We start from the raw sequence: 1153433 nt of genomic DNA, 5'->3' as shown, positions 1-1153433 counted from the left end.
AGAGGTGAGAAAGAATCAGCGCATGCAGGGGAGAAAGTGAGCAGATCCTGACCAGGGCCGGCATCTTTATCTTCGCACATCTTGCGAGACAATGATCCTAGTCAGTCACATCTTACTTACTTTCCCAAAGCTTCCTTTCCCCAGAACCTTCAGAAAGTTGAAATCTGAAGCTTTTACTCGGTCTCGGTTTCCATTGCTGTCAATTTTGGCCACTGGATTTAACACTTTCTCTTCTGCCGCTTTGTTGCTGGGACCAATTTTGGCTCTCTGAAAGAACAAGCGCGTGACTTGTAAATTATTAATACGCAACTTACCAATTTTTCTTTTTTGCTATTTTTCAAATTCTCTTGAAAAGTCTAAACCTGCAATCTGATTGGTCAGGATTTAAAGCGGCGGCCAGAAAACTTCAGAATTCCCCTCTGCGAGTGACGGCAGTATTCGACATAACAGTGCATGGCCGCCTCCACAAACCATTTATTACTATTGCTCTTATGCATCAAAAAGACAAAGAGGGAGCCATATACTCGTACATACACCTGTCAGAGTACACGGCTCCTATGCAGATCTGTGTGTCTCCATGGTAACAGACTACGTGTAGTCTGATCCTGCAGTCACACCCTCACTTTTGCTTTTTTTTCGTGGTCACACAATCTGAAGGAGACAGACAGGAGTGAGTACGACTGCAGGATCACACTGCAGTCAGATACAATGGAGCTGTGGATACAAAAAAAATGGTAGAAGTTCAGATCCTTGCAAATATGGCCATATCTTTTAAGATTAGTAAAAGCAAGTTACACAAATATCTAACAGATTCCCTTTAAACCATAAAGGTTATCAGCTAAAGCTTATCAGCATAATGTAGGGGCAGAGACCCCGATTCCTGCGATGTGTCACTCGCTTGGCTGCTTGCTGTCATTTTGATACAAGCACAGTTTTCTCTGCAGAGCTCGAAATGTTGAGCTGTGTATAACCCCGCCCACATCCCTGACTGATTAGCAGTTTGCTGCCAATCAGTGGTGGGGGCGTGGTTGGACTAGAAAGCACGAGACACCTAGTCCTGTAGTGATAATCTCCTGCTGATAAAACACTAATTTTATTAAAAGAGCAACACGGTTCAGTAAGTGATACATTGCTGGAATCAGTGTCTCAGCCCCTAAATCATGCTGTTCTCAGAACACATAGATGACAGATTCCCTTTAAATTCCTGTTGAATTAAGGTAATGTTGCTATTCAGTAACAGCAAGAAGTGGCTGCACCAAGCAGTCAGGGCATGCTGGAAGTTGTAGTTTTGCAACAGCTGGCTAGCTACATGCTCAGAGCCGGGATATGACATTTCTCGAGCTCTGTGTGCAGATCACTGTCCCGTTGCAAAGTTCGGGAGCCCCTGCTGTGCCTCTCTAATTGCCTCGGTGGCGCTGTAATTGGCAAGGGCTGGCTTTTGGACATGGCGCGCTTCTGCTGATTTCTCTTTTAATTTCTGGAGATGCTGCCATATTGAGACGGAAGCAGAGAGTTCAGTCTGCCATGAAATTCCATTAGCCCCGAATCTGAGCTCTTCAATTTGTGCGTCGCTCACAGCTCCCGCAGATAACAGGCTCCTGAGCAATCTCGCAGTCGCAGCCCCGGCTAATCTGTTATGGCAAGGCTGTTTGCACCCATTTCAAGGTCACCTGCAGCCTTAAAGCCCCAGCGCTGCCGGAAAACATGCAAACAATATTCAGCTCCAAACAATAAAAATTCGACAAAATTCAAACAAACGCCATTTATAGGTTCAGATTATTTCTTCATATGTCTATATGATACTTCCCCGATGCAGCGCTCCAAATGCCCTTTATAGAATAAAAAAAGCTACCTAAAGCCTCCACTAGAGGGAGCTCACTGCACACAGTGATATTGACCAGCTCAGTGTATGCACAGCATGCAGTGAGCTCCCTCTAGTGGTGGCTGCAGGTAGCTAGATTTTTTTCATTTAAAGAGCAACAGGGTAAAAAAACCCACAAAAACGAACAGCTCCAATTGCTATTAAGATAAAGATAGATGTTAATCGGCAGAGAATTACAGACTTATTCCAAGAGCAACTCCGAATAACAGTTTCCTTCTTTTGATACAGAAACTTTTACATATCAGGAAATTCTCTAAGATCCCAATTCCCCTTTTCATGTAAGTTTGGGGTGGAAACGATCCCTGGTCCTCTTTGATTTTTTTTCTTATCAAAAGAAATATTCAGCTTTAAAACCCGAGCAGAGCGATAAGTAATAAGCCGCTGCAAAGCTGTATGAAGACAAATTGCTTTGGATGCCCAGAATGTGCCGGCGAGAAGCTGCAACACCGGCCGCCTCTGGAGCTGCTTAACAAGGGTTCTGGTGGTTTTTTTTAATATATATATCATTTATCAAGACCAGAGCAGGAACTTCAAACGCCCATCCACCATCGCGCTGCCGGGAGCGGCTGCTGAAATAATGTTCCTGGGGATTAGAGACAGAAGAAAAACCGAGCGCTGAGCCTGATCTGACAAGCTGCAGAGCGGAGGCCCCGGCCGCACTTTCCCAACAATGAAATATTCATCTGTGATCGCTCCTGACAGCAACTTAAGAAATCCGCAGCAAATGTCCCCGCTGCCATGGCAGGACAGGGATCCCAGGGTTTCCACGCTGCCACCAGGAAGAGATGGTGGTCAGAGTCATAACCTCCAGCCATCAATGCACACGAGGCCTTGGAATGGGTCACCAAGATGTAGCAGAGCTGAATTTCTGTTATTGTACATTGGGAATATAAAGGGGCGCTCTGACTCCGAATCTGGAAGAACCGGCAGACAAACGGATAGGATTTAAGAGCAAGGGGCGTGCCCTCGCCTCTCCACAGCAAGGGGCGGGCGTGCCCTCGCCTCTCCACAGCAAGGGGCGGGCGTGCCCTCGCCTCTCCACAGCAAGGGGCGGGCGTGCCCTCGCCTCTCCACAGCAAGGGGCGGGCGTGCCCTCGCCTCTCCACAGCAAGGGGCGGGCGGGCCCTCGCCTCTCCACAGCAAGGGGCGGGCGGGCCCTCGCCTCTCCACAGCAAGGGGCGGGCGGGCCCTCGCCTCTCCACAGCAAGGGGCGGGCGGACCCTCTCCTCTGCACAGCAAGGGGCAGGCAGATCCTCGCCTCTGCACAGCAAGGGGCGGGCAGATCCTCGCCTCTGCACAGCAAGGGGCGGGCAGATCCTCGCCTCTGCACAGCAAGGGGCGGGCAGATCCTCGCCTCTGCACAGCAAGGGGCGGGCAGATCCTCGCCTCTGCACAGCAAGGGGCGGGCAGATCCTCGCCTCTGCACAGCAAGGGGCGGGCAGATCCTCGCCTCTGCACAGCAAGGGGCGGGCAGATCCTCGCCTCTGCACAGCAAGGGGCGGGCAGATCCTCGCCTCTGCACAGCAAGGGGCGGGCAGATCCTCGCCTCTGCACAGCAAGGGGCGGGCAGATCCTCGCCTCTCCACAGCAAGGGGCGGGCAGATCCTCGCCTCTCCACAGCAAGGGGCGGGCGGACCCTCTCCTCTGCACAGCAAGGGGCGGGCAGATCCTCGCCTCTGCACAGCAAGGGGCAGGCAGATCCTCGCCTCTGCACAGCAAGGGGCGGGCAGATCCTCGCCTCTGCACAGCAAGGGGCGGGCAGATCCTCGCCTCTGCACAGCAAGGGGCGGGCAGATCCTCGCCTCTGCACAGCAAGGGGCGGGCAGATCCTCGCCTCTGCACAGCAAGGGGCGGGCAGATCCTCGCCTCTGCACAGCAAGGGGTGGGCAGATCCTCGCCTCTGCACAGCAAGGGGCGGGCAGATCCTCGCCTCTGCACAGCAAGGGGCGGGCAGGCCCTCAGCCCTCTTCTCCTTTCTGTCAAACTGCAGAGAGGCAGGCAGAGTTCAGGGCAGGCACTTCAATGGACAATGGCAGGTGCAATGCATGCAGGGAATTGAAGCAAAGCAAGTTCCAACTCCTATAGTGCTGGCAGAATGATAATGCTGAAAAAGTTAAAGCACACAAAAAAAAAAAAAAAAAAGAAGAACTGGAACATATTGAACTTAAGCAGAACTGCTGGCTTCAACAACAAGGACAAGCCTGTGATCGGATCGTCATTAATCAGGGGCCAAAAAAGAAAGAAAAAAATCTCTCGCCGTGAAGGACAGGATATGTATATACCAGGAACCTATTACTGAGTAGTATTTTGCTTTCCCTGTGGTAGCGCCGCAGGACAACGTGTGATCGGGTCTTTCTTGGGGGAAGGTAGGAGGGGGGGATCACTTCCATATTTGAGGTACAAATTTTGTGACGGTGAAAAAAATAAAACATAAAACACATTGATACGTCCATCTTATTTCCTGAATGGCAAAGGAATGTGAGGAATTTACGAAATTGGCCTTTTGATCACTAAATACGAGCTGTTGGACCCGCGACGCGCGCTTCTCACAATGGGCACCGAAAAATACTTTGTGCAAGAAATTTCTAAAGCATCTGGTTACCACGGAAACTCGTGAAATATTCCTAAAACACCGTCCGATGTTTCAGAGTATAAAAACTTCAGTGATTGTTGCCGAAGCTTTTAAAAACCTCGTCTTACCCTCAAACGCCTCCTGTCTTGAGAATACGCAGCCGCAATATTTTAGCAGTGCAAAAAAAGAAAAAAAATTCCATCAAGGTCGAGAACTGTAGTTTTCCCAAGAGATCGAGAAACACATGATAGTCAAACAACTGGAAATCTCCTCCACTCACAAGTAAAAAAACGAAATTTGGAGCAGAGTGGCCGATCTCCCGTAGATCCCAAGGATCATTAGATAACTCCCTGAAAATAAATCTAGTCTCACGCCATAACTGTAACTTGCTCAAGATTACAAAGTGACCGGGAGAGAGGATAAAATCAAACCTGAAGAAGGATGATGACATTTATCACATTATCACTATTCATGAAGTCTCTTTGGCCATTCAGCAGCAGGAAAAAAAAAAAGTAAGTTCCTCAGGGGCGGGGAAAAGAACAAGACAAGAAGCCCAGCCCCTGCGGAGCTGTAAAAAGGAAAATTGAGTTTGTAGGAAGACGGATACCCAAAGCCAAAAGTTTTTTTCCTTGTTTTGTGAATGGGTCACTAAATAAAAGGTACAGAAGTTATTTTTATAAGTTTTTTGGGTTTTTTTTTTTATCACAGGCTTGAAGAAAATGCTTAGTCTCGACCCTCCTCCCTCACTAAATAACTTTTCACATTCATTCAAACAGAAAAATACCTTTTAAGCATTATCTTATCGGTTTGTTTCCTAACGCGGTTCATTTTGTACGCTATTGATTCTACTGGGAGTCTGTAAGTTGTGGATCTTTCTGCAGATCTTTAATATTCCATTGTAGTCAGTGGGCAAAAAAAAATATGTGACAATAACATAAGACATTTGCAACATTCTCATCTCCTCTCTGCAACAGCGACCCACCCTGCGGATTTTACTTGCACAAGCGTGATGGTAAAATCCACAACATTCTCAGCCGGTGTGAACCGTGAAGTTTGGATCATGGACACAGAGAGGAGATTCTGACGCCCCTGGCTAGGATGGATGAGTGACTGACAGTGCGTTATGGACACAGCTGGGAGACTCTGCGTGACTGATGAGCCGGCCCCGGCAGCAAAACGGATAAATCAATGGAAAATGAACTCATCAAGGAGACGAGATTGACAGGCCACCTCCAGCTGCACTATGGCTACTGGCCGGTGACCTCCAGGAGATGAAGCTGCCGAGGCCTTTTTTTTTTTTTTTTTTTTTTTTTTTTTTAGGAGACGAGGAGTAATCAAATATTAATGTCTATCAGGCTCCGTCCTGCCGGCTGCGAGCGGGGACAACCGATAAGGCGACACATGGTTATATATATGTAAATCCACCGGGTTATCATCACTCATCTCTTCATACACCGAACTTCCCAGCCACAGAACGAGATGCTCTTATGGTAATAGAGGCGGTAATCTCGCCAACGTACCGGGAAACCGCTCTATTCACATCCAGAGCTGCAATCACAATTCTGCAGGCTCCCACTGATCATGAGGGATATCTGCGCTCTGCAGTCAGACATGGAGCCAGATCAACTCTGGGTAACGGCGACAGGAGACAAAACGACGCACGGTATTCGGAAGAGAAAACAGAAAAATGCAGAACGAGTTATCAGAGAATCCATCAGTGAACTCTACATCTAAACAGCTAAAAGTTTGTCACTTTTTAGCTCCTCTCAGCTCATTGATGACCACACGAAAGTCTAAATGTTTTAAAGGATATATAATATGAAATAGAAGAGGAATTTATTATTCTTTTTAAAAGGAGGACAACCCCTTTTATTCCCCTCTTAAAAAATAAATAAATAAAAATCACTTCCCCCAACATGTTTCACCTTGTCAGGCTTCGTCAGGGGAGTCTATAACTTTCGTTTAGACATTCCTCTTCTCGCTCTCTCCTGATACCAAAGCTTTTGCGACTTCTCAATGTCATACAGCATTTTGGGGTTTGCACGACGTTGCTATGCAGCGTGAGCGCTGCAGCCAATCAGCGGTAGCTTTAGGGCTGCTGGGCTCATGTGGTGGCACCGACATAGCTGGAATGACACTGGCGCTAGAGCGGAGTCTTGTTTATATTTTTTATTTTACAAGAAAGGCAACAGATAAGGGGCCATCCATACAGTGAACAACCCCTTTAAGTACTTGGTACTATAGCTGCAGTAACCAGTTTACAATAGTACTCTGCTGCCACCTAGTGATGAAATCTGAGACTGCACCCACATATTTCAGCAAGTCTCTCCTTTCCGCATCCAGCACATTTTCTAGAATCACTGAGTAAATAGCCGGCTACCGACCTCTTCACGGACCTCACCCCACCGCCCTCTAAGGCGATCACTGGGCAGAGAAAGACAGCAATGGAGGCTATCCTCTTGCGCAAAATGTCCCCCAAAGAATTATAGCGAAGTATCATTCATAAGATTGGGGGCAGCTTTAATTTCCTGCACAGTCAGGAGTCCGTCAGTGCCGCCATTCAGGAAATAAGCAGAAGACGACACAGGGCTGCATTACCGTCTGCATAGTCACGATCAGTGGGGCTCCCGGAGGCCGGACCCCCACTGATCATAAATAAATGAAGCAGATACAAGAGACATGCCATCATTTCATGAGATAGGAATACCCCTTTAAATAAAAAGTGGTTGAAACTGATCTACTACAGGGTTATCTCGCTAATAGAGTTTCTAGCATTTAGGAGGGTTCTTATTTCACGTACCTCAAACTTTTGCCGGAGCTCTTCATTTCCTTCCTCTCCTTCAGGTGGCACAGGCACATTAAAATACTCGCCCTCTTCTTGGCTGAGCAACTTGAACCTAGAGGGACATGAAAAATTATTTTTCACTTTTATAAAAAAAAAATCATAATGCCTAGCGCTGTACCTGGAGCCGCCACTAGAGGAAGCATTTAACATACGTATTATTCAGATTGTGAGCTCCCTCTAGTGGTGGCTCCAGGTGGTCAGAATTCTATCCTAAGTCTTTGCGGAGCTTAGCAGCAGATATGGTGCTCGGTATGGAGCCATCTGTGCGTCAGCTCTCACCGCCAGTCCGTTATACGTGTGCAGGGAACACAGTCGCCCTGCCGCCATTAGACCATAGTAATGAGAATGCTCGGTGCAGTCAGGTGCTGCCGCCATTGCCTCCCCGCAGTTATACCGGCAGAGAACAGGCTGAATTCGTCCTACCGCGTAAGTCAGAAGGGACAGTCGAGTAAAAATGATTTCCTGGAGATGAGAGATTAGTGGCGTCACGCATCGCAGCACCGGAGGGGAAATGAGAATATGGAGGACGGAGTCAGGGAAGGTTAATGGAGGACAGAAGAAAGCGCATAACCCGCAGGATCTGATCTCAACCTCTTTCCATTCTTACAGGATTAAAGTTTTGTTAAACTTGTTGGAAATCCCATGTTGTCTCACATGATCCCCATTCTCAGCATCTCCGCTTGCAGTTAGTGAATGGAAACACCAGAGAATAAAGAGATCAGCCATGATATTAAATGGAATTTGTCAGCAGGTTTCGCTACATTATTTGAGAGCCCTCATGGTATAGGCCATGGTTCATGTCCTGCTCTCTCAGGGTTAATGTTGCTGGCCTCTCTTTGGACCTGGGAGGGGTATTTATCCACACTCCAGACTAGGATTCCCTGTCAGCAATACTTTCGTTTAGTCCGTGTGTCTGACCCCTTGAGTGTGTGCTCGGTTTGCATTTGCTTGTTTTGCTCTCCGTGCGTTACTCTGCTTGTTTTTCTGTTGGCTTTCTGACCTTTGGCTCCCTTTCTAACTATCCCTCCGCCTCACCCCTCGGTCACCTCGTTATCTCCTGGTTTTGACCTTGGCACGTTTAACTACTCTCCAGTGTATATCGTCTCCTCTGCACCCTGGCGTCAACGCCGCCCTCGACCACCTCCTCCCCTGTCACGTGGTTCAGGTCTTGTTTGCTACCCGGTGAGTTCGCCACCACTCTGCTCTCAGCTTCCTTGCTGCGACTCGCAGCTCTCCCCGCAGCAGTAATACCCGGGAGTTGTGACATTTACTGTCATGGTATAGGACATGGTTCATGTCCTGCTCTCTCAGGGTTAATATTGCTGGCCTCTCTTTGGATCTGGGAGGGGTACTTATACACACTCCAGACTAGGATTCCCAGTCAGCTGTAATGTCACGACTCCCGGGTACTACTGCTGCGGGGAGAGCTGCAAGCCACAGCAAGGGAGCTGAGAGCAGAGCGGCGGAGAACTCACCGGGTAGCCAACAGGACCTGAACCACGTGACAGGGAAGGAGGTGGTCGAGGGTGGCACCAGACGCCAGGGTGCAGAGGAGACTATATGCACTAGAGAGTAGTTAAACGTGCCAAGGTCAAAACCAGGAGATAACGGGGTGACCGAGGGGTGAGATGGAGGGATAGTCAGAAAGGGGGCCAAAGATCAGAAAGCCAACAGAAAAACAAGCAGAGTAAAGCACGTAGAGCAAAACAAGCAAATGCAAACCAAGCACACACAAGGGGTCAGACACACAGACTAAACGAAAGTATGGCTGACAGGGAATCCTAGTCTGGAGTGTGTATAAATACCCCTCCCAGATTCAAAGAGAGGCCAGCAGTATTAACCCTGAAAGAGCAGGACATGAACCATGTCCTACACGGTGACAAGAGCAGCACAATATAGAGGCAGAGACCTGAATTTGTTGCGTTTTCAATAAAATCAGTGTTATATCAGCAGGAGATTATCACTACAGGACTAGGTGTCTGGTGCCTCCTGGTCCAACCACACCCCCCAGCACTGATTGGCTGCTATCCATGCATTGACAGAAAGCAAGCAGTGGTGTGGGTGGGGTTATACACAGCTCAGCATTCAGAGCACTGCTAGATCTGCAGCAGAGAAAACTGAAACTATCAACAGGACAGCAAGTAGCCCAGCAAGTGACACATCGCTGGAATCAGGGTCTCAGCCCCTATATCGTGCTGCGCTCAGATTACATAGCAAAACCTGCTGACAGAGTCCCTTTAAAACAGGTGAAGTGAATTATATTATCTGGGGACAACGGCGCCTGACAGCTGAGATATTACCAGCAAAAATCAGTCAGTTCTTTAAGTTAAAGTGTTGAAAGTCAGAAAAATTGGAAAGTTTAATAGAATCTTGTGGGCTGTCCCTGGTATACAGCTGGTGCAGGACGTGCAGAGCATCATGTATGATAGAAAGGTGTCAGGACACGCAGAGCATCACAGCTATGATAGAAAGGTGTCAGGGTACGCAGAGCATCACAGCTATGATAGAAAGGTGTCAGGGTACGCAGAGCATCACAGCTATGATAGAAAGGTGTCAGGGTACGCAGAGCATCACAGCTATGATAGAAAGGTGTCAGGGTACGCAGAGCATCACAGCTATGATAGAAAGGTGTCAGGGTACGCAGAGCATCACAGCTATGATAGAAAGGTGTCAGGGTACGCAGAGCATCGCAGCTATGATAGAAAGGTGTCAGGGTACGCAGAGCATCCCAGCTATGATAGAAAGGTGCTAGGGTACGCAGAGCATCGCAGCTACAGTGCCTACAAGTAGTATTCAACCCCCTGCAGATTTAGCAGGTTTACACATTTGGAATTAACTTGGCATTGTGACATTTGGACTGTAGATCAGCCTGGAAGTGTGAAATGCACTGCAGCAAAAAAGAATGTTATTTCTTTGTTTTGTTTTTTTTTTAATTGTGAAAAGTTTTTTCAGAGGGTCATTTATTATTCAACCCCTCAACCCACCAGAATTCTGTTTGGTTCCCCTAAAGTATTAAGAAGTAGTTCAGGCACAAAGAACAATGAGCTTCACATGTTTGGATTAATTATCTCTTTTTCCAGCCTTTTCTGACTATTTAAGACCCTCCCCAAACTTGTGAACAGCACTCATACATGGTCAACATGGGAAAGACAAAGGAGCATTCCAAGGCCATCAGAGACAAGATCGTGGAGGGTCACAAGGCTGGCAAGGGGTACAAAACCCTTTCCAAGGAGTTGGGCCTACCTGTCTCTACTGTTGGGAGCATCATCCGGAAGTGGAAGGCTTATGGAACTACTGTTAGCCTTCCACGGCCTGGACAGCCTTTGAAAGTTTCCTCCTGTGCCGAGGCCAGGCTTGTCCGAAGAGTCAAGGCTAACCCAAGAACAACAAGGAAGGAGCTCCGGGAAGATCTCATGGCAGTGGGGACATTGGTTTCAGTCAATACCATAAGTAACGTACTCCACCGCAATGGTCTCCGTTCCAGACGAGCCCGTAAGGTACCTTTACTTTCAAAGCGTCATGTCAAGGCTCGTCTACAGTCTGCTCATGATCACTTGGAGGACTCTGAGACTGACTGGTTCAAGGTTCTCTGGTCTGATGAGACCAAGATCGAGATCTTTGGTGCCAACCACACACGTGACGTTTGGAGACTGGATGGCACTGCATACGACCCCAAGAATACCATCCCTACAGTCAAGCATGGTGGTGGCAGCATCATGCTGTGGGGCTGTTTCTCAGCCAAGGGGCCTGGCCATCTGGTCCGCATCCATGGGAAGATGGATAGCACGGCCTACCTGGAGATTTTGGCCAAGAACCTCCGCTCCTCCATCAAGGATCTTAAGATGGGTTGTCATTTCATCTTCCAACAAGACAACGACCCAAAGCACACAGCCAAGATAACCAAGGCCTGGTTCAAGAGGCAAAAAATCAAGGTGTTGCAGTGGCCTAGTCAGTCTCCTGACCTTAACCCAATTGAAAACTTGTGGAAGGAGCTCAAGATTAAAGTCCACATGAGACACCCAAAGAACCTAGATAACTTGGAGAAGATCTGCATGGAGGAGTGGGCCAAGATAACTCCAGAGACCTGTGCCGGCCTGATCAGGTCTTATAAAAGACGATTATTAGCTGTAATTGCAAACAAAGGTTATTCCACAAAATATTAAACCTAGGGGTTGAATAATAATTGACCCACACTTTTATGTTTAAAATTTATAAAAATTTAACTGAGCAACAAAACTTTTTGGTTTGTAAGATTTATGCATCTGTTAATAAATCCTGCTCTTGTTTGAAGTTTGAAGGCTCTAACTTATTTGCATCTTATTAAACCTGCTAAATCTGCAGGGGGTGGAATACTACTTGTAGGCATTGTATGATCGAAAGGTGTCAGGGTACGCAGAGCATCGCAGCTATGATAGAAAGGTGTCAGGACACGCAGAGCATCGCAGGAGTGACAGAAAGGTCTCAGGACACAGAGCATCACAGCTGTGATAGAAAGTTGTCAGGGTACGCAGAGCATCACAGCTATGATAGAAAGGTGTCAGGACACGCAGAGCATCACAGCTAGAAAGGAGTCAGGACACGCAGAGCATCACAGCTATGATAGAAAGGAGTCAGGGTACGCAGAGCATCACAGCTATGATAGAAAGATGTCAGGACACAGCATCACAGCTATGATAGAAAGGTGTCAGGACACGCAGAGCATCGCAGCTATGATAGAAAGTTGTCAGGGTACGCAGAGCATCACAGCTATGATAGAAAGATGTCAGGACACGCAGAGCATCACAGCTAGAAAGGAGTCAGGACACGCAGAGCATCACAGCTATGATAGAAAGGTGTCAGGACACGCAGAGCATCGCAGCTATGGTAGAGAGGTGTCAGGACACAGAGCATCGCAGCTATGATAGAAAGGTGTTAGCTGCGATGCTCTGCGTACCCTAACACCTTTCTATCAGCTGCGATGCTCTGCGTACCCTATGATCGAAAGGTGTCAGGGTACGCAGAGCATCGCAGCCATGATAGAAAGGTGACAGGACACGCAGAGCAACGCAGCTATGATAGAAAGGTGTCAGGACACAGAGCATCACAGCTATGATAGAAAGTTGTCAGGACAGAGCATCGCAGCTATGGTAGACAGTTGTCAGGGTACGTAGAGCATCACAGCTATGATAGAAAGGTGTCAGGACACAGCATTACAGCTATGATAGAAAGGTGTCAGGACACGCAGAGCATCAGAGCTGCGAAGATAGAAAGGTGTCAGGAGACGCAGAGCATAGCAGCTATGATAGAAAGGTGTCAGGACACGCAGAGCATCGCAGCTATTATAGAAAGGTGTCAGGACACGCAGAGCATCGCAGGTGTGACAGAAAGGTGTCAGGACACAGAGCATCACAGCTATGATAGAATGGTGTCAGGACACAGTATCACAGCTATGATAGAAAGGTGTCAGGACATGCAGAGCATCGCAGCTATGGTAGAAAGGTGTCAGGACACAGAGCATCGCAGCTATGATAGAAAGGTGTCAGGACACGCAGAGCATCGCAGCTATGATAGAAAGGTGTCAGGACATGCAGAGGATCGCAGCTATGATAGAAAGGTGTCAGGACACGCAGAGCATCGCAGCTATGATAGAAAGGTGTCAGGTGTTGTGAATTCCGTTCTCGGGCTCCCTCCTGTGGTCATGAATGGTACTTTGGTGAGTTCTGTCCTTGGACTCCCTCTGGTGGCTATGAGTGGAACTGTTGGTCCTTGAGGTTGGCTTTCCCAGCTGCCCTCGTTTATTGCTCTCCTGGCTTCCCTATTTAACTCCACTCAGATCGTTACTTCATGCCAGCTGTCAATGTCTCAGTACTGGTTCAGATCTCTCTTGGATTTCTCTGGTGACCTGTCTGCTCCAGCAGAAGCTAAGTCCATGCTAGTTCATTTGTTGATTATTGCTTTTTGAAAATATTTCTCTGTACATGTTATGTTCTAGTCCAGCTTGCTATCATGATATTTCCTTGCTAGCTGGAAGCTCTGGGGGTGCAGAGTTGCATCTCCACACCGTGAGTCGGTGTGGAGGTCTTTTTGCACACTCTGCGTGGTTTTTGTAGTTTTTTGTACTGACCGCATAGCTCCCTTTCCTATCCTCTGACTATTTAGTGTATATTGGGCCTCCTTTGCTAAAACCTGTTTCATTCCTGTGTTTGTGATTTTCCTCTTAACTCACCGTCAATATTTGTGGGGGGCTGCCTTTTCCTTTGGGGAATTTCTCTGAGGCAAGGTAAGGCTTTTATTTCTATTTTTAGGGGTAGTTAGCTCTTAGGCTGTGAAGAGGCATCTAGGGAGAGTTAGGAACGCTCCACGGCTATTTCTAGTGTGTGTTTGATAGGATTAGGGTTTGCGGTCAGTAGAGTTCCCACTTTCCCAGAGCTTGTCCCCGATTTCTAGTTTAGCCATCAGGTCATTCCGGGTGCTCCTAACCACCAGGTCCATAACAGTCAAGACACAGCATCGCAGCTATGATAGAAAGGTGTCAGGACATGCAGAGCATCGCAGGTGTGACAGAAAGGTCTCAGGACACAGAACATCACAGCTATGATAGAAAGGTGTCAGGACACAGAGCATCGCAGCTATGATAGAAAGGTGTCGGGACACGCAGAGCATCGCAGGTGTGACAGAAAGGAGTCAGGACACACAGAGCATCACAGGTATGATAGAAAGTTGTCAGGACAAACAGAGCATCGCAGCTATGGTAGAAAGGTGTCAGGACACACAGAGCATCACAGCTATGATAGAAAGGTGTCCGGACACACAGAGCATCACAGCTATGATAGAAAGGTGTCAGGACACGCAGAGCATCGCAGCTATGGTAGAAAGGTGTCAGGACACGCAGAGCATCGCAGCCTGCTGTGAGTGTGGCTGAGAAGACCGGTCAGAGCGCCCATGATGACGCCTGTCCATCACCTACACGAAACACATGAGCATTATTTTACCTCCACGGCCCCCCATCATACCCATACATGAATGGATCCACTTTATGACATCTAACCACTCATCAATGTGATCTTACCAGCCGTCCACACTGGCCTTCTGGAGCTCCGAGATGCCAAATGACAGCGAACCCATGAAGTCGTTTCTGCTGGTGAGGTCCCAGTCCCAGATCTCCACCGATAACCTGCGATCCTTGTCCGACTCCTTCAGATTACTGTCAGAGAGAAGAGAAGACACTGGATCAGTGAGACGGAGGACGAGCCCGTAGTCCGGGCCGGCAGCAATCATTAGGGAAACACTCACAATTTAAAGACCTCGTTGAACGTAGGGTTGAGGGAACATTTGATGGTTTTGGTCTTCTGCTTGCTTTCTCCCTTGGGGTCAGGGACAAGCTTCAATTTCACGTACGGATCAGAGAGTCCATTAGGGTCCATAGGAACCAGATTTTTACCTTCTCCCACTAAAAAAAAAAAAAGGGGGGATAGAAGAAAAATGAGAATGTAGGGAAGAAGTGTTGTCACAATGGTGGAAGCAGATAAATGAAGGTGTCTTATACTGGGGGCTTTAGTGGGGGTCCTCTGCTCCGACTACCTGTCTATTGGCCAAGATCTGCTACAAAAACGGGCACAAAATCTGAGTGCAAAAAAGAAATTCCAGCATGCCAGGTCAATGGTCTAGCAAGAATTTGCTGAGCCTTGTAGTTCCATTATTGTTACTAGTAGATATTTGCATTGCACAAATTAAAAGTAAAAAAAAAAAAAAAAGAATATAAATGTGCACAGAGCCTGCCGACGTCACCCAGGTCTATGCATCGGACTGTGTTCTTCTGCTGTAAGTGATTGGATGCAGGATATATTGCAAAACGAGATCTCCCTGTTTTGTCTGACAGATGCAGGGCATGCTGGGAGTTGTAGTTTTGCAATATTCTTGAAGCTAATGGTTAGATATCATTACTTGGTAAGAAAAGCACAAGGAGGTACCTATTACATAGGTTTACATAGGGCTGCAGGTAAAGTCAGGCAAGGTTCTAGATCACTATAGTATCCAGTCTGAAATGTTACCATAATGCATTTTTTCACCAATAGCGAGATGATTGCAGAAGTGCAGCACGCAGCAAACACTAACACCCAGACCGCCGTCTGCATTGGCACGAAGGTGTGCGCAGCTATGATGACAGCGAAATCCCGCAGCATACGCACACTGCCAGCAAAGAGCGAGCTATGGACAGTAATATGGCACCATCTAGTGGTGAAATGCAGGTAGTGCTGCCAACATCGAATGCAGCTTGTATCCGATCATTAATCATTACACTAAGGGAATAAAGCGCGAGCGACAAACGCCAACGTAAAAGCAACTGACCGCGGAGATGACTGATGGCATCATTTGCTGCCGCGAAGTGGGGAAGAAGTTTGTTTTGCCAAGTTTGGGGGTGAAATGTTAAAAAGTTATGCTCCCTCCATAAAGGGATAATCCTGTTAATAATTACCAATCCACAAGATAGGTGATACATGTAGGATTGGACTGTACGTGTGTGAACTTCAATGGGAGCTGGAGCGCATGAGTGACCACTAGGCATTGCAAAGTTTGGGGGTCTTGCCTGCACAATAACACCACATTTGCACAGGTAATAGCAATTGAAGTGGCTGATAAAAGAGAGTACAAGAGAACGAGTGCAGATAATCCACGTATAATGCCAAGACCAGAGATGGGTTTCATATATCCAACGTTCCGAGATATCAGGACCGGACAATAGATGGGACTATTGAATTTGGGTCAGAAACCCTCGGCAGGTCCCAACATCAGTCTGTACTGGGACCATCAGTATCGGACAGGACGTCAGCCTGTAGGCTAGGCTGGAGCTGGAGAAACTGGTGCCAGAAGTTGGGCCCTGGGGAACAGTGACCGGCATGGAGACCGCCAAGATGCTGCATGGGGGGCGACAAGGTGAGTTTCCTGGACCCATATCCATAATGTGCCATCAAAATGGGTCATTGGAGAGAACTATGAGGAGAGCCGTAGTAGTGACCTAGTAGGGTTGGGTAGTGGGATGGGACCGCTTGCACGTTGTGGGCTGAGCATGCTCCCAGCGATGAGGGGTCTACGGGGGGCTGTCATTCTGCAAGGGAGCCGATATTGAATGGGATGTGAAGGCTGCAGCCATGGAGAGGCTACAGATAGCCCTAGTGGGCTCCGACAGGAGACGCTGGAGACCAGTGTGATGGACAATAGCCTGCGTAATGCACAGGTCAGGTGTACAAGGGACGCCCTCCATGCAGTTCCCATAAGCTTCCATTACCCACTCACCCATGACAGTCAGCACCTCCTGGATGATCTCGGCTTTGATGTGTATTCTCCCGCGGCGCTCCGTGTGGTCGGTTCCACAAAGGCTGGGAACGTTCATGACACAGCGCTTGTGAACATTCATCATACAGGCTGCAAACAGAAATACACGGATTATAGTCTGTATAGAAAAACAAACAAAAAAAGGACATTTAGGACCACCCTATCATTTTAAAGGGTCCACCATGAACAGCTGCTCCCGCTTCCATCAGTCCAGAGCAGAACTGGACCTCCATATTAAAATCCGCTGACTTTACGAGACGTCTGTTTTAGTATATACACTGCTCAAAAAAACAAAGGGAACACCTAAACATCACGATGTAACAAGTCAATCACACTTCTGTGAAATGAACCTGTGCAGTTATGAAGCAACGCCGATTGTGGATCAATGTCTCCTGCTGTTGTGCAAATGGAACAGACAACAGGTAGAAATAAACACAATGAGCAAGACAACCCCTATAAAGGAGTAGTTCTGTAAGGGGCTGACCACAGACCATTTCTCTGTTCTCATTCTTTTTGGCTGTTTTGGTCACTTTTGCATTTTCTAATTGCTCTCACCCCTAGAGATACAGTGGCATGAGTCAGTGTCTACAACTCACAGGAGTTGCTCAGGTAGTGCAGCTCATCCAGGATGGCACATCAATGCAAGTTGTGGCAAGGTTAGCTGTGTCAGTCAGCACAGTGTGCAGAGCATAGAGCAGATACCAGGAGACGTGGAGGGGGCCGTAGGAGGGCAATAACCCAGTAGCAGGACCACTATGTCCTCCTTTGTGCGAGGAGCAGTGCCAGAGCCCTGCAAAATGTCCTCCAGCAGGCCAGTAACATCCATGTGTCTGCTCAAACTGTCAGAAACCAACTCCATGAGGATGGTCTGAGTGCCCGATGTCCACAAGTGCTCACATGCCAATACCATGCAGGACACTTGGCATTTGCCACAGAACACCAGATTGGCAAATTCACCACTGGCGCCCTGTGCTCTTCACAGATGAAAGCAGGTTCATACTGAGCACATGTGACAGACGTGACAGAGTCTGGAGACGCCATGGAGAGCGATCTGCTGCCTGCAACATCCTTCAGCATGACCGGTTTGGCAGTGGGTCAGTAATGGTGTGGGGTGGCCTTTCTTTGGAGGGCCGCACAGCCCTCCATGTGCTCACCAGAGGTAGCCTGACTGCCATTAGGTACCGAGATGAGATCCTCAGACCCCTTGTGAGACCATATGCTGGTGCGGTTGGCCCTGGATTCCTCCTAATGCAGGACAATGCCAGACCTCATGTGGCTGGAGTGTGTCAGCAGTTCCTGCAAGATGAAGGCATTGAAGCTATGGACTGGCCCGCCCGTTCCCCAGACCTGAATCCGATTGAGCACATCTGGGACAACATGTCTCTCTCCATCCACCAACGTCACGTTGCACCACAGACTGCACAGGAGTTGGCGGATGCTTTAGTCCAGGTCTGGGAGGAGATCCCGCAGGAGACCATCCGCCGCCTCATCAGGAGCATGCCCAGGCGTTATAGGGAGGTCATACAGGCACGTGGAGGCCACACACACTACTGAGCATCATTTCCTTGTAATTTCCACTGAAGTTGGACCAGCCTATAATTTGATTTTCCACTTTGGTTTTGAGCATCATTCCACATCCAGACCTCCGTGGGATATTAGTTGTGATTTACATTAATAATTTTTATGTTTTATTGTTCTGAACGCATTCCATTATGTAGTGAATAAAGATTTGCAACTAGAATATTTCATTCAGTGATATCTAGGTTGCGGTATTTCTATCTAGGTTGTGGTATTTCAGTGTTCCATTTTATTTTTTTGAGCAGTGTGCCTGTATTTCCTAGAATATAACCTCTGGAGAAACTCTTCTTACGACTTTGCATGCCGTTCCTCATGGAATTGTAGGAATTCTTTTGACAACTGGGGATCAATCTCTGCACATCTTTAACAAGAGAATAGTATTATCCCAGCTATGCAGTGAAGCAACATTTCCTCCACCTCACAAAAAATATACCCTCCTGGTGCTCCTAGGGGAACCTATTACATATGCCTTACTAAAAAAAAAAAAAAAAAAAAAAAAATCCTTAGAAATTAACAATTGGATAACTTTTTATAATCAAGTCATAAATTTCCAGCAGGCTTGATAACAAAAAAGAAAAAAGCTCCAGAATTATTTCATGTAAAATATAGAGATTTAATACAATTATAATTGTAAAGCGCTGCGGAATATGTTGGCGCTATATAAATAAAATGATTATTATTATTATTATTAATAGAAATGCAGGAGAGCGGATTAGTCAGAGCCATAAAATCCAGTTCATTTCATTCCAGCGCTGACCAGCAGAGGGCTCTGTGCACCAACATATACAGCCGCATTTCGCCATTGGGCTTTTTTTTTTTTTTTTATTATGAAGTCACAAAATAGGTGAATTTATACCACAAAACGCCTTTTTTCTTCCTAAAATGGTAGTGTGGAGGGTCACAGTCTTTAAACGAGTGCAGATTTTTTTATCCCGTCACACAAACAGACAGATAATCACAGAGAGGACAGACTGACGGGAATGGAGGACAGAGGAGGAAGCTCCGGGGTCAGAGCTGTACATGGAGACAGACGTCACACTGACAGCCACACGTCGTCTTACTTTCACACTTCATCCCTTGGTGGATGAGGCCGTACAGCAACGAGCCACAGTGGTCACAGAACGTCGGGCTGGAATACGTGTGGATTTTAAACTTGTGCTTACTTCTGGGGTCCTGGATGTGAAAGAGAGGACATAGTCATTATATGTGTGATAATGGCCACTTCTACGACTTCATGATGGAGCATTTACCTCTTAAAGGGGAGCTCTCACTTGCCATAAATATGTGTTTTTTTTTACCTGGTGTAAATGCTGCCGTTCTCCTGAATCCGGAGATATTTTTCTTTTTCTCCTGCGCCTTTCCGTTCCCGAGATACGGCCCCTTCTTCGCTGTATGTAAAGTGATTTTTTTTTTTTAAGCAAAAGGGTGTGATCCTCAGCTCTTCATGGGTGGGTCTTCATAAGTACCACACCCAGTTGGATAACAATAGTAGAAGAAAGGGCCATATCTCAGGAACGGAGAGGCGCAGGGACAAAAGAAAAACAACGCCGGATTCAGGAGAACAGCGGCATTTACAGCTGGTGGAGAAAAAAAAGAAAAAAAGAAAAGAAAATAGATGACGAATGACCGGTCCTCTTAAAGTCATAGAATCTTCTGCCATGTTCTATTTCTATAGAAAAAAAAGCTGGTACGCGAGAGACCAGAACCCCCAACACATCTGTCTTTAGGTGGGTGCCTTCTTTTAAAGACTACTCTTATTTGGCTTCTATACCTTTAGTCACATTGCAGGGTTCATTAAAGGGGTTGTCCATCTTTATTATATTGAGGACGTATTTGAATTATAGGTTATAAGTATCATAATCCTGGACAACCCCTTTAAAAAAAAAAAAAAGTATGAACAAATACCAGGTCAATTAATATTAATAAAAATAAAATATAATATAATATAATATAATATAAATATATATATATATATATATATATATATATATATATATATAATTTTATTTTTTACTTAAATGCATGTATTTTGGTCTAAAAATATTGTTTTTAATAAAGTTTCATAAAAAAAATTAGTGCTCTTCAGCTTTTACATGGTTTTAGTTTCCCTGCACATTGCCGGCTGCAGAATGAGCTAAAAGAGACTAGTCAGTGAGTTCGTTCTGACCGGAGAGTTTTTAAGTCTTATCGGTCTATCATTGAGCTCCAATTAGTAGATTGATGACCAGAGATCGCATCAAAATGTGAGCAGATCATAAATCAGCTTAGAGAAGCCCAATAAAATGGACCAATGAAAAGAGATACCAGCGTTATCTGAAGAGCTCACTGACGGATTCTCAGGTAACTCATTCTGCAGCCAGATTTGAGCAAAGAAACACAGCAGACTTATTACTCATCTTTCCCAGGCACCTGAGAAGTAAATATGATTAGGGATAGGAGATCTAAATTTGCCATAAAGCTGGTGACGACGACAACACGAGTTCTCACCCAGCTTTCCAAGGATCAGATATAACAGATGGATAGAAGAGAGACCTGTGAATGATGCCCCCAATAAAGGCTCCTCCAACTGTAGCGCCAGGCGATCAGTGACAGCCACTCCGCAGCTGGCAGGAAGAGACGCCACCAGCTGCCAGGAGCCGGGCACCACTACGTGGGCACTTAATGTATCGGATTCAGTCTCAATTACGCAGGCGGCTTCACAAAAAAAAAAAAAACCCTTAGTTCCTGGCAATTTCCCAGCCCTTGCACATCCTTCCATGACAGCGAGCACTTCATTAAAAACACTTTGAAGACTTTAATTGGAAGACATTTCAATTTCATCTTCGTCTGGCAGAGAAGCTGAAGGAAGGGCGGTCCTCAGAGCCGCCCGGGAGAGATGGCGGCCGGGTGGGTGACCCCAGGCAGTCCGGATGCCATGTCTGACTCTTATGTTCCACAGATGGCTGCCACAAAGACAGACTTCTAATGACTGGACTTTCTCATATTGAGGCGGATTGCAGCTCAATAGATGCTGGTGCCTAGAAGTTTGTGAGAAGGGAGGTGGACTGGCCCAGGGATACTTCCTCCAATACATCCTGCACTTACCACTAGGGGGCACACATCATATAGATCCATAAGTACTGAGCTCCTCCTAGTGGTGGCTGTATAAATCCATATGCAGTGAGCTCCCCCTAGTGGTGGCTGTATAAATCCATATGCAGTGAAAACCGCTAGTGGTGGCGATATAAACCTGTATTCAGTGAGCTCCCTCTAGTGGTGGATGTATAAATATATATGTAGTAAACTTATGTATGTAGGGAGTTCCCCCTAGTGGTGGCTGTATAAATCCATATACAGTGAGCTCTCCCTAGTGGTGGATGTATAAATCTGTACGTAGTGAGCTCCTCCTTGTGGTGGCTGTATAAATCTGTATGTAGGGAGCTCCCCCCTAGTGGTGACTATATAAATATGTATGTAGGGAGCTCCCCCTAGTGGTGGATGTATAAATCCATATGCAGTGAAAACCACTAGTGGTGGCTGTATAAACCCATATTCAATGAGCTCCCTCTAGTGGTGGATGTATAAATCTGTACGTAGTGAGCTCCTCCTTGTGGTGGCTGTATAAATCTGTATGTAGGGAGCTCCCCCTAGTGGTGACTATATAAATATGTATGTAGGGAGCTCCCCCTAGTGGTGGATGGATGTGGTAGCTGTATAAACCCATATTCAATGAGCTCCCTCTAGTGGTGGCTGTATAAATCCATATACAGTGAGCTCCCAATAGTGACGACTGCATATAACCAGAATTATATGATATACCAAGCGGGCCCATATTAAATTTGGCTTTTAGGGTCCCATTGCACACATCCTGGATTGATGGAGGTTAAATAGGTACAAATTAACCCCTCCATGTGCCAAATTCTGGCCCCAGACATGCGTCTCACTATTAGTGAGTGATGAGCAGGGGCAGGACACGTCTGAAGCTGCTTAATTACCATTTAGGAAACATGAAGTCACCTTGTATTATCCTATACTTCTGTAACAAGCCGTATGGCTGCCAGCACAGCTCCCAAAGCAGTTGTCACCCAGCTTTCCTGGAGCCCTGAATGGTAAATATATGACATCATGTGTATTTGTAAATAAAGAGGGGTGACAACCCATCGGGGGCGGCCATGCTAGTTTTCTTCCCGCTTTCCCTGAATCAGATCCAATAAGGACCCATTAAGTGACTAGGACTGAAGGGCTCTTACCCCGGACTGGCGCCCCCTGTCTACACTCTGCACTACGAGCGGCTGCTGCCAGTCATTTCTGTAGTAAAGTCCTGATCCGCCAATAGTCGTCAGTCTCAGATCACCATTTATAAGACCATAAAGTGCCCGCTGCTGTCGTTTCCCGATCCATCACCAGGATAAAAGCCCCGCAGTGCCTGTAAGACGCGACTACAGACAGGGACACGAGCCGGAGGATCCGGGGGGAGCAGGAAATTTACTTTACAACCTCACAGTCATAGAAAAAAGGAAAGTCAGGACTCTAAACCACAACCTCCATAATAAGCCCTGCCACCAGAGGATGAAAGACACGGGGGTCCCAGAATCTCATCTATACAAAAAACTGCTCCGCACCCGCTGTACAAGTTCATGAAACTATTGTCCCCTGTTATTAGCCAGCAGGGGAGGCACGGTCAGAACTGGGAATATGGGACATGAAGTATTAATCTCCAGGAACATTTATATGTGGCCATCAGCCAGAACATAAAAAGCTACCGACCGGTGACAATGGCGCCTGTGAGGAGGGGGAGACATTATCAGCAAGAGATCAATCCGTTCTGGAAGAAGGAAGCAGGAAAGTGTAAGGGTCATATCCAAAATGGCAGGCCTTGGGGGGAGTCCCTACTATATGGGCAGGCCTCGGGGCTTTCCCGGTATACGGCAGGTCTTGTGGGGTGTTCCCAGTATACGGCGGCTCTAGTGGGGTGTTCCCGGTATATGGCAGGTCTTGTGGGGCGTTCCCGCTATACGGGCAGGCCTTGTGGGGCGTTCCCGGTATACGGCAGGCCTTGTGGGGCGTTCCCGGTATACGGCAGGCCTAGTGGGGTGTTCCCAGTATACGGCGGCTCTAGTGGGGTGTTCCCGGTATACGGCAGGTCTTGTGGGGTGTTCCCAGTATACGGCGGCTCTAGTGGGGTGTTCCCGGTATACGGCAGGCCTTGTGGGGTGTTCCCGGTATACGGCAGGTCTTGTGGGGTGTTCCCGGTATACGGCAGGTCTTGTGGGGTGTTCCCGGTATACGGCAGGTCTTGTGGGGTGTTCCCGGTATACGGCAGGCCTTGTGGGGTGTTCCCAGTATACGGCGGCTCTAGTGGGGTGTTCCCGGTATACGGCAGGCCTTGTGGGGTGTTCCCGGTATACGGCAGGTCTTGTGGGGCGTTCCTGCTATATGGGCAGGCCTTTTGGGGCGTTCCCGCTATACGGGCAGGTCTCGTGGGTCTGACGAATCTGTCTTCCATCATGTGGACAGCCGGGAAGAGATGGGACCAGAGTGCACTATGGGTAGAAGACAAGATGGTGGAGGCCGTGTGCTGGGCAGTGTCCACCTTGTGCCCTGACATCACGCGGATGTGACACCAGCTTAACACTGTACAGACCAGGGACACCATGACAGAACTTAGAGTCCAGGCCTCGATGGCTCTGGCGGGCCGTGCACAATATTCGTCCTGTGGGGTCACATTATGGTTGAACCGTGTGGATCGGGTCTGTGTCAGCCGCCATCTAACATCTGCCTGCGCTCTCCTTCTAATCTGAGGTGACGGCCATTTTTTTTTCCCAGTGTGAAAATCTACCTAAACCTAATTAAAAAGGTGCAACCGCGAGATAATCGTCCCTGCAGCTGCCATCACAACTGCGAATTTCAAGCTTCATCTTTAGTCATCGTCATAAATTAAACCAAAGCAACGGAACCAGAGGAGAAAAGCTGGGATTAATTTGTGGAGGGATAGTTAATGGTGGGGTATCTGCGGCGTGAAGATCAGGCCGTCGGTATTGAAAGTCGGGATCACACTGGGAGAAAATTAAATTATTTCACCCGGAATAGAAAACAAAAGCGTTGATGGGGAACTGAACGAAGAATCAATACGGGTTGTAATGAGATACTGGAGCGCAGAGGCGAAGGCGCCGGGAGCCGACTGATTGCCTTTCAGCGCAGGCTGACTGGAAAGCATGGTGAAAGGGCGGGCTCTATAAACAGCGAGGCTGGGACCGGTCACGTCTTTCCTCAAGTCCCCCTAGTCATGTATCCTGAAAAAAAAGACCCCTGAGTAAAGACTTGAAATGTGAAAACCATTTGTTAATATCTTTCTCCTAAACCGAGATATACTTGATTGAATTTGCAGGCCCGAAGCCTAAGGCTGCACCACCGAGAGGCAACTTCAGGTGCAGTATTGGGTCTTGTTTAGATCCCGAGACTTTAATAGTGGCTGCTACGTGTCAACATAGACCCACACAAGGGCTGTACGACAACACATCACCTAACAGAAATCAGGGCAGGAAATGTTGACAGAGTCTCTCAGTAGCGCAGCCTCAGGCTTCGGGCCTACAATTTCAAAACGTTATATCTCAGCAGAGGAATTAGATATTCAGAAGCGGTTTTCACATTATTAATGTACAGTTGAAGGACTTTACTAATAATTATCCACCACCTACGACAATCTGCACAAAGATCCAGTGAATGGGAACACCCCCGTGACCATATTAATGGTCATAATTAAAGTAAAATTGAGACTCTTAAACAGGACTTTTTGGATACTTAGGAACATAACAGCCTTGGTTCTCACAGACGGAGAGGTTATCCCTGACGTGGATCGGGGCAGGGTCTCTGGCGGTGAGACCCTGCCTTTTCTCCATTAAGCACAGACATCCCAGATGTAAGTGTGAACGGACACCATGTCGCACGGAGCCGCGCTGACGGTTCATCACCGCCGTGCGCTCAGTGCAGCTGTCACCCCCATGGCGGTCAGCATTACGGGAGGCCCGGCTTGGACTGCTGTCCATGGTGCTGCCTGCTGGGCACCGTCCATCCTGTAAGCAGCAATGAATTGAGACAAGCTGGGAAGAATTCATGCGTCTTCTCGCCCTTGTTTAACGCTACCGGGCTGTGTACAAAACCCAGCACCCATGGGCCTCGTCCATGACAACTCATCATGTTTTAACCTTCATAGCGATCACTAAAAAGAGTTCTTAATGCCATTTTTTTCTTCCATGCCCGGAAAGAGCGCCACTTTTTTCTACAAGGTCAAACCTGGTATTGCATTAACAGACATAACCCAAGGACAAAAAGGTGGTGCTAGGAGTACCACTATGATTGACCACCATTGATGTTTTGCGAGTCCGCATTTTACAAGATGGAAGGTATATGATCCTACTCTAAAGAGGAGGCAGACGCTGCGTCATTCTCACTAAGCAGGTCATATAAATGTCATTCATTGCCACATGTATACCCAGATGAGATCGAAATTGCACTGGTAAAGTAAGCCCGGCAGTCCCACCCCACTATACGGGGACACAGCCACTGATTTAGGTTATTACTTTAGGGGATTGTTCCACTTCTGGCCACCAGGTGTCAGTGTCCTACAAGTGTCTACCAGCGATGCTCTAGTATACAGAGCGCTACCTGCCCAGTGGAGACCGCCATTTTTTGGAGGAAATTTTATGTCCCCGCATCTGGGTAGGGTTGGGCACCTTATATTTTCCCCCTCATTTCTCTTTTCTTCCATAAAAAGATATTCTTTTCTGCTTCCACTTATATTTGTCAATGGTGTCACGAAACGGCATGTGGGCTCCGCTCCATGCAAACAGGCAACATGGGTCCCTCATTTTCATGATCACTGGTGAAAGCATATTATTGGGGTTTTTTTAACATTAAAATGCAGGTATTTGGAGCTAAAAAAATATTCTTCCAATTTGGATTCATTAAAAATGTGGCACCGTTTGTTGGCTGCAGAAGGAGTTAACTGAGAATTTATCAGTGAGCTCCTTCTGGGAGATTGTTAAAGTGCAGGGAAGCAAAGCAAGGATAAGTCAAAACGGTGCAAAATTTGTAATGAAAAGGAATTAAAAAAAAATAAAAAATCACAAATTATTTTTACCCCAAAATGCATGCAAATATATTACCTATCCACAGGATACGAGATAACCTCTAGATAAGGGAGGAATATTCTTACCAGAGTATCCCTTTAATATCAAAATATAGAATGACAGTAAACGACACCTTTAAAGAGAGGACTATATTATGTGACACTAGCTGGTTTCCAGATACAAGGACTATATAAGCGGCCGTCATGTTTTACCTCTATAATCCCTTTAAACTCATCCCGGCAGAGATCAGCGATGTCCTGGCAGAGATACAGTAAGCAGCATTTATCCTTCCCCCACTAATCACACGGGTCAACACACAAGGTGTCATTATAACAAAACTTTAATTACTGGCTCTCCTAAAGTCTTTAACGAGCTGGCACTGAGCTGGGCAGTACCAGGGTGGGCAGCGACCTGCCTTATGTCAATGGGCAGAGTTAAGATTATATAATGGAGGGGAAGCGAACTGAGGACAGGAGGACAGGTGCAGAAGTGGGGTTTGCAGAAATTAGGCGAAGAACGAATAGGAAAGAGATAAGATTTTATGGAAGTCTGTCAATTAAAAAAAAAAAAATAGTACGGTATATAAGGATGGGGATCAAATCATGAAATTGTCCAAAGAATCTGGGAAGCAAAATATAAGAAAGAGCAATCCAGAAAATATGTGCAGCGTAAGAGAAGTCCTATAAGCGTAAAATCCCATCTTCTTGATCACAAACTGCAGCAAGTCATGTCTCAAGGTTTAGGAGTAATATTTCTGAGTAAGAAAGTAAACAAAGACTTCCTATCTGATAGTTCTTCCTGCCACAACACCACTGCCAGCATGGAAACCATACTCTAAAGGCTGTATTTAAACAGCCATCAGGCAAGCCCTATTAAGGACCTCTGAAAATGGCGTAAAAATGGCAATAAAACTTAAAAGTTAAAGGAAAATTCTAGATCAGAATACATGAGCAGCTCAGGAGAAGTCACGTAGTCCAATAGAGAGGTCGAGAATACATGGGCAGCTCAGGAGAAGTCACGTAGTCCAATAGAGAGGTCGAAAATACATGAGCAGCTCAGGAGAAGTCAAGTAGTCCAATAGAGAGGTAGAGATTACATGAGCAGCTCAGGAGAAGTCACGTAGTCCAATAGAGAGGTCGAGAATACATGAGCAGCCCAGGAGAAGTCACGTAGTCCAATAGAGAGGTCGAGAATACATGGGCAGCTCAGGAGACGTCACATAGTCCAATAGAGAGGTCGAGAATACATGAGCAGCTCAGGAGAAGTCACGAAGTCCAATAGAGAGGTCGAGAATACATGGGCAGCTCAGGAGAAGTCACGTAGTCCAATAGAGAGGTCGAGAATAGATGGGCAGCTCAGAAGTCACGTAGTCCAATAGAGAGGTCGAGAATACATGAGCAGCCCAGGAGAAGTCACGTAGTCCAATAGAGAGGTCGAGAATACATGGGCAGCTCAGGAGAAGTCACGTAGTCCAATAGAGAGGTCGAGAATACATGGGCAGCTCAGGAGAAGTCACGTCGCTTAATAGAGAGGTCGAGAATACATGAGCAGCTCAGGAGAAGTCACGTAGTCCAATAGAGAGGTCGAGAATACATGAGCAGCTCAGGAGAAGTCACCTAGTCCAATAGAGAGGTCGAGAATAGATGGGCAGCTCAGGAGAAGCCGCGTAGTCCAATAGAGAGGTCGAGAATACATGAGCAGCTCAGGAGAAGTCACCTAGTCCAATAGAGAGGTCGAGAATAGATGGGCAGCTCAGGAGAAGTCACGTAGTCCAATAGAGAGGTCGTGAATACATGGGCAGCTCAGGAGAAGTCACATCGCCCAATAGAGAGGTCGAGAATAGATGGGCAGCTCAGGAGAAAAGTCACATCGCCCAATAGAGAGGTCGAGAATACATGAGCAGCTCAGGAGAAGTCACATAGTCCAATAGAGAGGTCGAGAATAGATGGGCAGCTCAGGAGAAGTCACATAGTCCAATAGAGAGGTCGAGAATACATGAGCAGCTCAGGAGAAGTCACGTAAGTCCAATAGAGAGGTCGAGAATACATGAGCAGCTCAGGAGAAGTGACGTAGTCCAATAGAGAGGTCGAGAATACATGGGCAGCTCAGGAGAAGTCACGTAGTCCAATAGAGAGGTCGAGAATAGATGGGCAGCTCAGGAGAAGTCACGTAGTCCAATAGAGAGGTCGAGAATAGATGGGCAGCTCAGGAGAAGTCACGTATTCCAACAGAGGTCGAGAATACATGAGCAGCTCAGGAGAAGTCACGAAGTCCAATAGAGAGGTCGAGAATACATGGGTAGCTCAGGAGAAGTCACGTCGCTTAATAGAGAGGTCGAGAATACTTGAGCAGCTCAGGAGAAGTCACGTGGTCCAATAGAGAGGTCGAGAATAGATGGGCAGCTCAGGAGAAGTCACGTATTCCAACAGAGGTCGAGAATACATGAGCAGCTCAGGAGAAGTCACGAAGTCCAATAGAGAGGTCGAGAATACATGGGCAGCTCAGGAGAAGTCACGTCGCTTAATAGAGAGGTCGAGAATACTTGAGCAGCTCAGGAGAAGTCACGTGGTCCAATAGAGAGGTCGAGAATACATGAGCAGCTCAGGAGAAGTCACGTCGCCCAATAGAGAGGTCGAGAATAGATGGGCAGCTCAGGAGAAGCCGCGTAGTCCAATAGAGAGGTCGGGAATACATGAGCAGCTCAGGAGAAAAGTCACATCGCCCAATAGAGAGGTCGAGAATAGATGGGCAGCTCAGGAGAAGTCACGTAGTCCAATAGAGAGGTCGTGAATACATGGGCAGCTCAGGAGAAAAGTCACATTGCCCAATAGAGAGGTCGAGAATATATGGGCAGCTCAGGAGGTCACGTAGTCCAATAGAGAGGTCGAGAATACATGAGCAGCTCAGGAGAAGTCACGTAGTCCAATAGAGAGGTCGAGAATAGATGGGCCGCTCAGGAGAAGTCATGCAGTCCAATAGAGAGGTCGTGAATACATGGGCAGCTCAGGAGAAAAGTCACGTAGTCCAATAGAGAGGTCGTGAATACATGGGCAGCTCAGGAGAAGTCACGTAGTCCAATAGAGAGGTCGAGAATACATGGGCAGCTCAGGAGAAGTCACGTAGTCCAATAGAGAGGTCGAGAATAGATGGGCAGCTCAGGAGAAGTCACGTAGTCCAATAGAGAGGTCGAGAATAGATGGGCAGCTCAGGAGAAGTCACGTATTCCAACAGAGGTCGAGAATACATGAGCAGCTCAGGAGAAGTCACGAAGTCCAATAGAGAGGTCGAGAATACATGGGCAGCTCAGGAGAAGTCACGTCGCTTAATAGAGAGGTCGAGAATACATGAGCAGCTCAGGAGAAGTCATGTAGTCCAATAGAGAGGTCGTGAATACATGGGCAGCTCAGGAGAAAAGTCACATCGCCCAATAGAGAGGTCGAGAATATATGGGCAGCTCAGGAGGTCACGTAGTCCAATAGAGAGGTCGAGAATACATGAGCAGCTCAGGAGAAGTCACGTAGTCCAATAGAGAGGTCGAGAATACATGAGCAGCTCAGGAGAAGTCATGTAGTCCAATAGAGAGGTCGTGAATACATGGGCAGCTCAGGAGAAGTCACGTAGTCCAATAGAGAGGTCGAGAATAGATGGGCCGCTCAGGAGAAAAGTCACGTCGCCCAATAGAGAGGTCGAGAATAGATGGGCCGCTCAGGAGAAAAGTCACGTCGCCCAATAGAGAGGTCGAGAATAGATGGGCAGCTCAGGAGAAGTCACGTAGTCCAATAGAGAGGTCGTGAATAGATGGGCCGCTCAGGAGCAGTCACATAGTCCAATAGAGAGGTGGAGAATACATGGGAAGCTCAGGAGAAGTCACAGTAGGGTAGAGCATTCCAGAATCTATGGGTAGCTCCGGAGAAGTCATGTCGCCCAGTAGACAGGTCAATAATACATGGGCAGCTTAAGAAAAGTAAAAAGAGGTTATAAGAGGGTAAAAGGTGGTCAAAAAAACCTCTTGGATTTTAGAGTAGCAGAATGTACACGGGTATCACATTAGCTTTTAGGGAAATGATCCCCAGTCTGTTGCTCTCCAACCAATAACCCTGCATGACCCGGCAGCTGGGAGGTCAGGCACAGAGAATCAGAACATGTACAAAGCGCGGTCGTAGCTGCTGTCACTCTTCACTGCCAACCTAAATAGTGTACTTATGCACCTGACTGGTATAGCCGCTCCTGAAATACTCTGTGCTTCCCGCTTCAGAACCATTGGAGCAGACAGCAGGGAATTGCATTAAATTATAAAAACATGTTTAACAACTTAGTTGATTTTTTATTCAAAAATTTGAAGCCCCCACTACAAAAGCTTCTTGGAAAGGAGAACTGTTTTTTTTTTCCTCACTTCTTCAAAATGTGTTTCCCATGCTGAGAAAGGAAAATTACGAGCGATTGTATCTAGGCAGCTTTTACTTGTTTTCCTTAAAGGTATTTCATATTTTGCATACATTTTACAGAAATCTAAAAATATACCAGGTACAATAAAATATTTGAAGCGTTGAGTTCCCAAGAAAGCGGCATCTGCTGGTGAGACGTCCCCGTGAGAGAACGTAAAACAGCAGAGAAAAAACGAAGATGCCAGAAATGGAGAGATGACGGTGCAGGAGTAGAGCTCCGGGGTTCCGAGACACCGTGCCAAATCTGTGATACCACCGAGGTCCCCCGCCGAGCCCAGAGGCCACAGCCATCACCAGACATGCCACCCGAGGCCCAGAAGCGCCGCCCCGCCACAGAGGCCCAGCCGCGCCGCCCCGCCACAGAGGCCCAGCCGCGCCACCCCGCCAAGGGCCAGAGATGCCGCCCTGTCGAGCCCGGAGGCCAGAGCCATCACTAGTTTCAGCTCAGGGACAAAAGGCAGGATTTTGGAGTTGGTTGTTCTAATACAGAGACGTGAGCAGGAAGCAGATGGGTTAAACAGACTTGTAAGTATTCCTCGCTAGTAATAAATAGATAAATATATCCACCCCCGGATACGACACAATTTGCATTTAAAACAAGAGGCGCTGCATTCGCAGTCGGCCGCTGCGCAGGATGTTTTATCAACGACCGCATTCAGAAATTAATCTGAAGAAATGTAGTCACAAGCGCAATGAAATTTGCACAAGTAGCAGCGAGAACCATGAATATTTCACCAAGGAATGACGAAGAAGAGGAGGAGGGGGATCCTACAACACATCCCAGTTATAGTAACCCCTCTATCACCTCAATAAAATGTGTAACCAAGAAAAGGTCCAGCAGAAAAGTGGTTAAAGGGATCTAAGACCGAAGGATAAAAGTTAAAAAAAAAAAAAAAAAAAGGAGGTGATGCGACTCCGTTTACATACCAGGACTGCCTCTTTGACGTAAATGTTATCAAGCTATTATGAAGGTTATGCCAAACAAAGGTTTGTCCAACTTTGGGGACTAGTGTTTTTTTTTACCTTAAATGCACTTAGTTGGGATTAAAACCCATTTTTACAACTGGGTTATGTAACGACACCGCATTTTATCTTAATTTACCAGACGTCTATTTTCAGTAAGCCAGGAGTCATTGACTGTTATATATATGTTGATTATACATTATATCAGGCCATACAGTTTGTTGACTTGCAAACACTGAAGAATAAACTATAAACAAACAATGTGAGTTGATCTGGTCTCCGTTCTACCCCTATACCTCTGGATGCCAGCTGGCTTGAAGGACAGTTGTCAACTATAAAAATGGGATATATGCATCTCTGTAGCAGATACCTCCATATGCACACCTCCAAACATCCAAGAGAGCCAAAGAACCAGAGACTCTTTACAAAACCACAGCCGGGAACACTCTACAAGACAGGAGCCAAGACATCATGGCTCCATCCCGAGGGACACAGATCTGACATTCTACATCATGCTTAGGGGGCCACTGCCCAAGCAGGAAGAGTACAGATCTGCTCCCCTGACCATCACTGAAACTTGGATACGTTTGGGGTAGTCAGGATTTGGACCCACCGGTCACCTGGCTCCATGGAGATGTTCGGAGAAGCTAGGTTGTAACCCTCCGGTCACCTGGCCTTGTACCTCAATGGACTGTCAGCTTCTTAAGCTTGTCGTTACCTCCTCTCTGTGTGCGTGCCACAGGTGGGGTAGTCGGCCCTGGAAGCTCCTAAGTCACAACTGCTCTTACCCCGGCAAGTCAGCGGAAGGGTGAGACTCTAATTTTGCACCATTTTGGGTACTTTTCTGGTACTGTTCTATGTGTTCATGACTAATTTTCTGAGGAGCACCCGAAGTTGAGAAAAACACCGAGTTGACATAGCCATTTGCGAAGCACCCAAATCGGGTTGCGCCTTCTGGAGACAGCTATAAGCACAGAGGCAGTGCCGCACGATTAACTTATTTTGCATATGGTGTGTTCTATGTGTTACTTGCCTGTTTTGTGATTCAATAAAGTATCTCCACACTGTTTTACCCTCACCCTGTGTTGTCTGAGTAGTATTACGCCCACGGGGAAAGGAAAGCCCCGTGTCTGCACAGGCTATATTAAACATTTTGCTCCATTTGGCTTTTACAGGCTCTTTGTTTCCCTACACATTCAAACTGATGATCTACGGTCATAAATCAGCTGAGAGGAGCTCAGAAAAAAAAACAGATAAAGAGTTATAAACTGTGCATTCATTCAATGTGAAAGAGCTCACTGATGGACTCTCAGATACCTCATCCTGCAGCCAGCAATAGACCGTGCAACACAGAGGCTGTAGAAGGCCAAGATCGCAGAATTTTTAATGAAACCCAATTGCAAAAATGATTTTTAGCCCCAAATATATGCATTTAAGTAAAAGAGAAAAATAATTGTCCTCAAAAGGCGAACAACTTCATGATCAGTGACTGAATGACTTCCGAGACCTTGGCTGATCCGGAAAAAGAAGGGGCCCATAGCAATGATATCAGGTCAATTTCTGCGGGCGTATCGATGCAAGTGTGACAACGCGCCTGTGATTTGTCATTGTAGAGTCCAATCCCTAGAAATTTTTAAAGTGACTTCTACAATTTTCCTCCTATTTGACCCACAGGAACATTTAAATTATTTTATAGACACCCCTCAGTATATCCAGTATTTTGCAGATTGCAAGGGTCCTTGCACTATGATTGGCTGCCAGTAGGAACGGATGATAAAAAGGGGTGCACTCACTAGATTTCCATGTGACAGAGAAAACAGCCCTATTAAGAGTTACGTGGCTGACGGGAAGTGGTGTAGATCAGAAAGCTACTTCCTGTGCTAAAATTTGCAGGACAAATGGCCATGATTGTACTGTCATTCTTCCCGACACCCCATATGCTCGATGTACAAGCGTGCAGGGGTTCTTAATGGGGGGTGGGTAAGCCACGGCCAGACACCTCTGCCGGCCACAATCTGCCTACAGAAGAAATGAGTGGTCATGACGTAACCCACCATTCCGATCCCATCCACATTAGATAAGGCCGTCATTTCCAACTTGTCCTTACTCGTGTATGCTCGGCTCAGCAGAGGGTGCATGTACTCAATTTTGGAAGTGGAGAGTAAATCTCCATTTGATACAGCTGCCGACGGCTTACCCCCAAGGAGAATAAAAGGATGGAGTGAAAACTGAAAATTAAGCTACATCTTCCAGACATCATCTGACGTGTGAGGTTTAGGAGGCACCCAGGTACACTTTTGACAGCCATCTTCTCTTATGGGTAATTAACGGCGAGTAAAACACTTCAGATAGCGGCGGGTCAAAAAAAGTGTTCGGCCTGTGGCTATTACTGGTGTCCCAAATGAGAGGGGAGTAATTTCCTTTCCCCTCTGAGAAAATTTGCCGTCAGGAGGCCCCTCATAAACGTGGTCGATCCGTCCAAATCATTGGGTTCAGTTGACACTCATCCAATGTGTGTGGCCGCCTTACGTCCCGAAATTCACAACTCATGCACAATCTTCTCGCCGCCCTCAGAAATCCGGCAGCATTGTATCGCCCCGCGTTCTCTCCGCCGCCTAATCCAAATTCTTCTACTTTTTCCGGAAATTCATTCTATGCTTTGGAGGGATGATCCCCAGCTGTTCCCGCTCCCTTCTCATCTGCAGACTTCGCCGCGCTTTGTACAATTAATTACTCGCTTTGGTTGGGGAGCAAATTACAAGCGACAGCGCTGCCGCCCGCGGCTTGTGCCTCCCTCGATAAGAGCCCGTCTCCATATCCCCATCCTACCCCCCTAAAACAAATAGACAAGCGCCACGGTTATCACCGAAACGCAGGAGACGACCCGGCACAATTCTCATTAGATTTCACTCTATTGAAAGCCCACAGTCCCGTCAGCTGCCGAATCTTCATAATCCCACACTCCAAAGCTGCTATTTTTATTCTCGAATCGCTTGCTGGTAATTACACTCTTTACAGCGTAGGAACTCCCCTCCGAGAGCCGGCGACCTCACCGTCCCCCCAGCAAAAAGAAAAAATTGCTAATCATTTCATTTATAATACAAGAATGGCTCCTTCCACCACAGAGACCTCAAAATATTCCACAATTTCCAGAGCCATGATCCAAAATCACGTAAATATGCTACGCCCGGCACCCACGACTTGTGACCCCCATTGCGGTCTTACACGTTTGCACTATATGGTGTGAGAAATATATTTACTTTGCAGTGTATAAGGGGTGTCAGTACTGTACGACCGTTATTTGGGCACTACTTCATATGATACCACCACCTAGGCTTTATAGGCCTCATTTTGTAAACACATCTATTGCCCCTAGCAACCAATCAGAACTCGAGTTATTTTTTAAAAGGCTCTGCTAAAATGAAAGCTGCGCTGTGATTGGTTGCTATGGGCCACAAAGACAATATTTCTGGGAGACAATTTTGATAAAAATACAGGAATGAATGACCCAGGGACCATTCACACCTGTATATTCAGACACCTCAGTCTATGAATCTATATGCATGCTTGCATTTTGGTGCTTATCTACAATACAGAGTTTTGTGGGGTCAATGTTTTTGATATTTTAGGTTATGTTTGGGGAAAAAAGGTCTAATTACAGCAGTGGCATAGTGCGAGTTGCCAGGGAAAGGCAATTATTGTGCCCCCAACTGTAAGAATTCCACAGAAAGCAATAGAAACCCATAAAGAGCAATGAGTAAGTGCAAAAACTCAGCAAAAAACCCCCCCACAGGTTATCAGGTTTTGTTGCAGAAAACTCAGGAAGTTGCATAATGTTTTGTTTTTTGTTTGTTTGTTTTTTTTTTAGGGGGGGGGGGGGGCACTAAGCTTTATCAGCATGCATGAGCGGGAAAGGTACCTGAACAGAAAATAACGAAGCAAAAATTTCAAAAAAAAGCAGCAAAACCTGCTTTTAGTAAGCAGCTTCTTTACTGCCAAGATGGCAAGTTTTGCCTACAAAAAGTTAAAAAACCTCAGCAAAAAAACGCAGCATGTGAACCTAGCCTAAAGGATTCGAAAAACATTTCCACTTTCATAAAAAAAATAAAAAAAAAAATAGCGCCACCGTAGCCCACAGGTTGTGGCCAGTATTGCAGCTGAGCTTCATTAAAGTGACCAAGTGTAAGATGCAATACTGGACATAACCTGGGGAGTAAAAAAAAAAAAAAGGGGGGGGGGGAGAATCAATCAAATTAACGTGCGTTCATGTAAATTGATGAGGGGGGTTCATGACTTTTGCAATGGTCTTGCTAGAGGATTGATGGCACTTAATGGGCACAGCTGGCAGGGAGAGATGTCACAGAAGGGTTAATGCAGCTGGAATAGTAGGAATCTGGCGACTGATTCGCAGAGCGAGCTGCATATTCCGCTGCGCCGCAGCCTTCAAAGCTCCTTAGCGCTTAAAACTCTTCTAAGAGGCTTCCCAGCTCACAGAGCACATTAAGTATGAATGGCACCAGATTGCACAAGAGCGAGCGAGGCGGCGGCAGCCATAACTACGCTGCACCTCATCACACTCCTCTGCAGGGATGCTTCTACAGAGGGACGCATTGCAGGTCATATCAACAATGTGCGAATGAACATAGAATACGCTCCTCTGCCTTCAAAAATGGTGGCACCTGACATATACTTATGTAGTGTGCCATTTTATTTTACAGAGCTTTAGAAATCCATTTTATATTAGTTTGATGGGACCTCATGGCCTATGGTCGCCTGTTCTAAGTGACTGTCTGCGATTCTAGGGTTCTATTCATGCATAAGGAGGAACAGGATGAATGGCACCATGTCTGTTTTGATTAAAAAAAGACACAAGTTGATTTGGGGGCTGGCCAAGGTACTAAAGGATGGGACCCAGTCAAGCTAGCCACTTAAAAATGTATCCTATGTTTTGCCTATTGTCTTGCAAAAATGGGACCGTAATGGGGGCTGCACATATACCAATGGGCTCCAAAGTGGTCGTTTCTGGGAAGGTTGAGATGGCGTCACATAACTTAAGGAATGCAAACATGGGGCTTTTCATTCCCATCGCCCAGGATCACCCCAAAACAACCAGAAATGGAGTAAATCACCCAATATGGGGTGTGGTTTCACCCATCTGTTCCAGACATTACAGGTTTCTGTCCCACTTTATTCATCTATATAATTTATACACCACATATACATATAGAAATGAGGGACCACGAGTGATTTGTGGCCCCCAAAAATGCAATTATAACCCACTTTACTTTAGCAAAACCCTCCCGGTCTTTCGCTTTCTTCCTCTGTAATGTGAAGTGTTGAGATTGCTCCTCCGGTTACGCACAGTTTGCCCTCTCGCTGTAACCCAAGTTGTACTTCATGGCCGGGCTGTGATCATGTTACGTCTTCATCGCTCCCCTGTGTCAGGAAGCTCGCCACAGGTCTCCATTTAGTAAATGACCTTGCAGCAGAGATTAAGATGACAATGCTCATGAATAAAGACTCGTCTGCATGCCGCCATCAGAAACCTTTCACCGCAAGCCATAACCAGAGTATAAACAGAAAGTTTGTATATGTAGCAGAGTTTTTAACGCAACCAAAGTTGAATGAATGAAGGACAAAGTCTCTCAACCTGTATTATATCCACTAACAGCTGCACTCACTATTTTGCTGGTGTAGTCACTGTGTACATACATTACATTACTGATCCTGTGTTACCTCCTGTATTATATTCCAGAGCTGCACTCACTATTCTGCTGGTGCAGTCACTGTGTAAATACATTACATTACTGATCCTGTGTTACCTCCTGTATTATACCCCAGAGCTGCACTCACTATTCTGCTGGTGCAATCACTGTGTATATACATTACATTACTGATCCTGAGATACATCCTGTATTATACTCCTGAGCTGCGGTTCATTCTTGCTTATAGACCTTGGCCCCCGAGTCTTCTGCAATTAGAGGTTATAGGACTTGAGATCCAATCTGCAGACCATTATATATCTGCTAATCGTGCTACGACTCCCTCTTGTAATCCTGCAGCTCCCATCACACCCCGACAGCCTGAAGATGTAATGGCATGCTGGAGATTATAGTTTTGCAACAGGTGGAAAAGCCGTAAAATATCAAACCTCAGCCAGTAGAGGGAGCAATTAAGAAATCAGCAGAAAATACCATGATATTAAAAGTGGATCTGTCGCCAGATGTCACAATACAATCTATATACATCATTAAATAGATCTCACTTCCCTCTGTGATCCTTTCTGATAGTTTATCTGCGTAATTATCATTATAGGAGCCGAAACACAAATATACCAACTGTAGTTCCTGCATCCTACCAAAAGAGGGCAGCAGATGCGGCCTCACATATCTATAGAGAAGATGGGGAGGATTCTGCGCAATGCTGAGATGTTCAGCTGTGTCTCAGTATTGTAGGGCCCCGAGGTCATCACCGTCTACAAGACTCAATTTAAGACACTTCATCAGTTTACAAGTCAGTCGATAGAGACGTAGAACATATGTAGAATGGCTGCAAGCGGCTGAGCCAAAAATAATGGGAAAACATAAGCCAAATAATGCTTAGGACTGCTAACATCACAATTTGCCAAACTCCCCACCAATAATCACTACTTCCCAGACTCCAGACAATAATCACAGCTAACCAGACCCCCCCAACAATTACAGCTTACTAGACCCCCCAATAATCACAGCTTACTAGACCCCCCAATAATCACAGCTTACCAGACCACCCCCCCAATAATCACAACTTCCCAGACTCCCGCCAATAATCACAGCTTACCAGACCTCCCCCCAATAATCACAGCTTACCAGACCTCCCCCCAATTACAGCTTACCAGACCCCTCCAATAATCACAGCTTACCAGACCTCCCCCCAATTACAGCTTACCAGACCACCCCCCCAATAATCACAACTTCCCAGACTCCCGCCAATTATCACAGCTTACCAGACCTCCCCACAATAATCACAGCTTACCAGACCTCCCCGCAATAATCACAGCTTACCAGACCCCCCCAGTAATCACAGCTTACCAGATCCCTCCAATAATCACAGCTTACCAGACCCCCCCCCCCCCCAATAATCACAGCTTACCAGATCCCCCAATAATCACAGCTTACCAGACCTCCCCCAATAATCACAGCTTACCAGACCCCTCCAATAATCACAGCTTACCAGACCCCCCCCAATAATCACAGCTTACCAGATCCCCCAATAATCACAGCTTACCAGACCTCCCCCAATAATCACAGCTTACCAGACCCCCCCCAATAATCACAGTTTACCAGACCCCCCCAATAATCACAGCTTACCAGACTCACATCTCACCCCAATGATCAGTTTCGCAGACCCCCGTCCCCCATCCACACGATTATCATCCAGAACTGTGTGTTCATATTAACAAAGGCTGAATCTACACTGAGCCGCCTCAATACCTGGGGTGCACAAACTTTTGAAAATAAATATGGCCAAATACGAGAATGAACTTAGCTGGTGGGATTGGGCATTCCTGATGACCTTGGATCCGCCGCATGCAGCCCATGCACGGTCAATGTGCTGCAATGTGTTTTTCATGCGTTGCTCATTCTATCTCGAATAATGATCATGTTAATGTTTATAATATACTTAAAGGGGTTGCACATGATCAAAAAAAATATAGCTGCTTGCATTCAAACATAGCACCACATCCTTTGATCAGGTTTTGTGTGGTTTTGCATCTTAGCCATATGTAATTCAATGCCAGGCACAATGACCCATGGTCGGGTGATTATGGAAGCAGATAGCCATTATTTCATCATCGAGGACAATTCCCTTTAAAGTTAGAAAGTATGAATCTATTTAATTAGACAGATCACTTTATATTAGACCGTATATAAGATGCCCCAATAATAGATGAGTAGCTCCTCACCCTGAAATAGACATTACAATGAGTCCTATACACACCCAGATCATCAGGAACCCTAAGACAAGCTGTTCCCCGATCAACAATTTCCTGCCAAAAACAATATTCTCACATTTGAAACGTGTTCTGTGAATTTAGATAAGGCCTTCCTGTTGGAAAGGCCCAGCAATGAAAACGGGATCGTAGGATATCCTACTCCTAGGACCTCCAGCAATCAGCTATTGGCTCCTAGTGAACTAGTGATCAGTTTCCCTGCAGCACCTCCGCAGGTGAAGTGAGGCATTACACAACTGAAATCAATAGACTATTTATTTAATGGGTAAATATCCAAAAAAGTGCCAAATATCAGTGTGAAATTTTGTGACTGAAACTGCAAACGTTTCATTAGTCAGTGGCCCTACCACAATGATGGGCCCAGTTATGGAAACATTCTCTGCCTAGGCCATAAATGTATAATATGGGGGGATATCAGTCGGTTCTCTTTTACTTACTACCCTGTACTTTGGTTAACACTTCATGCTCCGATTAAAATTCCTGTTAGGGCACCATATATATGGTGTAATAAAAAAGGAGACCATCAGATGACAGATTTGCTCATATTACCATAAAGGATTCCCTTTGAAAAAAGTCCCATGACCACAATGAATAAAAAAAACATTAGAATCCACACTTCTTTGTTCCTTGTTGTCTGCCCATAATCAAGTCATAAACTCCTGCAAACTGGTCATGTGACCCTTCAGATGACAAAGGAAGTCTTCTAGGTAATTAAACTCAAGATAAAACAGATAGCCTTCTGCAGGATCTGCGGGGGCGGAGCAAAGTGTAGACACTGGTTGTGCCAGGCCCAGCCCCTGAGGTTCTGCTCTATTTTGTTTAGATAATTCCTTTAGGTTATACTTGTGAGAAACTGCTCGTTTATGTAAAGTAGATAGAAACTGGTGAAAATATTGCATGACTAGATGACAACAGTGTCTGAGGCGTACTGCAAGGCTTCCAGTGACAATGCAGATATGTACCATGCACCTGAAAGAACCATCATTAGACAGTCATGCAGCAGCAGAGAAATCTCACGTGTCCGTCGCTCCACTGACCTTGCAAGCCTAATAAGAATGAGCGACACCGGTGGGTAAGTATATATCACAATGGTAAAACATGCAAAGTACAAGGTGATCAGTTTCCATCCACTATCGGGCTGACTCCGCTCTAATCCCATTACCACCATAGGCATACAGGGATTTTCTTCAGTATTTCTTACCTCGGCTGCTAGCATCTGGTGCACTGCTGATGAGCATAATGCAGTCATTTCCATATTTGTTTTATATACATGGCGCACGATTACGCTGCCCAAGCGTTTCCTGCATGTGATTTATCCCCCAGCTTACCGCCAGGCTGGATTTTATACAAAAGGCCTGTCGACAATGTCATACGTAATACACAAGAACAGGTATAATAACGACTTTCATGTATCTCAATCATAGACGCCTCCTTCCAATAAGTCCCATGAGGGCATAATTGAGATGTTCTACACTTTTGACCTTACTCTTCGAGTCAGATCGTAAAGCGACTCATAAGAAGCAGCACTTGCTTTTAGGAACCCAAAGACGTTCATGCATTTCTCTGCTGGTTATTCATTTAAAAGAACCTGTTAATTTAAAAAAAATGAGCTATGTACCTCGTTAAAATCATCAAGCTGTTCCGATTCTGTCGCTCTTTTCCGTTTTTCACAACGTCGCTCCATTGCGGAGATATTCACATTTGTTGCTTTTAGAGAGCAGTATGTGAAGTCTCTGCTCATAATACACTGGGCATTTCAGCAGAGTCTTCTCGGGGGGCGTGTTCTTTGAACCCTCTCCCCTCCAAGACAAGGTTACCAATCACAGCTTGGCAGCTGATCCACTACTCAGACGCTGCCCTGCTGTGATTGGTGGAGTCTGGGAAGAAAGGGTGAAAGTGTACGCCCCCAGAGACGACTCTGAAGAAACACCTCTGTTGGCCTGCCTACAGAAATTTCACATACAGAGTTCCAAAAGCAACACATGTGAATATCTCTGCAATGGATCGACGCAGCGTAAAACGGAAAAAAGCGGTAGAATCAGGGGAATTCAGGGATTCTTTATTTTCTTTTACAAGGTATTTAAATTTCATTTTATCTGAGCAAGTGACAGGTCTTTTTCACATGTATCTCTTGTCATACTTCATTCTGCCAGCAGTGGCCACTATAGGCAATAACAGTTGATTGGTGGAGAATAGAGAAGCTGGTCTCACAGCGATCAGTTGACTAATATTGTAAAAGAGGTTACCTTCGTGAGACAATCCCTTTAAATATAAATCACTAATTTAGACAAAAAAAAACAAAAAAAAGTAAATCAATATATTTGGGGTAATCACCATACTCTATAAATTACACTACACGTATTTTACAATTATACAAACATTCCAGGGACTTTAATATAAATGATCAATAGATCGGCACTCACACTGATCAACCGATTTATGGTAATGTACGAGGAGGGGACAGCGCCATACCCTGTGTAGTGGTAGTAAAGGGTACTGCACGCACTTTAAATCAGCTGATCAGTTGCGGTGCCCCAAAGATAAGGAATTATGCCATAGGAGGGCAAATTTTCGGGGATGGAGATAATCTGTTGACATAAAAAATAGAAAACGGACTGTGTGGCCTTTTAGCAAAAAGAACCGCCAAACCGCTAGCAAGTTTCATGCAAAGTGGAGATTATTTTACGATCTCAAAAAGCCCCCCCGACTGTTCAGAGACCGTCCATCAATCATCTCGTGGCTGCAGTTGTGCAATGTGCAATTTTCAGGCTTAATATAGAAATGTAATCATTACTGTGTAAGCATATGCTGGAGCGTCTGTCTATCAGGATGTTTTCCATCGCGCACTTTGGAATCGGTTCAACTTGGACTATTTTCATGCAACACTCTCGAGCAGTACAATGATCCCATTGAGGAGCGCTCCCTGGCACCATCATGCAGTATAAAAAAAAAAAAAAGTCAACATCCCATAATCCAGAACATCTGATAATCTGGCACTGGGTTGCTATTGTTGGCAAAAATTTGGACTGATTTTACTCACATCAGATGCGGGTCCCTTGTCGGCACCGGGACAGGAGAACGTGACGAATTCATGGCAGCGTTTGTGCACCACAAAGCAGCAAACTGGAAAAGAAGAGAGAAAAGTCTGTAAGTTCATCCTGCAGGTTTTCAGTCGCAGCGCAGCAGCGTCGCCCAATTATTGGGGATTCCCTAGCGGGTTCCAATCAATGAACCTCATCTTTTAGCTTAGAGAAGTTATAAAGAGCACCTTTCGCCCTGGAGGACCCCACTTGGTTGATTTCAATGAGAACGGTGTAATACTTATTTTGTCCTGCGGTGGTGCTGCAGGGAAACTGAAAGATTTCCTGCTGAGCGACCGATCGCAGGGGGAGGGATCCAAGAAGCAGGATTCCATCCGATCCATCAGGCGATATAGCTAATTCACTGCCCCTTTAAATAGGTTTTTTTTTTTCTCATCCAGAGAAAATAAGCCAAAAACAAAGTTCCTTAAAGCCACAAAGAGATGAAAACAAAGTTTATACTGTCTTATTAATGCACACAAACCTTTTCAGGAATAGCGGCTTTGAAGAGAAGGTTAGTCGGAGACAGACAATAGAGGTATGCCCGCGGCGGGGAGTGCCACCATTTATTAGCCCTCTGCCCGAATTCATTACCATTTTGTTGATTTTTTCAGCCTGACTGGCACAGAATGGGCCCCTTAGAAGTCGCCGGCCCCCCGCTCGGTCTTACGTTACACCTTTTCCTTGCAACCCTTTGAGGTTCCATTTCAGACTTAATAATTGAAGACAACATTAAATATAGATCGGCCCGTCACCTCCCGGCCTCTTGTGGGCACCTGGCACAGTCCTCAGCTGCGCCGCCGCATCCCGAGCTGCATGGGGAGATTAATAATTGCATCCTGACAGGAGGCTACAGCTTTATCACACGCCGCTGGCACTGGAGCGCTTCGGGGATTTTATTTAGGGGGGGGGGGTTAAGCGGCATTAATCGTCCGTCTGGCAATGCCAAATATTAGCACAGCGAGAAACATTAACTGACACGCAAACAAATATAGAACAATTATAAGCCTCAAGGTTCTCTGTTGACCGCCAGGACAGCTTTTCTGGAGCCCTGAAATTCAAAATTGACCTAATGGTGCCATCGTATTGACTACATAGTAAGTATCACAATTAGGCCCACTCCTCTCAAATTAATCCAAACACCTTATTAAACGCCAACCCATACCCCAGGGCAGAGACGAGGGGCGCCTGCTTAGTAGCTTGCTACCTCCTGCCTACACAAGGAGGGACGAACTTTGGAAAAAAAAAATTGCTGAATGTCTGCGGCCACTCGGGACCTTCCTGTGGCCGCAGACATACAGCAAAGTAACGGCCGGGGAGCAGGCACGGAGGGGAGCGTTGTCAGTCACTCCTCTCTGCCTGCACCCCGGCCATCACTCCATCCCTAATCTGCCATATCTCAGGTCCTCTTTAGCTCCGGAATCCGGAAGCGTTATATTATGGCAACTCTTAAATTATATACGGTTTTTTTTTTTTCCATATCAGTATCTTAATTAAAAATAAAAAAATAAAACAAAATTGAAATTTTTCACACAGGCCACTGAGGCTTTTTCAAGAATCCTTTTTTTCCAGGAAATGCACAGATAAATTAGCCACAATGGACAGCTCCCGACACTATCTGTAGTATTAAAGCAACTAATGAGCGTGTGCAAAAGGTCATTGTGAAGGTCAGCTGTTGTGACTGCTGGCTCCTGTGTCATCTATTGTGTATAGATGTGTTATCATCAGTTATTGTTGTAACCCTGCCTCTGATGATATAATGAGAGTGCTGAAAACTGTTCCTGAAATAGGAGACTAAAAAAAGCCCCAGTCGCCAGTGTGAAAATCGCAAGATTAAGGATTGTGTTTTTTGTTTTTAACAAAGATTATGATAGGTCATTCCCAAAGCGTTTTGAAGTTAAATCAACTTCATCAGAAGAACTAAAAGTTTTTAATCTGCGTCTGGCGAAACGGGTTTAGAATAAACGGTATGGTACAATCTACCATTACATCCTCCGGATTTGTTATTTTTTTATTTAACACACAAGCGCAGACTACTACTCCTATCATCCAACCAGGAGGAGGGGAAGAAAAAAAAAAAAAAAAAAAATATTTCTCTGTTAAGGTATATTAGAAAGTTGCTTATTTTCATGTGTATGTACAATTCATTTTTATTTTATAAATCAAAAGGACGGTTACTCTAAGAAAAATCTAATAAAATAAAATAAAATATAATAAAAAATAGTAATAATAAAAATTATTATTATATTATTATTAATAATAAAAAAAATATTATTATTATATTATTATTTACATAATCCAGTCCGTATTAGACTACAGATGATCATGCATGATCATAGACAATTGTTAGTCCCCCACCATGATCATCCAAGATCATCAACAATGGTGTGATTGTACCCATTTGATTAAAGTATAAAAATGAACATAACCCAAGAGAATAAATTTAGCGCCCCTTTAAAATATTCTGCATTATAACCTCTATTTGAAAAGCATGGGCTCCTCGGGGGCCTCATATGCATTCAACGACAATCATAGATGAAATAATGAGAAGAAAAGGGAAAATGTCAGACACAAGGGCAGTGGTGCTGACATGGAGACATCCTCGGGGTATTCTACGAGCACAGATGAGCGCCAGCACCGGGCCGGCCGTGAGGGGCCCGGCCTTCTCGCAGCCTTGCAGGGTATTTGTATTCCTCCTGCACAGATGTTCACCAGTGTTACATTTGTCTGACTTTTACCATTCCAGTCACAGCGTTGTCCCAATTCCCAGAATTTTTCTTGTTTTTTTTTAAAGCACTGAATGTGACCTGGCTAAACAAAAACAACAAAAAGGAACTAAACCAACAATAAAACACACAAATTACCGTAAGTATTGAGTCGATAGATTATTAACTCGATTTGCGCTGCCTGGGTCCAAAATCCAGTCTCGTCTATCCCACCCTGGCAGTCGCTTTCACTCCTGTGCCCAGCATCCTCAGTCCTTTGGCGCCCCGTGATGTAATGGCACCGCAGAGCTTAGTCCTTGAGCACCAAATATGCTGGCGACGCGGAGGATGGCGAGTGCAGAAGTGAAGACCTGTTGTCACGCAGGACCGGACTGGATGCTGGACCAGGGTAGCGTAGATCGATCTGCTCATTTCTAACTTATTTACATTGGCTGCTGGCACCTACATGTATGAAATAAAGGGGAAGTGCAAGGATACAACAGGGGGTCCACTGTGACTACCGCAGCCAACCATGGGCATTGCCCAAACATGCGTTTTATTCAGTGCTCAAAATATATAGACACCCAAGTGACCCTCGTCACACAGATCTCACAACACCGATTACACAGACAGCTGGGTAGCAGAACTGGTTAAGACCTATGCCGATCACATGGCTGGACTCAATTATTTACATTGTCAGATCAAAAGTGAAAAGTTTTCACTTTTTTATATTCCCACTATCAACCCGGTTATTCTACTTTTCGTTTTTTTTTTGTTTTGTTTTTTAATATCCGCCATACGGTTCCAGAGATACAAGCCTTTTTTATTTAGCACCAATTTGGCAGGATCCTCTAGGGCGTGTCTTTACCTGCTCTGCATAATTACCCATTAAGCCACACCCCCTTTTAAAAACCATAAAAGTTAGCACTAAGTAAAAAGGTCTATATCTCTGCAACCGTATGGCAGATTAAAAAAAAATAAAAAACTAAGAACTCAGGGGAACGATGGGAATGAAATAAGTGAGTAGATTGGAAAGTTTTGACCGAGTGATAGTTCCCCTTAAAACAAATTTATCTACTACATATAAATGCATGTCCTATGCCATCAAGTGGCATCAAAGGTTGTCCACCAATGGCTTATCCCCTCGCGCTATCGAAAACCACTTCCAAGCACCCATGGTATATTTTTTGGCAAGAGAAAGCAGTCAGGTCAGAGATGGCACAAAAACGTCCATAGTTTTTCGGTAACTTTTTGCATGCTGGTCACGGGAAGGTATGGCGGGTGCGGGGGAAGTGGTGGCACAAATATTTGTGCGTTTTATGTGTTTACTGTGATCCTACTGGAAATGACAGAGCAGAAGTCAATCTGCAATCCTCCCTGGATAATTGGAACCAGATCGCCAGCCCCGGCACATGGATAATTCTCCGCTCCCTTCATTTACTGCAGACCTGGAATAAACCTGATCGAAATTCAAGAGGCAGCCTTGAACTCGGCGTAATGCGGATACACGGGGGACGTGTACAAAGAGCCGCTACCGATTACGGAGAAGCCGGGCCACGCTGCTGCATATCTGGTTGCCCAATTAGACAGTTAATTTGTAATTTCCATTATTATTATTTGGATAATAAACCTATCAGACACACACCGGGGAGGATGCAAACCGCTAGGCACCCACAGGAGACGACGACGCGATGGCACAAGAGACCAGTATTTTGCAAAAAAAATAAGAAATGGCCACCTGGAACGTCAACCAAATAGGCTAATTGGTTTAACCGCCTAGACGATGATAAAGAGATGTCTAAGAGTCAAAGCTCTGATAGTCATAGAATAAAGAATCCCAGAGTTGTCCTCCTCCATCAAATACCTAAGAATCACCCCTAGTTATCCGCAGCGGATTTGCAACACAAAGATTAGCGCCATTGTAACTGATAAGAGCCAATAAGTGTCTGTCCGTGGAAATGATGAGCATGTTTCCTTGTAATGATGTACATGTACGTCACATGTTCAAGGTCAGGAGCTAAGCCACTTAGATACTTGGTTGGTGCCAACGAGGAAATACAACTTACACCTGCCTGCAACCGCCGGGATTGGTGATGACTCAGATCGCAACAGTTAAACCCTTAGGTGCTGTGGTCTTCAATAACTATGGCATCTAAGCGGTTAGACCTCCTCTCTGTTCCATCATCGGTCCTTCACGCAATTTCAAGGTGCTGATGGGCTGTCCAGAAAGCCAAGGACTTGATGAAGTTCTTAGTATGCCATAATGGGCTAAGTAGTACACCGACAGATCAATACACGGTGCTCTCTTCTCTGGTTAATGGAGAGTTCCTCTAATAAAACAGAACTAATTCCACAAGGGCAAGAGGATTTTACGTTTTAGCAAAGGGAAGAAATTCACGATGACTGGACTTCAACTCTCGAGACCCCACCATTCCAGGAAATAAAAAGGAGATACGCCGTTGGTGTATAGCTGGGGTCCATTTATCGATTTTTCTAATATGTAGGGAACTCAACTTAGTTGGTTGTAAGATCGATGTTGGTTCTAGAGGTTAGGTCACCCACCTCAAAGATAAATCGAGCCACATTTGCCATGGTGTTAGCCATAAAAGTATCATGAATGATAAAGAGCATGGTCTTGGTTGCATTGCACACCAAATTGGCACCAGAACTGGAATTTAGGCCTTCGGGAATCAGTTTTTCAGACAAGAAGCGGCCATAGAGCAGTAGGGTACACCACTATTGGCCTCTAGAGAGTTGGTTTTGTTTTCACTGAAGGCTTCATCACCCTGTGGGTTTACAAGATGCCAACAGAATCCTACATGTCTGAAACCATGGTGCTAAGCTTGAGAAGGTAGAAATAATGGTTTGGGTGGTACGGTTATTAATTAAACAGGGGCTAGGACCCTTCATTCCAGAAAGGTCAACTTTCAGAAGGTTCTTTAATACTCCGTTGAGTGGTGGACCACCAGTAGGGCTGCGAAGTACAAGGGTTATCACCCAACTAAAGGGGAGAATTGAAAATAGATGGGTCCAATGTAAGTGCGGTAAATTTCCCGGTCACCACATTTCCCTTCTCGTTTAAAGACTTAATGGCGAACGACGGTAGGTGAGAAGGAGCAGGTGACGGGGGGTAATGGACAGCTCGGATCTGACGCAGGAACGCTTGAGAGGTTTTCTCTTGTGCCATGTCATCTCTAAGTGCTTCTGTCAGAAAATAATCTGCTTGTCTTCAGCTTTATTTCAGTAAAATAACCAAACCATTATTACAACGCTCCGCGTTTACTGGTGGGTGGTGAATAAAGAACATGTCTTTACGCACCATCTCATTCAACGCTGTGTAGGACGCATTTCAGAAGAAAGAAAGTGTCACTTTCTGTTTCTTAAAATATCCAAGGAGAAGACATTCTGCTTATTCTCTGCGGGTTATACTTGTCTTCATATACGTTCATCTTCCATCACAAAATTACAGGAATAAGACTTAAAAAGTATATGGACACCATAGTGCCACATTACATTTATTTTTATTTTATTTTTTTATTTCTTTTTTTAAACTGTGCAAACTTTACAATGAAAAAAATGTCAAAATTATTTTTTATGTCACAGTACAGGGATAATACACACAGTGATGTCACAGTACAGGGATAATACACAGTGATGTCACAGTACAGGGATAATACACACAGTGATGTCACAGTACAGGGATAATACACACAGTGATGTCACAGTACAGGGATAATACACACAGTGATGTCACAGTACAGGGATAATACACACAGTGATGTCACAGTACAGGGATAATACACACAGTGATGTCACAGTACAGGGATAATACACACAGTGATGTCACAGTACAGGGATAATACACACAGTGATGTCACAGTACAGGGATAATACACACAGTGATGTCACAGTACAGGGATAATACACACAGTGATGTCACAGTACAGAGATAATACAGTGATGTCACAGTACAGGGATAATACACACGGTGATGTCACAGTACAGGGATAATACACACAGTGATGTCACAGTACAGGGATAATACACAGTGATGTCACAGTACAGGGATAATACACACAGTGATGTCACAGTACAGGGATAATACACACAGTGATGTCACAGTACAGGGATAATACACACAGTGATGTCACAGTACAGGGATAATACACACAGTGATGTCACAGTACAGGGATAATACACACAGTGATGTCACAGTACAGAGATAATAAACACGGTGATGTCACAGTACAGGGATAATACACACGGTGATGTCACAGTACAGGGATAATACACACGGTGATGTCACAGTACAGGGATAATACACACAGTGATGTCACAGTACAGAGATAATACACAGTGATGTCACAGTACAGGGATAATACACACAGTGATGTCACAGTACAGGGATAATACACACAGAGATGTCACAGTACAGGGATAATACACACAGTGATGTCACAGTACAGGGATAATACACACGGTGATGTCACAGTACAGGGATAATACACACAGTGATGTCACAGTACAGGGATAATACACACAGTGATGTCACAGTACAGGGATAATAAACACAGTGATGTCACAGTACAGAGATAATAAACACAGTGATGTCACAGTACAGGGATAATACACACGGTGATGTCACAGTACAGGGATAATACACACGGTGATGTCACAGTACAGGGATAATACACACAGTGATGTCACAGTACAGAGATAATACACAGTGATGTCACAGTACAGGGATAATACACACAGTGATGTCACAGTACAGGGATAATACACACAGATGTCACAGTACAGGGATAATACACACAGTGATGTCACAGTACAGGGATAATACACAGAGATGTCACAGTACAGGGATAATACACACAGTGATGTCACAGTACAGGGATAATACACACGGTGATGTCACAGTACAGGGATAATAAACACAGTGATGTCACAGTACAGGGATAATACACACGGTGATGTCACAGAACAGAGATAATACACAGTGATGTCACAGTACAGGGATAATACACACAGTGATGTCACAGTACAGGGATAATACACACAGTGGTGTCACAGTACAGGGATAATACACACGGTGATGTCACAGTACAGGGATAATACACACAGTGATGTCACAGTACAGGGATAATAAACACAGTGATGTCACAGTACAGGGATAATACACACGGTGATGTCACAGAACAGAGATAATACACAGTGATGTCACAGTACAGGGATAATACACACAGTGATGTCACAGTACAGGGATAATACACAGTGATCTCAGTACAGGGATAATAAACACAGTGATGTCACAGTACAGGGATAATACACACGGTGATGTCACAGAACAGGGATAATACACACAGTGATGTCACAGTACAGGGATAATACACACAGTGATGTCACAGTACAGGGATAATACACACAGTGATCTCAGTACAGGGATAATAAACACAGTGATGTCACAGTACAGGGATAATACACACGGTGATGTCACAGAACAGGGATAATACACACAGTGATGTCACAGTACAGGGATAATACACACAGTGATGTCACAGTACAGGGATAATAAACACAGTGATGTCACAGTACAGAGATAATACACACGGTGATGTCACAGTACAGGGATAATACACACAGTGATGTCACAGTACAGGGAGAATACACACAGTAATGTCACAGTACAGGGATAATGCAGTGATGAACAAGGACAATACCAAAAGAAGAGATGGAATAATCACAGGGGGGGGTTAACCTGGATTTACATAGTAATTTTAGAAAGGTTCCACTTTCAGTTTTGCCCCCCTAACATTGCCCATTGTGAACACTAATCTTACATAAGAGGATGTGGCCCCTTCCTTGCGGAGCCGTACAGCTGCCATGCTGGTAGTTACACCCAGGATGGACATGTCGGTTTTCTTAGACTGCTGTGTGTGATTTACAGCGTCTCTATAGGTTAAGTCTGGTACTGCACCTCAGTCACACAGGTAAAAACTGCACCCCCAGACATGGTAATCATACTACCCTAGCCCTAAACCACACAGGGGAATGGGCAGCACTCCATCAAACTGGTATATATCATAACAATCCTTTTTACAGGATCAAGAAGTGCCATAAACAGCAAATTATATACAGTATAACAATTTCTTTATTTAAATATACAACATAAAAACATATATAATAGATATAATAAAATTGGTGCCTCAAACCAAAACACCGGAGGCTGATGGGCAACGTGGATTATAAATTTAACATCTTTACACAAAATTGTAATTATGGGGAAGAAGCGACAGCGAAACGTGCGTAGGGGTCCGGAGGCTTGGCTAATTACTGGCAGTGGATTCGTGTGTGGGACTGCATAGTAGGTAATATGAGGATGATCTGACCTTATGTTCTTTACCTTTTTTCATGGTTGAATAAGGGGTGTCGGGTGGATTTGAGTTAATTATAATCTCAGCAGCACCTATTTCAAACTTGTGGCTAATTTTCCCTGTTTGTGGGTTTCCTTTCCCATAGGATTGCAATACATTAAAGTCAGATTCTCAATGTTATTTTGTCCCCATAATTACAATTTTGTGTAAAGATGTTAAATTTATAATCCACGTTGCCCACCAGCCTCCGGTGTTTTGGTTTGAGGCACCAATTTTATTATATCTATTATATATGTTTTTATGTTGTATATTTAAATAAAGAAATTGTTATACTGTATATAATTTGCTGTTTATGGCACTTCTTGATCCTGTAAAAAGGATTGTTATGATACCCCCAGACATGGCCTACGGATAAAGTGCCGCCTCTCCTGAGAGGATATCGGCGCCTTCATTTTACCCCCTAAGTGCTGCAGCTGTTCGCTGCTGCGTCTGGACATATCGTGTTCCCATCAGCGGCCTCCAGCCTGGCAGGGTCTCCGCTTCGTGCAGGTGGGCTCTGATCATGCAGCAGGTAGATAAACGGCATCACAGCAAGGACCAGAATCAAAACCCAGCGGGGACTACAAGTCTCAGCTATCTCTTTCACTCTTTTAACGATCAATCCATAGCATAGAAACGCAGCTCGGGGGAAGAAAGAAAAAAGAAAGTGACTAAATTGCAGGAGATTTTCATGACTCACGAGCAGATTAGAGGTAATTACGGAGGGATCTGCTGTTGTTCCCAAAATGTATCTACACTTAAAAACACTTATGTGTGACTGAGCGGCGAATGTGTCGACAAGACCCCCACTTATCCTCAATTCCCATGTGTGACGTGCGGGAAAGTGAGTGATTGAGAAAACATTAAAAAAATTATAATATACACATTAGCTTTAAATAAATATGTGTATATATATATATATATATATATATATATATATATATATATATATATATATAAATAATTTTATATATGGGGAGGCAAAAGATATGGCTGCTAGTTACCGAATGCGGGGACGTTTCTTGGTGAAACTAAGTTAAAAAAAAAAAAAAAGAAAAAAATGGACCCTACCCCGAACCTCTACGATGGGTTATAACTACCTGACATAGATCATACAGGGATACAAACGATCACAAGCATAGAACGCAGGGTAAGTTTCCAAACAGGACCCCCAACTATCACAGTTCTTTCATAGTATTGGTCTCATATGGACCAAAGTGACCTTTTGATCCCCTCTAGACTACAAGGTCCGGGTGCGTCTTCTGCACCAATTATGGTTTCCCCAACACTTTGAAAACCTGAACGAGGCCATATACACAAAATACCTTTTTCCCGCACCCCTCAACGCCGTACAAGGTCACCAAGCTTGACAAGTTTTGTCCAAATGTTATCCAAGATGTATGGACACCTTATAGCATTGCTCGATGGCAGACTGGTGCAAGGCCAAAATGTGCCCACACACCTTAGATGACAGACTCCTCTTTCTCGACTCCTCCAGACACATGAACGCTCAGTTTGGCAGAACATGTATGTGAGTGGAGCCAGCAGCTAATAATCAACAAAAAAAAAGGATCAAGCATTAAGATGTGACCCTTCTCCCCCCTCCCGGACGAGTGTCTGGAAGCCCCCCATACACATTAGACGTAGAGCGGCTTTATCTGTTCATATGTGAACATCAGAGAATTGATTTTCCTTGCCAGAGAAAATTAAAAGGGATTTATGACAATTGACAGGATATGTCACTAACGCTACATGGCCTATGGGCGAGAGTGGCGCTGTAAATGAAAGAATGCCGCCATATTGTCCTAATGGTGATATAGCGGTGCAAATACTAAAAATGGCCAAGAATGTGCTGCAGAGCAAGAGTCAGTCAAGTTGGGAAACGAGGTTTTAACCCTTTGGGCAGATCGTTGTGACACCTTAATAGAACTAATTAAAATCTGCAAAAATAGGAGGCGAATCTCTGCGGCTCTGCCGGCGCACGTGTCGCTGTATGGAGAGCGCCACTTCATGGGAACGGCTCAAGAATTAATTAGTTCTGGATTAAGTTGGCAGGCCATGCGTGAAATTAGAAGAAGAAGAAAAAAAAAAGCAGCGTTCGAGTCACCTGAGACGCGGCTGGTGTACAATGGCAGACAAAATGCAGCGAGCTGCACGGCGGTCGCAGGGAGCCGCACCCCGGTGTCACCGCGGCTTCTATTACACGTGGCCTCAATTACAGAGCAGGAGCTTAAGAGGGATTAATGCAACTGCCGGGCAAGTGATACAGCCAACACGGCTAATGGTAGCCGTCAGCGCCAGCCACACAGCCCGGGGTGTTCACACTTGACTTTTTGGAACAGAAACTCTTCAAATCCTCCTTAAAAAAAAAAAAAAAGTGCCAAACTCCAAAATTTAAAGTTTTGAGTTTTTGAAGAGGATTTGTGGATTTCCTGCTCAGTTTTCTGCAGAGGTTTTGCTCCTAAAACATTTAGTGTGAGCATACAATGAGGCTATGTTCACATGTAGCAGGGTTTTTTTTTTTTTCAGCAGGCAAAACCTTCTCTCTTGGCAGCAAAGAAGCGGCTTACAAAAAAAATAAAAATAAAAAAGCAGGATTTTCTGCAGGTTTTCTTTGCACTTAGTCATTGCTTTCTACAAGTGACATGATGCAGTTTTCAAAAACGCAGCGGTTTTTCAATTCAGGAGAATAAAAAAAAAAAAAAAAAAAATGCGTGTGCATGAGATTTCTACCGATTGCTGGTACGGTAAAATGCAGCTTTTAATTTGTATTACAAAAAGCAGGAAAAAAAAAAATGTAGCAAAAAGGCAACATGTGAACATAGCCTAAGGTTATGTGCACACAGAGCTTCCAAAGAGTTTTTGGAGCAGAAACGGAGTGGGAACTTTCCGAATCTCGAGACTCTTATAAAGAAAAAAAATTTAACAAAAAATAAAAGGGTTTTTTTTTTTACTTTTTGGAGCAGAAACAAAGTCAGTCTACCCTAAAGAGTGTTATTTCAGGAGTTTTTAAATTATAAACTGAGCGGAAGCGGAGAGGAAACTTTCCAAATCCTCCTTGTGTGCACAGTTTTTTGGGAAGGATTTGAGAGAATTTGCTCAGTTTTTACATCAAAAAGCTCCTAAACAAAAAATAATAGTCTAAAGATACAAAAACGCCTCAAAAATTGTAGTTTCTATTCAGTTTTCTCTTAAAAAAAAAAAAAAAAAGCAGAATAAATACTCCATTTGCACGTAAAATAAGGGCATGTTCACACTGCTTTAAAAAAAAAAAAAAAAAAGTTGCTTGGAAGGAGGCTGGCTGATTCTTAGTGGCGCTTTTTTTTTTTTTTTTTTTTTTTAAAGGGGTTGTACAGGGTTACAACAATATGGCTGACTTTTGCCAGAAACAGCGCTATATATGTCCATGGGGTGCTGAGCTGCAATACCACACACAACCCATGGTCGGAGGAGGCGCTGCTATTTCTAACAAAGCAGCCTTGTTTCACCAATACTGGAAAACCTAATTAAAGGCCTAATTTGATGAGGATGTTGACTGCTGCCCAAAATTGTTATACCAGGTTTCTACTTTCAAGTGGCAAAACGAAATTATAGTCTATGCCAGATTTAGAAAGTGCTAGTGGCATCCATATATTTACTGGAGATCTGGCGTACTGTTTAGTAACCAGGAAGATTGGGATGAACATTTCTATTGAAAAGGATAAAATAATTCTTCTTCTATACACCTACACAGAGTTTATCTTGATTTATGTTCGGTGCATAGCCATTGCTCATCAGTAAACCACCTTATTTTACTTCCATCAGGTTCGTTCTCTAGACTTTAAATCTGCCAGAAAAAAAAGGATTATAAATGACTGCAAGAAATATGATCAGAGAACGAAGTCTCGGAAGAAAATCACTCACAGAACAAGATTGATGATATTTCTCTTGAGAATTGCAAACACATCCCAAAGTCACTGATCAGCCACATTGACAAAGCTTCCCATAGTCAAGGACTGTCCCGCCCATGAGGTACAGAGAGGAGGGACTTGAGCATATTTGCATAAAAAGAGGCGTGTCTAGGATGCTCAGGGGCGTTTCCTAGTAGAAAAGGGGATAGGACTAAAAATTTATAGGGATATAAAATGTTGGACAAAAGAAAAGTTGCACAAAAATATCTACGGCACATTTTTGGGGAAGGGAAAGTTCCTGATGTTGAAACTGTTGCCGCAAAGATACAATTTTAAAGCATTTTGTTTTGATAGTGTAAGATTTCAAGATTTTGTATGAATGAGACGAGTACAACATTATCAGATGGTATCTCTGCCCCACACTCATCGGGCACGGCTCAATTTACCTAGCAGGCATCTATCATTACGTCTCGGAAACTAATTGCTTCCATTTTCCAAGCTGTTAGGATCAGTAGGTCAGCCAGATGCAGATCAATGAAGACCCCCCATACACACTCACTTCCCTCCATATACAGCGCCGTATTAATAATGCCGCTGCGCCTTAATGGCATCTACTAATTTATTACCACCTGCTATAGCAACAACCTTGGAGGACACTGGTGTCCTTGAGTTTTACGGCCATCTGCCCGAGATGCGACATGACACGGAGACAGAACCGACTTCTCTGCCTTTAACAACAGCCATTAAAATGTGGCAAAATCACAAAGTTAGTAAAAAAAAAAAATGCTGATTTTGCCACAATTTAATAAAAAAAAAAAATCAGCAAAAAAAAAAATTTAGAATTAATGTCAATAATGAACATTTCTATTCACTGACAATCTATAAATCATCCCTTAGTGCATGTAAAGGTGTTTTTTTTAAGCTGCACCAATTTCAGGGAATGTTGGGCAACAACCCAACACAGACTCCTGCATTGCAAATCAGCCTGGTTATGCATAAATATTATTACTTATATGGGCAAATATGCGTCTTTCAGAACAATAAGACATAAAAATAAAAAGGGTCACGTAATTATATATATATATATATATATATATATATATATATATATATATATATATATATATACATATACACACACACAATGGTGTTCAAAAGTCCTGCATAGGCGTGAAGAAAACTGTATGTTTCATACTTCTGCATCTCTACAGTGAAACTGGTGGAACATGTATGTTTTTGTAATCCCTCATTGTTTGCCATACTCATTTTTGAATGTCCCAAGTGTATAAATTGTTATGATATGCGCATTTTTGATAATTTTTTTTTACAGCATAACCATACCTACACCAGTAGAGTGTGTAGAATGGTGAACAGGTTTCGAAGTTCATTAACTTCCAATGCAAGTTCACACAGACATAAATTTTACTTTTTAAGATTTGTTATTTTTTATTTAATTCAGAGTCCTGAAAAGGGCCTTTTGAGTGCATCTGTAGCTTCTAATACTTTATTGGCCAGCCTTTGCTCTTGAGCACCAGCTTGCATCTCTGTGGCATTGAGTGAACGAGCTTCTGCAGATGTTCACGAGTGATGATGTGGTTCCAGGCCTGTATCAGAGCCTCAATCAACTCACTCTTGGTCCTTGGCTGTTTTCTAGATATCCCTAATGATACCTTGTGCCACAAATTTTCAATTGGATTGAGGTCCGGGGACTGAGCTGGCCAGTCAATAGTTGCCACCTTGTTCTTCCAACACCATTGGCTGCCATACAGCCCCAGACCATTACTTTCATTACATGTTTCACAGAGAAGCTCAAACACTCTGGCTTGTACTCTTCATGTGGGAACCTTCTCACATAAGACTTGCCATCATTTCCTAAAATGCAAAAAGTGCTTTCATCACTAAATAGCACTTTTTCCCACTCCTCCTTCCTCCATTTTAAACATTTCAATGCCCACAGTTTTCGCCTTTGTCTTTGTATGGCTGTCGTCAATGGCTTCTTTCGGGCCTTGCACCCTCTCAATCCTGCTTCCAAACATCTCTTCCTAACAGTTGATGTTGCTACCTCAATATTGCACTTTTCTTGCCATTCTCACAGAAGCTGAGGAGAGGTGAGCTTTCGATTGGCAAGGGATGTTCTTATGAGTACTCTATCCTCCCTTTTAGTTGACTTTCTGGGCCGACCAGATCTGGGCCTGTCCTGGGTAATTCCAAGCTGCTTATATTTCTGCAAAATTCTTACGACTGTACTCTGATTACAGCCGACCTTCCTTGCGATCTGGGGGCCAGTATAACCCTCTTCATGTAGCACCACAACTCGCACACGATCCTCCGCTGACAAAAATCTGAAGGCTCCCATCATAAAACTCTACAGTATGATTCACTAGATAGAGCAACAGATAAAAGCAACAAACAAAGCAGCAGATGTGATGCAATGTAATGCAATGTGATTGGCTGCCATATCCAGGTTATGATTGGTCACAAGAACCTCATCTGTGATTGGCTAATTTTGGATCTGAAGCTGTACATTATTTAGTTGTGCTTTCAATTCCCATATTGTAGCAATAATTTCAGGCAAAACTGCTTCAAAAGCTAAAAATATTACAGGGAGAGAATGCAAAATTGTATTCTGAACAAAACCATATATAATATGTCATATTAGCATCGCAGATATTCAACAGAAAACGTTTAAAACTTGAAAAATCAAGTTTTTTTTCGGTCAAATCGAGCTTGTAAAAACCAAGCATCTTTCCAATTTACTGCTTATTAAAATTTGCAACTGTTCGCAAGATTTTAACACTTTTCTATAGTTTACAACTTGTTGCCTAGGAGACCGACCACCGCCGCTGTCTAGCTTGTACACATGGTGCGGAAGCTGGCTAGGACTGGGAGGAAACCTTAAGCTGTATGGATCCTGACCGGCTTCAAAACTGTGTGTAAAAGATCAATAGAAAAAAAAAAAAAAGGCAGTGTGTGCATGTTTGCCGTCTATCAGCAGTGGTCTGTTTCCAAGGCAGCGAGCCGTAAACAAAAGTGTTAATATAAATGAATTGTAAACCAAATAAAAAAAGCGTTAACATCTTAAAAACGGTTTAAAATTGTAAGAAGCGTTAAATTGCAAAATTGCTTGTATTAACAAGCAATATCTGACTATAACCATTTATGAAGATGGGAAATAACCCTTTTACTGGATGGAGCTAGTGCACATGGGACCCCAGAATAAAAGCTTCATTCATCATATAGGTACATAGGATGGTGGAAGTGCCAGGACTTGCTCTACCAGTATGTACGGCTGGCTTTTTTTTTTTATTTGTAGATTTTATTTATTTATTGTTTATCCCTGTAGTATTCATTCTTCTTTACATACAAGAGGAAGTGGTGATGGTGCAATGAGGAAAAGGGGGGTGAAGAGATCGGCAGCCTGATGGTGTCAGAGATAAAGCTCGAGAAGGATGCTCAGAGTTATACTTGGCCAGGCCTGATCTACAGATGCAAAGCTCCATGCCTGATCCATAACAGAGATAGAATGAATGAAATGAAGAACCCAACTATCAATGTCCGGGAAGTGGCAGGAAGGTGGTCTGAAATTTATGTTCACAGCAAATTAACGTTTCCTTTACCCAAAAATTAGCCTCTTCACATTCAACAATATAAGGTTCCCAAGACCAAGTGGTGTCATTGATGCTACACAGTTGACAGGGAATGAATGGAGAGGTCAGAGATAGCACGGCTATAAATCCGGGCTCCCCCCTTTGGTCTAAAACCACAGACTCCAGTGAAGAGGATGGGAAATTTAGGAAGGAGTGTAAAAATAAGTGTACACATGAAAAATAAGCAGCGGGCAAAAAAAATAAATAAAAAAAAATGCATTTTTCACCAGTTTTTCCCTCTTTACAGACTTTCGCTCTCATTTTCAGTTGTCTCTAAGCTAGTGGGTGGATGTTAGCTGCTTTGAAGTCTCCCATACAAAGCACACACAGACATGAAGAATTCCTGCTCTCCTGTCTACATGTATTACATGTTTATATGCAGAACAATGAAGGAAATTTTGCAGAAGTACTGAGCAGTGAAACTGTGAATCCAGCTTTCTGAGGCAAGATAAGAGACTTACAAGAAAACAGTAGCACAGGTCTGTAAGGGTTTGTGCCTTTTCCTTTCATTCTGCAAAACCTGTTTTCTCCATAGACTTCAACAGGAAGCTGTAGTCAGATTCCTCAGCATCATCCCAGCTAGTCTTGTTTTGACCAAGATGGATTTTAGCAGTTGTTCAGAGTGAATGAGGAGTTCACTCATATATATGCACATATACACATGATACCGTTCAATTGAAGATCAGCATTGCTGTTCATAAGAATATATAGTGCTCAAGGAAGCTGGAAATGAGCAGAATTCTCTTTTAAGGCTATGCTGTACCCCATAAAATGCAAGCTTTATAGTTTCCTTCTCGAAAACAGGAAGCAAGAGCAGGTGCCGTCATGAGATAAATTTGGTAATTTTCTGTTCTCTGATAACGAGGCCCCTGAAAACTGAAAGTAGAATTACAACAAAGACAAAATAGGTTTTGTGATATTTCTGATTTGTTCAGCCTATGACATGCTGCCCACTCCAGCTATATGTCTAAAGAAAGTAAACATTATAAGCATACACAGCATTTCACCCAAAAGCTGGATTCACGGCATTTCACCCAAAAGCTGGGTTCAAGGCATTTCACCCAAAAGCTAGCTGGATTCAAGGCATTTCACCCAAAAGCTAGCTGGATTCAAGGCATTTCACCCAAAAGCTGGGTTCAAGGCATTTCACCCAAAAGCTAGCTGGATTCAAGGCATTTCACCCAAAAGCTAGCTGGATTCAAGGCATTTCACCCAAAAGCTGGATTCACGGCATTTCACCCAAAAGCTGGATTCACGGCATTTCACCCAAAAGCTAGCTGGATTCAAGGCATTTCACCCAAAAGCTAGCTGGATTCAAGGCATTTCACCCAAAAGCTGGATTCACGGCATTTCACCCAAAAGCTGGATTCAAGGCATTTCACCCAAAAGCTGGATTCAAGGCATGTCACCCAAAAGCTGGATTCACGGCATTTCACCCAAAAGCTGGATTCACGGCATGTCACCCAAAAGCTGGATTCACGGCATTTCACCCAAAAGCTGACTTCACGGCATTTCACCCAAAAGCTGACTTCACGGCATATCACCCAAAAAGCTGACTTCACGGCATATCACCCAAAGGCTGGCTTCACAGAATTTCAACCAAAAGCTGGATTCACAGAATTTCAACCAAAAGCTGGATTCACAGCATTTCACCCAAAAGCTGGATTCACGCCATTACACCCAAAAAGCTGACTTCACAGCATTTCACCTAAAAGCTGGATTCACAGAATTTCACCAAAAGCTGGATTTACAGCTACCCCAATCACTACTAATATACAATGCTCTCGATGGAGATGTGGCCCCCTACGGAGCCTACTAAGAATAAATCCGCATGAATGGAAATTATCCTCTGCAGACTTTAGGGAAAATTAAGATGATGAATTTGGATTTTGCAAATTTCATCACAATGACATAGAAAGTGACAAAATCTGCAATGGAAATCAGCAAAAAATTATGAACTATGTGGCTGTGATGTGTATTGTGACCCATTGGAGATTTTATCTGCAGAAAACTGGACCCACGTACGAATATATGGAAGCTACGAACATCCTCTACTTGAAAAAAGGCCACTCGGCTCTACTGTCTGCTTTGCTTTATTGAATAATTGTATTAATCCTTGAGCATTTTATCTTAAAACTGTCCTGGTCTTCTGATATTTCTCCTGGAAATTTAAAAAATAAATTGATACTGTCTCATTGACAAGGAAAATGGTAACACCCATTTGTCAGACTTTGTAGGGTCACATCACACCCACTTCAATTTGCACATGCACATGTCGGACCAAAGCACGCTCATCTCTGGGACACAGAACCCGTCTCCTTCCTGAGCGGTATGATGGCTGGCTAGTCCCATCTTGTTTGTACATGCGCATAATTGTTTGTACAGATGAACGAGGCATCTTCAGGCATCTTGAAATTATACCCAAGGATGAGCCAGACTCGTGCAAGTCCACAATTCTCTTCCTGATATCTTGGCTGATTTCTTTAGACTTTCCCATGATGCTACACAAAGAAGCAGTGTGTTTCAGGTGTGCATTAAAATACATCCACAGGTGTGTCTCTAACTCAGATGTTGCCAAAAAAAAAAACTATCAGAAGCTTCCAAACACCTGACATCATCATAGGTGCAGTCCAGAATTGTTTAAAGGCAAAGTAATCTTAGTGTATGGAAATGTTTGACGTTGAAGTAATAAAAATGCCTTAAAACATTCTCTGTCTCTCATTCTGGCATTTGGCAAATATTAATACATTATGGTAATCCTAATTGAGCTAAAACGGGAAAGGTTTATGTCGATTTCATGTCACATTGAGAAAAACGTGCAGATGTGTCTTTATATAATGTGTGTAAACTTCTGCTTTCAACTGTATATTTGATATTTTTTGAGTTTTTCCATCCCCTATATATCTTCTATCAAATTCTCAAGGAAAATCAAAACTGCAATGGCCATGGTGGGATGCATGGTCGCCAAGTAACACCATCTATCCCATAACACCATCTAGCTATAGCCGTGTGCTCAGACATCTGGTATGGTAAATGGACAGGTCTGCCTGTCACACACTAGGCCTCGTCTCCCATAGCAACCAATCAGAACTCAGCTTTTATCTCCAAAAGTTCTCTAGACAAATAAAAGATGTGCTGTGATTGGATGCTATTGGCAAAGGCAATTTTTTTTTTTTATAAATAAAACCCCAAAAACCACAAGATTATTTTTACGGCTGATTCTGTGGCCGCCCCAGCTTAACAGGAGGGAGCTGTGCACCCGTGCTTTAGAATTTCATAAATAAAAGTGCTTGTACCCTCAAAACAATATGGCTGCCGACGAAGCAGCTTGTACATGAAGCGCATGAGGCAGAATTTCCGAGGCCCACGTTCAATTCTTAAGCATATTGTAGGATATGACAACCCAATTCTCTGCGAGCCGCTTCCCAAACAAAGTGCCACTTTCTGACAGCTTGGCTGCTTCCAGACATGCCCATTATTCACAATGTCAGACTTCCTGGTAAACACTCCATGATAATTAACCCATCTCGCCACGGGGAGTCCGCAAGAAAGCCTCACGAGGTTATAATTTCCAGATCAGATACCCGCTCATCACTGGGATGGGAGGGCGCGCTGCTATTTCAATGCATTATTTATCCCACACCCTTCCTGCTTTCTCATTTTAATGGACTTTCCTTTCGACCATATATTGGTTAGAAAAAGAAAAAGAAATAAATAAATAATGAGGAATATTTTACCCTCAAATTCACTTAACACCCCCATTATCAAGAGATACTCCATTTACAAGACGTGCTAATTCATTCTGGAGCCAGTGTGCGAGCAATGACGTCAAAAGTTAAGCAATTTACTCAAGTAAAAGGGCGATTTGCACTTAATTGCGGAAGGAGGGAGGGGGCCGCGACCATGTTTCAGGATTAGTGATACAAGATGTAGATCATCAGGTCATCCACTGTACCTGCATTTTTAGGGAGCATATTAGGATCTGTGAAAGTTGGGTCACATCCAATATGGCTGCCAACGCAAGGTCACCAAAGATGATAAAAATAATGTCCCTGAAACATTCAGACTCAAAATGGAAATAAAATTTTTTTTAAAAAAAAGCACTAGAGCGAGCGACAATGGAAAAGAGCGAGCGACAATGGGAAAGAGCGATCGACAATGGGAAAGAGCGAGCGACAATGGGAAAGAGCGAGCGACAATGGGAAAGAGCGAGCGACAGAAGGAGAAAAGAAAGGGAGAAGAAATTGTGAGAAAGCGAGTGAGAAACAGAAAAACAATAAATGTAATGGTCACCATACCGCAAAACCCTGTACAAAAGGACATATTTAAGGAGAAAGTGATTATAGGGCACAGCTGACATTAACCCAATGGCCATACTGGCCTTCTCGTCATAAGAAATGGTGGGGATAAAGAGACAGTGTTCTTGGATTTGGGTTGGAATAATAACCACCACAGGTGGGTTCCCAACATTATAAATAAGAGGCCCCTCACTTCCATGTATGTCCATGGATAGTTGAACAATTTGAAACACCCCTAAAACATAACATACATGCTGGAAACATTAGAATGTGTCCATGGTGATGAAGTTGGTGCCCACTCCTGTGATGGGTTCACACCATTACAAGTCATCATCAGGACACAGTGCCCTCTCAATCACACCCCCGGCCCACCCCCATTGATACTGCAGACCATTCTGACCATTGTACCCTTTTTTTTTTGGAGGGGGGCTGTCATCAAGTTATCCGTATATGATTACTTCTTGTGGTGTCTCTGAAGCCGGTCCCTTTCTCTAGGTCCGTAGTAGTGGTACTGGCGGACTATATGGGATGTACGTCCTTACCTGTGTCTGCAGTTGACCTTGCAGACTAATAGAGCTCAGTCTTTGGAAGAAACACTACAGCGAGAGCAGAAATAATGCAGCAGATAAAAAATTAATCATCCTAGAGAATCCCAGCACGGGGGTGGGTGCAGGGAGTGGGGTTCCCATGACACCTCATCCCCCCACCCCTAGTTTTACAAGATTCGCATAACTCCACAGAATGTCTGCAATCGGGTGACCTCCTTAACATAAAAAAGGCACAGCCTGGTGTGCCCACCGAGCCGTGATTAAAAGGACCTGCTAAAGGTTTGGCATGACAGGCAATGCAATGCTCGGGCTGTCAGAAGACATTAAGCACAGCTCGCGGACTGGTGAATTAACAAATAAGGGAGAGAATCATACACAGAAGCCGGGCACTGGAAATATGGATCTGGTGTTTATTCCCATTACGTCAAAGGCAGAATGAATATAGTTATGGCAATGTTGTTATAGCAGGAGAAAAGGCGACTAGCGATAGATAGTCCCTGCAGAACATAAGCCTGTAGCTGTTGTACCTAGCCACATGGATCATAAATATAAGATCATGGGGGGTCTGACCAGTAAGTTCCAAGAACAGAGGCATTAAAGTCCCTGGCATGAAAGCAGCAATGGTGCACATGCTGACCACATATTATTTTACAGCTCTAAGATCCAAGTAACAATCCCCGGCATATGGAAGTCATTGGGAAAAAGGGGTTATTCACAATCCCCCTCTGGTATCATGGATTTAAACATTTATTCACCTAGATGCTCACAGTGTAATACCCCATTTTGCCAGTAGTGGCCACTATAGGGAAAATACTCGGCTGCTGCCAGACGTGTCGATCATGTCGATCAGCCGATTATCACAGCGCCTGCATTTTTCAAATTGCTTGTTTCTCATTCAAAGATAGTTCATCCTGATCTTTCTGGTTCATTAACGAGAGATATCCTTTAAAATCTAAAAGAAATTAAAGGCTTTACTTGCTGTGTGGCTACAACGGGCATCTGGAACACGACAAAGTGAAATAAGCCAGGCATAATAAAAATGCCAAAAAAGAAACCTCTGGAAATATAATGTGTGGGCAGAACTCCAGAATCCTCTGCCTTTCTAAACAGCCAGCAGGCACTGAGATACATTACTACGATTGTCTTTATGATTCGTGCCCGCGTGCCATAATCCTCTGTGGGCATAACTACTGGCCTGCTGCACAAACACGGCAACTCCGAGGCAAATGTATCAGCGCGTTCCAAGTCTAGTCGGTGCAGAATGTGTCGTCACCATGGAGAAAAGAATACACGGCTAATACACAGGAGAACAATAGGGGTTGTAAAGCGGAACAATTGTGGGCGTGCTTCTTAAAGGGAAACTCCATTATTATTTTAGCCTCTGCCTATGGAAAACTGGTAATAAAGATTACATAGCAATTTTTCCCTTGGACGTGGCACATTCAGTTGAAATGTATTCAATAGTTAACAGCCGGCAGCCAATCAGAGGCCGGCGCACACAAGAGGGTGCGCTAGACTGTGGCCAAGTAAACTTGTTTTTTTTCAATTTTTTTGTATTGGAAGAAGATATATGGGTTCAGGATGGGAGAACGAATAGAGGCCAGGATGGGAGACATTATTACTGTAAGGGCTGATTAAGGGATATTATTACTTCTGTAATGCATTTTATTTTTGAGGATACCATTTTCAGTGGGGAGGGAGGTCTTGTTATTGTGCAGGGTGGCATTATGTCACCTTTTTTTCCTTTATCTGGAGTAGTGTAGAAGTTTGGGAATGTGCTCTGAAAGCAGTGCTCTAGAGGACGGTGTTATTTTCTGAGGAGACGAGAAGTGATGGCGTTCTGTGCTGGATGGAGAAAAAAAATATATTTTTAAATAAAGACGCCACCGGTGATCACTGTATTACCTGTACACTGACACTATACACTGCATACTATGTACAGAGCTCCTGTCTATAATGTCACCGGTGATCCCTGTATTAACTGTAGACTATACACTATATACAGGGCTCCTGGGTATAATGTCATTGGTGATCACTGTATTACCTGTACACTATATACAGAGCTCCTTTGTATAATGTCACTGGTGATCACTGTATTACCTGTACACTGACACTATATACAGAGCTCCTTTGTATAAAGTCACTGGTGATCCCTGCATTACCAGTTCACTGACACTATATACAGAGATCCTGTCTATAAAGTCACTGGTCAGTGTGGTGCCTGTACACTTACCATTATAAACAAGAGCTGGTACATAGTATGCAGTCTATATTGTAATATTATTGTGTTTTTTTTTATTAATGATCCGTATTGTAGTATTAGGTCACTATGTGGTGGTAATATGTGGTTTGGCCTTGGTGTGACGGTATTTGTCCCTTGCATGTGGTATTATTGGTCATTTAAAAAATAAATAAATGTATGTGACATTCCCTTAAAAGAAAAATATACATAAAAAGGAGTATTGAATTTTTTAAGATTTTGTTTGTTTTTTTTTTTTTTTTTTTTAAAGGAGTAGAGTAGGGCCTGGCCAAAAGAGTCTACCTTGTCGTGCTGACAGGCTTAAAAAAGTATTTTGGCCAAAATAAAAGCATCACATGTATGTGATATGGTGTTAGATGGGAACTGATCATGTGCGATTGGTGAGGACGTAGTGCAGAAGTGGAGTTTTTCCAAGAGCGGGTGGTGGGACTGTGGAAGGTACGATGGGTGGATCCTGGGCAGAATCTCAAGGGGTACAGAAAATTTTGCCAGTATGGGGCCCGGGAACTCCTGGTAGCACTTGCTGCCCAAGGTCATAAATGCAAGAGAAAGAAAAAAATAGAAAAAAATAAATTAAAAAAAAAAATGTTGCCATTACTTGCAAATCCTTCAGCGCTCAGCATTAATTCACTACATTCTTAGACTCTAATGTAATCAAGGAGGATCGTCCATTAGAGGAGCAGACCATATTTTATGTTCTGCTGACAGTTTCCCCAGCAGGATAAATCCTGGGCGATGAGTGTAAGAGACAATAGGCTTCTTCTTCATTAAAATGGCCCATTTATTTAATTTCAAAGCTCAGCGTTCTTATTCCGGATGTGGCCGCACTCTAGGACGCGCTTCATTAGTGAAATGCTTTCTTCGCTCTTGTCCTGCCCAGTGTAAATCAGGTTATGCTACAAAAATACATCTGACCTCCCTTGAAAATAGAAGCGAAAAAGGTAGAAACAAACCTCCAGACATTCACTGTCCCATTTTATTTCATCAGAACGCAAAACATCCAGATAATAAACCAATTACACATGATCTCATTCCATTACCTAAAATCTGCATTGCCCCCCCCCCTCCAAAATATACATAATAAAAAAATAAAAAATAGAAGTCCTTGACATAGATGAGGACAGTGACAAAATGACAGCATTGTTCCCGCTCCACCGCGAACGCCAACCCCATTACCAAACTGCAGCAATTAAATAATTAATGTGTCAAGGGAGCATCTGCACTAAATTAAATGGAAAAGTATCTGCCTTTTAATAGAGCGAAGTAAAAAAAAAAAATGAAATAAAAAAAAAAAAATAGTATGATAAGGGACTGCACTTACAAATAAGTTTGTTTTTTAAAAAAAAGGTCAAAAAATAAAAATATACGGTATACAGCGAGCGAAGTAAGTATTGAACACGTTACCAATTTTCAAAGTAAATATATTTCTAAAGGTGCTATTAACATGCAATTCACACCAGATGTTGGTAACAATCCATCTTATCCAAAAAGGCAAAAAAAAAACCCCCAAAAAACATAAGTGTACAAACATTATACATTATTATCATTATATTATGTGTAATAATGATAACGTACAGGGAAAAAAAAAAAAAGTATTGAACATGCTTCATTCAATACTTCAATCAAAAGTATTTGTTGGTGATGACAGGTTCCAGATGCCTCTTGTATGGAGAAACTAGTCGCAGGCATTGCTCAGGTGTGATCTTGGCCCATTCTTCCACACAAACACTCTTCATATCCTGAAGGTCCCGTGGTCTCCTTCTATGATCTCTGAGCTTTAGTTCCGCCCACACATTTTCTCTTGGATTCAGGTCCGGTGATCGGCTCGGCCATTCTAGCAGCTTTATCTTCTCTCTCTTAATCCAATTGAGACTTTCCTTGGCTGTGTGTTTGGGATCATTGTCTTGCTGAAATGTCCATCATCGTTTCATCTTCATCATCCTGGTAGATAACAGCAGATTTTTATCATGAATGTCTCAGTACATTTGTCCATTCATCCTTCCTTTAATTATATTAAATTTGCCAGTGCCGTATGCTGAAAAACAGCCCCACACCATAATGTTCGAACCTCCAAACGTCAGTGTTGGAATGATGTTTTTGGGGTGATCTGCAGTGCCTTTTGACCTCCAAATATGGTGTGTATTATGGCATCCAAAGAGTTCTCGTTTGGTCTCATCTGACCAGACTATATTTTCCCATTATTTCACAGGGTTGTCCAAATCTTCTCAAGGAAACTGTAAATGCACTTCAACATTCTTTTTCTTCAGTAATGGAGTCTTGTATGATGAGCGTGCATACAAGTCATGGAGGTAGGTTGGTTGTATGGTGAGCGTGCATACAAGTCATTAGTGCATTACTTATAGTTTTCTTAGAAACAAGTGTACCTGATGATTTCAGGTCTTTCTGTAGCTCTCCACAGGTGGTCATTGGATATTGGACTACTCTTCTGATAATTCTTATCACTCCTGTGTCTGAAATCTTGCGAGGACCACTGGTCGTGGCAGATTTATGGTGAAATGATGTTCTTTCCCCTTCCAGTTTATGGCTCCAACAGTTCTCACTGGAACCTTCAGTAGTTTCAAAATTATTCTGTAACTAATAACATCAGTCTGTTTTGCAACAATAAGGTTGCGAAGGTCTTGAGACAGCTCACTGGTTTTACCCATCATGAGGTGTTTCCTATGTGGCACCTTGGCAGTGAGACACATTTTTAGAGGCCATCAGTTCAAACAGTTGATATTTTTCACTTAGTAGAAGGATCGCTTTCTAATTACTGAAGAGCCATCCTCACGAATTCCCCAAAACGGTTTAGGAAACCCAAAAAAAACAGACACTAAGTGGTTTATCGAAACCCCTCCCCATCTTGTGCAATTACCCCCGGCAGAATCAGGATTGTTTTCAAGTATGCTTAAAGAATATTTTCATTTGCACCCATTTTCTCCGATTAATCTAAAATATAGCCAGCTTTTAGTCTACAGCCCCAGTGCAGAGAACAGACAAACCCAGCATAGTTTTATCTCTAAAGGAGAACTAAGGATGCCATGTTCACCGTGGGCCACCTGCATTATGAATTATGGACAGACTGACACTGGAGAAATGGAGCAGTGTAGGACATTTGAAGGATTTTTTTTCTATTTTTCTTTATAAAAAAAAAAAAAAAAAAATAGGTGGACTGTTGATCGTATTACTCTATCTGTAGGAAGTTGGTTTGCTGCAATTAGCTCTGGAATGCTATTTCCAAACTTGTGAATTTTTCCTTTTCAGCAGAAAACCTTAAAGTAGTTTGTTGTTTTTTCTACAAGAACGTGGAATGTTCCACCCCCGGGGTCTGACTTTACTCCTGCTGCTAAAAACTACAAGAAAGAATCTTCTCATGTGGAGATTTCCGGATTCTACACTTAGTCCGCACTAGTTTTGTACGATCCATCTGGAAATGATCATCCAGCAGGTGAAGATCCCCCTTGTGCTTTATTCCAGCTTGCAAAAAGGAGCAACGTATACATTCTGGAATTGCTATGTAAGGAAGAAGGTAATATTTTACAGCAGGTTTAACCAAGGTAACAATTAACGAGGACCTGTCACTTGCCATAATTATTATTTTTTTTTACCTGCCGCTGTTCTCCTGAATCCAGCGATGTTTTTCTTTTGTTCCTGGGCCTTTCCGTTCCTGAGATACGCCCTCGTTCTTCCCTGGATATAAATCCAGTCTTGTCAGCCAACTGGGCGTGGTGCTGAATTCTTCTCCACGCCCATATGGGTCTAAAAAGGGCTATTTAATAACAGGTTAGAAGAGGCCATATCTCAGGAACGGAGAGGCACAGGAAGAAAAGAAAAACAGCGCCGGATTCAGGAGAACGGTGGGATTTACACCTGGTCAAAAAATTACATATTTCTGACAAGTGACAAATCCCCTTGAAATGGATTTTACAGTGTTACACAGCAAAAAAATTGAATTGATTTACGTCTCGATTAATACCTGAATATCTGTCAATATTGTGCTCGCTCTGGGGTTGTCACGGTAGCATCACCCGATTAACTCTTCCACACATGTGAGGGACTGAGCAGGCGTGACTACCACTGAGAAGCAATGTTCTGTTATATTGATTTATGAAACATTTAGGAGTAAATTTACTAAAAGTTTTCCCCAATATAAATATTTTTCCTGCCTTTTAGAAACTGACAATTTTTGAGCCTTCCCTCTCCCCATACAGGTGTCAGTTTTCAGTCATGTGACAGTTAAGCTCCACCCCTGACCGGAAAGATGAAAACACATGAGGGAATGAAGCATGATGGAAGCAAAAATAAGAATTTATTTTCAGGCTTATAACTTCTATTTTACCAATTGAAATCCCTTATGTTTGAATACGAGTCTAGTGGGCGGTCCTACTCTGCATGCAGATATAGCTGACGCCGATTAGGACCGCCCACTGGACTCATCTGCAAAAAAATATGAATATATTGCAAGTTATACTGAAACATTTCCCACCAATATATATATCAAAATGCTCAGCTGCTCCTGCACTATCACATCCCACCTACCATTTCCAACCAGACAGGATCCCTTTAAAACCTCCTTTTAATATTCAAATCCATTGATGTTTTACAGGCAGCTACAGATCAAAATGATTATTTGTCCAATCTTGGGGCCCCGGCCGGGAATAATTAAATTGAGCTGATCCTTCAAAATCAGCTAACATGATTAACGAAGACAAGTAAAAAGAGAGGCAGAGGGTAACGCTGAGATTGCCCATTCATCTTCCAATTATAAGAGTGACAGGATGCAAAATCATCAAGCTGCCTTGCAGCTGTGCACGGGAACACAGAGAAGACGGCACAGAATGCTTAACCCTAGGGGGACCGCGCCTGACGACACGGGGGAAAATTCCTTTAAAGGTACGGTAGATGCTATGGAGCCAATAGGTACACTGTGTGCCGCCATATGGTGCAGAAGACCGGCGTAACACGATGGTTAATAGAATCATCATGCCAAGATTCTAAACGATTCCATAAGGAAACTGTCTTTTGGTATTGACTTTTTTTTTTTTTCATGCAAGATGATAAATGCTTTTCAGTTTTGTCTAACCTGTTTAGCGACTTTTAAAAAAGGTCACAATATTTGTGCATACGAACATGAAATTACATCAAGGAGGATAGAAGTACATTTGTGCCGAACTTTCAAGACTTAGAAAGTGGTCTGAAAAGAATTTAAAAAACACCAAACCTACTCCACAATGAAAAAAAAAAAAAAAAAAGGTGAGGATATAGAAAATAAAGACTCCCAGCATAAAATGGTAGTTTCAAGAGAAGAGAGAATTTTTATACAAATCAAAATCTTAGAATTTGTTGAATTCGAATAACTTGCGACTCGATATGTGCAAATTGCTCAAAAATCTAAAAATTGATGATGTCGTTTTACGCATCAGCCAGAGAAGGCTCAAAAGGCCACAGGCAAAATCAGGCAGGTGTCTCTATCAAATCACATGGTAGAGCATAGCCAATCAGGAGGGACTATCTTAGCCTGTATAAAAGCCGAGTCAGGGAGTACAGAAGCAATTTTATGGTGAATCTGGATTGTGAAAATATTTCACAGCTCAGGCAAATATAGGGATAGAAAGTCATAAAACAATGAAAAAAACCTGTTTATATAGTGTGTGACAGCACCGCAGTGAAAAATAGTGTAGCAGAATAGTGTAGCAGAGCCAGGTAGGACATGGTGAAGTTCTAACTCTTCAGGATTTGATTAGATGAACCTGCCTAGCTATTTCTACTAAGAACCAGAACCTGTGTTCACTAGGTGTGCAAGTCTGCTGGATGGAGAAGAGTCAAGTGTGCTGCTGGTGAGTGACCTGCCAAAATGTGAGCTGTAGCAGACAGACGTGCTGGATTCTCCTGCATGGATCAGCTAGGAAAGCTGCGCAGCCTGTGTGTTGGAGCTGCAGAATAATGTGCGAACTGTGCACAGAGCTGAAGACTTCTGTTTGGCGGTGGAAGCTCGTGAAGACGAGGATACAGAGACTGGTGGGATTGTGCCTCTGTGTCTTAAGCTTTCACTGTAATAAAGGACGGAAATCTGTCCAGGTGAGGCCGCACTGACTTATGAGTCTGCTGAATTAACAGTTTATTTGCTGTGTGATACCTTTGTGCCCAGATTAGGTTGTTTTTCAATCCCTTGGAGTTTTATGAAAGCACGTTTGGACGAAACCACATTGCCTGTGTGAACGCTACCTAATGTCAATACCCGAGAGGGCGAATCCTTACAATGGGAATCAACTTGTATGCCCACCTTCTAGATGAATGGAGCGCTCCCAGTCTACACAGAAGACCGAGACGAGGTTGGATCCTTATCTTTGATACAAAGCATCCTGATCTCGATTCTCAAAACTATGGAAAAAAGGGGTCTGTAGAAGCAAAATACGCAAAGAATACTAAAAAGGTGAATACGGCGAGGCTGCCGATTCCATCCATGCCAACAAAACTAGAAGGTAGAAGATCCCTTTAAATGTCGGTGTAAGGCTGACAACAGGCAGACCGTCCTGATCAGCAGTTTTCACGCAGCATGGGCGGCGAAACAATGAACCTCACAGGAATAAATACGTGGCTGCCTTATAACGCCGGCCTATTATTCGCGGCAGACAATATTCATCTAATCTGTATGCTGCCTCTCCGTAAGATCTACAGGAAACTAATTTATAAAGAAAGTTGTCTATGATTTATTATGTGTTAGAAATACATAACCCGGGAGCAGGACATGTCATCCCGGCTCAGGAATTCGGGGGAGAATTACTCAATAAATTAATACAAAAGCTGCTCTATCAAGGGAATTAACAGAATTAGGAGAACATGAATTCCAACTTCTCAATTAAAAAAAAAATAATAATAATCATACATACATTGTCATGGCTAAAAGTTTTGGCACCCTTGAAATTGTTCTAGAAAATGATTGCAATTACATGTTTTGTTCTACACGTCTATTTCCTTTGTGTGTATTGGAAACAACACAAAAAAAAGCAAATTGGACATAATTTCAATCAAAACCCCAAAAATGGGTCAGACAAAATTGTTGGTAAAACAACTTTGTTTTAAGCTTGTGATGCCTGCTCAAACTCACCTGTGGCAAGTAACAGGTGTGGGAAATTAGAAAATCACACCTGAAACCAAAGCAAAAAGGGGAGAAGTTGATTCAATCTTTGCATTAGTGTGCTGGACAACAGAAATAGGAGAAGAGAACTGTCTCAGGACATGAGAACCAAAATTGTTTAACAATATCAAAAATCTCAAGGTTACAAATCATCTCCAGAAATCTTGAGGTTCCTTTGTCCACAGTGCGCAACATATGGTAAATCAACAAGTTTACAACCCATGGCAATGTAGTTAATCTCCCTGGACATGGACAGCAGAGAAAAACTGATGAAAGGTAGGATATGTAAAAGAAAGGTAGGTAGGATTTGAATGTAGGATAGTCCGGATGGTGGATAAGCAGCCTCAATCAAGTTCCAAAGAAATTCAAGCTGTCCTGTAGGCTCAGGGTGCAGTGTCAGCACAAACTATTTGTTGACATTTGATTGAAATTAAACTCTTTGGCAGGAGATCCAGGAGGACCCCACTGCTCACACAAACAAAAAGGTTGACTGCAGTTTGTCAAAAAGTATGTGAGCAAGCCAAAATCCTTCTGAGAAAGCGTCTTGTGGATAGAGGAGACCAAGACAGAGCATTTTGGTAAAGCACATCATTCTACAGTTTACCAAAAATGGTATGAGGCCTACAAAGAAAAGAACACAGTACCTACAGTCAAATATGGTGGTGGTTAAAAGATGTTTTGGGGTCGTTTTGCTGCTGCTGGCACTGGGTGCAAGGCATCATGAAATCTTAAGATTACCAAAGGATTTGGGGTGGCAATGCAGTGCCCAGTGTCAGAAGGCTGCATTTGCGTCCTAGGTCATAGGACAATGACCCCAAACATACTTCAAGAAGCCCCCAGAAATGGATGAAAACAAAGCGCTGGAAAGTTCTGAAGTGGCAGCAATGAGTCGGGATCTAAATCCCATTGAACACCTGAGGATGGATCTTAAATGTTGGGAGAAGGCGCCTTCACATATGAGAGACCTGTAATAGAAATAAATGTTCTGGGAGAAATATTTCATTTTGTGGAGAAAAAATAGAAAAAAAAAAACAAAACACGGCAGCCATTGTTATCATATAGTAATTTCCTCCCTAAACAAAAGCATTGTGATCGCTAATTATAAGGATTTAGGTAATTAGTTCTAAAAAGATCTTTATTGTTTATTTTCTTTTGCCCGAAAGTCCTTTTAAAGTGAAAGCTTTGGCTCGTGAATATAGCCCCCTTTTTACCATGATGCAGGGCCTATAAGACTGGCTTCTAAAACCCCCGGCCTACTGCCATCAAGCTACCCGACATAAATTAATACCGTATTATGACATTCGTGCCATTCACATGAATGGAGGCCGTGTAATAGGTCGGGCCTAGTCCACCACTGCGAGACCAGTGGTCAAGTTTCTGCTGTACATAGCAAAATACGACAAAGACGTAGGCGAGAACCATTGAAATTACCGTCATCATACATCATATTTATATGGAGACCCCTCACAGTTTGCAGCTTGGGGGGGCCCCTCTAGGAATAAAATGGATTTGGAAACCCTGGAAAAGAGCTGACGAAAGACTCATACAAGACAAGACTAATTACAGATTGTTGCCCCATAAATACTGTATGACCGCACTGTGGTGCTCAGTGTACACGGTTACTGCAGAGGAGGAGACGAATCATATTCCACGTACACAGCTCAGCTGTAAATGTGGACATCAAGCCTATAGCACCGCCACCTCATGCTGAGGAGCGAGGGACCCAGCAAATGTAGGGAAAATGAAAAACCACAGGTGAGTACATGGATTAGACTGAATGGTGGGAATAACTGCAGCCATTAAAGAAACATCACATGGGGAACGTTCAGGTTATTCAGTCACATTTTTTAAATAAAAGTGCAAGCGCCACGTAATAGTGCCATACTACACTATATAGCTTCTGTATGATTCTGCTAAATATAGTGCCGCCAAAATTTTACCTATAAAACAGTGCCATACAGTGTCTATATACCACCATACAGTGCTCAAATATAAAGGTGCAATGCTAAGATTAAATAATACTGCCATAAAAATTACACATAGAATCCATATACCTCCTTACTGGGCCCCAAATCGTACTGCCATATAAGATGGCCGAATAACACATATACCATCATACTGTGCCCAAATACATTGCTTAACAAAACGTAACAGTACTGCCATAAATGTTGCACATTTCAGTGCCATACAGTATATACTGCCATACGGTGCTTAAATAAAAGTGCAATTTTCACTTATAATTGCAATAAAAATCCATAAATACACGACATATGAACTTACCCATAAAGTTCACCAAAAAAAAAAGCATTGCCATACAGTATCCATGTGCCAGACAAATAAAAATAAATCTATACAAAGCCTAAATAATACTGCCATAAACATACGTGTCATTTATTATTTAGGTACAACCATACAGTGACCAAATAAAAGATGTACAGGTGGCAAATATCACTGTAAATGAAGGTATACACTTCTGTTATAACACCAGTCGGAGCTTAAGTGCTAAAATATCCAGGCAGAGCTAAAACAATACCGCCATAGTTTTCATATACTCCAATACTACACCCAATAAAAGTGCTATACAAAGGCTAAACAATGCTGCCATAAAAGGTGCCATGTGTGTTTAGATAGAACTATACAGCATCCAAATAAAAGTGCTAAATAGGTGGCAAATATGTACAGCACCATGGAAGCAATGGTGCTACATAAATAAATAATAATAAATATCACAGCCATACAGTGCCATCACCAGCGCTTAAATGCTAGAGAATAAATAATACTGCTACAAACGTGCCAAAATAACACAGACCTATGGCTTTCATTTAGCAACACTGTCTAAAAGAAAGTGTAAATAATATGGCCATAAAAGGTGTCAAATATCACTGCCATACAGCGTCCATACACCTCCATACAGAGCTCTAGTGCTATATACAGACTAAATAATACTGCCACAAATGTTACAAATCAATACCATATATAGTAGTTTTCACACCTGTCATATACAAAGTCAAAATAATACCGCCATAAAGGTGCCTATATAACACCGCCATACAGTGCAATACATAATCTGTCTTTTTTCTCTGCAGAATCATAAAAAACACATATACATGCACATACACTATATGCAGCAGCGATAGGAGCGGATCTTTGAAGCAGCTGCCCTTTAACACGTCACTTTTCATCTAAAGTATTCAAAGTAAAGCCCAAGTTCCGCTTCCTGCCGAGACAGATGATGGGTTTGGCTTTAGCTGCAGCCAAATTAGCAGGAGAAAAAAAAAGATCCAGGACAGTCCGCACATTGTATGGGAAAGAGGAAGAGGCATGGAAATGAGAGCATGCAGAAACACTAAAAAAAAAAAAAAAAAAAAAAAAAAGGATACTCCTTCCTTTGCAGTATAAATCTTATACTAGCTCACACAGCTGCGGGGTTGTAACAGTGCACCAGCGCTCGCTCTTAAAGAACCTTGCAGCTGTGATCAGGACTTTTTGTACAAGAACAGCGCCACACCTGTCTACTGGTCATGTGTAGTATTGCAGCTATACCCCATTTACTTAAAGGAAGCCGAGCTGCTGTACCAGACCATGGACAGTGGGGGGCGCTGTTTTTTCTGCATGTGACCATTACGCTCCAGGAATATTGACAATCTGGAAGTGCGATTATCAGATCCAGCTTTTACCGGTGGCTGTGCGCCCAACGCCAGGAGGAGGAGGGAAAGCTGCAGCGTTATTGACCGCCGCCATGATGGATGCTCAGGACTGACTCTGCTTACGGCCGCGCTCGGCTTTGATTTTGTGTCACTTGGAGCGCGGGCTGCAATGTGATTCTTCGATCGCTCTCCATGCTTCGGGATCTCAGCTTGCGGAGCACGAGCGTCGGGTGCCACGACTTATGTTACGGGTTTAGATGATGGAAGATCATCGCTTCCCTGGTTATCTGCCCAGAAAGCATCCGGTCTGGAATTCTGCAGCAGCAGGACGAGGGCAGGCTTCATTTCTATGGCTGGCATCTTGGGCGGCTGCGGCGCTTACTCTGACCGTGACGACATGGCTCGCCTCGCAGGACCAAGTGCAGACTGCAAAGATAAAGACCGGCCTCAGAGGACAAGGACTGACAACGAGCAAACCAAAGTGCCAGGAAGAGTTGACAGAGGGTCGAGAAAAATCCTTTGGATGGTAAAAATTCCTCCACAGAGAAGACAAAAGTAAATTGGCAAACAACAACCCTAATGGGCCGATGAAGCCCAGACAGGAACAAAACTGCAATATTCCTATTTTAGTGACTCAGTTGCAAAAATCTAATCAAATTTAAAAAAAAATAAAATAAAGTGGTAAAAAAAATTCAGAAATGTCACAAAGGTAAATCTTTTTCAACAACTGAATATTTCAAATGGCCAAATCTCTGTGGTGGGAAAGAGTCTCCTGTGAATCCAAATCTACAAGCTCCACCATATAGACTCACACCTAATCCCCATGCAAAAGTATAAACTCCCTCCTCTTAGGGACCCGAGCCATGGGGAAGCGGTTATCTCTGTAACCTCTGTGGCTGTGACTCTTATATGTAGGCCCGGCCAGGGAGCCGCACCCGTAGCCAGGGCGGCCAAAGGCCCGGCCAGGGAGCCGCACCCGTAGCCAGGGCGGACAAAGACCCAGACAGGCAGCCGCACCCATAGCCAGGGCGGACAAAGGCCCGGCCAGGGAGCCGCACCAGTAGCCAGGGCGGACAAAGGCCCGGCCAGGGAGCCGCTCCCGTAGCCAGGGCGGACAAAGACCCAGCCAGGGAGCCGCACCCGTAGCCAGGGCGGACAAAGGCCCAGCCAGGGAGCCGCACCCGTAGCCAGGGCGGACAAAGGCCCAGCCAGGGAGCCACACCCATTAGTCAGGGCGGACGAAGACCCAGCCAGGGAGCCGCACCCGTAGCCAGGGTGGACAAAGGCCCAGCCAGGGAGCCGCACCCGTAGCCAGGGTGGACAAAGGCCCAGCCAGGGAGCCTCACCCGTAGCCAGGGTGAACAAAGGCCCAGCCAGGGAGCCGCACCCGTAGCCAGGGTGGACAAAGGTGCAGCCAGGGATCCCCACCCATATCCAGGGCGGACAAAGGCCTGCCCAGGGAGCCCCACCCGTAGCCAGGGCGGACAAAGGCCCAACCAGGGAAGTTGAAGGCCTAGCCAGGGACCTGCACCTGTAGCTAGGGACAACAAAGGCCTGGTCATGGAGCGTGGTGAAAAACAAAAATTGTGATCTTGGTGGTGCAACACCAAGAAACAGTGATGTACCCCAGAGATGAGAAGAGCAGTCACCGACTAACACAAAGACAAGACAGTGGAGGAGTAATCTTGAGAAGACTCTCCGGGAGACCACCTTACTACACAAGGAGCGGAACGGTGTAGCTACATGGTGGCCGTGGGCCGAGATGATGGATTTCTATTCCATAAGAAACCAAACTGCAGAGGTGTCCTGCAGACATTCCTCCCGGCAGCCATTCATCCATTCCTCTGGCAGACATTTCTTCATTCATTCCTCCCGGCAGCCATTTATTCATTCATTCCTCCCGGCAGCCATTTATTCATTCCTCTGGCAGCCATTCATTAATTCCCCCTGCAGCCATTTATTCATTCCTACCGGCAGCCATTTATATTCATTCACTCCTCTCGGCAGCCATTTATTCATTCATCTCGGCAGCCATTTATTCATTCATTCCTCCCTGCAGCCATTTATTCATTCCTCTGGCAGCCATTTATTCATTCATTCCTCCCAGCAGCCATTTATTCATTCCTCTCAGCAGCCATTCATTCCTCCCGGCAGCCATTTATTCATTCATTCCTCCCGGCAGCCATTCATTCATTCCCCCCTGCAGCCATTTATTCATTCATTCCTCCCGGCAGCCATTCATTCCTACCGGCAGCCATTTATTCATTCATTCCTCCCAGCAGCCATTTATTCATTCCTCTGGCAGCCATTCATACATTCCTCTCAGCAGCCATTCATTCATTCCTCTCAGCAGCCATTCATTCATTCCTCTCAGCAGCCATTCATTCCTCCCGGCAGCTATTTATTCATTCATTCCTCTCGGCAGCCATTTATTCATTCATTCCTCCCTGCAGCTATTAATTCCTCTGGCAGCCATTTATTCATTCTTCCTCTCGGCAGCCATTCATTAATTCCTCCCGGCAGCCATTCATTCATTCCTCTGGCAGCCATTTATTCATTCATTCCCCTCGGCAGCCATTTATTCATTCATTCATTCCTCCCTCCCGGCAGCTATTTATTCATTCATTCCTCCCTGCAGCTATTAATTCCTCTGGCAGCCATTTATTCATTCTTCCTCTCGGCAGCCATTCATTCCTCCCGGCAGCCATTCATTCATTCCTCTCGGCAGCCATTTATTCATACATTCCCCTCGGCAGCCATTTATTCATTCATTCCCCTCGGCAGCCATTTATTCATTCATTCCCCTCTGGCAGCCATTCATTCCCCTTGGCAGCCATTTATTCATTCATTCCCCTCGGCAGCCATTCATTCATTCCTTCCTCTGGCAGCGATTCCAGCATCTTAAGCAAAGAATAATCTCCGATGGGAAACTTGCAGCAGGAGTGTAACCGGCCCGAGAGCTATTGATTCTCTTCCCAGCATCACAAGTAGTTATATAATTACACCACAAGTTAATCCCTCTTTCAATAAACAGACCAATATCACTGCGATTAGCAGCAGCGCCTGCTTCTGAGCAATGGAGGCCAAATTAAAGGAGTGTCCGGGTTGGATGTAAACAAAGCTTAAAAAGGGGCTGACTGCTTTAGAAAACCCAGTGGGAATAGGTAATTACACAGGGTGTCCCCCCATAAAGGACCCTCAACTATCAGCCGGTAGAAATCAAGCAGGTGGGAAGGTGCACTGAACTGATCGGCCACGCCCAGGATGCACTGAGCACCCCATTAGCATATATGAATAAAGGAGCCATATGCAATTCCTTTTGGGTCCCTTCCAGTAAAAGCAGACCCCATAACTGACATCCCAGCTACAACATAAAATCTGTTCCCAGGATGCTGCAATTTTTATGTGAATTTCAGAAAATATATCCATCTTGTTTTTCTTTTTGTTATTTCGTCCAATTTATCCGCAAGCAGAAACCTGCGCAGACGGCAGAACGCGCGCCGTGCCGCTCAGTCATGTGTGCAGCCAATTACCACCTAGGGCAAATTACTTTCCTTGTCTACCTGACTTAGCCCGCTGAACGCAGAGCTCGGCACATTCTATTATAGAACATACAGAAACATTCGTCACCGGGCTGGACACGGAAGCTAGACGTGACATTATTGTCTTCATACATTTTGTGTGCTTGCTGTGCACTAATAAGGTGAGTAAAGTGAACCTGTCACAAGGGCGGATCCCTTTAAAAGAGGAGCCGTCTGCTCTGCTGGTTTAGTAAATACTAATCATCTGGGGGGGAAAAAATATATCATAGAGTCCTTGAATGTTAGAGTTGGAAGAGACCTCCAGGGTCATCATGTCCAACCCCCTGCTCAATGCAGGATTCACTAACCCATCTCAGACAGATGTCTGTCCAACCTCTGTGTGAAGACTTCCATTGATGGAGAACTCACCACCTCTCGTGACAGCCTGTTCCACTCATTGATCACCCTCACTGTCAAAGTTTTTTTTCTAATATCTAATCAGTATCTTCCTTTTCAGTTTCATCCCATTGCTTCTCATGTTTCCATGTGCAAATGAGAATAAGGATGATCCTTCTACACTGCGACAGCCCTTCAGACATTTGTAGACAGCTACTAAGTCTCCTCTTAGCTTTTTTTTTTTTTGCAACATAAACATTCCCAGGTCCTTTAACCGTTCCTTGTAGGACACGCTTTGCAGTCCGCTCACCATCCTGGCAGCTCTTCTCCGAACTTGCTCCAGTTTTTTAATGTGGTGCCCAGAACTGGACAAAGTATTCCAGATAAGGTCTGACCAAGGAGGAGTAAAGGGGGATAATTACTTCACGTGACCTAGACTCTGTGCTTCTCTTAGGCTACGTTCACATTTGCGGTCAGCGCCGCAGCGTCGGGCGCCGCAGCGGCGCCGCATGCGTCATGCGCCCCTATGCTTAACATGGGGGCGCATGGACATGCGTTGTGCTGCGTTTTGCGCCGCATGGCCGCAAGCGTTGGACGCAAGAAACGCTTCAAGTTGCATTTTTTTTGCGTCCAACTTTCGGCCAAAAAGGACGCATGCGGCGCAAAACGCAGCGTTTTAGCGTGCGTTTTGCCGCGTTTTCGTTTGCGTTGTGCGCTGCGGCGCTGACGCTGCGGCGCACAACGCAAATGTGAACGTAGCCTAAGTACATCCTAGAACTGTGTTTGCCTTTTTTGCTGCTGCATCACAATGTTGACTCCTGCGCAGTCTGTGATCTATTAGTATACCCAAGTCTTTTTCACACGTGCTGTTGCTTAGTTCTATTCCTCCCATAATTTTCGTTTTTCTTGCCTAGATGTAGAATTTTGCATTTCTCCCTGTTAAATGCCATTCTATTAGTCACTGCCCTTTGTTCAAGCTTATCTAGATCCTTCTGAATCCTTTGTCTTCTCTAGCATTAGCTATTTCTCCCAGCTTTGCATAGTCTGAAATTTTGATTAGTTTACCTTCAGTTTCCTTATCTAGATAATTTATTAAAATGTTGAACAACACTGGGGCCAGAACAGAGAATGTGGTACTCCCCTTGAAACACTCTTCCAATTGGATGTGCAACCATTTATCACCACTCTTTTAGTACGATCACTGAGCCAGTTGTCAATCCACCTAACAGCCTTACTTGGTTATTGTTTCAATAGTATGAGATACTATAATGTTTATAAAGGTGCTCTTGTCATGAAATTCTCACAAGATGTCGGTAATGACCCATCCAATCCACAAAGGCAAAAGAATCAAACCATAGATGAACAGAAAATTACGTTATGTTTAATAACAGGAAATGAAATGACAGGGAAAGAGTATTGAACACACTTAATGACGTGTAATTAATACTTCGTACAAAAGCCTTTGTTGGTGATGAAGCTTCAAGACGTCTCTTGTATGGAGAAACTAGTCGCAGGCATTGCTCAGGTGTGATTTTGGCCCATTCTTCCACACAAACACTCTTCACATCCTGAAGGTCCCATGGTCTCCTTCTATGATCTCTGATCTTTAGTTCCGTCCTCACATTTTCTTTTGGATTCAGGTCCAGTGATCGGGTCGGCCAATCAAGCAGCTGTATTTATTTTCTTTCTCTGAAACCAGTTGAGAGCTTCCTTTGCTTTGTGTTTGGGATTATTGTCATGCTGAAATGTCTAGCTTTGCTTTTCATCTTCATGATCATGGTAGATGGCAGTAGATTTTTAATCAAGAATGTCTCAGTACATTTGTCCATTTATCCTTCCTCCAATCATATGTAGCTTGCCAGTGCCATATGCTGAAGTACAGTCTCACACCATGATGTTCTGACCTCCAAACGTCACTGTTGGTATGATGTTTTGGAGTGATATGCAGTGCCTTTTGGCCTCCAAACATGGTGTTTATTTTGGCATCTAAAGAGTTCAATTTTGGTCTCATCTGACCAGACTATTTTCTCCCAGTATTTCACAGGCTTGTCTAAATGTTGTTGAGAAAACTGTAAAAGCGCTTGAACATGTTTTTTGTTCAGCAATGGAGTCTTGCGTGATGAGCGTGCACACAAGTCATGGAGGTAGGTTGTGTGGTGAGCATGTATACAGGTCATGGAGGTTGCGTGCATTACTTATGTTTTTCTTTGAAGCCATTGTACCAACTGATTCCAGGTCTTTCTGCAGCTCTCCACAGGTGGTTATTGGCTCTTTGAAATCTCTGATAATTGTTTTCACTCCTTCGTCTGAAATCTTGCTTGGAGAACCTGGTAGGGGCCGGTTTATGGTGAGGCAATATTCTTTCCACTACCGGTTTGTGGCTCTAAGGGTATGTGCAGAAATTTCCTGACAAAAACCGGACATTTCTGCCAGAAATCCACATGTGTTTTTTTTGCGGGTTTTTTGTGTTTTTTTGTGCGGGTTTTTTTTTGCGTTTTTTCCCCAATGCATAGAATAGCAGGAAAAACGCGAAAAATCCACAAAATTAAAATGTTCATTTTGTTACTGCAATGCGTTTTTTTCGCAGAAAAAAAACACATGTGCACAAAAATTGCGGAATGCATTCTAAATGATAGGATGCATATGTATGCGGTTTTTATGCGTTTTTATCATGAAAAAAATTGCGAAAATTCCTGAACGTGTGTACATACCCTTACAGTGCTCACTGTAACCTTCAATAGTTTAGAAATTTTTACACCAACCGCTACACCGATGCCTCTACCTTGTGCCAGTCATTACACTGGCTACCCATCCACTCCAGAATCCAGTACAAAACTACTACCCTCATCCACAAAGCACTCCATGGCTCAGCACCACCCTACATCTCCTCTCTGGTCTCAGTCTACCACCCTACCCGTGCCCTCCGCTCCGCTTATGACCTCAGGTTAGCATCCTCAATAATCAGAACCTCCCACTCCCGTCTCCAAGACTTTACACATGCTGCGCCAATTCTTTGGAATGCACTACGTAGGTTAATACGATTAATCCCCAATACCCACAGTTTTAAGCGCGCCCTAAAAACTCATTTGTTCAGATTGGCCTACCGCCTCAACGCATTAACCTATCTATCCCTGTGTGGCCTATTAAAAAAAAAACAAAAAAACAATCAGGTTCCTCGTATCATGTTCTCATACACTTTATGCAGCTAATAGCCTCTGTGTCTGTACTGCTACATACTTAGGCAGTTAACTGGTTCATGCAGCTTTACATGAACACCCGAGCCTTACACTATGACTGGTCCAAATAACTAAAGCAATTGTTACCATCCACCTCTCGTGTCCCCCCTTTTCCTCATAGTTTGTAAGCTTGCGAGCAGGGCCCTCATTCCTCCTGGTATCTATTTTGAACTGTGATTTCTGTTATGCTGTAATGTCTATTGTCTGTACAAGTCCCCTCTATAATTTGCAAAGCGCTACGGAATATGTTGGCGCTATATAAATAAAATTATTATTATTATTACATCAGTATGTTTTGCAACAATAAGGCTGCAAAGGTCTTTAGACAGTTCACTGGTTTTACCCATCATGAGATGTTTCTTGTGTGGCATCTGATATTTTTCACTAAGTGGCAGGATTGCCTCCTAATTACTGATTGATTTTAGCTGGTGTCATAACTTTCCATGAACATCCACGTTTGATTCCTTTGCCTGTGTGGATTGGATGGGTTGTCACCAACATGTGATGAGAATTTCATGTAAATAGCACTTTAACCCCTTTCTGTCATTAGACGTACTATTCCGTCCATGTGGGGTGGGCCCTAATTCCCAAGGACGGAATAGTACGTCATACGCGATCGGCCGCGCTCACGGGGGGAGCGCGGCCGATCGCGGCCGGGTGTCAGCTGACTATCGCAGCTGACATCCGGCACTATGTGCCAGGAGCGGTCACGGACTGCCCCCGGCACATTAACCCCCGGCACACCGCGATCAAACATGATCGCGGTGTGCCGGCGGTATAGGGAAGCATCGCGCAGGGAGGGGGCTCCCTGCGGGCTTCCCTGAGACCCCCGGAGCAACGCGATGTGATCGCGTTGCTCCGAGGGTCTCCTACCTCCCTCCTCGCCGCAGGTCCCGGATCCAAGATGGCCGCGGCATCCGGTTCCTGCAGGGAGGGAGGTGGCTTACCGAGTGTCTGCTCAGAGCAGGCGCTGGTAAGCCTGCACCGATGTAAGTGAGATCGGTGATCTGACAGAGTGCTGTGCACACTATCAGATAATCGATCTGTGATGTCCCCCCTGGGACAAAGTAAAAAAGTAATAAAAAAAAGATGTCCACGTGTAAAAAAAAAATAAAAAAAAAATTCCTAAATAAATAAATTAAAAAAAAAAAAAAATTAAACCCATAAATACATTTCTTTATCTAAATAAAAAAAAAAAAATCACACAATAAAAGTACACATATTTAGTATATAAAAAAAGTTATAGTCCTCAGAATAAAGCGATGCCAAAATAATTATTTTTTCTATAAAATAGCTTTTATCGTATAAAAGCGCCAAAACAAAAAAAAAATTATATAAATGAGATATCGCTGTAATCGTCCTGACCCGAAGAATAAAACTGCTTTATCAATTTTACCAAACGCGGAACGGTATAAACGCCTCCCCCAAAAGAAATTCATGAATAGCTGGTTTTTGGTCATTCTGCCTCACAAAAATCGGAATAAAAAGCGATCAAAAAAATATCCCGTGCCCGAACATGTTACCAATAAAAACGTCAACTCGTCCCACAAAAAACAAGACCTCACATGACTCTGTGGTCTCAAATATGGAAAAATTATAGCTCTCAAAATGTGGTAACGCAAAAAATATTTTTTGCAATAAAAAGCGTCTTTCAGTGTGTGATGGCTGCCAATCATAAAAATCCGCTAAATAACCCGCTATAAAAGTAAATCAAACCCCCCTTCATCACCCGCTTAGTTAGGGAAAAATTAAAAAAAATGTAAAAAATGTATTTATTTCCATTTTCCCATTAGGGTTAGGGCTAGGGTTAGGGTTAGGGCTAGGGTTGGGGCTAAAGTTAGGGTTAGGGTTTGGATTACATTTACGGTTGGGAATAGGGTTGGGATTAGGGTTAGGGGTGTGTCTGGGTTAGAGGTGTGGTTAGGATTACCGTTGGGATTAGGGTTAGGGGTGTGTTTGGATTAGGGTTTCAGTTATAATTGGGGGGTTTCCACTGTTTAGGCACATCAGGGGCTCTCCAAACGTGACATGGCGTCCGATTTCAATTCCAGCCAATTCTGCGTTGAGAAAGTAAAACAGTGCTTCTTCCCTTCCAAGCTCTCCCGTGCGCCCAAACAGGGGTTTACCCCAACATATGGGGTATCAGCGTACTCGGAACACATTGGAGAACAACTTTTGGGGTCCAATTTCTCCTGTTACCCTTGGGAAAATACAAAACTAGGGGCAAAAAATAATTTTTGTGGAAAACATTTTTTTTTTAATTTGCATGGCTTTGCGTTATAAACTGTAGTGAAACACTTGGGGGTTCAAAGCTCTCACAACACATCTAGATGAGTTCCTTAGGGGTTCTACTTTCCAAAATGGTGTCACTTGTGGGGGGTTTCTACTGTTTAGGTACATTAGGGGCTCTGCAAACGCAATGTGACGCCTGCAGACCATTCCATCTAAGTCTGCATTCCAAATGGCGCTCCTTCCCTTCCGAGCCCTCCCATGCGCCCAAACGGTGGTTCCCCCCCACATATGGGGTATCAGCGTACTCAGGACAAATTGTACAACAACTTTTGGGGTCCAATTTCTTCTCTTACCCTTGGGAAAATAAAAAATTCTGGGCGAAAAGATCATTTTTGTGAAAAAATATGATTTTTTATTTTTACGATTCTGCATTATAAACTTCTGTGAAGCACTTGGTTGGTCAAAGTGCTCACAACACATCTAGATAACTTCCTTAGGGGGTCTACTTTCCAAAATCGTGTCACTTGTGGGGGGTTTCAATGTTTAGGCACATCAGGGGCTCTCCAAATGCAACATGGCGTTCCATCTCAATTACAGTCAATTTTGCATTGAAAAGTCAAATGGCGCTCCTTCGCTTCCGAGCTGTGTCATGCGCCCAAATAGTGGTTTATTTCTACATATGGAGTATCGGCGTACTCAGGACAAATTGTATAACATCTTTTGGGGTCCATTTTTTCCTGTTACCCTTGGTAAAATAAAACAAATTGGAGCTGAAGTAAATTGTGTGTGAAAAAAAGTTAAATGTTCATTTTTATTTAAACATTCCAAAAATTCCTGTGAAACACCTGAAGGGTTAATAAACTTTTTGAATGTGGTTTTGAGCACCTTGAGGGGTGCAGTTTTTAGAATGGTGTCACACTTGGGAATTTTCTATCATATAGACCCCTCAAAATGACTTCAAATGAGATGTGGTCCCTAAAAAAAAATGGTGTTGTAAAAATGAGAAATTGCTGGTCAACTTTTAACCCTTATAACTCCCTAACAAAAAAAAAATTTGGTTCCAAAATGGTGCTGATGTAAAGTAGATATGTGGGAAATGTTACTTATGAAGTATTTTGTGTGACATATCACTGTGATTTAATTGCATAAAAATTCAAATTTGGAAAATTGCGAAATTTTCAAAATTTTCGCCAAATTTCCATTTTTTTCACAAATAAACGCAGGTAATATCAAAGAAATTTTACTACTATCATGAAGTACAATATGTCACGAGAAAACAATGTCAGAATCACCAGGATCCGTTGAAGCGTTTTTTTAGAGTTATAACCTCATAAAGGGACAGTGGTCAGAATTGTAAAAATTGGCCCAGTCCATAACGTGCAAACCACCCTTGGGGGTGAAGGGGTTAAGGGTAAGTTCACACTAGGCGTTTTTTTTTTTAGCGCTTTTTTCTGCAGCAAAATCAGCAGCAGGAAAACAAAAAAAAAAAAAAAGTTACCTTCTAAGGGCTAATGAAGGGCTTCTCAAGAAAATGTTCATTATGGACAACCCCCACCAGGCCGAGAAACCACATCCCTGCATTACTTTACACATTGAGGGCCATATATTCAGCCATGTAGTCCTCAATGGCCAATTTACACAAAGTATGAGATTTCCTGGGCCATCCTTAAAGGGGTGGGGAAAATTTGGCAAAGTTTACGCTAAATATAATTTTTTTGATTATTATATTTTTATAATTGGACAGTTGATGGGAACCAGTGTTTTTGTTTGCTTGTTTTTTTTTTGGGGGGGGGGGTAGGCCACCAAGATGGCCGCCTCCATTGTGAAACTTCCCTTTTCTATGAATAAGGGGAAGGATCGTGATTGCTAAAAAATTTACACCATGTAAATGAAGTGTAAAAAAAGGGCTGTTAAAAGACAAATGAATCAGCCACTGATGAACAAGGCAGATAGCGGGTAAGCAGGATCTCTCGCAAGCCCGGCATATACGTTACAGGAGCTTTATAAATTTTTTACAGTCTCTGTCGCTTATCTCCTTAACTTCCGAGATGAGGACACCCTGGGGGAAGGAAATGGGCGACTTCACATACTGATACCTCGCAGTGTGCGTCTCGTTATCATGGACAGGGAGGTCGTGTTTTCCACCGACGGATGAGAAAAGACTCACAAAATAAAAGGGACGCTAATAGTATCACACTTTGTGATGTAATGTACGCTTTCTACTTTAGAGTAACCTCAAAAGTATCCTTAAATCCCTTTTAGAATCCATCAGTGATTTTTTTTTTTTTTAGTAATTAGCCAGAGTTCAAAGAGCGTTTCTTACTGGAAGACCTAACATGGCCATGCATCACATTGATTTCTATGGACAGGCTGCAATGCTTCACTTAGCCAGTGGCGGTGCTGCAGGGAAACTGTACACGTGTCAGGTAATCCCATCGATTAGGCCTGAGACCTTCCAAAATTAATAACGTCGAAATATAAATTTCCTATATTTCTATAAAAAAAATAAAAAGATCTTATTAATCTTGCAGTGATCCTAAGCTATAGATCACATAGTGATCTATACCACACAGTGATCCCAGACGCCAATCACTTCCAAATCTGCATTCAAGGCATGTTCACACGTCAGGATTTCTAGCAGCAGCAATGTTCCTGACAAAAAACGGACATTTCTGCCAGAAATCCGCATGCTTTTTTTTTTTGCGTTTTTTTTCATGCGTTTTTGACGCGTTTTTCCAAATGCATAGAATTGCGGGAAAAACGTGGAACATGCTGCTTTTTTAACCGCGATGCGTTTTTTTCGCGGAAAAAAAAAAACCGCACCATGTGCACAAAACATGCAGAATGCATTCTAAATGATAGGATACATTATGTATGCGTTTTTAATGAGTCTTTATAGCGTTTTTACCGCGAAAAAACGCGAAAAAAAACCACGAAAAAACCTGAACGTGTGCACATACCCTCAGTCTCAGGCGGTACGACCACTTCTATCTCTACACACCCTTGGCGGCTCGGTGTCTATATGGCCGCCATTCTCTGCCTTCCTGCATGGTCAGATTTTTGGCTTCTACTTTCCTCCCGCAGTCAGATATGGATCTTCTTGAAGTTGTTTTTAGGCCTTTATCTCCCCTTGTCTTGGTAACTGTTCTCCTCTTGCATCACTCGCTTTTTCCACTCCGCTGCCTTCCCACCATGTTGTGCTGCTATCAGTCACACCGACATTTAGGTCCCCAGTCTCCATCCTCCCCAGGATCAGTCATTCCGACGCCACCCGATAATCTGGGAGGTGGAAACGATTGCGTAATATGACGACAGTGGGGGGACACAGCAGGGTATGGGGGTCTGGCATTTATTAGCTACAAGGAGGACCAGTTTTATAGAAAAGGACTCACAAAATAAGGAATTCTCCACTCCCTATTTTTTTTTTGAAGTTTTCCTCATAATTTCAGCCCACATAATACTACCATAATAATGCCACCATATAATGTCAAGGTAATAATTCTGTTGCACACCATCAAAAAAAAATCCTCTTCCATATACACTGTGTTCCAAATTATTATGCAAATAATATTTCCTCCTATTTTCTCTAAATTACCTATGTGAATTGCAGCCATTGTTATTTTCCAGTCATCTACTACTCTAGTATAATTGCAATGTTTTGGAACAAACTGCCTATGAAAACAGTATCTTTAAAAAAAAATAAACACTCAAAATGCATGTTCCAAATTATTATGCGCAGCAGAGTTTTCAACCTTTTTTTTTTTTTTTTTGAACAAAAAAATGGTCAATTGTGAAGTTATAAGCATTATCAGCTTATTACAAAATGAAATCAAACAGTTTTCAAGTGAAAACTTTATTCCAGGTGATGTTACATTTGCACATAGGACCCCTTGTTCGAAAGAAGCTTCTGAAGTCTCTCGTCCATTGAATTTGTCAGTTTTTGGATGGTTTCTGCTTCAATTGTTTTGCATGTGGACAGAATCCCCTCCCAGAGCTGTTGCTTAGATGTGACCTGCCTCCCGCCATCATAGACACTCCTTTTGATGATGCTCCAGAGGTTCTCAATGGGGTTGAGGTCAGGGGAAGATGGTGGCCACACCATAAGTTTGTCCTCTTTTATGCCCATAGCAGCCAGAGATGCAGATGTGTTTTTTGCAGCAGGAGACGGTGCATTATCATGCACGAAAGTGATCTTGCTGCGGAAAGCACAGTTCTTCCTCTTGAACCATGGCAGGAAGTGTTGTTTTAGAAACTCCACATAGATTATGGAGTTCATCTTTACCCCTTCAGGGATCATAAAGGGGCCGACAATCTCTCTCCCCATGATTCCAGCCCAAAACATTACTCCACCTCCTCCTTGTTGGCGCCTTAGCCGTGTTTTCATGGGGTGTCCATCAACAAGCCATCCTCTACTCCATCCATCTAGACCATCGAGCATTGCACGGCACTCATCGGTGAACAAAACAGTTTGGAAGTGAGTCTTCATGTATCGTTTGGCCCACTGGAGCCGTTTCTGCTTGTGTGCAGTGGATAGAGGTGGTCGACAGGATGGCTTACGCACAGCTGCAAACCTCTGAAGGACCCTGCATCTTGTTGTTCTGGGGACGTTGGAGGCACCAGCAGCGTCAAAAACTTGTCTGCAGCTATGACAAGGCATTTTTGCAGCTGCTCTTTTAACCTTACACAATTGCCTGTTGGAAAGAGTCCTCAATTTTTCCTTATCAGCACGCACACGTGTGTGCTGGGAATCAGCTACATACTTCTTGATTGTGCGATGATCACGATGAAGTGTCTTGGCAATGTTGATTGTAGTCATGCCTTGACCTAAATACTCCACAATTTGTTGCTTCTCAGCAGCCGACACATCCTTTTTCTTTCCCATTTTGGCCAAAAATGTAGGCTGCTTAATAATGTGGAACAGCCTTCTTAAGTAGTCTTGCCTTTATTTGGACACACCGGCCAAACTAATGTGCACAGGTATCTGCAATTGCTTTCAGTGATATAAAGAGCCCTGACACACATCACCATCAATGAGTTTAAATGACAAACAAAAAAATTCTAACCTTATCACTCCTAAACTCTTTGTGCAGAATAATTTGGAACACAGTGTATATTGCCAAAATAATACGGTCGGAAAAACCTCAAAATACTGCCATACAGTGTCAAGGTAATTCTGTGCATACAACCCAAATAACACAACTAGTGATGAGCGAACGTGCTGGGATAAGGTGTTATCTGAGCATGCTCGGGTGCTAACTGAGTGTCTTCGGCATGCTCGAATAATATGTTCGTGTCCCCGCGGCTGCATGTCTAGTGGCTTTTCGATAGCCTCAACACACGGAGTCGCGGGGTCTCTAACATATTATTCGAACACGACTAAGACGCTCGTTTAGCACCCAAGCATGCTCAGATAACACCTTATCCCAGCACGGTCGCTCATCACTATACACAACCAAACAAGTGCCAAGATAATACTGCCGAATACAAGCAACATATGCTGCAAATATACTGTAGTATAAAACTCCGCATGATACCACCATATACTGCCAAGACAATTCAGCAGACATAATACCATCATATAGTGACAAGACAATACGACCACATACCACAATCACATAGTGCCAAGATAATACTGCCGAATACAAGCAACATATGAAAATAAATATATATATATATATACATACATACATACACATATATATATATATATATATACACACATACATACATATACATACACACACATATATATATATATATACACACACACACACACATATATATTAGACTGTGGCCCGATTCTAATGCACCGGGTATTCTAGAATATGCATGTCCCCGTAGTATATGGACAATGATGATTCCAGAATTCGCGGCAGACTGTGCCCGCCGCTGATTGGTCGATGCAACCTTTATGACATCATCGTCGATACTGTGCCCGTCGCTGATTGGTCTAGGCGAATTCACGGCAGACTGTGCCCGTCGCTGATTGGTCGAGGCAACCTTTATGACATCATCGTCGCCATGCTGTGCCCGTCGCTGATTGGTCGAGGCCGCCAGGCCTCGACCAATCAGAGACGCGGGATTTCCAAGACAGACAGACAGACAGACAAACCCTTAGACAATTATATATATATATATATATATATATATATATATATATATATATATATATATATATATAGATAGATAGATAGATAGATAGATAGATAGATAGATAGATAGATAGATAGATAGATAGATATCAACAGCCGATTGGCTGCAGCCTTCACATTTCTGTCTGTAGGCGCCAATACTCATGCAACATGGTTACATTCCACCTGATGGAAGCGTGAAGGCTGCAGCCAATCAGCAACGACTGATCAGGTGCAGCGGTTACAAGACATAATATCATATGACCGCCGCGGTCCGAGAGTTTTGGTTTTTTTTATTTAGCGTATTTAAGAAGGGGTTGTCCAGAAGTGGACAACCCCTTTAAGTCTGAACATTTCCTTTAAAAACAGGAGATCTGAGCCACACTGACTGATCATTAGCCTCTGTGCCGCGGAGTTATTCCTCTGCGTCTCATGACGAGAATGGTCACTTCCTTTTGAACGAATATTTGTGGCATGTTGAAACCATCTGACAATCTGTAAAAAGCTGTGCCGTTATCAGCCGCACATGTTATCGCGATGGCCGCCTGGGCGTTCACAGTACATAATGATGAAGTGACCACACCCCACACCCTCCCTGATTACTGATAAAGATGGGTCAACACCAGAAGGTGTCTGCCCAGAACCAGGGCCGGGGGTCGACCCCGAGGGCCGGGGGCCGACCCCGAGGGCTGGGGGCCGACCCCGAGGGCTGGGGGCCGACCCCGAGAGGGTTTTCGGCTTTAGCGGTAGTTTATATGATCACAATATTATTTCCCTATTGTCCAATTTTGCAAATAGCTTAAAAGTCTGACCAATGGATGGTAATAAAAGCTGCCGATCATCACTGATCATTGGCAGCTTACATCTCCCATAGTCTAAATATAATTGTCAGCAGCACATCTCCTGCTGCAAAGAAGGAACGTGCTGCCGACAATTATATTTAGGCCACAGGAGATGTAAGCTGCCAATGCTCAGGGATGATCGGCAGCCTTTATTCCCATCCATTGGTCGGACTTTTGAGTTATTTGCAAAATTAGCGAATTTCCCTATTCTGCGCCATACAATTCTTTATAGATACATTTTTCGATGGCGACACAATAATCCAGAATATATGATAATCCGGCACCACTAGACACCGGATTCAATGCATTTTACTGTATATGTGCTACTATAATCCTGATGTATTACCGAACATAATCTCCACATCACAAGTTGTACGCACAACCAGGAGGACCAAAATAAATCGAACGCTGAGACCATATGTTCCCCCACGACAGGCAGGGGTTAAAACCACATTCCTAAGAGAGACTGCGACATGAAAGCGCTCATCACCCCCCCAGCGCAGGAATGCAGCAGGGCTCAGGTCAAAAACATTGCTCCATTTCCTCATCCCCGCCACCCATATTATAAAGGGGCAAGTCCCATGTAAATGGGAGATAAAACCCTCAGGTGAAGAAGGCCAGAAGATATAAGAAAGGAGTAGGATTTAGCATTTTCCATCCTTATAAATGAGTATTGTCGGACAGAGCTCTTAAAAGCAAGCACCTTTGCAATTTACTCCTTCTTGAAATTTACAGCCGTTCTTGAGATAGTAACACCTTTCTATTGTTTACAGCTCGTTGCCTAGGAGACCGACCACCGCTGCCGTCTTGCTTCCAAGCACTGGGCGGGATTAGGATGTAACAGCGCGCTCCAAAGATCCCATCCAGCTCTAAGACATCGCTTATAGTTATGAGATTGTAAGCACGGTGCATGTTCGGCCGTCTTGCTTCGGTGGTCGGACCCCAAGGCAACGAGCTGTAAACAAAAGTGTTAATATCTCAAGAACGGGTGAAAATTTTACTAAGCAGTAAATTGCAAAATTGAATTGCTTTCATTTACCTGCCCTTTCTGATAATACCCATCTATGAAGATGGGAAAAATGACCCTTTAAAGGGGTTTTCTGAAGTTACTTAATTTCTTGAAACTCCTAATTTTGTGGTCACATGACACCATCTGTTTCAGTGGCTGCATCCATATAATCCATTGCTCAATGTTTAACCACGATGTGAGATGTCAGAGGGATGTTTCCCAGTTACCAGAGAACCAGGATCTCTGTCCCACTCACCAGCAGGGAAACTGGAACACAATGGGCACAGCGATCTACTGTATCCAGCCAGATTATAATCCAGCAAGTGGCGGCCACGTTCCTACTCCGTAAATCACTTCAATTGCAAACTGAATGTGTGCGACATCCCTGGGGGCTGCGGTACACTACGCGCCATATTCCCACGCTGCACTACACGCCACATGCCGACGCTCCACTACGCCCCACATTCTTACACCGCACTACGCGCCACATTCTGACGCCGCACTACATTCCGACGCCGCACTACATGGCGCCGCCGCACACAAGCCACATTCCGACGCTCCACTATGCACCACAATCCGGCCCTACACTATGCCACATTCCGATGCTCTACTAGACGCCACATTCTGACACCGCACTACGTGCCACATTCCGACGCCACACTACGAGCCACATTCCGACGCCACACTACGCACCACATTCCGACGCAGCAATACATGCCACATTCCGACGCCGTACTATGCACAACAATCCGGCCCTACACTATGCCACATTCCAACACTACTACGCGCCACATTCCGATGCTCCACTACGCGCCACAATCCAGCCCTACACTATGCCACATTCCGACACTACTACGCGCCACATTCCTTTGCTCTACTAGACGCCACATTCTGACACCGCACTACGCGCCACATTCCGACGCCACACTACGAGCCACATTCCGACGCCACACTACGAGCCACATTCCGACGCCACACTACGAGCCACATTCCGACGCCACACTACACACCACATTCCGACGCAGCAATACGCGCCACATTCCGACGCAGCAATACGCGCCACAATCCGGCCCTACACTATGTCACATTCCGACACTACTACCCGCCACATTCCGATGCTCTACTAGACGCCACATTCTGACAGCACACTACGAGCCACATTCCGGCGCCACATTCCGACACCGCACTACACACCACATTCCGACGCAGCAATACGCGCCAGATTCCGACGCAGCAATACGCGCCACATTCCGACGCAGCAATACGCGCCACATTCCGACGCAGCAATACGCGCCACATTCCGACGCAGCAATACGCGCCACATTCCGACGCAGCAATACGCGCCACATTCCGACGCAGCAATACGCGCCACATTCCGACGCAGCAATACGCGCCACATTCCGACGCAGCAATACGCGCCACAATCCGGCCCTACACTATGTCACATTCCGACACTACTATGCGCCACATTCCGATGCTCTACTAGACGCCACATTCTGACACCGCACTACGCACCACATTCCGACGGCACACTACGAGCCACATTCCGACGCCACACTACGAGCCACATTCCGACACCGCACTACACACCACATTCCGACGCAGCAATACGCGCCACATTCCGACGCAGCAATACATGCCACATTCCGACGCCGTACTATGCACAACAATCCGGCCCTACACTATGCCACATTCCAACACTACTACGCGCCACATTCCGATGCTCCACTACGCGCCACAATCCAGCCCTACACTATGCCACATTCCGACACTACTACGCGCCACATTCCTATGCTCTACTAGACGCCACATTCTGACACCGCACTACGCGCCACATTCCGACGTCACACTACGAGCCACATTCCGACGCCACACTACGAGCCACATTCCGACACCGCACTACACACCACATTCTGACGCAGCAATACGCGCCACAATCCGGCCCTACACTATGTCACATTCCGACACTACTACCCGCCACATTCCGATGCTCTACTAGACGCCACATTCTGACAGCACACTACGAGCCACATTCCGGCACCACATTCCGACGGCACACTACGAGCCACATTCCGACACCGCACTACACACCACATTCCGACGCAGCAATACGCGCCACATTCCGACGCAGCAATACGCGCCACATTCCGACGCAGCAATACGCGCCACAATCCGGCCCTACACTATGTCACATTCCGACACTACTATGCGCCACATTCCGATGCTCTACTAGACGCCACATTCTGACACCGCACTACGCGCCACATTCCGACGCCACACTACGAGCCACATTCCGACGCCACACTACGAGCCACATTCCGACACCGCACTACACACCACATTCCGACGCAGCAATACGCGCCACATTCCGACGCAGCAATACGCGCCACAATCCGGCCCTACACTATGTCACATTCCGACACTACTATGCGCCACATTCCGATGCTCTACTAGACGCCACATTCTGACGGCACACTACGAGCCACATTCCGGCGGCACACTACGAGCCACATTCCGACACCGCACTACACACCACATTCCGACGCAGCAATACGCGCCACATTCCGACGCAGCAATACGCGCCACAATCCGGCCCTACACTATGTCACATTCCGACACTACTATGCGCCACATTCCGATGCTCTACTAGACGCCACATTCTGACACCGCACTACGCGCCACATTCCGACGGCACACTACGAGCCACATTCCGACGCCGCACTATGCGCTACATTCCGATGCCGCAATACGCGCCACATTCCGACACTGTACATGGTTCGGCACACAAATATACACCGGTTTTGAGAGGCTTTGAACCATCATTATCTGTTACATAATTACAAGCAGCGGGAGATTCCTCCACAGCAGATACGCTGCTGTACTCTACAGGAAGATGTCAATAAATCATAGCACAGCAGCTCTGCAGAAGGGAATATTCTCCTCCACTCCTAGCAAGGATGATGGAGGACAGGACTAACCTTGACACTGGAATCCCTGCTTCCCGAAACCCCTGCAAGACAAGAACAGACAGAGATCGGATTACACCACCGTGCGGCATTAACAGTCAGGTACAGTAACATGTCTGCAGCTCATGTTATCACGTAGCATAAATGTACACACATAGCGACATGCAACAGCCTAGCAGCGCAATCCCATAACAGGAACAGCGCCCCCTACAGGAGAGTCACATACTCCCAGGAGAGTTTCCTGTGTAATGCAACATGTGTCCATCTCCATTGGCTTCTTTTACACTTACCGTGGTTTTGCATCCCGTTTAGATTTTCTATGGGGCCGCAAAAACGGGCCGCAATAAATCCACGGAGCGCCGTACGCCATATGGCCATGAGGGCCTTTTTTTCCCGCGTGAAAAAAGATCGAGCCTGCTGAAAATCAATGGGGCTGCAAGAACAACGGAAGCTTGTTTTTGCGGTGCACCATGACTTCCGTTTTTGTGGAACGCCGTCTTTTTTTCCCAATACCATTTCCATGGTATTGGAAACCCGAAAAACGGCAATCGGCAAGTTTTTTTTAGGTCCATTATTGCGGCAGACCATGAAAATTGCGGTGATACGGCCCTCAATAACGGGCCGCAAAAAACCTGGTAAGTGTAAAAGAAAGGGGTATTCTGGCTATGAAAGTCATAATTAGAGGGGGTACAAATGCTGCAAACCCCTTTAATGAACAGAATAGAAGGACGTCTCCCCTGGCCGCAAGTCTGCACCCCGGATGAGTCGTGTCACTGACTAATAGCAGATCACATCACAGACCACCGCTACAAGAAGCGCAGCAGCAGCTCCATCGAAATCCTCCAGTCTTGTGTCTCCTGCTCTCCACTGGACACAAGACCCCTATTCTGGTCCAGACTCAATTTTATTTTCGCTGCATTTTCGTTTTTGATCAAATTGGCTCACATTCATAGATGATTTTTTAATTTTATTTATTTTTATTTTTTTTTTGGGGGGGGGAACTTTCTTATTACGCGGTGATAAATGTATGTAATGGGACGGCCCCTATTAATCATCAGGTTTGCTGGGATTCATGAGAATGGAGTGGTGCTGCTCATGCGTGCCCACTGAAGAGGAGCAAAAAGAATGGCGGTCGTCTGTGGCTTCTGGACCTGCGCCCTGTGACCCGCTAACACCCACGATGCGGCGCCATACGTGTTCATGCTGCTACAAGGACGTCGGACCTACTAAACCGAAGAGGCGCCAGTAGATAAGAGGAGGTTCACAGGGTGCCGATGTGACCGCTGGACATGGGTCCTGCCAATCTTTTTGCTATGGCTCCATGAGAACCCAACGAAGAGGAGGTCTCACATTCGCTCACACAGGGGACTCTGCACTCAATGCAACAACAATAGCAAAATATGCAATCAAATATTAGATTTTAGGCATAGGACGCCGGCTGTACAATACCGAACAGCCTCATGGCATTGGTAGCCTTTAGTAAATGCACAGATCAGGACAACCGCAGCATCGAGTGCACGCTGCCACCTTCCCATCTTAAGACCTTTACTTTCCTTAATGCCAATTCTTCGTAGTCCTGGCCGGAGCTGCAGAATATTATCTCTGTGCCCAGCTGGAATACAGATCCCCGCACTGCAGACAGGCAGCATTGTCACAGCGAGCACGGCGTACGATGCAGCAAGAAACGCTGGGCAGGAAGCGAGCAGACAGGTGCAGCAGCCGCCTCCTGTACGGACTATGGCTTCCCCCGAATCTGCTAAAGAGGGTGCAGAACACACAGAGCAAAAAAAAAAAAAAAAAAAGAACTCCCAATGCCCCCCCCCCCCACCCCGGGAGGAAGCCGCTATCTGAAGATCAGGCTGTGGTCTGACTAACGACTGCCTCATGTGATCTATTCAGAGAAGCAACAAGACTCCGCGTATAGGGAAACTGCATATGTAGCAACTCCATAATATACTCCAATATCCGACGCGCCCCGAGACTACTGGATTAGGCCAGGCTGAGGGTGCAATTAAACAGATTTAGCTTAAAAAGGGGTTTCCTACACATGCAATGAAGGGGTATCCAAGCGCGGGGTCCCCAGCTACGGCCGAAGTGCTAATACATGAAGCCTGGGGTGATCAGAGATATCCCGGGGTCCCGACACCCCCAACAATCAGCATTACAGGTGATGTAGGGGGAAGTGCTAATCAAATAGAAAGATGGCTCCAGCCCCCCAGAATGAGAGCAGGGACCCCATTTATGGTGTGCTAGGATGAAGGTTGGCGATACCAAAGCTTTTTTTTTTTTTTTTTTTACACACTTCCCCATGAACTGACAATTTTGGGGCATCTTTTTGTAAGACTTGAAGTCCCTCATTTATTCCGCCTGGAAATATACAGACCCCTGGATGTAACCCCTCGTCTATAAGGTGGAATTTTCTGTAAGGGTCAGCGTGTAAGGCGACAGGGAAAAATCTTAAAAGTCAAGGTGTGTTTCATGCATTCAGGTATTTCCAGGAGGAATAACAGAGGGATCATCAATGCGGATCTGTAAGAAAAGATGCCGCAGAATTGCCATCTCGGAGCGGTCGTATATGCACCTCACAGTCAGTGGATGCGCCGGCGGACAATCGCTGGCAGCGGCGGTGACATCTGCAATCAGCTGCTGGCACTGGATGAACGGCTTTGGCAACAAGATGCAATGGGGAAACCCCGGGTTCAGGCGGGAACTGGAACTAATGGGATTTAAAGCGCCCCCCACCCCGGGCACTGACCCCGCGCATATAGAAACCGCACAAGCCGCCACCACGTCCTGAGCAATGTAGGGCAATAAGATGGAAAGCCGCACAGACACGCGACATTACGGCCCCATCACTTCCCGCAGGATCCCATAATCCTAAATCTATGGCAGAGAGGAGCATCCAGCCACCCACCGACTTGTCGTGCACCTAGTCCAGCCACTCGCCCCTCCACTAAGATGGGGATTAAAAAATTAAACCATTTTCGAAAGTTGTGAACCCACTGGATTTTCGGCGGGCAGGTTTCATTCATTATTAGCCGCGAGTCCCAATATAACCCCCCCCCATGCCCCCAACAAGGGATGCAGGCGAGTCCCTATATAACCCCCCCAATACCCCCAACCAGGGAACAGGCGAGTCCCTATATAACCCCACCCCCACCCCATGACCCCAACAAGGGATGCAGGCGAGTCCCTATATAACCCCCCCCAATACCCCCAACCAGGGAACAGGCGAGTCCCTATATAACCCCCCATACCCCCCAACCAGGGAACAGGCGAGTTCCTATATAACCCCCCATACCCCCCAACCAGGGAACAGGCGAGTTCCTATATAACCCCCCCCCCACCCCATGACCCCAACAAGGGATGCAGGCAAGTCCCTATATAACCCCCCCCATACCCCCAACCAGGGAACAGGCGAGTCCCTATATAACCCCCCCCCCCCATACCCCCAACAAGGGAACAGGCGAGTCCCTATATAACCCCCCGAAACCCCTAACCAGGGATGCAGCGAGTCCCTATATAACCCCCCCATACCCCCAACCAGGGAACAGGCGAGTCCCTATATAACCCCCCCCCCATACCCCCAACCAGGGAACAGGCGAGTCCCTATATAACCCCCCATACCCCCCAACCAGGGAACAGGCGAGTCCCTATATAACCCCCCATACCCCCCAACCAGGGAACAGGCGAGTTCCTATATAACCCCCACCCCCACCCCATGACCCCAACAAGGGATGCAGGCAAGTCCCTATATAACCCCCCCCATACCCCCAACCAGGGAACAGGCGAGTCCCTATATAACCCCCCCCCCCCATGACCCCAACAAGGGATGCAGGCGAGTCCCTATATAACCCCCCCCCATACCCCCAACAAGGGAACAGGCGAGTCCCTATATAACCCCCCGAAACCCCCAACCAGGGATGCAGGTGAGTCCCTATATAACCCCCCCCATACCCCCAACCAGGGATGCAGGTGAGTCCCTATATAACCCCCCCCATACCCCCAACCAGGGATGCAGCGAGTCCCTATATAACCCCCCCATACCCCCAACCAGGGATGCAGGCGAGTCCCTATATAACTCCCCCATACCCCCAACCAGGGATGCAGGCGAGTCCCTATATAAGCCCCCCATGCCCCCAACCAGGGATGCAGGCGAGTCCCTATATAACCCCCCCATGCCCCCAACCAGGGATGCAGCGAGTCCCTATATAACCCCCCCATGCCCCCAACCAGGGATGCAGCGAGTCCCTATATAACCCCCCCATGCCCCCAACCAGGGATGCAGCGAGTCCCTATATAAACCCCCCCCCATGCCCCCAACCAGGGATGCAGCCAGTCCCTATATAACCCCCCCCATGCCCCCAACCAGGGATGCAGCGAGTCCCTATATAACCCCCCCCATGCCCCCAACCAGGGATGCAGCGAGTCCCTATATAACCCTCCCCCATGCCCCCAACCAGGGATGCAGCGAGTCCCTATATAACCCCCCCCCATGCCCCCAACCAGGGATGCAGCGAGTCCCTATATAACCCCCCCCCCCCATGCCCCCAACCAGGGATGCAGCGAGTCCCTATATAACTCCCCCATACCCCCAACCAGGGATGCAGGCGAGTCCCTATATAACCCCCCCATGCCCCCAACCAGGGATGCAGCGAGTCCCTATATAACTCCCCCATACCCCCAACCAGGGATGCAGGCGAGTCCCTATATAACCCCCCCATGCCCCCAACCAGGGATGCAGCGAGTCCCTATATAACTCCCCCATACCCCCAACCAGGGATGCAGCGAGTCCCTATATAACTCCCCCATACCCCCAACCAGGGATGCAGGCGAGTCCCTATATAACTCCCCCATACCCCCAACCAGGGATGCAGGCGAGTCCCTATATAACCCCCCCATACCCCCAACCAGGGATGCAGGCGAGTCCCTATATAACCCCCCCATACCCCCAACCAGGGATGCAGGCGAGTCCCTATATAACTCCCCCATACCCCCAACCAGGGATGCAGGCGAGTCCCTATATAAGCCCCCCATGCCCCCAACCAGGGATGCAGCGAGTCCCTATATAACCCCCCCCCCCATACCCCCAACCAGGGATGCAGGCGAGTCCTTATATAACCCCCCCATGCCCCCAACCAGGGATGCCGCTCCATTCACCTCCATCTACAGAGCTGTCACCTGCACTGCAGCTTCTCCGACCCTACAGGAGGGGGGACGAGGGGCTCCTGGGATCCTTTCCCCCCCCCCCCCAACATACAGTCTATAGGAATACAATATCCCAGGAAAGCGCAATTGTCACTAATGCGGCCGTAGGCAGGACCCCCCTGGTGCGCGCCCGTGTAGCCCCCCAGCACACTGACTGCAGCGCACTAACACCGGTGACTGCACTTAATCACACGCCGATAAATAACCGCTTGGCCTCTTCTATCACCACAATGGGCGTCCGGGAAGAGGGAAGTGCGTGCAGATGTAGCAGAGCCGAATCGGTCATTGTGACAATGCAGGCAGGTTAATGCTGCAGATTATAACAAAACCAGCTCTGCTACATCCACGTCACAATATTATCACGGAAACTGATACAAAACTGAACATTATCGGTGTCTGCAGTCCGCTTATCCCCCCCCAATGCCAACGTACACTTACTGATCACATCTGGATTGGCGCAATATCACGTAGCGATCAATAATAGGAAGATCCATGGCGGCTGCAAACTAGATTCAGAACCAATTTTTTTTTTGCATCGCCTCTACGCTGGCCCTTTAAATCCGGTCTCAGGTGCCCCTGATCAGCCCAGCGATGCTTCCCCCTCTCTAATTATCGAAACGTTACACCGGAAACCCCATATAGGTGACGATCTCGTACAAATTGGACCAACTTCATCATTTTTTTTTTCTTAAATTGACACATCTGATTAAAAAAATATTGATCTACCAGCCATATACATCACCCCGGTATAGGATGCACGATATCTACCCCCTATATGTCCCACAACCTAAGCTTGCTGATCTCCTGTGGATTGGTGCAATATTATGGGATGCACTGGGAGCGATCAATAACCAATAATCAGGGCAACCTGTCAATCATTGATATTGGGGGGGGAGGGGGTGATACAAATAAGATCTGACAAGGAAGGGGTTAATAATGGCGCAAGAAGCAGCAATAGACATATAGGCAGGTGGTGATCGGTGGTGATCGGTGGTGGTCGGCTCCCCCTCCCCCCTCACCAGATGAAGTCGGTGCAGTGGCTGCAGAATGTCGGCTGCTTGAAAAAGCGCGCAGTGAACTTGTGGTCCTTGACCTCATGGACGTTCTTCTGGCGGAGGGCGCCCTTCCTGGCGAAGCGTACGGTGATGTCTTCGCCCTCGTCGCCACCCGCAGGGTCAGCCATGCCGCTCCGGTGCTCGGTGCCGTCTGTGGCCGCTGCTGCTGGAGGCTGCGCGGTGTCTCCGCTCTCCCCGGGCGCACTGCGCTCCTCTCACTGCCGCTCTGCACACAGCTGCTCAGCCGAGCGTCACCTGGGCACGCCCCCCTCATCTGCATGGCCGCGCCACTCCCCCTCCAGACCGCTGGGACACGCCCACAAACAAAAGCTGCCGCGCGGCCAGTCAGAAATGCCCCCCCCCCCCATCACAGCGGTGTAGAGGGGGAACCCGGGGTCAGACAGCGGCGGCAAGTGACAGGGACGGAACATGCACTGAAATGATGCAAAGGAGACAGAAAGGCACTTTATGGAAAGTCCAATTCAAAATGGTGCAAGGTGCAATGTCTTAAAGGGGTTAAAACATGTTTTCTCCAACAGCTAAAAATGCGTAAAATTAATAGCAATGGCCTCAGCAGCTGTGTATGAACACGGGACCTGGATACTATTTAACCCATTTTCAGCCCTTCTACCAAAACAACATCTGGAGCCGGTGTTCAGCTTGGACCTTCGTGCGGTCACAGTCCCAGGTCAGTGGTCCTTTACTCAAAGATGGGACCCCTAAACTCACTGAGACCCCAAATCAGTCTCCTAAATTAATTCAGAACTTGCATCAAACCCCTAAACTAATTTACACCCCATATCAGACCACTACATTCATTCAGACGTCAGATCAGACCCCTAGTAGACTCCTTCTGACACTACATAAGACCCCTAAAGTCATTCAGACCCCTACATTCATAGATTGGACCTCTAAACTGATTCACACCCCAAATCAGACTCCTACATTTATACATACTCTAAATTAGACCCCTAAACTCATTCAGGCCATAATATAGACCCCCTACGCCCAGTCATACCCTAGATCAAACCCTAAACTGATGTAGACCCCATATCAGACCACTGCATTCATTCAGACTTCAGATCAGACCCTGAAACTTATTCTGACCCCAAACAGACCCCTAAATTCATTCCGACCCTAGATGAGACCGCTAAACCCATTCAGACCCTAGATGAGACCGCTAAACCCATTCAGACCCCTACATTAATTCCGACCCTAGATAAGACCCCTAATCCCATTCTGACCCTACATGAGACCCCTAAACTTATTCAGACCCATAAGACCCCTAAACTTATTCAGATGCTAGATAAGACCCCTGAACCCATTCAGGCCCTTGATAAGACCCCTAAACCCATTCTGACCCTAGATAAGACTCTTAAACCCATTCTGACCCTAGATAAGACCCCTAAACCCATTCAGACCCTAGATAAGACCCCTAAACCAATTCAGGCCCTTGATAAGACCCCTAAACCCATACTGACCCTAGATAAGACCCCTAAACCCATTCTGACCCTAGATAAGACCCCTAAACCCATTCAGGCCCTTGATAAGACCCCTAAACCCATTCTGAGCCTAGATAAGACCCCTTAACTTATTTAGACCCTTGATAAGACCCCTAAACCCATTCTGACCATAGATAAGACCCTTAAACCCATTCTGACCCTAGATAAGACCCCTAAACCCATCCAGACCTTAGATAAGACCCCTAAACCCATACTGACCCTAGATAAGACCCCTAAACCCATACTGACCCTAGATAAGACCCCTAAACCCATACTGACCCTAGATAAGACCAATGAACCCATTCAGGCCCTTGATAAGACCCCTAAACCCATACTGACCCTAGATAAGACCCGTAAACCCATACTGACCCTAGATAAGACCCCTAAACCCATACTGACCATAGATAAGACCCCTAAACCCATCCAGACCCTAGATAAGACCCCTGAACCCATTCAGGCCCTTGATAAGACTCCTAAACCTCAGATCAGACCCCTAAACTCATTTTGAGCAGAACCCTGCAATCATTTCAGCGCCCCTAAAATTAACCAGCCCCCAGATACGATCCTTAAATTATTCTAACCTCGGGTAATCGGGCCCCCGTGTAGTAGATATAATGGGGGGGTTGTTACATTTATTTTTATTTTTTTAAATCTCCCTCTTCCTGTTTTCGTACTTATTTTGAGTCATTTTGTGGCTTTTTCTTTCTTCGCATCTACAGCTGCTATTTTTTTGGTGGTTGCCCTTGGAAACAGACAACATTTTATCTCGTAGTCAGACATGTGACCTAAAAGCGGTCGTGGTGTCACTGTTCCCTGCATTCCCCATAATGCACTGCTCCCTGATTGCAGCTTTTAAACAGCGGAAATGTGAATTTTGCTTTACACGCGAGCAGAGAAGGATTGTGTCTGCTCCAACGGTGACCCCAAGAAGCGGGGAGCCCCTCGTGCCGGCCTCGATCACTGCTCTATTGCTGGGTCTGTACAGGCGATGTGCCCGCATGTTGTGCCCGCATGTTGTGCCCGCAGGATGTGCCCGTGTGTTATCAGCCTCCGCTGTTGCTTCTCTATGGTAACCTCTGTGCACTTTGATCCCCATTTTCATAGTGGAGGCAGCGCTGTGTGACGTACTGTCTGCCCGTAGTATATAAATCCGGGGAATATTACTACCATGTACTCACTGAGGCCTGGCAATCATTTTTGGACTTCAGAAATTTGGATTTTGAGTGAATTTCTGAGATTACATTACTTTCCTCTGTTGGCAAATACATGTGGTCAAGATTGTTGATTCCCCTTGTTTAATGACAGAAAAACCCACAATGATCACAGAAATAACTGGAATCTGACAAACGTAATAATGAATAAAAAATCTATGAAAATGAACAAATGAAAGTCAGACATTGGTTTTCAGCCATGGTTCCATAGAATTAAAATAAAACTCATGAAATCGGCCTGGACAGAAATGATGGGACCTTAACTTAATATTTTGTTGCACAACCTTTTGAGGCAATCACTGCAATCAAACGATTCCTGTAACTGTCAATGAGACGTCCGCACTTCTCCACGGGTATTTTGGCCTCAAGAGCAAACTGCTCCAGTGGTCTCGTGTTATGTATATACATATGGCTATGGATCCCTCCTTCCTTCCCCTTTATCTTCCTCCATTCTCCCTTCCTTCCTTACCTTCCTCCATCCATCCTTCATTCTTTCTTCCTTCTCTCCATCCATCCATCCATCCTTCCTTTTCTCCTTCATTCCTTCCTTCTTCCTTCCTTCCTTTCTTCCCTCCTTCCTTCCTTATCTTCCTCCATCCATCCATCCTTCCTCCATTCTTCCTACCTTCTCTAACTCATTCCTTCCTTCTCTCCTTCCTTCCCTCCCTTCCTTCCTCACCTCCTTCCTTCCTTATCTTCCTCCATCCATCTTTCCTCCATTCTTCCTTCCTTCTCTTCATCCATCCATTCTTCCTTCCCTCCTTCCTTCTCTCCATCATTCCTTCCTTCCCTCCCTCCCTTCCCTCCTTCCTTATCTCCCTCCATCCATCCATCTATCCATCTGTCAGTCCTTCCTTCCTTCCTTCCTTCCTTCCTCCCTTCCTTCCTTCCCTCCTTCCTTCAACCTTATCTTCCTCCTTTCTTCCTTGCTTCCCTCCTTATCTTCCTCAATCCATCCATCCTTCCTCCATCCGTTCGTCCTCCCTTCTTGTCCTCATCTACAGACAGATGCCATGTAGCAGGGTAATGTGCAGTAACCATATGACTACCAGTTCCGCCGTGCTGGCGCTTGTAGCCGGTGCCATGAGTCTCTGGTTGTACGGTGCTTAGGATTGTGATCCCTGGGGAAGGAGCCGCAGCAGAGAGGGGTCCTGGGCTGAGGAGGTTCTGCGGTATGGAGGGCTGGATGGGTTCCTGCGGGGAGGACGGGGCATTAGTGGGATGTGTGGTGGTGCTCAGCAGAGGAATATTACAGGTTTTACGGAAGTTGGCGCGAGACCAGCGCAGTCCTATTATTTCCGTCTTTATTGCACGTGATGTAATAATGTTCCTCTATGTTCCTGCAGGTTCGATTGTATGGCGACCACATGTCCTCCTTATGTAAGAACATTCCACAAGCCAAAATGTGCAGAAGTCTGGTGTCCGGGACCAGGAGGTCCGCGCCATTTATTAAGTACTAGTACTGCGGAGCACAGATAGGCCGGAATTAACTCTTCATTTGCTGCCACAATCACACTTTGGGGTACAATGAGGCAAACCTGAGAGCCTCACAAACAACAGATCCTGCTCTGAGACCGAGCACCACTTACACTTAGTGCTATTAAAGATGATCAATGGATAGATAGATATAGATAGATAATAGATAATTGATAGATATAGATAGATGATACTGTAGATAGATAGATAATAGGTAGATAATAATAATAGATATATAATGGATAAATAACAGATAGATAGATAGATAGATAGATAGATAGATAGATAGATAGATAGATAGATAGATAGATAGATACGGTAGATAATAGATAGATGATAGATAAATAATGGATAGAGAGATAGATAATAGATAGATGATAGATAGATAAATAATAGATAATCGATGGATAGATAAATAATAGATAGATAGATAATAGATAGATATAGATAGATACTGTAGATAGATAATAGGTAGATAATAATAGATATATAATGGATAAATAACAGATAGATAGATAATAGATAGATAAATAATAGATAATCGATGGATAGATAAATAATAGATAGATAATAGATAGATGATAGATACATAAATAATAGATAGATAATATATAGATAGATAGATAATAGATAGATAGATAGATAGATAGATAGATAGATAGATAGATAGATAGATAGATAGGAAAAAAACAACCACCAAAACTATAGAGTAAATCATAAAAGTCCGGACAAGATTATATAATTTAAAATATATATTTTTATTAAATATTAGCAACAGTTATACTGAATATAAAACAGATTGTGTGCACATATCAGGACAATTAATACAAAAATTTAAAAATATTAAAATGCCAATATAGTCAATATTGTAAATGGTGGACCCAAAAATAAAACCTACAGTATATTAGGCCATGATTAAAGTAAATAGGCTCCTAATAAGGATATTATAGATCGCCATAAATCAAGTTAAAAAAGTGAATAGATAAAAAAAACGTAAGTGGTCCCATTAATAAATTAATACAGGGGAGAATTTTTTTTTCATACCCTTTATAGAAACAAGGTGCAGCAGTGTCATAAATTAATTAAGCAACCAAACCTCCGTATAATATTCAAAGTGCATAGTGCAGTGTGCAAAAAATAATAATGGAGATCCGTACCTTAAGGTGCCACCTGGTCCTAATAATGCGCACACCCTATGATAGATCATAAAAGATAATAGATAATGGATAGATAGATAGATAGATAATAGATAAATAGATAGATAATAGATAGATAGATAGATAATAGATAAATAATAGATAGATAATAGATAGATAGATAATATATAGATAGATAATAGATAAATGATAGATAATAGATAGATAATAGATAGTTAGATAATAGATAAATGATAGATAATAGATAAATGATAGATAGATAGATAATAGATAAATAATAGATAGAAGATAGATAGATAGATAGATAGATAGATAGATAGATAGATAGATAGATAGATAGATGAAAAAATGCAGGCAGCACTCCATAGTTTAAAGGTGAAAAAATGTGATTTTATTTCAAACCCACATGCTAGATAGATAGATAATCCTCCTATATAATAATCGCCAGTTGGGACTTCTGGCCGATGTCCCCGAATCCCATAAAGCACCGCGGCAGTGTCACTTGCACAGGCGCAGTTTGTGGCCCCAAGGCTCGGCTCCCCCTGTCCCGCATGGCTCGGCTCCCCCCTTTCCCTGGTAGTATGCGTGGCTCACATTGCCCCCCCCCCCCCCCCTGTGATACCCTCCGTCGCTGAGTCTCCGTTGTCCCAGCACCAGCGGCTCTCCTCACCTGTATTGAGCAGTCACGTGGTACCGCTCATTAAGGTCATGAATATGGATGCATCTCCACTCCCATAGGCGTGGAGCGCATATTCATTACCTTAATGAGCGGTACCACGTGACTGCCCAGGAGAGGAGAGTCGCAGCGACAACGGAGTTGCAGGCGTGAGGAGGGTGAGTATGACGGGGAGGGGGGCAATGTGAGCTGAGCAATGCGGGACCGGGGGAGTTGAGCAATGCGGGACCGGGAGAGCTGAGCCAAGCGGACCAGGGGAGCTGAGCAATTCGTGACTGGGGGAGCTGAGCAATGCAGGACCGAGGGAGCCATGCATACAACAGGGGGAGCCACATACCAGGACGGGGAGACACAGGACAGGACAGGGGGAGCCACATACCAGGACAGAACGGGGAGCCACATACCAGGACAGGGAAGCCACACATAGCAGGACAGGACAGGGGAGCCACATATTAGGAAAGGACGGGGAGCCACATACCAGGACAGGGAGCCACATACCAGGACGGTGGAGCCACGCATAGCAGGACAGGACGGGGAGCCACATACCAGGACAGGACGGGGAGCCACATACCAGGACAGGACGGAGAGCCACATACCAGGACAGAACGGGGGAGCCACACATAGCAGGACAGGACGGGGGAGCCACGCATAGCAGGACAGGACAGGGGAGCCACATACCAGGACAGGACAGGGGAGTCACATACAAGGACGGGGAAGCCACATACAAGGACAGGACGGGGAGCCACACATAGCAGGACAGGACGGGGGAGCCACGCATAGCAGGACAGGATGGGGGAGCCACATACCAGGAAAGGACGGGGAGCCACATACCAGGACAGTACGGGGGAGCCACGAATACCAAGACAGGACAGGAGAGCCACATACCAGGACATGACAGGGGAGCCACGCATAGCAGGACGGGATGGGGGAGCCACATACCAGGACAGGATGGGGGAGCCACATAGCAGGACAGGACGGGGGAGCCACATACCAGGATAGGACAGGGGAGCCACATACTAGGACAGGACGGGGGAGCCACGCACAGCAGGACAGGACGGGGGAGCTACGCATAGCAGGACAGGACTGGGGAGCCACATACCAGGATAGGACGGGGGAGCCACATACCAGGACAGGACTTGGGAGCCACGCATAGCAGGACAGGACGGGGGAGCCACGCATAGCAGGACAGGACGGGGGAGCCACATACCAGGACAGGACAGGGGAGTCACATACCAGGACGGGGAAGCCACATACAAGGACAGGACGGGGAGCCACACATAGCAGGACAGGACAAGGGAGCCACGCATAGCAGGACAGGATGGGGGAGCCACATACCAGGACAGTATGGGGGAGCCACGCATACCAGGACAGGACGGGAGAGCCACATACCAGGACATGACGGGAGCCACGCATAGCAGGACAGGATGGGGGAGCCACATACCAGGACAGGACGGGGAAGCCACATAGCAGGACAGGACGGGGGAGCCACATACCAGGATAGGACAGGGGAGCCACATACCAGGACAGGACGGGGGAGCCACGCACAGCAGGACAGGATGGGGGAGCCACATACCAGGATAGGACGGGGGAGCCACATACTAGGATAGGACGGGGGAGCCACATACCAGTACAGGACGGGGGAGCCACGCATAGCAGGACAGGACGGGGGGAGCCACGCATAGCAGGACAGGGATGAGGGGACAATACATACCCGGCTTCTACTCGAGTCAATATGTTAACCCAGTTTTCCGTGGCAAAAGTAGGTGCCTCAGTTTATACACGGGTCAGCTTATACTCAAGTATATACGGTAATTCATCTAATATAATATTTGCCAGTTGGGTCTTCTGGCCGCTGTCCCTGAATTCCATAAGGCACTGCGGCAGTGTCACCTGCGTGGGAATAGAGGAGACGTGTATGTCACTTGCGCCTGCGCAAGTGACATTCACGTCACCGCTATTCCTGCGCATGCACAGTAACAGCCACAACTGGCTGTTCACCGCACTCCCGATGCAATAGCATCTGGCCTATTTCTAGTAGATAGATAATAGACAGATGATAGATAGACAGATAGATAGATAAATAATAGATAGATAATAGATAGATAGATACACTCACCGGCCACTTTATTAGGTACACCATGCTAGTAACGGGTTGGACCCCCTTTTGCCTTCAGAACTGCCTCAATTCTTCGTGGCATAGATTCAACAAGGTGCTGGAAGCATTCCTCAGAGATTTTGGTCCATATTGACATGATGGCATCACACAGTTGCCGCAGATTTGTCGGCTGCACATCCCAAAGATGCTCCATACAAGGCAGGATGGATCCATGCTTTCATGTTGTTTACGCCAAATTCTGACCCTACCATCCGAATGTCGCAGCAGAAATCGAGACTCATCAGACCAAGCAACGTTTTTCCAATCTTCTACTGTCCAATTTCGATGAGCTTGTACAAATTGTAGCCTCAGTTTCCTGTTCTTAGCTGAAAGGAGTGGTACCCGGTGTGGTCTTCTGCTGCTGTAGCCCATCTGCCTCAAAGTTCGACGCACTGTGTGTTCAGAGATGCTCTTAGGCCTACCTTGGTTGTAACGGGTGGCGATTTGAGTCACTGTTGCCTTTCTATCAGCTCGAACCAGTCTGCCCATTCTCCTCTGACCTCTGGCATCAACAAGGCATTTCCGCCCACAGAACTGCCGCTCACTGGATTTTTTTTCTTTTTCGGACCATTCTCTGTAAACCCTAGAGATGGTTGTGCGTGAAAATCCCAGTAGATCAGCAGTTTCTGAAATACTCAGACCAGCCCTTCTGGCACCAACAACCATGCCACGTTCAAAGGCACTCAAATCACCTTTCTTCCCCATACTGATGCTCGGTTTGAACTGCAGGAGATTGTCTTGACCATGTCTACATGCCTAAATGCACTGAGTTGCCGCCATGTGATTGGCTGATTAGAAATTAAGTGTTAACAAGAAGTTGGACAGGTGTACCTAATAAAGTGGCCAGTGAGTGTAGATAGATAATAATAAATAGACAGATAATAGATAGATAAGTAATAGATAGATGATAGCTAATAGATAGATAATAGATAGATAGATAATAGATAGATAATAGACAGACAGATAGATAATACATAGATAGATAATCAGGAAATATCACAACCTCATTAGCCATACTTAGAAATTCTTTTAGAACCCGGATGGACAGTGAAAGTGACCATAACCATGAGTGTCTGCAGAGCTCTGTTATGACTCTGATGTAGCAGAGCTGATGCAGCGGTCGTTTAGTGTCTACCCTTTCACTTCCTCTTTGTGAGCAGGAAGCGCAGGACATGTGTATGAGGATCTGACAGCACAGCTACAGGATGTGGTCGTGTCAGCCACAAACAGCTGTATGTAGTCACAAGCACTGTACATGTACAGTATATCCTCTGCTCGGCCTACCTGCTGTGCGCTAACATGGGCACAGTGGGCAATGGCCCCACAGACTTCAACAATACGAAGGCTTTAAATTGTCGCCGCTGTCTAAAATGTACATCCTGTAACAAGCCGGGCTGTTATCTGAGTACTATAATGGCATTATTGGCAGCTCACTGTATGGAACTATAGGTAGGCGCTCTATGCTAGTATTATATATACAGGGCATTGTTGTATGCATCTAACAGTTGGACAGTTTTTTTGCATAGGGTGTAGTTTTTTAGGATGCAGAGGTAACAGTCTCTCTCTCGCTCACTCTCTGGGGATCCTCAATTTCACACAGAGAAATCATACAGTAATTACTGCATTGGTGCCTCTTAGGCACCGCGATGGGAACCTTAAACGCCCCTCCGAAGGGAAAACTGTTCAGGGGATATGGAAATTAAACCTCTAGAGTAATGCTCCGGAGACCATCAATTTTAGGCTATGTTCACAAGTTGCATTTTTGCGGCATTTTTTTTTAGGCATTTTTTGGCAAAGTTTAAGTGCATTTTATAGTACCTGCAAAATCTATAAGATTTCAAAAATCTCATGCACACACATTGGTTTTATTTTCCTGACTAATTTGGAAAACTGCAGCCTGTCACATCTTTCAGCGTTTCTTTTTTTCCGTGTATTTGCAGCATTTTTTCATCCTTAGGAAACAATGGGAAAGTGCAAAAACGCAGCAAAAAACGCAGGTATTGTTTTTTGCTGTGTTTTTGGTGCAAATACCTAAGGAAGGCAAATCAGGATTTGGGGAGCACTAAACTTTATCAAGATGCACACAAAAAACAGCAAAAACGAGCAATAAAAACACAGCAAAACCTGATTTTTGTAAGCAGCTTCTTTACCGCCAAGAGAGCAGGTTTTGCCTACGGAAAAAAAAATGCAGCAAAAATGCAACATGTGAACATAGCCTTAGAGGGGTGTTCTCCAAATTTCGACTTCTTTCCTATTGACAAATAGTTGACAGAAGTATATCTACCAAGACCACCACCAGTCAAGAGAATAAGCCTCCATGGTGGACTGAGTGAAATGCAGCTTGTACATGCGCTGTGCTATTCCACTGAAAGTCTTTAAGACTGGTGGAAATAGAGACACACAGTACTAGACCATCTGCATGTTTGACCGTTTGCATCAAATGGGGTGAGATAGGACCCCGAATTCTCATGATCAGAAGGGTCCCCACTTAATGGAAATGTGGTGGAAGATGCAGAGTACAGTCCTCCGCTATATTTGGAGCAGCACTGAACATGTGCACCCAGCGTTTAATTCACCCCACTTCTTGTGATCAGTGAGGGTCCTAGTGGTAGGACCCCTAATGCGCAGATACTTATCATCTATCCACTGGAACACTCCTGAAATGTAGTCGTCATGTGTGTTAGGCTCACTTGGTGAGGTGGATCCTCTGAGCAAAAGGTCCAGGAGGGTACGCGGGCCACATGCAGCAGGCAGGTAGCAGAGGTACTGCAGACTGCAGGCGGACAGGAGTCTGAGAACAGGTAGCTGAGTTACTGGAGGTCGCAGGCAGGCAGGAGACATCCTGGAGACACAGACGTGTAGCAGAGATACTGCAGAGAGGTAGCTGAGGTCCTGGAAGCCGCAAGCATACAGGAGACATCCTGTAGGCCGCAAACAGGTAACAGAGGAACTGCAGACAGGTAGCTGAGGTCCTGGAAGCTGCAAGCAGATAGGAGACATTCTGGAGGCCGCAAACAGGTAACAGAGGAACTGCAGACAGGTAGCTGAGGTCCTGGAAGCCGCAAGCACAAAGGAGACATCCTGGAGGCCGCAAACAGGTAACAGAGGAACTGCAGACAGGTAGCTGACGTGTTGGAGGCCGCAGGCAGATAGGAGATTCCTGGAGGCCGCAAACAGGTAACAGAGGAACTGCAGACAGGTACCTGTGGTCCTGGAAGCTGCAAACGGACAGGAAACATCCTTGAGGCTGCATACATGTAACAGCAAATGCAGACAGGTAGCGTAGGTAGTGGAAGCTGCAGGCAGATAGGAGATGTCCCGGAAGCCGCAACAGGTAACAGAGGAACTGAAGACAAGTAGCTGAGGTCCTGGAAGCCGAAAGCATATAGGAGACATCCTGGAGGCCACAAACAGGTAACAGAGGAACTGCAGACAGGTAGCTGAGGTCCTGGAAGCCGCAAGCAGACAGGAGACATCTTGGCGGTCGCAAACAGGTAACAGAGCAACTGCAGACAGGTAGCTGAGGTAGTGGAAGCTGCAGGCGAATAGGAGACGTCCTGGAAGCCACATGCGGACATGTGGCATCGGTCCTGGAGGACATGGAAAAGGTAGCAGACATACCAGGTTGAGGGAAGCAAAGCCCAGATCCTGGACAGGAGCATAACAATGTGGTTGATAACGAGGTAATCAGACCCTATTTTACCCCTACTTCACATCAGTGTACTTTTACAAATGGTATGCAAATCAGGCTGGATGTGCACTGTAGGCGTGTCAATGCACTTGCATTGACACTCTCCCCCAGTGCACTTCCAGCCTGATTTGCATATGGCTTCTACACTAGATTTCTCATCACTGACACATCAGATCTCAACAAAAAAAGTGACTTATATGACAACCAGCATGTATACAGGCTTATATAAAAATGTGCTGACAGGTTCTGTTTCAGCTAGAGGTTTGTTATAGTTGAGACCCAACTATATTATTATACTTATATATCTGATTATCTTTTAAAGGGACAGCGCATGTTAATATTGAAATATATGATTGTCATTTATAAGGAGGTAGGAATGCGCCAATTGGTATATCTAGGGCAGCGCTCACACACCTGCTGCTCGGAGACTCCACCGTTTAGCAGGTATCAAAAACGTGATGTCTCTGGGAAAGAAGCATTTTGCTTTAGAGGGGGAAGAATCCATCTCTATAGAGGACTGACATCCTGACGGCTGTAGAAGGATCATCTTTATTCTCATTTGCACAAGGAAAGACTAGAAGCAATGGGATGACACTGAATGGGAGGAGACACAGATTAGATATTAGAAAAAAGTTTTTGACAGTGAGGGTGATCAATGAGTGGAACAGGCGGCCACGAGAGGTGGTGAGTTCTCCTTCAATGGAAGTCGTCAAACAGAGGCTGGACAGACATCTGGCTGGGTGTAGTCTTATAATAGACCAGTTCAGTGGTTGGTTCCATGAGAAGACGTCTTCGTTAATTCTCCCGGAAATAATAAGGAACGTGGAATATTATTTGTATCATTTTTAGCTTCAGACACGTTGAGGATGAAACCAAGCGCGACACCCACTAATAATTTAGGATCTTGGCGCTGAGGATGACGGTTGTTTTAAATCTTCTGAGATTTGCGCTGATGTGAGGCTTCCTAGGATGCGGCAGGATCTGCAGCGAGCGGCGATGATAACAGAACACTGGGAATTAAGAGCTCAAAGCTTGAGCAGCGCTGTGGAAACAATGCAAGACACCATGCCAAACCCAGGCAATTACCAGAGGAACGCGGCTGGCACCGCGCCAAACAGCATCAGAAGAAGGCAACTCTGCCGCCCTCAGCCAAAGGAGAGCACAATGCCAGCAGCCTGCGCACAAGCCCCAAACATTTCTATGCTTGCGTGTAGTGTGATGGAATATCTTCTATTATCATTAGCCTCATTTCTTATTTATATAAATCATTATATTAGTTATATTCTTGTACATAGGGGCAGTATTATAGTAGTTATATTCTTGTACATAGGAGCAGTATTATAGTAGTTATATTCTTGTACATAGGGGCAGTATTATAGTAGTTATATTCTTGTACATAGGGGCAGTATTATAATAGTTATATTCTTGTACATAGGAGCAGTATTATAGTAGTTATATTCTTGTACATAGGAGCAGTATTATAGTAGTTATATTCTTGTACATGGGGCAGTATTATAGTAGTTATATTCTTGTACATAGGGGCAGTATTATAGTAGTTATATTCTTGTACATAGGGGCAGTATTATAGTAGTTATATTCTTGTACATAGGGGGCAGTATTCTAGTAGTTATATTCTTGTACATACGGGCAGTATTATAGTAGTTATATTCTTGTACATAGGGGGCAGTATTATAGTAGTTATATTCTTGTACATAGGGGCAGTATTATAGTAGTTATATTCTTGTATATAGGAGCAGTATTATAGTAGTTATATTCTTGTACATAGGGGGCAGTATTATAGTAGTTATATTCTTGTACATGGGGCAGTATTATAGTAGTTATATTCTTGTATATAGGAGCAGTATTATAGTAGTTATATTCTTGTACACAGGAGCAGTATTATTGTAGTTATATTCTTGTACATAGGGAGCAGTATTATAGTAGCTATATTCTTGTACATAGGGGGCAGTATTATAGTAGTTATACTCTTGTATATAGAGGCAGTATTATAGTAGTTATATACTTGTACGTAGGAGCAGTATTATAGTAGTTATATTCTTGTACATAGGAGCAGTATTACAGTAGTTATATTCTTGTACATGGGGCAGTATTATAGTAGTTATATTCTTGTATATAGGAGTAGTATTATAGTAGTTATATTCTTGTACATAAGGGGCAGTATTATAGTAGTTATATTCTTGTACATGGGGCAGTATTATAGTAGTTATATTCTTGTATATAGGAGCAGTATTATAGTAGTTATATTCTTGTACACAGGAGCAGTATTATTGTAGTTATATTCTTGTACATAGGGAGCAGTATTATAGTAGCTATATTCTTGTACATAGGGGGCAGTATTATAGTAGTTATATTCTTGTATATAGAGGCAGTATTATAGTAGTTATATTCTTGTACGTAGGAGCAGTATTATAGTAGTTATATTCTTGTATATAGGGGCAGTATTATAGTAGTTATATTCTTGTACATAGGGGGTAGTATTATAGTAGTTATATTCTTGTACATAGGGGCAGTATTATAGTAGTTATATTCTTGTACATAGGGGGCAGTATTATAGTAGTTATATTCTTGTACATACGGGCAGTATTATAGTAGTTATATTCTTGTACATAGGGGGCAGTATTATAGTAGTTATATTCTTGTATATAGGGGGCAGTATTATAGTAGTTATATTCTTGTACATAGGGGCAGTATTATAGTAGTTATATTCGTGTACATAGGGGGCAGTATTATAGTAGTTATATTCTTGTACATAGGGGCAGTATTATAGTAATTATATTCTTGTACATATGGAGCAGTATTATAGTAGTTATATTCTTGTACATAGGAGCAGTATTATAGTAGTTATATTCTTGTACATAGAGGCATTCTTGTACATAGGGACAGTATTATAGTAGTTATATTCTTGTACATAGGAGCAGTATTATAGTAGTTATATTCTTGTACATAGGGGTAGTATTATAGTAGTTATATTCTTGTATATAGGGGGCAGTATTATAGTAGTTATATTCTTGTACATAGGAGCAGTATTATAGTAGTTATATTCTGGTACATAGGGAGCAGTATTATAGTAGTTATATTCTTGTACATAGGAGCAGTATTATAGTAGTTATATTCTTGTACATAGAGGCATTCTTGTACATAGGGACAGTATTATAGTAGTTATATTCTTGTACATAGGGGGCAGTATTATAGTAGTTATATTCTTGTACATAGGGGGCAGTATTATAGTAGTTATATTCTTGTACATAGGGGCAGTATTATAGTAGTTATATTCTTGTACATAGAGGCATTCTTCTACATAGGGACAGTATTATAGTAGTTATATTCTTGTACATAGGGGCAGAATTATCTCTATATATAATTGTCTAAGGGTTTTTCCGTCTGTCTGTCTGTCTGTCTGTCTGTCTGTCTGTCTTTCTGTCTGTCTGTCTGTCTGTCTGTCTGTCTGTCCTGGAAATCCTGCGTCTTTGATTGGTCGAGGCCGCCAGGCCTCGACCAATCAGCGACGGGCACAGTATCGACGTAGATGTCATAATGGTTGCCATGGCGACGATGATGTCATAAAGGTTGCCTCGACCAATCAGCGACGGGCACAGTCTGCCGCGAATTCTGGAATCATCATTGTCCATATACTACGGGGACATGCATATTCTAGAATACCCGATGCGTTAGAATCGGGCCACAGTCTAGTAGTAGTTATATTCTTGTACATAGGAGCAGTATTATAGTAGTTATATTCTTGTACATAGAGGCATTGTTGTACATAGGGGCAGTATTATAGTAGTTATATTCTTGTACATAGGGGCAGTATTATAGACTAGTTATATTCTTGTACATAGGAGCAATATTATAGTAGTTATATTCTTGTACATAGAGGCATTCTTGTACATAGGGGCAGTATTATAGTAGTTATATTCTTGCACATAGGGGCAGTATTATAGTAGTTATATTCTTGTATATAGGAGCAGTATTATAGTAGTTATATTCTTGTACATAGGGGCAGTATTATAGTAGTTATATTCTTGTACATAGGGGACAGTATTATAGTAGTTATATTCTTGTATATAGGAGCAGTATTATAGTAGTTATATTCTTGTACATAGGAGCAGTATTATAGTAGTTATATTCTTGTATATAGGAGCAGTATTATAGTAGTTATATTCTTGTACATGGGGCAGTATTATAGTAGTTATATTCTTGTATATAGGAGCAGTATTATAGTAGTTATATTCTTGTACATAGGGGGCAGTATTATAGTAGTTATATTCTTGTACATGGGGCAGTATTATAGTAGTTATATTCTTGTATATAGGAGCAGTATTATAGTAGTTATATTCTTGTACACAGGAGCAGTATTATTGTAGTTATATTCTTGTACATAGGGAGCAGTATTATAGTAGCTATATTCTTGTACATAGGGGGCAGTATTATAGTAGTTATATTCTTGTATATAGAGGCAGTATTATAGTAGTTATATTCTTGTACGTAGGAGCAGTATTATAGTAGTTATATTCTTGTATATAGGGGCAGTATTATAGTAGTTATATTCTTGTACATAGGGGTCAGTATTATAGTAGTTATATTCTTGTACATAGGGGCAGTATTATAGTAGTTATATTCTTGTACATAGGGGGCAGTATTATAGTAGTTATATTCTTGTACATACGGGCAGTATTATAGTAGTTATATTCTTGTACATAGGGGGCAGTATTATAGTAGTTATATTCTTGTACATAGGGGCAGTATTATAGTAGTTATATTCTTGTATATAGGAGCAGTATTATAGTAGTTATATTCTTGTACATAGGGGGCAGTATTATAGTAGTTATATTCTTGTACATGGGGCAGTATTATAGTAGTTATATTCTTGTATATAGGAGCAGTATTATAGTAGTTATATTCTTGTACACAGGAGCAGTATTATTGTAGTTATATTCTTGTACATAGGGAGCAGTATTATAGTAGCTATATTCTTGTACATAGGGGGCAGTATTATAGTAGTTATACTCTTGTATATAGAGGCAGTATTATAGTAGTTATATTCTTGTACGTAGGAGCAGTATTATAGTAGTTATATTCTTGTACATGGGGCAGTATTATAGTAGTTATGTTCTTGTATATAGGAGCAGTATTATAGTAGTTATATTCTTGTACATAAGGGGCAGTATTATAGTAGTTATATTCTTGTACATGGGGCAGTATTATAGTAGTTATATTCTTGTATATAGGAGCAGTATTATAGTAGTTATATTCTTGTACACAGGAGCAGTATTATTGTAGTTATATTCTTGTACATAGGGAGCAGTATTATAGTAGCTATATTCTTGTACATAGGGGGCAGTATTATAGTAGTTATATTCTTGTATATAGAGGCAGTATTATAGTAGTTATATTCTTGTACGTAGGAGCAGTATTATAGTAGTTATATTCTTGTATATAGGGGCAGTATTATAGTAGTTATATTCTTGTACATAGGGGGCAGTATTATAGTAGTTATATTCTTGTACATAGGGGCAGTATTATAGTAGTTATATTCTTGTACATAGGGGGCAGTATTATAGTAGTTATATTCTTGTACATACGGGCAGTATTATAGTAGTTATATTCTTGTACATAGGGGGCAGTATTATAGTAGTTATATTCTTGTACATAGGGGCAGTATTATAGTAGTTATATTCTTGTATATAGGGGGCAGTATTATAGTAGTTATATTCTTGTACATAGGGGCAGTATTATAGTAGTTATATTCGTGTACATAGGGGGCAGTATTATAGTAGTTACATTCTTGTACATAGGGGCAGTATTATAGTAATTATATTCTTGTACATATGGAGCAGTATTATAGTAGTTATATTCTTGTACATAGGAGCAGTATTATAGTAGTTATATTCTTGTACATAGAGGCATTCTTGTACATAGGGACAGTATTATAGTAGTTATATTCTTGTACATAGGAGCAGTATTATAGCAGTTATATTCTTGTACATAGGGGTAGTATTATAGTAGTTATATTCTTGTATATAGGGGGCAGTATTATAGTAGTTATATTCTTGTACATAGGAGCAGTATTATAGTAGTTATATTCTTGTACATAGGGAGCAGTATTATAGTAGTTATATTCTTGTACATAGGAGCAGTATTATAGTAGTTATATTCTTGTACATAGAGGCATTCTTGTACATAGGGACAGTATTATAGTAGTTATATTCTTGTACATAGGGGGCAGTATTATAGTAGTTATATTCTTGTACATAGGGGGCAGTATTATAGTAGTTATATTCTTGTACATAGGGGCAGTATTATAGTAGTTATATTCTTGTACATAGAGGCATTCTTCTACATAGGGACAGTATTATAGTAGTTATATTCTTGTACATAGGGGCAGTATTATAGTAGTTATATTCTTGTACATAGGGGCAGAATTATCTATATATATAATTGTCTAAGGGTTTTTCCGTCTGTCTGTCTGTCCTGGAAATCCCGCGTCTCTGATTGGTCGAGGCCGCCAGGCCTCGACCAATCATCAACGGGCACAGCATGGCGACGATGATGTCATAAAGGTTGCCTCGACCAATCAGCGACGGGCACAGTCTGCCGCAAATTCGCCTCGACCAATCAGCGACGGGCACAGTATCGATGTAGATGTCATAATGGTTGCCATGGCGACGATGATGTCATAAAGGTTGCCTCAACCAATCAGCGACGGGCACAGTCTGCCGCGAATTCTGGAATCATCATTGTCCATATACTACGAGGACATGCATATTCTAGAATACCCGATGCATTAGAATCGGGCCACAGTCTAGTAGTAGTTATATTCTTGTACATAGGAGCAGTATTATAGTAGTTATATTCTTGTACATAGAGGCATTGTTGTACATAGGGGCAGTATTATAGTAGTTATATTCTTGTACATAGGGGCAGTATTATAGTAGTTATATTCTTGTACATAGGGGCAGTATTATAGACTAGTTATATTCTTGTACATAGGAGCAATATTATAGTAGTTATATTCTTGTACATAGAGGCATTCTTGTACATAGGGGCAGTATTATAGTAGTTATATTCTTGCACATAGGGGCAGTATTATAGTAGTTATATTCTTGTACATAGGAGCAGTATTAAGTAGTTATATTCTTGTACATAGGGACAGTATTATAGTAGTTATATTCTTGTACATAGGGGCAGCATTATAGTAGTTATATTCTTGTACATAGGAGCAGTATTATAGTAGTTATATTCTTGTACATAGGGGCAGTATTATAGTAGTTATATTCTTGTACATAGGGGCAGTATTATAGTAGTTATATTCTTGTACATAGGAGCAGTATTATAGTAGTTATATTCTTGTACATAGGAGCAGTATTATAGTAGTTATATTCTTGTACATAGGGGCAGCATTATAGTAGTTATATTCTTGTACATAGGGGCAGTATTATAGTAGTTAAATTCTTGCACATAGGAGCACTATTATAGTAGTTATATTCTTGTACATAGGAGCAGTATTATAGTAGTTATATTCTTGTACATAGAGGCAGTATTATAGTAGTTATATTCTTGTACATAGAGGCATTCTTCTACATAGGGACAGTATTATAGTAGTTATATTCTTGTACATAGGGGCAGTATTATAGTAGTTATATTCTTGTACATAGGGGCAGAATTATCTATATATATAATTGTCTAAGGGTTTTTCCGTCTGTCTGTCTGTCCTGGAAATCCCGCGTCTCTGATTGGTCGAGGCCGCCAGGCCTCGACCAATCATCAACGGGCACAGCATGGCGACGATGATGTCATAAAGGTTGCCTCGACCAATCAGCGACGGGCACAGTCTGCCGCAAATTCGCCTCGACCAATCAGCGACGGGCACAGTATCGATGTAGATGTCATAATGGTTGCCATGGCGACGATGATGTCATAAAGGTTGCCTCAACCAATCAGCGACGGGCACAGTCTGCCGCGAATTCTGGAATCATCATTGTCCATATACTACGAGGACATGCATATTCTAGAATACCCGATGCATTAGAATCGGGCCACAGTCTAGTAGTAGTTATATTCTTGTACATAGGAGCAGTATTATAGTAGTTATATTCTTGTACATAGAGGCATTGTTGTACATAGGGGCAGTATTATAGTAGTTATATTCTTGTACATAGGGGCAGTATTATAGTAGTTATATTCTTGTACATGGGGGCAGTATTATAGACTAGTTATATTCTTGTACATAGGAGCAATATTATAGTAGTTATATTCTTGTACATAGGAGCAGTATTATAGTAGTTATATTCTTGCACATAGGGGCAGTATTATAGTAGTTATATTCTTGCACATAGGGGCAGTATTATAGTAGTTATATTCTTGTACATAGGAGCAGTATTAAGTAGTTATATTCTTGTACATAGGGACAGTATTATAGTAGTTATATTCTTGTACATAGGGGCAGCATTATAGTAGTTATATTCTTGTACATAGGAGCAGTATTATAGTAGTTATATTCTTGTACATAGGGGCAGTATTATAGTAGTTATATTCTTGTACATAGGGGCAGTATTATAGTAGTTATATTCTTGTACATAGGAGCAGTATTATAGTAGTTATATTCTTGTACATAGAGGCAGTATTATAGTAGTTATATTCTTGTACATAGGGGCAGTATTATAGTAGTTATATTCTTGTGCATAGAGGCAGTATTAAGTAGTTATATTCTTGTACATAGGGACAGTATTATAGTAGTTATATTCTTGTACATAGGGGCAGCATTATAGTAGTTATATTCTTGTACATAGGGGTAGTATTATAGTAGTTATATTCTTGTATATAGGAGCAGTATTATAGTAGTTATATTCTTGTACATAGGAGCAGTATTATAGTAGTTATATTCTTGTACATAGGAGCAGTATTATAGTAGTAATATTCTTGCACATAGGAGCAGTATTATAGTAGTTATATTCTTGCACATAGGGGCAGTATTATAGTAGTTATATTCTTGTACATAGAGGCAGTATTATAGTAGTTATATTCTTGTATATAGGAGCAGTATTATAGTAGTTATATTCTTGTACATAGGAGCAGTATTATAGTAGTTATATTCTTGCACATAGGGGCAGTATTATAGTAGTTATATTCTTGTACATAGGGGCAGTATTATAGTAGTTATATTCTTGTACATAGGGGCAGTATTATAGTAGTTATATTCTTGTACATGGGGCAATATTATAGTAGTTATATTCTTGTACATAGGAGCAGTATTATAGTAGTTATATTCTTGTACATAGGAGCAGTATTATAGTAGTAATATTCTTGCACATAGGAGCAGTATTATAGTAGTTATATTCTTGCACATAGGGGCAGTATTATAGTAGTTATATTCTTGTACATAGAGGCAGTATTATAGTAGTTATATTCTTGTATATAGGAGCAGTATTATAGTAGTTATATTCTTGTACATAGGAGCAGTATTATAGTAGTTATATTCTTGCGCATAGGGGCAGTATTATAGTAGTTATATTCTTGTACATAGGGGCAGTATTATAGTAGTTATATTCTTGTACATAGGGGCAGTATTATAGTAGTTATATTCTTGTACATGGGGCAATATTATAGTAGTTATATTCTTGTACATAGAGGCAGTATTATAGTAGTTATATTCTTGTATATAGGAGCAGTATTATAGTAGTTATATTCTTGTACATAGGAGCAGTATTATAGTAGTTATATTCTTGCACATAGGGGCAGTATTATAGTAGTTATATTCTTGTACATAGGGGCAGTATTATAGCAGTTATATTCTTGTACATAGGAGCAGTATTATAGTAGTTATATTCTTGTACATAGGGGCAGTATTATAGTAGTTATATTCTTGTATATAGGGGCAGTATTATAGTAGTTATATTCTTGTATATAGGAGCAGTATTATAGTAGTTATATTCTTGTATATAGGGGCAGTATTATAGAGTTTATATTCTTGTACATAGAGGCAGTATTATAGTAGTTATATTCTTGTACATAGGGGCAGTATTATCTACTATATAATTGTCTAAGGGTCACTTCCGTCTGTCTGTCCTTCTGTCTTTCTGTCACGGATATTCATTGGTCGCGGCCTCTGTCTGTCATGGAATCCAAGTCGCTGATTGGTCTCGGCAGCTGCCTGTCATGGCTGCCGCGACCAATCAGCGACGGCCACAGTCCGATTAGTCCCTCCCTACTCCCCTGCAGTCAATGCCCAGCGCCCGCTCCATACTCCCCGCAGTCACGGCTCACACAGGGTTAATGCCGGCGGTAACGGACATCGTTATGCCGCGGGTAACTCACTCCGTTACCGCCGCTATTAACCCTGTGTGACTAAGTTTTTACTATTGATGCTGCCTATGCAGCGTCAATAGTAAAAACTTCTAATGGTAAAAATAATTAAAAAAAATAAAAAATCATTATATACTCACCTTCTGCCGCCTTTCCCGCTCCTTGCGACGCTCCAGGCAGGTTCCGGTGGCAAGGATGGTCTGCGAAAAGGACCTGCCATGACGTCACGGTCATGTGACCGCGACGTCATCACAGGTCTTGCGCGGCTGCGCGAAAAGGAGGCAACAGAACTACAAGGGTATCCTCGGAAGGTGAGTATATGTTTATTATTTTTTAACCTGTGACATACGTGGCTGGGCAATATACTACGTCGCTGTGCAATATACTACGTGGGCTGTGCAATATACTGCGTGGACATGCATATTCTAGAATACCCGATACGTTAGAATCGGGCCACCATCTAGTAGTAGTTATATTCTTGTACATAGGAGCAGTATTATAGTAGTTATATTCTTGTACATAGGAGCAGTATTATAGTAGTTATATTCTTGTACATAGGAGCAGTATTATAGTAGTTATATTCTTGTACATAGGGGCAGTATTATAGTAGTTATATTCTTGTGCATAGGGGCAGTATTATAGTAGTTATATTCTTGTACATGGGGCAGTATTATAGTAGTTATATTCCTGTACATATGAGCAGTATTATAGTAGTTATATTCTTGTATATAGGAGCAGTATTATAGTAGTTATATTCTTGTACATAGGAGCAGTATTATAGTAGTTATATTCTTGTATATAGGAGCAGTATTATAGTAGTTATATTCTTGTACATGGGGCAGTATTATAGTAGTTATATTCTTGTATATAGGAGCAGTATTATAGTAGTTATATTCTTGTGCATAGGGGCAGTATTATAGTAGTTATATCCCTGTACATAGGAGTAGTATTATAGTAGTTATATTCTTGTACATAGGGACAGTATTATAGTAGTTATATTCTTGTGCATAGGGACAGTATTATAGCAGTTATATTCTTGTACATAGGGAGCAGTATTATAGTAGTTATATTCTTGTACATAGGGAGCAGTATTATAGTAGTTATATTCTTGTACATAGGAGCAGTATTATAGTAGTTATATTCTTGTACATAGGAGCAGTATTATAGTAGTTATATTCTTGTACATTGGGGCAGTATTATAGTAGGTATATTCTTGTACATAGGGGCAGTATTATAGCAGTTATATTCTTGTACATAGGGAGCAGTATTATAGCAGTTATATTCTTGTACATAGGGAGCTGTATTATAGTAGTTATATTCTTGTACATAGGGGCAGTATTATAGTAGTAATATTCTTGTACATAGGAGCAGTATTATAGTAGTTATATTTTTGTACATAGGAGGCAGTATTATAGTAGTTATATTCTTGTACATAGGGACAGTATTATAGTAGTTATATTCTTGTACATAGGGGGCAGTATTATAGTAGTTATATTCTTGTACATAGGGGCAGTATTATAGTAGTTATATTCTTGTACATAGGAGCAGTATTATAGTAGTTATATTCTTGTACATAGGAGCAGTATTATAGTAGTTATATTCTTGTACATAGGGGCAGTATTATAGTAGTTATATTCTTGTACATAGGAGCAGTATTATAGTAGTTATATTCTTGTACATAGGGGCAGTATTATTGTAGTTATATTCTTGTACATAGGAGCATTATTATTGTAGTTATATTCTTGTACATAGGGGCAGTATTATTGTAGTAATATAGTAATATTCTTGTACATAGGGGCAGTATTATAGTAGTTACATTCTTGTATATAGGAGCAGTATTATAGTAGTTACATTCTTGTATATAGGAGCAGTATTATAGTAGTTATATTCCTGTACATAGGGGCAGTATTATAGTAGTTATATTCTTGTACATAGGGAGCAGTATTATAGTAGTTATATTCTTGTACATAGGGAGCAGTATTATAGTAGTTATATTCTTGTACATAGGGACAGTATTATAGTAGTTATATTCTTGTACATAGGGAGCAGTATTATAGTAGTTATATTCTTGTACATAGGGAGCAGTATTATAGTAGTTATATTCTTGTACATAGGGGCAGTATTATAGTAGTTATATTCTTGTACATAGGGACAGTATTATAGTAGTTATATTCTTGTACATAGGGAGCAGTATTATAGTAGTTATATTCTTGTACATAGGGGCAGTATTATAGTAGTTATATTCTTGTACATAGGGGCAGTATTATAGTAGTTATATTCTTGTACATAGGAGCAGTATTATAGTAGTTATATTCTTGTACATAGGAGCAGTATTATAGTAGTTATATTCTTGTACATAGAGGCAGTATTATAGTAGTTATATTCTTGTACATAGGAGCAGTATTATAATAGTTATATTCTTGTACACAGGGGCAGTATTATAGTAGTTATATTCTTGTACATAGGGGCAGTATTATAGCAGTTATATTCTTGTACATAGGGGCAGTATTATAGTAGTTATATTCTTGTACATAGGGCAGTATTATAGTAGTTATATTCTTGTACACAGGGGCAGTATTATAGTAGTTATATTCTTGTACACAGGGGCAGTATTATAGTAGTTATATTCTTGTACATAGGGGCAGTATTATAGTAGTTATATTCTTGTACATAGGAGCAGTATTATAGTAGTTATATTCTTGTACATAGGGGCAGTATTATTGTAGTTATATTCTTGTACATAGGAGCATTATTATTGTAGTTATATTCTTGTACATAGGGGCAGTATTATTGTAGTAATATAGTAATATTCTTGTACATAGGGGCAGTATTATAGTAGTTACATTCTTGTATATAGGAGCAGTATTATAGTAGTTACATTCTTGTATATAGGAGCAGTATTATAGTAGTTATATTCCTGTACATAGGGGCAGTATTATAGTAGTTATATTCTTGTACATAGGGAGCAGTATTATAGTAGTTATATTCTTGTACATAGGGAGCAGTATTATAGTAGTTATATTCTTGTACATAGGGACAGTATTATAGTAGTTATATTCTTGTACATAGGGAGCAGTATTATAGTAGTTATACTCTTGTACATAGGGAGCAGTATTATAGTAGTTATATTCTTGTACATAGGGGCAGTATTATAGTAGTTATATTCTTGTACATAGGGACAGTATTATAGTAGTTATATTCTTGTACATAGGGAGCAGTATTATAGTAGTTATATTCTTGTACATAGGGGCAGTATTATAGTAGTTATATTCTTGTACATAGGGGCAGTATTATAGTAGTTATATTCTTGTACATAGGAGCAGTATTATAGTAGTTATATTCTTGTACATAGGAGCAGTATTATAGTAGTTATATTCTTGTACATAGAGGCAGTATTATAGTAGTTATATTCTTGTACATAGGAGCAGTATTATAATAGTTATATTCTTGTACACAGGGGCAGTATTATAGTAGTTATATTCTTGTACATAGGGGCAGTATTATAGCAGTTATATTCTTGTACATAGGGGCAGTATTATAGTAGTTATATTCTTGTACATAGGGCAGTATTATAGTAGTTATATTCTTGTACACAGGGGCAGTATTATAGTAGTTATATTCTTGTACACAGGGGCAGTATTATAGTAGTTATATTCTTGTACATAGGGGCAGTATTATATTAGTTATATTCTTGTACATAGGGGCAGTATTATAGTAGTTATATTCTTGTACATAGGGCAGTATTATAGTAGTTATATTCTTGTACATAGGAGCAGTATTATAGTAGTTATATTCTTGCACATAGGAGCAGTATTATAGTAGTTATATTCTTGTACATAGGAGCAGTATTATAGTAGTTATATTCTTGTACATAGGAGCAGTATTATAGTAGTTATATTCTTGTACACAGGGGCAGTATTATAGTAGTTATATTATTGTACATAGGAGCAGTATTATAGTAGTTATATTCTTGTACATAGGAGCAGTATTATAGTAGTTATATTCTTGTACACAGGGGCAGTATTATAGTAGTTATATTCTTGTACATAGGAGCAGTATTATAGTAGTTATATTCTTGTACATAGGAGCAGTATTATAGTAGTTATATTCTTGTACACAGGGGCAATATTATAGTAGTTATATTCTTGTACATAGGAGCAGTATTATAGTAGTTATATTCTTGTACACAGGGGCAGTATTATAGTAGTTATATTCTTGTACATAGGAGCAGTATTATAGTAGTTATATTCTTGTACATAGGAGCAATATTATAGTAGTTATATTCTTCTACATAGGGGGCAGTATTATAGTAGTTATATTCTTGTACATAGGAGCAGTATTATAGTAGTTATATTCTTGTACATAGGGGGCAGTATTATAGTAGTTATATTCTTGTACATAGGGGGCAGTATTATAGTAGTTATAGTCTTGTACATAGGGGCAGTATTATAGTAGTTATATTCTTGTACATAGGAGCAGTATTATAGTAGTTATAGTCTTGTACATAGGGGCAGTATTATAGTAGTTATATTCTTGTACATAGGAGCAGTATTATAGTAGTTATATTCTTGTACATAGGGGGCAGTATTATAGTAGTTATATTCTTGTACATAGGGAGCAGTATTGTGGTAGTTATATTCTTTTACATAGGGGCAGTATTATAGTAGTTATATTCTTTTACATAGGGGCAGTATTATAGTAGTTATATTCTTGTACATAGGAGCAGTATTATAGTAGTTATATTCTTGTACATAGGAGCAGTATTATAGTAGTTATATTCTTGTACACAGGAGCAGTATTACAGTAGTTATATTCTTGTACATAGGAGCAGTATTATAGTAGTTATATTCTTGTACATAGGAGCAGTATTATAGTAGTTATATTCTTGTACACAGGGGCAGTATTATAGTAGTTATATTCTTGTACATAGGAGCAGTATTATAGTAGTTATATTCTTGTACATAGGAGCAATATTATAGTAGTTATATTCTTCTACATAGGGGGCAGTATTATAGTAGTTATATTCTTGTACATAGGAGCAGTATTATAGTAGTTATATTCTTGTACATAGGAGCAGTATTATTGTAGTTATATTCTTGTACATAGGAGCAGTATTATAGTAGTTATATTCTTGTACATAGGGGCAGTATTATAGTAGTTATATTCTTGTACATGGGGCAGTATTATAGTAGTTATATTCCTGTACATAGGGGCAGTATTATAGTAGTTATATTCTTGTACATAGGGGCAGTATTATAGTAGTTATATTCTTGTACATAGGAGCAATATTATAGTAGTTATCTTCTTCCATATATGGGGCAGTATTATAGTAGTTATATTCTTGTACATAGGAGCAGTATTATAGTAGTTATATTCTTGTACATTGGGGCAGTATAATAGTAGTTATATTCTTGTACATAGGGGGCAGTATTATAGTGGTTATATTCTTGTACATAGGGGCAGTATTATAGTAGTTATATTCTTGTACATAGGAGCAGTATTATAGTAGTTATATTCTTGTACATAGGAGCAGTATTATAGTAGTTATATTCCTGTACATAGGGGGCAGTATTATAGTAGTTATATTCTTGTACATAGGGAGCAGTATTGTGGTAGTTATATTCTTTTACATAGGGGCAGTATTATAGTGGTTATATTCTTTTACATAGGGGCAGTATTATAGTAGTTATATTGTACATAGGAGCAGTATTATAGTAGTTATATTCTTGTACATAGGGAGCAGTATTATGGTAGTTATATTCTTGTACATAGGGGCAGTATTATAGTAGTTATATTCTTGTACATAGGGGCAGTATTATAGTAGTTATATTCTTGTACATAGGGGCAGTATTATAGTAGTTATATTCTTGTACATAGGGGCAGTATTATAGTAGTTATATTCTTGTACATAGGGGCAGTATTATAGTAGTTATATTCTTGTACATAGGGGCAGTATTATAGTAGTTATATTCTTGTACATAGGAGCAGTATTATAGTAGTTATATTCTTGTACATAGGGAGCAGTATTATAGTAGTTATATTCTTGTACATAGGAGCAGTATTATAGTAGTTATATTCTTGTACATAGGGGCAGTATTATAGTAGTTATATTCTTGTATATAGGAGCAGTATTATAGTAGTTATATTCTTGTACATAGGAGCAGTATTATAGTAGTTATATTCTTGTACATAGGGACAGTATTATAGTAGTTATATTCTTGTATATAGGAGCAGTATTATAGTAGTTATATTCTTGTACATAGGAGCAGTATTATAGTAGTTATATTCTTGTACATAGGGAGCAGTATTATAGTAGTTATATTCTTGTACATAGGAGCAGTATTATAGTAGTTATATTCTTGTACATAGGGGCAGTATTATAGTAGTTGTATTCTTAACTAGTAAATTTCAAAACTTAACAGTCAGTAGCTGAAAAAATGTTGCTAAACTTTTCGTTTATTTGCCAAAACCGCTACTTAAAAAAAAAAGTAAATATGGATTAGTGGTGGGAGCAGATTCAATATATGTGATATTTTAGACATTACCTCAGTGATTGCAGTTTTCTTGTTTCAATGATATAAATATTAATAGTGAATTGTCTCTGCTCGTTATCCAGCGCTCGTCTTTCGGGAACAATGGCGGTATTTCAGACAGCTTCGAGGAAGTGGGAACATCCGTTTTATCAATTAAGCGTGTGACCGGACTCGCAGATGTTTCAGATTTGTTCTGATCCGCAGCTGTTCAGCGCACATTATCTGGGTTGTGGAGATGTAGCGCTGGTGAGGACACAGACCACAGTGACAGACGCCAGATGATGAGGAGAGGCAACGGGGGAGATTTATAGCAGTTGCCCATAGCAACCGCTCCTTCATTTTTACAAAGGCCTCTGGTAAATGACAACAGATCTCTGGTCGGTTGCTATGGGCAACCACTCTAATTTTCCATAGCACCGATTTTGATATATTTCCCCCAATGTGTTCACCTTGCGTCTTCCTTTCCCTGTGAGGCTTTTAGGCCTACAATCAATATGGAATTTTCATCCATAGTCTGGTAGGGGCTGATGTGGCCCTAAATGGTGGAACTGGGAGTCACATTCTAGGTTTTTGTGGTCGAGTTAGCGCACGGTCCCACAAAGAGGATCAAGTTGGTCTTGAGTCAATGACTCGATGGGTCGGCACCAGGAAAGACCCTTCACAATAGGAGACCAGGTCCTATCCATTACCAGCTGGTGGCGGCTGTGTTATACAGCCTACGCCTACTTCTAACAGCAGGGATCAGAGTTAGCTCTGATCACTGCTGTTTATCCACCGAAATGTCGCTGCCAGAGGGTTGCCAAAGCAGGCAGAAGCTTTACGAAGACTCCCAGTACTGCTGTCTTTAGGACTGGGATCGTAGGAGGCCATACATTTCACTATAAACTACAATATTGATGAATATAGTACGTGCGATCAAACGATTACAGGTTCAAGTTTCCTAAAGGGACTCAAAAATACGTAAAAAAAGCAAAAAAAAATTATGAGAAAAATAGTTATAATGATAATATAAAAAAAATAACAAAAACCCATTCAAAAAATATATTTCCATTACTAGATTTTTAAAAGTCCAAATCTAAAATTATTTATTCCTTAAAGTAAAAGCCATAAAGCAAAAAAAAAAATGGCAGGTGACATATTGGAATTTTTTCTTATACTCTAGGAGTTTTTGGTGACTTTTTGACACTGCGTATTTAAAAAAAAAAGAAAATCTGCAACATCAAAAACTCCTCAAAAAGTTCATCGTAGCCTTAAAATACATTAAAAAAATTGCACAACTTTAGTATTCACAGTCTTGTTACTTGGTCACTTTTACTGCACGAGGAACATTGTAAAAATAAAACCCCAAAATAATGACGGACTAGTTTTTTTTTTTCATCACTTATTATTATTGTTATTATTATTATTCATTTTTATAGCGCCATTTATTCCATGGCGCTTTACATGTGAGCTCATCCTATTTGCAATTTGTTTCTCCTGTCTTTCAATATATTATATTATAACATTTATGGCGCCATTCAAATTGCCAACCCGTCCTCCTGTGATGTTGACAGAAAGACTAAAAAAAATTGTTTTTTTTTGTTTTTTTTTTGTGGGGAAGGGTGGAAAAAAATGCAAAAAATAAAATATTAAAAAAAGCCTGCTGGGGAAATAATTGTACAGGTTAAAAAGAAACATGGCTTCTTTATTGCAAAAACAGCGCCACAAGTGTCCACAGGTTGTAAGTGTTATTGCAGCGCACCCCTTTTTTTTTTTTACATCTTTAGAGCTGCAATACCACACACAACCTTTGTACAAGGGTGGCGCCGTTTTCGCAATAATGCAGGTATGTTATTCCATTCTAGCAAGACAATCTGAATATGATTATGTCCAAGTGTCATTTTTTCATTGGGTTCAATAGGAGATGGTCAGACAAGGGTTAAGCCGGGCATCTTTCACCAAACCGCTAAATCCGGCGACGGCATCTTCTGCGGGAGTCATTGTCTCACTTTCTGCTGCGGGTGCCGCCCCGATTTCTAAGTAATGAAGTAGCGGGGCGCACAACGTGCTAATTATTCTTTAAAAATAGATCCTGCTCTTTCTTCACACATTTTGCAAGGGGAGAAAGAAAACTGGAGAAGATCCACGTTCTTACAGCCACGGCGAAGAAAAAAAAAAGATGGAGAGAATTAACCCCTGTGCGGCCTGCCGAGATGTACCTTGTGCTGGATTTCTCAGGATCGGGGGCCCATCCTGTAATAAGGTCACCGCACCCCCAAATCCTGGACGGATGAGCGCTCGTTCACCACTTACGATGTTATCAGCTTCATTTGTGCCCGTAAAGCTGATTTCGCGAGTGAGTGCGCCCATGTCCGCTAAGCAGCGACCCGCACGGTGCCCGTCTCGGCCCATTACGGTGTATTAATATCCAGAGGTTTTCATCCAATAAAAAAGTATAATCGCTACATATAAAAGTTCTACAGCTTCAGACATTAGGACATTGTGTCGTCCCTTCACGCAACCTAATCGGAAGAGGCAAAAAGGATCCAAAGCTCACTATAAATGCGGCGGAAATGTTCCTGTTCACATTCAAAAGCCTGAAACCCAGAAGTAACGGTGATCACAAGTGAGAGTTTGCTGCAAATGTGGCCGGTGCTGATACAAAACGGTCCAGTGACTGAGATCTGCTCCTGTCCCCCCTATGGGAAAGTATCACATCCTTACTAACAGTCAGGACCTTCAGGTGGTCATGGTGGTGGGGCTTCAATGGTAGTAACTATGATCTCAGTGTCTCCTATGTGATGTATACAGCAGTCCCAGTGTACACTATGTGATATATATACAGCAGTCTCTGCGTCTCCTATGTTATGTATATATAGTAGTGTCAGTGTGTATTATCCCTGTACTGTGACATTACTGTGTGTATTATCCCTATACTGTGACATCACTGTGTGTATTATCCCTGTACTGTGACATCACTGTGTGTATTATCCCTGTACTGTGACATTACTGTGTGTATTATCCCTATACTGTGACATCACTGTGTGTATTATCCCTGTACTGTGACATCACTGTGTGTATTATCCCTGTACTGTGACATCACTGTGTGTATTATCCCTGAACTGTGACATCACTGTGTGTATTATCCCTGTACTGTGACATCACTGTGTGTATTATCCCTGTACTGTGACATCACTATGTGCATTATCCCTGTACTGTGACATCACTGTGTGTATTATCCCTGTACTGTGACATCACTGTGTATTATTCCTGTAATGTGACACCACTGTGTGCATTTTCCCTGTACTTTGACATCACTGTGTGTATTATCCCTGTACTGTGACATCACTGTGTGTATTATGCCTGTACTGTGACATCACTGTGTATATTATCCCTGTACTGTGACATCACTGTGTGTATTATCCCTGTACTGTGACATCACTGTGTGTATTATCCCTGTACTGTGACATCACTGTGTGTATTATGCCTGTACTGTGACATCACTGTGTATATTATCCCTGTACTGTGACATCACTGTGTGTATTATGCCTGTACTGTGACATCACTGTGTATATTATCCCTGTACTGTGACATCACTGTGTGTATTATCCCTGTACTGTGACATCACTGTATTATCTCTGTACTGTGACACCACTGTGTGTATTATCCCTGTACTGTGACATCACTGTGTGTATTATCTCTGTACTGTGACATCACTGTGTGTATTATCCCTGTACTGTGACATCACAGTGTGTATTATCCCTGTACTGTGACATCACTGTGTGTATTATCCCTGTACTGTGACATCACTGTGTGTATTATCCCTGTACTGTGACATCACCGTGTGTATTATCCCTGTACTGTGACATCACAGTGTGTATTATCCCTGTACTGTGACACCACTGTGTGTATTATCCCTGTACCGTGACATCACTGTGTGTATTATCTCTATACCGTCACATCACTGTGTGTATTATCCCTGTACCGTGACATCACTGTGTGTATTATCCCTGTACTGTGACATCACTGTGTGTATTATCCCTGTACTGTGACATCACAGTGTGTATTATCCCTGTACTGTGACATCACAGTGTGTATTTTCCCTGTACTGTGACATCTCTGTGTGTATTATCCCTGTACTGTGACATCGCTGTGTGTATTATCCCTGTACTGTGACATCGCTGTGTCTATTATCCCTGTACTGTGACATCACTGTGTGTATTATCCCTGTACTGTGACATCACTGTGTGTATTATCCCTGTACTGTGACATCACAGTGTGTATTATCCCTGTACTGTGACATCACAGTGTGTATTATCCCTGTACTGTGACATCACTATGTGCATTATCCCTGTACTGTGACATCACTGTGTGTATTATCCCTGTACTGTGACATCACTGTGTATTATTCCTGTAATGTGACACCACTGTGTGCATTTTCCCTGTACTTTGACATCACTGTGTGTATTATCCCTGTACTGTGACATCACTGTGTGTATTATGCCTGTACTGTGACATCACTGTGTATATTATCCCTGTACTGTGACATCACTGTGTGTATTATCCCTGTACTGTGACATCACTGTGTATATTATCCCTGTACTGTGACATCACTGTGTGTATTATGCCTGTACTGTGACATCACTGTGTATATTATCCCTGTACTGTGACATCACTGTGTGTATTATCCCTGTACTGTGACATCACTGTATTATCCCTGTACTGTGACACCACTGTGTGTATTATCCCTGTACTGACATCACTGTGTGTATTATCTCTGTACTGTGACATCACTGTGTGTATTATCCCTGTACTGTGACATCACAGTGTGTATTATCCCTGTACTGTGACATCACTGTGTGTATTATCCCTGTACTGTGACATCACTGTGTGTATTATCCCTGTACTGTGACATCACCGTGTGTATTATCCCTGTACTGTGACATCACAGTGTGTATTATCCCTGTACTGTGACACCACTGTGTGTATTATCCCTGTACTGTGACATCACAGTGTGTATTATCCCTGTACTGTGACATCACTGTATATTATCCCTGTACTGTGATATCACTGTGTGTATTATCCCTGTACTGTGACATCACTGTGTGTATTATCCCTGTACTGTGACATCACTGTGTGTATTATCCCTGTACTGTGACATCACAGTGTGTATTATCCCTGTACTGTGATATCACTGTGTGCATTACACCTAGCTAGGGAGACCAACAAATTATAAGCTTTGGGGGGTGCAGAGAGAGAGTGGTCTTTACTGTGTTCCTACCTCCATCTATTTTATGAGTGGGATGTAAATGATCAGTTACCAGGAATCGCTGCTCCCTGTGTGGTGTGAAGCGCGAGTCGTTGATAGAATTTCTTCATAAGAAATTCAGTGAAATAGAGATTGGCCAATATACTCAGCTGTCACAACGGTGGGGGTAGTAGTCCTGACTTCTTCTGCAGAAGAAAAGTCACAGGTTGGAGATCACGGCTTTAACCCCTTTGTGCCCGCTGATGTACATAAACATGTCAGTAGCTGAGCCCACCCTATACATAGCGATGTCCGATCACTACTGTTAACTGTTTAGATACCACTGTCAATCTCTGACAGCGGCATTTAAATGGTCGCCTGTCGCCATTGCCCCCTCACAGCCATCTTGGTGCACCTGCGGCTTGGCTTTATAGGAGGGAGTCAATTTCTCCTCATGTGGTCGTATTGCAGTATATTGTACATGCGATCAAACCCAAGTCCCCCAAGGGAACTAAAATCTAAAATGAAAATATTTTTTTTTTCTAAGCATAAAAAATATATCATATGTTCAATTACAGACCTTTTCAATTCAAAAAATAAAAAAGATGAAAAAAATATAAGTCCAATTTACGAAAAAAAAAAAAAAATATATATATATATATATATATATATATATATAATTGGGAAATTGTCTAAAGGGAAAAAAAAAGCAAAAATCTTCAGAATTGCCATTTTTTAGGTGATGCGCCTCCCCCTTCAAAAAATGTGATCTAAACATGTGAAGCATCCCAAATTAGTAACAATCAAGACTCCAGCTCGCCATGCAAAAAAAAAAAAAAAAAAAAAAAAGCTCTCACATAGCTCAACGGACAAAAAAAGCGAAACATTACGGGTCTCAGAATAAAGGCAACATAAACTATTTTTGGTTTTTTTTTTTTTTGCAAAATTCAGCTTTATTTAGGCTACAAAAAAAGTTAAAAAAAATTGTAAAAAATACAAATTTGGTGTCGTCGTAATCGTACTGATCTGGAGAATCGCGTCATCACCCGGTCATTTTTATGGCAAGGTAAACTTAAAAAAAAAATAAAAAAAAAATTGTTTTTTTCCCACTTTTTCACCACATTTTGCAATACATTATATGGAAATTTCGATTAACCCTTTCAGATTTTTTTTTTTTTTTTTTTTACAAAATACAAGATGGGGAGATCTATAATAAAAGGCGGCGTTCTTCTTTAATTCCTTTTCTTCTGCACGTTTGGAGCCTTTTTTCGCTTTCTGCAGCAGCCGTCTCCGGCGGAGCATCTCGTCAGCATTTTACCCATCGCTCAGAAAACACATTAGCGGGATTGCTTTTCTTTATTCACGTTTGACAGAATTGAATTTTTTTTATTTATTTTTTTTTATTGTTGAGCGTCTGTATTCAGAAAATGTATCTCGCCGGCGCGGCACTTAGAGTAATGTGCAGTCTGCTTTATGGGGCGCTGGAGGGACCCAGCGGCAAGGAGAGGAGCAGGCGGAGGACGCGCTAAATGCAGCCGCTGTGCTGTCCCTGGCTTCTGCTTGCCCGCAGTCTGGTGCACTCGTGTGACCTTGCCCCATTTGGAGGGCGACGCTGCCCCCTCGCGCTTCTGCCAACGCTGCCCCCCCGATCAGGGCATTAGCTGCCCCCACTGCCAAGAGGCAGGAGAGATTTTCTTTTTAACCCTTTGCGTCCCTTCTTTCTCGGTTGTCACCATTGCTATATTGGGTGAAGAGGTAAAAGTCGCACCAGAGCCCCGGTGTCCTAGGGGGGACCCTCTGCCAAAAAAAAAAAAAAAGACATCAATGACAAATGTCAAATTCAATTTTTGCATTTGGGGCCCAAGAACAGCATATAATACATGATGAGACGTAGAAGTACAGTTTTTCAGTGAAGAGGGGCGATAGGAGACCAAAATAGCATTTTTTTATTTTTGGAGCGGGTCAAAACCTCCTCCAATCAAAACGTCGTATGCGTTCCAAAAAATGACCATCAAAAAGTACAGTTCTCCAAGCAAAAAATAAGCCCCCGATCAGCTCCGTCAATGAAAAATTAAAAAAAAAAAAAAAAAGTGATGGGTCTTGGAAAATGGCGACATAAACCAAAATAATCAAAACAGGAAAAATGAAAATTGGCTGAGTCATTAAGGGGTTAACTAAGATATAAATATGATCAGCGACCCGCAGCTCCATCATCAGGAAAATACCAAAGTGATGAGCAGGGACGTAACGAGTGCGGAAGAGGGAGCCGCCGACGTCAGCGCCTAGTGTAACTGGATGTGCGTCTGAGGATGAGTATTCAACTGAAGTGGCTGACGTCGGCATGGGGGGACATTGTAGAAGGAAGGGGCCCAGGGTGGGGGACATTATACCAGGAAGGAGCCCAGGGTGGGGGACATTATACCAGGAAGGGGCCCAGGGTGGGAGATATTATACCAGGAAGGGGCCCAGGGTGGGGGACATTATACCAGGAAGGGGCCCAGGGTGGGGGACATTATACCAGGAAGGGGCCCAGGGTGGGGGACATTATACCAGGAAGGAGCCCAGGGTGGGGGACATTGTAACAGGAAGGAGCACAGGGTGGGGGACATTATACCAGGACGGGGCCCAGGGTGGGGGACATTGTAACAGGAAGGAGCCCAGGGTGGGGGACATTATACCAGGAAGGGGGACATTGTTACGGGAAGGAGCCCGTGATGGGCGGACAGTATACCAGGAAAGGGCCCATGATGGGGACATTGTTATAGGATGGGGGACATTATACCAGGAAGGGGGACATTGTTACAGAAAGGGGCCCATGATGGGGGACATTGTTATAGGATGGGGACATTATACCAGGAAGGGACCCATGATGGAAGTCAGTATACCAGGATGAGGGACATTATTTCAGGAAGAGGCCAGGATGAGGAACATTATTACAGTAAGGGGCCCAAGACAGGGGACATTATACCAGGAGGGGCCCATGATGGGGGAAATTATTACTGGAAGGGAACAGGATGATGTACATAATGCAAAGAAGGGGCCAATGATGAGGGAGATTATTACTAGAAGGGGCCCATGATGGGGGACATAATACCAGGAGGGGCCCATGATGGGGGAGATTATTACTGGAAAGGGACAGGATGAGCGACATTATACCAGGAAGGGTCCCATGATGGGGGACATAATACCAGGAAGGGGCCCATGATGGGGGACATAATACCAGGAAGGGGCCCATGATGGGGAACATTATCCAGGAAGAGGCCAAGGATGGCAAACATTATAACAAGAAGAGGCCCACAACAGGGGACATTATAACAGGAAGGGGCACAGGATGAAGGACATTATTACAGGCTGGACGCCGGGAGGGGGGACATTATTACAAAAAGGGACCAGGATGGGAGACATTGTTACAGGGGCCAACACTAGGGCATTATTACATAAAGGTGCCAGGATGAGGACATCATCCCACGGAGGGTGAACACGTGTGTCTTTATAGGATCTGGAATGCCCCCCATACATCGGACCAACATGGAGGTGGCGGCCCAGGTCCACATTTTGCAGCGGAGCCCATCAGACTCTAGTTACATCTGAGATGGTCTCTCTCTTTAGTTTTATCCTACTGCTCTGCACCCCATGCTTTACACTTCAGCACTGCTTCACGTGGATGTTTATGGGCAACACGGAAGTACTTGAGCCTAAATTATGACAATATCATTCCCTTAAAATGTGATTGTTTTCTGACACAACAGAGAAAAAGCAGAACGGCACATGTTCTTAAAAATGAATATATTTAATTATGAAATTAGTAATATATACATAGAGCACGATGCCATAGAGTTTATGGTGTCACCAGAGTTCTCAATCTTTGTAGTTTTTATAGAGCTCCCCCTGCTGGCAGTTTTGTATATGACCAATTACCAAGGATGACCAGTAGTTCCAAACTGTTCGGGGTGAAAATACATTGAAGGGGTCTGGTCTGAGGTCTGAAATTAATTTAGGGGTCTGATATTAATGGAAAGATTTCAATATAATTATAAGGGGCCTAATCTGGGGTCTGAAATTATTATAGGAGTCTGGTCTTGGGCTTGATATTATTATAAGGGGTCTTGGCTGGGATCCTACATTAATATAAGGGACTGGTCCTGGTGTCCAAAATTTAATATAAGGATCTAGTATCTGATATTAATATAGGGGTCTGAATATATTTAAGAGCTCTGGTCTGAGGCCTAAATTTTTTTGGGGTCACTGATATTAATATAGGAGATTGATAGTATTGTAAGGGGGCTGGTTTGGGATAATATGATGATAATATAGGGGTCTGGTCTAGGGGCTGACGTTAATATTGTGGTCTGAAATTAATATAGCGGTCTGATCTGTGTTCTGATATTAATATAGAGTTTTGATAAGGGGTTTGACATTTTTACAAGGGGTCTGACATTAATTTAGGGGGTCTGGTCTGGGGTCTAAAATTAATTTAGCGCTCAGATGTTAATATAAGGGTCTGGTCTGGGATCCAATGATAATCTTAGGGTCTGGTCTAGGGTTTGACATTAATATTGAAGTCTCAAATTAATTTAGGGGGTCTAATATTAAAGCAAGGCTTTGGTCTAGGGTTTAATATTCTTACAAGGGGCCTGTTTTGGGGTCTGAAATTACTATAGGAGTCTGGTTTTGTGTTTGATAATATTATAAGGGGTCTGGGCTGGGATCTTAGATTAATATAGGGGTTTGGTCTGGGGTCCGAAATTAATTTTAGGATCAAGTTTCTGATACTAATAGGGGGCTGAATATAATTAAGGGATCTGGTCCGAGGCCTGAATTTTTTAGGGGTCTAATTTTAATATAGGGGTTTTGATAGTATTATAAGGGGGCTGGTTTGGGATCCAATGATAATACAGTCCAATGATAATACAGCTGTCTGGTTTGGAGTATAAAATTAATTTATAGTTCTGATCTGGGTTCTGATATTAATATAGAGTTTCGCTAAGGGGTATGATATTTTTTAAAGGGGCCTGGTTTGGGGTCTGGCATTAATATAGGTGTCTGATATTAATATAGAGGTCTAATGTTATTGCAATGGTCTGGGATCCAGTGATTTTATAGGGGTCTGGTCTGGGATTCAGTGATTTTATAGAGGTCTGGTTTGGGATCCAGTGATTTTATAGGGGTCTGGTCTGGGATCCAGTGATTTTATAGGGGTCTGGTCTGGGATTCAGTGATTTTATAGGGGTCTGGTCTGGGATCCAGTGATTTTATAGGGGTCTGGTCTGGGATGCAGTGATTTTATAGGGGTCTGGTCTGGGATTCAGTGATTTTATAGGGTTCTGGTCTGGGATTCAGTGATTTTATAGGGTTCTGGTCTAGGATTCAGTGATTTTATAGAGGTCTGGTTTGGGATCCAGTGATTTATAGGGGTCTGGTCTGGGATGCAGTGATTTTATAGAGGTCTGGTTTGGGATCCAGTGATTTTATAGGGTTCTGGTCTAGGATTCAGTGATTTTATAGGGGTCTGGTCTGGGATCCAGTGATTTTATAGGGGTCTGGTCTGGGATTCAGTGATTTTATAGGGGTCTGGTCTGGGATTCAGTGATTTTATAGGGGTCTGGTCTGGGATGCAGTGATTTTATAGAGGTCTGGTTTGGGATCCAGTGATTTTATAGGGGTCTGGTCTGGGATGCAGTGATTTTATAGGGGTCTGGTCTGGGATTCAGTGATTTTATAGAGGTCTGGTTTGGGATCCAGTGATTTTATAGGGTTCTGGTCTAGGATTCAGTGATTTTATAGGGTTCTGGTCTGGGATTCAGTGATTTTATAGGGGTCTTGTCTGCGATTCAGTGATTTTATAGGGGTCTGGTCTGGGATCCAGTGATTTTATAGGGTTCTGGTCTAGGATTCAGTGATTTTATAGAGGTCTGGTTTGGGATCCAGTGATTTTATAGAGGTCTGGTCTGGAATCCAGTGATTTTATAGGGGTCTGCTCTGGGATTCAGTGATTTTATAGAGGTCTGGTCTAAGATTGGAAATTAATTTGAGGGTCTGATATTATTATAGGATTTTGATAATCTTATAAGGGGTCTGGTCTGGGGTCTGAAATAATTAGTTGGGGGTCTAAATATACGTAGCCCCGCCCATTTGTATCTTTCGTATACACTCAAAAAGACCCTTCTTCTTTTTTCCACATCCTGCGGCTTCGGTATCACCCTGTAAAGCTGTCAGGGCATGCTGGCAGTTGTAGTGTCCCAAGAGCTGACGAGCCCCAGGATGGAGACCTCTGTCAGTATATTTACACTGCTCCGGGTTATTGCATCATAATTCATTCAGTTCCGCAGCAGCCGAGACATTTACAGATGTCCGACCAGACTGGGATAAGGGGATGCCACCATTCTTCCTGTAACTTATCCCAGTCTCAATACCTGGAAATTCCCAGTCTGAATGGGACTTATACTGGTGATCTAACTTAACCCCTCGGATGCCGTGACCCTGCAGACAAGAAGTAATAAAGAAGCTTAAAATGAAAAAAAAAAAAAAAAACAAGCGGAGAGAAAGAGAGAACCACACGGTGGTTAAAATGCCGCTACTGTGCGCGTATACCGCTATCTAGTGCTGCGCCTCCGGGGTATTACAGCTATAGACATCCCAGAGTCATCTAAGCCCCAAAACAGGCGTTTTGCATAAAATGAGGTTATTCGGAGCAATGTACGTAAGAGCCTCCCCTAGTGGTGGTCCTGGTGGGTCGGTGGTATCATCAGTGGTCCTGGTGGGCCGGTGGTGTCAGCAGTGATCCTGGTGGGCTGGTGGTGTCAGCAGTGACTGCGCCTCCTCGGTGTCACCGTTAGCCTCCTGGTTCGGTGCAGTTTGGCGGAGAGCGGGGTGTGTAGGATCCTCCCTCCAGGTACTTATAGCCATCTGGGAAAGTTCATGACTTGGGACCCAGATCTCCAGTTCTGTAGATGTGAGAGTGGAAATGGCGCCATCTGCTGGTGGCACCTGACGAGCGGGGAGACTCTTCATATGACGTCATTTCAGAAAGAGGCGAGTTTTGGGGTCTCCGAGGAGTAACCTTAGGAAAAGAGAAAAACAGCAGTTACCGCATTTATTACCGCAGTATATGGCGGTATTATTAGTTCCTTGTATTGTGTTATTATTTGGTAATTATATGGCGGTAGTATTTGAGCACTGTGTGGCGGTATTATTTGGTTATTGTATGGCGATCTTATATAGTCATTGTTTGGTGATATTATTAGGTCATTGTATGGCGGTATTATTTGGTCACTATATTGGGTATTTGGTAACTATAGGGGTATAATTTGGCAATTGCATGGTGATACTATTTGGTCACTGTATGGCAGTATTATTTGGTCACTATATGACAGTATTATTTGGTTACTGTATGATGTTAGCTGTTGTGAATTCTGCTCTTGGGCTCCCTCCGGTGGTTGCTAGTGGTAGTGCAGTGGTCTCTGGATTGTAATCAGGGCAGGTGTTTCTGCTTATTGCAGTTCTATTAGGTATTTAGGTGTGTAGGATCCATCAATCCCTGCCAGTTGTCCATTGTATCTTGGAGGGATTTCATCTCTGTCTGGCTCCACTTGCCCTGCTGTCATTTCAGCTAAGATAAGTGTCTTGTTTTTGTTCTCTGTAGCACACATGCAGTGTGCTTTTATGTGCAGTGCAATCTATTGTGTTTTTGTCCAGCTTAGACTTTAGTTTGGATTTTTCTGTCATGCTGGATTCTTTGGAGATGCAGATATACATCCTATGTCTTTAGTAAGATGTAGTATGTAGTACATTCTGCTGTGGATTTTTCTAGAGTTTTAATACTGACCGCTTAGTACTCTGTAATCTTTTTCTATTGTAGCTAGTAGTGCCTCTTTTGCTAAACTCTGTCTTTTCTGCCTGTGTACGTATTTCCTCTTAGACTCACAGTCAATATTTGAGGGGGGCTGCCTATCCTTTGGGGCTCTGCTCTGAGGCAAGATAGGATTTCCCATTTCCATCTTTAGGGGTATTTAGTCCTCCGGCTGTGTCGAGGTGTCTAGGCCATGTCAGGTACATCCCACGGCTACTTCTAGTTGCGGTGTCAGTATTAGGATTGCGGTCAGTACAGGTATCACTAACTCCAGAGATAGTCACATGCGGCTCCTGGGTCACCGGATCATAACAGTACAACTGGCCAACAATGAGTTAAATGCATCTCAGAAGAAGGGAGGAAAAGTGCTGAGCCATTTTTTTTTCTGTAGCCTGTTTTGTCTTTCCTTCCCTCTTTACCTCTGGGTGACTGAGGAGCGGTGTGTTGGCATGGATGTTCAGGCATTGGCTTCTCGTGTGGATCAGCTGGCTGCTAGGGTGCAGGGTATTTCCGATTATATTGTTCAGACTCCGGTTTTAGAGCCTAGGATTCCTACTCCTGATTTATTTTTTGGGGACAGGTCTAAATTTTTGAGTTTGAAAATTAACTGTAAACTGTTTTTTGCTCTAAAACCTCGTTATTCTGGTGATCCCATACAGCAGGTAAAAATTGTAATCTCCCTACTGCGTGGCGATCCTCAGGATTGGGCATTTTCCCTGGAATCTGGGAATCCTGCCTTGCTTAATGTAGAAGCCTTCTTTCAGGCTCTAAGGTTATTATATGATGAACCAAATTCTGTGAATCATGCTGAGAAGACCTTTTTGGCCCTGTTTCAGGGTCAAGAAGCGGCAGAATCGTATTGTCAGAAATTTAGAAAGTGGTCTGTACTGACTAAGTGGAATGATGATGCTTTGGTGGCAATTTTCAGAAAGGGTCTTTCTGAATCGGTTAAAGATGTTATGGTGGGGTTCCCCACGCCTATTGGTCTGAGCGATTCTATGTCTCTGGCCATTCAGATTGATCGGCGCCTGCGTGAGCGCAGAGCTGTGCGCGCTGTGGCGTTGTCCTCAGAGCAGATGCCTGAGCCTATGCAGTGTGATAGGACTCTGTATGGAGCGGAACAACGGGGATTCAGACGTCAGAATAGGTTGTGTTTTTACTGTGGCGATGCTTCTCATGTCATTTCGGTCTGCCCTAAGCGTACTAAGAGGATCGCTAGTTCAGTTACCATTGGTACCGTACAACCTAAATTTCTGTTATCTGTGACATTGATTTGCTCATTATCGTTATTTTCTGTCATGGCGTTTGTGGATTCAGGCGCCGCTTTGAACTTAATGGACTTTGAATTTGCCAGGCGTTGTGGTTTCCCCTTGCAGTCTTTGGAGAACCCTATTCCTTTAAGGGGCATTGATGCTACACCTTTGGCTAACAATAAACCCCAGTTTTGGACACAGGTGACCATGTGCATGGCGCCAGCCCATCGGGAGGATTGTCGCTTTCTGGTGTTGCATAATTTGCATGATGCTATTCTGCTGGGGTTTCCATGGTTACAGGTACATAATCCGGCGTTGGATTGGAAATCTATGTCTGTGACTAGTTGGGGTTGTCAGGGGGTTCATGGTGACGTTCCTTTAATGTCAATCTCCTCTTCCTCCTCTTCTGAAGTTCCAGAGTTCTTGTCTGATTTTCAGGATGTGTTCAATGAGCCCAAGTCCAGTTCCCTTCCACCGCACAGGGACTGTGATTGTGCTATTGACTTTATTCCAGGTTGTAAGTTTCCTAAGGGCCGACTTTTCAACCTGTCTGTGCCTGAACATACCGCCATGCGGAGTTATGTTAAGGAGTCTTTGGAGAAAGGGCATATTCGGCCATCTTCTTCACCATTGGGAGCGGGATTTTTTTTTTTGTTGCTAAGAAGGATGGCTCCTTGAGACCTTGTATTGATTATCGCCTCTTGAATAAGATTATGGTCAAATTTCAATACCCTTTGCCTTTGCTTTCCGATTTGTTTGCTAGGATTAAGGGGGCTAGTTGGTTTACTAAGATTGACCTTCGAGGGGCATATAATCTTGTTCGTATTAAGCAGGGTGATGAATAGAAAACTGCGTTTAATACGCCCGAAGGCCATTTTGAATACCTTGTGATGCCATTCGGACTCACTAATGCTCCATCTGTGTTTCAGTCTTTCATGCATGATATCTTCCGGAATTATCTTGATAAATTCATGATTGTATATTTGGATGATATTTTGATTTTTTCCGATGATTGGGAGTCTCATGTGAAACAGGTCAGGATGGTATTTCAGATCCTTCGTGATAATGCTTTATTTGTGAAGGGGTCTAAGTGTCTCTTTGGGGTGCAGAAGGTTTCTTTTTTGGGCTTTATTTTTTCTCCCTCGTCTATAGAGATGGATCCGGTTAAGGTTCAGGCCATTCATGATTGGATTCAGCCCACATCTGTGAAGAGTCTTCAGAAATTTTGGGGCTTTGCTAATTTTTATCGCCGTTTCATTGCTAACTTCTCCAGTGTGGTTAAACCCCTGACCGATTTGACGAAAAAGGGTGCTGATGTTACGAATTGGTCCTCTGCGGCTGTCTCTGCCTTTCAGGAGCTTAAACACCGATTTACTTTGGCCCCGGTGTTGCGTCAGCCACATGTTTCTCTTCCATTTCAGGTTGAGATTGACGCTTCTAAGATTGGGACAGGGGCCGTTTTGTCTCAGAGGAATTCTGATGGTTCCTTGATGAGGCCATGTGCCTTCTTTTCCCGAAAATTTTCGCCTGCTGAATGTAATTATGATGTCGGCAATCAGGAATTGTTGGCTATGAAGTGGGCGTTCGAGGAATGGCGACATTGGCTTGAGGGAGCTAAGCACCGTATTGTGGTCTTGACCGATCATAAAAATCTGATTTACCTCGAGTCTGCCAAGCGGCTGAATCCTAGACAGGCTCGATGGTCTTTGTTTTTCTCTCGTTTTGATTTCGTGGTCTCGTATCTTCCGGGCTCTAAGAATATTAAGGCTGATGCCCTCTCTAGGAGCTTTTTGCCTGATTCTCCGGAGGTCCTTGAACCGGTCGGCATTCTAAAGGAAGGGGTGATCCTTTCTGCCATCTCCCCTGATTTGCGACGGGTTCTTCAGGAATTTCAGGCTGACAAACCTGACTGCTGTCCTGTGGGGAAACTGTTCGTTCCTGATAAATGGACTAGTAGAGTGATTTCGGAAGTTCACTGTTCTGTGTTGGCTGGCCATCCTGGTATTTTTGGTACCAGAGATTTGGTTAGTAGGTCTTTTTGGTGGCCTTCTTTGTCGCGGGATGTGCGTTCTTTCGTGCAGTCCTGTGGGACTTGTGCGTGGGCCAAGCCTTGTTGTTCCCGTGCTAGTGGGTTGCTTTTGCCTTTGCCGGTCCCTGAGAGGCCTTGGACGCATATTTCTATGGATTTCATTTCAGACTTTCCGGTTTCCCAGAGGATGTCGGTTATCTGGGTGGTTTGTGACCGGTTTTCTAAGATGGTTCATTTGGTCCCTTTGCCTAAAGGTACCTTCACACTAAACGATATCGCTAGCGATCCGTGACGTTGCAGCGTCCTGGCTAGCGATATCGTTGAGTTTGACAGGCAGCAGCGATCAGGATCCTGCTGTGATATCGCTGGTCGTTGGTTAAAGTTCAGAACTTTATTTGGTCGTCAGATCGCCGTGTATCGTTGTGTTTGACACCAAAAGCAACGATACCAGCGATGTTTTACAATGGTAACCAGGGTAAACATCGGGTTGCTAAGCGCAGGGCCGCGCTTAGTAACCCGATGTTTACCCTGGTTACCAGTGTAAAATGTAAAAAAACAAACAGTACATACACACCTTCGTGTCCCCCGGCGTCTGCTTCCTGCACTGACTGAGCGCCGGCCGTAAAGTGAAAGCACAGCACAGCGGTGACGTCACCGCTCTGCTGTTAGGGCCGGCACTCAGTCAGTGCAGGAAGCGGACGCCGGGGGACGCGAAGGTGAGTATGTACTGTTTGTTTTTTTACATTTTACACTGGTAACCAGGGTAAACATCGGGTTACTAAGCGCGGCCCTGCGCTTAGCAACCCGATGTTTACCCTGGTTACCCGGGGACCTCGGCATCGTTGGTCGCTGGAGAGCGGTCTGTGTGACAGCTCTCCAGCGACCAAACAGCGACGCTGCAGCGATCGGCATCGTTGTCTGTATCGCTGCAGCGTCGCTTAGTGTGAAGGTACCTTAAGTTGCCTTCCTCTTCTGATTTGGTTCCTCTGTTTTTTCAGCATGTGGTTCGTTTGCATGGTATTCCGGAGAATATTGTGTCCGACAGAGGTTCCCAGTTTGTTTCTAGGTTTTGGCGGGCCTTTTGTACTAGGCTGGGCATTGATTTGTCTTTTTCTTCTGCATTTCATCCTCAGACAAATGGCCAAACGGAGCGAACTAATCAGACTTTGGAAACGTATCTGAGATGCTTCGTGTCTGCTGATCAGGATGATTGGGTGGCTTTCTTGCCATTGGCCGAGTTTGCCCTTAATAATCGGGCTAGTTCGGCTACCTTGGTTTCGCCCTTCTTTTGTAATTTTGGTTTTCATCCTCGTTTTTCTTCAGGACAGGTTGAGCCTTCTGATGTCCTGGTGTGGATTCTGTGGTTGACAGGTTGCAGCAAATTTGGGCTCATGTGGTGGACAATTTGGTGTTGTCTCAGGAGGAGGCGCAACGTTTTGCTAATCGTCGTCGGTGTGTTGGTTCCCGGCTTGTTCCTATGAAGGTTTCTTCCCCTAAGTTTAAGCCTCGGTTTATTGGTCCTTATAGGATTTCTGAGATTATCAATCCGGTTTCTTTTCGTTTGGCCCTTCCAGCATCTTTTGCCATCCATAATGTTTTCCATAGATCTTTATTGCGGAAATATGTGGTGCCCGTTGTTCCCTCTGTTGATCCTCCGGCCCCTGTGTTGATTGATGGGGAGTTGGAGTATGTGGTTGAGAAGATTTTGGATTCTCGTTTTTCGAGACGGAAACTTCAGTACCTTGTCAAATGGAAGGGTTACGGCCAGGAGGATAATTCTTGGGTCTTTGCCTCTGATGTCCATGCTACTAATTTGGTTCGGGCCTTTCACCGGGCTCGTCCTGATCGGCCTGGGGGCTCTGGTGAGGGTTCGGTGACCCCTCTTCAAGGGGGGGGTACTGTTGTGAATTCTGCTCTTGGGCTCCCTCCGGTGGTTGCTAGTGGTAGTGCAGTGGTCTCTGGATCGTAATCAGGGCAGGTGTTTCTGCTTATTGCAGTTCTATTAGGTATTTAGGTTGGTAGGATCCATCAATCCCTGCCAGTTGTCCATTGTATCTTGGAGGGATTTCATCTCTGTCTGGCTCCACTTGCCCTGCTGTCATTTCAGCTAAGATAAGTGTCTTGTTTTTGTTCTCTGTAGCACGCATGCAGTGTGCTTTTATGTGCAGTGCAATCTATTGTGTTTTTGTCCAGCTTAGACTTTAGTTTGGATTTTTCTGTCATGCTGGATTCTTTGGAGATGCAGATATACATCCTATGTCTTTAGTAAGATGTAGTAGGTAGTATATTCTGCTGTGGATTTTTCTAGAGTTTTAATTCTGACCGCTTAGTACTCTGACCTATCTTTTTCTATTGTAGCTAGTAGTGCCTCTTTTGCTAAACTCTGTCTTTTCTGCCTGTGTACGTATTTCCTCTTAGACTCACAGTCAATATTTGTGGGGGGCTGCCTATCCTTTGGGGCTCTGCTCTGAGGCAAGATAGGATTTCCCATTTCCATCTTTAGGGGTATTTAGTCCTCCGGCTGTGTCAAGGTGTCTAGGCCATGTCAGGTACATCCCACGGCTACTTCTAGTTGCGGTGTCAGTATTAGGATTGCGGTCAGTACAAGTACCACTAACTCCAGAGATAGTCACATGCGGCTCCAGGGTCACCGGATCATAACAGTTAGTCAAATGAGATAGTATCACTCAAAAGATAGGTCATCAATTGAGTCTACTGTGCCCATTATTTATACATTATTGTTTGGCCTCCGTATGGTGATGATAATACATATTTATTGTATGGCGGTATTTTTAAGTCACTATACGGTCATACTCAACTACTGCAGTTTTTCTTGAAGCTGAGCAATTCCATGCAGCCGACAATATCCAGTGGTCAGCAATGCTATTTGCAGCGCCTATTATTTAGGCATTAGTGTTTAGCAATATCATTTGGTCATTGTGTGGCGGTACTATTTGGTCACTATATGGGGGTGTTCTACTTTCTGTAAGTAGTCACCCATGCAGCCCACCATGCCCAGTTGTCATTTATCATGTCCATTAGTTAAACATTATCGTTGTTTGGCCACTGTATGGTAATATTGTTTGGCCATTGTATGGCAGTACTATTTGGTCACTATATTGCAGTTGTACTAATGAAGTATTTTCTAGAAGCTGAGTAGTCCCAAGCAGCCTACAGTGCCAATTGTAAAGACATTATTGTTTGGCTACTGTATGATAATATTATTTGACCAGTGTATAACTCTACTCTTTGGTCGCTAAATGGCGGTATTATGGAACCAGAGCTTTCATCCATGCAGTCCATACTGACCATGCTTTTGACATAAGTGTGCGGACACTGAATGTTGATATTATTTGGACGTTACATGGAGGCATCACTTGGATACTGCACTATATGGCTGTATTATTTAGACATTACACAGGGGTATCACTTGGGTACTGCACTATATGTCTGTATTATTTGGACATTACATGGAGGTATCACTTGTGTACTGCAATATATGGCTTTATTACTTGGATATTACATGGAGGCATCACTTGGGTACTGCACTATATGGCTGTATTATTTGGACATTTCATGGAGGTATCACTTGGATACTGCACTATATGGCTGTATTACTTGGACATTACATGGAGGTATCACTTGGGTACTGCACTATATGGCTGTATTACTTGGATATTACATGGAGGTATCACTTGGGTACTGCACTATATGGCTGTATTATTTGGACATTACATGGAGGTATCACTTGGGTACTGCACTATATGGCTGTATTACTTGGATATTACATGGAGGTATCACTTGGGTACTGCACTATATGGCTGTATTACTTGGATATTACATGGAGGTATCACTTGGGTACTGCACTATATGGCTGTATTATTTAGATATTACATGGAGGTATCACTTGGGTACTGCACTATATGGCTGTATTATTTAGATATTACACGGGGGTATTACTTGGGTACTGCACTATATGTCTATATTATTTGGATATTACATGGAGGTATCACTTGGGTACTGCACTATATGGCTGTATTATTTGGACATTACAGGTTATGTGGTGGTCACATAGAGACCCATGAAGACCAATTAATCTGGCATTAACATGGTTGATTTGTGAGTTGTACGTGGTTTGTTTTGGCACGGTATGGCAGTATGATTCAGGCACCATATTCGTTTTCAGCACTGTATGGCGGTATTTTTTTTGCTCAGTACATACTGCTATCATTTGCGTCCTGTATCCCTGGTTTAGTTTCTGTCCTACAACTATTTGATCTCACGACACTATAGAGCGGTGGATTTTACAGGATTGCGGCACTATAAGAATTACTACAGAGGAAAGTATGGGATCGATAAAGGAGAAAAAATATTGATCAAAAAGTAGATTTACCTTATAATTCCCCCTACTAGCAGACCACCAATCATGGGTCCAACCCAGTATATCCAGTGATATGCCCAGTAGTCGGCCACCACAGCCGGACCGAAGGCTCTGGCAGGGTTCATGCAGGCTCCGGAAATGTTCCCTCTGTAAGACACAAATGTCACAATGTGAACGACGGTCAGCCAGGAACTAACACAGTGTAACGACAGACAGCGAGGCGAAGAAAACAGCCGCTATACTATATCCCTATGGGGAGATGTCACTTGTGGTTTGAGGTAGCAAATTCCAGAAACGGGGGGCAGCACGAGAGAAGTCCCGGAGCTGAGAAGGAGGAATGATGACGACGGATAGGAGAGCAGAGTGTTTTTCTTTGTCTTCTAGGCGATTTTAGGCATTTGTTTTCCTTACCCAGCCAAGATGTCTGCCGTCACAGTGAATCCTATGCAAAAAGGGGCCAGAGGAGTGCTGGTCTTCTTATTGATGGCTCCCATGCAGACAGCGAGCACCAAGAAGAGCGTCATTATAATTTCTGCTCCGAGGGCACGTGGAACATGGCTGTCATCCTTCACAAGATTGAATGAAGCTCCGCCAGCATCCTGGAATCTGGACTCCAACGTCAAGGCCTGGGAAGAAGCAAGACGGGTGAGAAAACTGGAGGGATATCGCGCCATACTTGGAGTCTCTACCTCTTTTTTGGGAATATGCTCCAGTCACAGCCAAAGCTTCCTTCAAAAATTGAATTTTTCTTTGCACTCTACGTCTACTACCTCTCCTACAACGCACCACAGCACTACAACTCCCCGCCACAGGCAAAAAGGAGACACCAGCTCCTGCATGCTTTTTTTTTAAAAATGCAGCTTTGGCAAGGACTAGAGTAGAAGACCAGATATACGAGTACGAGGCGCGCCTTCCCTTTATATAGTTATACCTTGGCCAGCGCCGCTCCAATCATCCCTCCGCAGAGTTGGCAAATCCAGTATGGCACTACCAGGAAAATATTGAGTCCTCCGATTATAAAGGCGCCCAGGGACACCGCGGGGTTAAAGTGTCCGCCACTGAAAGGACAAGAAATAAATGGTCAGTTTTCAGAAAATAAAGCGTTAAATAATGGCGTCATGGGGCAGTTGCCCAAGGGCCTCCACCTCTAGGGGCCTCCATTTAACAAGCTGCAGGGGGGAATTCACAAACACACCCAAAAAGGTGCCCGTGTGGGGTAAATCCCGCAGTGGGCGATGTTATCAGCGACAATTGTCGGACTCTGACCACAAAGGCTAAATAATAAGCCCAGTCTGCTGGATAGGGATATTATTACTGTGTACAACATCGCCACCATGTGGACAAACACAGGAAACAGGATTCTTAAAGAGACAGTCACTTTATTTTCTTTATGATTTTTCAGAATTAAGAGTAAATGCTGTCAGATAATTCAGAAACTGAGTTTCTTATTTATTGCAAAAATTAATATATATGTCCTCTATGACATGTTGCTGACGTGCGGACATACTGCGGTGCGGACACCAAATAACCTCTGTACCTGTATGAGCTAAAGGTATAAAGTGATCAGCGTCTATAGAGGAGGTGACATTATTGTAACTTCTTATCTCGCAGGGAAGGATCAGCCATAACAGTTTATTCTACTGTTCCTAAATACCAGTTAATGGTTATAGAAGATAAAGACGGTGATTACCATCCGCGGGCGCCACACCCAACGACACCTACCGCCGTCTGTACAGTGTGGCGGAGCAGTCTGATACCCCCAGTGTCAGTCATTATCCTGTACCCCGAGTGTCAGTGTCATTATCCTGTAACCCCGAGTGTCAGTGTCATTATCCTGTACCCCAAGTGTCAGTGTCATTATCCTGTACCCCAAGTGTCAGTGTCATTATCCTGTACCCCGAGTGTCAGTGTCATTATCCTGTACCCCGAGTGTCAGTGTCATTATCCTGCACCCCAAGTGTCAGTGTCATTATCCTGTACCCCAAGTGTCAGTGTCATTATCCTGTACCCCGAGTGTCAGTGTCATTATCCTGTACCCCGAGTGTCAGTGTCATTATCCTGTACCCCGAGTGTCAGTGTCATTATCCTGTACCCCAAGTGTCAGTGTCATTATCCTGTACCCCAAGTGTCAGTGTCATTATCCTGTACCCCAGTGTCAGTGTCATTATCCTGTACCCCAGTGTCAGTGTCATTATCCTGTACCCCGAGTGTCAGTGTCATTATCCTGTACCCCAAGTGTCAGTGTCATTATCCTGTACCCCAAGTGTCAGTGTCATTATCCTGTACCCCAGTGTCAGTGTCATTATCCTGTACCCCAGTGTCAGTGTCATTATCCTGTACCCCGAGTGTCAGTGTCATTATCCTGTACCCCGAGTGTCAGTGTCATTATCCTGTACCCCAAGTGTCAGTGTCATTATCCTGTACCCCAGTGTCAGTGTCATTATCCTGTACCCCGTGTGTCAGCGTCATTATCCTGTACCCCGAGTGTCAGTGTCATTATCCTGTAACCCCGAGTGTCAGTGTCATTATCCTGCACCCCGAGTGTCAGTGTCATTATCCTGTAACCCCCAGTGTCAGTGTCATTATCCTGTACCCCAAGTGTCAGTGTCATTATCCTGTACCCCAAGTGTCAGTGTCATTATCCTGTACCCCAAGTGTCAGTGTCATTATCCTGTACCCCGAGTGTCAGTGTCATTATCCTGTACCCCGAGTGTCAGTGTCATTATCCTGTACCCCAGTGTCAGTGTCATTATCCTGTACCCCAGTGTCAGTGTCATTATCCTGTACCCCAAGTGTCAGTGTCATTATCCTGTACCCCGAGTGTCAGTGTCATTATCCTGTACCCCGAGTGTCAGTGTCATTATCCTGTACCCCAGTGTCAGTGTCATTATCCTGTACCCCAGTGTCAGTGTCATTATCCTGTACCCCGAGTGTCAGTGTCATTATCCTGTACCCCAAGTGTCAGTGTCATTATCCTGTACCCCAAGTGTCAGTGTCATTATCCTGTACTCCGAGTGTCAGTGTCATTATCCTGTACCCCCAGTGTCATTATCCTGTACCCCGGGTGTCAGCGTCATTATCCTGTACCCCGAGTGTCAGTGTCATTATCCTGTACCCCCAGTGTCAGTGTCATTATCCTGTACCCCGAGTGTCAGTGTCATTATCCTGTACCCCCAGTGTCAGTGTCATTATCCTGTACCCCCAGTGTCATTATCCTGTACCCTGAGTGTCAGTGTCATTATCCTGTACCCCGAGTGTCAGTGTCTTTATCCTGTACCCCAGTGTCATTATCCTGTACCCCGAGTGTCAGTGTCATTATCCTGTACCCCAGTGTCAGTGTCATTATCCTGTACCCCAGTGTCAGTGTCATTATCCTGTACCCCAAGTGTCAGTGTCATTATCCTGTACCCCGAGTGTCAGTGTCATTATCCTGTACCCCGAGTGTCAGTGTCATTATCCTGTACCCCAGTGTCAGTGTCATTATCCTGTACCCCAGTGTCAGTGTCATTATCCTGTACCCCGAGTGTCAGTGTCATTATCCTGTACCCCAAGTGTCAGTGTCAGTATCCTGTACCCCAGTGTCAGTGTCATTATCCTGTACCCCAGTGTCAGTGTCATTATCCTGTACCCCCAGTGTCAGTGTCATTATCCTGTACCCCCAGTGTCATTATCCTGTACCCCCAGTGTCAGTGTCATTATCCTGTACCCCGAGTGTCAGTGTCATTATCCTGTACCCCAAGTGTCAGTGTCAGTATCCTGTACCCCAGTGTCAGTGTCATTATCCTGTACCCCCAGTGTCAGTGTCATTATCCTGTACCCCCAGTGTCATTATCCTGTACCCCCAGTGTCAGTGTCATTATCCTGTACCCCAGTGTCAGTGTCATTATCCTGTACCCCCAGTGTCAGTGTCATTATCCTGTACCCCCAGTGTCATTATCCTGTACCCCCAGTGTCAGTGTCATTATCCTGTACCCCGAGTGTCAGCGTCATTATCCTGTACCCCGAGTGTCAGTGTCATTATCCTGTACCCCCAGTGTCAGTGTCATTATCCTGTACCCCCAGTGTCATTATCCTGTACCCTGAGTGTCAGTGTCATTATCCTGTACCCTGAGTGTCAGCGTCATTATCCTGTACCCTGAGTGTCAGTGTCATCATCCTGTACCCCGAGTGTCAGTGTCTTTATCCTGTACCCTGAGTGTCAGCGTCATTATCCTGTACCCTGAGTGTCAGTGTCATCATCCTGTACCCCGAGTGTCAGCGTCATTATCCTGTACCCTGAGTGTCAGTGTCATCATCCTGTACCCCGAGTGTCAGTGTCATTATCCTGTACCCCGAGTGTCAGTGTCATTATCCTGTACCCCGAGTGTCAGCGTCATTATCCTGTACCCTGAGTGTCAGCGTCATTATCCTGTACCCTGAGTGTCAGTGTCATTATCCTGTACCCCCAGTGTCAGTGTCATTATCCTGTACCCCGAGTGTCAGTGTCATCATCCTGTACCCCGAGTGTCAGCGTCATTATCCTGTACCCCGAGTGTCAGTGTCATTATCCTGTACCCCGAGTGTCAGCGTCATTATCCTGTACCCTGAGTGTCAGCGTCATTATCCTGTACCCTGAGTGTCAGTGTCATTATCCTGTACCCTGAGTGTCAGTGTCATTATCCTGTACCCCGAGTGTCAGTGTCATCATCCTGTACCCCGAGTGTCAGCGTCATTATCCTGTACCCCGAGTGTCAGTGTCATTATCCTGTACCCCGAGTGTCAGCGTCATTATCCTGTACCCTGAGTGTCAGCGTCATTATCCTGTACCCTGAGTGTCAGTGTCATTATCCTATTCCCCGAGTGTCAGTGTCATTATCCTATTCCCCGAGTGTCAGTGTCATTATCCTGTACCCCGAGTGTCAGTGTCATTATCCTATTCCCCGAGTGTCAGTGTCATCATCCTGTACCCCGAGTGTCAGTGTCATTATCCTGTACCCCGAGTGTCAGTGTCATTATCCTGTACCCCGAGTGTCAGCGTCATTATCCTGTACCCTGAGTGTCAGCGTCATTATCCTGTACCCTGAGTGTCAGTGTCATCATCCTGTACCCCGAGTGTCAGTGTCATTATCCTGTACCCCGAGTGTCAGTGTCATTATCCTGTACCCCGAGTATCAGCGTCATTATCCTGTACCCCGAGTGTCAGTGTCATTATCCTGTACCCCCAGTGTCAGTGTCATTATCCTGTACCCCCAGTGTCATTATCCTGTACCCTGAGTGTCAGTGTCATTATCCTGTACCCCCAGTGTCATTATCCTGTACCCCGAGTGTCAGTGTCATTATCCTGTACCCCGAGTGTCAGTGTCATTATCCTGTACCCCGAGTGTCAGCGTCATTATCCTGTACCCTGAGTGTCAGCGTCATTATCCTGTACCCCGAGTGTCAGTGTCATTATCCTGTACCCCGAGTATCAGCGTCATTATCCTGTACCCCGAGTGTCAGTGTCATTATCCTGTACCCCCAGTGTCAGTGTCATTATCCTGTACCCCCAGTGTCATTATCCTGTACCCTGAGTGTCAGTGTCATTATCCTGTACCCCCAGTGTCATTATCCTGTACCCCGAGTGTCAGTGTCATTATCCTGTACCCCGAGTGTCAGTGTCATTATCCTGTACCCCGAGTGTCAGCGTCATTATCCTGTACCCTGAGTGTCAGTGTCATTATCCTGTACCCCCAGTGTCAGTGTCATTATCCTGTACCCCGAGTGTCAGTGTCATCATCCTGTACCCCGAGTGTCAGCGTCATTATCCTGTACCCCGAGTGTCAGCGTCATTATCCTGTACCCCGAGTGTCAGTGTCATTATCCTGTACCCCGAGTGTCAGTGTCATTATCCTGTACCCCCAGTGTCAGTGTCATTATCCTGTACCCCGAGTGTCAGTGTCATCATCCTGTACCCCGAGTGTCAGCGTCATTATCCTGTACCCCGAGTGTCAGCGTCATTATCCTGTACCCCGAGTGTCAGTGTCATTATCCTGTACCCCGAGTGTCAGCGTCATTATCCTGTACCCTGAGTGTCAGCGTCATTATCCTGTACCCCGAGTATCAGCGTCATTATCCTGTACCCCGAGTGTCAGTGTCATTATCCTGTACCCCGAGTGTCAGTGTCATTATCCTGTACCCCGAGTATCAGCGTCATTATCCTGTACCCCGAGTGTCAGTGTCATTATCCTGTACCCCCAGTGTCAGTGTCATTATCCTGTACCCCCAGTGTCATTATCCTGTACCCTGAGTGTCAGTGTCATTATCCTGTACCCCGAGTGTCATTATCCTGTACCCTGAGTGTCAGTGTCATTATCCTGTACCCCGAGTGTCAGTGTCATTATCCTGTACCCCCAGTGTCAGTGTCATTATCCTGTACCCCCAGTGTCATTATCCTGTACCCTGAGTGTCAGTGTCATTATCCTGTACCCCGAGTGTCATTATCCTGTACCCTGAGTGTCAGTGTCATCATCCTGTACCCCGAGTGTCAGTGTCATTATCCTGTACCCCGAGTGTCAGTGTCATTATCCTGTACCCCGAGTATCAGCGTCATTATCCTGTACCCCGAGTGTCAGTGTCATTATCCTGTACCCCCAGTGTCAGTGTCATTATCCTGTACCCCCAGTGTCATTATCCTGTACCCTGAGTGTCAGTGTCATTATCCTGTACCCCGAGTGTCAGTGTCTTTATCCTGTACCCCGAGTGTCAGTGTCATTATCCTGTACCCCCAGTGTCAGTGTCATTATCCTGTACCCCAGTGTCAGTGTCATTATCCTGTACCCCGAGTGTCAGTGTCATTATCCTGTACCCCAAGTGTCAGTGTCATTATCCTGTACCCCGGGTGTCAGTGTCATTATCCTGTACCCCAAGTGTCAGTGTCATTATCCTGTACCCCGAGTGTCAGCGTCATTATCCTGTACCCTGAGTGTCAGCGTCATTATCCTGTACCCCGAGTGTCAGTGTCATTATCCTGTACCCCGAGTATCAGCGTCATTATCCTGTACCCCGAGTGTCAGTGTCATTATCCTGTACCCCCAGTGTCAGTGTCATTATCCTGTACCCCCAGTGTCATTATCCTGTACCCTGAGTGTCAGTGTCATTATCCTGTACCCCCAGTGTCATTATCCTGTACCCTGAGTGTCAGTGTCATTATCCTGTACCCCGAGTGTCATTATCCTGTACCCTGAGTGTCAGTGTCATCATCCTGTACCCCGAGTGTCAGTGTCATTATCCTGTACCCCGAGTGTCAGTGTCATTATCCTGTACCCTGAGTGTCAGTGTCATTATCCTGTACCCCGAGTGTCAGTGTCATTATCCTGTACCCCCAGTGTCAGTGTCATTATCCTGTACCCCCAGTGTCATTATCCTGTACCCTGAGTGTCAGTGTCATTATCCTGTACCCCGAGTGTCATTATCCTGTACCCCGAGTATCAGCGTCATTATCCTGTACCCCGAGTGTCAGTGTCATTATCCTGTACCCCCAGTGTCAGTGTCATTATCCTGTACCCCCAGTGTCATTATCCTGTACCCTGAGTGTCAGTGTCATTATCCTGTACCCCGAGTGTCAGTGTCTTTATCCTGTACCCCGAGTGTCAGTGTCATTATCCTGTACCCCCAGTGTCAGTGTCATTATCCTGTACCCCAGTGTCAGTGTCATTATCCTGTACCCCGAGTGTCAGTGTCATTATCCTGTACCCCAAGTGTCAGTGTCATTATCCTGTACCCCGGGTGTCAGTGTCATTATCCTGTACCCCCAGTGTCAGTGTCATTATCCTGTACCCCCAGTGTCATTATCCTGTACCCTGAGTGTCAGTGTCATTATCCTGTACCCCGAGTGTCATTATCCTGTACCCTGAGTGTCAGTGTCATCATCCTGTACCCCGAGTGTCAGTGTCATTATCCTGTACCCCGAGTGTCAGTGTCATTATCCTGTACCCCGAGTATCAGCGTCATTATCCTGTACCCCGAGTGTCAGTGTCATTATCCTGTACCCTGAGTGTCAGTGTCATTATCCTGTACCCCGGGTGTCAGTGTCATTATCCTGTACCCCGAGTGTCAGCGTCATTATCCTGTACCCCGAGTGTCAGTGTCATTATCCTGTACCCCGAGTATCAGTGTCATTATCCTGTACCCTGAGTGTCAGTGTCATTATCCTGTACCCTGAGTGTCAGCGTCATTATCCTGTACCCTGAGTGTCAGTGTCATCATCCTGTACCCCGAGTGTCAGTGTCTTTATCCTGTACCCTGAGTGTCAGTGTCATTATCCTGTACCCCGAGTGTCAGCGTCATTATCCTGTACCCTGAGTGTCAGCGTCATTATCCTGTACCCTGAGTGTCAGTGTCATTATCCTGTACCCCCAGTGTCAGTGTCATTATCCTGTACCCCGAGTGTCAGTGTCATCATCCTGTACCCCGAGTGTCAGCGTCATTATCCTGTACCCCGAGTGTCAGCGTCATTATCCTGTTCCCCGAGTGTCAGTGTCATTATCCTGTACCCCGAGTATCAGCGTCATTATCCTGTACCCTGAGTGTCAGTGTCATCATCCTGTACCCCGAGTGTCAGTGTCATTATCCTGTACCCCGAGTGTCAGTGTCATTATCCTGTACCCCGAGTGTCAGTGTCATTATCCTGTACCCTGAGTGTCAGTGTCATTATCCTGTACCCCGAGTGTCATTATCCTGTACCCTGAGTGTCAGTGTCATTATCCTGTACCCCGAGTGTCAGTGTCATTATCCTGTACCCCCAGTGTCAGTGTCATTATCCTGTACCCCCAGTGTCATTATCCTGTACCCTGAGTGTCAGTGTCATTATCCTGTACCCCGAGTGTCATTATCCTGTACCCTGAGTGTCAGTGTCATCATCCTGTACCCCGAGTGTCAGTGTCATTATCCTGTACCCCGAGTGTCAGTGTCATTATCCTGTACCCCGAGTATCAGCGTCATTATCCTGTACCCCGAGTGTCAGTGTCATTATCCTGTACCCCCAGTGTCAGTGTCATTATCCTGTACCCCCAGTGTCATTATCCTGTACCCTGAGTGTCAGTGTCATTATCCTGTACCCTGAGTGTCAGTGTCATTATCCTGTACCCCGAGTGTCAGTGTCATTATCCTGTACCCCGAGTATCAGCGTCATTATCCTGTACCCCGAGTGTCAGTGTCTTTATCCTGTACCCCGAGTGTCAGTGTCATTATCCTGTACCCCCAGTGTCAGTGTCATTATCCTGTACCCCCAGTGTCATTATCCTGCACCCCGAGTGTCAGTGTCTTTATCCTGTACCCCGAGTGTCAGTGTCATTATCCTGTACCCCGAGTGTCAGTGTCATTATCCTGTACCCCAAGTGTCAGTGTCATTATCCTGTACCCCAAGTGTCAGTGTCATTATCCTGTACCCCCAGTGTCAGTGTCATTATCCTGTACCCTGAGTGTCAGTGTCATTATCCTGTACCCCGAGTGTCATTATCCTGTACCCTGAGTGTCAGTGTCATCATCCTGTACCCCGAGTGTCAGTGTCATTATCCTGTACCCCGAGTATCAGCGTCATTATCCTGTACCCCGAGTGTCAGTGTCATTATCCTGTACCCCCAGTGTCAGTGTCATTATCCTGTACCCCCAGTGTCATTATCCTGTACCCTGAGTGTCAGTGTCATTATCCTGTACCCCGAGTGTCAGTGTCTTTATCCTGTACCCCGAGTGTCAGTGTCATTATCCTGTACCCCGAGTGTCAGTGTCATTATCCTGTGCCCCAGTGTCAGTGTCATTATCCTGTACCCCCAGTGTCATTATCCTGTACCCTGAGTGTCAGTGTCATTATCCTGTACCCCGAGTGTCAGTGTCTTTATCCTGTACCCTGAGTGTCAGTGTCATCATCCTGTACCCCGAGTGTCAGTGTCATTATCCTGTACCCCGAGTGTCAGTGTCATTATCCTGTACCCCGAGTGTCAGCGTCATTATCCTGTACCCCGAGTGTCAGTGTCATTATCCTGTACCCCCAGTGTCAGTGTCATTATCCTGTACCCCGAGTGTCAGCGTCATTATCCTGTACCCCGAGTGTCAGCGTCATTATCCTGTACCCCGAGTGTCAGTGTCATTATCCTGTACCCCGAGTGTCAGCGTCATTATCCTGTACCCCGAGTGTCAGCGTCATCATCCTGTACCCCGAGTGTCAGCGTCATTATCCTGTACCCTGAGTGTCAGTGTCATTATCCTGTACCCTGAGTGTCAGCGTCATTATCCTGTACCCCCAGTGTCAGTGTCATTATCCTGTACCCCCAGTGTCAGTGTCATTATCCTGTACCCCCAGTGTCAGTGTCATTATCCTGTACCCCGAGTGTCAGTGTCATTATCCTGTACCCCGAGTGTCAGTGTCATTATCCTGTACCCCGAGTGTCAGCGTCATTATCCTGTACCCTGAGTGTCAGTGTCATTATCCTGTACCCTCAGTGTCAGTGTCATTATCCTGTACCCCGAGTGTCAGCGTCATTATCCTGTACCCCGAGTGTCAGCGTCATTATCCTGTACCCCGAGTGTCAGTGTCATTATCCTGCACCCCGAGTGTCAGTGTTGTAGTTCTGACAATGGCTGAACCTCGTGCTGATTCGATGTTGTCTCTGAGGTTCGGCACCGCTGATCGTGGGCACATTACCCCTGAGTCCCGTTTCTCCCTATAGTTGGGGTACGGGAGCGTCGGGCGCTGACATCTCACCCACCCACATCATCCCATCACTCCAGAGTAAATATCCCTCATTATTCCCTGAAAATATGTTCTTAGCTCCAGGAAATAAGCCATGATAGGGTGCAGCCACGTCGGCCCCGGCTCCTCACGTCGTACGCTCACCTGATGCCACCAAGGATAGCGATGGTCAGTCCTAGGGCGAGTCCATGTGCCAGCGCAGGCTGGAGGCTTCCCGTGCTTGGTGAATTCTCAATGACGGAAAGGCACCCGATAAACACAAAGAGCGAGGTGCCCAGCAGCTCCGCCAGACACGGCTGCACGTACTCCTCAAACCAGTGGGGTTTCGGCTCCTTTTCGACTACGATTTCTTGCATTTCTTTGAAGTTCATGTTGCCCAGTTCTGTGTCTGTCATTGCTGAATCTAGAGCCAACGAGAGAACACTGTGGGTTATGAGCTGCTCAGTGCTGACACTACACAATGGAGAAGTGATGCCGTACTGAGCATGTGCGACCACGACCACCACTCCTGCACACAGTGAATGGAGCAGTGGTCGCACATGCTCAGTATTGCTCCATTCTCACAGGTGACTTTGGGACCCTTGTTCTTGTGATCAGAGTTGGTCCCAGGGGTTAAACCCTTAGCAATCATATAGGTAACGTATATAATGTAAACAAAGGGATATACACTGTGTGCAGAATTATTCGGCAAGTTGTATTTTGATCACATGATACTTTTTATACATGTTGTCCTACTCCAAGCTGTTCAGGCTTGAGAGCCAACTACCAATTAAGTAAATCAGGTGATTTGCATATCTGTAATAACGAGGGGTGTTGTCTAATGACATCAAAACCCTATATAAGGTGTGCTTAATTATTAGGCAACTTCCTTTCCTTTGGCAAAATGGGTCAGAAGAGAGATTTGACGGGCTCTGAAAAGTCCACAATTGTGAGAAGTCTTGCAGATGGATGCAGCAGTGTTGAAATTGCCAAACTTTTGAAGCGTGATCACCGAACAATCAAGTGTTTCATGGCAAATAGCCAACAGGGTCGCACGAAGCGTGTTGGGCAAAAAAGGCGCAAAATAACTGCCCAAGAATTGAGGAAAATCAAGCGTGAAGATGCCATTTGCCACCAGTGTTGCCATATTTCAAAGGTGTAACGTCACTGGAGTAACAAAAAGCACAAGGTGTGCGATACTCAGGGACATGGCCAAGGTAAGGAAGGCTGAAAAACGACCACCTCTGAACAAGAAACATAAGATAAAACGTCAAGACTGGGCCAAGAAATATCTTCAGACTGACTTTTCAAAGGTTTTATGGACTGATGAAATGAGAGTGACTCTTGATGGGCCAGAGGCTGGATCAGTAAAGGGCAGAGAGTTCCACTCCGACTCAGACGCCAGCAAGGTGGAGGTGGGGTATTGGTATGGGCTGGTATCATCAAAGATGAACTTGTGGGACCTTTTTGGGTTGAGGATGGAGTGAAGCTCAACTCCCAGACCTACTGCCAGTTTCTGGAAGACAACTTCTCCAAGCAGTGGTACAGGAAGAAGTCGGTATCGTTCAATAAAAACATGATTTTCATGCAGGACAATGCTCCATCACATGCCTCCAACTACTCCACAGCGTGGCTGGCCAGTAAAGGTCTCAAAGAAGAAAAAATAATGACATGGCACCCTTGTTCCCCTGATCTGAACCCCATAGAGAACCTGTGGTCCCTCATAAAATGTGAGATCTACAGGGAGGGAGAACAGTCCACCTCTCGGAACAGTGTCTAGGAGGCTGTGGTGGCTGCTGCACGCAATGTTGATCGTAAACAGATCAAGCAGCTGACAGAATCTATGGATGGAGGCTGCCGAGTGTCATCATAAAGAAAGGTGGCTATATTGGGCACTTGTTTTTGGGGGTTTTGTTTTTGCATGTCAGAAATGTTCATTTCTAAGTTTTGTGCAGTTACATTGGTTTACCTGGTGAAAATAAACAAGTGAGATGGGAATATATTTGGTTTTTATTAAGTTGCCTAATAATTCTGCACAGTAATAGTTACCTGCACAACCAGATATCCCCAAGATAGCCAAATCTAAAAAAAAAAAAAACACTCCAACTTCCAAAAATATTAAGCTTTGATATTTGTGAGTCTTTTGGGTTGATTTAGAACATAGTTGTTGATGAATAATAAAAATAATCCTCTAAAATACAACTTGCCTAATAATTCTGCACACAGTGTATGTTGTTGATAGATCAACCCCTTTAAGGCCAACCCCTTTAAGGCTTTCATGTTCCCTCAATCTCCAAATCTAAGAACCAATATGTAGCTATGCCCAAGTTCCATCCTCCTCCCAGTAGTCATACCGTTTTGTGTATACAGCTCCAATGCTGAACAATGCGTTTCTTACAAGCAAACCCTGATGCGGAGTTAACACATTACCACACTCCCTCACTAACTCACAGTCAGACGTTAACACGCGGCTGCAGTGTCAGACTACAAAGGTGTTTGTAGTCTGTCACCATGGAGACACATAGTTCTGCATGAGTGCTGCATACACGGAATGGCGTTTTATTTATATTCCATGTGGCTTTGTGCTTAAATGTAAAGTAACAGATTGTATATAACATTGCAGACGGACTGTCATGTGAAAGCAGCTCAATGTCGTAGCTGGACTGCAACATCAAAATGTCACAGGAAAGAATACAGAGCCAAAAAACGATAAGATATCAGAAACTTTCCGCATTCAAACACTTTTCTTTCTGGTCTTGTTTGAATAGAGTGTGGACGAAGTTTGCCAAGGTGACCCCCTTCCTACACACCGCCTTATCTACAGAATTAGCCACCCTAGTCCCAGTTCCACAGTCCATCAGATAATTTTTTGTTAGAGCCTTAAAGGGTTATCATCTTCACAGATGAATACTTTATCGGACAGAGCTTGTAAAAACAAGCACTTTTGCAATTTACTGCTTATTAAAATTTTCAGCCGTTCCTGAGATATTAACGCTTTTTCTAGAAAGCAGCGGTGGTCGGTCTCCGCGGCAACAAAATGTAAACAAAATAAAAGTGTCGATATCTTAAGAACGGATGAAAATTTTAATGCGCAGTAAATTGCAAAAGTGCTTGTTTTTACAAGCTCTATCCAATAAAATATTCATCTGTGAAGATTGGAATTACCCTTTAAGGTGACTGTCCAGCAATGCTTTTATTTACTGGGTTTCACGATTAAAGGGTACAATCTAGGTTTCAAGGACGCTGCGTGATTTCTGACCTTTGGATTTCCCGTTATCTCCCAGTTTACAGTTTCGAGACGTGATATTCTACAAGTTCGACCACAGAGCAAAATAATATCCAATGGATGGGTCTGAAACAAGAGTCTAGTCTTCTCAACATCGCCCCCTATCTTTGAAAAAAAAAAATATTTTTTTTTTCTTTATGTGTCCTATCTATAACCCCAGCGAGCGTTACCCCCCTCCCTAAATATAGGCAGAGGGCAATTATCTATATTACAGTAATACCGGTCTCTATTCTTTCCTAATCGCCTCAATCTTTTCCATAAACATAATGACGGGCGACCGCTTCTGAGATAATCTCGGCGGTATAATCTCCGGGGCGGTCATATATGATCATAGACATAAGTGTCATTAGAACGTTATTATAATATATATATCACCACGAGCCAGAACTTCTTAAAGGGGTTAACCATTATATTCAAGTTGACCCCCCAAAAATGAAATTGATCATACAGTATAGACAGGGACCCCCCAAAGATATATCATTTATTTGCAATGTGTGCAGCTTGTAAAATGTTAGTTTTTTTCTGGAAACCGTCAGCAAGTAGGTCGTTAGTAGGTGTTATTATGGCTTGATCGATTATCCCGCACGTGTGTGAGCATGCAAATAATCTTAAAAGCTTTTTAATATGATGATCAGGACTGGGGGGAGGCATGGATATATTAAAGGGGATGTCAAGGACATGGGGGCATTTAAAGGTACGACCCAAGATTATGCGTAAAGTGGTTCCAAAAGGCAATGTAAGGACATATAGAAATAGAAATTTGTCACGTATATCAACAGCAGCTTGCTGACGGTTTCCAGTGAGAACCAGAATGGGAGAAAGGCTCACTTTAAAGTATATTTTTATTGTATAGGTGCAATAGATAAAATACTGGAAATGTCACATGATGCTACATGTATGGGCTAAAATCTGAGCATTGCTAAGGTCCCATATGGGTGGAAGAAAGCGAAAAATGATCTAAACTGCGAAAAAAGTGGCAAAAAAATTAGTTTACGACATTTTCAAACTTAAAGGGGTCAGATCTGCAAAAAAAAATATATATATTTTTTATGTAATTTGTATGATTTAAACCTCAGGATTCTGTCAAACAGGCCCTCGAATCTCAGCTTCCTATGGTTTATTATAAAAATATGGGATTTTGAAGAAAGCAAAGACTTTTTTAATGTTTAGGCAAGGAATGGGGTTTATAATTTTGGCAAAATTGGAGCTACACGGCGACTTTTGGTAAAATTGCGGAATTACATCCCAACATATGTGCTACTGGTTAGATGTAGTCTTAAAGGGGTTGTCTGGAGGGGGTCCAAACACTGGGGCTCGCACTGATTGGCAGAACAGAGCCCTTTTTTCCTCTTAGATTGGAACGACAGTGCACAAGTGCGGTCACCGCTCCACCCATGCCTTATGGGGTCTCTGGGAAAAAAATCAGAGCATGACGCTCAGCAGTCCCATAGAGAATGAAAGGCACAGCGGTCAAGCATTCTGAAAAGGATAAAGTTCACAATTCTGCTGATTGGTGAGGGTCCCAGTGGTCAGACCCCCACAGATCTACAAGGTATCACCCCCTTCTTTTGATTGGACAGCTCCTTTAAGTAGGTATTCAAGATGGGTACTAAGGGGCAAAATGCACGGGTGCACTCATGCCCACTTTTCTCAGTGTTCGGTTGCGGTGTGAAGTGCAAAAATGATTTAAAAGAAAGTATAAAAAACATATGAAAAAGTATAAAAAGTGTATAAAAAGTGTATAAAAAGTACAAAAGTATAAAAAGCATAAAAAGTGTATAAAAAGTACAAAAGTATGAAAAGTGTACAAAAATATGAGTAGTGATAAAAAAATGCAAAAGTATTAAAAAAAAGTATAAAAAGTGTGAAAAAAGCATAAAAAGTGCAAAAGTGTAAAAAATACAAAAGTATAAAAAGTGGAAAAACTTAGAAAAAAATCTACAAAAGTGAAAATAATACATATAAGATTCCATAAGAGTTTCTACGGAGTTTTCTTAGATCACTTACTGCGATGGCCGAGCTGTCGTCACCTGGTGGCACCGGCTTTGTCTTCTTCTCCGGAGAGGCCTCTTAGACTGACTCCTGATGAAGACGTTCTCTCAAGTACCGTACTCTCCTGTACAAAAAGCAATAAAAGTGCAGCTGTTGGGTCGTCAGCGACCAATCACACTGCTCTCTTATCGCAATCATTCCCGAAGTCAATAATCTTCCACTGCCAAGAAGGTGGATATAGTGCCCTCCCTCGCAGTACAATGCGGCCGGACGGTGGTTTGTGTGTGAGTTCAATATAATCAAGGCTGCTCAGACTTTGCCTTATAGTTCGGGGCAGAAGATCAGAAAGTCTTTTTATTTAGTAATATGCAAGTGAAAGGCGGACAAGAGATAAGGGAGGAAAATAATGTTCTAACCTGAGGAGATGCTGAGATCAGCCATAACATCAACACCACTGGGAGGTGTAGGGCAGGACAGTGTTAGCTGGTGAGAATGGCGCCGGGGGGGAAAACTGCAAGAATCTGAGTGACTAGGACAACGACCACATTGTGATGGATAGACAGCCAGGTTATCTCCAAAATAACAGGTCTTGTGGGGTGTTCCCAGTATACAATGGGTCCTGTGGGGTGTTCCCTGTATACGGCAGGTCTTGTGGGGTGTTCCCTGTATATGGCAGGTCTTGTGGGGTGTTCCTGGTATACAGTAGGTCTTGTGGGGTGTTCCTGGTATACAGCAGGTCTTGTGGGGTGTTCCCGGTATACGGCAGGTCTTGTGGAGTGTTCCCGGTATACAGCAAGTCTTGTGGGGTGTTCCCGGTATGCGGCAGGTCTTGTGGGGTGTTCCCGGTATATGGCAGGTCTTGTGGGGTGTTCCTGGTATAAAGCAGGTCTTGTGGGGTGTTCCCGGTATACAGCAAGTCTTGTGGGGTGTTCCCGGTATGCGGCAGGTCTTGTGGGGTGTTCCCAGTATACAGCAGGTCCTGTGGGGTGTTCCTGGTATACAGCAGGTCTTGTGGGGTGTTCCCGGTATACGGCAGGTCTTGTGGGGTGTTCCCGGTATGCGGCAGGTCTTGTGGGGTGTTCCCGGTATATGGCAGGCCTTGTGGGGTGTTCCTGGTATACAGCAGGTCTTGTGGGGTGTTCCCGGTATATGGCAGGTCTTGTGGGGTGTTCCCGGTATACGTCAGGTCTTGTGGGGTGTTTCCGGTGTATGACAGGTCTTGTGGGGTGTTCCTGGTATACGGCAGGTCTTGTGGGGTGTTCCCGGTATACGGCAGGTCTTGTGGGGTGTTCCCGGTATGCGGCAGGTCTTGTGGGGTGTTTCCGGTGTATGACAGGTCTTGTGGGGTGTTCCTGGTATACGGCAGGTCTTGTGGGGTGTTCCCGGTATACGGCAGGTCTTGTGGGGTGTTCCCGGTATGCGGCAGGTCTTGTGGGGTGTTTCCGGTGTATGACAGGTCTTGTGGGGTGTTCCTGGTATACGGCAGGTCTTGTGGGGTGTTCCCGGTATATGGCAGGTCTTGTGGGGTGTTCCCGGTATACGGCAGGTCTTGTGGGGTGTTCCCAGTATCCGGCAGGTCTTGTGGGGTGTTCCCTGTATACGGCAGGTCTTGTGGGGTGTTCCCGGTATATGGCAGGTCTTGTGGGGTGTTCCCGGTATACAGCAGGTCTTGTGGGGTGTTCCCGGTATACGGCAGGTCTTGTGGGGTGTTCCCGGTATGCGGCAGGTCTTGTGGGGTGTTCCCGATATATGGCAGGTCTTGTGGGGTGTTCCTGGTATACTTCAGAAAAATTATATATAGTACCAGGGAAGAAAAATCAAAATGTGAATCATGTAATCCCTTATTAAAAGCTAACTTTAATGAAAAAATATTATTAAAACACACCCTCTCAGTGCAAATATCACAATATATATATATGGTCTAACATAACCTACAAAAACCCTATATTTGTCTGCTAACCCTTCCTCACAGCGGGGGTTGGCGCCCTAGAAGAAACGATTTTTTGGCGCCCCCAATCCACGGCGACTTTCCCAAGCTAACCCTGATAATTCCCTGATGTCCTATAGGTGGGAAAACAACAAGTAAATTAAGGAGATGAAGGGATAGTACTTATTATATAGCAGAGGAGGTTATGTGCCAATTGTCACCCTTGTATACAGATGTTGCATACCAGGCGGCTTTTATAGGACCCATATAACATAAATAGACCTTATGGACCCAATTTTGGTTAATCAAAGCCTGAATGCTAAACAAAACAAAATCCAAGGGGCCATACTGTATAACGAGCCTTACAAACGCAGTATATGCATAATGAACAGACCTGTCCTCTCCTCAAGGCTTCTCACATCCATTGACTGGCTCTGCACCTGTGGCCTCCTGATGAACCGTATGGACGGGGAAACGCGTCGAGGCTGGAAGCTAAGTTTGGGTTAAACCCCAATTGTGTCTATTTATATTTTCATCTGCTTTTTACATAGCCACAAATTGTATAGTCATTTGCTTGTTTGCACTTAATGTGGCGGGTTCGTTATGCATATACTGCGTTTGTAAGGCTCGTTATACAGTATAACCCCTTGGTTCTTGTTTTGTTTGGCATTCAGGCTTTGATTAACCAAAATTGGGTCCATAAGGTCTATTTATGTTATATGGGTCCTATAAAAGCCGCCTGGTATGCAACATCTGTATACAAGGGTGACAATTGGCACATAGCCTACTCTGCTATATAATAAGTACTATCCCTTCATCTCTTTAATTTACTTGTTGTTTTCCCACCTATAGGACATCAGGGAATTATCAGGGTTAGCTTGGGATAGCCACCGTGGAGTGGGGGCGCCAAAAAATCGTTTCTTCTAGGGCGCCAACCCCCGCTGTCAGGAAGGGTTAGCAGGCAAATATAGGTTATGTTAGACCATAAATATATATTGTGATATTTGCACTGGGAGGGTGTGTTTTAATAATATTTTTTCATTAAACTTAGCTTTTAATAAGGGATTACATGATTCACACGTGTTCCCGGTATACGGGAGGTCTTGTGGGGTGTTCCCTGTATACGGCAGGTCTTGTGGGGTGTTCCCAGTATAAGGCAGGTGTTGTGGGGTGTTCCCAGTATACCGCAGGTCTTGTGGGGTGTTCCCAGTAGACGGCAGGTCTTGTGGTTTGTTCCCTGTATACGGCAGGTCTTGTGGGGTGTCCCCAGTATACAGTGGGTCTTGTGGGGTGTTCCCGGTATACGGCAGGCCTTGTGGGGTGTTCCCGGTATACGGCAGGTCTTGTGGGGTGTTCCCGGTATACGGCAGGTCTTGTGGGGTGTTCCCGGTATACGGCAGGTCTTGTGGGGTGTTCCTGGTATACGGCAGGTCTTGTGGGGTGTTCCCGGTATACGGCAGGTCTTGTGGGGTGTTCCCGGTATACGGCAGGTCTTGTGGGGTGTTCCTGGTATACGGCAGGTCTTGTGGGGTGTTCCCGGTATACGGCAGGTCTTGTGGGGTGTTCCCGGTATACGGCAGGTCTTGTGGGGTGTTCCCGGTATACGGCAGGTCTTGTGGGGTGTTCCCGGTATACGGCAGGTCTTGTGGGGTGTTCCCGGTATACGGCAGGTCTTGTGGGGTGTTCCCGGTATACGGCAGGTCTTGTGGGGTGCTCATGGTATGCGGCAGGTCTTGTGGGGTTTTCCTGGTATACGGCAAGTCTTGTGGGGTGTTCCCGCTATACGGCAGGTCTTGTGGGGTGTTCCCGGTATAGGGCAGGTCTTGTGGGGTGTTCCCGGTATAGGGCAGATCTTGTGGAATGTTCCCGGTATACGGCAGGTCTTGTGGGGTGTTCCCTGTATACGGCAGGTCTTGTGGGGTGTTCCCGGTATACAGTGGGTCTTGTGGGGTGTTCCCGGTATACAGCAGGTCTTGTGGGGTGTTCCCGGTATACGGCAGGTCTTGTGGGGTGTTCCCTGTATACAGCAGGTCTTGTGGGGTGTTCCCGGTATACGGGTGGTCTTGTGGGGTGTTCTCAGTATATGGTGGGTCTTGCAGGGTGATCCCGGTATATGGGGGATCTTGTGGGTTATACCCAATATATGTAGGTCTTGTGGGATGTTCTACATTTCATTACCTGCAAAAAAAGTTCCAAGAATGGACGATAAATGAACTATTGAATGGGTCACAGTTGCCCATGGTTCCCTAATACATGTTTGGAGTGAAGGATGATCCAATCCCACAGAAAAGTGGGAAGATTGCTGAGGAGATTACATCCACCAGATCATTGTATATGGTGCTATATATCCGCAGATCGGTCAGATCACCGGGATCCTGGAGTTAATTTTTCTAATACAGAAATTCAAATCTCCTGCAAAGAAATGATAACATCCCATGTGCCTGCAGCCACCACTAGAGGGAGCCGATGAGCGCACTGCATACTATGTAGACACTGGTCTTCTTAACCAATCACAGTACAGCTTTCAATTAGTATTCTGCTCTTGAAAAATGTGAGCTGTGCTGTGATTGGTCGCTACAGACAGTTTCTTTAAATCTGCCCCATTCTTATATCTGTCCTTTAATGTTTCTGTCACCGCTGACGCCGTGTGCCGACCTATTTATTTCCATACTTTGTGCAGCTCGTCCTTTCATCTCTGTCTACAATCTTCATATTAATAGCCATCTGATTATATTTCTCCCTCCCCCCACCATCATATTACAATAAATGTCCTCACGCTGACCGACGTGATTAATGCGACCACCGTCATGAAAAAGTCAGTGTCGGCAGATTTCCCACTATGGGTTATAAAATATGATTCACATAAAGCTGATGAATGCAGAATCCCTGCGTCGCCAGATTTACATCGACATCAGTAGTAATATGTTCATGGGTGGGCAGATCTGGAAGTGCATGCTGGGAGATGGTATCATATTTAAGACCCAATTTGATCTTTGCTATGGGCCCTGTCGCTCTCCCCACTCTTCTAGAAAAACTTAAAGTGTTAGAAACCATCTTCACAAATTAGGTATTGTCGGATAGAGCTTGTAAAAACAAACAATTTTGCAATTTACTGCTTGCTAAAATTTTCAGCCGTTCTTGAGATATTGGCACTTTTCTTTTGTTTACAGCTCGTTACCTTGGAGACCGACCACCGCTGCTGGACAGCAGAACATGTACAGTGCTTACAAGTGCTTTTCTATTGAGATTAAAAGCTATGTTTTAAAGCTTGCTAGAATCACTGGAGCACGCAGCTACCTCCTAATCCCTTCCAGCTTCAGCAAAGTGCTTAGAGACAAAACAGCAGCGGTGGTTGGTCTCCTAAGCAACGGGCTGGAAGCAAAGGAAAAGTGTTAATATCTCAAGAACGCTTGCAAATTTTAACAAGCAGTAAATTGCAAAAGTGCTTGTTTTTACAAGCACTATCTGAAAATATCCATCAATGAAGACGGAAATAACCCCTTTAAATTCACTGTCTCATCAACAACATTTAATATTGATCGACGGAATAGATGATAAATGTATAATTCCTTCTTGAGATAAACAACCACCTAGATCTAAGCTTCCTGGGCAGTAAGGTTAACAGTGAAGGGAACTCAGAAAATAAAAAACAAACAAAGTGGGATCCCTTCTCTAATGTTGAAGTCATCAAATGTCTCAAGGAGAGTCTGGAGGACCCAACATGTCTAATACATAGGTACTGGGTAATTCTAATATTCCTCTGCGGGAAAATGAAACACTTGTTGATCATTGAGGGTCCTGATTGGTTTTATCAGATCTTCAGCTGCCCTGCAGCACCTCCGCAGGTGAAATGAGGTATTACACCGTCTTTATCGAAATCATTGTGTCCTCCAGAGTGAGAGACGCCCTTTCTAGGGATGAGACAGTTTCCATTGACCTCTCCCGGAGAGATCTTGATTAATCTAGAACCGATCACAATCTTGGATGAATCTGATAATTTCATCTCTTCTGTAAATTCTTCACATTCTTCCGTTTTCGCAATTCTCATCTCACATTCCTTCCTTTCTCAATTTCGCCCTTATAAGATCCTGACCGCCGATGACAATAAAAGGCGATGACACCTTGGCTGATCTTCACAAGGGAGGCACGAGGTGGAAAATTACACCAGACTCCTGTCCTTGCCAAGGAACACGGGAACGAGTGCGGGTTTTACGAGGCGGCGGGGAAGCAAAGTTGAAGGGTGACGACTTGGTAAAACGAGCGCAGTCATATATTTGTAAACAGTCGCTTCCTTCATACTTAAGAAATGTTCCGCGTCTCCTTCAGGGAATCATTTTCTGCACCGTAGAACATTTGGATAATGCAACATTCTATGAAATGACGCGAAAAGTGCAAATTGTGAAAAATTTACAAAAATGGCGCAAAGGGTAAGAGTTCTATGATGCTCCTTTATAACAAAAATTTTGCAAAAAAAACCATAAAAAGTTTTAACCTCCAGCGCTGCCATAAGTTTTATCGTTAGTAAACTGGACCCCTTGAAAGATAAAGCAACTTTATTCATCTCTTTCCAAATTTACCAGACTTTTTTTTTTCCAATTTTTTTTTTTAATTTTCCAAAGATTTTTCAATTCTTTTTTTTCCAAATTTTTCCAAAGATTTTTCAGCATTTTTCTTTTTTTTGCAAGTTTTCTAAAGAATTTTCAACTTTTTTTTCCACATTTTTCCAAAGACTTTTCAACCTTTTTTTTTCACATTTTTTTTTAATTTCCAAAGATTTTTCAACTCTCGTTTTCAAATTTTTTCCAAAGACTTTCCAACTTTTTTCAATATTTTTTTTTTTTAAATTTTCCAAAAAAATTTTAACTCTTTTTTTCAACATTTTCCAAAGATTTTTCAACTTTTTTTTTGCAAGTTTTTTTTAAAGCCTTTTCAACTCTTTTTTTCAAATTATTTTTTTTTAATTTTAAAAAAAAAATTCAACTCTTTTTTCAAAATTTTCCAAAGACTTTTCAACTTTCTCTTTCATTTTTTTTTTTTTTTAATTTTCCAAAGATTCTTCAACTTTTTTTTCCAAATTATTCCAAAGATTTTTCCATTTTTATTTTTGCAAGTTTTCTAAAGACTTTACAACGTTTTTTTGTCAGGTTTTAAAAAGATTTTTCAACTTTATTTTTCAATTCTTTCCATTTTTTTTTTTTTTTTAAGTTAGAAAAGAAGACAAGTGTAAATTTGTCACCAGTTCTGATGATACGTTTTAAAATTCTTCCCTGACAATCTTTATTCTAGGAATGGAAAGACTAAGAAGCAGCAATAATGGCCGTTATTGCATTAAGGAGAGCAGAGGAGTTGTTACAATGTCTTAGTGAGAAACTCTTCAGCCCCTAATGCAACAACAGCGAGCTGGGGGGTCCTACCGTTTCATGTATACAGCTCCCGTGAGGAACTTATGCATTGCTTATACCTGTAGACTAAATCTATGCAATTCAATGTTGAATAAAGAGAGAAACGGCTTCGTAAATGTCCTTGATTAAAGATGTTCTACCGTTTTGTGTATACAGCTCCCACGCGGATCTATGGCTACAGACTCCAGAACTAACCCTGTGTGGTCTCATCCATCACTTCCTTTCCATCTTTCTCCCTCCTCTTCGCAACCTGTTGTGTTTCTGCAATATCAGACTACGGATGGTCTGTTCGTAGTCTGTTGCCATGGAGTCTCATAGATCCGCATAGGAGCTGTGTACATAAAACAGAAGGACACTTAGAACGAGCCCTAGTTGCCGACCCGCTTTTCTGTTCTCCTGGCGTTTTATTTCCTCTCTTATATTGCACCCATTAAGCCCTAAGGGGGTGGGGAAAAAACGGCAACGAGCCACAAATGGATTTCTGGTGGCGTCAGAAAAAAGGCAAAGTTAGTCCTCTCGAAAAATTAGAAGAAACCGTACGTCTCAAGAGCGCACTCTCCAGTAAGAGCGCACACTATACAACCTTAAGGACGTCTCGCCTCCTATTTCACATTCCTCCGGCTGGTGACTGCAGCACTGAACTGGTTAACCATGGCCGCTCTTTTTTTCTTTATAGGAACAATGGCGGCTGTGTAGTGCAGGGTGACGGCGCCTCTGCCCCGGCGTAATGAGCAGTGCTGCACGTTATATGTAATAATGTCCTGGGAGTCGGAGGAAAGTAATCATCGGGATCCCGGTAATCTGGTCTGATAGCAATGATTAACTCATTCTCTTCCCCCACGGATATGATATATTTGCAATCTACTGGTCTTTGCAGTGCGCCATGCTGAGACTTGTTGTCTCAAAACAGCCCGGCACAGAGGCATTACTTGAAGCTTCATGACCACATTGCAAAATGCAACCAGTGCAAATTACGGTGGGCCCCCTAAGGCAGCGGGGTCTGGACGCAGCTGGTTCCTCCACCATGTTTATGTTCAGATCAGGGGACTGTGAGGGCCTTTGTAAAACCTTCAGCTTGCTCCTTTTGAGGTCATCTATTGTGGATTGTGACGTGTGTTTAGGATCATTATCCATTCGTAGAAGCCATCCTCTTCCTCTTTTCACCTTCAGCTTTTTTACAGATGGCGTTCTGTTTGCATCAAGAATTTGTTGAAATTTAATTGACTCCCTGTGCCATTGGCTGCAACACAACCCCAAAGCATGATTGATCCACCACCATGCTTAATGGTGGGCGAGATGTGTCATGAATCCCCAATGGCTAGGGATAGCACAGGATAAGCAAAGTATAATAAATATCGGACGAGCTCTAGGGTGATGGAACCTGGGCTGACCGCTGCCCTACGCCTGACAAACGCAACTAGAGATAGCCAGGGAGCGTGCCTACGTTGGTTCTAGACGCCACGCACCAGCCTAAGAGCTAACTAGTACTGCAGAGAAAACAAAGACCTCACTTGCCTCCAGAGAAATTAACCCCAAAGATATAGTTGCCCCCCACATGTATTGACAGTGAAATGAGAGGAAGGCACACACATAGAGATGATGTATATAGCTTTAGCAAATAGAGGCCCGCTGAAAACTAGAAAGCAGAATGACACAAAAGGGGACTGAGCGGTCAGCAAAAAACCCTAATAAAAAAAACCATCCTGAGATTACAAGAACCCATGTGCCAACTCATGGCACATGGGGAGAACCTCAGTCCACTAGAGCAACCAGCTAACAAAGAGACATTCTAAGCAAGCTGGACAAAAAACCAAACAACTGAAAATCAGCACTTAGCTTATCCTGAAAGATCTGGGAGCAGGTAGGCAGGAACCAAGCAGAGTACATCTGAACACATTGATAGCCGGCAAGGGAAATGACAGAAAGGCCAGGTAAAATAGGAAACACCCAGCCTCTGATGGACAGATGGAAACCAAAGGCCGCAACCCACCAAAGTCACCCAGTACCAGCAGTAACCACCAGAGGGAGCCCGCAAACAGAATCCACAACAGTACCCCCCCTTGAGGAGGGGTCACCGAACCCTCACGAGAACCCCCAGGGCGATCAGGGTGAGCTCTATGGAAGGCGCGGACCAAATCAGTCGCATGAACATCGGAGGCGACCACCCAGGAATTGTCCTCCTGACCATTACCCTTCCACTTAACCAAATACTGGAGTTTGCGTCTGGAAACACGAGAATCCAAGATCTTTTCAACAACATACTCCAATTCTCCCTCCACCAGCACCGGAGCAGGAGGCTCGACCGAAGGAACAACAGGCACCTCATACCTCCGCAACAACGACCGATGGAACACATTATGAATAGCGAACGATGCTGGGAGATCCAAACGGAAAGATACAGGGTTAAGAATCTCCGAGATCCTATAAGGACCGATGAACCGAGGCTTGAACTTAGGAGAAGAGACCTTCATAGGGACAAAACGAGAAGACAACCACACCAAGTCCCCAACAAGAAGTCGGGGACCCACGCGGCGACGGCGATTAGCAAACTGCTGAGTCTTCTCCTGAGATAACTTCAAATTGTCCACCACCTGATTCCAAATGTGATGTAGCCTGTCCACCACCACGTCCACTCCAGGACAATCCGAAGACTCCACCTGACCAGAGGAAAAACGAGGATGAAACCCCGAATTACAAAAAAAAGGAGAGACCAACGTGGCCGAACTAGCCCGATTATTAAGAGCAAATTCGGCCAGTGGCAAAAAAGCAACCCAGTCATCCTGATCAGCAGAAACAAAACACCTCAAATAAGTTTCCAAGGTCTGATTAGTTCGCTCCGTCTGGCCATTCGTCTGAGGATGGAATGCAGACGAGAAAGACAAATCAATGCCCATCTTGGCACAAAACGTCCGCCAAAATCTAGACACAAACTGGGATCCCCTGTCAGAAACGATATTCTCCGGAATCCCATGCAAACGAACCACGTTCCGAAAAAACAAAGGAACCAACTCAGAGGAGGAGGGCAACTTAGGCAAGGGCACCAAATGAACCATCTTAGAAAAGCGGTCACACACAACCCAGATAACGGACATTTTCTGTGAAACCGGGAGATCAGAAATAAAATCCATGGAAATGTGCGTCCAAGGCCGCAACCCACCAAAGTCACCCAGTACCAGCAGTAACCACCAGAGGGAGCCCGCAAACAGAATCCACAACAGTACCCCCCCCCCCTTTTTAGTCAAATCAGTCAAAGGTTTAACAATACTGGAAAAATTAGCAATGAACCGACGATAAAAATTAGCAAACCCCAAGAACTTCTGAAGGCTCTTAACAGATGTAGGTTGTGTCCAGTCACAAATAGCCTGAACCTTAACGGGATCCATCTCAATAGTAGAAGGAGAAAAAATGTACCCCAAAAAAGAAATCTTCTGGACTCCGAAGAGACACTTTGAGCCCTTCACAAACAGAGAATTGGCCCGCAGAACCTGAAACACCTTCCTGACCTGTAGAACATGAGACTCCCAGTCATCAGAAAACACCAAAATATCATCCAAATACACAATCATAAACTTATCCAGATATTCACGGAAAATATTGTGCATAAAGGACTGAAAGACTGACGGAGCATTGGAGAGTCCAAAAGGCATTACCAAATACTCAAAATGGCCCTCAGGCGTATTAAATGCGGTTTTCCACTCATCACCCTGTTTTATCCGCACCAGATTATACGCACCGCGAAGATCTATCTTAGTGAACCACCTAGCCCCCTTAATGCGAGCAAACAAATCAGTAAATAATGGCAATGGATACTGGTATTTGACTGTAATCTTATTCAGAAGGCGATAATCTATACAAGGCCTCAGGGAACCATCTTTTTTTGCCACGAAAAAAAAACCTGCTCCCAGAGGGGACGAAGATGGACGAATATGTCCCTTTTCCAAGGACTCCTTAATATAATTCCGCATAGCAGTATGCTCTGGCAGTGACAGATTAAATAAACGACCCTTAGGGAACTTACTGCCAGGAATCAATTCTATAGCACAGTCACAATCTCTATGAGGAGGGAGCGAATTGAGCTTAGGCTCCTCAAAAACATCCCTATAATCCGACAAAAACGCAGGGATCTCCGAAGGAGTAGATGAAGCGATAGAAATCGGAGGTGCATCATCATGAACCCCCTGACATCCCCAGCTTAGCACAGACATTGTTTTCCAGTCCAGGACAGGATTATGAGTTTGTAACCATGGCAGACCAAGCACTAGTACATCATGTAAATTATACAGTACAAGGAAGCGAATCACCTCCTGATGAACGGGAGTCATGCGCATGGTCACTTGTGTCCAATACTGCGGTTTATTCATAGCCAATGGTGTAGAATCAATTCCTTTCAGAGGAATAGGAACTTCCAGAGGCTCTAGACTAAAACCGCAGCGTTTAGCAAATGACCAATCCATAAGACTCAGGGCAGCGCCTGAATCCACATAGGCATCGACGGAAATGGAAGACAGTGAAAAAATCAGAGTCACAGACAAAATGAACTTAGACTGCAGAGTATCAATGGCAAAAGATTTATCAACCCTTTTTGTGCGTTTAGAGCATGCTGATATAACATGAGCTGAATCACCACAATAAAAACACAAACCATTTTTCCGCCTATAATTTTGCCGTTCACTTCTGGACTGAATTCTATCACATTGCATAGTCTCAGGTGCCTGTTCAGAAGACACCGCCAACTGGTGCACGGGTTTGCGCTCCCGTAAACGCCGATCAATCTGAATGGCCATAGCCATAGACTCATTCAGACCTGTAGGCGCAGGGAACCCCACCATAATATCCTTAATGGCCTCAGAAAGACCATTTCTGAAGTTTGCAGCCAGGGCGCACTCATTCCACTGAGTAAGCACCGACCATTTCCGAAATTTCTGACAATATATTTCCGCTTCATCATGCCCCTGAGAGAGGGCTAATAAAGCCTTTTCAGCCTGAATCTCTAGGTTAGGTTCCTCATAGAGCAATCCCAATGCCAGAAAAAACGCATCCACACTGAGCAATGCAGGATCCCCTGGTGCCAATGCAAATGCCCAATTCTGAGGGTCGCCCCGTAGGAACGATATAACAATCTTGACTTGTTGAGCAGGGTCTCCAGAGGAGCAAGATTTCAAAGAGAGAAACAATTTACAATTGTTCCTGAAACTCAGGAAGGTAGATCTATCTCCAGAAAAAAACTCTGGAATAGGAATTCTAGGTTCAGACATGGGAGTGTGAACAACGAAATCCTGTATGTTTTGAACCTTTGCCGCGAGATTACTCAGGCTGGAAGCCAAACTCTGGACATCCATGTTAAACAGCTAAGATCAGAGCCATTCAAGGGTTAAGAGGAGGTAAGAAGCAGCTAGACAGCAATTAAGGGCTAGGCAGCAAAACTCTGAAGGAAAAACAAAAAACAAATCCACCTCTTGTGTCTCCCCTTTTCCTCATAGATTGTAAGCTTGCGAGCAGCAGGGCCCTCATTCCTCCTGGTATCTGTTTTGAACTGTGATTTCTGTTATGCTGTAATGTCTGTTGTCTGTATAAGTCCCCTCTATAAGTTGTAAAGCGCTGCGGAATATGTTGGCGCTATATAAATAAAATTATTATTATTATTATTATATTATTGAACACTTCTTTTTCTCCTGCTTCAGCCCAAACAATTAACACTTTGTGGGCCGGCTATACTGTCATGAATCCCCAATGGCTAGGGATAGCACAGGATAAGCAAAGTATAATAAATATCGGACGAGCTCTAGGGTGATGGAACCTGGGCTGACCGCTGCCCTACGCCTGACAAACGCAACTAGAGATAGCCAGGGAGCGTGCCTACGTTGGTTCTAGACGCCACGCACCAGCCTAAGAGCTAACTAGTACTGCAGAGAAAACAAAGACCTCACTTGCCTCCAGAGAAATTAACCCCAAAGATATAGTTGCCCCCCACATGTATTGACGGTGAAATGAGAGGAAGGCACACACATAGAGATGATGTATATAGCTTTAGCAAATAGAGGCCCGCTGTAAACTAGAAAGCAGAACGATACAAAAGGGGACTGAGCGGTCAGCAAAAAACCCTAATCAAAAAAACCATCCTGAGATTACAAGAACCCATGTGCCAACTCATGGCACATGGGGAGAACCTCAGTCCACTAGAGCTACCAGCTAGCATAGAGACATAATAAGCAAGCTGGACAAAAAAACAAACAACTGAAAATCAGCACTTAGCTTATCCTGAAAGATCTGGGAGCAGGTAGGCAGGAACCAAGCAGAGCACATCTGAACACATTGATAGCCGGCAAGGGAAATGACAGAAAGGCCAGGTAAAATAGGAAACACCCAGCCTCTGATGGACAGATGGAAACCAAAGGCCGCAACCCACCAAAGTCACCCAGTACCAGCAGTAACCACCAGAGGGAGCCCGCAAACAGAATCCACAACAGAGATGTTCTTTTCCTGAAATTGTGCCCTTTTTTCTCCACACATACCTTTGATCATTGCGGCCGCAGAGGTCTATTTCATCCTCATTGGTCCACAGGACTTGTTTCCCAAAATGCATCAGGCTTCTTTAGATGTTCTTTTGCATATTTCTCTGGCTGAATTTTATGGTGAGGATGCAGGAGAAGTTTTCTTCTGATGACTCTTCCTTGAAGGCCATATTTGTGCAGGTGTCTCTGAACAGTAGAACAATGTACCACAACTTCAGTCTGCTAAATATGTCTGAAGGTCTTTTGCAGTCATACGGGGGGTTCTGATTTGCCTCTCTAGGAATCCAACGAGCTGCTCTCACTGAAATTTTACTTGGTCTTTCAAACCTTATCTTGACCTCCACTGTTCCTGGTAACTGACATTTCTTAATTACAGGGAAACATGAGAATGCTTTGCTATCTTCTTATAGCCTTCTCCTGGTTTGTGGGCCTCCACCATTTTCAGTGCTAGGCAGCTGCTTAGAAGAACACATGGCTGCTGTTTTTTTGGCACAAGGTTAGAGGAGGCTGGGTTTTTATAAAGTGGTCTTTCCTACTGATGATAGTGAACAAGCCATAACTGTAACAGGCTAATTAAGGGCTGAAACCTTGGTTAAAGTAATCTGAGCACACAAATCTGTAAGGGTGTCAAAACTTTTGCATCATCTCATTTTCCTTTTCGTAATTTTTTAAATGTAAAGAATGACATTATACGGTATAAATATTTTTGCCTAAAATACAAAACAAATGTGTCATCTGTAACCTTAGGCCATTTAGAGATCATTTCATCATCAACTTGTTTAACTGTTCACAATAACAGTCATTTTGACCAGGGGTGCACAGACTTTTACATGAATCTGTATACTTCAGTTATTGCACTTGTTATATTACTTTTCTTGTCTTTTTTTGTTCGATTTTTGCCGACCCTGAGATTTGCTGATGTTTTCACGGGTCACTGGCCGTACTACTACCCAGATAAGCGACTGATCACCACCCTGATTTACGATCTCAGTTACGGCAGTCAATACTATTAACCTCCTCCTTGTAGAACATTTCTCCTTGATGTTAATCCATCACAGCTCAAGTCTTAAAAGTTATAAATGTCAAAGAATTTTGCCGGTGGGCGTGGGGTTGGGGGGGACATAATCTGGGAAATGGGAGAAGAATTGGTAAAAGTCTAAAGCTTGGGATGCGGAACGACGAGACAAGAGACGCAAGATCAGACCTGACGTCTGTGGATGCAGAAAGGTCCATGTGGGGATCACTGCTGATATATCAGGGGGCAGAATGTGTTTGACCCCATAGACTTCTACGGACATTGCCCCCTTTTCTCCCAATTACATGATGGTTCCACAATCTTCAGTGAAGGTGATTGGTCACTGTTGGTTCAATAAACTTTGCATAAATCAATAGTACAGTAATAGTCGGAGGTGCATCGTCTTATGCAAACAGGACTCTAGAGTACATCGTTCAGTGCACATCGTTGGCTTTGATCTGCCTGTGTAAACAGGTACCGATCGGCAGTCGTATCACGCAGCCGATTGGTCCGACTGAATGTACTCTTAGTCCAAACAAGTTAGACTTACAGCTCCGTGAGGCTTCCGGTTACACGTGTACATGAGGAATAATGCAATGTCTGGTATTTTCACCAGTTTTCTTCTCTGCAGGCTCTATCTCTAATTTTCAGTTGCCTCTGAGCTGGAGGGTGGAGAGTAGCTGCTTTGATGTCTCTCACACACCGCAAACACAGACATGAGGGATTTCTGCTCTCCTCTATGTGCTACACAAAGTCAGGTAAGCAAGAACTCTTCAGGTCTATGTATGCTGTGCATGGGAGACATCATAGTAACTAGTCTCTACTCACTTGCTCAGAGACAACTGAAAATTTTAGCCTGTGGAGCGGAAAACTGGTGAAAATGCCAGAAATAGCGTTATTCCTCTTGTACACAGAACACTTTATTCTTCTTAATAGAGAAAGGAGAGCAGTAATCCATGCAGCAGAATAAGCTGTTGTGCGTAGGTTTGGCATTTCACCAGTTTCCCCTCTTCAGGCTCCAATTGTCAGTTTTCTCTGAGCTAGTGGATGGATGCTAGCTGCAACGATGTCTCCCAGACACAGCACATATATCCTTGAACGATTCCTGCTCATGTGTCTCTGTGTAGCACACAGAAACAGAGCAGGAATCCCTCTTGTCTGTGTGCTGCGTATGGAAGGCATCAAAGCAGCTAGTGTCCACCCACTAGCTCAGAAGCAACAGAAAATTAGAGCCTGCAGAGGGGAAGATGGTTGAAAATGCCAGAAATTGTGCCTAATAATGCTCATTTACACGCAACAGAGACAGGAAAACAGGAATTAAATTAGCAAAATAAGCTGTAGGTGAAGTATTTTCACCAGTTTCTTCTCTGAATGCTTTTATTTTCAGTTGCCTCTGAGCTACTGGGTGGAGAGTAGCTGCTTTGATGTCTCCCATACACAGCACAAATAGATGTGAGAGATTCCTGTGTAGCACATAGAAACAGGATAGCAGGAATCCCTCATGTTTGTGTTTGCTGCTTACGGGAAATGTTAAAGCAGCTACTCTCCACTCACAAGCTCAGAGACAACTGAGAATTAGAGATCGAGCCTACAGAGAAAAAAAATGATAAAAGTACCAGAAATTGTGTTATTGCTCATACACACACAACAGCTTATTCTGATAGGTACACTGAAGTCCTGATTTTTTTCCACCAGATATCGAAGGGAAGGGGGTTAAAACACAGAGCAATAAACTGCCTATAAATTATTCTGGATTTTATAGATGTAGGAGGTGTGAAAGGGGGCAGACGCCAAGGAAATGGACTGAAAGTAAATATACTGGCGTCGAGATAGCAAAACACAAAGCGGCAGTGTGCCAGGGGGAGATAATTCCACCACGGGCACCGTGAGCCGAGAAGTAATGCATTAATGGGAAATATAAGATCTTACATAAGATGTCGGAGGGCATGATGTATGCTGGTTTTGTACGAAAATTCTGTATTATTTGTAGCATGCTTGACTTAATTTCTCCCTTTTCTGGGTACGACGGGGTCGTTTGGAGCTCCATCTCTGCCATGGGATTGCCGCCCCGTGTGTTTGTCGTCCCCATAGGGTCAGGGGAAAGCACTAAATTTAATGTACCCTGGAAGGAGCCCTGCTATAGGGGCCTCGGAGAGGAATGGCACAGCTATGGTAAGGAGGGCCGTGAAAATAGTGTAAATGGGGAAAATTTCACAAGCCCTGCTGTCCCGGGTGGGGAAATGCGGCACAGTAATGGGAGCCAAGTTTGACCTTTGCTATGGCACCTTATTGCTCTCATGTGGCCATAGATAACCGCTCAGTCCACCAGGGCACCTGCTCATTTCTTAACTTTCTCAATCCTGTAGTTTTTTTACTGTCTTACTGTTAAATTGATAGCAGCACTTTATGTGGAGGTAATAAAACAACTATTTATTGTGGCTGTAATCGCCGCTGTGTAAAAGTGCATGGAGGTACTACCCTCTGCACCGTAACTCCTGCCCCGTCTGCTCCGTACTGCAAGCTCCAGCCATGTCTGATCCTTCAGGTGTCCAAAATATGGCCACCATGACTGGTCCCAGGAGACCTTCTCATCCAGCTTCCCGACACTGTTACTGATTGATTGTGAAGATCAGTTATTGGTGGACTGTGACTGGCACTGTTATGGGGCGTTGTGAAGATCAGTTATTCGTGGGCTCAGTCTGGCACTGTTATGGAGGACTGTGAAGCATATTTATTGGTTGACCCTGGCCGGCACTGTTATTGGGCACTGTGAAGCATAGGTATTGGTGGACTGTGACTGGCACTGTTATGGGGCGTTGTGAAGAACAGTTATTGGTGGGCTCAGTCTGGCACTGTTATGGAGGACTGTGAAGCATATTTATTGGTTGACCCTGGCCGGCACTGTTATTGGGCACTGTGAAGCATAGGTATTGGTGGACTGTGACTGGCACTGTTATGGGGCGTTGTGAAGAACAGTTATTGGTGGGCTCAGTCTGGCACTGTTATGGAGGACTGTGAAGCATATTTATTGGTTGACCCTGTCTGGCACGGTTATCGGGCACTGTGAAGCATAGTTATTGGTGGACCGTGACTGACACTGGGGCATTGTGATGTATAGCTTCTGGTGGGCACTGGATGGTACTCTTATGGCACATTGTGAAGCACAGTTATTAGTGGGCTCATTCTGGCACTGTTATGTGACGTTATGAAGCATAGTTATTGGTTGACCATGGCCGACACCATGATGGAGCATTGGGAAACATTATTTGAGGACCCTGGCTGGGGCACTGTGGGGCACTGTGAAGCTTATTTATTGGTAACTGGCACTGTTATGGGGCACTGTGAAGCACAGTGACTAGTGAGCTCAGTCTGGCACTGTTATGTGACATTATGAAGCATAGTTATAATAATATAATATAATACTATAATTTCCCTCGGGATCAATAAAGTGTATTGTATCGTATCGTTATTGGTTGACTATGGCCGACACCATTATGGAGCATTGGGAAACTTCATTATTTGAGGACCCTGGCTGGCACTGTTATGGGGCACTGTGAAGCATATTTATTGGTGACTGGCACTGTTATGGCACATTGTGAAGCACAGTTATTAGTGTGCTCAGTCTGGCACTGTTATGGGGCACTGTGAAGCATAGTTATTGGTTGACTATGGCTGACACCATTATGGAGCATTGGGAAACATCATTATTTGCGGACCCTGACTGGCACTGTTACAGGACAAAAGCACAGTGACTAGTGGGCTCGGTCTGGCACTGTTATGGAGCATTTCATAGCATAGTTTTTAGGTGACCATAGCCGGCACTATACTTAGTGGTGGACCTTGGCAGACATCATTATGGAGCACTGGGAAACATTGTATTGGAGGTCTGTGGTTGGATTTATTCTGGTGCGAGATGCTGAAAAAGTAATAAGTCATTGTGCCGGACACTGTTATATGCAAATCAGACCTCCACTGACAAGGACCAGTTCTATCAGACTTTTGATTGTCCCTTTTCTCTATGGCCAGTGGGATCCAGCACAAGTCAGAGCCACTTGGTGCTATTTACAGCCGGCACATCCTGAGGCCCGAGAATGCAGGCGATGTGGGTGATGCAAGAACCTCACAGGTTGAAGTTGTGGATTGTGTAATTTCTACTTTTGGCCGCGTGTAATAAAACAAATATAGAACAGCAATCCTGAGAAAAATGAGGTCAACTACTTTTCTATAAAGTTTATTCTGCTATATACAACTATACAACAAATGGATAAAGACAGGACAAAATAATCAACTTTGGACATGGACCAAAAACATTTGTCCCCAATGAAAAATATGTGTTGGGCTTGAGTTTAAACTAACAGATAAAGTATAAAGAAAGAAAGAGAGAGGACAGAGCAGCTTCTAAAAGACAGAAGATGTGATTCAGACAGCTAAAGTATGAAGAAAGAAAGAGAGAGGACAGAGCAGCTTCTAAAATATGGACAATGTAATTCAGACAGCTAAAGTATAAAGAAAGAAAGAGAGAGGACAGAGCAGCTTCTAAAAGACGGAATATGTAATTCAGGCAGCTAAAGTATAAAGAAAGAAAGAGAGAGGACAGATCAGCTTCTAAAAGACGGAAGATGTAATTCAGACAGCTAAAGTATAAAGAAAAAAAGACAGAGGACAGAGCAGCTTCTAAAAAACAGAAGATGTAATTCAGACAACCAGAGACTCCCATAGGCTACGTATATACAGTAAGCTGGAGTCATTGATCGTAGCCAAGTCGGGAGCAGGCGCATCGTTTTCTTCCCTATCTGGTCTTCCAAAACACATTGAAGGGAGGACAACACCTATCAATATGCTCTCTTAGGACGTCATAGAGAGGGTTCGTCTGCTTACAAATACCCCCTTTGTCTGTCAGAACCGTGAGCAGCTCTGGAAATATGGAAGATCCATGAATCATACAGTTGGCGCTGGTGCCAAAGACCCAAAGAGCAGGTGACCTGGTAGAGAAGAGGACCCACAGCTCCGTCTATGGTACTGGTGCCAGTTATATAAACTGACGGGTCAGTTCTAGAATGGAATTTGGGATTAGATGGGGCTATTGGTCGGATGAATGAACACTTATGTAAGAAGTCACAAATGCCACTTATCAATCTAAGGCAGAGGTAATGATGATTATTATTACGTGGAAGCCGCCATTTCCCTCACACCCAGGTCTCGTTGGCACCTCTGCATGGAGCTCGTTGTGATAATATGTTCTGGTAGTTGGCGCACCGTCTATGGGAAGTGATTCCTTCGAGTTATGACTGAGCGGAAAATTATGTTTCGGAGATAACCTTGAAACGTAAACCCAATGTCTACAATCGGAGAAAGTGTGCCAAGAGGAGACGGCAAACACAGCACGCGGCAGCGCCCGGCCAGAACAGAAACGATGTGGGTGAAATCAACCGATTATCTCCCTGATATTATGGTGCCAACTTTCCAGAGACGTCATCATGGTAGTGTTTGCCCAAAGTGGTTTCTGTTTTCCAAACAAAATTCTCCAGACGGATTATCAATATTTGGAGGCTGGGACAAGTCAACATATCGAAGCGACCATCCTCTGTATTAGGAGGAAGTCTGAAAATTGGGGTGAAGAATTGAAGAAGGGTTGTCGAAAGAGTCATCAGGGCAACGGGTACACTAATAAAAAGGTCAGATTCCCCCAAAAAGTCAAAGTACACATTATATCGATCATATGATGGAGACAAATGGCACCGTACGGACCCCATTGACTTCATTGTGTTTCCATGATTGGATGTCATGATGGATTCCGCACTAAAAATTCCTAACGAAGACTCCAGTGCAAATGTGAACACAGCCCTAATTCACCACACGGCCAAGACTTCTGGACTACAATGTGCCATTGTTAAGGGCCGTGTTATGAAGTGCTTGGCTCCAGGTCCTGGAAATAATTCTCTAATTACCATGTCCCAGGAATACGAGGCTGAGGAAATCGTTACCGCCGCTGACACTTCTACATCTCCTACGTTTCATAAATTAGTGGCATAGAGATTTTGTTCTGTATGTCAGAAATAAATCCTTACAGGGAATAAGTCATCAGGAAATAATCTATTGCTTAAGACAAGTTTGTTGTGATGTTTTGTTGATTTCTTACATTTTTCTTGTTAAGTCTTAAGAAAAATACCCTGATATCTTGCAGTTTTTACACCGAGCCTTATAGTAGTCTTACACTTCCCGTTCTGCAGAGATCACAACTTCTCAGCGGTCATTCCATTATCATCACAGGCAAAATTACAATGACAATTATATTGGGTCCAGCCTGCACAATATGTGATATCACGGCTCACCTCCTCCTCCTCCTGTACAATGGCTGATAACACAGGATCCACCATTCACAATAGGTGATGTCACAGCTCACCTCCTCCTCCTCCTGTACAATGACTGATGACAACTCTATATACAGTAGATAACACAGGATCCACCATTCACAATAGGTGATGTCACAGCTCACCTCCTCCTCCTGTACAATGGCTGATAACGCCTCTATATACAGTAGATAACACAGGATCCACCATTCACAATAGGTGATATCACAGCTCACCTCCTCCTCCTGTACAATGGCTGATAACGCCTCTATATACAGTAGATAACACAGGATCCACCATTCACAATAGGTGATGTCACAGCTCACCTCCTCCTCCTGTACAATGACTGATAACACCTCTATATACAGTAGATAACACAGGATCCACCATTCACAATAGGTGATGTCACAGCTAACCTCCTCCTCCTGTACAATGACTGATAACGCCTCTATATACAGTAGATAACCCAGGATCCACCATTCACAATAGGTGATGTCACAGCTCACCTCCTCCCCACTCTTTGCACAAGGACCTCTGCACAGATCACAGATCATGCCCACAACACTCCACCATAAAAGTCCGTAGAGTCCCAAGACAAGTGAGCACCACAAACTGCAACATACAATGGCAAAGGACGTATCGACATGATGTTATGGAGAAAGTGGGTCCTTCAACGAAGCTCTCGGCTTGTAAACACGCGTCAGATGCAATATTTTCACATCCCACTTCTCCGGCGACACACACTTCTTTTTTTAAGATCTGAAAGACTGGAGAAATCATGGAACCTGAAGGTTCCATCAGCGCAGGATAATTGCCGTTCATGGCAGCCTGTACTCTGTGGATGGAGCAATTACTGTAACTCATGGGAAATTGCTCATAATGCAACTCCCTAATATTTCCAAGAGGCTCATTCCATTGTCCTCACCACTCGCTCTTTCATTGCCTGCACCTTCTTCAGCAGTGACATATCTGGGGTGAATGCAGGACATGTGCCCTGGGCTCTGGATACCAGGGGTGACCTGACAACAAATTTTGACCTATGCATTAGATGCAAGGCTTTGGCAGAACACGTTTTTTTTTTTTGCCTGTGTGAACGAGAGCCTAGCTACAATGTCATCAGAGCTTGTAAGAAGAAGCTTTGCAAAGAAAACCCCCAAAAAGTAAAATTGTCTGAACATCCCTACCTGTTTCTGCTCCTTGATTAGAAAGGCTCCAGGACCCCCGGGGTGATCAGTGATGGTAGAACATGGTGGATTCCAGGTTCTGTACTAGATCTTTATGCCTCAGCTGCAGGGATGGAATAAGCGAGGTGACATGACAAGCTCATTTGCAGATAATCCCGCGCGCTGTACTTAACCATACAGTTCATCTCGGTGTCATCTTAAGACGTATAGGTCACTCTGACGCGCGCCACACGTGTCCCCGCACACGTCCATCACAGACCACTGATGCACTGCAGAGATACGGTAGTAAGACAACCTCCCCTCCGTTTTTGGGGTGGATCCACATTTGGGACCTCCGTCTATAAACAATTGTTGGAATCCACTTAAAGCTCATTGACATATCAGTATTTTTTCTCGTACACAAAAAAAAAAAAACAGTCCAAGTTTCATCAGGGCTTTTCCATCAGATTGTCCTCAGAGTACCAGTCACTACTATCAAAGTTTGTTCAGTTCCATCAGTTTTTTTCACATTATTTATTTCTTAATGAAAGCTTCTCTACCTTCTCACATCAAACAGTCCATGAAACGGACACCAAAAGGAGGGCATATGAGTGTGGTCCAATTTTAGTCAAGGTCCCAAAGACTTAAAGTGGCGATTTTGATCCGAAAAAATCGGATCGAGAGCAGCCACGTCTCCAGGACTTAGTGCTGGGAGAAAGCTATCGTAGGAGAACCGAAGATCCAGAAAGCTATCATAGAGGAACTGAAGGCCTAGAAATCTATAGAAGAAGAACGGGAGACCTAGAAAGCCATCGAAGAAGAGCGGGAGACCTAGAAAGCTATCGAAGAGAAGAGAGAGACTTAGAAAGCTGTCGAAGAAGAACGGGAAAACCTAGAAAGCCATCGAAGAAGAGCGGGAGACCTAGAAAGCTATCGAAGAGAAGAGAGAGACTTAGAAAGCTGTCAAAGAAGAACAGGAAAACCTAGAAAGCCATCAAAGAAGAGAAGGAGACCTAGAAAGCTATCGAAGAGAAGAGAGAGACTTAGAAAGCTGTCAAAGAAGAACAGGAAAACCTAGAAAGCCATCAAAGAAGAGAAGGAGACCTAGAAAGCTGTCGAAGAGAAGCGAGAGAACTACAAAGCTATTGTAGAAGAACAAAAGTCCTAGAAAGCTATCAAAGAAGAACGGGAAACCTAGAAAGCTATTGTAGAAGAATAGAAGATCTAGAAAGCTATTGAAGAAGAATGGAAGACCTAGAAAGCTAGCTATCGAAGAAGAGTGGAAGACCTAGAAAGCTATCGAAGAAGAATGGAAGACCTAGAAAGCTAGCTATCGAAGAAGAGCGGAAGACCTAGAAAGCTATAGAAGAACGGAAGACCTAAAAAGCTTTTGTAGAAACACTGAAGACCTAGAAAGCTATTGAAGAACAGAAGACCTCGAAAGCTCTTGTAGAACTGAAGACCATAAAAAAGTACATTTGTGGATTAGTATAGAAAACTATACTATTGAACACCATTCCACCACTATGAGCAGGGCCTTATCTTATAATTTCAGTACAAGTTCTCACTATAGGCTCTTGTGAATATCTGACCACAAATTCTTCGAGCCAATTTCTAATGGAAAGTCAACCCAAAAGTGATGTCACCTTGACGTCTTTACCGACATGAAACACCATTCTGACAAATTGTAACACCAACTTCGGGCTAGCAATTACTACCCAGCAGCAGTGTCCCATCCTCAATAAAGCTCATGTAAATTTCTCAAGCCATGTTCCAGAATCCGATAGAAAGCAAAGTCCCAAAATGTATACTACCGAGAGGTCCTTAAAAGGGTGATGTAGAAGAACTGGAATGTAAGCTATGAGCCTATCACTGAAGAGCAGCACCCGACCACTGTGGCTCTTGTCTTGTGACATATGGGGACAAATGTCATCTGCCATGTATCAAAGTTTAAGGAGAACCTCCCATGAGGATCAAAAGAAGTTTGAATAGAAGAACTTAAGACCTGGCTGTTAACTATAAGCTAGCTCGATGTGCATCAACTCTAGGACTCGGGTGGTTTAATGGACTTCCATCTTCTAGACATCTTACTAGAGTGGCAACTAAGACATTTAACATGCTCATATAGCCATGATATTTGGGTATATCAGTATCTCTGCCCATATGTTACACACCATACATATACCAATGATCCACTTATGGTCTCCAGCCTGACTCTTCGCGTTGCATCAGTAAGCCACAGGAGATACAACAAAAATGGTCTTCAATGTTCCTCACCGGCTAAGTGCCTTCTTCGGAAAGGAAAGATGCCAGTTTACAAACTAAGCCGTTCAAGTGGTTTAAATACCGGCTGTTCAGTTTTACTAAGTGCTGCCAAAATGTAGCAAAGCAATTACCCGCTACCAGATTCTGTGTCATTACTGTGTTGCATTTCAGAATAGGGACACTTAGATGTTTTTAGGCTGTGAGGTGCCAGCTCCTTCCACCCAAGGTCAGTGTTAAAATGGAGAGATCCCGCTGTGAGATCAACAGCAAACTCAAGTCAAGTGGCACCAGATGAGGGGATGAATATTACAACATTCAGTGTTGACGTAGGGTTATTGTAAACTCTTGAGTGAAAGGTGCAGCCGCATTACTGCCCCGAATGTGGAATTCCTGATATCAACAAACACTAGAAAAGGAAAAACAAGATCATTAAAGAGGATACAGGAGCGTCCAAGATAAAATGTCTCCCAACTGCAACACACGGACAAACCCAAGTAGCATTATAGTAGTTATATTCTTGTACATAGGGGCAGTATTATAGTAGTTATATTCTTGTACATAGGGGCAGTATTATAGTACTTATATTCTTGTACATAGGGGGCAGTATTATAGTAGTTATATTCTTGTACATAGGGGCAGTATTATAGTAGTTATATTCTTGTACATAGGAGCAGTATTATAGTAGTTATATTCTTGTACATAGGGGCAGTATTATAGTAGTTATATTCTTGTACATAGGAGCAGTAATATAGTAGTTATATTCTTGTACATAGGAGCAGTATTATAGTAGGTATATTCTTGTACATAGGGGCAGTATTATAGTAGTTATATTCTTGTACATAGGGGCAGTATTATAATAGTTATATTCTTGTACATAGGGGCAGTATTATAGTAGTTATATTCTTGTACATAGGGGCAGTATTATAATAGTTATATTCTTGTACATAGGGGCAGTATTATAGTAGTTATATTCTTGTACATAGGAGCAGTAATATAGTAGTTATATTCTTGTACATAGGAGCAGTATTATAGTAGGTATATTCTTGTACATAGGGGCAGTATTATAGTAGTTATATTCTTGTACATAGGGGCAGTATTATAATAGTTATATTCTTGTACATAGGAGCAGTATTATAGTAGTTATATTCTTGTACATAGGGGCAGTATTATAGTAGTTATATTCTTGTACATAGGGGCAGTATTATAGTAGTTATATTCTTGTACATAGGGGAAGTATTATAATAGTTATATTCTTGTACATAGGAGCAGTATTATAGTAGTTATATTCTTGTACATAGGAGCAGTATTATAGTAGTTATATTCTTGTACATAGGAGCAGTATTATAGTAGTTATATTATTGTACATGGGGCAGTATTATAGTAGTTATATTCTTGTACATAGGGGAAGTATTATAGTAGTTATATTCTTGTACATAGGAGCAGTATTATAGTAGTTATATTCTTGTACATAGCAGTATTATAGTAGTTATATTCTTGTACATAGGAGCAGTATTATAGTAGTTATATTCTTGTACATAGGAGCAGTATTACAGTAGTTATATTCTTGTACATAGGAGCAGTATTATAGTAGTTATATTCTTGTACATAGCAGTATTATAGTAGTTATATTCTTGTACATAGGGGCAGTATTATAGTAGTTATATTCTTGTACATAGGAGCAGTATTATAGTAGTTATATTCTTGTACATAGGGGCAGTATTATAGTAGTTATATTCTTGTACATAGGGGAAGTATTATAGTAGTTATATTCTTGTACATAGGAGCAGTATTATAGTAGTTATATTCTTGTACATAGCAGTATTATAGTAGTTATATTCTTGTACATAGGAGCAGTATTATAGTAGTTATATTCTTGTACATAGGGGCAGTATTATAGTAGTTATATTCTTGTACATAGGGGGCAGTATTATAGTAGTTATATTCTTGTACATAGGGGGAGTATTATAGTAGTTATATTCTTGTACATAGGGGCAGTATTATAGTAGTTATATTCTTGTACATAGGGGGCAGCATTATAGTAGTTATATTCTTGTACATAGTGGCAGTAATATAGTAGTTATATTCTTGTACATAGGGGCAGTATTATAGTAGTTATATTCTTGTACATAGGAGCAGTATTATAGTAGTTATATTCTTGTACATAGCAGTATTATAGTAGTTATATTCTTGTACATAGGGGCAGTATTATAGTAGTTATATTCTTGTACATAGGAGCAGTATTATAGTAGTTATATTCTTGTACATAGGGGAAGTATTATAGTAGTTATATTCTTGTACATAGGAGCAGTATTATAGTAGTTATATTCTTGTACATAGCAGTATTATAGTAGTTATATTCTTGTACATAGGGGCAGTATTATAGTAGTTATATTCTTGTACATAGGAGCAGTATTATAGTAGTTATATTCTTGTACATAGGGGCAGTATTATAGTAGTTATATTCTTGTACATAGGGGAAGTATTATAGTAGTTATATTCTTGTACATAGGAGCAGTATTATAGTAGTTATATTCTTGTACATAGCAGTATTATAGTAGTTATATTCTTGTACATAGGAGCAGTATTATAGTAGTTATATTCTTGTACATAGGGGCAGTATTATAGTAGTTATATTCTTGTACATAGGGGGCAGTATTATAGTAGTTATATTCTTGTACATAGGGGGAGTATTATAGTAGTTATATTCTTGTACATAGGGGCAGTATTATAGTAGTTATATTCTTGTACATAGGGGGCAGCATTATAGTAGTTATATTCTTGTACATAGGGGCAGTAATATAGTAGTTATATTCTTGTACATAGGGGCAGTATTATAGTAGTTATATTCTTGTACATAGGGGCAGTATTATAGTAGTTATATTCTTGTACATAGGGGCAGTATTATAGTAGTTATATTCTTGTACATAGGAGCAGTATTATAGTAGTTATATTCTTGTACATAGGGGGCAGTATTATAGTAGTTATATTCTTGTACATAGGGGGCAGCATTATAGTAGTTATATTCTTGTACATAGGGGCAGTATTATAGTAGTTATATTCTTGTACATAGGGGGCAGTATTATAGTAGTTATATTCCTGTACATAGCAGTATTATAGTAGTTATATTATTGTACATAGGGACAGTATTATAGTAGTTATATTCTTGTACATAGGGGCAGTATTATAGTAGTTATATTCTTGTACATAGGGGCAGTATTATAGTAGTTATATTCTTGTACATAGGAGCAGTATTATAGTAGTTATATTCTTGTGTATAGGGGCAGTATTATTTAGTGGAGCCACTTTGTCAATACCTAACATGAGATATCTTATATTGATCCCGAGTTACAGACATTTCTTCTCATCACACCACATTATTGAAGTTCGCCTCGGGTTATCAAGCAGAACTTCAGTCTTCTACAGATATGTGTACGTCCCTTACTGAATACCGAACCAAATAATGTATGTAGAGGATTTATCTTCACTCGTTTGTGTTCCTGACTGCGGCATGGACAGCCCGGCCAGGGATAAAGTGTAATACGTTTATCAGCTTAATATGAGGAAACCTGTGCGTACTCTCCTGGCTAATGAGGATTGTAGTTCCTTGAAAGCTTTCCATAGTGTAACCACAGATGTCTGGATCATAACGCACCGGGATTTTCTGCCGTCCTTCAGCATCTCCTCAGCAGCACTGGGGTGGGGGAGTGGGTGACCATTTACACAAGAAAGCTCCGGGATTAGGCAGACTGTCATCAATCTGTCCAACACTTTGTTTTAGTTTCTTGTCTTTCTCACAAAATAACCAGTTCTTGAATCTTTTCTCAGAACTCTGCCTTGTTCTCTTCCTCCATTATTCCTCATGGAAACTGATGGCCAAATCCACAACCTTGGGCATGTGGCACGTCCTCACACTAGGACACAGGCCGTTCAATGCCAACTATACCACAAGGCGGAAGGACACTAACCTGACAATGGAAATGATACCACCTCGTTAATAATTTCATGCATTTCCAGGATGAATAACAGAGGAACACCACAATGGAGGGTCATAAAAACAAACAAAACAAAAAAAACCCAATTACAATTAGAAAGTTTCTGCCTCTTTTCCTTAAGAAACAGCTCCACTCTTGCCAATGGGCCATGTACAGTGACATGTAAAAGTTTGTGCACCCCTAGTCCAAACTATTGTTATTGTGAACAGTTAAGGAAGTTGGACATGAAATGATCTCTAAAGGCCTAAAGTTACAGATAACACATTATCTTAGTGTTTTAGACAAAAAAAAACATATATATTTTTTTTGCTTAAAATACAATTTTCTTCATCTTTTACATTTTAAAAATTACAAAAAGGAAAATGGGCCGATGCAAAGGTTTTGGCACCCTCGGTTTTGACGCCCCTGATTGCAAGTATCACAGCTTTAAACACTTTGTAGCCAGATAAGAGTTTTTCTATTCTTGTTTGAGGGATTTTCATTTATTCTTCCTTGGACAATTCCTCCAGTTCTGTGAGATTTCTGGGTCGTCTTCCATCCTCTGCTATTTTGAAGTTTAGCCACAGATTTTCAATGATGTTCAGATCAGGGGACTGTGAGGGCCATTGTAAAACCTTCAGTTTCCACCTTTTGAGGTTGTCTATTGTGGATTGTGACGTGTGAAGGATCATTATTAGTGATGAGCGAATATACTCGTTACTCAAGATGTCTCGAGCATGCTCGGGGGTCCTCCGAGTACTTTTTAGTGCTCGGAGATTTAGTTTTCTTCGCCGCAGCTGAATTATTTACATCTGTTAGCCAGCATAAGTACATGTGGGGGTTGCCTGGTAATCTGTTATGATCTGGTGGCCTAGGAGCAGCATGAGACGTACTCTGGAGAAGGTGGTACCTGTACTGACCGCAGACCCTGAACTTATCACCGCAACTAGAAGTAGCCGTGGAATGTACCTAACACTCCCTAGACATCTAGACACAGCCGGAGGACTAAATACCCCTAGAGATAGAAAAGAGAAAACTATCTTGCCTCAGAGAAAATTCCCAAAGGTTAGACAGCTCCCCACAAATATTGACTGTGAGAGGAGAGGGAAATAACATACGCAGACTGAAATCAGGATTTAGCAAAGGAGGCCACTCTAGCTAAATAGAAAGGATAGGACAGAGTACTATGCGGTCAGTATTAAAACACTAAAAAATATCCACCACAGAAAATACAAAATCTCCACATCTAACTAAAGACATGGAGGGTATATCTGCATCTCCAGAGATACCAGCTTGGCTGAACAAATCCTTATGCAGACCAAGCTGGACAAGACAAAACATGGAAAAGAACTGAACAATAAGGCCCACAGCATGTGGACTGCAAAAAACAAAGCCAGAAATTATCTTTGTTGAAATGAACTGCAAAGCAGAAGAGACCAGGCAGGGATGTGAATCCTCCAGGAACAATGGACAACTGGCACTGACTAAAGGGTCAAGCAAGACTAAATAGCCCAGTCAGAACTGCAATAAGTGGACACACCTGATGAATGCAGCGATCCAAAGACAGCAGCGCTACCACTTATAACCACCGGAGGGAGCCCAAGAGCAGAATTCACAACAGTAATCCCCACATGTACTTATGCTGGCTAACAGATGTAAATCATTCAGCTGCAGCAAGAAAGCTAAATCTCCCCGAGCACTAAAAAATACAAGGAGGACCCCCGAGCGTGCTCGAGAAATCTCAAGTAACAAGTATATTCGCTCATCACTAATCATTATCCATTTGTAGAAGCCATCATCTTTTCAACTTCAGCTTTCTTACAGATGTTACGTTTGCTCCAAAAATTTGTTAAATTTGTATTGAACCATTCTTCCCTCTACCTGTGAAATGTTCCCCGTGCAGTTGGCTGAAACACAACCCCAAAGCATGATTGATCTTGCCGACCATGAAGCATGGTGGTGGATGTTTTTTTCTGAAATACTGTGCCCTTTTTTACCCTCACACATCCCTTTGATCATTGTGACCAAAAAGTTATATTTTAACCTTTTCAGTCCATAGGACTTGTTTCCAAAATACATCAGGCTTCTTTAGATGTTCTTTTGCATACTTCTCTGGCTGAATTGTATGGTGAGGATGCAGGAGAGGTTTTCTTCTGATGACTCTTCCATGAAGGCCATATTTGTGCAGGTGCCTCTGAACAGTAGAACAATGTACCACAACTCCAGAGTCTTCTTAATCTTTCTGAAGGTCTTTTTCAGTCATGCGGCGGTTCTGATTTGCCTCTCTGGCACTCCTACGAGCAGCTCTCACTGAAAATTGGCTTGGTTTTAAAGGCCTTACCTTGACCTCCACTATTCCTGGTAACTGACATTGCTTACGGCAATTACATTTCGAAAGTGAGGAAAGGACAACTTGAAAACGCTTTGTGGGCCTCCACTATTTTCAGAGTGTTAGGCAGCTGCTTAGAAGAACTCATGGCTGCTGTTTTTTGGGCACAAGGTTAGAGGAGGCTGGGTTTTTATAAAGCTGGGATATTTGCATCACCTGGCCTTTCCTAACCAGGAACGAGCCATAACCTTAACAGGCTAATTAAGGTCCGAACCCTGGTCAAAGTTATCTGAGCACACAAATCTACAAGGGTGCCCTAACTTTTCCAGAGGCCCATTTGCCTACTTTTTCCCAACCTCCCGTATTATTGTCTTCTGCAGACGCATAAACATTAAGTGTAAAAGGAAAAACAACACTTCAGCAATTACAGGAGACCAAACCTTGTACTAAGTGCCATATCCTCGTCATAAAAAAAAAAAAAAAAAAAAAAAAAATCACCGATCAACATAAACAAGGGAGCGGCGTCTGCGCAGTGCACACATCGTGAGTAATAATTTAACCCTTTAATGTATAAACCACAGAGAGTCGTCATTTATTTAAAACATGAGAGCGCCGGCGTCAGTTCATGTGATCAGACCATCAAGTCTCTTCCTCTGCTAAAAAACGAAGAATGTTTCCTCAGCACCGGAGGATTTTTGGTAGAAGAGTTCAGGTGATGTGAGCGGTCAAGATCCATCGCGGCGGCGGCTTCTGTGGGGTCAGTGCGTCATCAAAACATAATTTCTCCAAGACCTGAAATGGATAAAGTGGGATCATCATCATCGAAATAATCATCATCAAAATCATCAGAAAACATCCTCCTCCTGCACAGACAGCAGCTCTACATGTGTATGATAGTTCCTGCAGCTCCCTCTCCCCTCTCACAGCACGAAGGTTCACACACACAGAGAGATAACTGCAGCTGCATCTCCCTCCTCCCCGACTTCTATTACCTTGTTTTTTTTTTACATTTCCAGACACATTTTTACAGGATTTATGAAAGATAGGAATATTTTACAGAGGGTTTCCAAGGATCACATCACATTTGGTTTTACTACATTATCAATAATTTTTCTTATATTCTATACACCAACTTTATAACTTTTTTTTTTCTTACATCTGTCCACTTAGTTGTCTTCCCTACATGCCTCCATCCATCTTCCTGTGCACTGTGTGAAACCACAGTATGGATCAGGGATCCCTTTAAGTCTATCCCTTTTACATTTCCAAGTTGCCAGATGTACCCAATAAATGTCTCATCTGCTGAGCGGCAAATACATAAAATTAGTTGTAGCTACCATGGAGGCCCAGGGATGGGAGTACCTAGGTTTAGAGAATCTTTAGTGGCCCAGCTGATACAGTAATGGAGGAGCAGTTGTTCCAATAATTCCTTTTCGTCCAAAAATTCCAGTTTCTCAATTCTGTGGATAAAGAAGAGAATGTGACCGGTGGCCGAGTAGTCAGAGGACGCAGTATTTTTTTCCCCCATATCACAATTTGTATTAAAATCCTGCATTTTTCACCCCGGCCACTGATTTTTTTTTTTTTTTTTAGACTCGAATATCGCATTTCACACTTACATTAGCCACATTTTGTATTGATGCATCTAATGAGCGTGTGCAAAAGTCATTGTGAAGGGAAAAGGAGCTGTATGATCCTAGAAAAGTGGCCACTGTGAAGGTTTTTTTCTTTATTAAAGATTGTGATAGGAGGAAAAATAAATAATGTAAAATGAGCGCAACACAGAAACATTGGGTCATTTTCTAAGGGTTTTACCACTTCTCCAAATCCGAGGCAACGTAACAAATGCCGAGGAACTTGCATTTTGCATCTTTTGAGTTACTCACCGCATCAGATCGGCTTGGGGCAGATTAGCGTACACTTTAATCATGTCCCAGGCATCGGCCACCTCCCAGCCATTAGAGAGCAACCGCTCCATCTGCAAAAGAAAAGATCCAAAAAGATAAACTTGGCATTAAAGGAATCGTGCTCAGTCTTAAAGGGTATTTCCCATCTGGCACAATTAATGCTTATATGTATGATATGCCAGAGGTGAGTCAGGTGTTGGGGCGTCTACCTGCTGGAGAAGTCTCAGGAGACATGGCCCCCCATTATAAGAGGTGACGCACAACACGCAGATATCTGCAGATCAGCACCTACGAGCTGGATTCCCTAGTGCACCGATATCTTATCGCACATAAGTACAAGTCACTTATTAGAAGGTTCCATCAGCTGATCGATTCACACTTTGTACGCAGCGAGTCAATAATATCAATAGTGATAAATGATTAATGAGACAACTACACCCTGTCCTAACGAAGCGGCACAAAAAGCCTTCATATCAGCAACTAATTGCCCCCATCACGGTTTCCTCAGGATAACATTCTTGTACATAGGAGCAGTATAAGGCCATGTTCACACTTTGCGGTTTTTACCGCGGAACCGCCGCAATTTTGCCGCAGCGGGTCCGCTGCAGTTTCCATTGCGTTTACATTTACATGTAAACCTATGGAAACCGCAAACCGCAGTGCACATGCTGCGGGAAAAAACGCACAGAAACGCAGCGGTTTAAAACCCGCAGCATGTCACTTCTTTGTGCAGAATCGCTGCGATTCTGCACCCATAGGAATGCATTGAACCGCTTACTTCCCGCATGGGGCTGTGTCCACGTTGCGGGAAGTAAGCGGATAATGTGCGGGTGGTACCCGGGGTGGAGGAGAGGAGACTCTGCTCCAGGCCCTGGGAACCATATTTGTGTGTAAAAAAAAGAATTAAAATAAAAAATCATGTTATACTCAGCTCTCAGCGCTGCACGCGGCCGTCCGGTTAGAGTTGCTGTGCGAGCAGGACCTGTGGTGACGTCGCGGTCACATGACCGTGACGTCACGAAGGGTCCTTCTCGCACATCATCTTTGGAACCGGACCGCCGGGTGCAGCGCCGAGGAAATCGGGACGTCAGCGGGTGAGTATATAAACTTTTTTTAATTTTAACATTACTATTGATGCTGCATATGCAGCATCAATAGTATAGGCGGAAACCCGCAACGGAAACCGCGGAACAAACCGCGATAAATCTGCAGGGATAACCGCAGCGGTTTTGCCCTGCAGATTTATCAAATCCACTGCGGGAGAACCTGCAGAGGACCCCGCAAAGTGTGCACATAGCCTTATAGTACTTATATTCTTGTACATAGGGGGCAGTATTATAGTAGTTATATTCTTGTACATAGGGGCAGTATTATAGTAGTTATATTCTTGTACATAGGAGCAGTATTATAGTAGTTATATTCTTGTACATAGGAGCAGTATTATAGTAGCTATATTCTTGTACATAGGGGCAGTATTATAGTAGTTATATTCTTGTACATAGGGGCAGTATTATAGTAGTTATATTCTTGTACATAGGAGCAGTATTATAGTAGTTATATTCTTGTACATAGGGGCAGTATTATAGTAGTTATATTCTTGTACATAGGAGCAGTATTATAGTAGTTATATTCTTGTACATAGGAGCAGTATTATAGTAGCTATATTCTTGTACATAGGGGCAGTATTATAGTAGTTATATTCTTGTACATAGGGGCAGTATTATAGTAGTTATATTCTTGTACATAGGAGCAGTATTATAGTAGCTATATTCTTGTACATAGGGGCAGTATTATAGTAGTTATATTCTTGTACATAGGAGCAGTATTATAGTAGCTATATTCTTGTACATAGGGGCAGTATTATAGTAGTTATATTCTTGTACATAGGGACAGTATTATAGTAGTTATATTCTTGTACATTGTATTTATAGGAAAGACAGATGTAGAAATATCATCCCAACTTTACAAACTACTACAAGTAAGAGACACTAAAAACCAGTATGAACCAGTAGGTTTGCCTGATAAGGTACCGGTGGAATGTGAACATCTCATTATGTAGGAATGATGTACAGTACGGAGTAACTAAATACAGAGGAGTCAATACTGATCGATGCCTCCAAGGCCCATTTAGTGGCGCAGAGCAGATAATTAACACATTAGTGATGTAGTATGGATGATAACAGGACCTCGCATTGTATAACGAGCGGCTTCTGACCTGTGACTGGAGGGAGCGACAGGCCTCTACCCCGGCCAGGTTACACTGTCTCCTCTGCAGGTTCTCCACCATAATCTGTCCAAAACGGTCGGCCATGTTCACCTGTGAATATTGGAGCAGAGGGTGAGGGACGCGTCCTCATCACCTTCTTCTTACCGCTAACACATAATCATGGAGGGTTCGCAGCTTGTGAAGAGAGCTCACATCGATCCGGGTTATTAGACCAGGCCATCAATGAGACAGTTATGGCCATTTTCTCCCGGCAGCAGGACCTTTGTGAAGAAAAGCTCGACCTCCGTAGTTAGGCAGCGGGGAGCCGGCTGTCAATCAGTATGATGTCGACAGATCAGAGCGGACAAGAAGCCGCTGCCTTATCGGCGTTATGTCAGTGGAAGAAGATGAATCGCAGCAGAGATCGGAGTCAGCAACTACCTGCCTGTTTGGGGAAAACCGTGCTGACTGCTGAGGGTCTGACAGTTGGGACCCCCATCGTTCTTGAGACTAGGATTCCCAAAAATTCTGCAGCCCCATCCAGAATGGAGCAAAGGTGCAAATGCTCAGCGTCCACTCCATTCATTGTCTACGGTAGCGCTAAACACAGAACTTGGACGCTTCCCTCAATCCCATAGACAATGAATGGGGCAACGGTCGAGCATGTGCACCACTGCTTCAGTACCTGTGACCAGGTTACCTGTTCATAATTAATAAACATGGCGGTGGGGAACGTGCCTGCAGCCCACTTCAACAAACTTCCAGACTGCTCCGGAGTCATATAAACCAACACGCACTCGGCCACGAGAAGAGTCGGCAATCTGGAAATCAAAGAGAACGTGAGAATGGACTGAACCCGACATCACCCAGTGCAAGTACTGAGACCCTAAAAGCAAAAAGTAACTGGAGTAAAAAGTAATTTACATACAGAAAGTCATGGCTCCAAGTCAAAAGAGTGTATAACACTACAGAGCCTGTCAAGAGAGCATAAACTAAGGTTGTCCCCATTCTGCTACACCACGATTGCTGAATCTTCCTCCTCTCCACAAGAACCAGCACCAGAAGTTAACCCATAAGAGTTATTCATCTTTTAATAACCCAAATAATAAAAAACAAACAACTTTTGTAATTCGGTTTGATTAAAAATTTTGCACCGTTCACCTTCTGCAGCTTCTATGCATCATAGTGCATCACAAGCTGCTGAATGCTGTTCACACAGCTCACGGTTCGGTCTCACGAGTGATCATCGAACCTCAATTTTGAACAAATCTAAGTCAAGCAACTTTGTTGTGATCAGAATTGATCTTGAGTGATCACTCCAAGAAAGTGAAATCGTTCTCTGACAGATCTGGCTTTGAACTGTATTCCGCAGCTGGCTATGTACCATAATACATAGAAGCTGCAGAAACCGAGCGCGCAAGAATGTCAAGTTAAGCCAATTACGAAAGTTACTTTTAGGCTCAAAAGCATGCATTTCATAAAAACAGGGGTGCACACAGCCTTTATCTTTCCAACGGTTCACTTCTCTTCTATACGAGGAGCTAAAAACCCAAGTATTTGTTATGTAAAAAAATTCAACGTAATCAGGATAAACCGACACCTTACTGTGGGTCCATGCCAAATTTCTTTAGCTTGTCCTCCATGTCCTTTAGGTGTCTCAGGTCCGCGCCGATGATGGAATAGTGCGAAGAGTCCAGGCTGTGGGAATCTATGGGAGAGTCAAACAATCGGGTCTCAGGAAGGGGAACAGCCTGGACATGGGTATTACTACATGGTGTTCGGTAAGGGGAGATGCTATGATGGCTCTGTGACTGCGCCCCAATATCATAGATCCCTCCGTAAGACCCTGCACCCCGGATCTCTGATGATCAACCTAATCAAGGGACTGCTGAACACACCGTTCATTTCTAAACCTGCTGCAGCTTCACATCCCCCTTCTTTGTGCCAATCGGCAGCGTTCCGGGAGGTGCGGACCCCTCTAATCTAACAGCAAACCCCATTAATAAGACGATTTCCTCTGCTTTCTCTCTACAGCAGAGACATCTCCCATTCCCTTCGGGCCAGATAAGAGTCTGGCATCAGTGCACAGACCACGATCCAAGCTTTCTGGACTTCTACCTAAGGGTTAAAATGCAGGGGTACGCGGAGGGGACAAAGTGCACACTCACCAACAATCTGCACCCTTCCCTCGATAGTACTGCTTTATGACGGGTCAATATAGGAAGATAAATGATAAACGCTGACAATGGATATGAATCAATGAGATCTCGTATTGGGGGGGGGGGGGATGAGACTTATAGGGGCCGTCTGGTGAAAACATCCTCTACTGAATAAGTGACCACGTCTTCATCGGTAGGTGTCCTCGCACCTATTGGGGTACTTTTAACATAGGGGCAGCGGTGCACATGCGCGACCGCCGCTCCAGTGCAGCGCTCTCGAATGAATGGAGCCGCGGATGTGCATGGACCGCTGCTTCCTTCTAACGAGGATTAAATATGCCCGGTTCTCAATACCGGTGGGGGTCCCAGCGGCAGGACCCCCATAATCAATGAATTATGAAACGTTCGACTAATGTGTATGGGAGAGGGGGTGAAGATAAATCCCAGATCCCTGCGCAGACCCCAGACCCACCTATAAGGAGAGACTCTCCAGAATGGGATTCCATTATCGGCTTGGACAATGGAGGCTTTGATCTATTAAAAAAAAAATTATCAAAGTTAATCTATAAACTTAAGGAAAGAAATCATTCTCTGGTTTTACAACTCGGATAAAGACTTCAACTATGTCCAGAAGATTTTATTGGCAAAATGAAAGCGATAAAAAAAAACAAAAAAAAACATCTTTTTACCATATTGTCTAGCACTGAACCACAGCAGCCAGTACATCACTGCGGGTCTAAAAGGGTCCTTGGACCACCATAATGAAACATCTATAAATAGTCAACAGTTATTCGCTAACTAATACAAACATTTAATGTCTGGGGTCGTACGGTTCATAAGGCGTCGGTGATACAGGACACAAATCGCAAGGACGACCCCTGTATGTATCCTGTATTAGGGTAAAGGGACAGCAAAAACTTGGTCCTAAGTGAGGGGTCTCACTACGAGAAGGATTCCAAAAAAAAAGTTGGGGCTATGTGTAAAATGTAAAGAAAATGGGAATTAAATAATCTGGAAGTCTGTTAAACAGCGAATTTTATTCGCAGAAGATCATCGATGGACAGTTTTCCATTTCACTTGAAGAAATTAACTCATTTAGAAATTCATGGCAACGACATCTGAGAAAAGTTGCCAGGGGGTTGAGGAAAGCAAGTGGTACTAATGAAAAACAGCCGGAGTGTCAAACTTCAACCAAGTCAAATGACTGTGTATAGAAAGAGCATGTTAGAGAGGCAGAGTCTCTCAGAAGAAAAGATGCTCAGAGGTCACCAATCTGAACAAGGTGTAAATATAAAGGAACAATTTCACAATAATGCTCAAACTAAAACTGCAAAGATGTAGAAAGGAGAGGGAGCGCCAAAGCCCCGGCGCCCAGAGGAGAGTGAGAGCCCAAGCCCCAGCGCCCAGAGCAGAGGGAGCGCCCAAAGGAGAGGGAGCGCCAAAGCCCCGGCGCCCAGAGGAGAGTGAGAGCCCAAGCCCCAGCGCCCAGAGCAGAGGGAGCGCCCAAAGGAGAGGGAGCGCCCAAGCCCCGGCGCCCAGAGGAGAGGGAGCGCCCAAGCCCCGGCACCCAGAGGAGAGGGAGCGCCCAAAGGAGAGGGAGCGCCCAAGCCCCGGCGCCCAGAGGAGAGGGAGCGCCCAAGCCCCGGCACCCAGAGGAGAGGGAGCGCCCAAGCCCCGGCACCCAGAGGAGAGGGAGCGCCCAAGCCCCGGCACCCAGAGGAGAGGGAGCGCCCAAGCCCCGGCACCCAGAAGAGAGGGAGCGCCCAAGCCCCGGCACCCAGAGGAGACAGAGAGCACCCAAGCCTTGGCACCCAGAGGAGAGGGAGCGCCCAAGCCCCGGCACCCAGAGGAGAGGGAGCGCCCAAGCCCCGGCACCCAGAGGAGAGGGAGCGCCCAAGCCCCGGCACCCAGAGGAGAGGGAGCGCCCAAGCCCCGGCACCCAGAGGAGAGGGAGCGCCCAAGCCTTGGCACCCAGAGGAGACAGAGAGCACCCAAGCCTTGGCACCCAGAGGAGACAGAGAGCGCCCAAGCCTTGGCACCCAGAGGAGAGGGAGCGCCCAAGCCCCGGCACCCAGAGGAGAGGGAGCGCCCAAGCCCCGGCACCCAGAGGAGAGGGAGCGCCCAAGCCCCGGCACCCAGAGGAGAGGGAGCGCCCAAGCCCCGGCACCCAGAGGAGAGGGAGCGCCCAAGCCCCGGCACCCAGAGGAGAGGGAGCGCCCAAGCCCCGGCACCCAGAGGAGACAGAGAGCACCCAAGCCTTGGCACCCAGAGGAGAGGGAGCGCCCAAGCCTCAACATTTTAAAAATTATGAAACTAAAGAAATTGGGCACAAACCATAAACTGTGGAGCAGTGAGAATCTGACATCAAACAAGAATGGAACACAATCCTCTCCCAAATCTCCAGGAATTGTCTCCTTAATACCCAGACTGTTGTAAGAAGAGGGGACGCAACACAATGGTGGACACGGCCCGAGCACAACTTTTTTGAAATGCGTTGCTGCCACCAAATAATAATTTTATTTTTTTTTAAATAAAATGAAGGTACAACATTCACCATCTGATTGGTGATTGAAATATGACATATAATATATATATATATATATATATATATATATATATATATATATATATATATTTTATTATTTTTCTTCTATATATTTTACACAACTTTATGAAATTGGGTACTTGCATTTATGAGACGCAGTACCAGACACAGCCTGGTTATAGTTGTGGTGCTGTCCCTGGATGGCAGCAGCAGTCTACATTGGACGTTACGTTCCTGCTGAATTACTGGATTTCAGCCTCACTGTTTCTCACCCCCAACTGGACACACCTGCGCTGACTTACTTTATGTTATATAGTTTTCTGGCCACTATCGAGGGGAAGTCGACCTCAAAGTACTTCGTCGGGAGAATATTTTCATCCTGTGAAAACAAATTAACAAAATGGTTAAAATCTGCTGGAAATGTCGTCATCCATCTTGGAAAAAGACGGAGACTTGTCGGAGATTCTAATGTACATGGAGCTGTCCCAGGTCTTTGGACCAACACAGTGGGAAGAAGAAGATCTCCCCAGAAGAGCTCAGCACAGTGCTGCCCTTTCCTAAAAATGAAGATGGGCTCGTAGACTTTATTAGCACAGGGGTATCAGTGACAATAAACGAGTGCACCAGGGACTCTGCAGGCGCCATGTACCGAGCAGCCGATCCCTGCAGGGACAACGCTCTGCAGATCATCTGCACAAGCCGCTGTCTCACAGTAGTGACTTTCAGCATCTACAGATAAGAAAGAATAAAACATTTACAGTTTTCGCCTCCAATAAACCCCATAACAGGTCCCTTGAACTTTGGAGCTTTTACGCTGTGCTGTTTTTTTTTTTTTTCCGATTACCGTTATCTCAGAGACAGTGCAGTGTCCTGCGGATCTGCCATTAATGTCAGAGATGAGATAACCCAGGAAAAAACAAACTAAAAAACCTGATTTTATCAATATTTAATTTTAAGAAAAGTGAAATGAATGAGTGGAATTGAATTCTACAAAAGTCTGCATTAGCCAAAATGCAGATTTTTGCATACCTGTTTTGCGCAAATTTAGTAAAACAGCGGCAGCTGGCGGCCATTTTTCTGAAGCATGAAAGGCCAAAGTGGTATAGAACAATTTTTAGGGAAAGACCCCATAGCGTAATAAACGACATTAAAAATTCTCAGCCAATAGAAAAAACGAGCGAATTGGAAAATTGTCCGCTCCGCTCATGTTCTGTCTCAGCAGAGTTTGGCGCCATCCAGTGGTGAAAAGTATTATAGGTTGATAAATCTCAGATATCTTGCCATTGTGTTCCCCATTTTACTTCGCATTGGTTCAATAACATCTAAAGGCCACAGACAGTAGGTTTGTGCTTAGACAAGGGGGAGTGGAATGGTCCCGAATTCTCCAGCAGCCAGAGGTCACTGCTTTAGTCCCAGCGCACTCATCCTTAAAGTTAATAATTCTCGCGGACAAACTCGGGAGCCTTTATCACATCGCAATCTCCAATATCGGCAGCAGCGATAAGGGCCAGATACGTAATGTGCAAGGTTATCAGGAGTCTGATAACAGTTTCTCGCTTCTTCATCATTCGAATGACCACATAAAGCAATCATCTTCAGCCTGCGGCTCTCCAGCTGTCAGCACATGCTGGGAGTTGTAGTTTCACGGCGGCCGGAGTGCCACAGGTTGGAGACCACCGGGGCAAAGCGTGGTACAAATGCCTGGAGTATGGGCATTTGTACCTGGTGTGCACGCTATGCAAGGTGATGTGCACAGGATCTACGCTCTGCAAAGACGCTGAACTAGCAGGAGACGCCCCAGGCTCTCACAGTCTGCAGGATCTCATGTCCTGGTTCCTACCTTTAATCTCCAGAACGTGGTGTCCAGCCCGGCCCCGAGACTGATTATCTGACACTTGCACTCCGTCTTCTTGAGGAAGGCGTTCAGCAGCTGATTGACCCCTTGCACCCGGGCATAGTAACCTAAGAAATGACAAGATGGAGCGTTAGAGGTTCAAAGCGCGGTTTTTTTCATATTTTAAAAGCCAAAACTTTTTAACTTTATGTCTCTATTAGGATTTTGCAGCAGAAGTTCTGTTTCTTTTAACAACTTTGCAACGACCGCCGTGAGTGATCACTACATGGAGCGGGATCAAAAGCGGAGACTTAACATGCGGGTGCCGGCGGAATTTCATTTCAGGACCCCACCGTACTGATGAAATGGGGGCCAGCTGCCATTTAACCCTTTAAATACCGCCATCGAGAACGCCAGCGGGGTTAAAGAAAAGTGTCGCTACACTGCAGAAAAAATGAAGTCAGTGTCGCACATAGAAAGTTAATTCTCTGCCCTCTTCTCTCTGAAGGCGCTCGCTACACTGCCAGGTGTCTCAGTATAGCAATGAGCAGGGGCTGCAGAGAGGAACCTGGGAGGAGAATGATCATGCCGCGACAGCTCGTGCCAGACCGGACCACTGCACCGCATGCACAGCCCCCCCCCCCCCCCCCCGCAAGGATCATCACGCCCGATCGGTCCCTTGCACACATCGTCGCGCCCGACCGGATCCCCGCACACATCATCGCGCCCGATCGGATCCCCGCACACATCATCGCGCCCGACCGATCCCCGCACACATCATCGCGCCCGACCGATCCCCGCACACATCATCGCGCCCGACCGATCCCCGCACACATCGAGCCCAATCAGTCCCCCGCACACTTGCCTCTATTGATCTCCGGGGCTTTACGCTCCTTTGCTTGTCTCACAAAATACTGAATGTACGGATCCTTCCAGTAACCGACACTGACCGCAAACCTGGAAATGAGAAGAAATCTGATGAGAAGCCGGAATCCTCGTCCCCAAGACGTCTCCCGGCGCTGACAGTCACTTCCTCTGGCCGTTTCCATCACACAGATCACAACTAATTTTTACACCTGAAGATTTTCCCCATTTACATGAACAGACGTTGTAGATCTGCTGGGAGCTGGCGGTGCACAGCAGCTGAGGAGCCGCAGCCCCTCGCACCAGGTACGTGTGCAGACAGGTGGGGGGCAGAGGTTTTGGAGCCGAGAGGGCGCCATCCGTAATGGGAGTCAGCAGGAGCCCAACTATGACCCCAGCAGTCCTAGTAGCGACCGGCCGGGAGGACGAGGGGCAGAAATGGCAGCCGGAGGCCTAAGGAAAGGGATCGGGAGTCGGATTATCGGATATTGCACCAAACCAGAGGCGACACCGAACCCCGGAGGGTCCTGACTGCCTCCATCTACATAGCTGAAGAAATGCTCCCGATCTGCAAAGGACGGGGGTCTCTAAGGCCGGAGGAGGGGCGGGCGGCCTCTAATAATCATAAAATAAATATACCTGTCCACCTACTGACCCCCCCGCCTCCAAAACATCACTGCGACCAATCAGTGGCCAATGATTGGCTGCAGTGGTCATGTGACGAGATTAAAAAGGAAGCAAGCTGATGGGTGGGAGACACAATCAGAAGTGTGCAAGAGCCGCCGGGGGTCAGAAGGTGAACATATAAATATTGGAGACACCTAGGTCTGCACGGGAGCTGTGTACACAAAACGGCATTAACTGGAGACACATAGGTCTGCACGGGAGCTGTGTACACAAAACGGCATAACTGGAGACACATAGGTCTGCACGGGAGCTGTGTACACAAAACGGCATAACTGGACACATAGGTCTGCACGGGAGCCGTGTACACAAAACGGCAGGAGATTTTGTTCACACTCTTTACATGCTTTCTTCTGTTTCCTTGCCGCAGTCAGTGTCCGGTGTGGACGCCCCCTGTAATGCGAGGCTCAGTCATCCTATGGAGGCTCCTCGGTGACCACTGCCAGTTACATGTAATGACGGCTCCGCTCCTCCCTCACCTCTTACAGATAGAGGCGTCATCGCACGTCCCCCTCACAGCCTCGTCCGCGGTGTCAGAGTCCTGCCCGGTGGCTGCGGACATATTTCTCTGCTGTAGGTGTTACACTGTATGGGCTCCGGGTTGATGTGACGTCACTTCCGTTACTTGTCTCGGCGGTCACGTGGTCGCTTCTTGTGTCTCACAGAGCACAGTCCGCAATTCACCAATGAGAAGCCGCAGGGAAGAAAGGGGCGGAGTCCTCGGAGTGTATGGCGAATGATTTGGGGGGTGCACAATGCTGGGGGATGTCTGTGGGGGGATTTGGGGGAGCACAATGCTGGGGGATGTCTGTGGGGGGATTTGGGGGAGCACAATGCTGGGGGATGTCTGTGGGGGGATTTGGGGGTGCACAATGCTGGGAGATGTCTGTGGGGGGATTTGGGGGAGCACAATGCTGGGGGATGTCTGTGGGGGGATTTGGGGGAGCACAATGCTAGGGGATGTCTGTGGGGGGATTTGGGGGAGCACAATGCTGGGAGATGTCTGTGGGGGGATTTGGGGGTGCACAATGCTGGGGGATGTCTGTGGGGGGATTTGGGGGTGCACAATGCTGGGGGATGTCTGTGGGGGAATTTGGGGGTGCACAATGCTGGGGGATGTCTGTGGGGGGATTTGGGGGTGCACAATGCTGGGGGATGTCTGTGGGGGGATTTGGGGGTGCACAATGCTGGGGGATGTCTGGGGGAATTTGGGGGAGCACAATGCTGGGAGATGTCTGTGGGGGGATTTGGGGGAGCACAATGCTGGGGAATGTCTGGGGGGATTTGGGAGGTGTATAATGCTGGGGGATGTCTGTGGGGGGATTTGGGGGAGCACAATGCTGGGAGATGTCTGTGGGGGGATTTGGGGGAGCACAATGCTGGGGGATGTCTGTGGGGGGATTTGGGGGTGCACAATGCTGGGGGATGTCTGTGGGGGGATTTGGGGGTGCACAATGCTGGGGGATGTCTGTGGGGGAATTTGGGGGAGCACAATGCTGGGGGATGTCTGTGTGGGTATTTGGGGGAGCACAATGCTGGGGGATGTCTGTGGGGGGATTTGGGGGTGCACAATGCTGGGGGATGTCTGTGGGGGGATTTGGGGGTGCACAATGCTGGGGGATGTCTGTGGGGGAATTTGGGGGAGCACAATGCTGGGGGATGTCTGTGGGGGGATTTGGGGAGCACAATGCTGGGGGATGTCTGTGGGGGGATTTGGGGGTGCACAATGCTGGGAGATGCCTGTGGGGGGATTTGGGGGAGCACAATGCTGGGGGATGTCTGTGGGGGGATTTGGGGGTGCACAATGCTGGGAGATGCCTGTGGGGGGATTTGGGGGTGCACAATGCTGGGGGATGTCTGTGGGGGGATTTGGGGGAGCACAATGCTGGGGGATGTCTGTGGGGGGATTTGGGGGAGCACAATGCTGGGGGATGCCTTTGGGGGGGTGCACAATGCTGGGGATGTCTGGTGGGATTTGGGGGGTGCACAATGCAGGGAGATGCCTGTGGGGGGATTTGGGGGAGCACAATGCTGGGGGATGTCTGTGGGGGGATTTGGGGGTGCACAATGCTGGGAGATGCCTGTGGGGGGATTTGGGGGAGCACAATGCTGGGGGATGTCTGTGGGGGGATTTGGGGGTGCACAATGCTGGGAGATGCCTGTGGGGGGATTTGGGGGTGCACAATGCTGGGGGATGTCTGTGGGGGGATTTGGGGGAGCACAATGCTGGGGGATGTCTGTGGGGGGATTTGGGGGTGCACAATGCTGGGGGATGCCTTTGGGGGGGTGCACAATGCTGGGGATGTCTGGTGGGATTTGGGGGTGCACAATGCTGGGAGATGCCTGTGGGGGGATTTGGGGGTGCACAATGCTGGGGGATGTCTGTGGGGGGATTTGGGGGAGCACAATGCTGGGGGATGTCTGTGGGGGGATTTGGGGGAGCACAATGCTGGGAGATGCCTGTGGGGGGATTTGGGGGTGCACAATGCTGGGGGATGTCTGTGGGGGAATTTGGGGGAGCACAATGCTGGGGGATGTCTGTGGGGGGATTTGGGGGTGCACAATGCTGGGAGATGCCTGTGGGGGGATTTGGGGGTGCACAATGCTGGGGGATGTCTGTGGGGGGATTTGGGGGAGCACAATGCTGGGGGATGTCTGTGGGGGGATTTGGGGGTGCACAATGCTGGGAGATGCCTGTGGGGGGATTTGGGGGTGCACAATGCTGGGGGATGTCTGTGGGGGGATTTGGGGGAGCACAATGCTGGGGGATGCCTTTGGGGGGGTGCACAATGCTGGGGATGTCTGGTGGGATTTGGGGGTGCACAATGCAGGGAGATGCCTGTGGGGGGATTTGGGGTGTGCACAATGCTGGGGGATGCCTGTGGGGGGATTTGGGGGGTTCATAATGTGGGGAGATGCCTGTGGGGGGATTTTGGGGGTGCACAATGCAGGGAGATGCCTGTGGGGGGATTTGGGAGGTGTATAATGCTGGGGAATGCCTGTGGGGGGATTTGGGGGGTTCACAATGCGGGGAGATGCCTGTGGGGGGATTTGGGGGTGCACAATGCTGGGAGATGCCTGTGGGGGGATTTGGGGGTGCACAATGCTGGGAGATGCCTGTGGGGGGATTTGGGGGAGCACAATGCTGGGGGATGTCTGTGGGGGGATTTGGGGGTGCACAATGCTGGGAGATGCCTGTGGGGGGATTTGGGGGTGCACAATGCTGGGGGATGTCTGTGGGGGGATTTGGGGGAGCACAATGCTGGGGGATGCCTGTGGGGGGATTTGGGGGTGCACAATGCTGGGGATGTCTGGTGGGATTTGGGGGTGCACAATGCAGGGAGATGCCTGTGGGGGGATTTGGGGTGTGCACAATGCTGGGGGATGCCTGTGGGGGGATTTGGGGGGTTCATAATGTGGGGAGATGCCTGTGGGGGGATTTTGGGGGTGCACAATGCAGGGAGATGCCTGTGGGGGGATTTGGGAGGTGTATAATGCTGGGGGATGCCTGTGGGGGGATTTGGGGGGTTCACAATGCGGGGAGATGCCTGTGGGGGGATTTGGGGGTGCACAATGCTGGGAGATGCCTGTGGGGGGATTTGGGGGTGCACAATGCTGGGAGATGCCTGTGGGGGGATTTGGGAGGAGTATAATGCTGGGGGATGCCTGTGGGGGGATTTGGGGGTGCACAATGCTGGGGGATGTCTGTGGGGGGATTTGGGGGAGCACAATGCTGGGGGATGCCTTTGGGGGGGTGCACAATGCTGGGGATGTCTGGTGGGATTTGGGGGGTGCACAATGCAGGGAGATGCCTGTGAGGGGATTTGGGGAGTACAATGCTGGGGGATGCCTGTGGGGGGATTTGGGGGTGCACAATGCTGGGAGATGCCTGTGGGGGGATTTGGGGGTGCACAATGCTGGGGGATGTCTGTGGGGGGGGATTTGGGGGAGCACAATGCTGGGGGATGCCTTTGGGGGGGTGCACAATGCTGGGGATGTCTGGTGGGATTTGGGGGTGCACAATGCAGGGAGATGCCTGTGGGGGGATTTGGGGGGTGCACAATGCTGGGGGATGCCTGTGGGGGGATTTTGGGGGTTCATAATGCGGGGAGATGCCTGTGGGGGGATTTGGGAGGTGTATAATGCAGGGAGATGCCTGTGGGGGGATTTGGGAGGTGTATAATGCTGGGGGATGCCTGTGGGGGGATTTGGGGGGTTCACAATGCGGGGAGATGCCTGTAGGGGGATTTGGGGGTGCACAATGCTGGGAGATGCCTGTGGGGGGATTTGGGGGTGCACAATGCTGGGAGATGCCTGTGGGGGGATTTGGGGGATTCACAATGCTGGGAGATGCCTGTGGGGGGATTTGGGGGGTTCACAATGCGGGGAGATGCCTGTGGGGGGTGCACAATGCTGGGAGAAGCCTGTGGGAGGATTTGGGGGGTTCACAATGCGGGGAGATGCCTGTAGGGGGATTTGGGGGTGCAAAATGCTGGGAGATGCCTGTGGGGGGATTTGGGGGTGCACAATGCTGGGAGATGCCTGTGGGGGGATTTGGGGGGTTCACAATGCTGGGAGATGCCTGTGGGGGGATTTGGGGGGTTCACAATGCGGGGAGATGCCTGTGGGGGGTGCACAATGCTGGGAGATGCCTGTGGGGGGATTTGGGGGGTTCACAATGCTGGGGATGCCTGTGGGGGGATTTGGGGGGTTCACAATGCGGGGAGATGCCTGTGGGGGGGATTTGGGGGTGCACAATGCTGGGAGGTGGCTATGGTGGGATTTGGGGGTGCATAATGCTGGGGGATGCCTGTGGGGGGATTTGGGGGTGCGCAATGCAGGGAGATGCCTTTGGGGGGTGCACAATGCGGGGAGATGTCTGTGGGGGGATTTGGGGGTGTATAAAGTGGGGTTCTCTGTAATGTTTGTGGCTTTGGAGGATGTATTAAGAGGTGTTTCCTGTGAAGGTTTTCTGCAGTGAGAGGGGTCTGCACCCTCTGTTTTGGGGTCCTGAATGATGCCCGTCTAGAGCTCTATATTGTGTGAGGTTTGGGTGGTCTACATTAGGGGTCCTGGCACTGTAGTGTATTGATGTGAGATCCTTACTCTCTGACCTGGTGAGTCTTTTAGACGCCGGCTCTCTCCGCACTCTCGTGCTACTACTCCTAACCTCTCCAGTATTCCTGAATCCTTCCATGGGTAAGAGAAGTGACACAAGACGGGACGTGTGCACAATGTCCTGTTTGCATTGCTGTGCGCTATGTTCAGATTATGCAGCACTTTTTCAGGTGGGCTCCGGGCGGGCGGTCCCGGCCTGACGAAGACATTGTGTATACTCGGCCTTCCAGTGGTTTATAGTCAGTAGTTCTGTTCTCCGGTCTCTGTCGCGTCCATCAGTCCCGGACAACCACCATTAATGATCAGGGGATGACATCGCAGCCTTCAGACTGATTTGTTTTCCTTATGCAGGGGCTGATACAGCATTCAGATCTGGCAAAACAATAAAACCGGCCAGTTTATATCTTTCCCTGGGAATGTGATAGAAAGCCAAATGGCCGTCATCACATATTTCAAACTGCAACCCATCCTAGTCATATGTGCGGGTGGGCTGTAGCCTGAAAAAAACAGCGCTACATCTGTCTCAACTGTCAGAGGAGCAGCATATAAACACCTCACTCAGCCACCGAGCAGGGCAATGACATGGGAACAAATACATTTAGATGCTGACTGTGCACAACAGGTAATTTATTTTTCCTGCATCATCCTCAGTCAGTCTGACAGGGTTACATCAGGGGACAGACGGACTGAGCATGCAGCAGGACCGAGCCTGGAGAAAAGATGAAACCCGCTGTGCTCAGTCAGCAGGGAGATTGTTCATGATGCTTCTCTTCACATTTCTCAAGCTGTTTCCTCAGTCTGCACCCTGTCCTAACACATGGCTGGGATGGGTTGCTGTTTGAAATACAGTACAGACCAAAAGTTTGGACACACCTTCTCATTTAAAGATTTTTCTGTATTTTCATGAGTATGAAAATTGTACATTCACACTGAAGGCATCAAAACTATGAATTAACACATGTGGAATTATATACTTAACAAAAAAGTGTGAAACAACTGAAATTATGTCTTATATTCTAGGTTCTTCAAAGTAGCCACCTTTTGCTTTGATGACTGCTTTGCACACTCTTGGCATTCTCTTGATGAGCTTCAAGAGGTAGTCACCGGGAATGGTCTTCCAACAATCTTGAAGGAGTTCCCAGAGATGCTTAGCACTTGTTGGCCCTTTTGCCTTCACTCTGCGGTCCAGCTCACCCCAAATCATCTCGATTGGGTTCAGGTCTGGTGACTGTGGAGGCCAGGTCATCTGGCGTAGCACCCCATCACTCTCCTTCTTGGTCAAATAGCCCTTACACAGCCTGGAGGTGTGTTTGGGGCCATTGTCCTGTTGAAAAATAAATGATGGTCCAACTAACAAACCGGATGGAATAGCATGCCGCTGCAAGATGCTGTGGTAGCCATGCTGGTTCAGTATGCCTTCAATTTTGAATAAATCCCCAACAGTGTCACCAGCCAAGCCCCCCCACACCATCACACCTCCTCCTCCATGCTTCACGGTGGGAACCAGGCATGTAGAGTCCATCCGTTCACCTTTTCTGCGTCGCACAAAGACACGGTGGTTGGAACCAAAGATCTCAAATTTGGACTCATCAGACCAAAGCACAGATTTCCACTGGTCTAATGTCCATTCCTTGTGTTCTTTAGCCCAAACAAGTCTCTTCTGCTTGTTGCCTGTCCTTAGCAGTGGTTTCCTAGCAGCTATTTTACCATGAAGGCCTGCTGCACAAAGTCTCCTCTTAACAGTTGTTGTAGAGATGTGTCTGCTGCTAGAACTCTGTGTGGCATTGACCTGGTCTCTAATCTGAGCTGCTGTTAACCTGCGATTTCTGAGGCTGGTGACTCGGATAATCTTATCCTCAGAAGCAGAGGTGACTCTTGGTCTTCCTTTCCTGGGGCGGTCCTCATGTGAGCCAGTTTCTTTGTAGCACTTGATGGTTTTTGCTACTGCACTTGGGGACACTTTCACAGTTTTCCCAATTTTTCAGACTGACTGACCTTCATTTCTTAAAGTAATGATGGCCACTCGTTTTTCTTTACTTCGCTGCTTTTTTGCTGCCATAATACAAATTCTAACAGTCTATTCAGTAGGACTATCAGCTGTGTATCCACCAGACTTCTGCACAACACAACCGATGGTCCCAACCCCATTTATAAGGCAAGAAATCCCACTTATTAAACCTGACAGGGCACACCTGTGAAGTGAAAACCATTCCCGGTGACTACCTCTTGAAGCTCATCAAGAGAATACCAAGAGTGTGCAAAGCAATCATCAAAGCAAAAGGTGGCTACTTTGAAGAACCTAGAATATAAGACATAATTTCAGTTGTTTCACACTTTTTCGTTAAGTATATAATTCCACATGTGTTAATTCATAGTTTTGATGCCTTCAGTGTGAATGTACAATTTTCATAGTCATGAAAATACAGAAAAATCTTTAAATGAGAAGGTGTGTCCAAACTTTTGGTCTGTACTGTATGTGACAAGGGCCTTATTTTTTATTATTTTTATCAATGACCAATACAATCTATTGTCAACCGTTAGCGACCAGACCGTGTCCCAAAGTGCAATCCTATTGGCTGAGCTGGCTGCTTTAACCTTGGAGGTCAAGAAGGGCGGAGGCCATTTTTGATTTGGGAAAGTGGTCAATGACTTCTCCTTCCTGAAAAATTCTGTTCATTTTGCCCCAAAAATATAATAAATATCAATTATAAATATAGATCTGAGTTTTCCGGCTCCACTTTTGTTTTTATCTTTATAATTAATGTCTGATTATTGCTTATATTAATACATCTGTACTTTGGGACAATGTTTCTATGGATTTTTTGCTATGTGTTACTCCACGTGTGCTCGGTCTCGTCAGGTCCCTGCAGTCACACGGCCATTGTGTACCGCCGGCTCCGTTCTCAGCAGTTTAACCTCTTAGAGGCCAGTGTCAATTGTGACCGCGGCATTTAAGAATTTGGAAATGAGAGATATCATGCACGATGACACCCATCGCCCCTGAGTCCAGCAATGTAAGTGAAGGGAGCCAATAGCATGGTTACGGCAGCAAGGGGGCTACTCAAGGTCCCCTGTCTGCCATGTTTGTGGCTGCGGTGCACAGAGTATTGGTAATATTACAGTATTGTACAAGTGATCGGAGATTCAAATCCCTGTAAGGGACCCACAGACTCCATGTTGCGATACCCATAGACTTCCATCGGCCACACTGCAGCTACATAGAATATGTCATTCATCTTTACGATTAGAAAAACAGCTCAGCTCTATGGAAATGAATAGGGCTGACTTGTAATACCAGATTGAGCCTGCGCACAGGTGTGGCGTTATTCCTTTTTTTTTTTTTGTAAACAGCTATTTTCTAACTCTGGACAACCCCACATCTGACATTTTACAGATGTTGGATGGTGAACCTTCCCACTTGTCTCTTATTTCTTATGGTGCTTTCTGAGAAGTTACCAGCAGGTGGCAGCACAGTCTTAGTTCTTTTATAGGTTCTGTTCACATTGTTGAGGCTCAGATACAGATTCCATCATATTCAGTGTTCTCCACATAAAATGATATTTCCGTGCCCTATTACCAGTCAGTAGGGTCTGTCGGCCGTCCCTTGTGTCTTCCATATCACAGGCCCCTCCTTGGGTTGGGGTTAATATGATGCAGATGTGAGGATAGCCTTATAGTTATAAAGCAGTTGAAGAACTACAACTCCCAGCAAGCGCTTATGCCTGTGGTCTATAGCTGTTGCAAAACTACAACTCCCAGCAAGCCCGGACACATGTAGCTCTATGGCTGTTGCAAAGCTACAACTCCCAGCAAGCCCTGACACCTGTGGTTCTATAGTTGTTGCAAAACTACAACTCCCAGCAAGCCCTAACACCTGTGTCTTTGTTTCTGTTAAAATAAACTACAACTCCCAGCAAGCCCTAACAGCCTCCAGCTCTACAGCTGTAGCAATACTACAACTCCCAGCAAGCCCTGGTCAACCCCCACATTTCTAGCATTCCCACAATGTCCTGCGCTGCACTTTCCAGGTAACATGGCATCAATGACCTACACAATGAGGCTAAATGGGAGGCAGTTAAAGGTATATGAGTAATCCTGGAGATGACAGGTGTCTATTACCGCTCTGCACGGTGGAAATAAAACGTGCTTCATTCATTAGTTATTCACCATCGTCATAGATGGGTATTGTTGGATAGAGCTCGTAAAAGCAAGCATTATTGCAATTTACTGCTTGTTAAAATTTGCAGACGTTCTTGAGATATTAACATTTTTTTCTTTTGTTTACAGCTTGTTGCCTTGGTGACCGACCACCTCTGCTGCCTAACTTGAAAGCACTGTCCAGAATTAGGAGGTCACAGCATGATCCAGGGATCCCCACCAGCTTCAAAACATTTCTTATAAGCTCAGTAGAAAAGAATTTAAGCACTGAGCATGTTTTGCTGTCTAGTAGCAGTGGTCGGTCTCCAAGGCAACGAGGTGTAAACAAAATAAAAGTGTAAATAACTCAAGAACGGCTGGAAATTTTAATAAGCAGTAAATTGCAAAATTGGTTGTATTTACGAGGTCTATCCGACCATCTCTATTCATGAAGAAGGGAAGTAACCCTTTAACTAATGTAGTCATGGTGGGGAGCACACAGTGCCGCACTGAGCTGTAACTACATGCCCTGGACTGGAAGGATGATTAAAGATACCCTAGTCTCGGACAGGTAGAGCAGGACTCCTCCTATATGTGCTTTATTTCCATCAAAGCTGGAACAGCGCTCCGCCCCTCAATGTCCTTTTCAGCTGAAAGACAGTCTTTTCTTACAACGCTCCACCTCTTAATATCCTTTTTAGTCTTTTCTTGCAATGCTCCACCCTACAATGTCCTTTCAGTTGGATGAAATGTCTCTTTTCACCTTGCTCCACCCCTTAATGTGCTTTTCAATTGAATGGCAAGTTTCTTCTCACAATGGTCCACCCCTTGATGTCCTTTTCAGCTGGATGACCGGTCACTTCTACCAATACTCCACCTCTTGATGTCCTTTTCAGCTGGATGACTGGTCACTTCTACCAATACTCCACCCTTTGATGTCCTTTTCAGCTGGATGACAGGTCACTTCTACCAATACTCCACCTCTTGATGTCCTTTTCAGTTGGATGCCAAACACATGGCAAAGATATAACATTGGCTCTGATAACCCATATCTGCATCTATATATTCCTTATGTGAAGTGACACTACTTAAGTCATGTTAAGGGAACCTTAGCACATACAGTATATGTATATTGCTGTTTGGGAATTTTACATTGATGGCCTATCCTTTACATTGATGGCCTATCCTTAGGATCTGACGTGTAGGGGTACGACAGCTGATCCCGCTACCAGAAGTGCTCAGCTGTGGATCTCCGCAGCTTTGTCACCTGTATGGTGGCCACGGCTGGGTTCTGCACATTTGCTCCTATGTTAAGCAATAGGGTATTAATCAGCCTCCATACAGGTAGCAGAGCCGTGCAGCTACATACAGTAACTGAGCACTCCTGGTCGTCGTCTGGTGTCGCACCCCCATCGATAAATATTGATGACCTATCCTAAGTATAGGCCTTCAATGCAATATTCCCAGACCACCCCTTTAAGTCGCGCCACTAGGGTCCGGTGCAATCCCAAATCTGCCCCTGTGCATCACCCAAGGGCTCTGTGTAATAACACATGGACTTTTGAGGACAGATACGGGTTTGTCCCGACGTTCTGGGTTTCCATCAAGAATTACGCAGCGCGATGACGTAAGTTGATAGAAACCCCGTACAATTCTGCGGTGTCTATAGCACCCCGATTTTCCTACCTAGGGCCTCCTTATGTTGCGGAGCTGCAGGTTTGACCACTCATCACCTCCTAATTTCCAGGCTAGGACTATATGGCGGCACAAAGATGGCAATGGCGCAGGTCTATATGGAATCAGTCACAGCCATTTTGGATATGAGGCCGCAGGTCGCCCCCATTCGGCATGTCGCAGTCATGTGCAGCCCCCAATGGGGCGACCAAAGACCATCCGCAGTCACCGCTGTCTCGTAGCCTCATTGGCGATGAGTATTTGCAGCCGTTTTGCGCCGCCGAGTCACCCCAGCCTCAAGTCTCCTCCATCGCGGTACCTAAAGACGTCTTATTTGGAAATCTCTCCATGCATTGACTTCCTGTGGAGCTAAAAGCAAAGCTGCAGTGTAAAGCATGGCGTACCAGAGCCTCAGATGAGCCAGGAGGCATGAGACCGGGTAATGGCGGCGGGCAGAGCCGGCTCATAATCCCGTGACTGATAATTGAGTATTAACCCACGTAATGCCACGCGACGATACAAAAACAGTCCGATGTCTCACCGTGATAACACATCAGTCATATCAGATATGGCTACACCCTGTTATTAGGCTGATTCCCAGGATACGTAACGCACCGCCTGGACAAAAAAGAGAAAAATAATATCTCCTCCTTACATAAAGACCGACCATTGCCTCCTAATGGCCATTTACGAGCCTTAAAGGGGTTGTCCAGTGCAAAAAAAAAGTTGTCATCTATGCACGGGATTGGTGATAAGTTACTGATTATGAGGGTCCGACAGCCGAGACCCATGCAGTTTGGCAGAGCACGCAAAAACTGCTGATCAGTCATGTGGGCGGGGTTACATAGGGCTCAGCATTCAGAGCTCTGCTAGATCAGCAGCAGAGAAAACAGTATGTGCTCAATAAGTGATACATCGCTGGAATCAGGGTCTCTGCACCTCACATGGGGTACAAAACCTGGTGATAGATTACCTTTAGGCTATGTTCACACGATGCGGTTTTTACTGCGGATCCGCAGCGGATTTGCAGCTGCGGATCCGCATCCTTTTTCCATGCAGGGTACAGTACAATGTTACCCAATGGAAAAAAAAACCCGCTGTTCCCACGATCCTTTTTTCCGCCAGAAAATCCGCGCTGATTTTCTGCGGAAAAAAAGAAGTACCATGTCAATTCTTTCTGCGGATTCCGCTGCTGTTTTCCACCTGCACCAATAGGAAAAAGCAGCTGGAAACCCGCAGTGGAATCCGCAGAAGAAAAAGGACTGAAAACCGCAGTGAAAACCACCGCAGGTTTTGCACTGCGGTTTTCACAAATCAGGACCTGAAAAATCCGCAGGAAATGATCGTGTGAACAAGGCCTTATGAAAAAAAAATTGGTAGTCCATGGCCGCCAGATCGGAACAGAGCCTGCACGTCTTCTGATTGGCAGGTCCGGTGCAACGTCATCATTGCAGGGGGCTACAGGGGCTGTGGGTGGCGGCAGGTTGGTAGTCACTGACTACTAGTGTGGCTGCTGAACTAGGGTCCCGCCAATCTGTTTTTTTGCTCGGATCTATAATATATTATTGCAGGATATAATATAAATCGCTTAAAAAAATATAATTATTTTTTAAATAAAAAAGAAATAAAAAAAACTATTAAATCACCCGCCTTTTTATTTTAAAAAAATATATATATATTTGGTGTCGCTGCATCCGCAAGCGTTCAATCTACGGAGTATAAAATTACTCGGTGAGCGTCAATGATCGAAACACCGGAATGGCCGATTCCTCCCATAAAAAATGCAATAAAAAGCAATGAAAACATCAGACGTAACCCAAGAGGATACGAATAAAACCGCCATCTCAGCGCGGATAAAACCGCCATCTCACCATGGATAAAACCGCCATCTCAGAGCGGATAAAACCGTCATCTCAGCGCGGATAAAACCGCCATCTCATCATGGATAAAACCGCCATCTCAGAGCGGATAAAACCGCCATCTCAGAGCAGATAAAACCGCCATCTCAGCACAGATAAAACCGCCACCTCTGCGGATAAAACCGCCATCTCAGAGCAGATAAAACCGCCACCTCAGTGCAGATAAAACCGCCATCTCAGCACAGATAAAACCGCCACCTCAGTGCGGATAAAACCGCCATCTCAGAGCGGATAAAACCGCCATCTCAGAGCGGATAAAACCGCCACCTCAGTGCGGATAAAACCGCCATCTCAGAGCAGATAAAACCGCCACCTCAGTGCGGATAAAACCGCCATCTCAGAGCAGATAAAACCGCCATCTCAGAGCAGATAAAACCGCCATCTCAGCACAGATAAAACCGCCACCTCTGCGGATAAAACCGCCATCTCAGAGCAGATAAAACCGCCACCTCAGTGCAGATAAAACCGCCATCTCAGCACAGATAAAACCGCCACCTCAGTTCGGATAAAACCGCCATCTCAGAGCGGATAAAACCGCCATCTCAGAGCGGATAAAACCGCCACCTCAGTGTGGATAAAACCGCCATCTCAGAGCAGATAAAACTGCCACCTCAGTGCGGATAAAACCGCCATCTCAGAGCGGATAAAACCGCCATCTCAGAGCAGATAAAACCGCCATCTCAGCACAGATAAAACCGCCATCTCAGAGCAGATAAAACCGCCATCTCAGCACAGATAAAACCGCCACCTCAGTGCGGATAAAACTGCCACCTCAGTGTGGATAAAACCGCCATCTCAGAGCAGATAAAACCGCCATCTCAGAGCAGATAAAACCGCCATCTCAGAGCGGATAAAACTGCCATCTCAGCACAGATAAAACCGCCAACTCAGTGTGGATAAAACCGCCATCTCAGAGCAGATAAAACCGCCATCTCAGAGTGGATAAAACCGCCATCTCAGAGCGGATAAAACCGCCATCTCAGAGCGGATAAAACTGCCATCTCAGCACAGATAAAACCGCCATCTCAGAGCGGATAAAACCGCCATCTCAGAGTGGATAAAACCGCCATCTCAGAGCAGATAAAACCGCCATCTCAGAGTGGATAAAACCGCCATCTCAGAGTGGATAAAACCGCCATCTCAGAGCAGATAAAACCGCCATCTCAGAGTGGATAAAACCGCCATCTCAGAGTGGATAAAACCGCCATCTCAGAGCGGATAAAACCGCCATCTCAGAGTGGATAAAACCGCCATCTCAGAGCAGATAAAACCGACATCTCAGAGCAGATAAAACCGCCATCTCAGAGTGGATAAAACCGCCATCTCAGAGCAGATAAAACCGCCATCTCAGAGTGGATAAAACCGCCATCTCAGAGTGGATAAAACCGCCATCTCAGAGCGGATAAAACCGCCATCTCAGAGTGGATAAAACCGACATCTCAGAGCAGATAAAACCGCCATCTCAGAGTGGATAAAACCGCCATCTCAGAGCGGATAAAACCGCCATCTCAGAGCGGATAAAACCGCCATCTCAGAGCGGATAAAACCGCCATCTCAGAGTGGATAAAACCGCCATCTCAGAGCGGATAAAACAGCCATTTCAGCGCAGATAAAACCGCCATCTCAGTGCGGATAAAACCGCCATCTCAGTGCGGATAAAACCGCCATCTCAGTGTGGATAAAACTGCCATCTCAGCACAGATAAAACCGCCAACTCAGAGCGGATAAAACCACCATCTCAGAGCGGATAAAACCGCCATTTCAGCGCAGATAAAACCGCCATCTCAGTGCGGATAAAACCGCCATCTCAGAGCAGATAAAACTGCCACCTCAGTGCGGATAAAACCGCCATCTCAGAGCGGATAAAACCGCCATCTCAGAGCAGATAAAACCGCCATCTCAGCACAGATAAAACCGCCATCTCAGAGCAGATAAAACCGCCATCTCAGCACAGATAAAACCGCCACCTCAGTGCGGATAAAACTGCCACCTCAGTGTGGATAAAACCGCCATCTCAGAGTGGATAAAACCGCCATCTCAGAGCGGATAAAACAGCCATTTCAGCGCAGATAAAACCGCCATCTCAGTGCGGATAAAACCGCCATCTCAGTGCGGATAAAACCGCCATCTCAGTGTGGATAAAACTGCCATCTCAGCACAGATAAAACCGCCAACTCAGAGCGGATAAAACCACCATCTCAGAGCGGATAAAACCGCCATTTCAGCGCAGATAAAACCGCCATCTCAGTGCGGATAAAACCGCCATCTCAGAGCAGATAAAACTGCCACCTCAGTGCGGATAAAACCGCCATCTCAGAGCGGATAAAACCGCCATCTCAGAGCAGATAAAACCGCCATCTCAGCACAGATAAAACCGCCATCTCAGAGCAGATAAAACCGCCATCTCAGCACAGATAAAACCGCCACCTCAGTGCGGATAAAACTGCCACCTCAGTGTGGATAAAACCGCCATCTCAGAGCAGATAAAACCGCCATCTCAGAGCAGATAAAACCGCCATCTCAGAGCGGATAAAACTGCCATCTCAGCACAGATAAAACCGCCAACTCAGTGTGGATAAAACCGCCATCTCAGAGCAGATAAAACCGCCATCTCAGAGTGGATAAAACCGCCATCTCAGAGCGGATAAAACCGCCATCTCAGAGCGGATAAAACTGCCATCTCAGCACAGATAAAACCGCCATCTCAGAGCGGATAAAACCGCCATCTCAGAGTGGATAAAACCGACATCTCAGAGCAGATAAAACCGCCATCTCAGAGTGGATAAAACCGCCATCTCAGAGCAGATAAAACCGCCATCTCAGAGTGGATAAAACCGCCATCTCAGAGTGGATAAAACCGCCATCTCAGAGCGGATAAAACCGCCATCTCAGAGTGGATAAAACCGACATCTCAGAGCAGATAAAACCGCCATCTCAGAGTGGATAAAACCGCCATCTCAGAGCGGATAAAACCGCCATCTCAGAGCGGATAAAACCGCCATCTCAGTGCGGATAAAACCGCCATCTCACCATGGATAAAAGCCGCCATCTCCGTGCCCTCACCAGGTCTGTCCACCTCAATATAATAATGTTACGATGATAAAAGACAAAATGAACGGCGTAAGAATAAAACCCAGAAAACAATGGCGGAGGGAATTTTTTTTTACTTTTTCGTCCCATTTGGATTTTTTTTTGTACATTATGGTGAAATGAAAGGTGAGAGTCACAACTGGGGAAAAACAACAACAACAACAAGAAGAAGGAGCCCAGATGTGGGGGAGAATGGAAGGAGAGTCAGGGCTGAGGCTGAGGGTCAGCTCTGGGGGCGAGAAGCAGCTACAACCCCCAGCGGAGTGTGACAGATGGGAGTAGTAGTACTACTAGTCTCAGCGGAGGAGGAGCGGGGTGCTGGGGAGGAGGAGCAGGGTGCTGGGGAGGAGGCGGCACTGGGCGGAGGCGGCACCGGGCGGGGGCGCCGTGTGTGCGGGGCGGCGCCTCTCTGCAGTCGGAGCCCGGGCTGTGCGCGCTGTGTCGGGGCCTCCCGGGCTCTTCCCGCATTACCGGCCCCTATGGATTAGTCCGAGCTCCGGGAAGTCGCTTGTTTTCTGTGGGACGAGGACGACAGCGGAGGACGCCATGAAGAAACAGTTCAACCGCATGAGGCTGCTGGCCAACCAGACCGTGGGAAGGTGAGCGAGGCTGAGGGCCCCGGGGGCCACAGGGGCTCTGCCCGGTATACATAGTGCTGTGTCTGTGCCCCCTGTAACCATAGGAACCGTAGTCACTGTCGGTTGTCACAGACTTTTGCGCCATTTCATAACTTTTTTGTACCCGACTCAAGTTATATATTTCTGTGGAGCGGCAGCACTGGGAGGACTGGTGAGTGGCAGCGGTCAGGACAGCAGCACTGGGAGGACTGGTGTGTGGCAGCGGTCGTGGCAGCAGCACTGGGAGGACTGGTGTGTGGCAGCGGTCAGGATAGCAGCACTGGGAGGACTGGTGTGTGGCAGCGGTCAGGATGGCAGCACTGGGAGGAGTGGTGTGTGGCAGCGGTCAGGACGGCAGCACTGGGAGGAGTGGTGTGTGGCAGCGGTCAGGACGGCAGCACTGGGAGGACTGGTGTGTGGCAGCGGTCAGGACGGCAGCACTGGGAGGAGTGGTGTGTGGCAGCGGTCGTGGCGGCAGCACTGGGAGGACTGGTGTGTGGCAGCGGTCGTGGCAGCAGCACTGGGAGGACTGGTGTGTGGCAGTGGTCAGAACAGCAGCACTGGGAGGACTGGTGTGTGGCAGCGGTCAGGATGGCAGCACTGGGAGGACTGGTGTGTGGCAGCGGTCGTGGTGGCAGCACTGGGAGGAGGACTGGTGTGTGGCAGCGGTCAGGATGGCAGCACTTGGAGGACTGGTGTGTCGCAGCGGTCGTGGCAGCAGCACTGGGAGGACTGGTGCGTGGCAGTGGTGTGTGTCAGCAGCATTGGGAAGACTGGTGTGTGTCGGCAGCACTGGGAGGACTGGTGTGTGGCAGCGGTCGTGGCAGCAGCACTGGGAGGACTGGTGTGTAGCAGCGGTCGTGGCAGCAGCACTGGGAGGACTGGTGTGTGGCAGCGGTCAGGATGGCAGCACTGGGAGGACTGGTGTGTAGCAGCGGTCAGGACGGCAGCACTGGGAGGACTGGTGTGTGGCAGCACTGGGAGGACTGGTGTGTGGCAGTGGTCGTAGCAGCAGCATTGGGAAGACTGGTGTGTGTCGGCAGCACTGGGAGGACTGGTGTGTGGCAGCGGTCGTGGCAGCAGCACTGGGAGGACTGGTGTGTGGCAGCGGTCGTGGCGGCAGCACTGGGAGGACTGGTGTGTGGCAGCGGTCAGGATGGCAGCACTGGGAGGACTGGTGTGTAGCAGCGGTCAGGACGGCAGCACTGGGAGGACTGGTGTGTGGCAGTGGTCGTAGCGGCAGCACTGGGAGGACTGGTGTGTGGCAGCACTGGGAGGGCTGGTGTGTGGTAGCGGTCATGGCGGCAGCACTGGGAGGACTGGTGTGTGGCAGCGGTCGTGGCGGCAGCACTGGGAGGACTGGTGTGTGGCAGCGGTCGTGGCGGCAGCACTGGGAGGACTGGTGTGTGGCAGCGGTCAGGACGGCAGCACTGGGAGGACTGGTGTGTGGCAGCGGTCAGGACGGCAGCACTGGGAGGACTGGTGTGTGGCAGCGGTCAGGACGGCAGCACTGGGAGGACTGGTGTGTGGCAGCGGTCAGGACGGCAGCACTGGGAGGAGGACTGGTGTGTGGTAGCGGTCGTGGCGGCAGCACTGGGAGGAGGACTGGTGTGTAGCAGCGGTCGTGGCGGCAGCACTGGGAGGAGGACTGGTGTGTGGCAGCGGTCGTGGCGGCAGCACTGGGAGGAGGACTGGTGTGTGGCAGCGGTTGTGTCGGGAGGACTGGTGTGTGGCCGCGATCAGGACGGCAGCACTTGGGAGGACTGGTGAGTGACAGCGTGTAAAAAAGCAACAACCGACAGCACTCAGATGACTGGGATGCACGCTCCAAAGTCCATGGATCCCACTGGACCAATACCTGGGAAGACTGGTGAGTGGTAGCAGTTGTGGAGGCAGCACTGGAAGGACTGGTGTGTGGCAGCGGTCAGGACGGCAGGACTGGTGTGTGGCAGCGGGCAGGACTGGTGTGTGGCAGCGGTCGTGGCGGCAGCACTGGGAGGACTGGTGTGTGGCAGCGGTCAGGACGGCAGCACTGGGAGGACTGGTGTGTGGCAGCGGTCAGGACGGCAGCACTGGGAGGACTGGTGTGTGGCAGCGGTCAGGACGGCAGCACTGGGAGGACTGGTGTGTGGCAGCGGTCAGGACGGCAGCACTGGGAGGAGGACTGGTGTGTGGTAGCGGTCGTGGCGGCAGCACTGGGAGGAGGACTGGTGTGTGGCAGCGGTCGTGGCGGCAGCACTGGGAGGAGGACTGGTGTGTGGCAGCGGTTGTGTTGGGAGGACTGGTGTGTGGCCGCGATCAGGACGGCAGCACTTGGGAGGACTGGTGAGTGACAGCGTGTAAAAAAGCAACAACCGACAGCACTCAGATGACTGGGATGCACGCTCCAAAGTCCATGGATCCCACTGGACCAATACCTGGGAAGACTGGTGAGTGGTAGCAGTTGTGGAGGCAGCACTGGAAGGACTGGTGTGTGGCAGCGGTCAGGACGGCAGGACTGGTGTGTGGCAGCGGGCAGGACTGGTGTGTGGCAGCGGACAGGACGGCAGCTCTGGGAGGAGGACTGGTGTGTGGCAGCGGTTGTGGTGGTAGCACTGGGAGGACTGATGAGTGGCAGCGGTCAGGACTGCAGCACTGGAAGGACTGATGAGTGGCAGCGGTTGTGTCGGTAGCACTGGGAGGACTGATGAGTGGCAGCAATTGTGTCGGCAGCACTGGGAGGACTGGTGTGTGGCAGCGGTCAGGACGGCAGCTCTGGGAGGACTGGTGCGTGGCAGCGGTTGTGTTGGGAGGACTGGTATGCGGCGGCTGCACTGGGAGGACTGGTGTATGGTGGTGGACATGGCGGTGGCACTGGGTCAGCTGTGGTGTTGCAGTGGTCAGCCTGGTGCATTGGATTTGCTGTCACCATCGCGGTGGCTGAATTTGGAGGATTGTTGAGTGGCAGTGGTCATGGCGGCAGGTTGGGGTGGCTGTGGTGGGGCAGCAGTTATGGGGGCTGCACAGGGCAGATCGGGGGTCTCCATTACATTGTTCTTCTCAGTCACTTCTTGACAATATTGTGGGGTTCGCTGCTGATTGCGTCTCACAGCTGAGGGTTTGCTGCAGTTGCTTTTTCAGTACAGTTCTCCCATTGAGGCTCATATACAGCAGAACGTGCGGTCGGCATTATTTTATAATGGGGCCGTATTGGGGATGTGCCCCCTGCCTGCCTGTATGGGGGGATACGTCGCGGCCTTTTCGGAGTATTTCAGTCGGTTTCTCTCCAGGTGTAGCGGCAGGTGACCCCGCGGTGTGAGCGGCCCAGCGCTGCCCTGGTCGCCGGCTACAATGTATCGGCTCTGAGTGCGGAGTCTCCGGACACAATGTATCAGTCACTTTCACCACTGCTCTCGTATTTCCCTTTATGTTACAATTTAGGGGCATTTTTTCCTGTAAGTTCCCGGCTGTTTGGTTCTGCTATAAATGTGACAATCGGTTGTTCTCGGTCACGGTAACGGAGGGACTTGTTCTTTCACAATCGGATGCTGCCAGCACTGACCGGACCGTGTAAAACAGGAAGAAAATCCCACTGACAGCGAAATGGTTTCTTCACCCGTTTCCTGGAGGAGCAGTACAGCAGAGTTCTGAGAAGCCATTTTGCAGAATTGCAGGAATTTCCTGAAAACGGACAAGACTGGAAAGCTGAGCCATCGCCTTTAAAGGGGATTCCGCTTATCGCTGCCTTGCATCATGTGATTTTCAGGGGTTAGAGTTGACTTAAATGATTTGCGGGTCCCTGGTCCTGCGTCCTTGTCGGACCCCTGTGAACCTCCTCCTGCCTATGAAATCCCCTTCAAATCAGGGGTTTGTGAATGCCATGGAGCCGACGTATTTAGCTCGGCCCGGGTGGAATTTGTGTGGGTCGGTTTATATCTGGCCCATGGACTGTCAGCTTTCTTTAGGAAGGGCCTGCATGTACTGCACCCTGTATCTATATAATTGCCTAAGGGGTACTTCCGTCTGTCTGTCTGCCCCTCCCTACTTCCGTCCAGTCAGTGCCCACTCCATACTCCTCTCCAGCCAGCGCTCACTGGGTTAATGGCAGCGTTAACGGACCGCGGTGTAACGCACTCTGTTAACGCTGCTATTAGCCCTGTGACCATCTTTTTACTATTGATGCTGCCTATGCAGCATCAATAGTAAAAACATATAATGTTAAAAATAATAAAAAGAAATAAAAAAATCGTGCTATTCTCACCTTCGGACGTCCACCGATGCGCGCGATGTTGCCGCCAGCTTCCGTTCCCAGAGATGCATTGCGAAACTTCACAGATGACTTAGCGGTCTCGTGAGACCTCTAAGTCATCTGGGTAATTTCGCAATGCATCACTGGGAACGGAAGCTGGCGGCAGCATTGCGCGCATCGGCACAGCTTCGCTGGACGCCGGAGGGTGAGTATATAACTATTTTTTTATTTTAATTTTTTTTTTTTAACAGGGATATGGTGCCCACACTACTATATACTGCGTGGGCTGTGTTATATACTGCATGGGCTGTGTTATGTACTGCGAGGGCTGTGTTATGTACTGCGCGGGCTGTGTTATGTACTGCGCGGGCTGTGTTATGTACTGCGCGGGCTGTGTTATGTACTGCGCGGGCTGTGTTATGTACTGCGCGGGCTGTGTTATGTACTGCGCGGGCTGTGTTATGTACTGCGCGGGCTGTGTTATGTACTGCGCGGGCTGTGTTATGTACTGCGCGGGCTGTGTTATGTACTGCGCGGGCTGTGTTATGTACTGCGCGGGCTGTGTTATGTACTGCGCGGGCTGTGTTATGTACTGCGCGGGCTGTGTTATGTACTGCGCGGGCTGTGTTATGTACTGCGCGGGCTGTGTTATGTACTGCGCGGGCTGTGTTATGTACTGCGCGGGCTGTGTTATGTACTGCGCGGGCTGTGTTATGTACTGCGCGGGCTGTGTTATGTACTGCGCGGGCTGTGTTATGTACTGCGCGGGCTGTGTTATGTACTGCGCGGGCTGTGTTATGTACTGCGCGGGCTGTGTTATGTACTGCGCGGGCTGTGTTATGTACTGCGCGGGCTGTGTTATGTACTGCGCGGGCTGTGTTATGTACTGCGCGGGCTGTGTTATGTACTGCGCGGGCTGTGTTATGTACTGCGCGGGCTGTGTTATGTACTGCGCGGGCTGTGTTATGTACTGCGCGGGCTGTGTTATGTACTGCGCGGGCTGTGTTATGTACTGCGCGGGCTGTGTTATGTACTGCGCGGGCTGTGTCATGTACTGCGCGGGCTGTGTCATGTACTGCGCGGGCTGTGTCATGTACTGCGCGGGCTGTGTCATGTACTGCGCGGGCTGTGTCATGTACTGCGCGGGCTGTGTCATGTACTGCGCGGGCTGTGTCATGTACTGCGCGGGCTGTGTCATGTACTGCGCGGGCTGTGTCATGTACTGCGCGGGCTGTGTCATGTACTGCGCGGGCTGTGTCATGTACTGCGCGGGCTGTGTCATGTACTGCGCGGGCTGTGTCATGTACTGCGCGGGCTGTGTCATGTACTGCGCGGGCTGTGTCATGTACTGCGCGGGCTGTGTCATGTACTGCGCGGGCTGTGTCATGTACTGCGCGGGCTGTGTCATGTACTGCGCGGGCTGTGTCATGTACTGCGCGGGCTGTGTCATGTACTGCGCGGGCTGTGTCATGTACTGCGCGGGCTGTGTCATGTACTGCGCGGGCTGTGTCATGTACTGCGCGGGCTGTGTCATGTACTGCGCGGGCTGTGTGACGTACTGCGCGGGCTGTGTTATATACATACATACATATTCTAGAATACCCGATGCGTTAGATTCGGGCCACCATCTAGTATAGTATATATAGCTAAGGGCGGCTGCTCGGATTAACCCTGTCTGCACCCAGATGACGCTGCCATCACCAGGATGCTTAAAATTCCTTCCCCATTAATAATTTGCTGGGCGTCTCTCATACGTCTTTTCTGGTGATTTATATGGGACCATCGTCATCAAGTCCTGATGTTTTGGGGAGAGTTGTTCTTTTATTGAAAGCAGATTTGGAACCCTCTGATTGGTGTAATTCTTGTAATTTTTGGGTGATAAATGGTGAATATAAGGGATCCGAGTTCTAGGAGTTAACTCTTTATTCAAAGTCTATGGCTGGAGAGAGAGTGTTGGACTTAGTTGACTGCTGCTTTATGTCTGGTGATTGCTGGGACCCCACTAATCTGGCACTTGGTGTATTGGTGACAATGCATTTGACTGGTGGTGATACATGTTTGATTGTAACCTCTATATTCTCTCCTTCCCCCTTAGTGTGGGGGGTGAAATCAGGGTCTCGGGTCGGATTAGGGCTTGGGGATCTGTGCATGGTCGGCAGGTTGTGGGCGTCCTATTGAGGAAGCCTGCAGTGCCAGACAACCCCTTTAATTTCAGAGACGTTTGTGGATCAGTCCTCAATCATGGCTGTCCCAAGAAATTGGAGAAGGGCTGTGTCTGCTAAGTATAACCGCACCGTCAGCAGACTTGTCACACAATGTGAGAACACATGCATGTCCCCGAATGCCAAACAGCACGGTCTGGAGGAAGTGTTCCTACTAATGTAAGATCTGTGCTTGCTGTCAGTGATTGGAAACCTTCTTGTTGTCACCCAGAGGACGTCAGCCCCCCATGGTGATGCCCCCCATCAGATTAGGAATGGTTGTTCTTATTCTGACAGTGATCGGAGATCATGAAATGGTTGTCGAAACTAAAAGTTTGCAAAAGTTTTGATTCCAAAGTGAGCAAACTATGGGGGAGACTTATAGGGTGCAATCCCCCGTGTCCGGTGCCGGATTCTTCCTTCCCCTCTCGCGTCACTCAATGTGGCCGGCACATGGGAACGCCCCTGGAGGGCAGATGAGCCGATGGCTGCGCTGTTTGATATAACACATGTGGCTGGTGGCTTGTTACGTGTCCTCGGGAGTTGGAAGTGATAACGAATGTGGGGGAAGAAAAGATCCGAAGACGGAAATGATCATGGGCTGCCACCCTGCTTCCCTAAAGTCCTGTGTTACATAGATATTCCTATTAATCTCAATGCAATGCTTAATGTCTCCTGTGGGGGCGCTGCAGGGAAACTAGACACTTACTGCCAGGGTTAAAAGCAAGAGGACATGTTGGGATCACCATTGGGTCATGGATCTCCACTTGGTCCAACACGTCTGTGATCACTTTGATTTCATCAGGAAGAACATCCCTGCATGCCTCCGGCACAAATCAGTGTTCTCCATGTGCTGGACGGAAGCCATGATGACGATATGAACAGGAAGAATGGGTCTGCTTTCATGGCCAAAACAGCGCCCCTCTTGTCTGTGTCCGGTATTACACCTTGTGTCACACTGTCCTCGTGAATAGAACCATGGACTGACCACAGATGGAGATCATGGGCTGGTGCATCTAATTCTGAAGGCTCGCTGAGGTACACGGGGGCACATTGGCATTGAGGGCACCCCAAAATGGGTCCTCAATCAGGACTTTGAAGTGTGATTGCGCCCCCTGTAGAGCTGAGCGAGACCCTGCGTGAGTGTTGGTGGCCGCCAGTTACTTGCCTGGTGCCATCTCTGGCGCCTCTTCTCATAAATAGGTCCTGCCAAATCGGAAGAGGCGCTGTGATTCCAGTAGGCCGGGGGCAGTTTATAGGGCTCTGGTCAGGGGGCCACAGACCACCACAGTGGGCAGTGATCCAGGGTCCAAGAATCGATTCACTCATCTCTACAGCCTAGGGGTTATGTTCATTAGGGCGTGACCTGGGGGCAAACAGGATTTCTGTGTCCCAAATCTGAGGTCCATTTTTTTCCTGAAAAACAGGGATAATTGGAAAGTCTTGTGATGCTGTTTTGTTTCTTTTTTATAACAAAATGGTGCAAAAATGAGACTATTTTGTGCAAATTAGGGCAAAAAATGCAGTTGGACTCTGTGTGATATATATGAGGAGGTTCTGGGGTTATTGGGGGTTAGTGATGGCCAATGTTGGGGTCTGTAACAGATATCGCAGCTTCTCTGGGGCCCATGAGAAGCAGTGGGACGTGACTAATGCTGCAGCCATGTGAGAACTCGTCACATAGAAACTCGCTCAACAGGGAAACGCGTCAAACCCAGAACATCTCGTCTGTCATCTAATAACACGAAATCCTGCTCTGTCGTTGGAGAAGATTAGGGGATCTGTAACGGCACTGAGCACACAGCTGGAGGTTCGTCACAGTGTGATAGCATAGAATGACGTCATCAGGTGACACCAGGGTGATCTGTACGGATATTAATCCATTATATAGTGAGTGCAGCTCTGGAGTATAATCCAGGATGTAGCTCAGGATCAGTAATGTAATGTATGTACACAGTGACTGCACCAGCAGAATAGTGAGTGCAGCTCTGGAGTATAATACAGGATGTAACTCAGGATCAGTAATGTAATGTATGTACACAGTGACTGCACCAGCAGAATAGTGAGTGCAGCTCTGGAGTATAATACAGGATGTAACTCAGGATCAGTAATGTAATGTATGTACACAGTGACTGCACCAGCAGAATAGTGAGTGCATCTCCGGAGTATAATCCAGGATGTAGCTCAGGATCAGTAATGTAATGTATGTCCACAGTGACTGCACCAGCAGAATAGTGAGTGCAGCTCTGGAGTATAATCCAGGATGTAGCTCAGGATCAGTAATGTAATGTATGTACACAGTGACTGCACCAGCAGAATAGTGAGTGCAGCTCTGGGGTATAATACAGGATGTAACGCAGGATCAGTCATGTAATGTGTGTACACAGTGACTGCACCAGCAGAATAGTGAGTGGAGCTCTGGAGTATAATACAGGATGTAACGCAGGATCAGTAATGTAATGTATGTACACAGTGACTGCACCAGCAGAATAGTGAGTGCAGCTCTGGAGTATAATACAGGAGGTAACTCAGGATCAGTAATGTAATGTATGTACACAGTGACTGCACCAGCAGAATAGTGAGTGCAGCTCTGGGGTATAATACAGGATGTAACGCAGGATCAGTAATGTAATGTATGTACACAGTGACTGCACCAGCAGAATAGTGAGTGCAGCTCTGGGGTATAATACAGGATGTAACTCAGGATCAGTAATGTGTGTACACAGTGACTGCACCAGCAGAATAGTGAGTGCAGCTCTGGGGTATTATACAGGATGTAACTCAGGATCAGTAATGTAATGTATGTACACAGTGACTGCACCAGCAGAATAGTGAGTGCAGCTCTGGGGTATAATACAGGATGTAACTCAGGATCAGCAATGTAATGTATGTACACAGTGACTGCGCCAGCAGAATAGTGAGTGCAGCTCTGGGGTATAATACAGGATGTAATTCAGGATCAGTATTGTAATGTATGTACACAGTGACTGCACCAGCAGAATAGTGAGTGCAGCTCTGGAGTATAATACAGGAGGTAACTCAGGATCAGTAATGTATGTACACAGTGACTGCACCAGCAGAATAGTGAGTGCAGCTCTGGGGTATAATACAGGATGTAACTCAGGATCAGTAATGTGTGTACACAGTGACTGCACCAGCAGAATAGTGAGTGCAGCTCTGGGGTATTATACAGGATGTAACTCAGGATCAGTAATGTAATGTGTGTACACAGTGACTGCACCAGCAGAATAGTGAGTGCAGCTCTGGGGTATTATACAGGATGTAACTCAGGATCAGTAATGTAATGTATGTACACAGTGACTGCACCAGCAGAATAGTGAGTGCAGCTCTGGAGTATAATCCAGGATGTAGCTCAGGATCAGTAATGTAATGTATGTACACAGTGACTGCACCAGCAGAATAGTGAGTGCAGCTCTGGAGTATAATCCAGGATGTAGCTCAGGATCAGTAATGTAATGTATGTACACAGTGACTGCACCAGCAGAATAGTGAGTGGAGCTCTGGAGTATAATACAGGATGTAACGCAGGATCAGTAATGTAATGTATGTACACAGTGACTGCACCAGCAGAATAGTGAGTGCAGCTCTGGAGTATAATACAGGAGGTAACTCAGGATCAGTAATGTAATGTATGTACACAGTGACTGCACCAGCAGAATAGTGAGTGCAGCTCTGGGGTATAATACAGGATGTAACGCAGGATCAGTAATGTAATGTATGTACACAGTGACTGCACCAGCAGAATAGTGAGTGCAGCTCTGGAGTATAATACAGGATGTAACTCAGGATCAGTAATGTATGTACACAGTGACTGCGCCAGCAGAATAGTGAGTGCAGCTCTGGGGTATAATACAGGATGTAACTCAGGATCAGTAATGTGTGTACACAGTGACTGCACCAGCAGAATAGTGAGTGCAGCTCTGGGGTATTATACAGGATGTAACTCAGGATCAGTAATGTAATGTATGTACACAGTGACTGCACCAGCAGAATAGTGAGTGCAGCTCTGGAGTATAATACAGGATGTAATTCAGGATCAGTATTGTAATGTATGTACACAGTGACTGCACCAGCAGAATAGTGAGTGCAGCTCTGGAGTATAATACAGGAGGTAACTCAGGATCAGTAATGTATGTACACAGTGACTGCACCAGCAGAATAGTGAGTGCAGCTCTGGGTATAATACAGGATGTAACTCAGGATCAGTAATGTATGTACACAGTGACTGCACCAGCAGAATAGTGAGTGCAGCTCTGGGGTATAATACAGGATGTAACTCAGGATCAGTAATGTGTGTACACAGTGACTGCACCAGCAGAATAGTGAGTGCAGCTCTGGGGTATTATACAGGATGTAACTCAGGATCAGTAATGTAATGTATGTACACAGTGACTGCACCAGCAGAATAGTGAGTGCAGCTCTGGGGTATAATACAGGATGTAACTCAGGATCAGTAATGTGTGTACACAGTGACTGCACCAGCAGAATAGTGAGTGCAGCTCTGGGGTATTATACAGGATGTAACTCAGGATCAGTAATGTAATGTATGTACACAGTGACTGCACCAGCAGAATAGTGAGTGCAGCTCTGGGGTATAATACAGGATATAACTCAGGATCAGTAATGTATGTACACAGTGACTGCACCAGCAGAATAGTGAGTGCAGCTCTGGGGTATAATACAGGAGGTAACTCAGGATCAGTAATGTAATGTATGTACACAGTGACTGCACCAGCAGAATAGTGAGTGCAGCTCTGGGGTATAATACAGGAGGTAACTCAGGATCAGTAATGTAATGTATGTACACAGTGACTGCACCAGCAGAATAGTGAGTGCAGCTCTGGAGTATAATACAGGATGTAACTCAGGGTCAGTAATGTAATGTATGTACACAGTGACTGCACCAGCAGAATAGTGAGTGCAGCTCTGGAATATAATACAGGAGGTAACTCAGGATCAGTAATGTAATGTATGTACACAGTGACTGCACCAGCAGAATAGTGAGTGCAGCTCTGGAGTATAATACAGGATATAACTCTGGATCAGTAATTTATTTATTTACTGAACTTTTCCTGTAGATTGTCCCTCTATATTCTGACTCGTACGGTCATATAGCGGCAATGATTAACACGTGTTGTAAATTAGTCCCCATCGTTGCTTCCCTATGGCAGGCACATTGCACATGAATTCTGTTTTCCTCGTTTGTGGCTTTAAAAAAGCGCTTTGTCACAGAATCCTCCTGAGGTCCGTCCTGCATTTTTCTGCCCTGACACAATAGGGCTCTTTAATGCACAAACAAGCTCGGCCTGTTTGTTGCCGTTTTGGGAAATCGCTGACTCAAGGAGAATTTCTGCTTAAACAGTAACGAGTCAATGTAAGCGTCAGCGACCGACAGCAGCCGAGGAGTGTGATGGCCGGACCAGGGCGCTGACTGCTACCCGGCATCTGGTATACGCAGGAAAAATGTAAACAAGTAAAAAAAAAAAAAAGTCTCAAATAGAAAATGTTAATAGTTTATTTTAAACAATTAAAATGCAAATTGAATGAACAGAAGAGAAATCTAAATTCCATCAGTATCTGGTGACCGCCCGTCGCCTCCATCATCAGTATGTGGTGACCACCCATCGCCTCCATCATCAGTACCTATCTAATGACCCTCCATCGTCCGTATCTGGTGACCGCCCATCGCCTCCATCGTCCGTATCTGGTGACCACCCGTCGCCTCCATCAGTACCTATCTCATGACCACCTGTCACCTACATTGTCCGTATCTGGTGACCACCCATCTCCTCCATCGTCCGTATCTGGTGACCGCCCATCGCCTCCATCGTCTGTATCTGGTGACCGCCCATCGCCTCCATCGTCTGTATCTGGTTACCACCCATCTCCTCCATCGTCCGTATCTGGTTACTGCCCGTTGCCTCCATCGTCCATATCTGTTGACCGCCCGTCGCCTCCATCGTCCAGATCTTCTGTGTATGAGGCTTGTGCGGATCCTTCTGTCTCATGTGACCCCATAGAGGGACTTGATGATGAGATCAGGGCACTGCGGGGGCCATGTCATCACTTCCATGACTCCTCGTTCTTAATCACCCTTTTTTTTTTTTTTTCACCCCTGTTCCTATATTTTCGTACATAGTTGAGTCACTTGTCCTTGTTTCCATGTACGTCTGCCTTATGGCCACAGTTCTTCTATGAGGACCACTTCTGGCCAGACTTCTCTGGACAGTAGATTGGTGCACCTCGGTCCGACTTGTTGCTGCCAGTTCTGAGCTGATGCCACTGCTGGAAATCGTCCAATTTCTAAGAGAAATAATCATGATATGTTTTTCGTTTTTGTTCCTTGTCAAACCGCTGCGTCTACGGTCCTCACCTTTGATTACTTCTTGGTGCTTCTTCAAAAAAGCTTGATCAGCAAATCTTGAAACCCCAATCTGCTGTGAAATCTTTGCCTGGGAGACGCCTGGCTGATGCAGTATAACTACCCTGTGTCTAGTTGCTCTGCTCAGTCTTGCCTTGGTGCACAATCTGTGACCTGAAACTGTCTTCCACAACCTCACCTTTGTAGTAGAGCTTGGCTGTTCCTCACCCAGTTTTAAGTTTCCCAAATATGTTTGTCTCAGTAAGTGACTGTTTATAACCTACTTACTCCTCAGTATATGACAGGTAATTCTAGCAGAGTAATTGCACTTCTAGTAGTTGTCTTGTGTGAGGGGGGTTATATGAAGCCCCCTTTTTTTTTTCTTTTTTTTTTTCCAGCTGGTTTGTATCAGCCAAGTAACATGACTGAAATATTTGCTGTAGCCGAGGGGGCCGCACGTCACGTTTAATGACCGAGCGGAGGGGATGAGCAGCGAGACTTGCAGTATTCCAGGCACAAAACCGCAGTTTTTCAGCTGTGGGTCGGGTATGAAGCCAGACTCCGGCATTTTTGGAGATCTTACAGGGGATCTGCAGAGCAGGAATGTTCAGTAGTATTCTGGGGAAGTCATAACCATTGATTTACTGTGGAACCAGATGTACAATTCTTGTTTAAAGGGGGGCTTCACCCACCTAGACAAGGGGCGCTCGTTTAGGGTTGGAAAATAAAGGACTTTTTTTTTTTTTTTCATTCATGCCAATTTGCCTGGTGTTGCAGGTCCGCATCATTTACTGAAATTATGACTCAATATTTCACATTTTAAGCCCCATCTTTCTACTTTAGCCACTCCTTGTCAAGTGGGCGGTAAAAAGTGTCTAAAATCCAATTCTTGCTCAATTTGAATAGTAAGTCTGCTGTAATGGGTCCAGGTAGCCGCCTGGTACAGAAGCGGCCATGACTGCGGCGTTCCCCTTTCCTTAGGGCTTATCTTCATCACTGCGCATCCTTGTCCTTATCCCTGCTGCAGGTCCTGGCCCCTGTGGGTCTCACCGTGAATGTTCTCCTCCAGTTCAGTATAGACCAAGGTCTGACCTGAGTCTGCAGCCATAAGACGTGTGAGGGAGCCCCATGGATGAGGAAGTATGGCCGTGTGCGGAACTCTGCTTCACGTCTCGCTCCTTTCCTCCATGTTTTCTTTCTTCACAGTTAATTTTACAAGAATTTTTCGGTTTGAGCAAACTCCTGTCCCAAGAATAAAAGCAAGATGTCCTTTACTCTCTGTCCCTGGGTCCGGTGCTGGGTCCCCGCTGCCAGTGTCATTGTCTGCAGTGCTGACGGCATATCAACAACGCTGCAGCCAATCGGCTCCATCAACTTAGGTAAAGTTGTTGAGTTCACTGACTGCAGCGGTCCGCCCTTTTGCCGCCGCGGGCCGCCCTTTGCCCCCACCATAGGGAGAAGGCAATCCCTGCAGGAACTGCAAAATGTGTGCAAGTCAGGAAAATAAAGCTGTACTCAAGGAAAGGCAGGCAGTTCCCTAACCTTGTTTAGTGTGATTTATGGCCCGGACTTGTGAAAATAGGAGAAAAAAAAACAAAACAAGAAACTGCATTTTTCACATTTTTTCTCTTAATTAGGGATTGAGCAACAAAGAAAGGAACCAACGGCGCGATGAGTAACGAGCATCATTATTAGGGAGAGTGTCAGAGCTGGAAAATGTGACCTGACGGCTCCTATACACTAAAGATAAAAGTTGACAGATACACCCCAATTGGCAGATATGTCTCCTGCGCTCTGCCCGCCTCCTGCGCTCTGCCCGCCTCCTGCGCTCTGCCCGCCTCCTGCGCTCTGCCCGCCTCCTGCGTTCTGCCCGCCTCCTGCGCACTGGCCGCCTGGTCTCTGCCGCCTCCTGCGCACTGGCCGCCTGGTCTCTGCCCACCTCCTGCGCTCTGCCCACCTCCTGCGCTCTGCCCACCTCCTGCGCTCTGCCCACCTCCTGCGCTCTGCCCACCTCCTGCGCTCTGCCCACCTCCTGCGCTCTGCCTCCTCCTGCGCTCTGCCCACCTCCTGCACCCTGCCCGTCTCCTGCGCTCTGCCGCCTGGTCTCTGCCGCCTCCTGCTCACTGGCCGCCTGGTCTCTGCTGCCTCCTGGTCTCTGCCTCCTCCTGGTCTCTGCCTCCTCCTGGTCTCTGCCTCCTCCTGGTCTCTGCCTCCTCCTGGTCTCTGCCTCCTCCTGGTCTCTGCCTCCTCCTGGTCTCTGCCTCCTCCTGGTCTCTGCCTCCTCCTGGTCTCTGCCTCCTCCTGGTCTCTGCCTCCTCCTGGTCTCTGCCTCCTCCTGGTCTCTGCCTCCTGCGCTCTGCCTGCCTCCTGCGCACTGGCCGCCTGGTCTCTGCCTCCTCCTGGTCTCTGCCTCCTCTTGGTCTCTGCCTCCTCTTGGTCTCTGCCTCCTCCTGGTCTCTGCCTCCTCCTGGTCTCTGCCTCCTCCTGGTCTCTGCCTCCTCCTGGTCTCTGCCTCCTCCTGCGCTCTGCCCGCCTCCTGCGCTCTGCCGCCGCCTGGTCTCTGCCTCCTCCTGCGCTCTGCCTCCTCCTGCGCTCTGCCTCCTCCTGCGCTCTGCCTCCTCCTGCGCTCTGCTTCCTCCTGCGCTCTGCCTCCTCCTGCGCTCTGCCTCCTCCTGCGCACTGCCTCCTCCTGCGCACTGGACGCCTGGTCTCTGCCGCCTCCTGCGCTCTGCCGCCTGGTCTCTGCCTCCTCCTGCACTCTGCCCGCCGCCTGGTCTCTGCCCGCCTCCTGCGCTCTGCCCGCCGCCTGGTCTCTGCCCGCCTCCTGCGCTCTGCCCGCCTCCTGCGCTCTGCCGCCTGGTCTCTGCCCGCCTCCTGGTCTCTGCCAGCCTCCTGGTCTCTGCCAGCCTCCTGCGCTCTGCCCGCCTCCTGCGCTCTGCCCGCCTCCTGCGCTCTGCCCGCCTCCTGCGCTCTGCCCGCTTCCTGCGCTCTGCCCGCCTCCTGCGCTCTGCCCGCCTCCTGCGCTCTGCTGCCTCCAGAGTGTTCAGTGGCCCAGCAAGCCGAGATTTCAGGGCAAAACAGAAGTTCCATCCCCAATAACGTAAATTGTTCCCTCGCATCACATCTGTGTAGCTTCCATCGCTTGCTGCCCTGATCGCCATTCATAGCAGGTATGCTGAGGCTTGTAGTGCCCCACGCTGCTTATCCTTTCTGCCCACATCAGACATATCACACATAGTCCCGGCTGCAGACATTGATTGCAGATGGAGCATGTGAACCCGTCATGTGTTCATGGGTCATAAAAGTAACTGTTATGGTAAAAGGGGGTCATAAATCCTGTGAAAGTCTTCTACTGGCCGACCTTGTGCCGGTGTCCTGCCGCTCCTTTCCAGTCCAGCCGTCTCTACTGAAATAAAGTTTATACCTTTTCTGACACATTCTTTTTTTTATTTGCGAGAAACCTCTTCCCCCCCCCCCCCCACAGAAGACAGGAAATGGGAAATGGTGCAGAGCGGTTCTGTGTCTTGCAGGGAGCGGCTGAGGCGGTATTATAGTGTTTCTCCTTGGCTGCAGCGGGGCTCTGAAAGCAGGTGTGAAATGCGTCAGCTGGTACTGACATGTGGCCGCACCACCGGCAACCTATGTCTCTACCCTCCCGGTGCTGGGAACGGTGACGCCCAAATCCAGCTCTAGAACTCTATTTTACTAGAATGGTCATTAAATGGATCTTACCTTGTAGACAATGCCTTTAACAGGATGACCTCTCTTACTGTTTTTTTCCCTCTGCCTGTCGCCTTCACATCAAGCGACGCCGTTACGTCCCCAGCCGGTATCATCCTTCTATATTATTCATTAGGAGGCGCTGATGACGTTGCTCCGCTGACGCGTTTCATGTACGCCGCTATCCTCAACAAGCACCGAGTGGCGCAGCTTCGTCTGAGCCCGTAATGAATGTGTAGGTTCACGATACCTGCTGGCAGCGACACAACAACCTCCACACCCCCCGATGCAGAAATAAAAGGCGGCGGAGGACCCCCTTAAGGCTGCATTAACCGCGTCGGAGGTTTACGCCTGGAACTAGCGGCACACGTTGCAGTTGTCGGGAAACTGGTCACCGTTGGATGCGTTTGGCTGGAGAGCTGCCGGCGTTTATTCACTGCAGATGTGGAATGTCTGCACCGTCGTGCTGCACGCGGTTCTCATCCCAGAGCTTTTCCTTTCCCCTGCACTTGTATATACAGTATATACATTACACTTTTCTCTTTTGCTCTATTAATACTACACGGCCGCGTTTCCTTTTTTTGTGAAATCCACGGTCCCTGCCTATAACGTGAACCATATGGCGGTATCCTGCTCACGTGTCCTTGGAAACCCCAGTTCTCCCTATGGAAATCCACAGCAGAAGAGCGAGGCCTTATTAGGCTTTATGGCCTTACTGCGCCTAATGTATTTTCCATGTTCCCATCCTGGCTTCTTTTTTTTTTTTTTTTTCTTTCCTTCTTTTTCTTTCTTTCCTTTTTCTTCCATTTTTTTTCCTCTTTCCTTACCTATTTTCTTTCCTTACCTTTTTTTCCTTCTTTTTTCTTTCCTTTTTTTTCCTTTTTTTCTTTCCTTTTTTCTTTCCTTTTTCTTTTTCCTTTTTTTCTTCCCTTTTTTTCTTTCCCTTTTTTTCTTTCCCTTTTTTTCTTTCCCTTTTTTTCTTTCCCTTTTTTTCTTTCCCTTTTTTTCTTTCCCTTTTTTTCTTTCCCTTTTATTCTTTCCCTTTTATTCTTTCCCTTTTATTCTTTCCCTTTTTTTCTTTCCCTTTTTTTCTTTCCCTTTTTTTCTTTCCCTTTTTTTCTTTCCCTTTTTTCTTTCCCTTTTTTTCTTTCCCTTTTTTTCTTTCCCTTTTTTTCTTTCCCTTTTTTTCTTTCCCTTTTTTTCTTTCCCTTTTTTTCTTTCCCTTTTTTTCTTTCCCTTTTTTTCTTTCCCTTTTTTTCTTTCCCTTTTTTTCTTTCCCTTTTTTTCTTTCCCTTTTTTTCTTTCCCTTTTTTTCTTTCCCTTTTTTCTTTCCCTTTTTTTCTTTCCCTTTTTTTCTTTCCCTTTTTTTCTTTCCCTTTTTTTCTTTCCCTTTTTTTCTTTCCCTTTTTTTCTTTCCCTTTTTTTCTTTCCCTTTTTTTCTTTCCCTTTTTTTCTTTCCCTTTTTTTCTTTCCCTTTTTTTCTTTCCCTTTTTTTCTTTCCCTTTTTTTCTTTCCCTTTTTTTCTTTCCCTTTTTTTCTTTCCCTTTTTTTCTTTCCCTTTTTTTCTTTCCCTTTTTTTCTTTCCCTTTTTTTCTTTCCCTTTTTTTCTTTCCCTTTTTTTCTTTCCCTTTTTTTCTTTCCCTTTTTTTCTTTCCCTTTTTTTCTTTCCCTTTTTTTCTTTCCCTTTTTTTCTTTCCCTTTTTTTCTTTCCCTTTTTTTCTTTCCCTTTTTTTCTTTCCCTTTTTTTCTTTCCCTTTTTTTCTTTCCCTTTTTTTCTTTCCCTTTTTTTCTTTCCCTTTTTTTCTTTCCCTTTTTTTCTTTCCCTTTTTTTCTTTCCCTTTTTTTCTTTCCCTTTTTTTCTTTCCCTTTTTTTCTTTCCCTTTTTTTCTTTCCCTTTTTTTCTTTCCCTTTTTTTCTTTCCCTTTTTTTCTTTCCCTTTTTTTCTTTCCCTTTTTTTCTTTCCCTTTTTTTCTTTCCCTTTTTTTCTTTCCCTTTTTTTCTTTCCCTTTTTTTCTTTCCCTTTTTTTCTTTCCCTTTTTTTCTTTCCCTTTTTTTCTTTCCCTTTTTTTCTTTCCCTTTTTTTCTTTCCCTTTTTTTCTTTCCCTTTTTTTCTTTCCCTTTTTTTCTTTCCCTTTTTTTCTTTCCCTTTTTTTCTTTCCCTTTTTTTCTTTCCCTTTTTTTCTTTCCCTTTTTTTCTTTCCCTTTTTTTCTTTCCCTTTTTTTCTTTCCCTTTTTTTCTTTCCCTTTTTTTCTTTCCCTTTTTTTCTTTCCCTTTTTTTCTTTCCCTTTTTTTCTTTCCCTTTTTTTCTTTCCCTTTTTTTTTTTTCTTCATCTCTCTAGTAAACCTTGGTGTCGACTATTCAGTGCGGCAGCAATGTCAGCACCTCGGGGATTACAAGTCCAGGGGCTCGGGCCGGGCTCGGTCGTCTTATGTCAGCCGAATGCCGGATATTAATGTGACGTAGTCGTGCGCTGCCGTAGAAATATTCGGAACACACCTTCATATGAAGGCAGGGAACTGGCGGCACCACCCTGGACCCCCAGGGAAGTGTATATTATACATCCATAAGGGGCAGTTTTTCTATATTTTTTTTTTTCCTTCCACCTCCCGTTTTTTTAAGAAAAATCCTGCCCCGATATTGTAAGAAAAGAGGATGAACGAAAAGCCCTCTGCTCTGCCCCTTTGCACCACAAATATTGTAAAAGGGGTATTCTGGGTTGAAGGGCGATGGGCCTCGGAGTCATCGGACCTGAACCCGGCTCCCTCTCCATCAGCGCCATGGAGGGTCGATCCCTTACTATCTGGAATGGATTGGTGATAACGTCTTTCCAAAATATCGAAAAGCAGTCGACCGTGTCCCCAAGCCCAGGACGCAGAGGCCGGACTTACCCCATAGGACTATTTATTGCCCCGCCATCTCTTGATCTATTATTGTATGTAATGATCCGTCAGTAATAAGTCGTCACTTAATTACTGGAGTCTTACATCACGCCTCCTCCCCGGGGCAGAATTACTGAGGACTATCTTGGAACTGTCTGCTGCGTCTGAGCTGTCATAAAAGGGGCTGAGGAAACCCGAAAGGGAAGTTTACACAATCTGATCTTTTTTTCATTTCCTCGTTCTTCATTTTCAGCTGTTATATTTACAAAAAAAATGTATAATGCCGCCAGATAATACCCAGCTGGTTACAGCTTGATACATCAGAGTTTCTTTGTGCCACCGGGAAACTACTGTGTTTCCTATAATGTTTGTGGGACCCTCGAGGTCCATGATGCTGAACCTCCGGCACATGTTGTATGTGGCCCTTTATTTAGCATTGTCTTAAAATTTTGGATAATCTGGGAGATGCAGAGCTGGACCCAACCCAGGAGCAGGATACATCTCAGAGTTTCTTTATGCCCCCTAGATACTATAGTGTTTCCTATTAATCCTCGAGCCACCCAATGACTTTTGGGACCCTCGAGGTCCATGATGCCAAAGCTTCGACACAGGTTGTATGTGGCCCATAATTTTGCATTCAATGGTTCCGGCCCTTATAATTTGGGGAAACGGAAAGAACAGGAGAGGGTTGGACTTAACCCATGAGGCCGGTGTACTTATGAATGTGTTGCTGGGAACAAACTTTTTGGTTAGTTTTTCTGTAAGTGTCTCAAGTCCGGTCGGTTCCTGGAGTTGTGTATTTGATGGCTAATTGATTTTATAGTGATGAGTTCAGAGCAGCTCATCAGACGATGACAGCAATTAAAACCTGACGATTCCTGTAATTATCATCAGATTTCCAGTTAAGCCGCACAATGACTGTGATTAGTCCGACGTGACTTTACGTCTCTGAAGTGCCGCTCTCCGGAGGGGATGAGACCCGGGGACTCGGAATATTAAGGATCATGTACTGCAGTGATGCATTCTGAGAAAACGCAGCTTAACACCAGGCATTGTACAAAGTAACTCCATCAGCAGAATTGTGAGTGCAGCTCCGGAGTACAAGTAATTTAATAGATGTTCAAATACTCTCAACTTATAGGGATTATTTTGCTCCATATAATGTGAAATGAGGTGAAGGAAGGCCTGACCATGGTTTGGTCTGGTAGTATATAAGTATATTCATTGCCCTCCATCACTGCGGCCCGTACATGATTGTGCCGCAGTCTATTAGGTATTTAATCTACAGTCGTGAATTATTAATGTGGTAGATGATGTCTCTGGCGTTCAGGAATAATAGCTCCAGTCCTGTCGGGGCGTCTCGTGTTTATCTGCTCTGGTTCTGTTTGGACAGTCAGTGCGGGAATATCCTGCTTCCCTTTTTAATAATTCCTTCTGTCTAGATCAGGAAATGGCTGCAGCCGAAAAGGGCAAAGTTATAAGCTGGAAAATGGAACTTAAATTCTAGTTTTATCCCAGCACAAAGGGTCAAAGCCGAGGGCCACGGTGTGCACAATGGTGCAGGGTCCGATTAGACATGGAGTACAGAAACGTGTGGGTCACATAGCAAATACTTTACTGATCCTGAGTTACATCCTGTATTATACTCCAGAACTGCACTCACTATTCTGCTGGTGCAGTCACTGTGTACATACATTACATTACTGATCCGGAGTTACATCCTGTATTATACCCCAGAGCTGCACTCACTATTCTGCTGGTGCAGTCACTGTGTACATACATTACATTACTGATCCTGAGTTACATCCTGTATTATACCCCAGAGCTGCACTCACTATTCTGCTGGTGCAGTCACTGTGTACATACATTACATTACTGATCCTGAGTTACATCCTGTATTATACTCCAGAACTGCACTCACTATTCTGCTGGTGCAGTCACTGTGTACATACATTACATTACTGATCCTGAGTTACATCCTGTATTATACTCCAGAGCTGCACTCACTATTCTGCTGGTGCAGTCACTGTGTACATACATTACATTACTGATCCTGAGTTACATCCTGTATTATACCCCAGAGCTGCACTCACTATTCTGCTGGTGCAGTCACTGTGTACATACATTACATTACTGATCCTGAGTTACATCCTGTATTATACCCCAGAGCTGCACTCACTATTCTGCTGGTGTAGTCACTGTGTACATACATTACATTACTGATCCTGAGTTACATCCTGTATTATACCCCAGAGCTGCACTCACTATTCTGCTGGTGCAGTCACTGTGTACATACATTACATTACTGATCCTGAGTTACATCCTGTATTATACCCCAGAGCTGCACTCACTATTCTGCTGGTGTAGTCACTGTGTACATACATTACATTACTGATCCTGAGTTACATCCTGTATTATACTCCAGAGCTACGCTCACTATTCTGCTGGTGCAGTCACTGTGTACATACATTACATTACTGATCCTGAGTTACATCCTGTATTATACTCCAGAGCTGCGCTCACTATTCTGCTGTACATACATTATTAATCCTGTATGCTCCGGAGCCGCACTCGCTATTCTGCTGCTGCTATCTATGCAATCTTTGTATCCTCTCACTTGATGCTATTTTGCATACCTGTAAATGCCTGCAATAACCCGTGTGCCTCGAGCATGCCAGGACTGGCACAGGGTTATATTTGCTCGGCTTTACCAGAAGTTTTCTCGTCTCTTACACGTGAGTCATTTTCAAGTTTGTTTTTCATTTTTAAGAAATTGGCTTTAGAAACAAAATGTGAGCATGAGAAACGTCTCTGCACGAACATAATCTGGAAGGAAACCGGCTCCGGGGATGAAAATCCTGGAACTCGTCTCCCCCTCTAGTAATGTTACAAATGGTAGATGCTTTGTATGCTAATGAGGCATCCTGGACTCCTTCTGGGCTTAGGGGTTCCGGGGCTTGAGGGGTCCTGGTGCTCGGGGGTCCAGCAGGGAGTTCAGAGAGAAGAGTTGCATCCTAGGAATCGCACATTTTTGTAGTTTGGGGAGAGAGGTTTTGGAGTCACTGGGACAAAATCCCTTTAAATGCAATGACTGGCATTAAAGGGCTAGTGCTGTCTGTCCTAGCTTCCTCCCATCATGCACTCCTGTTGGAGGGGTCCTTACAGTACCTAAACTTGGCTCACTATATGGTGAGAATTCAGTTCACTAACTATATAAGGAAGTATTACCGTTCACTTCTCTTAAAGGGATAGTCCAGCTCAGCTCACTTCCACATGGGAGGAGAGTGATGCCGCTGACGTCTCGTCTTCTACACTTGCACGGTCGGCGGCTTTTGTGCTCTAATGGCAGGGACGGGTGCAAGATAACTGGTCGCCACAGGTATCGGTAGACATGGCGTCGCCTGTCCCAGATTACCTCCCGGCACATTAGTGAGTGAGGCCAGAATATCCCTTTTATAAGGGGTTCTCTCATTGTGTTCTCTGGAGCGCACCGCTCCTCTGCCTCCTGACTTCCTGCTTACTGGTGTGGGTGGGGGCGGCATGCTGCAGATGATTGACAGTGCGCTCCTTGCATATGAAATCGGCCACCTCTGACAGACTGCAGTGATGGCCGGTAACCTAGGAACTGAGTTTTGCGATGTGAGCACGGACATATGGCAGCGACCCGGAGGAGAACCCTAATATTGTGTAGCATTGGACAGCGGTGTCAGTTCCCTTCCCGTAACCCCTGTATCCCAGACATGACGGGTGTAATGAGCGTTCCCTGCGGCCACCGCAGCGATCAATGACCGCTCCATATCTGTCCGTCTCGCCATCGCCGTTTGTAGGATAAATCGATTTAGGAGCCATTAAGCCAATTTCCTGCTCGGTGCGCGGATCTACAGGGGCCGCACAGACGAGGTGCCGACAGGAGGAAAGGGCTCATGAAATACGAGAGATGCCGATGTGGAAGATGAAATGATGATGGGGGGTTGTGTTTGGCAGCAGATTGTCATAATGATGGAAACGTTATCACCCACAACCTCAGATGGACGTTACTGTGATGCCTCGTCCTCTGGGGGCCACTAGGGAAAGTGCAGGGTCCTCTGCTGTCCGGCTGCACTACAGGCAGGATGGAGGCAAATGTATGATGGCCGGCGGGTACAAGAGAAAGGCCCAACCCCTCGTACCCGACCTCATCCGTACATGTGTCCTGTCACTATGGCTCATCTGTGGTGCCTTCCAGGAATATGGGGAGCGGAGTGGTTGTCACCCTCTTCTGTGATGTCTCCTGCTTGTTTTCATTCTGCACATACAGTACAGCAGTGTGTAAATGAATAAAACCTACTACTCCAGAGCTGCACTCACTATTCTGCTGGTGCAGTCACATACATTACATTACTGATCCTGAGTTACAGCCTGTATTATACTCCAGAGCTGCACTCACTATTCTGCTGGTGCAGTCACTGTGTACATAAATTACATTACTGATCCTGAGTTACCTCCTGTATTATACCCCAGAGCTGCACTCACTATTCTGCTGGTGCAGTCACTGTGTACATACATTACATTACTGATCCTGAGTTACCTCCTGTATTATACCCCAGAGCTGCACTCACTATTCTGCTGCTGGTCACTATGTACATACATTACATTATTGATCCTGAGTTACATCCTGTATTATACCCCAGAGCTGCACTCACTATTCTGCTGGTGCAGTCACTGTGTACATACATTACATTACTGATCCTGAGTTACATCCTGTATTATACCCCAGAGCTGCACTCACTATTCTGCTGGTGCAGTCACTGTGTACATACATTACATTACTGATCCTGAGTTACCTCCTGTATTATACCCCAGAGCTGCACTCACTATTCTGCTGGTGCAGTCACTATGTACATACATTACATTACTGATCCTGAGTTACATCCTGTATTATACCCCAGAGCTGCACTCACTATTCTGCTGGTGCAGTCACTGTGTACATTATACTGATCCTGAGTTACATCCTGTATTATACCCCAGAGCTGCGCTCACTATTCTGCTGCTAGTCACTGTGTACATACATTACTGATCCTGAGTTACATCCTGTATTATACCCCAGAGCTGCACTCACTATTCTGCTGGTGCAGTCACTGTGTACAAACATTACATTACTGATCCCGAGTTACATCCTGTATTATACCCCAGAGCTGCACTCACTATTCTGCTGGTGCAGTCACTGTGTACATACATTACTGATCCTGAGTTACATCCTGTATTATACCCCAGAGCTGCACTCACTATTCTGCTGGTGCAGTCACTGTGTACAAACATTACATTACTGATCCCGAGTTACATCCTGTATTATACCCCAGAGCTGCGCTCACTATTCTGCTGCTAGTCACTATGTACTCTTGCTCTTAGCTTGTGTCGCCGCCTCCTATTCTGGGTCACTTGAAGGAGAGTTAATGATTAATCGGAGCCTTTCCTTGTGTTGTGTGACCCTTGGTTACTGCACTGGCCGTTCCTTTCGCACCTCGCTGGTCATAGTAGCCAGCACTGGACATGTTCGGATGGCTGCTTTCTTCCACACACCTGTTTATAGGCTCCATTGTAGTTAATAGGATTGGGTTGCAGTACCGCACGTTTCCTGTGAACAGGTGTGGCGCTGTTTTTGGAATAAATCCTATATATTTTCCTCTATTCATTGCTGAGTCTCGGCGATTCCTGTAAGGAGAGGCCGCGGTCCTGGGATACTTGCCGGCTGATGTAATGGGGATTCTGTGTTTCCTGGTGACGGTTTATTTAGTTACTGTCAGGTCTTTTCTCTGTGACCTGGAAGAATTGACTGGCGGTGTTTGGGTTCCCACCTCTCTTGGCACAGGGCCGCCGATGCTTTTCCTTTCTGTCTGATGTATGTAAGTATTGACAGAGCGGCCGGGATCTTGCTGCAGAGTGCGGCCTGTGAATAATGACTCCTCATTGCCGGCCTGGGTAGAAACCACCCGCTATATTTAGCCGGTCCCTCCAGGCCCGATCATAGGAATAATGGCTCAGAGCCCGAATGGCAGCACATTACGTACGCGGACTCGGGTGTGCCTCCTAACACCGGTTCCTCCAAACAAAAACATTACAACTCCTGTCCTGTTAACCTCTACCAGGCTGGGAGCGTTTACTCACCGCCTACAGGACATTTCCATGTGCCCAGAGGAAATAACAAGTGAGATCATGAGTTTCCTTGTCAACGACCTGACTACGGTTTATATAAGGGAGCCATTTTTTTAAATAAACTTTTATGAATTGTAATGATTGACTTAAAGGGATTATTTTCCTATTTCCTAAATGGGTATTGTTGGATAGCGCCGGTAAAATCGAACATTTTTGTAATTTATTCCGCATTAAAATTTTCAGTCGTTTTTGAGATATGAGCGCTTTTCTTTTTTGTTTACAGCTCGTTGTCTTGGAGACCGACCACCGCTGCTAGGCAACGAGCGGTAGACGAAAGAAAAAGTGTTAATATCTCAAGAATGACTGCAAATTTTAATAAGCTGTAAATTGCAAACTTGCTTGTTTTTACCAGCTCTATCAGAGAATACCAGTATAGGAAGAATGGCTTAAACTCTTTAATAATTGGGTGGGTTTCTAAATGGAAATTAAATGGTCGTTGACATAAGCGTGAATGTAAGAAACTTAGTAAAATATCTGATTATTTCTCCGCTTATGAGACACTTCTCCTGTAAGCAGACGCTCACCATTAACTCTGAAATAGATGTATTTTGGGAGAAACAAGAGGAACTGAGAGGTCACTGATGGATCAGCTTACAGCTGCTTATTGAAGTCTATGGTGATGGTAGGAGCAAAGTGAGAAAGAAAGGCAACTTGAATAACGATATGGGCTCAAACTTTTGTAAAAAGATTTGCAAAACCATCCACCATGTGGCCCAAGATCGGATCTGAATTTGTATACTGAAAATGGAGTTCTGCCTATGTCATCACTCATGTTTCACCAAAGTTTCCCAGTCCGATCACAGGAACTCTTAAAAAAAAAAAAAAAAAGCTTTTCTCACATCCCTTTTATAAGCGAAGAAAACCCAAGTGTGAAAAAGAAGCCACGACACAAAATAAGTTTCAAGCAGGAAACAAAAGAAAAAAAACCAAAACCCACAGTATAAACTGGTGCACGAAGCAGCTGCAGGTGCTGATTGTCTGCGTGTAGCAGGAGTCGCTTCTTGGTTGTTACACCATGTTCACGCTGCGCATTTATCATTTTTTTTTTCTTTTTGGGGCACTGGAAAAATCGCTAATAAAAAAAAAAAAAAAATTGTGCAAGCCAAAAATTACAAAAAACAAAAAAAATTAAGCGAAAAAAGGAAATGACTAGCAAAAAAAGAAAAATGGTCAAGCTTGGAAAATGCCAGGAAAAAAATAAATGAATAAATATTCCTGAGTCCCCGGTGTCAGAAAAAGACACCCATACTGTTGCAGAATACCCACTATTAAATAATGCTCGGTGCTTAACTTGGCGCCAACAGTCTGACCCCAAAATATTTGATGGGTCTGAGAATGCTGCACCCATCAGCTGTTGTGGTACTACAGGTCCCTGCATGCCCGGGCTGGGGTGATATCACCTGTCTGAGCCGTGCACACACAGAGGTAGCAGAGCCGAGTGTGTCATTGTGCGTGATCAGTGATGGGGCTGCAGGCAAACATGACGTATGGTGCTCAGAAGACATGGCGCCGCCGGCTCTGCTACATACGTGTGCGACTTTCTCCTGGCATCGCTGAGAATTGTCCACCTCGCGCCAACATTCCTCATCGCGGGGCTGAGATCCTGATCGAAGGTCGTAGTTCATTCATTACTCGCACTGGCGAGATAAATCTACAGTGGGTGACGGGGTAAAGGGGAGATCCTGTTGATCACTGTATGGCGGTATTATTCGCACTGCAGGTCGGCATTATCTTTTTCTTTCCGCACCTCTCTGATAATCAGAATTGGCATTTGACAGCCCCTGATCTTGGTCCGGACCCCTATTTCCATGTGACCCCCCCAATCTATGGTGCACACCCATCTGTTCGCTGACGGAGGACAGCCGCTATTGCCACGCTGGTGTCTGCCACGATGTGAACATGCCGCCGCTCTGTCGCCTCTTCCCCTTTAATGTTCGGGAAAGGAGAAGTGATATCACTTACTTGTGCAGATTTTTATTTTTAACGTTCCTTTAGTCTCTCCGTTCTTGTGTTGGTTCTGTCTTCCCTTATTTGCATAGTTGGGGTATTTTCCGCTCTGCCACGTGCAGTTTGCATTAGCGGGGTATGCTGCATTCCTCCGCATGTTATGGCTGTCACCATGTTCTGCTGCGACCGGTAGGACGCAGTGTCCTACCGAGCACATTCCTGTCATTCTGTGTCCTGTGCAGTATGGCAGCAGAATATATATAGTAGGGTAGAGGATAACATATTCATCCGTGGACACCTGACCCCTGGGATCCCCAGCGAGCCCAAAATCGGGACCCCATAGAAGTTGAGCATTTACCCCCTCCGCACCATTCAGTCACTGTAAATTCTGATGGGTTCTCTGTAAGTACAAGCCTTTTTGGACCCTCATTACACACTGGTGTTTTTTTGCTTTTGTCTCAAGTATTTTGGCAGCCCCCCATCAATGTGCCACAGTCAAGTCTTGACCCGGCCTTTGCTTCCATTAAACAGATGGGCAGCACAGGATTCCTATGCAGTGCTGTGCAATAAGGTCTTTTAATAACCTTCATAAAAAGATGAATTGGTAAAGATTTTTTTTAACCTGGTGTAAATGCCGCTGTTCTCCTGAATCCGGCGATGTTTTCCTTTTGTTCCTGCGCCTCTCCGTCCCTGAGATACGGCACTTTAATTTTACCGGTGTATAATTCTAGCCTTGTTAGTCAGATGGGCGTGGTCTTAAAGACTTCCCCCGAAGAGTTGAGCACCACACCCAGTTGTAAAAAAAGACTAATTTTACATACAGGTAAGATAGGGCCATATCTCAGGAACGGAGAGGAGCAGGAACAAAATAAAAACATCGCCGGATTCAGGAGAACAGCGGCATTTACATGGGGTAATAAAATGTACATATTTATGGCAAGTGACAAGTCCCCTTTAAGGAGTTAATTTTCAGGTCTGTCTGCATGAAGCGGTCACCATTAAACAATTGCTGAGTAGCGAGAACATAGTCATATAGAATAAAAGCGTAATCGCCGTATAACCAACACCACAAGTCTCCGTCATATCCTGGGTTTCTGCTTGCTGTCAGGCAATAGAAACCTTGTTATATTCCAGGTGATCATGTGTCAGTGTAAAATGCTTAGTGCCTCAGCCCATGTCTGATGCATTGTAACAAAAAACAGCTGTGAAAGTAAGCCAGGTCTGTAGATCAGCACCGGATCTGTGTTGGTCGCTTAGGCCCCAACACACTGTTGTAATCCTTTCCCCCGGCGCTGACCATCCGGGCTGTTTCCGCCACTCGTTAATATGTGATATCAATTGAATTCTATTCAATTAGACCCAGTCGGACGCCTCCTTTGTCCTTTTTTAAGAACGCTAAAAACTGAAAAACTCAATTTGGATATATCAATTGTGCAGCAATTCTCTGTCCTTGGAAAAAGGAACCTGATTTTACGGGATTTCCATAAAGTTGGAGAAAATGTTTCCTTCCATTTTGTAGGGATCTTATATGTTATATACTGAAGGATTAAGAACTTTTTTTTTTACTTGTGCATAACATGAGAAATACCCAAAATACCCCCTCTGTAATGAGGGTTCACAATTGGCAACCACTAGAATAGGAAAACAAAACCTCTGTGCAATTTTCCACCGTAGTCGTAGTCAGGTATGGCAATTTTTTTTTTATTTTTTATTTTTATTTTTTGCAGCTTTTTGAGTTAGCTTTTTACAGGCGCCGCCTCATTATTGGGGAGTTTTATTATTTTTGTTGAGCCCTTTTTTCTCTGCTACTTTTTCAGTTTCTTTTCCCTTCATGGTTTGGGTATATTTACAGCGATTAATGAGCAGAGATTACAGCTCCGCCGCTGCTCAAATGATTCCTTGTCAAATTAAGAAGTGGTAAGTGGATTATGTGATTTATATCATGGGAAGGAATCTCGGGACATCCGAGACACAATCGAAAACAGTCATCTGCCGAATTTTCCCTTTTCTGTAAGGTTGCGGCACATCCCCCCCCCCCCCCCCTTTTTTTTTTTTTTTTTTTGCTGCTTTGTCTTTTCAGGCCATAAATACATACATTTTTAGTTTTTTGTTTTATAAAGTTTTCCAAAAGTCTTTGAGTAAAGGCACTTTCTGATCCACCTCATCCACATTCAAGGAGTAAGCTTCTGGCACGCACCTCTGGCGGCAACTTATCTCTGGCGGGGGGAACAAAACAATCAGGTATGACTTTGTATGAAGTGATCAGACATTCAGAAGCCCTAATGAAAAGGGGAGGGAGTATTTTTTTTTTTAATAATTGGTACATGATAAAAATGTTACCTAGTCACATGACCTCTGCCCAAGTCTTTCGGAGAGCTGTGAAGTGGGTTGACTTCCAGACAAGGGAAGGGAAAGCGGTCCACTTCCTCTAATTTTTTTTTTCTTGTCTCGCACTGTTATTTCCAGTAAGTGTCCGGGACGCGGCCTCCATCGTGGAGGTTTTGACATGTCCTTTGCACGGGAACAGAACTTTTGTTTGACTCTAAACAGGAAGTGAAAAGTACAACAACGTGACTGCGGCTGTTCTGGAATTTTTTTGCTGGAGAGACTGGGAGACATATGATGTTGATTTTTACCTTTTCCCACCACTTCTTTCTTGTTTAATAGATTTTTTTTTGTTTTTTTTTTGCTTTTTTAATGTTTCTTCCACTTTGAGCGACCCTGTGGTGACAGCCTTAAATGGTAAGAAAGATCCCGGGAGATTTGGTCTTTGCGTCTTTGATGAGCTCAGATCAGTTCCCAGCGCCCTTCTGTCCTCGGGAAACAGCCAAGGTCACCGCCATGTCGGCGTCCGTTTCCTATCTAAAGTTCGGGTTCTGTGTGCAGAAAATGGAGAGGAGGTCGGGACACGGCATGTGAGGAATGGCAGAAATGCAGAGAAGTAGTATAGAACTTTGAGCGAGACAGTCCTGTATTCCGGCCTTGGTCCCACTACAATACAGCTGGAATGGCGCCACCGTGCACATGAGATCATCGTCCGAACTCACCGATATCAGTGGGTTCAGCTGACATTAGTCTATGCACTGGGTGTCAGTTTTCGACGTCATGTTATTAATTGTAAGGATCTGGACTTTGTTAAAGGGGCTTCTCTTATTACATATTTCCTTCCCTTTCTCCACTGTTGGCAGTGCCCTTTGTTTTGTCGTTGGTGCTCTTCACCCTCTATCCCTGGTCCGATTTTCTTTGGAGAGTAATTGCCCCTTTTATATGATTGCTGCTGTTTGTCCTCACACCCCTACCTGCTGTTCTTAGTCACTTTCCCTGGCTGTGCCCCATTGGTGCTCATCGCCCCTAGGCCTTGGTCTCCCCATAGTTACTCTCTTGGGCAGTGCCCTTCTTTTACCATTGCTGTTCTTCGCCCCTAGTGCCTGTTTTTGGCACGAGATTACTTTCCCTGGTTGTTTCTTTTTACCATTGCCGTTCTTCTCCCCTAGTGCCCGTTTTCTGCATGTAGTTACTTTCTTTGGCTTTCTTTTTACCATTGACGTTCTTCACCCCATGTGCCCGTTTTCTGCTTGTAGTTGCTTTCTTTGGCTGTGCCTTTTTGCCATTGCCGTTCTTCGCCCCTAGTGCCCATTTTCTGCTTGTAGTTACTTTCTCTGGCTGTTTCTTTTTACCATTGCCGTTCTTCGCCCCTAGTGCCCGTTTTCTGCTTGTAGTTGCTTTCTTTGGCTGTTTCTTTTTACTATTGCCGTTCTTCGCCCCTAGTGCCCGTTTTCTGCTTGTATTTACTTTCTCTGGCTGTTTCTTATTACCATTGCCGTTCTTCGCCCCTAGTGCCCATTTTCCTCTTGTAGTTACTTTCTCTGGCTGTTTCTTTTTACCATTGCCGTTCTTCGCCCCTAGTGCCCGTTTTCTGCTTGTAGTTACTTTCTTTGGCTGTTTCTTTTTACCATTGCCGTTCTTTGCCCCTAGTGCCCGTTTTCTGCATGTCGCTACTTTCTCTGGCTGTTTCTTTTTACCATTGCCGTTCTTCGCCCCTAGTGCCCGTTTTCTGCATGTAGTTACTTTCTTTGGCTGTTTCTTTTTACCATTGCTGTTCTTCGCCCCTAGTGCCCGTTTTCTGCATGTAGTTACTTTCTCTGGCTGTTTCTTTTTACCATTGCCGTTCTTCGCCCCTAGTGCCCGTTTTCTGCATGTCGCTACTTTCTCTGGCTGTTTCTTTTTACCATTGCCGTTCTTCGCCCCTAGTGCCCGTTTTCTGCATGTCGCTACTTTCTCTGGCTGTTTCTTTTTACCATTGCCGTTCTTCGCCCCTAGTGCCCGTTTTCTGCATGTAGTTACTTTCTTTGGCTGTTTCTTTTTACCATTGCCGTTCTTCGCCCCTAGTGCCCGTTTTCTGCATGTCGCTACTTTCTCTGGCTGTTTCTTTTTACCATTGCCGTTCTTCGCCCCTAGTGCCCGTTTTCTGCTTGTAGTTACTTTCTCTGGCTGTTTCTTTTTACCATTGCTGTTCTTCGCCCCTAGTGCCCGTTTTCTGCATGTAGTTACTTTCTCTGGCTGTTTCTTTTTACCATTGCCGGTCTTCGCCCCTAGTGCCCGTTTTCTGCATGTAGTTACTTTCTCTGGCTGTTTCTTTTTACCATTGCCGTTCTTCGCCCCTAGTGCCCGTTTTCTGCATGTAGTTACTTTCTTTGGCTGTTTCTTTTTACCATTGCTGTTCTTCGCCCCTAGTGCCCGTTTTCCTCTTGTAGTTACTTTCTTTGGCTGTTTCTTTTTACCATTGCCGTTCTTCGCCCCTAGTGCCCGTTTTCTGCATGTAGTTACTTTCTTTGGCTGTTTCTTTTTACCATTGCCGTTCTTCGCCCCTAGTGCCCGTTTTCTGCATGTCGCTACTTTCTCTGGCTGTTTCTTTTTACCATTGCCGTTCTTCGCCCCTAGTGCCCATTTTCTGCTTGTAGTTAATTTCTCTGGCTGTTTCTTTTTACCATTGCCGTTCTTCGCCCCTAGTGCCCGTTTTCTGCTTGTAGTTGCTTTCTTTGGCTGTTTCTTTTTACCATTGCCGTTCTTCGCCCCTAGTGCCCGTTTTCTGCTTGTATTTACTTTCTCTGGCTGTTTCTTATTACCATTGCCGTTCTTCGCCCCTAGTGCCCATTTTCCTCTTGTAGTTACTTTCTCTGGCTGTTTCTTTTTACCATTGCCGTTCTTCGCCCCTAGTGCCCGTTTTCTGCTTGTAGTTACTTTCTTTGGCTGTTTCTTTTTACCATTGCCGTTCTTTGCCCCTAGTGCCCGTTTTCTGCATGTCGCTACTTTCTCTGGCTGTTTCTTTTTACCATTGCCGTTCTTCGCCCCTAGTGCCCGTTTTCTGCATGTAGTTACTTTCTTTGGCTGTTTCTTTTTACCATTGCTGTTCTTCGCCCCTAGTGCCCGTTTTCTGCATGTAGTTACTTTCTCTGGCTGTTTCTTTTTACCATTGCCGTTCTTCGCCCCTAGTGCCCGTTTTCTGCATGTCGCTACTTTCTCTGGCTGTTTCTTTTTACCATTGCCGTTCTTCGCCCCTAGTGCCCGTTTTCTGCATGTCGCTACTTTCTCTGGCTGTTTCTTTTTACCATTGCCGTTCTTCGCCCCTAGTGCCCGTTTTCTGCATGTAGTTACTTTCTTTGGCTGTTTCTTTTTACCATTGCCGTTCTTCGCCCCTAGTGCCCGTTTTCTGCATGTCGCTACTTTCTCTGGCTGTTTCTTTTTACCATTGCCGTTCTTCGCCCCTAGTGCCCGTTTTCTGCTTGTAGTTACTTTCTCTGGCTGTTTCTTTTTACCATTGCTGTTCTTCGCCCCTAGTGCCCGTTTTCTGCATGTAGTTACTTTCTCTGGCTGTTTCTTTTTACCATTGCCGTTCTTCGCCCCTAGTGCCCGTTTTCTGCATGTAGTTACTTTCTCTGGCTGTTTCTTTTTACCATTGCCGTTCTTCGCCCCTAGTGCCCGTTTTCTGCATGTAGTTACTTTCTTTGGCTGTTTCTTTTTACCATTGCTGTTCTTCGCCCCTAGTGCCCGTTTTCCTCTTGTAGTTACTTTCTTTGGCTGTTTCTTTTTACCATTGCCGTTCTTCGCCCCTAGTGCCCGTTTTCTGCATGTAGTTACTTTCTTTGGCTGTTTCTTTTTACCATTGCCGTTCTTCGCCCCTAGTGCCCGTTTTCTGCATGTCGCTACTTTCTCTGGCTGTTTCTTTTTACCATTGCCGTTCTTCGCCCCTAGTGCCCGTTTTCTGCATGTAGTTACTTTCTTTGGCTGTTTCTTTTTACCATTGCCGTTCTTCGCCCCTAGTGCCCGTTTTCTGCATGTCGCTACTTTCTCTGGCTGTTTCTTTTTACCATTGCCGTTCTTCGCCCCTAGTGCCCGTTTTCTGCTTGTAGTTACTTTCTCTGGCTGTTTCTTTTTACCATTGCTGTTCTTCGCCCCTAGTGCCCGTTTTCTGCATGTAGTTACTTTCTCTGGCTGTTTCTTTTTACCATTGCCGTTCTTCGCCCCTAGTGCCCGTTTTCTGCATGTAGTTACTTTCTCTGGCTGTTTCTTTTTACCATTGCCGTTCTTCGCCCCTAGTGCCCGTTTTCTGCATGTAGTTACTTTCTTTGGCTGTTTCTTTTTACCATTGCCGTTCTTCGCCCCTAGTGCCCGTTTTCTGCATGTAGTTACTTTCTTTGGCTGTTTCTTTTTACCATTGCTGTTCTTCGCCCCTAGTGCCCGTTTTCCTCTTGTAGTTACTTTCTTTGGCTTTCTTTTTCCCATTGCCGTTCTTCGCCCCTAGTGCCTGTTTTCTGCATGTCGCTACTTTCTCTGGCTTTTTTTCTTTTTCCCATTGCCGTTCTTCTCCCCTAGTGCCCGTTTTCTGCATGTAGTCACTTTCTCTGGCTGTTTCTTTTTCCCATTGCCGTTCTTCGCCCCTAGTGCCCGTTTTCTGCATGTCGCTACTTTCTCTGGCTGTGCCCTTTCTATACCATTGCTGCTTTTTGCCTCCAGTTCTTGCTTTCGGTTCTTGGTTATTTTGAGCTCTTTATAGTAAAACTTTTATAGTAAAATGTTTCTTTATCTCATCCTGTAAACTATAAGGAATTTATCTCTTGGTGAAAGTTTCCGAGGTCACGGTGACGGTCAGGTGTCATCTGCTTGGCAGTAAATAATACTTTGTGTGTAGACTGTAATTTGTCGGCGTGATCGCTGTGCGGAGGCCTCCGCTTCACGCCCCATTCTGGAAAGCCACAGTCAAAGCCCCCGAAATCCGCAAACTATCACCTATCCTATGGGTAGTTGGTGATTTGTTAGGGATTAATCCTTGAAGGGGTCTTATTCTCCAGCGCCACATACTTATGGGGGTGTCAGCGGCTCGTCGATCTCTTGCTCTGTGTTGGATTGAATATTTCACAGATGGGTTAATCTTTGATCGCCGTAATCAAGAGTGACCGCGACGTGATAAAAAGGAGATTCGCCTCTTTCAAATGGCCCACTGTGATGGAGTCGAGACAAATGTCTGACACACGTGGCACCCTAGTCTTTCTTTGCTGCCAGGGATGGAGAAGGATCTGCTCAGGTTCTCCTCTCTCCCCCCAAGAACCAGTACTTTTTTTTCTGTCCTGATATACAAGGACATTCTACGCGGGAGTTAACTAGGGGCGAGTTCACCAGTTATAAAACTTTATAGCTGAGCCTCCTTGGTGAGAGATTGAAGCCTTGTTTGGTGCAAAGTTCAGTAGGACACAGAGATTTTCATTACTGTTAAGTCTTTTTGTAGAGGCGGACCTTTTTTTTTTTTTTTTTTAAGGATTTTTCCCAGAGCCGGACTCTGATTATTATAGATCTCTTCAATGTGACCAATCCGCTCTGGGTATTTCTACCATGATATAGTAACAGGCATAAAGCTTTAAGTGCGTAGGGTGCTTTTTTTTGTTGTTGTTGTCACTGTCCCTTTAAATCTGTCATTTACGATCCATGGGCCGCACGTGCCAGCTGGCAGGTTCCCTTTAAACAGATTTGCCCATCAGTATCAATTCAGAGTGGGCTTAAGTAGAACACACAAAATTAATTACTGGGTGTGCGGTGTGCACGTCCATATTTGATATTTGGGGTCGTAGTTTTCCCCCACTTCTGTGGCAGTAATTATGGTGACTGCTGCGCTCCCTTTGTCCATTTTACTCCCATTTATAAAAAAAATAAGCTAAAAGTTGGAAATTTACGAGTTAAGCAATTTTGCAAGTTTTCAAGCATATTCATGCAAGAAAATTGCTTGAGGAACGAAGGCCCAAAATCTATCAAAAAAAAAAGTTTCAAAAGTTTCCGTTCTAGATGCAAAGTTTGGATCTCTGCGCGTTCTACTCTGATCCGTGGTGATCCGGTCACAGGACGCCGATGGTTTCCACAGCAGATCCCAGACCTGGAACATGTTGCAGGTTTTCCAGAATGAGTCGGGTGGAGGACGGAGAAATGTTTTACTACTGAGTCATGTCGTGTGGGGGGAGGGGGGAGCCGCTGCTTCACTTGTAGTAAGGAAAGAGGCGAAGCTTCATACAGCAGAGACATACATAATCCACATCGGCCAATAAACACAACCCAAAAATGAGCGCAAATGTGCAGCGGGCCCGTTATACATAAGGTTTAAACTTTGGGGACTTTAAAGGGGTTTGGCGGTTTTAGAACCCCCCCCTTTTTACCCGTAACTTGTAAAAACATGTGCTTTTCTCGCCCTCCCCAGGTCCGGCATGGAGTCTACACCACTGCTACCAATGTCTGTTACTGTCTGCAGTGCTGACGTTACATCGGCAGCGCTGCAGCCAATCATTGAGCTCTCATGCTCAAATGGGGTAAATATAAGATAGTTTGTAAGAGACCCCATGTGTCTGTCCTTCATTCTGTGTGTTTACTATGAAGGATGAGGCCTGGACTCGTCCCAGACTCCGGTACATGCCGCAGAGTCCTCCATTGTGTCCTCCGCTCTTGGGTCGCCCCTGGGCCCTGTCGCCCCTGGGCCCTGTCGCCCCTGGGCCCTGTCGCCCCTGGGCCCTGTCGCCCCTGGGCCCTGTCGCCCCTGGGCCCTGTCGCCCCTGGGCCCGGTCGCCCCTGAGGCGGTCGCCCCTGAGGCGGTCGCCCCTGAGGCGGTCGCCCCTGAGGCGGTCGCCCCTGAGGCGGTCGCCCCTGAGGCGGTCGCCCCTGAGGCGGTCGCCCCTGAGGCGGTCGCCCCTGAGGCGGTCGCCCCTGAGGCGGTCACCAGAAGCCCTTCCTTGTGTTCATACATTATAAATACACTGCTGAAACCCTATACCTGTGCAAAATGTACGCACCAGGGAAGGGTCGGGCCGAGCACCCCTGCTGCTGCGAGACCACTGAACTGGAAATGCCGGTTATTACATGCCCAACGGGCAAACATTTCACATATTTTCATTTTTTGTGATCTATGAGGATTTTGAAGGTAAAGAATGAAGGTGCGTTAAAAGAGGAAATTGCATAAATAGCAGTTGCATTATGTGGTCTTATTACTGGAATTGCCCCCCGTGGTTTCTATAGGTGAAGGATTGGCAAAAAAACCAGATCACAAGTGAGTCTGTGCGCTCTACTCAGCCGGTATATCAGTGATGATGGCATGTTTGGTAATTAGCATTTAACCAATACATACCCCATACTAATTAATTGGGGGGGTGACGGGGAGCACCAGTGAGGGTGGGGTTATACATTGCCAAAAGGAGCTGTGAAATAAGTTTAGAGTGAGAGTAAATTAATTACTTATTAATGGCTTACGTTTGTGCCCGACTATTCGTCCCTCTACCAATCTGCAGCCAGTTTACCTCCCATGTTTCTCAAACACCTCTTTTTTCTTAAAAGAAAGCCATCTTTCAGAAAATGACCTGTTAATTAAATCTGCTTTTCGTGTTGTGTGCTTAATAAAATTTTTTTTGCAGTGGCGGCTCCCACTCCCTTCACAATACACACGCTCATTAGATGCTTCAGTGTAAAAGTTGGAGGCGGAGTCTGTTCATTGCTGCTAATGTTCATGTGCATTTCCTGAAATAGGAAGTTAAGCCGCTGATAAGGCGTTTTCTTCAGTTTTTAAAATATTACAACTTTTGCGCAATTGAAGATGCTCCAAAAGTGTGCTACTTTTGGAGTTCTTATGCCAGGTCCGGCCACTTGAACGCTATTCACGTGACCCGTTAGTAGTTTTCGGCTTTGTATAAACGTCGAGGTCCGGGCTGTACACGCGATCGCTGTGGGTGTTTACACCAATTGCGACCCAGAGGCGCTTTGTTAGTCTCGTAGTGTAAACATTTATACTGTATGTGGCGTCATACGGCCCCCGACCTCCGCTCTGTTTGGAAGTCACTTTCTTTATTTTCTGCTTACACTAACATGTTTTTTTTTTTTTTTTCAGAGCGGAAAAAACAGAAGTTTTAAGCGATGACCTCCTCACTGTAAGTAACCTGACGTAGAATGACATTCGCACACTGTCCGCACCTCAGCCTTTACCTGTGTGTTTACCAAGGTGCAAGAAAAACCTCCCAATTCCTCCCTTTCCAGAAGAACAGCTGCGCTCCCCTTACCTGCAGTGTATAATGCCGTCAGCTGGTTACACCCTGCATTACCGCACCCGTACGGACAGGGAGAGGCGCCAATGTCACCTGCTGGAGATTTTCATAACAGCATTTTTTATTTTTTTTTGTGGACATAATTAATATTTGATCAAACTGGGTCCCAAAAATTCTGTTTTGTCAAGAAAGGTCACGTCTTAGCTGCTACCTGTAGTCTTATAGCCGTTTTTTTTTTTTTTGCAACTTATGTCCAATTTTTATTTTGGCCCCCGGCTTTGTTTTTGTGTTGTTTTTGGGCAGCTTTTTTACTGAACTCTTTCCAGACTGGTGACAAACAGGAGCAGGGAGAGAAGAACAATCGTCTGGCTTCCCTACAATTCACGCAGCGGGCAGGGTGTGGGGCTGTCCCGGCTGAATCATCGGCACGGTTTGGCGGCGGTCACTATTGTTTACAACCTGCTTTTCTCAGATTTTTGGGTAGATCTTTATGCTAGCCTTAACAATCTGATTTCAATAGAAGTCGCCCAGATGTTTTTTTTCCCCCCAATGTTTTTTTTTTTTTTTTCAAAGACTGGAGTGCACATCAACAGAGGAACCTTGAAAAAGAAGTATTGTAAAATTCCATCGTGCGTTTTATTTTCGTCCCTTTTTAAATGTCGCCTCTGTCATTCTCAAGGATACAACACAAATTCAATATTCACTTTATCTTAGGGGTTTTTTTATCACCCTCTTGTAAATAATTTACTCTGTATAAAGGAGTCGGTAATAAGTATATTCACAACAGTTCGCTTGGCAAACTAAAATAATACTGCCCCAATGTATAATAATATAACTACTATAATACTGCTCCTATGTACAAGAATATAACTACTATAATACTGCCCCTATGTACAGGAATATAACTGCTATAATACTGCCCCTATGTACAGGAATATAACTACTATAATACTGCTCCCTATGTACAAGAATATAACTACTATAATACTGCTCCTATGTACAAGAATATAACTACTATAATACTGCCCCCTATGTACAAGAATATAACTACTATAATACTGCTCCCTATGTACAAGAATATAACTACTATAATACTGCTCCTATGTACAAGAATATAACTACTATAATACTGCCCCCTATGTACAAGAATATAACTACTATAATACTGCTCCTATGTACAAGAATATGACTACTATAATACTGCTCCTATGTACAAGAATATAACTACTATAATACTGCCCCTATGTACAGGAATATAACTGCTATAATACTGCTCCTATGTACAAGAATATAACTACTATAATACTGCTCCTATGTACAAGAATATAACTACTATAATACTGCCCCTATTTAACATGAATATAACTACTATAATACTGCTCCTATGTACAAGAATATAACTACTATAATACTGCTCCCTATGTACAAGAATATAACTACTATAATACTGCTCCTATGTACAAGAATATAACTACTATAATACTGCTCCTATGTACAAGAATATAACTACTATAATACTGCCCCTATGTACAGGAATATAACTGCTATAATGAGTATCTGCACATGTATTTTTCCGTCTGAGCTTTGTTGCTTTGTAGAATGTGACTTTTTTAGAATTGTTCACATTCTGGATGGAGATTGCGGCGGCTCCCACATTAGGACACATTCCTTCCCTGAGAACCTGGTACAGCTTGTTACCTTGCTGAATCCTATATGACATTTCAGGGTCTAGCCGCTGGTCTACAAGAAGGAGGCAGATTAGTTATGTAATACCAGACTGTACTCGAAATTCCAGATAGTTGGTAAAAGCTTTACTATGATTGTATACTTGAAAAAAAAAAGTATACTCCTAGTCAGTGTAATGCATTGAGTCCTCCAGCAGAATAGTGAGTTCAGCTCTGGAGTATAATACAGGATGTAACTCCGGATCAGTAATGTAATGTATGTGCACAGTGACTGCACCAGCAGAATAGTGAGTGCAGCTCTTGAGTATAATACAGGCTGTAACTCAGGATCAGTAATGTAATGTATGTGCACAGTGACTGCACCAGCAGAATAGTGAGTGCAGCTCTGGAGTATAATACAGGATGTAACTCAGGATCAGTAATGTAATGTATGTGCACAGTGACTGCACCAGCAGAATAGTGAGTGCAGCTCTGGAGTATAATACAGGATGTAACTCAGGATCAGTAATGTAATGTATGTGCACAGTGACTGCACCAGCAGAATAGTGAGTGCAGCTCTGGAGTATAATACAGGAGGTAACTCAGGATCAGTAATGTAATGTATGAACACAGTGACTGCACCAGCAGAACAGTGAGTGCAGCTCTGGGGTATAATACAGGAGGTAACTCAGGATCAGTATAGGATTTTTTCTCATGTTATTTGATTACTTTGAGCAATCTTTAATCAGTGTTATAAACTATAACTCCCAGCATGTTTGAGTCTGTTGGGTTCTGCTGGATGTTGTAGTGTCACAGCTGTCTGTCTTCCTACTCTCCTTGCTGACTGTCTCCCGTGGTTGCTCGCTCCCGCTGCTTTCCCCGGGTTGCGGCCTCCGCTGGTTATAGCTCCTGTCCCTGTATATCAGGCATTTGGCTGGATCTGTGTCTCACGGTTCTCCGTGCCAAGTCTGAGTCACTTTCCTCCGCTCCGCTCCGGGCAGGTGGAGAAGTCACTTTATAGAAGAAACGGGAAAGAATTAACTCTTTCACTGACCAAATGACTTTCATGGCTTCAGGTCATTTTAAAGACCGGCCATCGAACACGAGGGGGAATTTGGAGTTGGGTGACCCCCTAATCGCACCCCACTGCCATTCTCTGCATTGGTGACCATTGGATTGTCACCTGCTGATTGGCGGCAGCGCACAGGGAGCTTTGCTCTCCGCCCCGCAGCTTTCCTAATATCTCTCCCTTTAGGGTCTGTGCGGGATCGGCAGCTCGGCCCCATACAGTTGTAGCCCCCGACACCCCTATATCAACTGGTATCCAGCCTAAAGGGTGGTCCACACTGCTAGCACTTCCCGGCGGAGGCCGCCTTTCCGTGAACACCGATATTTCGCGCTCCACCGCCCTATGCTTTGTTCTGTTTGACATTTCCAGGGGATTATGGGGGATTTCTGCAGTAGATCTCTCCTACCATCCGCAGCTGTGAAACATAGCACCAGTCTTTTTTTTTTCTTTCTCCTTTTGTTAATCGCCTTCCGAGACAGGACGTTTTTCCTCCTTCTGTTTTATAAGGGTTCATTGATACGTTTCCTTACTGCAATCCCAGGGTCAATGGAAGACAATAATGCAGATGATTGCACGCTTTACCGATCCTGTTCAGGGTCCGACCAGTGCAAGCGAGGTGACTGGTGCAGCCCTGCTTGGACTTGTCTATACCGCCACCTCCATTATTGCTTGGGTGCGACATGTTCCTGCTGCATCAGCTTTCCATTACTTACAGTGCAGGGCATCCAGGGGGTGCATATAGGGAAAACACCCCCCCGAGTATATCACCCAGCTTTACTTTGCTAATCACGGTTCTGGTTCTTGTCGTTTTTTTAGATCGAGAGGCGAATGGACGCAGTCAGGTTCGTCTGCCATAATTCTCACAAGAAGATTTTGGGCTGTTTGCAGGTGCCGCCTGGCACTGACCCGGAGAAGAGATATGTGAGTACCGTCCCTGGGCAATGACTCCAATGATCTACAGTCATCCATCTACATATTCCAGTTATTAATGCCTGAGAAATTCCCTAGAAAATAACATTGTCGGGAGTTGGGTTGGACTGGCTGACGAGAGAACCATAGAATCCTCTGGTGGGCCATGGATTCTCCTTCGGGAGAGTTTATAGTGTAAACCTTGCAGCTGCTATAGGATTCTTGAGTGATGGAGAACCTGGTGCCACCGTCTGAATTTCACATTGTCGGGACTAGGGTTGGACTGACCAACAAGAGAACCGTGGAATCCTCTGGTAGGTCCTGGCTTCTCATTCAGGAGAGTTTATAGTGCAAACCTTGCATCTGCTATGGGTTTTTTGAGTGATGGAGAACCTGGTGCCACCATCTGAATTTCACATTGTCGGGACTAGGGTTGGACTGACCAACAAGAGAACCGTGGAATCCTCTGGTAGGTCCTGGCTTCTCATTCAGGAAAGTTTATAGTGCAATCGTTGCAGCTGCTATGAGTTTTTGGAATGGGGAGAACCTGTCGCCACCATCTGTATTTCACGTTGTCGGGACTAGGACTGGACTGGCCGATGGGAGAACAGTAAAATTCTCTGATAGGCCCTGGCTTCTCCTTCAGGAGAGTTTATAGTGCAACACTTGCATCTGCTATAGGTTTTTTGAGTGATGGAGAACCTCTCGTATCCTTATGAATTTCACATTGTCGAGACAATGGTTGGACTGGCCAACGAGAGAACCGCAGAATGCTCCGGTGGGCCCCGACTTCTCCTTCAGGAGAGTTTATAGTGCAAACATTGCAGCTGCTATGGGTTTTTGGAATGGGGAGAACCTGTCGCCACCATCTGAATTTTACGTTGTCGGGACTAGGACTGGACAGGCCAACGAGAGAACCGTAGAATCTGGATTTTAACTGTATTCGAACAATCACGTGATAACGGATCATATCAGCAAGCAGAGCTGAATCCTAACATTGTGTATATTATGGCTTTACTACTTTACACAGGGCCTGATAAAAATTAGTCTGGGTGCGAAAAACCACTTTACTGATGATAATGTATTGGTTTTGCAGAGATAAAAGGTGGGCCCTAAGAATCAAGTCCTGTGGTGGGTCCGATGTTCTTCAGTCTGACACTGGGACTTGGGACCCATTTATAATGGGTAAAATGGTCAGTCTTCAGATTAACCCTTTTGTTTCCTTTGCAGAAAAAGTTGCCTCTTATGGGGGTGTCTCAGTCCTTGAATGACGGTTGTGCACAACTCAGCGATGAAACCCTTTTAGGGTAAGTGACAAAGGGACATGGGTGGTGAGAAGACGCATCCATCAAAATCAATCTTTACAGTCGCCCCAGTGCTCATCCCTTGTGCATAAAGCTGTCCAGAAAATTTTAAATGGTTATTCTCAACATTAAATATTGCAAAGAGTTTAAAAAAAAACAACTTTTTTTTAAATTGCGGCCATTAAAAGTCCTCCTATGTTCTCAAGAATGGTCTCCAAATATGCGGAGTGTCGGTTTCGCCCCATGTCAGTAGATTGATTGTGTTATTTCTGTCTTTCAGGAAGACCTTGAACTCGTGTGGAGACGCAGAGCTGCGGCTGGCCCAGGAGCTCTCTCAGCACGAGTTTCAGATTGAAAAAGACGTCTTAGAACCCCTGAACCAGCTGACGGAGGTAAATCCACTGCCGGACCCCACATGTCTGACACTACGGATCAACACGTAACTTGCATTCTCTCGCCTGTACCTCTGGGGGTCACAGAATATTGTGCTCTGAGTCCCCAAAGGAACGGGCCAGAGTGTGACAGCTGCATAGAAATACATGAAACTTTCACTCTCTAGTCGGAAGAGCCGCCGGCCAGTTTGTGTACTCGGTCCGACTTATAAGGGTGTCTGACTGTGCCCTTATGCGTGCAAACTGTGTCTAGGTCCACATATACTCAGGCTTTGCTTACAAGTCAACTGTGGCCAAACCACTGGTAGTGCTGCCAATGATTGCAGTTTTTTATGAAAGTGAATGGGGTCACATTGCACCCCGTAAGGTACCCTGACATCTGCAAAAAAAAAAAAATCCAAATGGATCTGACTTTTTGCCATTTACTCCAGGTTGATATCCCCAACATCCAGAAGCAGAGGAAACAGCTGGCTAAGCTCGTACTAGACATGGATTCTGCACGAGGAAGGTGAGAAAATAATGCATTTATGAATGTGGGGGATGTCCTCATAACCGAACTTAAAGGTCAGAAAATGTTGGACTTGTGCCCAACACCTTGTACTGTAGTGTCTGGGATTTAGAGATGACAGCTGAGCGTGCACTCTCTTCCTACGTGTTTTCCCCGCCTAACACTTTTAGCAAGGTTCCGGGAACTTGCTTTCATCCCGAGTCTCAGTCCTAAGACCCCTCACATTCTAGACACCTACAGCTTGTCCTGTAAATCTGCCATAAATGTCTGTTCACACTACCCACCTCGTAATATATAGATTGGTGAATCGTCGTCTACCTCTCACTGCTCCGTGCCATTTCTTCTGCTCCCGTGAAGCCCCCACATCCCACCCATTGTTGCCATAGGCTGACATGTCAATGCTTTTTTTTTTTGTGTTGTGGTTTTATCTGCAGGTATAACCAAGCGCAGAAATCCTCAAGTACTAATTTCCAAATGCAGCCAGGGAAGCTGGACTCCTTAAGAGAAGAGATGGAGGAAGCGGAGAATAAAGTGGAACAATGCAAGGTGACCAGAAAGACACTGTTGGGTATTTAGGGGGCTTTTACAATATCGCTGCCCTGTTATACAGTTTCTCATGGTCTGGTTATATTCACTGGTCGCTATACAGATATTTTGAATATCATTATTTGCACGTCACATAGACGCCCCATTTTTGTGCAGACGAATATTCCTAACTTCCATTCCTCGATCTCCTTACAGGATCAGCTAGCAGCCGACATGTACAATTTTCTCTCCAAAGAAGGGGAGTACGGTCTATTTTTCGTCACGGTAAGACAGAATACTGATCATAAGTGTTGACCTACCTGACGGGTGCAGAACCGGAGGGACCGTGGGCGACTTAAGCTTTTGCACACAACATCTTGAATGATCAACTTGGCAGATTTACATTGGGCAAATGTAGGAAAATTGATGCAAACCAGATGGGGAGAAATGATGATGATTATTGCCGTTCAGTCCCATTACAGTTTGCAGATCGTCGGCAGCACATCGCCTGTTTACACTAGTGTGCTACCGAGAATGGCCGCCTAGAAGATGGGAGCAGCTGTCCAGCCAGCTCTTACGAACGCTCATTTGCAATATTATTGGACCTGCAGTAATTTTTAAGGAAACTGTAATTAATGGGGCTGCAGCTCTTTCTTCCTGCATGCAGTGCCCCCCGATTATCAGGGGTCTTTCACCTGCCCCCCATGGACTTCGGTCCTGCCGTAGTTCCCTGCACAGGCGAAGAAGTTGCACCATAGTGCACTTCGAGATTCTCCGGTTCCTAGCGATCTACGATCACTTTTTAAAATTGAGGTCCCCCATTAATATTTAATTTGTTCCCATGTGCCCCCCATGTCGTGCATTTCATTTCAGAGTTGTTGTTTTTTCTTACTTTATATTCTTGTATTTCCTTCTTTCTTGGTAGCTTTGTGTCATTTGTGTCACTGACTCCATGTTAGCTGTGAGCAAAGGGCACAAAGGCTGCTCGCCGCCTGTATGAGGACCCCGCACCTTTACCTCCGCACCTTTATTTGCAGGAGTTATGGGATGTAAAGCCATCGCCTCGCGTCTCCTCTATTTTAAGTGTTTCTTTACCAACGTGCAACACAGAAATATGTTTTGTCTGGTCCAAAACTCAGAGCAGTAGTGAGCATGTGCAACCACTGTGAATGGTACTTTTCGCACATGCTCAGTACTACACCAGTTACATTTTTGGTCCCAGCTTCCAGGGGTAGGACCCTCCACAGCTAGATTTACGAGCAGCCGTAGGTCGCCTTTTCTTGTTTTCTAGGTCTGTACGTCACACATGTCTCACTTGCCTCATTGTGTTTTGTTTCTTTGTCTGTGGGTCATGTCTTCAGTTATTAGAGGCACAAGCAGAATACCATAGAAGAGCACTATCTGTATTAGAAAAAGCACTGCCTGAAATCCAGGCCCAGCAAGGTAACCCTTCACAGCCGCCTGGCTTCTTGCACTCCTCTCAGCTTTGGCTTGATCTTACCCTCCGGCACAATGTGGCCTGCTTGTGCGTCCTACTCTCTGGGACCTAGAAGGCGCAGTACCAGGAGCCGGCCATACTTGCCCTTCGGTGCCACTTGCCGGCAGAGTTGGAGGTTGCTCTGTTTCCTGCTAGTCTCTCTAATTTTCTCTTTTTGCTGTGACTTTTGTTTCTGCCTCTTTCCTCCATAACTCGGTGCTTTGTGGTTGTAACATTGAAAGAGCAATCTCCGCCATTATAAGAAATATGTCAGAAATAAAAGACTGTCTGCAGCGGTTTCTGCCCGGCTGTGGACCCCCGGACAACCATGGATATCTTTCCTCAGTTGTCAGAATGTAATTGTCCAGAGACAACTATATATATGTGTGAACGGACTCGTAATTGGCGCTATACTACCTGAACACCACGTGCTGTACTATAATACCGCCATCATGAGCACGGCGGCACTACGGCTCCGTTTGGTATGGGCTGGTGCCATAGAGTAGCATAAACCTTCTGAACCCCAACATGACTATGATTTTACACGCCAGAGGACCCCTGATGTTTCAGAGGTCCATACAGCACCTGAAGAAGCCTGTAGCGGAACAATTTTTTATATTTGGCCGGAGTTGCTCTTTAATATGTTGGCCCCAAATCATTAACCATTTGTGTGGACATAATGGGGTTGGATTCTGCCAGTGAATAATTACTATGGCGTTTGGTACCAGGCTCGTTTGCCACGTGGATATCTAACATACAGTTACGGATCTGCGCCGGTGTTTCGCCGTCTCTTGCTGCTTCCTTTGCATTTTCTGATTTTTCTCTAAAGCTTCATCCTCCAGTTTCGCTAGAATGACTTTTTGGCTTTTCCCTCCATTGCATTCTTCCTTTCGCCCCAGACAAGTGGACGGAGAAGCCGGCGTTCGGCACGGCGCTGGAGGAGCACCTGAAGCGCAGCTCGCGGGACATTGCGGTTCCCATTGAAGCCTGTGTGATGATGCTGCTGGAAACCGGCATGAAGGAAGAGGTGGGTAGCCATATCTCGTAGCCCTCCATATCTCGTAGCCCTCCATATCTCGTAGCCCTCCATATCTCGTATCCCTCCATATCTCGTAGCCCTCCATATCTCGTAGCCCTCCATATCTCGTAGCCCTCCATATCTCGTAGCCCTCCATATCTCGTAGCCCTCCATGTCACCGGCTGGTCATACGTGTCGATCCCACTTATCCGGTCCGGGACTATTCCTTTCTCCTGCAGGACAGATAACTCCATTTTTTAGCTCATTAGTAGAGTGGAGGTAACAGATTCTTTTCTGCAGGGATTGTTCAGGATAGCCGCCGGCGCCTCCAAGCTCAAGAAGCTAAAAGCTGCTCTGGACTGCTCCACGTCCCACCTGGAGGAGTTTTACTCGGACCCCCACGCCGTGGCTGGTAAGAGTCCGACATGCATTCTTCTAGAGACTGCGGCACACCCGTCCATGGCCTGCATTAGGTATTAAAGCTCATCTTCAATCTCATAAACTTAGATGAGGTGCGGACACGTCCTGTGGACAACACGGGGGGCTATATGTGAACCAAAGCCGCCAAGATAACGTTAAAAGATTAAAAAAAATAAAAAATTCTTTCTGGATTGTCTCCCCCTAGAATCCATAGAAAACATCCTGTGTACCCCATTTGGTGTAAACTCATTTTTGGGATGATCGCTGGCATTTTGAGTAGTAGGTAGTTATAAGACAGAACGCCATTGTTACGACGCCCCCTAGTGACCAAATTATTATGAAATTGATAGCGGTGTAATATCTTATTTTTGTTTAAAGGGGCATTAAAGTCTTACCTCCGCGAGCTGCCCGAGCCTCTGATGACCTTCGCCTTGTACGAGGAGTGGATCGCTGCCGGGAAGTAAGCGGAATCTCATTTATTTATGAAGCTTTTGTGCGGGGTAGAAAATCTTGATGGTATCGTTAAAAGCATTTGGAAATGGAAGCGGAGTGATCCGGGCCATTACCGCTGCTCAGAGCCTGTCAGTATCCGGGGGGAGGCTGCACGGGGACCCACATCTCCATCACAAAACATGGCGTCTTAAAGGGGCCCTCCAGGATAAGCGGATACTGTGACTCTCCATCATGTTCCAAGATCCCCCACTAGCGTAGGTTTATTTTGTGACTCACTTTTTATATACTTTATCATCAGTGTCCAAGACCAGAACACGAAGCTGCAGAATTTGTGGGTTGTGTGCCAGAAACTACCCAAGACCAACTTTGAAAACTTCAGGTAACTTCTCCAAAGTTAGAAGAAACTTCTACACCGTGTGCGCCTGTTCTCTGACCCCCTGCCTCTCCCGACCCCCTGCCTCTCCCGACCCCCTGCCTCTCCCGACCCCCTGCCTCTCCCGACCCCCTGCCTCTCCCGACCCCTGCCTCTCCCGACCCCTGCCTCTCCCGACCCCCTGCCTCTCCCGACCCCCTGCCTCTCCCGACGCCCCTGCCTCTCCCGACGCCCCTGCCTCTCCCGACGCCCCTGCCTCTCCTGACGCCCCTGCCTCTCCCGACCCCCTGCCTCTCCCGACCCCCTGCCTCTCCCGACGCCCCTGCCTCTCCCGACCCCCTGCCTCTCCCGACCCCCTGCCTCTCCCGACCCCCTGCCTCTCCCGACGCCCCTGCCTCTCCCGACGCCCCTGCCTCTCCCGACGCCCCTGCCTCTCCCGACGCCCCTGCCTCTCCCGACGCCCCTGCCTCTCCCGACGCCCCTGCCTCTCCCGACGCCCCTGCCTCTCCCGACCCCCCTGCCTCTCCCGACCCCCCTGCCTCTCCCGACGCCCCTGCCTCTCCCGACCCCCCCCCCCCCCCCATACACAGGAAAGCCTCCTGCTGCAGGACACTTCTATCGGTGACTTACCCTTCAGAGAGCATGAAGACCCCCATGTACATTAGATACCCATCTGCTCCTGCAGAAATTCGCTCTGTGTATGAGAGTCTTAAGGGTTTTATTTATTTATTTTTTTCCTTTAATTTTGGGTTTAAAAGTCATTTTTGCAATTGGGATTCATTAAAAATTCTGCACCGTTTGCCTTTTCCAGCCTCTTTATTTTCCTGCACATGATGTGGCCATAAATCAGCAGCTCAGACAAAGACAGAAGAGTTACAAACCCCCCGTCAGACCTTCAGACCGCGCTCACTGATGGATTTTTAGTTCCCTCATTCTGCAGCCAGCAATAGGCAGTGCAGCATAAAGGCTGTAGAAGGCAAACGGTGCAACATTTCTATTGGGACCCGGTTGCAAACTTGATTTTTGGCCCCTGATACATGCATTGAAGTAAAAAAAACAAAAACAAATTTGTCCTCAAAGATGGACGACCAGTAATTAATAACTGTCAAACTATTTGGCTGTATAATCAGGATTTCCTTTCTGTTCACGACCCCGGAGTATGAGGATTTCTGGCTCCCTGTGTATGCATACGATGCTTTGTGGCCTCCCCTGGTTGTTGGGCTTCCACCCATCCCCCCATCCGTGGCCATTTATGATCACAGCGCGTTATATCACATCGCTCTCTTCTTTCTCCAGGTATCTGGTAAAGTTCTTGGCCAAGCTGAGTCAGAGCAGCGACGTGAACAAGATGACGCCCAGCAACATTGCAATTGTTCTTGGCCCAAATCTTCTGTGGTCGAGGCACGAAGGGTGAGTAGTAAGAGGGCGAGGATAAGATATCGCGCGTCCGTAGAATAAGCCATCGCTTCATGATCAACCCCTGGGACCCACGCCGATCCGGAGAGTGAGGGGGGGGTGTAGTAGCCTCGTGCCCCCTGCATTTATTTTCCAGTGGCTGTAAACTGACCAGAGATGCAGGAAGCATTGTTTGCAAGGTCGGAGGAGGAATTGTTTGCAAGGTCGGAGGAGGAATTGTTTGCAAGGTCGGAGGAGGAATTGTTTGCAAGGTCGGAGGAGGTATTGTTTGCAAGGTCGGTGGAGGTGTTGTTTGCAAGGTCGGAAGAGGTATTGTTTGCAAGGTCGGAAGAGGTATTGTTTGCAAGGTCGGAGGAGGTGTTTGCAAGGTCGGAGGAGGTGTTTGCAAGGTCGGTGGAGGTGTTGTTTGCGAGGTCGGTGGAGGTGTTGTTTGCAAGATCGGAGGAGCTATTGTTTGCAAGGTCGGTGGAGGTGTTGTTTGCAAGGTCGGTGGAGGTGTTGTTTGCGAGGTCGGTGGAGGTGTTTGCAAGATCGGAGGAGCTATTGTTTGCAAAGTCGGAGGAGGTATTGTTTGCAAGGTCGGAGGAGCTATTGTTTGCAAGGTCGGAGGAGGTATTGTTTGCAAGGTCGGAGGAGGTATTGTTTGCAAGGTCAGAAGCCTCCAAACTCTCCCCTGATTGATGTAAAGTGACCACTTCCCTTTAATAGACCTTTATGGGCCTATTTAAGGTGTGGCTATGAATTCTGCACGTCTCCTCTGCGGCTCGTCGCACTCCCGCGCCCCGTTCAGTAGGGATCGCTCCTCCGCAGCGGCGACCGTCTATCTCCATGTCTTCCCACCAGGGTATCTGGCTATAATGTAGAGCTCCACGGCCGGAGAGGAATGTGCGGCGCTGCGGTTCGGGTGTCACTTTGCTGTTCCCAGGCCTGTGGTTTCCATCTTGGACAGACTTCATGCACTCTCTGTAATTTTCGGCATGCCGCCCTCTTTCTCTGGGTATCGCCTTACCCACATCTGTTCACATACGTATAATTTAGCTGTCGCCGCTCATCGTCTGTGTCCCTGATTTCATAGTTTCAAAAGGAAAGCAAGAAAAAAATTCTTAAAGGATTGTTCCACTACTTTTATTTATATCAGATTGGTCCGACACCCGGCCCCTCCACTGATCGTCCGTTTCCTGCGCCGTCGCCGCCCGCTGGATATGAGCTGTTGCATTGCTGAACTACTACACCACTCCATCAACTGTGTAATAGCCGCTGCTGGTTACTGCAGATCCGCCCCAGTATAAAGGTGGTGGAACGACCCCCTAAAATACATTGATTTCTTCAGCACAATTCTGCCACCGGGGGGCGCAAGCTGAGGACAGATGTATACAGCTAGCATTGGTTTTTATCAAAGGTCCATCTTCAGTTTTCTCCCCCTGAGTGATGATGTTTTGCTCCAGATATTTATGTATTCTCAGCTCCCAGAGGGGGAAGGAGACTGATTCTGCACAGTAACCAAGTAATATAAAAAGACCTAAAACAGCTTTTGGTATGAAACATGATTTAACCATTTAACAAATATACATATAGAAGCAGTTCAATAAATCAGACGCCACGTTGCATTCTAATTTTTTTTTTCTCCGTTTATTGAGCTCCAAAATATTCCCAGCGCTGTACAAAGGTATACTTTTTTTTCTTAATAAATTCTGCAGGACTCTGGCGGAGATGGCGGCTGCGACCTCTGTCCACGTGGTGACGATCATTGAGCCCATCATACAGCACGCCGACTGGTTCTTCCCTGAAGGTACCGCTCTCGTATGTCATGTTACAGTGATCATCGACGAGGGCAGAAAACACGGGGAAAGTCCTTTAATCTGGCACCGATGGGATGGGAAGGGTGCCTACTAAATAGAATTGGAGCGTCGGTGATAAGTGTGATCTCTGGGGGTCCCAAAGTCCCTTTTTGGCGTGTGTTCATGATGGGACTGATGCTCTTAATGTCTACTTGGTGGTCCCGACTCGGTTTCCTTATACTCTGAGAAAGCTGAGCGAATCGTCTCTACTCCGAACAAAAGGATCCCTCATCTGTAATCCAGTGTGGCGATACTTCTGTGTCCCAACGTCATCTTCCAGGGGATAGTCGGGAGGCTCCATACATACCGCTGTCTGCCAATCCAGCCTATATAGGACCGACTTTAGTCTCATGTGTACGGGGGTCTCCGCTAAGCGTTAATTTTCTCATATCTCCCCCATTTCTTCTTCAGAGCTGGACTTTAATGTCTCCGGAGCCTTTGCCGCCGCCGCTCCCGCAGCCCATCAGAATAACGACACCGCCGCGCACTACGAATTTGGCCTCATGGAACGCAAGAGGCCGGTCAGCATGGCGGTGATGGACGGCGACCTCCTGAAGAAGGATAAGTGAGTAGCAGGGAATAAAGCGCCCGTGCAGTAAGAAGATGGCGGCGGTCCGGATTTTGCTGAGAATCTGTCGCCCCGTCTTCTTGCAGCGTCGGCATTAAAGTGCTAGACTTTCAGTTCAACCCAAGGAGAAGCGGGACCTTAACGAGGAAACACGCATCCCCTGCTTTTCAACCTCCGCTCCCTCCCAGTGAAGGCGGACCCCCGGCCGAGTCAATAGGCAACGCCACCGATGCTGCCACAGCAAATTCTGCGCCGGTTCAACCGGTGGCTTCTACAGATCCTGCACCAACCCACGGGCAGGAGGAGCCCAGGTCAGCCCGGATTATTGTATTTATTTATCTTTTATTATTTTCTAAGCTCTGACGTCTTATCGTGCTCTTGTCCGCAGCTCGACCAAGACCAAAGAGACCCCTACAGCAACCACACCGCCGTCTCTGCGGAACGGGACGCACCCACCCTCCGGTGGGAACACCAACCAGTTTGCAGCCGTTCCTGCACAACAAGGCACTGCCAACCCCAGTCCTCATTCCAGTAGACGAGGTAAAGGACAATTTCTGGGGGTATCGGGGGGGCACCAATCTTCAGGGAAAACTGCTGCAGATTAGCGCTATGGCTCATTCATTCTCCGTATAGACCAAAAGTCACGATACCGGCGCTTTTATCAAGACTAAAAGCAAACTTTTCTGATCATTTCATACCGCCCCTTTAAGGGGGTGAAGCATAATGCATCGGTTTTATGTTTTCTCCTTATTTTGCCTAATGATTATTTGTTTTATTTTATTTTTTTTAGCTACCAAGAAACCTGCCCCAGCACCCCCGAAACCAGCAATGCCCCCTCCATTTCAGCCCGTGACACAGAGTCTGCCCGTGGCAGCGAGCGCACCTCCTTCTGTCTTACCCAAACCATCCAACCACAACGCCGTTCCTCCAAGCATTACAAGTAACCAAGGAGGATCGGCGGCACCTTCTGCGTTTTCATACGGCACCTTACCACGCAGGCATTCGGGCAGCCAGCCCATAATCCAGGCTCCTAATCACCCACCGCCTCAACCACCCACCACCCAGCCTACACCTCAGCCCAAGCCCACCAGCCTCACAGGTGCAGCCCCCACAGCGCCCAGCACCGACCAGTCCTCCAGTCCGTCACAGTCTCCAACACCTCCAGATACTCCTCCACCCCTCACTGACCACCCGAGTCTCCCCGATGCCACACTGACGTCTGCCCCAAACAACACCGGCACCCTCACCCGGCAGCGCCCGGTCCCTAAGCCCCGTGTGCGACCCACGGTCCCTCCTCCGCCCCAGCCCCCCACATCTCAGCCGTCTGTGGACGCTCCGGCAGGATCTACATCCAAAGTCGTCACTGGTGAGTACAGGGGGACACATAACAAACTGAGGGGTGAAGCATGCTGTAGATTAGTCTTTATTTTTGGGGTGTGCTAATCCCTGTCACTAATAACACCCCCGCGTGATACATCCTCAGGTCAGGGGCCACGTGTATTATACAGGGGGACACATTGTATTGTAAATGCCGAATATTTCAGATATTGTTTCATTCCTTGCAATTAACTGAGATATTTATATATTTATAAAAACAATTAAATATATAAAAAATATCTGCAGCAGGAACCTCTCCCTCCTCCCTGTCTGCAACATGAATAATTAATCCAGAAAGTGTTGAAGACATTGAGTAGGGAAAATGGGGCATTACACGGCACCCACTTTAGGAGTGGTCCTACCTGTGGAAGCCCCTCTATGACCCCTCGGGGCCCATGCGGATAGGGTTAGGCCCCACTTTGCGCACCGTTTGCCCCGTGCCCGTGATATATTAGCCGTTTCTTCGGTTTGCACTGGCTGATGCTGGCAATCACTGGCTGCAGCTTTCAGCTTGGCACTAAAAGAGGGTAACATAGGAGGGGATAGGGGGACGGTGTGGGGCTGTGATGTGCTTCCTAATAGTTCTGTCTATGGTGCCTTCAACAGGTTGGGAAAATTACCGGTACTAAGGTTTGTACCCCGCTGGCACCGTGCACCGCTCCTGTGTCGTGCTGACCGCTTCTTGCATCGTGCTCTCCCCCATATCCATTTCACCCCATTTCATCCCCAATATTATTCAGTGCACCCCCCCCCCCCCCCCCCGCACTCCTCCGACACCTAAATCTGCACCTCGTCACCACCGTGCACCACATCTGTCTGTTCTGAATCTGGATTCACACCAGGAATCACTCCGCATTGATTGCGGCTCCTTATCATAGTCACATAATGGTGGCGATGAAGAAATCTCCAAATATCGCTGCTAACGAATATCACAGGTCTAGAAAAAAAACACTTTCTCAAACTTTTATCAGACTTTTTTTTTTATTCATTCAAGATCTCTGCTTGCTGTCACTAAATGGGTATAAACTTGTGTAGAGCCAGAGACTGAAAAAAAATGTATCTGGACTTTGCATCTGGCTGTAAAAAGTAGTATGTGTGTGTGCATATATATATAATATACCAGCGTGTGACCACTGCAGCCCATCGGTGATTGCTGCAATCAGGCGCTGAATATTGCACCGGCTGCCTGTCCCGAGCAGTGTATTTCCATTCACTGATGGCAAGATAGATCCTGAAGAATGGTGAGGAAGTTTTCACAGATGGATATTGTCGGATAGCTCTTGTAAATACAAGCAATTCTTCAATTTACTGCTCATTAAAATTTTCATCCGTTCTTGAGATATTAACACTTTTCTTTTGTTTCCAGCTCGTTGTCTTGGAGACCGACCACCGCTGCTAGACCGCAAGAACATTCTTAGCGCTTAGAAGCGCTTTTCCTTTTGAGCCTGTTTTGAAGCAGGGTCGCGCCGCTACCTCCTAATCCCGGCCAGCTTCAGCAGAAGGCTTACAAGCTAGACAGCAGCGGTGGTCGGTCTCCTAGGCAACAAGCTGTGAGCAAAAGAAAAGTGTCAATATCTCAAGAACGGCTGAACATTTTAATATACAGTAAATTGCAAAAGTGCTTGTATTTACCAGCTCTATCCCGTAATATCAATTTATAAAGGTGGGAATAACCCCTTTTAAATGAATGGGGTTAAATAATCATTTGGTGGCCATACAGTTTGCATGCTGTCTGCAGCACGTCCACACTTCAATATTACAACCCTAGAACGGCACGTAACCCATCCCCCAACACATCTGGCATGTCCGCTTCATACAACTGTGCAGGATTAGGTTTGGGGGGACCCCAAAAGTAGATCGTACTGATGTGTGACCCCTCAGTCCTTCCCCCGCTGGGTCGCAGTGCTAGCCATGGCTTGCTGATTTACGTATTCCCCTGCACCTGTAGATGTGTATGTAGCAGAGCCGGGTGGGTGTTGTCGGCCCATGGGCCGTTGTCGGAAGATATGTTTAACCCTATGTATACCCTGGAAGTGAAACATATTGGTTGCCAACCTGTGCCTCTCCAGCTGTTGAAAAAAAACTACAACTCCCAGCATGCCGTTTTGCAAGAGCTGAAGAGCCACAGGTTGGAGACCTCCGCAGTACAGAGGGTGGTCCGAAGCCGTCATGTTACAGGGCAGTCTCCAGGATTAGGATGTGTGAAATAGGAAGACTTGCTGTCAGCGGGAACGTCCTCCTCATCCTTCATTTCCTTGGGAAGAGTTTTAAAGGAGTTTACTCACAATCAAAACTTTATTTGCAGTTGTCTGATTAGTGGGCGGCCACCCCTGATTATGAGAATGGGGGTCCTGCATCCCCCCTGCTTATTCAGAGTGGCAGTCGGGCATATACGCAGACTCTCGGGGTCCGCGGCAGATACCGGGGCGATGTACTCCTTTGTCTGTACACATGATCGACCGCCGCTCCATTCAAACGGGAGGAATCGGTGGGGGGTCTCGGACCCTCATTATTGAGATCAGACTTAGACGTCCCTCTGTCGTTCCTCCCGGAAACAAATGAATAACATCTGTATTGCCAATGGGGCGTGTTTCATTGATCTTGTGTGCAATGATTGGACAGCGTCACACGCCCCCTTCTGGGGTAACGCCCACTTGTCAGCTTACATTACCAGGAGGAATAACAGAGGGACAATACAGAATGCGGCCCCCTACTCTCAGGCGGCCCCCCGGGGCAGGCATAGGACGCAGTGGGGTGTTAGGGGGTTGTCTGCGCTCTGCTTATTCCGGATTCTAACTTTAATCCATTTTATCGAATAATTCAGATGTTTGATGTGAGATTGGGAAGTTCTGCTGGTAAGGAACCCGGCCGTGATTGGCCGAAACCTGCGTTACTGACCCCCGTCCCCCCGCAATCATGCTTGTGTGTGTGCTGGGTACTAACCGTGTGTTGTAATGCACCGACTAACACAGCATGTGGCCCCCGGGGGTCTGCCTCGCCTAACCCCGGACCCCCGCACACTGGCATGACGGGCAAGGTTTGCAGCAGCACAAGATCCCCCCGATGAGAAGCCGGTCGTACCCCCCTTTATGGTAATACACCGCCGCTAGGGGTCACCCACCAAAAACGTGATCGACTTCACTCCATTAACCCAATCCGGGACATTATGGGATGTCACCGCCGCTGTAGCACCTTCTGTTTAAAGGGGAACTCCAAACACTGAGACTATATGTATATATATATATGTGCTCTCCATCTTGTGACTTTAGCAAAACCCCAACTTCCAGGGCATGCTGGGAGTTGTCTTTTTTTTCAGATGGAGACCACCGGAGTCTCCAGTGGATTTCCCCTTCACACACAACCCACTGACACCAATGTGACCCGATCGGTCTTTAAGGGTTAAATTACGCCCTGTTTCCACCATCGCACTCATTGGCGGTCTTTTCTTTTGCTAAATGTAAAGGAGTTTTCACTGCTTTCTTAAAGGGGCGTTCCAGGCTGTGGCGTGTATCACGTATCTATTGGGTAGGTAATAAAGGTCAGATTATGCGGACCCCTGTCCTACGTTCCCCTCGGCTGCACGACCGCCCCCAGTAGAGTGAATAGAGCCGCGCTTGAGCATGCACCGAGGCGGCACTCCAGCTCTATTCATACTTCTCCTTCTGCCGTATTGTGGCCTGTGGGACCGGGATCCAAGTTTTGGAAAATTGGTGACATTCTCGGGAGTGAAACCCAAGTGATCTGGCACTTATCACCTACCCTGGGGATACCTAATACGTGTTTAATGCTGGCATACCCCTTTAAAAGTCTATTCTTGATGCCACCTGAAGGGGTCACTGTTGTCACTGCCCATGTACATAATATATGCAAACTTTGAGAAGTAATTTTACATCAGTTGGTCGCTTTATGACTCCTCACATTGGTTTCTGGAGGACACAGCTCGCTCCTCCCGCCATAAAGAACTTGCAAACTTTTGCAAGTCTTTCCAAACTTTTTATAATAAGAAAACAGTGACCTCTTCAGGCCATGGGGTGTTACTGCAGTTTACTTGTTTTTTTTTTTTTTTGCACTATAGACCCATCATCTCTGTAATCAGTGTGACTCCACAGTCAGTATATATGTGTATATATGTAGCATCTAACGATATGGAGGGTCCACGTATCAGGATTTATTGCTTCCACATCACACAGTTCAGCAGAGGAGATTTTTCATATTCACTAATGAGACACGCTGCTGCCTGCAGAGTTTGGGCGTTTTGCATTTACTTTTGCTTTACTGGTTTTGTGCAGATTTCGAGTTAGTTTGTCATTTTCTCTGTTCACATCCAAAGCTGCATTCATCATCCTGCTGGTTGCCATTGAAACCTGAAGCAGTTTCAGCCTCCCTATAGCCGGTCATGTGACCACAACGTTAGTATAGTATAAGCGACATCTGAGCCCCCACAATGCCCTTTTTTTCAATAACTAAAGGTGGTCCTCAATTTCCTAAAATGTAGCACTTCGGTTGGTGGAAACCCTCATTATCTTCACTTACACAGAGAGCCTTTCGGGAGGACCCGACGTGTCCGTGCATTACAGCAGTTGTGTAATACCTTTTCTCTCCTGCGGTTGTGCTGTGGGGAAAGTGAACACTTACCTCCAGATTCTATCACATAGATTACAGGTGATCGCAGGAAGTTGCACCACTGACACCCACACTGATCATCGGCCGACCCTTCTAACAAAAAGGGATTGTCCTAATTAAACATCCCCTTTAAGACACACAAGGAAACCCCAGCTAACTCCAAACCAGTACAAAACAGGTGGGAAAAAAAAAAAGTAATTACAAAGTTGCCCAACATCCTACGTAGGTTGTAAAATGCTGAGAATTGGAAGCCCCAAACTGGACACAATCTCGATATTTCCGTTTTCTTTCTTTTTTTTTTTTTTCTTGACTTCCATCTTTCTTCCAGATCCAGTGTCAGGCCATCTTCTTGCTGAATCTGTAGGCACGGTTCCCATTGTAGATCCTCATCCGCTGCCGGTCGTCCTCCTCGACACAGACGTGGAGAGCACTGCTCTGTAAGACGCGCGTCGGGGTCTGCACTCCATCGATCCGGACGCTCCAGCCCCCCAGACCGGCGAAGGTCGTCTCCACAAGACCCCACAGCGAGAAGCTCCTTCCTGGCTTCCGTCTCCCCCCGGGTTGGTTCCTGAAGGACTTTCAATGACCTGGTGCGTCTTGCCTCTCGAAGATCTGGATGCGGCCCGGGCCTTGTGCTGCCGCCTGTGAGGACCCCATGGACCAGTCTATATAAATATATATGTCTAGTTTATGCCACTATTAAAATGACCTATTTAGCCGGAGGGGGCCGAAGCCCCTGCAGACATTCCACCTATACACTTCCATGATTTTTGGTTTATTCCCCCCCCCGTCTCCTTCGTCTCTTAATCTTTGTGCTCCAAGCAATTGGATGTCTCAAGAAAAAAAAAAAAAAAGAATGGAGACCGTTGTGCACATTTCAGATGGAAGAAAGTGTGAGTGAAGCTGCAACAACCCACGATGTCGCGGGCACATAGTCATTATGGGATCTGCCGGCGTCCAGTCACCATCTATGGAGCCCCCTCTCCTTGTCTACTGGGGGCACCGGGACGGTCGGTAGGAACCCGTTCACTGTTCATGTAACCGCTAAGGATCTATTAGGGTTACTTTTTTTTTCCCCTACTTTTTAGGATTTTCTGCGCTGCCGCCATTTATTTTTTTTTGCATATTTGCTCGTCTGATTGGGGACGGTGTGTGGATCCGGAGAGGATACCCAGGGTCTTGCTTCACCTAAATCCTCCACTAGACATAATGCAGGACAACTTATTGATTGATATCCCTTCCCCCGATCACTAGAGAAATCCCCCCCATTATGGGATCCATCTGCAAACCCAGTGATGGCAGCGTAGCCCTTTAAGTGGTGGAGGTTTTGGCTCACGGACCCTCACGCCCCCAAAACCAGAATGTGTATACTGTATATCCCCATAAGTGCAAACTAGGGGTATTCCCATCTTATAAAGGAAAGCTATAGCGGCCATCACTTGATATGGGACCCCCACCAATCTTGGGGTTACACCCATGTTGCTTCCCCTTTACGCTCGCGCCTGCGTGGGGTCTCTGGACTAGGGCTGTGCTGTCCAGCAGGGGATCAGGGCTCTGCTGTGCAGGGTAGGATCCATAGAAGAGGGCGTCCTTCTAAACCAGGGCCGTGTCCCATTTCTTAGTCATTTTCTGATATTTGGGGTTTTTGATACTTGAAGAGATTGGGATCTGCCCCCTGTGACTGCACGAATCTTTACTATATGACCCGGCCTGTCACCACCTTTCTTTGCAATAGTTATTCCCCTTCCTAGCTCTTCACTCGGCCCAATAGAAGATGTTTCCCTTCCGTGTGTCACATAGCCGCAGAGATGCTCCATCAGATTTAGACTGCCTATTGCCACCACTAGGGGGAGCCGACGACTGACTCATAGTTGGGCTACAGACAGCTCCCCCTAGTGGTGACCACAGCTGCACCGAGAACTAGGAGTTTTCTTTGCCCCTAATGGATTTATAGGGGTCCTCCAGGATTAGGAGAAGCTGCGCCACCTCTGCTGATGGGCTCCTCGTCCGCACGATTAATGAGCTGCAATACCAGACATCACCCATAGACAGGCCATGATTATCTTCCACAACCCTCATAGTTCAGTATAACGGGGGGCACCTTACCCATAGACACTGAGCAGAAAGGAAACTCAGGAATAATTTCATTTCACAACCAGACACTTAGATGAAGAAGAAAAGGAATTAAAATTGCTGAAAAAAATAAAATAAAATTGTGCAGTGCCTTCCACAACCTGCAGGTGGCGATAGAAGCCTCTTCCTATGTACATGGCTTGTAGATCGCTATGTTCTGGTCCCATCTTCCTTTTTGGATTTACATTGACCTATTAATGGCCGCTATACGTATCACAGGTTCAGAGCGAGATATAAATATATATATATTTTTTTTTTCTTCTAAATATGTTTGATTAAAAATGTTGCATCGGTTTCTCCATCTCGGCTATCTGCTCATTGTATACAGTGCTGCCCCCTTTTTTTTTATTTTTTGTTTTCCCACAGCGCGCGGCGGCGGCATTTATTATGTACTTTGGATACGGTCGGACAGATACAAATGTGATATAAATTATATATTTTTGGCACACTTTAAGAAGGTTTCTGTTGAAATAAATTTCCTGTTTCTAAGGAAATAAAAAAATGATGGTTGTGAGGTTAATTCTTATGTCTGGAGTTTAATTTACAATTGTCATGTCAAAAACGAAGCAGAGGGGCGGTGAGACCCCAGCATTGGCTGCCTGACATGCCATCCTGGGGTCTTTCTGTAGTCACCACTAGGGGGCGCTCACAGTAAAGAGTATTACATCTACCAATGAGATCATCTTAATCCTTCTAACTATTTGTGACAGACCACCGTCCTGCTGATAAGGCCACTGCCAGTAGGGAATCCCGCCGCCATGGAGGGGGTACTTGCTCTTTACAACGTTAGGTAGGTATCACATCTACATGATGCTAGGACACAAGACTTCCAGCAGAAAGTTGCCCCACACTGACAAGTCTAGACATACTGGTGCCACCTCTTCCCCAAGTCAGTGACTCCATGGTTCAGTTCAGTTTTTGGCGGTGGACAGGGGTCGGTATGGGACCCTTTAACCAGTCTCATTCACAGCAAGCTGCAATACTCTTCATGGTATGACACCTTTCATAGCTGTGATGCCAATGCCGACACTTTTGGTGGTCTACAAGGGTCGGTATGGGGCCCGTTAACCAGTCTCATTCACAGCGAACTGCATGGTCTGGCACCTTTCATAGTTGTGATGCCAATGCTGACACTTTTGGTGGTCTACAAGGGTCGGTATGGGGCCCTTTAACCAGTCTCATTCACAGCCAGCTGCAATACTCTTCATGGTATGACACCTTTCATAGTTATGATGCCAATGCCGACACTTTTGGTGGTGAGTCGGTATGGGACCCTTTAACCAGTCTCATTCACAACGAGCTGCAATACTCTTCATGGTCTGGCACCTTTTATAGCTGTGATGCCAATGCTGACACTTTTGGTGGTCTACAAGGGTCGGTATGGGGCCCTTTAGCCAGTCTCATTCACAACGAGCTGCAATACTCTGCATGGTCTGACACCTTCCATATCTGATGCTTTACGTGTTCATCTAGCAAATCAACTTGCACTAATAAAGAAAAGGAGGTAAAAAGTCATGCCCCCTAGTTCCTAAATAGAAGAACCATTTTTGGAGCGCATATTCTGATACTTTGGTTTTATTAGGAAAGTCCAATAACAGAGTAACAGTATTTTCATAAATAAGAGGAACATCCATCATATAAGGATGTTGGAACAGTCTTTTTGGGCATTTTTTTCCATTTTGGTAGACCATTCCTGCTTTTTATCATACGACTTGACCTTCACGCCTCGCATCCTTCTCTCTGGTCATCATGCTGAAGAGCCGGCTCAACAGTCCCTACCGGGAGACCGCTGCCTGAGGATACAGTGACCTTCACATCGAGCCCAAGAGAGTAATGTGCTCTGTCCAACAAAAAGGTGCAATGGGGAGGAAGAATTGTGTGCTCCCTCCTACCCAAAATATCCCCACAGGAAGATGGCAGCACTGCAGCAGATGATGAGGTTCACATTCAGGAACATTGACGCCACTGGACTCTCATAAAGTAAAACTTCAGGGGATTCTTCTGGGACCGCCTCGGTCTCATCTTGCTTTTTCGTGTCCTTTTCCATCCCGCATAACCAGAGGATAGCTTTCTTCAGGCGGATTGTGAAGGACACAATTTCTGTAGAAAAGAATGAGGTCAAACACAATTTCGGGGAGGTAGATAGAACAAAGTAATTTTATACACTATCAGGTCCCTCACCATTTCCTTGTAAACAATCAGACTACACGGGGTTTTATTTGTAGTCTGTAACCATGGAGACACATAGCTCTACATCGAGGCTGTATACAATAAACATCTTGAATAAATAAACATCTTACCTGTGGATTTGTTACTATTGACATCTGGGGGATTCACTTCCGCGGGGGTCTCTACAACACTGTTTCTCGTGACGTCTTCTCTTATTTCTGGGCTTCCTTCTCTTTTACTAAAACGTGTAAACCAGGTAAGACGACTGACCTAAAGGATAAAGGATGCATTTCACGGCAGTGAGGATCGGTGCAAAGTTTTACGATTCTTAGCTATGCAAGTAAAGAAGAATTATAATAAAGCGGCTGGATCCAGATGGTCTCTTACCATTTCCTTGGTTGGGGGCTTAGTCATCAGACTGACAAATACCACGACTATCAGTGTCAGCAGTGCCAGGATCATAGAGAAGTACAGGTAGTGTATGTATTTCACCACCGCCGGCCGCATATCCGGCTGGTCGCACTGGGGTGCTGCGTAAACGAAGTCCAACACCATGCGGATGATTCCAACCACCAACCCAATGGTCAGGCCCCAGAATGCCCCCTGGAAGACATGGCATGCATGGCATTTACAGGACGTGAGGGAGGTTGCAAGATGCTTTATGTTCTGGGACGCGATGGCCATGGAGTGACCCCCGATATTGATCATTGGGAGGAATCCCACCAGTGGGAATTTGTGGAGATGCTTGATGATCAGTGCTGGCAATCAAATGGGATCTCCAAGGAGTAGAGCAACCTCTACCTTCCCCAGGTCAAAAACGGGGGCTACCAAAACACAGCATTGAAATGAATGGACCATGTAGATAAAGACCCACATACTTTTTCATTGGTTCGCTTCCAAAAACAGCCAAGGATGAAGACCACGGCCACGGGAGGCTGTAAGTAGGAGCTAATGGACTGGATGTAGATGAAGAGCTGACCACCCTGGCTGGCCTGGACCAGGGGGATCCACAGAATGGACACGACAACCAGCACTAGCACGAAGACCCTGAAACAAGGACGACGTAAGGACATAGACATGGTGGTCCTAGTGACGAGAACTGTAAGGCTGAGCCCATTACCTCCCCACTATCATCAGCTCCCACTCGGTAGAGCGTGGTCGGAGGTGACGCCACAGATCCATGGTGAAAATGGTGCTGGCGCTATTAAATATGGAGGTCAGTGAGGACATTAGGGCAGCGATCATAACTGACATCATCAGACCTCGCAGTCCTAGGGGGAAAGGCAGAGAGAGGAGTTACCGGCAAGAGCCCCAATACCTAAGGTGGTGTGGTTATGGTCCTAATGTACAACCCTCTGCGGGAACTATTACCCCATATGTCACCGTCTGTACCGTCCACCATTACTGTAGGTGCCATATTACCTGTTGGCAGTAACTCGATCACCATCTTGGGGTAGGCGATGTCGGAGCATCCCGATGGGTTTCCACAGATTGACTTGCAGAGGTCGGGATCCGCACACGCCACCTGATCTGATGGATAAGAAGTATATCTGTGATCCCAAGATCTCCAAGACCCAACCCAAGCTAAGGATGGTCCTTCAGGCTGTGAATTTACCTGTGAAGAGGACCCTGCTGATCATTCCTGGAAGCACCATCATGAACAGGGGAAGGAACTTGATATAAGCAGCTAATAGGGAGCCGCCCTTGGCGTGAGTGAGGTTCTTAGCAGACAGAGATCTCTGGACAATCACCTGGGGACACAATGAAGATGACCATAAACCGACTGCTGCTGATCTGAGCCAGGATCTCCGGGTCCAGTGCTTTATATGTATGTATTTAACAGCCATACAGAGGACAGTATGGACGAGCCCTGTATGAAGTACGCAGGTAAGTGCATGTCCCCATTCATCAGGTGATTCGTTTTTGTATTATTTAAATAAAGGAGCTATGTTCTGGCTTGAAAAATGAGAGCTTGCTGCATACAAATTTATAGAGCCATCACTAAGAAGAGCTCACTGCATAAAGATTATACAGCCACCACTAGGGGGAGCTCACTTCATGCAAATTTATACAGCCACCACTAGGAGGCACTCACTACATATAGATTTATACCGTCACCACTAGTGGGAGCTCACTACATATAGATTTATACCGTCACCACTAGGGGGAGATCATTGCATACAGATGTATACATCCACCACAAGTGGGAGCACATTACATACAGATTTATACAGCCACCACTAGGGGGAGCTCACTACATACAGATTTATAAAGTCACCACTAGGGGGAGCTCACTACATACAGATTTATACAGCCACCACTAGGAGTAGCTCACTACATACAGATTTATACAGTCCCCACTAGCGGGAGCTCACTACATACAGATTTATACAGTCACCACTAGGGGGAGCTCACTATATACAGATTTACACAGCCACCACTAGGGGGAGCTCACTACATACAGATTTATACAGCCACCACTAGGAGGAGCTCACTACATACAGATTTATACAGCCACCACTAGGGGGAGCTCACTACATACAGATTTATACAGCCACCACTAGGGGGAGCTCACTACATACAGATTTATACAGCCACCACTAGGAGGAGCTCACTATATACAGATTTATACAGCCACCACTAGGGGGAGCTCACTACATACAGATTTATACAGCCACCACTAGGGGGAGCTCACTACATACAGATTTATACAGCCACCACTAGGAGGAGCTCACTATATACAGATTTATACAGCCACCACTAGGGGGAGCTCACTACATACAGTTGTATACAGCCACCACTAGGGGGAGCTCACTACATACAGATTTATACAGCCACCACTAGGAGGAGCTCACTATATACAGATTTATACAGCCACCACTAGGGGGAGCTCACTACATACAGTTGTATACAGTCACCACTAGCGGGAGCTCACTATATACAGATTTACGCAACTTGTATTTAAAGGGTTTTACTTACAATTACTGATTGGCTGCAGTGGTCACATTCCATCTGAGCCAGAAGAAATAATCACAGAAAGCAGAGGAAACGCCGGGACCTTATTTGTATACGGTCTCCTGTCCTTACTTATCCCATCAGGTTATTCCGTCCTTTATAAGGTGTCATTGCTGTAAAGAGCTGCAGCGCTCTCACCTGATCGGTGCACCAGTACCAGATGGATGGGATGGTCATCCCCACCAGGACGCCCGGCCACGGCAGATCAGAGTAGACCGGGTCTCTGAAGATGTGAAACGCGTCTTCTCTAGGGATGCCACAGCTGCTGTTCTCTATGTGACTGGATGGGATCGCAGTAGGATATTTCTCCTCCAGAGCTGTATATCCACCCACCTCTATGAAGCCTGCATGAAAACCAGTAGATGGAAGATCAGTGCACAAGGGTCCACCATAAAGCGTCACTCGGCTCCTTTCTGCCTATGAATCCAATAATGGCGCCAGGTAGTGGACTGCACCAGCTGTAGAAACATACCATCACAGCCGGGAGAGAGGCCGGATCTGAACAGCCACAAGCGCTCAGGCTCTTCTCCTTGTCTATGGCGCAGGACACCACTGATGGTGGCGGGGCCTGGGGCCGGATTAATGGAGCAGAGCCTGAGCTGTAGCTAGGACTTCACCTGGGGTAAAAGGCTCAATGTTTTACCCCCACCCTGCATCTAAATAACCCAAATGTCAGCAAAGTGGCTTGTTGGCGCCCAGCAATTGTCCGAACTGCTCTCCCCTATTGTGCCCATGGCCTGATCGCTTGCCAGGCTCGGGACCACCCAGCGGCCACATGTATCATTGTTGGCATATTTGCTAAAAGTTTACATTCCCAGCAATTTGGACAGAAAGGATGCAATGAATTCATACAACCTAATACTTCTCACAGCTGAGGGTTTGCTACAACGGTATCTGTCCTGAGACGAAAGTCTGGAAACCAAACTGAGGATTGTCTAGACTGGATGCAACTGTAACAAACACTCAGCTGTCACAGTTGGGTAAGGACAGGTTTGATGCACATTGTTACAGACGTACCGAAGACCATGAGAATAAGAGCCCCGATGATCATGATGACGGTCTGCAGGGTGTCCGTATAGATGACGGCAGCCAGGCCCCCTGCAATGGAAGCGGATCAGAACCAATATTAATCTATCATCGTAATCGTCCTTCAAGACTTAATGGGCGAATACAACTCACCCGCCACGGTATAGATCGCAGTGATGACAAGTAGTCCGATCACCGCCACATACAGGTCCCAGTGAAGAGCCTGCTGGATGAATAATGCGCCAGCGTAAATGTCCACCTGGGAAAGAAAGCAGCACATGAGAGGCCTAAAGGGAAACCCAAATCTACCAAGTGATAACATTGTGTGCGCCTGCAGCCACCACTAGGGGGAGCTCACTGTGCGCTGGTCTATTACTGAGCAATGAATAAACAGATTGCAGTGAGCTCCCTCTAGTGGTGACCGCAGGTATTCTATGTAACAATATGGTGATGCAGGGGATTGGAGCTCTGTTTCCGGGCGCGTACAAAGACTAAATCTGATTTTTACAACTAATATTGGGGTTGTGATTATTTTAGGATCTCAACTAGAATGAGACTGAATTTATATATGGGTGTGGTTTATAAAGAGGGGTGTGGCTTACTGACATGTAGGTGTGGTGTATGAGGAGGGTGGGGCTTATGTAGATATGTTAGGGAAGATTGGGCTTAGTGTAATGGATGTGACGTATATGTGGGTGTGGTTTATAAGGAGGGGTGTGGTTTACTGGAATAGGGTGAGGTTTATTAAGACCTGGGACTGGTTTATAAGATGGTAGCATGGTTTATTGGACTAGGGTGTGGCTTATTCATATGTGGGTGTGGTTTGTTACAATGGGTGTAGCTTATTCATATGTGGGCGTGGTTTATAAGAAGGACACGGTTTATTGTAAAGGGTGTGGTTAATTCAGATGTGGGTGTGGTATATGGATAGGAGTATTATTCACATGTGGGTGCAGGTTATAAAGAAGGGCATGGTTTATTAGAATTGGTGTCAATTATTCATATATGGGTGTCTTGTAATCACATGTGGGTGTGACTTATGAGAAGAGGTGTGGTTTGTTATAATTGGGTGTGGTTTATTCATATGTGGATGTCATTTATTAGAAGGGTGTGTGGTTTATTCATATATAGGTGTGGTTTATACAGTTATATGAAAAAGTTTGGGCACCCCTATTAATCTTAAGCTTAATGTTTTATAAAAATTGTTTTTTTTGTAACAGCTATTTCAGTTCCATATATGTAATAACTGTTGGACACAGTAATGTTTCTGCCTTGAAATGAGGTTTATTGTAGTAACAGAAAATGTGCAATCTGCTTTCAAACTAAATTTGACAGGTACATAAGTATGGGCACCCTTATCATTTTCTTGTTTTAAATACTGCTACCTACTTTTTACTGACTCACTAAAGCACTTTTTTTTTGGTTTTGTAACCTCATTGGGCTTTGAACTTCATAGCCAGGTGTATGCAATCATGAGAAAAGCTACTTAAAGTGGCCACTTGCAAGTTGTTCTCCTGTTTGAATCTCCTCTGAAGAGTGGCATCATGGGCTCCTCAAAACAACTGTCAAATGATCTGAAACAAAGATTATTCAACATAGTTGTTCAGGGGAAGGATACAAAAAGCTGTCTCAGATTTAACCTGTCAATTTCCACTGTGAGGAACATAGTAAGGAAATGGAAGAACACAGGTACAGTTCTTGTTAAGGCCAGAAGTGGCAGGCCAAGAAAAACATCAGAAAGGCAGAGAAGAAGAATGGTGAGATCAGTCAAGCACAATCCTCAGACCACCTCCAGAGAGCTGCAGCATCAACTTGCTGCAGATGGTGTCACTGTGCATCGGTCAACTATACAACGCACTTTGCACAAGGAGAAGCTGTATGGGAGAGTGATGCGAAAGAAGCCGTTTCTGCAAGCACACCACAAACAGAGTCGGCTGAGGTATGCAAAAGCACATTTGGAGAAGCCAATTTCTTTTTGGAAGAAGGTCCTGTGGACTGATGAAACCAAGATTGAGTTGTTTGGTCGTACAAAAAGGCGTTATGCATGGCGGCAAAAAAACACAGAATTCCAAGAATAACACTTGCTACCCACAGTAAAATTTGGTGGAGGTTCCATCATGCTTTGTGGCTGTGTGGCCAATGCCGGCACCAGGAATCTTGTTAAAGTTGAGGGAAGCATGGATTCCTCTCAGTATCAGCAGATTCTTGACAATAATGTTCATGAATCAGTGACAAAGTTGAAGTTACGCAGGGGATGGATCTTTCAGCAAGACAATGATCCAAAACACCGCTCCAAATCTACTCAGGCATTCATGCAGAGGAACAATTACACTGTTCTGGAATGGCCATCCCAGTCCCCAGACCTGAATATCATTGAACATCTGTGGGATCATTTGAAGAGGGCTGTCCATGCTCGGCGACCATCAAACTTAACTGAACTGGAATGTTTTGTAAAGAGGAATGGTCAAAAATACCCTCATCCAGGATCCAGGAACTCATTAAAAGCTACAGGAAGCGACTAGAGGATGTTATTTTTGCAAAAGGAGGATCTACTAAATATTAATGTCACTTTTCTGGTGAGGTGCCCATACTTATGCACCTGTCAAATTTTGTTTGAATGCAGATTGCACATTTTTTGTGCAATAAACCTCATTTCAAGGCAGAAACATTACTGTGTCCAACAGTTATTAGATATATGAAACTGAAATAGCTGTTGCAAAAAAAACAATTTTTATAAAACATTAAGCTTAAGATTAATAGGGGTGCCCAAACTTTTTCATATAACTGTAAAAAGGGGAATAGTTTATTGACATGGGTGTGGATTATTCAGATATGGGTGTGATTTACATGAATGGGGGATAGTATACTGAACTGGGGTGTGGCTTTAGATGTGGGTGTGGTTTGTAAGGAGGGTGTGGCTTACTGGAATAGGGTGTGGTTTATTCAGACTTAGGTCTGGTTTATGAGGGTATGTTTCCACGTTCAGTTTTGCTTCAGGCTTTGGTCAGGATTTTATGCAGGTAAAATCCTGACCAAAACTGCACCTGAGGTCACTGGCAGGTCACCTGCGGTGTACCTGCGTGTTTTGCTCATAGTAGCAACATGCTGCGTTTAGAAAAAACGCACCACGCATGCGTTTTCGCTGCAAAAACGCATGCGTTTTTTAACGCATAGTGGAGTCTGGATTTCATGAAATCCCCTCCACTATGCTGTAACATCTGGACGCTGCTTTTTGACGCTGCGGAAAAACGCAGCGTCAAAAACGCAGGGTTTCCTGAACGAGGAAACATACCCTAAGGAGGGAGCACGGTTTATTTGGCAGGGGTGTGGCTTTAGATGTGGGTGTGGCTTTAGATGTGGGTGTGGCTTATAAGGAGAGGGCAGGACTTGTCGGATCGGGGCGTGGTTGAATTTTCCCGCCGTTGTCCCTCCGATCAGCACCTACTTGACCACTTGCTCTGGAATCTTACCGATATCTTGGTGAAGATATAGATAAACAGGTAGAGGATGGAGAGATAAATCTGGATCCGTTTTCCTCCAAAGCGCCTCTGTAGATACTCGGGCATCGTGGTGACCTGGAGATAAGACACATACGACAGGTGACATCGCCGCTGACCTCATAGATGGTCTGAGGACGGAGGAATCGGACTTCTTACCCCAGCTGATAAATAAATAGGGAGAAACAACCAGGCCAACACCAAGACACAGAAGAGGCCCTGCGGGGAGGTGAGAGGTTAATAATCCGTTATATTGATGACCCGACATTCCCACATGTAACATATCGACCGCAATGAGAGCTGTGACCAGTAGGTGGCGCCTGCTCTCAGGAGCGATCAGCAGGAGCACTTTACAGCACGCTGCGCGTTATTAGACAATCAGGAACTTGTCAGCATTATCATGAATTTTTGCCAACAAGTGAATCCTGCCCAGAATAACGAATGGGGTAATAATTCAGGACCAGCGATGACACAATCGATCCCGATCAAAGGTCCCAATGCTGTAACAGGGATCCAACCTGGCAGTGGAGCAACCCCGGCCCCCCGTATAGCAACACCCCTGACCTCACCCTACTATCTAATAACAAACCTCACAAAAGGTGACTGAACAAAAAGAGAAATCAAAATTTGATGAGCGCCCTTTACCTTCAAAACAGCATCAATTCTTCTAGGTATTTGCACACAGAAACTGCTGTGTAGGAGGCTCAAAACTGGGTGAGGAACAGCCAAACTCTGCTACAAAGGTGAGGTTGTGGAAGAGAGTTTCATGTCACAGATCATACATCATGGTAAGGCTGAGCACTGCAGCAAGACACGAGGTAGTTATACTGCATCATCCAGGTGTCTCCCAGGGAAAGACTGTAAAGGTACCTTCACACGAAGCGACGCTGCAGCGATAGCGACAACGATGCCGATCGCTGCAGCGTCGCTGTTTGATCGCTGGAGAGCTGTCACACAGACCGCTCTCCAGCGACCAACGATGCCGAGGTCCCCGGGTAACCAGGGTAAACATCGGGTTACTAAGCGCAGGGCCGCACTTAGTAACCCGATGTTTACCCTGGTTACCAGCGTAAAAGTAAAAAAAACAAACAGCACATACTCACCAGCGCGTCCCCCAGCGTCTGCTTCCTGACACTGACTGAGCTCCGGCCCTAACAGCACAGCGGTGACGTCACTTTCACTTTAGGGCCGGCGCTCAGTCAGTGTCAGGAAGCAGACGCTGGGGGACGCGCAGGTGAGCATGTACTGTTTGTTTTTTTTACTTTTACGCTGGTAACCAGGGTAAACATCGGGTTACTAAGCGCGGCCCTGCGCTTAGTAACCCGATGTTTACCCTGGTTACCAGTGTAAAACATCGCTGGTATCGTTGCTTTTGCTTTCAAACACAACGATACACGGTGATCGGACGACCAAATAAAGTTCTGGACTTTATTCAGCGACCAGCGACATCACAGCAGGATCCTGATCGCTGCTGCGTGTCAAACTAAACGATATCGCTAGCGAGGACGCTGCAACGTCACGGATCGCTAGCGATATCGTTACAAAGTCGTTTCGTGTGAAGGTACCTTAAAGCAGCTGGAGCTTCAAGATGTGCAGTTCAGACTCTTTTGAAAAAGCACCAAGAAATGTGCAACTATGAGGACCGTAGATGCTGTGGCCAGACAAGAAAAAATAGTGCAGCAGATGACAGATGCATTACGCTGCTTTCCCTTCAAATTCAGAACCTATCCAGCAGTGCCATCAGCTCAGAACAGACAGCGACCAGTGGGACCAGCTACACACATCTACTGATCGGAGAAGTCTGGCCAGAAGTGGTCTTCAGAGAAGAAGTGTGGCCTTAAGCCAGATCTGTAACATGGCAAAAAGACAGGGCGGAATAATGGCGTCAGGTGCTCTGGACTGAGGAGTCAAAATGTGCAGAGCGGCATAACAATGAGGGTCTGCGGGAACAGCGAGGTAGGTGGAGGGTCCTGCAAGTTCCTGGCTGCATTTCAGAAGGAGGAGTCGTGGATTTGGTCAGGATTAATGTTGTCCTCAATGTCGGGAAATCCCGGCAGACACTTCTGCATCATGTAATACCATCGGGGAGGCGACTGATCAGCTCCAAATGTATTCTACAGCAGAACGAAGACCCCCAACATCCAGCCAATGTCATTAATACCGAGGAGTCCTGGAGGTGATGATCCGGCCCCCGCAGAGCCCTGATCTCACATCATCCCGTCTGTCTGGGATCAGATAAAGAGACAGAAGGATCCGCACCAGCCTCATACACAGAAGATCTGGGGTCAGGTCTCCAAGATGTTTGGAACAATCTCCTGCTCAGATCCTCCATAACCTGAGTACAAGTGATGAGAAGAAATAATGGAGGCGACGGGCAGTCACCAGATACTGATGATTGAGGCGACGGGCAGTCACCATAGACTGATGATGAAGGCAAAGGGCAGTCATCAGATACTGATGATGGAGGCGATGGGCGGTCAACATAGACTGATGATGGAGGCGATGGGCGGCCACCAGATACTGATGATGAAAGGCGATGGGCAGTCACCAGATACTGAGGGAATTAGATTTCTCTTTTGTTCATTCACTTTATATTTTGCTGATTGATAAAAATAAACAATTATCAAGTCTAATTTTGGAGGAATTCTTACTTTGGAAAAATGCTACACACCTGCCTAACTCCTGAATATATTTATATATATAATAGAAAAATGCTTGAGAAAGGTTCACATTAAAAACCGAACCATAACAGTAATGTGCCAAAAAAACTAAACTTTCATTCCTGATCCTGAGTTACCTCCTGTATTATACTCCAGAGCTGCACTCACTATTCTGCTGATGCAGTCACTGTGTACATACATTACATTACTGATCCTGTGCTGATCCTGAGTTACATCCTGTATTATACCCCAGAGCTGCACTCACTGTTCTGCTGGTGCAGTCACTGTGTACATACATTACATTACTGATCCTGAGTTACCTCCTGTATTATACCCCAGAGCTGCACTCACTATTCTGCTGGTGCAGTCACTGTGTTCATACATTACATTACTGATCCCGAGTTACATCCTGTATTATACCCCAGAGCTCCACTCACTAGTCTGCTGGTGCAGTCACTATGTACATACATTACATTGCTGATCCTGGGTTACATCCTGTATTATACTCCAGAGGTGCACTCACTATTCTGCTGGTGCAGTCACTGTGTACATACATTACATTACTGATCCTGAGTTACATCCTGTATTATACCCCAGAGCTCCACTCACTAGTCTGCTGGTGCAGTCACTATGTACATACATTACATTGCTGATCCTGGGTTACATCCTGTATTATACTCCAGAGCTGCACTCACTATTCTGCTGGTGCAGTCACTGTGTACATACATTACATTACTGATCCTGAGATACCTCCTGTATTATACCCCAGAGCTGCGCTCACTATTCTGCTGGTGCAGTCACTGTGTACATACATTACTGATCCTGAGTTACATCCTGTATTATACCCCAGAGCTGCACTCACTATTCTGCTTGTGCAGTCACTGTGTACATACATTACATTACTGATCCTGAGTTACCTCCTGTATTATACCCCAGAGCTGCACTCACTATTCTGCTGGTGCAGTCACTGTGTTCATACATTACATTACTGATCCTGAGTTACCTCCTGTATTATACTCCAGAGCTGCACTCACTATTCTGCTGGTGCAGTCACTATGTACATACATTACATTACTGATCCTCGGTTACATCCTGTATTATACTCCAGAGGTGCACTCACTATTCTGCTGGTGCAGTCACTGTGTACATACATTACATTACTGATACTGAGTTACCTCCTGTATTATACCCCAGAGCTGCGCTCACTATTCTGCTGGTGCAGTCACTGTGTACATACATTACATTACTGATCCTGAGTTACATCCTGTATTATACCCCAGAGCTCCACTCACTAGTCTGCTGGTGCAGTCACTATGTACATACATTACATTACTGATCCTGAGTTACATCCTGTATTATACTCCAGAGGTGCACTCACTATTCTGCTGGTGCAGTCACTGTGTACATACATTACATTACTGATCCTGAGTTACCTCCTGTATTATACCCCAGAGCTGCGCTCACTATTCTGCTGGTGCAGTCACTGTGTACATACATTACTGATCCTGAGTTACCTCCTGTATTATACCCCAGAGCTGCACTCACTATTCTGCTGGTGCAGTCACTGTGTTCATACATTACATTACTGATCCTGAGTTACATCCTGTATTATACCCCAGAGCTCCACTCACTAGTCTGCTGGTGCAGTCACTGTGTACATACATTACATTACTGATCCTGGGTTACATCCTGTATTATACTCCAGAGGTGCACTCACTATTCTGCTGGTGCAGTCACTGTGTACATACATTACATTACTGATCCTGAGTTACATCCTGTATTATACCCCAGAGCTCCACTCACTAGTCTGCTGGTGCAGTCACTGTGTACATACAATACATTACTGATCCTGGGTTACATCCTGTATTATACTCCAGAGGTGCACTCACTATTCTGCTGGTGCAGTCACTGTGTACATACATTACATTACTGATCCTGAGTTACCTCCTGTATTATACCCCAGAGCTGCGCTCACTATTCTGCTGGTGCAGTCACTGTGTACATACATTACATTACTGATCCTGGGTTACATCCTGTATTATACTCCAGAGGTGCACTCACTATTCTGCTGGTGCAGTCACTGTGTACATACATTACATTACTGATCCTGAGTTACATCCTGTATTATACTCCAGAGGTGCACTCACTATTCTACTGGTGCAGTCACTGTGTACATACATTACATTACTGATCCTGAGTTACCTCCTGTATTATACCCCAGAGCTGCGCTCACTATTCTGCTGGTGCAGTCACTGTGTACATACATTACTGATCCTGAGTTACCTCCTGTATTATACCCCAGAGCTGCACTCACTATTCTGCTGGTGCAGTCACTGTGTACATACATTACTTTACTGATCCTGAGTTACCTCCTGTATTATACCCCAGAGCTGCGCTCACTAGTCTGCTGGTGCAGTCACTATGTACATACATTACATTACTGATCCTGGGTTACATCCTGTATTATACTCCAGAGGTGCACTCACTATTCTGCTGGTGCAGTCACTGTGTACATACATTACATTACTGATCCTGAGTTACCTCCTGTATTATACCCCAGAGCTGCGCTCACTATTCTGCTGGTGCAGTCACTGTGTACATACATTACTGATCCTGAGTTACATCCTGTATTATACCCCAGAGCTGCACTCACTATTCTGCTGGTGCAGTCACTGTGTACATACATTACATTACTGATCCTGAGTTACATCTTGTATTATCCTCCAGAGCCGCACTCACTATTCTGCTGGTGCAGTCACTGTGTACATACATTACATTACTGATCCTGAGTTACATCCTGTATTATACCCCAGAGCTGCACTCACTATTCTGCTGGTGCAGTCACTGTGTACATACATTACATTACTGATCCTGAGTTACATCCTGTATTATCCTCCAGAGCTGCGCTCACTAGTCTGCTGGTGCAGTCACTATGTACATACATTACATTACTGATCCTGGGTTACATCCTGTATTATACTCCAGAGGTGCACTCACTATTCTGCTGGTGCAGTCACTGTGTACATACATTACATTACTGATCCTGAGTTACCTCCTGTATTATACCCCAGAGCTGCGCTCACTATTCTGCTGGTGCAGTCACTGTGTACATACATTACTGATCCTGAGTTACATCCTGTATTATACCCCAGAGCTGCACTCACTATTCTGCTGGTGCAGTCACTGTGTACATACATTACATTACTGATCCTGAGTTACATCTTGTATTATCCTCCAGAGCCGCACTCACTATTCTGCTGGTGCAGTCACTGTGTACATACATTACATTACTGATCCTGAGTTACATCCTGTATTATACCCCAGAGCTGCACTCACTATTCTGCTGGTGCAGTCACTGTGTACATACATTACATTACTGATCCTGAGTTACATCCTGTATTATCCTCCAGAGCTGCACTCACTATTCTGCTGGTGCAGTCACTGTGTACATACATTACATTACTGATCCTGAGTTACATCCTGTATTATACTCCAGAGCTGCACTCACTATTCTGCTGGTGCAGTCACTGTGTACATACATTACATTACTGATCCTGAGTTACCTCCTGTATTATACCCCAGAGCTGCACTCACTATTCTGCTGGTGCAGTCACTGTGTACATACATTACATTACTGATCCTGAGTTACCTCCTGTATTATACCCCAGAGCTGCACTCACTATTCTGCTGGTGCAGTCACTGTGTACATACATTACATTACTGATCCTGAGTTACCTCCTGTATTATACCCCAGAGCTGCGCTCACTATTCTGCTGGTGCAGTCACTGTGTACATACATTACTGATCCTGAGTTACCTCCTGTATTATACCCCAGAGCTGCACTCACTATTCTGCTGGTGCAGTCACTGTGTTCATACATTACATTACTGATCCTGAGTTACATCCTGTATTATACCCCAGAGCTGCACTCACTATTCTGCTGGTGCAGTCACTGTGTACACACATTACATTACAATGCTTATACTGAGGATGACGTGGTGTCGTGTCGTGTTCCCGCCACAGGTAGGCGCTGTACTTACATTCCATTCGTAGGCGGTGACTGCGATTCCTGAAGCTGCTCCTGATCCTGCCAGGCCAATGAAATGCCCACTGCCCACGTTACTGGCAAACAGGGAGGCCCCCACCTGCAGACAGACATGGTGGGTTCAGACATTGCAGGTCCGGTACTACAAGGCTGATATAGTAAATGTAATAGTAAGTTATTGTAACTTACATAGTTCATCAGCTATAATGAGACAGCGCCACCCTTGTTTACAGGTTATGTCTGGTATTGCAGCTCAGCCCCATACAAATAATTGCTGTAATACCAGATACAACCTGTGGATAAGAGTGGCGCTGTTTCATGCACCGCATATACAAGGGTTGGTAGAGTGATACTTACAGGCCACCACACCATGTCCTTCCCGGCCAGGAAATAACCCTTCACTGTGCTCCTCTTTGTGCGCCACATGGACTAAAGGAAAGAAGAGAAGTTCTATTAGTGTTCGGAATGTCCCGACCTCTTTATGATACAGATCCGCGTATTGTTCATTGCTAAAAACTACAGAAACTTTCCCAATAGCCTTAACTAAACTCTTCCGTTTTGTGTACGCAGCTCCTGCGCACCTTTATGTGTCTCCATGGTAACAGACTACAAATAACCAATGTGTAGTCTGATCCCGTAGACCCCGTTATCTCCACTTGTTACTTCTCTACGTACCCATGACAACGCACTGCGTAGGGATCGTTTATAGTCCATCACCATAGAGACACATACAATTACATGGGAGCTGCATACACAAAACGGACAAAGATGATTTGAGATGCAATGCAACATTGAAAACGGTTGCAAAAGTCTACACACCCTTTGAAGGTACCGATGTTTCGAAATATGAACGGGAAAGTGTTTTCTTACCCACAAACCAACTCCCAGCACAAATATAAAGTACAAGACGAGGACCACAATGTCCACAACTTCCAGCGACTTCTTGGGGAAAGGGTCCCCCGTTCCGTTATTCTGGGGGGCGGCGGTCTCCATTCTCCGGGATACACAGCTGATAGTTCGGAGTAATCTGCATCAAAGCTGCAAATCGGAGGAAGAATAAAAATGACATCAGGAAATCAAGGGTTAATCTCAGCTCGTTGTGTCGTAATCTGATGAAAGTAGGTCATTAGGTGTGAACGGGGATCCACGGGAGATGAGACACAGACAATTAAAGGGATACTTAAAGGTGCCGGCTGTCTCCCAGGTATAGCGCCACCTTTCTCCATAGGATGTGACCGGTATTGCAGCCCAGCCATCAGGCTAACAAGTCCATTCTGGACTATTTTTTTCTCCTAAATTTTCCGCCATCACCAGCAGCAGCAACTCGGCCACAAAGTGGAGACCCCGTAACATTAGAGTGGGGGGCCGAGTGCTGAGAAGCTAAGGACAGAAAAGTCAGCAGCACTCTGCTGACCCCATAACTGCAGAATCCAGATCTCCTCTGATATAACATCAGCATAAACACTGCGCTTCATTGCTGAGCAGCTTCATGCAGCCGTACATCACCAAGCACAAGGCCGAGTGTCAGATGGAGAGGTGTAAAGTCGCCACCACTGGACTCTGAAGGAGATGTGTCTATGGATTTAGGATGAGAGATTAGAAAAGCTTCTGCAGGCGTAATGCGAAGGGGGCACATACTTTTTTCCATATAGGGCATCTGTTTTATTTTTCAGACTTGATAAATTATATGTCACCACTAGGGGGAGCACACAGTATATACATTATACATATACAATATGTATGCAGTGAGCTCCCTCTAGTGGCTACTGCAGGTAATCGCTTTTAAAGTTTCATAAGAAGCAGGGGGAGCAATGAAATGCCGGACCATTCATCGCATCCTGTTTATGCCACGGAAAAGACACAGATCTTAAGCTGTCTATATGCTGCAAGCTCAAATCTATGAGCTGGCGTAGATATTTGCACCAATTTCCAATGCAGATATAGTAAGTTGTTGTTGTCCTTGCCCCTTCCTGATCAGTAGCTTTCACTTCTAAGTAAAGTGCAAAAGTAGAGTAAAATGACCAAAAAAAGTTGCTAAATTTTTCCCCTTTTAACATATATCTGTCTGCAGTGAGCTCCCTCTAGTGGTGACTGCAGATAAATATAACGTTATCATTTACATCTATGTGTACTCAGGGAATTTAGATAACCACTATATAATCAAATGAACGATTATCACTCCCACATAGGATCAAGATCTTTGCTTACTGACAATAAATGGAACTTTTTTTTTCTTTTTACAATTAGAAACTGAAGAAGCCTCTTGTGGACCTAGACTTGCCCCCATAGCGGTTCCTACAACAATGATACCAACCACATTTGAGCAGAACGTTTTTGGGGACAAGCTTTTGTAAAGAATGGTTCTATTCACCACCAACAAGCAGATATGTTAAAAACAAAAATAGAAATTGATATAAAAAGTATAATAGAAAAGTGCTCGGTATATAGTATATATATAATGATGGTGCCAGGAGTGATCGAGGACTCTAGTCGGCGACTATGTACAGATTGTTTGCAGACTCTGCCCCATCACACCCGATAATACGTCCCTGTGACAAAGGAGGGCATTGTCCCACAGTGTTTGCCGTCCCACCTGGAACCTGTGGTTGGTTCTTACCAAGTGCCAGCTTGATGCGTCTCCGCAGACCCAGGGCAGAAGGAGAAAGGAGCAAACAGCAGGACTCCCGGAGAACTCTGCATCTGGGGTCAAACTCCAAAGTGTGAGACTGTGGTTAAACTGTAAGAATGGAGGAGTGGGGAGATCGCTGTACAACGCTGCTCAGGTGCAGGCATCTCAGCAGGTTGTGCCAGGCTGGCAAGAGCTCCAGGGTGCCAGAGAGGTGTCGGAGCAGCGAGGGAGGTGGCGCTCCCAATCACATGGGCAGGAAATATGGGACGAAGCTGCGCCTGGTAACGCTAATGTCACTCAGATCTCTCTTCTCCTTTTCTAATCAGTTTTTTTTATTTTCTGATTCTGTATTATTTATGTCATTGTCTGTAAATGATTATGGGGGGGGGGGGGCGCCTGAACCCTAGGAAATAGCAGACAGGAGAGGAATCATTCACTTCTATGGGAGAATGTGATAGGCATGGTATATGCAGAGAGGGGGAGGAGGTGAGCTATGACTTTAACTATTGTGAATGGTGGATCCTGTGTTATCTACTGTATATAGAGGTGTTATCAGTCACTGTACAGGAGGAGGAGGTGAGCTGTGACATCACCTATTGTGAATGGTGGATCCTGTGTTATCTACTGTATATAGAGATGTTATCAGTCATTGTACAGGAGGAGGAGGGGGTGAGCTGTGACATCATCTATTGTGAATGGTGGATCCTGTGTTATCAGTCATTGTACAGGAGGAGGAGGTGAGCTATGACTTTAACTATTGTGAATGGTGGATCCTGTGTTATTTACTGTATATAGAGGTGTTATCAGTCATTGTACAGGAGGAGGAGGGGGTGAGCTGTGACATCACCTATTGTGAATGGTGGATCCTGTGTTATCTGCTGTATATAGAGGTGTTATCAGTCATTGTACAGGAGGAGGAGGAGGTGAGCTGTGACATCATCTATTGTGAATGGTGGATCCTGTGTTATCTGCTGTATATAGAGGTGTTATCAGTCATTGTACAGGAGGAGGAGGTGAGCTGTGACATCATCTATTGTGAATGGTGGATCCTGTGTTATCTACTGTATATAGAGGTGTTATCAGTCATTGTACAGGAGGAGGTGAGCTGTGATATCACCTATTGTGAATGGTGGATCCTGTGTTATCTACTGTATATAGAGGTGTTATCAGTCATTGTACAGGAGGAGGAGGTGAGCTGTGACATCACCTATTGTGAATGATGGGTCCTGTGTTATCTACTGTATATAGAAGTGTTATCAGTCATTGTACAGGAGGGAGAGGAGGTGAGCTGTGATATCACCTATTGTGAATGGTGGATCCTGTGTTATCTACCGTATATAGAGATGTTATCAGTCATTGTACAGGAGAAGGAGGTGAGCTGTGATATCACCTATTGTGAATGGTGGATCCTGTGTTATCTACTGTATATAGAGGTGTTATCAGTCATTGTACAGGAGGAGGAGGTGAGCTGTGACATCACCTATTGTGAATGGTGGATCCTGTCTGAGCCGTCAGACACCCATGATCATAGATTTATCAATCCTGTGGATAAGGGGGGGTGACTATTGTTTCTGGGACAACTCCTGGACCCCCTATGATGAGGAAGAGCAGTGTATGCTATGAATATGCAAATCTCTAGAAATAAGTCCCATTTGGGCGTGTCTCAATAATGGAAGCTAATATTCAGCAGGAATATAATCATGTAATCATCTTGCGATGACATCACAGGTGGAGGCACCAGTTTCACCAGTTACTGAGATTTTAGGAACCTGCATTGGGTCTAATATGCAGCGAAGGATCTTCCCGGCCCGGCTCAGATCCCCGCTGGATACACATTACTCAGTGGCTGCAATGAATAACCATAAGTGAGCAATTACATGGAAACTTACCATCGCCGAAGGCTTCACCGCTGCCAAAGCAAACATCTACAGTGGTGCTGGAAAGTTTGTGAACCCATCAGAATTTTCCATATTTCTTCAAAAAGTTGGCCTAAAGGTTTTCACCACATGTCCGAAATCAAGCAAATGAGTCCAAAATACCAGACTTTGTGATAAATGATCCAATATTACATGTCTGTGAATGGTGAAGGTATGTGAACCTTTAATTTATCTGCGTAGTCTGGTGTTTTCAATCAATGGGAGGACAATCAGTTGTGAGTGGGCGACCTGTTTTCTAGTAAGAATAGGGATCGATCAACTTCTGATCTTCATGTTAGTAGAAGCGTATGATGGAACGAAGAAAGGACATTTCTGACGGCCTTCAGAAGAAGTGTTGTTGATGTTCGTTAGGCTGGAAAAGTTTAAAAATACATCTCTAAAGAGTTTGGACTCCATCGATCCACAATCAGATATATTGTACACAAATGGTGGAAATCCGAGACCATTGTTACCATCCCCAAGAGTGATCAACCAATAAAGATCACTCCAAGACTAAGGTATATAATATTCTGTGAGGCCACAAAGGAACCCAAGGTCACCTCTAAGCGACTAAAGGCCTCTCTCACATTAGCTAATGTTAAATCTGATGTAGTTTAAGGTCAAATTTATACTGAAGGGTTCACAAACTTTTAAGCATCATTGTATCATAATTCCACCATTTCTGGTGATTAATCTCCTTCTGCGACATTCACTATAACAATATGCCAGTCCCTGTACAAAAATAGTCAAAAATAAAAAAAAGTAAAAAAGGCAATATAAAACTTGCTCTTCTTATCACACGTGTAGGTTTTATCTTTACCTGCTTTTTCAAAAATCAGCGCCTCTCTTGTGCACAGGTTGTATCTGGTATTGCAGTATACCCTTAAAGGGGCAGTACCAAAACTATACATTTTTTTGCTAGAGATGAGCAAATTAACTCTGGTCCAGCAGCCAGGTAGGTAGTCCATGGTTGCCAGATGGAAGCCCTGTGAATCCTGGCGCTTATTCTGATTTTTAGGGCCACGTCGTGCCGGATCTACTCAAAATGCTCAGAGTATTATCTTGTAGTACACCCAATGTCCTGCAGGCGGTGTCATACCTGCTAGAAATAAGCCTCTGTTTCCTCCGAAAAAAATGACACAACAGTATAGGAAATGTAATAAATACGTATTTCTTTATTCCTGCAGCTTACAAGAAGAAGTCCAGTGTAAAATTACACGGTAGATTTAGAACATATATATATTCCTATATTTAGGGGTCTTTATAAGGGTGCTGGGGGGGAGGCACAGGGGATATATTGATCTAGAATCTGCTGTATGCGCGTAAATGAGGAGAAACGATTGGATGGGAGGTGGAGGCGGGTGCCAGTGCAGCCTATGGGGAGACAGTGCGTAAATGTCCCAAATAGGAGGCCTTGCGGTAACATAAATTGGGGAGGAGGGGGGTGATCGAGTGGATTGCATTGCTTCCTTCTGTACAGGTCCTTCAGATACCTCGCGTAGGACTTTGCAGAGCTTTGTGTGCTGCTCGCGGTTCTGTCCTTGAGCCAAACCGGACCGTACTGCCAGGACGGGTGTTTTGTGCTCACATCCGGGGCTTCTATGCTTCCTCTTCTGCAAACAGGATATCCAAGCCGAGGGCTCCTGCCCGGCCGCCGGGGACCCAGAGCATAAATTGTCACCTTCTTGTCTGGCACCGAAGTCAATTCTTACCAGACGGGCATGTTCCCTGGAGGGAGCTGGGCGTCTCCTGACTGAAGGTCCCCGAAGGCTTTCTGGATAAAATGTAAAAGAGCGGAATTGAAGGGGTTAAATGGCAATGTATGAACTGTTAATGATTAGGATATTTTACAGGGTTTTTGACAAAATCACAAGTTGCCCCCATTCATTGCCTATGGGACTGCCGAAAATAGCCGTGAGCTGTTCTCTAGATCGTTGGGGGCCCTCAAGGTCAAGTTTCCCAGCGACCAGCAAGTTATCCCCTGTCTCATAGATAGGGAGACAATTTGTGATTTGGGGAAAAACTTTTACTATCTTGTCCAAACATATTCAACAAAAGAAATGAGCTGAAGTTTCTTATATGTGGTAATCGGTATCTTGGCCAAATTTCAACCACATTTTGTAAGGTTCTCATCAATATTCCTTTTTTCACCCTGTCCTGGAAGGGCCTTGACTGTATTGTGAGTATTTCAACTTGTTCCTTTGGACCTGTTGATGCTGGAATGCAAAGGTCTTTGGAAAAAGTACTGTACACTGTTAGACTGCTTGTGCTTGGTGATAACAGTATTTCTGGCTTGCTCAGACAGAAAAAGTCTTCATTTGGCCCTGTTGATGCTGGGATGCCACGATCTTTGAAAAACAGTATTGTAGCCTTCACAGTGCTTGTGCTTGGTGACTATAGTACTTTTCTTCTGCTAAGGCAGCAAACATCTGGATAACATTTTGAACTGATGAACCTGGGATGCCAAGCTCTTTGGAAAAAGTATAATACCTTTTAGATTTGCTATGCTTGGTGATAATATTATTACTGGCCTGTCAAACATGAATTTTTTAATAATTTGAAACGGCTGAAGTTGAAATGCCAATGTCTTTAGAAAAAGTTCTGTACCTTTTAGACTGCTTGTGCTTAGTGATAATAGTATTTCTGTCTGCTCAGGCAGCAAACCTCTTATCATTGAGCACAAGCATTCGAAAGGGTACAATAGTTTTTTCCTAAGACGTTAGAATGACAGCTTCAACAAGTTCCAAAAGGTTTTAAAAAGATTGCTGTCTCAGTAGACTAGTAATAAAATTATCACCAAGCACAAGCAGTCTAAATATGTATCATACTTTTTGCTGTCTGTTTTCTATCTGAGCAGACAGAAATACTATTATCATTAAACACAACAGTCTAAAACGTACAATAGTTTTTCCAAAGACTTTGACATCCCGGCTTCAACAGTTCCAAATGATATAAAAAAATGTGTTGTCTGAGCAGACCAGTAATAATATTATCATAAGCAGCTCAAGCAGTCTAAAGAGTGTGCTACTTTTTCCAAAGCCCATAACATCCCAGCTTCATCAGTTCAAAATATTATCAAGATGTTTGCTCATCAAGCACAAGCAGTCTAAATGCTGCAATAATTTTTCCAAAGACCTTGGCATCAACAGGTACAAATGAAGATGTTTGCTGTCTGAGAAGACAGAACTACTATTGATACCATTTGTTTTTGTTAATACCGAGATGCCAAAGTGTTTGGAAAAAGTATTGTACCCTTTAGACTGCTTGTGCTTGGTGATGATAGTTTTTAGTTTACTCAGACAGACAGCTTTTTGATACCATTTGGAACTGTTGAAGCTGTGATGCCAAGATCTTTGGAAAAAGCATTCTCCCCAGTAGACTGCTTGTGCTTGGTGATAATATTTCTGTTCTGCATAGACAGCTCTTTTAGCTTTGCCATTGCGAACTAAGAACATTGAATAAAAATGGCCTTTTTAAGTATCATGTTTGCTAATAAGTAATACAATGTTGTCTTACCTCAAACTTGCTGATAAAATCAGCAAATATTCCAAAAAAAGTATCGGTGGTAGAGCCCTTGGGGTCCTCCCCGAAGTAGGAGCAGACTTTAAAGAACTCCTCCATGGCCCGATGCTGCATTGTGTCCAGACTCTGCATTAAAGGGAATGTGTTCTCAAGGAATGTCTGAGGAGTGATGTTAAGGATCCTTCAAAGTATCGGTCAATGAGATATGAGACTTTAAGATGACACCAAAATGATGGAACATAGAGTATGTCACCCTCAAATATAGGAAGAGAGAGGAAATAAAAAAAAAACAGAGTAGACTTATAGAACCTTTAATGTACATTAAAAATTTGAAAACCGTTCTTCAAAATCTTATTTCTGTGCTGAGATATAACACTTTGGATTTACAGGCCCAAGACCTGAGGCTGCACTACTGAGAGAGTCTTATAATAAGTCCCCTTTCAATGTCTGCTAGTTGCATTTGGTGATTTGAATCCACTGTTGTCTCCATGACGACATGACACCTGAACCAAATGACAGAAGTTAGGAGGGGGAATGGTATTAGAGTCTCTCAGTAGTGCAGCCTCAGGTTCTGGGCCTGCAACTTCAAGTCATTATATCTCAGCATAGAAATAAGATATTTACAAGCGGTTTTCACATTTTTAATGTATGCCGAAAGTTCTATAATATAGAAATCAATACGAATATATTGCAGTTGTGCTTCCTACTGTGTGATCCTGACACAGCCTCATACTTAGTGATTGTACATAGAGTGGATACACTCATAGTGAGGGGGAACTTGTCCTCGTGGGAGCTGGTCATCCGGCCGCAAGCGTTTTTAATCTCCTGAATAGTCACATGTAGGTCACTCAGGTCAGCAGTAAGTGACCTCTGGTTTACTGAAGAAAAAATAAATGATTAGTTATCTGCACCCACCACTAGGGGGAGCTCACTGCTAAACTCAATGCGAGCTGTAAAAAGAGCTCCCTCTAGTGGTGGCCTCAGGAAAAAAAAAAAAACAGACGCTACAGCTCAGAGTACAGACTACCTTTGGCAGCGAGAGGCACAGTGGGGAGATCCTTGGCAAAGCTTAGCAGCTCGGGGAAATGCTGGCTGAGGGATTTGGCGAGTATGTGCAAAAAGGTGAATTTCCCGTCTACTGTCTTTGTGGTGTTGAGCTGTGGAAATACATAAAAAAAATGAGTTAAAAAAATTTATGTATGAACCGCCTTTATGTATATACAAGGGTATAAATAAACGAACACTCCAGAATGCCTTCGGACAAGTCTGTGTATTTCTTCTGTTCTCGCTGTTTGTCAATTGGATCCCAAAAACGTCTAATTTTTATGTTAATGTTAATTAAAGGCAGAACTTAAAGGGGTTTTCCCACAAACAAAGTTAATTTTATTCAACATTTTAATCAATACATCTGGGAATAACAATAATTTCCACAATTGGATGTGTTCTAAAAAAATGTTCCTGTGCTGAGATAATCTCATAAATGTGCCCCTGCTGTGTACTGTGTAATGGCTGTGTCTGACCATATAGGAACATGGTCTGATCATACCACATCTCATGGGCAGGGGGTGGAGAAAAAAAGAGTATACAGACAGAACAGCAGGGGATCACAAATAATTCATTCACGTAAAAAATTGTTTAAAAACAGGCAGTGAAGTGTTTTGCCTCACAAAAAGAATCAGCGGTGATCCCTTTCTGTCCTGTCTGTATCCTCTCTTTTGCTTCCTCCCCTGCCCAGGAGATATGGTATGATCAGTCCATGTTCCTGTACGGCCAGACACGACCATTACACAGTACATACAGGGGCACATTTGTAAGATTATCTCAGCACAGGAACGTTTTTTTTAAACGCATCCAATTGTGGAACTTATTATTATTCCAAAATCTATTAATTACAATGTACTTTATTTGTGGGAAAACCCCTTTAAATATATCCCTTTAAATGAGTATGTGGCATGTTACACACAGTACCTCCGTCAGAAAGTTGATCTTGAACCCAGTCGTCCTGTTGGTTTTGGGTTGTCCGTCGTTCAGATAGTTTCCCATCGCCAGAACGAACTGTAGCGGCAAAGTATAAATCATATAGCACGTCAGATATACATATATACTAATCACCCCCTTATTTCTCAGGATCGATGGGGGTCCGAGAGGTGCCACCTCCCCCCATGACCACTTATTAAGTGACAGTCTATACGAGAGAGAGATAGATGGGAATATTTCTTTACATCTGATAAGAGCCATGTTCTATCAGACTACAGAAAGCATTCATATGTAGTCTGTAACCATGGAGACGCATTAATCTGCCTGGGAGCTGCGAACACAAAACGGTAAAGAATTATTTTTATTTCGGTTTGATTTTTTTTTAATCTACATATGCCAGAACAATAAAACCGGTGCCAAAAGTTTACATATCCTATGGATTGTCAAACTACACCATGACACACAGTGCAGGAGCTGCAGCAAAAAAAAAAAAAAAGGTGATAGGAGGAGGCGTCCATTGACACGGATAATGTGCTGACTTCAGAGACAAGAGTCATTAAGTAAGAAGTTTTTTTTTTTTAGAAAACACTCGCCCAGTTAATTGTTACCCGCCCGTCCTCTTCTTCCATCTGCTCAGCAAGATTCCTCCATGTTATTCACACCGTGGCGGTTAATGCCAGAGTGCGCGGGTAGTAATAACCGACCAGAGACTGGCATACAGCTGGCACGGAGCGGGCCACAGACCCAGCAGTGCCCTCGGTAATTATAGAGGATGGCACTGCTGCATCATAACGAGGTCACATCTCATATATATATATATATATATATATATATATATATATATATATATGTGCATTGTTACACCTGATACATTTCCCTGCAGCACCTCCGCAGGACAAGTGGAGAATTACACAATCCTATTCAAATAGATAGGTGATCGGTTTAATGCATAGAGGTGCCGAGTCCTCCAGAAAAAAAAGAAGTCTTACTGCTCCAGCTAAAAGAAGAGGAGACTGGACCTTATACTATCTGATCTCAGGAAGGAAACTCCACGTCTAGGATCATTCCTGTGGAAGAAACGTTCCCTTTAAGATAATACTGCAGACTACATTAGTGCTGTAGAACAGGGTGAATCTGCTCCGGGTGCACAGACCAGTCTAATATGTCACAATTCTCATAGTGTGATACTTGCCACCTACTTTTTATTGGCAGGTTCATTTTCATTAGCATTCTGTCAGAACTATAGGTGCAGGAACTATCTTTCCCCTCACTTCCCTTGCTCCTGCCACTGTCCAATGACAAGACTGCCTGAAACTAAAAGCCCGCCTCCATGAGATGATCAGTACCAGTATTGTGACATCTGTTACATATAGAGCGGTGTTATTTGGTAACTGTATGGTGGTATTATTTAGGATGTGTAGAAAATATATATAAGCGTCGTCATCGCTTCTGGTCATAATCCCTTCCCCCGCCTCCGTCTTAGCGGACAGCGCCGAATCAGCAACTTTTACTTTCCAGATCAATATGGCTTAAGAGAAGTTGGCAGGAAATGCCAATTAATGATTTCTTCATGAACATCGGGCAATAAAAGCGGAACATTATCAACCCGGGAATAAATGTCGTCTCCGGGGAGGATAATCTGCCCCGACGCGGTGATAACGGATCATACAGAACCATGTGGACTATTATGGGCATCATCCCTTTGTCATACTAATGCAACAGAAGAGACGGAGCGCGAGGAACTACAACTCCCAGCATGCCCTGATAAGGCTCCAGCAGGCCCACTCAGTCACAGTCCGTCAGGGCATGCTGGGATTTGTAGTCTCACCCATATATAATAATGGGAAGGCTGCAGGACGGGGGCACGGCTGCAGGACGGGGGGCCGCCCGCTCACCTCCAGGATCTTCGCCAGCTTCTTGCTGGTCCTCAGCTCGGTGGAAGCCTTCAGGACGCATTCGCAGCTGGCCCGGATCTCCTCCGTCTTCTCCTGCAAGGTGCTCTTAAAGAGGAGACTTCTCAGCCGCATCTTATAGTCCGGAACTTGCATCATCTAAAGGAGACCCCAAAATACGGAGATCTGTTATTATACAACCATTGGTGGGTGGTAGGTAGACACATGAAGTCTGAAAGAAGACCCTCTTAATGGATCTGTGACGAGTCCAGCGGACCCTTCCAAATGCCAGCCTTGACGAATTTGGGGTCTTTAAGTCTCGGTGTCAGAAGAATTCAAAGAATCATGAAGATTTACAAGAATCCCGACTGCTGCCGACTTACGTGAAGGGCAAACTGGTCGGGTTCGCTCAGCTTACTGGGACTCCCAGTATAAGACTGAAAATGCTTCCTCTCCTCCTCCCCCGGAGCATAAAGCAACAGCTGCTTAATATGTGAGGACTCCAGGCGCTCGTTCTCCATCGTCATCAGAATGTGGCGCAGCTCCTGGTGCGAGAGCTTTAAGTGTGCAATCAGGATAGCTGGAAGACAGGGTACAAGATCACTCCACCATGTACATGACTGATCCGGTATTATACCCCAGAGCTGCACTCACTATTCTGCTGGTGCAGTCACTGTGTACATACATTACATTACTGATCCTGAGTTACATCCTGTATTATACCCCAGAGCTGCACTCACTATTCTGCTGGTGCAGTCACTGTGTACATACATTACATTACTGATCCTGAGTTACATCCTGTATTATACTCCAGAGCTGCACTCACTATTCTGCTGGTGCAGTCACTGTGTATATACATTACATTACTGATCCTGAGTTACATCCTGTATTATACCCCAGAGCTGCACTCACTATTCTGCTGGTGCAATCACTGTGTACATACATTACTGATCCTGAGTTACCTCCTGTATTATACCCCAGAGCTGCACTCACTATTCTGCTGGTGCAGTCACTGTGTACATACATTACATTACTGAAACTGAGTTACATCCTGTATTATACCCCAGAGCTGCACTCACTATTCTGCTGGTGCAGTCACTGTGTACATTACATTACATTACTGAACCTGAGTTACATCCTGTATTATACCCCAGAGCTGCACTCACTATTCTGCTGGTGCAATCACTGTGTACATACATTACTGATCCTGAGTTACCTCCTGTATTATACCCCAGAGCTGCACTCACTATTCTGCTGGTGCAATCACTGTGTACATACATTACATTACTGATCCTGAGTTACATCCTGTATTATACTCCAGAGCTGCACTCACTATTCTGCTGGTGCAGTCACTCTGTACATACATTACATTACTGATCCTGAGTTACATCCTGTATTATACTCCAGAGCTGCACTCACTATTCTGCTGGTGCAGTCACTGTGTACATACATTACATTACTGATCCTGAGTTACATCCTGTATTATACCCCAGAGCTGCACTCACTAATCTGCTGGTGCAGTCACTTTGTACATACATTACATTACTGATCCTGAGTTACATCCTGTATTATACCCCAGAGCTGCACTCACTATTCTGCTGGTGCAGTCACTGTGTACATACATTACATTACTGATCCTGAGTTACCTCCTGTATTATACTCCAGAGCTGCACTCACTATTCTGCTGGTGCAGTCACTTTGTACATACATTACATTACTGATCCTGAGTTACATCCTGTATTATACCCCAGAGCTGCACGCACTATTCTGCTAGTGTGTATACATTACTTAATTTACTTACTGACTATGACAATTACCAGAGGAATATCTATCCAAACACTGGCAGGAGATTTTAGCTTTGCAGTCTGGAGAATTATAAATGCAGCTCTGGAGTATAATGCAGGCTGTATTGTCGGCGTTCAGTGTGAATTATGGCATTTCATACATGCCTCCCTTACACTGACGGTTTCCAGTACTTTCCTACCTGTGTTGTAGGCCTTTTTGTGAGACAAAATTTCAACAGCACCTTTGTTTTTCATGGATTCTGGCATTACCGGGAGGACTGTAAAAAAAAAAAATATGAAAGTCCATATCAGCGACATATATATTTTCTTTATTACTGTTCAACTGCTATTAAAATGTGAAAAGAGGCAGTACTGTAATCAGCCCTTATTACAAGTCTGCTATCGTACGCAGCTCGAGTGCGGAGCGATGCGTCTCCATGATCACAGACTGCAGTCTAATGCCCCATTCTGACGTCCGTGTTTCACAGTGTAAATGCCGGACTGACCGCGGCTCTCCTGCCCCGAACCAACAGCCTCGTAGGTATCGATGAGGTTATTAGTTTGGGTCAGGATCCGCGTGGTCCGCGTGCACACTGTGCAATATAGAAGTCTGAACCGGGCCTTGTCACTTCCGTTTGTCCCCTTCCTACCAAATATATATAGGGAACAGAAGAAAGGGAGGATCTGACTACACAGAGTTTGTTTGTAGTCTGTTACCATGGAGACACATAGGTAGGGATAGGAAGCTGTATGCACAAAATTAAAAGTTTGAATTTTAATATTTTTTTTTATTTTAGATGCATCTGAGCAATGAAAAAACATTTATACAAGATTTCAAAAGTTTCCACGTTCTTGAAATAATTAATTCAGACTTTTGCGCGGCATCACAGCAAAACCAGGGATGACGGCAGCATTTACATGTCAGCACTGGTGACACCGCGGGGTGCATAATGCTCTGTTCTCTGCTTACGTGCTGTTTTCTGGGTACCGAAGTGCAGCTCCAGGTCCAGATACTTCACCATGTCACTCAGTTTTTCGTAGTCTGAATCTTCCCCCAACTGAAGAAAGATAAAGTTATTGGAGGAAAAAGAACTGAACACACCACAAATCCCAGCAGCTCCATTATATATAAATGGTGTAAAGTAAAGGGGCATTCAGTTTTTTGCAATGTCAAAGTGTGTACTGCTGCTAGGACCCCCAGTGATCAGACGTCATCTTTGAAGGAACCTGGTATTTTACATATTAAGTTTTTCTACAGCTCCCCTGCAGGAAACCTAAGGTATTGCATGTCCAGTCCTCCAGAGAGATAAATTAATATGTATATGTATATTCATATGTCACAAGTACTTTTTCAGCCCCTCTTAGCCTCTAGAACTAGGATGTCATGTCATCTGCCCCCAACCCACCGGAACAGAAGAACGTACCTGCCCCCATATTGTCCCTTCCGAATTTTCCACCTGCTCCCAGCGCAGTCTCTTCACGCTCATGTGGCTGGATTCACTTCGCCGATGCATGCCACGATGTGTCAGGGGCTCCAGGGGTGGAGCAGGGGGAACAGGTGGTATTGGAAGAGGTGGAGGGGCTGGAGGTAAAGGTGGCTGTTTACAACTTCCCATGTTTCGAGAGAAGGAAGAGGGCACAGTTTTGGATATTTCCTTTTTGCGGGCCGGATCTCCTCTCAGATTCGGAGGAGGGGGCGGGGGAGGCGGGCTGTGTGGTGGTGGTGGGATGTGGTCAGATACTGATGAATAGGTGAGTGAGCTGCCGTCTTCGCTGCTGCCCGTCGACTCGCTGGTCGTGCTCACTTCGTGTGGGGCGCAGCTCAGATGGTCATCTTGGAAGCTCATCTGCAGAGAAGCCCAGAGAAGAAGTGGTCAAGTGCTGATCTATCCAGAGAAGAAGAGGTCAAGTGCTGACCCATCCAGAAAAGAAGAGGTCAAGTGCTGACCCATCCAGAGAAGAAGAGGTCAAGTGCTGACCCATCCAGAAAAGAAGAGGTCAAGTGCGGACCCATCCAGAGAAGAAGAGGTCAAAGTGCTGACACATCCAGAAAAGAAGAGGTCAAGTGCTGACCCGTCCAGAGAAGAAGAGGTCAAGTGCTGACCCACCCAGAAAAGAAGAGGTCAAGCGCTGACCCGTCCAGAAAAGAACAGGTCAAGTGCTGACCCATCCAGAGAAGAAGAGGTCAAGTGCTGATCCATCCAGAGGAGAAGAGGTCAAGTGCTCACTCGTCCAGAGAAGAAGAGGTCAAGTGCTCTTCTTTAGAGAAGAAGAGGTCACGCGCTGACCCCTACAAGTCTACCAAGTTTCTTAAAGGAGCACTCAAGACAAAACTGATGCAATATCTATAGGGGTCAGAGCATGACACAGGGATGTTTTTAGTGTAGTCTGAATCCCTGTGTCATGCGCCATCCCTTTAAACCTATCATTTTTGCCCAGGGTTTCCTCTTAAAGGCTCCCAAGAGAAAAGTAATCGAAACCCAGCTATCTTTGCAGGCCCAATGATGGAGGCCTCCTAAGACTTCTCCTATGATGTCAGGGAAGAGAAGGATCAGACATATTGCATTGCCATGTCCAATCCTTTCATTGGCAGGAAAATAAGTCGCTGCCAGAGTTGTCTGGTAACAACTTTCTCTCCTCATTGAAAACACATGCACGCTTAGCTGAGAAGAGTGTGCATGTGTTTTGGGGTGTAGAGATAGCTATGGAAGGAATGTGGGAACCTTAAGAGTCTAAATGGCTACAGGTTGTGTCTATTATTGTAGGTCTGCTCAATTAACATGAATGATTGGGGTCTGAGCTGCAATACCACATACAACCTGTAGACAGGGGGGGGCACTGTTTTGGGGAAAAAAGCAGCCAATGTCATGTGGAAACATTTTCCCCAACCTCAGCTTAACGCGACTCATTCAGGTCCATCACCTCTTCGTAGTCGTTCTCCGGGGTGAGAAACTGATCGGTGATTGTTAGATTCCGTCCCAGTTGGCGGCTGAGCGCGTCCAGGAATCGGTCGGTGTCCCGGGAGCGGCTCGGTCGTGAGAAGGTGAACATCTTCCTGTGAGTTGGCGACGGTGGTAAACTTCCATCCAGGCTGACATAAGGATTAGATTCGGAGCTGCTGGGCGACGGGGCACTGGGTGGTCGTGGCGGGCACGGGTCAGAGGGTGGCACGGAATTTTGCCAATGATTAGCCTGTGCCAACTTACGCTCTCCTAAATGCAAAAAGGGCATATGTTCCATTACACGAAATCAAGGCAGGACCCACGTATGACGTCCCGTGCGGGTGCGGTGCTGGTACCTGTGGTGTGGTAGACGTTACATGACCCGCGGGATCTCAAGCTGCTCAGCTTACCCGGCATGTTATTAATGAAGCGATTCTCTAATTCTGCGTAAACAGCCGACATCTAACAATGAAAGGAATGCAAAAATATTAAAGAGGGGTAATTCTTCATCTTCATAGATGGACATTATCAGATATTTCTTGTAAAATTGAGCAGTTTTCCAATTTACTGTTTGTTAGAATTTTCAGTTGCTCTTGAGATATTAACAGTTTTCTTTTGTTTACAGTTTGTTGCCTAGGAGACCGACCACTGCTGCTGTCTAGCAGTTGGTGGCTGAACATGCAGAGTGCTTATAAGCTCCTTTGTATGTGTTTAAAAGCTGGCCGCGATCACTGGAGCGCGCTGATACCTCCTATTCCTAGGCAGCTTACACATTAGACAGCAGCGGTGGTCGGTTTCCTAGGCAACGAGCTATATACAAAAGAGAAGTGTTAGTATCTCGGGAACGGAGGCAGATTTTAATACACAGTCAAATGCAAAAGTGATTTTTGTTCCAAGCTCTATTCAAAAATATTAATTTAAAAAAACATGGGAATAAACCCCTAACGGGTCCAAAGCCTGAGGCTGCACTACTGAGAGATTCTGATGACAACATGTTAATGTTATACAAGGTAAGTAAGTAAATTTCATATATTACTGACCACTAACAACCAAAATGAACAATTTAACACCATACACAGTCATATAAAAATAGTGCAGACCATTTTGGGGTTCGGTGTTTCGGGTAACGACGTCCCATCTCCCGCTTGTCTCTCTCCTGAGGTCAGGCGAGGGGTAACTTCCATTGGGTCACACTGATAGACTGTATAAGACAAACATACTACTTTATTATACAAACGTGGATCTTTAAAGGGTATCTGTCGCTTACCATAAATATATATTTTTTATCCTGGACTTAATGCCGCTAATCTCCTGAATCCGGCGATGTTTTTCTTTTGTTCCTGCGCCTCTGCGTTCCTGAGATATGGCCCTTTCTTCCCTGTATGTAAATCTAGTCTTGATAGCTGATTGGGCGTGAACCTTTAGAAGAGAAGAGTTGAAGGCCACACCCACTTAGCAAACAAGACTAGATTTACATACAGAGAAGAGAAGGTCATATCTCAGGAACGGAGAGGCGTAGGATGATAAGAAAAACATCGCCGGATTCAGGAGAACAGTGGCTTTCACATCATGTTACAAACGTCCATATTTATTTCAAGGGACAGATCCCCTTTAAGGAAAATGTGTATGATGTATCTATCATATCGTGCATATGTTCACTCTTTATAACTTTCTCTTAAAGGCGCAATAAACTCTATAATTCCAATTCTCTTCATTTTCGGACATAGGAAGGTGTGTGGCTTAGTTACAGAGCCAGGACTTAGCCTGAGCCATAAGTTCCTTTTTCTTAATCTATGGTTTTCTTGTTTTATTTTTGTTACTGTGGGTAGTATTCGATATAGGTTACAAAGCGCACAAATAATAGTTTGGCCCAAGACTGGAAATCTACCATCTTGGAAGGAAATCGAGCACAATATGCGGCCAAATTTTGCAAGCAAGTGACCTCATCCTAAAGAACAGTGTAATGTATATAGGGGGAGAAGTAGACACTGCAATTTTCAAACTAGGGGGCGCCAAATCCTATATAAAGTGTTAATCCATGAATTATAGTCACCTGTCTTCCCTTCCTCCACAGCTTGGGCTCGTATAGTCCCCTGGTACATTGCCTGCCCATGGACAGACCCTCGGTGTGGGACCCCAATATCCGCGTCCACGGCAGCTAGATGGGGGATCAGCAAAAGAGAATATTTTAGCGTAAATAATAATATAAAAATGTCGTCCGTCATCACATCCCCGGGATTATAACAAGGCGCGACAGGCCCGTGACATTGGGCGGCGGACGCAGAGATTTGGCCTATTTGGCGCCTCTGATTAAATGGTGAATGTTGAGAGTTATAATACCGAACCCGACAGGGTTTTTGCCAGAGGAGATAAGGGAATTAAAAGCTTAATTTCTACGGCTCAGCTCCATCCCTATAAAACATATTAGTAATCACCAGAGGAGTCCTGTCATCCGCATTACAGGGAGCGCGGAAGCGGACGGCGCGGTCATGTGACCTCGCCGTATAACGGGATTTACGGGAAGAAATCTCCGCACACGATGTCTGGTGGCTATGGCAACGGCAGGAGCGGACGATGGAGACGATGAGAGTAAGGGGAACAGATGTGGTAATAATACAGGGGGCGGCCCGAGCGTGCCGAGCTACTAATCTGATAAATCTGTGTCTGACATGTTCTAGTACATTCCTGGCAGCCGAATAGGACGACATGAAAAAAAGAATATCAACCGCAAAATTCACCTTTATAATGAGGCAAAGCTCAGGAGAGGGTCAGACACTGACGTACTGGAAAGCTGCTTCCAGAAGGTGGCGCTAGAGAGTCCGCTATCGGACCCCCTAGACCAGCTGGGGGTCTCCACAAGGCGAGGCAGTACCCCTGACACCAACATAGAGTGGGTAACACAGGGCAGTGCGGGCCTACGTATATAAATGTCTATAGTGGCCCCTCAGCTATAGAAAGGGCCACCCCCTGTTCTCTTGCTATTTATGCAGCTTATAGCTAAACACAAGCATAACAAATTGTAAAAAATGAAGATGTAAGGTTCCTTTCCTCCCTCCTCCATCTCTTCCCTTCCTTCCTCTTTTATCACTTTCCTCTCTTCCTTACCTCCTTCCATCCCTTACTTTCCCTTCCCAGCTTCACTCCCCCTTCCTTCACACCCTTCCTTGATTTTACCTTCCCTTCCTTCCTTCTTTCCCTCACTTCTTTCCATCATTCTCTTCCCTTTAATCCTTCCTTGTTTTCTATTCTTCCTTTTATTCTCTTCCCTTCCATCATTCCTTCTCTACACTTTCTTTTCTTTCCATTCCATTCCATCCTTCCCTCCTTTCTTTCCTTCCATCCTTCCCTGATTCCTTCCTCCCTCCTTTCCTTTCTTCCTTCTCTTCCTTCCAATCCTTTCTCTTCCCACCCATTCTTCCTTCTCTTCCATCCTTTCTTCTCTAGCCTTCCTTTTCTTTCCTTTCCTTACTTCATTCCTTCCTGCCTTCTTTCCTTTCCTCCTCTTCCTTCCATCTCTGCCCTAACTTTTCTTTCCCTTCCCTTCCTTTCCTTCCTTTTTATTCCATTCCTCCCTTCATTATCTTTCCTCCTTTCCCTTCCTTTCTTTTCTATTTTTATTTCCCTTTTCTTTCTTGTCTTCCTTCCTTTCCCTTCCACTTACTTCCTTCTCCTTTCTCCCTTATCCTTCCTTCACTTTCCCTCCCTTCATTCTTTCCCACCTTCCCTTCCTTACTTTCCCTTCTTTTCCCCTATTCCCTTCTTTCCATTCATTTCTTCCCTTTCATCCCTCCCTTACCTTCCTTCCTTCCCCTTTCTTCCTTCTCTTCCATAAATTTTCTTTCCCTTTCCTGCCATTTCATTCCATTCTTCCCTACACTTTCTTCCCTTCCTTTCTTTTATCTCTTCCTTTTATTTCCCTTCTCTTTCTTGCCTTACTCCCTTTCCCTTCCTTCCTTCTCTTTTCTCCCTTATCCTTCTTTTGCTTTCCCTCCCTTCATTCTTTCCCACCGTCCCGTCCTGTCTTTTCCCCAGTCCCTTCTTTCCATTCCTTTCTTCCTGTCCATCCCTCCCTTACCTTCCTTCCATTCCTTCCCTTCTCGCCTTCAGCGCTGTGACGGGGCCCTTCAGGTAAGGGGCCCAGCTAAGGGCAGTTCATTTCCACATGCTCTGCAAATATGGAAGTAGGGAACCAAACCAGGGGAGGGTCCCGCCAACATCTCTCCAACCATGCAGAGAAAGTCGCCCTTGACCGCTGAGAGGGGCCCATTGTATATTTTGCTATAAGGGCCCCTCTTGGTATGAACACCCCTCCATAATCCAAAAGCTTGGACCCTTTTTCCAACATGATTACTATGTGCCTCGATGGACTAGGATCTTTTATGGGTTAAGGCTCGGGTGACAATTGTTACCGCAAAGCCACCCCTGTGTACCCTGCTCTACTCCTATCCATCCTGCTGCTCTACACACCCTGGAAGCTGCTTGTGGGGGCTCACGGGAGGGTCGCGCCTAGGGGTCCTGTGTACAACCCAGAATTTGCAATTCATTGAAGATGGCACCATGGTGATGGGAGATTTCAGGTGATGGGCATGAGAAGATGAGGGCTCGGGTACGGAGCTCTCTGACCTGCCTTGTACCCCAGGAAGCGAGCGATCTTGTGCTGGCAGTGCTCCTGCTCCTCATATGTCATCAGCTGGAAGATGAATTGCCAGATGATCTGTTTGGCCGGAGTGTCCAGGACCGGATAGATATCCACAATGAGAGTGTCAATGTTCCTGAGGACACAAGAGGATCAGAAAGGAGGTCACCGATGGAGCAGCTGTCAGACCGCGTCCTCCGATGACTGCACCAACTTCTCATGTTACAGACCACATAGTCTACGTGTGAGCAGAGTATTACAGTAGTTATATTCTTGTACATAGGAGCAGTATTATAGCAGTTATATTCTTGTACATAGGGGCAGTATTATAGTAGTTATATTCTTGTACATAGGGGGCAGTATTATAGTAGTTATATTCTTGTACATAGGGGCAGTATTATAGTAGTTATATTCTTGTACATAGGGGGCAGTATTATAGTAGTTATATTCTTGTACATAGGGGCAGTATTATAGTAGTTATATTCTTGTACATAGGAGCAGTATTATAGTAGTTATATTCCTGTACATAGGGGCAGTATTATCGTAGTTATATTCTTGTACATAGGAGCAGTATTATAGTAGTTATATTCTTGTACATATGGGCAGTATTATAGTAGTTATATTCTTGTACATAGGAGCAGTATTATAGTAGTTATATTCTTGTACATAGGAGCAGTATTATAGTAGTTATATTCTTGTACATAGAAGCAGTATTCTAGTAGTTATATTCTTGTACATAGGAGCAGTATTATAGTAGTTATATTCCTGTACATAGGGGGCAGTATTATAGTAGTTATATTCTTGTACATAGGGGCAGTATTATAGTATTTATATTCTTGTACATAGGGGCAGTATTATAGTAGTTATATTCTTGTACATAGGGACAGTATTATAGTAGTTATATTCCTGTACATAGGGGCAGTATTATAGTAGTTATATTCTTGTACATAGGGACAGTATTATAGTAGTTATATTCTTCTACATAGGGGCAGTATTATAGTAGTTATATTCTTGTACATAGGGGCAGTATTATAGTAGTTATATTCTTGTACATAGGAGCAGTATTATAGCAGTTATATTCTTGTATATAGGAGCAGTATTATAGTAGTTATATTCTTGCACATAGGGGGCAGTATTATAGTAGTTATATTCTTCTACATAGGAGCAGTATTATAGTAGTTATATTCTTGTACATAGCAGCAGTATTAAAGTAGTTATATTCTTGTACATAGGAGCAGTATTATAGTAGTTATATTCTTGTACATAGGGGCAGTATTATAGCAGTTATATTCTTGCACATGGGGCAGTATTATAGTAGTTATTTTCTTGTACATAGGGGCAGTATTATAGTAGTTATATTCTTGTACATAGGAGCAGTATTATAGCAGTTATATTCTTGTACATAGGAGCAGTATTATAGTAGTTATATTCTTGTACATAGATGCAGTATTATAGCAGTTATATTCTTGTACATAGGAGCAGTAGTATAGTAGTTATATTCTTGTACATAGATACAGTATTATAGCAGTTATATTCTTGTATATAGGGGCAGTATTATAGTAGTTATATTCTTGTACATAGGGGGCAGTAGTATAGTAGTTATATTCTTGTACATAGGAGCAGTATTATAGTAGTTATATTCTTGTACATAGGAGCAGTATTATAGTAGTTATATTCTTGTACATAGGAGCAGTATTATAGTAGTTATATTCTTGTACATAGGAGCAGTATTATAGTAGCTATGTTCTTGTACATCGGGGGCAGTATTATATTAGTTATATTCTTGTACATAGGAGCAGTATTATAGTAATTATATTCTTGTACATAGGAGCAGTATTATAGTAGTTATATTCTTGTACATAGGAGCAGTATTATAGCAGTTATATTCTTGCACATAGGGGCAGTATTATAGTAGTTATATTCTTGTACATAGAAGCAGTATTATAGTAGTTATATTCTTGTACATAGGAGCAGTATTATAGTTATATTCTTATACATAGGAGCAGTATTATAGTAGTTATATTCTTGTACATAGGAGCAGTATTATAGCAGTTATATTCTTGTACATAGGAGCAGTATTATAGCAGTTATATTCTTGTACATAGGAGCAGTATTATAGTAGTTATATTCTTGTACATAGGGGCAGTATTATAGTAGTTATATTCTTGTACATAGGAGCAGTATTATAGTAGTTATATTCTTGCACATAGGAGCAGTATTATAGTGGTTATATTCTTGTACATAGGGGCAGTATTATAGTACTTATATTCTTGTACATAGGAGCAGTATTATAGTAGTTATATTCTTGTACATAGGAGCAGTATTATAGCAGTTATATTCTTGCACATAGGGGCAGTATTATATTAGTTATATTCTTGTACATAGGAGCAGTATTATAGTAATTATATTCTTGTACATAGGAGCAGTATTATAGTAGTTATATTCTTGTACATAGGAGCAGTATTATAGCAGTTATATTCTTGCACATAGGGGCAGTATTATAGTAGTTATATTCTTGTACATAGAAGCAGTATTATAGTAGTTATATTCTTGTACATAGGAGCAGTATTATAGTTATATTCTTATACATAGGAGCAGTATTATAGTAGTTATATTCTTGTACATAGGAGCAGTATTATAGCAGTTATATTCTTGTACATAGGAGCAGTATTATAGCAGTTATATTCTTGTACATAGGAGCAGTATTATAGTAGTTATATTCTTGTACATAGGGGCAGTATTATAGTAGTTATATTCTTGTACATAGGAGCAGTATTATAGTAGTTATATTCTTGTACATAGGAGCAGTATTATAGTAGTTATATTCTTGTACATAGGGGCAGTATTATAGTAGGTATATTCTTGTACATAGGGGGCAGTATTATAGTAGTTATATTCTTGTACATAGGAGCAGTATTATAGTAGTTATATTCTTGCACATAGGGGCAGTATTATAGTAGTTATATTCTTGTACATAGGGGCAGTATTATAGTACTTATATTCTTGTACATAGGAGCAGTATTATAGTAGTTATATTCTTGTATATAGGAGCAGTATTATAGTAGTTATATTCTTGTATATAGGAGCAGTATTATAGCAGTTATATTCTTGTATATAGGGGCAGTATTATAGTACTTATATTCTTACGTTACCTGTGCTGGAAGAAGCTCTCTAGCGCTTTACACACGGTGTACCGCTCTGTGGGTGTAAGCAGATGTTCCAGCTGTTGGCTAAAACTCCGCCCTTGGATCCGAATGTTGGATGGAAGGATTTCTGCTACCCACTGGAGGGAAGTGAGAGCAGATGTTGGGACAGTGGTATCGGAGTCTGAATCTGTAATACAAGAGGTAATGAACGAAATGAAGAATTCAAACATTAATAAGAAAGTCAGTCTTTAACTAGAGAAAGTGAATAAGGTTTTAGAAGCAGTGACTTTGCAGTTATATTTATTGGCACCAGATGGCAGCACACATTATCATGTAGATAATCTCTTACAGTAACCGCAGAGCTGCATTGAGCTATAAAATAATTCCGCCATTCAGTAACACATATCTTCCCGTCCCTCACCTGCACAGTACGACACACTGCCCTCTTCCACTACTAATGTCGGCATTGCGCCGCTGCCTTGTAGCATGCAGACCACCTTCTCATGACAACAGTTCCTAAAAGAAAAAACAGGAGGAATATGTTGGGTGCGGCAACTTCTTATGAAAGGAAAAACAGCTCTGGAGAATGAACAGCTGCTCGAAGAAAGCAAAGTTCTAAGCAGACAAAGAAAACAGGAGCCCAATGGCCACTACTTGGGTGTACACAGCTGTGGTGGGACCCCCGTTATTATGGCTGGAATATCCCTTTAATTTCTGTTCCCCCATCCAGCAGGTTCGGGGTCACTAGTAATTCCTCCCTTGTCACTGCGCCCATTATATTACATTTCATTAGACCAACATCTGACATCACTGTGTCTACACAGACGAGCCAAGCGCCTCACCTCATGTCCAAGCCGTTCAAGAATAATATCCTGTCTCCGGGCTGGAGCCCGGCCACCTCTGCGGGGCTGCCTGCAAGACACAAGTCACCACAGCCTGACACCACTGTGTGCATGGGACACCGCTGCAGGAATCACCCACAGGGGCGGGGGGAAGGGGCAACGCCATCAACTAACACAGAACTGCAGATAAATGTCCACAGGAGAGGAAGGGAGGAAGGGAAGGGAGAGGAAGGAAGAGAGGGAAGAGAGGAAGGAAGGGAGGAAGGAAGGGAGGAGAGAGGAAGGAAGGGAGGAAAGAGAGAAAGGAAGGAAGAGAGGAAGGAAGAGAGGAAGGACGGGAGGAAGGAAGGAAGAGAGGAAGGAAGGGATGAGAGAAAGGAAGGGATGAGAGAAAGGGAAGAGGAAGGAAGGGAGGAAGGAAGAGAGGAAGGAAGGGATGAGAGAAAGGAAGGGATGAGAGAAAGGGAAGAGGAAGGAAGGGAGGAAGGGAAGAGAGAGGAAGGAAGGGAGGAAGGAAGAGAGGAAGGAAGGGAGGGAAGAGAGGAAGGAAGGGAGGAAGGAAGAGAGGAAGGACGGGAGGAAGGAAGGAAGAGAGGAAGGAAGGGAAGAGAGAGGAAGGAAGGGATGAGAGAAAGGAAGGAAGAGAGGAAGGGAAGAGAGAGAGAGGAAGGGAGGAAGGGAAGAGAGAGGAAGGAAGGGAGGAAGGGAAGAGAGGAAAGAAGGGAGGAAGAGAGGAAGGAAGGGAGGAAGGAAAGAGAGAGGAACGAAGGGAGGAAGGGAAGAGAGGAAGGAAGGGAGGAAGGGAAGAGAGGAAGGAAGGGAGGAAGGAAAGAGAGAGGAAGGAAGGGAGGAAGGGAAGAGAGAGGAAGGGAGGAAGGGAAGAGAGAGGAAGGGAGGAAGGAAAGAGAGAAAAGAAGGGAAGAAGGAAAGAGAGAAAGGAAGGGAGGAAGGAAGGAAGGAAAGAGAGAGGAAGGGAGAAAGGGAAGAGAGGAAGGAAGGGAAGAGAGAGGAAGGAAGGGAGGAAGGGAAGAGAGAGGAAGCAAGGAAGGGAAGAGAGGAAGGAAGGAAGGGAAGAGAGAGGAAGGAAGGGATGAGAGAAAGGAAGGAAGAGAGGAAGGGAAGAGAGAGAGAGAGGAAGGGAGGAAGGGCAGAGAGGAAGGAAGGGAGGAAGGGAAGAGAGGAAGGAAGGGAGGAAGGAAAGAGAGAAAGGAAGGGAGGAAGGAAAGAGAGGGATTAAGGGAAGAGAGAGGAAGGGAGGAAGGGAAGAGAGGAAGGAAGGAAGGGAGGAAGAGAAGAGAGAGGAAGGAAGGGAAGAGAGAGGAAGGGAGGAAGGAAAGAGAGAGCAAGGGAGGTAGGAAAAAGAAAGGGAGGAAGGGAAGAGAGATAGGAAGGGAGGTAGGAAAGAGAGGAAGGAAAGAAGGAAGAGAGAAAGAGGGAAGAAGGAAAGAGAGGGGAAGGAAGGGAAGAGAGAGGAAGGAAGGGAGGAAGAATGAAGAGAAAGGAAGGAAGGGAGGGATGGAGGATGGAAGGAAAGAGAGAAAGGAAGGAAAGAAGAAAGGAAAGAGAGAAAAGAAGGTCAGAAAGAAGGAAGGAAAGAGAAAGGAAGGAAGAAAGAAAAAAGGTAATAAGGAAGGAAGGGAGGAAGGAAGAAAAAAGGAAGGAGAGAAAGAAAGGAATGGAAGGAATGAACAAAAGAGAGATCGGATAGAAAGAGAGAAAGGAAGGGAGGGAGGAGGGAAGGAAAGAGAAAGGAATGGAGGAAGAAAGGAAAGCAAGATCTAAAGGAACAAGAGAAAGGAAACGAGGAAGAAAAGGGAGAAATGAAGGAAGTTAATAGAGAAAGGAATGGAGGGAGGAAAGAAGGAAAGGGAAAGAGAGTAAGGTAGGGAGGAAGGAAAGAGAGAAAGGAAGTAATGAATGAAGTGTGAACAGGTACCAGTCGTAGTGACTGCATTATATACAGCAGCCTCTTTGTGCAAACATTGAACCTGTGAATTACTATAATTGCATTACTGCCATACAGACTGTACTTATAATACTGAGGTACATACTGCACAAATTGGTACCAGGTCAGGGGTCCAGCAGAGGACGTCACCTTGTTGTGGCTGGTGGGCACACACGAGTTTGTGCGCTACGTCCCTCAGTATTATAAGTGTAGTCTATTTGACATTAATGAAGTCATGTATTCGATGGCTGCACGTATCCTAGTGCACACGGCGGCGGACGCTGTATTCTTTGGTTTGTGGCCGCTGACTTTCAGTTATTTTGTCGGTTCGGTGCATTTCTCATTTCTCTTGGTCGGATTGTTTTACATTAATATTTACATTGCACGTATGACATAACGATGGTGAAGTGCTGTACCTGGGAGAATGGACTCTATCCATACTGGAGCATTGCCCCGTAACGTGAAGCCAAAGCTGCTACTTCCCTTACACACCCGTATCGTCCTGCAGAGACAGAAATGGCAAGTGGTCTTGATTAAAAACATCTCACCGTTACGTGTACACAGCTCCGATGCAGACTGGCATGATTACAATCGGACCTGTCTGTAACCATGGAGCTCTAAAGCCCTGCATAGGTGCTGTATACACAAAACGGGTCTGTTTATAACGTTAGACTATTTGCAGTATTTGTAAAATTGTAAAAGTGTGCACCCCATCTAAAACATTACATTTACCTGTGTGGTTTCCCGGTGCCCACACTGCCAGCAACAAGGGAACTGCTCTTCTTCATTCCCCTGCCCCCCTCATCCTGGCAGTGCGGCATAGGAGCTGCCCTCGTGGAGACCAGCAACCTTTCATGGTGGTCTTCACTACGACTCCTCCTCAGACGATTGCTCCGCTCACTCCTGGATCGGCAGATCTTGCTGATGAGACTCTGAGACACAACATGGTCAAAACGTTGCCGATGTTTCTTGGGGATGAATATTCTGGGGAAGATAATATATGAGATACGTTAGTGAAGGAGTGAATTCATGGACTCATCTACCACTTCCGTTACCCCTGTCCAATCTGTTACTACCTTCACTACTTCCCTTCCAGTCTACTGTAACCTTCTTCTCCAACCACTTTAGTCAACCTTGTATCTAACCAGGAGACCACTTCCAACACTGTGACCGACCAATCTCCCATGTGCTTCCTCCATAACCTCAAACAATTTCCCTCTTCCCCGGACAATAAGTCTACTTTGTCCCTCACGTGACTAGCTCTACCAAGTCCATAAGCCAGTCCACCTCCATCCCATCAGTTGGCCATATCTCTTACCCATTTCTACCATATCCAATCTACTACTTTCTCCATCTCCCATCCAACCAAACCCTTTACCAGTAAGTCACATCTCTAACCCCCTTCTTCTCCAACCATTGCCACTTCTTCACCATCCTATCATCACTTTAATCACAAGCATCCAACCATCTTCTCAATCATCAAATCTGATTTTCACTCTTCCACTACTCAACTACTTCCCTCATGCCTGAACCCAACCACGTGATCCCTTCCACTCCAACATCTAGCCAACCTGTCTCCTCTCTCCTACCAACCAACATATTGACAATTTATGGCCTTCTCAACAACCAAAACATTCCAAACTTTCACCAAGTCCTGTAGCCAACATTCTACCACCGTCCCTCCAGTTAGTCACATTTCTAACCCTCTTCTTCTCCAACCAGTACTACTTTCTTCACCATCCTATTATCAACCAAGCTACCACTCTTCTCAACCAACAAATCCAACTTCCAAGAGATCACTTCTACTCTTGCATCGAGCCAACCTATTGTTCTCATTTTCCCATCCAACCAATCTGAAGTTTCCCACCTCCCATAAGACCAACTTGCTACTTCCATCATACCTGAGCCTAATTAAGAGATTGCTTCCAACTCAGTTCCTTCATACGTTCCTAAAATTCTACTATTTTCTTCGATCCTTGAAACCAGTCTACTTCTTCCCTCATGCCATTTCCCAAAAAAAGGTTTCAACAAGTTCACAAGTCAAACAGCTTAATCTACCACCAACCCACCATTTGGACATCGTTTCTTTCCCTTCTGCATCCAATCTACTCTATCTCCTATGTATCTCGTCTATCACTTGTATCTATCAAACCAACATTTTCCTTTCCCACAGAAGAACCATTTCCCTCAAGCCTGAATCCAACCAGGAGATTCCTTCTACCTTTGTGTCCAGCCATCATGTCCTTCTTCCGATCTAACCACCGGACCATTACCCAAGAAATCACTCTAATACCTCCACCGTGCTCCTTCTAAGTGACCACATCCATGAAAATCACTAGCCAAACAGTCTACCATGAGTTGGTCACATCGCTTACCCCCTTCTGCCACTTCCAAAGCCACCACCACTTCTTTCTAAGATCTTCATAGAACTGATGGGTTACTGAGTCTATTTGTGAACATGCATCACTTTATTTCTCCTCCGCAATCCACTTGTGTTTTTCACCTCCGTCCCAGCAGGACGCGATGACAACTCCTTCTCTCCATTACACCCTTTAATTCCCAAACATTTAATTTCTATTTTTTTTTCTTTTCCGTCTTATATTCTTTTCTCCCTCCTCCCGGCAGCGCTGACATTTCAACGGGGGAGCAGAAGGAAGTCTCAGAAGATTTGGCAGAACGAGTCTCAGCGTATAATTATCCCAGCAGCGAGATAAAAGGCGGCGCGCGCACGCCATCGCTCAGCCCGGGCAGCATCTCCAGCGTCTGCCACCTTGGTATTTTCAGATGAAAGGATAAAGATTCTTTCCTCTCCCTTCCGGTTTCTCACACACTGCAAGGTTCATGCAAAGTACAAAGCGGGCGCCGTGTCTTCTGATTTGTTTTTGACATGTTGTCATTTAACGCAACCCGAAATCTGCTTTTACGGGACAAATCATTCGCTCCTTTACCGCGGCGTTAATCTCATCGGGGGCACAAATATGATCACGTGACGGTCGCGGTGCACACTGGCATCCAACATACTTGGCATGTATATTCCATACGGTTCTACAATACGCGCACCGCCATATAATGCTGCAATTTTATACCGTATTCTTGCCAGATGCAATAAAACTAGAGGACAATACTTCTGTAATATGGTAGAGGATGAAGTATTTTAATAAAGGGGAGCATAATTTTGTCACGCTGCTTACCGCCACATCGGGCCATCCAGATCACCTACAGACGTCTATACCGTATCTCCATGTGTGTCTGGTTTTACACAGAATCCATCAGAGAGAAAATGACGTCATATTCCATAGTATGGAGAATATTTCTATAATATGGCGCCATAAGGAAGCACTATATGGCGGCACAGCACACACGATCCCTGTCGAGCTTGAGGAACTCTATGTGCCCACCGTACCCAAAGAAGCACCTTCATACTGATTGTTTTCCCCTATACCAACAGCACCAGGAATACGGCTAAGTGAGTGCCCCCCAGTGCCGTAATGGTGAAAGTATTATCCCCCTGCCTTCATCTTTTCATGTGAGCCGAACAGATGCTAGATAAAGGAATTAAAGTGCCGCCGAGTTAATGGCTTCTTACCTCTTGAAGTGGATGCGGAGCTGCCATTGTGTCTATTACCTTGCACGCTAAAAGCCTCGCTCATTCAGGAGCGTGATTATACCGCAATAACTCATCAGTGTAAACGCCAAGAACGTCAGGATTGGGAGGATCGGGCACTAATTGGGAATCATGAAGGGAAATGAAGTCCATGTGTGACACCACCGGGAAGAACGCTCGCCTATCTGAGCATCCTGATCTACCCGGAGCACGAACCTAATGCGAGAACGGCAGTGTGAACTGACACACAGGCAAAGCACTAGAAGAAACAAAGAGAGGACTGGAAAATCGTCATAATGCAGCTATAAGTGCCTACAGGAAACTGGGCGGCAAGGAACAGGCAGTGAGTGGGTGTGAGCGTGAATGTGAGAGGGTGAATTGATATGCAAATGAGGCTGAAGAGCTATCGTAGATCTGAAGCCTCTGTCACTCCAGCTCTATTCTCCGACCAGCTCCGCATTCTCCAGCTTGACAATGTTATGTGAGTTCAGTCAAGGAGGAGGCGACGCTGTGTGGGGAGTAGAGCTGGAGTGACAGAGGCTTCAGATCTACCATAGCTCTTCAGCTTCTTCTGCATATCAATTCACAAGCTGATTTATCAGTAATGGAAGAACGGGCTGGCCAAGTATAGGTATTGCTGGACATGTCTTTGGAAGAGCTACATGTGCGTATGTGCACACACTGTATGTATGCGCACACACTGTATGTATGTGCACACACTGTATGTATGTGCACATACTGTATGTATGGGCACACACTGTATGAATGGGCACACACTGTATGTATGCGCACACACTGTATGTATGTGCACACACTGTATGTATGTGCACACACTATGTATGTATGTGCACACACTGTATGTATGTGCACACACTGTATGTATGTGCACACACTGTATGTATGGGCACACACTGTATGTATGGGAACACACTGTATGTATGGGCACACACTGTATGTATGTGCACACACTGTATGTATGGGAACACACTGTATGTATGTGCACACACTGTATGTATGTGCACACTCTGTATGTATGTGCACACACTGTATGTATGTGCACACACTGTATGTATGGGAACACACTGTATGTATGGGCACACACTGTATGTATGGGAACACACTGTATGTATGGGCACACACTGTATATATGGGCACACACTGTATGTATGGGCACACACTGTATGTATGGGAACACACTGTATGTATGGGCACACACTGTATGTATGCGCACACACTGTATGTATGTGCACACTATGTATGTGCACACACTGTATGTATGTGCACACACGGTATGTATGTGCACACACTGTATGTATGTGCACACACTGTATGTATGGGCACACACTGTATGTATGTGCACACACTGTATGTATGCGCACACACGGTATGTATGGGAACACACTGTATGTATGGGCACACACTGTATGTATGGGAACACACTGTATGTATGTGCACACACTGTATGTATGCGCACACACAGTATGTATGTGCACACACTGTATGTATGTGACCTCGGGGTCGGTATCACAGCCATACAGGGATGATGGGACTGTTACGGACATCTCAGCCAGTTCTATATCGCACAAGACCCCCGTAAGACCGCTATTCATTACGTTAGATTTTTGGAAACTTTTTGGAGTGTTGTCAGAATTTACTTCTAGAAATATTCCATACATTATTATTTCTAAATCTTCTATCCCAAATTCTGATAACAATCCCCTATGTGATGTGTCACTTGGGTGGTGGGAGACCAATGACCAGGACAGTCTCTAGGACGCATGGGTCCCATTGGCTGGGATATGACGGAGCATACGCGGCTACCACCCCCATGGCAATCTAGGGGCTCCGAGACCCTAAAAGGGATGACCAATCACCTTCAGTCGATCAACTTACCGGAAATGCCTGGAAAAGCCGTGATGTTTCCCCATGTTGTTTCAGAATGGCGCCTCCAGGTGATTGACAGGTGGTCAGAGTCAGGGTCACCTACCCGGGCTCCCCGTGCCGCTCCTGCGGTGTCTGTGCCGCTGTCCCTGGTACTGACGCTACACAGCCTCCTCGGATCTGATGTCTTATCTGTCCCTGGTGTCCTGCCCCTCCTTCACTGGTGCTGGAAACCCGTGGGGATGCAGCTGTTAATGAGCTGGCTGCGAAACCTCAATCACGGAGAATACCCACAGGAACGCGGCGGAGTCATTGCAATAAACGGTGGGAAGTAGGAAAAGACAGAAGGGGCTTACACTGTCAGAGACGGCGGCTCATATTAACCCTGCTCATGATTCCTGTATATGCACAACCCTAAGGGCGTCCTACTAATATACTATATATATACAGGTATATACTCCGTTTTTAGGAAAAAAGGTTAGCGGGAAGCTGTGCTTGCTACATGGAAACCATCAACAAGCAGGATAATAGCTCCTACAACCAAATCTGGTAGACTCCAGCTATCAGTATTGACTGCCTATGCACTGGATCGTGGGGGCCTGACTGCTGCTTTCCTACATGTTGGACTGACACTCCGTGCAGAGTCCTCGTCAACAGCTTAGGGGTTAATAATGTATGTCAGGTGGTCTAGAATAAAGGAGGCTGATAGTCATGTCTGTGGTGCTCCTGTAAACCCATATGTCACTCTAGACCACCAGGACTGTTAGCCAGTACAGTCCTGGTGGTCTAGAGTGAGATATAGGTTTAAACCTAATATTATTGGTGGTCTAGGTGGTCTTTATAATATATTTTATGGCGCTGCAAACCGCACTATTTCAGTTTCTTCAAAGAATACGAGTAATTAATAAAACTTTGGCTTTTTACAGTCACCACTAGAGGGAGCTCCCTCGCACCAAAAGTAAAACTAGCTACCTTATTTATCTGAAAGTAATGAGCTCCCTCTAGTGGTAACTATCGGCAGTAAAAAAAAAAGCATCATTAAACTCTCTGGTTGTCTGCAGCCTCTTCTGTTCTCTGACAACTAATATAGCTGCCATTCTAATTTGTAGGAGGTGTTGTCACCCAATTTTGACTCAGATTGGGTGACAGATCGTCCTAAATATGCAGTGATTAGGCAGGGGCAATGAAGCTCGATCGATCTAGCAGTGCCGCTAGTTTCAGAGTGTCACTTGCCTAGGAAACCGGCCACTGCTGATAGACTGCAGAGGTGGCCGAGGTGACTGGTAATCCAGGCAACAAGCTGTAAACTATAGAATTAAAAAAAGTAATTGCAACGTTCCTTAGTTTCATCATTAAAATGAGACCACCTTAAGGAGTTCACATCCGCTGAGTGTAGGTGTCCACAGACCTGCACAAATAATCCCCAGAGAGTGGAGATGTGTGACCACAAGTTGAGGGTTTTTTTCTCATGGTGAATATGATCCAAAAACTGGAAAAAAAAAAAAAAACTTGTTACCTAAAAATAACAAGCTCTCCTGCCTGACCTCGATTCTGCTTCTAACATAGCTCCTCTGGGGAGATGATACCAGCGTAAAAGGAAACCTGGACACCATCCCAGATCTGAGATCCAGCAGACACAATCAGGCTGACGGTAAATGTGTCATCCCAATGTTTCGGCCAACATCTAACATCCCATCAAAGCCCGAAAATTCAGGTAGGATTGCTGTTAACCCCAATGTACCATTCCACAACCCAAAGGTCCAGGAAGCTTGGACATAAGATGTTTGGTGAGATCCGTGCACTGTAAAACTGTCCTTGTGCCTCTGTATGACCAGGGTAGTCACCGGAGTTTGCCTTTCACAGCAAACAAACAAAAAAATCTAATTTTAAAGGGTAACTTCACCAAAAATGTATTCGAAACTTCTCCTACAATACCTCACTTGTAAGTCTCCTGTGTCATTCTGTACTTAGAAAAATGCAAATGCATAAAAAGTGGACATCACCTTTAAGTGTCCATGCAAGCCTCTTATACCAGATCTCCTTAAAGCAGAGTAGCCAGTGGACTTTAGACATACCCTTTAAATGACCATGGAAGTCCCTAGTCCACCATGTTTTCAAAGACTGGTATTTCATGGTGACTTATTGAATAAAAGTCTCGCTTTATGGGAGTCTCCACGGAACTCGCATCATTTAATATTTAAAGGGGATTTGTCAAAAGTGGACAATCTTTGCTCTTATTTTATTCCGGCTGCTTCCCTTAGTATTCCATTTATATATATTTAAATCCACCATACAGTTCTAGAGATATTGACTTTATCGATTTTTATAGTTTTTACTGGGGAAAAAGACTCACTTGATCCTCGGGGGCGTGTCTTTAGGCTGCTCTGCATAATTACCCCCTTAGCCACACCCCTTAGTAAAGATCATAAAAATGAGAACCAAACAAAAATGTCCTTATCTCTGGAACCGTATGACCGATTTAAAAAAAGCAAAAACCGGAATACTCAAGGGAGCAACGGGAATAAAGTAAGAGCAAAAACTGGTCACTTTTGACCTGGTGATGGATCCACTTTAAAACATGTTTTACCCCTTTCTTCCCAAAGTAGTGTGGTCACGGATCCCAATGGCAACGGACAAACCCTTTAAATCACCAAGCTAAATAAAAATGGGCCAAAACATATGGAGTCACTAAAGCCCTGGCATCTCCTGATGGTCCTCCATCTATCTCCAGAGAAGATTGGCCCATTGTGTTCTGTGGTCACCGACACAATGACATTGGAGTTGTGGAATCAGGTTCCATATGATCACGATATCCTCATTTATTTTTGTTTTCTCATTCATGTACCTTTGTAAAAATGGCGCCCCCCCCCCCCAATTTATGAATAAGCGCTGATATTTTTAGGAGCCGGACACCATCATGTAGCGGTCATATTACTCTGAAGATCAGTATCTGATGAGTCTGGGACACATACACCGTCTTCTGCCAGTGGGGTGGGGGGGACGTCTCTGCGTACACCGCTCTCCTGTAATTGTAGAATTCCCGGGAGTCCGGCACAGATCGGCAGAAGGTCACATTAGTGAGGCTGTATACCGGCAGACGGCACTGGAAAGGTATGGATTGATTAGAAGAACATCCACTCACATTCATTGGATCAAGGAAAGTTTTTAGTGAGAGAATGGAAAGTCCAAGCTGAAAGGGAAAGTGCACATTTTCCTAATGGCATTTTTCCTTTTCATTACGGAGGTTCCCAGAAGTGAAGATCAATATATTTCCAACTGGAAGGTCTTAAAGGAATCTATCACCAGGTGACATGCCCCTTAGTAAAGACCATAACATGTAGCCTCAACTGGACAGCCACATACACTGACGAGCAGAAGGGTAACAATGTTGTGAACCTTTGCCTTCCAGGCTCCATATCTCACCATCCACTTCTGCTTCTAACATGAGACCACCATCGTTTATTGGTGATCATCTTGGCTTGGATTAGTTATGCAGATTCTTGTCATCTCGCTGCATTGTTAATGTTTTACTCCCAAAAATCAAAATTTTTATTATTTTGTACATTCATCTTTGGTTTTCACCACAGCCTGAATCCTTCTGGGCAGATCTTGATCAGATTCAATCATCTGATCCCAGGTATCTTCTCCACGTTCCCCATGTTGGTGCACACTGGTCGCCTCACTGGGGTCGGTATTCAGCTTACTCTTCACCTCTCCCCACAAGTGTTGGATTGGGTTAAGGTCAGGGACTGTGGGGACAATCCAGCACCTCTACTTCATTGTCATTGAACCATTTCTCCTCCAATCTCGCTGTATGTTTCTGGTCATTGTCCTTCTGGAACACAATCTCGTCCTTCTCATATCCAAAGTACTCGATGTATGAAGTAACTCATCTTGTAGGACACTCACATATAGCCCAGCACTGAGACCACCATCGATCCTGGTCCGGTATCCAACGCCTCTGGATGTGAAACATCCCCATATCATCAAGCTTCCTCCACCGAACTTCACAGTTCCTTTAGTTTCTCGATCCATTGGCCCATTTTTCCCTTGTTTCTTCCTGACCCATTTGCCCCCATCAGAGCTGTCTATTGACTTTTGTCTCATCGCTCCATAACACCCGTTTCCAATCTTCTACTTTTCACTTCTCGTGCTTTTTTACAAACTCGACCCAACGTTTCTTATGATGATAATGAAGTTGAGGCTTCTTCACCATTTTTCGAGCCACCATTCCAGACTTGTGTTCCGTGTGCCGCCATGGACGTCTGTGACCTCAGTATTATGAAGCACACGAGCCTCCTCCACTGCCGTGTTTGTCTCCAGAACTGACAGACCTTGTGAGGAGCCGACTTGGTGACTCCGATATTTCTCCTGGACGTCCACCATGGATGGACGAACTTCATGTCGTATTCTTCCAGCTGTCATGGTGCTCACATGAGGCAGTTTGGCAATTTTCTTGATGGAGAGACCACTATCGATGAGCTGATGATACTGCTTCTCTTTTCTTGGGAAACCTTCTTCATGGCGGCTCCTCGATTCCGACCACTGACCTTTCACTTGGGAATCAGCCTAATAACACACTGAGCTATTAGAGAATGTGAGGACAGGTTGTAATTTGTCGTATACGGGGAGAAGATGTTTCCACCACTCAGGAGTAAAATAAGAGTAAAAACTGGACACTTTTCACTTGGTGACAGGTTCTCTTTAAAACCTTAGGATGAAGGTCGTAAGATATTAAAAACACAGGGCGGCTTTCTTTGCGAAACAGCGCCACTCTTGACCGTAGTTTGTGTCTGGTATTGCAGCTTAGCCTTATTAATGTAAAGAGGACTTAGATGCAATACCAGATACGGTCTTTGGATAACAGTGGCGCTGTTGCAAACTTTCTCCCTTTTAACGCCTGAACATTTACAACACTGGCAACTGGTCCTTGACACCCCAAAATACCAACAAGGGGTACATAAGGCCTGTCGAAACCTACATAAGGCCTGTCGAAACCTGACGCAAAGTAAGCAGCGCCTATCACCTCCAGATACGGAAGTGTCAAATCATTTTCTGTTGACAAGCCTCTACCGCTACATCACCCACCAACTGCTGCAAAAATACAACCCCAAGGCATGCTGAGAGTTGTAGTTTTCCGACAGCTTGAAAATTGCAGGTTGATATCACTGTTCTACATAACAACGGCTGATTGGTCTCTCCTGTGACATCACATGCGCTGCTGAGCAACAGAAACTGTGATTGGCCAGTGCTATGTTTGAAATAATCTACAAGCTCCACCTCCTGGACTCTTCCCCATATTGATGGCGGCACACAAAGGCTCTATGGCTTCACCATGTGATGCTCTATGGTGCGGGTCTGAGCCGCCATATCTGCAGTCCCGTCTTAAGTAACGGACACTCTTTAATTTCGGCCTCATTACTATTTGACTGCTCTCGCATCCTAAACACTCTGAAATCTGTGATTTACTGCCATTTCCCACTGACCCAGTTTCTTCATTTCATCCTAGTTTCCTATTACACACTGGAGGTGTCCCAGGATAGAAGTGGTGGGGGACGGGAGGATCGGCCATTTATAAAAACTGGCACAGTCCATTCCGACAAGCGGCAAAGACAATGGTCCGAATTTACTAAAACTAAGACTAAAATCGGCCTTGTTGTCCACAGCAACCAATCATAGCTCAGCTTTCATTTCAATAACTGCTGTTGAAAAATGAAAGTTGCGCTGTGATTGGTTGCTCTAAGCAACAAGGCCGGTTTTACTCTCAGTTTTAATATATGAATCCCAATGTTTTATTGGACTAGGAAAAATTACCTACACTACGAAAATGTCCAATTTATGCCTAAGTACTGTTAAAAAGAAAACCTGGCCTTGGTATCCTTAGCAACCAATCAAAGCTCAGCTAACATTTCTTAAACTGCTCTGGAAAAGTGAAAGCTGTGCTATGATTGGTTTCTATGGGCAACAAGCACTTTCCTTTGTTTTTGTTTACCGTTTTGACAAATAAGGGCCAACTTGATTAATTGGGCCCCCTAATATTGTGCCTATCGGCCATGTGCCAAATTCCAACTTACCAAAAATGGCTCCCATGAAGGTGTAATGTATTTGGAGCAAGTTGGTGGGGACATACGATAGATTGAGAGGCGAAACAAAAGGGGGTTCAGTCGCCCTCAGGCCCTGGAGCCAAGGGGGGCCGAAAACGTCCCTTTAAAGCCAATACTAGTATTAACCCCTTCCAGATGTGACCAATTTTCATTTTGGGGCTTCCTCTTTTTTCTTCCCCTTTACCCAAGAGCCATTTTTTTTCTCCATTGACCTACTGGTTCCTGTTTTGCTTTGTTTTTGCAGGACACATATAGTTTTGAATGACACCATAAAACTGACTGAAAAATGGGAAAAATATTTCAAATGAAAAATAAAAACTTCTCCCATTGTTTTTTTGGTTAAATAAAAAATCTAATTTTTGTAAGAAAAAAAATCAAACATTTTATTACCATTTTCTGAGGTAAATTTTATTTTTTACAATTTTCTGAGGTAAATTATATTTTTCCATTGATGGACCTGGAGGGCTTCTTTTTATACGTGTGGAGCGGGAGGTTTTATTTTGTACCAGTTTTGGGGAATGTACAACGTTTTATTTGCTTATTATTCCATTTTTTTGAGGGGGACGAATGGAACATGATAAAAAAAAATACCAATTCAAGCCCTTCACTTCCTATATGGTGTTTACTGGTCAATTAATTTTAATTGGGGCGACACCAAATATAGAATTTTTTTAACCACTTTATTTTTAAATATTAATTTTTATTTATTTTTTTACATTAATTTCTATTATTTTTGTTGTCTCCATTTTTTTTTTTGCCCTTGAACCTGTATATTGCAGACATATAAAAAAAAATGATGCTTTCCTATTAAGCCCATCCACGGACAGGGCCTTATGGGAGTCCAAAAATGGTGATGACGGGGTCCCTGGCTGACATAGTAAGATTTTTAGCACCCCTGGGTGCCCAGGCCGATCTCCCAAAGAGTGGCATCTATATGGTTAAACATCATCCGACATAGGACGGACTATTACATCCGATACCCTGCGATGGTTGGAGATCTTGGCATTAGGGCCATGCGTTTTCACATTCACCACATTCAGTGCTAGCAAGAGCTGTGGCCCCTACAGTCAAATGATCAGTGAGGTTGATTGGTACTTGTAGTTCTCCATCACCAGAGACCCAGAAGTGTCTGGCCTAGATCGCAGCAGAACCCGACATAGCGAGATATACAGTATATGCAAAATATGGCGGTATAATCCCCGCAGATTATAGGTTACCAGATGATGTATAACCCACCGTGGATCAGGAACAAGCTCAGACAGGGGGTGATAATGAACATCACACTGATATCCGCTGCGACAACCGCCTTAAAGGGACAGGCACAAGCTACACAGGAGTTTACATGCTCAATATAGATTTTTTTCCCCCATCTACATAGCCTTATACGTCTTTATTCATTTTACTGTACAATGTACCGAGAAACAGGGAAAAAAAAAATCCCAAGTCAGGTGTAATTGTGAAAAAAAAAAAACGCCATGGTTTTTCAGGTTTCGTCTTTACAGCGTTCATTATGGGATATGAATGACCCGGAGACGTGATTCTCCACCTCAGCACGATTACACTGATAACAAACTTGTATACTGTAGTTACTTTTTCATTATTTCAGCAACTTAAAAAATATTGAACTTTGCAACAAAAAAAAAACAAAAAAAAAAAAAAATATATATATATATATATATATAGGCATCAAAACTATGAATTAATACAAGTGGAATTATATACTTAACAAAAAAGTGTGAAACAACTGAAAATATGTCTTATATTCTAGGTTTTTCAAAGTAGCCACCTTTTGCTTTGATGACTGCTTTGCACACTCTTGGCATTCTCTTGATGAGCTTCAAGAGGTAGTCACCGGAAATGGTCTTCCAACAATCTTGACGGAGTTCCCAGAGATGCTTAGCACTTGTTGGCCCTTTTGCCTTCACTCTGCGGTCCAGCTCACCCCAAACCATCTCGATTGGGTTCAGGTCTGGTGACTGTGGAGGCCAGGTCATCTGGCGTAGCACCCCATCACTCTCCTTCTTGGTCAAATAGCCCTTACACAGCCTGGAGGTGTGTTTGGGGTCATTGTCCTGTTGAAAAATAAATGATGGTCCAACTAAACACAAACCGGATGGAATAGCATGCCGCTGCAAGATGCTGTGGTAGCCATGCTGGTTCAGTATGCCTTCAATTTTGAATAAATCCCCAACAGTGTCACCAGAAATGCACCCCCACACCATCACACCTCCTCCTCCATGCTTCACAGTGGGAATCAGGCATGTAGAGTCCATCCGTTCACCTTTTCTGCATCGCACAAAGACACGGTGGTTGGAACCAAAGATCTCAAATTTGGACTCATCAGACCAAAGCACAGATTTCCACTGGTTTAATGTCCATTCCTTGTGTTCTTTAGCCCAAACAAGTCTCTTCTACTTGTTGCTTGTCCTTAGCAGTGGTTTCCTAGCAGCTATTTTACCATGAAGGCCTGCTGCACAAAGTCTCCTCTTAACAGTTGTTGTAGAGATGTGTCTGCTGCTAGAACTCTGTGTGGCATTGACCTGGTCTCTAATCTGAGCTGCTGTTAACCTGCGATTTCTGAGGCTGGTGACTCGGATAAACTTATCCTCAGAAGCAGAGGTGACTCTTGGTCTTCCTTTCCTGGGGCGGTCCTCATGTGAGCCAGTTTCTTTGTAGCGCTTGATGGTTTTCGCCACTGCACTTGTGGACACTTTCAAAGTTTTCCCAATTTTTCAGACTGACCTTCATTTCTTAAAGTAATGAAGGCCACTCGTTTTTCTTTACTTAGCTGCTTTTTTCTTGCCATAATACAAATTCTAACAGTCTATTCAGTAGGACCATCAGCTGTGTATCCACCAGACTTCTGGTCAACACAACCGATGGTCCCAACCCCATTTATAAGGCAAGAAATCCCACTTATTAAACCTGACAGGGCACACCTGTGAAGTGAAAACCATTTCCGGTGACTACCTCTTGAAGCTGATCAAGAGAATGCCAAGAGTGTGCAAAGCAGTCATCAAAGCACAAGGTGGCTACTTTAAAGAACCTAGAATATAAGACATCATTTCATTTGTGTCACACTTTTTTGTTAAGTATATAATTCCACATGTGTTAATTCATAGTTTTGATTCCTTCAGTGTGAATGTACAATTTTCATAGTCATGAAAATACAGAAAAATCTTTAAATGAGAAGGTGTGTCCAAACTTTTGGTCTGTACTGTATATATATATATATATATATATATATATATATATATATATATATACACTCACTGGCCACTTTATTAGGTACACCTGTCCAACTTCTTGTTAACACTTAATTTCTAATCAGCCAATCACATGGCGGCAACTCAGTGCATTTAGGCATGTAGACATGGTCAAGACAATCTCCTGCAGTTCAAACCGAGCCTCAGTATGGGGAAGAAAGGTGATTTGAGTGCCTTTGAACGTGGCATGGTTGTTGGTGCCAGAAGGGCTGGTCTGAGTATTTCAGAAACTGCTGATCTACTGGGATTTTCGCGCACAACCATCTCTAGGGTTTACAGAGAATGGTCCGAAAAAGAAAAAAAATCCAGTGAGCGGCAGTTCTGTGGGCGGAAATGCCTTGTTGATGCCAGAGGTCAGAGGAGAATGGGCAGACTGGTTCGAGCTGATAGAAAGGCAACAGTGACTCAAATCGCCACCCGCTACAACCAAGGTAGGCCTAAGAGCATCTCTGAACGCACAGTGCGTCGAACTTTGAGGCAGATGGGCTACAGCAGCAGAAGACCACACCGGGTACCACTCCTTTCAGCTAAGAACAGGAAACGGAGGCTACAATTTGTACAAGCTCATCGAAATTGGACAGTAGAAGATTGGAAAAACGTTGCTTGGTCTGATGAGTCTCGATTTCTGCTGCGACATTCGGATGGTAGGGTCAGAATTTGGCGTAAACAACATGAAAGCATGGATCCATCCTGCCTTGTATGGAGCATCTTTGGGATGTGCAGCCGACAAATCTGCGGCAACTGTGTGATGCCATCATGTCAATATGGACCAAAATCTCTGAGGAATGCTTCCAGCACCTTGTTGAATCTATGCCACGAAGAATTGAGGCAGTTCTGAAGGCAAAAGGGGGTCCAACCCGTTACTAGCATGGTGTACCTAATAAAGTGGCCGGTGAGTGTATATATTTGCAACCCTTTATTTATTTTTCTATGGATATAGCTTTGTGATGTCTTGTTTTCTTTGAGTGCCGAGATGTAGTTTTTATTGGGGTATATACCAAACCTTTTAAAATTATTTTTCATATTTCACTAAATTATAAACAAATGATAATATTTTTTAAGAAAATGTAAACATTAACTCTTTACATTTTTTCAATTGCTGACATTTTTTTTTAAATGGCACCTTCCCTTTAAGGGTGGAGGTACGGTGACCATTTTAATATATATATATATATATATATATATATATATATATATATATATATATATATATATATATATATACACTCACCGGCCACTTTATTAGGTACACCATGCTAGTAACGGGTTGGACCCCCTTTTGCCTTCAGAACTGCCTCAATTCTTCGTGGCATAGATTCAACAAGGTGCTGGAAGCATTCCTCAGAGATTTTGGTCCATATTGACATGATGGCATCACACAGTTGCCGCAGATTTGTCGGCTGCACATCCCAAAGATGCTCCATACAAGGCAGGATGGATCCATGCTTTCATGTTGTTTACGCCAAATTCTGACCCTACCATCCGAATGTCGCAGCAGAAATCGAGACTCATCAGACCAAGCAACGTTTTTCCAATCTTCTACTGTCCAATTTCGATGAGCTTGTACAAATTGTAGCCTCAGTTTCCTGTTCTTAGCTGAAAGGAGTGGTACCCGGTGTGGTCTTCTGCTGCTGTAGCCCATCTGCCTCAAAGTTCGACGCACTGTGCGTTCAGAGATGCTCTTAGGCCTACCTTGGTTGTAACGGGTGGCGATTTGAGTCACTGTTGCCTTTCTATCAGCTCGAACCAGTCTGCCCATTCTCCTCTGACCTCTGGCATCAACAAGGCATTTCCGCCCACAGAACTGCCGCTCACTGGATTTTTTTTCTTTTTCGGACCATTCTCTGTAAACCCTAGAGATGGTTGTGCGTGAAAATCCCAGTAGATCAGCAGTTTCTGAAATACTCAGACCAGCCCTTCTGGCACCAACAACCATGCCACGTTCAAAGGCACTCAAATCACCTTTCTTCCCCATACTGATGCTCGGTTTGAACTGCAGGAGATTGTCTTGACCATGTCTACATGCCTAAATGCACTGAGTTGCCGCCATGTGATTGGCTGATTAGAAATTAAGTGTTAACAAGAAGTTGGACAGGTGTACCTAATAAAGTGGCCGGTGAGTGTATATATATATATTGATTTTTACTATTGAAAGAATGGGGTGATTTGAATTTTTATGTTTTCTTTTCTAAATATTTATCAAAACTTTAAGACATGGGAACAGATAGAATGAGACAGGAAAAATGACAATTCACCAGTAGCAGAATCAAGTGACCAGCTGCACAATAAACAATGGCAATCAGGCAAAAAAAAAGATGAAAAAATCTATTGCAAAACTAAAGCAAAGTAATAAAATTCTGACTGCCTATGGTCACCACTAGGGGGAGCTCATTGCATGCTGCATTATTATTGAGAACAGTTGATAAACAGAATGCAGTGAGCTCCATCTAGTGGTGACAGCAGGTGTTTCATCACTTTTAATGCTGCATGTCTGTCTGTGCAGGGGATTTGGAGCTCTGACTGCTATAAATTTATATTGGAAAATTAATCAGCACAGAATTTTAGATGGATTTAGATTAAAAAAAAATGTAGGAACGCAAAGTCGCTTAACTTGAGTACAGAAGCCATAAACCTCTTAAGTGTCCATAGATATGATATCAAAGCAGAAAAAAATGGCAGATTTTGCAACATAAACTGGTAGATGTTCTAATGTATAAACCCGTCCGGATCAGCAGGGGTTAATTTTACCCAAGTGCCATATAGATTATCTTCTCTACTCTGCTGGGGCCGGGGGGGATTATACTTTGGCTTTTGCTGAATCTGTGACTTCCAGGCGAGTCACTTGGCAGTGTGGTACTGAAAAGGTTAAGTGAAAGCGCTGTGATGAGTCCCCAGTACCAGCACCCACAGACACGGCACAGAACACCAGCACATTACTGGGAGGAAACACAGAAACTATCAGCGAGCGGCGATGGTGGAGACACAACATGGCAAATGTCTGCAGGCGGAGAACGAGCGAGAAGACGAAAGAGAAAATCTCACACACCGCAACTCTATTTAATCTATCTATTATATATTATCTATCTATTATCTATCTATTATCTATCTATCATCTATCTATATACCGATCTATTTGTAAAAGTGCTGAGTGACAGAATATCTGAGATGAGTGTGTGTGGCGGAGCTGCCACATACACTCAGCAATTTTTTTTCTCTATCTTTCATAACGATCTATAAATATAATGAAAGAATGAAAGAGAGATGATAGATAGATAATAGATAGATAGATGATAGATAATAGATAGATAGATAGATAGACAGATAGATAATAGATAGATAGATACATGATAGATAATAGATAGATAGATGATAGATAGATAGATAGATGATAGATAATAGATAGATAGATAATAGATAGATAATAGATAGATAAATAATAGATGATAGATAGATAATAGACAGATAATAGATAGATAGATGATAGATAGTTAGATAGATAGATAGATAGATAGATAGATAGATAGATGACAATTAGGTAGAAAATAAGGGATAACATAATAAAGGATGGAAAAACACAAGATAAATACAAAAAATAGCAGTGTAGTCTGGCGCCCCCTGGTGTCCACGAGAAGAAAATAAAAAGCTCAGTAATATATCAGCATTATAATAATGTATGTGGCCTATAACGATATAGAAAAAAATCTATAGCAGGATTGGTGTGTGGATTTAGGAAAATAAATTGCCCTTCCCCCAACCTATGTTTAAAAACATTGGATCTATGATGCTTTGCAGCTAACACATTGGCTAGTTCGTAAGCACTGGCCTTGTTCCCAAGCATTTGCCCCTTTCCCCAGTTAGGGCACTGAGCTAAAACAAATCCTAATATATTTTCACAGTGGTTGAAGCTGTTTTTTTCGGATACATAAAATCCCCTGTAATTCTGGCTGCCGGCAGCCACCACTAGAGGGAGCTCACTGCAGTCTGTGAGTTCACTAAAAACACAATATGCAATGAGCTCCATCTAGTGGTGACTGCAGGTAGTGAGAATTTTCTCATTTAGCTGTTTGTCTATGCAGAGGAACTGGAGCTGTGTGTCAGGAAGATAAAGCTATTGGCGTTCACTGTAAGGCTGTATCGTCACTGTTTCCAGGAAGAGATCATGGAATAGAATACATTAGGAGAGTAGGTTAATGTGATACAAAAAGAGAAATAAATAAATGTGAAAAGCTCTTGCCACGGGCGCGTTTATCCAGATGCATCTTCATTAAAATGTCCGCGTTCCCCTATTATACGCAGCGAGGACTTGCTTTTTCCAGTTTTTCATTATTTGTGCTCTACACTTGGGCAGAAACGGGGTCATTATTGATGAACCTGCCCGAAAGTGGCAGCAAAGACGGGAAACACAAAATTTCTGTAAACTTGCCCGTGTACTAGAGTTTGCATCAATGGCTGGAAGGAGATGGGCAGGACCAGAAAAAAAATGTCTGCTTCACTTTATAAACAGCGCCCGCCACACCTCTCCACAGTTCTATTGACGTCTATGGAGCTGCAATACCAGACAAAACCAGTAATCAGGAGGTGGAGCTGTTGCCATGTTTGTCAAGCCCTTTAAAGGGAAATGTCATCATATCAGAGGCCCTGAGGGTAAAGTCAGGTGTGATGAGTAATTTTAAGGAAAAAATAGCAAAAAAAATAAAAATATCCAAATGTTTGGAAATATCCAGAAAAACTCAGCAGGTGCTACTATAAATGCACTGACCTTGCCAAAAAGGACCACATGGCCCCGAAAGACGCTGAAGATTTGCCCCCCTGTGGTCCCATCTGGCCAATCAGAGCCTCCTAATATATAACCAAAGCACAAAGCATCCTGATCAGAAGGATAAATAATAGATAATAGTTAGATAGATAGATAGATATAAATAGATAATAGATAGATGATAGATAGATAATAGATAGATTAACAGATAGATAATAGATAGATGATAAATAATAGATAGATAATAGATAGATGATAGATAAATAATAGATTGATAAATAATAGATAACAGATAGAGATAATTGATAGAAAGATAATAGGTAGATAGATAGATAGATAATAGATAGATAATAGATAGACAGAGAGATGGTAGATGTTGATAGACAGACAGAACATGTCTTTATAAGTTAGAACTGGTGCTAGCACATTGCCCGCATTCTCCACCTTTTGTGTGTTGTGTAATAGATAGTCCGCAGACTTATCACAGATGATTGCTATTGATCACAGTCACATTAGTGATAGATGAGGCAGATACAGGCTGGAGACTGACAGATCACACAGATCCCACGTTCGGCTGATGACAGATAGTAGACGTCCTCCAGCAGATCACATTACACCACTATATATATATATATATATATATATATATATATATATATATATATATATATATATTTATACACATTTTCAGTTCTCATGACTACAGATCTCAGGTCCCTCCCGCTGCAGCTTCTCCTGTGATTACTGCCCCACTCCCCGGCTTACAGCTGGATCATCACTTACATGCCCCTATATGATGCCCCTCTTGTCCCGGGAGCTGACACTCTAGCCCTGCGGATAGTGATGAGCCTGTAGGGGGACATTGGTGGACTCACCCCCAGCAGCTCATCCTGACCCCGGGGTAAGCATCCTCCTGTTGGTGGTCGGTGCGGCTGCTGCCCCTCAGCCTCCTGCAGAGATGACTGAGCCTCCTCCAGTGAGGGCTGCGCTGCTCCTCTCTGCTGCTCTCTGAGGAGGGGGGGAGGCGGTGCTGCTTCTCACTACTCCAACCAGTCTCCAGGCGTCTTAATGGGGGGCATGAAATTCCACCAGAATCCCCAAATCCTGGAAGACGGAGGCTGTAAAGTACCACAGCGGTGAGATCAGTCCTGTGTGCAAGTGTAGGCAAAGTCTGAAGGCCCCTGAGCTCCCCCTGCGCTCCCTGTCGCCCCCTGCAGGGGAATGCACCTGGTGCAATCAGTCAAGGGGAGTGGGGGAGGGGAGGTGACACCTGTGCGGTGCAGATTGCTTAACTAGAATTTTGGTTGTCATTTTAGGTTAATTTGATTATAAGTGAGAAGATAAATGGGAGACGGAGAGGAGGAGAGAAGAGGAGAGGAGGGCCGGGGGTCTGGGGGATATCTATCCCTTCACAAACAGCTAAAAAGGGTCAGAGCAAAATGATGCGGAGAAAGACGGACGTCTGCACAGAAATCCCCGGACACTCCGGAGAAATAGGGAATGTATTGTCCTGTCCGTTAGAAAAAGTAAGAGATTATTCTGCCTGTAATTATCATCGGTCTGCCTGATTTTCTGATAAGGTGTCAAGAAAAAAATAAAATGTCAAGTTGGCAAATCTGCCAAAAGCTCCAATTTCTAGTATATATATATACACAGCACAGAAGCCCCCCGACACCGAGGCCTAAGAGAGGGGGTTATGTTTTATTTCAGCCATTTGGTAAATTAAAAAAAGTTCATTTTCCTCATTAATGTACACTCTGCACCCCATCTTGACTGAAAAAAAAAAGAAATGTAGAAATGTTTGCAAATTTATTAAAAAAGAAAAATTTAAATATCCCATGGCCATAAGTCTTCAGCCCCTTTGCTCGGTATTGAGTAGAAGCCCCTTTTGAGCTAGTACAACCATGAGTCTTCTTGGGAATGATGCAACAAGTTTTTCACCCCTGGATTTGGGGATCCTCGGCCATTCTTACTTGCAGATCCTCTCCAGTTCCGTCAGGTTGGATGGTGAACGTTGGTAGATGCCATTTTCAGGTCTCTCCAGAGATGCTCAGTTGGGTTTAGGACAGGGCTCTAGCTGGGACAGTGAGGAATGGTCACAGAGTTGTTCTGAAGCCACTCCTTTGTTATTTTAGCTGTGCGCTTAGGATCATTGTCTTGTTGGAAGGTGAACCTTTGGCCAAGTCTGAGGTCCAGAGCGCTCTGGAAGAGGTTTTCATCCAGGATCTCTCTGTACTTGGCCGCACTCATGTTTCCTTCAATGACAACCAGTCGTCCTGTCCCTGCAGCTGAAAAACACCCCCATAGCATGATGCTGCCACCACCATGCTTCACTGTAGGGATTGTATTGGGCAGGTGATGAGCAGTGACTGGTTTTCTCCACACATACCGCATAGAATTATCACCAAAAAGGTCTATCTTCATCTCATCAGACCAGAGAATCTTATTTCTCATAGTCTGGGAGTCCTTCAGGTGTTTTTAGCAAACTCTATGCAGCTTTCATATGTCTTGCACTGAGGAGAGGCTTCCGTCCTGCCACTCTGCCATAAAGGCCCGACTGGAGGAGGGCTGCAGTGATAGTTGACTTTGTGGAACTTTCTCCCATCTCCCTACTGCATCTCTGGAGCTCAGCCACAGTGATTTTGGGGTTCTTCTTTACCTATCTCACCAAGGTTCTTCTCCCACAATTGCTCAGTTTGGTTGGATGGCCAGGTCTAGGAAGACTTCTGGTGGTCCCAAACTTCTTCCATGTAAGGATTATGGAGGCCACTGTGCTCTTAGGAACCTTGAGTCCTGCAGAAATTCTGTTGTAACCTTGGCCAGATCTGAGCCTTGCCACAATTCTGTCTCTGAGCTCCTTGGCCAGTTCCTTTGGCCTCATGATTCTCATTTGGTCTGACATGCACTGTGAGCTGTGAGGTCTTATATAGACGGGTGTGCGCCTTTCCAAATCAAGTCCTATCAGTTTAATTAAACACAGCTGGACTCCAATGAAGGAGTAGAACCATCTCAAGGAGGATCACAAGGAAATGGACAGCATGGGACTTACATATGAGCAAAGGGTCTGCATCTATAATCGCATCTATAATCTCCATTTAATTATTTATTTGGCAATATAAATTTATTCAGAAAAAAATTATCTCTCAAAATGGCGCCATGGTTGAGCTAGATGCTACTGTGCAGGGTCGGCAACATTTTGATTGAGATTTTTTTTCTGAACAAACTTATATCACCAAATAAAATAATACAATGCATATTATGGATGTGATCATGCTACAGCACTGCCGCCTTCCTGCAGGATGTTATTTTTTTTAATCAAAACATATTATATCCAGAATGTAAACTAGGGGGCAGGTCAGTGACAGATAGGTGACCGTCAGAAGCCATACACATGAATTCCTAATCAGAGCACCACACGGAGACCCTCACAGGCTGCCCCGGGGCACGAGCATAACATTAACTAAAAACTGAAAATAAAGATTAAACAAGAACCACAAGACAGATTTCATCACCAGGTATCATTGCAATCAGTATAACGGCACCGACCTGACACTGTGTGTAGTTTACTGTGCACAATCCTGCTGACAGGTTCCCTTAAATGTATCAGATCACAAAACAAGTGTAGATATCAGACAACGATAACACAAGTAACACAAAATGCAGTCTATAAATGAAGGTCTTTATTATTAAAGGAAAAAGAAATCCAAACCTACAGGACCCTGTGTGAAAAAGTGATTGTCCTCTAAGCCTAATTACTGCTTCAGCTTGAGGTCACGAACAGATGACCGGACATTCTCCTTCAGGATTTTTTTGGTAGACAGCAGAATTCAATGTTCCTTTTACCACAGTAAGTCCTCCAGGTCCTGAAGCAGCAATACAGCCACTACCACCACCATATTTTACTGTTGGTATGATGTGCCTTTGCTGAAATGCTGTTACTTATACGCCAGGTGTAATGGGACATACACCTTCCAAAAAGTTCAACTTTTGTCTCATCAGTCCACAGAGTATTCTACCAAAAGTCTTGGGGATCATCAAGAGGTTTTCTGGCAAAACTGAGACCAGCATTTTCGTTTTTATTGCTTTCATTTAGGAACTCTTTCATTTATTGCTTTTTTAGTGTTTCTTTCTTATGGTGGAGTCATGAACACTGACCTTAACTGAGGCAAGTGAGGCGTGCATTTCTTTGGATGTTGTTGTGGGGTCTTTTGTGACCTCTTGGATGAGTCGTCGCTGTGCTCTTGGGGTAATTTTGGTAGGCTGGACACTCTGGGAAGGTTCACCACTGTTCCATGTTTTCTCCATTTGTGGATAATGGCTCTCACTGTGGTTTGCTAGAGTCCCAAAGCTTTAGAAATGGCTTTAAAACCTTTTCCAGACTGATAGATCTCAATTACTTTGTCTCTCATTTGTTCCAGAATTTCTTTGGATCACGGCATGATGTCTAGCTTTTTAAGAACTTATGGTCTATGACACTTTGTCAGGCAGGTCCTATTTAAGTGATTTCTTGATTGAGAATAGGTGTGGCAGTAATCAGGCCTGGGTGTGGCTAGGGAATGTGAACTCAGCTTCCCAAAAGACCTTCACTAAAAAACTGCATTTTGTGTTACTTGTGTTATCTTTGTCTAATCTTTACATTTGTTTGGTGATCTGAAATATTTAAGTGTGACAAACATGCAAAAGAATAGGAAATCGGGAAGGGGGCAAGCATCTACCCTTCCATCCCCTTTGGCTATTTGCCACGGTCTCTGTTCCCCATCCTTCCCTCCCTTCTTCACCATGTTTCCTGCTATTATTAGTCCCAAAAAAATGGGAAGACAAACTGATGTTTTCCCAATGCCCGGCCGGACTTGGAACCGGACTAGTGGGCATTTGTCAGAACTTGCCACACAGTTTTCCAATGATTTAACCCTTCCAGAGTCACCTATGTAACATTACTGATCATGTTATGGCTGACTATGTAGCTTCTTGCCACGGGGCACCGCTGGGCCGGGCACCACCCATGGGCTGCTAATACTATGGGGCCTTCAAAAGCAATTCATTTGTAGAGATTAGCTGTAAATCTGGGGGCTTAGCCTTTCATTTGCATTAACCCTTCACAGTGCGAACAGTAGTAAACTACGGGAGACAAGAGATTAGGAGGAGACCAGCTGCTGCCCTCCTCCTGCGGCTGCGGCTCTCCTAAGCATTAATGCACGGCCCTGTTCACATTCTCTATTTTTATCGCTGGGCCACAGGGGAGCCCGGGGTTCATCACTACGACGCTATATTTATCTGTACAAACCTCCGTCTTCTGAAATATTTACTAGTGTAGCCATAGAGAAAGTGAAAGATTTCAGCAGCTCATCTCAGATTTGCGTCTATAACCAGAAGATGAATTAACGCAGAGGGTCGCTGCTTCCAAAAAGAACCGTCAACCTTAAAGGGAATACATCACTTGCCATAAATACATTTTTCTTTTACCTGGTGTAAATGCCGCCGTTCTCCTGAATCCGGCGATGTTTTTCTTGTGTTCCTACGCCCCTCCGTTCCTGAGATATGGCCCCTTCTTTCCGATATTTAAATCTAGTCTTGTTAGCCAAGTGGGAGTGTTCTTCAATTCTTCTCTGAGGGCATTTTAGGTGATATCTCAGGAACTGAGAGACGTAGGAACAAAAGAAGAACATCGCCGGATTCAGGAGAACAGTGACATTTAGACAAAAAAATAATAATTACATATTTATGCCCCATGACAGGACCCTTTAAAGGTTATTTCCTTATTTAAAACTAAGGTCTTGAGTTGTTGCATTTGGTTAAGTTTTAAGAAACTCTACCACATAGTTGGGAACGTTTGGTGACAAACAAAATGGCCAACAATAGGACTCTCAAGAAGGGTTGTCACCCAGCTTTTTCAAATTCCTGAAAGGGATATATGATATTCAGCAATCTGTCAAAACTGAGTGACTTACCAACATGTACAATTAAAAGATTTGAAATAGTCAAGCCACGTTCCTAACTAGCCCTCAAAATAACTAGGAACACACAAAAAACACCCACTTTTGGGTGTGATTTCGACAAGACCCGCCCTTTTTTTTTTTTAAACGCAGCTCACTGACTGTTAAAAAAACACGACGTCTTCCTCACTCTCTATTTGGTGATACACTTTGGGTGATCCATTTGTATGAGAAAGATTTCTAGAAAATAAGTTGATTGCAAGGTAAAGCGAGGTGTTGGGAACTGTGATCTGCGGGAGACCTGAGAGCAAGTGTTGAAATTCCCTACAGCACTCCCGCAGGTGAAAGGAAGTATTACATGCTTGCCATTAAAATCAAAGGTTACACAGAGAGGCTAGGTCCTCCAGAGACAGAGAAAGAGACACTCTGTGTAGCCGTCTGCCACTTTACCTAACTGTAGGCCTTAAATTAGTGACAACCCTCCGAGAATGTTAACCAAACAATCCCTTTAAAAGTGCAATTTGGATAAAGTTCACACTGCATCATCTAGAATTTGAGTTATGGCATTTACGTACATGGCGCCTCCTGGTGTACAAAGTGTACAATGAGCATGTCCACGTAATGAGCAGAGCGATAGTGGTCGCACATGCTCAGTTACTCTCCTCACAGCCAGGTCGCTGCTTAATGATTGTCTTTTCACTGAAGGTGAGCCAATAGATATAGATTTCTGTCCGGCTTTTCAGAACAGGAACAGAGCCTCTGTGGTACATTGAAAAATAGAATAGAAGAGACAACGCAATGGAAGTAAGGATGGATTATATTTGTCAGGTGCCAGAGGGGGAAGGAGATTGATTCTGATTGTCAGCAGCCAGATGGGGACTGATTCTGATTGTTGGCTACCAGAGGAGGAAGTGGACCAATTCTGGCTGCCAGATGTCAGAGGGGAAGGAAACTGATTCTAATTGTCAGCTGCCAGAGAGGGGAGGAGACCGATTCTGATTGCCAGATGTCAGAGGAGGAAGGAAACTAATTTTGATTGTAAACTGCCAAAGGGGGGAGGAGACTGATTCTGAGTGTCAGCTACCAGAGGAGGAAGGAGACTGATTCTGTGCAGCAGCACCAAGGGGGACACATGGAAGCAAATAAATGGTGACAATTGTAATTTCTATGCTAAAACACTGTAAATGAATAGCTTTTATAGAATTTTAGTACAATGTTGTAACAAGTATGTGTGTGGGCGACCTATAACTCCAGCATTAATTTCTTAAATTGCTCTATGCTACGGGCAGCAAGGCCAATTTTTCCATTAGACAGTTTTGATAAACGAGGCTCGTCGTGCCCATAGGGACTGGCTCACTTAGTAATCTTGAGAAATGAAGCTATATATACCCGGTCTGCATATATGCACGGAAAACAGGTCACATCTCACATCGGAGCTACAGATTCCGCGGGATCCATTGATCTAGACGGTAAGTGCAAGAACTGGAAGGGGTTAAACAGCTCCGCCTGACAGCGGTAGGATGCTGCCTGTACTGACCGCATCCGCGAGAACCTTCTTTTCTGCACTTTCCACCTAAAGCATCTGTCTCAGCTTTGCTATTTGAGGATTTGTGAATTACAATCCCGTGATCAACAAGAGACGAAAATAGAACAAGGAAAAAGCGAAAAAAAAGAAAAAAGTATCTGCCGCGTTACCTGGCGGTGAAGGGAAGGATGTAGAATAACTCGAGTCTTCCAAGTCTATCCTTATAGGATTAGATTAAAAAATGGCCGCTTTCTTTCAAAAACGCTGCCACACCTGTCCACAGGTTGTCGTTGGTATTACAGCTAAGCCCTATCCATTACAATAGAGCTGACTTTCAATACCAAACACGACCTATGGACAAGGGTGGCGCTGTTTCTTAGGAAAAAAAAAATCCAGCAGGGGGTTTAAACAGATTTATGTAAATAAACCGAATACTAAAACAAAAAACTGCAACTTTGTAACAGACTCTGGGCCCGATCCATTATTGTATTTACGCCAAATTTTCTCTAATTTTTGGTGTTTTTCTTTCGCGCTTTATTCTTCGTTTAATTTGAGCCCTTTTTATGTGTATTGCCGCATCATCAATTGCGACTTTTTAAAATGTTGTAAAGTTTTTGGGCAGATTTACATATCCCCCCCATCCTGCAGTGATTTCATGCACGTATGAATTTTTTTTTTTTTGTGCAAATTTTGCTTCATTTTTGACAAACATATGACTTTTTAGAGCAAAAAGTTGCAAAAAAAAGGTTAAAAACAAAAATAAAGAGCGTTTTTTAAACATACATGAACCGCGGGCGCCATTTTGAAGACATTTAATGCACCGAGGGAGGTTATTACCTGATGTTGTCGATCAGCCGGTGCTGAGACTCCTCCGTCAGGATCATGGGCAGCATATAAGCCAGACGATCCACTTTCCTCTCCTGGGCGTACTGCTTCAGCAGAGCAAAGACCTTCTCCTTCAAGGCCGGCTGCTCTCCCAAGACCTCATCAAGCTGTAAGGGAAATGCCAGAGGACAAAATGGCAAAAAAACAAAACAAGGAAATATCAGAAAAACTCCCTCTGTGGGTAGTATATACTCTGCAGGGTGCAATGATCTGACATGGCCGGCAGCAAAGTAATATAAAGGCGTCCTCCGACATGTCAGTCATTCACTGCAACAAACTTGGGCTCATCTGATGACCAATGCAATCATTAACAAAACTGAAAATCACTTTATTTACCCAAAATGGTGCTTTCAAACCCCCCAAAATTCACTCCACAAGATCGTCCACTAGGTGTCTCCTTTCTGTGTAATTTCCTGTCCACTGCCTGTTGTCAAGTGTAATCCACCATCTCCAGCAGCAAAGATGCTGATACAGACTATAGGACATAGGCAGAAGCGCAGCTGCTGGGGGGGAAGATGGTGTGGTTGCCTCAGGCCCCTTGCTCAGAGGGGTCCACATGGAGCTACTGCCACTACTGGGGGGGTCATAAACTGACCCCAAATGTCTGAATCATCTATTTCAGAGATTTACACGGAAACCCCGGAGTAAGCGTTCAGCGCAGAGCGCAGGATGAATGTGCGCCGAGCCTGACTGAGATCTTTGGGAGGCAGAATGAAAAAAGCAACAGCATGTGAAGAATTGGTTTTATTTACTTTTTATGCCGTTCCTCGTGTGGTATAAGTGATTAGGCGACTTTATTCTTCGGGTCGGTGCAATTCCTTGTCTTTTTATAGTAAGTGGGGAAGTGTGGGCAGGTCTTTGTCTTTATATAGGAACTGGGAGTGGGTCTTTGACTCTCTATATTAAGTGGGGGTGTTTTTTTTTGCTTTATACTAAGTCGCAGAGGATCTTTGTCTCTCTATAGTAAGTGGAGGAGGGTCTTTGTCTCTCTATAGTAAGTGGGGGACGGACTTTGTCTCTCTACAGTAAGTGGGGGACGGTCTTTGTCTCTCTATAGTAAGTGGGGGACGGACTTTGTCTCTTAATAGTAAGTGGGGGACAGACTTTGTCTCTTGATAGTAAGTGGGGGACGGACTTTGTCTCTCTATAGTAAGTGGGGGAGGGTCTTTGTCTCTCTATAGTAAGTGGGGGACGGACTTTGTCTCTCTATAGTAAGTGGGGGAGGGTCTTTGTCTCTCTATAGTAAGTGGGGGACGGACTTTGTCTCTCTATAGTAAGTGGGGGCAGGTCTTTGGTTTTTATAGTAAGTGGGCATGGACTTTGTCGCTCGATAGTACGTGGGGAAGGGTCTTTATGTTTTTATAGTAAGTGGGGATGGGTCTTTATCTTTTTATAGTAAGTGGGGGAGGGTCTTTGTCTCTCTATAGTAAGTGGGAGACGGACTTTGTCTCTTTATAGTAAGTGGGGGATGGACTTTGTCTCTTTATAGTAAGTGGGGATGGGTCTTTGTCTCTTTATAGTAAGTGGGGGATGGACTTTGTCTCTTTATAGTAAGTGGAGGTGGGTCTTTGTCTCTTTATAGTAAGTGGGGGACGGACTTTGTCTATTTATAGTAAGTGGGGGACGGACTTTGTCTCTTTATAGTAAGTGGGGGTGGGTCTTTGTCTCTTTATAGTAAGTGGGGGACGGACTTTGTCTCTTTATAGTAAGTGGGGGACGGACTTTGTCTCTTTATAGTAAGTGGGGGTGGGTCTTTGTCTCTTTATAGTAAGTGGGGGACGGACTTTGTCTCTTTATAGTAAGTGGGGGTGGGTCTTTGTCTCTTTAAAGTAAGTGGGGGACGGACTTTGTCTCTTTATAGTAAGTGAGGGACGGACTTTGTCTCTATAGTAAGTGGGGGTGGGTCTTTGTCTCTTTATAGTACGTGGGGGCGGGTCTTTGTCTCTTTATAGTAAGTGGGGGATGGACTTTGTCGCTCGATAGTAAGTGGGGGCAGGTCTTTGGTTTTTATAGTAAGTGGGGATGGACTTTGTCGCTCGATAGTAAGTGGGGGACGGGTCTTTATCTTTTTATAGTAAGTGGGGACGGGTCTTTATCTTTTTATAGTAACTGGGGGAGGGTCTATGAGTCTTTATAGCAACTGGGGACAGTCTTTGCCCTTTTACAGATAGTGGGAGTGGGTTTTTGTCTTTATAGGAAGTGGGGTCAGGTCATTTTTTCTCTTTAGTACATGGGGGCCGATCTTTCTCTCACAGAGAGGAGGACTTTCAGTTCAGGCCAGGAAAACTATTGTACAATGGCAGAAGCTACACAAGCTGACAAAGGAAGTATGAAAGTCCCAGCTCCAATAGTATTGGCAGAAAGCAGAAGAAAGGAGACCTCCCACTGAAAAAGAGTGGATGGTAAGTTAGAAAGTATGGACGGTTCCAACCTTCTGTAAACTGATAGATAAATTTTACAAGTAAAAACATTTAAAAGAAATAGCGCTGATAATATCTATAATATATTTTTAAAGCAAGAGCATCTAATTCTCATTTTCATTCCCACAGCCATAGATGAAAATGATAAAACTTGGTTTTCCTGCAACCACCACTAGGGGGGGCTCACTGAAGACACCTTTATCATTCATTTCAATGGTCACTCTGACCTCTATACAGAAATACAATGAGGTCATGAACTTTTTAGGATAAATCTGGGAATACAGGTAAATGAGGAGCTGAAATGAGTGGGTAGTAACCCCAGGACTAAAGGGTCTACCCTCTGTCTTTGCAGCAAGAAGACCTTGAAGACCACCGGGGTCTATACAGTACATGCACATCGATGTACCCGCCGTTCCTGATGAAACATGGCCGTGACCATTCTCCTCTGCCTCAAATGAAATTCTTCGCTCTCCGATTTTGTATTCAGCGAGAATTCCGTTGAAAATCGCAGCATGAAAAATGTTCTTGAAACCTAAAAAGGAACAATCACCTTGCAGGAGATAAAGAGCGGACCCCCATAACAAGCGACAACCCCCGGGGGATCGTACAGATTAATCCTGCTACATACACAAGCAGCTGTAAATCCAGAACCACGGTGACTGAGGCTGCAGATGCTGCAGAAGCCCTTGGGAATTAGAGCCGTCAATCACTTAAAGGGAACCTGACAAATGAGCAGAACACTTTACATGGGGGCAAGTTACAGATGGAGCTAGAGGGCGCCCTTGCACCCATTAAAAAGCTAGGAGCTGCAGCTAGGAAAAAAAACAGATCCGAATTGCAAATTAAACTAGAAAACAAATTATTTAATCTTGAACAAGCAAATCAGCAATCCTCTTCACGGTATCTAATCAAACAGATACAAGATGTTAAACTTCAGTTAAATACTGTCCTCACTCATAGAACGGAACGGGCCTTAGCTTGGACGAGAGCCTCTTTTTATAGAATGGCAAACAAACCAAGCAAATTATTAGCGCGACAATTACGACAAAAAGAAACTTTAAACACTATCCACTCGATTAAAAAGAGCGACGGAAATGTCTCTGCTCATCCTGAAGATATTTATACTGAGTTCCATAATTTTTATCAAAATTTATACTCTTCACCTAAGCCCCCTCCCCCGTATTCTCTGCAAACTTTCCTGCAGCGTCTGACACTCCCCAAGCTTAACGATTCCTCCTCCCAATCGTTACAAGCCGAGATAACAGACGAGGATGTGGAGTTAACAATCCAAAAACTAAAGACTGATAAAGCCCCTGGACCTGACGGCCTTACAGCACCATACTATAAAAAATTCAAAGAAACCCTCGCACCACACATTACAAAGTTCTGTAATGCACTATTAAACGGTGTTCAAATGCCCCCAGAATTCTATATAGCGCATGTAGCAGTTATTCCCAAGCCCAAAAAAGATCACCTATTAACTAAAAATTACAGACCAATCTCGTTACTTAATGTAGATTTAAAAATATTCACATCTATTATTACAGATAGAATAAACAAAGTACTCCCTTCACTGGTACATAGAGACCAAGTAGGCTTTATACCACGGAGACAGGGGCCTGATAATATAAGACGTAATCTAAATATTATACACTCAGCAACCAATTGTCAGCGGCCTACTATGCTTTTAGCCTTGGACATCGAAAAGGCTTTTGACTCTGTGTCATGGCCATACCTCTTTGAGGTATTATCTCTGTTCGGTCTTCCCCGCAAGCTAGTCAATTGCCTAACTCTACTTTATGATCAGCCAACTGCGTATCTTAAGCTCCCGTCGCTGAAGCCCACCCCGATAAATATAATGAGAGGAACTAGACAGGGCTGTCCTCTTTCGCCAGCTCTGTTTGCCTTAGTTATGGAACCTCTCGCCGAGGCCATAAGGAAAAACCCTAACATCTTAGGGCCTGCAGATCTGGGTGATCAGTACAAAGTCAGTTTATTTGCTGACGATCTGCTCCTAACCCTTTCTAACCCTCACACCACCCTTCCAAATTTATTCTCATTGCTTCGTGATTTTGAGTCGGTATCGGGGCTTAAAATAAACATAGACAAATCAGAGGCCCTCTTCCTGAACATATCTGAAAAAGACAAAGCATATTTAGTGTCGCAGTTTGGGTTTGAAAAAAAAGAACACTTTTTAACCTATTTGGGGATTAACTTGACGTCTGACAGGTCCACCCTGTATAAATGGAACTACACCCCTCTTATAAGGAATTTTCAACGAGACCTGGCTAAATGGTCGTCACTGACACTTTCATGGCTAGGCAGAATAAATGCCATAAAAATGGTCTCTCTCCCGAGGTTTATATACCTGTTCCGCTCCCTCCCCATTCAAGTTCCCTCGAGAATATTACGAGATATACACTCTATGGTGTCCAAATTTATCTGGCAGGGGAAAAAACCTAGGATCAAGCAACAGATCATGTTTATTCATCGGAAGAGGGGCGGATTCTCCTTACCTAACTTTATAAATTATTTTAAAGCTGCCCAAATTGCCCATCTAACTAGAATATGTTCAACAGTTGATAAACCTAGATGGGTACAACTGGAATCTTTTCAATTGAAACCCTACTCTCTGATGGGCCTGCTGTGGTCAGAAGCTAAGCTCCCTAAACATATCACTAATATTTCACCTTTTGCAGCTCAGTCTTTACTCCTTTGGAGGAAGGAGAGGTTCAAGAATGAACTGCAAACCAAGAATACGCCACTAAACTCACTATTTTGCAATCCAGCCTTCCCTCCGGGTCTTGACCCACAACCATTTTCCTGGTGGATACTCAGAGGAATAACTACAATAAAACATCTCTGTTCCCCGTTTAACATAGTCCTGTCTAAACAAGAGTTTATTCAAAAGTATGATCCGCCAACACGAGAAATATTCCGTATTAACCAAATCTTTGATTTTGTCAGAAAGAATATACCGGGTGGGAGACCTATTAAGATCTCAGGATTTGAACAGAAATGTATAGATGATCCACTGGGTGGGGGGATTATTTCTTTTTTGTACTCTTCCTTTACTAGTGTACAAGAGGAGGAAAAGCTTAAATTTATGCGACAATGGGAGGAGGACCTAGGATTTGATGCCTCGCTGAAGGAGTGGCAGAGCTGTTGCGATGCCTTGTCAAGAGGCTCCCATCAGGTGTCTTTGGTTGAGTCTTCCCTTAGAGTCTTACATAGAACATACCTGGTCCCTACGAGGTTGCATACCATATATTCACAGGTCTCTGACAAATGCTTTAGAGGTTGTGACGCACCAGGAGACATGAGTCACATATGGTGGTCCTGCCCGGTGGTTACTGATCTGTGGCGGGAGGTAAAGCTTCTACTGGATAGGATGATTGGAAAAGAGACATTAATGAACCCACTGACCCTCCTTCTGGGATTTAAGCCGCAGGGGTTATCTAAAAAATTACACAGACTGGTGGTGTTATTGGGAATGGCAACCAAAATACACATAGCGTCAAAATGGAGGTCTCCTACACTTTCAATATCTCTTGTCAAAGATAGAATGAACACTATCATGATATATGAGCGCATTCAAGCGACGAGAACAGATAGCTGGAATTCCTTTTTTCAAACCTGGTCGCCATGGCTCGAACTATATCCAGATGGTCAAATGAAGTTGGCTCTCACCCTGTCTCCCTGAGATGTTGCTTTTTATTTTTCTCTTCGAAGGAGTGGGGATTCTGAACAGGATAATATTGATAACCGATCGATACTTGTTGATATGTGAGAATATCATTGTAAAATTGTAGAGTGGTTTTATACTGTATTCGGTCTTGAACTTATCCCCTTTTGTTTCTGTCTTGTTTTTGTCTTGTCTTTCATTAATCAACATTAATACTTCTCCCATACATTACAATGTTAGTGTTGATACTTATGTAAATTTTGTATTTTCAATACTCCCACGTTGGGAGATTATTGTGAAATTTTTATTTTCCAAATAAAAAAATTGAAACAAAAAAAAAAAGCCCCCCAGGGTGTTTGAGCACCATACACGGACCACCGATGTGCCCCGGATACAGAAGGACAGGTTCAGATTTTGGGCGCCTCTAACATTTCAACACCTGGGAGCACAAAAAATTTAGGGTCCATGAACCGGATCGAAGATGGCAATTTTTATTCTGAATTGGGCACAGCTGGAATCATTATTTTGAGGGGGGACCTGATACATGATTATTACAGAGGGTTAACTTACCGTAGGGAACATTATTACTTTCCAAGTGGCATTATTACTGCTTAAGGGCAAAAAAAGGGGGCACATACTTTTTCGGAAGCACATAAGGGGCTATATTACTTTCTATGAGGAAATTTTACACTTTGGGGGGGGCACAAAGTGGGAAATGTTAGTTTGTAAGGGGCATATGAGGGGCATGATTGCTATGTTAGCTGACAAAAGGGGCATTACTACTCTGTGGGAGCACAAATTGGGCACTAAGAGGGGCACTATTACTATTTTATAGATGGGAGAAGTCGTCATGGAGGTCTGGGCCGGAAGGAGAACAAAAGGGAAAGTGGACGACTCTAGTCAGTGAAGATGTAGCGGCGCTGTATGGTCCGCTGAGCGCCTGGTATTCACTATCATATGGTCACTGTTTGGCGGTAATTTTAATGTTTTTATTCAGCAATAATATGGTGGTGTAGAATTTGCCCTTATGTTAGAAGAGATCTAGTCTGATTTCTTGGGGCTTCTTAGCCAAAAAACATCACCTGCAGTTCTGTACACATAGATGAGCCGCGTACATACGGCGCCGGAGCTGTAATTTTCCTTTGAATGTGTTATTCAATAATTCGTGCCCGGCTCGCGCCCCTGGGGGACGGCCTCGCATCTCTTGGCAGATTTCAGATCCGTTAGAAAAGCAAATTCCTGTTTTATTTACAAGTCATTAATAAGTGGATGCGGTAATTACATCGCAGCAATTCATTCGGCTCCTTCTCCCCCGCTTACCGTAAATCATCGGCACTAATAGACTGTAAAGGCTCCGTCTGCGTAGGGAGCAATGATCCCTACAGGGGGGGGTGTGAGAGAGGATTAAAGGGGTTAAGCTATTGCAATCATTTATTGGCCCTATCTAAGGGGCCCTAAAAGATCTGATAGCAGGAGACCAGCTTTATATATGGCAGCAGGCGCTATATGGCAGAATATAATACCGCTACTCACAGGTGATGTATCCTCTTACTAGTGTCGTTCACTTTCCCTTTTCTCCTCCATCCGGCCCAGACATCCATGATGACTTCCTCCAGCTTTATATATGGCAGCAGGCGCTATATGGCTGAATATAATACCGCTACTCACAGGTGATGTTTCCTCTTACTAGTGTCGTTCACTTTCCTTTTCCTTCTCCATCCGCCCCAGACCACCATGACGACTTCCTTCAGCTACGATGTGTCGGCACAATCTTCAACTCTTACACTTCCTCACCCTCCCCACATACACCCAATCTAGACAAACCCCCCACCCTGCTGTACCGCCGATCGTGCGCCTCGTGACCCCATTTGCCCTTCTTCCTGCACCTGTGTCATTGCGCCCCCACTTCTATGCTTTGATAGGAACTTACTCCGGCCCTCTCTCTATAATCCAAAGTGCCGGACTAGATGACCCCCACAATGTATAACATAGCCATTCCCTGACCGAGAGGGGGAGCTGCCACCAAAATGAGCCCTGGACAACCCCTTTTTAGAGATTTTTTCCCATTTTAAAAAGTAGGATGTGTTATCAAATCTCAACTACCTCCCCTACAACGATGAAAATCAAGCACTTTTTGGAGGGGGGGATTAACTATATAAATGACACCATAATTTCTAAAGCATGATATATAAGTTGGCAGCACGGTGACACATCAGGGGCAGATGGGGCCATTATAGGGACACAATTGGGAGTTTGGGATATATTCGGAGGATGTTGGACATGTTAGGAGCCAAACTCTGCTGGAAAAAGTCGTGGTGGTGGTGGTCTGCCCAGGATGAAGAAGAAAAGAGAAAGTGACAGCACTGTATGTGCAGGGAACAGCAACCGGATCCATTGCAGCCCCTTCATTCTCTAGATTAGCGACAACATGGGCGTATATATATAATTATTGGGTGTGCAGTTACATTATAAACCGATGCTTCTGACCGCATCACTCCGCTGTGAGCTGGATCATGACCTTCCATTGATTGTACGCAGCACTTCTGCTCATTTCTGCGCCTAGATCTACATTACCTCTCTGCGGTCGCTCGCTAGGTCTCGTGGTCAAGTGCATTTCACTAAAACCTTTCTTCATCGATGGAAGTGAAGCTGACGAGGAGTGTTACATGATGTGCTAACCTCTGAGTCACGCCTTGGATGGATTCCATAATAATCTCTAAAGGAAACTCTTATTAAAGGGGTTGGATCAATTTTTTTTACTCCAAAACAGCGCCACCCTTCCCCATAGGTTGTGCCTGGTATTGCAGCTCAGGAACATTTATTTAAATTAGATCTGTAGTGCCGAGCTGTAATACCACATACAACCTGCAGATAGGTGTGGCGCTGTTTCTGGCAGAAATCAGCCATATTTTTCCAATTCTGAACAACCCCTTTAAATTTTTAAAGGTTGCTTAACCACTTACCGTCCTGTTAAATTCCTGGGCTTTGAGCCTCTGTGCTTGGCTTGTGGTCTCTGATCTGCTTCCACTGGCGCTGTACGCCCGGCTGTGTCTCTGCCTCCGACCGACGCAGAGGAGGCCGAGCCGCAACACGCCCTCCTCCCAGGAAGAAACCAACCGGGACGCGTCCGTCAGATCCGTCACAGGGACCCCGTTAACTTCAAGGAGTAGATCTCCAGTTCGGACCCCAGCGTAGGAGGCAGGAGACCCAGGAGTAACGCTGGCCACCAGCAGAGGTCTGCCATTGCTGAGCCTCAGGCCAGCCTCCTCCTCCTTTGCTTTCCTGGACACTTCCACATATTGGACTCGTGATATTACTCCGATACTTGGCGGCACGGTCAGACACTCCCGCCCCAGTGTGGTCAGGGCTTCGCAGGTCAGAGACGACACCGGCCTTCCTTCTACTTCCAAAATCTGGTCTCCGGGTTTCAGTCCGGCGGCATGGGCGCTGCTGCCGTCCTCCACCCATAAAATGTAACAGGGGCCGGAACCGCCTAGCCCAAAGCCAAACGCCTCTGGCCAACCTTCATTAGTGACCGGCATTGATATAACTGTGGGGACAGAAAAGGGTTGATGTTACTATACAATGGATCACACGGGCAGTCCTGCTGATGAGCCGCAAACAATCAGTAAGTGACTGGCTTCCCTACAGCGCCTCCAGAGGCGAAATAAAGCATTACACTCTACCCACCAAATCAATGTCTGTGTAATGCAGGACAAGGTGGGAGACAACTTATACATTAATCAGACCATGGCTCTGCTAGGGGAAAGAGAAACCTCTTACGTAAGTCTAATAATAGCTCCAGTCTGACCACAGACGTCAGTACTGAACCGTCTACGTGCCAACTCCTCTATCACCAGCCTCAGGCAAGAGTTACCTAAACCGAGAACACCAATGAAAAGCCAAAAGTAGCATCAGGCAGCTTTCCATATAAGCTGATAAAGGCTTTACTACTCTAACTGTAAAGAACCCTTTCCTATATTGTGCACACAGCCTTTACACTGCACCATGCAGCTTTACATATATACATTGATAAAGGATTTACTACTCTAACTGTTAATAACCCTTCCCTATATTGTGCACACAGCCTATATACTGCACCATGCAGCTTTACATATATACATTGATAAAGGATTTACTACTCTAACTGTAAAGAACCCTTCCCTATATTGATCACATCACCTTTACACTGCACCATTCAGCTTTACATATATTAATTGATAAAGGCTTTACTACATTAACCGTAAAGAACCCTTTCCTATATTGATCACATCACCTTTACACTGCACCATTCAGCTTTACATATATACATTGATAAAGGCTTTACTACATTAACCGTAAAGAACCCTTTCCTATATTGATCACATCACCTTTACACTGCATCATGCAGCTTTACATATATACATTGATAAAGGCTTTACTACATTAACCGTAAAGAACCCTTTCCTACATTGATCACATCACCTTTACACTGCACCATTCAGCTTTACATATATACATTGATAAAGGCTTTACTACATTAACCGTAAAGAACCCTTTCCTACATTGATCACATCACCTTTACACTGCACCATTCAGCTTTACATATATACATTGATAAAGGCTTTACTACATTAACCGTAAAGAACCCTTTCCTATATTGATAATTACACCGCCATTTTCCCCAGGTTGCCCTGTGCTATTTTTATGGCACTTTCCTATAAATGGGCGACTATAGTAAATATTTACTTACGGAGAAGTTTTGCTTGGTCTCTGGGGTTCACATGACACCTCCCCGGGGTAAGGGCACATTTCAGTATCATTACAGGTGCAGGGAACGGCCTGGGCTCCTGGCACCTCGTCACCCAGCAGATGGGCACAGACACTATGGCGCACAGGTTGGCAGGATACATATATACCGGTACAGTGCCGGGATGGAGCAGCAGATGATGACAGGTTGCATCTCACTACGGATGACTCCGGCTGAGACAAACAGCTCAGGGCGGCATAATCAGATTGGCCACTTAATCAGGTAGTAATCAGGCTTCATTAGTCAAGGTGAGACTAACAGATCCTGACATGGAAGAGAAGGCTAAAAACCCCGGACAGATAAGATTTTATTTTTTTGCACAAGCCATACATGGCGGCATACTAGTCCACATCACAGTGCCGCCATGCGGTGCTACAGGCCTCCCATACATTGGTGGATTGCACATCCTTGTTTGGATTTATATTGCTGCACCCATAAGCTTCTAGGAGCCCATATCGTGCCTGTAATTAGTGCCGCCACGCGGTGCTTCTGTGAGGCTCCTATAGGCTTCCTGCACACTGGTGGATTACTGATCACTGTTGTATGTGCTGCAGTTCCCATAAAGTACCAGCCACAGTGACAAAAAGTAACTATAACAGTGCCCGGAAAAGATAATCTGCTGCAGCACCCACAAAATACCTGCAACTGTGCCCCAACGATGTATCTGCAGCAGTACCCACAAACTACTTACAACAATACCCATAAAGTACATGTAACAGTGCCCCAAAGATAGTATTTGATGGGCAGTACCCACAAACTACTTACAACAGTACCCCCAAAGTACATGTAACAGTGCCCCCAAGATAGTATATGATGGGCAGTACCCACAAACTACTTACAACAGTACCCCCAAAGTACATGTAACAGTGCCCCCAAGATAGTATATGATGGGCAGTACCCACAAACTACTTACAACAGTACCCCCCAAAGTAAATGCAACAGTGCCCCCAAGATAGTATATGATGGGCAGTACCCACAAACTACTTACAACAATACCCACAAAGTACATGTAACAGTGCCCCCAAGATAGTATCTGATGGGCAGTACCCGCAAAGTACATGTAACAGTGCCCCCATGATAGTATCTGCTGCAGTACCCACACAGTACCTATAACTGTGCCCTAATATAGTATCTGCGGCAGTACCCACAAACTACTTACAACAGTACCCCCAAAGTCCACATAACAATGCCCCCAAGATAGTATCTGCGACAGCACCCCCAAAGTACATGAAACAGTGCCCCCAAGATAGTATCTGATGGGCAGTAATAATAATCTTTATTTTTGTATAGCGCTAACATATTCCGCAGCGCTTTACAGTTTGCACACATTATCGTCGCTGTCCCCGTTGGGGCTCACAATCTAAATTCCCTATCAGTATGTCTTTGGAATGTGGGAGGAAACCGGAGAACCCGGAGGAAACCCACGCAAACAAGGAGAGAACATACAAACTCTTTGCAGATGTTGTCCAAGGTGGGATTAGAACCCAGGACTCCAGCGCTGCAAGGCTGCTGTGCTAACTGCGCCACCGTGCTGCACCCAGAAACTACTTACAACAGTACCCCCCAAAGTAAATATAACAGTGCCCCCAAGTTAGTATCTGCTGCAGTACCCCCAAAGTACATGTAACAGTGCCCCCAAGATAGTATCTGACGGGCAGCACCCACAAAGTACATGTAACAGTGCCCCCAAGATAGTATTTGAGGGGTAATACCCACAAAGTACCTATAACTGTGCCCTAATATAGCATCCGCAGCAGTACCCACAAAGTACTTGCAATTGTACCCCAACAATGTATCTGCAGCAGTACCCACAAACAACTTACAACAGTACCCCCAAAGTAAATGTAACAGTGCCCCCAAGATAGTATCTGACGGACAGTACCCACAAACTACTTACAACACGACCCCCAAAGTACATGTAACAGTGCCCCCAAGATAGTATCTGACGGGCAGCACCCTCAAAGTACATATAACAGTGCCCCCAAGATAGTATCTGCAGCAGTACCCCCAAAGTACATGTAACAGTGCCCCCAAGATAGTATTTGAGGGGCAATACCCACAAAGTAAATGTAACAGTGCCCCCAAGATGGTATCTGCGGCAGTACCCACAAAGTACCTATAACTGTGTCCTAATATAGAATCCGCAGCAGTACCCACAAAGTACTTGCAATTGTACCCCAACAATGTATCTGCAGTAGTACCCACAAACAACTTACAACAGTACCCCCAAAGTAAATGTAACAGTGCCCCCAAGATAGTATCTCCTGGACCACCCACAAAGTACTTGAAAGTGTACCCTCAACAGAGTTTCTGCTGCAGTACCCAATATGTACCTGTAACAGAGCTCCCAAGAAAGTATTTGCTGCAGTACCTAAAACAGTACCCACAAAGTACCTGTAACAGTACCCTAATATAGTATCTGCGGCAGTACCCACAAAGTACCTGACAAAGTGCCCCAAAATAATACCTGATGCAGAGCCCACAAACTACCTACAACAGAGCCCCCAAGATAGTATTTGTCGCAGTACCAACAAAGTATCTGACACAGCACACACAGTACCGGCATCAGTGCTCCCAATATATCTGCCGCAGTACCAACAAAATACGCTACCTGTCACACTGACAAAACATAGGATGCTGCGGTGCCCACCAGTAACTGCCAAAGTTCTCCTAAGTACTCCCTGTCGATGCATCACATAGTACTGCCTTGGTGCCCCTAAAAAAGTGTCTGTAGCAAAACACACATAGTACCTGCCACAGTGCTGAGCTGCAGAGAGCCGGCCACACAGAGGGGAGCACTGCGGCCAGATCATGTCTCCAGGACGTCACCTCCAAGTCTTACCTTCAGGACTCCAGGACCAAGGAGAACAGAGACGCCGAGTGCAGAAGTAGTAGAAAAACAGCGCAGTTTTTGTATCAATTACACCCAGCGGCCGAGAGAAGGAAGGTTCTATAACAAGCGCTCTAGTGGCCTTGAAACCCAATCAACCATTCATTAGGAAGGAAGCTTGAGTGATGCCCCGCTGACAGGGAAGACAGCACCGCCAGGAGGGCAGACACTGAGACTGGCATCACGTCCATAGGGGGCAGTATTATAGCAGTTATATTCATGTACACAGGAGCAGTATTATAGTAGTTATATTCTTGTACATAGGGGGCAGTATTATAGTAGTTATATTCCTGTACATAGGGAGCAGTATTATAGCAGTTATATTCATGTACACAGGAGCAGTATTATAGTAGTTATATTCTTGTACATAGGGGGCAGTATTATTGTAGTTATATTCTTGTATATAGGAGCAGTATTATAGTAGTTATATTCTTGTACATAGGGGCAGTATTATAGTAGTTATATTCTTGTACATAGGGGGCAGTATTATAGTAGTTATATTCTTGTACATAGGAGGAGTATTATGGTAGTTATATTCTTGTACATAGGAGCAGTATTATAGTAGTTATATTCTTGTACATAGGGGCAGTATTATAGTAGTTATATTCCTGTACATAGGGAGCAGTATTATAGTAGTTATATTCTTGTACATAGGGGCCTGTATTATAGTAGTTATATTCTTGTACACAGGAGCAGTATTATAGTAGTTATATTCTTGTACATAGGAGCAGTATTATAGTAGTTATATTCTTGTACATAGGGGCAGTATTATAGTAGTTATATTCTTGTACATAGGGGGCAGTATTATAGTAGTTATATTCCTGTACATAGGGAGCAGTATTATAGTAGTTATATTCTTGTACATAGGGGGCAGTATTATAGTAGTTATATTCTTGTACATAGGGGCAGTATTATAGTAGTTATATTCCTGTACATAGGGACAGTATTATAGTAGTTATATTCTTGTACATAGGAGCAGTATTATAGTAGTTATATTCTTGTACATAGGGGCAGTATTATAGTAGTTATATTCTTGTACATAGGAGCAGTATTATAGTAGTTATATCCTTGTACATAGGGGCAGTATTATAGTAGTTATATCCTTGTACATAGGAGCAGTATTATAGTAGTTATATCCTTGTACATAGGGGCAGTATTATAGTAGTTATATCCTTGTACATAGGAGCAGTATTATAGTAGTTATATTCTTGTACATAGGGGCAGTATTATAGTAGTTATATTCATGTACATAGTGGCAGTATTATAGTAGTTATAGTCTTATACATAGAGGGCAGTATTATAGTAGTTATATTCTTGTACATAGGGGGCAGTATTATAGTAGTTATATTCTTGTACACAGGGGCAGTATTATAGTAGTTATATTCTTGTACATAGGGGACAGTATTATAGTAGTTATATATATTCTTGTACATAGGGGCAGTATTATAGTAGTTATATTCTTGTACATAGGGGCAGTATTATAGTAGTTATATTGTACATAGGAGCAGTATTATAGTATTTACATTCTTGTACATAGGAGCAGTATTATAGTAGTTATATTCTTGTATATAGGGGCAGTATTATAGTAGTTATATTCTTGTACATAGGGGACAGTATTATAGTAGTTATATTCTTGTACATGGGGGCAGTATTATAGTAGTTATATTCTTGTACATAGGGGCAGTATTATAGTAGTTATATTCTTGTACATGGAGCAGTATTATAGTAGTTATATTCTTGTACATAGGGGACAGTATTATAGTAGCTATATTCTTGTACATAGGGGCAGTATTATAGTAGTTATATTGTACATAGGAGCAGTATTATAGTAGTTATATTCTTGTACATAGGGGCAGTATTATAGTAGTTATATTCTTGTACATAGGGGTAGTATTATAGTAGTTATATTCTTGTACATAGGAGCAGTATTATAGTAGTTATATTCCTGTACATAGGGGCAGTATTATAGTAGTTATATTCTTGTACATGGGGGCAGTATTATAGTAGTTATATTCTTGTACATAGGGGCAGTATTATAGTAGTTATATTCTTGTACATGGAGCAGTATTATAGTAGTTATATTCTTGTACGTAGGAGCAGTATTATAGTAGTTATATTCTTGTACATAGGAGCAGTATTATAGTAGTTATATTCTTGTACATAGGAGCAGTATTATAGTAGTTATATCCTTGTACATAGGGGCAGTATTATAGTAGTTATATTCTTGTACATAGGGGCAGTATTATAGCAGTTATATTCTTGTACATAGGGGCAGTATTATAATAGTTATATTCTTGTACATAGGGGCAGTATTATAGTAGTTATATCCTTGTACATAGGGGCAGTATTATAGTAGTTATATTCTTGTACATGGAGCAGTATTATAGTAGTTATATTCTTGTACGTAGGACGTCTTGGGCCGTCAGTCGTACACGGCCATTAGTGACAGTAGACCTGTGTATTGTGCTGCCGCGTCTTGTGTCATGGCTGTTTTTGTCCGCAGCGCAGGTAATGTGAGAGGATGAAGATGTCACTCGCAGATAAGTGACTCAGGTGTCCGGGGAGTCGCCTCAGCACCAAGTGCTACTATTCAGTAGGAGGGAATTTAATAGTGTCGCACACTACAGCCCAGAGTGAGGGCAGCATTGAATTTTGCCACCTCACGACCTTCATGCACCCCAATCTGCTTGTTGACGGTTTCCATCTATGAAAAATAAAGGGATTTTAACAAAACAGGTCCTAGCACTTGATAACCAGACTTTTCATAACATAAATCAAATTTGACAGCTGAAAACCTGAAGATTTTATCTACCTGCATCATTATTCCTGTCGCTCTGCGCTCGATCATCGACTCTCGATTTAGCAGCCTGCAGCCATTATCTGCGCCTCGTGTCGATGATTCGGCGTTTGACTGAGAAGTCTGAACACATCCGCGCTCTATTGTAGGACCTGAAGCCGTCTCCATTGCTCTTCTTCCGGGTTTACCAAGATGGCTGCCCCCAGACTTCACGCTTGTGTGTCCTGCAGGAGGGGACGTGTGTGACTGTGGTGGGCTGACAGCTGTGACCCTGGTAAGTGTTGGTATACCGGGCTGTTATTATGGGATGCAATCTGTCCACACTTCTAGGGCGGGTCTCTTCTTCTGTCACCGTTTCCATGGAAACTGATACAAGTCCATAACCGCCATAATGGAGCTGTCATTGCAGGAAGCTGAGATATGAGGGGCTGTTTGCCAGGACTTCACCCTGGGGAGCCATTTTTCCTCTTTGCTTAACCCCTTCAAGGCTGTAGATCTTTTTTGTTTTTCTGCCTTTTTTTTAAGACCGGCAGCTTTATTTATTTTTATTTTTTTCCACCTATGTATCTATATGGGGACTTGATTTTATTTATTTTTTTAGGGGGGTGATATAAGTTGTATTTTTTTTTATTGATCCTATTTTGAGACATATTTAACCTTTTTATCACATTTTATTGCATTTTTGTGGCCGAAAAACAAACACTCTGTCATCGTGATTTATTTATTTTTAAAGGGGTTGTCTGCTACATTTCTGCAGGCGCTTTTCTGTGACTTCAGACGACTCCCCGTTATTGCTGGTGACAGCGGGCGGTCATGTTACAATCTGCATTTATCTGGCCACATTCCCACTAGACTTGTCCGGCCTTCGCTCAATGCAAGGGAATGGAACAAGGCCGCTCACGTCTAGTCAGCATGTGACCGCGTGTATGCTAATCTTATAGTTTCCATCACATGACCGCGTGCTGGCACACAGACTCACTGCAGGCTTTTTTCATGAGACCGGACAACCCCTTTAAATAATGTAATATTTTTATTGATCTGAACTTTTATGGAGTTATCGATACTGACAGTCCCGTTAAACATTGCTGGTAGCGGCGAGAGTTGGGTCCATTTGCTCTCAGGCTTCGTTCACACGATCAGTATTTGGTCAGTTTTTTACATCAGTATTTATAAGCCAAAATCAGGAGAGGAACAATCGGAGGAACAGTATAATGAAAGCACATCAGCACTTCTGTATTTATCACCCGCATCGGGTTTTGGCTTCCAAATCCTGATCGTGTCTCAGTAGGGCAGTGACGAGACAGGGTGGTCCGGAGTTCTGATGTGGGGTCTTCACTAACCTGCATTGTGGCTTATTCCAGCCCCAGCATGGACTTTCTGTGGCTTTTCATCTTCTACGTCATTTTCCTCATTCTGGGAGTTTCTACTTTCTGTTTCTTCTCCGGACGATCCACCAGCGGCCTGGACGGCGCCCTCCATAGAGCAGAGCAGGTAAGTCGCCCCCTTCTTCCAGGACGGAGTTCCGGTACATGGAATTTTTGTTTTCATGCATTTTTTTTAGCCAAATGTGTAAAAAGCACATTAAAGGGGTTTCCAATATCAGGGTTGTGCCATAATATAAATGACCGGTTACACATCTTATAAATCCTCCGTCATTCCAGCTCTGCTGCTCCCTACTGGAATACCAAGCATGGTCAGTGATTGGCTGCAGCGGTCACATGTTTGTACAGCCAGAGCCGACTGTGTTCATCCTGTTCTTGTCATACAGAGATGTGACCGCTGCGACCAATCACTGAGAGACCACCACGCTCGGAAGTCTGACCCCACTTGAAGGAGCACAGCAGTCGAGCTCTTCTTTGTTTTTGTGATTACTGGGACCCCGTGATCAAACTTCTGACTTATCATTACGGCGCATCGCTAGGTTTTATGAAACGGGAGCAGTTTAACCCTTTGTATTCTCCGGGTGATTTTCCCTCTGCATTGAGCCAGTGTGTTTTATATTCCAGGTCATTTCCCGAGTGTCGCCCGTCTGGCTTCAGAGATGTTTCCACACCAGGTGAGGAACACATTACCACATTTAGACCCAGGTATTACAATATTATTAATAGTTAAAGGGATCATCCTTTATGGCAAAATGCCCTTTAAAGGGTTGTTCTGCCATCTTCATTGATGAATATTGTCGGATAGTTTTTGTAAAAACAAGAATGTTTGCAATTTGCTTCTTACTGAAATTTTCAGCCGTTCTTAAGATATTAACACTTTTAGTTTTACCTTGTTGTCTTGAAGACCGACCACCGCTGCCAGGTGACAGAACACGCTCAGTGCTTTTAAGTCTCTTCTTATGAGGTTGTCGGTGCCATCTTGAAGCCTCTCAGGATCACTGGAGCATGCTGTTACCTCCTAATCCTGGATAACTTCAGTGCAGTACTTCCAAGTTAGACAGCAGCAGCAGCGGTGGTCGGTCTCCTAGGCAACGAGCTGTAAACAAAAGGGTTTATATCTCAGGAACGGCTGCAATTTTTTTTTTTTTTTTTTTTAAAGCAGTAACTTGCAATAGTGCTCGTATTTACATTGTCTGTCTGACAATATCCATCTTTGAAGATGGGAATAACCCTTTAAAGGGGTTGTCCAGGTTTGGGGTTTGCTTTATGTGACTGCAGACTTGTGAATCCCCAAAGTGCGTGCTGTCAGGATTCTCAAGCACATGATTACAAGTATGCGATTTATATACGTGTGGTCACATACCGACTAGACGTGCGCAGCCTTGCTCAATGCAAGTGTAATGAGCGAGGCGGGAAATGTCTAGTTGAAATGTGGCTGCAAGTATGGAGATTGTGTGACCGCCGGCACCGGAGAATCCTGACAACGCGCACACACACACTATATGTGCAGACTTGAACCCCAAGCCTGGACAACCCCTTTAAGGACTCATGCACAAGGTGACAGCACTGAAATATTCTCCCCTACAAGCAATGCTAATGGGTTTATAGAGGAATAAAAAAAATAGCTGCTTTCTTGTGCATTAGGCTGCCCTGGACATGCTGGGAGTTGCAGTTTCACAACATTGATAAGTTGCAGATCGGTAGTTTATAGTGGTGCAATAATGGGGGGTACAGAGGGGACAAGTGGCCATTGCCTTTTCCTGCATTTTGTCATTTTTATTGCTCCCCTCTGGGATCTAGGAGCGGTGCTTTTGTGCTCCTGCACCTGATCCTGGACGTTCTGGTGTTCGCAGAGTACACGTGGGAGGTCGTGGACTATAGTCTGGAGATGGAGATCAACTGGATCTTGGTATTCCTGCCGTACGTCCTGATCACCGGGAATCTTTATTTCTACTACAAATGCTGCTCATCAGACCCAGGTAATGGGACAGAGCAGATGTGGCGGCCGAACGCACCCACTGCAGCCGAACGTTCTCCAGTGGGACCTGACAGACTATGAAATGTTCTGGAGTATCAGAACAGCCATAAAAACACTCGTAGGAAGCTTTCTTCCACACTGCAGGTCTCGCATCCTCTCCCTCATCAATATCTCTGCTTACAGCAAGTAACTGGAAACACTTGCCATGAGCAGACTCCGTCCTACAGAAATGCCATGAAGGCCTGACATGGGAACACTCCTTTATGATCGTGGTCTTTTTGTTTCTAGGAAGAGTCACCAAGCAGAACGAAGCCTTTTATATCCGGGTGTACGAATACGACGAGATCATGTTTCATCACAGCAATAAGTGTCCAACATGTCACCTGATGAAACCGGCACGGTCAAAACATTGCGGTGAGTGAGGGTTTTCTTTAAAGGGGCTCCTCAGAATTAGAAATCAAAAACAGAAGCTCCTTCCCAGAAGCCCTGCCACAATGTCATGGGGTCGGGTCTGGCTTTGTCGCTGCAATACCACACTCGACCTATAGAGATTTTTGAAAGCAGCAATTTTTTTTTTTTTTTCTTTTGGAGACCATGCACATTTTTTTTGCAATTGGGTTTCATTAAAAAAAAGTTTGCAACTTTTGGCTTCTACAAGCTCTTTGTTTCAGTGCAAATTCAACTTTGATGTGGTCTGTGGTCATAACTCAATCAGAAAAAGACAGATGAGTTACAAACTCCCCATCAAGCGGTCATTGAGCTCACTGATGGATCCTCAGTTAACTCATAATAGCAGTGCAGAATGTTTAATGAAGCTGAACTGTGAAAATGTTTTTTAACCCCAAAATTACACTGTAAAAAAATTCATTTGGCTTCATTCATACAAATGTATTTTTTGGGGCAGAGTCTCGTCCTTTGGGGGGTGTAAAAAAAAAAAAAAAAGTAGCACCCAATGTGTTATTCAATGGAACTGTTAAGATGAACCGAATGTCGGCGGGAAATAAAAAAAACAAAACTGCAGCCAGCACTAGTCTCTTGTGTGTTTCGTATGCAGAGTTTTGCTATAATCTGGGCACTTTTCTAATAAATCTGCATTCTTTTTTTTTTTTATCCTCGGCAGGCGTCTGCGGGAGCTGCATCCAGCGGTTCGACCATCACTGTGTTTGGGTGAATAACTGCATCGGAGCCCTGAATATCAGACACTTCTTACTGTACCTGCTGAGCCTGAGCCTCACGGCCGCCTGTTTGGCGGCTGTAATTACAGCGTTCCTCCTGCAGGTGGTGCTGCTCTCACACATGATGACTGCAGCCTATGTGGACAGTCGGGGGCACGAAGAGATCGCCAGCTTGGCCTATGTTATACAGGTGGGTACAGGACCTGCTGAAAATGGGGGGTGAAGGGTGGTAGCCCACCCCAAAATAGGAATGTTCCAATAAAAATGGAAAAAGACCGATAGCTGCAGTTTAACCATTTAAATGCCACTTCCAGTCCTGGACAGCGACATTTAAAACACGATCACAGGGTGCCGATGGGTCGTCCTAGTAGCCGAGGACCGGACTTAATTAATAAGAGAACACCATCCTAATGATATACTCCATCCATCCAGACAGTGTATATATATATATATATATATATATATATATATATATATATATATATATATATATATATATATATAATAGAGATCCACCACATCCCAAAAAAAAACAAAAACTGATCTATGAAAATAACAGTAGAGATTCTAAAAGAAAAAAACCACACACCATGCTTTCTTTAAGAAAAAAAATGCAATTAAAACTTTGTATGTAAGCCAGAATGGTATTGATAAAACCAAGAAAGAAATCGGGCCATCACTCCGGTCCATCAACATAGAAACAACACATTACTGGTCAGAAAATGGCATTTTTTTTAACTATACAAATGACAAAAAAATTCTACTTTTGTTTTCCCCGTAATTGCACTGACCGTTTTTACAGCATAACGAACATCATAAGAACAAAACCCCAAAAGTAATGGCGGAATTGCTTTTTTTTTTTGCCATTTTTCGGCACATTATCCGGTAAATTGAATCGTGTCTTTCAAAACTACACCTCCTCCTGTAGCCACATCGCTGTACGAGGGCGCGGTTTTCACAGGACGTGTTGTACTTTTGAATTACCCCATTTATTTTCCCACATAGTGTACTGGAACAGGGAGAAAAAAAAATTTCAAGTGTGGTGAAATTGCAAAAAAAAAGTGCAATTCCACAATTTTTTTTTTTTTTTTACCATGTTCACTAAATGGTAAAACTGACTGGTACTATGATTCCCCAGGTCAGTACGAGTACACAGATACCAAACATGGATAGGTTTTGTTTTAAGTGGTAAAAAAAAAAAAATTCAGAAATTTGCCCCCCAAAAATATTTGCTTTTGTCGCCATTTTTTGTCTCATTTTTTCAGGATCTGGGGCTGGGTGAGCGATACCAGATGTGTATATTTTATTTTTAAACTGAGCAAAAGGGGGGGCGATTCAACTTGAATTTTTTTTTTTTACTTTTCACCATATTTAATAGTAGCTGCGATCCTCCAGTCACCTGTGCTACACATAGCAGGGCTTCTATGTATAACAAAAAAATCGTGATCTATGAACGCCGGCCACAAGCCGTCATTCACAGGAGGATCGATGACAAACATGGGGGTCTTTAACAGATGGCTGGCTGTCAGGACAACCCTTCGGCGCCCTGCGGTCACATGACAGGCGGGATCAGTGGCGTGCTTCCTTTCTGCATTAAATGCTGCTGTCAATGATTGACATCGGGATTTAACTGGTTAAATCGCAAAATCTCCGCTCTCTGCACAGACCCCCTGCTGGATCGGACTCTTCTCGACACTCGCATCTTACTTTTTTCCCAGCACCTGTTCCTGACGTTTCCAAGGATCGTCTTCACTCTGGGATTCCTGCTTCTCCTGATCCTCTTCTTGGGGGGCTACACCTGCTTCGTCTGGTACCTGTCCATCACTAACCGGACCACCAATGAGTGGTACAAGGCGCGGAGTATCGCTGCATCTCGTAAAGGCTACTCAAGGGGAATTCTGGGCAACCTGAAAGAAATATTCCAACCTTACACCCAGTATAAGAAGGAGAGATGAGCGAGATCGTCTGCACCAGAGACAGCAAGCTTTCTATTGGCTGCCCGTGGAGAGTAACTGAGCATGTGCGACCACCAGCACTCTGCTCATTGGGTGGACATCTTTTTATGCACTAAACGGCGCCATAATAACTTTTTTCCCCAAGAATTATACAGTAAGTGTATTTAATGTTGGGACAATCCCTTTAAGTGATAAATGCATATGGAGAAATACAGGACGGTTGTAACGTCTCATTTATTAGATGATCCAACGCCAAGATTATGGTGTCTTTTCTACATGGGGTGGGATGGTATTTGTAGACCGTATCTACGTTCCAGCGCTGTGAGTTTTCCCACATATCAGCAGGGCATAAGCGAGTCGGCCCCAAACTCAACAGCCTGGAATACACCATGGAGCACGGACGTGTGAATACGGCTCTAGGCGGATCAGGCCGCATGTCTGTGATGTGACCCGAGCCACCATAATATGGATGTCTGAATGAAGGCTTAAAAAAGGGTAAAATAAGTAGAAGTCAGGCACAGACGTCTTATAAAACAATGTTTATTAATACCACTACTAATACTAAGCGTAGTGACGTGTGCTCTTCACATTTCCTCCACGAGGTGGAAGTCGGCCATAATGGGCTGGGTCCCAAAGTTCATGTGGAGGGGAGGGAGGTATAAAAACATGTAATGAGGCGTTTGCATAGGTATGTAAGGGACCCCCAATAATAAACGTGGTGGAAACATCTCTGGCCAGGACCAAGACCAGGTGGATCAATCCAGTGGAGATCTATAAAGAGCTGCGCCGATCGTACAGCTCCGCCCCGGATCTCACATTTAGGGCTTGTTTCCATTTGCGAGAAACACGTCCGTGTCTCGCATGTGGAAACCAAGCTCTGGCGCCGGCACTCCAGTGCGGAGCGTGCGGCTCCATGTGTTCCTATGCGGCCGCACGCTCCGCTCCCAAGTGCCGGCACCAGAGCTTGGTTTCCACATGCGAGACACGGACGTGTTTCTCGCAAGTGGAAACAACCCCTTAGGGTGCAGTCAGACGGCTATATAAATTGGAGCACGGTGCCGTCTGTTCGGGGGCTCTCCAGACCTGAGCACGACAGCGCCATATATTTCTAAGCAGCTGCCACACTTGGTCGACCTGTCCGTGCATTGTGGTCCGTTCTCTGCCTGATTTATACAGCTGTCTAACTGCGTCCTAAGCATTGGTCATCAGTATCAAAGTCGTGTACCGTTCCTTTAATACCCGACCAGACAGTCACTGCCTGCATTGACCGCTGCCTACAATCATCAGGTCCTGTGTACAGAAACGGCCGATCCAGTAAAGCGATCCCAGTTTAGGTTCTCCAACACAAACTTTTTTTTTCTTTTAATCTTAAAGGAAACAACATTGGGCCCCCGTTAGTAATTCTTATAATCTAGGATAACTAAGGATTTTGTCCAGATTTTTCCTAGGAAGAGGATGAGAGGCGGCAGGAGAGCAGGTCAGGAACCGGTTACTGGATTCGTGCCGCCTAAGTGCCATGAAGCAGAGTTCGGCTTTGTTATTGCGGCCGTATAACTTTTACTTTGAATGCTGCGTTGTTTTAGAGAAACCACACTCCGAGATAGACCTGTGAGCCTATGGGGCATGGGATGTATGCTATCAGAGCCAGATAGGTTCCCTTTAAATTTTCTGAAAGGGGTTGATAACTAGAGTGGTGTGGGTCCAGCGGCTGGGACCCTCACTGATCAGCAGATGTAGTTGCAGTGACATGCCCAACCGCCACTCCATTCATTCCCTATGGGGTCTGTTCTTGGATTTTTCTGGCAAATCCCATCGATAGTGAATGGAGTAGTGGTCAGTTATGCACAGAAAACCAAAAAGGTGGTGGCATAAAGATTACAAGAAACTTACAGCTGTGTTCTCATATACAATAAAGTCCTGCAGACCTGATGGCTGATTCATTGATTAAAAGGTCTGTCCAATTTTTAACAATCCCTTGAAGAAGCCTTTGCAAGTAATGTTTAGCTAATCTGGAGGAAAGTCTTTTGCCGCAGCCTCGGAGTGAATTACTAAATCAACCTGTGGACATTTTACCAAGTTTTAGGCAACAGTTGGACTTCAAGAACTAACGTCCATTTCTTACAAGGCTCATCAGGTCACCTAATTCTGTAACATATGCACTCGTATACATGATGCTGGAGATTTGGGGGATGACACCCATGTCTTGTTATTAGTGTGACCCTACTCCCTGGAGCGATGAGGGACTTACTAAGAACATTCCTCTGACTGAGTCGCATGTACAACCCTCCCCTGTATGACGTAGCCATGAAGTTCCCACTTGTGATCGAAGAGCTGCAGGTTTCTAGGTTTCTCAATGTGAGAAGGATTTGGGGGTTGGGGCTACAGCTATTCACCCCAATACAGACATTAGAAGATGACCGACACAGGATCGTGACTGAGAATGCAAAGCTCAAAAGGCACCAGTGTTATTCTGAGCTTACCACGTCCTCACACCTCAGAAAAATCGGGTCGGTGTCACTTTAATGCACCAGCAGCTCAAAAAAAAAAAATCTCCATCACGTGGCACCATAGTCTGGGGCCTTCATCAGTGTGCAGCATGAAGGCCTTTGCCGATAGCACCATCTAGAGGAGGCTGAAGGGTGAAATTCACAGCAGACCAGTGTACAAAATTTGGCTTCTTGTTTCGTCCCAAATGGTGTAGACGGCTACAAGATAACAGTCTGGACCTCCACCTCCCCTGGCTGTGCAGCGATGACAAACTCCTCGACCTGCTCCACATCCTCTGCGGCTATTACTTCCTCCACGGGAGAAACTTCATTGGCGATTACTGCCCCGTCTCCTATGGCCGAGGCCAGAGTCATGGCGACTTGCTCAGTCAGAGACTCGGGGGTAGCGATGGTTATGGTGTCTGTAGTGGGGACTTCCTCGATGCAGGGCTCAGTAGTGTCGTCATCGTCCAGTGTCACATTTTGGACAATGATCCGTTGTCCCGGGTTGGCACTGCGCACCAGCTGCTGGACTACATTCAGAATATGGCCGCCCACCTGGCGAGGCAAAAAGGCTCGGTGAGCAGACAGAGGAAATAAAAGACAGCCCACATAATATCTTATTCCCTACTTGGCCTAGAAATAAAACAAATCTGGCGAGGAGTAAATCACGTAGGGTCTGACCTCTGAGACCCCCACCAGTTTTAAGGATGAAGGGTCTTGGTAATTAGTGAGCAGAGCCATTGACCTTAACATCATCCAACGCGGCCCTCATACACTTCAGATAATTGGTCGATCCCTCCAACATTGGCGCGTTAAGACGACTTATCTAACATGTCTGGTGTCCTTTACTATTAGCATCAAGTGTGGCTGAAATGCCGCCATCTATAATAGTACCGCCACTCACCTCCTGCTTTCCTGTGCTCTGCAGCAGCTCAGCCGCCTCAGTAGTTTCTATTTCTTCAGAAGTCTGTGGATGAGGAGAAAAGAAAAATGCTGGCTGCCGCTTGTACTCCATTACCGAGTGTCCCCACCGGGCCGCTGATGCCGGAGATCCTGGACACAGAATGTAGTATTTTTTTCAGTTTACTAGTAAATACCTCAATAATATATTCCTGAGTATCGGCGACTACTGAAGAAAACTCCACCAGCATCGTGTGCGGCTCCTCGGAGGCCGTTGGGCTGCTCATGGCTTCCGAACTATTGCTGTTTTCGGTCGCAGTCTGTTCAGTCGGATCTGTATCCTGCAGAAAAATCACGCAGCCCCCTGGAGAGGACAGAAGAAACAGAACAGTGAGCCCCCTAAAAAAGACAAGATATTGTTGCAATACAGTGGATCTTTGGGGTAAGTGTGAAACCACTCACTTCCACATCAGGAGGCGAGCAGTGTCAATGACATCGTGCCGATTGCGAGCGCGTCCTGGTAGGTATGTAACCCCCCTCCCCCTATAAGGAAATGAGGCACCATTTTTTGTGTTTTTCCCTCCCCTTATTGCAAGAGCAATAACTTTATTTCTCTATCCCTACAGACATATTGTTTATTGCAGGACGAGTTGTACTTTTAAATGACGCCATTGCTTTTACCATATAGTGTACTGGAAAACAAGAGAAAAAAAATTCAAGTGCAGTGAAAACGCAATTTCGCAGTTTTTTTTTTTTTTTTATTTAAATGTTCCCTAGTAATAGGAATCATCAGGTCAGTACGAGTGCACAGATAAAAATGTATACTTTATTTAGGTGGTGAAGAAAAAAGTATATGAAAAACCTTTCTGCGTTTGTCCCCATTTTCCGAGACCTGTAATGTTTTCAGCCGATTAAATCAGCTTTTATGTGCGGGGAGAGATGCGGGCTCACCGCCGGAGCCCGCATCAAGGTAGGGGACACGACATGACGTAAATGCGGACACTTGCCTTTGGTCTTCATGTGGCGGTTTAACGTTCCGTGCTCTGCAAATCCTCGGCCGCATCTGGGACACTTGAACGGTTTCTCGCCCGTGTGGTGCCTGATGTGCCGCACCAAGGAGCCCTTCTCCCTAAAGCTATGGGGGCAGTACTGGCACACGAACGGCTTGTCTTCCATGTGGGTGCGTAAATGAACTTGCTGAGCGTTCTGTGACAAGAAGCAAATACAAGATTGGAGCTTATATAATAGAAAAAAAAGGATTAAAGGGGATGTCTGTGCAAACAAAAAAAAAGAAAACTTTGCCATGGGGACAGAATCTGTAAAACGTACACAGATGCCACCGCCGCCCCTGCTCACCTTCGTTTTGTATTGTTTCCCACACTTCGGACAAGAGTACGGCCGGTCATCAGAGTGCACCCTCATGTGGCCCTTGACGTGCGCTATCGTTTTGTACATCTTCCCACATTCTCCGCATCTGTATTTCCGGATATTGCCGTGGGATTCCTGATGCTTTTTCAGCATGTGAGCCTTCAAAAATTCACGGCCGCACTCATCGCAGCGAAACAGCTTGCACCCTGCGGAGACGAGCAGAGATTAGTTACCTGGTTTCACCACGGTGTGCAACTCTCGCAGGAAAACGCAGACTGAAAAAATGTTATTCCAGCTGAAGTGCGGGTGATGGGACGTTGTTAGTTCAGGACACAATACCTGCGATCAAGACAGGAATTGTGGCCGTGATGGACGAGAAAATACAGTCACGGTACGATGTGGCAGAGAAAGTGTTTTTGGTTTTTTTTCGGAACGTCAGGGGGCTTTTCTGTGATTTTATCATACCGAATTCTGTGTTTTCGCCCATCTATCCTGGCCCCCCACGCTCTCAGTACCCAGGGTAGGCGCAGCAGATGATGCTTTACCTTCATGTCCTTTCAGATGGACCTTTAAGGAGTTGACACTCTTGCAAATTTCCCCGCACTCCGGACACTGGAGATCCTCTGCGTCCTTGTTCAGTATACCATCTATCTATAGGAAAAAAAAGAACCAGATATCATCGGATATCATCACAGCTGAATACCCTACAGCTCTTTACTAGTGAGGTCACGTAGCCCCCTGCACAAAATGACAATATCGGACCACTGTCTTTCTGTCTCCATCTTCCCTGCATGTCAAAACAAACCGACTACTGACAAGGCTGCAACTGGAGCGACGGCGGTGTCTCGAGGTCAGGAGACTTGATTTGACACCTTACAGGAAAAATCACTACTCACCCCCGTTTTGAAAGCCACAGCTCGCACCTGGACATGAATCTCATGCAGTAGGTTGCCCTTCTCGTCCGTCACTAGTTGGATCACCGGGCTGCCGTCTAGTTCATCGGTTCCTAAGTGCGACGTGACGTCTGTAGATACTAAAACTACAACAGGGAAAGACAGAAAAACTCAATTCACGCTGGAAGAGTAAATAAATGCAGTGGACAAACAGGTTACAAAATCTGGCACCATCAACCCTAATCATCATACAAGCCAAGAAAATAAGGACATAGGAAAGCGCTCACCGGTTGCAGACCCCTCTAGTACATAAGAAATGACACTTTGCTGTGCACAGACCTGATGAGTTTTCATCACGTTTCAGCACGATGCTGTTTCCCATGACGTGGCTGATCTTCTCTGTGCAGGGCGTCAGAGACCTCATATGCCTCGATAACGCCCCCGACTCTCGGAAACTCTTCCCGCACTTTGAGCAGCCGTATGGTCGTTCGTCTGATAAGGAAAAAACAAGGGACCAAAAAATGAAAGCGACGTTTCTTACTGCTCATTTTGTGTATCCATAGAAAGAAAATAAGGGGCTTTCTAGACGAGACCACCCAAAGCTGACCAAAGTGGATAACGGCAAAAATACAGTCTGCAGCCCTTGTGTCTGCTGTTGACACAACCCCCATACAGGCACGTTATATTTCAGAGCAAAAAGCGAACGCGTATTTTCTTAAGCCGTTACCGGACAGTGATCATTTGGCAACACCTTAAGAAAACATGCGGCAGCGGTGACGTAGTGGTAAGAGCTGCGATCGGTCGTGGATCCTGCTCTCGGAATACCATTACCCAGGAGTCTGGGCCCGATGTTACTTGTTCCCTCTCACCGGACATTAGGGCTGCTCCTGAAAAGTCACCAAAAAGGAACGTTTGTCCAAAAATCAGATATGCCGGACCCATCTTTTCCCTGACACCATCTGTCAGTGCGAAGGGCAGGGAGGCCCCCCACACATTAGCCTGTCGGCCGAGCCCACCCATGTCGGCAGACTCATCTGACGGTCTAATGTGTTTTGTGATTATCCCCACCGTCAATCAAGCCGGTGAGACAAACCTTTTTAACCCCTTCACGACCTGCGCCGTACTATTACTGCGGAGGTCGGATCCCCTGCTTTGATGTGGGCTCCGGCGCTCAGCCCACCTCAAAGCCGGGACATGTCAGCTATTTTGAACAGCTGGCATGTGCCCGCAATAGTGGCGGGTGAAATCGCGATTCACCCGCCGCTATTAACTAGTTAAATGCCACTGTGAAATGCTGACAGCGGCATTTAACTGGCGCTTCCGGCCATCGGGCCGGAATGAGCGCATCGCCGACCCCTGTCACATGATCGGGGGTCAGCGATGCGTCGGCATAGTAACCAGAGGTCTCCTTGAGACCTCTGTGGTTGCTGATGCCGGCTTGCTGTGAGCGCCACCCTGTGGTCGGCGCTCATAGCAAGCCTGTAATTCAGCTACATTAAGAGTGATCTGATGATCGCTGCTATGTAGCAGAGCCGATCGAGTGGTGCCAGCTTCTAGCCATGGAGGCTATTGAAGCATGGCAAAAGTAAAAAAAAGTTTAAAAAAATATGAAAAAAAAATAAAATTAAAAGTTTAAATCACCCCCCTTTCGCCCCATTCAAAATAAAAAAAAAAAATAAAAAAAATAAAACCTACACATTTGGTATCGCCACGTTCAGAATCGCCCGATCTATCAATAAAAAAAAGGATTAACCTGATCGCTAAACAGCGTAGCGAGAAAAAAAAAAAAAAGCTAAACGCTAGACTTACTTTTTTTGGACGCCGCGACATTGCATTAAAATGCAATAACGGGCGATCAAAAGAACGTATCAGCACCAACATGGCATCATTAAAAACGTCAGCTCGGCACGCAAAAAATATGCCCTCACCTGACCCCAGATCATGAAAAATGCAGAGGCTACGGGTATTGGAAAATAGCGCAATTTTTTTTTTAGCAAAGTTTGGATTTTTTTTTTACCACTTAGATAAAACGTAACCTAGACATGTTTGGTGTCTATGAACTCGTAATGACCTGGAGAATCATAATGGCAGGTCAGTATTAGCATTTAGTGAACCTAGAAAAAAGCCAAACAAAAAACAAGTGTGGGATTGCACTTTTTTTCCCGTTTCCTTGTACACGACATGCTAAAACCAATGATGTCGTTCAAAACTACAACTCGTCCCGAAAAAAATAAGCCCTCATATGACCATATTGACGGAAAAATAAAAAAGTTATGGCTCTGGGAAGGAGGGGAGTGAAAAACGAGAATGCAAAAAACGGAAAAGGGCAAGGTCCTGAAGGGGTTAAAGGTGGCCGAACACAATGGACTTGTATCAGCTGAACAAGTCGATTTCATTAGGACCGACCTTGGCCGAGTTGGGGAGGAGAAACGATGAGCTACGCTGAATTTCAACATGTCCAATCCTTACATCTGAAGGAAAATAAGCCCCTGACAGCAGATTACTCCGTCCTGCTCCTGTGTATGGGGAGTTTGTTACACATGTCAGCTATTGGCAGTGGCCGATCATCGTTCTGCCTACACCACAGATCACACAGGCCAGTGACGGAGAGGTGGTCCCTGGGGCAGCCCTCTTCCTTCCCCCCTTACCGGTGTGCCTCCTGATGTGGCGGATGAGGGAACCCTTGGTCCTGAATGAATCCGCGCACAGCTTGCACTGAAAGTCCTTATTGGAGCTGTGCGTCAGCATGTGAGCCTTCAGGATGGTGCACTAGAAAGGAAGCGGAGGACATCAAACATACGGGGGTCTTCAAGGATCAAAGCGCCACTGTACGGACAGCCCAAAAACACCTACACTTTTAAAGGTCTTCTCACACGTCTGACAAATAAAGCGGCCTCTCTCATCCACAATCATCTTCACCAGGTGAGAATCGTCGGTCTGTATGGGCACCTCGGGGCCTTCCTGCCAGTCCACCTCCATTCCCTGAAGGTCGCCCCTTTGGATGCCCACCATACTGTCCTCGCTGGAGACAATCTTCACCTCTTCAGATATCGCTGAGATAGGAAATAAATGTAAGAGGCCGACGGCCGGATCCTGGCGGGACATTAGGTGCTGGTGCGGAGCCGTACCGATATCCGGAGAGCAGCTCATCTCCTGTAAGGAGCTCGCCTCCACAACCACGTGAGAGATGTCCACGTCATCTTCTTCTATGCACGGCACCACCTGCTGTGACAAACACTCGTGACGTTTATTACCTCATAGGTCCCATGTGAATACAAGAATATCCCTTATATTAGAAGAAAAAAAAAAAAAAAAAAAAGGATCGGCTGCACAAAGTCACCATGCCGGATCCTTCCCTCCCCCCGACAGGACCCCATCACATTACACTGAGGTGAGCTGTGACATCACCTATTGTGAATGGTGTATCGTGTGTTATCTACTGTATATAGAGGTGTTATCAGTCATTGTACAGGAGGAGGAGGTGAGCTGTGACATCACCTATTGTGAATGGTGGATCCTGTGTTATCTACTGTATATAGAGGTGTTATCAGTCATTGTACAGGAGGAGGAGGAGGTGAGCTGTGACATCTCCTATTGTGAATTATGGATCCTGTTTTATCTACTGTATATAGAGGTGTTATCAGTCATTGTACAGGAGGAGGAGGTGAGCTGTGACATCACCTATTGTGAATTATGGATCCTGTTTTATCTACGGTATATAGAGGTGTTATCAGGCATTGTAAAGGAGGAGGAGGTGAGCTGTGACATCACCTATTATCAATGGTGGATCCTGTGCCATCTACTGTATATAGAGGTGTTATCAGTCATTGTACAGGAGGAGGAGGTGAGCTGTGACATCACCTATTGTGAATGGTGGATCCTGTGTTATCTACTGTACATAGAGGTGTTATCAGTCATTGTACAGGAGGAGGAGGTGAGCTGTGACATCACCTATTGTGAGTGGTGGATCCTGTGTTATCTACTGTATATAGAGGTGTTATCAGTCATTGTACAGGAGGAGGAGGTGAGCTGTGATATCACCTATTGTGAATGGTGGATCCTGTGTTATCTACTGTACATAGAGGTGTTATCAGTCATTGTACAGGAGGAGGAGGTGAGCTGTGACATCACCTATTGTGAATGGTGGATCCTGTGTTATCTACTGTGTATAGAGGTGTTATCAGTCATTGTACAGGAGGAGGAGGAGGAGGAGGTGAGCTGTGACATCACCTATTGTGAATGGTGGATAATGCGTTATCTACTATATTTAGAGTTGTTATCAGTCATTGTATTCCTGTCTGTTGTGATAATGAGATGACTGTGGAGGTAATCTTTACAGACCAGGTAACTGCACTCCCATCTACATTAGGGTACCATCTCACAGTGGCACTTTGGTCGCTACGACGGCACGATCCGTGACGTTCCAGCGATATCCATACGATATCGCTGTGTCTGACATGCAGCAGCGATCAGGGACCCCGCTGAGAATCGTACGTCGTAGCAGATTGTTTGGAACTTTATTTCGTCGCTGGATCTCCCGCTGTCATCGCTGGATCGTCGTGTGTGACACCGATCCAGCGATGTGTTCGCTTGTAACCAGGGTAAACATCGGGTTACTAAGCGCAGGGCCACGCTTAGTAACCCGATGTTTACCCTGGTTACCATCGTAAATGTAAAAAAAAAAACCAGTACATACTCACATTCCGGTGTCACGTTCCCTCGCCGTCTGCTTCCCGCACTGACTGTGAGTGCCGGCCGTAAAGCACAGCACAGCGGTGACGTCACCGCTGCGCTCTGCTTTTACTTTACGGCCGGCACTCACAGTCAGTGCGGGAAGCAGACGGCGAGGGAACGTGACACCGGAATGTGAGTATGTACTGTTTGGTTTTTTTTTACATTTACGATGGTAACCAGGGTAAACATCGGGTTACTAAGCGTGGCCCTGCGCTTAGTAACCCGATGTTTACCCTGGTTACCCGGGGACTTCGGCATCGTTGGTCGCTGGAGAGCTGTCTGTGTGACAGCTTTCCAGCGACCACACAACGACTTACCAACGATCACGGCCAGGTCGTATCGCTGGTCGTGATCGTTGGTAAATCGTTTAGTGTAACGGTACCCTTAGACTATTATATGTTCAATGAGCTCTTGATAAGATAAGCCAGTCTATTCATCTATCCCCCTGAAGTCAGTAGAGAATAATGGCTGAAGTCCAGTCTGGACGTACATTGGGGTGTGATGGCACTTCTAGTTCCTCAGCCTCCGCTCGCCCGTATTCCTAAACTAGTCGCACTCTCTTCTGCCTGATTGCCCGCTAGTCAGTGTATCAGAGCAAACGACCTGTCAGTCATCCAGGGGAGGCCGAGGAGATGCAGGCGCATCATCTCCCCTTAATGAACTTACAGATCCGACTGAAAGACACAGATTTCTTGCCGATGGTGCATAAAAGGGGTCGATTAAAGGGCCACACCGTCATATAAATAGCTCTTGGGATAACATACACTTTAGATGGCTGAACGATGGTTTGGCTGACAGCTCTCTCCCCGACCTCCATTCACTCGGCAGATTGCTGTCGGTGCCCCCTCTTAGAGAGCAGGGGCAATCTGTGGTGGTGGCTTATCTCTTAGAGAACACGAGGATCAGCAGCCTAAAGCATTTAGGGGCCCTCAGCAGAAATCATCTGTCGGGGGGCTCCCATAAGCATTAGACTGTCGGCTGGACTCGCTGATATTGATGGGTTCAGCAGTGTATGGGGGGGTAGGGGTTAACTATAGTAAAACTAATTTCAGATGACCACCCAAAAACTGCATTAATAGAAAATGGTTGTCTGAACTGAAGAATCGGACATAAAAATCTGTCCTGGATAGGGGGGTTACGTTGTGAAGAGCCTTCCCTGGATGCGATGCGTCGCCTTTACCTCTTGGCTGCTGAGGACGGATATGGAGGACTCGAAGCTTTCATCCAGGTCCCGCTGACAGGCCTTTTGTATCTCGTGCTGGACAAACTCTTCCAAGCTCGTGAATTCAGCCTGACAGCGACCACATCTATGCACATCTTCATCTGCTACCAGCAAGAAAAAGAAAAAAAAGAAGAAATCATAAATATAAAGACTTTATAATCGTCGCCTAAAATTCATTCAAAGCTGCATTAAAAACGTTGTTTTTTTTTTTTCCTTCTGACCATCTTTGTTCACACCGGCCGCAGCTGCCACAGGCTGAGCCTTATAGGAGACGGCGATTTTCACTATATATTATTACAGTAGAACGTAAGCCCGCAAGGGCAGGGTCCTCGCCCCTCTGTACCAGTCTGCCATTGTTAGTTTTGTTTACTGTAAGTGATACTTGTATTTTGATGTAACCCCTTTCTCATGTACAGCACCATGGAATTAATGGTGCTATATAAATAAATAAATAATAATAATAATTACAGTACGTGGTAAAAGATCTGACGATCGCAGGGTCAAAACACCCAAGGGGAATAAAAAAAGAAAGAAAAAAAAAAAAATCTGAATCCAAGGTCTCACATTAAAAATAAAAAATTAAATACACAAAAAAGAGAAGACGGTAAAAAAGGAAACGGAAATGTGAAACAAACCACAATACGGACCTTACGTCCACTGCAGAGAGCTCTGCAAACCCAGGAAATGCTGGGAGTTGTAGTGTGCCATCATCTAAAAAGAAAAATACTGCACTATCGGGAGCAGACGTGTATGACGGGAATACCAAAGCTTCAAAGTGAAGGACAGCATCCAATCCAAATGAAGACAGGAAACACTTAATTGTGCCAGTAGTGCGACGTTTCAACCTCACAGGGTCTTTATCACGTGTATGACGGGAATGTCACAGGTCATTAATGGGATATATATATATACATATACATATATATATATATTCTACATCTATACCCGCACATACTCCATTTAACCCATTAATGACCATTTTAGTCACAGGACGCACCTGCCTCCTTTCGGCAGCGATCAGATCTGTTTAACCCTTTAAATGCCGCTGTCAGTCACTGGAGGCATCATTTAAATGGCTGTCACAAGAGTGCTGATGGGTTACCAATGTAGTCCCAGGGTGGGGTCTTCTGCTGGACCCCTGGTCGCCGCCATCTTGGTACTCTTGCAAAGTCAAGCTACAGACAGGGCTCGATAGGAGACGGCGATTTGTCTGGTATATTGATCGCTGGTTCATTTCAAAATTACAGCGAAATTATATACAGTATATACATATATATATATATATAATTTCCACACATACAAGCAAATTATAAAATGATTCCACTAGTATCCAATAAAAAATGAAAAAAGAAAAAAAGTGGAAAAAAAAAAAGTTATGGCTCCTGGAAGAAGGGAAGGGGAAAATATAAAAGGAAAAATGTCCGGTTGCTGATGAAGGGGTTAACGCCTGTTGCGGGGTCAGGGACCATGGCTGCCCTCTCCTCACATGTGCACTTGTTGTGGCCCTGCAGGGGAGGACCCGCACAATATGGGGCCCCGGCTCTTCCCCCTCTCACCTTCCTCCTTAAAGTGGTCGATGAGGGGCCCCGCGGGGAGGCCGGGGAGGACCAGACCGCCGGGCACAGTCTCCGCGTCTCCCTCCTCCGGCCCCAGCTCCGAGCTCATCCCTTGCCAGGACTTCTCCTCCTTCTGTCGCAACGAACCGAGCGCACAGCGGCAACAACACAACGCAAAATGGCGACTTTACGACCGTGTCGTCATAACAACGGAGGAGGGCTGGCACGTAAAGGAGAAGGCAAGAGTGAGAGCGTGACGGCGCGACGCAAAAGAGGCGGAGCGGCCATATTGGTAAAGGGCAAATTGCCAGAAGTTGTAGTAGGCTAATTGTGTTGCCATATATGCCTGAATTCAAGAGAATAATGTAGGACCCTTGCCTAAAAAAACGCCCTGTCTATATATATATATATATATATATATATATATATATATATATATATATATATATATATATATATATATATATTAGTGGCTGAAAAAAATCAGAACTTTATGAACATTATTTTTTTATTTTTCTGTGAGGCGAGCTGTAGTTTTTCATAGTGCCATATTAAGGTGCATTACATCATTTCTATCGCTTTTTTTGAGAGAAGCGACCAATAGCAATTCTGGATTTTTAATCATTTATTTTTATTGTTTTATGATGATTATTTCTTTATCTTGTTGATAGATCGGACTTTTATGCACATGACGATACCAGAGATATTTTTATTATTATTTTTCTATTGCTGGAAAAAAAAAAAAGATTCAAACTTTTATGTTTTATTATTATTTTATTATTATTTTATTTTATTTATTTATTTTTTGTAATTATTTTTCACTTTAATTTTTTATTTCCCCTAGAGAACGTGGACCTGTGATCGCTTGTGTTATATGCTGGAATAATGTTGTATTTTATGATGAAATTCATCCTCTCCTATGCTGGGCTTCACGGGAGTACAAAGATGGCGGCGTACGGAGAGACCCCCCTGGAACGGTGGCGGCACTGCAGGTGAGTATACAGTAGGTTGTATTATTTTACAAAGGGGAGACATAGGGACTGAGAAGGGGTGGTCTTAGTAATGGACACCCCCTTTAATTGCTCCGTGCACACTCACCTGACATCCCCTGTATATATATGGCGACGTGAGACCCCCGAGGCGGGCCTGGAGCCGCCCTGTATGGGGTAATATTGTGTAATTGTTACCTATGCGATTCCCTTATGTCACCATTATGGGGGCTCCATGATGTCGGCAGCGGTCGCCTTCCTCGCCACCCGTGATGTCGGCTTCTCCTGCTGACGGAGTTAATGAATAATGAAGGCTGCTGGTTAATTTATCCCCTCCGCTGTCTCCCTGGTGGTCAGCCATGTGATACCCGGGGTCCTCCCTGTTGTGTACATTCGTCACCTGGTTGCCATGATCAGTCCCCGTCTCCTGGGGTTGCTATGGAAACCTAGGAGCTGCTCGCAGTGCCGGCAGGTTGTTATGGCAGCATCTGTGGCCTACAGAGCATCAGTCATGGCCTCCCGTGTGAGACCCTCGTCCACGCCCGGTGTCCCCCGCATCTCGGCCCTGACCGTGCTCCTTGAAGCCCAGCGCATGGTTCGTGGTATCCGCTTTCCTAATATTGTGTAGTCACAGAGTTAGAAAAACATGGCTGCTTTATGTAAAAAAAAACAGCGCCACAGCTGTCCATGGTTGTGTCTAGTACTGCAAGTCAGACTCATTCACTTCATCAGAGCGGTAATACCAGACTCAGCCCGGAGACAGGGGTGGCGCTGTTTTGTTCTTTTACTTGCAAGAAATCAGCCGTTTTTATTGTAATCATGTATGTTATGGGATCGCCTGGTGAGGTTGGTTTGCTAATCCACTTCACCAGGTGAGGCATGGACCAGAGCGAGGTACAGCGGATCGGGATGAACCAGACGGCATTGGAACAACAGAGCTGGATGTGCAGGTCGCCACTGGAGCAGTGTGGAATAGCAGAGCTGGATGTGCAGGTCACTACTGGAGCAGTGTGGAATAGCAGAGCTGGATGTGCAGGTCACTACTGGAGCAGTGTGGAATAGCAGAGCTGGATGTGCAGGTCGCCACTGGAGCAGTGTGGAATAGCAGAGCTGGATGTGCAGGTCGCCACTGGAGCAGTGTGGAATAGCAGAGCTGGATGTGCAGGTCACTACTGGAGCAGTGTGGAATAGCAGAGCTGGATGTGCAGGTCACTACTGGAGCAGTGTGGAACAGCAGAGCTGGATGTGCAGGTCACTACTGGAGCAGTGTGGAATAGCAGAGCTGGATGTGCAGGTCACTACTGGAGCAGTGTGGAATAGCAGAGCTGGATGTGCAGGTCGCCACTGGAGCAGTGTGGAATAGCAGAGCTGGATGTGCAGGTCACTACTGGAGCAGTGTGGAATAGCAGAGCTGGATGTGCAGGTCGCCACTGGAGCAGTGTGAAATAGCAGAGCTGGATGTGCAGGTCGCCACTGGAGCAGTGTTGAATAGCAGAGCTGGATGTGCAGGTCACTACTGGAGCAGTGTGGAATAGCAGAGCTGGATGTGCAGGTCACTACTGGAGCAGTGTGGAATAGCAGAGCTGGATGTGCAGGTCGCCACTGGAGCAGTGTGGAATAGCAGAGCTGGATGTGCAGGTCACTACTGGAGCAGTGTGGAATAGCAGAGCTGGATGTGCAGGTCGCCACTGGAGCAGTGTGGAATAGCAGAGCTGGATGTGCAGGTCGCCACTGGAGCAGTGTGGAATAGCAGAGCTGGATGTGCAGGTCACTACTGGAGCAGTGTGGAATAGCAGAGCTGGATGTGCAGGTCACTACTGGAGTAGTGTGGAATAGCAGAGCTGGATGTGCAGGTCACTACTGGAGCAGTGTGGAATAGCAGAGCTGGATGTGCAGGTCACTACTGGAGCAGTGTGGAATAGCAGAGCTGGATGTGCAGGTTGCCACTGGAGCAGTGTGGAATAGCAGAGCTGGATGTGCAGGTCACTACTGGAGCAGTGTGGAATAGCAGAGCTGGATGTGCAGGTCACTACTGGAGCAGTGTGGAACAGCAGAGCTGGATGTGCAGGTCACTACTGGAGCAGTGTGGAATAGCAGAGCTGGATGTGCAGGTCACTACTGGAGCAGTGTGGAATAGCAGAGCTGGATGTGCAGGTCGCCACTAGAGCAGTGTGGAATAGCAGAGCTGGATGTGCAGGTCACTACTGGAGCAGTGTGGAATAGCAGAGCTGGATGTGCAGGTCGCCACTGGAGCAGTGTGGAATAGCAGAGCTGGATGTGCAGGTCACTACTGGAGCAGTGTGGAATAGCAGAGCTGGATGTGCAGGTCGCCACTGGAGCAGTGTGGAATAGCAGAGCTGGATGTGCAGGTCGCCACTGGAGCAGTGTGGAATAGCAGAGCTGGATGTGCAGGTCGCCACTGGAGCAGTGTGGAATAGCAGAGCTGGATGTGCAGGTCACTACTGGAGCAGTGTGGAATAGCAGAGCTGGATGTGCAGGTCACTACTGGAGCAGTGTGGAATAGCAGAGCTGGATGTGCAGGTCACTACTGGAGCAGTGTGGAATAGCAGAGCTGGATGTGCAGGTCGCCACTGGAGCAGTGTGGAATAGCAGAGCTGGATGTGCAGGTCACTACTGGAGCAGTGTGGAATAGCAGAGCTGGATGTGCAGGTCGCCACTGGAGCAGTGTGGAATAGCAGAGCTGGATGTGCGGGTCGCCACTGGAGCAGTGTGGAATAGCAGAGCTGGATGTGCAGGTCACTACTGGAGCAGTGTGGAATAGCAGAGCTGGATGTGCAGGTCACTACTGGAGCAGTGTGGAATAGCAGAGCTGGATGTGCAGGTCACTACTGGAGCAGTGTGGAATAGCAGAGCTGGATGTGCAGGTCACTACTGGAGCAGTGTGGAATAGCAGAGCTGGATGTGCAGGTCACTACTGGAGCAGTGTGGAATAGCAGAGCTGGATGTGCAGGTCGCCACTGGAGCAGTGTGGAATAGCAGAGCTGGATGTGCAGGTCACTACTGGAGCAGTGTGGAATAGCAGAGCTGGATGTGCAGGTCACTACTGGAGCAGTGTGGAACAGCAGAGCTGGATGTGCAGGTCACTACTGGAGCAGTGTGGAATAGCAGAGCTGGATGTGCAGGTCGCCACTAGAGCAGTGTGGAATAGCAGAGCTGGATGTGCAGGTCACTACTGGAGCAGTGTGGAATAGCAGAGCTGGATGTGCAGGTCGCCACTGGAGCAGTGTGGAATAGCAGAGCTGGATGTGCAGGTCACTACTGGAGCAGTGTGGAATAGCAGAGCTGGATGTGCAGGTCGCCACTGGAGCAGTGTGGAATAGCAGAGCTGGATGTGCAGGTCGCCACTAGAGCAGTGTGGAATAGCAGAGCTGGATGTGCAGGTCACTACTGGAGCAGTGTGGAATAGCAGAGCTGGATGTGCAGGTCGCCACTGGAGCAGTGTGGAATAGCAGAGCTGGATGTGCAGGTCACTACTGGAGCAGTGTGGAATAGCAGAGCTGGATGTGCAGGTCGCCACTGGAGCAGTGTGGAATAGCAGAGCTGGATGTGCAGGTCGCCACTGGAGCAGTGTGGAATAGCAGAGCTGGATGTGCAGGTCAGCACTGGAGCAGTGTGGAATAGCAGAGCTGGATGTGCAGGTCAGCACTGGAGCAGCGCGGAAAAGCACAGCTGGATATGCTAGTTAGCACCTGGAATAGTGGAGCTGGATATGCAGACCAGCACTGGAGCAGTGTAGAACAATAGAGCTGTTTAGTAGGTCAGCACTGGAGCAGTGTGGAACAGCAGATTTGGATATGTTGGTCAGCACTTGAATGGCATGGAACACGCACCTGGATATGTAGGTCAGTGCATGGACCAGCAGATTTGGATATGTTGGATATACAGGTAATCACTTGAATGGCATGGAACAGCAGAGCTGGATACGCTAGTTAGCACCTGGAATAGCGGAGCTGGATATGCAGGTCGGCACGTGGTGCAGCGTGATACAGCAGAGCTGGATATGCAGGTGGAGTCTTGGAGCGGTGTTGAAAAGTGCAGTTGGATACGCAGGCCAAAACGATGGAGTAGCAGAGCAGAGTGTGCAGAGAGGCATCTTGGAACAGCAGCATTGAGTAGGAGGACAATGAGCTAAACAGAATGTGCAGCGGTGGATTGATTCCTGAGGATTACATCTGTCCGATGTTGGAACACATAATCCTTTTTCATTCCATAAATTCTTATGGCGACATTACCGCCCGTCATTCCCAGCAGCGTTTATGTTACCCCCTTTTTATTAGAATTTTTAATCTATTTATCTGGGTAAGAGCACAGGCGCCTTGGAGCAGCAGAGTCGAGTGTGCAGTATAGCTGAGATGAGCGTGTCAGGAGACATGTCCCAGAGCCAGTCCTGGGTACACAGAGCTCAGTCGTTTAGTGGCCATAATGGAAACTGAACCATCCGAATACTCATACAGCAAACCTCTGCCTGAGCCTAAAAAGGCCTGGGGGAGCGAAATCAGAGGCGCACACCGCGTTGTCGCAGTATCCATTTCTAATCTCTTTGTGGTGTACTTTCTGCAGAAGTCAATAACTCATCGAATGATCTACGTAGCGAGGATAACTCCGGGGCAAGCGCATCGCGGGGATATACCAGGTAACTGCTGCGCAAAAACCACAAACTTTGAAAACATTTTTTTTCTTACGTAATTGCAGACCCGATTGCAAAACTTTTTTTTTTTTTATCCCCCGATCCATTAAAATAAAATAAAAATATGTAGGGGGTCTATATTTAAAGGGGTTTTCCAGGGCATTTTTTTAATTATTATTTTTTAAAGCAGATTTCACAATGCCAACTGCACATTATTAAATAGATCTTAGACCTAAGGAGGCTGGTGTACTTACTTTTAAATGCCATGTCTTACTATCACAAGATTTCTCATGTAAAAAAAATCTAACATATGGATTGATGACGATGATGATTTCTTCTTCTCTGCACACAGATCATTACGAAAGATTATTTCATCGACTGATAAAATCCAACCTGGGAGAATCCATCTCCGGATTACTGCTGCTCTACCCCGGCTGTGTCATTCATATGATTGAGGTGAGTGCTATGAAATGGGAATGTGGACTGGGAATTAAAGGGGCGTTCCAGGACCTTCAGATATATTTTAATAAGTCATTAATATCAGGAGGGTGGGATCCTCCCCAAGTGAATAGGGGGGGGGACATTGCAGTACCATTCCTGACCACTACACATTGAACTTTTTTGACAATTTTTGGTCCTAAAAAGTTGCAAACTGATAATTATTTTTATAGCGTTCCTACCAAGGGCAGAAAAAATAGGTGTAAAGTCCAAGAGGGGTATGACCAAATACTTTATAGACAGATTTATTAAGCTTTAAACCAGAAAATGTCACAAATTTTGCACCTGCATCTATGCCTTTTAAAACCTGTGTGACGTGTTTTTTCTTTTTTGCACTTTTGTTTTTTTCCTCCCTCCCTTCCAAGAGCCGCAACTTTTTTTTTTTTTTCTTGGGGTACCTATGTACAATACCAAATATGATTACTTTTTATATTATTATTTTTGAACTAAGAAAAGCAGGATTGACTCAAACCTCTAGTTTTTTTTGTTATAATATTTTTAAAAACATTTTTACTTTATTTTTTTCATTTATAAATGGATGTTGTCAGATAGCGCTTGTAAAAACAACCAATTTTGCAATTTACTGCTTGTTAAAATTTCCAGTCGTTCTTGACATATTAATATTTTTTTCTTTTCATCTTGTTGCCTTGGAGACCAAGTGGTCGGTCTCCTAGGCAACGAGATGTAATCAAAAGAAAAGTGTTAATATCTCAAGAACGGCAGCAAATTTTAATAAGCTGTAAATTGGAAAAGTGCTTGTTTTTACAAGCTCTATCTGACAATACCAATTTGTGACAATGGGAAATAACCCCTTCAATTCTACAGTATGATCTCTTATGAAGCCCTCAGTAACTGTCCTGTGTGTTGTTAATGTCTCCCTATTCATTGCTTCCGTAGGCTTCTTCCGAAATCCTCTCTGGGATAAATCAAGATCTCATTCAGATCCAGGGTGCAAAGTACGAGTTTATAATTTTTTTTGTGAGAACCAATATCGAATTACGTGTTTTCTAGAACATCTGGAATAGTTATGTAACGCTACGTGCAGGTGTGATCCTCACAATTTACTGCGTCCGCACATAACCCATCCATATTTTCCAGATCACTTCTGCAGGACATCAGAATCCTTGTGATCTCGCACAACATCCGGAGCAGGCTGCTTCCGCAGTGGTATTTCCACATCGTGACGCTGCCCACGCAGTACTTGGGTGACGTTGGGTCTGGACTTTCGGAGGAGACCGTGGTGGAAGAATGTTTCACTCTTATGTTGAAGTTAGGAGTGTTCTTGTCTCAGATACTAAGTGTAAGTTCACCCGTAGCGAAAAAAAATACGCTGATTTTATCCACTCGCAGAATATTAGCTCATTTTGGTCGTTGTTTCGGAGAAATCAGTTTGAAAAAATGTGGACCACACGGGATAAGATCTGACTATTCCGATGTGAACCCCCTGCCGGCTTATCCCCGCCCATCACCATTGAGGTCTCTTCTGAGAAGGCCATTTATTCAGTTGGTGAGGGCTGGGAAATTTACCCGGGGGCTAGTCAGGTCTTTCCAAACTGCTCATATATCAGCACTTATTTACTTTTCTACCTCTCTACTCTCCATAAGACTTTAGCTACTTTCTCCCCTGTCCACTGCATATCTGTATACGCCTATCTTTCCACTGCAACCTCTAACACTGGGTGAAGGGAGGGGAGAGCAGACAGTTGGGCGCTTGAGCTCTGATCCATTCATATCAGTTTTGCAAAAGCACGCGGTGAGGTAAAGGACTTCACAATCTGCAGAAGCAAATCGGTAGAAAATCTAAGTTTCGTAACTTTGTACTTAGAAAACGATCTACTTAAGTGAAGGCGTATAGGACAGCGATTATAGGCCGTAATATATTGGATGCTGACGTTCTAGACTTGTATGGTAAAGCTTTTCTTATAGCTGAATGCATATATTTGTGCAGCCTGGCAGCAAAGGTCTGGGAGGAAATCTGCATGACTTGGCGCCAGAACTGCTGGTCAGAGAAGAAAACATCGACTTCCTTATTCGCTCCGAGACGTTTCTCACACCAGAAAAGTTCCTCAAAATGTATAACAAGCCGATCAACAGTTCTGTTGCTTCAGGTAAACCCGTACAGAGCGCGTCATGGTGTGTAGGACAGGACACATGCTTACCGCATATCTAACCTGGCAGGTATCAGTAGATGTGACGTCACAAACCCCTAGTTATTTTTTATGTGGAACTGATCAGAGCCAGAATACCACTTAAAGGGGCGTTGCCATCTTCATAAATTTGATTGCCCATTATGTCCTGAATAGGTAGTAATTGGTAAATCAGTGCGTACGCACCGCCAACAATCATCAGAACAAGGGACTTGCGCGACTTTGGCCAAGAATTGACACAGGAGACAAATCTCCCTGCTGAGAACACAAATCCTGGGCATTAAAAAAGGTAGACTACCAAACAACAGGTTTTATTAAGAAAGATATATACACAGAGAACATAATAAAAATGAGTCGTACAGTAAATGGGGAGACACATATGGCAGAAGGAACAAAATGACACCACACGGCGTTATTATATGGTACCAGTGTGACACGCTGCGGCATCCAAAGGTCTATCCCCCCCGAACACGTCTCAGAACAACGAGCAATAGATAGGATATAAAGGGGTGGTCTTTGGTTCAGTAATGGTTAAAATTGCAAGCTGCTTGTTAAAACATGAAACTGAAATTGACCTTTCATTAAAATCCTCAGACGGCTGTAGAGATTGTACAGCAATGTACGGACTGGTCACGGGTCTCCCAACCTGAGCACAACAGCTGTATAGAAATATATGAAGGTGTCGCACTCGGGTCGTCAGAGCCGCCGGCCGGTCTCTGCATTGTGGTCCGATTTATACGGACCTCTGACTGCGACCTAAGGAAGAGTCTGGAGAGATTGCTGGAGGTCGCACGAGCACTCGGCCTACAGCTGCCTCATGTCATGTCCAGCCTTAAGGACGATGGATTGGGATATTTTAGTCTGGACTCTTCCAGGGGACCAGAATCCTGCTTTGTGGTGTTGTAAGAAATGTATTCTAAAAAAGCAAAACCAGACGATCTGAACTCGTTCCTCTGTATCCTCCTTTCCTTACAGCTTTTCTCTGGCCGGCTCCTCAGCACCTGTATGTATAGAAGACGTCCTGAGTCCTCCTCCGCTCCTACAGCCCTTCATTCACTGCTCGCGGTTTTCTTCTAGATTTCACAAAATAAACAAAATACAAGAAATGAACTATTGCGGTGACTATTTATTTTTCAGTTAACATGAAGACATTACTCCTAATCTCAGGTACTGCAAGGTTCACCCTCAGCATTGCAGAGTGCTGTCCATGGTGGATCCCCGCAGCATAAGCTGACATTGGCGCTGATCAGTTTATGTGGTGGAGCAGGCGCAGCTCACCAAAAATGCCAGTCTGTATCCTTCAGAAGGAAAATCGGCAGCGAATTCATGCGGTACGAATACAGACGGAGTCTAGTCTCATACAGCAGACTGCACGGGCAAATGTATCCAGCTGGATGTGCAGGATGCAAATCACAAAAAATTTGGTTGCTCAGCACCACCGACATCCGCTTCTCCCTACCAACGTCCTCACATCCACTCATCACCGACATGCTCTCGTCCCTATCAACGTTCCCTCATCTCCACGGATGTCTGTTCGCTACTACCTATGTCCCCTCATCACCACCGAAATCCCTTCATCCCTACCGACGTCCCCAACATCTGCTCATCACTACTGGTGTGCCCTTGCCCTTACCAACATCCCCTCATTCACCCCAATCGACGTCCGCTTGTCCCTACCGACATCCACTCATCTTAACCGACGTCCCCACGAACATGTGTCGTGTCCCCACCGGCGCCCTCTCATCCCCAATATCTGCTCATCGTCACCAATGCGCCCTTGCCCCTTCCAATGTCCCCTTTATAGACTTCCTCTCATCCCCATGGATGTTCGCTTGTCCCCTCATCCTTACCGACATCCGCTCATCCCCACAGACATCCCCTCATTCGTCCCCTCCAACATCTGCTCATCCCCACCGACATCCTCTTGTCCCCACGGACGATCCCTTGTCCCCAACATCCACTCATCGCTGACGTACTTTCGCCAATACCAACGTCTCCTTGTTCGCCCCCACCGATGCCCACTCATCCCCACGGATGTCCGCTCATTCCCATCGACATCCCCTCCAACATCTGCTCATCCCCGCCGACGTCCACTCACCCCTTATTCCCCACTGACGTCCCCTTGGTCGTCACAACCGACGTCCGCTCATCGCCGACATACCCTCGCCCCTACCAATGTCTCCTCGTTCACCCCCACCGACGTGCCCTCATCCCCACCAATGTGACCTCGTCCCCACCAATGTCAGCTCGTCCCCTTATCCCCACTAACGTCCCCTCCAACATCTGCTCATCCCCACCGACGTTTCCTGGGCCTTAACACCCGCTCATTGCCGACGTGCCCTCTCCCCTACCAACATCTTGTTCGCCCCCACATCCCCACGGATATCCGCTCATCCCCACCGACGTGCCCTTCTTCCCACCGTTGTCCCGATTCGTCCCCACCCGCGCTGCCTCCGACATATTCTCATCCCCATGGACGTCCCCTAATCCCCAAAATCCACTCATGGCCACCAATGCCCCTACCAATGTCCCCTCAATTGCCCCCACACACTTTCTCTCATCCCCACAGATGTCCGCTCGTCACCTCATCCCCCTACCGACATCTTCTCATCTCCACTTCCCCATCGACGTCCTCTCGTCCCCTCTTCCCCACCGAGGTCTTCTTGTTCGTCCCCACTGACGTCCCCTTGTTCGCCCCTACCGATGTCATCTCGTCACCTCTTCCCCACCGCGGTCCTATTATTCGTCCCCACTGACGTCCTCTTGTTCGTCCCCACTGACGTCCCCTTGTTCTTCCCTACCAACGTCCTCTCTTCCCCACCGCGGTCCTCTTATTCGTCCTCAATGATGTCCCCTTGTTTGTCTCTACCGATGTCCTCTTGTTCGTCCCTACCGATGTCCTCTCGCCCCCTCTTCCCCACCGCGGTCCTCTTATTCATCCCCACTGACGTCCCCTTGTTCGTCCCCACAGACGTCCTCTCATCCCCACTGCAGTCCTTATTCGTCCCCACTGACGTCCCCTTGTTCGTCCCCACTGACATCCTCTTGTTCGTCCCCACTGACATCCTCTTGTTCGTCCCCACTAGTGTCCCTACCAATGTCCTCTCTTCCCCACCGCGGTCCTCTTATTCGTCCCCACAGATGTCCCCTCTTCCCCACTGCGGTCCTCTTATTTGTCCCCACTGACGTCCCCTTGTTCGTCCCTACTGACGTCCTCTCTTCCCCACCACGGTCCTCTTATTCGTCCCCAGTGATGTCCCCTTGTTCGTCCCTACCGACGTCCTCTCTTCCCCACTGCGGTCCTCTTATTTGTCCCCACTGACGTCCCCTCTTCTCCACCACGGTCCTCTTGTTCGTCCCCACTGACATCCCCTTGTTCATCCCTACCGACATCCCCTCTCCTCCACCGCGGTCCTCTTGTTCGTCCCCACCCACATCCTCTCATCCCCTCTTCCCCACTGACGTCCCCTTGTTCGCCCCTACCGATGTCCTCTCATCCCCACTGACGTCCCCTTGTTCGTCCCCACTGACATCCTCTTGTTCGTCCCCACTAGTGTCCCTACCAACGTCCTCTCTTCCCCACCGCGGTCCTCTTATTCGTCCCCACAGATGTCCCCTCTTCCCCAATGCGGTCCTCTTATTTGTCCCCAGTGATGTCCCCTTGTTCATCCCTACCGACGTCCCCTCTTCTCCACCACGGTCCTCTTGTTCGTCCCCACTGACGTCCCCTTGTTCATCCCTACCGACATCCCCTCTTCTCCACCGCGGTCCTCTTGTTCGTCCCCACCCACATCCTCTCTACTTTACAGACGTCCTCTCGTCCCCTCTTCCCCACTGACGTCCCCTTGTTCGCCCCTACCGATGTCCTCTTGTCCCCACTGACGTCCCCTCTTCCCCACTGACGTCCCCTTGTTCGCCCCTACCGATGTCCTCTCGTCCCCACTGACGTCCCCTCTTCCCCACTGACGTCCCCTTGTTCGCCCCTACCGATGTCCTCTCTTCCTTACAGACGCCTCCTCTCGTCCCCTCTTCCGTCCCTACCGATGTCTTCTTGTCCCCGCTTCCCCACAGACGTCCTCTTGTCCCCTTTTCCCCACCCCACAGACGTCTCCTCTTCCCCACAGACGTCCCCTCTTCCCCACTGACGTCCCCTTGTTCGTCCCTACCGATGTCCTCTCGTCCCCTCTTCCTTACAGACGTCCTCTTGTCCCCTTTTCCCCACCCCACAGACGTCTCCTCTTCCCCACAGACGTCCCCTCTTCCCCATTGACGTCCCCTTGTTCGCCCCTACTGATGTCCTCTCGTCCCCTCTTCCTTACAGACGCCTCCTCTCATCCCCTCTTCCGTCCCTACCGATGTCTTCTTGTCCCCGCTTCCCCACAGACGTCCTCTTGTCCCCTTTTCCCCACCCCACAGACGTCCCCTCTTCCCCACTGACGTCCCCTTGTTCATCCCTACCGATGTCCTCTCGTCCCCTCTTCCTTAGACGTTCTCTTGTCCCCTTTTCCCCACCCCACAGACGTCCCCTCTTCCCCACTGACGTCCCCTTGTTCGCCCCTACCGATGTCCTCTCGTCCCCTCTTCCTTACAGACGCCTCCTCTCGTCCCCTCTTCCCCACAGACGTCGCCTTGTTCGTCCCTACCGATGTCCTCTCATCCCCTCTTCCTTAGATGTTCTCTTGTCCCCTTTTCCCCACCCCACAGACGTCCCCTCTTCCCCACAGACGTCACCTTGTTCGTCCCTACCGATGTCCTCTCGTCCCCTCTTCCTTAGACGTTCTCTTGTCCCCTTTTCCCCACCCCACAGACGTCCCCTCTTCCCCACAGACGTCGCCTTGTTCGTCCCTACCGATGTCCTCTCGTCCCCTCTTCCTTAGACGTTCTCTTGTCCCCTTTTCCCCACCCCACAGACGTCCCCTCTTCCCCACAGACGTCACCTTGTTCGTCCCTACCGATGTCCTCTCGTCCCCTCTTCCTTACAGACGCCTCCTCTCGTCCCCTCTTCCGTCCCTACCGATGTCCTCTCGTCCCCTCTTCCTTAGACGTTCTCTTGTCCCCTTTTCCCCACCCCACAGACGTCCCCTCTTCCCCACAGACGTCCCGTTGTTCGCCCCTACCGATGTCCTCTCGTCCCCTCTTCCTTACAGACGCCTCCTCTCGTCCCCACCGATGTCCTCTTGTCCCCTTTTCCCCACCCCACAGACTTCTCCTCTTCCCCACCCACGTCCTCTCAGACAGACAGGTGCGATGTCGCCATTCTGATCGCCCGATACGCCACCACTTGTCCTGGCAGCCACATTGCCGCACATATCGGGCAGACATTGATCCGGGCGCCGTCCCCAGTCGGTGACTGATCTCTTCAGAGCCGCCTCTTCCGGTCGCTCCCGGTGTCCAGGGAGAAGACATGGCGGCCTCCAAGTGCTCGCGGCTGAGCGGGGAGCTGTCCCGCCGGGTCCTGGCCTCGGTGGACACGGTGCTCTTTGACTGTGACGGGGTGCTGTGGCGGGGGGACGAGGCGGTGCCGGGGGCCCCGGAGCTGGTCACCGCCCTGCGGAGCAGCGGGAAGCGGGTCTTCTACCTGACGAACAACAGCACCAAGACCCGGGCCATGTACGCCGACAAGCTGGGCCGGCTGGGCTTCGGCGCGGAGCCGGGGGAGGTGTTCGGCACCGCGTACTGCACGGCCCGGTACCTGCGGGACGAGGCGCGGCTGCAGGGCAAGGTCTATCTGATCGGCGGCACGGCGCTGAGCCGGGAGCTGGAGGCGGCGGGGATCCCGCATGTGGGGAGCGGCCCGGAGCCGGTGACCGGCGGCATGAAGGACTGGGCGGCGCTGGAGAAGGACCCGGAGGTGCGGGCCGTGGTGGTCGGCTTCGACGAGCATTTCAGCTACATGAAACTGACGCGGGCGCTCCACTATCTGCAGGACCCGGACTGCCTGTTCATCGCCACCAACACCGACACCCGCCTGCCGCTGGAGGGAGGACGCGTCATCCCCGGTACTGACCCGACGGGACTGAAGGAGACGCCGCTCTGCCTCCTATATAAAGACTGACCTTGTTTCCCATAGCAACCTATCAGAGCGCAGCTTACAGTTTTACTGAAATGGAAGCTGCGCTCTGATTGGCTGCACTGGGTAACTAGGACAGTTGTCTCTTGAAACTGATTTTTGATTGGTAGCTATGGGTTACTGGGGCAGGGTTCTGTTAAATCTGAGCTGGGATTGGTTGCTATGGTAATTAGGGCAGGTTTCTGTTAAAACTGAGCTGAAATTGGTTGCTATGGTAACTAGGGCAGGTTTTCCCGTTAACATAGGTCTTATAAATGAGGCGCTATAGAAATGCCACAATGTCCGACTGACACTGGCCGCAATTGAATGGAAAAACGCCGTCAATTACGTCAGACGTCGTCAGTTTCCCACTGAAAAGATATTGGGCCGTGTTGAATTGGGTAAAGTTTAGTCAAGCTTTAGAATTTTCTCACCACAAAAAAAAAATTAAATAAATGATTGTGACAGAGGAGGAAGTGGCGCTGTTGTCACCGTCGCTCGGCTCGTTACTTCACATCTTGTCTATGACTGGTGGCCGGTGACGCGTCTGCATGTGTCCGGTTATATTACCTGTTCACACACTACAATCACAGACGACCCCCGCGGGGCCGGAGCCGGCAGCGCCCCAGATCGCTCTGTGTGTTCAGTGCTGGACTTATTGCTTCCTCTTTTGGTTCTGGTGGAACATGACCGCTGCAGCCTATCAGAGACTGACTGCAGCGGTCATGAGGAAGCCGACGGGAGTCACAGGCAGCACTGGAGGAATGGCAGTAGTCAAGTTGGTGAGAATGTTATTTCTTCCCAGCGCCCTGGGCCAGATCTTCATGTAAAAATTAGTCTAGGGCGATCCCTGGGAGCCGCCACGAACTAGAGATTTAGGCCGATTTAGACAAAGTCCATCAGCGTTTTTTCTTGGCTCAAGATGGAGCTGACGGCAGATATGATAGATCTTTTCCCGCTTGGTGATCTAATTGATTTATAGAGATTGGTGTTGAACAACAGATCTACATGCCATCAGCTGGAGACCGGGCTGTAATAGAGACTGAGCCGTCGGTTTCTCTAGATTGACCACTAGGTTGTGGTATTGTCATCCAACATGGCGACCTTCACTGGACGAGATTTTCAGAAATCTGCTGTCTGAGGTCCCTAATGTGCATCCAGTATTATCTTGGCTTAATGTCCGTGTCAGCATAACTGTATGATCCTTTATACAAGGTAAACTCAATCTCTGCCCACTAGCCAGATTGACAGCTCAGTACCCCTCCCCCCAGCTGCTGAATCTCTTATCAGCATTGCCTGATTGACAGCTCTTCAGTGCCCCTCCTCCCTGCTGCGGAATCTCCACCCACCTGATTGACAGCTCCTCAGTGCCCCTCCTCCCTGCTGCGGACTCTCCACCCACCTTAGCCTGATTGACAGCTCCTCAGTGCCCCTCCTCCCTGCTGCAGAATCTCCGCCCAAACCTACCCTAATTGACAGCTCCTCAGTACCCCTCCTCCCTGCTGCAGAATCTCCACCCACCTGATTGACAGCTCCTCAGTGCCCCTCCCTGCTGCGGAATCTCCAGCCACCCACCTGATTGACAGCTCCTCAGTGCCCCTCCCTGCTGCGGAATCTCCAGCCACCCACCTGATTGACTTCTCCTCAGTGCCCCTCCTCTCTGCTGCGGACCCTCCACCCACCTTAGCTTGATTGACAGCTCCTCAGTGCCCCTCCTCCCTGCTGTGGACCCTCCACCCACCTTAGCCCGATTGACAGCTCCTCAGTGCCCCTCCTCCCTGCTGCGGACCCTCCACCCACCTTAGCCCGATTGACAGCTCCTCAGTGCCCCTCCTCCCTGCTGCGGACCCTCCACCCACCTTAGCCTGATTGACAGCTCCTCAGTGCCCCCCCTCCCTGCTGCGGACCCTCCACCCACCTTAGCCTGATTGACAGCTCCTCAGTGCCCCTCCTCCCTGCTGCGGACCCTCCACCCACCTTAGCCTGATTGACAGCTCCTCAGTGCCCCTCCTCCCTGCTGAGCTCTCACTGCAGATTTCAGACTTCTCTGGGGGGAGTCAGGATACATTGGACTCATTCTCTCACTTTTTCGCTGGACTCCTAAATTGATCCGTCCAATTTTTCTTTTCTTTAGAAGCGCTCAGACTTTTTATCAGTTGTCCTTTTTTTTTTTAATAGGAACCGGCTGCATGGTGCGAGCAGTGGAAACTGCAGCTCATCGCAAAGCCCAGGTCATCGGGAAGCCCAACTCCTTCCTCTACGACTGCGTAGTCAAAGAATGTGGCTTGGATCCATCAAGGACTGTGATGGTGGGAGATCGCCTGGACACAGACATTCAGATGGGCTCCACCTGCGGGATTCGAACACTCCTGACCCTGACCGGATTCTCCAGCCTGGAGGAAGCAAAGTCCCACCAAGAAAACGGCTCCCTCTCCTTGGTCCCGGATTTCTACGTGGACTCTGTGGCCGACCTCCTTCCGGCACTGTCTCCTGCTGATCAGTGACCGCTTTTACCAGAAGGAACGGTTCAATCAACTGCAGCAGAATTTACATAGAATAAAAAATTATATCTGTATTATTTATTTTATAAAATATTGAAATATTTTACAGAAACTGCGTTCAATTTCAGCTCATTGTTTTGGCAGGGAAGGGGGGTGGGAACGAGACCCTTACAGAAGGATAGATTACACACATACTATAGTTTTTGGTCCCATCACTTCCATAGGGATGGACTTCCGCTACGATGAAAGACAACCCCATACTTCCTGCTCACTGCAGACAGACGTGACCGCTGCAGCCAATCACTTTGGTCACTTATAGCCAGTGACTGGATGCAGCAGTCAAACAGGAAAATTGGTGACTGGTGGAGGACCTAGCCAGCCTTGAAGGCGGAATATCAAGGGGCATCCTTAGTGCTATAAGGGCTATTTATGATAGGTTGGGGTCCCCCACCTGTAGGGGAATTGGGGACTCCTGCAATGGTTGCAGCTGTATTTAGAAGGGGGGTGACAAAATGCAGAGCTGCGGTGTTCATCACCCTCCATAATAAGGAGCTATGGAAAAAGCAGAGAGGTGAGAACTATCACATTACGAATACTTTGGTAACCCTTTCAATACTTTGGGCTAGCTTTGCACATGTTGCCAGCAGAAAGAGTTCTGTCCTCTAAAGTTTGGGGTATACAGAAATTTAAGTTTGTAGGATCACGTGTTCGCAAACACCATTTAAGGAAATCATATTCCTTTTAAATAGAATACAAATAACGTACAGTTTACATTGTTCTGTACATCGAGCATGCATAGAGTGTGCATAAGGTGAGTGCATAGTGAGCATGCATTGTGTGAGTGCATAGAGTGAGCATGCATAGAGTGAGCATGCATTGTCTGAGTGCATAGAGTGAGCGTGCATTGTGTGAGTGCATAGAGTGAGCATGCATTGTGTGAGTGTGCATAGAGTGAGCATGCATTGTGTGAGTGCATAGAGTGAGCATGTGCTGTTCCGCTGGATGTCATAGGAAATGTGGTTCTCTGCTGAGGCTGTAGGAGCGGCCATTCTGCTGCCTCTGTCTTCACCTGCAAGTGTGACTGTGGGACAGAGGAGATGGGTGAAGGGTTAGTGATCACTTTCAATAATTAGTCTTTGTATTTCCAGACCTTTGATAATGTGATAAATAAACAAAAATCTGTAAATCAATTAATTTATAAATATTATCCTATCACCCCCCAAAAAAAATTCTGTACAGAGCATCATCTACTACTAGATGTGTCCCAACCTGCTGTCCACTGCCTGTTGTCAAGTGTAATCCTTCTTTAGCAGCAGAGAAGAGAAATATATATCTACAGGAAGTGGGGGCTGCTCTATATCTACAAGATGTATGGGCAGGTCTATGGCTGTACAGGAAGTGGGGGCGGGTCTATATATCTGCAGGAAGTGTGTGGGGGGGAGGCTATATCTGTACAGGAAGTGGGGTGTGCCTATATCTGTACAGGAAGTGGGGGCGGGTCTATATAAGATGTAGGGGCGGGTCTATAGCTGTACAGAAACTAGGGTTTGCTCTATGGCTGTATAGGAACTAGGGGCGGGTCTATACAGGAAATGGGGGTGGGCCTTCATCTACAGGAAGTGGGGGCATGTCTATATCGCTACAAGAAATGGGGGCGGGTTTATATATCTACATGAAGAGAGGGCGGCTCTATATCTACAGGAAATGGGGGTGGGTTTATATCAACAGGAAGTGGGGGCGGGACTATATCTTTACAGGAAGTGCGGGCACGTCTTGGTCTCTAGAGGAAGTGGTGGGTCTATCTACAGGAAGTTAAGGTGAGTCTATATCTACAGGAAGTGGGGGCGGGTCCATATCTACAGAAAGTAGGGGCGGGTCTATATCTCTACAGGAAGTAAGGGTGGGTCTATTTGTACAGGAAGTGGGGGTGGGTCTATATCTCTACAGGAAGTAAGCGTGGGTCTATATTTGTACAGGAAGCGGGGATGGGTCTATATCTCTACAGTTAGTGGTGGCAGGTCTATCTACAGGAAGTGCAGGCAGGTCTTGGTCTCTGCAGGAAGTGGTGGGTCTATATCTCTACAGGAAGTGAAGTCGGGTCTATCTCTACAGGAAGTATGGACAGGTCTTGGTCTCTACAGGAAGTGTAGACGGGTCTATATTTCTACAGGAAGTAGGGGTGTGTCTATATCTCTACAGGAAGTAGGGCGGGTCTATATCTTTACAGAAAGGGGCGGGTCTATAGAGGAAGTGAGGTGGGTCTCTATCTTTACAGAAAGGGGCGGGTCTATAGAGGAAGTGGGGGTGGGTCTATCTGCAAGAAGTAGGGGCGGATCTAAATCTACAGGAAGTGGAGGCAGGTCTATATATACAGGAAGTGGAGGCAAATCTATATTTACAGGAAGTGGGGGTGGGCCTTTATCTACAGGAAGGGCAGGTGGGTCTATATCTCTACAAGAAGTAGGGGCGGATCTATACAGGAAATTGAGGAGGGTCTATATCTTAAGGAAGTGGAGGCAAGTCTATATTTACAGGAAGAGGAGGCAGGTCTATATCTACAGGAAGTGAGGCGGGACTATATCTCTACAGGAAGTGCGGGCAGGTCTTGGTCTCTATAGGAAGTGGTGGGTCTATACAGGAAGTGGGGCTGGACTATATCTCTACAGGAAGTGCGGGCAGGTCTTGGTCTCTATAGGAAGTGGTGGGTCTATACAGGAAGTGGGGCTGGACTATATCTCTACAGGAAGTGCGGGCAGGTCTTGGTCTCTATAGGAAGTGGTGGGTCTATACAGGAAGTGGGGCTGGACTATATCTCTACAGGAAGTGCGGGCAGGTCTTGGTCTCTATAGGAAGTGGTGGGTCTATACAGGAAGTGGGGCTGGACTATATCTCTACAGGAAGTGCGGGCGGATCTTGGTTTCGATAGGAAGTGGTGGGTCTATATCTACAGGAAGTGAAGGCAGGTCTATATCTACAGGAAGTGGGAGCAGGTCTATAGCTTTACAGATTGGGTACAGACTGACTAGGAAAACCTGAAGTAGCATCATGTTAGGTGTGATGGATAGCCACAAGGATTTGCTTTATCTTATGTCTCAAGACAGTGTCAGACTGAGGTGCCAAGGGCCCACCAGTAACCAAGGCCAGGGGCCACTTATCAACTACATGTGAATGTGACATTATCCTCAATGACAAATGTATATAACAACGATCTGGGGAGATTGTAACATAATAAGATGCCGCCATTGTCTGTACAGAGTGATACAAGTATATAGTGCCAAGTACTGCTCATATACCACTCCTGCACAGCGGCCCACCGGAGGATTCTCCCACTCTCCTGTGGGCCAGTCCAAGCCTGTACTCAAGATATAGTAACGGGCCTGACGTTCACCTCTCGGAGAGGTCAGGCGCAGATCTCCGCAGCTGTCCGTCCAGGTAGGATCTGGCTGTCCTTCATATACCACTCCTGCACAGCGGCCCACCGGAGGATTCTCCCACTCTCCTGTGGGCCAGTCCAAACCTGTACTCAAGCTATAGTAACGGGCCTGACGTTCACCTCTCGGAGAGGTCGGGCGCAGATCTCCGCAGCTGTCCGTCCAGGTTGGATCTGGCCGTCCTTCATATATCACTCCTGCACAGCGTCCCACCGGAGGATTCTCCCACTCTCCTGTGGGCCAGTCCAAGCCTGTACTCAAGATATAGTAACGGGCCTGACGTTCACCTCTCGGAGAGGTCAGGCGCAGATCTCCGCAGCTGTCCGTCCAGGTAGGATCTGGCTGTCCTTCATATACCACTCCTGCACAGCGGCCCACCGGAGGATTCTCCCACTCTCCTGTGGGCCAGTCCAAGCCTGTACTCAAGCTATAGTAACGGGCCGGACGTTCACCTCTCGGAGAGGTCGGGCGCAGATCTCCGCAGCTGTCCGTCCAGGTTGGATCTGGCCGTCCTTCATATACCACTCCTGCACAGCGGCCCACCGGAGGATTCTCCTGCTCTCCTGTGGGCCAGTCCAAGCCTGTACTCAAGATATAGTAACGGGCCTCATGTTCATCTCTTGGAGAGGTCGGGCGCAGATCTCCGCAGCTGTCAGTCCAGGTCGGATTCGGCCGCCCTTCACGGTAGGTGACCCTTGTGTTACCACCTGGCAGGTGGCCTAGTAGGGTCTGTCCTAGTCCTTGAAGTCGTCTTTCTTCCCGTCTGTCGCCGCTTTCCTGCACACTGTGTCTTTTGTGACTTGCTGAGAGGCAGGAATGTGTGCACTTGGCGTCCTCTCCATCCTGCCACCGATAAGGCCTTTTTTTTTGCCTTTTCCCCCTTTAGTACAAAGCCCGGGTTTGTGTTTCCATCTCACTGCCTCCAGTTCCAGGGGGGCTCTTTCTATTCTCGTCTTCCAGTTTCTCATCACAGCCCGGCCATTGTTACATTCCTGCCTCTCGAGTTTCTCAGGTGGAGCCTGGCGGAGAAGGTGGCTCTGGAGGTGCTAGCTGCCCGGGTGCTGATGGACGCGCCCTTCACCCCTCGCCGTCCCTGTACCACGCACAATCCGCACATTGCAAGGACTGGCAGAGATTGGGACCGCAGCAGAGCATGGAGGGGAGCGCAGACTCAACGGTAAGAGGCGCCGGCGCTTTATTGGCCAAATTTCGGGGACAGTCATGTGACCTTATAATAAAAGGGGGGACCAATTAGCAAATTCCTGGGTGGCTTTTTGGTATTTCTTCTGTTTACAATTTTTTTTTAATGTTTTTTTTTTTGCCACCAATTTATTACATTATATTTTTTTTTAATATCTAGTCATTTAGATTTTTTAAATATTTCTTAACCATTTATAACATATTTCCATATACTGTCGCCCCCCCGTACCTTCTTTTTGGTCATTTTTTTGGGTGGGCAGCCCAATTTAATAATTAGCAAAGAATAGGGTTCAGTGATTTGGAGGATGGGAAGGAGATTTTCTAGGGTTCCAATGATAATAAAAAAATTGCTAAAGTTTTCTGACATGATGGACGAGTACAGAGACATTTCCCTACGACTACTTTCACACATAAGTGTCCATTATTTTTCTACATTTAACCATTTTTCTCTAGTTTCTGCTATTTTTCTCATCTGTATATAAAAACTGAAGCAGGTAGACCTCATATCGATTTTTCTACATTTTTTTTATTATTATGCATTGACTCATAGCAATGGATCAGAAAAAAGAAAAGGATGAAAAACTAAAGTAAGGCCGCGTTCAGACGAACTTATGGATGGAAAATCATCCGTTTTTCAGCCATTTTTAATTACCGGTACTTTTCACTTTATTTTTTTAGTCCCCCTTAGGGGACTTGAACCTATGCTGGTTTGTACTCCATATTGACAGCAACTGTTAAAGGGGTTAAACAGCCGTGATCAGAGATAACTCCAAATTCTAAGTATATTCACAGAGGTAAATGTTCCTCCACCGCTGAGACTCTCAGCAATCCCGGGATCGCGGTAAAGAAGTGACTTGTTTAAATGGGGTAATGACTGGAAAAAAGGCAACCATGATCCATTTATTTTCTATGGGACTCTACTCTGCTTTTAGGGACCGGAAGTGGAACCAATAACCAGCTGATAATCTGCTAAGATGGCTACCACTAGGGGGAGCTCACTACACACATGTAGACATTATGCAGAATGTTGCTTTGCTCTCTCTTGTGGTCGGATCCAGTATTAGCCCCTTTAGCGGTGGCACTCAGGAGACGAGCCCGCTCCACTCGTCGTGGGTGCCGGCTGTGTTACATGGCTGGCACCGGACAATAAGTGACCAACACTGAATACATCTATGCTCCTCCAGCCTCCCACTGAAAGAGGACCTCGAGGAAGATCGAAAGCTGCCACTAGGATATTCTGGGGCTTCCTGGTGGTTGCTCTGCTCTTCTCCATCGTGGGCATAAGTGTGGTCGGAGTTTTAGGATGGAAAGATAATAAAGCCAAGGTATGAACTCATTCTGTTACTTCTCTGTCTATAGGCCCTATACACACACACATACCGTATATATATATATATATGCACACACGGTGTAGCTGAGCATGCATGTGTTCTCAATTAGGAGAGTGGAGTAAGCTTCTGCCAAATATTGTGTCCTCATAAAGACAATAGTCAGTTTTCGACTTTTATCTACCTATTTTGTCACAAAAAGCCTGTAGAAAACATTTTTGCCTTCATCCCCCCCCCCCCCCAGCAAGCTAAAACAGTTTTCACTGCACATACCTGTCCAATATGTCCTGAAACTGTCCTTATTTTCTTTCACTCTTTTTGAGGTGATAGTTCCTATTCATCAGCATTCTGCCAGCACTATAGGAGCTGTTTGCCCTCACTTCCCAGCATGCATTGTTCATGCACTGTCCAATAGCTAGGGTTTCGCAACTCAAAAGTCCACCTTTCTGTGAATGTTTGCAGTTTATTAGGAGACTAGAAGTACGATGACAAAGTCCCAGCCTCATCATTTTGTAGAGTGACAAAGACCGGCCCCACTTCCTATAAAAAGACAAAGCCCCGCCCCCACTTCCAATAAAAATAAAGCCCCACCCCACTTCCCATAGGAAGACAAAGCCCCGCCCTTACTTCCTGTAGAAAAACAAAGCCCCGCCCCACTTCCTATAGGAAGACAAAGCCCCGCCCTTACTTCCTGTAAAGAGACAAAACCCCGCCTCCACTTCCTATAGAAAATCAAAGTCCCACTCTCACTTCCTGTAGACAAAGACACACCCCAACTTCCTGTAGTAATAGACCCGCCCCTTCCTGTAAAAAAACAAATCCCCGCCCCACTTCCTATAGAAAGACAAAGCCCCACCCCCACTTCCTGTAAAGACAAAGCCCCACCCCCACTTCCTATAGAAAGACAAAGCCCCACCCCCACTTCCTATAGGAAAATAAAGCCACACCCCCACTTCCTGTATAAAATCAAAGCCCCGCCCCCACAATGGAGCGATTTTTCGAGGGGATGATTATTTTCATATAAAGTGATTTTCCGATTGTCTATTTTTCCCATTATTTCTGACATCTTTAGTTAACTCTTACGCTGCCAAACAGCTTAGATGTTCGTCAGCCCGACCTGCCAATTGTAGCAGCACTAGATAATTCATTTAATGTATGAAGGGATGTCCTGACTTTCCCCCACAGCAGGGAGAGAAGAGTCGGACATGTCGGCAATTCAGCATGCTCGATCCTTTGTTTGCACAGGTGATAATAAGCCATCGGGGGGGGGGGGGGGGGTCTCTGTCAGTGGCTACTCAGGGCCAAGCCTGTCTGGGAACGGGAGGACCATCGGAGGAATAAGCATTAGGTAGTCAGTAAATTGGAAAGGTCACTAGTCCGGCAGCAGAAGAGGAGGGTGTTGATCTTGTGGGGGAAAGTGACCTGTCCTTACAGGAGTGCGGTCAGGGCTGCCAATGACAAAGGCATAAGAAGTGAGTAAACACTTGGATCGTAGAGATAAGTGGCTGCCATTATGCCATTTATTTGGGGTGGGGGCAAAAAAAATAAGGCTAAATAAGGAGCAAGAGTAAAGCGGTCTCTACATCAGACACTTAAAGCCGTTACTTTCAGCCTCTCTTACAGGTGGTCCGGCTGACCTACAAGAACCTGCAGGGCTCCTCCGTGAACCAGTCTGCCATCACCGACAAGCGGAGGAACACGGTCACCTATCGGGTGACCTCCAGGAACCAGACGTCGGTGGTCTTATTCGACAGCAAACATGTGAGCGATGACGGGTGTAGCACATAAGGGGACACATGTAATGTGATCTGGATTATATAGGAGGATTGCTCCGCTTTTGTTTTTTGCCATTCCTCTGTTATTCCTCCTGGCACTCTTTGTCAGAGGGGTGTATCCCTACATAACTTGGTCCTGCGAGCACCGATTGGACAGTGCCAGGCACCCCAACCCTAAATATCAATGTATCATACAATGCCAGGAGGAACAACAGGGGTACACCACAATACAAAACTTGAAGATTCTCCGAAAAGGATTTATTATAGAAAAACCCAACTGATCTGATATTGATGAGCCATCAATATTAGATGCATGGACCACCCCTTTAAGTGTGTGGGGGTTGTAAGCTGCCAGGGCATTGGAAGGCCGCAGGTTACCGACCCCGCACTCGTACGAGTCACGTCCCTTTAATATGTTAATATACATTTATTCTATTTTTTTTTTTTTTTTTTTTTACTAACGCCCCCACTCGTCCTATATATTTCCTAGGGACTGGTTTGCTATAAGGCCGCTGGAGAGAAATCCTGTTTCCTTCGACGGATGGAGATGAGAGATATGGAAAATATCCAGTCCTTCCTCAATATGTCTGTAGCCAAGGTCAGATATTACATCACATCTTTGTATTTATTCACATCTCAATTTATTAGCACAAGATCAGTCAGTGTCCGGACAATCATCGTGACGTTTTTACAAAAAAATAATCTTATAGCTGCAGTCACCACTAGGGGGAGCTCACATTCAAACTGTATTCAGAAAGCTCACTAGCTCCCCCTGGTGGTGGTTGCAGGAGGACAAAATTTTACCATTTGAAAATAGTTTTTTTTAACTACTGTAATCATCCCAAAGGTGCATCATAAAATTTGTAAAAAATGCTATATCAGCTCCCGGACCAGGGTCACGATATAATATATATATATATATATTTTTTTAAAGGATGGGGTCCTTTTCCTGCAAAACAACAGGACACGTTACTATCGCGAGTTCCTGGGTGTAATAGGAGGTCGGAAAGTCAATCATGAACTTGTAGGGGAACCTGTACAGATGTTGTGTGACCAGCTTCCTATTTATTGGGTAAAAAAGAGTGAAGGTGAGTAGGCCTTAAAGGGGGATCTTGTACCGCTCCTGAAAGCACTGTTTCAATAAATATTTGTATTCGTCGTAAAGTGACGATTGGGGAGAATCTTTTCCCAGAGCTTTGGGTTGTGCCGTTCCTCCGTTATTCCTCCTGGATATTTGTACATTATTTGACAACGGAGGCTGCCATTTCTCTTCCTTATTGTTAAGAGGGGGTGTGTTCCTACAATGTGAGCACTGATTGGACAGTGTCAGACTGTGCAGGGACACGCCCCCAGCTGATAACAATCTTATGTTCTCCGGTCGCTGCAGGCCCGACGAGACGCCTCATTTACCTCTGCATCGACATCTGCTTCCCTAACAACATCTGCGTGTCCGTCTGCTTCTACTACCTGCCCGACTAGGCCGAAGATACGCGCCCCCCCAAAAAATATGGACTCCTCGCAGCGCGGCCGATCCCTCCCTGGCAGATTTTGCACAAATTGTGGGAGGAGTTAGTTTCGGATTGATCGGTGTGGTTTCCTGTTAACTCTTTAGTGACAGCTGGACTGTGCAATGTATTACGTCTCCGACAACAGGGACGACTGATCCACAAGTCGAATGTTCCCCCCCCCGGTGACAGAAGTGGGGGATGATTATACACCGAGATGCCAGATTCCCGTTTGTATACTCCACCTTGTATGTGTGATTACATATTAAAAATACATCACTTTTCAGTGCAGGACTCCGGTCATTTACTGCTTTATTAGGAATCTCCTGCAGACAAATCCTCGAAATAAAGAGTCTCCTGAGGCCACAGAGTCACATCCTCCTCTGTCCGGCGTCATCTCAGGCCGAATAGCAAAGTCTTATATTAAGTAGCACCAGATCATGATTGGATTACCCCAGGACGCTGTCATTAAAAGCCAGGCTGACCACCGCCTTCTGGTGACCGCTGTACTCCCTCTTGATCTCTCCGGTCTCCACACACCAAAGCCGGGCCAGGTTGTCAGACGAGGCTGGAGGAGAGAGCAGAAGGCTAAATATACATCTACATCTGCAGAATAGTGAGCGCAGCTCTGGGGTATAACACAGGAGGTAACTCAGGATCAGTAATGTAATGTATGTACACAGTGACTGCACCAGCAGAATAGTGAGTGCAGCTCTGGAGTATAATACAGGATATAACTCAGGATCAGTAATGTAATGTATGTACACAGTGACTGCACCAGCAGAATAGTGAGTGCAGCTCTGGGGTATAATACAGGATGTAACTCAGGATCAGTAATGTAATGTATGTACACAGTGACTGCACCAGCAGAATAGTGAGTGCAGCTCTGGGGTATAATACAGGATGTAACTCAGGATCAGTAATGTAATGTATGTACACAGTGACTGCACCAGCAGAATAGTGAGTGCAGCTCTGGGGTATAATACAGGATGTAACTCAGGATCAGTAATGTAATGTATGTACACAGTGACTGCACCAGCAGAATAGTGAGTGCAGCTCTGGGGTATAATACAGGATGTAACTCAGGATCAGTAATGTAATGTATGTACACAGTGACTGCACCAGCAGAATAGTGAGTGCAGCTCTGGAGTATAATACAGGAGGTAACTCAGGATCAGTAATGTAATGTATGTAAACAGTGACTGCACCAGCAGAATAGTGAGTGCAGCTCTGGGGTATAATACAGGATGTAACTCAGGATCAGTAATGTAATGTATGTGCACAGTGACTGCACCAGCAGAATAGTGAGTGCAGCTCTGGGGTATAATACAGGATATAACTCAGGATCAGTAATGTAATGTATGTACACAGTGACTGCACCAGCAGAATAGTGAGTGCAGCTCTGGGGTATAGTGTAGGATGTAACTCAGGATCAGTAATGTAATGTATGTACACAGTGACTGCACCAGCAGAATAGTGAGTGCAGCTCTGGGGTATAATACAGGATGTAACTCAGGATCAGTAATGTAATGTATGTGCACAGTGACTGCACCAGCAGAATAGTGAGTGCAGCTCTGGGGTATAATACAGCATGTAACTCAGGATCAGTAATGTAATGCATGTACACAGTGACTGCACCAGCAGAATAGTGAGTGCAGCTCTGGCGTATAATACAGGATGTAACTCAGGATCAGTAATGTAATGTATGTACACAGTGACTGCACCAGCAGAATAGTGAGTGCAGCTCTGGGGTATAGTGTAGGATGTAACCTTCTATGGTGGGGTAGATATATAAGAACACTCTTCATACCTGTTACAATGTACTGCGAGTCCCCTGAGAAGGCGCAGTCCCACATCCAGCCTCGTGACGTCTCTCCTGGGTTATTACTCTTGATGCTCAGCTCTGTCATCAGAGAGAAGTTTGATGTCCTCCATATTTTGCAGGTCTGGTCAGCAGAACACGTGGCCAGGAGTCTGGAAGGGAAAAGGGGGTCACATCACACATTTGTATTATGACCGCAGATGACATATGACCACGTTCACACTGGGAGTTGGGACGTCGTTCTGGGCGCACTCACGTGGAATCCGGGCTGAATTTACAGCTGAGCGCGCAGCGACTGTGAGAAGGGATTTTTGTTTTAGGGATTAGTTGTGTGAGATCTTCCCCGAGGCCTCCGGTCAGGTTCCAGACAAAGCAATTTCCCTAAGAAGAAGTATAGAGGTTAGGAGACAATCCGCACACGTCAGCCATAATAGAAGTCTTCCTTCCTGATCCCACATACATGCATGTCTCCTCAGTGGGACGTGGAATAAGCAGCTGACAGACCCCTTACCCAAATAATGGTAGGACAGGTTAAAAACAATCTGCCCGGTCACTTCTCTTCCCAGTCATCTGCTGTCGGGGTCAGGGGGGAGAGCTGAGAGATCCCTCCATACACTTTACATGGTGGGCTGCACATTGTGGTCCATGATAGCAAAATCAAGTGTGGCCAAAAAAAACCCAGCTGGTTTGCACTGCTGGAGACCACCCCTTTAAGATTGTGGAACTATCACAATTTGGCACAACCTTAGCAACAGTGCAGCTAAGAAATGATTTACCAGGGAGGGATAATAACAATAGAATATGCGGTGTACCAAGTGCAAAACCAAGGTGAGGACCTAAGAATTTTAAAGGATTTTTCCATTCAATGGCAGTAAATATCAGTGCGTCCAATTCTCGGCCACCCATTGAGCAGGGAACTGCTTGGTGAGGGTCCCATAATCAACACGCCGGCACTCACAAAGCTGTTGACGGCGGCCATGTAACTGGCGTCTGGGTCTATGTGGACGGCGTTGACGGCTGCATCGGCCTCAGGAATAAGCTGCTCGTTCTGATCGGTTTTGAGGTCCCATATGTGAATTGCTCCGCTCTGGTCACCTACGATGAGCTCGGCCTAAAGAGAGAATTAAAAAAAAAAAAAAAAGTATCAGAACAAATAATACTAAAAAAGAAACAGGGCCAACTACGTAACATGGCCGTCATCTGCTGGATACGGTGCAGACTCTGCTCCTGAGCCTGCATCATACATAGGGATCCGACGTTAGGCCAAATGTCAAGAAAGGGGTTAACATGCAAGAAAATCACTTGGTAGAACTGGGACCTACAAATGATAACTTGCTGGGACCCTCGATCACAAGAACGGAGCCCCTCGGCTGTCTCCACTCATCCCATACACAATGAATGGAGCAGGGGCGCACACACGGCCACCGAACCAATTTATATGTTTTCTTGCTGAATTAAAGGAATGTTACCGTGGAATTATAGGCTTTTTTTACCACTACCTTGTAACCTTGACACTGTCCCTTTAAATAGTTTGGTAGCAGAACGTCCTACATCTGTAAGATATGTTCCCAGGACCGGGGGGCTTGGAGCAAGTATTACATTTTTCCTCCGTTCAGACACAAAAGAGCTTTGTATAAGGGGAAGTCTCCCAAATAACAAGGTGGCATTGTGTCTCCGGCTTATCTCCCGTGTAAAGCACAGCTGCCCGCACACACCTGGCCGACTCACCTTACTAAATGACAACTTTCACAGCGCCGGGAAAACATTATGTGCGCGTGTCGAAAGAAAGGGGAACTCGGGTCTGTGCTGAGCGACTGCGATCGCACCCAGATATATAGGATAAGGTAACGCACCACGTCCGCAGCTTCTAAGACGTGGTAGCAAAGTCAGACTTCGGGTCCCAGGAGCCTTCAAAAAACTTCACAAACTTTCTAATAAACTTTCTTTCAACTCCTCGGCTTGCTGCCAGTAAATAGAGACCTGCTTGTCTAAGAGAACAAAGCGAGCGGCAGTACAAACCTAGACATGGCCGATTAACATCTCTCCCCTACGATCAGTTGACCAGCGCCCTCATACATATTAGAGGGGCGGCTGAACCTGTCGATATCAGTGATGTGTGGGGCTTTAGATCTGTCCATCCAGAGATATAAACCAGAAATCGAAACACAAAAGGACTCAATTCAGCATTTACAAAAGTCCCTTTTCCTTTTTTTCTTGTGCTATTCATGGACAATTTTCTTTTTCATAAAATTCCTCCCAATTGTCGCATGCGGTTCATGAATTTTGTGCAACATCAAATATTCTATTCATTTTTATCATTTACATTCTTAAAGCAATAAAGTGGCACGTTCTGCTAAAAAGCAGAAAAACTTCCCAGGCGTGCATAAAAAAAAAAAAATCACTACAGGAGGAATGGACTGGATCACAATTTGAACAAAAGTTTTGCAACTTTTTAAATAGGTGAAATTGATGAAACGGCAGCAGAGATCTGGAAACACCCAAAACCTCACCCACAATGGCGAACATAAAAAAAGAAAAAAGAAAGAAAAAGAAAAAAAAAAAAAAAAAAAAGAACACACGAAAGACACCAAAAAACGAGACAGATCCTGGAGCTCACCAGTCAGGGTGGGCATGGGGGCTTTCCCCGTCTGGGAGGTGATATTTGGTCACTTTATATTTTGGGCTTTAGTGTAGTCTATATATGAAGATGGTATTGCCCAGTGACTCCTAGGGGAGCACAGTCCACACCGCTGAACCCCAGGACCTGGCTATGCTCTAGACAGCCATGTCAAACCGAGATGATAGTTTCCTTGTTGATTTTCTTCTTTGTGAACACTGATTATTCACTGCGATTGCTGAAGGTCCGACCACCCAGACCCATCCCAAGTATGAGACCCATTGGTCTTAAACCCCTAGCGATCAGTAAGTTCCCTTCTATCCTATGCGTAGGGTATAACTTTCTAGCTCTGGAGAAACCCCCTTTAAGGTGTCAATATATCTCAAGACTTGCTGCAGGGCACTTACCTGGTTGGGATGAAGAACGACACAATTGATTGGTGCATTTACTTGGAAGATTCGCTGACACTGAAGGTTTCGTGACCTGAGAATTCAAAAAAAAAAATAATAATAATCAGGTCAATGTGGTAGATGCGAGTGATTAAAAGGGGTTTTCAAATCAAGACAACCCCATAAAAAGATCTTCTGCACAGGAAACTCTTTCACAAGAAATATTTAGGTAGCTGCCAATGTGCCAAAGTAATACAAAGCCACGACTGCCCGGATCAGAGAAAAATCCAAACCGGGCAGTATACAACCGCCTTGTAGCCATGATTGCCAACACTATGGAGACAGCCCGAGACAAGATAACGATCCCCAGGGCAGTCGTCTTTTTGGAAAGACTATTAAAGGGATACCAGCGGCATGCCCTGATAGCTGTCTATGTACTGGCACAGTATAAAGGCAAACATAGGAACGCCAGTATGTTGTTTCTATAACAAAATGGATTAAAAAAATAGTCTGGTCCTAAAGGTATTAACAACAGTTTACGCCGTGTGAACCTGATGAATGTACGCATTTCTATGGCTGGCATGTAAGGCCACATTTCCTTGGTAGTCGCTGTGACAAGGCTCAGCCAGATCTTGCTTTCCATTTATATAATCTCCGATCGCTGGGGTTTACAGAGACCAGGTCCATGGCGCTCAGCTGATCGCAGGCTCTTTTATTTCATACATTGCTCTTCATATAATAAAATATTTATATGGAGCATAAATCCACCAAAAGCAAAAAATTCTCAAACCCGAATGAAGCGGAAGCCAGGAGACGTCGTACCTCAGGTCCCATATCCGGGCCATACAGTCTTCTCCACCTGTATACATCCAGCGTCCATCCTCATGGAACCCAACAGAAGTGATGTTCTTGCTGACGCCGTCATAGTTTATAACGGGATTGGGGTTGTTGGAGTTCAGATCGTACATCCGGATGTGCTGATATCCTAGGAACAAGAGCACAGGGCCGAGGAGGATTAGGAAACCAGGTGAATGCAACATGTATAGTACAGGAGATAAGGAAGAGTCATAAGATATATAACATAGTTATGGGGGTTATCCAGGACCCCCAACGATTAGCAGAATGAAGGGGTGTAGTGCTCACTGGGGCACAGCAATGTCAGTTATACGTACGCCTGGCTCCACTGCAATACCAGACACAGCCGCAGATATAGGTCCTGTCAGGTACTATGTGGGACCATTAGGAATCAAAGTTATCAAACATTGAAGCTTATCCTTAAAGGGGTTAGCACCGCTTACTTCTGCATAGGGAGGTCGGAGGGTCTGCTAAGGGGGCTCTGACGACCAATTGATAGGTCTCGACCGCCGCCCAAAAGTATCATGTACAAGTCCAACTCTAATCGGACAGGGGTATAACACCTTATGCTTGTGCATGAGGCCGTCACTGAAACACCAGCTGCACCCCTTATCTCCCAATATGAAAGTGAAAACCACCAGTTAACCCCTTAAAGATCCCTATACACAAAATATTGATCTTGATCAAGCCAGCCAATCATCTAACATGTATGAGGTAGAAAAGGTGCACATCGATTCACAGGACCCCGGTCCATGTCTATAATCTGTGGTCACTGGACAGAAGCCCTAAGAATCGCTTCCTATCGGACGGCATCCCCGACTTCTGTTTTGATTTGCCAGCCTGGCACGACATCAGCATTGTGGTGTGAAGCACATGCGACAGATGCTGGCAGGTAGGAAGCGGGTCCCAGGGCTCGTGTCTGACGACCACAGATTATTGATATGGATACTTGACCAGATCAATAAAATGATTCGCACCATCTCTTGTGTGAGGGGCTTCATGACCCTCCCTCTAAGTCTGGATTTAAAACATCAGAAATTCACAGTTCTGAGTATGGACTGCAGTGTCCAGACTAGTTGTCCCCAAATTCAAAAGACTCCTATATTCCTTTGTATTCTACTTTCCCCATTTGGCCGCACTGAGCGAGGTTATGTATTGGGGGTGGGGGGAAGAATTCGCCTGACCGCTATCTAAGGAGTATGGCCGCCCCTAATCAGATAGAAATCACTGTCACTCACCTGCTGCTGCAATCATGCTGCGATCTGGAGTCACTTCCAGAGAGTTCACTTGCTAAAACTTTCAGTCAAGGAACACAGAAAGAAAACCTGCAGGAGGTCAGACACACAGCTGAACAATAGGACTAGAAACAAAGGAATGGACAAAAAAACAAAAACAAAACACAACTGTATTCGACAATCGTTTCTCCCGGACGACTAGTCCTGCCCTATAATGAAGAAAATGTGTGAAGGATACAGAGTCCTGGTGCTGCACGGTCCGCGTACAGATGCCGCTATGGGCTTGCCAAAACCTCACCGTGTGGTCATATCCGGCTGTGGCGAGAATGACGGGATCACTGCCCACCGTGCCCTGTGATGAGTTCAACATGTTTCCTAAATATAGAAAAAAAGAATGAATTATTGCAGCGGCAAGCATGGGGTCGCTGTACAAGCACGGGGTCCCTGTACAAGCACGGGGTCCCTGTACAAGCACGGGGTCCCTGTACAAGCACGGGGTCCCTGTACAAGCACGGGGTCCCTGTACAAGCACGGGGTCCCTGTACAAGCACGGGGTCCCTGTACAAGCACGGGGTCCCTGTACAAGCACGGGGTCCCTGTACAAGCACGGGGTCCCTGTACAAGCACGGGGTCCCTGTACAAGCACGGGGTCCCTGTACAAGCACGGGGTCCCTGTACAAGCACGGGGTCCCTGTACAAGCACGGGGTCCCTGTACAAGCACGGGGTCCCTGTACAAGCACGGGGTCCCTGTACAAGCACGGGGTCCCTGTACAAGCACGGGGTCCCTGTACAAGCACGGGGTCCCTGTACAAGCACGGGGTCCCTGTACAAGCACGGGGTCCCTGTACAAGCACGGGGTCCCTGTACAAGCACGGGGTCCCTGTACAAGCACGGGGTCCCTGTACAAGCACGGGGTCCCTGTACAAGCACGGGGTCCCTGTACAAGCACGGGGTCCCTGTACAAGCACGGGGTCCCTGTACAAGCACGGGGTCCCTGTACAAGCACGGGGTCGCTGTACAACCACATCCCCTCTTTTGGGCTCTCCAATATCACCACCGCTCCTCTTGGCATTGATTGCCAGCTATACTGCCCCGATATGTCCTGTCTTCATTGTTCCTTCCTGCATCGGATCATGGGCAGTACGTCCGCCGCGAGGCCGTGCCACACAGCACAAAGAGAATTGTGCCGTACTTTGGGGGCAAAACGCTCAGCGATACTCACCTCACCACCCCTCTGCCGCTATATTTTCAATACAAACTGGGTCCTCCGCCGGCCTCATTACACAGGAGAAGCTAGGAGATGACCGATCAGCTAACCCCATAAAGGAACGAGAGGCCGGGAACAGCAGGGGGGGATGGGTGAGGGTCGCTTTATCTTTCCTGCAGACTATTTCTACAGTTTTGTGCCAGAAATCCGCAAAAGGTAAAATCCACAGTAATGCGGATATTGCAGCAGGTCTATGCAGAAATCAATATGGAATTCCAGCTGCGGACTACATCTGTAGTCAAGATTTAAAGGGATTTTCTGTGTGTGTGTGTGTGTGTGTGTGTGTGTGTGTGTGTGTGTGTGTGTGTGTGTGTGTGTGTGTGTGGGTTGGGGGGGGGGGGGTTCTACCCCCTCCTACCATTAAGAGGCTAACTCATCCTCCCCTGGTCCGGCGCTGAGTCTCCACTGCTGCTCCTGCTGTCTGTTATTATCGACAGCACTGCAGCCAATTATTCAGCTTGTGATCGGCTGCAGTGCTATCAACGTGACGTCAGCGCTGCAGACAATAACAGACCTCGGGAGCAGAGTCGAAGACTCAGAGCTGGACCGGGGAGGAGTGAATAAACAAGAGATTTTATTAAGAAAAAACAACCTGCAGACAGGGATTAAAAAAAAAAAAAAAACAACAACAAGAAAAAAACACCAATAAATTTCTATAAAAGTCCACACAATAAATTAACCCATAATATACACAGATTATCCGCTAAGGCCCAGAAACTGTAGAACTGCTCACATCTGAGGTTTTGTTACAATGGCAGCAGCCAGGACGGGAAGACTGTAAGCAACTCCCTGCCAAAGCCAGCAGCTGCAGAACTACAAGTCCCAGCAGAGTGCTCCCCCACCACCTCCCCCTGCGCATCTCCCAGGCTCCCCATCCTTCCTCCTCACCTCCAGTCCTGCACTGACTGCACTGCGGCGCACGGTGATGACGTCAGAGGCTCTGCTCACGTGTCCAGAGTAACAAGTCTGCAGCCACAACCCTGTTCTTTTGCAAACAGACGAGATTGGAAAGTAGATTTTTTTATCCGAATATTGTCGTCTTCATATATGGAGCCATTTTTCTGACGTCTAAAGTAAAATGATAGGAAATGACTCAGGAAAAATGGCCGCCGCCAAGGGAAAGACCGAGAAGGGACAGTTTGTCCTCTAGTGGCTGAAGCGGTTGTTGCCTGGCAACTGGAAAAGACGGAAAACAATGTAACATAGAAGGTTTGGGTGTTATAATGGAATATAGAGCGTAATAAGGAGAATTAACCCCTTCCCTCCTCAAAATCCATAATGTTTATATTCTGCCGGGTGAGGGGATTGGGGTTAGTTTTTTTTTGTGGTGTTTTTATTTGTGTCATTTTGGATTAGATCTGACTTTTTGATAATTTTTTCGCATTCTTTGTGCAACCGAAAAACAGCAATCTCTTGGTATCTCTCTTTTTTTATTTATTTAATTTTTTTTGTGTTTGTTTTTTTTTTTAATTCATTTTATATTTCGATAGGTCGGACTTTCCCAGACCCTCCGGTATGGAGTATGTTTAGTTTTATTTAACATCTTTATTTTTTTTTTAATTCATATTTTTTTATAACGATTTTGTTAATAATTTTTACATTTTTTTTTTTAATTTACATTCTTCTTTGCAGAATCCATTTCTCAGAATTGTTCGGACCCACTGGTGGACACAGACCGAAAAGGGCCCCGGGGCAAGGACAATATATGGGCCCCTTGCAGTCTCATAGCCCCTCATAATGCACAATTCCACTTATTTTGGAGGTGGTAGTGGCCCCCTTATCTCTTGGGCCCCTGTTGCACCAATGCTATGTCCGCCCCTGGTCGATCATGCTGACATGACTACAGGCTGTGCGGTTGGACAGACGGACCCGACCGGTTGCGGTGCCATCCATTATGGGCCAGGGTACTCCACATGTCGGCCTTCCCAGGTGGCCGTGGCTCCTGTCCTCCTCCACTAGCCTCTTCTAACAAGCGCTGGTCCACTTTGACCAACTTTCATGGTTGTCCAAGTCAATCTAAGCTGGGGACCAGCTGCACCGCCGATGTTAGGCCACAAAATTTGTTCGGGTGGATCAAAGGGTGCACAGGAACCTCTGCCACGAGGGCCGGCAGCGGCGTTTCCTGGCCGATTGCATACGGCCAGGTTCCCCCACCCGTGCCATTGTTTAAAAAAAAAAGTGGGTCATGCCACAATTTTTTTTTGCCAGATTCTGTGGTTATTTATGATGGGTATTAAAAATATGCGCATAAACACGGTGCCTGTCGCCGCCAGTATTCCTTGGGAAGAAAGTTCATTTCTGGCACTTAAGTCGAATTCTTATGACCCTCGTCCAAAAATCACTTCTCTGGGCGGAGACCTGGCAGCGATCAGCTTCTCAATAACCGTGAGCATCTGCTCTTTTCGTGTTTTTTTTTTTTTTTAAAGAGGCTGGGAATGAAGGAAGAAGAAGGCGGCTTGTGTGTTGGAGCGACGACATCATCATCCATGGGAGAAGGGGTTAATAAGCAGGGATCAGGGATGGCCTCCGACAGTCCGTGGTAAGTGATGGTGAATGAATCAGAGGTGTCAAAATCAATCTGAAGGCCGGGATCAGGCGAACAGGTGAAACAATCCAACAATCCGGCGCCGGACAATAGCCGGTGACTTCTGCACATGGAGCCGGTGACTTCTGCAATCTATGTCTGCTTTTTACATCCACAATTAAATAAAAATAATATAAGGCCCAATATAGATTCTTATGTGATCGTTGCAGCGGATCCATTAAAAGCAGATGGAGTCTTTACAGCGTCCGTTTTTCCTGTAAGGCAACCATTGAGTTCTATGGATGAGTCTGATGGCCGAAACTCGCCTGAACGAGGCCTAAAACGACTGTCATCCTCATATTCCATGGGGATATTCACGTCAGTCGTTTTGTCTGCTGACCACTGATCCTTGTTTAAAAAAAAAACAGAGTCATCTCATGCTTTGGTCCATTTTTGCAGAGCGAAGTCACAGTAAATGGGTCCGAAAATAAAAATACGGACGACATAGTCTTTTTTTTTTTTTACCTACTGGTTGCTAGAAAAGGCCTGTGAAAACTCCATCTGGTTTTCTTTTTTGCATACACAATAGTAAAACAAGATCCAAAATGGATCCAACACTGATGGAAATCGGTCCCTTTTTTTTTTTTTGCAGATGCGATGTGTGAATAACACCAGTTTATCGCTATATAGAGTAATGTTTTATGAAGAATACAAGTCCTGCCGGGTCCTCTATAAAACTTCTACAGCTTTCTCATACACTCAGCACTTTCAAGTTTTTTTCTTTTTTTCTCTTTTTTTCTCTTTTTTTTCTCTTTTTTTCCTCTTTTTTTTCTCTTTTTTTCTCTTTTTCTGTTTTTGATCTTCTGGATTGCTTCTATTTCTTATGCGAGCACCTCCTGGATTTCATTCAGCTTGTCACCACTTACCGCTGTTGACCTTCGGTCTGCATACACAGGCTGTGCAGCTTACTTTTTTCTTTTGTCTTGGACTTTCAAGTTCTCTGTTTGCTGTCAGTGAATAGCGGGAAATTCAATATTTTACATTATTCTGTAATACAAGTGAATGAAGTGAGACAGACACAGGCAGACTCCTATTCATTCCCCGTGGTGCAATTAAGATAGATGTGAATGTGCCATAAATGTCCAAGTTGAGAATACCCCTTTAAATTAACCCTAAGGGCTGATTTACACACAGACAGATTTCCCCCCTGATTGACGTTATAACAAATCATCCTTTCTAGACCAACGCAATAATTATGGAATGCCCATTGAAGCAAGACGTCTGTTGAAATACTTGATGCCACCACTAGATGGCAGATTGATGCCATGGTCCATTTCTCTGCAGCACAGTGAGCAGCATAACCCCCAGCATCTCCTGTATCTATAGGGGTCTAGGTAGTGTCAGCCTGAGATCTGCAGACAAAAATCCTTTCGGTATGCAATTTCTTTCTCCATTCCACAGCAGAAGGTTTAATACTGTTTCTTATTATATCCAAAGGTGGAGATTCAGAGACAGATTCCTCCCATCTGTAAGCGCTAATGCACATAATTGGACGTAGGGGAAGGTTTCTGATTCAGCAAGCTGCCTCCCAGACCGAGAAAACAGCAGCGGTGCCTGAACCTCCTCACCTTACTTCCAAATTTCTATGTTCTATCCACCCATACCAAACACCCCGCAGGGTAATCGCCAGGTTGTGCACAGTCACCGACCTGATCTTTGGCACTTTAGTGTCTCTACGCCTATTGCAAAGCTTCACGTCCTGGTCGGGCACATTGAGAGTTGTAGTTTTACAGAAGTTGGAGGTCCACAGTTTGGAGACCACCGCTGTAAACTGTGTGAATGATACATTGACTTATTTATGGGGATCTGCCAACGGTCTACCCACAAAGGTGATGTCAGAGTCTATCTTTTCTGTAATCTGTACAGACGGATCATGGGCGAATCCACAACCGGGTTTTCTAAATGGAAACTTGTTAAAAATTGCTTCAAGGGTTAATGAGCTCGTGAATCCTATGTTATTACCATCTGTATGTATATGTATACATATATACTCTGCACACAGGCCGGTGACAGATAACGCAGGGCGTGTGCTTTTCAATGACTGCCAGTGATCGTCTCTCCAGTCCCCTGATCAGAGCTGGTAGTAATAGCGGTAATAAAAGCTAAGTATAGAAGCGCCAGCAAAGAAAAATCTTTGAAAACTTCATTTTCGTTGTTTAACGCTCCTAAAAAAAACAGCTTTAAAAGACGTCTATATAATCTAGGAATGTGTCCGTGTGTCGCTGGGTTATATGGACGGTTCTTATATATGTTTGTCCAAGAAAAATTGTGTTAAAAGACATTTTTCTTCTGCAAACGCGGGAGCTTCTGTACTTGGCTGTTATCTGGTGATGTCTCGCCCATCCTCTGATGACGCGTCTGCTCCAGGTAACCAGTGACCTTGTCTTTAGTATTGTTAGACAATGAAAATGTGGGAAGGTGGAACCCATGACAGGGGCACAATAGGCTATAAAAAATGGAGTAAGGTAGGGACTGACTGAGCGGGTACAGAGGAGAACATGGAGCAGAGACGATTGTTCTTGGGGTCGGGGGATCGGGAGAGAGAGCTGGCGGCCGAGTAATAGTTCGGGAAACAGCTATATAATTTGTCTGGGGGGATTGGAAAGGACTTATATATTGATACCCTATCCTCAGGATATCAGGTCGAAGGGGTCTGACACCTGGCACCCCAACCGATCAGCTACTCGGCTTCTGCTGTAAACAGTGTACAGCAGAAGCTGCTCGGCTTCTGCTGTAAACAGTGTACAGACGTGGAACCGCACAGTTCTGTACGCCACATAGTGGCAGCTCCCAGGTACTGCAGCTCAGGTCACTTTAAGGCTACGTTCACACGTTCCTTTTTTTCATCCTTTTTTTTTCAGGTCCTGTTTTGAAAAACCGCAGCTAAATTCAGCGCTGATTTTAGCTGCGGTTTTTGATCCTTTTTCTTCTGCGGATTCCACTGCGGGTTTCCAAATGCAGTTTCCTATTGGTGCTGCTGGAAACCCGCAGCGGAATCTGCAGAAAGAATTGACATGGTACTTCTTTTTTCTGCAGGCAAAACCGCTGCGGATTTGCCTGTGGAAAAAAGGATCGTCGGCACAGCGGGTCCTTTTTTCCATTGGGTTACATTGTACTGTAACCTACATGGAAAACTGCTGTGGATCCGCAGTGCAATTCCGCTGCGGATCCGCAGCAAAATCCGCACCGTGTGAACATAGCCTTATAGGAGCTGAGCTGCAATACCGAGAACGGCCACTACACAGTGTACGGAGCTGTGCTTTTCCTCCTCAGGACGCAGCCGCCAAGGGAGCTACAAACAGCTGATCGGTGGAGGTGGTGGGTGTCGGACCCTCACACATCTGACATTGATCACCTGTCCTAAGGATAAGTCATCAAGGTATATAAATCCTGAACCACATGTGGTTTGTGAGTTATTTTTAATTGACAATGGAGGGATTAGTATATTTACCCACTACGTAACGGGTATATTCCAGCGATTGCTCTGGACAACTAGATTTTGTATGATCAGTGGTTTCAGATTCTTAAAAATTCTTCCTTGCCAAAAAAAAATTGCATAAAAAAATGAGATTATGTAATATAAATTAGGTTGTGTTACACAGCTTGCACCTGCCTCTAACAGCAGTGACCTGAGCTGGCCCTGATCGTTGCTGCTAATCACCCACGGTGGCATTTAAAAGGTTCTGTTGTCCGTGCGTATGTGTTGGGGTATTTTTTATCCATTTTACTGCACTTGATTTTTTTTTTCTGTTTCATCTTTCAGTACATTATATGATCAAGTGAACAAGGTTATTCAAAACTACAACTTGTCCCTGCAAAAAAAAAAAACAAAAAAAAAAACAATAAAAAAATTTATGCCTATTGGAAGAAGAGGAAAAAAACGAAAGCTCAGAAATGAAAAATGGTCTGTAATTTAAAAAAAAAATCCTGTTATTCATCCTAGGTGCGGACCAAACCCTTGAATATATATTTTCTTTTAGTACAGAAAGGTTGTCAGAGAGGTGAGTGATGCCCGTAGGTGTTGCATACCGAAAAAACCCTGCAGTGTCACTGTTCCAGCATCCGACACCTAGCACTGTGCCCGAGTGCGCACTTACCGTGATCCGCAGTAAAGGTACCTTCACACTGACCAACTTTCCAACGATAACGATAGCGATCCGTGACGTTGCAGCGTCCTGGCTAGCGATATCGTTGTGTTTGACACGCAGCAGCGATCAGGATCCTGCTGTGATATCGTTGGTCGGAGCTAGAAGTCCAGAACTTTATTTAGTCGTCAGACCGGCGTGTATCGTTGTGTTTCACAGCAAAAGCAACGATGCCAGCAATGTTTTACAATGGTAACCAGGGTAAATATCAGGTTACTAAGCGCAGGGCCGCACTTAGTAACCCGATATTTACCCTGGTTACCATTGTAAAAGTAAAAAAAAAACACTACATGCTCACCTTCTGATGTCTGTCACGTCCCCCGGCGTCCGCGCTGCTGCTCAGAGCTTCCTGCACTGAATGTGTCAGTGCTGGCCGTAAAGCAAAGCACAGCGGTGACGTCACCGCTCTGCTTTAGGGCCGGCGCTTACACAGTGCAGGGAAGCGGATGCCGGGGGACGCGACAGGCACCAGACTGTAAGTATGTAGTGTTTGTGTTTTTTTACATTTACACTGGTAACCAGGGTAAACATCGGGTTACTAAGCGCGGCCCTGCGCTTAGTAACCCGATGTTTACCCTGGTTACCCGGGGACTTCGGCATCGTTGGTCGCTGGAGAGCTGTCTGTGTGACAGCTCTCCAGCGACCACACAACGACGAAACAGCGACGGCATCGTTGTCTATATCGCTGCAGCGTCGCTTAATGTGACGGTACCTTTAATCTAGTGACACATGTCTGTTTTTATCATGCACGCTGCACCGCAAGCTGTGACATTTCTCCAGAGCAGGAAATACGAGTTCTGCTCTGAACTTCCTGGTGTGTCCCTGTGATCTCCAGTGAGCTGACAGCGACAGGTCTGCAGCAGGACTTCCACGTTGTCATACCAGCACAGGAGTTCATGGGGGGGATCAGGTAAAGAGAACTACAGTACATCCTCAATTTCTGTGAAACTTTCTTGCACCGTTATCTGAAATGATAATGGGCTTCAGCCTGTGGATCTGCCTTGTTTTCATGCGACACTGTCACTCTTTTCCTTATAGAGTATTATCATATTTAAGGTCTTAATATTTTAACCCCATTTGGTCCAAATTCTATCCATTTCCCACCATTGATGTCCCAGGTTGTACCCCCTTAGGTATTTAGGTCCGGCAGTGGGCACCACAAACACCCCAAGTGATGTGTGTTTGCTTGTGCCCACAGCCGGACCTAAAATAGTGTCCAGTTGTGGGCACCGGAAACACCCCAAGTCACAGATGTTAGCTGGTGCCTTCAACTGGACCTAAATTAGGGTCTGGCTATGGGCACCATAAACACCCCAAGTTTCGGTGTATGCTGATGCCCACAGCCAGACCTAAAATAGGAATAGAATTTGGCAGATTTTTATTGAAGTATTGATTCCCTTATGGTAGGCTGTACCGAGAGCTGTCAAACTGATCTGATCTAGACATGCATGCTCAAACTTCTGATATGTTGTCAGTGGCCATTAAGGTAAGGGTTACCTTAGGCCGGCGTCACACTAGCGAGTTTTACGGACGTATGAGAGGTGCAGAAAATACGGATTGCATACGGTACAATGATTCTCTACGTCCCAGCTCCTATCTGCCGTACTTTACTGATCCGTATTATACGGTCTTGTACGGCCATAGAAAATCGCAGCATGCTGCGTTTGTCACCGTATTGCGCAAAAAAAAATCGCCAATGAAAGTCTATGGGGGTGAGAAACATACGGATTACACACGGACCAGCAGTGTGACTTGCGAGAAATACGCAGCGGTGTTCTATAGAAAAGCCGGTAATTCAATTGCCGGCTTTTTCTTTCTACTTCTCAAACCCGACATGATATGAGACATGATTACATACAGTAAACCATCTCATATCCCTTTTTTTTTTGCATATTCCACACTACTAATGTTAGTAGTGTGTATGTGCAAAATTTGGGCGCTGTAGCTTGTAAAATAAAGGGTTAAATCGCGGAAAAAATTGGCGTGGGCTCCTGCGCAATTTTCTCCGCCAGAGTGGTAAAGCCAGTGACTGAGGGCAGATATTAATAGCCTAGAGAGGGTCCATGGTTATTGGCCCCCCTGGCTACAAACATCTGCCCCCAGCCACCCCAGAAAAGGCACATCTGGAAGATGCGCCTATTCTGGCACTTGGCCACACTCTTCCCACTCCTGGGTAGCGGTGGGATATGGGGTAATGAAGGGTTAATTTCACCTTGCTATTGTAAGGTGACATTAAGCCAGATTAATAATGGAGAGGTGTCAATTATGACACCTATCCATTATTAATCCAATAGTACGAAATAGTTAATAAAACACACACACATTATTTAAAAATATTTTAATGAAATAAAGACACAGGGTGTTTTAATATTTTATTATATTGGTAATCCACCTGAAGACCCTCGTCCTGTAAAAAAGGTAAAATAAAAAATCAACAATATCCCATACCTTCCATCGTTCTGTCAGTCCCACGATGTAAATCCATCTGAAGGGGTTAAATCATTTTACAGCCAGGAGCTCTGCTAATGCAGTCGCTCCTGTCTGTAAAATGTTGTGAATGAATGTAATGCAGGGGAATGTCCTGTAGTTACCTTGAGTCGCGGTGATGCGCCCCCTGCTGGATGTCCTCATATGAACTCGAGCGTGGGAATTTTTCCCAGGCTCGAGTTCATATGAGGACATCCAGCAGAGGGCGCATCACCGCGACTCAAGGTAACTACAGGACATTCCCCTGCATTACATTCATTCACAACATTGTAGAGACAGGAGCCACTGCATTAGCACAGCTCCTGGCTGTAAAATTATTTAACCCCTTCAGATGGATTTACATCGTGGCAAAAAATAACAGATAGTTGACAGCACATCAGACACATAGATGCAAGTCCTAGTTCCACTGGACCCCCATGGACAGCGTACATACCAAAAAAGCAATGAAGGACAGCATCCAGTCCAGGTGAAATATCAAAATCAAATTCTTTTATTTGCCACGTGCAATGTTTCAACCACAAGGGTCTTTTTCAAGCCCCTTGAAAAAGACCCTTGTGGTTGAAATGTTGCACGTGGCAAATAAAAGAATTTGATTTTGATATTTCACCTGGACTGGATGCTGTCCTTCATTGCTTTTTGGGGATTTACATCGTGGGACTGACAGAATGACGGAAGGTATGGGATATTGTTGATTTTTTTATTTGACCTTTTTTACAGGACGAGGGTCTTCAGGTGGATTACCAGTATAATAAAATATTAAAACACCCTGTGTCTTTATTTCATTAAAATACTTTTAAATAATGTGTGTGTGTTTTATTAACCATTTCGTACAATTGGATTAATAATGGATAGGTGCCATAATTGACGCCTCTCCATTATTAATCTGGCTTACTGTCACCTTACAATAGCAAGGTGACATTAACCCTTCATTACACCATATCCCACCGCTACCCAGGAGTGGGAAGAGAGTGGCCAAGTGCCAGAATAGGCGCATCTTCCAGATGTGCCTTTTCTGGGGTGGCTGGGGGCAGATGTTTGTAGCCGGGGGGCCAATAACCATGGACCCTCTCCTGGCTATTAATATCTGCCCTCAGTCACTGGCTTTACCACTCTGGCGGAGAAAATTGCGTGGGAGCCCACGCCAATTTTTTCCGCAATTTAACCATTTATTTTACAAGCTACAGCGCACAAATTTTGCACATACACACTACTAATAGTAGTGTTAAATATGCAAAAAAAAAAGGATATGAGATGGTTTACTGTATGTAATCATGTCTCATATCATGTCGGGTTTGGGAAGGAGATGGCAAAAGCCGGCAATTGAATTACCGGCTTTTCACATATCTCGCGCTGAATTAAATATAAATACGGTATATATATACAGTATATACTTATTTAACGAACATTTGAGCACATAAATCCATTAGATGTCGGTTTTGCAAGCCTGCGAGAAAATCTCGCAGTACGGATGCCATACGGATTACATACGGAGAATGACATGTGCAAAATACGCTGACACACCCTGCCTACGGATGACATACGGACCACTATTTTGGGAACATTTCTGCGTATTACAGCCGTAAAAAAAGGACTGTATTTTCATACGCTGAGTGTGACGCCGGCCTTACTCTGTAGCCTTGGTGACACTTGCAGGATCTACTGGTAATCTAGATGAACACATACACACTTGATAAAAGCCAACTTCAGCAGGAATGGCCAGTCCTTTGATGTGTGATCAGACACTTGGGATTTCAATGGCCGGTCCTTATGTTTTCAGGGAAGATAATCCGATAGCAGAGCTTCCTCACAGAAGTTTTATCCCCTCTCCCCATTGACACAATCGCTTGCTCGGCCAACAGCTTTCTCACGCGCATGACCAGCTTAAAAGGTTTGTTCACCTTTAAGAACATTTTTTTTTATTTCAGTGCATATATTTGGGCCTAGAAATAGTTTTTGCAATTGGGTTTCATAAAAAACGTTTCTCTGTTTGACGTTAAGCTCTTTGTTTCCTGCACATTCAACCTTGATGTGGTCTGTTGTGATGAATCGGGGCTCATTAAAAGACAGAGAAAATAACATATCCGAATAGTCATGTTTATGGCAGAGTCCTGGAGGTGGTCTGACCTCCTTATAGTACCAATGGCAGGTAGCACCAAGTGACAGCAAACGGAGATCTTGTAAAGGGAACTGATAAGAAATGTACACAGGAAAACTGCAAAGCTTTATTATTCAACGAATAGCACTTAATTGCTGGAACCAGAATATCCCTTTAAGGGGTTATTGCAATCTTCGTGAATAGATATTGTCGGATAGTGCTCGTAGGTTCAAGCACTTTTGCAATTTACAGCTTGTTAAAATTTTAAGCCATTCTGGAGATATTAACACTTTCGTTTACAACTCGTTGTCGTGGAGACCGACCACCACTGATTGACAGCAGAAGGCGCACAGTGCTTAGATGCTCTTTTCAGATTGTAAGCTCTGTTCTGAAGCTGCTCAGGGTCTCTGGAACGCGCTGTTACCACCGAATCCCAGCTAGTGCTCACAAGCTAGACAGCAGTGGTGGTCAGTCTCCCAGGCAACGAGCTGTAAACAAAACAAAAGTGTTAATATCTCAAGAACGGCTGCAAATTTTAATAAGCAGTAAATTGCAAAAGTGCTTGTTTTTACTAGCACTATGCCAAAAATATCCATTTATGAAGATGGGGATAACCTTTTGAGGAGTTTTGCTAGCCAGCACATCCTATAGCCTCGTCTCCCCATATCAGTTTGCAGGTGCCGGCTTTGGTTTCACCTTTGTATTTGTTTCCATTGTTTCTTATTTCCGTAGAGATGCCTTCCATGAGGAGAATTCAGTATCTGCGCCTTGGCGTCCTGGCCATTCTGGTGCTGGCTTTGATAAAGTTTATGTATCAAGGCAGGTGAGTGATCTTCACACGCTATCATATGAGTTTCTCAGCCTTCGGCCTTTTCACACCTGATTTCAGAAACCAACCACCTTGGAGGCAAGGAAATACGCCAGCCGTTTGTAAAGTCTCCTGCTACCCTATGTAAAATGTATATTATGTGCCCATTATAGAGCTGGTGTGTCCTTACTGGGCCCCATCAAGTTCCCAAATTACAAGGTGTCCCACTAGCACTCCCAGCAGTCAGCTGTGGGACAGATGTTTAGTTTCCCTACAGCTCCCCCGCAGGAGAAGTTGAGTATTACTACACAGTGTGTAGTCTGTGGACCATCTTCTTCAACCGGCCCTCGAATCCCGGCATCCTGGGGGCCACTTCTGATTACTAGACCTTGCGAGACGTCATAACATGAGCTTAGTAATCAGAAGAGGCCAGCCGTGGTTGCCATACTAGGCTCCTGCAAATCTTTTTACCGAACACTAGATAACATTAGAGAGCAACTAAACTTTCTTATACATTTTTTACATTTAGCAGGCACTTGATTCATCTGCAGATTGGTGGGGTCCGGGTTCTGACCCTCCCCCCCCCCCCCCCCCCCCTGATCAAGCAATGGACCCCCAATAAGTAGGCAGCTCAGCAGACCGGAGCGCACAGGCGGACCAGAATAGAAAGCAGGGGCTCACTTCTCGGGGGTCTATTGCGTGATCGGAGGGGATTTTAGGACCTGGATGCCCACCAATCTGCAGGTGGTTCAAGTCCCTGGTAAATGTGAAAAATCAAGAAGAAAATGTAGTTATTTACTAATTCCCGTTTATGACGAAGGACCTTTATGAATAAGGCGGCCAGCATTGAGGTGTAGATAGGTATTTCATGACCTACTGCTATAGGTCTGGATCTGTATGTTCTGGCCCTGGGAGAACGACTTGTTGGTGCCCACTGGGAACACATCATGCAATGCCAACTCTTTCTGTAAAATGGGGAGACCTCCTGGAGGGGTTGGCAGGAGTCGGGAAAGAAGGCTGCCGGAGGAGTCGGGAAAGAAGGCTGCCGGAGGAGTCGGAAAAGAAGGCTGCCGGAGGAGTCGGGAAAGAAGGCTGCCGGAGGAGTCGGGAAAGAAGGCTGCCGGAGGAGTCGGGAAAGAAGGCTGCCGGAGGAGTCGGGAGAGAAGGCTGCCGGAGGAGTCGGGAGAGAAGGCTGCCGGAGGAGTCGGGAAAGAAGGCTGCCGGAGGAGTCGGGAAAGAAGGCTGCCGGAGGAGTCGGGAAAGAAGGCTGCCGGAGGAGTCGGGAAAGAAGGCTGCCGGAGGAGTCGGGAAAGAAGGCTGCCGGAGGAGTCGGGAAAGAAGGCTGCCGGAGGAGTCGGGAAAGAAGGCTGCCGGAGGAGTCGGGAAAGAAGGCTGCCGGAGGAGTCGGGAAAGAAGGCTGCCGGAGGAGTCGGGAGAGAAGGCTGCCGGAGGAGTCGGGAGAGAAGGCTGCCGGAGGAGTCGGGAGAGAAGGCTGCCGGAGGAGTCGGGAGAGAAGGCTGCCGGAGGAGTCGGGAGAGAAGGCTGCCGGAGGAGTCGGGAGAGAAGGCTGCCGGAGGAGTCGGGAGAGAAGGCTGCCGGAGGGGTCGGAAAAGAAGGCTGCCGGAGGGGTCGGAAAAGAAGGCTGCCGGAGGAGTCGGGAAAGAAGGCTGCCGGAGGGGTCGGGAGAGAAGGCTGCCGGAGGGGTCGGGAGAGAAGGCTGCCGGAGGGGTCGGGAGAGAAGGCTGCCGGAGGGGTCGGGAGAGAAGGCTGCCGGAGGAGCCGGGAGAGAAGGCTGTTAGCCAATTTATCATCTGAACCATTGCTCGCCCTACAGCTGTCTATTGTTTGTGGGGCTCCTGAATCACAAGTTTCGGGACAAGTGTTCGTTCTAGGTCATCCTAATGCCTTTTTATCGTTATTATTATTTTTTTTTATTATTATGTTTTTCTTCTATAGCGCTATCATATTCTGCAGCGCTTTACATACATTACCACTGTCCCCATTGGGGCTCACAATCTAGATTCCCTATCACTATGTCTTTGGAATGTGGGAGGAAACTGGAGAACCCGGAGGAAACCCACCCAAAAACGGGGAGAACATATGTCTGTATGGACAGCATTGTTTATAGCAGCCCTCCATTAGACCGGGCAGAGGAAACAGTAGACTTTATGTACCCCCCTTGTGGTGACGTTTGGGTTCACACTCTGTCCGTCCAGCTCTCTAGCTTATCAGTTTGTACTTGTGTTTGAGCAGATATTGTTCTCATTTTCTTGCCTTCAGTCCTCCCCAGGTGACACAGGACATAAAGGTAACAAGCAGGGTTGACTCGTTTTGGGGTGCGAAAGTGGAAAGTCCGATAGACCCAATTATCAAGGACCTTGCACCGGAGCCGCCACGTGAGGAGGATACAGTCCTTCAGTCAAAGACGAAGAAAGTGGCCGGAAAGATGGTGAAAGATTTCAGTCATATTGAGATGAAGCTAGTCCACCTGGATCTGAAGGGAGCGCCCCCAAAAGTGTCCTACTACGAGCAGGTGAGAGGACCGGCTTATATAGTGTCCTGGTATTTGGGCTGCACCCATCGGAAGCTTCACACCACGTGGTGACCAGTGATTGTGATGCCAAATGGTGCGGCCGTTGGGCGTCGGGTCTTGTCTCTCTGTTGTGGGATTTGGGGTAAGTTTTTCTTCCTAAATTTAATTATAGGAAATTTGATTAATAAAGCAAAATTGGGAACAGCCCAGGGTGACTGCGAACCAGCTGGAGGCCAGAGATGCCACAGGGGATGGCACCATGGCGTACGTCTCAATGCGGAAGGACAAGACCGAGGCACACCTGTCGTAGCGAGCACAACAAGGCTTACAGATCCAGCCGTTCCAAAGCCCAAACCTGCACCCAGCTTAAAATAATACCCCTAATAAATCCCCTTAGTGTTCCTACATAGTTTAATATCCCTTATATGGCCTCCATGCAGTATGACGCCCCTCTTAGATATTGCTGCACCCACACTGCCCCCTACACATTGATGCCCTCACATTATTTATCCCAAAACTGTGTGATGCTTCCAATGTGCCCCCAAAAAAGTATGATGCACCTACATAGTATAATGCCCCCTTACACAGTATCCTGCCCCCACGAATCTCACCAGTGCACAGTATTATGACCCCCACAGTCCTCCCACACACAGTATGATGCACCCACACAATATGATATGCCCTAGAGTACCCCCACAAAATATGATGTCCCTCAGCCTCCTTCTCACAGTATGATATCTCTACAGTTCTCCTCCACACAATATGTTGCCCCCACATTCCTCCCCACAGTGTGATACCCCCTTAATCCTCCCCACCACACAGTATGTTATGTTGCCCTCCTAGCTCCCTCCGCACATCATGATGTCTACACAATCCTCCCCACCACATAGTACCATGCCCCCACAGTCCCCTCCACACAGTATGATTTTACCATAACCCCTTCCCCACACAGTATGGTGCCCTCACAATCCTCCCTACCATATAGTACGATCCCCCCACAGCCCCCTCCAGAGAGTATGTTGCCCCCACAGGACCCTTCAAACAGTATGATACTCACCCAGCGACCATTACTGTCTAATGCCCCCACAACCCCCTCCACACAGAATGATGCCCCACAGTGCTGATTTCCCTCATAATTCGGTGCCCTCCACTCCACCAGGAGCTGTAATAGATAAATACCTCTCCCCTTTTCCACAAGGAGCAGAGCAGATCCCTGGGTCTGTCCCTGGCGCAGTAAGTGACATCATTGCACTTCTTGTGCCGAGCCTCAGACTGCAGAGGTGAATGGTGGAGAGGAGAGCTGACGGCTCCCTGCTCCACCATTTCATTCAACTGTACCAGCATCCTAACAGTACTTGCCTCCGACCTCCCGGGACAGTGGGACAGCCCCCTAAATCTGGGAGTCTCCCCCGGTATCACAGACAGTTGGGGGGCACGGTCCGGTTTGGGGCTTATCAAGCTGCAGATCCTCAGGAAGCCATTGGTCTTCTTTTCCACAGCTCCTCAGCCTTAGTAATCAGATTTCTGTTTCTTCTCCTCCCGGCCAAAGTCTTTTCCTCCAGTCCAGCTGGAGCTGTGTGTTATCACCCTAGACCACCAGGGATGTTATCATTAACCCCATTACTACCCTAGACCACCAGGGATGTTATCATTAACCTCTCCACTACCCTAGACCACCAGGGATGTTATCATTAACCCCTTCACTACCCTAGACCACCAGGGATGTTATCATTAACCCCATTACTACCCTAGACCACCAGGGATGTTATCATTAACCCCTCCACTACCCTAGACCACCAGGGATGTTATCATTAACCCCTTCACTACCCTAGACCACCAGGGGTGTTATCATTAACCCCTTCACTACCCTAGACCACCAGGGATGTTATCATTAACCCCTTCACTACCCTAGACCACCAGGGATGTTATCATTAACTCCATTACTACCCTAGATCACCAGGGATGTTATCATTAACCCCTCCACTACCCTAGACCACCAGGGATGTTATCATTAACCCCTTCACTACCCTAGACCACCAGGGATGTTATCATTAACTCCATTACTACCCTAGACCACCAGGGATGTTATCATTAACCCCTCCACTACCCTAGACCACCAGGGATGTTATCATTAACTCCATTACTACCCTAGACCACCAGGGATGTTATCATTAACCTCTCCACTACCCTAGATCACCAGGGATGTTATCATTAACCCCTCCACTACCCTAGACCACCAGGGATGTTATCATTAACCCCTCCACTACCCTAGACCACCAGGGATGTTATCATTAGCCCCTTCACTACCCTAGACCACCAGGGATGTTATCATTAACCCCATTACTACCCTAGACCACCAGGGATGTTATCATTAACCCCTCCACTACCCTAGACCACCAGGGATGTTATCATTAACCTCTCCACTACCCTAGATCACCAGGGATGTTATCATTAACCCCTCCACTACCCTAGACCACCAGGGATGTTATCATTAACCCCTCCACTACCCTAGACCACCAGGGATGTTATCATTAGCCCCTTCACTACCCTAGACCACCAGGGATGTTATCATTAACCCCTCCACTACCCTAGACCACCAGGGATGTTATCATTAACCCCATTACTACCCTAGACCACCAGGGATGTTATCATTAACCCCTCCACTACCCTAGACCACCAGGGATGTTATCATTAACCCCTCCACTACCCTAGACCACCAGGGATGTTATCATTAACCCCTTCACTACCCTAGACCACCAGGGATGTTATCATTAACCCCTCCACTACCCTAGACCACCAGGGATGTTATCATTAACCCCTTCACTACCCTAGACCACCAGGGATGTTATCATTAACCCCTCCACTACCCTAGACCACCAGGGATGTTATCATTAACCCCTTCACTACCTTAGACCACCAGGGATGTTATCATTAACCCCTTTAATACCCTAGACCACCAGGGATGTTGTAATTAACGCTTTCACGAGCTTACATTTTCTTTACACTATGCCACCAGGGATATTATAATTAACTCCACTACTCTATACCACTGGGAATGTTATCATTAACCCCTTCACGACCTTAGGCTTCAAAGGATGTAATCATTAACCTTTTCACTACCCCAGGCATGTTATTATTAACCCTTTCAGAGCCTCTCCAGGGCTCAGCACCCTCATCTACACATCCTTCCCAGACAAGCTGTGTTTCGGGTTTCCATTCAGATGAGGTTTGGCACATGGAGAGGTAGGGGACATTAGTGATAGGGAGCCTCCATGTCTGGGTCACCTTGATGGGGTTGGAGGCTTTTACGCTTTTTGATCAAAAAATGCCAAGTACGCACCTCACGTTTTTAGCGTTGACAGCAATAGTGCGTCCCTGCGCTGACGCATCGTGCATGTACAGATCTATGTCTGACCCACAACGGCCGGAGATTGTGTCGTGCTCCAGGGGCGGCCGGCGCTGACAGTCCTGACCGACGTTCTGCAGGAGGCAGCGGCTTCTAGTTCACAGCTGACAGATACATAGAAAACAGTAAACCTGGAGCAGAGGACAGAAGTGCTGACTCCGGTCCATCCACACAAAAAACTGGTGTGTCCATCTCTGCAGCCGCGGCTGTGTCAATTGTGATGTTCTGCAGCAGCTGTGACGACTATTAGTCACATCTTCAGAAGCTGGGTAATCTGTTTTGAGGTTCTGCAGCAGCTGAGGTGTATATTGAAAGCTTGTACACCAGCTGGTGTTTCTATTATGAGGTTCTGCAGCAGTTGGGGTTGTGAAGTGGCTGCAGAACCTCTTTGTAAATAGAACGCTGACGATCATGTCCGTGGCTGATGTACAGAGGGCCCGTAGCCCGGTGACCTGCTGCCTTTTGTCTCCTGTTAGATGTTCCCGCTTCTCTCCAAGCTCGGGGCTAACGGCCTGCTGATTGAATACGAGGACATGTTTCCGTTCAGTGGAGAATTGTCCGTCCTGAAGTCTCCGTATGCTTACAGGTGAGGGGCCGTAGTCACAACCCGCGACCACCTGGCCATCATTGTAAAGGGGGGCAGCCAAAACTATTGTAATGAAGGACTAGAGTCTACAGAATGTGCGTGCATGCTGGGAGATGTAGTGTCTGAAGGCCAATGGCACAATTGTACTAGACACGTAAAGGTCTTATACAGTAATGACTGGGGGACAGCGAAGATCTCCAGTGCCACAGTATAAGCAGGATACAGCAGAGCAGACTCCAGTGCCACATTATAAGCAGGCTACAGCAGAGCAGACTCCAGTGCCACAGTATAAGCAGGCTACAGCAGAGCAGACTCCAGTGCCGCACTATAAGCAGGCTACAGCAGAGCAGACTCCAGTGCCACAGTATAAGAAGGCTACAGCAGAGCAGACTCCAGTGCCGCACTATAAGCAGGATACAGCAGAGCAGACTCCAGTGCGGCAGTATAAGAAGGCTACAGCAGAGCAGACTCCAGTGCCACATTATAAGCAGGCTACAGCACAGCAGACTCCAGTGCCACATTATAAGCAGGCTACAGCAGAGCAGACTCCAGTGTCACATTATAAGCAGGCTACAGCAGAGCAGACTCCAGTGTCACATTATAGCAGGCTACAGCACAGCAGACTCCAGTGCCACATTATAAGCAGGCTACAGCAGAGCAGACTCCAGTGCCACATTATAAGCAGGCTACAGCACAGCAGACTCCAGTGCCACATTATAAGCAGGCTACAGCAGAGCAGACTCCAGTGTCACATTATAAGCAGGCTACAGCAGAGCAGACTCCAGTGCCACATTATAAGCAGGCTACAGCACAGCAGACTCCAGTGCCACATTATAAGCAGGCTACAGCAGAGCAGACTCCAGTGTCACATTATAGCAGGCTACAGCAGAGCAGACTCCAGTGTCACATTATAGCAGGCTACAGCACAGCAGACTCCAGTGCCACATTATAAGCAGGCTACAGCACAGCAGAGAGCAAAAAGAGGAAAAAAATCCAAAGAGATAACTTTATGTCTTTATATAAAATTGCTTTATTAAAGTGCAAATGTCAGGAGGCAATGGTGACAACATAGTCACCCAAATAATAGTATTAAAAACAAGTAACGGATAAAGACACCCGGAAACAACAGCTGCTGACCCGAAATAAATAGATGTTTAGTGTCACCATATACATTTAAGGGTCAATTATTACCAACAGGGTTAAATGACCAATGGCTCAAAGGCCCATCTACAAACTAACCCACAGCCATAGAATAGTATCACAATATAACCTATCAGTTAGTGTAACATTAATATGAACATAGAGCAAGGCTTTAATAGGGCAGAAAAAGCAATAAATAAGTACATCACCCTGGAGATCTTGTAACAGGCAGCTGCAGCATCCTGGTGTCCGCCCCGACGCGCGTTTCGGAACCCTTCGTCAGGGGGCAGTATAAGCAGGCTACAGCAGAGCAGACTCCAGTGCCACATTATAAGCAGGCTACAGCAGAGCAGACTCCAGTGTCACATTATAGCAGGCTACAGCAGAGCAGACTCCAGTGTCACATTATAGCAGGCTACAGCAGAGCAGACTCCAGTGCCACATTATAGCAGGCTACAGCAGTGCAGACTCCAGTGCCGCACTATAAGCAGGATACAGCAGAGCAGACTCCAGTGCGGCAGTATAAGAAGGCTACAGCAGAGCAGACTCCAGTGCCACATTATAAGCAGGCTACAGCAGAGCAGACTCCAGTGTCACATTATAGCAGGCTACAGCAGAGCAGACTCCAGTGCCACATTATAGCAGGCTACAGCAGTGCAGACTCCAGTGCCGCACTATAAGCAGGATACAGCAGAGCAGACTCCAGTGTGGCAGTATAAGAAGGCTACAGCAGAGCAGACTCCAGTGCCACATTATAGCAGGCTACAGCAGAGCAGACTCCAGTGCCGCACTATAAGCAGGCTACAGCAGAGCAGACTCCAGTACCACAGTAATCCAATGTGTATGGGGGTCCTACGGGCCCCTAGCTGTCACATGCTCTGACTCCCTCCTGGCTGTGATGCTTTTGGCCCTGTCATTAGACATGGCCGCCTCTGTATCTGACCCGACTCTCCTCTTGCAGTGAGGACGACCTTAAGAACATTTTGCACCTTGCAGAGATTAATAACCTGGAAGTGGTGCCGCTGGTGCAGACGTTCGGGCACATGGAGGTAAGACACGGGTGTTGTGGGGTGTTGTGGGCTGTGCCCCCCGCCGATATCATTATAACGAGGGCAGGGCTGCTTTATGATCTGCATTTTAGCACTACAGGGCGTCGGTGTGATACTGCACGATAATGGTGATGGCTGGGATCCACTATTGTGCTGCATAGTAGGGATATTTAAAGGGATAGTCCAGGATTACAGGTATACTGCTACTCCTGCACTATCCCTTTAAATATCCCTAACATGTAGAGTCTGCGTTTCCGCAGCCGGGCTCTGATTCATGCTGTCCGTAATTTGTGCAGCGTGAATCAAGTGACGGGTCCCCTTTAAAGAAATGTGAGAAAACATGGAATGCTGGGAAGTGTAGTTCAGTGAAGAGATCAGCGCGGGGGGATTAGCCATGTTCTGCTCCTTCTTGGGTTTATGGAAGCTCGTCGCTACATAGGGCAGTAAAACGCTCAACTTTCATCCACATATACAAGGAACATTGCAGGGAAGTGAACTTTGATTCGGTGTACAAGTTCTCCGTGGGCAGCCACAGCCGCTGCAGGATCAATTACATATGGAAATCAAACTTTTTATTCCCCTGCGATGTTATTTTTCAACTTGCATTTTACTGCCCTACTCACTGCTGCACTTACCGTACTTACTGGCCAAAAGTCTCCTAACATGCTGACTGCCTGTAGCCACCACTAGAGGGCGCTCACTGCACACCCAGGTATTACTGGGCTGTATGCAGGCGGGTGACTGGAGAGTGATGGGCCCAATGCAGAATGCTGGTCAGGTGTATGGGCCCCTGTACTGTCCTGAATCCTATAAGGACATGCAAGTTGCCCCCTCTCCCATTATGTAGTAATGTCCCCCTTCCTGGGGTCCTTCCTGGTATATATGCCCCCCATGCTGGGCACATACTAGTATATATATTTCCCTTAGTATATATGTCCCCCATCCTGGTATATATGTCCCCCATCCTGGTATATATATCCCCCATCCTGGTATATATGTTCCCCATCCTGGTATATATGTTCCCCCATCCTGGTATATATGTTCCCCCATCCTGGTATATATGTTCCCCCATCCTGGTATATATGTTCCCCCATCCTGGTATATACACTCACCGGCCACTTTATTAGGTACACCATGCTAGTAACGGGTTGGACCCCCTTTTGCCTTCAGAACTGCCTCAATTCTTCGTGGCATAGATTCAACAAGGTGCTGGAAGCATTCCTCAGAGATTTTGGTCCATATTGACATGATGGCATCACACAGTTGCCGCAGATTTGTCGGCTGCACATCCCAAAGATGCTCCATACAAGGCAGGATGGATCCATGCTTTCATGTTGTTTACGCCAAATTCTGACCCTACCATCCGAATGTCGCAGCAGAAATCGAGACTCATCAGACCAAGCAACGTTTTTCCAATCTTCTACTGTCCAATTTCGATGAGCTTGTACAAATTGTAGCCTCCGTTTCCTGTTCTTAGCTGAAAGGAGTGGTACCCGGTGTGGTCTTCTGCTGCTGTAGCCCATCTGCCTCAAAGTTCGACGCACTGTGCGTTCAGAGATGCTCTTAGGCCTACCTTGGTTGTAACGGGTGGCGATTTGAGTCACTGTTGCCTTTCTATCAGCTCGAACCAGTCTGCCCATTCTCCTCTGACCTCTGGCATCAACAAGGCATTTCCGCCCACAGAACTGCCGCTCACTGGATTTTTTTTCTTTTTCGGACCATTCTCTGTAAACCCTAGAGATGGTTGTGCGTGAAAATCCCAGTAGATCAGCAGTTTCTGAAATACTCAGACCAGCCCTTCTGGCACCAACAACCATGCCACGTTCAAAGGCACTCAAATCACCTTTCTTCCCCATACTGATGCTCGGTTTGAACTGCAGGAGATTGTCTTGACCATGTCTACATGCCTAAATGCACTGAGTTGCCGCCATGTGATTGGCTGATTAGAAATTAAGTGTTATCAAGAAGTTGGACAGGTGTACCTAATAAAGTGGCCAGTGAGTGTATGTTCCCCCATCCTGGTATATATGTTCCCCCATCCTGGGCCCATACTAGTATATATATTTCCCTCATTAGTATATATATCCCCCATCCTGGTATATATATCCCTCATCCTGGTATATATGACCTTATTCTGCCGCTGTATTAAAATGCATAGAAAAAAAAAGATTCTCCTCCCCTTCCCTCCGCCCCCCGCCGTGCAGCATCTTCCTCTGAATCTGGCAGCTGACTTCAGCATACAAGCGATGGGGAGCACATGATGTCACTGCCATGCGCCCCCAGTTACGTGCGTGCTGACGTCAGCTGCTGTCCTCTCTGCTCTGCAGTACACTTCATCTGCATGTCCATGCATACCCATCCAGTTGAGGTTTGCATTGGCGGCCCCTCGCCCACACGGGCCCCTCGCCCACACGGGCCCCTCGCCCCCACGGGCCCCTCGCCCCCACGGGCCTGGTTGTGACCTCTACGAGCCGCGATCATTACACCCCTGGTTCTATGTATAATATGTATGCAGTTAGCTCCTGATCTCCCTCTTGTGGTGGCTTCTGGTAGTGCAATGCCGCCTTTACTGCTAATTTTGCAGGCTTGAACAGTGGGCATGTCAGTCCCATGTTGGGTAACAAACCATCGTATTTACCTAAAATCTCCATTCTTTACAGTATGTCCTGAAGCATGAGAAGTACAGAAATCTCCGAGAGGTGGAGCGTTACCCCAACAGCCTGAACCCTCACAATGCAGAGACCCTGCTGCTGATTAAAGCCATCCTCACCCAAATTCTCGAAAAGCATCCAAAAAGCAGTTGGGTCCATATTGGATCGGATGAGGTGAGAGCTTCCACCTAAGCAAGGTGCTGTGCGATTACATTTGCAACACTGCCGTAAAGCGTACTCAATACGGTACAAATTTTTAAATGAGGCCCAAATCCAAAATAGTTTTTAGCATTTGAGTAAAAAAATAAAAAGTGGCTCTGAAGGTGTCCATCCTTTAAGCAGTAATAAACATCGTAGCTGGATATGTCTGCTGTAAATCTGTAAAAAAAAAAAAAAAAAATCTTCTAAAATTTTTTTCCTCTAAATAGAGGGAAGAGGAGGGAGATGCAGCTGCAGCCGCTATAGCTGAGCGTTTTGGGTAGAGGAGGGTGAGACTGCAGGTTGAAGACATCTTATTGGTCAGTGCACACGCACTATGATAATTAAAGGGGCAGTCCAGGATTAGAAAACCATGGCCATTTTCTTGCCATGTCCTCAGGCTAAGTGTAGTATGGCAGATAAACTCCATTGACTGCAATGCAGCCAAGCTGTAATACCGGACTCAACCAGTATACAGATGTGGCGCTGTTTATGAACAAAAGCAGCCGTGTCGTTACAAACTGGACAACCCTTTTCAAGGGAGACATTATAATGACATTCACAACTTTAGGTTTACCACCTCGGGGAAGGACAGGATTCCAAGTCCTGGCTGAACAGTAATAAAGGAGACCTGAGCAAAATGTTCCTCAGTCACTTGAAGAATGTGGTGGACTTCGTGTACGCTCAGTTCCCCGATAAGAACCAGCTGATGTGGGACGACATGCTGAGATGGCTGAGCATCGAGAACATTCAGGGTGAGTGGTCCCTTACCTAGTTTTACGTGACAGCCAATCAGAGGGTGGTGTGGGTGGGGCTATAACACACTGTTGCCAATCAGAAGGTGTTGTGGGAGTGGCTAGGACACACTGCTGCCAATTAGAGGGTGGGGTGGGAGGGGCTAGAACACACTTCCAATCAGAAGGTGGTGAGGGTGGGTCTAGAACACAGCAGCCGCTCAGTTCTGGGTGGGATGGGAGGAATACCCGCACATGACGTTGTTCCATCTCTTGCAGCCTCTGGGATCACTCAGCGCGTGTCTCCAGTCCTTTGGATTTATCACAGCAATTTTAATATGGTGCAGATAGGTAAGTCACAACGTGATCACATCCCCGCAGACGTGGCGGGTCGATATAGACGGACGATGTACAGTAACGGGTCAGAGCCGCCATCAAACGTCTGCAGAGCGGAGATCAGGTCACAGCAGCCGATGGGCAGCACAGGTGCCAGAATGCTGCCGCCCGCAGGTAGCAAAGGTGCCAGAATGCTGCCCCCCGCAGGTAGCACAGGTGCCAGAATGCTGCCCCCCGCAGGTAGCACAGGTGCCAGAATGCTGCCCCCCGCAGGTAGCACAGGTGCCAGAATGCTGCCCCCCGCAGGTAGCACAGGTGCCAGAATGCTGCCCCCCGCAGGTAGCACAGGTGCCAAAATGCTGCCCCCCCGCAGGTAGCACAGGTGCCAGAATGCTGCCCCCCGCAGGTAGCACAGGTGCCAGAATGCTGCCCCCCGCAGGTAGCACAGGTGCCAGAATGCTGCCCCCGCAGGTAGCACAGGCGCCAAAACACTGCCCCCCGCAGGTAGCACAGGTGCCAGAACACTGCCCCATGCAGGTAGCACAGGTGCCAGAACGCCGCCCCCTGCAAGCAGCACAGGTGCCAGAACGCTGCTTTGTCTCTGGTTCCTGTTTGGAGCCGGCGCCCATGAAATGCCCAAAATTGCTCCAATCTCACATTCAGACATTTTTCTGACTTGTTTTGTATTTCTGGTATTAATTATTAATTCCTTCACCTAATGAGCTCGGTGGAGATTTTCTTGCTTTGTGCCATCGTATATTAAGCCGCTTATCGCTCTGATTTGCGTGTAAGGAGAAAGACTTGGCGCCATCACTAGCGGTCGCTGATTGTACCCCTCAGTGGCAGCGTTGAGGGTGTCCGGCCTTACACACGGGGTCGTCCCTGCCGGCCTCCAGGAACATAAAATGTTATATCTCATGTCTTGTATCTCTATTCCCAGAGTCCTTTATTTCTAAATATGAGAAGAGCGGATTTACAAATATTTGGTTTGCGAGCGCCTTTAAGGGGGCGTCCTCCACAAATCAGATGTGGACCCCGATAAACCTGCACGCCAAGAACCACCAGGAGTGGGCGAAGGTCGTGAAAAACATGAGCAAGTTCCCCAAGATCCACTACAGCGGCATCGCCCTAACTGGGTGGCAGAGGTCAGAAACCACGTGTGTGCATGGGAAGATAGGTGGCGGGCGTGCTTAAAGGGAATGTCCACCACTGACATGGTAATAATGTGTGCTCCCTTTACCAATGCCCCGCTCTCCTCTACCAATACTGCACAGGTACTCGGGTCTCTGTGACTGCTACAACCAGTCACCGACAAGACACCCCCGGGGCCACTGATTGGCTGCAGTGGTCTTTGACTGTCTGAGCTCGTCTCTGCACATTCTGCTCCTATGGGCACTCTCTCCTAGGCTATGTTCATACTGCGCTTATGGCCTGGACGGACGGACACTCTTTATCCTCCGTCTGACATGTAGACCCCTACAGACACATTTGCATAGGACTGCATGTACGTCTGCAATCTGCACGGGTGTAGGGCAGCAGACGCCCGCTGTTATCCGACCTTTGATTTCTAGTGGGAGGGTGAATAATAAGGGGCAGGAAAGTGGTCCCGAAGTTTCGGAGCAGCTGCGGAGCCTCTGGTCCATGTCTGGGTGCAGCGGCGGTCACGGTCCTAGCAGTGCTGTAGTGCTCAGCGCTCTGCTTTACGTCCGGCACTGACGAGTGTAACCTGTGATTTGCTATGTCGTGTTCCCGGCAGCCATTATGGAGGCGCTCCTGTCACCGGGTGATTGCTCATTGTCTGTCTCTGCAGGTACGACCATTACTCGGTGCTGTGCGAGCTGCTGCCGGTGGGCATCCCTTCCCTGGCCGTGTGTCTGAAGACCCTGAAGTACGGTACGTGCCTGCGCTCATCTCATGGAGACGCGGCGCCGTATTGGCAGCTCCGTCACTTCTCTTCTCCCACACAGGACAAATCACCGAGGAGGCCAAGAAGGACATCGCTCACATCCTGGGATTCAGCAACATCAACGTGGAGAAGAACATCTGGTAATGAAATCTTTACCCTGTCCCCGACTTATAGAAAGTCTCCGACGCCCCTCACTGCCGAATCGGGGGGATGGGGCTGGTGACGTCAAGTCTGCAGATACTGACCGGGCACGTGCCTGTTCACACGTATCTGGAGATGTGATGATGTTGGCGCTGCCCGTCCCCGATGTGAGCGGCACAGGAGAGCCCCTTTAAGGCGTTAGATGAGTGACAGGTCACACATTTCCCCTCTTCTGTCGAGTTTATGACATTGTCGATATCTTCATCCGCATCACAGACTTGGACTGAGCAACATGGCGCATGCGCAGACCCGGCGTGCCGCTCATTGCCGCCTGCAGCTAGGAATAAATAGTGGATAGTTGATAACCTGTTACGGCTGGAAAGCCCCTTTAAGCAAGGCTGTGATGCCAGACACTACCCAGGAACAAAGGCTTATTACTGGACGACCCCATTATTGCACTAAATCTAATTTGGTTCCTCTCAGTGAAGGGACCGGTGCGTTTCCTGGAGCTGAAATTTATAACATGGTGAAGAAAGTCCACAGTGAACTGAGGAGGAAGGTTCGCGAAATCACAGAGGAGGACAGGTGAGAGGTGAGGCCGGTACGGTGCCCGGGGGAGGACAGGTGAGAGGTGAGGCCGGTACGGTGCCCAGGGGTGCCCGTCACAGGTACATAGGGTAGTGCCGATGCTTTCCTTCTCCTAGGGCATCAGCACTACCCGGGCACCGCCTTGGCACATGTTTTGCATGCCCGTACCTTAGTAAAGAATAGGGGCCACCGTAAGAGATGGACGGAGACAGGACTGGCCGACCCCCCCCCCCCCCCCCCTACCTTTAACAAGCCGTGCAACATAGCCGAGGATATTACATTGATTTATTGTGGCACAGCGGGGCCCCATCCCAGAGTTTTCTCATAGGGCCCCATGATTACGCCTATTCTTTCTAGCCATTATTACGTCACGTTAACCCTTTGTGCCTCCTTCTTCCATCGCAGTGAAATCAGCAGCTGGTTCTCGCGTTACCACCGGAAACACCGATTTGCCAACCCGCACAAAATGGAGACGTTCAGCACAAAAATCATAAAGTGAGTCCAGAATCAGACGCTGACAACGGACCAAAATAATAGACAAACCGACGGCTTATACCGAGTACGAGCTGTAATCCCCCCGACGGTGGGCCGTCCCTCCAAGGGTCTCGTCTCCTTGAAGAGGATGTCCCCACTAAATACATTAATCACATATCTGCAGGATAAGCAATAAATATATTATCACCAGAGGTCCGACCATTGGGACTCCCACTGATCCCGAGAACGGGGGTCCGAATGTCCCTTATGTGAAAAGAAGAGGTAGGGAACAGATGCGACCACCCCTCCATTCACCTGAATAGGGCGGATAGCAATTTCCGCTCCTATAAAAGTGAATGGAGCGGTGGTTGCGCCTGTGATCACTGCTTCTTCCCTCACCCAGGGGAATTTATGACCCCCGTTCTCGGGATCAGTGGGAGTCCCAATGGTCGGACCACCAGTGATAACACATTTTCTTCCACCTAATAGAATTTTCTTCACCATCTTCTTCTTCCAGAGCCAACGAAGAATGGGAATCCCACGTCCAGGCCCTGCGATCCGAGCTGGACGCCATCTACTTCCCAGACACGGTAGAGGAATGGATGGAGGAGAACGTGAACCCGTACATGGACGCCCTGCGAGAACTGACCAAGGACTTCCAGGAGATCCTACCGCTCTATGCCCGTCCTAAGGTCCTATTGAAAAAGTGAAGGTGACTAGAAAATTGGATTTTTTTTTACAATCGGAAAAGGGTTAATCTTCCGCAGAATACCGGACCGATCCGAAGCGCTGCCTTACATAGGACTGATTGGCGGGGGCTGGGAATGGCCTGTTTTCATATACAGTGGGTCTCAGTATTCACTATCTATATGGGAAGAGCCCCCCGGGGGTCCTGACTTGTGAAATGTGATATTCTGCCTTATAGAGGATCGGGTTATTTCATGGTAGCGTTGTCTGCACACAGGGAAGTCGGCAGGGTGCCTTGGATCAATGTGATGTCCAACATTGTTCTCCCCCCCCCAAAAAAAGAGCAAATAGGTATGATTAAAAATCTCCTGTCGTTTTGTGTCAACAGCTCCTATGCATTTCTATGTGTCTCCGTGGTAACAGACTACAAACAAATCTTGTGTAGTCTGACAACGCCTTAGAACTGGGAACTGCTCCTTGATAACGTAAATGTGCAGGATTGGGCTTGGATTTGGACACTTGGATTTGGAGCTGTATACCCAAAACGGCAAGAGATTTTTAAAAATAAAAGACTATTTTTATGATTATTATGGTGGTCCGACACCCGCCACTCCCACCGATCAGCTGACATGAACGGTATACAATGCGGAACACCACAGATCTGTGCACAGCGGCCACCAATATAAAAAAAAAAGTGGACAACCCCTTTAATCCCAACACTACAGGTACACAGGTTATCTAATTTCATAGGGCATTAATCAGCCTATGCGGTTTTTCTTTACCTGGCCCAAAAATTGCTCAGAAACTGCAGTTCTTATCTTCTCTGCTTCTTTTATTTTTATTATTTTTTTCATTAATTGAAGTAAATTATGTACATTTTCATTCTGTTAATGTTATTTTGTGCTCTTTTAAAATAAAACATATTTTCTTAATTATCATGTGGTTTATTCATACATATGTAACGCATCCGTTTTTCTATGAACAGGTCTGTAAGTGCTGTAAGGACCATAGAGGGCGCTAGAGAGGCGTTCACAATGCAAGGACCATAGAGGGCGCTAGAGAGGCGTTCACAATGCAAGGACCATAGAGGGCGCTAGAGAGGCGTTCACAATGCAAGGACCATAGAGGGCGCTAGAGAGGCGTTCACAATCCAAGGACCATAGAGGGCGCTAGAGAGGCGTTCACAATGCAAGGACCATAGAGGGCGCTAGAGAGGCATTCATAATGCAAGGACCATAGAGAGCTAGAGAGGCGTTCACAATGCAAGGACCATAGAGGGCGCTAGAGAGGCGTTCACAATGCAAGGACCATAGAGGGCGCTAGAGAGGCGTTCACAATGCAAGGACCATAGAGGGCGCTAGAGAGGCGTTCACAATGCAAGGACCATAGAGGGCGCTAGAGAGGCATTCACAATGCAAGGACCATAGAGGGCGCTAGAGAGGCGTTCACAATGCAAGGACCATAGAGGGCGCTAGAGAGGCATTCACAATGCAAGGACCATAGAGGGCACTAGAGAGGCGTTCACAATCCAAGGACCATAGAGGGCGCTAGAGAGGCGTTCACAATCCAAGGACCATAGAGGGCACTAGAGAGGCGTTCACAATCCAAGGACCATAGAGGGCGCTAGAGGCGTTCACAATGCTGAACTATTGGGAGCAGAGCACAAAATCCCACTTTACATCTGCATTTGATCAATGTATGATCTATATATTTTCTCTAAGGATAGGAATTAACCATTTCACCTTGGCTACGAAATCCAACGCAGGGGTCTGTTCACATATACTTGTTTTATTGCTGTTTTTCCGCTGCTATTATCCTTCTAAAACCCGTGCCACACAATGAGGGATGATACTTCTGTTACAATGAAGGATGCTGCTGCTGTATTTCTTCTAAAATGAGGGAGGATACTGCTGTATTCCTGCTACAATCTGGGACGATATTACTGTTTTTCCACTAGAATGAGGGATGATATTACTGTTTTTCCATAATAATAATAATCTTTATATAGCGCTAACATATTGCGCAGCGCTTTACAGGTTGCACACATTATCATCGCTGTCCCTGTTGGGGCTCACAATCTAAATTCCCTATCAGTTTGTCTTTGGAATGTGGGAGGAAACCGGAGTACCCGGAGGAAACCCACACAAACACGGAGAGAACATACAAACTCTTTGCAGATGTTGTCCTTGGTGGGGTTTGAACCCAGGACCCCAGCGCTGCAAGGCTGCAGTGCTAACCACTGAGCCACCGTGCTGCCCATTCCATTCCTTTCCATTACAAAAGGCAATCAGGCACGATACTTCTGCTTTTCCTCTACAATAAGGGACGATATTGCTGTTTTTCCGCTACAATGAGGGAGGATACTGCAGTTTTCCCCTACAATGAGGGAGGACACTGCTCTTTTTCCGCTACAATGAGGGAGGACACTGCTGTTTTTCCCCAACAATGAGGGAGGACACTGCTGTTTTTCCCCAACAATGAGGGAGGACACTGCTGTTTTTCCCCAACAATGAGGGAGGACACTGCTGTTTTTCCGCTACAATGAGGGATGACACTGCTGTTTTTCCCCTACAATGAGGGAGGATACTGCTGTTTTTCCCCCTACAATGAGGGAGGACACTGCTGTTTTTCCCCTACAATGAGGAATGATACTGCTGTTTTTCCCCTACAATGAGGGAGGACACTGCTGTTTCTCCCCTACAATGAGGGATGATATTGCTGTTTTTCCCCTACAATGAGAGAAGACACTACTGTTTTTCCACCAACAATGAGGGAGGACACTGCTGTTTTTCTGCTACAATGAGGAATGATACTGCTGTTTTTCCCCTACAATGAGGGAGGACACTGCTGTTTTTCCCCTACAATGAGGGAGAACACTGCTGTTTTTCCCCTACAATGAGGGATGATATTGCTCTTTTTCCGCTACAATGAGGGAGGACACTGCTGTTTTTCCTCTACAATGAGGGATGATATTGCTGTTTTTCCGCTACAATGAGTAAGGATACTGCGGTTTTCCCCTACAATGAGGGAGGACACTGCTGTTTTTCCCCTACAATGAGGGAGGACACTGCTGTTTTTCCTCTACAATAAGGGACGATACTGCTGTTTTTCCGCTACAATGAGTGAGGATACTGCGGTTTTCCCCTACAATGAGGGAGGACACTGCTGTTTTTCTGCTACAATGAGGGAGGATACTGCTGTTTTTCTGCTACAATGAGGGAGGATACTGCTGTTTTTCCGCTACAATGAGGGAGGACACTGCTGTTTTTCACCTACAATGAGGGAGGACACTGCTGTTTTTCTGCTACAATGAGGAATGATACTGCTGTTTTTCCCCTACAATGAGAGATAATATTGCTGTTTTTTGTCTACAATGAGGGAAGACACGGCTGTTTTTCCACCAACAATGAGGGAGGACACTGCTGTTTTTCCCCTACAATGAGGGAGGACACTTCTGTTTTTCCCCTACAATGAGGGAGGACACTGCTGTTTTTCCCCTACAATGAGGGAGGACACTGCTGTTTTTCCCCTACAATGAGGGAGGACACTGCTGTTTTTCCCCTACAATGAGGGAGGACACTGCTGTTTTTCCGCTACAATGAGGGAGGACACTGCTGTTTTTCCCCTACAATGAGGGAGGACACTGCTGTTTTTCCCCTACAATGAGGGAGGACGCTGCTGTTTTTCTGCTACAATGGGGGATGATACTGAGTTTTTCTTAGGGCGTGCTGCAACTCTTTACCTACAATTTTTATAATGCCGCTCTTTTTAGATGATGGGATATCAATTCTCCTGCAGTACCACCAGTGGCCACTGCGGGGCAGGATTACTCCTTCATCTTCTCATTAAATCTGATAAAAATCCAAAGCGATGGCGAATCCATCCTGACAGGCAGCTGAGAGGAGTCGGTGACATGCGGCATGGAGAGTGACGCGGCTCCCTGCTCCCGCTTCTCTACAGACGTGCGCCCATTCCTGCGACACAATGGAAAGTATCGTCACATCCCTGCCTAATGACAATTATTATCAACTCACCAAGGCCGCCAAGACCTCTCTTTACTTTAACCCTCCATTTATTATTCATTGCTTCTATTATTATGTGGAAAAAAAACAATCAGGCAGAAGAAGAAATAAAAAAAAAACAACAACCTCAGAATGGGCCCCACTAAGAAGTTGGATAACTTATGTCCAAAGTTATTATTTTAGCTGCCTTTAGCCACCACCAGGGGGAGCTCTGTGCATACAGATGTACAGGACTAGGCCTGGACTGTAGAAATCTCCAGCTAGAAGCGGAAGAGAAGGTGCTCATCAACTTCCAGGAGGAAGAACAGAGGGACGGCACAATGCGAAGGTTTCAGACCCGTCTTCCCAGAATGTTGTTAGTTAATTAACAATACTAGTGTTTGCTAAAACAGATAATTCAGAAGAGCTGATGGGTCCCTTTACGTGTTAACCCATGAATGCAAAGTTATGTCCTTTATTATATAAGACCCCGGACAGGAGAGCGCCTCCTATAATCAATGCAGATTTATTCCAGCCGGCCCCCTAGGAGCGGAGCGGCATCGCCCCTGCTGTGTCCTGTCTGCGCGTAAATCATTAATGCCGTCTGTCCGCGCTGACTGTACACCCGCTCGTCTGGGCTACATCCATTTATGCAGAGCTGTGAATGTATAAGGCTGCTTTCACACGTCAGTTTTTTGCCGTCAGGTACAATCCGGCGAATTTTGAAAAAAACTGATCCGGCGAATAATTTTTTTTCTCATAGACTTGTATTAGCGCCGGATTGCGCCTGATGGCCTCATGTTCCGTCCGTTTTTCGCCTGCAAAAATTGTCAGTCCGGCGGCCGGACACAATGGACAGATGAACGTTTTTTTGTGTCCGGCGAAAAAACGGACATCGACGTATCTGACGCCATCCGGCGTTTGCTAGAATGGAAGCCTATGGCGCCAGATCCGTCAAATAGTGGAATCCGGCGACGGATTCCATTTTTTTACACTGAGCATGCTCTTTTTTTTTTTTAGTATGTGCAGTAACGTTTTCCATTCTGGGGTCTCTCTCTCTCTCTGTCAGATCCAGCGAAAAAACGGATCCGTCTCATCAGTTTTTCACAATTTGCAACGGGTCAGTTTTGTTTTTTTTTATTTCGCCAGATTCAGCCTGACGGCAAAAACGTGATGTGTGAAAGCAGCCTAAAAGAAAAGACCCCATAACAGAGACCACCGAACCATGTCTGAGACATCCCTGGATGGGAGAAAAAATGGAGTCTAAGCGTCCCCCAAAGGAATCATTTATTTATGAAAATATGTCATTCCTATCTCATATTATCACTTCTATCTATCTATTATCTATCTATCTATCTATCTATCTATCTATCTATCTATCTATCTATCTATCTATCTATCATCTATCTATTATCTATCTATCATCTATTATCTATCTATTATCTACAGTATCTATTATCTATCTATCTATCTATCTATCTATCTATTATCTATTATCTATCTATTATCTATCTATCTATTATCTATCTATCTATCTATCTATTATCTATTATCTATTATCTATCTATTATCTATCATCTATTATCTATCTATCTATCTATCTATCATCTATCTATCTATCTATCTATCTATCATCTATCTATTATCTATCTATCATCTATTATCTATCTATTATCTGTTATGTATTATCTATTATTTATCTATCATCTATTATCTATTAATCTATTATCTATCTATTGATTATCTATCTATTATCTATCCATCCTTCTATCCATCTGTCTATATCTCCATATCATTGCTCGCATAATTTAGTATTAGAGATGTTTTCTATCCGATATGTAACCCCACTAAGTAAAGCGGCCATTATTTCATCATGTTTCTTCTTTGCGTCCATTGTGTCCTATTTTTATCCATTTTGAGGGTCATCAATGAAAAACCTTCCTCTTGCAACAAGTCGGGGGTAGGGGGGTTGACAACGAGTGCTGCTTAAAGGGGCTGTTACATATGGCATGCATCCAATATATACCGGTAGATAATAGACGATGACTAATATTTGTCATTTATCTGCTGTGAAGTATAATGACTTACTTACACTCTGGCGCCACCTTGTGTTCACAGTGTATAGCAATGTGTCCGTCCACCCAATGAGCGGAGTGCTGGTGGTCGCACATGCTCAGTCACTCTCCTCACAGCCGAGACCCTGCATAGTGAACCTATAAAAAGCACGGAGGGGGTCAAGGATGGTGACGCCGGGTGCAGGAGGCCTGATAAAAATAGCAGCCACACAGTGACCCTACAGTACATCCAAACGTGCATCCAGTGGTGGGGAATGAGGCACGGAACGGACCTTGTAAGGGGGAAAGTTCTCAAACTGTTGCAAAGTTTCCAAAGTTGCTTTAAAGACTTTCCAAAACTTTCAAAAGTTGCGTTAAAACCTCTCAGGTGGTGCTTTAGCTTGAACCTTTGTGGTCCATGTAACCCAAGTTGCAAAACTGTTTTGGGGAGTTTGCGCCTCCTCGGGGGTCACAGATTTCACTTCTTTATGATTTACGTGTTGTTAAAGCCACAGTTCACATTCTCGGTGATACAACTGGTGGGACAGGTGGCGCCATGGACGGCTCCACGTGACGGGCGACCCATGAACGTGACGAGCCGCTAGGAGCCTTCGCTCTGCTGTTCCTCCATCGTAAAGTCCGGATTATCGGATCTTGGCCCACAGAATTTATCCTAAAAAAATGACAGTGAAATTCCTTTAATCTGGAATCTGATAATCCAGAGTGTGGTAACCAGTCACAGAATATGGAGTAATTGAGGAGACAAATAATTTGGATTCTGCACAGAGATACATTCCAATTATCCAGAATATCCTGATAGTCCGGCATCCCTTACACCCCACTAATACTGGATTATAGGAGAGCGGTTAGAGGGGACCTGTCAGGATGATTGAACTAGTTCATTAATCTAGTGCTATGATTGCACAGGAATAAAATGACACCATTCTTGTAGTAATCCGATATGACAGCGCTGAGAAATCGAGCTTTAAAGCCACATGCAAATAAGCCTGGAAGTGCACTGAGGGCGGGGCGAAGCAGTCAGAATACACGGACACACCCCATGACAGCCCACGTCTGTGCCCGGGTCATGGTGACGTAGAGACCTGTGACCCCCCAACCTTCCAGCACTGGCGGATACGTGGAACGTTCTGTGGAATCTGTGGATCTTGTCACAAGCTGCAGAGGGGCGGAGGTGGGGTGCGGGCACACTGCTGGGGGGGAGCCAGGGAAAGTGGAAATCCATGTAATCTATGACCGCCAGTGGTATGGCGGCACTATGACTGCCAGTGGTATGGCGGCACTATGACTGCAGTGGTATGGCGGCACTATGACTCCCAGTGGTATGGCGGCACTATCACTGCCAGTGGTATGGCGGCACTGTCTATGACTGGAAATTATATTGAGGTGCTAATAATTCCGATATTGATAAAGCAGCAGTGACACTGATATCAGCCAATGAGCCTGGCACTGTTATAGCAACTGTGGCTGCCATTCATTTGTGGCACTTTATGAGGCTGTCAGTGATATTGGGGCAGACATTGTGGCTTTCAATGAATTGTAGGTTCAGGATTTCAATGACAATGATTAAGGGCACAGTGTATGTGACTGGTAATGATAATGGGCACACTGTATGTGACTGGTAATGATGATGGGCACACTATATGTGACTGGTAATGATAATGGGCACACTGTATGTGACTGATAATGGGTACAATGTTTGGGCCGATAATGATGATGGGCACACTGTATGTGACTGGTAATGATGGGCACACTATATGTGACTGGTAATGATAATGGGCACACTATATGTGACTGATAATGGGCACACTGTTTGGGCCGATAATGATAATGGGCACACTGTATGTGACTGATAATAATAATGGGTACAATGTTTGGGCCGATAATGATGATGGGCACACTGTATGTGACTGGTAATGATGATGGGCACACTGTATGTGACTGGTAAACTGGTATTGATGATGGGCACACTATATGTGACTGGTAATGATGATGGGCACACTGTATGTGACTGGTAATCATGACGGGCACACTGTATGTGACTGGTAATGATGATGGGCACACTGTATGTGACTGGTAATGATAATGGGCACACTGTTTGGGCCGATAATGATAATGGGCACACTGTATGTGACTGGTAATGATGATGGGCACACTATATGAGACTGGTAATGGTGATGGGCACAATATATGAGACTGGTAATGATAATGGACACACTGTTTGGGCCGATAATGATAATGGGCACACTGTATGTGACTGGTAATGGTGATGATTATAAATGCTGGTGCATAGCCAAAAAAGATACATACATAATAGATTATGGCCGCACACATCTGTGCTAAAATAAGGAACTATGAAATATAAGGAATAGGAATAGCATAACGGCTTATGAACTTTATGAACAAACATGAGATTTTAGCACAAGATTTGGCCAAATATTGTGAGCCCATTCACCAACGACAAGGTAATCTCAGATCGAATGGGTAACTACACTGACTGCCTGGTGTGAACACTTACCTATGGTCTCTGAGCTACTGCCCAATGTGAACACATGCTTATGGCTAATGACATGATAAAGCCTACTTATATAGGAGGCTCAGAACCAACTGTGTTGAGATGTAATTAAAATCACAGGTATGGTGAAGGGCGGGACGTTCAAGTCAGAAAATAGTATATAGTAAAAATAAGTAAACTGACTGAACAATATATATAATAATTATAAATGCTGGTGCATAGCCAAAAAAGATACATACATAATAGATTATGGCCGCACACATCTGTGCTAAAATAAGGAACTATGAAATATATGGAATAGGAATAGCATAATGGCTTATGAACTTTATGAACAAACATGAGCAAGTGTTCACATTGGGCAGTAGCTCAGATACCATAGGTAAGTGTTCACACCAGGCAGTCAGTGTAGTTACCCATTCGATCTGAGATTACCTTGTCGTTGGTGAATGGGCTCACAATATTTGGCCAAATCTTGTGCTAAAATCTCATGTTTGTTCATAAAGTTCATAAGCCATTATGCTATTCCTATTCCATATATTTCATAGTTCCTTATTTTAGCACAGATGTGTGCGGCCATAATCTATTATGTATGGTAATGGTGATGGGCACACTGTATGTGACTGGTATTAATGGGCACACTGTATGTGACTGGTAGTAATGGGCACACTGTATGTGACTGGTAATGATGATGGGCACACTGTATGTAACAATAATAATAATCTTTATTTTTATGGGAACCTTACAGATGCTCCTGTTTACAGCTGTGACGTCGGTGTGACCGGTTTGGTTCTGAATCCAAATCTCTTCCTTTTTCACCTCAGACGTGACCCGGCCTCACTGTATAAATGGCCGAGAGACGCGATAACACACGACACTCCGCTGTTCCACAGTCGGGACATCAGGTGATGTTTGACCTGACACATTACAGACTGTCGGCCCGTGGGGTGGTCACAGGGGCGTGCGAAATTCACAAGTCTAGATTCCACAGTCCTACAGCAAACATCGCCCCGACCACCACAGACCCGGGAAATGTACGAGGCACGTGTACAACAGGGGGCAACGTGGAGATCCAGGGCCCCAGCGCAAAATCTGTCATAGCCCCCAATAAACCTTGTGCCATTTATGACACTGCAGTCCAAAAATGTGGGAGAGGGGCCACCAGGGCCGGGGCAACACTGCTGCCTCTGACCCCCTATAGTAAATCACCTGTGATATGTGATCTGTGGAACAAGGGGAATTGGCTAGATTATAGTTTTGCAAGAGGCATCATGGCCGACATGGGCAGCACGCATAGTACAGTCTTCCCTATATGACATTTTTAGGCGATTTTTCAAAATTATTTCAGCCCACATAATACCGTCATGTAGTGCTAACATAACAATGACACAAAGTCCACATAATACCACCATCTAGTGCTAACAATACCCTGCCACATAGTGCTAAAATACTGCCAGCAAGTAAAACATCAACATATATTGCCAACATATTACTGCTATATACAACCCACGCAATACTGCTGTATAGCACCAACCTAATACTGTACTATACAGTCAATATAATTCTACCACATACAGTAGCTCAAACATTATTCTGCCATATATAGCCAAAATAATACTACCATATACAGCTTACATAATGCCACTGTATAGTGCCAACACAATACTGTCATATACAGCCAAAGTAATACTACCAAATGGTGCCAACACAATACTGCCATATACAGCTCACATAATGCCACTCTATAGTGCCAACACAATACTGCTATATACAGTCAGAATAATACAACCAAATGGTGCCAACACAATACTGCCATATACAGCTCACATAATGCCACTCTATAGTGCCAACACAATACTGATATATACAGTCAGAATAATACAACCAAATGGTGCCAACACAATACTGCCATATACATCTCAAATGTCCATATTGTACCAAGATAATTCTGCTATATACATCCAAATTAATGCTACTAAATGGGGGCCACAAAATAGTGCCATATGCAGCCCACATAAAGCCATTGTATAGTGGCAACAGAGTACTGCCATATACAGCCTGCATGTTACTGCCATATTGTTCCAACATAGTACTGCTATACTCATACTCAGCCAAATAATACTACCAAATGTTGCCTACATAATACTGCCATATGCAGCCCACATACCACCATATAATGCCAACACAATACTGCCATATGCAGCCAGCATAATATCACCAAGTGCTAATATAATACTTATGATGCTATCAGATGGTTCCAACATAATACTGCCATACACAGAACACATAATACTGCAACATAGTGCCAAAATAATAGTGACATATGCAGCCAACATATTAACATAATACCACCCTATAATGCCAACACATTACTGCCATATAGGCCACATAATACCTGTTTATATTGCCAACGCAAACCTGCAATATGCAGCTTAAAATGTTACCCCCCATATAGTTCCAGGAAAGACCTTCGTTAGAGCTTGTTGTAAATGAAAGGAGGAGTTACCAGTGTGAGACATCATGAAGGGGGCGCTAACATCTCCGATTTATCTATATATATAATTGTCTAAGGTCCACTTCCGTCTGTTTGTCGTGGAAATCCCGCGTCGCTGATTGGTCGCGCCCAGCCAGCCGCGACCAATCAGTGACAGGCACAGTCCGGCCGCGAATTGGCCCCTCCATACTCCCCTCCAATCAGCGCCCACATAGCGTTTTAGCTGTCTGTTATATACTACCTGGCTGTGCTATATGCTACGTGGGCTGTGTTATATACTACGTGGGCTGTGTTATATGCTACGTGGGCTGTGTTATATACTACGTGGCAGTGTTATATACTACGTGGGCTGTGCTATATGCTACATGGGCTGTGCAATATACTACGTGGCTGTGTTATATGCTACGTGGGCTGTGTTATATGCTACATGGCTGTGCTATATATTGTACTACGTGGGCTGTGTTATATGCTACGTGGGCTGTGCAATATACTACGTGGCTGTGTTATATGCTACGTGGCTGTGCTATATGCTATGTGGGCTGTGTTATATACGTGGGCTGTGTTATATTCTACGTGGCTGTGCTATATTTCTCTGCTGTATCTGTGCATCATGAATCGTGGTATGTGTTAAAGGGGGGCTCACTGAGACTCTTTCGCCTGGGGCCCTCAAAAACCCGGGCGCGACCAATCAATCAGCGACAGGCACACTCCGGCCGCGAATTGGCGGGGGATTTGAACCACGCTTCGCTGATTGGTCGCGCCCGGCCAGCCGAATCCTGTGTATTCATTGCATTATTCTTAAATCTTCATAAATAAACTACATACAGATTCTAGAATATCCGATGCGTTAGAATCGGGCCACCATCTAGTTTAAAATAAGCTCTGGAGGTGGAGTTTCGGAGAGATCTATGTCCCGCCCATAGATCTTAACAATTCATTTACAAATTTAAAAAAAATGTGGATTTCTTTGGAATAAAACATCGGATCTCAGATATCAAGGTGTAAATTTATTCAGCTTCCTATGACCTACGTGCCCATATAGACGGCTTAGGATCCTACTGACAGATTCCCTTTGTGAGACCCCTAAAACGAGTCTGAGCACCTCCACACAGAGCCGGGGGTCACAGAAGGGTCTGTACACATCCCAGCCCCTGTGTGGAGCCCTGTGTTCACCCCACAGACCAGCACTTTCCTCTGCACGTCTCTCTGTGGTTTTAGGCTCTCGCAGCTGGAAGGAATCAATAGTGGAGAGTGGAGAGTTGGAGCAGATCCCTCTCCGTTTGCTGCGTAATGATTACCTGTCCTCTCCCCCCATAAGACAAGTCGCCATCTCTGCCGCCCGCAGAAAAAATCTGACAAACACACACGAGACATGCAGAGAAAAAGGGAGATGCCCTGCGCTGTACCGCCATCTCATCACACGTCATTCCAAAAATCGCTCCAGGAACCTTCTACTATAACCGGTGACGAAAGCCAATCCTATGTGCTGCCATATAGGTCCCATCAGTAGATCTCAGCCTATACAGTGTTCACGTGCCCCGGGCCTCCACCAGCCACCACACAGGGCACATACTGCCCAAAACTAAGGTGACAACTGCGGTATTATAAGGGCACTGTGTGGCACAGGTATGGGATCACTGTATGGCACTATTGTATAGGTACTGTGTGGCGGTGTATTATACACTGGATGGCACTAATATGTGCTCACTGTATGGCACTTATTATAGGTACTGTGTGGCGGTGTATTATACACTGCATGGCATTAATATGTACTCACTATATAATATACCGTAATAATCTTTATTTTTATATAGCGCTAACATATTCCGCAGCGCTTTACAGTTTGCACACATTATCACTATATGGCACTATAGATACTGAATGGCGATATAATATAGACTGGATGGTAATGTTATGTACTAATTGTATGGCACTATTACGGTATATAGGTACTGAGTGGCGGTGTATTATACACTGGATGGCTCTAATATGTGCTCACTATATGGCACTATTACTGTATATAGATACTGAATGGCAATATAATATAGACTGGATGGTAATGTTACGTACTCATTGTTTGGCACTATTATATAGGTACTGAGTGGCGGCGTATTATACACTGGATGGCACTGTTATGTGTTCACTATATGGAACCATTATTTAGATAATGAATGACGGTATCATATAGACTGGGTGGCAATGTTATGTACTCACTATATGGCACTATTATATTATACTGAATGGTAGTAATATATAGCTACTAAGTGGCGGTATAATACAGACTGTATGGTACTGTTGTTTGCTCAATATATGGCACTATTATATAGCTAGTGAATGGAGGTATAATACACACTGGATGGCACTGGATTTTCTCACTATAGGGCATTATTATATAGACACTGAATGGCGGTATAATACACACTGGCTGATACTGTTATGTACTCACTATAGGGCATTATTATAGATTCTGAATGGCGGTATAATACACACTGGCTGGTACTGTTATGTACTCACTATAGGGCATTATTATATAGATACTGAATGGCGATATAATACACACTGGCTGTTACTGTTATGTACTCACTATAGGGCATTATTATAGATTCTGAATGGCGGTATAATACACACTAGCTGTTACTGTTATGTACTCACTATAGGGCATTATTATATACATTCTGAATGGCGGTATAATACACACTGGCTGGTACTGTTATTTGCTCACTATATGGCATTATTATATAGATTCTGAATGGCGGTATAATACACACTGGCTAGTACTGTTATGTACTCACTATAAGGCATTATTATATAGATTCTGAATGGTGGTATAATACACACTGGCTGGTACTGTTATGTACTCACTATAGGGCATTATTATATACATTCTGAATGGTGGTATAATACACACTGCTAGGGCCTTTTCAGACTGCATATACCTCCATTTCCTGTATGGGACCTCCCATCACACACTGTACATTTAAGCATTCATATAGCCCCATTCACTGGGCAGTGGCCAGTTATCCCTCCATCCAGTTTTACATGTTTTTGGCTGTCTGGATTGGGCCATATGATTCATTGCTGACAGCACTATGATGTAGACACTATATATAACTATTATTTTCCTACACAATACCGCCATTGGTCATGGTGATATTATTCAGAGACTGTAATAAGGAGACATTAGATGGCAGTACTATAACGTCACTGAATTTCAGTATTATGTGGGCACTGTATGGCAGTATTATGTAGTGTTTATGGCATTGTTATGTAGGTGGTACAGACTAGACTTAAATTACCGCAAGATATTGAGTGGATTTTAGACAACCTGAGATGCCAATAAACGCTGCAGCCAATCTGTGGTCACTGACATAAAGCCAAGCTGAAGGCAGTCAGGTTGACATGTGCTCAGTACAGGGCTGTAGTCTGCTGCTCTCGGGCTGTTGGTGCAGCCTACTGACACAGTGCAGAATGGTAAATTGATGAATGGATGGAGCGATTCTCATCCCCCGCAGCCGTAGGATTATTGCAGGCGCTGCCTGATGAGGTCAGAAGGGGTCACCCCATAACCCAATAATGAGGCTGGTTTGCTGGTGATATTGCAGTGTGAGTGGCTGTTATTAAAATTCGCAAATTTGCAATAGAAACGGCGAACTTTGCAGCAAATTTTCAACATTTGGTTAAACATCTGTAACAAGGCATAATTTGGCTGAGTTTTCCCACTGTGACTGTACCCTAAGGTCTCACCAGTATATTCCCCATTTTAAAGGGACAATTGGCATTTTACAGTGTAATTACTTATTTAAAGGAGACTTGTCATTTGCCATAAATGTGTATTTTTGTAACCTGGTGTAAATGCCGCTGTTCTCCTGAATCTAGCGATGTTTTTCTTTTGTTCTTGTGACTCTCTGTTCATGAGATATGGCCTCATTTTCCCTGTATATAAATCTGATCTTATAAGACAAGTGGGTGTGGCCATCAGCTCTCCTCGGTGGGCGTGAGCTTGAGGACCACACCCACTTTGATAACACTAGATTTATAAAAAGGGAAGAGGAGGTCGTATATTGGGAACGGAGAGGAGCAGGAACAAAAGAAGAACAGCGCCGGATTTAGGAGAACAGCGGCATTTACTAGTTACTTTGTACATCGAGTACTTTGGGTATGAGAGGGACGACATCGTGTTCCAGCAGGACAACGACCCGCAGCATACGGCGAGATTGGCAAAGAAATGGATCAATGACAATGAAGTAGAGGAGGTGGATTGTCCCCACAGTCCCCGACCTCAACCCAATCCAACACCTGTGGGGAGAGGTGAAGAGTAAGCTGAAGACCGACCCCAGTGAGGCGACCAGCATAGCTCCCAACCGTCCCTCATTGTGCGGGACTGTCCCGGTTTTGTTGCTTCGCCCCGCTGTCCAGCACGGGACGCTCTGATCCCGCCCTCCCTCCTCGAAGACGATACTCACCTCACCTTGCTCCAGCGATGCCTGGTCTCGGCGTACACAGCTCGTCCTGAATGAGCGGTCACGTGGTACCGCTCATTAAGGTCATGAATATGCGCATATTCATGACCTTAATGAGCGGTATCACGTGACCGCTCACACAGGAAGAAGGTGCTGCGCCGGGAGTCGGGACAGAGTGAGGGGGAAGTCGGCACGGCTGCGCGATGTGAGACAGGTGAGTATGAGGGACAGGTGAGTATGAGGGACGGGGGATGGGGGGATGAAGGAGGACATAAGCCGGCGCGCCATGCAAGATGGGAGCAGGAGCGGGAGCGGGGGGGGGGGGGGGTGGAGAGATAAGCCATGCATTCAGGGGGGAATATGAGCCATGCATACAGGGGGGAATATGAGCCATGCATACAGGGGGGGGAATATGAGCCTTGCATTCAGGGGGGGGGGGAATATGAGCCATGCATACAGGGGGGGGAATATGAGCCATGCATACAGGGGGGGGGAATATGAGCCATGCATACAGGGGGGGGAATATGAGCCATGCATACAGGGGGGGAATACGAGCCATGAGCCATGCATACAGGAGGGGGAATATGAGCCATGCATTCATGGGGGGGGGGATATGAGCCATGCATTCAGGGGGGGGGGAATATGAGCCATGCATTCGCGGGGGAATATGAGCCATGCATACAGGAGGGGGAATATGAGCCATGTATATGGGATGGGAGGGAGATGAGCCATACATACAGGGGGGGGAATATGAGCCATGCATACAGGAGAGAGGGGGATCATGTGGGATCATTATACAGTATGGAGAACTGTGTGGCCATTATACAGTATTGAGCATCATGTGTGGCCGTTATACAGCATGGAGCATCATGTGTGGCCAATGGCCATTATACAGTATGGAGCATCATGTGGGATCATTATACAGTATGGAGAACTGTGTGTGGCCGTTACACAGTATGGAGCACTGTGTGACCATTATACAGTATGGAGCACTGTGTGACCATTATACATTATAGAGCATCATGTGTGGCCATTATACAGTACTGAGCATCATGTGTGGCCATTATACAGTATGGAGCATCATGTGTGACCATTATACACTATGGAGCATCATGTGTGGCCATTATACAGTATTGAGCATCATGTGCAGCCATTATGCACTATGGAGCATCATGTGTGGCCATTATACAGTATGGAGCATCATGTGTGGCCATTATACAGCATTGAGCATCTTGTGTGGCCATTATACAGTATGGAGCACTGTGTGGCCATTATACAGTATGGAGCACTGTGTGTGGCCATTATACAGTATGGAGCACTGTGTGGCCATTTTACAGTATGGAGCATCATGTGGGGTCATTATACAGTATGGAGCACTGTGTGGCCATATTTTTTTTTGTTTATAATTATTGTATATAAAACAGTGTGATCAGCAGTGCTAAATGGGTGTGGTTGGGATGTGGATATGGGTGTGACTAATTATGAATGGGTGTGGTCAGAGGCGTGGCCTAAAATTTGCCGCAACGCGCGTTGCGCACCGCAAACTTTGGCCTTCTTTCCCATCTTCAAAAGTTGGGAGGTATGCGACCAGTGTGCACCAACATGGGGGACGTGGAGAAGATACTCTGATGGAGAGCATGACCAGAAGGATTCAGGCCGTGCTGAAAGCCAAAGGCGGATTTACAAAATTGTAAAAATTACAATTTAGAATTTTAGGAGCAAAACATAACAATGCAGCGACACAAGAATCTCCATAACTAATCACATGCTAAATATTTGCGTTCCCCACCTGTAAGGTCGCCGCGCTCCACTGACCAGAATGGCCGATCCCTCCCAGGCCGCCGCGCTCCGCTGACCAGAATGGCTGATCCCTCCCAGGCCGCCATGCTCCGCTGACCAGAATGGCCGATCCCTCCCAGGCCGCAGGGCTCCGCTGACCAGAATGGCCGATTACTCCCAGGCCGCCGTGCTGCCACTGACCAGAATGGCCGATTACTCCCAGGCCGCCGTGCTGCCACTGACCAGAATGGCCGATCCCTCCCAGGCCGCTGTGCTCCGCTGACCAGAATGGCTGATCCCTCCCAGGCCAAAGGGCTCCGCTGACCAGAATGGCTGATCCCTCCCAGACCACCGTGCTCCGCTGACCAGAATGGCTGATCCCTCCCAGGCCGCAGGGCTCTGCTGACCAGAAATGCAGCACCCCAGGTAACCGGTTGCTGCAGTGATGTTGCCTTCCTTTTGGGAAGGGGGATTCTTTCTATCAGGTAAGGCACTCACATTCAACACATCTGAATCTAGGCCAGGAGGGGGAGCTCAGGACCTGGATTCAGGGGAGCTTCCTTAGACGTTAAGTGTCCTGGTCTAGAGGAGGAGTCAGCCAGTTGTAGAGGAGTGAGGAGAGGAGAAGGAAGTCGGGAACTGAGGGCAGACATAGAGGCCGAGCAGCCACGAGGGAGCTGCAGCCTCTGGAAAGAGAGATAACGTGAGGAGTTGAATTGTGGAGGAGCTTAGAGGGAAGAAGCACAGTGGAGGAAAGGGCTCAGGTAGGAAAAGCAGAAGGACACCCTAGGAGTGAGAGCGCAGAAACCTGGTACCGGGAGCCCGAGGTCGTGTTGTTCTCCAGGACGTGCAACAGAACCGGAGGGCATAGAACTATATGTTAATTGCCCGCAACAAGTCTGAGGTGAAGCAGTAAACTGAGAGCCAGGTCATCTAAGAGATCTTATAAACAGGCTCGAACTGCCTATCGTACAGACATCTGTCCTAGGACAGGAGAGAGGGGACTTTGCAATCAAGCTTTAAGCAGCAGGGACTCCGCCAGCTAAAGTAGCGCAAGTAGGAAAGGCTTACAGACCTCACCTGGAAGTGGGATCCCCTGTTGCCTCCAAGCCGGCCGGACCACAACTACCCTGCACCTGGTACCCTGGACTGAGGACTGCTACCATCAGTAAACCAGGTAAAAGACTGCAAACTCTGTGTCCACCACTTATTCGTCGGCATACACCACCTTTGCCACACACCGTGGGAGCCCTGGGGACATATTTCACCTGTGGGAAGTTATACCATCTAGCTGCCATACCATCACCCCAGAGGACCCCTTTAAGCGGTCCCACTGACCGAATACCACAGGCGGTGTCACGAACAATAGACTTTATTCACAACTACCCTTTAAAAGACATTTCCCCTTTTATCGGGCAATCAGGGCCACGGACCGGGTCGCAGCCACGTGACATCCCCTTTAAGACTGGACCGAGTACCCCACGGCCCTGGCGGGCGACTCAGAATGGCCAATTCCTCCCAGGCCGCCCTGCTCTGCTGACCAGCATGGCCGATCCCTCCCAGGCCGCCATGCTCTGCTGGCCAGAATGGCCGATCCCTCCCAGGCCGCCGTGCTCCGCTGGCCAGAATGGCCGATCCCTCCCGGTCCGTTGCCCGTATTCGGGGAATATGTTATGATATTCAGACACAATGCTGGAAGCTCGATCTGATACATGTAATAAATGTCCGACAAGGAACCAGACGTCCAATGCCCCATTATCGTCATTATATATCCATCTCAGATTATATGGCTGCTCATAAAAAATTGTGTCCAGATATTGGTGTATGATGCACATAGTAGTGTAGTGCAGTGTATGGGGGTGTGTTATGTGCACATAGTAGTGTAGCACAGTGTTTGGGGGTGTGATATGATGCACATAGTAGTGTAGCGCAGTGTATGGCGGTGTGTTATGATGGATAGTAGTATAGCGCAGAGTATGGTGGTGTGTTATGATGCACACAGTAGTGTAGTGCAGTGTATGGCGGTGTGTTATGTGCACATAGTAGTGTAGTGCGGTGTGATATGATGCACATAGTAGTGTAGTGCAGTGTATGGCGGTGTTATGTGCACATAGTAGTGTAGTACAGTGTATGGCGGTGTGATATGATGCACATAGTGTAGCAGTGTATGGCGGTGTGATATGTGCACACAGTAGTGTAGCACAGTGTATGGCGGTGTGATATGTGCACACAGTAGTGTAGCACAGTGTATGGCGGTGTGATATGTGCACATAGTAGTGTAGCAGTGTATGGCGGTGTGATATGTGCACACAGTAGTGCAGCAGTGTATGGCGGTGTGATATGATGCACACAGTAGTGTAGTGCAGTGTATGGCGGTGTGATATGATGCACATAGTAGTGTAGCGCAGTGTATGGCGGTGTGATATGATGCACAGTAGTGTAGCAGTGTATGGCGGTGTGATATGTGCACACAGTACTGTAGCACAGTGTATGGCGGTGTGATATGTGCACACAGTAGTGCAGCAGTGTATGGCGGTGTGATATGTGCACATAGTAGTGTAGCAGTGTATGGCGGTGTGATATGTGCACATAATAGTGTAGTGCAGTGTATGGTGGTGTGTTATAATGCACACAGTAGTGTAGTGCAGTGTATGGCGGTGTGATATGATGCACATAGTAGTGTAGCGCAGTGTATGGCGGTGTGATATGATGCACAGTACTCTAGCACAGTGTATGGCGGTGTGATATGTGCACATAGTAGTGCAGCAGTGTATGGCGGTGTGATATGATGCACATAGTAGTGTAGTGCAGTGTATGGCGGTGTGATATGTGCACATAGTAGTGTAGCAGTGTATGGCGGTGATTCTGGGGGGTTGCTGGGCTCTCTGGTTCCGCCTCTGGATGCAGCTCAGAGACTGTGCAGCCAATACAGGAATAGACGGATGGGAGGAGGGATCAGGAGACAGAGAGGAGAGGGACAGGGGAGAGACAGCTCACACATCAGAGACAGCCGCCCTCCCTCCTGGAGACTCTGTCATCCCTGGTCACTCTGCATCCCTGGCTCCCCCTCCCCATCCTCACCCATCTGGGGACCTGCAGGACCCTGATCCCGAGTGTCAGGACCCCAATCCTCCTGCCCTCCCAGGATGATCATCCCTGCATCCCTGACATTATCCGCCTGTCCCTGGCTCCTCCTGGCTGGAGGTGTCTGTGCTCCCCCCCAGCACATCTGACACTCTCCCCATCTCCCCCTACACTGCTGCTGGGTGTCTGATCTGTGCTCCCCTCCTCCTCCTCCTCCTCTTCTTCTTCTTCATCATCATCATCATCAGCGCCTCTTCCAAAAAGGATGCTCTGGCTATAAGGACCTACCGAGCCCCTCGCAGGATCACCCCCTTTTCCTTGCTGCAGCCCCCCTAGCTGATCCCCTCCAGAAGGAAGCAGGATGGGGAAGGACCAGGAGCTGCTCCAGGCTGTGAAGGCGGAGGACCTGAGCATGGTCCAGAAGCTGCTGCAGAGACCCAAAGCGGGCAAAGCCAGTGAGTAGGACCCCGATGCTTTTAATTGGCTCAATGCGTTAAAGGGATTAAATCAGGAAAGAATGAATGAGCTCTTGATACAATGCATCCTCCCGGGATGTGTCATGGAAGGGGCTGCAGCGTGGAGCTGGGTGGGGGGCGACCGGGGGCAGCGAATCTCCACGGCGCTAATAAAAGTGCAATGCAAAATAGGATCGGTGCCATATCATATATGTGTCCTGGAGGGTCATACAAACCTCCGCTGGGGGGGACGCGGCTAATAATACTGCGGGGTCCTCCGCTGGAGGAAGGGGTGAGCGGACCCTGATCTGCACGAGTGGTACCGAGATGGATGGGTGATGGGCGTCCTACAGATGCCATATGATTGCTGCAAGATGCAGGGGTGGGAGGGGACCGGCTCCAATACACTCACATAGGGGGGCTACAGAAAAAAATCACCCTTTTATAGGGGGTCACAGTTTGGGGGTCATTTTTCCATAGGGTGGAGATGGCGGAGGTGCCCAGGTGGGCACCGCTGTGCCGATGGGTCACTTTGTGAGCGAGGAGCGCAGTGGACTGAGCAGAGCGTGCAGTAATAAGGACGCGGACCGGACGACTCTTCCGATAATGTCATTTGTATTTAAAGGCGCCGCCGACTCACGTGGGCGCCCAGGAGCTTGCAATCTAATGCAGCGGCGACGCTGCGCTCCGGAAGGTCCTGGGCTCGCTCATGGATGTATTACGGGACTGAGTCCATCGCGTTAGGCTGCAAATCTGATAACGAGGAAATTCACTTATTAATGACATTAAGCTCCACCTTAATTGCAGCGTCATTATAATCGGCGCTTAAAGGGACAGCGACGGAGCGAAATTCAGCAGCAGCGCACGGTTATCTTGTTATCTGTCATTCTTGGATTATTAGACCATCTTTCTGACGATCCATCATTGAAATCTATAATTGACCTTGGTATGGCTGATAACAGGGAGCAATAGATAAGGTAGACTTAAAGGGAGGTTAACCCAACAATAACATTTATCACCTATGCGCAGGTGTGATCAGCGGGGGTCTGACCCATGGGATCCCGTGATCAGAACTTAGAACAGGGGTCCTGCGTTCCTCCTGTCCGAATGGAGCGATAGTGCGCATTTGTGACAGTGACTGGAGCAGTGGTTACGCATGCGCCCTACCGCTCTATTCACACTGATCCCCCTTTTCATGAGGACCCCTCATTTTTATCACCTAGATGTCAAATGTTCTTGGTGGGATGACCCCTTTAAATATGTTGATGCAATATAGAAATAATTAAAGGGGTTGTCTAACGTCTGAATTGGTGCCGATGACATCACGACATGACATACCTGCCGGGACATGCCGGACAACCCCTTTAATAGTATATTGCTGGGCTATGTCATCAGTGTCTGATCGGCGGTGATCACAGTGGTCTCATCGCCTCCTGTCAGCCCCTTGGAGGTTGCACTAGAGTCATGGTCTGACCAGCGATCGGCAGAGGTCAGAGCGATCGGACCTTCGCAAATTAGACCATAAGGGTATGCCCTCTAGCAGTGTCCCCTTTAAGGTTCCCCATCCCTTTAAATGCGGCCTGACCGAGCAGGGTACCATGTACATCCGTGTGTCAATAACTACAGAATATGGTGACCACATGGCAAGTGATAGCGGATCCGGTACCACCACAAAATGCTTCCTGGATATTTCCTGGGATTGCAGCAGCAGACTGGCATTGAGGTGTGAATGTGCAAAAGTCTACATACCCTAGAGCTAAGTCATTACAGGGAGCACGGAAAACAGGGGCCCTGTCATTTACGGAGTTAAATCCGAGGTCACTGATCTGGTCAAAGCCGAGGATCTTATCTACCGAGTCATGAGACCTTTGGTGGAAGCATCTAGGGCGTTTGGACAAGTATGTTTTTGTGTAAGGAGGAGGTTATCGGAAATTTTGTGAAAAATCTGCTCTTTACAAAATGTTGAAAAATGTGTGCAAAAGTGTTAGGCGCACATAAAATCACTCCGGGGGATGGAGAACTTCTGCAAAAAAAGGTGACTTTTTAAAAATTGTAATTGATGAATCGGCTGGAAACATCTAAACACTCCAAACCCCTTCCACAATGGTGAATCAATGAAAAAAAACAGCCGAACAGATAAAACAGACTTAAAAAAGGGGGAAAAAAGAAGGAAAATAAGGCTCAAATCAAGAACAGGCGAAAAACTAGACAAAAAAAAGCTGAAAAAGCAATAATGAACCAGGTATGTGTCCTTATGTCACCCCAGGATAATTTGATAAGTCAGTCATTGGGGGACTTTTTGTTTTTTTCGGAAACCAATCAAATCTTAGCTTTCTTATCCCCCCAAAATGGTAAATGATATGTGATTGGTTGCATTAGCTGTAATGTCGCATTCTAACCCAAAGATCTGCGATCATGAGAGTAGGTCCTGATAATAACTCTGAAATTTTAACAATGGGAGAATTAAAGGACCATAATGGCCACATGTGATTCATTGAGAGGAGCAAGGTAACAATTATCTGGCATCGGCAATCATCGAGGAGAAAGAGCTGATCACAATCACTACGATTGATGTTGATCAGTCACCACCATGCAATTGAGAATTGAACGTGTAGAAGGGTAGTGAGGTCAGGAGGCCGACACTTTTATAAATGGATCTGTTACTAGGTGTCTAACGTGGTTGCTCTTATTTTATTCCCACTATTCCACTGAGTATGCCATTTTTTATTTTTTTTCAATCTGCCATACGGTTCCTGAGATATAGGCCTTTTTATTTAGTGCTAATTTTTATAGAACCTCATGGGCGTGTCTTTAGGCTGCTCCGCATAATTAATCTGTGAGTAACACCCCTTTGGTAAAAGTCTATAAAAATTAGCTCTAAATAAAAATCGCCATAACTCTGGAACCGTACGGCGGATTTTCAAAAAACAAAAAACTGAATACTCAGTTCTACAAGGGGAATAAAATAAAGATCAGCAACTTGCTACATTTTCATGTGGAAAAATCCAGCGCTGATTTTTCAGGACAATCCGCAACAGAAATCTATGGTTGATCCCATGTTTCTGCTCTAGGTTTGTACCATTCAATGTGTCTTGTCCTTACGTGGCTGCCTGCTGCGACTTCTGAGTGGAATCTGCTTCAATAAGTCACTTATTTTTACTCATGCTGATTTAGAAAAAATCTGCCCTGTTTATAGAGGCGCTGATTTATTTGAATACGCGCTGAAATATGTGAATGATTGTATTTATCCTGAACAGCTGCGCCGTTCGGTTTACATGTCTGACAGCAGGGTGAAGCTAACTCGTTGTCTGTTGTCGGGGGTTTGAAATAAGTCTTTCCCTGTATAAAATGGAGAAAACAATATATAAAAATACATAAAACAGCACCCATTTATTTGTTTCCACAGAGTAATGCTTCATTTCACCTGTGGTGGTGCTGTAGGGAAATTGAACTCTTATCACGACTTGCCGACTGCTAGGATTGTGATCTGCTCATTGTCAGGGGACCTTTCTAACAAGTAGGGATTGTCCAAAGTGAACAGCCCCTTTTACTGCTGAGTCTCTTTAATAGGATAGGGTCACTTCAGAAACTCAAATAAAGCCAAAATCACCATATATGATGGAATACCTCTTTAAAGGGGACCTGGTACCCGATCAAAAGTATCCAATTTTTGCTCTTTTCTTATTCCTTCCTCTTCCCTGAGTATTCTATTTTTTGTAGTTTTGAAATCTAGCATACGGTTCCAGAGATATGGGCCTTTTTATTTAGTGCTACTTTTTATGGTCTTTAGTAAGAGGGCGTGGCTCACAGGATTCTCAGGGGGCGTGTCTTTAGGCTGCTTTGCATAATTCCCCTGTGAGCCACGCCCTTTCGTAAAGTCCATAAAAAAATGTGCACTAAATAAAAAGGGCCATATCTCTGGAACCGTATGGCGGATTTACAAAAAACAAAAACTGGAAAACTCAGGGGAACAGCCGGAATAAAATAAGATTTAAAAAATGGCTATTTTTGACTAGGTGACAGGTCTCCTTTAAGTACAGATCTCTAAAGCGGATTAGTCATCAAACATCTGCTCCAATCATGATCCCCTCCAATTAGATGAATGCAGTGATATATTATTCGTAGTACGGGCGATTTGACCGGCGGCTACTGAACGGCCACTATGATGCAACCTATACTGTGTAATTTACCACGGGCGGTGCGACAGTGTCCTACCTCAGCAGTGACGCCGGGCAATCTGCACAGCTGGTCGTGAAAATGCGATTTAAGTAGTAGAGATAAATTCACCTTATCCTCTTACATAAAAGTATTTAGACTCCTGATCCCTGACACTTGGCGTCGTGTGCCGTCTATCGTGCCCCGGCCTCTCGCTGCTCAGAAACAGCTGCATTCTCTCCAAATATGGAAACACTTAGCGAAGGAGACGTATTCCTGAAACTGTTCAGAAAGTGCTGCACACCATGAAATAACCGTGACGCGCAACAATCGAGAGGCGGCCATCGACAGAGGAGCCTGATTTTGGGGTGGCGGCTTCGATGATGCAAAGCGTTCCCCATGTGCTCAGTAAGGGCCGCCTATGCCAAGGCGTTTCCTCATTTATTTCATGCCAGGTAAACAAAAAGTGGTGGCGGGGACCATTGGAGCTCTAGCGCGTTGAATATTGATTTAGTTTTCCTTTTTTATCACATTCCTAATTGGAACAGGGTTGGTTCTTGGATATGGCTGTCCCTGATGGGCATCATGGGCGTAGAGTGTTTCGCCATGTGATGTAAGGAGCCGATTTCACGCCACTATAGAGCGTGGTATGATGACACTACTCAGAGATCACGGTATTTATCATGGGTTCAGAATTAGCTGGTGACCTGTGGGAGCCAAAAAACAAGTAAGTAGAGGTTGGGGTCATCTAGGGAAGTTGGTTCAGCAGGATGAGAGCTGTCTCATAATTTGTCTGTATGCTGAAAAGATTTTGTTGACTGAATAGTCATCCTAGAAGACCTTATTGTAACCGCCATGTTTCACCTTTCTCTTGCCATGAATACGTCAAGTTTTTTACCTGATGTAAATCCCGCTGTTCTCCTGAATCCGGCGTTGTTTTTCTTTTTTTCCTGCGCCTCTCTGTTCCTGAGATACAGCCTTCTCTTTCCTGCATATAAATTTAGTCTTGTTATCAAAGTGGGTGTGGTCATCAACTGTTCCGCATGGGCGTTGTTTTGATGACCACACCCTGTTGACTAAAAATACTAATCTATCCATATCTCTGGAACGAAGAGGCGCAGGAAAAAAAGAAAAACAATGTCGGATTCAGGAGAACAGTGGCATTTGCACTAGGTAAAAAATTACAAATTTATGGCAAGTGACAGATTTTGTTTAAGTACCCCCTGTTGGAGAGATTCAAGTGAAGATTGATGTCATGTTAATCTGCATCATGTGCCTTATTACTAACTACTGAGGGAAACCTACAGAGACATATTACTGGTAAGGGCCTTTATAGAACAATCCAATAGACGTCTTTCTGTAAACCCCTGGAATCATTTTTAGTCCCAAACTTCACCATATTTATGGGTTTTCGTCTAAAAGATCGAAACCGTTATAAGGTGTTAACATCAATATACAAAGGCAGACTCTTGTGTTTCCTCATGAGGAAAAATGTATTATTTTTTTTTGAGTTGTACATTTTTTTCCTATCTTTAGACAATCGTTGGATGATCTCCAGCTGCGCCAATTAAAGTTCAGTTCACACATATTTTATTGATCCTCTACATTGTGGACAAGGCTGATCACAGATAAACGAGTGTATACCGCTGCCCGTGAGCCGTCACCGCGGGCGTAGATAATGAGGCCGAAGAGAACCACTACATTAGGGGGTCGTAGGAATTCTAGAAATGTTCCGTGGTTCGTGCTATCTACTGTCTATATATCATTATGTCACATCCAAGATAGTAGAGCTGGATATATCATACATGGGGGAGAGAGGCCTCCAGAGCAGAAATCATAATAGATTCTTTACGCTGGTGCTTGTTCATCTCACTCTGCCCAACATACAGGGTCCACACCCATTTGGGTGGCATGGACCATGGGTCAGATCTCTTCTCCATGGTTCCTATCTTGTTACAAATGCGCCCATCACTGTGTCCTAGGGAAGCCGCCAAATAGATGGCAGGGGTATGCCTAGCTGTCAGTATTGTGTGTGGGATAGCCCAGCCGCCCAGCCAGGGACTGGATTGTGCCGACTATCCCCATGCTAATTTAGGCCAGGTTTGCTGGGCTTTCTCCAGATGTCACCTTTCTGTGTGGTTGCCCGGCTATTTAGCTGTCTGGCAATGGTCAGATCATTGCCAGTCGTAGCTTTCCTCGGTGGTGTTCGTACCTTGTGCTTATATGTTCTGCTGTTCCCTTCATTTGCCTTACCCCTTTGTCTCGATCCGTTACCGTTTTGGGCTTCTGACCTCGGACTGTGACCTGTTTTCCCTTTTGTCTTGCCCCTGTGCCGTTCACGTACACTCTTGGTATTTGACCCCGGACTTCTCACATCTTCATCCTAAACTGCGTCCCCTCTCATGTATTCCGCACAGAAACCAGAGTGGTGGAATCCAAACAGTGGCTAAACCACAATTCCCAGCAAGCCCTGATAGCTTAGTGGGAGACCTAATTTTGCAACGGCTAGAGAATGACTGTTTGGGACTGGTCTTTTTAGGACATCTTCATAGTAATCTTTTCTGTGACGTTATGTGGCGCTGCCCGGATCCAGCGTCCAGTCCGATCCTCCTTGGTAATTAGTCTTCTTCTGTGGACCGCTGGCATCCTTGGCCTGGCATCTTGGGTTCTTCTTGTACTTGCTAGACCATGGCATGCAACACGCCATGACTTCATGACCTTGTAAAGCCTACTAAGTGCAAGAGGTGCCCAGGAAGCCGGGCACAGAGGTGAAAACTGGCTGCCATGGAGGCCAAAACTGGACGCCATGGGTGTGAGGCAACCTTTCCTGATGATGTAGCACCCTGGCATCAAAAAAGAATTCCTCAGGATGAGCGGTGCCCATAACATTTGCCAGTTCCTCTTGAAATCCAAGAGTTCTCCAAGAGTATCAGAAGTGGTAAGGGTCGTTAGATGAGATCCAGTGTTGCCACTTGGGCACTAAGGATCAGGTAGGACTGCTACCTCTGCACCTCTATGTCTACACCCCTCGCTAACACTTGAGTTTACTGCATACCTGCCAACTCTCAGGAGCGTATATGGGAAAAGGAAAGACGTCTTGGACTTTCGGAACAGTTGTCAAATCCCTCTGGTGATATTGAGTTCCAGAGGCATACTTAGGGGGTGAAACGTGACATGGATGGGTGTCGCCTGTTGTAAATGGGGTGTCCCTGGGTTTCTCCAGTTACTTGGGTCTCAGGCCAGTTTGTCACGTCCGACATTTATGGTCCCAGTATGGACTGCGATATCCGGACCGGCTCCAGGTCTTCTGGCCGATCAGCCAGTTCGGCCGGTCCACACCTGGTCCGTGCTTGGACTGTCAATGTCTGGACATGGGAAATTGGCTTTAGAATGTATTTTACATAACAGAAAGTTTTCTGGACTTTTCTTCCACTTTTCATTGAGATTAGGAATCTGCTAGAAACGTATTTAGCAAGTCATTAAAAAAGCAGAAGCGTCAGCAACGCTGGCAAAAGTCATTTTTCATTGCCTGTCCTGGAGAGGCTCTGGTGAAAGGAATCGCTGCGCTTACAGATGTGGAGGCAGATTTAGTAAATAAGGATACATGAAGTGTCTGCGGGTGTACGCAGCCCCTGCTGCTGCAAGTATGACACAATTACTGCATAAAATCACATTTATAAATGGAGGGGGCCGTATTGGCAGAATGTAAATAGGGCCCCATGCAAGTATCCTATCCTAGAACATAAATGGGCCACATATAGTCACTCCTACCGATTTCATTACTTAAAGGGGATCTGTCACCAGGTCAAAACTGGTCAGTTTTTGCTTTTGTTTTATTGCTGCTTCCCCACTTCAATATCACGCTTTTAATTTTTTTTAAATCTGACATACGGTTCCAATGATATGGACCTTTCAATTTGGTGCTATTTTTTAGTATCTATTCTAAGGAGGCGTGGCTCACAGGATCATCTGGGGGCGTGTCTTTAGGCTGCCTTGCTTTGTTGCAGTGTAGTAAAGAACGTAACAATTGGCACAAAATTAAAAGGCCCGTATCTCTGGAACCGTATGGTGGATTTTAAAGAAACAAAAACCTGAATACTCAGAAAAGCAGCGGGAATAAAATAATAGCAAAAAAAGGACACTTTTCTACCGGTGACAAGTCCTCCTTAAAGGAGCACTTTATGATGTTTGTGGCTGTTTTGTAAAGGAGAAGAAGGCAACCCTTTCTGTATTAAGATCGGTAACGGACTAAGCCTAATTTACTTTCCAAAATGGAATGCTGCAATTGAAAATCTCTTTGCAATCCCTGCTGGTTCAGTGTCTGTGTGGAGCTTTTTCTATTGAAGCATTTATTAGAATGCCCCAATTTTTTTTTAGCTCATGTGGTCTTTTTCCTTGAGAGATTGACGCCAAAAATATATCACAATTAATGTCCCATCTGCTAAATGAAGCAGATAAAGATTGACAGGAGCTAACTGGGCACAAAGCAAAGTGACGCCAACGTTTCATAGAACGGGGGGCACGGCCGGCCTTGTGCGTTCTGTTGGCGGAGAATGGTTGCACTGGCGCCCTGTATTACAGCTCTGCACAGCGCAGCTTACACAAGGTATTTACATGTAAACTTCTTAAAGGGAATGTATCACCTGTTATTATTTTTCCTCATTAAAATCAGTTACTGATAAATATACTTTTTCTAATCTGTTTTTATTTGCTAATCATAGATATTTTTATTTTAGTATTTTAGTTTATGTACATGATTATGGGGCAGCTTTCTTGTCTGAGATGCCGTTACCAACATTTAGGGACAGCAGCCACATGGATCATAGACAGCAATGGGCAGGAGATGTTTATTAATTTCTATGTGTTGTAGGTATGACCTGTGCAGGGAGGGGGAGGAGGTGAGCTGTGACGTCACCTATTCTGAATTGAGAATCACGTGTTACCTACTATAGTGAATGGTGGATCCTGTGTTATCTACTGTATATAGAGGTGTTATCAGTCATTGTACAGGAGGAGGAGGAGGTGAGCTATGACATCACCTATTGTGAATGGTGGATCCTGTGTTATCTACTGTATATAGAGGTGTTATCAGTCATTGTACAGGAGGAGGTGAGCTGTGACATCACCTATTGTGAATGGTGGATCCTGTGTTATCTACTGTATATAGAGGTGTTATCTGTCATTGTACAGGAGGAGGAGGTGAGCTGTGACATCACCTATTGTGAATGGTGGATCCTGTGTTATCTACTGTATATAGAGGTGTTATCTGTCATTGTACAGGAGGAGGAGGTGAGCTGTGACATCACCTATTGTGAATGGTGGATCCTGTTATCTACTGTATATAGAGGTGTTATAAGTCATTGTACAGGAGGAGGAGGTGAGCTGTGACATCACCTATTGTGAATGGTGGATCCTGTGTTATCTACTGTATATAGAGGTGTTATCAGTCATTGTACAGGAGGAGGAGGAGGTGAGCTGTGACATCACCTATTGTGAATGGTGGATCATGTGTTATCTACTGTATATAGAGGTGTTATCTGTCATTGTACAGGAGGAGGTGAGCTGTGATATCACCTATTGTGAATGGTGGATCCTGTGTTATCTACTGTATATAGAGGTGTTATCAGTCATTGTACAGGAAGAGGAGGTGAGCTGTGACATCACCTATTGTGAATGGTGGATCCTGTGTTATCTACTGTATATAGAGGTGTTATCAGTCATTGTACAGGAGGAGGAGGTGAGCTGTGACATCAACTATTGTGAATGGTGGATCCTGTGTTATCTACTGTATATAGAGGTGTTATCTGTCATTGTACAGGAGGAGGAGGTGAGCTGTGACATCACCTATTGTGAATGGTGGATCCTGTTATCTACTGTATATAGAGGTGTTATAAGTCATTGTACAGGAGGAGGAGGTGAGCTGTGACATCACCTATTGTGAATGGTGGATCCTGTGTTATCTACTGTATATAGAGGTGTTATCAGTCATTGTACAGGAGGAGGAGGAGGTGAGCTGTGACATCACCTATTGTGAATGGTGGATCATGTGTTATCTACTGTATATAGAGGTGTTATCTGTCATTGTACAGGAGGAGGTGAGCTGTGATATCACCTATTGTGAATGGTGGATCCTGTGTTATCTACTGTATATAGAGATGTTATCAGTCATTGTACAGGAGGAGGAGGTGAGCTGTGACATCACCTATTGTGAATGGTCTAGCCTTTGTTATCTATATCTCGGTGTTATCTGTCAGTGTATTCCTGCCTGTGAGGATTATGAGACTGTTGAAAGAGTTTGTCCAGGCTTAGGGTACCGTCACACAGTGCCATTTTCATCGCTACGACGGCACGATCCGTGACGTCGCAGCGTCGTATGATTATCGCTCCAGCGTCGTAGACTGCGGTCACACTTTGCAATCACGGCGCTGGAGCGATGCCGAAGTCCCCGGGTAACCAGGGTAAACATCGGGTTACTAAGCGCAGGGCCGCGCTTTGTAACCCGATGTTTACCCTGGTTACCAGCGTAAACGTAAAAAAAACAAACAGTACATACTTACATTCCGGTGTCTGTCCCCCGGCGTTCTGCTTCTCTGCACTGTGTAAGCGCCATAGCCGGAAAGCAGAACGGTGACGTCACCGCTGTGCTCGCTTTCCGGCCGGCAGGCGCTCACAGTGCAGAGAAGCTGAGACGCCGGAGGACAGACACCGGAATGTGAGTATGTACTGTTTGTTTTTTTTACGTTTACGCTGGTAACCAGGGTAAACATCGGGTTACTAAGCGCGGCCCTGCGCTTAGTTACCCGATGTTTACCCTGGTTACAAGCGAACACATCGCTGGATCGCTGTCACACACAACGATCCAGCGATGTCAGCGGGTGATCAAGCGACGAAAGAAAGTTCCAAACGATCTGCTACGTTGTACGATTCTCAGCGTGATGTCTGATCGCAGTAGCGTGTCAGACACAACGATATCGTAACGATATTGCTAGAACGTCACGAATCGTGCCGTCGTAGCGATGAAAATTTCACTGTGTGACGGTACCCTTAGGGCTCAAGTCGGCAGTCACTCTATGCTTGCACGCTGTCAGGATTCTCTGCGGGCGGACATGTGACCCCAAGTATGCAATTTGCATACATGCCGTCACATGCCGACTAGACGTGCCTGGCCTCTCTAAATACAAGTGAATTGATCGAGGCCTGACATGTCTAGTCGGTATGTGGCCGGGAGTATTCAAATCACATACTTGCGGTAAAATGACCGCCCGTTAGAACCAGCTCTTAGGACAAGTCTGCAGTGACATAGAGTGACTGCAGACTTGAGCCCCACCCCTGGACAACCCCTTTAAGGCACAGTCTGTAGAGACCAGGAAGTGTCAGTTTATTTTTGGTCTTAGTGTGAAAATTGCATGATTTCAAGATTTTTTTTCATATATATGATAGTGATGTGCAAAATTACAGTAAAATATACTTTTATTATTAAAGTTTGATTTAAACAATGCATCATTTTCTGATGTCACATTCCCTTTAAGAGCCACATTAGTGAAGCTCCAGGAGACTCATCTGGTCTTTCCTAGGCCGTACAGTAAATAAATGCCCCCCACCCCTGTGCTGTCTGCTGCAGTTTATGGCTAAACACAGCTTGTTTATTCAGTGTTTGCAGCGAGGTGGCGAGGGGATCGCGACTTTCGGGGGTCACTCATGTAGGTGTATTTATTTACTTCTCCTGTTGGAGTGCTGTAGGGAAACAGAATACCTACTGTAGTTCCAGTAGAATGCTGGGATTTTCTGCAGCAGAACTGGTGATCAGCTTATTTTTCAGGCCTTTCTAACGGTATGTTCATATTACTTTTCTGCCGCGTTTGTGGCTCCATCAGGGAGTTCTTACCAAGGGCTTCGTATGTGTGATGCCAGGATGCACATATAGGGGGTCGGAAATGGGGTTCAGAAGGGGTTTCCCTTTCACAGATTTAGGATTCTCTAAGATCTGGGCATCACATCTCCACTCTTTATGCAGCAGAACATTGCGCCTCCCAGTTCACCTCTTCCTAATGTATCCTGATAAATAATATAAGGAATGTTTTCTGCCCGGAGTGTCATGGCCATGGACCGGGTGTACAGTAGGGCATTGAGCAGCTGGTGCTCGGAGATAAAGGCGCTGTCATCTCCTCGCTCAAGAACAGGCGGACAACCGTGCAACCTGATCTACATAGAATTCCAGTAATGGCGACTTCACTCATTCACAATCAGAGCCATTCACAGGAGGCATCTCTACTACCGGGGCTCAGCGCCGTGCAGAGGGGAGGCATATCGGGTAAAGGACACACATGCTGACTAAAAAGCCAAAAAAGTCCACAAATGTGGACACATCCGCCACCCACAACATACATCACAACCCTATATAGGCCATTGTATGCACGAGACCCCACGGTACGTTATCCTGGTGCTACTGACACTTCAGCCTAGGCCGCCGCAGCACCTCTTATCCAGACCCCACTGCCATATCTAGACCCCACTGCCATATCTAGACCCCACTACCATATCCAGACCCCACTACCATATCCAGACCCCACTGCCATATCCAGACCCCACTGCCATATCTAGACCCCACTACCATATCCAGACCCCACTACCATATCCAGACCCCACTGCCATATCCAGACCCCACTGCCATATCTAGACCCCACTACCATATCCAGACCCCACTGCCATATCTAGACCCCACTGCCATATCCAGACCCCACTGCCATATCTAGACCCCACTACCATATCCAGACCCCACTGCCATATCTAGACCCCACTGCCATATCCAGACCCCACTGCCATATCTAGACCCCACTGCCATATCCAGACCCCACTGCCATATCTAGACCCCACTACCATATCCAGACCCCACTGCCATATCCAGACCCCACTGCCATATCCAGACCCCACTGCCATATCCAGACCCCACTGCCATATCCAGACCCCACTGCCATATCCAGACCCCACTGCCATATCTAGACCCCACTGCCACTTTGGTTTAGGCCCCCACAGTACCCTATATACAGACACCACTGCCGTATCCGGACCCCACTGTCACTTTGGTTTAGGCCCCCACAGTACCCTATATACAGACACCACAGCCGTATCCGGAACCCACTGTCACTTTGGTTTAGGCCCCCACAGTACCCTATATACAGACACTGCCGTATCCGGACCCCACTGTTACTGTGATTTAGGCCCCCACAGTACCCTATATACAGACACCACTGCCGTGTCCGGACCTCACTGTCACTTTGGTTTAGGCCCCCACAGTACCCTATATACAGACACCACAGCCGTATCCGGACCCCACTGTCACTTTGGTTTAGGCCCCCACAGTACCCTATATACAGACACCACTGCCGTGTCCGGACCTCACTGTCACTTTGGTTTAGGCCCCCACAGTACCCTATATACAGACACTGCCGTATCCGGACCCCACTGTTACTGTGATTTAGGCCCCCACAGTACCCTATATACAGACACCACTGCCGTGTCCGGACCTCACTGTCACTTTGGTTTAGGCCCCCACAGTACCCTATATACAGACACCACTGCCATATCCGGACCCCACTGTTACTGTGATTTAGGCCCCCACAGTACCCTATATACAGACACCACTGCCGTATCCGGACCCCACTGTTACTTTGGTTTAGGCCCCCACAGTACCCTATATACAGACACCACAGCCGTATCCGGACCCCACTGTCACTTTGGTTTAGGCCCCCACAGTACCCTATATACAGACACTGCCGTATCCGGACCCCACTGTTACTGTGATTTAGGCCCCCACAGTACCCTATATACAGATACCACTGCCGTGTCCGGACCTCACTGTCACTTTGGTTTAGGCCCCCACAGTACCCTATATACAGACACCACAGCCGTATCCGGACCCCACTGTCACTTTGGTTTAGGCCCCCACAGTACCCTATATACAGACACCACTGCCGTGTCCGGACCCCACTGTCACTTTGGTTTAGGCCCCCACAGTACCCTATATACAGACACTGCCGTATCCGGACCCCACTGTTACTGTGATTTAGGCCCCCACAGTACCCTATATACAGACACCACTGCCGTGTCCGGACCTCACTGTCACTTTGGTTTAGGCCCCCACAGTACCCTATATACAGACACCACTGCCGTATCCGGACCCCACTGTTACTGTGATTTAGGCCCCCACAGTACCCTATATACAGACACCACTGCCGTATCCGGACCCCACTGTTACTTTGGTTTAGGCCCCCACAGTACCCTATATACAGACACCACTGCCGTAGCCGGACCTCACTGTCACTTTGGTTTAGGCCCCCACAGTACCCTATATACAGACACTGCCGTATCCGGACCCCACTGTTACTGTGATTTAGGCCCCCACAGTACCCTATATACAGACACCACTGCCGTATCCGGACCCCACTGTTACTTTGGTTTAGGCCCCCACAGTACCCTATATACAGACACCACTGCCGTGTCCGGACCCCACTGTTACTGTGATTTAGGCCCCCACAGTACCCTATATACAGACACCACTGCCGTATCCGGACCCCACTGTTACTGTGATTTAGGCCCCCACAGTACCCTATATACAGACACTGCCGTATCCGGACCCCACTGTTACTGTGATTTAGGCCCCCACAGTACCCTATATACAGACACCACTGCCGTATCCGGACCCCACTGTTACTTTGGTTTAGACCCCCACAGTACCCTATATACAGACACCACTGCCGTGTCCGGACCCCACTGTCACTTTGGTTTAGACCCCCACAGTACCCTATATACAGACACCACTGCCATATCCGGACCCCACTGCCACTTTGGTTTAGACCCCCACAGTACCCTATATACAGACACCGCTGCCGTGTCCGGACCCCACTGTTACTTTGATTTAGGCCCCCACAGTACCCTATATACAGACATCACTGCCGTATCCGGACCCCACTGTTACTTTGGTTTAGGCCCCCACAGTACCCTATATACAGACACCACTGCCGTAGCCGGACCTCACTGTCACTTTGGTTTAGGCCCCCACAGTACCCTATATACAGACATCACTGCCGTTTCTGGACCCCACTGTTACTGTGATTTAGGCCCCCACAGTACCCTATATACAGACACCACTGCCGTATCTGGACCCCACTGTTACTGTGATTTAGGCCCCCACAGTACCCTATATACAGACACCACTGCCGTTTCTGGACCCCACTGCTACTGTGATTTAGGCCCCCACAGTACCCTATATACAGACACCACTGCCGTGTCCGGACCCCACTGTTACTTTGGTTTAGGCCCCCACAGTACCCTATATACAGACACTGCCGTATCCGGACCCCACTGTCACTTTGGTTTAGACCCCCACAGTACCCTATATACAGACACCACTGCCGTGTCCGGACCCCACTGTTACTGTGATTTAGACCCCCACAGTACCCTATATACAGACACCACTGCCGTATCCGGACCCCACTGTTACTGTGATTTAGACCCCCACAGTACCCTATATACAGACACCACTGCCGTATCTGGACCCCACTGTTACTGTGATTTAGGCCCCCACAGTACCCTATATACAGACACCACTGCCGTTTCTGGACCCCACTGTTACTGTGATTTAGGCCCCCACAGTACCCTATATACAGACACCGCTGCCGTGTCCGGACCCCACTGTTACTTTGATTTAGGCTTCTGATTTATCCAGATTCCACTGCCACATCTGCCCCAGGCCCTGTCTTCATGTTCTTGGGACATGCTTTTCGGTGGTGGACACTGACGTGGCAGAGGTGCTAGTGATTCTCTGCCTGGAGGAGACCGTGTTCGGCATCACCTTGGTCGAGCAGTTGAGGATCGTTTATTAGGACCTGTCCTGTCATTTGTCTGCCATTTGTTACGTTTCTCCAGTAGTGGGCGCTGCAGGCAAATAGTGAGTCATGGATCCTGATCAGCGGCGATCAGTAGGGATCACCTGAGAAAGGGATTTTCCAGTTCTTTAGCTTGATGGCCTGTGCTTAGTCCTGGCCATCGATATTAGATTAGTGGGGCTCTGACGGTGCCCCCATCTGTTGTCTGAGAGGTCTTTCCATACTCGCAGTATCTGGGTCCCTACATGAACGCTCCCTCCGGCCTCGCTGTTAGTTTTCCCGTCCCCGGTGTCTCTATCGTGGCGATGGCTCCATCTTTCTTATCCCAGATAGATTCTTTTCCGCCTGGATCTCAATATATCACATGTTAAAACTTCCCTCCTTGTCTCCGTTTCCATGGAAACTTGGGCCATATAATTAGTCTGCGGTACAAAACTATGTTAATTTTCTAAAAACCAGGGCCGAGGAACGAGCAGGAAAGAAAAAAAATAATTCAGCAACCTGAGCAATTAATTAAATTTTCTGAAAAAAAAAAAAGTGCTTTGTGAACGCGGCCAGGAAAAGATCAGTCCTGATTGTGTGCGAGCGTCGTAATGGGATTAATTCAATAAACTTCTTACTGCATGAAATCGCTATCAGAATATCCCAGAAATCCTTTCTAAGCATGGCCGCCCCCAATATCACAGGGAGACGTCTAGATCACAGTCAGGGGCACGTGGAGAGGCGGGGGGCACATGGAGAGGCCAGGGACACAGAGAGGTCGGGGCCACACGGAGAGGCAGGGGGCACACAGAGAGGCCGGGGGCACGTGGAGAGGCCGGGGGCACACGGAGAGTCCAGGGGCACGTGGAGAGGCAGGGGGCACGTGGAGAGGCAGGGGGCACGTGGAGAGGCAGGGGGCACGTGGAGAGGCCGGGGATACATGGAGAAGCAGGGGATACACGGAGAGGCCGGGGGCATATGGAGAGGCTGGAGGCACATGGAAAAGCCGGGGATACATGGTGAGGCCTGGGGCACATGCCGAGGCAGGGGGCACGTAGAGAGGCTGGGGGAACACTGAGAGGCCAGGGGCACATGGAGAGGCCGGGGGCACGTGGAGAGATGGGGGGCATATCGAGAAGCCAGGGATACACGGAAAGGCCGGGGGCACTTGGTGAGGCGGGGGGCACATGGAGAGGCGGGGGGCCCATGGAGAGGCTGGGGATACATGGAGAGACCTGGGGCACATGGAGAGGCCTGGGCACATAGAGAGACGGGGGGCACATGGAGAGACGGGGGGCACATGGAGAAGCTGGGAATACACAGAGGCCGGGGGCACACGGAGAGGCCGGGGGCACTTGGGGAGGCGGGGGACACATGGAGAGGCGGGGGTTACATGGAGAGGCCTGGGGCACATGGAGAAGCGGGGGGGTATATGGAGAAGCTGGTTATACATGGAGAGGCCTGGGGCACATGGAGAGGTGGGGGGGTACATGGAGAAGCTGGGTATACATGGAGAGGCCTGGGGCACATGGAGAGGCCGGGAGCATGTGGAGAGGCTGGGGGAACACTAAAAGGCTGGGAGCACATGGAGAAGCCAAGGGTACACGGAGAGGTGGGGGGCACATGGAGAGGCCTGGGGGCACGTGGAGAGGCCTGGGGGCACATGGAGAGGCCTGGGACACATGGAGAGGCCTGGGGGCACATGGAGAGGCCTGGGGGCACATGGAGAGGCCTGGGGGCACATGGAGAGGCCGGGGGCACGTGGAGAGGCCGGGGGCACGTGGAGAGGCCGGGGGCACATGGAGAAGCCAAGGGTACACGGAGAGGTGGGGGGCACATGGAGAGGCCTGGGGGCACGTGGAGAGGCCTGGGGGCACATGGAGAGGCCTGGGACACATGGAGAGGCCGGGGGCACGTGGAGAGGCCGGGGGCACACTGAAAGGCTAGGGGCACATGGAGAAGCCAAGGGTACACGGAGAGGGCAGGGGGCACATAAAGAGGTGGGGGCACATGGAGAGGCCGGGGGCACGTGGAGAGGCCGGGGGCACACTGAAAAGCTAGGGGCACATGGAGAAGCCAAGGGTACACAGAGAGGGCAGGGGGCACATAGAAAGGTGGGGGCACATGGAGAGGCCGGGGGCACGTGGAGAGGCCGAGGGTACACGGAGAGGCCGGAGGCACACGTAGAGGCCAGGGGCACATGGAGAGGATAGAGGGCACACAAAAGAGGAGGGCACAACCCACATGTAGGAGCTGTGCCACAGCCATAAATGCCATACACGGACCAGCAGTACTGAGGATGGTTTACACCCGGCAGGACCAGCGATGGATCCATCTGTCTGTCTTTCAGCGCCGTTACCAAAATCTGAGACTGATAGATGGGGTCCCTGCCGATCTCTGTAGCCTCATCTCTATCAATGGTGTTTTGACCATGTTGAAATTTTCCAGGGGCTCAGCACACCCTAAAAGTGGCCATAAGTTTGTACCCCCCATCCATGGAGATAGAAGAAGTATCCGCAGACGCTGGATCTCACCTGTCGGCATGATGTTTCCCCTATAATAGAGGTGTCAGCGGTGGACGACAGCCGCTTATCTCCATCCGTCCATAGAAATAACATACAAGCTCAGCCAAGCTAAAGTAACATGCTAATATGGGAGTAGGGGAACATAGCTGTCAGAAGAACCATCGGTCAGATATCAGCCATTTTATGTACGTGCCGGATTTAGAAAGTTGGAGATATGAAATAGATACAGGAATAGGAAACAGAGAAAGTGCGAAGGACAAATACATACAAAGAGATACAGTGGGCACGGAAAGTATTCAGACCCCTTTAAATCTTTCACTCTTTGTTTCATTGCAGCCATTTGGTAAATTCAAAAAAGTTCATTTTCCTCATTAATGTACACTCTGCACCCCATCTGGACTGAAAAAAAAACAGAAATGTTGAAATTTGTGCAAATTTATTAAAAAGAAACACTGAAATATCCCATAGTCATAAGTCTTCAGCCCCTTTGCTCAGTAGTGAGTAGAAGCACCTTTGGAGCTAGTGCAGCCATGAGTCTTCTTGGGAATGATACAATTTTTTCACCCCTGGATTTGGGGATCCTCGGCCATTCTTCCTTGCAGATCCTCTCCAGTTCCGTCAGGTTGGATGGTGAACGTTGGTGGACGCCATTTTCAGGTCTCTCCAGAGATGGTCAATTGGGTTTAGGTCAGGGCTCTGGCTGGGCCGGTCAAGAATGGTCACAGAGTTGTTCTGAGGCCGCTCCTTTGTTATGTTAGCTGTGTGCTTAGGATCATTGTCTTGTTGGAAGGTGAACCTTCGGCCAAGTCTGAGGTCCAGAGCACTCTGGAAGAGGTTTTCATCCAGGATCTCTCTGTACTTGGCCGCATTCATGTTTCCTTCAATGACAACCAGTCATCCTGTCCCTGCAGCTGAAAAACACCCCCATAGCATGATGATGCCTCCACCATGCTTCACTGTTGGGATTGTATTGGGCAGGTGATGAGCAGTGCCTGATTTTCTCCACACATACTGCTTAGAATTATCACCAAAAAGGTCTATCTTCATTTCATCAGAGCAGAGAATCTTATTTCTCATAGTCTGGGAGTCCTTCATGTGTTTTTTAGCAAACTCTATGCAGGCTTTCATATGTCTTGCACTGAGGAGAGGCTTCCGTCGGGCCACTCTGCCATAAAGGCCTGACTGGTAGAGGGCTGCAGTGATAGTTGACTTTGTGGAACTTTCTCCCACCTCCCTACTGCATCTCTGGAGCTCAGCCACAGTGATCTTGGGGTTCTTCTTTACCTCTCTCACCAAGGCTCTTCTCCCACGATTGCTCAGTTTGGCTGGACGGCTAGGTCTAGGAAGACTTCTGGTGGTCGCAAACTTCTTCCATGTAAGGATTATGGAGGCCACTGTGCTCTTAGGAACCTTGAGTGCTGCAGAAATTCTGTTGTAACCTTGGCCAGATCTGAGCCTTGCCACAATTCTGTCTCTGAGCTCCTTGGCCAGTTCCTTTGACCTCATGATTCTCATTTGGTCTGACATGCACTGTGAGCTGTGAGGTCTTATATAGACAGGTGTGCGCCTTTCCAAATCAAGTCCTATCAGTTTAATTACACACAGCTGGACTCCAATGAAGGAGTAGAACCATCTCAAGGAGGATCACAAGGAAATGGACAGCATGTGACTGAAATATGAGTGTCTGAGCAAAGGGGCTGAAGACTTATGGCCATGGGATATTTCAGTTTTTCTTTTCTATTAAATTTGCAAATGAATTTTACATTTCTTTGTTTGTTTGTTTTTTTCAGTCAAGATGGGGTGCAGAGTGGACATTAATGAGAAAAAAATGAACTTTTTTGAATTGACCAAATGGCTGCAACTGAAACAAAGAGTGAAAAATTTAAAGGGGTCTGAATACCTGAAGAAAGATACATTGATCTATAGATATCAGATAATTTCATAGATATAAAGAAAATTTTTAGATATATATATTTGAGAGACAGATCTGCCAAATGGATATGTGATAGAGTAAGAGATATTAAAAAATAGAGATCAAATAGATATGAGCTAGCAATAGATAATAGATAAATAGATAGATAATAGATGGATAATAGATAGATAATGGATGGATAATAGATAGATAGATAATGGATAGATAGATGGAGAGATAGATAATAGATAGATGATAGATAATAGATAGATAATAGATATTATACATAGATAGTTGGATGGTAGGGGTGTAACATAGTGGGTGCAGAGGATGCAGTCGCTCACGGACCCCGGAGCTTGGGGGGGGGGGGGGGGACCATGATGTCTCTTTGGCCCATGTGAGAAGACCAATAATATTACACCCTGATAGAGATATGTGCGTTATATTACACCTCTGATTAGTATTTTTCGTGGTGCAGAATATTCTGGGCTCACACTGACTGACAGCCCCCATATTTCTCAGCAGTCAGACCTTGGTGCACATAACTATTATCTGGGATAATGGAACCTTCTGCATTGAGTGCGTCCGCCCTGTTGTGTCCTCGCACCTCCTGCCTCGGAGATGCCATTAGTTCTCGGAGAAGTAACGCGCTGTGACGCTACAAGGGCGCACAGGAATTATTCGGGATTATTGTTCCCAATAGCCTGCGGATCTTTTGCCATAATTGGGCCCCATTACAAATGTTGCCTCGGGGCCTAGATTCTTCCTTGCTCCTCTGATAGGCCTGTGTTGGCTCTGTGATGTGCACTGACGTCCTGGGTATTATCTGACGATGTCCTCCTCGCCCTCTGCTCCCGATGTGTCGTCAGCCCCAGTGACAGCCGCCCGTTACTCCGCCGCGTCCCAGTTAGCGGCAGCTGGCAGCCTGTTTGCTCTACATTTACACCTCTCGCCCGGCCTCTGTCGTCAGCTCCACCATCAGCTCTGTGTGGAGGTCATTTATCAGCTCCGGCTTTATATGGCAGAGAATGAAGAAAAGACATAAGCAAACTGGGCAGCAGGACAATACGGTGGACTGAATGGCTCCTCGCATAGCAGTAAAGTATCTCACAGGCTGCATGACTGATAATAAAAATATTACAGCTCTTCTGTCAACATTTTATATTATAACTGGGTGACAGCTCCAGCGCCATCACTACAGCTACAGGCGGGTGTGGAAAGCCCATGAAAAGAGCAGGAAACGGAATATCTTTCACCATTTGCCTGCACTTACCACTAGGGGGAGCTGACTGCATATGGATTTATACAGCCACCACTAGGGGGAGCTCACTGCAAATAAATTTATAGAGACACCACTAGGGGGAGCTCATTGGATATGGATTTATACAGCCACCACTAGGGGGAGCTCACTGCAAATAAATTTATAGAGACACCACTAGGGGGAGCTGACTGCATATGGATTTATACAGCCACCACCAGGGGGAGCTCACTGCAAATAAATTTATAGAGACACCACTAGGGGGAGCTCATTGGATATGGATTTATACAGCCACCACTAGGGGGAGCTCACTGCAAATAAATTTATAGAGACACCACTAGGGGGAGCTCATTGGATATGGATTTATACAGCCACCACTAGGGGGAGCTGACTGCATATGAATTTATAGAGACACCACTAGGGGGAGCTCACTGCATATGGATTTTTACAGCCACCACTAGGGAGATCTCACTGCATATGAATTTATACAGCCAACACTAGGGGGAGCTGACTTCATATGGATATATACAGCCACCACTTGGGGGAGCTCACTGCAGTTGGATTTATACAGCCATCACTAGGGGGAGGTCACTCCATATGGACTTATTCAACCACCACAAAGAGGAGCTCACTGAATGTGGCTTTATAGAGCCACCACGAGAGGAAACTCACTACACACAGATTTATACAGCCACCACTAGGAGGAGGCCACTACATACAGATTTATATAACTACCACGAGGGGGAGCTCATTGCATACAGATTTAGACAGTCACCAATAAGGGGAGGCCACGACATATAGATTTATAAAGCCACCACTAGGGGGAGCTACCTACATACGGCTTTACACAGCTCCAATGGGTTTAATATAAATGTAAATACAGTGAGCTCCACCTAGTGGTAGTGACAGGAATCCAAAATATTACCCTGCTGACGGTGAAGCAGTTAATTTTATATTCTGTATTAATATTATAGAAGGAAGGATAAGTAAGGTAAATGGTCCACTTGTGATCACTTCTCTAGTGGATCCCCCCTTTTTGGTTCTGAGTTACACCCTGATTTCGGTGTTACCCACAGACTTTAAATGTCAAATCTGCCTAATGTATTCATTGATGACTGCCCTGTATACATGCCCTCTGCATTAATAAGCTCATTTCCTGGCCCCAAACCTGTTTTTTTATCCAGACCCCCTGGCTCCAAAAACCAGCACCATTGATCTGTGCGGTTGGAGCATTGGCTGCTAATGTAAAATGATGTCTTTGTTTCACTGCACACAGTTCAGGAGAGCAGAAAATCCTGTTAATCTGTAACATCTCCCTCTCATAGGTTCCCCAGCCGCCCTGGTTTTCTTTAATAATCTGTTTATTTGCCTGCATTGTGGTCCGACAAGTCCTCCTGTGCCTGATCTGGCACCTGCCATCATCATAATCAGTGATTTACACAAAAAAATATAGAAAATTTAGTGTATATTTATATATACAAAATATTCCAGAATATAGAAATAAATACAAATGATCTCAATATTCACAGGTCTGATTATCATACAATCTATGGCGTGCATTAAAACAACTGAAAAATAAAAAAAACGTTGATGACGCCGTCCTCTGCACTGATTTTTACAGCACAAAATTCAATGTTCTCACATTTTTCTGGCGCAGATTGCAATTGTTTAATATTTGTAACACATGTTTTTTCTCAAATTCTGCGACATGGAATGTTGTTTTCTCAGTTTGTATTATGTGTCAAAAATCGGAGAAAATTGCAATCTGTGTCACAAAAACCTAAGACAAATTAAATCTGCTACTAAAAAATCTAGAAAACCACATTCCGTTAAAAAAAATAAATCTAAGAAAATCTAATTCTGGGCAACAAAAATCTAAGATAAATGCAATCTGGGGCAAAAAAAAAATAAAAGCGGCATTCGGTTAAAAAAAAAATCTAAGAAAATCTAATTTTTTGCAACAAAAATCGGAGGAAACTGCATTCTGTGTCCAAAAAATGTTAGAAAAGTGCATTTTTGTGCCGTAAAATTGTATAAAAATGGCATTCTGTGTTCAGAATAGGTAAAAAATTGACATTCCGCAACAAAAATGATAAGAAAACCTAATACTGTGTCAAAAAAATCAGACTAAAGTGGGAAATGTTTCTGGAATAATGATTACTCCCCATAGGCTATAATGGGTCAGGTCTTGGTTATGCTCCAGGGAATAGCCCCTTAGGCCCTGGGATCATCTATCCCAGGGCCTAAGGATTTAACTATAGGGGGTCACCTGGGTCCGGTTTATGACCATCAGGCTCAGAACTTGTGATATTTTTATATGTGATGATCCGTGTAATATCTCGGCAGAGTGTTCTGTGCTCTCTCCACATCTTGATAGCAGAAGGTTCACGTGTCCTTGAGGTTTATGAGGCTTATTGGAAGGGAGCATGATCTTAACAATGCCCTTTTATTCTCAACCCTGGACCGGCGCAATACTCTATTGTTCTGGGTTTTCAAGTAGCATTCACTTCGCTGTATCCTTCACTATGACATTAATGAACTCCCTTTTCTGAAATAGACACATTGGTTCGAGCTGGACACAACCAGATATTAGATACTTCTATGGTCATATTATGGGCTGAACCTGTCACTTTCTCAAAAAATTGAGCTAAATATCTTGTAAACATCCCTGAGCTCCCCTGATTCTGACGCTTTTTTTCCGTTTTGCGCTACGTCGCTCCATTGCAGAGATATTCACATTTGTTTCTTTTGGAACGCAGTATGTGAAATCTCTGCTTGTTTAGCAACTGTGTGTTTGTTCAGAGTCTTCTCTGGGGGTGTGCGCTTTCACCCCTCCCTCAAAGACACTGCCAATCACAGCTCAGTAGTGCCTGAGACTGCAAGATCAGCTAGAGTTTTGATTGGCAGTGTCTGAGAGGGAGTGGCCAAAGCACAGAAGACTCTGAAAAAATGCCCAGTTGATCTGCAAGCAGAGATTTCACTTACTGTGCTCCAAAAGTAACATATGTGAATATCTCTGCAACGGTGCGACGTAGCACAAAACGGAAAAAAGCATTAGAATCGGGAACGCAGAGATATTTTACCAGATATTTAATACAATTTTTTTTGCAAAAGTGACTTGTCCTCTTTAAGCAGAGCAGGAAACCTTTCCTGTATGTTCATATTTTATGGGAGTACATTCTATGCATATGATTTGCAAACAGCACCACCAACAGGCTGATAGGTATTTAAGTGCAGGAATAAAAGGATAGGTGGGAGTAGGAGCTATTGCAGCAACCTGCAATTCTCCTGAATCTGGCGATATTTTTCTTTTCTTCCTGCGCCTCTCCGTTCCTGAGATACGGCCTCATCTTCCCTGTATATACTCTAATCTTTTTAGCCAAATGGGGGTGGTCATCGATAACGGAACCAACAGAGAAGAGTTCATGGCCACACCCACTTGGTAAAATAATAGATTTATGTGCAGGGCCATATCTCAGGAATGGAAAGTCGCAGGAAAACGAGAGTAACAACGCTGGATTCAGGAGAGCGGCGGCATTTACACCAGGTAAAAAATACATATTTATGGCAAGTTACCGGAAAAGGGCGATACGGGACAGCGGGGCAGGTATTGCTTTAAAAATTAATTCAGACATTTCTTCCCAACTCGTTATACTCATTCATACTGAGGATTTTTTTGCAGACTCCGGCACACAACATGTTAAGTGACATGCATCTGGATAATTGAGATAAATGCAGCGTACACTATGATCTTTCCACTTGTCTAGTGATGGAGACTGATAAATGGTCATCGCATGATTTACACAACTGCGCAGCAGCAGATGCCGACCATCCCTGGCACAAAACCTTCAGATCTGCTCATCTTCACACATGTAGTTATGATGCACTGTCCTCAGTTTATGATACTGAACATTCCCTACTATAATGGCCTAATCTAAGTAGTTCATTACGAGCTTTAATTTCTTGTCCTGTACCTGTAGGTAGAAGACCAAGGAGTATTTCCTTCATTTCTGTTTGTTCTAACACACAGGAGATTTGCCACTCAGAAGTGTCATCTAAAAACAAAGAGCTTTCACTCTGGAGGACCCAAACATGTAATACTTCACTTCCCCTGCGGGGTTGCTGTAGGAAAATTGAAAACTTGCTGCTGACTTCCTACACGGTTTACAACTGCACCCTTAGGGCCTAAGCAGAAAGATCATGTGATCAGCTTCAATAATTTTCTAAAAAACAGTTGATAATCAGCGTAAGGAACCCTTTAAGTATAAAAATCAATGTTTGGGTTGAAATTTTCTGACACATTTCCTAGTTATACCTGTTTCTGGATGACAATAATTATGGCCAGTGCATTCAGCTTTCCCAGTGTGTTGCCTTTCAGGGGTCTGGATAAGTTGGGTCATTGTATGGGAAATAAATCTTTAGCAATCCCTTTAAGATCAGTACCCTTTAACAGCAGGTCCATATGGTCTTTTTGCTACATGACATGAATTGATCAGCATTCTGGGCCACGTTTTCCCATTTTTAAATACCACTCATGGGGCACCGTCAACATTTGGCATATTGGCCCCTGATGTGTTTAACTCCCCGTACTTTACCCCAGGGGCCCATTTACCCGGCTGCTAAAACGCAGTTGTTCAGATTAACTATGGAGCAGATAGACGAACGTAATGGCTTTCGGGTAGTCTAAAGTCACTTGTGGGCTCCATATCCTTCCTGTTGTCACAGCAGCACAGTCCTGGGTGATATAATGGGCAGTACACTGTGCGGCCCGTGCCCCCCGGAAGGGCATTAACATTGGGCAATGTGTTAATAAGTGGCCCATGGCCGAGCCCAAGCGCAGCCTGCGAATCAAAACGTACACCAAAGTCATTTTTGGGCTTTACTAGGCTGTGTGCTGTTGTTTCAATACAATCAATGTTTTATCAGCAGGAGATTATCACTGCAGGACTAGGTGTCTGGTGCCTTCTGGTCCAACCACGCCCCCTCTACAGTGTACACAGAAAACAGCCAATCATGGATGTGGGCGGGGTTACACATTGCTCAGCATTCCGGGCTCTGCTAGATCTGCAGCAGAGAAAACTGATTGTGTCACAACTGCTGCACCCAGCATAGTAAGTGATACATTAATGGAATCAGGGTCTCTGTCCCTATGTCAGATTACATAGCACAAACCTGCTGACATATTCCCTGTAAGCCTATGACTATAAGCCCAGGGTCCTTTGTTGTGTCATAATCAAGGTCCAAACGTGTCTGAAGTTGATCCTTGAGACGTAGAGAGAAGCGACCATAATGCGTTTTTTTGTGGTAGTCACGAGGTCGCTTGTGATGTAAACAGTCATGATCATCTACTCTTCGCCATTGTACCACTGGCTCTCCCCTTAATAATTGGGCAGATCGCTCCTGATTCGCTCTGCCTGATCATACAGAGAACTGGGCAATTACTATTACATCCACACAGTCCTCTCCTTCCCCTCTATTATCAGTGCACAGAGGAAACAGGAGTTATATCCAGGGCTACACTGGCGCCTGAAGGGGTTACTAACCTCCGGACCCCAGGTATGCAGCATTACTCTTCCACTGACCTCCATTATGGATTGTAAAATTCATCATTTGCCTTTCTGAGACCACCAATGAATCACACATTAACCCACTCACTACTCTATACCACCAGGGATATTGAAACTAACATCATCATTGTCTGATAACACCAGTTGTACTGAATTCTATCTTCTTCCTTGCCCTAATCCACCAGGTGTCCTGAGATTAATGTTTTCACTGCCCTAGACCACCAGGGATGCTGACATTACAACATTCACTGCCCTAGACCTCCAGGGATACTGACATCAACACATTCACTGCCCTAGACCACCAGGGATACTGACATTACAACATTCACTGCCCTAGACCACCAGGGATACTGACATCAACACATTCACTGCCCTAGACCACCAGGGATACTGACATTACAACATTCACTGCCCTAGACCACCAGGGATACTGACATTACCACATTCACTGCCCTAGACCACCAGGGATAATGATATTACCACATTCACTGCACTAGACCAACAAGGATATTAACATTACCACCTTTACTCCCTAGACCACCAGGGATACTAACATTACCACCTTTACTCCCTAGACCACCAGGGATACTAACATTACCACCTTTACTCCCTAGACCACCAGGGATACTGACATTACAACATTCACTGCCCTAGACTACCAGGGATACTACTGATATTACCACATTCACTGCACTAGACCACCAGGGATACTGACATCAACACATTCACTGCCCTAGACCACCAGGGATACTGACATTACAACATTCACTGCCCTAGACCACCAGGGATACTGATATTACCACATTCACTGCCCTAGACTACCAGGGATACTGACATCAACACATTCACTGCCCTAGACCACCAGGGATACTGACATTACAACATTCACTGCCCTAGACCACCAGGGATACTGACATCAACACATTCACTGCCCTAGACCACCAGGGATACTGACATCAACACATTCACTGCCCTAGACCACCAGGGATACTGACATCAACACATTCACTGCCCTAGACCACCAGGGATACTGACATTACAACATTCACTGCCCTAGACCACCAGGGATACTGATATTACCACATTCACTGCCCTAGACTACCAGGGATACTGACATCAACACATTCACTGCCCTAGACCACCAGGGATACTGACATTACAACATTCACTGCCCTAGACCACCAGGGATACTGACATCAACACATTCACTGCCCTAGACCACCAGGGATACTGACATCAACACATTCACTGCCCTAGACCACCAGGGATACTGACATTACAACATTCACTGCCCTAGACCACCAGGGATACTGACATCAACACATTCACTGCCCTAGACCACCAGGGATAATGATATTACCACATTCACTGCACTAGACCACCAGGGATACTGACATCAACACATTCACTGCCCTAGACCACCAGGGATACTGACATTACAACATTCACTGCCCTAGACCACCAGGGATACTGACATTACAACATTCACTGCCCTAGACTACCAGGGATACTGATATTACCACATTCACTGCACTAGACCACCAGGGATACTGACATCAACACATTCACTGCCCTAGACCACCAGGGATACTGACATTACAACATTCACTGCCCTAGACCACCAGGGATACTGATATTACCACATTCACTGCCCTAGACCACCAGGGATACTGACATTACAACATTCACTGCCCTAGACCACCAGGGATACTGACATTACAACATTCACTGCCCTAGACCACCAGGGATAATGATATTACCACATTCACTGCACTAGACCACCAGGGATACTGACATCAACACATTCACTGCCCTAGACCACCAGGGATACTGACATTACAACATTCACTGCCCTAGACCACCAGGGATACTGATATTACCACATTCACTGCCCTAGACCACCAGGGATAATGATATTACCACATTCACTGCCCTAGACCACCAGGGATAATGATATTACCACATTCACTGCCCTAGACCATCAAGGATATTAACATTACCACCTTTACTCCCTAGACCACCAGGGATACTAACATTACCGACATTACCGCCTTTACTGCCCTAGACCACCAGGGAGAGTGACATTACCACCTTTACTGCCCTAGACCACCAGGGATACTGACATTACAACATTCACTGCCCTAGACCACCAGGGATAATGATATTACCACATTCACTGCCCTAGACCACCAGGGATAATGATATTACCACATTCACTGCCCTAGACCACCAGGGATAATGATATTACCACATTCACTGCACTAGACCAACAAGGATATTAACATTACCACCTTTACTCCCTAGACCACCAGGGATACTAACATTACCGACATTACCACCTTTACTGCCCTAGACCACCAGGGATGCGCTTATTAGCTATGTAGGCCTATAAGGAACATTGCCAGAGATGCAGCTGAAAGTTGGGGGTAGAGGCGATGGGGTGAAGCTGACTTTTTGCTCAAGGGTTCATGAACCTTTAGCTATGCCTCTGTCATGAATACACAGTCTGCAGGCATTAATTAGGACATGCTGGGAGTTATAGTTCCTCAATACATACGTTTACTACTCTACTCAGTTTCTGTGAAGTATTAGCTCCATTATTTTGACCTTTTTAGCAATCGGATTCATCGGTGGAGCCTGAGATTTCAGATCCTGGGGCTGTCGGCTTGGATTTCACATGGTACTTAAGGGGACGGGCGTATTTTTAGCTCGGTGGAATAAAAATAAACTGAAATTGGTGACAGTAATGGGAGCGTTATCCAGCTGCAGCATATAAAACACATCACAAGCACAGTGACTGATGGCCACTGGGGCTTTCATGGCCTATTCTTGTGTGATTGGGAAGGGGGGTTCCACCTTGTATGATTGGGGGGGTTCCGAACTGTAATCCCACCCGATCACAAGGAGTAAAACAAATTGGGCTTCATTCCAAAAACAACTGCATATACGGGCAAGGGGGGCACAGTGCCTATAGATGCCTGCGGCCCCTTCTTTCCCCAAAAGTTGGTAAATAACTTTTGATAAGTTGTAGATGTTTATAAATAACTTTTGATAAGTTGTAAATGTTTGTAAATAACTTTTGATAAGTTGTAAATGTTTATAAATAACTTTTGATAAGTTGTAAATGTTTGTAAATAACTTTTGATAAGTTGTAAATATTTGTAAATAACTTTTGATAAGTTGTAAATGTGTGTAGATAACTTGATAAGTTGTAAACATTTGTAAATAACTTTTGATAAGTTGTAAATGTTTATAAATAACTTGATAAGTTGTAAACATTTGTAAATAACTTTTGATAAGTTGTAAATGTTTATAAATAACTTGATAAGTTGTAAACATTTGTAAATAACTTTTGATAAGTTGTTAATGTTTATAAATAACTTTTGATAAGTTGTTAATGTTTGTAGATAACTTTTGATAAGTTGTTAATGTTTATAAATAACTTTTCATAAGTTGTTAATGTTTGTAGATAACTTTTGATAAGTTGTAAATGTGTGTAGATAACTTTTGATAAGTTGTTAATGTTTATAAATAACTTCTGATAAGTTTGTAAAAGTTGGCAAATAAGTGATCAATCAGAACCTCATAGAGAACCTGGGGACGAGATCTGCTGAGACATATCTGAGCAGCCATAGATACTATTGTGGGTGTCCAGGAGGGTCCCGGTGTATATACTGTGCACACTTGGATATACGGGTTATATTATGGAGCCAGGGGGGATATGATGGACGGCTGCCTATAGTTCTTGGCTCCGGTGTGCAGCGCGGTGCGTAATCTGTTTATTACAGCCAGAAGTAGTCATCATCCTCTCACCTGGTGCCATTATTAGAGTAATTGGAGGGTAAAGTCACGGCCATTGTGCAGGACAGCGGGGAGGTCTCCGCAGGTCTCTCCTACTAACAGCTACTTACACTGATGAAATCCATTACACCGCAGACCTCACATATGTCACCGTCAGCGGGAGACGCGACCGCGCCGCCTACTCTCCGACTTTCAGGTCCATAATTACTTGTTAATGTCATTTGGATTCATTTTTCTACCATCCTGTGTTTCTGATCAAATCTAAGAAGGAGAAAACAAGTCCTGACGGAGTAAAATATATCGAAACGCGTTAAAAATCAGCCGAGGGGGAAGTTGCGCCTTCTTGTAACTAATGGAGAACTTGCAAACTAATACCTAAAGTGACACAACCCAATGTAAATGATACTGCGGCCCCGGACCATGCACCCGTCTACTATGATTAGCCCTCTCCTGTAGCCAGGCCAGGTTCATCATCCTCCAAGGCTTTATAAGGCCGACTCAGACAGCCATGTGACGTCTGAGTATTCAGTAAGCCTTAAGGCCCCGTCTCACACAGCGACGCTGCAGCGATACAGACAACGATGCTGATCGCTGCAGCGTCGCTGTGTGGTCGCTGGGGAGCTGTCACACAGACAGCTCTCTCCAGCGACCAACGATCAGGGGAACGACTTCGGCATCGTTGAAACTGTCTTCAACGATGCCGAAGTCCCCCTGCAGCACCCGGGTAACCAGGGTAAACATCGGGTTACTAAGCGCAGGGCCGCGCTTAGTAACCCGATGTTTACCCTGGTTACCAGCGTAAATGTAAAAAAACAAAAAACAGTACATACTCACCATCTGTTGCCCGTCAGGTCCCTTGGCGTCTGCTTCCTGCTCTGACTGAGCCGCCGTACAGTGAGAGCTGAGAGCAGAGCGCAGCGGTGACGTCACTGCTGTGCTCTCACTTTACGGCGGCTCAGTCAGAGCAGGAAGCAGACGCCAAGGGACCTGACGGGCATCAGATGGTGAGTATGTACTGTTTGGTTTTTTTTACATTTACGCTGGTAACCAGGGTAAACATCGGGTTACTAAGCGCGGCCCTGCGCTTAGTAACCCGATGTTTACCCTGGTTACCAGTGAAGACATCGCTGGATCGGTGTCACACACACCGATTCAGCGATGTCAGCGGGACCTCAACGACCGAAAAAAGGTCCAGGCCATTCCGACACGACCAGCGATCTCGCAGCAGGGGCCTGATCGCTGGTACGTGTCACACATAGCGAGATCGCTACTGAGGTCGCTGTTGCGTCACAAAACTTGTGACTCAGCAGCGATCTCGCTAGCGATCTCGCTATGTGAGACGGGGCCTTTATAAATAGTGATGAGCGAATATACTCGTTACTCGAGATTTCCCGAGCACGGGGTCCTCCAAGTATTTTTTAGTGCTCGTAAATTTAGTTTTTATTGCCGCAGCTGAATGATTTACATCTGTTAGCCAGCATAAGTACATGTGGGGGTTGCCTGGTTGCTAGGGAATCCCCACATGTACTTATGCTGGCTAACAGATGTAAATCATTCAGCTGCGAGCACTAAAAAATACTCGGAGGACACCCGAGCGTGCTCGGAAAATCTCGAGTAACGAGTATATTCGCTCATCACTACTAATAAACTCTTCTCTGTTAATACTGGTGCTGTTCACAATACAACGTTGCTGCAACAATATGTAATCTTTTCTGCAAGCAAGTATCCAGTTTGTCTGCTTATCACTGCAGACAGTTGTTTGCTGATTGCATACATCTCTGCCGTTGACCATCTGTCTGCTGTTAGCATACCAGTCTGCCATTACCCATTTATGTGCTGCAAGTTCTGGAGAGACTACTAATCTACTGTTCATGTGTATATCCACACTCCTGACTCTACCATTGACCAACAGTCTGCTGATAGTATACAACTCTGCCATTAACCATTTGTCTGCTGCAAGTCCTAGACAGACTACTAATCTACTGTTCATGTGTATATCCACACTCCTGACTCTACCATTGACCAACAGTCTGCTGATAGTATACAACTCTGCCATTAACCATTTGTCTGCTGCAAGTCCTAGACAGACTACTAATCTACTGTTCATGTGTATATCCACACTCCTGACTCTACCATTGACCAACAGTCTGCTGGTAGTATACAACTCTGCTATTAACCATTTGTCTGCTGCAAGTCCTAGACAGACTATGCACAGTCTTGGCTGTATGTCTTCTGGTGTTCCTGCTCTGCTTGTTTGCCTGCTGTCTAGCATAGCCTACTGTCATGGTCATCACTGATCTATGTGCTGTCCGACAAGTCCTGCCTGCTGTGCCATCACCTACAGTTTGCTATGCTCACCTTGACCTCCGCCTTAGAAAATCCTTCAGATGAGCCCCTAGCAGTAAAGCATTGGACACCACAGAGGGGGTATTTCTCTAAATTTTAGACATGGTAAGCGCTGCCACGGCTTCAGCATCCTCGTTGTGATGCAGGATCACATACAATGGGCGATCTAATTGATTTGTCACTGCGCAGATGAGCTGCGGTACCCAGGCGTCCTCCTCTGCACTATCTATCACAGGGCGCTCCTCTACTGTCAGTGTCCTCTATCAGGAAAGCAATTAAAGCCGTCAGTACAGCGAAGGATAGAGAATCAGGAGGACACCGAGAATTGTGGGTAGCAATAGACACCAGCTCAATATTTTCCATAGGATTTATGGTGTATTGACGCCAAGCACGTGAGCACGCCCTGGACGGCTTCATCTGCTGGTTATGACACTGTCACAATGACTATCAGCAACCAGCACTAGGGGGCGCTCACTGCATTCAGATTTATTAGGCATGTGTAGTGAGCTCCCCCTAGAGGTGACTGCAGGCCGACAGAATTCCATCACTGATCACAAAGCCACAAAAAATAAATCATTTTTTAAGCATTAGAACAAATCTCTGTCATTTTGAGCTTTGTGAAGAGACCCCCTTTAGTGCTTACTTACAAGGCAAGGTGTCTGAAAAAAAAAATCCTTCCAGAAAAGCTGCTTTCCGGGAAGTTTGTCAACTACTGCAGGAGTCTAGGAGGCGGAGCCCAGTAGTCCAGAAGGCGGAGCCTAGGGGATCCTATCCTTTTCTAGGAGCCTCCCAGAAGTTTAGATAGATGATGGGGTCCCATCCAGAGAATCCCCTCTATTTGCCTCATATTATTGTAGTTTTTTGTCATCATTTTTTTTTCTATTGTGTCTCCGCTCATAACGCCTCCCGCCCAGAAGCTTCCAGTAATCCCCCAAATCCCCATGTAATCCCCTTTGTAATGCGTCTGCTGTGTCAGAGATTGGCGCAGGTGTCGCTCGCTCGGCACCATGTGCTGCGACTGCGGGGCCGAGAGCAGGGATATTTGCAGACGACGATAGTCTAGTACTGGTAGTGCAGGCAGGTTGTGTGAATATACCTGATACCTGGCTGCTTTCTACCAAAAATAGCGCCACTCCTGTGCACAGGATACATGTGGTATTGCATCTCTCCTCCATCTCTTCAATGGCGCTGAGCTGTAGTACCGGACACAACCTGTAGACGAGTGTGGCGCTTTCTCTTCCAGCAAGTAGTCATGTCTTTCAAATTCTAAAACTTGCCGTACCTTCCCAATTTCTTGTCCATAGGGGGCAGTAGTTTACGTGGAGAGTCCTAGTAGGTATTCTATTCAGAATCCCTAGCCGACAACCATGTGTTTTTTATGACCCAGATATGTGGTCAGAGCAGTTGTCAGGTTCCCCTCCCCCACTTCTCAGTTCACTGTGTACTACACTATAGGGGGCGACGATGAGCTCAGAAGAAAGATCCTGCCTGACTGTGAATTCTGAGTATGACGGGAGGGAAAGTCAGAATTTAGTTGCACATTTTGCGCGTAGGAAAGAGCGATCTGATGCATTCGGGAAGCCGGAGACCATAATGCAATGTTTGTAGCTGAGAATTTGGGGCCATTGTCTGCGCTCTTCAGCAATCCCATGATGCCCTCCGCGTGCGGCGCCTCTCACATCCAAAGCTAAATTAATTTCACTGAGTGCCATGTGTCGTCCTGAGCGCCGGCCGAATCCCCCGCGGAGGGAGAACTGTTAATACGACTGATTCCGTCTCTTCATCGCAGCACATGACGGTACAGCGGGAAGCGGCTGCACTAACGAGATTGTGACGGTGTCGGGCTATCGGATCATGTGAGCGTAAGCTCTGCTGCCAAGCTCCGCATGATCCACTAGCAGAATACTGCAGGGGGTCACGGCGGGGCAATACTCTCCACTGCTCAAACTGTACTTGTCCTCGAACACAAAACCTGTGTCAAATCCCCCACAACAAGTGAAAACTGCTTCTGGTGCACATACCAGACTAATAGGTACTGGAACCGCCTCTTAATATAAGTGGCCGGTTCCTCTTTATCAGCATCAGACAGTACTGTAAATAGGTACTAACAGTACCCCCTCCCTGTAAATAGGTACTAACAGTACCCCCTCCCTGTAAATAGGTACTAACAGTACCCCCTCCCTGTAAATAGGTACTAACAGTACCCCCTCCCTGTAAATAGGTACTAACAGTACCCCCTCCCTGTAAATAGGTACAGATAGTACTGTTTCCATGTTTCTTCCTGTAAATCATTTACATACAGATAATTCCATCTTCCTGTCTCTGTAAACTATATAGGTACAGGTAGTGCTGCCTCCCTGTCTTTTACAGTAAATCATATAGGTACAGGTAGTACTCTGTGTCTCCTTGTAAATTATAATGGTACAGATAGTACTGCCTCCCTGTCTCTCCCTATAAATGATACTTCCCTGTATCGCATAGTAATTGATGTGGGCACAGATAGTACTACCTCCCTGTTTCTCCTTGTAAATGATACTTCCCTGTATTAGCTCATGGTAATTAATGTGGACACAGATCAAACTGCCCCATGGTCTCTCCCTGTCGATGACACTTCCCTGTATCTCCTAGTAATTAATGTGGGCACAGTAAGTACTGCCACCCTGTCTCTCCCTGTAGATGCTACATCTCTCTATCTCATAATAATAAATGTGGGCACAGATAGTACTTCACCATGGTCTTTTCTTGTAGACAGTGCTTCCCTGTATCTCCTAGTAATTCATGTGGGCACAGATAGTACTGCTGCCCTGTCTGTCGCTGTTTATGATACTTCCCTTTATCTCCTAGTAATTCATGTGGGCACAGATAGTACTGCTGCCCTGTCTCTACCTTTAAATTATTTAGATACAACTACTTTTATGTTCCTCCTTGTAAATTATATAGGCACAGATGGAACTGCCCCCCCATCTCTCTATGTAAGTGTTGCAGGTACAGGTAGTACTGCTTTCTGCTTTCTTCATTCTTTATGTAAAGGATGTAGGTATAGCTAATTACTGCTGCCTCCTTGTAACAGCCTCTATATAGATATTGATAGTACTACCTTCCCGCATTGCTCTTTAAATTATGTCGGTACAGATAGTACTGCCTTCCTATATCGCTCTGTAAATGATGGAGGGACAGACAGTACTGCCTTCCTATATCCCTCTGTAAATGATGGAGGGACAGATAGTACTGCCTTCCTATATCTCTCTGTAAATGATGGAGGTACAGATAGTAGTGCTTTCTGTCTTTCCATGTAAATGATGTAAGTACAGATAGTACTGGCTTTCTATATATTTCTGTAAATGATGTGGGTACAGATAGTACTGCCTTCCTACATCTCTCTGTAAATAATGTGGGTACAGATAGTACTGCATTCCTATCTTTCCCTGTAAATGGGAAGCAGGTAGCACTTTCTCATTGTCTCTTCCTGTAAATGATGTAGATACAGATAGTGCAGCCTCACTGTCTCTTCCTGTAAATGATGTAAGCACAGATTGTACTGCCTTCCTATATCTCTGTACTTGTTGTGGGTACAGATAATACTGGCTTTCTTTATCTCTCTGTATATGATGTAGGCACAGATAGTGCTGCCTCACTGTCTCTTCCAGTAAATGATGTAGGCACAGATAGTACTGCCTCACTGCCTCTTCCTGTATATGATATAGGCACAGATAGTACTGTCTCACTGTCTCTTCCTGTATGCAGACCTTCCAACCGTCCCGGATCCCGCGGGACTGTCCTGATTTTGACAGCCCCGCGATCCCGGGCGGGACATTAGTTGTCCCGCACTACGTGCCTAGGGCGGGGACAGTGCAGGGGGCGGCACCTGAGCAAGGTTTGTGGCTGTTATCTTTTTTTTTTATAAAAGTTGGGTCACCTCCCGCCCGCCCCCGCCCGCCATACATACAGGAGGGGGGTCAGTATACAGTATTAAGCATCATGTGCGGCCATTATACACTATGGAGCATCATGTGCGGCCATTATACAGTATGGAGCATCATGTGCAGTCATTATACAGTATGGAGCATCATGTGCAGCCAGTATACAGTATGGAGCATCATGTGGGGTCATTATACAGTATGGAGCGTCATGTGCAGCCAGTATACAGTATGGAGCATCATGTGCAGCCAGTATACAGTATGGAGCGTCATGTGCGGTCATTATACAGTATGGGGCATCATGTGCGGTCATTATACAGTATTGAGCACTGTGTGGCCATTATACAGTATGGAGCATCATGTGCGGTCATTCTACAGTATGGAGCATCAGGTGTGGCCATTATACAGTATGGGGCATCATGTGTGGTCATTATACAGTATGGAGCACTGTGTGGCCATATTTTTTTGTTTATAATTATTGTATATGAAACAGTGTGATCAGCAGTGCTAAATGGGTGTGGTTGGGACGTGGATATGGGTGTGACTAATTATGAATGGGTGTGGTCAGAGGCGCGGCCTAAAATTTACCGTGGCGCGCTTCTCGCACCGCAAACTTTGTCCCTCTTTCCCATCTTCAAAAGTTGGGAGGTATGTATATGATATAGGCACAAATAGTACTGACTCACTGTCTCTCCCTGTAAATGATGTAGGCACAGATAGTACTGTCTCGCTGTCTCTTCCGGTAAATGATGCAGGCACAGATAGTACTGTCTCACTGTCTCTTCCTGTAAATGATGTAGGCACAGATAGTACTGTCTCGCTGTCTCTTCCTGTATATGATGTAGGCACAGATAGTACTGTCTCACTGTCTCTTCCTGTATATGATGTAGGCACAGATAGTACTGTCTCGCTGTCTCTTCCGGTATATGATATAGGCACAAATAGTACTGACTCACTGTCTCTCCCTGTAAATGATGTAGGCACAGATAGTACTGTCTCGCTGTCTCTTCCGGTAAATGATGCAGGCACAGATAGTACTGTCTCGCTGTCTCTTCCTGTAAATGATGTAGGCACAGATAGTACTGTCTCGCTGTCTCTTCCTGTAAATGATGTAGGCACAGATAGTACTGTCTCGCTGTCTCTTCCTGTATATGATGTAGGCACAGATAGTACTGTCTCACTGTCTCTTCCTGTATATGATGTAGGCACAGATAGTACTGTCTCGCTGTCTCTTCCTGTATATGATGTAGGCACAGATAGTGCTGTCTCGCTGTCTCTTCCGGTATATGATATAGGCACAAATAGTACTGACTCACTGTCTCTTCCTGTATATGATGTAGGCACAGATAGTACTGTCTCGCTGTCTCTTCCGGTATATGATATAGGCACAAATAGTACTGACTCACTGTCTCTCCCTGTAAATGATGTAGGCACAGATAGTACTGTCTCGCTGTCTCTTCCGGTAAATGATGCAGGCACAGATAGTACTGTCTCGCTGTCTCTTCCTGTAAATGATGTAGGCACAGATAGTACTGTCTCGCTGTCTCTTCCTGTATATGATGTAGGCACAGATAGTACTGTCTCGCTGTCTCTTCCTGTATATGATGTAGGCACAGATAGTGCTGCTTCCTTGTTCCTGTGTGCTTCTGCTGCCTTTCAGTAAAGTTGTTTTGACCAACTCCTATTCGGTACATTTCTATTATTCCGTTTGCTCGCCTTCTAATCATATAAAGACTGGAACAATGTAGACTTTACACAGTTCGGGATTATCCTCCTCTGAGCCGTGTATGTCTAGGAAAACAGGAAAAGCCCCGACTGGAGGAACTTATAATCTATTCATGAAGATGAAAGCACATTTCCTCCGGCCCGTTCGCCGCAGACGTGTCAGTCATAGTGGAGGCGCGCTTTTTTTCATTTTATTTACTCATCCTCCTCTCGTCCTCATTTATGCCGTCATACTTTTCTCATGTTTGGTTAAACATTTCATTTTTTTTGTCGGTTTCAGGAATTTGTGATAAATGTAAAAGATTCTATCGCTCGGAATATTAAGTTGTTACATTTTTTATTCTGCTTTTTTCTTAGTATGTTTCTAGGGAAAATTGGTGCAAACATAAATGACCGCTCACAGTTTTTTTTTCCTAACTTTTTTTCTGTAATGAGACTATCCTGGCGTTATTCCACAAAAATCATCTAATTACAAAGTGTCACACTCCAGGGACCTCCAGCGATCAGCTGTGATCTGGCGAGAAACCGAGCAGCAAGTAATCAATTTTCCTGCAGCACTCCCACAGGCGAAATGAAGTATTACACTTCTTCCTTTTGAAATCAATGGACCATCTGTGTAATGTATATACTTTCTGAGACTTCCCTAAACCAGATGCATTTTAATTTAAGGTCAATATAGAAATCTCTCGACCTTCTAAGCATTTCAGCTCTTTTAGTAAAAAAAAAGTTATGCCTTGTCTAACCTTAAACCTAACTTTAGACCTAACTTAACCCTAACCCTATCCTTAGCCCTAAAGCTAACCTTATCCCTAAGCCTAACTCTAGCCCTAAACATAACCCTACCCTTATCTCCTACCCAATCCTTAAGATTTACCCTAACTCTAATCCTAAACCTAACCCAAATCCTAACCCTAAACCTAACCCTAAACCTAATCTTAACCCGAACCCTAAACCTAACCCTAAATCTATCCCTAATCCTAAACCTAACCCTAATCCTAAACCTATCCCTAAACCTAATCCTAGACATAACCCTAATTGTTGTGAATTTACTTTTTGGCTCCCTCTAGTGGCACTAGTGATTTGACTCTGGGTTTGTCAGTCATTCCTTTTATGCTCACCTGGGTCGTTAGGTCAGGGGTGTTGCTATATAAGCTCCCTGGACCTTCAGTTCAATGCCTGGCAACGTTGATATCAGAGCTAATCTGTAGTGCTCTTGCCTACTGATCCTGGTTCCTGCTTGATTAAGCTAAGTCTGCTTTTTTGCTTTTTGCAATTCGTTATTGTTTGCATTTTTTGTCCAGCTTGTATATTATCTGTATCCTGACCTTGCTGGAAGCTCTAGGGCGGCTGGTGTTCTCCCCCCGGGCCGTTAGACGGTTCGGGGGTTCTTGAATCTCCAGCGTGGATTTTTTATAGGGTTTTTGTTGACCATATAAGTTATCTTACTATATTCTGCTATTAGTAAGTGGGCCTCTCTGTGCTAAACCTAGTTCATCTCTGTGTTTGTCATTTCCTCTTACCTCACCGTTATTATTTGTGGGGGGCTTGTATCCTACTTTTGGGGTCCTTTCTCTGGAGGCAAGAGAGGTCTTTGTTTTCCTCTTCTAGGGGTAGTTAGCTCTCCGGCTGGCGCGAGACATCTAGCGACCAACGTAGGCATGTTCCCCGGCTACTTCTAGGGTTGGCGTTAGGAGTAGATATATGGTCAACCCAGTTACCACTGCCCTATGAGCTGGATTTTTGTACTTTGCAGACTTGCTGATATCTCTGAGACCCTCGCCATTGGGGTCATAACAGTTTGCCAGGCCAGTACTAAATGTTACATGCATTGCAGAAGTGGGATTATAAGAAAGAAAGTTCTGAGTTTTTTTTCTCTCTCTCATTTTTTTTTTTCTTTTCCCCTTTACCTTTGAGTGGCTTGTGATTGCTGCAGACATGAATGTCCAGACCTTGATTACAAGTGTGGACCAGCTTGCTGCTCGTGTGCAGGGCATACAAGATTATGTTACCAGAAATCCTATGTCAGAACCTAAGATACCGATTCCTGAACTGTTTTCCGGAGACCGATTTAAGTTTAGAAATTTCAGGAATAATTGTAAATTGTTTTTGTCCCCGAGACCCTGTTCCTCTGGAGACTCCGCTCAGCAAGTGAAAATTGTTATTTCTTTTTTACGGGGCGACCCTCAGGATTGGGCTTTCTCGCTGGCGCCAGGAGATCCGGCATTGGCTGATATTGATGCGTTTTTTCTGGCGCTCGGTTTGCTTTATGAGGAACCCAATCTTGAGATTCAGGCAGAAAAAGCCTTGCTGGCTATGTCTCAGGGCCAGGACGAGGCTGAGGTGTATTGCCAAAAATTTCGGAAATGGTCCCTGCTGACCCAGTGGAACGAGTGTGCATTGGCTGCAAATTTTAGAAATGGCCTTTCTGAAGCCATTAAGAATGTGATGGTGGGTTTTCCCATTCCCACAGGTCTGAATGATTCCATGGCCCTGGCGATTCAAATTGACCGGCGGTTGCGGGAGCGCAAAACCGCAAATTCCCTCATGGTGTTATCTGAACAGACACCTGATTTAATGCAATGTGATAGAATCCTGACTAGAAATGAGCGGAAAATTCATAGACGCCAGAATGGCTTGTGCTACTACTGTGGTGATTCTGCACATGTTATCTCAGCATGCTCTAAGCGTCTTACTAAGGTTGTTAGTCCTGTCGCCATTGGCAATTTGCAACCTAAGTTCATTCTATCTGTAACTTTGATTTGCTCACTGTCATCGTATCCTGTTGTGGCGTTTGTAGATTCAGGTGCTGCCCTGAGTCTTATGGATCTGTCATTTGCCAAGCGTTGCGGTTTTGTTCTTGAGCCATTAGAAAATCCTATCCCTCTTAGGGGTATTGACGCTACGCCATTGGCAGAAAATAAGCCGCAGTTTTGGACACAGGTTACCATGTGCATGACTCCTGAACATCGGGAGGTGATACGTTTTCTTGTTCTGCATAAGATGCATGATTTGGTTGTTTTGGGGTTGTCAGTGTCAAGTTGGGGCTGTCATGGAATTCATGGAGATTCCCTGCCCGTGTCTATTGCTTCTTCTACGCCTTCGGAAGTTCCGGAGTATTTGTCTGATTATCAGGATGTCTTTAGCGAGTCCAGGTCCAGTGCATTGCCTCCTCATAGGGAATGTGACTGTGCAATAGATTTGATTCCAGGCAGTAAGTTTCCTAAGGGAAGACTGTTTAATCTGTCGGTACCTGAACATACCGCGATGCGTTCGTATATCAAGGAGTCTCTGGAGAAGGGGCATATCCGTCCTTCTTCTTCCCCTCTTGGTGCGGGATTCTTTTTTGTGGCTAAAAAGGACGGATCTTTGAGGCCTTGTATTGACTATCGGCTTTTGAATAAGATCACTGTCAAATTTCAGTATCCTTTGCCGTTGTTGTCAGACTTGTTTGCCCGGATTAAAGGTGCCAAGTGGTTTACCAAGATATACCTTCGTGGTGCGTACAACCTTGTGCGCATTAAGCAAGGAGATGAATGGAAAACCGCATTCAATACGCCCGAAGGTCATTTTGAGTACTTGGTGATGCCTTTTGGGCTCTCTAATGCGCCTTCAGTTTTTCAGTCCTTTATGCATGACATTTTCCGGAAGTATCTGGATAAATTTTTGATCGTTTATCTGGATGATATTCTGGTTTTTTCTGATGATTGGGACTCGCATGTGGAACAGGTCAGGATGGTTTTCAAGATTTTGCGTGAAAATTCTTTGTTTGTTAAAGGCTCAAAGTGTCTCTTTGGTGTACAGAAGGTTCCCTTTTTGGGGTTCATTTTTTCCCCTTCTGCTGTGGAGATGGACCCAGTCAAGGTTCGAGCTATTCATGATTGGACTCAACCCTCGTCAGTTAAGAGTCTTCAGAAGTTCTTGGGTTTTGCTAACTTCTACCGTCGTTTTATCGCTAATTTTTCTAGCGTTGTTAAACCGTTGACGGATATGACCAAGAAAGGCTCTGATGTGGCTAACTGGGCTACTGCTGCCGTGGAGGCTTTCCAGGAGTTGAAGCGCCGGTTTACTTCAGCGCCTGTTTTGTGCCAGCCTGATGTCTCACTTCCCTTTCAGGTTGAAGTGGATGCTTCGGAGATTGGGGCAGGGGCCGTTTTGTCGCAGAGAGGCCCTGGTTGCTCTACTATGAGACCTTGTGCCTTTTTCTCTAGGAAGTTTTCGCCGGCAGAGCGAAATTATGATGTGGGCAATCGGGAGTTGTTGGCCATGAAGTGGGCATTTGAGGAGTGGCGTCATTGGCTCGAGGGTGCTAAGCATCGTGTGGTGGTCTTGACTGATCACAAAAATCTGATGTACCTCGAGTCTGCTAAACGCCTGAATCCTAGACAGGCCCGCTGGTCATTGTTTTTCTCCCGTTTTGACTTTGTGGTTTCGTATTTACCAGGTTCTAAGAATGTGAAGGCCGATGCTCTGACTAGGAGCTTTGTGCCTGATGCTCCTGGAGTCGCTGAACCTGTGGGTATTCTTAAGGAAGGAGTTATCCTGTCAGCTATTTCTCCAGATCTGCGACGTGTGTTGCAGAGATTTCAGGCTGGTAGGCCTGACTCTTGTCCACCTGACAGATTGTTTGTGCCTGCTAAATGGACCAGCAGAGTCATTTCCGAAGTTCATTCCTCAGTGTTGGCAGGGCACCCGGGAATTTTTGGCACCAGAGATCTGGTGGCCAGGTCCTTTTGGTGGCCTTCCTTGTCAAGAGATGTGCGGTCATTTGTGCAGTCCTGTGGGACTTGTGCTCGAGCTAAGCCTTGCTGTTCTCGTGCCAGCGGGTTGCTCTTGCCCTTGCCTGTCCCGAAGAGACCTTGGACACACATCTCTATGGATTTCATTTCGGATCTTCCGGTGTCTCAGGGCATGTCTGTCATCTGGGTGATATGTGATCGTTTCTCCAAGATGGTCCATCTGGTTCCTTTGCCCAAACTGCCTTCCTCTTCTGATCTGGTTCCTGTGTTCTTCCAGAACGTGGTTCGTTTGCACGGCATTCCTGAGAATATTGTGTCGGACAGAGGATCCCAGTTTGTTTCCAGGTTCTGGCGATCCTTTTGTGGTAGGATGGGCATAGATTTGTCGTTTTCGTCCGCTTTTCATCCACAGACTAACGGACAAACGGAACGAACTAATCAGACTCTGGAGGCGTATTTGAGGTGTTTTGTCTCTTCTGATCAGGATGATTGGGTGACCTTCTTGCCGTTGGCTGAATTTGCCCTTAATAATCGGGCTAGTTCTGCCACCTTGGTTTCGCCATTTTTCTGCAACTCTGGTTTCCACCCTCGTTTTTCCTCGGGACATGTGGAGCCTTCTGACTGTCCTGGGGTGGATTCTGTGGTGGATAGGTTGCAGCGGATCTGGAATCATGTGGTGGACAACTTGAAGTTGTCACAGGAGAAGGCTCAGCGTTTTGCCAACCGCCGCCGCGGTGTGGGTCCCCAACTTCGTGTTGGGGATTTGGTATGGCTGTCTTCTCGATTTGTTCCTATGAAGGTCTCCTCTCCCAAATTTAAGCCTCGATTCATTGGTCCTTACAAGATATTGGAGATCCTTAATCCTGTATCCTTTCGCCTGGATCTTCCGGTGTCGTTTGCCATTCACAACGTATTTCATAGGTCCTTGTTGCGGCGGTACGTTGTGCCTGTGGTTCCTTCTGCTGAGCCTCCTGCTCCGGTGTTGGTTGAGGGCGAGTTGGAGTACGTGGTGGAGAAGATCTTAGATTCTCGTCTCTCCAGGCGGAGGCTTCAGTACCTGGTCAAGTGGAAGGGCTATGGTCAGGAGGATAATTCCTGGGTGGTCGCCTCTGATGTTCATGCGGCCGATTTAGTTCGTGCCTTTCACGCCGCTCATCCTGATCGCCCTGGTGGTCTTGGTGAGGGTTCGGTGACCCCTCACTAAGGGGGGGGTACTGTTGTGAATTTACTTTTTGGCTCCCTCTAGTGGCTACTAGTGATTTGACTCTGGGTTTGTCAGTCATTCCTTTTATGCTCACCTGGGTCGTTAGGTCAGGGGTGTTGCTATATAAGCTCCCTGGACCTTCAGTTCAATGCCTGGCAACGTTGATATCAGAGCTAATCTGTAGTGCTCTTGCCTACTGATCCTGGTTCCTGCTTGATTAAGCTAAGTCTGCTTTTTTGCTTTTTGCAATTCGTTATTGTTTGCATTTTTTGTCCAGCTTGTATATTATCTGTATCCTGACCTTGCTGGAAGCTCTAGGGCGGCTGGTGTTCTCCCCCCGGGCCGTTAGACGGTTCGGGGGTTCTTGAATCTCCAGCGTGGATTTTTTATAGGGTTTTTGTTGACCATATAAGTTATCTTACTATATTCTGCTATTAGTAATTGGGCCTCTCTGTGCTAAACCTAGTTCATCTCTGTGTTTGTCATTTCCTCTTACCTCACCGTTATTATTTGTGGGGGGCTTGTATCCTACTTTTGGGGTCCTTTCTCTGGAGGCAAGAGAGGTCTTTGTTTTCCTCTTCTAGGGGTAGTTAGCTCTCCGGCTGGCGCGAGACATCTAGCGACCAACGTAGGCATGTTCCCCGGCTACTTCTAGGGTTGGCGTTAGGAGTAGATATATGGTCAACCCAGTTACCACTGCCCTATGAGCTGGATTTTTGTACTTTGCAGACTTGCTGATATCTCTGAGACCCTCGCCATTGGGGTCATAACACCTAATCCTAAACCTAACCCTAATCCTAAACCTAACCCTAATCTTAAACCTATCCCTAAACCTAATCCTAAACCTAACCCTAAACCTAACCCTAATCCTAAACCTAACCCTAATCCTAAACCTAACCCTAAACCTAACCCTGATCCTAAACCTAACCCTAACCCTGATCCTAAACCTAATCCTAAACCTAATCCTAAACCTAATCCTTGCTCTAAGTCTAACCATAGGCCAATCCCTAACCCTCGTTTGGGTTAAAAAGCTGTAAAACATAACAGCATCTGTAATTAATGACTGAAGAAGGTATTGAGCCCTGTGCCGTGCCTTTAATTCAAAACTGTCGTTATTCATTTAATCCATACTCATCTTCTGATATCTCTGTTGCTGCCTATGCAGGACGCAGCAGTGGAGATGAGTTTGCCATCGGTTGCTGCGCTCTGCACAGGCAGCGACTGAGATTTCAAAGCTGACTGCATTATGCTGAGCTTTGTCAGCCAGGCGCTGCCTATGCAGAGCGCTGCAGCTGATGACAAGCTCACATCCTACTGCTGCGCTCTGCATAAGAAGTTCGAGGCAGGCACTCACGGCGCATTGGCAGGTGCTGATCATTTGATAGTGAGGGACGGAATGGGACCTCCCAATGCTACACCACTGGCTGTAATGTTCAGTTACCCGGTAGCGCCACCACTGGTGAAGTAAGGTATTACACAGCGTCCATTCATGACTATTGATGGCTTGTGACATGCGGGATGTTCATAGAACCTCTTTAATAGATAGTAAAAATGATTGACATCGTGTGTGACCCCAAAATCTAGTGGTAATAACACAAAGGCCTTTTCAATGGCGACAGCCATAAATCCCGTCATCCATCATCCTATGAAATCTCCGGACAATCCCTGCTCGGTATCTTCTCATCATAGATAAAATAACACAATCCTCGCCCGGACAGCATGATGGAGGGTGCGGATCTCTGCCGCTAAGTCCTCGCTACCATCTTCTGCCATCTTTTATTTATGCGCTGCTCATCCATTGCCTCCTGTCCGTGCTCGTCACGAAGAAAAATCAGATTAAAACGAGGGGATGTTAATATCTCGGCTTATTATTAAATTAAGACGTCATTTGTAGCGGCCGAGAGCAATTCATCAACGCGGTTCTATTACTGCAGAAGTGGAAACGGATGAACGTGGCGAGAGATAATGTCCTGAAGAGCGCGGGTCATCGGGGCCGAGCAGCAACATGTCCGCCCCAATACACGGGGACAGCACCCGTACACATGTGTGTTTGTGGATCATCTAGACCCGCATGTAAAAGTTTGTGCACCCCTGTTATTGTGAACAGTATGATCCCTAAAAGGCCTAAAGTTACAGATGACACGTCTCCTTTCTATTTTAGGCAAAATATATATATTTTTTACATTATAAATGGGCCGATGCAAAAGTTTGTGCACCCTTGGAGATTTGTGTGCCAAGGGGGATTTGTGCCCCCTTCTACCCCAGGACATATATGACCCTATTAACATCCCTTATATTGGAGCACGGCAGCTACAAAATGCACAATCTTCATTATCAGGTGCACGCCGGTGGACTGATGAGGAATAGGGGTCTAGGTGGATATTAGCGCAGACCTTCATGTAATAATTAGTGATCTGCAGCAGATTTAATGCGCGATCCGATCAATAAAATGTAATGACTCCTCCGCTCACATGAACACATTCCAATATACATGGGATTCCCGAGAAAATTTACAGCCCGCACTCCGCACTGTGCGCAGAATGCAGATCCATTAACACTGAGGAATAATCTTCCATTGGTGCAGGTGATAGATGGCGGCAGCTGCGTATATCCTGTACACACTAAAACGGATTTATAAATGTAAGAAAAATGCATAAAAGACGCCTCCGGCTCACTGCAGCTCTCACGTGAAAAGTTTTACTGTCCTATAAAAAGTTTAGCACCTTAGTATTACAGTAGTTATATTCTTGTACATAGGAGCAGTATAATAGTAGTTATATTCTTGTACATAGGGGCAGTATTATAGTAGTTATATTCTTGTACTTAGGGGCAGTATTATAGTAGTTATATTCTTGTACTTAGGGGCAGTATTATAGTAGTTATATTCTTGTACATAGGGGCAGTATTATAGTAGTTATATTCTGGTACATAGGGGCAGTATTATAGTAGTTATATTCTTGTACATAGGGGCAGTATTATAGTAGTTATATTCTTGTACATAGGGGGCAGTATTATAGTAGTTATATTCTTGTACATAGGGGCAGTATTATAGTAGTTATATTCTTGTACATAGGGGCAGTAATATAGTAGTTATATTCTTGTACATAGGGGGCAGTATTATAGTAGTTATATTCTTGTACATAGGGGCAGTATTATAGTATTTATATTCTTGTACATAGGAGCAGTATTATAGTAGTTATATTCTTGTACATAGGAGCAGTATTATAGTAGTTATATTCTTGTACATAGGTGCAGTATTATAGTAGTTATATTCTTGTACATAGGGACAGTATTATAGCAGTTATATTCTTGTACATAGGAGCAGTATTATAGTAGTTATATTCTTGTACATAGGGGGCAGTATTATAGTAGTTATATTCTTGTACATAGGAGCAGTATTATAGTAGTTATATTCTTGTACATAGGGGCAGTATTATAGTAGTTATATTCTTGTACATAGGGGCAGTATTATAGTAGTTATATTCTTGTACATAGGGGCAGTATTATAGTAGTTATATTCTTGTACATAGGAGCAGTATTATAGTAGTTATATTCTTGTACATAGGGACAGTATTATAGTAGTTATATTCTTGTACATAGGAGCAGTATTATAGTAGTTATATTCTTGTACATAGGGGCAGTATTATAGTAGTTATATTCTTGTACATAGGGGCAGTATTATAGTAGTTGTATTCTTGTACATAGGAGCAGTATTATAGTAGTTATATTCTTGTACATAGGAGCAGTATTATAGTAGTTATATTCTTGTACATAGGGGGCAGTATTATAGTAGTTATATTCTTGTACATAGGAGCAGTATTATAGTAGTTATATTCTTGTACATAGGAGCAGAGCAGTATTATAGTAGTTATATTCTTGTACATAGGGGCAGTATTATAGTAGTTATATTCTTGTACATAGGAGCAGTATTATAGTAGTTATATTCTTGTACATAGGGGCAGTATTATAGTAGTTATATTCCTGTACATAGGGGCAGTATTATAGTAGTTATATTCTTATACATAGGGGGCAGTATTATAGTAGTTATATTCTTGTACATAGGAGCAGTATTATAGCAGTTATAGTCTTGTACATACAGTCATGGCCAAAAGTATTGACACCCCTGCAATTCTGTCAGATAATACTCAGTTTCTTCCTGAAAATGATTGCAAACACAAATTCTTTGGTATTATTATCTTCATTTAATTTGCCTTAAATTAAAAAACACAAAAAGAATTGTCCTAAAGCCAAATTGGATATAATTCCACACCAAACATAAAAAAGGGGGTGGACAAAAGTATTGGCACTGTTCGAAATATGTGATGCTTCTCTAATTTGAGTAATTAACAGCACCTGTAACTTACCTGTGGCACCTAACAGGTGTTGGCAATAACTAAATCACACTTGCAGCCAGTTGACATGGATTAAAGTTGACTCCACCTCTGTCCTGTGTCCTTGTACCACATGGAGCATGGAGAAAAGAAAGAAGACCAAAGAACTGTCTGAGGACTTGAGAAACCAAATTGTGAGGAAGCATGAGCAATCTCAAGGCTACAAGTCCATCTCCAAAGACCTGAATGTTCCTGTGTCTACCGTGCGCAGTGTCATCAAGAAGTGTAAAGCCCATGGCACTGTGGCTAACCTCCCTAGATGTGGACGGAAAAGAAAAATTGACAAGAGATTTCAACGCAAGATTGTGCGGATGTTGGATAAAGAACCTTGACTAACATCCAAACAAGTTCAAGCTGCCCTGCAGTCCGAGGGTACAACAGTGTCAACCCGTACTATCCGTCAGCGCCTGAATGAAAAGGGACTGTATGGTAGGAGACCCAGGAAGACCCCACTTCTTACCCCGAGACATAAAAAAGCCAGGCTGGAGTTTGCCAAAACTTACCTGAAAAAGCCTAAAACGTTTTGGAAGAATGTTCTCTGGTCAGATGAGACAAAAGTAGAGCTTTTTGGGCAAAGGCATCAACATAGAGTTTACAGGAGAAAAAAAGAGGCATTCAAAGAAAAGAACACGGTCCCTACAGTCAAACATGGCGGAGGTTCCCTGATGTTTTGGGGTTGCTTCACTGCCTCTGGCACTGGACTGCTTGACCGTGTGCATGGCATTATGAAGTCTGAAGACTACCAACAAATTTTGCAGCATAATGTAGGGCCCAGTGTGAGAAAGCTGGGTCTCCCTCAGAGGTCATGGGTCTTCCAGCAGGACAATGACCCAAAACACTTCAAAAAACACTAGAAAATGGTTTGAGAGAAAGCACTGGAGACTTCTAAGGTGGCCAGCAATGAGTCCAGACCTGAATCCCATAGAACACCTGTGGAGAGATCTAAAAATGGCAGTTTGGAGAAGGCACCCTTCAAATATCAGGGACCTGGAGCAGTTTGCCTAGGAAGAATGGTCTAAAATTCCAGCAGAGCATTGTAAGAAACTCATTGATGGTTACCGGAAGCGGTTGGTCGCAGTTATTTTGGCTAAAGGTTGTGCAACCAAGTATTAGACTGAGGGTGCCAATACTTTTGTCTGGCCCATTTTTGGAGTTTTGTGTGAAATGATCAATGTTTTGCTTTTTGCTTCATTCTCTTTTGTGTTTTTTCATTTAAGACAAATTAAATGAAGATAATAATACCAAATAATTTGTGTTTGCAATCATTTTCAGGAAGAAACTGAGTATTATCTGACAGAATTGCAGGGGTGTCAATACTTTTGGCCATGACTGTAGGGGCAGTATTATAGTAGTTATATTCCTGTACATAGGAGCAGTATTATAGTAGATGAAGCAGAAGTCCAGCGTGGGTGATATCCATAAAAAATAACTTTTATTCCATTTTCATTAAAAGCACATAAGTCCAAAATCCATCTTTATATCCAGAGATACAAAAACGGGTGATTCCTACCAGTGACAGTCACAGGCTTAAAGTGCATTTAAAATCATACGCGTTTCAACGGTCGTGCCGCCCTGGTCATTGTGATCACAAGTACATAATACATTAATTGTCCATTAAGTTGGATGTATTATTTTGGGTCCATTACCGAGTTAGAATAATCAGTATCTGTCTGTCATTTTTTCTCCAAAAGATCTATCTAATTTTAGAAATATTGTGCTTCATAGTTAACAATGACCTTGTCCAAGGTGACACAGAAATGGCAGCGGCTTCTTTGAATGCTCTGCTACTACAGAACCGGAATCGTATTATGAGCAGATGGAAGAAGCCAAGTCACTGAGCTGTCAGCTGTCGTCAATGGAAGTTTTATCTGTGATTGGGAAAGCTGTGCTAATCAACATCTCAGTAATGATTGGGATTGTCACTCAGAGATTTGCCAGATCTATCTATCTATCTATCTATCTATCTATCTATCTATCTATTATCTCTCTATTATCTATCTATCTATCTATCTATCCATTATCTATCATCTATCTGTCTATCTATCTATCTATCATCTATCTGTCTATCTATCTATCTGTCTATCTATCTATCTATTATCTATCTATCTATCTATCTATTTTTAGCTGATAGTGGAGCAGGGGTGTTGGGATTTGCCCTCCCCGTGTCCTACAAGGGGCGCAACTAATGAACCAAATACTTGTCAATATAAATAATTTACCAGTACAAGACGTGGGGAAATGAGGTGGGGGAGGGGATCTGACACTGAATATATGTCTGGCTTCTTTTTCCTTTCTGTACCTTTAGAAGAAGCTAAGAGCGATGATCATGTGCAGCGGTCAGTCACATGCTCAGCGATCATGTGCAGCGGTCAGTCACATGCTCAGCGATCATGTGCAGCGGTCAATCACATGCTCAGCGATCATGTGCAGCGGTCAGTCACATGCTCAGCGATCATGTGCAGCGGTCAGTCACATGCTCAGCGATCATGTGCAGCGGTCAGTCACATGCTCAGCGATCATGTGCAGCGGTCAGTCACGTGCTCAGTGCCATCACCCGTCCCTGCCAAAGGGCGCACGACCTATAGCCCTGTATCTGAGGCGTACATGAATGGTATAGCGGCATTATTTCTAGATTACGTTACATATAGAGCTGGTATTTGGCCAGTCGCCCGCAGCATTATTTGAACACTGTATGGCGTTATTTATTTTGCAATTATGCGGCATTACTACTTCTATTTTAATAGCATTTTTGTGCTGGCAACAAAAGCATCTGCCATACTGTACAAGGTAAGAGCAGAGCCCGCAGGGCGCATTTATCTGTACACTGTATGATGGTATGTAACGTGGACAGGGGCGGTACACAACATGGGGAGCGGTGCGGGCGCGACGCCGAGCGCAGGGCTGTATACCTTAGGCCCTGCCAATACTGAATGTAAAGAATTCATCCCTTCGGATGTGGAGTAATGTGACCAAACAACCGACTGTCTGCAGTGCTGAACACATGGAGCGACGCTGCTGTGTGGGAGACGTGTTTACTCTGATGTGGGCACTGTGACCTCCGCCCCGCGGCACACCCATATTACCAGCCTTTATGTAACAGCTTGGGCTGCTCTTGGGTGTGCCAACACCTGACTGACGCCAACCAGACCCTTCATGTGCCGGATACACTACACCACAGGAATGGTGTCCTCCAGCTGTCTGCAATATCCATCCATCTCCGATGGGCCCCCCTAGGCTCCAGGGCCTAGGACCTAGGACAGCTCTTCTCAAATATTTAGAATGTATTTCTCTTAATTTGTCGCCACATTTTTCTTTAAAGTATAAATAAGCTGAACAAGTGAATATAAGAAACTGTTGTATAATGTCCTCCATTCTACTGCTTTCTAGTAAGTGTTTTTTCCTATTATAGAGATGTATTCACAGCTACACTGCTCAGTACTACTGTATAATTTCACCCATGCTACAGCTTTCTAGTGAGTGTTTTACCACACAGCTACACTGCTCAGTACTGCTGTATAAAAGCCTCCGTGCAGCTGCTGTTTCTGAACATGTTGTACATAGTGACAGGGCAGCAAGTATACCTCATGTTTTGTATGCTGTGAGGGAGACATCGAGACATCATAGAAGCCAATCTACCACTGGCTCAGAGAGAACTAAAAAATAGAAATAAAGTCTGCAAGGGTGAAGAATGATGAAAAATGTAGGCTACAAGTCATATAATGGCCAAAAATAATGTTGTTCCTCATGCACACACACATGACATCTCATGCAGAATACTAGTGTGCTTTCACTTGTTAAAGCAGCAGTTTGTGCTCTAGAGCTTGTCCTCTTAAGGCAGGGATGTCAAACTCAAATGCACAAATGAGGGTCAAAATTAAAAACTTTGACAAAGTCCCAGGGCAACCTTGATATTTATTAAAAGAAAAGTCTACAATTGAGAAAGTGTTTTCCTATCAGCAAATATAATGATGAACCTTTCATATGGAAACAAACTTATGGTCGTCCTACAAAGTATATTTTAATTGAAAGATCTTGTGAGTCCAATCACGACTGGAGCATTTGGTATTTCCTCACAGGCAGGGGCGTATATAGAAATCATGGGACCCCATTGCAGAAGTTCTAATTGGGCACATAATCCTCAACACAGTATAAGTGGTCTCACGTAGTCCTCCACACAGTATAAGGAGGCCTACATAGTCCTCCAACAAAATAAGGAGCCTCACATAGTCCTCCACACAGTATAATGGGCCCCACATAATCCTCCACACAGTATGAGTCCCACATAGTCCTCCACACAGTATAATGGGCCTCACATAATCATCCACACAGTATAAGGGGCCTCACATAGTCCTCCACACAGTATGAGCCCCTCATAATCATCCACACAGTGTAATGAGCTCCATATAGTCCTCTACACAGTATAAGGGGCCTCACATAGTCCTCCACACAGTATAATGAGCCCCACATAGTCCTCCACACAGTATAAGGGGCCTCACATAGTCCTTCACACAGTATAATGAGCCCCACGTAGTCCTCCACAGAGTATAAGGGGCCTCACATAGTCCTCCACACAGTATATTGAGCCCCACATAGTCCTCCACACAGTATAATGAGCCCCACATAGTCCTCCACACAGTATAATGAGCCCCACATAGTCCTCCACACAGTATAAGGGGCCTCACATAGTCCTCCACACAGTATAATGAGCCCCACATAGTCTTCCACACAGAATAATGAGCCACACATAGTCCTCCACACAGTATAATGAGCCCCACATAGTCCTCCACACAGTATAATGAGCCCCACATAGTCCTCTGTCATGATCTCTGCAGGCAGAGATCATAGCAAGCCTATAGAGGGACAAGCTCTCGGAAGATGGAACTATACTGACCATGAACTAAGCCTGCCGCGCAACTAGAAATAGCCAGGTAGCATTTCCTATTTATCGCTAGATGCCCAGCTCTGGCCTAAGACCTAAATAGCTAGCAGAGGGAAATATAAGACCTGGCTCACCTCTAGAGAAATATTCCAAAGAAGACAGTAGCCCCCCACATATAATGACGGTGAGTACAGATGAAACAACAAACGCAGCAGGAAAATAGTCTTAGCAAATTTGAGGTCCGCTTACTAGATAGCAGAAGACAGATAGTATACTTTCATGGTCAGCAGAAAAACACTAACAAAACACCATCCAGAGATTACCTTAAACTCTGGCATTAACTCATAACGCCAGAGTAGCAATCCCTGATCAACGAGAGCTTTCCAGACACAGTAACAAAACTTCAGCTGTGAACTGGAACAAATAGGCAAAACAAAACATGGACAAAAGTCCAACTTATCTAGTAGTAGTCTAGAAGCAGGAACAAGCACTGAGAGGCATCAGATAACATTGTTGACCGGCAAGAAACCACCAGAGAAATGAGCTTAAATAGCGACACCCACTACTGATGGAACCAGGTGAAACAGGAAAGAGGATGACAAGTCCAATTCCACAAGCGGCCACCGGGGGAGCCCAGAATCCAAATTCACAACAGTACCCCCCCCTCAAGGAGGGGGCACCGAACCCTCACCAGATCCACCAGGGCGACCAGGATGAGCCCTATGGAAGGCACGAACAAGATCAGAAGCATGAACATCAGATGCATTGACCCACGAATTATCCTCCTGGCCGTAACCCTTCCAGTTGACCAGATACTGGAGTCTCCGTCTGGAAACACGAGAGTCCAAAATTTTCTCCACAACGTACTCCAACTCACCCTCAACCAACACCGGAGCAGGAGGCTCAACTGAAGGTACCACAGGTACCTCATACCTGCGCAATAACGACCGATGAAAAACGTTATGAATGGAAAAGGACGCAGGGAGGTCCAAACGGAAAGAAACAGGATTAAGAATCTCCAATATTCTATAAGGGCCGATGAACCGAGGTTTAAACTTAGGAGAAGAGACCCTCATAGGGACAAAACGAGAAGACAACCACACCAAATCTCCAACACAAAGCCGAGAACCAACACGACGATGACGGTTGGCAAAACGCTGAGTCTTCTCCTGGGACAACTTCAAATTGTCCATAACCTGCCCCCAGATGTGATGCAATCTCTCCACCACCGCATCCACTCCAGGACAATCCGAGGATTCCACCTGACCGGAGGAAAATCGAGGGTGAAACCCCGAATTACAGAAAAACGGGGACACCAAGGTGGAAGAGCTGGCCCGATTATTGAGGGCGAACTCTGCCAATGGCAAAAAAGCAACCCAATCATCCTGGTCAGCAGAGACAAAACACCTCAGATATGTCTCCAGGGTCTGATTAGTCCGCTCGGTCTGGCCATTAGTCTGAGGGTGAAAAGCAGATGAAAAAGACAAATCTATGCCCATCCTAGCACAGAATGCCCGCCAAAATCTAGACACAAATTGGGTACCTCTGTCAGAAACAATATTCTCAGGAATACCGTGCAATCGGACAACATTCTGAAAAAACAGAGGAACCAACTCAGAAGAAGAAGGCAACTTGGGCAGAGGAACCAAATGGACCATTTTAGAGAAACGGTCACAGACCACCCAGATGACAGACATCTTCTGGGAAACAGGCAGATCTGAAATAAAATCCATCGAGATGTGTGTCCAAGGCCTCTTAGGAATAGGCAAGGGCAACAGCAGTCCGCTAGCCCGAGAACTACAAGACTTGGCCCGAGCACAAACGTCACATGACTGCACAAAGACTCGCACATCTCGTGACAGGGAAGGCCACCAGAAGGATCTTGCCACCAAATCCCTGGTACCAAAAATTCCGGGATGACCTGCCAATGCAGAAGAATGTACCTCAGAGATGACTCTGCTGGTCCAATCATCCGGAACAAACAGTCTATCAGGCGGACAACGATCCGGTCTATCCGCCTGAAACTCTTGCAAGGACCGCCGCAGATCAGGAGAAACGGCCGACAAAATTACTCCCTCCCTAAGGATACCTGTGGGTTCAGAATTACCAGGAGAGTCCGGGTCAAAACTCCTAGAAAGGGCATCTGCCTTAACATTCCTAGAACCCGGTAGGTATGACACCACAAAATTAAAGCGAGAAAAAAATAAAGACCAGCGCGCCTGTCTAGGATTCAGGCGTCTGGCAGTCTCAAGATAAATCAAATTTTTGTGGTCAGTCAATACCACCACCTGATGCCTAGCCCCCTCGAGCCAATGGCGCCACTCCTCAAACGCCCACTTCATGGCCAAAAGCTCCCGATTCCCAACATCATAATTCCGCTCTGCGGGCGAAAATTTGCGAGAAAAGAAGGCACAAGGCCTAATGACGGAGCAGTCGGAACCTTTCTGCGACAACACTGCCCCAGCTCCGATCTCCGAAGCGTCAACCTCAACCTGAAAAGGCAGATTCACATCAGGCTGACGCAACACAGGGGCAGAGGCAAAACGGCGCTTAAGCTCCTGAAAGGCCTCTACAGCATGAGGGGACCAATTAGCAACATCAGCGCCTTGTCTGGTCAAATCAGTCAGTGGTTTAACGACATCCGAAAAACCAGCAATAAATCGGCGGTAAAAGTTGGCAAAGCCCAAAAATCTCTGAAGACCCTTAAGAGAGGAGGGCTGAGTCCAGTCACAAATAGCTTGCACCTTGACGGGATCCATCTCAATGGAAGAGGGAGAAAAAATATACCCCAAAAAGGAAATTTTCTGGACCCCAAAAACGCACTTAGACCCCTTCACACATAAAGAATTAGACCGCAGAACCTGAAAAACTCTCCTGACCTGCTGGACATGAGAGTCCCAGTCATCAGAAAAAATCAGAATATCATCCAGATATATTATCATAAATTTATCCAGAAAATCGCGGAAAATATCATGCATAAAAGACTGGAAAACTGAAGGGGCATTAGAAAGACCAAAAGGCATGACCAAATACTCAAAGTGGCCCTCGGGCGTATTAAATGCGGTCTTCCACTCATCCCCCTGCCTGATCCGCACCAAATTATACGCCCCACGAAGATCAATTTTAGAGAACCACTTAGCACCCTCTATACGAGCAAACAAATCAGTAAGCAATGGCAATGGGTATTGATACTTAACAGTGATCTTATTCAGAAGCCGATAATCAATACATGGTCTCAAAGAGCCGTCTTTTTTTGAGACAAAGAAAAACCCAGCTCCCAAGGGAGAAGAAGATGGACGAATATGTCCCTTTTCCAAAGACTCCTTTATATATTCCCGCATAGCAGCATGTTCCGGCACAGACAGATTAAACAAACGACCCTTGGGATATTTACAACCCGGTATCAAATCTATGGCACAATCGCACTCACGGTGCGGAGGTAACGACCCAAGCTTGGGTTCGTCAAAGACGTCTTGATAATCAGAGAGGAACTCAGGGACTTCAGAGGGAATGGACGACGAAATAGAAACCAAAGGTAAGTCCCCATGAATACCCTTACATCCCCAGCTCAACACAGACATTGCTCTCCAGTCCAAGACTGGGTTGTGAGACTGCAACCATGGCAATCCCAGTACCAAATCGTCATGTAAATTATACAGCACCAGGAAACGAATAATCTCCTGGTGATCCGGATTGATACGCATGGTTACTTGTGTCCAGTATTGTGGTTTATTATTAGCCAATGGGGTGGAGTCAATCCCCTTCAGAGGAATAAGAGTCTCCAAAGGCTCTAAATCAAAACCACAACGATTGGCAAAGGACCAATCCATAAGACTCAGAGCGGCGCCAGAGTCAACATAGGCGTCCGTGGCAATGGATGACAAAGAGCAAATCAGGGTTACAGACAAAATAAACTTAGACTGAATGGTGCCAATGGAAACAGACTTATCAAGCTTCTTTGTACGCCTAGAGCATGCTGATATAACATGAGTAGAATCCCCACAATAGAAACACAATCCATTCTTCCGTCTAAAATTCTGTCGCTCGCTCCTGGACAGAATTCTATCACACTGCATACTTTCTGGCGTCTTTTCCATAGACACCGCCAGATGGTGCACCGGTTTGCGCTCCCGCAGACGCCTATCAATCTGAATAGCCATTGTCATGGACTCATTCAGACCTGCAGGCACAGGGAACCCCACCATAACATCCTTAACGGCATCAGAGAGACCTTCTCTGAAAGTTGCCGCCAAGGCGCACTCATTCCACTGAGTAAGCACAGACCATTTACGGAATTTTTGGCAGAAAACTTCAGCTTCGTCTTGCCCCTGAGATAGTGCCATCAAAGTTTTTTCTGCCTGAAGTTCCAAATGAGGTTCCTCATAAAGCAAGCCCAAGGCCAGAAAAAACGCATCCACATCGCGTAACGCAGGATCCCCTGCTGGCAATGAGAAGGCCCAATCTTGAGGGTCACCCCTGAGCAAGGAAATCACAATCCTAACCTGCTGAGCAGGGTCTCCAGCTGAACGACACTTCAGGGACAAATAAAGCTTACAATTATTTCGGAAATTCTGGAAGCTAGCTCTATTCCCTGTGAAGAACTCCGGCAAAGGAATTCTCGGCTCAGATACCGGAGCATGTACCACAAAATCTTGTAAATTTTGTACTTTCGTGATGAGATTATTCAAACCCGCAGTTACACTCTGGAGATCCATTATTGTCAGGTGCACACAGAGCCATACAGAGATTAGGAGGAGAGAGAGAAAAAAGACTGCAGCAAGGCAGACTGGAGGAAAAAAAAAAAAAAAAAAAAAAATTCCAGCAGACTTCTTATAACTCTCCTTTCTCAACCTGGGTTTTTAACACTTTATTGGCCGGTCAAACTGTCATGATCTCTGCAGGCAGAGATCATAGCAAGCCTATAGAGGGACAAGCTCTCGGAAGATGGAACTATACTGACCATGAACTAAGCCTGCCGCGCAACTAGAAATAGCCAGGTAGCATTTCCTATTTATCGCTAGATGCCCAGCTCTGGCCTAAGACCTAAATAGCTAGCAGAGGGAAATATAAGACCTGGCTCACCTCTAGAGAAATATTCCAAAGAAGACAGTAGCCCCCCACATATAATGACGGTGAGTACAGATGAAACAACAAACGCAGCAGGAAAATAGTCTTAGCAAATTTGAGGTCCGCTTACTAGATAGCAGAAGACAGATAGTATACTTTCATGGTCAGCAGAAAAACACTAACAAAACACCATCCAGAGATTACCTTAAACTCTGGCATTAACTCATAACGCCAGAGTAGCAATCCCTGATCAACGAGAGCTTTCCAGACACAGTAACAAAACTTCAGCTGTGAACTGGAACAAATAGGCAAAACAAAACATGGACAAAAGTCCAACTTATCTAGTAGTAGTCTAGAAGCAGGAACAAGCACTGAGAGGCATCAGATAACATTGTTGACCGGCAAGAAACCACCAGAGAAATGAGCTTAAATAGCGACACCCACTACTGATGGAACCAGGTGAAACAGGAAAGAGGATGACAAGTCCAATTCCACAAGCGGCCACCGGGGGAGCCCAGAATCCAAATTCACAACAGTCCTCCACACAGTATAATGAGCCCCACATAGTCCTCCACACAGTATTAGGGGCCTCACATAGTCCTCCACACAGTATAATGAGCCCCACATAGTCCTCCACACAGTATAAGGGGCCTCACATAGTCCTCCACACAGTATAATGAGCCCCACATAGTCCTCCACACAGTATAATGAGCCACACGTAGTCCTCCACACAGTACAATGAGCCCCACGTGGTCCTCCACACAGTATAATGAGCCCCACATAGTCCTCCACACAGTATAATGAGTCCCACATAGTCCTCCACACAGTATAATGGGCCACACATAAGAAAAAAAAAATGCTGACCTGTCCTCATTCTTCCACCGTTCTGGTTTCGGCAGGGAGCGCTCTGAAAAGTCTTCACTGCTCTGCACAACTGGTGCAAAATTGTGACGTCATCACGCCCGCTACGCCGAGAAGTGAGACACCAAAGGAAAATGCTGGGGGAGTGAGCGAATGTCTTCCCTCTTCCATCATGGCTTTCAACTGTATCGACATCTAGTTTGGGGGGCGGTGACAGCGTTGCGGGACAAATATAATCACCCTGCGGGCCAGATTTGGCCTACGGGTCAGAGTTTGACACAAATGTTCCAAAGGAAACAAGAAGTTTACTCTAAAGTTAATCATAATGGAGGTTATGGGCAAATCACCAACTTCCGGGGAAGTTTGGGATAGTTTTGATTGCGGTGATTTTGTGATCGGGTCCCCTTTCCATCCCACATCGCTTATGATATTTTGATCACCTTCCTTGAGTATTTATGAAGAAAACCTTTCCGGAGTGCTCTTTCCTTGCGTCTTCGGCTGCGTCCATCATATTTGCCTCCTTTTGTGAGAGTCCAGTAGGTCTCCCCTTTTTTTCGAGAGAGGGTTGATGAGTATGGGGCACCTGTCGGTAACGAAAGGGAAAGCACAAACCAGCACTAATGCCCGGTGGTACGTAGTATGGCGGCTGAACGTTTTGGCAGGACCCCAGACTTCCTTCGATCCTCACCTTTCCTCCATATATTACTGTTTCGCTCGGCAGCCTATTACATGAGGTTATGGAAAGCGTCCAGCCGCGTTCCAGTAAGAGCAATTACTTCCCTCCCGATGCAGCCAGATATTAGTTTAACATGTTTCTTTGGGCAGCGATGTCTGTCATATTGACAATGAATTGGGCCTGTGCTCTCTGGGGGGGGGGGGGGGGGGGCTGCCGTCACAGGGGCCGGAAAAAAAACAATAGGAGCAATAAAATAAAAAAAAGATGATGGCACAAAAAAAAAAAATCACCTATTTTTGATGAGTAACTAAATTTTTTACCATTTTAATCATTTTGGTAAAGGGGTTGTCACATCGGGACCACCTCCGTCCATATGTCCTATTAGGGCACACAGATGTCATAAGGGTCTAGGCTTCCCAGAGGTTCCAGGTGTCAAGTATACATAAAGGGGTTGTCCATTTTTGGGAATCATTTTTTTTCTTATATGCATTTATTTTGTACTAAAAATGAAAAACTGTTGCACCTGTCCCCCTCTGTAACCTCTGTGTTGCACCGTCGTCTATTGCAGGCTGCAGAATGAGTTAACTGAGAATATGTCGGTGAGCTCATTCTGATGGTCTGACATGAGAGTTTGTAACTCTTTTATCTGTCAATCATTCATATTTCCCCATGACAACACTTCCTGTGCTCCGGTAATTCAGTATATTCTTGGATACACTGTTTACTCAGTGCAACCAATCAGATCTCTGGTACCCCTGTAGGATGTAATAAAAGTGTGCAGAGACGATAAGGGTTGTCATGGGGTCACAGATAGAAAAGTATTGTCTGGATAATAACAGGAATGTGACATAAGATGAGAACACGTGAGAACGCCGGTTACTACAATGTTATTATTCCCGAGCTGCAGATCTGGAGAAGTAAACAGAAATCGCACATCCAGACGTTCATCGTGACGAGAAGATCACAGTCTGGATGTGTTTTTTTTATAGAAAAAAATGAGTAATGTGGAATGAGAGAGGATTTTTTTTTGCTTTTTTTTACCGAAGAAGTTTTGGAACGTTGCATAGAACTCTGCGAAATATTATTCCAGTGCACATCACCATGGCAACGGAATCCTGGTGTTTGTTTTCTAGTGGATATCCTGTAAGTGGAAGTGACCGGTTAATGCGGCGTTCATGGACCGCAGGGACTGTGTCAGTGTCTCCCGGTCCAGGCGCGGTCCCCAGATTGACTTTACAAACACGGAGTAATGAGAAAGAGAAGAACTTTTACTCTATGAAAACATCTTGGTGTTTGTGTAAGCTGGCAGTAGCTTACGGGCAGATTGGGCGGCTGCCGACCGCTCCGTCACAATTATATAACAAGGATATTTAAAGAAGGAGACCAAACCTTCTGCATTTAAAGGAGACTTGTCGCATCACCAAGTCAAAAGTGGTCAATTTTTGCTCTTATTATCTTCAGGCTCCTCCCCTAATTTATTTATTTTTTAAAACCGTCATAAAAGTACAAAAATATGGGCCAGTTTACTTGAAAAGGTGCTCACAGGCTGCTCAGGGGCGTGTCTTTAGCTCCTCTGCATGATTACCCTGTGAGCCACGCCCCCTTGTTAAAATACATAAACAGTAACGCTAAATAAAAAGCCCCTTATCTCTGGAACCATATGGCAGATTAAAAAATAACACCAAAAACTGTTCCATAGAGACTAAAGTAAAAGGAGCCCTATTGCACCTACTTCCCCCTCCAATGTGTCAGATAGTAACAAAGGTGACTTACCTTTTTCACCAAATAATGCCATCAAAAGTAAAAGAAAAGTGATGTACTTTAGGGGTAATATTCATCCCTGAAATCCTATATTTTATGTCAGACACAAGGATAGTTATGGAAACTAATATAACTTAACTATAATGGGGGCAATTGCAACAAAACTGATGGTGCTTTTCGTGTCATATTCCTGTTCTGATGGTGGTTCAGGTGATGTATTTATGTAGTCATGGTTGTTCTGGTGCAATATTGATATAAAACAAAAATGGGTCCAGCTCATCATAAAAGACATCCTTAGGTGTTCGGAGCACAGGAAACACTGCGTCAAGGCGTGGAGCAATCATGTAACTTACTTAGCTGATTCTGTTTTATCCTCTATTGAGCACTTTCAGTGAATAAAGAAAGAAGTTTGTTCACAAGTTCGTTGAGCTGGGCTTTATTCTGTTGTGTTTTTTTTTTGTGGCTGTATTCTACTGATGGCTCTGGTGATGTATTCATGTAGTGATGATGGTTCTGGTGCTGTATTCATCACCAGAACCATCATCACTACATGAATGCGAAACCAAAATCATCATCAGTACATAAATGGAAAACCAGAGCAATCAATAGTACATAAAACAGCACCAGAACGATAATCAGTAAATAACTAGGTCACAAAGAACTACCATTAGTACACAAATACAGCACCAAAACCACCATCAGTACCTGAATACATCACCACAACCACCCACAGTATATTAATGAATCACCAGAACCTCAATCAGTACATGAATACTTCACAAGAACCACCTTCAGTAAATAAATACGACACCAGTACAATCATCAGTACATGTATATGTCACCAGAACCACCATCACTACATGAATACATAACCAAGCTTAGCACAGAAATCTATTGTAATATTAGTAAGTTGAATGCATCGCTGAGTTATCTCCATCAGTCCCATAGACAAAAGCAAAGAAGTGTAAAATATATGAATACTAAATATCTCAACCCTAAGTAAAAATATGACTTACAGTGAAGATATAAATAATATGGCCTCCAGTGTTCTGCCAGATGCGTATTTCCTTCTCATGTTTGTAAGGGATATCGAGGTGATGGAAGTGTTTGGCTCAGTGGGTCTTACATTTCCATATGAAGCATATGCTGATCCATTCATATTTCACTCACGCGGCCATGATATCAGATACTCGAGCTTTCAAGGAAAAAAAATTGCACCAGTTTTCATAAGCGATCTTAAAAAATGTCACGGCAAATATTTAGATGCCTTTATTATCATGCCCTGTATATAGAGACTGTTTCCATTAGGGTATGGTGAAGATACAAGTATGGGGCGCTTCAGACCTTAGAGTGAGTTACATGGAAATTACCAGTATTGCCTAATAATCACACCATACAGCGCCCATATAAAAGTGCCATGAACTTTACACTTAATGGTGCCATACAGTAACTGAATAATAGAACCAAATAGTGATTAAACAATACTATCGCACAATGACTAATCAGTCAACCGTCATATAGTGACCATATATTACCACTATACAGTGATTGTGTTATACCAGCATATAGTGAATAAATAATACGACCATACAGTAACCAAACAATATCACCACAGACTGACCAAAGTATACTATCAAACAGTAAGAAAATAATACTGCCATATAATCACTGAACAGGATCACCACAGAGTGACCAAACAATACTGTCGCACAATGACTAATCAGTCAACCGTCATATAGTGACCATATATTACCACTATACAGTGATTGTATTATACCAACATATAGTGAATAAATAATATGACCATACAGTAACCAAACAATATCACCACAGACTGACCAAAGTATACTATCAAACAGTAAGAAAATAATACCGCCATATAATCACCGAACAGGATCACCACAGAGTGACTGAACAATACTGTCGCACAATGACTAATCAGTCAACCGTCAAATAGTGACCATATATTACCACTATACAGTGATTGTATTATACCAGCACACAGTGAATAAATAATACGGCCATACAGTAACCAAACAATATCACCACAGAGTGACCAAAGAGTAAGAAAATAATACTGCCATATAATCACCGAACAGGATCACTACCAGGGCCGCCATCAGGGCATGACAGCCATGACTGGCGTATGGGGCCCGGTGAGCAGAGGGGGCCCGCATCGGGCCCCGATTCACTACAGTGTGTCCAAATTATACTATCAAACAGTAAGAAAATAATACCGCCATATAATCACAGAACAAGAACACTACAGAGTGTCCAAATTATACTATCAGACGGTAAGAAAATAATACCGCCATATAATCACCGAACAGGATCACTACAGTGTGTCCAAATTATACTATCAAACTGTAAGAAAGTAATACCGCCATATAATAACTAAATTTAAAAGGGGCCAAGACGTTCTTACCCACCCCCCAACCAGGATATGGTGGGTACTTTGTTATAGGTCAGTGATCTTAGTGTAGGTGACGTGCCCTGGGTGCCCATGATGGATGGCGGAGGGCAGAATCTCTTGTAAATATGAGTATTCGCTCAAAGCCACTTTTAGCTCGTAGCAAACACCACACATGCGATTTCCAAAAATACATGCACTGTGCCCTGGGGACAAAGCTCTGCGAAAACTATTTACCAAGTATAGTAACACTGATCCCCAAATGTAAACTGTGCCGCAATGAAGGTCTGTCCACAGCGACAAAGACAGAATACATTTTATGCCAGCTTCACACTGGTGTTTAAAGATGCATGGAGGATCCAAGAGAATATGCCAAATTCCAACATTAATGCCAGAGTCATCCACAGGGGGCAATAACTCCTCATACACAAAAATAGTCAGATATGTCCTGCTGATGCTTGATAGTAAGTGTTTTATCTCATCATGGGACTGGATTCACAGCTAAACTGCTCAGTACTGTTGTATAATATCGTAAATGCTACTGCTTTCTAGTAAGTATTTTATCATATTCCAGAGCTGGATTGACATAATACTGTTATATAATGTCCATGCTTCTGCTTTCTGGTAAGTTTTTTTTTAATTTCACCACAGAGCTGGATCCACAGCTACACAGCTCAGTACTGCTTCAAAATCTCTGTGCTACTGTTTTTTTGTAAGTGTTTTATCTAACCCCAGAGCTATGTATTCACAGCTACACTGCACACTACTCCTGTATAATATCCTCCATGCTACAGCTTTCTAGTAAATGTTTTATCTCACTCCAGAGCTGGATTTACATAATACTGTTATATAATGTCCTCCATGCTTCTGCTTTCTAGTAATTTTTTTAGCTCAACCCAGAGCTGGATCCACAGCTACACTGCTCAGTATTGCTGCATAATGCCCTCCATGCTTCTGCTTTTTAGTAAGTGTTTTAGCTCACTCTTAGACCTGGATTCACAGCTACACTACTTAGTACTGTTGTATGAAGTCCTCCATGCTATGGCGAAAAGTTTTGCCTTCCAGTACAGACGAGCCTGGTGCTTATTTCCCTTTATCATGATCCTTGCACAAATTATCCAGTCCTAGTTTGTGGGAAGTCCTTGCTCCAGTCCCTGAACACAACCCTAAAAACGATACTCAACACATTTTCTAGAGTGTCCGGGAGGCTCCCAGAAAAGTTAGATCTTCGCCTACTGGACTCCCAAAATAGATGGCAAACCTAAGTGATGCCAAAACCACTTTTCATGACTTCAAAATATTTCATCATCAGAAGGGGTGGGTGGTAGGTTGTTTAGGGGTGGTCACATAAAAAAGCCTGAAAGTTGGCAAGTAGGGTGATAACAAAGAGGATGGGACCCAACCTTTGATTTAACTTTGATGTGGTCCATGGTCATAAATCAGCTGAGAGTAGATAAAAAAAGACAATTAAGATTTAGAAACTCTCTCATTGGACTGTCTCAGTGAGCTCACTGATAGATTCTCAGTTAACCCATTCTGCAGCCTGCAATATACAGTAGCTATAGAAGGCAAATGGTGCAAAATGTTTAATGAAACCTTTAGCAAAAATGCTTTTTTGTGAAAAAGTGCATGCATTTAAGTAAGAAAAAGAAAGGGCCCCCAACGGAGTGTTCTATTAAAAGAAGAAATGGCAGAAATTCTGCTCGCTGTATATCTGTGGCTGTAGCTGTTGATGTCTGGGTGAGATAGGCGCCGTTGGTGGGTAATGCAATTGTCTTCTCTATCTTCTCTCCACAAATAACTTTAGTCGTAATGTGACCGCTGTCACTAATCATCTCACATACACAATATCCCCATGCACTCCTAATAATGTACAATAACCAGGGTCACTGTCCCTGTTATAGATTTTGCCACCCCTTAGAAAGAGTTAAATTTTGCAGGTAAATTAATTCACTTCTGCAAATGAAAGTGGGTTGCCCAATTTGGAAAATCTGATCATTGCCGATCTGGCAGAGGAAATCCCAGTGATCGCCTCTGATCATCAGGAAAAGATGCAGGTGGTTGCTACAGTGGCCACTGCTGGAGAAAAAAGGTATTACACCTTGTTCTTCTAACTATATGGTCGACCAGGTAGTGTATGGTCTTGTTGAGTTTGAGATCATAGGGATCCCTCTTTTTAGAAGACCTGGCATGATGATTATACAGTATATGGGAATTCCAATCCTTCACCTTTCCCTTGTTATCGCTGCAAGGGCACTGTATATTTGCTGGCTCACCATTCTAAAACGAGAGGATTGCAAAAAATAACGTACAGCCGCTAACACCTGGGACTACCCTAGAGATCCGAGACACACGGATTGAGCTCCTATTTGTCACAAATTACACAGGGACTTATATGATGGATGCTGTTAATCAGGTCAAGCCGCTATTCAAGGAGGGGGGAGTGCGGGGTCATTTCTCTCTTGCTCGGCAGCACTCAGCCCCCTGGTATAGGACGGGGTTATGCTGGGTTGTGGAGAGATGAGGGCCATTTGGCTGACTAATCACATTTGCTAGCAGCAGTGCGGAGAAGAGGAGGTGTTATTAAGATCCGTAGTGGATGAGTCGATCACTGAGCGTCAGTCTCTAGAATTTACTATTCACAGCTCGGCCCGCGCTAGCAGGAATTGGATTTATACCGTTTATACGGTATATAGAATGATCCGTGTTCTATCTAGTGATCCATTATGATCGCTGCAGATATCTTTTCATGGTGGAGTTAATGGATCACTGACTTTTTGGTGCAAACAAGAGGAATATTTATTTTCTCACTGAGAGGCGCAGAGCTTAGTGGTTACAGTTCCTTAATGGTTGCAGGCTGTGAATCCAATACTTGGAGGTTACTCTCACACTTGAAAGACACAAACTTTTGATTCAATCAATCCAGAGCTTCAATATTGGTGGGACAAAGGGGTCAGAGACTTTTTGGTGCAAACAAGAGGAATATATACGTTTTCATTGAGAGGCGCAGAACTTAGTGGTTACAGTGGCTTACTGGTTACAGCCTCTCAATACGTTACTTGTTGGTTACTCCCACACTTGGTGGGCATAGAAAAATCAGGACTGTTGGCAAGTATGTGGCCCTCTCTTACAACTGGCTCACAGACCCACCAACCCTGTGGCTCTTTTGTCAGAGTGACCTCTCTTAGGTCTTCAGTATCCAGGATTCATCTTAACTCTTGCTGCCTCTTTCCTAGGCCGGGTTCAGGCGGCCATATTTCAAAGTCTGAATATGGACCTCAGTGCCCAGACTGATTGCAGGTCTCCTGACCCGAATTAACAACATCGTAGACATATATGAGGCTGTAAGTTGGGGTCAGGATCCCTGCGGACAGTCTGTGTATTGTGGTCCGCACATGTGAAATATGGACGACTAGCTGAATCTGGCCTTCCTCTGCATCTAGATGGACGCTATTGTTCTTCAGGTTTCTGGCCTTCTGGCAGGTGTCTAGGCCTAACTTGTGCACAGTATCAAATAAAGACACCAAAATCACTAGCCACCCCAAACTCTACATATACAGGGGAGCGTCCTTGCGTTACAGTACCCCAAACCTTACACGCGCAGGTTAGTAGTGTACTGCTTTTTGCTCCAACATGTCCACCCCAAATCAGACACAGAATACCAAAAATAATGGCCTCTGTAACTGACACGACTCACCCTGCAATGAGTATAGGCACTTGTGCCAGAACTGAGAACAGGGGAACGTCCTTGCGTTGCAGTACCCCAAACCTTACACGCACAGGTTAGTAGTGTACTGCTTTTTGCTCCAACATGTCCATCCCAAGTCAGACACAGAATAAAAAAAAATATTGGCCTCTGTAACTGATGCGACTCACCCTGCAATGAGTATAGGCAGTTGGACCGGAACTGAGAACAGGGGAACGTCCTTGCTGGTCGCCTGCGTTGCAGTACCCCAAACCTTATATTCACAGGTTGGTAGCGCGGTGCTTTTTGCTAGAACATGTCCACCCCAAATCAGACACAGGCGCTTGTGCTAGAGTGGAGGGCATGGGCGCGTCCTCGCCGGCCGCCTTCATCACCGCACATTATGGGCGCGTCCTCGCTGGCCATCATCATCACCGTACATTATGGTCGCGTCCTCGCCGGCCATCTTCATCACCCTACATTATGGGCGCGTCCTCGCCGGCCATCTTCATCACCGTACATTATGGCGCGCGTCCTCGCCGGCCATCTTCATCACCGTACATTATGGGCGCGTCCTCGTCGGCCGCCTTCATCACCGTACATTATGGGCGCGTCCTCGCCAGCCGCCTTCATCACCGCACATTATGGGCGCGTCCTCGCCAGCCGCCTTCATCACCGCACATTATGGGCGCGTCCTCGCCGGCCGCCTTCATCACCGTACATTATGGGCGCGTCCTCGCCAGCCGCCTTCATCACCGTACATTATGGGCGCGTCCTCACCGGCCATCTTCATCACCGTACATTATGGGCGCGCCCTCGTCGGCCGCCTTCATCACCGCACATTATGGGCGCGTCCTCGCCGGCCGCCTTCATCACCGTACATTATGGGCGCGTCCTCGCCGGCCATCTTCATCACAATACATTATGGGCGCGTCCTCGCCGGCCACCTTCATCACCGCACATTTTGGGCGCGTCCTCGCCAGCCGCCTTCATCACCGTACATTATGGGCGCGTCCTCGCCGGCCATCTTCATCACCGTACATTATGGGCGCGCCCTCGTCGGCCGCCTTCATCACCGCACATTATGGGCGCGTCCTCGCCGGCCGCCTTCATCACCATACATTATGGGCGCGTCCTCGCCGGCCATCTTCATCACCGTACATTATGGGCGCGTCCTCGCCGGCCGCCTTCATCACCGTACATTATGGGCGCGTCCTCGCCGGCCGCCTTCATCACCGCACATTATGGGCACGTCCTCGCCAGCCGCCTTCATCACCACACATTATGGGCGCGTCCTCGCCGGCCGCCTTCATCACCGTACATTATGGGCGCGTCCTCGCCAGCCGCCTTCATCACCGTACATTATGGGCGCGTCCTCGCCGGCCATCTTTATCACCGTACATTATGGGCGCGTCCTCGTCGGCCGCCTTCATCACCGTACATTATGGGCGCGTCCTCGCCGGCCATCTTCATCACCGTACATTATGGGCGCGTCCTCGCCAGCCGCCTTCATCACCCTACTATATGGGCGCGTCCTCGCCGGCCATCTTCATCACCGTACATTATGGCGCGCGTCCTCGCCGGCCATCTTCATCACCGTACATTATGGGCGCGTCCTCGTCGGCCGCCTTCATCACCGTACATTATGGGCGCGTCCTCGCCAGCCGCCTTCATCACCGCACATTATGGGCGCGTCCTCGCCAGCCGCCTTCATCACCGCACATTATGGGCGCGTCCTCGCCGGCCGCCTTTATCACCGTACATTATGGGCGCGTCCTCGCCAGCCGCCTTCATCACCGTACATTATGGGCGCATCCTCGCCGGCCATCTTCATCACCGTACATTATGGGCGCGCCCTCGTCGGCCGCCTTCATCACCGCACATTATGGGCGCGTCCTCGCCGGCCGCCTTCATCACCGCACATTTTGGGCGCGTCCTCGCCAGCCGCCTTCATCACCGTACATTATGGGCGCGTCCTCGCCGGCCATCTTCATCACCGTACATTATGGGCGCGCCCTCGTCGGCCGCCTTCATCACCGCACATTATGGGCGCGTCCTCGCCGGCCGCCTTCATCACCATACATTATGGGCGCGTCCTCGCCGGCCATCTTCATCACCGTACATTATGGGCGCGTCCTCGCCGGCCGCCTTCATCACCGTACATTATGGGCGCGTCCTCGCCGGCCGCCTTCATCACCGCACATTTTGGGCGCGTCCTCGCCAGCCGCCTTCATCACCGTACATTATGGGCGCGTCCTCGCCGGCCATCTTCATCACCGTACATTATGGGCGCGCCCTCGTCGGCCGCCTTCATCACCGCACATTATGGGCGCGTCCTCGCTGGCCGCCTTCATCACCATACATTATGGGCGCGTCCTCGCCGGCCATCTTCATCACCGTACATTATGGGCGCGTCCTCGCCGGCCGCCTTCATCACCGTACATTATGGGCGCGTCCTCGCTGGCCATCTTCATCACCGTACATTATGGGCGCATCCTCGCTGTCCGCCTTCATCACCGTACATTATGGGCGCGTCCTCGCCGGCCATCTTCATCACCGTACATTATGGGCGCGTCCTCGCCGTCCGCCTTCATCACCGTACATTATGGGCGCGTCCTCGCCGGCCATCTTCATCACCGTACATTATGGGCGCGTCCTCGCCGGCCGCCTTCATCACCGTACATTATGGGCGCGTCCTCGCCGGCCGCCTTCATCACCGTACATTATGGGCGCGTCCTCGCCGGCCGCCTTCATCACCGTACATTATGGGGGCGTCCTCGCCGGCCGCCTTCATCACCGTACATTATGGGGGCGTCCTCGCCGGCCATCTTCATCACCGTACATTATGGGGGCGTCCTCGCCAGCCGCCTTCATCACCGTACATTATGGGCGCGTCCTCGCCGGCCGCCTTCATCACCGTACATTATGGGCGCGTCTTCGCCGGCCATCTTCATCACCGTACATTATGGGGGCGTCCTCGCCGGCCGCCTTCATCACCGTACATTATGGGGGCGTCCTCGCCGGCCATCTTCATCACCGTACATTATGGGGGCGTCCTCGCCAGCCGCCTTCATCACCGTACATTATGGGCGCGTCCTCGCCGGCCGCCTTCATCACCGTACATTATGGGCGCGTCCTCGCCGGCCGCCTTCATCACCGCACATTTTGGGCGCGTCCTCGCCAGCCGCCTTCATCACCGTACATTATGGGCTCGTCTGGCCATCTTCATCACCGTACATTATGGGCGCGCCCTCGTCGGCCGCCTTCATCACCGCACATTATGGGCGCGTCCTCGCTGGCCGCCTTCATCACCATACATTATGGGCGCGTCCTCGCCGGCCGCCTTCATCACCGTACATTATGGGCGCGTCCTCGCCGGCCATCTTCATCACCGTACATTATGGGCGCGTCCTCGCCGTCCGCCTTCATCACCGTACATTATGGGCGCGTCCTCGCCGGCCATCTTCGTCACCGTACATTATGGGCGCGTCCTCGCCGTCCGCCTTCATCACCGTACATTATGGGCGCGTCCTCGCCGGCCATCTTCATCACCGTACATTATGGGCGCGTCCTCGCCGGCCATCTTCATCACCGTACATTATGGGCGCGTCCTCGCCGGCCATCTTCATCACCGTACATTATGGGCGCGTCCTCGCCGGCCATCTTCATCACCGTACATTATGGGGGCGTCCTCGCCGGCCGCCTTCATCACCGTACATTATGGGGGCGTCCTCGCCGGCCATCTTCATCACCGTACATTATGGGCGCGTCCTCGCCGGCCATCTTCATCACCGTACATTATGGGCGCGTCCTCGCCGGCCATCTTCATCACCGTACATTATGGGCGCGTCTTCGCCGGCCATCTTCATCACCGTACATTATGGGCGCGTCCTCGCCGGCCATCTTCATCACCGTACATTATGGGGGCGTCCTCGCCGGCCGCCTTCATCACCGTACATTATGGGGGCGTCCTCGCCGGCCATCTTCATCACCGTACATTATGGGGGCGTCCTCGCCAGCCGCCTTCATCACCGTACATTATGGGCGCGTCCTCGCCGTCCGCCTTCATCACCGTACATTATGGGGGCGTCCTCGCCGGCCATCTTCATCACCGTACATTATGGGCGCGTCCTCGCCGGCCATCTTCATCACCGCACATTATGGGCGCGTCCTCGCCGTCCGCCTTCATCACCGTACATTATGGGCGCGTCCTCGCCGGCCATCTTCATCACCGTACATTATGGGCGCGTCCTCGCCAGCCGCCTTCATCACCGTACATTATGAGCGCGTCCTCGCCAGCCGCCTTCATCACCGTACATTATGGGGGCGTCCTCGCCGGCCATCTTCATCACCGTACATTATGGGCGCGTCCTCGCCGGCCGCCTTCATCACCGTACATTATGGGCGCGTCCTCGCCGGCCATCTTCATCACCGTACATTATGGGGGCGTCCTCGCCGGCCGCCTTCATCACCGTACATTATGGGCGCGTCCTCGCCGGCCGCCTTCATCACCGTACATTATGGGCGCGTCCTCGCCGGCCGCCTTCATCACCGTACATTATGGGCGCGTCCTCGCCGGCCATCTTCATCACCGTACATTATGGGCGCGTCCTCGCCGGCCATCTTCATCACCGTACATTATGGGCGCGTCCTCGCCAGCCGCCTTCATCACCGTACATTATAAAAGTAAGATGTGAGAGATGCAGGGAGCCCTGGCGCCTTCACATCTCTGTGCCTTTCCTTTATGTCGGATTGCGGAGGGAAAGAGATGCCGGTATCCTAGCAACTGCCGTCTCTTCTCAAGGTAAACGCCATAGCGACATCAGATAACACCGCAGCCGCAGGATCTGGAGTTAAGCCGCTCTCATGTCACAGAGATGAAAGGAGCTCGAACGCAACTCAACTTTCCTCTCCATTATTATTTACTTCACTTTTTGTGGTTCCCAGTGTCCCTACATCATTGTCAAGACAAGAGCCATCCATCCTACAACTCTGTGCCCATAGCAACCGCCGCCATAACCATAAATCTTCTGTATTTTCCTTCAAATGGAGATGTAGCCCCTAACAGCCAATCAGATTCCACCTTTCATATTTTTATTGCAGGATATGAAATGAATGAAGCGATTTGATTGGCTACTCTGGGTATTCGCAGGCGTAAACCCTGATCGCTGGTTTTAACTACTTATATGTTTTCTTTTTTATGTATTCCAGTGAAATTGCTTTAATCTGGGTATAATGGGGCCTGAGAGGTGTCGGATTATGAAATATTCTGGATTATTGGATGAGTATAGCACGTATTAACTTGTACCTGATTATTATAGAAAAATCTGAAAAGAAAGTCATTAAATGTTTACATCTAGGTGATAATAAAAGCAATAGTTAATGGGGAGGTAGAAAATTATGTACAATTTATGTTCTCGGGTTTTTTATAGCATAAATGTCAAACTTTGTGTCGCCATCTGGTGGTCACATATGATATTGCTTTTTTTCCCCCCCCGTGGGTGACTTCTGTATTTTCTGAAGGTGCCTAAGCACAGTATGTTTGTTATGATATTGTCACTAACCATGACCCTGATAGCTGCAACTGAGCCTGCCGATTCATGTAAGACTAGAGATCCTGAGCCTGCAGTCCCTAGTGGTTCTTGCTTGAGCCGGGATAGCCCTAACACAGACTAACTGATGGTAACTTGGACCTATGCTACCTGAAAGGCCGTCGAGCGTTTCACGTTCCTCGTAAAGAATGGGAGGGAAGAGCAGAGTGTAAATTACCTACAGAAGCGAAAGTGTGCTGAAAAAAGAAAGAGATGCCAGAGTGAGTCAAACAAACCACTAAATACTAAGTAAAGGATTACATTTGTACTGTTAGAAAATATGCCGCCTACTTCCCAACAGAGCAGGGTAAAGAAAATAAACAGCAAATAGATAGACCCTAGCTGGTCTTTCACTGACCGGCTTAAACTACAGCAGTATGGCTGGACATCCAACTGAGACTATCACCAGCAGGAAATACCAGCAGGGGAAAAAATATAAAGCCGCACCCAAAAGGTGATGGGGCAGACAAGCAAGTAAATTAAAGCACCTGTTACCCTAAAAAGACTGCCGAAAGGATAAGAGAAACAAAACAAATGGAGAAAAGGTGTATCTCCTGTGGCTCGGCGGACACAGAAGCTGACAACAAAGCACGGGCTCAAGGGTTCGAACCCAGGCGCACTACAATGTTCATAGAAGGACTCCATCATATGCGCAAAGTACAGGATAGGTGATAAATGTATGACTGATGGAGGTCTGACCTAAGAATCTGGGTCCTAAAGTCCAAATGGAGTGGTAGTGCATATGTATGAGCACCTCTCCCATAGACAGTGAATAAAGCGATGCTCATGCATGTGCACTACTGGGAAACATGGATCGATGGGGGTCCCAGCAGTCAGTGACACAATTATCCTTTGTAAAGGTGATGAATGTTGTCCATGGGATAACCCCTTTAATTTTGAATGAATAGGGCGGGGAACCTTTGTTAGGATTCTAGTCGGAGACTAGTTGGTACAAAGAGCGTCTTCCTCTCTGGAGGACCTGACCTGTCCCGCATTCCCCAGACGACCCATTTACCTTAGTGTGCACTATGTAATACTTCATTTCACCAGTGGTGGCACTGTAAGGAAATTGTACAAGTTTCCTTGCTGATCGTTAGGGATCTGAGCAGTGGGAAATGTTGTGATCGGCCTATTCTTATTGGACCCTTCTTATAAGTAGTGGAGAACCTTTAATATACAGAACAGGCATTAAGAACGTCAACTATTGGTGGAATTGCTCCAGCTAGTCCCCACAAATGTGATCACGGGGACTGTGACTTTTTCGGCAGGATGGGACTGCGTTTGCTATAATACCACCATCTTTAAGACATGGGTGCGCATGCGCCGCTCCAGCTCTCTCCATTAACGTCTATGGGAGTTCTGGAAAAATTTCCGAACCCTTTTGCTGATGCAATTTTGCAATTGGATGAGAATTGTGTTGGATGTCTAGTATGGAAATATGGGATGTCCAAAACTCGGGGTGCGCGGCGCATGTCACACGCGGCTGGATTCCGTGCCGATGCATTTCGAGATATTTGCATTAGTCGCGGCTAATCCCCCCGAGCTAATTTAATTCTCCAGATATAATCCTTATCCCGCTGAGCATACGCAAGCCTCTAAGAATATACAAATTATCCCCCTGTCTCATCGCACGTGGAGCGAGAGGCGCGATGCCGAACATCTCACTTATCCTCCCACTGAGCCGCAGCCGAGGCTCAGACATGAATTCTCCAGGAATAATCGGAATGTTTCCATCTGAATAAAGGAGGACGGAGGAGTCGGACTCTATTATAGGTTATCGCGCCATCGGCCTCCATTGTGCCAGCCTGCCCCCTCCATGAGCTATCGGCAATGAAAACAATTTTTACGGGAATATGTTCGGATCACCGCCAAAAGTAATGTCAGGGCTTAATGTATTCCTGCAACGGGGTCATAACCGGAGCGTAATCCAAGAACATAGGAGCTCGTTCCGGATGTCGAGAAAATTCTTGTATCAATGTAGAAGTATTTGCTCGGTTTCCATATAACAAATTGGCAAATTGGCAGATACTCAACCTTCACTACGGCGCAAGGATAGAAGTCAGGCACATTTACATCGACTACCACCCACAGAGATGGAAGTAACTCCGCTGCGAAGTGCGAAAAAGAGTGTACTGCAGGGAGAAAGCATTACAGGGAGTCACGGCGGGACGTATGTGTGCGGCAGATCGGGGGCAAATCAGTGGGGTACGTCCCAGAGATTACGGGGGGCAGCCGCCCACTAATCAGCCAAATTATCAGTAATCGGATCTATAAGTATTCCCAATGTGCGTACAGTGACTGCACCAGCAGAATAGTGAGTGCAGCTCTGGGGTATAATGCAGGATGTAACTCAGGATCAGTAATGTAATGTATGTACACAGTGACTGCACCAGCAGAATAGTGAGCGCAGCTCTGGGGTATAATATAGGATGTAACTCAGGATCAGTAATGTAATGTATGAACACAGTGACTGCACCAGCAGAATAGTGAGTGCAGCTCTGGGGTATAATATAGGATGTAACTCAGGATCAGTAATGTAATGTATGTACACAGTGACTGCACCAGCAGAATAGTGAGTGCAGCTCTGGGGTATAATGCAGGATGTAACTCAGGATCAGTAATGTAATGTATGTACACAGTGACTGCACCAGCAGAATAGTGAGTGCAGCTCTGGAGTATAATACAGGATGTAACTCAGGATCAGTAATGTAATGTATGTACACATTGACTGCACCAGCAGAATAGTGAGTGCAGCTCTGGAGTATAATACAGGGTGTAACTCAGGATCAGTAATGTAATGTATGCACACAGTGACTGCACCAGCAGAATAGTGAGTGCAGCTCTGGAGTATAATACAGGGTGTAACTCAGGATCAGTAATGTAATGTATGTACACATTGACTGCACCAGCAGAATAGTGAGTGCAGCTCTGGAGTATAATACAGGGTGTAACTCAGGATCAGTAATGTAATGTATGTACACAGTGACTGCACCAGCAGAATAGTGAGTGCAGCTCTGGAGTATAATACAGGACGTAACTCAGGATCAGTAATGTAATGTATGTACACAGTGACTGCACCAGCAGAATACTGAGTGCAGCTCTGGGGTATAATACAGGATATAACTCAGAATCAGTAATGTAATGTATGTACACAGTGATTGCACCAGCAGAATAGTGAGTGCAGCTCTGGGGTATAATACAGGATGTAACTCAGGATTAGTAATGCAATGTATGTACAGTGCCTTGCGAAAGTATTCGGCCCCCTGGGACTTTAAAACCTTTTCCCACATATCATGCTTCAAACATAAAGATACCAAATGTACAGTAAATTTTTGGTGAAGCATCAACAACAAGTGGAACACAATTGTGAAGTTGAACGAAATTTATTGGTTATTTAACATTTTTGTGGAAAATCAAAAACTGAAAAGTGGGGCGTGCAATATTATTCGGCCCCTTTATCTTAATACTTTGTTGCGCCACCTTTTGCTGCGATTACAAGTCGCTTGGGGTTTGTCTCTATCAGTTTTGTACATGGAGAGACTGAAATTCTTGCCCATTCTTCCTTGGCAAACAGCTCGAGCTCAGTGAGGTTTGATGGAGATCGTTTGTGAACAGCAGTTTTCAGCTCTTTCCACAGATTCTCAATTGTATTGAGGTCTGGACTGTGACTTGGCCATTCTAACACCTGGATACGTTTATTTGTGAACCATTCCATTGTAGATTTTGCTTTATGTTTGGGATCATTATCTTGTTGGAAGACAAATCTCCGTCCCAGTCTCAGGTCTTTTGCAGACTCCAACAATTTTTCTTCAAGAATGGTCCTGTATTTGGCTCCATCCATCTTCTCATCAATTTTAACCATTTTCCCTGTCCCTGCTGAAGAAAAGCAGGCCCAAACCATGATGCTGCCACCACCATGTTTGACAGTGGGGATGGTGTGTTCAGGGTGATGAGCTGTGTTGCCTTTACGCCAAACATATCGTTTGGCATTGTTGTCAAAAAGTTTGATTTTGGTTTCATCTGACCAGAGCACCTTCTTCCACATGTTTGGTGTCTCCCAGGTGGCTTGTTGCAAACTTTAAACGACACTTTTTATGGATATCTTTGAGAGATGTCTTTCTTCTTGCCACTCTTCCATAAAGGCCAGATTTGTGCAGTGTATGACTGATTGTTGTCCTATGGACAGACTGTCCCACCTCAGCTGTAGATCTCTGCAGTTCATCCAGAGTGATCATGGGCCTCTTGGCTGCATCTCTGATCAGTCTTCTCCGTCTTTGAGATGAAAGTTTAGAGGGACGGCCGGGTCTTGGTAGATTTGCAGTGGTATGATACTCCTTCCATGTCAATATGATCGCTTGCACAGTGCTCCTAGGGATGTTTACAGTTTTGGAAATCATTTTGTATCCAAATCCGGCTTTAAACTTCTCCACAACAGTATCACGGACCTGCCTGTTGTGTTCCTTGGTCTTCATGATGCTCTCTGTGCTTCAAACAGAACCGTGAGACTATCACAGAGCAGGTGCATTTATACGGAGACTTGATTACACACAGGTGGATTATATTTATCCTCATTAGGCATTTAGGACAACATTGGATCATTCAGAGATCCACAATGAACTTCTGGGGGGAGTTTGCTGCACTGAAAGTAAAGGGGCCGAATAATATTGCACCCCCCACTTTTCAGTTTTTCAATTTCCACAAAAAATGTAAAATAACCAATAAATTTCGCTCAACTTCACAATTGTGTTCCACTTGTTGATTCTTCACCAAAAATTTACATTTGGATGATCCAGTCTATGTATTGAGATTTATATCAGTGGAAACTATTATGATAAATGTATCTGTACTGACCTGGATATTTGTGAACCATGTATGTATTAGTTTTTTTGTGGTTTAATAAACGAATTAAAAATTAAATAAATTACATTTGGTATCTTTATGTTTGAAGCATGATATGTGGGAAAAGGTTGAAAAGTTCCAGGGGGCCGAATACTTTCGCAAGGCACTGTATATAGTGACTGCACCAGCAGAATAGTGAGTGCAGCTCTGGGGTATAATACAGGATGTAACTCAGGATCAGTAATGTATGTACACAGTGACTGCACCAGCAGAATAGTGAGTGCAGCTCTGGAGTATTATGCAGTATGCACAATGTAACTCAGGATCAGAAGAGGATTAGCAATCCCACATTTAAAGGGCTCATCCAGTATTCAAAAAACATGTTTGACTTCTAGAAACAGCAGACACCTGTGTACAGGTTGTGCGTGGTATTTCAACTCATTCCCATTCACTTAGAATTCAAGTGAATGTGTCAAAAGGATTTCATACCCCAAACTATTTATATAAACATGCAACTTTTTCAAAGACAAGTCCAGCAATACCTTTATATGGCCAGTCCGTCCCTCTGTTCCTGAGAAATTAGCATTTGAACTGGTATGAAAATGCAGATCTGCAGCCTCTGTCACTCCAGCTCTAGTCCCCGCCCAGCACTGCCTCCTCCTGCTTGACTGATGGCTCCTTTCCCTGAAGTCACACAACATAGAGGCTGCCAGTCACGCAGTAGGAGGCGACGCAGGGTGGTGAAAAGAGCTGGAGTGACAGAGGCTTCAGATCTACTCTAGCTCTTCAGCTTCATTTGCATATCAGTTCACTGATTTCTCAGAAATGGAGGAAGGGACTGGACATGTAAAGGTATTGCTGGACTTGTGTTTGAAAGAACTACATTGCTTATAAATAGGGGGATGAAATCCTGCTGATACATTCCCTTTAACACAAAGCACAAGTCATAGACATGTGTGGCCATAAATGTCAACTCTCCTGGGACGTCTAGGAGGCTCCTGGGCTCCAAGAAATGACAAAACTATCAACATTTCTTGAAGGTTTCTTGGACTGCTTTGTCATTAAATGGATCCCCAGGGTCTAATTTCACATTTAGGTGATGGGGATCTAGGATTGTAGGGGCCGGAAACGTTGTGGAGACGTAGTAGCCCAACAGCCCCCTGAGGAAGCCCACGCGAAACGCGCGTTGGGGCTGCGTTGTCCGACCATCTGCAAGGATACATTTGGGTGAGACACTGTATATTTTTGGTTGTGATGCATAGTGTTCTAAAATCTGGGCATTTATATGGGGCCAAGGTTATGGTCTTAATGCGGTCTTAAGTAACCCTAAATATGCCTAGCTTGTTGTGACAGTGTTGAAATATATATGATGATTGAAATCCCAGTCCTGTTTTTATATACGTGCATTTGTGTCGGACTTTTGTGTTTGTGTCCTTCACTATTTAATTGATTGACCATATAATTATTTTTTATACTCTTGTCTTTGGTATTTACTATTTTATTGACATTTAATAAATATTTGGTACAAATTTATGGGTAGTTTGGTACTCCTTCCTCTTTGTTTGTAAATGTTTTTCTAGAAGTTTACTTTTTCCTTTTTCATTTTCCGATATTCCTTTAATTGGGCTTTTAAAGGAAACGATCGATTTATTCTGTTGTCTCGGTGAAATAAGCGCAGGTCCTGCACACTAGTGAAATGGCGGCGAGGTTAAAGCGAGGTCCGTAGCCGTGTTGTAAAGCGCGGTGACTGCGCCCGGTGGGAGTGATGTTCCTGCTCGGCAGGGATTCTCTCATTCTGTCGCTCAGACGCACAATCTCTTTGTAGTGATGGGAGATGGCTCGTGCTCCGCATACTGACGCACCTCTGTACCGCTTGTCACCTGCAGGGGGCCTTCTTCTGTCTGGCACACTCCGGGGTAAGCGCCGGCTCTTGCAGAAACTATTTGAGCCTTCTTTTTTTTCCTAGGGATAGTGTGACTATGGAATTGAATGAGAATTTATTTTGCTCATATTTACAATGTATAATGTCAAATTGTGGCCCCTGGGCTTCTGGTGTTTCTACAGCAGTGGTCACAATTCACATAGCGCATATAGACAGATACGGCCCCCTGCAGCCTCTGCATTATTGTAAGGGAAGATGATTTGTTCTACAGTTTTATGCAGGAGTGGGAAGACTTTTTTGTGCAAAGGGCTATTTTGATATTTATACCATCATTCACGGACTGGAGCATATACATCATATAGGAGACATTGTGACTGCTGTATATATATCACATAGGAAACACTGAGACTGCTGCATATGCATCACGTAGGAGACACTGGGACTGCTCGTCTATACGTCACATAGGAGACACTGATACTGCTGTATATACATCACATAGGAGACACTGGAATTGCTGTACATACATCACATAGGAGACACTGGGACTGCTGTATATACATCATATAGGAGACACTGGAATTGCTGTACATACATCACATAGGAGACACTGGGACTGCTGTATATACATTACGTAGGACACACTGAGACAGCTGTATATACATCACATAGGAAACACTGAGACTGTTGTTTATACATCACATAGGAGACACAGATTGCTGTATATATATCACATAAGAGACACTGGGACTGCTGTATATACATCACATAGGAGACACTGGGACTGCTGTATATACATCACATAGGAGACACTGATAATGCTGTATATACATCACATAGGAGACACTGGAATTGCTGTACATACATCACATGGGACACTGTTATGACCCCAATGGCGAGGGTCTCAGAGGTACGTGGAAGTCTGCAGAATACAAAAATCCAGCTCATAGGGCAGTGGTAACTGGGTTGACCATATATCTACTCCTAACGCCAACACTAGAAGTAGCCGGGGATCATTCCTACGTTGATTCTAGATGACACGCTCCAGCCGGAGAATCTAGCTACCCCTAGTAGAGGAAAACAAAAGACCTTTCTTGCCTCCAGAGAAGGGGACCCCAAAGCTGGATAGAAGCCCCCCACAAATAATAACGGTGAGGTAAGAGGAAATGACAAACACAGAAATGAACCAGGTTTAGCACAGAGAGGCCCGCTTACTGATAGCAGAATAAAGAAAGGTAACTTATATGGTCAACAAAAACCCTATCAAAATCCACACTGGAAATTCAAGAACCCCCGAACCGTCTAACGGTCCGGGGGGAGAACACCAGCCCCCTAGAGCTTCCAGCAAAGGTCAGGATATAGATTTGGAACAAGCTGGACAAAAATACAAAACCAAAACAAATAGCAAAAAGCAAAAGGCAGACTTAGCTGATATAACTGGAACCAGGATCAGTAGACAAGAGCACAGCAGACTAGCTCTGATAACTACGTTGCCAGGCATTGAACTGAAGGTCTAGGGAGCTTATATAGCAACACCCCTAACTAACGACCCAGGTGCGGATAAAAGGAATGACAGAAAAACCAGAGTCAAAAAACTAGTAACCACTAGAGGGAGCAAAAAGCAAATTCACAACAGTACCCCCCCCTTAGTGAGGGGTCACCGAACCCTCACCACGACCACCAGGGCGATCAGGATGAGCGGCATGAAAGGCACGAACTAAATCGGCCGCATGAACATCAGAGGCGACCACCCAGGAATTATCCTCCTGACCATAGCCCTTCCACTTGACCAGGTACTGAAGCCTCCGCCTGGAGAGGCGAGAATCCAAGATCTTCTCCACCACGTACTCCAACTCGCCCTCAACCAACACCGGAGCAGGAGGCTCAGCAGAAGGAACTACAGGCACAATGTACCGCCGCAACAAGGACCTATGAAATACATTGTGAATAGCAAACGACACAGGAAGATCCAGACGAAAAGATACAGGATTAAGGATTTCCAATATCTTGTAAGGCCCAATAAAACGAGGTTTAAATTTGGGAGAGGAGACCTTCATAGGAACAAAGCGGGAAGAAAGCCATACCAAATCCCCAACGCGTAGTCGGGGACCCACACCGCGGCGGCGGTTGGCAAAGCGCTGAGCCCTCTCCTGTGACAACTTCAAGTTGTCCACCACATGATTCCAGATCCGCTGCAACCTATCTACCACAGAATCCACCCCAGGACAGTCAGAAGGCTCCACATGACCCGAAGAAAAGCGAGGATGGAAACCAGAGTTGCAGAAAAAAGGCGAAACCAAGGTGGCGGAACTAGCCCGATTATTAAGGGCAAACTCAGCCAACGGCAAGAATGTCACCCAATCGTCCTGATCAGCAGAGACAAAACACCTCAAATAAGCCTCCAAAGTCTGATTGGTTCGCTCCGTCTGTCCATTAGTCTGAGGATGGAAAGCAGACGAAAACGACAAATCAATGCCCATCCTACTACAAAAGGATCGCCAGAACCTAGAAACGAACTGGGATCCTCTGTCTGACACAATATTCTCAGGGATGCCGTGCAAACGAACCACGTTCTGGAAAAACACAGGAACCAGATCGGAAGAGGAAGGCAGCTTAGGCAAAGGAACCAAATGGACCATCTTGGAGAAGCGATCACATATCACCCAGATAACGGACATGCCCTGAGATAGCGGAAGATCAGAAATGAAATCCATGGAGATATGTGTCCAAGGTCTCTTCGGGACAGGCAAGGGCAAGAGCAAACCGCTGGCACGAGAACAGCAAGGCTTAGCTCGAGCACAAGTCCCACAGGACTGCACAAATGACCGCACATCCCTTGACAAGGAAGGCCACCAAAAGGACCTGGCCACCAGATCTCTGGTGCCAAAAATTCCCGGGTGACCTGCCAACACCGAGGAATGAACCTCGGAAATGACTCTGCTGGTCCATTTATCCGGGACAAACAGTCTGTCAGGTGGACAAGACTCAGGCCTATCAGCCTGAAATCTCTGCAACACACGTCGCAGATCCGGAGAAATAGCTGACAAGATAACTCCATCTTTAAGAATACCAACAGGATCAGCGACTCCAGGAGCATCAGGCACAAAGCTCCTAGAAAGAGCATCGGCCTTCACATTCTTTGAACCTGGTAAATACGAGACAACAAAATCAAAGCGGGAGAAAAACAATGACCAGCGGGCCTGTCTCGGATTAAGGCGTTTAGCAGACTCGAGATACATCAGATTTTTGTGATCAGTCAAGACCACCACACGATGCTTAGCACCCTCGAGCCAATGACGCCACTCCTCAAATGCCCATTTCATGGCCAACAACTCCCGATTGCCCACATCATAATTTCGCTCGGCAGGCGAAAACTTCCTGGAGAAAAAGGCACAAGGTTTCATAACAGAGCAACCAGGGCCTCTCTGCGACAAAACGGCCCCTGCTCCAATCTCTGAAGCATCCACCTCAACCTGAAAGGGAAGTGAGACATCGGGCTGGCACAAAACAGGCGCCGAAGTAAACCGGCGCTTCAACTCCTGGAAAGCCTCCACGGCAGCAGGAGCCCAGTTAGCTACATCGGAGCCCTTCTTGGTCATATCCGTCAACGGTTTCACAATGCTAGAAAAATTAGCGATAAAACGACGGTAGAAGTTAGCGAAACCCAAGAACTTCTGAAGACTCTTAACCGACGAGGGCTGAGTCCAATCAAGAATAGCTCGGACCTTGACTGGGTCCATCTCCACAGCAGAAGGGGAAAAAATGAACCCCAAAAAGGGAACCTTCTGTACACCAAAGAGACACTTTGAGCCCTTGACAAACAAAGAATTTTCACGCAAAATTTTAAAGACCAACCTGACCTGCTCCACATGCGAATCCCAATCATCAGAAAAAACCAAAATATCATCCAGATAAACAATCAAAAATTTATCCAGATACTTCCGGAAAATGTCATGCATAAAGGACTGAAAAACTGAAGGCGCATTGGAGAGCCCAAAAGGCATCACCAAGTACTCAAAATGACCTTCGGGCGTATTGAATGCGGTTTTCCATTCATCACCTTGCTTAATGCGCACAAGGTTGTACGCACCACGAAGGTCTATCTTGGTGAACCACTTGGCACCCTTAATCCGGGCAAACAAGTCAGACAACAGCGGTAAAGGATACTGAAATTTGACAGTGATCTTATTTAAAAGCCGATAATCAATACAAGGTCTCAAAGATCCGTCCTTTTTTGCCACAAAAAAGAATCCCGCACCAAGGGGGGAAGAAGACGGACGAATATGTCCTTTCTCCAGAGACTCCTTGATATATGAACGCATAGCGGTATGTTCAGGTACCGACAGATTAAACAGTCTTCCCTTAGGAAACTTACTGCCTGGGATCAAATCTATAGCACAGTCACAGTCCCTATGAGGAGGCAGTGCACTGGACTCAGACTCACTGAAGACATCCTGATAATCAGACAAATACTCCGGAACTTCCGAAGGCGTAGAAGAAGCAATAGACACAGGCAGGGAATCCCCATGAATACCACGACAGCCCCAACTAGAGACTGACATAGCCTTCCAGTCCAGGACTGGATTATGGGTCTGTAACCATGGCAGCCCTAAAACAACCAAATCATGCATTTTATGTAAAACCAGGAAACGTATCACCTCGCGGTGTTCAGGAGTCATGCACATGGTAACCTGTGTCCAATACTGCGGTTTATTTGCTGCCAATGGCGTAGCATCAATACCCCTAAGAGGAATAGGATTTTCTAATGGTTCAAGAGTAAAACCACAGTGCTTAGCAAATGACAGATCCATAAGACTCAGGGCAGCACCTGAATCTACAAACGCCATGACAGGATAAGACGACAGTGAGCAAATCAAAGTTACAGACAGAATAAATTTAGGTTGCAAATTACCAACGGTGACAGGACTAACAACCTTAGCTATACGTTTAGAGCATGCTGAGATAACATGTGTAGAATCACCACAGTAGTAGCACAAGCCATTCCGGCGTCTATGAATTTTCCGCTCATTTCTAGTCAGGATTCTATCACATTGCATTAAATCAGGTGTCTGTTCAGACAACACCATGAGGGAATTTGCGGTTTTTCTATCACATTGCACCGAATTAGGTGTCTGTTCAGACAACACCATGAGGGAATTTGCGGTTTTGCGCTCCCGCAACCGCCGGTCAATTTGAATAGCCAGTGCCATAGTATCATTGAGACCTGTGGGAATGGGAAAACCCACCATAACATTCTTAATGGCTTCAGATAGGCCATTTCTAAAATTAGCGGCCAGTGCACACTCGTTCCAATGTGTCAGCACGGACCATTTCCGAAATTTTTGGCAATACACTTCAGCCTCGTCCTGCCCCTGAGACATAGCCAGCAAGGCCTTTTCTGCCTGAATCTCAAGATTGGGTTCCTCATAAAGTAAACCGAGCGCCAGAAAAAACGCATCAATATCAGCCAATGCCGGATCTCCTGGCGCCAGCGAAAAAGCCCAATCCTGAGGGTCGCCCCGTAAGAACGAAATAACTATTTTTACTTGCTGAGCAGAGTCTCCAGATGAACCGGGTCTCAGGGACAAAAACAATTTACAATTATTCACAAAATTCCTAAACTTAAACCTGTCTCCGGAAAACAGTTCAGGAATCGGTATTTTAGGTTCTGACCTAGGATTTCTGATAACATAGTCTTGTATGCCCTGCACACGAGTAGCCAGCTGGTCCACACTTGTAATCAAGGTCTGGACATTCATGTCTGCAGCAAGCATAGCCACTCTGAGGTATAGGGGAAAAAGAAAAAAAAAACTCAGAATCTTCTTTCTTATAATCCCTCTTCTGCAACGCATTAAACATTTAATACTGGCCTGGCAAACTGTTATGACCCCAATGGCGAGGGTCTCAGAGGTACGTGGAAGTCTGCAGATTACAAAAATCCAGCTCATAGGGCAGTGGTAACTGGGTTGACCATATATCTACTCCTAACGCCAACACTAGAAGTAGCCGGGGATCATTCCTACGTTGATTCTGGATGACACGCTCCAGCCGGAGAATCTAGCTACCCCTAGTAGAGGAAAACAAAAGACCTTTCTTGCCTCCAGAGAAGGGGACCCCAAAGCTGGATAGAAGCCCCCCACAAATAATAACGGTGAGGTAAGAGGAAATGACAAACACAGAAATGAACCAGGTTTAGCACAGAGAGGCCCGCTTACTGATAGCAGAATAAAGAAAGGTAACTTATATGGTCAACAAAAACCCTATCAAAATCCACACTGGAAATTCAAGAACCCCCGAACCGTCTAACGGTCCGGGGGTAGAACACCAGCCCCCTAGAGCTTCCAGCAAAGGTCAGGATATAGATTTGGAACAAGCTGGACAAAAATACAAAACCAAAACAAATAGCAAAAAGCAAAAGGCAGACTTAGCTGATATAACTGGAACCAGGATCAGTAGACAAGAGCACAGCAGACTAGCTCTGATAACTACGTTGCCAGGCATTGAACTGAAGGTCTAGGGAGCTTATATAGCAACACCCCTAACTAACGACCCAGGTGCGGATAAAAGGAATGACAGAAAAACCAGAGTCAAAAAACTAGTAACCACTAGAGGGAGCAAAAAGCAAATTCACAACAGGACACACTGAGACTGCTGTATATACATCACATAGGAGACACAGACTGTTATTTATACATCACATAGGAGACACAGATTGCTGTATATATATCACATAGGAGACACTGAGACTGCTGAATATACTTCACATATGAGAAACTGGGACTTGAGAATCTAAATCACATAGGAGCCCCTTTGACTGCAGTTTTATAAATTAAATAGGAGACACTGGGACTGCTTGTCTATATGTCACATAGGAGACACTGATACTGCTGTATATACCGTATTTTCCGGCGTATAAGACGACTGGGCGTATAAGACGACCCCCCAACTTTACCAGTTAAAAAATAAAATCTTCTTAAAAGTCGGGGGTCTTCTTATACACCCTATGTCGTCTTATAGGGCCGGTGAATATGTGCCTTTTGGGGGGGGGGGAGTGATCCTGATGAGGACGAGGGGGCGTCTCACAGGAAAGTGAGTATCCCCCATTACCTTATCATAGCGCTGCAGCGTGGGGTCTCTGTGCTGGGAGCGGCGGCTGCTGTGCTGTGCTGTGCTGTGCTGTGCTGTGCTGTGGCGGCTCCTCTTCTGCAGTGTGGGGCCTCTGGTGCTGTGGGGCGGTGGCGGCGGCGTATCTTCATACAGTCGGGGCTCCTCCGGCATCTCAAAGCCTGGAAGCCCCGCCGGCAACTCCATGGGTACAATACGGTCAGGTGGCCTCCGGGAAAATGGCCGCTGCTCAGATTCAGATCTCGTCCCGAGATCTCGGGAGACGAGATCTGAATCTGAGCAGTGGCCATTTTCCCGGAGGCAGCTCAATAGGTGCGATGCGGTGGCCCGGCCGCTGGGGGCTGCGCATGCTCAGATTCAGATCTCAACGAGATCTGAATCTAAGCAGCGGCCATTTTCCCGGAGGCCAGCGCATTGTACCGATGGAGTTGCCGGCGGGGCTTCCAGGCTGAGATGCCGGAGGAGCCCCGACTGCATGAAGATACGCCGCCGCCGCCCCACAGCACCAGAGGCCCCACACTGCAGAAGAGGAGCCGCCACAGCACAGCACAGCAGCCGCCGCCGCTCCCAGCACAGAGACCCCACGCTGCAGCGCTATGATAAGGTAATGGGGGATACTCACTTTTCTGTGAGACGCCCCCTCGTCGTCATCAGGATCACTCCCCCCCCCACCCACCATATACACCCGGCGTACAAGGCGATTCCCGGCGTACAAGACGACCCCCGACTTTTAAGAAGATTTTCAGGGGTTAAAAAGTCGTCTTGTACGCCGGAAAATACGGTACATCACATAGGAGACACTGGAATTGCTGTACATACATCACATAGGACACACTGAGACTGCTGTATATACATCACATAGGAGACACAGACTGTTGTTGCTACATCACATAGGAGACACAGACTGCTGTATATATATTACATAGGAGACACTGAGACTGCTGTATATACTTTGCATAGGAGACACTGGGACTGCTGTATATATATCAGATAGGAGAAATTTGGACTGCTGTATGTTCATCACATAGGAGAAACTGGGACTGGAGAATCTAAATCACATAAGAGCCCCTTTGACTGCTGTTTTATACATCAAATATGAGACACTGGTGTTATGATCCCAGTGGCTGGGGATCACTAGAAATACTAGCTAAGTTACTGACCAAAGAACAAGCTCTAGGGAGGTGGTAACTGGACTGACCGCAATCCTGATCCTATCCAAACACACTAAAGGTAGCCGGTGAACGTGCCTAAAATCCTGGACGTCTCGACGCAGCCTGAGAAACTGACTACCCCTAAAGAGAAAGCAAGAACTCACTTGCCTCAAGAGAAATAACCCCAAAGATATAGGAAGCCCCCAACAAATAATAACGGTGAGGTAAGGGGAAAAGACACACGTAGGAATGAAAACAGATTCAGCAAATGAGGCCCGCTAATACTAGATAGCAGAAGACACATAGCGAGCTGTGCGGTCAGCAGAAAACCCTACAAAATATCCACGCTGAGAATTCAAGAACCCCCACACCAACTAACGGTGTGGGGGGAGAAACTCAGCCCCCTAGAGCTAACAGCAAGGAGGGAAATCACATATTAGCAAGCTGGACAAGAAATATATTGAACACTGATGATCAAAAAATGAACAAACGGAAACTTAGCTTCTCTTGAAGAGACTGGTAGCAAGGTAGTCAGAAGGAATCAGAGTAGCACTGAATACATTGACAGCAGGCATAGACTGAGAGTCCAAGTGAGCTTAAATAGGAAACCAGCCCACATATAACGAGACAGCTGATGCCAGTCACAAACCTGCAGAAAGATAGCACTCACACAGTACCACTTGTGACCACAAGAGGGAGCCCAGAAATAGAGTTCACAACAGTACCCCCCACCTTGAGGAGGGGTCACCGAACCCTCATCAAGACCCCCAGGGCAATCAGGATGAGCCACATGGAAGGCACGAACCAAATCGGCCGCATGAACATCAGAGGCGACAACCCAGGAATTATCCTCCTGACCATAGCCCTTCCACTTAACTAAATACTGAAGCCTCCGTCTGGAAATACGAGAATCCAAGATCTTCTCCACCACGTACTCCAATTCGCCCTCAACCAGCACCAGAGCAGGAGGCTCAACAGAAGGAACCACAGGCACCACATACCTCCGCAACAAAGACCTATGGAACACATTATGAATGGCAAACGATGCTGGGAGGTCCAAACGAAAAGACACCGGGTTAAGAATTTCCAAAATCTTATAAGGACCGATGAAGCGAGGCTTGAATTTAGGAGAGGAAACCTTCATAGGAACATACCGAGAAGACAGCCATACCAAATCCCCAACACAAAGTCGGGGACCAACACCACGACGGCGGTTGGCAAAGCGCTGAGCCTTCTCCTGTGACAACTTCAAATTGTCCACCACATGGTTCCAAATCTGCTGCAACCTATCCACCACAGAATCCACCCCCGGACAGTCAGAAGGCTCAACCTGACCCGAGGAAAAACGTGGATGAAAACCAGAATTGCAGAAAAAAGGCGAAACCAAAGTGGCAGAACTAGCCCGATTATTAAGGGCAAACTCGGCCAATGGCAAAAAAGTCACTCAATCATCCTGATCAGCAGAAACAAAACATCTTAAATAAGTTTCCAACGTCTGATTAGTTCGCTCGGTTTGGCCATTCGTCTGAGGATGGAAGGCCGACTAAAAAGACAAATCAATGCCCATCTTAGCACAAAAAATCCGCCAAAATCTGGACACAAACTGGGATCCTCTGTCAGACACAATATTTTCAGGGATGCCGTGCAAGCGAACCACATTCTGAAAAAATAAAGGAACCAAATCGGAGGAGGAAGGCAACTTAGGCAAGGGCACCAAATGGACCATTTTGGAAAACGATCACACACCACCCAGATGACAGACATTCTCTGAGATACTGGAAGATCTGAAATAAAATCCATGGAAATGTGCGTCCAAGGCCTCTTTGGGACCAGCAAAGGCAAAAGCAAACCGCTGGCACGAGAACAGCAAGGCTTAGCCCGAGCACAAATCCCACAGGACTGCACAAAGGAACGCACATCCCGCGACAAGGAAGGCCACCAGAAGGACCTAGCCACAAAATCTCTGGTACCAAAAATCCCAGGATGACCTGCCAAGACCGAAGAATGAACCTCGGAAATAACTCTGCTGGTCCATCTATCTGGGACAAACAGTCTCTCTGGTGGGCAACAGTCAGGTCTATCAGCCTGAAATTTCTGCAGCACTCGTCGCAAATCTGGGGAAATGGCAGACAAAATCACTCTCTCTTTGAGGATACCAGCCGGCTCTGAAACTCCCGGAGAGTCAGGCACAAAACTCCTAGAAAGGGCATCAGCCTTCACGTTCTTCGAACCAGGCAGGTACGAGACCACGAAATCGAAACGGGAGAAAAACAACGACCAACGAGTCTGTCTAGGATTCAGGCGCTTGGCAGACTCGAGATAAATCAGATTTTTGTGATCAGTCAAGACCACCACACGATGTTTAGCTCCCTCGAACCAATGTCGCCACTCCTCAAATGCACACTTCATAGCCAACAACTCCCGATTACCAACATCATAATTCCGCTCGGCAGGCGAAAACTTTCTTGAAAAGAAGGCACAAGGCTTCATCACAGAGCCATCAGAGCTTCTCTGCAACAAAACAGCCCCTGCTCCAATCTCAGAAGCATCCACCTCGACCTGGAAAGGAAGAGAGATATCAGGCTGACATAAGACTGGAGCTGAAGAAAACCGGCGCTTCAGCTCCCGAAAGGCTTCCACTGCCGCAGGAGACCAATTAGTCACATCAGAACCTTTCTTGGTCAAATCCGTCAAGGGCTTAACCACGCCAGAAAAATTAGCGTTGAAGCGACGGTAAAAATTAGCAAAACCCAAGAACTTCTGAAGACTCTTAACAGATGTAGGCTGAGTCCAGTCATGAATAGCCTGGACCTTGACTGGGTCCATCTCAATAGTAGAAGGAGAAAAAATAAAACCCAAAAAGGAAACCTTCTGTACTCCGAAGAGACATTTTGAGCCCTTCACAAATAAAGCATTAGCACGCAGGACCTGAAACACCATCCTGACCTGCTTCACATGGGACTCCCAATCATTAGAAAAAAACAAAATGTCATCCAGATACACAATCATAAATTTATCCAGATATTCTCGGAAGATGTCATGCATGAAGGACTGAAACACAGAAGGAGCATTAGAGAGTCCAAAAGGCATCACCAAGTACTCAAAATGGCCTTCGGGCGTATTAAATGCTGTTTTCCATTCGTCCCCCTGCTTGATACGCACAAGGTTATACGCACCACGAAGATCTATCTTGGTGAACCAACTGGATCCCTTAATCCGAGCAAACAGATCAGACAATAATGGCAAAGGATACTGAAATTTGACCGTGATTTTATTTAGAAGACGATAATCTATACAAGGTCTCAGAGAACCATCCTTCTTGGCCACAAAAAAAAATCCTGCACCAAGAGGGGAGGAGGATGGGCGAATATGTCCCTTCGCAAAAGACTCCTTTATATAACTCCGCATCGCAGCATGTTCTGGTATAGACAAATTAAAAAGTCGTCCCTTAGGGAACTTACTGCCAGGAATCAAATTTATAGCACAATCACAATCCCTATGAGGAGGTAGGGCACTGGATTTGGGCTCATCAAATACATCCTGGTAGTCCGACAAAAACTCAGGGACCTCAGAAGGAGTGGAAGAAGCAATTGACACCAAAGGGACATCGCCATGACAGACATAGCTTTCCAATCCAAAACTGGATTATAGGCCTGCAGCCATGGCAGACCCAAAACTACAACATCATGCAAATTATGCAGCACAAGAAAGCGAATCACCTCCTGATGTACAGGAGTCATGCACATGGTCACTTGAGTCCAATACTGAGGCTTATTCTCAGCCAATGGCGTAGCATCTATTCCCCTCAGTGGAATAGGAAATTCCAAAGGCTCCAGAACAAAACCACAGCGCTTGGCAAACGACAAATCCATAAGATTCAGAGCAGCACCTGAATCCACAAAAGCCATAACCGAATAGGATGACAAAGAACAGATTAAAGTAACAGACAATATGAACTTAGGCTGTAAAGTACCAATGGTGACAGGTTTAGCGATTTTTTTTAAGCGCTTAGAGCATGCTGAGATAACATGAGTAGAATCACCACAGTAAAAGCACAACCCATTTTGACGTCTATGACTTTGCCGCTCAATTCTAGTCAGAATTCTGTCACATTGCATAGACTCAGGTCTCTGTTCAGAGAACACCGCCAGAGGATGCGCAGATTTGCGCTCCCGCAAACGCCGATCAATCTGAATGGCCAAAGCCATTGAATCACTCAGACTTGCAGGCGTGGGGAACCCCACCATAACATTCTTAATGGCTTCAGAAAGACCTTCTCTGAAATTTGCAGCCAGGGCACACTCATTCCATTGAGTAAGCACTGACCATTTCCGAAATTTTTGACAATACACCTCAGCTTCATCCTGACCCTGAGAGAGGGCCAGCAAAGCCTTTTCTGCCTGGTTCTCAAGATTAGGTTCCTCATAAAGCAGTCCAAGCGCCAGAAAAAACGCATCCACATTCAGCAATGCAGGATCTCCTGGCGCCAGAGAGAAAGCCCAATCCTGAGGGTCGCCACGTAACAGGGAGATAACAATTCTAACTTGCTGAGCGGAATCACCAGAGGAACGAGGTCTCAAAGATAGAAATAATTTACAATTATTCTTAAAATTCAGAAACCTAGATCTATCTCCAGAAAACAACTCAGGAATAGGTATCTTTGGCTCAGACATAGGGCTATGAACAACAAAATCCTGAATATTGTGCACCCTTGCAGCCAGATGATCCACACTAGAAGTCAGACTCTGAATATCCATGTCTGCAGCTGAGCTCAAAACCACCCAGAGATCAAGGGGATGAGAGAAGCTGGTCTGACTGCAGCAAAGGAGAAAAAAAAAAAAAATTGTACTCAGGACTTCTTTTATCCCACTTCTGCGATGCATTAAACACTTTTTTGGCCTGCTGTACTGTTATGATCCCAGTGGCTGAGGATCACAGGAAATACTAGCTAAGTTACTAAACATAGGACAAGCTCTAGGGAGGTGGTAACTGGTCTGACCGCAAACCTGATCCTATCCAAACACACTAAAGGTAGCCGGTGAACGTGCCTAAAATCCTGGACGTCTCGACGCAGCCTGAGAAACTGACTACCCCTAAAGAGAAAGCAAGAACTCACTTGCCTCAAGAGAAATAACCCCAAAGATATAGGAAGCCCCCAACAAATAATAATGGTGAGGTAAGGGGAAAAGACACACGTAGGAATGAAAACAGATTCAGCAAATATGGCCCGCTAATACTAGATAGCAGAAGACAGATAGCGAACTGTGCGGTCAGCAGAAAACCCTACAAAATATCCACGCTGAGAATTCAAGAACCCCCACACCAACTAACGGTGTGGGGGGAGAAACTCAGCCCCCTAGAGCTAACAGCAAGCAGGGAAATCACATATTAGCAAGCTGGACAAGAAATATATTGAACACTGATGATCAAAAAATGAACAAACGGAAACTTAGCTTCTCTTGAAGAGACTGGTAGCAAGGTAGTCAGAAGGAATCAGAGTAGCACTGAATACATTGACAGCAGGCATAGACTGAGAGTCCAAGTGAGCTTAAATAGGAAACCAGCCCACATATAACGAGACAGCTGATGCCAGTCACAAACCTGCAGAAAGATAGCACTCACACAGTACCACTTGTGACCACAAGAGGGAGCCCAGAAATAGAGTTCACAACACACTGGGACTGGAGAATATACATCATATAAGAGACACTGGGACTCTTGTATATACATCACATAGGAGACACTGGGACTGTTTTATATATATCACATAGGAGGTATTGTGACTGCTGTCGGGAATGAAGACCGTGCTAACTTTGCCCACATAGCTAATGCCAGTGTGAGTACATAATCCTTCATTACTTTTGCTGCAGCTTTCAGTAGTCAATGCTGTATGTGCATACTTGCAGTGTAAGAAAGTGTTAAAAAGTCGCTGACAGTCAAAACGGGACCACTGTCACAAGCACTACGGTCCCTGGGAATCTGCCCGGGGGCCAGAGGAAAGAACTTTCCCACCTCTGCTTTAAGGCATATTCCAGTTGTAAGAAATTTTCATCTATCGATTAGATAGGCGATATTTGCTACCTGGGTGGGGGATCCCTATGGATGGCCAGAACATGTACACAGTGACTCCACCAGCAGAATAGTGAGTGCAGCTCTGGAGAATAATACAGAATGTAACTCAGGATCAGTAATGTAATGTACAGTTATATGAAAAAGTTTGGGCACCCCTATTAATCTTAAGCTTAATGTTTTATAAAAATTGTTTTTTTTTGCAACAGCTATTTCAGTTTCATATATCTAATAACTGTTGGACACAGTAATGTTTCTGCCTTGAAATGAGGTTTATTGTACTAACAGAAAATGTGCAATCTGCATTCAAACAAAATTTGAGAGGTGCATAAGTATGGGCACCTCACCAGAAAAGTGACATTAATATTTAGTAGATCCTCCTTTTGCAAAAATAACAGCCTCTAGTCGCTTCCTGTAGCATTTAATAAGTTCCTGGATCCTGGATGAAGGTATTTTTGACCATTCCTCTTTACAAAACAATTCCAGTTCAGTTAAGTTTGATGGTCGCCGAGCATGGACAGCCCTCTTCAAATGATCCCACAGATGTTCAATGATATTCAGGTCTGGGGACTGGGATGGCCATTCCAGAACAGTGTAATTGTTCCTCTGCATGAATGCCTGAGTAGATTTGGAGCGGTGTTTTGGATCATCGTCTTTCTGAAAGATCCATCCCCTGCGTAACTTCAACTTTGTCACAGATTCATGAACATTATTGCCAAGAATCTGCTGATACTGAGAGGAATCCATGCGTCCCTCAACTTTAACAAGACTCCCGGTGTCGGCATTGGCCACACAGCCCCAAAGCATGATGGAACCTCCACCAAATTTTACTGTGGGTAGCAAGTGTTTTTCTTGGAATGCTGTGTTTTTTTTGCCGCCATGCATAACGCCTTTTTGTATGACCAAACAACTCAATCTTGGTTTCATCAGTCCACAGGACCTTCTTCCAAAAAGAAATTGGCTTCTCCAAATGTGCTTTTGCATACCTCAGCCGACTCTGTTTGTGGCGTGCTTGCAGAAACGGCTTCTTTCGCATCACTCTCCCATACAGCTTCTCCTTGTGCAAAGTGCGTTGTATAGTTGACCGATGCACAGTGACACCATCTGCAGCAAGTTGATGCTGCAGCTCTCTGGAGGTGGTCTGAGGATTGTCCTTGACTGATCTCACCATTCTTCTTCTCTGCCTTTCTGATGTTTTTCTTGGCCTGCCACTTCTGGCCTTAACAAGAACTGTACCTGTGTTCTTCCATTTCCTTACTATGTTCCTCACAGTGGAAATTGACAGGTTAAACCTCTGAGACAGCTTTTTGTATCCTTCCCCTGAACAACTATGTTGAATAATCTTTGTTTTCAGATCATTTGACAGTTGTTTTGAGGAGTCCATGATGCCACTCTTCAGAGGAGATTCAATCAGGAGAACAACTTGCAAGTGGCCACTTTAAGTAGCTTTTCTCATGATTGCATACACCTGGCTATGAAGTTCAAAGCTCAATGAGGTTACAAAACCAAAAAAAGTGCTTTAGTAAGTCAGTAAAAAGTAGGTAGGAGTATTTAAAACAAGAAGATGATAAGGGTGCCCATACTTATGCACCTGTCAAATTTTGTTTGAATGCAGATTGCACATTTTCTGTTAGTACAATAAACCTCATTTCAAGGCAGAAACATTACTGTGTCCAACAGTTATTAGATATATGAAACTGAAATAGCTGTTGCAAAAAAAAACAATTTTTATAAAACATTAAGCTTAAGATTAATAGGGGTGCCCAAACTTTTTCATATAACTGTATGTACACAGTGACTGCACCAGCAGAATAGTGAGTGCAGCTCTGGGGTATAATACAGGATGTAACTCAGGATCAGTAATGTAATGTATGTACACAGTGACTCCACCAGCAGAATAGTGAGTGCAGCTCTGGAGAATAATACAGAATGTAACTCAGGATCAGTAATGTAATGTATGTACACAGTGACTGCACCAGCAGAATAGTGAGTGCAGCTCTGGAGAATAATACGGTATGTAACTCAGGATCAGTACAGGATCAGTAATGTAATGTATGTACACAGTGACTGCACCAGCAGAATAGGGAGTGCAGCTCTGGGGTATAGTACAGGATGTAACTCCGGATCAGTAATGTAATGTATGCACACAGTGACTGCACCAGCAGAATAGTGAGTGCAGCTCTGGGGTATAATACAGGATGTAACTCAGGATCAGTAATGTAATGTATGTACACAGTGACTGCACCAGCAGAATAGTGAATGCAGCTCTGGGGTATATTACAGGATGTAACTCAGGATCAGTACAGGATCAGTAATGTAATGTATGTACACAGTGACTGCACCAGCAGAATAGTGAGTGCAGCTCTGGAGTATAATACAGGATGTAACTCAGGATCAGTAATGTAATGTATGTACACAGTGACTGCACCAGCAGAATAGTGAGTGCAGCTCTGGAGTATAATACAGGATGTAACTCAGTATCAGTAATGTACGGTATGTACACAGTGACTGCACCAGCAGAATAGTGAGTGCAGCTCTGGGGTATAATACAGGATGCAACTCCGGATCAGTACAGGATCAGTAATGTACGTTATGTACACATTGACTCATCTTTTGTACGTAAGTAAATCCATTAGGTAAACTGAAATTATATATACAGTAACTGTGAACCTTTGCTTTAACTCAGGACCTTGATCCTTTGTTGCTGAATTCCTCCATTCCTATCTATAAGGGAGGAATTGTCACGATCTATGACGTGTCTTGTAGTCTTGATCATGTTTTTTTTATTACTGCATTGTGCTGTTCCTCTGTTATTCCTCCTATAAATAAATAATAATTGGGTGTTACCTTTCCCATTGTCTACGATGTTAGCACTGATTGGTCAGTATCAGGGACAGGCTGCATATTGGCAACACCCAGTTGTCAATTTATTCTTAAATTTGTACGAGGAATAACAGAGGAACAGCGCAATGTACAGAATTGTTATTTCATGGGAAACAGAAGTTTTGTCCATCATTACCGACTCCGCACCCTGTGTCCATGTCAGCAGAGGTGACAGATCCTCCTTACCTGCGGCACAGGTGAAGGGCAGCAGCCTCCGCTCCGGAAGCTTCACTTCTTAGCAATGATGTTATTGCCAGGCAGAAGTAGAGCGGGGGCGGCCATGGCTCCAACCTCTGTACCAATGAGATTATTGGGAGATCGTTCTTCTTTAACCAGAATTGTGCGTTATTAGTTGGGAATCTGGGTAGTCACTAAAGCCCGGCCTTCCGCTAAGTAATAATGACTCCCCGGCCTCGGCTCGCTTCCATTATCACCACTGACACCCTGACCTCTCCAGCACTTGACATCGTCTTCCATTTACTACCCATCTAACGCTTCCGTGCGGTTACCATGGCAACAGCCCTCACAATGTCTTCATCAAGCCTCGGTGCTCGAACCCCCCCACCCCTCCATCCACTTACATATGGCATGTGGTAACGACACAAGCAATTCATTAAATCATTAGCCCGAAACTTCATTGTCAAATATGGAATTTATGCACAAATTATCACTCAGTTTATAATAGTCCACAAAGATCCAGCAAATAATCGTGACACAACACCAGGGCGCGAAAAACAGTCCCTGAGATGTCCGCTCCAGTCCTACTACTCACATATCCGCTTACATTTTTGGGTATGGAATCTCATTTCTTCTAAAGATATCATTTTATAGACCAGTGGACCCCCAGAGCCGGGGGCTGTTACCATATTACTAGGTAGATGTTTTCTATAGGACTGAGGACCCCTCACCAGACTCCTCACCGGACCCATGATCAGACGCTTCACTATACCCCTCAACAGATTCTTCACCAGACTCTTCATTATACCCCTCACCAGACTCCTCACCGGACTCATTATCGGACGCTTCACTATACCCTTCATTGGACTCCTCACCAGTCCCCTCACAGTGCTCTTCATCAGAGTCCTCACTATACCCCCCACCGGGCCCCTCACTGAACCCTTCATCGGACTCTTCACTATTCCCCTCATCAGACTCTTCACAGGTCTCTTCACCAGACTCCTCACCAGACCCCTCACGGGACTCTTCACTATACCCCTTACCAGGACCGGACTGGCCATCTGGCAATTCTGGCAAATGCCAGATGGGCTGGTCCAGTCATGGGCCGCATTGTCTGCTATGCTGTTAACCGTATCAGTGTCCTCAGGGTGCAGTTGAGAAGGAGCATCGAGGGGAGGAACAACATGAGCCTATGTTCTTTCAAATGCCAGGGCTGATTTTCACTCCCAGTCTGTCCCTGCCCCTCACCTGACCCCTCACTAGACTCTTCACAATACCCCTCACCGGACTCCTCACTAGACTCTTCACCGGACTCCTCACTGAATTCTTCACTATTCCCCTTACCGAACTCACCTATTTGCCGCTGCAGGGGAACAATGACTGGATTTGGTGCTGTCCTGGAGTCCAGGAATAGGATATATCTGTCGTTTGGGGTAGAAGACCTCTATAGTAGCTCCTCAGTAATATTAGGAACTGAGACACTTCTCGAACATAGTTTGGTCTTTTCTGTAATAACAAATGGACGAAAAACCTGGACGATAAAGAAACAAGACAGAAAAAGAATCAACGCCTTTCAAATGTGGGGCCAGAGAAGGATGTTATTAATACCATGGATTGGAAGAAGAACAAACAAATTGTTAAGCCCAACGGTGGCGCATGTGGATTTGTGGACCCAATGTGCCACAGGGTTGGGCCAGGAACAGGCATAGCTAAGCGGCTATCTGGTGTTTACTGGAGCTGTTAATGGTGGAGACAGACTGGGCTGCAGGTAGCCACCAGGTACCACTCCTGGGTAGCGGCCGGTACTGCAGCTGCTGACCCTGATTAGGGTTAGGTCTCCGCTCAGATTAGTAAGTTCTGGCACCTCTACAGAACGGTTACTGACACGGATTTGGGCTCGGTTCAGACACGCCGGTCTAGGATACTGGATCAGGGTTTGGCCTCACACAGACTGGGGGAAAATGTTCAGGTACTGGCCGCTCCAGGACCAGGGGACGAGGTTCAGACACTGGCTGCTCTGGGACCAGAGGACTAAGGATACAGGGCTGGCCACATCGAGATACAGGGCTGGCCACATCGGGATCAGGGGACAATGGATAAAGGACTGGCCACACCGGGACCAGGTGACTATTTATACAGGACTGGCCACACCGGGACCAGGGGACTATGGATAAAGGACTGGCCACCCCGGGACCAGGGGACTATGGATACAGGACTGGCCACACCAGGACCAGGGGACTATGAATACAGGACTGGCCACCCCGGGACCAGGGGACTATGGATAAAGGACTGGCCTCACCGGGACCAGGGGACTATGGGTACAGGACTTGCCACACTGGGACCAGAGATACAGGTTCATGACACTGGCCATCCCAGGACCAGGGGACCTCACAACTGATTAGTAGGACACCTTACTCACTAATGACTCTACACATTGCTTGCTGACTCCTAGGGTAGAGGGAGTCTTTTATACAAGATGCCTCCCAGCTGGGGGCCATTTTGCAGGTGCACTTAATTATACTAAGGCATTTACTATATGCGCGCGCCACCGGGAACTGTGGCGCACACATGGACCAGAAAGTGGAAGGAAGCAGGAGCACGCGGAGGGCCCGGACGGTGAGTAAGTCGGCGTCCCTGCATGGAGGGAGAAGGAGACACCATGCAGAGGTGCCGGACATAGCGCTACACAAATCAACCCAGACATGTCACTGGAAGCAAAGATCACCAAACCATGGCTATACTACTATGGACAAATTATACAAAGAGAGCAATCACTGGAGAAGGACATCATGGTCGGAGGAATAGAAGGAATAAGGTGAAGAAGAAGACCAGCAACTGATGGCTTTATACTATCAAGATAATGGCGGAGAAGACCCTGGTGGACCTATCTAGGCTTCTACAAGATGGATCTTTCTACAGAGCGTTCATCCATCAAGTCGCCGTGGCTTGAGACTGAGCCGAAGGCCATTAAATTAAATAATATATAGCATTTGGTAACAATAATAGCGTCAGTCAGTGAGTGGAGGGAAGTGACTGGTGTTATATCCAGGATCGGGCTGGCACTTTGTATGGCGACTGTGTATCAGGGATTGTTACTGACACTGCATATGGGGTGTGTAGACTGGAAGTGTATAGGGAGCTCTGTGGCTGCCAACTCATGGGGCTCTGGCTGACCCTATAGATAGTATATGGCTCTGTGGTTGTGCTGTATATAGGGTTGCGTTGCTGACACTATATACAGTAATAGACTCTGTGGTTGTGCTGTATATGGGGCTTTGTGGCTGCCAATGCATGGGGTTTTTTGTTGCTGGCCGGGCACGAGATTCTGTGTATGACATTGTATATAGGGCTGTATGATGGCACTGTATATGAGACTTTCTGGTGACATTGAATACAATATTTTGCTGACAATGAGTAGCATAGCACTGTATATGGGGCTGTATGGCTGAATCTATATCCAGGAATAGGCTCTGTGGTTACACTGTATACAGGGCTCACTGACTGGTACTTTATAGGGGGCTCTTTAGCTTTCACTGGATAAGAGGCTCTCTGGCTGGCATTCTATAGGGGGCTCTCTGGCTGGTATTGTCTAGGGGGCTTTCTGACTGGCTCGGTATAGAGTGCTCTTTGGCTGGCACTGTTTACGGGGCACTCTTCTGGCACTGTATAGAGTCTCTCTGGCTAGCACTGTATAGGGACACTCTGGCTGGCATTGTGTTGGGGCTCTCTGGCTGGTACCGTGTAGGGGGCTTTCTGGCTGGTGCTGTGTAGGGGGCTCTCTGGCTGGTGCTGTGTAGGGGACTCTCTGGCTGGTACCATGTAGGGGTCTCTCTGTCTGGAACCGTGTAGGGGGTCACTCTGGCTGGTACCGTGTAGGGGGCTCTCTATATGGTACTGTGTAGGGGGCTCTTTGTATGATACTGTGTAGGGGTCTCTCTGGCTGGTACCATGTAGGGGTCTCTCTGGCTGGTACGGTACTGTGTAGGGGGCTCTTTGTATGATACTGTGTAGGGGTCTCTCTGGCTGGTATGTAACACCCCAGGTAACCAGTTGTTACAGTGATGTTGCCTTACTTTAGGGAAGGGTGATATCATGCTTGGAGGCAAGGGGGATTTTCTTTATCAGGTAAAGCACCCACATTCAACACATTCTGAATCCAGGTCAGAAGGGGGAGCTCTGAACCCGGATTCAGGGTAGCTTCCCTCAGATAGATATATCCTGGTCTGGAGGAGGAGTTAGGCAGTTAGTGAGAGACACTAAAGAGTGAGGAGTGGACTGTGGAGCCGTGCAGCCAGGACTGAGCTGCAGCTCCAGGAAAGAAGGAGAACCCGAGGGGTTGAAAGTGGTGGAGCAACTGAAGAAAGGAGCACAGAGGAAGGAAAGGGGCTCAGAGGGGAACTGTGGCTGGGCACCCTCAGAGCCGAACTGCAGAAACCGGGCACTGGGAGCCCGAGGTGGTGTCGTACTCCAGGACACACCGCAGAACCGGAGGGCATAGAACTGTATGTGATTTGCCCATACCACACCTGCAGGTGAAGCAGCACCTGAAGAGCCTGGGTCGTGATAGAGACCCTGTAAAACAGCTCAAGCCACCCACCATATGGGTAACTGTCTCAGCACAGGAGAGAGAGGACTTTGCCAGCAAGCTACAGGCCGCAGGGACCTCGCATACTAGCGCGAGTAGGAAGGCTTACGGACCTCACGTGGGAGAGGGGGTCACCTTTGCCTCCAGGCTGCCGGACCGCATCGTACCTGTTGCCGATACCCTGGACTGTGGCTTGCTACCAACAGTAAACCAGGTAAAGACGTGACAACCTGTGTCCTCTATTTATTTGCCTGCATCCACCATCCCTTCATCTGCACACCGGGAGCCCTGGGGACCCGGCTTCACCTGTGGGAAGCGTTACCATCTAGCTGCCATTCCATCACCCCAGAGGACTCCTTTTAGCAGTGTCGGTCCCTACTGACTGAGAACCACAGGTGGCGTCACGAACACTGACTTTATTAAACTCCCTTTAAAGACTATTTCCGCCCCATTTTTACTTGAGGACCCAGGGCCACGGACCGGATCGCAGCCATCGTGACATCCCCTTTAAGTGCGACCGGACCCGGTACCGAGTAACCCACGGCCCTGGCGAGCGACTCAGGTACTGTGTAGGGGTATCTCTGGCTGATACTGTGTAGGGGTCTCTCTGTATGATACTGTGTAGGGGGCTCTCTGGCTGGCATTGTGTAGGGGTCTCTCTGGCTGGTACTGTGTAGGGGGCTCTCAGGCTGGTACTGTGTTGGGGGCTCTCTGGCTGGTACTGTGTAGGGGTCTCTCTGGCTGGTACTGTGTAGGGGTCTCTCTGGCTGGTACTGTGTTGGGGGATCTCTGGCTGGTACTGTGTAGGGGTCTCTCTGGCTGGTACTGTGTAGGGAGCTCTCTGGCTGGTACTGTGTTGGGGGCTCTCTGGCTGGTACTGTGTAGGGGTCTCTCTGGCTGGTACTGTGTAGGGGTCTCTCTGGCTGGTACTGTGTTGGGGGATCTCTGGCTGGTACTGTGTAGGGGTCTCTCTGGCTGGTACTGTGTAGGGAGCTCTCTGGCTGGTACTGTGTTGGGGGCTCTCTGGCTGGTACTGTGTAGGGGTCTCTCTGGCTGGTACTGTGTAGGGGTCTCTCTGGCTGGTACTGTGTTGGGGGCTCTCTGGCTGGTACTGTGTAGGGGGCTCTCTGGCTGGTACTGTGTAGGGGTCTCTGGCTGGTACTGTGTTGGGGCTCTCTGGCTGGTACTGTCTAAGGGTCTCCCTGGCTGGTACTGTGTAGTGGTCTCCCTGGCTGGTACTGTGTTGGGGGCTTTCTGGCTGGTACTGTGTAGGGGGCTCTCTGGCTGGTACTGTGTAGGGGTCTCTCTGGCTGGTACTGTGTAGGGGTTTCCCTGGCTGGTACTGTGTTGGGGGCTCTCTGGTTGGTACTGTGTTGGGGCTCTCTGGCTGGTACTGTGTAGGGTTCTCCCTGGCTGGTACTGTGTTGGGGGCTCTCTGGCTGGTACTGTGTAGGGTTCTCCCTGGCTGGTACTGTGTTGGGGCTCTCTGGCTGGTACTGTGTAGGGTTCTCCCTGGCTGGTACTGTGTTGGGGGCTCTCTGGCTGGTACTGTGTAGGGGTCTCTCTGGCTGGTACTGTGTAGGGGGCTATCTGGCTGGTACTGTGTTTGGGGCTCTCTGGCTGGTACTGTGTTTGGGGCTCTCTGGCTGGTACTGTGTAGGGGGCTCTCTGGCTGGTACTGTGTTGGGGGCTCTCTGGCTGGTACTGTGTAGGGGTCTCTCTGGCTGGTACTGTGTTTGGGGCTCTCTGGCTGGTACTGTGCAGGGGGCTCTCTGGCTGGTACTGTGTAGGGGTCTCTCTGGCTGGTACTGTGTAGGGGTCTCTCTGGCTGGTACTGTGTAAGGGGATCTCTGGCTGGTACTGTGTTGGGGGCTCTCTGGCTGGTACTGTGTTTGGGGCTGTCTGGCTGGTACTGTGTAGGGGTTTCCCTGGCTGGTACTGTGTTGGGGGCTCTCTGGTTGGTACTATGTTGGGGGCTCTCTGGCTGGTACTGTGTAGGGGTCTCCCTGGCTGGTACTGTGTTGGGGGCTCTCTGGCTGGTACTGTGTAGGGGTCTCTCTGGCTGGTACTGTGTAGGGGTCTCTCTGGCTGGTACTGTGTAGGGGGCTCTCTGGCTGGTACTGTGTAGGGGTCTCTCTGGCTGGTACTGTGTAGGGGTCTCTCTGGCTGGTACTGTGTAGGGGCTCTCTGGCTGGTACTGTGTAGGGGTCTCTCTGGCTGGTACTGTGTAGGGGGCTCTCTGGCTGGTACTGTGTAGGGGTCTCTCTGGCTGGTACTGTGTAGAGGACTCTCTGGCTGGTACTGTGTTGGGGCTCTCTGGCTGGTACTGTGTAGGGGTCTCTCTGGCTGGTACTGTGTAGGGGTCTCTCTGGCTGGTACTGTGTAGGGGGCTCTCTGGCTGGTACTGTGTAGGGGGCTCTCTGGCTGGTACTGTATGGGTGCCTCTACAGCTTGGTGTTTTAGCTGTATATTTGCAATAGAATCCAGCAGATTTGCACATTGCAGATCTGTAGACCCTCATGCAGATTAGCCCCCATTTAGTGTAATTTTAGGGGCAGAATATGTGCAGAACATATTTAAGAAGTGATGTTTCTTAAGAAGTATGAGTTTCCCAGTCTCATTTTGCTCTTCTGGAGAATTCGGCTCAGAATATGCACCAAAATCCTTGTGAAAAAAATCAATGTGTGCATGTCCTTGTGGGGCACTACAGCTGGTACGTATTGAGGGGTCTGTTGTGAGGACTCCACCATGACTGACATGAGGGCACTGAATCACTCTGATTTTTCCACTCATTTTTTACAAGGTTTTCTTCACGCTATCACTCAGCATGGCGGAAACTGTTTCCTGCGCCATCATGGCTGTCCCCGTTTTGTGCGGTTTTTCTATGTGGATCTTGGCGTCACGTGTCCGGAGCTGACAGATACAGTAATGCACTAATTTGCCTTGTTAATTGCAAGTAAAATAGAAGGAATCCGACTCATGTGGAAGCTGGTGGGAGGACGGATAATTACCCACCGCCGCCGCCGCCATCCGGATAGATTGTTTTTCTTATCATGGCAAAGCACAATGATCTGTCAAATGTACGAGAAGAAGACGACCCGAGCAAGTGCGATAATCCGAAGCGAAACGTTTATCTAAAAAGTGCTCAGATAGATAATTAATATCTATAAACCAAAGAACACAGCAGCCATCGTGTGCATATACCCACTGAGCCAAAACTGAGTGGAAACTCTCCAAATCCTCCTCAAAAACTCAAAACTGCTCAAAAACTTGTAGGTTCTGCCTAAAAAACTCAGCAAAAAAGACTCAGTGTGAACATACCCTAATTGTTAGGATTGGTCAGAGCTCCACAGATCATACATAATGTCATTATCAAAACTACAGAGGCCCTCAAAATTGTGTGCCCACTGCCTACCATTCCCCAGCCACAAGTGCCCCTTTAATATTGAGCCTATAATATTAGGCCTGCCACCAATGCCCTCTGCAATGGGCTCTCAACTTTAAACTATGGACATGCAGTGATCAACAGTGGGGAAACCTGGCTGTAAGTGTTCAGTTTCCCTGCAGTGACACCTGTGGTGAAATTAAGTATTACACAGCGCTGTACAAATCAATGGCTTCTCTATGTAATGCAGGGCAGGACAGGTCCTCCAGTGAGGGAGACGCTCTTTACAATCACCAAACCCTAAACAGAGGTCCCCTCCTTTATTAACCCCAAATTCCCTGTCAAAATCATCACTTTTTACCTCAGAGTTCCCGGACGAGGCATGCTGGGAGCTGTAGTTTGGAAAAAAATGGAGAGCCACATTTTGCGGACCAAACAGTGAAACTAACCAAAGGGTTTCTGAATCTGTGAGGACGATAAAAGGAAGATATTTAGGCAGCACGCCGCTAATCAGGCGATCAGAGCATCGTGAGGAAAAAATGGAAGGTTTCTACAGGTGTGATCCATTAGTAACCGGGCCCTTAAACTGTGGGCCCAGCACGTGCTGAAAGTGCCGCGTGCGTCACACTCTCTCTATATGGCGGTGAGGTGAACATGAGATGAAAAGAGGAATTACCTGTCACGTTCCTGTGTAGGCATGACTAATAGGGAGACATTTTATGAAATGGAAGGAGTTAGCGGTATTATTTCTACCATCTATGCGTTACTTTGTCGGCTGCGTACAGACTGTGTCAGACATTTTGCTTTCTGATTCAGTAGAGTGGAGCTTAGTTGTAAGAGACGTGTATCTCACTTTGCCGTTCCGATCTGTATAATTGGTTGATGATTTACTATTTCTATGGCGGTATTATTGTGTGGGCTGTATATTTCACTGTTACATAGGCTGTATATGGCAGCATCACATCAGAGTGTATGTCGATATTCAGTTCGCTGTGTATGTATGTATTATGTGGACTGTGTATTGCAGTATTACGATGGACTATGTGCTGGTATTACGTAAGCTGTATGTGCGTATTATGTGGATTGTATCAGTACTACATGGGCTGTGTATGGCAGTATTATGTAACATGATTTGTTGGTATTACGTGGACAGTGTATTCTGATACCACATGGACTGTGAATAGCAGCATGACGTTGGATGATTTGTCGGTATTATGGAAGCTTCGTATGTATTTATTATGTGGATTGTATCAGTATTACATAGGCTGTGTATGGCAGTTGTATGTCAGACAATTTGTCAGTAATATATAAGGCTGTGTACAAAGGTATTATATGGACTGTGCATTGCAGCATTACATTGGATTATTTGTCGGTATTACATAGGCTGTGTATGCCAGTATTATGTTGGTATTATGTCAGATGTGTATATGGGTATAATGTGGACTGTGTATGCTGATACTGCATGGATTGTGTATGGCAGGGATACATTGGCTATGTCGATATTACAGCAGCTGTCTATGTGGATTGTATCAGTATTACATAAACTATGTATGGCAGTATAATGCCACACTATATATAGGTATTACATAAGCAATGTACCTGGGTATTATATGGGCTGTGTATGACAATGCGAAATGGTCTGTTTATTGCAGTATGTCATTGGATTACGTCAGTATTGCAGAAGCTGTTTGTATGTCGATTAAATGGACTATGTATGCCGCTTCTACTTACCGTACTATGGCAATATTACGTTGGACTATATGTCAGAAATGAGTATTATATAGACTGTCTATTACAGTTTTATGTCAGTCTATTTGTCAGTTTACAGATGCTGTGTATGTGGGTATAATGTGGACTGTGTACATATTACATAGGCTGTGTATGACAGTATTATATCAGAGTATATGTCAGCATTACGTAAGCTGTGTATATATCAATTATGTGGACATTGTATGCTAATATTACATGGAGAGTATATGGCAGTATTGCATTTGTCTATGTGGGAATTTCAGGAGCTGTGTATGTGGGTGTTTGGAGGACTTTGTCAGTATTACATAGGCTATTCAGTCACAGTATATGTGAATATTATGTTAGCTATATATGTAGATATTGTATGGACTGTGTGTGCAATAGTACATGAATGGTGTATGGCAGTTTTATGCAGGCAGTGTATGGTGGTATTACTTTAGCTGTGTGTAGTGGTATTTGGCTGTGTATGGCGGCATTATTTTGGCTGTGTATGGCGGTATTATTTTGGCTGTCTATGGCAGTATTATTTTGGCTGTGTATGGCGGTATTACTTTGGTTGTGTATGGTATTACTTTGGCAGTTTATGGCTGTAGCATTTTGACTGTATGGCGGTATTATTTTGTCTGTGTTTGGCAGTATTACCGTTCTTTTGCTGTGTATAGCGGTAATACTTTGGCTGTGTATGGTCGTATTACTTTGGCTGTGTATGAAGATATTACTTTGGCAGTATATAACTATATTATTTTGACTGTGTATGGCGGTATTATTTTGGCTGTATTTGGCGGTATTACTTTGGCAGTGTACAGCGGTAATACTTTGGCTGTGTATGACAGTATTACTTTGGCTGTGTAGTAGCATTATTTTGTCTGTGTATGGCGGTATTACATTGGCTGTGTATGGTGGTACTACTCTGGCTGTGTCATGGTATTACTTTGTGTATGGAGATATTACTTTGGCTGTGTATGGCGGTATTGCTTTGGCTGTGTATGGCGGTATTACTCTGGCTGTGTATGGCGTATTACTCTGGGTGTGTCGTGGTATTAATTTGTGTATAGCGGTATTACTTTGGCTGTGTATGGCAGTATTACTTTGTGTATGGCGGTATTACTTTGGCTGTGTATGGCGTATTACTCTGGGTGTGTCGTGGTATTAATTTGTGTATAGCGGTATTACTTTGGCTGTGTATGGCGGTATTACTTTGTGTATGGCGGTATTACTTTGGCTGTGTATGGCGGTATTACTTTGGCTGTGCATGGTATTAATAATAATAATAATTATAATCTTTATTTTTATATAGCGCTAACATATTCCGCAGCGCTTTACAGGTTGCACACATTATCGTCGCTGTCCCCATTCGGGCTCACAATCTAAATTCCCTATCAGTATGTCTTTGGAATGTGGGAGGAAACCGGAGAACACGGAGGAAACCCACGCAAACACGGAGAGAACATACAAACTCTTGAACCCAGGACTCCAGCGCTGCAAGGCTGCTGTGCTAACCACTGCGCCACCGTGCTGTCCCAGTATTACTTTGTGTATGGCGGTATTACTTTGTGTATGGTGGTATTACTTTGGTTGTGCATGGCGGTATTACTTTGGCTGTGTATAATTTTGTTACTTTGACTGTGTATGGCGGTATTACTTTGGCTGTGTATGATGGTTTTACTTTGGCTGCGTGTGGTGGTATTACTTTGGCTGTGTATGATGCTATTACTTTGACTGTGTATGGCGGTATTAGTTTGGCTGTGTATGATGGTTTTACTTTGGCTGTCTATGGCGGTATTGCTTTGGCTGTGTGTGGCGGTATTACTTTGGCTGTGTATGACGGTATTACTTTGACTGTGTATGACGGTATTACTTTGGCTGTGTATGGCTGTGTATGTCGGTATTACTTTGGCTCTGTATGGCGGTATTACTTTGGCTCTGTATGGCGGTATTACTTTGGCTGTGTATGACGGTATTACTTTGGCTGTGTATGGCTGTGTATGTCGGTATTACTTTGGCTCTGTATGGCGGTATTACTTTGGCTGTGTATGGCGGTATTTCGTGGGCTATGTACAGAAGTCATCACACTTCCTTTGCCTACTGCTGAAGGAGCTCTCCAGCACAACTGCTGGCCATACCTGGAACTGCAACTTAAAAAAAAAACTGTTGTGCTTCCTTGCACGGGACATGATTTATTACATGCCTTGTCTGGTAACAAATTCAATACAATACATGTGTTTTGTACCTGTCATGTTCAGCATGAGCTCTTGTTTCATGTCCTCAATTATTTCCTTTCTCCTTCCTTGTCACAGAGCTCCTTGGATCCGCCAAAAGAGTGAATGTAAATTTTCAAGACACGGATGGGTGAGTAAAGTGCCAGACATTTTTTTTATTTCATTTACTGAATGCAAACAGAGATCTTGAAGATGCAGCAGGCTTTTTGACTGTTTTCCATGTGTGACCCGTCCATATCTCGGCTTTTCCTAGAGCTGCTGTTATTAATATCGACATCTCCGGGATATACGGACCAGGAGAGCTTTTCACTTATTTAACAAGTGCACGATCTCGTAACATCTTGAGGGCAAATCCATTCTCTTCTTCCATGAGAAGCGCGAGTCCATGGGGAGAGCAAGTGCAGAAAATCACACGTTACCTTCGCAAAACGTGTTTTCACACGAATAACAGCGCAGAGAACAAAACGTTAAAAAAAAAATCATAGTCCCAGTAATACAATACGTGAGAAAAGCCTGTGGGCAGCGATAACTATTCAAGTACTTGCATCTAAAGAGACAGTATTGATGTTATTTTCAAGATTAATATTATTCTGGATATTTTGTTCTTTAGATGTTTTTATTGTAAGTATTTGGAAAGAAAATATAATTTGGATACAGCGCAGTTTTCATATTGGCCACTAGATGTCGCTGGTACACATCTTAGAAAAAGCATCTCATTTTACGACCTACAGCAAAGCTCTATGTACATGAGCATATTATGGCTGAAAACAAGTTCCATTTTGTCTGGAGCCCTATTACTTCATTCATAACATTATATAAGGCCAAACTACACCTTTGTATTGCACTCCGAGGCATTAATTATTCTATATCGTCCTATTGTTAATCACCTGTAGTAGCATTGCCTTATCCCTACCTCACATACCTTTGCAGTACAGTAATATATGAATGCATTATAAATGACTATTTGGCTTTTGATAACCCAAATTACTAAATTTGCAGTTTTCATATTGGCCACTAGATGTCATCATTACATGTATGCAAATGATAATAAAAGCATCTTTTTTTACAACCTACAGTAAAACTGTTATTATTAGGGCCAGACCAACTTTTATTCTATTTTTTCATGGCAGTGTATCCATAAAAGAAACAGAATAAAATGGGGAAAAAAATCTACAATATTAATGTTTAATTCTTCTCTATAACCCAAAGAAAATGTAATTTTCATGTTGGCCACTAGATGTCTCTGTTACATTATACTCACTGCAGAAAAGCATCTCATTTTACGACCTACAGCAAAGATCTATGTACATGGAGATATTATGTCTGAGTCTCTCTACAACTTCACTTTTTTTTTTCTGAAGCCATAATACATCACCCCTAGTGGCTCCTGAGGGATTTTAACTTCTGTTTCTTCCAACTCTTCATCAGATATCACATTGTTCCCTAGAATCATTGCTTTACCCCTAACTCTCATATCTTTACAGTACAGTGTCATGTCTATATATCATAGTGGGACGTGGGGGGTCTGCGGAGCCTTGGGACAGCATCCATTCATGAGGCTTTCTTTTGATGCTAACCTAGTTGCAGTTTTCATACTGGCCACTAGATGTCATCGTTACATGTCTACACACTGTAGAAAAGCATCTCACTTTACAGCCTGCGGTAAAACTAAACTAACTGGACTATATTTTATTCTGTGTACATAAAGGAAATGTCATATCATAGGAAAAAAATCCACAATAATAACATTTCACTCTATATAACTCTGATAGTGCCGCTTTAAGAATAACCAAGAATAGAAGAAGACATCAGAATTTTTTTCTTACTTTTAGTCAAGTTGGATTGTCAACACTTGCAAAGTAATGCATGAGAGCGCAGCTCCAGAAGAAGAGGTGTTAATGAGGCCGGGGATAACGGACCGCGCTGCACAGAAATAATTAGTTCCTGAAAGCTTTATGAGGGAATGAGATTCTTCATCTCACGAGGCCTGAAGGGTTTTTCAGAGCAAAGTCGAGGCCCTGATGAATGTAAATAATCACAGCGCGCCTCCTATTCCTGCAGATACTCGCACCGCTCCCATCACTAGGAACATTCGCTGTTTGCTGAGCCTCTGCGCCCGACAGCGCTGCAGCCTCCGCATTAAGGATTTGTCACTGTTCATTAATATTAACATCTGTTTTAATCAACAATTTTGATTGCTACAAAATAACCGCAAATTCTCATGGCAGACGCCGATCACCAGCCCGACATATACATATATTTCACTCATTTACTCATTTCTATTAGTATAAATGTATCACCGCTCAAGGTGAACGGTGTAAGGAGGCCGCTGTTCATCCTGTGCCTCCTGCTTCATGATTAGAAAACCAAGATTTCAGTAAAAACCTATTACCATATACAGCAGGAAAGTGGCCACATTACATTACTGATCCTGAGTTACCTCCTGTATTATACTCCAGAGCTGCACTCACTATTCTGCTGGTGCAGTCACTGTGTACATACATTACTGATCCTGAGTTACCTCCTGTATTATACTCCAGAGCTGCACTCACTATTCTGCTGGTGCAGTCACTGTGTACATACATTACATTACTGATCCTGAGTTACATCCTGTATTATACCCCAGAGCTGCACTCACTATTCTGCTGGTGCAGTCACTGTGTACATACATTACATTACTGATCCTGAATTACATCCTGTATTATACTCCAGAGCTGCACTCACTATTCTGCTGGTGCAGTCACTGTGTACATACATTACATTACTGATCCTGAGTTACATCCTGTATTATACCCCAGAGCTGCACTCACTATTCTGCTGGTGCAGTCACAGTGTACATACATTACATTACTGATCCTGAATTACATCCTGTATTATACTCCAGAGCTGCACTCACTATTCTGCTGGTGCAGTCACTGTGTACATACATTACATTACTGATCCTGAGTTACATCCTGTATTATACCCCAGAGCTGCACTCACTATTCTGCTGGTGCAGTCACTGTGTACATACATTACATTACTGATCCTGAGTTACCTCCTGTATTATACTCCAGAGCTGCACTCACTATTCTGCTGGTGCAGTCACTGTGTACATACATTACATTACTGATCCTGAGTTACATTCTGTATTATACTCCAGAGCTGCACTCACTATTCTGCTGGTGCAATTACTGTGTACATACATTACAATACTGATCCTGAGTTACATCCTGTATTATACTCCAGAGCTGCACTCACTATTCTGCTGGTGCAGTCACTGTGTACATACATTACATTACTGATCCTGAGTTACCTCCTGTATTATACTCCAGAGCTGCACTCACTATTCTGCTGGTGCAGTCACTATGTACATACATTACATTACTGATCCTGAGTTACATCCTGTATTATACCCCAGAGCTGCACTCACTATTCTGCTGGTGCAGTCACTGTGTACATACATTACATTACTGATCCTGAGTTACATCCTGTATTATACTCCAGAGCTGCACTCACTATTCTGCTGGTGCAGTCACTGTGTACATACATTACATTACTGATCCTGAGTTACATTCTGTATTATACCCCAGAGCTGCACTCACTATTCTGCTGGTGCAGTAACTGTGTACATACATTACATTACTGATCCTGAGTTACCTCCTGTATTATACTCCAGAGCTGCACTCATTATTCTGTTGGTGCAGTAACTGTGTACATACATTACATTACTGATCCCGAGTTACATCCTGTACTATACTCCAGAGCTGCACTCACTATTCTGCTGGTGCAGTAACTGTGTACATACATTACATTACTGATCCTGAGTTACATCCTGTAGATCTTTTATTATAAAAATGAAAAACATAACAATAACAATAGAAACAAAACAGAAATATCAGCCAGAAAATAATCAGTATACTGAACACTGGTCCAGCCGCTCATTCTCTCCTCTCACACATATTATATAGTATATACAGAATAACTACTTTGACCTTCTGGTCCGGTCACCAAACAAAATAATAATAAGAAATAAAATAAACAATTGCAAACAAAAAGTATATACATAAACTTTTTTCTCTTTTTTTTATTTTTTATTTTTTTTATTATTTATTTATTTATTTATTTTTTTTTAGTTTTAAATAAAATAGCCACAAATTTAAACAAATATATACAATACTAAGCTGTCCTCCATTCCCAACCCCCCGCACTGACCTGAGAGCTGGTCCTGCCTCTCATGCCTCAGTCCATGTCCAACGTCCATAGGCCAGATCAGGCAGTGCCAGTTTTCCCCCAAAGAACCCAGTGTCCCATAGTCCCACAAGATAATCCCACCTCCCCCCTTTTCCCACCACCCAACCTAACACCTACATCCAAATCTAATCCCCATATACAATATATACAATATATACAGCAGCATACACCACAATAATCACAACTCACGAAGCCCAAGTTCGGCGCCTGCAGCCCTACATCACTGTATAATGATCAAACAAATCAAAAATCTACAGTGTCAGCAGCAGCCCACCACCAGGAAAGAAGATGACCAGACTAGGGCACACTAAAAGAAAGGCCCCTCCAGAGGAGCGCGGCCCTCCGTGCGCCCAGTCTCCCATACTCCAGAGAGCGCACCTTCACCAGGTCACCGAGTATGGTCCTAAACACATCGTCCACTGGGAGGATTTTTCGTTGCGTCGATACTAAGCACCGTGCGTTCCACGTGTGATACCTAACCACTGCGCTAACTAGAAATAAGGTGCAACGGTCCCGACCACCCAGGTCTCCGAATGCTCCATAGGCCCATTCCGCATAGGAGAGACCGGCCAGCCGAGACCAACCAATAAAGGCGCCCACCCTGTTGTACACCTCTGTGTTGAAGGGACAATGAAGCAGGAAGTGGTCCATGCTTTCCAGCAAGGTACCACAATGCTCCCGAGGACAATTCCTGTCCTCAGAGCTCCTACACTTCAGATTGTCCCTCACACACAGTTTCCCATGGAAGCAGCGCCAAGCCAAGTCCCAAAACTTCGAGGGGATCCTGATAGAATTCAAAAGATGCAAACCCACCCCAAGATCCTGACTTGGGCAGTCCCTGAGCGCCAGAGGCCTCTGGAAATGGGTCAACAGAGCCCTATTGTCAAGGAGTTTCCTTGGCAGAGTCCTGATCTCCCACATTCCCAGACCCCACCGGCGAATTACCTTCAGAACCAAGGTAGCGTAAGCTGGAAGATGTCCATGCGGTGTGCGAAGATCCTTCACTTGCCCTCCTGCCTCCCATTCCTGGAAGAAAGGCTGAAACCATCCCCTACAGGAGAATACCCACGGAGGAGCCCTCTCTTTCTAGAGGTTTGCAATATTGATCTTAATGAAGGTATCCACAAGGAATACCACAGGGTTGACCATACCCAACCCTCCTAGTCTCCTCGTACGGTAAGTAACCTCCCTCTTGACCAGGTTCAGTCTATTCCCCCATAACAGTTGGAAGAGCAAACTGTAGACCCGAGTCCAGAGAGATTCCGGCAAGATGCACACACTGCCCAGATAAATCAGTAAAGGGAGCAGGTAAGTTTTGATCAGGTTTACCCTATCCCTTAGGGTCAAAGACCAACCCTTCCATTGGTTCACCTTCTGAGTGGCGATCTCTAGCCTGCTGTCCCAATTTTGTTTGGGGTAATCCCCCTGGCCAAATTCAATGCCAAGGATTTTTGCAGAGATTTTGGGTCCTGGAAGGGTGTCCGGGAGATCAAAACCAGGATCTACTCCTCCCAGCCAGAGACTCTCACACTTATCCCGGTTGATCTTGGACCCGGATGCCTCCGAGTAGCGATCTACCTCTGACATCAGCCACCCTGCCTCCTCGTGAGAGGAAACAAACACGGTGACATCATCGGCATACGCCACCACCCTCAGAGTGGCCTCCGGTGCTGCCTGGTCCATCCCGATCCCGGCCAACGGTCCACGCTCCACCCTCCTAACAAGAGGGTCAATCGCAAACACGTACAGCAGCGGGCTCAAGGGACAACCCTGGCGAACACCGGACCCAACCTCAAAAGAGCTGCCAATCCAACCGTTCACAAGCGGGAAACTCTCTGCCCCACTGTACAAGGTCTTAAGCCAATCAACAAACCCCCCCCAGCAGGCCATATCTCAGAAGGACGGACCAGAGGTACTCGTGATTAACCCGATCAAATGCTTTTGCCTGGTCCAGTGACAGCATGTACCTCTTCCAGTGACCAGCCCTACCCTGCTCCACTGCCTCTCGGACACTGAGCACAGCACTAAATGTGCTGCGGCCTGGAACAGAGCAATGCTGGACCTCCGAAAGGAGTCGGGGTGCAAATTTCACCAGCCGATTAAACAGCACCTTTGCCAGAACCTTCCTGTCTGCATTGAGAAGCGCTATGGGACGCCAATTCTCAATGCAAGATGGGTCCTTACCCTTTGACAAGATGATCAGAGCAGACCTCCTCATTGACTTCGGCAGAGTGCCCGAGGAAAGACACTCATTGAATACCTCAGTCAAGAGGGGAACCAAAACGTCCTTAAAGGTCTTATAGAATTCAGATGTTAAGCCATCTGGACCAGGCGATTTTTTTTGGGCAAGCCCTTCAATCGCCAACTGAACTTCCTCTTCCCTGATCATTTCTCTCAAAACGTCAAGAGAGGGGTTTACCCCTGGTTCGGGGACAGCTTCTGCCAGGAAAGCCGACATCTCATCCCAATCAAGATCCCTCTTCCCCAAGAGGTGCGAGTAGAAGGATCTGACAACCTCCAGGATCCCTGATCTGGATCGCCTCAGGGACCCCGCAGTGTCGACCAGTCCTGTAACCACTTTACTATTCACTGACATCTTGCAGTTTCTGTAAGGGTCGGGCGAGCGGTACTTCCCGTAATCCCTCTCAAAAACCAAAGATGCGTGTCTATCGTACTGACACCTCATAAGCAAAGATTTCACTCTGGAGATCTCCTCGCGGCTACCTCCAGTTGAGACAAGATGTTCGAGTTTCCTCCTCAGACCCTGATACAGGCGGTACCTGCTCAGACTCCTGAGGCCCGAGAGCTGGCGGAAGAATCTCGCCACCCTTTCCTTGAACATCTCCCACCACTCTGACCTACTACTACAAAGATCCAGTAAGGGTACCTGGCTCTGAAGAAAATCCTCAAAGGACTGTCTTATCTCCGCTTCTTCCAAGAGAGACGAATTGAGCCTCCAAAAGCCTCTTCCCACCCGGAGGGTCTCTGTAACATTCAGAGAAAACAAAATTAAACAGTGGTCGGAGAACTCCACCTCAACAACAGACACTGCTGAAGAGACAGCTTCCTCCTTTAAGTAAAACCTATCTATTCTGGACCTACAGTTACCTCTATGATAGGTGAACCCCTCGTGGCCTGGGGTGTGACGAATGTGGACATCCACCAGGCGAGCCTCACTAGCTATACTATTAAGGGCGACGCTATCATAAGTCAGCTTGTCTCTGGAACCTCCTCTATCTCGGGGCCTCGTGACAGCATTGAAGTCCCCTCCAAAGACAACCTGCCGACTTGTAAAAAGGTAGGGCTTGATCCTCATAAAGAGACACTTCCGGTCCCACTTAGATTGGGGACCATAGATGTTAATGAGCCGGAGCTCTTGTCCCTTCATGAGGACATCTAAGATCAGGCACCTCCCCATTTCTAACTTAATAACCCGTCGCCATTCCACCGGTGCGGTAAAAAGGACCGCCACTCCGCTATACGGCTCGGCCGCAAGAGACCAATAGGAGGGCCCGAGTCTCCACTCCCTCTTAGCTTTAAACACATCTGCCATGTTTGGCAGCCTGGTCTCTTGCAAAAAGAAAATGTCAGCTTCAACCCGGCTGAGAAAATCAAAGGCCGCAAATCTAGCTGTATTTGACTTTATGCTGGCGACATTAATGGACGCCAGCGTCAACGGAGTGGGTTCCGCCATCATTGGTGATTGAGTTAGATGGCTTTCTTTTTCCCACTACCCTTATCCTCTGCCTCAGAGGAGGAATCCTTCCCCCTCTTTAATGACATGGAGGTATCCATTTCCACGCGTTTTTTATTTTTTTCGTCCTCGTCTCCGGACTCTGGGCCAGTCCCTCCCTCCAAAGATCTTACGTTCCCAGAAGGAGGAGACTCGGCGCCCCCTGTGAGCCCCGCCGAAGCCAGAACCTCAGCTTCCTCCTCAGAGGAAGAGATGTTTTCAAGGGCTTGGAACCGGTTAGAAAGACCAACCAGAGGGGAGTCGGTTTTTCCTTCCTTAGGTACCTTGGTCAGAGTGAGAGAAGATTTTTTTTCTCCCTTCTTTCTCTTCTTTTTGGTGCCGAGCTTACGCTTGTCCTCTAGCCACTGCCTATTATCCTCATCCATACTTTCATAATGGGAGGACTCTGAGGCAGTGGCACTCTCCTCCCTGTGGATCCTCCTGACCTCCTCATCCAACTCATCATCCCTTGGGGCCTCAGCAGCAAGACTGGCATCCAGGACAGGGGCCGCCCCAGTAGCCCAAGGCTCGCCCAGCTCCCTATCCTGTCTGCGCTTGTCTAGACGCCTTAGCTGGGCAGGCGTCTTTTTATTGCTTTTCTTCCTTGGCCCCTCAGCTCCCTCACCCTTGCTAGTCCCTTCCCCAGCAGAATCAGCCTCACGGCTTTCTCCCACCGGGGTCACGACTGCGTTAGCGAAGGAGCGAGGACAACGGCTGAATGGGTGACCTAACTCACCACACAGGTGGCACCTAATCTCCACACAAGATGCAGCAAGATGCCCGACATCCCCACACAATGCACACTTCTGCACAGTGCAGTTTGCGCTGAAGTGTGTGGGGTCGCCGCACTTGTGACAGAGCTTCGGTTGCCCCTGGTAGAAGACCAGGATACGATCCCTACCCAGGAATGCAGATGATGGTATGTGGGCAACCGTACCACCTGAACGCTTAAGTTTTACCATAAACGTCCAGGCCCCTGACCAGATACCAAACTCGTCACGGTTTTTCTTTGGCATCTCCACTACCTCTCCATACCGGCCAAGCCACGTCATGATGTCATAACAAGAAAGCGACTCGTTACATGTCATCACGGTCACTTTCTTGACTTGATTTTGGCGAGACACCGCCTGAACGGCAAAGTCTCGCCAGCCGGGCTCATTTTTTGCCAACTCATAGTTCGACCAGAAAAGTTCAAGCCCCTCCGGCCGAACAAAGCTGACATCAAACTCAGGTGTGGAATAGGGATGTATCAAGGCGTAGATGTCAATCGCCTTGAAGCCCATCCTCAGCAGGAGCTCCACAACCTTCGACCTTGGAGGACATGCATCACTGCCCCTCCACCGAAGACGGACCACATTCCTACGCACACTACCCGGCCCGGCTGTTGGGAGGGACCACACTGTATCCCCCCCTCTTTGCTCTCGGAAGGCCCCGAGGCCATGCCTCTCTATCCAGAAGGATAGATCAACCTCTCGACCCTCTACCATTAGTGATCTCTCTCCCTTCTTTAGAGCCTCCAGGAGACGCCGTTGCAACATGCCGTCCCCAGAGCCCAGAGACGAGGAGGACGCCCTATTTCCCCCGGAGGTGACAGCGGCATAACTCCTGACAGGTGCTGCCACCACTGGGGGGGGCAACCGGACCAGTGACCACATCCACACCAACAGCATCACCATTACCCACCTCCATAACCTCCTCACCCTCCACCAAACCAGCAACCACACCACTAGACAAAGAGTTTTCCTCATCCATACCCACCACCACATTCACTCCTGCTGGACCAGTGACAACAGGGGGTGACATTTTGGCCTCCGCATCATCAGGCACAAGGGGCTGAGTCTCCTCCACAGAACTGGAGGTGACCTCACCCCTGGTTTTATGTGTGCCCTCCGCATCATCAGTTGATATTTTCCGCTGCTTCATGGTTGCTACCAGGCGCCGTTGATCTTTAGCTGCTGTGAGGCACCGCTGATCCTTAGCATCAGGATCTTGTTGACCAGCGGCGCCAACACAGAACAGGACTTTGGTGGGAGAACCGGAACGCCCAGCCCCGGTAACCCCCTCACACTGCCGCCGCTTCTCAACTAAGTGATCAGCGGCAACAGCATTCAGGGGCACCGAGGCTACCGGAGCTGCCCCTGACACCAGGCTGCTCCCCCCTCCCACTGGGGAGCGCACCACAGTATCGTGGCCTGATTTTTCGCCCGCCGCCGGGCCGCCCTCACTGTCCAGCCTCTCGGCTGATGCACCTGCTGCTACGTCCCCGCTACTACAAGCTGAGACGGAGCTCTGCGCCTCACTACATTGCTTTGTAGTCTCCCCGCGCCTTTGCACCGGATCCACAGCAGAACCCGGGCTGGGCTGGGCAACGGGGCTTATACAGCGAGCTGACCCTGCAGCCGACTCAGGGGGTACAGGGAGGGGGGCATACACATAGCTTACCGCTTCCTGCAGCTTAGGTTTGATCTTCTTCACCTTTTTTTTCTGGCCCCCAGGTGCCTCCTCTGGCAAATCATCACCAAGATGGAAGTTCTGAAGGCACACTGGGGACTCCAGGAGCTTGATCTCTGCCATTAGTGCCCCTCCCTGGCCGATGTCACTGTCCTCCCCAGAGCCAGCAGAACTGCGACGAGATGTCATTGTCGCCTGTCCAGCAGGGAGCTCGCTGCACGTGGCCTGTGAGTGACTAAGCAGGCTGCCAGGTGGGGCTTTCTGCTGGTCATCCTCCTTCTTCTCATCATCATCATCATCATCATCATCATCATCATCTACCTGGCTCCCAGGCTGCAGCCCTATCTGCCTTTGCTCTCTGTTATCAGCCATTTCTGTGAATCGGTCTTCATTTTGCAATTTTTCTTTAAATGGTCCACTTTTTTCTTGGATAAAGGCTTTTCTTACCTCCAGGTCATTAATTTCAAGCTTCAGCCTCTTTACCTCCGCCTGGAATTGCGTCTTCCTGGGTCTGGAGGCGCCTGCAGCTTTTGCGCTTGTGCAGCGCAGCTCCTCCCGGAGCCTTCTCAATCTCTTGCTTGCTTCTTCATACTCACGGAGGTGGCTCATGACCCGGGAGGCATAGGTGGACACAGACTCCCGGGGTCTCTGCAGCGCCCAACCCTCCTCAGTGAGGTCAGCCTCACCTCCGTGAGCACTCAGCTTTCCTCCGGAAGGGCCGTCATCCTGCACGCTAGCAGGCTTCTCCTCCATAGAAGCCTTGCGGCTTCTCTGGGTCTCTGCAGACCTGGGGGGAGTAGGAGCCACATTGCTGCGACTCCTGGTGGAGCGTCTCACCTCCGAATCCTCTGATGTGCAGGCTGGTTGCTGGTTCCTTCTGCCCCCCGCCAGCCTGGTCCGGGAAGCAGAAGCCTGGGACTTGGCCCCTTCATTCATCCCAGGAAAACCCACTCACTCCCTGGGCAAGAGAGAGAGCAGGTCCCCGGGCGGAGAGGTGGTGGTTCCCAGGAGCTCAGGAGCACACAGCAGGCTCAGCAGCGACCGCACCCACAATCAGCACAGTGAGTAGCAGCTGAGCAGAGCTGCACCCACTATTCTGCTGGTGCAGTCACTGTGTAAATACATTACTGATCCTGAGTTACCTCCTGTATTATACCCCAGAGCTGCGCTCACTATTCTGCTGGTGCAGTCCCTGTGTACATACATTACATTACTGATCCTGAGTTACATCCTGTATTATACCCCAGAGCTGCACTCACTATTCTGCTGGTGCAGTCACTGTGTACATACATTACATTACTGATCCTGAGTTACATCCTGTATTATACCCCAGAGCTGCACTCACTATTCTGCTGGTGCAGTCACTGTGTACATACATTACATTACTGATCCTGAGTTACATCCTGTATTATACCCCAGAGCTGCACTCACTATTCTGCTGGTGCAGACACTGTGTACACACATTACATTACTGATCCTGAGTTACATCCTGTATTATACTCCAGAGCTGCACTCACTATTCTGCTGGTGCAGACACTGTGTACACACATTACATTACTGATCCTGAGTTACATCCTGTATTATACTCCAGAGCTGCGCTCACTATTCTGCTGGTGCAGTCACTGTGTACACACATTACATTACTGATCCTGAGTTACATCCTGTATTATACCCCAGAGCTGCACTCACTATTCTGCTGGTGCAGTCACTGTGTACATACATTACATTACTGATCCTGAGTTACATCCTGTATTATACCCCAGAGCTGCACTCACTATTCTGCTGGTGCAGACACTGTGTACACACATTACATTACTGATCTTGGGTTATATCCAGCATTATCCTGCACTCTCCTGTCGTTGCTCTTTAGTATCACAGACTGTCACATTTGCTCGCGGTGTGACTGCAGTGCAGGATTATCACAGCATATGGATTTCTGGCGTTTCATGAGATCGCCACCTAGTGGCTTCTGTCTTCATGAGCTGCTTTTGATTAAGGCATGCACATCTGGCCAGCTAATTGCAGAACGTCTCTGAATGTGGCACATAAGTCACTGTCTTTGCGTCTGCCAGAATGCTAATTACCTGATTAGCATATGCAAGTGCTGACAGGCAGCAATTCCACTTGCTTTTATGCTTATTGCAAACACTTTTATATTATCAATTTTTGTTCTTTTTATATAACTTACAATATACCATCCGCAGGTAGATTTTTAGCGATCAGCGATGCCTTGTTTAATGCTTTACAGATTTCCTTCTGAGATGGTTGTAACAGGAACTCTTCAGATCTCAAATGTGACGGTGAGCATGATCTGATCAGGGTGGTCACGAATAGGGGGGCCGCGGTGATATGTGACATTCTGTACCCCACCACCACATTCATAGCAAAGTTGTACCTACCTTAGAGGCAAACTAGGCAGCTGCTATAGGGCTCTCTAGAGAATGGGCTTTCACATGTATCAAAGCGACACACCTTACAGCCTTTAGGTTCTTCGAAGGGGCTTTCTCAAATTTGCGATCACTGGGGGTCCAACTGTTACTGACCACTGGGGGTCCAATCATTGCTGATCACTCGGGGGTCCCAACTACTCCCAAGAATGGGACTCTGGAGTCCTCTTATTGAATGGAATTAAGGTCCTATTTGCTGGACCACCGCCAATCCCAAAAGTTGGACCCCCACTGTAGGATTAATTATGGGGGGTCCAACCCCTTTAAAACTGAGTTATGAATACAGATTTGGTAGTGAGTGGGGTATAATATATGATTTAATGGGGGGTATCTTTATGAGTAATAAATATATTGATGTGAAGATCAGAATGGTATAACTGCTCCCTTAAACTATTCTTAAAGGGGTAGTGTCAGGTGGAGATACCCTATTGTTAGATTCTGAATGGGGGGGGTGCTAGATCGGAATATCCCATCAGGTAGCTGTACCTGAGAGCAGATGCAATCAGTGTCTGGAGGACTCAACTACTGTAATGCTTCATTTCACCTGCAGAGGCGCTGCAGCAAAATAAAACACATGGTGCTGAATAGACAAGATAAGCAGGAGTTTCCATTTCAACAGGCCTGCAGGCATAGTCAGACGTGACAGTTTTCTGCAATGCCATGGATGTAGGCACATTGTGCTGAGCTGTACGCCGCGTGCACAGTACATCGGTATGACACGGCTGTTGGCAGCGGCTCCTGGCTGCGTTACATAAAACACTGTACCCTTTGGCAGCGGAGCGTAATTCCCCGACAATGCTCTGCATCGCCTGCCACTGACTCTGCAGTATCAGGCAGGAGGCGCAGAGGGGAAATCTCCATACTGATTTTCTGCTTCACTGCCCTGTACAACTTTACTCCACCGCGGCTCAGAATTTACTAACATTCACCGTGATGTTCTAATCAGCATCACAGCAGTAGCGGCGGTAACCACCGGCACGCTCGCCGGCTAATTATCTCTCTGTCTTGGGCATTTTGGGCATTTCTTGCCTCTCGGCCCCCCCCCCCCCCCAGGCGTAGGGGTAAATTATGATCTGCATAGGATTCTGATTTAGAATAATTAAAGGGATTCTGTCGTTTTTACAGTGCGTTTGCAGCAGCAAGTGTTCAACTTCCCAGCAGCTCCCCCACAGGCGAAATAAAGAATTACATAATGCCTATTAAAATCAATGTGGCCATACCCCTATCAGCTCCCTGAATGTACTCTTTGCAGGCCATGCCTTTGTCTCCTCTGCTGCAAGTGTTCAAATTCCCTGCAGCTCCCCCACAGGCAAAATTAAGTATTACACTAGTGCCTGACATGCCATTCCTTCAAGGCATTACATAGGTATGACATACTTAAAAAAAAAAAGAGAAATTAAACTCTGGGAAAATATTTGTATAACCCCTGACCATTTTCACGCCCACTCACAGATCCCCTAAATGTGTTATTTGCAGGAACGTTGGATTCTAAGAGGCTTCAGCAGAGCCCAGAAGATTGGTCAAGCTGTCTGGGTTTTCAGGGGGTCTCACCTTTTTTTTCTGGAGCGTCCCAGATGTCACAGGAGAGTTGGCGAGCATGAGCTATGGGAGATGCAGCAGTCACATTTGATTCTTGCCCCCATACACAAAGGTCCCCTATGCAAAGGACCCCTACGCAAAAGTCCCCTACACAAAGGACCCCTACGCAAAGGACCCCTACGCAAAGGTCCCTTACGCAAAGGACCCCTACGCAAAGGACCCCTACGCAAAGGACCCCTACGCAAAGGACCCCTACGCAAAGTGCCCCTACGCAAAGGACCCCTACGCAAAGGACCCCTACGCAAAGGACCCCTACGCAAAGGACCCCTACGCAAAGGTCCCTTACGCAAAGGACCTCTGCGCAAAGGTCCCCTACGCAAAGGACCCCTACACAAAGGTCCCCTACGCAAAGGACCCCAACGCAAAGGTCCCCTACACAAAGTGCCCCTACGCAAAGGACCCCTACGCAAAGGTCCCCTACGCAAAGGACCCCTACGCAAAGGACCCCTACACAAAGGTCCCCTACGCAAAGGACCCCAACGCAAAGGTCCCCTACACAAAGTGCCCCTACGCAAAGGACCTCTGCGCAAAGGTCCCCTACGCAAAGGACCCCTACACAAAGGTCCCCTACGCAAAGGACCCCAACGCAAAGGTCCCCTACACAAAGTGCCCCTACGCAAAGGACCCCTACGCAAAGGTCCCCTACGCAAAGGACCTCTGCGCAAAGGTCCCCTACGCAAAGGACCCCTACACAAAGGTCCCCTACGCAAAGGACCCCAACGCAAAGGTCCCCTACACAAAGTGCCCCTACGCAAAGGACCCCTACGCAAAGGTCCCCTACACAAAGTGCCCCTACGCAAAGGACCCCTACGCAAAGGTCCCCTACGCAAAGGACCCCTACACAAAGGTCCCCTACGCAAAGGACCCCAACGCAAAGGTCCCCTACACAAAGTGCCCCTACGCAAAGGACCCCTACACAAAGGTCCCCTACGCAAAGGACCCCTACGCAAAGGACCCCTACAACCCCTACAAGTGATGGTGATGGTCTGCATTTGTGTGTAACATATCATGAGCTGCAATTTCTTCCTGGTATGTCCGCTGGCTGCTATGACTGTTTTTTCTGTTTTTTTTGTTTTTTTCCCCTTCCCCTGCATGTTTTCTCATTTTAATTCCTTGATGCCAATACACAGTTTGGCTTTATCTTTCCATTTGGATCTATTTCCCCTTGCATTTTCCCCTCTGACTTCTAATTAATCCCCTCCTGTGTCTGTGACCAGTCTTCCTGCTGCCCCTGCCTCCTGATCACACCTGGCCTATTTCATGTTCCCTTAGCCTGTTCTAAATTCAGAGTCACAGGCCTGTCTGGACCTTGGTCTGTCTCTATAAGGATGTCGCTAAAAGGATAATAACAAATATTATAGCAGAAATATGCCAGAAGTGAACAGAAGGTAAGACTAACCACTGTTAATAACTGTACTAAATTTCATTCCCTTTCCGCCATACTTATTCTCATCATGCTGACATACGCTCTAACAGTTTTGGCTCCATTAGGCCATGTGCACACGTTCAGGATTTCTTGCAGAAATTTCCTGAAGAAAACCGGAAATTTTCTGCAAGAAATCCGCATTTTTTTTTTGCTTTTTTTTTCCGTTTTTTTCGCGTTTTTTTAGCATTCTGCAAGCGTAATTAGCTTGCAGAATGCTAAAGTTTTCCAAGCGATCTGTAGCATCGCTTGGAAAACTGACTGACAGGTTGGTCACACTTGTCAAACATAGTGTTTGACAAGTGTGACCAACTTTTTACTATAGATGCTGCTTTTGCAGCATCTATAGTAAAAGATAGAATGTTTAAAAATAATAAAAAAAATAAAAAAATGCTTATACTCACCCAGACATCTCCTCAGCGGCGTCCGTTCCTCTTCCTATAGCTGGTGTGTGCGCACAGGACCTTCCGTGACGTCACGGTCACGTGAGCGGTCACATGACCGCTCACGACCAATCACAGGACAGTGACATCATCGGCAGGTCTTTCACCGCACACCAGCTACAGGAACCGAAGCGACAGCATGCAGTGGAGGCGGGAAGACATCGAGGGTGAGTATAGGACTATTTTTTATTTTAATTCTTATTTTTTGACCACTTATATGGTGCCCAGTCCGTGGAGGAGAGTCTCCTCTCCTCCACCCTGGGTACCAACCGCACATAATCTGCTTACTTCCCGCATGGTGTGCACAGCCTCGTGCGGGAAGTAAGCAGATCAATGGACCCCTAGGTGTGCGGAATCCCCTGCAATTCCGCATTTTAATGAACATGTTGCTTTTCGATGCGATTTTTTCGCGGAAAAAAAGGCTACATTTGCACAAAAAATGCGGAATACACTTAAAATAATAGGAGGCATATGTAAGCGTTTTTTTCGCGTTTTTATCACGTTTTTATAGCGAAAAAAACGCGAAAAATACTTAACGTGTGCACATGGCCTTACTCCTCACTCTCCTTCGCTATCCTCAAACTCCATCACCCCCTAACCAAGTAATAATCTCTCCTTCCCTCCTGCCTCCCCACCTGACCTCCTGTGCTGACCTGCTCCTCAACCTCAGATCTCTCCTAATAACACACAAAGCAAGCCGCCCACTCTCCTTCTCCCACCTGCTCTGTCTCTCTCTGCTTCTCCTCACTGCTGGAGACATATCTCCTAATCCTGGACCCCCACAGCTCATACCTCCCATTACTACCCCCTCCTATCGCTCCCAACCCAATATAAACACCCGAAATCTTGCTCACCTCAAATCCGTGCCCATGACGCCCACCCCCCTGCACCCTCTCTCTGGATCACTATGGAATGCCCGCTCCATCTGCAATAAACTCCACGTGATTCACGACCTCTTTACCTCTCGAAATCTTTTCTTTCTGGGCATCACCGAAACATGGCTGACACCCTCTGACACAGCCTCCCCTGCTGCACTATGTTACGGTGGCCTCCACTTCACCCACACTCCTCGCCCTGGCAACAAACATGGTGGAGGAGTGGGTCTCCTCCTTTCTTCCAACTGTACCTTTAACCCAATCCCACCTCTACCCTCCCTTATCCTCCCCTCTTTTGAAGTCCACTCTGTCCGCATCTACTCCCCCTACAACCTCCAAATGGCCATCATATACAGACCTCCAGGCCCGACCACTGCCTTTATTGACCAATTCTCCACCTGGCTCCTTCACTTTCTCCCTGACATTCCCACCATCATCATGGGTGACTTTAATATCCCATTGACACCCACCAGTCAGCAGCCTCCAAACTCCTGTCCCTTACTTCATCCTTTGGACTTACTCAGTGGTCCTCCTCAGCCACCCACACAGACGGACAAACATTAGACCTGGTCTTCACCCGTTTATGCTCCCTATCTAACTTCACTACCTCCCCTCTCCCTCTATCTGACCATCATCTACTCACTTTCTCATCCCTGTCCTCTTCACCTGTCACCCACGTCCAGCACCATGCACACCCACGCAGGAACCTCGCACACCTAGACACCCACACACTCTCTGACTCTATCCTACCACTGTCCTCTATATCCTCACTCCACGACACAGACACTGCCACTGCTTTCCATAATGCCACTCTTGCATCAGCTATTGACACGGTTGCCCCTGTCATGCATAGCAGAGCGCGACGAACCAATAGACAACCCTGGCACAATAGCATCACTAAAAAGCTTCGGCAAGTATCGAGATTTGCAGAACGACGTTGGAAGAAAACGCATTCACAAGATGATTTCACTGCACTCAAACAAGCAACACTCGCATTCAAATCAGCTCTCACCTCTGCTAAACAGGCCTACTTCACAGCCCTTGTATCTTCCTTATCCCACAACCCCAAACAGTTGTTCAACACTTTTAACTCCCTCCTCCGCCCACCACTGCCCCCTCCGAGTTCCCTAATCGTTGCCGAGGACTTTGCCACGCACTTCAAAAATAAGATAGACCAAACTAGGCAAATCTTTGTTGTCCAACCACCACAACCCCTTTCTGTGAGAGACCAATGCCCAAACCCCATAACTTCACTCTCCAAAATCTCTGAAGAGGAGCTTGCTCATCTTCTCTCCAAATCACACCTCACCACTTGTGCACTTGACCCCATCCCATCCCACCTCCTCCCCAACCTCACCACCACACTAATCCCATCCCTAACCCATCTCTTCAACCTTTCACTAACTTCTGGTACCTTCCCCTCTGCCTTCAAACATGCCACAATCACACCTATCCTCAAAAAGCCATCCCTTGACCCAAGCGCTATGTCCAGCTATCGCCCCATATCATTGCTCCCATTTGCATCCAAACTCCTTGAGCAGCACGTCCATGCTGAACTTTCCTCTCACTTTGCATCTAACTCTCTCTTCGACAACCTACAATCTGGCTTCCGTCCCCACCATTCCACTGAGACTGCCCTAACCAAAATTACTAACGACTTATTTACAGCCAAAGCTAACAGACAATTCTCTATACTCCTCCTCCTAGACCTGTCCTCTGCCTTCGACACAGTTGACCACTGCCTCCTACTACAGATCCTCTCTTCCTTTGGGGTCAAAGACATTGCCCTATCTTGGATCTCCTCATACCTTGCCAACCGCACATTTAGCGTTTCCTACTCCCATACTACCTCTTCATCTCGCCCCCTCTCTGTTGGTGTCCCTCAAGGCTCTGTCCTAGGACCCTTACTCTTCTCAATCTATACACTCGGCCTGGGACAACTCATAAGGTCCTATGGCTTCCAGTACCATCTATATGCCGATGACACTCAGATCTACCTCTCTGGCCCAGATGTCACCTCTCTGATCTCCAGAATCCCAGGGTGTCTATCACCCATATCCTCCTTCTTCTCCTCTCGCTTCCTCAAGCTCAATGTGGACAAATCTGAACTAATTATCTTTCCTCCATCTCGCATATCTTCCCTACCTGATCTATCTATCAAAATAAATGAAATCACACTTTCCCCTGTCCCCAAAATCCGCTGCCTCGGAGTAACCCTTGATTCTGCCCTGTCCTTCAAACCGCACATCCAAGCTCTCGCCACCTCCTGTCGCCTCCAGCTCAAAAATATTTCCAGAATCCGTCCTTTCCTCAACCCACACTCTACCAAAATGCTCGTGCATGCCCTAATCATCTCCCGCCTCGACTACTGCAACATACTCCTCTGTGGCCTACCTTCTAACACTCTCGCACCCCACCAGTCCGTCCTTAACTCTGCTGCCCGACTAATTAATCTCTCTCCTCGCTACACTCCTGCTTCCCCTCTTTGCAAATCCCTTCACTGGCTCCCAATTTCTCAGCATATCCAGTTTAAACTACTAACACTGACCTACAAAGCCATCCATAATCTTTCTCCTCCGTATATTTCCACACTAATCTCTCAATATCTTCCCTCATGTAATCTCCGGTCCTCCCAAGACCTCCCTCTCTCCTCCACACTTATTCGTTCCTCATCCAATTGCCTCCAAGACTTCTCCCGAATATCCCCCATCCTCTGGAATTCAGTGCCCCAACACATCCGGTTATCTACCACATTTGGATCCTTCAAACGGAACCTGAAAACCCACCTCTTCAAAGAAGCTTACAGCCTGTAAAGACCACACGGCCACCTCAACACCATTGGAGCTACTGCAACCCTCGACCTACTGTCTCCTTCCCCATAATCCTGTAGAATGTAAGCCCGCAAGGGCAGGGTCCTCGCCCCTCTGTATCAGTCTGTCATTGTTAGTTTTGTTTACTGTAAGTGATATTTGTATTTTGATGTTACCCCTTCTCATGTACAGCACCATGGAATTAATGGTGCTATATAAATAAATAATAATAATAATAATAATAATAATAATGAGCGGCACTAGAGAGCCCCTGCAGCTATCGATAACCGCGTGCAGATAGCAGCAATGTTAGGTTGTTGTTTTTTTAAAGAACTTTCATATGTGTAAAAAAAAACATAAAAATGCACATGTACATTAAAAACACAAAAAGCATACGTGTATAAAAAAAGTCTGTAAAATTTGTATAAAAACCACTAAAAAATAGGTGTGTATAAGAAAAACGAAAATGCATATGTATATTAAAAACACAAAGAGCATCCATGTATAAAAAAAAATACAAAACAAAAAACGGGTGCATTAAAAATTACGTAGATGTCTATATGAAACCCCACAAAAAAATAGGTACCGTATGTATGAAAAAAAAAAACTAAAAAACATAGGTGTGTGTAAAAAAAATAAAATAAAATAAAATAAAAAATAGGTGTGTGTATAAAAATGCACCAAAAATATAGGTGTGCATAGAAAACCCATGAAGATGCATGTGTATATTAAAATCTCAAAAAGCTTATAATAGAAGGTGTCAATAAAAGACATAGAAAATAGACGTGTATGAAAAAAAACAAAAACAGATATGTATAAAATAGCACGATGGGTATGCATTACCCCTCCTCCCCATAAAAATAGGCGTGTATAAAAAAATCACTTTGTTTAAAAAAAAAAAAAAGAACACACCAAAAAATAGGTTTGTGTAAGAAAAACAAAAATGCATGTGTGTATTAAAAACATAGATGCCTAAAAAATATAAACAGATGTGTATAAAAAAATAGGTATTTAAAAAAAAAACACAAAAAATAGGTGGGTATAGAAAAACAAACATAAAAAATAAATGTGTATAAAAAAAGCAAATAGGGGTCTATAAAAAAGAAAAAAAATAGATGTGCATACAAAAAACACACAAACACGTGTGTATAAAAAAGCACTAAAAAAGTGTGCATAAAAAACATGAAGATGCTTCTAAAAAGCATATCAAAATGGGTGTCTACAAAAAAAACACAAAAAGTAGTAGTGTATGAAAAAAAACATAAAAAACAGGTGTGTATAAATAGCATGATAATAGGCGTAGCATAGCATAAAAACACAAAAAAAGTGTGTATAATAGATACACAAAAAAACACATTTAGAATCCCCCGAAGAATAATAAGATCGCAAAAAAATACATAAAAATGTCTGTGTATTAAAAACAGAAAAAGATGCGTGTAGAGAAAAGGCATAAATAGGTTTGTATAAAAAGAAACAAAAAAAAATCGCATGTGTGTATAAAAAAAAAGTATAAAAACACAAGTGATTTAAATAAGAGGCCAAAAACAAACAACGTGAAAATGTTTACAAATCACAAGCTGCTTGTAATAGATTTTATTACAGGTCAGTAGCTGAGCAGGTCGCTCTTATGATATGCGCCAAGAAAGAATTCCCGTTAATAACCCGTACAATGAGGGAGTCCAACAAGTCATCGAAAATCCATAGATGGGAAAAGATGCGTCCAGGGGTTTGTTATTGGGATGAGCACAGCCGGGGAGGCTTTGGGTTGGGGCACTGGGTATAATTGTGCGCACGTTGTGTCTTGTAGGTTCTCCGCTCTGCACCATGCCGCCCTCATAGGGAACACGGAGCTAATCTCTCTGCTCCTGGAAGCACAGGCCGCGGTGGACATCAAAGATAACAAAGGTGAGAGTCACCGGCGAGGACACCGTGAGTGTTATGTACTGAGGGAATATGGCGCTGATCAAGATTGGTTTTTCATACAGGGATGCGACCGCTCCATTACGCAGCATGGCAGGGAAAAAAAGAACCTATGAAGCTGCTTCTCAAGTCCGGATCTGCGGTGAATATCCAGTCAGATGAAGGCCAGATCCCACTGCACCAGGCGGCTCAACATGGGCACTATGATGTGGTAAGTGTATTATAGTGCGGTATTACGTGTTGGTAGAAGGGTGGCCGCGTCATCAGTCTCTAGAGCTGCTTTGCCTGTAACATATAAGTGAAATTCCACCTAAAAATTATGGGACATTTCAGCAACACCTCTTTTCCATTGTACTATGCCCTACCTAAAGGATCCTCTTATACAAGTGTAAAATTGTAATTTTCTTCCTCCAACGGAAATTTTGGGGCCCTGTCCTGTCAAATTGCCAGAGGCCTGTGGGACCTTCCACCATTGTAATTTAATAAAATCTATAATTGTATTTCTGAAGCTCAATTTGGACATTTCTGTGGGTTATATGTGTGCATACACACCAGCAGTGAATAAACCAGACACATAAATGTCATGATTCTCAATGGCGAGAGAACATAGCCCAGCATATATGAGAACTAGCTCTTGGAAGATGGAAACTATACTGACCATGAACTAAACCTGCCGCACAACTAGAAGTGGCCGGGTAGCATGCCTACGTTTTTTTATCCCTAGATGCCCAGCGCCAGCCGGAGAACTACCTAATCCTAGCAGAGGAAAAGACAGTCCTGGCTCACCTCTAGAGAAATTTTCCCAAAAGGCAGACAGAGGCCCCCACATATATTGGCGGTGATTTTAGATGAAATGACAAACGTAGTATGAAAATAGGTTTAGCAAAAATCGAGGTCCGCTTACTAGATAGCAAGAAGACAGAAAGGGCACTTTCATGGTCAGCAGAAAACCCTATCAAAACACCATCCAGAAATTACTTTAAGACTCTAGCATTAACTCATAACACCAGAGTGGCAATTTCCGCTCACAAGAGCTTTCCAGACACAGTAACGAAACAGCAGCTGTGAACAGGAACAAAATGCAAAAACACAAGGACAAAAGTCCAACTTAGCTGGGAGTTGACTAGTAGCAGGAACATGCACAGAAAGGCTTCTGATTACATTGTTGACCGGCATGAAACTGACAGAGGAGCAAGGTTATATAGCGACTCCCACATCCTGATAGGAGCAGGTGAACAGAGGGGATGATGCACACAAGTACAATTCCACAAGTGGCCACCGGGGGAGCCCAGAATCCAATTTCACAACAGTACCCCCCCCTCAAGGAGGGGGCACCGAACCCTCACCAGAACCACCAGGGCGATCAGGATGAGCCCTATGAAAGGCACGGACAAGATCGGAGGCATGAACATCAGAGGCAGTGACCCAAGAATTATCCTCCTGACCGTATCCCTTCCATTTGACCAGATACTGGAGTTTCCGTCTGGAAACACGAGAGTCCAAGATCTTTTCCACAACGTACTCCAACTCACCCTCAACCAACACCGGAGCAGGAGGCTCAACGGAAGGCACAGCCGGTACCTCATACCTGCGCAACAATGACCGATGAAAAACATTATGAATCGAAAAGGATGCAGGGAGGTCCAAACGGAAGAACACAGGGTTAAGAATCTCCAATATCTTGTACGGGCCGATGAACCGAGGCTTAAACTTAGGAGAAGAAACCCTCATAGGGACAAAACGAGAAGACAACCACACCAAGTCCCCAACACAAAGCCGAGGACCAACACGACGACGGCGGTTGGCAAAAAGCTGAGTCTTCTCCTGGGACAACTTCAAATTGTCCACCACCTGCCCCCAAATCTGATGCAACCTCTCCACCACAGCATCCACTCCAGGACAATCCGAAGATTCCACTTGACCGGAGGAAAATCGAGGATGAAACCCCGAATTACAGAAAAACGGGGACACCAAGGTGGCAGAGCTGGCCCGATTATTGAGGGCGAACTCCGCCAAAGGCAAAAAAGCAACCCAATCATCCTGATCCGCAGACACAAAACACCTCAAATATGTCTCCAAGGTCTGATTAGTCCGCTCGGTCTGGCCATTAGTCTGAGGATGGAAAGCAGACGAAAAAGACAAATCTATGCCCATCCTAGCACAGAATGCCCGCCAAAATCTAGACACGAATTGGGTCCCTCTGTCAGAAACGATATTCTCCGGAATACCATGCAAACGAACAACATTTTGAAAAAACAGAGGAACCAACTCGGAAGAAGAAGGCAACTTAGGCAAGGGAACCAGATGGACCATCTTAGAGAAACGGTCACACACCACCCAGATGACAGACATCTTATGAGAAACAGGCAGATCCGAAATAAAATCCATCGAGATGTGCGTCCAAGGCCTCTTCGGGATAGGCAAGGGTAACAACAATCCACTAGCCCGAGAACAACAAGGCTTGGCCCGAGCACAAACGTCACAAGACTGCACAAAGCCTCGCACATCTCGTGACAGGGAAGGCCACCAGAAGGACCTTGCCACCAAATCCCTGGTACCAAAGATTCCAGGATGACCTGCCAACGCAGAAGAATGAACCTCAGAGATGACTCTACTGATCCAATCATCAGGAACAAACAGTCTACCAGGTGGGCAACGATCAGGTCTATCCGCCTGAAACTCCTGCAAGGCCCGCCGCAGGTCTGGAGAAACGGCAGACAATATCACTCCATCTTTAAGGATACCTGTGGGCTCAGAATTACCAGGGGAGTCAGGCTCAAAACTCCTAGAAAGGGCATCCGCCTTAACATTCTTAGAACCCGGTAGGTAAGACACCACAAAATTAAACCGAGAGAAAAACAACGACCAGCGCGCCTGTCTAGGATTCAGGCGCCTGGCAGACTCAAGGTAAATTAAATTTTTGTGGTCAGTCAATACCACCACCTGATGTCTGGCCCCCTCAAGCCAGTGACGCCACTCCTCAAAAGCCCACTTCATGGCCAAAAGCTCCCGATTCCCAATATCATAATTCCGCTCGGCGGGCGAAAATTTACGGGAAAAAAAAGCACAAGGTCTCATCACGGAGCAGTCGGAACTTCTCTGCGACAACACCACCCCAGCTCCGATTTCAGAAGCGTCGACCTCAACCTGAAAAGGAAGAGCAACATCAGGCTGACGCAACACTGGGGCGGAAGAAAAGCGGCGCTTGAGCTCCCGAAAGGCCTCCACAGCATCAGGGGACCAATCAGCAACATCAGCACCCTTCTTAGTCAAATCAGTCAATGGTTTTACAACATCAGAAAAACCAGCAATAAATCGACGATAAAAGTTAGCAAAGCCCAAAAATTTCTGAAGACTCTTAAGAGAAGAGGGTTGCGTCCAATCACCAATAGCCTGAACCTTGACAGGATCCATCTCGATGGAAGAGGGGGAAAAAATGTATCCCAAGAAGGAAATCTTTTGAACCCCAAAAACACACTTAGAACCCTTCACACACAAGGAATTAGACCGCAAAACCTGAAAAACCCTCCTGACCTGCTGGACATGAGAGTCCCAGTCATCCGAAAAAATCAGAATATCATCCAGATACACAATCATAAATTTATCCAAATAATCGCGGAAAATGTCATGCATAAAGGACTGGAAGACTGAAGGGGCATTTGAAAGACCAAAAGGCATCACCAAATACTCAAAATGGCCCTCGGGCGTATTAAATGCGGTTTTCCACTCATCCCCCTGCTTGATTCGCACCAAATTATATGCCCCACGGAGATCAATCTTAGAGAACCACTTGGCCCCCTTTATACGAGCAAACAAATCAGTAAGCAGTGGTAACGGATATTGATATTTAACCGTGATTTTATTCAAAAGTCGATAATCAATACACGGCCTCAAAGAGCCGTCTTTCTTAGACACAAAGAAAAAACCGGCTCCTAAGGGAGATGACGAAGGACGAATATGTCCCTTTTCCAAGGACTCCTTTATATATTCTCGCATAGCCGCGTGTTCAGGCACAGACAGATTAAATAAACGACCCTTAGGGTATTTACTACCCGGGATCAAGTCTATGGCACAATCGCACTCCCGGTGCGGAGGTAGTGAACCAACCTTGGGTTCTTCAAAAACGTCACGAAAGTCAGACAAGAATTCAGGAATCTCAGAGGGAATAGATGATGAAATGGAAACCAAAGGTACGTCCCCATGAGTTCCTTTACATCCCCAGCTTAACACAGACATAGCTCTCCAGTCGAGGACTGGGTTATGAGATTGCAGCCATGGCAATCCCAGCACCAAAACATCATGTAGATTATACAGCACCAGAAAGCGAATAACCTCCTGGTGATCCGGATTAATTCGCATAGTCACTTGTGTCCAGTATTGTGGTTTATTACTAGCCAATGGGGTGGAGTCAATCCCTTTCAGAGGTATCGGAGCCTCCAATGGCTCCAAATCATACCCACAGCGTTTGGCAAAGGACCAATCCATAAGACTCAAAGCAGCGCCAGAGTCGACATAGGCGTCCGCGGTAATAGATGACAAAGAACAAATCAGGGTCACAGATAGAATAAACTTAGACTGTAAAGTGCTAATTGAAACAGACTTGTCAGGCTTCTTAGTACGCTTAAAGCATGCTGATATAACATGAGTTGAATCACCACAATAGAAGCACAACCCATTTTTTCGTCTAAAATTCTGCCGCTCGCTTCTGGACAGAATTCTATCACATTGCATATTTTCTGGCGTTTTCTCAGTAGACACCGCCAAATGGTGCACAGGTTTGCGCTCCCGCAGACGCCTATCGATCTGAATAGCCATCGTCATGGACTCATTCAGACTCGCAGGCACAGGGAACCCCACCATAACATCCTTAATGGCATCAGAGAGACCTTCTCTGAAAATCGCCGCCAGGGCGCACTCATTCCACTGAGTAAGCACAGACCATTTGCGGAATTTTTGGCAGTATATTTCAGCTTCATCTTGCCCCTGAGACAAGGACATCAAGGCCTTTTCCGCCTGAAGCTCTAAATGAGGTTCCTCATAAAGCAACCCCAAGGCCAGAAAAAACGCATCCACATTGAGCAACGCAGGATCCCCTGGTGCCAATGCAAAAGCCCAGTCTTGAGGGTCGCCCCGGAGCAAGGAAATTACAATCCTGACCTGCTGTGCAGGGTCTCCGGCAGAGCGAGACTTCAGGGACAAAAACAATTTGCAATTATTTTTAAAATTTTGAAAGTGAGATCTATTCCCCGAGAAGAATTCAGGCAAAGGAATTCTAGGCTCAGACATAGGTGCATGAACAACAAAATCTTGCAAATTTTGTACCTTTGTGGCGAGATTATTCAAACCTGTAGCTACACTCTGAAGATCCATTTGAAACAGGTGAACACAGAGCCATTCAAGGATAAGAAGGAGAGAAAGAGAGGAAGGCTGAAGTATAGGCAGACTAGCAAGTGATTCAATTAAGAGCACACTCAGAACTAGAGGAAAAAAAAAAAAAAAAAAAAATTGTAGCAGACTTCTTTTTTCTCTCCTTTCTCAGCCAGTAATTTAACCCTTTTTTTTGGGCCGGTCAAACTGTCATGATTCTCAATGGCGAGAGAACATAGCCCAGCATATATGAGAACTAGCTCTTGGAAGATGGAAACTATACTGACCATGAACTAAACCTGCCGCACAACTAGAAGTGGCCGGGTAGCATGCCTACGTTTTTTTATCCCTAGATGCCCAGCGCCAGCCGGAGAACTACCTAATCCTAGCAGAGGAAAAGACAGTCCTGGCTCACCTCTAGAGAAATTTTCCCAAAAGGCAGACAGAGGCCCCCACATATATTGGCGGTGATTTTAGATGAAATGACAAACGTAGTATGAAAATAGGTTTAGCAAAAATCGAGGTCCGCTTACTAGATAGCAAGAAGACAGAAAGGGCACTTTCATGGTCAGCAGAAAACCCTATCAAAACACCATCCAGAAATTACTTTAAGACTCTAGCATTAACTCATAACACCAGAGTGGCAATTTCCGCTCACAAGAGCTTTCCAGACACAGTAACGAAACAGCAGCTGTGAACAGGAACAAAATGCAAAAACACAAGGACAAAAGTCCAACTTAGCTGGGAGTTGACTAGTAGCAGGAACATGCACAGAAAGGCTTCTGATTACATTGTTGACCGGCATGAAACTGACAGAGGAGCAAGGTTATATAGCGACTCCCACATCCTGATAGGAGCAGGTGAACAGAGGGGATGATGCACACAAGTACAATTCCACAAGTGGCCACCGGGGGAGCCCAGAATCCAATTTCACAACACATAAATATACACCAGTAGTGACTAAGCCGGACACAAAAATATACACCAGCAGTGAATAAGCCGGACACATAAATATACACCAGCAGTGAATAAGCCGGACACATAAATATACACCAGCAGTGAATAAGCCGGACACATAAATATACACCAGCAGTGAATAAGCAGGACACATAAATATACACCAGCAGTGAATAAGCCGGACACAAAAATATACACCAGCAGTGAATAAGCCGGGCACATAAATAATACACCAGCAGTGACTAAGCCGGACACATAAATATACACCAGCAGTGACTAAGCCGGGCACATAAATATACACCAGCAGTGGCTAAGCCGGACACATAAATATACACCAGCAGTGACTAAGCCGGACACATAAATATACACCAGGAGTGAATAAGCCGGACACATAAATATACACCAGCAGTGAATAAGCCGGACACATAAATATACACCAGCAGTGAATAAGCCGGACACATAAATATACACCAGCAGTGACTAAGCCGGACACATAAATATACACCAGCAGTGAATAAGCCGGACACATAAATATACACCAGCAGTGAATAAGCCGGACACATAAATATACACCAGCAGTGACTAAGCCGGACACATAAATATACACCAGTAGTGACTAAGCCGGACACAAAAATATACACCAGCAGTGAATAAGCCGGACACATAAATATACACCAGCAGTGAATAAGCCGGGCACATAAATAATACACCAGCAGTGACTAAGCCGGACACATAAATATACACCAGCAGTGACTAAGCCGGGCACATAAATATACACCAGCAGTGGCTAAGCCGGACACATAAATATACACCAGCAGTGACTAAGCCGGACACATAAATATACACCAGGAGTGAATAAGCCGGACACATAAATATACACCAGCAGTGAATAAGCCGGACACATAAATATACACCAGCAGTGAATAAGCCGGACACATAAATATACACCAGCAGTGACTAAGCCGGACACATAAATATACACCAGCAGTGAATAAGCCGGACACATAAATATACACCAGCAGTGAATAAGCCGGACACATAAATATACACCAGCAGTTGAATAATCCGGACACATAAATATTCACCAGCAGTGAATAAGCCGGACACATAAATATATGTAGCGCCCCCACTGCCGCAGGGCCGAGGGGTACCCGGTACCGGGCCTCTGAGTCTCTGCTTTGGGGTTGTCACGGTGGCTAGGCCCAGTCCGTGACCCTGCCGAGGGGCGTACAGTGATAGGTAAGATGTAGAAGGTGGTAGTGATGAGGCTGTGGTGATGCGGTGCAGTAAATAACGAGGACACCAGGTTGCAGTCTCTTTACCTCTTTACTGAAGGTCTCTGGGTCCTCAGTCCGGAATCCGGATCACCAGGCTGCGCAAGTCCGGCCGGTCCAATGGCACCTCCAGAGTTCTCTTAGCAGGTGGAAATCTGTGCCTTCCTTCTAGCGCTAAGTGTTGTGGTCCTTCCCTGCTGTGCTTACAGAAAGTCCCCACAACTGTTGTGTCTGTTTCTTAAGTTCCCTCACAACTCAATTAGATGATGTTCTGCTAATCCTCCGTCCCTCCCTGGTGTTCTGGTTGGGACGGCACCCGTTTGACGGGTAGGCTCGGAGCTCTTCCGGGACCCTAGAGTCGCCCCTCTCCACAATTTGCCCCCCAAGACTGCATAGGTGATTAAAGTTAGACAGCCCGCCTTAGACTGACTGTCCTGCCGCTGTTTGGAGTATTGCTTGAAGCTGAATGTTATAATACTCCCTCGGCGTTCCGGCCACCGGTAGTGCGCCTCAATAGGATGTTGCTTCGGTCTTACAGCACGACTCCTACTGGTATTTCTCCTTTTGCGTGATCTCGTTTCTCACTCAGCACAATCTATCTCGCCTCTAATCCTTCCTTGGGCACCGCCGCTACCCGGAGCAGGCACGGTCCCGTTACGTTCGTTCAAGTTGCCAAGCCTCTGTCAGGATCCCACCCCTGACAGAGACCCTACTGTATCTTCCCCCACAACACCCTCTGCCACAAGGTGTTGCCTGGTTCCAACCCAGTCAGCTTTCTGATCTAACTTCCTGCCTGACCCCCAGTTTACCCACTATGGTGGGGAGTGGCCTAGTGAATAGAACCCTTAGCTCCCCCCGGGGGCCCGACTGTGAAATGTATTGGTGTCTGTGATACCTGATCCGATGAACTCCTTCAGTGCCATCAGACGCACCATAGCTCCCCATAGTGGCGGAGCCACGGTACTGCAACGACCAGGACTCTGGGGCGCTGCACTCCCCCCTGGTTAAACACAGTACTCCGGGACTGAGAAGAAAACAACAATACCAGTTAGCAAAAAGACATACAGTTTTGTTGAGTGCAATAACAATAAGCATATTTGAACAAATCTTCCCTTTATGGGAGGTGAGGACACTTGAACGTTACAAACATGGCTAAATATCATAGCAACATGCTATAAATAACTTTTCTTACCCAACCGGGTATTCTACTAAGTGCAAAATTGTTGAACAATAATTTAACATTGCCTTTAAGGACATACACTCTGTATCAACTAAAGACCTTCTTATAATCACATTATAAGGTAATTTAACTTTTCCATTCTCCTTCTTACAATCTGCAGGACCGCCTGTCCTAACGGCACCAGACCTACTGCCTCTCCCTTCTATGCAGGACCGCCCCGTTCAGCCCGGGCCTACTGCCTTTTCAACTACTATACACAGTATAGAACATAACATTACTTTCAGTTTAAGAGCGCTGAGCCATTTCTATATGGCTCCTAGGAGGAGTCAGGGTTCACCTTCTATCCCACTATCTATCAACATTATCTAAAACAGTTTCTTTTATTGAACATTAAGCCTTCTCATTATCTTTCTCACTAACATGCATGCTGGACACCACGTCTACCCCCACGGGCCCACTGCATCCTTCTGCTATCTTTCACTTTTTCTTTTCAGAGAGCATCATCAGCATTTCTTCACAATTAACTAGTTAAATACATATAACTTACTCATGTAAACATCATCATCACTTTCTTTCGTCAAAACATTATTGCTACCTGTCTTAAAGCAATATCACCATTTACGTGCACCAAATGAACATCCCCTTTAAGAGGGGAACAAGTCTCTATGAGGTAGCATATCTTCTCAAGCTACCAGTCCATACTCAGCAAAGGTTCCAGTGTGGTATCTTCACAAAGAGTCCTTCTTTAAGTAAAACCAGTAGGGAGCACCTTTAATAAGGTGCAAACTATGTACAAAAAGTTCGTATCATGCACTGTTCATGATTTCAGCAGTTCTTTTCAACTAAAATCTTGTGCAAAAACTTTGGAAAAACAACCAAAAACAAAACAATAGGGATCCCGGGTCAACAGAAGGATCCCCTTAAGAGTTAACCCTGGACGGGTTCAGCAGAAAAATCAGGAAACGAACGACAGTTAAGAAACTATGTACATATTAATAAAGCAGTTATGCTTACTTGTTCTTCGGTTGAGGAGGTGGTTTCCTTCCGGGCCTCACCAGACCAACGGGTCGTGCTGCCGATCCAGGGAGCGGTTCTGGTCCCAGCAACGACAGGATCCCTCGCCGCGATGCTCTTTTCCCTGAGGATCCGGCACGCCCCCAAGGTACATGGTGGGTCCGGGTTTCCCGCTGCTCCGCAAGGTCAGGCTCCGTTGTTTTTTCGGCGGGAGGCTCATCTTCAGACGTTGTAGCGGCGGCCTGAAGTGCGACGCACCGCTGGACACCCCGCGCCATCCAGCCAGCGTCGCCTGTTGCCCTCCTCCATCTGGTGTAAGTTACGGCATCACCGGGCTCCAGGTCGCGAGCAAACCTTCCTCCGCAGGGCTCGACCTCCTCTCGATCCACGTGGACTTGTAGCGGCTCCCCGATCTCCTGTATAACCCCTCTTCCATGTCGGGGGTTGAAGGAGACCACTACACCCCAGTGGGACGATGGGACCTCCGCGACGGTGGTCAGATCAACCTGGGTTGCCGATTGTGGTCGGTTTCGCCATGCAGCCACCAAGCGCCGCAGGTGTTCGGCTTCTGGCACAATCTTCAGGCCTGGTGTCTGCAGCGCACTTTCAGCCGCAGCCGGGTTGGAAGGAGCAGGGGACACCGGAGTCAAACGGACCTTCGTGGGCTGGCCCAGCCGAGCGAGCACGCGGGCATCAGCCTCCAAGCGGCGTGCTATCTGGCGGGCCTCGGCTGCAGCGACACACTCCTCAGACATTGGCAAGGGGGATCGGCCCATCGGCAGCTCCGTGAGGGTCAGTCCCCGCAACGTTGGCGCATCTGGGGCTGTGTCGGGCGGTGCAGCCTCAGGCTGGATCGGGTCAGTCCCACGCGGTGTTCCTGGTGTCGCCATCTTTTCTCCTTCTCCAGTGTCCTCTTCCCGCGGTCTCTTTCGTGGGCGGCCCTGTCTCCATGGTCTCCACCCTCCAAACAGGATCAGGAGGCGGACCTCGGCTGTTGACGGACACGTCCTCAGGACACAGAAATATTTAGACTGGGCGGCCATTGTTATTCGCGCTCTTCGGCTGGTCTACGCCTACTCCACGCCCCTCTTCTCTCCTGCACTCTCCTCAGCGCTATAATGGCGGCGGATTTTGGCGGTAAATGGCGCAGCACAGTCCTTGCAATAAAGTTCAGTCCAAGCCCAACAAATCACAGTTCCAAGGCACACATGACCTGATTCTTCAGGCTTAAGTAGATCCTGTTCGTGACGCCAAGTTGTAGCGCCCCCACTGCCGCAGGGCCGAGGGGTACCCGGTACCGGGCCTCTGAGTCTCTGCTCTGGGGTTGTCACGGTGGCTAGGCCCAGTCCGTGACCCTGCCGAGGGGCGTACAGTGATAGGTAAGATGTAGAAGGTGGTAGTGATGAGGCTGTGGTGATGCGGTGCAGTAAATAACGAGGACACCAGGTTGCAGTCTCTTTACCTCTTTACTGAAGGTCTCTGGGTCCTCAGTCCGGAATCCGGATAACCAGGCTGCGCAAGTCCGGCCGGTCCAATGGCACCTCCAGAGTTCTCTTAGCAGGTGGAAATCTGTGCCTTCCTTCTAGCGCTAAGTGTTGTGGTCCTTCCCTGCTGTGCTTACGGAAAGTACCCCACAACTGTTGTGTCTGTTTCTTAAGTTCCCTCACAACTCGATTAGATGATGTTCTGCTAATCCTCCGTCCCTCCCTGGTGTTCTGGTTGGGACGGCAGCCGTTTGACGGGTAGGCTCGGAGCTCTTCCGGGACCCTAGAGTCGCCCCTCTCCACAAGTTGCCCCCCAAGACTGCATAGGTGATTAAAGTTAGACAGCCCGCCTTAGACTGACTGTCCTGCCGCTGTTTGGAGTATTGCTTGAAGCTGAATGTTATAATACTCCCTCGGCGTTCCGGCCACCGGTAGTGCGCCTCAATAGGATGTTGCTTCGGTCTTACAGCACGACTCCTACTGGTATTTCTCCTTTTGCGTGATCTCGTTTCTCACTCAGCACAATCTATCTCGCCTCTAATCCTTCCTTGGGCACCGCCGCTACCCGGAGCAGGCGCGGTCCCGTTACGTTCGTTCAAGTTGCCAAGCCTCTGTCAGGATCCCACCCCTGACAGAGACCCTACTGTATCTTCCCCCACAACACCCTCTGCCACAAGGTGTTGCCTGGTTCCAACCCAGTCAGCTTTCTGATCTAACTTCCTGCCTAACCCCCAGTTTACCCACTATGGTGGGGAGTGGCCTAGTGAATAGAACCCTTACCTCCCCCCGGGGGCCCGACTGTGAAATGTATTGGTGTCTGTGATACCTGATCCGATGAACTCCTTCAGTGCCATCAGACGCACCATAGCTCCCCATAGTGGCGGAGCCACGGTACTGCAACGACCAGGACTCTGGGGCGCTGCATATACACCAGGAGTGAATAAGCTGGACACATAAATATACACCAGCAGTGACTAAGCCGGACACATAAATATACACCAGCAGTGAATAAGCCGGACACATAAATATACACCAGCAGTGAATAAGCAGGACACATAAATATACACCAGGAGTGAATAAGCCGGACATATAAATATACACCAGCAGTGAATAAGCTGGACACATAAATATACACCAGCAGTGACTAAGCCGGACACATAAATATACACCAGCAGTGAATAAGCCGGACACATAAATATACACCAGCAGTGAATAAGCCGGACACATAAATATACACCAGCAGTGAATAAGCCGGACACATAAATATACACTAGGAGTGAATAAGCCGGACACATAAATATACACCAGCAGTGAATAAGCCGGACACATAAATATACTCCAGGAGTGAATAAGCCGGGCACATAAATAATACACCAGCAGTGACTAAGCCGGACACATAAATATATACCAGCAGTGAATAAGCCGGACACATAAATATACACCAGCAGTGAATAAGCCGGACACATAAATATACACCAGCAGTGAATAAGCCGGACACATAAATATACACCAGCAGTGAATAAGCCGGACACATAAATATACACCAGCAGTGAATAAGCCGGACACATAAATATACACCAGGAGTGAATAAGCTGGACACATAAATATACACCAGCAGTGAATAAGCCGGACACATAAATATACACCAGCAGTGAATAAGCCGGACACATAAATATACACCAGCAGTGAATAAGCCGGACACATAAATATACACCAGCAGTGAATAAGCCGGACACATAGATATACACCAGCAGTGGATAAACCGGACACATAGATATACACCAGCAGTGAATAAGCCGGACACATAGATATACACCAGGAGTGAATAAGCCGGACACATAGATATACACCAGCAGTGAATAAGCCAGACCCATAAATATACACCAGGAGTAAATAAGCCGGACACATAGATATAAGACCCCTTCGTTTTGTAAAATAGCTGGGCCCATACTGCATTAGCCGCTGTATCGCCCTGACGGCACCCCTGTGTCCATGTATAACGGACCTCAACGAATAGCTCCCAGTATCTCACCGTCCTACACTCCTGTGAGTTTAGTGTAAGGTGCACAGAGATATGGAGGTTAACTCTGCAGTCACTTCTGAATTTTTAGGATTTGCATGGAGTTGCCCTTTAAATCAGCAGTTTTCTTGTATTCTTCTGTTCCTTCAATTATCATTTCTGTTTCCAGATTGATCTCCCAGGGTATGAATGAATCAGAATCATATCTGTGCGGCACGAAGCGCATAAAAGGGAATATTTTATGTAACATAATATTAATGATGTGTATAAATCTGCAAATTCATAGACGAGGGGAAGCCGTCTCTTTCGTCGCAGAGTTCAGTCGAGGTAGCCGCCTCTTTTGTGAAATTTTATATCGCCTTTTTTCCTTTGTGAAACGTGCTATAAATGCCGGTGTATTTATCTAGGTCGGGTGTTAGGCTGTGAACATCACAAAAGATATTTATTTATCCTGGAAATGCTTGGATTAAAAAAAACCAATGTTGGCAGGTTATCGACTTCAATAGAAAAAAAAGTGCAATACTTAATTTCTCCTGCGGAGGTGCTGTAGAAAAAAAAATAACACTTGGTGATTGGTTTGTTCCAAATTACAGATGGTCGCTGGGGATCTCAGCACGTGATGATGTGGACAATTTAGTCTCACTCCATTTTTTTTTTTCCAGTCTGAGATGTTACTTCAGCACCAGTCGAACCCCTGTATTATGGATATCTCTGGTAAAACTCCTCTGGATTTAGCGTGTGAATTTGGAAGAGTTGGGGTAAGTTTATCACATCAGTATTTAGTATTGCAGTACCATTTGTGGCCACTAGATGGTGCTCTCATACGTTCTGCAAGTTGTAGGCTCCTCTGGGGCGGGATTAAATCATTCTCCTGCCCTAGAAGACCCTGCTGGACCTATCTAGGCTGCACAAGATCGATCTTCTGACCGACAGATCGTTCATCCACCAAGTCGACATGGCTCGAAATCAAGCGGAAAGCGCTAAATAAAATAAATAAATAGAATATTAGAATATTTTTTTGTAGGTTCCTTGCCACCAATAACTTCTTATGAGCATTATCAGAACTAACGGATGGGTGGGATGATGCCGTGAATGAGCCCAGTGCAGAGAATGAATGAGACGGCGAGTCCATCGTGAGATCTGACATCGGTGCCAGAGCTCTTAGTTCTGCCATTGAATTATTCATTATCTGACAGCGGGGTCCGCCTCTATCATTTGCAGGTTGTTCAGCTGTTATTAAACAGTAACATGTGTGCGGCGCTGCTAGAACCGAAGCCTGGAGATAGTACGGACCCCAACGGGACCAGCCCCCTGCACCTGGCAGCCAAGAATGGTCACATTGATATCATAAGGTAAGGGGTCTTTAATAAAAATATGTCATATGTTATAACATGACACTGACACTTGGTACAGGATAATGACACTGACACCCGGGGTGCAGGATAATGACGCTGACACTGGGGTACAGGATAGTGACGCTGATACTGGGGGTACAGGATAATGACGCTGACACTCGGGGTACTGGATAATGACGCTGACACTCGGGGTGCAGGATAATGACATTGACACACGGGGTACAGGATAATGACACTGACACCCGGGGTACAGGATAATGACATTGACACTCGGGGTACAGGATAATGACACTGACACCCGGGGTACAGGATAATGACACTGACACTCGGGGTACAGGATAATGACGCTGACACTCGGGGTGCAGGATAATGACACTAACACTCGGGGTACAGGATAATGACACTGACACTCGGGGTACAGGATAATGACACTGACACCCGGGGTACAGGATAATGACACTGACACTCGGGGTACAGGATAATGACACTGACACTCGGGGTGCAGGATAATGACACTGACACCCGGGGTACAGGATAATGACACTGACACCCGGGGTACAGGATAATGACACTGACACTGGGGTACAGGATAATGACACTGACACTTGGGGTACAGGATAATGACACTGACACTCGGGGTGCAGGATAATGACACTGACACTCAGGGTACAGGATAATGACACTGACACTCAGGGTACAGGATAATGACACTGACACTGGGGTACAGGATAATGACACTGACACTGGGGTACAGGATAATGACACTGACACTCAGGGTACAGGATAATGACACTGACACTTGGGGTACAGGATAATGACACTGACACTCGGGGTACAGGATAATGACACTGACACTGGGGGTACAGGATAATGACACTGACACTCGGGGTGCAGGATAATGACACTGATACTTGGGGTACAGGATAATGACACTGACACTTGGGGTACAGGATAGTGACACTGACACTGGGGGTACAGGATAATGACACTGACACTTGGGGTACAGGATAATGACGGTGACACTCGGGGTACAGGATAGTGACACTGACACTTGGGGTACAGGATAATGACACTGACACTCGGGGTACAGGATAGTGACACTGACACTTGGGGTACAGGATAATGACACTGACACTCGGGGTACAGGATAATGACACTGACACTCGGGGTACAGGATAATGACACTGACACTCGGGGTACAGGATAATGACGCTGACACTTCGGTTCTCTCCTTTGGTATTTTATCTCCGTGTTGTACATGGCAGTACAGATTAGTTACGGTCAGATGCGTCTCACTGTTTCTTGCTGCACTAATAAAATATTTGGTAATAAATGCCCAGGCCCAAGTTTCTTATTTTCCGTTGCCTCGGTCCGTCAGCAGACATGAGCGTTGGGAATAATGCTGATGTTACTGCTGTTAGCAGCCAATAACCGTGATATACTGACAGCTGTTATAACCTGCACCGTTCTATTCATCCTTATAACAGAACTGAGGAAACAGCCAAGAAACTGCCACACTCAGAAAACATGGCGGTCGTATATACACTGGACAGCAGCTTTAGAGATCTGTTTGTGGAGTAGAAAAGTAAAATGCGTTTGGAGGGAAGGATATTACTGCTGCTCGAGCACAGTGCCCCCTAGTAATAACTCAGAGAGGACGCTGGAAGTTGTACATCAAGGACTATTCATGTGCCTTGCACTGAGGAATGTAGCGTGCAGAGTTGAGGAAGCTTCATATTTACACTTCAGAGTTGAGGCACACAGCATGACAGCATAAACTTCTTTGGATACGCTTTAGATTTGAGGCACTTAGCTTGATGGTTACACTTCAAATTTGAGGTGGTTACACTTTATCATTAAAGCACAGAGCTTGCAAGATGCACATCACAGAATTATGCAGCTGCACTTCAGAATTAAGGTACAGAGCTTGACAATTCAGAGCTGCGGTGCAGAACTAGGTGGTTGCACTTCAGATTTGAAGCACAGTTTGAAAGTTACACTTCAGAGTAGAGGCAATGAACTTAGCAACTACATGTCACAGTTGAGGCACAGAAATTGGTGCTTCTACATCAGAGCTAAGGCACATAAGTTGGTGGTTATCAATCAGATTTAAGGCACAGAACTTAGTGGATAACAATCAGATTTAAGGCACAGAACTTGGTGGTTATCAATCAGATTTAAGGCACAGAACTTGGTGGTTATCAATCAGATTTAAGGCACAGAACTTGTTGGTTATACATCAGAGTTAAGGCACAGAACTTGGTGGTTATATATTGTATTTTAGACCCAGAACTTGGCAGTTACACATCACATTTAAGAAACAGAACTCGGTGGTTATACATCACATTTAAGGCACAGAACTTGGTGGTTACACGTCACATTTAAGGCACAGAACTTGCTGGTTAGACATCACATTTAAGGCACAGAACTTGGCGGTTACATATCACATTTAAGGCACAGAACTTGGTGGTTATACATCACATTTAATTAAGGCACAGAACTTGGCGGTTATACATCACATTTAAGGCACAGAACTTAGCAGTTACACATCACATTTAAGGCACAGGACTTGGTGGTTATACATCACATTTAAGGCACAGAACTTGGTGGTTATACATCACATTTAAGGCACAGAACTTGGTGGTTACACATCACACTTAAGGCACAGAACTTGCTGGTTACACATCACATTTAAGGCACAGAACTTGGCGTTTACACATCACATTTAACGCACAGAACTTGGCGGTTACACATCACATTTAAGGCACAGAACTTGGTGGTTATACATCACATTTAATTAAGGCACAGAACTTGGTGGTTACACATCACATTTAAGGCACAGAAGTTGGTTACACATCACATTTAAGGCACAGAACTTGGCGGTTACACATCACATTTATGGCACAGAACTTGGTGGTTACACATCACATTTAAGGCACAGAACTTGGTGATTACACGTCACATTTAATGCACAGAACTTGCTGGTTACACATCACATTTAATTAAGGCACAGAACTTGGTGGTTATACATCACATTTAAGGCACAGAACTTGGTGGTTACACATCACATTTAATTAAGGCACAGAACTTGGTGGTTATACATCACATTTAAGGCACAGAACTTGGTGATTACACATCACATTTAATTAAACCACAGAACGTGGTGGTTATACATCACATTTAAGGCACAGAACTTGGTGATTACACATCACATTTAATTAAGGCACAGAACTTGGTGGTTATACATCACATTTAAGGCACAGAACTGGGTGGTTACACATCACATTTAAGGCACAGAACTTGGCGGTTACACATCACATTTAAGGCATAGAACTTGCTGGTTACACGTCACATTTAATGCACAGAACTTGCTGGTTACACATCACATTTAATTAAGGCACAGAACTTGGTGGTTATACATCACATTTAAGGCACAGAACTTGGTGGTTACACATCACATTTAATTAAAGCACACAACTTGGTGGTTATACATCACATTTAAGGCACAGAACTTGGCGTTTACACATCACATTTAAGGCACAGAACTTGGTGGTTACACGTCACATTTAAGGCACAGAACTTGGTGGTTACATATCCTATTTTAGACACAGCTTTTTGCCGTTACTAGCTGCAACAGGAACAATCTTTTTGCACAATGTATCTCATAACAGGTGGTTAGCCGGATGGTTTTGTCATTGTGTCATATCTCTCTCTAAAACCAGGGCATCTTACCGTATTTTTCGGACTATAAGACGTAACGGACTATAAGACGCATTTTATTTTCAGAAGGAAAATAAAAAAAAATTAATGTGTCAAATGGGGGTCCGTCTTACAGTACGAATTCAGCTTACTGGGGGTATTCAGCAGCGCTGGTGGAGCGTGGTCACAGGGGGTGTTCGGTGGTCCAGCGATATGACTCCTGTCCCAGACTGGTGCAACAGGTTCTGCGGTGCTCATGGTGCAGGGGCTCCGCTGACATTTTCTTAAAACCCGGAGCCCCCGCACATCCATTGCTGTGATGCAGTGGCCTCTGGGAACTCCCATCCCAGGCTGGTGCGGCAGGTTCGTGTGCTGAGATCTCGTCTACTAAGATCTCGGAACGAGATCTCTTTGCTGAGATCTCAATCTGAGCATGCGCCGCCCCGGCGGCCATTTTCCTGGAGGTTACCGCATTGCACTAATGGATGTGGGGGCTTCAAGCTTTCACTAAATGCCGGCGGAGCCCAATGCACCACAGAGCACTGTTGAACCTGCTGCACCAACCTGGGAAGGGAGTGTGATCATTGCCCTGCAGCATCGGACCGCCGCAGAATCGCCCGACTCCTGCTGCTGCCATACTACTTGTAAGTATTTTCTGACTATAAGACGCACCCCCATTTCCCAACAAAATTTTAGGGGAAAAAAGTGAGTCTTATAGTACGAAAAATACGGTAGTTTGTGGCTGTACTCTACTCATAGAGCTAATAGGTCCACTATTCACAGCAGATCCACTGTGCAGTTGGCAGTCAAAAAATCTCCTTATTGGACTTTGGGGTCACTACTCTCCAGTTGCGGTGGGCCAGAGAGCTGTGAGCTGCTGTAGTGAACTCATTTATTAACTGTCTATTCATTGTAATGGCCCCATATAATACTACTCCACTGTAGAAAATCTAGCAAAATCTAGCAAAAAAGGAGACTCTTATATTAAAGGGGTTGTCTGTGATGTGACCTCACCTTTAACTTCTCTGGAGAAGAAGACGGCTTTTCTCACTACAATTTTATATGATTTTTGTTATTTGACTCTTCCATGATTTATTTCTGTCAATGACCGTGTAAGGAAGGTCAATCGGTCTCGGTGAGACATGGCTCCAGGGGACGGGGGAGAGACAACACCTTCCAGTTTTATTCTGCTTTACAGGCTGTCATCTTCAGCCACCCGGGATTCAACGCTCGGCCATAGCGGAAAGTGTGATTGCAAACTGCTTGATGACAGTAGTTCATTGCTCTCTGTTATTCATCCTCTAGACAATATGAAATCGCTTATTATTCAGAGATTTATCCTGCTGGGATTTGTAGTCGAACATGGATGGAAGGGGTCAAGGTTCTGACTCGCAAGGGAGACTCATAGTCGGCCATTTATGCGCCGCATTTCTGGTGAAAACTATTTTATGTCTTTTTAGGCTTCTCCTCCAAGCGGGAATTGATATCAATCGTCAAACCAAATCTGGGACAGCTCTACACGAGGCGGCGCTGTGCGGGAAAACGGAGGTGGTGCGACTCCTTCTGGACGTAGGTATCTGGGAAGCCGGGCGCACATTATTACAACCATCCACTACTGCCAGCCTGGATTCGAAAAGTGCCGATAATCTGGAATTTGTACGATGATTATTCCGGACAATCAGATACTACCACTCCAGGGCACACATCTGACATCTGACATTTTTGGGGGAGAATTCATTGTTCCTTGGGCTATAATCTTGCAGATATATAGTCCGTTCTTATTGCAGTCCTATGGACCTCTATCTAATGTGGCAACGGAAAAAGATCCCGTCTATAAACGCCCCGGAGGGTTAGATTCTGTAGAGAGACATTTATTTTTATTTTATTTTTTTACATCTGCTGGTCCCTAGAGTCCAGGAGTCCTCAGGGGCCTGACTGAAGCTGAGCACATCAAAGATAAACCCGGAGGGACCACACGAAATAAAACTAGGCAGCTATAGGGTACAGGGTCCCAGCGGTTTACTTCTCTTTTGTTTAACCCTAAGTCTCCATATCTTCCTGAACTCGCTGCACTGACTCGTTTTCTTCCATGTATTTATGTAGGGAACAGTTTAATAAAAATACAGTCTTTGATTTAAGAAGAAAAAAAAAACGGCGCCACTTCTGTTTAATATTGCAGCGTTACTGCAGTACCAGATACAGCCTGTAGCAAGGGGGGGCGCTGTGTAAAAAAAAAAAATCCAATTTTTGCTGCATGTGCTTTATTTGCAGAGCGGGATCAATGCTCATGTGCGGAACACCTATAATCAGTCAGCGCTGGATATCGTCAATCAGTTTACAGGCACCCAGGCCAGCAAAGAGATTAAACAGATGTTACGAGGTAAGGAACCTCGCAGATAAACTCATATTGGCAGTAGAACTCCTCAAGGGTTCACTAGCCCACCCTTCCATAACCTGAGGTCCAAATCTCCAACCCATTGTTTACCCCATATTCAGTTCCTCTAGAGGCGTGAACCCTTAAAGGGTTATTCCCAATATAGTTTATCTCTATCCAAAATGTACTAATCGCTGGGGTCTGACTGCAGGGACCCCAATATTCTCAAGAAACGGGCACTGAAACTCGAGAACCAGGCCCTGCAGCGCTCAGTCTAGAATAGAGCAGACGTGCGCATGCTCAGCTCATGGCAGTCCCCTAGAGAATGAATGGAGCGTGGGTCGGGCATGCGCACCTCCGCTCCATTCAAGACTGAGCCCGGTTCCTGGGTTACAGTGGTGGTCCCAGAGGTCGGACCCCCAGCGATCAATAAGTTATGGTGTTATAGATAATAATTTTCTTTCTTGGGAATATCCATTTAACAACAGTAATGTTGTGGAAGGGCCCCGGACCTGCGGGTCCCTCTGTGTACTGCTGCTCACAGTAGTAAGGGCAGTAATGCCCTAATGGCGGCCCTGGTGGAACCAACCAAGGGCCCCATTGAATACATATGGTCTTGTCTGTCTATATTGTGATTTCTTAAAGGGGCCTGTCCGGTATGACCTTCCATTACCGCTGTTCGTAAATCTATATGATACATGACTACATTGTAAATATACATTTGGTGACTCTTTTTTTTCTCGCCCCCTTCGTTCCCAGATGCCTCCGCCGCTCTGCAGGTCAGGGCACTAAAGGATTACTGCAATAATTACGATCTGACCAGCCTCAATATTAAAATGGGAGACGTGATCACGGTGAGTCCTAAACATATACGACCTATGGCTGCAATAACTGCTGGCGTCGACTGAAACGGCGGCATCATGGGTCCCCTTGGTGCGGATTTCTTACTGTATGGGCCGATACTGTATCTCTCCAGTTTCATCCAGAGGCACCAAGTGGTTTTCTTCCTTATTCCAGATTTTCGTTTTTAGGGTAGATACTTTTTTCTCACTGAGGCATTTTAATAGGGAATGATCTAGGTTTATGCAAACCCTTGGGACTCCCTTCCTTGTGGATTTTTTTCTTCTTGACTTACAAATGCTTTTTTGTCTTTTAGTCGATAATGTTGTATCAGAACTTGGGTTCTATACGACTTTCTGATTGCATTGGGGCTAGGTGGGAATATCATACATGATCTGCAATGTTTTTCTAGTCCTGTATACCCCCCTTTTAAGCAAAATTTGTCAACAAAATTAGCAAAGTCTTCCTCTCCTCATCCCGGGGGCGACAGAGGGTCCAGGTTTTGCAACTACGGGCTAAAGCATCCTTATTATGCCTTTATCTGCACCATGTTCTGACTGTGGCTCTCTCTCTCCCCCTACGGGCAGGTTTTGGAGCAGCATCCTGACGGTCGCTGGAAAGGTTGCATCCATGACAACAGGACGGGCAATGATAGAGTGGGCTACTTCCCCGCCAATCTGGTGGAGGCCATCAGCAAGCGAACAGGCAAAGCCTCTAATATAACGATCTGTTCCTATACGACGTTTCTCCTCTTTACTCTCATCGAAATTTATTAATTACAGGGATGCAACTACATTTTCTCAATATTAACACCAACAATAAGAGTTCTGTAACAGTCTTCCATTTTAATTGGGATTCGCTAATTATTTTTAGATCCACATTCACTGATATTGAACATTAGGCCGGATTGAATGTGACAGGAAAAAAAAAAGCCTAACAATGGCAGCCTATTTAATTACATGGCTAATTAGTCAATGTGCGGCTTTATTCAGACAAGTAGTGTTCGGTACTGAGGCCCCCCGAGGGTTGTAAGTAGTGGGGGACATGTACCAAAGCCGGCGCTAAGGAAAAATGGAGCAGTGGTTCATAGCAACCAATCAGATTCCAACTCTCATTTTTCAAAGGCTCTCTGGAAAATGAAAGCTGCAACCTGATTGGTTGCTATGGGTAACTGCTCCAAGAATTTGAGGCCTAGTCTACAAGCTGCTGTTATTAACCTACAACTCCCAGTTTTTCCTGACAGCCTTCAACCTCAGAGTATGATGGGAGTTGTAGTTTCAAAATATTATGAACCACATCCCTTTCTTGTCGCATTCAGGGGCCATTTTTTTTTTATCAGTAAATTAGTGTCAGCAATTCAGGACCATTTTAGTTCCAACCCTGATCCCTCCTCAATGTGTAAACCCCGCACACTTTCCTCACAAATTTCCGAAAAATAGTACTCGGCAAATTTGGGACAGTTGGCATGTATGCGTGCATAGCATAGATGTCATATGATGACCATGAAAAAGCGGCCATTGTGGTTGCTGGTACTAGCCAATGCTTTCTAGCAGGACATCAGTTTAGCTCCGCCTCTTTGTCACACATATGACTTAAAGGCGTTGTCCAGAATTTTTTTTAAAATGGTCCAAAAGCAGAATATATATCCAAATGATAAAATAACCATTTTCTCAACACTCCAGTCCCTGACGTGACTGTGGTCATAAATCAGCTGAGAAGAGGTCAGAAAAAGACAGAACAAAGAGCAAGTCTCCCATGAGACCATCAGAACGAGCTCACTGATAGACTCTCAGATACCTCATCCTGCAGTCATCAAGAGACCGTGCAACACAGAAGGAAAACGGTGCAACATTTTTCATGAAACCCAACTTAGCCCCAGATACATGAATTTTAAGTAAAAAAAAGCATCTCTAAACCCCTTTAAGACATGTCCAGTGCTGAAAAAGAAAGGATGTCATCACGGCAGGATTGATGAGGACCACCAAAGTAAAATAGATCAATAGTGGTCATTTATTTTTACACGTTTCTTTCCCTTAAGTTCATTTTTCAAAAATCCCAAACCATCCCTTTAAGAGTTTACCGCTAATTGTATAACTTATCTGGGTTCCCTCAATGCGCTGCTCTTAGGAAGCGGAAGGACATGATGTATGCCAGTCCCATGTCTCCCTCAGCGACCTCCTGGCCGTATCATGCAATTATTCCCCTCCATTCATCATCGATTTAGTTGTTTCTACATCGTGCGGTGATTTTTTTTTCATTTCTTGTTTATGTTGATGTTTTGTTTCATATTATTTTCGGCATTATTTGTTACCGCCATGTCTTTGTTTTTGCTTTTGTATTTCCATTTTGTTGCCATTTTTACCTTTAGGTTCTTGGGGCTCATCTCCCATAGACAACCCCAGGCCACAGCCCACCTTCCGAAGGGCGCCAGTATGTAATGGTGACCCCCACCACTCCTTCCATTGCTTGATGCCACCACCACCCTCTCATCCAATGCTTTTCAGTACGTTTGGTTACCAAAAGTCCGGCAAACCTGCAGGGGATCTGCATTATTGCCCAGGTAGTCCATGCCACCATATCTGTGTTTGTATTTCTACACCATACTCCTATTTGCTTATCATTTTTTTACTTTATTATTTTTTAGTATTATTTATTGTTTAATTTTCATTATTATTTTAGGTTTATTTTTTACATTTTTTTTTTTCAAACCATTTTGGTCATGACGTGTATGTATGAGTGATCACTGGTTATAATGCCCGTGTTAAAGGTCTGCCGTGGATGCAGACTAGGGTAGCGAACCTAAGCCATGTGGTCTTTGCAAGCCATTGAAGATATCAGGGTCCATATAATTTGCCCCCATACACTTTATTAGCTATTGACTGAACTCTCTTCTTCCTGACTCTCCCATACATATGCGTGCTCAATTTGACTGAGCATGCATGTGTTCTCAAAGGGTAGTCTGCTGACAGACAGCCCTTATCTCCCGTGAGAAAGAAGGATGGGGCATGTTGAAATCCACCATGCCCGATCCTTATATCCCCTCAACATCTGCCATTGGTAACGAGTCAACACAGTTGAACAGTTCCGCTGATAACTGGAGGGTTTGGCCAACTTATTTATGTAGGCATCTATATTGTTTATGCTATCTGATACCAAGGACTATGAAAACTCAACTGGTTAAGGACAGGTACAATGAAGGCTCCTGCTCAGCCATAATGTAAATGACAAAATACTGTCCGCCTGCAGTCACCACTAGAGGGAGCTAGCGGCATTCATGCATACAGCTAATACGAATTACTCAATCATTTATCAGTATTCCGTAAGCTCCTCTGCTCCCTCTGGTGGCAGTTTGAAGAAATCAGATTTTTTTTTCTATTAAATACGGTACATTAAAAAATATAAAGTCCTGTAAGGAAAAAAAATGCAGACTTGCTCATGAATAGCATATTTCTATCTTTTTTACTTATAGTTATAATTTTTCCTCCATTTATAAAGGTTCTCGGGGATCAGAATCCAGTCCGTCTCATATGTCTCCCGGCCCAACCTCTGTGGCCCCTACAGAGGAAATTTGGGTATTGAGAAAACCATTTGCAGGTATCTTAGAAACACTTTCTCTAAATGCTGTTTTAATTTTTTTTTTTACACAGATATTACTTTATTATTACTTAGTCCTATGAATTTATGTTTTTAAGTTGGAATCAGGGAGTTATGAAGGGGTATTTCCATCTTGTAAAGTGAAGCAACTTGGCCCCGACCAATTATACAATACAGTAATGGCATATTTCACAAACGCTCTTTTGATTTTTGATTCAGTTGATGTATATAGGATGTTAATGCCAGAATCCACCAAGTAAATATTCTTCGCCTATCTGCACAGTCACTTGTAATATGAATGCAAATCAGTAACAGCTCTCTAGGCCATAGTCAGAAATACTACATTTACTGTAATATTGCTCCCATGTACAAGAATATAACTACTATAATACTTCCCCTATGTACAAGAATATAACTACTATAATACTGCTCCTATGTACAAGAATAAAACTACTATAATACTGCTCCTATGCACAAGAATATAACTACTATAATACTTCCCCTATGTACAAGAATATAACTACTATAATACTGCTCCTATGTACAAGAATATAACTACTATAATACTGCTTCTATGTACAAGAATATAACTACTATAACACTGCTCCTATGTACAAGAATATAACTACTATAATACTGCCCCGTTGTACAAGAATATAACTACTATAATGCTGCCCCTATGTACAAGAATATAACTACTATAATACTGCCCCTATGTGCAAGAATATAACTACTATAATACTGCCCCTATGTGCAAGAATATATCTACTATAATACTGCCCCTATGTACAAGAATATAACTACTATAATACTGCTCCTATGTACAAGAATATAACTACTATAATACTGCCCCTATGTACAAGAATATAACTACTATAATACTGCCCCTATGTACAAGAATATAACTACTATAATACTGCTCCTATGTATAAGAATATAACTACTATAATACTGGCCCTATGTACAAGAATATAACTACTATAATACTGCCCCCTATGTACAAGAATATAACTACTATAATACTGCCCCTATGTGCAAGAATATAACTACTATAATACTGCCCCTATGTGCAAGAATATAACTACTATAATGCTGCCCCTATGTACAAGAATATAACTAGTATAATACTGCTCCTATGTACAAGAATATAACTGCTACTAAATGGTGTCCCGATTCTAACGCATCGGGTATTCTAGATTATGTATTTATGTATGTATATAGCAGCCACATAGTATATAGCACAGGCCACGTAGTATATAGGAGTCATGTAGTATATAGCAGACAAATACTATATGGCCTGTGCTATATACTATGTGGCTGCTATATACATAGATATTGTAGAATACCCGATGCATTAAATAAAAAATAGTTATATACTCACCCCTGGGATCCAGCGAAGCTCCAACGATACGCGCACGGCTGCCGCCATCTTTCGTTCCCAGGATGCATTGTGAAATTACCCAGATGACTTAGCGGTCTTGCGAGACCGCTAAGTCTTCTGGGTAATTTCACAATGCATCGCCGGGAACGGAAGATGGCGGCCGGCGCGAGCAGCTCGGCGGACTACGGAGGGTGAGTATAGCAGGTTTTTTGTTTTTTAATTATTTTTAACATTACATTTTTTACTATTGATGCCGCATAGGCAGCGTCAATAGTAAAAAGTTGGGGACACACAGAGTTAATAGCAGCGGTAACAGAGTGCGTTACCCGCGGCATAACGCGGTCTGTTACCGCCGGCATTAACCCTGTGTTAGCGATGACTGGAGGGGAGTATGCGGGTCGCCAGGCACTGACTGTGGGGAGTAAGGAGCGGCCATTTTCTTCCGGACTGTGCCCGTCACTGATTGGTCGTGACTGTTTTGCCACGACCAATCAGCGACTTGGATTTCCGTGGCAGACAGAGGCCGCGACCAATGAATATCCGGGACAGACAGACAGAAAGACAGACAGACGGAAGTGACCCTTAGACAATTACCGATATATATATAGATAATACTGCCCCTATGTACAAGAATATAACTACTATAATACTGCTCCTATGTACAAGAATATAACGGCTATAATACTGCTCCTATGTACAATATAACTACTATAATACTGACTCTATGTACAAGAATATAACTACTATAATACTGCCCCCTATGTACAAGAATATAACTACTATAATACTGTTCCTATGTACAAGAATATAACTACTATAATACTGCTCCTATGTACAAGAATATAACTACTATAATACTGCTCATATGTACAAGAATATAACTACTATAATACTGCCCCTATGTACAAGAATATAACTACTATAATACTGCCCCTATGTACAAGAATATAACTACTATAATACTGCTCCTATGTACAAGAATATAACTACTATAATACTGCTCCTATGTACAAGAATATAACGGCTATAATACTGCTCCTATGTACAATATAACTACTATAATACTGACTCTATGTACAAGAATATAACTACTATAATACTGCTCCTATGTACAAGAATATAACTACTATAATACTGCTCCTATGTACAAGAATATAACAACTATAATACTGCTCCTATATACAAGAATATAACTACTATAATACTGCTCCTATGTACAAGAATATAACAACTATAATACTGCTCCTATGTACAAGACTATAACGGCTATAATACTGCCCCTATGTACAAGAATATAACTACTATAATACTGCTCCTATGTACAAGAATATAACTACTATAATACTGCCCCCTATGTACAAGAATATAACGGCTATAATACTGCCTCCTTTTCTGCGTGTTTACGGTTACAGCCGTGTACAGTGCAGTGTGACTGTCTCTACCTTTCCCCGGGGGCAGGAAGATCTCAATCACTTGTGTTTATCTTGTGATTGGGAACATTTTAGCTTTCTCCGTCCGCTCCGTGCACATTGCCCTATGGAGAAAAGCACATTCACCCAGTTTGTTCTGCAGAGACGACCTCTTTGTGTTTGTTAATAGACCATGGGTCAGTTCTCATTTGGCCAAAGCTGTGACATGATAGAACAGATGACGCTGCGTGGAGTCACACTAATGTCAGGGTTACGGGTAAAAGACAGATGTAGCGGTGCTGACTTGTGCATTTACATTTTTTACGTTATATTTGTGCAGCAAGGGTATGCAAATTGGCTCTCCTACAAATAGAAAGAAAGCTGTGTTTCTGGTGCCAGTAGGTGGCACTAGAGAGCTAACATACATGAATGTGGTTGAGTCTGAGCTGCAATGCCACACACGGCCTTGATACAATGATGGCGCTGTTCTTAAATGAAAGCAGCCATCTTTATAACTGGTTAACTCTGATATAACATTTTAGCTTTTAAGACTCATCACCCACTGGATTCCTCAGTCTCCTCTGCCGAGTTATGCCTTCCTTTCAAGTGTTCACTCTGTTAACCACTTCACTGCCGGTCCGCTGTGAGGCGCCACAACCTTCTTTTGAAGTGGATTAAAGGGGCGGTTTGCTATTGTCAATCGTCATGGGTCCTTTTCACAGATAGCAAACGCCGACCCCCACCCCATCCCCTGCCCGTGTGTCTCATAAATGATTCATTCTCACGTTTCCCGCTGTGTCTTCCATCGGATCACAGTTTATTTTTGCTTCAGTACCCGCCAGTTTTACTCGCCGCGCCAATTACATTACCTCTCTGGGTTAGCCAGAAGAAATGCCAGCCGTGTCGGAATATGTATACACTGAGGGTACCGAGATGCCTGGCTTGTCGGTATCTGGGATCGGTATAAAACACGAGTTGAGTGAGTCGTGCCCGCTGCCAGCTCAGCGACGGACGTGGGCATCAAGTATAGAACATAATGTCATGGGCTTTATACTCTGAACCCCCCATTCTGTTTAATACAAATATGTTCTTGCTCCCCATGCCAGGTGGTGATCGCAGCAGCATGGGCAGCACAGGAAGCGCCACCAGTGGTCGGAGCTCTGGGAGTGGCCAGAGTGCTGGCAGCGCCCATGCTATACCTGCTAACGCAGAGGGGGTCAAGGTATAATAAGTGGGATTATTGGAGGTATTAGTGAGGGACTGTGGGTGGCATCAGGTTTGGGTTGGAGTTAGGCTTTCCCTACTGTCAAAATATAGTTGGTGTAAAATGTACCCCTCTCTTTCCTTTTATACATGGGTGCTATAACATTTGCATCCTTTTTTTTAAGTCACACGTTCTATCTGTGTTTTTCACCATTATGGTCTATGGTGTGGTTCACATGCCCATTTTTTTGCGGGGGCGAGTGTCTGAAAAAAAAAAGGAGTCTTGTCCAGTTTTGATTATTACTTGCTGTCAGTGATGACACCGGAAGGGGGGGTGTCACACATATCCCACTGCTGTCACCAGTTTGTCAAGGGAACCCAATTCCGCTGCCTCCAATCGTCAGGACAATTACTGAATTGACTGATGAATGATGGCCATGGCTACTGCCACAGGGAACTCACAGTGAGGATATGATACATGCACCTCCGATTCCAGCTCATGGAATATATATATATATATATATATATATATATATATATATATATATATATAGTCACTGCCAACTCCACAATAACTACTAGCTGCCACCACCAATAGTTTATACAGGCCGATTTGACACCCGTTGCAGGTAGTGTATGGCTTCAGGGGAGCGGTTTACAGAGCAAAAGGAACAGAGCTATTAAAATGTGATATTTAATCTAGAAAGTTAGGCAGTATTTATAAAAGTTGTACAAAGATTATACAAATTGGGAACAAAACAGTACGGTATACATAATGACATAAAATAAAAGGAATAACAAAAGAAAATTACTAAACCTGATGTCACCAAAATGGCTCAGAGCTTAGCAGTGTGAGGTACTCCTTAGGAAATCGGACAGAACCCACAGCAAGCAGTACCTTCCAGGACGGAGAAATTGCCAAACACAAATTCTGATTTTTATTAGATCATACCTCATTTTGGGGCTGATTATGGGATATCCTAGGTCCTTTCGAATTTGATGAGATCCCCAGCTTACAGAATATTTTCACCCCTGAAGGTCCCAGGTGGTAGATATTGTGGTCATGTTTCTTATCGCAATTTTACCTGTCTATAAAGATGAAACATGGCATGGGTAGCTCAATCCATTGGACCAATATTAAGATGGAGGGGTTCTGCCGGCCTTAGGGTGATGTGAGTGAATGCGTTATGTTTGTCCCTTCGCTACGACGCCAAAAATATATCTCCCATAAAAACTGGATAGATGCAGACCCCAATATTCATTACTGAACACTGGCACCAAAAAGGCCGGGAGCTGTGCTTTGATCAGAGAAAGCTTATGCCTGGGAAGTCTACTCCAAGCCTCTGTGTGTAAACGAATGTCAGTCTTGGTGTGTTTTTCCCATAGCAAATCTCCTGTGTTAATTACCTGGTCACTGCAGGAGGTCCCTACTTCAATGGAGATTGAAACATCAGCTCTCTCTCACTTCCCCAGTTATAATTAGTTTATCTCTTCCCCAGCTATAATTAATCCCATATGAACAATATGGAGTCCTACTTCAATGGAGGTTGAAGTGTCAGTTCTTTCTCTCTTCCACAGCTATAATTAGTCCCATATGTTCCATGTGAGGGGGATATATCCCATCTCCGGAGATGTCTTGTAGATTTTAATTTTTCTCTGACACTTGCCCATTGAAAAAAATGGGTGCCCAAAAAAAGACAACGGGCACATATGCGTACCTTTTTCTATTACTGTTCCTGGGTAAGAGACACTTGAAAATAATATATATATATTTATTTATTTTTTATTTTTTTTTTGCATACCACAAAAACAAATGCCACACTGATGGTAAAAGTGGACAAACGGACCAAGAATTGATGAAAATTGGTTTGTTTTTTTTGATGTACGGGAAAAAAAAATGTCTGAATATGGCCTAACTCCACTCCAAATGTGAGTTCAGCTGTGAGGTTTAAAGTGTAACCCTGGTTTTAATTTTCATCTCAGAAATCACGTGAAAATAAGAAACTTTGTAATATATTATATGAGCGATATCCGCTTCTTTCTCCACCAGTTTTGCACTTTCATTCTCAAAAATTCTAAATTTTTGGTTAAAATCTGTATTCAGTGAAGACGGATTTTTACACTCGTGAGATAGGAGATGACAGGTGCTACTGATGGGATTGGAGGAGGAGGATGGAGCTAGAGGCAAAGCTCTTTCCTCCTCTCCATAGAATCCAAAAATCTGTCTTCACTGAATACTCATTTTAACCAGAAATTGAGAATTTTGAGAATGAAAGTGTAAACCTGGTGGAGAAAGAAGCGGATTTCTCTGATATAATATATTACAAAGTTTCTTATGTTCACGTGTACTATTGATTTATCATATAAAATTGAGTACGGGGGGTTACACTTTAACTTTCCATTTTATATGCAGGGGTCCAGGAAGCTGAGATCTGGGCTGCTGTTTGCGGGGTCTGTTTGCGGGGTCCTCATACTCCCTCTCGGAGCACCAGCCAGGGACGTGCAAATAGCAGCTCAGATCTCAGTTTCCGGAGGTAAAACTTAGTTTGGGATCAAGATTTTGCTTTAATTGAACTCGGTCCTTTTTGGGTGTTCAGGTTCTGGGTGGGCATATTGGGCATATTGGGCACATTTCTGCCACCTGTTTGGTTATAAAAAAAAATTGATTAAAATTTGCAAAACTTTAAGGCGATAGGAGAGGACATCACGTTCCATATTTCTCCATCTCACTTTTTTTCCCTCTTTACATCCTTTTTTCTTTTTGGTTTTGTCCTCACGTCCGTTCCATTTCAGCTGCTCGCCACTGTTCTTTCCCAGAAGGCATTGGGGCAGGAGCCCGGAGACGCCTGTGAGGGCCACACAGGTGCGTGGATCTACCAAAAAAAAAAAAGTGTGAGAAGCAGGACTTTCTAGAAAATAAACCTGATGCACAATACAGCAATACCGAGCCGACACACTTTATTTTTGCCCTAGTTGGAGAAAGATGGGCTCGATCATTATAGCTGAAAGGGCCAATTGGGAAAATGAGGGGTTCCCCATGACTTATGTAACTGTATATAAAAGATCAAGACTGGATTAAAGGGAGGGCAAAAAGGGCACTTGTCTATGGGCCTGCACCACCCGGGGGCCTCCACCACCTCTGTAACTCCTCGAGACCCAACATGGGGCTTTCTAATTTACAACTTTTAGAAATTCTCCTGACATGGTAGAAGAGTCCTGTCATACTCAGTATTTCTCTATAGATGCATCAGTTCATTTTTAGTTCAAGCTATTTCTAAGTGACAACCAATATGGCTTCCGTTACAGCCTCCATCCAACTTTCCCAGACTCCTGAACTGCATTTCTGCCTAGTTGTGTAGTGGGACATAACGTGCTCCCATTGTGTGACGTACCTATGTAGGACTCCAGGAAAGCTGAATGACATCTCAATTCCTTAAAAAGATAACAAAAAAATGGCTGAAAAGAAGTTATACCAACTCAAAGGCCATATTTATTAGGAAATACCGTAATTAAAATTTAAAGTTAATTTCCTCTCTTAATAAATATAAATATATAAGCTGGAACTATATTTTTCTGATATTTCGGGCTACATTTCCCTATATAAACATGGAGTATAATGATAGCATTATGGGCTCACCTGGTGGGGTGGATTCTCTAAACCGTAGGTCTGTGTGAGCAGCACAGACTGGAGATTGGTGCAAAGTCATGACGGATGACTTTGGGATCAGCGAAGACCCGTATAAAACAATATGCAGAAGGACAGACAAACAAACAGAGCAGGTAACACAGATGAAGCAGAGACAAGCATGTGGATACACACAGAAACAGTAGCAGTAAAGGAAACTGGTATCTTCCAGCAAAGAAGCAGTTAATCGAAGGAATCTACATCCCTTCCAGCAGGGCAATGGTTAATAGCAGCAATGTAACAGAAAAGTAAATGCAGTCTGGTTTCTTCCAGCAGGGCAATAGTTAGTATCAGTATGGTAACAGAGATGTAAATACATTCTGGTATCTTCCAGCAGTGCAATGGTTAATAGCAGTGATATGATAAAGTATAGAAATCCTGAAAGCTTGAAGAGATGCGTTACCTTGATTGCAGAGGCAAAGTGTGAACACTTGCGAGAATTTGGTAACTTGCTGAGAGGTTAGTGTGGAAAACAACTAAGCAAACTGGACTGAATTTGGAAATAGATTTGATTGTAGCATAAAAGTCAGGAGACGCCAAGGAGAGGACAGTAATGGACGTGAAGCCCAAGCACATGGTATCTGCCAATGCCAGCCTTAAAAGGCTTAGGGTGAGTAAAAAGTGGCATGGACTACTGCAAAACGAAGGCGGCCATGGGAGAAAGCTCAGAGAACAGAATTGTATCTGTCTGCAGTCAGCACTAGAGGGAGCTCATGAGCTTACTGAATACTTTTCAAATTGAACTCTATAATAAAACAGTATTCAGTGTGCTCCCTCTAGTGGTGACTGCGGGTAAACATAATTTTATCATTGCGATCAATGTTTATGCAGGGAATTTGGAGCTGTGTATCAGAAAAATGTATTAAAATATAAAACAAAATGATAAAGGGTGGAGATTCACATCAAGAATAAATACTCTAACTGCATTCATACAACTAATAGCTGCATCGGAATAGGAGATTGTATTGCTTTAACCCTTTATTAACCCCGCTTTGGGTCTCATCTGATGGACGCCAGCAGATTCCTAATTCTTACTAATGCTATCTCAGTCTATATATGATTCTGTCTTGCCCCGTCCTCCCATGTGAGCTGTACCTAGTCAATCCTCCTTGTAGATGCATGTCTCCGTTCTGATCTATTACCCTGCATTGCTTTGTGATATTATAGCGATTGTGACCCCCGTGAATGGCGGCCCCTCGGTGCTGACTGTACTGTGTGTACACCCTCCTCTTTGCATTATAATTATCTTTCTCCTTAGATAATCTTCTGTCTCCTAAAAAAAAAAGGCTTCCGTTAATTATCTGACAATTCTTCGCTGCCCTCAGCTGGGATTAGAGGCGGCGGATTTTTCGTGATTGTCTTACGTGTCTGAAAATCTTAAACCAATTCTAATTTATTTGAAGGATCCGCAAGACCCCAGAGTGTCGCGAGTTGTCCTTACATCGACCAGTCCTTTGGAGACCACCCAAAGAAAATGGAAGCAATGACGGAAGGAAAGGTAGACGGAAGATAAAGGATTCAAAAAACTATTTAAAGTATATATCATCATAATGTGTCTATGCCCCTTTTATCCCTTTAAGGGGAAAAATACATTTGGGAGTGGGCTCGGAATGGCTTAAAAAAAAATAAAAGAAGTGATACTCGCCTTATCAATGCCCACGTTTTAACACTTTACAGCTCCCGTAAGTTTTTCCTTCCTGGCGGAGGAAATGCCCACTCAACCAATCACTGGCTGCACAGAGGACACGCCTCCGTCCCAGATTGGATGCGCTGCATTTACTGTGTGTGAAGATCAGACCCAGGAGTTAAAAACTTTTTCCGCTGAAGAACCCTTTTAACTTATATAACAATAATTTAGACAACCCCTTTAATGGGAACCGTTTCAGAGAAAAACATATTACATGCAGGGAGAGACCTGTCAGTCATTGGCAGTGGGCGGGGAGAAGCCATTGACTGACAGGTCTCTCCCTGCATGTGTGTAATAATTAACGCGCTCTTCAAGCAGCCATTGTAGTGTATATAATAATGATAGATTAATTGCGTCTTTTATGTACAGGTTTATTGATTAGTTAAAAAAATCTATTGGGCCCAATCAATTCTTTCATTTGTGCCTGTTTATCTAGTTTTTGGTGTTTTTTTTTAATAATCATTTTAATTTGCCCTATTTTTAAAGTCTATTTTATATGTGTTAGCCTCTTTGATTTTTTTTTCTATGTTCATCATTGTGACTGAGATTTGGGTTTCCCAGACGTTTTTTGGCTGCTTCATCAATTATGACGTTCAAATGTACTAAAATTCCAATTTTGGTGTCAATTTTGCGACAATTTAGTGGAACGTCTCCCTATTTTTTTTTTCTTCACTAAAAAGTCACCAAACAGGTTAAATACAAAAGTGTGGAGCATTTTTTTATTTTTTTTATTTTGCACAATATTCATGAACCATGGGCACCGTTATGAGGAATTTGGTCCAAATAACTTCAATGAATATTGCAGGATAAAAAAAAAATTAACTGGGCCAATAGTGTCTCGCTTCACATGATCGCCCCCTATATGTGTAGCACTGTACTACAGTTCTACTATAGATCTCCGTTTCGCCCCGGGAGTCTCCTTGTAAGAGGTTTCACCTTGAACGAGGTTATTCTTATCCGTAATCAATATATGCATTGATCTCCCAGCCGTGAGTAATGGCCGTATGTAAGAGAAGCTGTCTGCCTTCTCCCTAGACACGTCTGTACTTAGGCTACGTTCACATTAGCGGCGCCCGCCGCAGCGGCGGGCGCCGCAGCGGCGCCGCATGCATCATGCGCCCCTATATTTAACATGGGGGCGCATGGACATGCGGTGCACTTGCTTTTTGCGCCGCATGCGTCCCTGCGGCGCCCGCGTCGGGTCGCGGAGGACGCAGCAAGTTGCATTTTTGCTGCGTCCAAAATCAATGAAAAAAAGGACGCATGCGGCGCAAAAAGCTGCGTTGTGCATGTGTTCACATTTGCGCTGTGCGTTGCGGCGGCGACGCTGCGGCGCACACCGCAAATGTGAACGTAGCCTTATTCAGACTTATATTATAGCAGACGACAGATCCCGAGTACAGGTTTTAATTTTTACATTTGTAAAAAAAAAAAAAAAAAAAAAAGGAACATGTCTGCAAGGCCGTATCCAGCCCCGATGGGAGGTAAATGGCCTGTATTATACTCCAGAGCTGCAGTCATTATACTGTAGTCATCATTGGAAACAATCAACAGGTGTGACACGTATACCCCAAAAAGCTTGTCTGATCTTCTTTTGGGGGGAAAGTTTAGTTTCTCCTAAATTGGATGACTGCACAGATCAGGATTGGGCATATCGATCATGGCACCTATACATACAGATACATGAGTAAAGTTGTCCATATGAGGGTGCATATAAGGGGCCATATGAGGGTGCCTATGAGGGGGCCATATGAGGGTGCCTATGAGGGTGCCTATGAGGGGGCCATATGAGGGTGCCTATGAGGGGGCCATATGAGGGTGCATATGAGGGTGCCTATGAGGGGGCCATATGAGGGTGCCTATGAGGGGGCCATATGAGGGTGCCTATGAGGGGGCCATATGAGGGTGCATATGAGGGGGCCATATGAGGGTGCATATTAGGAGGAATATGAAGGTGCATATGAAGGGGCCCATATGAGGGTGCATATGTAGGGGCCATATGAGGGTGCATATGTGGGGGCCATATGAGGGTGCATACGAAGAGGCCCATATGAGGGGGCTATATGAGGGTGCATATGTATGGGCCATATGAGGGTGCACATGATAGTGCCTATGAGGAGGCCATATGAGGGTGCATATGTAGGGGCCATATGAGGGTGCATATGTGGGGGCCATATGTAGGGGCCCTATGAGGAGGCCATATGAGGGTGCATATGTAGGGGCCATATGAGGGTGCATATGTAGGGGCCATATGAGGGTGCATATGAGGGGGCCATATGTAGGGGCCATATGAGGGGCCATATGAGGGTGCATATGTAGGGGCCATATGAGGGTGCATATGTAGGGGCCATATGAAGGGGGCCATATGAGGGTGCATATGAGGGGGCCATATGAGGGTCTATGTGAATGGAGACGTTTCAACTTTTCCCCAACAGCAGATATTGAAGCAAGGGATCAGGCTACTTAATTTCAACATGCCCCATCCTTCTGTTTTGATGGAAGACAGTATCTGCCAGTGGCTTACTTCCCTCTCCCCATTTAGAACACATGCACGCTCAGCGAAGTACAAGCATTCATGTGTATGAGGAGCGTTGGGCTTTCTATAGTGGCGGCCATTTTTAGAAATGCGGCACATGTAAGTGTTAGCCTTTTTTTTGTTTTGTCCTTGCTGTTGATGTCAGACCCTACTCTATTTTTTGGGGGATGTAACTGCAAAAGAGAAAGCCTTCTTCATAAGCAACATGTTTCAATTATCAAAACAGTCCAAAGGAAGAAGCCATCTTTGTTGTCCCTAGCAACCAATCAGAGCTCAGCTTTCCTTTAATAAACTGCTCTCGTAAAATGACAGCTGCGCTGTGATTGGTTGCTATGAGAAACAAAGACCGTTTTGAGAAATATACCCATTGCCCCAATCTACCGCAGTAGGTATAGATCCCGCGACATGAAACAGATTAATCAAAACTGTCTAAAAGAAAATCGGTCTTTGTCTTCCATAGCGACCAGTCGCAGCACAGCTTTCATTTTAACGGTGCAGTTTATGAAATGAAAGCTGAACTCTGATTGGTTGCAATGGACAACAAAGATGGCTGTTTCTTTAAGACAGATGTAATAAGTGAGGCCTGTTACTGATGCTTCCGCAGTCCAGTTCTTTACTCTCTTGACGCTCACAACATCCGAAATAATAATCACTCGATCATACGCCCCAATTCAGGTGCATAGAGCCATGAACAGCAGTAAGCGGCCCTGCAGGAGGTCGCCCGATTCCTCCCTGCTAAGCATCGACATAAAGGAGCGCTCACGAGTCAGCGCGGAGACGGCGCCACACTTCACTGAGCAAGATCAATGCAACAGATCCGCCGTAGCGGCCATGTTGGCGGGAGATTGATCTATAGAGCGAGATTGTCCCTAATCCCACCGCATTTATGGGCTGAAGCTAACATGGTGGAATATAATATATCACTGCCGAGGTCCAGAGCGCCTGACCATCATCCGACATTAGCAGCCTTCTGTAAAGGACATGTGTATCCCCCGTAATCAGTACCGACACGCACCTGAGGTAGAGGCCTCCGAACCAGAGGCGTACACAGAAAACGAAGGACCCTATAGAAACCCCAAGAATGGCCCCGCTCCATACTAAGATCCACAGTAACATATTAACTTTTCGTTTTTGCAGCTTTCATTGTGTGCGAAAAATGATCTGTCATTATGATTTTTCGGATCAGTACGATTGCGGTGATCCCGAACTTGTATACGTTTTTATATGTCAATGGTTAAAAAAAGACACACGTAGCTTTTTTATATTTACATCATTAAGCTTCTTTTCTGCTTTGCGAACTGACATTTTTCTTGGTATCATTTGGGAGTACATATATATATATATATATATATATATATATATATTTATTTATTTATTTATTTATTTATTTAATATATATATATATTTATTTTATTTTTTTAATAATTTTTGGTTGAAGGTGCAGTGAGCAAAAATTACAATTTTGGTATTTCTATTTATTTTTTTCTTTATAGTCACCATACAAGTTAAGTAGTTTAATATTTTGATGCAGAGATATTTAATATTTTATTTTTTTATTTTCTTTAATTTTACATTGGGAAAAGGAGATGATTCAAACTTTTTTTTATATTTTTATTTATTTATTTTTAAATATTTTTAACCACATTTTGTAATTTATATTTATTTTCTATTTTTTAGTCTCCTAAGGGGACTTAAACCTTCTGCCATTTGATTGCTTGTGCTATGTATACAGCAATACTTCCAAAAATCAAAGCCCCTATGAAGCCCGGCCTGTGGGAGTACAAAGATGGCAGTGACGGGGGGCCGTCAGTAGATTCCAAGCTGCTTTGGCAATCTATTATTTGGAGGTTGGAACGGTCGGTCGTACTATGTGATCGGCTTCAGTCAAATTACGCCATCAAAAATAGACACTGGCATTTAAGTGGTTAAATAGCAGCAATTGGAAGCAGCTCAGTCGCTGCTGTTGGAGAAAGGTATAAAACAGCCGGCACCGACCTGAGATTCCTATAGACCCTCTGTATCCATATCATGTATATTTATATGGTCACAAAGACTTTACTAGATGAGGAACATTTTAGGAACCAGAGGCATACACAGAAATTATAGCAGCTTTAAGAATGGGCCCCGTTCCTTACTAACACATATGCTCTACTTCTGTATTAAAGTTGATGTTGGCCATTCCTTTGTCATCTGTAATATATCTGTACAGGGGAGATGTGTCTCTCCTGATTTGGCAAAAATGTAAAATCTAACTATCTGTAACCACCACTAGGGGGAGCTCACTACACATGGAGGTGTACAGATAGTGCTGAACCCATTGTATGCAGTGAGCTCCTCCTAGTGGTGGCTGCAGGTAGCCATTATAACAGCAAGCAGCACAATCCATCCTCCTAAGATCATTCTCTCCTTACACAATTCTTCTTACGCCTACAGAGCGCAGAAGCCGTCTTCCAGTGGTTGTGCAAGTTTCAGCTTCAGTTGTATGCTCCTAACTTTATCAATTCTGGATATGACATCCCGACCATCAGCCGGATGACCCCTGAAGTGAGAAGAGGGGATACAGCGGTCGCTAAGTTCAGGGCAAAGTATAAGTCAGAATTTTTATTAAGATCTGCTTTTTTTCACAGGATCTCACAGCCATCGGAGTCACGAAACCCGGACACCGGAAAAAGATCTTCTCCGAAATCAACAGCCTTAATATTGGAGAATGGCTTCCTGATTACAAACCAGTGAGTCCGTCCTCCATGCTTATTCTGCTCCATTCTGGCCCAAGCCTGGACCTCCTTAAGTGACGGGAATATAGACAGGAGATGTCTTCTCAGACCAATTCCTTTCATTCTTCTTTTCTTTCCTATTCAGGCAAATCTGTCCCTTTGGCTATCGATGATTGGGCTTGGCCAGTATTACAAGGTCCTGGTGGAAAATGGTTATGAAAACATTGATTTCATCACCGATATCACCTGGGAAGATTTACAAGAAATTGGAATCACCAAACTGGGTAATGCGATTGATTCCCCAGTCCGAACATTTAAGGGTCCAATGGCTCCAGTCTTCTCAAGTACCCATGAGAATATCTTAAGATTTATTTTTTCTGTGCGCTGTTAAATCTTCCATTGTAAATTCTGTAGTCTACGACTTCGACTTACTCGTTAGTCTTGTGTTGAATATTTTTAATTTTAGAACATCAAACCTTCTTCTACTCTCTACTTTTTTTCTTCTGATTTAAGGTCACCAAAAAAAGTTAATGTTGGCAGTAAAGAAACTCGCCGAGATCCAAAGGTCTGAGTATGGTAAGTTTGATTCGGGCAGCATGAGAAGAAGACCACCGCAGAAGAACCTGGATTCAATGTCTATCGAGTCGCCTCCACCTGAGAGTGCAGAGTGCCAATCTCCAAAAATGAAGACTTTCCAGGACAGCGAGCTAAGTGATGAGTTGCAAGCAGCCATGACTAGTGACACGCCAGATGGCTCCGAAAAGCAAATTAATCATGCGCCGCACCACAGGGAAGGTTCTTACAGAGGCCCCTCCGGAGCAAGGCTTCACCATGAAGGCAGCCTGAGCGGCAGAGCGAGGCACATCAGCAGTTCCCAAGAACTCTTAGGGGATGGAAGCAAAGGGCCGAGCACGGCTATGTCTAAGAGCCAGGAATACTTGACAGAAGAAGTGAAGAGAGAGGATTTGCCCCGAGAATCCAGACCTCTCAAGCAAGGACACTCAATAAAAAGGGCCAGTGTCCCACCAGTGCCAGGGAAACCTCGACAGTCTTTCCCTCCTCCAGGAGGACAGAGCTATACCCCACCCCAAACTCCAACTAAGGGAACTCCATCATCACCACAAACAGTTAATACCCCACAAGCTACTGCCAAAGTGAAGCCAACACCTCAGCTTCTTCCACATTCTGACCGACCCATGTCTCCTCGTTCCATGCCTCAGTCTCCAACCCATAGAGGCTTTGCTTATGTTCTTCCACAGCCTATCGAAAGTGAAGGAGTTCCTACGCACTTGCCACAGGCTGTGCCTGTGTTGCCAGTGTCAGTTCCAGTCTTATGCCTTCCACCGGCCAACAGCGAGGGAGAAGAGGATGATGAAGATGCTCTGGAGGGAGAGAGAGGGGACCATGGACGTCCTAAGAAGCGGGCACACAGTCTGAATCGATATGCAGGTTCTGATGGAGAGAAAGAAGAGCTGCTGGTTATTGATGGTGGTCCGTATGGTACGGGACAGAGGAGAGTGGGTAGGAGCCACTCTGTAAGGTCACAATCTGGGGTTGACAAGAACGTTAATCGTAGTCAGTCCTTTGCAGTACGTCCCAGGAAAAAAGGACCGCCTCCACCACCACCTAAGCGCTCTAGCTCCGCCATCTCTGGGACTAACCTTGGGGATGGTTTATCTGCTGAGGATGCCAGTGGAGAGGGTTATAGGGAACAGCGGAGAGCTAGTGATTTTGGTGGCATAGTGGACACTGGAAGTGCCGGCAGTGTAAAGAGCATTGCTGCCATGCTAGAACTTTCATCCATTGGTGGGGGACCAAGGGCACTGTCGGGGCAGAGACCAAGGGGATCTGATGGGTATTGCTCTCACCTCCTGCCACATCCAGGCAGTCCTGAACTTCACCGACTTCCAGGGACTGTGGCTGGTGTCAAGCATCGTGAAGCCATTGGGCTAGACGGGGAGGTAGTTAACCGTCGGAGGACCATAAGTGGACCCGTAACCGGGTTGGTGGCTGCAGCTAGAAGGGAACGCCAAGAGGCCTCAAGGTCTCCTGATTCTCCCCGCAGTCCTTCTGAAGCAATCCCTTTTGCAGAAGAGCGCAAGCAGACTATTAAACACCGTCCCCGGCCATCAAGGACAGAGCAGATGGGCTCTCCAACAGCAGAACCGGCCAAACATGCCGACTTGGCCTCTGTTGAGTCCAGTGTGACACTTAAGCGCAGGGTGAAGGCCAGGCAGGGCCATCATCCTGGAGATGTGAAGTTCCTACTGACAGAATCGGACACAGTCAAGCGCAGGCCAAAGCCCAGAGACAAGGACAGCGGAGGGGCAGAGCCATTGGTTGTGTATCAGAATGGAATGGGCACAGTAAAACGCCGTCCTGTGTCGGAGATGAGTGTGGGTGTGGCGGGACGACGGGACAGCTCAGAACTGATAGCGCAGACTCTAGAGCGCAGCGTTAAACCGCCTGTATCACCAAAGCCCACCATTATTCAGCCTTCTGGGAAGACTCCTTCCACTCCCACAAAGAAGACTCAAGTTACGGGCCCCGGAGGAGGTAAAAACACAACAGTCATACAAATTGTTTTCTTAAAAGTTTAGTGGGGGTCCCAGAGGTTGGGATGGTATGTCTCGTGAGGTTCCTTCAATTACTGAGATCAGACTACCCCTTTAAATTCCACTATTGAACACCAAATTGCCTTTATCTAATCTGCAGAGGTCGACAATTCTGTGCTGAATTATTTCTTAATTTATCTTAAAATAAGTCAGAGCTTGTTTTTCTTTTTTTTTTTTGTATATAGAGCCGCAATGCCCCTGCATGGACTGTGATACAATTCTGTCTGCTTGTGACCACCACTAGAGGGAGCCAAAGAGTACAGATTGTCTATATATTGACCTCCACAATATCCCTGTATGCAGAAAGCTCCTGAGCTCCCTCTAGTGGTGGCTACAAGAACTGTAAAATTCTGTATCAGAAAAAAAGAGATGTCCTGACCTCTATAAAGATATATTAATCTGTGCAGAATTTGGGATATGTTGGAAGCTTTGAAATAGGGTCGCACACTTTAAAAATTCCTTTACCAGTCATTGAGCCATGGAAATATCCACTTTCTTGTTCTTACCGCCACCTTGTTTTTTTTTTCTGTAGCTTTAAATCCGCACTATTTGTCCTTGTCTCTGTTGGAGTACATTACCTTAAGTGTATTACAATCTTACAATTAAAGATAAAGGCATTTATCACTTGGACAATATTAATCCTCTCATGAGAGAATAATAACCGGATTATTTCACAGTTGTAGAAATAATGGGATATCTGAGACCTCCAGGTATGGAGAAACGCGAGCCGGAGGGGACTGACCTAAGTTCACAATATTCTTTTTTTCTCCATTCACATCCGAAGCAGATTCCACATTCCCAGAATGCACTGGAAATGCAGCTTTGAATGTGACCGGAGAGCTCAATTTTGGAAAATCCTTTAACATGTTTTTTTTTTCTGCATTTCAGAAGTAAAGAAGGTAATGGGAACTCCTCCACCTGTCTCCCCCAAACCTGCTCCTCCCCCAACAGCTCCTAAACCTGCCAAACCCCATGCGATCATTCAGTCCTCTAGTGCAAGCTCAACTCCGGCCCCGTCACCTGTCAAGCAACCAAACCACATCAAACCTTCCAGCACTCCCCCGTCCCTGTGTTCCAGCCCCGCTAAGCCCCTGACTCCGGGTCACCCCCTACAGGTTCCCGTCAAACCCCCCAGATTGTCCATCACCAGCTCTTCCATAGAAGGAGGGGGCAGTGAAGCCGCACAGCAGAAGCTGGAGGAGACCAGCGCTTCACTGGCGGCGGCTCTGCAAGCCGTGGAGGAGAAGATCAAGCAGGAGGACACACAGAAAGAGTGAGTGGGGTCTACTGCCCAGATTGCCCCGTTACCAACCAAAGACCCTCGTGCTCATAGCTCTCACTACAAGTCCTTCCCCAGAAGAGCCAAACTTCCAGCAGCCCTCCTCTGTGCCCCTATTTATATCCCCACATGTTGCCCCCTTAGTGCCACCACACGGTAAAAGTCCCCCTCAAAGTTATAAACCCACTCAACCTGATTTATTATAACATTTTGCTCATTTTTTTTTTTAGACTTTTTCTCCCGTTTTTCATTTGCGCCTTATTTTGTCAATTTTTGCCTTTTTTTAAAGTCTATTTTATACGTATGCGCCCGTTTATTTTTTTTTAGCTCATCAAGTTTCCAGATATCTTCGGCCCAATTCATCAATTGTCACTTTTTACGAAACGTTGCATCATTTTTTAACATTTCCTCCCGTAAATTTTTTATCACTTAAATTTTGCAACTTTTTTTTTAAGGCTTTTTAGGCGGGATAAAATAAAAAGCATTTTGCGCAAAATTTATGAACCGCCTGCGCCATTTCAAAGAATTTGGCACAAAAAATGGCAACGAATTCCACAAGTCGAAAAAAGAAAGAAAAGGTCTTTGTCCAGGGTTAGGAAAACATGGCTGCTAGGAGTTTACAGCGTTTAGCGCCATTTTTAGCTTATCTGATGTTCCGTTTTTCTTTTTTTCCGGCAGTTCATCCCGGGAGGAGAAGAGTACGGTCAGTATCCTGGATGATATAGGCAGCATGTTCGACGACCTTGCAGACCAGCTGGACGCCATGTTGGAATGAAGCGACAGGACTGGCAAGGTCTTACTGACTGCTCCCTGCCTCCGCTCCCCTTGCTGGGTCCTTGCAGACCACCTGCCTCCTCCTAGGGCCCTTCCGATCTCTGTCTCCTGATCTCAGAACAGGTCTAACCCTAGCACAAGCAAGAAAAAGCCGCCGAATACCTCAGGATTGTGCTCAAGTCTTAAAGGGGCAGTTTGGAGGAGGAGGAGGCCGAGGTCAACCGGGAGGTGGCATCGAGAAAAGTTCCAGAATGCATTGCAGCACAGCGCCCTGGACTGCGAGGACTGCCGCTGTCAGCACCGAGGGCTCATATTGCGCAGCGGAGCAGCGCGCATCCGACCCGGACGTCAGACCCATAATCTTTCCCCGTTTTTTTGTATTTCTTGTTTTCGTCTCGTTAAGATTGCGGTTACCATTCTGTGTGAGAAATGGATATACCTGTAGACGTCTTCTCCCTCCACCAACGACGATGGCCGTCGGGAGGAAAGATCGCACCCTCTGCTGACGATGCTAAAGGAGGCCCCTCATAAAAAATGTCCAATGTAGAAAACCCATCAACAAGGTCGTTACTTGGACTCTCATCATCTAAACAGTATTCCAATAGGCAAATATAGGACCCTCCATGTCTCGATCCAGTGATGAATGCATTGCCGATACCCAGACGTCAGCTCCCCGAATAACCACTCATTGCCCCCCACCATCCGTGCAAACCACCCACCAAGCTTAATAGCGGTGCATGCAGACCACCCTCCCTCGCCACAAGAATTAACCTTTCTCAGTTGTCTTCTGCCTCCTGGTGGCCAGGAGAGGTATAACCACCCACGGCGTATTACCCCCTTTATTACTTATATCAAGAAAGTTTAACCCAAATATCTCAGATGGATAGACTTCGAGGGGGAATAACTTGGGGTCACAAGATATATTTTTACACCCATATATATCTATATCGTATTTTACCAAATGCTAATTAGCCCCCCCCCCCCCCCCGATATTTAAAAAATAAATATCTTCCGTTATATAGAAAATATTTTACAAAATCTATTAAAAAAAAATATTTTAGGGGGGGGATCCAGGGGGCCGGGAATATGATGGATCCTGCAGAACAACCACAATGACTACTTCCACTTTATACCGTTACGATGGAAAAACCCAATTTATCGACGTCCAGTCCCTGAACCTGCCGGCAACTCACAAGAAAGCACAGAATTTATATTTCAGGAGCGAAGGTTCATGGGAAGGGGAAGGCGGTAAAATTGTGGCGTCTATATATTTTTGGTGAAAAAAATAAATTAATTTTCCAAATCCGGTGCCTGGAAATATACAGAATCCACAGGACCCCCCCCCCCCTAATCCTAATATCCGAAATCACAGTACGGAATAGAAAAAAAAAAATAGCACAAACTTCGGACATCTGCTTAGTTTTGTTTTTATATATTTTTGCATATATTTTTTCCTTTATTTATGTGTATATAGAGATTTTTTTAATTATTGTTATTTGTCGGCTTGTGCCTTGTTTCTATATTATTTATGCTGAAGCGCGGCATTGGCAGATATTATACTTTGGGTACTTAAGATTTGTCAGAAATGCCCCACTTTGGGTATAGAAGAAATCCACTTCAAATTTTAGGCTTAAAGTGGTATTCCGATCTCCAACATCCTATCCCAATATGTAGTAGGTGGAATAATATTAGCTAATACCTTCAATTAGAAATGTAGTAGTTTTTCTGATTTTTTATGTCTCTTTCCTCATGTTATGGCATTGCAGGACTTTAGGTATCCATGGTTACGACCACTGATGTAGTGACAGCTAGATGCTAGTGGTCGTAACCATGGATACCTAAGGTCCTGCAATGCCTGCACGTGAGGGAAGAGACAAAGAATCTGGCGAACTAGACTACATTTCTAATTGGAGGTATTTGCTAATATTATTATTACACCTACTACATATTGGGATAGGATCTTGGAGATGGGAATACCACTTTAAGTGAGGATATGTGGTCTTGTTGCCTATGGCAACCAGTCAGAAATCAGCTTTCTAAATGGCGTCGGTAACGAGTCTGACAGAAACGCACCCCTGAGTACAGAGAACCTGGTCTGGGAGTACGAGAGTGAAAAAATCACCTCAAAATATAGGCCGAAATGTGATATGGTAGAGAAAACATGGTCCTGTTGCCCATGACAACCAATCAGAATTCAGCTTTCATTTTCTAAACTGCGTCGGTATATATTATATATTGGGTAACCGGGTCTGGCAGAAACGTATTACTAAAAGGATGAAAGGTTGGGAGGTGAAAAAACTAACATAAATCACCTCAAAATTTAGGCCTTAATTTGGTCCAATAAATCACCTCAAAATTTAGGCCTTAATTTGGTCCCGTTGCCTATGGCAACTAATTGGCTTTCATGTTCTAAGTGGAGAAATGCGTCTCTGATTGGTTACTATGGGCAACGAGGGCGCCCAAATAACGAGCGCTGGTACAGATATAGCCCTCCCAGCATGCCGCGCTGCCAACCACTGCCCTCCACCACTCAGCCCGTGCCATACTGTGTCCGTAATGCGGGGAGGGAAGCGTTCATGTGGTGATATGTCACCGACATATTGTTCATTTTTAATTTATTTCATTTTTTTTTTTTTTTTGGCCACGGACGTAACAAAATAACCCCTTCACTGCTGGAAAAGCAGATAACAGAAGAATATAAAAATAATATAAAATGTAAAGGAAATATTCAAATCCATAAAGTGTTAAAAAGAAAGGTATTTATTAAGAAGGCAGCAAGAGAATCCTATTCACGAAAGGTCTACAGGACGGATACATATATGACACATATATATATATAGTATATATATATATATTTTTACGACTAAGTTATGGAAGAGATCTGTACTGTATCCCCGTCCTGTGACAGCTATGCATCTTGGTGCTTTCCCTACAGTGCTGTGCTTTTACGGTTAATGACTATTGCATTTTATTTGTGATCTGTGACGCCGTATCGATACGTCTGAGAAAATAAAAATTGTTTTTTGGTATTTTTTTTTTTATTCATTATTTTATTTTTGGTATGCGTGTGAATTTATATTTGTATTATCTGCACCTGTACACAAATCATAGGCAAAACCCAGAGGTGCTATGCCTTAGTCCAGTGTTTATTATTGCGGCCCATTATTGGGTCATTTATTTTAGACTACATAAAGGGTTTTCTGACTTGATAAATAGAATTTTGCCTACCGGCGCTCGCCACTAGGGGGAGCTCACTACACAGATTTATACAGACAGTATTGAGCTCAATGGGAGACTGTAAACCTGTATGCAGTGAGCTCCCCCTAGTGGCTGCTGCTGGAAGCCATTTGTGGCAGCAAACAGAGGTAATTTATGAGCCTCATTCCTTTAGGTACCCGAATATTCCCACTATAAATCCAGATTTCACCTTCTCGCTGGCACAGGTAGCATGGCTATGCCTTAAAGTCATAGATTAAGGGCTGTTCTTATTGTAAAGCATCAAATATGGCAACATTTCATGACTTTAAAGGGTTAATACTATATTCATAAATTACATCTCGCCAGATAGCGCAAGCGATTTTGCAATTTACTGCTCGTTAAAATTTGCAGCCATTTTTGAGATATTAATACTTGTTGACAGCTCGTTACCTCGGAGACAGACCACCACTGATAGACATAGAGCATGTGCAGAGCTTACAAGCTTTTTTTTTTAAGCTTGTAAGCACGGTTGTTTCTTGGGTTTTGTTTTTACGATGTTCATTGTGCAGTAAAAATTACCCGGCAACATGATTTTGTGGGTCAGTACGATTACGGCGATACCAAACTTGTATAATTTTATTTTTAGCAAAAAATTTAAAACGTTTGAAATTTTTGCTTTTCTCAGACGGCACTTTTTTTTTTTTTTTTTAAACATTTTTCTCTCCATGTATAAGAGCTCGTTTATTTCTTGGTGAGCTGATGCTTTATTAATACTTGTTTTTGGACTATGACATTTTGATTGATTTTATTCCATTTTTCTGGGGTTTAGTTTATTTATATTTCTCTTTTACAGCGTTAAGCATGCAGATTAATTTTTATATTTTCATAGATCTCACTTGGTGATGCCAAATATGTTTTATTTATTTTTAGGTTTGGGTGATAATATTGTTAATTATATATACAGTACAGAGCAAAAGTTTGGACACACCTTCTCATTGAAAGATTTTTCTGTATTTTCATGACTATGAAAATTGTACATTCACACTGGAGGCATCAAAACTATGAATTAACACATGTGGAATTATATACTTAACAAAAATGTGTGAAACAACTGAAATTATATCTTATATTCTAGGTTCTTCAAAGTAGCCACCTTTTGCTTTGATGACTGCTTTGCACACTCTTGGCATTCTCTTGATGGGCTTCAAGAGGTAGTCACCGGGAATGGTTTTCACTTCACAGGTGTGCCCTGTCAGGTTTAATAAGTGGGATTTCTTGCCTTATAAATGGGGTTGGGACCATCGGTTGTGTTGACCAGAAGTCTGGTGGATACACAGCTGATAGTCCTACTGAATAGACGGTTAGAATTTGTATTATGGCAAGAAAAAAGCAGCTAAGTAAAGAAAAACGAGTGGCCATCATTACTTTAAGAAATGAAGGTCAGTCAGTCCGAAAAATTGGGAAAACTTTGAAAGTGTCCCCAAGTGCAGTGGCAAAAACCATCAAGCGCTACAAAGAAACTGGCTCACATGAGGACCGCCCCAGGAAAGGAAGACCAAGAGTCACCTCTGCTTCTGAGGATAAGTTTATCCGAGTCACCAGCCTCAGAAATCGCAGGTTAACAGCAGCTCAGATTAGAGACCAAGTCAATGCCACACAGAGTTCTAGCAGCAGACACATCTCTACAACAACTGTTAAGAGGAGACTTTGTGCAGCAGGCCGTCATGGTAAAATAGCTGCTAGGAAACCACTGCTAAGGACAGGCAACAAGCAGAAGAGACTTGTTTGGGCTAAAGAACACAAGGAATGGACATTAGACCAGTGGAAATCTGTGCTTTGGTCTGATGAGTCCAAATTTGAGATCTTTGGTTCCAACCACCGTGTCTTTGTGCGACGCAGAAAAGGTGAACGGTTGGACTTTATTTCATGCCTGGTTCCCACCGTGAAGCATGGAGGAGGTGTGATGGTGTGGGGGTGCTTTGCTGGTGACACTGTTTGGGGATTTATTCATAATTGAAGGCATACTGAACCAGCATGGCTACCACAGCATCTTGCAGCGGCATGCTATTCCATCCGGTTTGCGTTTAGTTGGACCATCATTTATTTTTCAACAGGACAATGACCCCAAACACACCTCCAGGCTGTGTAAGGGCTATTTGACCAAGAAGGAGAGCGATGGGGTGCTGCGTCAGATGACCTGGCCTCCACAGTCACCGGACCTGAACCCAATCGAGATGGTTTGGGGTGAGCTGGACCGCAGAGTGAAGGCAAAAGGGCCAAGAAGTGCTAAGCATCTCTGGGAACTCCTTCAAGATTGTTGGAAGACCATTCCCGGTGACTACCTCTTGAAGCTCATCAAGAGAATGCCAAGAGTGTGCAAAGCAGTCATCAAAGCAAAAGGTGGCTACTTTGAAGAACCTAGAATATAAGACATAATTTCAGTTGTTTCACACTTTTTTGTTAAGTCTATAATTCCACATGTGTTAATTCATAGTTTTGATGACTTCAGTGTGAATGCACAATTTTCATAGTCATGAAAATACAGAAAAAGCTTTTTATAAATATCTCTTTATAAATTATATTATTCTGGCAAGATACCAGAACCAAGAGAGGAGGATGGGATTATTATTGAGTTCATTGGCTGTTGTATACACAATGCTAAAAAAAGGGGAACACTTAACACAACGTAACTCCAAGTCAAGTCACTTCTGTGAAATGGACCTGTCCAGTTATGAAGTAACACTGATTGTGGATCGATTTCTCCTGTTGCTGTGCAAATGGAACAGACAACAGGTAGAACTTATTGGCAATTAGCAAGACAACCCCCTATAAGGCCGGTTTCACACGTCAGTGGCTCCGGTACGTGAGGTGACAGTTTCCTCACGTACCGGAGACACTGACACACGTAGACCCATAAAAATCAATGCATCTGTTCAGATGTCATTGATTTTTTGCGGACCGTGTCTCCGTGTGCCAAACACGGAGACATGTCAGTGTTCGTGGGAGCGCACGTTTTACACGGACCCAATAGAGTCAATGGGTCCGCGTAAAACACGGACCTCACACGGACATTCTCCGTCTGGGGTCCGTGTGCGTGCAGGAGACAGCGCTACAGTAAGCGCTGTCCCCCCCACATGGTGCTGAAGCCGGTATTCATATCTTCCCTGTAGCAGCGTTTGCTATAGAGAAAATATGAAGAATAGTGTTAAAAATAAAGATCCATGTGTCCGCCGCCCCCCCACCCCCTGTGCGCCCCCCCCGCTGGTCAGAAAATACTTACCCGGGTCCCCCGTCGGCTGTCGCTCCTTCCTGGTCTGGCCGCGCCTCCTACTGTATGCGGTCACGTGGGGCCGATCATTTACAATCATGAATAGTCGGCTCCGCCCCTATGGGAGGTGGAGCCACATATTCATGACTGTAAATGATCGGGCCCACGTGACCGCATGCAGGAGAAGCCGCGGCCAGACCAGGAAGGAGCGACAGCCGACGGGGGACCCGGGTAAGTATTTTCTGACCAGCGGGGGGGCGCACAGGGGGTGGGAGGGCGGCGGACACATAGATCTTTATTTTAAACACTATTCTTCATATTTTCTCTGCAGCAAACGCTACTGCAGAGAGGATATGAATCGCAGCTTCAGCACCATGCAGAGTGGGTACCACACGCTCCGTGTGGTACCCACTCGCCATACGGGCGGCACACGTGTGCCGCACGTATGGCCTCCGTGAGTTCCCAGGCACACGGACACGGATAACTCCGGTACCGATTTATTCCGGTACCGGAATTATCTGGACGTGTGGGACAGCCCTAAAGGAGTGATTCTGCAGGGGGTGACCACAGACCATTTCTCTGTTCTCATACTTTTTGGCTGTTGTTTTGATCACTTTTGCATTTTGTCATTGCTTTCACCCCTAGAGGTACAGTAGCATGAGGCAGGGCTCAGGCATTGTAGGGAGGTCATACAGGAACATGAAGGCCACACACTACTGAGAATCATTTCCTCTGAAGTTGGATCAGCCTGTAATTTGATTTTCCATTTTGATTTTGGTGTATCATTCCAAGTCCAGACCTCAATGGAATATTAATTTTGATTTATATTATTTATTGTTATGATATCTAGGATGTGGGATTTTAGTCTTCCCTTTATTTTTTTGAGCAGTGTAAATCTGTCTTCAGTGAGCTCCCCCTAGTGGTGACTGCAGGCAGCAAGAAGTTTTTCCGAACTGGAAATCTCTGCACAATCCAAAGCCATGTTTGTTCAGGTAGACTGGCCTACACCAAGAAGGCGTGAAAATAGAGAACGTACTCCATCACGGGGATTTGTGAACAGTTTGGCGACGGTAATAAAACAAGACACAGACATCACCGTCATTTCGATTTTATTGGAAATGAATCGCTGCTCCTATAATACAATATTTAAAAAGTGTAGAAAAAAAAACGGCTCGACATGTGATGGGGGGGGTGAAGCCGCGATGTCACGGGGTGAGGCGTACCTGGAGGGTCACCGCTGGGAAGTAGAGGTGGGGATCGGCACCAGATCCTCCGTGCTGGCTGCTTCACTATACATGACCCGTCTACAGGAGTGTGAGAATTAGTGTTCAAGAGCCCCTAAAATAAGAGTTTCAGTCCTTAGGGTGCAATGTCCTGGTGTGACTTTTATTTACTAGTAATTCATTTTTCCAAACGGGGGATATTTATTTGCCCCCTTAGGATCTCTATAGAGTGAGCCAGTTTTTGTGAAGGTGAAGACGACGTCTTAAGCACCGGCCTCGTCTACCGTCAATTCTAAAAGAATTGTAAAAATCTACATTATGTACAGTGACGAGCGCGGGATATAATAACCGATGGGGCGACCTGTGTGCACTCATACAAAACCGTAAAAACAGCTGTAACTAATAAAAAAGAGAGTTTGTATAAGATCCTCCCTCCCCACCGACCCTTACAATGGTACAAACAGGAGGTACTACAAGGCTCAGCATGCCGCCAGCTAATTTTACAAGAGCTGGTTGGTCAAACCTTTTACATTTCCCATACTCCGGGATCCATCATGGATTGGATCCGATTGCAAGGCACAATCTCTGATCACCCCGCTACATCCGGAGGGGCAGACCTGACAACTGCCCTGGGGGTCACAGCGGTTGTCACTGCTTTTCCTCCCCACATCGAAAGTATTGCTCTCCCAGTTCGGGCACAGGACCCAAGAAGGTGCTAAATATATGGATAGATGGCACTTAAAAAGTACAAATCATTTACAAAAATGTATATATATATATTTGGGGCTGTTACCTATAGGGGTCCGGGTCCTGAGACCCCTACCGATCGGTCAAAACACTCCTCCTGCCTGAGCGGTGCACAGAGCAGCGTATGTACCCAAGTCTATGGGTCTGTACATCACTCTGTGCGCGGCTCATGCAGGGGTTGCACACTTCACAGCAATCGATGGGGGTCTCAAACCTGGACCGCCATTGGATCAGTAGCACATAACAGCCCCTTTAATATATAAAACATTTTTTGTAAATGATAGTTACCCTTTAAAAGGAGCAGAAGGCAGGTTTATTATGTGAGATCGCAGCGACTCCACACATTCAATTAATGGGGTCTATAAAGGGGGTCTTTATCAGTTTGTTTTTTTTTTAAATTGGGTTAAGGGCAGGAATTGGCCTCTAATAATAAAAAAAAAAAATAATAAACGATTAAAATCCCACCTTGCCAGCTCACCCTTTCGCTAATGATTTTACATGTATCATTCTTTTGACCGCTGCTGCCAATCCTTAGCTGCAGAAGTCACGCTGGCATGTACAGGACCTGACCACTAATTGGCTTTAGGGGGGTCACGTAAGTGATGGTTGTGCTGTCCTCACTAGTAAACTGGAGAAGACCACCGCAGCGGAGGCACAGGATGTGGCTAGATATTTAATGCTGACTTTATACCATTTCCTACCTTTGACCCCTTTTTGAAGACAGATCGTGGACTGTATACAACAATGATAATCCTAATTTCAGAGGATCGCGCCCCGTCCTCGTGTGTCACATGATATTGTCACGAGGGGCACGGTGCCCAGGGAAAACCTGTATGGGTGTCGTATTGCAACCGAGGCCGCTATATATTCTGGACATTGGAACGACCCATGAAGATAATTAATTTCAATGACAATACCCTCTTCTCATGATCCTGTAAGTCTATTGTCCTCATCACAAAAACACTCCTGCCCCGCTTAGATGGGGCTGCGGGCACAGCTGGGGGTGATTGGCTTTACCAGCGCACAGTCGCCTTTAGTTCCTGTATTATTATGGTGCCCGAGCTCTGAACTGGTAGTGAGAACAATCCAGTAGCAAGAACGGAATAGGGGGTCCAGGTGCCTTAAAGTGTCTACTAAACAAATTGTTATCAAAAAGTCAGATGTCCGTGGCAATAAAGGGAAGGCTGGCAGAGGAGACTTGGCCGCGGTCCAGGCTATAACTGGAGGTGGTTTGGTCTCCATTAGCAGGTCCAGACCTAAGGAGACAGAAAGAATGAGTCAATCAATAGGGAACCTACGGAAAGTGGGAGCAGTTGTCAGGAGCAGTATGATTTATGACTAAAGGGGTATTACGGGGCTGGAAATACCCCAACCTCCGCCTAACCCAAGTGAATGTTTTATTAGCGAATTCAGAAGTAAAGTGACCGTAGTGGGCACGGACAAACCCCCACCACTTCTACCAAAATCGCCATGGTAGCCAAGCCAGTGTTTCTGTGCATGCAATGATGCCACCCAGTGGCTCTTAGACAGCAGTGCACAAAGTAATTGTCAGAACTTACCTTTACTGTACTGTCTACGGCACCCGAAAACAGACGTCCTCGCGAGACGGCCAATGCAGTCACACTGCCCTGATGTCTCAGCAATGTCTGTGTGCAAATCATGTTATCCATACTCCAGACCTGAAGGAAGAAGAGGATCTACAGTCACAGGCATGACACTGGATCAGATAAGTCTTCTTCTGCCTGACTGTGACCGGACCAGGGTGTTCCCAACAGAGACATCTAAGTTAAGCATCAAAATAGTGGGGGTGGCACTGATGTCCAAGCCACCTCCATTATCAGGGGTGTATGATACTTCTCCGAAAGTAAGGAGCATATGGTGGCCACCAAACCTGAAGACCTAAGTAAGCAGGTTTAGGGAAGCAGATGTCTTAACCGTGGGAGCCAAGACATTTTTGGATAATGCTTTAAAAAAACAAAAGTCACGTACCCGTAAGGACCTGTCATAGGAGGCACTGAAAACCTTAGTTTGGTCAGGAGTGGAGATGACGGCCAAAGCGTACACCGTGCCAACGTGTCCGGTTAATGTACGAACTTGCTCCTTGGTTTCAATGTCCCAGACCTGGAGAAGACAAGGAGACATGGTAATAATGCGATTCTGTTCAAGATGGCGGATGAGGAGCGCGATCTCAGACCTGTGGCTTTTCCAGCCGCTATGACTTTTCCGATGGCTGGAGAATCATAGGTCGGAGCCTTCGCTTATATTTACTTCTCTAGAGTAATACATTAAGTTTTCTACTCACGTGGATGAGATTTTCATACGTCCCGCACACTATGTGGTGGTTAGTGACGGCGATGGAGTAAACGCTTCCTCCGGACGTCTGCAGGACGTGGACGCACTCCAAGGTCCTGATGTCCCAGATCTGCCGATGGCGACACAAATGCTCTTAGGTTACATTTATGTCTTTCTCCTATTCTGAAAAAACAGGTGCAGGGTGCGGCGGCGGCCATTGCAAGGGCTGAAGCATGATTGCGATTCCCAGTGTCATAGTTCTCGCATCCCACAACCCAGAATTTCAGACTCGACTTTTGCTAGAAAGAAGGAGATTAGGGACCTGTTTTGTCACCAATCTGATGCTTCCCTATATGTCAGCCCCAGACTGGTGATCGCTGCTCTTTAAGTCTTGCACTAGGCAGAAAATAGCACTAACTTTCCTCAGCGTGTCCCTTTAACCTTAAGACCCCCGAGAAGAAGATTGACTGTAAACTGCTTCTATTCTGTCTTCTGTTTTGCTCGGAAAGTGCTGGGAGGAGACCAGAAGAGGCAGCAATGCCACCAGCTTTGCTAGATCTTGTGATTGCCATGGCTGAGGTGTATGAGAGGGTGGTTATGGGGTCAATATACCCCTGTATTTCTGACTATACCCTCATCATCACACATCCTACACTCGCTCACCTTTATGGTCTGGTAGGACCCGCTGTACAAGTAGTTCTGTGAGGCCACGAGCGCACGGACCCAGTGGTTAAGGCCGGTCAGCTCCTTCTTCAGCTTTAAATCCGTAACCACAATGTCCCAAACCTGCACAGACGGGAAGAAACATGGAGTAACATCTCGTCCTCTGGTCAAGGAAATAAATGGTTGGAATAAGACCCCCCCAATTGTGTGAGATAATAAAGAAATATATCAGACTCGAGCCCGGACCCTCCATAGCGGTGTAGTCAGCCTCCATGGGGGTACATTACTGATTCTACCATCCGGGGGATTAGCAGGAAACCCGCAGTGAGGGGCACGGACCTTGATGGCTTTCAGGGAGCCGCTGAAGAGCATGTTGTGCGAGGACACGAGGGTGCACACCGGGTTGTCATGTGCTCGGATGGTGTTCACTTTCATGAGTGTTGGGATGTCCCACACCTGGAGGAAGAGACACTCAGGGTTATAACAGACCGTCCCGTCCTCCATCACTCCTCCGTCGGTCATACTCACTATTATAGTGCAGTCTGCGGAGCCGCTGTACAACTTGCTTCTGTGGAACAGAAAGGCGATAATGTCAGAGGATGCTGGGAGTTGTAGTTTGGCAATGACACAGATCTGGGCTCGGGTAATAATGTGTCACAATTAGATGTTTGTTTTTTTTTCTTACCCTTGAATACACAGGGCCAGTACGATGCCGTCGTGCCCCTCCAGGGTTTTTTGGCACTTGTAGGTTGTGCAGGTGTCCCACACCTAGAAGGAGAGGGGAGAGTAAAGAAGGGGACGGAGAGCAGGACGCAGGCAGAAAATATGGGAGATTCGCCGATTACCTTTATGGTTTTGTCGGAGGAGCCACTGAACAGCAGATCTCCTATGGAGTAGACGCACAAACACCACACGGGGCCTTGGTGCCCCACGAAGGTGCCCTTACACTTAAATATCTGCTGGGGGTCGTACGCTGCAGATGAGAAGAAGGAGGACATCAGTCACGGCAGCAGGTTAGCGACAGTCTGGTGTCTGGACGTCTGCTACTTACAGCCAAGTATTCCCATGTTCAGCCGAGCATTGATGTGTGAGAGTTCATCCTGTAACAGAGGGACGCGGTGAGCGATGCCGTGCTGCTTGGCAGGGGGGCACTTACTTTCTAATGTATGCTCTGCTCACGTTCAGCATTGAGGCGTCTCTGCGGAACTCCATCAAGTCTTCGCTCAGCTTGCTTTGGTTCTCGTCCAAGACGTCTGTGAAGGAAAAAAAAAATGCCATCCAGGAGCAAGAAAAACAGCAGCAAATGGCTGACAACAGAGAACACTAGACGACAGAGACAGTGCTGCATCTATTGTATGCATCTGGATTGTATCAAACCAGTAAAAGCAGCAAATAAACTACAACTCCCAGCATGATCAAACAGTCAGCAGCTATGCAATGGTTAGCAACCTGCAACAATCCCCAGCTATTGTGACACTACAACTCCCAGCATCGCCTGACAGCGTAGTATCCAGCTGCTAGATCAGGAGTCTGCAACATTCCAGCTGTTGTGACACTACAACTCCCAGCATCGCCTGACAGCGTAATCCAGCTGCTAGAGCAGGAGTCTGCAACATTCCATCTATTGTGAAACTACAACTCCCAGCAAGCTCCAACAGTCAGGTCTGCTGCAGCTAAAGCAAGGGGATCAGCAACCTGCAACACTCCAGCTGTTCTGAGACTGCAACTCCCATCATGGCCTGACAAGTAGAGATGGGCGAACTGAACAGTAAAGTTCGGGGTCCATATCGAATACCTACTATTTGGGCACAGACCCTGAACACTGACTTCACCAGGAAGGCTGTGTTACTGTTCGGGTTCAGCCCCCCGCACACCGGGTGTTTGTCACACTGTTGTATGTATGACAGGGCGGCAAACACAGCTACTGATTGGCGCTGAAATCATTACTATCGGTCAGACAGATAGCCGCGGTTCTCACGCTGTCAGATGACAGCGTTAACCTTAAGCTATGATTGGAGGTAAGAAGTTTACCTCTGGTCACTGGCGTTGGCTGATGGGTCTACCACTCCCACTACCACTCTACTGTCGCGGCTGAGTATTCGCCACCGCTCTAAATAATAAAAAAAACGGCGTGGGTTCCCCTGTATTTCTGATAACCAGCCAGGCAAAACTCACAGCTGAAAGCTGCAACCCTCAGCTGTCAGCAAGGCTGGTTATCCAGAATAGAGGGGTCCCCACGCTGTTTTATTTAAATAAATAATTAAGAAACAGCTTGGGGTCCCCTCTAGTTTTGATAACCAGCCAACCTAAAGCAGACAGATGGTATTCTCAGGTTGGTAAGGGGCCATGGATATTGACCCCACCAGCCTAAAAATAGCAGCCCACAGCTGTTCAGAAAAGGTACATCTATTAGATGCACCAATTCTGGCGCTTTGCCCGGCATTTCACCCTTGCGCTGAAGCGGTGGCAAGTGGAGTTCATATTTGTGGGGTTGATGTCACCTTTGTATTGTCAGGTGAAATCAAGCCCACGGATTACTAATAGCGAGGCATCTATAAGACACCTATCCATTACTAATCCTATAACTATATGGTAAATAAACACACAGCAAGAATAAAGTATTTTATTTGAAATAAAAAAAAACACACTTTTACTTTTTTATTTAAAATAACAAACACAATTATACTCATCTAACGCCTAATTCCACTGAAGCCCTCATCTCCTATAATAAACAAAAATACTCCCCTGTCCGTAGTTCTGTCTCACACCGTAATCCATGTCTGGGGATAGTTTTCAACCTGGACAGTGCCAAGATGCGACCATCCAGGCTGAGAACCACTGAGGAATGAGTTGCTGCGAGCGCAGTCTCAGTGTCTAGCGGTGAAGTCATCAAGGTTATGGATGTATGAGGGATGGATGGTTGAGGGCTGTATGGTTAAAGGCTGGATGGATGAGGGATGGATAATTTGATGAAGGATGGATGGACGGATGGATGAGAGATGGCTGGACGAGGGATAGATGGTTTAATGAGGGATGGATGAGGGATGGATAGATGAGGGATGGATGGATGAGGAATGGATGGATGAGGAATGGATGGATGGATGGATGGATGGATGGATGAGGGATGGTTGGAATCCATAGTGTCCCACGCCGTAAACCATCTGTGCGACTTGTGCTTTTCAGCATGAATGATGGCATTGAGCGAGCAGGCCCTTGTTGTTTTTTTGCAGGAGACGTTGGCTTCACTGGAATTAGGCATTAGGTGAGTATAACTGTGTTTGTTATTTTTAAATAAAAGAGTAAAAGTGTGTTTTTTTTATTTCAAATAAAAGACTTTATACTTGCTGTGTGTTTATTTACCATACAACTATAGGATTAGTCATGGATAGTTGTCTTATAGAGGCTTCTCCATTACTAAGCCATGGGCTTGATGTCACCTGTCAATACAAAGGTGACATCAATCCCACTTGCCACTGCTACAGGGCAAGTAGGAAGAGCCAGACAAATAGATGCTTCTTTTTGAGCGGCTGTGGGCTATTTTTAGGCTGGGGGAAGCAATAACCATGGCCCCTTACCAGCCTGACAATACCAGCATCCAGCTATTTATTTAAATAATTAAAAAAAACGGCATGGGGACTCCTCTATTCTTGATAACCAGCCTTGCTGAAGATGACAGTTTTGTCTGGCTGGTTATCAAAAATACAGGGGAACCCACACCATTTTTTTTAATTTCAATTATTTACTTAGCCGCAGGCACCAGCTGATGAATACTCCTATCAGCCGCCGCCTGCACTTGCCGTTATTAGGGGCAGCAGGCATAGGCTGATGGGAATACTAGTCCCATCAGACGACGCCAGTGACTGGATGTAAACTTTTTAACTCCGATCATAGCTGCGGACTCACACTGTCATTTGATAGCATGGGAACAGCAGCTGTTTGACCACAGTAATAATTTTACCGCCGATCAGAGGGTGTGTTTGCCGCGCTGTCATGCACATGACAGTGTGGCAAACACTGGATGTTCAGGACATCCATTCAAGTGAATGGGGTCCGGGTACTGTTCTGGCACCCAAACTTTTTTTCTGTTTGGCTGAACCCGCCGGGCCTGAACATCCACTGACAAGCAGCTGTGATACCGCAGGTTGCAGAAATCTGTGCTAAAGGGATGGACTTGGACCATCTCTTACCAAACTTGAGCTCCAGGTTCTTCTCCAGCTGGTCAATCTTCTCTGACAGCTTTCCCAGCATGGAGCGGAGGAAGGCGATCTCCTGGTCCTTCTGGGTCATGACCACTTGCATTTCATGGAACCGGTCATCAGTCTGCTGGAGAAATTCCTTGAGACCCTCGAACTTACACGTCTCCAGATGTGTTTCGTACGTGTCCTGGTTCCCGATGAACGTGCACCTGGGTATGACAAGGAGGCCGCCGTTATCTCCATCATACAGGTCTGATCTGCAGAGCATTCGCCATCACGTCGCCGGCTGCCCCTATACAATCCCTCTACCTTGTACATATCCTGAACATACCCATACTTTGAATGAGGGCACTTTATGTGTTCACACTCCTTGAGGTGGGCTTCCAGGTTCATTTTCAGCAAAGGCGGGCAACTCGGGTTATTGGGACAACGCACCGGCCGATAGTCACAACTGCCTTCATGGTCCCTGCAAAAACAGAAGAGAAGCATAAGACATAAATCTTAAATCCAGACAGGTACCGTAAACTGTCAACTACAACTCCAATGATTGCGAACAGAGCTGAAAACTGTTGACCTTATGTAAACTAATCCGTACATCAAGCCTTCCAATAATTAAAGGGGTCCTTACTTTTTATTGAGGAGGAGTGCTGCGGCTTCTTTAGAGGAGGTCCTGATATTTAGGACAGGCCTTTAAAGAGGTTGTGCCGCCATACCAACCGATCTCCCATCCAGAAGATCAGTGATGAGTTGCGGATTGTTGGAAGTCTGACCTGCAATATTCTCAAAATCTGAGCTCTGGTGTCCCCTGTTCACATGGAGCAATGGTCGAGTATGGGGGATGGCACACACGCTCAACCATTGCTCCATGCAAACAATAGACCCGTCTTTTGAGACAGGTGCAAGTCCCAGACATTAGAACTTATAGTCGGACCCCCACTAATCTCTTTCCTCTGCACACAGTGGAATTGGTGGGGTTTCAGCAGACGGAACCCAGAACAGAACACTTACTTTCTGGCACTTAGTTTGATGGTGAAGGGGCAGCCATGGGGGTCCACTTCATACGTCGTCGGCTTCCCGTTGGCGAAGGGGCGGCAGCCGTATTTACAATGGATGAAGAGCTCTCCTATCTGCTCGGCGACGGCGATGTTATTCACCACCACCGTTAATTTGGCATTATCCACAGGGCACTTATCTGGTGAGAGGAAACAGAGGCATTAAGGCAAGAAATCCGCACAAAATCAAAAACATTTTAACTACATTTTTCTTTTAATTCCTTTATGGGATTCTTATTTTATACTACACTTTACATATGGTTATGTGCTGCCGACATATTTGATTTACAGGTCCCCATAGCATTTTCTTGATTGTCGCCATTGATCGCTCGTCCAATCACATAGTGACCCAAGTAAAAGGGACGGAGAGGTTACAGAGCCCCCCAGCGATCAGTATAAATTGTGGCAATATTCCCCCTTTAATATTATATAGTAAAAGAAGACTCTACCTACCAGATGTTAAGGCGCACCTCCTGCAAAACGTATGCTGTGGAGCAAAGGAGAGAAGAGTCAGCGGCCGTCATTCAGCGGGCTCCCCTAGCACATATACGGACATTATAACTTACAGCCGGCCGCTGCGGCTTTATCAATCCGCTAATCCTGTGCGGTCACATAATCCATATAGGACGGGAGAGGATTAACCTATATATTTACCATCCAGCCAATGACTGTGATATTAAAAGCGCCACCTAGTGGCCTAATGAAGAGGCGAGCAGGGAAGGAGACAGTAATATAGCGATAGTGCTGTATACCGAGATCAGGCAGAGTATTACACCACATGTGCAGGTCGTCTCCAGCCACCAGAGCAGATCTGACCCATCGAGGCTTGGGGTCCGATTGTGTCCAGGGGGATCTGGTGAGATCAGAGCGGGGATGGGGCTGTGCAATGTTACGTGTAACATCCACATGATGAAGGTTCCCAGCAGGACATTGCCCATCGCACGGCATCCGCCATCTTGTCGTTTTCCCAGGTAAGTGACGCACAAGCACCGTCCGTCCACATGATGGAGGACAGGATTCATCAGTCCCGACGCCTTCTACCATTCCTGCTGGTCCAGGTCTGAAGCTCATGTGCACGGTGTAGGTGGTGGACAGGGGTCATCATGGGCGCTATGACCGGTCTGCAGATATAAAGCTGCGATGCTCTGCGTGTCCTGACACTTCTCTATCAGAGACAGAAGGCACTTTTTTTTTTTAAATTAAGGCTGCAGTATCTCTTCTAAAGGATCAGAAAGGACAGGTCAGGCTTCACTCCACACTTCCATCCATTAACTCTGAGTTCCCATGATTTACTCCTGGTTCAGGCTAACTGGCAAACTTTTAATAGATACTAATCAGTATATACCGATAACACCCCACAGGACCTGCCGTATAGCGGGAACACCCCACAGGACCTGCCGTATACAGGGAACACCCCACAGGACCTGCCGTATACAGGGAACACCCCAAAAGACCTGCCGTATACCGGGAACACCCCACAAAACCTGCCGTATACCGGGAACACCCCACAAGACCTGCTGTATTCCGGGAACACCTCACAAGACCCGCCGTATACCGGGAACACCCCACAAGACCTGCCGTATTCTGGGAACACCCCACAGGACCTGCCATATACCAGGAACACCCCACAAGACCTGCCGTATACTGGGAACACCCCACAGGACCTGCCGTATACTGGGAACACCCCAAAAGACCTGCCGTATACCGGGAACACCCCACAAAACCTGCCGTATACCGGGAGCACCCCACAAGACCCATTGTATACTGGGAACACCCCACAAGACCTGCCGTATACCGGGAACACCCCACAAGACATGCCGTATACCGGGAACACCCCCACAAGACATGCCGTATACCGGGAACACCCCCACAAGACATGCCGTATACCGGGACCACCCCACAAGACCTGCTGTATTCCGGAAACACCTCACAAGACCCGCCGTATACCGGGAACACCCCACAAGACCTGCCGTATTCTGGGAACACCCCACAGGACCTGCCATATACCAGGAACACCCCAAAAGACCTGCCGTATACCGGGAACACCCCACAAAACCTGCCGTATACCGGGAGCACCCCACAAGACCTGCCGTATACCGGGAACACCCCACAAGACATGCCGTATACCGGGAACACCCCCACAAGACATGCCGTATACCGGGAACACCCCCACAAGACATGCCGTATACCGGGACCACCCCACAAGACCTGCTGTATTCCGGAAACACCTCACAAGACCCGCCGTATACCGGGAACACCCCACAAGACCTGCCGTATTCTGGGAACACCCCACAGGACCTGCCATATACCAGGAACACCCCACAAGACCTGCCGTATACTGGGAACACCCCACAGGACCTGCCGTATACTGGGAACACCCCAAAAGACCTGCCGTATACCGGGAACACCCCACAAAACCTGCCGTATACCGGGAGCACCCCACAAGACCTGCCGTATACCGGGAACACCCCACAAGACATGCCGTATACCGGGAACACCCCCACAAGACATGCCGTATACCGGGAACACCCCCACAAGACATGCCGTATACCGGGACCACCCCACAAGACCTGCTGTATTCCGGAAACACCTCACAAGACCCGCCGTATACCGGGAACACCCCACAAGACCTGCCGTATTCCGGGAACACCCCACAGGACCTGCCGTATTCCGGGAACACCCCACAGGACCTGCCATATACTGGGAACACCCCACAAGACCTGCCGTATACAGGGAACACCCCACAGGACCTGCCGTATACAGGGAACACCCAACAAGACCTGCCGTATACCGGGAACACCCCACAAGTCAAGACCTGCTGTATTCCGGGAACACCCCACAGGACCTGCCGTATTCCGGGAACACCCCACAAGACCTGCTGTATTCCGGGAACACCCCACAGGACCTGCTGTATTCCGGGAACACCCCACAAGACCTATATCACGTCCGATCACTATATACGCTGTATTCGTGCACGTGTGACATCTCGCTCCCATTTCTTGGCACTTCCTCATCTTCTGATTTCCTCTTTTCGCTTCCCTCTTCCATCACTTCTACATTTGGAGGGTCTCGTCTTGGCGCTGGCTGTGCAGGATGCGTGACTCTGGTACTTTCCCTGTGTTTTCTGGCCTCTGACGGTCCCCGGAGCCGCGGCCTGAGATAACGCAGTCTCCCTGCCCCCTTCCTGTGCCGGCTGTTAAGCAATACTGGGCAAGCAACGCGCAGGCTTCCTGCAGCAAGACTTTCCACGGCTTGGCCAGAGATGCTGCTGCTCGGAGGTTTCCGGGGGGAGGGCGGCTGAGAGCTGACCTTTACCAGAGGAATTGCAAATGTTGATCCATTAAAGGGACACTAACCTTCCCTGTGTCTCATTTTATATTGCCATTTATTGTCCTCTGTTATCAGCCATGACTGTAGCGTCCTTCCCTGGCGTCTGGACACATGTGACTTCCTCCAGATATGACGGGTGATGTGAGAAGTCCTTTTACTCCATGTTCCTGGCAGGCGCTGAGAACAGATGTAGCTACAGGTGCGCAGAGTCGCCTCCGGCCAAGAAGCGCCGCCGCCTGCCAAGTGAAGCGCTGCCGCCCGCTACGTCGCTGCTGCCAAAACCCAAGTCCATCAACAAGTGTCTTATCCCGCAGATATTCACAGTGCAACCTCAAGGATTGCAATGAAGGATGCAACTACTACCCCCAACAGATACTTGCTGTCACCATACAGGGACGGATCAGCCAGTCATGCCATAGATATCATTTGCACTCTCTCTGCTTGCTGTCAGGCATCAGTCTTACGCTGAGATGCTCACGGCCGATAGGCTTCGTTCAATGTATCAGAAGCTGCACAATTCCCTGATACACTGTACCAGACCTACAGCTGCGTGAGCAGGGCAAAGATCAGACTGACAGCAAGCAGAGATAGGGAAATATAGTGGAACGTGTAGGAGAAAAAACTGCAGAACTTTCCGACAGGCAAAATGTACGCTTGATCCCTTTAAGGGGGATTCTGTTCTTCTGGGTGGTCACTTACCCCACACGTGGTAATAACTGGGTCTTTAAAGACGCTGCAGCACAACTGACAGCAAAGCTTCACGGAGGGCTGCTCCGCAAACACCAGAGGGTCCTGTATGGACACAGAAGAAAACCGTCATGCTTTACCCTGCTGCTTCCCTCCAAAGTCATCCACACTGGCAAAGGTATCTGTGATAAGAATACTGCAGCCTTGTATTTCCCTCCTGGAAATGTATTAATAAACTGGTAATTAATCACAGTGTCGGAACGCGACATAGCGGACGGTAACAGTCAGTCGCCGATTCATCCAGACACTTCCAGGAGGAAGAACAGAGAAAAAGCACAAAGCAAAATAAAGTGAGGACTCGGCATGGAGAAGCGCCGGCTCCTGTAAGATTTTCCCACTTACCGGTTCTTCCTCTTCTTCATGGAGTGAGAATGTGGAGCGCAAGGGCATGTTGGACTCGGAGTGCAGGGAGCGGACAGATATGGCCGAGTCCGACCGCCGGGAGGTGCTGATCGGAGGCTGCAGAGAGGAGAAACGATGCAACCATGAGTGCTGGGACGGGTCTGTGCCCGCAGAGCTCCACTATGCGCCCGTCATCCTCAGCCGCGCGCTCACATTTTCGGATTAGGTGGACGCTCCCTCTGGCGGGATCTGAGCTGATCTCGGGGTGTCGGCGGTATTTGCCCGCATTGCCGGGACGAGCGAGGCTCCGCACACCCTATAGATCAGTGGCCGCTCCGCACTCGCTCCTGGCAGCGCTGCTCACACTGTATATGCAGACACTTCCTCCAATTCAATTCAGCCAGCTCGGCCGCTTCCTGCTGGAGAGGTGAGGAGGCCGAGGAAGGAGGGGGGAGGCCAGAGGGGAACATATATTGGGAATGATATTCCCTTCACGAGGGTTTAACTCCTTTGTGCTTGTTTATATGTGCACGGTGCCGATGGCATCTTATCGGATGACCATGCCGGGAGGATTTCCATTATGTATGAAGATGGATGACATGTCCACCATATTGGTGGTCCGGACGTGTGCACTGCATTCTAGAAGTAAATTCAGAGATTGTATAAGTAGAGAAAGATTGGACATGTTGGATTTCAGCATGTCCAATCTTTTCATTATACACGTCATGAGAGCACATTTATGGAAGTGGAGCGTGCATGTGTACAAGGAGGGGTCAGTAGGAGTAGCTGGGAAAACCTGTAGGCAGATGACCCTCTAATGTGTGCAGGGGGCCCATGTGATGATATTGGGAAGAGAAGGATCGGGCATGTTGGATTTCAACATGTCCAAACTTTTCATTATACATATGTCTTGAGAACACATGTATGCTTGGCAAAGCAGAGCGTGCATGTGTACAAGGAGGGGTCAGTAGGAGTAGTTGGGGAATGCAGGAGCAGCGGACCATCTAATGAGTATGGGGAATCGGGCATGTTGGATTTCAGCATGTCCAATCTATTCATTATACAGGTGTCTGACAGTGGCTTACTGCCAGTGAGAACACATGTATGCTCAGATGAGTCGAGTGTGCATATGTCAGTAGGAATAGTTGTGGCCCCATGTGAGGACATAGGGAGAAGGATTAGACATGTTGGATTTCAGCATGTCCAATCCTTGAGAACACATGTATGCTCAGCTAAGCAGAGTGTGCACATGTACGAGGGTGGTCAGTAAGAGCAGTTGGAGCAGCTGACCATCTACTGTTTGGGGCCCCATGTGATGATATTTGGGAGAGAAGGATCAGACATGTTGGATTTCAGCATGTCCGATTCTTTCAATTTACAAGACAAGTGTCTGGCTTACAAGTCTCTCTCTGTTGAGCGTGCATATATGTGGGGGGATCGGTAAGAACAGCTAGGGGAAGCAGGACTGCTATTTAAGAGGAACACCTTCAGATAGGCCTTCGGGCCCCAGACACAAATCGTGAGGGTGGGCTTACCACTTACCATGACATCGTCATCATCTCGAGGTGAGAAGGTTAAGGTGCTGGATGAGGAGGGCGTCCTGCGGTGCTGCTTGAAGGTGTTGGTACCGTCGGCTGGGGACAACACACAGGAGATGAAGATTAACTCTATTTTTGCATTATTCTAAAAAAAAAAAAAAAAGCCAAAAATACAAGAGGACGGCCGGAGGGTCTCAGCATTACCTTTAGTGATGGTGGTCACCGCTGTGAAAGCCGGGCCGAATGTGGTCTCCATTCTGGTCTAGGAGAAATGACAAAATGATAAGATTGTGTCTAAGGAAAGGGGAAAGAAGAGGAGAAACAGACAGAGAGGAAAGAGGAGGGAGAACGGAGGAGGAAAGAAGAAACAGAGCAGGAAATAGTGGGCAGAAAAGGCCGGTACCCCGCTGGTATCGTCTGGTTGTACGTTTGTGGCACCAGGTGAAAAATGATTGAATCTTGGATTCTTACTCGAGGTCATAATCTACAGCGACATCTCTGCACGAAACCAGAGCCGTCTGCGGAGGAAAGAGAGGACACGTCACCAGAAGAGAAAGAAACGAGCGCAGGCCTAAGTGGTCAACAGGGGGCAGTATTATAGTAGTTATATTCCTGTACATAGGGGCAGTATTATAGTAGTTATATTCTTGTACATAGGGGGCAGTATTATAGTAGTTATATTCTTGTACATAGGAGCAGTATTACAGTAGTTATATTCTTGTACATAGGGGCAGTATTATAGTAGTTATATTCTTGTACATAGGGGCAGTATTATAGTAGTTATATTCTTGTACATAGGGGCAGTATTATAGTGGTTATATTCTTGTACATAGGAGCAGTATTACAGTAGTTATATTCCTGTACATAGGGGCAGTATTATAGTAGTTATATTCTTGTAGATAGGGGCAGTATTATAGTAGTTATATTCTTGTAGATAGGGGCAGTATTATAGTAGTTATATTCTTGTACATAGGGGCAGTATTATAATAGTTATATTCTTGTACATAGGGGCAGTATTATAGTAATTATATTCTTGTAGATAGGGGCAGTATTATAGTAGTTATATCCTTGTACATAGGGGCAGTATTATAGTAGTTATATTCTTGTACATAGGGGCAGTATTATAGTAATTATATTCTTGTACATAGGGGCAGTATTATAGTAGTTATATTCTTGTAGATAGGGGCAGTATTATAGTAGTTATATTCTTGTAGATAGGGGCAGTATTATAGTAGTTATATTCTTGTACATAGGGGCAGTATTATAATAGTTATATTCTTGTACATAGGGGCAGTATTATAGTAATTATATTCTTGTAGATAGGGGCAGTATTATAGTAGTTATATCCTTGTACATAGGGGCAGTATTATAGTAGTTATATTCTTGTACATAGGGGCAGTATTATAGTAATTATATTCTTGTACATAGGGGCAGTATTATAGTAGTTATATTCTTGTACATAGGGGCAGTATTATAGTAGTTATATTCTTGTAGATAGGGGCAGTATTATAGTAGTTATATTCTTGTAGATAGGGGCAGTATTATAGTAGTTATATTCTTGTACATAGGGGCAGTATTATAGTAGTTATATTCTTGTACATAGGGGCAGTATTATAGTAATTATATTCTTGTACATAGGGGCAGTATTATAATAGTTATATTCTTGTACATAGGGGCAGTATTATAGTAATTATATTCTTGTAGATAGGGGCAGTATTATAGTAGTTATATTCTTGTACATAGGGGCAGTATTATAGTAGTTATATTCTTGTACATAGGGGCAGTATTATAGTAATTATATTCTTGTACATAGGGGCAGTATTATAATAGTTATATTCTTGTACATAGGGGCAGTATTATAGTAATTATATTCTTGTAGATAGGGGCAGTATTATAGTAGTTATATCCTTGTACATAGGGGCAGTATTATAGTAGTTATATTCTTGTACATAGGGGCAGTATTATAGTAATTATATTCTTGTACATAGGGGCAGTATTATAGTAGTTATATTCTTGTACATAGGGGCAGTATTATAGTAGTTATATTCTTGTAGATAGGGGCAGTATTATAGTAGTTATATTCTTGTAGATAGGGGCAGTATTATAGTAGTTATATTCTTGTACATAGGGGCAGTATTATAGTAGTTATATTCTTGTACATAGGGGCAGTATTATAGTAATTATATTCTTGTACATAGGGGCAGTATTATAGTAGTTATATTCTTGTACATAGGGGCAGTATTATAGTAGTTATATTCCTGTACATAGGGGCAGTATTATAGTAGTTATATTCTTGTACATAGGGGCAGTATTATAGTAATTATATTCTTGTACATAGGGGCAGTATTATAGTAGTTATATTCTTGTACATAGGGGCAGTATTATAGTAGTTATATTCTTGTACATAGGGGCAGTATTATAGTAGTTATATTCTTGTAGATAGGGGCAGTATTATAGTAGTTATATTCTTGTACATAGGGGCAGTATTATAGTAGTTATATTCTTGTACATAGGGGCAGTATTATAATTATATTCTTGTACATAGGGGCAGTATTATAGTAGTTATATTCTTGTACATAGGGGCAGTATTATAGTAGTTATATTCCTGTACATAGGGGCAGTATTATAGTAGTTATATTCTTGTACATAGGGGCAGTATTATAGTAGTTATATTCTTGTACATAGGAGCAGTATTATAGTAGTTATATTCTTGTACATAGGGGCAGTATTATAGTAGTTATATTCTTGTAGATAGGGGCAGTATTATAGTAGTTATATTCTTGTACATAGGGGCAGTATTATAGTAGTTATATTCTTGTACATAGGGGCAGTATTATAGTAATTATATTCTTGTACATAGGGGCAGTATTATAGTAGTTATATTCTTGTACATAGGGGCAGTATTATAGTAGTTATATTCCTGTACATAGGGGCAGTATTATAGTAGTTATATTCTTGTACATAGGGGCAGTATTATAGTAGTTATATTCTTGTACATAGGAGCAGTATTATAGTAGTTATATTCTTGTACATAGGAGCAGTATTATAGTAGTTATATTCTTGTACATAGGAGCAGTATTATAGTAGTTATATTCTTGTAGATAGGGGCAGTATTATAGTAGTTATATTCTTGTACATAGGGGCAGTATTATTGTAATTATATTCTTGCACATAGGGGCAGTATTATAGTAGTTATATTCTTGTACATAGAGGCAGTATTATAGTAGTTATATTCTTGTACATAGAGGCAGTATTATAGTAGTTATATTCTTGTACATAGGAGCAGTATTATAGTAGTTATATTCTTGTACATAGGGGCAGTATTATAGTAGTTATATTCTTGTACATAGGAGCAGTATTATAGTACTTATATTCTTGTACATAGGGGCAGTATTATTGTAATTATATTCTTGCACATAGGGGCAGTATTATAGTAGTTATATTCTTGTACATAGGGGCAGTATTATAGTAGTTATATTCTTGTACATAGGAGCAGTATTATAGTAGTTATATTCTTGTACATAGGAGCAGTATTATAGTAGTTATATTCTTGTACATAGGAGCAGTATTATAGTAGTTATATTCTTGTACATAGGGGCAGTATTATTGTAATTATATTCTTGCACATAGGGGCAGTATTATAGTAGTTATATTCTTGTACATAGGGGGCAGCTTGCTTCTATTAAAGGCTCTTGGAAATATTTCACGTGGAGACGGTAGTAACAAACAATGGTTGTTTCCATGACACGACTGGAGACCATATCCGTGGATTTCCCAACCCTTAGTATACAGGGGTTTCTCACATACCATACGATTCACTGACGGGCTGACCGGTAACGCCTGCTGAGGTTTCCTAAAGTAATACTACACCCAGATTGTAATGAATGTGCCGTGTTCGGGCGCATAAATATAACAAAGCCCCCAAGACTCAGTGTGCCGCCATATGGTGCACGATATCTGCCAGGTGTGATGGACGTCACCTCGCACAGCCTTGTGGAGGTGCTGGACACTCCCTTTAATCTTCTACGGCACAGTATGGCGGTGTCCACTCTGCCACAGGTTTATCAATGCCGTGAGGTGCTGACAGCGTTTGTTACGGGCGGTCAGTGCTGTGAATGTGAGCAATGTGACGACGAGCGCAAGAGCGGGATCCCACTAATGATTAGGAAATAAGTAATCAGTACGAAAATAACAAGAGGAGCGTGAGTGTGACCCGCAGAATCGACCGCCGCTACCGTACCCGTAACTCACCGACACGAGCCCACCACGAATAATGCACAACCTGCGCAGGACAGGACAACAACCCGACCGTATACGCCTCCATATATGTACACTGTGTGCAGAATTATTAGGCAATTTGTATGTTGATCACATGATACTTCTTATACATGTCGTCCTACTCCAAGCTGTTCAGGCTTGAGAGCCAATTACCAATTAAGTAAATCAGGTGATTTGCATATCTGTAACGAGGAGGGGAGTTGTCTAATGACATCAAAACCCTATATAAGGTGTGCTTAATTATTAGGCAACTTCCTTTCGTTTGGCAAAATGGGTCAGAAGAGATTTGATGGGCTCTGAAAAGTCCAAAACTATGAGAAGTCTTGCAGATGGATGCAGGAGTCTTGAAATTGCCAAACTTTTGAAGCGTGATCACCGAACAATCAAGCGTTTCATGGCAAATAGCCAACAGGGTCGCACGAAGCGTGTTGGGCAAAAAAGGCGCAAAATAACTGCCCAAGAATTGAGGAAAGTCAAGCGTGAAGCTGCCAAGATGCCATTTGCCACCAGTGTTGCCATATTTCAGAGCTGCAACGTTACTGGAGTAACAAAAAGCACAAGGTGTGCGATACTCAGGGACATGGCCAAGGTAAGGAAGGCTGAAAAACGACCACCTGTGTACAAGAAACATAAGAGAAAACGTCAAGACTGGGCCAAGAAATATCTTAAGACTGACTTTTCAAAGGTTTTATGGACTGATGAAATGAGAGTGACTCTTGATGGGCCGGATGGATGGGCCAGAGGCTGGATCAGTAAAGGGCAGAGAGCTCCACTCCGACTCAGACGCCAGCAAGGTGAAGGTGGGGTACTGGTATGGGCTGGTATCATCAAAGATGAACTTGTGGGACCTTTTTGGGTTGAGGATGGAGTGAAGCTCAACTCCCAGACCTACTGCCAGTTTCTGGAAGACAACTTCTCCAAGCAGTGGTACAGGAAGGAGTCGGTATCGTTCAAGAAAAACATGATTTCCATGCAGGACAATGCTCCATCACATGCCTCCAACTACTCCACAGCGTGGCTGGCCAGTAAAGGTCTCAAAGAAGAACAAATAATGACATGGCCCCCTTGTTCACCTGATCTGAACCCCATAGAGAACTGTGGTCATAAGATGTGAGATCTACAGGGAGGGAAAACAGTCCACCTCTCGGAGCAGTGTCTGGAGGCTGTGGTGGCTGCTGCACGCAATGTTCATCGTAAACAGATCAAGCAGCTGACAGAATCTATGGATGGAGGCTGCCGAGTGTCATCATAAAGAAAGGGGGCTATATTGGTCACTAATTTTTGGGGGGTTTTGTTTTGGCATGTCAGAAATGTTTATTTCTAAATCTTGTGCAGTTATATTGGTTTACCTGGTGAAAATAAACAAGTGAGATGGGAATATATTTGGTTTTTATTAAGTTGCCTAATAATTCTGCACAGTAATAGTTACCTGCACAAACAGATATCCTCCTAACGCTACTTTCACACTAGCGTCGTGCACTGCAACATGCCGACGCAACGACGCTAGCGTTGAAAGCGCCGCACAACGGGGGCAGCGGATACAGTTTTTCAACGCATCCACTGCCCCATTGTGAGGTGCGTGGAGGCGGGGGTGGAGTTCCGGCCGCACATGCGCGGTCGGAAATGGCGGACACGATGCACAAAAAAAGTTACATGTAGCGTTTTTTTGTGCCGACGGTCCGCCAAAACACGACGCATCCGTCGCAATGCGTCGCTAATACAAGTCAATGGAGAAAAAACGCATCCTGCAAGCACTTTTGCAGGATGAGTTTTTTCTCCAAAACGACGCATAGCGACGGAGGCCAAACGACGCTAGACGCTAGTGTGAAAGTAGCCTAAGATAGCCAAATCTAAAAAAAAAACCCGCCAACTTCCAAAAATAATAAGCTTTGATATTTATGAGTCTTTTGGGTTGATTGAGAACATAGTTGTTGATCAATAATAAAAATAATCCTATAAAATACAACTTGCCTAACAATTCTGCACAGTGTATATGCACCACATACAGCCCCCGTATGTATATGCACCGTATACAGCCCCCGTATGTATATACACCGCATACAGCCCCCCGTATGTATATACACCGCATACAGCCCCCCGTATGTATATGCACCGCATACAGCCCACGTATGTATATGCACCGTATACAGCCCCCGTATGTATATACACCGCATACAGCCCCCGTATGTATATACACCGCATACAGCCCCCCGTATGTATATGCACCGCATACAGCCCCCCGTATGTATATGCACCGTATACAGCCCCCCATATGTATATGCACCGCATACAGCCCCCGTATGTATATACACCGCATACAGCCCCCCGTATGTATATACACCGCATACAGCCCCCCGTATGTATATACACCGCATACAGCCCCCCGTATGTATATGCACCGCATACAGCCCCCCGTATGTATATGCACCGTATACAGCCCCCCGTATGTATATGCACCGTATACAGCCCCCGTATGTATATACACCGCATACAGCCCCCCGTATGTATATACACCGCATACAGCCCCCCGTATGTATATGCACCGCATACAGCCCCCGTATGTATATGCACCGTATACAGCCCCCGTATGTATATACACCGCATACAGCCCCCGTATGTATATACACCGCATACAGCCCCCCGTATGTATATGCACCGCATACAGCCCCCCGTATGTATATGCACCGTATACAGCCCCCCGTATGTATATGCACCGCATACAGCCCCCGTATGTATATACACCGCATACAGCCCCCGTATGTATATACACCGCATACAGCCCCCCGTATGTATATGCACCGCATACAGCCCCCCGTATGTATATGCACCGTATACAGCCCCCCGTATGTATATGCACCGCATACAGCCCCCGTATGTATATGCACCGCATACAGCCCCCGTATGTATATACACCGCATACAGCCCCCGTATTTATATGCACCGTATACAGCCCCCCGCATGTATATGCACCGCATACAACCCCCCCGTATGTATATGCACTGCATACAGCCCCCGTATGTATATACACCGCATACAGCCCCCGTATGTATATACACCGCATACAGCCCCCCGTATGTATATGCACCGCATACAGCCCCCCGTATGTATATGCACCGTATACAGCCCCCCGTATGTATATGCACCGCATACAGCCCCCGTATGTATATGCACCACATACAGCCCCCGTATGTATATACACCGTATACAGCCCCCCGTATGTATATGCACCGAATACAGCCCCCGTATGTATATGCACCGCATACAGCCCCGTATGTATATACACCAGATACAGCCCTGTATGTATACGCCAGATACAGAGAGAGATATATATATATATATATATATATATATATATATATATATATACACACACACACCACATACAGCCCCGTATGTATATGCACCGTATACAGCCCCCCCGTATGTATATGCACCGTATACAGCCCCCCATATGTATATGCACCGCATACAGCCCCCGTATGTATATACACCAGATACAGCCCCCATATATATATATATATATATATATATATATATATATATATATATATATATATATATATATAAATAAAACACATACAGCCCCGTATGTATATGCACCGTGTACAGCCCCCCCGTATGTATATGCACCGTATACAGCCCCCGTATGTATATGCACCGTATACAGCCCCCCGTATGTATATGCACCGTATACAGCCCCCCGTATGTATATGCACCATATACAGCCCCCCATATGTATATGCACCGTATACAGCCCCCCATATGTATATGCACCGTATACAGCCCCCCCGTATGTATATGCACCGTATACAGCCCCCCGTATGTATATGCACCGCATACAGCCCCCATATGTATATGCACTGCATACAGCCCCCGTATGTATATACACTGCATACAGCCCCCGTATGTATATACACCGCATACAGCCCCCGTATTTATATGCACCGTATACAGCCCCCCGCATGTATATGCACCGCATACAACCCCCCGTATGTATATACACCAGATACAGCCCTGTATGTATACGCCAGATACAGATATATATATATATATATATATATATATATATATACACACACACACACCACATACAGCCCCGTATGTATATGCACCGTATACAGCCCCCTGTATGTATATGCACTGTATACAGTCCCCATATGTATATACATCACATAAAACCCCCTATATGTATATACACCGCATACAGCCCCCCGTATGTACATGCACAGCGTTCACCCCCCGTATGTATACGGTATACACTGTGTATATAGACAGATACTTGCTGGAGGTTTTCCTCATTTCTTAGAGGCACCGGACATGAGCGACACATTCCAGTTATAGGGCAGAACCTCACAACACAGTACAGCCGGCTGGCAGTTTTGGTGCCATAATGTGCAGCACGGACACAATCACATCTGCTTTTTCTGGCGTAAGAACAATTAGGAATAATTCTGCTGACTGTGAGGCTGCCGTCACACTAGCAGTATTTGGTCAGGATTTTACATCAGTATCTGTAAGCCAAAACCAGGAGTGAAACAAATAGAGGAAAAGTATAATAGACACATCTGCACCACTTCTGCATTTATCACCCACTCCTGGTTTTGGCTTAAAAATACTGATGTAAAATACTGACCAAATCCTGCTAGTGTGACGGCAGCCTGAGAGGCCCGCGATTCCCGGCCGTGCCCTCCACGGCTCTGCTACATGTGCACCTCACCCCACAGCGCCGTCTCCCCTGCTCCGTACCTCGTCCTGTGCAGGAAGCTCCCTCTCTGCAGCGTCTGTGAGCGCAGAGCGCGGTGATGTTCACACACAGGCATGTGCAGAGGTGGGCGGCACATTATAAGAGTGGAAAGCCCCTGGCAGGAGCCGCCGCGCTCCATACACCGCCCCGAGCACCGGAGAGCGGGACGGGAGGCCGCGGGGCACAGGGAGCGGGGACTGCCCCATAACCAGTCACACATAACACCTTATAGCAGCTCATACAGCTTCTGCTATTTCTTACTGTATTATGAGGTTCTGCAGCAGCCGAGGTGTGTATTAAGAAGTTCTCCAGCAGCTGAGGTGTGTATTATGAGGTTCTGCAGCAGCCGAGGTGTGTATTAGGAGGTTCTCCAGCAGCTGAGGTGTGTATTATGAGGTTCTGCAGCAGCTGAGGTGTGTATTAGGAGGTTCTCCAGCAGCTGAGGTGTGTATTATGAGGTTCTGCAGCAGCTGAGGTGTGTATTAGGAGGTTCTCCAGCAGCTGAGGTGTGTATTATGAGGTTCTGCAGCAGCTGAGGTGTGTATTAGGAGGTTCTGCAGCAGCTGAGGTGTGTATTATGAGGTTCTGCAGCAGCTGAGGTGTGTATTAGGAGGTTTTGCAGCAGCTGAGGTGTGTATTATGATGGTCTCCAGCAGCTGAGCTGTGTATTATGAGGTTCTGCAGCAGCTGAGGTGCGTATTAAGATGTTCTCCAGCAGCTGAGGTGTGTATTATGAGGTTCTGCAGCAGCTGAGGTGTGTATTATGAGGTTCTGCAGCAGCTGAGGTGCGTATTAAGATGTTCTCCAGCAGCTGAGGTGTGTATTATGAGGTTCTGCAGCAGCTGGGGTTTGTATTACGAGGTTCTGCAGCAGCTGAGGTCTGTCTCTCTGCCACCTCTGATGCCGCCGTGTACCCAGCCTTATACCTGCACCGCACGGCACAAAGTATCAGGACAAAGTCATATGTCCGAGCTCCAATCATCTGTCCCGAAAAGACAAAGCGGGCAGTAGAGGAGCAGTTACCATAGCAACCAGACTCCACAGAGAACACAGCAGCGACCTGATTGGTTACCAGGAGTAACTTCCTCATCTTATGCTCCAGTATTGGTGCCTTTACCCCTCAGGTCCGGTCTCACCTCCGGCTGTGCAGCAACTTCTCACAGATGCCGCAAGTCCCCATTATAGTCTATGGTGCTGCAATGTCAGGTATTTACGGCAGCAGATATGACAGCGGCCAATACAAGTCTACGGGTCCATGTGAACACGTACAGCACAAGGATGGCAGCAGTCAGTAGTCCGTGTGCAGCCCGGGTCTGACATTGCAAAGTACAGGAGAAGATTTGGAATTTATTTTTCTTACACCATATCAGAAAAAAAACGGATGACACAAATGCAGCGGTATTATATGGATGTGTGAACAGGGTCCTAAGCCTGTACAGCCAATAGCATGACACCTCCTGTCACCCCCCTCCCCAACTGTAACCTCCAGTCCTCCTCCTGTCAGTGACTGTGTCTTTCCTCTCTCCCTCCTACTGTCAGTGACTGTGGCCTTCCTCTCTCCCTCCTCCTGTCAGTGACTGTGGCCTTCCTCTCCCTCCTCCTGTCAGTGACTGTGGCCTTCCTCTCCCTCCTCCTGTCAGTGACTGTGGCCTTCCTCTCCCTCCTCCTGTCAGTGACTGTGGCCTTCCTCTCCCTCCTCCTGTCAGTGACTGTGGCCTTCCTCCTCCTCCTGTCAGTGACTGTGGCCTTCCTCTCCCTCCTCCTGTCAGTGACTGTGGCCTTCCTCTCCCTCCCCCTGTCAGTGACTGTGGCCTTCCTCTCTTCCTCCTCCTGTCAGTGACTGTGGCCTTCCTCTCTCCCTCCTCCTGTCAGTGACTGTGGCCTTCCTCTCCCTCCTCCTGTCAGTGACTGTGGCCTTCCTCTCCCTCCTCCTGTCAGTGACTGTGGCCTTCCTCTCCCTCCTCCTGTCAGTGACTGTGGCCTTCCTCCTCCTGTCAGTGACTGTGGCCTTCCTCTCCCTCCTCCTGTCAGTGACTGTGGCCTTCCTCTCCCTCCTCCTGTCAGTGACTGTGGCCTTCCTCTCCCTCCTCCTGTCAGTGACTGTGGCCTTCCTCTCTTCCTCCTCCTGTCAGTGACTGTGGCCTTCCTCTCCCTCCTCCTGTCAGTGACTGTGGCCTTCCTCTCCCTCCTGTCAGTGACTGTGGCCTTCCTCTCCCTCCTCCTGTCAGTGACTGTGGCCTTCCTCTCCCTCCTCCTGTCAGTGACTGTGGCCTTCCTCTCTTCCTCTTCCTGTCAGTGACTGTGGCCTTCCTCTCTTCCTCTTCCTGTCAGTGACTGTGGCCTTCCTCTCCCTCCTCCTGTCAGTGACTGTGGCCTTCCTCTCCCTCCTGGCAGTGACTGTGGCCTTCCTCTCCCTCCTCCTGTCAGTGGCTGTGGCCTTCCTCTCCCTCCTCCTGTCAGTGGCTGTGGCCTTCCTCTCCCTCCTCCTGTCAGTGACTGTGGCCTTCCTCTCCCTCCTCCTGTCAGTGACTGTGGCCTTCCTCTCCCTCTTCCTGTCAGTGACTGTGGCCTTCCTCTCCCTCCTCCTGTCAGTGACTGTGGCCTTCCTCTCCCTCCTGTCAGTGACTGTGGCCTTCCTCTCCCTCCTCCTGTCAGTGACTGTGGCCTCCCTCTCTCCCTCCTCCTGTCAGTGACTGTGGCCTTCCTCTCCCTCCTCCTGTCAGTGACTGTGGCCTTCCTCTCCCTCCTCCTGTCAGTGGCTGTGGCCTTCCTCTCCCTCCTCCTGTCAGTGACTGTGGCCTTCCTCTCCCTCCTCCTGTCAGTGACTGTGGCCTCCCTCTCTCCCTCCTCCTGTCAGTGACTGTGGCCTTCCTCTCCCTCCTCCTGTCAGTGGCCTCCCTCTTCCCCTCCTCGTGTCACACAGTGCACCTCCTGCACTCTCCTCTACACATCATTACAATAATCGCGACATTCAGAGCGCAGTGATGGTGTCAGTGCACACAGCACCCCTGCCATACTCAGTCACGACATCGCTGTATACCAGGACCCCCTCTGTGCCCCAGGGACAAACCTTGGCCTCGCAGCTCCTCACATCGCCCCTCACCGTCTCCTCCATTACACTCACCAATCCGCAGACATGTTTTCCGGATTTCACTAACAGCACGACAGCCCCTCCCCGGCTCACACAGACACATTCCGGGAATTCCCATTCCACCATCAGCATTCTGGGAGCCGTAGTCCGCTAGGAATCACTAATGACCAGCGTCTCCACAAACTAAACTACAAATCCCGACAAAGCTCGCGACTCCAAAGCAATAGCCAATCAGGCGCTCGTTTTTTGTCAGCTGTTCTAAATAAGGCGGGGCTAATGTAATGCTAAACTGTACTAAAACGTCGTGAGGTATAGATACGCATGTGATTGGCTCATTGCCTACCACGTGATTATTCGGACCAATTGACGTGCAGAACAAAGTCTATATAATGGGGGTCCAGAGTGGTCTGCGGCCTTTTCGTGACGGTGTTGCATGGGGTGGAGAGCTGGTAAGAGGATGAGCATGGCTCATGGTACTTTAGCACGTGATTGTCGTAACTGCATTTTCTGCTCTTAACTCTGTCAGGCCTGGTTGTTTTTTTTCACCCCCCTCTAACTGTATCTTTGTATTTTTCTGCCCCCATATCCGTGTGAATGTTTTTTTTTGTTTTTTTTTGCAAGACACAATTACACCTTCCAGTCTACCATGTAATGCACTGGAAAATGGGGGGGAAATCCCATGTACTGTGAAATGGTTAAAAAAAAGTGTAATTCCACCGACACTTTTTTTTCTGTGCAGACTCCGATTTTGATGCAAAACTCCTTATTTTCCTGCTCCTGTTTTTTTGGGGAGGGGGGGGGGGAGTGTTCCCTGTTTATTGCATTTTTCATGAATCGGACACTGAAAAGTAACAATATTGGATTTTTTTATATTATGAATGTTTTATTCACATTCATATAACGTTTGTGAACATAAAACCAGCTTTTTCTTGTACAGGAGTCCTCTTTCTATAGTGTCGTCGTCCTTGCGCCTATAATAGTTTGCTCTGCATTGTTCCTGCATTACTGCTGGGCTGGGAATGACTTGCACTCACCCCGACCTCGTCCGTCGCTCTGCTCGTTGGGGGCTTTGTCTCCTTTGTGGCTCCCTCCGTGTGCGGCCTCTTCCCGCAGGATAACTGTTCTCGTCTTTCTTTGCAGGTGGGGTTTGCTCTCATCATTATGGCCTCTGTGGATGCGTCACGCGATGACCCGGACCCTCCCTGAGTGGGTGAGTCTGTTGTGTCCCCTTTTTTGTCTTGTGGCTGCCTATGATGGACCCTAAATTCTGACACCTCATATGAAACCGTAAAATCGGCTTCCTGATTCTGTTATTTGGGCTGAGGCGGCCGTGTAGTAATGTGCGGACGTGGGGTCTGGGGAGCCCGGTGTAACCCTTCCCTGTCCTCCATAGGTGAGCTGACATGACCAATGTGTTGGACGGTGTGGAAGACCCCCGTACCACCCATGTAGACAGGGGTAAGTACTATATGGATGTTGATGACCCAGATTAATAGCTTGTCTTTTCATGGGGTTCAGTGCTTGCTCCTGTGTGTTGAGGGGCAGGCTTGGGACCCCCATGTTTCTCAGTGGTAGATGGTGAGAGCATTAAATCTGACTATTCCCACAGACCCCCACATGCACGCTCGGCTGTGTGCTCAACAGGGAGAAGGGAGTAAGTTTCTGACTGTTGCTGGAGGGTAGATCTTCTGTGTCTGACCCTTGATCAAAATCTGCTGTTGGGTTTAGTCGGGGCCCCCACTATACACAGTAGATGGTTGATTGACAGTCATCTGGCCAATTTAAAGGGGTTGTCAACTACTCTGATCGCCCCTTAAGTATCGTATTCCACAGTAAAAGGCGGGTAACAGATTCTCTCCTGCCTGTCGGTGCCACGTCTCCTCGCATAACATGCCACGTCCACGATCAGTCAATTAGTGGCTGCTCCGTTCTTACGTCCCTCTGATGAAACTGACATGTGAAGAATTTGCGTTGCGTCCATCAATATCGCAGCTTTTGGCAGAATGCCATCGCCCATCATTTGGCATTGATTTTAGTAGTCGTAAAAAGGACTGTAAAGTCTTGGCGGCCTGATATCATCTGCATTTATGGCCGATAGGGTATCTCTGAAGATAAGATGAGTGCGATTGGTGATGGCTGCCAGAGAATGAATACACGGGTAGATGTCAGACCTCGCTTGTGTTTTTATACTATCGGCATTATACAATGTGCTAATCTACTGCTCAACTGTCAATATCCCTTTTACACTGACGGCATTTTATGTGCACATAAGTATCAGTAGATCGGTACACATACGCTTCCAATGCTCTCGGCAGCACATCTGTGTGTATGTGTGTGTGTGTATATATATATGTATATATATATATATATATATATCTCAAGAAATGATAAGCAAGCCAAAAGATGATTCCGTGCTACAAATGACTGTCTTGCGATGACATTTTATGGGTCTGTGAATGTGGCCTATGGGGAACCTTTCTTTTTGGCCTTGTCTGGTCGATGTCTGTATACAGCAGAGTTCAGTGGCACATGTATACTGTGTGCTAGCGTGGGAGCCTATGGGTGACTCCATCCTGCCCCATCTGTGAAGTGCCAGTGATGCATCTGGCAGGAGTTTGTGTTGCCTCTTGCATCGGCCTTGGGTTTTGCATGCACTGGATGGGGGTCCTGGTGAGGAGACGACTGACAGATGGTCTTCTCTTGTGTTACAGGTGGAAGTGATGAACATGGAAGACTGGAGCAAACCTAGTGCAGGTAATGGAGGAGCGGCCTGGGGTGTCCAGTGCTGGGTGTCTTGCACTTGGAGCCGGTGATGATAAACTTTAAACTTTCTGACACCTCATCTGAGCACCTCTGTGCTGATTTCTCATATCTGAGGCTCTTACTCGTCCGATTAAGATTATGGTGGGATTCTGTAAGAAAGCGATTGTGTTGTCATTAATGTTCCTTGTGGATGATTCTTGCATACAAACTAGAGTTGATTGACTATTATACAAAGGCCTCCATACACATTATATAGCAGTCAGCCCAACGATCGCTCTGCTGACCGTTCTCTCCCGTCTCCCCTGTATGTATGAACGATCTTATTTCAATAGGCAGTAGGTACAATATTATCTAATACCTCCAGAAATGTTATGTCTTCTGATGAGCTACAAGTGCTTCTCACAAAACTAGAATCTCACCAAAAAGTTCATTTATTTCAGTTCTTCAATACAGAAAGTGAAACTTGTATATTCTACAGTCACTACACAGAGTGATCTATTTAACGTATTTATTTCTGTTAATGTTGATGATTATGGCTTACAGCCAATGAAAACCCAAGTCATTATCTCAGTAAATTAGAATAATTAACAAAAAAACACCCACAAAGGCTTCAAAAGTGTTTAGAAAGGTCTTATAGTCTGTTTCAGTAGCTCCACAATCATTGGGAAGACTGCTGATGTGACAGATGTTCATTACATCTACTACATATTGGCATAGGACTGTGGAGGTGGGAATATCTGCATCCCCAGATTGCAGTGGAGGCACCGCAGTGATGGTCGCAGTGGGAAATAACAATGGCTATCTGTGCTAACCTGACAGATGCGGCCTTACAGGGAAGGTTAATATCTGCGGTCTCCTGTAGGATGACCAGGTAGTTTAATACTTGTGTGGACTGATCCCTTTAAGCAGAGCAGGACGGTGCTTAATGTTAGATTTATAACCAGTGTTCTCTTCTCGTACAGGCGTTCGGATCCTGGCAGATGAGAGCTGCGATGTTACGGCAGGTAATGAGCCATCGATCCTTGTGCCGCTGTAGTTGGAGCCACTGATGATAAAACCTAAACTTTCTGACACCTCATCTGAGCTCTGCGATGTGGACCATTCCTATCTGAGGCTTCCTTCCCCAATATACTGAGCGCTGTACACCCTCGGGATCTCGCTTCAGACCTCAAATATTGATAATCTTTACTTTTTCTCAGGGAGAAGCTGGGCTAGAAGATTAATCCTAACGTGAGCCTGGTGCAGCGTCCTGGCCAGAGGTGACCGCTGTTTAATGGCTGGAATAAAACGTTGCAACTTGGAAGCTTGACTTTCATTTATTTATTTTTTTCAAGTATTACAAAAATCATACAGTAAACATTGAATATAGTCCAAAAAATCATGAGCACTACAGGGGTATAGAGTGATGCCAAAAATTGTAGGACCCTGGTCTAATGGCCGTGTTACTCTGTGGCCACTAGACCTGAACTCTTCCAGCCACCTTCCTCGCCCATTCTGACTAGTACACCTGGCATGACATACAATGGCATCACACCAGGCATACTAATCCGAGGAAGTGGTGAGGATGCGCGTAGGTTTGCAGGGTTCTGGCCCAGTGACCAGACTACTGACCCAGAGTCCTGCAAATTTGTTTCTGACTGTTGACCATTGCCCCAGCTTTTTAAGAGTCCTATGGCACCAGATGTTGTGAATGCACAGATTACAGCTGGGATATGAGGCTTTATGCAGAGTCATTGGGAGAGGAGAGCTGCTGCAGATTTGGCCGCTGTTGTCCCCCACGTCTGCAGCAGCGCTTACCTTGCAATGTGTAAGTGAATCCCCTTTAAGAATAGTTGATAATTAGTGATGTAACTGCTGTGTATCGCCCCGATCATTACACCTGATGGATGGGCCGCTCTTTGTGACTTGGTGCTGTACCCCATACAGCTCGATCTACGCTGCAGCCCTTTTAGCAGATGCAAATGATTGATCTCAATAATAACATTCATGCAGACTAAACATGGCTGCCGGTACACGTCACCAAAGCATGGCAGACTCGCACAGGACCCCTAATAAATAACTATATATAAAATGCTCAAAGCTCTGCTTTTCTCCAGACATTAAAAGCTGCAAATGTACAGATCAAAAGGACAACTAAACCGTCTGTGGACGAGGGCGACATGTGCTTGGAGCAGACTGAGCCGCTGATCCCTGATTATAGTGTCAGCGCAAAGCGAGACGGACCCCCATACTGTACATTACATTCTTCTGAGACCTCCGCACGTCGTGCATGGATGGATGGATGCATGCTGAAAGGTGACAGAATTTATAGGATCCCCTGCTGTTGGGGTACACATGGTGGTCATCACTGGCTGCAGGGTCAGGTCTCTGGATTTAGGCGTCCTTTTGTATAACACATCAGTTTTGCTACCCTCACAGATAAACACAGACATGCACAGACAGAATACTCGTCCACATTGATGGAGGGGGGCTGCGCTGCGGGAACTCTCAGGGACCCCCTTTTGGAGCCGGTTTACGGTCTCAGTCTTTGTACAGGTAACCAATAGGAGAGTCAGACCCCAGACTGGTGAAGAAATCAGGATTTACAACATCCTGAACCCTTTACTTCCTTCTTGACGTAGTCGTGGAGTTTAAACTTCGGCTCATTGGGAAGTTTCATGGACCGGTGCTTAAGTTCCCTGAAAAAGAAAAAAAATTTGAGGCTCAGTTTGTGTACTAATTGCTCCCCCACCACGCTTTTCTTGTAGATGCAGCCATTAGGCACAATCCTGGAGTTAGTCTGTTCCTCTACTGGGGGTGTACATGGCTGGAATCATGTAGAAAGATATGGGGGGGACAATCTGCACATCTATGCTTCCCAAGAAAATTTTTTTTACATAAATTATCTTGCATAGAAGTCCACTTCCCTTCAAAGGAAGCCCCTTAGTGATGAGCTTTATTGCATGTACCCACTGAAATTAAAGGGTGAGTGCAAAATACCAGGTTGTGGATTCCCTGCTAGGGACCTGGAGATGAGACCACTGTATGGCCTCATTCACATTGATGTAATGCGACCACAAAGGCCTGACCTAACAAACCGCATCAGATTCACTCTTAAGGCTCATGTACACAGCCGATTCTTGTACCTATGATATAATCTATGGGGTTGTGCACGTCAGATTTTGATTCAAGGGTTGGATCAAAATCTGCAATACAAGTCTAAGTCCGTGAAAAAAAATCAGACCTAACTCTGATGACATCCAAGTGCAGTCGGCTTTTCCATGGACTGATGGGAGAAGGTGGAGAAACTATTTTTTTTCTTCTTTCCACGTACAAGAGAAAAAAAAAACTATGCCCCTCTGATCAGAATAATCTGTTCTTCACGTATGGACGTGGGGTCATAAGACTGATGGTAAAATGTGCCTGCTACTTACTTAGCAATTGCTGTAAACGCCAACTCCACATTCAGTCCGCTCTTGGCACTGGTCTCCATAAATGGCACCCCGTATTCCTGCAAGGAACCAAGCAAAAACATTCACAGGATATACTACAAATGGGGGTCAGGAGCCCATCGACCAGTCCATACCCGGACCGTGGAGCACAGACTGATAAATCGGCCCTAGAGAAGTACAATTATTGGCCGTTATAAATGCTGCCACTAGGGGACAGTGTTGATAGGAAAAATAAGGGCGCCCTTGTCAATCGCGTCACCTAAAATGAAATATTGCCTGCGAACGTACATCCGAAAGTCATCAGTATCAATTTCTTGCTTTAATCTGTCTCTGGGAAAGTTGGGTGACAACAATTAAGGCTGCTATGATTGTCTTGGGGTCACCCAGCTCCCCCTGAGCAGCAAGGTATTATGGACACAGCAGAAATAACATTGCTTGTCCATAGCTCACCTTTGCCAGCCGCTCGCCATCTTCGATCTTGACCACACGTTCATGAGTTGAGTCCACCTGTAAGAAGAGGATCAGAGGTCACTACAGGATGGGTGGTCTTATACTGGACCTGGCTGTCAGTGAGGCGTGTGAAAACATGATTTATGCATTGCCAGCCTTCAAGTAAATACCCTTTTTTTTGCGATGTTGATGTCAAAATATGTAAAGAATATCCCGTTTTGTGTCTACAGCTAGTATTCAGACCTATGTGTCTCCATGGTAACCGACAACAAATTGTGTAGTCTGATCCAGCAGTCATGTGTTACAGTTTACCTGCCCTGCACAAGGTCTTGTTCGTATTCTGTTTCCATGGAGCCACATAACTCTGCATTAGAGCTGCTCACAATTCTGTTTGCATTATTTTTTGGCCAGAGATAAAAAAAATCAATGTCAATGTATAATTCAGATTCATTTCTTGATCTATCTTTACAGAGCGATTGCAGCTCTGGTTTTCTTATACAGAGCAACAAATCCCCTGCAGAGATATAAACAGAAAATTCTTTGTACCTGAAGCTGCCACTAGAGGGAGCTCTCTGCATACTGATTATACACAGAGTTCCATGGTAAAACCAGCACAGAGCTCCCCCTAGTGGTGTCACTTTATCAGGCTACTACATCTTACATCAATTTGACCATTATAATCGTTAAGAAATTAGAAAGTTGGACCTGAAAAAAGTTAATTGAAAAATTCAAATATATATATATATATATATATATATATATATATATATATACACTCACCGGCCACTTTATTAGGTACACCATGCTAGTAACGGGTTGGACCCCCTTTTGCCTTCAGAACTGCCTCAATTCTTCGTGGCATAGATTCAACAAGGTGCTGGAAGCATTCCTCAGAGATTTTGGTCCATATTGACATGATGGCATCACACAGTTGCCGCAGATTTGTCGGCTGCACATCCCAAAGATGCTCCATACAAGGCAGGATGGATCCATGCTTTCATGTTGTTTACGCCAAATTCTGACCCTACCATCCGAATGTCGCAGCAGAAATCGAGACTCATCAGACCAAGCAACGTTTTTCCAATCTTCTACTGTCCAATTTCGATGAGCTTGTACAAATTGTAGCCTCAGTTTCCTGTTCTTAGCTGAAAGGAGTGGTACCCGGTGTGGTCTTCTGCTGCTGTAGCCCATCTGCCTCAAAGTTCGACGCACTGTGCGTTCAGAGATGCTCTTAGGCCTACCTTGGTTGTAACGGGTGGCGATTTGAGTCACTGTTGCCTTTCTATCAGCTCGAACCAGTCTGCCCATTCTCCTCTGACCTCTGGCATCAACAAGGCATTTCCGCCCACAGAACTGCCGCTCACTGGATTTTTTTTCTTTTTCGGACCATTCTCTGTAAACCCTAGAGATGGTTGTGCGTGAAAATCCCAGTAGATCAGCAGTTTCTGAAATAGTCAGACCAGCCCTTCTGGCACCAACAACCATGCCACGTTCAAAGGCACTCAAATCACCTTTCTTCCCCATACTGATGCTCGGTTTGAACTGCAGGAGATTGTCTTGACCATGTCTACATGCCTAAATGCACTGAGTTGCCGCCATGTGATTGGCTGATTAGAAATTAAGTGTTAACAAGAAGTTGGACAGGTGTACCTAATAAAGTGGCCAGTGAGTGTATATATATATATAGCCTCACCTTATTTCCAAGCAGCATTATGACCACGTCTTTTTGTGCATATTCATGAATCTCTGTCAGCCAGGCCTAGAAATAAAATAAATGAGTCATTAATAACTGCTTATCTTAGACCATTAACCTATAAAGGGGTCACCACCTTGCCCCTTAATTGCTGTCAGTTACTGACGACTTGAGTAATTTTTTGACAAGCTGGTTGCTAGGGATGGGCCGCCTGACAACCACATGGAAAAGCTTGTGGTTGTTAGGCAGTGTCTCCTTAGCAACCAGGCTAACTCAAATGACGATCTACTGGATCCATCACACGTGGTGAAGGGCACAATAGGGCTGTGGTGCCATCACTCCCGGCCCAAAGCCCGTGGAGGAGCCTCCGGCCTAATCATGGCGGCTGTAATGACTCGCCCAGCTTTCTCCCAAACAGATGAATAACACGGCAGAAGATGACTCGGGATCTGTAACACATTAAGTTAGCGGGTGACATTACTTCAAAGAGGCGTCCTCCTGCAGCGAGGATCACACATACGTTATCTGAGGCGCTGATATATTCCATCACACCCGAAAAGTGAAATGGTGGCCATGTATGAGAGGACAAGACGGCAGCAAACGATCGTCACTGGTTTTGTGATTATATTTTGGGGGCAGAAGTGTTAAATTCTGAGGTAAAGATGGAGAAAATTATCAGGACATACATTGTAATCACTGAATTACAGGCTATATCATCCGGCCCCTCGCCTCCTCAGGTGTATAACCTCCGGCCCCTCGCCTCCTCAGGTGTATAACCTCCGGCCCCTCGCCTCCTCAGGTGTATAACCTCCGGCCCCTCGCCTCCTCAGGTGTATAACCTCCGGCCCCTCGCCTCCTCAGGTGTATAACCTCCGGCCCCTCGCCTCCTCAGGTGTATAACCTCCGGCTCCTCTCAGGTGTATAACCTCCGGCCCCTCGCCCCCTCAGGTCTATAACCTCCGGCCCCTCGCCCCCTCAGGTGTATAACCTCCGACCCCTCAGGTGTATGTCCTCCGGCCCCTCGCTCCCTCAGGTGTATAACCTCCAGCCCCTCTCCTCAGGTGTATAACCTCCAGCCCCTCACCCCCTCAGGTGTATAACCTCCGGCCCCACGCTCCCTCAGGTGTATAACCTCCGGCCCCACGCTCCCTCAGGTGTATAACCTCCAGCCCCTCTCCCTCAGGTGTATAACCTCCGGCCCCACGCTCCCTCAGGTGTATAACCTCCGGCCCCTCTCCTCAGGTGTATAACCTCCAGCCCCTCGCCCCCTCAGGTGTATAACCTCCGGCCCCAAGTTCCCTCAGGTGTTTAACCTCCGGCCCCACGCTCCCTCAGGTGTATAACCTCCGTCCCCTCAGGTGTATAACCTCCGGCCCCTCACATCCTCAGGTGTATAACCTCCGGCTCCTTGCCTCCTCAGGTGCATAACCTCCAGCCCCTCTCAGGTGTATAACCTCCGGCCCCTCTCAGGTGTATAACCTCCGGCCCCTCTCAGGTGTATAACCTCCGGCCCCTCGCCCCCCTCAGGTCTATAACCTCCGGCCCCTCGCCCCCTCAGGTCTATAACCTCCGGCCCCTCGCCCCCTCAGGTGTATAACCTCCGACCCCTCAGGTGTATGTCCTCCGGCCCCTCGCTCCCTCAGGTGTATAACCTCCAGCCCCTCTCCTCAGGTGTATAACCTCCAGCCCCTCGCCCCCTCAGGTGTATAACCTCCAGCCCCTCTCCTCAGGTGTATAACCTCCGGCCCCTCGCCCCCTCAGGTGTTTAACCTCCGGCCCCACGCTCCCTCAGGTGTATAACCTCCAGCCCCTCGCCCCCTCAGGTGTATAACCTCCGGCCCCACGTTCCCTCAGGTGTATAACCTCCGGCCCCACGCTCCCTCAGGTGTATAACCTCCAGCCCCTCGCCCCCTCAGGTGTATAACCTCCGGCCCCACGCTCCCTCAGGTGTATAACCTCCAGCCCCTCACCTCCTCAGGTGTATAACCTCCGGCCCCTCGCCTCCTCAGGTATATAATCTCCAGCCCCTCAGGTGTATAACCTCCGGTCCCGAGCCTCCTCAGGTATATAATCTCCAGCCCCTCATCTCAGGTGTATGACCTCCGGTCCCTCGCTCCCTCAGGTGTATAACCTCCGGCCCCTTGCCCCTCAGGTGTATAACCTCCGGCCCCTCGCCCCCTCAGGTGTATAACCTCCGGCCCCACGTTCCCTCAGGTGTTTAACCTCCGGCCCCAAGCTCCCTCAGGTGTTTAACCTCCGGCCCCTCACCTCCTCAGGTGTATAACCTCCGGCCCCTCGCCTCCTCAGGTATATAATCTCCAGCCAATCAGGTGTATAACCTCCGGTCCCGAGCCTCCTCAGGTATATAATCTCCAGCCCCTCATCTCAGGTGTATGACCTCCGGTCCCTCGCTCCCTCCGGTGTATAACCTCCGGCCCCTTGCCCCTCAGGTGTATAACCTCCGGCCCCTCGCCCCCTCAGGTGTATAACCTCCGGCCCCTCGCCCCCTCAGGTGTATAACCTCCGACCTCTCACCACTTCAGGTGTATAACCTCCGACCTCTCGCCCCCTCAGGTGTATAACCTCTGACCCCTCAGGTGTATAACCTCCGACCCCGCACCCCCCCAGGTGTATAACCTTCGGTCTCTTGTCCCCTCGATGTATAACCTTTGGCCTTTTGCCCCCCTGGTGTATAACCTCTAGCCCTTCGCCCCCCCCAGTATACAACATCCGGCCCCCCACCATGATGCCTGCCTTTACCACCATGTGACAAAACGGCCAATGGTGCAGAGCTCACTGATACCAGCGCGGTCCTGTAATAGGAGCCACCGGGGTAACTAGTCCGATCATGACATTTCTTCCTCCTAAATCTTCCCCCATCACCTGTGAGTGATATTATTGAGAAGTGGAAGGAGCCGCAGCAACTCAGCCACTAAGTGGAGACCCCGTAATGTTACAGAGTGGGGGACCTAGTGCTGAGGAGCAAAGAGCAGAAAAGTCACCAACGATCTGCTAACCCCATAACTGCAGAGTCCAGACCTCCACAGCCGTACATCACCAAGCACAATGAGGAGCGTCGGATGGAGTGGTGTAAAGCCGCCACCACTGGACTCTGGAGGAGACGTGTTCTGTGCAGTGACGGATCACACTTCTCTATCTGCGTCTAATGGAGTCTGGGTTTGGTGATTCCAGGAGAACGTTTCCCCCTGACTGCATTGTGCCCGCTGTACAGATGGTGGAGGATAATGCTATGGGCTGTTATCAGGGGGCGGCCTCGGACCCTCAGTTCCAGTGATGGGAAATCTTAATTCTTCAGCACCAGACATTGTGGACAATTGTAGCTTCAGCTTTGTGGGAACAGTTTGGTGAAGACTCTTCTGTTCCCCATGACTGTGCCCAGTGCACCAGCTCCATACAGACATGGAGGGGAGATTAGTGACCGGACGCAGAGAGCCCAGATACCTACCCCACCCAAGGACTGAGATTATGGGCCCGGCCTCAGGGTCTATATCTACCCTTCCTATCTATAGGAAACAATGGATCCTAGGCTTTCCTGTCCGACGCGCACATTTCGATTTCTGCCATAGGGCCTCCTGTCTTCTGCAGGGAGGTTGCAGTCTAGTTTTTGGATGTTATGTGCAGGAGATTCCACTAGGTGGCAGTAACAGCTCAGTTAAGAACCTGCAGACTTTTGTTCTTGCAGGTTGTTGTGACAGGTTCTACTTCCAATTACTGCACTTTAGGATGATTGATTGTCGCTCGCCTCAGTTTAGTGCGCTGCGCTGTCACTGAATAATGCGCTTTTCAAGCAGCGAATACATCTCTACAGAAAAAATATTAATTCTAACAAACAATAACGAAGCAACTAAGAGCACAAGGCTCAGAATCTGCAAACGTGGCCATAGTAGCATGAGCGGGCAATGTGTACTGGTTGTCCTACTATGGCATACTGCATTGTATACCGGTCACCAGATGGGGGCGCTACACTGTAGTATTATATACCGGTCACCAGATGGGGGCGCTGCACTGTAGTATTATATACCGGTCACCAGATGGGGGCGCTGCACTGTAGTATTATATACCGGTCACCAGATGGGAGCTCTGCACTGTAGTATTATATACCGGTCACCAGATGGGGGCGCTGCACTGTAGTATTATATACCGGTCACCAGATGGGGGCGCTGCACTGTAGTATTATATACCGGTCACCAGATGGGGGCGCTGCACTGTAGTATTATATACCGGTCACCAGATGGGAGCTCTGCACTGTAGTATTATATACCGGTCACCAGATGGGGGCGCTGCACTGTAGTATTATATACCGGTCACCAGATGGGAGCTCTGCACTGTAGTATTATATACCGGTCACCAGATGGGAGCTCTGCACTGTATTATATACCGGTCACCAGATGGGAGCTCTGCACTGTAGTATTATATACCGGTCACCAGATGGGGGCGCTGCACTGTAGTATTATATACCGGTCACCAGATGGGGGCGCTGCACTGTAGTATTATATACCGGTCACCAGATGGGGGCGCTGCACTGTAGTATTATATACCGGTCACCAGATGGGAGCGCTGCACTGTAGTATTATATACCGGTCACCAGATGGGGGCGCTGCACTGTAGTATTATATACCGGTCACCAGATGGGGGCGCTACACTGTAGTATTATATACCGGTCACCAGATGGGAGCGCTGCACTGTAGTATTATATACCGGTCACCGGATGGGGGCGCTGCACTGTAGTATTATATACCGGTCACCAGATGGGAGCGCTGCACTGTAGTATTATATACCGGTCACCAGATGGGAGCGCTGCACTGTAGTATTATATACCGGTCACCAGATGGGGGCGCTGCACTGTAGTATTATATACCGGTCACCAGATGGGGGCGCTGCACTGTAGTATTATATACCGGTCACCAGATGGGAGCTCTGCACTGTAGTATTATATACCGGTCACCAGATGGGAGCTCTGCACTGTATTATATACCGGTCACCAGATGGGAGCTCTGCACTGTAGTATTATATACCGGTCACCAGATGGGGGCGCTGCACTGTAGTATTATATACCGGTCACCAGATGGGGGCGCTGCACTGTAGTATTATATACCGGTCACCAGATGGGGGCGCTGCACTGTAGTATTATATACCGGTCACCAGATGGGAGCGCTGCACTGTAGTATTATATACCGGTCACCAGATGGGGGCGCTGCACTGTAGTATTATATACCGGTCACCAGATGGGGGCGCTACACTGTAGTATTATATACCGGTCACCAGATGGGAGCGCTGCACTGTAGTATTATATACCGGTCACCAGATGGGAGCGCTGCACTGTAGTATTATATACCGGTCACCAGATGGGGGCGCTGCACTGTAGTATTATATACCGGTCACCAGATGGGAGCTCTGCACTGTAGTATTATATACCGGTCACCAGATGGGGGCGCTACACTGTAGTATTATATACCGGTCACCAGATGGGGGCGCTGCACTGTAGTATTATATACCGGTCACCAGATGGGGGCTCTGCACTGTAGTATTATATACCGGTCACCAGATGGGAGCTCTGTACTGTAGTATTATATACCGGTCACCAGATGGGAGCTCTGCACTGTAGTATTATATACCGGTCACCAGATGGGAGCGCTGCACTGTAGTATTATATACCGGTCACCAGATGGGGGCGCTGCACTGTAGTATTATATACCGGTCACCAGATGGGAGCTCTGCACTGTAGTATTATATACCGGTCACCAGATGGGAGCTCTGCACTGTAGTATTATATACCGGTCACCAGATGGGGGCGCTGCACTGTAGTATTATATACCGGTCACCAGATGGGGGCGCTGCACTGTAGTATTATATACCGGTCACCAGATGGGAGCGCTGCACTGTAGTATTATATACCGGTCACCAGATGGGAGCTCTGTACTGTAGTATTATATACCGGTCACCAGATGGGAGCGCTGCACTGTAGTATTATATACCGGTCACCAGATGGGAGCTCTGCACTGTAGTATTATATACCGGTCACCAGATGGGAGCGCTGCACTGTAGTATTATATACCGGTCACCAGATGGGAGCGCTGCACTGTAGTATTATATACCGGTCACCAGATGGGAGCGCTGCACTGTAGTATTATATACCGGTCACCAGATGGGGGCGCTGCACTGTAGTATTATATACCGGTCACCAGATGGGGGCGCTGCACTGTAGTATTATATACCGGTCACCAGATGGGAGCGCTGCACTGTAGTATTATATACCGGTCACCAGATGGGGGCGCTGCACTGTAGTATTATATACCGGTCACCAGATGGGGGCGCTGCACTGTAGTATTATATACCGGTCACCAGATGGGAGCGCTGCACTGTATTATATACCGGTCACCAGATGGGGGCGCTGCACTGTAGTATTATATACCGGTCACCAGATGGGGGCGCTGCACTGTAGTATTATATACCGGTCACCAGATGGGGGCTCTGCACTGTAGTAGTATATACCGGTCACCAGATGGGGGCGCTGCACTGTAGTATTATATACCGGTCACCAGATGGGAGCGCTGCACTGTAGTATTATACACCGGTCACCAGATGGGGGCGCTGCACTGTAGTATTATATACCGGTCACCAGATGGGAGCGCTGCACTGTAGTATTATATACCGGTCACCAGATGGGGGCGCTGCACTGTAGTATTATATACCGGTCACCAGATGGGGGCGCTGCACTGTAGTATTATATACCGGTCACCAGATGGGAGCGCTGCACTGTATTATATACCGGTCACCAGATGGGGGCGCTGCACTGTAGTATTATATACCGGTCACCAGATGGGGGCGCTGCACTGTAGTATTATATACCGGTCACCAGATGGGAGCGCTGCACTGTATTATATACCGGTCACCAGATGGGGGCGCTGCACTGTAGTATTATATACCGGTCACCAGATGGGGGCGCTGCACTGTAGTAGTATATACCGGTCACCAGATGGGGGCGCTCCACTGTAGTATTATATACCGGTCACCAGATGGGAGCGCTGCACTGTAGTATTATATACCGGTCACCAGATGGGGGCGCTGCACTGTAGTAGTATATACCGGTCACCAGATGGGGGCGCTGCACTGTAGTATTATATACCGGTCACCAGATGGGAGCTCTGCACTGTAGTATTATATACCGGTCACCAGATGGGAGGGCTGCACTGTAGTATTATATACCGGTCACCAGATGGGGGCGCTGCACTGTAGTAGTATATACCGTCACCAGATGGGAGCGCTGCACTGTAGTATTATATACCGGTCACCAGATGGGAGCGCTGCACTGTAGTATTATATACCGGTCACCAGATGGGGGCTCTGCACTGTAGTATTATATACCGGTCACCAGATGGGGGTGCTGCACTGTAGTATTATATACCGGTCACCAGATGGGGGCTCTGCACTGTAGTATTATATACCGGTCACCAGATGGGGGCGCTGCACTGTAGTATTATATACCGGTCACCAGATGGAGGCGCTGCACTGTAGTATTATATACCGGTCACCAGATGGGGGCGCTGCACTGTAGTATTATATACCGGTCACCAGATGGGGGCGCTGCACTGTAGTATTATATACCGGTCACCAGATGGGAGCGCTGCACTGTAGTATTATATACCGGTCACCAGATGGGGGCGCTGCACTGTAGTATTATATACCGGTCACCAGATGGGGGCGCTGCACTGTAGTATTATATACCGGTCACCAGATGGGGTCGCTGCACTGTAGTAGTATATACCGGTCACCAGATGGGGTCGCTGCACTGTAGTAGTATATACCGGTCACCAGATGGGGGCGCTGCACTGTAGTATTATATACCGGTCACCAGATGGGAGCGCTGCACTGTAGTATTATACACCGGTCACCAGATGGGAGCGCTGCACTGTAGTATTATATACCGGTCACCAGATGGGAGGGCTGCACTATAGTATTATATACCGGTCACCAGATGGGAGCTCTGCACTGTAGTATTATATACCGGACACCAGATGGGAGCTCTGCACTGTAGTATTATATACCGGTCACCAGATGGGAGCTCTGCACTGTAATATTATATACCGGTCAGCAGATGGGAGCTCTGCACTGTAGTATTATATACCGGTCACCAGATGGGGGCTCTGCACTGTAGTATTATATACCGGTCACCAGATGGGAGCTCTGCACTGTAGTAATAATAATAATAATAATAATCTTTATTTTTATATAGCGCTAACATATTCCGCAGCGCTTTACAATTTTGCACACATTATCATCGCTGTCCCTGATGGGGCTCACAATCTAAATTCCCTATCAGTATGTCTTTGGAATGTGGGAGGAAACCGGAGTGCCCGGAGGAAACCCACGCAAACACGGAGAGAACATACAAACTCTTTGCAGATGTTGTCCTGAGTGGGATTAGAACCCAGGACTCCAGCGCTGCAAGGCTGCTGTGCTAACCACTGCGCCACCATGCTGCCCACTGTAGTATTATATACCGGTCACCAGATGGGAGCTCTGCACTGTATTATATACCGGTCACCAGATGGGGGCTCTGCACTGTAGTATTATATACCGGTCACCAGATGGGGGCTCTGCACTGTAGTATTATATACCGGTCACCAGATGGGGGCTCTGCACTGTAGTATTATATACCGGTCACCAGATGGAAGCTCTGGGCTGTAGTATTATATACCGGTCACCAGATGGGGGCTCTGCACTGTAGTATTATATACCGGTCACCAGATGGGGGCTCTGCACTGTAGTATTATATACCGGTCACCAGATAGAAGCTCTGGGCTGTAGTATTATATACCGGTCACCAGATGGGAGCTCTGCACTGTATTATATACCGGTCACCAGATGGGGGCTCTGCACTGTAGTATTATATACCGGTCAGCAGATGGGGGCTCTGTACTGTAGTATTATATACCGGTCACCAGATGGGGGCCCTGTACTGTAGTATTATATACCGGTCACCATATGGGAGCTCTGCACTGTATTATATACCGGTCACCAGATGGAGGCTCTGCACTGTAGTATTATATACCGGTCACCAGATGGGGGCCCTGTACTGTAGTATTATATACCGGTCACCAGATGGGAGCTCTGCACTGTATTATATACCGGTCACCAGATAGGGGCTCTGCACTGTAGTATTATATACCGGTCACCAGATGGGGGCCCTGTACTGTAGTATTATATACCGATCACCAGATGGGGGCTCTGCACTGTAGTATTATATACCGGTCATCAGATGGGAGCTCTGCACTGTAGTATTATATACCGGTCACCAGATGGGGGCTGTGCACTGTAGAATTATATACCGGTCACCAGATGGGAGCTCTGGGCTGTAGTATTATATACCGGTCACCAGATGGGAGCTCTGCACTGTATTATATACCGGTCACCAGATGGGGGCTCTGCACTGTAGTATTATATACCGGTCACCAGATGGGGGCTCTGCACTGTAGTATTATATACCGGTCACCAGATGGGGGCTCTGCACTGTAGTATTATATACCGGTCACCAGATGGGGGCTCTGCACTGTAGTATTATATACCGGTCACCAGATGGGAGCTCTGCACTGTACTATTATATACCGGTCACCAGATGGGAGCTCTGCACTGTAGTATTATATACCGGTCACCAGATGGGAGCTCTGCACTGTAGTATTATATACCGGTCACCAGATGGGGGCTCTGCACTGTAGTATTATATACCGGTCACCAGCTGGGGGCTCTGCACTGTAGTATTATATACCGTCACCAGATGGGAGCGCTGCACTGTAGTATTATATACCGGTCACCAGATGGGGGCTCTGGGCTGTAGTATTATATACCGGTCACCAGATGGGGGCTCTGCACTGTAGTATTAGATATCGGTCACCAGATGGAAGCTCTGGGCTGTAGTATTATATACCGGTCACCAGATGGGGGCTCTGCACTGTAGTATTATATACCGGTCACCAGATGGGAGCTCTGCACTGTAGTATTATATACCGGTCACCAGATGGGAGCTCTGCACTGTATTATATACCGGTCACCAGATGGGAGCTCTGCACTGTAGTATTATATACCGGTCACTAGATGGGGGCGCTGCACTGTAGTATTATATACCGGTCACCAGATGGGGGCGCTGCACTGTAGTATTATATACCGGTCACCAGATGGGGGCGCTGCACTGTAGTATTATATACCGGTCACCAGATGGGGGCGCTGCACTGTAGTATTATATACCGGTCACCAGATGGGAGCGCTGCACTGTAGTATTATATACCGGTCACCAGATGGGGGCGCTGCACTGTAGTATTATATACCGGTCACCAGATGGGGGCGCTGCACTGTAGTATTATATACCGGTCACCAGATGGGAGCGCTGCACTGTAGTATTATATACCGGTCACCAGATGGGAGCGCTGCACTGTAGTATTATATACCGGTCACCAGATGGGGGCGCTGCACTGTAGTATTATATACCGGTCACCAGATGGGAGCTCTGCACTGTAGTATTATATACCGGTCACCAGATGGGGGCGCTACACTGTAGTATTATATACCGGTCACCAGATGGGGGCGCTGCACTGTAGTATTATATACCGGTCACCAGATGGGGGCTCTGCACTGTAGTATTATATACCGGTCACCAGATGGGAGCTCTGTACTGTAGTATTATATACCGGTCACCAGATGGGAGCTCTGCACTGTAGTATTATATACCGGTCACCAGATGGGAGCGCTGCACTGTAGTATTATATACCGGTCACCAGATGGGGGCGCTGCACTGTAGTATTATATACCGGTCACCAGATGGGAGCTCTGCACTGTAGTATTATATACCGGTCACCAGATGGGAGCTCTGCACTGTAGTATTATATACCGGTCACCAGATGGGGGCGCTGCACTGTAGTATTATATACCGGTCACCAGATGGGGGCGCTGCACTGTAGTATTATATACCGGTCACCAGATGGGAGCGCTGCACTGTAGTATTATATACCGGTCACCAGATGGGAGCTCTGTACTGTAGTATTATATACCGGTCACCAGATGGGAGCTCTGCACTGTAGTATTATATACCGGTCACCAGATGGGGGCTCTGGGCTGTAGTATTATATACCGGTCACCAGATGGAAGCTCTGGGCTGTAGTATTATATACCGGTCACCAGATGGGAGCTCTGTACTGTAGTATTATATACCGGTCACCAGATGGGAGCTCTGCACTGTAGTATTATATACCGGTCACCAGATGGGAGCGCTGCACTGTAGTATTATATACCGGTCACCAGATGGGGGCGCTGCACTGTAGTATTATATACCGGTCACCAGATGGGAGCTCTGCACTGTAGTATTATATACCGGTCACCAGATGGGGGCGCTACACTGTAGTATTATATACCGGTCACCAGATGGGGGCGCTGCACTGTAGTATTATATACCGGTCACCAGATGGGGGCTCTGCACTGTAGTATTATATACCGGTCACCAGATGGGAGCTCTGTACTGTAGTATTATATACCGGTCACCAGATGGGAGCTCTGCACTGTAGTATTATATACCGGTCACCAGATGGGAGCGCTGCACTGTAGTATTATATACCGGTCACCAGATGGGGGCGCTGCACTGTAGTATTATATACCGGTCACCAGATGGGAGCTCTGCACTGTAGTATTATATACCGGTCACCAGATGGGAGCTCTGCACTGTAGTATTATATACCGGTCACCAGATGGGGGCGCTGCACTGTAGTATTATATACCGGTCACCAGATGGGGGCGCTGCACTGTAGTATTATATACCGGTCACCAGATGGGAGCGCTGCACTGTAGTATTATATACCGGTCACCAGATGGAAGCTCTGGGCTGTAGTATTATATACCGGTCACCAGATGGGAGCTCTGCACTGTAGTATTATATACCGGTCACCAGATGGGGGCTCTGGGCTGTAGTATTATATACCGGTCACCAGATGGAAGCTCTGGGCTGTAGTATTATATACCGGTCACCAGATGGGGGCTCTGGGCTGTAGTATTATATACCGGTCACCAGATGGAAGCTCTGGGCTGTAGTATTATATACCGGTCACCAGATGGGAGCTCTGCACTGTAGTATTATATACCGGTCACCAGATGGGAGCTCTGCACTGTAGTATTATATACCGGTCACCAGATGGGAGCTCTGCACTGTAGTATTATATACCAGTCACCAGATGGGGGCTCTGCACTGTGGCAATTGAATCCTCGGCAGATGAGCTTGCACTCGTACTGGGGTACACTAAATATCTGTACTGACAGCAGAGCAGTGAATCAAAAAGCGTCAGACAAGGTAACATGAATAGAAAAGGATGGGAGCAGTAGTGAGGCATGATGACGAGCCGGGGGTACGCTGCCGGTTACAGCCGTGGCCGCAGATCACCATAATCCGGTAGTTACTTGTCACATTTATTTCCTTTGAGGAGAGACAGGGAGATTGTCACCTTTACCGCTAGTACCTTCTCTAGGGGGCAGGAGAGAGGGCGAGCTGCCATCACCAATTCCTAATATCTCCGTATGAGCTGTCAGAGAGAACCGGGATCACATACAGCTATATATAGAAATGCAGGAAAATACGGTATTATTTTAGGGCGCTGACCCTGGGACAGACGCAGGCATTTAGGATTATGCATTTTCCATATAAATAGCGCTATTCATTTCTTAATATATCTCTACGGTGACAGAAGCAGCACTATAGCGTTCTGGTTGTGAGCAGCCACCAGGAGATGACAGTTGGTGCTCATAAGATTCTATGGAGGTGGGAGGAGCAGAACGTCTGTGTTCCGCTGGCTCCTCCCCTCACCATAGAATTTTAAGGGCAGCATCTGTCATCTTAATTCTCTGTAATGGGGAAATGTGTCTTCACTGAATACAGATCTTACTCATAAACTGAGAAGGAAAGATCAGTCCAGGAGGAGAAAAAAGTGGATTTCTGAGATAATATCTGTTGAAGAGTTGCTTATTTTTATTGATTTATTAAATAATTACTCTTTAAGGCCGCCATACACATTAGATAAAAGTCAGCTGAGCCCGTAGATTTTTTTTTTCATTGCGGACCACCTAATGTGTATGGGGACCTCCCGACTCTCCCCCCAGCGGATGATGCCCGTACAGTCAGATTGGACCTTTCACATTATTGCGGTGCAGTATTGTGCACTACCTCTTCTGTGCGGGTTTACAGTACTATTACCAGGAGACCTCCTGTCAGGATAGCGCACACTTTTGAAGCTGTCGGGAGGAATAGATCAGCACTATGGCGGCTTTTCATATCCCTGATTTACCGAAACATAAGTGTTTGTATATTGGAGCCGTAACATGCCATATAACGCCGATATATCATGATGTGGAGCCGAGCAGCCATAACCGTAATCACTCCATAAAATAGATGGGAGCGCTTAGTGCATCAAACATTAATCCTTCAATGGGAGGCAGTAAAGGAGACGAGACGCAGGATCCCGCAGCCCCTCACAAGTATATAGATGTATACTGCCCCCCGAAGCTGCCATATTCCAAGAAGAACAGAATACGTGTCTGCGTTCCTCCACAAATGGCGCCACCCCTGACTTCAGGTTGTGCGCAGTATTACAGCACAGCCCTATTCACGTCATTAGAGCTCAGCCGCAATACCAGACACAACCTGAGGGTGGGGGTTTCTAGAAGGAAACTCATGTTTTTCTAAAATGGGAAAATCCCTTTAAATTAAAGGCATAGCCCTGTGATGATTTGGTCGTGCAGCGAGAAACACAACAGCAAAAGGAGATCATAGCTGAAAACACCTCGAAAACCGCAAATCCACAGTGAATCATAAATTAAATGATGTGTTAATAACAATGCGAGATGCGACCATGAAATCCTGCACCAAGTGCGGAGACGTAAGGAGGAGGAGAGGCAAGAGTCACGTGCTCCCCCCGGTATCAGTACAGGATTTACACACGAGCAGGTGTAAATGAAGCACGTCCCGAGCACTCGCCAGACTGCGAAAATCACAGAAAATCAACACTTCCCATTATTAAATAGCAGCAGTAATGAGAAGAAGGACAATTAGTGAGTGCAGCTCTGGGGTATAATACAGGATGTAACTCAGGATCAGTAATGTACTGTATGTACACAGTGACTGCACCAGCAGAATAGTGAGTGCAGCTCTGGGGTATAATACAGGATGTAACTCAGGATCAGTAATGTATGTACACAGTGACTGCACCAGCAGAATAGTGCGTGCAGCTCTGGGGTATAATACAGGATGTAACTCAGGATCAGTAATGTACTGTATGTACACAGTGACTGCACCAGCAGAATAGTGAGTGCAGCTCTGGGGTATAATACAGGATGTAACTCAGGATCAGTAATGTAATGTATATACACAGTGACTGCACCAGCAGAATAGTGAGTGCAGCTCTGGGGTATAATACAGGATGTAACTCAGGATCAGTAATGTAATGTATGTACACAGTGACTGCACCAGCAGAATAGTGATTGCAGCTCTGGGGTATAATACAGGATGTAACTCAGGATCAGTAATGTAATGTATGTACACAGTGACTGCACCAGCAGAATAGTGAGTGCAGCTCTGGGGTATAATACAGGATGTAACTCAGGATCAGTAATGTAATGTATATACACAGTGACTGCACCAGCAGAATAGTGAGTGCAGCTCTGGAGTATAATACAGGAGGTAACTCAGGATCAGTAATGTAATGTATGTACACAGTGACTGCACCAGCAGAATAGTGAGTGCAGCTCTGGGGTATAATACAGGATGTAACTCAGGATCAGTAATGTAATGTATGTACACAGTGACTGCACCAGCAGAATAGTGATTGCAGCTCTGGGGTATAATACAGGATGTAACTCAGGATCAGTAATATAATGTATGTACACAGTGACTGCAGCAGCAGAATAGTGAGTGCAGCTCTGGAGTATAATACAGGATGTAACTCAGGAAATGTAATGTAATGTGTGTACACAGTGACTGCACCAGCAGAATAGTGAGCGCAGCTCTGGGGTATAATGCAGAAGAAAGATCAGGATTAATACAAGACATATGATTTGATGATGTAGATATTATTCCCCCAGAAGATTGCAGTAGGTAATTTACTCTTGTATGTTTGTTTCCATTGGTGTCTGACAATCACTCCCGGATGAACATGTATGACTATTGTGGGGGGTTGGGGAGACACTGGATGGATGTGTGTGCGCCTCACGCTGCTGTGTCATTTCTCTATCCATAATTCTTCCACCTTCATACAGGATCCTTCATCACTGACACTAGGAGCAGATCGCGGCGTCTATGAATGATTAATTACACCCCGCCGCCACGCTCTATTGATCTTTACCAAATGTAAATGTCACTTTTTCTGCACGGATCATGGTGCAAAAAGTGGATTAACCCCTAACTGCCTGCAATACCCAGTCGGTGGCCCATCACCTGTGCTGAGATATCCTGCACACAGGGAGTGTTACCCAATATCATACAATATACTCCTTATCATCAATAATTCCACATTAAAACTAAATCAGTCCCCTGTTGCGGGGCCCACACTCCGGCCAAGGCCCTTTAAATGCAAACCGTCCTTGGTAATTAAGGGAAATTGCCGGTAATCATTAGAAATCCCACGGAAACTAAAAACCCATGTAACAAGGCAAACAATGGAGTGTTCCTGAATTCTAAGTTTCCTCCCAGGGGTTGAAGGAAACACGCGGCAGCAATAGATAAGATGGATCTTTGTGTGCCCGGCCTTGCCCTTGCATTGTTATTTTCTCTGTATACATTCATGCTCGGCTCACCAACTCACTCAATGTTCACCCCATCACCGAATACAATGGCTGCAATGAGATTTCTATCCCCAGGGTGACTCTAACCTGTAATCAGAAGAACTTGCCCGCATCCTCCACCAAATGTTGCCTCCAAGGATCAGTTATAATGTGGCACATTCATATGCAGGGACACACACAGCCTCACGCTGCCAGAGATGGGCGGGTATATAAACTACCGGCATGGACAGGCATACATATAGATGCAGCTGGTGTATCTGAGCTTTTCTGCTGAGCCGGTGTATCTAAGACCACACTGTATGCTTAGTTGGTGTATCTAAAGCCACCATGATATGATACTGTCTGCGGGGTTGGGGTATCTAAGGCATTTGTGTGCTTCTGTCCCATTAGTTGATGTACCTAAAACCAATGGTTTTTTATACTGTTTGCTGGGTTGGTGCACCTACGTTCATCATGGGTGATACTAATTGCTGAGGATTCTAGGGATTCATATGTGATACTTTCTGCAGAGTTGGGATATCTTAGGATTCCTTTTTCTTGATACAGAGCTACAAATTTACTGCATAGAAAGAAAACCAAAAGTTCTGCCAGTACACACCACTAGAGGGCGCTTGCTGCACCTGTATTATCCCTGCCAGTCTACGGGAAGCTCCTCGGCTCCCTCTAGTGGTGACTGCAGGAAATCATATCTTATGTCTTTACCCAATGTCAGTGCAGGGGATTTGGAGCTCAGTATCACAAATATCTAAGCTCAGAGTGGTATCAAGATATATTATAAAATTAGCTTTTTACTACGGAATATGATGTCAGTGATGTATTTATACAGCGGCGCAGCGTCAGGACAAGATGCTTTATAAAAAAAAACTATAAGGAAATGTGAGAATGAGTGGTGGGACGACACCTGTCTCATTATCGGAGGCTGGAGACCCTGCGCCGTGCCACGTGGAGGCCGCTGCGGAGGACGGGCTCAGCAGCAGGTGAATCAAGCTTATATTTAGATCAGCGCCTTAAGGGGGAGATGTTATCAAGGCAGAAGAGGAAGCAGCAGCCGGCTCTGCCTGAGGGGCATCTCGGGAGGAATCAGCATCATCAGCAAGGTGCGCCGCCCGTCACCAATTATGAAGGTAATATAATAACTGCACTCTATAATACAAGCCGAAAGAGCCGGCAGGTGATCTTAAAGAGACATACACCCTCGGCTGAAAAACATGATTGCTCTCTTTAAAAAAAAACAGCGCCACGCCCGTCCACAGGTTGTGTGAGGTATTGCAACACAATCCTATTCGCTGCAATTTAGCTGAGCTGCAATACTAGACACAACCATGGATAGGTCTGGCACTGTCATGGGAAGGAAGTAGTTGTATTGGTAACACAACACCCTCAGGACCCCACTCTCCACCCTTTTATGAGCCTCAGGACTCCCCTTTATGAGTCTGAATGGAGATTCACTCCGAAGAGCCTCTTTTGCCCTGTGGAAACACTACTGTCGGCAGCGGGACCCGTAGCCATCTATGTAACAAGGAAGAGTATCTCCAGATCCAGATGGATTTATACCTTTTCATAACTATCTGATAATTCAGAATATTTAATAATCCAGAATCTATTTCGTGAGTGCGTTTCATTTTACGCTGATTAATTATGGGGGGTAGTTCTTCAATAATTAGGATAGGTCATCAAAATAAGATAGGTTGGGGGTCCGACACACGGTACCTGCACCAATCAGATGTTTGCAGCAGCTCCCTACACTGTGTAGTGGCCGTTTTTGGTACTGCGCATTCACTTGAATAGGATCTGAGCTGCAGTACCAGAGAGCGGCCACTGCACAGTGTGGGGCGCTGTGCTGATCTGGCTCCATACACTTTCTGCCACGGTGGCTCCTGCTCACGGCTGATCAGTCGGGGTCCCAGGTGACGGACGTCCATGGATCTGATATTATGGCCATGTTTAAAATGTTTTTTGATACGTTCCCGACGTATAAGTGAATAGGGACACTAACACATACCCTTAGGCTTGGAAAACCAAAAGTAGGTACAATTGCACCCCTTTCATAAGCCACTTATGAGTCAGAAGACCACCGGTGAGCCCCATCAAGATACGTGCCAACCTCAGAACATGAAACTGACCGATGCCCTCAGTGCCACACAGAATTTGAAACCCCGAAGAAGAAATAATAAAAATAAGATAAATCATTTTATTCCAGTTCTGTGCAAGCAAAACCAAGGTGGTCTTTACAGCAGCCCTCGTCCTTACAGCAGCCCTCGTCCTTACAGCAGCCCTCGTCCTTACAGCAGCCCTCGTCTTTACAGCAGCCCTCGTCTTTACAGCAGCCCTCGTGGACCCCGCAGACCTGGAGGTGACATCATTTCTGCTGCCTGCTTCCCACTGTTTGCAGAAGAACAATACAGACAATAATGGAATAAAGTGACGTTTTCTCCCTATCGGAGCCGACGCTGGCAGGTTTTCTCTACCTGGTCGGGTGCCGGTGTTATTATCGCCCAGTATGGGACCTGACAGCCACTTTCCCGGCCGTTCTGCACAGCTGGATAAGCACATTATCAATCACGGACAATGGCCTTCTCCTAGATCAGTATCGATCCTCCCGGGATGCGAGGATGTCCTCCCCTTCTTCGGCATTGTCACAATCCATAGAACTTGTGATTACACAGTGTAATTAATCCTTCTTGCGCAGAAGAGCCAGGCAGAGGTTTTATATTTAAGGTACCTTCACACGAAACGACATTATAACGATATCGCTAGCAATCCGTGACGTTGCAGCGTCCTCGCTAGCGATATCGTTTCGTTTGACACGCAGCAGCGATCAGGATCCTGCTGTGATGTCGCTGGTCGCTGAATAAAGTCCAGAACTTTATTTGGTCGTCCGATCGCTGTGTATCGTTGTGTTTGAAAGCAAAAGCAACGATACCAGCGATATTTTACACTGGTAACCAGGGTAAACATCGGGTTACTAAGCGCAGGGCCGCGCTTAGTTACCCGATGTTTACCCTGGTTACTAGCGTAAAATGTAAAAAAAACAAACAGCACATACTCACATTGCGTCCCCTGCAGTCTGCTTCCTCCTCTGACTCAGCGCCGCAAAGTGAAAGTGAAAGCAGCACAGCGGTGACGTCACCGCTCTGCTCTCACTGTACGGCGCTCAGTCAGTCAGGAAGTGGACGCAGGGGGACGTGAATGTAAGTATGTGCTGTTTGTTTTTTTTAGATTTTACGCTGGTAACCAGGGTAAACATCGGGTTACTAAGCGCGGCCCTGCGCTTAGTTACCCGATGTTTACCCTGGTTACCAGGGGACCTCGGCATAGTTGATCGCTGGAGAGCGGTCTGTGTGACAGCTCTCCAGCGACCAAACAGCGACGCTGCAGCGATCGACATCGTTGTCGCTATCGCTGCAGCGTCGCTTCGTGTGAAGGTACCTTTAGTTCCACCATGGAACATGTGAAAATATAATTTATTGTTACATACAGAAAAAAAAATCATTAATAATACCTGCAGTACAACAGGTATATAAAATGTTCCTTTAAATGCTCGGTAAACACCCCCTAAAGTGCAGCCTTCATTTCACGTAAAACCTCTCTAATATGTCCTGGAACTCTTTTTCAGTGGACAGTTTCCCTTCATCAGTATTCTAGCAGCACCATAGGTGTTGGAACTTTCTTTCCCCTCACTTCCCAGTATGCATTGCTCCCGCTATTATCCAATACATTGCAAAGAAGATGGCAAAGCGTTTTCAAGTTGTCCTTTCTTAGAATTGTAATTAAGAAATGGCAGTTAACAGGAACAGTGGAGGTCAAAATAAGGAAGACCAAGCAAAATTTCAGTGAGCGCTGCTCGTAGGATTGTTAGAAAGTCAAATCAGAACTCCTGCTTGACTGAAAAGGACCTTCAGAAAGATTTAGCAGACTCTGGAGTTGTGGTACATTGTTCCACTGTTCAGAGACCCTTGCACAAATATGGCCTTCATGGAAGAGTCATCAGAAGAAAACCTCTCTTGCGTTCTCACCATAAAATTTAGCGTCAAAAGCGTGCAAAAGAAAATCTAAACAAGCCTGATGCAAACAAGTCCTATGGACCGATGAGGTTAGAACAGAACTCTTTGGCCACAATGATCAAAGGTATGTGTGGAGAAAAAAGGGCACAGTTTTTCAGAAAAAGAACATCTCGCCCACCATTAAGCATGGTGGAGGATCAATCATGCTTTGGCGTTGTGTTGCAGCCAATGGCATGGGGAACATTTCACAGGAAAGGAAAAAACGGATTCAATTAAATTTCAACAAATTCTTGGTGAAAAAACATAACATCATCTGTAAGAAAGCTGAAGTTGAAAACAGGATGGCTTCTAGAAATGGATAATGACCCTAAACACACGTCAAGATCCACAATAGACGACCTCAAAACACGCAAACTGAAGGTTTTACAATGGCCCTCACAGTCCCCTAATCTGAACATCATTGAAAATCTGTTGCTAAACATTAAAATAGCAGAGGAAGCAAGACGACTCAGGAATCTCACAGAACGGGAAGAATTCTCCAAGGAAGAATGGATGAAAATCCCTCAAACAATAATTGAAAGACTCTTATCTGGCTACAAAAAGTGTTTACAAGCTGTGATACTTGCAAAATGAGGTGCTACTAGGTTTTTACCGTGCAGGGTGCCGAATCTTTCGCATCGGCTCATTTTCCTTTTTGTAATTTTTAAAATGTAAAAGATGAAAAAATATTTATCTGGCCTAAAATACAATGGAAATGTGTCATCTGTAACTTAACCCTCTAAGAGATCATTTCATCTTCAACTTGCTTAACTGTTCATAATAGCAGTAACTTTGACCAGAAGTGCCCTGGCTCCCTGACTTTTACATGCTACTGTGTGTGTGTGTATATATATATATATATATATATATATATATATATATATATATATATATATATATATATATATATATATATATATATATACACATACACACAGTACAGACCAAAAGTTTGGACACACCTTCATTTAAAGATTTTTCTGTATTTTCATGACTATGAAAATTGTACATTCACACTGAAGGCATCAAAACTATGAATTAACACATGTGGAATTATATACTTAACAAAAAAGTGTAAAACAACTGAAATTATGTCTTATATTCTAGGTTCTTCAAAGTAGCCACCTTTTGCTTTGATGACTGCTTTGCACACTCTTGGCATTCTCTTGATGAGCTTCAAGAGGTAGTCACCAGGAATGGTTTTCACTTCACAGGTGTGCCCTGTCAGGTTTAATAAGTGGGATTTCTTGCCTTATAAATGGGGTTGGGACCATTAGTTGTATTGTGCAGAAGTCTGGTGGATACACAGCTGATAGTCCTACTGAATAGACTGTTAGAATTTGTATCAGGGCAAGAAAAAAGCAGCTAAGTAAAGAAAAACGAGTGGCCATCATTACTTTAAGAAATGAAGGTCAGTCAGTCCGAAAAATTGGGAAAACTTTGAAAGTGTCCCCAAGTGCAGTGGCAAAAACCATCAAGCGCTACAAAGAAACTGGCTCACATGAGGACCGCCCCAGGAAAGGAAGACCAAGAGTCACCTCTGCTTCTGAGGATAAATGTATCCGAGTCACCAGCCTCAGAAATCGCAGGTTAACAGCAGTTCAGATTAGAGACCAGGTCAATGCCACACAGAGTTCTAGCAGCAGACACATCTCTACAACAACTGTTAAGAGGAGACTTTGTGCAGCAGGCCTTCATGGTATAAAATAGCTGCTAGGAAACCACTGCTAAGGACAGGCAACAAGCAGAAGAGACTTGTTTGGGCTAAAGAACACAAGGAATGGACATCAGACCAGTGGAAATCTGTGCTTTGGTCTGATGAGTCCAAATTTGAGATCTTTGGTTCCAACCACCGTGTCTTTGTCCGACGCAGAAAAGGTGAACGGATGGACTCTACATGCCTGGTTCCCACCGTGAAGCATGGAGGAGGAGGTGTGATGGTGTGGGGGTGCTTTACTGGTGACACTGTTGGGGATTTATTCAAAACTGAAGGCATACTGAACCAGCATGGCTACCACAGCATCTTGCAGCGGCATGCTATTCCATCCGGTTTGCGTTTAGTTGGACCATCATTTATTTTTCAACAGGACAATGACCCCAAACACACCTCCAGGCTGTGTAAGGGATATCTGACCAAGAAGGAGAGTGATGGGGTGCTACGCCAGATGACCTGGCCTCCACAGTCACCAGACCTGAACCCAATCGAGATGGTTTGAGGTGAGCTGGACCGCAGAGTGAAGGCAAAAGGGCCAACAAGTGCTAAGCATCTCTGGGAACTCCTTCAAGATTGTTGGAAGACCATTCCCGGTGACTACCTCTTGAAGCAGCAGTTTATTGCTTAAATACTCACATATTCTTCATAGTCGTCATATCGCCGCCCGCTAAAAACAAAAATATTGCAAAAAGTTCCATTCGAAACATATCAGCAAATTATAAAAGTCCTGGCCTTATGTAGGTCACGGTGAATGCTCCAGACAAAACAATTGGCTTTCCCATCAGAAAAAAAGCTGATTACGGTGCGTCCTGCATCTCATTATGTCGACGTCTATAGCGCCCGTACTGACACTTTATTCATTATAATCAGCATTTTTCTCTCTGTTCAGATTCGGCATTTAACACAAAATCCTACACGTCCTGCTCTTAAAAAGATGTGATATTGATGGAAAAGTGGATTGATCATATGTAAAGGAGACTGTCAGCATGTGGGTTATGGGTCATTAAAGAGAACTTACAAATTGCCATAAAGTAATATAAATGCCGCTGTTCTTCTGAATCAAACAATGTTTTTCTTTTTTTCCTGTGACTCTCCGTTCCTGAGTTACGGCCTCCTATTCCATGTATATAGTCTTTTTAGCCACGTGAGCGTGGTCCTCAACTCTTCCTTGTGGGCGTGTTCTTGTGTACCACACCCACTTGGCTAAAAATACTAGATTTATATTTAGAAAAGAAGGGGCCATATCTCCGGAACAGAGAGGCACAGAAAAAAAAAGAAAAACCAAGTCGGATTCAGAACAGCGGAATTTACATCAGGTTAAAAATAAAATATATATATATATATATATATATATATATATATATATATATATATATATATATATATATATATATATATAATTTATGGAAAGTGACATGTAGGAGTTTATGTAGCTTCTAAAGGCTTCTGGTCCGCAACACTAAACAGCAGCAAGAAATAAAGTGTCTTTAGCTCTGGAGGACTCAACATCTAAACAGCTCATTGGTTTCAATGTAACAGTGTAATTCCCCATTCCCCCTGCGGAGGCACTGCTGGAGAATTAAACACTTGCCACTGGATTCCTCAGCAAATTACAGCCAATCACTGGGAGTCTCAGCCAAGAAAAAGAGCAAAAAAAAAATAAAAATCACAAAGTGGAGGACCCTTTTAAGATTTAAGTGCTCATTAGCTTTGCTAGAGAGGGGAACAAAAATCACAACATAAAGGGTTAATATAACCCACCCCATTAGATCCTGCAGTTGCACCAGGCGAGTGGCACTGTCACGCTTACCATTCCTGGTGAGCATTAATAGGCGCCCGCCCTGGACGCGATGCGCACACTGTCTGCACAGCGGCCGCATGAACTGGATGCAATTAGGATATTAATATTTGAAAGCCTCCCAGATGTAGAGAGATGAATTATGGAAGGATGGAGAATAGAGTCTACTCTTGCTTACAGCGCCCCCTATGACCTAAATGATAAAAAGCCAGAAGTGTCTGCTGCAATTATCAACCTGCTCCTGCTCTGAGTAGATCCCTCAGTCCGCTTCACTTTGTCTGCTGCAGTCAGATTTCCCTATGACAACCCTTCCGTCTCTCTAATATGTACTGGACTTACCATTATTGCCTTGGATGTCCTAACAGGCTAACCTCACCTGTCAATGGTCGGCTTCCTCACTTTGCTGCAGTCAGATTTCCCTATGACAACCTTCCATCTCTACATCATATACTAGAATGATTGCTGCCACATATTTCCGTACTGTTCAGCCCACCTGTCAATGTTATGGTCCCACTCTAGAATATGTGCTAGAATGATCATTACTCCGGATTCCCTGACCGGTCACACCACCTGTCACTTTTCTGGTGTTTCACTTTGTTTTCTGCAGTCTCATTTCCCTATGACAACCCTTCTGTCTTCCAGTTAGTTAGGATTCACTGATACTGCCGAGAGGTCTTGACTGTTCCTGCCACCGACAATCTGGATTGTTGAAGTCCCCATATTGACGGCAGCACGTTCACGATTTACACGGTGAGATGTGCTGCAAAAACCATATTCAGGCCACATAAAAGATGCAATCAGCTGATCACTACCATAGTTCCACTGGCCAATGATCATGGATTATCACTCTTACAAAAGCCTTTTAGCCTTAATGTATCATCAGACAATTATTTATATCTATATATATTTTTTAAATTTTTTTTAGTTTTCTTAAAAAATGTTGGTATTCTTTTATTCATAGCACAATCCATATTTAAAAAAAAAAAAAAAAAAAAAAAGGAATCTTGCAATCTTCACACTGACCACTAGGGGTAATTGTAGACTCATACTTCCTGTTCTTTACAGTAGACTTTTCGCTTAGGCTACTTTCACACTAGCGTTAACTGCATTACGTCTCAAAACGTCTTTTTTCAGAAAAAACGCATCCAGCAAAAGTTTTTGCTGGATGCGTTTTTTCCCCATAGACTTGTATTGGCGACGTATTGCGACGGATTGGCATACGTCGTGTCCGTTTTACGACGGATGCGTCGAAATTTGGCCACACGTCGTCGGCAAAAAACGTTGCTTGTAACGTTTTTTGTCTCCGCCTAAAAAACGTGTCGCGACGCATCCTGTGGCATACGTCGTTGGCTACAATGGAAGCCTATGAGCGACGGATGCGTCGGGACACGTCGTACGACGCAATGCAGCGCTGCAATACGTTTTTTTGCACTGAGCATGCTCAGAAGCTGGATTTTGTTGCCAATTGGCCAGACACCCCCAAATCTATATAAACCTGGCCTGGGCCTTCAACCCCACATATGCCAGCAAGACCCAGAGAGAAGACTGCCAGCCACAAGACCCCAGCCAGCCACGTATTTAAGTGCCACGTATATAAGTGCCATGTATATAAGTGCCACGTATTTCAGTGCCACGTACTATAAATACTATAACTACGTGGTTATACGTGGCACTTATATACATGGCACTTATATACGTGGCACTTATATACGTGGCACTTATATACGTGGCACTTATATACGTGGCACTGAAATACGTGGCACTGAAATACGTGGCACTCATATACGTGGCACTTATATACGTGGCACTTATATACGTGGCACTTAAATACGTGACACTTAAATACGTGGCACTGAAATACGTGGCACTGAAATACGTGGCACTGAAATACGTGGCACTATGACTGTCAGAAAATGTTCATTAAACGGTTAGGGGTGAGGTTAGGGGTAGGGTTAGGGTTTGGATCCCTTTATCATCATCCGTAGTTCATTAATCGGATGTATCCAGAGTCGTCTCCGTCTCCGTTGCTGCAGAAGCATCCTACGTTTTTCCGCTGCCGCCTCCTTCTCCCGCACTATGATATCCAGGCGATTCGTCTCAAAGATAATGTCGGTAACCAAACTAGTAATGCTCACAAGAACACCTTCCATCGCTGCCGCAAAACTAAAACCCTCAAAGATGGGCTGTAAAAACAGTAACTATATAGTTTTCCATATTTTCCAGTAGCCAATCAAATTTGGGAGCCTCCCTTTTAAAAACGGATCAGTCGTAAAAACGGATGCAACGGATGGTAAAAACGGATGCAACGTATGCAACGCATCCAGTATTTTCGACGGAAACGTTTAACGGATTTGCGACGGATCCGTCGAAATGCTGTATGCGTTGCATACGTTTTTCACTTTTTTGACGCATCCGTTTTTTCGGCAAAAAAACGGATTTGCGACGTAATGCAGTTAACGCTAGTGTGAAAGTAGCCTTACCAGGGGCAAAAATGTAAATATTTCCTATATAATCTTCACCACTACAGTGACTCTGCCCCGTGTAGTAGATGGACAGACATTATGGGCAACACTCATTCGGATAAGAAAAAGTTAAAGCTTCCGTTCGGAAATACAGAAATAATAAAATTCGGAACCCAAAAATAGAAGCTCCTCCAATTAGCGGCTGGATTCATGGTTTCCTAGGCGCCTCGCTCCTGCACCCAGTGCCTCGCCGGCCTCTGAAAGCCTCTTATTTTTATCCCATCATTAGATTTCGGGCAACAGTTGTGCGTTTTCCTGAATCTCCCTGAGGCGAAGCAGCTCCTGTCAGCAATTACACGGTCTATATAAAGACTGCCATCACTACCGTAACCGTACACAGAACCAGCGCTGTACAATCAGCCGGCTCCATTCATTTCACCAGCAAATTGTGACTTAAAGGGATTGTCCGGAAAATCGAAATTGATGTTCTAAACTTTTTAGAATAAAATACTGTTTTCATCTTTTTAATCCTCATACATCTGTCAGTTTTCTTTGGGAAGCTACACAACCTCAAACTCTGGTTTCTTGTAGTATATCCACTTGGAAGCTCCGCCCCCTCCTCCTGCCAGATACATAGGACTGCCCACTACACACTGTAGAATAGGCGGGGCTTATTTTAAATAGTCACTGCTCTTTAACAAACCTTTGCAATCTGCTTCTTTCTCCACTTATGAACCACTTTTATCCCCCCATACCAGAAGAACATGGCAGAGGTCATGTTAGAGGTGATTTAGGATTATTATTAGTATTTTTTAAATCACTTTTTCGGTTGTTAGGACTTTTTTTTTATTCCAGCGCCTCTAAAGTACTGTAGTTTTCCAGGCTTAGTACATCACTGGTCTTAGATTGCCAAGGGCCCCAAGATGGATACTTACAATGATCGAAGCCGAAACAGCACTATCTAGTGGTTGTTACCAGGTACTGCAACTAAGGTTCTATTCATTTCCATAGGAACTGAGCCGCAGTACCTGAGATCGGCCACTACACAGTGCACGACGCTGTGCCCTTTTGGCATTACTGTGTGCATAGAGGTGAGTTCTACAACAGACCTTCCCTTAAAGGGGTTGTCCACCTATGTCGACAATATTTATTATTATACAAAGAATTTTGCAATTCAGTTCAATTAAAAATGTTAACAGACTTTTTGATTCACTGCCCATTCAACTTTGATGTGGTCTGTGTTCATAAATCAGCAGAGAGGAAAAAACAGAAAAAAGTCAGAGAGAGCTCACTGACAGATTCTCTGTTAACTCGTTGCGCAGCCATCAACACGGAGGCTGTAGAAGGCAAAAGTGCAAAATTTTCAATGAAATCAAATTACAGAAATGTATTTTAGCCCAAAATCTTAGTAAAAAATAAACTTTTAATAGAAAAATTACACAAAAGAAAGAAAGACTATGAAAAAAAAATAGAGTAAGGGTCCAAGTATAAAAATGCATAAAAAAGCAAAAGTAATCTAAGCAAGTCATCCATCCTACCTGGATATTGTCGAACGAGGTCTTATTGGTGATATCATACAGCAGGAGCAGAGCTGTGGAGACAAAGGGGGAGATAAGCGTTTCATGGACGTGTGGACGCCGGGCCGCTAATCTCATTTAGCCCTGAGCTGTTTTGCCTCAATGAATTAGCAAAAGTTTCCAGTTTGATATGAAACACAAGACGGCTCTAAATATAGAACTGAAAAAAGGAAAAAGAAAAACAAAGAAAACACAAAATCGCACAGGGCGGACTCGGCCGACAAGAAACACTTGGTAAAAATCAGAAAAAAATGCATGTAATTCACATTTGGTTAATTCTTCCTCTCTCCAACTTGGTTTTACCTTGACACCAGGGTAGCCGGTAGTCCCCTTCTCGTTACTCAACTCACTTATCAAAAAACTTTACCAGGAACCTAATTAGAACGCTCTCATTTTCTTCTTAAATTGACTGTGAAACTGCAGCTCCATCTCCCTCCTTCCCCTCTTTCCTTTTCTTCTATTGATTGTTTCACCCTAGTTTTTTTTTGAGCCGCTGTAGTGGATATAAAAAGTTCTACTAATCCCTATAAAAAAATAGAACACTCATTTTCTTTTCTAAAGGACTTATTGAAAAACTGCAGCTACATCTCCCTCCTCCCCCTCTTTCCATTTTTTCCTATTGATCGTTTCACACTAGTTATTTTTTAGCTTACTACAGTGGATATAAAAAGTTCTACACACCCGTCTTTAAAAAAAATAGAACACTTTCATTTTCTTTTCTAATGGACTTATTGAGAAACTGCAGCTGCATCTCCCTCCTCACCCTCTTATTTTTTTTTATTGATGGTTTCACACTAGATACATTTTTTGAGCTGCAGTGGATATAAAAAGTCTACACACCCATGTTAAAAATGCTAAATTTTTGTCATTATAGAAAAAACATTCTACCAAGAAGAATCATTTCAGGACGTTTTGCACTTCTAATCTCGCTCATAATCTGTACAAATCCATTGAAAAATAAGATTAAATCGTTTTAGGAAAAAAAAAGGAAAACAAAGAACTAAAATAATGTGGTTGCATAAATCTGCACACCCTTAAACTAATACTTTGTTGAAGTCCCTGTTGAATTTATGACAACATTCAGTTTTTTTGGGTAGGAGTCTATCAGCATGGCACATCTAGAATTGGCAATCCTTGACCATTCTTCCTGGGAGTAGCATCATCTCCTGTATACAGCTTCCACCATACTTCACTGTGGGTATGGTGGCCTTTTGGTGATGGGTAGTGTTGGCTTTACACCAAATGTACCTTTTAGAGCTATGGTAAAAAAGTTCAATCTTGTTCTCATCAGACCATAACACATTTTCCCACATGCTTTTGGTATTTTGGTTTTGGTTTGGCAGAACCCTTCTGGGCTTGGATGTTTTTTTTTGTAAGAAAAGACTTCCATCTTCTGCCAACCTACCCCACAAGCCACACATACGAGACTGGAGATTGTTGTCACATGCAGGACACAACTAGTACTTGCCAGAAATTCCTGCTAATGTCACTGTTATGTCAAATTGATGCTACTTCTTGATGACGTCTTCACGGTGCTCCATTGCTTATCTACATCCTTGAAAACACTTTTGTGCCCTACTCCTGACTGATAACGTTTAACAATGAGATCCCTTTGCTGTGTTGTCAGCTGTTTAAGGACCACTAATTTTGCTGTAAAGTGCCACTAAGAAAATGTCACAATACTGGGAACCTTATCGATCAAGGGGTAGGTTTAGTTTGCCATAAGGTAGGCAGGGCTCATTTTGTCCTGTTTGTTTGTTGTTGTTTTTTTACAGGACTGTGGCAAGTTTCTAAGCTTGTCCAATGTCATGTACTCACCGTGGGCATCTCTGTAATAGGCATGAGTGACACTTCTGAATCTCTCCTGTCCGGCAGTGTCCCAGATCTTTAACAAAAACCAAAAAAACGATAATATATTCACGTGGAGTGAAAAATGAAAAAAGAAAAAAATCATACTGATTGCATTAAAGAACATAAAAGGTTTGAGTACATTAAAGAAACGCCACGTCCTTACCTGCAGCTTGACTTTCACACCATCCACATTCAGCACTTTGTTCTGAAAGACAAGATAAAAGCATCATTATCAGGATTTTCATACAAACTGCGGAAGAAAATCTCTTGCTGTGGAAATGATAAGCTGTTTTTCTGCAAAGATTTTCAACAAATTGCATAGTATTTCCTATAGCGTGTGAATACGGCACAACATGGCGCATGTATGTGATTTCTATGTATATGGCCATATGAAAATGTGGGGATTTATGTGGGGTCCTGAGCAAAACGCAAAATACCTCTACCTCATAAAACAATAATTTACCTATTTACCCATTTCTTATATCTGAATACTGCCACACAATAGTAAATACTTCCATACAAAGCCCATATGATACTGCTATACAGTACAATGCCCTAGTAATACCGCCAAACAATGCCTATGCAATACCTTCACACAGTATCCAAATAATACTACTTAATAGTGCCCAGATAATACTGCCATATAAAACTAAATTATACTTCCATAACATTTCCAAACAATACTGCTGAGTACCCATGTAATACCGTCAGCAATGCCTATAAAACACCTTCATTCAGTAGCCAAATGATACTACCTAATAGTGCTTGCTTAGATAATACTGCCATAGAAATACCTCTATTCAGTACCTAAGTAATACCTCCACACAATGCCTATGCAATACCTTCATACAGTATTCAAATAATACTATCATATAGTGCTTACGGTAAATAATATTGCCACAAGATGCTAAATGAGATTGCAATGCAATGCCCCCACAAAACTACTATTCAGTACCCAATACCTATGCAATACATTCACACATTATCCAAATAATACTGCCATATAGTGCCCAAATAATACTATGGTATATTTTCCACACAATGGTGCCATTCAGCGTCTAAATAAATCCTGCTACAAAAATGTCTGAACAGTATTTCCAAAAAATGCCCACATAATACTTCCATCATTGCCCTTATAAATACTGCTGTACAATACCTAAACAATACCTTCATATTGTATCCAAATAATACTACCATATAATATCCACATACGGTAATACTGTCAAATATTTTCTATACAATAGTGCCATTTACTGTCGCAAAAATACTGCTACAGAATGCCTAAATAGCATTTCTAGAAAATGCGCACATAGCACTGCCACTCATTGCCAAAATAATACCATCATACAATGTCTTAGCAATATCTCAATATCCACATACTACTATCCTACACTGCTCTCAGGACATAATACTGCGGCATATTTGTCCTATAATAGTGCTATTCACTGCAACTACATAATACTGCTATAGAATGCTTGAATAATATTTCTAAAAAATGACCACATAATACCGCCATTCACTGCACAAGCAATACCTCCGCACAGTTCATGTCCAATGATCCCTATAAGGGTTAAGCTATTCTCATGCATCGCTCGCAGGCTCGGTGTTTGCGCATTCTCCTGGCGGCGCAGCATTTCTACGGTTTATTCGCGGTAATTGCAGGGGCGGAACATCACACTCAACCTCGCAGAATAAACACAATATACCAGCCTGAGAGGTGATTACGCTAATTCCCAAGTAAGTCTGGGGCGTCTGTAAGTTGGATTGCTAATTTTCCAATTAGCCTTAATACGCACCTCGTTAGCTGTGACCTTAGCTCGGAAGTCTCTCATTCCCAGACAGTAACGAACCGCAGACGAGGAAGGAGCCAACAATCTGCAAGGGACAACAGTGCGGACCGAAGGCGGAAATACCGGCAGGAACCCGGGCCCAGACAGTGCATCCATGTGTCTCCTACAATGCCGTCACGTGTCCTTTATAAACAGTGCCAGATCCCAACCCCATTATAAGAGCAGACACACACCCCATTATAAGAGCAGCCACACACCCCATTATAAGAGCAGACATATACCCCATTATAAGAGCAGCCACACACCCCATTATAAGAGCAGCCACATACCCCATTATAAGAGCAGACACACACCCCATTATAAGAGCAGCCACACATCCCATTATAAGAGCAGCCACATACCCCATTATAAGAGCAGCCACATACCCCATTATAAGAGCAGCTGCATACCCCATTATAAGAGCAGCCACATACCCCATTATAAGAGCAGACACACACCCCATTATAAGAGCAGCCACATACCCCATTATAAGAGCAGCCACATACCCCATTATAAGAGCAGCCACACACCCCATTATAAGAGCAGCCACATACCCCATTATAAGAGCAGCCACACACCCCATTATAAGAGCAGCCACACACCCCATTATAAGAGCAGCCACATACCCCATTATAAGAGCAGCCACACACCCCATTATAAGAGCAGCCACACACCACATTATAAGAGCAGCCACACACCCCATTATAAGAGCAGCCACACACCCCATTATAAGAGCAGCCACACACCACATTATAAGAGCAGCCACATACCCCATTATAAGAGCAGCCACATAGTTCATTATCAGTGGAGCCATGTACCCTATTATCAGTGCAGCCATGCACCCTATTATCAGTGGAGCCATGTACCCTATTATCAGTGCAGCCATGTACCTTATCAGTGCAGCCATGTACCCTATTATCAGTGCAGCCATGTACCCTATTATCAGTGCAGCCATGTACCCTATTATCAGTGCAGCCATGTACCCTATTATCAGTGCAGCCATGTACCCTATTATCAGGGCCATACACACCCTGTTATCAGTGCAGCCATGTACCCTATTATGAGTGCAGCCATGTACCCTATTATCAGTGCAGCCATGTACCCTATTATCAGTGCAGCCATGTACCCTATTATCAGTGCAGCCATGTACCCTATTATCAGTGCAGCCATGTACCCTATTATCAGGGCCATACACACTCTATTATCAGTGCAGCCATGTACCCTATTATCAGTGGAGCCATGTACCCTATTATCAGTGCAGCCATGTACCCTATTATCAGTGCAGCCATGTACCCTATTATCAGTGCAGCCATGTACCCTATTATCAGTGCAGCCATGTACCCTATTATCAGTGCAGCCATGTACCCTATTATCAGTGCAGCCATGTACCCTATTATCAGTGCAGCCATGTACCCTATTATCAGTGCAGCCATGTACCCTATTATCAGTGCAGCCATGTACCCTATTATGAGTGCAGCCATGTACCCTATTATGAGTGCAGCCATGTACCCTATTATCAGTGCAGCCATGTACCCTATTATCAGGGCCATACACACCCTGTTATCAGTGCAGCCATGTACCCTATTATGAGTGCAGCCATGCACCCTATTATGAGTGCAGCCATGTACCCTATTATGAGTGCAGCCATGTACCCTATTATGAGTGCAGCCATGTACCCTATTATCAGTGCAGCCATGTACCCTATTATCAGGGCCATACACACCCTGTTATCAGTGCAGCCATGTACCCTATTATGAGTGCAGCCATGCACCCTATTATGAGTGCAGCCATGTACCCTATTATGAGTGCAGCCATGTACCCTATTATGAGTGCAGCCATGTACCCTATTATCAGTGCAGCCATGTACCCTATTATCAGTGCAGCAATATACTCTATTATCAGTGGAGCCATGCACCCTATTATCAGTGCAGCCATGTACCCTATTATCAGTGCAGCCATGTACCCTATTATCAGGGCCATACACACCCTGTTATCAGTGCAGCCATGTACCCTATTATGAGTGCAGCCATGTACCCTATTATGAGTGCAGCCATGTACCCTATTATGAGTGCAGCCATGTACCCTATTATGAGTGCAGCCATGTACCCTATTATGAGTGCAGCCATGTACCCTATTATCAGTGCAGCCATGTACCCTATTATCAGTGCAGCCATGTACCCTATTATGAGTGCAGCCATGTATCCTATTATCAGTCCAGCCATGTACCCTATTATCAGTGCAGCCATGTACCCTATTATCAGTGCAGCAATATACTCTATTATCAGTGGAGCCATGCACCCTATTATCAGTGCAGCCATGTACCCTATTATCAGTGCAGCCATGTACCCTATTATCAGTGCAGCCATGTACCCTATTATCAGTGCAGCCATGTACCCTATTATCAGTGCAGCCATGTACCCTATTATCAGTGCAGCCATGTACCCTATTATCAGTGCAGCTATGTACCCTATTATCAGTGCCATACACACCCTATTATCAGTGCAGCCATGTACCCTATTATCAGGGCCATACACACCCTGTTATCAGAGCAGCCATGTACCCTATTATGAGTGCAGCCATGTACCCTATTATGAGTGCAGCCATGTACCCTATTATGAGTGCAGCCATGTACCCTATTATGAGTGCAGCCATGTACCCTATTATCAGTGCAGCCATGTACCCTATTATCAGTGCAGCCATGTACCCTATTATCAGTGCAGCCATGTACCCTATTATCAGTGCAGCCATGTACCCTATTATCAGTGCAGCCATGTACCCTATTATCAGTGCAGCTATGTACCCTATTATCAGTGCCATACACACCCTATTATCAGTGCAGCCATGTACCCTATTATCAGGGCCATACACACCCTGTTATCAGAGCAGCCATGTACCCTATTATGAGTGCAGCCATGTACCCTATTATGAGTGCAGCCATGTACCCTATTATGAGTGCAGCCATGTACCCTATTATCAGTGCAGCCATGTACCCTATTATGAGTGCAGCCATGTACCCTATTATCAGTGCAGCCATGTACCCTATTATCAGTGCAGCCATGTACCCTATTATCAGTGCAGTAATACACCCTATTATCAGTGCAGCCATGTACCCTATTATCAGTGCAGCCACGTACCCTATTATGAGTGCAGCCACGTACCCTATTATCAGTGCAGCCACGTACCCTATTATCAGTGCAGCCACGTACCCTATTATCAGTGCAGCCATGTACCCTATTATCAGTGCAGCCATGTACCCTATTATCAGTGCAGCCATGTACCCTATTATCAGTGCAGCCATGTACCCTATTATCAGTGCAGTAATACACCCTATTATCAGTGCAGCCATGTACCCTATTATCAGTGCAGCCATGTACCCTATTATGAGTGCAGCCATGTACCCTATTATGAGTGCAGCCATGTACCCTATTATGAGTGCAGCCACGTACCCTATTATGAGTGCAGCCACGTACCCTATTATCAGTGCAGCCATGTACCCTATTATGAGTGCAGCCATGTACCCTATTATCAGTGCAGCCATGTACCCTATTATCAGTGCAGCCATGTACCCTATTATCAGTGCAGCCATGTACCCTATTATCAGTGCAGCCATGTACCCTATTATCAGTGCAGCCATGTACCCTATTATCAGTGCAGCCATGTACCCTATTATCAGTGCAGCCATGTACCCTATTATCAGTGCAGCCATGTACCCTATTATCAGTGGAGCCATGTACCCTATTATGAGTGCAGCCATGTACCCTATTATCAGTGCAGCCATGTACCCTATTATCAGTGCAGCTATGTACCCTATTATCAGTGCCATACACACCCTATTATCAGTGCAGCCATGTACCCTATTATCAGGGCCATACACACCCTGTTATCAGAGCAGCCATGTACCCTATTATGAGTGCAGCCATGTACCCTATTATGAGTGCAGCCATGTACCCTATTATGAGTGCAGCCATGTACCCTATTATCAGTGCAGCCATGTACCCTATTATGAGTGCAGCCATGTACCCTATTATCAGTGCAGCCATGTACCCTATTATCAGTGCAGCCATGTACCCTATTATCAGTGCAGTAATACACCCTATTATCAGTGCAGCCATGTACCCTATTATCAGTGCAGCCATGTACCCTATTATCAGTGCAGCCATGTACCCTATTATCAGTGCAGCTATGTACCCTATTATCAGTGCCATACACACCCTATTATCAGTGCAGCCATGTACCCTATTATCAGGGCCATACACACCCTGTTATCAGAGCAGCCATGTACCCTATTATGAGTGCAGCCATGTACCCTATTATGAGTGCAGCCATGTACCCTATTATGAGTGCAGCCATGTACCCTATTATCAGTGCAGCCATGTACCCTATTATGAGTGCAGCCATGTACCCTATTATCAGTGCAGCCATGTACCCTATTATCAGTGCAGCCATGTACCCTATTATCAGTGCAGTAATACACCCTATTATCAGTGCAGCCATGTACCCTATTATCAGTGCAGCCACGTACCCTATTATGAGTGCAGCCACGTACCCTATTATCAGTGCAGCCACGTACCCTATTATCAGTGCAGCCACGTACCCTATTATCAGTGCAGCCATGTACCCTATTATCAGTGCAGCCATGTACCCTATTATCAGTGCAGCCATGTACCCTATTATCAGTGCAGCCATGTACCCTATTATCAGTGCAGTAATACACCCTATTATCAGTGCAGCCATGTACCCTATTATCAGTGCAGCCATGTACCCTATTATGAGTGCAGCCATGTACCCTATTATGAGTGCAGCCATGTACCCTATTATGAGTGCAGCCACGTACCCTATTATGAGTGCAGCCACGTACCCTATTATCAGTGCAGCCATGTACCCTATTATGAGTGCAGCCATGTACCCTATTATCAGTGCAGCCATGTACCCTATTATCAGTGCAGCCATGTACCCTATTATCAGTGCAGCCATGTACTCTATTATCAGTGCAGCCATGTACCCTATTATCAGTGCAGCCATGTACCCTATTATCAGTGCAGCCATGTACCCTATTATCAGTGCAGCCATGTACTCTATTATCAGTGCAGCCATGTACCCTATTATCAGTGCAGCCATGTACCCTATTATCAGTGCAGCCATGTACCCTATTATCAGTGCAGCCATGTACCCTATTATCAGTGCAGCCATGTACCCTATTATCAGTGCAGTAACACACCCTATTATCAGTGCAGCCATGTAGCCTATTATGAGTGCAGCCATGTACCCTATTATCAGTGCAGCCATGTACCCTATTATCAGTGCAGCCATGTACCCTATTATGAGTGCAGCCATGTACCCTATTATGAGTGCAGCCATGTACCCTATTATGAGTGCAGCCATGTACCCTATTATCAGTGCAGCCATGTACCCTATTATCAGTGCAGCCATGTACCCTATTATCAGTGCAGCCATGTACCCTGTTATCAGTGCAGCCATGTACCCTGTTATCAGTGCAGCCATGTACCCTATTATCAGTGCAGCCATGTACCCTATTATCAGTGCAGCCATGTACCCTATTATCAGGGCCATACACACCCTGTTATCAGTGCAGCCATGTACCCTATTATCAGTGCAGCCATGCACCCTATTATCAGTGCAGCCATGTACCCTATTATCAGTGCAGCCATGTACCCTATTATCAGTGCAGCCATGTACCCTATTATCAGTGCAGCCATGTACCCTATTATCAGTGCAGCCATGTACCCTATTATCAGGGCCATACACACCCTGTTATCAGTGCAGCCATGTACCCTATTATCAGTGCAGCCATGCACCCTATTATCAGTGCAGCCATGTACCCTATTATCAGTGCAGCCATGTACCCTATTATCAGTGCAGCCATGTACCCTATTATCAGTGCAGCCATGTACCTTGTTATCAGTGCAGCCATGTACCCTATTATCAGTGCAGCCATGTACCCTATTATCAGTGCAGCCATGTACCCTATTATCAGTGCAGCCATGTACCCTATTATCAGGGCCATACACACCCTGTTATCAGTGCAGCCATGTACCCTATTATCAGTGCAGCCATGCACCCTATTATCAGTGCAGCCATGTACCCTATTATCAGTGCAGCCATGTACCCTATTATCAGTGCAGCCATGCACCCTATTATCAGTGCAGCCATGTACCCTATTATCAGTGCAGCCATGTACCCTATTATCAGTGCAGCCATGTACCCTATTATCAGTGCAGCCATGTACCCTATTATCAGTGCAGCCATGTACCCTATTATCAGTGCAGCCATGTACTCTATTATCAGTGCAGCCATGTACCCTATTATCAGTGCAGCCATGTACCCTATTATCAGTGCAGCCATGTACCCTATTATCAGTGCAGCCATGTACTCTATTATCAGTGCAGCCATGTACCCTATTATCAGTGCAGCCATGTACCCTATTATCAGTGCAGCCATGTACCCTATTATCAGTGCAGCCATGTACCCTATTATCAGTGCAGCCATGTACCCTATTATCAGTGCAGCCATGTACCCTATTATCAGTGCAGCCATGTACCCTATTATCAGTGCAGCCATGTACCCTATTATGAGTGCAGCCATGTACCCTATTATCAGTGCAGCCATGTACCCTATTATCAGTGCAGCCATGTACCCTATTATCAGTGCAGCCATGTACCCTATTATGAGTGCAGCCATGTACCCTATTATCAGTGCAGCCATGTACCCTATTATCAGTGCAGCCATGTACCCTATTATCAGTGCAGCCATGCACCCTATTATCAGTGCAGCCATGTACCCTATTATCAGTGCAGCCATGTACCCTATTATCAGTGCAGTAACACACCCTATTATCAGTGCAGCCATGCACCCTATTATCAGTGCAGCCATGTACCCTATTATCAGTGCAGCCATGTACCCTATTATGAGTGCAGCCATGTACCCTATTATCAGTGCAGCCATGTACCCTATTATCAGTGCAGCCATGTACCCTATTATCAGTGCAGCCATGTACCCTATTATCAGTGCAGCCATGTACCCTATTATCAGGGCCATACACACCCTGTTATCAGTGCAGCCATGTACCCTATTATCAGTGCAGTAACACACCCTATTATCAGTGCAGCCATGTACCCTATTATCAGTGCAGCCATGCACCCTATTATCAGTGCAGCCATGTACCCTATTATCAGTGCAGCCATGTACCCTATTATCAGTGCAGTAACACACCCTATTATCAGTGCAGCCATGCACCCTATTATCAGTGCAGCCATGTACCCTATTATCAGTGCAGCCATGTACCCTATTATGAGTGCAGCCATGTACCCTATTATCAGTGCAGCCATGTACCCTATTATCAGTGCAGCCATGTACCCTATTATCAGTGCAGCCATGTACCCTATTATCAGTGCAGCCATGTACCCTATTATCAGGGCCATACACACCCTGTTATCAGTGCAGCCATGTACCCTATTATCAGGGCCATACACACCCTGTTATCAGTGCAGCCATGTACCCTATTATCAGTGCAGCCATGCACCCTATTATCAGTGCAGCCATGTACCCTATTATCAGTGCAGCCATGTACCCTATTATCAGTGCAGCCATGTACCCTATTATCAGGGCCATACACACCCTATTATCAGTGCAGCCATGTACCCTGTTATCAGTGCAGCCATGTATTCTATTATCAGTGCAGCCATGTACCCTATTATCAGTGCAGTAACACACCCTATTATCAGTGCAGCCATGTACCCTATTATCAGTGCAGCCATGTACCCTATTATCAGTGCAGCCATGTACCCTATTATCAGTGCAGCCATGTACCCTATTATCAGTGCAGCCATGTACCCTATTATCAGTGCAGCCATGTACCCTATTATCAGTGCAGCCATGTACTCTATTATCAGTGCAGCCATGTACCCTATTATCAGTGCAGTAACACACCCTATTATCAGTGCAGCCATGCACCCTATTATCAGTGCAGCAATATACCCTATTATCAGTGGAGCCATGTACCCTATTATGAGTGCAGCCATGTACCCTATTATCAGTGCAGCCATGTACCCTATTATCAGTGCAGCCATGTACCCTATTATCAGTGCAGCCATGTACCCTATTATCAGTGCAGCCATGTACCCTATTATCAGTGCAGCCATGTACCCTATTATCAGTGCAGCCATGTACCCTATTATCAGTGCAGCCATGTACCCTATTATCAGTGCAGCCATGTACCCTATTATCAGTGCAGCCATGTACCCTATTATGAGTGCAGCCATGTACCCTATTATCAGTGCAGCCATGTACCCTATTATCAGTGCAGCCATGTACCCTATTATCAGTGCAGCCATGTACCCTATTATCAGTGCAGCCATGCACCCTATTATCAGTGCAGCCATGTACCCTATTATCAGTGGAGCCATGTATCCTATTATCAGTGCAGCCATGTACCCTATTATCAGTGCAGCCATGTACCCTATTATCAGTGCAGCCATGCACCCTATTATCAGTGCAGCCATGTACCCTATTATCAGTGCAGCCATGTACCCTATTATCAGTGCAGCCATGTACCCTATTATCAGTGCAGCCATGTACCCTATTATCAGTGCAGCCATGCACCCTATTATCAGTGCAGCCATGTACCCTATTATCAGTGCAGCCATGTACCCTATTATCAGTGCAGCCATGCACCCTATTATCAGTGCAGCCATGTACCCTATTATCAGTGCAGCCATGTACCCTATTATCAGTGCAGCCATGTACCCTATTATCAGTGCAGCCATGTACCCTATTATCAGTGCAGCCATGTACCCTATTATCAGTGGAGCCATGTATCCTATTATCAGTGCAGCCATGTACCCTATTATCAGTGCAGCCATGTACCCTATTATCAGTGCAGCCATGCACCCTATTATCAGTGCAGCCATGTACCCTATTATCAGTGCAGCCATGTACCCTATTATCAGTGCAGCCATGTACCCTATTATCAGTGCAGCCATGTACCCTATTATCAGTGGAGCCATGTATCCTATTATCAGTGCAGCCATGTACCCTATTATCAGTGCAGCCATGTACCCTATTATCAGTGCAGCCATGCACCCTATTATCAGTGCAGCCATGTACCCTATTATCAGTGCAGCCATGTACCCTATTATCAGTGCAGCCATGTACCCTATTATCAGTGCAGCCATGTACCCTATTATCAGTGCAGCCATGTACCCTATTATCAGTGCAGCCATGCACCCTATTATCAGTGCAGCCATGTACCCTATTATCAGTGCAGCCATGTACCCTATTATCAGTGCAGCCATGTACCCTATTATCAGTGCAGCCATGTACCCTATTATCAGTGCAGCCATGTACCCTATTATCAGGGCCATACACACCCTGTTATCAGTGCAGCCATGTACCCTATTATCAGTGCAGCCATGTACCCTATTATCAGTGCAGCCATGTACCCTATTATCAGTGCAGCCATGTACCCTATTATCAGTGCAGCCATGTACCCTATTATCAGTGCAGCCATGTACCCTATTATCAGTGCAGCCATGTACCCTATTATCAGTGCAGCCATGTACCCTATTATCAGTGCAGCCATGTATCCTATTATCAGTGCAGCCATGTACCCTATTATCAGTGCAGCCATGCACCCTATTATCAGTGCAGCCATGTACCCTATTATCAGTGCAGCCATGTACCCTATTATCAGTGCAGCCATGTACCCTATTATCAGTGCAGCCATGTACCCTATTATCAGTGCAGCCATGTACCCTGTTATCAGTGCAGCCATGTACCCTATTATCAGTGCAGCCTTGTACCCTATTATCAGTGCAGCCTTGTACCCTATTATCAGTGCAGCCATGTACCCTATTATCAGTGCAGCCATGTACCCTATTATCAGTGGAGCGACAGACCTCATTATCAGCGCAGTCACAGAGAAATAACATTTCCTAATATTTAACAGAAATCTGTCTTTTTATCCAAGGTTCAATCTTATGATCTAATGCTATAGAATAAGCGGCTATTTCTCTTAGGGGGCTCCAATACCCCAGAATTGTGCTTTCGGTCCACACTTTCCTTGATCACAGCTGTTCCAGGCATAAAAAGGAAGTACATACTGCAATCTGCAGCATTTTGCCTCATTTGTCATGTCCTGGGAAAGGCTGCACTCAGCAAAAGTTAAGAGGCCCAGATCCTATTATCTAAGCCCGGCCAATTGTCAGCCACTGAGCTGCCATAGGACTGAAACCATGACTCTTAAAGGGAAACATAACAGAAAGTGAAGAGCACTAGAGTCCAAACATAACTTGCTTGTTAAACTTTATGGCTGTCTGGGGACAAGATTGTAAAGACTCGCTGTAAAGACTTCAATATCACAATTTCTGAGTCTTCTGCCCTTGTAAGTTCCATCTGTTCCATCTGTTCAAGCGCTGTGCCTCCACGCTTATGTGCAACCATCAGGGATGAGTATCTCTGCGAAGTCAAAGTAATCATGGAATAATCTACAAATAATCCGACTGAATGTGGGGGTCAATGGTATCTTTCAGGCAATGTGATTCCTTCCTAGAGAGGAAGGTCCCAGAGGTGAGATGTCCTGTGGATAGGTCATTATTATTTTAGGTGGGAATACCCATTTGAACTCCTGTTTTAAAGCAAACCTGCAGGATGACTTTTTCCAAAAACTAGCGGAATGGCTGTGTGGGTCATTGTACAAGAAGAAAAACGACACCTTTCTTGTAGGAATCCGATTTGTCAGTGCTGAGAAATCGAGCTTTGAAACCACATGCAGATGATCCTGGAAGTGTAATGGGGGCGTCATCCTTCTTCGTTTGACACGCCCCCATTGCACTTCCTGGCTAATTTGGATATGGCTTCACAGCTCGATTTCTCAGCACTGACACATCAGATCACTACAAGAAAGGTGTCATTTTTCTTGTTGCGCTAGGATCTACACAACCATATAGCTAGTTTTAGGAATAAAATCATCCCGATTGCACAAGAGCGCCACACCTCTCCACTGGTTGAGTCTGGTATCGCAGTTCTGGGTGATAGAAGTCAATGAGATTTGGTATAAGTGTTTTTTTATGGAGTCAGAGTTTCACGTATCAAGGCATCGCATTGATATTGGCGTTGAGTAGTCAATCTTCTTCTCCACATGGTTCTCAGGAGTGTAATTTTCTTAGAATAGTTCAGTAAAGCTCAGAGCCCCCTGGAAATCTGCACTGTAGCTGGGGGGTAAAGTGGCAAGCAATCATGGCTTCCGAGCCGGTAGGATGCCGTGCATTAAGTTGGATAAATGAAGGGAGGCCGAGTAGCAAGAATCAGCACGAGACACAAAATGAGAGCGAAAAAGCAGTGAGACGACTAAATCCGGTTGATCTGTTTATCAGCTAAACCATTATTATGGATTAAGCTGCCGGGAAAACACAAGAGCTGCACTCCGAAATGGCAGTCGTATAGCTATCAATCAGCCGGTAAAAGGCTACGTTCGAGCAGTCGTCTGTCAATTACGGATCAGGGTAATCACAGGCTGGAAACCTCTCCATCTATTAATGGACGGCTACTCCTCGGGGAGCGAGGACAGGACCGAGCTTTCATGGGAACTTATTACTGAAGCACAAGCCGCTGCTATATGGAGGGACTGTTCCAAAGGTCCAGCGATGGAATCTACGCCCGGGACGTCCTGGTGCTCGCCTTCTGCTTCTCCAGCCGTGACCCTTCTGTTTCCGCATGGTGGCATCTAGCCACATGGACCACCAGATCCAGAAGATAATGCTAAGTCCTGGGAACCCAACATCAGCACCTGGTGATAAAAAGGTTTCCTCTCCAGATTTGGGGACCAGTTTATTGCTGTTTCAACTTACCAGTATATCTGAAAGGACTTTACCCTTTTGCCTTCTCAATTTACTACTGTATAGGTCTTGGTACGACGAGAAAAATGATACCTGTTTTGTAGTAATCCGATGATCCAGGGCTGAGATATCAAGCTTTGAAGCCACATGCAAATTAGCCTGAAAGTGCACTGTGGGCGTATGAATTGAAGAGTCATTTGGCACGCCCCTATACCCTTTCAGCCTAATTTGCATGTGGCTTCAAAGCTCAATATCTCAGTCCTGGCACGTCGGATTACTACAAAAGAGGTGTCATTTTTCTCGTTATACCACGACCTATATAGCTGTAACACTAGTTATTAATTTCAGTAGTAAAATTATCCTGACACTGGATCGGCATGTATTTTTTTTCTCCTTGTAAAAAAAGAAATGTCAGGAATTTCTATGTTTTTCATTTGGTTTGTGGAAATCTTTTTGAGTCCTAAGGAGAAAGAAAAATAGTAAAAAAAAAATCATAAAAAAAAAAAAAAAAAGAGTTGGTGCCAGAAAAAGTAAAAAACAAAAAACCAAAAACCATAATGAAAACCTTGCAAAAATAAAAGAAAGGCGACCTTGGCTGTTTACAAGTTCCAAATTTCCTCCAACCTGGTGGGTGTTTCGCCGATTCCTGGGTGTTTTGCCGATTCCTGGGTGTTTTGCCGATTCCTGTGTTTCGCCGATTACTGGGCGTTTCGCTGATTCCTGTGTGTTTTGCTGATTCCTGCGTGTTTCGCCGATTACTGGGCGTTTCACCGATTCCTGTGTGTTTTGCAGATTCCTGTGTGTTTCGCCGATTCCTGGGCGTTTTGTCGATTCCTGGGTGTTTCGTTGATTACTGGGTGTTTTGCCGATTCCTGGGTGTTTTGCCGATTCCTGGGTGTTTCATTGATTACTGGGTGTTTTGCCGATTCCTGTGTGTTTCGCCGATTACTCGGCGTTTCACCGATTCCTGTGTGTTTTGCCGATTCCTGGGCGTTTTGCCGATTCCTGGGCGTTTCGCCGATTACTGGGCGTTTCACCGATTCCTGTGTGTTTTGCCGATTCCTGGGTGTTTTGCCGATTCCTGGGCGTTTTGCCGATTCCTGGGTGTTTCATTGATTACTGGGTGTTTCGCCGATTCCTGGGCGTTTTGCCGATTCCTGGGCGTTTTGCCGATTCCTGGGTGTTTTGCCGATTCCTGGGTGTTTTGCCGATTCCTGGGCGTTTCACCGATTCCTGTGTGTTTTGCCGATTCCTGGGTGTTTTGCCGATTCCTGGGTGTTTTGACGATTCCTGGGTGTTTTGACGATTCCTGGGTGTTTTGACGATTCCTGGGTGTTTTGCCGATTCCTGGGTGTTTTGACGATTCCTGGGTGTTTTGCCGATTTCCGTTCATATTCATCAGACGTGCTGGTTCTCCACATGATGAGCAGTGCTGCAGTAAAAGTTCAGCGCCATTGTCAAATACTTGTCGCGTTGTTGTGCCCGGTGACAGACGGCATTTGTTTTCGTGATAGGCTTACATGAAAAGCCGTGGAGAGACACGACTGGGCCTGAGGCCAGGGAGCGATCCCGGCCAATATCACTGTACAAATCACTCAGCCTAAACGATGGTATTCATTACGGACGCCTCGTCCTCCATCATGCCACGTGCCCGGAGCCCAGACCCCTCCAAACGGGGTCAGCAACAAGACCGCCGGCTCATCCTCATCCAAGACTTATAGTCGTTGCTGCTCCACCACTCCGGAGAAAGAGTGTCAATATAATTGCATATTATTAAAGGAACAGCGCCACCCTTCCTCATGGATCTGGCATATTCTCAAAAGGGTTACCCCTTTCTTCTTTTTTTTAGTCTTCCAACTTTACAGGACTATTCCGCTATTAATCAATAAGCTGATCACAAAGTGTCCTCCTTGCTGGCAGTGAGTGTTCTATTTCCCTGCAGCTCCTCCGCAGGTGAAATGAAGTATTACACCCACCCAATATTCAGATGAATGGCATGCCTGTGTTGGTTCATTATAACCATTCTGGCCAAATTATGAATAAGGGACCCCCCCATTATGAAAAAATGTTTTTCTAAACTGGACTATAGTAGGAAGCCTGTAACTGGCCCACATATGGCAGCAATATTTCAAGGAAATGTTTCCCTATAATGGAGTGTTTGCTATTTGAGCAGTTTTCTATGATATTCTACAATTTCTAGGTAATATCTACAGGCCCCACTCCTGCTATCTTCTCTACCTCCGTCCAGCAGCGCAGTGGTTAATGTAAGCTACGAGCCAGAAGGCGCTGGCAGAGAGCCGTATCTGCGGAGGAACATAAGAAAGTGTCTCGTTAACTGGATTTATCCATTGAGTCCTCCATGGCGGCATTAATCGTCTGGGATGCCATATTTATACCCCTAGTAGCTAACGACTTAATGAAGCCGGATTTGCATATGTTCATAATTTAGTGTCCAACTCTGAGCACCCAAGGTATTGGAGTCAGCGGAGGCTTCTGACATATCGGTAATTGTTTAAAATGTGCCATTTAAAGGCAATGTCCAGCTCTGTATACACTTTGCAAATAGTTTCAATAAAAAAAAAAAATACAATTTTGTGTTCTTTTAATTAGGCAGGTACTGAGCATGTGCGACCACTGCTCCATCACTGTATACAGGAGTGGTGGTCGCACATGCTCAGTACCACTCCATTCCCACAGGGGACTTTGGATTCCCCCCATACCCAGAATCAGTTGGAATCTCAGCAGCTGAACCTCAAAAAATTATAGATTTATCATCTATCCTGAAGAGGGGCGAAGATTGTTGGTTATAGGACAATCCCTTTAAAAGGGTTTGTCCAACTTTTTTTGGGGGGGGCTAAAATGGGGACTGAAAATAATTTTTGCTTTTTGGGTTTCATTAAAATTGGATTTTTTTATAGCTTCTGATTGTACTACCAATTTCTGGTTGCAGAATGAGCAAACTGAGAATCTATCAGTGAACTCGCTATGGCAGTGTAAATTGTTAACTCGTCTATTTTTCTGAGCTCCTCTCAGACCACATCAAAATTGATCCGGCAGGGAAATAAAAATCTTGTAAGAAGTCAAAAGATGTAGAATTTTTTAATAAAATTCTATTGTAAAAATTTATACAAGATACCTTTATGTTGTGTTACTTGCAGAATCCGAATACAGAAAATCGCGCCAAAAAAAAGGTAAAGATAAAAACCCCACTCCTGTAAATAGACGGAATCTGATGAGCTGCTCTGACAGCAAATGCCCCCATGATAACACTGACACGTCAGGACACAGGAAGTGTGATCATGGGGACAGAAAGGTGACCTGTTATTTCGTGGATGAAAGAATATATTGAAAATGATAAAATGCCGTCCGGGAGTTTTCCACTAATGAGCTTGGCCATAAATATCCATATAATAAAGGTACGGCAGCAGCTCCTTCCCTTATTACTTCATCTATGCCCCAGAGGCCCCTCTGATAACTCTGCTGGTAAATTGTTTATCCGCATGCAGGTGATTTGTTCTCGCAGCGACGTCTTCTCCCCCAGGGAAAATAAATAATTCACAGGCAAACAATATTATACAAGTCACATTCCCCATCATCAGGCGCTGATATAACTAGTATCATACAGATACCGCACCGCCATCGGGAGCTGAGCGGCTGCCGCCGACTATCCTCACCCTGCACTCATTTGTCTCTCGTAATCTTCCAGAACCGGGCGCAATATTGCGGAAAATTTCATCAAGTGTCTATTAAACTTTCACATCCTCAATACTTTCAAGAGCTCTGTTTACTGTCAATGAATGGAAACATTCACGAGGCTGAAAACCTGCCCCAGAGGGTCCAAAGCCTCTACAGTGGGTCACCAAGACCCCAGAACTAGGTCCAGACCAGACATTATCCATTGTAGATTTGGCTGTGAATTTTCTTCCACTCCACAGCAAAATTCACATGTGTTTTATGCAAATTTTGGCGTGGATTTCACCCTGACTGAAAGTGGCAAAAACTGCGCCTTTTCCATTTTTCCTTTTTTTTTCCAGGAAAAAGATAGAAAGAGATCTCCTACGGTTAGGACTAGAGTTAGGGCTAGGACGTAGGATAGGGTTAGGGGGCTAGGAATTGGGTTAGGATTAATGGTAGGAATAGGACAAGGGTTATTACTCAGTTTATGGTTAGAAGTAGGGGTAAGGATAGGGTCAGGACTAGGGTTAGGGCTATGATTAATGTTAGGACTAAAGCTAGTGATAGGGCTAGGGTTAAGGCTAGGACTAGGGATAGGAATGGGGTAACATTAAGATTAGGACTATGGTATTAGTTTATGGTTAGAAGTGTAGGGGTAACGATAGGACAAATATAGGGTTTTTGCTGTGATTAAGGGTAGGATTAGGGTTAGTGCTAGGACTAAGAATATGGTTAGGACTAAGGTTAGGGCTAGAAATAGGGATAAGATCAAGGTTAGGAATAGGACTTGGACTATTACTCAATTTACAGTTAGAAGTTGGGGTAGGTATAAGAAAGGTTAGGGATAGAATAAGGGTTAGGGCTATGATTTAAGGTAGGACTAGGGTAAATGCTAGGACTATGAATAGGGCTAGGGCTAGGACTAGGGTTAAGATTAAAGTTAGGAATAGGAATAGGATTATTACTCAGTCTATGGCTAGAAGTGGGGGTAGGGATAAGATAAAGGTTAGGGTTAGGACAAGGGTTAGGGCTATGATTAAGGGTAGGACTAAAATTAGTGTTAGGATTAAGAATAGGGTTAGGAATAGGGTTAAGATTAAAGTTAGGAATAGGACTAGGATTATTACTCAGTTTACGGCTAGAAGTGGGGGTAGGGATAAGATAAAGGTTAGGGTTAGGACAAGGGTTAGGGCTATGATTAAGGGTAGGACTAAAGTTAGTGTTAGGATTAAGAATAGGGTTAGGAATAGGGTTAAGATTAAAGTTAGGAATAGGACTAGGATTATTACTCAGTTTACGGCTAGAAGTGGGGGTAGGGATAAGATAAAGGTTAGGGTTAGGACAAGGGTTAGGGCTATGATTAAGGGTAGGACTAAAGTTAGTGTTAGGATTAAGAATAGGGTTAGGAATAGGGTTAAGATTAAAGTTAGGAATAGGACTAGGATTATTACTCAGTTTACGGCTAGAAGTGGGGGTAGGGATAAGATAAAGGTTAGGACAAGGGTTAGGGCTATGATTAAGCATAAGAATATGTTTAGGGCTAGGTTTCGGATAGGACAGGGTTTGGACTCTGGTCAATTTTAGAAGTAGGGTTAAGGTTAGGACAAAGTTTAGGGTTAAGATTAGGTTTACAGTAAAAAAAAAGTGACAAGAAAACACGAAAATGTAATAAAACAAAGTCCAACAAAATACAACCATGCATAACTTCTTTTTTATTTTAAGTTGGATTTTGGGGTCAAAGCTCAAACAATAATCACAGGAGTATCTTCTTAACCTACAATACAGGAGCTAGGGAAGATTACAGGGATCAAAACTGGACTGATGGAAGAGACTCAGAAAATGTGAACTCTCCATGGACCAGGGGGCGTAAAACTCGCCTTGCCTCAGGCGCGGACATCCCATGCTACGCCACAGTTCCATTAGACAATAAATAAACTTCTTTGTTTATAAAATAGGACATCCCCTTTAGAAAGGGTTTGCTTTCTTCCCCTCCTCGAACGAAGCTAAAGTCGTGTTTTTTTTTTTGTTGTTTTTTTTTTTACAAAAGTACAATTTGGCCAAAGTGTGCGAATGCAGCCTCCATTTTGCTAGATTTGGGAACATCTGTGCAGCTCAGAGGAGCAGTCCCTTCATCAGCAGAAACAACTTTCACTGACCACTGATACAATCTGCAGTTCTATGTACTAAACCCGTAGTCACCAGAGAGTAATTCGAGGGGCGTATGTGTCACACTATAACATGCACCCCAGATTTCAACAACAGAAAATGGGAAAACATATTCCTTGTCAGTGTAAAGAAGGGCAAGGGTCAATATCTCTAAATTTAATGCATCAAGGTAGAATACGGAGGTAATAGATCTATTGTTAGTGTTTCTCTGCAGCACATATATTATACACATATAGTGTTAGCGCACACATTAGGTACACTCTCTGCAGCAAACACATAGACAACATGGCTGCACGCACAGTACATGCATAGTCAGCTTTGCTGTACATACTTACACACAGCTCTGCTACATACACACAGAGCTTTGCTACATACACACAGAGCTTTGCTACATACACACACAGCTTTGCTACATACACACAGAGCTTTGCTACATACACACACACAGCTTTCTTACATACAGACAGCATTCTTACATACACACAGCATTCTTATATACATATACAGTTCTGTTGCATACACACAGTTATCCTAAATACAAGCACAGCTCTGCTACATGCATACACAACATTGTGTATATATATATATATCAGAGCTGTGTGTATGTAGCAAACAAAAAACTCTGTTGCATACACACACCGCTCTGTAACATACATAGCACTGCTACATACACAAAAAGCTGTCTTACATACACACAGTTCTGCTACATACAGTTTACCTACATACACAGCTCTGCTACAAGCATGCAGCTTTCTTAAATACCCACACAGCTCTGCTACATAAACACACAACTCTGCTACATACTCAGCTCTGCTATATACACACACAACTCTGCTACATACTCAGCTCTGCTACGTACAAACACAGATTTCCTACATACACACACATCTCTGCTACATACACATGCAGTTGCATTATATACACTGAAACACAGAGCTCTGCTACATACACACAATTTTTCTTCATACACCGACAACTCAAGATTTTTTTCTTGGTAAAAAGTATGTCTCATAGTCCAAAACAATGCTGTAATAAGCAAATTCTACAAGTGACCATACAATACCACTGTGACATCACCGGGGTGGAGCAAATTTTCAACAAATTGTATCTTGTCCCATCACCTTCGTGACAAAGTAATAATTGTGCTGCCTTCTGTGTTATAATGTATCGCTCTAATAATTCCGTTATTACTCATCCCTGACACGGGGTCGAGATGAAGAATTAGATGGAAATAAGATCACACGCCTCTTCATTTATATGTAAATGATGAAATGTTCCAGAGAACAATTTCTAAGCATCTCCCTTAATGGCGCTTAAAAAAAACAACAACAAAAATGGAAATTGCAGTTGCAATTTGGATTTCCTACCATAATTTAGGTGTGCAGACGGCTGTGAAACACGACAAGAGAAAATTATTAAAATATAATTAAAGGGAATTTATCACCAGAAAATGACCTACTGCTTAAATCAGTTTTTTATTGCTGTTTTTTTTTTGTCAGTGTATTTTTTTTTTATAAGTCACAATAGGTGATGTCACAGCTCACCTCCTCCTCCTGTACAATGACTGATAACCCCTCTATATACAGTAGATAACACAGGATCCACAATTCACAATAGGTGATGTCACAGCTCACCTCCTCCTCCTGTACAATGACTGATAACACCTCTATATACGAGTAGATAACACAGGATCCACAATTCACAATAGGTGATGTCACAGCTCACCTCCTCCTCCTCCTGTACAATGACTGATAACACCTCTATATACAGTAGATAACACAGGATCCACCATTCACAATAGGTGATGTCACAGCTCACCTCCTCCTCCTGTACAATGACTGATAACACCTCTATATACGAGTAGATAACACAGGATCCACAATTCACAATAGGTGATGTCACAGCTCACCTCCTCCTCCTCCTGTACAATGACTGATAACACCTCTATATACAGTAGATAACACAGGATCCACAATTCACAATAGTTGATGTCACAGCTCACCTCCTCCTCCTGTACAATGACTGATAACACCTCTATATACAGTAGATAACACAGGATCCACCATACACAATAGGTGATGTCACAGCTCACCTCCTCCTCCTGTACAATGACTGATGACACCTCTATATACAGTAGACAACACAGGATCCACCATTCACAATAGGTGATGTCACAGCTCACCTCCTCCTCCTGTACAACGACTGATAACACCTCTATATACAGTAGATAACACAGGATCCACCATTCACAATAGGTGATGTCACAGCTCACCTCCTCCTCCTGTACAATGACTGATAACACCTCTATATACAGTAGATAACACAGGATCCTCCATTCACAATAGGGGATGTCACAGCTCACCTCCTCCTCCTGTACAATGACTGATAACATCTCTATATACAGTAGATAACACAGGATCCACCATTCACAATAGGTGATGTCACAGCTCACCTCCTCCTCCTGTACAATGACTGATAACACCTCTATATACAGTAGATAACACAGGATCCACCATTCACAATAGGTGATATCACAGCTCACCTCCTCCTGTACAATGACTGATAACACCTCTATATACAGTAGATAACACAGGATCCACCATTCACAATAGGGGATGTCACAGCTCACCTCCTCCTCCTGTACAATGACTGATAACACCTCTATATACAGTAGATAACACAGGATCCACCATTCACAATAGGTGATATCACAGCTCACCTCCTCCTGTACAGTGACTGATAACACCTCTATATACAGTAGATAACACAGGATCCACCATTCACAATAGGTGATATCACAGCTCACCTCTTCCTGCACATGCTTATTTTAGTAGAACTAATAAGGTCTGAGTCAGTGTACTAGTACTCATCTACATATGGATTTCCTGAATTTAAAAAAAAAAACAAAAAACAAATTATACAAAACAACAACCCTGTACTCCCTTTTTTAGTCCCCAAAGCTCCAATGACACATTTCTGGTGGTCCCCCACAATTCTTGCTGACTACCTGCAGTGATCACTTAACATATATGATGTCATCACCGCTAATGCCAGTGATTAGCTGCAGCGGTCAATTGATTGATGAATGGCACATGATCACTGTTGTAATTTAAAATGTGACATTGGTTATTGGTGGTAGAATAAGATCACAGGTCAGATTTTGTCCTACGTGTTCTTTTCTTCGCATATCACACACAAAACGAGAGAAAAACAAAGAAAAAGCACAGTAAATTCCCTAATTTTCTATTACAAACGTGCTTCTATTAGTCAGATGACTCCAGATAATAGAAGTACAGGAGATAAGAGAAGAATGCTCAGAATTACTTCCCTTTGTGAATGTCTTCCCCTCTCTCACTGCCCTTTTGAAGATCTTTCAATGATTCCACAATGTCACCGAGTATTCTGGTACTGAACTATCGGCTGCATGTATACAGCGTATAGAAATTCTACTGAAGTGGAGTCACTGTGTACATACATGACATTACTGATCCTAAATACATCCCGTATTATACCCCAGAGCTGCACTCACTATTCTGCTGGTGCAGTCACTATGTACATACATTACATTACTGATCCTGAGTTACATCCTGTATTATACCCCAGAGCTGCACTCACTATTCTGCTGGTGCAGTCACTGTGTACATACATTACATTACTGATCCTGAGTTACATCCTGTATTATACCCCAGAGCTGCACTCACTATTCTGCTGGTGCAGTCACTGTGTACATACATTACATTACTGATCCTGAGTTACATCCTGTATTATACTCCAGAGCCGCACTCACTATTCTGCTGGTGCAGTCACTGTGTACATACATTACATTACTGATCCTGAGCTACATCCTGTATTATACCCCAGAGCCGCACTCACTATTCTGCTGGTGCAATCACTGTGTACATACATTACATTACTGATCCTGATCTACATCCTGTATTATACTCCAGAGCCGCACTCACTATTCTGCTGGTGCAGTCACTATGTACATACATTACATTACTGATCCTGAGTTACATCCTGTATTATACTGCAGAGCTGCACTCACTATTCTGCTGGTGCAGTCACTGTGTACATACATTACGTATCCTGTATTATACCCTGGAGCTGCACTTACTGTTTTGCTAGTTCAGTCACTGTGTACATACATTACATTACTGATCCTGTGCTGATCCTGAGTTACATCCTGTATTATACTCCAGAGCTGCGCTCACTATTCTGCTGGTGCAGTCACTGTGTACATACATTACTGATCCTGAGTTACATCCTGTATTATACCCCAGAGCTGCACTCAGTATTCTGCTGGTGCAGTCACTGTGTACATACATTACATTACTGATCCTGAGTTACATCCTGTATTATACCCCAGAGCTGCACTCACTATTCTGCTGGTGCAGTCACTGTACATACATTACATTACTGATCCTGAGTTACATCCTGTATTATACCCCAGAGCTGCACTCACTATTCTGCTGGTGCAGTCACTGTGTACATACATTACATTACTGATCCTGAGTTACATCCTGTATTATATCCCTGAGCTGCACTCACTATTCTGCTGGTGCAGTCACTGTACATACATTACATTACTGATCCTGAGTTACATCCTGTATTATACCCCAGAGCTGCACTCAGTATTCTGCTGGTGAGGTCACTGTGTACATACATTACATTACTGATCCTGAGTTACATCCTGTATTATACTCCAGAGCTGCACTCACTATTCTGCTGGTGCAGTCACTGTGTAAATACATTACATTACTGATCCTGAGTTACATCCTGTATTATACCCCGGAGCTGCACTCACTATTCTGCTGGTACGGTCACTGTGAACATACATTACGTATCCTGTATTATACTCCAGAGCTGCACTCACTGTTTTGCTAGTTCAGTCACTGTATCCCTAGTTATAACCTAGATGTCAATATTATTTTTTTCTGACAGCAAGAAGAGATCTTGACACACAAATATTGCAGACAAATTAATTGTGCAGCGATTTTAATATCAGTCTGTGAAACTATTCCAGAGTACAGGTGCAGCACAAGAGAAATTCTTAAGACAGAAGCAATTGTTTATGATGAGGGAGCGTGGTACTGCCTAAATGATGACTGCAGGCAGGTGGCAGACAGGTCCATTATAATATGTTTTGGCTCAGCACTTAGTGATACAGTTGGGTGAAACAGTGTTTGCCCCTTCCTGATTTCTTATTCTTTTGCATGTTTGTCACACTTAAATATTTCAGATCACCAAACAAATGTAAATATTAGACAAAGATAACACAAGTAACACAAAATGCAGTTTTTAAATGAAGGTCTTTATTATTAAGGAAAAAAGAAATCCAAACCTACAGGGCACTGTGTGAAAAAGTAATTGCCCCCCTTAAAACATAAATTAACTGTGGGTTATCACATCTTTGGGCAGCTGAGTTCACATTCCCTAGCCACACCCAGGCCTGATTACTGCCACACCTGTTCTCAATCAAGAAATCACTTAAATAGAACCTGCCTGACAAAAGTGACGTAGACCAAAAGATCCTCAAACGCTAGACATCATGCAGTGATTCAAAGAAATTTTGGAACAAATGAGAAACAAATTGAGATACATCAGTCTGGAAAAGGTTATAAAGCCATTTCTAAAGTTTTGGGACTCCAGTTGACAACAGTGAGAGCTAATATCCACAAATGGCGAAAGCATGGAGCAGTGGTTACCCTTCCCAGGAGTGTCCGGCCGACCAAAAGTACCCCAAGAACACAGGAATGACTCATCCAAGAGGTCACAAAAGACCCCACAACAACATCCAAAGAACTGAAGGCCTCACTTGCCTCAGTTAAGGTCAGTGTTCATGACTCCACCATAAGAAAGAGACTGGGCAATAAGAGCAATAAGAACATAAAAGATCATCTCAATTTTGAGAAAAGATTTTGAAGATCCCCAAGACTTTTGGTAGAATACTCTGTGGACTGATGAGACAAAAGTTGAACTTTTTGGAAGGTGTATGTCCCATTACATTTGGCATAGATGTAACACAGCATTTCAGAAAAGGAACATCATACCAACAGTAAAATATGGTGGTGGTAGAGTGATCGTCTGGGGCTGTTTGCTCTTTCAGTACCTGGATGACTTGCTATGGTAAATGGAACCATGAATTCTGCTGTCTACCAAAAAATCCTGAAGGAGAACGTCCGGCCATCTGTTCTGAACCCTCAAGCTGAAGCACACTTGGGTTATGCTGCAGGACAATGATCCAAAACACACCAGCAAGTCCAACTCTGAATGGCTTAAGAGAAACAAAATTAAGACTTTGGAGTGGCCTAGTCAAACATTAAAGTGTGAGAAACATGCAAAAGAATAGGAGATCAGGAAGGGGGCAAACACTTTTTCACACCACTGTATATCAGTGCGGGGGCTATAATCCCCGAGTGGGCACATTAGAAGTGAGCTTCATTGTGCATCTCTTCCGTAGGTGGAATTCATCACTATCTCTGCTGTCTGTGCAGTCACACAATGGCTGGCCGGGATTTGCTGCAGAGGGTTATTCATTACGCTGTGAGGTCGATACTGGAGAATACATTCTTCATTGACTACTTTGGGCCTGCGGCTACAATTAACAGGTAAATTGTCAGAAGAAAAATGGCTGCACAATTTTGCAAGCACAACGATTTCTTTATGGGTGTAAGGAGGCTATGACAACGGCTTTATGTAGCTTTACATGTAATTGATGAAAATATCTTTAGAGTGAATTCTACCTTCACCTTATTCCGTCAGAGAAATGCATGACTGCAGACAACCTGTCAATGACAGCACATACAGTGCTAGCAGGTGCCAAAACATCCAATATCATTGTAAAGCTGAATTCATAGTTACAATGCTTTGTACTGCTGAATAATGTAGTGCTGCTTTCTAGTTAATGGTTATCTAACCACAAAGCTGGATTCACAGCTGCAATGCTCAGTGCTGCTATATAATTTCCTTCATGTTGCTGCTTTCTACTAAGTGTTTATCTGGCCCCAGAGCTGAATTCAGAGCTACACTGCTATATAATGTTCTCACTGCTGCTACTACTTTCTAGTAGGTGTTATATTTCTATACACTAGAGCTGCAAGCACACTTACACTGCTTAGTATTGCCATATAATGTCCTCTATTGTAGTGCTACTTTCTAGTAAGCGTCCACCTCACCACAGATCTGAGTTCACAGCTACAATACTATATAATGTCCTTCATGCTGTTGCTGCTTTCTAGTGGGTGTTATATCTCTTTACCCTAGAGCTGCAAGCATAGTTACAAAGCTCAGTATTTCCGTATAATGTCCTCCATGCAGCTGAGCTTCTGAACATATGCTACATAATGGACAGGAGAACAAGAATTCTTCAGGTTTGTGTGTTGTGCATCAGCGAAGCAAGAGTCTATACCCAGTAGCTAAGAGACAACTGAAAACTAGAGATAAACTAGCAGCATTGGTCGGTCTCCTAGGCAACAAGCTGTAAACAACAAAAAAAAGTTAATATCTCAAGAACGGCTGCAAAGTTTAATAAGGAGTAAATTGCAAAAGTGCTTGTTTTTACATGCACTATCCAACAAAATACCCATCCATGAAGATGGGAATAGCCCTTTAAGATGGTTTCACGTTCTATGCCAGGAAAATGGAGCTTTCACCCCTTTAAAGATATGTACTGAATCAGTGCAACATTGTGACCAGTGTTCACTGAAGTGGGCGATTTACCAGTTTAGAAGAATTATGGCATTGTACGGGTTTCTTAGGAAATGAATGACATCTAAATAGTCCTTGAGACATCTAGAAAAATGAAAGCCGCCGCAGCGTCGTGTTTATGTCCTGAATACGTCCCTTTGTGTCTGAGTACTCGAGCACCGGTACAATGCCTGACACATCTGAATAATGCCGCCTCTGCTGACACAAGTGTTCGGAGTACGCCCTTAGCTGATTGCTCTACAATCACGCTCCGTGGACGTCCCTGAACCTCATTCACAGAGATGGGACTGCTTGGAAATGAGACAATAGAGCTGTAGGTGAAAACGCGTGGACGCCGCAGCACCAGCTACACAATGGACGCTCGCTAAAAGCTCGGCTGCTGCTTTACCTTTGGCTCAAGGTCCCTCGCTCAAAAAACAAGACTCCTCTGAAATGAGGAGTGCAGACTATTAGGGTATGTACACACGTTGCAGATTTCCTGCAGATCTGCAGCTTTTTATTCCGTGCAGAAACGCTGCAGATCTGCAAGTGATTTATAGCACAATGTAAATCAATGGCAAAAAAAAAATGCTGTGCTAATGGTGCGGAAAAATCTGCACGGAAAACGCAGCAGATTCAAAAAAAGGACCATGTCAATTCTTTGTGCAGATCTGCTGCGTTTCTGCACCCATTCCATAATAGAAATCTAAAAAGGAAGAAATCCGCACAAAAATCTGCAACGTGTGCACATACCAAAAAAGGCGCAGATTTCTGACCTGCGTTTTCTGCCAAGGAATGCAGAATCTGCACAGAAAATTCCACAGTCAAATCTGCAACGTGTGCATATATTACACCTGCTTATGGCAGGGAGGGAAGAAACAAGAAAAACACGTATTTATCTCCTCACTGCTGCAGTCCACGGTCTATAGAAGATAGAGCCCTGGGGAAGAAAATAAATTGCGCCCGTGTAATTTTATGGTGCTTTTCTTAACATTTCAGTCCACACATAATATCAAAATATCAATATATAGTGTAAACATAATATTGGCATATACAGCCCAAAACATACTGAACAGATAATACTGCCATGTACAGCCAAATATCACCATACCACTATATAGTGCACAGATAATACTGCCATGTGCCAAGATAAAGCTGCTACACATAACATCACCATACCACTATATAGTGTTATGAGAATACTGCCATATACATGCCATATAATATTGTCATATACAGCCCACTTAATCCTACCATATACAGATAAAATAGTATCATCCTACTATTTAGTGTCCAAATAATACTGCCACACGAAGCCCACATATCATCTTTCCACTATAGTGTCTAGATAATACTGCCATTCATCACACATAAAATCACCATACCACTGTATACTGTCATGTTAATACTGTCAAAAACAGTCTAAATATAGCCAACATAATACTGCCATACCACTATAAAGTCCTAAGATAATACAGCAATATACAGCACACGTAATATCACCAAACCGCCATATAATGGAAAGATAATACTGAAATACACAGCTCACATAATCCTGCTTTATGCAGCCCACATAATATCACCATTCTGCTATCCAGTACCAAAATAATACTCCCATATGCATTCCCCATACAGACATATACAGTGTATGTATCACCATAGCACTATATAGTGTCAAGATAATACTGCCAAAATAATGCTGCCATGCGCAGCACATCTAGTATCACTAAACTAATATATAGTGCCAAGATAGTACAGCCATATATTGCCCACATAATACCACCATATGCAGCTCGCATAATACTGCCATATACAGACTACATAATATCACTAAACTAATATATAGTGCCAAGATAATACAGCCATATATTGCCCACATAATACCACCATATGCAGCTCGCATAATACTGCCATATACAGACTACATAATATCACTAAACCAATATATAGTGCCAAGATAATACTAATAGATAAATAATAGAGTGCACAGATTAACATACCACCATGGTAATGCTGCTATATAAATGCCAAATATCTCCATACCACTACATAGTACCAAGATAATGCTAACATATACAGCCCACATAATACTGCCATATACAACACACAGAATATCACCGTACTATAATTTACTGCCAGAAGAATACTACTATATACGGCCCACATAATACTGCCATAATAAATAGTGCCAAGATAATACTGTCACATACATCTCACATAATCTATCTATATATATAATTGTCTAAGGGTTTTTCCATCTGTCTGTCTGTCTGTCTGTCTTTCTGTCTGTCTTTCTGTCTGTCTGTCCTGGAAATCCCGCGTCTCTGATTGGTCGAGGCCGCCAGGCTTCGACCAATCAGCGACGGGCACAGTATCGACATAGATGTCATAATGGTTGCCATGGCGATGATGATGTCATAAAGGTTGCCTCGACCAATCAGCGACGGGCACAGTCTGCCGCGAATCACATACTACGGGGACATGCATATTCTATATGTCTGTCTGTCTGTCTGTCTGTCCTGGAAATCCCGCGTCTCTGATTGGTCGAGGCCGCCAGGCCTCGACCAATCAGCGACGGGCACAGCATGGCGACGATGATGTCATAAAGGTTGCCTCGACCAATCAGCGACGGGCACAGTCTGCCGCGAATTCGCCTCGACCAATCAGCGACGGGCACAGTATCGACGTAGATGTCATAATGGTTGCCATGGCGATGATGTCATAAAGGTTGCCTCGTCCAATCAGCGACGGGCACAGTCTGCCGCGAATTCTGGAATCATCATTGTCCATATACTACGTGGACATGCATATTCTAGAATACCCGATGCGTTAGAATCGGGCCACAATCTAGTACTGTTATATAAAGCCAAAATAATACTACCATATACAAAACACAGAATATCACCATACTACTGAGAGCCAAGATAATACTGTCATATACAGCCCACCTGATACCACCATATACAACTCATATAATACTGCCTACATAATATCACTAAACCAATATACAGTGCCAAGATAATACTGCCACATAGATGTGACATAATAGTGCCATATAGAGTGCACATATCAACATAAAACTATATAGTGCCACGTTAATGCTACTATACAAAGGGCAAACATCCCCATACCAATACATAGTGCTAAGGTAATGCTGCCATACACAGCTGACATAACCAGATTCAGACCGCAGTGTAGGTGGTCCTAGGGCTTATTCCCATTATTCAATGGGAACCGGAACGGCACACTCCGGTTCCCATTGATCGGACCCCCATACATTTATTACTCACCCACTCCCCCCCACCTTTAAATCCGGGTATCGGCTGCTAATCTGGATTTTCTCTTTTTCTAATCCGTGTTTTATCCCTCTGCAGTAAACGCGTCGTTACGTCACAGCGACGATCTGCAAAACCAGGTACCAAGGGTTAAAAAAACAGGAGGCAGAATAATGGGAAAAAGCCCTAGGACCACCCATTGCTTCATTCATCACTATGGGACTTCCTACAATGGTGGTCTCGCAGATGGTAGCATTACAATACTTCCAGGCAGAGTAAGGCTGTGTGCACACGTTGCTGATTTTTTGTGTTTTTTTCGCTATAAAAACACTATAAAACCGCAAACAAACAGCATACATTATGCATCCCATCATTTAGAATGAATTCCGCATTTTTTGTGCACATGATGCGTTTTTTTTTCCGCGAAAAAAACGCATCGCGGTAAAAAACACAGCATGTTCATTAATTTTGCGGGTTTTTTTTGCGGATTTCCCACTATATAACGCATTGGGAAATGTCTGGAAAAATCCTAAAAAAAAAAACCGCACCAAAAACGCGGTAAAAACACGAAAAAACCGCATGCAGATTTTTTGCAGAAAATTTCAGGTTTTTCTCAGGAATTTTCTGCAATAAATCCTGAACGTGTGCACATAGCTTAAACTTCCTCCTCCGTCACCTTGAAACAAACGGAATGAACTTTTCGTGCCATAACAGAAGTGTGGAGAGGAGCGAGGGAACGGCGGCAGAACCGTGCGTCGTTATATTACAGACCGCAGTGTGCCGCCATCTATCATCCTGACAAGTCCTCCATTACAGTAAACAAGCGCGTATTAATGCCGAGCTGCCCTGCATCTCCCAATAATGGGCATTACAATATGAGGAGGATTTAAGTCCCACGCGGGGTTAATGATATCTCCAGTCGTCTGAGCGCCGCAGCTCTGCATTACAGGGTGGATGGATTCTGGATAATAATCAAAGTGATGCAGAATATTAAGCTTTTTTTTTCTATTAATATTATTTTAATCCGAGGCGTACCATGCGACCGATATGGGGTCGGGGAGTTGTGGGGTGCCTCGTGCCGGACAGCACCGCGTCATCCATCCTTCTCCTAACATCTCGATTTCTTCTGTACCTGCGTCCTCTGGATGGATATACTGTAATGGTGGAGCAGGGAGCCGTCAGGTCTCTGCTCCACCAATCAGCCTGTACAGCCCACACTCGGCACAGCAGGTGCGATGAGATCACAGATCACGCCTGCTGCGTGGAGCCTCAGTCCGCCCAGTGCACAGAGCGGAGCAGCGCATCGGGGGAACGGGGCGAGGAGAGTAGGGTTTTTTACATTATTATTTTGTCAGTATTGGGAAGGACAATGTGGGGCAACGCTTTGTGTGGAGAAAAACGGTGAGGGCATCACGCTGTGGGGGGCGGGGATCGGTCACATCACTCTGTGGGGTCCTAATAAATTGTGTGGGGCACGTAGGGTACTGTGAGGGCACCATACTATGTTTGTGGCACTGTGGAAGTATCATACTATGTTAGGGCACTGTGAGGGCATCATACCATGGGGGGTTATTGGTGGCATCATACTGTGGGGTCATTATAATATGTGTGGGGGATGTGGTGCACCATGCATACTGTGTGGGGGCAGTGTTAGGGCATTATACTATGTTAAGGGCACTATGGGGGCAACATACTATGTTAGGGGCACTGTGGGGGTATCCTACTATACTATGTTAGGGGCACTAAGGGAGTATGATACTATGTCAGAGGCACTGAGGGTATCATACTATGTTAGGGGCACAATGAGGACATGCTACTATGTTAAGGGCACTGTGAGGGTATCATACTATACTATGTTAGGGGCATTGTGGGGGTATCATACTATGTTAGGGGCATTATGAGGACATGCTTCTATGTTAAGGGCACTGTGAGAGTATCATACTATACTATGTTAGGGGCATTATGGGGGTATCATACTATGTTAGGGTAATAAGGGGGTATCATACTATGTCAGGGGCACTGTGGGGGTATCATACTATACTATATTAGGGGCACTGTGGGGGTATCATACTATGTTAGGGGCACTATGAGGACATGCTACTATGTTAAGGGCACTGTGAGGGTATCATACTCTGCTATGTTAGGGGCACTGTGTGGGTATCATACTATGTTAGGGGCACTATGGGGGTATCATATTATGTTAGGGACACGGTGAGGGTATCATACTATACTATGTTAAGGGCATTGTGGGGTATCATACTATACTATATTAGGGGCACTGTGGGGGTATACTATGTTAGGGGCACTATGAGGACATGCTACTATGTTAAGGGCACTGTGAGGGTATCATACTATGCTATGTTAGGGGCACTATGGGGGTATCATACTATGTTAGGGGCACTATGGGGCTATTATACTATGTTAGGGGCACTGTGTGGGTATCATACTATGTTAGGGGCACTGTGGGGGTATCATACTATGTTAGGGGCACTAAGGGGGTATCATATGTCAGGGGCATTGTGGAGGTATCATACTATGTCAGGGGCACTGTGGGGATATCATACTATGTTAGGGGCACTGTGGAGGTATCATACTATGTCAGGGGCACTGTGGGGGTATCATACAATGTCAGGGGCACTGTGGGGGTATCATACTATGTTAGGGGCACTGTGGAGGTATCATACTATGTCAGGGGCACTGTGGGGGTATCATACAATGTCAGGGGCACTGTGGGGGTATCATACTATGTTAGGGGCACTGTGTGGGCATCATACAATGTCAGGGGCACTGTGGGGGTATTATACTATGTTAGGGGCACTGTGGAGGTATCATACTATGTTAGGGGCACTGTGGAGGTATCATACAATGTCAGGGGCACTGTGGGGGTATCATACAATGTCAGGGGCACTGTGGGGGTATCATACTATGTTAGGGGCACTGTGGAGGTATCATACTATGTCAGGGGCACTGTGGGGATATCATACTATGTTAGGGGCACTGTGGAGGTATCATACTATGTTAGGGGCACTGTGTGGGCATCATACAATGTCAGGGGCACTGTGGGGGTATTATACTATGTTAGGGGCACTGTGGAGGTATCATACTATGTTAGGGGCACTGTGGAGGTATCATACAATGTCAGGGGCACTGTGGGGGTATTATACTATGTTAGGGGCACTGTGGAGGTATCATACTATGTTAGGGGCACTGTGGGGGTATCATACTATGTTAGGGGCACTGTGGAGGTATCATACAATGTCAGGGGCGCTGTGGGGGTATTATACTATGTTAGGGGCACTGTGGGGGTATTATACTATGTTAGGGGCACTGTGGAGGTATCATACAATGTCAGGGGCACTGTGGGGGTATTATACTATGTTAGGGGCACTGTGGAGGTATCATACTATGTTAGGGGCACTGTGGGGGTATCATACTATGTTAGGGGCACTGTGGAGGTATCATACAATGTCAGGGGCACTGTGGGGGTATTATACTATGTTAGGGGCACTGTGGGGGTATTATACTTTGCTGAGGTCAGTGCAGGGTCCTAATATAGTGTGTGTGGGGTTCTGTAGGACCAAATTGTGTGGGAATATTTTGCTGTGTAAAGAGGTGATTTCAGGGACATTATACTGTATGGGGGCTGTGAAAGGGGCACTGTACTGGGTGAGAACACTAAAGGGGCTTCAGTAGGGGCACTATCACTGTGTATTTGTCACAATGCATGTCCCTCACCCGTCTTTAAAAGTTGGGATGTATGCCCTTTGGGCCTGCGCCTACGTGCTGGTACCCCGCAGAATATTTTTACATTTCTTTATTTCTATGTGCAGCCCTGGTTCTAATTTTTTATTCTCAATGTCCCGATTAATCCTTGTGGTGAACCACAGTAAAAAAGGTTCAAATAAATGGGGTCGGCTGCAGTTACCTGAGTGCTGATGTGCAGGACGCGTCACGTAACGATGCTGTATCCTCTTTATTCTCGGGATCGAGGGGGTCCTAGAGGTTGGACCACCTTTGATCGTAAGGTGATGGATGACAGGCACATTAGCGTACTGACATTATTTGAAGCGTTCGGACTACTCCTTTTACTTACTGTTATGGGCCCTTTTAAAGAAACAGGAATTGGCCATGTTGGACAATCTCTATAAATGGTCACTGTCTAGAGATAAACCAAATGATCTGACTACTGACATGGCCGCTGGACCAGGATCCTGCGAATATTTTTGATCATCTCTATCACTGTGATTTCATCAAACTCTGTAAAAATTAATAGGACAAGTGAATGTAAGAAACTTTGTAGTATATCTTATCAGGGAAGTATTCTTCTTTCTCCACTTATGAGCCACTTCTTCGACTCCCCCACTATGTAAACTTACCACCCACACTAAAAAGCTGCTAAAATCCATTTTCACCAAGACGAGACAGACTGACGGATCACTGAGAGATCAGATTACGGCTGCCTATTAAAATCTATGAAATGGAGAGGAAGAGCCGAATGAGAAAGAAAAGCAGAGACACACACATGCCTGGTGCTGCTGACTTCTAGTAAGTGTATATCACTCCACAGCTGGATTCACAGCTACACAGCTCAGCTGCATGATGTCCCCCATGCTTCTGCTGCTTCTGGACATGGAGATAGAAGAGCAAGAGTCCTTCATGTCGGTGTGTGCTGTGTTTGGGAGACATCATAGCAGCTAGCATCCACCCACCAGCTCAGAGAAAACTGAAAAATGCAGGATACAAGTAATATAATGGCCAGAAGTAGTGTTATTCGTCATATGCACACACGGCAGCTTATCCCGAACAGTCACCTGAATCGACAGGTGGGGTTGCAAAATGTTTATTTCGAAAATGATTATGGTGGACGTCTCGCTTACATAGAAATCTAATAACAGCAGAAATGTCACGGTCCATCAAGGAGATAAGCGTCATGTTGCATTACGCGCCGCGTCCGGGGTTTTAATAAATAAGATTGATAATAGCAACATTAGGATCCATAAATACATCGGGATCAGTCATCAGACATAGCTCCGGGCGCGCTGCCATCAGCAAGGAGTCGGGACTCTTTATGGATCCAGACATTAGACAAAAAGTCAATTATTCCGAACACAATTGTGAATTAGACAGGAGCGACCAATCCATGGCCTGCATTAACCCTTTCTGCACTGCTGTGGATTAGATGCTCAGACTGTAGGATTTTTGGAATATTGGTTGGGACAACCCACTTTTGGGTGGTGCGTACATAAACCCTTCCCTTTTCAGAATGGGACATTCCAAACTGGCATTAACTGGTTCCGCCTCCTGCCCTCCCCCAGTTCCTCCTGGGAAGGACCCTAACCGGGCTCGCCCACTTTTGGGGAAGAGGTTGCATTAACCCTGCACCTTTATAGTATGGGCAGCGTGTCACAGGCTGTGTATATACTTTAGCCAACAGATGGGCAGCAAGTCAACCGGCAAGACCGGACCCCCATCTAATGTGTATGGGTGGGCTCCAGATTCTCTCCTGACAGACGATGTTGAATCGAAAAGTTGCATTGAAACGCTCGATCCTTTTCTTCTCCCTGGAGATAAGCAAACCCCAGAAGTGTCAGACACCAGATCATCCCCCTTTATGCATTGAACATTCAATGTTTACCCATGTAAACCATAATTAATGGGGTGTTAAGGTTTCATGTACTTTACTCACCCTCTCTGGGTCCAGAGCGTTATGCCAATCAGTGAGCTTAGCGGCTCTGACGAGTTCATGGCACCAGACGCTCAAAACCACTGATTGACTGCAGCGCCATCGACATGACATAAGTAAAGTAGACCATAACAGAGACCAGGACTCTGTGTTGGACCTGGGGAGGGTGAGTAAAGGAGGTTTTTTTGTTTTTTTTAAACAAACTGCACCTGGAGACTGTGATTTTGTGAACATGGAAACCCCTTGAGGTGTGATCTCATTGCATCCTCACATATTCCCGTCTGTACTGAACGTCCGCTCGCTGTGACACATGCTAATCCTACAGAAAAGAAGTCAAGAGGCAGAAACCCGACTTCAGGCGCCCGCTGCTAATCCCCACCTCATGGCACCGAGGCCTTTAATGAGCAGAGGCAGCGCTGTAACAGCGGGAGGAAAATTACCAACCGCACAGATTTACTACTAAAAAGACGAGAGAAATAAAAATGCAAATATCGGACACCGGAGGAGTTTATTTAGGGTTGATAATTATATAATACTAGATGGCAGCCCGATTCTAAAGAATCGGGAGTCTAGAATCCATATATACTTTATTTATTCAAATGTAAGAATAATACAATTAATAAATAATAGTAAGAAAGAACAAAAAATGGCTGCACTCACCAGCTCTTGACAATTCTTGTTATTTAAGGTACAGTTACACAGGATCCATGAACATGCTTATGAGGAGAGGGATGAAAGACATCAGACAACAACTTTGCGTGTTGTGGCAAATGCAACAACAACGGTTCTTTGCTTAAGAACAATAATGTAAATAATAAATAATATGTATCAATAACTATGTATATTGGTATGTTCTATGACATTTTAAAATATTTCATTATTATGTGGAAAAGCTCTTAGTACACATACTGGCGCATACTGTATTTCCTACATAAGTACTTAAAATCTATATGTCTATGGCTACACTAATTTTTTTTTGTTTTTGTTTTTTTTCCTTCTCTCTATACATAGAATTTACCTATTGCTGTCTATGTTATTAGAAAAACTGAATAATGAAAAAAAAGAAAAGTAACTTTAAACTAAAATATTTTTCTACACAATATTACGTGTGAAGACTTTAGTACTATCAGCCAATAATTGTCCTTGAAGTGGTGTATTAACCACTTTAACCCTCACATTGCTACATTGCTTCACCCTGGAAAAAGCAACATACAATTGACCATGGGCAAAAGCAGGTTCTGGTAGATAAATGCCAACTCGATGGAGGGTCTGGCCTTGAGATTTATTTATGGTCATTGCAAATGCGGGCTTGATGGGAAATTGTCTCCGTCTTAATTTAAAAGGTAATCCAGTCTCTGATGGACACAAATCAATTCGTGGAATGAATACCACATTTCCTGCTGCTGACCCACTAATTACTTTAGCCAGTATGATATTGGCATGTAAGGCAGTGACAATGAGCCGCGTACCATTGCAGAGACCTTTGTTCGTGTTCAGATTACGTAATAACATGACAATGGTGCCAATTTTAAGTTTCAGCCGATGTGAAGGCATTCCAGTTGGTGTTAGTGAATTCAAAAACTCAAGTGGGTATTGATCGAGGTCATCAGCTTCATCAGGATCGATGGAATCATCACTGATATATTCAGTATAGTCACCTATCAATAAATCCATGACTTGGGAATTGACTTTCTCAACGTCCTCATTTTTTGGACATAAAATTGCATGAGATGCAGCTGTATTTATGCTTTCGGTGTCATTCACATCAATACAAAGATTATCTCCAAAAATTTCAATTATTAAACAGCCAGTGCATACCATGTCTGGAGGAATTTCAATTACATCATCTCCAAGATTATGTTCATTAGATAGTTCACCATTTCCCAGTTGAAGCAACCAACTGCTGTAGTGAGGATCAATGGAGCGCATGTTGTTAATAAGTGGCAGGCGAGTAAAATGTTGCCAGTGTTGTGAATATTTTATACAGCTCTCTACAACATCAGTTCTTGTCCCATGAGGGATGACAGGAAGACATTGTCTAAAGTCGCCTCCAAAAACAATCACTTTACCTCCAAACGGTGTTTTTTCTTTGTGAGCTACATTTGTTGTCATGACATCAGGTAAAACTCTATCAATGACATGCAATGCATATTTGGATAGCATTGTGCACTCATCAATAATAAAAAGTTTAGTGCTGTGCAAATCTTTTGCTGCATCGGTATCATTCTTAATCCTGGAAACAGATGTTTCATTCACAGGAATTGGAATCCCATAAAGAGAATGAATGGTTCGTCCACCTTGTAGCAAGTTGGCGGCAATTCCAGTAGTGGCAGCAGGTGACACAATGTCTCCTTGTCCTCTTAGCTGATGTAGGAGTAGATGATATAGGTACGTTTTTCCGCTGCCACCAGGACCATCAAGGAAAAAACACTTTGCTGTAGAATTAGTGTCTTCTAAAGCTTGAGTGATAGCATCAAAAGCAAAAAGTTGGTCCTCATTTAGAGTAGCTTTCATTTCAGCAGCTGCTGATAACTCATCATCTTTATCATACTGTGGGAGGAGGTGTTGTTTCTTGACTGGACGTGGCAAATTAAAATCAGTATAAGTTTTGCCATGAGCTTTAAGAACATGTTGGACATCTGTCATAGCATAGCCTTCACAATTGACACACTCCAGAGTGTCGGAGTGGTATGCATGGCAGTAGTCTTCTACAAAGTGTTCCTTAAATTCATCCCATAAGTCCCGAGGTTTAGCTGGAGGACCAAAAATACAAATGTAGGCAAACATGTCACGTAGCTGTGCTGGCATGTTGAGAATACTGGCATCAAGTAATGTATTTCTCCACAGCCTATCATCAAATAGTAAGCCAAGAGCTAATGCCGCATCTTTAAAGGTTTCATGTGTGACTCCGTGTACAGTTTTTATGCTGTCAAAACTGGTTGCACCTTTCACATGTAACAATAACAATCTTAAATAGTAGCGTTCTTGGTCTTTCACACTGACAGTATACATTCGTCCAATCACAGAACCACCTGCTCGCTTTCTAACTTCCCAAGAACCTTCTTTCCAAACATAGTTTTCGGGAATTTCACGGTATAAATAAATATGAGCATGATGGTCGTTCTGATTAAGCTTGAAGTAGGCCATAAGTGTAGAATTTTGATGGAGCTTTTGTTTGATGTTTCCAATAGAGTCATCCTCATGAAAATAGAGTGGCTGAGAATGCGGTAGATGTACAGCAAGGCGAATGATGCTATGAGATTGTTTATGCATTGGATATGAGAATATTCGCCAAGCTGCCTCTGGTGCACTGACATATCTTGAATCCATGAATTGGTGTGTTTCATCATGTTGGATGTTAGTCTGGCAGATTTCAAGATTGGCTTTATCATGTCCTTTGTAGACGTATTTAAATAAATATTTCACAGCCTGAATGGAACCACAAACTTCGACATTTATATGGCACTTGTATTTTAATAGCAGGAACGGATTATATGGAACCACCCACGAACTGTCAATCATGTTAGAATGGTGTTGAAAAGATGGGCCAAAGTGTCTGCGATAAGTAGGATAGGCGTCCTTAGCTATGATGGTTCTTTGTTGCAAATCTTTAGGGAAACCTTTTGTACACTTCCCCAGATCCATACAGGGAGAATTTGGGTTGTGTTCTCCACACGGACCATGAATCATATGTTGGAGAACAATTTTATGGAGGTGAGGGTAGTGGGTAGGATTGGGAATTTCAGCCCACACTGTATTGTCTATGTCCTCCTCAGTCCTTAATTTGGAGTTGCTGTCCATAATAATCAAAATGTGAGCGTGTGGAAGGCCACGTTTTTGAAATTCAATTACATGAACCATAGCGCAAACTTTCCCAAATAATCCGTTGTTAATGTCTTTTAAGAGTGCTTCCAGTTTTATTTTGAAAACACGTGCCACCAAATCAGGTCTATGTTCCACACGCTGCCAAGGTTCCAAATTCTCAGTAATCTCATTCCATTTCGGATTACAGGTCATGGTGATGAATAGATCAGGACGACCATATTTAGTCACAATAGCCATGGCATCCTGGTACCGCTGCTGCATATTCCTGGGACTGCCTTCAAACGAAGATGGTAAAATGACCGTTTTTCCAATGGGGATGCCCTTCTCAATGGATTTTTTCTGGAGATGTTCCTGGAGTACACAATAATCCTCTACTTTCAAATCCTTTTGGTGTTGACGGATATAATTTAGGCGATTTGCCTCGATTTTCACATAAGCATCCACTAAGTACTGCTGAGTGAGTTTGCCACCATTCAGGAGTGGATTAAACTGATTACGGACAGACAGCACATAGCAGTAATATTGCAGTTGTGTAACTCTGCGTGGACTTTGCCCTTGTTGCTTGAGGCCATCATGCCAGCCCTGGTCTCCGTAAGGGAAAAATAAAGGATAGAGTAAAGCATCTAAATTACTGTGTAGAATGCTGACCTGTTGTGTTCTTGGCGCCAAAGGATTTTTCGGGTCCGGTTGTAAATGTATTAAAATATCACGATTAAATGGTGGCTCTCCATTGTCATTTTCAAATACGACAGCAACTTCATTGACAGTTGGATTATTATATCGGCGAGGGTCTTGATTCCGATCTTGTTTAAGGGCCATGATGATATTTGGCATGAGAGTGCCATTAGCTTCAGCTTTAAGATGTTCTTCATGTTCCACATCTCGTAACATTTTGTAGGCAGCAACAAAGGGATTCACATTGTCTAACTGAAGAGCAATTATACTCATCAAAGTGGGATGACATTTTTGATTTTGTTCACAGTTTAAACGTTGTTCATTCGCGGTAGCGGTATCCAAAATATACAGTTGGGCATAAGCTGGAACTTGATCATCACTGGGATGTAGGGTTCCAGTACGATGATATATTTGTCCATGTATACGGAAACAGTAAGGGCCATGTCCAGGTGGAGGGGATATATTGGCACCCATGGAGGCGAAAGCAAATGAGCTGTTAATACTACGAATATTTTCCATGAGATTCTTACTGAACTCACTCTCCCCTGTCAACAATCGTTTAAAGACCTCGGGATATTGGGGTATAGGTATATGCACTTTACTCTTGTGACAACACAGACTAAAATTTTTATCTGCTGGTATCTCAGCATTAAAATGTAATGCTTGACAATGTTCACATAAATAGTTCATAGGACCACAGGAGTGTTCTACTATGGTACTGTCATCATTAGTAAAACCTGTAGGATGTTGAGGTACAGGTTGTGGTAACGGAGCATTGGAATGTTTCTGTAAGCCAACATATATAAAACGTGGACCTGGTAGAGGATCTTCACTGTCCACAGATTCAATCACTGAGGAGTTGGAAGGTGTATCGTGGTCAGGGTTTATTAATATGGAGGTGCAAGCGGTTTTTTTGCGCCGTTCACGGCGTGCACCAGCTGCATTTGGTAATGGTTTGTTTGTTGCCTTAGAAGAGTCAGGTGTGAAGCATGTCTTATAAGCAGACTTAACGGTGTACAGGCGACGGCGTTTATCATTTGGAGTGTAAGTAGGACAGTGTTTGCGCTTACGTGCAGATTTACCAACGGTTAAAGGAGCTTCAGGCTGCACACATTCTATGAATGGAGACAAAGAAGCTGTATTGTGGGCAGAATCTATAACTGAGGACGTGGAAATATTATGTTTGCAACGTTGAGAGCGTGCAGCAGCAGCTTTATTACTTAATCGATTAGTTTTGTCCTCAAAAGACTCATTAGTAATGCGTTTATTGCAAGCAGCATTAACAGTGTCCAGGCGCTTGTGTCTGTCCTCTGTAGTCTCGTTAGCACGCTGTTTGCGCTTACGTGCGGCATCGGCGGCTTTTCGCTCTGCGTCATTGGTATACTTATTATCAGACCTGATGTTACATGCGCCATCAGCAGCTTTGGGCTCTGTGTCATTAGTATACTTAACAGTGTCCAGGCGCTTGCATCTATCCTCTGTACTCTTGTTAGCACGCTGTTTGCGCTTACGTGCGGCATCGGTGTCTTTTCGCTGTGCGTCATTGGTATACTTATTATCAGACCTGATGTTACGTGCGCCATCAGCAGCTTTGGGCTCTGTGTCATTAGTATACTTAACAGTGTCCAGGCGCTTGCATCTATCCTCTGTACTCTTGTTAGCACGCTGTTTGCGCTTACGTGCGGCATCGGTGTCTTTTCGCTGTGCGTCATTGGTATACTTATTATCAGACCTGATGTTACGTGCGCCATCAGCAGCTTTGGGCTCTGTGTCATTAGTATACTTAACAGTGTCCAGGCGCTTGCATCTATCCTCTGTACTCTTGTTAGCACGCTGTTTGCGCTTACGTGCGGCATCGGCGGCTTTTCGCTTTGCATCATTACCATACTTTATATCAGACCTGATCTTACGTGCGCCATCAGCAGCTTTGGACTCTGTGTCATTAGTATACTTAACAGTATCCACGCGCTTGCATCTATCCTCTGTACTCTTGTTAACACGCTGTTTGCGCTTACGTGCGGCATCGGCGGCTTTTCGCTCTGCATCATTACCATACTTTATATCAGACCTGATCTTACGTGCGCCATCAGCAGCTTTGGACTCTGTGTCATTAGTATACTTAACAGTATCCAGGCACTTGCATCTATCCTCTGTACTCTTGTTAACACGCAGTTTGCGCTTACGTGCGGCATCGGCGGCTTTTCGCTCTGCATCATTACCATACTTTATATCAGACCTGATCTTACGTGCGCCATCAGCAGCTTTGGGCTCTGTGTCATTAGTATACTTAACAGTGTCCAGGCGCTTGCATCTATCCTCTGTACTCTTGTTAGCACGCTGTTTGCGCTTACGTGCGGCATCGGCGTCTTTTTGCTCTGCATTATTAGTATACTTTATATCAGACCTAATCTTACGTGCGCCATCAGCAGCTTTGGGCTGTGTGTCATTAGTATCCTTACTATTAGAGCTCATGTTGGCTAAGCTAAACAGCTTTAAACGTGGTGGTGGCAAACAACAGGTTAATAAGAGGCAGTGTCAGGTAGTAGGAAAATAGCCAGTTAATGATAGGCAATAGTTCTTTGCAGGAATGCAGATATTAATAAATAGGCAGTTTATATTGCAGAGAAATTGCTGGGCAATAATGGACAATGTCCTTATGTGGCAAATAATAGAACAATATACCCAGTGTGGCAAAGAAGAGGTTAATAAACGGCAGTCTCTCAGTATAACAGTCAGTGAATAATAGGCAGTATATGGAGAAAACACCAAACAAAAGTTCAAAATTGGTGTGAAAATGTCACTGAACCACTTCACAACTAAATATATATAGTTTTGGTAAATGGTATTATCATTTTTTTGACGAAATTCGGCAGGAGCTTGAAGAGCGACGTCACTGGGACCGCCTCCACGCAGTACAAACTTGCTGTGAGGTAAAAATTCAAAAATCACACCAAAATGGCGGGCGGAGTGTGTCACAGTACGGCACGTTTCTGATTGGTCGCTCGCGGCAGGCGGCAACCAATCAGAAAAGTGCCGCGCACCACGAAGGCATATATCTTTGTCCACCCTGAGCGGGTGTAGGACGCTGGTGACGTCACTTATCCCCGGACATTATCTCCGGACAAAGCCACGGAAGTTGGCACAAATTGCCGGAAGTAGTATTCTAGGCAATTATATATTAGATTTTAATGTTATCAGTGTTTACCTTTGAACGTTTATATTGTATTGTCCTGTCACCAGCCATGTGTACAATTATCGGCCGAAAGCCTCTCTGGAACCAATAATCACCCCATGTAAAGGTATCTTTATAAGTTAAAGATTCAGAATACTATGACTTTTATCATATCCTGAACAGTCAAGTTTTTTATGAACCGTTAAGGTTTTCTGGTTGAAGTAAAAAAAACTCTGAGTGTTTACAGTTTGAAACCATAAAATGTTGAAAAATTATGTCATTCTTGAGCATATCACTCAATGGTGCTCATAAACGTGTCAAATTTGATCTATAATATACTTTAATATACGTTACTTTAATCTTTAATATACTTAAGAACGGGGCCCCAGACATCACACAGGGGGTCTGAAACACCGCACAGTGGTCCAAAATATCGCTGTGCTCTGCCTGGGGCCCCATATGCTGCCTGGGGCCCCTGTGCTCTGCCTGGGGCCCCATATGCTGCCTGGGGCCCCTGTGCTCTGCCTGGGGCCCCATATGCTGCCTGGGGCCCCTGTGCTCTGCCTGGGGCCACTGTGCTCTGCCTGGGGCCCCATATGCTGCCTGGGGCCCCTGTGCTCTGCCTGGGGCCCCTGTGCTCTGCCTGGGGCCCCATGTTCTGCCTGGGGCACACGGAGCCCCTGTGCTCTGCCTGGGGCCCCATGTTCTGCCTGGGGCCACTGTGCTCTGCCTGGGGCCCCATATGCTGCCTGGGGCCCCTGTGCTCTGCCTGGGACCACTGTGCTCTGCCTGGGGCCCCATATGCTGCCTGGGGCCCCTGTGCTCTGCTTGGGGCCACTGTGCTCTGCCTGGGGCCACTGTGCTCTGCCTGGGGCCCCATATGCTGCCTTGGGCCCCATATGCTGCCTGGGGCCACTGTGCTCTGCCTGGGTGTAGGACACTGGTGACGTCACTTATCTCCGGACATTAGCTCCGGACAAAGCCACGGAAGTTGGCACAAATTGCAGGAAGTAGTATTCTAGGCAATTAATCTCCGGACATTAGCTCCGGACATTAGCTCTGGACATTAGCTCCGGACATTAGCTCCGGACATTAGCTCCGGACATTATCTCTGGACATTAGCGCCGGACAAAGCCACGGAAGTTGGCACAAATTGCAGGAAGTAGTATTCTAGGCAATTATATATTAGAAGGGTAATATACAGGCATACACGACCTCATTGTACGGGAAATATCCCGGCCGCAGGGTAGAACCTGCATAACGGTAATTAATGGATGGTGCTGTGATAGGATCATGGGCAGCCTCCAGTATTTCTGTACTTCTGTATTTCAGCATGCCTGGGTCCTGCTTTCTCGCTTGTCTTTTTTTAGCTACATTGTCTATTGGAGCCTGTGGTAGTCTGAGCTCCGCTTCCTGTACAGTGTGGGGGGCGCAAAATAGCAAATACTGTATAGTGCAGAGAGTGCATACAACTGTATACAATACACACAATACAGAGAGCGTACAGTACAGAGAGCGCACAGTACAGTACACAGTACAGAGAGCGCATAGTATAGTACACAGTACAGAGAGCGCATAGTATAGTACACAGTACAGAGAGAAAACAGAACAGTACACAGTACATAGAGCACACAGTACAATACACAGTACAGAGAGCGCATAGTATAGTACACAGTACAGAGAGAAAACAGAACAGTACACAGTACAGAGAGCACACAGTACAGTACACAGTACAGAGAGCGCATAGTATAGTACACAGTACAGAGAGAAAACAGAACAGTACACAGTACAGAGAGCACACAGTACAGTACACAGTACAGAGAGCGCATAGTATAGTACACAGTACAGAGAGAAAACAGAACAGTACACAGTACAGAGAGCACACAGTACAGTACACAGTACAGAGAGCGCATAGTATAGTACACAGTACAGAGAGAAAACAGAACAGTACACAGTACATAGAGCACACAGTCCAATACACAGTACAGTGAGCGCATAGTATAGTACACAGTACAGAGAGCGCATAGTATAGTACACAGTACAGAGAGAAAACAGAACAGTACACAGTACAGAGAGCACACAGTACAGTACACAGTACAGAGAGCGCACAGTATAGTACACAGTACAGAGAGAAAACAGAACAGTACACAGTACAGAGAGCGCATAGTATAGTACACAGTACAGAGAGAAAACAGAACAGTACACAGTACATAGAGCACACAGTCCAATACACAGTACAGTGAGCGCATAGTATAGTACACAGTACAGAGAGAAAACAGAACAGTACACAGTACAGAGAGCACACAGTACAGAACACAGTACAGAGAGTGCACAGTATAGTACACAGTACAGAGAGAAAACAGAACAGTACACAGTATAGAGAGCACACAGTACAGAACACAGTACAGTAAGCGCATAGTATAGTACACAGTACAGAGAGAAAACAGAACAGTACACAGTACAGAGAGCACACAGTACAGTACACAGTACAGAGAGCGCACAGTATAGTACACAGTACAGAGAGAAAACAGAACAGTACACAGTACAGAGAGCACACAGTACAGTACACAGTACAGAGAGCGCATAGTATAGTACACAGTACAGAGAGAAAACAGAACAGTACACAGTACATAGAGCACACAGTACAATACACAGTACAGAGAGCGCATAGTATAGTACACAGTACCGAGAGAAAACAGAACAGTACACAGTACAGAGAGCACACAGTACAGTACACAGTACAGAGAGCGCATAGTATAGTACACAGTACAGAGAGAAAACAGAACAGTACACAGTACATAGAGCACACAGTACAATACACAGTACAGAGAGCGCATAGTATAGTACACAGTACAGAGAGAAAACAGAACAGTACACAGTACAGAGCGCATAGTATAGTACACAGTACAGAGAGAAAACAGAACAGTACACAGTACAGAGAGCACACAGTACAGTACACAGTACAGAGAGTGCATAGTATAGTACACAGTACAGAGAGAAAACAGAACAGTACACAGTACAGAGAGCACACAGTACAGTACACAGTACAGAGAGCGCACAGTATAGTACACAGTACAGAGATAGAACAGAACAGTACACAGTACAGAGAGCACACAGTACAGTACACAGTACAGAGAGCGCATAGTATAGTACACAGTACAGAGAGAAAACAGAACAGTACACAGTACATAGAGCACACAGTACAATACACAGTACAGAGAGCGCATAGTATAGTACACAGTACAGAGAGAAAACAGAACAGTACACAGTACAGAGAGCACACAGTACAATACACAGTACAGAGAGCGCATAGTATAGTACACAGTACAGAGAGAAAACAGAACAGTACACAATACAGAGAGCACACAGTACAGTACACAGTACAGAGAGCGCACAGTATAGTACACAGTACAGAGAGAAAACAGAACAGTACAGAACAGAGAGCGCAAAGTACAGTACAGAGAGTGCACACAACTGTATACAATACACACAATACAGTACACAGTACAGAGAGAGCACAGTACAGTACAGAGTGCATAGTATGTACACAGTACAGAGTGCATAGCACAGTACAGAGAGTGCACAGTTCACAGTACAGAGAGTGCATAGTACAGTACAGAGAGTGCACAGTACAGTAGAGAGCGCATAGTATAGTACACAGTACAGAGAGTGCATAGTACAGTACAGAGAGCGCACAGTACACAGTATAGAGTGTGCACAGTACAGAGAGCGCACAGTACAGTACAGAGCGCATAGTATAGTACACAGTACAGAGAGTGCATAGTACAGTACAGAGAGCGCACAGTACACAGTATAGAGTGTGCACAGTACAGAGAGCGCACAGTACAGTACACAGCAAAAAGAGCGAACACTACAGTACGCAGTGTAGAGCACACAATACTGTACACAATATTGAGAATGTATAATATGGAACACAGCGTAGAGTGCACAATACAGTACAGTCATAGAGAGCAAATTACAGTACACAATATAGAGAGCACATAGTGCACAACAGAGAGCAATGGACAGCACAAGGTGTGATGGTGCGATATGCTATGTGGGTATCATTTTTGTGTAAATTTCTATTTTACTTATTTTCATGGTGTTCTCTTGTAGAAGGAGTTATTTGCTAATTGATGAATGGCTGTTGCTGCCATCTGATATCAGCCCCCACAGTTCTGTATTGTTTGCTAATATGCTAATGACATGTTGACCTAGCTTATTGAAACAATGAGCCCCTGAGACCTTCCCCCTCCTGACCTGTGAATGAGGAGGTAGACTTAAAATATCAGGGAGGTGAGACACAGATCAGTCCTGTGTGGAATGATGATGTGTTCACAGTACCTCAGAGAGAAAGAAGAGTATATGGACTATGCTATCCTCTGTCTGCTGGATTGTTGGACTTTTATCCTGTTACTGAACTGCATTCGTGTTCTGGACTATCTTATCCTTTGTGTAGTGGATCGTATATGGACCTTTCGTATTTTTGCCTAAATAAAGGTCTTGGAGTTGCTCACTATTCTCTTGCTCTGTTGATTGTGTGATTCCGGAGAACGACCCCGTGACAACTGGTGGCAGCGGTGGGATCAACAGAGTGTAACCTAATGGAGAACCACACACAGAGTGAGTACAGAAATTGGACTGTATCCAGTTTACAGGACAGAGCCAGAGACCTGGGCCTGAACTACCAGGGACTGACTAAAGAGGCCATAATTTACCTACTGGTGGGTGCTAGCCAGACCACCTCCTCCCATATGTCTGAAGGACGAGCACTGGAGACGAGGACCACCACCCCAAAAAGCCAGTGGGTGAAGTGGTACGAAGAAGAGATGGCGGTTCTGGGTCCAGGCGTCTCTCAGGAGTACAAGGAGGAGGCTGCCCGCCGGGCACTGCGGAGACAAGAAGCAATGGAGCTTGAAAGAGGGAGTAACCCAACAATCTTGGAGCCTGTATGGATCACCCGGACAGAGTTTAAGCCATTTGATGAGGCTTCCGGAGATATGGAGGGGTTCTTCAAGGACTTTGAGCAGCAGTGTGTTGTGATGGAGGTGCCCCACTCTGGCTGGATGCGTTTGCTAGTGGGACTCCTGAACGGTAGCCTGGCGGAGGCTTACCGAAACATTGACTCACAGCGGAACCAGGATTATAACATTGTAAAGCAGACTATCCTGGATTACCATGCTATCACCCCAGACTCATATAGGGCCAAGTTCTGAGACCTCCCATGCACTACGGGGGGATCGTTTAGGATGTATGCACATAAGATGTCCCAGGCATGACGGAGATGGCTGGAAGCAGAAAACGCCTTTACTGTGGAAGATGTTATACAGGCGTTCCTTATAGAACAATTTCTTGCCAAGTGCCCCGCAGAGGTACGGGAATGGGTCCGGGAGCGCACGCCGTGCACCATGGATAGAGCTGCAGCCCTGGCCGATGAAGCCCTTACTATCTGACCGTAATGGAGGACGCTGCTGGACAATGAACCACGGCCTTCTCCCGCACCCCGTCCCCCTCCGATTATATCTGCTCTTCCACCTAGTCGCAAGCCGATGACAATCACACCTCACAATCCTGGGCCCCAACAGTTCCGACCACGACCTTGGGGTTTCACAGAGAGGAGATGTTATGGGTGTAGGCAACCTGGACATTTGCAGTCTGGCTGTCCCTCAAGGATTCGGAGGGAGCCCCACCTCGTCCAGTACATCTTGTGCACTCCATCCCACCTGAGGAAGAGCTACCACCACCCCCACCAGAGTGGACCACCGACCACGGCACCATAGATACCCCTCCTGGAGTGTATGGAATCTAGCCTTTGTCCATCAGAAATACAGAGCAACGGCATTGCCACCTGCAGGATGTCTTAATTGATGGATACAAAGTGTCTGGATTTAGAGACACGGGGGCATTCCTGACTATCGCTGACCCCCGTGTGGTTCAACCCGAGGCAATTCACCAGGGCCCGGGAATTCCCATTGTCCTGGCGGGGGGTGTCCGCAAATACATACAGCGAGCTTTGGTGCATTTGGATTATGGTTTTGGAGAAAAACTGTGTTGGATTGGAGTTATGGGAGGACTTCCTGCAGATATCCTCCTCAGAAATGACATTGGGGAGTAACAAAGTCATTTTGTGGGAGCTGAAGGTCCGTGAGCCTCTCACTCTTCTGAAAGAACAATTGGAGGGAGATATCGCAGATACCGGAACGCCCATCATTCCCTACGTTCTAGAGTTCAGAGACTGTCTCGCCCAGCTAGCTACCTAGGTAATGAACATCAGCGAACGGCCCAGTCCAGTCAAAAAGCCTGGTATGACCATAAAGCCAGGACCTGGAAATATATGGACAAGTGCTCATGATTATTGCAGCCACTGTACAAGGAACTCTAAACTATTGAGCAATGTGGACTAAAGTGAGCAGGCCAGAGGTCTGTGTAGACCTCATAGCGTGCTCATTTATTATGAGGGGGGAGAGGTTGTGATGGTGTGATATGCTATGTGGGTATCACTTTTGTGTATATTTCTATTTTACTTATTTTCATGGTGTTCTCTTGTAGAAGGAGTTATTTGCTAATCAATGAATGGCTGTTGCTGCCATCTGATATCAGCCCCCACAGCACTGTATGGTTTGATAATATGCTAATGACATGTTGACCTAGCTTGTTGAAACAATGAGCCCCTGAGACCTTCCCCCTCCTGACCTGTGAATGAGGAGGGAGACTTAAAATATCAGGGAGGTGAGACATAGATCAGTCCTGTGTGGAATGTTGATGTGTTCACAGCAACTCAGAGAGAAGGAAGAGTATATGGACTATGCTATCCTCTGCTGGATTGTTGAACTTTTATCCTCTCACTGAACTACATTCGGATTCCGGACTATTTTATCCTTCGTGTGGTGGATTGTATATGGACCTTTTGTATTTTTGCCTAAATAAAGGTCTTGGAGTTGCTCACTATTCTCTTGCTCTGTTGATTGTATGATACTGGAGAAGGACCCTGTGACACAAGGTATAGCGAGAACTAATGGATTAATAAAGCCAATTAGTTCTGTAATCACTGGGCATCACTGCCTAACCTGAGCAGAAAGTCATTAAACAGGACATTAACTTGGCGTATAGTACAGAATATTTAATAGTTGCGCCATCTTTCTGCCTCAGGCAACACATTTCATGCCGCACCGTTAGGGAAGGGGTTAAGCTCTCCCCAGAGTCAGCCTTTGCTGAAAAATTGCTCTCCGACACACAAGTGCAAATGGAGTTATGTGCCAATGCCTCGTTTAAGTCAGACTCTTTGTTCGGCGCTGGAGGTGCTGAGTGAGAGGGAAGAGCTGCAAGAAGCTTTTCAAGGTTTTATTTCGAGCGGCATGAGAAAAAAAAGTAGAAAATAAAGACTTCCAAAAATGTGCGCTTCACACACGGGCACCAATTCACAACTAGTATTGGCGTGAAATAGGATGTCGAGACCCAGTGAAGACCCCAATGTGACATCCATCAGACCATAAAAATGACTTTCACATCCTCTTCTAGTTCAAATATATCTTTAGTGGCCACCTGATAGCTCCCGGTAGAACCATTGGAGCACCCAAAGGTGCCTTCGTATGAAACAACTGAAGAACAATTGAGCTTTTATGAAAATCTCATATTGGACAGTGAATGACCTCTTTCGTGGATACACCAGACCACCATTACAAATTTTGGGGACTTGAGATTTACTCCACTGTGATTTTTAGAGATTTGCCCCCAGGTACTGATGGATCCTAGCCAATAAGCCACTTCCCAAAAAACTCATGACCATGATGGTGTTTGTTGGTGGTAGCATCCACTCCTCTTCTGCCATGGAGGGGTCTTCTGCTACGATGTGACCTCTGTTCCACCTCTTATGACAGGGTGACAACCATGAAGAGCTTATTTCATGCTTAGGGGTCAACAGTTGTCACTAGAGTTCTACAAAAAGATTGGCATGTGTGATGTTGTGCCATGGCTAGTAATCAGAAGAGGCGATTCTGATAGGTAGAAGGAGGTCCACATGGCTCTGCTCTGGTGGCTACAGAAAATGGACAACGTTGTTGGACCATAGTTCTACAAATCATTTTGATCAACTCTAGTTTTTACCTTTTGTCCCATCTTTCAGCCAAATTAGTAGGATGAAGGTCATCAATGGTGCCGCCAAGGACAGAGGCTCATCTATGGGACAAACAATGGATTTGAACATGTTTGATCTTTCTTTCTAATGACTTCTTGAAGAGACACCACCATAAACATTATTCTGCTGGTCTCACACAAACTAGTGAGTTGGAATATCTTACATCTAACGTTTGGGCGCCCTAAAGGTCTTCAAGCTCGTCACAACTGATGACTGCATCCTTAGGAAAAGTCAACTATATCGGATCGGTGATGATCCAACTTTTGGCACCTCTTCTGATCAGGTGACTGAAGGGTTTGTGGGATTCTGCATCTCCTTCTTTGTTTACAAGGCATAGTGCCATTATTTTAATAGTGAACTTGTCCAATTTAGGTCAATGGGGCTGAAGGTCAATACCGGGCACAGTTACTATTCAACGTCATGAACGAAAAAGGAGCAAAGCGCTTGGAGGAGAATTGTTCCCTGATCTGTGGGAAACCACAAGTCAGACCAACACCAATCCGATATTGATGGATAGGCCAATAATTCTGCAGCACCTGAGAATTCCTTAAAGTTTTCTCTTTTCTCCCTTCTTCGCTGGAATCTTCTGCTCTCGCGCTCTTGAGATGATGTATGGAACATTTGCCTCTTGGCTTTTTAGAACAAAAAAGTAAAATTGGCTTGACTATGGTCTCCTCCTGCGCCCGAGCACTTGACAGATAAGCTGAGAGCTGTTAATTACTCCCTGGGTGTAGTCATGGAGGTGAGCTGTATTTAACTTACATTGTGTCGTTGTGCTGTAGGTGTTGAACAATGGAGCTGTCAAAAAATAAAGAAAAAAAAACTTGCTGGATTCTGACAGAGCTGCTACATGATAATCTTTTCTCAACCGGGAATATAGTGACAGATGTTAACCCGCTGCCTACTGAAAATCATGATGGAAGAGAAAAACCTTCTTCATGTAGAGCGGCAGGAAAAACACAAGTGAATTCAGTCATGTTACTAAAGAGCTGACGCGTCCTGCCCATTTATACATGATGTCCTTGGCCCCTATCCAAACTTTCCTACCACTTTATCAGCTGAATTAACAGCATGATTTTCAGCGAAGGTGCGGTATCTACACTTTCTACTCAACCCCAGCCAAATCAGTAGCCACCAGTGGTGCAGTATCTACACCTCCTTTCTCAGGTGGGGTAGAAACTTTTCTATCCGTACATCAACCAAATCTTCAGCATGGATGTCATCAGTGGTGTTGTATCTAAACTTTTCTTCCCCTCCTCCAGTCGATGGTGCAACATGTAAACTTTCTGCCCCTCCTCCAGCCAAATCGGCAGCATGGCCGTCATCAACGCTTCAGTTTCTACCCCTCCTCCAGCTGAATTGGCAGCATTAAAGTCATCGATGGTGCTGTATCAAAACTTTTCTGCTTCTCCTCTGATCGATTGTGCGGTATCTAAACTTTCCATTCCTTGCTCCAGTCGAATAGGCAGCATGAATGTCATAGACGGTGCGGTATCTAAACTCCCTACTTCTCCAGCAAAATCGCCAGCGTGAATGTCTTTGATTCCCAGGAGCTAAACTTTTCTACCGTTCTTTCAACCAAACCGGTAGAATGAATGTCATCAAGGGTGCAGTATCTAAACTTTTCTACCGCTCCATCAACTGTATCTGCAGCATCGATGTTATCAGTGGTGCAGTATCTAAAGTTTTGTACCACTTCAACAGCTGACTTGGAGATGAAGATTATCGATGGTGTGGTGACTAAACGTTTCTGCTACTCCTTCAGTCAATGGCGCTGTATCTAAACTTTGTACCTCTCCACCAGCTGAACCGCTGGCATCAAAGTCATCAATTCCCAGGCGCTAAACTTTTCTACCCTTTCTTCAACCAAATCGGCACTATGGAAGTCATCAGTGGGGTTGTATCTAGACTTTTCTTCCCCTCCTTCAGCCGAATTGGCAGCATGAAGGTCATTGATGGTGCGGTATCAAAATTTTCTACCCATCTCCAGCAAAATCAGCAGCGTGGATGTCATCGATTCCTGATATTATACTCATTGAACAGCTGAACTGGCAGAATGAACATCATCAACAGTCCAGTGACTAAACTTCTCCACTCGATGGTTGGAATCTAAACTTTTCTTTCTCTGGTCTAGCCGAATTGGTAACGTGAATGTCCTGGATGGTGCGGTATAAAAATTACCTACTTCTCCAGCCGGACTGGCAGCATGAATTGCATTGATGGCGCGGTATCTAAACCTTTCTACCCTTCCTACAGATGAATTGTCAGTACGAAGGTCATCGATGGTGCGGTATCTAAACCTTTCTACCCTTCCTCCAGCTGAATTGTCAGCACTGAGGTCATCGATGGTGTGGAATCTAATCCTTTGTACCCTTCCTCCAGCTTAATTGTCAGCATGGAGGTCATCGATGATGCGGTATCTAATTCTTTCTACCCTTCCTCTAGCTGAATTGTCACCATGGAGGTCATCGATGGTGCGGTATCTAAACCTTTCTACCCTTCCTCCAGCTGAATTGTCAGCATTGAGGTCATCGATGGTGTGGAATCTAATCCTTTGTACCCTTCCTCCAGCTTAATTGTCAGCATGGAGGTCATCGATGTGCGGTATCTAATTCTTTCTACCCTTCCTCTAGCTGAATTGTCACCATGGAGGTCATCGATGGTGCGGTATCTAAACCTTTCCACCCTTCCTCCAGCTGAATTGTCAGCATGGAGGTCATCGATGGTGCAGTATCTAAACCTTTCTACGCTTCCTCTAGCTGAATTGTCACCATGGAGGTAATCGATGGTGCAGTAACTAAACCTTTCTACCCTTCCTCCAGCTGAATTGTCAGCATGGAGGTCATCGATGGTGCAGTAACTAAACCTTTCTACCCTTCCTCCAGCTGAATTGTCAGCATTGAGGTCATCGATGGTGTGGAATCTAATCCTTTGTACCCTTCCTCCAGCTTAATTGTCAGCATGGAGGTCATCGATGATGCGGTATCTAATTCTTTCTACCCTTCCTCTAGCTGAATTGTCACCATGGAGGTCATCGATGGTGCGGTATCTAAACCTTTCTACCCTTCCTCCAGCTGAATTGTCAGCATTGAGGTCATCGATGGTGTGGAATCTAATCCTTTGTACCCTTCCTCCAGCTTAATTGTCAGCATGGAGGTCATCGATGGTGCAGTATCTAAACCTTTCTACGCTTCCTCTAGCTGAATTGTCACCATGGAGGTCATCGATGGTGCAGTAACTAAACCTTTCTACCCTTCCTCCAGCTGAATTGTCAGCATGGAGGTCATCGATGGTGCAGTAACTAAACCTTTCTACCCTTCCTCCAGCTGAATTGTCAGCATGGAGGTCATCGATGGTGCAGTATCTAAACCTTTCTACGCTTCCTCTAGCTGAATTGTCACCATGGAGGTCATCGAGGGTGCAGTATCTAAACCTTTCTACCCTTCCTCTAGCTGAATTGTCACCATGGAGGTCATCGATGGTGCAGTATCTAAACCTTTCTACACTTCCTCCAGCTGAATTGTCAGCATGGAGGTCATCGATGGTGCAGTATCTAAACCTTTTTACCCTTCCTCCAGCTGAATTGTCACCATGGAGGTCATCGATGGTGCGGTATTTAACACCTCCATCAACCAAATCAGCAGCATGAACGTCATCAGTGGTGCTGTATCTAAACTTTTCTACCTCTCCTCCAGCTGAATCGCCAGCATAAACGTCCTCAGCTGCTAATATTATTCTCAGGTAGGTAACGTGCACCTGAAGGGTCTCACAGCTGGAGATACGTGAGAAAATGTACAAATCTGAGGAAACGGATTTTCCTAAACTTCAGTAATCCCTTTGAAGCAGAACCCCAGCCTGAAATGGCTGATAAAATAGAATAGATTTCAGCACCTTACTGTCACTTGTGACGCTTCCCTACAACCATTAGAGCGGCGGTGTCGGTCATTACTAGTGGCTTGGGCTGAGAAGACACAACACGTCCATTTGTCAGGAGCATCGACAGCTCGCCGCTATCTCCATCTCTTCAAATATTCACGCATCGTGACGATTAACCCCTTCTTCTGATAAAACACCTGCTATTCATTAGTTACCATGACGACCAAACCATCAAAACAGCGTCTAATCTTTGACTTCCCTTCGCAGGCTCGTGTGCATTAAAGATACGGCCGCCCGAGCACAGGTGTAGTCATGGATGATTCAGTTATTGATTGACATGTGCACACGATAGATCGTCAATATATCCTGGCTAAATGTAATGTTTTCTTTGTCATGTGCTCACGTGAAATAACCCCAGTCAAGATCCCTTAATCAGATGCAGAAACAGGACCCATCACACATCCAACCTTTGCTCCCCCAACTGCATCATTAATAATTTTGGAATGTGATCATTGATTCCTCTCAATGATGTTGATCGCATACTCGTAACTTCTTATCTTCATTAGGTCGGTGCCAAGGGTATTTTTGAAGGTGCCGTAATGAAAAGCCAAAGAGTATTTCGGAACCCATCCAATAAGGAAGAGGATGTGGCCAGTTTTTGATGTTATTTTATTCCCGCTGTTCTCCTGAGTTTTCCAGTTTTTATTCCATGTAAATCCGTAATACGGTTCCAGAGATATGACCCTTTTAATTTGGGCTAATTTTTATGGCCTTTGTCTTGGGGGGCGTGGTTTACATGGTAATAATGCAGAATGGCCTGAAGACACGCCCCTGAGGATCCAGTGAGACACGCCCCCTCAGTAAAGACCAGAACAGTTATCACTCAATAAAAAGGCCCATATTTCTGGAACCGTATGGCAGATTTACAAAAAACAAAAACTGGAAAACTTAGGGGAACACTGTGAAATTAATAATAGTAGCAAAAACGCTTCTTTTTTGACCTGGTGACAGGCCCTCTAGGGAAAAAAAGGAAATGCCGGATCGGGTGGAGAATGATGGTGGCCTTGCAAAGCGTGCTCCTGTAATTCCCATAGAAGTTAATAGGGGTGTTGTTGTTTTTTGGCTGCTTTGCATAATTAACCTGTTAGTACTGCACTTTGGTAATGACCATAAAATGTAGCATTAACTAAAGAGGAAAATATCTCAGGAACTATAAGGCGGATTTTAAAAAGACAAAAAACTGAGTAATTAGGGGCAGCAGGAATAAAATAAGACCATAAACTGGACACTTAAGGCCCTTATACATCTATACATCATTATTCAGAGTCTCTTCTGCATCAGGAGATGAGAGGCACAGCGTCCGTCGGCTGCTTGCCAAGTCCCGTGCATGGTCACCGGGTATTGCGCCCCTGTCCTATCAATTATAAGAGGACACATACATGATACCTGTCGGTACCTGGCAAATGGCCACCCTCAATGTGGAAGTGATAGGTGTTGGATAACCCCTTTAATTCTGCCATATAACAAGGATTACAAAAGCAATGATTGTTTTTTTCTGATTTTTGCAGCACTTTAGGGCTCCTAGCAACAAAACTATTCTGTCCTTGTTAAATCCCAGTGATTTTAGGCTCATGTCAAAATGTCCTTCTTTCACCGACTTTTGAAGTATGACCGCGGCGCCCAGCACAATATCCTGAGCCACGAGATTAAATCACTTACCATTCATCACACAAGAAATTACAGCATAACTGAACTTCATTTCATGTGAATAATGTTATAAGATTAATCCCTCCAAAAAAATACTAAAACGTTCAGTCTCCAAAAAATGTTCCAGTCTTTGCATTACTCTTTTCAGGGGTTGTCCAATATTCTTACATGGATACAATTGCAAAGTGCTTGTGAAAACAAACAACTTTTACAATTGACCTCTTATAAGAAATCCTATAGGTTCTTAAGAAATTACAAGATTGTTTCATTCTGCAGTTTAGCGTTTGTTGCCTTGGTTATCAGCCACCTCTGTATTCTATCAGAGGCGGCCGGTCTTCTAGGCAAGGAGCACAGTGCTTACTTGGTTATCAGCCACCTCTGTATTCTATCAGAGGCGGCCGGTCTTCTAGGCAAGGAGCACAGTGCTTACAAGCTCTTTGCTACACCGATCAGCACTCAGGTATATTATAAAGAATATTATTAAGTGATGGCCTATTGAGAAACTTCACATCTATGCCGGAATCTCCACAGATCCGAAAAACAGTGCTGGTGAGGGGGATGGAGTTTTCCTTGTGCAGGGACTCTTCTGGCCGACTCACAGAAATGCAACCGTATAGGGCAGCGCTAAAGTGAACGGGTTACAACTGCACTCGCGCTGCAGCCCCGTCATCCTCCGGACCTATTGGGATCTCAATCATAAAGTGATGGCGTAACCTGGCGAGATAGCAAAACTCCTTTAATGGTGTTATCTCATTAACAGGCTTGTTGCAACTTCCTAAATGGGCAAAATTATTGTTAAAACAAGCAACTTTTCAATTAATTTCATCTTAAAAATCTCAGAGATGGAAGAATTTTTAATGTCACAGTTTACTTCCTATTGCCTATCTTACCGGCCACCTCGGCAGATTATCAGAAGTGGTCAGTCACCTAGGGAAGGAGCGCAGTGCTGCTCTAAAGCTCTGGATCCGGCCAGCCTCAGTATCCCTGTCCTTCCCCGATACTGCAGAGGAAAAGCTGCCTCTAAAGCTCTGGATCCGGCCAGCCTCAGTATCCCTGTGCTACTCCGATACTGCAGAGGAAAAGCTGCCTCTAAAGCTCTGTATCCGGTCAGCCTCAGTATCCCTGTCATTCCCTGATACTGCAGAGGTATCGCTGCCTCTAAAGCTCTGTATCCGGTCAGCCTCAGTATCCCTGTCCTACTACAATACTGCAGAGGTAACGCTGCCTCTAAAGCTCTGGATCCGGTCAGCCTCAGTATCCCTGTCCTACTCCGACACTGTAGAGGAAACGCTGCCTCTAAAGCTCTGGATCTGATCAGCCTCAGTATTCTTGTCCTTCCTCGATACTGCAGAGGTAACGCTGCCTCTAAAACTCTGGATCCAGCGAGCCTCAATATCCCTGTCCTACTCCAATACTACAGAGGAAACGCTGCCTCTAAAGCTCGGGATCCGGTCAGCCTCAGTATCCCTGTCCTACTCCGATACTGCAGAGATAAAGCTGCCTCTAAAGCTCTGGATCCGGCCAGCCTCAGTATCCCTGTCCTACTCCGTTACTACAGAGGTAACGCTGCCTCTAAAGCTCAGGATCCGGTCAGCCTCAGTATCTCTGTCCTTCCCCGATACTGCAGAGGTAACGCTGCCTCTAAAGCTCTGGATCCGGTCAGCCTCAGTATCCCTGTCATTCCCTGATACTGCAGAGGAAACGCTGCCTCTAAAGCTCTGGATCCAGTCAGCCTCAGTATCCCTGTCATTCCCTGATACTGCAGAGGAAACGCTGCCTCTAAAGCTCTGGATCTGGCCAGCCTCAGTATCCCTGTCATTCCCTGATACTGCAGAGGAAACGCTGCCTCTAAAGCTCTGGATCTGGTCAGCCACAGTATCACAGTGCTACTCCGATACTGCAGAGGTAAAGCTGACTCTAAAGCTCAGGATCCGGTCAGCCTCAGTATCCCTGTCCTACTCCAATACTGCAGAGGTAACGCTGCCTCTAAAGCTCTGGATCCGGTCAGCCTCAGTATCCCTGTCATTCCCTGATACTGCAGAGTAAACGCTGCCTCTAAAGCTCTGGATCCGGCCAGCCTCAGTATCCCTGTCCTTCCCCGATGCTGCAGAGGTAACGCTGCCTCTAAAGCTCTGGATCCAGCGAGCCTCAATATCCCTGTCCTACTCCAATACTACAGAGGAAACGCTGCCTCTAAAGCTCAGGATCCGGTCAGCCTCAGTATCCCTGTCCTACTCCGACACTGTAGAGGTAAAGCTGACTCTAAAGCTCAGGATCCGGTCAGCCTCAGTATCCCTGTCCTACTCCGATACTGCAGAGGTAAAGCTGCCTCTAAAGCTCTGGATCCGGTCAGCCTCAGTATCCCTGTCCTACTTTGATACTGGAGGAGTAAAGCTGCCTCTAAAGCTCTGGATCCGGTCAGCCTCAGTATCCCTGTCCTACTCCGATACTGGAGGGGTAAAGCTGCCTCTAATGCTCTGGATCCGGTCAGCCTCAGTATCCCTGTCCTACTCCGTTACTGCAGAGGTAACGTGTCTCTAAAGCTCAGGATCCGGCCAGCCTCAGTATCCCTGTCCTTCCCGATACTGCAGGGGTAACGCTGCCTCTAAAGCTCTGGATCCGGCCAGCCTCAGTATCCCTGTCCTTCCCCGATACTGCAGAGGTAAAGCTGCCTCTAAAGCTCTGGATCTGGTCAGCCACAGTATCACAGTGCTACTCCGATACTGCAGAGGTAACGCTGCCTCTAAAGCTGTGGCTCTGTCCAGCCTCAGTATCCCTGTGCTACTCCTATACTGCAGAGGTAACGCTGCCTCTGCTTGTTGCATCGCAGACTGCACAGTTCAGGCCAGCAGTGCATCCATGCTGCTAGGGGAGCGCAGTGCCTGTTCTACAGTAAAAGCTGGTCGAATCTGGACAATTTCTGTGCACTCATCCAGTTCCACAAAGGTAAAGCTGCCTCTTCTTGTTGCATCGGAGAGTGCACAGTTTAGGAGAGTACAACCATGATATATCTCCGAACTGTCAATCATCAGGAGTGCACCGCCTCCCAACAAGCAGGAGGCAGAAGAACATGAAAACAACCATTTAAAAATAACCCCTTGCAAAAAAATCAGCTCAATGGGACACAGCTAGTTTCCCTAAGTCCTACTTCTGGTTACTTGCCAATTCTCTTGGAACATCCAAGACACTCTCCAAAAATAATTAAGGACCCCCTTACTAAACAGAAGTGTGAGTGCAAAGCCTTCCTGAAAGCAGAAGTCCACAAATTTTCTTGTGCATAATGAACTGATTAATCCTCCTGGAAATGTGGACATTGCACTATAAGTTTGCAATCCAAAGACGACGTGAGTCCTCCAGGACAGGAGTCGCTTTTACAAAGTAGCGGACCTCCTTATGATATCGATTCCCCTCTTAGAAAGCACATATACCTGGGAGGTCTTCACTGGACAACCCCTTAAATTACGATCCTATTTTTTTCAATACTAGTCTATTACCTGCAGTCCATTATTTTATATTTCCTTCACTTAAATGGTTAATGCCCAAAGCGGCAGTAGACTTCCATCACTAGGAAAGGCGATAATTAAAGCCAGTGGGGGTGCAGGTATTCACGCCAGTGTGCCCCGCTATTACATATGGTGGCAGCCTGAGCTGGGAGTTATGTATTGCTTTAATTTATAGCAATGTCCTCATCTAATAGAGTCATATTTTTCTCATTGCTCAGCTCGCCGGCCGACAGCCGAGCGCTCGTGTGCAGAGGATTTAATTATTCGATTCTTAATTGAACAACTAATCAATTCCTAATTTTTCCTTCTGCGCAGCCTCTGCATTAAAAGCTCCAAGCTGAGCGAGTCCCCAGGCAGTCAAGGGTTACTTTATGTCACAATAGGCGCAGGTAACCCAATTATTGCTCTGTACCGCGCCACTATCTGATTCCCACGTACACAAATCAGCGCCAATAAGTGGGTTTGCAAAGACAGAGCGAAGGATAATGCAATTTGGAAGTGTGTCGGAGTAAGTTTACTGCGAAGTTATGGTAAACCGGGGCTGAGACATCAATTTTAGATCAGGCTGATACAACAAGCTATGCATATTTCTAAAGGATGTCTGCTGGAGAAGCCTGCAGACATTTGCAGAACAAAAGGTTTATTTATTTATTTTTTTTAAAGGGACATTCCACCAAAAATTAAAGTAACAAGAAATGACCCCAGAACTTACTGCCCACGTTACATGTCTGTATAATCCACTTATATCTGTGAATAGCTTTTCCTCTAAAATCCGACACAAAAAACTTAAAATGGTCTTGTGAAAAAAAAGGTCTAAACTTTGCTATAAAACTTAAAAATAGTTGAGATTTCTGGACTATTAACACCAAAACCAAAAATATTGCAACTTTGTGATCAGTGATCGAGTCACGACCTTGTGATCTGCGATCAAGTCTCAACTTTGTGACAAGTGATCGAGTTTTTTTATTATCAGTGATCGAGTCGGGACCTTGTGACAAGTGATCGAATTTGTCACTTTGTGATCAGAGATCGTCGTCACTTTCATAATCAGTAATCGAATCTAGACCTTGTGCCAAGTGATCAAGTCACCACTCTGATCAGTGATCGAGTTGTCCCTTTTTGATCTGTGATAAGAGTCGTCACTATCATAATCAGTTATGGAGCTGAGGCCCTGAGAAAGTTGATTGATTCACCACTTTGTGATCAGTGATTGAATTGAGTCCTTGTGACAAGTGTTCGATTCTACACTTTGAACAAGTGATTGAGTAACCGCTCTGTGATCAGTTGACACTTTGTGATTAGTGATCAAGTTGAAACTTTGTGATTAGTGATCAGTTGCCTCTTTGCGACATGGAATCATGTCTCCCCTCTCTGCTTAGTGATTGAGACCCCACTTTGCATTCAGAACAAGGACAAGAGATGCGATTGCGAACATTAGATAAATAATGGAAAAGGCCAAAGAACACAACAAGGAGATCTGTTTTTACTTAATCGACTACAGCTTTCAATTGTGTTGATCACAAGAAACAGTGGAATACCATGAAGGATATGGATGTGCCGAACCATCTGATCAGCCTCATTAGGAACCTTTACATCGACCAAGAAGCAACAGCCCGTAAGGAACATGGTGACACGGAATAGTTCAAAGTAGACTGAGGAGTCAGACAAGGCTGCATCCAGTCACCATTACTCTTCAATTTATATGCAGAAGCTATTTTCAGGAAGACTTGCCGAAAAAGAAGAAGGAATCAAAATTGCTGGACGAATCATCAACAATATTAAATACGCAGATGACACATTACTGAAAGCAACAAGTGTAGATGGAATGAAGAGCTTATTCTGGAGGGTCAAGATGGAATGAAGAACTTATTATGGAGGGTCAAGATGGAATGCTCAAACATGGGACTGGTAATCAACACAAAGAAGACAAAGATATTGACTAATGCCAGGTACGACCAGGACACAATTGAGATGGACAGCAACGAACTGAAAGTTGGAAAGGACATGGACCTACTCGGATCGATGATCATTCAAGTTGCAGCAAGGACACCGTAAGTCAATATGATAATAGCTATGGGCAAATTAATAATGAAGTCACCGGACAAGGTCTTCAAACCGAGGAACATTTCACTGGTGATGAAGACATGGCTCGCACATAGTCTGGTCTTTTCTGAAGTAACATTCGATGCAAAACTTGGACGATAAAGAAACAAGACAGAAGAAGAATGGACACCTTCGAAATGTGGTGCTGGAGAAGGATGTTATCAATACTATGGGAATTTGGAAATTAGTCCAGCCAGACATGTCATTGGAAGCAAGGATCACCACACTATGACTTGCTTACTATGGACACATCATATGAAGAGAGCAATCACTAGAGAAAGGACATAATGGTTGGAAGAATAGAAGGAACAAGGCGAAGAGGAAGACCGGCAACCCGATGACAGTGAAGAAAACCCTGATGGACCCATCTAGGCTTCCACAAGATCAATATTTCTACAGATCGTTCATTCATGAAGTCGGCATGGCTTAAAGAAGAAGATTCTAGTCACCAATTTTTGATTCTCAAAAAAAGGTGTTGCCACATTTTATACTTAATGCCATATCCACGCGATATATGATAAATGTATAAATAGATGCGGCCCCCACGGAAGTTCAGAACATGAAGCGGAAAGGATGGTCATTTCCATTCAGAAATTATATGTGCGGTCAGCGAACTTAATCTTTGACTTTTATGTCCAAATGCACAAATTGGGAAGGATCACAGAGCAGTGAAAAATCAATAAGTACCCCGAGCAATGAGAAATCACAAGTGATTAGGGCAAAAAGAATCAGAGTAGAGACAAATGAGGAGCGACAAGAGAAGAGCGCTAATTCCTCATCAATCTTGTACTGGGAGGAAATAATCTAAATTTATTCCTGGCAGGAGAGAAGCTGCTCAGACCGCTGGGGTCACGCTCCCGATAGACCCAGTAATTGAGGGGTTCATCCCGTTTATTGCTTCCAGACAGGGAAAAACGTATATATTCTACAATGGACATTATTGAAGCTCGATATAACACTGAAGACGATGTTCCCTTTTTATCTGACACCTCATTAACAGAGCGCCTGCTCTTGAAGTAGAAGCCCGTACTCCTTGCTTCACTCCGCTTATGCTGAATGCCTCCGGCGCTGCCATATAACACCAGGACTACTTGACTCTGGAGGAGACAGTGACCGCCCCCTTGACTCTTTACAGAACCACACTACTTTATTTTTTTTTCCCTTTTTCTTCTAAGACCTATTTCAATGTGGAAAATCTTTAGAAAGCCATTACTGGTATGGTGATGTAAAGGGAGTCCAAACTGGCAATATGAACTAACCCCGTAGCCTTGTAAGGGATACAGACCCTAGGAATATTGCATGTTAAGTTCTCTAATGGCTGACTTTGTTCTGCAAAAAAAAATAGGTTTAATAAAATATGCTAATTAGGGTGCTCGGTGTACCCCGAGTGTGGCCAAGAGGCTCAGTGCAAAGCTCCACCCACTAGTATTACATGATCCCGTCTCCCTCACTGGTGATTGACAGGTCTTACTTGTCTGAGCTTTCTCTGCAGACAGTGCTGTCAAACACCAGTGAGGGGGCGGGGTTATGCAAAACTAGTGGGTGGAGCTGTGCACTGAACCTCTTGGCCACATTCAGGGTGCATCACGTACTCTAATTTGAATATTTGATTGAACCTTAGTTTTTGCAAAACGGAGGCAGCGATTAGAATCCTAAAGGTGCAATATTTATAGGGGCTGTGTTCCCTACAAGGCTACACACTTAATATATATTGTCAGTTTGAGCAGAGAGACTCCCTTTAAGGATAGTATAGTACTACTAAAAAAGGTACAGAGCTAATTAATTACCTGCATCTTTCCCAGGCTTCATGACGGATAGGCATTGGTCAGGAGACATGGGAGCCCATGACTGAAGAAGGAGTGACGCCAAGCACGGCTAATAGATCCCCCAACGGATCGCCGCCGATCTCACATATTGCTATGCTATAAACGTACAGAGGGGTAAACCTCTTTAACTTCCGCACCTTCTCAGAATTAAGCCACTCAGGTAAAGAAAGCGGTGCCTGACTGCTCCATTCTTATGTACCCATAGAACCACTTTTTGCAGCAGTTTCATAGAGTAGAGACCCCAAGATGGTTTCGCCTCGATCAATATTACAGTCGGACAATGAGACCCTTGGATGAAACCAGGTGCCCGGGTACCACTCATCACTCACCAGCGAGAGGTGCAAGGAACCTGCCCAACCTCAATTCCTGCAGGATCTCGGCGGACTCTGAATAATTCACATCATACTTGAGGTTGATTATTTATTATAATGCAAGGCTGTAACTTCTTACATTATTGATATAACTAAAACACTTGTATGTATGATTTATCGCACTGCACTCCTGATTATACACATATGCAGTATTTATAGCACATGTATTATTCTGGTGGAGTCGTCCATTCCTGGCAGATGACTATGTAGGATTTGCCATGTGTGCACAATACTCTCCTGCCATCTCTACCACCGTGAGCGGCCGCTGTATTCTTGGCTAATTCTCTCCCCTGCAAATAGGATCCAGGATGGCGGATCAACAAGTTTCCTATGGGGAGCTCATCACAGTCGCCAGCTTCCATCCGGCTTCTGAAAAGATTAAAAGCTCGACCTCACCAGCAGAAAACCCACATCCAAGCATCTCTACAAGATGAGATCCTCCATGAAGCTGGACGTCAGACTGAGGACTGCAATGTACAAAGAAAAAGCAGATACAACCTGTAATATACCTCAGAGCTGCACTCACTGTTCTACTGATGGCATCAATGTGTACATACATCACTTATCTTGAATATAGCTACTATAATACTGCCCCTATGTGCAAGAATATAACTACAATACTGCCCCCTATATACAAGAATACACCTACTATAATACTGCCCCTATGTACAAGAATATAACTACTATAATACTGTTCCTATGTACAAGAATATAACTACTATAATACTGTTCCTATGTACAAGAATATAACTACTATAATACTGCCCCTATGTACAAGAATATAACTACTATAATACTGTTCCTATGTACAAGAATATAACTACTATAATACTGTTCCTATGTACAGGGCATCCTGAAGAAGAGAGCAAGAAAGCTCTTGAAACGCGTAGGCTTCAATAAACATCCTAGAATCTACCTCGTGTGCGCGGTCTTCAGTTTGCCTAAAACTACTACCCTCAACATCCTTTTGGATTTTCGTGGAGACCTGCTGCTACGGTTATGCCTGCATGGGAGTTGTGACCTAGGTTCACAACTTCAATAGGTGAGCACATTCCCTACTAAGGACTGTATTCTTTCATATACAGTGTGACACATTGGGGGCGCCTTGTTGTTTTTTTTTTTGTTTTTTTTTCCTTTATGTTCAAGAATATAACTACTATAATACTGTTCCTATGTACAAGAATATAAATACTATAATACTGCCCCCTATGTACAAGAATATAACTACTCTAATACTGCCCCCTATGTACAAGATTATAACTACTATAATACTGCCCCTATATACAAGAATATAACTACTATAATACTGATCCCTATATACAAGAATACACCTACTATAATACTGCCCCCTATGTACAAGAATATAACTACTATAATACTGTTCCTATGTACAAGAATATAACTACTATAATACTGCTCCTATGTACATGAATATAACTACTATAATACTCCTCCTATGTACATGAATATAACTACTACAATACTGCCCCCTATATACAAGAATACACCTACTATAATACTGCCCCTATGTACAAGAATATAACTACTATAATACTGTTCCCATGTACAAGAATATAACTACTATAATACTGCTCCTATGTACATGAATATAACTACTACAATACTGCCCCCTATATACAAGAATACACCTACTATAATACTGCCCCTATGTACAAGAATATAACTACTATAATACTGCCCCTATGTACAAGAATATAACTACTATAATACTGTTCCTATGTACAAGAATATAACTACTATACTACTGCCCCTATGTACAAGAATATAACTACTATAATACTGTTCCTATGTACAAGAATATAACTACTATACTACTGCCCCTATGTACAAGAATATAACTACTATAATACTGCACCTATGTACAAGAATATAACTACTATAATACTGTTCCTATGTACAAGAATATAACTACAATACTGCCCCCTATGTACAAGAATATAACTACAATACTGCACCCTATGTACAAGAATATAACTACTATAATACTGCTCCTATATACAAGAATATAACTACCACAATACTGCCCCATATATACAAGAATATAACTACTATAATACTGCCCCATATATACAAGAATATAACTACTATAATACTGCCCTATGTACAAGAATATAACTACTATAATACTGCCCCATACATACAAGAATATAACTACTATAATACTGCCCTATGTACAAGAATATAACTACTATAATACTGCTCCTATGTACAAGAATATAACTACTATAATACTGCCCCCTATGTACAAGAATATAACTACTATAATACTGCTCCTATGTACAAGAATATAACTATAATACTGCCCCTATGTACAAGAATATAACTGCTATAATACTGCCCCTATGTACAAGAATATAACTACTATAATACTGCTCCTATGTACAAGAATATAACTACTATAATACTGCCCCCTATATACAAGAATATAACTGCTATAATACTGCCCCTATGTACAAGAATATTACTACTATAATACTGCCCCTATGTACAAGAATATAACTACTATAATACTGCCCCTATGTACAAGAATATAACTACTATAATACTGCCCCCTATGTACAAGAATATAACTACTATAATGCTGTCCCCAATGTACAAGAATATAACTACTATAATACTGCCCCCTATGTACACGAATATAACTACTATAATACTGCTCCTATGTACAAGAATATAACTACTATAATACTGCCCCTATGTACAAGAATATAACTACTATAATACTGCTCATATGTACAAGAATATAACTACTATAATACTGCTCCTATGTACAATGTACAAGAATATAACTACTATAATACTGCCCCTATGTACAAGAATATAACTACCGGTGCTATAATACTGTCCCCTATGTACAAGAATATAACTACTATACTACTGCCCCTATGTACAAGAATATAACTACTATAATACTGCCCTTATGAACAAGAATATACCCTACTATAATACTGCTCCTATGTACAAGAATATAACTGCTATAATACTGCTCCTATGTACAAGAATATAACTACTATAATACTGCCCCTATGTACAAGAATATAACTACTATAATACTGCTCCTATGTACAAGAATATAACTACTATAATACTGCTCCTATGTACAAGAATATAACTACTGTAATACTGCTCCTATGTACAAGAATATAACTACTATAATACTGCTCATATGTACAGGAATATAACTACTATAATACTGCCCCTATGTACAAGAATATAACTACTATAATACTGCTCCTATGTACAAGAATATAACTACTAGAATACTGCTCCAATGTACAAGAATATAACTACTAGAATACTGCCCCTATGTACAAGAATATAACTACTATAATACTGCCCCTATGTACAAGAATATAACTACTATAATACTGCTCCTATGTACAAGACTATGGAAATGACACACATAAGACAGATTTAATTAGTGAATAGTAAATGTCTATGAGCTATATATAAAAAGTACAGACCAAAAGTTTGGACACACTTTCTCATTTAAAGATTTTTCTGTATTTTCATGACTATGAAAATTGTACATTCACACTGAAGGCATCGAAACTATGAATTAACACATGTGGAATTATATACTTAACAAAAAAGTGTGAAACAACTGAAATTATGTCTTATATTCTAGGTTCTTCAAAGTAGCCACCTTTTGCTTTGATGACTGCTTTGCACACTCTTGGCATTCTCTTGATGAGCTTCAAGAGGTAGTCACCGGGAATGGTGTTCCAACAATCTTGAAGGAGTTCCCAGAGATGCTTAGCACTTGTTGGCCCTTTTGCCTTCACTCTGCGGTCCAGCTCACCCCAAACCATCTCGATTTGGTTCAGATCTGGTGACTGTGGAGGCCAGGTCAACTGGCGTAGCACCCCATCACTCTCCCTCTTGGCCAAATAGCCCTTATACAGCCTGGAGGTGTGTTTCGGGTCATTGTCCTGTTGAAAAATAAATGATGGTCCAACTAAATGCAAACCGGACGGAACAGCATGCCGCTGCAAGATGCTGTGGTAGCCATGCTGGTTCTGTATGCCTTCAATTTTGAATAAATCCCCAACAGTGTCACCAGCAAAGCACCCGCACACCATCACACCTCCTCCTCCATGCTTCACGGTGGGAACCAGGCATGTAGAGTCCATCCGTTCACCTTTTCTGCATCGCACAGACACGGTGGTTGGAACCAAAGATCTCAAATTGGGACTCATCAGACCAAAGCACAGATTTCCACTGGTCTAATGTCCATTCCTTGTGTTCTTTAGCCCAAACAAGCCTCCTCTGCATATTGCCTGTCCTTAGCAGTGGTTTTCTAGCAGCTATTTTACCATGAAGGCCTGCTGCACAAAGTCTCCTCTTAACAGTTGTTGTAGAGATGTGTCTGCTGCTAGAATTCTGTGTGGCGTTGACCTGGTCTCTAATCTGAGCTGCTGTTAACCTGCGATTTCTGAATCTGGTGACTCGGATAAACTTATCCTCAGAAGCAGAGGTGACTCTTGGTCTTCCTTTCCTGGGGCTGTCTGTTGTGAATTCCGTTCTCGGGCTCCCTCCTGTGGTCATGAATGGTACTTTGGTGACTTCTGTCCTTGGACACCCTCTGGTGGCTTTGAGTGGAACTGCTGGTCCTTGAGGTTGGCTTCTCAGCTGGCCTCGTTTATTGCTCTGCTGAATTGCCTATTTAACTCCACTCAGATCGTTACTTCATGCCAGCTGTCAATGTCTCAGTACTGGTTCAGATCTCTCTTGGATTTCTCTGATGACCTGTCTACTTCAGCAGAAGCTAAGTTCCTGCTAGTTCATTTGTTGTTCATTGCTTTCTGAATATATTTCTTAGTACATGCTAAGTTCTAGTCCAGCTTGCTATCATGATATTTCCTTGCTAGCTGGAAGCTCTGGGGGTGCAGAGTTGCACCTCCACACCGTGAGTCGGTGTGGAGGTCTTTTTGCACACTCTGCGTGGTTTTTGTAGTTTTTTGTACTGACCGCAAAGTTCCCTTTCCTATCCTCTGACTATTTAGTAAGATTTGGCCTCCTTTGCTAAAACCTGTTTCATTCCTATGTTTGTGACTTTCCTCTTAACTCACCGTCAATATTTGTGGGGGGCTGCCTTTTCCTTTGGGAAATTTCTCTGAGGCAAGGTAGGCTTTTATTTCTATCTTTAGGGGTAGTTAGCTCTTAGGCTGTGAAGAGGCGTCTAGTGTGTGTGATAGCAGTAGGGTTTGCGGTCAGTAGAGTTCCCACTTCCCCAGAGCTTGTCCCGATTTCTAGTTTAACCATCAGGTCATTCCGGGTGCTCCTAACCACCAGGTCCATAACAGTACAGCTGGCCCACAAAGTGTTAATGCATCTCAGAAGAGGGATAAGAGAAGTTCTGAGCCATTTTTTTTTCTTTGCAGTGTGTTTTGTCTTTCTTTTCCCCTTAACCTCTGGGTGGTTCAGGACTCAGGTGTAGATATGGATATTCAAGGTCTGTCCTCTTGTGTGGATCAACTCACTGCAAGGGTACAAAGTATTCAAAATTATGTAGTTCAGAATCCGATGTTAGAGCCTAGAATTCCAATTCCTGATTTGTTTTCTGGGGATAGATCTAAGTTTCTGAATTTCAAAAATAATTGTAGACTGTTTCTTGCTCTGAAACCCCGCACCTCTGGTGACCCCATTCAGCAAGTAAAGATTATTATTTCTTTGTTGCGTGGCAACCCTCAAGACTGGGCATTCTCACTTGCGCCAGGAGATCCTGCATTGCTTAATGTAGATGCGTTTTTTCTGGCGCTTGGATTGCTATATGATGAACCAAATTCAGTGGATCAGGCAGACAAAATCTTGCTGGCTCTGTGCCAGGGTCAGGATGAAGTGGAGGTATATTGCCAGGAGTTTAGAAAGTGGTCTGTGCTTACTCAATGGAATGAGTGTGCCCTGGCAGCAATTTTCAGAAAGGGTCTTTCTGAAGCCCTTAAGGATGTTATGGTGGGGTTCCCCAAGCCTGCTGGTCTGAATGAGTCAATGTCCTTGGCCATTCAGATTGATCGGCGTTTACGCGAGCGTAAAGTTGTGCACCATTTGGCAGTGTCCTCTGAGCAGAGGCCTGAACTTATGCAATGTGATAGGACTTTGACCAGAACTGAACAGCAAGAATACAGACGTCAGAATGGGCTGTGTTTTTACTGTGGTGACTCCACTCATGCTATCTTTGATTGTCCTAAGCGCACTAAGCGGTTCGCTAGGTCTGTCACCATTAGTACTGTACAGCCTAAATTTCTCTTATCTGTTACTCTGATTTGCTCTTTGTCGTCCTACTCTGTTATGGCATTTGTGGATTCGGGCTCTGCCCTGAACTTGATGGACTTGGACTTGGAGTTTGCCAGGCGCTGTGGTTTTTCCTTGGAGCCTTTGCAGTATCCTATTCCATTAAGGGGAATTGATGCTACGCAATTGGCCAAGAATAAACCTCAGTACTGGACTCAGTTGACCATGTGCATGGCTCCTGCACATCAGGAAGATATTCGCTTTTTGGTGTTGTATAATTTGCATGATGTTGTCGTGTTGGGTTTGCCATGGCTACAGGTTCATAATCCAGTATTGGATTGGAAATCAATGTCTGTGTCTAGTTGGGGTTGTCAAGGGGTACATGGTGATGTTCCTTTGATGTCAATTTCTTCTTCCACTCCTTCTGAAGTCCCTGAGTTTTTGTCGGATTACCGGGATGTATTTGATGAGCCCAAATCCAGTGCCCTACCTCCTCATAGGGATTGTGATTGTGCTATTAATTTGATTCCTGGTAGTAAGTTCCCTAAGGGCCGACTTTTCAATTTATCTGTGCCAGAACATGCCGCTATGCGGAGTTATATAAAGGAGTCCTTGGAGAAAGGGCATGTTCGCCCGTCTTCGTCACCGTTGGGAGCAGGGTTCTTTTTTGTGGCCAAGAAGGATGGTTCTCTGAGACCCTGTATAGATTTCCGCCTTCTCAATAAAATCACGGTCAAATTTCAGTACCCTTTGCCTCTACTGTCTGATTTGTTTGCTCGGATTAAGGGGGCTAGTTGGTTCACCAAGATTGACCTTCGAGGGGCGTATAATCTTGTGCGTATTAAACAGGGCGATGAATGGAAAACAGCATTTAATACGCCCGAGGGCCATTTTGAGTACCTGGTGATGCCATTCGGGCTTTCTAATGCTCCATCTGTGTTTCAGTCCTTTATGCACGACATCTTCCGAAAGTATCTGGATAGATTCATGATTGTATATTTGGATGATATTTTAGTCTTTTCGGATGATTGGGAGTCTCATGTGAAGGTCAGGATGGTATTCCTTGTCCTTCGTGCTAATTCCTTGTTTGTGAAGGGGTCTAAATGTCTCTTCGGAGTTCAGAAGGTTTCCTTTTTGGGCTTCATTTTTTCCCCTTCTACTATCGAGATGGACCCTGTTAAAGTTCAGGCCATTTATCATTGGACTCAACCTACATCTGTGAAGAGTCTTCAGAAATTCCTGGGCTTTGCTAATTTTTATCGTCGCTTCATCGCTAATTTTTCTAGTGTGGTTAAGCCTTTGACTGATTTGACCAAGAAAGGTGCTGATGTGGTGAATTGGTCTTCTGCGGCCGTTGAGGCGTTTCAGGAGCTGAAACGTCATTTTTCTTCGGCCCCTGTGTTGCGTCAGCCAGATGTTTTGCTCCCTTTTCAGGTCGAGGTTGATGCTTCTGAGATTGGAGCAATGGCTGTTTTGTCTCAAAGAAGTTCTGATGGCTCTGTGATGAAGCCTTGTGCTTTCTTTTCTAGAAAGTTTTCGCCTGCTGAGCGTAATTATGATCTTGGCAATCGGGAGTTGTTGGCTATGAAGTGGGCATTCGAGGAGTGGCGACATTGGCTTGAGGGAGCCAAACATCGCGAGGTGGTCTTGACGGATCACAAGAATCTGACTTATCTCGAGTCTGCCAAGCGGTTGAATCCTAGACAGGCTCGATGGTCGCGGTTTTTCTCCCGTTTCGATTTTGTGGTCTCATACCTTCCGGGTTCTAAGAATGTGAAGGCTGATGCCCTTTCTAGGAGTTTTGTGCCTGATTCTCCGGGAGTCCCTGAGCCGGCTGGTATTATCAAAGAGGGGGTGATTCTGTCTGCCATCTCCCCTGATTTGCGGCGGGCGCTGCAGGAGTTTCAGGCTGATAGACCTGACCGTTGTCCAGCGGAGAAACTGTTTGTCCCTGATAGATGGACTAGTAGAGTTATTTCTGAGGTTCATTGTTCGGTGTTGGCTGGTCATCCTGGGATTTTTGGTACCAGAGATTTGGTGGCTAGGTCCTTTTGGTGGCCTTCCTTGTCACGGGATGTGCGTTCTTTTGTGCAGTCCTGTGGGACTTGTGCTCGGGCCAAACATTGCTATTCTCGTGCCAGTGGGTTACTTTTGCCTTTGCCGGTCCCGAAGAGGCCCTGGACGCATATTTCCATGGATTTTATTTCTGATCTTCCTGTCTCTCAAAGGATGTCTGTCATCTGGGTGGTTTGTGATCGCTTTTCTAAGATGGTCCATTTGGTACCCTTGCCTAAATTACCTTCTTCCTCTGATTTGGTTCCATTATTTTTTCAGCATGTGGTTCGTTTGCATGGCATTCCGGAGAACATTGTGTCGGACAGAGGTTCCCAGTTTGTTTCTAGGTTTTGGCGGTCCTTTTGTGCTAAGATGGGCATTGATTTGTCTTTTTCTTCGGCTTTCCACCCTCAGACAAATGGCCAAACCGAACGAACCAATCAGACCTTGGAAACCTATCTGAGATGCTTTGTTTCTGCTGATCAGGATGATTGGGTGACCTTCTTGCCATTGGCTGAGTTCGCCCTTAATAATCGGGCTAGTTCGGCTACTTTGGTTTCGGCTTTTTTTTGTAATTCTGGTTTTCATCCTCGTTCTTCGTCAGGGCAGGTTGAGCCTTCAGACTGTCCTGGTGTGGATTCTGTGGTGGACAGGTTGCAGCAAATTTGGACTCACGTAGTGGACAATTTGACGTTGTCCCAGGAGAAGGCTCAACGTTTCGCTAACCGCCGTCGCTGTGTTGGTCCCCGACTTCGTGTTGGGGATGATTTGGTTTGGTTGTCTTCTCGTCATGTTCCTATGAAGGTTTCTTCTCCTAAGTTTAAGCCTCGTTTCATTGGTCCTTATAAGATTTCTGAAATTCTCAATCCTGTGTCATTTCGTTTGGTCCTTCCAGCTTCTTTTGCCATCCATAATCCAATAGGTCGTTGTTGCGGAGATATGTGGCGCCTATGGTTCCTTCCGTTGATCCTCCTGCTCCGGTGTTGGTCGAGGGGGAGTTGGAGTATGTGGTGGAGAAGATTTTGGATTCTCGTATTTCGAGACTGAAGCTTCAGTACCTGGTTAAATGGAAGGGTTATGGTCAGGAGGATAATTCCTGGGTTGTTGCCTCTGATGTCCATGCTGCCGATTTATTTCGTGCCTTTCATTTGGCTCGTCCTGATCGGCCTGGGGGCTCTGGTGAGGGTTCGGTGACCCCTCCTCAAGGGGGGGTACTGTTGTGAATTCCGTTCTCGGGCTCCCTCCTGTGGTCATGAATGGTACTTTGGTAAGTTCTGTCCTTGGACACCCTCTGGTGGCTTTGAGTGGAACTGCTGGTCCTTGAGGTTGGCTTCTCAGCTGGCCTCCTTTATTGCTCTGCTGAATTCCCTATTTAACTCCACTCAGATCATTACTTCATGCCAGCTGTCATTGTCTCAGTACTGGTTCAGATCTCTCTTGGATTTCTCTGATGACCTGTCTACTTCAGCAGAAGCTAAGTTCCTGCTAGTTCATTTGTTGTTCATTGCTTTCTGAATATATTTCTTAGTACATGCTAAGTTCTAGTCCAGCTTGCTATCATGATATTTCCTTGCTAGCTGGAAGCTCTGGGGGTGCAGAGTTGCACCTCCACACCGTGAGTCGGTGTGGAGGTCTTTTTGCACACTCTGCGTGGTTTTTGTAGTTTTTTGTACTGACCGCAAAGTTCCCTTTCCTATCCTCTGACTATTTAGTAAGATTTGGCCTCCTTTGCTAAAACCTGTTTCATTCCTATGTTTGTGACTTTCCTCTTAACTCACCGTCAATATTTGTGGGGGGCTGCCTTTTCCTTTGGGGAATTTCTCTGAGGCAAGGTAGGCTTTTATTTCTATCTTTAGGGGTAGTTAGCTCTTAGGCTGTGAAGAGGAGTCTAGGGAGAGTTAGGAACGCTCCACGGCTATTTCTAGTGTGTGTGATAGGAGTAGGGTTTGCGGTCAGTAGAGTTTCCACTTCCCCAGAGCTTGTCCCGATTTCTAGTTTAACCATCAGGTCATTCCGGGTGCTCCTAACCACCAGGTCCATAACAGCGGTCCTCATGTGAGCCAGTCTCTTTGTAGCTCATCATGGTTTTTTCAACTGCACTTGGGGACACTTTCAAAGTTTTCCCAATTTTTCGGACTGACTGATCTTCATTTCTTAAAGTAATGATGGCCACTTGTTTTTTCTTGCCATAATACAAATTCTAACAGTCTATTCAGTAGGACTATCAGCCGTGTATCCACCAGACTTCTGCTCAACACAACTGATGGTCCCAACCCCATTTATAAGGCAAGAAATCCCACTTATTAAACCTGACAGGGTACACCTGTGAAGTGAAAACCATTCCCGGTGACTTATTCTTGAAGCTCATCAAGAGAATGCCAAGCAGTCATCAAACCAAAGGGTGGCTACGTTGAAGAACCTAGAATATAAGATATAATTTCAGTTGTTTCACACTTTTTTGTTATGGATAGAATTCCACATGTGTTAATTCATAGTTTTGATGCCTTCAGTGTGAATGTACAATTTTCATAGTCATGAAAATACAGAAAAATCTTTAAATGAGAAGGTGTGTCCAAACTTTTGCTTTGTACTGTATATATATATATATATATATATATATATATATATATATATATATATATATATATATATATCTTTTCACTGGTTAAGCAAAGAAAAGGAAGTTCACAGTATTTTTTCATCCTGTTAATTAACTTTTCATATAAAAAAACCCCAAAAAGCTGGCATTGGGTTCTGTCGTCTTTTGTTGGACTCCTCTCCGGCTTGTTATTTCGTGCCACAGATGCCAATAAATAATTAGGCCATTGTTACCGCCGCAATCTGAGATACTCGAATCGCTGATCCTTCACTGTAGACTTTCCCTTGGTTCATTCTTGCTATAAATAGGAGGCTATTTTCTGATATTCTGATTTATTTTATATACAGCAAATGATTCATCAAAGTTTTTTGCTGGCACAAGGTATATAACTAGCAGAGTGTGATGGCTTTGATGGAGACGGGGGGTGCTTGATGGCGATTTAATGCTTTGATGTCAAGCACCTATGATGTCTTTTGCAGCGATCACAAGCTAAATCTTCAGGCTACAATTTAAATCATCACAAAAAAAGTAGAGAAATAGAAAAGTCTCCGGTGGTTACTGATCATTACGGAGCAGCTTCTTCTCTTGTACATGACCAAAGAGGGTCTGAACGACTAATGATCTATGAACGCTTAGCAATTCATAGATTGCTCTTGTGCTTTCAATGGGGAGAGGGGAGAAAAATTGCCGACAGATATTTATCTGGCAGAGGCTTATCTCGACAGAGATCAAAAGGATCTGAGTTTAATTCAAACTACCTTGTATCATTTGTTGGGGGAGAATCAGGTGGACATATTGGCAGTAACCAACTTGCCAAACTCAAAGGGGTCTTCTCAAGTTTGGAAGATACTCCCTATGCATGTGATAGATGAAAACGTCTTGATCACTAGATCTGCCACCAACCCCAGAAATTGGGGTTCTGAAGAACCCTGTGTGAAAAAGGCAGCGTTGGATCATGGGCGAATTGCTGTTTGCTCATTAATGGGAGTGACGAAGACCAGCCGGCAGAGAGTTTGGCAATTTCCGGTGGTCCTATTAAGAATGAAGTACGCATGATCAACCTCGACTTCATTCTTTGTTCTGGATATTTGTGGGAGCCTCAATAGTTGGACACCCAGCAGTCAACTGTAACTGAGAAGGCAAAATCAAAGATGGAAGTTAAGAAGATGATCGGAGTTTGAAGATGATATCAGGATCGGGAATCACAATCAAAGCTGGATACAAACTTCAGTCAGATGGATAATAATCAAAATCCAATCAGAACTGGTCACAGCCAAATCTTCTGAAATAAGGTTGATTAGTACGGTCTGTGAGTCGCGACGAAATGATCCATAGTAACATTCGTCAAGACCAACGTTTCTAACTCAAGCACTTAAAGTACCTCGAAAGCTACTGGAAGAACCCCCAAGAGATATGTCATGCACCCCTTGGGTTTGTACGTGACATATATTGGGACTTGACCACTTGAATCCAGTAGTTCCTAACAGAGACACCAATGGTTTCGATTTCACAACCTTTCCAATGATCAGTGATCGAGCCCCCAAATAAAAATAGTCCGACACATAATTACTGGATAGATGAACCATTGTTCATCGATGGCCCAAAATACATCTGGGATAATTTTGGTTATCATCACCTCATCCCAAAAAAAATCCAACATGACCGGTATGTTGAAAGACTTTGAATATTTCGAAAAGTACAATTGATTCACCAAAATGGCCGACAATTATTCACGATTGTCGAAATTGTCCATTTCTGATGACTTTTATTGAATGTGCATGTGCAAATTTTAGATAATTCGCCCTAAGTTCTAGGTGCCAAATCGGGTGTACAACAAGTCACCCTACATTGGCCAGACATAGGGATAGAGTAGCAAACTAGATCCAAGCTACAAGTCGAAGTGAAGGGAAAGTGACCGAAAAAGGTACCAGAGAAATTGCCCAACGATCTGTTCAGGCATGGCATGGCCCTTTGGATCTTTCAATGCTCCCTCTACTTGTAACCATTTCCTAATCTTTCTAAACGTAGTTCATACATCCACCCAGGAATAGTCTACCCCGGCCAAATAATATTTTCTGAAAAATAGAACTTGATGTCACCATAAATGTTTCTCAGGTTCTGAATTAGAATGTCATAGAGGATTCTTTTAGCTGATAACTTTTTGCCCTAAATCCACAATCTTTGACTATTTATGAGCAGTTGTTTTGTGCGGTCAGTACTATAAATGGCGGCGCGCTCTGTTTATAGCCGCTCTCCAGAATACATTTAGCAGCTTTTGTCGGCCTGAAGACTCCGGATAACAGGCTGTCATCCCTGGCTCCAGTGACTAGTTGGATAGTGCATGTTTACAAGCTTTCAGCAGCAGTATTAAAGCTCTTTACTGGGATGTATTAAAGGGAAAGATGGGAAGGGAGGAGGGGGAAGGGGGGGGTGGAGAAGAAAGCAAAGTGGTTGTCATGGAAACACGTACGCAAGCAACTCTGCAAATACAGAGATGAGGGGTTAGTGAGACAATGACTGGCACATAAGTAAGGATCTGCAAAGAATCAAGGGAACTTTAACCTGTTCAGTGTCAAGGCCACGCAGGTGGATCGCGGTAGATGGCACAGTACCATGGTAAGATGTAACTGAGGATCAGTACAGGACCAGTAATGTATGTACACAGTGACTGCACCAGCAGAATAGTGAGTGCAGCTCTGGGGTATAATACAGGGTGTAACTCAGGATCAGTAATGTAATGTAATGTATGTACACAGTGACTGCACCAGCAGAATAGTGAGTGCAGCTCTGGAGTATAATACAGGCTGTAACTCAGGATCAGTAATGTAATGTATGTACACAGTGACTGCACCAGCAGAATAGTGAGTGCAGCTCTGGAGTATAATACACAATGTAACTCAGGATCAGTAATGTAATGTATGTACACAGTGACTGCACCAGCAGAATAGTGAGTGCAGCTCTGGGGTATAATACAGGATGTAACTCGGGATCAGTAATGTAATGTATGTACACAGTGACTGCACCAGCAGAATAGTGAGTGCAGCTCTGAGGTATAATACAGGATGTAACTCAGGATCAGTAATGTAATGTATGTACACAGTGACTGCACCAGCAGAATAGTGAGTGCAGCTCTGGGGTATAATACAGGATGTAACTCAGGATCAGTAATGTAATGTTTGTACACAGTGAGTGCACCAGCAGAATAGTGAGTGCAGCTCTGGGGTATAATACAGGATGTAACTCAGGATCAGTAATGTAATGTATGTACACAGTGACTGTACCAGCAGTATAGTGAGTGCAGCTCTGGGGTATAATACAGGGTGTAACTCAGGATCAGTAATGTATGTACACAGTGACTGCACCAGCAGAATAGTGAGTGCAGCTCTGGGGTATAATACAGGGTGTAACTCAGGATCAGTAATGTAATGTATGTACATGTAGTTAATTTTTCAGGAAATGCAGCAGATGAAAAAAGAAAAGGTTTCCTAATCTACAGTAGAAGAGGTAAAGATATAAAAAATTATACCATACAGTGCCAGCATAATACTGCCTTACAGAGACCACATAACAAGAGCCCAACAATATGGAGGTAATACCTTTACTAGCAGAACGTCCATTCTAGGAGTCAGCCACGTTTATCTCGGCCAGATTAGCTGACAACTAACTTTACCCAAAACTTGAAATTATAAAATGAAGGCAGAACAATTACCGTACGAACCAGTCAGGACACTGCTGCCAACCTGCGCTTTGAGAACCTGACAGGTTGCCATTGATGGCGGTTGATTTAATAAATAAGCCACTGGCATTACACTAAGTCAGGCCCTATCATTTCACCCTATTTAAGGGTTAACGCAGATATTGAGAATTTAGAACAATAGAAAATACAAAAAAGTGTCAGGTCAATGACTATAAAGAGAAGGCGGATGCGAGATATTCAGGAGTGCAGAGAAGCCGGGAGGAGATTTGTTCTGTCCTTGGCAGCCATATACTGAGCGCTTTCAGCCTTCTTTCAAGGCCGCACTATGAGCGTTTTCATAGGCTGATTCAATGGCGGGTGCTGCGCAGCATTGTGCGGTGCCGGCTGCGTGGGAAGGGTTATTATACTACTTTACCATTATTTATGTAACACTAACATATTCCCAGTCAACATACAGCAATTCTTCATTATGCAACAAGGTTGAAAGATTGCAAAATAAAAAATACCAAAACTGACACCAAAATCAATGGAAGAAGCCTGATGACAAAATGTAGATTGTTTCAAACTTATGTCTACCTGCAGGCAATAATTTACTAACAGGAAAGAAAAGGTATCTGCAATCATTCCTGTGTACATACATTACATTACTGATCCTGAGTTACATCCTTTATTATACCCCAGAGCTGCACTCACTATTCTGCTGGTGCAGTCACTGTGTACATACATTACATTACTGATCCTGACTTACATCCTGTATTATACCCCAGAGCTGCACTCACTATTCTGCTGGTGCAGTCACTGTGTACATACATTACATTACTGATCCTGAGTTACATCCTGTATTATACCCTAGAGCTGCACTCACTATTCTGCTGGTGCAGTCACTGTGTACATACATTACATTACTGATCCTGAGTTACATCCTGTATTATACCCCAGAGCTGCACTCACTAGTCTGCTGGTGCAGTCACTGTGTACATACATTACATTACTGATCCTGAGTTATATCCTGTATTATACCCCAGAGCTGCACTCACTATTCTGCTGGTGCAGTCACTGTGTACATACATTACATTACTGATCCTGAGTTACATCCTGTATTATACCCTAGAGCTGCACTCACTATTCTGCTGGTGCAGTCACTGTGTACATACATTACATTACTGATCCTGAGTTACATCCTGTATTATACCCCAGAGCTGCACTCACTATTCTGCTGGTGCAGTCACTGTGTACATACATTACATTACTGATCCTGAGTTACATCCTGTATTATACCCCAGAGCTGCACTCACTATTCTGCTGGTGCAGTCACTGTGTACATACATTACATTACTGATCCTGAGTTACACCCTGTATTATACCCCAGAGCTGCACTCACTATTCTGCTGGTGCAGTCACTGTGTACATACATTACATTACTGATCCTGAGTTACATCCTGTATTATACCCTAGAGCTGCACTCACTATTCTGCTGGTGCAGTCACTGTGTACACACATTACATTACTGATCCTGAGTTACATCCTGTATTATACTCCAGAGCTGCACTCACTATTCTGCTGGTGCAGTCACTGTGTACACACATTACATTACTGATCCTGAGTTACATCCTGTATTATACCCTAGAGCTGCACTCACTATTCTGCTGGTGCAGTCACTGTGTACATACATTACATAACTGATCCTGAGTTACATCCTGTATTATATGTCATGGTTCCCAATGGCAGGGACTCAGGCAAAAACGGACTAGCTCTAGGAAGATGGAATCTCAGATGACCGCGACGCTGAACCTAACATGCAACTAATAGTAGCCAGGGGGTGTGCCTACGATTATCCCTAGACACCTTGCACCAGCCGGAGATCTAACTACCCCTAGTAGAGGAATACACAGACCTGGCTTGCCTCCAGGGAAACCCCAAAAGTGATAGTAGCCCCCCACATATAATAACGGTTAGGTAAGAGGAAAACACGTACGCAGTATGAATATAGATTCAGCAAAGAGAGGCCCTCTGACTAGATAGCAGAAAATACAAAAGAGGACTTCGCGGTCACTTCAAAACCCTAAACAGCCATCCTGAAATTACTTTAACTCCGTTATCAACTCATGACACCGGAGTAGTAATTTCAGATCACTAGAGCTTCCAGCAGCAAGAGAAATATAAATGCATGCTGGACAAACAAACACAAAAAATGCCAAAGATCCAACTTAGCTGAATTGCAGACTTGGAGCAGGTAGCAAGCAACAGAGGTGCTCTGGTAACATTGATTGCCGGCACTAGAATGACTGAGAAGCCAGACTAAATAGGAAACTCCCAGTTTCCTGATGGGAACAGGTGCACTGGAAACACAAGACAAAAGTCAGCCAGTACCACCAGTAACCACCAGAGGGAGCCCAAAAACAGAATTCACAACAGTACCCCCCCCCTTAAGGAGGGGGCACCGAACCCTCATGAGAACCACCAGGGCGATCTGGATGCGCCCTATGAAAGGCGCGAACCAAATCAGAGGCATGAACATCGGAGGCAGTCACCCAAGAATTATCCTCCTGACCGTATCCCTTCCATTTAACCAAATATTGAAGTCTCCGTCTGGAAACGCAAGAGTCCAAAATCTTCTCCACAACATACTCCAATTCACCCTCCACCAACACAGGAGCAGGAGGCTCAACAGAAGGAACAACCGGTACCTCGTACCTCCGCAACAACGACCGATGGAAGACATTATGAATGGTGAAAGATGCTGGTAGGTCCAAACGAAAAGATACAGGATTAAGAATCTCCAAAATCTTATAAGGACCTATGAACCGAGGTTTAAACTTAGAAGAGACCTTCATAGGGACAAAACGAGAAGATAACCACACCAAGTCCCCAACACGGAGATGATGACCCACACGACGATGACGATTAGCAAACTGCTGAGTCTTCTCCTGAGACAACTTCAAATTGTCCACCACATGACTCCAAATCCGGTGCAGTCTATCCACCACCGTGTCCACTCCAGGGCAATCCGAAGATTCCACCTGGCCAGATGAAAAACGAGGGTGAAACCCTGAATTGCAAAAGAAAGGAGAAACCAGAGTGGCAGAACTGGCCCGATTATTGAGGGCAAACTCTGCCAACGGCAAAAAGGCGACCCAATCATCCTGATCAGCAGACACAAAACACCTCAAATAAGTCTCCAAGGTCTGATTAGTTCGCTCCGTCTGGCCATTAGTCTGAGGATGGAATGCAGACGAAAAAGACAAATCAATGCCCATCCTGGCACAGAACGCTTGCCAGAACCTAGACACAAATTGAGACCCCCTGTCAGAAACGATGTTTTCCGGGATACCATGTAAACGAACCACATTCTGAAAAAATAAAGGAACCAACTCAGAAGAAGAAGGCAATTTGGGCAAGGGTACCAAATGAACCATCTTAGAAAAACGGTCACACACCACCCAAATGACGGACATTTTCTGAGAAACCGGGAGGTCCGAGATAAAGTCCATAGAGATGTGCGTCCACGGCCTCTTCGGAATAGGCAAGGACAACAACAATCCACTAGCCCGAGAACAGCAAGGCTTGGCCCGAGCACAAACATCACAAGACTGTACAAAGGTACGCACATCCCGAGACAGGGAAGGCCACCAGAAGGACCTGGCCACCAAATCTCTGGTACCAAAAATTCCAGGGTGACCTGCCAACACAGAAGAATGAACCTCCGAGATGACTCTACTGGTCCACTCATCTGGAACAAACAGTCTCCCAGGCGGACAACGATCAGGCCTATCAGTCTGAAACTCCTGCAAAGCACGTCGCAAGTCTGGGGAGACAGCAGACAAAATCACCCCATCCTTAAGGATACCCATAGGCTCAGAATCACCAGAGGAGTCAGGCTCAAAACTCCTAGAAAGGGCATCTGCCTTCACATTTTTTGAACCCGGCAAGTATGAAACCACAAAATTAAACCGGGAGAAAAACAACGACCAGCGCGCCTGTCTAGGATTCAGACGCCTGGCAGACTCAAGGTAAATCAGATTCTTGTGATCAGTCAAGACCACCACCTGATGTCTAGCACCCTCAAGCCAATGACGCCACTCCTCAAATGCCCACTTCATAGCCAAGAGCTCCCGATTACCGACATCATAATTTCGCTCGGCGGGCGAAAACTTTCGAGAGAAGAATGCACATGGTCTCATCACTGAGCAATCGGGACTTCTCTGCGACAAAACCGCCCCCGCTCCAATCTCGGAGGCATCAACCTCGACCTGAAAAGGGAGCGAAACATCAGGCTAGCGCAACACAGGGGCGGAAGAAAAGCGGCGCTTAAGCTCCCGAAAGGCCTCCACAGCCGCAGAGGACCAATTGGCAACATCAGCACCCTTCTTAGTCAAATCAGTCAGAGGTTTAGCAACACTTGAAAACCCAGTTATAAATCGACGATAGAAATTAGCAAAGCCCAAGAACTTCTGAAGACTCTTCAGGGAAGTAGGCTGCGTCCAATCACAAATAGCCCGAACCTTGACAGGATCCATCTCAACAGAAGAAGGGGAAAAAATATACCCCAAAAAGGAGATCTTCTGAACCCCAAAAATACACTTTGAACCCTTTACAAACAAAGAATTGGCCCGCAAAACCTGAAAAACCTTCCTAACCTGTTGAACATGCGACTCCCAGTCATCCGAAAAAATCAAAATATCATCCAAATACACAATCATAAATTTATCCAGGTATTTACGGAAAATATCGTGCATAAAGGACTGAAAGACTGAAGGAGCATTAGAAAGACCAAAAGGCATTACCAAATACTCAAAATGGCCCTCGGGCGTATTAAATGCAGTTTTCCACTCATCTCCCTGCTTAATCCGCACCAAATTATACGCACCCCGAAGATCAATCTTAGAGAACCACTTTGCCCCTTTAATACGAGCAAATAAATCAGTCAATAGTGGCAAAGGTGTTGTGAAATTGGATTTTGGGCTCCCCCGGTGGCCACTGGTGGAATTGAACTGGTGTGCATCATCCTCTCTGTTCACCTGTTTCCATCAGGATGTGGGAGTCGCTATTTAGCCTTGCTCCTCTGTCACTTCCATGCCGGTCAACATTGTAATCAGAAGCCTTTCTGTGCATGTTCCTGCTGCTAGACAACTCCCAGCTAAGTTGGACTTTAGTCCTTGTTTGTTTTTGCATTTTGTTCCAGTTCACAGCTGTAGTTTCGTTTCTGTGTCTGGAAAGCTCTTGTGATCTGAAATTGCCACTCTGATGTTATGAGTTAATACTAGAGTCTTAAAGTAATTTCAGGATGATGTTTTGATAGGGTTTTCAGCTGACCATGAAAGTGCCCTTTCTGTCTTCCTGCTATCTAGTAAGCGGACCTCAATTTTGCTAAACCTATTTTCATACTACGTTTGTCATTTCATCTAAAATCACCGCCAATATTTGTGGGGGCCTCTGTCTGCCTTTCGGGGAAATTTCTCTAGAGGTGAGCCAGGACTATATTTTCCTCTGCCAGGATTAGTTAGTCCTCCGGCCGGCGCTGGGCGTCTAGGGATAAAACGCAGGCTACGCTACCCGGCTACTGTTAGTTGTGCGGCAGGTTTAGTTCATGGTCAGTTTAGTTTCCATCCTTCCAAGAGCTAGTTCTTATGTTTGCTGGGCTATGTTCTCTTGCCATTGAGAACCATAACACAAAGGATACTGGTATTTGACTGTAATCTTATTCAACAGGCGATAATCAATACAGGGCCTCAGGGAGCCATCTTTTTTACCCACGAAAAAAAAACCTGCTCCTAAAGGGGATGAGGATGGACGGATATGTCCCTTTTCCAAGGACTCCTTAATATACTCTCGTATAGCAGCATACTCAGGCACAGACAGATTGAACAAACGACCCTTGGGAAACTTGCTGCCCGGAATCAAGTCTATAGCACAATCACAATCACAATCCCTGTGAGGGGGGAGAGAACTAAGTTTAGGCTCCTCAAAAACATCACAATAGTCAGACAAAAATGCCGGAATTTCAGAGGGAGTAGATGAAGCAATGGAAACCAAAGGTACTTCCCCATGAGCCCCCTGACATCCCCAGCTTAACACAGACATTGTTTTCCAGTCAAGGACTGGATTATGAGTTTGCAACCATGGCAATCCAAGCACTAAGACATCATGCAAGTTATGCAACACAAGGAAGCGAATCACCTCCCGATGGTCAGGAGTCATACACATAGTCACTTGTGTCCAGTATTGTGGTTTATTCCTAGCCAATGGTGTGGAGTCGATACCCTTCAGAGGGATAGGAACTTCCAAAGGCTCTAGGCTAAACCCACAGCGTCTGGCAAAGGACCAATCCATAAGACTCAAGGAAGCGCCAGAATCCACATAGGCATCCACAGTAATAGATGATAATGAACAGATCAAAGTTACAGACAAAATAAACTTAGACTGTAAAGTGCCAATTGCCAAAGACTTATCAACCTTTTTTGTGCGTTTAGAGCATGCTGATATAACATGAGCAGAATCACCACAGTAGAAGCACAACCCATTTTTACGCCTATAATTCTGCCGTTCACTTCTGGACAGAATTCTATCACACTGCATATTCTCCGGTGCCTGCTCAGAAGACACCGCCAAATGGTGCACAGGTTTGCGCTCCCGTAAACGCCGATCAATCTGAATAGCCATAGTCATGGATTCATTCAGACCTGTGGGCGTAGGAAACCCCACCATGACATCTTTAACGGCGTCAGAGAGACCTTCTCTGAAATTCGCCGCCAGGGCGCACTCATTCCACTGAGTAAGCACAGACCATTTTCGAAATTTTTGACAATATATTTCAGCTTCATCATGCCCTTGAGAGAGGGCTATCAAGGCCTTTTCAGCCTGAATCTCCAAATTAGGTTCCTCATAGAGCAACCCCAGTGCCAGAAAAAACGCATCCACATTGAGCAGCGCAGGATCCCCTGGTGCCAATGCAAATGCCCAATTCTGGGGGTCACCCCGCAACAAGGAAATAACAATTTTAACCTGCTGAGCGGGGTCTCCAGCGGAGCGAGATCTCAGAGAAAGATACAATTTACAATTGTGCTTAAAATTCAAAAAACGAGATCTATCTCCAGAAAAGAACTCAGGTATAGGAATCTTGGGTTCAGACATAGGAGCATGTATAACATAGTCTTGGATATTTTGTACCTTAGAAGCAAGAGTATTCAGGTTTGTAGCTAAACTCTGGATATCCATTTCTTAACAGCTGAGATCTGAGCCATTCAGGGGTTAAAAGGAGAGAAAAAAGCAGCAGATTGCAATTATGGCTAGACAGAACTTCTGAGTAAAAAAAAAAAAAAAGTGTCAGAAACTTCTTTTTTCTCTCTTTCTTCAGCCAATACCTTTAATACATTCGGGCCGGCAATACTGTCATGGTTCCCAATGGCAGGGACTCAGGCAAAAACGGACTAGCTCTAGGAAGATGGAATCTCAGATGACCGCGACGCTGAACCTAACACGCAACTAATAGTAGCCAGGGGGTGTGCCTACGATTATCCCTAGACACCTCGCACCAGCCGGAGATCTAGCTACCCCTAGTAGAGGAATACACAGACCTGGCTTGCCTCCAGGGAAACCCCAAAAGTGATAGTAGCCCCCCACATATAATAACGGTTAGGTAAGAGGAAAACACGTACGCAGTATGAATATAGATTCAGCAAAGAGAGGCCCTCTGACTAGATAGCAGAAAATACAAAAGAGGACTTCGCGGTCACCTCAAAACCCTAAACAGCCATCCTAAAATTACTTTAACTCCGTTATCAACTCATGACACCGGAGTAGTAATTTCAGATCACTAGAGCTTCCAGCAGCAAGAGAAATATAAATGCATGCTGGACAAACAAACACAAAAAATGCCAAAGATCCAACTTAGCTGAATTGCAGACTTGGAGCAGGTAGCAAGCAACAGAGGTGCTCTGGTAACATTGATTGCCGGCACTAGAATGACTGAGAAGCCAGACTAAATAGGAAACTCCCAGTTTCCTGATGGGAACAGGTGCACTGGAAACACAAGACAAAAGTCAGCCAGTACCACCAGTAACCACCAGAGGGAGCCCAAAAACAGAATTCACAACAATTATACCCCAGAGCTGCACTCACTATTCTGCTGGTGCAGTCACTGTGTACATACATTACATTACTGATCCTGAGTTACATCCTGTATTATACTCAGAGCTGCACTCACTATTCTGCTGGTGCAGTCACTGTGTACATACATTACATTACTGATCCTGAGTTACATCCTGTATTATACCCCAGAGCTGCACTCACTATTCTGCTGGTGCAGTCACTGTGTACATACATCATGCCTTTATCTGTCAGCTTTTGCTATTACAGATAGTTTAAGTGAACATTTTAGTTTTCCTACTTATATTTGGGGGCTAAAAGTTAATTTTACAATTCGGTTTCACTAAATATTTTGCACCAGTTAGGTTTTTACAGACTTTGTATTTTCTGTACATTAACTTTGATGTGCTCTATGGTAATACATCAGCTGAATAAAGCTCAGGAAAATACAGATGCTGCTGTCAGGCTGCCAGAAGGAGTTCACTGACGGATTCTCAGTTAATTCATTCTACAGTAACAGACAGTGGAACATTTAGGCTTCAGGAGACTAAAGGTACAACATTTATTATGAAAACCAATTGTAAAAATTATATTGAACCCCAAATACACACAGTCATGCTAAAAAAAGGTGGACAACCCTTCTAAGCCAATTTTCTATTTCAGTCGTCACAAGAACCTGCAAACTATAATCCGCGAGGTGGATACAACTTTTTTCGCCTGGTTTTCATTGTTTGAGAAGACTTTTGTTATGATTTTCCTGCCATAATGGAAAAGAAGCAAAATGATGTAAAGACGGCAAAACGGATGGCGAGGAAGAGTCTAAATATCCAGACGGAGAGATGACCGGAGTTGTAAGTGCAGAGTTTAATGGACGAGGGGCTTCTTTTAGAGACTCTGTCCAAGGTCGGAGCACTTTACAGTCATTTGCAAGGTTGTTTTTCCTTCCTAAGTGCTGACCTTGTGCTGGATGATGTTTAGGGTTAGGTGAGCACTTCCTTCTTGACCTTTCTTCAATATTTCCCCCTCTCCTACATTTCCACTTGAATATTAATATTTTAATGTCCATTTACTTTACTTGATTGAGCAGCACTTTGTGCTCCAGAGCAGCTCTTCTCACTGTGGCTTAAATCATAGTCAGCCATACTGGAGGTTATGAAGAGATGTCTTTGGTCACCAATTTTTATTGGAAATTCTGAATTCTTATGATCTTCTCAGCCATTTCAGAGCCATCTTAGCCATCCACAAAGGTCATATGTGCTGCTGGCAACCAAGTTCTTCCTGTAACTCTTTAGCCTGCACATAATCTTTGCCATTTACTGCCGTAGGAATGAGTTTGCACAGTCTAGCATTTCGTGTGCTCCAGATCTATATTGACAAACAATTTGTAATTTTCATCATTTTTCATACCTGATAGATGTTATCTGGCCATACCTGTGTATGCGATACCCGGGCAAGGAATTATGGACTAGAATTTACCAGTAGTACTGCCTTTAGCCATTGGAGTGCAACAGGTGGACTGTCCTTATCCAATCTCAAAAACAGTGAAAGCCTATCGCTAGAATTAGTGAAAATCTGTGGGAAGAACAAAGTGCAGTGTTCTGATGGGATGTCACCCTTGGAATTATAGGGGGGCTTGTATTTCCGATTAGGTCTCCCATCACCCTGCTCCTTTTTTTTTTTCTTAGGAGGGAATCATACTTGGTTTGAATCCTTGAAGGACGCTGGGGTGTCCTAGTGAATTAGAAGGTCCCTCCCAAAACTTAGTTTTAAGTAGACCATCAATCATCACCCTTCTTATTACTTTTGAGTTTGGAGAAGATTTGGGGGGGGATCCTCCTCCTCAATGAGAGGTCTTTCCATAGACTGCATCCTTCTGCACCTTATTGAACTTTTTAGTTTTTTCCCTGCCACTTACCATGCAGCGTACCCCATAAAATTAAACAGTGGCATGGGCACTGCTATGCAGGAAAAGAATAAAGGGGCAACAATGGTGAATCACTGCTGCAGCCCTTTACATTTTAGGATCAGTGTGGATCGCGGCAGTTGGATCCTAATCCAATGATACCCCTCTACTATACCGGCAGGTTACGTCTCCCAACTTTGGATTCAGTCTCCTAGTTTGCATTCTCCCAGAAAATTAAGTGTAAAAAACCCCGCAACAATAGACATGAAATCCCATTCTGTTCTGGAACACATGTCGTGGCACAGGTGCACAAGTACGCCTCCTGCATATGTATGCCACCAGTTCGCCTCCGTTTTTTTTTTCTTCTTTTTTGGTGGTCATTTGTATGCATTACACTGTTTGGCTTTGGAATTGCTTTTACGTTTGTTGCCTTTAGATATTTGTGTACCAGTCGGGATTCAGAAGCCGCTGACTTGAACGAACAAAAACCCGGCTGTGACCAACGATGTCCTTTGTCCAACACTGGAATAATTCTAGCTTGAGGCTTTGGCGGTTCAGCGCTCTAAAGAAAAAACAATGAGACGCGTTACATTGCTTCTCCGCACGGGATTCAACGGCCGGGGGGACATTAGCGCCGCTTCATTTGTTAAAAAAACGAGTTGATTTTCTAGTTTCCACTAAGTGGTTGCCAAACACCATAACAAATTATTACTTAGCTTTCCGAAAATTGCTCCATGCGACCGGCTGGCAGCTTCCCCAAATAATGTCACATTATAGCTGTGAGATGGAGTCTTCCATAGCAGTGGTGTAACTTGGAAAAGTGGATGAAATTACCGAAAGCGGTGTAACAGGTGTAAACTTTGCACCGGATTTTACAAAACTCATGCTTTAGGTTGAAACTGATAATTGTCTAGAGGTATTTTCTGTCTTTTTTTCTTTTTAAAACACTTAAAAATAATTTTCTCTGAAAAAAAACCTCATCGTCGTCAATCTTCGGTAAAATGTAAAAAAAAAATATATTCCGCCTCTTTAACGACTTTATGAGAAACTGAGTTCTGTGGATGTGATCTTCAGCAATCAGCTGGAACCTGCAGAGCTGCGAGCGTTGTTTCTGCCATTTATAACACAATTCTGGGGCCATGCAACTTAAAAATGATCCTGCAACATTTGTCAAACATTTAATAAACTTGGCCCTAAAGTTCTGGCTGGAGCAGTTTCTCTTTGGTGCGATGATGTTAGGTGGTGTGGATGATGTTGCTACTTGCAACTGCTTTTACAGGTTTGGGATTGTTTGCAGCTCAGGCAACTCTTTGCGATAAGTTTTGTAAAGAACTCACAGCAGTAAGTTGTTCTGAACACAGATGTAAATTACACCATAGGTTTCCACACAGTGCGAAATTCATCACTGCTCACATAACAATTATAGAGCTCAAGCAGTGAGAGGTCTGCTGTATATACATCACATATGAGACACAGACTGCTGTATATACATCACATAGGAGACACTGAGACTGCTCTTTATAAATCACATAGGAGACACTGAGACTGCTCTATATACATCACATAAGAGACAGAGATTGCTATATATACACATCACAAAGGACACAGAGACAGGTCTAAATACATCACATATGAGACATAGACTGTTGTATATACATCACATAGGAGACACTGAGACTGCTGTGTATACATCACATAATATACATCGAGACTGCTGTATATACATCACACAGGAGACAGACTGCTCTATATACATCACATGGGATACAAAAAAAATGCTGTATATAAATCACATTGGATATACCAATAGTGCTGTTTATACATCATATAGAATACCCTAAGACTGCTGAATATATCACACAGGAGACACTAAGACTGTTGTATACAACACGTAGGAAATACTGAGATTAGTCTACATACATTATATGGGAGACACTGAGACTCTCCTATTTCCATCACATAGGAGACACCAAGACTGCTGTGTACATCACATAGGAGACTCTGAGACTACTGTATAAATCACATAGGAGACAGAGACTTCTGTATATACATCACATGTGATACAGAGATGCTGTATTTAGGATACACTGAGACTGCTGTATATATAACATAGGAGAAAACCAGACTTCTGTAGACATCACATAGAATACACCAAGTGATTTAGATACATCATATATGATATACTTAGATTGCTGTATACATCACATAGGAAACATTGAGATTACTCTATATACATCTCATAGAAGACACTGAGTCTCTCCTGTATACATCACATAGGAGACACCAATACTGCTATATATATATCACATAGGAGACTGCTTTATACACCACATAGGATGCAGAGACTGCTGTAAACATCACATAAAACACACTGAGACTGCTGTATATACATCATATACGCGACACTGAAACTGCTGCTTATACAGCACACAGGAGACACAGACGACTGTATATATGTCATATAAGAGACACTGAGACTGATGTATATACATCATATTCAATACATTGAGACTGCGGTATATACATCACATAGGAGACACTCAGACATTGCTTTATATATAACATAGGAGACATTGCGATTACTACAAACATATGATAGGTCAGAACGCAGATAATAACTCACATGTAGTCTCCAGACCATTACCTGTCCCCACTAATCTTCCCATATCTCTCCACATGTAATCGCGAGATTATTACCTGTCCCCGCTAATCTTCCCATATCTCCCCACATGTAAACTCCAGATCATTACCTGAGACCACTATTCTTTCAATATCTCCCCACATGTAATCTCCAGACCATTACCTAACCCCTCTAATCTTCCCATATCTCCCCACAACAAGTTGTAAACTGGAGAATACCTGTGAGTAATATCAGGACATTAGATCAGTGATGTATGGAGGGGACAGGGTATGGACCTAAGATTGTGTGTGAAGAGGTATAGGGGAAATAGACAAAACATGTTTCGGGGTCCATTGTGATCTGGGGATTTCATGTGGGAAGCTATCAGGAGATTAGATTGGAGATTGATAGAGGGGATAGGTTATGCATTACCTTTAAAATCATTATTAATATTTTGGACTAGATATTAAATAGCTGATGAAGAATCTGAGAGAGAAGAAAGGCAAACAAGTAACGAGGTAATGAGGGTAGCCATGGATTAACCCGGCAGCAGAGTTGAGGATAGACTGGAGGGCCACTATACTGTTACATGGGAGGCCACAGACAAGGATGTTGCAGTAATCTAAGTGGGAAAGGATAGGGGCTTCTACCAGCACTTTTGTTGATATCAAGTTAAGTGAAGCACAGATTTGAAAAATGTTGTGGAATTGAGGAGGGGGTAGGAGGGTAAGGGTTTGGATTTGAGGTTTGGAAGACAAGACAGAATCAAACATTATAATGAGGCTGAGAGAACTTGTGACACTGGGGACAGAGTGGAGCTTCTAACTGTGATTGATAGGTCTGATGGACAGGAAGTGGAGAGGTTAGAGAGACGCTCTTTGTGGCCACTTTGTAATATGGTTTATCGATGGACGCCCCAAGTGAAGAACTCAGAATTTCCTAATAGGATATGTACATGTTTTTTTAGAGTCCACACGTGCCTTGAGAGGAGTGTCAGAAAGTCCAGGAAACCCCCGATGCTCCTAAGGCTGCAGCACTATACGAGCTGATAATTGGATCAATACACGACACAATATTATGATACAACTGTATATGGCAATGAGTTAATTTTATTGATCCCCAAATCCCCTATTATAATTAGGCTTGGAATTAGAACACATGGAGCTAGTCTGGGACCATCTGTGGATTCTCAATTTGTTGACTAATTAATGGAGCTTGTGTGGTCCAAAAATCTGATCCTGGCAATTGGACCTGGAAATAATGATTCTTTCTTTCCGCTCAGCCAGAGACTGTAATTCAGAATCTCCCGAGGAACTACTGGTGTATGAGGGGAGGGGGCGCTGTAAGCCATGAATAATGAGTTCAGCTCTGGATTATAATACAGAATGCAATTCATGATCAGTACTGTAATGTATGTACACAGTGACTGCCCCAGCAGAATAATGAGTTCAGCTCTGGATTATAATACAGAATGCAATTCATGATCAGTACTGTAATGTATGTACACAGTGACTGCCCCAGCAGAATAATGAGTTCAGCTCTGGATTATAATACAGAATGCAATTCATGATCAGTACTGTAATGTATGTACACAGTGACTGCACCAGCAGAATAATGAGTTCAGCTCTGGATTATAATACAGAATGCAATTCATGATCAGTACTGTAATGTATGTACACAGTGACTGTACCAGCAGAATAGTGAGTGCAGCTCTGGAGTAAAATACAGGATGTAACTCCGGATCAGTAATGTAATGTATGTACACAGTGACTGCACCAGCAGAATAGTGAGTGCAGCTCTGGGGTATAATACAGGATGTAACTCCGGATCAGTAATGTAATGTATGTACTGTGATGCAGTGACCCCTGTAACAGGTAGGGGGCGCTGCATGGTCTCCCCAGTATGCACACGGAGGCGTATTGAGGCCTTGAGAGTGCGTGGCAGTTGTGTGCATGGATGTGATAGTGAGACAGTGTCCGGCATTGTGGTTAATGGGAGGTATGTGTCACAGGGATGGATGCTCCCTGCGATGCAACCCGGAGTATCTTGTCTTTAGAGCACGTAAGCACTGAAGATGTCACTTAGTGCACCTGGGTCCGGGTAGCTATGAGAGATGGGAGGGTCTGGCTACCTACATACCTCACCTCTGAGTGGGGGCGCTCACTGTACCTTTTTCCCTGCAGGAGTTTGAGGACCTGCAGTGATGTCATGATCATATGACCAGTGCATGTGATGTTACCTCACCTGTGGGTGTGGTTACAGGCTACCTAAAGGAGGTGTTTAGCATATGGGAGTGAGTGTCTGTGAGTCTGTCAGGATGGATAGACTTCCATGTGTCCAGGCGGGACACTACAGAGCGTCCCTGTATGATCTCAGAGTGTGGACCTGAGTGGCCTGTGTGCTGCAGGTCCGGGACGGTCAGTGTTGGAGTCTCCTGGGAGTGAGACGTCTTGGAAGCACCTAGAGACCGTGGACCTGGACGGTCTGTGTTGAGGACCTGGGACTGACGAGGAGTCAGCGTGAGAAGTGGAACTCCTGAAAGGTAACCCCAGATAAGGGGATGATAATATACGGCAGAGAAGCCTATCTGCTGCATGAACAGACTGGGGGTCGTGATAAGTTCATGAAATGTAACGCAATGGACTGTACGTCATGTGGTTTATGATGTATAATAAACCAAATAAGACTGTGTGAGATATCATGCCTGAAGTGTTTATCCTGCTGCCAAGCGAGTGCCCCCCAAGACCCATGGTAAGCACAATCTTACAGTACACAGTGACTGCACCAGCAGAATAGTGAGTGCAGCTCTGGGGTATAATACAGGCTGTAACTCGGGATCGATCAGTAATGTAATGTATGTACACAGTGACTGCACCAGCAGAATAGTGAGTGCAGCTCTGGGGTATAATACAGGATGTAACTCAGGATCAGTAATGTAATGTATGTACACAGTGACTGCACCAGCAGAATAGTGAGTGCAGCTTTGGGGTATAATACAGGATGTAACTCAGGATCAGTAATGTATGTACACAGTGGCTGCACCAGCAGAATAGTGAATGCAGCTCTGGAGTGTAATACAGGATGTAACTCGGGATCAGTAATGTAATATATATATACACAGTGACTGTACCAGCAGAATAGTGAGTGCAGCTCTGGGGTAAAATACAGGATGTAACTCAGGATCAGTACAGGATCAGTAATGTAATGTATGTACACAGTGACTGCACCAGCAGAATAGTGAGTGCAGCTCTGGAGTATAATACAGGATGTAACTCAGGATCAGTAATGTATGTACACAGTGACTGCACCAGCAGAATAGTGAATGCAGCTCTGGAGTGTAATACAGGATGTAACTCGGGATCAGTAATGTAATATATATACACAGTGACTGTACCAGCAGAATAGTGAGTGCAGCTCTGGGGTAAAATACAGGATGTAGCTCAGGATCAGTAATGTAATGTATGTACACAGTGACTGCACCAGCAGAATAGTGAGTGCAGCTCTGGAGTATAATACGGGATGTAACTCAGGATCAGTACAGGATCAGTAATGTAATGTAATGTATGTACACAGTGACTGTACCAGCAGAATAGTGAGTGCAGCTCTGGAGTGTAATACAGGATGTAACCCAGGATCCATACAATCTATCTAGATTTTTTTCTCTTAAAATAAAATGTAGGGGTAGAAAATTAAACATAGGACACATAGCAATAACTGATTGATACACACAAAATTGCTATGATGCGAGTCTTAGAACAACTTGCCTATAAAATACTTACACAGGTAACGACAGAGATCTTCCTTGGTTTGATTATTTGTTGGTATGTGGTAGCATTAAGGACTGAATGAAGACGATATATACAGTATAGTGTAGAGGTTTCCACTGTTCAGTACTTTCATTAAATGCATCATACACCCTTAATATGTCCCATGTGATGTCACGGATCCCAGTGATGTCTCCTTATGAGGGTGTCAATATGTCTGAACACCCGTGCCTGAACGTTTTCATCAACTTTAATAAAATCCAATCTCATTGAGGTCGAAAATTTGGCTCAGAGTCTGAATATTTAAAATCTGCCATTCATTATTTGGACTACAGCCGCTGGAATCATTTCCATTTAACTAGACTTTTATAAGCACTCAGTGACTAATAATTGACATTATCCATCACAGGAGTCTTGTTCTGACCAGCATTTATCTGGAAGGCAGAAGAAGCACTCGGGAGCCGTTAGCAGAAATGACTGATGCAGAAAACACCCATGAATGTGTTATCAATACATCTCACCAACATCGTTTCGAGCCCCGCTGCTCAGGATCGAAGCCGCGCCGAGATGTGATGGTAAGAAATTATTCAGTCACCCCGCTTCATCTATATTTAGTCGTTATTGATTCCATAGCTGTCGACAGGTTTTGTTGTGTAGAGCAGGGAGCGAGAAGTAATAACTAATACTCCTAGTATTCTGACAGTCAGATAAGAAAAAGACCACTGACCCCAGTTTCTACCCAGACTGAGTAATTTTGTAATGATGGTGTACAGTAATCCAGTCCGAAAATGCTACTAATTGTGCATACAGAAAATTTAAAGGGGGTTTTTCGCCCAAATTATTAAATTGCCCATGAATTAGTAAATTATACATTAGTTATAAGTTAGAACAGCAGTCAAAGTTTGGTCATTATATTTGTTTTTATAAAAGAGTTATGGGCATTTTTCTATAGGAGCCGTGGCAGACATTTTGAAAAGAAAAAAAGCAGGAAGTGTAGCCATCATGGTTTTTCCCTTTGACTTAGCTACGCAGCAACTGATAATTAACTCTCATTCCCTTCACAGGCACAATTTGCAATAGGCAAAGAGAAAGGTGACAAGTGACAATCAATATGGCCGCACTTCCTGTTATGAGCTTGCTAAAATGGCTGCCATAAGAAAACATCATAATGTCATTATTACAGTATATAAGTAAAGCTTGATGATGAGACTTTTGGTTACAACTCTAATGGTTGATGTAATAATTTATGGACAGTTGATGGGGTTTGTCCAATCAGGAGAATACATAACTGTCATAAGGGAGGATTCCCCTCACAAGACCCCCTCTAAAAATGGCTTCTTCTCCTGTAGACCTGAACTAATAAAATATTATATTTATCCAGCACAGAAAGCGCCAAAAGAAGAAAATGGGAATCGAAATGGAATAGCAATTGTTTGTAAAAAAAAAATAAAAAATGAATATACCCCAAAAAGGAAAAAATTAAAACTATAGCTCGTAATGCCAAAAATAAAACAACAAGAACTTGAAACTTGACAAGGACCTAAAAATAAAAAAAATGAGAGCTATTGGACGACGAGAAGGAAAAATTGAAAGCCATGAGACCTTGCTAGGAGTTTTAGTTCTGCTACTGTTGAAGAACCACAAGTTGAAGGATAATTCCAAATTTTGGGAAATTTGTAAGTGCCACCCTTTCCAATCTGGAAATGCAAAACGAACAGAGATTTCAATATTAGGGTGGGGGCACTAGATTATAGTTCAGGTCATAGAAAAATTGACGCGGTAATTCCTGCATCTCCTCTCCCTAATGTTCCTCTCCCCTCCATGTTTGATTTTCTATATATATGTAAAATTTGACCTTTTCCTCACTTTTTATGAGCTGTGAACACATCTGCCTTGGCTTTTCACATCAGAAAGGAATCGAGGGTTTTTGTGCCGCAGGGTCTCGATAGTATCCTGATTACAGACATTAGTTTGTGTTATCTCCGGAGTCATTCCACGCTTCTCGCCAGCCGTGTTGCTTATAAGTCACAGCTCACCCTCTCAGAAAACTTTCGACGTCTCCGGCACGATAAATTATTTAGAATCAGCGTCGCACCTATTTATACAGAGAAGTGGTGTCACGAGGCGCAGGCTTATTAATTTTAGAAGCCTGGTGACAGCAGGCATCAAGAAGTACAAAAAAAAAAAATATAGCTCTTGATAATGGAAAAAAGGAGTCATCATAATTCTGAGGGAAGGGATAAAAGCGCCAGACTGATATCAGACGCTAATTTCCCAAATCACAAGAAAAACATCAAAGCTCTTATCAGATGACAGAAAAATGAAGGAAAATGTACAGAAGTCAGCCGCAACGTGCGATAGAGACAAAAAGAAAATGTGGATAAAGATAGAAAATATAGGTATGCAAAGTAACTACTTAAAGAGGAACTTTCTCCGGGACAAAAGTGGTAAATTTTTGGTATTATTTTATTACTGCCACTCCTCTGAGTATTATGTTTTTTGTTTTTCTGAAATCCGTCATATGGTTCCAAAGATGTGAACCTTTTTATTATTATTACCCTGTGAGCCACGCCCATTGTAAAGCCCATAAAAAAATATCACAAAATAAAAAGGACCATATCTCTGGAACCATATGGCGGATTTAAAAAAGACAAACAGCAGAATACTCAGGGGAGAAGCGCAGATAAAATAAGATCAAAAACTGGCTTCTTTTGACCTGGTCATGGCTCCCCTTTAAATGGGTATACATAGACAAAAAATAACTGGTGAGAGACCGACCTCTAGGATCCCCAGTGACACTGATGAGACTCTGATGGTTAAGAAAAGAGCGAGCCCGTTCACAATTGTCTACCATCCAAGTAAAAACAAAAATGCGACAAGTGAATGAAATCTCTTTCTATCCACATTAAGGGTACCGTCACACATTGAAATTTTCATCGCTGCGACGGCACGATTCGTGACGTCGAAGCGTCGTATAAGCATCGCTCCAGCGTCGTAGACTGCGGTCACACGTTGCAATCACGGCGCTGGAGCGATGCCGAAGTCCCCGGGTAACCAGGGTAAACATCGGGTAACTAAGCGCAGGGCCGCGCTTAGTAACCCGATGTTTACCCTGGTTACCAGCGCAAACGTAAAAAAACAAACAGTACATACTCACCCGTCGGTGTCCTTCAGGTCCCTTGCCGTCTGCTTCCTGCTCTGAGTGCAGCCGTACAGTGAGAGCAGATCGCAGCACCGCTGCGCTCTGCTCTCACTTTCCGGCCGGCACTCAGAGCAGGAAGCAGACGGCAAGGGACCTGAAGGACACCGACGGGTGAGTATGTACGGTTTGTTTTTTTACGTTTACGCTTGTAACCAGGGTAAACATCGGGTTACTAAGCGCGGCCCTCGCTTAGTTACCCGATGTTTACCCTGGTTACAAGCGAAGACATCGCTGGATCGCTGTCACACACAACGATCCAGCGATGTCAGCGGGTGATCAAGCGACGAAAGAAAGTTCCAAACGATCTGCTACGACGTACGATTCTCAGCAGGGTGTCTGATCGCAGTAGCGTGTCAGACACTGCGATATCGTAACGATATCGCTAGAACGTCACGAATCGTAACGTCGAAGCGATGGAAATTTCAATGTGTGACGGTACCCTAACGGGTATTATGGAAACCTGCGAGGGACAATATGTCTGCATATGTGCCCAAAACAACCAATCAAATCTGTTCTTTTATTTTGCACCCTGGAATGGACAAATAACAGCTGCAATCTGATTGGTTACTATGAGGAACCCCGAATATAATGGGCACCAACGGTTAAAATAACATAGGATAATTGAAAAACTGAGGCCATTTTCTGTCGGATTTCTACAAATTGTAGGTCCGCAGGCTAGAAAATGTCAACTTCACACATGGTTACCATATATTATTCTCTATAGGTGATCTCTGAGGTCGGCATAGCCTTCAGAAATAACAAAACGCAGGTTCAGGGACAACGCGGTGGTACGATGAGGCTTTATGGGAAGGAAACATGATTTGATCAATGTAGATGGAAGAAACAATTTTTCTTCTTTACGTGGCGCCATGGGGATTGTGGAAATAGGTTATTGTTCCTTCAAACAAGCGTTCTGTCAGGGCAATCTAAGAAGCAATCTGTCAAAAGGGTGCTAGAGCGACCCGGACAATTTACTGTTACCATGGGAACATGAGGGGTGCTGAGGACAAAATGGCTGCCCTCATTTTAACCATCTAAAAATCAAGAAAAAATTAACATACGGTAGTTTCTCAGAATCATCCTTACGCCTCAAGGTGAGATCTTGCATGGAGCCCCAGACCGAGGAAGACTGACAGTCATCTTGTGTTTCTTCCATTTTCTAACAATTGTGACAACAGTTGTTGCCCTCTCCCCAAGCTGCTTGCCTATTGTCCTGTAGCCCATCCAAGCCTTGTGCAGGTCTACAATTTTGTCCCCGGTGTCCTTTGACAGCTCTTTACTTAGGCTGAGAGAACTTGTGACAGTGAGGACAGAGTGGAGCTTCTAACTGTTATTGATAGGTCTGATGGACAGGAAGTGGAGAGGTCAGATCCTCCAGAGAGTGACGCTGTTTATGGCCACTTTGTAATATGGTTTATCGATGGACGCCCAGAGTGAAGAACTCAAAATTTCCTAATAGGATATGTAAATGTTTCTTATATAAATTCTTTATATATATACCTTAATTGCATTGTTACATTTCTAATTGCCTGCAGCCATCACTAGAGGGAGCACACGGCTTACGCAGCATTATTATTGCGTTCTATGGGTGAACAGTATGTAGTGAGCTCCCACTAGTGGTATCCACAGGTAGCCAAGATTTTATTACTAAACTCCCATCAATACTGGAGATTTGCAACTCTATTAGAAAAATAAAAATGGAATCACCATAATTTATTCTATGAAAAAAAAAAGATTACATATTCCAGGGAAGTGATTGGTGTTCTTTAAAAAACTTCATTATAGGTATTTATCTCCCAGGCGCTGGTGTTTACATGGAGTTATTACATATATCAGTGCTGCCTATTGTCTCCTTCCACATGGGGAAGAAATGTGGCACAGTAATTCTCTTTATTGTCTTGCCCTTCATTTTATAGTCTGCAGATTTACAGAACTGCCTGGTGTGCACAGCGCCAGGGATCACGAGCAAGTTCCTTCTGCCCAAAAAACAATCTGCTCTTGTAGAGCCTCGCTTTACAAATCACGGCAAAGTGAGGGATAGAAATCGCTTGGCTGACACTCAGGTCGTAAGTCTAATAATCGCCGGGGTAGTGACTACTGTAAATCTGTGCCCAAGAGACGCCAACGCAGCGAAGGGAGGTCGTGGGTCATCAATGTACCATATAGAAGAAAATATGAAGAAAAATAAGGAAATGCACTTCTTACCTAGTAAAAGGGAAGAAGTCGATCCTCCAGTAATGAAGAAGGATTTCTGGAGATGCCCTTTAATTTCAGAGCATATGGCGCCCCCTAAAGTAAAGGCACCCATCAAATAATCCCCAATATTCTCACTGATTTCATTCTCATGTTGTATCAACAGTCCAGATTTTTGCTGGACTATTGCACAAACAAAGGGGCAGGGTTTATGTTCATTTCCATAAATACAAGAGTCCTTGGAGGTGGTCCCAGGAAAAAAAAGGGGTGGGATTTAAAATATCCTAAGAGTGGGATTGGCTAATATTAGTAACCCTAACTTTTTAGGCCAATCCGAAGAGACCAAAAGAGCTTACGCAACTCTAGAGAGGAGCATTCACTGGATGTTTTTAATTTAATCAGAGTCCTTCCTCCAATAGTCGATGTTCCACTTTTTCTGGAACAGTTTTCTTTTTTTTTTCTGTGCCCTTCTGTTCTAAAGTTATGCCCCATATGCAAATTATTTCTTCAACTGACGTCCACTAAAGAAAACTTCTCTGTGGGCGTTTTCATCTTCTTCTCCTTTGACTTTGGCCAATCATAACATGGCCACACCCATATAGAAGCTGGGTGGTATACGCCCAGTTGGGTGAAGGGAGAATTTGAACCGTTATTACCAGGGAGCATAACTTTGGAACAGAGAAGCACAAGAAAAAAAAAAAAAAAACTGTTCCAGAATCAGTGGAGTAGCGACAATTGAAAGAGGGACTCAGCTGAAATTCAAGAATCCAGTGAAATATTGTCTTTAAGAGGGGCATCTCATTAAAGGTAACCCCTCTCAAAAAGTGACAGCTGGAATGATCAGCAGATTGCCCCATATTCTGCTTCCATAGTTTTGCTAGAGTAACCCATGGCCAGCTAAGGAAACGGCTATCCTTTTCATATGAGGATGGATGAACATCGCCAGAGTGGTCTCTGTGCTGGATAAAAGAGGGCGGCCTGAGCAGAGGGAACATCTTCCATGCTGGGGGCATATAGGCTTGTCTTCATGAGTTGAGCCCTTAAAGGTGCCAACACTTGTATTTTTATGGGTTCAGTGGACACTGGTAAACTTTTAACCCATATAATCGGATAATGGATTGAGAAGACAGTGTGATTTATGGTCATACAGATACACTGCCCAATACAGTGTCAGAATTATCTTTGGAACACTTAGAAAACAAACAATAGAGATGCATATTTACACCATTTTATGACTTGATCAACCTGGCACTTCCATGTATTACACAGAACTGTGTAATGCTTCCTTTCACCTGTGGAGGCACTGCAGGGAAACTTAATGCTTCTCATGGAGGTCCTGCACAGATCACAGCTGATCTTTTAAGGTCCCAACAGGAAGGTGCCCTGTTAACAGCATTTTTGGGGAGCTCATACAAAAAACGGTTATCTATTGTAGTCAACCCCCTAAAATCTTAGCAACAAAGACTATCCCTCCATAACCAGATGCCAGTTTGCAGTTTCCTTACGTTTCTCATAGTCACTGCAGGTGATGAATAAATACCACGAGTTGTGTTAATACCAGGATGGTTCAAGGGCTGCGGATTGTTTTCCTGCTCGCTATCAATAATTTATGATTCATTGTTTGTAACAATAAGATAATGGATTATCGGGAACATTTTGTTTACATCAATGCTAAATAACGCTCTGATTCTTCATTCTTCAAGGTGCTGACACCTCTGGAATAAAAGAAAAAGTATGAAAATACTGGCTAATTCTAAGTTGGAAACTGGAAGAGCGGGGAATGATAGAATAAACTTTTTTTTGGAGTTTCTATAGAAGGATCTCAGGAAAATATTCAGGGCTTTGCACCCATAATTCTTTGGTTCTAGTGTTGCTTGTTTTTTTTTTTGTTTTTTTTTTAAAGATAGCCAAATAGATAGGTTAACAGATATGAGGTATAGAAAATGAGAGATATATAGACAGATTTTATTCATATGTCCCGCCTCAGGTACTGGGCCTTGCTTCTTTCCCCTATGACTTGCTCCCTCCCAGTTAGCATGCCTCTCTGCTATAAACATTTGTCTGCTGCAAGTTCCTAATTGCAAATGTCCCTGCTATTAACCATCTGTCTGATGCAAGCTCCTGATTGCATACTTGTACATCTCTGATACTGATAATAACCATTTGTCTTTTGCAACTTCCTGATTGCATACTGTACTTCACTATTTACCATCTGTTTGCTGCAAGTTCCTGATTGCAAACTGTAAGTCCCTCTAATTAACCATCTGCTGCAAGCTCCTGACTGCATACTGTATCTCCCTGCTATTAACCATCTGTCTGCTGCAAGCTCCTGATTGCATACTGTACGTCACTGCTATTAACCATCTGTTTGCTGCAAGTTCCTGATTGCATACTGTAAGTCCCTCTAATTAACCACCTGCTGCAAGCTCCTGACTGCATACTGTATCTCCCTGCTATTAACCATCTGTCTGCTGCAAGCTCCTGATTGCATACTGCACATCCCTGCTATTAACCATCTGTCTGCTGCAACATCCTGACTGCATACTGTAGTCTCGGTTATCATCCAATTGTGTGCGGAAAATTTCGGGTTGTCTACACATCTACTGTTTCTGCACGTATCTGCACAACTGCCTCTGCTTCATCTGATGCATCCAGCTTAATTGCTCTGCCCTTCTGCTCTCTTGGAACATACAGATCCACAAGCCGACCATCAATACTAATTCTGATGCAGCATTGCCTCCAGTCCGTGTTGCTCACCCTGACCTATGGCTTAAAGAACCCACCTCATCTCAATAGATATGAAATAAATAGCATACAAATTCTCCACATGTAAAATGGAATAAATGGCACTATAGTAATTATTATTATTATTATTATTATTATTATTATTAATAATAATAATAATAATAATATATAGAAGTTAGACAGAGCTTTGACTGATTGAGAGACATATATGGAGTGGATAAATGAGAAACATAGAAAGATATTTAATAAGTGTGGTTTCTACTATATATTACTAGAATTAACTATAAACTTTGTTTCTATGGTACTTCCATGTTCAGGTAGCAGCTGGCACCACAGATCTTTCCTTCGGCTGGTATACCCTGACACATAATATAACAGGAATACATGAAGTCTCATTTACATCAGTAAATCCCGCACTGAGTAATACGCCGGGGAACTAAAAACAGAATTACTCTTCAAAGTTCTCACAATCGAAGGCAAGTATTATACGGGATTATTAATAGGTGACCCTGGACGGAAGTGCTCCGCATCGCCATAGATAATCATGATGAGTCAAGCTTGGCATGGATCAGACTTTACTTTTCTCCTCACATATGGGTGTGTGACGTAAATATAAATCGATGAAAGTCCTGCAAGAAACAGAATAACGTCTGGTGTCTTCTGAGACTCTTTATAGATGGGGGGCTTAAAAAAAATATATATTATGGACAGTACGGAGAACAAAAGGATTCTTTTCAAGCCAAACCTTCTCCGTCAAGTACAAGGGACCCATCTGCAGATTGATCTTCTTTTGGATGCTGTGAGTAGACCCCACTCACATGACCCTTCCATCCCACTTGCTAATGATGCAGTTTCTCTGAAAAGAGGAGTCCAACCCTTGAGGAAATGCTAATTTGCATGTTAATTTCCCAGGGAGCATTGACTCTATATCTGGATCTCCATAACGAGAACGAGTGTCTTAAAAGAGAAGGTCAGGGATGAACTTGTTATTATTCCTCGCTATTCGTGGTCTTCTCAGAAGGCATCATTATTTTTATCATCCTCCTATTTTACTACCCAGCCTTCACATTGATGAAGAACCGCAGGGAGTAACATAGTAACACTAATGAAGGATGTTAACAAAAATGTTGGGTCAACCCTTCTCAATATATTTGGGATATGAGGATTTTATAGTCAGAGCATCACTGCATACACACAGTCAAGGTGGCCGGCTCTTGTAAGGTCCCAGCCAAGCTGCTCCAGATCAGGCTCTACAATGGACTCACTGGCCCTGAAGGGTTCCTAATTTGCTAATTTACCAGTGATGTAACGTCTCATCATTCAAGTGCTTCAAGAACAGCTAAAACATCTGTTCATTGCAAGAATTGTGCAAAGAGCAACACAAATCTCAGCTTGTTGGACACTATAGAGTAGAACCCGGGGCTGGAAGTGGAGATTGTGCTCGGTTTTCAAGTTTAAATGGCCCCTGTTCTTTCACACAACTCGATCTCATTTGGTAGATGATAAGAGTAATGATTTTACGCAAAAAGTTGTCTAACTCCAGGAAAAAATCACTTTAAAGCAACAGTCAGCAGGTCTCACTTTACAGGAAGTGGAGGCGGGTCTTTGTCTCTCTACAGGAAGTGGAGGCGGGTCTTTGTCTCTCTACAGGAAGTGGAGGCGGGTCTTTATCTCTTTACAGGAAGTGGAGGCGGGTCTTTGTCTCTTTACAGGAAGTGGAGGCGGGTCTTTGTCTCTCTACAGGAAGTGGAGGCAGGTCTTTATCTCTTTACAGGAAGTGGAGGCGGGTCTTTGTCTCTCTACAGGAAGTGGAGGCGGGTCTTTGTCTCTCTACAGGAAGTGGAGGTGCGTCTTTGTCTTTTGCAGAAAGTGAGGTGGGTCTTTGTCTCTTTACAGGAAATGGGGTGGGCCTTTGTCATTCTACAAGAAGTGGATACAAGTCTTTGTCTCTCTATAGAAAGTGGGGGCACGTCTTTGTCTCTATACAGGAAGTGGAGCGAGTCTTTATAGCGCTACAGGAAGTAGGGTCGAGTCTTTGTAGCGCTACTGGAAGTTGTGTGTCTTTGTACCTCTACAGGAAGTGGAGATGGGTCTTTGTCTCTCTACAGGAAATGGGAGCAGGTCATTGTCTCTCTACAGAAAGTGGGGGTGGGTCTTTGTAGCTCTACATAAAGTGGGTGGTGGGTATTTCTAACTCTATGGGAAGTGGATGGTGGGTCTTTATCTCTCAACAGGAAGTGGAGGCGAGTCTTAGCCTCTCTACATGAAGCAAGTCTTTGTTTCTATGCAGGAATTTGCGGCAGGTCTGTCTCTGTACAGGAAGTTGGGGCAGGTCTGTCTCTGTACAGGAAGTTGGGGCAGGTCTGTCTCTGTACAGGAAGTTGGGGCAGGTCTTTGTAGCTCTAAAGGATGTCAAGATGGATCTTTGTAGCTCTACAGGAAGTGGAGGACAGTCTTTATATCGCTACAGGAAATGGGGGAGGGTGTTTGTAGCTCTTCAGGAAGTGCTTTGCTTCTCTGTAGAAAGTGGGGAGGTCTTTATCTGGTTCAAATGGGTAAGATATTTGACTTTCTACAGTAAATGGGGTGAGTTTTTCTCTTTACAGGAAGTAGAGGCGTGTCCATTTACAGGAAGTAGTGGTAGGTCTTTATCTCTACAGGAAGTGAGGGTGGGTCTTTATTTTGCAACATAAAGTGGGGCTTAGTTTTTCTGATATTGTGCTCCTTTCTATCAAACTGAATAACAGAAATATCAGTTCAGGGCAGGCAAGTCATTGGGCAATGGCAGGATCAATGCATTTTGTGAAGATGGGGAAAGAAAGTTCTAGTGCTTATAGCGCTGGCAGAATAGAGAAAGAGAATAAAGTACAAGTTAGACCTTGAGAATCAGGGCAGTTCTAAGACATATTGGGCTGGCATGTGTAGCAAAACCAGATTTACCTTGAGGGACGATGAGAGAAAAATAATGTTTTTCTACAGGTTGTGTGATAAAGTGCAGGCACACTTTAAGTGGCCATTATGTGCAGGTTGTGTATTTGAAGTCCCTTCTCACATTGATAGTGACTGATACAAGAAGAGTTTGTGTTGGATGAAGAAAGCAAACTAATTAAGCAATAAATGAATGAAGCGGCAGCTGGCGCACTAAGCCTCTGGCCGGGATATAGTGTGCTGATGACTAATCATGCGCTGGTATTCTTATATACAGGGCAGGGTAGAGTCCATTAGGACACATTTCTCACACGTCGTACATTAATATTGCAAGTTTAGCATAAGGAAAATCTGCAGAAGACGACAGCGATGGAAAGACGTGGACTCCAACATTAAAAATGGAGTAGATGGAAAAAAAAGTTTAAGAAAGGAAAATAAAACGTGGGCATTTAGTGTTGAACAAGCAGGGCAGTTATTAAAGAGGAAGTGTGACCCTATAAATTATGTCACTGTAGCCACCACTAGGGGGAGCTCCTTCCATGCTGCTGTGCACCGCAATTTTATAAAGTGATTCCATGACCTGATCATCACGTAGTTGGTGTCCGACCTCTAGGACCACCACTGATTCTGAGAGTTCTCTGTTTTCCCAGACACATCATCGCCCTTTCTATGCCAGGTAAATAGAGGCAATTGCGGTTGCATGGAAACAAATGATCCTCCACCCCAAACGAAATGTGACTATAGATGTTCCTTTCTACTGCTCCTATATCTATCTCCATATTTACAGTTGTGGCCAAAAGTATTGACACCCCTGCAATTCTGTCAGATAATACTCAGTTTCTTCCTGAAAATGATTGCAAACACAAATTCTTTAGTATTATTATCTTCATTTAATTTGTCTTAAATGAAAAAAAACACAAAAAGAATTGTCCTAAAGCCAAATTGGATATAATTCCACACCAAACATAAAAAAGGGGTGGACAAAAGTATTGGCACTGTTCGAAATATGTGATGCTTCTCTAATTAGTGTAATTAACAGCACCTGTAACTTACCTGTGGCACCTAACAGGTGTTGACAATAACTAAATCACACTTGCAGCCAGGTGACATGGATTAAAGTTGACTCAACCTCTGTCCTGTGTCCTTGTGTGTCCCACATTGAGCATGGAGAAAAGAAAGAAGACCAAAGAACTGTCTGAGGACTTGAGAAACCAAATTGTGAGGAAGCATGAGCAACCTCAAGGCTACAAGTCCATCTCCAAAGACCTGAATGTTCCTGTGTCTACCGTGCGCAGTGTCATCAAGAAGTGTAAAGCCCATGGCACTGTGGCTAACCTCCCTAGATGTGGACGGAAAAGAAAAATTGACAAGAGATTTCAACGCAAGACTGTGCGGATGTTGGATAAAGAACCTCGACTAACATCCAAACAAGTTCAAGCTGCCCTGCAGTCCGAGGGTACAACAGTGTCAACCCGTACTATCCGTCGGCGTCTGAATGAAAAGGGACTGTATGGTAGGAGACCCAGGAAGACCCCACTTCTTACCCCGAGACATAAAAAAGCCAGGCTGGAGTTTGCCAAAACTTACCTGAAAAAGCCTAAAACGTTTTGGAAGAATGTTCTCTGGTCAGATGAGACAAAAGTAGAGCTTTTTGGGCAAAGGCATCAACATAGAGTTTACAGGAGAAAAAAAGAGGCATTCAAAGAAAAGAACACGGTCCCTACAGTCAAACATGGTGGAGGTTCCCTGATGTTTTGGGGTTGCTTTGCTGCCTCTGGCACTGGACTGCTTGACCGTGTGCATGGCATTATGAAGTCTGAAGACTACCAACAAATTTTGCAGCATAATGTAGGGCCCAATGTGAGAAAGCTGGGTCTCCCTCAGAGGTCATGGGTCTTCCCGCAGGACAATGACCCAAAACACACTTCAAAAAGCACTAGAAAATGGTTTGAGAGAAAGCACTGGAGACTTCTAAGGTGGCCAGTAATGAGTCCAGACCTGAATCCCATAGAACACCTGTGGAGAGATCTAAAAATGGCAGTTTGGAGAAGGCACCCTTCAAATATCAGGGACCTGGAGCAGTTTGCCAAAGAAGAATGGTCTAAAATTCCAGCAGAGCATTGTAAGAAACTCATTGATAGTTACTGGAAGCGGTTGGTCGCAGTTATTTTGGCTAAAGGTTGTGCAACCAAGTATTAGGCTGAGGGTGCCAATACTTTTGTCTGGCCCATTTTTGGAGTTTTGTGCGAAATGATCAATGTTTTGCTTTTTGCTTCATTCTCTTTTGTGGTTTTTCATTTAAGACAAATTAAATGAAGATAATAATACCAAAGAATTTGTGTTTGCAGTCATTTTCAGGAAGAAACTGAGTATTATCTGACAGAATTGCAGGGGTGTCAATACTTTTGGCCACAACTTGTATTTCTAACATGAGATGAGAAGTCTGAACCACAACTCCTCTGCTTTTCTATGTCGCAGAATGGGCACAGCACCAGTTACCACCTGCTGGCAATGGGATGGCAGAGGAGGAGCGGTTCAGACCTTCCACGGCGTTCCCATACTTCTACAGAAGCCATGTCGGAGATGAAGACGAGGCACCATTCATAGAGACAGGAGAGGGCGGTATATAGGATATATACATAGATGGATAGTAGTTAGGTACATAAGAAAGATAAACAGATAGATAATAGAAAGATAGATAATATATAGATAGATAATAGATAGATGATAGATACAGTAGATAGATGATAGATAATAGATAGATAATAGATAGGTAGATGATAGATAACAGATAGATTATAGATAATAGATAGATAGATGATATATAATAGATAAATAGATAGGTAGATGATAGATAGATAGATAGATTAAAAATGGCAGACTCACAGTGCAAAAAGGTGAAAAATTGTTTTTTTTTCCAAGCCCATGTAAACTGTCCATCTTTTTGATATGGGAGTGCTGCCATTTTTTATTATCTATCTGTAGAAGTCCAGTGTTGCATGCTTTCTCTATTTTTATGTATTTTTGCAAATTGCAGATAATTTGCATGGCAGTCCTTGCACCCATCATATTTAGTATATAGTGTGCTGGTCCGATCTTCTATTCCAGATAGATAGATAAATGGCTGCTCTATAGGTGCTTGCACTGCAGATCTCAATAATCCAGTAAATGAATGGAAAGATTCAATTAAGACTCCCACTAGTTTGATGATGATGATGGAGATGATGATGAAGATGGAGACGAGTATCCGGATAATTTCCTCCATTACCCTCCTCCTTTCTCCGCTAGGAATCTTCCTCCATAGATCTTTCTTCAGTTCCCACTGGCCTCAGGTAATGGCGCTAGTTATCGGCCATTAACCTTCGCAGACAAGGTTACGGGCAAAATGGATGTGACAGTATAGAAAATGGATGCCGGTATGACTGGATGTAGGTGACGCCGAGGCCAGAGATGAAAATTCCCATTTCCCATTCAATCCTCGTGATAATATACAATGGAGATATCGGCGAAACACAAACCCTTCATCTTTAAACATGAGGCTTATTCTCCGCAGGCCTGGAATCATTGGGGGCCATTGAGCACAGCTGGCGCCGGCCTCCGCGCCGATACGAGAGAAACAGTATGAGCGGCAGCACACACTCCAGAATCACTTCTCTCTATTCACCTATAAGTGCTGAGCCTGAGTCCGATGAGACGACGGAGTTTAAGAACCAGTGGATTTTTTTCTTATTTCCCCCACAAGACACATTGCTGCGCGCGGTCCCTGGAGACGCGGCGGTGCCGTGAGAACGCAATGTTTTTATGTCTAATGAGCGCGCACCAGAACACAGACTAAGATCAATTTTCTCTTTGCTGAAGTAATGGGACCCGAGCGGGACATCGATATGAATAGATGACGAGCTGTGCACTTGCATTTTTATAAGGTGCGGGCCGGCGTCCCCGTGCTGCGGGCTCGTCTGAGTATCACTTTCTGTGAGCGGTGACTAGTACCTAGGGCCAACTAGGGCGAACCAGGGAGCAACGACGGTGAGCACTAACTTGTGTGCATTATTAGGGTGCCAACTCCGCGAAAAGATGGGGGCACTATTAGGGAATAAGTGCAAGGGAAAGCATTGAGTTTTTTTCACACTCATCTTAAAACCCTGGGTACTCAAGTGGCATTTTGATTTGTCTAGTGTAAGTACAGAGATATGCGTGCTGCTGAAGGGTTTATGTCACAGAGGCCTGTCTAGTGTAAGGACAGAGAGATGTGTGCTGCTGAAGGGTTTATGTCACAGAAGCCTGCCTAGTGTAAGTACAGAGAGTTGCGTAGTGCTGAAGGGTTTATGTCACAGAGGCCTGTCTAGTGTAAGGACAGAGAGATGCATAGTGCTGAAGGGTTTATGTCACAGAGGCCTGTCTAGTGTAAGGACAGAGAGATGCGTGCTGCTGAAGGGTTTATGTCACAGAAGCCTGCCTAGTGTAAGTACAGAGAGTTGCGTAGTGCTGAAGGGTTTATGTCACAGAGGCCTGTCTAGCGTAAGTACAGAGAGATGCGTGCTGCTGAAGGGTTTTCATCACAGAGACCTGTCTAGTCTAAGTACAGACAGATGAGTGCTGCTGAAGCGTTTACGTCATACAGGCCTGTCTAGTGTAAGTACAGAGAGATGCGTGCTGCTGAAGGGTTTTCATCACAGAGACCTGTCTAGTCTAAGTACAGACAGATAAGTGCTGCTGAGGGGTTTACATCATAGAGGCCTGTCTAGTGTAAGTACAGTGAGATGTGTGCTGCTGAAGGGTTTATCTTGTAGCAAAAGAAAAAGAGAGGAGGGCACTCACCAATCCGAAACTTGACTTTATTAGATATCCATTAAAATATCATGGCCGGGAGATGAACAAGGAGCTCTTGTGAGCAGTGTGAGGACGACGGCCGTTTCGCGCTGTCTCTGCGCTTCCACGGGTCTCTATGTCGAAGGGTTTATGTCACAGAGGCTTATCTAGTGTAAGGACAGAGAGATGTGTGCTGCTGAAGGGTTTACGTCACAGAGGCCTGTCGAGCGTAAGGACAACGAGATGTGTTGTGCTAAAGGGTTTACGTCACAGAGGCCTGTCTAGTGTAAGTACAGGGAGATGTATGCTGCTGAAGGGTTTATCTCACAGAGGATTAGCTACAGAAAGCACAATTGAGAGGTATTATGAAGTATTATGATGAGTCTGGATGTTCCAACTCCAACAAATAGTGACCGGACCCAAACTTATCGTCTCTTAGACACATATAGGGCAGGAAGTTCAGGTGGGGAGGTAACATGGTTCATATACGCACCATGAAATATGGCCGTCTAGTAAGGGAAGCTAGACAATCCTTTACTACAAATTTTACTAAAAGGAGTGGTATACTTTAAGTGGCCATCAATGGGCCACAGAACCACCCCAGGGGCTCCCATCAGTTTAATTGGCAACAGGTTTAACACAGAATTTTTTTAAATAATTCTCTTTAAATTAACATATTAATAATTGCTGGATGTTTTTATGGATTTTTTTGTCTTATTTTGAAGGTAGACTTCCTGAAACAACATGAAACGTATGCCCACAGTTAAATGAGAGCCCACACAATGCTTGCACGGGGTTTTTCGCCATATGGCGCATTGGAGTTTGCAATTTTAATTTTCAGTCTTGAGCTTATTTTAAAATAATCATCCGAAGATCTTCTGAGATCTAATTATGCTCTAAAATCCTCATTAAAGACCACAAGCTGCTAAGACTACAAACATCACCAAGGAGTCTACTATTTAACCATTTAATTGCGATATTGGGAAAAGTTGGGTGACATCCAATTTGGCTGCCATAGGGCGGTAGAATAAAAGGTCTACCAAAAAATACTTTTATTAAAGTCTGATATATTTAGGGATTTTGTGACAAATTTCCTGTTCGCCTTTTGTTAGGCTCGTCATGGAGCTGCTTGAATAAAGGGGCACTCATAAAAAATTCAGGGTGGTGATAATTACAGAGAAACCCTGCGGTATTTCGACTACATCAGCTTTTTATCATCGGAAACGTAATTCAGATGTAAGTGAACAAATTAATCTTCAACACTTTGATTGCAATTTCCTGAGGAAAGTAACAAATCGGAAAGCAAAAATCCAGCAGGACATTAATTATAAAACATCACATTTCTAGTAAAGTTATGATGGTCAAATGTCCAACATTATTATCACCGCTATCTAACGGGGTACCTTGTTAGAATAACCTGGTTACAGAGGCATCAAAATATGTCCTGTAAGGGGGCAGCATTATAGCAGTTGTATTCTTGTACATAGGGGCAGTATTATAGTAGTTATATTCTTGTACATAGGGGGCAGTATTATAGTAGTTATATTCTTGTACATAGGAGCAGTATTATAGTAGTTATATTCTTGTACATAGTGGCAGTATTATAGCAGTTATATCCTTGTACATAGGAGCAGTATTATAGTAGTTATATTCTTGTACATAGGAGCAGTATTATAGTAGTTATATTCTTGTACATAGGAGCAGTATTATAGTAGTTATATTCTTGTACATAGGGGCAGTATTATAGTAGTTATATTCTTGTACATAGGGGCAGTATTATAGTAGTTATATTCTTGTATATAGGAGCAGTATTATAGCAGTTATATCCTTGTACATAGGGGACAGTATTATAGTAGTTATATTCTTGTACATAGGGGCAGTATTATAGAAGTTATATTCTTGTACATCGGGGCAGTATTATAGTAGTTATATTCTTGTACATAGGGGCAGTATTATAGTAGTTATATTCTTGTACATAGGGGGCAGTATTATAGTAGTTATATTCTTGTACATAGGGGCAGTATTATAGAAGTTATATTCTTGTACATAGGGACCAATATTATAGTAGTTATATTCTTGTACACAGGGGCAGTATTATAATAGTTATATTCTTGTACACAGGGGACAGTATTATAATAGTTATATTCTTGTACATAGGAGCAGTATTATAGTAGTTATATTCTTGTACATAGGGAGCAGTATTATAGTAGTTATATTCTTGTACATAGGGGGCAGTATTATAGTAGTTATATTCTTGTACATAGGGGGCAGTATTATAGGAGTTATATTCTTGTACATAGGGGCAGTAGTATAGTAGTTATATTCTTGTACATAGGGGCAGTATTACAGTAGTTATATTCTTGTACATAGGAGGCAGTATTATAGTAGTTATATTCTTGCACATAGGAGCAGTATTATAGTAGTTATATTCTTGTACATAGGAGCAGTATTATAGTAGTTATATTCTTGTACATAGGGGCAGTATTATAGTAGTTATATTCTTGTACATAGGGGCAGTATTATAGTAGTTATATTCTTGTACATAGGGGACAGTATTATAGTAGTTATATTCTTGTACATAGGGGGCAGTATTATAGGAGATATATTAGAAGCCACATCACGACTGTCCACAGAACAATCCCGTCATTCTTCTTTTGCTATTTAGAAGGCTACGGTATATTTTCCTCATTGCTTTATACATTGAGCGGCTCTGTGCAGTTTCGGAGATACACTTCTTATCAGGCTCCTGAGACTGAAGGGATTTTACAGTACAATAGAAACCTGTCATGGGACCTGATGTGATTTTGGTGGCAGCATAAATCACAAAACCAAACTGGGCAGGGTACGGCTCCCTGTATATTATCAGTACAACGATGCAGTAGAAGCAATGACTCCTAGGGGGGACATTCTGTGTCTGGTCCAGACACCGATGGCGGCTGCTTGTTAATGCTGACTGATCTGTATTATATGCCAGGAAAATATAAAGAAAATATACAAATAAAAAAGTGTTTGAGTTTTCCAGTCAGGTCCAGAGATAAGAGCTGCAGAGAATAGCACATGTTCTTCCTTTTTCCATTTGGGTTGCCCATCTCTTTTGTTACAACGGTCCTCTAGAGAAAATATTTCGGACCCATGAGAAGTAAGAAAAAATCCCAAAACAGGTGTCCTGTTAGGACGGAGCAATGGCTGCGTATGCACACAACTGGTCCATTTACTGTCTATGGGACCGCCGGAGATAACTTCACGCTAAAAGCAGTAGTGGAACCCCAGCGATCATCAACTTTTCACCTATTGTGGGTTTTCCAACCCCGGCTTGATTTTAATTTCCTTCGCTGATGAAATCGCCTGTGGTGGCGCCCACTAACTTCACTTAAAGAACTCGAGAAAGTTTAACTAATCACTTTAATCAAGATGGTTATCATGAAAAATAATCTGATCTCACAGCCGGCCATTTCTCGAGTGCTAATAGTTCCCTGCCTGGAAGAGTTTCTTTGCCGGAGAACGATTATTTCATTCCTTTTCGCTCGTTAATCACGGCGGATATGTAAATTTTCAGAATCAATAAACACAACGGAGGCTTCTGCCGAGTCGGGTCTGGGGCTTGTTATGTGCAAATTACCCAGCAGAAATAATTAAGGAGATGAGTTCGGTCAGGTGATCCCCCCCAAAAAGTCTTCATTCTGCCGAAATCCTTCCCGAATGACGATTTAGGGCAGCCGGGTGGAGGACGGACGCGTGTTACTAAAAATTTCTGTGCTTCTAATTTCCTTAATAGACAGATAGAGTATTTTGCTTTACTCATCTTTTTGTTTTAATTTTCAACTTTTTTTTTTACTGAATTTCTAAAAAAAATTTTTTTTACCAAAATTGACACTAGAAGTAAACGCTATTGTGCTAGACAAACGTAGAGGACGCGGCCAGAAGAAGACAAAGTGACAACTTACGAGAAAGATTTGAACCCAAAAGCGTAGAATCCCGATATTTGATTAGCTACCACTAACGTCTCCAAAACCTATTCGACCAAGGAAAAAAAAAGGCAAGATTTTTTCTTTTCTTTCATAATGAGTAAAGTTTCCTAATTTGCCTTCAAATTTACAAGGCGACTTCCCACCTCCGTAAGAAAAATCAAATTTTTTTTCTCACTGTAAAGTGTCGATCCCATGTACGGTTACTTATCCGTGAAATATGAAATCTTGTATTAAGAAACAACTGGAAGTTTAATTAAGACGCGTGTTATCTAAACGAGATGGCGAGTTGTCCTCCCGGCTCGATTGTGGACTTTACAAGACTCAATGAGACGACGTTTGATCGTTGTTGGCGTCTGCGCGATTGGTAGATGACACGTATGAGATAGATGAAATGACATTAGTTTTCTGTCAAAGCTGTCCTCTACCGGGAGGTCATCGCAACAGGTAGACCGCCACGGTGCACAGATCCCACGAGCCGGTACTAGATGGCGGTATAACATGTCTAACCACCAACTAGGTGACGTCAATCCTGCACAATAGAACGTCTACATGAACACATGACTTGTATGACGCCTACCAATAGTAAGGACTTCCCTGGGTATTTGCTTGGGAGTAGTAAGGATGTGAGAAAAAGGTACATTGATAATAAAATATACCGTAATCAGAGCAGAATATACGGTATATACAGTGCCTACAAGTAGTATTCAACCCCCTGCAGATTTAGCAGGTTTACACATTTGGAATTAACTTGGCATTGTGACATTTGGACTGTAGATCAGCCTGGAAGTGTGAAATGCACTGCAGCAAAAAAGAATGTTATTTCTTTGTTTATTTATTTTTTTTAAATTGTGAAAAGTTTTTTCAGAGGGTCATTTATTATTCAACCCCTCAACCCACCAGAATTCTGTTTGGTTCCCCTAAAGTATTAAGAAGTAGTTCAGGCACAAAGAACAATGAGCTTCACATGTTTGGGTTAATTATCTCTTTTTTCCAGCCTTTTCTGACTATTTAAGACCCTCCCCAAACTTGTGAACAGCACTCATACATGGTCAACATGGGAAAGACAAAGGAGCATTCCAAGGCCATCAGAGACAAGATCGTGGAGGGTCACAAGGCTGGCAAGGGGTACAAAACCCTTTCCAAGGAGCTGGGCCTACCTGTCTCCACTGTTGGGAGCATCATCCGGAAGTGGAAGGCTTATGGAACTACTGTTAGCCTTCCACGGCCTGGACAGCCTTTGAAAGTTTCCTCCCGTGCCGAGGCCAGGCTTGTCCGAAGAGTCAAGGCTAACCCAAGGACAACAAGGAAGGAGCTCCGGGAAGATCTCATGGCAGTGGGGACATTGGTTTCAGTCAATACCATAAGTAACGTACTCCACCGCAATGGTCTCCGTTCCAGATGAGCCCGTAAGGTACCTTTACTTTCAAAGCGTCATGTCAAGGCTCGTCTACAGTTTGCTCATGATCACTTGGAGGAATCTGAGACTGACTGGTTCAAGGTTCTCTGGTCTGATGAGACCAAGATCGAGATCTTTGGTGCCAACCACACACGTGACGTTTGGAGACTGGATGGCACTGCATACGACCCCAAGAATACCATCCCTACAGTCAAGCATGGTGGTGGCAGCATCATGCTGTGGGGCTGTTTCTCAGCCAAGGGGCCTGGCCATCTGGTCCGCATCCATGGGAAGATGGATAGCACGGCCTACCTGGAGATTTTGGCCAAGAACCTCCGCTCCTCCATCAAGGATCTTAAGATGGGTCGTCATTTCATCTTCCAACAAGACAACGACCCAAAGCACACAGCCAAGAAAACCAAGGCCTGGTTCAAGAGGCAAAAAATCAAGGTGTTGCAGTGGCCTAGTCAGTCTCCTGACCTTAACCCAATTGAAAACTTGTGGAAGGAGCTCAAGATTAAAGTCCACATGAGACACCCAAAGAACCCAGATAACTTGGAGAAGATCTGCATGGAGGAGTGGGCCAAGATAACTCCAGAGACATGTGCCGGCCTGATCAGGTCTTATAAAAGACGATTATTAGCTGTAATTGCAAACAAAGGTTATTCCACAAAATATTAAACCTAGGGGTTGAATAATAATTGACCCACACTTTTATGTTTAAAATTTATAAAAATTTAACTGAGCAACAAAACTTTTTGGTTTGTAAGATTTATGCATCTGTTAATAAATCCTGCTCTTGTTTGAAGTTTGAAGGCTCTAACTTATTTGCATCTTATTAAACCTGCTAAATCTGCAGGGGGTTGAATACTACTTGTAGGCACTGTATATCTACAGCTCTGGCAAAAATTAAGAGACAACCACATGAAAACCCTGGAGATTGGGCAGCCCAATCTCCAGACCTGAACCCCATTGAAAACCTCTAGAATGTAATGAAGAGGATGATGGATAGTCACAAGCCATCAAACAAAGAAGAACTGCTTACATTTTTGCGCGAGAAGCAGTGAGAAAGACTGGTGGAAAGCATGCCAAGACGCATGAAAGCTGTGATTAAAAATCATGGTTATTCCACAAAACATTGATTTCTGAACTCTTCCTGAGTTAAAATGAGTATGAACTTGTTTCCTTTGCATTATTTGAAGTCTGAAAGTAATGTTTGTTTTTTGTTTGTTTGTTTTTTAATTTTGACCATTTGTCCTTTTCAGAAAAAAAAAGAATACAAAATGTATTGCTTAGAACTTCGGAGACATGTTGTCAGAAGTTTATAGAATAAAAGAACAATTTACATTTTACTCAAAAATATACCTATAAAGAGAAAAATCAGACAAACTGAACATTTTGCAGTGGTCTCTTAATTTTTGCCAGAGCTGTATATATACAAAAACTGAAAAGCCGGAAGGCTGGAAATGACGCATAATCCAACCAGACATGTTGAAAATTTTAAGGACTGGTAGGATGCAAAACTTCATGATAACTTTTGATTTAACTGAAGTTATGACGTAGTTCAGGTATAATTTAGCTTTCCTTTGTGTCACAGCTCCTCCGCAGGCTGGAGGGGGTACTGCACCCCATTTTATCAGCTTAGATGTTATCACTTTAATCATCTGCTTCTTTTCTCCTTTTTGTCAGTGATTAGGCGGGAATCATCTGAATGCAGCCGGTCTTATCTGTCTCTGACATATTTGGGAAACTGCTAAGCCTAATTTCCATTAAAATCCCTCTCGTTGCGGCCATTCAGCTGCGGAGCGGCACATCTATCCATTATTTAGTAATTACCTTTGAATAAAGAGTTTTGGCTTGTGATTAGTAATCATGTGGCTTACCAATTTCTCACCATCCCTAAACGCCTCATTTATCTCGTATGTGACAGCGGTATTTCTTTTTCTTTTTTTGCTCAAATACAAAGTTTAATATGGGAATGATAATATTAATTAACGGCTGGCAGTATCTGTTGTGAGATGGCGGCATTATAAGGATGCTTTGTGAAGTCTGGAGGGTTTTTCTTGTCTCTTTCTTCAGTTTTCGCTGATTGGGGAAGACTTGTGAGCGCTGATTAACCGCTGTGTGATTGTCGTCTGTGGCTCAGGGGGGCAACGCTCTCGGAAGCGGGTGTACATGGAGGATGATGTGCATCATCTGCGCGCAATCAGCCATGATGGAGATATTCATCTACATATTACATTTTGCAACTTTGCAGAGTTACTTACTTTATCTAAGATTCTGTCACTTATACTCCAATCACATTCAAAGCTGCAATGAAAATTTCCCCTAGTTGCCAACCGTGTCATGAGAATGCGTCTTGCAGCTTTTTCTACATCTTTGCAGTGTGTATGCAGCTTTGGATGTGAGTAGAGTATAAAATCCCTCCAGTGGCCACTGCAGCTTTTTGGGAAGCTCAGAAAACCATGAACTATTAAGACTGACCCCAGAAATGATAACAGTCATCAAGCGAGATGCTGCAAAGTTTCCCTGCAAGGAGTCAGCGATCCAGAACTTGCAGCAGGCGGTAAATAAAAGGTCAACAGCCTCAGTAACGGTGGCCATAAAATGAAGGATTTACTGCAGACATATTTCCCAGATAGAGACATTTCACAGGTTCCTCATCCATTACCGAGCTGATGGCTATTTGGGAAGAGTGTCTGCAATCAATCGTGGGATTTATGAGCGCGGCTCCAGGGGATTCTGCCGTTCCTTACAGTGGATTGTGAACTATGAGCACATTAGGAGATTTAGGACCGGCAAGAAATGAGACCTCGGTTATAGGTGAGAAGACGGCGAGATGCCGCTCATACACGGATGCCATAATGCAATGTGGTACATGTGGTGCGCCCCTCATCCTGCCAGGTTATAGGGTCCAGCAGGACCTGCTCATACATCCACACCCTATTACTCTTATACCCTCTATGACGGCACTCCATTATTGCCAGCACCCTATTACTCCTACATTCTGCATGGCAGCACTCTATTACTGTTGTACTCTAATACTCCTACACATTATTAGTGATGTACACTATTCCGCCAATACTCTCTATAACAGCTCTCTACTATTGATGCACTCTGTTACTCTGACAGTCTATCACTTATGCACTTTATTGCTCTTATACTATTTGCACACTATTACGATTGTTACATTACTCCTTCACACACTATTTCTACTTTCTCTTACTATACACTTTATGCATTATATTTCTGCACCTGCTGCACGGTATTGCACCTGCTCTCTCGATATCTGCATTACACTGCGCCAAAACACTCTGTATCTGCACTTTATTACTCCAAGGCTATGTGCACAGTGAACACTATTACTAATGTCCTATACTGTACATGCACTCTCTCTACATCCTGTAAGAGATGTCCCGTTACCTCTGCACTCTCTCTACATCCTGTAAGAGATGTCCCGTTACCTCTGCACTCTCTCTACATCCTGTAACAGATGTCTCGTTACCTCTGTACTCTCTCTGCATCCTGTAACAGATGTCCCGTTACCTCTGCACTCTCTCTACATCCTGTAACAGATGTCCCGTTACCTCTGTACTCTCTCTGCATCCTGTAACAGATGTCCCGTTACCTCTGCACTCTCTCTACATCCTGTAACAGATGTCCCGTTACCTCTGTACTCTCTCTGCATCCTGTAACAGATGTCCCGTTACCTCTGCACTCTCTCTACATCCTGTAAGAGATGTCCCGTTACCTCTGCACTCTCTCTACATCCTGTAAGAGATGTCCCGTTACCTCTGCACTCTCTCTACATCCTGTAACAGATGTCTCGTTACCTCTGTACTCTCTCTGCATCCTGTAACAGATGTCCCGTTACCTCTGCACTCTCTCTACATCCTGTAACAGATGTCCCGTTACCTCTGTACTCTCTCTGCATCCTGTAACAGATGTCCCGTTACCTCTGCACTCTCTCTACATCCTGTAACAGATGTCCCGTTACCTCTGTACTCTCTCTGCATCCTGTAACAGATGTCCCGTTACCTCTGCACTCTCTCTACATCCTGTAACAGATGTCCCGTTACCTCTGCACTCTCTCTACATCCTGTAAGAGATGTCCCGTTACCTCTGCACTCTCTCTACATCCTGTAAGATATGTCCCGTTACCTCTGCACTCTCTCTACATCCTGTAACAGATGTCTCGTTACCTCTGTACTCTCTCTGCATCCTGTAACAGATGTCCCGTTACCTCTGCACTCTCTCTACATCCTGTAACAGATGTCCCGTTAGCTCTGCACCCTCTCTACATCCTGTAACAGATGTCTCATTACCTCTACACTCTCTCTACATCCTGTAACAGATGTCCCTGTTATGATCTGGTGGCCTAGGAGCAGCATGGACGAGCTCTGGAGAAGGTGGCCTCTATACTGACCGCAGACCCTGAACTTAACACCGCAACTAGAAGTAGCCGTGGGATGTTCCTGTCACTCCCTAGACACCTCGTCACAGCCTGAGGACTAATTACCCCTAAAGAAAGAAATGGGAAAACTATCTTGCCTCAGAGAAAATCCCCAAAAGATAGACAGCCCCCCACAAATATTGACTGTGAGAGGAGAGGGAAATTACATACGCAGACTGAAAACAGAATTTAGCAAAGGAGGCCACGCTAGCTAAAAAGAAAGGACAGGACAGAGTACTGTGCGGTCAGTATTAAAATGCTACAAAAATCCACCACAGAGAATACAAAAATCTCCACACCTAACTAAAGGCATGGAGGGTAACTCTGCATCTCCAGAGCTTCCAGCTTGGCTGAATAAATCCTTACACAAGCAAAGCTGGACAAGAAAAAACATAGAAATGCACTGAGCTATAAGGTCCACAGCAAGTGGACTGCAAAAACAAAGCCAGGACTTATCTTTGATGACTTGGACAGTCTAGCAGGAGAAACCAACCAAAGATGTGAATCCTCCAAGAAACAATGGACAACTGGCACTGACTAAAGGATCTAGCCAGAATAAATAGCCCAGTCAGAATTGGTAGTAAGTGAAAGCACCTGATGACTGCTGAGATCCAAAGGTGCAGCCGTACCACTTACAACCACCGGAGGGAGCCCAAGAGCGGAATTCACAACATGTCCCGTTACCTCTGCACTCTCTCTACATCCTGTAACAGATGTCCCGTTATCTCTGTACGCTCTCTACATCCTGTAACAGATGTCCCGTTACCTCTGTACTCTCTCTACATCCTGTAACAGATGTCTCATTACCTCTACACTCTCTCTACATCCTGTAACAGATGTCCCGTTATCTCTGCACGCTCTCTACATCCTGTAACAGATGTCCCGTTACCTCTGCACTCTCTCTACATCCTGTAACAGATGTCTCATTACCGCTACACTCTCTCTACATCCTGTAACAGATGCCCCGTTACCTCTGCACTCTCTCTACATCCTGTAACAGATGCCCCGTTACCTCTGCACTCTCTGTACATCCTGTAACAGATGTCCCGTTACCTCTGCACTCTCTACATCCTGTAACAGATGTCTCATTACCTCTACACTCTTTCTACATCCTGTAACAGATGCCCCGTTACCTCTGCACTCTCTCTACATCCTGTAACAGATGTCCCGTTACCTCTGCACTCTCTCTACATCCTATAACAGATGCCCCGTTACCTCTGCACTCTCTCTACATCCTGTAACAGATGTCCCGTTACCTCTGCACTCTCTCTACATCCTGTAACAGATGTCCCGTTACCTCTGCACTCTCTCTACATCCTGTAATAGATGTCCCGTTACCTCTGCACTCTCTCTACATCCTGTAACAGATGTCCCGTTACCTCTGCACTCTCTCTGCATCCTGTAACAGATGTCCCGCTACCTCTGCACTCTCTCTACATCCTATAACAGATGTCCTGTTACCTCTGCACTCTCTCTACATCCTGTAAGTGTAAGAGATGTCCCGTTACCTCTGCACTCTCTCTCTACATCCCGTAATAGATGCCCCGTTACCTCTGCACTCTCTACATCCTGTAAGAGAAGTCCTGTTACCTCTGCACTCTCTCTACATCCTATAACAGATGTCCCGTTACCTCTGCACTCTCTCTACATCCTGTAACAGATGTCCTGTTACCTCTGCACTCTCTACATCCTGTAACAGATGCCCCGTTACCTCTGCACTCTCTGTACATCCTGTAGCAGATGTCCCGTTACCTCTGCACTCTCTCTACATCCTGTAACAGATGTCTCGTTACCTCTGCACTCTCTCTACATCCTGTAAGAGATGTCCCGTTATCTCTGCACCCTCTTTAGATCCTATAACAGATGTCCCGTTACCTCTGCACTCTCTCTACATCCGGTAACAGATGTCCCGTTACCTCTGCACTCTCTACATCCTGTAAGAGATGTCCCGTTACATCTGCACTCTCTCTACATCCTGTAACAGATGTCCCGTTACCTCTGCACTCTCTCTACATCCTGTAACAGATGTCCCGTTACCTCTGCACTCTCTCTACATCCTGTAACAGATGTCCCGTTACCTCTGCACTCTCTCTACATCCTGTAACAGATGCCCCGTTACCTCTGCACTCTCTCTACATCCTGTAAGAGATGTCCCGTTACCTCTGCACTCTCTCTACATCCTGTAACAGATGTCCCGTTACCTCTGCACTCTCTCTACATCCTGTAATAGATGCCCCGTTACCTCTGCACTCTCTCTACATACTATAACAGATGTCCTGTTACCTCTGCACTCTCTCTACATCCTGTAACAGATGTCCTGTTACCTCTGCACTCTCTCTACATACTATAACAGATGTCCTGTTACCTCTGCACTCTCTGTACATCCTATAATAGATGCCCCGTTATCTCTGCACTCCATTATCATGGCAGTCCCCATGTGCATTAGTACCGACCTCTCGTGCACATATTTATCTCTGCTCCTCCTTACTAATGCATTCTGTTGCACTTGCTCCGTCTTTGCACGCACTGGATTGCCTCTGCTCCAGCTTGCTTTGCAGGGACAGCTCCTTACGTTTTTTCCTGTTGGACAAGCTGTTGGCATGCATTGGGTCCGCGGTGCCCTATGGATCCGCTGGGTGTGTGCACAAGCGCAGTGTGATCACAGCCGAAGTTTGATCGTCTTCCTTCTCCATTGTTTTATACAATTCAAGTCTTGAAACCCAAGAAAGAAAGAAGAAATAATCTCCCATCTGAGCTCCGCACTTGGAGAAGCGCCTCTGATCCCGCAGCACATCCTCCTCTGACACATGCAGGACTGAGAAGTAATTACACTGTTAATTGATACAAATGATGTGTATAAAAACCTAATCTGAGGCTGGTAATGATGAAGGAGAGGAAGGGTCTCGGGGGAGCTGTCCATGGTGCCAAGCGGAGGCAGAAAAATGTCTCTTGTCTGAAAGAATCCACAATGTACGACGGATCTGCCTGGCAAAGCAATCAGCTGGGAAGAGACCAAGGGGGACTTACTATTCACTCACACATCTGGCCTGACAGTTGCTACAATACTAACTAGATTCATTGATCTAATGAAATGCAAGTTTCTCAATCATGGACAAATCCAAAATACAGAAAGGCTGTAGTTTTATTCTTTCTAGCACGAAAAAAATACTCCATTGTGCCCTCGGTGTTGGTAGTGAGCATGTGCGACCACCACTCCTACAGTGAGGGCAGCAATGGTCGCACATGCTCAGTACTGTTCTACTCATTGAAGAGACTATGACACCCCCACTCTTGCCATCGGTCACCCCAGTGCTCGTGCACATCCCTGCAGACAAGTCATACATGTCGTTTTTGATTGTGCTACCGAATGATGTACAGTCACACAGACCTGTCCTGTCGCTTGCACAAAAAGGTGTAGATTCATGGGGGTAAAAGCCCCCCAAGCACACACTGGCAGCAAGGATGAGAAGATTCAGATACAGATATCCAGTTATTTAGGAGTCCGAGACTTTATACATTTCACCAAAAGTCACCATTGACCTCTGCTGTCTAGAAAGCAGATTGTGAGCAGCAAGAACTCAGTGTGATGAGAAAATATTGAATATCTGCCCGGCCGAATGCTGAAGGTTTACAAGAAATACAATTATTTAGACCAATGACCTCCAGCGAAAGAGACAAGAAGAATCCACCATCATCGGTTCTATAAGGTAAATATGCAGTCCTATGTAAGGGAAGATTACAGGTACAGGACCGAATTCCCAGGAGCTGAAACATAACACAAGTGTCAGCGTCATCATCCTGTACCCCGAGTGTCAGTGTCATTATCCTGTACCCCCAGTGTCAGTGTCATTATCCTGTACCCCGAGTGTCAGCGTCATTATCCTGTACCCCGAGTGTCAGTGTCATTATCCTGTACCCCGAGTGTCAGCGTCATTATCCTGTACCCCCAGTGTCAGTGTCATTATCCTGTACCCCAGTGTCAGAGTCATTATCCTGTACCCCCAGTGTCAGTGTCATTATCCTGTACCCCGAGTGTCAGTGTCATTATCCTGTACCCCCAGTATCAGTGTCATTATCCTGTACCCCCAGTGTCAGCGTCATTATCCTGTACCCCAGTGTCAGTGTCATTATCCTGTACCCCCAGTGTCAGTGTCATTATCCTGTACCCCAGTGTCAGTGTCATTATCCTGTACCCCCAGTGTCAGTGTCATTATCCTGTACCCCAGTGTCAGTGTCATTATCCTGTACCCCGAGTGTCAGAGTCATTATCCTGTACCCCCAGTGTCAGTGTCATTATCCTGCACCCCGAGTATCAGTGTCATTATCCTGTACTCCGAGTGTCAGCGTCATTATCCTGCACCCCGAGTGTCAGCGTCATTATCCTGTACCCCAAGTGTCAGTGTCATTATCCTGCACCCCGAGTGTCAGCGTCATTATCCTGCACCCCGAGTATCAGTGTCATTATCCTGTACTCCGAGTGTCAGTGTCATTATCCTGTACCCCCAGTGTCAGTGTCATTATCCTGTACTCCGAGTGTCAGCGTCATTATCCTGCACCCCGAGTGTCAGTGTCATTATCCTGTACCCCGAGTGTCAGCGTCATTATCCTGCACCCCGAGTGTCAGTGTCATTATCCTGCACCCCGAGTGTCAGAGTCATTATCCTGTACCCCGAGTGTCAGCGTCATTATCCTGCACCCCGAGTGTCAGCGTCATTATCCTGTACCCCGAGTGTCAGAGTCATTATCCTGTACCCCGAGTGTCAGCGTCATTATCCTGCACCCCGAGTGTCAGTGTCATTATCCTGCACCCCGAGTGTCAGAGTCATTATCCTGCACCCCGAGTATCAGTGTCATTATCCTGTACTCCGAGTGTCAGCGTCATTATCCTGCACCCCGAGTGTCAGCGTCATTATCCTGCACCCCGAGTGTCAGTGTCATTATCCTGCACCCCGAGTGTCAGCGTCATTATCCTGTACCCCGAGTGTCAGCGTCATTATCCTGCACCCCGAGTGTCAGAGTCATTATCCTGTACCCCGGGTGTCAGTGTCATTATCCTGTACCCCGAGTGTCAGTGTCATTATCCTGTACCCCGAGTGTCAGCGTCATTATCCTGCACCCCGAGTGTCAGAGTCATTATCCTGTACCCCGAGTGTCAGCGTCATTATCCTGCACCCCGAGTGTCAGTGTCATTATCCTGCACCCCGAGTGTCAGCGTCATTATCCTGTACCCCCAGTGTCAGTGTCATTATCCTGTACCCCCAGTGTCAGTGTCATTATCCTGTACCCCCAGTGTCAGTGTCACTATCCTGTACTCCGAGTGTCAGCGTCATTATCCTGCACCCCGAGTGTCAGCGTCATTATCCTGCACCCCGAGTGTCAGTGTCATTATCCTGCACCCCGAGTGTCAGTGTCATTATCCTGTACCCCGAGTGTCAGCGTCATTATCCTGTACCCCGAGTGTCAGCGTCATTATCCTGTACCCCAAGTGTCAGTGTCATTATCCTGTACCCCAAGTGTCATCAGCAGGATTTTTGCTCATTTTGTTTCTTGTAGGTTTTCTATATAATACATGAGTTTCACTTTTTGTATTGAAGAACTGAAATAAATTAACTTTTTGATGATATTCTAATTTAGTGAGTACTTGTTTATATACAGACACACACACACATATGTATATAGCAGAACTGTGTATGTAGCAGAGCTGTGTGCATATGTAGGAGAGAGGTTTGTAAATGTCGGGGAGCCTTTTAAGTGTGTGTAAGTAAGAGAGCTGTGTGCATGAAGCAGAATTGTGTGTGTATGTAGTAGAGTTATGTATGTAGAACAGTCGTGTGCATGTAGCAGAGCTGTGTGTGCATGTGGTAGCTGTGTGCATGTACTGTGTATGAAGCCGTGCTGTGTCTATGTGTGCACTGCAGAGTGTGATAATGTGTTTGCTGTAAGACTATATGTATAATCCATGTGATATAGAGAAACACTAACAATATATCTATTACCGCCATATTCTACTCTACTACATAAAAACTAGTGATATTAACCCACTGAAGTCTTTACAATGACAGAGGTTTTATATAGTTGGAAATATGTTTTTACAACTTTCTAATATAAAAATCTGTAGTGAATCTTATACTCCGAAAGATACGGTGTAATATGTGTGTTTATACTGATGTGTATGTCTGCCAGTAGTACAGCCATCATTTATGGAGGACCCGAGGACCCTTGAGCTTCTAGTCGCACCTGGCAAGATTAATTTTATATTGATGATGGCGGGAACACCTTTATTAATGCAGATGAGTGATTGATTACCTCATTATATACATCGATCACAGGTTATTAGTAATATTGGATATTAGAACGTGATCAGGCTCTTTAACCATCAGAGGAATTAGTGGCCCTTCTCTGTAATGGTCACCATACTCCTGGCCCCCGGACTCTAATTACCTAGTAGATAATAAGTAGAAATTACTAAATTATGTACGGTAAATTAAAACTCTCCTTGATTGTGTAAAAAAGAACAACTACAGAAAATACCCCCAAAAGTGACCACCAGGGTGGCAGACAGCAGCTCCAACCAAGGAGACATCAGCCCCAGGCAAGGAGACAGCAGCCCCAACCAAAGGGGCAACAGCCCCAACCAACTGACCAAGGAGATAACAGCCCCAACCAAGGAGGCAACAGCCCCAACCAAGGAGACAACAGCCCCAACCAAGGAGACAACAGCCCCAACCAAGGAGACAACAGCCCCAACCAAGGAGACAACAGCCCCAACCAAGGAGACAACAGCCCCAACCAAGGAGATAACAGCCCCAACCAACCGACCAAGGAGATAACAGCACAAACCAAGGAGACAACGGCCCCAACCAAAGTACCAAGGAGGCAACAGCCCCAACCAAGGAGGCAACAGCCCCAACCAAGGAGGCAACAGCTCCAACCAAGGAGGCAACAGCTCCAACCAAGGAGGCAACAGTCCCAGGCAAGGACGCCACAGTCCCAGGCAAGGATACCACATACCCAGGTGAAAAGACCATTGTCCCGGTCAAGAGCTCCAACAGAGAAGATCAATGGCTAACCTGAAGAGAGCACTGGCCCAAACAAGAAATCCATTTCCCCAGCGTAGAAGACTGCTGCCCCAAAGGAGGCCACTACACCAGCGAAGGAGACCAATATCCTGACAGAGAAGACGTCTTCCCCAGCCAGGAAGACCACTGCCCCAGCAACAGACGGTGCAGATTATGGAGGAATAGTCTGCAGGCGCTGATTCTGCCGGCGCTGATTCTGACACTTGATGCCATTTCTCCTGACAGACGGAATATTTTATTCATCAGCGCGGCTGCTGATCGTATGTCATCCGCGGCTGATAAAGCGTCGCCTCGGGCGTACATGTAAACACAAAGCATGGAGCTCCCTGTATGACTTAGCAGAAAGCGTTTCATCAGCAGGACTGGCTTGTTGGGTTGTACAGCTCTGAGCCGGCAGTGCAAGTCACTGGGAACTCACCCCGACAACTTCATTATCGTACCGAGACCATATAAATACATGGTGTCCGTCATCAGCACAGACACAACACAGGTTTACATCAAGGGTTCACCAAACATCCCTAAGACATTTTTTTTAATACATTACATCTGCTAAACTGGTATTCTTTATTATTTTTATTTGTCATATTTGGTAAAATTGGGAAACAGAGTGCTAGTGATATAGAAAAGCTAAAAAAGGGAAATTATAAAAGTCACCACCAGAGGGAGTTCACACACATGTCTTCAGTGAGCTCCCTCTAGTGGTGGCTGAAGGAAATCAGATGCTTTTAATGTAGCTCTACATCCATGCAGGGTATTTGGAGCTCGGTATCAGTAAATCAGAACATGATTTGTAGAGATATGTCACAAATTAATTCTGGTAAAAAAAGAAAAAAAAAACAACTAGAAAACAGATCCTGATATCTCATGGACAATCGTACTGTTCACAAAATGTCGTTCACAGAGCTTGCAGCAGCTCGCAGAGGCCATGTTTCTGCCCAAAGAACAGGAGACAACTGAAGATTCACTTTTACCATGTAATTAAAGGAAATGTCCAAAACCGAACAATTAATGGTCACCAATATGAGAACAGCGGGGGTCCGACACTCGACACTCCCCCCAATCAGCTCAAATCTGAATGGGTCCATAAACAGAAGGACTCAGAAGTGGTCACGAACGGGGCTGCTGTGCTGCACCCCATACATCAATGACGCCTGGCTGCTGCCGAAGAGGATATATGTTGATGCGTGGGTTGTCAGACCCCCACTGATACCTCAGTGGGGATCAATGGTTCAGTCCCTGACGACGTGTTTAAAGGGCCCCTCCAAGATGTCTACAGGAAACTCACTCGCCAATAAAATCATGAGAAACAGACATCGGCCCAGAGATTTTAGAATAAAAAGATAAAATTCTGGTTGCTGGCAGCCACCACTAGAGGGAGCTCACTGTATATTGTTTTATTATATTTAGTATTCAGTCAGCTCCTGAGCTCCCTCTAGTGGATGTCTGACAGAAACTCAAACGTCAATAAAATCATGAGAAATGGACATCTGCCCATAGATAATCTAAAATTGTCATCCAGAAGGCCCCATTTAAAAAAAAAAAAAAAAAGTGGATACAAATGAATGTGAAAACTGGAGGCACGCAACAACAATAATCCAGTGGTTTTTATATTTCAAGATGGTGAAAGGGTAGGGTAGATCCTACAAAAACAGAGCCAAATGCTAACATTCATCTTCCTGCAGCCACCACTAGGGGGAGCCCACTGCATACTGTTTATACAGTGAGCTCAATAACTAAACAATATGCAGTGAGCTCCCCCTAGTGGTGACTGACGAAATCCAGAAATGTGCAAGTTCTCCTTTTTAACTTCCCCTTCTCCATTTTTTTTTTTGCAAGCAGTAATCAAAAATCAAAGCAAACAAGCACTTACCCGAAAGTCAATCCCAACAGTGGAGATGAAGCTGCCAGCCAGGAACGCTCCATCCTTAAATCTGACGAGCAGGCAAGTCTTCCCCACTCCTGAATCTCCCACCAGCATCACCTAGAACGACAAGCACGTCACTGTAGAATATCGTAGTGACCAGTGTGAACATGCGCCTACATGCTGCATGCATACCATCTTATATTCCAGTTCATCTCTTTAGGTTTTTGTCCTGCATTATACAGATAGACAATTGATTTGAATGGACCCTGTGTAATATTTCATTTTCCCTGAAGAGGCGCTGCAGAGGGGGAACTACAAGTGACTGGTGAGAAAACTATTTTTTAACCCTTTCCTAGCCCTCCACAACAACAAACATGCTGAATACCTGCAGCCACCACTAGAGGGAGCTCACTGCATACTCTATACCCATACAACTCAATCATAAACCAGTGTGCAGTGAGCTCCCTCTAGTGGTGGTGGCAGGTAGTCCAAATTTTATGCAGAGGATTTGGAGCTCAGTAAAACTGCTGCCTATAAAGATGTATTAAAAAGTGCGGGGGGTGTGCGACTTGTCTGATCTCGGAGCGTCTGGTACCATCAGTGGTTAACCACAAATTAAACACCCCCTGTCTCTTGACATTTAAGTGTAAACCACAGGAAAAAAAAAAGCTAATTTCACCGCCGCGCTCATTGGGAGATGCCTCATATTTTTTTACCGCATGCAAATGAATCATATCAGAGCCGGCGCCTCGTCCGCCGTCCTTCTGGGACCTGCCTCAGCAAACTCCGCCGCATTATTATGTTTTAGTCAAGGATCATTAGAAATAACCATCTGTAAGGAAATAAACTGCGGCCGCTGAGCGCTGACTGATCAGAAATCCCTATGACAACTCTTCCTGTCTTGCGCTTTGCTAGTCCAGTGCAATGGTCCCCAACCTTGACGCTTTTGCAAAACTACAACTCTCATCATCCACATCCGGTTTAGAATATAATTCTGGGATTTCAGATGCCCCAACTCCCACTAAATCTAATTTTTAGGGCCCTTAAAGGGGATGTCAACTAAGATTAACTTTATTTACATCTGTATTAGTAATAACGATTCTAAATTGTTTTTTTTTCTTATAACTATTGGGGGGGTTTACGTTCCCCTGTTATTCCTCCTGCAAATGAACAAAATATATTGTAATAAATTAAATATTTTTAATAAATAATAAAAAAAAACCTGAGTGTTAGCACAGACTTCGGCAAGGAAGGCATCTGTAAGGGACACACTAAATTAATAAGGTTTGTAATACATTTCCAGGAGGAATAAAAGAAGAACACCACAATGCAGAATTTTAAGAAGAATTATCTATTTTTTTAAAGGGAAAGAACAAATTTAAAGGGATTTCTCATCGTATAAAGTGATTTCTGACCCCCAGGACATGAGAACTCAGCCCTGAAAATGATGGGGTTACAGCACAGTGTACCCCATACCCTGGGGTATGACGGTGTGAACACGTTCTTGTATTTGGCACAATGTGATGTAGAAAAGTTGTCGATTTATCGATGTCTTCAAGGAAGACGCTGAGAAGTCTTGACTCATTAGAACTAATTATGGCTGTGAGTCACCAAAGAGAAAGAAGTGACTGCGTACGACGAGCCGCCTCCGGTGTCCACATTGGCCCCATTTATGTCAGTGCTGCACAACCTGAAGTTCTCCAGCTATTGTGGAACTACAACTCCCAGAATTACTGCTTGTCATACGCTATTATGGGGTGATTTATGGTTCTTCCGTGACATCTTCTGGCTTTAGATCATCGCCCAGTATATCATCTGTGTTCAGAAATCACTTATATTTTTCATTAAAAAAAAAAATTAAAAAAAAAATGGAGCATCTACAGATGTATGTTGTGCTGGTCCTCTGTTGTACCTCCTGGAAATTCATAACAAATAGATGTTACTACATTACTAGATCTCGTCCTTATCCTCCTCTGACACAGTCCAACTAAACCTACCGGTGTCAAAAACTATTCTGGAGCATCTACTACAAGTCTACATTGTTCTATTCCTCTGTTATTCCTCCTGGAAATGTAGAAATTCACAATCGGGTATTCCTATTCCCTTAGTCAATACAGCTTGTCTTTACACACTCTGACACAGCCCAACTAGCGTTGTCCGTGTCAAAACAATTATGAAGGATCTACTACAACTCTAAGTTGCTCTATTCTTCTGCTGTTCCTCCTGGAAATAAAACTATCGGCTATTCCTATTCCCCTAATAAATTACACACTCTGACACAGTCCAACTTGAGTTGTCAAGAGTCTAAGACAATTCTCTGTAGCATTTAACACCAGTCTATGTTGTGTTCATCCTTTGTTATTCCTCTTGGAAATATACACTGCTCCAAAAAATAAAGGGAACACTAAAATCCCACATCCTAGATATCACTGAATGAAATATTCCAGTTGCTAATTTTTATTCATTCCATAGTGGAATGCGTTCAGAACAATAAAACATAACAATTATCAATGTAAATCAAAATGAATATCCCACGGAGGTCTGTAGTTGGAATGATGCTCAAAATTAAAGTGGAAAATCAAATTACAGGCTGATCCAACTTCAGTGGAAATGCCTCATGACAAGGAAATGATGCTCAGTAGTGTGTGTGGCCTCAACATGCCTGTATGACCTCCCTACAACACCTGGGCATGCTCCTGATGAGGCGGTGGATGGTCTCCTGAGGGATCTCCTCCCAGACCTGGACTAAAGCATCCGCCAACTCCTGTGCAGGCTGTGGTGCAACGTGACGTTGGTGGATGGAGGGAGACATGATGTCCCTGACGTGTTCAATCGGATTCAAGTCTGGGGAACGGGCGGGCCAGTCCATAGCTTCAATGCCATCATCGTGCAGGAACTGCTGACAGTCTCCAGCCACATGAGGTCTGGCATTGTCCTGCATTAGGAGGAATCCAGGGCCAACCGCACCAGCATATGGTCTCACAAGGGGTCTGAGGACCTCATCTCGGTACCTAATGGCAGTCAGGCTACCTCTGGCGAGCACATGGAGGGCTGTGCGGCTCTCCAAAGAAATGCCACCCCACACCATTACTGACCCCCTGCAAAACCGGTCATGCTGAAGGATGTTGCAGGCAGCAGATCGCTCTCCACGGCATCTCCAGACTATCACGTCTATCACATGTGCTCAGTGTGAACCTACTCTCATCTGTGAAGAGCACAGGGCGCCAGTGGAGAATTTGCCAATCCTGGTGTTCTGTGGCAAATGCCAAGCGTCCTGCACGGTGTTGGGCTGTGAGCACAACCCCATCTGTGGACGTCGGGCCCTCAGACCATCCTCATGGAGTCAGTTTCTAACCCTTTGTGCAGACACATGCACATTTGTGGCCTGCTGGAGGTCATTTTGCAGGGCTCTGGCAGGGCTCCTCCTGTTCCTCCTTGCACAAAGGCTGAGGTAGCGGTCCTGCTGCTAGGTTGTTGCCCTCCTACAGCCCCCTCCACGTCTCCTGGTGTACTGACCTGTCTCCTGGTAGCACCTCCAGCCTCTGGACACTACGCTGACAGACACAGCAAACCTTTTTGCCACAGCTCGCATTGATGTGCCATCCTGGATGAGCTGCACTACCTGAGCCACTTGTGCGGGTTGTAGAGTCCGTCTCATGCTACCACAAGTGTGAAAGCACAACCAACATTCAAAAGTGACCAAAGCATCAGCCAGAAAGCATTGGTACTGAGATGTGGTCTGTGGTCCCCACCTGCAGAACCACTCCTTTATTGAGGGTGTCTTGATAATTGCCAATAATTTCCATCTGTTGTCTATTCCATTTGCACAACAGCATGTGAAATTGATTGTCAATCAGTGTTGCTTCCTAAGGCCGGTTTCACACGTCAGTGGCTCCGGTACGTGAGGTGACAGTTTCCTCCCGTACCGGAGACACTGACACACGTAGACCCATAAAAATCAATGCATCTGTGCAGATGTCATTGATTTTGTGCGGACCGTGTGCGGACCGTGTCTCCGTGTGCCAAACACGGAGACATGTCAGTGTTCGTGGGAGCGCACGGATTACACGGACCCAATAGAGTCAATGGGTCCGTGTAAAACACGCACCTCACACGGACATTCTCCGTCTGGGGTCCGTGTGGCGTGCCGGAGACAGCGCTACAGTAAGCGCTGTCCCCCCCACATGGTGCTGAAGCCGGTATTCATATCTTCCCTGTAGCACCGTTTGCTACAGAGAAAATATGAATGATAGTGTTTAAAATAAAGATCCATGTGTCCGCCGCCCCCCCACCCCCTGTGCGCCCCCCCCGCTGGTCAGCAAATACTCACCCGGATCCCCCGTCGGCAGTCGCTCCTTCCTGGTCTGGCCGCGGCTTCTCTACTGTATGCGGCCGATTACACTCATGAATATGTGGCTCCACCTCCAATAGGGGCGGAGCCGCCTATTCATGAGTGTAAATGAGCGGCCCCACGTGACCGCATACAGTAAGCTGCGGCCAGACCAGGAAGGAGCGACTGCCGACGGGGGATCCGGGTGAGTATTTTCTGACCAGCGGGGGGGGCGCACAGGGGGTGGGGGGGCGGCGGACACATGGATCTTTATTTTAAACACTATTCTTCATATTTTCCCTGCAGCAAACGTTGCTGCAGGGATGATATGAATCGCAGCTTCAGCACCATGCAGAGTGGGTACCACACGCTCCGTGTGGTACCCACTCGCCATACGGGCGGCACACGTGTGCCGCAGGTATGGCCTCTGTGAGTTCCCAGGCACACGGACACGGATAACTCCGGTACCGATTTATTCCGGTACCGGAATTATCTGGACGTGTGGGACAGCCCTAAGGGCTGTCCCACACGTCCAGATAATTCCGGTACCGGAATAAATCGGTACCGGAGTTATCCGTGTCCGTGTGCCTGGGAACTCACGGAGGCCATACCTGCGGCACACGTGTGCCGCCCGTATGGCGAGTGGGTACCACACGGAGCGTGTGGTACCCACTCTGCATGGTGCTGAAGCTGCGATTCATATCATCCCTGCAGCAACGTTTGCTGCAGGGAAAATATGAAGAATAGTGTTTAAAATAAAGATCCATGTGTCCGCCGCCCCCCCACCCCCTGTGCGCCCCCCCCCCGCTGGTCAGAAAATACTCACCCGGATCCCCCGTCGGCAGTCGCTCCTTCCTGGTCTGGCCGCGGCTTACTGTATGCGGTCACGTGGGGCCGCTCATTTACACTCATGAATAGGCGGCTCCGCCCCTATTGGAGGTGGAGCCACATATTCATGAGTGTAATCGGCCGCATACAGTAGGAGGCGCGGCCAGACCAGGAAGGAGCGACAGCCGACGGGGGATCCGGATAAGTATTTTCTGACCAGCGGGGGGGGGCGCACAGGGGGTGGGGGGGCGGCGGACACATGGATCTTTAGTTTAAACACTATCATTCATATTTTCTCTGTAGCAAACGGTGCTACAGGGAACATATGAATGGCGGCTTCAGCACCATGTGGGGGGGACAGCGCTTACTGTAGCGCTGTCTCCGGCACGCCACACGGACCCCAGACGGAGAATGTCCGTGTGAGGTCCGTGTTTTACACGGACCCATTGACTCTATTGGGTCCGTGTAATCCGTGCGCTCCCACGAACACTGACATGTCTCCGTGTTTGGCACACGGAGACACGGTCCGCACACGGTCCGCACAAAATCAATGACATCTGAACAGATGCATTGATTTTTATGGGTCTACGTGTGTCAGTGTCTCCGGTACGGGAGGAAACTGTCACCTCACGTACCGGAGCCACTGACGTGTGAAACCGGCCTTAAAGGAGAGATGAGCGATCACTCCGTTACAAGTCAGCAGCGAGCGGAGAAACAGAGCGAGCGATTCTCGGAGGAGACACACAAGCCGGCCGCCTTTCTGAAGGTCAATATAAAGTGAGTAGGAGTTTCTGTTCCCTTTGGTCCAAGAAATTAAAGCATTTAAAGGGAATCTGACATTGTGAGCGGAGCGACCTAGACTTAAGCATCCAATAGTCTTGAATTAATACTTTGCTTAGATGGGGTTTTTTTTACTATTCATTTGCTCCCTAAATGCAAATGTTCTCTGCAGTCCTAGTTATTGATTTGTTGTAGAGTCTGTGCAGCACCGGCACATAACTGGCTGTGCTGCTGCTCCTGATGTAGATCACACTGGTCTCTCTACTTTCACTTTTTTTTCTGTTTTAGGCACAGGAGGAAAGCAAACAAGTCTTCAGGGAAGGCAGATCATACACTATAAACTGTATCAACGACTGTAGATAGGGAAGAAAGCACACACAAGACAGTCTAAATAGGAAAGGCTCTGTGTTTATGTACATAGAAAGGAAAGCACTTATAGCCGTCTGTGCAAGAGGAGGAAGCGGAAATGACACACTCCGAAAGAATCAGTGTTATGACTGCCCAATTGGGCAAAGATGAAGAAGTCTGTGTAGCACCTGTACATAACTGGCTGTGCTGTTGCTCCTGACACTCCTCCTGGCTGCTGCTGGCTCCATTCAGTGTTAGGTGGAACAGGATTTGCAGTGGGAAGAAAAGCACCAAAGTCTTTAGATAGAGAAGATCATTCAGGCTGCACTGTATCTATGAGGGTAGATAAGGAGGAGAGCACACACAAGACAGTGCGAGGAGGAAGGAGAGTCACATAGGCTGTGTATTTATCTACAGAGGAAAGCATCTAAATCAGACTCTGCAGGGAGAGGGGAATTTCACACTCCTCAGTATCAGTGCCAACCTTAAGTGAGCAAAAAAGTCTGTGCAGCACCTCAGCACCTGTACATCTCTGATTCTGCTGGCTCCCTCTAGTCTTCCTTCCTTCAGTTTTAGGCAGATCAGAGTGTACGGAAGGAAGAAAAGCATCATAGTCTTCATGGAGGGCAGATCACACAGTCTGTACTGTATCTATGAGTGTAGATAAGGAGAAAAGCACACACAAGACAGTGCAAGGAGGGAGGGGAGAGTCCCACAGATGGTGTATTTAAGAGGACAGCATCTGCATCATACTCTGCAGGAGGAATCGCACACTCTTCGGTATCTGTGTCAACCTAAATGAGTAAAGAAGGAGAAGCCTGTGCAGACCCTGTACATAACTGGCTGTGCCGCTGCTTATGATACTCCTTCTGGCTGCTGAGGTCTTGTTCTACTTCACTCTCCCTCCCTTCAGTGTTAGGCAGAACAGAATGTGCAGAGGGAGGAAAAGCTTGTATCTCTTCAGGGAGGGAAGATAATTCAGAATGCCCTGTATGTATGAGTGTCGATTAGGAGGAAAGCACACAAAAGACAGTGCAGGGAGTGAGGGGAGAGTCATGCAGGCTTTTCATCTATGTATAGAGAGAGGCCAGCACATATATAAGACTCTGCAGGGCTGGGGGAAATCACACACGCTCCTCAAAAATCAGAATTTGTCAGCCTAAATGAGGAAAGGAAAAGCCTGTGAAGCATTTGTACATAACTGGCTGTGCTGCTGCTTCTGACACTCCACCTGGCTGCTGATGGCTCTCTCTACTTTTCTCTCCATTCCTTCAGTGCTAGGCAGATCAGAGAGTGTAGAGAGAAGAAAAGCATCAGAGTCTTCAGGGAGGGCAGATTACACAGGCTGCACTGTGTCTAGGAGTGTAGATAAGGAGGAAAGCACATAGTACCACCCCACGTGACAAAAGTCAGATACTATGGTCAATTGGAAAACTGCACATCAAGGGGTCCGGAAGGAAAGGGGCTGCCTGAAACTTGGTGCAACTTTACTTTTAACTCAGGGTCACCACTAACATCTAGAAATATTATGTCTCCATGTTAAATGTGTCCATAGTCTTTAAGATGCAGATTCTGAGAACTCAGAGCTCCATGTGTCAGGAAGCGAGAGGAGCCGGCACCATCAGTGGGATGACTCAGGCGTGTTACGGCTCTGCCGCCCCTATTCCTGCATGCGGAGGATATTTAACAAGTAAGGAGCTCTGTCAATCAGTGAGAACCGCGAGATTAACTCCTCCAAATGTGTCACCAAACAATATAGATCTGAGGACATACAAATAACACTTATCTCTGGCGCTACTAGGAGTCAATTGCAGAAGCGTGATGGCTCAGAAGGTAACACTACAGCAGCACTGGGCTCATCGATTTAAAGGGGCTGTCCATGGATCTCAACTCATCCCGTCCACAGAGGAGGTGATGTTACTTACCTGTACTTGCTCCAGCGCCGGGCCACGCTGCCTCTTTAACTGGTAGCATCTCACTGCACCACTGTCTCCAGTCCGATCTGTTCATCCATACCTATGGCTTAGCCAGTCCACATCACCAGCTGAGCCATAAGTATGATCCTACCACTAGGACTTTCAGGTCCTTTCTCCCAATTAGAAATAAGATGCAGCAAATCGATTAATTCCTGTAACACTATATTTTTTGCATTTCAAATTCACCACCTAATGAGTTTTAGGTTCATGTTAAAGGGCTTAATTTACAGAGCTAATTTCTATGTATGCAGCTCTATCTGGGAAAATACTATTTATGAGATAGTGACTTATCCCTTTAAATGTCAAAATTGCACGACTGTCCATGTAACTTCCCACCTATCACTATATTATACATATATTATGTATATAAATATACATACAGTATATATACGAGCTAAACAATACTGTATAGGTGCAAAATGGTAAGTGAAGCAAAATGGCATCTCAGTGGCAATGATCTTGTGCTCATCAGTCATAAGTGATTGGCACTGACTCATCTGTCATGGATCCATACGCCCAATGCTGAGCTCCTACAACAAGCGTTTTCCTCCATTTCTCATGCAGACATATTGGAGGAAAGATGCACTTGACCTCATTAATTTGCTCTGGTAAATTAATCGATGCACGGCTGCAACTGTGTCTGAAACGGACGGTCTTCAGAATAAATAGTGAGTCCTTCAGACGAGGACTCCTATAAAACACGATCTCATACCAATGAAGTGTTCCAGCCATTTACAACGCGTCTTGGGAGCAAATGACAGATGTGCAACACGATGATTGGGAATTTAGCAAAAGTCATGTCTGGATGAACCACCAGATCCTAAAGGTGGAGCCTTCTGCCACCAAATACAAATAATAGACAAATGGCTTAATAAATAATATCCCTGGTGACCTTGTGGGTCAACGGATACTATATTTGAAGTAAGAAAAATCGGCACTTCTACTAGTAAAATAATAAATCTGTATTTTGGATACATTAAAAAAAAGTATTCCCGTACTTTAGAAACAACTGATGCGTTTCTTGTGTTAAGTACGTCATTAGTCATACTGATAAATAATATCCCTGGTGGTCTAGTGGATTGATAAATAGCAATCTTGGTGGTCTATTGGATTATGTTAGAGCATACTTGGGGTAGTGGGTTATTGTTTGCCAACTTAGGCAGTCTGGTGGATTGATAAATAATGGCCCTGGAGGTTTAGTGGATTAATAAAGAGTAACCTTTGTGGTTTGGTGGATTAATAAAGAATAACCCTGGTTGTTTAGTGGACTAATACAGTCCTAGTGGTCTAGTGAATTGATAAATAATAACCTTGGTAGTGTATTGGGTTATGCTACACCATTTTTGTTGGGCTAGTGGGTTATCTTTCCCCCACTTATGTAGTCTAGTGGATTGATAAATAATGGCCCTGGTGATCCACTGGACTGATAAAGAATAACCCTGGTGGTCCAGTGGATATTCCTGGTTGTCTAGTGGATTCGTACAAATAACTCGTGATTTAATGGATTAATAAAGAGTAACCCTGGTGGTCTAGTGGATTAATAAAGAATATTCCGGGTGGTCTAGTGGATTCGTAAAAATAACACTGGTGATTTAATTGATTTATAAAGAATAACCCTGGTGGTCTAGTGGGTTATACTATAACATCTTTGTTGGTCTAGTGCACTTAGGTGGTCTATTGAGTTAATGCCATTTTTTTTGGTGGTCTAGTGAGTTATGGCATAATATCCTATGGTGGTTCTGTGATCTGCTAAAAAAATATTTTCGATAGTTTTACTAGATTTAATAAATAATACATCTGGATGGAAACCTCAATAGATATTATGCAAGCTGGTCTAGCGAGTTGAAAAATATTGTCCCTAGTGGGCTAGAGGTCACTATGTGATTAATGAATAAAATTCACTCTTAATTATAATTATCTAGTGGCCAAATAATAATAGTCCTGATGTCCAGGACTCTTAAAGGGGTTGTCCAGGTCTAAGGCTGGTTTCACACTTGCGTTTTGATCTGCATGCGTTTTTGAAAAAACGCATGTGGTGAAAAAACGCATGTAATCGCGGCAAAATGCCGCGCTTTTTAGACGCATGCGTTTTTTTTGTTTTTTTTTTCCCCATGAAAAAATCAACTAGAAAATCCACTAATAGTAGAATTAGCTAGGGTTAGGGTTAGGGGTAGCTTTTTATTAGAAGAATGTCCTGGTCACCCTAACCCTAACCCTACCCCTATCCCCTAAACGTAACTGAAATACGTGGCACTGAAATACGTGGCACTGAAATACGTGGCACTGAAATACGTGGCACTGAAATACGTGGCACTGAAATACGTGATACGTGGCACTGAAATACGTGGCCCTGAAATACGTGGTACGTGGCACTGAAATACGTGGTACGTGGCACTGAATACGTGGTACGTGGCACTGAATACGTGGTACGTGGCACTGAAATACGTGGCACTGAATACGTGATACGTGGCACTGAAATACGTGGCACTGAAATACGTGGTACGTGGCACTGAAATACGTGGTACGTGGCACTGAAATACGTGGTACGTGGCACTGAATACGTGGTACGTGGCACTGAATACGTGGTACGTGGCACTGAAATACGTGGCACTGAATACGTGGCACTGAAATACGTGGTACGTGGCACTGAAATACGTGGTACGTGGCACTGAATACGTGGTACGTGGCACTGAATACGTGGTACGTGGCACTGAAATACGTGGCACTCAATACGTGATACGTGGCACTGAAATACGTGGCACTGAAATACGTGGTACGTGGCACTGAAATACGTGGTACGTGGCACTGAATACGTGGTACGTGGCACTGAAATACGTGGTACGTGGCACTGAATACGTGGTACGTGGCACTGAATACGTGGTACGTGGCACTGAAATACGTGGCACTGAAATACTTGGCACTGAAATACGTGGCACTGAAATAAGTGATACGTGGCACTTAAATACGTGGCACTATGACTGTCAGAAAATGTTCATTAAACGGTTAGGGGTGAGGTTAGGGGTAGAGTTAGGGTATGTTTCCACTGTCAGGATGGCCGGCGGTATCGCCGCAGCGGCGAAGCCGCTCGGCGCTAAGCCCCGCCCCCTTTCTGGGACGCGATCATGCCGGATGTGTTAACTCTTCACATCCGGGATGATCGCTCTCTCCCATAGCGCCCTGTGATATGCCTTGCGTCCCCGCAAGGTGAACGGACATGCTGCGATCTGAAAAGACGCGCAGCATGTCCGTAGTCGCAGGGCCGCCGCGTGCGGGTTTCCACGCATAGTGGAGACGGGATTTCATAAAATCCCCTCCACTATGCTGGAACATCTGGACGCTGCTTCTTTGACGCTGCAGCTCTGCGCAGCGTCAAAAAAGCAGCGTTTCCTGACCGTGGAAACATACCCTTAGGGTTAGGGTTTGGATCCCTTTATCACCTTGATGGTGGTGGGTGGCTTTTCAGTCTGTTTTCTGGGTTTTTTCTATAAAAACGCATGCGTTTTTAACGCAAACAAACGCATGTGCTTAAAAACGCATGCGTTTACATAGACAGCAATGCATTTTTTTGCCGCGAAAAAACGCATGCGTTTTTTCGCGGCAAAAAAACCGCGCAAAAAAATACTACAGGTTGCATTTTTGAAAAAGAACGCATGCAGAAAAAAAACGCATGCGTTTGAAAACGCGACCAAACGCGTACAAAAAAAACGCATGCGTTTTCAATGTTAAATATAGGGGGAAAAAACGCATGCGTTTTTTGTGCAAAAAACGCTGCAGACAAAAACGCAAGTGTGAAACCAGCCTAAGATATTGATGACCTATCCAGAACTGCACAGTGCCATACACTGTGTAGTGGTCGTTCTCGGGTACTGCAGCTGCCACTGAAGTGAACAAGAGCGGAGACGCCAATCTTAAGGAAAAGTCATCAGGATCTTGGTCCTGGACAATCCCTTTAATAACGTACATTATATACAAAACCGTCGTTTTTCAGCATTTCTCATTAAAAAAAAAATGCGGAATCCCCATCAAAAAGGAGATAATTGTGATCCACAGTCAATGTTCTCATCCTCGGGGCTGGATGTAGCGAACGTAACGATAATTAAACCCAGGTCGTTGTAATTACCGACATCCAATCACGTCCTGAAGTGAACGACTGAGGGGAGATGAAAGATCACAGCCGCATTTAAAGTGGAGAGAGAGAGATATCGGGGGAGACGGAGAGTGAAATGAGCGCTCGTCTGGAATATTCAGAGGCAAATTATCGCAGAAATGGAGAACGCTAAAGAGAAAACGTCAGATTTTTGTCTGCAATTTCCTCCTTATTTTTCCCAGTTCAGCAATAACTGTTGTAAATATTCTGGATAAAATGGCAACATTGTTAAACCTTTCAGAACGTATCGATACAATGTATCAATTACAAAAGAAGCCACAGGAAAGTCAAAATAGCCCTCCCCAATCCGGCCGGGGGTCTTTCTTCTTCCAAACCCAATCTAATCAGGTATGGACGCCCCTCTATGAGCCAGAATGAAGACCAATGTCCTATGGTGGTCCCGAGCTATTGTTTCCCACCATAGGACATAATAGTCGGCACCACTAGCTCCACGCACTCCAGGTCCTAGCTGTGTTATACAGCCGACTCACATTGCTGCCATTAATGTCGCTGTCAATCTTTAAAGGGAACCTGACGCAGCAGGATTTTAGAGAAAAAGGATAGTCTCATAGTCGCCAGGGACTGAGCCATAAATTCAGCTGTCAGGATCCCTTTAAGGATTCCATTCTGGCTCCCATTGCACCCCTTCCCTAGGCGATGTCATCTCAGGGGCGCAGCTTTGGCAGCGGGGGGACCTACTGCTATTGGCCCCCATCTTGGTACACCTATGAAGTCGAGCCACAAGCTAGGTCATGCTCTAGTATTGGACCAAGCAATCAAACAATCGCAGGTTCATGTCTCCAATAGAGACCAAGGAAGGTAATAATAAGTTAAAAAAAAAAAAAGTTTGGAAAAATATACAAAAAAAACAAACAAACATAAAAATTCAAATATCACCCCAAAAGTAAAACATAAGTAAAAAAAAAAAAACACAAGAATGCAAAACAGACACCTCAAAAATAAAATACAAATAAAAAAAATAGTTCAGTATTGTTGTTCTGCAAAAGTCTGATCTATCAAAAATAAAATTATTTACCCCATTTGCAAATGCTGCAACAAAATTACCGTTTTTTTTTTGTCACCGCACCTCCCACCAAACAATGCAATAAAAAGTGATCAAGACAGGACAGATACCTAAAAATGGTATAAAAAAAAACATAAGATGCCAACAAAAAAATGTGAGCAATAGAGAAAAAAATACAGCAAGATGGAAAAACGAAAAAGTTACAGAACTTATAAGACAGGAAAAGAGCACGGGCATGAAAGGCAGAACCTCCTCAGCAGGCTACACAACGTGAGCCGCGGAAAAACTCAATTTTTTTCTAAAGCCGTGAACGTGGCGTCTCGGGAGCCGCTATTAAGGGCTTCAGAAAAAAATTACAGGTGGTGAACTTAGCTCTGAATTACAAGTGCAGATCTATTATATGCTGCCCCGGACACAGCTACACCGCGGCTATAATAACCCGGGATTAGAGAGCGGCCAATCAAGACTCAGAGCCGGGAGCGAGGAAATAAAAAGAGTAATGCGGGTCGCTCAACAGCCAGGGGAATATCCACAGGGGCATTATTTTATTTTACAGTACATCTGATAGTTTGGGGCGGCTGTGCCGGTGTATGAGCGCATGCTTCGCAGCAAGTCAGTCCAGAGAGAATGATTAGAAACCACCAGCAGGAGAAAAATTAAAAGGGGTTGTCTCATCTTCTGCCTTAAGGTCCAAGCTTCTAGGCGTCCTGTGTTCCAGGGAGCGGAGCACACTCCTCCTTGATTGACCCTTTGGACCAGGGTCATCGTCGTGCTGTCCATTGCTACAGCATCAGAGGACCACACGGGCACTAAACCCGTCCTCCTAATCCGGCTAACTTCAGAGCACCACTTATAAGTTCTTTTAAAAAGAGCTTGCAAGCGCTGCGCTCCTTGCCTTGGAGAGAGGCTGCCACTAAGATTGCAGATTACTGTTTGTTGATTAAGCTATTGGCCACCTCAGTATAGTCTCTCTTCTAGGCAAGGGGTGGAGCGCTTACAAGCTCTGTATAAAAGAGCAACTAATCCGGCCAAGTTCAGAGCAGCACTTACAAGTTCTTTAAAGAAGAATTTGTAAGCGCTGTAACCCTTGCCTAGGAGAGAGGCTGACACTAAGTTGGCCGCTTAGGCTGTCGGCCACCTCAACAGTAGCCTCTCTCCTAGGTAAGGAGCAAAGCCATTACATACTCAGTATAGAAGAGAAACCAATCCGCCAAACTTCAGAGCAACACTTACAAGTTTTTTTAAAGAAGAGCTTGTAAGCGCTGCGATCTTGCCTAGGAGAGAGGCTACTGTTAAGGTGGCCAATATCCCAAGCAATAAGCAGTAATCAGCCACTTTAACAGTGGCTTTTCTCCTAGGAAAGGAGTGCAGCGCTTACAAGTTCTTCTTTAAAGAACTTGTAAGTGCTGCTCTGAAGTTGGCCGGATTGGCTGCTCTTCTACACTGAGCTTGTAAGTGCTGCACTCCTTGCCTAGGAGAGAGGCTACTGTTCAGGTCGCCATTTGCTGCTTGTCGCTTGGGTTATTGGCCACCTTAACAGTAGCCGCTCTCTTAGCCAAGGGGCGCAGAACTTACAAGCTACATTCAAAAAAAAAATCTTGTAAGCGCTGTGTTCCTTGTCTAGGAGAAAGGCTATCCCCGAGGAGGCTGTTAATCTAAGCAATGAGCAATAAACATGAAAAATAATAACTCCTTCCATTCTTGAGAACCGAGATTTTTAATAAGAAGTAAATTGTTGCCAGTGTTTACGAGATTTGCCAACTCTTCCGGGGTTTAGGACGTGTTCCTTTTTTCTGCGACGTTCCGAGAGAGACGGCACATACGATATCTGGGACAGCTATGGAACAATATAGTTGCCACTATAGAAGTGAGGGATGTATCAGAAGTGTATTCGTTAGAGGTGTGTGAGGAACGGCCAAAAGTCCCCGAGCCGCATGTCACAAGTCCGATGGGAGCCGCGCAGCAAGAACTTCAAGTTACGGGGGGCACAGGAAAACGTTAGGAGACGACCTCTATGGGAGCCGTGCTAGTTGTCGCCCCGCTTTATCTCCGTTTTTAAAGAAAGGAGGGGATTCTTTCATTTCTCTCCTGTGACTCCAAATTATCCTTATGATAAAATATTAACCGCTCTGTAACTCATCTTTCCAATTCAGCGCAAAACTTTGTAAGAATTTCCATTAAAAATACAACATAACTTTTATTTTTGTTTCTCTCCCGGTCTTCCTCGCCACTGGGACCAGTAACATATTTTACAGACGGCTGTTCCCACTTCCCCTCCAGGGGCTGCAAATGCTTCCAGCCTGAAAATAAAATAATGAGATTTTTCTAAAAAAAAAAATAATAATTACGTCTGACATCCATGTATTTTTTTGGGAAGGAAATGTATTTTGTATTCCGGGGAAGCGTCTGTCTCTCTTATTCTTGAATCCCAACAGCGTTTAATGTTCCAGAAAAGCTTTTCGTGATGGCGCGATAATTCTCTCCATCTCTGACAAATGTATATGATGTAAACTCCCTCCACAGGATAAAAACAGAATCTGCGGACCCCACTTCAGCTCCGAAAGCTTCACGGCTGATTCTGATGGGGAGGCGCCATGAGGTCGGTAAGTGCCGGCAGTGTCAGACCCGTACAGGCGGCGTCAAGGCGTAATTCATCGATCCAGAGGATCCCACCGATTGCACCTGATGCAATAAAAAAACACTGCTTTTCTTCTGCAAAATGTTCGAGACCCTTAAAGGAGTATTAGGGGAACCCAAACCACTGTCTCGGAGCTCCTATGAATGTCGAAATGGCTTCGCACGCGCCCATCTCTAGTCACTAATTCAGCACCATTGCTTGGCACTTTTCATAAACCCCATAGAAGTGAATAGCAAGTGGGACGTTCTCTGCTCCCGGCGTCACAAGATAAAGCCCCCGTCTCAAGTAAGACAGGGGTCCCAGAAGTTGGACCCACTTCTTTAGGTTTTTTTATTGCATGTCGTGTTCGAAATTGGGTTTAGACACTCCGGATCTGCGGTGCAGAGTTGGCACTCTCTATTCGATAAGTGAGCACAATTGCTTGGCAATTTTCGGCAATCCCATAGAAGTGAATAGAAAGCATCACGCATGCGCAGCCACTTTTCCATTCCCGTGCCTCGAGATGAGCCACAAGGTTGGACCCACTTATTTAGGATACTTATGGCATGTCCTGTCCGAAAAGGATTTAGACAGACTTGCGCACAATCGCTTGTTAATTTTCATACATACCATAGAAGTGAATAGAATCGCGAATGCGCAGCCACTTCTCACAAGACAGAGCCCCATTCTCAAGGAGCATGGGGGTCCCAGAGGTTGGACCCTCTTCTTTAGGATTTCTATAGCATGTCTTATCTGAAATGGGTTTAGCAGACTCGAGCACAATTGCTTGGCAATTTTCATCAATCCCATAGAGGTGAATAGAAAGCGTGGCACATACACCACGGCCACTTCTCCATGCCCTGAGTCACAAGACAGAGCCCCAATCTCAAGGAAATAGGGGTCTTAGGGGTTGGAGCCACTTCTTTAGGATTTTTATGGCATGTCCTGTCAAAAATGGATTAAGATAGACTTAGTAAGTGTTGCGCATGTGCAGCCGCTTCTCTGGACCGGCGTTACAAGACAGAGCAGGGTAAACAGAGGACCCCCATCTATCAGATTTTTATGGCAAAGCCCAATGCGAATTGGGTGTAGAAATGTCAGATTTGCAGAGCAGGAAGTTATTGAAAAATTACAGCTGCAGAAAATATAAGTATGGTATGTGGAAAACGTCCAAATTAGTACAATGCTCATTTAACGTCAGAAATGTCTGTGAATTTGGTACAGAACCCTGAAATCCAAATTGTGTGAATGAGGACTAACAAGTAACATTTTTTTCTTTGAATTACATTTACTGCAACATCCATTGTAGAAAAATTCTTCTGTCCCAGGCGATAAAGCTCGTCTAGCCACACAGGTCTGGGAAAGGTGGGTGACAACCAATAACACCTCCAATACAGGCTGCCAGCTTGGGAAGAGCTCAAAAAAGACAGATAATAGAGATACAAACTCACTGCCAGATCGTCATGGTGAGCGCAATGATAGATTCTCAGTTAGCTCATTACACAGTCAGTTACAGGTATAGGCAGCGCAACACAAAAGGCTAGAGAAGGCAAACAGGACATTGGGGGTTTAACGACACTCGATTACAAACATGCGTGTCTAAAGGATATAGATACTCTACCAGAACCATCCACCAAAATACGATGGATGGACAGTAGAGCAGGGACCCATCAGAGGGAGGTCACCTTGCCGTGGTTGATGGGCATACATGAATTGGCCAATTTATGCACTAAGAACCTTTATTTTCATTCATTTCCGTAAGTCTAAAAAAAAAAGTTAAAAACATTTTTTGGAGTAGTAAAATCTAGATTATATGTTTTTAAAGTTTTTCTGTGTTTTCACATGACCTAAACTTATACATAGTGCTGCTGTGCTTTCTTTTTTCTATATAATGAAGTCTGGCAGCTTGCACATGTTCACACTTAGGAGGTGCTGGTCAGGATAGATAGATAGATAGACAGACAGACAGACAGACAGACAGACAGACAGATAGATAGATAGATAGATAGATAGATAAAAAAGGAAAGGAATATGAAGGACAGGGAAAGAGAGAGAAAGAAAGAAATTGGAAAGAAAGAAATTGGAAAGTTAGATAATACATTCTACCTGTAGAGTAATAATTATATATAATATACTCTGGGCTGTTTTGCAGTGATTATGATCCTGATGATCTTAGTCCCTGGACCAATATTTGGGCTATTCCTGTAATATCCGTCTATGTCTTCAGACCCTTGTAAACATCTGTAGATATTATTACCGGACATGGAGCTCGCAGATCCTTCCTTCTCCTTATTCTGGTGAATTGCTGTCATACGGTCATGGAACAATCACTGACACTACGTGGCCCTCACAGCACCCAGTGTGACCGTCGGACGCCGTCACCCCCCAGCAGACACTGATGCCATGAGTGGCATGTATCTGATCACTGGTGACACTCCCGGCGGCCGGCGTTACACTGGATCTGACAGCCCTATAATAGGCAGAGATCTCGTATGTACCAGGTAGGTGATAGATAATGGGAACCACAAGGATGAAGGAAGATGAGTATGTGGAGATGACGGAAGCTCCTTTATGATGGATGGATAGATCATACTGTTCTGCATTTCTAGGTAAATATTTCCCACATATCCTACATTTCTGGGATCGGTCTCTGCCTCCTCCATGTGGGAGACCTCCACCGATACAACCCAGGGAACCTATAGAAGGGTCTCACCTTAAAGGCGATGTCATAGAACTCTCCGCTGTTGCTGAGGGACGGGCGCCCGGACATGGCCATGCCATTGCTTTGGGTCTCGGCGGCCGCCTTGCCATTCTCCTTGGTAGGTGGGACGCTACAGGTGGCCGGAGAGCTGCTCCCTTTACTCTTCTGACTCTTCTTCCTGGACATGATGCGGCCGGTCGGAGTCACTGTCTTAGGGGTCACTCACAGCCAGAGTCGCCCAGAAGGTGGCAGGTTTTCACACTGCGCTTCGTTTAGTGTCTTGGGGGATGTTGAGGATTACGAGACAACAACCCCTAACATCCAAGTCGCAGTCTCTGCGGGTGTCCACAATTGTAAGAGATTGTATGACGCTCACTAGTCACAGGGGTCAAGACTCAGCCAAAAATTAACCCTCCAGGGCTCGATTGCTTGATTCTCCAGTTCCTCTCCTCGCCGGCTCCGGTGTACACTGCTGTCTAACCTCAGCGGTTCCTGCTGCCCCCCTTCCTCGTCGCCTGTCACTCACCGCGCTCTCTGCGCTGACAGCTGATGTCTCTTTGATATTAGCAATCTGTCGCCCGCTGCTCCGCTCCCTTATTCTGCACTCCCTAGATGTCTCTTTTCACCTTGTCTCTCAATGCTGCGCTCTCCGTATCTGGGGAACTCTCCCCGAAGTTACATGATCCCCTGCAAAACACAGGATGCCCCCTAATCTAATAGTGCAAAGCAGCTAAATGAAGCGAGCACTCTATCGGGGGAGCCCTAATATAATAGCACGCTATCGGGGGCACCCCAATATAATAGCACGCTATCGGGGGAGCCCTAATATAATAGCACGCTATCGGGGACACCCCAATATAATAGTCTATGTGGGTGGCACACTATGGGGCTCCCTAACAGGATGGCATGCTATAGGGGGCACTCTAATGCAACAGGTAGCTATAGACTCTCCCTCTAATAAGGTCTATGCCCCAGTACAAGGGGTTGCACCCTAATGTAATAGGGGTTGCAGCCTGTAATACACAGAGCCCCCTAATGTATCAGTTCCCTAATCTACTAATGTTATGGTTTGCACCCTAAATGTAATATTGCGTGCACCCCAGTGCGACAGGGGTACAAAGGCGGCACCCTAACCTTCTGGTGTCACCCTAAAGTGTAATGTAGGTAATGCAGGGTGCACTTTAAAGCAATGGGTTCTACAGAAGCTGCACCCCAAACGCAGAGTCTAATGGGGATGTTTCCCTACATTTATAAAAGGTGAATGTTCTAGGTGTAATATAACGTTCACCTTCCATCTAATATAAAGGCACCCTAAATATAACAGGGCGTGCACCCAACCTCAGACAGTAATGTGCTCGGCACCATAATATCAAGGTCTAATAAGATGACCCCCTAACGTCACTGCAGGGCTGTGTGCACACTGGCAGCGGCTTCTATAGGCTGCACTGAGCCCCGGCACTGAGACCACCTGCGTTACCTCCTCCCCAGGTCCACACTGACCTCCCTCCGTGTCCTGCCACCCCCGCACTGATGTACAACCCCCGTGTCCTCGGTGCCGCTGCTGCTCCCGGGATGTTACCGCCGCCGTCGCCGCTTCCTCTCACCTCTCTGAGGCGCCGGTACCAGCTCTACAAAGAGGGCGTGGCGCAGCACTGACTGACAAATGCGATAACCAATCAATATTGGCAACCCTAGGGAAAGTAAACATATCAGCCTATGAGAATACTGCAGGGGCGGGGTTATGTAAATATGCCGGGCAGATGTTTTCTCTACCTTTTCACCTCCTCCTGTAATCCGTGAGCCTCCCTCACCTCCTCCTGTAATCCGTGAGCCTCCCTCATCTCCTCCTGTAATCCGTGAGCCTCCCTCACCTCCTCCTGTAATCCGTGAGCCTCCCTCACCTCCTCCTGTAATCCGTGAGCCTCCCTCACCTCCTCCTGTAATCCGTGAGCCTCCCTCACCTCCTCCTGTAATCCGTGAGCCTCCCTCACCTCCTCCTGTAATCCGTGAGCCTCCCTCACCTCCTCCTGTAATCCGAGAGCCTCCCTCATCTCCTCCTGTAATCCGAGAGCCTCCCTCATCTCCTCCTGTAATCCGTGAGCCTTCCTCATCTCCTCCTGCAATCCGTGAGCCTCCCTCAGCTCCTCCTGTAATCCGAGAGCCTCCCTCATCTCCTCCTGTAATCCGAGAGCCTCCCTCATCTCCTCCTGTAATCCGTGAGCCTTCCTCATCTCCTCCTGTAATCCGTGAGCCTACCTCACCTCCTCCTGTAATCCGAGAGCCTCCCTCATCTCCTCCTGTAATCCGTGAGCCTTCCTCATCTCCTCCTGCAATCCGTGAGCCTCCCTCAGCTCCTCCTGTAATCCGTGAGCCTTCCTCAGCTCCTCCTGTAATCCGTGAGCCTTCCTCATCTCCTCCTGCAATCCGTGAGCCTCCCTCACCTCCTCCTGCAATCCGTGAGCCTCCCTCACCTCCTCCTGTAATCCGTGAGCCTCCCTCAGCTCCTCCTGTAATCCGAGAGCCTCCCTCACCTCCTCCTGTAATCTGTGAGCCTCCCTCATCTCCTCCTGTAATCCGTGAGCCTCCCTCACCTCCTCCTGTAATCCGTGAGCCCCCCTCACCTCCTCCTGTAATCCGTGAGCCTCCCTCACCTCCTCCTGTAATCCGACAGCCTCCCTCAGCTCCTCCTGTAATCCGTGAGCCCCCCTCACCTCCTCCTGTAATCCGTGAGCCTCCCTCACCTCCTCCTGTAATCCGTGAGCCTCCCTCACCTCCTCCTGTAATCCGACAGCCTTCCTCAGCTCCTCCTGTAATCCGTGAGCGTCCCTCATCTTCTCCTGTAATCCGTGAGCCTCCCTCAGCTCCTCCTGTAATCCGAGAGCCCCCCTCATCTCCTCCTGTAATCCGTGAGCCCCCCTCACCTCCTCCTGTAATCCGTGAGCCTCCCTCACCTCCTCCTGTAATCCGACAGCCTCCCTCAGCTCCTCCTGTAATCCGTGAGCCTCCCTCACCTCCTCCTGTAATCCGTGAGCCTCCCTCATCTCCTCTTGTAATCCGTGAGCCTCTCTCATCTCCTGTAATCCGTGAGCCTCCCTCAGCTCCTCCTCTAATCCGAGAGCCTCCCTCATCTCCTCCTGTAATCCGTGAGCCTCCCTCACCTCCTCCTGTAATCCGTGAGCCTCTCTCAGATCCTCCTATAATTCGTGAGCCTCCCTCAGCTCCTCCTGTAATCCGTGAGCCTCCCTCAGATCCTCCTATATAATTCGTGAGCCTCCCTCAGCTCCTCCTGTAATCCGTGAGCCTCCCTCAAGGAACGAGGAGAGAGAAGAGAGCGATGAGTGAGAGAGGAGAGAGAAGAGAAGCGAGTGACAAGTTATAGGGAGAGAGAGAGAAGACAGATAAAATAAAGGGAAGTAAGAAAAGTGAGATAACAGAGAAGAAGGCGACAAGTGAGAGGAAAAGACAAAGAAGAGAAGTCAGAGAGAAAGAGAAGAAAGGGAGATAAAAGTGGGAGAGAGCCGAGAGATAACAGAGAAGAGAGCGACCAGTGAGAGGGAGAGATATAGGAAGGGGAGAGAGTAGAGAAAGAGAAGTAAGAGAGAAAAATGGAGGGGGAGAGAGAAAGAAGGAAGAGGAGAGAGAATTAAGAGAAAGGAGTGAAAAGAAAGAAAGTTCCATCCCAAAAACAGACGTATTGATTGACTTATGTGAAGAGGTGTCAACATTTCTGCTCAAGAGCAAGTGAACCTTTCCATGGAGAGAGCGGGAGACTGTGGGGGGACACATATAATAAGTCAGGTAAATGAATAAAGAGATCGATTCATACATAGAGAATGCTGATAGATATGAGACAGATAAATCTAGATAGATAACAGATAGTAAATGGATATTGGCGCAGTGGTCAGCGCTGGGGTCCTGGGTTCAAATCCCACCAAGGACAACTTCTGCAAGGAGTTTGTATGTTCTCCCCGTGTTTGCGTGGGTTTCCTCTGGGTTCTCTGGTTTCCTCCCTCATTCCAAAGACATACTGATAGGGAATCTAGATTGTGAGCCCCATCGGGGACAGCGATGATGTCTGTAAAGTGCTGTGGAATTAATGGTGCCATATAAATGAGTAAAATAAAATAAATATATACATACATAGACAATAGCTATAATATCTATCGATAGACAGACCTTCTACTGCGGTTGGTGATATGCAAAATGTATAGGTTCAACACTGCCCCCTGCTGTTCACAAGAGGTAATTCTTCAGATATTTGTACATTTTTATTTTTCCACTCTATTTTAGATTCACTAAATTTCCATTTCTTTCCTTTATTTTGTCTCTTCTCAGGCCGCAGCCTCCTAACATTCAGCTTTGATTCCACTTTCTGCTTTTCTTACGCTGCTTCTATCCGGCACGACCAAACAAGTTGCACATTTGCTCTTTTTTCTTACAGTTTTATTCTGTTTTTTTTGTCTCTGTTGAATCAAGGGGAGAAAATCCAAAAGCTGTGACCTGCAGCGAGAAACCGTCACATTTTCCGTCTGCTTCAGATGAATGGAAGATAGGAGTATATATAGACAGACAGCAGAGGTGCCCGGTAAACATGTAATTACCGCGTCAAAGGCGTTTTGGAGAAATGTCTGTGATCAGCTGCAGATTATAGGAATTATTTCTATTGTGTCCAGTAAAGAAATCCCCCAGACGGCGCACGCAGTAAATAGGTGCCGCGCCGCCCAAAAATACATTGTACATTCTCGCAAACACTGAACAGACAGTAAAAACCCCTTTATACCATCCAGGTAGCTGCGCTTCCAGCTCTTGGGGCAAGACAGGTACCACCTAAATTAAGGACCCGTAGCACTCCCTTCTATCAGTCCACTATTGGATCCTTTATCCCCCATGTGCATTGTATTGAAAAGCTATACTATGTTACATTGGTTTTTTTTTATCTTTTCATCTCATCTTCTTAAGATGTAACAATGTTATTACTCTAGCCCTAGCCCTATTTCTAACCTATCCGTAACACTAATCCTAGCCCCGTTCCTAGTATTATTACTTTATAAGGGGCCACTCAGGATATTATTACTTTGTAAGGGGGCACTCAGGTACTATTATTGTATAAGGAGGCACTCAGGTACTATTATTGTATAAGGGGGCACTCAGGATATTATTACTTTGTAAGGGGGCACTCGGGTACTGTTATTTTATAAGGAGGCACTCAGGCTATTATTACTTTATAAGGGGGCACTCAGGGTATTATTATTTTATAACGGGGCACTCAGGATATTATTATTTTATAAGGGGCACTCAGGGGCTATTATTGTATAAGGGGCACTCAGGATATTATTACTTTATAAGGAGGCACTCAGTGTAGAGGGCACTCAAAGCAGACACAGAAATGGGAGTGACAGCAGGATGGGGAGGTTATAGCGCTTGGAATGAGAGAATTGGAATATGTCTTTGTTCTAAGCTATGCAGACAAGTCATGGCTAGAAGAAGTCATCATGATGGTCTGGGCCAAACGTAAAATACAGGAAAAGTGAAAGGGCGTCACCTGAAAAGTGAAAGGACATCACCTGAAGGCTGCCGTCACACTAGCAGTATTTGGTCAGTATTTTACATCAGTATTTTTAAGCCAAAACCAGGAGTGGGTGATAAATGCAGAAGTGGAGCAGATGTTTCTATTATATTTTTCCTCTATTTGTTCCACTCTTGGTTTTGGCTACAAATACTGATGTAAAATACTGACCAAATACTGCTAGTGTGACGGCCGCCGAAAAGTAAAAGGGCATAACCTGAAAAGTAAAAGGATGTCGCCTGTAAAGTGAAAGGACGTCAGCTTAGAGTCTGTACATATGGCTATACTGCGCTCATAGTCTGCAGGACCGGTATCTACCACTATACGGTCACTGTATGGCGGCATTATCGTTCTTAGTCTCTGTATAGCGCTTTTGATAGTCGTCCTCTGAGGCGCCCACCATAATTAGGGGGCACCTTTGTCGCTGTCGGCATGCTTTACCTGGTTTAGGTGTCCACTCAGATGTGTTTCGCCCTTCATCAGTGTCGACCTCCTGAGTGTACGGTAAATGGAGTTTAGTTCAGAGAGGATTGTCTAATTGTCTAGACTTTATAGCGACATCCATTTATAGCTAATCTGAAATAGCCGCATTTTTTCCTTTTATTTAGCGCTAAAAGCATATACCCCCCCTCCCGGATCCTATGTGATATCATGGTGTCATTCCGCGCACTAATAATATGTTATTACCGTGCGGGGAGACGCCAGCTGTACATTACGTCCCTCCGCGCCATTTCCAGCATCTGTACTCCTATTATCCATTGTCCATTGTGTTGAGCAGCACGGAGCGCCGAAGTGGATTTTTCCGTGTCTCTGTTTGCACAGCGGATTGCAGATTTTCCACAACTTTGCATGATAATGAAGCTGAATTGCAAATTGCAAACCTCGGTGTGATCAGGGCTGTATTGTCATCTCACTGTATAGACTGGAATAGATCAACGCCGACTGTACGAAAGTCAGATCCTCCCGATTCCTCCATTACCGGCCAATTAACCCCCTCACAGCTCAGACCATGTTTCATTTTTTTGTGCTTCCGTTTTTTTCCTCCTCTTCAACCAAGAGCCATAACTTTTTTATTTTTCCTTCCACATGTCCATATGGAGGCTGGATATTTGCAAGACAAGTTCTTGACACCATTCACTTTACTGTATAATGTACTGAAAAAAAATTGTGATTTGTACCACCATTCTTCAAGGCCAGTAGATTTTTTTTTTTTTTCATTCTTTTTGTCCATGGAGCTGTGTGAGGGCTTGTTTTTAGTGCATTGAGCGGTTTTATTTATATTATTACCATTTTGGGTCCATATGGCAATTTAATCGCTTTTTATTGTATTTTTTGGGGGAGGTGTGATGACCAAAATGGCTGATAGAAGGATAGATAGATAGATAGATAGATAGATAGATAGATAGATAGATAGATAGATAGATAGATAGATAGATAATAGATAGATAGAAATAGATTTTTTTATGCGGTTTTTCCATAGCCAAAACCTGCTCTCTTGTCAGTAATAAACTTGCTGCAAAAAAAGCAGGTTTTCTTTAGTTTTTGTTGTGTTTTTTTGCTACATTTGTGTCTTGTGCACGCTGATAAAGTTAAGTGCATAAAAAAAAATCTGATTCTGCTCTATTGGGTTTTGTCACCAAAACTGCAGCAAAACTGATACCTGCGTCATTTCAGCATTTTTTCAGCATCTTTTTGCACCATTCATTGCGTTCAATGGGTGAAATGCGCTGAAAAAACGCTGAGAGCAGTAACACCCTCCAGTCTGCAAAGCCCAAGGTTTTGCACAAAATACTCAAGACAAAAAAAAACAAGCTGTGTGCAGGAGATTTCTGAATTCTCATAGACTTTGCTGGTACTGTAAAACGCAGGTGAAATTTTGCATAGAAAAACGCTTAAAAAAAACAAAAAACGCAACGTGTGGGCATAGCCTTCAACCCCAGCTCTGTCCGGAAGGTTGCCCCTATAATTATGTACAGAAAAGAAAACTGAAAAAAAAAGTGCAATTGAAAAACACAAAATAGGTTAGAAATAAAAGAATATCAGAAAGGATCAGAAGCCGTTGTGTGGGTAAATATGGGTGGTCCCCGGACCCCAGAGCTCGGCTCGTCAGGTGGCCTGTAGGGTATCACATATGTCAATCTGCAGCATTTCCGAGTACTGCTGGTGGAGGAGAACGTCTCACTGGTCCTGGGAGATTCCTACTTGTTGGTATCTGACAGCTCAGATATTTTTTTTCTGCTACTTAGGCTTCCATGTGGCGTGGACGGGATGTGAGCAATATCCACTCAGGACTGTCTGCTGCTACCTCGACGCGCGCTCGTATATCTTGCAGCCAGATGTCCTTATCATGAGTGTCACCTCCCTGCTCCTCTATTAAAGGCAATTTTCAGTGGTGATGAATCAAAGTCACAGACCTGCAGGTGGGGGATAAGGAGACCTGACCACAAATAGTGTGCAACAGGCATGATATAAGCAGTAAAATCAATGTGTGAAGAGCCGGAACACCTTACATGGTACCACACCATACATGTACAATAGCTGAGACCAAGCAATGGGGATAAGGGAATAGCCATCCACCACATACCTCTGGCAGCTGCTTAACTCCTGCCAAAACTGAGGACTGGGCATGTTAAAATCCAACATGCCCGATCCTTCTTTCCAGCACAGTACTGTAAGGCTAAAGGGACATGCCACAAATTTTCCTTTGGAAAAACCAGTGTATACAAAATAGCTGACCTATATTCACAGGAGAAAACCCTCTGGCTGATACTTTTCTCCAATGGTAAAAAAAAAAAAAGGACTGGGCATGTTAAAATGCAATCTGCCTGATCCTTGTTTCTTCTAATAGTTGCTGTCAGGAGAAGGTCACAACATCCAGATGCACATGTGGAGGCCAAACTAACCGTAATTCTGCTTATTATTATTGTTTTATATTCATTTGTATCACTTAGTATTGAGCAGAATTAAGTCTGGTGACCATAGGGCTTATTGTAACCCGTATTCTTACCTGTAGCCGCGAATCAAAACCATATAATTTACTGCTTTTTATAAAGTTCATGTTAAGAAGTAAATCGCACAGCTCCTGTTATTCAGCCTTTGTAGTTTGATCAACAGCTCCCAATACAATATGATGCCGCACAGTCCCCACACACAGTACTATGTCCCTACACAGTCCCCACACACAGTACTATGTCCCCACACAGTCCCCACACACAGTACTATGTCCCCACACAGTCCCCGCACACAGTACTATGTCCCCACACAGTCCCCACACACAGTACTATGTCCCCACACAGTCCCCGCACACAGTACTATGTCCCCACACAGTCCTAACACACAGTACTATGTCCCCACACAGTCCCCGCACACAGTACTATGTCCCCACACAGTCCCCACACACAGTACTATGTCCCCACACAGTCCCCGCACACAGTACTATGTCCCCACACAGTCCCCGCACACAGTACTATGTCCCCACACAGTCCCCACACACAGTACTATGTCCCCACACAGCCCCCTACACAGTATTATGTCCATACACAGCCCCCTACACAGTATTATGTTCCCCACACAGCCCGCTTACACATTATTATTTCCCCACATAGCCCCCTACACAGTATTATGTTCCCCACACAGCCCCCTTACATAGTATTATGTCCATACACAGCCCCCTTATACAGTATTATGTCCATACACAGCCCCCTTACACATTATTATCTCCCCACATAGCCCCTACACAGTATTATGTTCCCCACACAGCCCCCTTACACATTATTATGTCCCCACATAGCCCCTTACACAGTATTATGTTCCCCACACATCCCCCTTACACATTATTATGTCCCCACATAGCCCCCTACACAGTATTATGTTCCCCACACAGCCCCCTAACATAGTATTATGTCCATACACAGCCCCCTTATACAGTATTATGTCCATACACAGCCCCCTTACACATTATTATCTCCCCACATAGCCCCTACACAGTATTATGTTCCCCACACAGCCCGCTTACACATTATTATTTCCCCACATAGCCCCCTACACAGTATTATGTTCCCCACACAGCCCCCTTACATAGTATTATGTCCATACACAGCCCCCTTATACAGTATTATGTCCATACACAGCCCCCTTACACATTATTATCTCCCCACATAGCCCCTACACAGTATTATGTTCCCCACACAGCCCCCTTACACATTATTATGTCCCCACATAGCCCCTTACACAGTATTATGTTCCCCATACAGCCCCCTTAACACATTATTATGTCCCCACATAGCCCCCTACACAGTATTATGTTCCCCACACAGCCCCCTTACATAGTATTTTGTCCATACACAGCCCCCTTACACAGTATTATATCCATACACAGCCCCCCTTACACAGTATTATGTTCCCCACACAGATCCCTTACACAGTATTATGTCCATACACATCCGCCTTACACAGCATTATGTTCCCCACACAGCCTCCTTACACGTTATTATTAGTGATGAGCGAATATACTCGTTACTCGAGATTTCTCGAACACGCTCGGGGGTCCTCTGAGTATTTTTTACTGCTCAGAGTTTTAGTTTTCATCGCCGCAGCTGAATGATTTACATCTGTTAGCCAGCATAAGTACATGTGGGGGTTGCCTGGTTGCTAGGGAATCCCCACATGTAATCAAGCTGGCTAACAGATGTAAATCATTCAGCTGCGGCAAGAAAAACTAAAATTCAGAGCACTAAAAAATACTTGGAGGACCCCCGAGCGTGCTCGGGTAATCTCGAGTAACGAGTATATTCGCTCATCACTAGTTATTATGTCCCCACACAGCCCACCTACACAGTATTGTGTCCCCACATAGCCCCCTTATACAGTATTATGTCCCCACACAGCCCCCTTACACAGTATTATGTCCCCACACAGCCCCCTTATACAGTATTATGTCCCCACACAGCCCCGTTACACAGTATTATGTCCCCACACAGCCCCCTTATACAGTATTATGTCCCCACACAGCCCCCTTACACAGTATTATGTCCCCACACAGCCCCCTTATACAGTATTATGTCCCCACACAGCCCCCTTACACAGTATTATGTCCCCACACAGTCTCCTTATACATTTTTATGTCCCCACAGTCTCCTTACACAGTATTATGTCCCCACACAGCCCTCTTATACAGTATTATGTCCCCACACAGCCCCCTTATACAGTATTATGTCCCCACACAGCCCCCTTACACAGTATTATGTTCCCACACAGCCCCCTTACACAGTATTATGTCCCCACACAGCCCACCTACACAGTATTATGTCCCCACATAGCCCCCTTATACAGTATTATGTCCCCACACAGCCCCCTTACACAGTATTATGTCCCCACACAGCCCCCTTATACAGTATTATGTCCCCACACAGCCCCCTTATACAGTATTATGTCCCCACACAGCCCCCTTACACAGTATTATGTCCCCACACAGCCCCCTTATACAGTATTATGTCCCCACACAGCCCCCTTATACAGTATTATGTCCCCACACAGCCCCCTTACACAGTATTATGTCCCCACACAGTCTCCTTATACAGTATTATGTCCCCACAGTCTCCTTACACAGTATTATGTCCCCACACAGCCCTCTTATACAGTATTATGTCCCCACACAGCCCCCTTATACAGTATTATGTCCCCACACAGCCCCCTTACACAGTATTATGTCCACACACAGCCCCCTTATACAGTATTATGTCCCCACACAGCCCCCTTACACAGTATTATGTCCCCACACAGCCCCCTTATACAGTATTATGTCCCCACACAGCCCCCTTATACAGTATTATGTCCCCACACAGCCCCCTTACACAGTATTATGTCCCCACACAGCCCCCTTATACAGTATTATGTCCCCACACAGCCCCCTTATACAGTATTATGTCCCCACACAGCCCCCTTACACAGTATTATGTCCCCACACAGTCTCCTTATACAGTATTATGTCCCCACAGTCTCCTTACACAGTATTATGTCCCCACACAGCCCTCTTATACAGTATTATGTCCCCACACAGCCCCCTTATACAGTATTATGTCCCCACACAGCCCCCTTACACAGTATTATGTCCACACACAGCCCCCTTATACAGTATTATGTCCCCACACAGCCCCCTTATACAGTATTATGTCCCCACACAGCCCCCTTAAACAGTATTATGTCCCCACACAGCCCCCTTATACAGTATTATGTCCCCACACAGCCCCCTTAAACAGTATTATGTCCCCACACAGCCCCCTTACACAGTATTATGTCCCCACACAGCCCCCTTACACAGTATTATGTCCCCACACAGCCCCCTTACACAGTATTATGTCCATACACAGCCCCCTTACACAGTATTATGTCCCCACCCAGCCCCCTTACACAGTATTATGTTCCCACACAGCCCCCTTACGTAGTATTATGTCCATACACAGCCCCCTTACACAGTATTATGTGCATACACAGCCCCCTTACACAGTATTATGTGCATACACAGCCCCCTTACACAGTATTATGTCCCCACACAGCCCCCTTACACAGTATTATGTCCCCACATAGCCCCTTACATAGTATTATGTCCCCACACAGCCCCCTTACATAGTATTATGTCCATACACAGCCCCCTTACACAGTATTATGTCCCCACACAGCCTCCTTATACAGTATTATGTGAACATTTTTACCTCCATCGAATTATGCAAAAAAACTATAAATATAACTAGTGACCTCATCCCGTTCTCAGTCTGTGCAGGGTATGGAGGCACTGCTGGCATGGTGTAGTGACATAATCGCGCACATTTCACTATCGGACGCACAGGTTTAATGATGGAACAGGGATCCCTGAGGATGGAGATATACATCAAAGTGAGACGCCGGACAGAGGACAGCCACTGTGTATAGCCCGTTAGCTATCCCCGTCCATGGGTCGCACCAGAGCAGCCAAAGCACCACCTGCCTTGGGCCGCCCATTGCCCAGGTCTGCTCTATTGTGTATGGGAGCTTTTAGTGTGAAAGCTGCTTATCTTGGCTCAAGCAGTACAGCTAAACTGAGCTCACACATCATGGAAGGCAAGTCTGATGTACATTTATAGAAGGATCTGAGGCACAAACAAAACTGAAATTCAGATTTCTGAGACAGATGTGCAGCGCATGCGCCGGCGGACCATCGCAGGTTTTACCCCAGATGTCATTCTATGATGCTATTCAGCAGATTTTCAAGGTGGATTTCTGCAGGAAGAATGGACATGTGCTGCCTGTGTTTCACCACTAGATGTCAGCACACGTACAGACCTGAAGCCATACACAATAAGTCTGACAATAAATCATGGTCTGAGGATTATCCCATTAATAACCATGGCAAACTATGGTTAAGGTGCTATTCTTAAAAAAGGCTTACTACTTTGGAAAATATCTTTATTTTAAAGGGTCAATTGACAGTAAGATCACACAGTGACCTCCTGCTGGGTCCTTCAGATCTAATTTGGGGAGAAAGCTGGCAGTAAATAATCCTCTACAGCGCCACCACAGGAGAGCAGAAGCATTGCATAGTTCCACATTGATAGCCAGTGAAAAAGTGGGTCCTTTGGGAGGGAAAGAAACACTCTTTGTAGCCTTCTAATTGTCCTGATCCAAAACCCCTCAAATGAAAAGATTTCTATACAATATACCCTCTTAAAGGGGATATGTCTCTATCTAATATATATATATATTTTAATTTGGTGTAAATGCCGCTGTTCTCCTGAATCCGGAGTTGTTTTTCTTTTGTTCCTGCGCCTCTCCATTCCTGAGATAAAGCCCCCTGTTCACGGGATATAAATGCAGTCTTTTTAGCAACTGGATATAGTCCTCAAGACCACGCCCACTGAGAAGAGGAGAAGACCACGCCCACTGAGAAGAGTAGTAGACCACGCCCACTGAGAAGAGTTGAGGGCCACGCCCACTTAGATATGAGCACTTGATTTATATACAGGAAAGAGGGGGCCGTATCTCAGGAACAGAGAGGCGCAGGAACAGAAGAAAAACAACGCCACGATCAGGAGAACAGCGGCATGTATGGTGGGTAAAAAATGTACATATTTATGGCAAGTGACAGATCCCCTTTAAGAGGTTAAAATATTTTTAAAGTGCTCAGATTTGTATAAAAAAAATAAAATTAGTTTTACACACCCCAGGCCATTCTTCTCTACTGTTCATCTGACACTTACTTTGTCCTCATTCCATCTTGAGATGCTAGAAATTGGTAGAAATGTCCATCTAATGATTGGCTAAGAGGACATTTCTGCCGTTGTCGAGACAGTACCAAGGAGTAGAGACCAGTGGAGATCTGAACGGGGAGCTATGGGGAATCAGAGACAGGGAGTAATTGCAGTGTGATGTACAAAATGTAAGGAATTTTTAATTTAGAGCATTAAAGGTGATTGATAATAGTAAAGGGAATGTAGATGGGGTCAGGGCTGGGCTGGCGTTACTCTGCGTACCAGAGGAATGAATGGACTGGTCATATGACAGGGAAGTGAATATATAACTGGCACACAATCTGCACTGACAGGTACTCCTGAGCTGGTTAATGACTGATCGGCTCCTGGATACTGGAGCTGCTCACTCACCTCTGTCCTTGTCACATCATCATTAACCCGCAGAGACATTTATATATACACTACTGTTTACCTGTATCTAATAGTAGCGGCAGGAAGAAGGAACATAGCCTTCCCTCATCAGGAAATGAGCATGGCCTAGCATTTACATAAGAGTTTTGCCAATGATCGTTCTTGAAAAATAAAGCTAGTAATCTTGCAATTTTCACACTATAGACCGGGGCTTTTTTTTTAGACTCAGACTTCATGTCCTTTCAGGAAGAGTTTTCAGCAGGCTCGTTATCATCAGAGGCAGGATTACAATGATTGATAACACCTCTATATACAGTAGGTAACACAGGATCCACCATCCACAATAGGTGATGTCACAGCTCACCTCCTCCTCCTGTACAATGACTGATGACACCTCTATATACAGTAGATAACACAGGATCCACCATTCACAATAGGTGATGTCACAGCTCACCTCCTCCTCCTGTACAATGACTGATGACACCTCTATATACAGTAGATAACACAGGATCCACCATTCACAATAGGTGATGTCACAGCTCACCTCCTCCTCCTCCTGTACAATGACTGATAACACCTCTATATACAGTAGATAACACAGGATCCACCATTCACAATAGGTGATGTCACAGCTCACCTCCTCCTGTACAATGACTGATAACACCTCTATATACAGTAGATAACACAGGATCCACCATTCACAATAGGTGGTGTCACAGCTCACCTCCTCCTCCTCCTCTACAATGACTGATAACACCTCTATATACAGTAGATAACACAGGATCCACCATTCACAATAGGTGATGTCACAGCTCACCTCCTCCTCCTGTACAATGACTGATAACACCTCTATATACAGAAGATAACACAGGATCCACCATTCACAATAGGTGATATCACAGCTCACCTCCTCCTGTACAATAACTGATGACACCTCTATATACAGTAGATAACACAGGATCCACCATTCACAATAGGTGATGACACAGCTCACCTCCTCCTCCTCCTGTACAATGACTGATAACACCACTATATACAGTAGATAACACAGGATCCACCATTCACAATAGGTGATGACACAGCTCACCTCCTCCTCCTGTACAATGACTGATAACACCTCTATATACAGAAGATAACACAGGATCCACCATTCACAATAGGTGACGTCACAGCTCACCTCCTCCTCCTGTACAATGACTGATAAGATAACACCTCTATATACAGTAGATAACACAGAATCCACCATTCACAATAGGTGATGTCACAGCTCACCTCCTCCTCCTGTACAATAACTGATAACACCTCTATATAGAGTAGATAACACAGGATCCACCATTCACAATAGGTGATGTCACAGCTCACCTCCTCCTCCTGTACAATGACTGATAACCCCTCTATATACAGTGGATAACACAGGATCCACCATTCACAATAGGTGATGTCACAGCTCACCTCCTCCTCCTGTACAATGACTGATAACCCCTCTATATACAGTAGATAACACAGGATCCACCGTTCACAATAGGTGATGTCACAGCTCACCTCCTCCTCCTGTACAATGACTGATAACCCCTCTATATACAGTAGATAACACAGGATCCACCATTCACAATAGGTGATGTCACAGCTCACCTCCTCCTGTACAATGACTGATAACCCCTCTATATACAGTAGATAACACAGGATCCACCATTCACAATAGGTGATGTCACAGCTCACCTCCTCCTTTACAATGACTGATAACACCTCTATATACAGTAGATAACACAGGATCCACCATTCACAATAGGTGATGTCACAGCTCACCTCCTCCTCCTGTACAATGACTGAGATGTTTCCACTGCAGCAAAAAAAAAAAACACAGACACTGGAGCAGCAGCAGAAGCCGGTGCTGGACCCCAACCGATCCACTGTTATTCACTTTAATAGGCTGCACCCAGGAACAGCAACTACACAGTTCTGACCCTATACCGTCTTTATAGCAGAAGCTGATTAGTAGGGGTACCCGATGTCGGACCCCCAGTGATCTGATATTAATGACCTACCCTAAGGATCGCAGTCCTGGGCTACTCCTATGATGGACCCCATAAGCAAAGTTAAAGATAGTTTGTGTGTGAATGGTAAGGGGTGAGGAGGTCTCCCTGTCAGGACCCCTAAGGGGGGCTCAGCACATCCATCAATTTCAATGGGGAGTGTCTAATGCTTTTCTTCCTTTTTATAGAGCTTTTATTTCTTCTGTCGAAGTCAAGGGGGTTGCAGTTGGGTTTAATTTCCTCCACGAGGCAGAAACCACAAAATTGGCGCTTTCGTGCGCATAAAAACTACACAAACTTTTGCAAAACTTTTATCTTTTGATATCGCCCCCTAGTGTTCCATATTGGCATTGCATAATAATCAATACTGGATAATGCAGAAATGTTTTGGCTGTAAAGGTAGTAGTTAAATTCTTCTTGTATGTGACTTTCCCTGTCTGGTATGTAGCCCTTTGAAATATGAACTTACAGTGTAAAAAATGGGGAAAAAAAACTGTTCGGACGAAACAAAAAATGTGGACATAACTGTAAAGTGCTGCAGAATATGTTGGCGCTATAGAAATAAAAATATTATTATTAATATGGTAATTAAATGAAAAAAATATCAATTATGCCATTTTATTTATTATTTTCTTCCTTTGCCATTTGGAATAAATATTCTGACATTTCATTAGTTTCAACAGTTTCGTAGATGACAATACAAAATAAGTATTTTTTTATTATGTTTTAGATTTTATTTATATGTAGGGTAAAGCAGGGCGCTATGTGCTTTTATATTTTTTTTAAATATTTTTTTTTTTTTTTTTTTTTTGTTGGTCTCCCTAGGAGGCCTGCTTGTATAACACTATAACACTATGATATTGAGGTGTATTGTAAAATTAGGATTCTCAGATTGGGCTTCATAGGTGTCAGAAAGGGACCCCTTCCCCATTTCCAACCTCTTAAATGCTGCTGTCATAATTTAGCACAGCATATAAGAGGTTAAACAGGGGTAGTTTGGGTGCTGGCTGTATAAGTGAGCCCCCCTTCCACAGGTACCCTCAGCCCCAGCACTTTCCTGAGTTCGCCGGGGGCTGCCATCGGCCATGGGTGGGTGCTAATATGCCTCTTTACCTTGGCCAGGTTATTTAGATACAGGACTATAGGATGAAATCTTGGGTAAAAGATAATTTAGCAATGGCTTTAATATCCTATTTATAGCCCGGCCATTCATTATTTAGGGCAAATATTTTTTTATTTTTTTTTTTTTACCCTGGCCCATTATCTAGAACCTCTAGCCAGAGCTCAGTGTCCCTAGGGCACATGGAAAAAAAATAAAATACAGTATTGTAATAAAAAAAAAAAGTTGTAAAAGAAGAGATGCAGAAATAATAAATGAAGGTAATTAAAGACACAGGTATAAAAAGGACATTTAAAAAAAATTATAAATAGTCATAATATGTAAGGGTTGTATAATATTTCATCCTATTATTTCATAAATTGGTGTTTCAAATCTTAGTAGAAACCAAAAAGTCAAACAAGTCTATAAATGAGATCTGCACAGCATTCCAGTTATTAATTCTATGATGTAGTCTGGGGAATGGAACAAAAGAAGATTTATTCGTAGCGCCCTCTGGCGAGCCTACATGGAATTGCACCAGGATGACTGAGTTGTCCATTCTCTCCAGCGCCATCTAGCGTTGTCCATTGAGACGTGCAAGCTCCCTCCCCTACAGGACAGAGAAAAGCAGAACGACCCACACACAGAAGAGGCAGCTTGGATGAGTCCTCCCTGCAGCTGAGAGCTGGGATCAGGACTCTGGGGGTCGGGATCGTGGGTTTTCTCCAGTGTTGCATGCTGTGGGGGGCAGCAGGGGATCCCATGCGATGTGAGTAAGCTATGCATTTTGGAAATGCCCAGGCTGAAGCCCTAAGAAGAAAAGATGGCGCCTCCCCCCCTGTGTTCGGACTGCAGCTCTGCCCCCTCTTCTTCCTTCTTGCTGCTGGGCTCTTGCTGGGGCTCGGATCGGGGGCTGCAGCTGGATGGTGCCAACCATGCCCGGGTAACTGCACTTGTGCCAACGACTCCTGCCTGGTGAACTGCTCTGGTGCAGGACTGCTGGTCCTGGAGACTGTCCCTGCCAATGTGACAGTGCTGTGAGTATGCCCAACTATACTCTCCTGTGCCCACAGTGGCATCACGTGACCTGCATGCCAGCTGCAAACTTTTAGAAACTTTTCTCAAACTTTTTCTAACTTTTTGTTGTTGTTTTGTTACCAGCTGCAAACTTTTAGAAACTTTTTCTAACTTTTTGTTATTTTGTTACCCGTGTTTTTTCCTGTTTGTGTATTCATTATTTATTATTATCACTCAATATTATAAAATATTGGTTTGTTTAATGACATAATAGTTAACCCTTTGTTCATGCGAATATGGCTTCACTGTAGATGAATTCTGCCCGTAGACTGGCATTAAGTTACGTAATACGTGCGCTCTGCCAGATGTTGGGAGTTGATGGCATCCTCTTCTATCCCACTGTCATTTCCAAGGACCATCATGACGGTGGGCATGACAGCTAATAATAAACTTTTATACATGGTGCCAATATAGGATGCAGCATATATGCCGCCGTTGGCATCTGATCTCTGTGGCACAGCTTTGGCGCGACATGACTTAGTCTCTATTGCACGATATTTATAATTGGTTCCTATGAGACATAACTTGATCGGTGTGACCAACTTCCAGGGGGCACTGCATGGCAGAATATGCAGGGCACTGATGAAATAAAAATGGCATGCAACTGGAAAAGTGGTCAGTAAGTCGAAGTCACCTGTAGGCTGTCACGGCATGCTGGGAGTTGTAGTTTCACAACAGCTGGAGCGAAGATGCTGTCCTTATACCTGTCCTTGTTCCAGGCATCATATGAGCATTCTTGGCGCCATCAGTTGTTCTCTTCTATTAGCTGTGTGCCAGTCTGCTGGGTATATCTAATGGCGCCAGTCTGGTTTTATTTTTCCATAGTTTGGATAACTTTCCGAAAATGTAGAAATATTCATTATAATGATTGATTCCCGGTCGCCCGGCTGTGTAATAGTTGCGTTTGACTTCCTGTTTATATACTGTAATTAACTAAATAGGAAGATCGGAATTCCATTAGACCCGCCATATGGACAGCATGTGTGCCAAGGTGCCCATCTCTATGCTCTGTTTTTACCTAAAAGGAGAATATTTTTTTTCTTCTATAGAATGGATATCCAGAATAAAACATATGTAGCTGCTTGTTCCCCCCCAAAAAAACAGCGCCACTCCTGTCTACAGGTTATGTGAGATATTGCAGCTAAGCCCTAGTCACTTTGATGGGAGCTGAATTGCAGTAACAGGCACAAGCTGTGGTCAGGTGTGGCACTGTTTCTAGAAGAAAGCAATTGCAATGTCTTTTCTGCAGAAACCTTCAGTTGTCGCTATCTGAATACTTCAGTGAAAAACCCAGGAAAGAAAATGTAAGAAGAGAAAGTTTTTAAAAAGATTTTCAAAAGTAAAAAATCAAATTACCCTCTTTTTAAAAAAAAAAAAAATAAAGGCTTAAAAAAACATATTTGGTATTGCTGCTCCGCAAAAGTCAATAAAAAAAAACCAAAAGAAAAAGAAACATAAAAATTTGCATTACCCACTTTTCCCCCTTTCAAGACATAAAAATGAAAAAAAATATTCGGTATTGCTGCATCTGCAAAAGTTCGATACATCAAAATCTATTATTTAAGCTACACAGTAAATGTTGTAAGGCAAAAACAAGAATTGAAGAGACAGAATTCACTAAAAAATGTAATAAGAAGCAATCAAACCATCGTATGTACCCATAATGGCGGCATTAAAAACATATATCAGCTCCCTACGAAAAAAACAAGCCCTCACATAACTACAAAAATAAAAAAGTTACCGTTCTCAGAAAATGGCCGCACAAGCTAATTTTTTTTTTTTACAAATTTCTGATTTTTTTCACTTCTTATATAAAAAAAAAACATAAGTTTGGTATCGCCGTAATCATAGAGTTCTACATGTAGTGAACACCCTATAGGCAAAGACCATGTATATGATGTTTTGATTTTACTTGGGGCCCTGATGCTTTTAAAAGTGGTTGTCTAAGTAGTGGACGATCCCTTTAAGGGCTGTCCCACACGTCCAGATAATTCCGGTACCGGAATAAATCGGTACCGGAGTTATCCGTGTCCGTGTGCCTGGGAACTCACGGAGGCCATACGTGCGGCACACGTGTGCCGCCCGTATGGCGAGTGGGTACCACACGGAGCGTGTGGTACCCACTCTGCATGGTGCTGAAGCTGCGATTCATATCTTCCCTGCAGCAGCGTTTGCTGCAGAGAAAATATGAAGAATAGTGTTAAAAATAAAGATTTAGGTGTCCGCCGCCCCCCCGCCCCCTGTGCGCCCCCCCCGCTGGTCAGAAAATACTTACCCGCCTCCCTCGCTGCTTCCTGCTCTGGCCGCGGCTTCTCCTGCATGCGGTCACGTGGGCCCGATCATTTACAGTCATGAATATGTGGCTCCACCTCCCATAGGGGCGGAGCCGACTATTCATGATTGTAAATGATCGGCCCCACGTGACCGCATACAGTAGGAGGTGCGGCCAGACCAGGAAGCAGCGAGGGAGCGGGTAAGTATCTTCTGACCAGCGGGGGGGCGCACAGGGGGTGGGGGGGCGGCGGACACCTAAATCTTTATTTTTAACACTATTCTTCATATTTTCTCTACAGCAAACGCTGCTGCAGGGAAGATATGAATACCGGCTTCAGCACCATGTGGGGGGGACAGCGCTTACTGTAGCGCTGTCTCCTGCACGCACACGGACCCCAGACGGAGAATGTCCGTGTGAGGTCCGTGTTTTACGCGGACCCATTGACTCTATTGGGTCCGTGTAAAACGTGCGCTCCCACGAACACTGACATGTCTCCGTGTTTGGCACACGGAGACACGGTCCGCAAAAAATCAATGACATCTGCACAGATGCATTGATTTTTATGGGTCTACGTGTGTCAGTGTCCGGTACGTGAGGAAACTGTCACCTCACGTACCGGAATCACTGACGTGTGAAACCGGCCTGAGTGTGTCATGTGACTTCCTTTGTGTGTTTTGATTGGTTCAGAGATGTCACATAATGGCAGGGCTAGTAGTAGTAGTAGCTAGCTATTTTTCTTCTATCTGATTAGAATTAATATATGTATAGGTGTGGATAGATACAATACATTTTAATGGCTAACCTAATTTTCTTAATGGCAAATAAATTAAATTTTCCCAAAAGAAAATCCATCAAAAATTCAAAAATGACCCAAGCAACGAATCCCTAGGCCTCATTTATCAACATTTGCTTTGTTGCCCATAGCAACCAATCACAGCGCAGCTTTCATGCTCCCGAAGCAGTTTAAGAAATGAAAGATGAGCTCTGATTGGTTGCTATGGCCAAGATGGCCAATATATCCTTCTAATAAATGAGGCCTTTCCTGTTCAATTATTTTCCTCACAGAATTAGAGTTTTATATGATAAAACTGAATCATAGCGTAAATACAACTTTGTAATATAGATTGCGTTTCTCTTCCTTGCCATTGTCGACATCTCTGCTTGCTGTCAGTGAATTACAGCATTTTTGTTTACAAAAGGGATTAAAAAAAAAAACCCTCTAGAAAAATTATACATTTTCACTGTGAGGTTTTGGTACACAGTTTCGGGGCCGGAAATCTTTTTTTTTTTGTCCTGATAGCGTGACGGCCTTAGGCCTGGTTCAGAGAACCATATTCCACCGTCTGTGTACGGACCCCGGTGCCCAAAGTGCTCGCAGGTCTGCTGACCCCAACTAACAGCCTGGGGCCTCATTCAGACGTCTGATTTTTGCGTACGACTACTATCCATTCACATGTCCAATTTTTTTCCTCAGACCAAGTTGTCCGTGGAAAATTTCGGTGACATATCTGATCCGAGCTTCGGATGAAAATCAGTGATAAAAATCCATGAGTCTGTGGAAAAATTGGACCGCACTCAGATTTGTTATATTTTTTCAACGCAGATTCAGCAAAAAACCTGGAGCTAGGTTCCCACAATGAGGATCTGGCTAGTTTTTGATTTCCCAACCATTAAGTAAAATAGGTTACCTGCATTTTTTTCGAAATTCTGCAACTTAAAAAACTCATCAAATACTCATCATGGGAACCTAGCTGAAGGGTGAGTGAGAATCCTGAAGTCGCATGCACACTTTTTTATTTTTTTTTTGACTTGCAGATTTGGTGCAGATATAGGGTATGTGCACACGTTGTGGATTTCCTGCGGATCCACAGCATTTTTTGCGGTGCAGAAACGCTGAAGATCCGCAAGTCATGTACAGTACAATGTAAATCAATGTGAAAAAAAAAAACGCTGTGCAGATGGTGTGGAAAATTCCGTGCGGAAACGCTGCGGATTAAAAGAAGTACTTCTTTTTTGCCGATCTGCAGCGTTTTTGTACCCATTCCATTATAGAAATCCGCAGGGGTAAAAAACACAGTAAATCCGAAATAAATCCGCAGCAAAAACGCACAAAAAATGCAACAAATCCGCACCTGCGTTTTCTGCCAAGAGATGCAGAATCCGCACCAGAAATTCCTTAGCCTAATCAGCAACGTGTGCACATAGCCTTAGGGTATGTTTCCACGGTACGTAAACGCTGCTTGTTTGACGCTGCAGCGTCAAACAAGCAGCGTCCAGATGTTCCAGCATAGTGGAGGGGATTTTATGAAATCCCGTCTCCACTATGCGTGGAAACCCGCACGCGGCGGCCCTGCGACTACGGACATGCTGCGCGTCTTTTCAGAACGCAGCATGTCCGTACACCTTGCGGGGACGCAGCGTCCCCGCAAGGCATATCACAGGGCCCTATGGCGAGGGGGGGCGATGATCCCGGATGTGTACTGTACACATCCGGCACCATCGCGTCCCAGAAAGGGGGCGGGGCTTAGCTCCGAGCGGCTTCGCCACTGCGGCGATCCCGCCGGCAAACCGTACCGTGGAGACGTACCCTAAATCTGGAGCTTGTCAGTGTTTTTGTTGCAGATTTCACAAGTGGAGAAAAATAAGCATCAAAAACGTGTCAAATATACTTAAAAAAGGCGCAGATTCAACGCTACGTGTTTCTAGTGCCAAGAGATGCAGAAATTCCTGCACCAAATACTTAAAATACAGTTGTAGCAAAATGAGTAAGGCTATGTTCACACGTTGCATTATTGCAGCTTTTTTTATGCAAAGCTTAAGCTGCTTACAAAAAGGAGGTTTTGCTTAGTTTTTGTAGCATTTTTGCTGCGTTTTTATTGCTGTGTTTTTGTCAGGGTACATTTGTCTCTTGTGCATGCTGATAACGTTTAGTGCATAAAAAAAAAAATCTGATTCAGCTTCATCAGGTTTTGGCACCAGAAATGCAGCAAAACTCAGTTTTTTGCCCCGTGAGTGAAAAATACTGAAAGAAGTGACAATAGAGTCAGGAAAAAAGAAACAAGGTGTGTGCATGAGATTTCTGAAATCTCTGAGGCTATGTGCCCACGTAGGAAAAGAGGTGCAGAATTTTCTGCACAAAATCCCCATCTCCTGGCAGAATCCGCAGCCGCAGATTTGCCGCGGTTTTTATGCAGATTTTGTGTGGTTTTTATGCGGAATTGATGCAGATTTTGTGCGGATTTTCTGCGGTTTTTGCCACTGCGGATTTTTATCATGGAGGGGTGCAGAAACGCTGCAGATCCGCACAAAAGAAGTGACACTTCTTTGAAATCCGCAGCGATTCTGCACTGATTTTTCCGCACCATCTGCACAGCTATTTTTTTATCCCATTGAATAACATTGTACTGTACATCACAGTGCGGATCTGCAGCATTATCCGCAGCAAATCCGCATCGTGTGCACATAGCCATAGGCTTTGCTGGTACTGGAAAATGCAGCTGAAAATTTGCCTAAAAAATGCTGCAAAAAACGCAATGTGTGAACATAGCCTAAGATTTCTCAAAAGCTTCAGTGCCGATTTCTCATGTAGCATACTGATGACATTTTTTAAATCTGCATCAAGCCAATCTTTTCTGCAGTTTTTCTCTGCAAATTATAGGACGAAATCCGTGACAAATCTGCAGGTTAGGCTACTTTCACACTAGCGTTAACTGCAATACGTCGCAAATGCGTCGTTTTTGCGAAACGCCGCATCCAGCAAAAGTTTTTGCTGGATACGTTGTTTCGTCATAGAGTAACATTAGCGACGCATTTGCGACGCATTTGCGACGCATTTCCAAACGGTGAATGCGTTTGGCGGCGTTTGGGCGTATGGTAGCGGTCCGTCGGGAGAAAAAAACGTTACATGTAACGTTTTTTGCTCCCGACGGTCCGCTTTTTCCGACCGCGCATGCGCAGTCGGAACTCCGCCCCCACCTCCCCGCACTTCCCCGCACATCACAATGGGGCAGCGGATGCGTGGGAAATATGCATCCGCTGCCCCCGTTGTGCGGCGGAGACCACACTAGCGTCGGGAACGTCGGCCCGACGCGCAGCGACGGGTTGTTCCCGACGCTAGTGTGAAAGTAGCCTAACTAGTGCACTTTTTGCTGCAGATTCGTTACTGATTTTGTTTTTCCCGTTTTTAACAATTTTGTTTTTTTCCGAAAAGAAGAAGAAAAAAAAAAAAGAAAGAAAACCCACAAATGTACAAAACGTTTCATCCACTTGAGTTTTCGCCATGGTAACTTTGGGGTGGAATGTGAACTATGTGTAAATGTGCAATGGAGGAAAGAGCTGCAGATCTCACAGCTGGGAGCTGTAAACCAGTACCAGGAGAGAGCAGAGCCGCCACGCTGGGTGTCCACATAGGACCGGACGGCAGCATGTGGAGATCTTATGTAACGTCTTGCCTGCGGGCATAGGAAAGCCTCCCGACGGCTCCGCAGACATGTGACAACCATCGTCTCTTGTGCAGAAAGGTTGACCCTTTTGCTTTAATGGAGGCAGACATCTTTAAAAAAAAAATTCTGATTATAGTCGATTATTCGATTCAGATCATTTGGGAAAAAAAGAATTGGCATATACAGGAATATTCCTTTAATTTGTGCTTAATCCCACTTCTGATTAGTAGGCCACCAATTAGTTGACTGCCGACATACCCGCTGAACCAGGGTCTTGCAAATTTCTCTGAAAAACTCAAATATTAACCTATTTTAATTCCAGCAATTCTCTGCTGACCTTCTGGCAGCCTTTTTGGTCGTTGTTTATGCATGTGGGCAACATGTGACCACTGCAGCTAATCACTGACCACTGCAGCTAATCACTGACTGCTGCATTCACGTGTTCTACTATGGGCATGATGGCTCCCATTACTAAGCAGTGATGCCAGCAGCTTGATTGGCTGCAACAGTCATGTATCAAGAAGTACTCACCTGTGACAGATACACCTATCACACTATGTTAAGGGGTTAAAGAATTTGTGATATTGAACCATCCAATCAACCAGTGGGTATGATTAAGCAAATTGGGGATCAAAATCTTATGAGATGAGGGCATTTAGGACATATGGGATCAGGATTCTAAGGCATCCTATAGGTTCTGTATTGACTCCTTTATAGGGGTGATTCAAGAAAAAAAGCTTGAGATCTGCCAGTATGAAAGGAATAGAAGGGGTTTGATCTGTGTATAGGACCGTTTCATTTTGGAGGTCTGTGGTGGTTGCAGATCGTGATATTCTCGCTTGCATATATGAGCTATCAGGTGCTCATGTTCATCGAATACAGTCATGGATGAAAGTGTTAGCACTCTTGAAATTATTCCAGAAAATGAAGTATTTCTCCCACAAAATTATTGCAGTTACACATGTTTATTTTTTTTCTTTTGTGTGTATTGGAACAACACAAAAAAGATCAAAATAAAAGTAAAATTGGACATAATTTCACACAAAAACCCCAAAATGGGCAGAATTGTTGTCACCTTTCCAAAATTATGGGTAAGTGGCTTTGTTTCAAGCACGTAATGCTCGTTCAAACTCGCCTGTGGCAAGTAACAGATGTGGGCAATATGAAAATCGCACCTGAAACCAGATAAAAAGGGGAGAAGTTGACTCAATCTTTGCAATGTGTGTCTGTGTCTGCCACACTAAGCATGGAGAACTGAAAGAGGAGAAAAGAACTGTCTGAGGACTTGAGAACCAAAGTTGTTGAAAAATATCAACCATTTCAAGGTTACAAAACCATCTTAAGAGTTCTTAATGTTCCTTTCTCTACGGTACATAATATAGTCAAGACGTTTATAACCCATGACACTGTGGCTAATTTCTGTGGATGGCACAGAAAAATTGATGAAAGATTGCAATACAGGATTGTCTGGATGATGGATAAGCAGCCCCAATCAAGTTAAAATAAATGCAAGCTGTCCTGTAGGCTCATGGCGCATCAGTGTCAGCGCGAACTATTCGTCGATATTTGAATAAAATGAAACACTATCGCAGGAGTCCCAGGAGAACCCCACTGATCACACAGAGACATAAAATAGCTAGACTGAAGTTTGCCAAAATGTACGTAAGTCAAAATCCTTCTGGGAAAGCGTCTCTTGGACAGAAGAGACCAAGATAGAGCTTTTTGGTAAAACACATCATTCTACTGTTTACCAAAAATGGAATGAGGCCTTCATAGAAATGAACACTGTACCTACAGTCAAATATGGTGGAGGATAAAAGATATTTCAGGGTTGTTTTGTTGCCTTTGGCACTGGGGACCTTGACTGTGTGCAAGGTATCATGAAATCTGAAGATTAACAAAGGATTTTGGGTTGCATTGTAGTGTCGAATGTCAGAAAGTTGGGTCTGCATCCTGGGTCATGGGTCCTCCAGCCGGACAATTACTCCAAACATACTTCAAGAAGCACAGAGAAATGGATGGACACAAAGCGCTGGAGAGTTCTGAAGTGACAGCAATGAGTTAGGATCTAAATCCCATTCATCACCTGTGGAGAGATCTTAAAATTACTGTTGGGAGAAGGCGCCTTCAAATATGGGAGACGTGGAGGAGTTTGCAAAAGAAGAGTGGTCCAAAACTCCAGGTGAGAGGTGTAAGAAGCTTGTTGATGGTTATAGGAAGCGATTGATTGCAGTTATTTATTCCAAAGGGTGCAAACAAATATTAAGGTGAGTGTGCCAACAATTTTGTTCAGACCATTTTTGGATTTTTGTGTGATATGATGTCCGATTTGCCTTTTTTTCTTATTTTTTGTGTGTGTTCCAATACACACAAAGGAAATCAACCTGTGTATAACAAAACATGCAATTGCAATAATTTTCTGGGCCAAATATTTCAATTTCTGGAACAATTTCAAGAGTACCCACTCTTTTGAGCATGACTGTATATGAGGGTATGGCTCAATATAGGGCTCACCCATAAACACTGCACTAATGCTGACCCTACAGAAATGTCATTTTGTATAATATCTATCGGGCGTGGGGTGGTATATTTGATATTCATGTGGGTAAAATGAACGATATCCAGATGGAGAAAAAAATGTGAAAAACATCTCCGTAATCTTGGATGGAAAGCGGTTTCGCATGTATTTTGGCCACTTGATCTGGAGAGCGTAGAGGTGTTGGGACTATAAATTCGGAGATATTTTGGAAAGCGCTTATGATAAAAACGTGCCAGCTACAAGGAATAACACGCTTCAATATGTTCTGAATGCGCTGTGAACTTATGTAACAGAATCTGAAGTTTATGTAAAAGAGATGCACACTATGGAGTATTGTGTTACAATCACCTTTGGAAACAAATATGTTGTTTTGCTGCAGGATATTGGGGTACAGGTAGATGACCTTTTGCCGAGAGATCCGACTGTATTATATCCCATGGGAATACATCAAGTTGCACAATTGGCATCTGCGAAGTAATGTCTGTGAAAGTCTATATCGGGGGTCTCTGCAGCCATTGTACCAAATTTGAGGAAGGGAAAACGTGTTCAACTTGAATTGAATCACAATCTTTAAAGTTGCCTACTTTATACAATCACTTTTTGTTAGAAACGGCCCTTAAAAAGAAACTGATTGCATTGTCTCATGCATGATGACTTTTATTTGAAGTAGAACCTGGCAGCAAGCATTTCATTTTCCTACAACACCCCCGCAGGAGAAATGAAGTATTACAAGGTGTCAAGTCCTCCACAGACAAAGATGCTGTTTGCAGTTAATCATTGCTCCAACTAATTGGCTGAAACTCCAAATTAGGGTGTACCTGGAGAAGGACATCAGTCGCTTTTGTTAAAAAAAAAAAAAAAACAACATTTTTTTATTGCTGGGGTAGACGACTTTGTGCCCAGACTTATGACTTAACTTCATCCGGCTATAATGCATTGAATTGCAGTGCAAAGTAGCATCAGTTTGTGCAGACGTCAATTTAAATGTGACCTGTTTTTAGTTAATATTTTAATATATGGGGGAGCACAACTTGAATTGTGTAAAAGTAGTATCTAAGACTTAAAGGTTTTCCACTTTGAACAATTTCTGAAAGTCTCTTGAAGGTAAGCTGATCAGATGGTTTCAAACGCGAACAGTCTTAATTGACATGGCACTTGGCAAAAAGTGTTCCATTTCTAAACAGCACCACTTCAGGAAATATAAAGTATTATAATTAGGCATATCCTCCACAGACAATTACGGTACCAATTAGTGATCAAACTAATTGGTTTAAGTACCAAATTAGGGACCTCCTGCACAGCTGCAGATTATGAATTATTGCAGCTTTTATTGTGAAAAACAACAACAAAGTAGCCTAATAAGGTACCGTAGTGGGGTTTGAGTGTGCCCCACTTAGTCCATACGTGGCACAAATAGCCATTTCAATTTCATAAAACTGAATTTAACCCCCTCTATACCCTAGTCCTTCACATAGATCACATGATATCCTCCCTTCCTATTAGACTTTGACAGCAGGCCCAGATTCCATTTAGTTTTGCAAGATTTAGATTACAGCATATGGAAACTTTTTAGACTTTTTTTCGCTTTAGAATTTATTTTATTTTTGCCCATTTGTATTTCAAAAGAAAGCAGCATCTTGTATCATACTGTGGATGAGGAGCCTCTGTTCATGGGAGGGGGGACAATGGATGTTTATGTCAATGAATTCTTATAGCATCCCAATTTCAACCTTTTAGTTGGAGTTGCTCTTTACATTTTCAAAATCTTCTCCTTTATGGACTGAGAAATACTCAGTTCTAGATTATTTGAGATTTTTTAATTCCCCTTCCATTTACTAAATAGAATTTCTCATCTCTTGCCCAGAATGTCAATTTAAAGTAGCGTCGATAGGAAAAGGGAGGACAGAACAGAGACAAGGGGAGGTATCAAATTCTGCCTGACTATCGTTTTTCATTATTTCTCTTGTCCACTAATTTCTGTCCATAGTCAGGAATTTTTGGCTCCAATGTCAAGACTGCTAATTACAATCCAATTAACCTCTGTCTTTTCACGGTGATGGTTCACACTACGAGATAGGCTTTTTTGAACTCTGTCTAGGATTATAATACACAACTCTTAGCCTCTTTGTGTTTAACCCAAACTATTATATTTAGAGTCTTGTAGGGCAAAAACAATAAAATGATCCATATTTAAAGGGGAAATCCAGCCTACAATCATTACCAATATGGCAGGAGATGACATCCCCGCTGTTTTGGAGATTGATGGGACCAAGGGATTTCTGTATTTCCGTCCAAAAGTGTTTTAAGTACCCTGGAAAAAATCATGGTTTCATCAATTTTGGTAAATGTAATGGGGTCTAAAAGTTTATTAGATTATTAGAAATTCTTACAATTTATAACCACGTTTTTTTCGATACATTAACTCTTCTTCAGGGTGAATTGTTCTAGTGAAGCCTCTGGAATCTGGAAACTATCACTAGAGCACATCCTGAAGAAGGGCTTGTGTGTCCGCAGAAATGTTGACATAATCTCTAATAAACCTTAAATTGCAAAGAAAAATGGAGTTCCTTCTCCACTTCAAATGTTTGTAACTTGATGATCCAAGACAGAAGGGTGAGGGACATGCACCTAAGATTGTGGGGAGTGATGCTATTGTCCACCTGGGAATCTGACCATAGGTCTGTTCCCATCTTGCCCTGTCAATCCATCATTTTATTTTCAATATCTACACGTACATATGGCGGAAGAAGTACTAAATATATCAATAAATGCTCCAACTTTTTGAAGGTTGACTTTATTCGAAACAGAAAATAACGCAAAAAATTAGTCCAGAGTGGAACATTTTTGGGCACATTGGTTCCATGGTATTAAAGGGCAACCAAATGCCAAAAAATTGTGCCATTTTTTTTTTTTAAGGAACCTCCCCAGTCAGACGTCTCCTGTAGCCCTTCATATTGGCTGGGTAGATTTGTCAATATTGTCTAGAAGCAGCCATTGCAAACTCCTGACTGACCAAGAGGCTGTCCAACATTTTGTGGGTGCGCCCACTCCCATTAACCTTTCCCTGTCCTTTAAAGATGACCTCTGGATTGATGGATTGTAGTCACACTCCTCCAGTAGTCATGGGTCGATGATTCTGAAAAGTAAGTGTGAATGGTGTAGATATAGATAAATGAAACTGTGAGCGTGGGATATTCTCAGAAAATTGAGATCATCAAGGGATACTTGGGGCTGGTTGCAAAAACTAACCATTTTGGACACGTCTTCATTGCACAGAATTTTGGCTTAGGGTTCCTGAAATGTTCTTGGATCAAGGTGTGGTCCGGGGAGCAGCAGAACAAGGCGTAGCTTCTTCATTTAACCGTTTAGATGTTATGACAGTATTACATTAGGGCGAGAAATGGATCCTCTAAATGTCTACCCTGAAAGTCTGGAATTTGGGGAAGAGGCCTGTGCTCCAATATTTTTGTGTCCCCTTGTATGCATTTTATAGTTTTTACTATTCATTAATTATACTTTTTAGACCAGATTATAGATAGATAGGGTTTAGGCACTCCCAAATTAAGAGGTTAGTATTCTGATCCGAAAATTGGAGCAGGAACGATACTATTTGTGTGGAGCAATTAATCGTTTTTAATGACTATAATGTATTATTGTTTTAATTCTCATCAATGATGGAAGGATTGGATTAGACCACCTTGTGCCGGTCTCTGTTTGGAACCATGTTGGTGACATTTTTCCACACCTACAGTAAACGTGTAAAAGAGTTGCAGGGATGACATTTTTCTGTGGCAAGTGTTCCTTATAATACCTTTCTGTAATTTTGAGGAACCATCGTTTGTTAAAAAAGTGACAAGACAAGTTGTCCCCAGGAAGCCAAAAATTTGTAGATGCCCACATTCTTGAAATTCTCAATGTTCAGCTGCTCGAGAAGTTAAATTGACACTTGGAGGAGTCGACTGTATGTTCTCCTTAGGTCTCCAGTAATTATCCTAAAGCTGATATTAATGGTATGTATTTATCTTTTGATACCTTGGGATAACATAAGTACCGATCTCACCAAAACGCCATCTCCATCATCCTTTTTCGATGATTTGCCCCAAACCTGTTCCACATTGTAACGGTGCCACTCTTCTGGAATAATTACATTGGGAAAGGATGACATTATGGATGATCGCCATGTTAAAGAAGCTTTTGTGCCACTTCTTCCGACCCATGGCTTGTCAAGAAGTGGATGGAACGTCACAGTCGCATCATTTTTGAGCTTCTTTCACCACTTTTTTTGTTTTCCTGTTGACTGATCCCTTCTTCTGCATCATTATCATATGTGTTTTGATAAGAATTACTGTATTTCTGCATATATTATTCCGGCCACCTTTTACAATTGATTGCCCGACACTGACTGGTACTGACGAGGATGGGAATGTGACTCATTGAGTTCGGCTCCAGGTTAATCCTCTGTGACGTGACCCCAGGATGGATGGGTTAATTGTATCTCCCGTAGATGTGGGACGATCGGTGGCAACTACTTGGATCTTCTCTTCCTTAGCTGAGAGCGGTCTGCACAGAGATGGTCCTGGATCAGTGTGTAGCTTGGCTGATGACCGCACATCTGCTGAAAGCTGGATGTCTGTAAAATGTGTTTTTCTTCTGATTTTGGCCCGTGTTGAAATATGGACCTTTCTACGGCCTCTCAATGTTAATAATTAGGTTATGGATAATAGGGAAAATCTGCATATTTTGTCTTTGATTCCTGTATGGCTTTATTTAAAGTGACAGCTCATTCTTGAAGGCTCTTATGGAAGCTTTACCTAACTTTGGGTGGGTGTAGATTCCTATTAAAAGCAAAATGTTTAGCTGCTTATGGAAAAGAATGTTTCAGTTCACTGACTGCAAGCAGACAAAACTAAAGAATTTAAACACAAAGCATATCGGGAATATTATATAATTATTTGTCTTTTTGTACTTAATATGGACGACCAATAACTTACAGAGGGTACCCACTCGGGCAGACTCGTGTCCATGTAAGCATCTGCCTTATACCAGGAATAGCTCACAAGACCTGCCTTATATTAGAAACAGCCCTCAAGACCTGCTGTATATCGAGAACACCCCACAAAACCTGCAGTATACTTAAACCACGCGACAAGACCTGCCGTATAACGTGAGGCCCACAAGACCTGCTGTATACTGAGAACACCCCATAAGACCTGCCGTATACCGGGAACACCCCATAAGACCTGCCGTATACCGGGAACACCCCACAAGACCTGCCATATACCGGGAACACACCACAACACCTGCCGTATACCGGGAACACCCCACAAGACCTGCCGTATACCGGGAACACCCCACAAGACCTGCCGTATACCGGGAACACCCCACAAGACCTGCCATATACAGGGAACACACCACAAGACCTGCCGTGTACCAGGAACACCCCACAAGACCTGCCTTATACCGGGAACATCCCACAAGACCTGCCGTATACCGGGAACATCCCACAAGACCTGCCGTATACAGGGAACACCCCACAAGACCTGCCGTATACCGGGAACACCCCACAAGACCTGCCGTATACCGGGAATACCCCACAAGACCTGCCGTATACCGGGAACACCCCACAAGACCTGCCGTATACCAGGAATACCCCACAAGACCTGCCGTATACCGGGAACACATCACAAGACCTGCCGTATACTGGAACACATCATTAGACTTGCCTTTGTATGAGGAACGCCCTATTAGACCCGCTTCATACCAAGAACATCCCACAAGACCTGCCTTATACCAGGAACACCCCATTAGAGCTGCCTTATACCAGGAACACCATGCAATACCCACCGTATATCATAAACACCATACAAGACCGTCCCACAAGACCTGCCCTATACCGGGAACACCCCATAAGACCTGCCATATACTGGGAACACCGCATAAGACCTGCTGTATACCAGGAACACCCCATGTGACCCGCCGTCTACCATACACCTCCCACAAGACCCGCCTTATACCGGGGACACCCTACAAGATCTGTCATTTTGGATAAGCTCTGTTATACAATTTGGCCTTTCTCAGTCGCCCACATCCTTACACTTCAAGAACTAATTGACATCTTTCTGATAATATATCCCCCCTTCCCCTCTGACAGGCGCCTTTGTCACCAGATAATCCATGTTACTCACTTTACACGTCAGTGGGTTTAAAATTATGGCTGATCCTATAAATATATTCTTACGATTGCCATCATGGGATCTGTGCCGCTATAAATCGATAATGAAACCGTCATGTCGCTATTTTTGTGGCTGTCATTAGCCGCTTATTCCTGGATGATGTCAGACTCTTTCCATTACTCACATCGAGTACATTGTAAGAAGATAATTAAATCAAGGTTTATTACAAACTGTTGTGCTGCACTAATAGCTCGCCAGGTCCCGGGCAGCCATGAATCCACTGCTTCTCGCCAATTTGACTATTTTTACTGATGACAACATCCATAATAATCAATTTTAAAAATAACTCAAAAAGTTTGGCACTAGTTGCAGATTTTTAGGCTCATCCACCATAAGATGACCTAGGAGCTTCAATCTCAGGCATCGTCTGACGCTATATTTCCGGGTAACGTGCAGTCATGTCCATTGATGCCGGCTGTTGTCCAGAGAGACTGGTAAACGAAACCGTCCTCGGGAGAGCGGAAGAGTTAATCATTGGTGATATATTTTGATTTTCGGCATGTGACATAGACGAGGTCACTTTATGCTTTGTCTTTCGTGTCCTTGGGGCTGAGGCTCTTTTTTTTTTGTTAGCGTTGTGCTCTAGTTATATCCTGGTGATAGCAAAATAAAGGTGTGAAAGAAGAGCGCAAAATCCAGATCCAAATCCAAACTAAATTTCAATTATCATATTAGGGAACTTCATCAATGAAGAAAGTCTCAACTTAACCTTTTCTATTAATTTTAGTTTACCCCATGTAATACTTCATTCCTCCTGCGGAGGCACTGCAGGGTAATTGAACACTCACTCCTGGACACTCTTGGAGAAAATAACTGATCACTTCGGATCGCACAACTTGCGATCATCATATTTTTGGGGGTGATTTTGAATTTTAAAAAGTGAATAATCCCTTTAATGGTTAAATTAGCCTTCTAAAATAAATTTTATTTAATTTATTGGCAAATATATAGTGAAGACTTAAAAGTGTAAGCGACGTTTTAATTTTTATTTCACAAACCACACATGAAAATAATAAATTTTGCAATATATCTTATCAGAGAAATCTGCACCTTTCTCCACGTGGTTTGGTCTTTCGCTCACAGTTCATGGGTACAATCTGTAAAGTCTGTATTCAGTGATTTTTCCCATTATTGAGATAGGATGGCAGTTGGTGCTTTTAAAAGTCTATGGAGAGGGGAGGTGCTAGAGGAATACACGCATTCGGCTGAAAGTTCTCTGGAAACGGCAGTTAGTTTTCCATAGAGTTTTATGATCACCAACTGTCACCTTCTTATGGGAAAATCTATATTCAGTGAAGACTGATTTTATTGAGAATTTTGAAAGTGAGAGATCAGTCTAGGAGGAGAAAAAATATATATATTTTTATAAGATATATTACAAAGTTTCATATATTAATGAGTACTATAGATTTATGGAGAAAAAAAAAATTAAAGCGACGGTGACCATAATTCTAGAACGGATTTAGTTTACTTATGTCCTTTTCAGCATGACACCACCTCCCGCCTAGCAGTAAACCCGCTTCCTCGGAGCCCCTGCTGGACAGATCAGTGCTACTGGCAATGACCTATGCTAAAATGCTATCAAATCCCATTAAAATGAATAGCGTGCTTTATGCCAACTGCAATATAATCCTCCCTGCCGACATCCGAGGGGATCTGCGGAGCACGGGAAGAGAGCAAATGTCATATGTTAATCTAACTTACAGGCATACAGAGGAAAAATCCGTTTTTTACATTACATTTTTTGCAGCGCATCTCTTTATTCTTAACTGAACTGCCCTTTTATTAAAGGGATGGTCTCAAGGCCAAATGTATTTTTCTCCTGAATCTCTATATACTATTTTCTAATATTCTTTTTTTTCCACTTCCTTTTTAATGACGATTTGTTTGAGAATCCCAGTGCATGCTGGGATAATCACATAAAGCAGCATCAGGGGACAAAGGCTCCCTTCCCTGAAATGAAGCGCCATCAGTCATGCTTTGGGACGGGCTAGTCCCTGCGTCATGTGCACAATGACAGTGCGCTCTCTTGCCAGCTCAGATCACCAATAGCGAGCTAATAACAGAGCGCACTGTCAACTCACATTGCAGCGCCAACTCTGCAAGTGCCGTCACTGGTCTTTGCACGCCAAGTATTTTTTTCAAAGCGCTCTGGTGCCGGCTCGTTACTGCTGATCTGAGGCCGCAAAAGATCGCACTGTCACTGTGCACATCGCGCAGGGACCTAGCCCAGCTACTGAAACGAGTATCACTGATGACACTTCGCTTCAGGGATGGGGCAGAGGCTGCAGCTGTGGATTCTCAAACAAAGCATCAACACAAAGGAAGTGGGAAAAAAATAAAAAAGCAGTTAGATAATGTAGTTATGGAAGGATAGGACATTTATATTTTAAGTATATTAGAAAATAGTGTAGAATATGCCATTAAATATATAGGGATTTAGGTGGAAAATTAATTTGGACTTCAGACGACCCCTTTAATTATCTGTCTCTGTTATTCCTCCCGGAAATGTTTTAAGAGTAAATTAACTTCTAAAGTTCTAACAAGTTTTCATATCTTTCTGTGATTATTTTCCTCTAAGCGCACAGATATAGGGGGGCATTTACCAAGACTGGTGCAAGTCTGGCCTCACTACGTTGCTGCATTTCTTCGCCCCAGAGCTGAAATCTTAATGAGCCCTTTTCTATCTTCAGATTAGTTTTGATAAATCTTCCCTAGTGTGCCTTGTAAACCAGTGATGCCAGCAATAAAACCTATAAATCCGGGCTTTACGGCACAAAGTCAACAGGTGCACGTCAACTACTTCCAGAGTCTGCCCCGTCTTGGTGGTCCCCCCAGAATTGAGCTGTGTGCTTTCCTGCTAATATACCTTGGTCTGCATGTTTGAGGCTTTCCGTACCGCACATGAAGGAGGGATCAGTTCCCTTACCCAATGTGTCTGGAATCCGCAGATGTTTATAGCTCGCTGCGCCTCTCCCAGTCTGCTCATCATTCCAGCTGCGGCTCTTCCGGGACGAGCAAGATCTCAACTCCCGAGGGCCGGGTCCCGAGCTCTGGATCACTAGCCGTGGAGCGGATGTTGTGTTCCCGGCACTGAACTGTGGTTTCTGGGTTGCATGAACCTTTTTATAGCAACCATCGTATTTGGCGCGGCATTTATAGCCCTAAACCCTGGTGGTCGGGGGACACATGTCTGTCCAGGGTTGGATTGATCCATCATCTTTGTGGACCAGATGCTGATGACCGTCCCTATAACCATCCATGGTCATTGTTTGAGTCGGACGTCTGGGTAGATGCTCAGTATGGCGTGCAAAAAGCTTTTATGACGTCCCCTGAAGGGGCTTTTGGATAGTAATGATGGACCATCTCATGGGATTTCTGCGTGACCAGTAGAGGTCTTTTTTTTGGCCATACCCTCTAAATGGGGCGAGGGGAGTTTATAACAAGGGCCACCAACCCTATATCATATATTTCTTGACCCTTGTTATTTCAAGTTGTCCAGGTAGAATAACCGAGGGAGAGCATAATGCAAAGTTCTCAGAAAAGACAAAGTAAGAGAACGGGCAAATTTCGGCAATTTACTAAATGAAATCTTATCTGCTTCCCATAAGAAACGCTCATCTCGGCAGTGCCAGTTTTGGCCGCAGTGGACCAGTCTCTCTCAAAAACAACATGGCAGAGGGTTTTAAGAGGCAAATTCAGGCGACTTTCAGTCTGAACATTTTGTTGAGCCTCAGCCATGCCTTGCCAGGCCTCATAAATCGGGATTTCCTCATCTGCGATGCAGCATTACTTCCCGAAGTATCCTTCTTTTCCTATGGAAATAATTCTGCAACTGTAATTTAACCCCATATGCAGGGAATGGGCCGGGAGGCTGTCGCCCACGCTCATGCGTCACCACCTCCACCCCTCTCCCCCAAACTTCTGGAATAGTTGCCGGTACGTTACAAAGTGGGCCTCAGGAAAACCACAGCCAGGCCACAGTTTCCATTAGTAACAGGAGGGGAATACACGACATCCAGGTATTTCTTTCTTTTGGGTCTATGTAACCTGGGGCTTACCAGTCGTCGTAGAACTACAATACCCAGCGTGGCAAATCAGGTCGAAATAAGAAGTTGAGAACAGTTAGCTGCAGACAGCCCCCATGATTGCAGCCATATTGTTTGTCGCACAGTTTTTTTCAGAAATTGCCGAAAAGGAAATCTTACACCTTTGCGGAATGAAATGACTCAAGGCCGAAAATTACTGGAAACCATTAACATACGTCTCGACTTTAAGAGACAAGAATGAGGGACATGTATTGCGGCACACTCCAACCCTCTCCAACCCCTACACAGGAACAGTGGCCATTGTATCCCCATGCGTGCCCCATATATGTCCCTCACACAATATGAAGTCTCCACATTGACCCTCTACACCAGGGATGTCAGACTCAAATACAGAGAGGGCCAAAATAAAAAACGTGGACAAAATCGTGGGCCAACCTTGATGCCTATTAAAAATATGTCTACAATTGAGAAATCTTTCCTTATTATCAAATATAACGATGAACCTTCTCATATGGAAACATATTTAGATGTTTTGTCACACGAACAAAGTACATTTTAATGAATTGATCTTATAAAATAAACACATAACTAAAAATTGGGCATCTAGTTGTGCTCAAAAGTTTACATACCCCGGCAGAATTTTTGCTTTCTTGGCCTTTTTTTCAGAGAATATGAATGATATCACCAAAACTTTTTCTCCTCTCATGGTTAGTGGTTGGGTGTTTTTTTTTATTGTTTTTGGTCTCCCTTGCAAGCCTCACTTCATTACTGGCTTTAGCTCTTCCAACTCTTACCCTGCATTCCCTGCAGGCAGCATTACATTCGTCCTTAGATGCCCCCCTCTTTCCTTTTAATGTACATTTATTTTTTTCCTTTTTAACAAGTGATTACGTTCTGTGTTCATCCATCCTGGTCTCTTTATATGTTTCCAGTTCTTGTCGGGATTGTGAGGTAAGAATTTATATTAGCAAAATCTCCCATCCTTCTTGGACATTTCTGTCCTTTAGAACATCCGGCCATTGGACCTTTCCTACCGTCTTTCTGCGTCCATTAAAATCTGCCTTTCTGAAATCCAGCCTTAAAGTCTGAGTCCTCGCTGGTCTTTCTCTTCTCGTAATCCAAAACTCGAGGATAGCATGATCGCTACCTCCTAAATTCCCAGGCACCTTTACTTCATCAACCATTCCCTCCCTGTTGGTAAGATTTAGGTCCAAGATTGTTGATCCTCTTGTTCTCATTTCTATAATTTGAAAATTCTTTCAGATTTAAGGACTGTCGCTGTGCAACATTGAGTTTCAGCTCCGTCCAAAGATTTTCTATTGGGATCAGGTCTGGTGACCGGCTAGGCCACTCCAGGACCTTGAAATGCTTCTTACGGAACCACTCCTTAGTTGCCCTGGCTGCGTGTTTCAGGTCATTCTCATGCTTGAGGACCCAGCCATGACACATCTTCAATGCTCTTACTGAGGGAAGGAGTTTGTTGTCCAAAATCTCGCGATACTTGACCCCATCCATCCTCCCTTCAGTAAGGTGCAGTCATCCTGTCCCCTTTGCTGAAAACTACCCACAAAGTATGATGTTTCCCCCACCATGCTTCATGGTTGGGATGGTGTTCTTGGGGTTGTACTCATTCTTCTTCCTTCAAACACAGAAAGTGTAGTTGATACCAAAAGGTTCTATTTTGGTCTCATCTGACCACATGACCTTCTCCCATGCCTCCTCAGGATCATCCAAGTTGTCATTGTCGAACTTCAAACGTGCCTGGACATGTTCTGGTGTGAGCAGGGGGGTCTTGTGTGCCCTGCAGGATTTTAATCCATGAGGGCGTAGTGAGATGCTAATGGCAAGGCTTGAGACTGTGGCCCCATCTCTCTTTAGGTCATTGACAAGGTCATCCCATGCAGTTCTGGGCTGATTCCATGTGCCTAGATACACAATGAATAGGCTTTGTCATTCATCATGTTCATATGATCGGCTAGCGTACCGGAAATCAGATCCTCACACTCAGATATGCAGTAATATCCTGGATAATTCACTATTGAGGGGACCCTTCACTTCCCATAAAAGTACAATTTTTTAACCTAGTGTAAATGGTGCTGTTCTCCTGAATCCGGCGTTGTTTTTCTTTTGTTCCTCCTCCTCTCCATTTCTTAAATATGGCCTCTTCTTTCTAGTATATCAAGCTAGTCTTGTTTTCCAACTGGGAGTGTTTCCTCAAGAAGACGCCCACGAGGAACAATGTTCAAGGACACGCCCCTTTTTTTATATACTGAAGAGGGGGCCATATCTCAGCCATGGAGAGACGCAGAAACAAAAGAGAAACAGCAAAGAATTAGGGAGAACTGTGGCATTTACACCGGGTAAAAAAAATTACATATTTAAGGCAAGTGGGAGGTCACCTTTAAATTAAAAAAACGGTCAATGAAAGAAAGTGGCCCCTGCTCCAAATATCTTACGACAGATGGCGTCGGACAGTTTTATGGCGTCTGCCTACATTTACATGCAGAGTGAATTTCTATAGTAAAGCGGGAGACGAGAGATATTCCGAATCGTCTGCTGGTTTCTATAGCGACAAAGCCGCCTGAGTATTGAAGCAAAGGCATAAGATCGTGACCTGAAGGATTTATAGCTCTGCCAACAAGGACCCGGAGGTTGGGGGATCAGTCATTTCCAGCTGGACACTCTGCAAAGTTTTGCCTCCAGGCCTTCAATGTTAGGAGATGATTCAGTAGTTGTTTTATAAGGATGTTTGGAAAGTGGTTGCAATATATATTATATTATGTGAATGTTTTCTAGTGCAGTTTTTCTTTTCATCCTGAGCTTCCTGGTTCATGAATAGAATGACAGGACTGCAGTAGAGACTGACGCAACAGTCAAAATGTAAAGAATCCTTTGCTTTTCTATTTTTTTTTTGTCCCAAGTTTCGATAACCCCTTTAAGTAATGAAATAAAGTGTAACTCTGCATCAGAAACTATTTTTATATGTCATTTACGTGCCTATGACAACCCCTAAGGGCACCTAATAAATATATCCTATAAATCTCCAGTGTAGCGGCTCCTATAATGTGAAAAATCCCTTCGTCTGTGACCGGCTTCAGTAGAAAATTCCCCCAAAGCCGTATTCTCTGCTCCTGATTAATATGTCTTGGAAAACAGCGAATAACCACGGGGAAGAATTACGACCAGACGTAAGTCAGACGATGGGATTTCTTCTGTAAGTTATGGAGATAATCCCCACGACTGGCAGGAGATGAGGCTACAAATAAAACCCGAGACGCTATGACCTCAATTCATCAAGACTGGTGTTGTGTCCCCCCAGAATTGAGGAGCGGTGCTCTGGAGGTGTCAATCGTGCCACTTTGTGGTTCAAATTATGACTTATGTGGCTGTACTTGACCGCGCTCCTCCCAGCAAAGCTTCACCTACCTGGACGATTTTCATTAACGAGCATACCGACATCGTCTCCTGATAATAAGGCAGTTTAATCGGGCTGTCAAATCATCCATCAAAAGAGAAAAACGCTTGTTCGTCGGGTGAAACTATTGTTTAATCTTGCTTAATAATCATCCTTCTTGACATTATATCGTCCTGTGCTGCCGAGAACAATGATATTTCTATGTGCACAAAACAATCTTTTGGTGTTGTCAGCCTGCCTAAACAGGCTATTAAATGACTACCCGTTGACTTCTATGTAGCCAAGAGGCAGTAGTTTAACAATCAAAACGCTTGTTCATCTAAACTTGCTTACTTATTATCGTTCTTGGCAGCACATCATCCTGTTAAAGCATAAAATGTGCTGGCGAGAACAATGATGATCTGTGTGCACAGAACGATCATGGTATCGTTCTATGTTCATGAAAGTGCAGTTGGACTGTCTAAACAGGCTAACAATCACTCGATGAATGAGCTAAACATTCCTTCACCCGATGAAATGGTTATTAAAGGTGCATTTGCACTACCCGAGCTGATGCTGTTAAACGACCTCCGATTGGGTACGTGTAAGCCGATCGGCATGTTTGGTAATAGTGCGCATAATTTGTTATTGTTCTCAGTAGCACATGTCTCATTTACACAGGGAAAAGTGCTGCCAAGAACGATAATTTTTAGGTAATCCTAAAAATTATTTCACCCGAGAATAATCAGCCAGGGTAAGTGCACCCTTATAGTGCTGGGATTTCCTGCTGTGGCTGTTAAACGACTGCCGATTGTGTGTATGTAAGCCGATCGGCATGTTTGGTAATAGTGTGCATAATTTGTTATTGTTCTCGGTAGCACATGTATCATTTACACAGGAAAAAGTGCTGCCAAGAACGATAATTTTTAGGTAAGCCCAAAAATAATTTCACCCGAGAATAATCTGCCGGGGTAAGTGCACCCTTATAATGCTGGGATTTCCTGCTGTGGCTGTTAAACAACTGCCCATTGTGTACATGTAAGCCGATCGGCATGTTTGGTAATAGTGTGCATAATTTGTTATTGTTCTCGGTAGCACGTCTCATTTACACAGGAAAAAGTTCTGCCAAGAACGATAATTTTTAGGTAAGCCTAAAAATTATTTCACCCGAGAATAATCAGCCAGGGTGAAGTGCACCCTTATAGTGCTGGGATTTCCTGCTGTGGCTGTTAAACGACTGCCAATTGTGTACATGTAAGCCGATCGGCATGTTTGGTAATAGTGTGCATAATTTGTTATTGTTCTTGGTAGCACATGTGTCATTTACACAGGAAAAAGTGCTGCCAAGAACGATAATTTTTAGGTAATCCTAAAAATTATTTCACCCAAGAATAATCGGCCAGGGTAAGTGCACCCTTATAGTGCTGGGATTTCCTGCTGTGGCTGTTAAACGACTGCCGATTGTGTGTATGTAAGCCGATCGGCATGTTTGGTAATAGTGTGCATAATTTGTTATTGTTCTCGGTAGCACATGTCTCATTTACACAGGAAAAAGTGCTGCCAAGAACGATAATTTTTAGGTAAGCCCAAAAATAATTTCACCCGAGAATAATCGGCCGGGGTAAGTGCACCCTTATAGTGCTGGGATTTCCTGCTGTGAGAGAGGCAAACTGAGCTGTATTAGGTTTGTCCAGGAGGAGAAAAAATGCTCTACTTTTTTCCCCCTCTCTTGTCCAAGGACACAGTCTGGTTTTGGAACTAAATCGCATTCACTTTACTGGGGCTGAGATCTAATACCAGTCACAACCCCATAGACAGGTGTGGTTCTGTTTTTTTGGAAGACAGCAGCCATGTTTTTTCTAATTCCGGAAACTCCTTTAAGCTTTAGGTATATATTCTCCATATCCGACAAAACGAGTAATAGAAACCTGCCGGCTTGGATTCAGTCGCGGCAGTCTGGCGTGTGACGGCGTCGCTCCTCTGTGACCATATTAGGATGCAGTGGTGGAGGGAAGACATCTGTCTGGGAATACATAAAGCCGCTCCAGAACGCTACATGAATCCCTGGAAGTTTAGCCGGCTTGTGTTTGCTATTGCAACATGGTGAGCAAGAAACAGTACAGTACAGTCCTCTGAGAAGATGTTTTTTTTTCTAGATTTCCATTAAAATTATTATTTCGGAATTTAATTTAGAATTTTTCAATTTAAATATGAGGTGCAGTACCAAATATAACCTGTATCAGAAAGTGGCGCTGTTTCTGGGAAAATAAATACCATATTTATCCTTTAATCTCATCTAAAATAAAATTCTGTCCAATGACCTCTTTTATGTTTCTGGATTGTATGCCATGATATAGGGTGACTCCATCGCAATGAATAACGGGGAACAATGGAAGAGTGCCCCCCAGTGCCCAGGAAAATCTTTACCATACCCCTTCTGGGAAATATGATGGAATTTTCATTCTATGAAGAAAACTTTTGATGGACGTTCTCTTTTGGAAGAGTTAAGAGACCAACATGAGGTAGTAGTTTATGACACAAAATTTCCTCCAAGTTTCAGGAGCCGGGAACATTTTCCATAAAACAAACCTCAGAGCTTCGTTTCTGCTTTTGGAAGTGGAGTGCACAATGCTCTCTACCCCTATTAAAAAAAAAAAATGTAAAAAGTGGTGTCAGCTGAAAATTGGAAGAATTGGCACAGGGATGAAGTTCCCACCTCCTAAAAAATATTATAGAAGGAAACAAGTTGTATGGTTCCTGGAATTAGCAATTAATAGACTGTACTCAGCTGTTAATTGGTCTATTAAATGTCCCGATGACCAAACCTTGACCGTTCTTCGGCACGATCAAGTGGCAAGTGGGGATTCAAAGGGACTGAGTCTGTGAGATTGCTTCCTTGGTATATTGAGCTCCTCTTTGTTCCCATCTCTTGGGCTGAAAATTGGTATTTGAAAATGCAGTGGATAGTAATGATCCTGTTCTGATTGGTTCAATTCCCTTTGACCCTCCCATGAAGAGCATGGAAATACCGGTTACTCGCAAGCACCAACATCCTGGGGATACAATCAGATCTAAAGATGATTTTTCCATATTCCAAATAATGCCGAGATTTGAATCAAATGATGGTTTTGACAGCGAGAAGCTAAGCAGTCATTCGCCATAAATAATGTATAGTTTTTATTCTTTCTCGTTTTTACTACACTTCCCCTCCCCCCCCCAAAAAAAAAAAGACTAGGTAAATAAAACCTTTATCCCTTGGGTTGAACATTTCTATTTGCGAAAAGCAATAGACATAAATTATCTTGTGATGTTCTGATTGGTCCAATTCCCTTCCACCAACCCCTGAGGAGCATGGAAACACCAATTATCTGCAAGCACCAATACCCTGGGGATATAATCACGTCTTCTCAAAGTTCTAAAGATGATCTTTTCATTTTTCAATTAACGCTGAGATTTGAGTCAAATTATGGTTTTGACTTTGAGGAGCAGAGTGGTCATCCACCAGGAATAATATATAGCATTTTTGCCTACTTGTTTTCAATGCCTCCTCACCTCCCCCTCCCAAAAAAAGAGAATATTAAGCAAATAGAGCCTTTATTCCCTGGGTTGAAAATCGGTATTGTGAAAAGCAATAGACATCAATTATTATATTCCGATTGGTCCAATTCTCTTTGACCCTCCCATAAGGAGCGTAGAAATGCTAGTTGCTTGCAAACATCATCAACGACAACAATGAAAAGAAGATTAATCAAATAGAGCTTTTACCCCATCTGCTAAAAATTGATATTGCAATAGCAATAGACACCAATGATTATATTCCGATTGGTCGTATTCCCTTTGACCTTCCCACGAAGAGCGTGGAAATATCTATTGCATGCAGACACCAGCAATTTGCAGCTGCCATCATGTCTTCTCAAAGTTCTAGAGATGATTTCTACATATCTCAATCCATGCTGAGACCCTCAGCCCTGTTCTACATTTATTGGCACCTAATCCATTAACCTAAGCCTCCTCCTTAAAGTCAACCGCTCTCAAGCCTTAAAGGGGTTAACAATGGCACATCCCAGAGCCAAAAGTGATGTCAGTCAGTATTATGTCATTCATGGGCACAATCTGCTTAGTTTCAGACCAGAAGAGACGGAGAGAATTTTTTTTCCCCTCGAAGCTGCCTTTGATGGATGGAATTTGTCCAAGACAGTAATGAGAGGAACAGCTTAGACTGAAATGTGTTCTGGGAGAGGTAAATTAGCTCCAAGACCCAAATGGGACAACAGAGAGATCTTCTGTAATCCTTCCATCATAAAATAGCTATTAAATTAACATGGATTTTGACAAAGCCTCGGACATTCGAAATTCTAAATTCTCGTCTATATTATTGCCTCTTTGTACCTCTACAATATGCAGATACCAAATTCCTTGTGATATGAAGGGTCTCTATAATGACAAACACCTGTAAGGACCATCACTGCCAATTCATAATTGTACTAATGAAATAATCAGCAATTTGCATGTCAGTAAGTAATACAATTCTTTATTATTACCTAACGTTCCTATGCACAGTATAGGATCTGTTTGTACCCTGGTGGCCAGTGGTTAGTTATCCTGGCCTCTCTTGTACATTCGTTTAATTGACCAGTCTCTAATTTCCAGTTTGTTATTTCCATGAAACCTAGTGGACCTATGATTTGGTTGCTGGGTCCTAATTATATAACTGTATAGTCCCTGGTGGCCAGTGGGCAGATAACCTGGTTTATCTTGTACATTAGTTTGGATCACTAGGCTCTCATTTAGAGGTGTTATTATTTACCACTGAGCCTAGTAGATATGTGGTTTGGTTCCCCAGCCTTTAGTGACTAATTATATTACTCTGTAGTCCCATGTGGCAAAAAGATTGGGAATCCTGGCCTCTTTTGCACATTTTCTCGGTTCACCAGTTTCTAATTTCTACTTGTTTTTCGACAGAGCCCAGTGGATCTCTATTTGGTTCCCAAGTATTTAGTAATTTGTTATATAGTTTTATGGTCCCTGGTGGCCAGTGGTTAGGTATCCTGGCCTCTCTTGCATCTTAATTTGATTTAGCCATCTCTAATTTCTAGTTGTTTAACTTCACAGAACTTTGTGTATCTATAGATAAGTTCTCTAGTCTTTAGTAACGCTGCTCTCCCTGGTGGCCTGTGGCAAGCTATCCTGGTTCCCACGTCTTTAGTAATTCCCCTCTTCTTCGTTTAGTACACCAATCAGTTTTTGTATAGCATCCCAGTCTCTGATGTTTTTTTGTTATGGATTTTTTTTCTTATCCCCTACTGTGTAAAAAATGTAGTGTCACAGTCCTGGTGACCTGGTGGCCTAGTTCCTCAGTCCTATTTTATTAGGCCTGGTGGTCGAGTTCCCTAGTCCCATTTCATTAGTCCTGGCGGTCCAGTGTTCTAGTTCCTCAGTCCCATTTTATTAGTTCCAGTGGTCCAGTGATCTAGTTCATCAGTCCCATTTTATTAGTCCTGGTGGTCTAGTGGTCAAGTTCCTCAGTGTCATTTTATTAGTACCGGTGGTCTAGATAATCAGTCCCATTTTATTAGTCCCGTGGTCTAGTTCTTCAGTCCCATTTTACTAGTCCTGGTGGTTCGGTGGTTTAGTTCCTCAGTCTCATTTTACTAGTCCTGGTGGATCGGTGGTCTAGGTCCTGAGTCCCATTTTATTAGTTCTAGTTGACTAGTTCCTCAGTCCCATTTTATTAGTCCTGGTGGACTAGTTCCTCGGTACCATTTTATTAGTCCTGGTGGTCTAGTTCCTTAGTCCCATTTTCTTAGTCTTGGTGGTCTAATTTCCCAGTCCCATTTTATTAGTTCTAGTTGACTAGTTCCTCAGTACCATTTTATTAGTCCTGGTGGACTAGTTCCTCGGTACCATTTTATTAGTCCTGGTGGTCCGGTGGTCTAGTTCCTTAGTCCCATTTTCTTAGTCTTGGTGGTCTAATTTCTCAGTCCCATTTTATTAGTTCTAGTTGACTAGTTCCTCAGTTACATTTTATTAGTCCTGGTGGTCCGGTGGTCTAGTTCCTTAGTCCCATTTTCTTAGTCTTGGTGGTCTAATTTCTCAGTCCCATTTTATTAGTTCTAGTTGACTAGTTCCTCAGTTACATTTTATTAGTCCTGGTGGTCCGGTGGTCTAGTTCCTTAGTCCCATTTTATTAGTCCTGGTGGTCTAATTCCTCAGTCCCGTTTTCCTAGTCCTGGTGGTCCAGTGGTCTAGTTCCATTGCTGTATTTTACTAGTTGAATAGCCAACTCTTCATACGCTTGCCTCTTCTTATTAGAAGCACCACCCATGTAGTGTACGGAGCTCGCTGTGCATATTTTGAGATGAGCTTAGACTTTTAACACTAAAATACATCTTATTTTTAAATTTGGTAATTTATTTGGGGGTAGAGGAATAAAAAAATTTAGGGAGACAGATCCCACCCGCCACCTGCATCAGCGAGCATAGCTTAGGAATTCGTCCAATGTCAGGACAGGGTTAATGTCAGATTCCAGCTGAACAAACAGAGGTAGGAATGGATAAAATAATATCCTCCGCTCACGAGCCAGAGCATATTCCGAGCACCATGTGCGCCTTTGCAACCAACTGGCACGTTTCTAGGGTTGGACAAGTGGCAAAAAAGAAAAAAATTGGCAATTCCCGGACAGCAGACTTGTAACGTTCGCTGCTGTCTCATAGACATGTGCACAGTCCACGTGACCGGTCCTGCTAACCCCACAGATATAACCACGTACCTGTAAGTGACTGGCGGTGGTACCTGCTCGCTGGGTGCCCTGGGGGATTTTGTCTCCACATCTCTCATTCCAAGAAATGGAAGATGCAACAATCTGCCCAGTTCTACCATATCAGCCGCGTCATGGATGCGCTCGAAGCAGGAAAAATGGACACGCGCAAGGGTCTGAGGACTTTATCAAAGCCCAAATGTATCGCCGGATGACTGGGTCAGAGTATCTCTAAAGCTGCAGATCTTTTGGGGTGTCTCCATTATACGGCAGATCTTGTGAGGTGTTCACATTTTATGGCAGATCTGGTGTCAAGTGGGGTGTTTCCGGTACACACCAGATCTTGTGGGGTGTTCCCAGTACACGGCGTGTTTTGTGGGGTGTTCCCCATATACAGCAGGTCTTGTGGAATGTTCCTGGTATACTTTGTACAGTATATGGCTGTTTTTCGGGAGTGTCTCTGGTATATGGCAGGTCTTCTGGGTTGTTGCAATATACAGTGGGTATTGTGGTTTGTTCCCAGTGTATGGCAGGCGTTGTTAGGGTGTTTCTGGTATACAGTGAATCTTGCTGGGTGTTTCTGGTATACAGAGGGTCTTGTGGGGTGTTCCCAGTATACAGCAGGTCTTGTGGGGTGTTCCCGGTATATGTCAGGTCTTGTGGGGTGTTCCCGGTATATGTCAGGTCTTGTGGGGTGTTCCCAGTATATGGCAGGTCTTCTGGGATTTTCCCAGTATACGGCAGGTCTTGTGGGGTGTTCCCGGTATATGGCAGGTCTTGTGGGGTGGCCCCGGTGTGCAACCGGTCCTGTGGGGTGTTCCCGGTATAGGGCAGGTCTTTCTGGGTGTTCCCGGTATAGGGCAGGTCTTGTGGGGTGTTCCCGGTATATGGCAGGTCTTGTGGGGTGTTCCTGGTGTACGGCAGGTTTTGTGGGGTGTTCCTGGTATATGGCAGGTCTTGTGAGGTGTTGCCTGTATACGGCAGATCTTGTGGGGTGCTCCCGGTATAGGGCAGGTCTTTGAGGGTGTTCCTGGTATATTACAGGTCTTGTGGGGTGTTCCCAGTATACGTCAGGTCTTGTGGGGTGTTCCTGGTGTACGTCAGGTCTTGGGTGTTCCTGGTATATGCCAGGTCTTGTGGAGTGTCCCCAGTATACAGTGGGTCTTGTGGGGTGTTCCTGGTATACAGTAGGTCTTGTGGGGAGTTTCTGGTATACAGCAGGTCTTGTGGGGTGTTCCGGGTATACAGCAGGTCTTGTGGGGTGTTCCCGGTATACGGCAGGTCTTGTGGGGTGTTCCCAGTATACAGTGGGTCTTGTGGGGTGTTCCTGGTATACAGTAGGTCTTGTGGGGAGTTTCTGGTATACATCAGGTCTTGTGGGGTGTTCCCGGTATACAGCAGGTCTTGTGGGGTGTTCCCGGAATACGGCAGGTCTTGTGGGGTGTTCCCGTTATACGGCAGGTCTTGTGGGGTGTTCCCGGTATACGGCAGGTCCTGTGGGGTGTCCCCAGTATACAGTGGGTCTTGTGGGGTGTTCCTGGTATACAGTAGGTCTTGTGGGGAGTTTCTGGTATACGGCAGGTCTTGTGGGGTGTTCCCGGTATACGGCAGGTCTTGTAGGGTGTTCCTGGTATACGGCAGGTCTTGTGGGGTGTCCCCAGTATACAGTGGGTCTTGTGGGGTGTTCCTGGTATACAGTAGGTCTTGTGGGGTGTTCCTGGTATACGGCAGGTCTTGTGGGGTGTTCCCGGTATATGGCAGGTCTTGTGGGGTGTTCCCGGTATATGGCAGGTCTTGTGGGGTGTTCCCGGTATATGGCAGGTCTTGTGGGGTGTCCTCAGTATACAGTGGGTCTTGTGGGGTGTTCCTGGTATACAGTAGGTCTTGTGGGGAGTTTCTGGTATACGGCAGGTCTTGTGGGGTGTTCCCAGTATACGGCAGGTCTTGTGGGGTGTTCCCGGTATATGGCAGGTCTTGTGGGGTGTTCCCGGTATATGGCAGGTCTTGTGGGGTGTTCCCGGTATATGGCAGGTCTTGTGGGGTGTCCCCGGTATACAGTGGGTCTTGTGGGGTGTTCCTGGTATACGGTAGATCTTGTGGAACGTTCCTTTTGTATGGCAGATATGTATTTCTTAGTACTTATCATAAGTGGTTAAGGAAGGACAGCCTGTGACTGGGCCATGGGCACCCTATTACAATTGATTCCCATGGGTGCTGAAGGTTAGCTCGGCTGCTCCAATCCCACAGGTGACCAACTGTAGCCTAAATTGCTAAAAAAAGCTAATGCTGGATGCCATCAGAGCTGATTAGATGGCGCAATGGGGGCCTACATAATTTTTGGCTGTTGGTATTAATGTTATGGATGATCAGTATACAGGCCATGGATAAGAGTGGTGCTGAAAGAAAACTTACGGTACTTGTTTTTATAACTTTATAGCGCCTTTTTAGATTAAGTTCCCTTTAGGCAACCAAAACATTACAAAAAACAGAGTAATGTCGTAACACAGTTAAATGGATTGGACCTTTCCTAACCCAGCGGGAAAAAATATTGGGGTTAGGGTATGCTGCCATTTTGTATCATGGTCTCCGATTACAACTAAGTACTTTTGGGCTAAGCTCTGGAACTCCATAAACCTTGGTTTTATAATACAATATACATACATTTAAGATGGAATGAGTCTTTAAAAGGGACCTATCATTTGACATACTGTAAATATGTATATTTTTTTTACCCGGTGTAAATGCCGCCGTTCTCCTGAATCCGGTGTTGTTTTTCTTTTCTTCCTGCACATCTCAGTTCCTGAGATATGGCCCTCTGTTCTCTGTATGTAAATCAGTCCTTTTTTTGTGTGTGAAGTGGGCGTGGTCTTACATAAGACATCGCCCACTTGGCTGAAAAGACTGCATTTATATATAGGGAAGAGGGGGCAATAACTCAGGAACGGAGAGGCGCAGGAACACAAGAAAAACATCACCGGAATCAGGAGAACGGCGGCATTTACACCGGGTAAATAATAAACCCTCACATTTATGGTGACTGATCCTCACTTTTATATGTTTGGCTATATTTGTTGTTTTAACCTTTTGATCAAAAGTTTCCAATAGTTGAAATCTCTGAACCCTTCCATTTGCTTCCCAGATATAATATTTAGCATTCCTTTATTTTCGGCGCTGTATCACCGGCCTCTTGAAGGGTTTGAATAATAATGCGAGACGTTATCTAATCAATAGTCCAATCTTCACCTTTTCAGTAAAATCATGGATGGACACTGCGCACTCTGCGCGCTGACTTACGAGCTGGGACCGGCGCACATGCTGTTGTATTGGAACGCCTTCCCGCTCCTCTCACCCTAACACCCCTATAATCTGACATTTCCCTCCCGCCAGTTCTATATCACATTTCTTATTTCGGGACGAGTCACATTTTTGCAGATATTGTCATTTTAGCTTCATGGGAACTCGGGATTGGCCGCGTGTACTTCAGGATTACATTTCTGTTTCTGATTGAAGGAGGCAAGAAAAGGCAGATGTGCCCCCCGAGGTGGTCCCTCCAGGTGGTGCCGGTCCAGTGGACAGGGTGCGGGGACAGCGGTCCTGCTGGGACTGGTGACAATCATGTTATTAGGGCGCAGTATAGCAGTCATTGTAAGGGCTGCCGCAGGCTCCCATTAGGCACCGATAAGTGAGTGCTGACTGGTGTCAGGCCCCGAGGCCCAGGATTGGGAGATCCACTAGATATAATGTGTGGCCAACTTCCTTCCTGTCATCCCTCCATCCCTCCTTCTTCCTTCTTTTCTCTTTCTGTCTCATTCAATTTTCTTTCCTTTTGTTCGTTCTACTTTCCTTCATTCCATCCTACCTTCAAATTTTTTTTCCTCCATTTCATACTTTTTTCTTCCATCCTTATTCCTTTTTTTGTTTCATTTTTCTTGCTTAAATACTTTTACTTGTTTCCTTCCTTTTCTTACTCTCTATTCTTTCACGCTTTGTCCTTTCTTACTGTCTTCAATTTTTCTTCCCTTGCTTCTTTATTCCTTCCTTCCTCGTACTTCCTTATGCATTCATTTGTTTCTTTTTCTTTCTCTTTTTTCCTTCCATATGCATGAATTTCTTTTTCTTTTCTTTTTCTCTCTCATTCCTTTCCTCCTACTTTCCTTCATTCACTCTAACGTGTTCTTTATTTCTATTTTTTTATTTTTTTCTTCCTTACTTTCTTCAGTCTTTTTTTTTTCTCCTTCCATATGTATTCATTTCTTTCTGTCATTCTTTTTCTCTCTCCTTCCTTTCCTCCTACTTTCCTTTATTCGCTCTAATGTATTCTTTTCTTCCATTCTTTCATCCTTACTATCTTCAATCTTTCTTTATCTTTCTATCTATTATCTATCTATCTATTATCTATCTACCGTATTATCTATTTATCTATCTATTATCTATCTATTATCTATCTATTATCTATTATCTATCTGTCTATTATCTTTCTTTTGATTATCTAACTATTATCTATCAATCTATCTTTCTATCTATCATCTATCTATTATTTATTATCTATCTATTATCTATGATCTATATATTAGCTATCTATCTATCTATCTATCTATCTATCTATCTATCTATCTATCTATCTATCTATCTATCCATCATCTATCTATCTATTATTTATCTATTATCTATCATCTATCTATGTATTATCTATTATCTATTTATCTATTATCTACTGTATCTATCTATTATCTATCTATCATCTATCTATTATTTATTATCTATTATCTATAATCTATCTATGCATTATCTGTCTATTATCCATCTATTATCTTTCTATCTATTATCTATCTATAAATCTATCTATTATCTGTCTATCTATCTATTATCTATCGATCTTTTTATCTATTATCTATCATCTAACTATCTATCTATAAATCTACCTATCTATCTATCTATTATCTGTCTATCTATCTATTATCTATCTATCTATCTATCTATCTATTATCTATCATCTATCTATCTATCTATCTATCTATCTATCTATCTATCTTTCTGTCCATGTTCTTTGAAACTTTTTGCAGTAAACCTGATTCATATTTCTTTTACTTCCTGACTTTGGGAACGCAATGTTCTTTTATTATTTTTTTCCTTCTGTTCCCACAAGTTGTACAGTTTGATGCCAACTAAATATTTTACAAACGTCACAAGCCCATTATTACCCGGCTAATAGCTCTTCTCGCACTTCTCTGTTGGATAACTGAGCTTATGTTTCTACTGTCGCTCTCCTTCTTTCCCTCGTGCCGCGGGGTTTCAGTCACTCGGTGCCTACAGACGTTTCAGCTGTCGTCTGACCATTGTTGGGCATTCGTCACAGCTGGAGAGTCTTCTCTTAATGGTCAATATAAGAATTATTCTTTTAAAGCCAAATATATATTATCTTTTCAGCTCTGGGCCGACTTTTGGGTTCGTTTTAGTACTTTCTATAGATGTAAAAAATTGATGTCATGCAGAAATAACTTTATCCATTTCATAAACTAGGAGATATAGCTGTAGTCACCTTTCCTTAGGTTTAGGCACCGAGTGTGGGACCAGGTGTGCAAGCTGTGGGTCAGGCCCTTCAGGCACACCTGTTAGGATAGCCCTCTGCCAACGTCTCACTGTCCCAGTCTCGGGGCAGGCGCCCAATTCTTGCCTGTTGTTTCCCAATGTTTCTGGAGTGACCGTCTTGGCTTCCTGTGGGTTAACACTTCCCATACACTGGGGAACCAGGCGGAATGCAGTGGGTAGGTGTTGTCTCCAGCTATTTTTGGGATTTGGAGTTGATGGTCCTAGGCCAGAATTACCTCACCGCCATAGCTGCATCCGTGGGAAAGTTTACAAAACTTAAATTTTCTCAATAGTCCAGCAGGCTCTCCGGGGAGATTGCTCATTGACAGCACGCTTTCAGCCCTCTCCCATCCCATCACTACAACAGATCCTCAACTTTCGAGAACGGTGTCTTCAGAAGGTGTTGAGTTCAGTGAGGTCAGCGTCAGAATTCTACATGAAACAGATGAAATACTTGTTGGCGTTCCCTGTGTGTGACCCGTTATCAGTGAGACCTGCTTGTGAATCATTGTGGTTTGATAATTTAATTTCCTTGTTGCTTATGACCCTACATTCATACATTTTCCTAGCGTGACTTGTCCTCCCGCATATCTTGCACCATCTTAAGGAAACGTTTTAGGAGTTGTCCACTGTGGTCAGACCCTGTGTGCTCGAAAGGATCACAAGCTGAGTAATTCAAGTGTTTTCCTACAGCACCCCTACAGGAGAAATGAAGTATTACACGGTACTTGTTAGTCGGCTGCCTGTGTAATGCACAGACCTCTCGTGTTCTTACATAGAGATGTACTTTATGGTCTTTGATGGAGCTCCAGAAGGAAGGATGGTCCTAAATATTTGCAACCCAACTGTATCCCTCTTTTCCTACAGATTTCAGCCAAGGCCAGTTGTTTGCCAAGGAGCACATGTTGCATCAAAGGATGATGCTTATCACTTACAACCTATTCAAAGGATAGGTGATATGTGTCTGATCGGTGGAGGACTGACCAACAATCTCTGATGGTCCCATAGAGTTTGAATGTTGTGGTAGTGCGCATGCGTGGCTGTGCCATTCAAAAGGAAATCTTGGGACTCGTTTCTAGTGATTAGTGGAGGATCTGGCTGTGAGACCCTAACTGATCAGACTCTTATTGACTATCCTGTTAATAGGCGATAAATGAGGGATGGTGGGTACTAGCCAGTGGCCTATCTCTGATGGTCCCATAGAGTTTGATTGTTGCCGCAGTGCGCATGCGCAGCTGTGTCATTCAGAAGAAGATCTTGGTACCAGTTTCTTGTGATCAGTGGGCGATCCAGCTGTCAGGCACTAACTGATCAGATTCCTATCATGCGAATAAGTGATAAGTGAATGATATGTGGAGAAATGACGTGTTGCATATCTCTACTAATGGTCCCATCTCAGGGTCTCGGAACCCGATTTTCATGACCAGTGGAGGACTTAGTTGGAAGAGAATAACCTATTCTGTGGATAGGCAATAAGTGTATGATGGGTGAGGGACTGACTGGTGGTCTATCTCCGATGATCTCATAGAGTTTGAATAGTTCAACAGTGAGGATCGACGCTGGTAATCCAAGATCTCCGGACCAGGCAATCGTGTTCAGTGGGTGATCCAACGGTCTGACCCCAACTGATGAGATACTTATTTTGTAAATTGGTGATAAGTGTGTGATGGATGGGGGACTGACCTGTGACCTATCTCCCATGGTCCCATAGAGTTGTTATGGTGGAACAGTGAGGATGCAAAGCTGGTAATTCAAGAAGAGATTTGGGGACCTGGTTCTCATGATCACTGGGTAATCCAACTGCCTGACCCCAACTGTTAATAATCTTATCCTATGGATAAGTGTTTTATGGATGGAAGACTGGCCGGTGGTCTATCTCTGATGGTCCCATAGAGTTTTAATGGTGCGGTATTGTGTCATGTACGGTTGTGTCTTTGTAAAGGAGATCTCGGGACCCAATTCTTCAGTTACTTGGGGGACCCAACTGGCAGACCCTAAATGATTAGACTCCTGTCCTTTAGGTAGTATTTATCTGACATGTAGGGAAATTTAATACCTGTTTTCTACAGGATGGATAATCAGGGCTGCGGAGTCAGTAAAACAAACTTCCAACTCCGACTCCTCAATTTCCCTGACTCCACAACTCCGACTCCACAGCCCTGGTCACTACTGAGCATGTGCATAAAGCGCAGCGCAGAATCATCTCAACTAAAAGTCCAGCTCCTTAGACCAGGAATAGAACAGACATTTATAGGACATGTCATAACTTTCCCAAATTCTTATAAAAAATTTACAGCACATCCTGCATTGTACTACTGTACCCAAATTATTATATATTTTAGGAGTCAGAGCTTTTTGTACCGACTCCACCAAAATGCACACTGACTCTCCGACTCCAACTCCACAGCCCTGACGGAAAGTCTGACCTAATGACAAATAGAGCTGGTTGACTGTTTCCCCAAATTTGATTTCCTTTCCATAATTAGTATTCCTTTATGAGCGGCCATAAACAGATTGACATCCATTGAGAACGGTTAATTTATTACGCATTATTTACATAATTTCCAGAGAACACTTATGCTTCCATGTCTCCGGACCCCGGTGGGGCCTACTACCTAATTATCCTACATCAGATGCTGGTTTGTTTGGGGTCAATTGCTTCTGAAATGAATTAACCTAATTAGGCTTTTACAAATGATGAGGAAGCGAGAGGAAGAACATGCAAGGTTCACGCATATGTTACTGGTGGAATGCAGACATAGGACCTCCATATTACTTAAAGGGAACCTGTCATGGTGACTAATCTGTGGGCCGCATGTTATAGATGAAATGGACCCGATTTTTTTTTTTTTTGCATGATACATTTTTGTAAGGCCGAAAAAAGACATTTGTCCATCCAGTTCAGCCTATATTCCATCATAATAAATCCCCAGATCTACGTCCTTCTACAGAACCTAATAATTGATATATAGTTTCTTAGGGTGAATAGATTAAATATTATTTTTATTTTATTCTTTTAAATCCTCCCTCTTCATTGGCTAGGAGTCCAGTAGGAGGTCCTAATTAGTGATTGACGGCATTTTCTGTTTGACTGTCTAGCTGTCAATCATTAATTAGGACCGCCTCCAGGACTCATAAGCACAGAAATAGCAGGGATTTCAGTGAATAATGACTAACCTACAAGGTTTTGGGTGGAACATGGTCCAATTATTCAACACATTTAACCGAATTTGAGCTAAGTACGGTAGGTTGAAAACCAAAGATCGAGCAAGACAAGGTAGCCTTTCCGATCATTCTGTATGTTAGAAGTTTCAAGTCCTGGAACTTTCTGACGAGCATCGAAGGGTTGGATGGAGGGTCCTCTGGGTGGTCCAGGCTCTTATACAATAATTGGCCCTAAAAGTCCAGTAGGAGACCCTTTATTATTGACACTGGCACGGTGGGTCACAATATCTACTACCACCTAGGCCAGTTCATAGTGCTGAACAGTGAGGGTCCTGAGGTTTGAACCTCTACTGATTATGCCTTGGAGACCGACCACCACTGCAAGGCAGCCGGACATGTGCAGCACTTACAAGCTTTTTTTTCTGTTGAGCTTGTAAGAGCTGTTTTAAAGCTGGACAGGACCGCTAGAGCGCACTGCAACTTCCTATTCCTAGCTAGTGCTTACAAGCTGCACACCAGCGGTGGTCGGTCTTCTAGGCACCAAGCTGTAAACTAAGAAAAATGGCAATATCTCAAAGATGTCTGCAAATTGTAGTGAGCAGTAAATTATACAATTGCTTGTATTTACCATCACTATCCCAAAATAGGGGAGAGATAGTCACCTTAGTGTAATCTGTGCCTTACTTTGTATGTGCTGCCACTGCCTTGTGGCAGACATATTGAATACAGATCTTTTTGGTTGTTTTTACATCCACAAAAACACTTGACCTGGATCCATGAAAAAGGGGTATCTGGGATTGGTAAAAAGCTTTTCTTTTTATCCAGCACCTCTTATCCTTGGGACAAGTCTGGTATACCAATATTTACTTGTAATACCGCATATAGTCATTGGACAAGGGTGGCGCTGTTGGAGAATATATGAGTCTTCTTTTCTAACCCTATACAACCCCTTCATTTCTAGTGGTGATTGGTGGATGTCTGCAGCATATGGTGTACGTAATAGAAATGCCTTTGCTATGTAATAATCTGTAGGATATCTGGCAGATTTCTGAGGGGATCATTGGTTCTTATAGTAGATTTATTATATTTCTTCTAGAGATCTATCAAGCAACTACTTAGAAACCCTGGACAGAAGACTGATAGACCAGCTACAGAACCTGACAGAATTGTGAGTACATCAGTATTATGTGTGAGCATCGGTATTATACGTGATATGTGAGTATATAATAATAATATTAATAATCTTTATTTTTATATAGCGCTAACATATTCCGCAGCGCTTTACATACATCATCAGTATTATATGTGAGCATATCAGTATTATATGTTAGTATATCAGTATTATATGTGAGTATATCGGTACTATATGTGATGTGTGAATATATCAGGATTATATGTGAGCATATTGGTATTATATGGGAGTATATCGGTTTTATATGTGAGTATATCAATATTATATGTGAGCATATCAGTATTATATGTGAGCATATCGGTATTATATGAGATATGTGAGTATATCGGTACTATATGTGATATGTCAGTATATCAGTATTATATGTGAGTATATCGTTGTTATATGTGGGTATATTGGTATTATATGTGAGCATATCGGTATTATATGAGATATGTGAGTATATCGGTATTATATGAGATGTGTGAGTATATTGGTACTATATGCGATGTGTGAGTATATCGGTATTATATGTGAGTATATCGTTGTTATATGTGGGTATATTGGTATTATATGTGAGCATATCGGTATTATATGAGATATGTGAGTATATCGGTATTATATGAGATGTGTGAGTGTATTGGTACTATATGCGATGTGTGAGTATAACGGTATTATATGTGAGTATTTCGGTATTATATGTGAGTATATCAGTATTATATTTGAGATGTGAGTAAATCATTATTATATGTGATACTATTAATAAGCTGGTGGACCTAATGGCGGAATCTTCGCTATGTTTCATTTATATTCATGGTTGGGGATGATTATTTCCAGTGAAGATGTATACACATCATGTACATTTATGGTATATCTGCAAGACATGTCAAAAACGCCTGATAAGGACAGAGGTGGGACCCACATCTATCAGGCATTTTGTGACATATCTAGCGGATATGCCATAAATGTGCAAGATGCGAATACCCCAGGTATGGAAAAGTGACCCTTTCTTAGCCCTAGACCACCAGGGATATTGAGATTACTTGCTTTCCTGCCCTAGACCACCAGAGATACTGACCCTCTCCCTCATAAATCATATGGAGATTCTAATAATAACTCCATTCACCGTCCTAGACCCCCAGAAATTGTGACATTAACCCCTTTACTGACCACCAGAAATTATAAAATTAATCTATCAGTAAACCCGTCACTGTCGGAGACCACCATAGTGACATTAACCTCTTACTGCCCTGGACCATTAGACATTTTAAAATTAACCTTTAAGCCACCAGGATGCTAGCATTATCACCTTTTGTTGCTATATTTGATCCAGGCTGTTGAAATTAACTATTTTTCTGCTCTAGATCATCAAGGGTGCTGGCATAAAACCACTTCGTACCCTAGACCACCAGGAATTCTGATAATGCCCCCTTTCTTCCCTAGACCACCATAAATTGTAAAATGTACTTTTTGAATTATAACATTGATACTTACCGGTATGAAGTGCTAAACCACCTAGGATGTTGAAATTAGTGCCCTAGACAACCAGGGATGCTGGCCTAAAGCCATTTTATACACTAGACCATCAGGAATGGTGCATTCTTTGCCCTCGATCACCATGGATGCAGATAATAACACCCCCTGTCCTCATCCACCAGAGACAATAACCTCTTCACTGATTTTTCAATGTGAACTAAATTTTTACTGTTGTTTGCAGGGACCTGAGTGACAATCCTTGGCTTTGCGACTGCCGTATGTCATGGCTTTCTTCATGGGCTGCTGAAAATGGGGTTAGATTGGTTCAGGCGGACTCTACCCTCTGTGTTGGGCCTTCGGTGGTATCTGGCCAGGTGCTTCTCAATGTCTCATTCTTCAAGTCCACATGTGGTAAGTAACCCGGGCTGTCCCTAGTAGGGCTATGTCAGCATACCCATATCTAATGGCCATGCTAGTTGGCAGATTGGTCTGGGACATAATCCAAGTTGAGGGACCACCCCATGGGAGCTGTAGATACTGTAAATACATAACACTAGGCATTGGACATGCACTGTTGGCAATATGGCAGATGTATTATATAGCAGGACCATTAATATGGCTCTTCTTGCAGGACATGACCTGATCTTTTGCCCTCAAAATCTGTCATCTGCTGATGAATCCACGATCAGCTTTACGGCCATCCACCTGCCTGACCCTACGAACGAGGCCTGCAGCGCACAATGCTTTGCTAACCTCTACGGATTCTGGACCCTTGACCCCAAACATGGCTGCCTTTGTGGTGATCCCATCCCTACCAACATGTCTCTTCCGTGTCAGGAGGTCTGCAATTCTCATTCCATCTTCTCTAACTGCAACCTAACCATCGTCCAAGAGGCCATCACCACCCAGTCGTTTGCCACCTTGCAGCACTCTCAAGAAACCTATGGCCTTTTGGAGTCTGTGCGTTTAGAGGTCAAGGCTCCAATCCCCGTTACTCCCCTCCTCTGGGATTTGGGAAATCAAATCTATAGCACCAGTGAACTCAACATTACCCATAGGTATGCCCAGCCTGGGGTGTACAACATGACGGTGACCCTACGTCTGGGCAGCAGAGACCTTCTCATTCATGATGAGCTGAGAGTGGTGGGGTTGCCTGAAGAGATACAGATCGCATGTCCATCTCTGGTGAGAACCAATGATAGCGTGGACGTCCAGGTGAAGGTGAGAGGCGGAACGGAGGTGGTGGTCGAGTCTACTGTAACATCCGAGAACGGGGAAGCAGGTAAGCGGCAAAATGGGGAAGTCTACCTACTAGGACAGTCATCGGTTGAGTGGAAGGCCATCTCTGGAGAATGCCAATTACAGGATTTAAGATGGTCTCCATGGCACTCATAGTTCTTGCTTTAGGATTTGCTTCCACCACCAGTGCCATGCTTTTTTTTGGAATGCTAATGATAAGCATACATTTGGTAATTCCATGTGCACCATTCTGTTTTGGTTTTCAGACAAAGCTTGAGTTTATTTGGTGGATGGCTCCAAAAAGTCTGTTGGTTTCATCATGGAATTTGATGGAGAGATGGTCTTTGCCAAAGTTCTCTTCTCTGTCTAGTAGAGGGGGTTCCAAGATTTGGACTGTCATGTGTTGGTAATTCTCTCTACTCTCTCCTGCCCCGCAGTGTCTCCTGCCTGCCCACTCGGAAGTTTGGTGTACCCTGATAATAATCATTGCTACCAGCTGATATCGGAAAAAGCTGACTGGTTCGAAGCCCAAAAAATATGCCAAGATCTTGGAAATGGGGACATGGCCATCGTGAGCAGTCATGAGCTGCAGATATTTCTGGAGAACCGAGTTACCAGGTACAAGGAGATAGAAGGGAGCACAGTGGGCGCCTGCCGCCACCAGTGTCAGGTTCTGTAACGTGTCCCCCGCCGTCACCAGTGTCAGGTTCTGTAACGTGTCCCCTGCCGTCACCAGTGTCAGGTTCTGTAACGTGTCCCCTGCCGTCACCAGTGTCAGGTTCTGTAACGTGTCCCCCGCCGTCACCAGTGTCAGGTTCTGTAACGTGTCCCCCGCCGTCACCAGTGTCAGGTTCTGTAATGTGTCCCCCGCCGTCACCAGTGTCAGGTTCTGTAACTTGTCCCCTGCCGTCGCCAGTGTCAGGTTCTGTAACGTGTCCCCCGCCGTCACCAGTGTCAGGTTCTGTAACGTGTCGCCTGCCGTCACCAGTGTCAGGTTCTGTAACGTGTCCCCTGCCGTCACCAGTGTCAGGTTCTGTAACGTGTCCCCCGCCGTCGCCAGTGTCAGGTTCTGTAACGTGTCCCCCGCCGTCACCAGTGTCAGGTTCTGTAACGTGTCGCCTGCCGTCACCAGTGTCAGGTTCTGTAACGTGTCCCCTGCCGTCACCAGTGTCAGGTTCTGTAACGTGTCCCCTGCCGTCACCAGTGTCAGGTTCTGTAACGTGTCCCCTGCCGTCACCAGTGTCAGGTTCTGTAACGTGTCCCCTGCCGCCACCAGTGTCAGGTTCTGTAACGTGTCGCCTGCCGTCACCAGTGTCAGGTTCTGTAACGTGTCCCCTGCCGTCACCAGTGTCAGGTTCTGTAACGTGTCCCCCGCCGTCACCAGTGTCAGGTTCTGTAACGTGTCGCCTGCCGTCACCAGTGTCAGGTTCTGTAACGTGTCCTCTTCGTCGTAACTGATTACTCAGATTAGTGATTACATGGAGCATGGACGATCACAGCTGCTTATTGGGATTTAGTCTAATTCAATTAGTTTTATGGCTTCATTCAGTTTCCGGGAAGTTTGCGGTTTGCCAGCTGTGGTTTAATCATAGATGCCGGCATGCTGTGCCCGCTGCTCAAAGGAAAACGCCACAGAAATTCTCCATGAACAGCAACTTTTATAATACTTTACTGATTTTGTCATGAAACCAGAAAATCCCTTTAAGGAGGAGAGGGGGTATGATTTCTGCAGTGCCACCCCCATCTTTCAGTCACGTCTGGTATTGCAGCTCCGTTCCTTTGCAATAAGTCGGGGGGGCTGCACGGCTATTTTGGTTGTGAAACAGGAAGCATTGCCGCTGCTACAAATTACAAAAAATCCAACTGGTTCTGATTATTTGTCGCGGTGCTCTGCAGGTCATGTTGTGACCCCATTCATGGCCAAAGTTCCCCTGTAGCCTAAATTAAGCTAAGCTGCAATACCACAACCAACCTATAGATAAGTGTGGCGCTTTTTTTTTTTTCCCAAGACAGCTTTTCTAATCATAGACAATTCCTTTAAGATGAAGTGTATATATCCTTATTGCATGCAGATAGATGTCTGTCCTGTACGATGAGTGCAGAAATCGCCAGTTCACAGTGTTCACAGCCAGTTCTGGGGTGTTGGAAGCCTAAAATGACATGGATGATGGATGTAGCAGTGCGGTTGGTTTTACTTGTACTAGCGCGGTACTATTTATTTATAAGCGCCCCTTGCGGGGTCCATCAGTGAATGAGGCTTTATGTCCGGGGCGTTTTGTCCCAGGGGCAGGCCGGAGATCAATGTGTAATTTCCTCCTGAGCAGCCAGCCAGCTCCTGGCACTGACTCCTGTGTGCACTTATTCCTACAGCAGCTGTTTGCAATCCTTCCCCCCTTCGTCTGTTCTCGGGGGCCCCAATTGCAGCTTGTTTCAACCGGTCTGTCCTTGGCAAATGAGGATGCCGGGAGAGGAAACACATGTGCAGCCTGAGCTGCTGTGCCGTGCCCAGTTCTCAGACGTCCTCATTACTGGGTAATAGGAAATTATTCTAATTAACATCAATGCTCAGAAAATCCCGGGAAAGAGGCCGTCATATCATGACGTAATCCATAGATATCTGGTACGACTTATAGGGACAACCCGACCCCAAAACACAAATACTGGGGGCCATACAGGTTAGAAGGTTCTTGGATATTTTCATTATTGAGGCACAATTGGGGTTAGTCAGACAAGGTTGCTGCCTAGGGCGCGATGGAAGGTTTGGGGTGAATTTAAGGAAGAGGAGCTCCAATAGTGGTGAGAAGAGAAGAGCTAAAGGATGTGGGGAATGTGAGGAGCAGCGGGAGAGTGGCTAAAGAGAGGGGAATGTAAGGTAGAGGAGCTGCAAGAGAGGAAAGGAGCTCAGGGGTGGTGAAATGTGAGGGAGAGGAGCGGCAAGAGAGGAAAGGAGCTCAGGGGTGGGGAAATGTGAGGGAGAGGAGCGGCAAGAGAGGAAAGGAGCTCAGGGGTGAGGAAATGTGAGGGAGAGGAGCTGCAAGGGAGGAAAGGAGCTCGGGTGGGGAAATGTGAGGGAGAGGAGCGGCAAGGGAGGAAAGGAGCTCAGGGGTGGGGAAATGTGAGGGAGAAGAGCGGCAAGAGAGGAAAGGAGATCAGGGGTGGGGAAATGTGAGGGAGAGGAGCGGCAAGAGAGGAAAGGAGCTCAGGGGTGAGGAAATGTGAGGGAGAGGAGCTGCAAGGGAGGAAAGGAGCTCGGGTGGGGAAATGTGAGGGAGAGGAGCGGCAAGGGAGGAAAGGAGCTCAGGGGTGGGGAAATGTGAGGGAGAAGAGCGGCAAGAGAGGAAAGGAGATCAGGGGTGGGGAAATGTGAGGGAGAGCAGCTGCAAGAGAGGAAAGGAGCTCAGGGGTGGGGAAATGTGAGGGAGAGGAGCTGCAAGGGAGGAAAGGAGCTCGGGTGGGGAAATGTGAGGGAGAGGAGCGGCAAGGGAGGAAAGGAGCTCAGGGGTGGGGAAATGTGAGGGAGAGGAGCGGCAAGAGAGGAAAGGAGATCAGGGGTGGGGAAATGTGAGGGAGAGGAGCTGCAAGAGAGGAAAGGAGCTCAGGGGTGGGGAAATGTGAGGGAGAGGAGCTGCAAGGGAGGAAAGGAGCTCGGGTGGGGAAATGTGAGGGAGAGGAGCGGCAAGGGAGGAAAGGAGCTCAGGGGTGGGGAAATGTGAGGGAGAGGAGCGGCAAGAGAGGAAAGGAGATCAGGGGTGGGGAAATGTGAGGGAGAGGAGCGGCAAGGGAAGAAAGGAGCTCAGGGGTGAGGAAATGTGAGGGAGAGGAGCGACAAGGATGGAAAGGAGCTCAGGGGTGAGGAAATGTGAGGGAGAGGAGCGACAAGGATGGAAAGGAGCTCAAGGGTGGTGAAATGTGAGGGAGAGGAGCTGCAAGAGAGGAAAGGAGCTCAGGGGTGGGGAAATGTGAGGGAGAGGAGCTGCAAGGGAGGAAAGGAGCTCAGGGGTGGGGAAATATGAGGGAGAGGAGCGGCAAGAGAGGAAAAGAGCTCAGTGGTGGGGAAGGGGGATGTCAGGAGTGACAGAAGAGGAACTGAAGGGAGAAGAGCTGAAAAAGAAGCGAGGTGGTGAAGGATCTGAAGAATATGAAGAGGGAGAGGAACTGAAGTGTTTGGGAAATGTGAGGGAGAGGAGCTGAAGAGATGTCGAAATGTGAGAAATAAAAGCTTCAAAAGAGGCGAAAAGTATGGAGGGAATGTGAGGTAGAGGAGCTGCAGGAGTAAAGAGGAGCTGAAGAATCATCGAAAGAGATGAGGAAGTGAAGGGTGGAGGGGATGTGCAGAGTGGAGAGAAGCTGAAGTGTAGAGGGAATGTGAGGGAGAGGAGCAGAAGAGTAAGCGAAATGTGAAGGAAAGAAGCTTCAAAAGAGGCGAGAAGGTGAAGGGTGGGGGAAATATGAGGAGTGATGAGAGAGAAGCTGAAGTGTGGAGGGAATGTGAGGGCGAGAATAAGTGAAAAAGGATAGATGCTGAAGGGTGAGGAGCGAAAGTGAGGAGCGGTGGGAGAGTAGAATATGAGGGAGAAGAGCTGGAGGGTTTTGGGAATTTGAGGGACAGAAGCTGCAGGAGTGGAGAGATACAAGACATTGTAAGGGAGAGAAGCTGAAGGCTGTAGGGAATATAATGGAGAGTAACTGCAGGAGAGGAGTTGAAGGATAAGGGTGTGTTCCCACAGTCAGTAAACGCTGCAACCCACAGAGGCCAGATGTTACAGTATAGTGGATGGGGTTTCTTGAAATCCCATGTCCACTATGCGTGCACTGACGCCCACGGCTTACCTGCGGAGACGCACATGCGGCGCGTCTTTCCAGACTGCAGCATGCCTGTCTATCTTGCGGAGACGCTCAGTCTCCGCAAGATAAATATCAGCCGTACAATGTATTGGGGGGCGGTAATTTTGCACAGTTCAATTAACACCTGCGGAATCACCTGTGTTCAATAACCGGCAGCACTTTGGACCCAACAGACAGTTCTCAGAGCGCTGCCTAATACTGAACGTCTGCACATACCCTAACAAGCCAGCTCTGCATTGAGAACTGCACTTGTACGGATCGGGAGAATGTACTTCAAATGCTGCAGATTAGTGGGAACTGAGAGGGAGTAAAAGGCATAACTAATGTTCTTGGGCTCTGGTGCAAAATCTGCAAACAGTCGATTAGTAATTGACATCATTCTGTGGTCTGGGGCACTGACAGCCACTGCACTGTATATGGCTCCGCCTCTGAGGAGCAATTCTGATCATTAAGAACCATGGGGCATATGCAGTAATCCGAACTACAAGCCCCGGGAAGAATCTGGTCTCATGTCTCTAGTGGGGCCCCATATTTTATATCTCATAGGCTGGGGTCACACATGCGAGTTTTACGGACGTAAGAGCGCAGAAACTACGTCCGTAAAACTCGCATTACATACGGCACAATTATTCTCAATGGGGCTGCTCCTATTAGCCGTATATTACGGTTCAGTATTATACGGCTTTCTACGGCCGTACAAAATCGCAGCATGCTGCGTTTGTCAGCGTACTGCGCAAATAATACGCCAATGAAAGTCTATGGGGGCGCGAAAAATACGGATTCCACACGGACCTGCAGTGTGACTTGCGAGAAATACGCAGCGCTGTTAGTGAAAAGTCGGTAATTCAATTGCCGGCTTTTCATTTCTCCTGCACAAACCCGACAGGATATGAGACATGGTTTTCATACAGTAAACCATCTCATATCCCCTTTTTTGTTGCATATTCCACACTACTAATGTTAGTAGTGTGTATGTGCAAAATTTCAGCGCTGTAGCTGCTGAAATAAAGGGTTAAATGGCGGAAAAAATTGGCGTGGGCTCCCGCGCAATTTTCTCCGCCAGAGTGGTAAAGCCAGTGACTGAGGGCAGATATTAATAGCCAGGAGAGGGTCCATGGTTATTGGCCCCCCCGTGGCTAAAAACATCTGCCCCCAGCCACCCCAGAAAAGGCACATCTGGAAGATGCGCCAATTCTGGCACTTGGCCACTCTCTTCCCACTCCCTGTAGCGGTGGGATATGGGGTAATGAAGGGTTAATGCCACCTTGCTATTGTAAGGTGACATTAAGCCAGATTAATAATGGAGAGGCGTCAATTATGACACCTATCCATTATTAATCCAATTGTAGGAAAGGGTTAAAAAACACACACACACATGATTACAAAGTAGTTTAATGAAATAAACACAGCGGTTGTTGTAATAATTTATTGTTCTCCCATTCCATTTCCAGGACCTCGCTTGGCAACATAATAAACGCACAAGATACATACCTTCTGCTGTCAGATCTCCTCCCACGAAGTAATCCATCTGAAGGGGTTAACTAATATTACAGGCAGGAGCCCTGCAAATGCAGCTGTGCTCCCTGCCTGTAATCCCCAGCGAATGAATGAAATGTAGGTCATTGACCTACATTTCCTTCAGTCGCGGTGATGCGCCCCTGCTGGATGTTCTCATGAACTGCAGCCTGGGAACTTTTTCCCACGCTCCAGGTCATATGAGGACATCCACCAGGGGGCGCATCACCGCGACTGAAGGAAATGTAGGTCAATGACCTACATTTCATTCATTCCCCGGGGATTACAAGCACGGAGCACAGCTGCATTTGCAGGGCTCCTGCCTGTAATATTAGTTAACCCCTTCAGATGGATTACTTCGTGGGAGGAGATCTGACAGCAGAAGGTATGTATCTTGTGCGTTTATTATGTTGCCAAGCGAGGTCCTGGAAATGGAATGGGAGAACAATAAATTATTACAACAACCGCTGTGTTTATTTCATTAAACTACTTTGTAATCATGTGTGTGTGTGTTTTTTAACCCTTTCCTACAATTGGATTAATAATGGATAGGTGTCATAATTGACGCCTCTCCATTATTAATCTGGCTTAATGTCACCTTACAATAGCAAGGTGGCATTAACCCTTCATTACCCCATATCCCACCGCTACAGGGAGTGGGAAGAGAGTGGCCAAGTGCCAGAATTGGCGCATCTTCCAGATGTGCCTTTTCTGGGGTGGCTGGGGGCAGATGTTTTTAGCCACGGGGGGGCCAATAACCATGGACCCTCTCCTGGCTATTAATATCTGCCCTCAGTCACTGGCTTTACCACTCTGGCGGAGAAAATTGCGCGGGAGCCCACGCCAATTTTTTCCGCCATTTAACCCTTTATTTCAGCAGCTACAGCGCTGAAATTTTGCACATACACACTACTAACATTAGTAGTGTGGAATATGCAACAAAAAAGGGGATATGAGATGGTTTACTGTATGAAAACCATGTCTCATATCCTGTCGGGTTTGTGCAGGAGAAATGAAAAGCCGGCAATTGAATTACCGGCTGTTCACAGATATCGCGCTGAATGAAATCTAAATACAGAATATATATATATGTGTCTCAATGACATATATATATATATATATACTGTATATATGTTTTCCCTAACATTTGAGCACATAAATCCATTAGATGTCGGTTTTGCAAGCCTGCGCGAAAATCTCGCAGTACGGATGCCATACGGATTACATACGGAGGATGCCATGCGCAAAATACGCTGAAACACCCTGACTACGGATCAATATTTTGGGGACATTTCTCCGTATTACGGCCGTAGTACGGACGTATAATACGTGGCGTATTGTCTTACGCCATGTGTGACCCCAGCCATACACACAAGGATCAGTAGAATAGTGACCTCGATCCCAGTGTGTTCTGCTGTAGTATTATATTGACACTGACCCCTCTTTTCTTTTGCTGTTCTTTAAGAGGTTTCGAGGTGTGGATAGGATTCAATGACACCAGAAGTGCAGAATCCCTCCCTGCAGGAAAGCGGTTTGACCTGGAAAGCTGTCAGAACTGGCTCCCGGGGGAGCCTGAGCCAGCCCAGGCGGATCGCTGTGTGAAAATGGGACCCAATGGGGTGTGCAACCAAGACCTGTGCAGCTCAAAACACAGCTACGTGTGTGAATACAAGCCAACAGGTACATGCCTTTCACAGGTTCTGGAGATTTGGGCATTTTTATGTAATACAGTATGTACATAGACATGCCAGACGATCAGCTACCAACCTGGTTCTACAATATACATGTATGCAGCGCCCCCCGCAGGAGGAAAAATGCAATACAAGCCCCAATGGGGGTCTACTTATCAAGACCCCAACAATTGGCTGTTCTAGCTAATAAAGCAACCACTGAGAATTATTATATATCCAAGCAAAACAATAGGCCTCCCATGTAGTACAGCGGCAGCGGAGCCTATCTGTGCAGTAACTCTCCACTTTGACCAATAATTGGGCTCGCAAATGGGGGACCCCTCTCACTATCTCACAGGGGTGGTCTACTGTCATTTCTTCATTGGTTTTCATTGTTTTTCTTGTTTTTCCAGACCTTACCCTAAATGCTGAATACCTAGTGGTGGGATCATCAGTGTTTGATACAAACTGGCCCTTGCAGAACTTGTCAAGAGCGGAAAATCTGTCTTCTCCTGATTGGGAGGTAGAGGTGGGTACAAAACTGAGGACACACATCTGTCATGATCAGGAGGTTCTGTGGAGTGCAGCTCTGGAGTGTAATGCAGGATGTAACTCAGGATCAGTACAGGATCAGTAATGTAATGTATGTACACAGTGACTGCACCAGCAGAATAGTGAGTGCAGCTCTGGAGTACAATACAGGAGGTAACTCAGGATCAGTAATGTAATGTATGTACACAGTGACTGCACCAGCAGAATAGTGAGTGCAGCTCTGGAGTACAATACAGGAGGTAACTCAGGATCAGTAATGTAATGTATGTACACAGTGACTGCACCAGCAGAATAGTGAGTGCAGCTCTGGAGTATAATACAGGATGTAACTCAGGATCAGTAATGTAATGTATGTACACAGTGACTGCACCAGCAGAATAGTGAGTGCAGCTCTGGAGTACAATACAGGAGGTAACTCAGGATCAGTAATGTAATGTATGTACACAGTGACTGCACCAGCAGAATAGTGAGTGCAGCTCTGGAGTACAATACAGGAGGTAACTCAGGATCAGTAATGTAATGTATGTACACAGTGACTGCACCAGCAGAATAGTGAGTGCAGCTCTGGAGTATAATACAGGATGTAACTCAGGATCAGTAATGTAATGTATGTACACAGTGACTGCACCAGCAGAATAGTGAGTGCAGCTCTGGAGTATAATACAGGATGTAACTCAGGATCAGTAATGTAATGTATGTACACAGTGACTGCACCAGCAGAATAGTGAGTGCAGCTCTGGAGTATAATACAGGATGTAACTCATGATCAGTAATGTAATGTATGTACACAGTGACTGCACCAGCAGAATAGTGAGTGCAGCTCTGGAGTGTAATGCAGGATGTAACTCAGGATCAGTACAGGATCAGTAATGTAATGTATGTACACAGTGACTGCACCAGCAGAATAGTGAGTGCAGCTCTGGAGTATAATACAGGAGGTAACTCGGGATCAGTAATGTAATGTATGTACACAGTGACTGCACCAGCAGAATAGTGAGTGCAGCTCTGGAGTATAATACAGGATGTAACTCAGGATCAGTAATGTAATGTATGTACACAGTGACTGCACCAGCAGAATAGTGAGTGCAGCTCTGGAGTATAATACAGGATGTAACTCAGGATCAGTAATGTAATGTATGTACACAGTGACTGCACCAGCAGAATAGTGAGTGCAGCTCTGGAGTATAATACAGGATGTAACTCAGGATCAGTAATGTAATGTATGTACACAGTGACTGCACCAGCAGAATAGTGAGTGCAGCTCTGGAGTATAATACAGGATGTAACTCAGGATCAGTAATGTAATGTATGTACACAGTGACTGCACCAGCAGAATAGTGAGTGCAGCTCTGGAGTATAATACAGGATGTAACTCAGGATCAGTAATGTAATGTATGTACACAGTGACTGCACCAGCAGAATAGTGAGTGCAGCTCTGGAGTATAATACAGGATGTAACTCATGATCAGTAATGTAATGTATGTACACAGTGACTGCACCAGCAGAATAGTGAGTGCAGCTCTGGAGTGTAATGCAGGATGTAACTCAGGATCAGTACAGGATCAGTAATGTAATGTATGTACACAGTGACTGCACCAGCAGAATAGTGAGTGCAGCTCTGGAGTATAATACAGGAGGTAACTCGGGATCAGTAATGTAATGTATGTACACAGTGACTGCACCAGCAGAATAGTGAGTGCAGCTCTGGAGTATAATACAGGATGTAACTCAGGATCAGTAATGTAATGTATGTACACAGTGACTGCACCAGCAGAATAGTGAGTGCAGCTCTGGAGTATAATACAGGATGTAACTCAGGATCAGTAATGTAATGTATGTACACAGTGACTGCACCAGCAGAATAGCGAGTGCAGATCTGGAGTATAATACAGGATGTAACTTGGGATCAGTAATGTAATGTATGTACACAGTGACTCCACCAGCAGAATAGTGAGTGCAGCTCTGGAGTATAACTTTCCATGTCTACTAACCTCTTTTTCTTCATTGTCTCAGGTGCTGATTTTCCCTGAGTTTCGCTTTGCTCAGACAGTCTACTTATCAGCTCTTGAGTTTGTGACTGAGGATCTGCAAGACGACATCCAGATGAGATTCCAAGTATACAACCCGAGTGCAGAGCAAGGTGAGGGACACACAGTTATATCTGCGTAAAAGCAACTATCTAATAAAGACATCCTTTCTATATGTGCTAATAGGGCATGTGGACATCATGGAGGAGGACCCCGCTTGTATGTATAAGGGGCTCACTCTTAGCACAGACGGCCGTTCATTTGCATTCATTCATCTTCATAGCTGCTGCTGCAAAATCAGCCGATCGCATAGAGATCATCTGACTATAACGATTACTGCAAATGATTTTAGCAGCCATTTTAGTTTTTACTATTTCTGTTACTCATTTTGTAGAGCAGGAGGTTCTTGAAGATGGGGCTTTATACCCCTGACACGGTCCTTAGGCCAGAACTATATACCCCTGACATGGTCTTGAGAACAGGACTGTATAACCCTGACACCGCCCTGAGGACAGAACTATATACCCCTGACATGGCCCCTGAGGACAGGATTGTATACCACTGACACGGCCCTGAGGACAGAACTGTATACCCCTGACATGGTGCCTGAGGACAGAACTGTAGACCCCTGACATGGTCCCTGAGGACAGGATTGTATTCCACTGACACCGCCCTGGGGACAAAACTGTATACCCCTGACATGGTCCCTGAGGACAGGACTGTATACCCCTGTCATGGTCCTGAGGACAGGACTGTATACCCCTGTCATGGTCCTGAGGACAGGACTGTATACCCCTGATATGGTCCTGAGGACAGGACTGTATACCCCTGACATGGTCCTGAGGACAGGACTGTATACCCCTGACATGGTCCCTGAGGACAGGATTGTATACCCCTGACATGGTCCCTGAGGACAGGATTGTTTACCCCTGACATGGTCCTGAGGACAGGACTGTATACCCCTGACATGGTCCTGAGGACAGGACTGTATACCCCTGACATGGTCCTGAGGACAGGATTGTATACCCCTGACATGGCCCTGAGGACAGGACTGTATACCCCTGACATGGCCCCTGAGGACTGGACTGTATACCCCTGACATGGTCCCTGAGGACAGGATTGTTTACCCCTGACATGGTCCTGAGGACAGGACTGTATACCCCTGACATGGTCCTGAGGACAGCACTGTATACCCCTGACATGGTCCTGAGGACAGGATTGTATACCCCTGACATGGCCCCTGAGGACTGGACTGTATACCCCTGACATTGTCCCTGAGGACAGGACTGTATACCCCTGACATGGCCCCTGAGGACAGACCTGTATACCCCTGACATGGCCCTGAGGACAGGACTGTATACCTTTGACATGGCCCTGGGGGCAGTTGGACAATGAGAAACTTAATCCAAATGTAAAATAGCTAAAACATGCTGGAAATTTGACCAAGCTATGTGGTTACCACGGAGATGACACAAAAACATAAAAAAATAACTCCCTGCTTGGTTTGCAGTGGAGGCAGCGTCCGAACCTAGGGTGTGGGTATAACACAGCGCCCGTATTATAATCATATGGCTAAATCTGGGCACATCATTCATCATGGCCGGGGATATGGGAGGGTGTAGTCCTCATGACATGTATGGTACGGCTGCAGTTAACCCCTGGAAGACTATATGGATAGATAGATTCTGTTCTCTTCTTTCCAGATTGTCCTGGTAAAAGTCCGACTTCCCCAACCACCACCGTGGCCATCAATGAGAATCCCCCCGAGTGCGAGGAAGATCTGGGGTCCTCTAATTACACAAACAGCAGCCTACCGGAGGAGAGCGGCTGCTTCCCTGCCAACGAATCTACCGTCTCTGCCACCTCGGTGCCGACCCGGACCAATACCAGTCTCCCCGACTTCATTCTGGTGAAAGAATTCCTGTTCAGAATTCCTCCGGGAAACGCCACACAGTATTTGGTAATGTGCCAAGACGTTGCCTTTCCTTGCAGTTCTGCATTCTGATGTTCCTGTTATTAGTCCTGGATATTTAAAATTGGGTCCCTATAGGGACTAATAAAAAACATAGGTAAAAAAATTATTAAAAAATATAACTTACCCCCAAAAATCACCCCCATCTTCTTAACACATATATATATATATATATATATATATATATATATATAGCGTAATGTAGCAAATATATATTTTTTTTCATATTTTGTGTTCTTGCGTGCGTAATTACCTATAAAGTGAATGCCAAAACGGAAAAAAAACTGGATTGCCACAATTCCACCCCTAAACATCCCATAAAAAAATTATCAAAATGTTGCGGTGATAAAGATAAAAACTACAGCCATCGACGAAAGAATTAAAAAAATTACGGATTTCAGAAAGCAGCAACATAAAATAAATTAATTATTTTGTAAAATTAAGAATTTTTTTTAACAACTACAACCCAAAAAACTTGGTGGAATTGTTTTTTTTACTCATTTTACAGCATCTGGAATTTATTTCTGTGTTTCAGCACATTATATGGTAAAGTGAATAAAGTCATTCCCAACCACAACGTGTCTGGTGAAACAACAAGCACTCATATAGCTATGTAAAAAAAAAGTTATGACTTTTAGAAGAAGTGAAGGAAAAATTAAAATTGGCCATGAGGGAAGGAGTTAAGGAAGGGATGGGTAATAAATGGGCAAAAGATCCCCCGATTCTAGCGATTGGTAGAGGTTCCAGCATTCAGACCCCGCCCATTCTAACATTATCCACCTATCCTGTAAATAGATTTTAATTGTCCCTCCCACGCTTAAGATATAGCCCAGGTTTTATGGTCTTTGTGTCTTGAAATAAGTTTTCCGCTTTGCTCACTGAAGCCCTCTATCATTCTGTTGATGATAAGTGTGGGAAGGACAGTGACAACCTGGAGAATATTTTTGAACTAGAAGAATGGTTGTCATGTTTAATCTATCCACCTCTTCTCTAAGGCAAATAAATTTTATTGGGGCATTTTCAGATTTTGTATTATGATGACCTGATATTAGGACGATTTAGAAGATTTCTTTTTGTTGACTTTTTAGGCCTCTTTTGGAGATGTCCGTGTCGAGATGCCACCAGGTTCCCTCCTTGTTCTCCAGCACGATTCGCCACCAAGGAAGTTTCTACATTGCCACCCTTCCAGATCTTACCACGTAATTCGTCAGCAGAGTTGGATGGACTGTATTACCGGAGATCTTCTCGGAGAGTCGTTGGTCAACAATTCCGTGGCATATTGGCCCAGAACACAAGATGGTGGAGCCTCTTGCTCCATAAGAGTTGTTGGAACCACTGAAGAAAGTTCTCTACTTTTTGGCAATCAATCAAATCGTGGTCTCCGACATCCTGGTAGATACACCGCCATGGCGAGGTTTAGAAACCATTTATTGGAAGCTAATCATACCTGTACCTTCTCTGTGATGTCCCCGATTTCAGGCTTGAAAGTAGTCTACCCAATCGCCCAAGATGATATCTACTACATCCCTGTCAATTATACCGTTCTGGTCCTCAAACTCCTCACGGGATCTAATTCTACGGCCTATTGGGTTGGCACCAACCAGAGCTGGAGTTTTGGGCAATCATGTCCTCCGGTGATTTCTGCCCGTAACGCAGAGTGTGATACAGTAAGAGGGGATGTGTCGTACGCTGAGATCAATCTGAAGGGCCTCGGAAAAGGATTCGTGGATGTCATAATATTGGTGCAAAATGAAATAAGCTCAGAAAACAGAACAATAAAAGTAAAAGCGGAGGAACCTATCAGAGGACTGAGCATGAGCCCGTACCCACAGGAGAGAGTCCTGGTCAACGTCCAGGTGGTAGGTTGCAATACCATGCATGGAGAATCCCATCTTGGACAGTCCCCCTTTATTTAGTCAGGTCCCCTAACAATATGCTGCTGAGAATGTCACTGATCAGGTATAATCCTTGGGAAAACCTGTCTATCAGTGTCCAATTTCCTTGCAGTGCCTCCACTGGTGAAATGAAGTATTACACAGTTTCCATTCAAATCAATGACCTTTTGTGTACTGCCAGACAGAATCGGTCTTCCAGAGCGATAGACGCTCTTGGTATCTGCTCTCCACTCTGATATAACATGAGCATCCTGCTCACATAAACCGCCTTTGTTAACTAAAAAGTAATCCAGCTCTTAAAAAGTTTGTCGACATTAGAAACCCATTTTCATATACCATGAAATTATAAGTAATAGAGCGGGGGTTCTCTAATTATTGGAAAGCAGTAAAAAGAGAGTGTCTCCCTCTTCGGAGGACCCATCCTGACCTGGATTGTACAGATGCTTCATTGATTTGAATGGGCATTGTGCAATACCTCATTTTACCAGTGGTGGCACTGCAGGGAAATTCAATGCTTACCACCAAGTATCCTCCCTGAGTAAGGGGACCACTTATAGTCAAGGAACCCTTTTTAATATGGAGGGATTGTTCAAGATGGACAATAATTTTAAGCAGGGGTGGGTATTTTGAGAATTCTGAAAATGTTGTCCATCTACATTACTGTACAGGGGGGGTTATCTTATAAAATAATCTGTACCTCTCCTTTTAAGCTTTGATAAAATTTCATTTATTTTATTCATTGTGACTCTTGAAAACAAAGAACTTGTGATGGTGACTGTGGACTGACCTGGTAACTATCAGGAAGTGACTGAATTCAGAGTTCTGCTGTGCAGGTGGATTCTGCATCTTCAGAACATTTAGCAGAACACTGTACTTTATTATTGCATATGTTGCACAAACCGCAGCCGGTGACTGGCAGCCAACCCGCCTGTGCAGTGTTTTTCTGTCTCTCCCTCTATCCGGTTTCCCAGAGCGATCTCACCATGTGCTGTCCTTATGTTCAAATCCACATCCCGTTATTAAAGTTATTATAGGCAGCGCTGACTTCTTAAAGTGGATGTTCAATATTAGAAAGAAAATAGGTTGATTAATCTTAAACAGTCCCCTCCCCCTTGTACACAGGATCTGCATGGCATTGGAGCTCTGCTCCAGTCACTTTAGTGTTTAGGAGTTGAGCTGCAATACCAGACATAACCATTAGACAGGTGTGGCGCTGTTTCTAGAAGAAAGCAGGTTTTTTCTTCATCCTTGGTTGGCCCTTAATATGCTTGAGAATTGCATAAATAGAAATCTGAGTTGTTATTATTGGGATCCCTGTGATCTATGTTTGGAATGATGGCTTCATTGATGCTTTCTTCTCATCTGTATCCCAGACATATACTTTTTTTCAAGTTGGAAAACAAATTGGAAACACCACTAAATTAAAATAAGGGTTTCAGATGATTTTCAACCTCCCTACCCCCTATGAACCAGCTTAAAATTGTGATTTGGTATCTAACTATTGGATCCGCCCATGAGGAGCTTTGGAAATATTTCTGGCACGCTGATAGCATTAAATTATGGCATTGCCATTGATAGACTGCCCAAAATCGCCTAAGCTTCCTGACTGACTTTCTTAATGTTGGAATGCGTCTTAATTAATAGGGAGTTTCTGACAATTGTGAAACCTCCTAAAGGAAATTCTCTGGTAAACTTACTGATAATTGTGATTTGGTCTCATGGTTTACTCCACCCATGAAGAGCTTAAAGAGGATTTCTGACAAATTAAAAAGTTTAAATGCGATCATTATCATTTACAGACTAGCCCACAACTGTCCAAGCTTTTCTAAAGAGCGGAAATATGTCTTATTTAAAAGGGGGTTTCTGACAATTGTAAAATCCTCCAAAACAAACTCTATTATAAACATACTTAACACAGTCTGCCTTGGTTCTCTACCATTAGCCCCTCCCACGAGGAACTAAAGGGAAATTTCTGAGGAATTATTAGGCAGTTCCTATTATTCTGAAAAGTTTGTTCAATGTCAACTGTAATATTCCACCATATGTCATGTTCTCCTGTCTTACAGAACAATGTGGCTTCTGTGGAATCCGGATCCGATGTGGTGTTCAAATGGATCGTGGATGATCGCTCCTCTTTTACCTACTCCTACACCAGCTTCAATGTAATCTACCAGACATCAGCTGTGTACAAGTTAACGGTATGGAGCTCTGCTGATATGATCGACCTTATTTACACACATATATCAACTGTTCTGTGAGCCCGGTACTTCTTCAGGGAAGGGACTCAGGTTCACAGTCCTGGAATCAGAGATCTGAGCTGCTATTTGAGGGGTTTTAGCACCGACAGACTGGTTTAGATTCCTCCTTGCTTACTTAAAATATCTTAATGAGTACCTGGTTAAGGAATGGAAGATTTTATGACCCTCCCCCAAGGAGCCATCGTTAGTCATAAAATGAATCATCACCCACTACCTACTTCCCGTCATCTCAGTAGTTCAGGCATTAGCTCTTCCGCTAGGATGAAGCATGCAGTAGTTCATATCTCTGGTTTATAGACCCCTGTGAGCTTTAGCCTTTAGCCATTTTGGACGTTCAGTTGCTCCATTGGGTCTCCTATATATCTCTTTAAGTCACGCAAGGAATTCCGGCACCACTTGCCATAATATAAACTTGTGTCTCCTTCACAGCTGACCGCCTCCAATCACGTCAGCAATGCCTCCCTAACCTACAATGTCACAGTGGACAATATGAACCCAATGCAAAACCTTCAAATCAACGGGATCCCAAGCATCGTGACCCAAAATGCATTGCTAGAGCTCTCCGCCACCATCATGGTGGACTCTGCCATTGATGCCACATTCAGGTGAGTCTCCGTTATGTTTTTTTTTTTTATCTGCTGGACAGGGAAGACTTGAAGACTGATGTCACATTATGTTGCCCCTTTTAGATGGGCGTTTGGGGATGGCACACAGCAAGATTACCATTTCAAGCCTCCATATAACCAGTCCCTCTTCCCAGTCCCTGACCCGGCCATTCATATGGTGCTCATAGAGAATAACATCACCCATATCTTCCAGGAGTCCGGTAAGATCCAAAACGACCACATATATAATATTATGCATTTATACTGTAGTTTATGCTTCAGATTAGGAATTATAAGTCTGATCCAAGGTGGAGAACTCCTTTAAGACACTAATATGCAAAATAGGTCTCCACAGCTGCTGCGGAACTGCAATTCTAATTTTTTGGGGTGCATGCGTGGAATTGTAGTTCCTTGACAACATGACATGATTCCAGTTAACTGCTTCTCGACATGAGATGTGCATGTCATACTCTGAAGTATGGCGCAAGCTCCGGGGCTGAACCTTCTTTATACACTGCAGGTGCTAACTGTGTTATACAGCCATTACCTGCCGCTAGCTGCAGTGATTGATTACCACCGCATCATCTAAGTGTTTCGATAGAAATAAGGGCCTCTTCTGTCATCCCATTATTTCCCACCTCTTCTCCGGGACACTTTGTAGAAAGCCCACTTTTGAAGTATGAACCCATTAGATGCTCTTGTCTATCATGATGCTGAGGTCTATAAACAACGCGGCATCTAAGCAGTTAGATCACATAAATATTTAGTCATTTTTTTGTAGATCCGCAATTAATTTTGTGACATTCTTGTTTTCTAGGGGAATATAATTTGACGTTGATTGTCTTCAACAAGTACGAGAACAAGTCTCTGGTGATACCTCTGCAGGTTCAAGGATCCTTGATCAATTTAACCATTGTTACCAATGCCGCGGTCTTGGTCAGAGAAAAATGGGTCATTTTTCGGGCAATCTCTGAACCCTCACCATTTGGTGTCCTCTACACTTGGGACTTAGGCGATGGCACCTTCCACTTCAATACCAGCGAGCCGGCGTTGAATCACACATATGGCAGCATCGGGATGTACAATGTCAGTGTCTTGGCTGTCAATAATATCAGCAAGGTGTGGGCAATGAAGACGGTCCATGTTTACGAGGAGATAACTGGATTGTTTGTGACCTCCGATGAACCAACAGAGAGAGGCCTACAGACCTTTATTAATGCTTCGGTGGAAACTGGGGACAATATCACGTGGAGGTTCAGCATGGGCGATGGAAATATATTTGAGGGCAATGAGCCTATGATGAACTATACCTACTGTAAGGATGGAAATTACACGGTCAACGTAACGGCCAGCAATGCGGTCAACTCCTTGTCTGAGATTCTTCAAATCCGTGTGTATGTCCTACAGGTGCTTAAGATCGAGCCCTCTACTTGCATCCTCGAAAATGCAAATGTCACACTGAAGGCATATGTGACAGGGGATTATGAACACTACACCTTTAACTGGACCTTTGGCAATGATTCCTCAAGTGTCACCATTTATGGTGTCCCAACAGTAGAATATGACTTCTCGACAAGTGGAATATTTCCGCTTGCCCTTATACTCTCCAGCGAAGTAAATAAGGCTTATTATTACACCAATGTTTGCATCGAGCCTGAAATAGTCAACGTCACCTTAGTACCAGCTCAACATTATATAAGTCTAGGCAACGAGAGCCATTTTCAAGTCATAGTCTTTCCAGCCTACCAGTACCGATACGTTTGGGACTTTGGGGTTAATAGTTCTAGATATAACGGTGGGACTGAAGTGAGCTTCTTGTACAAAGTTCCTGGTGTGTATCAGGTAACAGTGTCTGTCTTCAACAATGTCTCCTTCCACAATGGAACTGCATTGGTTGACGTTCAAGAACCTATTGAGACCATCAAAATTGAACACAACGGGACACAATTTTTGGAAGTAGATCAGTTATACTTATTTTCGGCTGTAGGAAGTGGGACTAAAGTTCAGTATCACTGGGATTTTGGGGATGGTTTCACTATTGAAAGTCAGTCTGTTGCTTATATCTACAACATCACGGGGAGCTTTACCATCATTCTAAATGGCTTTAATGGTGTAAGTAGCTGTAGAACCCATATGAACATTACTGTCAAGACGCGAATATATGGACTAACGATGAACGCCACCCGGACGGTAGTTCCTCTGAATGGTTCTGTCACCTTCTCAGCCTTCGTCCATTCAGGAGATGATATCCGATATTCCTGGATACTATGCGATCGCTGTTCTTCTATATTTTGTAATTCCACCATCTCGTACACTTTCCGCTCTATCGGAACATTTAACGTCATAGTGACAGCTGAGAATGAGCTTGGTTCCCTCCAGGATAGTATAGTTATCTACGTACTACAGACCATTGAAGGCCTTCAGATTACGACAGGTGATTTGGTCAATGATTGCTGTTTCCCAACCAACAAGAGCCTTCCTCTACAGGCCACCATCAAAGATGGGACCAATATTTCATATAGCTGGTTTATCTTAAAGAATGACAGTCTAATTCAGAGTGGCGCAGGCAAAACCTATCAATTCTTGAGCATGGAACCAGAAACTTACACCATTGTCCTGAAAGCAGTCAACATGTTGGGAAATAGCAGTGTCAGGATCAGTGTGGTGTTTGTGGAAACTCTTGGCCAAATTCAACTCTTGGCATGTCCTAATCCGGCAGCTCTTAACACAACTGTCAACATTACGATGAGTTTAAGCAGTGGGTCCGGGGTGATGTACACTTGGTATCTCGAGGAAAGTGTGGTTTGGTTCACTTACGAATCCTACATCTTGTATAATTTTCAAAGTCCTGGCCCCAAGGAGGTTCTTGCTGTTGCCAACAACACATTAAGCTCCATCAACGCAACAATCACAATTTTTATTCAAGAGCCCGTTGGAGGATTAACCATAATGAGCTTGGACCATAAGGGAGATTACGTGCCCACCGGGACTATCTTGTACCTCACCAGCAGTGTTCAGCATGGTACAAATGTGTCATGGACCTGGACTATCCCTGGTGGGAACATTGATGGAAACATGGCCATTGTTCCTTTCGATGAAGCAGGGTTTTTCACGGTCAGTCTTAATGCCTCAAACAACGTGAGTTGGGAATTGGCTTCCAAAAACATCACGGTGCAAGACAAAATTCACAATCTGAGATTGCACGTTAGCAAAATGGTTGTGGAACCTGGGGAGTTAGTCACCTTTAACATCACTTTGTCTGCCGGTTCCTCAGTTACCTATGAATTGACCATTAATGGAGACTTCTCCATTGTTCTTAATGGTAGTAGCTACACGCACGAGTTTACCAAAATTGGTGGCTATCCAGTGACTGTGGTGGCTCATAACCAAGTGAGTGAAGAACGGGACACGGTCATGATATCTGTTCTTGAAGCCATACAGAACCTGAAACTTGTAAACTGTTGTGAAGTTGCCATACCAGCTAGGATCGAGAAGAACTTCAGAGCAGAAGTCAGTCATGGATCTCTTGTTGCCTACACTTGGCTTTTTGATTTGCAGGGTCACCCTGCCACTAGTTTAGCAGGTAGAAACGTGACTTATATCCCAGCGGGTGCTGGAAGTCTCACCATACACATCAGCGCCTCCAATGCTTTGGGTAGTCAGAACATCTCAAAGATGATAAAAGTCCAAGAACTGATTGTAGGCCTCAGTTTGGTCCCAGTCAACGCGTTTGTGAACCGAAGTGTAACTTTTAATGCCGTTGTACTTCCTAGTCCTCTGGATGTTAGATTTGTGTGGTCTTTTGGAGATAATAGTTCTTCTTTGGTGACATATTCATCATCTCCGAGCCATATTTACCAGACACCTGGAGACTTTAGGGTGAGGGTCAATGCCTCTAACCTAATTAGCTTTTGGGTCTCTGAAATAACTGTGACCACTCGAATCCTTGAGTGTGAGGAACCTGAAGTTCAACTGGAGCTGCCTACTCAAGTGATCATGAGAAGATCCCAGAGGAATTATATCGAGGCTGAGATCAATCTCCGCGAATGTATTAGCTACCAAACGAAACACCTGTGGGAGATATACAAGGCGACTAGCTGTCTACACTACCACGAGTCCGATAAGGTCCACCTTCTGAATGTTGATATGAGCCGACCTCAGCTGGTAGTGCCCAAGTTAGCTCTCGAGATCGGAGACTATTGCTTTGTGTTTTCTGTGTCCTTTGGAGACACACCGTTGTCGAGAAGCAGTTATGCCAACGTTACCATGTTACCTAGCAGGTTGGTGCCCATCATTGACGGGGGATCCTATAGAGTTTGGTCAAGTAGTCAGGATTTAGTAATGAATGGCAAGAAGTCCTATGACCCAAACCTGGAAGAAGAGGAACAGACTCCCCTCTCTTACAAATGGTCATGTACAACAATGGCAAAGGTAAGCAAAAATTCCTTGAAAAATGCTACTTAATGTGTACCTATGGTGGAACAAACAGAATTTGTACTGGGAGACATCACTGTGAATAAACCTAAGACTTTTATAGCATATCCATAGGATAGATGTGATGAACGTGGCAACCAACCCAAGTGGTGAGGTGACACATGGCTGCCTTTTTCAAGCAGAAAATAAGGCACCGGCACATGTCTGCATGTCTCCTCCCTTATGTGATTTACAAAAACAGGCGAGTAAGCACGCCAGCTGTCTATTCACTCTCCACCTGAATATAGTGATTTGTGGCTATCCCACTACCCAGCTAGGGAGCCCACAGTTCTCTGCATAGAATACATGGGTCCCATGTATTACATGTTTCTGCCATACGGCATGGATATAACCGGGTGAATGTGTCCAAACATGTGCTCCTGGTAAAGACTGATGGCGGATAGTCCGACTATTAACCTGTTTGAAATAAAGCTTTAAAGAATATTGTCCGCCATCCATCTTTATCAGCAGCGCAAATTTGGACACATACAGTACAGACCAAAAGTTTGGACACACCTTCTCATTTAAAGATTTTTCTGTATTTTCATGACTATGAAAATTGTACATTCACACTGAAGGCATCAAAACTATGAATTAACACATGTGGAATTATATACTTAACAAAAAAGTGTGAAACAACTGAAAATATGTCTTATATTCTAGGTTCTTCAAAGTAGCCACCTTTTGCTTTGATGACTGCTTTGCACACTCTTGGCATTCTCTTGATGAGCTTCAAGAGGTAGTCACTGGGAATGGTCTTCACTTCACAGGTGTGCCCTGTCAGGTTTAATAAGTGGGATTTCTTGCCTTATAAATGGGGTTGGGACCATCAGTTGTGTTGTGCAGAAGTCTGGTGGATACACAGCTGATAGTCCTACTGAATAGACTGTTAGAATTTGTATTATGGCAAGAAAAAAGCAGCTAAGTAAAGAAAAACGAGAGGCCATCATTACTTTAAGAAATGAAGGTCAGTCAGTCTGAAAAATTGGGAAAACTTTGAAAGTGTCCACAAGTGCAGGGACAAAAACCATCCAGCGCTACAAAGAAACTGGCTCACATGAAGACCGCCCCAGGAAAGGAAGACCAAGAGTCACCTCTGCTTCTGAGGATAAGTTTATCCGAGTCACCAGCCTCAGAAATCGCAGGTTAACAGCAGCTCAGATTAGAGACCAGGTCAACGCCACACACAGTTCTAGCAGCAGACACATCTACAACAACTGTTAAGAGGAGACTTTGTGCAGCAGGCCTTCATGGTAAAATAGCTGCTAGGAAACCACTGCTAAGGACAGGTAACAAGCAGAAGAGACTTGTTTGGGCTAAAGAACACAAGGAATGGACATTAGACCAGTGGAAATCTGTGCTTTGGTCTGATGAGTCCAAATTTGAGATCTTTGGTTCCAACCACCGTATCTTTGTGCGATGCAGAAAAGGTGAATGGATGGACTCTACATGCCTGGTTCCCACCGTGAAGCATGGAGGAGGAGGTGTGATGGTGTGGGGGTGCTTTCCTGGTGACACTGTTGGGGATTTATTCAAAATTGAAGGCATACTGAACCAGCATGGCTACCACAGCATCTTGCAGCGGCATGCTGTTCCATCCGGTTTGCGTTTAGTTGGACCATCATTTATTTTTCAACAGGACAATGACCCCAAACACACCTCCATGCTGTGTAAGGGCTATTTGACCAAGAAGGAGAGTGATGGGGTGCTACGCCAGATGACCTGGCCTCCACAGTCACCAGACCCGAACCCAATCGAGATGGTTTGGGGTGAGCTGGACCGCAGAGTGAAGGCAAAAGGGCCAACAAGGGCTAAGCATCTCTGGGAACTCCTTCAAGATTGTTGGAAGACCATTCCCAGTGACTACCTCTTGAAGCTCATCAAGAGAATGCCAAGAGTGTGCAAAGCAGTCATCAAAGCAAAAGGTGGCTACTTTGAAGAACCTAGAATATAAGACATAATTTCAGTTGTTTCACTTTTTTGTTAAGTATATAATTCCACATGTGTTAATTCATAGTTTTGATGCCTCCAGTGTGAATGTACAATTTTCATAGTCATGAAAATACAGAAAAGTCTTTAAATGAGAAGGTGTCCAAACTTTTGGTCTGCACTGTACATTCGGTTTCACCATCATGTTCAGTCTTTGGACCCATTTCCTGCAGCAGCTGATCCAAGCTTTTTGCATGTTGTTTAGTTGCTACAAAACAAGATGAGCTTTCCTCTCCCCGGTGCACCCATGTTTTTAACCAGTTAAGACCCTATATTTGCGCTTTTTTTTGCTCTCCAGGTTTTCTACTTCTATGGATATGCCATAAACATCTGACATGGGACAACTTTATTTCATAGGGAGCAGTATTATAGTAGTTATATTCTTGTATATAGGGGCAGTATTATAGTAGTTATATTCTTGTATATAGGGGCAGTATTATAGTACCGTAGTTATATTCTTGTACATAGAGGCAGTATTATAGTAGTTATATTCTTGTACATAGGAGCAGTATTATATTAGTTATATTCTTGTACATAGGAGCAGTATTATAGTAGTTATATTCTTGTACATAGGAGCAGTATTATAGTAGTTATATTCTTGTACATAGGGGGCAGTATTATAGTAGTTATATTCTTGTACATAGGGGCAGTATTATAGTAGTTATATTCTTGTACATAGGAGCAGTATTATAGTAGTTATATTCTTGTACATAGGGGCAGTATTATAGTAGTTATATTCTTGTACATAGGAGCAGTATTATAGTAGTTATATTCTTGTACATGGAGCAGTATTATAGTAGTTATATTCTTGTACATAGGGAGCAGTATTATAGTAGTTATATTCTTGTACATGGGGCAGTATTATAGTAGTTATATTCTTGTACATAGGGGACAGTATTATAGTAGTTATATTCTTGTACATAGGAGCAGTATTATAGTAGTTATATTCTTGTACATAGGGGCAGTATTATAGTAGTTATATTCTTGTACATAGGAGCAGTATTATAGTAGTTATATTCTTGTACATGGAGCAGTATTATAGTAGTTATATTCTTGTACATAGGGAGCAGTATTATAGTAGTTATATTCTTGTACATGGGGCAGTATTATAGTAGTTATATTCTTGTACATAGGGGGCAGTATTATAGTAGTTATATTCTTGTACATAGGAGCAGTATTATAGTAGTTATATTCTTGTACATGGAGCAGTATTATAGTAGTTATATTCTTGTACATAGGGAGCAGTATTATAGTAGTTATATTCTTGTACATGGGGCAGTATTATAGTAGTTATATTCTTGTACATAGGGGACAGTATTATAGTAGTTATATTCTTGTACATAGGAGCAGTATTATAGTAGTTATATTCTTGTACATAGGGGCAGTATTATAGTAGTTATATTCTTGTACATAGGGGCAGTATTATAGTAGTTATATTCTTGTACAAGGGGCAGTATTATAGTAGTTACATTCTTGTACATAGGGGCAGTATTATAGCAGTTATATTCTTGTACATGGGGCAGTATTATAGTAGTTATATTCTTGTACAAAGGGGACAGTATTATAGTAGTTATATTCTTGTATATAGGAGCAGTATTATAGTAGTTATACTCTTGTACATAGGAGCAGTATTATAGTAGTTATATTCTTGTACATAGGGGCAGTATTATAGTAGTTATATTCTTGTACATAGGGGCAGTATTATAGTAGTTATATTCTTGTACATAGGGGCAGTATTATAGTAGTTATATTCTTGTACATAGGGGCAGTATTATAGTAGTTATATTCTTGTACATAGGGGACAGTATTATAGTAGTTATATTCTCGTACATAGGGGGCAGTATTATAGTAGTTATATTCTTGTACATAGGGGACAGTATGATAGTAGTTATATTCTCGTACATAGGGGCAGTATTATAGTAGTTATATTCTTGTACATAGGGGGCAGTATTATAGCAGTTATATTCTTGTACATAGCGAGCAGTATTATAGTAGTTATATTCTTGTACATAGGGGCAGTATTATAGTAGTTATATTCTTGTACATAGGGGCAGTATTATAGTAGTTATATTCTTGTACATAGGGGACAGTATTATAGTAGTTATATTCTCGTACATAGGGGGCAGTATTATAGTAGTTATATTCTTGTACATAGGGGACAGTATTATAGTAGTTATATTCTCGTACATAGGGGCAGTATTATAGTAGTTATATTCTTGTACATAGGGGGCAGTATTATAGCAGTTATATTCTTGTACATAGCGAGCAGTATTATAGTAGTTATATTCTTGTACATAGGGGGCAGTATTATAGTAATTATATTCTTGTACATAGGAGCAGTATTATAGTAGTCATATTCTTGTACATAGGGGACAGTTTTATAGTAGTTATATTCATGTACATAGGGGACAGTAATATAGTAGTTATATTCTTGTACATAGGAGCAGTATTATAGTAGTTATATTCTTGTATATAGGGGCAGTGTTATAGTAGTTATATTCTTGTACATAGGGGGCAGTATTATAGTAGTTATATTCTTGTATATAGGGGCAGTGTTATAGTAGTTATATTCTTGTACATAGGAGCAGTATTATAGTAGTCATATTCTTGTATATAGGGGGCAGTATTATAGCAGTTATATTCTTGTACATAGGGGCAGTATTATAGTAGTTATATTCTTGTACATAGGGGGCAGTATTATAGCAGTTATATTCTTGTACATAGGGGGCAGTATTATAGTAGTTATATTCTTGTATATAGGGGCAGTGTTATAGTAGTTATATTCTTGTACATAGGAGCAGTATTATAGTAGTCATATTCTTGTATATAGGGGGCAGTATTATAGCAGTTATATTCTTGTACATAGGGGCAGTATTATAGTAGTTATATTCTTGTACATAGGGGGCAGTATTATAGTAGTTATATTCTTGTACATAGGAGCAGTATTATAGTAGTCATATTCTTGTACATAGGGGGCAGTATTATAGCAGTTATATTCTTGTACATAGGGGCAGTATTATAGTAGTTATATTCTTGTACATAGGGGCAATATTATAGTAGTTATAGTCTTGTACATGGGGGCAGTATTATATTAGTTATATTCTTGTACATAGGAGCAGTATTATAGTAGTTATAGTCTTGTACATGGGGGCAGTATTATAGTAGGTATATTCTTGTACATAGGGGCAGTATTATAGTAGTTATATTCTTGTACATAGGGGCAGTATTATAGTAGTTATATTCTTGTACATAGGGGCAGTATTATAGTAGTTATATTCTTGTACGTTGCAAGGACTGCACAGCTGCAGAACTTCCTTGCTCCTACCAAGTACTTTCTGCTTTGGTGCTCATATAAAATAAAAATATGTCAAGATAATTTTTGATTCTAATAGATTTTTTTGTGTCCCCCATTTTAGAATTTTGAAAGTGCAACTTGTAATTCAGAAGTCACTTCAGAATTTGGTGAAATGTTCATACACAAGTCAAAGCTGGAGCCAGATATGGAGTACACATTTTTTCTGACTGTCAGTAAACCCGGAAGACATCCTGAGTCCACCAACCAGACAGTAAGTGACTAATGAGATTGAGAAAAGGGTTTTTATTCCATGAGTCAAAGCCGTATTATAGTATTTATATTCCTGTACATAGGGGCAGTATTATATTAATTATATTCTTGTACATAGGAGCAGTATTATAGTAGTTATATTCTTGTACATAGGAGCAGTATTACAGTAGTTTTATTCTTGTACATAGGAGCAGTATTATAGTAGTTATATTTTTGTACATAGGAGGCAGTATTATAGTAGTTATATTCTTGTACATAGGAGCAGTATTATAGCAGTTATATTCTTGTACATAGGGGCAGTATTATAGTAGTTATATTCTTGTACATAGGGGCAGTATTATAGTAGTTATATTCTTGTACATAGGGGGCAGTATTATAGTAGTTATATTCTTGTACATAGGGGCAGTATTATAGTAGTTATATTCTTGTACATAGGGAGCAGTATTATAGTAGTTATATTCTTGTACATAGGGGCAGTATTATAGTAGTTATATTATTGTACATAGGGTCAGTATTATAGTAGTTATATTCTTGTACATAGGGGCAGTATTATAGTAGTTATATTATTGTACATAGGGTCAGTATTATAGTAGTTATATTCTGGTACATAGGGGCAGTATTATAGTAGTTATATTCTTGTACATAGGGGTAGTATTATAGTAGTTATATTCTGGTACATAGGGGCAGTATTATAGTAGTTATATTCTTGTACATAGGGGCAGTATTATAGTAGTTATATTCTTGTACATTGGGGCAGTATTATAGTAGTTATATTCTTGTACATAGGGGGCAGTATTATAGTAGTTATATTCTTGTACATAGAGGCAGTATTATAGTAGTTATATTCTTGTACATAGGAGCAGTATTATAGTAGTTATATAGTAGAGAGATATTTAAACATTTTTACTTGCAGGTATTAATTAAGAAAGGCAGCGTTCCCATCGTGTCTCTGAAGTGTGTGTCCTGCAAGGCGCAGTCTGTGTATGAAGTAAGCGCTAGCTCCTATGTTTATCTGGAAGGATCCTGCACTAACTGTCAGGATGAAGCGTGGTCTGGGGTAAGTTGTGCTCTCTGCTTCTCAGAAGTCTGATATAACGATCCTAGGTGTGGTATACGGAGCATATTTGGTGTTACATTCCTTGTCTGTCCTGGCAGAGATGGACGGCTCAGAGCTTCAGTAACAAGACCTTGGTCCTCAACGCCAGCACCACAACCACAGGAGACCGAGAGCTGAATCTCGTTCTCAGACAGGGGGTGTTAAAGGATGGAGAGGGGTACAAGTTCACCCTTAATGTCAGTGATCCCAGCATGAAGGAAGAGGGCTTCGCTTCCATAGATCTGCTCCCCAATAGTCCACCCTCTGGAGGAACCTGCAGAATCTTCCCTAATGGAACCATACATTCCTTGACGGACACAGTTCACTTTGATTGTACAGGTCAGTGCCTTCCATTCCCCATGGATTTGTATGTCCTGCTCTACAACCATCTCCCCTTATGTAATCTTCATCATCTTTGTAGGGTGGAGAGATACAGAAGACGAGGTATCTTTGGTGTTTATCCTGAGGGCCAAGCGCTGCCGTGGTGGTCACTGCGACGACTTCTGGGTATATAAGGGCAGCCGGTCAGAACACATCACCTTCCTGCCCGTTGGCTACCAGGAGTCCAACTTCATGGTGGAAGTGTCTATACTGGTGCAGGACCAGCAGGGGGCAACAGCAATGGCCCTAAACCAGTAAGTGGATTCAGCACACAACCGTCATGGCGGTAAGATAGACTGACCCCGCCATGTAATATTTCCTTTCATCTTTATCCGGTATAGAACCATGGAAATTTTGATGCCAGTCCTCCCAGATGGATTTCATAGCCTGGCAGACTGGTTACAGAACCTGACGGAGTCCCGCTTGCAGGGTCTATTGAAGCAGGGAGACCCCCAGCATGTCGCCGAGTACGCCTTGGCTCTCATTACCGTCCTGAATGAGGTACATAATTAACCACGAAAATACCAATCTGTATGTGATGCGGTCAAATTGTTTCCAGATTACTGGAATTTCTGGTTGGTTCTTCGATACTGCGGCATCTCATCTGCTGGATGCCAGCCTTACTACTTTAACCCCTTTTTATTTTTTTGCGCTAAGTGCCGTGGAAGGGGGAAAAAATAAAGACAATTCCACCATTTCCTTTTACGTTTTATTTTTAAGGCATTTGTTGTGCTGTAAAAATGAAGTTCAATTACAGACGTACCAAAAATTGGTGAATTTTTATTTTATATATGTAGTAAAAAAAGTCAAAACTGCATTAAAAAAGAAAAAAAAGTCACCACTTTCTGAGATCCGTAACCTTTTAGTCTCCCGTCAGTGGTTCTCCATGATGACTTGTTCTCTGCAGGGCGAGCTGTATTTTTCTTTATGACTTTTTTGGGAGCGTACAGCATTGTAATCACTTTCATTGCATTTTGTTAGAGAGAGGCGACAACCAGAAACGTTCGATCATTTTTCTCTCTATATGACGTTTACTATGATTAATTTAGTATTCTTATAGATCATGGTCATTCCAAATAAATACTTTTTATCCTACGCCTCATTGGGGGACACAGACCGTGGGTGTATGCTGCTGCCACTAGGAGGCTGTGTCCCCCAATGATTGGCTCGGAGAAAAGGATTTTATGGTGAGTACACAAAAATCCCTATTTTTTCTTCTTTTTTTTTTTAAACTAGGAAAAAAAGTGATTATAATTTTTATCATTGTAATATTTTTATTTACTTTTCCACTTTTCATCTTTTAGTTCCTTTAGGGAGCTTGAAACTGTTATCTTTTAATCACTTCTATATATTGCAGCATTTATTATATACATTGGTCTCATATGAAGCCTTGCCTGTGGCTGGGCTTCATAGGAGTACCAAGATGGCAGCCATGGGAATCTTCAGCAGGTCCCAATCCCATTGGCCACCTGTATTGCGAATCGTAAATTCCATTGCCGGAAACTGACTGCAGCATTTAAGGAGTTAAAATCAATGATCACAGCTAGCTTCAATCACTACGGTTAGAGGCCAGTTGTATTACCGACTCCATACATCCGCGCCCGGTGTTGTGATGTACATGGGTTGCGTGATACCCTGTATACTGGTTATAGCTGAGTATTGCTATTCAAGATGTAAGGAAAGCTGGACATCAAGTACTTAATTTCCCTACAGCGCCTCCGCAGGGAAAATGAAGCATTACACGGTTCCAATTGAAATCATTGAGCCGTCCAAGGTATATGCTGGGTCATCTCCAATGAGAGACATTCTTTGTAACTAGCTCTACTAAAAAGGAGACCCTCTTTATTAGCTCAGAACACCCTTATTTTCTGGACATCCCCTCTAAATGTTCATGTGGGTCCTTTTTGTTCCCATTAGTATGAGCAAGTCCTGAGCAAACATGAAGGGGCAAGTGATCTGAAGCTGGGGATCGTGCGCAAGAAGATAACGGATGCCCTCATCTCTCTGAAGGTGAACACGGTGGATGACATACGGCAGATTGCGGCAGCCCTCGCACAATGTACGGTAAGTAGCACGGGCATTGACACGGCAGCCATCGCATTGGTGGAGGCTGTGATTTCGGACCACTAGACATTTCTTGAATGGGCTCCGTAGACAGATCCATCCCCTTTGGCACGGCTCAGAGACCTCCATAACTGAAATGCTGGCAACTTGATTAGTCTTTCATCAAATCAGCAATCTCTGCGTCATGTCAAAGGGCTTTGATTTAGTCTTTGTTCACACCACAGAAGAATGGGAAAACTCGCGGCGCGTATTCTGGACATATCCATTACTGCTTCCTTTGCCTTCAGGTGGCCAGTAAGGAGTTGGCGTGCGCGTCTTGTCAGCGGGAAACACTCAGCAAGCTGGAAGCCATGATGTCCATCTTACAGAACGAAACAACGCAGGGGATGATGACGCCGACCACCATTGCATACAACATACTGAACATCATGGGTAAGGAATACTCTGTAAAAGGGTCTTTCTCTGTATTTTTTTTAGGTTAATAGCCCTGAAACGCTTTAGGACATGTGACGTATATTTTTGTCATATGTCGTGTCCATGCCTTTGAAGTGATCTCACACGCTGAGCCCGCATGTTTCCTCACACATGATTTAGTCAGATATCACGTGCCTTTAGTAGCTGCGGGTGGATCAATTTTTATGGCGGAAAAAAATTAAGCCCTAAATAATACAGGTCTCGGAAAATGGCGACAAACGCAAAACAATTTTTTTCATATAAATTTCTGATTTTCTTTTTCACCACTTAAATAAAAAAAAGCTATACATGTTTGGTATCTGTGTACTCGCACTAACCTGGGGAATCATATTGTCAGGTCAGTTCTACCATATAGTAAACGTGTTAACTAAAAAAAGCAAAACAACAGTGGAATTACACTTCTTTTGCAATTTCACCGCACTATCCTACAATTCTAATTGAAGGTATTTGCTAATATTACAATTATTACACCTGCGACACATTGTGATAGGATACTGGAGATGGGAAAAGCCCTTTAAGAATGCAGCCACCTAAATTTGGTTGGGAAATCTGCAGCACTTTTAAGTCCCCTTTGTATTTGTACCTTTGAGCTTTCTCATTTATGTATTGCAGGAGACGTCATCCATCTTGTGAACACCAAGTCCTCCGTCCACAGCGGAGGGCAACTGTGCAAAGCCCTGAACAACGCGACCGTGGCCTCCGAAGCCTACAATCTGTCTTCAGATCTGATGAGGATTTTGATGAAGTCCAGGGTTCTCAATGAGGAGCCTCTGACCCTGCAGGGTGGGGAGATCTTGGCCCGGGGCAAACGTTCAGATCCCCTAAACTTGCTTTGCTACAGTAACAGGACGGGCTGCCAGTTCTTCATTCCTCAGGGGTTTAACAGCACCTTCCCCGACCTCACAGACATCATCCAGGTCATGTTCCAGGTGGACTCCAATCCGTACCCTTTTGGGTTCATCAACAACTATACCGTCTCCACCAAGGTGGCCTCTATGGAGTTCCAGACTAGTAATGGCAGCCAGATCCCGGTTGAGAGCTTGGATTCTGAGAAGGCCATCACGGTTAGCGTTGCCAATAACACTGGCGTCGGGAATATCACTGCTGGCCTGGCCAACATTGAGAGCCGGCGCTCGGTGAAGGTTGACCTCGAGGCGGAAAGCAGTAATGAGAACGCAGGACTTCACATACAGATCACTTACACAGCGCAGGATGGTGAGCAAATCTTTACGGAGTTTAGTTGTTTTGTTTTTTTTGGCTACAGAGCTCCAAATCCATCTCCTACAAGGTCATAGAGATACATCGTAGCATTCTGTCTGCCTGCGTGACTCTGTCCCCTTTTAGGTCTGTATTGTGCATGCTTTCCTCCCTATCTACAGCCTGTGTAATCTGCCCTCCATGAAACATTGGATGCTTTCCCCCCTCTGCACACTCTGATTTGATGTGCGCAACCTCCTTCCTTTGCTGCTGCTATTTTTAAGGTAGGTTTGACACATCCATGTTTCTTGGTCGGAATAGGATTACGATCCCTGGCCTCTGGTCTTTGACCCAAATTCAACAGCCTTATAGTTATTTATGAGGCTATTGCATTCAGATCTGGAGACCTTCGGCCAGTCCAGACTTAAAGGCACATATTTGCACCATGTTTCATGGATTTCTGAATTCGGCCTAATGCTGAGAAAAGAAGGAAGAGCCAGGAACAGTGTTCTTCCTGATCTATGTCAAATTCAGCAGCACAACCAGCTATGTGAAGGAGTTGCACAGACTCCACAGCAGCAAAATGTTAGGGAATATTTAATGAAGACTTTTAGAAAGCTGCATCAGTTTTTACTTAAGAAGCAAATAAAAAATAAAAAAAATGTCAATGTGATGTAGTAATTGTATTTTTACTGTCTCTTGCAGAGAGATATAAAGACAGTGAAGCTGAGCCATACATCTCGGTGTATCTACATGAGTCCGGCCATCCCAACCAGTACAACTACAGTGACATGAAGCAGATCAGCGAGGCCTCGCTCTCAGGAGATGACCACAAGCTGTACACGTTCTTCATCGCCCCATCGTAAGAGAATATTCACACGACCTCAGGGTTAATGGTCCTGTCCTGTGTGGGGTGGTCCTAGATGGAGGACCATAAGAAGTAGATTTTTTAATGTTGTCTGTTTTAGAGATGGAAACCTGACCAAGCGCTACTACCTGAACATCACAAACCATTACATGTGGTCACCGGTGGACGTGACAGTGGGCCTGTACACCTCCCTTTGTCAGTACTTCGATGGTAATGAGATGAAGTGGAAGACAGAGGGCGTCGTACCCCTGGAGGACACCAGACCGGACCAGGCTGTGTGTCTGACCCAACATCTCACGGCTTTCGGTGCCAGTCTCTTCGTCCCACCCCACTCCGTCAACTTCATCTATCCTGTAAGTTTCCTCTTACTATGGCCATGTGATTAGATCTCTGAAAGGGTTAATCCTATCTTCATAGATGGACATTGTCGGATAGTGCTTGCAATAAACACTGATATATAGTGGAGTACCCCTTAAAATGGGTATTACCGGAAAGTACTCGTAAATACAAGCAATTTTGCAATTTGCTGCTTATTAAAAAAAAAGAAAACAAAACACAGCCATTCTTGAAGTATTGACACTTTTCATTTGTTTACAGCTTGTTGCCTAGGAGACCGACCACTGATGCTTTCTAGCTTGTAAGCACTTCGCTGAAGCTGGCCAGATTTAGGAGATAGCAGCGGTCTCTAAAGATCCTGTCCAGCTTCAAAACAGCGCTTACAAGATCAATACAAAAGAGCATGTAAGCACTGTACATGTTCTGCTGTCTAGCAGCGGTGGTCGGTCTCCAAGGCAACGAGCTGTAAACAAAAGAAAAGTGTTAATATCTTAAGAACGGCTGAAAATTTTAATACGCAGTAAATTGCTAAATTTCTGGTATTTACAAGCCCTATCCAAAAATACTCATATATGAAGATGTTATTAACCTTTTTAAGGAGTACTCCACTATATATCACTTATCCACTCGCACTGACAGCTGTTTACATTGGTACCATAGACTTTGAATGGAGCGGCAGGGTGGATGCATGACCCACTATTCCATTCAGCTTCTCCCAGGCTAGGGTAAAACAGGGAACATGAGTCCTCTACTCCGGCGTCTGGTAGGGTCCCGCCATTCCAGATTAGTGGAATTTTTCTCTGCATAGATAATTATTGTAAAACACAGAAGTAGCTGTCATTACTATTGCTTTTATTGTAGCCTCCTCCTCCCGGGATTAACTACATTGTGCTGCTCACGTGTGCCGTCTGCTTCGCCACCTACTCTGTGGCCACCATTATTGTCCACAAACTGGACTTGCTGGATGTCAGTAAAGCCGGGGTTATTCCATTCTGCGGAAAAGCTGGATTTTTTAAATATGAGGTTCTGGTGAAGACAGGATGGGGCCGAGGGTCTGGTGAGTGCGTCTATATGAGTGCGTCTGTGTCATTGTGTATATGTGTCTGTGTATACGAAAAAATAGATTCGGCACTCCAAGATGGATGCAAGGAAAACGTGAATACGTGTGTAAAAAAATATATAAAGTAAAAATGTTTCCAACTAAAGTATTCATGTTTTCCTTGCATCTATCTTGGAGTACCGAATCTATTTTCTCATTACTGTGGAGTGGAATCCTATTTGTGTACCCATCCCCAGAAGACGTGCCGCGTAGCGTTTATTGCGTACGTCAGTGTATATACATGTGTGCGTCTACCTCTGTGTATATACATGTGTGCGTCTACCTCTGTGTATATACATGTGTGCGTCTACTTCTGTGTATATACATGTGTGCGTCTACCTCTGTGTATATACATGTGTGCGTCTACTTCTGTGTATATACATGTCTGCGTCTACCTCTGTGTATATACATGTCTGCGTCTACCTCTGTGTATATACATGTGTGCGTCTACCTCTGTGTATATACATGTGTGCGTCTACCTCTGTGTATATACATGTGTGCGTCTACCTCTGTGTATATACATGTGCGCGTCTACCTCTGTGTATATACATGTGCGCGTCTACCTCTGTGTATATACATGTGCGCGTCTACCTCTGTGTATACATGTGTGCGTCTACCTCTGTGTATATACATGTGAGCTTCTACCTCTGTATATATACATGTGTGCGTCTACCTCTGTGTATATACATGTGTGCGTCTACCTCTGTGTATATACATGTGTGCGTCTACCTCTGTGTATATACATGTGTGCGTCTACCTCTGTATATATACATGTGTGCGTCTACCTCTGTGTATATACATGTGTGCGTCTACCTCTGTGTATATACATGTGGGCGTCTACCTCTGTGTTTATACGTGTGTGCGTCTACCTGTGTGTATATACGTGTGTGCGTCTACCTGTGTGTATATACATGTGTGCGTCTACCTCTGTGTATATACATGTGTGCGTCTACCTCTGTGTATATACATGTGTGCGTCTACCTCTGTGTATATACATGTGTGCGTCTACCTCTGTGTATATACATGTGTGCGTCTACCTCTGTATATATACATGTGTGCGTCTACCTCTGTATATATACATGTGTGCGTCTACCTCTGTATATATACATGTGTGCGTCTACCTCTGTGTATATACGTGTGTGCGTCTACCTCTGTGTATATACGTGTGTGCGTCTACCTCTGTGTATATACATGTGTGTGTCTACCTCTGTGTATATACATGTGTGCGTCTACCTGTGTGTATATACGTGTGTGCGTCTACCTCTGTGTATATACATGTGTGCGTCTACCTCTGTGTATATACGTGTGTGCGTCTACCTCTGTGTATATACATGTGTGTGTCTACCTCTGTGTATATACATGTGTGCGTCTACCTGTGTGTATATACGTGTGTGCGTCTACCTCTGTGTATATACATGTGTGCGTCTACCTCTGTGTATATACATGTGTGCGTCTACCTCTGTGTATATACCTGTGTGCGTCTACCTCTGTGTATATACATGTGTGCGTCTACCTCTGTGTATATACATGTGTGCGTCTACCTCTGTGTATATACATGTGTGCGTGTGTGCGTCTACCTCAGTGTATATACATGTGTGCGTCTACCTCTGTGTATATACATGTGTGCGTCTACCTCTGTGTATATACATGTGTGCGTCTACCTCTGTGTATATACATGTGTGCGTCTACCTCTGTGTATATACATGTGTGCGTCTACCTCTGTGTATATACATGTGTGCGTCTACCTCTGTATATATACATGTGTGCGTCTACCTCTGTGTATGTATGTGTCTGCGTCTACCTCTGTGTATATACCTGTGTGCGTCTAGCTCTGTGTATATACATGTGTGCGTCTACCTCTGTGTATATACGTGTGTGCGTCTAGCTCTGTGTATATACATGTGTGCGTCTACCTCTGTGTATATACATGTGTGCGTCTACCTCTGTGTATATACATGTGTGCGTCTACCTCTGTATATATACACTCACCGGCCACTTTATTAGGTACACCATGCTAGTAACGGGTTGGACCCCCTTTTGCCTTCAGAACTGCCTCAATTCTTCGTGGCATAGATTCAACAAGGTGCTGGAAGCATTCCTCAGAGATTTTGGTCCATATTGACATGATGGCATCACACAGTTGCCGCAGATTTGTCGGCTGCACATCCCAAAGATGCTCCATACAAGGCAGGATGGATCCATGCTTTCATGTTGTTTACGCCAAATTCTGACCCTACCATCCGAATGTCGCAGCAGAAATCGAGACTCATCAGACCAAGCAACGTTTTTCCAATCTTCTACTGTCCAATTTCGATGAGCTTGTACAAATTGTAGCCTCAGTTTCCTGTTCTTAGCTGAAAGGAGTGGTACCCGGTGTGGTCTTCTGCTGCTGTAGCCCATCTGCCTCAAAGTTCGACGCACTGTGCGTTCAGAGATGCTCTTAGGCCTACCTTGGTTGTAACGGGTGGCGATTTGAGTCACTGTTGCCTTTCTATCAGCTCGAACCAGTCTGCCCATTCTCCTCTGACCTCTGGCATCAACAAGGCATTTCCGCCCACAGAACTGCCGCTCACTGGATTTTTTTTCTTTTTCGGACCATTCTCTGTAAACCCTAGAGATGGTTGTGCGTGAAAATCCCAGTAGATCAGCAGTTTCTGAAATACTCAGACCAGCCGTTCTGGCACCAACAACCATGCCACGTTCAAAGGCACTCAAATCACCTTTCTTCCCCATACTGATGCTCGGTTTGAACTGCAGGAGATTGTCTTGACCATGTCTACATGCCTAAATGCACTGAGTTGCCGCCATGTGATTGGCTGATTAGAAATTAAGTGTTAACAAGAAGTTGGACAGGTGTACCTAATAAAGTGGCCAGTGAGTGTACGTGTGTGCGTCTACTTCTGTATATATACATGTGTGCGTCTTCCTCTGTATATACATGTGTGCGTCTTCCTCTGTATATACATGTGTGCGTCTACCTCTGTGTATATACATGTGTGCGTCTACCTCTGTGTATATACATGTGTGCGTCTTCCTCTGTATATACATGTGTGCGTCTACCTCTGTGTATATACATGTGTGCGTCTACCTCTGTGTATATACGTGTGTGCGTCTACCTCTGTGTATATACATGTGTGCGTCTACCTCTGTATATACATGTGTGCGTCTACCTCTGTGTATATACGTGTGTGCGTCTACCTCTGTGTATATACATGTGTGCGTCTACCTCTGTATATACATGTGTGCGTCTACCTCTGTGTATATACGTGTGTGCGTCTACCTCTGTATATACATGTGTGCGTCTACCTCTGTGTATATACATGTGTGCGTCTACCTCTGTATATACATGTGTGCGTCTACCTCTGTGTATATACATGTGTGCGTCTACCTCTGTGTATATACGTCTGTGCGTCTACCTCTGTGTATATACATGTGTGCGTCTACCTCTGTGTATATACATTCGTCTGTAATCTACAATGCCAGTCCTCGCCGTCCCCCCGCTCAGGCACCACCGCTCACGTTGGCATCAGTCTGTACGGAGTGGACAGTAAAAGTGGCCACCGCCATCTGGACGGAGAGAACACCTTCCACAGGAACAGCGTGGACGTCTTCCAGATCGCAACAGAGAAGAGTTTGGGAAATGTGTGGAAAGTCCGTCTGTGGCACGATAATAAAGGTAACGGGACGATGGACACCGGGCTAGAGCCAGAACAATTTGGGGGTCTCTTCTGTCCCCTGAAATGTTACCTGGGCTCTCATGGTACGGAATGTATGTGGTCGCATTAAGTCCTCCAGAGCAGCGCTCGCTGTCACCAGTGCCCTAAGATCACACATACCCTCCATTTATATGATCCCAGTGTACAGCAGTCATGGCCTCCTTCCCTCAGACTGTATACAGAGATTTCCACCTGTATACGGCTCTTCAAATATTCACCAACAATCCATTTCTTGTCTTCGCTTTTCTGACTTAGATTAGGTTATTATCGTTAGAGACGCCCATAACCATTTGTGTCTGGACAATAATTGTTTTATGTAAATGAGGCTTTAGTTGATTGGCTGCTAGTTAATATGATTGTACACTGCCATCTTCTGGCAGAAAAGGGAACTACACATAAAGGGCTATCCTCGCATTTAGAGCTACTTTGCTGACAATATATATTTAAAGACAAATCCAGCAATGATTTGCACAGTAGAAGGGTTGTGCAGCCTAGTCGCACCTCTTTGGCACTGCTCAGATATTTCTCCTACTGGATAGATCACACAACCGGTTTCTTACCGACCGACATGTTTTGCGGGTTATATACATTAGCAGCACAAGCTCACCCTCTATACTTAGGGGTCTTCTTTAAACCCTTAACAACCAGCCATGTATATATAAATCATAGGCTCAGGAGCAAGTGCCAGATGTGCTGTACAGTCAGCACCTGCTCCTGACAGTAGCGACCAGAGCTAGCTCCGATCCCTGCCATTTAGCCATTTAGATGCTGCTAGTAATCACTGACAGCGATGTTTAAATGATTCTAATCACTGTGCAATAAATGGGGTGCAGATAGGTTGCCCCACTTGATTGTATAGGTGTCAGCTGCTGCCTTCTTCAGTCTCACATGGAGGCTGCAGCCGCATCTCCCTCCTCCCTCTCTTTTATTTTACTGTTTTATACAAAAGTCCAGTTCTCTGATAGTGAAGTGACGTGAATGTGTTTGGACAGGACTCAGCCCCTCTTGGTACGTGCAGCACGTCATCATCAAGGACCTGCAGCGCAGTAAGAATCACTTCTTCCTGATCAATGACTGGTTGTCCGTGGGACAGGAGGAGAGCGGCCGGCGGGTGGAGAAGGAAATCTTCGCGGCCAGTGAGTGTTTTTCAGAACTTTTACAAATTGTGTATGATTTTAGCCAAGAAGCTCAATGGGAAGCTGTTTCCTTCATGATTCAGGTGAGACAGAACTGAAGAGATTCTCCCGCATCTTTATGGCTGAACTCCAGCGAGGAATCACTGAAAAGCATGTTTGGCTGTCAATGTGGGACCGACCTCCCCGCAGCCGCTTCACCCGCGTCCAGAGAGCCACCTGCTGCGCTCTTCTCATATTCCTGTTCCTGTGTGCGAACGCTGTGTGGTACGGTGTGGTGGGAGATAAGAATCATGGGTAAGTAATCCTGTATTATACTCCAGAGCTGCACTCACTATTCTGCTGGTGCAGTCACTGTGTACATACATTACATTACTGATCCTGAGTTACATCCTGTATTATACCCCAGAGCTGCACTCACTATTCTGCTGGTGCAGTCACTGTGTACATACATTACATTACTGATCCTGAGTTACATCATGTATTATACCCCAGAGCTGCACTCACTATTCTGCTGGTGCAGTCACTGTGCACATACATTACTGATCCTGAGTTACATCCTACATTATACTCCAGAGCTGCACTCACTATTCTGCTGGTGCAGTCACTGTGTACATACATTACATTACTGATAATGAGTTACATCCTGTATTATACCCCAGAGCTGCACTCACTATTCTGCTGGTGCAGTCACTGTATACATACATTACATTACTGATCCTGAGTTACATCTTGTATTATACCCCAGAGCTGCACTCACTATTCTGCTGGTGCAGTCACTGTGTACATACATTACATTACTGATCCTGAGTTACCTCCTGTATTATACCCCAGAGCTGCACTCACTATTCTGCTGGTGCAGTCACTGTGTACATACATTACATTACTGATCCTGAGTTACATCATGTATTATACCCCAGAGCTGCACTCACTATTCTGCTGGTGCAGTCACTGTGCACATACATTACTGATCCTGAGTTACATCCTGTATTATACCTCAGAGCTGCACTCACTATTCTGCTGGTGCAGTCACTGTGTACATACATTACATTACTGATAATGAGTTACATCCTGTATTATACCCCAGAGCTGCACTCACTATTCTGCTGGTGCAGTCACTGTATACATACATTACATTACTGATCCTGAGTTACATCTTGTATTATACCCCAGAGCTGCACTCACTATTCTGCTGGTGCAGTCACTGTGTACATACATTACATTACTGATCCTGAGTTACATCCTGTATTATACCCCAGAGCTGCACTCACTATTCTGCTGGTGCAGTCACTGTATACATACATTACATTACTGATCCTGAGTTACATCCTGTATTATACCCCAGAGCTGCACTCACTATTCTGCTGGTGCAGTCACTGTGTACATACATTACATTACTGATCCTGAGTTACCTCCTGTATTATACCCCAGAGCTGCACTCACTATTCTGCAGGTGCAGTCACTGTGTACATACATTACATTACTGATCCTGAGTTACCTCCTGTATTATACCCCAGAGCTGCACTCACTATTCTGCAGGTGCAGTCACTGTGTACATACATAACATTACTGATCCTGAGTTACATCCTGTATTATACCCCAGAGCTGCACTCACTATAAATGTTTCTGGTTTCTCAGGGATAGGGCGGTGTCGGAGTCTGTTCCCCTCAGCGTGGACTCGGTGGCGGTGGGCCTGGTGACCAGCGTGCTGGTGTACCCCATCTACCTCATCATTCTCTACCTGTTCAGACGAGCCCGCAGTAAGGTGAGGCTCATGCCGGTTGGCAGACATCACATCATCCTGTGTTTTTTGAGTGTTTTTACGTTGTGTTTTTTCTCCCCCCAGACCTGTGTCCGGCCGTCCCTCACATACTTTGAGCAACACTCTCTAGAAATTGATAATTACTTGGACACGGTGATGGAGAGCTCCTTCATGGCGTACACAGGGAGCCATGGCGAGGTGAGGAAGTAATGGCTGCCCTCTTGTATCCTCGCCGTGTGTGGATTAATTTGTCCTCAGACCTTGCCTTGTGTGACCTTCCCCTCACATTACATCCCACAGGCTTTCTCCAACCAAACCAAAGCCGAGATTCCTGTGGAGGACACAAAAAGGTGAGTGGTGGACCCATATATATGTATTCAATGGAACCGCTTAGATGCTGAGGTTGCTATTGACAGCAGCTTCTTAGGGGGTTATACTATTGTACTGGGAGCTCGCTCCGACTGCGGCACTTACAGGTTTGGTGTCAGCTGTATAGAACAGCCGACGCAAACCATTTTGGGGTAATTTGAGTAGATTTCTGCTCTGGTGACGTAGATATCTTCCTTCCTCCGCACAGCTTCATCCAGTGGAATACTAATGAGGGTGTGCTCAGCTGGCCCGACCTCCTCAGCGATCCTTCCATCATGGGCAACACCATCCAAAAGTTGGAGCGACACCGAACCAGCTGTAACATTGGGTTAGATGCCAGCTGCCACCCCAGCGAGGACGATAGCGTGGTGCTAGGACTACCACAGTCCTTACCCCTACAGATAGTAGCATCAGGTAAATGGGGGCCTGGGGTACAGCGTGTAGACATTTTAGGGTTTAGGGGCTTCAGCAGTTCAGATATTAGTGGAGGTCTTGTGATTTCCTGAGCTGCTGATTCCCACCACGTTCTCCTCCCTAGGTGAGCCGTGTCGGTAACATGACTAGACTGGGACAACTAACGCATATCTAACAATAGTCCTTTTTTTAGGGGACTGAACGGCTATTGGGGCGGGGCTTATATACATTTACATAAAATAGGCGGTCCTGATAGTTTTAGGGGTGTGTCCAAACAAAAAAAAGAGTGCGACTTATAAGTGTCCTGTAATTTGCAAGTCATACTTTATGTAATTATGCAAATTAAGTCACGTATCTGATCTTTTCCTCAAAGATGGAGTCAGCAGCATGTCCCTTCCACAAGATCTTAGAAGGATGTCCCGGACCGATACCGATCTTCTGTCGGACTTGTAAGTAGATGTTTGAAGATCTCTCCCGATCAGAAATCGTGCGTTGAGATAGATTTGCTGGCCGAGATGTTATTTTTTGGCTAATTACCTTTCTCAGCTCCCATCTACCTCTTTGGGAGCTGAGCTGCAGTACCCAAGTTTGACCACTACGTGGTGTATGGAGCTGCGGTGTTACAGGTCTGTGTGGCCATAAGGTGCGCTAACAGCTGATTGGATGGGAAACGGCTGTACTCCTGGACTCCCCCTTTTTATGCTCCTCCCCTTTGTAAATCAATACAAAGCTCTTCTGATTGGATAAGTAATTGCTGGCTGTTTGACTTGTGTAGAGGTATCTGATTGGCTGCGTGTAACTCCTCCTCTGATCTGCTGGGATTTCCTGCTCTGCCCGATGTAGAGAGAGCTGCTTCATTCTGTGTGTGGGCACAGAGCCATTCCACTGGGGAAAATAACACGTAAAGTGTGACGGTTTTACATCGCTTCCACAGATCGAACCCGTTTGGCGATAAGACAGAAACCATAATGTTGGAGAAATTGAATGACAAAGGACAGACTTTATCTGGATCTGTCAGGGATGTGACCAAATCAGTCAAGTCCAACCGGACAGGTAAAAATCGGACTTCATTCTACATAGTCACATTATTATAATAGGACATATGTGTATTGGTAGTGTATATAGCTGGTATGGTAGTGTATATAGGGGCTGTATACATTTAGCTCCCTCTAGTGGTGGCCGCATGCAGGTATAATGTTACCCTCTGTGCAGGGGATCCGGGGCTCTGGCTGCTATAATGATAAACAAATATGACTTGATGTTAATAGTCTCGCCTTCCCCCTTTCTCTCCCGACAGTCATCACAGATGCTTTTCAGAGACGCAGGCCGATGCTGCCATCTTGGTGCACCCGTGTGGCTCATGTGCTCAGCTGCTTTTTCCTCCTCACCTGTTTTGCTGTGTCGGTGTGGGTAGGGGTGGGCTTCACCTCCAGCGTGGGTCTTATGTGGCTAATCTCTGGAATATTCGGCTTCCTCTGCTCATTCTTTGTCTTGGAACCCTTAAAAGTAATTATTGACTCTCCCAATTTACTGATCGACTGATTTCTTTTTTCCAGTAATTTCATCCTTCACAATTTTTTTTTTTTTTATTACAACCCAGGTTCTCATGGAGGCCTTATATTTTGCTCTGGTGGTGAAGCGTCTGTACCCAGAAGAAGAGGACACTCTTGTAGAGTGCCCCCTTGTGGAGCAAGTTTCTGAGCGTATCACCAAGGTACGACCACCTCAGGGGTTTGCCTTGTTCCAGGCCAGAGAAGAAGCACGGAAGGTGAAACTGCTACATAGAATGCTCAAGGTAAACGCTCCATTCATAACTGTACCATTACCTCCAAAAAATAATGAATACCACTGCTGGCTGTCAGTGCGCTGTGCTTGTGTATATGTACAGTATATATACAGTACAGACCAAAAGTTTGGACACACATTCCTTTTAAAGATTTTTCTGTATTTTCATGACTATGAAAATTGTACATTCACACTGAAGGCATCAAAACTATGAATTAACACATGTGGAATTATATACTTAACAAAAAAGTGTAAAACAACTGAAATTATGTCTTATGTTCTTCAAAGTAGCTACCTTTTGCTTTGATGACTGCTTTGCACACTCTTGGCATTTTCTTGATGAGCTTCAAGAGGTAGTCACCGGGAATGGTCTTCCAACAGTCTTGAAGGAGTTCCCAGAGATGCTTAGCACTTGTTGGCCCTTTTGCCTTCACTCTGCGGTCCAGCTCACCCCAAACCATCTCGATTGGGTTCAGGTCTGGTGACTGTGGAGGCCAGGTCATCTGGCGTAGCACCCCATCACTCTCCCTCTTGGTCAAATAGCCCTTACACAGCCTGGAGGTGTGTTTGGGGTCATTGTCCTGTTGAAAAATAAATGATGGTCCAACTAAACGCAAACCGGATGGAATAGCATGCCGCTGCAAGATGCTGTGGTAGCCATGCTGGTTCAGTATGCCTTCAATTTTGAATAAATCCCCAACAGTGTCACCAGTAAAGCACCCCCACACCATCACACCTCCTCCTCCATGCTTCACGGTGGGAACCAGGCATATAGAGTCCATCTGTTCACCTTTTGTGCGTCGCACAAAGACACGGTGTGTTGTGAAATTGGATTCTGGGCTCCCCCGGTGGCCACTTGTGGAATTTAACTTGTGTGCATCATCCCCTCTGTTCACCTGCTCCTATCAGGATGTGGGAGTCGCTATATAACCTTGCTCCTCTGTCAGTTTCATGCCGGTCAACAATGTAATCAGTAGCCTTTCTGTGCATGTTCCTGCTACTAGACAACTCCCAGCTAAGTTGGACTTTTGTCCTTGTGTGTTTTTGCATTTTGTTCCTGTTCACAGCTGCTGTTTCGTTACTGTGTCTGGAAAGCTCTTGTGAGCGGAAATTGCCACTCTGGTGTTATGAGTTAATGCTAGAGTCTTAAAGTAATTTCTGGATGGTGTTTTGATAGGGTTTTCTGCTGACCATGAAAGTGCCCTTTCTGTCTTCATGCTATCTAGTAAGCGGACCTCGATTTTGCTAAACCTATTTTCATACTACGTTTGTCATTTCATCTTAAATCACCGCCAATATATGTGGGGGCCTCTGTCTGCCTTTTGGGAAAATTTCTCTAGAGGTGAGCCAGGACTGTCTTTTCCTCTGCTAGGATTAGGTAGTTCTCCGGCTGGCGCTGGGCATCTAGGGATAAAAAAACGTAGGCATGCTACCCGGCCACTTCTAGTTGTGCGGCAGGTTTAGTTCATGGTCAGTATAGTTTCCATCTTCCAAGAGCTAGTTCTCATATATGCTGGGCTATGTTCTCTCGCCATTGAGAATCATGACAACGGTGGTTGGAACCAAAGATCTCAAATTTGGAGTCATCAGACCAAAGCACAGATTTCCACTGGTCTAATGTCCATTCCTTGTGTTCTTTAGCCCAAACAAGTCTCTTCTGCTTGTTGCCCATCCTTAGCAGTGGTTTCCTAGCAGCTATTTTACCATGAAGGCCTGCTGCACAAAGTCTCCTCTTAACAGTTGTTGTAGAGATGTGTCTGCTGCTAGAACTCTGTGTGGCATTGACCTGGTCTCTAATCTGAGCTGCTGTTATCCTGCGATTTCTGAGGCTGGTGACTCGGATAAACTTATCCTCAGAAGCAGAGGTGACTCTTGGTCTTCCTTTCCTGGGGCGGTCTTCATGTGAGCTAGTTTCTTTGTAGCGCCTGATGGTTTTTGCCACTGCACTTGGGGACACTTTCAAAGTTTTCCCAATTTTTCGGACTGACTGACCTTAATTTCATAAAGTAATGATGGCCTCTCGTTTTCGCCTCATTGGGGGACACAGGACCATGGACCATGGGTGTTATGCTGCTGTCCACTAGGAGGCGACACTATGCATAATCTGAAAAAGATTAACTGTGGCTCCTCCTGTGCAGTATACACCCCTGGACGGCATCAGCCTTCTCCAGTTTTTGCTTAGTGTCGCATAGGAGGCACACCTAAAAGATTTCTACTCCGTTTTTTCCGACGGGATTACAGATGAAGAAAAGAGGGTCTCCTGTGAGACTCCCGGCATGGCTCCTTCCTTGGCCCCCTATTATGGGGTGCCCAGTTGAAGTAGAGATGGCTATTCCCCATGTTGCTCCTTCCCCAGTCCCTCGGGTGCTGGTTCGAAGTCGAGACCCCCCCTCCTTCCCCAATTCCTTTTGGTTTCAGGGTTGAGGTCGAGGCGAGGATAAAGGCCCCTGAAGGTGACAACAGCACCCTCCCTATCCCCCTCTGGGGGTATTAGGTTGAGACACCTCAGGTAGGGCCTGTACAGGCAGCATTCTACAGCTCCCAGCAATGGGCCAGCACACTGCGCCTGCATCCAGGGACCCCAGCCCAGCTGCGGGCTCCTGTTGGGGCCGGGGGGAGTGCAGGCAGGCATGGCACATACAGACACAGGGCTCCCTGCGCCCCTGTCTCTGCGGCAGCACCAGCTCTATACTGCCTCAGGGAGACCCCTACCGGGCTCCCCCTTCCGCTTATAGCCCCACCGCCATCCTGCCTTTAAATCCGGAGGGGTCCGGTTCAGATCTGACCCCCTTGCGGACTTTCGCGCCGGCCTGGAGCCCTTCTGGGCCTCAGGCATCTAATTTAGGCCCCGGCTTCGGCCTAGCTGAAGCTGCCGCCTCCTCTCCGCCCCCCGGCCCGCCCCCCGGATGACAAATATGACACTCTACAGTGTCATAAAGGGGGTGGATCGAGACAGAAAGGGCGCGTTTTTACACAGCCTTGCCGCCTTTTTCCAGCTCTCCGCCCCCTTCTCCTCCTTTCCTCTCTGTCTCAGCAGCCATTTTCGGCTGCAGATTAACCCTGCATCTCCCGGTCTGCAGGACCAGGACCAAGCAGCCAGTCTCCGGGGGGCACAGGACTGTGGATCTTCGGCGCTGGACCTAGGGGCACACTGGTGGGGTAAGATCACAGCTGGGTTTTTTACTCAGCTGTGAATCCATATTACCTATAAGGCTCCCCTATAGGTTTCTCTACCCCTGTAAGGTCCTCTGCTGGAAGCACTTCTGCACTCTGTGCACTATGCCGGGCTCAAGGTCCAAGAGAACCAGGCAGAACTGCTATTATGCATTCTGCACAGCCTGCGGGACTGCTCTCCCCAGTAGTAGCACGTACCCGCATTGTCAGAACTGTATACAAACTAATGTGTCAGAGCCCCAAGAAGCCCCTGCCAATGCCTCGGTGTCTAATGCCACACCGGAATGGGCTACTCAGATATCGCAATCTATGACGCAGTCTATAGATAACCTAACCTCCACATTGCTTCAGGCTCTGCAGGGTCATGCCCCGGCTATGACCGTTACCCAGCAAAGGGAGAGCTTGACTCAGGAACAAGATGACCCTGGCACATCCACGTCTAGGTCAGGACGCAAGCGGACCCATAGATCAAGTCCATCTGCGTCATCTCATAGCACACGGTCATCCCCCTCTAGGGAGAGACACCGTAGCTCCAGGTCATCTAGACCGTCCCATTCCAGGGACAGACAATGCAGATCTCCGCAATCCCCGACCAGAGAAGGCCTCCTCCCCAGCCCACTCAGCAGGGGACGCCTCAGTGATACACAGGATTCGGAAGGCATCTGCGACTCTGACTCAGACAGAGAAACGGAGGGGTCCCTGATCCCAATCCCTCCTAGCAATACAGCGCTAGTTGAGGACATAATTTCATCAATCCATCGGGTGCTGGACATTTCTGATCCGCCACCAGAGGCCCCAGAACATAAGATTTCCTTTGAAGGACCTCTGAAGCCGCCTAAGGTTTTCTCTAACCACCCAGAGTTTAAGGCGATCCTTAAAAAGCAGCTCTCACAGCCTGAGAAAAAATTCGCTAGTCGCAAATATCTGGAGGCGAGGTACCCCTTCCCACAGAAGGACACCAAGGAATGGACAGATCCACCTGAAGTGGACCCCCCAGTCTCTAGGCTAGCAGCACAGACCCTCCTCTCACTGCCAGATAGCTCAACCCTCAGGGACGCAGCAGACCGGCAGGTAGAAAGCATGGCTCGTTCAATTTTCGAGGCAGCAGGGGCATCCCTGGCTCCCGCGTTCGCCTCAGTTTGGGCTGCCAAGGCCATTCTGGCCTGGGCAAAGAATTTACAAGCTCTCCAAGCATCCGCTCCTGAGCTGTCGGACCAAGCAGTTCAAATAGCAGTTGTAGCAGACTACATGCTCCATGCAGCTCTGGATTCAGCAAGGGGAGTAGCGGGGATAGCATCAAACGCCATCACGATTCGGCGTATCCTCTGGCTGCGGGAATGGAAAGCGGACGCAGCCTCAAAGAAGTCCCTCACGCACTTCCCCTACCTCAGTGGGAGACTTTTCGGTGAACAGTTGGACACTATGATATCCAATGCCACCGGGGGTAAGAGTACTTCTCTTCCCCAACTGAAACCAAACTCGATTCCGATCCTTTCGGAATTCCTCCGGCTGGTCCGTCTCGCGTCCAGCACAAAATCGTAACCGTTCCCCACGCAGGGACAACTCACGATTGACGCAAAGGTCGGACAAGACCTGGCAGTCAAAAGCAGGCCAGCCTAAGCCCAGAGGAGGAAAATCTCAGACTTTCTCCTCATCATGACATCAAGTCTGGCTGCCTATTACAGAAGACACGTGGGTCATGGAACTAGTGTCTTCCGGATACAAAATAGACTTCACCTTCAACCCACCGGACCGATTCTTCCTCTCTGTCCCCCCAAAACCTCCAGCCAAGGCTCGTGCCTACCACCAAGCGGTCTCCTCGCTTTTTCAAGCAGGAGTCATAGCACCGGTACCCACGACCGACCGCTTCCGAGGGTTCTACTCCAATCTGTTCGTAGTTCCCAAGAAAGGAGGCAGCGTACGGCCCATACTAGACCTAAAACAGCTCAACAAATATGTACGGGTCCGTCATTTCCGCATGGAGTCCCTTCGGTCCATCATTGCGTCCATGGAGAAGGGAGAATATCTCGCCTCCATAGACATACAAGACGCATACCTGCATATACCCATTGCACCGGCCCATCAGAGGTTTCTCAGGTTCGCAATAGGCCAGGACCACTACCAATTCGTGGCTCTCCCTTTCGGACTCGCCACGGCTCCCAGAGTGTTCACCAAGGTCATGGCAGCCACCATGGACGTCCTGCACTCCAGAGGCATAGTAGTCGTTCCATACCTGGACGATCTACTCATCAAGGCTCCCACCTTCAAGGACTGCGAGCTCAGCGTCTCAATCACAACCGATACTCTCAGTCGCATGGGCTGGTTAATCAACCTACAAAAGTCATCACCAACCCCGAGTCAGTCCCTGACCTTCCTGGGAATGTTATTCAACACCTCCAGGGGTCTAGTGCTCCTTCCCAAGGACAAGGCACTGGCTCTCCGACTAGCAGTTCGCACCCTCCTCCGCAAACCCCCTCGATCTCTCCGGTTTGCCATGAGAGTCCTCGGCAAGATGGCAGCAGCAATAGAAGCTGTCCCATTTGCCCAGTTTCACATGAGACCTCTCCAACTAGCCAACTAGCCATTCTCAAGTCCTGGGACAGGAATCCCTTTTCTCTCGACAGGGAGTTCCAGCTAACGTCGTCAACCAGGAGGTCCCTGCACTGGTGGCTCAAGCCAACCTCGCTAGCAAAGGGGAAATCCTTTCTCACAGGTCAATGGAAGGTTCTGACCACCGACGCGAGCCTGACGGGTTGGGATGCGGTGCACCTACACCACAGGGTACAGGGCAAGTGGTCCCCAGTGGAAGCGACCATGCCCATCAACACCCTGGAAATTCGTGCCATCCTTCTGGCAATGGGGGCCTTCCATCACTTACTGGCAGCCTCTCACATCAGAATACAGTCGGACAATGCCACGGCTGATGTGCATCACCAAGGGGGGACCCGCAGTACCCAGGCGATGCGAGAAGTGTCACACATCCTCCCCTGGGCGGAGGACACAGGGTCGGTTCTTTCGGCGGTCCACATTCCGGGTGTGGACAACTGGGAAGCAGACTTGCTCAGCCGACAAGGAATAGACTCGGGAGAGTGGTCTCTCCATCCCGAAATTTTTCAACAGATCTGTCTCCGCTGGGGGACCCCGGATGTGGACCTAATGGCATCCCACTTCAATGCCAAGGTCTCCAACTTCATGGCCAGAACACACGATCCGCGGTCGCTCGGAGCAGACGCTCTGGTTCAGGACTGGACCCAGTTCCAGCTTCTGTATATTTTTCCACCTCTCCCCCTGATATCCAGAGTGGTGAGGAAGATCAAACAAGAGGGAGTTCCAACCATCCTAATTGTACCGGACTGGCCCAGACGCACATGGTACGCCGACATCGTACAACTCACAGCAGACGCCCCCTGGCGTCTCCCCGACCGCCACGATCTTCTATCACAAGGCCCGTTCTACCACCAGAACTCAGGGGCTCTCAATTTGACGGCATGGCCCTTGAGACCTGGGTTCTATCCCAGGCAGGGCTCTCGACGGAAGTCATTGGAACCATGATCAGAGCACGGAAACCAGCCTCTGCCAAGATTTATTACCGTACCTGGAAAGCTTTCTTTACCTGGTGCGAATCTCGTGGCCAGATTCCACTCCCTTATTCCCTACCCAAAGTACTTGGTTTTCTCCAATCGGGTCTGGAGACCAGGCTGTCATTGGGCTCGCTTAAGAGCCAGGTGTCAGCCCTCTCAGTGCTTTTTCAAAGGCGCATTGCTACCAAGCCGCAAGTAAGGACTTTCCTTCAGGGGGTTTCCCGATTGGTTCCCCCTACAGACGACCACTAGAAACTTGGGACCTCAACCTGGTCCTGACAGCATTGCAGGAACCACCCTTCGAACCCCTTAAGGAGGTCCCGCTCCGCCTTCTTTCCCAGAAGGTGGTTTTCCTGGTGGCAATCACCTCGCTACGCAGGGTGTCTGAACTGACAGCACTCTCCTGCTGACGGCCCTTTCTGGCTTTTCACCAGGACAAGGTAGTTCTTCGTACGGTCCCATCCTTCCTTCCGAAGGTTGTGTCCGACTTCCACCTCAATTTGGAAATTTCACTACCATCCCTTTGTCCGGTTCCGGTTCATATAGTGGAGAAGGCTCTGCATACGCTTGACCTTGGCAGGGCATTGCGTATATACGTGTCTAGGACTGCGTCCTTCCGGAGGTCTGATTCTCTTTTCCTCCTTCCGGAAGGCGGCCACAAGGGTCTGCCAGCTTCCAAAGCTACCCTTGCCAGTTGGATCAAATCCACCATACAATAGACCTACCGCCTTAAGAATTCTCCTCTTCCAGCCGGTATTACGGCACACTCTACACGGGCGGTAGGGGCCTCCTGGGCCATTCGGCACCAGGCTTCGGCACAACAAGTGTGTAAGGCGGCCACTTGGACTAGCTTACACACGTTTACTAAACACTACAGGGTTCATACCCAGTCCTCAGCGGACGCGAGCCTGGGTAGATGTGTCCTGCAGGCGGCGGTGCCCTAAGTATAGGGGCCTGTCTGCACAATATTCGTCCATTGCTTCCCACCCAGGGACTGCTTTAGGACGTCCCATGGTCCTGTGTCCCCCAATGAGGCGACAGAGTAAAGGAGATTTTTGTGTACTCACCGTAAAATCTCTTTCTCTTAGCCTCTAATTGGGGGACACAGCTCCCACCCTGTTGCCCTTTCCGGGCCGTTGTAACTGTTGAGTTCTCATATTGTTTTCTTGAGCTCGTACATAGTTGCCTTCTTACAGGCATAATTATGTTATTCATGTTACATAGTTGCCTTCTTACAGGCATAATTATGTTATTCATGTTACGTTCCTCCTACTGCTTTTGCACAAAACTGGAGAAGGCTGATGCCGTCCAGGGGTGTATACTGCACAGGAGGAGCCACAGTTAATCTTTTTCAGATTATGCATAGTGTCGCCTCCTAGTGGACAGCAGCATAACACCCATGGTCCATGGTCCTGTGTCCCCCAATTAGAGGCTAAGAGAAAGAGATTTTATGGTGAGTACACAAAAATCTCCTTTTTTCTTGCCATAATACAAATTCTAGAAAGAACAAATGGCTAGTACACGACTAGAGTTTGGATGTAAGGTGCCAGTGAACGGAATCAATAATCCCATAGATAAGTAAAGTCTATAATCACTGCACTCATAACAGGAGATTTGCTTCAAGTGAATATTTTTATTTATAGGTGATAAGCGACAGGCAATTTGACGTTTCGGCTGCACTGTGGCCTTGATCACAATGTCGCGTTATATTGGTACTTCAACAAGTCGTACTTGTACATCCCCTTTGGGAAAAGATATGTTTGATAGGTATGTCCACACTGGATCAAACATGCAGTTTTGCCAGCTCTCCCACTTAACCACCAACATCGGCTTGTACTGCCACCTACCTCTGGATACCACCGGATCAATACAGCAATATGAGCGCATATCATTGACTGCATTGCGGCCTGAGCACTTCTCCCACGTAACGTGCCATACAGCCACTGATCAATCCTGCAAATCCAGTACATGTTTCATCCAGTGTGGATTTATTTATTTATAAGGCAAGAAATCCCACTTATTAAACCTGACAGGGCACACCTGTGAAGTGAAAACCATTCCCGGTGACTACCTCTTGAAGCTCATCAAGAGAATGCCAAGAGTGTGCAAATCAGTCATCAAAGCAAAAGGTGGCTACTTTGAAGAACCTAGAATATAAGACATAATTTCAGTTGTTTCACACTTTTTTGTTAAGTATATAATTCCACATGTGTTAATTCATAGTTTTGATGCCTTCAGTGTGAATGTACAATTTTCATAGTCATGAAAATACAGAAAAATCTTTAAATGAGAAGGTGTCCAAACTTTTGGTCTGTACTGTATGTATGAATTTGTAATCTGGCCAGACTGGTGGTTTGTGGTGCCGGCTCAGAGCAGGTACCGACTGTGTTTTACAGCCAACGTCTTTCTCGTGCAGCAGCAATCAGAGCTATCTCCGATCTCTGTTTTAACTCCTTAATGCCACTGTCAGCTCATCTTAGAGTCCCCATTCCAGTGTTGTGTCGATTGGGGTTCACATACGCTCCCCATGACGTGATCGTGGCCCGCCGATGGCTTCATAGGAGGCCGTACTATATACTACAATACCGTGTTATTGCAGTATATATTGCAACCGATCAACTGACTACAGAGTCTAAAAAAATAATGTGTAAAGTAAAAAAATATATATATTTTTTTAAATATTAGAAAAATAATAATTTATGGTCCTCCTCTTCCAAATGTAAAACAAATTAAATTAAATTTAAAGAAATAATGGAAAAAACAACATATCCAGTGTGAACGTGTCTGTAAAAGGCTAATCTATTAAAATATAAAGTTTTTTTATATAAAAAAAAAAATCAAAAACAAAAATGCAGTCGTTTTTTACTTTGCATCACTCGCCCAAAAAATGCAATAATTGTATGTACCCCAAAGTGGCACCAATAAAAGCTACAGCTCGGCAGAAAAAATAAAAAAGCCCTTTTACCACACAATTAACGAAGAAAAAAACTATTGCGAAATAATATTTTTTTCGCTATTTCACCGCACTTTTTTTTTTTCTGTTTTTCTATACATTATTTGGAAAAATGAATGGTGTTCTCAAAATCCTGTACCGTAAAAAGAAATAAAGTTATGACGCTTGGTAGAAGGGGAGGAAAAAATAAAAAAACGCAGCCTCCGGATTTAATTGTAGCAAACCCTCAGCTGTGAAAAGTATTAGGTCCGTACTAGAAAATCCCTTTAATTGGTTCTTTATATATCTCTGCAGAACCTGATGGTTTACACGCTTTTCTTACTGGTTGTCCTCCTGACCAACTATGGCGATGCCTCCGTGAACCACAGGGCGTACCTGCTGCAGCGCTCGGTCCGGCAGGAGATGGGGAGCCACAGATTCATGCAGATTCGGAGGTAATCCTCGGCAGGATTTCACCTTACGTTTTGGGCGTGCAGGAGGGTATCTGAGCCTGTCGTGTCCTCCACAGGTCGGACGAGTTCTGGGTCTGGGCGTCTGACGTTCTGCTGCCGTTCCTTAACCACAGTCAGCGGGGGAGCTGCCGCAGCTTGTTGGGGTCGGCTCGCTTTCGCCAGATCCGGCTGAGGAAAGGTGCGATCCCGTGATTGTGTGATTAGTTTTCCTTTATGCCTATGGCCAGGTCTTGGATTGTTCTCAGACCATAACTCCTATCTTCCCCCGCAGCATGTGATGTCCACTCATCGTCCGGACGTGAGACCTGCTCAGAAGAGTTTGATGACTCCAGTTATGATGTCGGTTGGCGTAATACATCTGACGCGTCCTCCCCCGATTGGTCGTATTCTCCACCAGACGATACCGGGTAAGTGCCGCCATATAGCGCCAGCAGCCTTGTTAGTGACCGCCGCCTTCTTTTAGCCTATGGTTTCACTCTACGTCTGTTCTTCTGGTCTCCAGGGCCTGGTATTGGGGTTTCCTCTCCTTCTATGACAGTTCTGGTTACATCCAACTTCTGGGTGGCAGCTTAGAGGAGAACGTCGCCATCTTTGATAACCTCCAGCAAAATCACTGGATTGACAACCTGTAAGTGGTGTATGTCGTCAGGCCGTGTATTCCTCTGCCCATTGTAAATTGTGACCTGATGCCCTCGCCTGTGTTGTCTCTCCTTGCAGGACGAGGGCGCTGTTTGTGGAGTTCTCTCTTTACAGCCCGGGGGTGAATCTCTACTCGTCTGTGATGCTTCTGCTGGAATTTCCTTTGGCTGGTAGATCGCTCCCATCAGCTGAGATCAGAGCGTTTCCATTACTGCCGCTGAGCAGCGGGACTCACCTACTTCTTATCATGATGGTAAGCGGCACTCTGTGCATCCTGCCTTCTACACAAGTCACATCCAAAGCTGCATGACCATCATCGACCAGTAAAATCTTGGATGTAACTTTGTGCTCTCTCTTCGCAGGTCTTCCTCATGATGTTTGTCGTCTACTTCGTCCTCGCCGAGTGTCTATTTATCAGGAAGGAAGGGCGGCTTTATTTTACCCATTTCTGGAATTATGTCCAGTGGTTACTGACGGTCTTGACAGTGAGCACGGTGGTTGTATATCTGAGTGGTGGCAGCCTGGCCGACCAGCAGTGGGACAGATACCGGAAGGACAAAGCCTCATTTATCAACCTGCACCATGTGGCGTTCTTGGGTAACACATTCAACAGCCTCTCCGCCTCCCTGCTCTTCCTCCTGACAGTGAAGGTAAGAACTTGTATTATTTATGGTTTTAGTAGAATTTTTACCATCCTTGTTACCGGATTGGTGTTACAGAAACAAACGAGGTCCCTGCTCCTGACAGAGCTGTATTTGATTAGTACTTTGAGTGCACATGGGTGAACTGGCTCATTATTCTGTGCCCCTGTATCTCCGCTTTTTAACATACACAGTATGCAGACAAGTGTTGGTCTCTAGGTCTTATATCATTGAACTCCAGTTTCTCATTCAGCGCCATTGCCCCAGTGTATAACATCCGGCCCCCTCACCTCCCCTGTGTATAACCTCCGGCCTCCTCAGTGTATATCATCCGGCCCCCTCACCTCCCCAGTGTATAACTTCCTGCCACCTCACCTCCTCAGTGTATAACCTCCGGCCCCCTCACCTCCCCAGTGCATAACCTCCTGCCACCTCACCTCCTCAGTGTATAACCTCCTGCCACCTCACCTCCTCAGTGTATAACCTCCTGCCACCTCACCTCCTCAGTGTATAACCTCCGGCCCCCTCACCTCCCCAGTCTATAACCTCCTGCCACCTCACCTCCTCAGTGTATAACCTCCTGCCACCTCACCTCCTCAGTGTATAACCTCCGGCCCCCTCACCTCCCCAGTGTATAACCTCCTGCCACCTCACCTCCTCAGTGTATAACCTCCGGCCCCCTCACCTCCCCAGTGTATAATTTCCTGCCACCTCACCTCCTCAGTGTATAACCTCCGGCCCCCTCACCTCCCCAGTGCATAACCTCCTGCCACCTCACCCCCCCAGTGTATAACCTCCTGCCACCTCACCTCCTCAGTGTATAACCTCCGGCCCCCTCACCTCCCCAGTCTATAACCTCCTGCCTCCTCACCTCCTCAGTGTATAACCTCCTGCCACCTCACCTCCCCAGTGCATAACCTCCTGCCACCTCACCTCCTCAGTGAATAACCTCCTGCCACCTCACCTCCTCAGTGTATAACCTCCGGCCCCCTCACCTCCCCAGTCTATAACCTCCTGCCACCTCACCTCCTCAGTGTATAACCTCCTGCCACCTCACCTCCTCAGTGTATAACCTCCGGCCCCCTCACGTCCCCAGTGTATAACCTCCTGACACCTTACCTCCTCAGTGTATAACCTCCAGCCCCCTCAACTCCCCAGTGTATAACCTCCTGCCACCTCACCTCCTCAGTGTATAACCTCCTGCCACCTCACCTCCTCAGTGTATAACCTCCTGCCACCTCACCTCCTCAGTGTATAACCTCCTGCCACCTCACCTCCTCAGTGTATAACCTCCGGCCCCCTCACCTCCCCAGTGTATAACCTCCTGCCACCTCACATCCTCAGTGTATAAACTCCTGCCACCTCACCTCCTCAGTGTATAACCTCCTGCCACCTCACCTCCTTAGTGTATAACCTCCTGCCACCTCACCTCCTCAGTGTACAACCTCCGGCCCCCTCACCTCCTCACTGTATAACCTCTGGCCCCCTCACCTTCCCAGTGTATAACCTCCTGCCATCTCACCTCCTCAGTGTATAACCTCCGGCCCCCTTACTTCCCCAGTGTATAACCTCCTGCCCCCTCACCTACTCAGTGTATAACCTCCGGCCCCCTCACCTCCCCAGTGTATAATCTCCTGCCATCTCACCTCCTCAGTGTATAACCTCTGGCCCCCTTACTTCCACAGTGTATAACCTCTTGCCCCCTCACCTACTCAATGTATAACCTCCGGCCCCCTCACCTCCTCAGTGTATAACCTCCTGCCACCTCACCTCAGTGTATAGCCTCCGGCCCCCTCACCTCCTCAGTGTATATCATCCGGCCCCCTCACCTCCCCAGTGTATAACCTCCTGCCATCTCACCTCCTCAGTGTATAACCTCTGGCCCCCTTACTTCCTCAGTGTATAACCTCCTGCCCCCTCACCTACTCAATGTATAACCTCCGGCCCCCTCACCTACTCAGTGTATAACCTCCGGCCCCCTCACCTCCCCAGTGTATAACCTCCAGCCCCCTCACCTCCCCAGTGTATAACTTCCTGCCACGTCACCTCCTCAGTGTATAACCTCCTGCCACCTCACCTCCCCAGTGTATAACCTCCGGCCCCCTTACCTCCCCAGTGTATAACCTCCTGCCCCCTCACCTCCTCAGTGTATAACCTCCGGCCCCCTCACCTCCCCAGTGTACAACCTCCGGCCCCCTCACCTCCCCAGTGTATAACCTCCAGCCCCCTCACCTCCCCAGTGTATAACTTCCTGCCACGTCACCTCCTCAGTGTATAACCTCCTGCCATCTCACCTCCTCAGTGTATAACCTCCGGCCCCCTCACCTCCCCAGTGTATAACCTCCTGCCACCTCACCTCCTCAGTGTATAACTTCCTGCCACGTCACCTCCTCAGTGTATAACCTCCGGCCCCCTTACCTCCCCAGTGTATAACCTCCTGCCCCCTCACCTCCCCAGTGTATAACCTCCTGCCACCTCACCTCCTCAGTGTATAACCTCCGGCCCCCTCACCTCCTCAGTGTATAACCTTCTGCCACCTCACCTCCTCAGTGTATAACCTCCGGCCCCCTCACCTCCCCAGTGTATAACCTCATGCCCCCTCACCTCCCCAGTGTATAACCTCCTGCCACCTCACCTCCTCAGTGTATAACCTCCGGCCCCCTCACCTCCTCAGTGTATAACCTCCTGCCACCTCACCTCCCCATTGTATAACCTCATGCCCCTCACCTCCCCAGTGTATAACCTCCTGCCACCTCACCTCCCCAGTGTATAACCTCCGGCCCCCTCACCTCCTCAGTGTATAACCTCCGGCCCCCTCACCTCCCCAGTGTATAACCTCATGCCCCCTCACCTCCCCAGTGTATAACCTCCTGCCACCTCACCTCCCCAGTGTATAACCTCATGCCCCCTCACCTCCTCAGTGTATAACCTCCTGCCACCTCACCTCCCCAGTGTATAACCTCCTGCCACCTCACCTCCCCAGTGTATAACCTCCTGCCACCTCACCTCCCCAGTGTATAACCTCCGGCCCCCTCACCTCCTCAGTGTATAACCTCCTGCCACCTCACCTCCCCAGTGTATAACCTCCTGCCACCTCACTTCCTCAGTGTATAACCTCTGGCCCCCTCACCTCCTCAGTGTATAACCTCTGGCCCCCTCACCTCCTCAGTGTATAACCTCCGGCCCCCTCACCTCCCCAGTGTATAACCTGCTGCCACCTCACCTCCTCAGTGTATAACCTCATGCCCCCTCACCTCCCCAGTGTATAACCTCCGGCCCCCTCACCTTCCCAGTATATAACCTCCGGCCCCCTGCCATGCCGTAGGCTTTTACTAAAATCTGACAGATCGGCCGGTGGTGCAGAGCTCAGATACCAGCACAGTCCTGTAATAGGAGCCACCGGGGTAACAAGTCCGTCCATGACATTTCTTCCTCCTAAATCTTCCCCCATCACCTATGAGTGATATTATTGAGAAGAAGGATCCGCAGCAACTCAGCCACGAAGTGGAGACCCCGTAACGTTACAGAGCGGGGGGGGCCGAGTGCTGAGGAGCAGGTTTGAAAGACCCGGGACGGGTAGAAACGTCAAGAACTAACTGTCGCTTTTTGTCCCCCTACCCAGCACTATGGTGAAATATTGTGTATAAATAAAAACCAGCATTTATTTCAAGTTCTTTGTGTGAGTTCAGTTGATTCTCTAGTTTATTGATGGTCTCCAAGTACCAACATGACATTTAGAGCAAATTTTTATAGTTTTGCTAATTGTCTTTTTTTTTATCAAGGTCGCCCAGCAGCTACGATTCATCAGAGAGTGGTCTGTCTTTGGGAAAACGTTGAGTTTGTCTATGAAGGAGCTTTGTGCAGCTGCTGGGGCGACACTAGGTCTGGTGCTGGTGTACGCTCAGCTTGGCTTTTTGGTAAGTTCAGTCTGATAGTCCCATAGAGGTACTGGAGCGGAGGTGTGCTTGCTTGCTCAAGGTTTTTTTTATCGGCGAGGGTCTCCTCAGTCTGCTTGTTTAATATTGACGCGTTTCGATCTATTGGGACATCACGTAGGAAATGTAAATTTATATTCTATTGCTAGTAATTATTTTTGCATCTCTTTTCTTCAGCTTTTCTCATCATCCTGGGAAAGATTTCACAGCTTTGGGGCGAGCATCCTCTCTCTGTTTGCTGTGGCTCGCGGCACTGTCGCTCTAAAGGCCCCTTTCCCGTACACTTCCTACATTCACCATCTCTACTTCGCAAGCTATCTGGTGCTGGAAGTGTGGATCTTGATGCGATTCTTTGCGGCCATGTTGATCAACAGTTACCGACAAGTGCGGCTGGATTTGTTCCGACCAGCGTTTGAGCTGCAGGACTATGAGATGGTGGAGCTCTTTCTCAGGAGGCTTCGGATCTGGATGGGTGTCAGCAAAGTGAAAGAGGTGAATGAAATGCACGAGCTTGCCCGAAATATCAATATTAACCTGCTCTTTGTTGACTAATTTGCTGAACTGAGAAAAATCTTAACATTTTTGCATTTCAGTTCCGTCACAAGGTACGCTTTGAAGGAATGGAGCCGCTTCCTTCACGCTCCTCCAGCGATTCAAAGTCTCTTCGAGGTTCCACCCCTAGTGCGGCTTCCGACACCTCTTCGTCCTCGTCCTTTTCTACCATCTCTAGCCAGCTGGATTCATTCAACGCCGTAAGCACCAGAGAAAGAGCAGAAGTCGATGCTAACATCCAAAGATTGCTCCCCGTACTTGAAACTCTTCTGTCACAGTTTGATCTGGTCAACCACGCCACGGAAGAAGTGTATCAAATAGAGCGAAGTCTTGAAGATGTGCAAATGAGAATAGCCAAGAAAAGAAAGCGACAATGTGATAGTGCTCCAACTCAGAGGTCACTAAGTAATTCCCAAGGAACACAAGGCCTCCACAAGAAGTTTGCGTTAAGTAGAAGTTCTAAATCCGAAGGCTACCACCGCTCGAAGAAGAATTCTCTGCCTACTTCACCATCTTCCACCGTTTCTCAGGTATTATCAGAAAGCACTTCAGCAAGCAAAATAATTACCGTGGACAAGGTCGTGGCGGAAGAACCAGCGCTCATCCCCATGCAGTTAACACAGAGCAAAAGGCGGAAGTCAGTGCGGGCCCACAACCGAGTCCACCCGAGTGTCAGTTAGCAGATATGGTGGCATATTATTGTCTACATTGGTAGAAGCTTCAGGAGCTTCTTGGTACCTTCTAGATACAATTCAGGTTGTTGTATCGTCGAGACCCATTGTGGGCTCTCAATGGCTCCTCATGTTGGCCCTATGAACAAGCTACATATGATTCCCGCTTTTACAGCGTTTCTCAAGATACGTCAACAAGCACAGGTCCCTTTCTTTGTTCTAACTCCTTAGGCTCTGGAGGCTTTGGGAATTTTCAGTCTACAGGCCCTGGTGGCTTGAAAGCTTTTCTTTGTAAGCCCTGGTGGCTTACAATGAGTTCATGGAGCCCTGGTGGCTCTAGATGATAGTTTTTAGTGAACCCTGGTGGTTCATAATTTTTGCTTGTCGGCAGCTGGCTGTCCCACAACCTGACCTGTTGACGATCACTATGACTCATAGTTGGGAAACACTGAGCTACGAGGAGCTGCTTATTGTCTTCAAGAGAAGCATTTGGTATCTAGCCATCTTCTGTAGATGCTTCTTGCGAAATTATCAATGGTGCTTTTAAAAAGGGACCATAGCGTTTCAAAAGGACTTGCTGGTCAGTCCTAAGTTATCGCTGGTTTCAAGGTTTTATTCAGGGTGCTGCAAGAGCGTCTTAATTCCCTTTAGCACTGTAGAAAAATAATATCCCGAGTAGGTTACCGGGAAATAAAGGGAACAAAATTCTACTCGGCTGGGACATCGTCTTGGGATGTGACGTAAGATGAGCTCTCACTATGCACTTACAGAGAAGTTAACTCTTCTTTCAGATGTCTTAGATTCTGATCTCAGACTACCGCTGGTCTTATACCCCACAGTTACGTTTACAGGACACGACCTGCAGAAGAAGGTGGTTGAAACTCTCCCTCCCTCTCTAAGGCATTCCGCACATGGAGAGTTTCTTAACAATTTGCCTTTTCCGGAAGTATTTGTATTTTGTGTCTTGAAAAGCAGAGATCTCTTCCATGGTGGGGTGGAATTGATGTTAAATCAAGTTGACTTGCAGGAGCACCTCACCAAATTGGGGCTGTGGGATCCAAAGGAAAAAAAAAAGACTACATCCTTTCATCGAAATGCTAACATTCGCATGTGTGGTCAACCTGGAAAAGGAGTTCCCTTCTTATGACACCATGATTAATTTCTCTTATGAAGGAGTCCTTTTGTGGTTTCTGGAAGCAGAAGATCCAAGCACCACGCCGCTATAAACCCTGCTTGATTGGTCTACACGTCTTCATTACTGAATGTATTTCTCATATCCATGTTTGTACTTTTCAGCAGTTTGCATGGAGCGCCGCGCACTTTAACATTTTTTTTTTAATATATATAATTTTTATTATCTAACCAGGCCAGAAACTAAAAGATGAAAAGGTACAGAATTTTTAGGAGGACCAATTTTCCACCACCAAAACCACATCTCTATCTTATAAAGGGTTCAGTCAATAACAGTTCGGGAGACCATTACATAATTAGCCGAAAAGGGAAAATGTCGAGCAAAAAAAACAAAAAACAAAAGAAAACCTGAATCCAGAGAAGAGTGTGTGTCTCCAGGTGATTGCACACAACTTCAGTCACCTCCATTATTTCTGTACGACACATCGATCTAGAAACTATGCATAAATAGTAGCACTTATATGGTTAAACCATACTTTCCAACTTATAGCCTCTCACCCCCACAATATAAAACAAACAAACAAAAAATACATTACACCACAATCAAAACTGTTAGCAATTATGCTAAAACTTGCAGAAAATGTACAAAAGAATAGTGGAACAGTAATAGCAATTGGGGGGGTAGGAGACCTAAAGAAAATAATTTTATACTCTAGTCACAACTAAAGCTGCACTCAAAGTTCAGATTGTGGTTTGGGATTATTACGCACCAGGGTGACAAATTAGACTGCAGAAAATGTGAGTGATCTAAACAAAAAAATAACACACTTGCATACTGTTATGTAACAGCAACCAAAAGGAGGGATGTACTGCAGCTTCAAACCAGCATTCTCTAAATGCAGCTCTGGATGTGACTGGAGTAGAAGAAATAATGGAAAAGTTATAGTTTAAGTGAAGGTTTGCTTTGGACGTTTTATCCATCCCCACCTCTGGATGTTAAGAGTACTTTACATGCACTTCCTCGTCCCCCTGCGTCCAGAGATGGGTCCGGTCTGTACACCGCTCACATTTTAGTCCTCATAACCTGCGACGCTCAGTGGCGGGTTGGAATATGTATATTTTTGTAATATTTGCTATATTTTCATAGCGCTGTAACCAAATGAAGCAATTCTGTAGATAGAGGGGACCGAGCACTATTATCACTAGAGGTATTTAAGTTATGGATGTTGTGCTCTTGTATATATTTATATGTCTTTTATATGAGTAGAATATTGCATATTGGCTTAAAGGCACAGTGTGGAGATTATAGCGTGGCGGGGCGGCACACGCATCATGTCTCTTCAACACTTTTGATTAAACTGGTCAACACAACCCATCCTCCGACACATTCACAAGTATTGAAGGGAACAGAATATTCCACTTAAATTATTTTTTTACTATTTTCATTTTTTTCCCCCATATATAGAGAGAGATTTGTTTATTTTCTGCAACCTATCAAATCAGTATTACTGTATAGAAAGGAAAAAAAAAAGAGAAAAAAAACACCAAGGTTACTTACCGGTAGCCGGTTTTTCCGGAGCCCATGACAGCACACCTGAGAGAGGGATCCGCCCAGTCAGGACAGGAAACCTACTGAAATAAAAGGGCGGTACCTCTCCCTCGCTTCAGTTGGTTTTCCAGAGCATGAGAGGCCCTTTTGGTTAGTACATGGTAATCCATCACCACATTATAAATATAACAAAATACACCCAGCTAAAAAGTGCGCACCAAAGGGTGAAAAAGAAGGGAGGGAATATACAGGTGCTGTCATGGGCTCCGGAAAAACCGGCTACCGGTAAGTAACCTTGGTGTTTTCCCGTCTCCCATGACAGCACACCTGAGAGATTTTTGGAGAAAGAACACCTTAGGGAGGGACCACCGCTTGCAGCACCCTTCTACCAAAGGTAAGGTCAGACGAGGAGGATAGATCTAGCCGGTAGTGTCTAAAGAAGGTAGACGGAGAGGACCAGGTAGCGGCTTTACAAATTTGATCTATCGATACCTCTGCTTTTTCAGCCCAGGAAGTAGACACGGCCCTGGTGGAGTGAGCCTTGATGCCATCAGGGATCGGGGCGCCACAGGAAGCATAGGATAAGGAAATAGCCTCCCTAATCCACCTGGCAATAGTACACTTGGATACCCCATATCCTTTCCTACTACCCTGGAAGGCTATGAAAAGGGATTGATCTTTTCTCCACTGATTTGTCAAGGATATGTACTGCACAATAGCCCTCCTCACATCCAGTGTATGAAATTTTGCCTCCCCTGGGTTCCTAGGATTATTACAAAAGGAGGGCAACACAATCTCTTGACTTCTATGAAATTTAAGTACGACCTTTGGAAGGTATGCCGGATCTGGTCTGAGTACTACCCTGTCATCAAAAATTTGCGTGTAAGGAGGGGAGACGGACAGGGCCTGTAAATCACTCACCCTACGGGCTGATGTTAACGCAACCAGGAGTACCGTTTTAAGAGTGAGTATCTTTAATGATGATTCCTGCAGGGGTTCAAATGGACTATTGGTTAGAGCATTTAATACCAGATTTAAATCCCACGGGGGAAGTCTCTGAATTTTTATCGGTCTAGACCTACTACAGGATTTAATAAAGCGGGACACCCATCTATTGGAGGCAAGATTGCAATTGTATAAGGCACCTAATGCCGACACCTGGACCTTGAGTGTATTGGTTGCCAACCCCAGTTGTAAACCCGCTTGTAAAAATTCTAAGATGGTACCCACAGGAGCCTTGTCCCCCAAAGGTTGCCCCGAAAAATCCAGAAACTTTTTCCACGTTCTACCGTAAATTCTAGATGTTACTGGTTTTCTACTTTTTAATAAGGTGGAAACTAACCCTGGCGAAAACCCCCGCCTACTCAGTAATGCCCTCTCAAATTCCAGGCTGCAAGATGGAAGCCCTTCACCTGAGAGTGGCATATTGGGCCCTGGGTTAGAAGGTCCGGAATCTCTGGTAGGATCCACGGATCGGTTATAGACATTTGTCTCAGGAGGGAGAACCAAGGTCTTTTCGGCCAAAATGGAGCAATCAATATTACTCTCGCTTGCTCCATCCTGATTTTCCTCACTACTGCTGGTATCATTGCTATTGGTGGAAACACATACGCGAGACTGAAATCCCATTGAATCTGCAGGGCATCTACTGCGAAGGGATTCTCCCTCGGGTCTAGTGAACAGAACCTGTCTACCTTCCTGTTGATTAGGGTGGCAAACAAATCTATCACAGGTAAGCCCCAGGCCTGCACTATCTCTTGAAAGACCCGGGGATTTAAAGACCACTCCCCCTGCCTCAGTGTCTTGCGACTTAGGTAGTCTGCTCTCGAATTCTCGATTCCCCTTATGTGAAGAGCAGAGAGGGATAGCAGGTGGTGCTCTGCTATTTGTAGGAGGACAGACGCTGACTTCATTAGGGAAGGGGATCTCGTCCCCCCTTGGTGGTTGATATATGCCACCACTGCGCGATTGTCCGACATGACCCTGGTATGGTGGCCCTGAATGATGGGAAGGAAGTGTTTCACAGCTCTTTCTACGGCCCCTAATTCCCTTAAATTTGACGCCTGTTGAGACTCTAGATGGGACCAAGATCCCTGAACTGAAAGAGTCCCTAAATGAGCTCCCCATCCTGTACCGCTTGCGTCTGTGGTGATGACCTGTTCTATCGGAGTTACCCACTGGACCCCAGATGTTAAATGATTTCTTATGGTCCACCATTTTAGGGAATCCGTTACCCCCAATGAAAGACACAGTTTGCCCTCTAAACGCCCTTTTAACAGTTTTTGCGCCGACAGGACCTCCCACTGTAATAATCTTAGATGGAATTGAGCCCATCTTACTGCGGGTATACAGGACGTCAGAGAGCCCAGCAAGGACATTGCTTTTCTCAAAGTCATTACAGGGTGTTGAATTGCTGATTCCACCAGATTTTGGATTTTGACCAACTTGTTTTCTGGTAGAAGACAAAGCTGACGCTCGGAGTCCAGAACCAGGCCTAAAAAGGACTGAACCGGCTCCGGCGTCAACCTTGATTTGGCAAGATTTATTTTCCACCCCAGCAATTCTAGTGTCGTCGTAACCTCTTCTATTTGTGACCGGCAGTGCGCCGCTGAGTTCCCTATTATCAGGAAGTCGTCCAGATATGGAACAATTACCACGTCCCGTGAGCGGAGGAAGGACATGACCTCTGACATCAGCTTGGTAAAAATTCTTGGCGCTATTGACAGGCCGAACGGGAGGGCAGCGTACTGATAGTGCCTGAGACAACCTTGGACATAAACCGCTACCCTTAGGAATTTTTGAAAATCTTGATGAATTGGGACGTGATAATAGGCGTCTTTTAAATCGATAGCTGCCATGAAGCACTGTGGGAACAGGAGTTTTATCGCTGTATTTATAGACTCCATTTTGAAGGAACAGTTTTTTACCGATTGATTGAGGTTTTTTAGATTGACGATAGTTCTTAAAGACCCGTCTGGTTTTTTTATCAAAAAAAGAGGGGAATAAAAACCTTTTCCCTGTTCCTCCCGCGGGACTTCTACCAGAACACGTTTTGAAACCAGCTCTAGTACCTCTGTTTCCAAGGCTAGCTGCTCTTCCGGGGTTTTTCTTTGGGGTGTTGAAATAAAAGTCCGTCGCGGTGGATAAACAAAATCTATTTTTAGGCCGTCTTTGACCACCATCAGAGCCCAATGAGAGGGGGAGATGTTTACCCATGCTGGGAAAAAGGATGAAAGCCTCCCCCCTACTGGCCTGGCGTCATTGGGAGGGCTTTTTAGTTGAAGTTGAGGGACCTTTAAACATATATCCAGATCCCCTTTTGTCTCTGGAGTCCCAGCCCCTTCTGTCTCCCGGGGGGCGGCCCCTACTAAATTTGCCCCTCCGAAAATAAGGCCTTCTAAAGTCCACTGGAAAGCGAGGAAAACCTTTTTTCCTGTCACCGGCTTTTTCCAGAATGTCCTCCAACTTTTTACCGAAGAGGAAATGGCCATCACATGGTATAGAACAGAGTCTATTTTTTGAGGGCAGGTCTCCCGGGCACCCCTTTAACCAGAGAGCACGCCTAGCTGCATTGGATAAACCTGCAGCTCTGGCCGCCAGCCTTACGGAATCTGCTGATGAATCTGCTATAAAGGCGGCTGCCCCTTTAGCCATAGTCACATTAGATAAAATTTCGTCTCTTGGGGCTTTAGATGTCAACTGCTCCTCTATTTGCTGTAACCAGACAATAAGGGAACGAGACACACAGGTTCCTGCAATTGCCGGTTTCAGTGCGCCTGCGGTTGCTTCCCAGGTGTGTCTTAAGAAACCGTCCGCCTTTTTTATCTAAGGGGTCCCTTAATACCCCAGAGTCCTCTAAAGGAAGGGATAGTTTTTTAGAGGATTTTGCTACTGCGCCATCTATCTTAGGTACTTTATCCCAAGTCTCTGAATCTTTTTCCTCAAAGGGGTAACGTCTTTTAGAAGCCGAGGGCAGATTACCCGATTTTTCCGGCTTTTTCCATTCCTTTTCAATAAGGGCTTTTATTTTGGAGTTAACGGGAAACGTACGTTTTCTTTTTTCCTCCAACCCTCCGAACATAATGTCCTCCAGGGATTTGGTTGTTTTCTCGTCTTTTAGGCCCATAGAAGTTCTAACGGCTTTAACCAGTTTGTCCATGTTCTCGGTGAGAAAGCATGGACGCCCCCCAATATCACTGTCTGAGGAAGAGCCAGGGGACTTAGAGGCGGAGGAGCAGGGAGACAACGGATCCTCCTGATATTCCTCTTCAGAATGAGAAACCTCCGACGCGGAAACCGGTTCTGGGTCTCTACTACCCTTTTTCTTAAGGGCCGCTTTAACAGAGCCTTCTACTTCAGCTCTAATAATTGCCCTAAGACTAGAGGCAAAGTCAGGGGTTTCTTCCTGGATGGTTTTTTGAATACAATCTATGCAAAGACTTTTTTGCCACTGGACTGCCAACGGAGCTCTACAGAGGGCACATTCCTTATTCCTGGTCTTGGAGCTAGCCTTCCTCGGCGCCGGAATCTGAGGCGGACTAGGAGCACGTTGGACGATTCTCCTGGGGGTAGAATCCTGAGACGACCGACCAGGGCGTTTGCCACTCCTTGCACTCGAGCGGCTATCTTTTTTGGTACGCTGGTGAGCAGGCGTATCACTTGAAAGGGGCTCACGCTGCTGCTGCTGCTGCTGCAAAGGCTGCTGCTGCTGCTGGAGTTCCATACGATCCTCCATGTCTGGATAGCTGCATGGAAATGAGCGTTGTTCCAGCGTTATTTCTCCCTTAATAAAGGGTACTCGTGCTCCCACCTCTTCCGGTGACAGTTGCGCTCTTTTTCCTCCCCCTGGATACCGCCGGGTAGCCTGTGGCGTTACCGGCGTTCTTTGCATGGGCGCCGCCATCTTGGATCCGGCGCGCCGGTCTGACGTCACGCGGGCACGCCCACTCCCAGCGTACCTTGCGCGAAACGTCAGCCGCGCACCCGGAAGTGGCCCAGCTGAGGGGGAGAGAGCGGCGTGGTGGACAGAGACCGGCCCCAGGAGTCCGGACTGTGCCGGACCGACGCCCGCACGTGCGCAAGAGCCCTATGGGATCTGCGAACGGCGCTACCGCTTCCTGAAGGCCGACATACAGGCGCCCTGCCTGTGCTTCCAGTGCCGGGACAGGAGCGGGTAAGAAGATCTTCTATTAATAAAATCGAACCGCCGTTCTTCAGCACAAGGGGTTCCCATCAGGACAGGAAACCCAACTGAAGCGAGGGAGAGGTACCGCCCTTTTATTTCAGTAGGTTTCCTGTCCTGACTGGGCGGATCCCTCTCTCAGGTGTGCTGTCATGGGAGACGGGAAAAAAGCGTTACGTATAATGCTCTGCAAATGCGATCGACTCATTGGTTGCAGTGGATTCCACTATCTAGATTTTTTTTATTTATTTTTACGACACGGTACATCATTTCACTTTATTTTTCTTTTAGTGGATCATAACGTGTTTAAAAAGAGACAGAGAGCGGCCGATCATAACGCAAAAAAATAGACATATGTAAAAGCGCTTATTTAATATATTTGAAACCATTTGTATATTAACAGAATTTTTTTATTTTAAATTTTCATTTAGTTTTCGTTTTATGGTAAGTTTGTGCCCCCTCTGTACTAACAGTATATTTCCCCCCTCCATATAGGACTCATGTAATTGTAGGGATGGCTGGACCAGAAGTACATTACATATAGGGACTCAAGTGTAGATTCCTTGGTTAAAAATATAGTCGCATTGAGCCGACCTTGGATTTTACAAACTTATAAAGTTTCTTCTAAGTCGGGTCCATTGCAATGCTAAACGCAAAAGGGAGTAAAAATAAAAACCCACTAACCCATAGGACGCAATTAGGGGGGTGGGTTTTTTTTTAGCAACTCTATGGGCTTGTATTTAAAAAGATTATTAGTAGTGGACAAACCCTTTATAAATAGTGAACAGAACGTTCTACTCCCAGAATTAAAATACAATCCTGATAGCGCTCAGTTAGTAGCCACGAGTGTCTAGTGTCAGGCACCCACTATAGATTTCCCTGCAGCGCCTCCACAGGCTATGCCAAGTATTACACCATTCCACTTTACATCAACAGCTTGTCTGGCTACTACAGGTCCAAGAGAGACCCTGGACAGAGGACCTGGGCTTCAGGTGTACAAAAATGGATTTTCAGAACCATTTCACACCTTTCTTCTAATTGTGCACCAATGAGATGAAAACATTACTGAAATGTGGCACGGGGGGACATGTACGTCACCCAAACACACTTATTTAGCGCACACACTTACTTGAGGCAGTGGTTTAACACAAGTAGACTTAAAACTGAGGTAGGCCTCAAGGATCAAATGTTTCCCATAGCAACCAATCAGAGCTCAGCTTTCATTTCTAAAACAGCTGTGGAAAGATGACAGCTTGTCTGCGATTGGTTGCTATGGGAAACGAGGCCTACACTGAAGATGGCAGTCCTGTTCATTTTTCCCTTCCTTGCCAATGGCCATTTTGTCAGATCTGCAGATGTGAATAGCACAGGTGCACCATACCTGCCGCTCGGGCACTCAAGCCGACAGATACCAGTAGACGTGATAAAAAGGGCCCCCCCTACAATGCAGGAGTGAGCGAAGCTGGACTACACCTTTAATGCCGAACTATGCAGGAAGAACGGTCCTGGGAGGAAAGGTTCTGTACAGGACATTAAAGGGGTTGTCCGGCCATGGGGTACAGGTCCGGAGAGTCACTATGCGACTGCAGACTTGTGTCAGGATTCTCTGGGACGGGACACGTGAACACAAGTATGCAATCTTAACACATGCTGACTAGAAGTGTGTGGGCTCGCTTAATGCAGGTTTATGGAGCAAGACCAGACAAGTCGGGATGTGGCCAAAAGTATGCAAATCGCAGAGGTACAGTCACATGACCACCCACTGACTGCACCAGAGATTCCTCAATGCACAGTGTGCGCGTGCGTCACAGAATGGCTGCAGACTTGTGCCCCAAGGCTGGACAATCCTTTCAAATAAAGTCTGCGACACCTTTATGTAGACAAATTTACTGCTGGATGTAAAATTCCTAGGAAAAAAAAAAAAAAAATATATATATATATATATATATATACACACACACACATATATACATATATATATATATATATATATACACATATACATATACACATATACATATACACATATACATATATACACACACACACAAAAAAAAAAAAAAACACTTTAGTAGTCTCCATCCTGCAACTGACAACAAATCCCAGCAAGCCCAGAATTGTACTTTTATCTTAGCTGTAGAGCCCATCCCATTAAAAACACCATACAGCACTCTCCATCTGAATGGAAAGCCATTACGTTTACAACCACAATTTTCCTATGTTCTAGGTAATAAATGTCCGCTCATGACAAAAGTCGCCGATCCGGCGGCCGCAGAGAGCCGTTCTATGTACAACATTGCACTTACCCCTTCCCGAGCCCAAGCGGAGCTTGTATGCTTTTGCTTTTAAATTGTATGGTCAGAATTGTAAAAGATTATTTATTGCCCAGGGAACAAGATTCCTTTTAGAATTGGTATTATTAACCCTTATTACGGCACAGCGGAGGCTGCCATATTGGATATTACAGCTGGTGACAGTCTCCTAGGGAAGCAATAGGCGATCGGTAAGCCTTTATTGCCATGGAGGAATCTTGTTCTCAGGGGCGACATCTTCACTATTGCCTTAATGTTTTGTAAAATGCGCTACAATGCAACTTGTTGGACAAAGTCATTAATAAAGATGGCGGCTGCAAGACGATGGTGCGTGCTGGTGTTCTGTATGAAAGGACAACATGGTAACAAATAATCACAGGAGACGACGTAGGCGGCTGCATGTCACATGCAATTTACAGCCACGTACAAGGGAGGAAACATACAAATGTGGCAATATCCTTATAGGAGGTAATAATTTATCCGCACTATGCAGATTGCTGGTTGTTAAACAGTAAATTTGTCCCATCAAATAAAAAAATGTTTTAATTAAGTTTTTATTTGTAATTGTGCAGAAAAACAAAAAAAATCCTGAAAAGCAAACCCTCGCCCCGTATGTTCACCTTACTGACGCAGTTCCTGCAATTCATTACCAGTCACTTGGTACTGATCACATTTCGGAGGGGATATGAGGAGGGTGGTGGTGGAGGGAAGTGAAGTCTTTAATAAATTATTATTTCAATAGTGAAAATAATTTAAAGTCTCTTAAAATGTCCGATTCTGGAGGCCGCAGAGCAGAAGAATCTAGTGTTTGGTGTAGTAGTCTGTGCTTTTTTAGGCAGGGACCCATCCTGCCCCTTCTGACCTTCAGGCCTATATATGTATGACGTACCATTCATCTAGTCCAGACTCCCAAGATTTTATGAAAATTCTGTGAAGTCGTCCACAGCCGATATGAGCCGAGTTCGCTGTCCAGTTTCAAAAGAGCCATTTGCAGACGGGGGGTTTGGCGGGTGAGGTCTGGTGAGGGTATTCATGGGGTAAGGCATGTTTGCAGTAATTTCTAACAACTCCTCGTGAATCTAGAAGAAACAACAAATAGCAACTGAAAACTCACACAAAAAATAAATAAATAAATAAATGTATTCCTTCCCCCATCCCCCTGGCTCATGCTTATCGGATGATTTGTGGGGGTCCGATACTTCACACCCTGACATGACTGCACGATGCTGATGGATTTGTCATGGCAGCTGGATGCCTGCTAAGGGGCTCCATATCTACCATCTTCAGCCTTAGAATAAAGTCATTTTCTCTAAATACTCAAATGAAAAATGGCAGCTTTCAGAAGTGATGAATACTACAGTTCTGCAGGCCACCACTAGAGGGAGCTTACCGCAGATTGCAGTAAGTACTGCAGTATGTATGCTGTTGTAGAGCTCCCTCTAGTGGTGGTTGCAGGCAGTTAGATTTTTATCTTGTAGATCTATGGCTGTGTAATGGGAAGAAAGTTCCGACGCCCTATAATGATTTATTAGGCTGAAGATTAAGAGTTGAAGTCCAACAAGCCGCCGCAAAGGCACTTTACCTTTGGTCTCATTTTCTTAATATGCCTCAATCTCGCAATCCACTTAGATGGGTATATGTCAGTGGGATTTGATCTGCTGTGATGAACCTGTGAAGCCATCTAAAGACCAAAAGAGAACACATCACACATTAAATGACAAAAATTTTTTTTTAAAAAAATATATATATTTTTAACTATTTTTTATTAACCACCCCCCCACCCCCCCCCAAAAGAAAAAAAAACTATTGGGCTCACGTTTGAATGCAGCGCCATCTGTCGGGCCAGGAACGGAAGGTTTTTATCAGACACAATCTTGGCCACAGATATGTCGACAAGTCCTTCCATATCTACACAAGAAAGAGGAAATATTCGGAATCACAAATTATCGATCTGCTCCAAAGCCCCCTAGTGGTGGAGGTGATTAACTACAAAAAAACATTTATGCAAAACATGCTGCTCATTTATGCGATTCTCCCACCATACGTATTCATGGCATATTGCTTAGATATTATTGGGTGGTCTTATATCTGGGACCCTCACCCATGTCTGGAATTTGTAACCGTGCCATTGACTTGCAGTTCTGATCATGGCCCTGGTTCACAAGAGTCAATGTTCATAATTAAAATGGGAAAACCCTTAACAATAAAATCGTGAAGCAGGAAAGCGTCACCTTTCCGACACTGTAACGTCACCAAGTTGCTGTCACAATCCAAGGGCTGAATGTTCACGTCCACAAAGTTGAACTGACCCTACAGAGAAGGGATGAGATTAACGTTCCTGTCTGAAACGGTGAAGAGCAGCGAGTGGAAGGCAATGAGCGGCGTACCTTCAGAGTCCCCAGCTTATAGAACTCTCCAGAGTCGTTATACACTATATTCACAAAGTTGTTGCCCACGTGTCTTTTCTTGTTGCAGCGGTACGGGTCGATCTCGTTATTTGGCATAAAAGTAGTGATCTGGAATATGACTGAGACACAAGGGCAACGTTAAAGGGGAAATCACAAGACGACATTTCCTTCATCACTGCAGGTCCTGCTCACAAGACCGGCTGTAGAATGTGGCAGCGGCCTCTACAGGTGACGTGTAGTATTACATGCCGGATAGGTGGTGAATCTTTGGAACATATGAATGTTGAGAGCGGTGAACAACGCGACTCGGTGAGCGAGTAATGCAATAAGCCCCGACATAGGATGCCAGCTGTTGTCAGGACCCGTCCCTTTACCTTGCATGATGTCATCATGCCAGCAGTAAGTGAACTGCCCGTCATCGCCACCTTGCCCGTCCAATCCTCCCAGAAATATCTTGTCCGGCTGCGTGTCCTTCAACTCGATCAACTTTCCCAGACCGGTCAGGAACTGCGTGTACCTATATGATCCATGTTCATTCGATAGGATCGCCCGCTCATTTCCAATCTTTGATATGAAAGATACAAAGAAGCCTTAGAAGTGTACTAATAAATTTCAGTACCAATATTATTGGAATATCTCTTTAAAAAGGATAAGTGATGGGGTCTGCCCACCAGAATGGGAACTTCTGTCTAATGACCAGTGCTGAGGCATCTGCACCACAGCTAATCATTTCCAATGGAGCTGGCAGAGATAGCCGAGGTGATAACTGGTTTCTACTGTACCACCCCTTTAAGGACGGGTGCCTAACAAGTCCATTTATCATCATTCCCGCCACTGATCTTGATGTTAGAGCCAATCACCATACCTGCCCTTCTCCAACATACAGGACCCCTATCTTGTGTGTGTCGTAGCTCGGGATCCCGTCTAGAAGCTTCATGGTTCTTTCAAATGTCTAGAAGTTAAAGGGAAAGGTTTGCATTAAAGGGATTGTCCGGTCAAATGTTAGTGGGGGTCAGATATCCAGGTTACACACACACACACACACACACACACACACACACACACACACACACACACACACACACCTGCTGCAGATCCTCTATCCAAAGGATGGGTCATCAGTATCATTTACCCAAAGAACCCCTTTAAGAAAAAAGGGATAAAGCAGATCTATGCGAATTACCTGAGTATTTGGGACCAGGATGGGCTTGTTAGACTCATCCCCGAAGAAAGGAGAGTGGTACAGCTGTAGAAATACAAAGCTGGGGGAAAAAAAAAAATATATGGTCAGATGGATAGGAGGGTCATATCCAGTATTGCAGCTCCGCTCCATTGTAGTCACCAAGGCGGAGCTGCATTACTGCACACAACCTGTGGACAGAGGTGGCGCTGTATTACAGATTCTGCAAAATCCCTTTAATTTACCCAGATTTAAACTTTCAGCCATCAGACATTCCTGAAAATACCTTTTCATGCAATATGCGGAGATCGGAGTTACACCAAGACTCTCAAATTCTCAAGAGGTCCGAGAGCAGGACCCCAACCCACCAGACACTACTGCCGAGTTGTCCAAGTAAACACTATTTGTAAAGAGTTATACTGTCCCTCCACTATTCCTCCTGGAAAGATCAATGACAAATCATTACCTGGGGTCTATTCCGGGCACCTTCTCCGCTTTAGTGGTCTTGGTGCTGTTCTTAAAAGCATCAATGTTAATCCTCCTGCCGCGTCTTGAAGGTTCAGAGTCAGAGATGGTGTGCCCCCTTGGGCGGTACCCACATGGTGACTGCGGAGACTGTTGTGACAATCCAGGCTCCAGTCTAGCACCCGCTTCAGGTTTTGGGGTCACGGGAGCAGAACTTGCCTCTTCCAGTTCGCTGGGGGCAGGTTCCGGGCTTTGGGGTTTTGGTTCTAGCGCAGGAGGTTGGACGGAGTCTTTAAGGTCCTGCTCCCTGGGCTGCTCCTGCAAGGTCTGAAGCTCAGGGGACGAGCTGGACTTGCTTAGTGTTTGTGAGGGTTGGAACGGAAGTTCACGTGTAGACCCTTCTATAGGAATCCCCCCGAGCTCCAACTCTGTCTGCTGGGATGTAGACTCCTCCTGACTGGAGGTGGAGGACGACTGTAGAAAAGACGTGAAGCAGATAGCAAGAATAAGATGCGGTATTATAGCAGTTATATTCCTCTACATAGGGGCAGTATTATAGTAGTTATATTCTTGTACATAGGAGCAGTATTATACTAGTTATATTCTTGTACATAGGAGCAGTATTATAGTAGTTATATTCTTGTACATAGGAGCAGTATTATAGTAGTTATAGTCTTGTACATAGGAGCAGTATTATAGTAGTTATATTCTTGTACATAGGAGCAGTATTATAGTAGCTGTATTCTTGTACATAGGAGCAGTATTATAGTAGTTATATTCTTGTACTTAGGAGCAGTATTATAGTAGTTATATTCTTGTACATAGGGGCAGTATTATAGTAGTTATATTCCTGTACATAGGGGCAGTATTATAGTAGTTATATTCTTGTACTTAGGAGCAGTATTATAGTAGTTATATTCTTGTACATAGGGGCAGTATTATATTAGTTATATTCTTGTACATAGGGGGCAGTATTATAGTAGTTATATCCTTGTACATAGGAGCAGTATTATAGTAGTTATATTCTTGTACATAGGGGCAGTATTATAGTAGTTCTATTCCTGTACATAGGAGCAGTATTATAGTAGTTATATTCTTGTACATAGGGGCAGTATTATAGTAGTTATATTCTTGTACATAGGAGCAGTATTATAGTAGTTATATTCTTGTACATAGGGGCAGTATTATAGTAGTTATATTCTTGTACATAGGAGCAGTATTATAGTAGTTATATTCTTGTACATAGGAGCAGTATTATAGTAGTTATATTCTTGTACATAGGGGCAGTATTATAGTAGTTATATTCTTGTACATAGGGGACAGTATTATAGTAGTTATATTCTTGTATATAGGAGCAGTATTATAGTAGTTATAGTCACTGACGGCTCTCACCCGGCTGATCCCCTCAGTTTTCTTGTCGGTCTTGTCTTCACTGGGGGGGTCCTCACTATTCACAGCTTCAAACTCGTCCAGTTCTTGTGAGCCACTTGGAGACGTCACATCTCCTTCCTCCAGTTGGGATCCCTCTTCTGGAACAACTGATGACTCTACAAGCACATAATGGTGCAACCAGCAGTTGGTATTAGATTGATGGCACAAATAACCACTTCGCTTTACAGCCCAGGACGCCAGTTTTGATCCTGTGCCTCTTATAGCGATTACAGAACTTTAACTCCACAGATTCTGGAATTTGTAATTTTTCAGCAGCTGGAGAGTCACAAGGTGGATGCCACAAATATAAGTGGGAGAGGTTCGCACACTACAGAAGAACATGGCTTCAAAATGTGCCACATTTGCTGCAGATGGGGTTGGGGCCCTCAGGTGTCAGATGCCTCTCTGTAGTCTTAGGGTACCGTCTCACTATACGATTTACCAACGATCACGACCTGCGATACGACCTGGCCGTGATCATTGGTAAGTCGTTGTGTGGTCGCTGGGGAGCTGTCACACAGACCGCTCTCCAGCGACCAACGATGCCGAGGTTCGCTGGTAACCAGGGTAAACATCGGGTTACTAAGCGCAGGGCCGCGCTTAGTAACCCGATGTTTACCCTGGTTACCAGCGTAAAAGTAAAAAAAAACAAACAAACAGTACATACTCACCATCTGATGTCCGTCAGGTCCCTTGCCGTCTGCTTCCTGCTCTGACTGAGTGCAGCCGTACAGTGAGAGCAGAGCGCAGCAGTGACGTCACCGCTGTGATCTGCTCTCACTTTCCGGCCGGCGCTCACAGTCAGAGCGGGAAGCAGACGGCAAGGGACCTGACGGACATCAGATGGTGAGTATGTACTGTTTGTTTTTGTTTTTTTACTTTTACGCTGGTAACCAGGGTAAACATCGGGTTACTAAGCGCGGCCCTGCGCTTAGTAACCCGATGTTTACCCTGGTTACAAGGGAACGCATCGCTGGATCGCTGTCACACACAACGATCCAGCGATGACAGCGGGAGATCCAGCGACGAAAGAAAGTTTAAAACGATCTGCTACGACGTACGATTCTCAGCAGGGTCCCTGATCGCAGTAGCGTGTCAGACACTGCGAGATCGTAACGATATCGCTAGAACGTCACGAATCGTACCGTCGTAGCGATAAAAATGCCACTGTGTGACGGTACCCTTACACACGGGGAAGAGCCTGGTCGGCTTTTTCCAGGGTCAACAGTTTTGTATATCACTTTCCTTGACTTTAATAGGAGCCGTCAGGACTCCAGATGACGCTGTCACATTACACAATCCCGTTTTTATAAATCTCACAAAAGGGACAATTAACATTAAAACAAAGCACAAATTATCACAGCAGACTATTAACCCAAACCCTGTTTGTCATGTCTGTAAAACCTTCAAGCAAATCTGTCACCAGATTTTACAGCACAAACTGCATACATTATTAGCTAGATCTTAGACCTGATGAGGAGGGTGTACTTACAATGCAGATCTGGGAATGGTTTGCCCAATCCTTTCTGAAACTTTGTCCTCCCATCTACTCCGACTGCTCCTCAGTGCCCCTCCTCCCTGCTGCTGAATCTCTGCCCATCTACCCCGACTGCTCCTCAGTGTCCCTCCTCCCTGCTGCTGAATCTCTGCCCATCTACCCCGACTGCTCCTCAGTGTCCCTCCTCCCTGCTGCTGAATCTCTGCCCATCTACCCCGACTGCTCCTCAGTGTCCCTCCTCCCTGCTGCTGAATCTCTGCCCATCTACCCCGACTGCTCCTCAGTGTCCCTCCTCCCTGCTGCTGAATCTCTGCCCATCTACCCTGACTGCTCCTCAGTGTCCCTCCTCCCTGCTGCTGAATCTCTGCCCATCTACCCCGACTGCTCCTCAGTGTCCCTCCTCCCTGCTGCTGAATCTCTGCCCATCTACCCCGACTGCTCCTCAGTGTCCCTCCTCCCTGCTGCTGAATCTCTGCCCATCTACCCCGACTGCTCCTCAGTGTCCCTCCTCCCTGCTGCTGAATCTCTGCCCATCTACCCCGACTGCTCCTCAGTGTCCCTCCTCCCTGCTGCTGAATCTCTGCCCATCTACCCCGACTGCTCCTCAGTATCCCTCCTCCCTGCTGCTCAATCTCTGCCCATCTACCCTGACTGCTCCTCAGTGTCCCTCCTCCCTGCTGCTGAATCTCTGCCCATCTACGCTGACTGCTCCTCAGTGTCCCTCCTCCCTGTTGGATCTCCGCCCATCTACCCCGACTGCTCCTCAGTGTCCCTCCTCCCTGCTGAATCTCTGCCCATCTACCCTGACTGCTCCTCAGTGTCCCTCCTCCCTGCTGCTGGATCTCCACCCATCTACCCTGACAGCTCCTCAGTGTCCCTCCTCCCTGCTGGATCTCTGCCCATCTACCCTGACAGATTTCAGCAGGTAGGAGATACACTGAGAAGCACATACAAGCTGCAGCTGTCAGACGAGATGAGAGGACAGGCAATACACTTGGGGCTCAGAAGCTCGTACAACTCATTCTAACTTGTGTTTACTGTGAAAAGCCAACAGCCTTGTAAAGGTAAAAGATCTATTTAATTATTAAAGCTGTTTATATTTCCTTAATCTGATGACATCCATGTTATAATGAATTTTCACCCACAAATACCAATTCTGGTGCTTTTAAATTTATATAAGTGCATAACTATGCTGATTCATTTTGTATATTTTTATTGGGGCCGAAACTTTCCTTCCCCTGTCGTCCATAATACACATCTCCAAATTTATTTATACAGACAGTTAAAGTGTTATATTCAGTGGCTATGTAATAAGTGTATGAATACTCTTAAAATGATACATTTCTGTCTGCTTACAGCCACCACTAGGGGGAGCTCACTGCACACCAAGTGTACACAGGCCAACATCGCGTATGTAGGGAGCTCCCTCTAGTGGCAATTTTATGACTTCACTTTATACATAGAATTTGGAACTGTGAATCAGAGAAGTTGGGACTCCAACCACTACAAAGATTAACTTCAGTCTATCAGCACAGAATTGTAGACCTAAGCATGATGGCGGCTTTGCAACGTCACGCTCTTTAGTCATGAGGTCACTCTGAACCCATGTGAGAACTGATGGACGTTAGTGGTCACTAAACGCTGCCATATGGTTTATCTGAAGGCATAACGCTGGCAACATGCAGTCTCAGGAGGGTCTACCAAAGTTTCAGCATTCTGTAAATCTGCCTAGGGTGCCGTACAGTAGGGGGGAGCTGCCAGATCGCGTGCAGAACAAGCAGCCCAACGTGCCCTCTACCCCTTATTAGCTATAAGCACACAGGTTAATACGCAGGCACACGGCAAACAGGTCAGACACCGTCCCTGTATATATATACCTGCCCAGGATATGCTCCTAAGCAGCTTGCCTTGACCACTGGACTGGGAGGCGGGAGAGATAGAAGCCACTGCAATGGGAGAGGAAAAGCAGGTTGCAAGGTGTTGCCATGATGGAGCAGTTATGCTGGAGCAAGGAGCCTGTTCACATCACGCTTGGATACGTTTGACTGTCTGAACTGGTCCAAAATTGGATTCATCCCCATTCACTACTGTCTCCAAAACATGATGTAAACAGGCCCTTAAAGGGGAACTGTAACCAGATCAATAGTGGCCAGTTTCTGCTTCTATTTTATTCCAGTTGCTCCCCTGAGTAATTTCCTTTTTGTCTTTGTAAAATCCGCCATATGCTTCCAGAGAAGTGGGCCTTTTTATACACAGTGCCAATTTGAATGGTCTTTACACAGTGGGTGTGTCACAGGATCCTCGGGGGTGGGTCTCTTTGCTTAATTATTGTGAGTCATTCCCCCTGAGGAACCAAATGAAAAAAGGTCACTATCTCTGGAACCGTAAGGAGAAGGAGAAGAAAACTCTGGGGAACAGGAATAAAATAAATGCAGAGAGTTTCCACTTTTGACCTGGTGACAAATTCTCTTAAATCTGGAAAGCCTCTTACATTTACATAATGCTTATTCACTGTATGTCAGTTCTGCCATGCTCTGCCAGCAGTGATCTAGAGAAAGTATATTAGAAAGTTGCAGAACTTCTACAATAAATACGCTTTATTTCGCCATGCGGCTGCAATACCAGGCTCTGCCTCTGAACAATAGTGGTGCCATCTCTGGAAGTAAACTAGAGGCTTCATCAAGGCAACACAAATCAGGAAAGGGAGAGGGGAAAAAAAAAAAAAATAATGAAACTGCTCTGGGAAAACTCTGATCTGGTTTGTCACACCAAATGATAGTAAGTGTTCACCTGGAAGCCGATATTACCTAGGAGCAGTTCATGGAATTACAAAAAGATAGAAAGACCCTTCACCCACCAAATGTGTATGTGGAAAGTCAAGGCTGTAGTGGATAGAAAGTGGTCATGCTTTACCAGGAAAGCCCCCCAAAAAGGGCTGCTGAGGTCAGAGGACTACCCGAACCCATAGTGAGAGGAGGAAGTGTAAACTTACCATGGACAGAGCCACCGGAGATTTAAAGGGAATGTGTCAGAGCATGGCAGGTTTACATTAAGTTTATTAAATTCTCTCGTTTTGTGAATGTTAGACCTGTAACCACTATCCATTATAAAAATTTATTTATATTTTTAAATAAAAGAAAAAAACAAAAAAGATCACAGCTCACTTCCTCCTCCTGTACAATGACTGATAACACCTCTATTTACAGTAGATAACACAGGATCCACCATTCACAATAGGTGAGGTCACAGCTCACCTCCTCCTCCTGTACAATGACTGATAACACAGGATCCACCATTTACAATAGGTGATATCACAGCTCTCGGCCCCCTATGCAATGAATTACAACACCTATACATACAGTAGATAACACAGGATCCACCATTCACAGTAGGTGATGTCAGCTCACCTCCTCCTCCTGTATAATAACAGATAACACCTCTATATACAGTAGATAAGAGGATCCACCATTCACAATAGATGATGTCACAGCTCACCTCCTCCTTCCTGCACTGTTTACCCTGCTGAATGTAACCATATGAAATCTTGCAATACAGCTCAGTAAGGTCTCAGTCTATTTCTGATTACACTTTCCCTTTAAAGGGAGGATCTTCCAGTGCCCACCGACCTGTGTTGGATCTCTGGAGGCGGGTGGGCTTGCTTGCCGCGGTGCTCAGGCTGGAGGCGGGCATGGAGAGGGACTTGTACAGCGCGGTCTCTCGATGTTCCTTGAACCTCTCGGCTGCCATCAGGGCATTGGACAGTTCTTGTAGCGGCATATTGTTAATGTCTGACGAGAAGGGGCTCAGGGGGTTCTCCAGACTCATGAGCCAGCTGGTATTACCTGGGGAAAGAGCACAGATGGAAGCTTCATCCTGACATCTGCAGCTGGCGGAGGGGGTGGGGTTTGGGTTAGAGGGGTGGAACTTGGGTTAGAGGGCGTGGCCTGGAGCTCCTGGGCTCCCACTGCAGACAGGAGCCGAACAGAAATTAAGAGGTATAGAAAACCTGTCTTTGTGCGTACTTCATGGACATGAACGAATTTATGTCAGGTTCCTGCAAGGCTTCACTTACCTGTAGGTCTTCGCACAAGTATCTCAGCCCAGCCCTGTGTCAGCACCGGGACAAAGTCCGCCAATGTAGGCTTCTCCCTCTTCATCTGGACCCGGCGGGGAGACTTGTCTGCTCTGACTCCAGAAGACAAGGAGCCACCTTCAGAACCAGCGCGTAGCCCATGACCACCTGGAAAACCATCAGTGAACTAGCGGAGCAACGAGACCAACCAAAGGGTCTCCAGGCCACCGACTGTATACCACAGAGCTGGCAGAACTACAACACTCAGCATTCAATGACAGATTATGGGTTGTAGTTGTGTGACTGCTGCAGACCACAGTCTCCGGTTATGCGGGTACAGTAGCATGGCACAGCAGAGATGCATGCAAATATCTTGGGCACATGGCACTATAGTGGCCATGCTACGAAAACATCTGTTTATGACTAACATTCGATCGTTACAGAAATGTATTAAATATGAAAAATGTGATAACGATGTAGGAAAGTAATAAATCGCAGGAGGACTTGTGGCCAGCAGTGGCGTATGGGGGGGGGGGATATGGCACTCAGGTATAACGCGAGAAAATAATTGCAATCCACAGTAAAATATAGGAAGTTTCCGTCTATTCCAGACCTTCTTCAGACAGATGGCCCATAGGCTGTGTAACACCCGCCGTGGGACTACACTGCCTCCGCACCTTACACAAGTTACAGCATCTTTACGTCACACACTATGAGCAATGTGTTTGCCTGAAGGTCTACAATAGACGATACGTCATATTACTGTGGATGGCAATTAACTTTCTCACACTATACATAGTGGGGGAAGAGACCCTACTAGTGATGCTCAGGTAATGGTATTCTGGGGGAGACCCTACTAGTGATGCTCAGGTAATGGTATTACTCTGGGGAAGAGACCCTACTAGTGATGCTCAGAGACCCTACTAGTGATGCTCAGGTAATGGTATTACTCTGGGGAAGAGACCCTACTAGTGATGCTCCGGTTATGGCATTATTCTGGGGAAGAGACCCTACTAGTGATGCTCCGGTTATGGCATTAGTCTGGGGAAGAGACCCTACTAGTGATGCTCCGGTTATGGCATTATTCTGGGGAAGAGACCCTACTAGTGATGCATAGGTTATGGTATTATTCTGGGGAAGAGACCCTACTAGTGATGCTCAGGTTATGGCATCCTGGGGAAGAGACCCTACTAGTGATGCTCAGGTTATGCCATTAGTCTGGGGCATAGACCCTACTAATGATGCGCAGGTTAAGGCATTATTAATTCTGGAGAAGAGACCCCACTAGTGATGCTCCGGTTATGGCATTATTATGGGGCAGAGACCCTATTAGTGATGCTCAGGTTATGACATTATTATGGGGAAGAGACCCTACTAGTGATGCTCAGGTTATGGTATTTTGAGGAAGAGACCCTACTAGTGATTCTCAGGTTATGGCATTATTCTGGGGAAGAGACCCTACTAGTGATGCTCAGGTTATGGTATTTTGAGGAAGAGACCCTACTAGTGATTCTCAGGTTATGGCATTATTCTGGGGAAGAGACCCTACTAGTGATGCTCAGGTTATGGTATTTTGAGGAAGAGACCCTACTAGTGATTCTCAGGTTATGGCATTATTCTGGGGAAGAGACCCTACTAGTGATGCTCAGGTTATGGCATTATTCTGGGGAAGAGACCCTACTAGTGATGCTCAGGTTATGGTATTTTGAGGAAGAGACCCTACTAGTGATGCTCAGGTTATGGCATTATTAATTCTGGGGAAGAGACCCTACTAGTGATGCTCAGGTTATGGCATTATTCTGGGGAAGAGACCCCACTAGTGATGCTCAGGTTACGGCATTATTATGGGGCAGAGACCCTGCTAGTGATGCTCAGGTTATGACATTATTATGGGGCAGAGACCCTACTAGTGATGCTCAGATTATGGTATTATTCTGGGGAAGAGACCCTACTAGTGATGCTCAGGTTATGACATTATTATGGGGCAGAGACCCTACTAGTGATGCACCATTAATTCTGTGGCTTGTCAATCACTGTAAAGTAGAGACAGTAGATTTTGGTGGAATCTGTGCCATGGATCCTGATGTATGCAGCACAGAAGATTCCCCGAAATCCTAGAAAGTGAGAGGAATTCTCCCTCAATGATGTGAGCTCACCAGACATGGAGCGGACTCGGTGGCGCTGCAGACCAGACTTTCTCACTTGCACCTCGATCTTAGGGAGCTCCGTTTGCATAGATGTGCTTCGAGACAGAAAACAGTCATTAGGTTCCCCGAAACGATTGTGAACCCCAGCAATATTACCACAAACTTCCCCTGCAATAAGCCAGCACAGAATATTGTAAGGAAGCCGCAGTTACCTGGCATCACCATCCCCCTCCTTCGGGACCTCCCCAGTATCCAGGCCAAGGAGATAACGTGTCCCTCTCCCTACACTTGTTGTCACAGTCACCAATTTATTTCCAACCAGCCAGGTCTTGGTTCTTCCTCCGTCCAGGAGGAACTCCCCAACTGGAGACCTGGAAGGTAAAGCGATAACAGTGGCATCTAAGTGGTTAAATAGCAGTGATCTGGGCTCGCTCTGGTCGCTGCTGGTATAACAGTCGGCACTCCCCCCATGGACACAGGGCCTCTGCCGCTTTAGACTCACCTCTTGGGAACCGCAGTGAAGTTGGAGAACACGTATCTGGCCATCATGTCTAGACAGATCTCCGTTAGCTCTAGATGGAGATTTTTCAGGCTGTCGTCGGCCTGGGCCATGGAGCTCTCATCGGCCGAGCTCAGGCTGGTGCTGGTGACGGACGTCTGCATCCGGCTGGACGAGACAATGACATGTTAGACTACGGACACTTCACGGCAGGTCTGTAGGAGCATGACTGAACCCGGAGACAAAGCCACTACGAAAGGCAGAACCTTAGATTTCCCATTTCCACTCCGATTATGCAAATTTTGCCTTAAAGGGCAGCTCCAGCTTTAATCATCCTACATAACTTTGCTTTACTTCTGCATGGACCATGGCCCAAAACGCAAACTCGCCAGCCATGTGCCAATCTGAAAGATCTCAATGCATAGAGTATATGGAGGTTTTCTTCTGTTAGAAAATCAGCCGCCATTCACATTAAAGGGATTTTCTCCTTTCAGGTCTTTTTTTACTACTAATTAGTCACTTAAAAGTCAGCTTGTACTCCAACTCTCTGTATCCATGTCACATGACCAGCGCTGCAACCAATCACTGAGCTCAACACCTGCTGCCGCCTATTTCAATGGGGCTGCTAGGCAGTGCCGTTCATGCGATATCACCGCTGCAGCCTGCACATAATCACCCGGTCATCAGCGCAGGCTTGATGTTGGATTCAGAGAGGTGGAGTGCAAGAGAAGGGAAAAAGGGGCAAGGGCACAGAAGGAAAAAAGGGGCAAGGGCACAGAAGGAAAAAAGGGGCAAGGGCACAGAAGGAAAAAAGGGGCAAGGGCACAGAAGGAAAAAAGGGGCAAGGGCACAGAAGGAAAAAAGGGGCAAGGGCACAGAAGGAAAAAAGGGGCAAGGGCACAGAAGGAAAAAAGGGGCAAGGGCACAGAAGGAAAAAAGGGGCAAGGGCACAGAAGGAAAAAAGGGGCAAGGGCACAGAAGGAAAAAAGGGGCAAGGGCACAGAAGGAAAAAAGGGGCAAGGGCACAGAAGGAAAAAAGGGGCAAGGGCACAGAAGGAAAAAAGGGGCAAGGGCACAGAAGGAAAAAAGGGGCAAGGGCACAGAAGGAAAAAAGGGGCAAGGGCACAGAAGGAAAAAAGGGGCAAGGGCACAGAAGGAAAAAAGGGGCAAGGGCACAGAAGGAAAAAAGGGGCAAGGGCACAGAAGGAAAAAAGGGGCAAGGGCACAGAAGGAAAAAAGGGGCAAGGGCACAGAAGGAAAAAAGGGGCAAGGGCACAGAAGGAAAAAAGGGGCAAGGGCACAGAAGGAAAAAAGGGGCAAGGGCACAGAAGGAAAAAAGGGGCAAGGGCACAGAAGGAAAAAAGGGGCAAGGGCACAGAAGGAAAAAAGGGGCAAGGGCACAGAAGGAAAAAAGGGGCAAGGGCACAGAAGGAAAAAAGGGGCAAGGGCACAGAAGGAAAAAAGGGGCAAGGGCACAGAAGGAAAAAAGGGGCAAGGGCACAGAAGGAAAAAAGGGGCAAGGGCACAGAAGGAAAAAAGGGGCAAGGGCACAGAAGGAAAAAAGGGGCAAGGGCACAGAAGGAAAAAAGGGGCAAGGGCACAGAAGGAAAAAAGGGGCAAGGGCACAGAAGGAAAAAGGGCAAAGGCAAAGAAGGAAAAAAGGCAAGTGAAACAGAAGTAGGGAAGAGAAACCGAATAGGAAAACAAGCAGTTGAGCTCCCATAGGCCCCATCCATTAGTTCTTACAGTAAATAAGCAGCTGTCAGAGGCAACCACTTACTCTGCCATCAATGCATATGGGGGGAGTCAGAAGAGCTAGATTTTCTAAGTGTTTGGCCAGATTAAAGCTGGGGTCCCATAGTGCGGCTGCGGACGCCAGTCATGCCCACCTGCAGCCACCGATCAGTGCAGGAGTTTGAGGAAACACTAAGATGCTACCTGTAAACTCTTGCACTTTTTTGCACCTGCAGATGAGCCTGGCTACGTTGATGCATGAAGGCGGATAATCCAGGTCAATAAGAAGTGAAGCAAAGTTGCACGGTTACCAATAATCAGTTCTTGAGAAATTGCATGCCAGACCAGTCTATCAGTAATGCATGGATCGGCCAATCCGATGGATCAAACCCAAGGAAACTAGAGGAAGAACCCAAGTCATGATCCACAGACCCGATTCAGTATTAATATCAATCATGCACCAATCATAACACTTTAGTCTACAATGCCCCCCATCCCCACCCCCTGGTGATGTTCAGATTGCACTTGTCTCATTTGTTAAAGTTCTTCTATTTGTTGCAAAAGTTTCAGTATTTCAGTAGATAAAACGTGCATTGGTTAGGGCTGCTGGGCGCTGGTTACAGAGTGGGCACTAGTGTCTAGGACTGCCATGCAAGTCTCCTTGGCATGCAATTCAATAGCCCAGTGTGCGGGTACAGTGTAACCCGGTCCCCCCCTATACCTGTATGCAGCACGCTCCGACACACTGATGCTGCGAGATCGAAAGGCATTGGAGAGGTCCCTCATCTCCTTCACCGGGGAGGAGTCACTCAAGCCCGGCTTAGCTGGTTTGGATAGCTTCAAGCTACCCGTTCAAGAAGTGACCCCCGCAGGACGATATTAAATTGGGGCATTGATGCCCGCCGACCCAGCCCACGTGAGGTAGGGAGAAAGTATTCACCCCCAACCACACAAAAGGATGAAGGTGGAAACCAGTGTAAAGATGTGAAGAGTGGGTACATCAGAAGGCCCGTGGGGGTGTACACCATAGAAAGGGAGAAACAGAAAAAAAACAAACAAAAAACATAAATGCGACAAATGAGAGGGCAAGAAGCAAAATGAGAAAATTAAATAAAAATCGGCAAAGTCATCATAGGAGTCAATTGTGGCCGACCTTGACTGGTGCTCCCCTGACAATATTAGGAAACTGCATGGGCACATCAATCTCTTACAGAATTCATACCATAGCTGGATTTTGCTGGATAGAGATCGTAAATACAAGCACTTTTGCAATTTACTTCTTATTAAAATGATCATCCGTTCTTGAGATATTAACACTTGTTTGCAGCTGGTTGTCTTGGAGACCGGCCACTGCTGCAGTTTTACTTGCAAGCACTGCGCTGAAGCTGGCCGGGATTAGGAGGTAACAGTGCGCTCCGTTTCAAAATCAGTGCTTACAAGCTCAATAGAAAAGAACTTTTAAGCACTGTGCACATTGTCTGCATCTATGCACTGATTATGTGGGTTCTGGCTGGTACAGTTTCTTCTCCCCTATCACAGCAAGCAATCTCAGGCTCTTTGACTGCAGCTGCATCCCCCTCCTCTCCCTCCATTTAATATTTAACATTAGACTTTCCTACAGCAGCTACAAATGAGACAAAGTCATAAAACAATCTATAGGATGCCAGAGAGGAATCAAATTCACCATGGCTGCACTTCAACATTCAATTACAGATGGCACAGGTCACCACATACCAGGAGTTTGCCAATCATGCAGTTTCCTAATATTTAAGGAAGAAGTGCCCAAGCCAGAATTGCACATCTTAACCTGGATTCTTTTTGTCCAGGCTAAACTAGTGAACAGCAGACATTGTGGTGCTTGTTATTTACTATTGTTCGGACTTCATGCACCGATATCTGCAGCGCACAAATGGTCCTTTTAATACATTACATGACATTTTATAGGAAAAAAAAAAACAATTAAAATAAAAGAAAAAAAAATAATATATATATATATATATTGGACAAAAAAGCAGCAGTGCAACAGAAACAGCAGGAAAAAGACCAAGAAATCCACCTGTGGTTATATTGGAGGCATCGTCCAGGCACTGCAGCTGACAGATCTCATGGAAATGCAAAAGGAGACACTGCAGATCTATGGGGGGAACCTGGACTGCACATATAATAATAATGATTTAAATACATGGACCCCCAACCTCTTACCCTGGAAGCCATGTTTAGCAGTGAGAAATTGTCACGAGTGACATGCTATGCCAAGAAGATGACGAATCCCACTCAAAGGTTGTAATTCCCCAAGTGGCAAGGAATCCTGTGCCAAGTGTCCCTTATAAAGAAGAGGCCTAGAGCACCCCTTTATAAAGTAATAATGCCTAGAATAGCCCCCCATTGTGGCAGACTAAGGGGGACCCTGTATCAGACTCTAAGGGGACCCTGTTAAATTACTACGTTATATTGAGAAGTAATACACTTTTTAGGGAACACCAGAGACTATTCTACGAGGGGGCACGTGAGGCATTTCAAGTTTATAATAGGGCATTACCTGCAAAGTCCTAGCACCACGGTAGAAAGTTGAAATGCCTCCTCGTAGAATGGTCTTGTGTGCCCCTTATAAAGTCATAATTCCCCCTAAAAAGTATGAGTTCAGATATTGTCATAAAGTAGTACTGACACGAGTGCCTCCCCCGTTACAAGTATGAATGCCCCATGTGCCCCCTTTATAGATGAAGTGTATTACATGCGTCCAGTCAAATGTGTCGCAGTCTGCGGTTTATTAGCTGCTCCTAGTGGAGGGGTCTTCAGAGGACACGAAAAAAAAAAAATAGCAGAAAATCCAACATGTCTCACTGATGTGCAAAATGAAAATAGATAAGTGGAGGGCACCACAAGATATCACTGATGTGCAAAATGAGACGCCTTAAAGAATAAGTTTCATCTTTTTTTTTCCCTTCCATGAGATAGCAGTCACCCGGCAGCACCTGAACGATGGCACCCGGTGCGGATGGGTGAAAGCACCGCAACATACCTGTTAATGTAATAGATTTCCCTGTCAAGATGGTGGAAACACAAATTAGCAAATCACAGGCGCATGAGAGCAAAATCCACAACACAAAGCAGCATTCATACGGGAATAAAACCTAAGCTTGGAATGGAGAGTGAGGGTAGTAGTCACTGGTGTAATGGTCGCAGGCAGAGCGATGAAGGAGCCGCCAGCAGGGAAGCCATCATATACAGATGTAAAAAAATGCAAGAAAAAGGACGCAGGATTAAGAAACACCCGAAAGCCTAAAGCCGGGGCAAAAATCATAGGAAAGTAAATCATTGCTCGTGATAGAAAGCTCTGCAATGTACCAAAGGGGCAAGAGCCATTTCATTCTAGAAATTAGTCTCAATGTGATCCCCTGACGAGCCCAAGTCATACAGTACTGTGACCCTTTGATATAGGTTATTACTATACAGTGACAGGTGGAAAGCTACTTCACAGCTAAATGATGGGAGTCACTATGGGTGGTCCCGGGATGCAATGGATGCTGTGATGAAGAGCTATCCTACAGCTTCACATACAGGAAGACGTCTTACCTTTTCGGCCTCTCATTCAGACTGGTGCTGCGGGCCCTGAAGCTCCCCTTTTCAGGAGTGTCATCAAAGCTCTGCAGGACATTGGAGCGAAGACCCTGTGAAGGTGAAGAGGAGGGTGGGCTGAGCATAATTTCGGGATAACAGTAGGGATCCGGTAACCAGTCGCAGTTTACCTTGGTTATGTAAGGCACAAAGTCTCTTCGAAAAGGCAGCCGACATCTGATGAACCACATGGCGATGACGTGATGGGCCAGGAACACTATGTACTGATTAAACCTGTAAGGAAGGAGGTTGTACAGGTAGATGAGACATTTATCTGCAATGGCGTCACGGCAGAGATACTGAAAAGTGTACGGAGTTTATAAAAAAAAAAAAGTTGAGAATGTCCAGATGCAATTTTCAGTATCTCATGCTTTGACCTGTCATACTGCAGGTTTTGGGGAGCAGAATCGAAAACAAATCCAGCACATTGATTTTGCCTTAAAATATGGTTCTTCCCAAAATTTTAATCATTAGTCTAAATAGCAGATTGATAGGTGTTCGCATGCTGATCCCCAGCGATCCAGATTCGCCCAGACAAATGGATTCTTGGCTTTGAGTAGTGATGAGCGAATATACTCGTTGCTCGGGTGGTCTCCAAGGATTTAGGACTGCTCGGAGATTTAGTTTTCAACACCGCAGCTGCATGATTTACAGCTACTAGCCAGCCTGAGTACATGTGGGGGTTGCCTGGTTGCTAGGGAATCCCCACATGTAATCAAGCAATCTAGTAGCCGTAAATCATTCAGCTGAGGCGATAAACAATCTCCGAACACTTACAAATACTCGGAGATCACCCGAGCAACGAGTATATTCACTCATCACTAGCCGTGAGTGCACACCACTGCTCTGGTTTTTCTCAATGGGACTACTGGAAAGACATGAGTTGTACTCCACTACCTCCAGCAGTCTAAAAAAAAAAGTAATGAAAGGAGCGTGCACAGCCACCTCGCTATTCCAACACCGCTCCAATGTAGGGATCAGTGCGGGACCCGGGGGTCGGTCATGGGTTCTCTCAATATTAAAAGCATTTAAAAAACAGAGGACAAGCAGCTACTTACCTTGATGGATTAGTGTAGGGAAGAGAAATGGCGAACACACTGACATACTGCTCTGCAGCAAAGTTGCCATAAAGGTGCGGCAGCCGAACAAGAGCTGGAAAAGAAAAGAAAGCAGACACGCAGAAGGATTCACAGTCGCCATCACATTATCATACAGCCTTACTGATCTTCTGATCCCACCTACCATTGTAGGAAATAACTTACTGGACAGAAACTCCAGCATGGGGATGGCCATGGTGACTGTGGCGGAGATGTGAGTCAGCTTCACAATGAGCACAGGCAGCGATTTAATCAGGATCCCTGGCATCTCCACCATGCACATGGACAGGGCGACCACACACTGCTTGGCACAGCGGTAGATCAGGCCGGTTTCCAGACAACGCACCATTTCCTTCTGTGAACAAGAATCACCAGGCATGGTAAAAAAAAAAACAAAAAAAAACAAAACTCAAATCGGACCCATTACAGCAAATGGAGCGGTGCGGTTCTGGCTCCACACACTGTGCTGCAAGAAGTGATAACTGATCGGTGGAAATGGCAGGTGTCGGATCGCCACCGATCTGATATTACTGAGCTATATGCCAGCAGTATCAAAGTCCTGAACAATCTCCAAGAGGTTTTCCAGATTTTACATTGATGGCCTAACCCAAGATAAGAGCAGCGGTGATTACGGGGGGCACTGTGGCCCCTCTGCTGCAGTTTTATGACAGTGATGGCAGCTATATGTATGTGGTTGGTGCTGTGGCTCAATCCTTCTCATCTGATTGGGCAGAGCATTTGCAGAATCTGACGGACAGATGGATGGATGTCTATCACAGCTGCCATTTGAGGATACAGCCATACTGATTGATGGTCTGGAGGATAAGCCATCAATGCAAAGGGAATTCAATAAAGGCCTGAATTAAGACGTCAATCAAGGAAAATTGCTGCAGTTTGGCCTTTAGTATGCGCCGTACTAATATACATGGAAAAGACAGACTAATCTTTTCAGGAACAGCCCCGTATGGTCATACCTGCTTACTGATGTCCAAGTATGGGTGGTATGAAGTCAGCGCAGTCAGCACAGGAACCACCGCAAGCTGCAGGTCCGTACGAGAGAAACCGTCTGGGGTGTTGTAAAGGCGATCGCTTGCACTTCGGTCTGACAGCTTAAAAAATAAATAAATTTATTATTATTATTATTATTATTTCTTCAAGGTCATCCATGTAGACTAGGTTTGCCTAGGTGGTACGAGTTGCAGGTTGCTCACCATGGTGCACAGAGAAGCCGACAGCTGGTCAATGTTGCAGGGGGAGGACAGGATGAGGAGCTTGTAACGAAGGCACTCCGGCAGCTTGTTTAGAACCAGTTTTAGAACTTTCCAGTCTGTCTCCTATGAGATTAAGGGTTAAAAAAGAAAATTAACTAAAAACACTAAAGTCAGAAAAAACCCAGTGACAAAGGATGAGCACAATACCTGTTTCAGGCATTGTAGAATGGTCCCAAATGCCAAGGAGAATGGCAGGAAACCCATGCGAGGGTAGCCGCCCTGGGAGGAGAGGCTGGGGCTCCCCGCGGGAGGAGACAGGGTACCCGGCAGCCTTTTCTCAGGTTCACTCCTGAAGGGATAAAAGAATACTTAAGAAGCTGTGCCAAGTTTAAGTTATCCCATAGATCGGATAGGGGGATAAGTAACTGCGCACTAAGAGTGCAAATGCCGGACCCCTCAGTGATCCGGATAGTACGCAGCAGCACTGAGAATAAATGGAGGTGCACACGGTCGGCCTCTGCTCCAGACAGGGCTCTTCAGAGACCCACTCTATGGATCAATGGGGGTCCTAACAATCAGGAAGATGTCCTATACACTATACTCAGGATAGGGATAACTTACTAACCTGGTATAAACCCTTCACTTAAAGCAATGCCCAGAAATCGTGTCCACAGATTGAAATCTGGAGCGAGACTAAGTGAAGGCTAATGTCTTCACGAGGTTCCTACGATTTCTGCTCCACAGCATATAGATTTACTCCCAGGCTTTGCTTTATAAGTGTAAGATGAATCGCATAACTACATCTCCCCAATTCACCCACTTACACAGATTCACAAAGGCAGTACGGGCTGAACCTCACGGCTCCATCCTTGTTGGGAAGACCGATGCGTTTCAGAGAGTCAGTTCGTAGCAGCAAGAAGAAATCAAACACCTTTCAAGAAAAATAAAGAATGAGGACATCTGTATGAGCTCGAACTGACCAGAGGAGCCACTTCTTAAAATGGATTTCCCAGGAGCAGGCAAAATTTAGAGAGTCACCAAAGGCAATAAACTATATTGATGCGATATCCATTTTTTGCAAAGTTAGATAGTCTTCCAATGGCCATCAGAGAAAATCAGTATCTGTACGGACCGGCTGCAAGTCTCCAGACCAGAACACAAGGCATAAATGAGGCTGCCGAGATCGGGTCGGGAGACTTGCAGGCAGTTCGGACAGTCTAAATTCAGCCGAGACTCACCTGCAGGCGTATACTGCTGGCCATGGGGGAGCTGTAAAGGTTTCTGTAGTGCAGCTGGATATGGTTGACCAACATCTCGTACACACGCATGGCATGACTGGCCGGTAGAGAATACAGCTTGGTCTGCACAGACGACAGACATGTTAAAAGCTGCCATCCAACGTTATAAAATTACAGTATACCTGTAGTTTTACCATCGACTTATGATTGTGGGAGAGGGTGAAACCTCTGGGACCCTGCTAATCTGAAGAAAAAATCCACCACATTGCTGGCTTAAATGTTCTGCCCTTTGCACACCTTCCTCCGCAGAGAGAAAGCGGCTGGTTGCAGTTTTCTGTGCGCAGCCGGGTGGCAAGGTAGAAACATAGAACAGGACGCCGCAGTATAACACTGCAGTCCTTATGGTCACAAGATGGGTGGGGGACTAAGGTCAGACCAGTGATCATAAAGGGATAGCATATCCTGGTGATGCAAGATGAGTACCCCTTTAAGACATGTATAGTAAGTGCTCTTTCCCACCTGTAGTATAACCATGAGCCCCAGCACAGAGGTCTTCACATCTTCCAGGGACGATGAGTCCTGTCCTGCAGACTCAGACAGTGACAGAGAACGGGTAACAACCTAAAAAAAACAAAAAGGGAAAATAAAAAGTTGGTTTCATACTAAGATAATGTGACATGGGTATATAACTGCCAGGGGCCCTTTTCTTTTACACTTTGCATCCATCATACGACATCTGGACCAGCCAAGTGTCCATAGAAGGAGGTCATTCTAAAAAGGTCCCATAAGAAGATGACAGACGCAACCCTCACCCTCTCAATGATGTCCATCAGGCCGTTGAAGTGGCAGGAGTGGCAGCATTCAGCCAGGTCCACTAGCAGCTGGGTGGCAAGTTTTCGGACTTGATGATCCTTATCTTCAGGAATGTGGGCCAACTGGCAGGTAACCACCTTCTCAATCAGTTCCTCCTAATGAGAGACAAAAAATCGTAGTTACTTACCGATAACGGTATTTCTCTGATCCCATGATGGCACCACGGAGAGAGGGGTCCGCCCCCAGGGACAGGAAACCTACAGGTGAAAAAGGGCGTACCTCTCTCCCACATCAGTTGGTTAACAGAGCCTTATACAGAACTTCAGCTGCAATTTGATATTTACACAAATTAAACTTAACAATTTTTTACTTAACAGAGGCACCGTGGCTAAAGGTAACTAACTATACATTATAGTGTGCACACCTGTGTGTGAAAAGGGAGGGAATATACGGGTGCCATCATGGGATCAGAGAAATACCGTTATCGGTAAGTAACTACGATTTTCTCTATCCCCATGATGGCACCACGGAGAGATTTACATAGATTGTAATTTTTTAGGGAGGGACCACTGCCTCTAGAACCCTTCGACCAAAGGTGAGATCAGAGGAGGTCAAGTCTAAGCGGTAGTGTCTGAAAAATGTAGACTGGGAAGACCAAGTGGCCGCTCTACATATCTGTTGTATTGACGCGCCCGCTCTTTCCGCCCAGGATGATGCCACTGCTCTGGTCGAGTGCGCCTTTATATTCTCCGGGATGGCCGTCCCGCTGGAAGAGTAGGATAGGGCGATGGCATCTCTTATCCACCTCGCTAGCGTAGCTTTTGACGCTTTCTGTCCCTTCCGTGGACCCTGGAAGCAGACAAACAGAGCCCTATCCTTCCTGCACTCTCTAGTGGCTGACAAGTATTGGAGTAGGCACCTCCTAACATCAAGGGTATGTAGTGTTTTTTCTCCCTCATTCTTGGGGTTGGGACAGAATGAGGGCAGGGAGACCTCTTGTGTCCTGTGAAATTGAGACGCGACTTTTGGGAGGTAAGCCGGGTCCGTTTTTAGAATGACTCTGTCCTCAAGAATTTGAGTGAAGGGAGGGCCCGCGGACAATGCTTGTATGTCACTAACGCGACGGGCTGAGGTTAGGGCCACTAAGAGTGTTGTTTTTAAAGATAGAATCTTTAGGGGTGCGTCTGCCAAGGGCTCAAAAGGAGATTTGGTTAGTGCATTTAGAACAAGGTTTAGATCCCATGGAGGGGCATTATGCAAAGGAACCGGTTTTAATCTACCCGAGGCTTTGATGAATCTCACGATCCATCGGTTTCTGGCTAGATCATAATTATATAGTGCTCCCAAGGCTGCTACCTGAATTTTTAGAGTACTCGTAGCTAGCCCTTTTTCCAAACCCTTTTGCAGGAATTCGAGAATCTTATCTATTGGGATTTCCCCCCCTGGGTCAACCCCTGATACAGACATGAATTTTTTCCACACTTTGCCGTATATTTTGGTGGTTACGGGTTTCCTACTCTGTAGTAATGTGGACACCAGGTTGGATGAAAACCCTTTGCTGCTTAATAGCTTCCTTTCAAAAGCCAGGCTGTCATATGTAGGCTTTTCACATTGGGGTGACACACTGGGCCCTGGGATAACAGATTTTGCGTGTCTGGTAGAACCCACGGACTGTCTAAGGACATCTTTCTCAGCCAAGAAAACCATATCCTGCGAGGCCAGAATGGAGCTATGATTATCACTGTTGCTCCCTCCTCCCGAATTTTCCTCAAGACTAGGGGAATGAGGGATATTGGAGGGAACGCGTAGGAGAGGCGATAGTTCCAGGGGACTGTGAGAGCGTCCAGAGCTACTGGCCCTCCCCGGGGGTCGATTGAGCAGAACTTCCTCACTTTCCGATTCTGAAAGTCCGCAAATAGGTCTATTTCTGGCTCTCCCCAACGTTTCACTATTTGGTTGAATACCGACTGTTTCAGCTCCCACTCCCCCTGTCTCAAGCGTGTTCTGCTGAGGAAGTCTGCGGTCTGGTTTTCTGAACCCTTTATGTAAAGGGCTGTTAGGGACTTCAGATTGTGTTCTGCAATGTAGAAGATAGACCGGGTTTCTTCCATCAGTGTTTGTGACCTGGTGCCCCCTTGGTGGTTTAGGTATGCTACCACTACCTGATTGTCCGAAAAGACTTTTACGTGGTGGGAGCGGATGATGTTTTGGAAGTGTATTAGGGCGAGTTTTACCGCTAGCAGTTCTTTCATATTTGATGAGGTTAGCTCCTGATTTTTGTTCCAGTTCCCTTGTGTCACCTGACCGTCTATATGAGCACCCCACCCCCAGGGGCTTGCATCGGTCGTTAGGATTTTCTCTGTTGGTAGTGACCAGGGGACCCCCTTGGTAAGATTTATCGGATCTGCCCACCACTGTAGGGAGTGTATCGTAGTTGGTGATATGCTTAACCGCCCGTCTAAATTTCCTCCCAGACACAGGCTTGAACTTAAAGTCTCCCATTGTAAGTCTCGGGAATGGCATTGTGCCCACTGCACTGCCGGGATACAGGATGTCATGGAGCCCAGCAGGGACATGGCTTTCCTGAGTGTGGTGACTGGGGATGATGACAACTGTACCGCTGCCTGTGTCATCTTTTGAATCTTCCCCTGAGGAAGATAACACGTTTGTGTGGTCGAGTCGAGGACTATCCCCAAGTACTCCTGTACCTGTGATGGGACTACTTTGGATTTGGTAAGGTTCAACAGCCAACCTAGGCTTGACAGAGAAGTCATAACCAAATCCAACTGCTGTTTGCAGTGATGGAATGATGTCCCTGCCACAAGGAGGTCGTCCAGGTATGGGACTATCAGGATATTCTGCTCTCGTATATGAGCCATCACTTCCGACATTAGTTTCGTGAATACCCGGGGTGCGATAGCTAACCCAAAAGGGAGGGCCCGAAACTGATAATGTTTCACCTCCCCCTGGATATTCACTGCCAGCCGGAGGTACTTTTGATGATCCTTGTGGATCGGTACATGATAGTATGCATCTCGTAGGTCTAGAACAGTCATGAAACACCTGGGAAAGAGTATTTTTACGCAAGATTTTATTGTCTCCATTTTGAAGTGTGGGATCTCGAGAAAACTGTTTAACTTTTTGAGATTTATTATTGTCCTGTATGATCCATCTGGCTTCTTTCGGAGGAAGAGGGGAGAGTAGAAGCCCATGCCTCTTTCCTGGTGAGGGACTTCCTGTAGGACTTCCTTCTGGACTAGGCCTAGAATCTCTTCCTGAAGAGCCGACTGTTCTTGAGACTGTCTCTGTGGTGTCACCATGAAGAGGTTGTTGGGGGGAATGCGGAACTTTAGCTTGAGCCCTTCTCGTACTATGCCTAGTATCCAGGGGCTGCTTGAAATTTTTTCCCAGGCTGGGAGGAACTCTGTTAGTCTCCCGCCAACCTGGGGGACACCTTCATTGAGTTTTCTTGTTGTCGGGAGTGGGTTTGTTGAATAGGAACCCTCTGGTTTTATTTCTTTTTTCCTCCCATGTTTCTTTGTTCCCTTTCGGAGGTTTTCTCCGCATAAATTTTTTATTCCGAAAGGAACGTCTGTATGATTGGTTGGGGAAACCAGGGAAAGACTTTTTCTTGTCCTCGGCTTTCTCGAGGATGTCATCTAGCGTTGTGCCGAACAAGAATTCCCCCTCACAGGGTATTGAACATAGTTTTGTCTTTGTCTGAAGGTCCCCTGGCCAACATTTTAGCCACAGGGCACGTCTTGCGGCGTTCGAAAAGGCGGCAGCCCTGGCTGCTAGTCTGGCTGAGTCTACAGATGCATCCGCCAAAAAGGCTGCTGCACCTTTCATTACGGACACTGATTTTTGAATCGTGTCTCTAGAGACTTTCCCTTTTAATTGGGAATCCAAGTGCTCAAGCCACACCATTAGCGCGCGAGCTGTGCAGGTGGCCGCGACCGCTGGTTTAAGTCCGCCTCCTGCCGCTTCCCAAGAGTTTTTTAGAAAAACCTCGGCTTTTTTGTCCATCGGATCTTTTAAGGTACCCATGTCCTCAAAAGGTAGGGCAAACTTTTTTGAGGCCTTTGCTATGGCCACATCTAATTTTGGTGCCTTACTCCAGGATGAGCAGGCTGGGTCATCAAACGGGTATTTTCTTTTGGGGGTGAGGAGAGCTTTTTTGTCTGGTTTTTTCCACTCTCTTTTAATTAGAGAGTGAATTTTCTCATTTACTGGAAATGCTCTTTTTCTTTTTTGTTCCAGACCGCTGAACATTATGTCCTGCGCTGTTTTTTTAGGTCTCTCCTCCACTAGACCCATTGTTGCTCTGACCGCTTTCACTAAAGCGTCTGTTTCCTCGATAGGGAAGCAACTGCGCCCCCCCTCAGAGGATACTGAAGAGGTGTCAGAATCTGACGAATTATTCGAGTCAGATAGTTCACTCTCTGACTCGTCCGCACTGGATACGGGGGACTCAGGTGTTTTCTTATGTTTTTTCTTTGTGGCTTTAATGCCTTTAATGGCACTTTCCACCTGGCTTTTTATTAGTGACTTTAATTCGGATGCAAATGATGGGGTTTCCTCCTGAATCGTCTTTTTTATACAGACGCTGCATAGTCTCTTCTCCCAGGAGGAAGGCAGCTCGTCTGAACATATGGCACATTCTCTGTGCTTAGTTTTGGCTGTACTTTTCCTCCCCTAGAACAGAAAGAGCCCTACATTAAAGTCAGCACTTTCACGTAGATCACTCACCCCCTGTGGATCAGAGATACCGTCTCAGGCCTGGTGACTGTATCCGCTGGAATCGTCGCCGGCCGTGTGGTTTTTGCAGACCCCCGACTGCGTTGAGACTCTGATCGTCCGCTGCTGCTGCGCTGTACAGAGGACGAGTTTCCTTTGCGCTGCTGCTGTGGGTGCAGACGCCGCTGCACTTGTGCCTGCTCAGGAGATCGCTGGACGGCTTCCTGCATAACCTGCTGCTCGCTTTCGCTCATGGTGGCCTCCGCACTGTAAGGTGCACTTGGAGTTTGAATTTGCCACCATTTTCCCTGTGCTGGCGTTGCTTTTATGCATTAGTGCCGGCGAAACCGGAAGTGACTGTTTGCGCATGCGCCCGCCCAACTTCCGGTTCTCTGCCAGCTTCACATGAGGGAATGAATGTACTGGGACGCCGGCGCGCGCGCAGTAGCGCTGCGTTTTCGCGATGATGGCGCCGGTGAGCGCACCAGCGCTCCATTACCGACGCCCACACCGATTTACCGGTAATTACGCCGGTGTCCTCTGGCCCGTCTTACTTGGCCTTTTATGGAAAGATAGCCGCCGCTACCTCCATATTATCATTAAGAGTCCTCCGGTGACCGCCGTCACCTGCTCCTTACCCCCCCTCTCTTTTTTTTTTTTTTTTTCATGGAAGGCAGACTGGATCCTTTCACTGCCTTCCTCCACTCACCCATGAGGCCCGCCGACCCCTGTGGTGGTGCTTCAGGAAAGGGAGAAAAAGAGAGGAAAAAACCGCTTGATCCAGCCGTAACAGGGCGCCCCCTGTTAGAAAGTCGACTGCATCAGCCCCTGGAACTCCACGAAGAATCCTTCAGGTACGTGCTGTAGGTTCCCCGTCAGGGACAGGAAACCAACTGATGTGGGAGAGAGGTACGCCCTTTTTCACCTGTAGGTTTCCTGTCCCTGGGGGCGGACCCCTCTCTCCGTGGTGCCATCATGGGGATAGAGAAACATGAGAAACTTAGGAAAGGAAAGTATTGCACAGCATTCAGAGCTCTGCAGCAGAGAAAAGAGGGATGGTATCAAAGTGACGTTGCTGGAATCAGGGTCTCTGCCCCTACATCATGCTGCTCTCAGATTACATAGCAAAATCCTTCTGACAGATTCCCTTTAACCCCTTAACGCCGCAGCCTTTTTAGTTTTTCGCTCCCCTTGCTCCCAGAGCCATAACTCTTGTACTTTACCGTCAATATGGCCATGTGAGGGCTTGGTTTTTGTGGGACGAGTTCTACTTTTGAACAACACCTTTGGTTTTACCATACAGTGTAGTCGAAAACAGGAAAACAATTCCAAGTGCAGTGAAATTGCCAAAAAAAAGTGCAATTCCACAACGTTTTTGTTTTTTTTTACCATCTTCACCAAATGCTAAAACGGACCTGCCATTATGATTCTCCAGGTCATTACAAGTTCGTAGATACAAAACATGTGTAGGTTGTTTTTCATTTCAAGACCCTGAGGTTGTCATCATGCCATCCAGTCAGCGACCCGCGGTCATGTGACACTAGCGCAGACAGCGACATTTAACGGGTTAACAGCCGCAGGTGGATCACGATTCCACCCGCACTGTTAGGGGCACATGTCAGCTGTTTTGAGCAGCTGACATGTGCTGGGAAAGATGTGGGCTCGGCGCTGGAGCCCATATCAAAGGGAGAGACACGACATGTACGGCGTATGTTGTGAAGGGGTTAAGGACTAAATGTTGGGTTTAAAGCCATATGTCGTCGCTAAGGAACAGGGCTCATGCAAGATAAGAGTCCTATAAGGGGGCACAACTGCAGCCTGTAGACTAAGAACATGGAAACAAACCTCATAAAACTGCCTGTTGATGCTGAGAGAGAACGACAGGACGTCCAAAACCTTCATACGCACGATAGAGCGAGACTCATTCCTGGAAGACAAAAAATACCTGGACCTCAGTGCGGGCGGCACGTCAAGAACAGGATTTAGAAAGCCGGGAATTCCATGTTTAAAAGTAAAACTAGAAAAGGTTGTTCAAAACTTCACATCGCCCTGACCTGAAGTATTTGTCCATCAGTTTCTGCAGGTCCTGCACCCATCCCTCCTTCCCCGGGTGAATGATCTTGGAACGGTAAGTGATGAGATTCACCACAGAGGAGGCCTGGGAAGAGTCCAAAATGGCATCAATATGGCGGATTCGCAGAAAAGGTCGTCAAGTTACAGGATAATTGTGGATGGAGTTTGTAGAATGCCCGTCTGGATACGGAAATGTAGCATCAAATAGGGGCGGATTATGGAGAGACTTGGTCAAAAAACCCATGTGCAGAGTTTTTACAAATTGTCATCTATGTTCCCTAATGCCGAGACTGGGAACTTACAGGTCGCTCATCGGAGTTTTTCTCTACAAGTTCAAAGAATCTGTCCCCATCTCCGTGGAATTCATTCTGGTCATACAGCTCCTCTATAGCGGTCAGCAGGTTGTGCACAGCCGCCCGCAGCTCCTGACTCCGCAGCACCTGGAAACCGCAGCAGCAACAAGGTCAGTATCGTACACAATGACTGACGAGCAGAATAGTGAGTGCAGCTCTGGGGTATAATACAGGATGTAAGTCAGGATCAGTAATGTAATGTATGTACACAGTGACTGCACCAGTAGAATAGTGAGTGCAGCTCTGGGGTATAATACAGGATCAGTAATATAAGTTGAGCCTCAAATATTAAGTCTTCTAAAGAGTGGATAACAGCAAATATAAGAAATATTAGAATAAAATGGGTCTGTACCTGGAGCTGCTGGAACAATCGTTTAACGATATCCAAGACAACATCCCACGTGACCGCCTGCACTTCCCGTCCGTACTTCTTGATCAGTCTTGTGATTGACAGGACGATCTCATAAGACACCACTGCGTTCGGACAGTTCATTGCCTGGAAAAAAAAACAAACATTTTCTAAACTAGTTGTCATGTTCAATCACGCCACAACACTTGGACTGTAATCATTTACCTTTATAAAAGAGGGGAGCACAGATATCGGAGAGTTCTTCAAACAGAAGAGCCTATGTGCACCCCACAGCCCCATGCCGACAAAAAACACAGCTCCTCTCAGCAGGGGGGCGTCCTCCGAGTAGTCTCTGAAGAGACAATCAGTATGTGCTCAGAATTAATGCAAAGTTAACAATTGGTACATGACATTTCCTGAGATATACATCACTGAAAACGTCAGAATTTTTTTGGGATTGTTGTGCGAGTATCATTTTGGCAGCTCTTCAAGGGGGTTTTCTTACCTTAAATGGCTGAAATTGAGAAGTTCTTGCAAACACAATGAACTTTGCAATTTACCCCAAATTAAAAATAATTTCTATTCTCAAGAACGGAGGGATTTCTAAACTATAGTTTGTTGCTAGTCCTTCCCCCAGCCATAACCCACCGGGAACCTGTAATCATGCTGGGCCTGTATGGTGAAAGTGAGACATCGTCACATGACCGCTTGGATGCACATTGACAGCAGCATCTAAGGGATTAACCAGCCAGGAAAGGCGTTCTGACCAGGGCTGTATATTACTGCCGCTTCCCAATGTATATGGGCAAAAGTTCAGCGCCAGAACCACAAAAATTCTTCCAACGTAAAGGTAGGTAAGGGATCATTCAATGTGTGATTTGGGGGTGGCAGGGATGTACATAGGAAGGATTTGCAGCACTCACTGGCCTGGAAGCCATTTAAAGGGGTCCTCCCATTTAGTAGATTCAGGTCATAGATGTACAATAGTTGAGATTCCCAACAAATGGGACCCACAACTTTCTTGAAAACTGGGCTTTTAGTAATGAGGTGATCAAAAAATCCTAATCACTTGTATGGAAATTCCAATCGCCTCCCCACTGACTGCATCAGGGTCCTGTTCTTAGATGCAAGAGCCATTGGGACGAGGTATCGGCATCTAATACACATTTATAGTATATAGTCTGTATACGCCATAAGCGCAGGATGGGAATCCCACTAGGACTCGCCCATAGGTGCAACCGCAGCTCAGCTACATCCCAAATGATGATGACGTTTTGGTGGAATATTTGATGCCGTTTTGCCCGGCTCATTTCTACTAAGCTATAAGACCATCCACCATAGCGCACTCTGCAGCTGAACCCTCGTCTTACTTGTCTTCCATAATACGGCTCATGGTATATATAGCGCTGTGGCCAAGATGTGTCCCCAGGAGGTTTCTCATCAGCTGCGGAGACAAAAATAAAATTCTCATTCTCAGAAACACAAGGTTAGAAAAACAACTCTGAACAGCAGAAGATAAAAAGAAAAAAAAAAGGGGGGGGGGGGGATTTAGAAAAATAAAGGAAAGAACACAGACCAAAGACTGTTCCTTAGAGGAGGAATCAATCACTGGGTGCAGAGTGGGTACAGGTCTGTCGCTTCTGTGCACAAGTGGAAGGCATCGTGCACCTCCATCATTGGGATAGGTCCAATAGTCACCCCTTTAAAGCCACTGCTGTTCTGAACTCTACTGCTTCCAGACCCGAGCAAATGACAGCTAATGCAAAACTCCCTTGCCTCAATAGTGTGACCTGGTCAGGACGGTCTCATGTACGGGTCCTATTAACCAGAATAGGATGTGTGCACAATAACCATCAAGTGGCCATTGACAATCAGCAGTGCTTCTCACCTCCAAACAACCCCTTTAAGGTTGGACACCCACTTTAAGCACAGCATTACTGGTAAAAGGATCTAACGATAAGTAGAACAGAAATAAGTCAGCGCCTAGAAGGGCTGCTGCAACTTGGAATTATTATGTCTCCGCACTGGATGTGATGACTTTCCACTCTGCCCTGAAAAGTTTCAGGATGGTCTCAGATTTTCAGCCCCGCAGACTAAATGGAGCGGAGGCGGCCGGTCACAGGAGTCGGCCCCCCACCAGTCAGCAAGTTAGTCAGTGCCCACCTTCCAGCACGATTCACACAGCTCCTTGACGTTGATTGTCCGACACAATGTGATGACGAATATGGGGATGCTCTCTGATGGGAGGCAGTTGTAGCAAACCACAGCATCCAGGACCTTCAGCGAGACCTAGAAGCAGCACAAGTCTCAGCTTCAGCCTTACATACACAAGAAGCAGGGTGTTCCCCTGAATCCAGCGAGGTTCGTCTTTTGTTCCTGAGATGTGGCCTCTTCATCCTTGTCTAAAAAAAATCTACTTTTGTTAGCCAAGTGGGTGTGGTTCTCAATTCTTCGGGGGGGGGTGAGTCATCTTGAGGGCCACGCCCAGTTGTAAAATAAAGAATAAACTAGGGAAGAGGAGGCCATATCTCAGGAACATAAAAAAAATATAAAAATAAATATTGATATTGTTAGATTGAGAAGAACAGCGGCATATACACTGGATAAAAGAAAATAACATGCCCAATGAATGGAACACAACTGACCTCAATGTCATAGGAAGATGTAGTCCGGTTACAGAGCAGACAAATCATTCTGCAAGAGATTAAAAGGGTTTTGACCGATAACATACTTGCTGACTGTTTCCCTGCGGTCACTCAGGATCAGAGCAAGACCAGTATATAAGAACACAGTATGAGACCAGAGGAATACTCACTGCACCATAGGAGCAATATAACTTTCCAGATAACAGCTGTGAAACTTCACCAGATTCACCAACACCAGCAGAAAGTCTGGAGACAGCCCGGAGTCCATCCACTTCAGGACAAAAGCGGCTTAAAAAAAAAACGCTCTTATTAGTTCTAGATTGTGCTAAATTAAAAAAAAAAAAAAAAAACAGCAGAATTCAGATCTCAGCCCTGGTGTGATCCATGATTGCCATGGCCACTTTATGATTGCAGCTCCGGATGTCATTTGATGATATGTTCTTTTTGAGTGGGTAAAAGTGAAAATTTAAAAGTTTCAATGGGCGGATTTTTTATTTTATTGTTTACTGGCCACTGACGAGAAGTGGCCGGTCTCCTCCTGGGCATGGAGCGCAGCGTTCGCCAATTCTTGACTACATGCCAAGGGCACATAGACCCCAATACCTACCCAGCTCCTCCTCGAGATAGGTGATGTCTCGGCCATTATCGGTCAGGGCTTTGAACACCTCCAGCCTCTCCACAAGGTCCTCCTTACTGGGGTAATCCTTTATGACGTGGAAGAAGTGAGCCCGGAGAAAGCCCAGCCGGTCCCCCTATGCATTGAAGAAAATAAGGTTCTGACATTTTCGCAGAATCATCCTAAAATGATGTTGTTACACCAGTGTTGTGAAACTACAACTACCAGCATGTCCCGATAGCTGCATGCTGATAGTTGCAGTCTGCACCCCCATAAAATATATCACCCCGCAACAGGGGGCCGTACCTGTCCTATAATCAGATTTTTCAGCAAGTTGAGGACGTTGTGTCTGCCCTCTGCTGGCTGATCGGCTTCCAGAAGATCCGAGACAGACGTCCAGATCGCTTCTACCGCGTGCTGAAATACAGGAAAGATGGCGGAAAAATCAGATTATATAATATAAAGTTTAATAATCAACCACTTAGGCTACTTTCACATGAATTGCGTCGTTGCGACGTACCGACGCAAGCAGTGAAAGCGCCGCACAATGGGGGCAGCGGATGCTGTTTTTCAACGCATCCGCTGCCCCATTGTGAGGTGCGGGGAGGAGGAGGAGGAGTTCCGGCCGCGCATGCGCGGTCGGAAATGGCGGACACGACGCACCAAAAAACGTTACATGCAACTTTTTTGGTGGCGACTGTCCGACGCAACCGTCGCACGACGGTTATCACGTGTGGCAATGCGTCGCTAATGCAAGTCTATGGAGAAAAAACGACGCATAGCGACGTGCAGTGCACGACGCTAGTGTGAAAGTAGCCTAAGTGATACCATTTTTCCCCCTTGTTTTTGCAGCACTCATTTTTAATTTTTCCAGCAACATTGATATATGAGAGTTTGGTTATTACGGTCATGTGGACAACAAATATGGTGAAGGTTTTTTGTATGAGATTATATATATATTTTTTTTTTCCATAGTTTGTCATCGCAAGAGGTCAGAAGAGATTTCCGGGAACAGTTAGTTATTATTGATCATTATTTTTCTCCATGGTTTGTAACAGTGGTAACCGAATGGGGAGAATAAAACTAAAGCAACAGCACGTGTGAAAAAGACTTGGGTATAGTAATAGATCACAGACTGCACAGGAGTCAACAGTGTGATGCAGCAGCAAAAAAGGCAAACACAGTTCTAGGATGTACTAAGAGAAGCACAGAGTCTAGGTCAGGTGAATTATCCCCCTCTACTCCCTCCTTGGTCAGGCCTCATCTGGAATACTTTGTCCAGTTCTGGGCACATTAAACAAAAAACCTGAAAATCTGGAGCAAGTTTGGCGTAGGGCTACCAGGATGGTGAGCGGACTGCAAAGTATGTCCTACAAGGAACGATTAAAAGGACCTGGGAATGTTTAGCTTGCAAAAAAGTAATCACCAGCAGAGACCCAGTGATTATGTGACCCCAGGGAAGAGACTCCAGCTTACCTGACATGTTTGAGTCTCAGGTAGTCTAAAACCTATCAGAGAAGAGTTAATTACTGCTGTTCAGCTCATTCCCCATGCTTTACCCTACAGCTCTGCTTGTTCAAACTGCAAACACAAACCAACCCTCAAGATTTCCATCAGCCCGATTTAGCGTCATCGTCCATAGGAACCCTCCCGGTGTTCAGCTGCTGCACTGTCCCACCCACATGCTTTACACTTCAGCATTGCTCTGGTAGGCGTTACTCACATCCTCAAATTTCTTGGTTTTCGCCAACTCGCAGATTTGATTCATGGCTCGGACGCGGATGCTCAGCGCACTCTCTGGGCTCAGATCCTGGTGGGAGGGAGAAAGCAATGACTGAGGATGCAGCAGCAGGGGAGACGTGTCACCAGGGCCTCGGTGGTGCAGCCTCATGTCATCAGGACCTCGGTGGTGCAGCCTCATCATGTCACCAGGGCCTCGGTGGTGCAGCCTCAGGCCCACGTCATGTCAGGCCCTCACCTTCAGCAGCTCGGCCGTGATCACATACTCCGGCTGGCGACTCTCCAGATGTTTGGGCTTCCCACGCGACGGTCCCAGGCCCAGGAACATTTTCACCTTCTCCTTCAGGCCGGCGTCCCGGCCCATCGGTCGTGCCATGACTGCAGTGAATGGGAAGCCCTGTGACAACAAATCACCGTCAGGACAAAGCACAATGCAGGCCGCAGCCAGAAGTCCATGTCCAAGCTGCAGGCAGGGGAACTACAAGTCCAAGCATGCACTGTTAGCCTGTGACTGTCAGGGCATGTGGACGGTTGTAAAAACCCAACATAAATCGGAGACCAGGACCTAAGTGACGGCATTTTGTCAATAAGAATATTGCAGCTGCTGCAGAGCCTCTTTTCGAGAACCAGGAAAGTTGAAGCGCTCCCTTTTTTTTTTAGAGAGGTTCTGCAGCAGCTGGAGTGTCTAGCGTAGAGCCAAGGCAATCCACAACAGCAGGGAGGCATGCACAGAGCTGTAGAGGACAAGAAGTTCCGCAGCAGCAGGGAGGCATGCACAGAGCTGTAGAGGACAAGAAGTTCTGCAGCAGCTGAATGGAGCAGAAACATTGTTTTGCATGCAAACAAGGTGTTTCCACTCACTGACAGCAAGCACAAGCGCACACCAGCCACTACAACTCTCAGCATTCCTTATCACAGGCTGGGAGTCGGAGTTTTGGTGGGTGACGTTAATCGCAGACTGTTAGCGCCGTATGACGTGCGCAGCCCCTCACTCCCTACTGTCACAGTGTGAACGCGGAGCAAGGCGACCGCAGGACAGCAGCCCGACCGCAGGACAGCAGCCCGACCGCGGGACAGCAGCCCGACCCCGGGAGCCGCCTCCCCGCCCCGGCCGCACTGACGGACCTGCAGCTCCGCCGCTCTCCCGTCTCCCGGACGCCCGGCCGGCCAGTGCGCACTGCGCTGAGGCTCTACAGCAGCTCTCGGCTTCAGGGCCTGGAAGCTCCACCCACCTGGATGGTCACGTGCTGCATCCTGGAAGAGCAGGGGCTGACGGGACATGTAGTTCCCGGGGTGAATAGTGCTGCAGAGAGCGATGAGCGCCGGGAGAAGAGTGACGAGAAGCGGGAGGAAGATCCTGGGAGCTGGACAGAACGGGAAGCCGACCGAGACCACGGAGCCGGCTGCAGGTACGAGGCCGGACAGGACAGGGGCTGCTGCTGGGGACGGGCAGGGGATATATAATGCACGGAAGGATTAGCCACGCCCCTCGGAGCCAATCACTTTTCTGCATGTCGTGAAGCAAGATTTCCAACTGAGTGATGTTCTATTTTATGTGCCTGAAGTATTAGGTAGATGTGCAGGATGGGGCCACGGTGGTGGGGGCCCTGTAGGTGGAGGTAGGGGCCACGACAGTGGGGTCCCAGCAGGGGGAATAGGGGCCACAGCGGTAGGGCCCTGTAGGGGTCACTGCAGGCAGTGCAGTCGGGCTTCAGTAGGGGGAGTAAGGGACACGGCGGTCCTGTCCCTGTAGAGGGGGGAGTAGGGGCTACGGCGGTTGGGTCTCAGTAGGGGCCACGATGGTCAGGTCCCAGTAGCGGGGAGTAGGGGCCACGGCGATCTGGTTCCTGTAGAGGGGAGAGTAGGGGCCATGGTGGTCGGGTACCAGTAGCGTGGAGTAGGGGCCACGGCGGCCTGGTCTCTGTAGGGGCCACAGTGGTTGGGTCCCAGCGAGGAGAGTAGGGGCCACGGCGGTAAGGTCCCTGTTGGGGGGAGAAGGGGCTACGGTGGTCGGGTCCTTGTAGGGGTCACAGCAGTCGGTCCATGTAGGGGGAAAGCAAGGGCCACGGTGGTCAGGCCCCTGTAGGGGGGTATTAAGAGCCACGCCAGTCTGGTGTCAGTAGGGGCCAAGGCGGTCGGGTCCCTGTAGGTGGAAGTAGGGGCCATGGCATACAGGTCCCTGTTGGAGGAAATAGGGGCTACGCTGGCCGGGTCCCAGCAGCAGGGAGTAGGGGCCACGGCAGTTGGGTCCCAGCAGTGGGGAGTAGAGGCCACAGCGGTCGGGTACCAGTAGCGGGGAGTAGGGGCCACGGTGGCCTGGTCCCTGTAGAGTAGGGGAATAGGGGCTATGGCGGTCGGGTCCCTGTAGAGTAGGGGAGTAGAGGCCACAGCGGTCGGGTCCCTGTAGGGGGATGGGGCCACATGCAGCCTTCGTAGCGGTCTACACTCTTGTCCCTTTATCATATCCGCGCTGTCTTCTCTCCAGGTCGCGCCTCGTCATCTGGAGGTAAGAGGAGGATTGCGGTGAAATATGAGGCTGCGGCCGAGGACACTGATAAGAAGCTCAGATGGGAGCCGAAGAGCTGGAGGGAAGAACTGGAGAACATCCGGCAGATGAGGAGCGCTCGGGACGCCCCCGTGGATCAGATGGGGGCAGAGAAGTGCTTTGATCAGAACGCGGAGCCGCAGGTATCACCTGATGGGCAGCAGCGGTGGAGCCGGGCACCTCCGCACAGAGCGACGTCCCTGACAGGGTCCTGAGCGGGAGCATATGTCACGGCCACTGTGGAGCTGCGCTATGGTCATGTAATGTACTGAAAAACAGGGGTGAAATGGTGAAAAAATGCAATTCGGCCATGGTTTTTTATTTTTTTTATGGCATCTTGCGGTAAGAGTAACTCGATGGGATCAGTCTTCAGGTCAGTATGAAAACGGTGCTCCCAAACTCAACGTTGTGTTTTATGGGTTAAAAAAAAATCTGAACCTTTTGTAAAAAAAAAAAAAAAGTCTGTGTTGCTTTTTTTCAGTAACTTATTTTCTTTTTCCATGGATGGAGCTATGTGGGGGCTTGATTTTTGCGTAGCGACCTGTAGTTATAGTGATACCATTTTGGGGTACATACAATGTTTTGATCACTTTTTACTGTATTTTTTATTTTGAAAGTGTAGTAATGAAAAATGGCAATTCTTTTACGGTTTCATTTTTTTCCCCTAAGTCATGTGGTTTAATTAGTTGGATATTTTGATAGACTTGGACTTCTACTGACGCAGCGATAACAAACATCGTTATGTTTGTAATGTGGAAAAGGGGGTGATTTAAACTTTTCTGTATTTTTCTTAGTCACATATTAAACAGTACTGAAAAAGAAGAAATAGATCTATACTGAGGCACAGACTTCCTGGAGAGTGTTTCTCACTTGGGTGGATGTTGTGAAGGGGTTTTTCTTCACCATGGAAAGGATAATGCGATCATCCTCCACTGTTTTCTTCTGTGGACGTTCGGGCCTTTTTGCCTTCCCAAGCTCATCACCAGTGCCCTTTTTTTTGCAGATTGTACCAAACTGTAGTTTTGGCCACTCCTAATATTCCTCGTATCTCTCTGATGAAATCCAGACCTTTTACCTGTGTAATTAACAACGGTAAAGCCCATGCTGCCCGTTACAGAGCTATTGAGATAATTGTCCAATTACTTTTGGTCCCTAGAAAAAGAGACAGCTCCATATTAAAGAGCAAAAACCATACTCCAATTAGGATGTGAATACCCTCAAATTAAAGCTGCTTGATGTGTATGTGTGTATATACAGATATAAGCGGCAAAATACGATATAAGACGCAGCGGGGTAACATCTGCAGTGGAGCGGGCTGGAAGGAAGGAGTGTTCTGAGGAGCGACGCTTCGGGTGTTCGGTGGACTCCGGGAAAATGGACGGCGCATGCGCAGATGGAGATTTCAGGAGACGAAATCTTAGCACCTAGATCTCCATCTGCACATGCACCGCCCCTGGCGGCCATTTTCCCGGAGGCCACCATAATGTAAACCATGGAAGTGGGGGGCTCCGGGCTTTCACAAAATGTCAGCAGAGCCCCTGCACCACCGAACACCCGCAGCATCGTGTCTCCAAACACCCCCTCCTACGAGCCTGCGACCCGCAGCATCGCCCCACTCTTGCCTCCGCCGGCAGTGACCCTGTGACAGTGCTCTACCGAAGCCAGTAAGGTATATTCAAATTTTAAGATTTCCCCCCTAAATTTTGAGGGGAAAAAGTGCATCTTATAATCTGAAAAATACAGTATGTATGTGTCTGTGTGTGTGTATATATACAGTTGTGGCCAAAAGTATTGACACCCCTGCAATTCTGTCAGATAATACTCAGTTTCTTCCTGAAAATGATTGCAAACACAAATTCTTTGGTATTATTATCTTCATTTAATTTGTCTTAAATGAAAAAACACAAAAAGAATTGTCCTAAAGCCAAATTGGATATAATTCCACACCAAACATAAAAAGGGGGTGGACAAAAGTATTGGCACTGTTCGAAAAATCATGTGATGCTTCTCTAATTAGTGTAATTACCAGCACCTGTAACTTACCTGTGGCACCTAACAGATGCTAGCAATAACTCAATCACACTTGCAGCCAGTTGACATGGATTAAAGTTGACCCATCCTCTGTCCTGTGTCCTTGTGTGCACCACATGGAGCATGGAGAAAAGAAAGAAGACCAAAGAACTGTCTGAGGACTTGAGAAACCAAATTGTGAGGAAGCATGAGCAATCTCAAGGCTACAAGTCCATCTCCAAAGACCTGAATGTTCCTGTGTCTACCGTGCGCAGTGTCATCAAGAAGTGTAAAGCCCATGGCACTGTGGCTAACCTCCCTAGATGTGGACGGAAAAGAAAAATTGACAAGAGATTTCAACGCAAGATTGTGCGGATGTTGGATAAAGAACCTCGACTAACATCCAAACAAGTTCAAGCTGCCCTGCAGTCCGAGGGTACAACATGTCAACCCGTACTATCCGTCGGCGTCTGAATGAAAAGGGACTGTATGGTAGGAGACCCAGGAAGACCCCACTTCTTACCCTGATACATAAAAAAGCCAGGCTGGAGTTTGCCAAAACTTACCTGAAAAAGCCTAAAACGTTTTGGAAGAATGTTCTCTGGTCAGATGAGACAAAAGTAGAGCTTTTTGGGCAAAGGCATCAACATAGAGTTTACAGGAGAAAAAAAGAGGCATTCAAAGAAAAGAACACGGTCCCTACAGTCAAACATGGCGGAGGTTCCCTGATGTTTTGGGGTTGCTTTGCTGCCTCTGGCACTGGACTGCTTGACCGTGTGCATGGCATTATGAAGTCTGAAGACTACCAACAAATTTTTCAGCATAATGTAGGGCCCAATGTGAGAAAGCTGGGTCTCCCTCAGAGGTCATGGGTCTTCCAGCAGGACAATGACCCAAAACACACTTCAAAAAGCACTAGAAAATGGTTTGAGAGAAAGCACTGGAGACTTCTAAGGTGGCCAGCAATGAGTCCAGACCTGAATCCCATAGAACACCTGTGGAGAGATCTAAAAATGGCAGTTTGGAGAAGGCACCCTTCAAATATCAGGGACCTGGAGCAGTTTGCCAAAGAAGAATGTCCTAAAATTCCAGCAGAGCATTGTAAGAAACTCATTGATGGTTACCGGAAGCGGTTGGTTGCAGTTATTTTGGCTAAAGGTTGTGCAACCAAGTATTAGGCTGAGGGCGCCAATACTTTTGTCTGGCCCATTTTTGGAGTTTTGTGCGAAATGATCAATGTTTTGCTTTTTGCTTCATTCTCTTTTGTGTTTTTTCATTTAAGACAAATTAAATGAAGATAATAATACCAAAGAATTTGTGTTTGCAATCATTTTCAGGAAGAAACTGAGTATTATCGGACAGAATTGCAGGGGTGTCAATACTTTTGGCCACAACTGTATATATATATACCAACGTCTTCTAACAAGCCTACAACCTGCAGTAACCACCGATCGACCAAACCGCTGCATGACCAGCTCTACCCTCACCTACTGTATTCTCACCCATCCCTTGGAGATTGTGAGCCTTCGCGGGCAGCAGGGTCCTCTCTCCTCCTGTACCAGTCGTGACTTGTATTGTTTAAGATTATTGTACTTGTTTTTATTATGTATACCGCTCCTCACATGTAAAGCGCCATGGAATAAATGGTGCTATAATAATAAATACTAATATATATATTTATTTCTAAAACATTTATTAGTTCTTATATATTTGTATACACACATACTAAGCAATATTAAAAATAATATATATATTTTTTAAAAATAACCAACTTATTTTACACTGTTAGAGGGGAAAAATAATTATTTTTTTCAATACAGTTGTACACAACAGTACAAATATATATATACAGTATTAAAAAAATAATGAATTATTTTTAAAAATAATAAATGTATATTTTTAATGTTTAGTGTATGTATGTGTGTATGTATGTATGTATGTATGTATGTATATATATATATATATATATATATATATATATATTCTTTTTAGGTGCTTCTCACAAAATTAGAATATCATCAGAAAGTTAATTTCTTTCAGTTTTTCAATACAAAAAGTGAATCTATTCTATAGTCATTACACACAGAGTGATCTATTTCACGTGTTTATTTCTGTTAATGTTGATGATTATGGCTTACAGCCAATGAAAACCCAAAAGTCATTATCTCAGTAAATTAGAATACTTTATAACACCAGCTTGAAAAATGATTGTAAAATCTGAAATGTTGTCCTACTGAAATGTGTGTTCAGTAAATGCACTCAATATTTGGTCGCGGCTCCTGTTGCATCAATTACTGCATCAATGCGGCGTGGCATGGAGGCGATCAGCCTGTGGCGCTGCTGAGGGGTTATGGAAGCCCAGGTTGCTTTGATAGCAGCCTTCAGCTCGTCTGCATTGTTGGGTCTGGTGTCTCTCATCTTCCTCTTGACAATACCCGATAGATTCTCTATGAGGTTAAGGTCAGGGGAGTTTGCTGCCAATCAAGCCCAGTGATACTGTTGTTTTTACACCAGATATTGGTACTTTTGGCAGTGTGGACAGGGGCCAAGTCCTGCTGGAGAATGAAATATCCATCTCCAAAAAGCTTGTCGGCAGAGGGAAGCATGAAGAGCTCTAAAATGTCCTGGTAGACGGCTGCGCTGACTTTGGTCTTGATAAAACCCAGTGGACCTACACCAGCAGATGACATGGCTCCCCAAACCATCACTGATTGTGGAGACTTCACACTAGACCTCCAGCAGCTTGGATTGTGGCCTCTCCACTCTTCCTCCAGACTCCGGGACCTTGATTCCAAATGAAATGCAAAATTTACTTTCATCTGAAAACACCTTGGACCACTGAGCAACAGTCCGGTTCTTTTTCTCCTTGGCCCAGGTAAGACGCTTCTGGCGTTGTCTATTGGTCATCATGAGTAGCCTGACACAAGGAATGTGACACTTGTAGTCCATGTCCTGGAGACGTCTGTGTGTGGTGAAGCAATGACTCCAGCAGCAGTCCACTCCTTGTAAATCTCCACCAGATTTTTGAATGGCCTTTTCTTAACAATCCTTTCCAGGCTGCCGTTCTCCCGGTCACTTGTGCTCCTTTTTCTACCGCACTTTTTCCTTCCACTTTCCATTAATCTGCTTGAACCCGGCACTCTGTGAACAGCCGGCTTCTTTAGCAATGACATTTTGTGGCTTCCCCTCCTTGTGGAGTGTGTCAGTGACGCCTTCTGGACATCTGTCAGTCAGCAGTCTTCCCCATGATTGTGGAGCTACTGAAACAGACTAAGGGACCTTTACAATCACTTAGGAGCCTTTACAGGTGTTTTTTGTTAATTATTCTAATTTACTGAGATAATGACTTTTGGGTTTTCATTGGCTGTAAGCCATAATCATCAACATTTACAGAAATAAACACGTGAAATAGATCACTCTGTGTGTAATTACTCTATAGAATATATGAGATTCACTTTTTGTATTGAAGAACTGAAATAAATTAACTTTCTGATGATAGTTCACACTAGGCAGACAGGTTAGTTACCCATCCGTTTTGAGATTACCTTGACGTTTGGTGGATGGGCTCACAACTTTTGGCCAAATCTTGTGCTATGTATATATTGATATACGGGGGGGGAATAAGTAGCCCATTCCAGCTTTGTGCAGCTCTATGATCTTGTCCCTGACATCCTTATAAAGCTCTTTGTTCTTGCCCATGTTGTAGAGGTTAGAGTCTGACTGATTAATTGAGTCTGTGGACAGGAGTCTTTTATAAAGGTGACTATGTAAGACAGCGGTCTGTGATGCAGGTAACGAGTTGATTAGGAGCGTCTAACTGGTCTGTAGGAGCCAGAACTCTTAATGGTTGGTAAGGGATCAAATACTTATTTCTCTCTGCAAAATGCAAATACATTTATATATTTTATACAATGTGATTTTCTGGATTTTATTCTTGATATTCTATCTCTCAATGTTAAAATTAACCTACCCTTAAAATTATAGACTGTTCATGTGTTTGTCGGTGGGCAAACTTACAAAATCAGCAAGGGATCAAATACTTATTTCCCCCACTGTATATGTATATTTTTTTTAGTACTGTTATGTATAACAGTATTGAAAAAAAATATATTGTGTCCCCTCTAATAGTATTAAAAAAACCTATAATTTTTTTTCTTTTAATATTATTTTTATTTTTTAATACTGTTCTAGAGGAAAACTATATTTTTCCATGCTTGTTCTACTTTTCACATTGTAATGGAAAGTAGTATTTCCTTTAGGATCGAAAGAACGGCCCTGGCCCAGGAGGTAAGTATACCATATTTTTTTTAATTGTATGATGCACTGAAGAGCTATTAATACGAGATTAATAATTAGTGGAGAACCCCTGTAAATGATTTTGTGGATTTTAGGTCTCTGGTTTAAAATGTAACACCAGTAGTGACCACTAGATGCCAGCACATACCCACCACTGATGCCCTCATGGGAAACTTACCGTAGCTTATACTATGCAAAAATGATATATCCTGTGTGTATATAGTACTGTGTAAACTAAAAGTGTGTGTCGTTTATTTTCATCAACAAAATGCAATGTGAATTAACAAAAGAAAAATCTAAATTTCCCCCAATATTTGGTGTCATCGCCCTTTGCCTTCATCAGTTCTTCATGGTACTTGCACAGAGTCCAGGATTTTATAGGATTGTAGTCGGGTGTATGCGTAACCAATTCTACCGACCAGGTGATAACGATCATCATTTTTATATGTAGATTCTAATACAGTCATTAACTGGAACAGAAACTGGGTGAGGAAAAATACAAACACTGCTGTAAAGGTGAGATTGTGGAAGACAGTTTCACATCATAGGTCATACACCATTGCAAGACACAAGGTAGTTATACTGCATCAGCAGGGGGTCTACCAGGCGAAGATTTTACAGCAGATTGGGGCTTCCAGATTTGCTGTTCAGGCTCTTATGAAGAAGCACCAAGGAATGGGCAACGGTGGGGAATGTAAATGACACTTAGTGCAGCGGATGAAGGACACATCACGCTTCCTTTACCTTTGACATCAGAAAATGTCCAGCAGTGCCATCAGTCCAGAACTGGCAGCAACCAGTGGAATACACCTGCATGATCCATTTTTTTTACAGCAGGAAGCAGTTGTCAGCTTTATCCAGCAGGGGGCGCAGCTGAGCAGGGACCCCCCACCCCACCCATAGAACATGTAAACAGTAAGTGGCCTGTACAATCCCTTTCATCTTCCCGTGGGTTCTTGCTTTTGCCAGGGCAGCAAACACATTCCATGCAGATGGCGGGCACTGGCCCCAGAATATTACGGGCAGCAGTCGGATCCACAGTGCCCGGTGCTGATGTGCGACCACGTCTGCAGTGAATTAGACCAGTGATGGCCTCCAAACACGCCGGAGTCAGACGAGGACTGGGGGTAATTTTGTCTTGTGTTTGAAGATACCTTGCAGCAGATGTTTGCTTTATGGCCTCCTTCGCGGGAATGCCAGTAAAATTGGCAGAATTGCACTTTTTTCCCCATCACTTGGAATTTATTTTCCTGTTTTTTTGTTTTCAGTACATGATATCAAGGCATTCAAAACTACAACTCGTTCTGCAAAAATCAAGACCCCGAACGTCCATGTAGATGGAATAATAATAAAGTTCTGGCTCTTAGAGGAAGCGGAGTAATAGGTTTATTGTGCTGCGTGAACCGAGATAAGCAGATTTCACAGTGATAATCGCACAGGGGAGATTACACAGCAGAGCGGTATTATTATTATAGGATGGGTGCGGATGTCCGTCTCCATTGCTGCGGTTTACCCATGTCGGCTTTCCTTGCCCCAAGACTCCATCCTGGACCACAACTGGGTTAGGCGACACGCCTGACGTCATGGTTCCCAGTAGTAATGGTTCGTCCCGTGTCTCGTTTTATAGGTCATGCGCTACCAGGTCTTGGTGTCCTTGATGCTGTCCAGCCAGACGAAGGACCAGGTGACCTCAGCGGCCATGAGCAGATTGCGGGAACATGGTCTGAGCATGGGGAGGATACTGGAGACGGACGAGGAGACACTGGGGAAGCTTATCTATCCGGTGGGATTCTGGAAGGTGACTGGTATTATTTGAGGGTTAGTGGGGGAAAGTGGTAGTCCCACATCATCCCCCTTGATTGGCCACTGTAAAGAGGGTCTCCTGCTCTGGAGGACTCCTCGTGGTCAGGTATGGTTTGCCCTAGAATGACCGCCACGTTCTTTTGCAGCGGCGGAGCTATCCAAACTGGACATCCCCCTTTAAATTTTCTTTTCCATAGAACAAGGTTAAATACATCAAGATGACGACGGAGTTGCTTCAGGAGCAATATGGCGGGGACATTCCTGATAATGTAGCAGAGCTGGTGAAGCTTCCCGGGGTCGGACCGAAAATGGCTCATCTGATTATGGATATCGCCTGGAACAAGGTGTCTGGGATCGGTAAGGACAACGGTGGATGTGTCGACATTGGAAAGTTTCTACTGACTGTTTCCTTCAATGGTGATTTTCGATACTCGCCATAATTAGTTGTATTTTCGGCCTCCGTTCCATTATACACCAGTCCATTATCCCCTTCCGAACATCTGCCGTACTTGTCTGGTGCAGGTGCATGGGGCGGCTTCATACGCAGCTGTGTTATACAGCCGCCGCCTAAAGCAGCGACCGGTGCAAGCTCTGATTGCTGCTGTTTAATAATCTAGATGCCGCTGTCAATCGCTGACCGGCATTTATATGGCCTGGTGTGTACAGCGGCTCCCATCATCACACCCATCTGGAGCCTAGTGACAGCCCCCATTGCTGCCAGTTTGGTCCTTTTGTAGCTGGACTTCATAGGAGAACGTCAATTTCACTATATGCTGCAATATTATTGTTAAAAAAAAAAGCATATTCGGCATCGCCATGTCCTCAAAAGTCCAATCCAACAGAGACCATAAATGCTGTGGGGCAAAATAACAGCAGAATTTACATTTTCCAGTCGCTGCGCTACATTTCTATCCCCCCTCTCCCAAAATGCAGAGAAAAGTGATCAAAACATCGTATGTACCCTAAGTGGCTTCAAGACCCTCTGGTAGTCATGGTAGATGGGAACATACCAGGACTTAAAGGTGCATTCCTATCTCCAACGCATGCACGACCCCCTCTCCATTTTGGGCTTTGAGGTGGGGACCAGCCCTATAGGTGTGGGGATGTGCCAAATTTCTATGTATTGAGTTTTATATTAAACTACAACCTCCTGTCTACTCAGGTGTGGACACTCACGTACATCGTATTTCCAACAGACTGAAGTGGGTAAAAAAAGAAACCAAGACCCCCGAAGACACTCGTGTGGCCCTAGAGGATTGGCTGCCAAGGTGAGGTGCTGAGCCCATCATATTGGGGACACGTGTCTCACCTACCCATCTTGCTGGAGAGAATTTAATGCAGGGAAGGGTAAAGATAACATTGGGAAAGGCTTCTGCAGCACAGAGTATTTCAGGAGACTTACCGAAGCAAGTGACCTGTTGAGAAGGGGGAAATAGAGGGAGCACGATACCCCAATATCGCTAGTAATGGAGGAGACTTGTCACTATGAAATCTCATCCACGCTCAGAATTTTGACATATTGCGTCCATAGGGATCTCTGGAGCGAAATCAATTGGCTGTTGGTCGGCTTCGGGCAGCAAGTTTGCCTCCCCGTATCCCCCCGATGCTCCGACTGCCTGAACAGACACATCTGCCCTGGAGCCAACAAAAAGAAGTGATGGGGCCCAAACTATGGAAGAAGACTTGAAAGCTTACAAGTGAAAGGTTTCTGTTTCCTTTTATTTCGAGGGGTAGTCTGTGTAGTTAATAGGAGGGTCTCCAGTACTAGCAGAGATCCGCCACTCCCTGGAGGACCCAGCAGGTCACTGATTTCAATGAGAATTGTGTATTGCCTCTTCTTCCCTCTGGGGGCAGTGCAGGGATCTGTATGTTGTATGACAATGAGTTTTGTACATTTTTCTACTGTAAATAAAGTTATTTTTTTTAACACATGGAGATTATATTTGCTTTTGGTCATACAATGCTTTACATAGATTATTAATGTAGTTATTTATCCCATGATTACTGTGGGCTCCACCATCACTTATTAGATAGGGGGGGTCCCAAGCCTACAGTTCTTCCTCAGTACGGTCAGTATTGAATGGAGTCTATGGGGTTGAGTACAACACTTGGTTTTCTGTCAGTCCCATTGAAGTCAATGGAGTAGCAGGGAATTCGGGACCCCTGTTCTTGTGTCTGTGGGGCTCCCAGTGATCAGACATTTATCTCTGATGCTGAGGATAGATGATAAGTGACGGCCATTTCCTAAGACCCGTGACTGTAACATGACAGAAGACTCAATCCGGGGGGGAGGGGGCTTGTTGCGGAGACCCCCACTAATCACTGAAACAAGCACTGTTGCACCTTTAGCTGTGAGGGGCTCTCCTCGGACAGGCAGGATTTAATCATATATACCCCCTTACTTAGCCCCTGTACTGTGTGTTTTGTCCCCCTCTGCCCAAGCATCGGAGCATATTCGTAACTTTTCTGTTTCCTTTTAAAGGGTTATTCTCATGTTCGTAGATTAATATTTTTCGGGATAGTGCTGGTGAAAACAAGCAATTTTGCAATTTACTGCTTATTAAAATGTTCAACCGTTCTTGAGATACTAACACTTTTCTTTTGTTTGCACTTCGTTGCCTAGGAGACCGACCACCACTGCTGTTTAGCTTATAAGCGCCACGCTGAAGCTGGCCACGTTTTGAAAGGAACAGCGTGAGCTCCAGCTTCAAAACAGCGCTTACAGAGAACAGCTTCTAAGCTCTGTGTGTTCTGCTGTCTAGCAGCGGTGGTCAGTCTCCTAGGCAACGAACTGTAAATGCGTTAATATCTCACAAACGACTAAACATTTTAACAAGCAGTAAATTGCAAAAAATGTTTGTCTTTTATAAGCTCTATCTGAAAATACCCATTTGAGAAGATCGAAAAAAAAAAAAACACCTTTAAAATTGTTGAGATTCGAAAATAAATGCCAAGGGGTTAAAAAAGGGGCCTTTTGGTCAGGATACAGCCAAGCTGCAATCTTCATCATTAAAGGGACAGACACATACTTGGGAAAGCCTTTATTATGCACATAGCGGTTTACAATATGTCGTGTGTGTCGTAGATAAATGTTATCAGATATGTGCCTTTATGTAATTACAGGTTTAAAAGTACAAAAATATGATTCCAGACGGCTACATATAGGCAGCTCGGTGGCCATGTGCAGCCCAGGGGTCACCTCTATCTTTACTATCAAAAATCAGTCCGTCGTACAAAACTATACCGCAGACCTCCGATTCTACCAGCAGGGGGCAGCGCTCAGTGCCTGCCATACTGATGAGTGGTGTAGGATAGAGCGGCATTAGTCGGCACGTTACAGCCATAGTGGTCCAGGTTTTACAACACTTAAAATAATTCTACGTCCATTTAAAAAAAACAATAATCCATTGGTTTGTTAAAATTACAATCTACATCCTTCATATGTCAGTCCGTATGCGAAACGCGCCGTCTCCATGTTCAGTCCACATTCTAGATCTTTCATCGAGCACCCCGGGGATCGGTGATGTAGGACCGGGCCGCCATAACTGCTTCTCCTGTTCCTTCCTTTCCGTAATGCTGACACATGAGCGAGTCCGGGCACCTGAGCCACTCGGGATGGGGGAGGAATCACCTACCGAAAACCTTCCATATAATGAGTAACGCTCACATTAGCTGACAGCACGGAGTAACCCAGACCCTGCTTAATAAAATGCAAAATGATGGGATGACGGCCGCCCCGAATACTGTGTGATGGGATTGAGTCAAGCTGTTAGCAGTATGTGTAATGGGACCAAGCTCAGTCTAAAGGCTCGAGGGCGAGCGACAAGGCGGAGAGTGATCTCAGGGGTGAGCGACGGGCGGAGAGTGACCTCAGGGGTGAGCGACGGGCGGAGAGTGACCTTAGGGGTGAGCGACAGGGAGGAGAGTGACCTCAGGGGTGAGCGACGGGCGGAGAGTGACCTCAGGGGTGAGCGACAGGGAGGAGAGTGACCTCAGGGGTGAGCGACGGGCGGAGAGTGACCTCAGGGGTGAGCGACGGGGGCAGAGAGTGACCTCAGGGGTGAGCGACGGGGCCGAGAGTGACCTCAGGGGTGAGCGACGGGGCCGAGAGTGACCTCAGGGGCGAGCGAAGGGGCAGAGTGACCTCAGGGGCGAGCGAAGGGGCAGAGTGTGACCTCAGGGGCGAGCGAAGGGGCAGAGAGTGACCTCAGGGGCGAGCGAAGGGGCAGAGAGTGACCTCAGGGGCGAGCGAAGGGGCAGAGAGTGACCTCAGGGGCGAGCGAAGGGGCAGAGAGTGACCTCAGGGGCGAGCGAAGGGGCAGAGAGTGACCTCAGGGGCGAGCGAAGGGGCAGAGTGACCTCAGGGGCGAGCGACTGGGCCGGGAGTGACCTCAGGGGTGAACGACGGGGCCGAGAGTGACCTCAGGGGTGAGCGACGGGGCCGAGAGTGACCTCAGGGGTGAGCGACGGGGCCGAGAGTGACCTCAGGGGTGAGCGACGGGGCCGAGAGTGACCTCAGGGGTGAGCGACGGGGCCGAGAGTGATCTCAGGGGTGAGCGACGGGGCCGAGAGTGACCTCAGGGGTGAGCGACGGGGCCGAGAGTGACCTCAGGGGCGAGCGACGGGGCCGAGTTTGACCTCAAAGACGAGCGAGGAGACTGAGAGCGACCGCACGGGCAAGCAATATCGACGACCACAACCACAAAGGTGAGTGAGGGGTACGAGCTCGACCTCAAGGGTGAGCGATTGGGCACAGCGTGTCCTTACAGGTGAGCAATGAGACAGAGTGTGACCTCAAGGGTTAACTTAGAGTCAGCAAGTATGAGAAAAACTACACAAGATGATTAATGGGGTGAAATCTGGAATAATCATCAGAAAACCTTCTGGTACAGGTCTTCCTCCAACTCCGATACTGAATAATAAAGATTACCAACTTGCAGGATACGTTCTTTTTTTTCCCTTGACTTCATTATGGCCACTAGGGGGCAGTCTTGTTTTATACATTTGTAACAAGGAAACTTTCTTTTGTTGTTGTTTTTCAGGGAGAAGAATTATTACAAAAAATATATTTTATTTGGCCTGAATCGGCTTAATCCCCCCCCCCCCCTTGCTTCCCGGCTGACGTGATTAAAACGGCATTCCTGCGTCAGCTTAAGCGCCATAGATCTGGTAAGAGGAGCTTTCCAATGGACAACATGATCCCGCAGGCTTGTTAATCCGGGACATGAATGGTATTAGCGCGGTGCGGGGTTAAACAATACTCCCTTTTAATTAGAGAGAACGTCTTAGTTCCGTGCATTATGATCCATCAGATACAGACTGGAGGCGCGGTGTTGGGGGGGGGGGGATTTTTTATTTCATCCTGGGACAGATGGGGGGGCAGTGACTTCAATTAACGATAAAACCGATGGGGCTAAACGGCAACTTTTGCGCCGTACAAGTGAATGGGGTCGCATTGTGACCCCGGGGTACAAGTCTTTTTTTCCGTAGCCTTGAGGTTGCAATGCGACCCCATTCACTTGTATTGCGCTGCAATGTGAGCGAACCTTGGCTACAGCCTTATGGTCATTTGCCCCAGACTTGGAAATCCAAATTTTATTCGGTTAACCTAATTTCTCGTAGAGGTAAAATCCCCTGGCTCGCTTCCATAACATCTGCATCTATACGTAGGTCTCTTGAAAGCAAAGCGCAGGGGCACTTTTTTCCCAAATCTCAGAAGCGGCCTTGATTTTCCAAGTCTTGTTATTATTTTTTTGCATTTAACTGAAACCATGTGCACATCAGTTTGGGGTAAGAGGGAGCCAGCGGTTCTGGGCTGCGGCGAGGAATGCGTGACCCCAAGGGACGGACTGACGTGCAATACTCTGCGATTCCACATGAGGCCCAAAATGTTCTCCCCTTCCACGCAGCCACTGAGAAATGCAAAGGATGTTAAGAAAGACATCTTGAAGGAATTAAAGGGTATCACTTGCATTTCATTACCAGGGGGAGGTGGCAGAGAAAGTGTTAACAGAGGCACAGCCATTGTGCAATCCTTCTATGTACTGAGAAGTTTTGGTAAGCTTCCTCCTTAGGGGGTCTGCACATGTAAGAGTGGTACTCTCCCCGCTCGGAGTCTCCCGAGTGCTCGTACATCCTAATCCCTGGTGGGACTGCACAGTCCTATAAACACAGGAGGAGGATGACACCAGCTGCCAGGACCCTGCTGGTTTAGCAATTCCAGAATCCATTGCTTTTTTTTCTTGTCATCTACATTCCAGCCCTTAAGACTTTCTTTTATTTTTGCCCCATACAGGGCGCACCATATTTCCATGGAGAGGTCGGGTCCATCCTGTCCTTGATGCTGGTGTGGGTATATGTGGCCTGGCACTAAAGAGTTAACATGCCACATAGCTGAAATGGTTAAACAGATATAGTTTTCGGTGATGACCTCTCGTTAGTTTTTGTGGTTTTTTTTTAGTGGGAGAAAGGGGTATGAGTCCTGCGACCGCACTCTCGTCCCGACCGTTCAGCTTCACGGGATCAGAAGTTGCTGAAAAGTTCGTGTTTCTTGTTCCAGTCCATTTGGGGAGCTCGCTTGTTGGCTCTCTTGGAGCGGGCCTTTTCCTTGGCTTCGGCTGCAGTGGGGCTGAGTCGTAGCCCGCTTTCTTCAAAGGGATCTTTTCGGATCAGGTCGCCTGCCTGCAACACAAAAACAAAAAAGGCGTAATGGAGAATATTAGTTTCACATCATACCCGCCGCCAGGTGAGCGAGCAACCTACAGTGTATGGTAGCTCGGCTGAGAACTTGGGGAGAAAGATGCACTAAATGTATTAAAAGGCGCACCTCGTGCACCAGTACATTAAATCTACACCAACTATGGGCTGACAGATTTTAGCTACAACATAGTCTGAGGACCGACGTTGGTGCCACACGAGCCTCTCCACCGGTTATGCCGGCAGATACGAGGGCTCTTGTCAGGCAGTCATGGACTACTGAGGTGGCTACCGGACCCAGGATCCTGCAAAACTCTTTGCTCAACTCTCAACTTGAATTTTTTTAGAAAAGCGTTGAGTCGGCACAAAGGACAAAAAGTCATTTTTGTGCAAATTTTGACACCAGATATCTGGGTTTAGAAGGAGTCAATCCCTTCCTCCAGAAACATCGTCAATATACCCACGTATTAACAGGGTTTTCGGGTGAAAATAATTTACCCCCATCTAAGGAATAGGGGATAACTTGTTGATTTGTGGAGTCGGACCTGCACCGATCGGCAGAATGGGGAACTATTATTCCCTTTAGAATGGAGTGGCAGTACACAAGTTCAACCACCGCTCCATTGGTTCCCTATGGAACTGTCAATTGCGGCACTCAGCTTTTTTGGTCCGCCACATAGAGAATGAATGGAGAGGAGGTCGGGCATCTGGCCTGCCGCTCCATTCTGGATAAAAGTGACCGATTCTGACAATATTCAGGGGATAGGTGCTAACTTTTTCTCACTGGACAACCCATTTATTTGATGTAATTGGCATTTACATTAGCCGCCATATATTCTTTCATTTTTTTTTATCTATGACAAGGCAAGACCCAGTCTAAAAAGTCCTCTGATGGCTCCATATAAAATGGCAGCACATAATTGACATCGGACACTTCTATTACCTGCGAGTCTTTGTCAGGGCTCTGCAAATCACTGTGAGAAGAGGAAGTCGAGGAGCCTCCATTCAGCTGTAAAAGAAAACAAAAATATCTTCATGCAGACACTGCCTGATGTCGTCTGAGCCTGAGACTTCCGAGATCTGTGTCTCAACTGATAAACACACATGTCTCCAAGAGCCGTGGAGAAGGACTGTGACAGGAGAAGAAATAAATATTTTGTACCTCCGTGAGTGGAGGAGAAGGACTGTGACAGGAGAAGAAATAAATCTTCTATACCTCCGTGAGTCGAGGAGAAGGGCTATGACAGGAGAAGAAATAAATCTTTTGTACCGTGAGTGGAAGAAAAGGGCTGTGACAGGAGAAGAAAAAATCAGCACTGCCCCTTCACAGACCTCGGCCGGCTAGACCTCCACCATGAGGAGGACCTGCACTATCGCCCCCTTTCAGGTGTGATATCCTTTCAATCCATCTTGGAGTAGAAGCTGCAGACAATCCCATAGACTGAAATGATTGCCTGGCAGGAGGATAAGTCCCATAATTTGCAGACAGTTTGTCAATAACGCTGACACCTTGCTCGTTCATCGTCCGCCCGGAGTTATACACCAAACACTCTTACTAACCAGAGCCTTGGCAAATGGCTGAACATTTCCTGCCTGGAGCGGTCCCAGGATTCTGCAGGGAGGGGGCTTAAACTTGGCGCTTTTCTTTAGTTTATGGAAGGAAAATGCAGGAATAGCAATAGCCTCCTCACAATTGTGCAGACTCGTTACATCCCAAACACACAGGGAAAAAAAGAATAGAACGGAGGAAACCGCACCGTGTTCTGCCCGGTAAGGGGGAGAGAGGTTTAGTGACGACATGGAGTTATGAGGGGTCGGGCGCTTTCCAAAAATGTGCAAAGTTTAGGAAAAAAAAAAAAAAAAAAAACAACTTAACTGAAGTCAATGGCCACAAGGTCCTAATGATTAGATAATACAAGAACCTCAAGGCCACTGACTTTAATAGGAAAAAAATATAAGTTCTGTGTAGGAAGCCAGCACTGGACCTGTCCAGTCAGGGACATAAACTTACCGTAGATATCAATTGTCGGCCACTGGCACAAAATCATGCTCATATCTCCTAGCATCACTTTTTGGAGAAATAGTCCAAATGTGCCCCCTCCCCAACCTCAATCCATGCACAATTACCTGTGTTTTGCTCACTCCATTGGTCAGGGGCTGAGGGATTACACCTAAAAGGTAAGACAAAAAGTATTAAGATCACAAGAGGAATATTATTTTGGCATCTGAATGTTGGGCCAACTTGAAATGCAGCCATGCGCGACCTATTCCCCATTGCTTTTTATAGGGGTTAACAGCAGTGCAGGGTGGGTTGCCTGTGCCCGGAGTAAAGCAATTATTTACCCCGAGCACTAACCCTAGTTCTAACCCTAGGACTAGCTGCACTAGCCATAGCTCTAACACTAACCATAGCTCTAAAACTAAGCCTAGCTCTGACGCTAGCATTAACCCTCGTGCTAGCACTAGGAGTGACTGCAGTAGCCATAGCTCTAATACTAACCATAGCTCTAGAACTAAGCCTAGATCTAATATTAGAACTACCCCTATCTTTAACACTAACTCTAGCCCTAATCGTTGCTATAACACTAGCACTAAACATACTAACCATAGCTCTAAATCTAGCACTAACCTTAGTTCTAACCCTAGAACTAACCATAGCTCTAACACAAGCACTAACCATAGCTCTAGCAGTAAGCCTAGCTCTAACACTAGCAGTAACCCTAATAGCTCTAATCCGAGCTCTAGCACTAACCTTATCTCTGAAACTAGCACAAACTCTATCTCTTAGACTAGCAGTAACTCTACCTGTAATATTGGCACTAACTCTAACATTAGATCTAACCCTAGCTCTAATTTTAGCACTAACCCTAGCTCTAACACTAGCCCTAACCCTAGCACTAATCCTAGCTCTAATTTTAGCACTAACCCTAGCTCTAACACTAGCCCTAACCCTAGCACTAATCCTAGCTCTAATTTTAGCACTAACCCTATAGCTCTAACACTAGCCCTAACCCTAGCACTAATCCTAGCACTAATTCTAGCTCTACTCTAATATTAGCACTAAATTTTAGCACCAACCCTAGCTATATCTCTAGCTCTAACTCTAGCACTAACTCTAGCTCTAATATTAGCACTAAGCCTAACTATAACTCTAGCACTAACCCTAGCTCTAATGTTAGCACTAACCCTAACTATAACTCTAGCACTAACCCTAGCTCTAATATTAGCACTAACCCTAACCCTAGCTCTAATGTTAGCACTAACCCTAACTATAACTCTAGCACTAACCCTAGCTCTAATATTAGCACTAACCCTAACTCTAACTCTAGCACTAACCCTAGCTCTAATGTTAGCACTAACCCTAACTATAACTCTAACTCTAGCACTAACCCTAGCTCTGACACTAGCACTAACATTAGCTTTAGCCCAAGCACTAACCCTAGATAAAAGTGGAAAAAGTGTGTCTATACGAACATTTATTATAATGTTAGTGTTATTGTTTTGTTTGTTTTTAAAGGGGAACTCTTAGATTTGTGACTGCTTCCCCAGCAGGTCTCTCTCCCCTTTCACAAAAATTATTTGTTAGAGGACACGCAGCTTCAGGAATGCACGGTGCAGCTTTTGTCATGATGGGTGATTCCTATGCAGAGCACAGCAGTTGAGGCGAGTTTATCATGGCCTGCTAAGCTCTGTAACCAAGATAACAAAGCTCTTTTCATTATTCTGAAAGCTTTGTCATCTCGGTCCCCATCTATGCAGACCGCAGGAACAACTGATTTCAAACTTATCTGGACTGCTGTACTTTGCATAGGATCTAGGCATTGACCAAGATGACAAAGTAGGCCCTAGCAATTATATTTTGTTGGCTCACAGGTACTCACTGTGCCCATGTCCTGCTCCAACAATCAGCGGAAGAGGGCAACAAAAATCGACACGCCAATAGAATGTGACACACATGACAATGGGCAATGTGTTCCCCCCTTAGGCTATGTCATTGGGGGCCACCTACATAGAGCAAACTGTAGACATAGTAACTCATCAGATTTCAGTTTTCCTATGGCAATATGATTAGTTGGTATGGCTAGCTCCTCAAGACAAAATGGCTGACAGCATGTACCTCCATTGATATGAGCTTCAGCTGGGGTGACCCCCAATTTCTTGAAATATTCATCTGTGTCTGGGTCTACCACCAGTAACGTCGTCTCGTTGTCTTTGGCTTTTATGTTCGCTACCACTTCCGAATGTTTCATGCCATCGACGATCTGTCCATTTACCTTTGGAGAGAAATATACAGCGGCCATGTTAAGATATGCTGTAAAAGCAAGACATTTTGGCCTTTTTCACTTGCTTTTCATTTTAACATTCGCTATTGAGGATGATGTTTGGAGTTTCCAGATATTTTTAGCTGACTTTTTAAAAAGGTGCGACATTTTTCTCGGCTCATTTATTTTTCGTTTAAGACAATATTCCCATTTATTTTCTCTTCTTTTTTTTCCTGCCCTTGGTCCAAGAGCCACAACTATTTTTTTCATTTTTCCATCCACACAGCCGTTTGAGGGCTTCTTGTTAGCGAGGAAGAGTGATTGTTTTGAAATGACACCATTTAATGTAAAACGAACTGAAAACGAAGAAAAAAGAAATCCCAAGTACAGCGAACTAATAAAAACCCCGCAATTTTATCACTGTTTTTACGTATACAAACGACCTGGCAGGATGATTTACTTTGTAAAAAAAAGATTGTTTGATCTCCATTTTTTATTATCTTTATTTTTCCATCGATGGAGCTGAGTAACTCCTTTTTTTGGGAGAAGCTTTATTTTTTTTTTTGATTGAGACCATTTTGGGAAACATTTGACATTTTTGGCCATGGTGATGGCAAATATATATTTAATTTTTTTTTTTAGGGGGCATATCTTGATAAATCGAATTTATACAGACACAGTGATGGCAAATAGAATTTGTTTAATTTTTTTTTTTTAGGGGGGGGTGATCCAAACTTATAATTATTATTATTTTTTTTATTATTTTTCACCCCTCCTAGGAGATTTGCGCTCTTTGATGGCTTATACTATGTATTGCAGTACCACAGTATATAGAGAAAGTGACATTTACCTATGAAGGGTGATTACATGGGACTAAAAGATCGGTTCCCCATAGTCACAATGCATGGGGGACAATGGGGGCCAATGTTATTTTCTATGGGGCCCTGAATTGACCATTTAGTGGACAACCCCTTTAAACGCCTCTTTCAGTGATTGTCCGCAGCATCTAAAGGGTTGAATGTCAGTGTTTGGAGTAAGGTGACGCTGGTTCACTTTGTATGCTCCATATGTTTATGTTATATAGTCGTTAAGGGGTCTAACATGTGAACGCTAATCTCAGACTGGTCGCCATGGGCAGTTTAGATATAATGAGGCCCAATAATACAGCTGGGAGAATGGGATATTATTATTGCTGTGGAGTTACTATTTGAGAAGTTTCCTCACGTCTCTCCTGGAAGGCGACGTGCCTCGGACTGACTCGCGTGTGCGCACAAGTACTGGGCCGCCTGACAATGGAGTGTGGGAACCATAAAAGAATGCATTGTGTGGTTACGAGGGGTTAACGGGAGCCATTCTTTCTTTTTTGGTCTCCAGTCTCTTTTCTCAGCTCCCTGCACTCTGCCCTCGGCCCTGGCGGTGAAAACAAACACCGAGGCCTCTTCTCCCTGGTTCCCTGGCAACCGCTTCCTACTTTCTCCTGACAGAAATAATGGCCGTGCTCTGTTCTGGGCCACACTTGTGTTCCCCTCCCTCCTCTCGCTGTCACCCCCTTTATTTTACTCTCTGATGCCGCCCACCTACTCGCACAACTTTTCTTTCTTTGTTCAGACTGTTTCCAAATAATTACCGCCCCTCCACCCCCCTTCATGCAGAACCCCCTTCTTTCTTAGGACGAGCTCGGACCCCCGAATTTAACACCCCTGAACTTTTAGTAATTGCAGAGCGGGTTGACAAAAAAATAAAATTAAACCGAAAACGCTGCAAAACATGGATGCTAGAGAGAGAAAGGCAGCCAGACTAGTCTCTGCGTGAGTCGGGGGGCTAGCTATTGCTCCCTGTTGTCAGCCATTTCAGGCTGACATCTTCTGTGATAGGATTCGGAGGACTCTGCGGTTTGTCCTATATACTGACCGAAGGTTCATGTCTTCTATTAAAAAAAAAATATAAAATTGAAATGTAATTTAAAAAAAAAGTGAAATGGAAAAAAAAATGAGAAGTAAAAAAGAAGTTTTTAAAAACATCACAAAAAAATATAGAATCGAACCCCTTTTCCCGAGTTACAAAAAAAAAATAAAAAATAAAGACGCATATTTACCATGTCTGTGCCACTGCCAGATATTCCTGGCACCACTTATCTCCAAGAAAAACATAAGTAAAGGACCCCGTGGTCGCCAGACACTGGTGGTCTCCAACCAGCTGCTGCATAACTACAACTCCCAACTCTGCTTCACTAGAATGTTTGTAGGTTTCCGGAAGTTGACAATGCTTTGGCCTTCATGCAATGCTGGGAGTTGTAGTCTAGCTGGTAAACACAGACGAGTGGCAACCATTATCAGAAGACGGCAAGCTCCTTATCTATCAGGATATGATTGGAGTTGTAGTGTTGCAATAGCTAGAGCCCTATAGGTGGCATGTTATGTCAAATTTGCAGGTGTTTTTGGCTGTCATGTATGATGGGGGTTGTAGTTTCAGTCCTATAGGTGGATTCCGTCAAAGCTGGTGGCGCTATTGGCTGTCAGGGAATGATGGGGATTGTAGTATAGCAATAGCTAATGAGCCTTGAGTTGGACACTACAGTATTAAAAGCGTGGGAGGATTTGCTGTCAGAGCACGCTGGGAGTTGTAGTGTTGCAGCAACAGCTGGTGAGTCGTAGGTGAACAAATAGATTTTGCAGAAGATGGCAAACACCTTGGCTGTTGGGAGTTGTAGTACAGCAATAGTTGGGAGATCTATAATGCTACTGCTTTAGGATTGAGGGGAGCTGAAGATGCTTTTGATCATGAGGGTTTGATGGGGGTTGTAGTATTGTAATAGCTGAGGACTCATAAGTGGGGCACTATAGAGCTGAAGCGCGGGTGGATGCTCTTTGGCTTTCAGTGCATGCTGGGAGTTGTAGTTTTCTAATAGCTGGGGAGCCGAAAGTGAGTGGGTAGAAGCTGGAAAGCCCCTTGGCTGTCAAGACATGCTGGGAGTTGTAGTATTGCAATAGCTGAGAGTCCTACAGGTCACATATTACTTCATTAGAATGTGAGTGGATTCTGTCACAGTTGGGTATACTTTCGGCTGTGAAGGCATGGTGGGGGTTGTAGTATTTGAATGGATAGAGAGCTATAAATTGGACACTACGGTATTAAAGGTGTTGTTCCAAGTTCTGAATCCTGCTTGCTGGGGGGGAAGCAATTCAGACCAGCGACATTGTCACATGGTGCGCCCTAGCATCCGGCAGAGGCACTGACGGTGTCCGGATGTAATGCTTGCAAGCTGTGTGGCAAAGAGCATTGCTAAGCGTGCTCTTAGGAGACTGGCTGCCGCTTATAGACTGCAGAGGTGGTCGGTAACCTTGGCAACAAGCAAACGAACAAAAAAAATCCTTCAGTTTTTGTGTACGGAGATAATTTTTTTAGTAAAAGTTGAAATTTTATCAGTTAGTAATGGGCAGAAAACCTCCCTTTAAGGGTAAATTAGACCTTTAAATGTCAGGGCATTCTGGGAGTTGTAGTGCAATAGTGGAAAAGCTATGGCATGAGCCTTTTTCAAGTTCAGTGCATGAGTTGTAGCAACCCTGGCAATGACGTATATACGTATATATATTACGTGTGGCCCATTTATATTTATCATGTGCCTCTGGATACACGGGGCCGATCCGGTAACATAACCAGGCGGCCGGCCGGGCACTGAGCTGTAATCCTCCATGACAGATAAGCACGTTGGGAAACAGGTGTCTAATGGCCACACATGCCTGTGCCATACGTCGTGCCCCGCAGGACCCCGGCCCCCGAGCGGGCTCCGCTCTCCAGGTACAAGATTATCAGCCTGAATGAGCTGCTTCCCCTGGGAATCCTCTCGCTCCTACAGAGCGGCATGAAATATGCATGGAAGGCTCGAGCACATAATGTCTGTGAGGTGCTGGGCACGGATCAGGTTCCCAAATCTCCCAGCTGGTAACGAAAAAAAAAAAGACCCTCCCCCAACTGGCACAGCACCGACCAGCACTCGCATGGCTGCGTCACCCGCATCAATTATACAGGAGGACCCATGAATTGCGGGGCAGAGCTTGCTGGGCGTACAATGGGAGGAGATGACAGATCCAGCGGGCAGAGGGCACCGAAGGTTCAGCAGACTCGGGCAACAAGAAGGTGGATCGGGTGACCCATGGCACGGTGCAGGGAGCATATGTTTTGGAATACTTATCTGCCCAAATTAGCATTAAGTACCTAAGCATGGTGCCAAATGGACGCTGTGCCAAAGGGGGGCGCTTTCTAATAATGCTTTCTTTCCCGTGCAAAGAAATCCGCAGCAAAATGCCCCCTGATGTCCGGGGCGGTCATTAAATTACCTCCTTGTGTTGTGCTGCAGAATATGGTTCTGATTAATTTATAAAGACCCCACGTTGCAGCTTACAATGGTCGTCCGAAGTGAGAGTGAAACATGGAGCTATTACAGGCGGCTGTCAGGGGGCCGCCAAGTGGTCTTAAAGGGCCAGTAGCACTTTGTTTTCATACCCGCGTACCTGAAGACTGGTGCCGTCTCTAAACAAACTTTGATTTAGGATTTCAGACACTGATCTGACTCCCTAGATGAAGCTGTCGGAGGAACTGCGACTGGCAACTTTCCCGACTCCTCCATATACAGACTCATCCGTTTGCTCATCTGCTAGAATCAGCGGCCTGATTAAAGGACTGAACCTCAACTGCTTGATCCTTATGTCCCCTAGGACAGTCACGAGACCCCCATACACATTAGAAGGTTGTCCGATCCTACCCAAATCACATAAGGGATAGAGTTGAGCAATAGGACTACAATCCCCATCGGTACTTTAAGGCAACCGGAAGGGGGTCCTGTAAAATTCCTCTCTCAAATTCCGGCATCCTGGACATAATCAGGCAGATTTGCCATTCAGAAGTTCAGAAAAGTTGGGTTAAGAACTGACCCCTTTGACAGTTAGAACGGCGGCCACATTGGTAGTAAAATAAACCTAAAAATTATTAATTTATCACACACCTCCACCAGCCGGTCCTGTGGTCTCAGTCCGGCCTTGGCAGCGGGAGAGCCGGGGTCTACGGAGCGGATGAACTGTCCGGGCCGCGATTTCTCGCTGTGAAGGTTGAATCCGTAGCCATTGGGCCCCTTCTTCAGATGACAAAGTCGCGGACATCTATCCTTCACTTGTCCGTTCATATCCTGTAAATATAAGGAATGGAAAGTTTAGGAATTATAAAAATGTTACAGCTCGCGTCCCCATGACAACTCTTCCCATCACCCTGGGCTGTCTTAGGTAAGTGTTACCAAACACAATAAAAAAACCTCCTGTTAAACTCTCTCGTGTTTGCTTTGCTTTCTATTTTAGGTTTACAGTCGTTCAGAAAGCCGAGGCTCGGTTTAACGACTGCTGTGATCAACCCAAGTCCCTGTGTTTAATGGCTGGAGGAGATTATGTGGTAGGACAAGTCGCAACACAAACACATCTGACAGACCTGGCTTTGAAGATGAAATAAAAAAAGATCTGTATACAATATGTCACAAGGCGGTGGCGGCACATTACACTAGGATGACTGTAAAATCATCTTGTCCCCTTCCCTATGTTAAAGGGGGTTATTTCCCATCTTCATAAATGGGTATTGTTGGATAGAGCTCATAATTACAAGCACTTTTACAATTTACTGCTTATTAAAATTTTCGTCCGTTCTTTAGATATTAACACTTTTCTTTTGTTTACAGCTCATTTCCTTGGAAACCGACCACTGCTGCTAGACAGCATACCATAGAGCGCTTACAAGCTCCTTTATATTGAACTTGTAAGCTCTGCTTTAAAACTGTCCAATATCGCTGGAGTGCGCTGTTACCTCCTAATCCCGGCCAGGGCTTAGAATCTACAGTAGACAGCAGCGGTGGTCGGTCTCCTAAGCAAAGAGCTGTAAACAAAAGAAAAGTGTTCATATCTCAAGAACGGATGAAAAGTTTAATAAGCAATAAATTGCAAAAGTGCTTGTTTTTACAAGCGCTGTGCGACATTACCAAATGTATGAAGCTGGAAGTAACCCTGTAAACGCCAATTTGTCCTTGACGATTTGAATAATTTGACAAACTGGTTATGGATGACCTTTTGACTGACATATAGATGGATGGGAGTTGTTTTCTGAAGAGCGAGGCTTTCGTTCTGGAGGATCCAATACGTCCTAGTATGAGATGACACTTGCCAACTCACTCAAGACGTCTGGGAAGGTCTAAGGAAGATTTCTCAAATTTTGAGAAGAGTGGGCAAATCTTTTGGGTGCTGACAAAACCTCAGGAAACCTTACGGAATAGGGCTTGGCTGAGAGTTTATGTTTTCAATAGTGAGACAGGACCACTCTGCTATCGGCTATCCCAAAAGGATCGGGAGGTGCGAGACGTGCTGCCCGATCCTTCTCTCCTCCCACATCTTCTATCACTATATGCAACCGCTGAGATCACTTGACATTTCGGCCCAGATCTGATGAAAAAAGCCCTTTTTGTGCAAATTTTCAAGAGTCTAGTTTTAGGGAGTCCTTAGGGGGCACTTTTTGATGCCGCACTTTCCCCAGTGTCACACCTATACTGTCCACTGCCCAAGCTTCTATGTGCCGTCAAACCAAAAAAAAAATTTGCATCTAACATGATCCCTTCTTTTTGCATAGTCAACACCAGCTGTAGGTGACACCCGCTGCTACAGGACGCCTTCAGCAGTAATAGTACTTTAACTATTTCAGCTCTTTCATTTAAGTTTCACTTTCTTTTTTTCTCTTCAACTCGGTGACACACTAAAACTAACCTATCACTGCTGTTTGTGGATCTTGCTAATTTTCCTTATGATTTGTGTATAGACGGCCTTTGAAATTTTCTTAAGGAAGATTTTCCTATCAAAAATAAATGGCCTATTGATTCTAAATGCTTTAAAGAAAATCCATCACTTGACAGAAATCTGTATTTTTTTACTTGGTGTAAGTGTTGCTGTTCTCTAGAATCCGGTGTTGTTTTTCTTTTCTTCCTGCGCCTCTCTGTTCCTGAGATATGGCCCCATCTTCCCTGTATAGAAATCTAGTCTTTTTAGCCATATGGGTGGGGTACATAAAAACACGCCCACTAAGAAGAGTCAGGAACACGCCCACTAAAGAGTCAGGAACACGCCCACTTGTAACAAGCCTAGATTTACACATGGGGAAGAAGGAGGCCGTATCTCAGGAACGGAGAGGCGTACGAACACAAGAAAAACATCGCCGGATTCAGGAGAACAGCGGGATTTATAACAGTTTAAAAAAAAATAAAAATACATCTTTCATATTAAGCAATTCTTTAAATGCACACTTGTCTACTCTCCCATGCTACTGGAGAGACTCCTAAGAAAAGGGGAGAACTCCCAAGTGTCCTGTCCGGACAGTCCTGTATAAGTTTAGGGGTCTTTACCTTGAACTGTAATAGTTTAAGGGGGGTTCTGATCTGAGATCCGTGTTTTAGGGGTCCTGGATTCAATTTACATTCGTTTAGTGACTCTCTTAGTTATTACAAAATTTTAAATTGGGTATGTGGCCTGTATGAATGGCGGGACAAATTTTTTTGGCGCCGCTTGTTACATAACTTCTTGGGAATCTCCCTGATTTCAATGCTCCAAAGTTGCGTTGCCGTGAAATACTTGTCTAATCCTGGACCACCCGGTCTCCTTGAACGAAACGCTCATCAGGGGGGATAAGCATTCTCATAGGGATCCGCTCTTTGGAGGCCCGGCTGATGAATATCACGAAGAAGATATCCCGGATAACATATGCACATACATGCATCCACAAACGTTCACACGCTCGAAAAGTTGACTTCTCGCGTTTGTCCGTCAAGAGGAAATTGCATGTTGCGAGTTGCTGACGCCAGACCAGTCACACCAGGTTAACCCATTAAGGCCATCAGTCAGTATAATGAGACTTGTGACTGACGTGCCTTAGGTGTGTATGAATATTTCAAGGACTGGAGCCAGCATTTGGGTTATCGATATTAAAGGAGACGATGAAAGTAAAAAGTGTCAAAGTCAAAGCCATAATGACTCTTTCCTAGGAATGTGACATATTACCAGACTCCCACATGCCAAGGTGGAGACGAAGGGGGGACGAGGAGGTCTAATCTTATTTTCTGGTTTCTGTTTCTTCTAAAAGTACGGAGGTCACATCTGGAGACTGAAAATGGCACCAAATGGCCTGAGGATGGGGCAATTAAAAAAAAAAAAAGCTGCATTATATGGCAGTGGTCTCAGATTGCTGCAATAATACAACTCTCAGCGTGTCCGGAGTGGTCACAGAACAGCGGATACACACTTAAATCCCATCATGCCGCCATGTAAGGGAGCACCGGTTCATGGGGTATGGAAACTTCTAAGTCAGGCATGCAAATGAGCTCTCCGAGAAGGAAGAAAGTTGGTACTCAAAAGTCATCCAAACCATCTGATGTCGAAAGGATGGTCGACCATCTGATGTATATGGGGTCTCCAGACTTTCTCCTGGCAGATGATATTCTGAGGGGAGAGAGGATCGGAAGGATCCTTTTCTGGCCACTACGTCCTCTCTCCCAGTGGAAATCACATGAACGCTCAGCGTGTAAAGTCGGGACATTCGATTGTATAACTGATCGCTCAACATTCCAGTCTTTTCCAAAAGAAAGACACCCATCACTGCCAACTATTACCTTGTTCTGCACTGATGAGGGGCAAAACCCCCAAACATCTGTCTTTTGGATGGGCGTCTTTCCCTTCTGGACGAGTCTTTGGTTTGGCTAAATACCCTCATTTACACTTACTGAGTAATAGGCGGCATTACAGGGTCAGCTTTCTTCTTAATTTCCAAAAAATCAAGTCATCAAGTAAGGGCATTCATATAAGCTGATCACAAAGTGTCTCAATGATGGGACCCAAGTGATCAGCCGCAACCAAGTTTAATATCCTTGCAGCACCTCTAGAGAAAAATTGAAGTATTAGGGTATGTGCACACGCTGCGGATTTTGCTGCGGATCCGCAGCGTTTCTGCAGCTGCGGATCCGCAGCAGTTTCCCATGAGTTTACAGTACAATGTAAACCTATGGGAAACAAAATCCGCAGTGCACATGAGGAAAAAAACGCGCAGAAACGCCGCAGATTATTTTCCGCAGCATATCAATTCTTTTTGCGGATTCCGCTGCGGGTTTCCACCTGGGCCAATAGAAATCTGCAGGTGAAAACCTGCAGAGGAATCCGCAAAAGAAACCGCGATAAATCCGCAGTGAAAACCACAGCAGTTTTTCACTGCGGATTTAGCAAATCCGCTGCGGAAAATTCCGCATTGGAATCCGCAGCGTGTGCACTTAGCCTTACACTACCGATACATATCAGTACATGCAATGCAGAACAGGACTGGTCCTCCAGAGTGGAAGACAATATGTAACTTCTCTCCAGGATGGTCAAAAGATGAGGTTCTGAACAGAGAAAAACCCTTAATTAAAAAGTTATTCCCAAAAATACAAACTATCCACTATCCAGAGGTTAGGAGACAAAACTTCTGGGACCGTCCAATGATCCCTAGAATGCGGTTCCAGAACCCTGAGAAGCGGGCTTTGCAGCCACAACTTGCATGCTCGACCTCCGCTCCATTCATTGGCAATGGGACAGCAGGAAAAAGTCGACTCCAGAGCTCCGTATCACTAGCAGTCCTATAGTGAATGAATGAATTAAGCAAAGCAAGTCTAAGGTGGTTACCATCTCGAGAGTCCCAATTCATAGGATTGCTGGAGGAATCCTAGTCTGGGAGTGCTAAGAATGGGAAAAGCCTCATTGGTGGCTCCGTTCTATTAATCTTGGAGATTTAATAACTCCATAAAGCAGTGTGATTGTAAATGACTATCAGTTCCTGGCTACTGGCTTTATAAATGAGTACACAGGTGACCAGGCAGATAGGCAACCCACACGGCTATCACTTATCATTCTTAAGGGACATCAGAAATATTGCGGATTTTAGCTGCAGCTAAAATCCGTGTGTCCTCCAGCTGTGACCTACTGAGTGGAGACAGAAGCACTGCGGTAACATGTAGAAACAGAGACTGACCGAGGGACCAAGAAAATATGCACAGAGGTGGCAGAAGACTGATAAAGTGAGAAAATATTTTTCTTTTTAGAATCCACAGATGTAAATCTGCACTACCATTTGCATTTTGTGCGAATTTCTATTCAAGTTTAAGAAGAGTTGTTGCAGAAAGGTGCACCAAAAAGGTACAACCTCTTTGCAAAGGTCATATTAAACTCTCATGAAGGAAATTAAGGCCCCACCCCATTACGGGGGTCCTTCATATCGCAATAGACTAAAAGCAGCTTGTTCTCGCTGACACCTGAAAAGAAATATCCTTTTTTTTCACAAGATTTTAGCTACCAGGTGGCACTGAGCTCTTGCTCTTTACCCCAAATTTTAATTTTTTTTTAGTTTTTATCACACAACAAGCCGGCATAGTAACCAATATCCATATCCTTACTTAATAAGTAAAAAACATCGGAAATAATAAAAATAAAATAACAGAAAACTAAAGTGTAAATACGGACACTTTCTAAAGAAGTGTTAGATTCCACAAGAACCCTCATGGACTTCTTACGCTTTAAACGGAATTTGAAGCTTTTTAATAGACTTTCTCTGGAATGCATGACCCATGGGGCAAACATTCGCAGTGCCGCGCTCCCACAGAATATCTAAACAGACCCTTGGCACACACTCGGGCCCATGTGTCCTGCGGCCCGCAGCGCTCAGTTCTGGGGGGGTGAGAACGTGTGGAACGGATCAAGTCCAGCCCATGGATGAGGAGGTTAGTGTCTACATCTGTCCAACCGAGGTCCAGATGTAAAACTATTTGTGCAGATGATTTTCTAACCTCTACTGAAATACTCTGTGCTGCTGGAGCAAAGTATGGAGAGATATATTATGGATGGCTGATCAAATAGGTTTGCGACTTCGATTCTCAGCAGTTATGGGGTTAATCATTACACCGCTGACTGCCAGCAAAACGATTAAGGAAGACTAATTGATCAGAGGATCCCAGGTGACCTTGGCGGAGGTTTTCCCATAGCACACAGCCCCTCTGTCTCTCTGTGTTCCCTTCTTCACAATTATATCTATTCATCTCCTCATCCTTGTAATTTAGACAAGTGGACAGTAATCACAGGTTATAGACAACCCCGCAGATGACAGGTAGCGCCACAATTGTCACAGGTCAGTACTACAGTCTTTTACCATCACCGGGGAATATAACCTAGACCGCCATATACTGTTCTTATTAGAACGTAAGCTCTGCAGATCAGTTCTCTCACGTTCCTCTGTAAAATATGAACAAACTTGTACATAGGGGCAGTATTATAGTAGTTATATTCTTGTACATAGGGAGCAGTATTATAGTAGTTATATTCTTGTACATAGGGGCAGTATTATAGTAGTTATATTCTTGTACATAGGGGGCAGTATTATAGTAGTTATATTCTTGTACATAGGGGCAGTATTATAGTAGTTATATTCTTGTACATAGGGGCAGTATTATAGTAGTTATATTCTTGTACATAGGAGCAGTATTATAGTAGTTATATTCTTGTACATAGGGGCAGTATTATAGTAGTTATATTCTTGTACATAGGGGCAGTATTATAGTAGTTATATTCTTGTACATAGGGGGCAGTATTATAGTAGTTATATTCTTGTACATAGGGGGCAGTATTATAGTAGTTATATTCTTGTACATAGGGGCAGTATTATAGTAGTTATATTCTTGTACATAGGGGCAGTATTATAGTAGTTATATTCCTGTACATAGGGGCAGTATTATAGTAGTTATATTCTTGTACATAGGGGCAGTATTATAGTAGTTATATTCTTGTACATAGGGGGCAGTATTATAGTAGTTATATTCTTGTACATAGGGGCAGTATTATAGTAGTTATATTCTTGTACATAGGAGCAGTATTATAGTAGTTATATTCTTGTACATAGGGGCAGTATTATAGTAGTTATATTCTTGTACATAGGGGGCAGTATTATAGTAGTTATATTCTTGTACATAGGAGCAGTATTATAGTAGTTATATTCTTGTACATAGGGGCAGTATTATAGTAGTTATATTCTTGTACATAGGGGCAGTATTATAGTAGTTATATTCTTGTACATAGGGGCAGTATTATAGTAGTTATATTCTTGTACATAGGGGCAGTATTATAGTAGTTATATTCTTGTACATAGGGGGCAGTATTATAGTAGTTATATTCTTGTACATAGGGGCAGTATTATAGTAGTTATATTATTGTAGATAGGGGCAGTATTATAGTAGTTATATTCTTGTACACAGGTGCAGTATTATAGTAGTTATATTCTTGTACATAGGGGCAGTATTATAGTAGTTATATTCTTGTACACAGGGGCAGTATTATAATAGTTATATTCTTGTACATAGGAGCAGTATTATAGTAGTTATATTCTCGTACATAGGGGCAGTATTATAGTAGTTATATTCTTGTACATAAGAGCAGTATTATAGTAGTTATATTCTTGTACACAGGGGCAGTATTATAATAGTTATATTCTTGTACATAGGAGCAGTATTATAGTAGTTATATTCTTGTACATAGGGGCAGTATTATAGTAGTTATATTCTTGTACATAGGGGCAGTATTATAGTAGCTATATTCTTGTACATAGGGGCAGTATTATAGTAGTTATATTCTTGTACATAGGGGGCAGTATTATAGTAGTTATATTCTTGTATATAGGAGCAGTATTATAGTAGTTATATTCTTGTACATAGGGGCAGTATTATAGTAGTTATATTCTTGTACATAGGGGCAGTATTATAGTAGTTATATTCTTGTACATAGGGGCAGTATTATAGTAGTTATATTCTTGTACATAGGGGGCAGTATTATAGTAGTTATATTCTTGTACATAGGGGGCAGTATTATAGTAGTTATATTCTTGTACATAGGGGCAGTATTATAGTAGTTATATTCTTGTACATAGGGGCAGTATTATAGTAGTTATATTCCTGTACATAGGGGCAGTATTATAGTAGTTATATTCTTGTACATAGGGGCAGTATTATAGTAGTTATATTCTTGTACATAGGGGGCAGTATTATAGTAGTTATATTCTTGTACATAGGGGCAGTATTATAGTAGTTATATTCTTGTACATAGGAGCAGTATTATAGTAGTTATATTCTTGTACATAGGGGCAGTATTATAGTAGTTATATTCTTGTACATAGGGGGCAGTATTATAGTAGTTATATTCTTGTACATAGGGGCAGTATTATAGTAGTTATATTCTTGTACATAGGGGCAGTATTATAGTAGTTATATTCTTGTACATAGGGGGCAGTATTATAGTAGTTATATTCTTGTACATAGGGGCAGTATTATAGTAGTTATATTATTGTAGATAGGGGCAGTATTATAGTAGTTATATTCTTGTACACAGGTGCAGTATTATAGTAGTTATATTCTTGTACATAGGGGCAGTATTATAGTAGTTATATTCTTGTACACAGGGGCAGTATTATAATAGTTATATTCTTGTACATAGGAGCAGTATTATAGTAGTTATATTCTCGTACATAGGGGCAGTATTATAGTAGTTATATTCTTGTACATAAGAGCAGTATTATAGTAGTTATATTCTTGTACACAGGGGCAGTATTATAATAGTTATATTCTTGTACATAGGAGCAGTATTATAGTAGTTATATTCTTGTACATAGGGGCAGTATTATAGTAGTTATATTCTTGTACATAGGGGCAGTATTATAGTAGCTATATTCTTGTACATAGGGGCAGTATTATAGTAGTTATATTCTTGTACATAGGGGCAGTATTATAGTAGTTATATTCTTGTACATAGGAGCAGTATTATAGTAGTTATATTCTTGTACATAGGAGCAGTATTATAGTAGTTATAGTCTTATACATAGGAGCAGTATTATAGTAGTTATATTCTAGTATATAGGGGGCAGTATTATAGTAGTTATATTCTTGTAATAAGGGGAAATATACAAGATATACAGTATTGTACACTGAACTGCATAAGTTTGCATTAATCACTAGTAATATATTACAAGGTATAATAATTGTATCTGTATTTTATAACACTTCCTGGAACTTCTTATTTAATCACAGGCTCCGAGAGGCCAGGAAAGGCTTTTCATCAGGTGATCATGTGGAAGTGTCCCTTGCAATGGGAATATGTACCTTTGTGTACCTTGTGATGGAGCCAAGATATACAATGGAGTTTGTGTTACTTGTAAATCATTCGCTAAGAGGCCAGAATCAGCTGTGAAAACAGAACAGAATCTGTGTACAAAGGCATCAGATGGCCGGAGAAGAGCTCGGCGGATGCTGAATAGCTGGAAATACGGCCATCCACTTGAGAAAGACAAAGGATCCGAGCAGGGCCACTCACTGCAGCCATAAAAACACGTCCCACATCATCCCATCTGCCGTTCATTAATGCCATCCACAGTCTGTGATCCCAAGGGGCAGCTGAACCTCAGGGGCGGCAAATTTTCCAGAATCGAAATCCAAAGTCCTGGAGGAGATTAATTGGTGGAATTGGGAGGAGGGGGAGATGATGATTAACTTTCACAAAGGTGAAAAAGAGCAACTCTTATCGATTTCTTCACTGCCCAATCATCATGGAATTAAAGCATGAAGCATAATAGAGCTTGCGGAAGATAATTTGTGACTATGCTGCATGAGATATGGGGGAGGCCATCGGTTTTTGTTCCCCTATGTCTTTCTTGCAGCCACCACTAGAGGACATTCAGGAGCTGCATTCTGTTTATTCTTAGTTTGCGGCGAGCTCCTGAGCTCCCTCTACTGGTGACTGCAGAATGTCAGAATTTTATCATGTAAAACAATATATTTGATGGGGATTTAATATAAACCAGAAATATAGCTGCCCTCACTTTTTATAAGTCGGCACCATTATCTCCTTTGATCCTGAGCAAGTCCTACAGAGGGTTAATCTGCTGATCACTTTTTGATTGGTGGGTGGTTGAAGCCATACTGTGTCATACTGTAAACGGGGAACTGGGGGGAGGCTCCTGCTGCAGTCAGTTATCTTACAGCCACACACAGGACAGGGAGAAAAAGGAAGGGAAACAAGGCTGGGCTAGTGAGATGAGCAGAGAAGATTTTTTTGTATTTTTCTCATATTTAATCAAAGAAAAGAGTTAGAACTGAGGATGTTTTTGATGCATATTTTGTCTTTTTTTGCTTCCTTAAAGTATTATCGGAGACGCTTTGGTTGCTGTGATACATAACACAACTCATTTTGCTCGCTGTGTGATGTGTCATGTACGTGGGGCTCAACCTTTGCAGGAATGTAACCTCTCTATACCACAGTGTCCTTGTCACTCTTCTATAAGCTCTGGTAAGTCTTTCTGCCTCTCCTACATGAAGGATTAGAAGAAAAACCCGTTTTTTTTTTCAGCCAGGCAAGAAGTTTACAAGATAAATGTTTCCTTAATTTGTCCTTTTGTTTATAGACTTGCGCAATTAGTTCTCCTATCTGATAAGCAACTGAAATTGGGATTAAAGAGCAGGTGTCATTAAAGGGACGACTCATTTAGCGCCATCACGTAGAATAATGGGCTTTGAGTAACTCCCGGAATCCCCAATAAGTGTAGGATTTTATAAAATGTCAGCAGAAAACAGACACAGCTCTTTATTTACTGACTTTTCCAAGAAGATGAGCTGGGGGATACGGTCTACTGAGGATTTTGGACTACTGCAGACTCCCATAAACAATGCAGTGAGGCTGTAGTCACCGATTACAGGGGCGGCTAATAAGTCCATCATTTCTACACCTATTATTCCAGGACTTGCACACTGAGATGAACTTACATTTGACTCTTTTCCCGTTCTTCCGTTGCAATGTTACACAATGATATGACTGTATCCGCCGCTGGACAATAAGCCGGAGATAATGTTACAAAATGCAGATTAGAGGAAAATCTCACTTGTTCCTGTGCAACTTCAAAACATCGTAGCATTGGTTTTATGGCATCCTAGGACACTAGTAATAAACAGCTTAATGCAGGGTCTGTAAAGTCCCTGGTCGCGGGCCCGTCACATGTCATGAACACTGAGCGCTGCCCACCAACCTAACATTGTCACAGCAAGCGACAACCTCTCACTAAACCAGAAGTGTGTCCACAGCAGTTGTCACTCCGCAGAAAAGGGATATTTCTACCTTGTAACATGGTGACATCACTTTATGATCATGGGATGGAGGCGCCCTCTAGATCCACCAATGATCCGAAGATTAAATTGGCCGCCGCAACGATTTGGCTTTGCCTCCCTTTCACTGGTTCTCTCTGTGCAACAGTGACCCGCTGTGCAGGGACGAAAAACAAAAGCCCAGCTGCGTCACCCTGCAAAACTGCAGCCAGCCCCATCCACTATAAGGTCTAGAGCGCATGGAACTGCAGCCAGCCCCGTCCACTATAAGGTCTACAGCGCAGGGAACTGCAGCCAGCCCCATCTACTAAAAGGCTGAGAGTGCAGGGAACTGCAGCCAGCCCCGTCCACTATAAGGTCTAGAGCGCATGGAACTGCAGCCAGCCCCGTCCACTATAAGGTCTAGAGCGCATGGAACTGCAGCCAGCCCCGTCCACTATAAGGTCTAGAGCGCAGGGAACTGCAGCCAGCCCCATCTACTAAAAGGCTGAGAGTGCAGGGAACTGCAGCCAGCCCCATCTACTAAAAGGCTGAGAGTGCATGGAACTGCAGCCAGCCCCGTCCACTATAAGGCAGAGAGTGCAGAGAACTGCAGCCAGGCCCGTCCACTATAAGGTCTACAGCGCAGGGAACTGCAGCCAGCCCCATCCACTAAAAGGCTGAGAGTGCAGAGAACTGCAGCCAGCCCCGTCCACTATAAGGTCTACAGCGCAGGGAACTGCAGCCAGCCCCATCTACTAAAAGGCTGAGAGTGCAGAGAACTGCAGCCAGCCCCGTCCACTATAAGGTCTACAGCGCAGGGAACTGCAGCCAGCCCCATCTACTAAAAGGCTGAGAGTGCAGGGAACTGCAGCCAGCCCCGTCCACTATAAGGTCTAGAGCGCATGGAACTGCAGCCAGCCCCGTCCACTATAAGGCAGAGAGTGCAGAGAACTGCAGCCAGGCCCGTCCACTATAAGGTCTACAGCGCAGGGAACTGCAGCCAGCCCCATCCACTAAAAGGCTGAGAGTGCAGAGAACTGCAGCCAGCCCCGTCCACTATAAGGTCTACAGCGCAGGGAACTGCAGCCAGCCCCATCTACTAAAAGGCTGAGAGTGCAGAGAACTGCAGCCAGCCCCGTCCACTATAAGGTCTACAGCGCAGGGAACTGCAGCCAGCCCCATCTACTAAAAGGCTGAGAGTGCAGGGAACTGCAGCCAGCCCCGTCCACTATAAGGCTGAGAGTGCAGAGAACTGCAGCCAGGCCCGTCCACTATAAGGTCTACAGCGCAGGGAACTGCAGCCAGCCCCATCTACTAAAAGGCTGAGAGTGCAGGGAACTGCAGCCAGCCCCGTCCACTATAAGGTCTAGAGCGCATGGAACTGCAGCCAGCCCCGTCCACTATAAGGCAGAGAGTGCAGAGAACTGCAGCCAGGCCCGTCCACTATAAGGTCTACAGCGCAGGGAACTGCAGCCAGCCCCATCCACTAAAAGGCTGAGAGTGCAGAGAACTGCAGCCAGCCCCGTCCACTATAAGGTCTACAGCGCAGGGAACTGCAGCCAGCCCCATCTACTAAAAGGCTGAGAGTGCAGAGAACTGCAGCCAGCCCCGTCCACTATAAGGTCTACAGCGCAGGGAACTGCAGCCAGCCCCATCTACTAAAAGGCTGAGAGTGCAGGGAACTGCAGCCAGCCCCGTCCACTATAAAGCTGAGAGTGCAGAGAACTGCAGCCAGGCCCGTCCACTATAAGGTCTACAGCGCAGGGAACTGCAGCCAGCCCCATCTACTAAAAGGCTGAGAGTGCAGGGAACTGCAGCCAGCCCCGTCCACTATAAGGTCTAGAGCGCATGGAACTGCAGCCAGCCCCATCCACTATAAGGCTGAGAGTGCAGAGAACTGCAGCCAGCCCCGTCCACTATAAGGTCTACAGCGCAGGGAACTGCAGCCAGCCCCATCTACTAAAAGGCTGAGAGTGCAGGGAACTGCAGCCAGCCCCGTCCACTATAAGGTCTAGAGCGCATGGAACTGCAGCCAGCCCCGTCCACTATAAGGTCTAGAGCGCATGGAACTGCAGCCAGCCCCGTCCACTATAAGGCTGAGAGTGCAGGGAACTGCAGCCAGCCCCATCCACTATAAGGCTGAGAGTGCAGAGAACTGCAGCCAGCCCCGTCCACTATAAGGCAGAGAGTGCAGAGAACTGCAGCCAGCCCCATCCACTATAAGGCAGAGAGTGCAGAGAACTGCAGCCAGCCCCGTCCACTATAAGGCTGAGAGTACAGAGAACTGCAGCCAGCCCCGTCCACTATAAGGTCTAGAGCGCATGGAACTGCAGCCAGCCCCATCCACTATAAGGCTGAGAGTGCAGAGAACTGCAGCCAGCCCCATCCACTATAAGGCAGAGAGTGCAGAGAACTGAAGCCAGCCCCATCCACTATAAGGCAGAGAGTGCAGAGAACTGCAGCCAGCCCCGTCCACTATAAGGCTGAGAGTACAGAGAACTGCAGCCAGCCCCGTCCACTATAAGGCAGAGAGTGCAGAGAACTACAGCCAGCCCCGTCCACTATAAGGCTGAGAGTACAGAGAACTGCAGCCAGCCCCGTCTACTATAAGGCAGAGAGTGCAGAGAACTGCAGCCAGCCCCATCCACTATAAGGCAGAGAGTGCAGAGAACTGCAGCCAGCCCCGTCCACTATAAGGCTGAGAGTACAGAGAACTGCAGCCAGCCCCGTCCACTATAAGGTCTAGAGCGCATGGAACTGCAGCCAGCCCCATCTACTAAAAGGCTGAGAGTGCAGGGAACTGCAGCCAGCCCCGTCCACTATAAGGTCTAGAGTGCAGAGAACTGCAGCCAGCCCCGTCCACTATAAGGCAGAGAGTGCAGAGAACTGCAGCCAGCCCCATCCACTATAAGGCAGAGAGTGCAGAGAACTGCAGCCAGCCCCATCCACTATAAGGCAGAGAGTGCAGAGAACTGCAGCCAGCCCCATCCACTATAAGGCAGAGAGTGCAGAGAACTGCAGCCAGCCCCGTCCACTATAAGGCTGAGAGTACAGAGAACTGCAGCCAGCCCCGTCCACTATAAGGTCTAGAGCGCATGGAACTGCAGCCAGCCCCATCCACTATAAGGCTGAGAGTGCAGAGAACTGCAGCCAGCCCCGTCCACTATAAGGCAGAGAGTGCAGAGAACTGCAGCCAGCCCCATCCACTATAAGGCAGAGAGTGCAGAGAACTGCAGCCAGCCCCATCCACTATAAGGCTGAGAGTGCAGAGAACTGCAGTCAGCCCCGTCCACTATAAGGCTGAGAGTACAGAGAACTGCAGCCAGCCCCGTCCACTATAAGGTCTAGAGCGCATGGAACTGCAGCCAGCCCCATCCACTATAAGGCTGAGAGTGCAGAGAACTGCAGCCAGCCCCGTCCACTATAAGGCAGAGAGTGCAGAGAACTGCAGCCAGCCCCGTCCACTATAAGGTCTAGAGCGCAGGGAACTACAGCCAGCCCCGTCCACTATAAGGCTGAGTGCAGAGAACTGCAGCCAGCCCCGTCCACTATAAGGCTGAGAGTACAGAGAACTGCAGCCAGCCCCCTCTACTATAAGGCAGAGAGTGCAGAGAACTGCAGCCAGCCCCATCCACTATAAGGCAGAGAGTGCAGAGAACTGCAGCCAGCCCCATCCACTATAAGGCTGAGAGTACAGAGAACTGCAGCCAGCCCCGTCCACTATAAGGCTGAGAGTACAGAGAACTGCAGCCAGCCCCGTCCACTATAAGGTCTAGAGCGCATGGAACTGCAGCCAGCCCCATCCACTATAAGGCTGAGAGTGCAGAGAACTGCAGCCAGCCCCGTCCACTATAAGGCAGAGAGTGCAGAGAACTGCAGCCAGCCCCGTCCACTATAAGGCAGAGAGTGCAGAGAACTGCAGCCAGCCCCATCCACTATAAGGCAGAGAGTGCAGAGAACTGCAGCCAGCCCCATCCACTATAAGGCTGAGAGTGCAGAGAACTGCAGCCAGCCCCGTCCACTATAAGGCTGAGAGTGCAGAGAACTACAGCCAGCCCCGTCCACTATAAGGCTGAGAGTGCAGAGAACTGCAGCCAGCCCTGTCCACTATAAGGCAGAGAGTGCAGAGAACTGCAGCCAGCCCCATCCACTATAAGGCAGAGAGTGCAGAGAACTGCAGCCAGCCCCGTCCACTATAAGGCAAAGAGTGCAGAGAACTGCAGCCAGCCCCGTCCACTATAAGGCTGAGAGTACAGAGAACTGCAGCCAGCCCCGTCCACTATAAGGCAGAGAGTGCAGAGAACTGCAGCCAGCCCCATCCACTATAAGGCTGAGAGTACAGAGAACTGCAGCCAGCCCCATCCACTATAAGGGCTCATTTCCACATGCGAGGCACACGTCCGTATCTCGCATGTGGAAACCAAGCTGTGGAGCCGGCACTCAGGAGCGGAGCGTGCGGCCGCATAGGAACACATGGAGCTGCACAGCTCCGCTCCAAAGTGCCAGCGCCAGAGCTTGGTTTCCACATGCGAGATACGGACCTGTGTCTCACATGTGGAAATGAGCCCTAAGGCAGAGAGTGCAGAGAACTACAGCCAGCCCCATCCACTATAAGGCTGAGAGTGCAGAGAACTGCAGCCAGCCCCGTCCACTATAAGGCTGAGAGTGCAGAGAACTGCAGCCAGCCCCGTCCACTATAAGGCAGAGAGTGCAGAGAACTGCAGCCAGCCCCATCCACTATAAGGCAGAGAGTGCAGAGAACTGCAGCCAGCCCCGTCCACTATAAGGCAGAGAGTGCAGAGAACTGCAGCCAGCCCCGTCCACTATAAGGTCTAGAGCGCAGGGAACTACAGCCAGCCCCGTCCACTATAAGGCTGAGTGCAGAGAACTGCAGCCAGCCCCGTCCACTATAAGGCAGAGAGTGCAGAGAACTGCAGCCAGCCCCGTCCACTATAAGGTCTAGAGCGCAGGGAACTACAGCCAGCCCCGTCCACTATAAGGCTGAGTGCAGAGAACTGCAGCCAGCCCCGTCCACTATAAGGTCTAGAGCGCATGGAACTGCAGCCAGCCCCATCCACTATAAGGCTGAGAGTGCAGAGAACTGCAGCCAGCCCCGTCCACTATAAGGTCTAGAGCGCATGGAACTGCAGCCAGCCCCATCCACTATAAGGCTGAGAGTGCAGAGAACTGCAGCCAGCCCCGTCCACTATAAGGCAGAGAGTGCAGAGAACTGCAGCCAGGCCTGTCCACTATAAGGTCTAGAGCGCAGGGAACTGCAGCCAGCCCCATCTACTAAAAGGCTGAGAGTGCAGAGAACTGCAGCCAGCCCCGTCTACTATAAGGCAGAGAGTGCAGAGAACTGCAGCCAGCCCCGTCCACTATAAGGCTGAGAGTGCAGAGAACTGCAGCCAGCCCCGTCCACTATAAGGCAGAGAGTGCAGAGAACTGCAGCCAGCCCCGTCCACTATAAGGTCTAGAGCGCAGGGAACTGCAGCCAGCCCCATCTACTAAAAGGCTGAGAGTGCAGAGAACTGCAGCCAGCCCCGTCTACTATAAGGCAGAGAGTGCAGAGAACTGCAGCCAGCCCCGTCTACTATAAGGCAGAGAGTGCAGAGAACTGCAGCCAGCCCCGTCCACTATAAGGCAGAGAGTGCAGAGAACTGCAGCCAGCCCCGTGCAGTGTCTCTGCAGATGTCAGCGTGTTTTCACCGACCGTGTGTCCTTGTGCAAAACACAGAGACATGTCAGTGTTCGTGGGAGCGCACGGATCACACGGACCCATTAAAGTCAATGGGTGCGTGTAAACACATACCGCACACGGATGCCATCCGTGTGCCGTCCGTGTGCTTTTTTTTAAAGTCATAATAGGGTTAAAATTGAAACAAATTGTTTCAATACACGGACACGGACAGCACACGGACGATAAACACAGACACACGGATGGCCTACGTGCGCACACGGACACGGATAGCTCCGGGACCGTTTCTTCTGGTACCGGAAATATCCGGATGTGTAAGACTGGCCTAAGGTTGAGAGTTCAGGGAACTACAGCCAGCCCCATCTACAATAAGGCCGACAGCACAGGGAATTGCAGACAGCACATGCCGGCATCACACTAGGCGTATGAAAATACGGTCCGTTTTTTACGGCCGTAATACGCAGTAATTGTCCCAAAACACTGTTCCGTATTCAATGCGATTTTTACGCACAAATTTATCCGTGTGGCATTTGTATGGCTTCCATACGGCGATTTTTTCTCGCAGGCATGCAAAATGGACATATCATGGATCCATTGGCTCAAATCTTCTTAAAAACATATATACAGTCATATATATATATATATATATATATATATATATATATATATATATATATATATATATATATATATAATAATAATAATCTTTATTTTTATATAGCGCTAACATATTCCGCAGCGCTTTACATTTTTTGCACACATTATCATCACTGTCCCCGATGGGGCTCACAATCTAAATTCCCTATCAGTATGTCTTTGGAATGTGGGAGGAAACCGGAGTGCCCGGAGGAAACCCACGCAAACACGGAGAGAACATACAAACTCTTTGCAGATGTTGTCCTTGGTGGGGTTTGAACCCAGGACCCCAGCGCTGCAAGGCTGCAGTGCTAACCACTGCGCCACTGCGATTTTCTACGCCCGTAACATACCGCGTATATTACGGATGCGTAATATACGGCAGATAGGAGCTGCCCCATAGAGATTCATTGGGCCGTGTGCAATGCGTATTTTCTGGACGTATTTTCTGCGCTCATACGTCCGTAAAACTCACTAGTGTGATGCCGGCCTAAGGCAGAGAGTGCATGGAATTGCAGCCAGACCGTCCACTATAACGCCGGATTTAGACGAGCTTATCTAATATCATCTATTTTTCATCCAGGAAAATTGAACACTTTTTATTTTGTGTCCATTTTTTATATCCCTATGACATCCATTTTGTAATCATTGACAGTTCAAAAAAATGTACAAGTCTACGGCAACGTCAGATTCCTATGTTATTAATTGCACTGGATCTTTAAAAAAAAAAAAGATGCAATATGAAAGATTCATATGGAATCTGTTGTTTTCTTTTTTTTGGGGGGGGGGGGGGGGGCTCGAGAAAGCTCAAATGAGCAAGTCTCATCCCCCCAAAAAAATGGTGCGTGCTGCAATTCTTTTTACATGGACAAAAATACTGATTGTTCCGGAATTTATTTTTTTTAACCTTTTGAACATGATGCGCATTAGATGGGCTGGGGAAACGGAAGTTATTTCTTTACCATAAGCACTGTATGGACAATTTTTTTGCACTCCCTTTTCCTTTGCGCTGCAGTGCAGTCTGCTGATCCCAGCGCACACGCCCAGATCACGCTCTTCCTCAGATTGTTCGGCAACGCCGGATTGGGAGGACAAAGGAGGAAACAATATAGACATTTTTTCAGGGTCTAAAAAATGGGAGAAATGTACCCAAAAATAGCAATCTTGCACAATGCAGCCAAGCTCGGCAGCCTCCTGTATACTCCGGCTCTGCAGGGACGACTGGCAACTTTCCCCTCTGTATATACTGCGAATACCAATATTTAACCATGTGCCAAAAAGTGAGCTGTCCCCCACGGGCGACATATGTCAGTGTATACATATAAAGCGGCAATCATCAGAGCCGTTCACCCCGCAGATCAGCGGTCTGGGCTATCAATCCTTGTGGAGACGGAGGATATATGCATAAAATACTTTTCATTGAAGATGGTGTACCACTCCATTTCGGGTATAAGACATTTTAAATAGTAACTCTGCCACATCGTAATATTATTCCCAAATCGATCATTTATGGAATCAACACAATAATACATGAAAGGCCCCCAGGAGTCCCAAATTATTTGCAGACCCTTAGGCGGAGCAGAACGATTCACAGTTTGTAATCTCTAGTCTAGTCGCTCTACATGATTTTGCAGCGCCCCAGAGTCCTGGTCGTTGCAGTACTGTGGCTCCGCCGCTAAGGGGGGCTATGGTACGTCTGATGGCAGTGAAGGAGTTCATCTGACCACCAGGTATCACATACACCAATACACTTCACAGTCTGGCCTCCAGGGGGAGCTAAGGGTACTATTCATTAGGCCACTCCTCACAGTCTGGTAAAACTGGGGGTTAGGCAGGAAGTTAGAGGAGAAAGCTGACTGGGTTGGAACCAGGCAACACCTTGTGGCAGAGGGTGTTGTAGGGGAAGATTCAGAGGGGTCCCTGTCAGGGGTGGGATCCTGACAGAGGCCTAGCAAACAGAGAGAACGTTACGGGACCGCGCCTGCACGATATAGCGGCGGTACCCCAAGAAAGGACAAGAAGCGAGGTATATTGTGCTGAGTGAGAAACGAGATCAACGCAACAAGGAGAAATACCAGTAGGAGTCGTGCTGTAAGACCGAGGCAACATCCTATTGAGGCGCAAATAACCGGTGGCCGGAACGCCGAGGAAGTATAGAGCTCTAGGCATTACTTCAAACCAACGGCAGGGCAGTGAGTTATAGGCTGGCTGTCTCACCTACATCACCTATGAAGACATAGGGGGCAACCTTTGGAGAGGGGCGACTCTAGGGTCCCGGAAGAGCTCCGAGCCTACCCGTCATACGGGTGCGTCCTACCATAAGATCTGGGGGACGAGAAGAAGAACAACATCATAATCGAGTTGTGAGGGAACACGAGAAACAGACACAACAGTTGTGGGGACTATCCCGTAAGCCCAGCAGGGGAGGACCACAACACACAAGCGCTAGAAGGTAGGCACAGATTTCCACCTGCAAAGGGAACTCTGGAGGTGCCATCGGACCGGCCGGACTTGCGCAGCCTGGTTAACCGTATTCCGGACTGAGGATCTAGAAGCCTTCAGTAAAGAGGTAAAGAGACTGCAACCTGGTGTCATCGTTATTTACTGCGACCGGCACTTCACCGCACCATAACATCGTCATCATACCTACACCTTTATTGTACGCCCCTCAGCAGGGTCACGGACCGGGTCTAGCCACCGTGACAACCCCAGAGCAGAGACTCAGAGGCCCGGTACCGGGTACCCCTCGGCCCTGCAGTGGGGCGCTACAAACTTGGCGTCACGAACAGGATCTACTTAAGCCTGAAGAATCAGGTCATGTGTGCCTTGGAACTGTGATTTACTGTGCTTGGACTGTGCTTTATTGCAAGGACTGTGTATTGCCATTTACCGCCAAAATCTGCCATTACAGCGCCCTGAGGAGAGCGCAGGAGAAGAAGAGGGGCGTGGAGTGGGCGTAGACAAGCTGGAGAGCGCGAAGGACAATGGCCGCCCAGTCTAAATATTTCTGCACCGTGAGGACGTGTCCGTCAGCAGCCGAGATCCGCCTTCTGATTCTCAATGGTGGGCGGAGACAGAGAAAACGAAACCGCCCACGAAGGAGAGAGCGGGAAAAGGACCAGGAAGAAGAAGTCAGCGACATGGAGGACGCCATGGCGAACCACCCGGAGCCTGAGCGTGCGGTAGGAGCAAAGGACTCCCCCAGCTACCCGGAGGGGCACCGCAACCAGGCCTCCACCGCTGATATTGACTTCCTGCAGGCTGGAGAGGATGAGCTCGGCGACCAACTCCGGCGGACGCAGCTGAGCGCTGAGGCCGGGTGGAAGAAGACCTTCATCGGGAGCCTCATCAGACGCCTGTTGGCAGCCTCGTCCGGTCCGGAGCAAGAAAGAAGTTCCAGCGCTCCGAAGCCAGAAAGCAAGGCCCTGCCGGAAAGCGAGGTGCTGCAAACGGAGATGACAATGCCGCAGCGCAAGGCCCTGCAACTGGTGTTCCAGACCCCAGCGGAGACGGAGCAGATCGGCACCGGAGGGACCGCATCTGAAGCAGGTATGAAGAACGACCCTGCCTCGCCAGCAGAGGACTTGCTGATAGGCCCCGTCGCGGTACCCCCTCTCCCTGGGACCTATAGACTCCGGCGCCTTACACCCTGGGATCGGGCCACGGGTATGGAGCACTTCTTAAAGGCCCCGATCTCGCCGATCACCTTGCCGAGCGAGGTCTATGCGGAGCTACAGCCGCCAGAGCGAGAGTAAACCTCGATGCCATGGATATGTAAATAGTTAACTGTTTCTGCTGTTTTGCTGCTAAAACCCGTCTAGGGTTATTCTTAAAGGGATCCCTTTGTTGACCCGGGATCCCTGTTGCTTTTTGTTTGCTTTCTACTGTTGCCCCAGTTATCAAGAACTGCTGAATCATGAACAATGCATGATTACAAACTTTTTGTACATAGTTTGCACCTTCTTAAAGGTGCTCTTTACTGGTTTTACATAAAGAAAGGACTCTTTGCGAAGAAACTGTTCCTGGAAACAGCATCGGAGTCCTTACTGCGAACAGACTTGCAGCTTGAGAAGTTGCACTACCTCATAGAGACTTGGTTCCCTCTTAAAGGGAATGTTCACATATTGCACTTATGAACAGTGTTGCCTTAAAGATGGTAAAAATGGCAATAATGTCTTGAAAGAAAAAGTTAAATGTAACTAACTAGTTGATTGTAAGAAATGTTTGATAATGTTGATAGAAGAATGAGGACAGAAAGTGAACCCGTACGGGGTTAGTCAGTGAGTCCTCCTAGGAGCCATACAGAGATGGCTCAGTAATCTTGAACTGAAAGATGGATGATATGTTCTATACTGTGTATAGTAGTGGAAAGGCAGAAGGCCCGGGCGGAAAGGGGCGGTCCTGTAACAGAAAGGAGAGGCAGCAGGCCTGGAGCAGTTAGGACAGGCGGTCCTGCAGATGTAAAGAAGGAGAATGCAGAAAAGTTGATTAACCTTATAGTGTTTTATAAGAAGGTCTTTAGTGGATTCAGCGAGTACGTCCTTAAAGGCAAAGTTAAATTATTGTTCAAAAATTTTGCACTTAGTAGAATACCCGGTTGGGTAAGAAAAGTTATTCATAGAAAGTTATTTAAAAGTATTTAACCATGTTTGTAACGTTCAAGTGTCCTCACCTCCCATAAAGGGAAGCTCTGTTAAAAAGTTGACTTGTACTTGCATTTTCAAAATTGTATGTCTTTTTGCTGACATGTATTGTTGTTTTCTTCCCAGTCCAGGAGTACTGGATTTAACCGGGGGGGAGTGCAGCGCCCCAGAGTCCTGGTCGTTGCAGTACTGTTGCTCCGCCACTAAGGGGGGCTATGGTACGTCTGATGGCACTGAAGGAGTTCATCTGACCAGGTATCACATACACCAATACACTTCACAGTCTGGCCTCCAGGGGGAGCTAAGGGTTCTATGTATTAGGCCACTCCTCACAGTCTGGTAAAACTGGGGGTTAGGCAGGAAGTTAGGACAGAAAGCTGACTGGGTTGGAACCAGGCAACACCTTGTGGCAGAGGGTGTTGTAGGGGAAGATTCAGAGGGGTCCCTGTCACGGGTGGGATCCTGACAGAGGCCTAGCAAACAGAGAGAACGTTACGGGACCGCGCCTGCACGATATAGCGGCGGTACCCCAAGAAAGAACAAGAAGCGAGGTTTATTGTGCTGAGTGAGAAACGAGATCAACGCAACAAGGAGAAATACCAGTAGGAGTCGTGCTGTAAGACCGAGGCAACATCCTATTGAGGCGCAAATAACCGGTGGCCGGAACGCCGAGGAAGTATAGAGCTCTAGGCATTACTTCAAACCAACGGCAGGGCAGTGAGTTATAGGCTGGTTGTCTCACCTACATCACCTATGAAGACATAGGGGGCAACCTTTGGAGAGGGGCGACTCTAGGGTCCCGGAAGAGCTCCGAGCCTACCCGTCATACGGGTGCGTCCTACCATAAGATCTGGGGGACGAGAAGAAGAAGAACATCAGAATCGAGTTGTGAGGGAACACGAGAAACAGACACAACAGTTGTGGGGACTACCCCGGGGTGCTCAGCAGGGGAGGACCACAACACACAAGTGCTAGAAGGTAGGCACAGATTTCCACCTGCAAAGGGAACTCTGGAGGTGCCATCGGACCGGCCGGACTTGCGCAGCCCGGTTAACCGTATTCCGGACTGAGGATCTAGAAGCCTTCAGTAAAGAGGTAAAGAGACTGCAACCTGGTGTCCTCGTTATTTACTGCGACCGGCACTTCACCGCACCATAACATCGTCATCATACCTACACCTTTATTGTACGCCCCTCAGCAGGGTCACGGACCGGGTCTAGCCACCGTGACAACCCCAGAGCAGAGACTCAGAGGCCCGGTACCGGGTACCCCTCGGCCCTGCGGCAGTGGGGCACTACAATTTCTTTATATATTTTTTGCATTTTTTGCTTTCTTAAAGTGGACAACCCCTTTAAGTCCCACCCCTTCAACCCCCTCTGATTGAGTCCATTTTTGCAGGTGGTTTGTATAAACCCATCCCTTTTTGGTTTAATTTGTAGGGATTGTAGAGAGCCCAAACAAATTCACAACACATGGCATTTATGCGTATGAGGACCAAAAAATCAGTCACTATGGACCCATGTAAAAGGGTTATTAAACGAGCGCCTATTAACGGCAAATTTGCAGATGTAAATAGACCTTAATCCTCTGGATTAGATCTGCTGCATTCATATCCGCCGATCTAATATACATCTTCTTTTACAAGTTCTTCAGAAGATTGCAGCAATGTAAGAATCCGGATGTTTCATGAAGACGCATCTCCCTCCTCCCCCCACTCCATTGCCTCCTGAGAAATGAAATACAATGACTAATGACGTATAAAGATTGTGATCGGCCCCATCTTTACAGGTGCACAAGGTGTGGGCGGCTTCTATTTGTCACTTGGACGGAGATGTTGGAAAGTTGCTCCTATTGTCTCTGGGATAGTGAGCTTTTTGGCAATCTCTCAATCGGACCTGCTCTTTGGTTGATCACTTAGAGGTGATGTGATCATCTGTCATTAGGGAAGTGGCAAAATACACAATGGTCAAAAATATGGCTTATCTGCTCGATCTTAAACAACCGGTGCTGACTCTATGGCAGAGATGTGGGGGGCGCTGTCAGATCGACAGGTTGTACGCGTGTGTACGCAACAATCTGTCAAGACCACCCCATACCCTGTTTGTGGTCCTCTCTGCTAGCCATAGTGGTGAGATAGTAAAAAGTGCCGCCACATCTGTCAGCAGTCTAATTCCGCTATTGCAGTATATCCTCATTCACCTGAATGCAGCTAGCCTGCAATACCAGATGCAAGTTTATTTCTTTGGGTTTTTTTTCATTATTATTTCAGTAACTTAAAAAATTCAGAAATTTGTAAAAAAAATAAAATAAAAATGGTTTGTGTTGCCATTTTCTGAGACTCATAACTTTTTTATTTTTCCATCGATGCATAAGGGCTTGTTTTTCGTAGTTTTTATTGACATTTTTGGAATCCAGACAGATTAAGCACTTTTTTTATTGCATTTTTTTGTGGGAGGAACAATAACCGAAAAAAAGGCAATTTTGATGTTTTAGTTATTAAGTGCTGTCCAAAAAAAATTGAACGTGTTCTAGATTGGACTTTTAAAGATGCGTCAATACTGAATTTTTTTTTTTCCTAAGAATTTTTTTTTACTACTTTTAATTTTTTTTATTCTCCAAAGTGCGTTTGATTGCTTGTACCATATACTGTAATACATCGGTATTCCAGTATACAGTGAAAATCACAGTCTCCTATGACCCAGACTATGGCCGAGCCTCACAGGAACCTCAAGATGGAGGCGACGGAGGTACTGGCTGTGATGGCATCCACCGACACTATGATCACATCGAAAATAGAAAATGGGGTACCAATATTGATGGGAAAATCACCCCCGAAACTAGTCATAACTGACAGTTCATAGAACGGCTTTCTTCCTTGACTCTCCCATTAACGTACCTATTTGGCACATTATTAGGAAATAAACTGCATATTTAGTAATATTTCAACCCAAAAATCATATGTTCCCACTCTTTCTTGCGGAAACACCTCAAAATATAAGACATAGGCTCATCTAATATGGTGCTGTGATCAGTTGCTATGGCAGCACTTCAGCTTTCTGACAGGCCTATAAAATGGCCGCCTACCCAAAATACTGAAGATGGCTACTGTTCATTTCTCTAAACAGATGGGTATTTTAGATTTCATTCTGGGAGGTTATTGTAATGATAACTCCGAGTCGTAATGTCCTCAAATACTCAATGTGTTACTGTGGTATGACTTTCTCTCCATGTTGTCAGGGCTAAAAACAGAAAATACTGTGACAATAGTCGTCTGTCTGTGACAGGAAAATGGGTGTTTAACAGTTCGGCAAGAAAATCCCGCCGGACACTTTCCATTCACTGGTGTGAGATAAAAATGTGGAAATCTGTGCGGCATAGCAACATGAGGCGTCCCCCTAAAAAATGTGACATTAGACTAAAATAGCCGCACGAGAAGTCTCGACTTTTCCATGTCCACCGCTGAGGCTGCTATTAAAAAAAACATTCAAAATGTCGACCTTTATCGAAAAACAAAAAAGTTATCTAGGAAAATCGTATAAGAGAACATGTAGCGGAATTTTTTTTTTTTTCTTCCTAAGCCAAAACCAATATGGCTGCCTTTTGGAAACTACAGCAGAGAGGAGACCCCAAAAACAGTCCCAAAATTATCCCCTCATTATGGTGCCTGGTGTTTGCACGCCCTTCATGCAACTCCATGTTGACCTGAACAGCTTCCTGCCACCCATTAGTTAAAGGGATGGGAGCATCCTAAAAATGGGCCCCCTTTTTCCAAGGGCCCCATATAAGCTGCCTCTCAGTTGTGTATGTCCATGCTGAAATTTCATTAGAAGGCTTGGTTGACAATGGCAACTGGAGGGACAGCCATTTTGATTGATTTCTCAGCTTTCCCTCCATTTTTCTGAGTAAAACAAGACCCCTCGATGTCCGCCACAGTTCTGATGGATCTCGTCCAGTTTACATAGCACAGCATTTCCTCTTCTACTTTTTTTCTTTTATAAGCTTGTTTTTCTCACGCATGATCTTACAGACCATACGGCCAAAGCGACCCTGCCCTTTCTTATCAGCCTGCAGCACTAACGGGAGGAATGCAAGAGAAGCAGCTGATATCAGAGGTCCTCCATTGCGCAAAAGGGTCAGCTCAACACCATCGAAAAAGTCTCACACCGGGCGAAAAAAACAACATGGTGCCCCAAACAGCAAAACGACGTAAAATCACAAAAAAGCAGCGCAAAGAAGAAACGAGACCGCTGCAGCTAATAAATAAATATAAAAAGTGAACAAAACTTTGTACATATGTACCCACATATGGTAGCAATAAAAACTACAGCTTGGCATGCAAAAAAAACAAATCATCAATGAAACTCAGATGATGGCGACACAAACCTTTTTTTTCTTACAAAAATACAAATTTTTTAAGCTCTTAAATTAATAAAAAAATAAACTACAAGTTTTGTACGGCCATAATCGTAGTAAGTATTGATGAGCGAATGTGCTCAGACGAGGTGTTATTGGAGCATGCTCGTGTGACAAACGAGTGTCTCAGCGTGCTCGAAAAATATGTTTGAGTCCCCGCGGCTGATAGACCACTGCATGCCACCACATGCAGGGACGGGAACATATTTTTAGGATACAAGCATGCTCCGATAACACCGTATCTGAGCACATTCGCTGATCACTAGTAGTAACTTAAATAATCATGTTGACAAGTTGATTTTATCACAGAATGGATGCCGTAAAAAAAAAGAAACCCACAGAGAAAAAAAAAACAACAATGGCGGAATTGTGTGTTTTTTCACGCCTTTTTTTATGATTGGCAGCATACTGAATAGTATGGTCACTCAAAAGTACAACTTGTCCCGAAAAAATAAGTTCTCGTATATCTGTATCAACACATATATAAATGAAAAAAAAACATATTGCTCTTGGAAGAAGGGAGGGAGGAAAAAAAAAAAAGATTGCAAACGCAAATATTGGCTGCACCCTCAAGGGGATAAAGATGGCCCTCGACCACTGAGGTCTCTTCGTGAAGGAATCTTTGCTGACGGGGAAAGGACTTGATGATTGATGGGGTATACCATAAATGTTTACTGGGCCCACCAAAGATCGGTCAGACTCCGTGCTTGGCCACCTCTCTGCCAGGAAGAGGTGCTGAGGGTTCCCTGTTCTTGGGATCAGACAAGACCCCCTTAAAACCCATGTCATTAAGTCATCAATCTGATGGGAGAACATCTCTCTAGGTAGCAGTAGACTTTTGATGAACATTTGCTGTTTGCAGCCCCCTCATCGAACAACAGACATTTAATGGATATTCCTACATAAATAGAACAAGACAAATAAATATTGGAGCACAGGCTGCGTCCATCTACTTGGCGGTAACACATAAAATTACGTTTCATGTAGTCAAAAATAGCCGGGACATGACACAGCCAGAGAAGTGCTGAAAATAACGAAATTATTCTCCAGTAAAGGCAGTCTAGTTCAGATCTGGGTCATATTCATGACATTTTTCTGAACGTACCAGAGAATCACTTAACCACCAATTCCATATTTAACTCCTATTATTGCAATTTACTACTATCTATGAGGAACCGCGCATGTTGCGTGTTCGGGGTATGTGCACACGCTGCGGATTTTGCTGCGGATCTGCAGCAGTTTTCCCTGAGTTTACAGTACCATGTAAACCTATGGAAATCAAAATCTTAAGTGCACTTGCTGTAGAAAAAAAACGCGCGAAAACACAGCGGTTTACATTCCGCAGCATGTCAATTCTTTGTGCGGATTCCGCTGTGGTTTACACCTGCTCCATAATAGGAATCCGCAGGTGTAAAACCGCAGGTGGAATCCGCACAAAAACCGCTGTAAATCCGCGGTAATTCCGCAGTGCGGTTTACCTGCGGATTTACAAAAGCAGGTGCGGAAACATCTGCAGACATCCCACATACGTGTACACATACCCTCAGAGTCAGTACCTAGACACATGGAGTCCCCATGGCTCTACCGTGTGTGCAAAATGTCCGTGATGTGTACGCAATGTGTCCCTAATATGTGTATATGTGCTTAATGTGTGCACATCATTTGTTTATTTGTGTGCACAATGTGTGTATATGTGTTTAATGGGTATATGTGCAAGCAATGAGTGTGTAATTTGTGACTACTGCGTGTATGCGCAATATGTGTGTAATGTGTGTGTACGTGTGCGTAATGTCTATGCCCATGTGCATGTGTGTCTTATGTGTGTATAATGGGTGTATCTGTGCATAAAATGTGTATATCTGTACGTAATGTGTGTAAGTGTGCATAATATATGTATGTGTGCGAATTGGGTATAGGTATGTGCAATGTGTGCCTAATGTGCGTATGTGTAATGTGTGAACGTGTGCGTAATATGTGTACATGTGCATAATGTCTGCGCCTGTGTGCATAATGTGTTTAGGTCTGTGTAATGTTTGCATGCATGCATAATGTGTTTTCTAATGCGTGTGCAATGTTTGTATGTGTGTGTAATATTTGTATGTGTCTATAATGTGTATATAATACCTGTATGTGTGTGTAATGGGTGAATATGTGCAGAATGTGTGCAGTGTGCGTAATGGATGTATATGTGCGTGATGTGTACCTAATGTATGTATGTGTGTATAGGGTATGTGTGCCTAATCTACGTAGCGTGTAAGTATAATAGATATGTAATTTCTATACTGTAGATGTGTGTATTCATATACTGTATGTGTGCCTAGTGTGAACATGCAAGTGTTCCCAGCGCATACAGCGAACGGTCCGTGCAAACTGCAGTTAACCCAGTCTAATCCTTTAAAGGGCAACTATAACCTAATCCTCAACTTTAGGTTCACTTTTAACTCCACTGCCCCTAATAACTTTTAACTAAAACTTGAGGAATGTGTTTGCGAATTAATATAACAGGAAGAGGTGGCCCGCGTAAGAACTTTATTTCACGCAACTGCAGATGTGAAACCTAAGCCAGGTACTCTGGTCAAAGACCACTGGAATAAAAAAAAAATAATGCTAGGATACACTGTAGTATCATACTCCATTGCAATATATTTTACTGTAGATAGAAAAGGGAAAAAGCCAATCACAGAGCAAATGGGGAGCGGACTGCCAATATTTACAGAGAGCAGGCAGCATGTCTTGTATTCCAGCAGGGAAAACACTGTAATCCTCCTGACAGATGGGCCGTAAAACAGCAATGTTTCCATGTAGTTATCAGTGTTTACACAATGCTGGACGATGTGGGGGGAAAAAATGAGCTAAATGATTCAGGTTTCTCTCCCTGCCCAGATTCCTGGCCCTTTCCATCCTCAGCACGCTTTTTGCATTCATCCTGGACGTGATCTCGTGTAAATAAATTGAGGTATTTTCAACCTGAGTTGGGCGCCACAATCAGGCTCTGATGCCGTGAAGGATCATGACTATTCTCCTCGAAGGTTCACAAACCCTGGTTGCTGGCAGCCCCTTTAATCTGAGTGTAACTACAATGGCTTCCAAGATCCCCAACAAGAATGATTTTGCCGAGAGCCTCCTGAATGACTGATGGGAACCACAATTTTGTTCGGAGGTGTGTCCAGTGTTGGGGAAAACCTCTACGACATTCAACCGGAGAGTGCTGGACCTGATAGGACAACCCCTTTTCAGGGTAAAAACTGATATTAGGGTCAAAAGGCAAATAAGCTTTTTTTGTTGTTGCCCCCTGTTGAGTAATGCACTTTTTATGTGCCTTGGAAGGGAAGCAATAACTTCTAGGGAATAAATTTCTGGCTCAGAAAATGGTAAGATGGTTGTCGCTATTCAAGTCAAGCAGAACAGAAGAAGCAGAATTTACAAATTTGGAGGAAGAAGTTTTGATCTTTTTAGCAGATTGAAATCATTTGGCTGGTAAAACAATTATCACATTAGGAAGACACGTGACATCCTACTGCTTGACCGACTGACCGGACCTTAGAAGCAAAAAAAAAAAAGTCAGCTGTATACAAATCAATCTCCAGTTCTTCTGAATAATTATTCCATTCTGCATGCAGGACAAACACCCGTGTGTGAGCGAGCAAGCAGCGGAAAATGTGATGCGTATACACGGCTGATGGATCCGCCGGCCGGACAGATTTATTCGCAAACATGTGGAACCACTTGAAGCCTAATGACAGAGATTCTCAGGATTGTTTCCACCTGCAGCTATAAGTACTAAGAAAAAGATAAGATTTCAGAAAGTGTTGCTTGATCATGAATGGTGTTTGGATATCTATAAATCCAGGTTGGAAATTTCTAAGAAAAATGTACTACTGACGACATTGGACAACTCAGTCATCGAACACTTGACCCATCTGATTTTTATTAATGTGTACAACTTTAGATGCCTCATTGGGACATGTCAGAGGATGTCATCAGTGGGGTCCATGAGAGAGACCCCCACATACTCTAGAACCAAAGGGTAATGTGGCTTTCATTAACTTTACGTGTTTGAAACTATTGAGGCTTTGCAGTATTATCAGTTTCTTCATGCTCCTTATGGTGACTGAAGACTCTCTAAACGCCACCATACATATGAGGCTGGGGTCACACATGCGTGTTTTACGGACGTAAGAGCGCAGAAACTACGTCCGTAAAACTCGCATTACATACGGCACAATTATTCTCAATGGGGCTGCTCCTATCAGCCGTATATTACGGATCCGTAATATACGGCTTTCTACGGCCGTACAAAATCGCAGCATGCTGCGTTTGTCAGCGTATTGCGCAAATAATACGCCAATGAAAGTCTATGGGGGCGAGAAAAATACGGATTCCACACGGTCCAGCAGTGTGACTTGCGAGAAATACGCAGCGGTGTTAGTGAAAAGTCGGTAATTCAATTGCCGGCTTTTCATTTCTCCTGCACAAACCCGACAGGATATGAGACATGGTTTACATATAGTAAACCATCTCATATCCCCTTTTTTTTGCAGATTCCACACTACTAATGTTAGTAGTGTGTATGTGCAAAATGTCAGCGCTGTAGCTGCTAAAATAAAGGGTTAAATGGCGGAAAAAATTGGCGTGGGCTCCCGCGCAATTTTCTCCGCCAGAATGGTAAAGCCAGTGACTGAGGGCAGATATTAATAGCCAGAAGAGGGTCCATGGTTATTGGCCCCCCCGTGGCTACAAACATCTGCCCCCAGCCACCCCAGAAAAGGCACATCTGGAAGATGCGCCTATTCTGGCACTTGGCCACTCTCTTCCCACTCCCTGTAGCGGTGGGATATGGGGTAATGAAGAGTTAATGCCACCTTGCTATTGTAAGGTGACATTAAGCCAGATTAATAATGGAGAGGCGTCAATTATGACACCTATCCATTATTAATCCAATTGTATGAAAGGGTTAAAAAACACACACACACATGATTTAAAAGTATTTTAATGAAATAAACACAGCGGTTGTTTTCATATTTTATTGCTCTCTCAATCCATCAGCAACACCCTCGCTTGGCAAAATAATAAACGCACAAGATACATACCCTCAGCTGAACCGTCACGTCCCACGAGGTAATCCATCTTAAGGGGTTAAAATATTTTACAGGCAGGAGCCCTGCAAATGCAGCTGTGCTCCGTGCCTGTAATCCCCGGCGAATGAATGAAATGTAGGTCATTGACCTACATTTCCTTCAGTCGCGGTGATGCGCCCCCTGGTGGATGTCCTCATATGACCTGGAGCGTGGGAAAAAGTTCCCAGGCTGCAGTTCATGAGAACATCCAGCAGGGGCGCATCACCGCGACTCAATGTAAGTACAGATCCAGCTTTCCTTTCAGCACCCGGGGATTACAGGCACGAGCGAGTGGTTTATCGCAGCTCGTGCCTGTAATATTAGTTAACCCCTTCAGATGGATTACCTCGTTGGACGTGATAGGACATCAGAAGGTATGTATCTTGTGCGTTTATTATTTTGCCAAGCGAGGGTGTTGCTGATGGATTGAGAGAGCAATAAATTATTAAAACAACCGCTGTGTTTATTTCATTAAAATACTTTTAAATCATGTGTGTGTGTGTTTTTTAACCCTTTCATACAATTGGATTAATAATGGATAGGTGTCATAATTGACGCCTCTCCATTATTAATCTGGCTTAATGTCACCTTACAATAGCAAGGTGGCATTAACCCTTCATTACCCCATATCCCACCACTACAGGGAGTGGGAAGAGAGTGGCCAAGTGCCAGAATAGGCGCATCTTCCAGATGTGCCTTTTCTGGGGTGGCTGGGGGCAGATGTTTTTAGCCACGGGGGGGCCAATAACCATGGACCCTCTTCTGGCTATTAATATCTGCCCTCAGTCACTGGCTTTACCATTCTGGCGGAGAAAATTGCGCGGGAGCCCACGCCAATTTTTTCCGCCATTTAACCCTTTATTTTAGCAGCTACAGCGCTGAAATTTTGCACATACACACTACTAACATTAGTAGTGTGGAATATGCAAAAAAAATGGGGATATGAGATGGTTTACTGTATGTAAACCATGTCTCATATCCTGTCGGGTTTGTGCAGGAGAAATGAAAAGCCGGCAATTGAATTACCGACTTTTCACAGATATCGCGCTGAATGAAATCTAAATACAGAATATATATATATGTGTCTCAATGACATATATATATATATATATATACTGTATATATGTTTTAATGAACATTTGAGCACATAAATCCATTAGATGTCGGTTTTGCAAGCCTGCGCAAAAATCTCGCAGTACGGATGCCATACGGATTACATACGGAGGATGCCATGCGCAAAATACGCTGACACACCCTGCCTACGGATCAATATTTTGGGAACATTTCTCCGTATTACGGCCGTAGTACGGACGTATAATACGTGGCGTATTGTCTTACGCCAAGTGTGACCCCAGCCTTAGATGAAAGTTAGCTAGCCCCACCAATGTCGAAGGAACCAGATTACTCTTCGATATATATGTGGGTTTCAAGACTCTCCCCTGACAGATGATGACAGGAGAAAAAAACCTATCTGAAAGTTGGAATTTCAACACCCAATCTTTTTTGTTTTCAGGGAAGATAAGCCACTGCCAGAAGAATTTCCAGCAGTTCCCCTCTCCCGCCCCCAGTTTACCAAAACACATGAACGCTCGACCGAACTGGGGGGGGAGTCATTAGAGCCAAAACAATCTCTTGTGTATGGTCGGTTTAATAGATGCCAACAGAATTCGAAAGGGTATGCACCTACTGGGGCACATTCCCAGGTCAATGGAGGTCTTAGATTGCCTCACTGAGGTACAGGGAACCATTAACATGTAAAATTGGTTTTCAAGCTATGGTCTTTTAAAAAATATCCTCAAAGTCATAAGTTTCCTCCTGTGTTGTCAGCTGGGTCTAAGATTTCTTAAAAAGTTCAAAAAAGCAACCTGAGCAAACGGTTGATGCCCCACATGCCAGAACCAGTCCGCCATCGGAGCCTCACATATACGTACGTACTTCAGCTTCACGTGTGGATATTCGATGAGAAACTGAATTGACACCATGAAGGTAGAAAACAAGATAAAATCACTAAAGTCTCCTTTGCATTGTCTGAAGCTGGTTTATAGCCACCATTTCCAACACAACATAGTCCCTCAGTGTGAAAGTATAAACTCTGTAGAATAAGGGTATGTGTCCACGTTCAGGATTGCATCAGGATTTGGTCAGGATTTTTCATCAGTATCTGTAAGCCAAAACCAGGAGTGGGTGATAAATGCAAAAGTGGAGCATATGTTTCTATTATACTTTTTCTCTAATTGTTCCACTCCTGGTTTTGGCTTACAAATACTGATGAAAAATCCTGACCAAATCCTGATGCAATCCTGAACGTGGACACATACCCTAAAGGGCCACATGAGAGAGCGACAGCTGAGAAGGCTGAAGAAGGTTTTGCATCTTCACACCATCAAAGTTAACGAAAGTACAAGAATCTACCAACGCTTCAGAAAGTGATAGGTATCAGAGATATGGACCCATAAAAAAGATTATTGCTCCCTCATAAACCAAGCTAATCTGAGCTACTTGTTAATAAAGGAAAGGGATTTATGGAGTTTGCTCAGTTGCTATAAATGAAGCCTTCAAATCCAAAGATAAGAATATATCGATTGAGGCGTTCCAAAAGAGGAAGGCCACCAACCCTACTAGACATAGACTCTATTCAATTTCAGAGACCCATTGGACAGTTCGGCCTCATTTTATGTTCCCAACCCACAAAAAGACATGTAGCATAAAAGAAAAACTTGCTTTACTTTACAATTTAAAAAAGTTTTCTTAAAAAAAAAAGGATCTTCTCACATGTCGATCAGAAGATCACCCTGGTGGACATCTTAAAGCTCGGACCTTAGAATGAGGTTCTGGAGTCTATTTGTATTGTAGATATGGCACAGACTGATGTCCTGGCGTACCTGGTACTCATTTTGCCAACTGACAACTGTCTAATATTTAAAATATGGTGCATGTGATACTTAAAGGGAACTTGTCACCAGTTTTACTCCTTTTAAACCCTGCCCATTACCTTGTAAAGCAAGTAAATGGGGTTACCACAACCTTTTTAGCCTCATAGGTGCCCAGTATACCTATAAAAAAGTCTTCAAGCATGCAAATTGCACGGTCTGGCTCAATTGGTGGCTCCGGACCGCGCTTGGCACCTACTTAGTCCTGGCAAACACCACCTCTTCTTTCTTGACGTACATTGATGACATCTTCCACAAAGTGCTCAAAGTTTTGCGCCTGCGCAGTTGACTCAGAGACTCGTGAAGGTGTGCCGCTCTGTGCCCTAGGGAGGAGCAAAGTCCTTTAGTGCGAATGTGAAGGCTTCACTTCCAGGTCATCAGCTCGATGCACTGCTGGCTTCTCAATAGAGTGGAGCAAGGTGCGCAGGTCTCTGCCTCAACTGCGCAGGCGCGAGACTTAGAGCAGGAGACGGCATCCATTTCCATTAAAAAAGAAGTGTTTGAGAAACTAAGGAGGCGCCGATGATGGTCCAGATGCATGCAGCGCTAGATATGAAGAAAAGACTATGCTGGGGCACCAATAAGGGTACAAAGGGGCTATAGGAACCCCATTTACAAGCTTTAAAAAATGATGGGCAGGATTTATAAGATGTAAAACTGGTGACGGGTTCCCTTCAAAGAGGTTGAGCAGGACTGAAAAATATATGAGCCTCCAAAAAGCCCCACTTGGCCCATGGTTTTGTGCCTGGTATCACAGCTCAGCTCCTGCAGCTGATGGCAGGGGTGGCACTGTTTTTTTAGAACACAGCGACCATGTGTTTTTTTTTTGCATTCCGGCCAACTGCCTTTAAGTTATCAAAGCTTCTCCAAGAACTGAAACTTTTAATGCTGCTGAAGGAATTTCTCTAGTAAAACTCCTGCACCCTTGTAATAACTTACCTCAACCTGACCTTTGGGTGCCACCACTTTATGATGTGCATCTATTTTATCTTTTTTTACAAGGGAAGGCAGAATCAGGAAAAAGCATCAGACAACCACACAGCAAGGGGTCAGAACACCAAGAACACCAGATGTCAGACAGTGGCGAAACTAAGTCAGCTGACCGAGGCATCCAAAAACAAGGAACATTTACAACCTTACGAGATAAAGAAAAAAAAAAAATTTTTTAAGAAAATCCCCAAAGAGCAACATGGACAACTACATAATGTGTAAGAGGATATTCTGACTCTCCTCCGACTGTAGAAGCCTGGAGAAAGAAAGATCAGGCATGTTGGATTTCAATATGCCCAATCCTTTATTCCTATAAGCAAGCAGCAGTGGGGTCTGCAAGCAGCTTATCCACACTGCCAACACATATGTGTATTGAAGAGTTGGGGAAAAGGTGAAGGGTCAGCTTTAGGACCAGATGCAAGTCGTCCAAAAGGTCCCTGAGCCTGAATGGGGCTCGTCAAACTACTCCACAGCTGACGGCATTAAACTATGGGAGCCGTAAAGTCCAGTACTAAGCAGTGCCACCCCAATCAACAGGTTGTTTGCGGTACTGCAGCTCTGTCCCATTTACTTACGGTATATGGAATTCAGCTGTAATACCAGAACCAACCAATGAATATGTGTGGCGCTGTTTCCAGAAAAGAGCAGCCACGTTTTTCTCATCTTGGATGACCCCTTATTCGAAGGTGAAGGGATGAAATGACCGAAAATGTGCGTCATATTCAGCATTGTAAATGTAGCAGAGCTGTTTATACTACAGATAATAACTTAACAAAATGTCAAAACTTTTCTTATCTGGTCCCATCAGCGATAGACCAGAACATTATGCAAGTACAACGTGGGATCCCGGATCCTTTCATCAGACTGCCAAAATATAGCAGCACAAAAATGCAAAGGCAGCACAAAAACATAAAGGGAGAGTGGCGAAGGGGAAAACTAAACCAATAAACAATTCATAAACCCACGACGTCCTAAGTCATAGACATAACACGATAACAGAATGATCAACTTCGGCAATAGAAAATGACCTAGTAAATCTTTTTTGTGTATTAAATGTTTTTTTTTTTACATTTTTGGCAATAATTTATTTTTGCATATCACAATCTACATTAAAAATAAATAATTCATGTCTTGTAGTTCTCACACCGGCCGCTGCATATACACTGGATAAAAGGTGGCCGATGTTGTCAGGACTGGATGACCATCTGATTTGTATGAGGGTCTCCTGACTCTCCCAAAAGATGATGCCGGGGGAATAAAAGATCAAGGAGTTAAAATTTTAATTCTTTATACTTTTGTTTTCAGGGAAGCCGCTGCCAGAAGTGCTGGAGTCACTGATCATATCGGTGTCCTAAAGAACAAATACTAAAATAGACAATCCCTTTAAGAAAATTCATTTAAAGAAGGCCCCTTACTTGCCATAAATAAGTAATTGTATAACCTGGTGTAATAACTGCTGTTCTCCTGAATCCGGCGATGTTTTTCTTTTGTTCCTGCGCCTCTCCGTTCATGAGATATGGCCCCTTGTCCCCTGCGTGTAAATCTAGACTTGTTATCCAAGTAGGCGTAATTCATAACTGTTCCCAGTGGGTGTGTTTTATGGACCACACCCACCTGGCTAAAAACTGTAGATTTATATAATGCGGAAAAGGGGCCATATCTCAGGAACGGAGAGGGGCAGAAACAAAAGAAAAACAATGCTGGATTCAGGAGAACAATGTGATTTACACCATGTAAAAAATTACATATTTATGACAAGTGACAGGTCCCCTTTAATTGATTGAACTTTCTTAAAGGGATTGTCTATTTTAGTAAGAACATATTAAGATAGAGGGGAGTCTTTTTCTTGGATCTTCCAGCAATTAGCAAGTACAGTCCGTACTCTAATGTCCGCCTGAGTCTTTGATTCTGCTTCGTATATAGGGATAACCCCGGGTCACAATCCGACAATACGGTAAAATCCCATTGTTAAGTGTTTTGGTAGGAATCTATATATAGGTGCAGGAGAGGAAATTTTAGTCCTGGGGTGGGGTTCTTCCTCAGCGGGAGACATATCCTGCCACTCCACCTACAGAAAAAAAATTGGCCTCTGCTATTGTCTCTACAGGGTAACACATTGAGGAGAGAAAAAACGAGATATTCCTAAAAAGAGGAGAGGGAAAACAAAACAGCCACCGTGACTGCGAAGTGTATTATTACTTGGTGGCCACTTAACTGAAGGCCTGGCTATGTTAGCCTCAGATCCAGCTTTATCAGGAACCAGGGAGAGCAGGATGAACAGTTTTACATCATGCATAGGTCACTTTAAGGGCCAGGAAGAACTGGATGAACAATCTCAGATCAGGCATAGACCATGTTATAGACCAGGAAGATCGGGGGCCAATAGTCTAAGATCTTACTTAGGACCTGTTATGATAGGGAAGATCAGGATGAACAGTTTCAGGTCAGGTTAAGGCCCGGTAATGGGTCAGGAAAGTCAGGGCGAACAGTCTAAGGTTCTCCTTAGGCCCTCTATGAATCAGGGAGATCAGGATGTACAGTTTAAGATCCCCCTTAGGCCCTGATACGGATCAGGTAGATCAGGAAGCACAGATGAAGATTCTCCTGAGTCCCACTATAAACCAAGAAGTTTAGGATGAACAGTTCATGATCCTCTTTATGAACCAGGAAGATAAAGATGAACACTCTCAAGTCAGGCATAGGCCCCGTAATGGATCTGGAAGATCTGGATGAACAGTTTAAGATACCGCTTAGGCTCTGTTGTGATCTGGAGATCTGGATGAACAGTTTCAGGCCCAGCCTAGGTCTTGTTAGGCATGATGAACACTTTCCGGTCTCGCTGAGGCCCCTTTTTGTTCTGTAAAGTCACCTGATTCCTAGTTCTCCCAACCTCACCTTATGTAATGTTTCCTCTGACTCGTGCCTTGAAGGACAAACAGATGTAAGTCGGCGCTGGTGCAAGGCTCATGTACAAATCCAGGCACAGAAGCGATTGCACGAGGTGAAAGGTCTAGATTAAGCCGGCACCCGCCCTCCTCAATCCGGCTCTAGAAAAATGCTCTAACAAAGGCTCCAGTGTGCGGCGGCCGAGCAGATAATGCGGCGAAGTCCCAGAGACTAAAGCCTGGACATTCACAATGAGACGCCGACCCTCCGCCTGACGCCACCGCCAGGGACAAACCCCAGTGTGTACAGGGACCGCAGCGCCCACTCCCAACTAACAGGAGCGGTCCCATCTCACATACCTATGGCACACCCAGACTATCATGGGGGCTCCAGACTACACACCCAGACTATCATAGGGGGCTCCAGACTACACACCCAGACTATCATGGGGGCTCCAGACTACACACCCAGACTATCATAGGGGGCTCCAGACTACACACCCAGACTATCATAGGGGGCTCCAGACTACACACCCAGATTATCATGGGGGCTCCAGACTACACACCCAGATTATCATGGGGGCTCCAGACTACACACCCAGACTATCATAGGGGGCTCCAGACTACACACCCAGACTATCATGGGGGGCTCCAGACTACACATCCAGACTATCATGGGGGCTCCAGACTACACATCCAGACTATCATGGGGGCTCCAGACTACACACCCAGATTATCATGGGGGCTCCAGACTACACATCCAGACTATCATGGGGGGCTCCAGACTACACATCCAGACTATCATGGGGGCTCCAGACTACACACCCAGATTATCATGGGGGCTCCAGACTACACATCCAGACTATCATAGGGGGCTCCAGACTACACACCCAGACTATCATGGGGGGCTCCAGACTACACATCCAGACTATCATGGGGGCTCCAGACTACACACCCAGATTATCATGGGGGCTCCAGACTACACATCCAGACTATCATAGGGGGCTCCAGACTACACACCCAGACTATCATAGGGGGCTCCAGACTACACACCCAGACTATCATAGGGGGCTCCAGACTACACACCCAGACTATCATAGGGGGCTCCAGACTACACACCCAGACTATCATAGGGGGCTCCAGACTACACATCCAGACTATCATAGGGGGCTCCAGACTACACACCCAGACTATCATAGGGGGCTCCAGACTACACATCCAGACTATCATGGGGGGCTCCAGACTACACACCCAGACTATCATAGGGGGCTCCAGACTACACACCCAGACTATCATAGGGGGCTCCAGACTACACACCCAGACTATCATAGGGGGCTCCAGACTACACATCCAGACTATCATGGGGGGCTCCAGACTACACACCCAGACTATCATAGGGGGCTCCAGACTACACATCCAGACTATCATGGGGGGCTCCAGACTACACATCCAGACTATCATAGGGGGCTCCAGACTACACACCCAGACTATTATAGGGGGCTCCAGACTACACATCCAGACTATCATAGGGGGCTCCAGACTACACATCCAGACTATCATAGGGGGCTCCAGACTACACATCCAGACTATCATGGGGGGCTCCAGACTACACACCCAGACTATCATAGGGGGCTCCAGACTACACACCCAGACTATCATAGGGGGCTCCAGACTACACACCCAGATTATCATGGGGGGCTCCAGACTACACACCCAGACTATTATAGGGGGCTCCAGACTACACACCCAGACGATTATAGGGGGCTCCAGACTACACACCCAGACTATTATAGGGGGCTCCAGACTACACACCCAGACGATTATAGGGGGCTCCAGACTACACATCCAGACTATCATAGGGGGCTCCAGACTACACATCCAGACTATCATAGGGGGCTCCAGACTACACACCCAGACTATTATAGGGGGCTCCAGACTACACACCCAGACGATTATAGGGGGCTCCAGACTACACACCCAGACTATTATAGGGGGCTCCAGACTACACACCCAGACTATTATAGGGGGCTCCAGACTACACACCCAGACGATTATAGGGGGCTCCAGACTACACACCCAGACGATTATAGGGGGCTCCAGACTACACACCCAGACTATTATAGGGCGCTCCAGACTACACACCCAGACGATTATAGGGGGCTCCAGACTACACACCCAGACTATTATAGGGGGCTCCAGACTACACACCCAGACGATTATAGGGGGCTCCAGACTACACAGCCAGACTATCATGGGGGGTTTCAGACTACACAGCCAGACTATTATAGTGGGCTCCAGACTACACATCCAGACTGCTGTTATAGGGGGCACTCTAACCCATTTTTTACAGATGCATTCTGATTGGCTGATCCAACATTTTATCAATTTCAGAGGCCCACATAGCCAATTAACGGCCATTTGGCAACCATGGCCGCCAGGGCAGTTACTAATCCCCATTTGCACTGTAAACAAATTTACTGTACACAGCGCACGGTACAATGTGCCACGGGGATGTAACAATTCACAAAAAGATCATTATACCAGGAACATAGACAGGTATGTGGGAGAGGCGAAATCAGGGCGGTGAGCCGTATTTGTATGAAAACAGGACCTCGGGCAAAGCTTCCGAGGGAGAGGTGTCAAATGAGGATGAAAATAGTTGGGAAACTGCAATCCTATTCACTTCATTGGAGCTGAGCCGTAATTCCTCACATTGTCTGTGGACCGACGTGGCGCTGTTTCTAGAGGAAAGCAGTCATGTTTTCTAATTTTGGAACCTGAGCTGAAGACCATAGGTAGCCATCTATTTCCTTAGGGTGACCATATTTCTATGTCATGACTACAATGGACACTTGACCTAAATCAGTTCCAGATGAAAAGGACACAAAAGGTGTCTGGAGCAGCAGCAGGGGGTCAGAATCATTCCCCCCATAAACATTCACAACCAGAAGGCAGGAAATGGGATTCTTCCATTTGGATCTTCTCCCAGCTCCATCTGCCCTTCCACACGCTCCCTGGCCTGGCCTGTGACATGCAGCTGGAATAGGAGGGGGGAAGCGCATGGATATATATGCATATGGGGTCTGCACTTCCTGTGGGAGAAGGGACAATGCCAGATAAACAAAGCAGCAGATAAAGAAAGAAAAATAGATAAATAGCTAGATACAATATTTCCCCATCAAAAAGAAGATCTCAGGTTGATCACAGCAATCAGCTGCAATCTGTCAATAAGTATTCAGTTTCCCTACAGTGCCACCGCAGGAGAAATGGAGCATTACACTTTGTAATCAAGGTCTGTCCACTTAGTGCACAAATGGGCTCGGAGTCTCCAGAACCGCTCCATACTCCGTACTCTGCATAATACATGATGATCCTAAACTCGACATCCCCGGTCCTTCATCTCACGATGGGAGCTGTAGTTTCAGTTTGGCAGCTTGCACAACACATGAGTAGACAGTTACAGCATATGTCATCTCTTGGTGTTTTTTATTAATTGTACAGATTTGTAAATGAAAAAAAAAAAATTGGATCCGATAGGACTATTTTATCTTCTATATGTTAGATATAACACATTAGACAATCATAGACCCTCCTGCACAATAGGTACCGTAAACTCTTCACGTAACACTTGACCTTGGTGGGACAAAAGCCTATTATGAAATTCATTTCTAATCATACAATGGTCCTGGTTTTAAGTGGATAAGATCTGTGGTCTGGATGGGGGCCAGTTTTGTAAAGATTTGGGTGATAGCCAATAAGGGTGTATTTTCACCACACCGATTTATCTGGGTAGAGATTAGGCGCACCACCCCATCCTGAGCGGAATTGAAGGCCACCTTTCCTTGATCAAATCTGCCTCGTAAGAACAAAAAAATGAACCAAAAAAAAAATAAAAAATGAAATGATGTGACTTTTTAGCATTAGGAAACCATCCCAAGGGTTGGCAGTCAGAGGCTTGGCCGAAAAAGACCAACACCTTTGAACATGAAGAGATAAAGTGGAGTCAACCAACAGGATCAACATCTCTAATTCTCAGGTCAACAGGAACAAAAGCAAATAAACATGTTTAATCAGTCAGTGCTAGCCTTGAAAATTTGGCTAATAGGAGTCACATGTTCTAAGAGAGCAATGTTCTCAGGCACGAAAGGTACGGCTGACTAAAAAAAAAGCTTTACACAATACAAGTTGGATATATACCTGAACGTTCTACAATATATAAGTAAACTGGGCTCCATAGTCTTCCAATATTAGCAGATAAGGTCTACTCAATGACGTCAGAGCGGACCAATGGTTACCATCAACTCTCAGTCCAGGGCTTTTTCTACTCATAGTTACACATAGTTAATTTTTCACTCCTTTATATTAAGGCAAGGGTCACAATCTTCACTTACACAAAGAACTGGACAATACGTCCTGAAAACAACTAAAATTAATTAGCTTTGTTCTAGAAGAGGAACCGTGTCGATTTTTGAGATGGTACCACTTTTGTAGTTAAGCCATAGTGTTTTGGAGAAACCCTCAGTCCATAGCTTTCTACATTCCTGCCTTTATATTGAGGGAATTTGCCACAATCTACTCTTACATATTCAAAGAACTGGACACAATGTCCCCAAAACATGTAAAGATAATAACCTTTCCTCTAGAAAGGGACCTGGGTCAAATTTTGAGATGGTACTACCAATCTTGTAGTTGAATCATGATGTTGAGGAAGAACAGTAGTCACCAAGTACCTCCAGTTCATGGCTACAGTCAATGATATTTGTCTTGGAAGAGAATCAGTGCCGAATTTCGAAGAGGACACATTTTGAGATGACAACACTTTCGGCGTCGAACCATGATTTTGAGGAGGACCAGTGGTTACCATCAACCTTTAGTCCACCCCTTTCTCCATTCCATGATTTTCACTAACACATTCAAAGAACTGGACATAATGTTCCAAAACATCTAAAGTCTTTGTCCTTGAAGAGGACCTTTCCTGAATTCAGAGATGGTGTGAATCTTGTAATTGAAACCATTGGCGGCATGTAGAGCTCCAGAACTTTGAAGTCCGCCCATATTAAACTAAGGATGGTCAGACCACCAAAACTGAGAGTCGAATTCAATGTGTATATAATGACGAGCCCATATCTAATGTTGGATATTTACTGGGTGCATTCTTCACCCACGTCATGTAAATACCAGCTGAGATTCTCTGCTAACATGACGCCTTGAGGGCGAGTTTCTTTCAGTGCATGCTCTGTTGACAGCAGCCACATCCGGGCTATAGCACACAGCGCGTCTTTAGCAAGGAACCTCCCCGTGACATAGCATGAAAAAGAAGAGGCATGACCAGAACATGAGTCAGGGGCAGTCACGTCATTAAGCCTATAGTACCGACACAAGAATGCTGTCGTTGTGCGTGCCATCGCCCATCATAATTACTTGGATCTTTCTCAGAACTAAAAACTTTGTACAACTTCCAATTTACAGATGAAGGTGCCATCTAAAGTGCTGGTGAAGTAACTTTCCATTACAGTCTACTGAGGTTGACCATATTGTAAGTTGCATCTTCATCATGCTTATGGTGATGAAAATGTTGTGATATTCCTTCAAAACGTTATATGGTCACTTTACCCTCAATAAAGTGCTCACTCAGGTTCTTTACCACTCGAAGGACGGTGGTATGAAATAAAAGGAGTGAAAAATGATGGTGGATGGAACATGTGCCTTAGTGACTTAGGTTGGTCCCGATCGATCAGAAAAGAGTTAGTGTGCTTCAAGTAGACCCAAGTTTAGACTTGCCATCATAAAAAAAAACATAGATGATCTTAAATTGTGAGACATAAATAGTCACCAAAGGTAACATTTTGAGTCCATCACATTACTTTCTGGATTGATGGATGGTGGGTCCTCGAGATTATTTCTCTGATTAGACCCAAGGTGCTCCAGTCAGACTCATAGTGGACTATAGACATGAGAATGGTTGGAAGAATTTATTATCATTCTTTTGTTTTCTTCCAAATTGTCCGCAAGTCATTGGTCATGTTTTTTGTTTCAACACACTGACGAGAGATAATTGTCCCATTTCTCTACCTTCATATGGCGGCCAGTTTCATTCCCAGTCTATGGTGAAAATAACTTTTCATAAGCATCTTCATATATACCGGGGTGCACAGAGGTCTGGTCGTAATTGTACCCATATACATTAGTTACCACTAGTGGTAACTAGTCTACCTGTGCCTTGGTCCTCAGTGGGTCACTATTTCGGAGAACGGTCTTTTCCCAATTAGGAGTCTACATCTTCAAATCCTCCCAGTACGGTTCATTCAGCTTAACATAAAAAAAATAAACCAAGATGAAAAGCTCAGGATATAATTGCAATTAGGTAGGAAACAAGATCCGGCGGTTGCCGTGTTCCTGGATAATTAGTTTGATTAGCACAATGAACATATTACTGTTTGGCTTTGGCAGGAGGACACGGAACTTCACGAGCTTGACAATTAAGGTTCTGTTCACATTGGCTCACTGAAATACGCTTTTCTGTTTTGTCAAATGAGCTGAAAAATGTAATTTAAGTTGTGACCCATCAGTCACACGACGGACACCAACATAATGGGGTCCATCTGGTTCCATCATGGTGTCCCGTCATCGGGCATACCCCAACCAGCTTTATTGATGGGTATACAGGAGATCTTGCAGACCAGCCAAGCTGGTTAAGCCCTGAATGTCCACTCTGTTTGACCCCTGGACTGCCTGACTTTTTTGTTTTGAGTTCTGCCTGACCTCTGAACTTTGATCCTGTGTTTCTGACCTCTACTAGTTCAATTATTTCCCCACCTCGCTCTACTCTACTGGTCAGCGGCTACTCTGCAAGACACAACCTGGAGGCCACCAGTAAATTCCAGATCTCTACATTAAGGTTAAAAAGACTGATCAATGGGATAAGGGTTAAAGACTTGAGCTGTGGGATTTATGCAGTAACACATCGGTCTGCATAAGAGCTGTGGTCTCAAAACGGTCGCTAACAACCCATCCAATCCAAAAAGGCAAATAAGTCAAACCATAGATGTCCAGAAATTAAATTACAGTATGTGTAGTAATGTAAAATGACACAGGGAAAAAGTATTGTATACATAAAGAAAGAGAGGCGCAAAAAGCTATGGAAAGTACTGACACCAGCTGAAATTATCAGTAATTAGAAAGCAATCCTGCCACTAAGTGAAAAATAATATCTCCAGGTTCAACTGATGGCCTAAAAAAGGAGTCTCATCACTAAGGTCCCACACGAGGAACATCTAATGATGGGTAAAACCAGTGAGCTCTCTCAAGACCTTCACAACCTTATTGTTAAAATAACATACTTATGGCATTGGTTACAGAAGAATTTCAAAACTATTGAAGATTCCAGTGAGCACTGTTGGGGTGATAACCCGAATGTGGAAAGAACATAATTTCACCATAACCGGCCACAACCAGGTGCTCCCCGCAAGACAGAGGAGTGAAAAGAATTATCAGAAGAGTTGTCCAAGAGCCAAGGACCACCTGTGGAGAGCTACAGAAAGACCTGAAATCAGCAGGTACAATTATTCCAAAGAAAACTATAAGTAATGCATGCAACCTCCATGGCCTGTATGCAAGCTCACCACACAACCTCCATGGCCTGTATGCATGCTCACCACACAAGACTCCATTGCTGAAAAGAATGGTCAAGCGCGTTCACAGTTTGCCTTACCAACATTTAGACAAGCCTGTGAAATACTGGGAGAATATAGTCTGGTCAGATGAGACTGAAATAAAATTCCTTGGATACCATAATACACACCATGTTTGGAGGCCAAAAGGCACTGCATATTAATCCGAAAACACCATACCAATACTGAAGTTTGGAGGGGGGAACATCATGGTGTGGGGGTGTTTTTCAGCATATGGCACTGGCAAACTTGATATAATTGAAGGAAGGATAAATGGACAAATGTATCAAGACATTCTTGATAAAAATATTCTGCCATCTACCACCAGGATGATGAAGATAAAACGAGGGTGGACACTTCTGTATGACAATGATCCCAACACACAGCAAAGGAAAGTCTCAACTGGTGTCAGAGAAAGAAAATAAAGCTGCTAGAATGGCCGACCCGATCACCGGACCTAAATCCAAGAGAAAATGTGTGGAAGGAACTAAAGCTCAAAGATCATAGAAGGAGACCACAGAAGCTTCAGGATATGAAGAGTGTTTGTGTGGAAGAATGGGCCAAAATCACACCTGAGCAATGCCTGCGACTAGTTTCTCCATATAAGAGGCATCTTGAAGCTTCATCACCAACAAAGGCTTCTGTACCAAGTATTAATTAAATTTCACTAAGCGTGTAGGGAATGTGTGTTATATCCCAGCAGACGGTGTGTGCTCCCCGCAGACACCGCACGCACTTACCTGGAGTGACAGTATGTGTGACATTAAATATTTAGCCTCATTATAGACGCAATTTTATGGCAGTCCCCAGGCTGGTGTCCTGACACAGGGAAGCTGGGTAGAAATAGGACTTTTATGTCCTGAAAAGCCACCGTTCACGTGGAAGTGCTGCAAACATGACCCTGACCTCTACACCGAGCCATCCCAAGGCACGCGGCCAATATAACGAGGCAAGCACATTACCTGGAGCCCAGGGGTCTGCGACCAGCAAGAGGCCCGGATTACATTATTACATTTTTCAATGCATCAGATTCATAGTAATTTGCTATTTGGGGTCTGCTCCATCAGAGCGCAGTTACAGTCGGTGACTACGGCTGCACTGTCAATTAGGGTCAGACATACACTTAAAGGATAATTTTTTATTAACACATGTATTTTGGACTAAAAAAAATTGAATGAGTTAACTGAGGATCAATCAGTGAGCTCGTTCTGATAGAAAGTTTGTATGTATGTCTTCTTTTCTGAGCTGCAAAGACCACATCCAAGGACCGGTGACCCGATCTTTGATGGGGTCATAAATCAGCTGGGAGGAGCTCAGAAAAGACTGGGAAAAAAAAAAGAGTCAGAAAGTTTTCTATCTGAAAGAGCTCACTGATGGATTCTCAAGTAACTCATCGTTCTAAAATGTGCAGGGGAAAGAAAAAGCATGGAAAAGCCAAAATATGTAATAAGACCCAAATGCAAAAATGATTTTTATACCAAAATTCAAGCAATTAAGTAAAAAAAAAACAAACGTTTCCCAAAGTTGTTTGTATCCTTCAAATTCATTTCCTGCCGTATGAATGGATCAAGTTTGCGGCTCCCTTTTTTCTACCATACTTTATACTGCAGCTCGGTGTGCTCAGATTGGCGACTGCACAAGCTCACCAGATGCTTATCAGTGTATCGAAGCGGTTCCATGCCTCCATGCTTTACACTGCTGCTCTGATTAAAAACTAGAAGAGACAAAACCAAATGTATTTATTATGGAAAGCTCAAAGTATAAATTCAGCATCCATCACCGCTGCTGGCAATTGCCATCTTAACCCCCTCAGTTCCGTGCCGCCCTGGGATTATGCCAGAATTATGGCAGGTACTGAGCAGAGTAGGTGAGTATCACACCGGGTCCTATAGTCACGGGTCCTATAATCACGGGTCACTGCAGTTCCTTCACACCGATCCCCAGATTTCATACATTCCCCTCCTCCTGAACTCTTACTAGTTCCCCTGGCTCTGCTTTATGTCATTACAACATTTCAAGGCTTCTCAAGCTCTGCAAAAAAATCCCAAACTGCGAGCGCATAGTATCAGGAAGCGGGGGCAGGGGAGAGGAAACAGACCCCCAACAGAAAGCCGAGGCCCCCAGGATACTGTAAACAGAGTGGAAGAAGAGGAGCAGCTTGTAGTAAGCTGGATCAGCCCAAAATGCTTCCCTCATCACCAGAGAAAGCAATCAATCATGTCATTGCCAATCTCCGATCACTGCCGATCATTAACAATCTCTGATCACTGCCGATCTCTCATTTCTGCTGATCAGTAACAATCATTGCCAATCTCCAATCACTACCGATCTCAGATCACTGCCCATCTCTGATCAGTACTGATTTCTGATCATTCTCCAATCACTACCGATCATTGCTGATATGAAATCACTGCCAATCTCCGATCATTGCCAATCTCCGATCACTGCCGATCATTAACAATCTCTGATCACTACCAATCTCTCATTTCTGCTGATCATTAACGATCATTGCCAATCTCCAATCACTGCCAATCTCTCATTTCTGCTGATCATTAATGATCATTGCCAATCTCTGATCACTGTCAATCTCAGATCACTGCCCATCTCTGATCAGCACTGATTTCTGATCATTCTCCAATCACTACCGATCATTGCTGATATGAAATCACTGCCAATCTCCGATCACTGCCGATCATTAACAATCTCTGATCACTACCAATCTCTCATTTCTGCTGATCATTAACGATCATTGCCAATCTCCAATCACTACCGATCACAAATCACTGCCCATCTCTGACCAGCACTGATTTCTGATCATTCTCCAATCACTACCAATCATTGCTGATATGAAATCACTGCCAATCTCCAATCATTGCCAATCTCTGATCACGGCTGATATCTGATGACTGCCGATCTCAGATCATTGCCCACCTCTGATCAGTTTTGATCTCTGATCACAGCCGATCTCCAATCACTGCTGATCACAGATAACTGCCGACCATTGATAATTACCAATCGCTGCCAATCATTGATAATTGTCCATCTTTGATAACTGCCGAGCTCTAATCTTTGTCAATCTCCAGTCATTCATGATCATTGATATTTTTACAATGTTTTTTTTTATTCTAAAACTTGAATTTAGATTTATTTTAACTGTAATGTAGTAGCATATATCTAATACTCCGGTATATTAGCCTATGTATTAATAAGCAGAAAATATGGTAAGATAGCTTGTGGGGGCCCTCCTTGGACCCTCGCTGGTCTGCCCATACTAAGTATTCTGACTGCAACCCAGCTTTCCTACTATCATAAATAAAAAAAAAATAGATTTTTATACAAATTGATAGAAGAGAATTTATAGGGACAATTCCAATATCATGCACCCATTACCCTGATCACACACAGTGTACTCAGTGACATTGCCACTGACCTGTATAATGATGTGCATATAATATTCCGGTCCTCACCTGTTTGCCGTTCTCTGTGCTGTGGTTATTTTGCAGCTGGTCCTCCAGGCTTGTGTCCTCCTTGTTCTTCCATATCTCGCCATTATTGTTGCCCACAGACGGGGAGGACGGGGCGCTGGAGTTGGGTTGGGATTCGGGGGGTGAGCTGGATTGTGAAAGGCGCCGGTACTCATCGGCTTCTCTGTCTATGACCAGCAACCGCGTCTCATTCTCTATGGCTTTAATGCGTTGTACCACCTGGAAAAAATAGGAAAAGCTGAAAATTACTACACCGATCCCTGAAGCCTGATCCCTTCCATGCATTTAACATTAAATCTATGACTTTGTTCATCCTGATCCACCTAATGCACGACTAAGAGTAGTATTTATACATACAGTACAATAGGTCAGGGTGAACATCAAAGGATCAGCTCCACAATCTACCCAGGGAACACAAAAAAAATAAGTTAACCCCATCAGCAACCTTTACAGTGTTTAAAGGGGACCTATCACTTTCCATAAATATGTACATTTTTTACCTGTTGTAAATGCCCCTGTTCTCCTGAATCCGGCACTGTTTTTCTTTTGTCCCTGCGCCTCTCCGTTCCTGAGATGTGACCCCATCTTACCTGTACATAAATTTAGTCTTTTGATCAAAGTAGGTGTGGTCAACAAGGACACGCCCACGCAGAGGAGTTGAGGACTACACCCATCCAGGGAAGATGGGACCATATCTCAGGAATGGAGAGGCACAGGAGAAAAAGAAAAACAGCGCTGGATTCAAGATAATGGTGGCATTTACATCAGATACAAAAAATAGTATATTTATAGCAAGTGGTAGGACCCCTTTAACTAAATTTTCTTAGAGTGTCTATTTTAGTATTTTAAAAGGAAGATATTAAGGTAACATATTTAATTCATTACTGTACAGTTTTCAATCTTACATTGTAAACAAGAACAGTCTCATTTACTTAAAGCAAGAAGAGATTGTGAAAATTGTGAGAAAATTGTAACACAAAGTAAATGAGATAGTTGCAGTACTTTTCAATATGGCGTACCTCCCATCCTATAAAGTGATGGCCTATAGTCACATTATGACTGGGGGGGTCTGACCTCTGAGACACCATCCGATCCCAAGGATGTAGGGGACATGCGTCACTTTCACTGTATTCCCTCTGTTCTGCGACCTATGAAGGGAAACGTTCTCCAAAAACGGACCACCCATGGGAGCAATATCAATGGGGGTCCCAGAAAGTAAATGTGATGGCATACCTAGTTCTAAAAAGAATAAGACCCCTTACAGAAATTTCCCATGCATGTAGTGGACCACCCACCCGACTGCCCAAGGCCAGTCCTTGTGTATATCTTGTGCCAGTCCCTGCGTACATCTGGTCTTTTGCAGAGGACATGATTTCATCTTGATGCCGTCGTTGTACATGACTTTGTTTACACTGATTCCAAGGGCGGCAGTATACCCCTGAGGGTCCCGGACCACTCACACACCCATGCTTATTTATGGAAAAATCTCATCTTAGGGACAATGATCATTGTTCTTCGTGTTTGGGCACTCGGCCCATTTTACAGGTTCTCACCGCGTGGACAGAAGTTCAGATGTAGAGGGGGAAAAGTTAGGAAAGTCTCCAGAAACTTCTTGACACCCACAATTATCGGGGATCCATGGCTACATTACTCCACAGGAACAGTCAGGGATGGGCCCAGGACGGCTCACCTCATCGCTATGTCCCAATTCCTCTCAATGCCTGATTACGTCTATACAATAAGGATTAGATACCTGAGAAGGTCACCTGGGTTGTGCCAACTGGGCAACTTCTCAACAATGCCAGCGGCTGGCCCGCTGCGTAAACAGTTATCACAACCCTTCTTGTTTCGCAGAAATAACGTTTAAAGGGAAAGTCAACTTTTTATCACATGAGGGTCTTCAGCCAGGGTCTTTGCCCGGCGATGCCCAACAATTAATAGAATAAAATGGCCAGCACACTCTTCCTTCATCGTCAGAATCTCTAACTCCATCCACTCTGAGAACTGCTCATCCTGATCCTCCTAGTTCATGATTATAATCCCAGAACTACAGTTAAGACTGACACAGGGGAGTAACCTGAAGCCTCCATGAATTGGAGGACCTATAGAAATGATCATCCTGATCCTCCTAGTTCATGAATATAATCCCAGAACTACAGCTAACACTGACATGGGGAGTAACATAAAGCCTCCATAAAAGAACTGTTGGCCTAGGACCTGTAGCAATGATCATCCTGATCCTCCTGGTTCATGACTGTAATCCTAGAAATAACAGTACTGTGTGACACAAAGATGGAGCTGTAGCATTAGACCTCCATGCTTTTCTCCTACAGGCAATGATCATCCTTATCTTCCTGGTGCATGAATATAATCCCAGAACTGCAGTTGTGACTGACAAATAGGAGAGCAGCACTAAGCAACTATATATTCCCCTACAGACATATAGAAATGATCATCCTGATCTTCCTGGCTCACGAATATATGCAGTTAGGACTGACACATAGATAGGGGACTAGCATTAAACAATCATGCATTCTCCTAGGCACAGGATTTATAGCAATGATCATCCAGAGCTAACTGTTGCAGTTAGTCTTGACCCACAGATGTGGCAGTAGAAAAAAAAAAAACATTGATTCTCCCATGGGCACATTCTCTCCTTGTGCACGAATATAATCCCAGAACTGCAGTGAGGTCAGATAGGGACAGGACAGATAGGAATGATCAACCTGAGCCTCCTGGTTCATGAATACAATTCCAGAAGTAATGACTGACACGCGGGAAAGGCAATGTAATGGGAGCGAGGGAGCACGTTATGAAGAATCATAGAAACTTCATTGTTTCAGTCCAGAACAGAGTGACCGCTCCACTTTGGAAAAAAAATCCCCCAAAAACGGAAAAAAAAAAAGTGTAAGGAAAATAATAATAAAAAACCCCGATGTCCCAGGTTGTGAAGTGACGATGACGAGACTGAACACAATGTTACTCAGAGATCAGTGACAATGGAGAGAAGGCAGCACAATGTGGGGTTATGTCAGCGCCACCGACACTGCCAGACACTGTGTGCTTAACCCCTTCACAGGGGCGCTGATCCGACAGCACAGATTGAGCGAGTGCACTGTAAGCGATTGCCTCATATCCATCAATTGCCCTTTATGGGGGGATCTTAGATGGACCTTAAAGGGGACCTGTGTGACCCCCCCCCCCCCAAAAAAAAAAAATAAAAAAAAAAAAAATCCTGTCTAATTCATGGTAACTCGCCTGGAGAAAATGAGCCCATTTATTAAATGACCTGCTGAACACGTTTAGGTTGACCTCGAATTCCCCGAAGGTCAGATGCGCCAGCGGTTACCATGCACTCAATTGTATAAGACTGTGGCCCCCGGGCATTATAATCTATAAATAAAGCCATCGCTTCCTCTTTAAGAGGCCTGGACTCATTGCAACTGCAAATACTCTAGGATGAGCCCCTCGTGTCACGTCTCAGCCAACACTATTGTCATCATGGGAAAAAGTGCTACCATCATTTCCAAAATGTCACCTGTCCCGGAAAGGATGTGTTCCCTTCTTCATAGATGGGGTATTACCGGATAGTCCTTGTAAAAACAAGCATGTCTGCAATTTACCGCTGGTTAAAATGTTCATCCATTCTTGAGATATTAACATTTTCCTTTTGCTTACAGCTCATTGCCATGGAGACCGACCACCTCTGCTGTCTAGCTTGTCAAATCTAGCCAGGACTAGTGGGTAACAGCGTGCTCCGGTGATCCTGGTCAGCTTTAAAACAGTACTCACAAGTTCAAAACAAGAGAGACTGAGAGAGATTGTAAGCACTGCGCATGTTCTACCGTCTAGCAGCGGTGGTCGGTCTCCAAGGCAACCAGCTGTAAACAAATGTAATGTGTTAATATCTCAAGAACGGATGAAAATTTTAACAAGGAGTAAATTGCAAAACTGCTTGTTTTTACAATATCTATTGGACAATAGTCAATTTCTAAAAATAAGAAACCCCCTTTAAATTCTTTTGTTCACCCATAATGAATGCCGATTGAAACCTGGAAGAGTGAAAAGGGAGCAGTAGGTCAAGGCAAGAATGGTAGTGTCATTTTTGAGGGGTGAAACTTGTATAAAAGACCGTAACTAATTAACACCACGTCAGACTATATACTAAGACTCAGTATTCTGCACCCTCCCGGCCTTATTACGTCCTTCACACCCGCAGATAATAATAAGTGTTCCCAGTAACTCCTCTGGGACACATGATCTAATGAAAAACCCTGCAACCTAATGATATACTGTAGCAGGACAGACTCGCCCCCAGAGCTTACGATTAAATCCGGCGGGGTCTCAGCAGCGGACACCGTCACTCTCTGACGTGTCAATCAGCTGCCTGTAAAGCTAAAGCTCAGGAGTGAGACGGTGCTAATGTGGAGATCAATACTGACGCCTGTTTACGAGGCCGTACAAGATGTTTTCAAGTACCTTGAGCTATTCTCAAGAGATCCGTGTCATCTCGGGACTCGCCACAAAGCCTGCATTTAATTTGGATCCTGACTGAAGCCAGGGAGATAAAGACACATTCAATGTTTTGCGCAAGAGTTTTTTTTTTTTTTTAATCAGGCGTACACTTAAAGGGATCATTTCCCATCTTCATAACTTTGTATTATCGGATAGCTCTTGTAATCACAAGCACTTTTCCAATTTACTGCTAATTAAAATTTTCATCCGTTCTTGAGATATTAACACTTTTCTTTTGTTTACAGCTCGTTGCCTTGGAGACCGACCACCGCTGCTAGACAGGAGAACATGTATAGGGCTTGCAGGCTCTTTTCTATTAAGCTTGTAAGCGCTGTTTTGAAGCAGGAACCCACTGTTGCCTAGTAATCCTCTCAAGCTTTATCGCAGTGTTTACAAGGTGGACAGCAGCGGTGGTCGATCTCCTAGGAAACGAGCTGTAAACAAAAGAAAAAAGATAATAGCTCAAGAACGGCAGGACATTTTAACAAGCAATAAATTGCAAAAGTGCTTGTTTTTACAAGCTCTATCTGGCTATACCCATTTAAGAAGATGTTGACTAACCCTTTAATTACTGTCAAGTGCCAAATCTGTCCATGAATTGTGTCAGGTACTGTGGATTTTTTTTAATGTTTTTTTTAAGTACTGTACATTATTTGGTAAAATAAATGGTGCCATGCAAAGTTACAACTCATCCTGCAAAGACATGCCCTCGTATGGCAATGTGGAAGGAAAAAAAGGAAAATATGGCTCTTGGTGAAAGGGGAGAAAAAAATGGAGGTACAAAAAGGAAAATTGGCAGCGTCATTAAGGGGCTAAAGATAAATTCCTACCTAAACAGGTTATCAATTATTCTCCGGACAGGTGCGGGTCACATCAATTGCCAGACAGGGACTTCAGCTCCCCGGGCTCCCCTGGCTCTAGGTTACAAGGCCGTGTCCAGGAGGAGCCGAAAACAAGTCTGCATGTGACCGGACACTCCATTCATCTCCTCCTGGCCTTGTGGTCAGGGTGGACGGAGAACAAAATTCCAAAGTTCTGGAGATTCCTGACGGACTCAGTGATCATTTACTATCAAATGGATCTCCCTAGTTCATCTTATCGCCAGGAGACCCTCACAATAATTAGGTTACTATATTGCACCACAGTAGGTCCAATTAGGCCCGGATCTGACCCCACAGCGGCCGGGTGCATACAGCACTCAATAAATACCTGCACTTCCATCTCACATGCCTGTGGCCTGACCGTAATCCCAGGACCAACAGCCTTATTAGCACTAAGCACCGTGCCAAGTGGAGCCCGGCCAGCGGCATCATCTACTGGGAACGGGCCAGCACCCGCGATGCTGACAGAGAGAGGAAAGAGAGAGAAAAACATAGAGATAAAGAGAGGAGAGAGAGAAAGAGTGAGAGGAGCTAGAGATAAAGAGAGGAGAGAGAGAGAGGAGCGAGAGATAAAGAAAGGAGAGATAGAAAGAGAGGAGCGAGAGATAAAGAGAGGAGAGAAAGAGTGAGAGGAGCTAGAGATAAAGAGAGGAGAGAGAGAGAGGAGCGAGAGATAAAGAAAGGAGAGATAGAAAGAGAGGAGCGAGAGATAAAGAGAGGAGAGAGAGAAAGAGAGAGGAGCGAGAGATAAAGAGAGGAGAGAGAGAAAGAGAGAGAAGAGCGAGAGATAAAGAAAGGAGAGATAGAAAGAGAAAGAGGAGAAATAAAAAGAGGAGAGAGAAAGAGAGAGATAGAGAAAGAGAGATAGAGAAAGAGAGATAGGGAAAGAGAGAGGAGAGAGACAAAGTGAGGAGAGAGAGATAAAAAGAGGAGAGAGATAGAGAGATAGGGATAAAGATAAAGAGAGGAGAAAGAGGAGACAAGGAGAGGCGAGACAGAGGAGAGAGGAGCGAGAGAGGAGAGAGAGGAGCGAGAGATAAAGAGAGGAGAGGAGAGATAGAGAGAAAGAGACAGAGGAGAGAGAGAAAAAAAGAGGAAAGAGAAGTTAGAGAGAGAGGAAAGAGCTAGAGAGAGAAGAGAGAGGAGAGAGAAGACAGAGATCTCTATCTCTGACAGAAATAGAGAGAGAAAGAGAGAAAGAGTAGAGAGGAAAGAGAGAGGAGTGAGAGATAAAGAGAGGAGAGAGAGGAGAGATAGAGAGATAATGAGGAGATAGAGAGAAAGAGAGAGAGAGAGGAGAGAGAGAGAAAAAAAGAGGAAAGAGGAGAGAGAGAGGAAAGAGCTAGAGAGAGAAGAGAGAGGAGAGAGAAGACAGAGATCTCTATCTCTGACATAGAGGGAGAAAGAGAGAAAGAGTAGAGAGGAAAGAGATAAAGGAGAGAGGAAGAGAAAAAGAGAGGAAAGAGAGATGTTAGAGATAGAGAGAAAGAGAGAGGGATAAAGAGAGGCGATAGAAAGAAAAGAGAAAGAGAAAGGAGAGGCGGAAGAGAAGAGAGAGGGGGAAATAGAAAGAGGAGAGAGATTTAGTGAAAGAGAAAAAGCGAGCGAGAGAGGAGAGCAAGATATAGAGAAAAAGAGAGAGCTACAGATAGATAATACAACAATGCAGGTGTCTGGCCTTCCAGGCATAGATCGATACTCCAAATAATTAAAAAAATATAAAGGCAGCACAGCATTCAGGGGAAAAACTAGAAAATGTGATTTAATAGCCCATTGGGGTTCAGCAAATGAGAAACGTTGAAGCTTGAAAAAAAGATTCTCATTTTGAACAAAATGTTGCTGAGCCCCAATGGGCTATTAAATCACATTGCTGCCTTTATTTTTTTAATATATAGAGTACAGGGGTATATAGTGTACAGGAGTATATAATGTACAGGAGTATATAATGTACAGGAGGTATACAATGTAGAGGAGTATATAATGGACAGGGGTATATAATGTACAGGGGGTAAATAATGTATAGGGGTATATAAAGTACAGGGGTATATAATGTAGAGGGGTATATAATGTAGAGGGGTATATAATGTACAGGAGGTATATAATGTAGAGGAGTATATAATGTACAGGAGGTATATAATGTAGAGGAGTATATAATGTACAGGAAGTATATAATGTAGAGGAGTATATAATGTACAGGGAGTATATAATGTATAGGGGTATATAAAGTACAAGGGGTAAATAATGTATAGGGGTATATAATGTACAGGAGGTATATAATGTAGAGGAGTATATAATGTACAGGGGGTATACAATGTAGAGGAGTATATAATGTACAAGGGTATATAATGTTTAGGGGTATATAATGTACAGGGGTATATAATGTACAGGGGGTATATAATGTACAGGGACTATATAATGTACAGGGGGTATACAATATAGAGGAGTATATAATGGACAGGGGTATATAATGTACAGGGGGTATATAATCTATAGGGGTATATAAAGTACAAGGGGTATATAATGTACAGGGGGTATATAATGTACAGGGGGTATTCAATGTAGAGGAGTATATAATGTACAGGGGTATATAATGTACAGGGAGTATACAATGTAGAGGAGTATATAATGGACAGGGGGTATATAACGTACAAGGGTATATAATGTTTAGGGGTATATAATGTACAGGGGTATATAATGTACATGAGTATATAATGTACAGGGTACATAATATATAATGTACAGAGGTATATAATGTACAGAGGTATATACTATATAATGTACAGGGGGTATATAATGTATAATGTACAGGGGGTATATAATGTACAGGGAGTATATAATGCACAGAGGATTTATAATGTATAGGGGGTATATAATGTACAGAGGTATATAATATATAATGTACAGGGGGTATATAATGTATAGAGGTATATAATGTATAGTACAGGGGGTATATAATGTATAGGGGCTATATAATGTACAGAGATATATAGTGTACAGTACAGGGGTATATAATGTACAGGGGATACATAATGTACAGGACAGGGGATATATAATGTACAATGGGTATATAATGTACAGAGATATATAATGTACAGTACAGGGGGGTATATAATGTACAGTACAGGGGGTATATAATGTACAGAGGTATATAATGTATAGTACTGAGGGAACACAATATACAGAGGTATATAATGTATAGTACAGGGGGTATATAATGTACAGGCAATGTATAATCTATAATGTACAGGCGGTATATAATCTATAATGTACAGGTGGTATATAATCTATAATGTATAGTACAGATGTATATTATATATATATATAATGTACAGTACAGAGGTATATAATATATATACATATAACGTACAGTACAGAGGTATATAATGTATAATGTATAATACAGGGGGTATATAATATATATATATATATAATGTACAGAGGTATATAATGTATAATGTACAGCAGTGTATAAGCAGGGGGCGATATACCACATATATATATAATGTACAGGGGTATATATATATATATATATATATATATATATATATATAATGTACAGTACAGAGGTATATAATATATAATGTATAGTACAGGGGGTATATAATATATATAATGTACAGAGGTATATAATATAATCTATAATGTAGAGCAGTGTATAAGCAGAGGGCGATATACCACATATATATAATGTACAGAGGTATATAATGTATAATGTACAGTACAGGGGGAGTATAATATATATATACTGTACAGAGGTCTATAATCCATATAACGCAGGGCAGAGTATAAGCAGGGGGTGACATCACGTGTCCAGCCGTCAGTCTGCCGGTGCCGGTACCTGGTGATGCGTCTCCTTCTCCACGTTGTCCCCGTTCACTTCCAGCACCCGGTCCCCGGCCCTCAGGCCGGCCAGCTCTGCCGGGGAGCCGGGCTCTACCTTGCGGATGTACTGTCCGGTCTTGTTCTTCTCTCCGTGCAGGTGGAAGCCGTACCCCTGCTCGCCCTTGTGGATGTGGCACAGTCGCGGCTGCAGGCGATCCTGGGCCATGGTGACTGGCAGCAGCGGGCAGTGGTGGGGCAGTGGCGGGGTCAGCGGGGCATAGTGCGGGGCTCCCGGCGCTCTCTCTCTCTCTCGCTGGCTGCTCCAGTCTCCGCTCCTCCTCCCGCTCTCCGGTCTCTGCCTCTGGCTTGTGTTTCACTTGCAAACAAGGAAAAGCCACAAAGATGCTGCTCTGGCTCCTCCCCCGCCGCGACCTGGAATCTTCCACACCGAGGGTCACACTGCGGGGAGCAGCCGAGACGCCGGGGAGAAGCGGAGACGCCGGGGAGCAGCGGAGACGCCGCGGAGCAGCGGAGAGGCCGGGGAGCAGCGGAGAGGCCGGGGAGCAGCGGAGACGCCGGGGAGCAGCGGAGAGGCCGGAGAGCAGCGGGGAGGCCGGGGAGCAGCGGAGAGGCCGGGGAGCAGCGGAGACGCCGGAAAGCAGCGGGGAGGCCGGGGAGCAGCGGAGAGGCCGGAGAGCAGCGGGGAGGCCGGGGAGCAGCGGAGACGCCGGGGAGAAGCGGAGAGGCCGGGGAGCAGAGGAGACGCCGGGGAGCAGCGGAGACGCCGGGGAGCAGCGGAGAGGCCGGGGAGCAGCGGAGAGGCCGGGGAGCAGCGGAGAGGCCGGGGAGCAGCGGAGAGGCCGGAGAGCAGCGGGGAGGCCGGGGAGCAGCGGAGACGCCGGGGAGCAGCGGAGAGGCCGGGGAGCAGCGGAGAGGCCGGGGAGCAGCGGAGAGGCCGGAGAGCAGCCGAGACGCCGGGGAGCAGCGGAGACGCCGGGGAGCAGCGGAGACGCCGGGGAGCAGCGGAGAGGCCGGGGAGCAGCGGAGAGGCCGGGGAGCAGCGGAGAGGCCGGGGAGCAGCGGAGAGGCCGGAGAGCAGCGGGGAGGCCGGGGAGCAGCGGAGACGCCGGGGAGCAGCGGAGAGGCCGGGGAGCAGCGGAGAGGCCGGGGAGCAGCGGAGACGCCGGGGAGCAGCGGAGAGGCCGGGGAGCAGCGGAGAGGCCGGAGAGCAGCGGGGAGGCCGGGGAGCAGCGGAGACGCCGGGGAGAAGCGGAGAGGCCGGGGAGCAGCGGAGAGGCCGGGGAGCAGCGGAGACGCCGGGGAGCAGCGGAGAGGCCGGGGAGCAGCGGAGAGGCCGGGGAGCAGCGGAGAGGCCGGGGAGCAGCGGAGAGGCCGGAGAGCAGCGGGGAGGCCGGGGAGCAGCGGAGACGCCGGGGAGCAGCGGAGAGGCCGGGGAGCAGCGGAGAGGCCGGGGAGCAGCGGAGACGCCGGGGAGCAGCGGAGAGGCCGGGGAGCAGCGGAGAGGCCGGAGAGCAGCGGGGAGGCCGGGGAGCAGCGGAGACGCCGGGGAGCAGCGGAGAGGCCGGGGAGCAGCGGGGGTCTCCTGCAGCCATAGACGGAAAGATCGCACAGATCAAACTGCTGGAGAACTCTCGGCCGATCCGAACGTGCAGTTTTATGGGAGGGATTATTATGTCATCTAAAATACCGACTGAAGCAACTTTGGGAATAGTTTTTAAAACTTGCTACCACTTTGTGTATGCAGCTTCCATGCCATCACATGTGTCTCCATGGTTACAGACCACAACAAATCTTGTGTAGTCTGGCTACAAAATAATAAAAGTCTAGGAATAGATTCTAATGATAGTGATAGGTCTAAATTCTAAGGCTAGGGATAGGGATAGAGTCTACAGATAGGGATAGAGTCTAGAGATAGGGTCTAGAGATAGGGATAGAGTCTACAGATAGGGATAGAGTCTAGGGATAGGTCTAGATTTCAAGGCTAGGGATAGAGTCTACAAATAGGGCTAGAGTCTAGGGATAGGGTCTAGGGATAGGGATAGAGTCTAGGGATAGGGATAGAGTCTACAGATAGGGATAGAGTCTAGAGAAAGGGATAGAGTCTAGGGATAGGGATAGAGTCTACAGATAGGGCTAGAGTCTAGGGATAGGGATAGAGTCTAGAGAAAGGGATAGAGTCTAGGGATAGAGTCTAGAAATAGGGATAGAGTCTACAGATAGGGATAGAGTCTAGAGATAGGGATAGAGTCTAAGGCCAGGGATAGGGATAGAGTCTACAGATAGGGATAGAGTCTACAGTTAGGGATAGAATCTAGGGATAGAGTCTAAGGCCAGGGATAGAGTCTACAGATAGGTATAGAGTCTACAGATAGGGATAGAGTCTAGTGATAGGATAGAGTCTAAGGCCAGGGATAGGGATATATTCTAGGAATAGGGATAGTGTCTAAGGCTAGGAATAGGACTAGAGTCTAAGGATAGGTCTAGATTCCAAGGCTAGGGATAGAGTCTACAGATAGGGCTAGAGTAAGGCTAGGAATAGAGCTAGATTGTAAGGATAGGGTTAGGGCGCTAATATAATTACATTACAAAATATTAAAAAAGATGAAACTGTATCAATGTACATATTTCTATATATCATCCCCCAACATGATGACAAAAGACTGACTGGCACTTCCAAGCTAGTGTGAACAGGAACATGCTAGGAGCAGCCATCTCCATATACAATAGTATCCAGAAGCAGTTTTGCTATATATATATCTCATATTGACATGCTTTCAGCACTGCAGAGTGCAACATGACTGTGGGGTGCCAATAGCATTGTCATGGCAGCCAGGGGTCCAGATGAAGGCCCCCACGTCTTCCATGTTTGTACACCTATGAAACCCAGCCACAGATATAGTTTTACCACACACTTCAATGTTAGGGCTTTGGCACATAGAACCATCCGACAAAACATTGGATGGCACTAGGACAAATGTTTGTGTCTGTGTGGCTGTGGTGCACATGTCATATTTCCTCCTTGGACCGATACGGTCGGGGGAAAAAAAAATCACTGTATGTCCAAGTTTCATCCAATATTCAGATCACACTCAGCCATGCGAGTCAATGAGTGCGTGGGAAACATTGGACTGCACTTGGATTTTATCTGAGTGCGGTCCAATTTTCAAGGACTGACACAATGGAGAAGGTGGAGAAACTTTTTATTTGTTTCTAAACCTTCGAGAAAATCGGATCTCTCTATGATCATCCTCTGATCAAACCCCGATCAGTGACTGATAGCATAATAGGACAGATTTTCCCAGATGGAGAGAGAACAGTCGCCTGTTACGTACAAGCGATCAAGTTACTGCAGATTCAAGTTCCCCTAATAGGACCACTAAAAAATGTAAAGAAATATATGTAAAATAAATTAATAAATATATATATTATATAATATATATATATATATATATGATTTTTTTTTAAATAAATGTATATATAAAAATATATAATTTTATATATATAGATAGATAGATAGAGATAGATAAAAAAGAACACAGCAGCACATGTGCATGAACCTAGGCCATGTTAAAACATAGACAAATATTCAATACAGATTATACTTCTGAAAAATATTTTTTCACAAATTTTTTCAAAAAAATTGTTGCTTTCATAAAACTTACAGTAATAGATGAAATGAAAGTACTTAGCGCATTAATTGGCCAATTAATGTATGCCCATCAACCACGGCAAGGTGACCTCCCTCTGATGGGTAGAGTAGGACCAATTGGCCAATTCATGTGTGACAATTTATGCGCTAAGAACTTGGGAAATAAAAATTATTTATATATATATATATATATATATATATATATATATATATATATACACTCACCGGCCACTTTATTAGGTACACCTGTCCAACTTCTTGTTAACACTTAATTTCTAATCAGCCAATCACATGGCGGCAACTCAGTGCATTTAGGCATGTAGACATGGTCAAGACAATCTCCTGCAGTTCAAACCGAGCATCAGTATGGGGAAGAAAGGTGATTTGAGTGCCTTTGAACGTGGCATGGTTGTTGGTGCCAGAAGGGCTGGTCTGAGTATTTCAGAAACTGCTGATCTACTGGGATTTTCACGCACAACCATCTCTAGGGTTTACAGAGAATGGTCCGAAAAAGAAAAAAAATCCAGTGAGCGGCAGTTCTGTGGGCGGAAATGCCTTGTTGATGCCAGAGGTCAGAGGAGAATGGGCAGACTGGTTCGAGCTGATAGAAAGGCAACAGTGACTCAAATCGCCACCCGTTACAACCAAGGTAGGCCTAAGAGCATCTCTGAACACACAGTGCGTCGAACTTTGAGGCAGATGGGCTACAGCAGCAGAAGACCACACCGGGTACCACTCCTTTCAGCTAAGAACAGGAAACTGAGGCTACAATTTGTACAAGCTCATCGAAATTGGACAGTAGAAGATTGGAAAAACGTTGCTTGGTCTGATGAGTCTCGATTTCTGCTGCGACATTCAGATGGTAGGGTCAGAATTTGGCGTAAACAACATGAAAGCATGGATCCATCCTGCCTTGTATGGAGCATCTTTGGGATGTGCAGACGACAAATCTGCGGCAACTGTGTGATGCCATCATGTCAATATGGACCAAAATCTCTGAGGAATGCTTCCAGCACCTTGTTGAATCTATGCCACGAAGAATTGAGGCAGTTCTGAAGGCAAAAGGGGGTCCAACCCGTTACTAGCATGGTGTACCTAATAAAGTGGCCGGTGAGTGTATATATATATATATATATATATATATATATATATATATATAATGCATTAGGTATCACTGCATGCATAACTGTCCAAAATAATAAAATATAGTATTTTTTACATATCGTAAATGCTAAAATAACAAAAAATAAAAAAATGGCAGAATTGCAGTTTTATGGTCGCTTCAGCTTCCCCAAAAATGGAATGAAACGAGATGAGTAAGTTGCATGGACCCCAAAATGGTATAAGGTGTAGCTCGTAGATGAAAAAATAAAAAGATGATGCAACTCTATTAATCAAAAGATTAAGAATTTATAATTCTGGAAGGGCGAAGAGGAAAAATTAAAAGTGAAGAGAAGTCAATTGGGACTCGGTTGCCCAAAGGCCACCATAAACCTGGAGTCCTTATCAAGACCCCAGACAAACATACCCCATTTATAATATGAAGTTATGCCTTATTTCTTTCACCATTTTGATAAACAGGGCAGAATTTGCACTAGAGTTTCCAATGTTATCGGTACATGGAACCAAGACATGCCAGATTGATGAAAACTGTCTAAAAAGAAAAATTGTCTCTGTTACCCATAGCAACCAATCATAGCTCAGCTTTAATTTTCCCACAGCAGTTCAGAAAAGGTAAGCTGCGCTCTGATTGGTTGCCATAAGCAACCAAGACTGTTTTGATGATTGAGGCCTAATGGCCTAAGAAATAATATAGACGTGAGGTAAAAAGAAAAATTACAAACACGAGTGAAATAAATGTGGGCACCACAGAAGTGACAAAATGCCACAACAGGCACAACGTGATATAGGCGCCACGTGTGACGGGAACCAGGGGACGATGCCAGCTGTTTTGTATTGAAGGAATGCAGCGTATTCCGCATTATGGAGGACGGCGCACTTGTTGCTTATTGTCTATATACAATATAGAACAGCTGTGAGGACATTTCTGTCCCCTCGGGCCGGCGAACAGACGGCAGGTTCACAGAAGTGTCACGTCAGCGCAGTCCGTCCCCACCTGGAATAATATGTGAGGAGCGTTATAATACCAGGCGCTGTACAGACTTGTCCTACAGTCATGGCCTTCAGGCCAACAAGGTTCCTGTGATCAGGACAGGATTGCTGCTCCACATCACCAGGGAGGAGAGGCAGCGAGGGAGGGATGCCTCCTTTCTCAATCTCCAAAATAAACCCTCTTTAATTGGTGTCTTAAGGAGTTTACAGCAATCTTCACTGACTCAGCGCTGCTCTTTAATAAACTGCCGTCATGGAATCTGACTGCGCTGCAAAATTTCCCCAAGTCTTTGCATACAGTCATTTATGTTTCATGGCGTAAACACTGTAAAGTACAGAGGAATGTAATAATATTACGGGTGCTCTCACATTGCGTCTAGTTAGGTTAGTGAGTCCCGTCAGTCCGAAGCCCCCACAAAACGGGTGTATGCACCATCAGGGCCATAGACTATAATGGTGCCGGCAGAGCGAACGTGCGTTCTGCCGAGCATCATATTCGGGTGTATACGCCTACTGGAGGCAGACACCCAGACATAATAGTTTACGTCTCGGTGTCCGCCTCCTGTAGGCGTATACACCCAAAAATTATGCACAGCAGAACGCACGTTCACTCTGCCGGCACCATTATAGTCTATGGCCTCGTCGGCTAGAAGGGGGCTCTGGAGGCAAGCCCCGACAGGACCCATGAACGTGTAACCTAACAATAACGGGTTGTTCCCAACATTGGAAACTGTCACCCATTTACAGGCCAGGAGTCCAGGACCCCCAGTAATCCCCAGATCGGGGCACAGTAAAACCACCTCTAAATGAAGCAGTGGCAAATGCTCCCTTCATTCTCAATGGGACTACCATAGATAGTCGAGTACAGTGATCAGCTTTTTCTAGATGACCCATGTAAAATCAGTGCCAGGCCACCGCTCCATCCCCACTGGGCATTTTAGAGCATCGTTCTTGGGACCAATCAAAAAGTTATATGCAATAACTTTCAACTTTGTGTGTCTCTGAATCTTTAATCCTTAAAGGGATTGTTCAGTGAAAATACGTTATCATCCAACATGACAACTTGTTGATCGCTGGGGGTCCGACCACCGATCACCAAAATTACACTTTTATACCCATTAAAATGGAATGCAGTGCATTCTTGATCTGCACTCCATTCTTAATCAATGCGGCTATGGGTAGGTGATAAAGGGGTTGCCCAGTGAAAACAAGTTAATCCCTTGGAGACATGACCATTTTTCGCTTATCGCCTTTGTTTTTTACCTTCTCGCTTGGCATGACTATTTTATTTTTTCCAACACATAGCGGCGGAGGCCTTAATTTTTCAGTTTTAATTTTGTATGACACCATTCATTTTACCGAATAATGTACTGTAGGACATATATACTGAATAAACTGGAAACACTTCAAGTGTGACAAAAGAAATAAGAAATTCTGCCATTTTCTTTTGGGTTTTGTTTCTACAACATTCACAGTGGGGTAAGAATAACGTGGTAACTTTATTCTACGGGTCAGTACAGTTATAGCCATATCACATGTACATAGATTTTTGGTTTTACTAATTAAAAAAAATAAAACTAGGAAAAGGAAAATTTGGTGTCAGTCACCATATTCTGAGAGCCATATATTTTTTTTTACGATTGATAGAAATTTGGGGTTCGTACAACTTTCTGATCTCTTTTTGTGGGGGTGATTTAAAGGGTTGTCCCTTTTCAGTTATCTTTATTGGTTATACTCTGCTGTGAAAAATAAACTTCACTATACTCACCGTCCTTGGGTCCACTGATGAGGGTACACTGTCGACATATCGTCAGCGCTGCAGCTAATGCCAGACACCTGATGTAGAGGCTGAGACTCACTGGTGGACCCGGGGATGGTGAGTACAGCCAAGCCCATGCAGTGGCTGAGACTCACTGGTGGACGCGGGGTTGGTGAGTACAGCCAAGCCCATGTAGCGGCTGAGACTCACTGGTGGACGTGGGGATAGTGAGTACAGCCAAGCCCATGTAGCGGCTGAGACTCACTGGTGGACGCGGGGATGGTGAGTACAGCCAAGCCCATGTAGTGGCCGAGACTCACTGGTGGACATGGGGATGGTGAGTACAGCCAAGCCCATGTAGAGTCTGAGACTCACTGGTGGACGTGGGGATGGTGAGTACAGCCAAGCCCATGTAGCGGCTGAGACTCACTGGTGGATGTGGGGATAGTGAGTACAGCCAATCCCATGTAGCAGCTGAGACTCACTGGTGGACATGGGGATGGTGAGTACAGCCAAGCCCATGTAGTGGCCGAGACTCACTGGTGGACATGGGGATGGTGAGTACAGCCAAGCCCATGTAGAGTCTGAGACTCACTGGTGGACGTGGGGATGGTGAGTATAGCCAAGCCCATGTAGCGGCTGAGACTCACTGGTGGACGCGAGGATGGTGAGTACAGCCAAGCCCATGTAGTGTCTGAGACTCACTGGTGGACGTGAGGATGGTGAGTACAGCCAAGCCCATGTAGCGGCTGAGACTCACTGGTGGACATGGGGATGGTGAGTACAGCCAAGTCCGTGATCTCAATTTGAGGGAGTACTGATGGGCGTCGGAATTGACGGTCCCAGTTTCTATCCTAATAAATGCCCTTGTTATGATTTGGGAAGTTAAAATGTGGTTGGAGTTAGCGCTGACTACAACAGTTACACTCAGGTGCCATCTCCGCACCACGGTTGGCACTTGCGCTGTATGGGGCGGGCTCATCTCCTGAGCCTGTGTGTGCATTTCTGCTTTACATTACGTTGTCAAAGGGTTAGAGGGTTATTTCCACATTCCGCATTTATCATGTGTCCACAGGATAGGAGTTAAATGTTTGATCACTGGGACCCCCACAGACCACCAGAATGAAGGTTCCAAACCGAATAAGCAGGAGATTGAAAACGTTTTCATTATGATCCTCCCAAGAGAAATTTAGGAAGGAAATAGTGATTAATCTCCACTTTCTTCAGGGAATAAGAACTAATACCAGTGAAGCCTCTTTTACTTTTTGTCTGTGTTCATTTTGCAGAGGAATGATAAGGATGTATATATAGTCTTTAAATGGTATTTGCTAACAAATGGAGGTCACCGTGGTGAACAAAGGTCGGGACTGTAACCGTATGTTTACATACCGCCACTCACTATTCAACAGGTCCTCTAAATAGACACACGTATGCTTTCATTAATTAGACACAATTTACCCATAAACAGCTATTACAAAAATAGTAAAAACCGGGTAATGTTTGTTATGGATGTAGACTTAAACACCAGACCTGACCTAACGAACTTTCTATTCACTGGTTATTGAAAAAGGGGGAGCATATCCACTATATAACAGTTTATATGCAAATATGATCTTTTTTTGTTGTAAGTACATTACATTACTTATCCTGTACTCATCCTGATTTACCTCCTGTATTATACTCCAGAGCTGCACTCAGTATTCTGCTGGTGCAGTCACTGTGTACATACATTACATTACTGATCCTGAGTTACATCCTGTATTATACCCCAGAGCTGCACTCACTATTCTGCTGGTGCAGTCACTGTGTACACACATTACTGATCCTGAGTAACACTCTGTATTATACCCCAGAGCTGCACTCACTATTCTGCTGGTGCAGTCACTGTGCACATACATTACTGATCATGTACTGATCCTGAGTTACATCCTGTATTATTCTCCAGAGCTGCACTCACTATTCTGCTGGTGCAGTCACTGTGCACATACATTACTGATCATGTACTGATCCTGAGTTACATCCTGTATTATTCTCCAGAGCTGCACTCACTATTCTGCTGGTGCAGTCACTCACTGTGTACATACATTACATTACTGATCCTGAGTTACATTCTGTATTGTACTCCAGTGCTGGACTCACTATTCTGCTGGTGCAGTCACTGTGTACATACATTACTGATCCTGAGTTACATCCTGTATTATACCCCAGAGCTGCACTCACTATTCTGCTGGTGCGGTCACTGTGTACATACATTACTGATCCTGAGTTACATCCTGTATTATACCCCAGAGCTGCGCTCACTATTCTGCTGGTGCAGTCACTGTGTACATACATTACATTACTGATCCTGAGTTACATCCTGTAACATTCTGTTACATCCTTAGCAAATTATGCTTCAGAGCTGCACTCACTATTCTGCTGGTGCAGTCACTGTGCACATACATTACTGATCATGTACTGATCCTGAGTTACATCCTGTATTATTCTCCAGAGCTGCACTCACTATTCTGCTGGTGCAGTCACTCACTGTGTACATACATTACATTACTGATCCTGAGTTACATTCTGTATTATACTCCAGCGCTGCACTCACTATTCTGCTGGTGCAGTCACTGTGTACATACATTACTGATCCCGTACTGATCCTGAGTTACATCCTGTATTATACTCCAGAGCTGCACTCACTATTCTGCTGGTGCAGTCACTGTGTACATACTGTACATTACTGATCCTGTACTGATCCTGAGTTACATCCTGTATTATACTCCAGAGCTGCACTCACTATTCTGCTGGTGCAGTCACTGTGTACATACTGTACATTACTGATCCTGTACTGATCCTGAGTTACATCCTGTATTATACCCCAGAGCTGCACTCACTATTCTGCTGGTGCAGTCACTGTGTATATACATTACTGATCCTGTACTGATCCTGAGTTACATCCTGTATTATACTCCAGAGCTGCACTCACTATCCTGGTGGTGCAGTCACTGTGTACACACATTACATTACTGATCCTGAGTTACATCCGGTATTATACTCCAGAGCTGCACTCACTATCCTGATGGTGCAGTCACTGTGTATATACATTACTGATCCTGAGTTACATTGTCTATTATATAGTGCATCTGTTTTTATCACCCCCAATGCTGATTCTCTCCATGTATGAGTCCTCAGCCCTACTTGCAGTGGATGTTTCTATGTTTTGTGTTCTCTAGCCTTGTACAATGGATGTAGTGCATTCGGAATGAGCTGGAATGTCATACATTTCCTGTGAGGCCTCACAGTATGCACTATGAAATGTTTATTAGTCATAAGATTTCTTTCTGCATATTATAGACCCGAACACTTTAGTCCTATAACAGGGTCTTTGACATTTCCACTGATCCTTATACGTAGTGAGCTGAGATACTATATCTGAAAGCAGAGGGTGGTTATAAATGGTATAGTCTCTAACTGGGTCGCTGTGACCAGTGGGGACCGCAGGGGTCGGTATTGGGACCTGTTCTCTTCAACATATTCATTAATGATCTGGTAGAAGGTTTACACAGTAAAATATTGATATTTGCAGATGATACAAAACTATGTAAAGCAGTTAATACAAGAGAAGATAGTATTCTGCTACAGATGGATCTGGATAAGTTGGAAACTTGGGCTGAAAGGTGGCAGATGAGGTTTAACAATGATAAATGTAAGGTTATACACATGGGAAGAAGGAATCAATATCACCATTACACACTGAACGGGAAACCACTGGGTAAATCTGACAGGGAGAAGGACTTGGGGATCCTAGTTAATGATAAACTTACCTGGAGCAGCCAGTGCCAGGCAGCAGCTGCCAAGGCAAACAGGATCATGGGGTGCATTAAAAGAGGTCTGGATACACATGATGAGAGCATTATACTGCCTCTGTACAAATCCCTAGTTAGACCGTACATGGAGTACTGTGTCCAGTTTTGGGCACCGGTGCTCAGGAAGGATATAATGGAACTAGAGAGAGTACAAAGGAGGGCAACAAAGTTAATAAAGGGGATGGGAGAACTACAATACCCAGATAGAGTAGCGAAATTAGGATTATTTAGTCTAGAAAAAAGACGACTGAGGGGCGATCTAATAACCATGTATAAGTATATAAGGGGACAATACAAATATCTCGCTGAGGATCTGTTTATACCAAGGAAGGTGACGGGCACAAGGGGGCATTCTTTGCGTCTGGAGGAGAGAAGGTTTTTCCACCAACATAGAAGAGGATTCTTTACTGTTAGGGCAGTGAGAATCTGGAATTGCTTGCCTGAGGAGGTGGTGATGGCGAACTCAGTCGAGGGGTTCAAGAGAGGCCTGGATGTCTTCCTGGAGCAGAACAATATTGTATCATACAATTATTAGGTTCTGTAGAAGGATGTAGATCTGGGGATTTATTATGATGGAATATAGGAATATAGGCTGAACTGGATGGACAAATGTCTTTTTTCGGCCTTACTAACTATGTTACTATGTTACTATGTTACTATATAAAAAAATAGAAAATTCAAAGTATTTTACTTATGACCCTTGGAGGTCGTGGTGACATTAGCCAGATGTGGAGCACGTAACCTGTAAATGATCTCATTCACGTGTTTGCCAGATTTTTGCCAAAAGAGTTTTGCAATACTTAGGAGTAAGTCAGGGTAGTCTTTAACTATTACATTGTTATATTCAAAAGATAAAAGCAAAGATAAACATATAGTGAAGGAATGTGCAAGAAAACAATAGTAAGGTTTTTACCAATTCAATATGCTGTGGCGCCTGGCGCCCTACGTACGTTTCGGCAGTGATTGCCTTCTTCCGGGGGATGTTATGTTGGCCATCTAGTTATTTTCTGCTGAAATTCAACATGAAATTTTAAAAATAAAATTATACACATTGCTATATATACAGTATACATTATATATATATATATATATATATATATATATATATATATATATATATATATACACATATACATATACACTAGATGGTGGCCCGATTCTAACGCATCGGGTATTCTAGAATATGCATGTCCACGTAGTATATTGCCCAGCCACGTAGTATATTGCCCAGTGACGTAGTATATTGCCCAGCCACGTAGTATATTGCCCAGCCACGTAGTATATTGCCCAGTGACGTAGTATATTGCCCAGCCACGTAGTATATTGCCCAGCGACGTAGTATATTGCCCAGTGATGTAGTATATTGCCCAGCGACGTAGTATATTGCCCAGTGATGTAGTATATTGCCCAGCGACATAGTATATGCCCAGTGACGTAGTATACAGCACAGAGCCACGTAGTATATTGCCCAGTGACGTAGTATACAGCACAGAGCCACGTAGTATATTGCCCAGCCACGCAGTATACTGGGCAGTCACGTAGTATATTGCCCAGCTACGTAGTATATTGCCCAGTCACGTATGTCACAGGTCAAAAAAATAAAAAATAAACATATACTCACCTTCCGCAGGTGCGTTGTAGTTCTGTCGCCTGTGTGGGGTGCAGGCGGCTGCTTCCGGTCCCAGGGTATGATGACGTCGCGGTCACGTGACCGTGACGTCATGGCAGGTCCTTTTCGCGCAGGACCTGTGATGACGTCGCGGTCACATGACCGTGTCGCGGTCACATGACCATGACGTCATGGCAGGTCCTTCTCCCAGACCATCCTTGCCACCGGAACGTGCCGCTTGCATGGACCAGCTGGAGCATCGCAAGGAGCAGGAAAGGCGGCGGAAGGTGAGTATCTAATGATTTTTTATTTTTTTTATTATTTTTAACATTAGATGTTTTTACTATTGACGCTGCATAGGCTGCCTCAATAGTAAAAACTTGGTCACACAGGGTTAATAGCGGCGGTAACGGAGAGCGTTACCCGTGGCATAACGCGGTCCGTTACTGCCGGCATTAACACCGCCGGCATTAACCCTGTGTGAGCGGTGACCGGAGGGGTGCATGCGGGCGCCGGGCACTGAGTGCGGGGAGTAAGGAGCGTCCATTTTCTTCCGGACTGTACGCGTCGCTGATTGGTCGTGGCAATGGTTGTGGGCCAATCAGCGACTTGGATTTCCATGACAGACAGAGGCCGCGACCAGTGAATATCCGTGACAGACAGACAAAAGGACAGACAGACGGAAGTGACCCTTAGACAATTATATAGTAGATATATATTTATCTATTTCTGGTACCCAGGATGATAGTATATTACTTGACGCCCCCGGAAGAAGCAGGAGGCGAAACGCGCGTCGGGGTGAGGGGACGCCATTATCACGAGGTAACATGCTGAATTAACTTGATATAGTTATGAATGGATGTGTATAGTTTTCCTAGGCGGCTTTATAAAGGTGGTCTTTAGACATTCTCTAGATATTCCTGGATGAGGATTTGTTCATACATTAAGCTATTTTGCTAAAGTTAACTTAGGCTGTAATTTAAAGCACATAAGTGCAAGGAATGAGTTGTACTAGTCGGCCACCCCCTTCTTTTGCTGTATGATGTCACTAGGCATTTATTGATAAATTGAAGTGCTGTCTTGGAGTAGCTAACCATTTGTACTTATGTATTGCCTGGTGTTATGGTGTCCCCTACGGTTATTTTGCTTTTTTTAAACTTTTTTGTGAATTCTTTTAATCTATATCAATAAATATTGATTTTATTTATGGGATCGCTTCTTTGTCTCTCACTTGAGGATAGGTGGGACGGGTTGTGTATGATAGTATATTACTGGTACCCAGGATGATAGTATATTACTGGTACCCGGGATGATAGTATATTACTGGTACCCAGGATGATAGTATATTACAGGTACCCAGGATGATAGTATATTACTGGTACCCGGGATGATAGTATATTACTGGTACCCAGGATGATAGTATATTACAGGTACCCAGGATGATAGTATATTACTGGTACCCAGGATGATAGTATATTACTGGTACTCGGGATGATAGTATATTACTGGTACCCAGGATGATAGTATATTACTGGTACTCGGGATGATAGTATATTACTGGTACCCAGGATGATAGTATATTACTGGTACCCGGGATGATAGTATATTACTGGTACCCAGGATGATAGTATATTACTGGTACCCAGGATGATAGTATATTACAGGTACCCAGGATGATAGTATACTACTGGTACCCAGGATGATAGTATATTACTGGTACCCGGGATGATAGTATATTACTGGTACCCAGGATGATAGTATATTACTGGTACCCGGGATGATAGTATACTACTGGTACCCAGGATTATAGTATATTACTGGTACCCGGGATGATAGTATATTACTGGTACCCAGGATTATAGTATATTACTGGTACCCGGGATGATAGTATATTACTGGTACCCAGGATTATAGTATATTACTGGTACCCAGGATTATAGTATATTACTGGTACCCGGGATGATAGTATATTACTGGTACCCGGGATGATAGTATATTACTGGTACCCGGGATGATAGTATATTACTGGTACCCGAGATGATAGTATATTACTGGTACCCGGGATGATAGTATACTACTGGTACCCAGGATGATAGTATATTACTGGTACCCAGGATGATAGTATATTACTGGTACCCGGGATGATAGTATACTACTGGTACCCAGGATGATAGTATATTACTGGTACCCAGGATGATAGTATATTACTGGTACCCAGGATGATAGTATATTACTGGTACCCAGGATAATAGTATATTACTGGTACCCAGGATGATAGTATATTACTGGTACCCGGGATGATAGTATATTATTGGTACCCGGGATGATAGTATATTATTGGTACCCGGGATGATAGTATATTACTGGTACCCAGGATAATAGTATATTACTGGTACCCGGGATGATAGTATATTATTGGTACCCGGGATGATAGTATATTATTGGTACCCGGGATGATAGTATACTACTGGTACCCAGGATGATAGTATATTACTGGTACCCGGGATGATAGTATATTACTGGTACCCAGGATGATAGTATACTACTGGTACCCGGGATGATAGTATATTATTGGTACCCGGGATGATAGTATATTACTGGTACCCGGGATGATAGTATATTACTGGTACCCAGGATAATAGTATATTACTGGTACCCGGGATGATAGTATATTATTGGTACCCGGGATGATAGTATATTATTGGTACCCGGGATGATAGTATACTACTGGTACCCAGGATGATAGTATATTACTGGTACCCGGGATGATAGTATATTACTGGTACCCAGGATGATAGTATACTACTGGTACCCAGGATGATAGTATATTACAGGTACCCAGGATGATAGTATATTACTGGTACCCAGGATTATAGTATATTACTGGTACCCGGGATGATAGTATATTACTGGTACCCAGGATGATAGTATATTACTGGTACCCGGGATGATAGTATATTACTGGTACCCAGGATTATAGTATATTACTGGTACCCGGGATGATAGTATATTACTGGTACCAGGATGATAGTATATTACTGGTACCCAGGATTATAGTATATTACTGGTACCCGGGATGATAGTATATTACTGGTACCCGGGATGATAGTATATTACTGGTACCCGGGATGATAGTATATTACTGGTACTCGGGATGATAGTATATTACTGGTACCAGGATGATAGTATATTACTGGTACCCGGGATGATAGTATATTACTGGTACCCAGGATTATAGTATATTACTGGTACCCGGGATGATAGTATACTACTGGTACTCGGGATGATAGTATATTACTGGTACCCGGGATGATAGTATATTACTGGTACCCGGGATGATAGTATATTACTGGTACCCGGGATGATAGTATATTACTGGTACCCGGGATGATAGTATATTACTGGTACTCGGGATGATAGTATATTACTGGTACCAGGATGATAGTATACTACTGGTACCCAGGATGATAGTATATTACTGGTACCCAGGATGATAGTATATTACTGGTACCCGGGATGATAGTATACTACTGGTACCCAGGATGATAGTATATTACTGGTACCCAGGATGATAGTATATTACTGGTACTCGGGATGATAGTATATTACTGGTACCCGAGATGATAGTATATTACTGGTACCCGGGATGATAGTATATTACTGGTACCCAGGATTATAGTATATTACTGGTACCCGGGATGATAGTATACTACTGGTACCCAGGATGATAGTATATTACTGGTACCCGGGATGATAGTATATTACTGGTACCCAGGATTATAGTATATTACTGGTACCAGGATGATAGTATATTACTGGTACCCGGGATGATAGTATATTACTGGTACCCGGGATTATAGTATATTACTGGTACCCGGGATGATAGTATATTACTGGTACCCGGGATGATAGTATATTACTGGTACCCAGGATGATAGTATATTACTGGTACCCGGGATGATAGTATATTACTGGTACCCGGGATGATAGTATATTACTGGTACCCAGGATTATAGTATATTACTGGTACCAGGATGATAGTATATTACTGGTACCCAGGATGATAGTATATTACTGGTACCCGGGATGATAGTATATTACTGGTACCAGGATGATAGTATATTACTGGTACCCAGGATGATAGTATATTACTGGTACCCAGGATTATAGTATATTACTGGTACCCGGGATGATAGTATATTACTGGTACCAGGATGATAGTATATTACTGGTACCCAGGATGATAGTATATTACTGGTACCCAGGATGATAGTATATTACTGGTACCCGGGATGATAGTATACTACTGGTACCCAGGATGATAGTATATTACTGGTACCCGGGATGATAGTATATTACTGGTACCCGGGATGATAGTATATTACTGGTACCCAGGATGATAGTATATTACTGGTACCCAGGATGATAGTATATTACTGGTACCCAGGATTATAGTATATTATTGGGACCCTGGATAATTGAATGAATTTGCCCTATTTCTGCTGACAAACAAATGCCATAAATTAGGAAGACGTATGTTTTCTATCACCTGTGTCAGGATCAGCTGACTTTTGCGCAATCTTTCCTCATTGTTTGGCATCTGCTTTGGTTTCCATCGAGCTCCAATACTTTGTAACACGGAATCTAATCTAAAACACAAGCGGTGATGATGGCAGTAGACGGAGTCCGGATCACGCACGGCCCACCAATGATAATGTTATGCTTCTGAGATTCAGAGGGGTTCTCCCAAGCTTTAAAGGCGCAGTCTGGGAAGAGTGTTCCTTTTAAAGAGGTCTAATTTAATTGACATTATTTTAGTTGTCCCTATAGTGGAATAAAACACCTTACTGGGTATTGTGTGCAGATGCAGTGGGCTGTATGGTCATTCACTCCTTCTGGCCTGCAGCCCTATTACTTGCACAATTGCTGATGCAATCATACTGCATAGGGAAACAACCAGCGGGGAGAAAGGTAGCCATGTGTAGATTTACATACGTGACTCACAAGGATGAATGATATGGAGCCAGAATACTTTGTGACAATCGTACCTCCAGCCACCTTATTAAATGGCTCTGGCTTGTCTAGTCTGACTGCTCTCCATTGCAGATGTTTAACCTCTGCACCTCCAGCTGCATCGCCTTCTCCAGGGCTTTACAGAAACATCTGGATATGAAAAAAAAAGACGAAAGCGATATTGCAATATTGTAAATCAGCATATTGTAAATCAGATGGTATGGGGAGTAGTAAATGCAAGCAGTAGCAGAGATAATATAAATAAACTATGTCTAATATCACATAGCAGAGATGACATCAACCAACTGATTTAATAGCCCCTTAAATCCTGGTATTTGGTAATGGGGGAAACTTTCCCTCCTCCTTAGTCCTGAACTTCTGCAAAAAGCTGCTGCACAGCGCCACCTGCTGCTGCTCTGTACTCACTGCAACTCTGGGTCACAACATCAAGATTGCAAAACTTGCCATTGGGGATGGAAATGGTGCAGATGTTCAATATTCTGCTACATTTTGGATGTTAACGGAAACATGTCAGGATAATATTGCATAACAAGAAAAATGATCGCTGCTTTGTAGTAACCTGATGTGTCAGCACTGGGAATTCAAGATTTAAACTTGCATGCAAATTAACCTGGGAGTGCATTGGGGGCGTGGCTAATAAAAACGTCTGTTGTCAAATATTGTTTTGAGCGCTGATGTCCCGTCGACAGCACTGCAGCCAATCAGTGAGCTCAGTGGCTCTTAGCGGCTAGTGCCTATACCTTGTGCAAAGCCGCTGAACTCTCTGCGCCGCTGGCGTGAAATCAGTGACTTTGGGAGCAGCGGAAGAGGCTCAGTACTGGACCTGAGGAGGGTGAGTAAAGCCCTTGTGAGAATACAGGATTGGTCATGTTGAAATTTAACATGTCTGATCCTTTATCTCTTCCGACATCATCCATTACCAGTTTTGCTAATGAAGCGATGGCCGGGGGACCACCACGGTGCAGGAAGACTACCGTACACAAGATGAGGTGCAAACAACAAAGGGTAGATTTATTGGAAGGCAAGGAATGAAGTGGATGAGGAAGATGCAAACAAGGGTATGCAATGGCAAAAGATAATTTACAAGAGTTATATTCTTTAGCTTGTCCGTAAAATAGCACGGTGCTCCAACTGTTACAGACTCAATATATGTCACACAAGTAAATGCAAACAATAAACAAGTAATGATGCTACTCTACGTATAACCTCCCTGGCCTTTACTAAGCAGGCCTCACGGCTCCCATGTACTGACTATTGAAGCCTACATTAGGCCCTAACATGTGCACAAAACAGGAACAAACTCACGGTGATGTTGGGGACTCAGATCCAGTCCCGGGGGGCCCCCCAACAGTCTAGTACGGTGGTGCGCACTGCTTTCTGCCAGCTCCATGAAACATGGTCTTCTCCTTTCCTCGGGGTCCTGGAGGTTCTCCTGGAAACTGTAAATCCCTTTATCGGTATCTTCGTGGCTCCTCAAACTAACACAGGACAGCCACTCTTGCTGCACCCGGAAAAGTCTGTCAAATTTCACAAGTCCACTCTGTTACAGGCTGGGGGTCCTCTCTTGCAGCTATACACCCCCAGATCTCCTCTCTTGCAGCAAACAGCACAAAGTTCTCTCTGCAGCAGCCTCAGCTCACACACGCTGTTCAGGCTTCACCCCCACCCTCTGCACAGTCCAGTTCATTCACACAGTCTCTTGCAGGGGAGAAGCAGAACCTTACATCACACCAGACAAGGGGGTGCAGTCTCTTAAAGTGACAGCGTGTTCCTTACTGTCCATAACAGCACCACCCTCTTACACTAAGACAGTCCCACAACAAGAGCCACAAAAGGGACAGAATAGTAATACCTTTTTTAAAAAAAGTGGATGTTTTCGGGCCACACCTGGATGTTTTTGCGGTAGAGCCTACATATCCCATTATTGGTAAATGAGCATCATCTGTTAGAGGAGAGTCGTGACGACCCCATACATACTATATGGTTGGCATTTTCCACCAAATCAGAGGCATTTGGTTAATCTTTCCTTAACCCCTTAGTGACCACCAACGTGTCTTTTTTACTGACCTTGGATATAAGAGTCTAGCATCCCCCGACGGGTGACAATCCTGACAACTTGCTGCATCAGCCATGATCAGTGTTGGCACTGGCTATGGTTGTTTAATCCCTTAAATGCTGCTGTCAATAGTGACTATGGAATCTAGATGATTAACAGAGTGTGCGGCTTCCTCTTTAACCCCATCGGCACCCTGAGATCTTGATTATGTGGTCCGGATGTTTGCCATGGCAATTCATGGCCAAATAGCAGCCTAAAGGTACCGTCACATTAAGCGACGCTGCAGCGATATAGACAACGATGCCGATCGCTGCAGCGTCGCTGTGTGGTCGCTGGAGAGCTGTCACACAGACAGCTCTCCAGCGACCAACGATGCCGAAGTCCCCGGGTAACCAGGGTAAACATCGGGTTACTAAGCGCAGGGCCGCGCTTAGTAACCCGATGTTTACACTGGTTACTATTGTAAATGTAAAAAAAAAAACCACATACTTACATTCCGGTGCCTGTCACGTCCCCCGGCGTCCACTTCCCTGCACTCCTCCTGCATCCTGTGTAATCACAGAGCAGTGACGTCACCGCTGTGCCCTGCTTTACGGCCGGCCGGCGCTGACATAGGATGCAGGAGGAGCGCAGGGAAGCGGACGCCGGGGGACGTGACAGGCACCGGAATGTAAGTATGTAGTGTTATTTTTTTTTTACATTTACAATGGTAACCAGGGTAAACATCGGGTTACTAAGCGCGGCTCTGCGCTTAGTAACCCGATATTTACCCTGGTTACCATTGTAAAACATTGCTGGCATCGTTGCTTTTGCTGTGAAACACA

The 1153433-nt window shown here is 45.2% G+C and overlaps 21 protein-coding genes, 3 long non-coding RNA genes and 3 other non-coding genes across 82 annotated transcripts in view; 13 read left to right on the top strand and 14 right to left on the bottom strand.

Annotated features, from left to right (window-relative positions):
- The window catches only part of PRKCB (protein kinase C beta), a 137215-nt gene extending 33037 nt beyond the window's left edge, over window positions 1-104178 (bottom strand). For all 3 annotated transcript variants that reach the window (XR_013218010.1, XM_077274511.1, XM_077274510.1), the window contains exons 1-9: window positions 103885-104178; window positions 97670-97701; window positions 42739-42821; window positions 19251-19362; window positions 16573-16701; window positions 14572-14728; window positions 14348-14482; window positions 7255-7351; window positions 121-267 (exon numbers count right to left, since the gene is read on the bottom strand). Coding sequence is in view for 2 of the 3 variants with exons in the window: in XM_077274511.1 (XP_077130626.1) it covers window positions 121-267; window positions 7255-7351; window positions 14348-14482; window positions 14572-14728; window positions 16573-16701; window positions 19251-19362; window positions 42739-42821; window positions 97670-97701; window positions 103885-104048 (1056 nt within the window). In the remaining variant the exon portion in view is untranslated. The remainder of the gene's footprint in view (window positions 1-120; window positions 268-7254; window positions 7352-14347; window positions 14483-14571; window positions 14729-16572; window positions 16702-19250; window positions 19363-42738; window positions 42822-97669; window positions 97702-103884) is intronic.
- Window positions 104179-141642: 37464 nt separating this feature from the next.
- Window positions 141643-169516, bottom strand: AQP8 (aquaporin 8). The gene is made up of 6 exons (XM_077274529.1): window positions 169361-169516; window positions 164233-164491; window positions 154315-154441; window positions 153795-154009; window positions 153396-153530; window positions 141643-144931 (listed from the first exon to the last, which is right to left on the bottom strand). The coding sequence occupies exons 2-6, from the start codon at window positions 164481-164483 to the stop codon at window positions 144889-144891; spliced, it is 771 nt and encodes a 256-aa protein (XP_077130644.1). The 5' UTR covers window positions 164484-164491; window positions 169361-169516; the 3' UTR covers window positions 141643-144888.
- A 31311-nt stretch (window positions 169517-200827) lies between these two features.
- Window positions 200828-213110, bottom strand: LCMT1 (leucine carboxyl methyltransferase 1). Its single transcript, XM_077274522.1, has 11 exons — window positions 212958-213110; window positions 211796-211887; window positions 210937-211058; window positions 209399-209475; window positions 207024-207085; window positions 205998-206100; window positions 205093-205213; window positions 204402-204503; window positions 202166-202257; window positions 201642-201739; window positions 200828-201071 (listed from the first exon to the last, which is right to left on the bottom strand). Exons 1-11 carry the CDS (start codon window positions 213038-213040, stop codon window positions 201049-201051), a joined length of 975 nt encoding a protein of 324 aa, XP_077130637.1. The 5' UTR covers window positions 213041-213110; the 3' UTR covers window positions 200828-201048.
- A 15649-nt stretch (window positions 213111-228759) lies between these two features.
- ARHGAP17 (Rho GTPase activating protein 17) lies at window positions 228760-289736 on the top strand. Of its 3 annotated transcripts, none has more exons than XM_077274498.1 (21): window positions 228760-229015; window positions 266996-267035; window positions 270699-270803; window positions 272022-272098; window positions 272376-272487; window positions 272919-272995; window positions 273430-273541; window positions 273737-273805; window positions 274882-274963; window positions 275897-276024; window positions 276316-276427; window positions 276814-276895; window positions 277187-277267; window positions 278558-278671; window positions 280375-280466; window positions 280927-281080; window positions 281170-281394; window positions 281472-281623; window positions 281874-282449; window positions 285285-285315; window positions 287412-289736. In XM_077274498.1, exons 1-20 carry the CDS (start codon window positions 228963-228965, stop codon window positions 285290-285292), a joined length of 2451 nt encoding a protein of 816 aa, XP_077130613.1. In that variant the 5' UTR covers window positions 228760-228962; the 3' UTR covers window positions 285293-285315; window positions 287412-289736. The 3 variants fall into 3 exon arrangements, with proteins under 3 accessions (XP_077130613.1, XP_077130612.1, XP_077130611.1); XM_077274497.1 differs by lacking the exon at window positions 285285-285315 and adding an exon at window positions 283067-283090; XM_077274496.1 differs by lacking the exon at window positions 285285-285315.
- Window positions 289737-290775: 1039 nt separating this feature from the next.
- SLC5A11 (solute carrier family 5 member 11) lies at window positions 290776-308432 on the bottom strand. Of its 2 annotated transcripts, XM_077274512.1 has the most exons (16): window positions 308246-308432; window positions 306499-306666; window positions 305986-306057; window positions 305624-305728; window positions 299083-299142; window positions 298897-299001; window positions 295580-295685; window positions 295418-295498; window positions 294539-294744; window positions 293001-293136; window positions 292808-292915; window positions 292506-292656; window positions 292264-292432; window positions 291773-291988; window positions 291517-291655; window positions 290776-291316 (listed from the first exon to the last, which is right to left on the bottom strand). In XM_077274512.1, exons 2-16 carry the CDS (start codon window positions 306619-306621, stop codon window positions 291105-291107), a joined length of 1989 nt encoding a protein of 662 aa, XP_077130627.1. In that variant the 5' UTR covers window positions 306622-306666; window positions 308246-308432; the 3' UTR covers window positions 290776-291104. The 2 variants fall into 2 exon arrangements, with proteins under 2 accessions (XP_077130627.1, XP_077130628.1); XM_077274513.1 differs by lacking the exon at window positions 291773-291988 and having other exon boundaries at window positions 308246-308371.
- A 2896-nt stretch (window positions 308433-311328) lies between these two features.
- Window positions 311329-377529, bottom strand: GRID2IP (Grid2 interacting protein). Of its 6 annotated transcripts, XM_077274489.1 has the most exons (24): window positions 377410-377529; window positions 377052-377301; window positions 369882-370468; window positions 360766-360920; window positions 333592-333843; window positions 333276-333361; window positions 330915-330984; window positions 330494-330588; window positions 330079-330259; window positions 326914-327062; window positions 324344-324448; window positions 323391-323491; window positions 322647-322752; window positions 322271-322560; window positions 320773-321195; window positions 320319-320406; window positions 319549-319626; window positions 317948-318144; window positions 317568-317723; window positions 315664-315750; window positions 314723-314852; window positions 314455-314573; window positions 313690-313854; window positions 311329-311947 (listed from the first exon to the last, which is right to left on the bottom strand). In XM_077274489.1, the coding sequence occupies exons 2-24, from the start codon at window positions 377080-377082 to the stop codon at window positions 311882-311884; spliced, it is 3717 nt and encodes a 1238-aa protein (XP_077130604.1). In that variant the 5' UTR covers window positions 377083-377301; window positions 377410-377529; the 3' UTR covers window positions 311329-311881. The 6 variants fall into 6 exon arrangements, with proteins under 6 accessions (XP_077130604.1, XP_077130609.1, XP_077130605.1 ...); XM_077274494.1 differs by lacking the exons at window positions 360766-360920; window positions 369882-370468; window positions 377052-377301; window positions 377410-377529 and adding an exon at window positions 353346-353620; XM_077274490.1 differs by lacking the exons at window positions 360766-360920; window positions 369882-370468; window positions 377052-377301; window positions 377410-377529 and adding an exon at window positions 353254-353429.
- A 1-nt stretch (window position 377530) lies between these two features.
- ZDHHC4 (zDHHC palmitoyltransferase 4) lies at window positions 377531-384098 on the top strand. 2 transcript variants are annotated; one of them, XM_077274523.1, is made up of 7 exons: window positions 377531-377668; window positions 378756-378885; window positions 379401-379450; window positions 380577-380755; window positions 381043-381168; window positions 381875-382119; window positions 383648-384098. In XM_077274523.1, the coding sequence occupies exons 2-7, from the start codon at window positions 378763-378765 to the stop codon at window positions 383882-383884; spliced, it is 960 nt and encodes a 319-aa protein (XP_077130638.1). In that variant the 5' UTR covers window positions 377531-377668; window positions 378756-378762; the 3' UTR covers window positions 383885-384098. The 2 variants fall into 2 exon arrangements, with proteins under 2 accessions (XP_077130638.1, XP_077130639.1); XM_077274524.1 differs by having other exon boundaries at window positions 383595-383799.
- E4F1 (E4F transcription factor 1) lies at window positions 384027-397267 on the bottom strand. Of its 10 annotated transcripts, none has more exons than XM_077274504.1 (13): window positions 397047-397266; window positions 395449-395594; window positions 392663-392759; window positions 392388-392587; window positions 392183-392303; window positions 389874-390026; window positions 389538-389680; window positions 389187-389292; window positions 388630-388847; window positions 388281-388479; window positions 387471-387637; window positions 387278-387340; window positions 384027-386928 (listed from the first exon to the last, which is right to left on the bottom strand). In XM_077274504.1, the coding sequence occupies exons 1-13, from the start codon at window positions 397153-397155 to the stop codon at window positions 386590-386592; spliced, it is 2061 nt and encodes a 686-aa protein (XP_077130619.1). In that variant the 5' UTR covers window positions 397156-397266; the 3' UTR covers window positions 384027-386589. The 10 variants fall into 10 exon arrangements, with proteins under 10 accessions (XP_077130619.1, XP_077130623.1, XP_077130622.1 ...); XM_077274508.1 differs by having other exon boundaries at window positions 389565-389680; XM_077274507.1 differs by having other exon boundaries at window positions 392663-392756.
- Window positions 397268-398106: 839 nt separating this feature from the next.
- Window positions 398107-406438, top strand: LOC143785554 (testis-expressed protein 47-like). 2 transcript variants are annotated; one of them, XM_077274527.1, is made up of 8 exons: window positions 398107-398630; window positions 398908-398985; window positions 402617-402689; window positions 403036-403139; window positions 404079-404137; window positions 404280-404481; window positions 405130-405289; window positions 406304-406438. In XM_077274527.1, exons 1-8 carry the CDS (start codon window positions 398445-398447, stop codon window positions 406339-406341), a joined length of 900 nt encoding a protein of 299 aa, XP_077130642.1. In that variant the 5' UTR covers window positions 398107-398444; the 3' UTR covers window positions 406342-406438. The 2 variants fall into 2 exon arrangements, with proteins under 2 accessions (XP_077130642.1, XP_077130643.1); XM_077274528.1 differs by lacking the exon at window positions 398908-398985 and having other exon boundaries at window positions 398116-398630.
- LOC143785559 (uncharacterized) lies at window positions 405619-407726 on the bottom strand. The gene is made up of 2 exons (XR_013218016.1): window positions 406607-407726; window positions 405619-406401 (listed from the first exon to the last, which is right to left on the bottom strand). It is a non-coding gene; the product is annotated as an uncharacterized LOC143785559 (long non-coding RNA).
- A 2821-nt stretch (window positions 407727-410547) lies between these two features.
- PGP (phosphoglycolate phosphatase) lies at window positions 410548-414012 on the top strand. Its single transcript, XM_077274526.1, has 2 exons — window positions 410548-411327; window positions 413556-414012. The coding sequence occupies exons 1-2, from the start codon at window positions 410733-410735 to the stop codon at window positions 413879-413881; spliced, it is 921 nt and encodes a 306-aa protein (XP_077130641.1). The 5' UTR covers window positions 410548-410732; the 3' UTR covers window positions 413882-414012.
- Window positions 414013-418199: 4187 nt separating this feature from the next.
- On the top strand, window positions 418200-423137 carry BRICD5 (BRICHOS domain containing 5). 2 transcript variants are annotated; one of them, XM_077274532.1, is made up of 6 exons: window positions 418200-418486; window positions 419694-419834; window positions 421461-421598; window positions 422103-422210; window positions 422547-422700; window positions 423000-423137. In XM_077274532.1, the coding sequence occupies exons 1-6, from the start codon at window positions 418463-418465 to the stop codon at window positions 423089-423091; spliced, it is 657 nt and encodes a 218-aa protein (XP_077130647.1). In that variant the 5' UTR covers window positions 418200-418462; the 3' UTR covers window positions 423092-423137. The 2 variants fall into 2 exon arrangements, with proteins under 2 accessions (XP_077130647.1, XP_077130646.1); XM_077274531.1 differs by having other exon boundaries at window positions 421449-421598.
- Window positions 422249-432260, bottom strand: MLST8 (MTOR associated protein MLST8). Of its 2 annotated transcripts, none has more exons than XM_077274521.1 (9): window positions 432192-432260; window positions 430274-430410; window positions 430039-430090; window positions 428768-428930; window positions 427964-428039; window positions 425898-426050; window positions 425196-425320; window positions 424928-425091; window positions 422249-423685 (listed from the first exon to the last, which is right to left on the bottom strand). In XM_077274521.1, the coding sequence occupies exons 2-9, from the start codon at window positions 430403-430405 to the stop codon at window positions 423567-423569; spliced, it is 984 nt and encodes a 327-aa protein (XP_077130636.1). In that variant the 5' UTR covers window positions 430406-430410; window positions 432192-432260; the 3' UTR covers window positions 422249-423566. The 2 variants fall into 2 exon arrangements, with proteins under 2 accessions (XP_077130636.1, XP_077130635.1); XM_077274520.1 differs by having other exon boundaries at window positions 432037-432201.
- Window positions 432261-433720: 1460 nt separating this feature from the next.
- On the top strand, window positions 433721-460786 carry LOC143785547 (hexosaminidase D-like). Of its 7 annotated transcripts, XM_077274515.1 has the most exons (15): window positions 438796-438942; window positions 442297-442407; window positions 443347-443437; window positions 445703-445955; window positions 449838-449947; window positions 452049-452136; window positions 454797-454961; window positions 455557-455740; window positions 455999-456070; window positions 456996-457200; window positions 457866-457948; window positions 458023-458101; window positions 458586-458687; window positions 459096-459185; window positions 459682-460786. In XM_077274515.1, the coding sequence occupies exons 2-15, from the start codon at window positions 442392-442394 to the stop codon at window positions 459872-459874; spliced, it is 1731 nt and encodes a 576-aa protein (XP_077130630.1). In that variant the 5' UTR covers window positions 438796-438942; window positions 442297-442391; the 3' UTR covers window positions 459875-460786. The 7 variants fall into 7 exon arrangements, 6 of the variants coding, with proteins under 6 accessions (XP_077130632.1, XP_077130633.1, XP_077130629.1 ...); XM_077274517.1 differs by lacking the exons at window positions 438796-438942; window positions 442297-442407 and adding an exon at window positions 433721-433842; XM_077274518.1 differs by lacking the exons at window positions 438796-438942; window positions 442297-442407 and adding an exon at window positions 435131-435260.
- A 19346-nt stretch (window positions 460787-480132) lies between these two features.
- CASKIN1 (CASK interacting protein 1) lies at window positions 480133-658814 on the top strand. Of its 4 annotated transcripts, XM_077274484.1 has the most exons (21): window positions 480133-480708; window positions 591182-591233; window positions 612925-613022; window positions 613103-613248; window positions 626996-627091; window positions 627555-627685; window positions 632848-632956; window positions 633659-633767; window positions 634521-634615; window positions 635189-635306; window positions 636970-637161; window positions 638097-638195; window positions 642092-642207; window positions 644982-645051; window positions 647277-647371; window positions 652530-652640; window positions 652724-652825; window positions 652956-653094; window positions 653324-655366; window positions 656314-656698; window positions 657383-658814. In XM_077274484.1, the coding sequence occupies exons 1-21, from the start codon at window positions 480615-480617 to the stop codon at window positions 657477-657479; spliced, it is 4497 nt and encodes a 1498-aa protein (XP_077130599.1). In that variant the 5' UTR covers window positions 480133-480614; the 3' UTR covers window positions 657480-658814. The 4 variants fall into 4 exon arrangements, with proteins under 4 accessions (XP_077130599.1, XP_077130602.1, XP_077130601.1 ...); XM_077274487.1 differs by lacking the exon at window positions 636970-637161 and having other exon boundaries at window positions 480134-480708; XM_077274486.1 differs by lacking the exons at window positions 642092-642207; window positions 644982-645051 and having other exon boundaries at window positions 480134-480708.
- LOC143785558 (uncharacterized) lies at window positions 658541-660562 on the bottom strand. Its single transcript, XR_013218015.1, has 2 exons — window positions 659828-660562; window positions 658541-659790 (listed from the first exon to the last, which is right to left on the bottom strand). It is a non-coding gene; the product is annotated as an uncharacterized LOC143785558 (long non-coding RNA).
- Window positions 660563-665036: 4474 nt separating this feature from the next.
- On the bottom strand, window positions 665037-692438 carry TRAF7 (TNF receptor associated factor 7). Of its 5 annotated transcripts, none has more exons than XM_077274467.1 (21): window positions 692221-692438; window positions 680546-680592; window positions 680279-680336; window positions 680079-680170; window positions 678537-678653; window positions 678147-678239; window positions 674571-674604; window positions 674074-674257; window positions 673397-673531; window positions 673057-673274; window positions 670049-670122; window positions 669921-669969; window positions 669715-669842; window positions 669555-669637; window positions 669398-669437; window positions 669209-669325; window positions 668870-668992; window positions 668217-668336; window positions 667904-668035; window positions 667474-667593; window positions 665037-667170 (listed from the first exon to the last, which is right to left on the bottom strand). In XM_077274467.1, the coding sequence occupies exons 3-21, from the start codon at window positions 680328-680330 to the stop codon at window positions 667156-667158; spliced, it is 1926 nt and encodes a 641-aa protein (XP_077130582.1). In that variant the 5' UTR covers window positions 680331-680336; window positions 680546-680592; window positions 692221-692438; the 3' UTR covers window positions 665037-667155. The 5 variants fall into 5 exon arrangements, with proteins under 5 accessions (XP_077130582.1, XP_077130581.1, XP_077130579.1 ...); XM_077274466.1 differs by having other exon boundaries at window positions 673403-673531; window positions 680478-680592; window positions 692221-692323; XM_077274464.1 differs by having other exon boundaries at window positions 680478-680592; window positions 692221-692322.
- A 126-nt stretch (window positions 692439-692564) lies between these two features.
- Window positions 692565-696253, top strand: LOC143785535 (uncharacterized). Its single transcript, XR_013218007.1, has 6 exons — window positions 692565-692636; window positions 693328-693397; window positions 693581-693645; window positions 694899-694941; window positions 695913-695954; window positions 696150-696253. It is a non-coding gene; the product is annotated as an uncharacterized LOC143785535 (long non-coding RNA).
- LOC143786406 (small nucleolar RNA SNORD60) lies at window positions 693433-693515 on the top strand. Its single transcript, XR_013218292.1, has one exon. It is a non-coding gene; the product is annotated as a small nucleolar RNA SNORD60 (small nucleolar RNA).
- On the top strand, window positions 694992-695068 carry LOC143786405 (small nucleolar RNA SNORD60). The gene has a single exon (XR_013218291.1). It is a non-coding gene; the product is annotated as a small nucleolar RNA SNORD60 (small nucleolar RNA).
- On the top strand, window positions 695991-696067 carry LOC143786407 (small nucleolar RNA SNORD60). The gene has a single exon (XR_013218293.1). It is a non-coding gene; the product is annotated as a small nucleolar RNA SNORD60 (small nucleolar RNA).
- Window positions 696252-881150, bottom strand: RAB26 (RAB26, member RAS oncogene family). 3 transcript variants are annotated; one of them, XM_077274469.1, is made up of 9 exons: window positions 879534-881150; window positions 860777-860887; window positions 729961-730002; window positions 729765-729831; window positions 727908-727960; window positions 700525-700590; window positions 698832-698888; window positions 698364-698440; window positions 696252-697628 (listed from the first exon to the last, which is right to left on the bottom strand). In XM_077274469.1, exons 1-9 carry the CDS (start codon window positions 879705-879707, stop codon window positions 697526-697528), a joined length of 750 nt encoding a protein of 249 aa, XP_077130584.1. In that variant the 5' UTR covers window positions 879708-881150; the 3' UTR covers window positions 696252-697525. The 3 variants fall into 3 exon arrangements, with proteins under 3 accessions (XP_077130584.1, XP_077130586.1, XP_077130585.1); XM_077274471.1 differs by lacking the exons at window positions 860777-860887; window positions 879534-881150 and adding an exon at window positions 731594-731772; XM_077274470.1 differs by lacking the exons at window positions 696252-697628; window positions 698364-698440; window positions 698832-698888; ... (2 more) ...; window positions 729765-729831; window positions 729961-730002 and adding an exon at window positions 818396-820311 and having other exon boundaries at window positions 879534-881131.
- Window positions 881151-897465: 16315 nt separating this feature from the next.
- On the top strand, window positions 897466-1002017 carry PKD1 (polycystin 1, transient receptor potential channel interacting). The gene is made up of 45 exons (XM_077274462.1): window positions 897466-897889; window positions 937469-937540; window positions 939261-939430; window positions 939651-940301; window positions 940696-940876; window positions 948084-948298; window positions 948702-948817; window positions 950854-950980; window positions 952571-952827; window positions 953928-954698; window positions 956801-956932; window positions 957422-957597; window positions 957682-957818; window positions 958415-962028; window positions 967476-967625; window positions 968538-968681; window positions 968780-969059; window positions 969142-969355; window positions 969443-969602; window positions 971019-971165; window positions 971453-971597; window positions 972252-972854; window positions 973542-973698; window positions 973805-974057; window positions 974902-975097; window positions 978645-978815; window positions 979848-979991; window positions 980075-980285; window positions 981627-981753; window positions 981835-981948; window positions 982051-982100; window positions 982328-982533; window positions 982907-982982; window positions 983468-983586; window positions 983831-984039; window positions 984134-984328; window positions 994321-994460; window positions 994535-994656; window positions 994750-994885; window positions 994981-995106; window positions 995196-995370; window positions 995480-995767; window positions 999541-999675; window positions 999871-1000185; window positions 1000287-1002017. Exons 1-45 carry the CDS (start codon window positions 897633-897635, stop codon window positions 1000923-1000925), a joined length of 13023 nt encoding a protein of 4340 aa, XP_077130577.1. The 5' UTR covers window positions 897466-897632; the 3' UTR covers window positions 1000926-1002017.
- A 9609-nt stretch (window positions 1002018-1011626) lies between these two features.
- TSC2 (TSC complex subunit 2) lies at window positions 1011627-1048378 on the bottom strand. 9 transcript variants are annotated; one of them, XM_077274453.1, is made up of 42 exons: window positions 1048247-1048378; window positions 1047253-1047411; window positions 1046998-1047084; window positions 1045581-1045691; window positions 1045266-1045410; window positions 1044829-1044946; window positions 1044659-1044707; window positions 1044177-1044302; window positions 1043384-1043457; window positions 1042239-1042365; window positions 1042017-1042160; window positions 1041614-1041751; window positions 1041293-1041396; window positions 1041084-1041165; window positions 1034501-1034656; window positions 1034208-1034309; window positions 1033689-1033811; window positions 1033275-1033381; window positions 1032658-1032799; window positions 1032451-1032573; window positions 1032214-1032348; window positions 1031405-1031594; window positions 1031201-1031294; window positions 1030274-1030376; window positions 1030101-1030195; window positions 1029547-1029567; window positions 1024794-1024958; window positions 1024504-1024662; window positions 1024301-1024386; window positions 1022145-1022312; window positions 1021699-1021914; window positions 1019950-1020018; window positions 1016536-1016690; window positions 1015145-1015617; window positions 1014682-1014760; window positions 1014364-1014450; window positions 1013873-1014062; window positions 1013478-1013617; window positions 1013322-1013400; window positions 1012907-1012998; window positions 1012673-1012771; window positions 1011627-1012169 (listed from the first exon to the last, which is right to left on the bottom strand). In XM_077274453.1, exons 1-42 carry the CDS (start codon window positions 1048265-1048267, stop codon window positions 1012008-1012010), a joined length of 5295 nt encoding a protein of 1764 aa, XP_077130568.1. In that variant the 5' UTR covers window positions 1048268-1048378; the 3' UTR covers window positions 1011627-1012007. The 9 variants fall into 9 exon arrangements, with proteins under 9 accessions (XP_077130568.1, XP_077130575.1, XP_077130566.1 ...); XM_077274460.1 differs by lacking the exon at window positions 1029547-1029567 and adding an exon at window positions 1027246-1027368; XM_077274451.1 differs by lacking the exons at window positions 1029547-1029567; window positions 1048247-1048378 and adding exons at window positions 1027246-1027368; window positions 1048140-1048238.
- On the bottom strand, window positions 1037131-1039492 carry LOC143785074 (uncharacterized). Its single transcript, XM_077273746.1, has 3 exons — window positions 1039271-1039492; window positions 1038127-1039196; window positions 1037131-1037149 (listed from the first exon to the last, which is right to left on the bottom strand). Exons 1-3 carry the CDS (start codon window positions 1039490-1039492, stop codon window positions 1037131-1037133), a joined length of 1311 nt encoding a protein of 436 aa, XP_077129861.1.
- On the top strand, window positions 1048286-1059607 carry NTHL1 (nth like DNA glycosylase 1). The gene is made up of 6 exons (XM_077274461.1): window positions 1048286-1048423; window positions 1049500-1049702; window positions 1057493-1057663; window positions 1057866-1058025; window positions 1058831-1058936; window positions 1059200-1059607. The coding sequence occupies exons 1-6, from the start codon at window positions 1048330-1048332 to the stop codon at window positions 1059324-1059326; spliced, it is 861 nt and encodes a 286-aa protein (XP_077130576.1). The 5' UTR covers window positions 1048286-1048329; the 3' UTR covers window positions 1059327-1059607.
- A 1087-nt stretch (window positions 1059608-1060694) lies between these two features.
- NHERF2 (NHERF family PDZ scaffold protein 2) lies at window positions 1060695-1132903 on the bottom strand. 10 transcript variants are annotated; one of them, XM_077274449.1, is made up of 10 exons: window positions 1132535-1132903; window positions 1123283-1123519; window positions 1073629-1073808; window positions 1068482-1068638; window positions 1066492-1066535; window positions 1065308-1065373; window positions 1061784-1064349; window positions 1061660-1061689; window positions 1061599-1061628; window positions 1060695-1061567 (listed from the first exon to the last, which is right to left on the bottom strand). In XM_077274449.1, the coding sequence occupies exons 1-7, from the start codon at window positions 1132742-1132744 to the stop codon at window positions 1064191-1064193; spliced, it is 1053 nt and encodes a 350-aa protein (XP_077130564.1). In that variant the 5' UTR covers window positions 1132745-1132903; the 3' UTR covers window positions 1060695-1061567; window positions 1061599-1061628; window positions 1061660-1061689; window positions 1061784-1064190. The 10 variants fall into 10 exon arrangements, with proteins under 10 accessions (XP_077130564.1, XP_077130560.1, XP_077130561.1 ...); XM_077274445.1 differs by having other exon boundaries at window positions 1061660-1064349; XM_077274446.1 differs by lacking the exon at window positions 1061660-1061689 and having other exon boundaries at window positions 1061599-1061659; window positions 1061690-1064349.
- Between the last annotated feature and the right edge of the window lie 20530 nt (window positions 1132904-1153433).

Source organism: Ranitomeya variabilis, chromosome 7 (assembly GCF_051348905.1).
Source record: "Ranitomeya variabilis isolate aRanVar5 chromosome 7, aRanVar5.hap1, whole genome shotgun sequence".
Classification (NCBI taxonomy): domain Eukaryota; kingdom Metazoa; phylum Chordata; class Amphibia; order Anura; family Dendrobatidae; genus Ranitomeya; species Ranitomeya variabilis.
This window is presented reverse-complemented; position numbering and strand designations above follow the sequence as displayed.

Coding starts and splice junctions, on each gene's coding strand:
- AQP8 (XM_077274529.1), bottom strand. CDS start 164,483: ATGACAGACACAGAACTGGGCAACATGAACTTCAAAGAAATGCAAGAA. Junction 154,010..154,314: donor TTGGAGCGGCGCTGGCCAAG/GTATAACTATAT, acceptor GCTTCTTCCCAG/GCCTTGACGTTGGAGTCCAG. Junction 144,932..153,395: donor CTAGTAGGGGGAATTATAAG/GTAAATCTACTT, acceptor TCTTTTCCTAAG/GTTACTCCTCGGAGACCCCA.
- LCMT1 (XM_077274522.1), bottom strand. CDS start 213,040: ATGTCCGCAGCCACCGGGCAGGACTCTGACACCGCGGACGAGGCTGTG. Junction 206,101..207,023: donor TGGAGAGTCTCTCCTTATAG/GTGGGTCTGGGG, acceptor ACTCTCCCATAG/ATTCCCACAGCCTGGACTCT. Junction 202,258..204,401: donor GTCGCTCCCTCCAGTCACAG/GTCAGAAGCCGC, acceptor TTTCTTTTGCAG/ATGGAGCGGTTGCTCTCTAA.
- ARHGAP17 (XM_077274496.1), top strand. CDS start 228,963: ATGAAGAAACAGTTCAACCGCATGAGGCTGCTGGCCAACCAGACCGTG. Junction 229,016..266,995: donor GCCAACCAGACCGTGGGAAG/GTGAGCGAGGCT, acceptor TTTTTTTTTCAG/AGCGGAAAAAACAGAAGTTT. Junction 276,896..277,186: donor GAGTGGATCGCTGCCGGGAA/GTAAGCGGAATC, acceptor CTTTATCATCAG/TGTCCAAGACCAGAACACGA.
- SLC5A11 (XM_077274512.1), bottom strand. CDS start 306,621: ATGGAGACCGCCGCCCCCCAGAATAACGGAACGGGGGACCCTTTCCCC. Junction 291,989..292,263: donor GGAAGCGAACCAATGAAAAA/GTATGTGGGTCT, acceptor CATGTCTTCCAG/GGGGCATTCTGGGGCCTGAC. Junction 291,656..291,772: donor AGCCCCCAACCAAGGAAATG/GTAAGAGACCAT, acceptor TTTATCCTTTAG/GTCAGTCGTCTTACCTGGTT.
- GRID2IP (XM_077274489.1), bottom strand. CDS start 377,082: ATGACACAAGACGCGGCAGCACAATACACAG. Junction 330,589..330,914: donor TTGAACGGCTTGGACATGAG/GTGAGGCGCTTG, acceptor TTTTTCTTTTAG/GAACTGTTGTCATGAGAAGG. Junction 320,407..320,772: donor AAGGGACAATATGGGGGCAG/GTACGTTCTTCT, acceptor ATCTTTCTTCAG/TTGGGGGAAGATTCAGACTA.
- ZDHHC4 (XM_077274523.1), top strand. CDS start 378,763: ATGGACTTTCTGTGGCTTTTCATCTTCTACGTCATTTTCCTCATTCTG. Junction 379,451..380,576: donor CAGAGATGTTTCCACACCAG/GTGAGGAACACA, acceptor TCTGGGATCTAG/GAGCGGTGCTTTTGTGCTCC. Junction 381,169..381,874: donor GGCACGGTCAAAACATTGCG/GTGAGTGAGGGT, acceptor TATCCTCGGCAG/GCGTCTGCGGGAGCTGCATC.
- E4F1 (XM_077274499.1), bottom strand. CDS start 397,155: ATGAGCTCGGAGCTGGGGCCGGAGGAGGGAGACGCGGAGACTGTGCCC. Junction 392,304..392,387: donor GTGAGAAGACCTTTAAAAGT/GTAGGTGTTTTT, acceptor CTTCCTTTCTAG/TGCACCATCCTGAAGGCTCA. Junction 390,027..392,182: donor CCACATCAGGAGGCACACCG/GTAAGGGGGGAA, acceptor TTTCCTTATCAG/ACGAACGACCATACGGCTGC.
- LOC143785554 (XM_077274527.1), top strand. CDS start 398,445: ATGATCAGTCCCCGTCTCCTGGGGTTGCTATGGAAACCTAGGAGCTGC. Junction 402,690..403,035: donor GCATCGCGGGGATATACCAG/GTAACTGCTGCG, acceptor CTCTGCACACAG/ATCATTACGAAAGATTATTT. Junction 404,138..404,279: donor ATTCAGATCCAGGGTGCAAA/GTACGAGTTTAT, acceptor CATATTTTCCAG/ATCACTTCTGCAGGACATCA.
- PGP (XM_077274526.1), top strand. CDS start 410,733: ATGGCGGCCTCCAAGTGCTCGCGGCTGAGCGGGGAGCTGTCCCGCCGG. Junction 411,328..413,555: donor GGGAGGACGCGTCATCCCCG/GTACTGACCCGA, acceptor TTTTTTTAATAG/GAACCGGCTGCATGGTGCGA.
- BRICD5 (XM_077274531.1), top strand. CDS start 418,463: ATGGAGGGGAGCGCAGACTCAACG. Junction 421,599..422,102: donor TCTTATTCGACAGCAAACAT/GTGAGCGATGAC, acceptor TATATTTCCTAG/GGACTGGTTTGCTATAAGGC. Junction 422,701..422,999: donor TTGGGTAAAAAAGAGTGAAG/GTGAGTAGGCCT, acceptor CGGTCGCTGCAG/GCCCGACGAGACGCCTCATT.
- MLST8 (XM_077274521.1), bottom strand. CDS start 430,405: ATGTTGAACTCATCACAGGGCACGGTGGGCAGTGATCCCGTCATTCTC. Junction 430,091..430,273: donor CCGTGCAGCACCAGGACTCT/GTATCCTTCACA, acceptor TGAAAGTTTTAG/CAAGTGAACTCTCTGGAAGT. Junction 423,686..424,927: donor CTCGCAGTACATTGTAACAG/GTATGAAGAGTG, acceptor TCTCTCCTCCAG/CCTCGTCTGACAACCTGGCC.
- LOC143785547 (XM_077274514.1), top strand. CDS start 435,686: ATGGGGATCTGCCAACGGTCTACCCACAAAG. Junction 454,962..455,556: donor TCCATATTGGATCGGATGAG/GTGAGAGCTTCC, acceptor TCACAACTTTAG/GTTTACCACCTCGGGGAAGG. Junction 457,201..457,865: donor GCCCTAACTGGGTGGCAGAG/GTCAGAAACCAC, acceptor CTGTCTCTGCAG/GTACGACCATTACTCGGTGC.
- CASKIN1 (XM_077274484.1), top strand. CDS start 480,615: ATGGGGAAGGACCAGGAGCTGCTCCAGGCTGTGAAGGCGGAGGACCTG. Junction 480,709..591,181: donor ACCCAAAGCGGGCAAAGCCA/GTGAGTAGGACC, acceptor TCCTTGTCACAG/AGCTCCTTGGATCCGCCAAA. Junction 656,699..657,382: donor CAGGAGGACACACAGAAAGA/GTGAGTGGGGTC, acceptor TTTTTCCGGCAG/TTCATCCCGGGAGGAGAAGA.
- TRAF7 (XM_077274464.1), bottom strand. CDS start 680,555: ATGACCTCGAGTAAGAATCCAAGATTCAATCATTTTTCACCTGGTGCC. Junction 674,605..678,146: donor CAGTTATTACCACGTGTGGG/GTAAGTGACCAC, acceptor TTTGCTCCACAG/CATACGTTTTGCAGGAGGTG. Junction 669,970..670,048: donor GAGACGCCTCAATGCTGAAC/GTGAGCAGAGCA, acceptor CCTCTGTTACAG/GATGAACTCTCACACATCAA.
- RAB26 (XM_077274469.1), bottom strand. CDS start 879,707: ATGTCCAGGAAGAAGAGTCAGAAGAGTAAAGGGAGCAGCTCTCCGGCC. Junction 860,888..879,533: donor TCTATGACATCGCCTTTAAG/GTGAGACCCTTC, acceptor TTGTCGTTCTAG/GTGATGCTGGTGGGAGATTC. Junction 700,591..727,907: donor CCTCGTTCGACAATATCCAG/GTAGGATGGATG, acceptor TTTTATTTCTAG/GCCTGGCTGACAGAGATTCA.
- PKD1 (XM_077274462.1), top strand. CDS start 897,633: ATGCATTTTGGAAATGCCCAGGCTGAAGCCCTAAGAAGAAAAGATGGC. Junction 980,286..981,626: donor GTGGGAGATAAGAATCATGG/GTAAGTAATCCT, acceptor CTGGTTTCTCAG/GGATAGGGCGGTGTCGGAGT. Junction 982,983..983,467: donor ACCGATCTTCTGTCGGACTT/GTAAGTAGATGT, acceptor TCGCTTCCACAG/ATCGAACCCGTTTGGCGATA.
- LOC143785074 (XM_077273746.1), bottom strand. CDS start 1,039,492: ATGAGCGAAAGCGAGCAGCAGGTTATGCAGGAAGCCGTCCAGCGATCT. Junction 1,039,197..1,039,270: donor CAGTCACCAGGCCTGAGACG/GTATCTCTGATC, acceptor TTTCTGTTCTAG/GGGAGGAAAAGTACAGCCAA.
- TSC2 (XM_077274460.1), bottom strand. CDS start 1,048,267: ATGCAGCACGTGACCATCCAG. Junction 1,034,310..1,034,500: donor TGATGGACATCATTGAGAGG/GTGAGGGTTGCG, acceptor TGTTTTTTTTAG/GTTGTTACCCGTTCTCTGTC. Junction 1,013,618..1,013,872: donor GCATGATGACATCATGCAAG/GTAAAGGGACGG, acceptor CTTGTGTCTCAG/TCATATTCCAGATCACTACT.
- NTHL1 (XM_077274461.1), top strand. CDS start 1,048,330: ATGAGCGCCGGGAGAAGAGTGACGAGAAGCGGGAGGAAGATCCTGGGA. Junction 1,049,703..1,057,492: donor ATCAGAACGCGGAGCCGCAG/GTATCACCTGAT, acceptor CTCGTTTTATAG/GTCATGCGCTACCAGGTCTT. Junction 1,058,937..1,059,199: donor CTAGAGGATTGGCTGCCAAG/GTGAGGTGCTGA, acceptor TTGCGTCCATAG/GGATCTCTGGAGCGAAATCA.
- NHERF2 (XM_077274440.1), bottom strand. CDS start 1,132,744: ATGGCCCAGGATCGCCTGCAGCCGCGACTGTGCCACATCCACAAGGGC. Junction 1,068,639..1,073,628: donor CACAGGACCGGCTGGTGGAG/GTGTGTGATAAA, acceptor TTCTCTCCAAAG/GTAAATGGACAGATCGTCGA. Junction 1,065,374..1,066,491: donor ATGGAGTGAGCAAAACACAG/GTAATTGTGCAT, acceptor TTTCTTTTACAG/CTGAATGGAGGCTCCTCGAC.